Source organism: Sarcophilus harrisii, chromosome 3 (assembly GCF_902635505.1).
Source record: "Sarcophilus harrisii chromosome 3, mSarHar1.11, whole genome shotgun sequence".
Classification (NCBI taxonomy): Eukaryota; Metazoa; Chordata; class Mammalia; order Dasyuromorphia; family Dasyuridae; genus Sarcophilus; species Sarcophilus harrisii.
The window spans coordinates 417,076,740-418,211,566 of NC_045428.1; the positions used below are offsets into that span (position 1 = coordinate 417,076,740).

General features: G+C 34.3%; 5 protein-coding genes and 1 pseudogene across 15 annotated transcripts; 3 read left to right on the top strand and 3 right to left on the bottom strand.

Annotated features, from left to right (window-relative positions):
- Positions 1 to 43,921: 43,921 nt before the first annotated feature.
- Positions 43,922 to 259,441, bottom strand: PKP4 (plakophilin 4). 9 transcript variants are annotated; one of them, XM_012544732.3, is made up of 22 exons: positions 259,302 to 259,441; positions 173,560 to 173,693; positions 121,905 to 122,017; positions 108,947 to 108,981; positions 102,247 to 102,378; positions 101,934 to 102,124; positions 99,196 to 99,754; positions 89,411 to 89,599; positions 86,374 to 86,590; positions 81,311 to 81,443; positions 77,013 to 77,226; positions 67,000 to 67,183; positions 63,959 to 64,076; positions 62,771 to 62,962; positions 62,375 to 62,548; positions 57,320 to 57,470; positions 54,180 to 54,375; positions 51,912 to 51,996; positions 51,677 to 51,794; positions 48,850 to 48,978; positions 46,918 to 46,991; positions 43,922 to 44,989 (listed from the first exon to the last, which is right to left on the bottom strand). In XM_012544732.3, the coding sequence occupies exons 2-22, from the start codon at positions 173,686 to 173,688 to the stop codon at positions 44,741 to 44,743; spliced, it is 3,582 nt and encodes a 1,193-aa protein (XP_012400186.1). In that variant the 5' UTR covers positions 173,689 to 173,693; positions 259,302 to 259,441; the 3' UTR covers positions 43,922 to 44,740. The 9 variants fall into 9 exon arrangements, with proteins under 9 accessions (XP_012400186.1, XP_031816499.1, XP_012400192.1 ...); XM_031960639.1 differs by lacking the exon at positions 259,302 to 259,441 and adding an exon at positions 258,090 to 258,401; XM_012544738.3 differs by lacking the exon at positions 259,302 to 259,441 and adding an exon at positions 155,238 to 155,302 and having other exon boundaries at positions 173,560 to 173,643.
- LOC116422577 (vegetative cell wall protein gp1-like) lies at positions 258,813 to 260,220 on the top strand. Its single transcript, XM_031961356.1, has 3 exons — positions 258,813 to 258,977; positions 259,314 to 259,844; positions 260,153 to 260,220. The coding sequence occupies exons 1-2, from the start codon at positions 258,813 to 258,815 to the stop codon at positions 259,821 to 259,823; spliced, it is 675 nt and encodes a 224-aa protein (XP_031817216.1). The 3' UTR covers positions 259,824 to 259,844; positions 260,153 to 260,220.
- On the top strand, positions 259,852 to 539,368 carry CCDC148 (coiled-coil domain containing 148). Its single transcript, XM_031960644.1, has 15 exons — positions 259,852 to 260,318; positions 337,432 to 337,490; positions 339,064 to 339,185; positions 353,386 to 353,489; positions 364,060 to 364,142; positions 364,988 to 365,148; positions 366,373 to 366,468; positions 366,568 to 366,749; positions 408,644 to 408,782; positions 410,667 to 410,873; positions 457,076 to 457,216; positions 495,246 to 495,364; positions 529,898 to 530,015; positions 534,811 to 534,951; positions 538,988 to 539,368. Exons 2-15 carry the CDS (start codon positions 337,439 to 337,441, stop codon positions 539,132 to 539,134), a joined length of 1,812 nt encoding a protein of 603 aa, XP_031816504.1. The 5' UTR covers positions 259,852 to 260,318; positions 337,432 to 337,438; the 3' UTR covers positions 539,135 to 539,368.
- Positions 315,076 to 315,970, bottom strand: LOC100931832 (annotated as a pseudogene).
- A 25,262-nt stretch (positions 539,369 to 564,630) lies between the features above and the next one.
- On the bottom strand, positions 564,631 to 609,619 carry UPP2 (uridine phosphorylase 2). 3 transcript variants are annotated; one of them, XM_012544725.3, is made up of 7 exons: positions 609,182 to 609,605; positions 601,418 to 601,535; positions 591,403 to 591,561; positions 584,062 to 584,176; positions 581,251 to 581,460; positions 578,293 to 578,439; positions 564,631 to 565,796 (listed from the first exon to the last, which is right to left on the bottom strand). In XM_012544725.3, exons 1-7 carry the CDS (start codon positions 609,241 to 609,243, stop codon positions 565,648 to 565,650), a joined length of 960 nt encoding a protein of 319 aa, XP_012400179.1. In that variant the 5' UTR covers positions 609,244 to 609,605; the 3' UTR covers positions 564,631 to 565,647. The 3 variants fall into 3 exon arrangements, with proteins under 3 accessions (XP_012400179.1, XP_031816505.1, XP_023354989.1); XM_031960645.1 differs by lacking the exon at positions 591,403 to 591,561 and having other exon boundaries at positions 609,182 to 609,619; XM_023499221.2 differs by lacking the exon at positions 601,418 to 601,535 and having other exon boundaries at positions 609,182 to 609,267.
- Positions 609,620 to 939,414: 329,795 nt separating this feature from the next.
- ACVR1 (activin A receptor type 1) lies at positions 939,415 to 1,022,662 on the top strand. The gene is made up of 10 exons (XM_003763877.4): positions 939,415 to 939,513; positions 952,869 to 952,942; positions 975,208 to 975,474; positions 984,422 to 984,636; positions 987,674 to 987,773; positions 991,803 to 991,949; positions 998,950 to 999,225; positions 1,004,873 to 1,005,070; positions 1,019,990 to 1,020,120; positions 1,021,420 to 1,022,662. The coding sequence occupies exons 2-10, from the start codon at positions 952,876 to 952,878 to the stop codon at positions 1,021,552 to 1,021,554; spliced, it is 1,536 nt and encodes a 511-aa protein (XP_003763925.1). The 5' UTR covers positions 939,415 to 939,513; positions 952,869 to 952,875; the 3' UTR covers positions 1,021,555 to 1,022,662.
- Positions 1,022,663 to 1,134,827: the final 112,165 nt, after the last annotated feature.

Consider the following 1,134,827-nt stretch of genomic DNA (forward strand, 5'->3'; position numbering starts at 1 on the left):
TTTTCAGAAGAAAAAAATTAGAATGATGCTCTAAATTACTATTGATCAGAGAATGCAAATTAAGATAACTCTGAGGTACCACTACATACCTCTCAGATTGGCTAAGATGACAGGAAAAGATTATGATGAACGTTGGAGGGGATGTGGAAAAACTGGGACACTGATACATTGTGGAATTGTCAACTGATCCAACTATTCTGGAGAGCAATATTGAAGTATGCTCAAAGGGCTATCAAAGTATGCATACCCTTTGATCCAGCAGTGTCTCTACTGAGCCTGTATCCCAAAGAGATCATTAACAAAAGGGAAAAGGACCCACATAAAAAAAAAAGAAAGAAGAGTTTTTTGAAAGGCAGAAAGAAAAGAGTGTTTCTAGACATAGTAGGTAACCTGTAAAAATACATAGAGGTTGGAAGTAGAATATTGAGGAATAGCAAATAAGCCTATATGACTGGAACACAAGAGTATGCAAAGTCAAGTAGTATGAATTAAGGCTGGAAAGCCAGGCTGGAGCCAGATTAAATGCCAGGCCAAAAAACTTTTATATTAGCCCCAGATAGTTTTAGAATACAGGAGAAGCACAGGCCAACTTTAATGAAATTATTAGGGTAGCTGTGGAGGATAGTTGAAGAGGGGAGAAACTAGAAGCAAGGAGACTAATTAGGTGGTTTTTATAGGAAGCCAGGAGAGAGGTGACTAGGGGCTGAACCAGAGCCTGATTACATGACTAGAGGATAACACATGCCTGAGATGTCATAGAAATAGAATTGACAAGACTTGGCAACCCATTCTTTTAATGGTTTCTGACTTATCCTGCTCAAGAGAGAGAGGAGGTTATCTGATTAACCTGTAGCCTTCACTTTGGGGTTATCCCCCTGACTGGATTAGGATGCAGGCTGGATCCATAGAAGTCGACTCGTACCAGGGGTTTATGGCTCTCTGTGAGTCTGCATTTCTAAAACAAGAGTTCCCAAGCTCTTCCTGGTAAATAAACTGCCTTTTATAACCAGCCAATTATCATTTCAAAACCAAGTATCTCAAAACAAAGGCATTTACTGATGTGGTCTAGGAAGAATAGTAGCTACAAAACATTTTTCACATAACCTAGGGCATACTCTCCCACAAATACATCTGGGGTCAATGGGAAGAGTGGATACATGTGAATAGAACATTGGGAGAAAATTATATATCAGGGAACTTTTGTGGCCAAGACAGGCAAACTTCAGGCACTGCAGGACGGATGACCCTTCTCCTGTCGAGTTATTCTCATAATGCTCCCCAACTGTATTTTGACTGCCAAGTTTAATTCTTTTTTGAATCCAAAGCTACTTTTCCCCCCTGGTGCTGCCAGAGGTCACACACTCCTCAGAGCTGCTTCCTGTCTCAAAAGACATTACAGCTCCTTGTGGGAAGACATATGGTTTGACTGAGCAATCAGTATTTCTGCTGATCCACCCAACACCACTGCCTTCTGGTAGAGATGAAAAAGGGAAAGGCAAAGCTCCCCCAAACTCCTCAATAGCTAGCTCTTCCTGACTCCCCAAAGTTAGAATTTTTCTCCATAGGTCTCTCCTTTCTGTACAGCTAGGCACCACAATCAAGAGTATGCCGGAGCCAGCTAACTTGGATCCAATTTTTGAATTCTCCATGAACATTTGTACTTGGAAATCAGCTTGTTGTTCAGTCATCATTTAGTTGAGTCTGACTATTGTGACCCCATTTTGGGGTTTTCGTCACAAAAATACTGAAGTGGTTTGTCATTCTTTCTTCAGTTCATTTTACAGGTGAGGGAACAGAGATAAAGCTAAAACATGACTTATCTAGGGTCACATAACCTAGTGTCTGAGGCCAGACATAAACTCAGGAAGATGTCTTCTTGACTTCAAGCCAAGTACTCTAACCACTGAACTATCTACCTGCCTCCAAATCAGCAAACACTTCAAACTAGCGCTTGATTTATTTTACATTGTCATTGATTTCCAGGCTTAAGAAAGTGATGGAGAAATTAAAAATAAAAAATTTAATTAAATATGAGTGTGTTTGGGGTATTCCTTCCCCTTCCAGGGAGCTGGTTGTTAAATATTTACCAACACATCACTGATCATTCTGTTCTCATTGATTCAAGACTGTCAAGATTTTTTTTTGAAAGACCCCCTAGGAAGGTGACCAATCTTCAGCAACCAATGGAAAGCTATGCTCCAGTTCCATTGAGTTTGTTTCAAAAAACATTTATTTCCAATAGAAAGGTAACAAAAAGTACAAACCTTCCTTTACATTTCATTTAAAACCATAACACCTTGTCTCTGTATCTTGTCATTTATTTTGTGATTACTTCAACTGGGCTAGAGAAAAATCAATTTTTCATCAAGGGTGTCCTGCTCAACTCCCTGAACACATGTTTTCTTTCTCTCTCGCTCCCCCTCTCTCTCTTCTTTCCTCTCCCTTGCTCTCTCTCCCCTATCCCTCTCACTTTCCATACCCCCTCCTCCTTTTTCCTCTCCCTTTCCCTCTTCTCCCTCTCCTTTTCCCTCTCTCTCATCTTTTCCCTCTTCCTTTTCCTCCCTCCCTCCTTCCTTTTCTTTCTCTGTTTCTGTCCCTCTGTCTCTCTATTTTTGTCACTTTCTCTTCTTTCTCTTTCACACACACACACACACGATTCAACCTCAAATACTGATTTTTAAAGTTTCTAGCTCCATTAGAAATTTATTGGTTTAAATCATTTCTAATGGAGCAGTAATGAACTGAACCAGCTATACCCAGAAAAAGAACTCTGGGAGATGACTAAAAACCATTACATTGAATTCCCAATCCCTATATTTATGCACACCTGCATTTTTGATTTCCTTCACAAGCTAATTGTACAATAATTCAGAGTCTGATTCTTTTTGTACAGCAAAATAATGTTTTGGTCATGTATACTTATTATGTATCTAAGTTATATTTTAATATATTTAACATCTACTGGTCATCCTGCCATTTAGGGGAGGGGGTGGGGGGGTAAGAGGTGAAAAATTGGAACAAGAGGTTTGGCAATTGTTAATGCTGTAAAGTTACCCATGTATATATCCTGTAAATAAAAGGCTATTAAATTAAAAAAAAAAAAGAAATTTATTGGTTTGAGAAGTAATTAGGCTTAGCAGTTCATAAATAGGTTTCTGGATACAGCAAGACTTGACCCATATTGGCGATATTAGGCAAACACCATGATCTCTCAGTGCCATAGTCAGTTTTCTAGAATTATAACTTGCATGGCACAGTTTCCCCACACAAATAAATTCATAGGTCAAAATGAAAAAAAAAATTACAGGACTTAGGTCTAGAAGAAAGCAGGGGAAAAGAACAAGCATTTATTAAGTAACTACTATGTGCTGGGTACCATGCTAAGAACTTTATAAATAGCATCTCATTGTTTCCTCACAACAGCCCTGAGAGGTAAATGTTATGATCCTCATTTTATGCTTGAGGCAGATAAAAGTTAGATGACTTGCCCAGGATCACACAATTAGTAAGTGTCTAAGGCTAGATTTTAACTCAGCTTTTCCTGATTCAAGTCAAGCACTTATCCTCTGCACCTCCTGGATGCACTGAGGTGAATGACTTGCCCCAGACTTAGTTGGGATTTGAATTCAGGTCATCTTATTTGAGTTTAGTGTTCCCTTCACTGTCTCCCAGTACTATCCATGAAGGCTTTATGGATTATTTAAACCAGCCCCCTCCCTTGTTTTCCATTTTACCAGAAGGAAAATTGTTCAAGAGAGGGAACATAAAATTGTGCAAGGTCAGAGTCCAGGCATCTTTCTGCTTTGCAGCTCTGACCCTTTCATAAGCAAACAACTTGATTATATTTTGGCTCCACTGGATTCATGAACTGGAGGAGAGTGAGTGAGAGGCTATCTGAATCTCTTCCAAATCTTCAGTTAGAGGATCTCTTTTCAGGTTCTGGATTAGGGATTTATTGCTAATTTTCATTGCAATTGATCTTCTGTCAAGAGAAAGCGGGATCCCTAGAAAGGGGGAAAGATCAACTTTATTCCCAGTAAAGCCAAAACATCATTTTAAACAGCATATGGGGGGAAGGGACTTTAGTTTATCCAATCATAAAAATTCATTATAAATTAATTATATAAATAAACATATAGATATAAATACATATTTATATATAGAGAAATATAACCTCCAAAGTTAGAATTTTCTTATGTATATTTATATATACATGTATATAGAATTATATATGTAAATATATTGCATATATATAGAATCTTAATATATGTATAAAAATATACATATAAATAATCATAAAAAAATTAGAAGGGAAGAGCCACCCTTCTAATTCAGAAAGGGGCATTTCAGTCTCCCAGCATCACAGATGAGTTCTAGAAGAGACTAATTGTTTTGGTGGGAATATTTTATTTTCTTCAAGGAATGCCTTAGAAAATTCAAATCGATATGCCAATCAATCAATAAGCATTTATAAAATGGTAACTGTGTGCTGGGCACTGTTCTGGGTTCCTGAGATATAGAAACAAAAATGAAGTAGTTCTTGACTTCAAGAAGCTTACATTCTCATGGGGAGACAACATATATACCTAAATATACCCAAAATAAGGCAATGCGGTATTTAAGGTAAATTATGATAAAAGTAGGAGGGGCAGAGCTGGGAAGAATTGTGGCTGAGGAATCAAGAAAGATTCATGTAGGAGGTAGTTCTTGAGTTGAGCTTTGAACTCAAACTCAAATGATTTTTGAGTCTAGAATTGTAGATTGAGAGACAGAAGGGACCTTATGGACCAAATGGTCTAAACCTCTCATTTTACAGATAAGGAAATTGAGGGTTAATTGGCTTGCCTGGGCCTGCATACCTTGAATATGTCTGAAGCAGGATTTGAATAGAAGTTTTCATACCTTCAGAAGCAGTTAGGTGCTAGGTTTGGAGTCAGAAGAACTGAGTTCAAATATGGCTTCAGACACTTACTGGCTCTGTGATCCCTGGCAAATTACTTAACCATGTTTGCCTTAATCCCCTGGAGAAAGAAATGGCAGACCACTCTAGAATCTTTGCCAATGGATAGTATTGGTGTGATATGGTCAAGGGATCATGAAGAGTCAGACATGAGTAAAAGATTGAACATCGGGGTAGCTAGATGACACAGTGGATAGAACACCTTCCCTGAAGTCAGGAGGATCTGAGTTCAAATGTGACCTCAAACACAAAGCTTCCTAGCTGGGCAAGTCACTTAACCCCAATTGCAGCAGGGAAAAAAAAAAAAAAAAAGATTGAACATCTTTCCAACCCTTTAGCCTCCACACAAGAAGTATCAAACACATGTCCATGGGACACACTATTACCCAGCAATTTAAAATGTACTTGGAAATTTTTTAACAAAATAAACTAAGATACAATAAGACATTGATAAAATCACAAAAGTAAGTCAATTTGCAGCTCAGAGATCTTCCTATGTGGATTTGTGGCCCCATTTCTATTTAAGTGTGCCCCCACTGCTCTAAACCAAGCTATTTCAGAAGTCTGTACCCACACACCAAGAGATTGTTGGAATATTTGTATGTGCACAGCAAAAGGAAACCAGAAACTCCTTAAACACATCTATTTGAAAAAAGATACTGAGCTTGAGTTGCAACAGTATCTATTATTAATAGAGAGTGGTCCTTCTCCACCTTGGAAGCTGGAATTGGCTAATTTGACTTGTAGTTTGCAAGGTAAGGAGATAAGAGGAAGGATACAGAAAGCTGGGTTAGCCATTGAGGAAGAAAACACACTCTGATCCAAAAAGCCTCCTTTTGTTTCTTTTTTCCCCATTTCTTCACTCAACATATGAAGATATGCCCTGCATCTTCCAAGAGGATTGTATGACCCTAAATGGGAGTGAAGCTATAAGACAGCAAAGGTACATTCTTTACTCCTGGAGAATACGTCCAATGAGAAGGTATTCAGTTCAACTCAATAAATATTGAGCATCTGCTAGTTGCTAGGTGAGAATCACTGTGGCTTAAGGACACAGCTTTGTCTTCAGTCAAGAAAATGTGGGTTCCAGTCTAATTTCTGACATAGACAGGTGGCATGGACTTTTCAGTTCCCTAGGCAACTCTCCAAGACAATTAGATTTCAAAGCAGGTGCCCACCAACATTGGTAGAGGAAATTTCCTTAGCACAGGGTCTCCTATAACAAAATCACAGATCTCAAGTGGGACAATTTTGAATCTAACAGATTAAGTTACATTTTTAAAAAAATGAAAATAGGATATAATGGGTTAGAGATTTCATGAATTAACCTTTTTCTACTTTTCTTTATATATGGAAATACTGATGTTTTATGGTGTTTGTCAAAAGCAGAACAAAACATTTTTTTTAATTTAAAAATGAGAAATAATGGTCTGATCCCCCCAAAATATGCTGGGCACTGTACTAGGACCTGGAAACACAAAGGGAAAAACTTAAAGCATTATCTGCTCTTAAGAAGCTTATATTCTATCAGTCCTAGTGAGGGAATAGAGTAGTAGAGGGCCCAGAATTAGGAATGAAGGGACAATTGAATACTGATTTAGCTAAAATGAAAGAAAAGGAGATAGGAGTTGGAAGCTGTTGGGAAGAGTGGGGAAGATGATATGGTATAGAGTCTTGAACAGACTTAATTATTAAGGACAATGAAGGCAATGTCAATGATATGAACTTGGTAATAAAGAGAAGAGGAATCCTTCTCTTCCCCCCACTCCCAGTTGCATTTTGGATTAAGTAGAAAATTGAAGTCTTGAAACTGGTGTGGAGAAATTTACAGTTATTGAGATGTGGGACCATGAAGTCAGAATGGAGAAATTTAGCTCTTGAAATGGTAAAATGAAAAAAAACAACAACAGTAGATTAAAATGTCTGTGAAGGAAGAAGACACACAGGTGATGCTTTGGAGAAGAAATATGTGTTGGGAGAGAAATCAGAACTTCCCAGAGTTCAATCCAGTCAAGAAGAGAAGACACTTTAAATTATGTTTATTTCTAAAAAGGTGATGGATAATTGTTACCTATAATTCTGCAAAAGGATTTGTAAATGTTATGGTTTAACTGAAGACCTTGGACAGTTGCACAGATTATTCTTGACAATCTGGGAAATTGTTTTTAAGTATCCTAACAGAATAGATAGAAAGAAAGAGGAAAAGGGAAAGAGAAAGGGAGAAGGATCATATGGGAGACAGGTAGAAAAAATATTTGATTTCATATGTTTATTCAGTTTAACTTTTTGAATTGTTAGTATTATGGTATGAGGCAGCTTTGGACACAAAAATGTTGCTATGTATTGGCTATGTGACTTTGGAAAAATTACTTAACATCTCATTACACTCAGGCAACTCTGTAAGACTCTAAAGGGGCAGAATAGTCACATATCTGCAATGGAAGAAGTAGTTTATTTACCTAAAGTCTCTTATAGCTAGGTGTTGCAATGGAGAGAAATGTTGGGTCTAGAGTCAGGAGTTCAAATCCTGCCTCAAAAAAAACTAGCTTGCTTAACCTTTCGGTTTCTGTTTCTTCAACTGTGAAGTAGGGATCATAAGAGCTCATCTCCCTCTTAGGGTTGTTTAAGGATAAAATGAGATATTTATAAAGCTGAGCCTAGTGTCTGGCACAGAGTAGGCTCTATATAAATGCTTATCTCCTTCTCTGATCCCTCCCCATCTCACACTAATGAAGTCACAGATCAAAAACACAAAAAAAATATTGTTACTTTTACTTTCTAAATAAATTTGGATCTCTATTTGAATGAAACCTGATAATGAAAAAAACCTGTTTTATGGATAATAGTACCTGCCCCAGGCAGTTGTCTACATCTGGATTTCTAAGATAAGAAACTTAATAGCTTTAATCCAACTACATTGTTAATACTGTTTACTACTGTATATAATGTTCCAATCTCAGATACTTACTAGTTGTGTGATTCTGGGCAAGTCACTTACCCCTGTTTGCTTCAGTTTCCTCATCTGTAAAATGAGCTGGGGAAGGAAATGGCAAATTTCTACCATATCTTTGCCAAGAAAATCCCAAAGAGATTCATGAAGAATCAGTCATGATTGAAATGATCAAACAAAGTGCCTACTACTTACCAGGAGCTGTGTTAAGCACTGGGAATACAAAAAAAGGCAAAAAGACAGTCCTTCTCAAAGAGTTCACAATCTAATGCACTGCTATTATGATGATTATTCACTATCCCACAGGATAGTGAAGTTTTCTTACAGAGCTCCCGCTGAGCTTAAGCCATACTTATAGGGCTTGTAATTATTGAACAACCATGGAGGGTGTGCAACATATGGATTTTACACTTTTAAATTTAATCTAGATAATTAAGACTTTCTGAAGTCTAGACAATCAACAGAACAATATATCAAGACTTAATTTGTAGAAATTGCCAATTTCTGAGGTGTAAATGTTCATATGGACAGTTTAACAATTGGGTCTCTCAATTCAGTTAGAGCTGGCTTTGGTACACTCCTGCTTTAATTAAATGGAAGGGAATGAACATTGGTGGTGATGTGGATAGATTGCCAGGTCTGAAGCCAGGAAGATTCATCTTCTTGTGTTCAAATCCAGCTTCAGACTCTTCCTACTTGTATGACCCTAGGCAAGTCACTCAGTTAGATTGCTTCAGTTTCGTCATTTGTAAAATGAGCTGGAGAAAGAAATGCCAAATCATTACAGCATCTTTTTTCAAAAAACTCCAAATGGGGTTGTGAAAAGTCAGACATGACTGAACAACATCAATAACATTCATTTGCAAGGTCTTGTTCCAAATGCTTTATAATTATTCTTGAATTTGATTCTCACAATTTATTATCCCCTGCTACTTTTATCCCCATTTTACAGTCTAGGAAACTGAGGCTGAGACTTGCACAGTTTCATAGTTAGGGTCTAAGGTCTGATCTGAACTTTGATCTTCCTGACTTCAGGTCCAGTACTCTACCTACTAAGCCATTTAGTTGCCTTGACTTTCAGCCCCTGTTAAAGATAAGTGAAGAATATATTCGTAGGCAGATGCTCTTTAAATCATGCTTATTGTATGATTCCACCCACCCACCTACTATGCAGAAGGTTGCCCTTAGTACCTAGATCGACTGTTTCATCTACCCATCAACTTCCACCACATTATTTATTGGGCAATAAAGGCTTTTACTCTACAAATACTTGAATCAAATCAGTTATTCTCTCTCCCATTGGGAGTTGGTCACAGGTTGAAGACCTACTCCTGCCATCTTGGTGTAATACTTAGATCTTAAGGGAAAGCATCTTCTAGCTGGGAATAAGGGAGTACTTTCAGTTCATTGAGGAGAATATGAGCACTACAACTATAGATACTTGATAGCTGTAGGCTACTCCTACAGAAGGGTCCATTTTAAAATACACTCACACATACATACACATAACATGAGATTCATCTAGTTGTTGAAATTGTGAAAAAAGATACCTTGGGACTTGGAGATGAACAAAAATGGTGGATATTTGCTTTGTTTGGGGAAGCTTCCTTTTCCTTTCTCTTAAGCCAAATGCTCTACTAGGTAGCAGTCATATAATTGTTTCTAACTTTATGTCATTTTAGAATGGTGAGAGTTGGAAATGTACAGACTCCCAAAGTCATCAGCAAATTGCTGATTAATGACTCTGGGAGCAGTAATTATACTGCTGTCAGGAAACCAAGGGTCCTTCATAAATCTAGTCTCATCTTCTTTCCCAAGTCACTGGGAGAGGAGTTGCCTTGATTTATCTCTCAGTTGCAGTATTTTCCTTTACCTTAGAGAGTGCTCAGTACTTAATGGCTTGAGAGGTTAATTCTTGTCTAGCTTATGCTTAGCAACCTAACACATGTGTCCTTTCCAAAGGGGGTGGGGAGGCTCTCCCCATCCCCTTTTTTGACTTCTCTTCAAACTATAAACCTTAATCTGGGGCTCAGGAGTCTTTCTCCACTTCTTTAATACAGCAAACTGAACTTCTTGTCTTCTCTTTATACAGCACATTCCATTTCTGGGCTCCATGCTCTCGTAATAGCTGTTCCCCACGCCTAGAGCACACTCCTTTCTCACCTCTACTTCCAACACTTTTCCTTCAAGTTTTAGCTCCAATACCACCTTTTACATAAAGTCTTTCCTGATTCCCTAACTGCTAGTGCCCTCCTTTCCAATGTACCTTGTAGTAATCACTTTGAATTTATTTGTATCTTTAAAAAAATATTTATTTTATACATCTAATTCACTTGCTCTCCTTCCTTAGAGTGGAAAGTCCTTGCTAGTGGAAATTGTTTCATTCTGTATCCCTTGGTGTCTGGTACATAGTAAATATTTAATAAATGTTTCTTGATTGATTCTTCTAGTTCACTAAGGCACTCACAGTAAAGGGACAAATTCAGTGACAAGTAAAAGGGATACAAATATTTTTCTTCTTCGTTCATTGTACTGTTTGCTGTGACCATTACCATGACTACCATCAAAGGGTTTGCTCAGTAGGATTAGAGTCACATTATTGTGGGAGCATACTTTGGAAGCTGGAAGGGACCTTAGGGGTCATCTTGGCTATCTTTCTCATTTAACAGATGAGGAAACACAGGTTTGAAGAGGTCAAAGGATCAGAAGGTCATAGATTTCGAACTGAGGGGAAACTTTGAGGTCAGTAAATTCAATTCTTTAATTTTATATTGAGATTGAGGCTCAAAGTCACAAAGATATTCAGTCACAAATATAGTAAATAAGAGAACAGGGATTCCAACCAAAGTTTTCTGACTTAGAAAGCCAGTGTTTTCCCATTGTACTCTGCTGTCTCTCTCTTTACAGTCTTCAGCTAAGGAATTATTCTTTCTTATTAAGGAATAATTCAAAAATTATTATTTGAAGCACATTCAGCTTTGGACCAATTGAAATTAAAGGCTGGGTATTGCTTAGGTAAATGGATTGGTGGTTGAGTGACTTCATCCAATTGGTGGCTGTGGAAATGACTAACTGGTCCTTTCTTTCTTTCTTTCTTTCTTTCTTTCTTTCTTTCTTTCTTTCTTTCTTTCTTTCTTTCTTTCTTTCTTTCTTTCTTTCTTTCTTCCTTCCTTCCTTCCTTCCTTCCTTCCTTCCTTCCTTCCTTCCTTCCTTCCTTCCTTCCTTCCTTGTTTCTTTCTTTTCTTCCTTCTTTGAAGTGATTTGCTCAAGGTCATTCAGGTAGCAGGTAGGCTTTGAACTCAGGTTCTCTAATGGCCAATCTAGGGCTCTTTCCCCTGTGCCTTTCAATGTGTGAGACATGGTGACTGATCATGATACTTATAAAGGCTTTTATAGCCTGGTTTATGGGGTTCTAGGCTTTATTCAGCAGCAGCTGTTTATTGCTTCCTCTTGTTGGATATTTGTACTATCCGCTTGCCTAGATGGGAGCTAAGTGATTCCTAAATTGTAAAATGTTGTAGAAAATGAGCTTAAAACTGGGCACTAGACTAGGAATGGTAAGACTTTTTAGCTTTCCAAATTCACTTACTTGGGTCATTGTGATTCTTTTAAAATTAGGCCCATTTAAGGCCATAACTAAACTTTATCCCCTGCCCTTTGAATATTTGGCAAAGGAATGTGTCAGAGGCTAGAGCTTTATTTGTTTTATTTTTCTGTTATCAAGCTTTATTTGTTTATTATTATTATTATTTTTGATAAGAGCTTTGCCTCTCTTGGGGAATGGATTGGAGAAGTAAAGAAACAAATATTCTCTGTTATTATAGGTATTGCCATCTCTTCCCCACATAAAGCCTAAAGCTTGAGATGTCAGGGAAGAAAAAATAATAAATTGCTAACATTTGTTTTGAATTTTAAAGGTTTACAAGTACTTTTCTGTTATACTTTGTGAGGTAGTTATTAAAATTATTTTTTCCATTTTATAGATGAAGAAACTCAGACCCGGAGTATTACACAACTTATTCAATGTTACATAACTAGTAAGTAACATATAGAGCTGGAAGAGACTTCAGAGGTCACCTAATACAACGCTACAGATTTTTACAGATGAGGAACTGAGGTCAAGGAAGATGACTTGACTTGTATCATTCTATCAAATTTGGTACTCAAACTGAGGCTCAGGAAAATGAGGCTTATTCATTAATGTTAAGAAGCTTGTAAATGGTCACCTTATTTGTAGGTGTTGTATGCAAAGCCAGGTCCCTTATCCAAATCTAGTCTCTTTTAATTCTCATTCATTGGTTTCTGGGAGAATCTTGACTTTTATGATGTTTGGAGCATAAGGCAAAGTTCTGAAAGTGATAGGAAACTGAGTGAGTCCTGTGGTCAGCCCCTGTGCTTCCCATCTCCCCTTGGGCTAAAGAATCATGGCAGAAGGAATCCCATATTGCAACTGAGTGTTGGCCCAGGCTCACCCTGCACTTTGCTGCAGCTGGGGAAGGCAACCTTCATTGTCAGTAATTTGGATCACTCTCCCTAACTTCCTTGTGCTTCTACCCAGGCTGCGTAGTAGAGATAGCCCCACTACCCAGTAAACTGAAATAGGAAAACAACAAGCTGAGAGCAAGGCTGTTACTGAAAGTTACAGCTTGCTTAAACCTTATTCTTTCTAAATGAGGTTGTGTGTACAATCTGATGACTTAAAATGATCCCTGACTTTGGCTGAAAGCTTTCCTTTACATTTCTATATGATGGAAATAAAGGATGAAGTTATTGAAAACATCAGTTAAAAAAGTGGAGTTATTCCTTGTCAGACCTTTGCTTTTTAGATTTTGAAAAAAAAAAAGCAATTTTTATAGAAATCCATCAGTGCTTCTTGCTGATGTGTCTGTTTTTGTTTTAATTTTTAATTCGGTAACCTTACCTGTGACCAAGGTCTGGTTCCCAGGCCCTTTCTCAGAATAGCCACATACTTCTACCCCTCTATGTCTTGCTGATGAATTCCTGGATTACTACGCAGGGCTGGCAAAGAGAGCCTGAAGTACTGATAAAAATCACTTCCTGAGGCAAGCAGGGAAAGGCACTGATGGGGATCAGTTTAACCTTACAGTCCCAACCTTTGTGGAGGTTGTGCCGTAACCTCACTTTGCTGTGTCCCGTCAGAAATCCAAGTTATGTCAAACTCCTGAAGTTAAATTGATCCCATAAATCTGTTCCATGACCCACATCATCTTTGCTGAACCCCTTTAGTTAAGTCCCCCATGGCATTTTGCTTTGTGGTGTTTTTCTCCTCCCCCTTCCCTATTTCTCATGGGATCTTTCTCCTTCTTATAGCTAACTAACTCTTTTAGGGTGCTAAATTCTTCTATGGATTTAGCCTGTCAGTTAAAGCCATACTCCCACCTTACGGTGTATTCCCTTTCTCCTGGTTAATTGTGAGTTCCACTAGGAAACTTGTCTTTTCCATTGATAATTGTTATATGCTCTCCCAACTCTATTTCATATTTACCATTCCTATTTTATCTCTTCCTTTTGTCTACAACGTCTTCTGCTAAATAAACTTATCTTTGAGCAAAGAGAACTGCCATTGTGAATTCTTCACCCCATGAAGCTCTATCATTTGGTGTTTACATTAATCTCAGCACTCAGTGCTGAACCTAAATGCATCTCTGATTCACCTACTTTGTTTGCTTCAGTGTCCTGAGTGGGTCAGACCCATTCATTCTAGGCCAGGTGTTGAGGTTGACCCCTTAGGGCAGGTTGACCCTGAGACTTACTTAAGCTCAGGTATCCAGCTAGTAAGTGGGAGAGTCATTCCAACTGCAGTCATTTTATTCTAACTTCAGTGCAGAAAGCCTCTCCTTTTAAGACCAAAAAGCTTCAAAGGAAGGGATTCTTCCTTTTACTTGGTTTGTATGGCCCAGAGCCCATCCCCCAGTGCTGTCCCCCAGTGACAGACTGACTCTTCATACCAATGTCCAGCAGAGTAAGTTCCTAAGGCTGGAGGGTGGCCAAATGTGAGCTAGTGGAATAATGGACTAGAGGACTCAGCAGATTGGTCACTCTGACAGAGGAACCCTGGAAATGGCATTTATTTATTCCTAGGTTGTAGTTAGAGTGGAAATAAAACATGGTCAGAAGAGACTGGAGTAGTGTGTATTCAAAAAGCTCTCTTATAAAGTCAAGATGCATTTCTGTTCTGAATTTGAAGCCCAGCATGCATTTATTTTACTCATTGATAGGAATAGCACTGGGACAAATAATTTTTTCTCCTTATTTCCTCTACTGCTGCTTTGAAATATCCATTAGAATGCTTGTCTAGCATCTTTGGGAACTTGTATTGCTTCAAGGACTGCCTAGGATTAGGTCCAAAGGTGCTGGGAAGGAGACTGCTACTATCCTGGCTATTTCTACCTCTTCTCGGAGCATCCCTCTTTCTTAGGACACCCCCCTCCCTCTCCTACACACAAAGAAGCTTGAGAAGCCTTTTGAAACCTGGCCTAGCTTGGTTTAGATTGTTAGCAGCCTGAAGGTCATATTGGGGTCAGTCAGACACATTTTTAAGCACTCAGACTGGACAGAGTTGTATTAGGGAGCTGTCAAAAGCTTTAAGGGAAAGAGAATGCAGAATTCCTGCTGGGGCCAGCCCAGGGCAAAATTGTCAAGTTGACATTTGTGTTTGAATCCCTTTTCCCCTTTCTTCTGCACTTCCTCTGAGCTCTCAGGGCCCTTTTCTCTATATATCCTGCTTACCTGCAATGAGTTTCTTTTTCTATGCCCTTCTCCCCCTCAATCACATTTTATTGTCCTATTTCTTTAGCAGAAGTTCTTTATTTGTTTTTCTTAATCATTTTATAACTGAATTTCAATTGGTTTTCTTTGTAATGTCATATCCTTTATATTGCACTTTTAGAAACATGATTCTGAGAAAGAATTCTCATATCATTCATCTTACTGCCAGAGGGGTTCACTATACACCAAAAAGGTTAAAAAGTCCCATGATAGAGACAATTCAGATTTACATGTAGCACTTTACAAAGAGCTTTACTCATAACTATTCTGTGAGGTAGATTGTACAAACTCAATTTGAGTAAATTTAGGCTCAGAAAGGAGGGGTCCCATAGTTAGTAAACGTCAGATCTGGAATTTGAATTTAAGTCATTCTGCGTTTCAAGTTTTATAATTCTTCATTATATCCTTAATATTTTTCTAGGTAGTAAAAAGTCATTCTGATGAAATTCACTTTTTTTTTGACTAAGTACGATTTAATGCTTTTTCCCTCCCACAAAACATTTACCTTGAATGCTTTAATTAAAAAGAGTGGCTAATATGGGGATTTCAGGCAGAGCCAGGCTCTGAAGATGGTGGGATTTTGTTGTTATTTTTACAAAGGGAGGTCTGAGTTTATTACTTTCAATTTATGGGAAAAAAGCAAGTTTTAAAAAAAGCCTTTTTTTTGGTCTCATTTTATATCTCATCTTAATCACTGAATGGAAGCTGGCTCAGTCAAATAGACCTATTAAAGATCTTAATTTAAAAAAAGGCAAAGGTCTCTCCCTGCATCCAGAGCTATCTCCAGTGATTCTTATCTTTATTTGGCCACTAGATCCAGAGGAGAAAATGAGGCTAGTAACTTTCAACAGTCTCCTTCACTTACATCCAATTCACTTGCATGTCATGGTATCATCTTCCTTATGTCTTGATCATTTTTGAGAACAAAGGACAAACAACAACAAAACAGTGATCTCAACTACTTAATCTCTTGCCTTCCCTTTCCAACCTCCAGCTCCCCAGAGGATTCTCCACCTATCTGGTCAACATCAGGAAAAGGGAAACAGCAGAACAATAACAGAGCAAGGTGGCAATAAAGTTTTTTTTTTTTTTAATCTGAAAGGTGTTTTCTGGGCAGCAGCACTCAAGGAAAGTGGTTATTTCCTTTTTCTGACTCCCTGGAAAGTAACAAGCAGCTTCCGTGATATCTGATGGATGTACTGTTTTCATGTTATTTTATGACCTCCAGCACACGCATACACACATTTATACACACACAGCCTCTATTTACCAGGAACAGTTCTTCCCAGCAATTCTGATTCCTGGATCTACACCCACTTCCCCTTCTCACATACTGGCTGTGGGTGTTCACTCGTCAGGAAACTAGGGTCCAGGGTAATGATCAATGACCATCCGGTACAAGGATTCCCACTTCCCAACACATCCCAGATTTCATTATGGAAAATAAACAATTTCAAAATAACAGAGGATTCTAAGGAATAGAAGTTCAAGGCTTCCTCCTGATTTAATTACCACCCCTGCTCCTCTGAGTCCTTCCAACCTTCGCTTTGCCAGCACTCATTTAGGATCTGAAGATACACATAGAGTTCCTAAAAATGCTGTGGGGAATTACTGTTTACTAGCAAGGGGTCAGCAAGGACAAGTGGGAAAAGATATGAGCTTAAGGGTGGAAGTACTGCCCAACATCCTAACTCATGGTCAGACAGGCAACAAAGGAAAAGAAAACACTTGTCTACTTTGGAGCCTATGATCCATGATCCATAGCAGGAAGGAGCTACTAGACAAGTAGAAAAATAGCTTAGCATATATAATTAGGTTTAGTGTATCAGAATAAGGCAGCAAGCTAATTTCATTTAGGAAAGTCGTATAGTAGTCTTTCCTCATATAGTCCCCTGGAAGATTCCAGACATTTTATAATTCAGTACCTAAACAAAACTATAGGCCAGAAGCCCCTTTCAAGGTATGTGCTTTTATAGGGCCAGAGAACAGATAAATACAAAGCAAAATATATTTAATTAAATAGCATAGTAAATTAAGTAAAAAAGAAAAGTTTTCTCCTGTATATATGGAGTATACTCTCCCCTAAGTTGCTATACTATCAATAGAAGAGGGCACACATTCCAAGAACACACATGACAAAAGTAGACATATAGGGAGAGAATATAAGGAACATTTGTGAAAATTACATATACCAGTTATATGTGTGGACAGAGACAATAGGAATACATATGACCAGGATGAATGTGGAACTGAAGAAACTCATATCTCTGATATCGAAGAGTTTTCAGTTCCCTATAATGATGTCATCTCATTGTTCTCTGCTTAATGCTGTGTCTTCATCCTTTTCTGGGAGTCACATAATATTTTCTGAATGTCATAATTTCACTCTCTGCTCCTTTTTCTCTGCATTGCATCGTAACTCCCTCTCTCCCAGGGTAACTGTTGATTTAATGGTTACAGAATTACTCTCTGTTAATATATACATTGGTAGTAGTTCTTAAAGTATGATCCTTAGATCCTTGAGCATCTCTGAGATCTCCTCAGGAAGCCTACAAGGTTGAAACAGTTTTCATAATAATATTAAGATAATATTTATCTCTCAAACTATTCCCCTCTTTCCCAACTAAAAATCTGCGTGTGATTATATTTTTCTTCATATTTTTCAATCCAAACAACAGGTTGAATATAGAAGTAGATATGAGAATCCAGCTCTTTTCTGTTAAGTCAGATAATAAAGAGATTTACAAAAAATATGTTAAAAAAGTTATGGCATATGAATGTAAAGAAATACTATTGTTCTATAAGAAATGATGAACAGGCTGATTTCAGAAATGCAAAACAGTGATCCAAGACAATTCCAAAAGACTTTGGATGGAAAATGCCTTATATATCCAAAGAGAGAACTATGCAGACTGAATGTGGATCAAAGCACTCTATTTTCACCTTTTAAAAAAATTTGCTTTTTCCTTACTTGGTTTTCCCCTTTTGTTCTAATTGTTCTTTCCCAACATGACTGATTTGGAAATGTGTTTAAAAACTGATTGTACATGCATAAGCTATATCAAATTGCTTACTGCCATAGAGAAAGGGGAGGAATGGGGGAGAGGGAGAAGAAAATTTGAAACTTAAAACTTAAAAAAAAGAATGTTGAAACCTATTTTTGCATGTAATTAAAAAATAAAATACTAAAATTAAAAAATGTAAAAATGATGTCACTCTTCTCATTAAATCTTTTTTGTTTTAGAAAACAATCATTTTTCATAAAATGTTATTTCTGTTAACATAGAATGGGTTTACTGGTATAATTTTAAAATGAATAGATAAGTGTTTTAAAATTTTCTCCAGTTTAGGTTGTTTTTTTCATAGTATGCAATCCTTTTAAACACATTTCCATAGTTGTCATGTTGTGCAAGAAAAATCAGACCAAAATGGGAAACAAACAAACAAACCGTGAGAAAGAAAAAATAGGCAAGCAAGCAAACAAACAAAAGGTAAAAATACTATGTTTTTTGATTCACATTCAGTCTCCATAGTTCTCCCTCTGGATGTGCATGGTATTTTCCATTGCAAGTCTATTGGAATTACCTCGAATCACTGCAATGTTGAGAAGATTCAAGTCCTTCACAGGTGATCATCCCATAATCTTTTTACTATGTACGCTGTTCTCCTGGTTCTTCTGCTCTCTCTTCATTCAGCATCAGTTCATGTAGGTCTTTCCAGCCTTTTCTGAAATCACCTCATTCATTTCTATCAGAGTAAAAATATTTTATTACCTTTATCTATCATAACTTATTCAGCCATTCCCCAACTGATGGGCATCTACTCCTTGCCATTATAAAAAAGAGTTGATACAAAAATTTTTGTACATATAGATGCTTTCCCTTTTTTTATGATCTCTTTGGGATACCAGAAGTGAGACTGCTGGATAAAAGGGTATGCACAGTTTTATAGCCCCTCGAGAATAGTTCCAAATAGCTCTCCAGAATGGTTGGATCACTTCATCTTCTCCACCAACAATTGCATGCAGTATTTTCTCCTTGACTAGACCTTCTGGAGCTCTGGAATTTGGCTACAATATTCCTAGAGTTTTCATTTTAGGGTCTTTTTCAGGAGGTAATTGGTAGATTCTTTAAATTTCCATTTTAGCTTCTGATTCTAGAATTTCAGGACAATTTTTAAAAATAATTTCTTGAAAGATGATGTCTAAGCGCTCTCTCTTTTTTATTATAGCTTCAGGTAGTCCAATAATTCTTAATTTATCTCTTCTGGATCTATTTTCCAGGTTAATTGTTCTACCAGTGAGATATTTCACATTTTCTTCTATTTTTAATTTGTTTTATTGATTCTTAATATCTCTTGGAGTTTCTACTTGCCCAATTATAACTTTTAAGCAATCATTTTCTTCAATGAGTTTTTGTGCTTTCAATTTCCATTAGTGAATTCTTGCAAAGATTTTCCCGTATGACCAATTCTGCTTTTTAAAGAATTCTTCAGTGGATTTTTGTACCTCTTTTACCATTGAATGAGATGGAGTGAGATCTCTAAAAAACAGCTGTAAAAATTGAGTAAGGCTTCATCTACCCCAGAGTTGGAGTAGGCCTGAAGGTAGTCCTTGGGCATTGACTCAAGGACATACCCACTTTCTCTTCCTGCTATTCTTACATGACATCATTTCCTTCCTATCTCAATCAAATATGGGCAGCTATATACTTATTGGCTAAAGTTCAATTTCCTGGGTAGTTCCTGCATTTAGAATGTAAGACCCTCATATAATGAGGATGAGGGTCAGTGGTGGAAGGGGTTTTTGTGTTAGGAAACTACTGATCTGTCTCCAGAAAAAAGTGCCTCTTCCCTTTTATTGCTTGCTTGACTGGAGGGATGCCCATTTCTCACAAGAACATATATTAAATCTTCGTTTTGCTCCTAGAGATATCTCCAGGTTTTTTTTTTTTTTTATAGGTTGATCATTCAAATCTCTAAGCCACACACTATTTAGGGTTAGTTAGGTGGCACAGTGTGTGTGGAACATTGAGCTTGAAATCAGGAAGACTTCTCTTCATGAGTTCAAATCTGGCTTTAGATACATACTAGCTGTGTGACCTTGGCCAAGTCACTTATCTCTATTTGCCCTTTATGTGCATTGTAAAAGGAGCTGGAGAAGGAAGTGGCAAACCACTCCAGGACCATGCCCAGAAAACTCCAAATGGAGTCATAAAGAATTGGATGCCACTGGAAAAAAACTGAACAATGACTAGCCTATTCTATTTTTTAGGATGTTATTTTCTTCTGAATTTTTATGTGTGCCTCTTTTACCAAGCTGTTAACATCTCCCTCCCCATCCCTGCCCCAGGATTTTCTTGCATCACTCTCAGTTCTATTCCAACTTCCCCTTCTACTTTCTTATTTGATTTTTGAAATCCTTTTTAAGCTCTTTCAGGAATTCTTTTTTGGCCTGAAACCAATTCACATTTTTCTTTGAGGCTTTGAATATAGCTCTTCTAAATTTTTGTTTTGATTTGTTCTATCCCTGTAGTAACTTTCTATGGTCAGGTTTTTTTGTTGTTATTTGATTATCTTCTAGCTTATTTCTTGACTTTTAACTTACATTAAAGTTAGGCTTTGCTCCCAGGATGAAGTGGGTACTATTTGAAACTTCAGGTTTTTGTATAACTGTTTTCAATGCTAGTTCTGGGGGATGTATAAGTTTTCAGTTCTTCCAAGGTGCGATGACCTAATGAAAGGCATGTTTACTATTTTCTTTCCTGTGTCCTGGTCTGTGAGCAACATAAGCACTTTTTTTCTGCCCTGGTTTTGTGACTCCTGTGGCTGCAGGCTCTAATGTATTAGTTCTTCTTGCCTTGGAATTGTGACCCAGGACTGCAACGTAGATCCTCTATTGGACATTGCAACAGAATAATCATGCATCCCTTGTCAGCAAAGGGACCCCTATATTTCCCAGTTGTCTGATCCACTGTAGGCTGAGAATCTGGAAGCTGTTGCTACTACTTTACTTGCCCCAGAATCTGCTACTGTCTTGCTAGGAAGTTGCTTGCAGTGGACTTTGTTCACTCTTTCCCAATATGACAGACCTTTCCTGTCAACCTTCTTGGGCAGGAAAATTTTTTCATCAAGTCCTTTTGTAGGTTCTGTCACTTCAGAATTTATTTTGAAACACTATTTTAAGTTGTTTGGGGGTGAGTTTGTGAGAACTCAAATGAATCCCTGCCTTTTTGCTGTCATCTTGCCTCCATTTCCCAGTTTTAATTTCTAATATAATAAGTATCCATAGATATAATCCACATTGTGGTTCTCAATAGTTTTTAGGAATCTAGTGGGATCCTGTGATCACAAAGTTTGAAGCCATTATATGAGTAAGGGACCCTCTCCTCACCAAAGTTCTTCCAATGCATAATAATATTTCTCACATAAGCCTCTTCTCTCCTCTGATATTGCATCTAGTATAGGCCCTCAGCATCTTACACCTGGCCTATTGCAGCAGCCTGCTCATTGGTCTCCTTGCCTCAAATCTCTCTACAATCCAATTTGTCCTCTGTTTAGTCCTCAAATTGATGAGGTTAGTGGCAGTCAAAGAGTTGTTAAAATCCCCTTTTGGTCAGCATAAGTTCTTCATGAAAGAATTCATGAAACCTAAAATATTAATTGGCAAAAATGAAAGTTTATTGTTGGAAAGGAAGCCAGTTTTGCTAAGAAACTGACTTCTTTTTTAGCAAAGCCCTATTAGGGAAATGGAGGCTGACACTGAGAAAAGAATGCCTTCTCAGAGGGCAGGGTCCTAGAAGCAGAGCAAGCTGCTTTGGACCTTCTGTAAAACCCTATTAGGGAAATGGAAGCTGGAACTGAGAAGAGAATGCTTTCTCAATGGGCAGATCCTAGAAGCAGAGCAAGCTGTTTTGGACCCTTTGCAAAGAGTGAGTTCAGAAACTGCCCTTTAAAAGGACTCTTGAGGCTTCAGATTTCAGAAAGCCAAAGTCCCCAGATCTCCAATTGGAATTAATGACACTTCAAAGAGGGGCTTTTTGAACAAGATTTCTAATTGAATCAAAGAGTCTGGCATCCCCGAAAGATATCTTACCTGGGGGGAGACTCTAAAAGGGATCACAGATAAAAGGGAACACAGTTTCAGAGTGATAATTTTAAAAGGAACACAGTTTACCTCCCCCTTCAAAATTAGTATTCTTAGATTGCAGATCTGACCATGTTGAAACCCCTACTCAAAACTTCAGTGATTTCCTTTGGTCTTTAGGTTTAAATATTAATTTATCTCTTTAACATGCAAAGCCCTTTACAAACTAGCCCATGTTCTCCACTGGTTTTGACTCAAATCATCCTCTCCATTGCCAAGCTCTGGGCATTTTCATTGCCTGTCCTCATGCCTGGAATGCCTTTGCTGCTCATCTCTTCATCTTGGCTTCCTTTGTGTCTCAACTAAAATCCTTCCTTCTACCAGAAACCTTTCCCCACGTCCTTTAATGTTATTCTTCCATCTGTTGTTATTAATGTTTATTTTTCTTCAATTTATTCTGTGCATAGCTTTTCTGAACCAGTTTGCACATTGTCTTCCCCATTAGCCTGCAAGCTCTTTGAGGTAGGGACTTATCTTTTCCCTCTCTTTGTATCTCTAGCTTTTAGCAAAGTGCCTGGTATGTAAATAGGCACTTAAATGCTAGTTGACTTACCTCAGGGAGGTTATTGTAAGGATCAAATGAGATAATGTATACAAAGCACTTTGCAAACCATAAAACACTACACAAATATCAGTCATTATTCTTTGTTCTTGCTCTTCTCCCTCTCCCCCCCACCTCTAACAAAGAACTTTCTTGCCCTTAGCATTTGTCGGGATCTTCAGTATCTTCTTGAGATTTAGCTCTCCTGACTTCATTTGAAAGGGACCATACTTCATTTTTGTATTTGTCCTCAACAACTGCCAGTCTTGCTTCCATCTTCTGCATGTCTTTTAAAAATTTGAATCAGTTGATGAGTTTCTTTAGTATTCATAGCAGCATCTTTAGACATTTTCTCCTCCTTGCTTTTTTCTTTTTTTCAATGGAATATATTTTTATTTGCAGCTAGGCCATATCGTTCTGTCTGTCATTTTGCTTAACATTTTAAAATCTGTTCTCCAAAAACTGAGGCTATACTTCTTCAGTTATCATGAATCCTTATCTAATTGATAATTTACTCCAATTGTCCCCAACAGGATCTTGATGTGACTATTTAAGCAACTAGTCAAGCACTTATCTCAGCCTTTTCAGCTGGGGCCTGAGTCTCAATAGTGACTTTAGACATGAAATGTCAGTATGATGGTAACTGTATTTTCTTTCCCACCAGATATTGAGAAGAGCAGTTCACTTGATGTGGATTATTTAAAAACAAAATAGACAAACAAGTATCGCCTTCCAAGATGTCATTTATTTTAACAAGGGCAGACAAGCTACCTTTTCTTCATCCCATATGGAATGATTTTGGGAGGTATGAGAGAGAGCAATCAATAGATAGTGAAAACAAATGATTTAGGCTCCTGTGGCTCAGGGCTTGGGGAGTTAACATTCTGTACGTGCTTCTTGTTCAGGAATCCTGTGGTTTGTCTTCTGTCAACATGTTTTCCTATAGAGCATACACTTGGAAAACAAGACTCTCCTCTTTAGAGCTTCTAGGCACCTGGCAGCCAAGGCCAGAGTTTCGCTAGGAGCATGACAAAAAAGACCTATATTCTGGGAATTGATTAGTCTCCAGCATAGTTTACTCTGTGTCATTCTGGGGATGTAAATGTGCCTGGGGCCAAATTGAAGAATGTCTATAAAGAAGCATCCTCATTTCTTTTGCTCCCATCATCAGAGTTTGCTTGAATTTAGCTCTCTGAAGAACAGAAGTTTCAAGAAATTTTACAACAGACGGGGCTTTCTCAATATTCATACAGCCTTCTTATTTCTCATCTGTTTTGTCCTTAGGACAGTATTTTAGTAGTTTCTGTTAGCATCTTCCCAGGAGGTCCTTGAGGAAGAAGGAGAAAGTATGAGATGGGAAAGGATGCAAATCTGTCAATTATTTTAGCAAGAAAAGTTGCTCTAGTGGGGGCAGCTAGATGATGCAATAGATAGAGTTCTTGACCTGGAGTCAGAAAGATTCATTTTCCTGAATTCAAATCTGGCTTTAAACATTTCTTAGTTTTGCACCTGGGTAAGGCATATTCTGTTTGCTTCAGTTTCCTCATCTGTAATATGAGCTAGAGTTTCTTTGAGATTAAGTGCTTTTACATATTGATCTATTTATCTATATAGACAGAGAAAGAAAAAGATGAAAATTGACCTTATTTCTTGAATTTTGTCTACTTCCTCTGTTGTTAAGGTTGAGAATCACAATATTGTGCTTTTTATTTCTAATGTATTTAAGTCAACCAACATTAAATGTCTGTTATGTGTAATGCATATATGCTTCTAACATATATAAGAAAGGTACCATAACTTGGTTCTTTGGAACAATGAGGTGGATCAAGGCAATTCCCATAGACTTTTTTTTACATAATAAAAAAGTTTTTTGGACATGAGACTTCAAATCTACTATTTGGAAATTGTTCTTCCTTTTAAATATACAACAAAATTAACTTGTGCCATGAAGTGATATTTCCATACCTAGATATATTTTGCCACTTATTCCATTGATATCTTTATGTAGAATCTTTGAATTAGTCTTCCTTTAGTTCCAATTTCCTTTTTATATTTTGGTTTAATTTAAAGCAAAAATGTCAAAATTGATACAATCCATTTCTATCAATACTGAACCCCTTTTCTGCTTACTGCATTAAGCAACTCATATTTAAAATAACAAGACATAAGTTGATGGTTTCAGATTGTCTTTAAAGGCTTTGTAATTATTTTTTGTTAAAGCTTTTTATTTTTCAAAACATATGTGGGGATAATTCTTCAACATTAGCCCTTGCAAAACCTTGTGTTCCAATTTCCCACCCCCCCTTCCTCCATGCCCTCCCCTAGATGGCAAATAGTCCAATATATGTTAAACATAGTAGAACTATATGTTAAATCCGGTATATACATACATATATATTTATACAATTATCATGCCACACAAGAAAAATCAAATCAAACTAGTAAAAAAAAAAAGAGAAGCAAAATAAAATGCAAGCAAACAACAATAAAAATAAGTGCAAAAAATGCTATGTTGTGAATCACACTTAGTTCCCATAGTCCTCTCTCTAGGTGTAAATGGTTCTCTTCATCACTGAATAATTGGAACTAGTTTGAATCATCTCATTGTTGAAAAGAGCCACATCCATCAGAATTGATCATCATATAATCTTGTTGTTACCATGTATAATGATCTCCTGGTTCTGCTCATTTCACTTAGCATCAGTTCATGTAAGTCTCTCCAGGCCTCTCTGAAATCACAACCTGCTGGTTGTTTCTTGCAGAACAATAATATTCTATAACCTTCACATACCATAATTTATTCAGCCATTCTCCAACTGATGGGAATCCATTCCGTTTCCAGTTTTTTGCCACTACAAAAAGGGATGCAACAAATATTTTTGCACATATGGGTCCCTTTCCCTCCTTTAAGATCTCTTTGGGTTATAAGCCTAGTAGAAATACTGCTGGGTCAAACAAAGGGTATGCACAGTTTGATAACTTTTTGAGCATAGTTCTAAATTGTTCTCCAGAATGGTTGGATCCATTCACAGTTCTACCAACAATGTATCAGTATCCCAGTTTTCCCATGTCCCTTCCAATATTCATCATTATCTTTTCCTGTCATCTTAGCTAAGCTGAGAGATATGTAGTGGTATCTCAGAGTTGTCTTAATTTGCATTTCTTTGATCAATAGTGATTTGGAACACTCTTTCATATGACTAGAAATAATTTCAATTTCTTCATCTGAAAATTGTCTGTTCATATCCTTTGACCATTTATCAATTGGAAAATGGCTTGAATTCTTATAAATTTGAGTCAATTCTCTATATATTTTGGAAATGAGGCCTTTATCAGAACCTTGGAATGTAAAAAATATTTTCCCAGTTTATTGCTTCCCTTCTAATCTTGTCTGCATTAGTTTTGTTTGCACAAAAACTTTTTAACTTAATGTAATCAAAATTATCTATTTTGGGATCAATAATGATCTCCATTTCTTCTTGGGTCACAAATTTCTTCTTCTTCCATGGATCTGAGAGCTGAACTACCCTATGTTCTTCTAATTTGTTTATAATATCTGCAATATTTCTGCTATACTAGTTTCCAATTTTCCCAGCAGTTTTTGTCAAATAGGAAATTCTTATCCCCAAAACTGGGGTCTTTGGGTTTGTCAAACACTAGGTTACTATAATCATTGACTATTTTGTTTTGTGAATCTAACCTATTCCACTGATCAATTATTCTATTTCTTAGCCAGTACCAAATGGTTTTGATGAGCATTCCTTTATAATATAGTTTTAGATCTGGTATAGCTAGCACCTTCATTTGCTTTTTTTTTTTTTTTCTCATTAATTCCCTTGAAATTCTTGACCTTTTTGTTCTTCCAGATGAATTTTGTTGTTATTTTTTCTAGGTCAATAAAATAATTTCTTGCAAATTGGATTGGTATAGTACTAAATAAATAGATTAGTTTAAGTAATATTGCCATCTTTATTATATTTAATAGTTTCCCAATTGTTTAGATCTGATCTTATTTGTGTGGAAAGTGTTTTGTAGTTTTGCTCATATAGTTCCTGAGTTTCCTTTGGCAGATAGATTCCCAAATATTTTATACTTTCAACAATTATTTTAAATGAAATTTCTCTTTGTATCTCTTTTTGTTGGATTTTGTTATTGATGTATAAAAATGCTGATGATTTATGTGGATTTATTTTGTATCCTGAAACTTTGCTAAAGTTGTGGATTATTTCTTGTAATGTCCGGCATAGCTTTCTATTCCTTGGGACTAGCCTTGGTCTCAGCAGAATAATCACCATGAGAATAGTCAGGAGTCTTTATTGTTTCCTTCAGTCTCCCAGTCTGAACCAGTCTGCTCTACTGTCTCAGTCAGTCTGGCTCACAGTCTCCACCAACAGTCTAAATCATAGTCTGACTGTCTGACCCAGTCTTTTCCAGCAATCTGCCAGTCTGACAGTCTCCCCATAGTGCAGGTGGCAGGAGAGCCACCACAAGAATGGTCAAAGATAGAATGTCTATCTTCCAGTCCTTCTTAGTCCTTATATACCTTATTGTAATTACGTCATTATTGCAGACTGATTATGTGTGAACTTAAGAAAACCATTACATCATCATACTAAGTACTAAGTATATATGTGAACTAGAGAACCATTATCTCATTAATTCCACTGAGTTAACACCTTGCCTCAAGCATGTTTCTCCAGAGTTCCAGCCCTCTACAATTTCTAATAGTTTTTTAGTTGATTCTCTAGGGTTCTTTAAGTATACCATCACATCATCTGCAAAGAGTGATAATTTGGTTTCCTTATTACCTATTCTAATTCCTTAGTCCAGTGGTTCTCAAACTTTTGTTTTCAGTATTTTTATCCTATTAAAAATTATTGAGGATCTCTCCAAAGCGTTTTTGTTTATATGGATTATATTTATAGACATTTACCATATTGGAAATAAACATTATTTTTGAATTTGTAGACCCTCTAAAAGGGTTTCAGAGATCCCCAGGATTCTCTAGACCATACTTTGAGAACCACTGCTCTAGTCTCTTTTTCTTCTCTTATTGCCAAAGCTAGCATTTCTAATGCAATATTGAACCTTGTTTCACCCCTGATCTTATTGAATTACCATAGACTCTTGAAGAAAAGTGTCGTTATCCTCATCCAGAGAGAACTATGATGACTAAATGTGGGTAAAAGTATATTTTCACCTTTGTTGTTGTTGTTTGTTTGTTAGTTTGTTTGGCTTTTTTCCCCATTTCTCATGTTTTTTTTTCCTTTTGATGTGTTTTTTTTTTTCTAAATATGACCCATATGGAAATATGTCTAAAAGAATTGCATATGTTTAATTTATATCAGATTGATTGCTATATTAGGGAGGGGAGATGGGGAAGGAGAGGAAGAAAAATTTGGAACACAAGTTTTTGTGAAAGTGAATGTTGAAAATTATCTTTGCATATATTTGGAAAAATAAATACTATTAAAAATAAAATTTAAAAAAGAGAAGGCATATATAGTATATAGATAGTAAGTATGAAAACCAGGACAACCCAAGAAGATTTGGGTTCCAGTTCTATCACATCCTGGCTGTGTGACTTTGGACAGGTTACTTAACTTCTTAGAGTTCTATGCAGCTCTCTAAGATCATAAGTTACAGACAAATGCACCTATATTAGATGAATTTCTTTTTCCAGTTCTCTCATCATTGAAATCATAAGTTTAGTTCCTATCTTATTGTAAGGCACCAGGGTAATGCTGGGGATAAAAATATTTATGTCACAGCTCAAGTTGTTAACAACGCCCAAACCTGAGGGATTGATATATTTTGGAAGCCAAAGGCATGAGTAGGAGGAACAAGGATTTAGGGCTTGTGAATTTGAGTGGCTGGGGGAATGATTGGGCCATAAATATAAATAGGAAAGGTAGAAAGAGAGGTAGGTTTTGCAGAAGAAATAATGATCTCTGTTTTAAATATGTTGAGGTTGAAGATACTTATTGGATATTCAGGTGTATTTTCCAGGAGATGCTGCAAATTTGAGTCTGGAACCCTTGATCTAGAGGTCAAAGGTGGAGATTCAGATTTGGGAATCATTAGCAATAATGATGATTGTTAAAGGCTTTCACATGGAAGATCCATAAGTAAGAGGATATTAGTACTCTTGAGAATAGAGGATAGTATCTGGGAGGGAAATGGCTATGTTGAAGAGATGGGAAATAGAAGAGGAGAGAGAGAGAGAGAGAGAGAGAGAGAGAGAGAGAGAGAGAGAGAGAGAGAGACAGAGAGCTTAGAAAAAGAGAGAGACAGAGAGAGACAGAGAGTGAGAGTAGGAAAACCAGAAGAGATTATCCGGAAGGAAGGGAATTACATATTATACAGTCCAGAAGAATAAAGACTAAGAAAAAGCCACAGGATTTGAAATTGGTAGAACACAGGAGACAAGTGAAAGAGCACTTATTTGCCTAGTGAGAATCTAAGTCAGATTGAGAAGAGTTAAGAAGAGAGTGGAATGATGAGCAATACTTTTTTCAAGAAGCTAGTCAGTGTAAGAGAAAAGAGACATGGAATGGTAGCTTGAGGAGATTTAGTGCTTGAGTTTGCTTATAGACAGAGGGTAATGAAGCACCTCTCCTGAACCAAAATATCCATCTGCACAAAAGTATAAATTGGGGTTATTGTAGGATTAATATTTATCAGGGTCCTCCCCTCCAATATAGATCACTTTATATCTTTATCTGAAAGGCAAAAAACTGTCCTTAAGACCTGGTTGAAATGAGATGATTGAGACCAATTTCAATGATCTTGTGATGAAAAGAGCCATCTACATCCAAAGGGAGGACTGTGGGAACTGAGTGTGGATCTCAACATAACATTCTTATTCTTTTTGTTGTTGTTCATTTGCATTTTGTTTTCTTATTTATTTTCTTTCCTTTTTGATCTGATTTTTCTTGTGCAGTAAGATAATTGTAAAAATATATTTACATATATTGGATTTAACATATATTTTAACATGTATAACATATATTGAATTGCTTGCCATCTAGAGAATGTAGTGGAAGTGAAGGAAGGGAAAATTTAGAACACAAGGCTATGCAAGGGTCAATGTTGAAAAATTACCCGTGCATATGTTTTGAAAATAAAAAGCTTTAATAAAACAAACAAACAAACAAAGAAAACCTGGTTGAGTCAGAGAGCTTAAGACTCAAACATGTAACTTCAGGCTGTCTGTGATTTCCTATTTATTTAAGGGCATAGAAACACCTGTTCATTAGAAATCAGGTCCTTTAGATTGACAAAGCACTTGGACCTCTTATCCAACTTTGTCCTTCTTTTGTTACCTGAGTCAAGCTCAGGCCCAATTATAGACCTCCTGACATCCTAGAATGCTCAATCTTGCCTTACTCTCATAAATACTTCATAATTTATTTGATTGTATTCCTGCTTGCGTGAAAGAAGCATAAGATGAATATAAATCAGCATGGGAGGAGGGAGTGAATAATCACAAACAAGATCACTGGGAAATAAGTTGGATCCTTTGACTGCCCTATACTGAATGTTTCTCTGGGTAGTTTAGAAAGAAAAGATTCTAATGCTGATCTCATCTTTTTTTTGGCCTCAGAGTGAAATTTTTGGAGGCTCTGGCAATGAAATGATGCATATGCACTAGTCAGGTATGTAATGTAAATGGGTAGCTTTTGCATTAAACCTATGTTGTAATGGCCTAGAATATTGGTCTGAAGGAGAAGGAAGACTTGAATTAGCCTTCAAGTCTAAGGTTGAAATAACATTTTAAAATCTATCTACTTATCTAATTACCTGCTATCTATCTATCTATCTGTATATATGTGAATATACACATATATATATGTATATATAATATTTATATATATTATATGTAATACACATATATATGGATCCTAGTAAGGAAACTCCCTCCACAGCATCATTTGATCAATTGGCATTGTCTTTGTAACTTAATTCTCTTAGAAAATTGCTGGGTCACAGGAAGATTTCCTAGTATTATACAGTCAGTATATGTCAGAGGCAAGTCTGGCACTCAGATCTTGTTAATTGTGAGGACATCTCTTTAGTCACTACCATGCTGCCTTCCTAGTTTAAGGATAAATAATGGTAGGTTGAAAAAAATTAACTTGCCTCATGGTGGTCATTCAGCTTGTAATTACTGGATAATAATAATAATAGCATTTATGTATTGCTTTAAGGTTTCCAAAGCACTTTACAAATACCTGATTTTTATCTTTATAACAGCTCTGGAAGGTAGGTGTTATTATTTTCCCCATTTTATAGGTAAGGAAACTGAGGTAGACAAAGTTTAAATGATTTGTTCAAAATCAAACAGGTAATAAGTATCTGAAACTGGACTTGAACTCAGGTCTTTCTGACAAAGGTTCGGCCCTCTACCTACTGGATTATGTAGCTACCTAGCTGTTGGAACCCATTTTGAACCCAACTCTAATAAAAATTAAAGTACTCTTTACAACATATTTCCTCTCTCAAGTACCAAGGACCATTCATGAATATGGTTATTAATCATTCCACATTGACTCATCCTTGAGTTAGATCAGTGAATAGCCTCATAAAGGGAAGTTGAATCTCTTGAACATATGCCATCATTAATCTAACTTAGAACTAAGGAGAAGATACCTCTGAAAAAACTGAGCAAACTTCATTTTCTTGCTATCTGGGACTTGTTGTCTATTGCCAAGGGGACTTAATTCAGCTCTTTTGATACCTCTATCTTTCTCTGCTTTCCCACTGGCTTACCTATCTCTCTTCTGTGGCTCACTCACAGGGCAGAAAGTCTTCAGAGAGTTGTCAGGGAGAGTAGCTCTAGAAGGCCAGAGAGCAAATTTTAAATCTATTCCTGACTGGGCACATATGAACTCATTAGTCCATGCATCTAGGGATGCCAGCTGCTGAAAGCTTTTAGTAGCCCCTGGGCTAACAACATTTGTGCATGTATATGTGTATGCGGGTGTGTGCATGTATGATATTCCTGGGGGCCCAATCTGCTTTCTGGAGGATGGCAGGCAGGGAGTGAGTGAATGGAGGTTAGGGAAGAAAGGCAGTATTAATCTTTACTGAATTTCAGGGCAACACTGAACAACTTCAAATGAAGACAAGAAAGCATGTTTGACACATCAATTCTCTCTTTTGCTTCATCTTCTGACTCTCTTTCCCCTCCCCCCCTTTCTCTGTCCCTCACTTTCTCTGTCTCTGTCTCTGTCTTTCTCTCTCTCTCTGTCTCTCTGACATGAGTGAACAATGCACAAGGAAAAGATGAGTCGGGAAGGAGCGATGGTCTGTGGCAGCCTACAAGTTGGATAAATAGTACTTAGTTTAGTAAAACTTGTTTTAGTACCTTGGTTTTTTCTACCAATACCTTCCTCCTCAATGGCATGGTGATCAGAGATTAGGGAAAGGGGAAAGGAAGCAGGAGGGAAAAAAACACAGGAAGCCATGTTCCAGGCTCTATGCTAAGCATGTTACAGATATCTTGTTTGGTCCTCACAGTATCTCTGCAAGATCGATACAATTATGCCCATTTTACATAGAGGAAACTGAGGCAGACATAATTTAATTGACTTGCCCAGAGTCGCACAGTAAGTGTCTGAGGCTACTTCCTGACTCCAGAACTAGTACTCTATTCACACCATCTTGCTGCCTCTAAGGGAAGAACAATTAAGTCTAATTTGACTGGCTTGTAGAGTGTGTGAAGGAAAGTAATGTATAATAAGCATTCACAGTAGGCTAAAGCCAGGTGCTTAAGGGCTTTCAATGCCAGAGAACTTTGCGTGCTATTTTAAAGGTGAGTGTCATATTCATGTTTCAGTAATATTTTAGCAGTTGTGTTGATAATGAATTAAATAAGGGAGAGACTTGAGATAGAGGGATCAATTGGGAGGTTCTTATGAAATTATAGGTAAGACATAATGACGCCCTGAAATAGGGTATCAACTACATGAGTGAAGGACATGGATATGCGAGATGATGGTAAGATACAATTAGCAAGATATGGCAACATATTAGATAGAAAGGAGAGAGGGAGAAAAAGGTAAGGAATAGTAGAATGTTAAGAACGGTCACAAGGTTGCAAACCTGGATCATTGGAAGGATGTTGTTATCCTCAATAGAAAAAGTAATCAAGTGAGCATTTTGGGGGGAAATAAGGGATTCCCTTTTGAACAATAGACCACAAGTGTTTCTTTCCCCATTTTCAAATGAAAATGGAAAGAAAATAAGGGAAGAAAAATGAGGCCAGTCAGGATTGGGTTGTCCCCATTACTGGTAGTGGGCTGGATAATCAAGAGGGAAGAAAAGGCTAGCAAACCTATGGAATGCCCACTTAGCAAATGCAAAAGTCATTTCTCCTGAAAATTTCTCTGTATATTTTAAGCCTCACCTTTTTTTGTGAATAAAGTATATATAGTAGCTACCAAGTGTCAATTATCTGAATTAGTAGAGGGCAGAGCTACCTCCACATATCACTTAGATTGGGTGTTATAATGTATCATATGTTCTGCTACCCACCTCCCAACAGATTTACTCTATTGGCACAAATTTAAGACATCTGTGAATTTTTTTTCTCCCATTTAAAAAAAAGCTTTCTTTTCAAAGAACATAATTTTTTAAAATGATGAAAATGTACTCAGTAATATATAATGGAAGCACAACTCTGATCTCCATTCCCAAATGAGAATCAAGCCCATAGGTAATTTACAACTTTAATTTAGTGTATCCATAGAATATCACTATTATGCTTAATTCCATAAGCAAGAGATAATTTAACATGGCTCTATGTTTGGCCTCTATGCCCAAGAATTTAGTTACCAGCAACATCAGGAGGGTAATAACTCAATAGCTTCAACTATAATGCTGTCCAGCCCATGACCTCTGAGGAAAGTGCTAGTGACTCCCATATAATGTCAAAGGGCTTCTCTCTGACCAAGCCAAGATTAACTCTGTTCTTTTATACCTATTTTAGGGGAGCATCATTGAAAAGAGAAGTGCCCCTAAAGGAGACTGCTGTAAGACAGAAGTGAAATAGAACCTCCCAACAATTCTCCAACCAAATAAATATATAAAGAACAGACTGAAGATCATTTTATTTATTTTCAATATTTTATCCCCCCCAATAACCTAGAACAATTTACAATATTTGTTTTTAAAACTTTGAGTTCCAAATTCTCTCCCTTCCTCCTTCCCCTCATCCATTTCATTGAGAATACAAGGAATTCAATATAGATTATACACGTGTAGTCATGCAAACTATATTTCTATATTAATCGTGTCATGAAAGAAAACAGATAAAAAACCCTCAAGAAAGATAGAGAATTTTAAAAAATTATGTTTCAATCTGTATTCAGACATCATCATTTTTTCCTCTGGGTAAGGTTAGCATTTTTTTTTTTTTATCATAAATGCTTCAAAGTTGTCTTGGATCATTGTATTGAGAATAGCAAGTCATTCACAGCTGAACATCTTGAAATATTGTTGTTACTTTGTACACAGTACTTTTTTACTTTGCATCAGCTCATGGAAGTCATTCCAGATTTTTCTAAGAGCATCTTCCTTATCATTTCTTATAATACTCCATCACAATCACATAACACAATTTGTTCATTTTGATTGATTATCCTTGCAGTTTTCATTTCTCTGTCACCACAAAAAAAAAAAAAACTGCTAGAAATATTTCCATACATAGTTCTTTTTCTCTCTTTTTTTAATCTCTTTTTTTGGGATAGAGACCTAATGGTGGCACATGCGCTAAAGAATGGTTGAATCAGTTCACAACTCCACCAACAATACATTAATGTCTCCTTTTCCCCACATCCTTTCCATTTATCATTCTTTTCTGTCCTATTAGTCAATCTAATGGATATAAGATAGAATCTCAAAATTATTTCAATTTGCATTCTTCCAATCAATAGTGATTTAGAGAAATTTTTCCTATGGCTATAGATAGCTTTGATTATTTTATCTGAACACCATTCATATCTCTTGATCATTTATCAATTGGAGAATAGCTTCTATTTTTATAAATTTGATTTAGTTTTCTATATTTTTAAGAATGAGATTTTTATCAGATAAACTTCAATTTTTTCACACTTATGATTGCTAAACATATTTCCCAAACCATCTTGTTCCCCTATTTATTGTATTCTCTCTTTTCATTCTGTTCCCCCTCAAAAGTATTTTGCTTCTGATTACTGCCTCATGTGATCTGCTCTCCCTTCTGTGAACACCTCCTACTCCTTTCTCTTATCCCTTTTCCCTTATTTCCTGTAAAGTGAGACAGATTTCTATATCCAATTGAAGGTATGTCATTCCCTCCTTAAATCATTTCTGATGAGAGTAAGAAGGTTCAACCAGTTTTTTTCTTTCCCCCATTTTTCTTCCATTGTAAAAGCTTTTTTCTTGCTTCTTTTATGTGAGATAATTTACCTCATTTTACTCCTCCCTTTTCCTTTCTCTCAGTGCATTCTTCTTTTTTACTCATTTTTATTTTTAAGATAGTATCCCTTCATATTTAACTCATACCTATGTCCTGTCTATATATACTAACTGTCTTAATAACAAGAAAGTTTTTATGAGTTGCACCATGTAGACATGTAAATAGTTTAAGCTTATTGAATCCCTTATGGTTTCCCTTTTCTGTTTATCTTTTTATGCTTCTCTTGCCTCTTGTATTTGAAATTCAAATTTTCTATTCAGGTCTGATCTTTTCATCAGTAATACTTGAAAGTGCTCTGTTTCATGGAATATCCATTTTCCCCATGAAGCTGGATAGATGATTCTTGGTGGTAATCTTAACTCCTTTGCCATCTGGAATATAATATTCCAAATCCTTTGATTCTTTAATGTAGAAGCTGCTAAACCTTGTGTTATCCTGACTGTGGTTCCATGATACTTGAGTTGGGGGTTTTTTCCTGTTTACAATATTCTGTCCTTGACCTGCGAATTCTACAATTTGGCTATAATATTCTTGGGAATTTTCATTTTGGGTTCTCTTTCAGGAGGTTATTGATAGATTCAATTTCTATTTTACCTCTAGTTTTAGAATACTAGGGCAGTTTTGCTTGATAATTTCTTGAAAGATGAAGTCTAGATTCTTTTTTTGATCATGACTTTTAGGTAGTCCAATAATCTTAAAATTATCTCTCTTGGATCTATTTCCAGAACAGTTTTTAATCCTATGAGATATTTCACATTGTCTTCTATTTTTTTTTATTCTTTCAGTTTTGTTTTATTGTTTTCCTGATATCTTATAAAGTTATTCCTTTCCATTTGTTCAATTCTATTAAATTTTTTTATTATATTTTGTTTTTTAAAAAGTTGTAATAGCTTTTTATTTACAAGTTATATGCATGGGTAATTTTACAGCATTGACACTTGCCAAACCTTTTGTTCCAATTTTTCCCCTCCTCCCCTCCACCCCCTCCTCTAGATGGCAGGATGACTGATACATGTTAAATATATTAAAGTATAAATTAAATACAAAATAAGTATACATGTCCAAACCGTTATTTTGCTGTACAAAAAGAATCGGACTCTGAAATATTGTACAATTAGCCTGTGAAGGAAATAAAAAATGCAGACAGGCAAAAAATATAGGGATTGGGAATTTAATGTAATGGTTCTTAATTATCTCCCAGAGTTCTTTTGCTGGGTATAGCTGGTTCAGTTCATTACTGCTCCATTGGAACTGATTTGGTTCATCTCTTTGCTGAAAATGGCCAGATCCATCAGAATTGATCATCATATAGTGCTCAATTCTATTTTTAAGGAGTTTTTTTCTTCAGTGAATTTTTATATGCCTTTCCCCATTTGACCAATTCTGTTTTACAGGCATTCTTCTCTTCCTTGGATTTTTGTACCTCCTTTACCATCTGACCTAGTTTGTTTTTAAGATGTTTTCTACATTGTTTTTGGTGTCTCCTTTACCAAGCTGTTGACTCATTTTTCATATTTCTCTTGCATCACTCATTTCTCTTCCCAATTTTTCCTCTATTTCTCTTCATTTTCAAAATCTTTTTGAGGTCTTTCATGGCTTGAGACCAATGCATATTTTTCTGGAGGCTTTGGATGCTGGAACTTTGACTTTGTTAACTTCTGAGTGTGTGTTTTGATCTTTCTTGCAACTATAGTAATTTTCTATGGTCAGAATCTTTTTGTTTCCTTATTTTCCCAATCTATTTCTTGACTTTTACCTCTTTGTTAAATTGGGGCTCTACTTTCAGCATGGAAAGTGCATTGTCTCAGGTTTCAGAGGTTTTGTGTAGTTGTTTTCAGAGATACTTATAGGGACCTGTAAGTTTTCAGTTCTTTCAAGGTGGTATGATCTGAGGAAAAAGAAGTGTGTTTGATGCTCTACTGGAGCATCTACTTTTTTTTTTCTGTCTTGCTGTTGTGAAGAGAGTCTTTGATCCACTGTTGCTGCAAGATTTGGTGTGCTAGCACTCCTCCTTACTCTGGGACTATCACCCAGGATTGTGCCCCAGATTTTAGTATGGGCAAAGTAATAGAATCCTGCCCTCAGGGCCAGCAGAGACTCCTGTAATCTCCTACTGTTCAACCTCCTTATTGTTGAGAGCTCCAGAAGTAGCCACTACTGATTCAATGCCTCCAAAGACCTGATCCTGGCTTGCTGGGAACTGTGCTTTTCAGGCATGGGTTGGCCTGTGCTGCACTGGGCTCCATTCTCACCCAAGTGTGACAGACCTTTCCTGCCAGCATTCTAAGTTGTTTTTGGCTGGAAAATTATTTCATTCCATATTTTGGAGTTTTTTGCTGCTTCAGGAATTTTTAAAATGGCATTATTATTCAAAGATATTTGGAAGGATTTGGAGAGAGCTCAGGTGAGTCCCTGCCATCTTGCCTCCGCTTCTGAAAACTATTTAAAAAATTTAATCTAATAATAGAATGTATTGACAGTACACAAATTGATTTAGTAGATATGCAGGTATAAGAAAACACAGACTATGTATGAATCAATGCTATCCCACGTCTTGGTTTTGGATGTGTAATGGGCCAAGGATTTCTATGATACAGCTTTTTTCTTCTCACCCATTATATGGGGAGACTTTACCTAAAAAGACAAATCCAGTTGGTCCTGTGTCTGATTGGCCTATATCATTGGCCTCAACTTCCCTGATATGTATTTTTTGCATCCACAGGCCTAAAAAGTTTCAGGGATGTAGAATCTAGGTTCTTTGGACTTGAAGGATTTCTGAAGCCCATAAGTTGCATTTCTCTGCTCTGCTGACCAGGCATATTTCCAAATGAAGATAAAAGGGACCCCCTACAGAAGAGCTCATTATTACTGTATTTTTGTTGTATATCCTTTCCTTAGGAAAAGCTGTGGAAAAAGTAAATCTCCTTTTTTTTTTTTTCAATGTCTTGTGAATATCTTATATCATTCCAATGTTGAATTAGAACTAAGAGGATGCTGGCATTAGGGCCAGTATATTACTGAGAGAGTAGTGCTACACAACAATGCAACTGAATTCCAGGCAACTGGTTTACCTTCTAGCTGTAGCTGACTTGCTGTCAATGGTCCACAGATGCTGGGAGATTGTGGGAATTTTTAGAGGTAGACAGAGAAAGCCTGATTATATTCAAAGAGCAAGATGGTGCATTTTAACCATTAACTAGCAATGGCTGCTGTCCACAAAGCTCTCAGCTACAGAATTGCTTCTAGGTTTGGCTGAATAAGCATTTTTATCAGACTTGTCAGGTCCCTTACAGAGAGACTATTTTGGAACTTGCCTTTTTCCCCTTATGATATTATAAATGCACATTTGTGTTGGCTCCCTTTTCTTTCATGGTAATGACCTTCTGATGGAAATGAAGACTCAAAATCCAAATGACTTGGATTGTGACATAGAGTCCTCAGGACTCTATAGAGTCCAGAGGGAATAGTTTTCACTTTGTTAAAATTGTCCTCACGTGATGGCAGGATGTCAAAGCTTTTAAAGCTGAAAGCATGACTCTTATTTGCTAGAGAGGAAATGTAATCTTCTGAGGCATTGCCTTTCAATGAGTGGATAACTTTTATAACCTATTTCTCAAGGAAGAATTGACCCTTTTTCTATTAAAATCTCACAGGATATAGCTTTCAATTGGGACAATGTACATTTAATTTTCTTCTTTATGAGGTAACACATAGATGATCATGGTGATCTGTATGCAATCAATAGAGGAAGAAAAAACATTAAGCCATTATCAGAATTCTTCTAACCACAGGTTTTAATAATTAAGTGATGGCTGCTGCAAAAACTTATAATAGAACCTTGTGAGTGATTTTTAAGTTGGAAGAGGCAAACAGAATAGGCTCAAAAGGCCTCCTCAGGAACAGATCTGCTCCTTCCAATATAGCTAATGAGATAAAAGGGAGTAAAGACAAAATCCCCCCACCAAAAATCCAGGTTAAGAACAGAGCCATGATTTGCAATGTTCTTGGACGATAAATCTATTGGAATGTTATGAACAATCACAGCAAAGAATAAAACTAACCCTATTATTAGATGATCACATAGGCGACTATGGTGGTAGGTATTGGCAAAGGAACAGTTTTAAACAAGGACAGTTTGATAGAAATGTTTTATTAAAGTAGGAACCCAAAAGCACTAACTTTGTAAAGTTGTTCTCTACAGGTAGCTTCTTAATGGCTGCATCGTCTCCTAGAAGGGAAAACAAACTGTCTCTTTCAGGCTGGCAAACAGCAGCAACCTTGCAAAGCAGGCAGAAATTGGGCATATGAAATGACAGTCATCACAGGAGTCTTTTGTTTCTCCCATGGAGGCACAGTTGCAAGCTAATGAAGAAACTGCAGTATTTCATTTGAGTTCCAACAGTTATTTTCTTGACCCGCAGCAAAGTTTGTCATTTAATACAAAGCCTTCTCTACAACCAGGAAGCATTTAAAAATCCATTAACTTCTCAGTCTTGTATTTTTCTGACCTGTCTTCTCAGCTAACTCTTCTTTAGAATTTTGCTCAAAGAATGAATGCCATTGAGGCACTTGTTCCAGGGGGCCTTGGCTTGACTGCCATGCTTAACCACATTTCTAGCTGGGCCATTGGATCAAACGAATGTGGTACAAACTTCTCTAGCCACATATTCTAAATTAGACTTTCAGGGACTATTTTAAAGCTTATTTTTGTACATGTTTCTCAAATTGTGAAGTGAACATTACCAAGGATACTGGCCATTTGTGGTACAGTGAGAAGCACTGTATTTAGCATCAAAGGCACAAAAAGCCTTGTGAAATAACTCCATGTGTGACCATGTACAATTTATTTAACCTCTCTTCTGGATTGTCATTTCTTTTTTTTTTTCCAGATGTAAAATGAAAGAATTGGACCAGTGACATAAGGCAATTTCTAGCTCTAAATCTTTAAGTTCCTTTTAGATCCTTGCTTAGATCATATCTCATGTAATACAAGATACATTTCTTTAAAAGCGTATGAACTGAACTTTTGTAAATCAAGTGAAATTTCAAATATACTCCTAGATAGCATAATACAAAGAAAATCTGCTATAAGTATAGTGGTAATAATCACCTCCAATTTACTTCCTTTGTAAAATCTGAAATTTCTGTATTAAATTTTTTTAAAAAGTGGAATAAAATGGACTTTTTTGTTCTAATTCATGTTTGTCTTTCTTAATTTTCACATGTTGAGTATTTTAGTGATTTTTCTTTTTAAAACGAGTAATGGCTGACTGGATTTTATTTATTTATTTATTTTTAACAGAGTCTGGATAACTGATCACAGCCTTGATCAAAAGAGGTAAAATTAATAAAATGTGTTCCTCTATAACTCTATTTTACAAAATGTTTTGTAGAATCCTGATCTTCTATAATTGTGTATAGGATTTCTTCAGGAAAATTTCATTGCTGGTGCTATTTTTCTACTCTAAAATAAGAAAGCTATGTATCAAAATGATAATTATACAAATTTTTCAGTCTGCCATCTAGCATTGATAGTGTTTTAGGGTTTGCAAAGCATTTTACAAATATTATCTCATTTTCCCATTTAACAGATGAAAAAAACTGAGGCTGAAAAGTCACAAGTTATTGAATGTCTGATGCAAGATTTGAACATAGGTTTTTCTAATTCCAAGTTAGCACTCCATTTATTGTGGCATCTATCTACCTTGTATGAAAATAGCTCTGAATCCCTTTACTTTGCTATTAAATTTCATTAAACCCTTCTATCCTAAAACGAAATCTATTCCATTAGCCCCCCCATGTACCCAATGAGCACTTATGGGCTCAAGTTTCATCATGGTCAAATTAAGGAGAACAGTTATTCCACAAGATTTTGGCTATTGTTAAGCCATGAAGGAGTTGCTTATTTTTGTAATGAATAATTTTAATGAATTGAAATAACAAATTTATGCCCTTATTTCCTGTTATTCCCACCAAGGGTCCTAACACGTCAGACTCAGTAAAATCCAGCTTTTAAAGCAATACAACACTGTTAAGAATTTATTTCTGGCTGGGTTTAGTAGCCTGTGGGCTTTAAAGTCTCATTACTGATTACTTTAAGAGGTAACACTTTAAGGAGATGTCTGACATGAATAACAACTGAGCAAAAGGGAACATATCTGATAGCTTTAAAATTGCCAACAACGGGACTCTCATTCTGATAACTCTGAAAAATCTTCTTATAAACCAAAACTAGTAAAGTAATACTTGCTCACAAACTGAGTGTTAATCTAATGAGGAAAAGTTATGATTTTGGTTCAGTTCTTGAACAGCTTTCAAATGATTTTCTGTTCAGAATAAGTTGTGCAGCTTATATGGAAGGGAAACTCTGGCTAAGTAGCTGAACAGTTTGGCTACATGAGTTCTAGCTCACATTTTTCTTCAAAAGTTGAATTCTCCATGTCACTGTTTGCTATAGGGAAAGAATAATAGCCACCTTTAATTAACAAAATTAATTTATTTTTATATTTCAGAAATGCAGTATCCATTTATTCGAGTTGATTTTCCAGTTTTTGCATTATCCAGTCAGTTTTGCAGTCTCTTTCCCTTCCCCAACCCCCATTTTTTCTCCTTAAATAAGCCATATCAATTCAACTTAATATTCATCTGTTAAGAGTTTATTATGTGCCAAGTACCAGTTAAAAAGGCAAAAATGTCCTCAAGTAGATTATCCTTTCCCTTCTCAGTAGCTAGCCAGATTTTAGGCCTATTTATTAATGTCGTCTGAAATAGATGAGAAGGAATGGATGGTAAAACTTAGTTCTCTGATTCTGGTCATTTCGTAACAATAGGTATGATCTCTAAGGAGAAACACTTGATTAAAATGAAATTTCTAGGTTATTATTTTGGATTACTGGGCTAATTAACATGCATAACTACTTTCTTGCTTATAAAACCCACAATTAACTTTCAAGCACAAAAATCAGCTGATACAAAGTATTCCACTTCTACTTCATGTAGTTGTTAAGAGCCTAAATCTTTTCCTACTGATAAAGATGCCTCAGTCTCTCATTTAAAGCTCCAACTTACCTAACCAAAGTACTCTATTTTAGTAAAACAGAACTACTATTCCTTGGTCTTGTTCAATATCTTCTGACCTCTAATTTGCATAACCTATCCATTGAAGGACACTGACTTGCTCCACAATTCTGCCTGTTGTGACCTTTCTGCCTCTTAAAAGTCCAGGTCAGATGTCGCCTTCCCATCTTACCAGATTCCTCTGGCTAAAAGTGATAGCACTCTTATATAATACTTATTAGAAGTCCTATTAACTTTTATTAAATTTGTTGGGGGTAGAGGAGTACAGGACTACTTTTCATGTTTATGGTCTCAAGCACCTAGAATAATACCTTACACATAAAAATGCTTAATAATGAGTTGAATTTGCTAAAATTATAGGGAAAAGTTCAATTTAAGATTATATATATTTTTCTGTATGATCACTGTTCACCATGCTAATGAAATTGGGGCATCAGGAGACTTTGGTTGTCAGGACTGTGACTGTGACAAGAACTCTATACCATCCAGTTTTTTCAAGTGTTAGCTTTTCTTAGTGAAGAAATTGGGCCCACATGACTACCTGGAATAAAGCCGATGAGGAGGGGTAGCTAAAACCATATGATTTAAACAACTATAACTAGATACGGATAGTTTTTTTTTTTTTTTTTTTTTTTTGGTTTTCTGGTTCTCCCAAGTAAGGAAATTCAGCTTCCATCCAGAGACAAGAATTTTTCACTTGATTAAAATCAAAGGCTGTTCAGTGATTAAGCAGAAATCTTACAAAGCAGAAATACTTTTGGTTAGCTTCTGGAAGGGTCTTTTTGAATTCTATGTAGATAATATTTATAAAAAGATGCTCACAAAAGTCTGGAAAGTAGGATTAATTTACATTTTTCGAAAGTATTTGGGTATTAGCAACTCCTTTCCCATGAATTAATATTTTCAATTCTTTTCATTTCTTTGATGCAAAATTCCCAAAGTTTATAACCTCAGGAATGACTGCTCTGTTTTCTCCGATCCCCTCCCCAATTGACCATAACTAAATCTAAGTTCAAATTTTTTTTTTTTTTTTTTTTTTTAAGAGACGAGCATCAGGGGCAGCTATTTGGCATAGTGGTTAGAGCACCAACCCTGAAGTCAGGAGGACCCGAGTTCAAATTTAGCCTTAGACACTTAACACCTCCTAGCTATTAAGGCTGGGCAAGTTACTTAACCCCAATTGCCTCAGCAAAAAAAAAAAAAAAAAAATTTCTCAGATAAGTATTTTTCCTTTGGATTTCTTTATAGGCATAGTCACAAAATATGTTGATACCTTATAAATGTACATGCCTTATTAATCTATGCTTAAACAATATATCCCTATGATTTTCTTACTGAGTTTCTGGGATATAAATTATTAATATTGGGCTTGACTGAAATTGGTGGAAGAATTCGCAAGGTAACAAAGAGTTCTGCTCCTGAGTTTAGCATTGGTATTATTTTTTCTCCATCACTGATAGAAAGGAAGGAAGCAGTAAATTGTATATGGCTTCATGTAATGGAAGACATTGTTCCGAGTCTTTGGGGATAAGACTCCCTACTTCATGTCACTCTTCTATTTAACCTTTTCTTGAGGAATTCCAACAAAGGTTCATTAGACGAAATCCCTTCTTAAGATGATCTGAAGTTCTAGGGCTTTAGATTCATTAGTATATCAAGGGAAATTCATAAATACTGTTCTCATGTGAATATTACACTTTGATACAAATGCTAGCTAGGCAGAATCTACACCAGCTGATGGAAGCCACACTGCTAGATCTAATTTCTGAGAGTGGGGGTGGAGTGAGAAGATAGTTTGCCTATGACACAAGTAGTCAAATTAAAACATGATAAGCCTTCAAAGTACATGAAATTCATAATATTTTTTCAGGAAAAAAACTAGAAACTGTAGCGAGGCATTCTTTGATGTAGTCAGGCATGAAAATGTTTAAGTGGATAAAATTAGGAAAAAAGTAAAAATGATTTAATATATTTAAGCTGCTTACAACATGCAATTAGATTTCACATTTATTAAATTTGTTTCTCCGTATTACATACAGAAAATAAAAATGAGCAGGGAACACTTTTCCATGGATGAAACTTTCACATTTATTTTTCTTCCATGTGCATAGAAAATGGCAGTGAAGTGTCCTATGAAAAAGGCAGGGAATGGGAATGGCATTGCTATACTGGACTGGACTTTGTGCTTCCAAATTACACTATTCATTTTAAAAACAAACAAAAAAAAATTGGTATTTTTAAAATTGATAAGTTTCTTGGGTCTCCCATTTCTTTTTAATTGTTAGCTTTTCAAATCTCTTTTAAAATGACACACTGCATTACAAATGATGGCACTTTTAACCAATGTGGCATTTTCATATTTACACCAACAAAAGAAATTTACAAGACATAATAGCATACAATCTTGACATTTAGTAATAGCAATAAAACAAGGGCATCCATTTTATTTTTTTCTGTACAAACTATCAGAACATAACTTTTTATTCACATAAAAATCATCTGTAATTTGATTTGATCTACACATTCTCCCAACTCACTTTACCCATTTCTCAAACCTTTCATCACATTGCCCACACCTTCACCACACTACAGGAACTACAAGTAATTAGATCTAATTCCTAAGCAGAGGTATAAAGTTCTTTTCCAATGCTTTCCTTACTTTCCTGATAATTCCTCAAAGTATAAAAAAAATGCCTCTTCCCTTGTTCCTTCCATTTCACTTGCATGTTTCACCATCAAATTAGAAAACGTATCTGTCCTCCTCAACTGAAACAAGATTAGGAAGAAAAAAAGTTTCTCTACTGAGTTTCTTGATGCTACACCCAAGAGTCTGGTGATCCTGGGTACTGTTCTGCTCTATAAGAAGGTCTTCTAGTGGAATAAAAGTCTACATAATTCGTCGTTGATTTCAGTCCATATTGTGTTGTATAATCAGCAGAAGCTGGAAAGTGAACTCGATCATCAAAATAAGGGTCTTCATAGCTATGAGGAGACTGCAAATACAATCTGTATGCATCAAAGTTCTTTCTGTTGGTGTCATCTTGACTATAATACAGCTGTGGATGCTGTTGACAAAATGAAAAAAATAAATAAAAGTAATCTTTTGAAATGTGAATTTAAGGAAAAACATGTGTGTTTCCCTTTTAAAATGTCTAGGACAGTAATTCATGGACTTATGTTGATAAAACAAGACAGAGAATTCAGTACATTGATTAGAGGACTTTTTTACTTTTTGTAAACCCTAAATCCCAACCAGCTTTAAATGTACAGGTGAATACATTGAGCTGTCACTTGATGACATCATGTAGGAGTAGAATCAGGGTTATGAGAAGTCCAGATACCAGGTACTTTACCTGGAAGCCTACAGAATGATAAAGAAGGTTAAGTTTTTGCACATTTATTTTGATCAGCCAGGATTTTGCCAGTCATGTGCTTTGAAAGTACAACCAGATCATTTGGAAATTATTTTTTGACTTTTTCTTTTTGGTCAGGGTGGTGATGGAGGGGAAGGGATGTATCTTAGACAATAAAATTTAATTGTACAATCTCTTTCGAAGTCAATTTTCAAAATTTTACTCAAACACGTTTTTTATTTTGTGGTGCTATTTTGATTCCCACAATTCTAAAAGAGACAATTCTCAACCTTGCTCATTTTGGTGAACAGTGGATATAAATGCTTTTAAAATTCTGCTTTGAATAAGAATTATAGAAGCAGAGGCAATCGTTAGTTAAAGGAAAAATAATCTGGAAATAAATATGGATAGAGAGGCAAACACATGATACTAACACACATATTTAAAATGTAAAGACTATACCAGGTTAGGAGAAAGGTGATAACAATGACAGTGCATATGCTACATTCTGGTACTTCAAACATCATTAAAAAACAAAATTAGGCTTTATGGCCCAATTATTCCATTCTCTCATCACTATGTCAATTTCTTATAACTTTGCAACATTTAACAAATTATAACATATAGTGATGCCAATACCACAATATAGGATTAAATTTCCAATATTACAGAGAAGATTACGTCTAAACTCTTTCTTTTTAACTTGTTAGAGATATGATTCTTACAATCCTTAAAAAACAAACATTCCCCCTTTCCCTTCCCTCCCTCCCCCCCAAGAAACTATAGTATGATTGGTTCAGGGTAGATATAAAAACCTTCTTTTGTGGTAAAAGTTGTGAAATGAGAGAGAGTGTGGAATTTTCACTTTTTTTTTGAGGAATGATGGTGGTACTAGTTTTTGCTTAAATTGTACTGGAGTATAAGATGAATTGGATGACTTCTTCAGGTAATTTCAACATTTTAATTTCTTAAAATTTTGACGAATTATAGAATAATTCTTCACTAACTCAAGAAAAATCTCAAGTTGTTTTTAAGATTATAGCTTCAAAGACAGAAGGAAAAACAACACATCATTAAAGGAGAGAGCTGAGTTTATGAATATCCTTTAATTCCAACTTCAGGCAGACAGCAGGGACTAACTCAAATCTTGGCTTCAATAACTAACCTAGAGCAGCCAGGACTTAATATGTCCTATAAAACCATTATCCAGGAAAGTTGTAAACAGTCCGCTGCAAAGGAGGAGAGTGCTTTCCCAGAAATGAACAGTGAAGTTAGAGAAGGATGTGACCTCTAACTCTTCCCCACACAGAGGAGGAGAAAAGAAAAGATTTTCAAGCTTAGACCAAAAATGGGCAGGGAAAGGCTATCACAGGATAAATGACCTCCAGTATGCTTAGAAACTTTTCAGAATGGATTATGAAAGCAATGGATGATGGGTTTCCATCATCTGTGTGGTATTGTTAACAGCTTCAATTCTCAGACTCAAGGATCTGAGAATGCTTCAGAAAAGAAATTTGCTCAAGCAGCTGATATCAAGTGAAAGGGATTCTACTCAATGATGTTAGTTTAGCATAAAGATTTTATTATGTGTTGTTGATCCCTGCTATCAGTATTCTTTTAAAATGAGATTGCAAATTCACCTGTAGCCGTCTATTTTGTTCTCTTGCTGGTGAGGAATAGGAACTGATGTAAATTGGTGAAGGTTTGCTGGAGCCTGTAAGAAAATATTTTATGTAGTTAAAACTAGTGCTTCATCACTTACATCCATTAGCCTCTGCAGTTTGACTACACTATGGCCAATGATGTCCTGATATTAAGCCTAGATAAGACCTGCTCTTCTCTGTAACCCTTTCAGACTTATAAAAGTCAGCAGCTTGGAATCAGAGACTTAACTTCACTTCTTATGAACCATCAAGGACTAATGATTACAGCAAACATATGCCTCATATATACTTTTGTGACAAAACTGCTAATGCAAGCTGTGGCAATGCAGAATTTATCAGAACATTTTCTCCTTAACTGCTGAGCAGGGTGAACAACATTTGTTGAGGTTATTCAATCTTTGTAAACATAAGCAGCTTCATATGAAAGATCTCTTTTGCCGAGTTTTTGGGTTCTGCCTCTTGGACCAGAGAAGGACATTTCAAGCTAGAAATAGGAGTAACATTTGTCTTTCTACGGTTTCTAAGTTAAATTATTAAGGAAAAGAAGAGAAATATAATATGCCAAGCTGAATGCCTCCAAAATATCAGTTTGTGTTAACACTCTAGTTAAGAGAGAGGATTAATATGAGTTCAAAGGGGTTAATTTGTAAGACAAATACACATGATACTCTTGCTGCAAATCCAAATGCCTGCTTACAGCACAAGAAACAGACAAATTTGTTCCCATAAGGGTCCATGAGAAGAGTTCTGATACCATAATTAGCTCTTTTACTCTATTTTTAATGTTAAAATATAGATTTAAAACAAAATGAGGAAAAATAAAACATACCTGGAACAAATTAGTTTATTGATGCAAATAAAAGAAGATACAAATAGAAAAATTAGAAGGGTTTGCAAGCTGGAAAGGATCTTTAGAACAAAGCTGCAGCAAATCTCAAATAACAAATACAGGTTTTTAATGTGCATTTTTTTGGAAAAAAGCTTTATGTTTGAAATATAGCAACTGCAATGCTATGTAGCTATTAATTGCCATAGTAACAATACACGATTAGTAAACAATTGTATGAAATCACAATTTAAAAGACAACAGACCGAGTGAGATTACTCCCCCAGCAGTAGTTAAGCTGCCATTAGCTTTTATTTTTTTAATAGGCTTTTTGAACATGAAGTGTCCCTTTCCCCACCTCCTTCTGTGGCTCACTCTGCTTTATTTGAAATCTCTAAAAAGTTATTATAACTTATAAGACAGTCAAGAGTGTAGAAAATATGAAATCCTTATAACTATTCAAAGACCATGTTCTCAAATCCTGGACAAAACTTTCTATATAAGGTATGAAAGCATTAATTTAACACAACAATATTTTATTCATTTAAACATGTTAGTCTCATGGGAGATACATTTTACTACTTTCTGAATCTTTTCTCTACAAAGACACATCTTTCTCTTTCTTATTCATGAATTTTGAAACTTTGCCACTCTAAGATATACCTAAAGAAATGTCATAAAGAAAGTAGAGTTTTGATACACAAAGTAAAAAAGAAATAAAGTGACCGTAGAAATGGGGAAAAGAGTAGAAACATAAGTAACTGTACCAGAGAGCATATGCCTGTTTTTACTTACACAAAAACCTTTTGCAGTCAGTGATGGTCCTGAAGTTTACTAAATTAGTACATTTTATTGAAAATCACAAAAGCACCAGGTAATAGCCAGGAAAGTGGGGAGTAACAGATGCAAATGGAATATGGAATACGGAATTGATTATTTCTAGGTTGCTATTGGGGGAATATCTCAATATAGGAGTGCAAGACTTTTCAAATAATTCATATTATAGCTTCCCACACAGAGGATGTGTTTGTAAACAAATAGCATTGCAAAGTACCGCATCATACACCTAACTGGTATCTTACCAGCATATATGCCTTTATGTATGACATCACCTTGGCTATTGTAATACTGCATAGATGGCTGTGTCCTATCATACTCAGAGCGAGGTTCTCTAATTCCTAACAGTGCTGGTGATGAAGATGTGCTGCCAACTGAAGAAAGGAAAAAAAGGAGGGAGAAAGAGAAAAGGAAAGGAAGAAGATTGTTAGTGTCTCAGTAAAACCCTCCCATGAAAAATAAAGATCAGTGATTAGAAATACCCCAGTAGTTTGCTAATAAAGTCAGATCTGAAAGCTGCTGTGAAATGTAAGAGTAGTCAAGCATTTAAACAAGACAAGAAGCAAAATATAGCTAGTTCTAAATGGAATTATCTTGGAGCTTGGGCAGAGAGTCTGCTAGTAGAGCTAGTAATACTAGCTCTACTTTATATTATCTTAAAATATGAGCTTCCCCGTTTTAAATGTGATCTGAAAAAATGGATAATTTTCAAATGTCAATGAATTTTCAAATATCAATGAATTGGATTAGGCTTTCAAAATTAGGTAAATAAGAACATATCAGTCACTCAAGAGTTATATTTGCTATTTTTTCTCATTTCAATTACTTACAAAAAAAAAATCAACAAGCCACTGAAACATATATCTATTGAATTTCTGCATAAAAGAAATTTTTACTTTACTAAAAGAAAAAATTACTTTCTAATTATTCCAAACTACCCCACGTGAGAAGCACTGGGATTTCAGAATAATTTAAGTTGCCGTCAATTCTAAGTTCTAGGAAATCTAATAGTCTGGGCTTACTGTGAAACTGATGAAAATGGGAAGATCAGTCCTTTAAAAAGACTGTGAAGCCTACTATAATAATGGTTAAAATAGTTAATGATAGGAAAAAGTTATCTCCTATATACACTTTTTGTTTTTTCTGAAGCGTTAGAGGAAATAATTCAATTCTGAATGGGAAACTTTAAGAAAACTTTTTCCCCCTTCATTTTAAAACTCACCTTGCTTTCATCATAATTAAACTCCAATTAATTATTTGCTAACATGGCCAAAGATAATCATTGATAGTGATGCACCTTAATCCTTGCCAATGCTAATTTTGCAGTGTATAGCATTTGTAAAACTAACATAAACATTTATTCTACCAGAGGAAAATGAACATAATTAGAAGCAAAATTTCAAATCACATGGGATGGATCTGCATTCAGATTCTTATTGAAAATAAGAATACCATAAGAAGGTATCAAGCACAGGGAAAGTACCTGCTACCTTATCATCAGTCCCAAAAGCAAGATTAAGAAATGAAAGTAAAAGACTGCTTTAATATTAAATTACCAAGGAATGATAAATACAGAAACCAAAACATATCTTGTTTTGGTATTTTGTTTACCATTAGAATTATCTGCGTACATGTCTTATTAGTGCCTGTACAAACAGAAATACCTCTAGGCATCTCACCTAACAGCTCCCTTGAAACTACTTCTAGCATCTTCACTCCCTAAAGAAGGTTGAGCCTTTTGAGAAAGCCAAGTTGCTTCAGGCTAAACTTGAGAGCCCAGAAAGGTGTAAAATAGGCAGGGGTTTCCTTTAAGGAGTTAAGCATAATTTAAAAAAAGCTAAGGCTCATGTAAGTCTGGACATAAATAATTTCAAAAGATTTCTTGAAGTAAAGAGAGATGTTAGATTATGTGACAAGAACTACTAAGCTTATATTCATTTTTAGTCACATTTATACACATAAGAAATAAGCTATACTTCTATGGATAGAGTGCAATGGAAGGTATCTAATTTAGACGAAACTGTTTTAAAGCCAATAAAGCACAAGAAATTCATCACTGTCATCTTTTTTTAAGTTAAAAATTATATTTATCAAACTCACTTGTTGGTTTCATAGTCATTTTCCATGCTTTTTCTGCTAGTGCCAAATGGGTTTGCTTTTCTCTCTGAGATTAAAAGTCCTACCAGTAAGGAATAAAAGAAAGAGTTCCCAACTCACATTGCTAAAATTATTGGGCATCTATTTGTCCCTGTGACACGTGACCCTGACAAGATGTAGCATTCTTGGCTTGAAGTACAACAACCGTGTTTATTGTTCCTTCAGGTAGAAGATTGCAGCCTCTTTTTATTACAAAGGTTTAAACATTAAGAAAAACAAAGGATCAGTTATCAGGTGATTACAACCTGAAATATAGCAGACAGAGAACTCAACTCAAGTAAAAACCAAGGCTTCTTAAATTTTTTGTGTGTTGGTAGGCTGAGAAAGCATATGAAACATTTTCCAGAAGAATGTTTTAACAGGCATTAAAATCAAATACAGAGGATCACTAATTATATTAAAATATAATCTTTAAAATCTCTTATGGTAGTAATTTAAGGCTTTGGAAAAGTTATAATCATTCTGCCTTGCAACAAAAAGGCATAAACAACTAGAAAAAAACATTGTTTCTCTCTACAGGTTAATTATTGTACTTTCCTTCATCTGGAGAGAATAGCTGGAGGCCTAGTTTCTTTCTCTTGTCATATTTGCTGTCATATTTTACTTTTTTAAAGACTAACTCCTTTAACCCATACATACACAATAAAATATTTTACTCCCCATTCTCCCCCCCCCAAAAACAAAACAAAACAAAACAAAAAAAACAACTATTACCAAATTTGTGGATCCTAGATTAAGAAATGCTGCTTTAAAGGATAAGAGAAGATCTATACAATTTCTAGAGACAAATGAAGATTAATGAAGGATTGGGAATGGTAGGTTCTGAAGTAGACAGATATAATCTTCTCTAGTCAAGATAAAAATGGCAAGAGGGACAGAAACCAATATATTCCTAAGAGCCCGTTCCCTACTGACCTGATTGAATGATAGGTGACATCTGTTGGTTGGTAGTTGAGAGGGAAGGATGTGATTTGAATCTCTCGCGCTCTAATGTTGATACTGGTGTAATAAAATGATTTTGATTCCACCCATCCTGTTGGTGTTAAAAGAGAAAATAAAAAAGCCTTTCAAATTCAATCATGACATTTTGTTATAAAATATTAGGAATGTGTTCTCAAATAATTATGCCAGAGTTATCTTTGTACTGCACCTTTTTATAAATGCTCCGCAGGTCTCGATATTGCCATAACGTGTTCAATACCTGGGCTGCTGCTTTCACTACTTTCAGAGATGATCTATATAAGAGAGAGTTAGGGTAATGAATTCAGGTCCTTCTCTGAAACAGTCTGAACAGCAACATATCAGACTCCACCTGACAGGATTCAGTTCATATACCAGTGGACAGGAGGTCACCCTCTAAGAACTCCAGCACACAAAAGCTGTTTAGAAAAGTGCTCATTGTAATCTAATGTTTGGGAATTGGTCATACTCAAGCTTTGGGAGGAGGGGGAAACTTAGAAGTGAACATATAAGGTGACTAGCTTTTCACAGCAAGAAGTCCCCATCACATGTAATAATTAATGTAAAGGAAGTGTTCCCTTAGGTATCAGCCATACAACTTTTCTAGGTTTTAACTTTTCCTTTGCCATTAATTACCTACCTTCTACCTCCTGGGTATCTAAGGAACAATAATCAGTCCACCTGACCTCTGAAGATAAAAGGAACTAGGTCATCACTTAATGATGTGTAATGGGTGCTAATGTTTCACATGGGTGCTGATGTTTCACTAAGTGTTATAGTCAGCCTTCTAGTGATGGAAAAAAGGCACATGAAGGAGTGATATTTAAGAAAACTGACAGTACAGGGAATAGCTAATTGGGAATCTAGAAGAAATCATGAACTGACTCTCAAAAAGTCAAATTCAAGGATGCAATTTTTTTTTTTTTTTTTTGGAGAATAGATTTTAACATACAAAATTTGGTTTCAATATAACCCCTTAGTTTTGTGGGAGAATAAGCAAATTTTAAGAGTTGGAAAGGGACCTCAGAGGCCATCTACTATAATCCATTTCCTTTACTACATTCAAATTTCTATTTGGAAAATCTCTATTGAAATTTCTATAAACACTTCATCAAACAAGAATTTTATTGGTTTAGGATCAGAGGCTGAGACCACTTAGTTCCAAATCAATCATGTTATTTTATATATATAGTGGAGAATTTCTGAATCTTCAAAATTTGGACTTTAAAAGCTTAAGAATTTTAAAAAAATATACTATGATACTTATAATGGTAATAATCTACTCAATTTTTGTCACAATTTATTTTATCCCTTGCCTTCGGTATTTCCGAGGTTTTAACATCGGAAATACCTTAACCAATGATGATCTGCTTCTATATATTCACCTGTGTTCATGGTGGGTCTCGTGATGGAGACTCCTTTGGAGTCTTCATATTGCTAAATTTGCCCTTGCTCTTGGCCCAATTCTTCAGACTTAGTTGAACCACAGGAACACTTTGCACTTGACTACTCTTGGTTTAGAATCTCAAGGGAACCCTTGAGAAGAAGATAGTGAGAAGATAGAAAGATATCCCTTGTAGTTATTGTATCACTTTAAACTTCCATTTTCTGATTTGTCTAAACACTAAAATCTATTTGCACGTTCCACCAAAGGGGATCTTCATTTTGTTATATGTGTTCCAGAATGGGGTTTGTACTAATGCTTCTAGGCAGTTTTGATGTAGGTACTGTTAAGGAGAGTAGGCTTATTTAAGGATAAATTAGTAAGTTTTAGGATGATACCTATTTCAGATGACAGTTATCCCACTCTTTTGAGGGGCTCATTTATCATTATGGTATAGAATATGCCAAGTCTTCTCAATCTATGATTTCTTTGGGGAATTCTATTGTGGGTTAATTCTATAGTGGGCTAAGATCAATGAACAGGCTAAAGCAATGTTATAGCTTTGATCCTTGCCACAGCATTTTCCCAAATATTCCTTGTGCTACTGATTTTCTAATATACCTATTTTAATGCTATACTATGCAGCTGAAAGTAGAATTCTGAGGCAAATATAGTATTCCTTATTACAGTTAACTGCAGATCTTGGAAAAAGGAGTAAGTGAACAGAAGATGTGTTCTAATCTAGATTGGTCTTAATATCCAATGTTAAGCTCATGCTAAGAGGTTCAAACAATGACTCTACAGTATTCTATTATACTGGTACCTGGCACTTTAGAAATGGTGACACTGACAAGAGAGTGGTGGGTATTATAAACAAAAAAAGGAATACAAGCCAGATAACTGCTCCCCTAACAAAACGGATTGCAGCTATGGGAAACTAAATTTATCAACTTATAAGGAAAGGAGAAATAAATCATTTTCAGGAGAAAATTCATTTTTTATGAAGATCCTTTCTCATAGTGATGAGAGGAACAGAATCCTCACAGTGGTGGTTCCTTATGACAGAACACTTACCTGTCCCCTCTCCCTTTGGTTATGTTCACTAGTTTCTCGATCCCTCCAGTGTCAGCCAGGGCTTTGGCATTCTCCATGTTTTTACTGGTGACCTCATGCAGAGCACAGCAGATTGCTGCCATGGTCTCATCAGACAAGATGCTTGGACCATTGCCTCCTGGCAGACGATTTACCAGGTCTCGCATAGCATATTTACCTGCCAAATTACAAAAATTAAATTCATTTACAAAATGTACTAGCTACTGCAAAATTCTGTTGTATAATATATATCACAAGAGATACATTCCAAAAGTAAAAAAGACAAAGGCAAATTTCATAGCTAAATGGAAAATGATAATTATTCTAAATAGTTATTGTGATCTTTAATATTTCATTAAATTCTACATTAAAGAATCATTTAGGATGTTTATGGCTCTATGTTATTGAAGGGATAAACAAAGAAGTGAAGAGACTAGGGTATGATAGTCAAATTTACTTTCAACTATTATAAATCAGCTAGAAAAAGCTGAAACGAATACAGGAAATCTGATTCTTATTGGAATTTTTAGATATTGAAAAAATAAGACCGTCATGAGTCTTTCAGGAAGCTTTCAAAAATTTATTCTCCAAATATGGGTCAAGTACATTGCTTTTAACAGAATATAAGCACATTGAGAACAAGGACCATCTTACTGTTCTGGCATGTAGTTGGTATTTTGTAAATACGTAATGGAAAACTGAACTGATTAATTTTTTCTAGTTGGGAAATAAGTTAATTTCATTACATCTGTATAGATAATTTTATATAGGAACAAATGGGTCTGTGAACCCATGTTAATAGTAATTTTAACAAAGAAAGTTTCAAAGCAAAACTGAAAATATTTAATTAAAATTATGGCTGTCTTCCCTCACAGGAGAGGGTAGTAATAGTAATAAAGCTTTTTATTTGGAAAGCTTGGGGGGAGGGAGTGGAATAGGAACAGAGGAGGGCTGTCTTATGGATATTCTATTCACTTCTCTGCCTTCCAACAGATTACATCTCAACTTTTTTAGTTTTCAATTACTAGCTGACAAACAGGAATAATTGCACTATAGAAAAAAGGAAATTAAAGAAAGCTTGAGTAAATATTTTGTTATTTTCTTCTGAACTAATAATTGAATGGCTTTTAAATGGAGTTTTTATTAAACATCTGTTTACATACCATTGGTGAGCAACAGATGGGAAAAACATTCAAAGAGGCATTAATTGTATATGTGTATAATTTGATATATGTCAGAGGAAAAACTCAAAGAAAACATTAATAGGAAAAGCAGAGAAATTCAGTTTATTAAAAAGATGATCAGTGGATGAATTCTGTGATGAGATAGGGAAGGCAAAATGAGAAATTGCCGCTGAATTTCACACTATGCATTAATTATACAGTGGTTTTTCAACATAACTTGGTCATTTCCTAGGTATTTACAGTGATTCATGGGACTTATTTTGTATTATATCATTGCACCTGGGTGTCAAGCAATTGTAGTTAGAATGTATAACTATGAACTAAGCACTGTTGCATTCTCCCCTTCTCCATCTTTTATGCCATGCCTAATGCTAGATGAGTGGAGGGCAGGGCAGTACCCAAAAATAATTGAATCCAGGTATTAGGGTATAACATCTAATTTTATGTTTTAGAAGATGCCTAATGTATTGTTGATTCTCAGCAAATAATGAGCAGGTCATTATTACTTGTAAGAATATTATTATGTTATTACTTTTTGCCTGATTCAATAGCCCATGGGCTACCATAAACTTATAGAACTAAGGATTCCCTCTACAATCTGCTGAGGTAGGAACATGGAGAATGAAATGAAATGGTCTGAACTATATGTGTCAAAAGAGTCATATATGTGGTCAAAATGAAATGGGTTCAAATGTGTCTATGGGCAATCTCTTAGGTAAACAATTTAAGTACATACAGATTTGCTTTGTTATTTTTATAAGTATACCTTAAAGACACAAGAAATTCCTTTTAAAGGAAGCCAGAAGCTGGTTATATGATAATTCTCACACTGCAACTCGGTACATGTTAGAATCTGTAGCAGTGAGGGTGTGTAGGAAGCTTTATCTCTATATAGAAAGATCTGGCTCAACATACTGCTACATGACACTGATAATACATTAAGAAAATATTAATTTAGGTATTATAAAAATAGCAACACTTTCTGAGTAATTATTTAACAATTCTGAACTTTATAAACAATTCCACTTAGAACATGATTACAATGGCATTATGGCTAAAGTACATAGTGGTAAAGAGATTTACAAATCTAAGGTGAATTTTAAGGGAAAAAATTCTAGAAAATTTTAATGGGGAGTCCCCAACAGTTATCTATAGTAAAAAATTCTTCACCAAATCACTAGTACTAGGAAATTAAAGCAATTCTGAGGGTTGTCACACCTATTAGATGGGCAAAACTGACAAAAAAAAAAAACAAAAAAACAAGAAAGATTGAAGTAGTCTTGGGAAAATGACACAGAAGCACTGCTGTCAGAGTGGTGAACTGGTCTAGCAATTTAGAACCATGGTCAAAAAGCCAATAAAATGTGCTTATACTCTGAACTAAAGGATTCTTAGGCTTATACCTCAAAGAGATCAAAGAAAGAAGAAAAGGTCCCTATGCAAGAAAATATTTATACAATAGTTCTTTTTTGATTAACAAAGAACTAAAGACTAAACAAATTACAGTGGTATACTAACATAATAGAATACAATTGTTCAGAGATAGTTAAAGAGAAACTGTGAAACACTTGCTTACATTTATGTACAATGAAGTGAGCAAAAGTAAGGGGAACAACTTACGCTCTAACAACACGGAAATTTATTTTGCTTGATTATGCTTATTTGTTATAAAGTTTTTGGTTTTCTTATATCCCTGCTCCATCTGCTTATGCCAAGTGTGGGAGAATTAGGGAAAAAAATGCTTGAAAATTTAAAAAAACAGATTACATATATATATTTGCCATTCTGGAAAAAAAAAAAAGTGATTACCCAAGGTTAGCTTGGGTAATTTGGGTAAAGGGTAAATCTGGTAAAAAGGGTAAAAATTTGGATAAAGGCAAAGGTTTTCTCAAAAGAAAAAAATTGATGATTACATTTAACTTGTGTAGCATAGCATACCTATAAGCTCTTTGTTACGAATATCCAATGCCATATTCCTCAAAGCAGTTGCCACAGAAGACACAACTCTATCATTGTCCATTCTCAGAAGTTCTACAAGGATCGGAAGACCTTTTTCTTTTCGGACAGCAGCTCGAATATATGCAGCAAACTATTAAATAAAATAAATCCTTTAAGTAACACAAAACAGAAACTTTACTTTTAATTATGTTACAGTGCCTTAAAAATCCTCCTATGTTTAAAATAAATATGTAAGATTACAAAAGAATAAAAACAGTAATTTAAAAAAGGTAGATTAAGTTTTTTTTTTTTTTTAAATATTTAATTAAAAAAACAGAATAGAAAAAAGACAGAAAAAGAAAACAAAACAAAACATGTGTCAGGAAGAATTTGAAATATATAGTAACAAATTACCAGGTCAAGAAAGAATATACAATAATAGAAGAAATTATATTCATGAGTGTCCATCTTTTCTTTGTGGATTTTTCTTTTGGTCTTTGCTGTGTTTTTTTTTTTTTTTAAACTCTATTCTTTTTTCCTCATTCATTATCCCTCCCCCACCAGCAGGCTATAGTTAAGCACAGATCTATTTTTATACACACACACACACACACACATACACACCACTCCACACATACACACACACATACATTTACACCCAAAGACTCATACTCATACTCTCTTATTTCCTATCTCTGCTAACTCTTCTGCTTTAATTATGCTCCATAATTTGCTTTGCACAATTACTTAACCTTCCCCCACCTATAAATCCCTCCTTTGACTTCTCCCACCCTTTGCTTCCCCCTCCGTCTATCCCTTTTCTTTATAGATTTCTGGAGAGTGTTATACCCTTCATGGTATATATGTAGTGTTGCCTATTTATCCCATTTTTGATGTGAATAGGTTTTAAGAACCATGAGCCTCCTTCCACCTCTAATGTCTCTGGGTCCATTCTTCCTCTGCACCTCATTTGTATAACATAATTATTATTTTACCTTTTCCTAGGCAGTTTTCTTTTTAACAGTCAGATCATACTCAACTCTGCCCCAATCTTTCTTTTGAGCTGCTCTATTGCTGATGTCAATCTTAAACATATGGTATGCATTTATGTTAAAAAAATAAATGTTTATTATTATTTGTTTATTATCTGTCCATGTCAAATTCTCTAGAATTAATCTTTGATACTGAACTCTTATGTGTTAAATTTTCTATTGAATTAGGGTTAAAAAAAAGTCCTGAAAATCTTCGTTTGTTGAATGTACCTTTTTTTCCCCCCACTTAATATTATAGATAATTTTGCTGGATATGATATTTTTGGCTGCAGGTCTAATTTTTTGATTGTCAGTACATATGATTCTAGGACTTGCAATCTTTTATTGTGGCTGCTGCTAAATACTTCACAATTCTAATTGTCGCTTCAACATATTTTAATTGTTTTTCTTTTTCTTGCAAAAATTTCTCTTTGATCTGGGGGTTTCAAAATTTGTCAATAATATTCCTGTGTGTTTCCCACAAAGGATATCAGATGGTGCTGGGTGGATTTTTCCTGTTTCTACTTTTCACTCATGTTCTATCACTTCAGGACAATTTTCTTGGATTATTTCTTGCATTATTGGGTTAAGGTTATTTTTTTGCTCACAGCTTTCAGGTAGTCCAATTATTCTTATATTTTCTCTTTTTTGATTTCTTCTCCAGATCTGCTATTCCATTTTTTCTTTCTTTAAATTCTGTTGCTATTTCTTGGTCTCATAGCTTTGCTGGCTTCAAGATAGAATGACTAAAAAAATTTATTGCCTATGAGTCCGGAAATTTCAAATGATGATTTCTTAAATATTTTTATGGGGGGTTAAAAAAAGATGCTAAAGAATATATTCAATGATAGACTATCTAGATTATCATTTATTTTTATTAGAGAAATCTAAACATAACTAAGGAGACACATCATGATGTGTCTTTGTGCTTAGGCAATGTACCAGGTATAGGGACTAAAGAAACAGACAATAAGTGCACACTTGAAGAGGACCATATTTTTAGGATCTTGTGTATTCTGTGACTTTACCTATATTTCTAATGACTAAAAGAGATAACGAATGGTGAAACCCAAAAGTTGTGAGGCCACAGAAGGCAAAAACCCTAGGCTAGGAAGTTGTCTTTACTAAAATGAGAACATTATTTCAAGTAGGTCTGAACCTTGTTTCATTTTGCTCACTCCTCCATAGTCATCAGATCATCCAGGCTATTGAATAAACTTCCTTATTCCCACAGCCTCCAGTTCTGGAGCCAGGATTGAATCAATTCTGCTACTGTTCTTGAGAGGGATATGTGAATATTTGGAACTCTTTTGGTCACACTCATCATCCCTGAGAACCTAAAGTGACCTTCCTTTGCCATGATTTCCATATCTCTCTATATAAATGTCAGCTCCTTGAAGTAATGGATTGTGGTTTTAAAATTTGCATGGTTGGTTTTTAGGACAGTATATAAGTGCTTAACACCTTTTCATTCATTCATAAATATAACTTTGTTGTGAAAAGGAAAAAAAAATAATCACACGTGTATATAATGCTTTCCAATTTGGTGTTATTTAGCAATTTAAAAAAAAGTCTAGTACCTTTCATTTTATTATTAATGCTAGAACCTCTTACGCAATCTTATGACCCTTTTGCAGACCGATTCTTTTGTATACCAAATCAGCTGGAAGTGAACACAAGAATAGAAGTTATGTAACAGAATAGAAAGAGACCCCTGGTTATTTGTTCACTTAAAAAAAAAAAAACCTTTCAAATTCTGTATAGATTAGCTAACAGACATAGTTAACAAGATGTCTAATGATTCTCAGTGCACTATGGTTAATTGTTCATTTTAATTAATTGCTTTCTTTCATGAGAATTGAATTACCTTGGTTTAATATTAAAAAATAGGAATGAAAAATTTTATCATCTGAATCCATGGCACAGGTAGGGGAGGCAAGATAACGAACAGACAGATCCCTGCCCTGGGAGTCAGAATGACTTGGGTGTGAACTGTGGTCTTGCTCCTTTTATGGCCTTTGTGAATGTAGGCTGTCACTCAAATAGAGCTCAGTTTCTCTTCTGCAAAATAAGAGAGTATGATTTCTAAGGTCTACTGAAGTCCTATGCTCCTATGAAAATTCTGCCAAACTTAAAAAGTTTTAAAAATTCAATGTATGAATTCTGAGCATATTGCAACATTAATGGACTAAAATGCTTATCAAACTGGTCTCTGTGAAATATGTAATGATAGGACAAATTCCTTTTGTTTCAAGATGAGTTTCCTGAGGCTTATCAATCTCCTACTACCCTTCAATAATCTTTAATACCATCTATGATCATGATTATCAAAAAGGGAGTGCATACAATCTTTTAATTTACTAAAATCTCAAAAATCAAACTCAAAAATCTTTAAAACATGTTTACATTTTAAATCAGTTTGAAACCTAATTTTTACTTGCTATATAGTTCTACAAATTAAACTGTAGATACAAATCAAATTACATAAATTTTAATTATCACCACTATTATCATTTTTAAAGGGATTAATTTAAAAATAAATGAATTTTAGTTTATTTACTTCATACAGTTCCAAGTTCAGTAGAAGTTGAAGGTGAAACATCCTGGAAAAGACTGGATTTCACTGATACTTTCATTAACAATGAAAGACATTAGCTCCAACACTTGACCATAACTATCCATAGCAGTCAAATACAATAGCTGCCTTACTGAAACGAACCAGACACAGGACTTCCTACAGAAAAGACTACGAGAATAGTATTAAATTCAAATAGAAACAGGGACTTCTTTAGGGGGCATGATAAATTAATTTAAAAATATACCTTATCTGTTTTATTGTGTCTGTATTTATTTTGTTAAATATTTTCCAATTACATTTTGTATTCTGGAGTGCTGTGGGCCATATACATTCTGAGCATTTGACACACCTGCTCTTCCTGAAAGGTTCTTAATTCATTTGAGAATAGAATCAGGAAGGGAAACTCAAAATAAACTTATTTATTATACCGACATGGACTCCTTGCATTAACCCCATGGCTCACAGGACAGGACAGGACACAGTCAATTGTATCAATCAATCATCTCACACTTCAACTACTGCAAAAACCTGCTGGTTGGTCTTCCTGTCTCAGCTCTCCACCACCACTCAAATTATCAAAGTGAATTTTCTAAAATGCAAATCTGACCATTTTACCTGCTTCCTCCAAATCAATAAACTTCAATGATTCCCTATTAGCTCCAAGTAGACAATATTCTGACTCTTTTCTACCCTCCAAGTTTTCTTACACCTTAATCCCCTCCATGTATTGAGTGATTCTGTGATAGATACTGATTTTTTGGCTGATTCCTTCCTTGTATATGCTACTCCAATTCTTAAGTATTTTCAATGGTTGTCCTCCATGCCTGAATTCTCTCCCTCCTCATGCCCAAGTCCTACTTTCTACAAGAAGCCTTTTCTCTTCTACCTTAATCTTTCACCTGAGATTATTTCCAACCTATCTATATATGTTGTTTTTAGATGGCTGTTTGAATGTTGTTTCTCCAATTAAACTATGAGCTCCTTGAAAACAGGGATCATCTAAAGCCTTTCTCCACCTGACACATAGTAGATGCTCAATAAATACTAGGTGACTGACAATCAAACACTTAACCTATTGTGTTGTTCTTCTGTGGTTTTATGTATGCACATTTTGTTCTCATCACTAGGTTGTTAGTTTTTTCACAGGTTATATTTTCTTTTAAGGGGACATTGTTATACACTGGAAAGAGCACTGGATTTGGAATCAGGACCAGGTTTAGACCCCAGTTTGTCCCTTAAAATTTCTGGGTTTCAGTTTCCTCATATAGAAAATGAAGGGGATTGATGTGATGAGTTCTAAGATTCACTGCAACTCTAAACATATGATATTCTGACCTTTTTTGGCAGAGTACTGGGAACAAGGCAGATGCTTGAAAATATTTACTGGTGGATTTTTTTCTGGTTTGACTGAAATCTCTTAAAAATCATTTAGAATCTATGTCATACCTTCCAGTTGCCTGCAGAGAGATTCTGGAGTGATCCTGCAGAGCCTTCTAAAGTAGCTGGGTTTGAGCTTTCTGCTAGAAGGGTCAGGTATGGCTTTACTACTGATGGATGCCATAACATTTCGACCCCTTTAGGAGACTTAGAAAATCCAGGTATGGGGCCAACTCCATCCCACTGAAAGAGAAATTATGTTAATATGTTAAAAAAAATTTTTTTTAAATGTCAATTTTGTTAAATAGGAGTAATCACCTGTGTTAAAATTTGATAAATATTTGATAGATATCCATCTCTGAGATAACAATATAAATACTATAACAACTATCATTTTCTCCTCAGAAAAAAATAGTATTTTTTGCTCCCCCCCAAAATGAAATTCATATCAAATTGAATGCTAACTTGATCCTCTTGTGGAGTCCTCTTTTTCTTCTTCTTCTTTTTTCCCCAACAACTTGGTTCTGAATCTTTGCTAGGAGATTCTTTTCCTAATAAGTCATCCAATTCATTTATTCCCAGCAGTCGTGCTTGAGGTACTTCTAATTCTAACCGATATGACAGGTTCCTCAAGGTGCACACACAGTTTTCCACAGTCTGAAATTTAATACATTTTAGAATTAATGCCACCAAACAGAACAAGCAACTTTCACATCAAATAGATATTAACTGAAAAAGCTTTTTTATATGAGCATGACAGATTTTTAATATGAACATGACATATATGAATATCTAAACTAACAAAATAATTTTTAAAGAGAATGGAAAAATGATTTAGCAAAGTGACATGTTTATAAGGCATTCTAGAATAGTCATTGTGTTGTAGAAATTTTGCAAGATATACAACATATCATAATAGAACCACCTGATACTGATATCCTTAAATCCACATGTATATTTCTAAGAATTTGTAAAATGAATGAAGGGTAACTGACCAAGCAGATCAATGACAGTGGCAAGGCTTTTGTAAAAGATTCAGACACTAAATGACAAATGGAATCTCATTCTATCTTTTTTCTACCTCAATCACAAAAGTAATTCTTCATCACAGAAGCAACTGTTATCATCCCTCCTCAATGACAGACATTCATTCCAGGTTCTCTCTCTGGCCTAGCCCTTTAATCTCTGAATTCTTCTCTTGTATTATCAACAAGCAATTATTTCCTCCCTTGTTTTTATTCCAAACATGAACTTGCTGCTGCATATAGATAATATTTCTTCTAGACTTTCCCTCCTCCTTTTACCTCTCCATTTTCCTTACTTTGCCAAGCACTACTCCTTCCACAATAGTGATAGTCCCTTCTAAACGCAAAACATTGACTAAGAAGGGATAGAGAAAAGAGGAGCAGAGGAATAAGGGAGCCCTACCATAGAATATCAAATGTTGATTTAATTTGGGAGTAGGTAGAAAAATAAAGATGGCAGTAGCGGCTTTTACAAAGATAGTCATTTTTCTAAGTTTCAGAAAAAAACTCAGATGAAGACCCATGGCTAGGCTGTCACTTGAGTCTTTCTATTTCTTCATAGTTGCATATATGCTGAAACAAGGCCCCTTAATGCTTATGATGTGACTTGACTCCATTTCTTCCATACCTTGCTGTCATAATCAGAAGTGTTCACACATGCATGGATCACATATAACAAGGAATCCACAAGGCCTTCACAAGACCTCATTTGTTTCCTTGCTTCTTCTCCTGCAGAGCTGAGATTCCTGAAATATGAAGATATAGTGAGACTTCCAAAATTTATAACTTACTTATTCACATAATGTTTGTGAGGGAGGGAGAGAATTTGGAACTCAAAAATATAAAAAATGAATGTCAAAAAATTTTTTTTACAGGTAATTAGGAAATGTTTAACAAAATAAAGAAAACAATTATTTTGAAAAAGAGCTGACTACATAAGATTTTCACTTATAATCAGTATCAAAAAAAGAGAGAGGGTGAGAGTGAGAGAGTGAGAGCAATTTTTGCACTCAAATAACAGGAACTCCAAACTTACTTTGAGGTTTTTCTTTAAATAAACTATGTGGTTGTAAAATTCTAGGAAGATAACAGTGACTTTGTAATTCCTTTTAGATTAGAGGGCAAAGGAACCTTTTTTCTGCCAAGGGCCATTTGGATATTTATAACATTATATTTTGGCCCATACAAAATTATCAAATTATAAATCTCAAGCCATGGTAGGTTGTTGTTTAAGATTTTTAGTTCATTACCTGTGGCTGCTTTAGCAAATGATTTGGTGGGCCTTATATGGTGCACAGGCTGGATGTTTTCCAACCTTGATCTGCATGGTTGTCAAGCTGGACAACTCTTTCAAGAAAATTCAGGTAAAACTGTCTCCTATTTGCACCTGCTAGCTTAATAATTGGAATTTTTTTGTTTCACTGCTTCTCAGCCTAAATTAGTTATAAGAAGTATATAGTCAACTTCAAGGCTTTGCTTAATAACGGAGTTGCTTCCTTTCAACATTCTATTCATTTCCCAACTGCCATTCAAAGGCTGTCTCTTCTTTTGTAGAGAGAAATCAGAGATAGGCATGAAAATAATGATCTGTACTTGAGAGTAGGGCATTGTTACTTGGGGCAAAAAGCAGAATCATAGAATATTTAAGAAGGAAAAGGCCTCAAGAGTTTATCATGAATTTTATCTGCAACACAAACTTTAGTGACAGAAATCCATGTTTTTGTTTTTTTGACATCTCTATTTATTGGGAAGTTTTCCTTTCTGTAACCCCCAATCTTTTCTACTCCCTTCAATTTCAACCCACTATTCGTAGTACTGACTTTTGAGACCAAGTAGAATCAGACTAATTCTCCTACAATGCAAATCTTCAAATACTTGAAGACTGTCATGTTGCCACAAGGCTTCACTTTTTTTCAGCTTAAGATTCCTTAAACTAATACTTCTGTGGCATTGCTATCCTAGTTCCCCTCTTGGAATAAGTTCTAGTTTACCAATATATTTTTTTAAGATGTGATATCTAGAACTCAATCTGATACTTTGGATTTTGCCCTTTTTAATCAAAAGGACTATTACTTTCCTGATTATAGATACTAAATTTTATTATTGCAGAATAAGATAGAATTAGTTTTTTGGTTGTTTTTGCTTCCAGATCACACTGCCATTTCATTCACAATAAGTTTGCAGTCTCTTAGAACACTTGCCTTCTGTGCAAGTGAGTTTTTGACCCAAGAATAGGAATTCACCTTTCTCTTTAATCAACTTCATCCCATTAGCTCTTTAGCCTATCAAGATTCTTTGTATGCCATTCACAGATCTGAAGTATACTATCTATGTATTGATAAAATGCAGTTGGATTTTACTTTACATATACAATGTAGTTGGATTGTACAGTGAGCTATATAAACAAAGGAGTTTCTTGGTCGATAACAAAACTTATGTGAAGACATATGTCTGGAAATAAGTCTGACTGAGAATCATCAAAACTTTACAAGACTCAATAAGGAGGACACAACAGCTTTTTATCTCATGGATAATTGGGAACTGGCTGCACTTCAAACTAAATAATGGAACCACATTGTAAACACCTGACTAAGGAAGATCTAAAATATTATCTAGTTTTTCTAATTTGCCTACATTTTATTCACTCCATGTTCTCTCCTGTATCATGTCACTTGTTATAGGAAAATAAAAAATAAAAAAGTTAGCTTAAGCAAAGTTAAAGGACTCTTTCTCTCTAAACCTGTGAGTTTAACTCATACCTCAAGAGGGCAAATAACTTTAAAGATTTTCTTTCCAAATTTTTTCTTGGCTGAAGGTTGTTATGGTAAGATCATGTTAGCATCAATTAATGGCATTAATGTTAACAGAATACCTAATTATATACATAGAAGGAAATCTTTATTTTAAAAAAAATTATTAATAATTTTAGCTATTTAATGTAACCCTGAAAAGTACTATTTAGATTTGTTTTTCACAAAAAATAATTTTTCCTAAAATACTTGCATTTGAGATCAAACAGAGATCAAAAGGAATTAAAATAAATTATGTATCTCTAACTTTAATTTAAACAGTTAATAAGAGGATTTGAACATGTCTCTCCTAATTTCCTATCTATTAATCTTTCCAATATACCACGCTACCTTTGAGTTTTATGAACTTTGGGTATAGAGACTCCTTTTATTTATGTAGACTCACAATTCACTTATAACTTAGTATTAAGAGTTTAAATGGATTGCCCAGAGTTACAAAGTTGGTATTGTGTCAAAAAACTAAACTTGAACTAGTATTCTTCACTTTAAGATCAGCCGTTTGTTCACTACTGTATATAATCTCTTTGCTTCTGGTTGTAGATATACTAAAAATTATATTTAGTTAATACAATAATGAATATGGAAAACTTTGGAATTTTGAAATTAATTTGAGACTCAAAACAGTAAAAAAAAAAAATACCAATCCTTCAAAAAATAATTTGGAGTAGAATTTCTGTGTCACAAGTTGACATTTTTCTAGTGTGAAAATAAACTTATCAGTCTGAATTCTGTAACAGAAAGATTCAGTGACCCAAAAAGCCTTATTAATACAATAAAGCAAATCTATCTAAGAGATAAACCTATAATGTATAGATTACAATTATAAAGTTAAATTATCAGCAAGTAACTAGGAAATTACCTCAAGCAACCTGTAGTATTACGTAGAACTAGTGAAGTCTGAAATTTAATTTTATGATCTTCATCAAAGGAAGAACTATTCCATCCAGAATGTGGAACTATCACAGTGTTTGTTAAAGTTGACAGTGCATCTCGAATGATTGTCATTTTTACTGCATCACATGAGGACAAGTTCCAGAGTACTCCTTAAAAAAATTGCATTAAATAAATTGAATTAAATAAACCAAACAACATTTTTAGAGGTCTTTCTAGTTTAAAAACTAACAAGTATTAAATAAATTCTATCAGTAATGGCCAGTCTGGACCAACCTATCCCGTGTCTAATTCACACTTTGATATTTAGTAGGTTAACTAGGTCCTAATTGTTTACTGAGAATATAGGAATGACATGGTATTTTATAAAACATGTTGACCATTCTTTTAAGCTATAGTGAGATTTTACAGATTTATCAGTAAAAGCAATAGTGGCTTCTGCAAAATAAACTATTCATTATGATTTCATTCTAAGGTCTTTCAGAGTACTCAAAGTCTTCAACAGAGCTCAGATTATTGTGTTTCAAAATGATCTAATACATTATTACAAGGTAAATAAACAGAACTTAACATAACATTCAGTCAGTCTACTAGATGCCTTGAAAGAAAGAACTTTTGAGTCCTTTGCAAAAGAAAAATTGTTTAGGAGCTGTCTGGGTGATTTTAAGGAGTGGAGAGAAAATTCTATTTCTACTTCTATCAGGGAAGATGAAAGACTTTTAATTAGACCAGAAAGGAAATCAGAATCCTTTCTTTTGTGGAAAGAAATACAGTATGAAATAAATCAGGATACAACCAAGAGAGGGTAAAAATAGCCTTTTGTTTAAGAAATCATGTCTTGCAACTAGCAAAGATAGATTCTTATTTATACAATTATTTATACAATTTATACAATTGTATACAATTGTATACAATATACAATTATTTATACAATTATCCCTTGACACAAGAGATATGGGTCTTAAAAATCATATGCAAATCTTAATTTCATATAAAGCAGTATTTTCTAGATTTAAAAATAAAAATATCCTTTGCTTTATGGAGTTGGTATATTTCAACATTTACAAAAATCAGCACAATTCTATTTTACCTGTAGATCATAAAGATCAAAAATGGATCACGTTTTAACAAAATTACAGCATTAGAAAACAGTCTGGTTTTTTTTGATGTAGGAGTAAGACTACTGTATAAAAAGTGGAAGTACTACCACCTTCCCCCTTATCACTTGCTGAATTCCTAGCCATCCATTAAAGCTCAACACACCTCAATTCTCCTACCTGGTAATGATCTCCTCACTGCAAAAGCACTCTGCTTTACCACTTAACAAATGCACTAACTATACACTATGATATAATAAAACCTCTTTTAGTAGTCTTCAAACTAGTTAGAGCAAAAGCCAAAATCTATATCATAAAAGAATGAGAAAATGGCTCAGTTGTATACAATTCTAACAGCTTTACCTTAACATATTCAAACAAGACATCTACACTAAAAAGTAGAAAAGGCAGATATGACTTTATCAACATTAACTGCAAAAGTTTAGAAGATAGCATTGCTCCTCCAAAAAGGAAAATGAAAGAAAATCAATTCATAGGCTCATATGTTCAACTTCATATAAGAATGCTTTATGCATATATAAAAGGATATCTTTGATGAAAATAAAAAATGGGAACAGGGATTTTCCCAAATGGTTTTATTCACCTGATACCAACTTCATAGTAACACAATTGACTAAAAGGTTCAAAATTACCCATAATTTTCATCATGTGACCAACCTATATTCTATTTTGCTCATATTTTCCTTTGGTGATATTCATTAACCTGCTTCACCTTTGTAATTCCTTAAAATGCCCATAGCCAACATTCCCCTATCCATTGCCATGTGTTCCATGATTTGCTGCCTTTAATCCCAATAGAAACATCAAGGGTTAAAGTTTGTTTTTTTTCTTCTTGCTCAGTTCTTGACCCAATTCAATGATTATAGATATGTATGTATACTCTCACTGCAATTTTAGTGGGGTATATATTAAGTGTCCACAAGCCGGTTCCTCTGCTAAGTGCTTTACAAATGATCTCACTAGAATCTCACAGAAGTCTTGCAAGGTAGGTACTACTATTACTCTGATTTTACAGATGAGGAAACTGAGGCAGACAAGAGATCAAGTGACTTGTCTAAGCCAATGTCTGAGGTCAGATCAGAACTCAAAATTACTTGATTCTAAGTCTAGCACTCTATCCATATCCACTACACAACACAGATACATTTGTTTTAAGTTATAAATAATATATAACTATTAAAGTTTATGATAACTGAAATCAGGGAAGATTCCAGGAGTCTGGTTGAGAGTAGTAGGAGTAAAGTCTAAAATGCATTTCACTCTTAAAGAGTGTTCCAAAAGTCTTAGTATATTAAGAGTTCTGGGACATCCTATCTGATTCACATATATACATGTACAATGGACCAAACTAATGGTTATTCATTTTCATCGTAATTTGGACATCAGCCATTATTCATATAGTTTTCCCTCTGTGGATAATTCGGCAAAAATCTTTAGATTGATTAGGAAGCTCATTAAGGGAGCCTTGAAATGTTCTAAGGCTTGATATAATCAGCATGTCACATGTAAATGGGAACATCTGGAGCACTTTATCATCTTTGGGAAATCTCACCTTGAAGTAATCACTAATCACTTCCACAACACTACCAAACACTTCTGGCAAATGTATATACCTTTATCTATGCATGTTTGACATGTGTCAAATAAAGTTTTCTGTTTTATTTTTCAAGACAACTTGAATAATTTTGAAATATATACAAGAGCCACAAGCATTTTGCGTTACTGAATTAATGCTATTTTTAGTCAATAATTATTAAGTGTAATGCAATTTGTGTTCCCTACAGCTTAGGGTTAACTGTGATGGTTCAAGATGTCTTCCTATAGATTATCACTTGCAAAATTTTTTTGATGGGAATTTAGGCACAAGTCAATAGCTATGTTCTCTCAATTTCCTTTTATGATAATTATATCACCTCCAGAATGAACCTCTTCTGTATATACTTGGTCTATTTAAATTTCTTCTTTTTTGCTTTTATTACCATTTCTACTTTTTTCTATAAAATGATATGGGGTTCTGCTGTCACATTGCTGAAGAATCAATATTTATCTTTAGCAAGAGGGAGATTTATACTTGCTGCCCTCTTTTTAATTTCATCCTTAATGACTCTGAGATGACTGCTTAGTTGGGTCTAATTTTTCCTTAAATGTCTCCCTGCCACATCTAAAGTAAAATTCTGCTTCTCCCTTGCCCCACGCAGTCAATTACAACTCTTAAATATTAAAACATTTATTCCTCCCTCCTCAAACATTTAGATATAGGTTACATATATATACCACCATGCAAAACCTTTCCATAGTAGTCATTTTGCACAAGAAGACTCAAAAGAAAAAGAATGAAAGTGAAAAATAGCATGCTTCAATCTATATTCAAACAATAGACAGTTCTTTCTCTGGAGGCAGATAATATGCTTCATCATTAGTCCTTTGGGATCATCTTGATCATTGTATTGCTGAGAATAGCTAAGTCATTCAGTTCTTCATTGAACAATACTGATATTATTGTGTACGATGTTCACTTTAGAAGATGAAATTCTAAATGTATTGCTCTTGGTTTGGTGATTAATTTTACTAAGCTGGTTTTTAGAATCTCTTGGTCTTTTTTTTAAATGACAATTGATTTACATTAGTTAATCTGTATGAAATTATTATAATCCTGCGCTGATGTTCTTCCAATCATTTTTCATTTTGAGGAAATGAATAAATTGTTTATATAGGTCAGACTGGAGTTTTTTCTACTGTGTTATTTTTCATTTTGATTCTTCCTCCTGATATTAAAATAGTAATAACTGCAATTATATATGTATGTTATAGTTTTAAAAGCATATAAAGCAATTTACATATTTTATCTCATCTAGCTCCATAACAACCTTGAAATAGGTAAGATCATTTGCTTGAGAAAAAAGAAAATGAAGATTCAGAGAACTACATAAATAATACATGTTAAGAGGGAGAACTTGACTTAGGTATTATTACATCCAAATTTAGCATGCTAGTGATTCTCTTACAAGTATTCATTTCCTCTTATAAAACATCAAAAATAAAATAAACTACAGTATGTATGCACATATTTTTTGGGTTAGAATTATTATATTATTGGTATAAGAGAGCTCCCACAGGAAGATATGATCTGATCCTCAACACACAAGGCTCTCATAGCAGAAATTTAAAAGGCTCTCACAAGAGAGCTGGAAGAAAAATGTGAAATGGAAAGGGAAGCTTGGCAAGAGAGTCTGGAGAAGTCATCCCACTCACTTAAAGACAGAGTGGATAAAGAAATAAAATCCCTGAAAAACAGAATTAGTGATGTGGAAAAGTTAAACAACTCCAAAGAAAACAGAATTAGTAAATTGGAAAAAGAAAATAGCTCTCTAAAAAATAAAATGGGCAAAATGGAAAAAATTCCATAGAACAAAATAACTCAAAAGCTCAACTGGACAATTAGCAAAAAGATATTAAAAAAGTAAGTGAAGAAAATAATTCATTAAAAATCAGAATTGAACAAATGGAACTGAATGACTCAAGGAGACACCAAGAATCAGTCAAGCAAAACTAAAAAAAATGAAACAATGGAAAAAAATGTCAGATACCTTCTTGAGAAAACAACAGACCTGGAAAATAAATCTAGGAGAGATAATCTCGGAATTATTGGACTTCCTGAAAAATATGATGAAAAAAAAGAGCCTAGACACTATTTTCCAGGAAATTATCAAAGAGAACTGCCCAGATGTTATAGAAAGAGAGGGTAAAATAGAAAAGGAAAGAATTCATCGATCACCTACTGAAAGAGACCCTAAAATCAAAACTGCAAGAAATATTGTGGCTAAATTCCAGAATTATCAGACCAAGGAAAAACAAGCTGCTAGAAAACATCAAGTCAAATATAGAGGAGCCACAATAAGGATTACTCAGGATCTAGCAGTGTCACATTAAAGGATAATTAAAAAAAAAAAAAGGAAAAGAAAAAAACAAATTCTATCCAGACAGAACCAACTCATTGTATTAATTTCTGTGTTACATAATTCTGAAGCCATACTTGTTTCTTTTTCCTCTATGAAAAGGTAAAAAGACTTTGGCATAATTTGGATTCTTTGATTACTCAAATATATATTTACCCTTCTAAGTTTCTCTCGATACCTATATTTGTAATTCAGAGCTCTGATCTTTTCAATGGCAGTGATGCAAAGTCTTCTTTCTGTTATTACAGGTATATTTTCCCCCATGTAGAATTATTCTAAACTTTCCAGGTTAAGTTTTTGTTGATTGTAAGTTTTTGTTGCTGAAATTTTTGATGATCATATTCCAAGATTTTCTTTCTAAATAGTAGCTACTGCCAAGTTTTGTGTTCCTGGTTGTAGGCTGGTATTTGAATTATTTCTCTCTGCCATCAGTATTTTTTTCTTTGATCTAGAAGCTCTGGATTTTGCCTATGACATTTCTAAGCGTTTTTATTTTGTGGTTCCATTCCAGGAGTTATTGGAATCTATTTTCACTTTATATTCTAGTTCTAATAAATACAGTCAATTTTTACTTAGGACTTTTGAAATAGGAGATGGAGGATTTTTTTAGGTCATGGTGTTGAGGGAATCTGATCATCTAAATTATCTCTCTCTGATCTGTTTCCCAGATTAGTTGCTTTTGATAGTAATCTTTTAATTTTGTTTTAATATTTTTCATCGTCTCATGGAATCACTGAGTTCTGTTTAATAACTCTCATTTTTAGGGAATCTGTGCTTGATTAAAGTTTCCACTTTTCATTCAAAGCTTATTTTCCCTCTAATTCTTTCCTCCAAAGAGGAAGAATTTTTTTTTGACATTTATTTAAAAAATCTACAACTTAATTTCTTTGCAGGTACACTAGTAGGTATGGCCAATCAACTCTGCTTGTAGTTTTTCTAGAGTTACTATCATTTTCTAGGTTTTCTACTGCTTACTAATGTCCTCAGCGTAAATTTTTGATTTGGGACCTACTGCTGAGGCAGGCTAAATCACTTCTGAGCAACCACTGTTTAATCATCCTGACATTAAATTCCTTTGTGCTTAACAAGGAGTCTCAACACCCTTTAATATATTTAAGAGCACTGATAAACTAAAAGATTCCCTATCAGAACTCTGATTCTTTTCTCCTTATTATGTTTCCCTTTGGGTCAGAGCAATATTGTATTCTTCTACAATCTCTTTCCCCACTCTGTATTACTCTTATAGATTTTTGGCTTTTTGTCCGAGTCAGTGCTGACTTTACAGATATCATCCCTCACCTAGTACTCCTGAATTTTGGGCAGCTTTTTGTGCCAGGCTAGATATGAAAGTATGCTGATATTTCTTTTTTTAGATTTCTTGATTATTTGATCTCACCCCCCTTTTATTTTTCACTGTTATTTGTGGGAAGAGCGAATTCTTCCATAGTCTTTTACTCAGTTATTTCTCTTTTTCCCACTATATATCTACATCTATTTATGACCTACTCTACTCAACCTCAGCTACACAGTGATGTTTATACTCTATATGAGTTTCTGTGTAAACTATGTTTATTATTTTTTCTCATTACTTTTTCCATTTTTTCCCCTGCCTTTTCTCAATGATTCCCACACCTTTGCATTGAAATAGCTAAGCACCAGGGCATTTGTTGAAGTGCTTTGGAGGGTCTTAAGTTCTTTACAGTATTTCTCCATGTCATCCTATGCAAGTGATGTTGTTATATAGCCACAATTACTTTCACAATGGTCCTTTTGCAAATATAAACATTTCTTGTTACATGTGATTAAGAAATATCCCATGATAAAAATTCTTGACGCTTTTGGGAATACAACCACCACCAAAATAACTCAACCAATTGCTTTACGTGTGAACCAACTTTACATTTAGCTACAACTTCCTTCTTGTGGTTTTGCTTATGGTAAGGGTATCTGGATTCAACTCCTCCAGCAATATGTCCATTTGATGATATTTGGGAAATGACGGATTTCATATTTAGAGTATCAAAAGGTAAATTAAAACTTAACAGTCTAAAAACTATTAGCATCCTCCAATCCCAAGAGATTCTTAGTAAGTGCTATCCATTTCCTCATTAATTTGCTAATTATTTAGCATAACATAAAGGTGACCTTGAGTTTTGGAAGCTGCGTCAAGGGAATGAAAGCATATGGAAGCTTTTTACAGGGCTAAAAAAACTTTGAATACAAGTCTTATGGACCAGAGTCATGCCTGGAAGACTAGGCCAGATTTAGTCATTTAAAGTCATGAAACACTTAAGCAGGAGTTGTTAAGTGTTATTTTCCTAGACCAACATATCTTTTTAAGTCTCTGTCTTCAATGGACAAGAAACATGCTTTTCTATGGCTCTTTTAAATAAATCAGAAATATGAATTTTGATTTTACAAAACATTACATTTTCATAGTAGGAGACGTATATATGGGTTAGAATTGCATGACAAAAAAATACCATTACCAAGAAATTTTTGTATAACAAAGTTATATTCTAATAATGTCCTACTAATCTCAATGATGCAAATTTAACATAATAATCCTTAGTAACAAAGTACCTGATGACATGCTAACTACAGAAATGATCATTTCCTTCCTTCTTTTTATAAATCCCCATTATCCTGTTACAAAACTTAGTTAAACTCCCAAACAATTAAAATAAGAAAAACAAAATCCAAGCACTTTTTTTCCATTGGATAATTCATTATAGGAGAAATTGGGAATCAGCTCTATTTAATAAGTAAGTCCTGAGAAGAGTAAAGGGTGATTTCTGGTAATCTAATTGGTTGTAATAAAAAATATAAAATAACAATTGAAAAAATAAAAATTTTGGGTCCAAAATAATGCATTATGATCTTATTAAAATGTTTCAAAACAAACAATACACATATTCTAACTAGATTCCAGTCTTAGAAATAAAGCAAATAACAAAGTCTGTCTTTAAAAAAGAAAAGACTGTTAACTGTATTCAATGATCTGCTATACTTCATAGACATAAAAAGTAAAATTAAATTATCTTTGGACTAAAATAAATATTAACTCAAAATTGAAGCTAAATTTCTTAAAAATTCAATTTCCATAAAATTGATATCCATTTATTTATTATTAATGATGACATGATAAAAGAATGGTATTTCATTAAATGGGCTTTCACTTGTGGTTCCTGAAATGTCCAATATAACCTTTGTGAAAGGCCCAATATCAACTTAAAAGGTAGGGAGCATAAGGATAGCTGAATGGTACTTTAAAATAGAAATATCCATATATTAGAATAAAGCAAAGCTTTCATCTTGCTAAACAAAGCCACTGAATATTACATTAAACAAACAAACAAAACCTGTAAAATAAAACTATAGTTTGGGCTTAATAACAATAAATGTTCACCCATCAAATATATTAGATTTATCTGTTAGATGCCATTAGCAATTTAATTATATTCCTAAATAAAATAGGTATAGGATTTAGCTATCCATAGTCCCTATCCTTCAAAATTAGGGTCCTTTTCAAGTCAATGGGCAAAAAGTATGCTATATTGGTCTCTGAAGTAATGTAGGAAAGAATACTTCATTAGATCACTTATTTCTAACTTCCTAATCAGGCAAAACAAAGCAGAAACAAAGAATACATTCCGCACCTTCCCCTTCCCCCTTTTAAATGAGGAAAGAACATGAAAAATATCTGTCATACTCTTGCTTTTCAAAAAGTCCTTTAATTAATCAGATAATTTGGCTGTAAGCTCTATTACAGCCCTTAGTTGGGAGAAGATCAGGGATGATCATGGAGAAGGAGGGAAATGAATTATTTTAAAGATTATTTTCAACAGATAGAGATGGGAGCAAGAAGCACTTAGGCAGAGGGAATGTATGAGCAAAGGCAAGGAAATTGGAGAATAGGGTTTGCTTTAGATGATGTTGAATACCGTTGTTTGTACGGAGACGAATTGTGGCTTAATAGACAGATGCCGTGTCCTTGAACCCAGAAAACCCTGGGTTCAATTTTGCCTCTGGCATATCCTGTTTGAGTGACCTGGATATTAGCCTCCTCTCAGTGTTTCAACCAACTTACAAAGATTAAAAATTACAGAAAAAGTGCTCATTGACACAGGTAGAAGGAGTTTCCCTCTCTGGAAGCTATTTATGTTAATGAAGTCACAGATGTACTTTCTATTTCTTTCCTTAAGAGGTAAAGGACAGTTTTTTTTTCCTACTTCTCCAAAAGAAAACATTCTGATTAAATAGATTGTGAGTTCCTCAAGGTCAGGAAATTGTCTTTTATCTCTTTTCATATCCTCAGGACTTGCTTATTTAATAAATGTTTACTGATTATTGAAATTCTCAAAATATTATTCATGTCCTGTGTACAATATAAATATGATAAATTGTAGTTTACCTGGTATTTTATAAACCAAAAGTTACTACAAACCAACACTTCCATGTTGGCTTCTGAAATATCAATAATAATAATAACTAAGACTTATATAGTGCTAAAAGATTTGTAAAGCACTTGACAAATATGTCATTTTATCCTTGCAACAACTCTGAGTGTTAAGTTATATCCCCAACTTTACAGATAATGTAATCCCAATGTTATCCAATGAAAAAGTTGGGGGGCCAGATTTGTTCTTAGCTCTTCCTCATTTCAGGTTCCAGCATTTTACCTACTGTGTTGTCACCTGGATCTCTCATCATCAGAGAGATTGCATCATATTCTGCATAGTTATATGTTAAGTAGCTTTTACTGTAAACTCAGCCTGATTATTTGATTAGTTATTCAATTCTCTGACAATGCCCAAAAGCTGGGTTAATTATAGTAAAGTTTTCAAATTTCAATTATTGGGAAACGGCATCTTTGAGAAAGCAGGAAAAAAATATTCTGTACCTACCAGTTACAAGTTCCCTTATTTCTGCATCAATAGATTTTCTTAATAATCGCAACAGGGCAGGTATCCCACCAACATTTTTCATGGCTATTTTATTTTCATCTGTTGATTTTCCATAAACAAGGTTGCGTAGTGCACCACAAGCATTCTTCTGAACTTCCAAAACTCTGTGGTCCAAAAGGTCAACCAGATATTTGATTCCTCCTAATCTACAAACCTAGAAAAGACAGTGAAAACAGTTCAACATTACTGTTAATGTGTGACAGTAAATTCCAATAATTTAAATCTTTAAGTGCCCTAAAATTTCACATTTATTATTATCATCATTATCATGTCCAGAATGATATCAAGTCCTAAGGTTATACTTAGTAACTTTTAGGGTTTTCAAGAAGCTTAAAAACTAACAGAGCGATGTGACATTTGTTATTATTGTGTCCAACTTTTTGTGATTCCTTTTAGGATTTTTTTTTGACAACTCATTTTTTACAGATGAAAAAACTGAGATAATTGGGACTAAATGTCTTGTCCAAGGACACATAGCTAGTATCTGAAACTGGATTTGAACTGAGGAAGATTACTTTTCCTGACCTCAGGTCCAACACTTTAACCACTGTGTCACCTACCTGTCCAATGCAACATATGAGCATTTAATTGAAAAAAGGAATGGAACATCACTGAATAATATGCAAAGTGCTCACAAATCAGAGAAAATTTCATGGAGAATATAATATTTGATCCAAGTCTCACAGATTTGGGTATATTTTTGATAGATATGGGAGAAGTCAATTAGACATAGGGAATGCATGGGAAAGAAAAAAGCTATGTCAGGAGCTAGCAGGCACACTGATGAAGGTATATGAAGTAGGGCTGGAAAGTAGGGCAATGATAGAATGTGGAAAATTTTAAACTACAGGATTTATATTTTAGATAAGTGAAAACCAATGAGGTTTCAAATAGAGGTGTAGAGGTTTACAACAGTAGGATGGACATCTCAAAGGACAAGTGAATCACTCAGCGTCACATAAGTCCTAAGTATCACTGGTCCTTCAACTTCAGAGATCTCATTAGAAAAATGAGGTAATAGAGGCAAGAAGCCCAGCCAGTACTTTACTTCAATACCTCAGTTTGGGGGTAATAAAGCCCTATACTAGAGAGAAGTTTGGTAAGGCTAACATTTATTAAGCACATACCACATACTAACCAGGACTAGGGAGCAAAATTCTTAAGTAAACAAACTTTAAAGGAGATCAGAAGATTGTAATATTTAATCAATCTTGACTGCATAAAATTATTTTTATTTTTAAATAAAATATTATTTTTACATTACCACCCACATTTCTTCATTTATTTTTCCTTCTACTTTTATCTTAGAGACACATCACAAAGAGTAGACAAAAAAATTTAGCTCAATTAAACATGCTGGAAAAAAGAAAACAAAAAACACTTGACATTCTGTGAATTTCTATAGCCTATATATTTGCATGAGTGTGTGAGAGCACGTGTGTGTGTGTGTGTGTGTGTGTATGTATGTGCGCGCGCGTCTCTGTCTATCTTGGTAAGCTAACCCAGAGATTTTTATGTATTTTGTTTTTATTTTAGTAGAATTCCTCTTATAATTTCTACCTGGTTTTTCTTCATGCTACACAGAAACGTTAATCATTTCTGTAGATTAAATGTGTTTTGAATCCTGCTATTCACTGTCAATTTTATCACTGATTTTTCTGAGGTTTACTAAGTACATGTCATCACCTGCCAAGAGAGAGAATTTTATCTCTATTTTGACAATAATAATTATTTTTGCATCCTTATCTTATTGCTGTGGTTAGCATTTAAAAAACTATGTCAAATAATGTAGTGAGAAAATTTCTAAGTGTGGCTCCATTGCAAACATATGTCTTTGATTATATTAGAGAACGGCTTTTTTTTTTTTTTTTTTTTAACATTTCATTTATGGCTTACTTGATTTCTTTTCTTTTTTTTTTTAAACTGGACTATTTAAAACCTAAATTTCTTATTTTATTTTAGTTCGTTTTTTATTTATCAAGTGCATTTGAATTGTATGTTTTGCTGACATGTAAATAGACATAGTTTCTGATTTTCAAAAATTTCTTCTTTGTTATGAAATGACTTCATCCTCTTTTTTTTTTGGTTTTCTTTTTAATTTCTCACAGTATCTTGCACACAGCCTGGGCTGATTAGCTATGTTGTTGAATGTTCTATCCCTATTCATGGAGTCAAACTAGTTTTAATTTTGTAGGTAATTTACACTAAGAAATATGCCTTTCAGTCAAATATATGTATTTTGGAGGGCAAGTTGGAAGCTGATACAAAATAGTTTCAGCTGTCAAAAATAGCTTCTTCAGTAGCTTTGAGATTACATAAAGACAATCAAACTGTAGTTTGATTGAAGACAATGAATCAAAATAAAATCTGAATTCAGGTAGCTGTGGAGATCACATTAAGGAATATAAATAGTAAAATTTTGAAGGGCATATGTAATCCTTATTCTTCATCAGAGATTGCAAATGAATCAGAAATGAGGAAAACAGCCACGTGGTTTATGCTCAAATTAAGTTACAAAAATGGTTTTCTGAATGACAAATAACAACACCAAAGATCTATCTAGTTTTTCTGAAACCTTGTATCTGTGTTTGTGGGACCTAGGATTTTATTTAACTGATGGTGTTTAACATACCTCTAGAAGGTAGATTTTCCTCGCTGGGCAATAGGTAGTTAATGACCAGAGGTAAGAATGGCAGAATGAAATATGTACTACATAAGACATTAAGAAACTATTAATAAACCTGTTAATAACTGTAATTTGACCTAAGAAAAGCTTTAATATCTTACTTTCCTCCTTTGTAAATGAAGGCACTGGATGATCTGTAAACTTCTTTATAGCTTTGATATTTAATGATTCAATGGAAATTCTTTGTACTTTGTTAACAATACTTTGAACATACTTTATTGACTTGAAATTTCACCATTGTAAATTTTCTTTTACCAATCTATGATTCAAATAGTTTTTGAAAATTGCAAAGACTGAATAATTCAGCAACCTAAAGTCAACCTAGTAGTGTGCCTCTCCAAATGTAGCTAGGCTAGTTTGATAGTAATCTGGACTGCACATTTTCCCAGATAGTTAGGAGCTGTCTGAGCTTTTAGTTCCCTGGCATGGTCATTGAGGACACAGGGCAACCCTCCATGTCAAAATAAGGCACAAGAAGGGGGCAACACTCCAGGGTCTTATAAATAATTATGTTTGCTTAACAAGCAGGAAGTGATAGTAGATTAGCACAGACCACAATTCTGTTATAATCTCCCGAGATATAAGAATTCAGACCATAAGACACATGAGGTAAAAATACTATAAGATTTTTCACATTTAAGATCCAAAATTTGGATGTACTATTCTGCATTTCTCCCACAGTTCTTCCTTCAAGCTGCAATATTCTGTAAAAATCTAGACTATCCAGTTTGCCCTTCAACCCAAACCTGCAGGTGATAGTTGGTATAAGGCAGTATGGAAAAGGTCATGTGAGAAGAACAGGTAGCAGTTTGTGTTGGATCATAAAGAAGGATAAAAAGTGGAATGTGACAAAGATAGCCGTTTTTCAGTTCAGGGAATGATGAGCAAAGAAAGAGAAAACAGAAATTGTCAAGTACAGAGCATATTCCAAAGAGGCCGAGTATAATTTCTGTATTCTTTCTTAGGTATCCAACCATATAGTATTTTATAGATCAAACTGATAAAAACAATAATTTAATTGTCAAATCAAAGATTAAGGGACATCTGTGATGGATAAGTATGTGTAGCTCTCAATAATCAATAGTTTAGTATTGCTTCTGAAAAAATAATTTCTGATAAAACTTAAAAGTTTATAGAAATTCATGATTAGCTTCACTCCACTATGTACTGACATAAAGGCTGATCATACCAAATATAGTTTCTATATATATATATATATATATATATATAAATATAAAATATTCATTTCCTTTTATTAAGTTTAAGGAATAACAACATTTTTGTTCCAAAGCTCTGTACCAGAAAATATTTTTCTTAATGAAGTTAAACTGATTAGCCTTTCTATGCCTTAAAACAAGCTAATTATAAAAACAAATAATAATTACTCCAAGATCATCATTCTAACTTTTAGGAGAACAACTTAAATATGTAGTAGGATTCCAAAATAATAAAAGTTTAGTAAAATAACTACTTAATTGAATAAAATGATACCCTGACTATGAGACTTCTAAATTGAAGATCTTTCTTTTGTTTTCATTCAGAGATCTTGTACCTCAGTTTTCACTTTGTTATCTCCAAAGCACAGATGTTGTAAGTAGGCCGCTGCATTTGCTTGAACTGATGGAAACTGATGCTGTAGCATGTGAATGACTTCAGGCAATTCAGGATCACGCCAAGCAAATTCTCTGTATGAGAAAAAAACAAGATCCCCAAAACTTTTCAAATTTGTACTTTTGGCACAATGAAATCATTGTTTCTATTGCCATAAGAGATCCTTTGCACCATAATCAAAAAATTCTTAAAGTACCAAAAATCTTTGTAAAGTTTAAACCAGTGATAAAATTATTCAAAGGCTCAGACCAAAAAAAATATAACTAATGAGATATAGTTAGACAAAAAAAAAAAAAAAAAAAAAAAATAAAAAAAAGTTAAAAAAAAAAAAAAAAAAAAAAACATAATATATAAAACTTCTTCCCATTGGTTTCATTAAAATAAAATGCTATTTTTTAAGAGTAGCTTTTATTTTTTTTTCATAGAACTAGACAAGACTATAGTTTTAATTTTAATGAACTTATATCTATATAACAATTGTTGGCTGTACTTGATACAGAATAAGTCTGGGTTCTTTAGCTTAGTGACTTGAGGAAACTTAAAAGGGAAGTGAAAAATGAAAGAATAGCAGGATATCAGAAAGTCTGTGCTAATTTTATGGGCCTAATTTTGGAAAAGTATGAGTGCTTGTTAAATATAAATCTGTTACATTATGAGAAAAATGGCTCATTTGAAAATAGATCTAACAGTCTAAGTTGGCTGAACTTGATAGAGGGATAAGAAAAAAAAATAGTTGTTTAAACAAACTCACCAAGAATCTATGTATTATTAGTGAGAAAAAAGAATTATGGGACAGATAGTTGGTGTAGTGGATACAGCATCAGTCCTGAACTCAGGAGGAGCCGAGTTCAAATCTGGCCTCAGGCACTCAACACTTCCTGGCTGTGTAACCCCAGGGAAGCCACTTAACCCAGAAAGAAAGAAAGAAAAGAAAGAAAAGAAAGAAAGAAAGGAAAGAAAGAAAAGAACTATATTTAAAATAATAAAAAAAACAATTAAGTTTAAAAGGAAAGAAGAATCTTTTCTTTTAGCTTATTTTATTAAATCAGGTTTTCCTGTGGTTGCTCAAATTCTATTCATTAATCCGAACATTTAAAAATCTAAAATAACTCCAAATTGCATCATTTTTGCAAGGAGATCAATACATATGAAGAATATAAATATTCATTAGCTGGATGTCTGAATAAACAGAACTGGACTTGTATTCATAAAACACAGATTTCACAAATTGCAATATTTCTTTTCCCTCCACTTCTCCCCTATTTTTTCATATCCCTTGTAGTCACAGTACTTAAATTTAATAGTGATTAGACAGTTTCGAAATAATACAACCAACGTTGCTTAATTGGGAGGAAATTAGATATTTTAGATTTGTTCAGTAGTGCCCATTAAAGAAAAATTCAATAAGTATTCAACTCTTATTTTATCTCGTTACCACTAAAAAATATAGCTAAGTCTGTAGAGAAGATATAATCCTAGGTTAGCTTTATGGTCTTTTGAGTGTCTGAATGAGGACTTTTCCTACCCATCCATGTATGAAAGAATTCTTGATCAATTTCACAGAACAGTTTTAATTTCTTCTTGCAAACTTGAGGTTTAGAGGGGACAATGAAGAGGTCTTGTTTCCTTCTCACTGGCAAAGAAAATTTAGCAAGAAATTCACTTAAAAGATCCAGTTTCATAATTTATTTGAGAAGTATTATGTTTATTGATACAAACTATTCTTATGTATAAAAAGAGAATGTAAATGAAAACACCCTTGTAAGCTGAGATTGTTCTTTACCTTTCTTCACTTAATGCTTGACTGACAAGTTTATGTGATATGTTTTATATTAGAAATAAAAATAAGAATTAGTGTTTAGCTACATGGATTTTAAAAAAAGATCTTTTGGAGTATCAAGATGTGATGGACAGAAGTGGAGATAGAGTACTTATATTGGAAATATGGAAGAATTAAAAAACAAATTAGAGTAAAACAGCAAAATTATATCTGATTACTTCTTGCTAGATGTAGCCACATATATTCTGTGACTTAAATTAGACTACATAAATCAAAATACAACAAGAGTAAATACTACTTATTTGTCCTTGGAACATTAACAGATACCTATAGAGTAGTATATTAGTTACCCTTTTAAGTTTTAAAAGATCTTATTAAAAAAACTGGGGTCAACTTATATATCAAGTGTAGAAAATCATAACCTTAAATTTCATTTTGGAGGTAGCTGCTTCATTGAATCCTTCTATTAAGTCCTCATGAACCTTTAAGGTTTGTTCCTTTGGTGTGAATAGTGAACAACTTTCTCAATGGTCTATGTTTAGAATTCTAATGCTAAAATTAGTCCTGAGAGAAATGATTCCACATATTATATTCATGAATGAATAATAAAAAAGCATTTATTAGGCACTTATGTGCCAAACACAAAGATACTAATTTAAAAAGAAGAAAGGAAAAGAAATGACAACCTGTGTTCTCAAGGGGTTTTAATAGGAACAGAGGAAACAACACACTTGGGGAGGTAGAGATTATGAAAAGGGATATTTTCCCTGACAATTGGAGAGACAGCATTGGGGAAATATTTTGATATACACTATCCAAGGAAAATTAAGAATCAATTTCATCAAAGCTCCAGAAATGGAGAGGGATGAATAAGGGAAAAGAAGATGGCAAGAAATTAAGAAGGTGGTGGACAAATAAGTCAGACTCGAGCTTCCCTGAATTGTTTTATGCCTCAATTTACATTAATAAGCAATTATGCTTATATTTATAAAATATGAAAAGAACTAAGTAAGTGTCATTTAAAACTTTGGGTGATCTGTGATAGATTAATGGAAAAACATGAATAAGAATCACAAAGGATAAGGTGATAGCAATCCAATGAAGGCTAAATTGTCATGTTGGTATACGATATTAACACAACCCAAATTGTAATGAAGTATAATAATCTGACTTGATATAAATTAATGTTATATAATTTACTTTCTCCACATGTGAAGATTACAAGTGAATGGAAATACAATTAAAATACAGAATGTCTCCAAAGTCTTAGTGCAGTTTTAAGCTTTAAAGACTTAAAACTATATTAGGACTTCAAGCACAGCCTGAATTTCAGTAAAGAAACTAGCACTTTGTTGAATGTTTTAGAACTTTATATTCCATGCTTTTCTGAAATTCAAATTCTGAACTTTGATTTCACCTTGACTTCAATTTCTATGAGTATACTTGCTACTATTATTATCCTAAGATAATAATTTATTCCTGTTAGGAAGTTCATTATAAGAAAAAGTTTCACATCATCAAAGCTAGCCATAATAGTTTTAAGCATTAGACTATGAAATTATCATATTATGAATAACTGAACTACATTACCATACTTGAAATTCTTGTTTATAGTGAATAAATTCAGAGGTCAAAAACGGAGACTTTGGGGACATATAAAATAGAAAAGGTCAGACACTTTATAGTTTTTCTTAACTATAATAAATACTGTCATTTTATTTATTTTTTGTAAGTTCAGTCAAGATAAAATTGCAAGCAATGCCACCCAAACTTAGTGATATTCTACTGAGCAACATTTGATTATTATATCAGGTAAAGAATCTTACTGAGTGTAGAAAGGAGGGAAGGGTGGTCCAAGAATATCTGAATTCTACTTTTTAAAAAAAAAATATTAACTTACAATCATAGTTTGTAATAAATTGGTCATTGTCATCATTTGGTAAAATATCAGAAAATAAAGACTATTTGAGTACCTCCCCTGTGACTATGAATAAGCAACTTTTGATAAATGGACATCGATGAAAAAAAGAAAATAAATGCTTTTACTGCAAATAGAAGTAGTACTGGTGGATCTGTGATCAATACATTTCAAACAGTTCTCAGTTATTTAACAAAATAACTTTATACTGATTATACTGAAATATATTTTATACTGGTTATACTGAAATATCTTTTATATTTAACAAAATAACTTTATAATGAGGAGGGAGAAGGTACAAGGACTGGACTGGAAATCCAGATATCAGAAAGAAATAAAATTTAGTAGCAATTTTCTGTTTTTAAGAAATAAAAAGGGGGGCAGCTAGGTGGCACAGTGGTTAGAGTGCCATCCCAGAAATCAGGAGGACTTGAGTTCAAATCTAGTCGCAGACACTTAACACTTCCTAGTTGTGTGACCCTGGACAAGTCACTTTACCCCAATTGCCTTGGGGGGTGGGGGTGGGGGGGGGAGAAGTAGTTTTACCAATTATTCCTAAATTTTAAATGCACATTACTTAAAGAAACTAACATGTTTCAATTAAGTAATGATTATGTACATTTCTGAATGGTTGATACAAATATCGAGAAAAATCTTGCTAAAAAATTAAAAGGAAAATCTTTTCTTAATCTTTCAAGGTAGGGACAGCTAGATGGTACAGTAGACAGAGCACTGTCCCTGGAGTCTGGAGGATCTGATTTCTAATACAGCTATACACACTAACGCTTACTAGTTGTGTGAAAGCAAGTCATTTAATCCCTATTGACTAGCAAAACAAACAAAATGAATTTTCATAAAAATTTATAAATTTTCATAAAAATTTCATAAAATTTAAGTTTTAAAAGAAATTGATTAATAAGTATATATGCACCAATATGGTAAAATTTAGACCTCCCTTTTAAAATACAACAAATCATCACGCTTAATATTTAATAGGTCAAGTTTAGTGGTAGCCTACAAATCAAGTTGGGGAATATTTTCCTATCAATGCTTTCTGACTACCTAAGTACTTCACTGATCAATGCCCTAACCATGCTAAACAATAACGTGCATTTTTTAACACTTTGATTAAAGTAATAATAAAAAGAAACTCATATTTAGAATCAATTTCAGTGATCATCATATGTGAAATAAAACCCAAAATAATATTTATTGGCAACTGTTGATATTACAGGATTGCAACAAAGTTTAATTTTAAGATGAAACTTACAATATTATATAATTGATAATTGTCATTGATACTTGCCTAGGGTCTTTTTGAATGCTATCTATGGATGGTGATCTGGTTGTTCCATCATCAGTTGGTGCTGCATGCTGAAGTCTGTTATAATTGCACTCTTGCATTCGATACTGCATTGGCCGGTAAGGTTCAGCATAGGTAGCTGTTGTGTTCAGAGCATAATTGTTTCTTTGGTATGTAAGAGTGCTTCGCTGGCTGGATGATCTTTGCAGATTTCCAACACCTAGTACAAAGTCAAGATTTTCAAAATCTATATATGAACTGATAATATATTTAAATGAAGTTGTGTTTTCTTTATAATCTGAAAACATCTTCTATGCTTCAAATAGCATAATAGTTACAATTATTTTGTATGAGTAAAATCTTACACAATCAGCCATTTAAAAAAATATCTAATCAGATAGACTAAGATTATGAAAAAGAAAGTGATAAATGTTTGAGGGGATATAGGAAAACTAAAACACTGATGCATTGTTGGTGGAATTGTGAATTGATCCAGCCATTCTAGAGAGCAATTTGGAACTATGTCCAAAAGGTATAAAACTGTTCATACCTTTTGATCCAGCAGTGTCACTACTGGGTTTGTAGATCATAAAAGAGGGAAAAGGACATGTGCAAAAATATCTGCAACAGCTCTTATTGTGGTGGCAAGGAACTGGGAATAAAGGGGCTGCCCATCAATTGGGGAATGGCTGAATAAGTTAAGGATAAATGTAATATGAATGTATGTGGAATATGAATGTAATGGAACATTATTGTTCTATAAGAAATGATGAATAGGCTTTTTCCAGAAAAGTCTAGAAAGATTTATGAACTGATGCTGAGTGAAAGGAGCAGAACCAGGAAAACATTGTATACAGCAACAGCAAGATTATGTGATGATCAATTATGATACACTAAGCTCTTCTCAGCAATATAGTGATCCAAATTCCAAAAGACTTTGAATGGAAAATATCTGCATCTAGAGAGAGAACTATGGAGACTGAATGTAGATCAAAAGATACTATTTTCACCTTTGTAGTTATTCTCCCCTTCTTCCTCCCCATTTCTTGTGTTTTTCCTTTTTGTTCTGATTTTTTCTTTCTTAACAAGACTCATGGAAATATGCTAAAAATTGATTGGACATGTATAACCTATTTCAGATTGTTTGCTACTTTGGGGAGGTGAGAGGTAAGGAAGAGAGAAAAAAAAATTGAAACTAAAACTCTTAAAAAAAATGAATGCAGTTGTTAGTAGAGTTGTGAATGAATCCAGCCATTCTGGAGAGCAATTTGGAACTATGCTCAAAAAGTTGTCAAACTGTGCATACCCTTTGATCCAGCAGTGTTACTACTGGGCTTATACCCCAAAGAGATATTAAAGAAAGGAAAGGGGCCTGTATGTGCAAAAATGTTTGTGGCAGCCCTATTTTTAGTGCCTAGAAACTGGAAATTGAATGGATGCCCATCAATTGGAGAATGGCTAAGTAAATTGTGGTATATGAATGTTGTAGAATATTATTGTTCTGTAAGAAATGACCAGCAGGATGAATACAGAGAGGCTTGGAGAGACTTACATGAACTGATGGTAAGTGAAATGAGCAGAACCAGGAGGTCATTATATACTTCAACAACAATACTATATGAGGATCAATTCTGATGGACATGGCCTTCTTCAACAATGAGGATCCAAATTAGTTCCAATTGATGAACAGAACCAGCTACACCCAGCAAAAGAACACTAGGAAATGTATATGTATACATATATTGTGTTTAACATATACTTTAACATATTTAACATGTGTGGGACTATCTGCCATTTAGGGGAGGGGATAGAGAAAAGGAGGGGAAAAGTTGGAACAGAAGTTTTTGCAAGGGTCAATGTTGAAAAATTACCCATGCAAATGTTTTGTCAATAAAAAGCCATAATCAAAATAAATAGATAAATAAATAAATGAATGCTAAAAACCATCTTTGCCTGTCATTGGAAAAATAACATATTATTAAAACAAATTAACTAAATAACTAACACAAAGGCAGTTAAAAATGTGATCAGGTATCAACACTATCAAAACAAAACTTTTTATGAGGAGAAAATGAAGAGTATTATATAACTCTTTAGAATACAGATTTTAATGAGTTTAATAAAATTTTGTGGTTTACAAAAGAAATAAGTAAATGAAAAAAAACCACCAAATAGGCTAAGAGTGAAAATAGTATAATCTTATTAAATCTATTAAAACTACCTGAACTGAATATTTGTGAATTAACTAATGAAAACACCAATGGAAAGAAAAGTATGCTTTAAATACTTGGATGAGGGGTTGGTTGCTTTCAAAAACACATTTTAATTTTAATTATAAGAAACAAAGATTTTGTCCAAGTTAGAAATTTTATTCTACAGTTGAATTGGACAATAACTCAAATTGTTTAAGCCATTTTTGACTCAGTCATGATTTTTCAGATTATGTTACTATCACAACCACAGATTTCAGCTGGTAGTCTAATATTCATTTTTGTTTTATGTTACAGTTTGGTAGGTTTTATGGTACAGTATGGTATTAGGTTACCAGTATTCAGAGTCCAGTGAGTTTTAGGATTCAATGTAAATCAAATGCTTTATAAAAAGGATTTAGTAAATCAAGAGGGTATGCGTGTGTGTACATGTAATGAATTGTTATAGGTAAGTTTGAAAATATATAAATAGCCTACTGAAGATATGACATACAACTTTTCTCTGAGTATTTGCTTTAAGATTAAAAAAAAATTTGAACTTGAATAATTTTCTTTTCCAAGTTGCTGTCTTTCTAAAATATAAATCTAGTTTTCTATAAAAGTATAATCTACATGTTCATTGATTAGATTTAATCAAAGCAAAAAATACTACCTGTGAATAAGTAGTTAATGAACTCAATTTATTATGTTTATTGATTTATCATTACTGCTTATTCACCAATCATTTTGACAGCAAAATTATTTTTTTCTGAAAATGAACACAGTTTCAACAGTATAAATCTTCTGTTGGGAAACAGAATAACTCAATGAGTAAAAAATTTAATACCTACCTGATCCAGTGCGATATAATGCTGTCTGGGACCCCTGGAGCTCAACAGTTCCATGATTTGGACTACGATATATTGGACTATAGTAAGTTCTCCCTTCATATATAGGGGTGATATGCAAATCAGGAGACACAGCAGAACGCAATTCTTGCCCAAGTTGGCTATGCTGACTAGCATAAGAACTTCTCAAGCCTATAAGCAAGAAAATTTTATAAAGATATGGGAAAGATCAAATGAACACATAACAAAAAACCTCATCAAAACATTAACCATAGTAACTGATTTTCTAATGAAATACCATTAAACTCAAGTAAATATACAAAGGAACTCATTAATATTTGTGAAATACATATCTTCTTGGCAATCTAATGAAAAGGGCACATTTAAAAAAAGGACAGAAGTGGCAACAAGAAAGATTTAAGCTTGATACTTCCTAACAAAAAAGGGTTGCCTAAAAATAGAAAGGAATAAGTCAGGAATTAATGTGTTTCTTTCATTAAAAGCATTCACACAAAAGGTAGATGACTGGGTATGTTGTAGAGGGGATCTTTAGAGAACTTGGCTTCTGAGAGCCCTTACAATTTTGTGGAAGGAAAACAGTTACAGGAATGATTACTATTGTATTTCTATCTGGAATGGATAATAAAACTAGATTCTAACCCATTTTTCGAAACAAATTTCTAATCTCATTTTCTTTCTTTCTTCTTTTTCTCCTGAGGCAACTGGGATTAAGTGACTTGCCCAGAGTCACACAGCCAGGAAGTGTTAAGTGTCTGAGGCCAGATTTGAACTCAGTTCTTCCCAACTTCAGGGATGGTACTCTATCCACTGCGCCATCTAGTTGCCCCTCTAATCTCATTTTCTTAAGAAAGAAAAACAAACTTTCAAAAATTTGATTTAATTTACTATTTTTAGGGTAACTTTGTTTCTTAGAATTAAAATATGTTTTTCAAAACAACCAATTCCTTAACCAAAAAAAGTACATTTTGTTTTGGTGTTTTCATTAGCTAATTCACAAATATTCAGCAAGTTGTTTCTAATGATTAGAAAAATAGGATGAGATTATTTTCATTTTTCATTCTCAACAGCCCGTTTTTTTTTTTAAACATTTATTTACTGTTATTGCATATTAAAGAATTTTATTAAATTCATTAAAATCTGTAATCTAAAGAGAGCTATATAATACTCTTACTTCCTGATCATAAAAATACTGTTTGTTTTGATATAGTGTTAATACTTGAAATAGGGCCAAGTACATATAAGGCATTGGACTGGTATTAAGGATAAAAAAAATAAAAAAAAAGGTCTCTACTCTCAAGGAACATATACTGCTTAAAATACACAGTGAATATTATTACATTATTAAGGAATCTAACAAAACTAGCCAACTTTTTATTCAATGCAGAATTCCCTCTACTTTATTAAGAATAGGTGATCATTCAGCTTCTGTTTCAATATTTTGAAACTTAGTACACATAAGATAGACTATTCCATTTTTGTAAAGTTCTTCATTATACTGTGCCAAAACAGATCTCTCCATATCTTCTACCCAATTCCTGAAGATGCCATCTGGCACTATATGGAACCAGTTTGTTTTTTCTTCCCAAAGACAATCTTTCAAATACTTGAAAATAGTTAAAATGTATTTTCCTTTCAGATTAATCTCTCTCATTCTTCCCACTAATTCTCACATGACATACTTTTAAAAAACTTGTACATCCCGATTACTTTTCTAGACAATGTTCAGTTTATTTTATTTTATTTTTTTGTTATTCATTATATCAACTGTCAACCTTTTTTGGTCATTCATATTTCTTTCCTATATATCCATCTATCAATAGAATGGAATTGATAAACATTTATTTATAATTTATTTATTTATATATTTATAAACATTTATTAAGGACCTACTGTGTGCTAGAAACTACAGAAGAGGCTATATAAGCTATTGATAGGATTGCAGTATTATTAGAAATATTCTCATATTTTATCTGTTCTGCAGTTATTAATTAATCACAAAGAAATTTTGGTATTACTGTCATTCATACTTAGAATAACACTTTATGATTCAGTAGAAACACTGAACATAACTTTTAAACTGGATGGAGAAAATAAGAAGTTACATGAAACACTTTTTGCTTACTTTTTAAACGATGATAACGGGCAATTATTAATCAGGGAAAAGTATTTTTCATTGTCATAATTGCATTAAAGTTAAATCAGATGTTGTTTAGTGATAATAATCATTATTCAATTCTTTCAGTCATGTCTGATTTTTTGTGACCCTTTTGGGGATTTTCTTGGCAAGGATAATAAAGAGACTTGTCATGAGACAAATAAGGTTAAGTGATTTGCACAAGTTCACAAAGCTAATAAATGTCTGAGGCTGGATCTGAACACAGGAAGATTAGTCTTCTTGATTTCAGATCCATCACTGTATCCACTCTGCTGCCTAGCTTCCCCAGTGATAATTGATTTTAAAAAATTTAAAAAAATTTTGTGTCAGTAGTTATTAGAGATAGTATTCTGTAATTTTCTTAGTTTAGATATTAAAAACAAGATTCTTCTTATAAAATTCTGGTAATATCCTTTCCTAATTTTTGCAAATACATTTTATGATATTAAAATTAAATTTCCTTTGAATACTGGGTCAAAGATTTTTCTTTTGACAGCCCATTTGTATCTTCTTTAATTCCCTTGTTTGAGAAGTATTTAAAGAAGTATTTGGTTAATCTGGGTATTTTATATATTCTTGGTTTGGTTTGTTTGGTTAAGGTTTTAGTATTTGTTAGTTTTCTAAAATTTTAAATTGCATGCCAGATTAATTTTCTTTTTTTGTTGCTAAAAATATTCAGATAGAAAAACTTTCTCTTAGTTGACTACTTTGCACACTCAAAATTAGGTATGTTGTGTCATATTTCTTAATAAAATTGTCTGTTGTCTTTGTGCCACCAAAGTATTTATTCTTCAGTTAAATTTGAATCATTTCTTTAAAGATATTTATTGATAATTTTTATTTTTATTTTTTAAATTTTACTCTGGCCAAAGATGTATGTAGTAGTTCTGTTTTGCTTCATTTGTTTATGATGTTATGTGCTAACTTAAATACTAAGCCATTTGAGGCATCTATATAGAGTACGGTTTTACTTTTTATAGCACTCTAGTAGTTTTCCGGCTTATTCTTTTAATCATGACTATTTTATGGTTCTTGTCTGAAAACATGATTGCTATTTCTACTTTTAAAAGATTCTTCTGAAAGAAGTTAAAGTGAAGAACTTTCTTAGCATGAAAGCTTGTTTCAAATGGGCTTTCTGCAGTTTCCATATGTCACCGATTGTAATATTGACCATTCTGATAGGTGTAAGGTGCTACTTCAAAGTTTTAATCTGCATTTCTCTGATCAATAGTGATTCAGAGCATTTTTTCCATATGACTATAGATAGCTTTGATTTCTTTATCAGACACTGTTTCAGAAGAAATATAGTCCAATCTGAATATTTTCTTCTCTAGACAATAAGAAATTCGGGGGGAGTTTTGTGGAAGCTATAGACAACACATGAAGTTTTGCAGAGAAACTGAAAAAGTTTAGAAAATCAGAAACACATAAAATATATGTATAGTATTATGTAGTATTGTATAATATTAGTATATTTTATCTTTTAATGTCATCATACTTTAGACTTCATCTCTGGTATGAAGGACCAGGAAAATTTTACTCAGATTTTATAGATCATGGGGAGGAGTGTGGTATCCCTAATCCCTATGATATGGGAAGGATAATTACATTTAATTATGTCTGTATTTGACACTTTGCTTATTTGTTTTCCAATTGTGTGTAATAGGTACTTAGTTTGTTTACTATCACTTGCTACTAAAAATATGTGGATATTAAATTTAAAAAAAAATAACTTTTGGTATAAAACAGAACTGAATTAAAAACCATGTATATCTTGTTTAATTAAACATACACACACAATTTCTATTTTTTCCCAAAACAGTAAAATTTTAAAGGGAAGGAAAATGCTATTATTTTCTATAAAAGGAATTGGAAAAGTATTTTGTTTTTAATAGATAAAATTTCATGTACATTTATTAGTTAAGTGATTCATTCCTCATCTTCAAAAAGATGAAAACCAAATAAAAAACATTCAGAATTCAACAATATCATACAAGTTTCATAAATAGCCTGTTGATCATTTACCATTTTTATTCCCTTTAATTTATTTAATTGTATTATATGTAAGACCTATTACAATAATATAATCTATTTTTCATCATGAGTTCTTTTAAATTTCTTTTTTTAATATAGAAGTTAATATATTTCAGTACATCAACATGGGGTTCTGGGGGGAAAGCAATTTAATATGTTATTCCATAATTTAGATTCTGTTTAAACTTTAGAAACCTCGGTGACTGAATCTCTTTACCAAATATTGCTTTAGCTTCATTGATGAACTTAAGAGAATTGCAGCAAATCAAATGATTAGTGCATTTTTAGGGAAGTGTCTTAATTCCAATTATGGCAAATAAGCAAAAAGATAAACTGCACAGCTTAAAAAATAATATTCAGAACAAATCAGCATGTATACAACTCAGAACCCTGGCTTACTCTAACTCTGGGAATTATGGGAAAGTCTGGCTTTATCAGTGGAGAAATAAATTGTCTAGAGAAGAAAATATTCAGGTTGGACAATATTTCTACTGAAACAATGTCTGATAAAGAAATCCAAGCTATCTATAGTCATATGAAAAAAATGCTCTGAATCACTATTGATTAGCGAAATGTAGATTAAAACTTTGAAGTAGCACCTTACACCTATCAGAATGATCAATATTACAAAAATTGTTGAATGTTGAAAAGGATGTGTGACTCTAATGTCCTATTGGTGGAATTGTGAACTGATCTAACCATTTGAGAGAGCAATTTGGAACTATGCCCAAAAGGCATGAATATCCTAGGTCTATATCCCAAAGACATTTTAAAAAAGGGGAAAGGACTTATTTATATAAAATATTTAGAGTAACTCTTTATGTGGTAGCTAAGATTTGGAAATCAAAGGAATACTCATCAAGTGGGGATACCGTATACCAAATACCTTATAACTTATACCAAACTTATTGCCCATCAAGTGGAGATATCATATACCAAACTGTGGTATATGATTGTAATGGAATATTATTGTGCTATATGAAATGACAAGTGGAATGATTTCATAAATGCTATTAAGACTTACTTGACCTGATGCAGAGTAAAGTGAACAGGTCTAGGCGAACATTGTACAGAATAACAGTATTGTATGATGAAAAACTTAATGGCTTCGCTATTCTAAGTAATAAATGATCCCAAAGGACTAATGATGTACACTCTCCAACTCCAGAAAAAGAATTGATATTGATTAAATACAGAGAAAAGTATGCTTTTCCTTCCTTATACAAAAGAACTAATATGTAATTAAAAAAATGTTTTAAAAACAAACAAAAACAATGTCTGATTTTGTATCCTATTTATCAGATAATCAGGTTTATATAATCAGTAGAGGAAAGTTTTACATGGGTTAGTATAAGACGTAGAGAATTAAAATTTTTTTTCACTCATTGTGGCGCACTAGATAAAAACTGTCAATATCTTGCACATCTTTCTTCTTTCCATTGACATTTAGGTACAGATATAGAAATATATTTAATTCAATAAAGAATCAGGTGGATACAGAGAAATGAGAGAGGGAAGAAGGACATCAAGGGGAAGGGTAGATTTAGGGAGGGATTAATCTTAAATAAAATGAATTTTCTTTGCATGGTGGTATGTGACAGGAACAAAATGCAAAAGAAGACTATAATGAGGAAATTGACAAAAAGAAAAGGGCAGCAGTGGAATGAAAACAGATTGAAATGAAATATAAATCACTAGTGTTGAGCACAATCCTATTTCAACATGGTCTTTTCATTCATAAAGGTGAGAGAAAATGCAAAAAGAGGGGAAAATAAAATAGGTTTGATGGAATTATGTAATTGATTATAAATCATAAAAATAAATACAAAAGGAATGAACTCACCTATAAGATAGAGTAGGATAGCAGAATAAATTGGAAAGCAGAGTTCAACAAAATATTAGTTGGAAGAAGACTCAAATATAGTTAAAGGGGCAAGAGCAAATCTATTTAATGCATTAGCTAAACTAAAAAAAAAAGCAAAGTTAACAATCATGATTTCAGATAACAGCAAAAATAGATCTGATTAAATGAGATAAATCAGAAACCTATATTATGCTTACAAATATTACAAAGTTGATATCAATACCCAACATATATGTACTGATTGGCACAGCATGTAAAAACTGAAAGAAAAAGCTCACATGAAGAAAGAGACAATAACACTAAACAAATCTAATGAAAACTAGAATAATAAAGGAGTAAAGGACCTGAATAGAAATTCTAATAAGCTTAAATAGCTCTATGTAGATTACTGAATGGGAAAGGAAATTAAAAAAAAAATTTAACTAACCATGTGCTAGGTTATAAAAACTTCACTAATGAATGCAAAACAATTAAACATATACTTTACTATAATACAAATAATATTTATAAAGGGTTTTTGAAGAAAGGAACAAATATTAATTGAAGACTAAATAACTTTATCCTAAATAATTTATTATTCTGATTAATTAGGTAACAAATGATTCCAAAGAAGTGAAGATGAAACAGGTCACACTAACTTTGAACAGAAAGATAATGGATTCAAAATATTGATTAAGGAATATAATTTTGGCTACAATCAAAGAGGAAATGTGCTTGATCATACATATTTTCTAAAGGAGAAATAGACATATACACACACATACACACACACACACACACACATATATATACACACGCAAACACACACACACACATATATATATATATATAATAAAATCTGTTCAGATTTAATTGTGTGATATAGTGAATGGGAGAAAAATTCTAAAATACATTAAAATAGGAGAAAAGTCTTATAGAATTTAGATTTAGACAAGGGGGGGGGGTCTGTGAACTTTCTTAAAAACTATGACTATTTCAATATAATTGTTTTCCTCAGTAATCTATTGTATTTTGTTTTAAGCATTTAAAAATGTTTTTCCGAGAAGGGTCCACAGATGTCAACCAAATTTCCAAAAGTATCCATGATTAAAAAAAAAAAAAAGGCTAAAAGCTCTTGGTTTAGGCTAAAATAAAATAAAACTAAATATGACAACAATCCACAAATAGAAAAACTACCTAAAGAAACAGGACACATCTGAAACAAAGAAGATGAATGAGGAAGAAAATGAACAGAATAAGTGTAAAAGATAAATTTTCTGATAAAGGTTTTGATATCCCATGATATGGACTCAAATATATAAGAATGACAAAATTCCTCAATATGGACAAATGATAACTAGCAGTTCTCAAAAGACAAAACCAACCAAAAGCCATACGAATAGCTACAAATCACTAATATTTTTAAGGCAAATTAAAACAATTCTCAAATGAAAAAAAAGCAAAATGGAATTGTTAGAGGAGCTGCAGGAAGATTAGCACAATGGTGGAGCTATAAATTAGTTCAACTGTCCTAGAAAGCAATCTGAAATTACATTTGGAAAGCCAACAAAACGCATACTCTTATATGCATACTCTTATGCATACTCATATAGGAATTTAGAGATACCAATACCCAGAGTTCAGGGAAAGATGAAAAATGCCACATGTATTCAAAATCTTGATATCCATCTACTGAGAGAAGAGTGAAGGACTCAAAGAACACAATGAGAGATAAATTTTGGGGCATGGCAAATATGCACATTTTTTGCTTAAGATTTATTTGCTTTAAAAAATTAAATCTTCAAAGAGATAAAAAGACTTGTTTGCACTATTAAAGACTTTTATAGAAGTTTGAATATTAAAATTTAGATCATCTGAAATCTCTTGTTGTGGAGACACTAAATTTCAAAGTCTATTGACTGAGTATCAAAAAACAATGTCAGAAAATGAAAATGACTGACCAAAGTCCTTGATTTCAACATCAAATATTCAAAGAAAACCCTTCCTATGGATTCACATTTCACAAGATTTCAGAAATATAGACAATTCCTTATCTCCAAGTGTAATAATTTTAGATGACCATGGAGAAATTTTTTGTTTTTTTAAATTTGACTTTCATCATACTAGCATAGTTTTATCATTTCATATCTGGATAACTGTAAGTATATCTTTAATCCCTCCTACACTTTACTTAGATTTAGATATTAGATATTTCTAAAATACTGATTTCAATGTCACTCCTTTGCTCAAAATTCTTTGACAGTTCCCCATGTAGATTCAAGATCTCTCACAATCTGGCTCTAAATCTTCCTCAAAGATTTTATCTGTCTCTATACCAACAGCTTCTTAACTCCAAACAAATGGAGTTATTCATTATCTTCTAAGCATGATTCTTCTTTAAACTTTATCACTTCAGCTATCTTCTCATGCTAGGACTTTGATCCTCCTTTGTAGTCTTCTCACCCTGGAACACCCAGACTCTATTTTGTGGAGTGGTGTAAGTTGAACAACAAAGGTTCTTATTTCAACTCTACTTCTGACTCATTGGATTTTGTCACTATACCCATGAATGGGTATTTTTCCATCCTTCACCCCATACTTTTTAGCTCCATTTAACTACTGTCTTTCCCCATTCAAATTTAAGTTACTATCTACTGGTCATCCTGCCATCTAGGGGAGGGGGTGGGGTGGGGGGGTAAGAGGTGAAAAATTGGAACAAGAGGTTTGGCAATTGTTAATGCTGTAAAGTTACCCATGCATATAACCTGTAAATAAAAGGCTATTAAAAAAACAAAACAAAACAAAAAAACCCCACAAATTTAAGTTACTAGGGCATAGGAATTATCTTTCTTTTTTCTTATGTCTCTATTTCCAGTGTCTGGTCGATAGCAAGTATTTAATAAATGCTGGTTGACTGACTGGCACACTATACATATTCCCATTTCTGCTCCCATCTTTTTCTTGTATTGAATATTCTTCCAAAATAATTTTATGTAGTTCCCAAATTTATTTGATACTTAAGCACAAAACAGGCAGGAATTATGTCTTTGTATTCCCATTATCTAATATAATACTTTGTACATACTGAGTATTCAACAAATGAACATGAACAACATGAAACACATGCTTTTAAAACTTCCATGACTTCATGAAAAGGGTTAAGATTTCCCCCTGCTATTACAATTCCATTCGATTTTTAAAAAGAACAGAGATAGGAGGCTGTCCCAGAGATTACTGAAGCGAAAATTTTAATTTCAGTAAGTGTAACAAAGGTGCTGGATGAAATTCACCAAAAGATAGCTTATATAGTATTTCCTCATGGATAACTTGTCTATAATCAAAAGAGCTTGATATAAGGTCTCCTTCAAAGTGAAATGATATACTCTCAATTAAAAAAATTATACATATGTGTAAATGTATATAGACAAAAGCATGTATATATGAATAGATCTTTAGCTGGCAATAAATTCCTCATTTAAAAAATTACCCAATGATGTTCTTTTAAAATGCAATATATATACAATGTAATGTTAACACGAGGTAAAATTAAGAATTCATTACAAGTGAAGATTGCCATTGATATAAATATATTACATAGTTTTATGCATCAGCAATACTATAAATATTAAAATGAAAACATGAGTACTCATTTTAGTATCATTTTTTTTAAGCAACAGTTTATCACATTAGATTTATTTACTAGGCTTTAATTTATAATTTTACCTTTTTACTAACCTGTGAGACTGTCTGGACGAGGTGGAACCATCCTCTCATAAATATCATATTGTTGCTGTCCAAATTGTTCGATATCATGAATAGTTCTTTGTAGTGTAGATCCCAGATGCTGTGGAACTGCAGTCATTCCAGAGCGTTTGGGGGAAGATGAGCCTACTTGGGCATGGGATGGAGAAGCTACCCTGGTCTGTGCATCAGTCAGGGTTAAAGGTGAACTCACTCTGACTGCTGTTTGATATTGAGAAGCTGTTCCATTGGGATTAGTTGTTTGCCTTGATGTGACTGAACCAACCCGCCGTACAGCAGTGGGAGAAGCAGGCCTTTGTGTGGCATATGGAGAAGCTGCTCTTTGGGCAGGTAATGTGGTAGATGAATACACATTTGAATTCAGTGGTCGAGAGTCAGTCACTGATGGAGAGCCATATCCACTACCCAATGAAGTTCTCAGTGACCCCCTTGAAGGAGAGATGCCCGTACTGATAATATAAGAAGGAGATTGTGCTCTAGAAGGAACAGAACTAACTCTCCTCATGGTTCGATTGGTAATATTTACAGAAGGCTGATTAAAAAAAAAAAAAAAAAAAAAAAGAATTACTTTCCCCCCTAGTTTTTGATGCTTAAAGTTAGATTAAAAATACTGAGTAACAAAATACAAATAAAAAGCCACTTTATTTCATAAAGTGAGTTTTTCTTCCCCATGACCAAGTATTAGAAATTAAATTATATCCATTGCAATTTTTTTTGTTTAATCTTTACCTAGTCCCATTCCAAAAACACTAGAATCTATCAATAAACATAGATCATATAATGACTTTTAATATTCCTTTTTCTGTTATCTTTAAAATTTTTCTCCTCCTTCTGACTTTGAATATTTTTATTAACACAGAATTTTTGTTACTAATAAGTAACTTCTCAGTACAGGATTTTAATACATACATTCTTCTTTTCTTCCTAATGTAGTTGCATAAAAATAACCTGTGACACAAAATTTGAATCGGATAAATATTAAGGTAAAATAAAAACATTCTATGAGAACACCTAATGCTAAATTAAAAAATTCATTATCTGTGACTTGGTTATTCCAGATTAAAAATTAGATTCCTTAAGTCTGAATTTTTAGACTGATTTCAATTATTCATAAAGTACCTTTTAAATAAATCTTAATGCAAAGTATTGCTGTTGCTTGATGTCCCTGTCTCAAATATGTTTTTCATTTCAATATGTCTACATAATGATTTCATCCATTTTTCTCAGTGTCCCTTTCCCCTGACACTTGAGCTCTGTTTATTTTTGAAGACAGTTATGAAAAGAAGGAAACTAGAAATAAACAACAACAAAAAAGTAAGCTTCATAAGGGTTGGGACCACCTTTTATTTTGAAACATAGATCTCCCCTTAGCATAGTGCTTTCACACAGTAGGTCCTTAACTAGTGTTTGTTATTTCTGCTGTGAGGGATGTTAGGCTGTTTTATGTTCCTAGTCAAGCTTTCACTGTTAATTCTATTATAAATCTACCTAACATAGCTTGCAGGACCATCTGTTGTGCAGTATACTGCGTCGAACCCAGTAGAAGAAGGATAAAGCAGAAGAAGGTAGGATGTAGGGTAGCACATGGAAAGAAAATGAGGACTGCTGACAGTAGGGAAATCTCTATTTAATATGTCATCTAGACTCACAATCTTCTATCCTGGTCCCAAAATCTACCCCTCATTTTTAAAGTGGTGTTTTGATTATGAAATCCTCTCCAATAACAGCAACCTTTCACTTCCGTAGTTACAAGGAAAAGATCATTTAACATTAATGATGACTTTTAGTATGACTTTGGAGAAAGATACACAATAATTTTCACAACCAATATAATAATGTAGAAAGTAGTGATAATTTAGATACTACCTCTTGCCTTATTTTTTTTTTTAATAAAAATTTGTAATTCAATTAGGATTTGTCAAGGTCCAAGAGCTAGAAAGTAATGGAGTATTACTAATATAGTTTTCATTTGGTGCCAAGTAGGAAATGAAACAATTGGCAAGCCAGTTCTCACCAGTTATTTTGATTGTGTAGTTATGCTTCTTTTCTTAGTTATAGTGACTGCTGGAAATTGGAACAAAATAAATAGGCCCCAAAGGATGGGCAGATGAGCTAATTAAAAAACAAGCAGCCCTAAATGACCAATATTATTTTTTGCTACAAAAGATGTACTCGTTGGACTGTAACATAAATTTACTATCTTATCTATCTATGTATTCTTTTATTTTATACTTGAAAAGTTTTAGTATGTAATTTTATATGGGACAAATTCTATTCTAGAATGGTAAGTACTACCATATTATATGGTGTGCCCTAGAAATATATCTGTACTGCTTTTATAGCATTTACAGTTACCATGTAACAGTCAATTTTTCTTTGTTTTTTGTCACTTCTAGGATTTCTGGACATCTTCTAATTTATCCTGGACCAAAGAAATTACTTGGTTTTTGAGGATACTATTACTATCTACATTTGTAAATTAACTTTCCCCCCGTTTGTGGTGCTTAATATATTGAACTATAAAACATAATACAATCAATCATTTAAAAAAAAAAATTTAAGGGTACAAGTCAGTTATATAATTTCAAAATCCTACATAGTCAAGGATACTTATGTAATATCTGCTAAACCCATTTTCATAATTGACCACAGAATACCATCAAATATAAGTGAATTAAAAAAAAAAAACAATCTTGACAGATTAAATTTACCTGAACTAAAGTCTGTCCTTCAGCTCTTGAATTTCTCACCAGATGATTATTACTTGAGCCTAAGAATGAATGCTGTTGTCTATTATCTGCCTTGCCCAAGTTCTGGCTGTTGTGAAAACTACCTGGTTCCTGGTATCCACTGTCAGAATAAGAATTCATTTGTGTTGAACTTCTTGAGTTACCCAGTGATCCTGTAGGATTTAAACCAGTACAGAAAAATCTTCATTACATACTTATGATGTGCAAATTTTAAAAATTAAATTAGAATTAATTCTCTCCCCCTCCAAGAATATTTAGAAGATATACAACAGACCCTCACTTTCATGGAGAGATGTTTGCTCTGGTGAATAAAGAGTGCTTTGTTCAGCTTCTGTCCTTATGAGATAGGTAGTGGGATGGACAGAATCAGAAGTTCGAGGTTTGCTTACTCCCGTATTTGGCACCTCTGTAAAAAAGCAAGTTTAGTTGGCTTAATTTAATGATGTATTAATATATTGAAATGTTTAAATTATTTACCAATGGCATACTCTAATCTCTACATTAATAAGCTATCATTAATGGTTTATTATACATAATTTGCTTAAACTTGTATATCATTTCTTTAAAAATATAGAACTAAACAATCATTTATAGTTATAAGGGTTCTAAAATATTCTGCAATACAATTTTGCCAAATTTCATGTACTTGCACACTAATTGACAAAAGTTAGCTAATGATACCAATAATAACTTGCAGCTAGATCGTGCAGTGGATAGAGCCATCAGCTCTGAAGTCAAGTGGACCGGAGCTGAAATCTGCCCCCAGACATTTAACACTTCCTAGCTGACCCTGAGCAAGTCACTTAACCCCAATTGTCTCAAGGGGAAAAAAAATTACTTGACATCTTCTAAGCAACTCTGTTCTTTTACTGAAAAATTAAAACCTAACCTTTTCAGGAATTAATGTATCTAATGGCTACCTTTAATAAAGTTCTTTTTAAAATTTTTAAAAAAGATTCTTCATATCCATCAACTTTAAAGCAAAGTTATATACAGCTCATAATACTATACTAAAAGATAATCTAAGTCAAGGACTTGTCTTTTTATACTGTTACATCCACTGTCATATACTGAAAAATTAATCAATATACATTTATTAAGTGCTCTTATGAGTCAATGAACTTACAACTGTTGAGTATCTTTAGAAAATATTTCAACTGAGGGTCAAAAAAAATTAAAGCACGTGCTTAAGATTTCGTGTTTATTCTATGGTGTTAAATATTAAAAGTACTGATAATTCTTTATTATAATAATCCATATGACCAAAATATTAAGTAGTCCTTTTTCTTTATACGAAGCACTAAAGGCATAAAAAATACTGTTTCTTGGATTCAGATTTATGACGTTTGTGTCTACTAAGGACTATTTTCTGCTATGGCATATGATATTTTAAATTATGGGTTAGACTATATGGCTATTGATATCTCTTTAAAGTTCTTAGATATTGTGATTCCTTATGCCTATCTTTCCTATTTTTATATTATTTCAGAACTAAGTATCAGGACCATATGTATGGTGTATGGTGTAAGGAGGCAGTATGGTATCTGTGAACCCTCAAAAAATGTTCTATTTTTAGCAAAATAAAGATTTTTGATATAACTACCATTTCCAGTCTATCAACTTAATGTTCTGCAGACAGGAAGTTTGATTTTCATACCTACCAAGATGATAATGGGCCTTTTGTATTCTAAATCTCGAGCTGTTTTGGGGGACTCCATTCTGAACTTCTGTCTACTAGTTTCCAGGATGTCTTGATAAAATTTTTTATATCATTTTCAAGTGGTTCCTCACCTACTTATTAACATTTAATAAATTGTAGAACTGATAGTAACTTCTGAATCCTAAAATATAGAATTTCATAGAAGATCATAATTTTTGTACAATTTCTGTAGTGTTGCCTGGTTCTCAATTTCTGCCAGGCTGAGAGAACTAGAAAAATCGCATTTTTTTTTTTTTTTTAGCATGTTATCTCATTTGTATTTTCATTCTTGAATCATTCTTATACTGCAATTCCTGAATGATTTTCTGAAGGACTTCAGCTTCAATAAATGCCAAATACCTGTTCCCAGGGAATTGGAGCTGGTTTGCATCAGACCATAAATGCATAGAAGATAGCACAAAATTAGATATGTGGGTAAGGTTCGTTTCATTTTATTCTTAATTTGAAAATAATGCTGTTGGAAAGAGCAGTAATGAAATGAAAAAAATTTAAGAATGCTAACTTAATATCATAGTAGCACCTAACTTCTCACAGCAAAAAAAAATGATGCTTTTTTTAGAAAGAAATTGATGAAGTTTTAAATATAATTTAAAATTTAGATAGATGATAGTTATACTTGCATTACTTTCTCTCTCATTTTAAACAGATACATCTTTTTAGAACACCAGGTGGCGTATTGTATCAGAATCTGAAAAAAAAAATTACTATGGAAACTAGTAGATGCTATTACTGTTCTATGCATGCTGCCATATTTTCTTTATTATCACAAACATTTACATATTAATATGCATATATCCACACATATGTGAAAAGGAGATAAATATATACTAGAAAACCATGAAAACAACACCCTCACACACATACACACAGAATGGGGAAAAAAACTGCATAATTTTTATCAATGATTTCTACTTTTTACCTCTTTAAAATGTAAGTAAAATATAAACTATGGAAAACAACATCTATGACAAATATGTAATACAAATATAGTAATTGTTCTTTTATCCAGGTATCAAAAATAATAGAAAGACTAAATATCTATACAATTTTAAGTACATTTTTTTCTTTATGGAAATGAGAATTTGGGAACAGTAGAGAAGCAACTTTCAAGAAATTCCATTGTTTGTACTGATTTAAATGAATTTCCTTTATATGTTATATTCAAAATCCAATATAATAATAACTGATATTTATAATAATAATATAATAATATATTAATATAATAACATAATATATAAAAATAATATAATATAATAATAACTGATATAATCCTTTAACTGCCTTCTGAATTAAATACAATTATGTTCAGTATAGTATAACATTGTGTTCAATTCTTGAATCTTGCTTATGTGAATGCATACATATGCATTTAGAGAAAGGGGAGCAGGTGAAGGAGTCAGATGATGGGTATTAGAAGGAGGGAGGAAGGAGAAAGAGAGAAGAGAAAGGGAAGTAAACTAACAATATTTCCTTATTCCATTTCCCAATTTCTGTTAAGTGAAAATATGTTCTAATTTGGCAAAGTATAACTGATTTAATTTTGCATGTCATTTTGGGATGACTATTTTTTAAAGAGAGTTGGTGTTTCCCTCTCTGAAACACAATCTGAAGTTGAGCTAAGAAACTATTAAGTCTATCATTTGTTCCATCCTTAAAGTGTTCAAAATTATATGACTGATTGTCACATCAAAAGTTCATTACAGCAAAAAGAAAAACTGGTTCCTGATATTGTATACTGAGTTATTTTAAAATATTTGAGGGTACATTTGAATGTATAATTCTAACCAGATTATTTTGGGATGTTTCACTTGTCAACTCATCTATCAGAAAAATGTTTGAGCAAGAATATGAATTTAGTACTATTAAACTTTTAAGTTCAATGAAATCTCTGTTCAATTAAGATAAAACTTATTTCAGTATTCTTGAGTTTCTTGTAAGCTCCAGCCATATTCAAAGAAGTAGGTTAAATAGAAAAAGTTGTAGGCTTCTCTTAAGAGAAATAAGCATAAAGATTTGCAAAAAACATTGTGTTCTATTATACCCTATAGCACATGGTAAAAGGCAGAATAGATGTGACAAATGAACATTATGATTCCTTTAGAAAGTATTACTCAAAAATATAGAAATGTGAGTGAAAATGCTATGAGACAGCCAAAATCTCATTAAATAATCTGAAATTATAAGAATACTTTTAAATCTTCATCTATCTTTCTGTTTATACAGTATAAAATGAAGAGAAACAGCTACACTGCTTGCAAAATCACCATGGAAACTTGAGCCCAGGGAAATCAGTAAGGAGATTTCCACACACACTGCCTTGTAACATGGTTTCCAAAGACATATACAGAAATGTTTAGTCTTTAAATACTTATATTTAACAGTGTGACTATTGAGAAATGTTCAAATATTTTAGTACTGAAAACTATACTCCCAACTAACAGACAGTTCAGACCTTTAGCACTCACTATCTTTGGGAAAGGAAGACAATTATAAACTACACTTGTCAAGGCAGACAGAAATAATTTTTATTTTATACTTATATTTATTTTATACTTTATACTTATACCCATTTTCAAGTAAAAGCCAGGTGATCATAAACCTGCCAGGGATAATACAACTAATTTCTTTCTTTTCCACTCTAATTTGTTATTTGGAGCTCTCTTAAGTTTCCAAAAAATGAAGTAAAATGGGGTTAGGGAGAGGGCCATCCATACCTGTGCATAGAGGTAGAACAAGTAGTTATTATTATACCTATTATATATCCAGATATTCAAAGTATTTTGTAGATATTATCTTATTTGAAGGTTATTAATAACCTACTTAGTTGTTGGAATCCTTACAAAGTATTAACTCATTAGAGTTGATAGAGACAATTATCTAATTTAGCATGGTATTCTCCAACTCACTAATGTATTTCAAGTACTCATTGGAGTTCACTAGTATGGGAGATTCACAAAGTTCATTTTGTAACTTTGTGAATTCACACCTCCCTTAATCCCTCCCTCAGAGGGGAGGAGTCAACCTTTGGGAGATCATATATAAAGAAGCTCTTAGAGCTTCAGGTCAGTTCAGTCCGGGACATTGCCAAGAGTCCGAGAGGACTCTGGGAGATACAGAAGCCCTCAAGCCCACTCTTGGAGGCGGAGTCAGATTCATTCCAACTTTAACCTTGGTGCTGGCGGGAGACATTTGGATTTGAGCTAGAGGCAAAAGACTAGCAAGAGAGCTCTGGGAACCAAGGAAAGCTGAGGCCTTTACAAAAGCTACTGGGTGCCCAAGGAAGGAGAAAATAAACGTTTGAACTTTTATCACCTGGCTGCATTTGGGGTGATTATTACTTTTAACTGAAACTAAGGCTGCCTCCTGAAAATCTCCCCAAGAAATCTGCTCCCAGAGAGAAGCATTCATTATATTAAAGAAGAGAACACCACACTTAGTTATTTAAATTTTGAAAGATATCTATTTACACTATTTTAATTTCTTTTCTTCAAATCATTAAAAAGCAAAACAATTTTAAAAAATCAATTTTTATAGACTAATATCATTGTAAATTTGATTTTAATTCTTATACAAATATCATTTGTCACATTCTACTATGTTTATCAAATGAATGTTTTCATGGTAATTTTACTTAACTCTAAAAGGTAATTTTATTAAAACGGACTATTAATATTTACAACTTGTATTTCTTCATGTATATGGATCAAGGATTTATAGCACCATCTAATTGTTAACAAGAACTATGGTTCTAGTTACAGCACTAATATCCTTTGTTTAAGAGAAATTCATTTAACAGAATTACAAAGAAAATGAAGAATTGAGTAGAAGAGCAAATTAGTACTTTCTTAGTACTTCCATCTTACTCCTAATGCTGTTGTTGAGTAAAGGTTTAAGCTATTTCCACTACATTATAGCTAAATTTCTGGGAAATGGTGAATAATTAAAACTTTGCCAAGCTTAAAAAATATCATGCTGAGACACTAACAGACTCTGATTATAGAATTTGAGCTAAAAAATGATCTTTTTAAAGATGATATAGTTAAGATGAATACCCATCAAATAAAAGAACATATTAAGTTAGAAAACAAGAGATAAATGTAGACATCATCTACTAATTTGCTAATCACCATTGGGCAATAACAGACAATACTGTCTTAGCATTAAAGGACTTCACCATAGCTTAAAAAAAGGAATTTAGGAATTTAAAAAAAGGAATGTGTCATCACCTCATGAAACTCAATTATATTCCTGAATTAAAATGTCTGAAGAAAGAAAGATTAAGTTCAAGTGACCAAAGTAGTTTTAATTATTATATTTATACTCCTATTTAACTAAAGAAATCAGTTTTTTGGAAAAAAAAAAAGAAACTGAGTCATACATCTTCAGACAATCAATGCATGAAGGAGAGGAGTGATGGAGTAGGAGCAGAAGAGTGCCAATTTTGAAGGAGTCAAATATATGGATGGTAGTATTGATATTATCATGTTAAAATAGAAATTCATATTTTCTTGTATTTTTCTGTTCTTTATATACAGAGATGTCTATGCTAAATATCTTAGTAAGGTCATAAAAAAAGGTAAAAATTTTAAATACAAATGTGATGGAGAATTATGCTAATGTAAAAGTCTATAATGATTGACATAAATTGTAGAGGAAGAGGATTCTGGGTGAGGAATATTAAATAAAATGTCTGATTTGGCTGATAAATGTGATAGAAAATTTTGCTAAATATTTTTTTTCTTTTAAAATTTACTGCTAACAGAAGATGGGTATCTGGTTTGGGGATGGAGAACACATATTTATAAGTTGAGGTACTATGAAAACAAAAACTAGTAATATGTTTTCTGAGGAAAAAAAAATAGAAAAATGAGCCTGGGACATGCTCAGGATTACATAATTATAAGGGTTAGCAAATGGGAATCAAACCTAGTTTTCTCTAAACTCCAATTCAAGATGAGAAGTAGCCCATCTTGAATTTTTGAATTTTCTACAATTTTGGTTTCAGAATTTATTTTTTACCTAGATATAAAAGTGCTTTTATAAACATTTCTCCATTTATTAGTTTTAAATATGTCTTTAGGTACGGACAAGATCCATCTTCTTCAAGAAACTTGAAAAAGCTCAATATTTTTACTATTAAAGTACATGTTCAATTTACTTAAAAAAAAAGCAGTCAATTATAAGAGAGCACAATGAACTAAATTGCTTTTTTGTGTAAAGTGTAAGAAAATTTTTTTCGCATAAAAGATTGTACCTGCTGATCTCCAAGGAAACGACTTTTCAGTTGAGCTGAAGAAAAAAGAGAGAAAAAAAGGAAAACATTTACTTTATCACAGCTTTCATTTAGATTAAAAATCAAAAATTTGATATGCATTTCTGAAAGACTAAAGAAGTTCACTTATTTTGATAAGTTAATCATTTAATTTTGTAACTTAGTAGTTGACTGTACAATTTAACAATTTTACTTTTGTAATAATCAGTATTTGAACTGAAAAATTATATTTGAAACAAACCATAAAATGATCTGATGCTTTTTGAAAAAAGCTGTTAAGCAGAACAATATGATATATTTCTGGAAAACAAAAGATTAAGCTATCAATTATATTTTAATGATAAATCTGCAACATAAAAAATGTAAATAAGTATCCTTCAAGACTACTAAAAAAGCCTAAGAAAGCATTAAAAAAACCCTATTTTTTAAAAAAAATAGCTACTTATTATATCTGATAGAAAAGTAAACTTTTACCTTAAATATAGAACCAAACATAAAAATGATTATATTAAAATAAATTTTGTATATTAACTATAAAACAAGATCAATAGGATGTTAAAATTATCAAGATGGATATACATTTATATCAGCTTATCTAGGAAATTATCAATGAATGATTTCTACTTTGGATGAAAGCTGAGAAAACTGCTGATATATAACCATGCTAGCTACAAAATATATAAATAATGATGATGGATAAAGCTATTTTATCTTTTCCTCATGGAAGTAAGCCAAAAATAGTAGCATAACTTAGTGCACGAAAACCCAAGTTTATAATCCTCTTTACTTATCCCTGTGACTGTGACCAAGCCTGAACTTCTTTGGGTCTCAGTTTTATCATTAATAAAATTGGAGTATATTACCTCTAAGATTCTTTCTTATCATAAATAATCATGCTTATGGAACACCTAGTACTATACGAAAGTATGTCACAGCGAGAGTCTGGAAACCTGAAATCTTGTCTCCACTTTGCCACCAAGGTATTGAACAAATCCCCTCACCTCTTGGGTATGTAAAAAAAAATTCCTTAAATTCCAAAAGGTTCTACAGTGCTTTGACTCTAAATTATCTTTAATACTTGAATTTCTTGAAACATTTTCAAAAATTCTCTGAGTTTTAATATTATTTTTGCATTATCACCTTTATTCTAACATCTTGGAAGGAAAGCAGGGTTGGTCAATTTGAAATGAATAGAGTGGAATTCACCCCATGCTAATAATCTTTTAAATTAGTTTGATCTATAAAGGATCAAAGTGAGAAAGTGAAAAACTCTTAGTATCTTCATCAAGTGATAGTGAAGAGGCTTATGGTGCAAAGAAAAATGAATATTTAGTAAAATATCAATAATAATAGAGATTTGCTTTCCTGCCATGGGCTTCTAAGGGGAGGGTCATAAAATTTTTACAACCTTGTGTAGGTTGTAACCTGGTGAGAATAAAACCTCTCTCTCCACATGAAATTTCAGATGTTTTTAAATCTATTTTTTGTCATTTTATTCTACTTAAAAAAAAAAAAGTATAGTTGACAATGCACAATTATGTTCCTATCAAAATAAATATACATATTCCACACCACCATTAGCATAGTTTCTAAAATCAAACTGCTCAGGAATGCTAATGTTCCAAATCACATAGGAATAACATTAAAGTTAGATTAGCTTTGGAGTTTAGAACTTATATGAAATTTAATGAAATATTCTTTAGGAAGTTCCTGAACCTTTAAAATATTATGGCATATAGTCTGGATTAATTTGCATATTGAATTTAGGAAAGCTTTTGCTGTCAAAGAGAATCTACACATTTTTCAAGACAAATGCCACAGCTTCCTAAATACCCAATTTCTCACTATCTGAAGCAGTGTAAACAGATTAACCTTACAGCATTATCATGATCATATCACTCTCTTGTTAAATATTCTTCAGCAGTTCCTCATAATAACCAGTAATGTTTGAGGCCTTCCATGATTAGATGTTACTCTAACTTTCTAGTTTTATACAACAATATGAATCTCCTTTCCCCTCTCCCCCAAATGAATGCTTGATCACAGTTAAGGGATTAACCAAGGAGAGCTTCACATTTTAAGAGCATTTGATATGCTCTCAAATTATAGATAAGACCTTAACATACATTTTAATTGCTACACTTTGTCATAACAATTCAAATATTTCCTTTCAAAACTGCTCTTCCTAGAGATTCCTTATTTTCCACAATGGCATTCTCATCATTCTGGTCCCTCAGGCTCAAAACCTTCAAATCTTCTTTGACCTCCTCTTTCATTTCCCAAGTCTAAATTTTCTTCTTGCATAATTTCCTTTTCTTTCATCTCCTTGGATATATTTTTATTCTATCCACTCAAATCAGTTCTCTACTTCTTGGTACCAAAACTGACCATTACCTACAGATTTTAAAGAGGCTGTTCTAGGGTAAGTTGCAGCTATGTCATGGTACCTGCTGGAGGTTCTTTAAAACCAAGCCTCTTGATTGAGATCCTGGCCATCCTCTTGCCAGCTATTATCCCATTCTAGGTTTCAAACTTCTTTCACAATTCCCTATTAAAGCCTGAACGAGATTAAAAATGTAAATGAGAAATGTTTAACAAAATAAATAAAATTACATTGTTAATTTGTGGTTTTCCAAGTCAATATGTAGTAGCAGGGATATCTGTCTATTTCAGTTTGACATCACTGCTCTAAACCAAGGCTTCTTAAACTAGACTAGCTAACCACTACTTTCTGAAGTTATATAAAGAAAACTTGGGACTCTTTTTTGCCTGAGAACTTTTTACATAATCCTGGGAAATGAAGGTATATAAAGTAGGTACGCAAATCAAACATTTACTGTTGAAAAAATGTTAAATTTGAGACCCCCACATGGTGATATATATATATATATATAACATAATATATATATATATATAATGTATCTCCAAGGAAAACCATTTTGCATTATTTCCTAAATAAGTTATTGTGGGCTTTGAACACAAACATGCTTGATAATACTGTTTCTCTGGGAAAATGGTATTTGTACACATGTAATATAGGAATACAATTCATTTATTTTACTATCTATTTAATCTTCTTGAAAATCTATTGATAATTTCCCAACTCCACTTCTCAATGACTTCAGCATCTAGTCACACTTCTGATTATTTCATACTTTTTGTGACCCTGAATTGTGAGTGTTTAACCCCCCCCCCCCCAACATTCTATCTTGAGTACTTTTCTCTCTGAAAGACATCATTGGTTCCCATGGACTTAATTATCCTTGTGCAGAAATCTTCCTATCTATTATATACATCAGTGCTACATAGTCTTTTGGGTTCCAGACTGATAGTGTCAACTGCTACTGCAATATTTCCAACTTGAATCTCATACTCAACAGATTCAAAACAAACTCATTGATTTCACCACAGTCTACCTTTCTTCCTAATTTCCCAATATAGGTTCACTACCTCAATCATCTGACTTTTTTATCCCACATATCTAAGCAATTGACAAGTTTTATTCATTTTATCACAAAACCATTTCTCATGTGTTCCTTTCTTTCTATATGCATAATGGCCCTTTGACATGATTCCCATGCCACTAAAATGATCTCCAATTTATCTCCCAGCCTAAAATATGTCTAATTCATCCTCCACATAGCTGCCACAATGATTTTCTTGAAGCAAGAGTCTAAACATGTCATTCCTCTGTTCATTCAACTACAATATTTCTATTCTTTGTGGCTCAACTACAAATTCGTCTCTGCTATTTAGTCTTTCATAACTTGACTCCTGCCTATTATTCCAAGTTTGTGAAAAACTACCCTTTCACCCACGATAAGGTCTAATCAAACTGGCCTTCCTATCGTCCTTTATCTACTACATAAAGTCTTCACAGTGTATTCCGCATACCTGGAAGGTACTTTGTCCTCATTTCCATTTCTTATAAGTAACAGTTTCATTCAATGCTCACTTCAAAAGTTAGTTCTTACCTAAAATTGTTCCACCTATTAAGTCTTCTCATTCAATAATTTAGATTTCTTTTGCTTACACAAATAGCCATAAACACTACACATACATATACTCATCTAGTAAAGGTCAAGCACTTTGGGTTAACCTAGTAACAGAAGCATATGGGGATGTATAAATAATGTATAATAATGATTATATACATTTATCTTTATGTAAAATATTATGCATATAGTACATATAATGTGCATGTATGTATGTATATATGTATGCATATACATACATATATTTATACAAATGTCCTTTTTCCTGATAGAATGTAAAGTCCTTGAAGTCAGGACCTATTCCTTTCTAGTCTCTGTATCCCTAGTGTATAGTACTTAAAAGATATAGTGTTGGGCAAATAACTTAGGACAATCAATAACTTAGACACCGGTTTATTTTGTGATAGCAATAGTCATACCTATGCACTTCTACTGGAACCAGTTTAATTCAGAGTGCTAGATTTCACAGGACTGAGATGTTTTGCCTACCTTTCTTTACTTCTGTCAGCTGAGTACTAGATTTTTTTTTTTTTGACACACGTAGATTTTAATTATTAGTGGATTCTGTATTTGTGAATTTGTCTACTTATTAAAATTTATTGGTAATGCTTAATTAATTAAGCACACACACACACAAACATGTGCAGAGTAGAAAAAATAACTTACTTGACAAGCACATTTTCAGTTGAGACAGAACAGGATGAAATTGCCTTCTTATTTCAACTCTCATACTATAAACAAGTGTACTTTTCACAATCAATTTTGGTACTGTTGGTGATTTCATTGTTTAAAATGGCCCTCAAGCACAGTGCTATCCAGTGTTTCTAAACACACACACAAAATGATATGCCTTATAGAAACAATTATTATAGAAAAAAAAGCTTTATTCAGGTGCGAGTGATAGTACTGTTGACTATGAATTCAATGTTAATGAATCAATGATATGATAGATCCAGGAAGAAGAAATTTGCCATCTATATGTGTCAATGTCTGGAAAGTGCTAAGGTAAATGTGACTCACAGGAATGGAGCAATGGTTTAGGATTAGTTAATTTAGTGCTTGTGACAACTTTATAAAACATAACTACCATGACTGATGAGAATTGACTGTACATTTACACTGCTATCTTTTGCTATTTCTAATTGCATGGTTTTTAAGAATGGTTATTATTCAAGGAGTTGTAGCTCTTTTTTTGGGGTAGGGGGGAAGGAAGGAAGAACAAGGCAGTTGGAGTTAAGTGATTTCTCCAAGGTTACATAGCTAATAAGTGTTTGTTAAGTGTCTGAGACTGGATTTGAACCCAGATCATCCCAACTTCAGGGCCAGTGCTCTATCTATTGCGTCATCTAGCTGCCCCCATATTGTAGCTCTTAAAGAGCACATTTTAATGATCACTGGAGACTGTTAGGAAGGAGAAGTCAAGTAGTTCATGAATCAATCAACTCCACAATGAACCTGGATCAGTCACATCCACGGTACAAAGGAAACTATGATCAAAAGTCAGAAAACCAAGCAAACTACTATTAATAGGAACCAATAAACTAAAGAATTATGAACAAGGAAATAATCTTTGAAACTATCCTTAGCTATAACTACCTTAATTCAGGCTTTCATTATTTCCAAAATGATTATAATTATAATAAATGATTATAAGTGACCTCCTAATTGATTTGAAGCCTGTCTACAAAGAAGTCACTTTCTTGCTTGCAGTCTCTATAATTATATTTTTCACATGGAGTAATATTCTTAATGCACAAAAATGCACAACTATTTACTTGCTTAAAAATCTTCAGTGACATCAAAGTCACTGAATAAAGGAGGCCCTCTATGCACTGGCTTCAGGCTTTTAGAAACACATACACAAATGTGTATGTGTATGTACATATATAGGATCAAATGTGATTTCAGCAATGTGAATGGCACTTCAAACTATGAGGATTACAAATCATTCATGCCTATCTTGCATACAATGTTCACATTTTCTCCCTAGCTTATTTATGACATTCCAAGTGGATCATTCCGGCCACTCACTTTGCTACCTATCCTTCATAACCACTGTATTCCTGGTACATCTTTTTTCAATCACATAATTTTCCTGATGTCTTTTTTAATAGTCATTCTTTGACATTACTATTTTGTTACATATTTCAGCCTGTTCATACTACCAAGTGCTTTTCCTTTGGCCTTTGTGTAATAAATATTTTCAATTCTTCATGTGTAGGTTCCATGTCCCATAAACATACAATATTGTTTAAAAGATGGGCCTACTGCTTGCCATCTGGGGGAGGGGGTGGAGGGAGGGAGGGGAAAAATCGGAACAGAAGTGAGTGCAAGGGATAATGCTGTAAAAAATTATCCTGACATAGGTTCTGTCAATAAAAAGTTATTTTTAAAAAATAAATTAATTAATTAAAAAAAATAATAAAAGATGGGCCTCTTCCTAGGGAAAGCTCCAATCATTCCAATTTACTTTCTTCCTCCTATTTAATTTCAAACCCAACTTGTTATTTTTTTTCTTCTGCTCTCTCTCCCTCCTTTTGTCTCCTACCCTCAATAAATATATAAGTGCCATAGGTTATAATTTCCCCATTCAACTATGTCATAAACTGAGCAATAAACTTATTTAAACACTTGGTTTTTCCTGTGTGGATTGCTATGCCAAACATTGCTAAGATACATCCTGATGAAGAAAAACATTTAAAGATGGCATTTTGTTCTATAAAATCAAATGCTTTTCACAAGAAAAAAATAAGCATAGTGGGATCTTACATTCTCTAATTCTTCAATAAATTATAGGATGAGTGAGTGGATAAATGAATTACCATTTGCTAGGTATTGTCCTAAGCACTGGGGGCATAAATTGAAAAAATTGAAAAAAACAAGATTATCTCTGTTCTCAAAGAGTTTATTCTCATTAGGAAAGCCAAAATATACATACATACATACATGTGTGTGTGTGTACATATATATATATATATATATATATATATATATATATATAGTAGTCTGAGAAGCCACCATTCTATTAAATAGAGGCACAGGACAGTTGAATGACATGCTTTTCCCAGGAATGGTAGTGTTTGCATGACTAATGTTTCTAGGGAAAAGGTATAGGGAGAGAGGGCAATATATACATGGCAACATGGAAAAAAGATGGCTTGGATAGGATGACAACACTGAGTGTAGCTAGATATGATTAACAAATCAGAAAAGCTTGGCCAAAGAGTGGGAGTGGAATAACCAACAGGAATCAGAAAGATCATGGCAACATGTTAGGAAGAAAGTCACTGTACATTTTAGTAAATCCAGAGCCAACTAGATGTGCTAAGTTGCCAATCAGGAGAAGATAGCACTGGAATGAGAGCTGGACTACATATCACTCAGGCTACACACTTGCTATCGATTATAGGCAAAAGGCAAAATGTACAGTGTGAAAATCTTTGGTATTTTCCCCTTCATATAACCTGTGAATCAGTCTTTCAATGCCTCACAACTGTTACCTCCAGAAGTCAATCTTGCCACTTCATCTATGTCTAACCTGGATGTTTTTCATGTCTTTATTTGGCGCTATTTATTCCTGCTCTATAGGAACACAAGCAAGAGCAATGCTAAGATAAGTGTAGTGGCTCTACTGTCCTTAATGATGAAAGACTTTGCCTGAAAAATCTCTGGAAGTATTTATTTTTCTTCAATTTGGAGTCCTTCACAGAGAAATTCCTTCATTATATCTTTGCTCATCTGTGTCTTGGGCTGTTTTCCTCAAACCAGTTGTATCCACTACTGTTTCTTTGTGCATTATGAGGTGTATGAAACCATTCATAATTTCTGATCATTCTTCACTGATTTTAAATCACAAGATTTTAAAAACAAGTTGCTTTTCTTAAAACATTGTTGCCATTATCTGTTATATATTTATATGTGCCAAAGTATTTCAAGTTTTTGCTGACTTTTGAGCTACAAATATCCTTAATTTTAAATTTTAGTATAAATTTTAATTGATGTTTTTTCTTCTATCCATTCCCATCCCATCAGGACTGAGGAGTGAGTATATATCTCTCTGTATACACACAAATACATGTATGTTTAAAAGATGAGAAGGTAAGAAAGAAAGAAAAGGAGCAAGCAGAAGGAAGGTAAGAAGAAAGAAGGAAGGAATGGGCATGGGCAATAAATAATGGATGCAAAGAAGTTTGCATCCAAACTGGGAAAAAAGGGATTGCTGAATATTTACCATATGAATTAATGGCGAATTCTTCATGAAGAACACTCACGGATCTGTCCCCTATTGCAACAGATTTAGATACACCTTTGTGTTTATATTTAACTCTTCCCTATGTAATTTTCTGGCATCATAATAATTGATATTTCTGCTGGTCAAAAACAGTACACTCTTTTAAGATTCAGTACAGGTGCTACCATCTCAAAAGCTTTATAGAATACCACAGCTTGAAAAAATTCTTGCTTCACCAATAACTGGATATTTGACCACTTTATGTGCTTTTCCCTAACCTGAATTATATTTACGTTAATGAGTTATCCTCTGATCAAATTATATGTTCCTTGAGGTAAATGACTATCATTTTATTATTTTTGTATCCCTGGAAACTAGGTGTACTTTGCACATGTAGAGAATTTAATTTTTTAGTGAATTGTTTCTAAATAGTAAAGACTAATTCCAGATTAGATAGATATGAAACCTATTATTTATTCCATACTGTTCAGGGTTGTTTAGCATTTTATAGGTTTGGTTCTTCACAACTATGAAATAAAATTTTACAAATATACAATGCTGTAAGATTTTTAAATTATAATTATGTGGTAAGGAAAATGATAAATATTATTTTCTCCACTTTTAATTGAGAAAAATGAAGATAAGTGAATCCCTCTGATTTTTCAAGTTTATTGCTTTTTCTATACTTCAAACTAAATGAAGTTAGTTATGCTGAGATGTTATGATAAATGAAATGCACATAAAATTCTATGAAGTTCTCAGAAAAAAAGTTATAGTATTTATACTTTCATCTTGATTCACATTTTTTTTGAAGGAAGGTCAAAAGAAATATTTCAAGAAAAGAAAGTTATGAAGTAAATTTTTCTGGATGCTTATCAAAATATAGTCAGTTCTGCAATAATGTGACATGCATTACCAGTGTACTGTGCAAAATCATGTAATAAAAACAGAGATTATGGGAAAAATGGATTTAGTAGCACAATACTCAAGAATTTTGTCAGTGACAAATTAAAATAAGACAGGAACCTAATAAAAATGGTAGTACAGTTTTATACATGTTAAACAGTTAAGAAATATATAAATACTACAATAAGTAGTGGTTTCTTCTAAAGCCCAGGCCATACTGGACAGAGTACAAGTCCAGGAATCTTGTGAGTGGGACAGAACAGGAAGAAGTAGTAGTAAACCTTCTACTACTAAAGGAGATATATAACAAACATATACCTTAATATGACAAACGCCTGACACTTTTGCTTGTGGAGGCAATTTATTTGAAGGGCTACAGCTTTTGAGTTATTGTGAACTGGAGTTTAGAATTCTGCATTCTGTTTCTTGAGAAGAAATGTCTTCCAACATGTCTAACAAACTCAAAATTCAGGTTATGCTCAAAATGTTCCCTATTATATCAATCATATTGGAAACAAATTTCCATTTTCAAAACACATGTTACGGCAGAACTGACTGTTTTATCAAAAACAACAACAACAACAAAAGCAACAAAAAAGAAAACTAAGATGATTTTTCTAAGTAACCAACATCTATGTAATAGCAGTATCCACAAAGCTCCTTGAAACATGTATCTTTACAAAGAGTAATCAATCTGAATGAAAGAAATGGGCACTGTATATGAGCAATAATATATGTATATTCAATGTAAAAATAACGGTTTCATCTGAACAGCTGAAATAGGATCCATATAAATACTCACATACAGCACAATTACTAAGCCTTCTACTCAGTAACTACATTTATTTGGTATAATTTCTTTAATTAAAAGGAAACTTCCTAGGTGAGAATAATATAATATTTTTACAAAAATTAATTTTTTGCATAAATATAAGGATATAAATGTTCATGTTTTAGTTCTGAGGCTGGAGGAGGAGGAATGATAGAATGGATTTCTCTAAGATACACAAATAAAAAACTTCCCTGACTTCACTATCATAGTATTCTCTAGTCTTACTCTAAAATATATTTGTCTTGAATCCATAAAGCAGAAAAATTAGAGAAGCAGTCAGCTTTTTAAGTAGAATAGGAAAAATTTTGCTAATCACCACTTTAAAGAGATCCTTTCTAGAAACCCAGACAAAAAAGAAAATTTTTCAAGAAAAAGAATAAAACAATTCAAATTTGCTAGAGCTACAGTTAGAATTGTACATGACTTATCTGTTCATAAGTTGATTGTGGCTGTTAGAATAAAAGACCACAAGTACTGGAATAATATGTACTGGCTACCAAAAGAACTAGGCCTGTGGCCAAAGATACCATATCCAGCAAAATCATCTATAATATCAAATAAGGAAAAAAAAATGGACATTCAGCAAACTCGCATTTTTCAGGACATTCTATTGATCAAACTTGAACTCAATAGAAAATTTGAACATATAAGAGCCAATATCAAAGACCAATTTCAAGGAACTTAACATGGACAAATTGTCCATGTTTATTACATGGAAATATCTATGTTTAAGACTGACATCAGCAATAGGTTAGCTCAGAAGAATGACTGGGGCAGAGTTAAGGTAAAAATAATTATGTTATACAAATGAGATACAGAGGAAGAATAGAGTAAAAAAAGTGTGCAGCAGAGAACAAAAGAACAATCTACAAGAAAGTAAAGAAAAGATGGACAGTCTTGAATATAATTTCTTCTATTATTATATATCCTTTCTTGAATTGGTAATTTATTATTAGATATTTTGAATCCTCCCTGATGTTCTGCTGGGTACATGACAATGTTTTGTTTTGTATTACTTTTCTGTTTTTCTGTCTTTCCTATTTTATTTTTTAAGTAAAATCTAAATGTAAAATAAATTTAAAGGAAAATATCCAAAACTTAAAAAAAAATATTTGTAGCTAAATGTTTAGATAATTGCATATAATCAAATGAATAGCCTTGAAAATTTTACTTTTGGTATTTTACTAGAACTTTTCTTAAAGCATAATAGTCTAGGATTATTTATGAAAGTAAAACGAGTAACTAGGTCATACTCATTAAAAACTCACAAGTTTTGAGGTGACCAGTCATAGAGAAATGAATTAACTAATGGGAAAGAATTAATTTTCATAGGAATGAAATGTTCATAATATACATTTTACATTATATGCCCTATATCGGCCAAAGGATGGTAAAGGACTTACGTTCAAATCATATGAGAATCAATGAAGATATGGAGGAGATATAGCATGGAGAAAAAAAAACTTGGGTGAAAAGTAGGAATGCTGTCTAGGTTTTTTTGAAGAGTTATGGAAAAAAAAAAGAGTAGATGTATTTTGTCTTCCAGAGATATCCAAAAGGTGAATTTGGAGAAAATGATGTCTCCCTCACTGTATCCAGTTATGTTGTAGAAGGAATTCTTGCTTAGGTACATATTGGATTAGATCATTGCTAAGAGTTAGAAAGAGCATTAGTGATTATTTATTAATTGGATTCTAATTTACCTTCCCTGCCCATTTTCCATACATATGGGCACAATGTTACAACATAATGAAAACCAGAAGTTGGCTCTTGAGTTTTAATTACTTCATCTATCTATCGATCTATTATTATTTCCCCCCCCTCAGGCAATTAGAGTTAAGTGACTTGCCCAGGGTCACACAGCTATGAAGTGTTGTATCTGAGAGCAAATTTGAACTCAGATCCTCCTAACTTAAGGACTGGTGCTCTATTTACCATGCCACCTAGCTGCCCCTCTACTATTTACTTTTTAACATAATGTAATCATAAAGACATTTGGGATTTTATATAGGGTTGAAATTTTAGATAAACTTACATATACTTATATATTTTTAATAACAGTATCTTAAATTTCAAAAATTTAAGGATTTATAACTATAGTTAATCCTATTGGGGAATAATGCAACCCTTCTAGAGTGATTTCATGAATTGCTGTGATCAGAGACATTCATCATCTGATGCTAACTTTTTGGGGAAGAGTTTGTTTTGAGGCCTACAATCGTAGTTATTCTATCTTTGGTAGGCCCTCAGAGAGCTTAAGTTGTTTATACTCATCATCAAGAACTAAGAATCACTTTCATACTAAAATAAGGCATGTACTACTGATTTTTCAGAATCAAGGCCCTCAATTCAATTCAACTCAACAATCATTTATTGAGCAACTATTGAGCCATAAAGCAGAAAAACTAGAGAAGCAGTCAGATTTTTAAGTAGAATAGGAAAAAGTGTGCCATACACTCTATTGGGAAGTAAGAATACAAAGAAAAAAAAAAATCAACTTATTGCCTCAAGAAGCTTATGTTTTAATGAGGTAAAATAAGCTATATAAAATAAATACAAAATACATATAAAATAGAAATGATGTAATATTAAGTGCTAGATATACAAAGATAAATTAGAGACATAGAACCTGTTCTTAAGAAATTAATCCTTTAACTGTAGGAAAGACATATAGAAAGGCTATATTACAAAGGAGGACAGAAATTAACAAAGCTAAAGGCCTGGCAAAGAGAAATTGAAGGAGGGGGAAAAAAATCACTATTAACTGAGATAGAGGAGGGAGAGAATATCATAAGGTGCTCCTTTGTGGAAGAACAAACATATTAATAAGTTTGCTTACTGCTTACTTAATAAGATGCTTACTGCATCTGATCAGTAATGCAAGTTAATAATAATGATGCTAACATTTTTTATGTTTATGCTAAAATAATAAAATAACTTCAGGACACATGTGGATAAAGCTGTCAAAGTCCCTACCTTGTGCTGGCAATGCTTGGTGATTCTGCTCCAAGCCTACATCTTTCTAGCTGACTGGCAACAATTTGTCTCTCCACTTCCAGCTCTCTGGTGAGTCGTTGAAACTGAAGTTCCTATAATTAAAAAAAATAAACACACATGAGGTTTCAAGGATTAAATATTAAAAGTTATGAATGAATATATGTCATAGTAAGTAAAATAACTTACTATATGATCCTAATTAATTGTACATAAAATTTAGTTTATTTGTGTGAAATACAGAAAAAAAACTAATTTTTTTGGAGGCAGTTGGGATTAAGTGACTTGCCCAGGATCACATAGTTAGGAAGTGTGAAGTGTCTGAGACCAGATTTGAATTCAGGTCCTACTGATTTCAGAGCTGGTGCCTTATCTATTGCACCACCTAGCTGTCCCCACTCTTCAAACTTAGGATCCAGGCAAAGTAAACATTGTATAGGTAGAAATATATTGTAAACAAGGATGTACTCATAATTAATTATTCTTTTTTTAAAAAATTCAACTTGAATTCTACTACACCTACTTATTAACACACTACAAATTTATTTAAAGCTTATTTCAGAATGTATCAGACATCCAAAAACCAAAACAGAGTACAAGTAACAGAAGATGAAAGATGTGCAAATGCAGGACTACATTAAAAACACATTTCAATTGTAGTTGCTCATTCCAAAAATGACAAGAATCTCTTCATTATGTTTTATACATCCTTTAACCTTTTCAAGATATAATGGAAAAAATGTCATCTTTCTAGTCTCTGGGGCTGCCTTGTTTTTCTCTACCACATAAGTAGCAAAATTTTCCTATTGTCATAAATGCAGTCATGTGCAACACTATGCCAAGAGAAGAGAATAAAGAAAAATAAATAGTTAAGCCATGATATTGTATTTTAAATTTTTAAAAAAAGCTAAATAAATTGGCTACCCTCTTTGCTCCCCTCAATTTCTATTATACCAAAAAAAAAATAATTATGTTTTAGGAGAAATCATTTCACATTTCTTTACACATTTTTATTGTTAAAATACTATGCTTTATAACTCCTGAATATCATATATATTTCATATTCCTTAAATTATAATAAATATCTTCAATAAAACTCTATGACATATAAGGCCATTTTGTCCATTAATGCAAATGAACATTGAAACTAGTATAATCTTACAATATTCAATGGCACAGTGACTCAAGATAGTAGAGAAGTGAATATTAACTATAGAAACAATTTTAGAGATCAGCAAAAAAGAAATAAGGTAAAAGCAGCATAACCAAACTTTCTCCTATAACTATTCCAAAAAGATCATAAAGAGCCTTACAATAAATAGTGACTTGAGAAATCCAAGAAAGAACCACACTGGGTTATTTTTTGTAATACAAGTTAGTACAGGAAGTCAGGAAGTATGTATAGACTTAGAGAAGGGATCTATTTAGGAAAGTCTTCCAGCATGTTGACTTGGACCTATATATGTATTCAAGAAGCTGTGTCCAAAGATCTAACAGGAACAAAGATATGAATTGTAAGCCGAGTAGTGAATGGTACAGATGCCAGTAAGCAGGTATAAAGGCCTCTGGCTATATGGAGTCAGCTTGGATTAAACCTGGGTCCTAAAGTTGGATAGAAGGGTCCATGTTTAATTTCAGGTTTTGGGCAATAAATAGAAACACAGGTAAGTTGTGTACATGTGATGCAAGAAATGTGGTTACTAATTCAGCACTCACCCAATTTGAGTTATTATTTAGGGAGTTCAGGGATGTGAACTTGCAGTTCTACCAATTGGACCTAAAAAGCTTCCCAGTTAGTCCACAGAATGAGTCCAGTAGCTGTATGTTAAAGTTACAATCTGGAACAAGCTTACGGCTGTGTTACCTGAAACCAAATGAAGTTCTAGAGCTTGCAAAACCCAGACCAGGAGAGCAGTCATCTGCTTAGGGCATGTTGAGAATTTGCAGGTCTCTGTTCTGAGCTGACCCTGAAGTCCTTTAAGAAAATAGTACTTAGTATGTGGAGAAGGCAACAAGAAATACACCAAGAATACAAGTCAGGACTGAACAAGCCTTAAAATTCTCCTGAGAAGTGTGCCAAGAGTGGTACTAAAAAAATTCCAAAATTTTCTGGAAGTAAAGCTAAAAGAATTCTGAGGAGGGGGGGAAAAGTTATCCTTGATAATGAGCCATTATAGAGCCAGGGATCCCCAATATATAAATGTAAAAGAGAATAACACTACAATATCAATAACACAAGAAAATACAACTTAACACAAAGTAAACCAGAATTCCTGGAAGAAATAAGGCTAATTAAAATGATTTTATAACTGAAATATCCAGAGGGAAGAATTCAAAACACACACAAAAAAGGAAGAGAGTTAGAAAAAATATTTGGAAAGAAAATTACCAGAAGTACAAAACTTTCTCTAAGTAAAAGATTCACTGAAAGTAGAATTTAATGACTCCGAGAACAATTATTATAAAGTACCTCATTAAAAAAAAAAAAAAAAAAAAAAAAACCACAACTAATCTAGAAAACAGAACAAGGAGAGATAATAGTCACTGGACTATAAAAACCAGTTCCCTAAAATAATATTGAGTAGACAACAAATCATAATTAAAATTGCTCTGCCCTCCTAAAACAAGAAAGCAAAGTAAAAATATATATATGAACAGGGGTATAAAAGTCTTCTAAATTCAGAAAGAAATAAGTAGTTAAGAGGATGGAGGAAGGGAGAAGATAAGGGGGCGGGAATTTTAGAGAACCCTAGTCCATCAGATCAGTTAAAAAGAGAATAAGATGTACATTTATAGGGCATAAAACTCTTTTAAAGTACTAAAAGAATGAGGTAATAAGATGGGGGGGGATATAGAAGAGTGTATAGATTAATATGAATGGGATAAAGAGGGAACAACATTATATTGTTGTATTATATAAACATTTATATTTCAAAGTTTATAAAAGTCTTCTAAATTCAGATAGAAACAAGAGGGCAAAAATAAAGGGTGGAAGTAGAGGATAGGGGAAGGATTCCTGGTGCTTGTGGCTAGATTAAGTAATAGGAGAGCAAGATGGCAGACTGAAGTAGAGAAACCAAAAGAAATCGAGAATAAGAGATATACACAAACATAATAAAGCTCAGAAGTAGATTAGGTTAAAAAAAAAAACAACTCAGGGGCAATAATCATGATCTTACACAAAGTCAAAGCTAAAACAGATAAAATAGAGAAAAACAGGGAAACTATACTGTCAGCCATATTAATTGATATGTTTTATATTATTTACACTAACCAGACAATATAAGATTGGAATATTAAAAACCATTATTCTCTTTTATTTTTTTCATTTTAATAGCTTTTTATCTTTACCAAGTTGCAAAACAGTTTTCAACATTACCTTTGCAAAATGGTGTTCTAACTTTTTTCCCTCCTCCTCACGCCCTCCCATAGACATGAAGCAATCCAGTATAGGTTAAACGTGCAATTCTTCTAAATATATTTCCATATTCATCATGCTACATTATGCCAATCAAACCAGATCAAAACAAAGAAAAAAAATTGAGAAAAACAAATAACAAAAAGTAAGATGTTTTCATCTACTATGCTGTGATTCAAATTCAGTCTCCATAATTCTCTCTCTGGATGTGAATAGCTTATTCCATCAAAGGTCTATTGGAATTATCACCTCATTGCTGAAAAGAGCCAAGTATAAGATTGGAATATTGCTGTGGTGTAGGAAATGAGTTTGTTGATTTAGAAAAATTAGAAAATTAGGAAACACTTGGGAAGATAAAAAAGCATAGCATGGTTTTATGTAGATGTATATGAATATATGTGTACAATTACAGATAACTATGTGTATATATGCATATATATATATATATATATCTGTGTATGTTTATTGTGTTTAATCATAGCCTTCTTGGGAATAAGAGAGGGGAGGAATAAAAAGTGCATAGCAGAGAACAAAAGAAAATCTTCATAAAAAGGAAAGATGGACAGTGCTAAAAACATGTATTTATTATATAGACTTTCTTCAAGTTTTATAGTTTGAATTCTCTTTATTATGCTGTGCAAAACTTAAATATAAATTAGAAAAAGGAAAAAAATTCTAAGTTTTAGATAAAGAAAACAAACATTAAAAAAGAGTGAGCAACAGGATTATAGGCTGCAGAGATAAAAAAAAATAAAGATTGAAAAAAGGACACTGCATTTGACAGTGAAGTGATTACTAGTGATGTTGGAGAGAGTTTCAATTGAATGAGGTCAAAAGTCAGTTCCTGGAAAGTTAAGAGGAAAAGAAGAAGCAATCTCTATTACAGATGAAGTTAGACTTCAAGGGAGGAGAGAATAGGGTTATGGCTAGCAGGGATGAATGAATCAAGTGAATGTTTTTAGAGAAGAGGAGAGAAATGGGAAGTAACCCAAAGGAAGAAAATTAGTAAGAGTGGATATGATAGAAAGAGCAATCCCCTGAAGAAGATGAGATGGGATAAGCTTGTAGATAGATTTGTTTTCATACGGAAAAGGGCTGATTACATGAGACTTGGCAAAGAAGAATTTTTAAAGATGTTTTTAAAAATTATAATCCAGAGAGCATCACTAGTTAAAGATATTCAAGAATAAAGACCAGTCTAAGGATTTTCTCACATTGTTTTATTTTAAAAATTATTAAGTTTTACATGTGTGCATATAAATATATAGACATATACACAAAATATATGACATAATACAAATGGAAACATTTTCTTTTTATATAGATAAGGTTATATAAGGTGAACTTTGAAAACTTTGGGGATAAGTCAGATTTTATTACTAGTTTTTTTAAAGACTAAAATTTTACAAATCGTTTATGTTCTTGTCCTAATATGTAAATTTTTATATTTTGGCCCAAGAATTCTGATAAATAATAACAAACTTGATCACTATAAATCATGCTATGCCCTTCCTCTAAAAAAAAAAAGAATATTAATGATTATATTTTTAAAAGACCTTCTTCCTTCATATTCTTCTTGCTCTGTTTATGTAAATCTACAAGTACACTAATATCAGACCAAAGCAATGCCACAAATAAGCAAGGTAAAAAAATTCCTAGTTCATAATTTGCTGTACTAAAATCTATTTAATTTTGTTGACATGCCATAAGAGGGTTTTCATATTAATTGTAAAGTCACAAAAAATATTTGCCAGGTATTTTGTATTAAATAAAATAAATTTCTCAGAATTGCTAAATGGGGTACAAGATGTATTCTGACTACACATTGTTGCTTTCTTGAGCTATTAAGAAGAGCAAGTAAAAGTGAAAACTGACTGGCTGCACTTGCTTTGATAAGTATGATATACAAAATGCAATCATTTTTTCCCCTTTAGAATACCTTAGCATCATTATTTTGAAGACCAATTATCTTTAGCAAGCAGTGTAGGATGAAAGAAAATGGATAGAATTGATGCTGATTTGAAAACACAATCTACAAGTTGGTTTTTATTGCATAAATTACTAGTATTAGCTTGTTAGGTAGGGAAGGAGAGATAGTTATGCTAAATTGAAATTTTATGCTATACCTGGAGTCCTTTGAAGCTGAATAATGTTTCAGCAAATAACTTACTATTTAGATTTGGAAGGAATCATAAAGATCATCTAAACTGCAAAAAGTTACTTAATGTCAGACCACACATTATCAATGATAACCGTAGCTGTCATTTAAACTCATTTCATTATAAATCCATACCAATGCTTAACAAGATGGCTTGCACAAAATTCATGATCCAAAAATATTTAATAAATTGAACTGAATTTATTGGAAAATTTACTAATGATCAGATTGAAGGTGATATGCAATTTCTATAAGTAAGATTTACTTATAAATAATATAAAATATGCTACATTTTAAAGTTTATTTTAATAATAAACTTAAAATTAATTAATTAACAATAATGATACTTCCAAATTAGTAATACATGAATGTACCATTTATAGTTTAGTAGGAATGTACCATTTATAGTTTAGTATTACCAAGAACAATGTTGCATATTATCTTATGTTAGCTACTTAAAGGCTAATTAATTGCTGAACAGAATAATGAATACCTATTACTATTTGAATACCTATTACTATTTGAGTTAGAGTAAGCACTAAGGTAGCTACAATTGGAAATAAGATTAAATCCAAAAATGATTATCTTAAATGATTACAATTGATCGTTTTCATCCTGTTCTCTATACAAATATCGGCAAAAATAAGGACAAAATAAATTACAGAGTAATTAAAACCATTTTAGGAGTTAATCCTGGCCATCCAAATGATGCTAAGTTGCAAGTGGAAAGTAATAAATGTTTTCTTTTTTCTTTTTTTTACCAAGAAAATAAGAATTTTCCATTTTTATCTGTAGTATCATATTTTTATGTATCTTTTTCCGCTGCCTAGTACTGACCTAGGGCTCCTTTGAAAGAACTAGAGTACTATGCAACTAGCTTACCATTGATAGCAGTAAATCAGATGTAACCTTCACCAGAGGAATGAAGCATTAGAGTAACAAAAGGGAGTTCATATAGCTCCAGACAATTCCCTTTCTATTTGTAAGAGAGTTAGCTAAAATTGTCACAATGATTCTTTCTAACTCTAGGATTTCATAGCTTTTTAATTTATGTTGAATCCAGGATATAACTTCTAGCCATATTAATGCACTATTTATATCTATAGTTTTTTTTTTTTTTTTTTTTTTTTTTTTTTTATTTAATAGCCTTTAATTTACAGGATATATACATGGGTAACTTTACAGCATTAACAATTGCCAAACCTCTTGTTCCAATTTTTCACCTCTTACCCCCCACCCCTCCCTAGATGGCAGGATGACCAGTAGATGTTAAATATATTAAAATATAACTTAGATACACAATAAGTATACATGACCAAAACATTATTTTGCTGTACAAAAAGAATCAGACTCTGAATTATTGTACAATTAGCTTGTGAAGGAAATCAAAGATGCAGGTGTGCATAAATATAGGGACTGGGAATTCAATGTAATGGTTTTTAGTCATCTCCCAGAGTTCTTTTTCTGGGTATAGTTAGTTCAGTTCATTACTGCTCCATTAGAAATGATTTGGTTGATCTTGTTGCTGAGGATGGCCTGATCCATCAGGACTAGTCATCATCTAGTATTGTTGTTGAAGTATATAATGATCTCCTGGTCCTGCTCATTTCACTCAGCATCAGTTCGTGTAAGTCTCTCCAGGCCTTTCTGAAATCATCCTGTTGGTCATTTCTTACAGAACAGTAATATTCCATAATTTTCATATACCACAATTTATTCAGCCATTCTCCAACTGATGGACATCCATTCAGTTTCCAGTTTCTAGCCACTACAAAAGGGCTGCCACAAACATTCAGTGCACATACAGGTCCCTTTCCTTCTTTATAATCTCTTTGGGATATAATCCCAGTAGTAACACTGCTGGATCAAAGGGTATGCACAGTTTGATAACTTTTTGAGCATAGTTCCAAACTACTTCTCCAAAATGGTTGGATTCGTTCACAACTCCACCAACAATGAATCAATGTCCCAGTTTTCCCACATCCCTCCAACAATCATCATTATTTTTCCTGTCATCTTAGCCAATCTGACAGGTGTGTAGTGGTATCTTAGAGTTGTCTTAATTTGCATTTCTCTGATTAATAATGACTTGGAGCATCTTTTCATATGACTAGAAATAGTTTCAATTTCTTCATCTGAGAATTGTCTGTTCATATCCTTTGACCATTTTTCAATTGGAGAATGGCTTGATTTTTTATAAATTAGAGTTAATTCTCTATATATTTTGGAAATGAGGCCTTTATCAGAACCTTTGACTGTAAAAATATTTTCCCAGTTTATTGCTTCCTTCTAATCTTGTCTGCATTAGTTTTGTTTGTACAAAAACTTTTCAGTTTGGTATAATCGAAATTTTCTATTTTGTGATCAGTAATGATCTCTAGTTCTGCTTTGGTCATAAAAACCTTCCCCTTCCACAGGTCTGAGAGGTAAACTATCCTATGTTCCTCTAATTTATTAATAATTTCATTCTTTATGCCTAGGTCATGAACCCATTTTGACCTTATCTTGGTATACTGCTTAAGTATGGATCAATGCCTAGTTTCTGCCATATTAGTTTCCAATTTTCCCAGCAATTTTTATCAAACAGTAAGTTCTTATCCCAAAAGCTGGGATCTTTGGGTTTGTCAATTTATATCTATAGTTAAAAAACTGCAGTATGGCTTAAAGATTGATGAGACAGAGATCAAAATCTTTGCACATGTTTTGATATCTGTATATTTTTTGAGGTATCTTTTTTCTCCTCACTTTCATAATCATAATTTTACCAATCTATATCTGATAATCATCTATGACTACAAATGTGATCATTTATCTTAAATAGTAGCTTTTTATTTTTAAAGGTGTGTAAAATAAATTATATCATCATCTTAATAATAAGCAATAAATTAGAATTTCCTACTGGTCAATTCTACTGCTTCAGAATAAATTATTATTATTATTAACAGAGGTTTTAAATCTGCTTTTTGACTACTTTTCAATGCCTAATGGTGCTAGACTAGAAACTGAATTTTTTTTCAGCTTATAAAAACAAAAGGCTAGGTAGTATTTTTTTCCTACTGGAGAAAGTTGCCCGATGGGAAGACTCTTTACACTACAAATAAGATGTAATGACAAAAGAGCAACATACTATAAAATAATGCCAAATTAAGGCCAAATCCTACTGGAAAGACAGTTGGCCAGGGAAAAGATACTTTCAGTTGGGCATTAACTTTGTTTAAATTCATTAGAAGTTACTGAATATCAAATGTCATAAAATAGCACAATGAGCTCTTCAATGTCATGAAAAGGTTCTAATAAGTTGTTTATTTGTACAAAGGATCTTTCTTGTCATAAGAAAATATATCTGGGCAAGAAGCTGATAATATGTACAAATTTTACTCTTAAAATGCAACACAGCTACATTAAGACCAAAATCTTTAGTAGAGTCAGAGTTAGAAGTATTCAGTTAAAGAACAAGTTTAATTATCAAATGGAATGGGCTAAGAACAGCTTTTTAATATATGTAATGAAACCCTTACTTGAAAATTCCTGTTAGAAAATAAATCAATTCATTCAATAAATTGTACTGTACAGATTTCTTCCGAAATGTTACGGAATCCTTTAATTAAAAAATAAATACAACAAAAGATGCATTCTAATGTGCTGTTGTTTTGATTAATTTTGTGCCATTAATTGCTAAAGAAGAAATAGAGTAAAAAAAAAAAACCCTTAAACATATTAAACCTGTAAAAGAAAATATCTGAAAATTTTCTTTATAAGCATCAAAAAACTTCTGAAAGTGAAATATGAAAAAGTTAAAAATATTATTAGTGTAATCATAAAATTTAAGGGTAAAATCAAATACTACCTTAAGCCTAAATACAACATGTATATATGCATTTATGTGTATATGTACATATATATGTTTATATGTGTTGTGTAATATATACGTGTGTATATATATTTAAAATACAAAATGTGAAAATGTTCAATTGAACTGACAATTAAAAATAACCCCTCATCAATATCATATAATTCTAACCAGTTTCATCAACACAATAATAAAAGTAGCTTCTCAAGTCATGACTAACATAGCATTATATATTTTACATAAAATAAAAAATTCTAAAGTAGAAATTAAAGACAAGTTATTGGTATTTAAAAACCTATAAAATCCAACAGTCTTTGAAAAAACAAAATTTTTTATTCCTTCAAATCACCCCTCTTGCTGAAGCTCTTGTCAAAAAAAACAAAACAAAACAAAAAAAAATTTCATGAAAAGTCAAAAGCAGCACCATTTGGTGCTTACAAAATATGAATATCAATTTTCCTCCTTTCTTAATTATTAATGATTATGATTTTTAAAAAATATTGCAATGTCATAGTGACTTTTCTTTGCCCATGGTCCCTGTTCTGCAATGTATATTTGTTGCCTAATTAATGAAAATTAAGTCATTTGCGTATGATGAGATAGCTAGTCTGAACTTTGGTGTACCACTTCACACCTGTCAGACAAGCTAAGATGACAGGAAAAGATAATGGTAAATGTTGGAAAGGATGTGAGAAAACTGAACATTAATGCATTGTTGGTGAAGTTGTAAATTGATCCAACAATTCTGGAGAGCAATTTGGAACTATACTCAAAGGGGTATCAATCTGTGCAAATACTTTGATCCAGCAGGGTCTATCTGCCAAAGAGATCATAAAAGTGAAAAGAACCCACATGTGTAAAAATGGTTGTAGGAACCCTTTTTTGTAGTGGCAAGGAACTGGAAACTGAGTGAATGTCAATCAGATGGGGAATGGCATGTGAAGGTAATGGAATATTATTGTTCTGTAAGAAATAATCAGCAGGTTGATGTGAGAAAAGCCTGGAGAGACATGAAATCATGCATGAGCAGAATCAAGAGAATGCTGTACACAGCAACAACAAAATTATATGATGATCAATTGTTATAAACTTGGCTCTTTTCAACAATGAGGTGATTCAAGTCAATTTCAATAGACTTGTGATGGAAAGAGCCATCTGCATCCAGAGAGAGAGGGCGATGAAGACTGAATATAGATCAAAGCATAGTATGTTCACCTTTTTTGTTGTTGGTTTATTTGGTTTTTTTTTTTCACCTTTTGATCTGATTTTTCTTTTGCAGTATGACAAATGAGGAAATATTTAGAAGAAATGCACAAGTTTAACCTAAATTGAATTGCTTGCTATGTATGGGAGGGGGTTGAAGGGAGAGAAGGAGAAAAATTTGAACACAAGGTTTTGAAAAGGTGAATATTGAAAACTATCTGCATGTATTGGGAAAAATAAAAAGCTATTAAAAACAATCAAAAAGATGAAATTAGTCAATATATGTAAAGCGTTTGCAACTTTTTTCTTAAAGTCAATCTGTCTCAAAGACAGAACTTGAACCGTCTTTCTAACTTCCTTCTGTTCTCTACACCAGGATACCAATTCTGATAATTTGATTTTGTAAGAGAAGCAATTCTGCAATGTCTATGAAAAACAAATACAAAAAATCCCTGAATTAAATAAAACAAGTTTATAGTATAGTGAAGCATTAGTATAAATTATTTTTACTACAAATTAAGTCAGTATATACTGATATATTTAAGATACATGACTATATGTACTAGGTATTATGCCAAACCCAGCTTATATTAATCCTCTCGTTCTCCCATACCCCTAACAAACCAGAAACAGTCCTTGAGCTCAAGATTATACCCTAATGGGGGATATAATATGTAAATTAGGTAGAAATGAGATCATCTTTGTAAAAGCAAGTAGATGACACAGTAGATAGAATGCTGGGCCTATAATCAGAAAGTTCTGAGTTCAAATCTAATCTTGAATACTTACTAGCTATATGACCCTGAACAAGTCACTTCATCTATTTGTCTCGGTTTCTTTATCAGCAAAATGAGCTAAAGAAGAAAATGGCAATCCACTTTGCCAAGTATCTTTGCCAAGAAAACCCCAAAGGGGATCGAGGAGAACTGGAAACCACTAAATAAACTATTAATACATGTATACATGTATTAATACATGTATACATGTATAAAAGAGTTTATATTCTAATAACGGGAGACAACATGTAAATTGGGTAGCACAAGGGAGATCTTTCTAAAGTGTTTATTACAGCACCTGCAATATAGTAAGTATCATATAAATGCTTATTCCTTTCCCCTCCCCGAAGATGAGATACAGAGTAGAGAATGAAGCCTTGGAGAATAGATTCTAGCAACTGAGGACCAAGGAAGGCCTTCAGTAGAAGGTAGTATTTGAATAAAGTCTTTAAGAAAAGTAAGAATTCTAAAAGGTAGATGTGAGGAAATTCGAATATAGAATATCAATATTAAAAAACACAATTATCATAAGCTACATTTTTACACTCTCTCTCTCTCTCTCTATATATATATATAATGTAAATTTTATATATATATATATATAATGTAAATTTAAAACATTATACACTTGATTTTTACCATCACATATATTTGTGAACTCTGAAAACTGTTCTAGCCAAAACCTCTTTATCTTTCCAGTGCTTCAATTGTTCAGCGGAATGCCAGACCATCTTCAAAATCCTATCTTCACTTTCCTCCTCAATGTTTACACTAGATGTTCAACCAATACACTTAAATATCTTGTCCTCTAATCCTATCACCATTTTTCCCACCATCTCCATTACACAGATTCTCTTTCTCATTCCCACCCCCAGCCCTCAATAAGAAACCACATGTGAATTTATGCAAAACATTTCCATAAAAGCCATATTGTTGTGAAAGAAATTTCCCTACCTAAAAATAATTTTAAAAACCTCAAAACCCACACTCTCAAAGAATTGAGACAGATAGAGAGACACACACACAGAGAATTCTTCAATGTATCTATTTATATCTATATCTACATACACACATACTCTGGGTATAGAGAAGATTTTTCATCATAAGTCCTTCCGAGAAATCATGCATCATTGTACTGCTGAGAATCACAGTCATTCACAGCTGGTCATCCCAGACTATTGCTAATACTTTGTGTACAGTTTCATGATGCTTGAGTTCATAAAGGCTTTTTCAGGTTTTTCTGGGAGCATCCTGCTCACCATTTCCCATAGAACAATAATATTCCATGCCAATCACATACCACAATTTATCTAGCCATTCCTCAATTGATGGGCATCCCCTCAGCTTTCAAGTTTTGTCCTGAGAAGAGAGACGCTACAAATAGTTCTATATATAAAGGTCGTTTTCCTTTTTTTTTTTTTTTTTTTTTAAATCTTTTAGCATTCATCATAGTATTGGTAGGATATATATGAATTTATAGCACTTTGGGAATAGATTGTACTTTAGATCATTTATCAATTGGGGAATGGCTATCATTTTTACTACTACTACTACTACTACTACTTCTACTTTTCATAAATTTGACTCAGTTCCCTCTATTTTTGAGAAACAAGGCCTTAACAGAGAAATTTACTGAATTAACTGAATTTCTCCTCCCATTTGTTTCATCCTCTCTTTCACCCTGTCCTCAAAAGTGTTTTGCTACTGAACATTCTCCCCCATATGTCCTTTCTTTTACCACTCTCCCCAGTTTCCTATATTCTATTCCCCTTCTATTTTTCTACATGGAAAGATAGATTTCTATACCCAGTGGTACGTATGTTATTTCCTCTTTAAGCCAATTATGATAAGAGAGAGTAAGGTTCACTTGCTAACTCTGTCCTCCCCCTTCATTGTAAAAGCTTTTTCTTGCCTTTTTTTATATAGCAGAACTTTCACCATTCTATTTCTCCCTTTCCCTTAGTACATTCTTCTGTCGCCAATTAATTTCATCATTTTCAAGATATTATCCCTTCATATTTAGCTCACATCTGTGCTCCCTTGTCTATATATACTCCTTCTGACTGCCATAATAATGAGAAAGTTCTAATGAGTTACAAGTATCATTCTCCCTTATAGGAATGTAAACAGATATACCTCAATTCCCTCATATCACTTTCCCGATTACCTCCTTATGCTTCTCCTGAACCTTGTATTTGAAAATCAAATTTCCTACTCAGTTCTGCTTTTTTCATCACGATTGCTTGAAAATCCTTTATTTCACTGAATTTTCATCTTTTCCTCTGAAGGACTATATTCAGGTTAGCTGGGTAGGTGACTTTTGGTTGTAATCCTAGCTCCATTGCACTCCAGAATAGCATATTGAAAGCCCTCCAAACCTTTATTGTAGAAGCTGTTAAATCTTGCATTATCCTGATTGTGGTTCCACTATATTTGAATTGTTTTGTTTTTTTTTCCTGGATGCTGATCTGGGACTTCTAGAATTTGGTTATAATATTCTATTCCTTTCCATAAAATGGAAGTTTTCATTTGGAGCTCTCTTTCAGGAGGTGATTGGTAGTCTTTTGATTTCTACTTTACTCTCTGGTTCTAGAATATCAGTTCCTTGAAAATTTCTTGAAAGATGATGTCTAGGCTCTTTTTTAATCATGAATTTCAGGTAAACTAATACTTAAAGTTATCTCTCTTAGATCCATTTTCCAGATCAGTTGTTTTTCCAATGAGTTATTTCAAATTTCTTCTTTGTTTTTTTGTTTTGTTTTGTTTTGTTGTATCTCAATTTCTCATAAAGCCATTAGCTTCCATTTGCTCAATTCTAACTATTAAGGAATTATTTTCCTCATTGAATTTTTGCACTTCCTTTCCCATTTGGCCAATTTCGCTTTCTGAGGCATTCTTCTCATTAGCCTTTTGTATTTCCTTTTGCACAACTCTCAATTCTCTTCCTAATTTTTCTTCTATCTCTTACTTGATTTTCAAAATCCCTTTTGAGCTCTTCCATAGCCTGAGATCAATTCTTATTTTTCTTGTAAGCTTTGGATGTAGGAACATTTGTTATCTTCTGAGTATGTGTTTTGATTGTCTTTGTCATCTTAGTCACTTTCTATGGTCAAAACTTTTTTCTGTTTACTCTGCACATTTTCCGAGTATATTACTTTGCTTTTAACTCTTTGTTAAAGTAGGACTCTGTTTTTTGGGTGGAGGGTGCACTGTTCAAGCTTCAAGAGTTTTGTGCTGCTGTTTTCAGAGAGCCTTCTAGGGCTCTGACTGTAAGCACTCTTTTCTGCCCTGGAACTTTTTAGGAATGCCCCCATTCCACTGTAGCTAGATGAGCTAGTGTGCTAAAGCAACAGAGTCCTTCTTCAATGTCAATGAAGAGGCTTTCTGTGAGCTGAAGCCTCCAGAATTTGCCATTGCCACCACTGCCCATATTCCCAAAGCTCTTTGACTCTACTGACAAACCTTTCCTGCTAACCTACTAAGTTACCTTTGGTGTTTCTGGGCTGAGAGGTCTAGAAACTGCCAGAGCTGCTGCAGATTTGTTGGAGTTGGTGGTGAGGTTGGGGCTGTACTAGCACAGATGAGACATAAGACACCTACGTTTAGAAGACTAAGACTTAAATTCCTAGATATTTTAAAAAAGAAATATATGTACAGCACTCACAATAATTAAAAGGTAACTAAATTACAAAGCAAGAGAATATATAACTGTCCTGTATGGCTTGAAGTTTGCTTACTCAAAGAAACTATCTTTGGAGAAGTAAATGACAGATTTGATTGGTGCAAAGGAACTGGAACTGGAAATTGGGAAATCCTAATTTTCCAGCCCTTTCTCCCATTTATTCCTACCTAATTTTGGAACTTCCTTTATGGGCTCCAATATACTCTGAATGGCAAGACCTTACAATGTATAACTTGGACAAGCTCTAGTCATATTATACTTCTTCCATATTGATCATCCCCAATTTTCATACTCAATTTTTTTTTCTATATTCAAATCAATAGTGCTGTTATTAGAAAGCATTCATAAATCTGCTCCCCCAAGAATTCCCAGGGTCAATTTGAATTTTTAAAGAATTCATCATGTGCCCAGTACCAACAAAGAAAAACATTCTCTTAAGGAGTTTACAGTCTAATGCATAGCCTGCAAATTATTTACATACATACCTATTACATACAAATTAAGATTATATATATATATATATAGGACAGGTTGGAAATAATCTAAAAGGTCTCTAGCATTATGGAGACAAGTAAAGGATTCTCATAAAGACGAAATTTTAGCTAGGAACTGAAGTGTGGGAAGCAAGGAGGCAAAAAATAAAGAGGGAGAATCTTCTCAGGTGTGAAAAATCAATGAAAATACTTGGTGTAGGGAGATGGAGTGTTGTGTTTGAGACATGCTGGTGTTTTTTGGTCCCAAAGTATGTTGAGGAAATGAGGAAAAAGTCAAGCAAGCTAGGAAGGAGCCAGGATAGAAAGGGCTTTAAAAATCAAAACATTTTATGTTTAATACTACAGGTAATAAAGAATCAAAGGAATTATTGAATGGAGGGATGATATGGTAACATCAGCCTTTTATTAAGAAAAATCTGACAGCTAACTGGAGGATAGACTGATGTGTGAAGAGATTTGAAGGTAGGTCGATCAATCAGAAGGCTATTCTCATAGCCCGAGTCTGAGGGCTTACATTAGGATGGTTGCAACATCAGAGGAAAGAAGAGTGTACTAAGTGGGAGACGTTTCAAAGGTAGAAATAAAAGGATGGACAAATGATAGAATGGGAAAGGTAAGACAAAGTGAGGAGTTTAAGGATGATGCCTATGTTACAAGCCTAGGTGACTGGGACACTGGTGATACTCTCAATACTAATTGTAAAGTTAAGAAGAAGGGACGGTTGGGGATGGGGAGAAGAAGAGAATGAGTTCAGTTTGGAGCAATGTTGAGCTTAAGATGTTTCTGAGACAGTTACAGTTGTCTATTGGTGTTGGAATTTGAGACAGGAAATCAGCAGAGAGGTAAGGGCTGGACAAGCAGATTTGAGATTCATCAACATAGAGAAGATAACAATTCAGGAGCTGATGAGATCGCCAAATGAAATATAGTATATAGAAAAGAAAAATGAAGACCAAGACAGCTTTGGGGAAATCTGAAATGGATAGGAAGACAAGGATAGATTTCAGTAAAAGAGAGTATAATAAAAAAAAGAAGATCAAAAGAGCATAGAGAAAAATCTATTAGATTTGGCAGTTAAAAGATCATTAATGACTTTGGAGAGAGCAGTTTCAGTTGAATGATGAGGTCAGAAGCTAGGGTATTTCAAAAAAATTAAAAAGTGAGAGGAAAGAATCTTTGTAAACAGCCTTTTCATAGAGAATAGAAGAATAGAGAATGAAAAGGAGAGAGATGATAGGATAACTATCTGGGATGGATGAATTAAGTGAGTTTTTTCTGAAGATGAGGGAGATTTGCACATATTTTGTGGGCAAGAGAAAGATTTCTGAATATAGGAGGAGAATAGGGATGACAGAAGCAATTTGTTGGAGAAAACAGGATGGAATGGAAATCACTTGTGTACTTAAAGTGGTTTGCCTTGGCGAGGAGAAGGGTTACTTCTCCATGTGAGAAAAGGAAGATGGCAGAGATAGTGGCAGACAGTATCCAGAGATGTGAGATGAGGAATATGATAGAAGAGGGTATTCCTAGTTACAGGAAGTGAAAAAGGACTTCCCAGCTACAATGAGAGTCAGTTGAGAATATAGAACATAAATCTGTAATGGATTGTTATCATAGTTTCCCCAGCTTCTTTAGTTAGCAAGAGAATAGAAATAGAAATGAAGGTAATTGATGGGGGGAATGATCTAAGGCTGATAAGGCTTAGGAAAGAAATGATTGGTCATAGGAAGAGAAATATAAGTGATAATTCCAATTTTAATTGAAAAGTATAGGGGGTAGCTAGGTGGTTCAGTGGATAGAGCACCAGCCCTGAAGTCAAGAAGACCCGAGTTCAAATTTGACCTCAGACACTTAACACTTCCTAGTTGTGTGACCCTTGGCAAGTCACAACCCCAACTGCTTCAGCCAAAAAAAAAAAAAAAAAGAAAAAGTATACCCTCTAATCTTTAAAATTTGGTGTATTTTAATTAGACTTTTTAAATTAGACTTTCGTAATCTACATTAGTGGAAGAAAAAGTGGATTTTGAAATCACAGCTCACCTGACAAAGGATTTTTAAATAAAATAGTAATATCAATATTTTATTGTAGCTCGATGTAGGTGAAGTACCTTATCGATCTTTTTCTTTGATAGGCTATATGTGCCATGGATTCACAAAATAGTGATTATTCTAGAAAACTACAAACCCAGATACAGCCAAGCACAGCAACATTTTCACTGAAAATCTAAATCCATTCCCAGTAGTTCTGTATATGCATATATGAAAGATGATAATGTCAACTGCTTCAACTGTTTCTTTGTTATATCATCCTACCTAATTCACATGACTTAAAGATTTTAATGAACAAAAATCAGTGTGATATTTCTTATGGTTCTCTCTTTCATTCTAGGTCTACATTCATTGCAGATACCAAGGGCATTAAATCTATTTAGGATATTATTAGCACAGTGAGCAAAGAAAGAAAAACAGATCATAATCCTTTAATAATAAAATAGTGAATTACAGCTTTTTAGTGCCTAAACGACTAACTGCTTGAAAATTTCATCATCTTTCCTGGAAGATTCTATTTAGTAAGTTGTCACTTAAATAAGCACATGGTTCCTTGATTTACCAAGGCATGATAATTTCTTACTTAAATGTATCACATGTAAATTTCTTAAGTCTTAATAGCCCTTGATCACCACTCTCAGTGACTAGAAACAATGGAAACTTTTCAGAAACTGTACTCATTCACTCAATCATTTGTTAGGTACACACTGGACTCAAAGCATTAAGAGAATTAAGATAGGGTTCATGTCTGGGGTTTGGGAAGTATATCATTTGTTGTTTTTAATGCATGAAATTGGATTAACATATCAAAGTGAAAGTAGAAGGCAAGGAAGAATTTGGTTTATCTATGAAGTTCTCTCCATTTTTGTTTTTACTATATGGATTATTGTTTTGAACTCATTGCAGTCAATATATCTGATCAAGAGAGAAGTTCAACAAGTCCCAGATGACTTCACCATAACAACAAGCTTGCGATGAATTCTTCTGGGAACATAATTTCACACAAGCATTTGATTGCCTATTCACACTTTTGATTACAACATGACTGGTACAGGCATTACCATTAATATATTTAAAGAAATTTAAAAATCAAAGACTATATAGGAATTATTATTTACAAGTATATTTCCACATTGTGTATGTGATATCTAATCCTACTTTTCCTAAGGAAAGTAAGAGCTTTTAGATACTTTCCCCATATTTGTGTCAGAGTGTAGCAATACCATGAACTGTAACAATGAAGCCATTTTCTTTCCTACTCAAGTTTCCTATAACAGATTTTGAACAAGCCATCCCTAAATTTTATTCTGAAATTGGTACCATGCCCTACTGAACTAAATTATAAGTTCGTAAAATATTTCTCACTTTTACTTTAGATTATTACTTTTGTTTTATTACTTTTGTGGGCCATTTAATTCAGTTGTAAGTTCTAGAAGGAGTGGATTTCATTTGCATCAAGATTAGCTATATCTACACTTCAACAGAAAAATCTAGTTCCACGGTGACAAACTGCAAATGCATGTAATTGATCATAAGAATTGAAAGTAATAAGATCAGATATATAAGCTTATAAAAACCATTAAACACCACTGGAAAAAATTCTACCAAGCACACATTCAAATGAGAATGAATAAGTAGCATCAATCTTCATACATGACAGCATTCTTTATCAAAATCTACATTCTATCCTAGGAAAACAAAGGGTTCTAAATAGTGATTCTGGAACACAATAAAGAATTTTAGGAATTTTGTAATCAGAGGATGTAGAACAATTAAATTGAATTATTTTCATATATCAGTTGTCAAATTAATAACACATGCAATAAAATGAATTTTGCCATCTTTTTCATTTGGCTTAACATTATACTGTGATATTTCTGCAGAAAATTTAGTTCTCCACATTTTGCTTTAATTTTAGAATCAGTTAACATTTCTTGAACACATACAATCCTGCTGAAAAGTGGAAAGAAGTGAACTGAAAACCTGATGAGAGTAGAGTGAAGATTGGAGATATGTTTCCTTCTAAGGCTCTTCAATAAAATGAAAAACATAATTTGTTTTTCTTTACATTCATTCAGAGAAAGGACAAAAATTCATGTAATACTGAAATTATGTGAATAAAAGACTTAAGGACTCTGATTAATACAATGACAAACCACATTAAACAGGAATGATGGTGAAAAAGGTTTCTCATTTCCTGAGAGGAGTAATGGACCCAAGATACCAATATGGATAAATATATATAGACAATATACTTTGCTTGATTACATGTTTGTTTTGCAGGGTTTGTTTTTAACTTTTCCTCCCAATGTGGGGCAGGGAAGGAGAGAGGGAATTGTGATAAAGTAACCAAAAAAGAAAAAAAAGTTCACTGGACAATTATAGAAAAATCACCAAGAACAGAAACAAAGCCAGATAGAATCACAAATGGGACATAGTAGAGATCTCAGTTGCATTATACAATTCTTTTTCTGTTACACTATGTATATGGAAACGCTCCTCTTATTTAGTATTCAAATCAAGAAAATAAAAAGAAATTCTGAAAATACAAAATGATTTTAACCAAGACAAAATAATGATGAACAGGCTGACTTCAGAAAAGCCTGGACAGATTTACATGAAATGAGGCTGAGTGAAGTGATCAGAACCAGGAGAATACTGTACATAGTGACAGCAATATTGTATGATAATCAACTAGGATAGACTTGGCTCTTCTCAGTAATACAGTGCTCAAAGGTAATTCTAATAGACTTGTGATGGAAAGTGTGCATCAGAGAAACAACTAAATGCAGATGGAAGCATACTATTTTCACTTTTTGTTTTTCCTTTATAGTGATTTTCCCCTTGTTTTTTTCTTTTACAACACAACTAATATGGAAATATGTTTTAAAAGACTGTACATATAGAATCTTTATCAGATTGCTTGTTGCCTTGGGGAAGATGGAAAGAAAGGAAGGGAAGGAGAAAAATATTTGAAACTTAACATATTACAAAAGTAAATATTGAAAATTATCCTTATATGCAATTGGAAAAAATAAAATACTATTAAGTGGAAAAAAAAAAGGAAAGTACTTAGAAGATATGTAAAATTGCCAATAGCATAAATGATCAAGAAGAAAGTTTAGATAATGGCCAAGAAATTCAGTATTTTACTAGAACTATATATATATATATATATACACACACACACATACACACACACACACACACACACCCATCTAAAGTCAAATCCAAATGCAGAATTCTCACCAATACAATTTAAAAAGTTACTATATAATTAAAACCTGGAATCATTTCCCCATACTAACATATAGTGCTAATAAATTTGTGATCTCAGTGATGTACATATTCTCTCCTATGTACATATTCTTCTCCTATACTACTGTCCATCTTTTGCCATTTTGATTCATGATTTGCCCCAGGGAGTCTACCCATTGTGCTCGAGGATTCCCACACATTCAACATTGCTTGGATACCAATGAAACATGCAAGTTCTCCGTTATCCACAGTATTCATGACATGGCTAGTCTATCATCCTTTTTTTCTGGGTAATTTTTTGTTTACAACATGTTGCAGCCAGGTTAGATCCTCTACTACCTATCAATTGTTTTTTGGTAATTCTCAACTTCATTTCCTTGGCCAAGTAGAGTTCTAAGACTCAGACAAACAGAATATTGATTAGAATATTGATGCTAACTGGCCACTGTTTTAGGGAGAAGCTCATTTTAATATGTAAACTTATCTAAGTGCAGGACAAGATACATTGCATTTTCCTTATTGGTACATTTCAACTAAAGAAGAGAAATGAAAATGAAAAGATAATAGTATTAAAATCATCTCAATTCAACAGAACAAGAGGAAGTAAATAATCAGAAAATGGGAAAAAAAAAAAAAGGTGTGCTGTCATTTTTAACTCTCAAGGACTAATGGGAGCCTATTTCCCAATCAACAGACATAATATTGTAACCTATATTTTTAGATAAATGAAACTAGATAAGCTGCAACTAAAAGTAGAATATCCCATGTCATTGAAACACATTGTGTTCCCTTTACAGTAAAGTCTTTTTGGAGACTGAATGTGGATTGTTTTATTCACTTGTTTTTTCTTTCTCGTGTTTTCTCTTTTGGTCACTTTTTCTCATACAACATGACAAATATGGAAATATGTTTTAAAAGTATTGTATGTGAATTACCCTTATTAGATTGTTTGTTGTCTAGAGGAGGGAGAAGGTTAAGACAAGGGACAAAAAATCTGGAACACAAATTTGGAGTACAAAAATGGATGTTGAAAACTATCTTTACATGTATTTGAAAAATAAAATACTATTGGGGAGAAGTTTTTTCTACTATTAGATTACAACATATTTATTGAAGTAATAACGTATACTTTATACAATCCAATAAGTTGTTTATGTTACATTCAACAACAAAACAATTTGGAAAGCCAATTATTTTCAGTGTGATTTAAAAAATAAATGGCAAAAGTATACGGTCTTTTTCCTCTTTACTCTCCCCCAAATGTCAGTGTGCTGATATCTTAACTATCTACAGAACTAGATGGAATCAATGAGAATGAAGAAGAGAAGCAGCATCATAACACCCCACCACCCTCCTCATTTTTTGATGGGTTCATTAAACTATGACTACCATAACTCATTCGAAGGTGTATGATTTATAACAGTTATGATTTGCATAAGAATATTATGCTTCTAGGATTTTTCATAATTGTACATACTATCCTTCCTCCAGGAAAGTAAATGAATTGGAATTGTTTGCTAAATAATGTTGATAGGCACATATGCATTTATTTGTAACTATAAATAACTGAAGCTTCCCTCCACGTTGGCATCTTTGTGAATTTACTCAAAGTTTATTGGCTCTCCTCCCCTAAAAGAATCAGAGCTGACAATTTTATATATAATCCCCAAGGAAAAGCTATAAGAATTGCTATCAAAGGGCTATTTGAGCTATCTCTTGAAAGAACAAACCAAGATCATCCCCCTAGCAATGGCTAGGCTATTTAAAGACAGAACTACTAGGGAATAAATTCATGCCCATGATAGTTAGTATCCAAGATACCTGAATCGTTTTAATTGCTTCTTGCTATTGCTCTCACTCTTAAAAAAATCAGCCTAGGTTGTCTCCCCAGTTACAATTTCACAAATAAATATCCATCAGGACTCAGGAGGCATCATAACGGGATCACAGCAAGATGCAATATCCCTTTGTTTGGAGACACTACACACACACACACACACACCCACCCACCCACCATTAAATTCATCCTTGTCAACCAATTACCATGATCTAAGAACCCAAAAGAGTAGAGGTACAGGTAAAACTATAAATTTCCTCATCAATAGTCAATCCACAGTCTCCAAAACAAGGGAATTATCCCCAAGTACAGATGTGGGGTTTTTCCTATTCAAAAGGGAGAAAAGTGAAAAGCTATTTTAGGAGAGCCACAAGACTACTCCATTTTGGCTGCAGACTAAGAAGGCCATAGCAATCCCTTGCATCCAGTCTTCCCAAGGATAGGCTGGCTGTACAGAATAATATGAAATAAAACACATACATATAGTATGTCTTGTGCATAGGTTTTCTCCCTTCTTCCTTCTAGTTATGAATTCTAACTTACCACATAATTAGTTATTTGGGAGAGACTTTTCAACTTGAAATGAGCAGAGAGGCCAATCAAGGCTTATGATTTTAAAAATCAAAGAAATCACAGGAACATTCCTAATTCATCACCAGACTTGTTTCTACTTCCTATACATAAGGACTAGCAATGAATCACTGTTCTATTTCTCTTCCCCCATCTAGATCTGTGGATGTAGGGAATTCCTCATGTGGAAACATCTTCCCTTCCCCCTTTTCCCCAGAATGGATATAGATCACTATTTATCATCAGTAACTTATATTCTTAGAGAACTCCCTAAGGTACTGAGGCATTAAGCAACTTGCAGTCCTACCATCAGAAAGCAAAGGTATTCCTGACTCAAAAGCCAACAGTTAGCTGTACCAAACTTGTCTCTTTCATCTCTCTCCCCAATCCTCCCTTCTCCCCTCTCTCCTTTCCTTTCTTCCTCCCTTGTTCCCTCCTTCCTCTCCTATCAATACTATCTATCTGGAGCAGAAGTACTCATTTCCTCTGAAACCCTTCTATTATCCTTTGGAAACCAATAACAAGCTTTTAACTTAGGTCTTAACATTAGGGTTAAGATCATAAAGGTAAAACTCTGCCATTCCTTTCTATTTCAGTCATGTATTAAGATAACCAAAACCATAAATATTTATTAAGCACCTATTATGTGCAGAATAGGGAACTTTATGCTCTATAGGGCAGGACATAAAATAATTACTTCAGATGGGCACAGAGTAAGCACTCAATGAGTACTGGATATACAAATCAATTTGGAACACTTCAAAGTTACAACTGGAAAGAAGTATGCCTTAAAAGGGCTTTTAACGCTCAGGTAAGATTTTTGGAGGACTTAAAGAGTGCTTTCTTCTTAAGCATAAATAAAATAAGGTTATATTAATAAGCAATAAGAGGAAAGTCAATATAAATCTATTTAGATTTTTGTAGTAATATAATCTTTCTTTAAATGAAACACTCCTTAAATTGTTATTTTCACATAGCTAGGTGGTACAGTATATAATTCAAGAATTGTAGTCAGGAAAACAATTCAGATCCAGCCTTAGAGGCTTATATTTGTCCAATTCTGGACAAGCCTAGGTTGTCCAGATTTCTCATATGTAAAATGGGGATAAAAATAGAATTTAATTCACTGCATTGTAGTGGGGATCAAATAGTACTATACCATCAACTCCCAAAATTTAATTACCATGTCTGTAGTGTTCTCGTGTTTCAGTTTTATTTGGGCTCTGGAAGCAGTCTTCGTTTCAAGAGTAGCCTGAATCACCACGGAAGTAGCCAAGGATTAAAGTCCAAATCCTTTATTTTCTCTTCAAGTCTTGTCTCCTTTCCTGGGGCCTCGGTTAGCTTTCTTATAGTTCAGATTCTTCATTATCTCCTTCCTGGGGCTGAGCAGCTTTCTGGAGAGCTTTCAGTAGGGCCTTAGTCTCAGTGGGAGAAGAGCAGGAGACCAGGCCAGCCACCAGGAGCCTGATTGAAGGTGAAATGAATTTCTGTCTCCTTGGCTCCGAGAGCTTCTAGTGTGCTTGTCTTCTTTGTCCTCTGAAAGCTTCTCTTCTGTGGGTCTCAGTCCCTGCTTATATGCTCCACACTGCGTACAAACCAATCATTATATCACTAGGAAACCATTATTTGTTGTAGGATTAAATCAATGCTAAACTAGATTTAACCATTGTCTCCTCTTTCCACTTAGTGCCTTGTTTCAAGTTCTGGCCCATAACACATGTCTGTGCTGACAATTTTTAACTCTACCAAATCCTCCCCAAATCTCCCTGCTAATCTCCAAACTCCAGAAGACATCTTAAATTTAGTATGCCCAAAACGGAACTTATGACCTACTTCCATCCCCCCAACTCTCCCCATTATCTACCTTCCTTACTAGTGTAGCAACACCATCCTTCCAGCCACTGAAGTATACAGTCAAGGAGCCATCCTAGACTGCTCTCTATCTCTTCCTCCTTCCCCTCCATCCAATCTGTAGCCAAGACCTATTGATTTTATTCCTGCAACATCTCTCAAAGACAAATTTCTGACATAATCACCTTCCACCTGGATTACTGTAACAGGCAGCTCTGCGTGCCCTCCAATCTCTTCTTACTCTAATCCATTCAGCCACCAAAATAATTTTGTTAAAGCTCTTAGGCTTGGTAGTCAAGGCACCTCTTGATAACCTAACACAATCTTTGCCACAAACTCTTTGACACTGCAGTTCCATGATCAAAACATTCCATCTTTTGGTTCTAAGCATTTCTTCTGGCTGTCCCTCATGCCTACAATGTTCTTGCTCATGTCTACTAGCTTTCCTGGCTTTCTCTTAAGTTCCAACTAAAATCCCATCTTAAATGAAGCCTTCCCCAATCCTGCTTAATATAGGGCCTTTCTCATATTTTCCATTTATCCAGTAAATGGCTTGTCTGTACATACTTATTCCTTTGTTCTCTTCCTGATTAAATCGTGAGTTCCTATAGGGCAAGGTCTGATATGGCTTTTTTTTTGTTTGTTTTGTTTTGTTTTGCCTTTTATGTATCCCCAACACTTAGCATACTGTCTGGCCCATAACAAGCACTTAAAAATGTTTACTGAAAATCTGATTTTACATACAAAAAAAAGTGCTTTAAACTATGTAAATAATATTGTGCTAGTAACAGGAATATTTGAAATGAAATGGAACCCATCAACCTACATTCTCAGTCATCCATGAATACAGGAAGTCAATTTTTTGGACAGAACACAGCATTAGAATTCAAGCACCAAGTCAACATAGTGGTAGTTTACCCATAAAGCATGCCTACAACAAATGACAATTCTTGAGCAACAAATACTCAAATACAAACCTAAATATTCCAGAAAAATTACTCAAAATTATCTTCTCCTTGCTTCTCTGAGGCTGTAGTATACCTAACTAGGATCATCAACATTGTTATTTACTGAAATAAATCAGTGAAGGATTTATTTAAATCCAGAAATTTCTCATTAATCCTGAAAAGTTCAATTCACACCACATTTATACCAATATATTTTACAAGTGACTTGTTAGTGTTCAACCTTAATCAAATGAACAGCTCTTCAGCTGCCCCACCAGAATTGTAAACTATGTAGGCCAAAATAACAGCTGTGGAGATAGAAATACATTTTCTTTGCTCCATTTATTATGGATAATTTAAAAATCATCAAATATTTTTTGGGGAAAAAATTACAGAAAATATCACCAAACAATTATGCATTTTTATAAAGCTACACGTTTTACTTCAAATAAAATGCTTTCTCTTTATATAATACAGAATGCATTATAACAGATTCTAAAACAAATATAAAGCTTTTACCTTGAGAAGCATTATTGAATTGATTTCCAAGATTAGTAAATCTATTTTTCATAATGATTTAAGAAAAAATACTCTCCTTGAGAATGGAATAAAATTTTATTTTCTTGTGAGAGATTATAGTAATCCAAACTCAAGTTTGGCACTGTACCTATCAACAAAGACTCAAAGAAAATGAGTTTTTAGTACTATTAATTTTATTTGTGATATTTCATAACTTTTCCATGCTTTAAAACCTAAATTTCAAAAGATTTTATTGAAATAGTATTGTTTAAAATATCATCTAATCATCTTTGAATTTGAAACAAAGGATTCTTACAAGGTGCTAAGTCAGTGTAATTGATAGAGACAATAGTTATCTAATTTAGCATGGTTCAGTATGATTGATTTAATCCTACAAGGACATGTTATAGGCCAGAACTTGAAACAAGGTACTAAGTGGAAATGAGGAGACAATGGTTAAATCTACTTTAGTATTAATTAAATCCTACAACAAATAATGATTTCCTAGTGATATAAGGATTGGTTTGAATTCAGTGTACAGCATATAAGCAAGAAGCTCTCAGGGCCTGAAAGATAAGTGCACTAGAAGCTCTTGGGAGCCTCAGCCAAGATTCAGCTGGGGAGATTCAGAAGCCAGAGAAGGCAGACAGGAGCTTAAGCTCTTGGAACCAAGGAAAGAGGAAGACATCCAGAATACTAGCTGAGCCCCAAGTGAAGGAGACAATAAAAGATTTGGACTTTTAACACCTGGCTGCATTTGGGATGATTACTGAACTGAAAGAAAGGCTGCCTCCAGCAGCCCCCCAAGAAATCTGCTCCCAGAGAACATTACGTTTTAAAGAGAATATTACATATATATGGCTTCCTGTTCTCATTTCCCATAAAAACAAATCCAATGTAATTAGGTATCACCTAATAATTTTGCTACCATGGGAATTTAGTAAAACCCAATAGACTACATTGTAAAACTACTGAAGCAAATTAGGTCCTTAGTCACGCATAGGTCAATAATTGTCATGGCCCATCTCTACCAGAAAAGTAACATCTGATATTAATAAGGTGCTTTGAAAACGTGTAATTTTCTATAAAAACACTTCATGTCAATATAAATGAAGCCTCCCAATATGAGATAGGCGCTATAGGTTTTATTATTTCCATTTGACAGATCAAGAAACAGCTTTAGAGGGATTAAATAACAAGCTCAGAAAGTTGGTGTCAGAGATGGAATTAAACCCAGTTTTTCTTGAAAGAGATAATAAATAAGATTGCTTTCTATTTGGTTGTGACTACTAAACAACATAGGAACTAAAGAGATTTAGAATTAGAAAGTGCCTTACAAGTCATGTATTCCAATACCTTAATTTTGCTGACAAAGGAAACTGAGGCCCAGAAAAACTGTCTATCCTGAGTCAGAGTTTATAAGTAGCAGAGTTGGGGAGAAACAGCAGCAGCAACAGCAACAGCAACAGCAACAATATGATCCTCCTTTGCTGGATTCATCTAAAGTCTTCTGGTAAGAGATAACCAGTTTTGTGTGGTATAGCCCAGGGCTATGACCTGGGTCTTTTTCTCTACATCTTCTGTGAGAAATGTCCTCAGCTTCAATGGACTACACTTATCACTTCTATGCAAATGATTTACAGAACTATATATAAAACTCTCATTTCCCATCTACACTAGTCATCCATTCAGTGTTCAAAAAGTGTCTACTTGGCAGGTATGTACTATGTGCAAGGTGCAAGATATAAATGAAAAAGTTTCTATTGTCAAGAAAGTGCTTTCTAATGGTATATAGTGGGGTTAAGGTTGGGAAGTGGGGAGGAAAACTGGAGTCAGATTGTAAAGGATTTTAAAAATCAGAGGAATTTATATTTTATCCTAAAGATAATTGGGAGCTACTGGACTTTCTTGAGGAGTGAACATGGCCAAATCAATTAGACAACTACCCATTGAGCATTTCTAATTGAATATACTTTAGGCATAATCATATTTAACCCATCCCAATCCTTCTATGTATACTCTTAACTGCCCTAAAAATGAGAACGTTTTAGGAGTTGCAAGTATCATTTTCCCATATACGAATGTAAATAGTTTAACCTTATTAAAAGCCCTTATGATTTCTCTTTCATGTTAACTTTTTTATGCTGCTCTTGAATATTTTATCTAAAAGTCAAATTTTCTGTTCTGCTTAAAAGTCCACTCTTTCATTGAATGTCCATTTCCCCCTCCCCTGAAGGATTATATTGTTTTGCTGGGTAGGTGATTCTTGGTGTAATCTCAGTTCTTTTACCTTCCAGAATATCATATTCCAAAACATCCAGATACTTTGATGTAGAAACTGCTAAATCTTGTGTTATTCTGAGTGTGACTGCAGGACATTTAAATTGTTTTTCTGGCTACTTGTAATATTTTCTTGAGCTGGAAGCTCTGGAATCTGGCCATAATATTCCTGTGAGTTTTCATTTTGGGATATCTTTCAAGAGGTGATTGGTGGATTCTTTCCATTTTCATTTTAATTCTCTGTTGTTAGAATACTACGGCAGTTTTCCTTGATAATTTCTTGAATGATGATGTCTAATCTCTTTTTTCAATCTTATCTTTCATGTAGTCCAAGAATTCTTAAATTATATCCCCTGGATTTGTTTTACAAATCAGTTGTTTCTCCAGTGAGATGTTTCACATTTTCATATTTTTTTTCTCCATCCTTTCAAGTTCACATGCATATATTCATTCTGTGTAATTTACATATTTACATATCTCTCCTGATAAATATAAACTCCTTGAACCTGAGTTCAAATGTGGCCTCAGATACTTAACACTGACTAGCTGTGTGACCCTGGGCAAGTCACTTAACCCCAGGCATATAGTGAGCACTTAACAAATGCTTATTGACTATTTGAGCAAAGATTAGAATGCAGTTGCATGGATTAGCTCTTCTGTCTTCAACTGTACACTCATTGCTTCTCCCAACAAAGATACTTAACAGCTACAACTTCTTTTATACTTCAAATATGTCCAATCATAAAATTAGAACTTTGTGAATAAATTTACAAAGAATTTATACCAATTTTATTCTCTTCTACCACCCATTACAGTAAATCTTTAGTTTTCTAATGCTTCCAGGAGACAAAGTATTCCAAGCAGCTGACTTACCCCAAAATTTTTTTTCATTAAAAACATTTTTGATGAAAGTTACTGAACATAACACTTTTATATTTGCTATCAGCACTATGAAGAGCTTTGATGTACTACAGAATAAAAGAACATTAAGTTCATTTAGTAATTTCTATCTCTTGTCCTTTTATATCATACTGGCCATCACTGTATCAGTTTTTATTAGCCAAGTCTTCATCCCCTAAAATTTGCTGTTTTCCACTGAATGTAAGCTTCTAAGAGCAAGAGTTAGTTATCTTATCTCATCAAATCTTTGTATACCCAGAAGCCATCACATGCTTTGGCACATGGAAGATTACAATTATAATTTTTACAATTTTTTTGCTGAATTGAACTTGTTAAAAGTATAATCTCTTATGAAGTATAAAATCAGATGGTAAGTGAGAAGCTAAAGAACAAAATGTAGGAAAATTTGACCTATCTAGTATTTTTAAGGTAAAAAAAGTATATGGAATAATTAAATTTGGGGTGGGGTGGGACAGGCAGACTTATAGGTTTCTAGTTTTATTTACAAAGTGAAATTCATGATTAAACTTGTTATAATCTAACTAAAATTTACAATCTTTCATTCACACACCAAACTCTAGAGTAGCATGGCACCCACCTTTCCAAATATAGATCAAAGTGAAGAAATGGAAACATTTGGGTTCTCATAGCAACATTAATTATCCACACTGGGCACATATAGCAAGTTTTGTTACTACTTTGTAAAGTATAAAACAACTTAAAATTAATTTTTAAAAAAATTAGTAGTATTTTTTTTTACTTCAGAGTTATGCTCATTGAAAAGTTCTAAAAAAATTATCCTCTAAAGTTTTCTGAAGACACTTTCTTACAAATCACCTTTATTTTAATGAAGTAGTTTTTACTAAGAAATTTAGAATTCTAAGACAGAGACCAAATCTTAATTATGCTTTCCACGGTACTTCATCAACATACATTTAAGCAAGGATATTTATTTACCTTCTGAAAACTACAAAAATTCTTTTGGTTTAGATTTTTGAGAATTGTCGTAATGGAAATTAATAGAGAATGGATAGTAAAAGATAGCAACAGGAAATACTAAAGATTGGAAGAAAGACAAACACACTGACATCCTGATGGTGAAGTTGTAAATTAGTCCAATAATTAGGGAAAGCAGTGTGGAATTAAAGAAACAATATGAGCAAAATATCCATATTCTTTAACTGCAAAATCCCACTGCTAAGTATAAACTCTAAAGAAATAAAAAGGACATCCACATACATCACAATATTTAAGACAGTATTTTTATGTAGTATTTAGTAGTAAAGAACTAGACATAAAGCTAAAGTTAATCAAATGGAGAAAGACTAAGGAAATTATGGTAACTGAATATAATGGAATATTACTATACTGTAAGAAATGAGAATGAAAAATATAGAGAAGCATGGAAAAGACTTGCATGAACTATAGGAAAAAAAAAAAGCCATGAAAACAATGTGCATAGTTGATAGCAATGTAAATGCAAAGAACTCCCTCTCTAACCAAAATAATAAAAACAAAACTAAAAAGGAAATGTTTTGTAATAAAAATGATTATGTTAAACTTCAAAGAAGAGAAAAAGGATCTCCTTCCCACTTTGCAGAGGCCTCAGACTACAGCTGTGGAAGATTTCTATACCATCAGACTTGGTTGATGAGGTGATTACTTTTGTTGAACTGCATTCCCTAGCCTCCTCCTTTCTTTTTTCATTTTGCAAGGATGATTTTATGTGGAGAAGGTAGTATAAAACAATAGCTATGAACAAAATTCTTTTAAAAAGAAATCTGTTGAAATTAGCTTTTAAAGCCACATTTTTGTGGCCTTAAAAGTAAAAATAAAAATAAATGTGTCATGTTGTGCCCTATACTCTGCTACTTCAGATCCAAGGTCGATTCTGAGGTAGCATAACTATCTACCTACTTTTCAATTAACAACATTTATGAGATAATTTCAATTTTAGGTTAACTAGGGAAATCCAAGGAGAGAATGTCATTCTATTTAGATAAAAGATCTTTGCTTGACCTTTCTCTCCAAATGAGTTAAGATACATATGTTTCAAAAATAACCACTGAAGTTTTCTTATATATTCATTGAATATTACTCCTTAATATTTAAAAAAGTTTACATTTGTACTAGAAAAATTAATTTGTGTATTCCTAAAGCACTACCCTATAGCAACCTAATTAGGGAAAATCTAAATAATAAAAAAGATATTTAGAAAGAGAAAATATCACTGTCAAACACTTCCTAGGTAATAGGTGGTTATACATTCTTATTTATTGACATTTAAATTATTAACAATTTTAAAATAAATTTAACCAAAATATTAAAAATGTTACCTATGTAAAGAGAACAAACTTCTAAAAATGGGAAGAAAAACTATGAAGCATAACATCTATGTACCCTTTACCAACTAATTTCTTTGATTTCTATAACTGGTTATAGAGGACAAAGGTAATCTATGTTTCTCTCATGAATACATTCATTAGAAAGGGAACTAGACTATTGAACTCTAAAACATAAACTCTGGGTTCTATTACCTGGAGTTCTTTTCTTTTTGAACTAATACAAAGAATTATCAAATATTTATTATGCAAAAGGCATCACTGAAGGCATAAATATATATGTAATGTGGTTTCTCTCCTAGAAATGGTTAAAAGTATTTCTCATTACAGCAAAAGGTGAAGAAGGGGATTATGGAAGAAGTTGATGATCTTGAAGTAAAACAAAAGTACTTCTTAAGAAAGCTCTTAAGTTGCCTTAAGAAAGTTGTTTAGTTTTCTGGTAGTAATATTTTGTTGCCAATAAGGTGCATATTCAGCTGAAATAAATCAATGCTATGAAATTGGCTAGAAAGTAAAGTGGTCTTTGTTTAAAGGACAACTGCATGTACTCAACTACAAAGAGCAGGGAATATCTGCCAGAAATATAAAGTAAATTTAAAAAACTCTCCAAAAACTCTATTTTAAAAAGTTATTAGCTATTTGTTGAAAATCCACAAGCTATACAGCACTGTATAAGGCATTTAGAGTCTAATAATTAAAGGGGAAAAAATGTTTCTTGACCATATAAAACTGGTCTTGGGAATGAATTTCTAATTTGAGATATGTAATACTACTACTGTTACTAATACTATGACATGCATGCCAATCTAAAAATAAAAGGGATCTCCATCCTATAAGGTAATTAGGAAATTTGCTTCTTTTGAGTTTTTAAACTAGTATGATGGAGCAAAACCAACACAGAATCTTAAGAGTCAAATGCTCATTTGCCAGTGTTGATACAGGGAATATAGACTATATTACTTTGAAATGTTTCTTCCTATTCTGTCTTTCCCACTTTCTTGAGGATTAGAAGAAGATGTAAGCCAGTATCATCAAAGGAAGAAATGGCTTCTCAGAGATAGGCAGTGTCTCAAAGTGTAATCAAACTGCATTATCTTAAGCCAAAGAATGTTAAATTCCTTTTTATGTATTGAGGAGTCTTAGAGCAAGCTCTGATGGAAAAGGGTATTGTCTCAACTCACCAAACTGAGGTAGGGGTTGGGAAGAGAAGGGTTCCAGTAGATGTGGATGAAAAATAAACTTAATGCTGTGGAAGAAAGAAAGAGCAACAAGCAATTTAGCAGTAAAATACATTGTAGTGAATGTTCCTTTTTGCTTTATCAGGGTTTGCAGGTAATCAAGTAAATTAATTAATTAAAAAATTAAAGCACTATCAAAAACTCATCTTTCCAGAACTTTCATAGAAAGAATGTTTCTAGACAGTTTTCTGGATAGCTGAAAACTATTCTGAAAACATTCTTTAAAAATCATAACTGAAGAAAATCTTTATTCAAATAAGCCTGCTCAAACAGTATAATCAACAATCAGGCAGAATGCATAAATCACCAGGGGATTCAAAAATAAGAAAATAATTTTTTCAAGAGATTACATTCTATTGAGATATAAAAAGATAATTTAATCTTTCCTTCACCAATCACAGCTATCATTATGAACTATTAATAATTTGTGTGACAGAATTTAAGGTTTGAAAAACATTGGGTTTCAAGATTTGAGATACACTGAGCTTCTATATTCAACTCTGCAAGGCTATCACACTTTTCTACATTTGTGTATTGAGTCTGAGTTTTCTTTTTTTTAATCTCCTCATTGATGGCAAGATGATAATTCTCACTGCTATCCACAGAAGTCCATCTATTTCCTAATATTTGGTTGTTATTTTGGGAAATCATATGAACAGGCTTACTAGAATTATTCATAAAATAAGAGGAAGCAAGGTTCAATTGAAGGCCTATGTGTGAAGTGCTCAAGACAAAGACAAATTAACTTATGGGCAGTTTCAGTCTTAAAAAAGCAGCATTTTTAGGTTATTTATATTATATGGCTAAATTATGTGACACAGTATTTATATTTTGACAATTATATATAAAATGAAATGGTAATAAAAAAAGACTAGCAATTGCTTAATGGGAAAAAAAGTCATAGGGGATGATAGTGGTAGTTGCAATAATCTAAAAAAATTTTTTTGATGAGCCAAATTCATGTGTGTTGTGCGTGTATGTATATATGGGTACACACCTGTTTATGTATGTGTAAACACATTTGTAACATATAAAATACGTAGTGCATACACTATACAAAATAAAATATGAGGGAAGTTTTACACTAAATTTATTTGTATTCTTTTCTATATTATCATTTTAATTAATCTATATAGATTTAAAATGATATAATAGAAAGACCAGATTTGAAATATCTGTTGTATGTAGAAGGTGCCTCTTATAATGTGCATGCATCTGACCTCTAAACATCTTCATCTATTAGAATGCTAATATAACAAATTTAAGCAGTTAACTAATGGTCATCTTGGAAGGCAGGATGAAGCTGGTTCTAAAATTAGGGAGAGGAGGTAAAATCAAGGGAAAAACATAGTAGCAGCTAATTCCAGAGAAATAGAGGTTGGGTTGCAGGTCACAAATGGAAACATTGACTTAGGAAAGGAGGCCAAAATTGGGCAACAAACTTTGGGTAATTAGGTAAGCAAAGGTAAAGAGGGATATTTTGTCTTTTCAGAGTATGATATCAGTCAAAATGCAGGTAAACACAATGATTAATTTAAGTTAAAAAGAGTAGCTAGTCATATTCTGTAACATTCTACTTGCTAATGGCTGAACTACATGATTATAAGTGTCAATTCTAGATCTGAAAAATGGTGATGTGCTCTGACACACTAAAACAATTTGATATTAACAGTTTTCTTAAGATTTTTAATTTAACCATAATTCATCCTGGCCAGTGAAGATGATAGCCAATAAAATCAAGGAATGGTAATATTATTCCTGCTTTATAATCTGGATGGAAATTATTTTTCAGATCAAAGGATGAGGGGAGAGGAGGAAAGCCTTCATATTACTATTTGTAAATATAAAATCAGGCAATTCAAACATATAATTTTATTTAAGGACAACTCAATAGGAACATATAAAGACTACTTTAAATTTTTTTTTTTTTTTTTTGGGTCAAACAAATATAGTCAGAACAAATATATTCAGTTTTGGATTGAATTCAGGTTAAATAACACAAATACAGTTTAGGCACACCTACTATCATAGAAATAGTTAAATCTAATGTTTTATAGGTCAGTAAGTATTTTTTTCAACTTGTTAACATTCATTAAAATATGACTCGAAGTACTTAAAACCTAATAAAAAATAGTCACAAATTTACAAATATTAAGTTAAAGAATGAGACATCATTTAAGAGTATATTCAATCTATTGTCAGTCACAGGAGCTGGAGTGCTTGTGGCTTTAAAATTATTCCAACAAGGTTCATTTTAGTTTTAGTTTAAAAAAAGTTAATTTCCATGTTTCATCTTCTGTTTGACTGTTAATTTTTTTTTCCTGAATATGTCATGCAGGACAGAACACTGAAAGGCTCATCTAGTTTTTTGCTACCATAAAGTGCTGTTATAAATATGTTAGTATATATTTATAGAAATACTTTTTATGGTAGCAAAGAACTGAGAACAAAGTAGATGCCTATCAATTAGGGTATAGCTAAACTATAATACATAAATATAATGGACTGTTACTGTGTTTTGAGAAACAATGAACACGATGAATGCAAACACTTATATGAATTGATGCAAAGTAAGCGGTGCCTAGAAAACCATACACACAATGATTAAAACAATATAGTTAGAAAGAACAAGAGATAAACAAGCATTAAAATTAAATGTTACTAAGTTATACAGAACAAATTTATCATCAAAGGATATCCTCTACTTTTCTAGAGCTGAGGAGTCCACAGTAGTCTGCTTTTTTCCCCCAATGCATTTATGGTATTGTTAATTTTTTTTTTCTTAAAAAGTGACCTTATTAGGTCAGAGTAATCCAAATGGATTTTAACCAATTTAGAGGGATTATCATTTCCCTTCATTTTAGACACTTTTTCAAATATTGCAGTATAAAAATTTAATTTCTTTTAGCAGCCACATCACACTAAGTTGCAATCATCCTGACTCATTTGACTCTGAGGTTTAAAAAACAGTTAATAATCATCACCAAGAACTGCTGTCAAGTCAGATATCCTCCATTATCTATTATACAGTTGGAGTTTCTTAACTTAAATCTAAGACTTCTCATTTACCCTTTTAAATTTCACCTTGAAATATTTCATTCCACTGTTCTAATTTTGAGATCTTTTTGATACTGATTCTTTATCCAAGATCAGTTTTCCTTCCAAGATTTATTTCACATATAAATATGAGAATTCATTGTTATTGATAAGGATTGTTTGAAATAAAGTGGTAGCATGTAAAGAGCACTGGCTTAGGAGATAAAGGACCTGGGTTCACATTTCATGCCTGACACTCCTATCTAAGTAACACAGGGAAAGTGATTAAAACTCTAGGAGATTAATCTATAAAATCTGGGGGTTGGACTAGGAGCAGGGTTTCTTAAACTTTTCCCACTTATGACCTCTATTTTTGCCCAAGAAATTTTTATGCAACTCTGTCTTGAATCTGAGCCAAGGTATTTCTGGTTATATTCATACATGCATAGTGTAAAGTGTGCATGTTATGTATGTAGAAGTAAAGGTGCAGTGAAGTTGCACAATTCAACACAGGCAAGCACTGTCAAAAACATCTCAAATTCATTATTCATTTGATTTTGAATTAAATTTTGGTCATTGCATTCAGAAACCTTTTCCTGTTGCCAAAATTTTCATCAACCACCACACTCAAGTTACATTGACCTCATAAGGAGTTGAAACACCAGTTTAAGAAGTTGTGGATTAGATCACTTCTGCGGCTCTTCTAAACACTAAATCTATAATACCATGAACCTTTGACAAGACTATGGAAGCATCTCTATGGCATGTCATTAGAGACATCCCTTAAGAATAACATTAATTCATCGCTCAATACTTTTTAGTATGTATCAGTTGATTTGCCTCATTGATTATCATTCAACTTCTACTTTTCCATTTTACAATTATCAATCCACAGAGGTATGAGAGAAGTATTTCAACAGAAGCAGGAAGACAGAAATTTTGAGGGAGATTATTATATGGGAAATAAAGATAACTAGGTTATTTCTCTGGTATCTTCCAATTCAAGGAGTCTAGTAGCCTACATATTACCTATATAATAACAATTGGAGTAAGAGATAAAAGAGAGTGATTTTCTGTAATATCTTTTCTTACTCAAATAATCCTAAAAAGAAAATCTAACAATGAACAGAACATTCAATGTAGAATTTATTTTCATCTCAATAATTCAGCAGCCATTCATTTTAAATGTAACAGCATGAGTTTGCATGTGCAATTGGGAAACAATGATTCAACATTCAATTTCATTGAGCATAGATTGTAAATCAGCTGTCATTCAACTTAAAAATCAAAAAGAAATAGAGGTTTAGTCTTAAATATTAGCAATGAATGAAAAAAAAGAGCTTATATTTTAAAATGTAAATATGGGATTTCAATCCAAAGCTAATGAAATTGAGAATTTCCTTGTCCTTAAACATGTTTTTACACTTATCTCATAAATCCAGTTTTCCTTCCATATTGTAGAATAATATTCTTGGTTTCTGTGATTTCAATTTTTCAGGATATCTTAATATACGATGCAGACTGGAACATCTCAACATATATTAGCTAGACTGAGAAAAACCAATATACAAAAAGGTGAACTTGTAAAACAAAATAAAAAAAAAATAGCAGTAAGAGCTACCAGACAAATAGTTTTTCCTTTGTCCCAGGACTTACCAAAGTATTTCTAAAATAAACAAACCTCCAAAATTTACCTTACAAAACTAAAGATATCAAGTTTGTAAAAATCTGATTCTACATACATTTTCAGGGATACACTGTTATATATTTAGAGTCAGAAAGAAATTCAGGGTGCTCAAGTCCATTCACTTTCCCTGTCATACTTGCCATTTTACAGATGAGGACACTTAGATCCAGAGCAATTAAGTAACTTGTCAATGATATAGATATAATGTGCCAAGAGGCAGGATATGAATTCAGGTCTCTTAACCCAAAGCCAGGGTTCTGTCCATTATACCAAGCTTCCTCTCATAAATAGAAAAGGTACTTTTCGGAGATTGTTTTTAATGAAATTTATTTTACTTATTTTTCCAAAGTTTTATTTTGTTTTAAAACATATATCTGATTGTGAATTTGTGGATTTTGTTGTTCAATCATTTCAGTCATGTCTGATAATTCACACTTGCTTTTTGAGTTTTCTTGGCTAATATTCTGGAGTGGTTTGCCATTTCCTTTTAAAAGTCATTTTGTAGATAAGAAACTGAGGCAAACAGGGCTAAGTAACTAAGACCACATTTAAACTCCTGATTTCAAACCTGGTACTCTAACCTAGTACCACCTAGTTGCCCTTAGACATATGTATGGATAGAGATCTGAAATTAGTTGTTTTAAGGAGAGAGTCAATCTGTAAAAATTCAGTGCATTATTTCTCATGTAAAAACAATTAAGAATGAATGGAGGTTATTGGTTTGACAGATATTTAGGAAATTGTCTTGGATGATATTTTAGTATGTGGCCCAGAATGCCCTCCATTGACCTAGTGATTTCTTATGCATCTTTTGAAGCCTTGCTCAGAGCAATATCCTCTCACAAGTTTTTTTTTAATCCACACCAATTGAAAGAGAGCTTTTTGAGCAAGACAGTGGTAAGACAGAGGTACATATCTCATTACCAAAGTGATAAGTGAAAAGTAATAAGAAGAAGTGAAAAGAAGGAACAATGGTCAAAATTTTAAAATTGGTCAAACTGAAGAAAAAAAGTAAGACTAATATAGCCTATTTGTTCCAATTGACAATGCAAAATGATAATTGGTTACTATATGCAAATGAGGTCAACATTTGTCAGAGTAATAAAGACAGAAGAATTGTATCATCAGACTGTTGTATATGAATACAAAGTAATGCGAATTTAAAGCTAAAGTATCTTTGTGTGGAAGCTAAAATTACCATGACACAAATGGTAAATATAATGTAATAATTGGAAAAAAAAAAAAAGCACCTCAAAGAATCATTATAGTTTGAAAATGTCCACAATTTTATTGATAGTGAATTATCTTAAAATTTTATTGCTTATTTTAAAAAAAGAAAGAATATATGTTTTGATGGATAAATTCACAAGAGATTTAAAGAAAAAAATCCTCTGAAACTAATTTCAAAACTAATTTTAAAAATAGAGTAAATTAAGTAGAAGAAATATAAAAACACAAAAAAGCTTAAATCCAGGAGATAGATTACTAAAGAAAATTACTAAGGGGTTAAAAAAAAAAAGCCTTATTCAAAATAACCAATCCTACCTAAAGCAATCATAGTTAAAATGCTGCTTAGAAAATTATATTCCAAGAAACTTTGAATAGTTAAAAAAAAATAGAGATCAATTAATTTTGAAACCAAGTTCTTACTATTTTGAATTCCAAATGAATAAAAAACATTTTTCTACCCACCCACATCCCTACTTATCCCCTCCCACAGAGATATTGAAGTCTCATTGTATATAACATTAAAAGATCTGTTGCTTTGCAAATCTACTGTTAACAATGAAATGAGTGAAATTTTTTAAATATAAAAATGAATGTTTTAATGAAAATGATATTATCTAGGAGAATTGTATTGGATTTTACATTGACAGTTCAATTGATGGCAGAATAAAATGTAGGTCCAAGTAAGAGTTCAAAATGTAAACCCTCAGGATTTGGATATAACAATCATTTGTGTAAAGAAATGAGTAAGGAACTACATTTAGTTTTTCTAATTATTACAAGATTGATGATCTTTATTTTTAAAAGTTGATCAAAAAGAAATAGCTTTGAAAAGTTCTGTGTAATTTAAAATGCTTAATATTTCCAAAGCTTAAAATTCCATCCTCTGCAAATGAAATATAAACATGTAAATATATTATTATTAATCACTTGATGGATCAAAAAGAAATAATATCTTATTATTTTAAAACAAAACTTAGATAGTTGTAAATGTAGATAAGAAAATGGATAAGAAATCCATTTGCCATGGCAAAATATATACCTGGTCTTATTCTATCTGAATAAAGTTATTAAATAGCCTTAACTTGTGATAGTGCATGGAAATAAGTGCTTAAACCTTATGTTTTTATTATGTTTTGATTTCGGGTGTCCGACTTTGAGTAACTAAACAAAATATAGGAAATTTTGTTGGTTCAGGACTCTATATCTGGAAGAAGCCTCAGAAGCCACCTCATCTAATTCTCTTATTTCCAGATGGAAAAACTAAGTCTAAAATAAGTTGTGGCTTATCTAATGTGACATAGTTGTAGTCATCAAATGTGGGATTGAATCCAGAAATCTACTCCAGAGCATATTTACTTTCTACCACATCATTATAGTTTTCTGTTAAATCTATTATTTAAAAAATACTGATCTCTATATTTGAAGAAGTATAAGAAGCAATATTACGTTCTGATAAACTGTCACAAAGCCAACCTATCTTACTATTATTGAAAATTATGCGATTTTATTAATACCATGTATGTTATACAATTTTGTTGTGTATCTAAAACCAGCTCATGTCCTTTTAAAAAAGTTGTAAGAAATATTCTCAAATTAATCTGAATAAAATACAAACTAAGAAAATTATTTTTATGTAATATTTTAAAGAAAGTATAAAGAAGACCATATGTTTTCTATGAAAACAAAAGACAGATTGCCCATGACTAAATAAAGACTGAGAACCACTGCATTAAAGGTAGAGACAAGTCATGTTTCCTAGATACCTGAGCATAGTGCTAGTACTTTTCAAACAATTTAGGGAGGGAGGGAAAAAGAAAGGGGAGAGAAAAAGAAGTGGGGGGAGGGAGAAAGAGAGAGTAAGAGACTGAGAGTGAGAGCACTTAAGTATTTGGAATTCTCCTCTGAAATGCTTTAAAAGGCCAAGGAAAAACCTATCCATTTAAAAAAATATGTATCGTGTAGACAGTATTCTTATGTACAAAAGGCTCAATTATAGAGTTTTAGACCTACTAAAAACTGAAGCAATAATATGCTTTGAAATATGGTATACAATACGGGAAACAGTAAATCAGAGCTCCAAGATAAACCATTTAAAACAATGTACTAATCAAAAAATATTTGTGAAACAGGCAGAATTTGAGACATGTTACAAAAACTCTTGACATGGTGCTAGGTCCAGATTACTCACAAGACTATATGCAAAACTGGCACACTAGTGCACATGGATCTTTACATTTATAGATGGTTAATCAGTCAATCTATTAACTGAATGGACCAGCACAGGGAGCTTAACTGTTGGATTCTTGCACTCCTCAACCACAAGGGGGACTGCTCATCAGCTTATGGAAAACTTGGTAAACCCTATGATTCTATAATTTTTCTCTAATAGGGAAAAAAAAAACTCTAAGTTCCAAACTTACACAAGTAACAATCTGCATTTATGAAGTAGAACATAAAATTGTATGCCAATATGGAACATACTTCATTTCAAACCTTTCAAATGCTATTAATAAAGATTTTTCATATTTTATTAGAAAGACTCCTTGTGTGGGAGACAAGAAATTATGCTTTTGTTCTAACTGTGCAACTAACTATCTGCATGATCAGGAGCAGTTTGCTTACCCATCCTGGGTGTACTAAGGAAAGATTGGGTTAAATGATCTTTAATATCTCATAAGTGTATAAAAATCTGTTATCCATGAAAACTAAAGTTTACCTATTTTGATAGCTATGATAACATCAATTAAACAATTACAATTTAAAACAGGATAGCTCAAAAAAAAGGACACAACTCTGACATTTTAAATATTTAAAATCTATATATTATATTTAATATTCAATGACAACTATATTTGCCTTGGCTATGCTAGTAGCTTAGTTTCTTTATTTGTAGTACAAAAACTTCCTTTTTCTTCCATGTTTTTTATCCAGTTGAGGTGTGGCAACCAGAATTATTTTACTGTAAATAAACTTAGTGACTGAACAAAAGGGATTTTGCAGAGGCAGGTGCACAGCAGTTAGCTGAGCTGTTTCAGTTTCAGAGGAATAAAGTAAATAATTATACTGGAATCTGTTCTACTCTGGGCATTTCGCCACACAGGAAGGGAGTATAATTCACTAGTTAAAATACTTGAACACAAAGTTAAATACTAAAATATTTGATTTAGATTCTATTTTCCTAATGTTATATCTCTTAAAAGTTCAGATTTTCTAATCCTTTATTTAATTATGGAATATCCAAATATCAGGAATTTATAATTATTTTCTGAAGGCTCAATTTTAATATTTTCTAAGAATCAGAAAATATTCAATAAAAGGATATTTGTATTCTTCTTTAACACTAAGTAACAAATTTTTCACACTCTAAAATGCCAGAAAATACATAATTTTGGATACTCTCTATATTATCAAAAATAAACAAAGTTAAGTAAACAAACTAGTTTTTGGCTGACCAACTTATGCACTCTGAGTCAATGACCTTCAAACTGTGTTAATTATGGTTTCTGAGCTTCAGCTACACATCTGTCAAGAAAACTGTCTTCTAGTCCTTTCTTCTGCCACAAACTAGATTCTAACCTTTCAGGCCACAAGTTCTTCATCTGTTAGATCATTTCTAATATTCTTTTCATCTTTAAGAGTCCACAAACTATGCTAACAAAATATATGTTTATAACTCATATTACTCATGGCTTAGTCATACAAAATCCAGTGAAATCACTTCAATATAGTAGGATGTGGTTTTAGACAAAGATGCAAATATGGGGAAACCTCTACTTCTTAAGTTTTATTTTTTAGTTTTATCCAAGTGATTCAATTAAAAAAAAAAAAAAGAAACAAGAACCCAGCAAGACCTATATTACTTCCCTTTTATCCATTCTGTTAGTTACTTCTAAATTTTGGATTCTATTGTCTCAACAGAAAATGGACTATGACCAGGTTTCTAATATAGGAAACTCCCAGGATTATCCTATAGCTATTCATAGTAAACTGAAAGCACTTTCAGAAAAGTTTGCAAATTTCAAGGAAGTAGTTTTTAAAAACCTAACAAAACAACCTTTTTATTTCTATGTATGACATTTTGGTCTGAGATAAAGACCAAGGCATTAATATATATGCTTTTTTTGTGATACCAAATAATTAGTAAATATATATTTCTTTTAAAAAAATTAAATGCAAGCAACAAATATACAGCAACTAAATAAATCTATAATAAATAATCTTACAAATGTGTTTCCTGGTATAATTTGGGTCAATTATTTTAGAATTTCCTACTCTCCTTCACATTTAGTCTCGGTAAATGAAAGTAATAGATCAGAGTTCCCTTTCTAGCTCTCTAATTATATTTAAAAGTAGTAAAATAAAATGGATGAGTATGTACTGATTTTCATGGGTACAAGTATTATGGAGCTATATTTTCTGTTCAATGTCCAGAATGGGGGGAGACTTATTCTTTACATCCAAAAATGACTGATATGATACAAAGAAAAAATTTTGTCTAGAGCAAGGGCTTTTAATCTATTTTGTGTCATGGGCCCAAATCCCAATTCCATGACAGTCTGGTAAAGCCTATGGACACTTAAAAATACTTGAAATGTAAATAAAATACATAGAATTACAAAAGAAACCAATTCTACTGAAATATATTTGTAACTTTTTTAAAGTACAGAACATCAGTCTAAATAATTACAAAATGAGCTTAGAATATAGAAGCTTTAATACACTGGCTATTAACATTTTTGTGCTATTATAACCTAAAACTCAAGATTACACTACAAATAATAACTTGAAATGAAAGATTTAGTCTACTCAGAATTTGGGTCATTTATTTCTAGTTATTTGTGTGTATGTGTGTATTTATGTATATGTATATGTGTATGTATATGTATACATATGCACAAAATATGTTATTTTACTTATAACATCATAAAGAACAGTTTCAAGAAATACATTCACTCTACTGAGAGTTACATAGTTTGGTTTCATGAGGACCATATGGAAGAGACACTGATCTATTTAGAATGAGTCTAGTTTCTTAAGTTGAATAATCATACTTCAAGGTTTGGATGAATTCCTTAATATGTAACTTCAGGATATATCTAAGAATATGGCCATAATATTCTCACATTCCTAAAGGTAGAAGTAAAGCTTCAGATATATTCTTTTGTGGTATAAATTAGTGATAAAGAAATTCATAGATTAATTAAATCTAGCAAGAGCACACAAAAAAATCTATTCTTGTCTTAGATATGTTTAATAATGGGAATCAAAGTTGCTATTTTTTAATCAAAAATACATTTAGAATATAACTGCTAAAAAATACTAAGAAATCAATTAATATCATTCTTAGGTTTTTAATTTTAATTTTCTAAATAAGATATATAAATTTTAAAAGGTCCAGCAGACTAATTTTTAGCCTCGTACCGCTAGTGCTAAGTTGACATGATCACGAGCTATAATTCTACTTTGGGAATTCTTATAAGTTTGCTATGTTACTCTGATTTAAGTAAGAGTTTACTAAGGATTACTTGTCACCCTGAAAGCAATAGTACCCAAGGTAAATAAGGCTTGTATGAATATATTCACTGGTTATGTGCTCCGATGTCATTTATGCAATGGTGCATAAGATACTGAAAGGAAGTCCCCCAGTTTGAAATCAGGTGGCACCAAGAAGAAAACTGACAGAAACTGAAGGAAAAGCTATCTATAGTTCTAAAAGTAGTACCAACATTCTTTATATAATAGTTTTATCAAGTTATAAAAGTTACAAATACACTTTGGCACACACTACTACCCTTAAAGCACTATCAATTAACAGTGACTTCTAATTGATAAAAGAGACTTTTTTGAAAGGGTGATAAGCCTTTTAATCTCTGTGAAAATGAAGTAAGGTTCTTCTCTACTCAATTCTCATTTCCTGACACTAAGTATACTCAGATCTCACCTATCCATCATATCCCACATGTAACAGCAGTCCTTTAAAGCTATTATTTTTTTCTCTCTTCTCTTTCACTCCCAAAAGCCATCTGTACTTGGCTGTCAGTTCCCTTTCACTGACTTCTTTTACTTGAACCCTTCAGTCCAATGAAGTTCTCGTCAAGTAAAGTCAAGTCAACATAAGTCAACATTTACTAAGTCCCTTAAATTCAAGAACCTTTCCCACTTTGAAATCCACTCAAATCAGTATTTTTGGTAACTACAGAATAACCACTCCTAAAGTAATTCTTCACAATTTCAGCATCAAACTCACCATTTTCTTGTCTCCTCAAATTCCCTAACCATATATTTCCTCAATCTCCTTAACAGTCATGAGCAAAGGTCATGTTTAACAAGCAGTTCACTGGAAAAAGAAAAAGTATGTTACAACACCCTTGTAAGTTTAGTCTGCATTATTAACATTTTCTTCATCACTTTCTTAATTCCAGAAATCAACAAAACAATAAACCAAGCTATAATTTGTAAGATTTTCCATTTTTTTAAGGTATAAATGCACACATTGGAAATTTCTTGCAGGTTGTTTTGAGTTATCTCCAGCTACTGAATCCTTTTCTCCTGCTTTTAAGCTATAGTGACTAGACACATAAAGATGGTTCTCCCACTAGATTTTTCCATTACCCCAAACTGTACACTTCTCTAATTATAGAAACTCTGACATTCCCCTGACTATAACCTCCCAGCATTATATTTCCTCATGTTACTCTTCCACTTGGGGGAGTATAAAATAGGACTTACTCATATTTTGTAGTTCTGGAGATTCTACATTTCCTACCCACATATCACCGTGCCCCCTATTTACTAAGTCAGTTACAAATTTTTTTTTTTCTCTTTTGTACTGGTAGGACCCATGCAGGATACAGTCCTAAATAATATAAAGTAGGTATTACAACAGTCTCTCTAATTGTACCTTTATGTCTCTTCAAGGCTCAAATTTCTGGAGACCTCTATACATAAAAATCTGATTATGTTAAGCTTTTGGCAAGCACACAGGGGTAGAAAAAATAAGCAGCTGTCAGGCTTCTGGAGCTGCAAGATCCTCAAGAGTGGTTAAGCACCATACCACTTCTGAAAAGCAACCATTCACCTGTTATTGGGAACTGGTTAATGAAAAGATCAAACTAGATCAATTGATGAGCAAGGCACAGAAAGGGCTTTATCATTTGTAAATGTAAATAGTACATTTAAAATTATGCTCCCCTGGGACTCTCCAAAGAAGTTGTGTCTATGGCAAAGGTTGAGGTCTTCATTTCAGGCTCTGGAACCTCTGCCTGTTCTATTAACCCAGTGGTGGTCTATCTATAAGGGCTGGCTCATTTTTTCACTCTTTCTCTCAAGGCTTTTTCATGGCAGCATTGTAGCCTGCAACTCAGTCCATTGGGAGAATTTCTAAAGACCCCATGCCCTGGGATATCCTCTTTTACCAGATTAGTGGTTGTTGAAGTCCAAATCCACATATAAGTTTCAGAAGTCCTTCATATTGACTTCTGAATGATGAACATGGATTCGGCTATGTGGTCTGGGGTTTGGAGAACACAGGATCAAATAATCAGGTGATTTTTCTTCTAAGATTAGGAAGAAGACACTTTGTTGATGTCTCCCATTGTACACCATTTTATTTGGGGGTATGCTAGCATCCATCATATGCTTTGTTCAACTCAACAACCAAGTTGGAACAATTACAAAAATGGCAGAGAAGGCTCACTGTCAAGGTGGATATAGGAGTTGTGATCCTCTATGGTGCTGGGAGTGATCTCCATAATTGCAGCCATATAGAATTCCTTATTATCCAAATGACTTTTAATCCTTCCCAGCTGGCCAACTGGTATTTTCCCTCCATTTAAAGGCAAGAATTTTGCCCCTGACAATCTAGAACTGTAACATTAGAACCTCCCAGAACTCATGTCTATGATGAATCAATGGCACCGTTCTACAAAGAGTCAGGGTTCTCCAGATCAGCAATTCTTTGGATCCAGTCTACAAGAAGACTTATCCATTAAGAATGGTCTGCTTTTGACAATTCTCAGATGAAGAAATTGAAACTCTTTCTAGCTATATGAAAAGATACTCCCAGTCTAAGAGAAATGCAAATTAAGACAACTCTGAGATACCACTATACACCTGTCAGATTGCCTAGAATGACAGGGAAAGATAATGTGGAATGTTGGAGGGAATGTGGGAAAACTGGGACATTGATACATTGTTGGTGGAATTGTGAATACATCCAACCATTCTGGAGAGCAATTTGGAACTATGCCCAAAAAATTATCAACCTGCGCATATCCTTTGATCAAGCAATGTTACTACTGGGCTTATATCCCGAAGAGATTTTAAAGAAGGGAAAGGGACATGTATGTGCAAGAATGTTTGTGGCAGCCCTCTTTATAGTGGCCAGAAACTGGAAACTGAGTGGATGCCCATCAATTGGAGAATAAATTGTGGTATATGTATATTATGGGATATTATTGTTCTGTAAGAAATGACCAGCAGATGAATACAGAGAGGGTTGGAAAGACTTAATGAACTGATGCTGAGTGAAATGAGCAGAACCAGATCATTATATATTTCAACAATGATACTGTATGAGGATGTATTCTGATGGAAGTGGATTTCCTCGACAAAGAGAAGATCTAACTCAGTTCCAATTGATCAATGATGGACAGAAGCAGCTACACCCAAAGAAAGAACACTGGGAAATGAATGTAAACTGTTTGCATTTTTATTTTTCTTCTCAGGTTATTTTTACCTTCTGAATCCAATTCTTCCTGTGCAACAAGAGAACTGTTCGATTCTGCACACATATATTGTATCTAGGATATACTGTGACATATTTAACTTGTATAGGACTTATAGGACTGCTTGCCACCTGGGGGAGAGAGTGAAGGGAGGGAGGGGAAAAGTCGGAACAGAAGTGAGGGCAAGGGATAATGTTGTAAAAAATTACCGAGGCATATATTCTGTCAATAAAAAGTTATAATTATGAAAAAAAAAGATCACCCGTTCTGGACTTAAACATACCAAGTTCAGTTCAGGGGGAATTTGGCTTCAAAGAATACAATGGTCTGCTTTTGAATATTGTTCCACCTGACTTTCACTAGTTCTTCCTTATTCCTTCACCAGAGTCTGGACCTTTGATTCTCTAGATCAATATCCCTTTGGGAGGGCTCTGTACATTTTGAGAAAATAACTTTAATGCCAACTCCTATCCCCCTTAACTGGCAGGCTGCTTTTCCTCCAGGACAGTTTCTGCAGCTCCTTCCCAGAAAGAATTTGAGGGACCAAGCATTGTTGGGAGGTGCTGTCCTTTCTAATACAATAGGGAAGATGGATAACACCAGAAGATTATATCCTCAATTATCCCCTCTTTCTAGAATCTTTGACCTATTACTATTAATTGGTTCTTTCCTTAATACCCTTATTTAGCATGCCCAAATCTCTTCATCTTATTTAAAACAAAACAAAATCCTACTTTAATTCCCCCCCCCCCCCCCCCCCGCCCAAGGTACTTTATTGCTTACTTTGTCAGCCAAGTTCCTAGAAATATTTATCTACACTGATGTATCTATTCCTTTTCCCCTCTCTCCTTTGTAATCTGGTTTCTCATCTCATCACAAAATGAAATTGGGTTCTTCAAAAATTTACTAACTTGCCAAATACATTGGTCTTTTCTGAATCCTATTCTTTTTTTAACCTGACATTGTTGACCTTCCTCTCTTCCTAGATCCTCACTCCTTGCTTTTTGTGATACTTACTTTTTCTTTCTTTTCTTCTTTTTTGAACTATTCCTTCTCAAAACCCATAAAATGTTCCCTACCTATATTAAAGGGCCTTAACAAACTTGCCCTTTAGACATTTCAAACTGTGTGTCCCAGAGGCATCTTAAATTTAGAATGTTTAGTAAATTTAGTATCTTTCCCTCTAAATTATCCTTCTTCAAAACTGTCATATTGATGCTGAAGCTAGCATGAACTTTCCAGCCTCTCTGGTTTATAATCTAATTATTCTAAATTTCTCATTCTTTCTAATTTCACATGTCCAATCACTTGCTATATCTTCCCACTTCTACAACTTCAACAACATTTATTGTAACTTTTGGGTCCAACTGATCTTTCCAGACTCATTAGACATTCTTTTTTCTCCTACAATATGAAATCCAGTCGAGTTAGCCTTCTTCTAGTTCCTTGCATGTGACACATCATCTTCAGTCTTGTAAAATGGAACTACTTCCTAACCTCCACCTCAGAGTCTTCTGCCTTCACAATGAAGCTCAGCTCCAGTTTCTGCCTTTTCTGATTCTCCCAATCACAAGTACTCTCCTTGCAATTTACTTTATAATTAACTTCTTCATATATTTTTGTATTTATTAACTTTATATTCAGGCAGGAGATATTTTCACATGCACTTATTTTTTTCCTCCATAAAGATACAAGCAAAGGGAAAACAGAAATTATTAGATTCCTTTTTCTATATCCTCAGCAATTAGCATGGGACCTTAACATATAGCGGATAATAAATACTTGCTGACTGATGACTGCCTCTATTATTACTATGATATCCTAATTGGTCTTGACTTTAGTTTATCACCTTTCTAATCCATTTCCCACAAAGCTTCTCCAAATAGTCATCCTAATGTACCATTCTGATTATGGCACTTATTTAACCAAAAGCTTTTAATGGATTCTCATAGTCTTCTAAAAAATATAAATTCTAGAACTTAAGCTTGAAAGTTTTTTAAGGCTCAAAACTAACTTTCCAGAATCATCTCAGACCTTACATAGGAGCCAAACCAGTCCATTTTAATTCCTCCTCCTGCCTGGAATGCATTCTCTAGGACCCTATCTGCAATCTGAAAGGAACAAAGCCAAAATCAGCTATCAACTCCTTGATGATGCTACTACAAGAAAAAATGATCCTCAGCTTGTCAAAGCTAACTTTTTCTGAGTTTCTTCTTAGGATTTATATCACTAGTTTCTGTAGTTATCCTTTTATTTTAATCATTATTTGTATAGTTAACTTTTTCTTTTCCAGATTATTCTATAAACTACTTAAAGGGTCTGTGTTAAAATATCTTTATATCAACAGCCAATAAGTACAAATTACATACATATTAACTATCTTTGCCATGGTTGTTATTAAATATCTGCTGAAGCAAATAAAGAAAGCTCTGCAATTTTCTCATATTTTCTCTAAACCTTAACTCTGAGAATAGTTTGGCCTCTAATTTTAAGGAAAGAAGACAGTCTAACTTTATGTTAAATATTTTTAAATTGTAGAATCATTTAACTTCAAGATAGCTAAGAACAATATCATTATCAGATCTGAGATGGAATAGTGAAACATTCATTAAAGGCACAGAACTTAGTTTAACATGCACTAAAATAATTAACCCCAAATTATCATTTTTCAACTATCATCTGTTCAACTCTAGATATTAGTTTGCTAAGAAAAACATATAAGATACACAGTTTTTAGGGTCTATATCAGTTTAAGAAAGGAAAAAAATAGCAGTTTATCAAAAATTACCTCATTGTGGCTTTCAAGTTTAGGGATTTAATTCCTAGTAGATTTGCCTGTCAAATATTCATTAGAGTCTCCCTAAGATTTTTGTATTCTGATCAAGATTAGGAAAATTTAAAATTTATACTTTCCTAACTCTGCTGCAAAATATCAAGGTACAGTATTTGGAAAATCCAATTTCTCCAATCAAAACACATAGTATCTTATGATAGCAAAATACTTTTGCATAAGAGAAATAGCATTAATTCTTTCAAAGTCAACACAAAACATGACATTAAAGCAAACTTGCACAGGTTTTACAAACTATAAAACATCAGCTCACAAAATGAATATGCTTTGAGTCACACAAACACAACAAATACAGCCTTTGTCTACAAGTGAGTGGACAGCCCTGGATATCTAGGCAATGTGAAAAAAAAAATCTTTAAAAGTCTTAAAGTCACAAAATTGCCAGAGCACTGATATGAAAAACCAGCATTTCAGGTCTGCTGTACAAATATTTTAGTGCATGCAAACAATATGCAATGCATAGCAAACAAAGACACCAATTACCATATATATAAATATGTGTGTTTCCTTACTTGCAGATGTATAAGTATCCTGCATGGTCAAATTCTGACTTGAACCTTGAGGAGGTCTACATTTCAGTCATCCCAATGTATTCAGGGATGTAAATACCTTATAATCAGAAAATGTGAATGGGTCAAGGAAAAAAATTTAAAGCACATCCAGAGATTAACTTTTAAATTACTAAAGAAAATTAATCTTTTAAAAAATAATTAATAAAAGAGGATGGTAAAGTACCTGCTCCTTCACAGAGGCAAGAATTGTAGTGGCTGTGGTTTCTGGTTCCATGCCTGGGTCTGTGGAGGTTTCCTGGCTGGTTTGTTGCAGCCCCTCTTCCACCAAGGGGGTCTGCTCAGGAGCTGGCATTCCTCCTGCAACCAAGCAGTCAATGAGTTAACTAACACTCAGCTATTAGTGCTGAAGCATCACTTTTATTTAGAAACCAAGGACTGTTTCTCAAACATTTTATAGGCTTAAACACAAAACATTAAAAAAAAAGGGCAAACAAAAGAAATTCTCATAACCAAAAACTATACCTTACCTATTAATAAAGAAAAATTCATTTATTTAATATATAAAAATAAGAAATATGTTAACACTAAAGAGGAATTACTAAAGATAAAAAAAAAATGGCATTCTGTGGAATGTTGGAGGGGATGTGGGAAAACAGGGACACGAATACATTGTTGGTGGAACTGTGAATACATCCAACCATTCTGGAGAGCAGTTTGGAACTATGCTCAAAAAGTTATCCAACTGTGCATACCCTTTGATCTAGCAGTGATACTACTGGGCTTATATCCCAAAGAGATCATAAAGAAGGGAAAGGAACCTGTATATGCAAGAATGTTTGTGGCAGGTCTCTTTGTAGTGGCCAGAAACTGGAAACTAAGTAGATGCCCATCAATTGGAGAATGGCTGAATAAATTGTGGTATATGAATAATATGGAATATTATTGTTTGGTAAGAAACGACCAACAGGATGATTTCAGAAAGGCCTGGAGAGATTTACAAGAACTGATGCTGAGTGAAATGAGCAGGACCAAGAGATCATTATATACTTCAACAACAATACTATATGATGATTAATTCTGATGAACCTGGCCATCTTCAGCAATGAGATGAACCAAATCAGTTCCAATGGAGCAGTAATGAACTCAACCAGCTACACCCAGTGAAAGAACTCTGGGAGATGACTAAGAACCATTACATCGAATTCCAAATCCCTATATTTTTGCCTGCCTGCATTTTTTATTTCCTTCACAGGCTAATTGTACAACATTTTAGAGTCTGATTCTTTTTGTACAGCAAAATAATGATTTGGACATGTATACTTATTTTGTATTTGATTTATCCTCTAATATATTTAACATGTATTGGTCATCCTGCCATCTAGGGGAGAGGGTAAGGGGGAAGGAGGGGAAAAACTGGAACAAAAGGCTTGGCAATTAATTGTCAATGCTGTAGAATTACCCATGCATATAACTTGAAAATAAAAAGCTATTAAAATTTTTTTAAATGGCATTTTTAAACATATTTGAATATCTTTAAAAAGGCAAGTGGAAAATATTATAATGTTTTATAGTACAAGATGAACAACAAAAAGGAAGAAATTTTTGTCAGTGAAATTTAAGGCAATTCATGAGTAGAAATTTGCTAATTCTCATTTTTTAAACTGAAGGTCAATAATGTCCAACAAGTAAACTACATATAAGATAAGTTAGCATATCTGTTCTGTGGCATCAACCAAATAAGATGCTCACAGAATAATCAAATAGCAAAGTATATGGTTGGGGTGATAGGATAGTATGATGACCGCATATTTTAAAATCAGCCGGAGTCAGGAATTCAGGTTAGGGGAAAATCATCAATCTTTATTCTCAGTGAAGAAAGATAGGAGATGAAAGAGAATCGGCAATAGCAATGTGTGCAGCTGAGTTAAGAAGCTAGCTAGACAAGAAGCTAGCTAGACCAGAAGCCACAAGACCAGAACCATCAGAGTAGAACCCAGGCCCAATCTCTCCCAGCCTCTCTTCCTGTCTCTCTGCCTCCATCCACCAAAATCGTCATTTCCTATATAACACATCAGGACTTGCACAGAGAGTGGGCAGGGGCCATTCTTTATCCAAGCATATATATTAATAGAGTATGGTCCAATTACTATTTAGCCTCACGCGCTTGGGACCTCAGTGCATCAACTCAAATCTGAGCCCATTACAGGATGGGATGAGAGATAGGAAAGCAGAATTAAAAAAAGAAAAGTACATTATCATTAAATGTTCACTAAAGGACATTTAAGACTTTGTTCCTAGAATACAAAGAACAAAAACAAGAAAAAGGAGTTAGAATTGTCATTGACATTTGATTTCTTTTGGACAACCATGATTTGACATACAAAGATGTAGGATGTATTATTAGAATATATTTCAGACTCATATTTGATACTAATGATGCTTGTCTTTTAAGTTAAAGTAGGATGACTGCATTTGACACCCTAAGGAACAAAAAATGTCAATCTTAATACATTACAGGTAGGAAAAACGAAAAACTTCTTAGTCCTTTCTAGTGTTAAACTCTGGAATAAGCCAAACAGAAAAAGGAGAGAGTCTTACATGCTTCTACAACAAGTGACAAAGCCAGCAAGATTAAGTAGACTAAAAAATCTTCCTATGTTAAGTACTTCATACGTTTACCTACAATAAGAGGCAAAACTTGGCTTCTTATTGTTAAATACATTTATTCTCTGTTAATTTTGCTAAAAGTACAATAATATTTCAAAATTCAGAGATGGAAATTGAGCTACATTCCATTATTCAGATCCATTATTCTTTAATAATGTCAATGAATCAACTATGTCTAATTAACTCAATATCTGATTTTCACAAATCAATATTTATTTAACAGAAAAAGCTAACAAAAATGTTTAACTGTAATCTCAAAGTGTTGGGTAAAAAGGAAGGGAAGAGTGGTTTACAGACAAATTATATCTGTATTTTGATTAAGAAAAGGGAGAATATCTAATGGGAAATACAGCATACAAAATGGAATACAAATGTGCTTTTAAGACAGTTAAAAACTATGAAGAGAAACAATGTGAAATGGAAAAAAAATAACAATACACATCTTTAACTGATAGAGAAAACAAGAAATATTAGTACATAAAAATAAAACAAATCAACAATTAAAAAATGTAAATGCCTAAAGAAAATTGTTAGGAAATAAAACAAGAAAAATTGTTAAGATTGAATTTTGAAAATTTTCACAAAAGGAATTTGAAAGGGGACTGGGAAGGAAACTTCACTAATAAAGTAATAATATTAAGCTTTGAGAATAAGTAAAAAAAAAATTAATGGATAAACATAATCTTTTCCTTAAAGTATAAAAGCCAAAGAATTATATGGTTAAGAAAAATATAGCCTTTTATTACAGTACTGAATAACTTTTTTTCATCTATCAAAAACCAACCATGTCCTTGAAACTATACAAAGTTTCTTTGGTGGAGGGCTGGAGAAGGAATGTTATTTAAAAACAATACAAATATAAGATATGTACATTACCCACAAAAGGGTTTCTCATCTCAATGAACAGACTGAACATTATATATGACTGCAGAACAAGACAATAGATATACTCAAGCTAGTACTATTAAATCAGTTCTAATAAACCACAATGTTAATAATATCATAAATGAGCGACCAATGCAAAGACATCACATGTATAGAAGTATCAAAAAAACTAAAAACACAAACCTTTTAATAAATACTATAATAAAGTAAAACAGATTTTCACACTCAATCCCAATGTCTCATTATATATCTTAAATCCATCACTCCCCTCTTTGAATATCTAGACCATAATCTGCTCTGGAATCATGATTGGTTACCACACTGATCAGAGTTTATAAATCTCTCAAATCTGTCTTTACAATGTTAATGTACTGCACTATACACTGCATCAGTTCATATAAGTCACTCAGGTTTTTCTGAATCATCTCTTTTATCATTTCTTAGAGCTCAACAGCAATACTATAATATTTTTTACATATCCCAAAATAATGAGAATTCCTTTAAGTTTATAGTTAGTTATCACAAAAAGGTATTAGAAATACTTTTTTGTATAACTGCATCTTTTTATTTTTTCTTTTGTATCTTTGGGAATTATGCAAATGGAGCAAAGGGCAATACATAGTTCAGTAACTTTGGAGGCACAATTTAAAATTGCTTTCCAGAGTGGCTAAAAAAATCCACAGTATACTAGCATGTTTGTTTTCCCACACTTACCTGATCTCTTGTAATCTCTGCTAATTTGATGGGGTTGAAATAGAATCTCAGATTATTTTAATTTAACATTTTTCTAATATTAGTAATGTGAAACATTTTTGAAAATTAGGTTAATGATGATTTGGATTTTTTTTTTTTCTATGAGAACTCCATATTTATACCTTTTGATCATGTATCTACTGGGAATGACTCATTTATTTGAATAACTTTTTTATATTGGATACGAGAAATGCACCAGAAATACTTTCCTCTCCTTTACCCATTCCCTAACTTTATATTGGTTTTGTTTGTATAAAATCTTTTTGATTTTGTATAATCAAAATTATTTTTTCTTCTCTTAATTCTTTCTCCTTCTTGTTTGAATATAAGTTCTTCCCTTATCCATAAATCCTTAAGCAAACTTTTCCCCTTAAGGGATTCTTAACTTTTTCTTGGTTATAGACTTCTATAACAGTCTAGTGAAAAATACATTCTTGTAAACATAAAAATATAAAAACTTTGAGATTTTTTGGAAAGCATAAAATATAGAGTATTATAAAAGAAACTAATTATATTGAAAATTAACATTATTTAAAAAATCAAATTCAAGATCTCAAGTATAAGTCACATGATGCATTTGGAGCTAATCTTTGTATATTGTGTGAAGTATTGATCTAAACCTAATTTCTGCCAAACTACATTTCAAATTCCCAATTTTATCCCACTTTTGGAGTCTTTGGATTTACACACGATATTAGGCTATTAGACGGAATTCTATTCATATGTTCTTATTTAATCTATTCTCCTGATTGATATCTATTTTAACGAAAAATATTGCTATAATTTTGATGACTACTGCTTTATAGTACAATTTTAGAGTTGGTATTGCCAAGTCCTCCCCTTCCTTTCTATTTTTTTTTTCTTTTTTGGTATTTTGTGAGATTTTTGCTGTTAGCTCCTCCAGATTCATTATTTTTTTCTATCTATATGAAAATCACACTTCGGTAATCTGATTGGCAATACATGAATAAAAGTAAATTTAGATAGTCATTTTTATCATATTAGTTCAGCCCATGTATGAACAATTAATATTTTCTAATAATTTAGATCTATTTCCATAAAGCATTTTATAGCTATATTCTTACACAACACATTAAAAGTTTCAATTAGAAGATAATAACTTTGGAGAGGGAAGTTTCACTTGAAATATGAAGTCAAAGGTCAGACTAGAGAGTTTAGAAAGGAGAGTAAGGGAAGTAGAGTTAGTAATTGTGAATGGCTTTCTCTTTTTTCTAGGTTTGTGTCTTACAGGTCCCTGCCACTATTTATAACTTTTGTTTTTTGCTAATTCTTCTAAGCTTATTTCTTAACACTGGACTTTTTATTAGTGCCAGGTATACTTATTTTTGCAAATAATGGATGGACCATACTTGAGACATGCTGTGTCCTTTTGACTCTTGCTCTGGCTTTCTTGAGCTATTGAGTGTTGTTACTGAGATATTCAGGATGATATAGTCCCGAGATTCAGGAATAACCCTTTGCTTATATCTTTTTAATCATCTCCACTTTTATTGCCACCTTGGCTGAGCTCTTGCTTATACCTCCTTTTAAAAATCTATCTAAAGCATAATAAAATGTTCTCATTTTAATTTCATGTAAATGTTCAAGTATGTTTCTGGTGTAGTAGACCTTGTCAGGATCAGCTACTATCCTCTTCTGTATGAGTTTATCATATTACTTTTTGTCTCTAGGATTCTCTGAGTTTCTATTGAATAAGATTTCCTTCAGAGTCTATTGGATAAGATTTTTTCTCTTCTCAGTTTTCTTTCTAATTTTTCTTTTCCACCAACTTTCACATTACAATTCTAACTTCATTTTTCACCTTTTGCCTTGTTTCTTCCAACCATTTTTTGTAATTTTTATGGCCAAAAAATTTCTCCTCTTTGGTTCTCTTTGTTTCAGATGAAGTTATTCATTATGTCAGAGATTGTCCTTTTGGGTCTCCCTTGGGCTATCATAGTACTTTTTGCACTGTACATTGTATTTTGTTCTCACATTCTCCAAAGTGTGGTTCCTTTTTCAGTCTGTTAAGAACAGGTTTCAAGTTCTATTTTTATCATGGCTTGGGGCGGGGCGGGGGGGAAGGAAGGGGTGAGGGACAGGGGACAGCTACCTTGATTTGAATTCTCTTTCAAATGCTGCTGGGTTTGGATTTCTCTATGGTTAGCTTTACTTAGTTTCCTCTATTGTAAAATACCAATAGTAACGGTGCCTACTTCACAGAACTATTGTGAGAATAAAATGAGATATTATGTGTAAAGCACTTTATAATGATTAGCTATTATTATATACAATTTTATTGTAGAATTATACATATGAATATATTAAATGTGGAAAATGTCTATAGTAATAATAATTAACATTTTCAAAATACTTTATGTACTGCATATAACAATGATGATAGTAATATAGACTATATATAATATATATGATAATATATTACATTTATCTATATGATGGACATATACAAAAGAAAGAGAAAGGGAAGAGGTAAGAGGGGAGAATTGAGAAGGATGATGAGGAGGAGGATGACGAGTTATTTACAGTATAGTTGCTAGGGAAATGGCCTAGGAATCAGGAAAAAACTGGTATCAAGGCCTGCTTCTGATATATGTTAGCTATGTGATCCTGGAGAAGTCACTCAATGAAGAAGCACCAACCACTTTACCAGGTATTATGTGAAGCATGAATAAATGTTGACCAAAGTTAAAAGTTTCATACCTCAAAGAGTTTACCATTTAGTTTGGGGAGAAAAAGTATGTCTATATAGATGAATAAGAAATAATACAAGATGATTTTGGAGGGTGATGGAAAAGGAAGGAACATGAAGGGATTAGGAAAGAGATCATATTGAAAATAGCATTTGCTTGGAGACTTAAGATTTCTAAGATATAGATAAGAGAAGAGAGTTCATTTCAGGCATAAAGACAGTTATCAAACATACTTCTCAGTGTTTTCAGACATCTCTTTAAAAGTATAAGCTATAACGGGCAGCTAAGTGGGTGCAGTGGATAGAGCACCATCCCTGAAGTCAGGAAGTACTGAGTTCAAATCTGGTCTCAGACACAATACTTCCTGGCTGTGTGACCCTGGGCAAGTCACTTAATCCCAATTGTCTCAAAAAACCTCCCCAAACCCGTATATGCTATAGTATCACTACTGGGTTTGTAACCCAAAGAAATCATAAAAGAGGAAAAAGAACCCACATTGTAAAAATGTTTGTGGCAGCCCTTTTTGTAGTGCCAAGGAATTGTAAAATGAATGCATGCCCATCAGATTGGGGAATGACTGAATAAGTTATGGTATATGAAGTAATAGAATATTATTATTCTATAAGAAATGATGAGCAAAGTGATTTTAGAAAAAACTGAAAAGATTTACATGAACTGATGTTGAGTGAAGTGAGCAGAACCAAGAGAACACTGTGTGCAGTAACAAGATTTTGTGATAATTAATCAAGATGAACTTGGCTCTTCTCAAGAAGGCAATCAAGGCCTTGACTCAAAACAATTCCTGGGATGAAAAATGACAACCACATCCAGAGAGAAAACCATGGAGTCTGAATATATATTGGAGCATAGGATTTTCACCTTTTTCTGTTTTTTCTTTCTCATGTTTTGGGTTTTTTTTCCCTTTTGGTCTGATTATTTATTCTTATACAACATGACAAATATGGAAATATATTTTAAAAGAATTGAACATATTTAACCTGTATCAGATTATTTGCATCCTGGGGAAGGGGGAGATAAAGAAGGGAGGAAGAAAAATTCTGAACACATAGTTTTACAAAAATGAATGTTCAAAACTATCTTTACCTATATTTGAAAAAATAAAATGCTATCAAAAATTAAAAAATAAACTATAAAGAAAGCATTTATCTGCATTATCTGTATGTAGCTCTTTACTAAGAGCTACATACACCTTATAAAAAAAAATTGGCCCTCCAAAAATTTTATACATTCCTCACTCACATATACATATGATGGCAGATTCAATATAGCAAAAAATCATTGTATATATTTAGATATTTAGTTACCAGAATGAGTTAAATAGATATACTTTTTTTTTTTTTTTTTGGCCAATGTACATATTTGTTTTGCTTGACTGTGTATGACTACGTGCAAAAAGATTTTTTTTAATTAAAGCTTTTTATTTGCAAAATATATATGCACAAATAATTTTTCAACATTGATCCTTGCAAAACCTTGTATTCCAAAATTTCCCTTCCTTCCTCCTACCCACTCCTCTAGATGGCAGGTAATATATGCTAAATCCAATATATTTACACATATTTATATAGTTAACTTGCTGCACAAGAAAAATCAGATCAAGAAGGAAAAAAAAAACTGAGAAAGAAAACAAAATGCAATCAAACAGTAACAGAAGGAATGAAAATATTATGTTCATACTCAGTTCCCACAGTCCTCTCTCTGGGTATTGATGGTTCTTTTCATTACAAGATTATTGGAACTGATCTGAATCATCTCATTGTTGGAAAGAGCCCCGTTCATCATTATTGATCATCATATAATCTTGTTATTCCTGTGTTCAATTATCTCCTGATTCTGCTAATTTCACTTAGCATCAGTTCATGTAAGTCTCTCCGGCTTCTCTGAAATCATCCTGCTGATTGTTTCTCATAGAACAATAATAAAGAATTCTTTCTTTTTCTTCCTTCCTTCCTTTCTTATTCCAGTAAAGGTAGAGAGGTGGATGGCAGAAAAAAAATTTGACACCCCCAAAAATTTTTAGGTCTTTAACAGATAAAACAAACAAACAAACAAACAAAAACACCACCAAACTTTGTTCAATACCTTTATTATTATTAAGGCCAAGTTAAAACAGAAATGTATCCATCAACATATAAGTAAATTTACTTTCTATTACATGTTAGCATTCTATTCTGCTAATTGTTAAAGTAGTACATCACTGCCCTGGAAGATATCCTACACAAAATCCAAATAAAAGAGATTTCCTAAAGATGATAAAGTTCTGCAGATAGATGCTATTCCTTTGCAGATTGTATGAATTTTATCAAACCATGTAATACTACAGCATCTCTTCACTGAAATCCATGCGTACTAAATACTCCTTAGAATTCATCTTGAAAAGCCAAATGGATTGCAATATTCAGCATATGTATAAATAATGTATTATAATAATATTATAAGTGAGGTTTTATATTAGTAAGCTTGTATACTATCCAGTTTCACAGGTATACAACAATGAGGTCAGCAGAGCAGCTCTGAAGACTTCCAGTTCAATCGAATACCTTTTTTCTCTCACACTTTCTCAAACACTGGGCTAGCTCTGACAATGTGTACATCAACATTATTATCACTGTGTATAAGCTTAGAAAGTATACTTATATACTAAGTTATATAAATTATATAAGTTTACTTATCTTGGCAGCACCCCCAAAACTTCTTCATTTGCTGTACTTGATGGTTCCATATATGAATGGTGTGGTACTGACTGATGGAGTACTTGTTGTCTTGGTGTTAATTGTTAAACTAAAATTAGCACAGGCAGAAGAGAACTGAGCATACTTTTCAGCATCTCAGCTCCAGAGACTGCACTGCGTAACAATCATCTTACAACCCCAGCCCTGCAAAACAACAACAAAACCCATGTACCAACACTCCCCTCCATTTTAGTTTTGGCTTGTAGTCTTTAAGTTGAAGAATTTACCATCTATGTGGAAGCTGATCTTGATGCCATGCTCATTCCCATTGAAGGCATTTGACAACATGGCTGAAAACATATTATCTTTTTTTCTTTTCTTTTTAAATTTTAATAGCCTTTTATTTACAGGTTATATGTATGGGTAACTTTACAGCATTAACAATTGCCAAACTTTTTTTCCAATTTTTCACTTCTTACCCCCCCCCCAACCCCCTCCCCCAGATGGCAGGATGACCAGTAGATATTAAATACATTAAAATATAAATTAGATACACAATAAGTATACATGTCCAAACCGTTATTTTGCTGTACAAAATGAATCGGACTCTGAAATATTGTACAATTAGCTTGTGAAGGAAATCAAAAATGCAGGTGGGCATAAATATAGGGATTGGGAATTCTATGTAGTGGTTCATAGTCATCTCCCAGAGTTCTTTTGCAGGCTGTAGCTGGTTCAGTTCCATTGGAACTGATTTGGTTCATCTCATTGCTGAGAATTATATTATCTTGCCAATAATGACTAAAAGATAACCCTCCCCATTCTCTTCATTCCTCCCTTTTCCCTTCTTCTCCCCCCCTTCCACCATGATTGTCACAGAACAATCTACTATCTTTACATTTAGAGATGGTCAATGGAGGCATCCTCGAACTCTTGGGGAATAACCACCTCATCATATAAACCAGAAAATTCCAGTCAGTTTCTATATAAAAAAAAAACCCCGGCCCCCCCCCCCCCCCCCCCCCATATTTTAAATCTCAGCTGGAAGAGAATCAATACCAGTTGCTTTGTCACATGAAACTAACCTAATGGCATTCAAAACTACTTCTTCAGCTGGAACTTCTGGTAGAGTGGGACTGACTTCAGACTAAGGTATGGATTAATGATCCTCTGTTGAGAACACAATGGAAGCATTCAGCCTATCTCTTTAGGGTCATATGCTTATCACTAATCAACATGGCTGTATCAGCACTAGGACTGGGCAGTGACTATTTTTTTAAAATTTGAATTTAGAAATTTTAGAATTTTGTAACTAAAACATAGGAAACAATGCTTGAATGTTAAAAGAAAATATTTAAAAGTGTTAAATGGCAGGCTAATAACAAAAATGGAACAATATTTCAAATATTAAAGGGTCAATGTTATAAAAAATTAGTTTAAAAGATGATAGAAATTAAAACCAATAAAAATTTTGTATTATCTATAATAAAAAATTTACTAAATGTTTATCACTATACAGTAAAGATGAAGTTGTTTTATTTTTCATAAAGCTGGAAACTTTACAGAGAATTTAAGAAGTAAAATACAAGAAAACTAGAATGTGCTTGAAAAGTAAAAAAAAAAAAAAATCTTAGAACCATATGGAATCCATTCCAACACTTGAGAAGTAGCAAATATAACTCAGTTATATTTTAAAATCTGTTAGAAATAGAAGCATTACCAAAATTAGTTAAGGACGCACACCAATCTCAGGATTTGGCATAGGGAAAGCCAAAATGTATAGTTTCTTAAAATTGTCAGCAAGGATTTATTTAAAAAGATACAAATTTAAATGCATAATAAAGACTCTGAATAAGAAAGTAACTAAGCTATTTATACACATAGTATAGCTAAAGTTTTGTTGTAGCTTTAAGCTGCTAAAGCTTAAACACCAAGTAGAACTTTCTGAGACCTTCTCAATTAATTATCTTTTAAATTAAAACAACTACAAAGTTTTATTTGGCATGGCCGTGATTCTAATTAATGGTTGATTCTACCAATAGCATAAGTCAAAAGCATACAATTAATTAGAGCTTTCTATGTGCCAAGCACCAAGCTAACTAAATGCTAACAATAGATTCAAAAACATAGTCCTTGCCCCAAAAGAATTTAGATTCTACTGGGAAAACAATATATAAAGCAACTGTGTAAATAGCATAAATACAATAATTTACCATATTTCAATGATTTTCATTACAACAAAATATATCTGACTAATTTTAGAAGGATTTTAAATTATGTAAATAAGATCTATCATCAGCAAAGCACTATCAACTTCAGAACCTCATACCTAAAAATGAATGGCATTTTATATAGCTTGTACTTGATTTGGAAAGCAAAAAGGAAAACCAATAGTTGTAGTAGTCCTAGAAGATGACTCCTAAATCTCTACTTCAAATTCTATCCAACATGTCTGAGGAACTGCAATTTCAATTTCCCATTAAGAATACATGTAGGGTCAGCTACGTGGTACAGTAGATAGACCACCAGCTCTGAAGTCAGGAGGACCTGAGTTCAAATCTGGTCTCAGACACTTAACATTTCCTGGCTGTGTGACCCTGGGCAAATCACTTAACCCCAACTGCCTCAGCAAAACAAAAAACAAAAAAACCAAAAAAAAACCATGTAAGTCAAGTAGGTAGAGATGAGGGAGAACACTCCAATAAGAGGGAACAGAGACTATGCCCAGAGTCCAGAAATGGAGTATCTTGTTCTGGCAACATTTAGGAGATCAGTTTCATTGGGTCGACAAATTAGGAAGAAAGGTGAAAGCCTCTTCATGCTTTTTCAGTCTTAAGTTATGAAGGTCTTTGAATACTCAACATAGCATTGTTTTTAATCCTGGAGGAAATAGGAAGCCACTTGAGTTTACTGAGTACAGGGATAATATGACCAGACCTGTGCTTTTGGAAAATCACTTTTGCAGCTGAAGTAAGAGACCTGAAGCAGGTTATTGCAATAATCAAGGCATGAGGTGATGAAGCCTTGTACTAGAGTGACAGCAGTGTCAAAAGACAGAAGGGGACATGTTCAAGAAATGTGGCAAAGGTGAAATCAGGTCTTTGCAAGGTTTTGGGGAAGAGGGAGAATGAGAGATGGCGAGGATCTGGGAGAAATGATTAGATTAGTAGAACCAGGAGAGAATAATGTCCTGAAAACCTAGAGGAAAAAAAGAATACTGAGGGGCAGAATGAGATCAACAGTGTCAAAGCCTGCAGAAACATCAAAAATAATCAGGATTGAGAAAAGATCACGAGATATGGCAACTGAGAGAATATTTCTAACTTTGGAAAGAAAATTCTGTTGGAATGATAAGGTTGGAAACCAGATTATAAGGCATTAAAAGAGAATGAGAAAGAAATGGAGGTACTTATTATATAAAGTCTTTTTGAGGAGTTTAACTACAAAGGGCCAAAGTGGGGATGGCAGGATCAAGTGAGGTTTTTTTGAGGAAAGGGGAGAGATAGGAGCCTAATATTCTCAGTCTTATCTTGAAACCCTTTGCTATCACTTAAAAGATCTCTTTCAAGAGGTCTTTCTGAATTTCCAGTGTTGTTTTTCTTTACGCTTTCCAAAGAAGCCTTTTAATTTTAATAATAAGTAAATTAAGTTTACTTATCTGTGAACATGTATGACATCAGAAGAAAGAAAGCTCCTTGAGAGAAAGGACTCATTTATTTAGGACATTTTATTACCAACAGGACCCAGGCATAATGCCAAAGATAGAAGCAAGTGTTTAACAAATGTTTGTTGATTAAAATAGGGAAAAGTTTGCTTTGGCTCAACCATTAGCAATTTTAAAAAAGAAATTCTTCATTGTTGTCTTATATTGTTTTGGCATTAAGAAATTGTATGAAACTAATCAGCTGTTTAAATAAAAGTAAACTTGCTTTTCCAACATTTTGTAAAGTTAGATTCCACTAATTCTAAGGTTATCAAGATTAATGAAATCACTGGCAGAAGACACAAGACAAATGAAAAAAATATGGTAAGTTATAAGTGACATACAAAAGTAAGTTTTAAGAACTGCTTTATCATCAATAGATGTTGCGTGCTTGGGCAGTGAAAAGCAGTTTTTAAGACTATTTGTTAAAAAACTGTTCCCTGTTATATTAGACACCAGATACTCTTCTCCTCCAAAATATATTTTCTCTCTTTGGGGAGTAGGGTATGGGGTGGGATGGGTGGAAGAGAAATGAGGGAAGGGGAAATGGCAGGAAATAATACATTGTTTTATTCTGATAGAGATACACCAACCTTTTCTATACTATTCTCAATCTAATCAGAAACAGCATCATGGATTTTCCAAAAAAATAATCATAGACTCCTATACTGTGGAGAATTGTGCTTTTTGAACTCTTTAACACAGAACAAAATTATGTTTAACAAATGCCTTTTGGAAGATGGAAAGTATTCTAGTATAAAAGAAATAACTCAAGAGTCTGGAATTACAGTCCCAAACTCTGCTTTCAACTAGCCTTGACTTTAAACAAGCCACTAATTACAACTCAAGTTTCCTTACCTGAAAATAGAAATACTTATTTTACCAACCACAAAGGATTTACATAAACATAAAATGAGAAAACAGATATGAAAGTATGAAGAATTTGAAGTCATACAAAATTAAGATAATAATTATATTGTGAATGAGGATAACATCCAACTTATTTTTGTGACATTTCAGTCCCTGGGAAATGTCACAAATATCAGATCATTGGTTTATTGTTTAGGCATTATAGATGATGGCAAAAATAATTATTATGAAAGTGGTGACTTGTGTAAGAAAATTGCAGCTTCTGCAGCTTCTGTGTTTAGATGTTATCAGTAAGATATCTATTTAAAAAAGTACATTTTGACTGACCTGTGATCTGTTCTTATCTATATATGTCTACAATCTTCATACAAGAACAGCCCATCATGTTTGAGGCCTTCCTCTGATTCTACAATATAAATACCTCTTGAATTAGATTGGCTTTTATTAATATATATCAGAGATGTCACACTTGCTATCCTTAAAATTTCCAAATATGTCCAAATAGACTGAAATGTAATTAGGCAATGTCTAACAGGATAAATAAAAATATAACAGTCAATGTTGATTTGTTTTTCTAATATGTGGCCATCAGAGATCCATTTCAAATTTGGCACCATCACCATAGGCGATAGTGCATCCCTTGAACTATACATCATTCTGGCAACATTACCTGGAACATACTTTCTTCCTTAAAATAAAACCAAAAGAGGATACAATAATAAGAATAAGATTATTTTACTTTGGGCAAGCTCAGTTCACTTGGATAGTAGAAAAGTTATAAACAAAAAATGAAGGCATAATAGAAGACACTACATGAAAGCCTTATATCTAATACCAATCTCACTCTAAATCCAAAGTCCATATATTTTATATGTCAAATGTCAACATTAAAATTTGAGTTAGGTAATTTGCTAAGTGGCATGTTAGATAAAGTCCCCTATTCAGTTGTTTTTCACTTGTATCAGACCCTTAACAATCCCAATTTGGAATTCATGGCAGAGATACTACAGAGGTTTGTCATTTCCTTTTCCAGCTCATTTTACAGATGAGGAAACTCAGGATTAAGTAGCTAGATTGTGTCTGAGGCCAAATCATAAGTCTTCCTGACTCCAGGCCTGGCACTCTATGCATGCACCAACTAGCTGCCCTTGGGAGCTCTCTACATAAATTTCCAGGTCTTAAATAGATGTTTTTTAAAAATTGTTTCATTATATTATGGTATTTATAGCAGCAGATTACATTAATTTATATACAGTTTTGGAATTGACAAAACTACTTTTTCTCACTCTGATGTAGGACAGTATAGTAGAAATGGTGCTGAACTTAGATTTTGAGGGGATCTGTGTACACATACTACCTCCAATATTTACTAGCTTTACAGCTGATGGGATTTGAATTTTTTGACCTCTCTGAGCTTTAGGTATTCAACAAAAAGAGTGATAGTAATATCAAAACAATGAAGAAGAATTGTTTTGAGAACAAATAATAATGAAGAAGCCATCAGATAAAATTTGACTGTCAATTATATTCCAACATGTCTGACTTTGGGAAAGTCCTTGCACCTTTTGGAGCCCTATTTTCCTTATCTGTGAAACACAAAAATGTTGTAATTGATGACCTCTACTAACAATATCCTTTCCAACTAAATTTATTTGTATAAAATACTTTCAAATATTTAAAAGGCCCATACAAATGTAATTTAATGTTACTGTTATAATCTCATGTCTTAATTCATCTGACACCCAAAAATCCCAAAAGCTTTATGAAGCAGGTAATGCTTAAAGACCCATTATCTGCAATTTACAAATAGCTGGATGAGCCAAGGTGTGACAGTCTCACAATTAGTACTCTTTCTTGTAAATTTCTCAAGGTCAAACCTTTTGAAAAATATAATAAGTTGTATGAAAAAGCAATTTGGAATTTTTGAGTTAAGAGGAACACAATTTAATGTCAGATAAAGTTATAAATCTGTTTTTGGGGGATATGAGGTACATTTAATAAAGATCAGCTACAAAGAAAAAATTAAGTTCTGCCTTGTAGAAGGGTGGATGGGGGTGAAAGGAACAATGAGCATAGAATAGGCATAGTTGACATGACTCCTCCCTGGAAGGTCTCATATAAAGACTGGAAGAACATATCACAGGAAATCAAGAGGGGAACTTCTGTTCAAGTAACCATTTGGACCAAGATAAATAAGGTTACATAGTAATTCTGAGATTCTCTATGTTTCTGAGACAAATCTTGCCAATACTGAACAGTTTGAGTAGCTAAGGATAAATTAAGTTTCTGAATATTAAAATTTGCTTATCAGCATTTTAATTTCAGAAAAAGTTTAGAGCAATAATAATTTAGTGGCAAGTATATTTATACATTATCTTAAGACCTGATACTGAATTTGATGCACACTAAAGAGCTTAATTCCATAACAAAATATCGCAATTACAAGTCTGTAATTCAAAATCTTGTTATTATTCATATCTAATATATCACCTATAACTGATATAGTTTCCTATGTTTTTCACAAATCAATCATTCTTTTAATATTTCTTTTGTCATTCTATCACTTTGAGTTGTACAATGAGGACTATAAAACTATGCAACCATGAACTTAATGACTGGGAAACATATTATTCTGAATCAACTTTTATACTACAATCCCTTAGTTTCCAGTTTGGTTTGAAGAATAAAATTATAGCCTGAAAATACTTTTCAAAGAATTATATACTACATGTACTGGATTAAATATAGTCCCAGGTGAATATAAAATTTTAATACCAACACAGAAAATACTATAACATTTAAATGAAAAAAAAAATCAATGTTTCAAATGCAAATTTTAATTGTCAGTCACTTTTCTTTATGTGTGGTTTTCAGTTACAGCTTCAAAGTACCCTCACTTATTAAGGAATATTGAGGACTTTTCCATCCCTTTCTCTCCAGTCTCTCATGTATATGTATAAGAATTTTTTTTTCAACTCAAATCTAACTTCATTTAATTTACCAGAATAAATGTTTTCTTAAATATAAATATAAAAAAAAAAGTGTGTGAAAGCACAAAAGTTCTGTAGAACTAAACAAATAAGCAGGTCATTTAATCTCTGTGTGAAATGGAGATAATACCACCCACCTCCCAGGGTTGTAGTGAAAATCAAAAAAGATAATAATTGTAAAGTGCTTAGCAGTGTCTCACAAATAGGAGAGAGTAACAACAATGAATCTGTCTCCGATATGTATTTCTACCTCTTCTTAAAACACTGCTTCCCAAATCTTATTGCCAATAATTCACTACTTCTCATCTCATTTTATCTATCCTATCTTAATTGCTACTAAACATTTACCCTCCTCATCATTTAATTACTATTCTCTAAATATATGCTCTCTCTCATTAGAGTACCTTCACTTATTTCACTTCCATTATTAGAAATTTATTCCCTTTCTCATTCCCAGAGCAGAAGGTAAAGGACGACATTTTGAAGTTCTGTATCTCTTAAGTGCTTGGTGCTAAACAAAGTGTTCTAAACAAAGTGGGGATTCACATATTTATTGACTGATGCAAACTGTACCATATTAAGTAAAGGAAAATGGGAAATGGAGCCAAAAAACTTATGTATCTCTACTAAAAAAATGCCACTGGTCTGTTCAAACTTCAAAGTAAACTATTATTAGCAATCTGCTTCTTTAAAAGATGTCTTTGTTCACTTGCTGGCACTGAAAATAGTACAAAGCTCACATTTCATTTTCATTCCTCCTATTTTAGATAGTTGTTCCATTTTATGTGAAAGCTATTAATCTTCCAATTAAAATAATAGTAACAATAGCTATCTTTCATATAGCTCAACAAATATTTCCTTATTTGATACTCACAATCCTAGGAGGCAAGTGCTTTTATTTCCATCTGACAAAAAACTAAAGTAGACAAGTTGTGACTTGCCCAGTCAAAGAGCCATTAAGTGTCCAAGGTGGACTTGTCACAAGCAAAGGATTCCAGACTCTAAACTCAACACAGCAAAACCTATCAAAAAAAAAAAAAAAAAAAAAAAAAAGCCTTTGTCCTTTGGGAGCTCACAATTTAACCCCTTGCATAGGTAAATATAAAAAGAAATAAATATTAAATTTAGGGGTAGGTAAGGAATAGGATGTAAGCAGGAAAGGTCTGTAAAATATGGCTTGAATGAGGGATTCTGAACTATGAAAATAAAAAAGTAATGCTTTCCAGGAATGGAGAATAGACAAAACACAGGCATAGAGATGCAAAATATAGGTGCCAAGTGTCTTATGTAAGGAATTGTAATTAGGACAATTTAATTGGACTGTCCTGTGCATTCAGAGGAGTATGCTGCAATAGGCTAGATAGAAAGGCAGTTTGGGGCAAGATGGTGAAGAAACTTAAATGCAAAACTGACTATATTTTATTTGAAGGGTAATGTGGAATCATTGCAGTTTTTGTTTGCTAGAGGTTGGCTGTTTTTGGAAGAATAGTGATATAGACAGACCTGCAAATTAGAAAAATCATTTTGTCAGTGAAGAACAGAGTAGAGCAGAAAAAGACTTGGTCTAGGGAGACCAGTCCTTAAGAATAATGCAGATGATTAATGATACAGGCCTGACCTAAGTTGGTGGCTATTGGAGCAAAGGTAAGATATAATTTTCAAAAGATGTCCTGGAATAGAAAAGACAAAATTTGACAACGAAGTGAGTATATGTACTGAATAATATGAATGTTACTAAGCTTGCAAGATGATATAGCAAGGATGGTGGATACTCTCAAGATAATTAGAGAAGTTTGAAAGTGAAATAGGTGTGAGGGGAAAATTGAGTTCCATTTTGTACATACTGAGGTTGAGATGTTTATGGGACATTCAGATCAAAATAAGCCATTAAAATAGCTTGTTAATAAGCACTATACTCATAGCACTCATTCCTGTTAAAAATAGTAGAGAGCATAGGAATAAATGGAGTTTTCCTTAAAATGATAAATAATATCTCTCTAATACTATCAGCAGGGCATTATATGTAATGAGGATAAGTAAGAAGCATTCTCAAAAAGATTAAGGGTGAAACAAGGTTGCCCACTATCACCACAGCTATTCGATATGGTATTAGAAATGTTAGCTTCAGCAATAAAGAAAAAAAAATTGAAATAATTAAAAGTAGATACTGGGGAAAACAAAACTATCACTTTTTGCAGATGACATAATGGTATATTTAGAAAATCTTAAGAGAATCAACCTAAAATCTACTAGAAACAATTAACAAACTTAGCAAAGTTTAGGAGATAAAATAAACACACACAAATCATAGGCATTTTTATGTTACCTATATAAAAAAAATTCCATTTCAAATAGCTGTAGATAACATAAAATATTTGTGATTCTACTTGTCAAGATAAATCAAGGAACTATATGAACAAAATTACAAACTTTTTCACACAAATGAAATTAGACCTAAACAACTAGAAAAAAATATCAAGTGATAATGAGGTAGGCTGAGTTAATATAATAAAAAAGACAATTCTACCTAAATTAATCTACTAATTCAGTGCCATACCAATCAAACTGCCAGGAAATTACTTGATAAGAGTTAAAAAAAAATAATTAACAAAATTCATCTGGAAGAACATAATTATGAACAAGAATTTCAAGATAATGTAAAAAAAAATAAAGAAAGAAAGGTGACTTAATGGTACCAGTCCCAAAACTATATTATAAACTGGTGGCCATCAAAACCATTTGGGTACTTATTGGCTAAGAAATAGGTTAGGAATGGAATAGGTTAGGTGCACAAGGCATAATGGTAAGTGACTTATTTGATTTTTAAACTCTTTTTTGAGTTCTATGCTATGCTAATCCACTAAAGACTCCAGCTTTTGTGATAAGAACTCAATATTTGACAAAAATCCTAGGGAAAATTGGAAAATACCCTATATCAAGATAAGGTCAAAATAGGTTCTGATTTAGAAAAAGGGTGACACTATAGGCAAATTAAGAGAACAAGGGACAGTCTTCCTCTCAGATTTGTGGGGGAGGAATTTATGGCTAAAGAAAAACTAGAGAACATTATGAAATACAAAGTGGATAATTTTGATTATATTAACAAGATTTTGCATAAACAAAAGCAATGCAGTCAAGATTAGAAGGGAAGCAGAAAGATGGTAAAAATTTATAGCCAGTGTTTCTGACAAAGACCTCATTTCTAAAATATATAGAAAACTGATTCATATTTATAAGAATACAAGCCATTCCCCAATTGATAATCAAAGGACATAAACAATTTTCAGATAAAGAAATTAAAGCCATTTCTAGTCATATGAAAAGATGCTCTAAATCACTAATGATTAAAAAATGCAAATTAGGACAAATGAGGTACCATTCCATACCTCTCAGATTGGTTAAGATGACAAGAAAAAATCATAAATGCTGGAAGGGATGTGGGAAAACTGAGACATTAATACATTATTTGTGGAGTTGTGAACTGATCCAGTAATTCTGGCCAGCAGTTTGGAACTACGCCCAAAGGGCTAAAAAGCTGTGCATATCTTTTGATCCAGCAGTGCCTCTATAAAGAGATCATAAAAGAAGGAAAAGGACCCACACATGCAAACATATTTATAGCAGCCCTTTTTGTAGTGGCAAAGAACTGGAATTGAGTGGATGCCCATCAGCTAGGGAAAGACTAAATAAGTTATGATATATGAATGTAATGGAATATTACTGTTCTTTTTAAAATTTTATTTAAGAAAACAAAGAAAAACAGAAAAGAAATATAAAACAAAACAAAAGAGGACATTACCATGTGTCCAACAGAACATCAGGGTGGATTCAAAATATATAACAACAAACTGTCAGATAAAGAAAGTATATATATTCACACACACACACACACACACACACACACAAATACATATACGCAGAAATTATGTTCTTGAATATCCATTTTTTCTTTACTTCCTAGTAAACTATTTTGTTCTCTGCTGAGCACCTTATTTATTCTTTTCCTCCTTTTCATCCTCTCCACTGCCCCCAAGAAAGTTATAGTTAAGAAAAAATATATGTATACACATGTACATACATATACACCTACACACACACTTCACCCCATATACATTCACACATATCTTTCCTATCCCTGCTGACTTTGCTTTAAATTCTGCTCCTTAACTTGCCTTGCTGTTACTTAACCTCCCCATACCCATAGATCCCTTCCTTGTCTTCTTTCCACAGCCTTTTACTTACCTATCCACCCATTCCTCCTCTCTTATTTCTTTTTATAGATTTTGGAGAGTGCTATACCCTTCATGGTCTATGTGTAGTGTTGAATATTAAACCCATTCCCAATATGAGTAGTTTTCAGAACTATAAGTCCTCTCCCTCACATTATCTAATGCCTCTGTCTATTCTTCCTCTGCAATTCCTTTGTATAATATAATTATTTTTAATTTAACTTTGCCAATCTTTGTTTTGAGCTATCCTATTATTGATATGAATCTGAAACACACAGTGTATATTTCCCATATAAAAACCAACCAAACAAGTCATAAACCATTTGTCCATGTTGAATTCCTTGAAAATGATCTTTGATTTTGGCTGTTACATATTAAATTTTCTATTAAGTTTGAGTTGGTTGATAGAAAGTCTTGAAAATCTGCATATTTGTTGCATGTCCATTTTTTTCCTCATTAAATATTAGGGATAATTTTGCTGGATATGATATTTTTGTCCACAGACCTAATTATTTTGATTGTCGGAAGATATGATCTTTTATTGTAGTTGCTACTAAGTCTTGTACAATTCTAAATGTAACTTCAGCTATTTAAATTGTTATTTATTTTTATTTTTTGCAAAATTTTCTCCTTGATCTGGGAATTTTGAAATTTGGCAATAATATTCCTGTGTGTTTTCCACAAAGGATCTTGTTGAGGTAATGATAGGTAGATTTTTTTTCTACTTCTACTTTCCCCTTATGTTTTATCAATCCAGGGCAAATATTTTTTGGATTTCCTGCATTATTGTGTCAAGGCTCTTGGTCACAACTTTCAGGCAGTCCAATTATTCTTATATTTTCTCTTCTTGATCTGTTCTCCAGATTTGTTATTTTTCTTATATGTTTCACATTCTATTTTCTCATTCACTGGCTTCTCCTTACCCAATTCTAATTTTTAAAGTATTATTTTCATCTTTTGACACTCTGTATCTCCTTTTCTAGTTGATTAACTGTTTTTTCATAATCTTGTTTTTCTTGAATGGTTTTTATTTTATTTTGTTTTAGTTTTTCCTCAATGTCTCTCATTTGATTTTTAAACTCTTTTTTGAGTTCTATAAATTCTCTCTGGGCAGGGAGCCATTTCATGGTACTCTTTGAAGAAGTAGCTTTTTTTTTTTTTTTTTAAACTTCAATAAACTCCTTTGAAGAGGAACCCCCATGTTCTCTGTTACCATAGTAATTTCTATGATGTGGTTCTTTCTTCTTTGGTGGTCCATTTTTAAAAATAAGAAGTGTTAGTGTAAAGACCTCTGGAGGGATGGTGCCTCAAACTTCCCTTCAGCTTTTCCCTCTGACCAGGAACTCAAACCAAGAGCTCTACCCTTTCACAAATGCTCACAGCCAACAATGTTCTTGCCCTAATGCTTCTGCACTCACCAGGTGCTGGATCCTTTTCACCCAGGGCTGTTTCTCAGCAGCACAGCTGGGTCTGTTGATCTCAATCAGCTGAGGTTCTCTCAGTCTTCTAGGGCTCCGACTCCCCACTCAACAGTCAGGGAAGTGAAAGTCTCTGTAGTTCCCAGGCTCCAGCCATAGTGAGGTAGGCTTGAGGGTTCTCCACTAGATGTTTCTGTGGAGCTCTGCTGGTTAATCCCTGGCCCCCAGGTCTTTCTTCAGATCTTCTTGGGTTACACCAGGAGGATTCCTGTTCTGCTCCCAATCATCTAGATTTTTCATCAATCTATGTTTGCTCCGAGGCACAAATTTGTTCTATTTGTAGAGGAAATTAAGAGAGCTTAAAATTTATCAGCCTACTCCACCATCTTCCCAGAATCCTCCTCCAATATTATTGTTCTATAAGAAATGATGAACAGGACGATTTCAGAAAACCTGGACTTATATGAATTTATGTTGAATGAAATGAGCAGAACCAAGAGAACATTGTAGACAATAACAACAAGGTTATGTGATGATGGATTGTGATGGACTTAGCTTTTTCAACAATGAGGTTGATTCAAAGCAATTTCAATAGACTTGTGATGTAAAGTGTCATCACATCCAGAGAAACACTATGTAGACTACATGTGGATTTATATCTTTTTTTTATTTTTTGTTTTTTCATTGCTGTTTGCTAGGGTTTTTTTTTTTTTCTCTCATGTTTTTTCCCCTCTTTTGATTTGATTTTTTGTGTGCAGCATGACAAATATGGAAATGTTTAGAAGAACTACGCATCAAACTGCTTGCTGTCTTGGGGAGGGAGAAGAGAGGAGAAAGAGAAAAATCTGGAACATAAGGTTTTGCAAAGGTGAATGTTGAAAACCATCTTTGCATGTATTTGGAAAAATCAAATACTATTAAAAAAAAAATCAACAAGAACAAAAAAACCTACACTATACCCAAGAAAGACGACCATGGATAGAAATCTGTATTGAGGAGGCACCAGCATGAGCATGATAATTAAATTCAAAGGAGTTGTAACAAAAGAAGATAAAGAAAGAATAGAGTTAAGAATAAGTTACAAATATTGAACTATAGACAGTTGCTTTATGTAAATGGACTATTCTTCAGATCTCTATAGAGCTTTCTACATAAACTGATTTTAATGTAATATGAATCTGTCCTTGGACTTGGGGAAGAGAGGACAGAAAACAGGAAAGGAACTGGCCCATGGTAAAAGAACACATAAGGTAGAGGGCAGGTTACAGAAAGAAGCAAAAGGTGGAAATGGGCCCAGACATATAAGAGCCTCCTCGCCTGGGCCAAAAGGAAAAACATGGATTAGGGCAGGATTATAAGATTTTTTTGCTTTGTTTGTTTTTAATGAGGTGATGGGAGGCAATAGAGTAGTCAAACTGAGGGGCAGGAGCAGAAAGAGAAAGCACAGTACTTTACAGTAAAGTTATAACATGTGTATATTTTTGGAATGCAGATTTTTTTCCCCAGACTTCTTAAACATCAAAATTTCAAGAATTGTCTATGTTTCTACAAAACTAAAGTAGCCTGGGATAGTGGAAATATTTGAAATAAGAAAAATCTGATTCTAACACTTAAGTTTTATTTACAACTAGAAAAAATACAAATTGGTTGAACCAAATTAATTCATCTTTACTGTGGTTTTCCAAATTCTTCTATTTAAAAGCCATTGGTTGTTAGAAGGTAGTCTAATCTGATTCTTTGAAGATGAGTGTCATCTGAATAATATGTTCTGAGAGACAGAAAAATGCACCAATGAAGTATGCTGTTACATTTTATAAATAATGGAATAGTCTAACTAATAAATATTTAGATCTGTTTGGCAGTATGAACAAGATAACACATTAGAAGACTTTCCACAGTCATTTTAGAAACTTAATACAATTAAGATAATTATCTGACTAAAATTTTGATGTTCAATACACTTATTAGGATTAAAAATGTTTTATCTCAATAGGATTTTCTTTTTATGTAACTTTTATATAATATTTGTATCCATCTTTCCCTGAAATGTGAATTCCTTAAGGGTGGGTACTGTTTTATTTTTATCTTGATTTTCTTAGTTCCTAGCACAGTTACCTTAAAAAAGATGGCATGTTACAAAGTAAAGTTTTATACAGATAGCTAGACATAGATATAATTATATCTATAACTATAAAAATAAGATCCAGACTTTTCAATCAATCCTAATTTGGACTCTGTGTTGAATGATTGTAGACTAAAAAAGTTTTTGGCTTTGAAGAACTAGATAATATTTACTTGGGGAAAGGTTGTTGCTAGGTACATAGCCAATCAACTACAACAAAGGAAAACATAAATAATGCAGGACTTTTTCAAATAATAGGAGGTCCGATGATGTAGTACACAATGAAACTAACTCTGACTTAACAAAAACTCAATTTGCTGTGACACTGTAAGATCAAGTCTAGAAAGAAGTTTCCACTTTCTTAATAAGAATTTTTACATTCTTTGGACATAAAACAAATGAAATATCACTTTTCCTCTTTACAGTGTCTAAAATAAAGAATTCTCTTCCATCTCTGAACTTTTTGGAATCATAAGAATCTTTAGAAACAAAAAAAATATAATCTTGATAAAAAGATCCAGCAGATGACAATGAAGAAGAAAGACCCTTCAGAACTTTTAATTTGTTTTAGTTCCTCCAAAATACTTAACTTGTAGAGGTTTAAAAAAAAAAAGTTCTGGTAAGAAAAATGTCATTAAAGCCACCAAGAGCAATAGAGAGCAAGCGAACAAGCTGGGGTTGAGTTCATATTGCTGTGTATTAACCATTCCTAGTTTCATAGTGCCTTCTCAACAGGACATACTGTGATATCTAAACCAGATTGATGTCAACTAACATTCGGGAAACAGCTGCTGCAAGTAGGTATTGAAATTACATCTGGACAATGTCATCTCCTTAACTAGAAACTCATCTTACTATCCTAGAGTGGCCAATCATTTATACCTTCATATAAAATACAATCAGGTTTAGACTTCCAAGTTATTTTTCATGGTTTTGTGAAACATTAAATTGCTTCAGAATCGGTAGGGTTGTGTTCTTTTAAAAATATAAATTAAGATAGCATAATTGATATAACCTGATGCAGAAAAGTTAACATTTACACAAGGACCACATTAACATAAAGGAAAACAAGTGTAATAATGTAGTCAGCAACTCTGACTTCAGTAGACTGATAATGAAACATGCCTCCCTTCTCATATTTAAAAGGTGGACTTCCGGTATAAAATGAAGCTTTTATTGTGCAAGACAATGGTGTTATTTTGTTTTGCTTAAACATACTTCTTGGCTACAAGTAAGAATTATATAGAAAGAAGAATATCATTGGAGAGTTATAATAATGTATGAAAGGCACTAATAAAACATTTATTTATTTAGATGCAACCTAAAAGTTTTATCATACATCTTTAATATTATTTTATTTTTCTAAATGCATGAAAAGATAATTTTCAACATTCATCTTTGCAAAACCTTATGTTCCAATTTTTCCTTTCCTTTCCCTCCTTTGTCCCTCCCTAAGAAAGCAAACAATGAGATATAGGCTCAACAAAAATATTTTTAATGAATGAGTCAGTAGGTTCCATATAAAATAACAATCTCTAAATTTAATACACCTAGAAAAAAGCATGCAATTATTTTTGAAAAATATTCACAGATCTCTTCCATCAATAACATTATTTTCTCTACTCCAATTTTCCAAATTAATGTATATGATCATAGATCTACAGCTATAAGCACAATGGAGGTCAATGAATTTAGCCCCTTTCATTGTACAGGGAGGTTAGGAGTCTTATCTAAGTATACATAGGTAATAAGTCATACTTTGAATCCAGGTCCTTTGACTCCAGAATCAGTACTCTTTTATGATATCATGTTGTCTCTCATTTTAAAAATATAATAGATGAAGTTACATGTATTATAACTTTAAAACATTTTACTTAGACATATGTTTCAATAGGATATAGAGAAAAGACTCAGTGTATCCTTGAAGTAGTATTCTCCCTGCTCCCCCATGACTAGAAATAGCTATATGTAACTAATTTTTATTTTGAAGCTGAAATTTAACATAGAAGAAATGTTAAGTACTAGGAATGTAATCACAAAGGAATCATTACCAACCATAAGATAAGATTAAAAACAAAAAAACAACTAAATACTTTTCTATCTAAAAGCATATTACCAACCATAAGATTAGATCAAAGTATTAAATCTATTTTTGCTCTAAAAGCAAACAATTACTTATCATAATATTAGATAAAAAAGCATTAATACATTTTCCATCCCAAAGAAGCAAGATTAATTGCATGTCAGAAAAATTCCTATAGCAAAACCACTTAGACTTGATTTGACTTAGATTGAATTCAGCAGCACATATTAAAGCTAGGAAGGCCCTCAGAAACTAATCGGTTCAAAAGATTCCTTTTATAGGTGAGGGAATAGACCCAAAAAGGTAAAGACATTTGTCAAAACCTCAATATTAGACCTTTCATTTATAATCAATGTGAATTTGAGAATCACTTAAGCTTTCTAAGGCTGTTTTCTCATGTGTAAGATAAGAGTTTGTCCTAGATGATTTCTAAATTAAATTCAGCTCCAGATCCTATAATCATGAAATGTTCCCACTATGCTGAATATGTAGGCTGTTGTGTAGGATAAAAATAACACCAGGCATCCTTGAAAGTAAATGTGGCTAAAGAAAATTACAAAGGTAGTATCACTTCCAAATTCCATTTTCTACTCCTTACTCACACATCTTTCATATCCTACTACTTCTAAACAGGAAGGGATCTGCTGAGAGTAAGTTATAATTATTGAGTCCACATGAATTTCACTTTTTCCCCACAAACAAGTTTTTTTAATTTTAAACTTCCCAATTATGACTTGAACTTTAGGGACAGTATGAAAGCAGGTAGAAACAAACTATTTTGAGAGACCCATGCCCTGCCCTCCTCCTCCCACACCCCCTCCCAAACACTTTCAATCAAAGACAGATTCCTTGATGTTCTCCCAGAAAGACACTCTAGTCATTTTCTCTGGCTCTTTCTGGTTCTCCTTTCCATCTCCTGGCTTTGCTAGCTTCATTCAAATCCCAGTTAAAATCAACCCCTGTTAATTTTATTACCTATTTATCCTACCTATAATTGTTTATCTATTGTCTCTCCCCATTAAATTGTAAGTTCCTTGAGGCCAAGGACTGTCTTTTGTTTGTCTTTGTATCCTTCCCATTTAGCAAAGTTTCAGGTACATAGGTGGTCTTTTTAAATAAATACTTACCAATAGATTGATTGAATATACAATTTATCTTTCCGAAAACATATCTCTATCCTGGTGAGGATGAGTCTAGTCAACTTTTAACTATTGTTAAATATTCTTGGGAACAACACAAATTGTTGTTATTAAGTTATTAAGGTGTTATTAAGCACAAATTTTCCTTAGTGTCTCCTGTTCATCCTCCCTCCATCAGGCTAACTTTCATCTCATTTACAAACATTCTCTTCCCCAAGATACCCAGAAAATAATGGGAAGATAAGCGTACAGAATTTTATTTCTAATGGATAATGTATGGGTATATGTCTCTATTAAGGCTACTTAAAGAAAACAACAAAAGGGGATCATGAGCTGTATCTTGGAGATGCTTCTGATGCAAAAACTTCCTAAAATCTAGGGAACCCATTGAGGAAGGAAGCAAAGATCACTACATGTACATTATATATATTTTTTCTTTACATGTGACAATATTTCATTATTTTTAAAGATGGACAACATCTTCACAGTTTCACAACACAATCTTATACCTTAGTGACTTCATGAGTTGCTATGGACCAAAACCCCCTCCAAAAAAATCCAAAACACCAACCCATCCTCTAGTAGCTTACCTTCTATTCATGTTGCTCACTGGAAAATAAACATCAGGACTAGTTTCAAAGGCTTTTTAGGATTTGTATTCTATTGGTACGCCATTCAGGAACTCTGTTTTTCATCTTTAGTACAATGTGATAGTAGAGTACAATTAACATAAACCTATATAAACACAGGCTCTTTTTGTTGTTGTTAATTTCAGACCTGGTTTTAAAATTTCTAGAAGGCAGGATCCAGTCCTGTAATGTGCACAAAACAAACTCATGACCTGAAGTGATTTTTTTCCCCATTAAATTCAATACTTACTTAGCACATGTTATGTGCAAGTTGCTATGGATAAAAGGATAGAGATAGACTCTGCTCTCAAAGAAAGAAGGAAAGGGAAGAGATGAATGATATAAATATTTATGAAGCATCTACCTAGTGCCAGGCACTGTACTGTGTTACTTACTTACTCTTACTTACTATAAAAAAAAACTTCATTTGAGATAAAGAAGTTACATTCTACATATTTATTTTCTAAATGAGTGAGATGTCCTTTAACAGTTAGGAGATCGGTAAAGACATTTATTAAGGTTACCCAATATAACAAATAATACAGATGAGAACAATTCTCAGATATTTACTTATTTTAAGAGAGTAACATGAGTAAAATTAATCTACAGGTTCCTAAAGTTTTTAGAAGATATCTTACTTCTCTTATAGTAATGGGCTGGGGTGGGGGTGGGGAATTTAAGAGCTGTTATCTAATTTTAGTTTCAAATAAGAACTCTGGTTTTAGAGTCCAGCTATTCTAGGTGAGACTCCAGTTCTACTACTTTTATAGAATCTGTGTGACCTTGGCACCACCATTTCATCTTTAATTTCTCTAGGCCTCAGTAAATGAGGAAGCACCTTGAAAGTGTTAAAGGGTCCTTAAGAGTTCACCTTAAATGCTGGCTATTACCTATTTCACTAATGAGGGTACTGGGGTTAAGTAATCCCAAAAGGTTAAGTAGCTTTCCCTAGGTCAAAAAGAAGAAGAGAAAGGATTTGAACCCATATTACTGATTCCAAATTAAGTATTATTTCCATTACACTATTCTCACAATCTCCAAAATTTCTTTCTATATTTCTAAATATATTAGTCTATGATAACTGGAATAATGAAATAACCATCTCATAGGAACAAGAGAATGAATACAAGCAAGAGGTAGAAAGGAAGGAAAGAAGACTGGTGAAAATCTACCTAGATAAGCTGCACATGAATAATTAACAGTTTTCTTCTCATTCAACAAGTATACACTAATGCCTCATTAAAAATGGCAAAGTGCTGGGGTGGGGGGAGGTTGCTCAGAAAGTTAAGTTCAACTAAGTAACTAGTCAAATTAACTTTTAAGTATCTTTCCTCTATAAAGAGACCAATACTCTCCTTAAGGTATTAATATGAAGTTATATTGTAGTGAAAATAATGTTTAAAGAATTTTAATGTTTAACCATCACTAAAATTGTAATTTGGGAATAAAGCCAAACCACTGGTCTCAGACAGTACTTCTTTAAAGATCCCTGGGCTATTTTTCATAATGTACTTGATAAATATTAAATCAAAATTAGTGAATATAGTTTTCTGAGAACTTGCTTAAGAAGCAGTTCATATTAAACTTTGTCAAATGTAAAGTTTGTGGTAAAGACTTTTTAAAAACTCATATCTATTTTCTTTTATAAAGAAAAAAGTGTTTTTTTACTAGTCACCTTAACATAAGCAGCAGAAATAACATTCAAAATAATGAAATATTGTGTATAAAAATAAAAACTGAGAAAGGAGAAACTTTTTAAAATACGAATTGGATTTTCAATGGTCTTTGAAGATTTTAGAAAGATAAAAACTATTTTAAAATGTTTAGACAAATATAGCTACAGGAGGAATGCTGCATTTTAAAAAAATTATAATTTAAAATTAATTAATTTAATCCTAAAATTGTTGGAAATTAAGCATTACTAAAAAGTGACATGAACCTTGCCCAACTGCAATGAGTTATAATTTAAATTCAGTATCCTGTGAAAATACAAGCTACTACAAAATTTTGCCTCAAAACTTCTTTAGCAAGATTTGTTTCTGAAGTGTACGTCAACAAAAAGAATCTTCAATCTGGTCCCAAATTTCAGAAAATCAATTTTGAAAATTCTGAGTTACAAAATTAGAAAAGTCATATAATTCGCATTTCAAAAAAATACTAATTTGTTTTATAAAAAGATTAAGTGTCAACCATAAAATGGTAAGGCTTCTTTAGTGCATTTATGGCTTTGAAAAAGATTAAAATTTCTTGACAAAGTATGAGGACCAAGTTAGCACCCTGGATACTTTAGAATCAGCCAGTGTCAGGATAAGCAAATGTCCTTGGTCTTTATTCTTTGTCGAAGTGAGAGGAATGGACACAGGAATCTCCACACCTCTCCTCCTCCTCTCCCAGACAGGAGTCCCTCTGGCTTGTCTTACTCCACCCTCTAATCCCTCCTCCAAATCTTTCTCTATACCAACAGATGGAGCCAGCACAGAATAGTGGGGTGGGCCATTTTCCAAGCATATGCTAATAGAGTATCGTCCTAGTGTCCAATAGGTAGTTAGCCTCAAGTGCTCAGTTATCTGACCTCAGTGCAAGAACTCAAGAGTTTCAACCCTTTACAACAGAGAGGCTGTGGAAAAAGGCAATTGGAAGAGTGCAGAATAATGAATCGTGAGTGTCAAGCCAGTGTCAAGAAAACTTAAATTGAAAATGAGGATAACATTTTACTAAAATATAGACTTACTATACATCCTTAACACAATTTGAGATACATCAATGATTTTAAATAACATTTTCTTCCTGAAAACTTTATTGAATAATCTGGAATATATAGCAAGCATGTTAAATCAGATAATCTTTAAAAATCTCCAACAAAGGCAACTTATTCTACAGAAGCTTTTCTAATTCCTTCCATTTGTTATATCTTAAAACTCGAGGATACAACTAGATTTAGGCAAAAGACAAGGATAGTTAAGTTTTTTAAATGACGGATTTAGCATTCCTTTACATTCTTTAAAAACAGAAAAGGAAGAAACCCAAGGAGGAAAAAGTCTCAAGAATTTATATTTAAAATGAGGTGATTCAGGCCAATTCCAATAAACTTGTGATGGAGAGAGCCATTTATATCCAGAAAGAGGACTAGGAGATCTGAATGTGGATCACAACATAGTATTTTCATCTTCTATTGTTGTTGTTGTTTGCTTATTTACTTGTTTTTTTCTTTCTCATTCCCCCTACCCCCCTTTTTAATCTGGTTTTTCTTGTGTAGCATTATAAATATGGAATATGTTTAGAAGAATTGCACATGTTTAACCTATATTGGATTGCTTACTGTCTAGGGAAAGGGGGAAAATGAGGAAGGAGTGATAAAAATTTGGAATATAAGGTTTTGCAGGAGTGAAGACTGAAAATATTTTGAAAAATATACTATTAAATGCTTACTTTAAAAATATCTTTTCCTATTACTTAAGACAGATTAAAAATATAAATCATTTGCATTAACATCAAAACATACCTCAGTGCAAATTGACCTCCATGAGATTGGCTTTATGAAAGTGAATACTTAAGTATTTTCTTGGAAAACGACTAGCCATGGTGGGCACCCACAGTTAGAGGATAGGAAAAGAAAAAAGTACATTTCTGGAAATGTAATTTCTAGAGTTTTGTGGACTTTAAGGTGCCTAGTCAACCAATTATTCCTTGTTTCTAAAGGAAGATTCTTTTCTTATTAAATAAAGCTTTTCCCTTTCTTTTCTTTTCTTTCTTTCTTTTTTTTTTTTTTTTTTTTTTTTTTTGGCTGAGACAATTGAGACTAAGTGACTTGCCTGGGATCACACAGTTAGGAAGTATTAAGTGTCTGAGACTAGATTTGAATTCAGGTCCTCCTCAGGACTTCAGAGCTGGTGCTCTACCTACTACGCATCTAGCTGCCCCCAAAGCTTTTTATTTTCAAAACCTGCATAGTTTTCAACATTTACCCTTACAAAACTTTGTGTTCCAAATTTTTCCTCCCTCACTTCCCTCCACCTCCCCTAGATAACAAGTAATTCCACATGTTAAATTTAAACAATTCTTCTATACATACTCCCATAATACCATGCTGCACAAGAAAAACCAGATCAAAAAGGGAAAAAAATGAGAAAGAAAATAAAATGCAAGCAAACAACAACAACAACAAAGTGAAAATACTATGTTGTGATCCACACTCATAGTCCCCACAGTTCTCTTCTCTGGGTGCAGATGACTTACTCCATCACAAGATCATTGGAACTAGCCTGAATCATCTCACTGTCGCAAAGAACCATATTCATCACAGTTGATCATCACATAATTTTGTTGCTGTTGTGGTGTATAATGTTCTTTCTCTTGGTTCTACTCACTTCACTTAGCATCATTTAATGTAAGTCTCTCTCCAGGCCCTAAATGAAGTTTTCAAGAGGCAAGTTTGTATTCCTCATTTGCAAAATGATATGTAATGTCTCTGTCATGTCAAACTTCATGATTGTGTTTCAGATACAGATATGCAAGGATCATAGACATTTAAAATGTGGCTTATTTTATATAACATCATTAAACTTAAAAGCTATAAAAATCCAATTATCCAAATGTAGTTATGAAGATACTTAAGTCTACATCACTGTGCCTTTTCTAATCAATGTACATGCTTTGAATACATCACCAATGTGCAAAACAAGTTCACATAATTTCATTGAATTGTATTCAGTCATGCTAAAATGTACCACAAGTGCTTCAAGTCATTTGGAAAACTCACTAAGTCTATAATGTTTTATCAAAAAAAAAATTTTTTTTAAACCATCTGGAAAAACCATCTAGTCCTAGCTATGGTATGTATACATCAAAGAAAAAAATAGGTGAGAGACCACAGATTATAGGGTTCATATGGTATTAAATCAATAGTATTCAGGATCAATAATGGTCATCCATTGATCATGATGTAAAACTCCAAAATTTTCTAATTCAAAAATTTTTATTGGTGATACTAACCTAAAAATTTATCTCCAACTTCCTATCAATAATGTACTGACATGAGGCTGAATTAAAGATAATTTATCCTTTGGATGAAAGAAATTGTCTTTATACTAAAGGGAACCTTTAGAATGTTGAAGCTGAAGAAAACAGATCATCTGCTCCAAATTCTTTTTACAAATGAGGAAAGTGAGATCCAAAGTCATACAACCAGTTCATAATCAAGTTGGAGCTACAAATGAGGAATCCTGACTCCCAGTTTTCACAATTGGTCTTACCACATTTGAACGATTTAACAAGCATGTTCTAAAACAATTAACAGTAAATTGTCAAGACAATAATAATAAAATCCTGGGCCAGGGCCAGGGCCAATGCCCAATTACAAACTAAAACTTACTTCAGTTGGCTGGACATGTGCAATAGATGAAAGTGTCAACAGGATATTTTGGCTCCTAGCTAAGGAGATTTTAACCCCAGGAAGGGAGAAGAAATTAATATTAACAGAGAAATACTAAACTCTGACTTAAAAACAATCTGACATCTGGATCACTGGGAAACTCTTAGAAAGAAAATGCCTCATTCTAAGATGTTAATGGCCATACTTTGAAGCAAAAATAAAGAAAAAAAAAATTTTTTTGCCCTCGTCTCCACAAAAACTATATATATCTATAAAACAGGGTCTGTCTTATGTAGGTTTTAAAAGATGGAGTGCAAGTCGTGTATTGGTCTTTTTAGAATTGGTGACAATTGATATGTCAGTTATAAGAACTGTTTTAACCATTCAATCATGCTTTACTACCTACCCTAGTTATCTTACTGCTATCTGCCCTGCCTGTTATCATAGGTCTGTAGACCACCAAATTTTGCCATCTATGCTAGAATGGCTTAAATCCACTTGGCCAACTTAATCCTTTCATCTCTTGAATTTTCAACACACTTGACTAGTATGTCACATGGCCAACCCCAACCAAGCCTACATTCCACACTGGCCATCTAATTGCCATCTTCCCTGATGAGGTAAATAATTCTTCCCTCCCTTCTACAGAACAATAAACAAATATTGCTGTTGTGGTTGTAAAGCTCTGTCAATCAGCTCTCTTATGATTACACCCAATAACTCTTTAAACCCTAAATCAAAACCACTCTACATGTTCAATCTTCCTTTATTACAATGTAAGATCCTGAGGGCAAGGACCTCACTTCTGACTCTAAATCCCTAACATTTGGCACACAGTAAATTCTTATTAAAAGCATTTTCCTTGATTCTTTCAAAACAAGAGTTATTGTAAAAATGAAGAATGAAAACATTCTCAAACATTTCATACAAAAACTGAAAAAAGGCTTGAGATGAACATAATTCTACCTATCTGATAGTTCACTTATGGGCCTGAACTTGATATACTTGATATGCAACTTTCCAATTTTAAGATAAAGACGATGGATCAACCAAGTCACAGTTTTTTTCTTGAGTTTCCAAAGACCAAAACTGAAAATGATTATTTTTTTTAACACTAAGCTTCTGAAATGTCATCATCTTTAGAAAAAGTTCTTTAATTGCTTCAAATAGATTTTCATGAACTAAGATGGAACAAGCATTAAATCACTGTAACTATTCTATGTTCACCTCTGAGTAACCACAAAATGGCACCATAAGCCAAGTCTTAGAGCAGTGGAATCAACAGCAAGACAGGTGAAACATCTGCTAGCCCAAGAAACCTGAAGGATTGGCAAGAAGGGTCCATCTCATTCAGAGACAGATAAGACAGACAAAGTCCAGAATAGGAAGCTTATCAGGAAGTAGCAAGCACTACCTCAGCAAATCAGCAAGAGATTCTGAGCTCCAGTAGTACCCCAGAGTGGTAGAACTGGCAAATGTCAACACAGGACCCCCATGTTCAGAGTCAAGGGAGAGAGTAAATTCTAGATTTGCAGCATGTTTCAGTGTAGCACTAGGGAGGGCAGGCATTCTCCAACAATAAGACTTCCCCCTACTTCAGTAGGGACCAAGCAAATTGGAATCCTTCAGAGGCTAGATCACCATGTGCTTCTGTATAGACCCAGGAAAACACAGAAACACTCCACCTGGGCTTCAGCACAAGTAGTCACTAGGATTCAATAGATTCAGATTACTGGAAAATCTGAGAGTCAAAAAGCAAAAGGAGGACCCAGGTAGCATCTTTCAAGAAATTATCAAGAAAAACTATCCTGATGTCCTGGAAACAAAGGGCAAAATAAGCATTGAAAGAATCTTCCAATCATCTCAGGAAAAAGATCTCCAAACAAAAACTCTTAGGACAATATAGCCAAATGTTAGAACTATGAGATCAAGGAAAAAAATACAAGTAATCAGAAAAAAACAATTCAAATATTAGGGAGTCACAATCAAGACTTCTACAGGCTTGGCAGCTAGCTGCAAGATTAAAGGATAAGAGCATGAAATTCTGTAAGGCATAGGACCCTGGACTACTGGCCAAATTAAGCATAAGGTACTAAACTAAAAATTTGATCTCAAATATCAAGACCCAAGAGAAACATAAATAGATAAACAAGAAAAAGAATGAGAAACATAAAGTTTTCAAGAGCTACAATGTTTATACCCCTACATGGGAAAATGACACTTGTAATTTTTAACAATTGTATCACTAATAATGTAGTAGAAGGAATATAAGGATTATAGATATACAAAAAAAATAACAAAATAACAAAAAAAAATTTTTTAAAATGAGGAAGAGGAATTTACTGGGTACAGAAAGAAAGAAAAGGCAGAACAGTATAAAATATTTCACATGAAGAAACAGGACAGGCCTTTTAACTGCTTGGAATAAATGATACAGTTGAGTGGAACAGTGGACAGAATACAATGGGTCTGGAGAAAGGAAGATCTGTCTAAATGCAATCTCAGACACTGACAAGTTGAGTAACTAGGGCAAGCCATTTCACCTTAGTTTAGCTTAGTTTCCTCAACTGTAACACGTTGAAATAACATGGGGGGAACCAGTGGCAACTATGTTAACAGGTTGTTCTGAGAATTAAATAAGGTAATATTTGTAAAGCATTTAGCACAGTGCTTTACATATAGTAAATACTATAAAAATGTTATTATTGTTAATTGATTTCCCTTGAAACAAGGGAAATTTCTTCCCTTTTCATTCACCAAAGCACCAATACCCTTTTTCTTGCTATTTAATGTAAATGCGTATTTACATTAATACAAAATGCAATTTATTATTTAACTATATTTCCTGAAATTTATACATCTTATTATTTTATGTTCGAAAAGGGTAGAAAGGTTAATTTACTGCTAAATAAATTATAATAGTGTAACTTGCAAAGATAATTATATAAATCTTGCTGAGGAAACAAGTATATGTAAAAAAAAAAAAGAGAGAGAAACAATAACTATTAGTGAAAATACAAATCAGTCTTACTTTTTAATAGTCAGACCTGAATGAGATATTATTTAAACCAGCCTCCTTTATATTATGAATGAATAAAGTGAGGGCCTTAAGGAAATTGCCTATTAGCTATTAAACGGTAAAGTTAAAATTCAAACTCCAGTCCTACGAGATAGCTGGTGATCCAGTGAATAGAGTACTGGACCTGGAGTCAGGAAGATATGAGTTCAAATCCAGCCTCAAAAGCTGAAATCTGTTTCCTTTAATATCCTTAACTATAAAATGGTGCTTAGTATAGTGCCTGGCTCTATAAATATGTCTTCCCCACCCCTTTCCCAAGTTCAATATTCTTTATACTATACCATGCTTCCTCAAGCCTCAGCTTCTTTGCAATTTGATTTCTAGGCTTCTAAGGTCAAATGATATGCCATATCATGGGCTATAACTTTTTCAGCTGTAAATCTATCCTCTCTTTATAGGGGTTGTATTACATGATTTCTAAGGATTCTTATAACTCTGTATTTATAATTCTCTGAGTTAATCCAATTTCCTGTCAAACATTACAAATAAGAATGTAATATACAAGATCAACTCACAAGAGTGTATGGATATCCAAGCCAATGATTTTTTCCCCCAATCCATTATACTTCCTTCCCTTTCCTAAGAGATTTTGTATAGATGAAAATGTGGAAGAGAAAGGCTTAAAAGAACATTTCTAGATGGTTCAATATTGCATGAAAAGTTAATCAGCTACTGATAGTGAAGGTGGAGTCATTCAGGCTAATGTGCCCCTCAGGTTCACTTTACAGGAACAGCAATGATAAAATAAATAAAAATCTTATGCTAGAATCTGAGGGATCCAAATCATGCCTAAGCTTTGACACACAGCATTTCATAAACTCTTTAGGCCTCAGTAGTCTCATAAGACAAATGGAGGCTACTTTTTCATGCATCTTCTTCGACTTTTCCATAAGGTTGTTAAAATAAATTAAGGGAAACACAATTTCTTGTGGCAAGCAAAATTACACCAGGAATGATTTATCTAATGATGAACATGTGATTTTAGGGGGATTATCTTTACCAAAAAGCTAAGCTGATTTTTGAAGCCAAAAAAATGGGAAAAGATAGCAAAAAGAAAGGAATGGGGAAAAAAATCTGAAATTTTCAGTAATTAACTTTGACTCATATAATCAACAAAGTTCCTTCTGAGGATTGATTTCTTTTTCTACAGAAACAACTCAATGCGTTTTTGTAATATTCTCTGTTGAGGTATCCTTGGGGTCTCTGGAGGCAGCCTTAGTTTCAGTTCAGTAATCACCACAAGTGCAGCCAGTAGTTAAAGTCAAATCCTTCATTGTGTCCTTCACTTGGGGCTAGGTTAATTTTTCTGGAGGCCTTCCGGATCTTCGTTTCAGTGGAGAAGTGAAGGAGGACTGCCTGCCACCACTTATCTGGTCTTCCCTAGCTCTCCTTCAGGCTGAGTTTGTCTGAGCTTATATCTTCTCTCATCATAGGTGTGAATCTTGTAGAACTATAGTAAGTACTAAATACATATCCCGAATTAGAAAACTGTTAAGCAAATGCTAAATTAGATAACTATTGTCTCTATCAATTCCACTGACTTAGCACCTTGTTTGAAATTCTGGCCCATAACACTCTTTGTTCTCATTTTTATCATTGTACTAAAGAGATGCATATAGTAAGTAGAGGTACAGAAATTTATGACAGTTATGCCAAACAAATCATGATACTGCTAAAAATAGAATAATTGTGAAAAAAACACACTATTAGTGTGGCTTAATTTTTCAAGTACACAAAATATATAATGAAATCCCATTGTCTATCAAATAATTCTTAATTAATTTGATAGATTACATTACTTTGTATTCAAGAATACTAGTTAGAAATTGCTACTATATTTGTGAAATTAGAATCTCACTATTTTTTTACAATTTATTCTTGTGCATGACAGAAAAGACAAAAGTTATAAATTTGGAAAAAAGGGATTTATCCAGAACATGGATATACTCCTCCAAATTTCCTATTATTCCACTTTGCTACTAATCCTTCCAAATCTCCTCACTTTTCCCTATTACTATTCTTCATTCCACTCAATATTACATTAATGTTAAACTAGACAGGTACAGGAAATTTGTAATTGTAAAGAGACCATAAAATATTTAGTGCAGTAGAATTATCAGTAATTTATAAATCATATGTGTATTCTTCCAAATCTAATGTTCTATGTCATCATGGTACTGTGGAAAGACTGCTGGATATATATATATATATATATATATATATATATATATATATTTTAATACAGAAAAGAACTGAAAACAAAGTGGGTACCTATCATTTGAAGAAAGGCTAAACTAATTACCATATATAAATGTAAAGGAATATTATTGTGTTATAAGAAATGATGAAAATAGAAAATTCAGAGAAACCTGAAAATAGCTATATGAACTGATGTACAGTGAAGTAAGCAGAATGAGAACAATTTATTACAACAACAATGATGCAAGATAAAATGCCTAACACATAATAGGTACTTAATATTTTAATATGCAAGATAGGATATGAAAATTTTCCTATATTTGGCAATCAAAAATAGAATGGAAGCAAAAAGAAGAATGCACTAAGACAGAAAGAAAAGGGAGGAATGGGGGAAACTTTCTCATTCAGATTAAGTAAAAGTGTATACAAAAAAGGAAGAAAGAGTTGGGGAGAGGTGGGCTGGAACATGTGACCCTCAAACTGAAATGGTCAAAGGAATAATACATCTACATATACAATTGGATACATTTGAAATATATTTCAATCAACAGGGAAAGAGGAAAAAAAGGGATAAAAGGGGAATAAAAAAGTGGGTAATTTATATATAAACACACACACGAGCGTGAGTGTATTATATTTATGTTTATATTTTTAAAAGGTAAATAGGAACAAAATTAAAGTCAGATAACATGTAAAATACTTTATAAAGAGCGATAGGAATGCTATTGTTATTACTTCTATTATTACACAACTAAGAAAATTAATGCAATCTTAGGCTATAATCTTAGGCCATGGCATCGCCCTTTTCACCTCTCAATTTTTTTTTGTTTTTGTTTTTATTCATTTGTTTTCCTAGTAAATTTATTTATTTTTAATACACGTTGCTTTATGAATCATGATGAGAGAAAAATGAGAGCAAAAGGGGAAAAAACCATGGGAGAGATAAAAAACAAAACAAAATACAGAAAAAAGAAGTGAACAAGTATGTGTTAATTTACATTCAGTCTCTTCAGTTCTTTTTCTGGATGCAGATGGCATTTTCCATCCAAAATCTATTGAGATTGCTTTGGATCATTGAACCACTAAGAAACAAGTCTTTCATAGTTGATCATCATACATTCTTGCCGTTATTGTGTAAAATGTATTTCTGTTTCTACTTGTTATGCTCAACATTAGTTCATGTAAATCTTTCCAGACTTTTCTAAAATTAGCTTGTTCATCATTTTTTATAGAACAATAATATTCTATTAACTTCATATGCAACAACTTGTTCAGCCATTCCCCAAGTGATGGGCATCTACTCATTTTCCAATTCTTTGCTACAACAAAAAGAACTGCTACAAATATTTTTGCACATATGGGTCTTTTTCCCTCCTTCATGATTTCCTTGGGATACAGAGCCAGTAAACTGATGAGTCAAAGAGTATGCATAGTTTTATGGCCCTTAGGGCATAGTTGGAAATTGCTCTCCAGAAAAACTCCATCACTTCACAACTCCACCAACAATGTATTAGTGTCCTAGTTTTCCCACACCCCCTCCCAACATTTATCATTATCTTTCCCTGTCATCTTAGCCAATCTGAGAGATGAGATGGTACCTCAGAGTTGTATTAATTTGCATTTCTCTAATCAATAATGATCTAAAGCATTTTTTCATATAACTATAGGTGGCTTTAATTTTGTCTTCTTTAAATTGTTCATATCTTTTGACCACTTAATGAATTGGGGGATAACTTGTATTTTTATAAATTTGACAAACTTTTTTATATATTTTAGAAATGAGACCTTTATTGGAAACACTGGCAGGCATTGTCTTTTGTCTTTTTTTGCAACAGTAGGCAATTAAAAATTAAAATTACTAGTGAGAGGAACAGTATCTAGAACTGGCAAAATTGGACTTTGCCCTATATTAAGGCAAATTCTGGAATTCTGTATTCAGTTCTGACTGTCATAGTTTAGAAAAAAAAAAAAAAAAAAACTATGACAAGTTAGAGAATATCTAATAGAGCAATCAGGCCAGAAAAAAGCCTTGAATTCAAGTAATAAGAGATTTGGTTAAAAGAACAGTATGTATTAAGTCTGGAGATGAAAAAACTTAGGGAAGTCATGCTACAAAAGTCTTTAAGTTACTGAAGGTCTGATACATGGGTGAGAAATTAGCCAAGTCCTAGAGAGCAAAAACAGAAACAAGGAATAGGTAGAAGTTGCAAAGACAAAAAAATTCAGCTTTATTTAAAGAAAAACTACCAAGTGCCTTCTCAATGGAAGCCTAAGAAAGGATGTATAACTGCTGATACAGCTATTATTTGCTTTGGCCACTGTGGAAAGCTATTTGAAATGAATCACAAAACATTTACTAAATTGTGCATACCCTTTGATATAGTGACACAAAAATAGGCCTAGAACCCAGAGATCAAAGAAAAAGAAGAATCCCAATAAAGAAAACTCCAAATATAAAAATACTTACAATCCCTTATATAGTAGCAACGAACTAGATCCTAAAGAAGATGTTCATCAATTGGAAAAGAGATGAACAAATTATAATTTATCAGCATAAAAGAATACTACCGTGCCATAAGAAATTATAAAGGGGGCAATTTCAGAGAAACCCAGAATGACTTCTATGAACTGCTGCAGAATAAAATGAGTAGAATAAGAACAATTACAAAATGACAACATTGTAAAAACAAACTTTGAAAGACTTTAGAAGTCTGATCAATGAAACTTGATTTTTTTTCCCTATATCTTTACTATCATTGTTTCTTAACATTCTAAAAAAACTTTTAAAAAATAGAAATAAAACGTGTACCTATAAATGCATGAAATGATGTATATACTTAAACACTTTTGTTGCAGATAACAAAAAAGTCCCTATACTTATTTCAATTAGGTTATTTCTTTGCTCATATTAGACTTTTCTCCTTGAAGAAACAGCATAATTCAAATATTAATAAAAATGACTAGAGTTAAAAAAATTATCTTTTATGTAATTTCTATTATTTCACAAAATAAATTTGTGCTAGCATTTTTCTATGTTTAAAATTCCTGATTTGGCTATCATAGTAATATAGCTTTGTTTGCAAACTTATGGATAAAATGTCCTAGACATTCCCCGAACAGATTTTGGAACTAACAAAAATATCCCTTTCAACTCATCCAATGGTGAACTTTCATATAGCTGACTCAATGACATAAATGCTACAACTCTAATTCATGAGGTAGAGACCATATTCACATATCTGATTCTAGAGACAATGAAAACATCAATGAATTTCCTTTAATAACTGACAGAATAAAAGGTAATGAGAAACTCAGATGTCACTGAATCTAAGTTCATAATAAAAGATACAAAAAGTTACATTGTCAGGACAGCTAGGTGGTGCAATGGATAGAACACCAGCCCTAAAGTCAGGTGGACCTGAGTTCAAAATCTGGACTCAGACAGTTAACACTTCCTAGCTCTGTGACCCTGCGAAAGTCACTTTACCCCAATTGCCTCAGCAAAAAAAAAAAAAAAAAAGAAAGAAAGAAAAGAAAGTTACATTGTCTAAGAGGCAAAGATGGTTCTTCTTGGCAATGGGCTGCAGTGCAATGACACTTGCAATAGCTAAATGTTGTTATACTTTGGTATGGCCCTACTGCATATTCTTCAACCCATATTATTTAAAAAAAAAAAAAAAAAGGCCCTACATGTATACACATATCGTATTTAACTTATACTTTAACATATGTTAAAGTTAATATGTATTGGCCAACCTGCCATCTGGTAGAGAGGGTGGGGGGAAGGAGGGAAAAAGGTGGAACAAAAGGGTTTTGCAATTGTCAATGCTGAAAAAATTACCCATGCATATATCTTGTAAATAAAAAGCTATAATAAAAAAAAAGAAAAAAAGTCCTATTTCTTTTCTAATTTTATTTAGTGAATCAATGCTTAGAAATATATAGATGCTGAGGACAAACTAATAATAGACAACGATAACTTATCCATTATGTTATATCATTTAGAAAAGTGCACTTATCTTAATGTGATTAATGTTGTTAGCAGTGGCAAAATTCAATTCCTAACAAGTACATGAAATAGCTTCTAGAAGTATCCTTTGTTCACTAACACCATATGATATAATCAATTCCTAGGTATAAGTAGTTAACTTTACTTTGACCTCCAATCTGAAAAGCAGCAGAATTTATCTCAGGAAAGTTTTATCTAACATCCTCACTATGGAATCTTTTTATTGAAAATTGTCAAAAAAAACCAAACCACCATTTATTTTTATCATACAAACATTTATACATAATACATACATTCATTATATATAGCTATGTAATTGCTGATGAACAATTGCTTCCTTGCAAGGCAGACTCATAATTTATTTAGTATACATCAAGAAGCCAGACAATTTTGTTCTGAAATTTTGGTTGGCAGGAGACAATGAAAACAAACACTTGTCTAATATATTACCTCAAATATGGAAAAGGCAAAACAAGCAATGATGTTAATGTACCTACAGATGTTGTATTTAACATCACAAAAATCGATATTCAACAAAAACTATAATGTCACCTATGGCAATTATTTTACATCCCTTGATCTTTCCTTAGAAAGCAATGGTGCAGCATAATTGCAACTAGAATATTTCTAAGAAGCATAAAAATATATAAGCCACTAAATTAAACTTTAGTTTTAAAAATCTCCAGAGATACCAAATGTGACCCTAACTTTATTTCAGTTTAAGAGATCCAAGTCTGTAATTATTTTGAGGACCCTCAATCAGATGTTTAGAGCACAGAACAGACAAAACCAAGAGCTTGAATGGCCTCTTTATTTTTCTACAATGTTTTAATTATGGCCTTCATCATCAGCAACTGGATAATTTGTTTAAAAATTTTATATATATATTATATATAAATATAATTCAAACATTAAGAGTCATGAATATATCCAAAAAGTGAGGGAGGAGCTTACTAGAGATTATCCAAGCAACTGGTAGAAAGTTAAAGCAACTACTCCAACCAAAATATTGGCACTACAAATTGCCAGGGCATCCCAGTCCCAGATGTATACTTTATTTATACACGCAAAAAATGTAATTCATTAAATAGTGATTAAAAGGAAAGATATTTGATAATAGGTATTTTCTCCTATCTGTGTAAATGATCCATTTGGATCCTTACCTATGGTTTAGTGGTCCATATTTCTATTTAAGTTTGACACCACTACTGTAGATGACCAAAATACATGGGTTTGGTCAGCCTGTCTGTGTCACTGTATTGCATTTAGGTTATTTGAAAGAAGTTATATGATCATAAATATCACCATTGTTTTAAGTTTAAAAACAATTTTGAATAATGGAGCTAATTAAAAGATCCACAGGACTTACTGAGTGTCCTTGGAAAATTAATTTTACTTCTCAGAATTTTCTTAAAGAAACTAAATGCTACTAACAGTATTTATTTTTTCTATTTATGTTTTACTGTAATTACCATCAGGCTCCTACACATTTTGTTGCTGAATGAAAGAAAACCTATTTATAGCAGGTTATGTTAGAACCCTGTCATTACTAAGCAAGTCAAAGTCATGGCAACAATACCAGAATGCTTTGTTTCATGACCAAGGTCTACATCTTAATTATGGTCTTGAAAATTCATGTGGCTGATGATAAAAAGATTAGGGGGAGAAGATGAAGGGAAGGAACATAAATTAATTAGTTGAAATTCATCAAAACTGGAAACCCAATTTAAAACATGACTGCCTTTCAGTAAGTCAATAGAATTCCTAAGAGAAGTAAGAAATGGTTTTTTCTATATTTTACTAATAAAAAGGAAAATTAGAGAGATTAGATTTAGACTGTCCTGGATTTGAAATCTAGATTTCTGCCCTTAGTATCTTATGCAGCAGCTAGGTGGCACAGTAGATAAAGCACCAGGTTTGGAGTCAGAAAGATTTTAAGTACAAATCTGGCCTCATGAACTTACTAGCTGTGCCACTCTGGTTAAGTTTAACATCTGTATGTCTCTATTTCCTCACCTATAAAACTGCAATTAACAACAACATTTTATCTCACAGGGTTGTTGTGATGATCAAATGAGATGATTATAAAGTGTCTGGTACATAGCAAGTGCTACATAAATAATATTATTGAATTCTATTAATTATATTCAATAACAATTGATATTCATTATTTCATTTCATTAGATACAAAAAGTATGTAACTTTTTGTGATTCCTTTTTGGGTTTTCTTGGCAAAGATACTAGAGTGGTTTACTATTTCCTTCTCCAGTCATTTTGCAGATGAAGAAATTGAGGTAAACAGAGTTAGGTGACTTGCCCAGCATCACACAACTAGCCAAGTGTCTGGGCTCACAAATTTTGAACTCGCAAAATTAAGGTTTCCCAATTCCAGACTCAATACCCTATCCAACTAGCTATTCTCATATCTTATATTAAATATATAACAACAATTACTGATATTTAGCAAGAAGACAAATTTGAAGATAATAGTCATAAAGCCAAATTCATTATGCTGAACTATTTTCCTCTTCACTTGAAGTTCCTTGTGTTTTCCTGTTCTTGTTCTTACAAGTTCCCAAATCCTCATCATCTATGTCTTCCACTCCAATTCACATATTACTGGGAGGGAATGAAGGATGTCACACAACTGAGTTAACTAGACCTTCTATATATGTATGTTATGTGATCTCAGTTGGGAGGTAGTTCTTTTAATTTCTCCTTAATTGATTTCCTGTATGATTTCAGAAAGGCCTGGGGAGACTTACACTAATTGATGCCGAGTGAAACAAGCAGGGCCAAGAGATCATTATATACTTCAACAACAATACTATATGATGACCAATTCTGATGGACCAGGCCATCCTCAGCAACGAGATCAACCAGATCATTTCCAATGGAGCAGTAATGAACTGAACCAGCTACGCCCAGAGAAAGAACTCTGGGAGATGACTAAAAACCATTACATTGAATTCCCAATCCCTATATTTTTTTTGCCCACCTGCATTTTTGATTTCCTTCATAGACTAATTGTACAATATTTCAGAGTCCGATTCTTTTTGTACAGCAAAATAACGGTTTGGTCATGTATACTTATTGTGTATCTAATTTATATTTTAATATATTTAATATCTACTGGTCATCCTGCCATCTGGGGGAGGGGGTGAGGGGAAGGAGGGGAAAAATTGGAACAAAAGGTTTGGCAATTGTCAATGCTGTAAAGTTACCCATACATATAACCTGCAAATAAAAGGTTATTAAAAGAAAAAAAAAAAAAGAAAAAGAAAACTATTATAGGAAAAACAATTGATTTCCTGTAATGTTCCCTACAATGACTGTTCCAGGTCTTCCCCCCCAAAAAAAAAATTTCCCTCACCAATACCTCTCTATCACTCAACTGAGGATCATCTACATATTTTACTAAGAAAAAAGAAATGAAGAAATGCTGAAGAAAATAGAAATGAAAAAAAACATTAACAAAGATCATCAATATTTCCTAAATTTAGACTATCAGTGACATGAATTTCTTTTTCTCTCCTATACCCCCATCTCTACCCCTTGACATCAAATTTCCATCCTTTCTTTCTTTACTTCAGTCTTAGATTATAAGGTGGCCCTTCTTCTAACCAACATCTGTCCCTTGATTCAATCTCTCTATATCTCTAATATCCTGCTGCCCCAACCGTCATTTTTTTTTTCCTTATCCTCAATCTCTCTATTTCCCTTCTTGCTGCCTACAAACCTGCCCATCTTCCACCTTAAAAACAAAACAAGAAACCTAGACTCTCCCTTCCTTTCTAGCGATGATCCTATATTCAGGGGAAGAGGCTTTGAGTAGATCCTACAGCAAATCATTATATGTCTCATAAGATGGCCCAGTGAAGTGTTGTGATTTGGGGTAAGAAGTTCTGAATTTGAATTCTTAATAGCTAGCTGTGTTAGCCTCAGCAAATCACTTAACCTCTTTTAGGCTCAATTTCCTTATCTGTAAAATAGAGCTAATATAGCACCTATTTCATAGAACTGCTATGAGCATCAAATAAGTTATGAGATGCTTTGCAAAAAACTTAAGAGATCTATATAAATGCTAATATTTTATTAATAAAAAACAAATGAACATATCATTGACATTTCAACTCATAATTATAGCACTACTACATAATTCTCATACATGGGGTCCTTTTCCTTTTTCCTTTGATTTTTTGGGGATATGTCTATTAGTGATAACATTAAAAAAATATATACACAATTTTAAAATCCTAGAAATTTACAATGCAAACAAGGAATGGTTTAAAGTATTATCCATTTACTTTGACTTCATATTTATCATATACCTCTGACCCTTAAGGTATTAGTATTCCACGGGCCAAGGAAAGAGATGATTTACATGTTGTAAAATCAATAAAATCAGTAACTCCAAAGGTCTGTTTTGTTAATCTCTGAATTTCCAGCCTAGTACCAGTTTCAAGTATATACAGGTGCTAATAAATGTTAATTGACAGACTAAGAGATCTAATTTCCATAGCCCCAAGAAACATTATCAAAACAATCAGGAAAAAAGTTATAGATAGTTAAGTGGCCTAAAAATGGAAAATGAAAAAAGTAGGAGAAAAGTCTCAAAGTAATTTAAACACATCAAGTTAAGTTTCACTATATCATTCTTAGCATATAATAAACAAGGCCCTTCATGAAATCCTAAAAATTAGCTGAGACAGAATTTAGTCATTCACTCAACTATAACACTGTTCCCATTTAAGTAAATGAATCTAAGTAAAAGAATTTTACTTATTATTTTAAAATAACCAACTCATATTAGGTGGGGGAATACCCATATAACTTCTTTGGCTGAGGAATATCCATAAAAATTTAATAAATAAGTAGATTCCAGATGTATTTGAAATTTTTGCTATTTTATGTGGGCAGGGAAAGAAGAGAATATGTACTTAATAAAAGAAAAAATAAATAAAGATTTTGCTTAACCAGGCTCAATTACTATTTAACATATCACTTAATAATAATATTAGGAATGTTAACCCTATACATTTTCAACCAATCTGGAAGACCACAAACTAATTACAAATTCTATAGCTTGTCTGACTTCTGAATGTATTATTTAAATTTTAAATATAAGAGACCCATTAGCTCAGATACCAGTAATTGAGAATGGATTAACTTGAAAAGGTATGTATAATTCTTAAGTAAAAACAATAAAAATACTTTCGATATTGTTGAATTTTGCACAATTAAAAAGAATCAAAACAAGAATTTGCAATTTACTAGTATGAAAGTCTAAAGAAACAAAACACTCTGAGATATCCTCATGGGATTTTGTGGGTTCCTTGAGAGCAAAGACTGGTTTTTCATTTTTCTTTGTATTCTTAAATGTTTAGCACACAGTCTGGCACAAATCAGGCTTAAGTGTTTGTTGACTGACAAAGTCATGATTTCAAATTTGGCAACTAGCAAGTCACTTATAGATTTAACAACATTTTGTAAATAGAACTTTCTCATACAATGCAACTTATTTATAATTTTTCATCAAATTACTTTCATTGAGGATGGCCATCAATTGGAGAATGACTGGATAAGTTACAGTATATGAATGCTATGGAGTATTATTGTTCTATAAGAAATGATCAACAGGATGATTTCAGAAAGGCCTTGAGACTTCTATGAACTGATGTTAAGTAAAATGAGTAGAATTAGGAGATCATTGTGTATGGCAAAAGCAAGGTTATAAGATGATCAATTCTGATGGGTGTGACTCTTTTCAACAGTGACATGATTCAAGTCAGTTCCAATGGTCTTATAATGGAGTGAGCCATCTGCACCCAGAGAGAGGATTGTAGGGACTGAGTGTGGATCACAACATAGCATTTTCTTTTTGTTTTTTGTTGTTGTCTGCTTGCATTTTGTTTTCATTCTCATTTTTTCCCTTTTTGATCTGATTTTTCATCGTGCATCATGACAATTGTGAAAATATGTATAGAATAATTGCACATGTTTAACATATATTGGATTACTTGTCCTCTAAGGGAGGGAGTGGGGGGGAGGGAAGGAAAAAATTTGGAACACAAGATTTTGCAAGGGTGAACGTTGAAAATTATCCATGTTTTGAAAATAAAAAGCTTTAATTTAAAAAAATTTACTGCCTTTAATATAAACATAATCTTTATATACAATTTTAAAAGCTTTCCCTTTAAAAATATTCAGCAATTAAAATGTTTTTACAAGACACTGGACCCTCTTCATTCTGAATTAGGGTGGTTTTACAGTATTTTTGACTTTTTCAAAAATGATCCTTTGGGGCATTTCAGTAATCAAGGAAATAACTGAAATCATTACTGACAATGCTATTAAAATGCAAGTCAGTTAACTGGTGTTTGAAATCCACAAATTTTGCCACAATGTATAATCAAAACAAAGGATAAGAAAATTACAGCAATTCATTTTGATTTTACAATAAAAATAAAATGTCTTTAAGAATAAAATTTAGAAACCTACCAATATAAGTAAAAAAATCATTCATTTTGCAGATTAATTACTTCTAAAATTACTCCACCTGATTTCATGTTCATCAAGTTGACAAAAATTACCTATAATTCCAACAGATTTTAGAAATTAAAAAGGTTTTTGTTTGTTTTAATATGCTCTTAAATCATTAATTTCTCACTAAGTAGAAATTTACCTTCTAAATTACAATTTAAAATAAATTTGAGCTAAAATTTAAATTTCAGAATAATTTTTAGGCTCCAAATTAAAAATTGCACTTTCAGTTTCTATGTATTCCTTCTCCTAAATTCAAGATGCTATATGGATATTTATTACCTATTAATCATTATAGAGATATAGTTAAGCATTAACAATTCAATGTACTTGAAACAGAAAGCAAACTTGTTTTTCTTGTTCAAAGAACAACTGCCCTGTAAGAGTACAGGATGGGCTTAGAAAAAACCTTCATCTTAAAATAACTTGATTACATTTAAATTTAAGTTTATTACTGTAACATTCTTAGATGTCATGGGATTATAGGTTGAGCCCTTAAACTCCTTTCAGTTTACAAGTGAGGAAACTGATGCTCAGTAGTCATGACATATCTAAATTTGTAAAAGTATTAACTGAAAAAACCAGGATTCAAACTTGTGTTCCAAAGCTGACACTCTTTCCACCAGACAGATTACCTATAAATAAGTTATCTTCATGTTCACAATCAAACTAGAAAGAAAGCAATCTAAGTTTCACCTTCTTGATAACAGTTTTTTTCTTAAACTTGTTAGGTCAATTCTTAGAATTCAAAATCTTTCACAAATATTTATTCTTCATAGCCTCCTGAAAGGAAGGAATATAAGAATCCATATCTTAAAAATGAAATGATTATGATATATTTTTACTTCTCTATGTGAAATCAGCAGATGAGACAGAGACAATCCTATTGTCCTAATTCAAGTTCTTTTCACTGGACTTTTTACATTTTCCTTCAAATGCAATGTTTCAGTGTATTTAGTTCCATAAACAAAATTTTCTACTTTAAAATTTCCATTTTGATACATTCCTATAGACAATATTATCAGTCCAAATTATTCAGCATTTTTCTTTTTAAAGAATCTAGCAATGATTGATATATTACAAAGACTTCTCTTTTTCTAGAGCAGTGATCTCCAAGCTTATTCATTATTTCTTGTCAGAAAAGAAATTCTGAGCATGTATCCAAAATACATATTTATTTATTATGAAATTACAAACAGGTAGCTAAGTAGTGAAGAGTAAAGTCTTGAACTTGGGAATCAGATCTGAGTAGGGATCTTGAATCAAACAACAGCTACATGACCTCTAGACAAGTCATGTTGAGCAAAGTAAGGCAAAGGTTAAGTGACTTGCCCACCATCACACAGTTAGTAAACATCCCAGGCAAGGTGTTCTACCCACTATGGCACCTCGCTCCCTGTGTAAGAAACAGGATTTGATGGCAGAGTAACAGGAAGTCACTGGAACTTACTGAGCAGGGAAGTAATATGGTTAGACTTGAGCTCGGGGAAAATCCCTAGAACAAGAGTGTGGAAGATGATTTGGAAAAGGGCAAATAGAGGCATGCTGCCAATATATGGAGGAGATTTTCCTAACAATATTTGTGCAGCTGATGGTGTAAGTGCTCTTACCATCTTGGGTAATTATATCTGCCTTAAGGAGTAAACCAGGAGAAGAAGGTTAGGAGCTTACATAGTCACTGGTTGGGCTATAGTGGGGTCATGTCAGGCAAAGATGAATGAAATGGGTGGTATGGTATGGCTGTGCTAGAGACATGCCTTCGCCCCCCTTCCCCCCATTAGCTATCACAGGAAGTAGAGAAGGAACCCATTTTATTACTCTCTGATTATGCACTCCTTGGAATTATGCCACTGTTTTTCACTAAGGATGCAAAGACTATTTTACTTTGGAGACTACTGCTTTAGAAAGCAGTTTCATTAGTAATATAACACTTATAAAGAAATTGTAATCAATATTGCTTTTTAAGATGTCAATTATATAAAGAGTCACTTGTTACTATGAAATTAAATAATAACTAATGTTTACATAGGGCTTTCTCTATATGATCTCATTTGATCTTCACAAAAATTTTCTGGATAAAGCACCAGCCCTGGAGTCGGGGAGTGAGAATTCAGACCTGGCCAGACACTTGATACTTTTTAGCTATGTGATCCTGGGCAAGTCACTTAATCCTCAATTCCCTCACCAGAGGTAATACATTCACATATATGTAATATAAAAACACTTATTATATACACACACACACACATGTATTTACAGAGACATATGCTACTACCAGTTTACAGATGAAAAACCTGGGGCCTAAAGAGTTTAAGGGACTTCCTTGCCTAAGTATCACATTGTTATTAAGTGCCTAATGCTGAACTTAACCTCAGGTCTTTCGACTCTAGACTCAATAAGTACTCTTATCAACTTACCTGCTTCTGCCTCATACCTAGATTATTATTATCATTATTACCTAGATGTACAGTAGAAAATGCACTAAACTAAAACTAGGTTCATTAGTGTTAAGATGTTCCTTGTTGGAATCCTTACAAAGTGCTAATTTAGCATGGTACTTAGCAAATCCTCTAGCTCACTAATGTATTTAAGTACTCATTGGAATTCACACTTTGGGAGATTTCAGGATTTAGTATGAGATAATCCAAATTCACACCTCCCTTAATCCCTCCCTGGGGAGGAGTCAACCTTGGGAGATCATATATATTTAAGCTCTTAGAGCTTCAACTTAGTTCACGTCGGAATATTGCCAGGAGTCGGAAAGGAGCACTTTGGGAGAGCCAGAAGCCCTCTCTCAGAGGCAACAGAGATTCATTCCATCTTCCACTTTTGTGCTGGTTGGAGGCTGAAGGAAGCAGAAACAGAAGCAAAGGACAAAGCTGCAAGAGCTCTTGGAACCAAGCAGAGAGATAGGTCTCTAAGAAAACTAACTGGGATATTTTGGAGGAAGTAACAAAAGATCTGAACTTTTAACACCTGGCTGCATTTGGGTGATTATTACTTTTAATTGAAACTAAGGCTGCCTCCAGAAAATCTCCCCAAGAAACCTGCTCCCAGAGAGAACCATTTTATTATATTTTAAAGAAGAAAAACACCACAGTTCCTAACTTTGAAAAGTTGGATAAGAAAATGTCTGTTTAAGATAAAAAAAATTTGAAGAAAAAGAAGACTATTCCCTCAAAAATCTGGCATTGTTACAAAAATCAATGGGGTAATAAATGGAGTTATGAAGAACAAAAAAACCACATCACTGGTTTTCACCAGGTAATAATTAGTCAATTCTTAAATAACTTGGAGTTGATCAATCAACTGAAGATTATGCATATGTTTTTGATTCTTCTATTTCAATCCATTTACATTTCCCTTTAGGTATTTGAAAGTTTATCAATTAGAGGCCTACAGCTACATATGGGAGGTAGATGGAAAATGATCAAGCCGCTACTAGCTTATTTTTGTTGAAAAGTTACTAAACAAATAAGACTATTAAGGATGATGAAGATTTTAAAAAGAGAAGAAACTTGTTAAATCAATAGAAATTAGAATATAAAAGATTACAGAAAATTTTGAGATTATGCTCCCACTGATTTGAAACTTTGTAAAGGAACAAATAGTTTAATCATAGGATGAAAAACTAAATGTCAGCAACCTGCAAGAAAACATATAATCTTTTTTCATTAAATTTTTCTACCTTTGTATTCAAAATAAAAATTCAAGAACTATTAGTTCAAATGCAACAATGTGAGATATGCTCGTAAGTATATACTACTTTCAAGATGATGAATAGAAAATGTCTGGACTTAGTTATATAATTAACCTGAAAACTTACAGCTTTCAAAATATATTATGTCATTCTTTTAAAAATGAAAAATACATATACCTGATTTGTGAATTATATGCACTAAACTTCAAAAAAATAGGAAAAATAAAATATCTGTAATTTTCTGATTTCATTTTTTTGCTTTTGATAATTTTCTTTTATGCTTTGGCAAGACCAATGCTTCACTGTAGGGTTTCAAAGTTCCTTGAAATAGATACTTGATTTCTCCATACAAATAGTCACGGCAATATCATCTCTAACAGTTCTTAAGGTATGCTCAAAGAGGTGTAATTTTTACACCAAAGTACCTAAAATAAAATGACAGATTTCTCTATTTTTAAAAAGTACAGAATTTAAAAATATATCAAAAGAAAGCAATGAAACATGAAATTATATTATTACTGCATGGCAAAGCATTCATATTTCAACTAACTTAGAAAACTTCAAGTGTGAGGAAATCAGTATGATCTAGTTTCATCTAATCAAGGTTGGATACTGAGTTCGCACAGCATCAAAACCCCATAGATTGACCCCATTAATGTCACAAAATGAAACCATATCAAAAGTATTATTTGCCCCAACCCTCACAATGTTATACTACTTATAAGACAGAGAGTCAGTGCAGCATAACATATACAAAGCTGGCCAAAATGGTTCAAATTCCATTCCACCCTTGACACACACTAGTTGGGTATGTCACTTAACTTTTCCTCACTGAGGAGTTTCCCTATGTTAATAAAATCGCAGAGCAGTCTCTATTCTCATCTTAAAGGCCCTATGTATGAGAATTCAACCATTTAAAAAATATATGGCAATAATCGACAGATTCTAATCACTGAAATCTTGTAAGGTATCTTGGGGGTTTATGGGCTAGATTTCTTTCTTAAGGACTAATCCTTAAACCCAAATCACTCTGCTCTCACTGACTCTTCAATAATAGATCATAGGCCAAGCCTCACCTTGGTCATTGTTAGGGCCCTCAGAGTGAAGATAAATAGTAACTATTTCAGTTTTGGCCAGAAAACCCAAGGATCTTCCTCTCCTAGATTTTATATATATTTGACTAGGTAAAGAGACCATTCTCTGCTTATTTTTTACCTACCCTTAATCACTTATCAGGTATTGCCTCAGGCAATACTGAGACCTGTTAAGGACCTTAGCTTAAAAAGGCCAAGGTTTCTCAATGCATCCAGGGCCATCTCCAGTTATCCTAATCTGTATCTTGCCACTGGACCAGATATGGTTCCAGAGGTGAGAGAGTGATGACTGCAAATCCTTCCCTCACTTTAACGTCATGACTCATCTCCCCGATGTCATGGTCATCTTTGAAAACAAAGGAAAAACAATAACCTATGTATGACAATTCAAAGAATGAATTTAAAGAGAATTCAAAAATTCATTTTTCAAAACATGAGAACAGTATTCCTCTCTACAGCTTTCTTCCTGAAAATCCACCTGTAGTTTGGAAAAGTCCATTCTTAAAACTCCTTTTTTTCTCCACTTTTCCCATTTTGTCCTACCATTCAATGATGGAGAGATGGAAAATATGATGTTGAAGAAAAGGTGGTAATTGATAATGAGTTCTGCAATGATTTTAAAACAAGGTGACTGAAAGAAATACTGATAAAGGGATCAGACTGACATCTTACATTTCAGATTCACACTCTCTTGATTTAATAAGTCTTCTCAAAGCCTCATAAGAAAAACAAAAGAAAGTACAAAACAGAAAAAAGTGCAGAGCTACAGTGGAAAGAGGGATTCTGTGTGGTCTCCTCTGATAAATTCATTGCTGAATCTTCGTTTGAGCAAACAAATACACTAGCCATGCTCAATCTACATTTGTTCTGTCCATGACTGAACATCTTCTGGATCTTCAACCTAATAGCTATCTTCATGCCTGCAGTATCTCTATTTTTATATTCACTTCCTTTTTCAGCTTCCAGTTAAGTGCTGTCTTATCCCATTAGAATGAGAATTTGATGCCAATCATCCTGAGAGAAAACTATGGAGAGTGAATGTGGATGGAAGCATGGTATTTTTTCACCTTTTTGGTTTGTTTTATTTCTCATGGGCTCTCCCCCCACCCCATCCCCCACCCCCTTTTTGGTCTGATTTTCCTTGCATAACATGACAAATATGAAAATATGTTTAAAAGGACTGCACAGGGGAAGCTAGGTGCACAGTGGATAGAATACCAACCCTGAAGTCAGGAGGACCTGAATTCAAATCTGATATCAGACACATAACACTTCCTAGCTGTGTGACCTTGGGCAAGTCATTTAATCCCAATTGCCTCAGGAAAGAAAAAAAAAAGGACTGCACATTTTTAACCTGTGTTATATTGCTTTCTGTTTTGGGGAAGGGGATGTTAAGGGAGGGAGGAAGAAAAATTTGGAACACAAAATTTTATAGATGAAAGCTATCTTTACATATATAGAAAAATTAAATACTACTTAAAAAAATAAAAGATTTTGAGACATGGGGGACAACCAGGGGAAAAGTAGGCATTTGGGCAATGGAGTATGTTGTTTTAGGAATAACGACGACATCGGTGTAACTATTAAAGAATATTGGGATGAGGAAGAAAGCAAGGTATAAGCAAATCAGAAAGACAAGAGAGGGCCAGCTTAGGAAGGGCCTTAAGTAGAGGATTTTATATTTGATCCTGGAGGTAATAGCTACTGAAATTTATTAAATAAAGGGAATAGATATGGTAAAGCCTGTCTTTTAGAAAGACAGCTGAGAAGAAGTTGTGGGTTAAAATTGAAGCAGAGTGACCAAATAACTGTTGCAATAATGTGAGGCAAATAAGAGTGTCAAAGAGTATTATGTTTCTAGCACAGTGCTGGGCACATCATAAGTACTTAATAAATGCTCAAGTACTTAACAAACGTTGTATCTAAAGACAAAAGAATTTCTAAATAACTGAGTGATAGAATAAAACTGAAGCACAGAAGAAAAGATTTAAAAGTTCTCTTTCCTCTTCAAAATATAACAGGGATAACTTTTGTTGTGAAAGCCTCTTGCCTATTTTTTTTTTTTAAACAATCAAATATTCCCCTATTGTTTCTAGTCAAGAAAACCTTTAGAAAACCTCAAAAAGACCACAAGCTTGTTTCAGGTACAGGAACAATGAGACATCTCGCTCTACAGTGGGTTAGAAAAACAAAGAGACCCTGGGGTCTAGGCTAAAGTTATTAGGAAAAGGGAAGGAAATAAGACTTTAGACCTAAGAGATGGGAGTGGGGATGGCTGTGGAAAAGAATAAAGGTGTAATCAGTGAGTCAGAGAAAAGTTCCCTGGAAGGTTATGTAAGCAAAAGGCACAGGGATCTCACAAGGGAAACAGGAAGGAAAGGGTGTGAAGAATTTTTTTTACTCCAGTCTCTTTTGTGTGCCCTACACAATTCTCTCAACCCTTCAGCACATAAAAGAAGCCATCCCAGCTAATCTAGGGCTTCATACTAATCACTACCACTATCCCTAAGGTCAGAGGATGAGATTCCAGAGCAGTGGTTTTCAGGACTAATAAATGGAGTGGAAGGAGAAGGAAAAACCTGTTCCTTTGTGGCATTGAGGGGGAGAAGGGAAAGAAACATTTTCGGTATCCCAAATTTTAACTCCAAAATCATTTTCCAAAAGAAACATTTTTTTTTTCATTAGTAGTTTACTGAATGAATGCCCTGGGAACTAAATTATTTTATAAAATTGCCTACACTCTAAAATACATTTGGGAATTGTGCACAACTGAAAAACAAACTTTTTGAACATAACTCATTCATAAAATGAGTCACTGCCTATACTCTGAGTTCCAAAGATGAAACTATTTTAAACAAATGGTACTACCATATGATAAATTACCAATCGTGCTTTAAATGCTCTTAAATTTTCAACTATGAAAGCTTAAACGGACAGTTATTAAAAGACCAAAAAAACAGACCCTAGATTTTAAAATGAGATGATACTTAATTACTAGGACATAAGGAGTTGGAAAGATTGAGAACATAAACTCAAGTAACTTATACTAGCAGCCAAATAAAAAGAAATAACAGAAACCTCCTGTAAAATGCTAGTTTGACAGTGGGAAATGGGGAAAAAAATTCCTACTCTAAAAATGAATTGCAGAGTGGGGTTAATTCTTTAAAGAAGACAAAGAGAAAGGTCTGAAAATAAATATGAAATAAATTTTAAATGTTTTACATGTAGCATTTGATAAGCAAAAAACTTGAATTGTGTACTAGAACAGTGAAAAACAAAGTTGATGTTTTTCATAATTCATAATTATAAAACATAATTCATGTTTTGTTTATACCTCATCACTGCTTAAGTTTATGCCACTACCAAAAACTTTTCCATAAGTGAAAAGATTTGGAAAACTATTCAATAGTGAAATAAAATATTTCCAAAGAATAGCAGTTGATAGTAAGCTGAAAACACATGATCATCACATGATTTGATTAGCATGGCACTTGGTGCTACACTTCTCAAGATGTGTTAATATCTTTTAGCAGAACTAATTTAAAAAATGACATAAATCACTGCTGCAGTTCAGTTTTAAACTCTAAGCTAAAAAGCTTAAAACCATAGTCTGTCATTTAGTCCTGAAAATTCCACCAAGACATCTTATGTAAATATGAAGACCCAAAATATTATTAAATTTATTAACCTGAAAGCACAAAACCTACTTTTCTGAAAATGTATGGCATAGATAGCTCTGACAATCAATTCTTTCCATAAGAGAATTTGCAACTAAGAAACTGAGCTTCCAAATTGGTCAGTGAGGCATCTAGACAACTTTGCCACCAAGTATATCCCACTACTCCTTCCAGAAGAATTACTGATTATCAAGCTGCCAGAAGAATAGTACTTGAACAAATTCTACTGAACATTCTTTGTACTCAAAACCCTTTTATAAAAATGCTAGTTAGAACCTTGACTGATGTTTGTGGTAAACACAACTTCTAAAGGACAATTTGGAATTATTGCTCCCACCCACACACACACATCCCCGCACATAGTAAACTGCACACATACCCTTTAGACTATCAAAACCAATTACTACCCCAAAGAAATCAGAAGAAAATAAGTCCATTTACAAAAATATTTGTTGCAGATCCTTTTGTGGCATTAAAGCTTTGAAAAATAAGGAGTGAGTGTCCATCAATTGAAAAGAACTGAGCATCAAAAGAAATAAACAAATTAGATATATAATTTAACAGAATACTATTGCCATAAAAAATTAATAAAGGAATGGTTTTAGAGAAAATTGAAAGTTGTATGAACTGATACTGAGTGAAGTATGCAGAATCAAGAGAATATTATTTAAACAAGAATTCTGCTCAACAAATGCAAAGACCAAACAAATCAAGAGGAGAGATGATGCATGCTTACCCATTTTCTTTATAGAGAAGTTATGGATAGGATATGACCAAGGTAGGAATTTGTTTTTCCAGGCTATTTATATCTGCTAAAAGGTTTCCCCTATTTCCTGGCCTCTCCTCCAATTGATATAGGAAGAAGATATGGAAGGGAGAGAAAATAAATGCTTATTAATTGGGGGGGGGGGAAATTTCCAGGTGCTGTGACTGAAGAGAAATGCTCCTCACTAAAGATTTGTCTGTTATTGAACAGACAAATGCAGTTGTTCAACTGGATTAATCCCATAGCCTTATCCCCTGAATAAACTTCCGAAGATCCCAAAGCAGCTGGACTAATTACCCACCGATGTAGTTAGGATCACCATCAGATCCATAAACTTGAAGTGGTTGAGATATTTTACAATTAGTAGATTAATTTTAGCTATTTTTTAATAGACATAGTTAATGTTGATTCATAAAAAGTCAAACTGACAATTGAACAAATTCAGGCAGATACATCAGTAGAGAATTTACAAATATCAAATAATCTCATTCATTTCATCAAATAATTTCTATGAGTGAACTAAAATTTTAGCATTATTGGTCGGGAGGGCTACTACAAGAAAAAAACATTTTGAAAATGTTTAACTGTTTGGATCAAAATGTCTTGCCAAATTTCGGACAATATGATTGTCATCAAGTTCTAGCACACCTACTAAAATCCTGATAATCATCTTTTCAGATCTTTTCAGCCCTTCTCTATGTTTCCTCCTGGAATCCAAATCCAGGATTTTCTGAATTGGAAAATTAGTGATTATTGAATACAATGCCTTCATTTTACTTTTGGTTGACACTGAAGCTCATAGAAGTTGTGACTTGCTTAGTGTCACACTTAGGAAGGGGCAAAGTCAGAATTCAAATGCATGTCCTTTGAATTCAAATTCATTGTTTTCTCTACTATTTTAATTATAAATACAAGAAAATACTTGAAGTAATAGTGCTCAGGACAATGTATTTACAAAAACAAATTCTTTATTCAAACTATAGGTATCAAAGGTAAAAATGTCTACTTGGTCTTTTTCAGGAAATTACTAATATCTACTACTAACAATACTTGGTCTATTCCTAGACTAGGAAAATCTCCTAAATTGACAAGGAGATCCACACTAAAGAATATCACAGAATTCTAACTTAATTAGTACATTGATAAGTGATCTAATGCCATGCAAGGAACACTATCTAAACATCCAAAACTATTTAAAAATCAAATTAACAAGAATACTATTAGGCTTCATACCAATGCCAAAGTCCGTGGGAAAAAGTGGTTACATCCAGATTATAAAATGCATTTTAATGGTGAAATTTATTTTTAAATTGAAAAGTGGCCATACTGTAAAAATGTCCTATATCAAGGAGAGAATGTTACATGAATATTAGTTACAAGAGTTCTTTTTCTTTTTGAGAAGTAGGAAGAGAAAATTAATGCTTACTAACTGAAAAGTAAAATAAAAGTTACATTTTAAAAATCTGTGATATATACAGTAAATTCCATTGATTGTTTATTGTAACTAGAAACTAACATTGAATGACCAAATAATTGATTCAGAAAAGACCCAAGTTCAAGTGTCAGTTCTATTATTTATTAATTGCAACTTTGAGTAAGTCGTATTACCTTACATATGGATCTCAGTTTACTTGATTATAAAACTAGAGCGTGAGCACCTAGCATTCATTTTTGCAATACATTTTATGATCAATCCAATATTGGAGCTCCTACATAATTAAGAATATAAAGAAATGGAGAGACAAAGAAAAGAAATACTTTAAATGGCATAATATAGACGTTAAAAGTAGGGAAATACAGATAGACAGTTCCAACAAAAGATGACTAGTAAACAGACAAAATACATTGGAATCACTGTGGAAAGAGTTATGATTCAAGTTTTGTAATCCACACTACAACTACAAGAACATAACCACTCTAGAACTCAGATTCCTCATCTACAAAATGAGTAGATTATACTAGAATATCATCTTCTCATTCTAAAATGTTATATTATAAATGACTAGTGACAGTTATTTTCAAACATCTAAGATAACATTTATATAAAAAACAAATGAGAATGTTGGTAATTGCTAATTTAAGTAAAACAAATTCTATAAATGTTAAAAAAGTAAATGCCATTCATAAATGTCATTATAAATAATAACTGTCATTTATGTCATTTAAAATAATTAACATATGTACTATTTTCCAAGTACAGAATGTTCTAAAAATTTTATGGCAAACAGTGAAATTGTACTAAGACTTTGGGACATTTTGTAAATTAAGATGGGTTCACAATGATGAAAAAATAGTATAATTTATCACCATGGCAGTGTTTGTACATGATGGTAGGTATAACTCTGTGAACACAGGATCTTATCTTCAAATACAGACAATTTCATTACTCAGGGAGTGACTGAGTTATTATGTGCCCTCTCATTCTACTTGTATCCCATTAATTCTATACAAGCCCCTATACAAGATACTAATTAAAGGCCTAAAGAGGGAGGGGGGAGCGAAGGGTAGGTGGATAGAGTGATATGAGATTTTTTAATATGATTTTTAGAGATTTCATTTATTCTGGTTATTCATGTCCTATATCCCATGCCCAATCACAGATTTACTATAAACTTAAAAATCTAAATTTGATATGAATATAATTTCCACTCTCTTTCCCAGTACATTGGAGGGGGCAAAGGAGAGAAGGGGAGGGAGATTAGTGGGAAAAGCACAATTTTGAAATTCAAATTTTCCCAGGAAAATGAAAAGATTCAGAAAAATCAGTCATCTTCTCTTAAATTTGAGTTATCTTATTTAAGCGACATCTATCAATGCCTGGTGACAGTCCACTATTTAATAACTTTTACTGGACTATAACTTTTCTTTCTTTTGTTTTCTAAAAATTCTCTTCTACACTGGTTCAGAATACTCCTTCTAATTTTGCAGGTGCATAACCTTTACAATGTGTAATCTTCTCCTCTTCCTAAATTCCCTAGTATTGTCCTGAATAACATCATCCTCACAGGCATTCAGGCTTTCAAACTAGGCAACATCTTCCACTCTTCATACTCTCTCATTTCCCATATCCAATCTGTTGCTAAGGCTTGTCACAACTCTCAATTATACCTTTTTCTTTCCTCTGACATTGCCACCCCACTTGGTATAAGCTCTAGATAACTGCTACAGAAAAATTCGTTTCCCTGCCTCAGGTTTCTCCCCATTCCTATGATATTTTAATATCATTCCATTATACACTGACAAAGAAATTTTCCTTAAGCACAAGTATGACCCTGTCATCAGCTACTCTCAACTCCAGTTGTTCCTGATATTAATTCCTGGATTGAATAGAAAGTCCTTTTTCAAAGCCCTTCATAACCTGGTCTTTTGAAATAATCTGCTAAAATTTTACTCCCCTCCACATACTATGTGATCTAGTCACATTGCTCTCTTTGCTTTTGCCTTTTGTCTTCTCAATTCATGATTTTTATTGGCCATTCCTGGACTGTCCTCTCTCTTCATCTTCATCTCTTATGTAGTACTTCAAGTCTCAGCTAAAATTCTCCCTTTTGCAAGAAGCCTTTCTAATCCATCTTCATGGTTTTCCTATGAGATGACCTCCAAGTTATCCCATATGAATTTTGTATGTACAAAGCTATTTGCATGTTTATCTCCCTGCATCAGACTGTAAGTTCCTTGGGGATAGGAATGTTTTGAGAGACTTTGTGAACTGTCCTTAAGATTATTACAAGATGCCAACTTGACTTCAGCTGTTAAAAGCACAGGAAAATTCTTAAATACTTGGCAATTTCAAATACAGATCCTAAATTTTGTCAGCAGCAATTTTATCCTGAATTAATGTTGCTGTTTAAATAAGTTAACTTTTAAAATGAAGTTGAGGGGAAAAAAGGATTTCTGATTTGAATAAAATATCAAATTTAATTTTTTACAGAAATTAATAGAAATGTCTGCTGTTATTTTTCAGATTACAATACAATATTCACATGTAAAAGCTCAACATCTCACTCATTATTTAAAAGGTTCCGGTCCTGCTAACATGAGCTTTGTGCTTTTCATAGCATATATTGTCATTTCTTCTTCCATTTTTGATCCAATCAAATCTTCAATCCAAGGAGCAACAAATACATATTTTATATGATAATTCTTCAAAATCATTTATGGCTAAAGAGGTTACTCCACTTTTAGATATAATTAGCTCATTTTAGTTATTGTATAACTATTTGAAAGGGGAAAAAACTAATACTATATTTCAAAATAAGAAAATTTAAAGTTTTATAACATCAATCTCAAGAGCAGTGCATTTAAAAAAGGAATCAAAAATAGCTAAGAGGAAGTTAACATCTAGGAAAATAGGAAGATAGTTAAATATACCTATCTTCCCTTGATGTTCTAGTCACCAGGCTAAGATGAACTAAATAGCCTACTAAGGGTAAAGAAATGGAAATGTGATTTCTAAGTTCTTGTCAGTTGTCTTTGAAAAACTAAAGAATTAAAGTAGTGCTATGGATTGGAGCAAATGTTATCTTAATTTTTTAAAAAAGAAGAAAAAGTGGAACCTACAAACTAAACATTAGTCATATTTATTTTGATTCTGAGCAAAATTCTAGAATATATTATTTAAGGAGTGGATTCGAAAAATCCAAAAAGGATAACAATGAACATAAAAAACCAGAATACCTTCATCAAAGATGGGTCATAGTAGCCTAATCTCATTTTTTAAAGACAAATGATAAGGCTGTCAAATGAGGGCAATGCTGTAGACATGGTTTATTTAGATTTTTAGAAGGCCGTTTGCTAGTCTTTCATTCTATTTTTGAGAAATAAATGGATAGCTGCAAGTTAGATGATGGTAGTATAAAATTAGATAGGCTTGGAACTATGGCTAACCTATTAATCATTAATGGTTTGATTAGTTATTACTGGCTTAATATCAACTTAAAAGGTTTCCAATGTACTGCTCCAAAGATTTGTGTTTGATTCCATGAGGCCTCTTGGAAAACAGTAGAGGGAATATATTTATCAGATTTACAAACAACACAAAGCTAAGAAGGAAAACTTAACACACTAAATGGGGGATCCAAAGAGATCTTGAGAAATTAAAATGATAAATCTATTTTAAAAAAATTTTAATAGTATTTTATTTTTCTAAATCATGCAAAAATATTTTTGAACATTCACCTTAGAACATAATATATTGAGGTGACATTTAGTAATAATTAATATATACTCAGATACAAAATTAAAAAAAAAAACCCTTCATAAACACAAAGTAAGAGATGTAGGTTACTCAGAAGGAAGTGGAATTTGAGTTGAACCTTAAAGACAGCTTTGGGTTCCAAGAGGAAGATCATTGCCCACATGAAAAACTACCTATACAAACACACAACGGTGGTAAAAAGGATGTCACACAGAAGTACACAGAAACTAGACTAGTTTGGCTGGAATATAAAAGAGAGTAAATAATGTAAATAAGGAAAACTGGGAAATAAGAAGGAATTAATATAAAGACAGAGCCATAAGAGCTAGGAGATTGAGCCAGATTTCTGTGACTGCAAGAAGATGGAAGTAATGAGAAAGAAAGACTCCACAGGACATGATAGGAGAGGATAGAGTAGGATGGGAATACATGGGAGGAATATGATTTTTATGAAGATCGAATGAGATAACATATATAAAGATTTGGCAAACCTTAAAACATTATGTAAATACTAGTGATTAGAGAACTGGCATGAACGGATTTGAAAAAGTACACAATGGCAGCCTCAGAAGGAAGTTTTTATCCACTAGCCCATATATGATAGAAAAATGGGTATTCTAAATGAAGCCACAGGACACTAGATCTGTCACACAGGTGGAACACAATGAGGCCACAGCTAAGTCAATTTTCATGTCACCTTTCCATGATTATTGTCAAATGAATGGAAAAGAGGAAAAAAAATGATTCTAGGTTGCAATGACCTAAGAAGGTTTCAAGGAAGTCAATATTAAAGGATGGTAAAATTTGGCTTAGCAGCAAGGTAAAAATATTTATAGATGGAAGGAAAAGATTGTACATAAATTACAAGCAGGAAATTTTAAGGCCTATTCAGATGATGATAAGTAGCTTACTTTGGAATGTTGTGACTCTGACCCTAGGAGGCCTTGAATTTCAGGCTATAGAGTTCAGCCATTTGCTCTAGGAAATAAGAGAACCATTCAAAGGTTTTTAAGGACAGCAACAAAAAAAGCATTTAAAAATATTTTTATTAATATGATTTTTACATTGACTAAATTTTCCTTAAAAATATTTTTATTAATATGATTTTTACATCAACTAAATTTTCCTTTATTCTTAGTCCTCCTAGAGATCATCCCATTAAAAAAAAAATTTTTTTAAAAACTATTCCTTGGTAGAGAAGTATCAAAGTATATGAATAAAAAGTTCTGGAAAAGAATTTTAAATGATTAACAAAATGAAAGAGTTAATGCTCCAATAATAAGAATACTAAAAATAAGAGAAGTGCAAATCAAAATAACACCGAGGTTTCACTTCCTGTCCTGCAAATCTGCAAATTATCAAATATTAAAAAAGAAATAGTCAATGTTGGGGGGTGTGTATGTGAAAAATAGGTACATTGATGAAACTGTTAATCATTCTGGAAAATAATTTGGAATTATGCAAATAAAGTAACTAAAATGTCCACCCTTTGATCCAGAGATTCCATCACTGGGTTTATACTTATACACATACATACATATTTGTAGCAATGGTTTTTGTGATAGCAAAGAATTAATTAGAAACAAAGTGTATTAACACCAACTGGAAATGGCTAAAAAGGCTGTGGTACATGAATGCTAAGAAATATTGTGTTGTAAAAAATGATGAATGTAATGAAGATAGACACATGGAAAGATCTACATAAACTAATATAGAGTGAAGTAAGCAAGATTGCATTCTGTGTCATATAAACTATCACAAAATCCTAATTATTCTCTCTGCTTCAACCTTGTACCCTCTCCAATTTTCTCTTCTCAAAGAAAAATTCCTACGGTACAAGTCTGATCATGTCACACTCCTTTTCAAAAAGCTTCAGTGGCTCTCTCTTGACTATAGAATGGAAAGTCCTGTTAGGCAGTCAAAGCCCTTCACAATGGAAATCTTTAACATGTACTGTTTCTTCTTCATGCATTTTATAAATTCAGCCAAAATGAACTACTCACCACATTTCAACCTCATCCCAGTACCTTTGTGCATACTGTCCCTCATGCTCATAATAAATTCCTCCTCAACCCTACTATTTAGAATTTCTACATTCCTTTAAAGTTAAGTCCAAAAGTCATTTATTACATAAGGCCTTTCCTGATCCCCCATAGACTATTCCCTTGTTCTTCTTCCTAGTCACTTTACTTGTGTATAGTCCTATGTATTTTCAATCTTTAGAATACCATCTAGTACATACTGGATGTTTAATAAGTGCTTGTTAACTTATTAGGCACTGGCGGAAAAAAAAGTCCTAAACTCTAATCCTCTGCACATTCTATAATGATATGACAGAATTTGTAATAAGTTATATCATTCAATTATATGTGCAAAATTAAATATTTGAAAAACCCAACATTAATAATAATTCATTCTTTTAACTACTAATTACTTGTCCAAAGAAGGTTATTAAAAGGAAAGTAATGTAGTGAAAATATATTAACTCCATGAACTTAGTAAAAGGAAAAAAAAATACTTGATGGAAGTTTTCCTCATAACAGGCAGAAAATCTGAACTGTAAGAATTAACTTAAAGTGAATGATAAAGCTTTGACAAAAAAAAAATGAAGTGAGTTTAAATTATAATGCTAATAAAAGACATAAAAGTCAAAAACATTTTAGCCTATTAGTCCAATGCTAATCACCACAAATGCGTGTTTTTGGAAAGTTCTATTATTTAAAATTCATCCAAATCTTACTTGTCATTATATGTTTTTAAAAAGAAAATTCAATTTTTAAGAACTCAATGCTTTTAAAGTTTGATCCTACAACAGGTCATTTCAAAAATAAAAGACTACCAAAATTATGGAGTACAAAAAAATTTACAATTTACATAAGAATGCTAAAGTACAAAAATAATTTTGTCACTTACCATTTACTAAGTGTGACTGTTTTAGTATGAATATTATGAATTTACACAGCTAAACAAAATTAAAATGAACTTACTCTTTATCTTCATCACTTCAGAGTACAAAAAAGTTTAATAGCAGTAAAAAAGGCATCAGGCAACAGTTTTGCGTAGTGTCATAAAGTTAAGAATGTTTCTTCATCTTTTTGGTCTGAACCTGTGATTTCACAGATAACAGGTCAATCCTAGTGTAGAATTCCCCTCAACATGATGGATCAATATACTTTCTATATAACAAAGTCTAGGAGTGCACTCTAGGACATTTAAAATCTCATTAAGTTACCAAATAGGTATAAGTCAGTATGTATCAGAGAATTCAGAAAATCCAGATCTTTCTTCAAGTCTCTTGTTTACACTCCATAACCTCTAGTTTTACAAAAAAACTACTAGACCTCAAAATGTTATTAGTAACTTAGATGAATTTATGAGATACACTTAAAAAATCCATACATGAATACAAAATTAGAAAAGAGTAGTTATCATGTTAGATGGCAAAATCTGAATTTTAATCATTGGAAACAGTCCCAAAGTATAAAAATAAAATTTAAAAATACAAATGTGAACTTGGTTTCCAAAAAAGTGAACTTTTCAAATAGGAAATTCTTGGTTTAAAAGCCATTCATTTGAAAAAGTTAAGGATTTCAGTTGAGCGCAAGCTCAGGAGAATGAACAGGCTGTCAAAAAGGCTAATATACTATTAATGCAAGCTCATGCAGAGTGTCCAAAATAATGAATAATAACTCTACTATACTTTGCATTGGACAGACTTCATATGGAATACTATATTCACTTGGGAATGTCATATTTTAAGTGTCAAACATTCAGAATGAGTTCAAGGAGGTAAGGGAACTTACTCTCTAAATTATCTCACAAGAAATGGTGAAGGAAAAAGACAAGCAGTAAGGTAAGGCTTACATGAAAGCAGCTTTCAAATATTTGAAAGGCAATCATGTGGAAGAGGTTTTAGATTCTTCTTAGGACTAAGGGACAGAACTAGGAACAATGGGATTTAAGTTACAGAAAGCCTGGTTTCAGCAACTTCAAAAGGAAGATATAAATTTCAGCAATGGAAAAATGGAAAAGACTGCTTTATAAAGGGGTAATTTATCCATTGCTAGCTATACACATATAAAATTTAACTACCAAAGGTGATTCTTACTGAGGAAAAAATTGGAATCAAGTTTTATGCTCTCCTGAACTTATGCACCAAAGTATTTAGCAAACAAAAGGTCTAAAATTAAATGAACTAACATGTTTAAAACACTGAACAATTAAGTAAAGTTTAATAGATACAGTCAGAGATTCTAAAGGTTAAAAGAGACCTTAGGAATTATCTAACCCTGGGCTTCTTAAATTTTTTTCTCCTCATGATGCTGAGAAATTCTTACATAACCAAGTATATAAAATAGGTATGCAAATAAACATTGATAATAAATCATATTTTCAAAATCCTCAAATTCAGTTATGAAACCCCATATATGGGATTGTGAACCCATAGTTTTAAGAAGCTGGAATCTGGACCAATCCCTTAATTGTACAGATAAGGTCCAGAGTAATCACTAAAAATTGCTTCTCAGAATTTGTACGGTATGGAATAGAGTCCAGATAATGGACTTAGAACTAGACAAACTCAACATTCTCTTCCAAACAACTTTAAAATAATGCCTCAAATCAAATTTTGAAGTGCTAGTCAAGAAAAGGTCAGATATAACATTTTTCTTGTAAAAAAAAATTAGGAAGGCTGCAGGAGAAGTTTTCAACACCAGAATGAAAATCTGTCTGATGCCACAAAGAAAAAGTAGAAGCAATAGCAGACAGTAAGGGGTCATAAAGAGATAACAATGAACCTTTTTTTTTTTTTTTGGTTGGCATTGGGTGCTGCTGGCAATGATGGGCAACTTTACTGATCATAAAGTAATTCTGCATCACAATTTCAAGGCCGAGAGGATTGTCAGTCTTTCTGGCTACAGGAGACCAAGGTCCCTTTCTAGATAAAGACCTGAGCATAATTCAGGAGAGCAATGATCATCTCACTCCACATCACATCAAACTGGGAAGAACCAAAACTTTGCACATTCTTAGAACTAGTTCTGAAAAAAGCAAGAAAAAATCTGATGTTTGGAATAATGACTCCCCAACCTCAACTGAGCAGAGCCCAATTTTAACATAATGTTTTAAGTAAAGAATTAAAACTGGAAAAATGATAAAACAACAAAAATACAATTTGATCATTAAAAAAAAATATTGTGGATGCAACTAGGTAGTGCAATAAAGTACCAGCCCTGCAGTCAGGAGGACTGGAATTCAAATATTAAATGTAATTTTTCAGAAACCTTGAGCAAACCAGGAATTGGGGAGGTAGGAAGGCAGAGCCAATCAGAAAGAAATTTTGTGGTTTAAGATAATAGCCCATCCAGCTCAAACTGACTGACCCAATCCCTACTGCGCCTGCTTAATAAAGTAATTGAATATTAAGTTTTCTACCATTTTTGAACTTGGGCTGTATGATAAGAGAGGAGGGGGAATGTGCTTATACAAATTTAGGGGGAAACATACAGTGGGCATATATTAAATGAACCAATCCATTCTCTGAAGGATGGGGATTATGCTGAGCTAACAAGTATAAAACCTCTCTTGCTTCTCTGTTCAGTGGTCCCTCTTTCTGCTTCTGGCCAGAAAAGCTAAGAAATTTCTTTTTTTATTTTTCATTAAAGCTTTTTATTTTTTAATACATGGGTAATTTTTCAACAATGACCCTTGCAAAACCTGTTCCAAATTTATCTCTCCTTCCCTCCATCCCCTCCCCTAGATGGTAAGTAGTCCAATACATTAAATATGCTAAAATATGTTAAATCCAATACATGTATACATATTTATAGTTATCTTGCTGCACAAGAAAAAAATCAAGTCAAAAAGGAAGAAAAAAAAACTGTGAAAAAAAACAAAATGCAAACAAACAAACAACAAAGAGAGTGAGAATACTACGTTATGGTCCACACTCAGATCCCACTGTGCTCTCTCTGAGTGTAGGTAGCTTTCTTCAACACTGAGCAAGTGGAACTCATTTGAATAATCTAATTGTTGAAAAGAGCCATGTCCAGTAGAATTGATCGTCGTATAGTCTTGCTGACATATATAATGATCTTCTGTACTGCTTATTTCACTTAACATCAGTTCATGTAAGTCTCCAGGCCTCTCTGAAATCATGCTGCTGGTCATTTCTTACAGAAAAGTAATATTCCATAACATTCATATACCACAATTTATTCAGCCATTCTCCAATTGATGGGTATCCACTCAGTTTCTAGTTTCTAGCCACTACAAAAAGGGCTGCTACAAACATTTTTGCATATGTGAGTCCGCTTCCCTCCTTTAAGATGTCTTTGGGATATAAACTCAGTAGTAACACTGCTAGGTCAAAGGATATGTACAGTATGATAATTTTTTGAGCATAGTTCCAAATTGGTTTCCAGAATAGTTGGATACATTCACAGTTCCATCAACAATTTCAGTGACTCAGTTTTCCCATATCCCCTCCAAGCTAAGACAATTTCTTAAGACTATTCTTTAATAAATTGTCCTTGATACCTGAATTTTAGTGTCAAGCATATTTCTAGCAGAGGTACAAATAATAAGGGAAAAAAATTAAACATCTTAAAAAAACAGAATGGATCTGATGGCAAAAGAAGCATAAAAATTTACTGAAGAAAATAACCAAATGAAAAAGGAGGTGAGAAAATTCGCTGAAAAAGAATTCTTCAAAAACAGAATTGGCCAAATGAAAAAAGTACAAAAGCTCACTGAAAAAAACAATATTTTAAAAATTAGAATTGGACAAGTGGAAGCCGATTTCATGACACACCAAGAAACAATTTTTTAAAAAGTCAAAATGAAAAAATATGATCAAAATGTGAACATTTCATTGGTTTAAAAAAGAGAGAGAGAGAGATTGACCTGGAAAACAGATCCTGGGGAGATCACTTAAACATCACTGGACTTGAAAACGAGGATAAAATTATGAAAGAGCTTAAATATCATATTTCAAGAAATTACCAATGTAAATTTTTCTGATAGCTTAAGATATAATCACTTCCCAAAAGAGATCCCAAAATGAAAACTCCCAGAACTGCTCCAAGGTCAAGCAGAAAATATTGCTAATAGCTAGAAAGAAACAATTCAAATATTGTGGAGCCACAGTCAAGATCACACAAGATTTGATGCCTTCCATGTTAAAGGAACAGAGGTCTTAGAATATATTTTTCTGAAGGCAAAGGAGCTAGATTATAACCAAGAACAACTTTCCCTGCAAAACGAAGTATAATTCTTCAGGGGAAGAAATGGAAATTTAATGAAATAGAGAACTTTCAAGCATTGCACAGCAAAAAGGGGGGAGAAAAAGGTGGAACAGTGAAATTTCTTTTCACAAAAAAGTCAAGTAGAAGAGTTTTTACAATGAAGAGAAAATGGGGTATGTGGATGGTGGGCAATGATTGAAACTCACTCTCACTGGAATTGGTTCAAAGAGGGAAGAATATATACACACACACACACATACACACACACACTCACTCAGATATGTACAGAAATATAACTTACCCAGGGAAATAGGGAGAGGAAAGGGGTTAGAGAAAGAGGAGCAGGAGAGAATGATAAAAGGGAGCACAGATAAAGAGGTAGTGGTGAGAAACAAAATAAAGATTTTCTCCCAAAATAAGATTTATAAGGGAGGACAGTCTAAAAACAGAGAGGATATAATTGTGAAGGTGAATGGGATGAGCTCACCCCAAAACCAGACGTAGATAGAAAAATGGATCAGAACCCAACAATCTGTTGTTTACAAGAGACATTCAAAACAGAAAGAGAAACTACACTGAATGAAATAAAAGGGAAAGAAAAAGCCTGGGAAGACTTACATGAACTAAGGCTGAGTGAAGTAAGCAGAACCAAGAAAACAATGTACACAGTAACAAGATGATTAACTATGATGGACTTGGCTCTTTTCAACAATGCAGTGTGATTCAAGGCAATCCAATAGACTTGGAATGGAAAATGCCATCTATATCCAGAGAGAGAACTATAGAGACTGAATGTGAATCAAAGCATAACATTTTTACCTTTTTGTTGTCGTTTGTTTTTCCTTTCCCATGGGTTTTTCTCTTTTGATCTGGTTTTTCTTATATAACATGACAAATATGGAAATATATTTAAAAGAACTGCATATGTTTAATCCATATTGATTATTTGCTATCAGGGGTGAGGGGAGGTTAAAGAGGGGAGAAAAGTTTGGAACACAAAAGTCTTACAAAAATGAATACTGAAAACTATCTTTACATGTATTTGGAAAAATAAAATACTACTGAAAAAAAATGAAAGGCTGGAGCAGAATCTAATATGCTTCAGCTATACTTTGAAAAATTTAAGTAGTAACAATCATGACCTCAGAGAAAGCAAAAGCAAAAACAGACCTAAAGGGACTAATTGGGGGAACTACATTTTGCTAAAAGATTTCACAGACAATGAAGTAATATCAAAAACCTTTACAACCAATTCCTCTGATAAAGGTCTTATTTTTGAAATATATATTGAGTATAGATCTGAATCAAATGCATAAAAGACACACATGCCCCAAATATAAATGGTCAAAGGATATTAACAGACAGTTTTCAGAAGAAATTAAAGCTATTTAATCATATAAAAAAAATGCTCACTACAAATTTAAGAAATGTAAAATAAAACACCTCTGACATACCACCTCACACCTATCAGAAATGGTAAATACTGGAATGGATAAGGGGAAAAAAACCAGATACAGTAATAAACTATTGGTAGGTTGTAAACTGGTTGAACAATTTGAAAAGAGGCCTAACTGGCTATAAAACCATTCTCTCTGACTAAGCAATACCATTATTAGGTCTATATTCAAAAGAAATCACAGAAGAAAAAAAAAGACTTATCAGTATAAATATATTTATGAAAATAATAAATTTATATGGCAGAGAATGGAAATTGAGAGGATGATTATCAACTGGAAAATGGCTGAACAAGTTATTGCTTATGACTGTGATGGAGTGCTGTTGTGCTATGAGAAAAGGTAGGGGGAGGGGAATTCAGAAAAACATGGGAAGGCCTATATGAACTGACACAAAGTGAAGTGAGAAGAAGTGGAAGATCACTGTCCACAATAATAGCAATATCATAATGATGATCAACTGTGAAAGAGTTGGCTCCTCTTATCAATATAATGATCCATGACAATTTCAAAGGACTCATGATGAAAAAATGCTATCCATCTCCAGAGAAAGAACTGATGGAGTTCTTGCTAAACTGAAGTAGATTTTTCTTTCTTACTTTTTTATTTTTCTTGAGGGAGGAAGATGTGGCTAACATGAAAATGTTTCCCATGATTTCATATGTATAATTTCACAATTTATAATTTACATTTAGTGAAAGGGGAAATTGAGGACTTCTCAGAATAATAACCTTGGGTAATTCAAGATCTGTTAATCATTAAGGCTCTGAGAAGAGCAAAGACTTACTCCTTCAGCAGAAAACATTTAAAAGATAACCCCTTTGACCTTTACTCAACTGCTTAGAGAAGAACCTGACTAATTATTTAATGGCCTGAAGATATTGGAGAAGCCTCCAAACTGACAATCTCTATTTGTTCATTGAGAAAGCCTGAGGTAAATTACCAAGTCTCCTAAATTATTTTAGAAACCTTTAACCCCCCTGGCTTAATCGATTACTTAACCTCTAAATAATATGTGAGGGATTATGTACTTTCTCATAAAATCATTAACTAAGGTAGATTGAACCTATAACCTAAATTTTAATTTAGGAAGGTCTGATTAGTTTGGGAAAAATGTATTTCTTTGTACAAACATTACAATAGAGTGCTCATTATCAGCTCAAGCAAGCATTTGCAAACATTGTAACAAACTGACCACTACAAACTTGGGCAAACTCATCTGCAATAAGTCAACTATATTGGCTTGACTAGAATTTAGCAAACCTTTGCTACTTCCACTGGAGCAGACAGTGAAAATTAACCAGATAAGGGGAGAGGGTCATGGGTTCCTAAGATTTTAAACTATTTAAATCATCTCAGACTTCGTAAAATTGGCTTCCTCTCTCAGAACTCAATGAGGGGACTGCCCGCTCTCCCCAGATTCTAATAAAGCTTCTGATCTTCACTTTGAGAAATCTCTTGAGTCATCATTTTGAGTAAGGGGTTGCCATCCAACACAACATCATATTGTCTGTCTTCTCAGTGGGTGGGGGGAGGAAATTTGGAACTCAAAAATTAAAAAGAGAATGATGTTAAAAAACAACAAACTGGAAAAAAAAACCACCTCTCCTAAAATTTTTCTCTTAAATTATCTCGTAAAGAACCCATGTTAGTGGTTCCCTACTGCCTCAATATTAAGACAAACTTGAATTTAGCACTTGAGGAACTCTGTAATCTGCCTTCTACCTGTCTTTGTCCTGCCTAATTTCATAGCAATTCCTCTCACAACTGCTCAGTACCCTCTACTCCTCTAACTGGAGAGTGTAGTCATAAAATCCTCCATTTAAGATGAACAGAATTGACATCTCCTAAGATATCTCATTTTTCATCCAGCTACACTCATTATGACACCTTGAAATTCTTTGCCTTCTCCACCTTCCCCTCAATACCTCCTCCATGGTAGTCCCCTTCTTTCTTTTCAGTCTTCTTTCATTTGTAAACTTTTTTAGTCTTTCCTTTTCATATTTGTATCTTCAGTACTTGTAATGCCTGGCACACACACAAAAAGGTACTTAAATGTTTATTGACTACTGATTATGAAACTATGACCAAATAAATGGACAACTTGCTGTTCCCCGACCTTGATAAGCAACATTCCATCTTTGTGCATATGTTTACAACCTCAAGAGTCACTCTTATCTTTTCACTTTTTCTTACCCCTCATCTCCAATCATCTGCCAAGCTTAGTTTGTTCCATTACAAAACATATTTTATAATCACCCTCTTCCCTCTACCACAACCACAACTACCTCAATCCCCATTATCTTTCACCTAGACAAGTAATAGAACCCTAATCGGTGCCCCTACCTCATACTTTAATCTATCCTCCCCACAGCTGCTACATAATAATCTTCCTAAAACCTATGTATAGTGCTTCACTCAAAAAACTTCAATGACTTTTTCTTGGCTTTATAATAAAACATAAAGTCATATGACAGCCATTTAAAGTTCTTTACAATATGGCTCCAACATGCCTTTATGGGCTTCTTCCATAATTCTCTCCTTTCTGCCATTTATACTCAAAAATGATCTATTCTCATATGTGACATTTTATTTTTCAAATCTTTATCTTTGTAGTGTTTGTTACCTTGTCTATAATGCATTCTTCACTGGGCTTCTTTCAAATATAATCTCAACTGATACAATCTAACAATCACATCCTTCCTTATCTCCCCCATTCTATTACCCCAACTCCATCTTCAACAATTACCTTTTATATACTTTATATTGATTTATCTATGTACATGTTATGCACTCCTCCAGAATATAAGCATTAAGATAAATAGTTTAAAAAAGAGAAAGAAAAGTATTTCTCAAGGAAATTGTATTTATAGTACCTGATACATAGTAGGCAATTAATGCTCACTAATTCTATGAACCATCCTCTAAGTCTTGAATTTACTCTCTTATTCTCTTCTCATAATTCTATCCTGATAATATCAGCTCAATCGCTACTTTCTCCATTATTGCCTCTTCCACAAGTTAGCACTGTCTACCTTCTCAATTTGCTTTGTAATATATTTGTGTAAGCTTTGTATTTCCCCAGTAAAATGTAAACTTCTTGACTTCAGGGACTCTTTTCTTGAGGCAATTGAGATTAAGTGACTTGCCTAAGGTTACACAACTAGGAAGTGTAGACTAGATTTGAACTAAGGTCCTCCTGTCTTCAGGGCTGATGCTCTATTCACTGTACTACCTAGCTGCTCTGAGACTTTCATTTTTTAAAAAATCCTAAGTGAATAGTCTTAAAAAAAAAAGTTTTCAATGATATTTTTTATATCCCCATAGTTTCCCCCAATATCCCTCCTCTAATTCCCAGAGACCCAATTAAATATAAGCAGTATTAAAAAAAAAAAATCAATACCAGAAATACTTTTTGAGGCATCTCATCAAAACACCCAAAAAGTCCAAATTTTTGTTCAACATGTAATACTTGTTGATCTTCTACCTTAGTTAAGGGATGTGTTCTAATAGCATTTCTTTCAAAACCCTCTTGTTCTTTATAATTTTGCAACACTCTCTTTTGCTTCTTATTATGGTTATTCTTTCCATTTACAATTACCTCTTTCCAGTCCTGGATTTTGATATATCAGTATATATCAGTATAAGATATTACTGCAAATGGAATTAGGGAGGGAATTTTATGGAAGCAGGAAATGACACAGAAAACACAGAATAAGTTTAGAAACTCAAAAATACTTACCTCAAATTTTACAATAAGGTATTGTAAACACCACAAAAAGGAAAAAGAAAAAAAAATCAGATTTCTTCTCTTGTAGAAAAGAGAGGCCAAAACAATTTTATACACATTTGATTTTCCAGAAGGTGGGGGTGCCATATACATAACACCTATGATGTAGAAAGGAGAACTGTACATTGCTATAGTCACTGTGCATATTGTATTCTTGGCTCTGTTCACTGTATTCTATATCATGTCATGTAGACCTTTCTGTGCTTATCAGTATTTATCAAATTTATTATTTCTTACATGACAGTAATACTCCATTGCATTTATTTATGTGCCACAATTTGTTTACCCATTCCCTAATTAACCGGCATCTATTTTATTTCCATTTCTTTACTATGACAAAAAAAAATGCTAAAACACCCTCTCCCCAAGATAGCAGTCTGATATAGGTTATACACGTACAATCATTTTAAACACATTTCCATATTAATCACATTATGAAAGAAAAATCAGAATAAAAGGGAAAAGCCAGGATAAAGAAAAAACAAAGTTCAAAATAGTATGCTTTGCTTCACAGTAAGTCTCCATAGTTCTTTCTCATGATGTGAATGGCATTTTCCATTACAAGTCAATCTTGGATCACAGTATTGCTGACGAGAGCCAAGTCTATCATAGTTGATCATCACATAAGCTTGTTGTTACTACGTACAATGTTTTCCTGATTCCATTCATTTCACTCAGTTCATCACCTTTCTGAAATCAGTTTGGAACAGTAATATTCCATTATATTCATATATCATAATTTATTCAATCATTCCCCAAATAATGGACAGACACTCAATGTCCAATTCCTTGTTTCCACAAAAAGAGATGCCAAAAACATTTTTGCACATGTAGGTCTTTCTCTTTTGTGATCACTACAGGGTCTGTAGTGACACTGCTGGATCAAAGGATATGCATGATTTTACAGCCCTTTGAGCACAATTGCAAATTGTTCTCTAAAATCTCTAGATCAGTTCACAACTCCACCAATAACAGCATCCAAATTCTTGGAAAAGAAACTAAGTGAGTTACAGGAAGAAATAGCAGAACTATACTATAGGGATCTCAACCCCCTATCCGCACCCCACTCAGAACCAGATAAATCTAACCACAAAATAAATAAGAAAGAATAGTTAAGGAGGCGAAGAGAATTTTGGAAAGATTAGATATGATGGACCTCTGGAGAAGACTGAATGGAGCTGGAAAGAAATATATATACCTTTTCCTCAGCAGTACAAGACACCTACACAAAAACTGACCATGTATTAGGGCATAAAAACCTCACTATCAAAAGCAGAAGGCAGAAATATTAAATGCATTCCTTTCAGACCATAATGCAATAAAATTACATATAATAAAGGACTGTGGAAATATTATAGGAAACTAAACAATCTAATCCTAAAAAATGTATGACTCAAACAGTAAATCACAGAAGCAATAAATAATTTCATCCAAGAGAATGATAAGACAACATGCCAAAATTTATGGAGGGTACAACCAAAGCAGTTAAGAGAAATTTTACATCTCTAAATGCTTACATGAATAAAATGGAGAAAGAAGAGATGAATAAACTGGGCATGCAACTAAAAAAGCTAGAACAACAAAATTTAAATCCCCAAATTAGAAATTCTGAAAATCAAAGTAAAGATTAGTAAAACTGAAAATAAGAAAACTATTGGACTAATAAATAAAACTAAGAGCTGCCTTTATGAAAGAATCAATAAAATAAAATTACCAAAAATGGTTAATTTAATAAAAACAAGAAAGAAGAAAACCAAATTAGCAGCATCAAGAATGAAGAGTGAATTCAATACCAATGAAGAAAAAATAACCCAACTGTAGGTCAATAAACTTGAAAATCTAAGTGAAATGGATGAATATTTACAGAAATATAAATTGCCTGAGTTAACAGAGGAAGAAATTAAATACTTAAGTAACCCCATTTTAGAAAAAAGAAATTGAACAAGTCATCAATGACCTCCTGAGAAAAAATCTCCAGGACCAGATGGATTTACAATAATTCTGCCAAACATTTAAAAAACAATTAATTCCAATACTATATAAGCTATTTAAAGTCAAGATACTGCTATCACTCAAGCTACACTCACATACTTCTAAATTAAACTCCTCAGCTTGATCATTAAGATTTTTTATAAAATAGTTGGAATCTGCTTATCCACTCCAATCTTCTTTCTCATAATTCCCAATAACTCAATTCTTTGAGCTTTTGGCTCTTCCTTAAGTATGATTATAAACTATTGTAAATAATACCATGGATAAATCATTTTAAATACATCACGATTACTAGAAACATAATTCATAGTGCATATTCTACCTATGGTGAGTCACTAAATTTATCTTTATATGCTAACTTTAAATTTGTTTTAAAAAAACCCATATATTAGGATTCTTCAGTCTGGAAATACAAAGTCTAAAATGAAAATGAGTAATGCTTATATAAAAATCATAATATATATATATATATATATAAACATGCATTACGCTGGCAAAACCTAAGCAAGCCTATCTACTATAGTGTTATATATAGTCTTAGAAAATCCAGGACCTCAGAGATATCCCTTGCTTGACTCTGAAAATTCTTATACTTCTTTACTGAAATTCCTTACTACGCAGAATATAAAATATGGAATCAGAAGTGGTATTAAAGCTTAAATATTAAATAGGTTAAAAAAAAGATTTAGATGAATATTTTAAATTGCTTCCGTTCAGGGTATGTGCATAATGCCTGTCTCTGTCTCTCTGTCTCTGTTTCTCTCTTGCACTCTCTCTCTCTCTGTCTCTCTCTCTCTGTCTCTCTCTCTCTCTCTCTCACACACACACACACACACACCCCCCCCAAAATACTACACTTAAGAATAGCTTAGTAAATATCTACAAATGCCTAAAGGTATCACTTGGTCCATAAAACATTAATAGTTTTCTATCACTTTTTCCTAAACTGACAGTCAATCATATTTTACAAAGGCATTATCCAAAATTTCAATGCAAAAGATTGGGTGTATAACAAAAGATAAATTTATATTTTATAATTATTTTAATTTCTAGTTTTAAAAATTATCAGATTTATTAATGTATATTTACTCATATATCCTACTCTTTCTGGAATTGAACAAATATACTCTGGTAAGTAGTTTTAAAGACTTCAAGTGCTACATACTTCAAGGCTCTCCATAGGCAAATTCCTTTATTTTTTGTTAGATGACTTTATTTTTTATTGATAATCACTTGGGGAAGCCAAGAAGCTCTTAATTCATCTGAATTTTGGTTACTCTCTTTCTCAAAATACCCTGACTCTACCTATGAGATTTCATATTTTGATTCTATCCATAGAAAGCAAGTTAACATTCTTAGAATTAATTATCCTTTAATTGCCTGCAGTGTTGTATTATTATTATTATTATATTATAAAATAATATTTATGGCAGTCTGCATGTGGAACAACCCCTCCATCACAATTGCTCTTCTAAAATCTCTTGAGCTTGAAAGATCATTCATATGGGGTTACATGGTGGAAGGATATGTAACACTTTTATACGGATAAAAGTTAAAACTGACATCAAGGGAAGCCTCAAAGAAGAAGTCACAAAAGTATTACTTGTAACTTGAGGATCTACGTATATATATTTTAGAAGAAAAGAAGAGAAGAGGGGAGACATTGCTTGTTTCTCCACAACTAGTGAAGATACAGAACCCAGACTGGGTCTCCAACTTATATAAAGTCCAGTGTACTTTTTACTATACAATCAGCTAGCAATCACCACTTTTAGAAATGCGGTGTCCTTTGTGTCATGACTTCACAGCAGGATTGCACCTTTCCATACACACAAACTTGGAAACTCTTAGACACTCCACCTCCCCCCAAGCGCTAAAACCTAATAGCGATTCAGCTTACATTTACTCTCTTGTCCCTAAAATGGACTTACTCTAGTATACTATGCAAAAATCATTTTGTTCATTCATACTTTAAATGTTATCATTTCGCCCACTAAACCTAAACAGTTCTTAACTGCTTGACACAGAACCTGATACAGAGCAGGTGCTTAATAAATTTTTGTCAACTGAAGACAAATAAAATGATCACTGATGTATATTGATAAGTATCCATCAAAACTAAACAAATAAATTTCACTGATTCACAGGGAACGTGTTGCAATATTTCTAGGTTTAATTGATTTGAGAGTATCACAAATATTAAGCTTCCAATTCTTACAATTTAAGACTAATCACAACTCTATTCTTCTGCTACCGAAATTTATTACAACTTTATTGTTGCTAAACCAATATATTTCAAGGGAAAGGAGTTTTGTGGCATTCTTTCAAGACAGCTCAAAAATAATATAAATATTATACAACTCTTATACATTTCTAACAGAGAAAGCTCTACCCAGCAATCATCAAAACAATATCCCCTTTCTTTTCTTCTTTTCCATTTTTAGAAAAAAAATTCCCATTTCTTTCCTTGCCTCAGTGCCCTATTGGGAAAGATGGAAAGAAGCTGGTAGCTCCTATCACATGTCTTCAATTTTTACTCTCAGAATCTTCATGATCTGCTCAGTTATTAAGATGAAATAACTGACCATTCATAGTATAAACCTCTTTTTCTTCTCTCCAAAATATAGAGGAAATGGTAGGTCTTGTTTAACAAATATAAGATTTGACATATGACAGCCTGTTATATGTCATTTTGCTAATCCTTCATTTCAATGGTGGGAAGGAAAAGGAAGGGAAAAAAGTATATAGTGGGAACTTTTAAATGCAGCTTTCCCATCTTACTAGTAGCAAAACTTTTTATAAAGCCTTAAGAGCATGTTCTGCTTGTTTCAGAAAACAAGGGAACTCATGAGATTGCATTTTGTTCCAAAAGAAGACAGAAGGAGAAAAATCCAAGTCAGAAACAACACCGTGAAAATCATCTACTGTAGCTGTTACTTTTTAGCAATAAAGACCATATCCTATCTTATGAAACTGTAATTCAACTTGTCCTCAACATATTGTTTCTGTCCTCTTCTACTGCTACCTCACGGTTAACCCTAAAACAGCTCCTAAAAATCATGCCTTTATTCATTTTCTATATATTTCTAGTCCATTAGAGCTGAGTTTCGATGAGTAGCATTTCAGTATTGGCAGAAAAGGCCACTAGGGTACCATTTAGTACAATGAAGTAATAACTATACCCTAGTAGCCTGAACGAATTAAAGCAACTTCTAAAAGTACCTTACAATCCCCAGGAGTAATTTATGCACTCTAGGAAACCTGGAATAAACCCTTCATTCATTTCTAAGAGGAAGGATAGAGGTATTAATTCTACATTAGAAATATGCAAGCTGAGGAACAGGGATATTACTTGCAGATTGTTAACACATACCTTAGATTTTGCCAAATTCCCAAAATACGTTAACATTTTTATTAAATAACTGGCATATTTCAAATGAAATACTAACTATATATCTATGATTATATTATTGTTTAAATTTTCTCTTAAAATCAAAACGTAGCACCAACATCTTTATCACCTTTTAAAGAGAAAACATGTAATGAGATTATATGGCAATTTCTGCAGTTTGGAATTTTGTAACATGACCTATGAAACCATAATGTATACTTTCTATAACAGTGAAAAAGCATTTTGTATTTTGAATTAACTCACAAGTTATATTATTTTCTCCATCTCTAGCCATAAGGCCATAGAACCTTTCCCAGTGTTGCAGAATTAAATAATGCAGAGTAGGGGCACACCATGGACAGATTTCAAGGGGTCCCAAAACTTGGATAAAAAAAAGCAAAATTACATCTTTATAGCCATATAACTGTCTTCCTATGTAATCCTATGTGTGTGTTTAATGTATTTTAAAACATTATTCTCCGAATAGGCCTTAACCAAAGCAGCCAAAGGAGTCCATGACACAAAAAAGGTGAAGAACCCATGTTTCCAGTGAATCAAACAGAACGAGCCATTTCTATAAACAGAATGAAAACTTTAAAATGCATGACTGATAACTGAAAAGTCTTTAAAATAGTTAAAACTATCGACCCAAAACATGTATAGCAATCTCCTAATGCAGCAAAGAAACAATGTGTTTTCTATTCTCTAGTCTGGATTTCAAATCAAATAAGAATATACTTTAACTTGTACTGCCATGGATTTTTAACAATGTTACATAAATTTGCTGCTACAATTACAAAAACCTATGTCCTTTACAATGTTTGTATTGAGAAGAACTTTAATTTAGGATGTTTATTGATTGTAAACATGCATATAAGATAGCTTTAAGAATCAGGTGTTACTTGCTCTAAGTTTTTGTTTTCCATTTTGCCTTGTCCAGTTTTATGGTTCTTAATCCAAGCCATGTGATTACAGAAAAACATCTTAATTTAGCAAATAAATTCATCATTTTTTTCTGAATCTGGTCCAAAATTTTCAATTACAGAGGAGCTCAGAGTAAACATTCTCAAAAGCAGAATGTGTCCCATATAAAAGTACACAGGTAGGTCTCAATGCAACATACAGAATCATTATTACTTTTGGTTATTCTCCTCCCCACCCCACCCCCCACAATAATCAGGCTGGCTTCCATTAAGGTTTCTCTAGACCAGAAAGGAAGGCTTCCATAAATTTTGTTTAATATACTTGTACAAAATTACCCATGACCTTGTAACTAAAGGCATCACCAAAAAGACAAATCACACAACCAATTGAAAGGGAATGAAAAATAATGCAAACGAAAAACTGTTCCTTCGCATATATGTATGTATTTCGAAGGCATTCTTCATGTGAAGAAAAAATTCAACTTTTAACTTAAAAATACATACCAATAATTTTTCATCTTATTCAATTGAGCCATCACTCTTAAAAGTTATTCTCTTATCCTCTTCCCCTTCTCCTAAAAGGACTAAGATAATTACAAAACCAGAAACATGACCTTTCTAAAAAAATGTAAATCTCGGAATGGACATGCTTATGAATGTTGTCTCATTGTATTTCTCTATTTCAAAAGGTAATTGACAAGCCCCTAATTTAACTGTACCAGACAGTTCTATCTGTCCCATCTCTGGTCAAACACTGCCTCTCTGTTTCTATTCATTATGCATTATATGGAATTCTAAAACAGTACAGCATAACCAAAATAAATAAATAAATTCTTATGACATCTGAGGTCCACAAATCTTCCTCAAATGTTTCCCTTCACAAGCATTAACAGACATTTTTAAAACGGTTAAACTCATTGGTTGCAACACCATCATCCTAAAAACATCCACCTTATGTATGGTCCCTGTTTCTGCAGCTTCTCTGAGAATCCAGTGGCATATGAAAAAATCAGACCCTCATGAACACTACAAACCAAACTTGAAAAGAAAGATTTAACGATCGATGACCTTGTTAAGAAGGAATCTTTCCCCTCTCCTCCAAATTCATCCTCCTGGAGGAAAATGCCGCAAAATCGAGCCTGAGCACGAATACTGCCTGCTAGGCTGGCGGCAGGCAGATCTGCTTGTCACAGTTCCCCAATGCCCGCTCTGCCGCAAGGAGAGAGGGAAGGAGGCGGAGAGAAGTAAGAGCCTCACCAGCTCCCGAGAAGATGCTCCAGTGACCTCTGGCAAATGGAGAGGGCTGAGCAGGGAGCGGCGGCCGCGGCAGCAGGGTGTACGTACTCTGCCCTCGAAGCATTCCTCACATTCCTACACAATCTTCCGCCCGGGGAACAAACTGCGCGCGTCTCCTCCAGGCACACACACACACCTGCCTATTCATCAGCCCCAGCGGCCACAACCTCAGCTCCAGTGCCCGCACTCGGTTTCTTGTCGCACTCCGCCAACACGCAGCAAAATCCAAGCCAAATCCCCCTCCCCGCCCGGGCAAAGGCGGCGAGAGTGGCAAAAAGCTTTGCCGAGACAGCTGCCCAACCAACGGCTGGGGAAACGTTATTTCAACTCCTGCGTGTAACACGTTGTGGGAGAGAAGAGGTGCAGAGGAGACTGGTAGAAGAGCGAATCGGAGAGTGCATGCTGGGGGTGCGGACCAGAAGGGAAAGAGAGGTTAGCTAATCACACACACACACATACATACATACATACATACACATACACATACACACACACACACACACACACACACACAGAATAAGGGTGTGAGGAAGATGGTCAAGAAGGGGTGAAGGGTGCTAGAAAGACTTCCACGTAACAATTAGGGAGGAGGGCGGAGAAAAGGTATCTAAAGAGAGGATATAAGCGCAAAGCAAAGAGGAAGACCCTTCCAATTCTACATGATTCAGTTAAGATTGGTGGGAGAGACAGGGAGAGGAGCAGTGCACAGGCTTAAGGGCTCATAGGAGATGGAGAATTTAGGGCAAATCAGATGAGCAGGAGGTTTTAACAGGAAAGAAGGAATGGGGGAAGGGGACGAGAAACGAAGGTGAGGGCAGAATGCAATAGAGAATGGATAAGGGGGAAAAGAAACCAAAGTATGGGGCAGAAAGCCAGAGGGGATGGGAGAAGGGAAGAAACAAGGACAGATTTGCAGGGAAGGATTAGTCGGGAGGTGGGGTGCTTAGTGAGGAAAGGCAGAAGCAGAAAGTCACAGAATCAAGGAAAAGACTGGAGAGTATATATAATCGAGGAGGGGAAAGAGGTAAGTAGAAAGGGTGGAAAAGAATCCATGAAAATGCAAATGGAGGTTGAAACTTCAGTGCCCGGGGAATGGGGGGGAAGGGGGGAGGGGAGAAGGCGAGTGCAGACAGGAACACGAGGCGGGGCAGGAAAGGAGAGGAGTAGGTGGGTGGGGGTGGTTGTAACGGGAGGCTCCCCTTCCCACACCCTCCCCCACCCTCGCCCAGATCAGTAGGTTGGGTGGGTGAGCGAAGGGAACAGTACGAGGAGCCGGGAAGTGAAGGAGTAAGGGAGTGGGGAATTGGGGAATATGGTTCTTCGTCCTCCCCGCCCGCTGTACACTTACTTTCCAGGTTAGGAAGCGGCTGCCGTCGCTCCGGGAATCGGGGACATCCGCGCGGAGTGGTCGCGGCTGCGACACCCCCCAAAAAAGTGCCAGGGCCAAGAGAGCTTCCCTCCTCCTCCCCTGTCCCTCAACCCCCGCCGAACCCCCTCCCGCCCGCCCGCCCCCTCCCCTAGAACACTTCTCCCACCCCACCCCCGGGAGGCGGCGGCGGCGGCGGCCAACTTCACCCTCTACCCGGTGCCCATGGTGCCACCTTCCTCGGCGACAGCACGGAGTCAACCCCGGTGCCTGGGTGCTGCCGAGCTCCGCCGAGCAGCCCCCACCGCCCCAGTCAGTCAACCAGCCAGCCAGCCAGCCCCGGGCTCCCGGGAACGTCAGCACGCTGCCGTCCCCCGGCCTGCTCCGCGCCAGCTTCCATTGGATGGCAGGAAAAGGCTGTCCCACCTTATTGGCCCAGCCCTCATGTTGAACGGACCAATGGGATTCGGGGTTTCAGGTCGCCATAGAGACCGATGCTGTTAAGAGCAAGAGCGGCTAGAAAAGGTGGGGAGGGTGGGGAGAACCAAGGTGTCCAGCTTCGGGCGTGGGAGCAGGAGGGACGGGTTACGAAGTGCCGGAGGATCCCAGGTCTAGCTTCCACAGGGAGCTCAAGGCTATCTAGTCCAACCCCTTCATTTTACTATTGAGAAAACTGAGACCCCGGAAGGTCTCAGTGATTTGTCTAAGATCACCCGGGTAGGAAGAAGGGCGGGAGCTTTTGAGTCTGGGGAGATTCCCTCATTCGGTATCTTAGACGTGAATGGGCCTTCCCTTCCTCTCCTCCCCTTGATTTCTTTTCTCTCCCTTGACAGTGCTTGTCAGTGGTATCGAAGATAACCCTACCCCACCCCCAGCCCCTTTTAATTTACCTATCCCTGAAGGTGACCTCAGAAAAGGGTATTGCATGAACTTCTTGGTTTGGGGAGCGGGCCCCTGAAACTACGCCCTCTGATCTTTGTGCAGCATCAGCTTCTGCCGGTGAGTCTTATTTTCCCATCCTTCCCTCTTCCCCAGTATGCAAACACCCCTGTATCCTGTAGTACTCAGGAATTCCTTTTCTGCATATTTATCTCCACCCCCTGAAGATCTCACTTCAGAGTCAATGTTTAGAATTCTGGCCCCTGCCGGGAAGTAATTTTAAAGGGTACTTTTCCTTTAAAGGAAAATAAAAATGGTAAGGAAAAAGTATGATGAGCTATGTTTTACAGTAAGTACAATGAGGACTGGAATTAAAACACATTTTAACCCAGCCCACAACTTTTCACCTCTACATTTGCATCGAATGACATTTATTAAGCTTCTATATATATATATATATATATATATATATATATATATATATCAACAAAACAAAAATTTAACAGACAGTCTCTATATTAAGTGGTTGACTTCTGGGGAAACATACAGTGTGCAAAGCTAATGCCGTATTCTTTTAAAATTGGTATCAGAATCAGGGGGAAAGAGAATGAAATCAAATTCTGGTTAACATTTTTAGAGAGTTTGATATTCTCTAAATTTAAGAGTGAACCTGATTTCAGTAACTGGAGTAGGCAGTCCCTCTTGGATTTTAACCCTGTTTCTTATGGCTTTGCTTTATGACATTCACTCTGTCCCTGTTTCCCAAACTGTAAAATGGAAATAAATATTTTTCCACTTCTAAACAAGGAAAATAGACCCATTTAAAGCAAACACAGCTAATGAATTTGACAGGAAATATTTATTCTATTAATTAAATTATTCAAATGAAATATAGCCATCAGTTTTCAAATGTCTTTTAAAAACTCATTAATGTCTAGCTTATATATTTTTTTTTATTAAAGAACCTGCTGTTTTAAAGACAATTTTGTGATAAAAAATAATTGTTCTTTTGGAGTTACAAATATTCCATTGGGAGAGGGAGATTTCATGCTTCTGTTATGAATTTTAAATTAGGTAATGTGCTTTTATGTTAGGTTATTTTTTAAAAATCTTTTGCTTTTCTTTTGTGGAAGCATTATACATTTGTATCTCTAGATCTAATCACAAATATACATTAGTTCACTAATAGGATTACTATGTTTTCAGTCTCCATAATTTGTTTGATGAAATCCAAAGCTAGTTGAAATCTTTTTTCAAAATTAGACAATCTCAGATGGCAAATGAGTATTTACATAGTTGTCTATGGAGATACTTGTACTTTTCCAGTGCTGGATAGGGAGCAACAAGTCAGTAGGTACTGCTTTCTTGCCTTCCTATCATGGAGATTTGGTCAGCCTGCTTTGGAAAGTGATACTGACAATGTTGTTGAAGGATATTAGAATAAATAAAATTCAAACTTTTAAAATAAACTCACATGAAAGGTAATACATCAATAAGTGAGTGCTAAGTAAGACTTGATTGTAATACTTTGTGAAATGCAAGAAATTTTTTTATTAATACAGATATAACAGTAACAAATTGATTTTCTGCTATTTTGGGGTTGGATAGGAAAGGGAAGAAACATAAACAAATTATTTTCACTTTAGAATTTTCTCAAGTGAGGAGATTCATTAGAATTTTATATTGCATATGCTATGTCTCTAATAATTTAAACCGAATAAAATATAACAACTTTAATTCTGTAATATGTTACAGCTTAGCCTACATTTATTTTTACTATAAACTATAATTTTTTTAAAAATGGTTCTCTGTTAAACCCACAGAACACAAGCTTCAGCCCCATTTAAAAACTAATATTGTTTGTTTAAATTGCCCTTATTTAACAGAGAAATAGTAATAGTTTGGATTACAACATAATTCTTATTATGCTTTTCAAGAGTACAATTATATAGTATAGTATAGTCAGTAATTTCAATTTTGTCTGATTCTTCATGACCCCATTTGGAATTTTCTTAGCAAAGATACTGGAGTGGTTTGCCATTTCATTCTCTCACAGTAAGGATGGGTTTGTATTAGAGCATAATTCTTTTGTATACAACTTTTGCTAAAACAAAAGACTGCAATTGTTTTAACCTGACAAAATCAAAAAAGCTTGCAATTCCCCACTTCCCCCACCAAAATGTAGAGATGAATCTTGACTATCACTATTTCCTGCAAAAGTATAATCCATTTGTTGTCCTTCTGCTACTTTCCCTTAGTAATCTTTGCCTTTTTCCTTTTCTCATTTTCTTCTGAAGTACAAGTGAAACCACCACATTTAGTTCCCAATATCTTAGTCCCAGATTATTATTCAAGGAAGTAGGAATGTCTTTTGATGAATTGTCAGAGTCCCAATATATATCTTGATGATACACATAGTGGAGGCAGCACAACATTGGAAGTATTGAGTTCATTTTAAATATCCATCTTTAGGAAAGAAGAATACCAAAATAATGGGGAAAATAATGTCATTATCACCAAAAAAAGAAAAAAAGACTAAATAGAGAAGACAAGCTAATTTGCTTACATTTCTCATAAAATCTTTATGAATGTGACATATATATATGTACAATATGAAGAATATATTTCATGAAAATATATTTTAAAAAACTCTTATTTTATTTTCTTCCACAGTCCATATCTTTAAAATCAGTTGACTAAGAGATGACAAGAGAACATAAGATAATACTGTATCAAATAGATTCCAAATAAGTAGTTGACCCAGCAAAATGTAATCAGTGATACTCATTATTAAAGTCTATCAAAGTATGATACAGAAAAACTTATTTTTGCCAGAGATGTTTTTCTCTCTGTGTATAATGTTCTGTACAGGATCCAAAGAAAGAAGAATTTTCCACAGACTCTAAAGTAGTTCAGATAATCTTGGTGTGGAAAGATTGTACCAATTGCCTCTAACATTAGAATGTAACAAAACTTCCTCAGTAATATCCATGATTATTCAAAAGAGATAGAGATCAACCAAACAATTCCTAGAGGAAAAAAACTAAATGGATAAAAAATACTGACTGACTGTCCAGACTGATATTCTGTTGGAACAATAAACAGCTGAGTCGATATATCATGTCTGGGACAAGCAGTGCAACTGTACAATAGGTTGGGCCAAGTTGAATGGTAGGAGGAGAGCAAGCTGCATTGCATTTAAGAAATTGCAATGTTTTAAAAATCCCAAGTTTTTTTCTGACATAAAAATGGTCTACAATTTTATTTTTAATGCTATATTATAAACTGAATATTAACTACCAATACAAATAGTTACTTTGCAACTATTTATATTTAAATAAATTTAAATATGGAAAATGTCAAAAATTTTCAGTCACTCCCCCCTTAGTCTCTATCAATTTCTTTTTCACTTCCTTATATGGTCACAATATGATTCCAAGGTCGCAATTGCTTCCTATTTTCTCTAGAATGAACTTTTTTGGATTTCAAAGCCCTTTACAGTAAAGTTGGGCTTTAACCTAACTTTGAGATTTATTTCACAATACATTCTACAGTCTCAAACTGTCCTACTCACTGTTTCCTAAACTATTCCATTTCTCATTTCTCTTCTTTCTCATAGGCTATTTCCATGTTTGGAATATACTCTTTCTTCACCTTCACCTTTGAGATTCCTAGTTTCCTTCAAAACTCAATTCAAGCACCACCTCCTACATGAAGTCTTTTCTGATTATCAACATGGCTCAAGTCTACCATCCTCTTGAAATTACCTTGTATATTTTGTATATTTACAAATCTGTACAGATTGCTTCCCCCATAGAATGTAAGCTCTTCAAAGGAAGAGATTCTTCCTTCCTTCCTTCTTTCCATCTGTACTGATTATTTGCCCCATAGAATGTAAGCTCTTCAAAAGAAGGGATTCTTGTTTTTTTCCTTCCTCCCTCCCCTTCTTCCATCCCTCCCTCTTTTTTTCTCTCCTTCTTTCTTTTTTTCTTTTTTACCTTTATAACCCTGTTGTACAGCATAGAGTAGGCACTTACATGCTTGTTGATTGATTAATTATAATTCTTTTTTTTTAATAACTCTTTTTGGATTGTATTTTATAAAAGTTTTTCTAGATTTCTTTATATTACTCATATGTTATATTTTAATTAAATCAAGGAATTTTATCAAGTATACTACAATATATGTTTAATCATTATGCTATTGTTGGGCATTTCAATTGCTTTTAAATATTTTGTGGTTATTAAAGATGGTGCCATAAAAGCCTTTAAATTGAAAGTCCTTTTTTCAGTTAGACAACATTTTCAGGATATATTGCCCATTGAAGATAATAATGATGAAGGTGATGATGATAATAAGCCATTTTACAGATATTATTTCATTTTATCCTCACAATAATCCTGGGAGGTAGATGCTATTATTATCCCCATTTTAAAAACAATGACACTAAGACAGACTGAAGTTAAGTGACTTGCAATTAACTACAATTAGTTAAGTATTTGAGGCAGGATTTGAATTTAATTCTTCTTGACACTTAAGTTCAACACTGGTATCTACCATGATACCTAGTTCTCTCTAGAAATTATGGAATAGGGGCAGCTAAGTGGTGCAGTAGATCGAGCACCAGCCCTGAAGTCAGGAGGACCTGAGTTCAAATTTCTGGTTTCAGACACTTAACACTTTCTAGCTGTGTGACCCTGGACAAGTCAGCCTCAATTGCCTCAGCCAAAAAAACAAAAAAAGGAAATTATAGAATAAAACATGTGACCATTTTTGTAGCTTTTACTGTAGATTGTTAGATTAATTTTCCTATCCCGCAAATTCTAAATTTGTAATTCTATTAGTAATGAAAGTATGTATCTGTTTTTCATATTTCTGCCATCATTGAGTTTTATTGTTTTTAATTTTTTTCCCACTTTGATGGATGTGAGGTAATATCTCAGAGTTATTATAATTTGCAATCCTTTAATTATTAATGAAGTTTAACTTTTTTCAAGAAATTATTAATAATTTGTTTCCTGTTTTGTAAATTATCTTTTCACATTCCCTGATTATTTATTCAGCAGAAACTGGGAATTGACTATTTAAATGCTTAACCATTCTCACTTATCTGTATTTTTAGATGTCAAATTTTTAATCCCTGATATTTGCTGTAAATATTTTTCCTACAGAAATGTTTTTACTTTAGTGTAATCAAACACATCCTGCTTGTCCAGAATTTATTCTATTTATTATATAGAAACAAAGTCAGTTTGCCATCATAATTGAAAAATACATTATTCAGTTTTCTTACTTTTGATATCTCTTCTTTGTGTCTCACATAGTATTCCCCACAGTGGCTCTTCCAAATCTCTTCTTTTTTTATTTTTATTTTTTATTTTGTTGAGGCAGTTGGGGTTAAGTGACTTGCCCAGGTTCACACAGTTAAGACGTGTTAAAATGTCTTGAAGCCTGATTTGATCTCAGGTCCTCTTGACTTCAGGCCTGGCGCTCTATCCACTGCACTACCTCGCTACCCCCTCTCTTAAAAAAAAAAAAATATCTTCCTTGTCCCTCTCAGAAGACTTCTCATATTTTACTGAAAAAAAAATTTAACTGAAAAAATTGAGGTTATTTATTTTGAGTTCCCTTTCCTATTCATGGCTGTTTCAAATCAACTTAGGCTAATTTCCCATTCTCAGAAGATGTGATGACCCTCCTCCTTACCCAGGCTAATTCTTCTATTTGGCTCTTTGATTTTGCAGCCTCCCAAATTCTTTCTCTTGGAATTTGCCCCTTTAATTCTTCTCCCTCCCCCCAAATTTCAACCTCTCTTTATCCTGATTCCTCAGCCACCTGAAACCATTCCCAGACATCTCCCATTCTTAACAAAAAAAAAAAAAAAAAAAAAAAAAGCCTTCACTTCCCCTTTCCTTGCCAACATGTTCTTATATGTCTTCTTTGTTTTGTAATCAAATAATCTAGAAAAACCTGGTTTACTCATTGCCCCTTCTTCACATTCTACTCATTCAGTACCTTGCATTTTAGCTTCCATTCAAGATCTTTAACTCAAACTACTACTTCCAATTTGAGCAGTAATCTCTTGATTGTTAGATCAGTACTTTACTATTGATTTTTTTTTTCTGGATTTGACACTGTTAACCACCCAAATAATCTCTTTCCCCTGAAGTTTCATGAATTGTCCCTCAGTCTCTTTTGCAGGATTATTGTTCGGGTCCCTGTTCTTTTCCATCATCCACGTAAAGATGTACCCTAGAGCTTCAGTTGTCTTTATAGATAACCTCCTTAGCTTCCATCAACTCAACTATCACCTCACTGCTGATGACTCTCAAATTACATTATCCAATTTTATAGGAGAAAAATTTGGAACACATGGTTTTGCAAAGATGAATACAAAAACTATCTTTACATGTATTTGGAAAAATAAAATGAAACATACACAAACCAAAACAAGCCCATCAGTTTAACTCCTCATTATCTCTTCCCTGGACTTTCAATGGCTTCCCTCTCCTATCTTTTCACATAACTGCCAAAATGATAAATCTAAGAACTGATCCATTTCCTTGCTAAACTTCAATTATTCCCTATTGCTTCTAAAATAAAATTGGTCATCCCCAGTAGTTAAAACACTTCACAATCTGACTCTTAACTTTTCACATCAGTCACACGTTATTTCTCATCTCATACTTTATTCTCTAGCCAAATTCACCTATTTGCTTTTCTCTACACACACATTTTGCCTATTTTACCACCATACATTTGCACAGGCTAGAATGTCCTCCAGGGATGGAGGATATCTTATTTTTATACCTTGAAAACTCTGCCTCCAAATCTGAGCTCAAGTGCCACCTCCAAAAGCCTTTTTCCTGATTATCCAAGTTTCTAAGCAACTCCTCCAAATCATTTTGCATCTATTTTGTATGGATAAATCATTATACAGGGCCCTCTCGACCCTGGGCTTACACTGAGAAGTCTAGTTCAAGGTCAGAGTGGAAACACTGAATCCAAAGGGCTATTTTCTCTATTTGACTCCTTGATTCTACCTGGAATTGTACCAGGAAAAAAAAAATCTAGTCTATGCCTGGCATAGACTATATCTTGATTTCCCCAGATATGCTTTGAAAATAAAGGTTCCTAGTTTCCATACAAAAATAAGGCACAAAATGAGTGTTTACTATGAGTAGCCCTTTATTTCACTTCATGGAAAATGGAAAAGATGCAAAGGACCCTTAGCATGTGAACAGACAGGAAAAATACAGAGTTCTCAAGTAATCCATCAACTTCTCCCCAGAAGGGAATTGAATTGTTATCAACTCAGTACCCTAATATTTCAGAGAAATCTCTCTATCACAGGTTGAAACACAATTGTTTCTAAAATGATATTGCTTTACAACCTCCAGATAGGATGCTGTATGTACAAGAAATAAGTACAATACCCTTCTCTCTCTAAGGAGTACTCTGGTTTAGGAAATGGTCTTTTTCTAGGTTCAATGCCAAGATCTGATCCTCCAGACTTCTCAAACTTGGTATTACCCACACTCTTAACTCTCAAATCTCTTTTGGGGCTGAGTGTGCATATATATTTGCCCTTTTTAGAAACCTCTCAGTATCCTGGTTTCTACATCTAAGCTGGAAAAACCCATTCTCAAGATCTCTCAGACTGTATGCAAATATGTATGTATGTATGTATGTTATCTATCACTGCCAATGCATCTGTTGCAAGTTATAAACTGCTAAAAGGGTGACAGAGTGAGAATTTTCTTCCCCCCACTTTTTGCCCCTTCTCAACACTGGATGCCTTGCCATACCTTCAGCTGATGACACAAAGGAAAGAGTCAGATAAAGTCCTAAAGATCCTGAAAGAAATTCACCAGCTTACTTCTGTAGATCACAGAGAAAGGCAACTAATTTTTAGTTATTAGAAGTTCCCTATATTCTTTCAGGTTGATGCCACTGGACAAACCTTCATTCCATGCAGAGGTACTCCTCAGTTACCTCTAAAGCAGGAGTTCTTAACCTGAAGTCTATCAACTTAAAAAAATTATTTTGATAACTGTATTTCTATATAAGTGGGAGTTTTTTGTATTTCTATATATTTTTTGTCTTTAAAAATGATATTCTGAGAAGAGGGCCACCAACTTCACAAGACTGTCAAAAGAGTTTTTACGACAAAAAAGTTAAGAACCTCTGCTCTAAACAATGACCCATGTGCTATAATCTTTTCATGGTGAATGGACCTCTCAAATTGATTACTTCCCCATTTTCTCTTTCTATCTTTCTGTCTCTGTCAGTATGTATGTGTGCATACACAAATATATACGAATTTATACTTACACACACACACACACACACATACTTTTTTGGTGAATATGTTGTATCCTGTTCTCCAATTCCTGTCCCCACATTCCATCACCCAAAACAAATACCTATGTTGATTGATTGGTCATCCATCTGGAATTCACTGAAGTATACGGTATGAAATGTGGGTATAAGCTATTTCCTATTAATCAATTTTCTCAGGTACAGCTATAAAATAATGAATATCTCTCCTCATTTTCATTTAATATAATTTATCAAATGCTGATCTTTTACATGTATTGTTTATATTTTGTGGCATCAATCTATTATTCTTTTTTTCCTTCTCCTCCTCTTCCTCTTTCTTCTTCTCCTCCTTTGCCAATTACCAAACAGTTGTGAGAAAATTGTTTCATAAAGTTCTCTACTCTTGGAATACAAACCCACCCCAACTTTATCAGCCTTTTATCCAATGTGCCTCTTGATATTCTTGTCTGTTTTTTCATATATATTTTATTATTACCCATTAGTTCTCTAAATAAGTCCTTTGATATTGATGGGTATTGCAATAAATATGTAATCTAATCTGAGAAATGAATACCTTTTTTAAAGCATTTTGAATTGATATATCTATGAACTTTGAATGTATCTACATCTTACTTAGGCCTCCTTTTAATTAATAATGGTTTTGTTATCTTTATATGAATTGTGTATAATTCTAGATAGTTTAATTCCCAAATATTTGATGGTTTTTGTGGTTACTATAAATAATAGTTCTTTTTAAAATGATATTTTTCTAACTTTTATATGAGTTCACTTAATTTTTTTTCTTTCCTACAATCTTAGTGAAATCATTTATTGTCCCTGTTTTTTTGGGGGAGGGGGAGGGTTAGCAGAGCAGAAACTATATGCTATCATGCCATATGCAAAAGTGATGTATTAATTAACTAATCCAGTTTTAATTCTTCTGATATCTTTTTTCTGTCTTAATGCAATTATTAGCATTTCTAAAACTATGTTGAATAAAAGTAGTGTAAATGGAAATCCTTATTGTGTTATTAGCAGAAGTGCTTATAATATTTCACCATTGCATATTAAATTGTCTCATGAGTTGAGACACTTTTATATTATGTTGGAGAAAATTTCATTGATTCATCAGGGAAATGGGTATATGATTTTTGCTTTTGTATCTTATCTTTACCAGGTTTTAAAGCCAACACCATATCTGCCTCATAAGAGTTATTGTCTAGAGTTTCATCTATGTTTAATATTTATCAATAACCTGTATGATATAGAGGTTATTTTTTCTTTATCATTTTGAAAAAATTATTTATGAAAATTATATGAGAAACTATATTCTTTTTGTTATTTCTTCCTTTGAAACTGATCTGTTTAAATGACCACTTTTCCATTGTGTCAATAGCAGTAATTTATATTTATTATAAATACAATAAATTATAAAAAAGATTATAAATAAATACAATATTTATTATAAATACAATGGAATAGTAAATAAAGTGCTAGCCCTAGAGTCTGGAAGACCAAGGTTCATGTTCTGCCTTCTACACATTGTATGACTGAACAAATCACTTAGCATTTCAGTGCTCCAAAGAAGACAGTTGTCAATCTGCAGTGACTGAAGGAGTTTCCTCTGGAGGTTACCTAAACCAATGAAATCACTTGTGAGTCAGTCTGTGTTATAAATGCATTGCTATTATATGTCAGTGTTGCTTATTAAAAGTAGATAATGTGAATTAAAATTACAGGTCTATATACACAAATATTTGCAAATGTAAAACACTTTAAATCTTAATCATAGTAAAAGGTTTAAAAATTTATTTTCTTTGTTGTTTAGAAATTATCAGACAATCATTTTTAAATTGCTCTACTACATATAGGAATCTTTATAGTTGTGATTTTTTGCTGATCAATTCTCCTTGATCTTATTAAGTTTTTAAAAATTCTGGAATTTACAAACAACATATAAAATGAACATTTTCGTATATGAAGTACATCAGAAAAAAAGAGGATTGCATATAAAATGACAAATCTATTATATACAATATTTTTTTAAAAAATTAATAAATTAAAATTTTTCTTGAATATCTTCACAGTTTTATGATTTGGATGTTTAAGCCTATATTTTAAAGATTTTTGGAGGTACATTTTTTGCTCAGATTTAGGTTTTTCTTTTTTTTAAGTACTGTTTTTTAAAAAAAATGATGATTTTTCCAAATGGCATTTTTTAATAACAATTTATTCTTTTTATGAAATGTTGGATTTTTTTTTCTTGATCTAGTAATTCTATAAAATTTACATGTTTTCTGAACTCATACTTTGCTATTCTTCATCTTGTGATCGTTGTATGTTCATTCTACTTTCAGAATGTTACTTGATTTTGTCTATTCTGGAAAGATTTTTCTTTCTTTCTTATTAGGTCCTTGAATACAGTGTTTAGATTTGGAGGTTGGGGGTTATGGTTGCCATATAGAATGTTAGTTAATCTAATGTTTATACTTACTTTGTATTAAAAATTTGTTATTTTGTCCTGTCTATCCATTAGTTCCTTTTGAGGTTCTTTTATTTCCTGAGTTTATTCTTCAGTTTAATTTTTTCCTGTCATCACTGATCATTTTTGGATCTCAGTTATTCTGTTATTTGTGAGTTCCATCACAGTTTTTGGTTCTTGAATATCATTTTCAATTTCCCATTCTGAGATTTTGTCTTTTTTCTGAGTCTCTATGTGTATATAAATATAAATATAAATATATATGTAAATGGAATTAAAATCTGCCTTTCAACATTCCATTAATACATTTGTTATCCAATTCAGTTTGGTTTTGGTCTTTCATCTTGTCCATTGATGTTTTAACTTATGTTCCTGAGGAAATTTTATCCTTTCAATATTTTGTTGTGGAATTTCTATATTGTGTCATTAAAACAATCAATAGTAACAGTTCTGTGCTGGGATGATAATGATAGAGGAAGTGCATCTGGTAAAAGTGAAATTCTTCAAGGTATTAGGGGGAAATGCCCTTTATTTCCTGCAGTCTGGGGCTAGGAAATCTCCAGAACCTTGAGAAGAAGGGAATTCCCTTGTGCTTGGATGAAGAAATTGGTGCTTTCAGCTAGAGTTCAGACAGAAACTGTTTAATCTCATTCATTGAGCTAGGAAGATAGAGAATCTGACTTATTTTAGTAGGATATGATCCAGCACAAGGGTAGAGAAAAGCAAAAAGAAGTCCAAGTGTACTGAACAGGTACCTTTGCTCTAATAAAGACAAAGAGAAAATCATGACTTCTTCAAGCTTTGATGCAGTTCCAAGGAAAGATTAAACCCAGGATCCCCTCAAAACCTTGTTTGGGATATAGATTAAAGGCACATGGACTTCCTTTGACTTAGACTGATACCTGAGGAAGAAGAGATAAACAAAAATTACCCTAAGCACTGGGGAGAGGGAGAAGGGGGCAGAGATAATTGAAAGGGGACAGATATGGGACTTATATTGTATATGATTACTACTTTCTAGGTATCTCCAGGGTTGTTAGATATACGCTGACATTTGAAATGGAAAATGGGTTGGAGAAAGACTGATTGCTTGAGGCCCCTCAACTAACATAAGCAGTGAAATAGAAACTGTCCCTGTTGGATGTAATAGTCAGGCTAGCTCTCTGGTGGGCCTTAGGATCAGCTCAAGGCCTTGGGCTTAGTGGGGGAGTAAAGTGAAGGAGACAGGAGAGAAGCTACCACATGGCTGGTCAAAGATGGAGTCTGGACTCTAGAGTCTGGAGCCTGAAGTCTCCCACTTTCTTTTGTTTTGGAACATAGATGATTATGCCCTCCCTGACTTCTCAGGAAGGGAGATAAGAACCCCAAAAAGGAGGTTTTTCACACCCTTCCTGACTTTTCAGGGAGGGAGGTGAAAACACCAAAAAGAAATGGGGACTCAAAACAGATATTAGCTGGTTTCCTCTGGGCTGAAGGGTACTTGAAACAGATATACATAACTCCATCAGCATGGGAGGTATTACACAAACATTTAGTAATATAACACAGGCTAGTAGTGATAACTCTTCCCCACAGCTGGTGCAGGCTCAGTGTGTTGTAACAAACATGAATCATACATGCAAGTAGTGATATAACAAACAATATGAATCAACATGGTTTTGTAAAAGATTTCCAGAAGTCCTAGAAGGAGGGTATGTAAACAACAATCACACATATGCCTCTTTCAGCGGCCAAGAGATAGTCCAAAAACAATCTATTGTCTGTTGCTTCACGTGTCAGGGAATCCAATGATCCCTGCAAATTTTGAAGCCCTGCAACCCCTGTCTCAGGGGATCCAATGATTCCTGAGGGTTTTCAAGTCCTGCAACATTATCAACAATTTTTGATGTTCATAGGTCAATTGCCATAACTTCCATGTTCCTTCAGGGATGGGCACAGTCAGCAATGGAACCACCCGATGTTTCTTGGGTCTTCTCCTTTGCTTCAAGGACCTTCTCTGTCTATCTCTGATGGACAAGGTGAATACAGTTCATTGGCATCCATCTGATTCCTTCTTCACTTGTAGAGATACAAGCAAACCCTCTCCCCCAAGCAGTTAAACTATCTGGTCCTTTCCATTCACCACTTTCTGGATCTCTCTTTAGATAATCATCTGGCGATTATCTAAAGATAGTGGAGTTACTGATACTGGACACTGCCCTTCCAGTGGGTTATAAAACCTGTCTGCTGGAGTGAGTGTGTCTTTATCAAAAATCAAAAAGTTAATAGTGTAAAGAGCTAAATGTAAAAGTGGCAATTCTTTGTCCCACACCTGCTGAATAGACTGAATCAGATATTTATATCTCCTGGATAATAAGTAAGAGCTAGAATGATTGCATGCAATTCATTCTGCTGAGTGAACTGAAAAGGAGTTCTGACTACTCTCTTTATATTTAAGTCATGAGAGTATACACCACAAATGTTATGTTTGGATGCAGCTGTAAAGATAGTTGGTCCTTTAAGAGGAACCTTAGAAACTTTTTCTTCAAGAGTCCATTGCCCATTATGTAATAGCTGGGTTATCTTTAATGGAGATCTGTGTGTAAGACTTGGAGTTGTGGCCAATAAGATTTGTCATTCTGGGATGGTTTCACAGCATACATTAATTTGTACATTGGTATAAAAGGTGTATATCTTGTCAGGTCTTATCCCAAATAATTGTACTGCTCGCTTAATGGCTTTTAATAAAATTCTAGCCACAAGCACTGGGTAAGGAGTAAGGCTTTGTTCTGGTTGTGCTGGGAGGTTCACCCACTTGATCACACTGTCTCCTTGATGAAGGACTGCTGTGAGTGCCTCTTTTGTAGCAAAAACTGATATTTCCAAGGGTTTCTGAGTAACTCTTTCAAATACATTGGATAAAGCCAGTTCAACTTATCTCGAACCTCTTAAGTTTCTTTTGTAAGCTGGCATGGTGAATTTGAAGCGGTATCCTTAAAATGTCATACAATGGTTTAATTGATAGATAGTTAAGCCTAACACTGGACGTATCCATTCGTTTTCTCCTATCAATTTCTGAAAGTCATTTAAGGTGTTTAACTTCTCTGTTCTTAAAGTTTTTGTACTGTAAGTACCTTAGGATATACTTCATATCCTAAATATTGAAAAGAAGCATGTCTGAATTTTTTCTGGAGCTATATGCAATTTGTAGTTCCTTAGTGTTTCTATGGTCTTTTGTAGACATGCTTCTAACATTTGTTCCTCAAGTGCACACCCCAAAATATCATCTAATTAATATAATAACATAACTTTTGGCCAATGACTGAGCCAGCTGGTGCTTCTAATGACTGTAAGACCTGCACCTGTGTCTATCAACCCTTCCAATGGTATGCTATTTACATAGATATTGAGCATAGGTCAGTCAGCTGTAACAGCTGCTGTCCAGAATATTCCTGGATTTTGTTGCTTGGAGTCAAAATCTAGGCAAATATCACCAGATTGCTTATTAGGAGTCTGTATCAATAAACCTGATACTACTATTTCTCCTGGTTGATAAATCACACATTACCTACCTGTATTAGTGACTGGGATATTATCTACTCATTCTCTGGTTTCCCACATCAGTGTATGGATGGACACTTTTGTAAGCACTCTCAGGAGGTGAAATGGTCAAGCCTACTGTGTGTGGAGGCAAGGGATCTGTAGGTCAGAAAGGAACAGGGATCTCCAGAGGATACCCAGCAGTCCCAGCTGCGTATAACTCTATTCTCCCCAATTATAATTCCTTTCTCCCATCAGGATGCTTGCTGGATGATTGATTATGTAATCCTTTGTCCCATCAGATTGCTTCTCAGCTGATTGGTCATGTTGGAGTACTGATCTTTTAAAGACTCTATAGGTGTAATATTGACTGCCATCATGCCTCAAGTGTTTTTTGCCTGGGGCCCTGGGGCTGGGCTCCACATTCCATTTCCCTGTATCAATCTACATTCTGAGGCCCAATGGAAGCCTCTGTTGCATTTTGAACATGGGAAGAACATCTTGTTCTCCACCTTGTTTTCTCACTCTACCTTTATGCCAACATTGAGGTTTCAAAGGCCCTACTTTACCACATCAAAAGCATTGATGAGTTTCTTTGAAAGTTCCTTGCCAAAAGGGATCCTGACTTCCCATATTCAGATCTTGGGAATTCTGCATCATAGCCTGGATATAAAAGGTATTTGTGCCCACTGTGAGACAGTGTCTTATGATCTCCTCTAAAGGAGCATCCTTGTGTAGTCCTAGTATAATTTTTCTACAAACCTCATTCGCATTTTCTTTAGCAAGTTACCTTATCAGAATTTCTTTTGCTACATTTTCACCAATAGTTGGTGTCACAGCTGTCTTCAGATGTCCCACAAAATCAGCAAAGGGTTCATTTGGACCTTGTGCTATTTTTGTGAAGGCTTCCCCTCTATCTTGCCTTCCTGGGAGGGTGTCCCATGGTTTGATAGCAGCAGCAGCAATTTGCTCATATGCTGCTCTGGGGTAAATTAATCTGTGCTAAAGTGTCTGCATAAATACTGTTAGTTGGTCATAGGTGACTGGTATATTAACTCTAGGTTGCCTATTTCATTAGGCTTGTATCCTACAGAGTTCACTCAGAAAGCCACAAGTTTTGTCCAGGTTCTAAACACTTCCTTGCTATAGATTTCCAATCATTAGAGGTTAAAACTTCAAAAGCCAAATTCTCTAATAACATCTTAACATAAGATGATGTAGACCCATAAAGAGTGCAAGTCTTTTTCAGATCTTTGATAATTTCTAGATTAAAAGGAGTATAACTTCCTTTTTCTTGACCTGAAGAGTTAAGCTCTTCAATCACAAGATTGTTTGTATTCTCAAATCAGCTATATCCTGCCCTACCTCTTAGGCTTTAAGTAGTGCCTTTTGTAATCCAGTCATAGAGGGTGGGCAAGGTTTCTGTATGGGTGGTGGTGATGATGTCACTGCTCTTCCCACTCCCCCTTCTCTCTCCACACAGGAAGGTGAAATTGATGGGAGGATGGTCAAGAGATGGGGAATGTACTAAGGGTGCCCATTTGGATATAGTGAAGGTGAAAGGAGAGGAGGGGGTGGGGCATGGTACTCAACTTGCCCTCCAGCTATGTTGTCAGTCCCATCCCTCTCTTCTTCTTTCTCCTCACATTTCCTTGTCTGGATGTGCTTATGGTATTCAAGATCTAATTCTCATACCTTTCAGCTGCTTTATCAGTACCCTCTCCTTCCTGTTCTTTCTTCTTTTTCCTTATTCTAAAATTTATTTAATTCCTTAGAGCCAATTTTATTATATTGTATATATAGAATGTTTCTTCAGGAATTGAATTGGACCATTATTTTCATAATATTCAAATCGTTGCTCTCCCACTAGTTTTCACTTGTGTGGTTCTAATCCTTTTTCCTTTGAGACAAGGGGATATTTCTAAAAGTCCAAGGATCTGATCCCGAGTTACCAACAAATCTTGGCTCTTCATTAACCTAACTATGTTTTCTTCACATTTCCCTTGGGGTGGAGAAGAGTCTTTTCTTGGTATTTGCTCCATGTCAGCTAAGAAACAAAAGTTGCTAGTCGTCCTTAACAAAGTTTCCTGCTTATCTATTTTTATACTCACCCTATTTCCAGGTCACAGGGACTTCTTTATTGAATTTATGAGAATTTGTCAGTCAAGCTTTGTGCAGGTCCTTAGTCCACGTTGGGCACAAATATGTAATATTCAGGCTAGCTCCCTGGTGGGCTTCGGGATCAGTCCAAGGCCTTGGGCTTGGTGAGGGAGTGAAGTGAAGGAGGCAGGAGAGCAGCCACCATGTGGCTGGTCAAAGATGGAGTCTGAAGCCTGAAGTCTTCTCTGTGACTGAGATCGTGGTGGCCGAGAGATCCCTCTCTCTCTGACACTCCCTTAAATACCCCAGCACGACTAGATTACGACACCACACTGGGCATGCACAGTTGTAGAACATTACATCACCACATTACCCTAAGTTTATGCCAACTAGATTGACCCCATCATTACATTACATCAAGTTTGTACTTAGAGAACCACCATCCCCCACCAAGTAGGTACTTAACTACAAGCACCTGCTGTCTTAGATCCAAGTATACCCTTTCAGAGTTCTGGCCTTGCTACAGTTGGAGGAGAATAATTTACTATGACTTGAAGTATTAGAATTACTAGAGGCTATAGGACTATATGGTTACAGAATAGTATAGCTCTATTAGAAGCAGTCCAGTTAAAATTCTTAATTCTATATTCCTTATAAGGAATAATTTACTTTTGTTGTTGATGTGATATCTAACATCTTTCTACTCTACCACATTATAGAAGTTAACACCCAGCCATGAAGGGCAGTGTCTTCCCCATCATGTTTGGTGCTTACAAATCTTGGAATCCCATCATTTCTCAAAAAGTATAACTATATATGACTCAAAGGGCAACCAAGATTCACAGTTGGTGCAAATAAACTGTTGTACATTTATAATGATGACCTGCTTATAAGAAGTGGTAGATATTCAGCACAATGAATGATTAGATAAAAGAGTTGGAATGATAATTTAATGAGAGCAAGGGATAAACAAATGTACAGTCCTGGTTTTATATTGGTATGGAGACAAATTCTAAACGAAGGCCTCTAGCACAATGAGTAAATCTTCTTGGAATGATATATTAGAAAACATGGACAAGAATTATATACCCTAAGAGTTAGTCCTGATCGAAGGAAATACCCCCATTGTCAAGATTACATTTCTACTGGACCTCCTCTCTTTGTCTTATGCTTCCTCTAGTCATTAAGAAATTATCTTTGAGAGAATATTCTAAACTAGCCTAGATAAGTCTTAGAAGTCATCTTCTAAATCAGTTAATTATGATTCTTCACATTTGTTGTATTCTATGATAGCACCAACATAAACAGATAAAATTTTAAAACTGAATGAATGTGTTAACTGGTTTTGTGAAATTTTCTTTTTCTCTCTCTCTTTTTAAAATGTTTGTTATAAGGGATGGCACCAATGTTTTGTAGTATTTCTATTTATTTTGTTCAGTATTTCCCACTTATATTTCAATTGGGTTCAGGCTCATTTGTCAGAGCGCCACATGGTTTACACCTCTGCTTTGGATGACCTCTAAAGTTTTTTGGCGCCCCATGTGGGGCTACTTGGATATAGAGTTCCCCACCCCCTCCTCTCCTTTCACCTTCACTATATCCAAGTACTAAGCCCTACTAAGCCCTGCATCCTCCCAAACGGGTGAACTCCATTGAGTACTTAGATACTTATGAGCTCTCTAGAGGTGTGAACACAAGCATTGTTTTCTATCAGTTCCACCTAGTACCTTATTTCAAGTTCTGGCCCAAAATATCTCTTTCTAAGATCAAATCAACTCCAATGGCTTAACACTTTGTAAAAATTCGAACATTACAGTACTAAAACTATTATGCTATGACCTAAAAAATAATAAGGGAGTTGAGCTTGTTCATTTTTAAGATCTTTTCCAAGTTAAACAATATATGTCTACATTGAATTAACCAAATATATGAATCATCTTACTAAACATTCCTTTCCTCTTTCTTTGAAGTTAGTAGGAACTTTAAAACATGCTGAAAATTAAGCTACATGCATACATATAAATATGCTTAATTTTCAGCCTATGTATAATGCCTAGTTTTCAACACATATGTATATACACATATATATATATATATAGGTCTTTTATATATATGTGTATGTATATATATATATATATATATATATATATACAGGTTTAATTTCAAGCATGATTTAAAGTCTCAGATAAATACTTTCTTTAGAAGAGTGATAAATTATAGTACTTTATATTGCACAGATATTTATAATTTAATACATTGACTCTGTGGTTTCATTAATATTAGTATTCTCTCCATGAGTGCCAGGTATACTATAATTTCTCATCTGAAGTGATTTTTGGCCACTTGTGTACCCTATCATTTTGGGGGTGTTCTGGAAATCTGAGTAACAGTATATCTTTGAGCACCATTTTTCTGTCTTAAAAACTAACAAATTATGTTTGGAATTTTAGCATTATTTTCATTAGAATGTAAGAAGATTTAACATAAATCCAAATAGCCAATCTTAGTTTCATTCTGTTCTTTTTTTCTTGCTTCATACAGTCACATCTGATCATATTTCTCTTTCTCATGATTATTCCTTTCTTTTCTTTTTTTTTTTTTTTTTTTGGACTTATAAAATTTGCCTTTACCTCCTTTGTTTTATTTTCTTTTGTATTCTTTGATTTCATCTGTTGTCAACTTTGGAAGCTTTTTCTTTATGAGTGAAAGTTATTGAGTCAACAATATGTGCCAGATACTGTGCTAGACATTGGGATAAAAATAAAGGCAAATAGCAGCCCCACTTTTCAAGGAAGTCACATTCTAATGAGAGACAATATACAAGCAATGTACAAATCACACACATGCACACACATGCACATACACACAAATAGGATAAATTGAAGATAACTTCAGAGGGAAAGCACTATGATTAAAGAAGACTGACAAAGGCTTTTTATAAAAAGACTTTAGCTGGGACTTAAAGCCAGGGAGACCAAGAAATAGTTATAAGCAGAGAGAAAGCATTTCAATGATTGGGAGATAGCCTGGGGAAATAGGGAGGGGGGTTAGAATAATTGCTTCAATTTTTGATTATTTTTTTTTTCTTTTTAAGATGTTTATGAGACATCCTGTTCAAAATGTCTAGCATTTGGAGAGAAGAGACTGAAGGTCAGGAGAAACGTAATAAATATATTTAAGAATCATTAAGATAGAGGCAGCTAAATGGTACAGTGGATAGAATATCAGCCCTGAAGTCAGGAGGACCTGAGTTCGAATCTGGCCTCAGATATTTAACACATCCTAGCTGTGTGACCCTTGTCAAATCAGTTAACCCCAATTGCCTCAAAAAAAAAAAAAAAAAAAAGAATCATTAAGAAAGGGATGATAATTAGAGACATGAGAGTTGATGGGAACAAATAAAAGAGAAGAGACTGAAATAGCACAGAGAGAGAAGAGAAGTGGTCTATTATACGTGGTTAGTAGATAGAACCAGAATGAAAATCCAGCCAGGAGATTCAGGTGTGGTCAGGTGAGTAAAGGTCCTATGTTACTTACTTTCTAGCTATAATGAAGTCACTGCTTCTGATCCATCTCTCTTCATTATTGTACTTCAAATTATTGTCCTATTTCTTCAGGTTTATAATTTTTTCAGTATCACCATTCCTTTGGATATTCAGAGTCCTCTCGCCACTTTAATATAGGGATTCCTAACTTTTTTTGTTGCATAGGTCCCTTTGGCCTATGCCTCTGAACCCCTTCTCAGAATAAAAGAATGCTTTCAAATGTACAAAATACACAGGATTACAAAGGAAATCAACTACATTGAAATAAAGCTATGAAAAAAAAGTTCATTGATCCTAAGATATGAACCCTTGCTTTAAGAAAAGTTCAGGAGTAGTTATGACTGAAAAAAATCCCACATCTTCTTTCTGGTGATTGCCCTACCTGAACTTAGGTAGGTTTGTACTGTACTGAAAGACAGGCATTTATTTCATTGCTGGTCTGTAATTAAAGCCTTTCCATTTTGGTAGAGCATAAAACCCATTGGTATAACCTGTAAAAATCTAGATTATCTCAACATCATCATGAGGCATCGGAATAATACTTTACTGGAAAATAGCCTTACACAAAATAGAAAAATTGAACAGCAGAAGAATAAAGTGTAGCAAGTAGATCTCATTGGAACCAGATGCCACCTAGAATCACTTTCCCTACATTCCTAACATCACATTCAAAAAAAGTGTGAGTCCAGTAGATTGATTTATGACTTAAGCTTGTTTATTGCTGTTTTTTCTGACAATTTGAGAGGGATTAAATGGCTGCCTACAAAAACTTTTTCTTCACAGATTAGTAATTATTGTGTGTTTAATTGACCCTTTTTTATGCTTTCTATCACTGTTTGGTAATGGCAAAAGATTGGCAGGTATTAATTTTATCATAAGACGTTAAAGAAAAAATGTGATTCTTAAGAAACACAACTTAGAGAAAAAATGTTCTCAGTAAAGAATGTTAATTGACTATAACATTTCTCTGCTAATAATCTGAGAGAAACTATCTGTGCTTAGCCTTTTCAAGCCACAAAATAGATTTTAGCTTTACTATTTTCTATACTATCTTAATTAACAAATCTTTGTTTCAGACACATCTGTTTTTTTTCTTATTCCCTTAAGTCTAGCAGAGCAAATCCTTTTAAAAAAAAATCGTCACTCTCTGTATAAGGATAAATGATCTTTATATAGTTATTGCTGATAATACAATTCCAGTTTTACAAATGAAGGCCAATTTGAGTACAAAACATGTTCTCTTTAGATTGAAATCTTTGATTTTCAAATGGGTAGAAATATTTTATTGTGACTTCCATTCTACCTGGTATTCTATAAAGAAAACATGTATTAAGATTTTACAAATATACTTGAATGGGAATTCATTCAGAAATACACAAAATTTCAATGATATTTAGTACCAAGTCAATAGACATCTAGGATAATTATGAATAGAGTAACTGGTACTTGATTTCTTCTTTAAAGAAGGTTAAAATGGAAAGAAGAAAATATACAAAACAATATTGTTGAAAAATAAATAATTTGACATATTTATAATTTTCTCATTCATTTCATATGTTTCATATAAGTAAATTCTATTGTGAGTTCACTGTCTCGTATGTAAGCTGTCATTGTACATATAACCCTAAAATGAAATCTCTTTTTTTTTTCATTGCAAATGTCAAGCTTAGGGAAAAAAATTATAGCATATTCTTTGATATAGCATCTCAGGATTTATAATGCAATGATATGTATTATTAAGCAATATTTATCAAGTATTTCAATTTTGGGTTTGAGAACTTATAATTTTATTTGAAAAGGTAATAATTATTAATGGAATAAATATTTAATATCTTTTAAAATGATAATTCAAGAAATATCAGTGCTTTTACTAAGTTGCTGAACTCATAATTCTAGAAGCATACTGATCCAGTTTGTATAGAAGTGTTATAGAAACATTGTAAATCTCCTTTTACCTTTCTAATGATGTTACTTTTATACTTAACTCCAAGGGGAATAAAACCTCTGATTCTTCAATGTTGTTTCTTTTTTATTTTTGTTTACATTCAACCATTAAGCTGCGAGCCAAATCTTAGTGTTGGTAGCATAAATATATTTTATTTTTAATAAGCCACAGAACAGTTTATCAGCTGAATATGATTCAGTCATTTATCCACCTGGAATTGATTTAAAGCAATAATGTTGAGGTAAAAGTCTTAGAATCCCTTAGAATTACCTCGACTCATCCAATTCCTGAAGAGAAAAAAAAAAGAGCCGAATCATTTTTTCCCCCTTCCCATTTTGGTAATATGTGGGTTTTTTCTGATAGTGTTATTACGTTTAGAAGGTCTGATTCTTATTTTATTTTTCTCAAGCAACTTGATTCGGCTTAGTTATTATTTTGTTACCTTGGTTCTATTGTGCCAATAGCAGGAGATCAATAATTTATTGAATAGTATTTTGAATAAAATCAGTGAATTAACAATGCTCTATATCTCAAATTATTAAGTTTCTAGTATATTCCTTTGTTTCATATTCATCATTAAAGTACAATATTCTGTTCATTCATGTACCATAATAAGTTCTGCCATTCTTCAATTGGGGCACTGTATAGCTTGTTTTTAGGTTTTTGCTACTGTAACAGTTGGTTCTCAGAATTTTTGTTTGTTTGTTTTTTGAATCTGGGTGTGTTTCATTCTTTTTTAGTTTTGAGTTTCACCTAAACTAAAAATGCATTGACTTCTCATAGGTCCTATCCTACTAGTGATCAACATAGAAGCTTTAACCTACTCTGTTTAATATCCTAAGCCATATCTTTCCTTCTTTTAAGGCAGTCTAGTGGTCCTTCATCTCCTGGGCCCTCACTATATCATTGCTAGACTTACAACAGATACCTGATCCCTTAGCCTACTGAAGTTCAGAATTTTTGCACTCAAATGATCCAATAATCTCAGCCTCTCCACTAGCAAGTATTAGAAAAATGTTCCATTGCACCAAGGGCTATTTAACCCCTATCATTATGTCCTTCAGGAATTAACTTAAAAATACAAATTTTTGTAGATCCTATTACATGAATCCACATTGCTTTTTCAGAGTTGAAACCAATTCACAATTGTACCAGTAGTATAATACCATGACTGTTTATATACAGTCACACAAATGTTGAATGGAAGGTTTATTAATTTTATCAGTGTTAGTAACTCAAAATTGTTTTATTTTGTATTTCTCTGGTTATTATTCATTTGATTTCACTCAAAGTTATCAGTTCATTTCCTTTGACAAAGGAGTAGATAAATTTATGCATCCCAGTAAAGTTTTAGTTTTAGGAGTGTATCATATATAACCTATATCATATAACCTATATAACATGACTGTTCCCTGTCGTAGGGAGAGGAGTGTGGATAGAAGAGAAAGATGTAGGTGCAAACACATAGATGTGTACACACAAACACACACACACATACACAGAGAAAGAGAGAGAGAGAGAAAATTTGAAGCTCAAAAATTTTAAAAACAAATATTAAAAATGTTTTTACATGTAATTGGAAAAAATAAAATACTATTTTAAAAAATATGTGTACATATACTTGAACATGCTGAAACAACAATATCTAGAGTTTTCCTTATTTTAAAAACCAAATAATGATGGTCTGATGTTATCTCAGTTTTTTCTTTTTCTTGGTGTCAGATTTTTATCAGAAATGTTTATTACAAAGATATTTCTTTAGTCTTTTTTCTTTCATCTTATTTTAGGTAAATTGCTTTTTATTGTATAAAATATTTTTATATTAAGAGAATCAAATTTATATATTTTGTATCTTTTTAGTAGGAAAGTTTCTAATGTTTCTTTGTTTCATATAATACTAGCTCTTACATTCATATCATTGCTTTGTGATTTTTTTATAGCATGTTTAGTATATTTCCATTCATTTCAGACTTTATAACATTTTAAAGATAAATATGCATCATATTTTATTCAAGATTTTGTCTATGTCTGTTGGAATTATGATATAGTTTTTATTATTAGAACCACTATGCTTATTATCATATGGATTTGTAATTCCAATTACTTTCATAATATTAAATCATTCCTGGTTTAATTTCAACCTTATTATAATGTATATTAAATATACATCACAAGTTTTCCACTATTTTATTACACAATTTATACTGATATTCACCAATTATAAAAGGCAATATGGTATAATGGTATTTTACTGGTAGGGAGTTTAAAAAGACAAAAGTTTAAATCCTACCTCAAACAATATCTGTTTGGCCCTGAGCAAATCAGTAAATGCCATGTGTTCCCATGTGCCTAAATCATTTGTCTATTAAGTCATAAATGGTTTGTGGTTTCTGCTGGTGTTGGGTATTCTCCACACTTAACAAAATCACAAATGTTGCATATTTTCATGTTGATTAATTATTTTGTATAATTTTTTTTTTCTGACTTATTCTTGCTGATTTGGAAATAGGGACTATTTGTGTGCACATACTCACATATAGATGAATAGAGTGAAATTTTTCTGTACTTTTGAAATCACTTATATGGTATATAGATTATTTGTTATTTAAGTATTAGAATTCATATATGAATCTGGCTGGTTTCAGTACTTTTTTACATAACAAGTTATTAGTGGAGTGCTCAATTTCTTCAATGTTTTATTTAGGTTATTTAATTGCTGTTTTGTAATTTTATATTTTTGTAAACATTCAATCTTTTTATTTTTCATTTTGTTGGCAAATAGTTACAATACTCTAGTGATCTCTGGGTTTTTTAAAGTCCTTTTTTCATTATGTTTCATTCTTCTACCCTGTTTTGGAATCTTGAGTTTTCTTCTCTCTCCACCTCTTAAAATTAAACTTAAAAAACTTAAAAACTAAGTCTTTGCTTAGTAAAAAGTCAAAGTTTTCATATTAAATCTATAAAATATCCAAATTTCCATTTTGATAGTCATTGCATTAAATCTGTTTCTTTCAATTTTATCAATTTTTCTTTAATTTTGAGATCTCTTTGTTTTTAATTTGAGGACATTGATGCATTTTTGTAAAAATTTTTAAACTGCAAACATACATCAACCTCCTTTTCTCTCTAATTTGGTAGTCTAATTTGTGCCTAAAACTGCTAAACTTCATTAATGTCAATATTTCATATTTATTCTAACATATTTAATATAACTTGTTATTGTTTCCATAATTTTAATCTTTATTCCAAGAATTATTTTAACATTCCATGCTTTATTTCTCTATCTAGGCCTAGATAGTTCATAGATCATATTTTTTTTGTTGTTTAATTTTTAATGTTATTTTAAAACCGAATGGGTCTTTGGTCTGAGAAATGGCTAAATGACCATTATTTTATTAATAACTTGCTGGCCTTATTATTACTCTTTCTAATGGTGAGGATGTTGATCCCCTTGTCCACAGGTATTGGCCCCCTTGTTGATGTGGGAAATGGGTCCCATGAGAAACATGGCAAATTGAGAGGAGATAGTAAGTAATCTCAAAGACAGTCCTATGTAGGGCAGTAAGATGGACACATATGGATAAGAACAGCACAGAAAGAGGTATGAAAATGATTGAATGATTCAGGGGGGGAAAAAATCTTAATCATTTTATTGACTTAATGACTGTGTTCTTATTAATGAGGGCACTCTCTTAGTGACTGAATATAACTTGTTTACACCTGTTTCTGTGCAGTTCTTATCCATATGTGTCCATCCCACTGTCCTACACAGGACTGTCTGAGATTACTTACTCTTTCCTCTTTATTTGCCCTGCTTCCTATAGGATCCATTTCCCACCCACATCAATAAAAGGGCCACTCCTTGTGGACAAGGGGACCTACATCCGGTAAGCAATATCACAATCAGTCACTGGCCAACCACCAAACAGAAAGGCAAACCTGAGTTCTAAAAACACCAGTACATCCCTTTCCCCCACTACTCTTTCCCTCAAATGCTATTTCTAGTCTAGTCTTAATAATTATTATCCAAGGTAGTATCCCTTGTAGAGATTTAATCTGGATAGTGCCTCTGGAGAACCAACAGTTCTGTTGGTGGTGAGAATTTTCTTCTTAGGATCTACAGAAGTGGTGACTGCCAAGGAAGCAAGAACAATAGCCTCTATAAAGTCAAAAACAGATAATTGTTGTTGCTGTTGTTGTTGTTTTAAGCAATGGAAATGGCACTTTAAAAGATATATTATCATCATTTTGCCATATATCTTGAAGACCACTGCATTTCTTTCTTTCTTAGAGTTGTAAGTTCCTGTTTGTTGTTTCTCTCAATTAGAATGTGGGCTCTTAAGAACAGGGAAATGCCATTTTTTTCTCACTGTTTGTATAGCATACTTATTTGCCTATGGTAACTGCTTAATAATTATTTTTCATTCATTCATGCATACATTAATACATAAAAATGAAAATATTTTGCCTAGCAAAACAATAAAACACAATAAAAAGAAAGGAAACTGATTGGCAACAATGTTTTAATGAAAGCTGTATCTAAGAACAGTCTTCCACATATAATAAATAAGGAAATTAAATGGACCGATAGCAATATGAATGTTCCAACATCAAAGGATATGAACAATGCCTATCATATCCTGTGCTTGTGAACTTGATTTTTTAATTCAAGTGTAAAATTTATATTTATCCATTTTGAATTTTCTTAAATTCAGCCCAGTGCTCTAGTTTGTCAAGATGCTTCTGTAGACTGCCATCCAATATTTTCTCTATCTTTTTCAGCTTTCTGTCAACTACATAGTCAAAAAGGGTAATATCTACCCCCACTAGGCATCGTGCTATATATTTCCTGCTAAGTTGATATCAAGCAATTAATGGCAACTCTTTAAGTTTGGCCACTTAACCAGTTCTGAATCCATATAATTGTACTATGTAATTGCACTTACTCCCATGAGGTAACTTTGTCTTCTAGTTTTCTATCTCCCTTTTATGCATTATCTTTCCTTATTAGAATACAAGTTCCTCAGTATTAGGGTTCTTCTTTTTTTATTTCCAGTGCTTAGTGAAGTATCTGGCACATTGTAAGCACTTAATAAATGCTTTATCTAATAAATCTAATCTAATGTTGTGTAGTCCAAGTCTCTCCATTTTATCCACAAGATTAGTGTGAAATCCTATGTCAAGTGCTTACTAAAATCTAAGTAAACTATATCTGCATCATTCACTTCATCTACCAATTTAGTAACATTGCCAAAAAAGCAAATGAGGCTAATCTGACCTTAATGAGACCATTCTGATTCTTATCAAACACTGCTTCCCTTTCTAGATGTTTAGCAAACCTCTAATTAAATTTGCAAATTGTTTATGGTATGTCTCTTAAATGTTTGAATCTCCTTAATGATTTGCTCTATAATCTCCAGAGATCAAGTTCACTATATTTTTACCTTTTAAAAAAATTGAGCAAAAATTGTTTTTCTACATTGCTGTGGTAGCCCTTACATTCACCATGATTTTCCTAATATTGCTTACAGTGGTTCAGTCAGTCTCTCTGGAAGGTTCAGTACTTCCCCCAACCCCCAAAAGTAGCTCTTTTGAGTTGAGTGACTCAGCTTTATCCAAGTCAATCCTCTTGTTATCATCTTAATTTATCTTGAATAGCAACTTTCTCCAAGTCATTTTCATTATGTCATTTCCAGTGTAAAATTGAGTGGTTTTCCATCTCAAACTGTTTAGTATTATATATGATTCCTTCCAACCTATATTTTCATCTCTTCCTTTATATTATATAATTGTGTGTATATATATATATAGTATATATATATATCTAATATAATTGTATTATACCCACCCCCTTTAGTTGTCCCTAGCTTGTACTAGCCTTAGCTTATTCTAAGTATTAACACTCCTTACAGATTTGTGCCATGATTTTATATCTGTTGACTTACCCACCTTTGCTTCCATCTCTTGCACAACTAAAATCTAATTTGGATGGTGAGTTTCACGTATATCATATAAATTTCTTCATATGGTTTTTCTTTTCAAATTTAGTATGTGATAGGGTTTTTTTTATTTAGAGAAATTGCATAAAACACAAAGGATTCATTGGAACACATGAGAAACAGAAAACACTCAACTGGTCACTTAAACTTATTAAAATGTTACAGAAAGTAAAGACCCTTTTGAGTCTGCTGAATACATGAAGGGGGTAGGGAAAAGGAACAAGTATTCATTGAGTGTCTACTATGTGTCAGACACTGTGTTAAGTACTATATATATATATATATATATATATATATATATATATACACACACACACACACATATATAATTCTGTGAAGTAGGTGCTATTTTGCTCCTCTTCAAAAAATGAAGGACAACAATAATATGCCCCAGGTACACAACAAACTTCTGTTACATTATCAAGTCAAGAAATAGCTGCTTTACTATTCCTGCAAAGTGAGGCACTAAGCCACCACTACTTTTTTTTTTCTTTGACATACTGCATATCTATGTCTTTTGATAAGCTTTGCTTTTTCTATTTTATCATTTCTTAGATGGCAAAGAGTTTCTTTTTTCTTCAGAACATACTGGCTCCCTCCTCTTTAGGAAGAACCTCAAATTTGTTTTTTGTTTTTTAGCTCCAAGAGTACTGCTGCCCTTGTCTTTTCCTTCCTTCTTTATTTTATATTTTTCTGTGTCCAACTTTATGATCAGGATCAAAACTCTTCTCTGTCAATTCATTCCCCCCTTCCTACTCCTCTACTTAACCCTTGATGTTTTATTTTTCTAGAAACATTTAGTTGTCCTGGATATTTAGGAGCATGGAAAACATTTGTGAGGCCCTTCATCTTCTCTTTTGGGAGGGACAACAGGCTATAAAGCAAATCATACCTATGATATTCATCAAGTTGGTTAAAAAAAAGCTTTAAAACAACAAATTCAATATCAGTTCTTGTATTGTTTGATGACATTGTAAATTGGATAATATTTTTAGAAAGTAACAAAATAATACACAATTGGTTACAAAACAGATTATGTCCTTTGATTTAATGCCAGATTAATTGCCAGAGTTCCATCCTAGGTATGTTATGAAAATAGAAGAAAGACATATCTGTACAAAAACATTCATAACTGATGTATTTGTAGTACCCCAAAATCAACCAAGCAATGGAAATAACCAATATATCCAAAAATCAGGGAATGGTTGAATAAATTGTCTTTTGTCTATACAAGTGAAGTCTTTTACTTCAGTATTTAGATTGATTGTTTCTTCTGTGAAGATATTTTCTTCATTGAAGCAGATCATAATCCCTCCATGATTTAGTTCTACATAGTTAACATGGATGAAAAATGCATTTCTTTATGACCAACCTAGTGTTAAGCTTCTCTGAAATTTATTGGATTGGTTTCCAGTTCAAAAACATACTGTATATTAAACATTTGTGCTTAAAAGTTTTCCAGCATAATTAAAACCTGCCAGATAATCAATAGTCAATACACATTTATTAAATGCCTATTATGTGCCAGATACTAATGTAGTGTCCTAATCAGATCTTGCACTTTTCTGATATGTATTCAAGGATATGTTCACTATTGAAAATAGTAACTGCAGATAGGGAAATAAAAGCAATGAAGACTCTCAAAAACTATACATTGCTTGAAAAATTTGGAGATGTAAAACCTAGAGAAGAGAAGACTTAATGATGATTTTCTTTAAATATCACAAGAATTGTGGAGAGAGGAAGTAGATTGTTTTTTATTGGTGTTAGAGGACACAATTAGGACAAACAGTTGAAAATCATGTAAAGATGGACTAGTAAATATAAGGAAAAGCTTACTAATTCAGAATTTTCTAAAAGGAGAATGTTGCTTGAAGTTGTGAAGTCTTTAGGGAAAGATTTGATCATTACTTAATATCTTTTAGAGGGGATTTTGACAGATTACATACAAAATCTTTGCTGATACCCATGCCTGCTTAGACATCTGGATTCTTTGAATTCTGGCATGACTTTTATGTATTTATTGACTCCTTGATTAGGACTTTTATTTTCTCATTGAAGCCCATTTTGGGAAGGGATATGAGAATGGAAACAGAAGTACTCTCAGATCTTTAAAACTTCATCCTGAGAAATGATAGATGGTTTAGGGCGGAAGAGTGGAGGGGATGGGAATTTTCCATGTCCACAGAACAGATGAAGTCAGACAAGAGAGGCTAGAAGACAGAGGAGCGGTTGCTATTGAAAAAGGGAGGCAAAGACAATCTGATTAGCATTAGTACCACCAAGACCATAAGTTGCAACCCCCCTCATTATTCCAGAGGACTACAGCCCTTCTCTACTGAGTCTAGGAACACTGGGAATAAAAAATGGCTGTGTCATGGTTTGGCAGTGAAGGTATTTTCTTCCCTTCCCTTCCCCAGGTCTGTATTTGAAGCCTTTCCCTAGATTAAATATTCTCAACATTTTTTGTTTCATGAACTCCTTTGACATTCTGGTGAAGTCTATAGACCTTTCTCAGAACAGTGTTTTTAAGTAATTGAATTAATGCTAAATTTCTGTTAGAGATTGTTGAAAATATAGATGTAATTTATTTTCTCATCCAAATTCATAAAACTCCTGAAATATATCCACAGGCCTCTTGAGGATCTGTGGGCCCTCTCTTAAGAACTCCTAAACACAAACATTTTCTGTTATAGTTAAAGATCTACAATAACCCACTTTACACATACATACACATACACACACATATCTTTTAAACCACGAACTCTTCTAGGCCATTTTAAGATTTTCAAATTAAGGAAACTCATTTATATAACTTTTATTACATAGCTATCACTTAGATCAAAGTTTATCTGTTAAGGCGATTGTTCAAAGAACAGACTATTCTGTCATATGACATCTAAATATACTTTGAATATACTATTCACTCATTCATAAATGTACTCATGATAGGAGCTAGACTACTTCCCTAAAAAGGCAATGAAATACCCTAAAGTTTCAACTGATCCTGGAGAACTATGCCTCAAACTTTTGAGGTACCTTTTCAGTTTGTATAAGTTTTGTAATAAAGAGCCCAGTTTCCCATTTTGTTATTATTTATGGAGTTCTTTAGGCTTGATAATTTCCCTGTTATCTTGCAAGTTAACATTTGATTAGTTGTATCTACATGAATAAGAAGTTGTATCCATTTGAATCAACAGTTTAGTTTATTTGTTTGTTTTTGTTGAACTTCTTTCCTGTGATATTAAGTCCATTTCCTTTTGTAAAAGCCTCATTTAATTCCAATTTTAATTCTGAATCACCAAATAGGCCTACATCAAATCTGGCCCAGAACAGTATCCATTAATTTTTTGGGTTTGGATCTGAGGATTGGATTTTACATCCTTGTTAAACCCAAAAAATAAATGACCAGAGAGCCAAAAGGCAAATGACCAAAGAAGCTGTGGATTGCTTTGAAGTTAGTCAGGCATCAGAGATATCAAGGTCATCCATTGCAATCAGGGCCATCCTCAGTCATCTTGACTTTTTCTTGCTCTTGGACTTCAATGGGAGAAAGAATGAAGCTGATGACTTCATAACAGCTCTGTCTCACATTAATCTCATTTGTGCACAAGCTATTACCTCATGATGCCATTGGACCTCTTTGAAAGTAAAGAAAAAACAATATATTCTGCTTCATTCCACATTCTTGCTTCATTCCACAATCTTTTTTCTCATCTCATTATTTGAATGTGAATAATGATTAGGTTATCTATTGAGTTATTTCACATACCATTTATACATTCTTTCTAGATTATATTTTAAAGAGGTATCATATTACAGTGGAAAGAGCGAAGTACTTTGAGATAGAAGAGCTGATTTCCAGTCGTGGCTTTACAATTACTGTATGAATCTAGAAAAATCACTTAACCTCTTTTAGTTTCATATCTCAACTTGTACCATCTATCTCACAGAGTTGTTTTAAGGAAAATGTTTTCTGAAGAACAAAGCTCTACCCAAATGCAAGCTACTACTATTTTACGAAAAATTTGTTTCCAGTGCCTTATTGTGATATTGTGGTGACTCTGTGTTCTAAAATGCTGTGCCTATAGGGGATAAGCTCTTACATGTCTAATCAAGTCAGAAAGTCTCAATTGAGTAAAGGCCTAAAGATGAACTGTATTTATATTATCTGAGACCTGGCCTAATGAAATTCAAGGTTCATTACCAGGTTGGCTCCAGAATAAATTTTCTTTAAGTTATAGAAACTGTCAAAGATAATCTGGGAACTTACAGAAGTGATACTGTCTACATCAGTGTGGGGAGTTCTGGACCAACAAAAGCACAGATTTTTGTAATATTAAAGAATGTGTTAAAGTACTACTAACATTACTTCAGATAGTCTTGATTGAGTCATCATGGGTGCTTCCTTCCTCAAGACTTATTGCAACTCTTTATATCTTAGCAAATGATCTTCAAGAGTTGCTGAAGTTAGAAAAAAAAATTCTCAGCTATTGCAAAATTTTCTAAGGATGAGTAACTTTGAATTTACTTGGGCTGTTTCTCAGATAACAGACATAGAGTCTGTGGCCAGGTCCATACTTGAAACATTTCTAATTTCATAGGACTTGCCAAAACTTGTAATTTATGATGGATATAGACTTCAAGTCATCAGCATATCCATGACAAGGCCTAAAGCAATAAGTTGTTAATGGCAAATTATTACTATTATCATTAGTATAAGGATTATTAACATTAAGAATTCTAATTATTAGCTGGAGTCTTTCTACTGGGCTTATATCCCAAAGAGATTTTAAAAGAGGGAAAGGGACCCAAATGTGCAAAAATGTTTGTGGCAGCCCTTTTTGTAGTGGCTAGATACTGGAAATTGAGTGGATGCCCATCAGTTGGAGAATGGCTGAATAAGTTATAGTATATGACTGTTATAGAATATTATTGTTCCATAAGAAATGATCAGCAGGGTGATTTTGGAGAGGCCTGTAGAGACTTATATGAACTGATGCTAAATGAAATGAGCAGAACCAAGAGATCATTGTACACAGCAAGAACAAGATTATGCAATCATCAATTCTGATGGACATGACTTTCCAACAATGAGATGATTGAAGCCAGTTTCAATGATCTCATGATGAAGAGAGCCATCTACAGCCAGAGAGAGAGGTCTGTGGGAACTGAGTATGGATCATAACATAATATTCTCACTCTTTTTGTTGTTTGTTTACATTTTCTTTTCTTATTCATTTTCTTTCCTTTTTGATCTTGTCTTTCTTGTGCAGCAACATAATTGTACAAATATGTTTACATATATTGGATTTAACATATATTTTAACAGGTATAACATATATTGGATTACTTGGCATCTCTAGGGGAGGGTATAGGAGGCAGGAAAGGAAAATTTGGAACACAAGGCTATGCAAGGATCAATGTTGAAAAATTATCCATGCATATGTCTTGAAAATAAAAAGCTTTGATAATTAAAAAAAGAATTATTAGCTAGTTCATCATAGTAATTGCTGAAGGTTCTTCAACATTATAATAGTTGAATGTCATATACATTTACGCATCTTTCTCAGATTTTAACTTTAACCCTCCTATAAATATTATATAATCTCTTGCCAAACTAGTGTTGTAAGACATTATTCAATATAATATCAATTATGAATTTGACATTAGTAATATCAATATAAATACAAAAATGTCATTTTTGTTAAGAAGATCATCATTAAGACTTAAAATATCTGATGTCAGTAAAGTAGCTTAGGATTATAATCATTTAACCATTTTTTTTTAGTTTTAGAATTTAAGATCATATCTCACTGGATCCCAGATTTAGAACTGAAAGAATATTAGAGATAATTCAGGCCAATCTTCTTATTTGATAAACCCAGAGAGATTAAATAACTTACTCAAGGTCACACAGACAGGAAGTAGCAAAGCTAGACTTCAAAATTTTAAGTTCTGAATTTTTATTGTAACAAGATATACATTGAATGCTCATACTTTCTAATTAATCAAATTTCAAGCTACATCTCATGAAATACTTTAAAACTTGTGGTTGTCTTATTTTTTTCAATAATCTCAACTTTCCTTATTTGCAATTTTTATTGCAGCAATTATATATCCACAAACTAGAAATCCAGGATGATAGATTTAAAAAATTTGAAACAAATACCTTTAATTTCAAGATTGTTCATAATGAGTCTTTTGCTGCCACATATTAAAGCACTGGTATTCTAAAAAGGACATAGAGTTAAGGAAACTTGGATTTTAGACTATACTCTGCTACTAACCCCCTCAATGACTTTGGACAATTCACTTTAGCAGTGATTCTGAATTTCATCCCCTGAAGAATGAGAAGCTTAAACTAAATTAACTCTAAGAACCCTTTAATTTCTAAAAAGCTTGATCAATTAGAAACAATGAAACTGGAAATAATGGAAAACATGGAAAGTGGTCTGCCAGAAATTAGGCTTAGATTCACACCTTATAATAATACATTCTAAATAGATAATGTGACCTGAATGTTAAACACTAAACAATAAAAAAATTAGAAAAAAGCTAAGCATAAATCTTTATAGCCAGAGATCAGATATATTTTTAACTTAAAACAAGTGATAAATACAATTATAAAAAACAAAATTAGTAATTTTGATTACCTGAAACTCAAAAGCTTCTCCGCAAACAAATTAATGTACCTAGGCTAAGTAGGGAAACAATTGAAACAGAAAAAAAGGTATATCAAAATTTTCCAATGAATTTGGCATGCAAAACATGTAAACAATATGTTTATGAGTAAAAAACCATTCCCTAGTAGTTGTGTTCAAAGAATATGAGCAAATAGTTCTCAAAAGAATTACAAACTAATAATAATCACATGAAAAAATACTCCAAACCATTTTGAAAATCCATTTGGAATTATGGGAATTAAATGACTAAGTGTACATATTCTTTGGCCTATATATTGATGGACTAAACTAGGCCATGGTAAGAAAAAAGTGCCTATATATACCGACATATTTCTAGCAACATTTTGTTTGGTGATAGCAAAACATTGGGGAAAATCTATGATAAATGGGATATGGCTAAACAAACAGTGTTATAGTAATGAAATATTACTGTGCCATAAGAAAAGATAATTATGATAACCACAAAGAACTGTGGACAACCACAAAGATATACATAGACTGATGAAGAATGAAGTAAGCAAAAAAAAAATAAAGATAAGAAAAAAAAGAAAACAATACAAACAATGACTACAATAATGTAAATGGAAAAAACAATTACTATAAAAAGTGAATGTTGAAAAGCTAAAAAGAACAAATATGACTTGAAAAGAGCAATATGAGAAAATATACCCTACTTTACCCTTTTGCAGGAATGGGTGGCCCACAAATGTGGCACCTTTATGTCTAGAGTTTGTTTTTTTTTGAAGCATTTATCAATTTTTAATAAACATTTAAATTGTGTATATTTACTAACTTAATTTTCAGTTAAAAAATCTGCATGATTCTAAAACATTTACTTGAAAGATTTTTTAAAAGCAGTTCTACCCTTTTAAAATTTAAGATGACAACAAAAGTTTGAAATCAAGAATATTTTTTGTATTATTTGATCCTGTTTTGGAAAATTTATTTTGAACCTCTCTCTCTCTTTCTTTTTCATTCCAAGAGAGTTTTTTTAAAGTGTGATAAGGTATCACAAGTAGTGTAATATTGTTCTGGATATAGATCACTCTTCAATTACGTTTTTTGAGAATCAAATATATATATATATATATATACAACCATATATATATATATATATATACAACCATGTACATGCACACACACACACACACACACACACACATGTTCTGAAAAGTAACAGTGAGCAAGACTTAGGTAAGAAGAGTACAGTTTGGATTCAGAAGAATAATTCAATGGATCTATAATCTCAAAAATGTGGATATTCCTTCCATTGAAGCAGAATGCAATCTATAGTTTTTTTTTCTCATGCTATGAATCCTTCAAAAGGAATATAGTTAATGTTCTGGAATCCTTAAGGATTCCTTTTTTTTTTAATTTTGTGGTTACTATTGTGATATTCAATCTACAAATTTCTTATACTCCAGGCCTACCCATTTTATTATCCAGTTATTCCTTTCCTGACATCCCTTACTATACTTCTTTAGTTTAGGACTTCTTTAGACCTAAGCTACAACCTACTTGAGTCTACCATGTTTCTATGCATTGCCCTTAGAATTAACTGAAATATGATTTCTAAAAGATTGTGATGTTCTAAGATTCATGATGATCCAATATTACCATTGGAAACTTTTGTGTTGAAATGTTGGATCTTTTCTATTAGGAACCACCTTTGGACTATTAAAAACAATGCCAAAATTCAATCAAGCTCTCTTGTTCCTATTTCTGGGTCTAACTCATGATCCATCTTCAATATCATTATCAAGCCCATATATTAATGTTTCTAATTCAACAACTATTGATTTAACTACATGTCATAGTCTGAACAAAAAGTAATCCATCCATTAAATTTTTCCTTTTGGATTGTTAGAGAAATTTTTTTGAATAATCATCGATCTCAATGAGGAGGCCCTGTAATATTCTGGGACTTGATGCAAATATTGCCTGCAAACACAATATTGTCTGCAAATTGAATCATCTAAAGAATGTCACCATCTATAGAGATCAATGCAGTCATTAAGGGATCTATTTTGGTTGTATTATGCTTGATTTTAATATAGTTTTTTTTTTAAACCTGTATGATTTTGGGCAGATCAGTTCATCTCTCTGTGCTCTAGTTTCTTCATCTTTAAAATTAAAGTGTGGATGATTTCCAAGGTTTCTTCCAGTTCTACATCTGTGATCTTATAATAATCAGAATTCACACCAACAGATTATATTATTTTGATATTCATTATTTGTTTTCACAGTAAGACCTAAGAGAGCTTTACTTCTATGCTTGCTTTCATATTAAGTCAAACTTCTGCCAGAGGTTACTCAACTTAGTTAAGTAGAAGCCTGAAACAGAAGCTTCAGAAGTGTACTCTGGCTTACCTTTCAGAGTTGTCTGGATTTCTTTAGGGCACATTAATTTAACACTGCCAACTGCCAGCTGCCAAATAAATAAGCGTTTTTGTTATTTAAAAATAAATGCCTAAGCAAAACAAAGATTTGTTTTATAGCAGGATTCACGCATCCTGTGGCAATGTTTTGTTTCTGAGGCTTTATTTGTTTTGTACAAAATGTCAATTTAATTATTTAGTTTGGGGGCAATAGGGACAGAGGTTCATTGTTTATTATAGAGAAGTTACTTTCCATCAGATTAATGAACAGATTTGTTCTTTGATTCCTGTTGGAGCTCTAAAATAATAACTAAAGGATAATTTAAATGTATTTTAAATGTATCCTTTCACTGAATAAGACTTGTTTACAAGTATTTTTAAAAATTTATTGTCATTTTTAAAAACTGGAATGCATGTGTATATGAAGACAAATTTTGAAAATTAAATATTCACATGTAACTATGTAGGATTTGAACCTACATGTTCAAATTCTGTAGATTTTATAGGAATTGTTGGTTTCTTACATTTATATTATGAAAAATTATCTCCTTTTGAGCCATTTTGTTTAATTTCAAAATGCTTGAAACTGATGGACACAGTTTTCTAGCTAACTTTGAAATTCATGCATTGACTCAGCAAAAATGGGTCTTGTAGACATTAGTTTGTTTAATAGACAATAAAACTAAACTCTGAACCATTGATTCATTTTCAGTTGGCAGCATTATAGGTGACTTCAGTTTAAAAGACCAAGCCTTACACATGCATTTTTGATTTCCTTCACAAGCTAATTGTACAATAATTCAGAGTCTGATTCTTTTTGTACAGCAAAATAATGTTTTGGTCATGTATACTTATTGTGTATCTAAGTTATATTTTAATATATTTAACATCTACTGGTCATCCTGCCATCTAGGGGAGGGGGTGGAGGGGGGTAAGAGGTGAAAAATTGGAACAAGAGGTTTGGCAATTGTTAATGCTGTAAACTTACCCATGTATATATCCTGTAAATAAAAGGCTATTAAATAAAAAAAAAAAAAGAAAATCACTTACTAGTCTTACTAATGCTCACTTTCATTAGAAATAAAATTGGGAGATTGAAAAAAAAAAAAAAAAGACCAAGCCTTTTACCAAACTTTATTAGTTCTTTTTCCTGCTTAACCAATTTTTTTCTTTTATTTTTCTGGGTTTGATTATAAAATATAGTACCTAAATGTGTAGAGACAACATAGTCTAAGTCTTAGAGATCTACTTTCTATTCTCAATCCTGACAGATTGGCATTCCATGGGGGTAGGAGGAGGGAATTCACTCCAGTTATATATACATAGTAATATAACATTCTCTTCTTTTTGAAAAAAAATTATTGATGAATTTTATGAGTTATTTTGGAGCATGGGAAACTTCCTAGGGAGGCATGGCAGGAGCATTATAGAGACAGACCTTAGATATTCAGAAAGTAATCTAAGAACATCTAGCAGAATCCAGTGTTATCTTGGTGTGTCTCCTAGCTGCCCAAAAAAAAAAAAAATGCAAAGAAGGAAAGTTTGTGGTTATTGAAACAGGAGAGGCATCAAACTTTTTCATGTCATCACAGTTTCATTTAGATTTGGCCTTTTCAAACAGGTGATTATGGTTAATTGCATGTTGCTTTTTATATATATATATATATTTTTTTTTTTGGAAAAGGAATACTATATTTGTTTTCAGCATTTTGAATGTTTTGTGTTTTGAATAGAACATAATATTTACTTGAAATCATATTAATGAAAGTTTATATTTTAGTAATTTAAAGACTTTTCCTCTATTGGTCAGGAGTAGAGATTAGAGTAGAAAATTGCTAAGTGTGGGGATTGGGGGTGGGGGGGAGGAAGAAAGAGAGAGAAAGAGAGACAGAGAGACAGAGACAGAGAGACAGAGACAGACAGACACACAGAGAGAAAGAGAGACGGAGACACACACGCAGAGACAGAGAGAGAGAGAGACAGAAAGACAGACAGACAGAATTTTTGATGAAGTACCTGATGATATCTTTTAGAGGATGGGAATGGAGTAGACATGGTTCCTAAGATGCCTGGAGCTTTTCCTGCATTTTTTCCTCTGTAGAGAGATGCATGTGACTCCTGTGTAGGAACATAGAAACTGGGAGGAAATTGGAGATTTGGCACTAAAGCTAAAAATTCTCAGGTTCTTTATGTTAAAAATCATTCTTTTAATGATCAATTGATATTTTTTCTTAATAGAGAACGGTTTTGTCCAAAACATCCTTTCCTACATGGCTTTCAACTCCTGCTCATGTGAGATTGGCCTGGGTCAAGGAATATGTGTTTCCTAGGCAAGATATGAAAATAATGCACAGCTATATTTGAAATCTCATTTCTATATGATATGATTTATGACATAATATGTGGCTTGCCTTTTCACAAAATTAAAAAAATGTGCTATGAGATTTCTCACATCAAATATATGCATATTTATATAAAATCATATTTTAAAAGTTTCTTGTTAACTTTCCTTCTTTGTGGTGTGCCCTAGATGGCTGTCTACTTTGCTTGTCCCTGACAAAGCTCTGGAAACAATCCTACTTCTTATCATCTAACAGTCATACTCTCACTTTCTGCCTTTTTACTTTTAGTTTTGAAACAGTCATGGAAAATCTCACTCTGACACTGAGTTGTATTGTTTCAACTTAATTCTCTGATCATACTGTAGTAATGATATAAAAAGAAAGCATATATTCTCTTTTTTTTAAATTTATTTTTTTATTATAGCTTTTTATTTACAAGATATATGCATGGGTAACTTTTCAGTATTGACAATTGCAAAACCTTTGTTCCAATTTTTCCCCTCCTTCCCCCACCCCAGATGGCAGGTAGATCAATCCATGTTAAATATGTTAAAATATATGTTAAGTACAACATAAGTATACATGTCCATACAGTCACTTTGCTGCACAAGAAGAATCAGACTTTGAAATAACGTACAATTAACCTGTGAAGGAAATAAAAAATTCAGGTGAACAAAAATAGAGGGATTGGGAATTCTATGTAGTGGTTCACACTCATTTCCCAGAGTTCTTTCACTGGGTGTAGCTGGTTCTATTCATTAGTGCACTATTGGAACTGATTTGGTTCATCTCATTGTTGAAGAGAGCCACATCCATCAGAATTGATCCTCATATAGTATTGTTGTTAAAGTATATAATGATCTCCTGGTCCTGCTCATTTCACTCAGCATCAGTTTGTGTAAGTCTCTCTAGGCCTTTCTGAAATCATCCTACTGGTCATTTCTTACAGAACAATAATATTCCATAACATTCATATACCACAATTTATTCAATCATTCTCCAATTAATGGGCATCCACTCAGTTTCCAGTTTTTGGCCACTACAAAGAGGGCTGCCACAAACCTTGCACGAAAGCATATATTCTCAATGATATTCATTGCTTTGTCTAATATGCATTGAAGGCCTTTTAGTCTTTCCCAAGTACAATATTGGACAACTAGGTGGGGCAATGGGTAGAGTGCTGGGTCTGGATCAGGAAAACCTGAGTTCAAATTTGACCACAGGTGCTTCCTAGCTGTGTGATCCTGATTGCTTCAGTTTCCTTGTCTTTAAAATGAGCTGGAATGAGACATGGCAAGCCATTCCAGTATCATTGCCAAGAAAACTCCAGATGGGATTGACAGTCTGAAATGACTTAACATGTGCAGTATTTGGGTATGTGAGTAGGTTTACATATAATATCTGAACTTTCCTGTGTACAAATGAAATTAAAGCTGTGGATTTCTTTTCTGTTGGATAATGGATAATCCCAGAGTTGTTATGAGCTATTGACAACAACCCATATATGATCACCATGACTAGTTTTCTTTTAAAATTTTTTCTTTAATATTTTATTTTTCCTCAGGTACATGTAAAATAATCTTTTGTTTTTATTTCATTACTTCTGAATATATCCTTTCCTTTATCCAACAAGTTATATCTTGTAACAAATATTTTGAAAATAAAAAAATCAGCAAAACAGTCAACTATTCATATTGTTTAGAATATACATACAATATTTTCTAATCATAGAATCTAGTCTTTTCAAGGAATTGAAGGAGATACATTCTTTGATTTTTCCTCCAGGGTTAAGTCACTATTAATACATAGTGTTCTCATTTTTTTTTTGGTTGTCTTTCTATTTACATTAATCTAATCATTGTGCATAATATCTTTCTGATTCTGCTTATTTCATTTTGAATCATTTCATATAGTGTCTTCATGTTTCTCTGAATTTTTCCATATTTGTCATTTACTACACATTGTAATATTCCATTACCTCCATGTAATACATTTTATTTATCCACATTCCAATTGATGTTTCTGCTCTGTTTCTAGTTCTTTGTTACCACAAACAGTACTGCTGTGAATTTTTGATATCTATAGGACCTTTCTTTCTGCCAGACTCCATCTTACTTTATTGACTGATTTATTCTTAATCATGTTTTTCCCAGCTTCACTTTTCTCTTCTGAATTCTTTATCTTCAGTAAGGGATAATGAAGAAAATAATGTGTTCTCAAAGTACTCACTTTGTTATGCAGAATTTTGTCATCTTTAGCAATACTTAATAATGTTTCTTAAGATTACATCCCTGAGAGTAGTAATCTGTTTTCATAATTCTTCTGAGATTCTCTGTAATGTTTTGTTGTAAGCATGCATTAAAGAGGCAAAAGATACGTTTTCAAGCCAACAAATTACCATCTCTGTACCCCTCATTAAAGAATCACTTACTAACCATTATTTATCTCAAAATGGAGAGCATCTCACCAGTTATGTGTGGAGGAGGACATAGGGTTCATATTCAGAGCAGTTTCCTGCTCTTAAAGAAGTTTGTCAAATTTTTGTCTTAAGCTTTTGTTGCTTTCTCTTTTTCCTCCTCCTCCTCCTCCTCCTCCTCCTCCTCCTCCTCCTCCTCCTCCTCCTCCTCCTCCTCCTCCTCCTCCTCCTCTTTCTTCTCCTCCACCTCCTTTCTTTGTTATGCAGAATTTTGTCATCTTTAGCAATACTTAATAATGTTTCTTAAGATTACATCCCTGAGAGTAGTAGTCTCCTTTCTCTACCTCCTCTGTTTCTTTATTTTTTGATGTTCACCAGTTTTGTTACTTCTTTTTACATGAGAGAAAGCAGGATTCATCTCTGTCTCTGTAGTTCCTTTTTCTGGTTTTCATACTGAATTTCTCCTCTTTCTCCTTCTCCCTGTCCTCCTTCCATTTCATTGTCCCTGAATACCGGAGAATAGACAACCATTCCTCAAGTCCCTTTGCTTTCTCTATCTTAGAGACAGCTAACTTTTAATTTAAACATAGATAGCAGTCCTTTGGTCACAGCAAAAAAACACACTTTGCACATTTAATTGTCTTGCATTCTCTATTTCCTGAGAGATCTCAGGTCCTTGTCTTACTGTCTAGTACTGTACTCCTGCTGTGGCAAACTTGTGAGTTGGTGATTTAATTCTACAATTGCCAGCTCTTTCACCTTTTTGACAACTTGTTAACATCTTGATGGCTTATTTAGTATACTACTAGAAATTCTTAATCTTTACAAGTCACTTCAGACTTCCTCTCCTTTCCTCTCATTAATCACTCATCTTGTTTTACTAATTTATTTTTTAACCTTATTTTAACAACTACCTTCACTTTAAAAGTACTATTTTTTCCTTTGTCTTTTTCTCCTCCTCTTTGATCATTTACCTTCTGCTCTTTCTTCTCCATCTTTTATGCAAATCCTTTTTTCTTCTCTTCTGACACTTTTCTTTGATCTGTGGATAAGAATTACTATGGGATGAGAAAGTATTACCTGGAACACTGAGAGGTTAAGTCACTTGTCAGCATCATATATCCAGTGTGTGTCACAAGTGAGATTTAAATTCAGGGGTAGAAAATTTTGGGGGTAGAAAAATGAAAGTGTTGAGGTTAGGAAAGAGGACTGCAAAGTTTGGGGTCACAAACCGGTGTCATGAGGTGTCTCAAAAAAGAATTTGCAGGCTTGAACCCATTTCCTGGTGAAGAGGCAAAGTTTTATTATAATAATAATGCCATTATAAGCAGACCAAATTTCAAGAGAATTTAGCAAGGAAACAGAAGCAAAGACACACATTTATCCAGCTTTCTATCGTTGACATGCTAATTCTATGGCCCATAGGTAGGGCCAGGGAGTAGTCTCTGAAATTTGGTTCTCACTGACCAGATTATCAATCAGCAATGAATTGAGGAGATCAGACAGATTGTTGTCTAGGAAGTGGGATAGGGAGTGTACAAAATCCCTGTGGCAGACTCCAAGGCCAGAAGATTTAGTATTACTGACTTAGTGTTAGAATAGAAGCTCTCCCCCCCAAAGTCATATTATATCAAAAGCATTAGTACTGCTAATCTAACACTTTTCCCACAGTGATGGATATATTTTCTTTTACATTCTTTTGCAACAAGATAATTTGTGACCATTTTTCGTGTGTGTGTGTGTGTGTGTGTGTGTGTGTGTGTGTGTAATTTTCACCATGCAATTTTTCTTTGGTTATCAATTCAATTTTATGATGTAGTGTTGGTCGTAAACAATCAACTGTTTTCTTTTAAATAAAGCCTCCAATAGTTTTTGGATGGCACTGAAGTTTGGGGGCATATCATCTCATGGAATTATAAATATGGTATAAGTAAAGTATAGAAGATCAAGTTTTTAAGGACTTGAGTTACTTTCATTTCTAACTTTCATATTGTCTTGATTGGACTAAATAATCAGGTGGACAAAGAGGAAGCAAGGGAATTGCCTTATTTCATATTCACAGTTTTTATTCATTATAACTTGGGAATCAGCAAGACTGAGACAATCTGTTCCAGTCTCTGAGTTTGGGAGAGAACAATTCAATTTGACTAACAAATACTAATTAGCTAATTAACTACTCAAGCTGTGATTCCTGAAGAGTTCTAGCTTCAGGGTAAACTGTCAAACTTGCAGTCAAAGTCAGAGATACCAACATGTGGATATTCTGAAAGTAGTAGATGCTGTTTTTTTTTCGCCTCCTTCTCTTACCGGTCTTCACTAAATGGACCAGTGGTCGTTGATGTCCCCCATCTCTTTCCCTGGCATTATACTCAGCCATCAAAAGACTCGAAGGGGTCCTCAAACTACGGAGGGGGACATTATCCCCCTCACCCAGGGCTATGAAATTTGTTTATTTAAAGGCCCACAAAACAAAGTTTTTGCTTTTACTATAGTCCGGCCCTCCAATAGTCTGAGGGACAGTGAACTGGTCCCCTATTTAAAAAGTTTGAGGACCCCTGTGAGAGGATCGAGATCTATCTGATCAACTGTTCTTCTATGGGAGAATTCCTTCCTTTATAATGATGTCAGGGGAAAGAGAACTAATGTCTGAACTTATTTAAAGATATTTAGCCTAGTGATTCAAACTACATCTGCTGAAGGAAAATCAACTATGCCCTGCAATCTCTACTCCTCATATCATTTCTCTGGATTGTAGACCTACCCATCAATATCTATGTCCTGTTCTGATTCCGACTTGTTAACAAATTTCCCTTTACCCTACTCATACATTCAATTTCTTTCTTTTCCACTGAATCTTTCCCATCTCAAGAATGAAAAAATGTATGCTCATATACCTATCCAGATATTCCTTTACAATGCCTTTCCCGGACCTTCCTCTCTCTTCTAGCTACCATCTCATCTCACTGTCAAACTTGAATCAATACTTGCTAACAAATGGAAATGATAGTTTACATGTGATGTTTTCATTATTCAAAAACTCTTCACAATGATTTCTCCTTCCCAATACTTTATTAAAAGTGATCTCTCCTACCTCTAATTATTCTCTAATTGCCACATTCAATGGCCTTTCTTCAGTTCTTATCTTTCTGAATCATCTTGTACTTTTTGAAGATTCTTTTTTATTCTTTCTCTTCCTTTGGCTTCCATAATTCATTGTGCTGAATTGTCATTTTGCTCTCTAGCTTTCCCTTTTTACTTCTTTACTGACACCTCATTCTTTTCCTTATCCCGTGTAGTGCTAATGCACCCCAGGTTCTGTTTTCAGTCTTCCATCTCTATATTCACTTTCTCATCAATCTCATCTGTTCTTTTGGCTTAAATCAGAGATGTCAAATATACAGTCTGCAACTAGAGAGTCTGAACTAGATTATAATGTAATTTCAGAAATGTTTAACAGAATAAATAAAAATACATTGTTTTTGATATTTAGTCACTGTAGATCCTCTGTGACCATTTGGAGTTATCCTGGCAAAGATACTGAAGTGGTTTGCTATTTCCTTTCTCTATCTTGTTTTTTAGATGAAGAAAGTAAGACAGAGTTGTTGACTTGCCCAAAGTAACACAGCTAGTAAATGTTTGAGGTCAAATTTAAACTCAAGGTGATGAATATTTTTGACTCCATGCCCAATATTCCTTTCACTATACCACTTAGCTAAACATAGACAATAGTTATATGTGGTTCTCTTAAGTCAAAGCTTTTAAAACTTCTTTCTCTGATGACCCCTTTACACCCAAGAAATTTTTATACAACCTCAGGAATGTAGGTATATAAAATATACAAATCAAATATCTACTGATTAAAATCAAAATTTTACAACCTCCACATTCAGTTATACCCCGTATGAGGGCACAACCCACAATTTAAGAAGTCAATATATGATCTGCAGGTGATCTTTATGTCTGATTTAGTTGCCCCAATTTTATTTAAGTTTAAGATCTCTGGCTAAAACTATGAGCTTTATGCACATGAGTTCCAAATGTGTTTCTCAAGCACTGACATCTCTCCTAACATTATTTTTCTTATTTTTCTAATAGATATTTTTCTAATAGATATCTGGCTATCTCCAACTTTATTTCTGTGGCACCTTGTGTTCAACATATCCAAAACGAAATTGTGATTTCCCCCAACATTTGTGCTTCATTCTGTCAATGGTATCACCATTTTCCTAGTTGTCCTTGCCCAAAACTTGTGTCTTAAGTCTTAAGATTTTTTCTTATTTCTTATTTCCTATATCCAATCATTTGTTACACTTATTAAACCTATATTCAAAATGCATCTCTTGCCACTCTCTTCTTTCTAATTCCTTCTGCTTTAATATGTTTTATCTGGGCAATTATTGCAAAAGAGCTCATACATATTTTTACCACTAATATTACTGAAGATCAAAGGATAGAAATGAAATACCCTCTGCTTTGCAGAAGTTACCATTTTATTGGGAAAGTTATATACATATGAATATACTCAGAATATATATGAGTACATATGCAAGATATAATATAAACAACAGGAATAACTTCTGGGAGTATCAGGAAAGTCCTCATGTGTATGGTGGCATGGGAGTTTAATTTTGAAGGAAACTAGACATTCTAAAAGGAGGAGATGAAGTTGAAGTGCATTTAAGGTATGAAAGATTGCTTTACAAAATCATGGAAAAAGAAGATAGAGGGAATTGTGAAACTATTGGAGAGCCTGGATTCTATTTAAGGAAGGACTGGGACAGTAAGAATCACAACATAATAGTGAAAAGAACTATTATTTTATGTGGTGATAAGCTTATTTTTCCATTGGCAGAGGAAAATTCAATAAAGACCTTGGGAAACAGCAACCTTTGATCTTGTAGCATTGCTTATTGGATCAGGAAAAAGACTTCTAAAATACTATTTTTTTCTTTCCTTTTTTCTTTTTTTTCCTTTCTTTTCTCGCTCCCCCACCTCCACTCCAGACTACTCTGGGTATACAACCCAGTACACAACAAAGTTCTTTGGCACTTAGGAAAGCTGGTAATCTAAAAAAATACTTATTTATATTCATCCTATTTTTTTCATTTGAAGTGTTTTTTTGTTTTTGTTTTTGTTTTTTTGCCAGTAGCTGCTTGTTACATGTTGTATTTGAGGAGCTATAAGAATGACAGTTTATGTGGACCAAAGTTCCATGGAGAATAGTAATGTTCAATATACCTGGCAACATAGTTGAAGTCAGATATGAAAGGCTTTAAATGCCAAACAAAGGAGTTTATATTTGATCAGAGGTAAGAAAGTGCCAATGCAGTTTGTAGAACCAGGCAGCAATCTTGTTAGACCTATCCCTGTGGAAACTGTGAAAAATGAATTAGAGCGGGAAGAGCTTTGAAGCTAGGAAACCGAATAGAATATAATGCATTGCAGTAGTCCAAGAGAAAAGGGTGGTAGTTGTGCAAATGGAAAGAAGTGAACTAATGTGAGAGATGTTATGGAGGTAGAATTGATAACACTTTGAAACTGATTTGGATATGAAATGAAAAAGAGTTGAAATTTATTCTGGAATTGTGAATCTGGATAAATGGAAGGATAGTGGTATCCTCCAAATAACTTTCAAATATTTAAGCATACTAATCAATTCAATAACCAACAACAATTCTGGGAGATCAATAAAGAAGCAAGCTGCTTCCTTGACGGACTCAATGCAGAATAAAATCTGTATTTTCAGACATGGTCAATGTGGGGTTTTGTTTAGCTTCACTACATATATTTATTACAAGGATCTTGTTTTCTTTTTCCCCAAGTAGGAGGAGATGAGAGGAAGAGGAAATAAATGCTATTTTAAAAAGTGGAGCTGCCCTCAACAGAAATAACTGTTTGGAAGAGGTATCAATGTGGGAAGAGGAGAAATAACAGATTCTAGTTTTTGACATAGTGATTTTGAGATTTCTATGAGTTAATCAGTTTGAAATATCCAGGAGTTGGTGATGTGATAATATAAGTCAGGAGACAGGTTGTCAGGATATAGATCAAAGCTTCTTAAAGTGGAGGTTTCTTTTTTTTTAAATAATATTTTATTTTTTCAACCTCATGTAAAGATAGTTTTCAACATTCATCTTTGCAAAACCTTAAGTTCCAGATTTTTCTCCTTCTCTCCCTTCTTCTCCTTCCCCAAGATAGTAATCTGATAGAAGTTAAACATATACAATTCTTTTAAACATATTTCCATATTCTTCCTGCTGTACAAAAAAAAAAAAAAATCAGATCAAAAGGGGAAAAATGAGGGAAAAAAACTCCATGAAACAAAGAACAACAAAAAAAGTGAGAACATTAAGCTTTGTTCCACATTCAGTTTTCATAATTCTTTCAGTGGATGCAAATGGCACTTCACATCACAAATCTATTGGAATTGCCTTGAATCACCTCATTGTTGAAAAGAGTCAAGAGTTCATCACAACTGATCATCACATCATATATGTAATGTTCTCTTGGTTTTGCTCACTTCACTGAGCATTGGTTCACGTAAATCCAGGCTCTTTTGAAATTAGTCTGCTCATCATTTCTTATAGAATAATAATATTCCATTACATTCATATACCAAAACTTATTCAGTCATTCCTCAACAGATAGACATCCACTCAATTTATATTTCCTCGCCACTACTGCTACAAACATTTTTTTGCACATGGTGGTCCTTTTGCCTCTTTTATAATCTCTTTGGGATACATACCCAATGGAGAGACTATGGAGCAAGTGATAAGCAAAGCACAGTTTTATAATTCTTTTGGCATAATTCCAAATTGTTGTCCAGAATGGTTGGATTATTTCACAACTCCACCAACAGTACATTAGTATCCCAGTTTCCCCCATCTTTTTTTTTTTATCATTATCTTTACTGTCATCTTAGCCAATCAAAAGGTGTGAAGTGATATCTCAGAGTTGTCTTAATTTGCATTTTTCTAATTGATAGTGATTCTGACAAGAACGCTAGCACCCAAGACCCCAGAATCAGCCGGAATCAGGATAAGCAAAAGTCCTTAGTTTTTATTCTTGGTCTTTAGATGCAGGATTGAACAGGATAGAAGCAGAATCTCTGCGACTGCCTTCTCCCTCATCTACTGCCAAAGTGTGACCTTGGCTAGTCTTGCTTCACCCCCTAGTCCCTCCTACAATCCTCTGCATACACCCATCCTTGAGCCAGCACAGGATAGTAGGAAGGACCATTTTCCAAGCATATGCCCATAGAGTATTGTCCAATCTGTAGTTAGCCTCAAGTGCTCAGCAGTCCTGACCTCAGTGCATCAACTCAATAGTTTCAGTTCTCTACAAGTGATATAGAGCATTTTTTCATATGACTAGAAATGGTTTTAATTTCTTCATCTGAAAACCATCTATTCATGTCCTTTGACCATTTATCAATTAGGGAATGACTTGTATTTTTATGAATTTGAGTTCTCTATATTCTAGAAATGAGACTTTTATCAGAAACGTAGGATGTAAATTTTCCCCTCCCCCCCCCCAGCTTTCTGCTTCCCTTCTAATCTTGGCTAAATTGATTTTGTTTGTGCAATAAATTGTAACTTTCTTTTCTTTTCTTTTTAAGTTTTTTGGTCCTTATTATTTATTTATTTTAAAATAACTTTTTATTGACAGAACTTATGCCAGGGTAAATTTTTACAACATTATCCCTTGCACTCACTTTTGTTCCGATTTTTCCCCTCCCTTCCTCCACCCCCTCCCCCAGATGGCAAGCAGTCCTATACATGTTAAAGAGGTTACAGTATATCTTAGATACAATATATGTGTGCAGAACTGAACAGTTCTCTTGTTGTTCAGGGAGAATAAATTGTAACTTTCAATTCAATATGAGATTGTTAAACTGAATGTGGGGGTCATAAAATTATGATTATCAATAAATGTTTGATTTGAATATTGGGGGTATCATAAACATTTCTTGGGCAAAAGGGGATCACAAGTGAAAAAAGTTTTAAGAAGTTCAGAAAAGGAAGTTCAGCAAAGAAAATGAGGAATAAACAAGTCCTTTAATTAAAGTTTCCCCTTAATACTAGAGCCTTCTCTGTTGATTAGCATTGTAAAGAAAAACAACTTTAAAAGACTTAAGAACTTTAATCACTCAATAAACTTTTATTAAGTGCTTTCTATGCGACAGTAATTATGCTAAGCACTTGGGATGTAAAGAAAGGCAGTCTCCCATCTGTAGGAGCTCTAAACCTACTGGAGAGAAAGAATTCAAATAATGTTATACCATAATGAAATATACTGGATTAATTGAAGATAACAGAAGAAAGCATGAGGCTCAGTATAGTGCTTGGTAGTAGACATTTGCTGTTGTAGTGTGTGTTTTGTACTTGAAGGAGATCATGACCTCTGGAAGTGATGCCATGACTTGCAAATGAAATGAATCTAAGTGAGGCAGGGCTGTGCAGAGTCACTACTCTTTTTCCTCCTGAGCTATCTTGATCCAATGGCAAGCTAAAAGATCAGGACAACTGCAGGTAGTCCTGGATGTAGTGGGGAGACCTTGGCTTGTTTAAGCTAAAATCTTCCCCAGGTCTTAGTGTGTGTAAGGCAACACTCATTCAATGATTAAGGCTAGATAAGAAATGAGGCAGAGAATGGTCTTTTTTACCTAGTTTAAAAAAATTCAATCTGGGAAGATCCTTGGAGTTTCTAGCCAAAACAGAAACAATTGATCCAGGTAGATTTGGACTGGGACAGGCCAGTTAAAGAGAATTAGCCTTGAGACATGGTCCTTAAAAAAGAAATCTAGACTACAAACCCTAAGATATCTTGTGAGGTTTCAGCAATCAAAATGTATATTATTTTGAACAGAGTTCCCACAGGTAAAGGTATTGATTCTTTATGTGGACACAGAGAGAGATCAGAGAGGGAGTAGAAGGAGGGAAAGGAAGGAAGGGAGGAAAGAAGGAAGGAAGAGAGGAAGGAAGGGAGGGAGGGAGGGAAAGAGAGGGGAAAAAAGAAGGAAGGAAGGTAGGAAGGAAGAAAGGAAGGGAGGGAGAAGGTAGGAAGGAGAAAGGAAAGAAGGTGGGTCTCCAATGTGGCACTCAGATTACACAGCTGGTAAGTATTAAGTGCAGAATCTGGATTTGAATTCTGGTCCTCCTGACTTCAGGGCTGTTGCTCTACCCACTGTTCCATAATAAACTGGTTAAAAGAATTAAATATAATTTCTTTACTGGTTCTAGACTCATCTCTATTGTGCACAGTCTGGTTGATAAGTGATGTATTAAAAACACTTTATTGTCTTCTTGACTGCCAGAGTCTGAGTTTTTAAATCTATTATACGAAATCTCCCCAATCTGAAATCATTAATGCCATTCTAACCTCATTGCCTACTTTTCCCCTCTATATATTCTACTTTTTCAGCTCAACTAGGTTTCTGGAAATCATTTAAATATAAACACTATTCTCATGCTGGAATGGACAAAGAAAAGAGCCCAACGTGATATGATCTGCATTCCACAATATTCTACAATTCTCTCTTCTACAAGGGAGTGTCACATGCCAACCCCATTGAATCACTGAAGAAGTCACTATTAAAATATAATGCCTACAAGGCCAAGGGTGGCACCTTTGTTCTTCCCCATAACTAACTTGTTCAGCTGCAGCTCCCCATCTATCAAGGTATTTTGCTGGATATAAGGTGGTACAAGTGAGAGATTATGTATGAGTCAGGGCAAATCTATCACCACTATTTGAAAAGTAATTCAGTATAAATGGTGTACTTCCTACTAGTGTGTCAGTTTTATCATTTTCATTTTTAAAGGGCAGTGCATCTGTTATTTTTTTCTTAGTTCAAAGAACAGTCAAACATTTGTTATTTAATGCATTGTCTATTGCAAATGCCAAAAAGAAGGGCTCAAAGATACACACTATTACGAATATCTATTTCTCCATCTCACAGCTGTCCAAATCTTTGGCTGTGGTCCTTTTTTGCAGGAAACAATGTGACCACTTGTACGAAGCTGGCAATGGCTTTAGGTTAACTATTCTAAATCATTCCCTTCCTTTCTCTCATATTACAACTAAAGATTACAGAAAGCCATGTAATAATTTTTACTTTCTTATGGTTTGGGGGGACAATTCTATATTATATAAATATAATGTGAACATTAATATAAACATTTACTTTAGAGACTCTCTTTTTAAGAAAAAAAGAAACTATTCTATCTTTGCCACAAAAAAATCCTTAATTTGGATATTTGAGAGGCAGTACAGTAATACTGATATGCTTTATAGAAAAGCAAAACTCCCAACAATACTGATGTGCTTTATAGAAAAGCAAAACAACAAAGAAAAGCATTTTTTGCATTGTAAACAGTTTCATCCTGGGGTGAGGCAATATCAAAATATATGACTCAGGTCCAGGAAGTTGTAAAGTGCTTATATGTGTCACTGAAATCATTACTTCCTGTGTCTGTGGAGAAAGTGGTTGCAAGGGAGGGGCCAGGTTTTGTGGAAGAATTTGTAAAAATTCTGTAATTGAATTGAGAAGGATACATCTCTACAACTACTTGTATCTCATTTTTTCAGACCTATGCTCCCACTTACATCTCATTTTTGCAAGTGAGCTTCCATTACTTATTCCTTCATATTTTCTATTTATTTCCCAGTTTACATAGAGTGACTTTTGCCTGAGATGCTCAATTAATGTATTTAATGTTACTATTCAACATTAATCTAGAGGAGTGGGGTAGGAGAGAGAGAGAAAATTTTTGATACACAAGATTTTGCAAGGGTGAATGATGAAAATTATCTATGCACACGTTTTTTGGGGAAAAAAGCTTAAATAAATAATAAAAAAAAGGATTGTACATATTTAACAACAACAACAAAAAAGCTAATGATATTACCTACCAGCTCTCAAAAGAGAAAGAAGGCACAGTAGCCTTTGTAGACCAGTAGCATAAAATGAAACTCCAGACCTTGGTATTAAAAATTAAAAATGTCAGCACAGTTTATCCAAACTTTTCTTTAATGTTCCTATTCATGAAATGTATCTAAAGTACTATAGGAATAGTGATACAGGTAACTTTTCGTGAATAATGATTCTTAATTGACATGATATTGATAATTGTATGATAAACTATTCTTTTAACATACTAATGTTATATGCTGAATTGTCAGGTGAAAATGGCCATAACTAGTATTGTGGCAATAAGAAACATTCTCCCAAAATTTCATTTGCTGCAAATTATCACATGAATAAGTCTAAACCTAGGTATACGTAACTTAGATGTTACAAATGTATTAAATCTTGGTTAAATTCCTAAGCCAACTAACAAAACTGTATTTAACCAGAAAGTAGTTGGCCTATAACTTGAATAGTATTAGCACCAATTTCTCAATTCTGGAAGTGAATTTCCCAGTTCAAACTATACAAAAATATCTAAATTGTCTACACTAAAGTAGGAGCAGGACAAAGAAAGAAAGATGAGAAATAAAAGTCTAGTCAAAGTATTTTACCTTGATATTTTACAGAAAAGAAAACAAAGTAATTTGCCCAAGCCTACCCAAGCTAGTAAGCACCTTAATCAGAGTCAAATCCAGATTCTCTGCCTCCAACTCATATTCTTTTCATAGCAGTTTAAGATTTTATAGTTTTTATAAGTATAAGGATCTTTGATAATAAAAGTTTTGCAGACTGGCAAAAATTTTGATAGTCTTGGGTTGGAGATCTAAGCTTTTCCTGTTTTTCAGATTGTTCCTTTCCCTCTGCATTTGATCCCACAGATTCATGAAACACTACAGTTTGTTTTACAGTAGTTTTCATTAAACAAGATTTCAGCATAGTAGTAGGCCTTGTTCCTGGCAACTACTTGGTTGCTCAGAATGGAATGCCTGAAATTATGTCAATAGTTAGGGTTTTTATTTTTTTCACCTTCGGCCATTTAAGTCACCTCTCTTATCTTAGCCCACTTTTTGTTTTGCTCAGTTTTTCATCATTACAGCTGGTAGAGTAGAATCCCAGGTTTTTTTAATTGGAAGGAATCTTCAACATGATTTAGTTCTTCTGAGGAACTAAGACAAGGAATAGACCACCTAGATTTTACCCTTCCTAAACATTTTCTTCCTTCAAATTGAGTTCCCTGTGAAGTTGTCCTGCCACAACCTAGTGGATGGGTTGTAGTGGCTATCAGGAGTCCCAGTGTAGTTGGCATCAAATACTCCAATTAAGCTGTGATCTCATATAAAATCTCCAATTAATTGTGGAATATAGGCTCCACTATTGCAAATTGTAATCCATCAGTGCCAGTCTAGCCTATGTGACATGTATATTTTCTTCCCTAAGTTTACCACAGGGTACAAGTTTTCTATCAGTGTGCTTGAAGTCTTAATAATGGCTATTCGTGGGTATAATATGTGATTAATTATTCATAGGCTAGTAGCACAAATGAACTATAGGTTGTGGTTCAGGGTTTTACTGTAATTGATATTAAGAACCTAAACCTACTCAATCTCCTCTCCTTTCTCTCACTATATTCTACTATACAATGATGTACATTGTGCTCTTCCTGTTTTCCCACCTTTCTCTTAATATGTCTGTGCTTATCTTTGTCTTTTCTTGCTTTTCCCTTTCTTCCACCCTTTTCTTTCCCCATCCTTTTTTATTTGCTCTTACTCTCCATTCTATCTCTTTCTTTTTAGCTAGCAATAATAGTTAATACCAGCATATACTTATGTTACAACTTTATTCAGTTATATTTCATGTTTCTATCCCATAATTTTAAAAACAAGTGATTTTTTTCTTTAAAGACAAAGCAATAGAAACAAGATTTTTTTTTTTAAACTTAGGATCACATATTTAAAACTGGAAAAGTCTCAAAAGGTCATTTAATCCAACATCCTCATTTATCCTAGGGTGAAGTGCTTTATCACTTACAGGTCCTACAGCCAAGTAGAAGAGCTAGGAATTTTAATCCATATTAACTGACTCATTGATGCCCTTTGAACTGTATTACACTATTTCATGTAACCATGAATGACCCTTCACAGTCACAAATTTTTCTCTTCCAAATGTAGGAACTAATGTTTATATCCTGTTATTCTTTATGCAGCACTCCTATTTTTTTTAAACAATAAGAGTTCCAGAAATTTATTGAAAGAATCTCCTTCAAGTCATCTTATTGCTGTAAAAGAAGAGAAGTCATGGGATCATGTGGCCTCTGTTATTTCATTTTATAGTGCCTCCATTTCCTGTTCTGCAGGTCCTTAGGCTTTACGGATGCTATTTTAGGGTCCTTTTCTCTCATTTTGCTACATGATATCCTTGTTATGGAGGAGACAGGTCTGTTCAGCATTTAATGACTTTCTCAGTTTTTTATGTTTCATTTTTCTTCACCCTCACTATCTAAACTCCTATGTTTCTTCTTTTTCTCTTTTTGATTTCTCTTAGTGAAGGAAGTTGCATCAGAGTTTTTGGTCTGCTCATTTGCTATTCCTTTTTGATATTATCAGGAACATATTCATCCACAATTAGCAGTTTCCTTCCCAGCTTTTTCAGTATAGTAGGAGAGCTGGATAAAGAAGTGTTAGCACTTGTATTTCCATCTATCTTCTTTCTAATAGGAACCCCAAATATGTGTAAAATTGTTGGTTTTGACATCCTCCTCATACCTCATACTTGTTCCATGTCTTGAATATTTCACATAATCTTCTATTTGAACTGATAGTAGGTATTCTTGACTTCCATATATCTCTAGGATGGTTTTTTTTCTGTCATTTTCAGAAATATTCCTTCTTAACTTAAAATAATTTATACAGCAACTCCAATTTTGTTGGATCAGTTTGGAGATGTACTTTAGACATAAGCCTGCCAGGCAGACAACTATTTATGCAATTGAAATTGTATCTCCAATGTATCATAATTCTCTCCTGTACTTAATCAAGATTCTTTCTGCATTGGCATAAAAGTTATCTCTATTACTCTTGTTTTTGGATCCTAATAGGCAGAATTGGGATCTAAATTTCTCAATTATTTAGAATACTACTATGGTCTCTTTCTGAGAAGTTGGTTCTCCCCATATGTTTTGGTGAATTCATTTGTTTCATTAATTCTTCCTGTTGTCTTCTGAACTTTTAGTGTATGTTTAGCCATAATCTTCATGTTTTTCTGAGTAGTAGTCTTTCCCCCTATCTCTTTTATCATCGTAGTCAAACACAAACTCAGGGTGGATATTTTCATCTGATACTCTTTTACAGTATTTTGAAGTCTTAACAGTCTCCTTTCTTATGCCATTCTTTGTTTGAACTATCCTCTTTTTATTTCTCACATTGTTTAATGTGGATCTTTTTGATGATATATAGAGACGTGGAGATTGAAATCTTTTCCTTCGTGTACTTCAGCAGGGATGTTACCCAGCTTTCTTTGTTCTTCTAGCTCCAGTCTTGGTCATTCTCTTTGACTCTTCCAAACCCATGTCCCTAGCTCCCTTGGGGTGTGGGAGGGCCTGGGGTTTGTTGCTTTTGTAACAGCAGCCTACGTAGTCCCAGTTACTGGGCCATATCACTGCTTCTGCTGAGGGGAAGACCAGAGAGAATCATCCTGCAATCTGACTCCAAAATGTAATGTCCGGGCTAGCTTTCTGAAGGGCCTCTGGAAAGGCCTTGTTCTCAGCAGGATAGTCACCATGAGGATGGACAAGAATAGAGTCCAAAGTATTTATTGTCTCCTTCACAGTCTGTGTCTGTCATAGTCTGATCCAGTCTCAGTCTGACCCAGTCTCCTCTAGAAGTCTGCCAGTCTGCCAGTCTGTCAGTGTCAACCAGTCTCCCTCTGAGTCTGACTTTGTCCCCAGTTTAAATACCCTATTACAATAACATCATTACAATATACTGAATATGTGTGAACTAGTAAACCATTAGATCAGTATACTAAGTACTAAATATATATGTGAATTAGAGAATCATTATATCATCAATTCCATTGAGTTAACACCTTGTTTCAAGTATACTTCTCCTAAGTTCCTGCCCACTATGCCAAAATGCTTCTATGATGGCTGAGACTTAGGTACACCTGGGATCTTCTGTAGGAAGCCATCAGGCCTGACTTATCTTAAAAGAGACAGTGATAGGTTTAACTTTGCTATTATTTGTTCCAAGTCTTCAGACTTCACATATCTATCTATTTTTGTTTAAATTGTGATGAAATGTCAAATGAAACCTTATTAGATTTTAAAAATAGAAATATTGCTAAATGCAAATTTCATATGTTACCATTTTAGATTGGTGGGCTATAATAGTATCTCCTGTTTGTATCCAAGGATTTTTTGTAATTCCTTCAACCAGTGATGCATCAAAAGTGTCTTTGGGCTTCAAATTTCATCTTGTACCAGTGTGTCTCTGAATTGATAATAAAAGATTAAAATTTTTTTTCATTGTTATTCAATGTTATGAGCCAGAACTTGAAACAAGGTGTTAACTCAATGGAATTGATAGAAACAATGCTTGTTTACACCTTTGAGAGGTCACACATTGACTCACACATTGGAGTTCACAAGTCGGGAGATATCCAAGTTTACACCTCCCACAATCCCACTCTCTCAGAGGAGGAGTCAACTTTTGGGTTCACACCTTTATGAGATCATATATAAGAAGCTCTCAGTCTCAGTGAGAGTCAGTTGGAAGATTGAGAAGCCAGGAATCGGAGTTGAGCTAGAGGCAGAAGCTGGAAGAGCTAAAAGACAAGCTGCAAGAGCTCTTGGAACTAAGGAGGGAGATAGGCCTATAAGAATACTAACCGGGCTGTTTTGGAAGAGACAATAAAAGACTATATTTTAATTCCTGGCTGTGTTTGAGGTTATTATTACTCAGAACTGAAACTAAGGCTGCCTCCAGAAAACCTTCCCAAGAAACCTGCTCCCAGAGAGAACCATCCGTATTTTACAAAAAGAAGAGAACACTACAATTCAACTCTATATTTTTGCTAATAGCATCAAACTTTTGATTTTTATTTGAAAATATAAGTTTTAATCAAGAGAAGTAGCAACATATTTGAGACCATTTATCATGATCAGTTCACTTTGTGAAAGAATATTCCATAAAATATATTTTACCAAAAAATGTTCCTCTAGAGTTGTAATAAAAAGGAAATTGAGTGACAAAGACATTTTAGATTAGATATTAGAATTGTTGCAATTTGATATTCTTACCATAAGTCTTGGGTCTGATCCATAGCTTTTGAAATTCAGAAACTTGATTTTATCACTTCATTTAATTAAGAATGATAGGTTCTGGAGAATTCACTTGCATGACTTAAATTCACAAGAAACTAGTTGATAAATTACAGTACTACTCTATTAATTTATAAGGGAGAGCATAACTTTTGATTGACCAGCATAATTACATTTTCTATGTAAGGTACTAATTTATGGTATTTAGACCACAATATTTTGTAGAAGAAAGAGACTGTTGTTTTAATGACTCAGAGAGAAAAAGAAGTGGCTCACTCATTGGCTCACTTAGTATGTGTATGTATTTATGTATGTATGTATTTAGTATGTATATACTAATGATTATTTCTTATATGTGTGTATTTCTTTATATGTGTGTATGTAAATATATACACACACATGCACATATGAATATATACAATCAACTTATAAACCCCATCCTACCCATCACCAAAATTAAGGAGGCTGTTATTATTGCTTCTCACTTCCATACTCATACCCGTGAAATTGTGCTGCTGCTTTAACAAGTTAGTCCTGATTGGCAACTTGAAAATAACTGTTCTGTACATAACACCATCATTTAATACTTACAGGTTTCAAAAGAAATAAATTTTGCAACACTATTCACAAGGAATTTATAGTATATTTGAGGAGGAAATGATAAACATATTTTTTATATAATCCCAGACCCTCAGATACTTTCATGATTCTCTGATTTCATTGATTTGCAAGTTAGCTTCATTGGTGTGGCTCACAGCTTGTCATTACCTTCTCAATTCATGCGACTCTTGCTCATGTCCTCATGTGAGTTCAGTAAGGAGGGACTATCTAATGAATAGGGGATCTTTCTTTCCTTTCTCATATTCATCATGTAGCTGGTGTCTTTTCTCATTTTATCGTGCATGTTCCTGATTTTATTTTCTTCTTTGGAAATTCCTCATTGGTTATATTTTTGCCACCTGCTTAAACTCACCATAAGACATCTTTTCTAAGTGTTATTTTTAAAAATTCATTTTGAATTTAAATTTTCAATATTTCAATTCTTTGAGCTCTTGTTCTTTGTGTCTCAAAGCCACCCAGGATCAGCCTAATGTTGGTATTAAAAAGATATAGACCTTTGTTTCAGGGAGAAGCTAGACATCATTAAAGAAACTTTGAAATTTCCTGTGAACAATGTAGCTCACTCTTCTCTTTCTGTTTGGACCCAACTTGTTCATTTGCATTGTCTATTCCAGATGTACTTGATTAGGGCAGACATTCTCCTAACTTGCTAATGGGTTTGAGGATTGTTGATTTCCCCTCAACTTGATTTATCCTGTCTGCTAAGATGTTTTTTTCAGGGTGCAACTGCCACAAATGCTACAACATCTTGGAGTCACAAGTGAGAGTTCGATGACAGATAGACATCAAAGGTAGATGAGCAGCTCTGAAAAGGGCTCAGCAAACCCTCATACTAAAAACATCAACTCTCCCTTAACTTGCCATACACCCAGACATACTTACAAACTCTATATGTCATTCCTGCATTTACATATCATAATCTGAGCAACAGACATTCTCATTTGATCTTTCCTGTGTAATTGGTTGTCAGACATTTTTGAGTTATTATAGGTCTCTTCTAAGAGCTGTTCTAGGGCTTGTTCCAGTGCAATATTTCAGAACCATATCATCTGCAAACAGGGTCATGGGGAGGACCTCAACCTTCAGGAATCATTCTTCAACTTGGACTCATGTTGGATCTCCTTTGTGTTTTATGCTGTACTTGATCTTTTTGACCCTCTGAACATATTTAAGACAACATAGTATATGTTATTTACTAAAAGGTCATGATATGGAGGACTTAATTCTCAGTTAATATTTCTTTTATGTTGGAGTCTCATGATAATGTTTAAGATTACATTACAAACTCCCAGATTACTTTGGAAATACACTATCTATACTTAATGCCAAAACTATTGCTCATTACATAGTGAGGCTACACAACCAATCTCAGTTCAGGAATTCTGGATTTTCAGCACCTTTCAGGTAGGATAATTTGAGTGTTAAGAAATTCTATAAAAAAGAAGTGCAATCATAATTCTGACTTACTTAGTCAGGATGAGCTGCCACCTATGATCCAGACTGATAGTTTAAACCCAATTAGAAAAATAATAAATGGGTTTTGTTCTCTATGGCTATGGTCCCTTCTATTGATATGAATAAGTGAGTAAACTGTATAAACAGTTACTTAGCTTGCTGTCACCTTTGATATATGCCATCAGCCACCAAATGTACTAATCAGAAATCATCTTTTGATCAAATCTGACCTTGATATATTGTCACAATTTCTTGCAAATATACTATTTGTGTATATACAATTATCTTCTTATTTATTTGTACTACTCTTTAATCTTCACATCCAATGCCCATGTCACTGCTCATTTTCATCCTTTCTTGAAATGAATCATGGATATGTCTATGCCATCATTCTCAGTCCATTTGCTGATTCCATCAGTTACTTCAGAAAAATCTTTACAGAGATGACATTTTGTAAATAGAAAGCTATAATCCATGAATTTAATGATAAGAAAGTAAATGTGAATCAGCAAAGGATAGTAATGGTGGTGGCAACTGGGAGAAAAGATCCACTAATTCAAATAGCAGCTTGTGACATAAGAAACTAAATGAGATGTAAACTTATTTTGTATTTAATTTATGCTTTAACATATTTAACATGTACTGGTCATCCTGCCATCTAGGAGAGGGGGTGGAAGGAAGGAGGGGAAAAACTGGAACAAAAGGCTTGGCAATTGTCAATGGGCAATTACCCATGCATATAACTTGTAAGTAAAAAGCTATATAAAAAAAAATTAAATGAAAGTACAAATTAGAAGAAGAATCCAAGAGTTTCAAAATTATGTAATTGTTTTCTCCTAAATGATTACATATAAGCTATTTTAATTTTCATTTTAAATTAATTTTTATTAGTGCTTAATCAAGAAGACTTTTTCAAGTAGTTAATGAGTAGCTAATCAGTTTTTTTTAACCTTTCTTATATTTTTCTTTTACTATGTAGCTATCTAGTCTGTATTATAGCAATAGAAACAATTCAAATGTCTATAATTTCTGAAATTTGGTTTTGTAAGTATGTAAAAGTATTTTTTTTCTGTGACCTCAGCCTTTACTTTTAAAGTAAGGTTTGCTTTTTTATATCTTATCATTTTACATGTGTCTTAGTGATCTGTCTTCAACCATCACTCATTGCTTTTTATCTGAGTTATGTAACTTGCCAATGTTTTCTGTAGGTCCCCTAAATTCTTTGTCTTGTTTTAGTCTCTAATTTTCAACTGCTTCAGTCTTACTTAACTAGATGAACAAACTAAGACAAGTAAAATTTTGTTTGCATAATTTTTATTTTCAAGGGTGATTGTGTGTCTATTTTTGTGTCATGAAAAAGTAGTAACCATTTTAAAAATATGAGTATATGTAAAACATTATCCTAAAAATAAGCTTCAATATGCCTTCAGACTCCCATCAGTTCTTTCTCTGGATATAGATAGTGTTTTTCACTTTAAGTCCTTCAAAATTGTCTTGAGTCATTGTATTCCTGAGAGTAATTAAGTCATTCACAATTGATCATTCCCTGGTATTGCTATTACTGTGTATGTTGTTCTTCTGGTTTTTCTCATTTCACTTTTCATTAGCTCATGCAAATCTTTCCAGAATTTGTGAGAGCATCCAGTTTATCATTTCTTACAGCACAATAATACACAATCACAATTATATACAATTTATTTAGCCATTTCCCAATTGATGGCCATCCCTTCAATTTATAATTCTTTGCTACCACTAAAAGAACTACTATAAATATTTTTGTCTGTATAAGTTCTTTTCTCTTTTAAAAAAAAAATCTCTTTGGGATATAGACCTAGTAGTAGTAGCATTGGTTAGTCAAAGGGTGTACATAGTTTTATAGCTCTTTGGTCATAGAGCCAAATTGTTCTATAGGAAGATTGAGTCAGTATATAACTTTACCAACAGTACATTAATATCTCAGTTTTCCTACATCTCCTCCAACATTTGTCATTTCCCTTTTCTTTTATATTAGACAATCTGATGTGGAAAGAAGTCTTTCAAAGTTGTTTTGTTTTGCATTTTTCTGATCAGTAGTGATTTAGAGAACTTTTTATATGACTATAGATAGGTTTGATTATTTCATTTAAAAACTTCCTGTTCTTATCCTTTGATCATTTATCAGTTGAGGAAAGGTTCTTTTTATAAATTTGACTCAGTTATCGCTATATTTGAGAAATGAGAGAAACTTAATGTAATTTTTTTTTCAAATTCTATTACTATGTATTTATTTCTCTCCTACTTCCCTCCTGTTTATCCTACTTTCTCTCTCCTTTCACTTTGTTCATTCTCAAAGGTATTTTGCTTCTGAATTTTATCTTCCCCAATCTTTCCTCCCTTCTATTTTCCCTGCAGGGATCCTCAAACTACGGCCTGTGAGCCAGATGCTGCAACTGAGGACATTTATCCCCCTCACCCAGGGCTATGAAGTTTCTTTATTTAAAGGCCCACAAAACAAAGTTTTTGTTTTTACTATAGTCTGGCCCTCCAACAGTCTGAGGGACAGTGAACTGGCCCCCTATTTAAAAAGTTTGAGGACCCCTGCTACCCATAGGATTGTTTATGTTACTCCCTCTTTAAGTCAATTCTAATGAGAATGAGAAGAGAGTTCATAAACTCCCTCTCACTTCCCTCATATTCCCCTCCATTGTAAAAGCTCTAAAGCTCTTTTATATGAGATAGCTTAGCCCCATTCTCCCTCTCCCCTTTTCCTTCTCAGAGTATTCTCCTTTCTTAACCCTTAATTTAAACCTCACCTGGAGGGGAAGCCAACAGCCCCCAATCTCAGTACAAGTTAGAAGGGAAGCCTACCCTCCAGTGAAAGCAAGCAGCTAAGTCCTTAGCCCTAGTGCAAAAAATTTAGAAGGGACTTTAAAAAGTAAATTAGAGAAGAAGAAAAATTGAGAAAGAAAAAGAGATTAATGCTAGAGAATCATGAAAAAAGAGTCAATACCATGAGAAAAGATATAAAGAATTTTACAGAGGAAAATAACTCCCTAAAAAAAACAAAAGTTGACCAAAAGGAAAAGGAAGTACAAAAGCCCACAGAAGAAAATTCCTTAAAAATTAGAATTGAATAAGTGTAAGTTAAGGACTCTATGAGACAACAAGATACAATAAAACAAAACCAAAATAGTAAAAAAAAAAAAAAGATGAAAATGTGTAATTTTTCATTGTAAAAACAATTGACCTAGAAAATAGATCCTGGAGAGAGAATGTAAGAATTATTGGACTACCTGAAAATCATGATACAAAAAAAAAAAAAAAAAACTTTGACAACATCTTTCAAGAAATTCTCAAAGAAAACTGCCCTGGTTTATTAGAACCAGAGGGCAAAATAGAAATTGAAAGAATTCACTGATCACTACCTGAAAGAGATACTAAAGTAAAACCCCAGGAATATTATCCCAAATTCCAGAGTTGCCAGATCAAGTACTGCTAGCAGCCAAAAAGAAACAATTTAAATATCATGAAGCTACAGTCACATTTATACAGGATTTGGAAATTTTCATATTAGGGAACTGGAGGTCTTAGAAAATAGTATACCAGAAGGCAAATGATTTAAGATTACAAACAAGAATCAGGTACTTCACAAAATTGAATATAATCTTTCAGGGGGAAAATGGATATTCAACAAAATAGAGGACTATTGAGCATTCCTAATTAAAAGACCAGGGCTGACTAAAACTTTTGACCTCCAAATACAATATTCAATGAAAATTTAAAAAGATAAACAAAATAAAACAAACTCCAAATAAACCAAAACCTCAACCAAGAGAAAACATAAGAAATTCAATAATTGTTATGGGCCAGAACTCTGAACTTGAAACAAAGGAGTCTTACAAGGTACTAAGTCAGTGGAATTGATCGAGACAATAGTTATCTAATTTAGCATGGTTCAGTATGATTGATTTAATCCTACAAGGAGATGTTTTGGGCCAGAACCTGAAACAAGGTACTAAGTGGAATTGAGGAGACAATGGTTAAATCTAGTTTAGCATTGATTTAATCCTACAACAAATAATGGTTTCCTAGTGATATAATGGTTGATGTATATTCAGTGTGGGGTATACAAGCTAGAAGCTCTCAGGGCCAGAAGGACAAGCACACTAGAAGCTCTTGGAGCCTGAGACAGATTCATTCTATCGTCCACCTTTGTGGTGGCTGGAGGCTGAAACACAAACCTTTGGATTCAGAGACAGTTGAGGAGATTCAGAAGCCAGAGAAGGCAGGGGGGAACTCAAGCTCTTGGAACCAAGGAGATAGGCCTCCAGAAAACTAGCCAAGCCCCAAGTAAAGGAGATAGGACTTTGAAGGAGACAATAAAGGATTTGGACTTTAACCCCTGGCTACTTGTGTGGTGATTACTGAACTGAAACAAAGGCTGCTCCCAGGGACCCCAAGAAACCCTCAACAGAGAACATTACATTTTAAAGAGAATATTACAAATAATATTAAACTTTATATTTCTATATGCAAAATAATATTTGTAACTCTTAAGAAGTCTATTACTACAAAAGCAATTACAAGGAATATGTGTAGACTGAAGATATGAATATAAAGTGACTTAGATGAGATGATACCCCCAAAAACAAAATAAAAGGGACAAGAGAAAAATTGCACTGGAATAAGTAAGGGGGAAGATTGAATGGGATAAATTATCCCACACCAAAAAAGCATGAAAGATCTATTATAATGGAGGCAGAGATAAGTAAGTGCAGCGTCCTTCTGGAGGTCTCTGTTTGGGGTGCCAAAATGTAGTGTCCGGGACTAGCTCTCTGGAGGGTCTCAGGACCAGTCTTGATCTTAGTGGAGGAGTGAAGGAGGCAGGAGAGCCACCACTATGCATGGTCTAAGATGGAATCTCTCATTTACAGTCATATCAGGCCTTAAATACCTCAATATGATTACATCATTATAACACACTAAGTATGTGTGAACTAGAGAACTATTATCTCATCAATCACATTGAGCAGGTGCTAACTATAAGCACCCTGTAAGTAACCTTGCTTCAAGTAGAATACAAGTGGTCACACCCTCCCTGACTTCTCAAGGAAGGAAGGTGGGGAACAAAGAGAAATGAAGAGCCAAACCAGATATTGTTAGCAGGTTTCCTCTGGGCTAAAGGGTCTTATACCTTACCCAAAGTCCCCTTTCCTGCCTCTCCCTCCATCTGCAGCCCTCTACAGGTAGGTGGTAACAAAGCTTGTACTTTCATCAAAACTGGTTTAGAGTAGGAATGACATATACACTCAATTAGCTACAGAATTCTATCTTACCCTATAAGGAAGAAAAAAGGGACAGGGATAATAGAAGAGGGAAGGAGGACTGATAAAAATTGAGGAAGGTAGTAATCAGAAATAAAACACTTGTGAGGATGGAAAGGATAAGAATAAAGGGAGGGGATAAACAAGGGGAAATGGCATGGAGGGAAATACATGATTGGTTAACAAAACTATAAATGTAAATGAGATGAACTCGCTCATATAATGGAAGCAGAGGGCAGAATGGATTAAAACCTAGAATACTACAATCCTACATGTTTACATGAAACACATTTGAAATAGAAATATACATACCAGGTAAAGGCAAGAGGCTGGAGCAGAATCTATTAAGCTTCTGCTAAAACAAAGAAAACAGTGATAGAAAACATGTTCTTAGATAAAGCAAAAGCAAAATTGACCTAATTAAAAGAATGATGAAGACTATATTTTGTTGAAATGTACCACAGACAATGAAGTCATAGCAATACTAAACATATATGCACCAAGTAATGTGTCTTAAATTTTTGAAAAAGTTGAATGAGTTAAAAAATGAACTAGATAATAAAATTATTTGAGTGGGGGATCTCAACTTTCTTCGGAACTATCTAAATGTAACCACAAAATAAATAAGAAGGTGAATAAAGTTCTGGAAATACAAACTATCATAACTCTCTAGAGAAAACTGAATAGAAAAAGAAAGGAATATACCTTTTTCTCATCAGTAAATGACATTTACACACACACTGACCATCCATTATGAGATAAATACCACCAAATGCATAAAAGCAGAAATAGTAGACACATTCTTTTCATATCATAATGCAGTAAAATTACATTCAGTAATGGAAAGGTTTAAAAATTAATTGGAAATTAAATAATCTTATCCTAAAAAATAAGTGAGTCAAAGAACAAATCATAAAAGCAGTAACTTCATTAAAGAAAATGTCAATAATGCAACAACATACTAAAATTTATGAGATATGGCCAAAGCTATATCTACATATATCTATATATCTACATGGGGAAAAAACATATCTCTAATTGTTTACATCACTAAAATAAAGAAAAAACATATCAAGGTGTTGAGCATCCAACTAAACTGAACTAAACAAAACAAAAACCTAAACAAGTTTTAAAAAACATTTTAAAAATTCCCAAGCAAACAAATTGGAAATCCTGAAAATTAAAAAAGAGATTAGTAAGAAAAACACTTTATGAACAGTAAATCACCACATAAATGTGAATTATTTTTAAAATTATCTTAACTGATTGCTAACCTGTTCCTCAATTCCCCCTTTCCTACTAATAAGGAAAATATATGGTAAATAAAATCCGTAGAATTTTAGAGTATGAAGTAAAATGCATCCTTCCTGCTAGAAGGGAATTTTGTGATAGCAAAATGCACTACCTAGATGAAATTTAGATTAGTATATTTGAATCATAATATATGATTTTTTTCAAATGGCAAAAGCTCTAATTTAATAGCTCATCCAGAAAACATTTCTTATTGCAAATCATTATTGTGGGATTCCCAAATCTAGCTTTTCTTTTCAATTCATTGTTCATCAGCAGTGTCTGTTCCATATGTATGTACTGATGGATCAGCAGCCAACATATCAAGAGTCTAGATAAGGCATGCTTTATTGATTTTTTTTTTCCTATATGGATAGTAAAGCTAGACTCCTAGTGGAGTATTTCAAAAGGACATAGACAAGATCTTATGCTTCAGGATGAAAAAATGTGGATAGATTATGATCTGTACCATCGGTAGGACTTTCCATTTCAGTGAGATCACAGATCTATTCAAGTTTCAAAATAATGTCTTTATCAAAGCATCCTTAAGAGGACTCGATAATATAAATTATAACTTTAGAATTGGAAGAGATCTTAAAGGTCATCTACTCAGACATGTTCTTTAGAGCCATTGATTCTGTTATTATAATCTGTTTCCTTAAACTTTTAGTTAAGTAACTTAGTTTTTCTAAGTTAATGTATTGTGAATTTTAAGTTCAGAGATTCAGAGAAGAAGCTTTTCATTTTAGTAAAAGAGATTCTCTGATTTCATCTTCAGAGAGCATGGGAGAATATGAAACTAAGAACTGTATGAAGAATTTCTAACCCTATAAATAGATTTCTGCTATTTTTCTCATCTCTAGAGAAGTGCCCTAGAGTGATTGTGTGAGATCAAATATTTTTAAATGTTTTAAACTCTATAGCAGCTCTGTAATCATTAGCTTTACATTAAAATGTTTTCCCAGCCCTTTAGCATTTTAAAAACATCAAACATATCAAATATTTTCCTTAAACTAAAGTGACTAAGAAAACATACCTAATTATATATATAATGTATATGTAAAAACATGGATACTTAAAAATAATTGAATTGATTAAAAATGCCCAACATAATAAAATTCATAAATGATTTTGAAATGTTTTAGAGTATGAACATGGAATAACTTCTAAAAGAGATCTAAAATATTTAATATTTTAAAATTTCTATTCATGTAGTATATATTTAGATTTAGGAACCAAATTATTTGAACTACAAGCCAAAGTGATGTTACCACATTTTTCAATAATGAATACAAAAGTGTGATGAGGCAGTAGACTAGGGGGTGGGCATAAAGAAACTTGAATTCTACTTTAGGCTCTGCTCTTAATAATGATGATAATAATGGTATCTAGCATTTACAGAGCACTTAATATATTAGGCACTGTGCTGAGCACTTTACATTTATTGTCTCATTTGTTCCTTACAATAACCCTAAGAAGTAAGAGCTATTATTATCCCTATTTTACAGATGAAGAAACTAAGGCAAAAGAGGTTAAGTGACTTGCCAGGATCACACAGTTAATAAGTGTTGGAAGCCCAATTTTAACTCATTTCTTCCTAATTTCAGGCCTTATACTTTATCCATTGAGCCATCAAGTAGCTATGAAAATTTTGAAAGTCATTTAATCCTTTTTGGGTCTTTGTTAGGTAACTTATATAAACCACTTTACAAGTCTTAGAGCACTATATAAATATTAGTGGTTATTGCTACTACTATTATTACATTTATTCCTTCTACATCATGGGAGGTAGGGGCAAGTCCAGGGGTGAGAAAGTTATGCTGCCACACCCCCATCATCTAGAAAATTACCATAAATTTTTTTTGGTCACCCCTTCATAATAGTCAAGAAGTTTGAATTTTGTCTTTTTCCTTTATAGGGATGTTTACAGAACCTAATTGTAAAATTTGGGTTAAGTATTTAGACACAGGCTTTATCTTGTCTTTTGGGCTTTGCATATCATCTACAGCTTCTGCACAACTCCCCCCAAATTCCCATTTTTTTTCCTTATGCTGACCCACAAAATATCAAAACCATGATGGGGCAAGTTGTAATGTAGAAGGGATAGCTGTATTATTATTATTAGCACAAAAACCAAGGTGGCTTCCCAGGGTCATTGAAGGGGAATAGCCAATCTCTTCCTGCTCTCCCAGTTCCAGCATCCCAGTATTTGGTTCTATGAATTAAGAAAGATGGAATAGTATTTCAGTAGATGATTCAGAGCAAAGTAGGTCTGCATGCAGACTTTTACCAGGGGAGATCACAAGCCTGCTAATCCAGTTACTGGTGGACTAAAATTAAAACCTAGCAAGTTTGGAATTTTGAGAGAAAACAATTATAATATTGTTTAGCACTTTAAAGAATCTTCTGTTACTAAGAGAAACAGCTTGGTATAGTGATTCCAGAGCTCTGCTTTAGAGTCAGGAAGAGATGGATTGAAATCCCTCCTCTTAGATAGGTTGGATATGTGATCCTGGGCAAGTCATTTAACTTTTTATTAGAAGTTCCCTGCACTGATCCAGGTCCAGTTTTGTTTTGTTTTGTTTTTAAAAGAAGTTACAATGTGTTTTGTTACATTCTCATTTATTTGTTATAGGGAATCTTTGACATAGAAAATACAATGATCATTATCTCCATTTTACTAAAGAAGAGAACCTCTGGTTAAATGCTGTGCTCAAGATCACACTCCCAATAAATGGTAGAACTGGGTTTCAAAACCAGCTAGCTGTCCAGACCAACGTTTAAATGATTACTATGTGTGGGATATTGTGTTGAATGCCTGAGTAGACACAAAATTTAGAGAAGATATGGATCATGGCCTAGTAGAGATCACACTTTACCAGTCTAGGCCTTCTTCTGTCTTCAGACTCTGAGATGAATGGAGTAATTCATAAATGGTACAGTCCCTAAAACTGTTACTAAATTCTACTAAGGGGGAGGCAGAAGATGGTGAGTTGTCACCCACAGGGTTAATTGGATATAAGATGGTGTCTCAACATTGTTGAGGATCTAAGACCAAGTCACTCCCTCAACTAAGAATCTGTAGGAACTATTTCATCATATTACTAACATGTTATATTGGTGAATTGGGTAAGTTTAGTTGCATAAAGTAGGTTAGACAATTTTTTTCCATCCTATGTCACTAGATAGAATTTATAGGACTGGTAGGTCAGTAGATATAGCCAAAGCTTGTAGGTGCCATATTATTTTATTGTTAAGGAAAACAGAAGTTAAATGACATGTCTGAAGTCACACAGCTAGTAAGTATCTGAAACTGAGATTTGAACTCGATTCTAACTGACTCCAGGACCACTGCTCTCTCCACTTTGCCTTGGAAATCTGGCTATTTCCATCAATATCTCTAGCATTGACACCACACAAGCAGTATCATCAGCCACACACCTGGCTCAGCAAGCTCATGCCTCTGTCAATTATTTACCTGCATCACAGTATAGTGGCAATTTCTCTAGTTGCATTTAATAGTAATGAGTATCCCAGAGGCAGGGTTATGGGCTTATCAACACAACCTGCTTAAAAGAGTGGTATCCACTATTTTTAATTTGACCACACTCTATCTAATTACTAGAGTTTGCTGAGGTAATCTGATGTAGTGTTATTAGGTTGTAACTTAACCTATATTGCCAAATGAATAATAAAAGTTATTAAATTTCCTGTTGAAATCTTTGTAAACTATATGGACTACTCCATGATCTTGATTAGTCTAATCCTCTTTTAAAAACAATTGCATTTATTATGTTTGTAGTAGTAAAGAACTGGAAATAAATTTTGATTGGAAAATGACAAAACACATTATTGTATGAATACAGGAGATTCTGTGCCCTAAGAAATGATGAATATAGAAATAGTCAGAAAACTTTGGGAAGACAGCTAACTGATTCAGACTGAACTAAACAGATCCAGGAAAACAAAAAAACACATCATTACAACAATATAAATGGAAATAATGATTAAACAGAGCTGATTGCTATATAATTATATTGACCTAATCTGGCTCCAGAGAAGAGATGAGAAAATGTGCCTCCCAAAACAAATAAGAAATTAAAGAAGTAAACAGAATATTAGAAAAATTAGATATGATAGATCTTTGGAGAAAACTGAATGGAGGCAGAAAGGAGTATACTTTCTTCTCAGTAGTTCATGGAACCTATACAAAAACTGACCATATATTAGGACATAAAGACCTCAAAATTAAATGGAGGAAGGCAGAAATAGTAAATGCATTCTTTTCAGATCACAATGCAATAAAAGCTACATTCAACAAAAAGCTAGGGGTAAATAGACCAAAAAGTAATTGGAAACTAAATAATCTCATCCTAAAGAATGATTGGGTGAAACAGCAAATCATAGATACAATTAATAATTTCACCCAAGAAAATAACAACAACGAGACATCATACCAAAATTTGTGGGATGCAGCCAAAACAGTAATAAGGGGAAATTTTATATCTTTACAGGCTTAGTTGAATAAAATAGAGAAATAGAAGATCAATGAATTGGGCTTGCAACTTAAAAAGCTAGAAAAAGGCCAAATTAAAAAACCCGAATCAAATGCTAAACTTGAAATTCTAAAATTAAAAGGAGAAATTAATAATATTGAAAGTAAAAAACAACTATTGAATTAATAAATAAAACTAAGAGTTGGTTTTTTGAAAAGAACTAATAAAATAGTTTTAATAATAATAAATTTAATAACAGAAAGAGGAAAATTGTTAGTCTTAAAAATGAAAAGGGAGAACTTTCCACCAATGAAGAGGAAATTAGAACAATAAGGAGTTACTTTGCCCAACTTTATGCCAATAAATTTGATAACCTAAGTGAAATGGATGATTACCTTCAAAAATATAGGATTCCCAGATTAACAGAGGAGAAAGTAAATTACTTAAATAGTCCCATTTCAGAAAAAGAAATAGAACAAGCTATTAATCAACTCCCTAAGAAAAAAATCCCCAAGACCAGATGGATTTACATGCGAATTCTACCAAACATTTAAAGAACAATTAACTCCAATATTATATAAACTCTTTGAAAAAATAGGGAATGAAGGACTCCTACCAAATTCGTTTTATGACACAGACATGGTACTGATACCTAAACCAGGTAGGTTGAAAACAGAGAAAGAAAATTATAGACCAATCTTCTTAATGAATATTGATGCTAAAATCTCAAATAAAATATTAGCAAAAAGACTACAGAAAATCATCCCCAAGATAATATACCATGACCAAGTAGGATTTATACCAGGAATGCAGGGCTTGTTTAATATTAGGAACACTATTAGTATATTGACCATATCAATAACCAAATTAACAAAAACCATATGATCATCTCAATAGATGCAGAAAAAGCATTTGATAAAATCCAACATCCATTCCTATTAAAAACACTTGAGAGTATAGAAATAAATGAACTTTTCCTTAAAATAATCAGTAGCATCTATTTAAAACCATCAGTAAACATCATATGTAATGGGGATAAACTGGAACCATTCCCAATAAGATCAGGAGTGAAATGATTGCCCACTATCACTATTATTATTCAATATTGTATTGGAATTGTTAGCTTCAGCAATGAATTTAAAGGAATTAGAGTAGGTAATGAGGAAACCAAATTATCACTCTTTGCTGATGATATGATGGTATACTTAGAGAACCCCACAGATTCTACTAAAAAGCTATTAGAAATAATCCACACCTTTAGCAAAGGTGCAGGATATAAAATAAACCCACATAAGTCATCAACATTCTTATATATCACTAACAAAATCCAGCAGTTAGAGTCATAAAAAGAAATTCCATTTAAAGTAACTACTGATAGTATAAAATATTTGGGAATGTATCTGTCAATATATCTGTCAAAATCAGGAACTATAAGAGCAAAACTACAAAACACTTTCACACAAAGTCAAATCTAACCAATTGGAAAAATATTAACTTCTCTTGGATAGGGCAAGCAAATATAATAAAGATGACAATACTACCTAAACTAATCTATTTATTTTGCTCTATACCAAACAGACTCCCCCAAAACTATTTTAATGACCTAGGAAAAAATAACAAAGTTCATATGGAAAAACAAAAGGTCAAGAATTTCAAGAGAACTAATGAAAAAAAAATCAAATTTTCTTAGAAAAATATAAGAAAATCAACCCTATCAGACTTAGGAGTCAAGACAATATCAGTTTTCAAATCTAAATTTTATTATAAAGCAGTGGTTACCAAAACCATTTGGGATTGGCTAAGAAATAGACTAGTTGATTAGTGGAATAAGTTAGGTTCAAAGGATAAAATAGTCAATAACTTTAATAATATAGTATTTGACAAACCCAAAGACCCCAGCTTTTGGGATAAGAATTCACTGTTTGACAAAAACTGCTAGGAAAATTAGAAATTAGTTTGGCAGAAACTAGGCATTGACCCCCACTTAACACCGTACACCAAGATAAGGTCAAAATGGGTTCATGATCTAGGCGCAAAGAATGAGATTATAAATAAATTAGAGGAAAATAGGATAGTTTACCTCTCAGACCTGTGGAGGAGGAAGGAATTTATATCCAAAGAAGAATTAGAGATCATTGTTAATCACAAAATAGAAAATTTTGATTATATCAAATTGAAAAGGTTTTGTACAAACAAAACTAATGCAGACAAGATTAGAAGAGAAGCAATAAATTGGGAAAAATTTTTTACATTCAAAGGTTCTGATAAAGGCCTCATCTCCAAAATATATAGAGGATTGACTCTAATTTATAAGAAATCAAGCCATTCTCCAATTGATAAATGGTCAAAGGATATGAACAGACAATTCTCAGATGAAGAAATTGAAACTATTTGTAGCCATATGAAAAGATGTTCCAAGTCATTATTAATCAAAGAAATGCAAATTAAGACAACTCTGAGATACCACTACACACTTGTCAGGTTGGCTAGGATGACAGGAAAAGATAATGAATGGTGAATGTTGGGAGAGGATGTGGGAAAACTGGGACACTAATACATTGTTAGTGGAATTGTGAATACATCCAGCCATTCTGGAGAGTGATTTGGAACTATGCTCAAAAAGTTATCAAACTCTGCATACCCTTTGATCCAGCAGTGTTACTACTGGATCATAGTTACTACTTATCTCCCAAAGAGATCTTACAGAAGGGAAAGGGACCTGTATGTGCAAGAATGTTTGTGGCAGCCCTCTTTGTAGTGGCCAGAAACTGAAAACTGAGTGGATGCTCCTCAATTGGAGAATGGCTGAATAAATTGTGGTATATGAATGTTATGGAATATTATTGTTCTGTAAGAAATGACCAGCAGGATTCAGAAAGGCCTGGAGAGATTTACATGAACTGATACTGAGTGAAATGAGCAGGACCAAGAGATCATTATATACTTCAACAACAATACTATATGACGATCAATTCTGATGGAAGTGGCCCTCTTCAACAATGAGATGAACCAAATCAGTTCCAATAGTGCAGTAATGAAAAGAACCAGCTACACCCAGTGAAAGAACTCTGAGAAATGAGTGTGAACCACTACATATAATTCCCAATCCCTCTATTTTTGTCCACCTGCATTTTTGATTTCCTTCACAGGTTAATTGTACATTATTTCAAAGTCCGATTCTTCTTGTGCAGTAAACAACTGTATGGACATGTATACATATGTTGTATTTAATATATACTTTAACATATTTAACATGTATTGGTCTACCTGCCATCTTGGGGAGGGGGTGGGAGGAAAGAGGGGGAAAATTGGAACAAAACATTTTACAGTTGTCAATCCTGAAAAATTACCCATGCATATATCTTGTAAATAAAAAGCTATAATAAAAAAAAATGTGCCTCCCTCCTTTCAATAAATAGATTAGGAATTATGGATATGGAATATTAAAAGTAATAATAATAATAGCTGGCATTTGTATAACATTTTAAAGTTTAACAAAGCACTTTATCTGTTTTAAGTCATTTGATTCTCACAACTACCCTATGAGATAAGTGTTGTTATTATTATTCCCATTTTACAAATGTAGAAATGAGACACAGATATATTAAGTGATTTGCCCAGTGTCACATAGTAAGAGTCTGAGGTTAGATTTGAAAATTGATATTGTCTTGGCTCCTAAGTCTGATGGGGTTGATTTTCTGATATTTTTCTTTAAAATCTTTGTTACAAGGTAAATCATGTTGGATGGGTGGGGAGAAGAAATGAGTATGATATAAAAACAAAGGAATTTTTAAAAAAAGTAAATTAGATTTTTTGACATGTTCCATGAAGCAATGCTGACTATGTCCAGTAGTTGAGGGTAGTAGCTTTTTGTAAGAATTAGTTCTAGACTAGTTTGGTTCAATTTTTGTCTTACATGTGAGTCTGCCTGGCTGATTCTAATAGTCAGGCAGAGAGATCTGCTGACAAAGAAGCAGTGCCCACATTAGGTTCACAGATTTTTATCTGAAACAGAGTGATCTGATATCTTACCTTGACTCATGAATAGAGAGGAACTGAAGAACCAATCAGTCATGACAACTATTACTTCTTTCTTTGAAAATTCCTGTTATGTATACCATCAGGTATAGTAATAATAATAAGAAAAGAATGGGACCAGTGATCAGGAAGCCAGGGTTCTTAAAGTTGTTAAAGAAATGACCCATTTCCTTCCAGTTATTTGCTATGGACATTGGAATGCATGGACTTTGGGGGATAAAGTATTCTTCATGTTTCTTCACAAAAAATCTTTTAAGAGAATATAATGAAAAAGAGAGATAAAGCATTTATTAAGCACTTATGATATGAAAGTGACACTGTTTTTGCTCTCAAGGAACTCATATTCTATTATGAGGAGAAAAGAAATATAGGACAGTTCAGTTTCATGGAAAATAGAAAGGCCAGAAGGTAGCTAAGTTCTGGTAGAGAAAGTACCAATGAAAATGGCAAGAATTTAGTATTTTGTGGAGCAGTGGCAGAAAAGATGGTCCTTGACTCTTGGGAAGAGGTTAGTGGGTTAAAGTGTCACAATGGTGTTGGGGTCTGCTTTACCTCTTACAAAGGTAGAGGGTGGTGAAGTAGTCAGCATAAAGCTGAGAATGAGGATCCTGAATCTTAAGAATCATGCATAAATCTTCTTTGGCAATAGACAATAGGTCTTGGATTTTGAAACTATTTTAAACAAACTAACTTGAGACTTTTCATGAACATCAAATATATGAATTTAAGGGAGGTAAGTATTTAATTCAGTACAAATATACAAGATTTACAAAACAAAAAACTATATAGTAAAAACACAACCTTTAACAACAGTCCCAGCCAGATAGATACAGAATTATTTCTTAACGAAGATAAGTGGGTTGCCAATACATACCTGTCTGCTTTCAGCAGGACCTCTGATATAATAAGAAAGGAATGAAAAAACCAAGTTAATAATTACCATTTTGACTACCAGAAGATGAGAAAGGAAGTAAGCCATCTGGAGCAAACCTCCTAGAAATTCCTGTGTTTGAGCCCTGCCTAAGCTTTCCTTTTCAGGCGGGTCAAATACTAGAATCCATATCTATTCTAACTTCTTTTCTCTGGGGCTTGAAAGCAGTCTACTAATGCCTGTGCTTCCAAGTTCTACAGGCCTGTATTAATGGGACAAGTCAGTTTTGAATCAAGGGAGACCAGCCCTATCAACAAATAGCCGCCTCCTCAATCCAGTCATCATGACTTGTTGCAGCCCACGATCTTTCTGTCTGGAACTGAGTTATGGCTCTTGTCCCAGATAGCTGGAAGGGAACTGTCACTAGAGAATTATGATATTGCCAAGAATAGCTATGCAGGCAGACTCCTAACAAGATGTCCACCTCCCCACCATTTACCCCCCTCGCCCAACTACCTAGCCATGTGACCACAGGCAATCCCTTCACATCTCTGAGTCTCAGTTCCCTAAGGTACAAAACAAAGATTTGAACTAAATGATCTCCAAGATCCCTTACAGCACTAACAGTTTATGGATTTATGATTCTAAATGTTTAAGAGTTTTCTATAGTAGTTCAAGAAGGAGAATGAATGCAAATTTATAAAGAAATCAGTGCTATTTCTTAAAGAGCCCAGGAACCAGGTGTATTTGCTCTGGAGGTGAAGTGTGCCACATTCAGAAGACATTAGTGCAATAAAGTGCTCAAATATGAAAATAGAGCTTTACTTAATCAATGACTTTATTTTTCAATGTGCATGATGCCTTTCCTTCAAAAGGCTCAAGGCAATACATATAGGACTTGGCAACAAAATATTTCTCAATCATGGCAGCAGTAAAACAGAGGAAGTCATTTATGAGCAAAGAGGAGAGGAGAGACCAGGAGTAGGAGGGGCACAGAGACAAAACCCAAGCGAGTTTGGGGAATGAAGAATAGCTAATTTAAATAATGATCTATCAAAAGTCAGAGCTGCTAGTCCAAATCATTTTACTTTTCAAAATTCTAGTAATCAATGTTCAAAAAAATCAAAACATTTTGGTAAGTTTTAAGGTAACATCGCAAATTTTCAGCTGTCAATTTTTTTTTTTCTCACCAGATGAAACATGAATAGAGGAGACCTACCGTTTATTATAACTCGGAAAACTAATGATATTGGTATGCCATATAGTACAATTTAATGATTCTATGGAATTTTATATAATATTGATAGTATATGAGAATAAAACATTAATAATCAGATATATAATACTTAAAAATCTCATTTGCTGGGAACTTTTCTTGGAGAGCATATGCCATACTCTTTTTAATATTTGTAAAAATGCTCATATTTGTCCTTTAGTCCCTAGGTGATCTTATATTTATGTAATCACTCCTTTTATTCCCCCCTTCATTTATTTAAATAGTACAAAATCAGTCAAATACCAAGCATTTATTAAATGCCTGTTATATCCTAAGCACTATGCTAGCTGTTGAAATCCATATAAAATGAAGGAAAATTTTGAGTACTTATATTATTATTAAGATTATTAAAGCCCTAGAACATTTTTTCTACATTATTTAACTAATTGTGCTTTTTGGCAAGTGTTCTTAATGCCTGAGGTTCCTGACTTTATTGTTTTAGAAAAATATTTGGATAACTATTTCAATATAATTGATTTCTTTTATAGTCCTATGCCTTTTATTTAATGTAATTAAAAACATTAAAAAAATGAAAGGATCTATTTGTTTTGTTAGATGCAAAAAGAGTTAAGAAATTCATTAGTATCTGACTATAGAAGTATCTAGCAGTTATCTTATTTTGCTTTTATTAGCATTATTAACATGTGTGTAATTATTGATCCATGATATTACAAAGTGTTAAAAAAATCACTATGAGATTAATTTTCATATTGGACAATTTATGTTAAGTTCAGTTGAAATAGCTGGGGATTTCTTTTTACAAAGCATTCCTCAGATGACTTATCTCATTCTAAAAGGGGAAAAAAAAAGAGGAAATCTGTCTCTTTTTCTCATACATGAAAAGAGGAGCTATACAGATGTGGAATATTTTAAATGCTATATTTCATTTGTTGTATTTCGCTCTAAATTTTCTTTGTCATGAGAGAGAATTGAATAGGAGTGGAATATATTGAAGAATGATTTTGTTATTAAAAAGACATAAATAACATCAAATTGGGGGAAATATTCTTGTGATTTTGTAAATTAAAGTACTTAGTTATTTACTTTAATCCTTAAATATTATTTATACTTATGTCCTGACAAGCTTCACAACAAAAAAGTATGGATTAAGTGTGACTTTTTATCTTGTGACTATAACTTGTCAACATTCTCTAAAACCTAACTTAAGAGAGAAGGAAGAGATATGGATTTTTACTTTTTTTTTTTTTTTGGAAGAGATATGTTGTTAAATTGGATAATAAAAAAAAAGGATATTAACAAAAATGAATTAAAAACCTGATTCAAATTGAAGGATTCTATAATTGCACTTTTGGTGTTGATTTCATGCAAGAAATGTAATGATAATATTGTATTTCCTCAAATATTAGTTTTAAATATTTAATTAGATTGTTTGTGTAGGGGTATTATGAATTAGTTTCCAGCAAGCATTTCTTTCCAAAAAATATGGCTTGTAGTCAACATATAAGAATAGATTTAAATTATTTTCCAATAATGTAATGTTATTTCTTAACAATTAAAAAATGACTTTTATGTTTTGGGTAAAAAATAGACAGCCTTAAAATTCGCCTGAAAAATGGATTGAGTTGTTCCAAATACAAACCAGTAGACTATCAGCAATTATATGCAATTACTGAAGCAAAAAAGTTAATGTCAGATGCTATACAGTTAAAGGTAAGGCACTTTTTTTTTTCTTGGAACAATTTAATGTAATAATCATAATATTTAAACTTCTCCACATAGAAATATCTATTTTTGTCATAAAAGTCCAAAGACACTGTTTACTATTTTTCAAACTAAAAATAATTGTGACTTTTTTTTTCCTGAACATATACTGAACTTGATTTCAGTTATACAAGGCTGATATTTTAATGACTTTGAAAGTTGAAATCTGAATAAAATTTCAAAGACAAATAAGTTGCTGACCAGCTTGTAGCTATCCACAAATGGACAATAGTTCACATTGTGGATTAGCCTCCTTAAAAAGCATTCCATGATTGTAAACTTCACTTAGAAAAGCTAAGTATGAAATGGATACCTGTACAATTGAATGCAAGATACATTTATTGAGGGCCTTATCCCTACAACAGATGAACAAACGTTTTTTTTTTTTTTTTTTTTTTTTTTTTTTTTTTTTTTTTACAGAATGTGCTATTGAGAATAGTTTATACTACTGCTCTGCTCAGTTCAAATGAGTTTTACACCTATATAAACTTCTGGGACCCCCAAGTAAAACAGGCTAGCCATTCAATCTCACCATTTCAGTAAGCTAGCGAAGCCCTTTTGGTTGATGTGTAGCCAATTAGTTGTATTTGACTCTTGTGACCCAATTCGAGGTTTTATGTATCTTGTTTTTTTCAAAGATACTGTAGTCTTTTTCCTTCTCCAGTTCATTTTACCTAAGAGTAAACTTAAACCAACATATTTAAGTAACTTACTCAGGATCACACAGCTAGTTAGTGACCAAAATGACATCACTATGTGTGAAATTAATAGAGTGAAGACATTCTAATGGGAATATAGCCTTAAACTATACTTTAATTGTGACTTGAGATTTTATAATAACAAATAGAGCTATAGCTAAAAAGTTTCAGGTGTTGTCCCTCCTCTTTCCCACTGTCTTAATTAGCATTTAAGTACTTCTTTTAAAGGTGATACGATGGCTTTGAATTCTCTTAAGAATTTATTACTTGTATTCTTTTATTTCTGGGTTAGATTTCCATGATTATAAGGAAAGCCTAGACTCCCCCAAATAATGGGAGAAAAGACCAGCCTGGGGGTGGGGTGGGGTGGGGTGGGGACTTTGGGGGCTTCTGTGTTCAGAGACCTATTTAATCTTTTTTCCCCATTTTATGTTTTGCTCTTCTTTGCTGGCAAACACTTTGTCAGATGGAAGATGCCCTTTCTAGTGAGATTATAATAAACCCCTTTTTGTTTTTTCTTACTCTGAGAGTTGATCATGTAATGCCAGAGAAACTGAGCCAAGACAAAGATTGGTTTTTAATGTTTTAATATGGAGAGTTTTTTTAGGCTTGTTGACTCAATGGAACTCATGTTCAAAAATCATTCAGCTCTGAGGAACTGAGGCAGGGAATTTTTCTAAGGTTTTAGCTAAACAGGGTTTGCAAACAGAATACATAACCTGACTATACAATCTTATAGGGGAAACAAAGGTAGATAAGGAGGTTAGGGACAAGCCAGATTTCCAGGAAAGAATCATAACTTAATCCTGACAGAATAAAGGTCAAGTGCAGGAGACAGGGAGGCGAGGGCTAATACTCAAAGGAGTGGGAATTATCCTAACAAGGATCGAAATAATACACTTGGATTTTATAACTCAGTGGTATGCCAAGGATTTTCCTGACTCAATTCTCCCAGTTCTAATGGCAAGGAAGGGGGGGTGGCCATAATAATTTTATTCAGAGCATAGCAATTCAGGCATGACAATTCAGGGCATAACAATAAGAGCAATACAAGCTTGGAATGCTCTGCCACAGGTTACACACAAATAGTCCCTATGAACATTTGGGGTAGACTTTCTAACTGATGTGGGAAAGATTCCTTTCTAGATTCCCACCCCCTCTTAGTTAATGTAATTACCCTTTAACTCACAAATCCTGGTCCCTTTGTATTCCAATAGAACATCCGGGCCTGTCCCAGCCCTATCCGGATCTGAGCCAACTTTGGGGCTACACCCAAAAGCCCCTTGAGCTAAATCTCCCATTATAAAAGGGAGCCACTGGGACACCCTCTTTGCAGAGATTCCAAACATGCTAGCCATGTGATGACACTCTGTCCATTGGACCCTCTGTCCTGTGCCCTCCTTATCTCTACCTTCACCTATCTCCTTACTTCCAAACCCAATAATAAACCTCTTTTATCAATCTAGCTCTCGGGCCAATAAATGCCTTTATTGGGGACTCACATAGCCACTAGACCTCATTTACCACCGTATCCTTGCACAGAATCCAGGGGGGTTGCAGGGGAGCTCTATTTGATTCCCTGTACCCCAAACCTGCCACTAGACCTCGACTAAACTCTAATTTCATTTAGGCACCCCAGATCTAGACTTCAACATAACTGCACATCTCTTTGCATTTTTCTTCTGAACTAATTCAATTCTGCTTTGTTCATAGAGTACAGAACCTTTTCTGATGAGGGCATGCCATGCTGGGTGGTCTTGTGCCAGTGTCACCCATGCCATAAATCATTGTAAAGTCCTTAAGAGAGACCTTATTAGTGTCCTTGTATCACTTTTGCTGCCCACCTTGTGAGCTCTTCCTCTGTGTGAGTTCTCCATAAAATAATCTTTTTTGGCAAGCATACATTTGGCAATTGCACAGAAAAACTAGCCCAATAGAGTTGTGCTTTCTGCAGTAGAGTTGGAATGCTTGACTGTTTAGTTCAAGACAGAACATCAGTGTCTGATATCTTATCCTGTCAGGTGATCTTCAGAATTTTCCTAAAACAATTCACATGGAAGTGAATTCAGTTTCCTGGCATAGTGCTAGTTTCTAGCTAGTATCTGAGGCCATATTTGAACTCCAATTCTCCAGACTCCAGACCCAGAACTCTATCCTTTAAGTCACCTATCTGTTCTAATGAAGCTCTTAGGCATGTTTAAGTCTGCCTTTGGAATGTCTTTTCTTTTGTTGCTACTTTAGAGTGCCTGAGTTTAACCCTTTATCTGAGTTATGTTGTAAAATTCTTTTTCATTCATATCATATTACTGAATCATTGACCAAGAATCACTTCAAATTATCTTGTAGACTCCACTTAGTGAAACTTCAAGGTCACTAATGGGAAAGATGGTGAAGGGGTTACATTTAACTTCCTCAAGCTTCTAATTGTCATGCAGATCAACTCAGGAACTAAACTAAAAGGGATCAGGTGGGGGTCATTGATCTTTGTTACACATTCCTGCCTTTGTTAGTATTTCTGCCAGCCACAAATGTTCTGGTTTTCCTACAATTGTATAAATGGCTAACAAATATTTAATTAGGGCCTACCCTCTTGGGCCTTGGCATCTAGCAGCATAATAAAACAGAAACACACAAATATAACAATATCATGTGAGAAACACATTACAGAGATGCAAAACAAATTCCTATGTAGGGTTTGAGGCAGGAAGTTTTTAAGTGGGGAGTACTATGGAACCCATTGTGGATAAAATGGCATCAGAATTGGGTTTTGAAGTATAAGTAGGAAATCAGTGGGTAAAAGGTAGGAGGAAGAGAGTATTCCAGGTTTAGAGAAAAGCATGAGCAAGAACAGAAATGAGAATACTGAAACTGTTTGGGGCTGGAGGATGTGGAAGTATGGCAGGGAGAAAGAAGAGAGTAGTTTATTTTGTTTGGAGTTTAGAGCATTTGTTCAGTCTGGGTATGAATGCTGACCTTTGCTTGAGCCCCATTATTGTCTGAATACTCCTATATTCTTTTTAACCTGCTATTCTAAGGATCTCTACCTTCTGACCTTTGTCTATATATTTACTTCTTTCCTCTGTGTTCTTCCTTCTCAGCTTGTATTTCCAGATGCAGACTCTGCCTTACCTTTTCTGATATTTGTATTTTGCCATTCCCTTATAATTTGTCTTAAAACTTTGGATGTTGATCTTGGATTCACAGTAGATCCCTTCTTTCAATTATGATCACTCAGATTAAGACCTTTTGCCTTTGTATTGTATATGTTTTCATGCAATCCTACTTAAATTGACTTCTAGTTTTAGCACTTTGCCACTAATCCTTTCTTTGTATACCTGGTACTTAGTAGAGTGCCTGATAACATGATAGACACTTAATAAATGCTTGGTGACTAACTGACTAATCTCGTCCCAAGTGCTGACTAACTAGCACTTGCAGATGTTTGGAATAGTTGCTAACAGTATAAGGATGAGAGCCTTATGTTATATAGTTATTTGAAGCCAAAGTCCTGAAAAATCCCATGTGAATATCAATTTAGTTTCTGTAAAATTGGAGAGGGTATTTTGGGCATTCATATTATAAATAAACATTGCTTGAAGAGAAGAGCAATTAGCTTCTTTATGTTCAATGAAGCTCATAGTATTCAATAAATATTTAACAGTTCAAATTTTGATAGTGTCATTTTTTATAAAAGATCTGAGATGAAGTGAGTCCGTTTTTTAGTAACTTATAAATCACTTTGAGAATTTGCTCCATACTTTACCTATAATTGTATGACCATTTAATTTGTAATACTTATTCTTATGACAGGCATCTTCCTAAACCTGATGAAATTATAATGATTCAGGATGAAACTTCTTAGTTAAATTCCTAATTTGGGAAATGGAAAACTGGTTACAATAGGATTTTATGTCCTAGGGTCAAATGAGAGCATCTTTGTAAAGCATTTATAAATTGTAAAGTTCTACATAAATGTCTCTTAGTAGAAGGAAAAAGAGAAAGAGGGAAGATGATAAGAAGAAATACTTTTATAATTAGGTACCTCCCTAAAGAGAGAATAAACCGCTTGAAGTGCAAACAGAAGAGGGAAATAACACTTTTTTTTTTCATTTCATCAATGAATTAACATGGAAAATAGGGGCAAAATTTGAAATTAAAAATTGAAAGTATGTAGAGTAGACATCTATAGACATTGCCTTGGATTTTTTTTAGCTTTGCAATTCTATCTATTTACATTTGTTTTTCATTTGGATTTTTGTCAGTTGTTGTTCAGCCATTTTTCAGTTGTGTCTGACTCTTTGTGAAGAGGTTTTCTTGGCAAAGATACTGGAGTGATTTTCTATTTCCTTCTCTGGCTCATTTAATAGATGATAAAACTGAGGCAAGCAAGATTAAGTCACTTGAAAAGGGCCACACAATTAGTCAGGTTTTATATACATCCATTATTTTTTTTAATGAAGTACTTTTTATTTATTTAAAAATAAATGCAAAATAAGAAAAAAAAAAGACAGAAAAAAAAAATTAAAAAAAAAAAAGACATTGTCATGTATCCAGCAGAACATCAGGGAAGATTCAAAATATGTAACAAATTTCCATTTCAAGAAGGTATATATAATAATAGAAGACATTATATTTGTGAGTGTTCATCTTTTCTCTGCTTCCTTATAGGTCATTCTTTTGTTCTCTGCTGTGTAATTTTTATTTTATTCCTTATTTGCCCTTTTTATTCCCTCCCTCCCCTGCTAACCCCAAGCAGGCTATAGCCTGCTATGTTAAGCACAGCATGTATGTGTGTTAAGCACACATACACATACATATATACATATATATATTCACATCCACACACATATGTATATCTATACATACACATATACACTCACATATATATAATTACATGTATATATAATATGCATTTAACCATATATAAACATGCATATAAGACAATATTTGTATGTCTGACATATAATATATACTTTTCTCTTAATTGAATCTTTATTAAGTTTAACTTTTATCTAAGACAAGTGATTACTAGTTCTACAATTTTTCTAATAAAGTCTATTTCTGATCCTTGTTATTGTGTTTGTGTATAACTCTTATTTTCTGCTAACTCTTCTACTTTAGTTCTACTCCTCAACTTGTCTTGCTATTACTTATTTTCCCCTTCCCCCCATCTTTGGGTCCCTCCCTATGTATCTCATTTCCCTTATTTCCACATACCTTATCCCACTCTCATTAATCCAAACATTCTTCTATAACCCACTTTATCCTATGCTACCTTTTCCCTCCCTCTTTATCCATTTCTCATTAATCTAAACACTTTGTCCCATTGCCATATATTTACATGCCTATATCCCACTTTATCCTATTCCTTCTCTTCTTATTTCTTTATAGATTTTTGAGGGTGATATACCATGATATATTTATGGTATATATATGTATTGTTTCCCCTTTTAACCCATTCCCAATGTGAGAAATTCCAGCCCTCCCCCCCTCCATCTAATGCCTCTGTATCAGTTCTTCCTTTATACCTCATTCATATAGCATAATTAGTATTTTTATCTTTTCCCAGACAATTTTGCTTTTTAGAGTCAGATTATTGTTAGCTCTGCCCTAATCTTTCTTTTGAACTATTCAATTACTAATGTCAATCTTAGACATATGGTTTTTATTTCCATATATAAAACATAAACAGTTTGTCCTTGTTGAGTCACTTAAAATTAGTCTTTAATATTGGTTATTATATGTTAAATTTGGGGGGAACAGATCCAAGATGGCAGAGGGCAGATAGGTCTTTATCTGAGCTCTTCCTGGCATCCCTCAGATCAACACCAGATCAAGCCTCTGAACTGGTTTTGAACAGAACACACAAATATTTGGAGTGTAACAAATTTCCAGCAGAAAATATTTTGGAAGAACTTCAGAAAAGGTCTCTTCCAATTAGGCACAGGGAGATGGTTGAGCACAGGGACAGTGCAGGAACTCAGAACTAGGTGACATCTGCCCATTGGGAAATCTACCTGGAGGCTCTTAGCTCAGAATAGCATTAGGTATTCTGTCCTGATTGGAAGCTAGTGAATCAGCAGATTAGGTGTTAGATATCCAAGCAAATACAAAAAGCAAATAGTGAGCTTCTGATCCCCAAAATAATGGATATCACCTCAACACTAGAAGGACGTCAACAGTACTGGTGCAGGACAGCGTAAAGTCACTGTTGCCTGTAGAGGAAACTTAGGGCAATCTCCTCTTTACCCTAAGAGCAGACCTCAACCTTTAAAAAAATGAGCAAAAAAGCAAAAAGAACCTTGACCATAGAAAGTTTTTATAGAGGCAGAGAACAGACCTCAAATCCTAAGGATATTAAAGGCAAATTTTCTCCAAATGAAGTCCCAAAGGATAATATGATATGAGTTGGTCCCCATCTCGCAAGGTTCTCTTGGAAGAATTCAAAAAGGATATCAAAAGAGAATTAGAAGAAAAATGGGGAAAGGAAATGAGAATTTTCCAAGCAAGTTTGGAAAAAGAAATATAGAAATTATCTGAAGAAAGCTTCTTAAAAATAGATTTAGTGAAATGGAAAAATCACATAACTCATAAAATAGATTTAACAAAAATGGAAAAAGCAAATAACTTGTTACAAAGTAGATTTGATGAAATGGGAAAAAAAAAAAGGACATAACTCCTTACAAAAAATAGATTTGAAAAAGTAACCAATTCATTGAAAAACAGAATTTGTGAAATGAAAAAAAAAATCCAATGAACAAAATACCCCATTTAAAAATTCAATTGGCTAAATGCAAAAAGAGGTAAAAAAGCTAACTGAAGAAAATAATTCACTAAAAATTAGAATTTAACAAATGAAAGTGAATTATTCAATAAGACTTCAAGAATCAAACAAAATTTAAAAAATGAAAAAAATTATATATATATATATATATATAAATTTATATTATATATATTAATATATATATATATATATATATATATATATATATATATATATATAATTTCCTATTGAGTTCAGGTTGAGGCAAATACTTGAGTATTAGAGCATTCATTGAATGTCCATTTTTTGGTTTAATATTATGAGTAATTTTTCTGAATATGTTATTTTTGGCCATAGGCCTAATTCTTTTGATTGTTGATATATAATATTTCAGTACAGTCTTTTCTTGTAATTGCTAATAAATATTGTACAATTCTAATTGTAGTTCCAGTATTTTTAATTGCTTTTTGTTTTGTTTCTTGTAAACAGGATAGTTTTTTTTTTTTTTTTTTATCCCTTGTATTATTGTGTCAAGGTTATTTATTTATTTTTGGTCACAGTTTTCAGGTAATCCAATTATTCTGATGTTTTCTCTTTTTGTTCTGTTCTCCAGATCTGTTGTTTTTCTTATAAAATGTTTCACATTCTCTTTTATTTTTTCATTCTTTATTATTTTGTTTTGTTATTTCTTGGTCTCACAGATTTACTGTATTTCTTTTTTTAATTCTAATTTTCAAAGAATTATTTTCTTCTTTAAGACTCTGAATATCCTTTCCTAGTTTGCTGACTTTCATAATATCCTTGTTTTTCTTGGATGTTTTTTATTTTTTATTTTTGAAAATTTTCTCCTCTCACTGTTATTTGATTTTCAGTCTTTTTGAGTTCTTCTATAAATTCTTTCTGGGTAGTAACCACTTAACATTACTCTTTGGGGTAAGTGTGGCTTTTTTTTTTCTTTTTTCTTTTTTACTTCACTGTCTTCCTCTGACATTGAATCCTGGCCTTCCCTCTTCCTGTAGTAAGTTTCTGATTTTATGTTTTTGTTTTTTGAATGAGAACTATAGTGTAAGCACCTCTAATCCTGAGATGGGGAGAGAATGGTATTTCTGCCTTCCCTTTAGCTCTCCCTTCTTATCTGGAACCCCAAACTAAAAGCTCCAACTTCCTGCAAGTGCCTGCAGCCAGCAGCATCCCTGCCCCACTGTTTCTGCATTCACCAGGTGTGCTGGTTCTTTCTTGCCCAGGACCATCTCTCTGCAATACACTTGGGCCTGGCATTCCTTAACAAGACAGGTTTTCTCGTCTTTTTGAGCTCAGAACCCTAACTCCCCAGACTATACAGAAGGTGAAAGTTCTTATTATCTGGGCTGAGGCTATCTCTATACCGAGATAGCCCCAGAACTCCCCACTTGCTATCTCAGTGGAGCTAGCCTGAAAATGTTTATATTTTACATTGTTAATGCTCAATCCTGAGGTCTTTGTTGGGGACTTCTTGGATTTTCCCAAGAGGACCCTTGTTCTGTGCCAAGTCTTATTTTGTTTTTATTATTTTAACCTGTCTGAGGTACAATTTTGTTTTGTTTGTGGGGAAAATCTGGAGAGCTTGGAATTTTCTGAACTACTCTGTCATCTTCCCAGAATCCTCCTTATGAAATACTATAAAAGATAGATAATGAATTTCTTACTTTGGTTCAAGCAGCTCCTTAATCATATGCTAATATTTTAAGCCAGTTCTGATAGTAATGGCTTTTGGTATTTGTGATCCTTTTTCTGCTTTAAAGATTGTATTTATCTAGGAGAGCAATGCAGAGTCTTCATATTGCAGTCAAAGTTGGATGCACATGTTCTGTCTAGATGTTCATGATGATATAAAAACATTTAAGAGAGGAACTGGACCTGTGATTGCAATGGTTTAGGGAACCTCTAGACAAGGAAACTATTTTTACCAATGCAGATTAACACCATTTTGTCATTCATCGTTTTAGAGTATTGCTGTGAGGATTTAGAGGTTAAATGACTTGTACAGGGTCACAGAATGTATATCAGATATAGAACTCAAATCTAGATTTTTCTGGCTTTGAGATTAGCTCACTACTGCCTAGTATTTTGTCTCTTTTACAAAATTCACAAGGAGTGTAAACTATCTTGTAGTTTCATGAAGACTGAATAGTTTTCAGTAAATGTATTTACATACAGAAATTTGTATATATATCATAACTAGCACTTTCAACTTTTGATTATATTTAAAATTTGTAAGTTTACTAAAATTTAGCAGAAATAACTTGCCACCTTAAAGTTGGTAGTACTTTCTTGGAGCAGCTTTACTAGTAATAATGCCTTGGCATCAATTAGAAGATTATTATTAGAAAATATTATTATTATTTTTGCTGAGGCAATTGGGGTTAAGTGACTTGCCTAGGGTCACACAGCCAGGAAATGGTAAGTGTCTGAGACCAGATTTGAACTCAGTCCTCCTGACTTCTGGGATGGTGCTCTAACCACTGTGCCACCTAGCTGCCTTGGAAGCTTATTCTTAATAAAGACACGTGTTTTAGATAGTGAACAGAGCACATGACTTCAATACCTGTTGAGTTCAAATTCTGCCTTAAACCTTTACTAGGTATATACCATGGACAAATCACTTAATAGCCATGTGCATTAGTTTCCTAATCTGTAAAATGACATGGTTGGATTCTGGTCTCTGGGTCTCTCAGGTTCTAAACATATGAACCTAATTAAGTTACAAATTATATTTTTTCCCCTACAATTTTTGCCTGAGGGTGAGAACAGAAAAAACCCAGTAGTTGGCAAAAAAAGCAAAATGTTTAGCTATAGAGAATAGAAGCAACTAATGAAAAATTGGAGACTTATTTTGATTTTTACAATCTACTTAATTGACCTTATCCTTTCCCCATAGACAGCAGTATTGCTTTTATAGCATTGAAATGTATCCATCACTTTTACAAGTCTAGTCATTTTTATATTTGTTAAAACCTCAAAACAACTTGAACATTCTATTTATTTATTTTAGGCAATCTCCGATGATTGTAGATCATTCACAAATAGATGGAGACTTAAGTTCTATTGTAACAAGTGCTAAAATAACAGCTCACATTTACACAACATTTTGATGAAGTTATTATTCCAGTGATACAGATTAGGAAAGATGTTCTGAGAGATTAACTGATTTGCCTATAGCCACACAATAGGAAAGAAGGAAGTAAACACAAACATTTACTAATGTAGCTACTAATAGTAGCATCCTACCATATGCTAGGCACTCAACTAAGTACTTTACAAATATTATCTCATTTGGTCCTCACAACAACCCTGAGAAATAAGTGCTATTATCCCCATTTTACAGTTGAGAAAACTGAGACAGATAGTGATTAAATGAATTACCCAGGGTCACCCAGGCTGCCACTATGGGAATGTTGGATTTATGTTTTGAATTCTAGTCTTCCAACTCCAAATCTAATACTCTTTCCACCAGTATATAGTATCTATTAAAATAGGCTGGAGGAGTGTGAATTTTTAGAAATTCAATATAATTTTATTTTTAATGTTTTTCAGGTAGTAGAGAGTTTGTCTTTGGAATGTTTCCTGTTATGTTACAATGGAAATATATTTCTTTGTTAAATTTCATAACTAGTTTCTACCACATAAGGTTGTTTAGAGAATTGAGCAGAAAATACATAAATGAAATTTCTCTGAGCTATAATGTAGGCAGGAGTTATTATTATTATCAGCCTTTTTTTTTCCAACTGATACTGATGAAAAAATGTTGCACACTTAAAGTTTGTGAAAAGTCACATCTGGCAATACATTTAAACTTTGAAGTTAAAACTTAATATAATGTGCTTCTCAGAAACTTGACTCATTCTTCTTTGTTACAATTTTTTTAGAAGGTTACAAAATAGCTTGACTTTGTTACAAAATGGCTTTTTTTCTCCTAGCACCAATTCTTTTTAAAAGTGAGCAGGCACAATCTAGTAATCATTCCTAGATAGGTAATGTAATGGTATGTTTGGGCTTAGTTCTATTTTGTCCTTATCTAATAATTCATATTTAAGATTATAAGCTACAAAAAGCTTTTTTTTCTAAGTCCCTAAAGTCATTTTAAAATATTTTTTAAATTATTGGCCTTTTTTTATTACACTACCATCTAAATAAAAATTTTTGAAGGAAAAAAATGCTTCAGTTATTCTCAGTTGTAATGATGACAACTAGATTAAACAAACACTATCTCTTTATAAAGAGTACCATGCTAAGTAGTGGCATTGTGGCTGAAGCTATATTAGTAACTGAAATTGTTAGGGGAGGTAGTATTTATAGGGTAGAACGACAAGGACAGAACCTTGGGGACGAAATCTAAGAAGTAGGGAGGTAAGAATTTAGGGAGCATTTGCATGTAGGAGCTAGTTAACTCTATGGAAATTGAATGAGATTTTCACAAGAGAGAGCAGAAAATGATTGAAAATAGAAGTTTGAAGAATGATTAGGAAGACGGGCCAATGAAGAAAACAGAAAAATACTTACTAAAGAGTGAAAGTTGAGGGATAGGAAAATATCCAGCAGGGAGGAGTGGGAAGTAGTGCCTTGTGCTGAAAAAACATGGACAAGAGAAGGTTTGAAAAAGGACATTGGATTTGCTAATAGGGAGCAATTCTTGAGGCTGCAGCCTCAGCATAGTGATGGTGATGAGGAAGACAGAATGCAAGGGTTTGAAAGCATGTTTTGTGGTGAGTAAGTGGTAACATCAAGTGTAGACTGCTGCTTCAAACCTTTTGGTATTGAAGAAGAGGGGAAGGAAACAGGTGAAAGGTAATAAGCCTGCTATGTGTCAGGTACTTGTACTAATTTCTTTACAATATACTCCAAAATGCTATGCTTAGGGGTTGAAAATAGCAGAAAAATTTTACAAAGTAATAATGAGAAATTATAAATGAAAGGCTTTTTTTGGTGCTTTTTTCTTGAAATGGACTGTTAGCTATTTTGTTGTGATATTTCTTAATTCTGAATCCATTTCTAAGACAGAGAGGAAGTAAATTTGAGGTTAAGGCAATATGTGATTTTATCTGTGGATGTGATTAAAAGGAACCTACATTAAAATATTCCTTCTTAGGAGCTATTTTATGTTTCCATATCTTCAGAGTTGATTTATGAAAAATTTCAGGTTACTAAATTCTGTGATAGAACATTCATTATTGTTCTGCTTTGCCCAGAAGATACAACTCTAAATAAAGGGGAAAGTAACAAGGGAAAACTTGAAAAGTTGTACGTGAGGAAAAACTACCTAACAACTTCTCAAAGTAAATGCAACAGTGAAATGAAAGGTGGTGGATTCCTTTTTACTGGAGTTTCTCAAATACAAGAGGATGACTGATTTTCATGGATATAATGGAGGATGCTATGACATAGTAGAAACAGTACTGAACTTATAAATTAAAGGATCAGAGTTCAAATTCCGTTTTACTACTTAGACACTCTCAGTGTCTTACCAGTAACCTCTGGACTTCAGGTCCTCATCAGTAAAATGAATGAGTTGATGCAGATAGTCTTTCTCTTCAAATACTAAATCTGTGATGTTTATATTTATTATAATATTATTTATATCCCTGTTAACTAGCATAGAGCTTGGAATTTTCCTTAAGTGAAATTGTTAAACTACTTTTCACTTGTGTCTGACTCTTCTTGACTGCATTTAGGTTTTTCTTGGCAAAGATATTGGAAGAGTTGGTCATTTTCTTTTCTAACTCATTATATAGATGAGGAACTAAGGCAATCAAGGTTAAGTGACTTGCCCAGGGGTACACAGATAGTTAAGTGTCTGAGGTTGAAATTGAGTTTAGGAATGAGTCTTCCTGACTTCAGGCCAGGCACTCTATCTACTGTGCCAACTAGTTGCCTTAAGTGAACAAATGTACTTATTACATCAAATTCTGATTTGTTTTATAAAATGAAAAATTATCAATGTAGAATTATATTAATGCAATTGATACTTGAAAGAGCAATGATTATATGGCCTCTTAAAAATAAGGGATACAGGAAAGAGATTTCTTTCACATCTTTTCCAAATTTACATTTTTTATTATTTTGTTGAAGTTCTAGAAATACATTTTTGATGAATTTATATATTTTTAATGCTGGGAAAGACCTTAAAGATGATCTAATTTTACCATCTCATTTTATAGATAAGGAAAGTAAGGTACAACTATCATTACATACTCAGAGAATTAGTTTCTTGGCTCCTGACCTAAAGGTCTTATGCATAATGATTAGGATATTTTTTTCATATGCTTAAGGATATTTTTATCTTCATATGTTTGAGAAGTGGGTGGGGAATAGCAATATTTTAACTTTTCTTCAAGTTGTATAACTACATTGAAAAGGATTTAAGACTATATATTTTCCATTTTAATCAGTATAGTACCTACTTAAGTTGTCCTCAGATGGAGAAGTACACTGGCATGATTTAAGAATGAGGGAGCCATTTTCTACTTATTTTCAAAGGAAAACCGCTTACTCTAGAGCAAATATAGGGAGAACAAATTTGAGTTACATATAACATTCTGAATTGTTGCTACCATGTTCTTAAAAGTAAAATTTAAAAACATTCCTTTATAAAAGACACATTAGAAAAAGAAAAAAGCTGGACTCTCATTTTCTTTTATTCCTTTGAAACTAGATCCAGAAAACAGAGCAGACTTCAAAAATATCTAAAGATCAAAGGCTAATAAAACAACATAAGAAAGTATGGTGGCAAGAGCACAAAAGGCTCCATGAAATCAGGTAAGAAGTGACAAAACCCCACAAAATGAGAGAATGATTTTATCATTTAGTTCTTGATTAACATTAAGTGCTGATATTCCAAAACTTTGTTTTATTTAGCCTGTTACAATTAAAATTTTAAATTGCAATATAAATAAGTATCTAAAGGTTCTAGCTCCATCATTTCTTCAGCTTAGCTGAGATTCAATAAAGGTTAACATGATTTTACCATTATTTAAAAGAAATCATCCTTTCACCTTTTATAATATTTGAGTCAACACTTTCATTTTTGTTGTCCATTTCTTCCCATCTGTATCCAAGTAGGTTTAAGAATTAACCCATCAAATTATTTGAATTTGATCATCACTAAGGAAATTAAGAAATAAAAAAAAACTCTACTGCACTTATTCTTTAGAAAAATGTAAATTATTTACCAGAGAGAAACAAGTAATGGAAAGCATTATAAATGTTTTCCCCCTTAAAACTCATATCAATGCTTTTCAGATATTAAATTTTTATTAAACATGCACTTCATTAATGTGGTACAAATATTTCTGAAAAAGAACTTTTATTTTAATGAGCATTTTTATTGTGCATATCTAATTTCAAATTTCTGAATATTGTCAATTTACTTTGAATTTAAAATTTAACAACCTGTTGGGAAAGATTCTTACTCTGCCAAGTAGTTTCTAAATGTGGAATATCCAGTTCAAATTTCAGTATGTTGTTTATTATTTTAAGCTTATTTAAAAATAATACATATATTTAAGTCTATATTTCTATATATGCATATCTCTATATATTTAAACTTTTTCCTGTATAGTTCTTCATGGAAAAAATCTTTAAATCAAACTCATTTCCATTCTTCCCCATCCAAAAAGGAGTTTTATTATGCAAATGAAAAGTTTGAACCCATGGGGGAAATTTTTATGAAGTTCTGTTTAACCTGAAACATGATAAAAAGGAAAGTCATTTGGCAACTTTAATTACAATGTTCAATGATGCAAACTCAAATATAAAAGAGGACACTTGGGAGGAATTTTTAACTTTTATATTCTTCTACCTCTCTCAATATGTATATTAAATTGTTCTTGTACTTGATGGAAATTACATGAACATATCATTACAGACAACAACACTTTAAGTTTAGGGTAACACATAGATAATTAAATGGAAGTGAGAAAATGATCAAATGATAGTCAAAATGTGTTTAAGCTTATGACTAGAATTAAAAAGAAAAAGAATACAGATATTTATCAGTGTTATTCTAAAACTTGTTCTAATTTCAATAAATGTTTGTTGAAATTAAAAAGTAGCCAGGAATGAGATGACAGAATAAGAACAAAAACTGGGCATGGGGGTGGGGGGAGGGAAATTAACCAGAAGAACAAGATGAAGCATTTATTCAATGCTACGGGGCAAAACCTTGTGTTGGATAATGGAATAGAGGTAGAAAGCCTGTGGAATAGACCCTGCCTTCAAGAGCCTTTCGTTCAAATCTGAAATTCACCAAGTCAAAATGGGTATGGTTAAAGGTGAGGCCATGGGGGCAGATGGAAGACAGGGTTAAGATGGCTAGCATTGCTTTAAGGAAAAATAAGTAAGCACAAGTTATAGGAATTGAACCAGGACTGCGCAGAATTTAGGGTCAGATAGCATTGAAGCAGCATAATCACAGGGAATCAGGTTAGCATAGATTCTGAGCAGAGAGTAGTGCTACACTACTGTTACTCAGTTATATATACTTTGCACCTTAAGGCACCTCATATTTCTTCCTGTCTCTTATCTGACTCCACCCCATCTTGCCTTTGATTATTCCCAAAAAGATTAGGAAAAGCTCTGAAAATGTCCAATATAAATCAATGGTGCAAAGTCAAATCTGATTAACAGTCTTTCATCACCCATCATTTCCTGCTGCTTACTATGTAGGAGTAATCTCTTAAACATAGTTTATTGCATCACCCTTATGTTAACCTTTCCTCCAAAACATATCAATGGAATGACAGCTGTCTACTTGCCTTAGCAAGTATTGTCCCAGTCATTTTCTCTCTTGTACACATTTTATAAAATTATAGTTTCCTCATTCATTCTCTACTCATTCTCTTTCCAAGTTCCAATCTCCTTCCATGCTACATACTGACTTTTGGACAGTTACTGAATTCTGCTTTACCAACCCAAGAACTTAAATGTAAAAGTCAGTTTTTTCTACACAACTCCCAGGATAGTCTCCAACTTCAAAATAACAAACACCAAACCTGTAAACAACTTTCTTATACTCCCATGTAAGTTCAGGGAAACATGGTATATATAATTTTGGGTTTTCTTGGTATCCAGAATCTGGCATTGTCCCTCTCCAAGGTTCATGTTCCCTTGCTTTCTCTCTTGATGATGGCCGGATGAATCTTAGCCAGGGGATAATCAATAAACTCCTAATAGAGAAAGGTATTCACAGCCTTCCTAAGTGTAACGGACTGAAGCTCGAGTTGATGCACTGAGGTCCCAAGCACGTGAGGCTAAATAGCAATACTCTATTAATATATATGCTTGGAGAAAGAATGGCCCCGCCCACTCTCTGTGCAAGGTTTGATGTGTTGTATAGGAAATGACTTAGAGACGATTTTGGTGGGTGGAGAGAGAATGGCAGAGAGACTGCTGGCCAGGTTCGTGTCGTGGCTGCATGCATTGCTATTGCCATCCCCCTTCACCTCCACAAAGAATAAAGATTGAGGATTTTCCCTTAATCTGAATTCCTGACTCCGGCTGATTTTAAAATACGTGGTCATCACACTAAGTGTTTTGAAATCCAGCACTGTCTCTAACTGTTACTTGTTCTTGCTTTTCTCTGCTGTCCTTCCCACAGAGAGCTGGATTCTACTGAGGCCCAGCCCAGTTTTTAATCTCCTTTTTCTGCCCAGTGGAGGATGTCTCCTCACATTTTGATCTTCACTTTCAGAAGTGGACTTTGTTGAGTCCAGAATAGTTACTGACTTTTTCTTTCCCATCCACTGTACCTCTTTTAGGAACTGGCATCTCTTCCCAAGTAACCTTGGAATTTAGCTTTTTGTTACTATATATTCATCTACTGGGTAACATTGTTAGGAAATATCCTGAACCTGTTGGAATGGAAGAATCGGGAGTTGGGCTTGTCCCATGTGCATCCTGACAGTTTACATTTGATCTCATTGTGCAGAACTCTTGGAAAATGCTGAGCTCTCTCTTTGTCTCTGTCTCTGTTTCGGTCTCTTGTCTGTTTCTCTCTCTCTCCCTCTCTCCTCTCTCTTTCCCTCCCTCCCTCTCCCCCTTCCCTTCTCTTCCTCGCTCCCTCTCTCTCTCTCCTTTCCTTCCCCTCTCCCTCCCTTCCTTCCTCCCTCCTAACCTCCCTTTTCCCCTTCCTCCCTCCCTCCCTCCTTCTCTCTCTCTCTCTCTCTCTCTCTCTGTCTCTCTCTGTCTCTCTCTGTCTCTCTCTGTCTCTCTCTCTGTCTGTCTCTGTCTTTGTCTGTCTCTCTGTCTTTCTCTCTGTCTCTGTCTCTCTGTCTCTCTCTCTGTCTCTTTGTCCCCGCTCTTTGTCCCTGTCTCCCTCTGTCTCTATCTCAAAGAAGACAACTTTCGATCCTCGGTTCCACTTTTCTATTCAGAACCTCAACTTGCTATCTAGGGGGGTACCTATGACTGGGAGTTGCCAACTAGGAATCCATAGTGAGTATCTCCCTCTGACAAGTCCTCCCTCCTTACTGCAGGCAGTTTTCCACTGATTCTTAGTCATGTGGTTTGGCATAATGAAGTCCATTCCCCACAGTGAAAGATGGGCATACTTGAATACAGCATGTACTTTCCTTTTGGCCTAGAATCAACAAAACAATGAGAAATTTAAAGAGTGCATAATAAAACATCCCCTACTCAGTGGTGCACCTGTAACCTCTCCCTGACTTCTGAGGTTCTTAGACAATGTGCTTGGAACTCAGGAGGTATAGGGAAACACACAGATCATCTTTCTGAGACCCCCCCCTCCATACCCACACCCCTGATGGCAGGGAAAGGAATGCAAATAACACCATGTAGTTTCCCACTTTGTGTTTTATTCACATTTCTAGGAGGGCCAGGGTTTGCTGAAGACTCAGGAGCCAGGAACCTAGGGCATCTTTCAGTTCAGGGCATGGAACACAGGATCCATTGTGAACTGAAACTCATGAAGAACAGTACTTTTTCTAGTCATGACTAGCTTGTTGCTGGCAGGGACTTTTGGTTGATTCTGGCTTTACTTAGTTCATCACTGATCAGGGTGAATGGACTCAGCAGGGAGCTCAACAATGAGCAGTACTGCAATTCTACTCCAGCTTTGGTCTGACTCAGACCATTACTATAACGTACCTTCTCTTGTAGATACGTCAAGCCAATTCCTGTGACACACTCACGGGAGACAGAACCTTGCTGCTTTATAGAACTTGGCATGAGGGGGAGGGGAAGGGAAGGAAGCAGATAGATCAAAGGGAATGCCACACAAGAACAAAATCTACTTTGGAGCTAGTTCATTGTTCAAATCTCCCATTGAGATAAGGAAAGTATAGCCAGCACCAATAAGACCAGTCCATCAGCTGGAGGCTCCCATATAAAAAACAATGGCCTGGAGTGACCATACCATAAGGATCTAGATTTCTATCTGACTTATACTATTCATTTCCTCTTCTGCCTTTCCACACTCTTTCCCAATCCCAGATTCAATTCTACTGGTGGACTAGTTCAAAGTGTCTTTCATTAAGGTCATAATCCCCTATGGGGATTGCATAACTGAATGTGGGGGGTTATGAAATTATGATTATCAGTAAATATTTGATATTTTATATCATTTTTATTGATCTATTTTATCTACTATATATTCTGGGTTGCATATACCTATTTAATATAACTATATACCTGAAGTCATGTAACAGTTTCTTGGGCAAAAAGGGGTTGTGAGTAGAAAAGGTTCAAGAAGTCCTAGAGTAGTTAACCACCATTTTATGTTGAAAGAATTATCCAGGCTTACCCTATGATACCAGTACTGGAGTACTTGTTACCTCTAGTTGTATGGTCTATGTATTGTTAGTTTTAGAATACTCACACTGTCCTTATGGTCACATGCTGCTTTGATATTTTAGCCTGTCATCCAAATTATAAGGGCCTATTCTTCAGTTTCCGAAGGTTGTCAGGTTGTCAGAGGTAGTATTGTAATTTATTACTCAACCCCCCTTTACAGTATCTCTATCAAAACTATCTCCTCCTAGTCCCAAATGTTTTTCAGATTCCTGAAAAGAGCCTTATCATATGTAGTAACCCAGGTCTTATTAAAATACTAACCTTATTTCATAATGCTGGTGTTTTCCCAGTCAAAAGCCATTTACTTGGTTGCAAATGTGGAGTATTGCATTCTAAATATCAAGCAGCACTGTCCCCAAAGCACTACAGTATCACTGCTCTTCCCCTGGAACACAGCAGGAAAAATGGCCACAGAGCTGCCAGAATTTGGAGAAGCAGGTGATAGGACTTGCCCCTGGAGATTTGTCACTCTAAGAAGCTAGCAATGAATGTTTGAAATCTCCAGAGTTCCTTCCCTAAGCTTTGCACTAATTCCACCACTCCCCCTGGAGTGACAAAGAGAAGAGGAGCTGCATTTCAGACAAGCCAGTGTTACTGGAATCCTATTGGCACGCACAGTAGTACATTCTTTGAGCTCCTAGGTCATCCTGTGCCTGGGTACTCTCTGCCCCAAACAAAATAGTAAGAGCTCAGACAATGCTCGATTCAAATGAGTGATATGAGATTATAACTTTGGAGCCATTACTGAAGCTTTACACTCACACAGGCTTCAATTTGTATCTTGGACTTTTCTCAATAGTGAATAATCTCTCTGATTTGTGTTTGCCCCCACCCAGAAGTTATCTTTAGAAATATATGATATGAATTATTTTGACTTCTGCCTTGAGGGTTATTCACTTTCCTATTTCAAGCAAGAAAAACTCTCAAGGCTTATAGTGAATGAAAATACTACAACATAGTAAAGAGTACAGAAAGAACCCATCCTTTAAACCATAGTTAAGAAAAATTTCTCCATATCTAGATTTGTTTTCTCTAAGATTTGGGGGAGTCATGGATTTGGGGGAGCCATGGCTGGGTTGGAAATACTTCTCCCTGCTCCAATATGGGAAAAGAATTTAGTATTAATGGAATTGTGTAATTTAAGAGTAAGGGATCCCAGGAGTTAATCAGTCTGATTTGTAACTAAAGAGGAATTTTCAGTATAACAAACTTGATAAGGGGTGAGGATGGGGGCATCTCCAACCCAGCTGTGACTCCCAACTGTTTAGAAAAAGTAGATCTTCCTAGAATAAAACTTTTCTTAATTATCCATGGATTGGATTATGGGTACTTTATGTATTCTTTGCTTTGTAATTAGTTTATTCTCCTGTGTGCCTTGTAAAGGAATCTCTTCTAAATAATCTCAAATGAGAGGCACCTACCTACATCCTCTAAGGTAGCCCAATATATTTTGGGATTATTTAAATTAGTATGATATCTTACATCAAGTTTTCCTAAATCAAATCTAAATTTGCCTCTTTGTAACTTTCCTCCACAGCTTTGTTCTGTCCTCTACAATCAAACATGACAAATCTAATCTGTTCTTTACATAAAAGCTCTTCAAACACATAAGGATAGTTATTGCATATAACTCTCCTCTTCTCTAGGCTCAACAATCCAATTTCCTTTGACTTGTTGTCATATGATATGAATCCATGACTCTTCACTATTTTGGCTGTCCTTCTCTGGATGCTTCCCAGGTTAAGGTGTCTTCCTTAAATGATATACATAACAGGACACATTTATCCAGATGTGGTTTAGCAATCTGTACCGATGGTTTAGGTTGGTTGGATGGTTACTGTATTTCATTCACAAAGAGGACCCAAAATGACATCATTATGTTAGAGTTGAGTTATAGTGTATCAAGCTGTGACTGATCAGATTAATATAAAATAGAAATCCTACACCATAGGTCAGATACAAATAATCCCTATGCACATTTGGGATGCATTATCTAACTGTACATCTCATATACATGAGATCTGATAAGGGCATACTAAGCTGGGTGGTCCTGTGCCAGTGTCTCCCATGTCATATAATCAGTTCTAAAGTTCTTAAGAGAGACCTTGAAAGTGTCTTTGTATTGCTTTTTCTGACCACCTTATGGGTGCTTGCCCTTTGTGAGTTCTCCATAAAATAATTTTTTTGGCAAGTGTACATTTGGCATTCAAACAGCCCAGTGGAGTTGTGCTCTCTGCAGTAGTGTTGGAATGCTTGGCAGTTTAGTTCAATGTCTGGTACCTTACTCTTCCAGGTGATATTTAGAATGGAAGTGATTTAGTTTCCTGGCATGGTGCTAATAGACTAGGAATAGACTGTCTTATGATAGTCATAGGTGGGTGTCTCTCTTAGTCATTGCTGGAAAGATTTTTGCTAGAGTCTGCCTTACTAGGCTGACCTTACACCTAGAAAAAGTTATTATCTACCTGAGAGCCAGTGTGGCTTAAAAGGGGCCAAGAAACAGTAGGTATGGTATCTACTGCACAACTCCTGGAGAAATGCTAAGAACAGAACAGAGGTCTGCATGCAACATTTGTAGTTCTGACCAAGGATTTTGATATTATCAGTTCATGAGGCTTGTGGAAAATTATGTCAAAATGATTGCCCAGAGAAATTCTTCAGTATAATATGTTAATTTCATGATGGCATGCCTGTCTAGGTTCTGGACAATGGACAATGCTCTTGAACTTTCCCAGTCACCAATGGAGTGAAACAAGGCTGTGTGCTTGCTTCCATGTTTTTTTAGCATAATGTTTTCAGCCATGTTGTATTCAACATGTGAGGTCAAACATAGAATCAGAATCAGCTGTCATACTGTTGGTAAATTCTTCAACTTAAAAAGGCTACAAGTCAAAACTAAAAGTAGAGGAAATGTTGGTGCACAATTTTTTGTTTGCAGATGGTTTTGCACTCAATATAGCCTCTGAAGCTGAAATGTAACATAGATCGATTCTCTGCTGTTTGTGCTTATTTTGGTCTAACAAATAACACAAGGAAACAAAGGTTCTCCATCAATCAGCACCACATCATCCATATGTAGAACCATCTAGTTACAGCAAATGATAAAGTTTTGAATGCTGTGGATATGTTCATTTACCTTGGCACAGTGCTTTCCAGGAATGTCCACATTGTTAATGAGATTCACACATGCATTACCAGAGCTGGCTCAGTGTTAGAGAGACTCTGAAGGAAAGGGTGGGAAAGGAGAGGTATGAGATTGACTACCAAACTGAAACTCTATAGAGCAGTTGTGCTGATCTCATTGTTATAATATGGCTTATCAAATTTTAAAATTGTGACAATTTTATTATTATAGGAATAAGAATATTATTCTTGCCATACTATTATTCTTAATAATGATAATCATGATAAAATAGCATTTATATAGCACTTTAAAATTTAATATAAAATTTATCTTCTTTTATCTTCACTAAAACTTTGGGAAGTAGCTGTTATCCCCATTGTCCAGATGAGGATATGGAAGCATTGGTCCTCTTCAAAAACAGGACAAACAACATTTTTTTTTATTATATAGCAGAGATTTTTATCTCAGACTTTATCATGTCACCACTACTATTATCACCACCATCACCACCATCACCACCATCATCATCATCATCATCATGATAACCATCATTATCCTAGTATTGAAGAGTTGTATGTATTTATAAAGTAATTTTTATTGTTTTGTGATATAGTGCTCAAATGATAATCTGACATCTGTATAATCTCTTATGGATTACTAAATGCATTTGTGTATGATCCCATTTGATATTTCTAAACAACACTGTGAAATAGAGAGGAGAGGTACTTTTCAACTCAGCAGTGTGAAAATTGAGACTCTTAGAGAGTAAATGAATCATGTAAGGACTTGGACTCTACTCGAATAGAGTATATAAATAGAACCCAAGTATACTACATTGTTTCATAGAATAAGAAAGCATTAGTTTAAAAGTACTTTCGTGGACTTTTATTCTTTATCAAAACAAATGTAAACCTTAATAAACCCACTTATTTGTTTGGCAGCATAGGTTTTATGTTGTCAAACATTATAATTAAAACTGAAAAACCAATTATGGTAGAAAAATTATTTAAGTGAATGGTATCTTTTTCCTCATCTATAAATGACTTTGAATCTAGGATCAAATCAAATGAGACTAAGAGGCGATTAAGGTCATAGGGATGACAAAAGCACCACCAGAATAGGATAAATTGGAATTGGTAGCCAGAGAAGGATGAAGGAGGAAGAAGAGTATCAGGGGAGAGAGTTATAAAGAAAAGATTTAACAAGATTAGTGGATAGATTGAAAAGGAAAAAGGGAAGATTGTTAGAAGCAGAAAACTCTACAAAAGAAGCTTCTTACCCTTGCTATTTGTTTTTGTATACTTTCTCTTTGCTCTCTGTCTCTCTCTGTCTCTCTCCCTGCATCTTCCTCCTCCTCCTCTTCCTCCTCCTCCTCCTCCTCCTCCTCCTCCTCCTCCTCCTCCTCCTCCTCCTCCTCCTCCTTCTTCTTCTTCTTCTTCTTCTTCTTCTTCTTCTTCTTCTTCTTCTTCTTCTTCTTCTTCTTCTTCTCTCTCTCTCTCTCTCTCTCTCTCCCCTTTTTTCCCTTTCTCCTTCTCTCTCTTAGTATTCTCTCAACTATAATCTTTGCTTCTTCTTCTACTGCCTTCTAATCCAAGGACTGTATTGCATGGATCCCTAACCAATCTGTGAATAGTTTTCAAGGAGTCTATGAATTTAGGTGAGACAAAAATATTTTTACTTTCATTAACCTCAAACTGGAATTTAGCATTTCCTTCAGTTTTGAGTTTAAAAAAATATTCTGAGAAGAGGACCCATAGACTTCACCAGATTACCAAGGGAGTCTGTAACAACAACAGCAAAAAAGGGATAAAAACTTCTGAATAAAACTAATTTAGCCTAAAATGTCTTCTGCTAAGAATCCTTTTTATGTATATTGAATTAGAGATTCAGTATTTTCAAATGTGATATTTGTACAATTTTTTTGTTTAACACTGATGCTTTAAGATAAGAAGATAAGCTTTTATATTCTAGGATTTCCATTTTCAAAGCTGGTTAATTTTTCTCTACAAACGATTGAATGTAAATAGTGGATACTTTGCTTTTTAAAAATTAACATCAACTTAAAAGGTCTTTAAAATCAGGATACTGGATAGTATAGTGGATAAAGCACTGGCCCTGGAGTCAGAAGGGGCAGAGTTTAAATCTGGCTTCAGACACCTGACACTTACTAGCTGTGTGACTTCAGACAAGTCATTTAACACTGATTACTTTACACACATATTTTAAAAGGTCTTTAAAATTAGCCATATATTACTATTCATTATAAATAGAAGTCAAATGTGTAATTATTGTAGAATTAATCAAAGCATATTATGCATTTGCATTTATAACAAGGACTTAAACAAATTCTATCTGGTTATATTTTTAAAATGGACTTTTCCCCACTCATTTCAGATATAAAACAGAATCTGAAATTAAAAGTTTTTTTGATGAACAGAGCACTGGAAATGAATGTCTTTTCAACCTCAAGGATTTTGGTGAGAATTATTTTATACTATTTTTAGGAAGAGCTCCTTTTGCCTACTCAGGGTCACTTTGATGAGGTTCTAGTGGCAGTCATAGAGAGTTGTGGGAATCCTCTTTTGGTCAGAGGCGTAGGTTCTTTGTGAACCCAAAAAGTTTTAGGTAGCAAAAATGGAAGTTTATTGTTGGATGAAAAGTCAGCTTTCTTTAAAAACTGACTTCTTCATTTGCAAAGTCCTATTAGGGAAATGGAGGCTGACACTGAGAAGAGAATGCCTTCTTAGTGGGCAGGGTTCTTGTAGCTATACCAAAGAGGCAGAGCATGCTACTTTTGACTTTCTGCAAAGAAATGAAAGAAATGAGTAAACAGAAACCTATTTTTTGAGTAGATCTTGGCGGGGGGGGGGAAGAGCAGAGGGAGGGGAAGCTGGGGACAGTTTAAACTGATCAGACCAGGACCTCCCAAGTGAAATTACTTTGAAGGCTTTTTCAGCCTGAATTTGAATGGAGATCTGGCTATCAATGGAGGTGATTTGCCTTAGAAATAGCCTAGTCAGATGACACCACTTAACTTGTCCGGGGAGATATGCTTCCCAAGAGGGCCTGATACTCAAATTTCCCTTCTTTACAAATCAAAGGATACACAATTTTAGAGTGTTAATTTTATGGAACAAAAGGGGACATAGTTTCACACCTCCATCAACTTCATGTATTCATTGAAAAAATATATAAATTTCTGTTTGTTTTTCTTAGAACAATTATTTAAAAAACCCTGAATTTAGGCTTGTTCTTTCTGAAAAGAAGCTTGACAAAATATCATTGTGAATTTCAGTGAGGAAATTTTGTCTTTCTGTTTTAGAACTTGCATTATCAGAAGAATGGAACAAATATCTACAGAATGTACTAGAACCTATCTTCCAGTTGAAAGAAGATTTGAAATGTAAATCTGAGTTGCTGTTTGATACTTCAAACCCAACCTCATCAGAAAATGTGTTTGATGCACAGAAGATGAAAGAAGAGGTCAGGCTTATACTTATTACATTTGAAAAATGTTGGCATACAGATATTTATGTTTTTTGTTCTGACCTTCAAGATAGAGACATTCAGCCATCTTTAGGAAATTGTGGAATTTCTAGAAATTTTTAAATTAGGTGGTAGTTCTTGGATTCTAGAGCATGTATTAGATGGCTACCTGTACTACAAACTCCTGGAAATCCTTTCATCCTTATTTCTGTGCATTGTAGTTGAATACAACAGAACATAAACCAAAACAGAAATGCATGGCTGCACAAATATTCCATTTATTCGAATCTGAGCCCAGGGAAATCCAGGCAGAAAATGGGGGTGAGAATAATTGGCTAGAAGTAGTGAATATTTAAGAGTGGATTAATTCTCTCCCTAATTCTGCTGGAGTAAACATGAGTTATACTGGGAGCTTTCATAAACATTGTACATGAATATAAGTTCTACTTCTAGTTTCCTTGTCCAAAAATATCTTTAAGGATCTCTTAATGTGCCCCCCTTTCCTGTCTGCAATCTCCTTTCTGTTTCTTCTTTTTTGTTGTTCAGTTGTTTTTACAGTTGTGACCAACTTTTCTTGGTAAAGATACTGGAGTAGTTTGCCATTTCCTTTTCCAGCTCATTTTACAAATGAAGAAACTAAGGCAAATGGGGTTAAGTGACTTGCACAGGGTCACATAACTAGTAAAAGTGTGATATCAAATTTGAACTCATGAAGAGGGATCTTTCTGACTTTAGGTCTGCCCCTATCCAATATGCCACCTAGCTGCCTGTTTTTTCTCTTATAAATCTCATGTTTCATAGCAATGGTTCCTAATACCACTGTTTGTAACAATGTATGTATGTATGTATATCCAAAAGATATGAGTATGTATTGCACATGCCTATTTATGTGTGTATATATTACATATATGTATATATATTTAAAGAATATGTATATATATATTTCATCTATATATGATTTCATAAATGTAAAGAAGTTCAGCATAAGAAAACTCTCTCTAATTTATAGTCTTAGTTATTAGTTACAAGTCTTAGAAGTTTGTCAGAACTCTCCAAGGATTTAAATAGTTTGCTCAGGGAGGCAAGGCTTGAAAAACAGGTTGTTCTAGCTCTGAGGGCAGCTCTCTTTTTTTGTAAATTTATTTATAGTTATCTCTGTTTCATCTTACTACTGGTAAAACTGTAATAATTTGTGCTAAAATTGTACTAAATATCAAATAGGTTGAATTAGTAAAGAAACAATTGAAGACTATTTTTAGAAGACTTACTCATGAACAAATGCTTTTGGAACAGGAACTTGCAGATTCTGGAATAAAAGTAAGTACATTGGAGATAACACTTCAATTATGAATGAGATTAACAGAAAACAAATTAACTCATTTGTATTAAATGAATAATAAATGAGTTCCTTTGCAGGTATTAATTCATCGTTCAGAAGAAAAAATTGACCAGTTTCATGAACTCCCTTTAGAGCTACAAACTTTGAATTGTCCTTATCCTGATTTGAAATCTTCAATTCTTAAGGAGTTTTTAAAATTTACAGAGGAATCTTGGAAGAAACTTGAAGAGATTGAACAACATTTAAAAGCCATACACAGGTAATCAGCAGTCATCTTATTTTCTTTTTTAAAAGAAATTTTTCATACTATTGAGTTTTGCAGTAGTTTATAACCTGATTTTATTTTTCATTGGATTAACTTGTGTAATTAAAAGGGTTGTCTTTTTAAAATAATTTATCTGAAGTACTAGATTAAATATTTTCTATATTAAAAATTGTCCAAAAAATACCCTATCCACTTAAGCTCTTAGACTAGAAATACTTTTCAAAAATTAATTTACAGTAACTATAAATATCAGGCCAAAAATTTGTTCTTTTCCAAAGGAAATTAGTAAGCAGAATTACATGTAAACATTGAGAAAAATAGGATCACGTAATTTGCTTCATCTAACCTATTTCAGTTCTAACTTACAATGAAAACAAATATTGTTTTATTTCTTTATATTCTAGGAATGCATATAATTGGAGCAAACAAAAATTTTCTATTAGGGTTTTCATACCTGAAATATTCCAAAAGATGTGTAGTGTTTCAGTTCTTATCTAGGCATGACATATTTCTACAAATTGCCATTATAATGCTGAATGATTTTTTTCCATCTGTGAATTTGATTATTTTCTGTGTTATTTAGAATGCCAACAACTTTATCCCAAAACATAAAAGAAATGCCACATTGGATCAAAACCAATACATCATCCAATTCTCTCCTCTAATTTCAGACTCTCTTGTGGTGATCACATCAGCTCTCATAGGTTCAAGTATTACCTTAATTTCCAAGTGTTCACCATTCAGCCCCATTCTCTGAACTCCAGTCATGTTTTAATAATGATCTGTGAAATATTTCCTTTAGAATATCCATAGATACCTCAAGCCCGACATTTCTAATACAATATTAATTATCTACCCTACTAAGCCTACCTTCATCAAAACTTTCTTTTTGTTGAAGATAACATAAAGCTCAGCTTTACATCCTAGAATTCCTCTTTTCATTTACATAATGAGTCATTTGCTAAATCTTATCTATTCTATCTTCACAGAATTTCTCATATGTCTCTCCTTTATTCCACTCACATAGCAGCTGTCATTCTAATTCAGAGCCTAGCATCTCTTCCCTAGATAACCATTAAAGCTATTTGATTGATAGAGCAGATTCAAGATGGTAGAGTAAAGTGAGCATTTGTGCTGCGCTTTACCAAAATTCCCCTGTAAAATTTTTAAAAAGTGCAACAAGTTGAATTCTAAGCAGCATAATCAACAAAAAAGTACAGTGAATATATTTTTTTTCCTGCCTAGGACATGTTAGGAAGACAGAAAAATAGGTCTTTGGATATTGGGGCTAGAGTTTACCATAATACAGACAAAATGGCAGGGACCATTGACATTAGAGGTGGTAGTAGTATTAGCAGTGGTACTAGAAGTGCTCAGTATTTAGAATCTGTAAAGGAATTGAATACCTGATCAGAAAGAGTTGATGGGGAATCCTTCTGTTAGCATTGAATGCAAGACCAGGTGCCACTTGGCAATTCTATTGTCTGTTACCCAATTCTTGATTAGAATTCCAGGGCAGAGAAGAACTCTTGCAGTGGTGGGGAAACAGAGGCCCACCTAGTTACAGATTATAGTTCCAGGATGGAGAGGAGTTGTGGTTATGATTGATTAGGTGCCATACCTGGACAAGGATCAAAATGTAGACCAGGAGAGCATCGACCACATCATCTTGGAAACATCAACAACTTACAGATCCTCAGACTTCACTGTGAAAAATGGCAGGATATAAAAACCCAAGGTTCGGGACAGTCACCTCAATCCTCAGAAAGAAGAGCACACCCCAAATCTATCATGAAGTCTGAAGTCAAGAAATAGACTAGAAAAATGAGCAAACAAAAATAAAGAATTTGACCGTAAAAGGCTGCTATGATGACAGGGAAACTCAAAGCACAAATTCAGAAGAAGACAGTGATATATAAACACAATTACAAATCACTCTTTACACATAAGAAGACAGATCTAAATAATTGAAGAGATATTAATTGCTTTTGGGTAGGCCAAGACAATTTAATAAAAATGATAATGCTATCTAAATACTAATCAAACTACTAAAGAACTGTTTTATAAAGCTAGAAAAAATAATAATTCACTGGAAAGAAGAAACAGTCAGTAATATTAAGGGAATCAATGAAAAAAAAGTGAAGGAAGGTACCTTAGTAGTATCAGATCTCAAACTATACTACAAAGTGAAACGGAATAAGAAATAGAGTGGTTGATCAATGGTATAAATTAGTTATGTAAAATACAGAAGGAAATGAACACAGTAACTTAGTGTGAGGTAAAGACAATTATCCAAACTATTAGAATGAGAACTCTTTTTTGACAAAAATTTTTGGGAAAACTGGAAAGCAGTCTGACAGAAACTAGAATGTCTTGTATCCTATACCAAGATAAACACAATGGGTCCATGATTTGGATGTAAAAGGTGATATCATAAGCAAATGGGAAAAATATGTCAATCAGATCTATGGATAAGGAAAGTGCTTGTGATCAAACAAGAGATAGAGAGGACCACAAAAAATAAAATGGGTAATTTTGATTACATAAAAATAAAAAAAGGTTTGTTTAAATGAAACTAATGTGGCCAAAATTAGAAGAAAAGTGGGAAATTGGGGAAAATATTTCATACTAAATTTCTTTGATAAAAGTCTCATTTTTCAAATATATAGGAAATTGAGTCAAATTTATAAAAAAAAAAAAAGAGCCATTTCCCATTGATAAATGGTCAAAGACATGAACAAGCAGTTTTCAGAACTCAAAGCTATCAATAACCATATGAAAAATAATTTAAATAATTATTGATTATAGAAATGCAGATTAAAACAACTCTGAGGCTCCACCTTATACCTGTCAGATTGTCTAAGACGACAGAAAAGGAAAAAAGACAAATGCTGGATCAGATGTGGGAAAATGGGTTCATTAATGCACTGTTGGTAGATCTATGGGTAGGTCTAACCGTTCTGGACAATAATTTGAACTTTGCCCAAAGGATACTTTGTGCATATCTTGAAACCCAGTGATACTGTTAATAGTATCCACAGAGAGCAATAACAAAGAATTTATGGATTAAAAAAACATTTATAGCAGTTCTTTTTGTGATGGCAAAGAAATAGAAATTGAGGGGATGCCAATCAATTGGGGAATGGATAAACAAATTATGATATAAGATTGTGATGGAATACTATTGTACTATAATAAATGTCAAGGGGAATGATGTTAGAAAAACCAGAGAAAACTTATATGAGTTGATGCAAAGTGAAGTGAGCAGAATTAGAACATTGTGCATAACAGTAATAGCCATATTTTAATGATGATCAGCTGACTTAGTTAATCTGATCTATATAGTGATTCACATTAATTCCAAAGGACTCATGATGAAAAATGTTGTTCACTTCCCAAAAAAGGATTGATGAACTCTGAATGAAGATTGAACTATATTTTTTCACTTTATTTTTCTTATTTCCCTCTCCTCTCCTACAATATGGTTAATGTGGAACAATGTTTAAAAATGACATATATAATAGGTATCATACCGTTTGCCTTCTCAATGGTAAGGGAAAATGTAGAGGAAGGGAGAGAATTTTAAATTGAAAATTAAAATGAAAAAAATTTAAAGATTCAAAGCTACTTAATTCTCTCTGCTTCTAGTCTTTCTTCTTACCAATTCATCCTCTATGTGACTACCAAAATAATTTTCCTAAAACATTTGTCTAATAATGTTATTACCTTCCTCAAAAAACTTTGGTGTCTTCCCTGTGCCCTAGAATAAAGCTCAAATTCTTTAGCTTGCCATGAAGTGTCATTGGTACTTTTCCTTGTCCAATCTTCTTCATATTACCTTCATGACTGGGTTATGATCTGTTCTCTGAATTTAACACTTTATTTATTATATGAATGCATCTGTACTTACTGTTCCCCATGCTTGGGACAGTCTTCTTGATCCACCTAATCTTAGAATCTTTGTTTTCTTTCAAGGTTCACCTCAGGTATCATATCTTTTTTGAAGATTCCCTAATTCCACTACCAAGTGTTAGTGAACTCTCCTCATTTTTGCTTGTACTATACTTATCTGTATCTAAGTTGTACCTCTCTACTGTCTCTTTGTGGGCAAGGACTTTGTTTTGTTTTGTTTTTGTGAATCTGTATGTCTCATAGAGCAGATAGATGGTGCAGTATATAGAGTTCTGACCCAGTCGTCAGGAAGAACTGAGTTCAAATGTGGCCTCATCTAATTATTAGTTTTGTGATCCTGGGCAAATCACTTAATTCTGATTGCTTCATTTTTTTCATATGTAAAATGAGCTGAATGGGGAAATGCCAAGCTATTCCAGTTTGCCAAATAGCGTTTCCAAGAATTGAATGTGATTGAAACAGTAAAAAACAATGCATCCCATATTGAGCACAGTGTCTTGCTTATCAACTGCTTGGTGCAATGAATTAACTATATTATTAGAGTGATTGAAAGGGGTGAAGAAAGAACACAGTATTTACTTCTTCATGGTGACTTTAAGCAATTTCCAAAAGAAAGTTTGTTTGAAAAGTAAGGGAAGTGATAGTATATGTTTACAGTGAAGAGAAAATAGAAGACTTGTGTACTAGAATGATCCTACTGTAATAATAATTCAATTAACAACTCCCCAAGAAAAGAAGCTCTTTCACATGAAGTTAGCTATTCTATATTTAAAAAAAACTTTCCAAACTTCATAAATCATGCAAAGCAAGTTGTCAGTATTTGAGAATTCATGACAAAAAAATTCAATACGCATCTTTAAGTATATCTTTAAGTAAGAGTTTCTCTTTGTCAGCCTATTTGAATGTAAAAGACCCAACTCTAGGGACAACTGAAGCTTTTCATCTATTTCCAGTTTCTTTATAAGCCCTTTTCCCTTTGGTGGAGATCTTTCAGGTGTCCAAAACCTCTGTGATTTCTTCCTTTTCTCTATCCAAGAAATGCATGGGATAAAAAGTACTGGATTAGGAGTTTATAGATCTGGATTTTAATTCTGTCTCTGATACCACTAATTAGGCAATTCACTTGACCTTTGGACTTCTGTTTTCCAATAGGTTAAATGAAGAAATTGGATTAAAAGAGCCTTTTAAAAAATTGTCTATCATTGAATAATTGGGAATATTTTAGTAGATTCATTATTTCATCTTTGAGAATATTTTCTCCACTAGAACACACAGAAAGGCATCTATGCTTTCTCAACTATACTATTGTTTATACTACTTTTATTTATGTATTTCCAAAATGCTTCCATGCTGGAGGCCTTTTTCTGGTTATTTTAATTTTTTGGATATATGAACACATCACTCATCTTGTTCTGTATCTGTTACTTCTTTTTCTTACTAGATGACTGATTCACTTCTTTTTTTTTTTTTTTTTTTGCAGTCATATGTATCTTTAGTAATGCCATTTATGCTACTTTTCAAGCATTAGTATTGTTAGCATTCTGTAACCTATCTTTGCACAATCCTTTCTTTTGTATGTGATTTTGGCTGTTTCAAGATCATGCTATTATTTCATGATTCTACGTCATAGAGTTTCATCCAGAGAATATGCCAGAAAAGAGTTTTTTGTGATGGCAAATACTTTGGGATTGTTAAGAGCACTGAATAGTTTCCCAAATGGGATCTAGCCTGATATCCTCCTCTTACTTGCTTTGGAACCCAATTTATTGTTAGGACAATTACTATTCAAGATAACTATAGGTGGAATAATCATACCCACTCATCTAATAATATTTTATAATCTTGGAAATCTGTTTTTCATATGTTTTTTCAATTTAGAAGGTTTTATATTGCTGTAGGTTTCATTGAGGTGACTAGCTTTCAGGAATTCACATATAATTAGTACATTGTTAGGTATAAATAGGAGTACAACTTGTTGCTTAACATAAGTGAATATGCCCATAGATATGTCTGCCCTTCTAGAGGCTCCTCCTGGGCCTAACTCTGAGGAACTCAGGTGCCTGAAGGATCCCTGCTGTGGCTTGCATTAGCACCTGTTGGCCACTAATTCCTACATGCTTTGGGTATTTTCTTCAGCTATTAAAATGTAAGATCCTTGAAGGCCAGGACTGACTTGCATTTGTTCCTTCAGTTTTCCATGAAGTGCCTGACCCAGAGTAAGCAATTAATAAATGTTTTTTTTCTGCCTATTTACAAGCCTATCTTTACTTTTTCATTCTCTTTGACTCAGCAATACTACTAGGTCTATATCCCAAAGAGACCATAAAAAAGAGAAAAAAAAAACCTACATGTACAAAAATATTTGTAGCAATTCTTTTTGAGGTGACAAAGAATTAGAAATTGAGGAGATACTCATCAATTGCTGAACAAGTTGTGTTATATAAGTTGTGTAATGGAATGCTATTGTGCTATAAGAAATGATAAACAAACATTTTTCAGAAAAACTTGGAAAATTTACATGAACTGATGCTGAGTGAAGTGAGCAGAACCAGGAGAACATTATACACAGTAACAGCAACATAGTATGATCAGCTTTGACAGATTTAGCTCTTCTAAGTAATACAATGATCTAAGGCAATTCCAAAAGACTCATGGTGGAAAATGCTATCCATAATCAGAAAAAGAACTGTGGAGCCTGAATGCTGATTAAAATGTATTATTTTCACTTTTGTTATTGTTTTCTGTCTCATAGTTTTTCCCTTTTGTTCTGATTGTTCTTTCACAATATGACTAATGTGAAAATATATTTAATATGGCCATACATATGTAAAACTATGTTGAGGAGGAGGAGGGAAAAATTTGGAACTCAAAATCTTATAAAAATATGTCATAAACTTTCTTTACATATAATAAAAGAAAACCCTAAAATACTATTAAGTGGCAAGGGGGCAAGGAAGAATATCCTTGCTTTTGAGGAAAAGATTTAGAATATTTTTGAGGAAAAAAAAATTCTTTGTATTAAATAAAATTGAATTAGTAAAGTAAGTTATGTATGCCTTGTTTGATATGAACCTTCAAAATTCAAAACACCACATTTTCTTTTTTTTCTTTTTAAAAATAATAGCTTTTTATTTTTGAAGTATATGCAATGATAGTTTTCAACACTTACCTTTGTAAAACCTTTTATTCCACATTTTTCTCCTTCCTTTCCCCCCATTCCCTACCCTAGACAGCAAATAATCCAATATAAAAACAGCACATTTTCATTCCTCTATGCTTTACTTACTCAAAAATATTATAAGGAATAATTAAGTTAAAGTTAAAAAGTATCACAGAAGTAAAAGAAAGATACTATCATATAAATTGTATATAATCGGTGAGATGATAGAAATATGATCACTATTCAATCATATTTAACTCTTAATGATCCTATTTGGGATTTTCTTGGCAAAGATACTAGAATGGTTTGCCATTTCCTTCTCTAGCTCATGTTACAGATGAGGAAAATGAGGCAAACTGGGTAAAGTGACTTGCTCAGGACTGAATAACTAGTGTCTGAGGCCAGATTTGAATTTAGGATGATGACTCCTTCTTATTCCAAACCTGATGTTCTATCCATTGCCCCATTTAGCTGCTTCAAAATTGGATTAGCTAACAATTAGATTTTCGAGAAGATTCCTTATAAAAGAAAGTAGGGAAATGTTTAGGTCATGTTGAGAACAGACACAGAGGGTGAATGTGATTTATCTAATTAAAAGAATGTCTTGATTTTATGACAAAGTCAGAGAAGTGTAAGGCTCCTGTAGTCTAGAAATTTAAAGACTTGGGTTCAGATTATGGTTTAGCCAGTTCACTAAATTGAATGCTGCTGTGAATTTTAATTTCCTCATTTGTAAAATGTGGTTGATATTTACTCTGTCTCACAAGGTTGTGGTGAAATTGAATGAAAAAGTGTTTTGTCAACTGCAAAGCACTAAACAAATAGAAGGGTGTTATTAGGGCATAATGACAGATGGTGCTAGAGAAGTAGGTGAGAACCACTTGTCCTTGCACTCCTTCCTAAAGGAAATTTTATGCCAGATAAGAACATTTCAGTGGAGTCCTATATCTAGAAGCAGAAAGAAAGGCCAAGTCTAAAAGACAGGCAGATAGATAGATTATCAGAAATTCATTAAAATTGAAAATATGAGTCTCAATACTAGTCTTGGAAGGTCTAGGTTTTTTTTTCCTTTTCTTATCAGTCACATTATTGCTCTAATATGTAAATGTTGATAAAGGTAGAAACATTTGTCTTTAAATTAATACATTTTTTTTTGCATTGCTTAGATTCTTTAAAAACAAAAGAAAACAAATCCTGATGACTTGCTTTATTTTCTCATTCTGAGCCTTCATAACAACAGAAAGAATTGGATTCTAATAGTTCTTTTCATTTCTAACACATACTTTTTTGGTCTTTACTTTTGAATTTTTACCTTTAGATGTGATTAAATTTCTCTTTTATGTTTGATGGGTATGTATCAGATTATGTAATGTTAATGTTAGCAGCTTCTCAAAGTGAGTTTATTCAGATAATAGCTATCTGGCCCTTTCAGGCTTTGTATACCTGGCTTTGGAGAAGTGTATACTAAAGATATTATCAAAGTTGATTTATGTGTGAAGAAACTGGGATGCAGAAAGGTGATGACTTGTTCAGGGTCATACAATTAGCAAGGCAGAATTTGAATTTGGGTTTCCTTGATTTAAAGCCCAATTGAAGTTCCACAATATCATATTAACATCAGAAAGGAATGTGGCTTTAATTTGTCAACATATGGGTAAGTAAGTGCCACAGATGAGTGGGCAGTGTTGAATAATGGACAGAAAACTGATCCAGGAGCAAGGAGATCTGAGTTCAAGTTCTACCTACACATAGTGACTTTGTAACCCTGGGAAAATCACTTAGCAGTGCATGCCCCAGGAACTCTCTAAATGTAAATGAGTCTGCACAAGGAGAGAGAATTTTCTCACTGTAATTTCCCTGTACTAGTGAAATGACAGTTGAGAGTCCTTCCTTCTTCTCCTGCTCCTAGCATAAATAAAACACAATTGACTGAAGTACAATCCAGATATCAGAGAAAAGATATCCAGAGGTAAAGGAAGGAATTTTACTGGCTTGGTTAAATGGGTTTACTTACTTTTATTCCTAATTCTTCAGAAGAAAAAGGATTGAAAGAGGCAATGGAGAACATCTACACTCAGGAGTTCAGAGGAGTCACCCAGAAAAAAGAGAAAAAGGACCAGTAAGAGATTCTTCCTCGTAATAACAATCGAGATTTCTGTTATCATGGGATCATAGCATGCACAAGATGCTAGGCTATATTACTCAGCAACTCTTGTGGTTATGAAGAAGAAAAAAGCAACAAGCATTTTATAGCATTTTATGGTTTTCAAAGTTCTTTAGGTATATTATCTTATTCTGTCATAAGCAAAATAATGACTATAAAGAAAATACCAGTTTCAGTGTCAGCATGTGTCATAATGGGATTCCACAGAGACAACATCTTCTGCTTGATCCCATTTGTAGGTGATTTAGGCCACTGGAACATAGATTTTAAGTAGGTACTGCAGAGGAATAGTGAGCTGAGCACAGAATTGTTCAGGAGAAAGAAAGTGGGCCAGATTCTGTTGAGAAAATTATGATGTACTTTAAATGATTACAAATTGATTCCCGGTACAAAACTCCATTTGTAATAATATTATAATACATTATGTATATATCTACATATATGCATATATATAACACTAATAATTTCATGATGTTCAATTACCAGATGACTTTGTATCGCATATACAAAATGTAAACATAGATACAAATATACATATACCTCTGCATATATATTTATATGTGTGGCTTGACCACATTACTCAACCTATCAGGCTTCAGTTTCAGCTTAAATTGCACTAGATTTAAACTGTGCTCGAATCCTGACTTGGAGATGGAAAAACCTAAGTTCAAATCTTGCCTCAGATCTTTACTATTTATATGATTATAGACAAGTTAAGCTTAATCTTTCTGAGATATAGTTTTTTCATACGCAGATATGATGAAAATACCTGTAATCTTTATTTCACAAAAGCCTGGTTCTTTTCTAATCTGAAAGAGCTGAGTATCAGCAGTTTATACTGCACTAAGACTTTGGGACACCTAATATGTATGCATATAACATTAATAACCATCTAACACACATACACACATATATATATATACACATATATACAAATATAGAGCTTAAAACTTTAAACTTTTAACAGAATAAATTGAAATTTTGTGGATACCCTGAATATACAAATGTACATATGACTAATAGTCTAGCAATGTCATATTGTTGTAAATCATAACATTACTAGTCTTATACACATGTATATGTGAATTTACATACACACATATATATCACTAATAACTTTCTAACAATGCTATATGATTGTAAATAAAATATTATTGTAATGTGACTCATTACTGAAACTCTAGGCTTACGAGGATCAGATTGTCTTTTTTTTTTTTTAAATTAAAGCTGTTTATTTATAAAGCATATGCATGGGTAATTTTTCCTTACATAAGCTTTTGTTCCAAATTGTCCCCTCCTTCCCACATCCCCTCCCCTAGCTGGCAGGTAGTCCAATACATGTTAAATATGTTAAAATATATGTTAGATCCAATATATGTATACATATTTATACAGTTATCTTGTTGCACAAGAAAAATCAGATCAAGAAGGAAGAAAAAGAAAAACTGAGAAAGAAAACAAAATGCAAGCAAATTAACAACAGAGGGAGTGAGAATGCTATGTTGTGTTCCACATTCTGTTCTCATGGTTCTCTCTTGGGTGTAGATGACTCTCTTCATCACTGCACAAGCGGAACTGGTTTAAATCATCTAAATGTTGAAGAGAGCCATGTCCATCAGAATTGATTTTTGTATAGTCTTTTTGTTGCCATCAGTGCATCTTCTGGTTCTGCTCATTTCATTTAGCATCAGTTCATGTAGTTCTCTCCACACCTCTCTGAAATAGAGTTTCCTCCCTTGCTGGTCATTTCTTACAGAACAATAGTATTCCATTTATATACCATTTATATATTTATATACCATATTTTATTCAGCCATTCTCCAATTGATGGGCATCCACTCAGTTTCTGGTTTCTTGCCACTACAAAGAGGGCTGCCACAAACATTTTTGCACATGTGGGTCCCTTTCCCTCCTTTAAGATCTCTTTGGGATATAATCCCAATAGAAACACTCTGGATTAAAAGGTATGCACAATTTGATGACTTTTTGAGCATAGTTCCAAATTGTTTTCCAGAATGGTTGGATCCATTCACATTTCCACCAACAATGTATCAGTGTCCCAGTTTTCCCATATCCTCTCCAACATTCATCATTATCTTTTCCTGTCATCTTAGCCAATCTGACAGGTGGGTAGTGATATCTTGGTAGAATATCACCAATCAAAATATGACCTCTGCCAACCAATCATAGATCATTTTGTAGGACTCTGCTATGTCAAAAGTACTCAAATGTCTTTTTGGAAAGGTGTCTAACCCTACCTATGTGTGTGAAACAAAACCAGCATTATTTCCCTGTAAGAGTTGTCTTAATTTGCATTTCTCTGATCAATAGTGATTTGGAGCACCTTTTCATGCGCCTACAAATACTTTCAGTTTCTTCATCTGAAAATGGTCTGTTCATATCTTTTGACCATTTATCAATTGAAGAATGGCTTGAACTATTATAAATTTGAGTCAATTCTCTACATATTTTAGAAATGAGGCCTTTATCAGATTCTTTGGATGTAAAAGTGTTTTACCAGTTTATTGCTTCCCTTCTAATCTTGTCTACATAGTTTTGTTTGTACATCCAAAAGATCTGATAAAGGAGCATTGACATCTTTATTATATTTGCTGGACCTATCCACAAGCATTTGATATTTTTCCAATTGCCGACTTTGTGTGAAACGTGTTTTGTAGTTTTGCTTATATAGTTTCTGACTTTCCCTTGGCAGATAAATTCCCAAATATTTTATATTATCAACAGATATTTTAAATGGAATTTCTCTTTGTATTTCTTGCGTTTTGGATTTTGTTAGTGATGTATAAGAATGTTGATGATTTATGTGGATTTATTTTGTATCCTGCAACTTTGCTAAAGTTATGGATTATTTCTAATAGCTTTTTAGTTGATTCTCTGGGGTTTTCTAAGTATACCATCATATCATCTACAAAAAGTGATAATTTGGTTTCCTCATTACCTACTCTAATTCCTTTAATCTCTTTTTCTTCTCTTATTGCCAAGGATAGCATTTCTAATACAATGTTGAATAGCAATAGTGATTGTAATGTTCTGGTTTGGTTTTCTGGAGATCTTGGAGTAGCCTTCCTTTCAGTTGAGTAATCATCACAAGAATAGCCAGGTGTTAAAGTCCAAATTCTTTATTGTCTCCTTGCCTGGGGTCTGGGCTAGCTTTCTTAAAGGCCTTTTGGAGTCTTGATTTCAGTGAAGAAGCTAAGTAGGACAGGCCTGCTACCATGGTGTTGTGAGATGGAGTGAATGAATCTGGTTGAATTCAAGAGCTTGTGCTTTAGCCTCCAGCCACCACAAAGATGGATGATAGAATGAATCTGTCTCTGAGTCCCTAATTGAGTTTGTCCCAGTTTATATGCTCTACACTGAGAATAAACCAATTGTTATATCACTTGGAAATCATTATTTGTTGTAAGATTAAATCAATCATATTGAACTTAGAGAACTATTAGTCACCACGCTAAACTAGATAACCATTGTATTATCTATTCCACTGACTTAAGTGGAATTTGTAAGAATCCTTGTTTTAAGTACAGAGTTCTGGCCCATAACAGGTGATAGTGGGCAACCTTGTTGCACCCCTATATTATTGGGAATGGTTTTAGTTTATCCCCATTACATATGATTATTGCTGATGCTTTTAAATAGATGCTACTGACTATTTTAAGGAAAAGTTCATTTATTCCTATACTCTAATGTTTTTAATAGAATGGGTGTTGGATTTTTATTTTTTCTGCATCTGAGATAATCATATAGTTTTTGTTAATTTGGTTATTGATATATTCAATTATGCTAATAGTTTTTGTAATATTGAACCAGCTCTGCATTCCTGGTATAAATCCTACTTGATCATGGTATATTATCTTGGGGATGATTATCTGTAATCTCTTTGTTAATATTTTATTTAAGATTTTTGCATCAATATTCATTAGGGAGATTAGTCTATAATTTTCTTTCTCTGTTTTCATCCTACCTGGTTTTGGTATCAATACCATATCTGTGTCATAAAACGAATTTGGTAGGAGTCCTTCATTCCCTATTTTTTCAAATAGTTTGTATAGTATTGGAGTTAATTGTTCTTTAAATGTTTGGTAGAATATTCATATGTAAACCCATCTGGTCCTGAGGATTTTTTCTTAGGAAGTTGATTAATAGCTTATTCTATTTCGTTTTCTAAAATGGGACTATTTAAGTAATTTATTTCCTCTTCTGTTAATCTGGGCAATGTGTTTTTGTACATATTCCTCCATTTCACTTAGGTTGTCAAATTTATTGGCATAAGGTTGGGCAAAGTAATTCCTGACAATTGCTCTAGTTTCCTCTTTATTTATGGATAGTTCTCCCTTTTCATTTTTGAGACTAACAACTTGATTTTACTCTTTTCTTTTTCTAATCAAATGAATCAAAAGTTTATCTATTTTGTTGGTTTTTTCATAAAATCAACTCTTAGTTTTATTTATTAATTTAATAGCTTTTTTTTTACTTTTAATTTTATTGATCTCTTCTATTTTTAGACTTTCAAATTTGGTATTTGGGGGTTTATAATTTGTTCATTTTCTAGCTTTTTTTTTAATTGCAAGCCCAATTTATTGATTTTCTCTTTCTCTATTTTATGCAAGTAAGCATCTAGAGATATAAAATTTGCCCTTATTATCACTTTGGCTGCATCCCACAAATTTTGGTATGTTGTCTCATTATTGATTGTGTCTATGATTTGCTATTTTGCCCATTCATTCTTTAGGATGAGATTATTTAGTTTCCAATTTCTTTTTGGTCTATTGTACCCTGGGCTTTTTGTTGAATGTAGTTTTTATTCCATCGTGATCTGAAAAGAATGCATTTATTATTTCTGCCTTTCTGCATTTTATTTTGAGGTTTTTATGTCCTAATATATGGTCAATTTTTGTATAGATTTCATGAACTACTGAGAAGAAAGTGTACTTCTGTCTCCATTAAATTTTCTCCAAAGATTTATCATATCTAGTTATTCTAGTATTCCATATACCTCTTTAACTTCTTTCTTATTTATTTTGTGGTTTGATTTATCTAGTTCTGAGAGAGCAAGGTTGAGATCTCCCACTATTATAGTTTTGCTGTCTATTTCCTCTTGCAACTCTCTTAACTTCTCCTTTAGGAATTTAGATGCTACACCACTTGGTGTATATATGTTTAATATTAATATTGCTTCATTATCCATATATGGTACCCTTTAGCAAGATATAGTTTCCTTGCTTATCTCTTTTAATTAGATCAATTTTTGCTTTTGCTTGATCTGAGATCAGGATGGCTACCCCCCCCTTTTTTTTTTACTTCACCTGAAGCATAATAGATTCTGTTCTAGCCTTTTACTTTTACTCTGTATATATTGCTCTTCTTTAAATGTGTTTCTTGTAAACAACATATTTTAGGATTCTGATTTTTAATCCAGTCTGCTATTGGCTTACTTTTTATGGGAGAGTTCACCCCATTCACAATTTCAGTTAAAACTATTAATTCTGTTGGAGGGGATGTAGGAAAACTGGGACACTGATGCATTGATAATGGAATTGTGAATGAATCCAACCATTCTGGAGAGCGATCTGGAATTATGCTCAAAAAGTTATCAAACTGTGCATACCCTTTGATCCAGCAGTGCTACTACCAGGCTTATATCCCAAAGAAATACTAAAGAAGGAAAAGGGACCTGTATGTGCCAAAATATTTGTGGCAGCCCTTTTTGTAGTGGCTAGAAACTGGAAAATGAATGGATGCCCATCAATTGGAGAATGGTTTGGTAAATTATGGTATATGAATGTTATGGAATATTATTGTTCTGTAAGAAACGACCAGCAGGATGAATACAGAGAGGCTTGGAGAGACTTATGTAAACCGATGGTAAGTGAAATGAGCAGAACCAGGAGATCATTATATACTTCAACAACAATACTGTACGTGGATGTATTCTGATGGAAGTGGATATCTTCGACAAAGAGAAGATCTAACTCAGTTCCAATTGATCAATGATGGACAGAAGCAGCTACACACAGAGAAGAAACACTGGGAAATGAGTATAAACTGTTTGCATTTTTGTTTTTCTTGGGTTATTTTTACCTTCTGAATCCAATTCTCTCTGTGCAACAAGAGAACTGTTCAGTTCTGTACACATATATTGTATCTAGGATATACTATAACATATTTAACATGTATAAGACTGCTTGCTATCTAGGGGAGGGGGTGGAGGAAGGGAAGGGAAAAATCGGAACAGAACTGAGTGCAAGGGATAATGTTGTAAAAAAAAATTACCCAAGCATATGTTCTGTCAATAAAATGTTATAATAAAAAAAATGCAGTAGAGTTAAAAAAAACTAATTCTGTATTTCTTGCCATCTTATTAGCCCCAAATTATGCTTTTCTCTTTCCTTTTCTCTTTCCCTCCTCACCAGTATTTTACTTATGACTACTACTTGCCTCAAGCAGTCCTCTCTCTTTAGAGACCCTCCCCCTTTCTTACCTTTCCCCTGCTATTTCTCTTTTCCCTTATATTTAACCTACCCCATTTCTTTTCCCCTTTCCCCTCCCACTTTTCTATAAGATGAGAGATTTTTCTAGGTGAAACCAAATATCTTTCTTTGGGCCAAATATGATGAGAGAAATTCACACAATATTCATCACTCTTCTTTCTTTCCCTCAATTATAATATATTTTCTTTTCCTCTTCCTGAGATGTAATTTCCCTCATTTTACCTCTACTTTTCCTCTTTTTTCTGTTACAATTCCCTTTTCATTTCTAATTTCTTTTTTATAACAATAAAATCAGATATGCCATAATATAATGAATAATATTTTGTACATAGGAGAAAGCTTAAAATAACTTGAAAGGGAGGTGAACTGATCAATAGAAGGAATGAAGGATAATAGATGAATAGCCTCAATGTTTTATTAATACACATAAAATACCAAAAAATGTAGAGAAGTATTCTTAACCTTGGACTTGTAAATTTGGGTTTTAAAAAGATATTTTTACATAACTGGTTTCCTTTGTACTTTATTATACATTTAAAATCATTATGCTGAGAATGGATCTAAGTGTAGAACTTGGAAAGAGAAATGCCATGGAGTTCAAGGAAGAAGGTAAGTAGTTAAAATGTCAAAAATTGCTGAAAGTCATGTGGACTAGGACTGAGGAATAACTCATCACATTTTTTAATTAAGAGGTCATTGACAGAAAGCTATTACAGCAGAGTGGGGATATGGAAAGCTAGATTACAAGGGACTATATTGACTACTCTTTACAGAAGTTTAGCAGTGAAAACAATTGATATGGGATGACAATTCTAGGAAACTGAAGAAGCAAGAGAAACTTTTTATTGAAAAAAATTGGTGAAGGTGATAGTTTCAGAAAAGCATTGGAAGACATGAACTGATGGTGTGAAATAATCAAAATCAAAAAATCATTGTACACAGTAGCAGCAATACTGGAATGATGATCAGTGACACAGAAAAAATTTAGAAACTCATAGATTGGAATTTGATGAAGCAGGTAGTAAGGAAGAAAGTGCTGAGGAGCAGCATTATTCCTAACCCAACACCTTAGCAAATGCCTTTCTCTTCCATTGGGAAAATTAGTCTCATTTATAAAGAGCTTTATTACTCTACACATCAAATAGTCTTTGCATCTTTAGCCTCAACTTTAGTCTCTAAAAATGAAGTTGGCAATTCTTGACAAGGCTAATCCATTTATTTGTACCTTTGATCCCATTTTTTTTTATTTTTTAAAGAACTTGCCCCAGTGATCATTCCCTTCCCTCCACCCCTTATAAATGTAAGGTATAAGCATAGATATATGCTTATCCTGATCTTTTTTCTTCTATCTATAAAAACCTCTTGTTCTTTTGCTTTCCTTATGTTATGATGCTTTATCTCTTGCTTTCACTGCTAAACTCCTAGAGAGATCTACATAGTCCCTTAAAATCTAGATTTTTGTAGCCCTACTTGAGCAAAACAGCTTTCTTAGGGGTTGCCAATGATTTTAATCACTAAATCTGATGACCTTTTTTCAGTACTAAGTTTTCAGTCTTTGCAAACTTTCATCAATCTTGGACATTTAAACTAATCATCCCTTGACTTTAATGGCAATTCTTTGTCTTGATTCCTTACCTGACTATTCCTTATTAGTTACTGTTGAGGTTAATCATCAGTTCTCCATCCCTTAAGCTTAAGCTTATTCCCCCAAGGTTCTGTCCTGGGTCATATTCTCTCTAATTATCTCCCCCAATGATACATGCTTTTGTAGATTCATTTATAATTCTGATGTTTATTTATCTAGCAGTATTCTCTCTCATGAATTCTAGGTCCACATTTCCAGTTGTCTGCTGGATGTGTCCTACTAGATGTTCCATTTGCAATTCAAACTCAACAAGTCTAAAATGGAACTCATTTTCTTCTTTCGTAAACTTACCTCTCCTCCAAATGCTCTTATTTTTTAAAGTAGTGCCACTACTCTTCTAGTTACTTCAGTTCATAATCAAGGAGTAATCTTTGGTTTCTTCCTATCTTTTGTCCTTCATATCCCATAAATTGCCAAATCCTGTGAATTTTCTCTCCGCGTCTATCTTTAATCTATTCCTTCTACTCTCTTCTTACATAGTAACCAATTTAATTAAGGCCCTTGGGACTTTTTCCCTGCACTACTGCCACAGACTCCCTGTTGTTATCTTTGGTTCCTATCTTTTCTTTCCTAATTCATCCTCTGCCTGATTGCCAAAATATTCTTCCTAAGGGATAGGTCTAACCATGTCACTGTCCTACTGAAAAACTTAATAGTGTTTCCCTTTTATTTCTTAGGGGCAGCGAGGTGGTGCAGTGGATAAAGGACTTGGTCTGGAGTTAGCAAGACTCATATTCCTGAGTTCAAATCCAGCCTCAAGACACTAGTTGTGTGACCTTGGGCCAATCACTTAACTCTGTTTGCCTCAGTTTCTTTATCTGTAAAATGAATTGTAGAAGGAAATGGCAAACCACTTGAGTCTCTTTGCCGTGAAGAGTCAGACATAATTGAAACAATGGAACAACAAAATTGTCTTTAAAATAAAATATAAATTTCTGAGCCTGGCATTTCACTTATCTCTTCTTATACATTTTCTTCTTACATTTATTTTATTGCAAGAAGCTACTGGTGGGTCTGCTTGCCTCCAGTCTCTTCCTACTCTAATCCATTCTCCATTCAGCCACTAAATTAATGTTCATATGTCCATCTTCCTTTCTCTTCTTCTTTCCCCCACCTCAATAAAGTCCAGTGGCTGCTTATTGCTTCCAGGAGCAAATACAAATGCTTTCTTTGGCATTTAAAGCTGTTTATAACTTATCCCCTTTTCTAGTATTCTTACACATTCTCCTTACTCTGTACTTTTCAATCCAGTGACAATGTCTTGCTGGTTGTTCCATGAACTAGACACTTCACCTCAGTTCCAGGTAACATTCTCTTGGCCTAGACTCTTGGCCTCCCTGCCTTTCTTTAAGATCCAATTAAAATCTGCCAAAAGCCCTTCCCAATCCATGTTCATTCTAGTGCCTTTCCTCTGTAGATTATTTTCTATTTATCTTTTGTAATGTCTGGACTAGTTCTCTGGAGGATCTCCGGACAAGCCTTGGTCTTAGGTGGAAGAGTGATGAAGGCAGGAGAGCCACCAGGAGGATCTCTGTTTCTGTCTCCATCTTCTGTGTCTCCTCTGTGTCCATGTCTGAGTGTGAGTCTGAGTCTGAGATTGAGCTCAAGCTTGAACTTTCTTCTCCACTCTTCTCAGCTCTTAAATACCTCAGTCTGATTACATCATTACATCACACTAAGTATATGCCAACCAGAGTGATTATATCATTATATCAAACTAGAGTGATTACATCATTATATCACTAAGTATATGTGAATTAGAGAACCATTATTTTATCAATCACATTGAGTAAACACCCTGCTATAAGTATCCTTGCTTCAAGTATACCTTTCCCAGAGTTCCCCCAATTATCTGCTGTCCTCTACAATCCTGTATATAACTTTGTTGTTGTTGTCATTCAAGCATGTCTGACTCTTCATGGCCCCATTTGGGGTTTTCCTGGCAAAGAAATTATAGTGGTTTGCCATTTCCTTCTCCAGTTCATCTTACAGATTTCATAACAGATAAACAAGGGTAAGTGGCACAGCTAGTAAGTACCTGAGGCCAGAAGTGAACTCAGGCCTTCCTTACTCCAGGCCTGTCCCTCCATCCATTGTATTACTTCCATGCCTGTGCATGTAGCTTTTGCGTTGTATAAACAGTTATCCCTTCTACATTGCAACTTTCCCTATCAAAATTTAGATATATTGTGGGTCAGCATAAGAAATTAAATGGGAACTTTGGGGGTTTTATGAAAGCTGCAGATGGCATACAAAGGCCTGCAGATGACCAAAAAAGTTTAGAAACTCAGAAATGCATAAGATATGTGGATAGTATATATATATATATATATATATATATATATATATTTACTATCAACCCATCATGTTTTTTAGTACCATAATAATTCAAATTCCTCTAGTATGAAGGGAAGGGCCAAGAATTTTATGCAGATTTTTCAGATGGCGAGAAAAGTCAAACTACACTCCTAACTTTCATGATCTGGAAGGGTCATGAAATTATATTTGTTTGCAGGTTGTCTTTGTTAAATTGAGAATTCTTTGAAGATAGGAATTATTTTTTGTCTCTTTTTGAATTCTCATTACTTAGCATAGTGCTTGGCCCATGGTAGGAACTTAATAAATATTTATTGAATTGAATTAAACTCAATGACATCTCCTTCTATGACTATGCCTATGCCTAGAATGCACTTGCTCCTCATCGCTACCATTAAGGACCTTTGTTTTCTATCAAAATCTAATTCAAAACACAAACTGTGTCTGTTTCAAAGTATAATGTTTAAAATGATGTGTTAAGAGAAGATAATTAAAATAAGATAATTGACAGACATCCTATCTGCTTTAGAGGAACAAGAATTAGGTACATGCTGTATTATTCAGGTTAGATAAATGCAAGTTAAATGTAATCAGAAACCTAGTGTTTAAAATAACATTCCTTAATTATTTTATACCAAAGAGATGTGTTGACTGATCTCACAACTTTTTAGACAGGAATACTAACATATTAGTATATAAATGGAAAGGAGGCAAAGACCTTTTACTCACTTCACTTTAATCATTTTCCCCTCCAATTTTGAATGGCTATAATTGTTAGAAAATTTCCCCTTAGTTAACTAAGTCTAAACCTATATCAATTTAACATCAACTATCAATTTGCTAATCACCAAATAAAGAAATATCATGCAACATTGCAAGAAATAAAAACAAAAACTGTTCTAATACGCTTGAAATATGCTTGAAAAGTATAATCTTGTAAAGATGTTTTTGTAACTTGTTTCCTAATCTATAAAAACAGGGAAAATAAAACTACTTCTTTGGAATGGTATGAAGAATAATTTAATTGCCAATCACTGGAGCTTTTAACATAAAACATAGTAATGTCACCATAGTCCTGTTACAAGTACTCATTAAAAAATTATAAACACATAACTAGAAGAAGAAAGATTTTTTTTTAACTAGTGGTTCAAATTAATTTGAGGAGTTTAACCAAACATATCCATTTCATGTTCTGTTTGGCAAATAATATATTATCTTTGTTATTAATATTAAACATAATCTTTTATATTAATGGCAAGCTATCCTTCAAAACATTGGAGTACAACTATAAGTTATGAAGACTTTGAGAAACCTATCTTTGCACAACTGATTTGATATTTAAAACAGGTATTATAATTCTTCACATGTCAAGATTTGACAACCTTCCTCATGGAAAATGTATTCCCTAAACATTTACTCTAGTCTTTGCTTAGCTACAAATCTTTTATTATTTTGCTAACAAATCCTATCTGTATTATTTAGTAAAAAGATCTGACATGTGCCAATTGTCCTATACACTAAACCCATCAGGCAGCTGTGCTTGTTTCCTCCAATCTGATTTAGTCAAACTTAATCTTATTTAATACTTACTGAAGAATAACCCTCCCTCCCCCCCACCACCAACAAGAATAACTTCTCATGAATAACTGACCTCTCCTACCCTATAATGTTCTCAGGTGCCAGATTCTTTCAGTCTTAAAAATGTTGACTGGTGTGCTATTGTGCTATTAAATTTCTATCCAGCAGAAACAATTGCATCAAGAGGTGTTAATGTTGCAATTAACAATAGTTTTTTGAACTAGAAACCTAGAGCTACTGTGCTTAGATTCATCTGTCACAATTCATCTGCTAAAACATCTTACAGAAATAATAAGCAAACTTAGGATGCAGTATTACTAGTATAGCAATTTACATACACTTGTGAATTTGAGCTCTATTTCCTTCTGTTTATGTTCATTGCTTATATCAAATCAAAATTATTGTTTCAGTACTTCATAAGGATTTACTTGTTACATCTGTTTATTAAATAAGGAATCAGTATCTCTCTTCCAAAACTCTTTCCTCAAGCCATTTTTTTTTTAAAAGAAATGTTTGGAAGAAAGATGCAATATAAATTAAAAAAAATAAAACTTGAGTAATAAAACCATCTTTTATTAGTTTATAAATCTTTGTAAAAAATGAGAACAAGCACAATTCAATGAAATTGTGACTATGGCAAGAAGATCCAGTTGGATGCTATATATCTAAGACTTGAACAAAAAGTCCCTCTAAATCTGGATTTATTATATCTGCAAATAGGCAAATATAGATCTGATATATGGAAAACTTCCTAACCATTAAAATTATTTCAAAATTGGGTTTCCTCAGGAAACAGCGAGTGGATTCCCCCTCCCTGGAGGTCTTCAATCAAAGGCTGGATAGTCATTTAGCAAGTATGTGGTAGACAAGGTTCCTGTTCAGAGTATGAATTGGATGAGATGACCTCTTGGTTCCTTCCAGTTCTGAAATGTCCTCTAAGGAAACACCCAAAACTCTGATCCTGAGATTATTTTATTTAATATTCAGAATGATCTCATGAGGCAAGTTAAAACAAATTAATAGTCTCTCTCATTTTTCAAATGAAGAAACCGAATGAAGCTCAGGAAATTTGAAGTCTTCAGTCACACAGCTTATTAGAGGAAGACTTCTGACTTCACTTCTTTTTTACAGTTATACTGTGCAAATAAGAAGTGTTTTTAACAGAATATTCAGGTACCAATTGAGATTTGATACCATTACATGTCAGGCAGTTGATGGTATAGGGACTACAGTGCTGGACTTTTGGAGCCCAGAATATCAGAATTCAAATCCTCTTTCAGACACTTATTAGTTGTGTGACCTGGAAAGTCACTTAACTTTCTCAGCCTCAATTTCTTCATTTGTAAACTGGACATAATAATAGCATATACATTATAAGATTATAATGGGGATTAAGTGAGATAATATATGTAAAATGTTTTGCGAACCTTATATATGATATTAAGTGTCTTCAATTGTAAAAAGTTAAATTTTTTTAAAAATGCGTGAGAAATCTTACAAAAATCTGTGATTTCCCTTTAGTATTCCAATATAACAAATGTAATTTAATATATCTTTAGGAAATACAGAAAATCTATAGTAGTTGGAATTATTATAGAATTTGATGATTATCAAATGAGGGAATATAAAAACTCTGAAGCAATTAGACATTTTCATAGATTTAGTTATTTTAAGGAGGAGGTACTAGGAAAAGACAAAAAGGAGAAAATAACCCCACAATGGGTACATAGACATCTATGGAGAACTTTTACAGTTATTTAAATCTCAAATGCCAGTTCTATAATCATAGTCAAAGAACATATTATTTATCTAGGTATTAGAGGATATCTTAATCATAAATGGGTTTAACTTTATGCTCTTTAGGAATGTCTTGATGGAGTGTGAAGGACAACTGTATGGGCTTTTATACTGGGTTGGGCAACTGACAAGATATGAGACATTGGATTGGACCATTGGAAGATTTAAGAATATGCAGCTGTTCTGAGGGGGCCTCTGCCCTAGACTGATGACTTCATACTCCTAGCTGGCCAAAACTAGAAACTGACAACCAGAGACAGCACAGGTCCAAGCCCTGAAGTTTTTATAAATTTTTTTAGTAAGCATTCTTAAAAGAGACTTGCCACTATCCAGTAATTAAAATTCCACTGTTTTAACTAATTATCATCCACCTCCTCCCTCCACCCCAAGCAATACATAGCCTTTTCACCTTTCCTTTGATCTTCTCTTCAACAAGTAGTAATAGTAATACATATTGCTTATCTCATCACTACCAAGATACAAATGAATAAACAACCACTTTGCTATCTCTGATCTTGGCTTTTACTCCTTTCCTCTTGTTATTTATAACTGATCCTATTTTTTTCTTTAGAACAAGGGAACAATTAAGTTTTCTATGGAACTGGTGTTTAAAGCCATTTAAAGAATTCACCTTGCAGTAATTTAAAATATATTAAATATCTATAAAAAATAGTGGCTAACAATAAGATATATTTGAATGTGTTTTTTTTTTAAATAGACTTAAAGTCTATAGCACTTTGATCTCTAAAGTACAATCTGTCTTTATTTCCATCTTCTTGACATTTTTTTTTTCCTTTCAGAAATCTAAGTTGCTTAAGAATTTTCATGGATCCATTTTTGATCTCTTAAACAACTATCCTTTTTTTCTTCCTCAGCAGAATTGTTTCTTTCTGTCTCTAGAATTTGATTCTTGATAGCTTCCTATTCATACTGGCCTTACTTTTCTTGTTGAATTTTAGTCCATGAGTTGTTTGTATTTTTGCTGAACTCTTTAAAATGTATTCTTATTACGGACCAGAACTCTACTGAAACAAGGATTCTTACAAGGTGCTGACTCAGTGGAATCAATAAGACAATGGTTATCTAATTTAACATGGTGATTCATAGTTCTCTAGTTCAGTACATGTACTTAGTATTTAATATAGTTCTACAAGATTGACACTTATTCTACAAGATTCACACTATGGTAATGTAATTATAATAGAGCATATAAGTTGGGACAAACTCAGCCAGATTCATTGATTCCATCTCACACCACCATGGTGGCTGGCCTGTCCTCCTTCATTTCTCCACTAAGACCAAGGCCCATGTGAGCCAGAGACAGACTCGGGAAAGTGCAGACTCGGAGAGGACTGGAGGCTGGAGCACAATTCTCAGACTGAGACAGACTTCAAGACAGAGACCATCATGGTGGTCCTACTGCCTTCCCCACAAAAACCAAGATACGTTCCAGAGGACCTCGAGAAAGCTAGCCTGGGCCTCAGGCAAGGAAACTAAATTATGAAGGAGATAATGAAGAATTTGGACTTTAACACCTGGCTATTCTGGTCCCAAGACCTCCAGAAAACCAATCAGAACACTACATATTCTCTTCTAATTTAATGTCTATGGCACATTGTCCCCAAATCTTTTTCCCTATTCTTACAAACTTCCAGTTGGAATGGTTACTTTTTTCAAGGTTCTTATCACTTCCACCTCAGTAACTGTTTCCTCTTTAATGGTGAGACTCTAGAATAGAATTTTTCTTTTTTATTCTTCTACCTACTTTAAAACTGTTGTTGAGGCAAATCAGGACTTTATTAGTTATTTTGGTTTTGATATAGAGAAAGAATTAAAACAAATGTTTAGATAATTGAAGTCTCCCATCACTACAGTATCTTGCCTCTTTACTAGACTTCTTTTCTGGGCTCCTCATTAATTTCCTTTTTTTTTCTTTTTTTTGTCTAGGTAGTTTGTAATTGTTACATAGGTATTTACATATATTGATGAGGACAGAGGAGCAATTCTTAGTTCAAAATACAGGGTACAAGGCACATGTGACAAATTCACAAGGATATTTTCTCAGTCAAAAGGTAACTTTATTCAAGAGAAGATGTCATAGACAAAAATGAAAAGGCAAAATAAGTACCAAGTGATAAATATGAAATGGATTTGGGAGAGCATAGAGTTAGGACAAAGTCATTAAAGAAATATAGCATGAGATGTAAGTAAGCCATTGATGTAAGTAAGATGTAAGTAAGAGATGTAAGTAAGGCAGGTCAAATCCATAAAGAAGTTTAGCAAACTAATAAGAGTTAGTTACAGTAAGGGAAAAGACACCATTAAAGGAAGGAGAAAGTACTTCATAGTGGGCTTAGCCCTGAAAAGAAGTTCAGAAAGATCTTTATTATAAGTACATCTTTTATAGGGTAAATATAACCTGGGGGTTCCTCAGAGGAGGATGGGAAATAAAGGTGGGAACAAAAATGTATATTGAGATATTGAGATTGCCTTGAAGATACTAACCTGGGTTCCCATCATAAGAATCTTAAAGACACTAATCAAGAAAATCTGGACAAATCATGGTTGCCTTAACTATAGTAATACAATCTGGGAAACTAAATTCCCTAGATGAGTGTTTCAGCATTTCATGAAAAAGGGGAGAGAATATCCCATCATATATGACAATATTGGTACTCTGACTCTGTTGACCTTTCCTCCAAATGCTCTTCACCATGATTTCCTCTGTGAAACCTCTCTTTCCTCACATGAACATATTTTAACATCATTAATATTCTTGATCTAGCACTTTCCCTGCCTTATAATTTTTTATTTTTTCTCTGGCTTTTGAATAAGGTATATCCATTTTGAACTATATTCTAGTTGTGGTAATGTCTGTAATTTTTCTTTGAGAATTCACTAGGGAATAGCCATTTACATAAGAAAAAAAAAACCTGCTAATTGAGTCTACTACAAACAGAACTACTTTGTATAGTACTCTTTGCCAAGAACTGCTCTAAGTCCTATATCATTAAAATTTTATATTACTACATCAAATTTAGCTCTCTTGTTATTCATATTTTTTGATATGTTTACAGATATCTGAGGCCATGGGCTAAGAATTATTTCTTTCTTGATTTGGTCTCTTGTAAACTGTATGTCACCCTTTCTATTCCCTGTACATTTAAACCACTATATATGGTATCTTTCTTGGTTGATAATGGACATGGATAATTTTCTACCTTTCCCTTTCTCTTGATAGAATTGGAGAAAATCACAAAACTGTGTTAACTGGGTCTATGACAAATTTATGTTATGTAATTTTAACTAGAACTCACTGCAGCAAGACAGGTCTTTTATATCTCTCTAATTGATTAGGTGGAAGAGAAAATGGCAAACCACTCCAGTATCTTACCAAGAAAATCCCAAATAGGGTCATGAAGAATTGGACGTGACAAAAACAACTGAACAACAAATTGTTTAAATATCTCGCTCTCCACAGTTGTTGTTCCAAACCTTTTTTTCTTAAGGGCTTCCCTCCTCATTTTCCAGCTCAATACTTGACTTCAAACTTCACTGAAAAAAAATTGCTTTTACAGAAGCTCCCTTCCTTTTCAATTCAACTTTCTCAGACACCTTTGCCCTCTGTATTTTTTATCTTGACTGAAGAACTTGTTCTTTTCTTTGCTGGGGCTAACCACTCTACATGTACCTTGGATCTAATACCTTCCTGTCTTCTCCAGCAGATTCTTCCAACTATCATCTAATATTCAGTTTCTCCCTATCTACTGGCTCTTTTTCTGCTGCTTAAAAATACACTCATGTCTTTCATTCTTTAACAATCCTCATTGATATGCCCATCCCTGATATGCATTTCCTATTTTTCTTTCTCCCTTCACAGCTAAACTGATTGAAAAAGCTGCCCATCCTAATTGCATTCACCTTCCTCCTCTCACATGCTTGTAAACATTTGTGATATGAATTCTGACATCATTGAATTGTCCTCTCTGAAATACCAGCCTTCTCTTTATTGTCAGACTTAATGACTTGTTCTCTTTTCTTTTCTTTTTTTCCCCTAGGGCAATTGGGGTAAGTGACTTGCCCAGGGTCACAAAGCTAGGAAGTGTTAAGTGTTTGAGGTCAGATTTGAACTCAGATCCTCCTGACTTTAGGGCTGGTGCTCTATCCACTGCACCACCTAGCTGTCCTGTAATGACTTTTTCTTAATCCTTATCCTTTTGACATTGCATGCTTTGACATTGTTTATCACTTTCCCTTTGTATGTATATTCTCCTATCTAGGTTTTCATGACATTGTTCTCTCCTCTTATCTGTCTCTTCCTTTTTGGTCTCCTTTCCTGGATCTGAATGTAAGATCTTTTTCTCTGACCTCCAATACCTTTGTTGTATCACACTCTACCAGTGCCTTGCAATTATAGTTATTTACATACTTGTCTTATTTTACCATTAAATGTAAATTCCTTCAAGACCAAGACCATGACTTATTTATTATTGTGTTCCCACCTGTCCCTGTCCACAGTACTTTATACTTTGTATGAACTCAACATGGATTTGTTGAATTAAACTGAGATATAATGTCCCATTAGTACTGATGGGGATGAATGCTTGCTTACAGACTTAGGCATGCTGATTTGGAGACAATTTAAAGCTATAAATACTCCAAAAGTAATAATATCTTCTATATTTATGCATCATTATCTTTAAATATACTTTTTATTTTTATTCTCCATATAATGGAAAAATGACTTAGAATTTGCATAATTGTGTCATTGGAAAGAATTGTTGGGATATGGGACTTCTAAAGTCAACAAGGGAGACAAAAGTGGATTTGATCAGCATTTGTAGTACATTTGTTTTGAAATGTGCAATTGAATGAACATTATGCTATTTCATGGGTTTAAATTCTTTTAATGTTGTCACTAAAATGGCATATAATTAATACATGCAAGCAATATATAAAAATTCCTTGAGTGCCATAAAGTTCTCCTATTCCTACTATTATATTTATTTATAGCAATATGTGGTGTTTAATGTGCTCTGATTTTAAAAGCATTTTATAGACATTTGCCACTTGCACTTTCTCTTTGGGGAAAGCACTAATCTTACACCTCAATTTAATAAGGCAGATTGTCAAAGCATTTAGAAGTAAATATCAAAGTTGTTCTCTATTTACCAAAGGATTTAAGCTATTCTTGAAAATTTATGGGCAAACATGCTTGTAGTTGAATGGTGTAATTTAAAAAGAAGAAACTTGTTGTTCTCAGCCTAATATATACCATCTTTTTTTTTTTCTTCACAGTTTGTAATCAAATAGTGTGTGAATTCAAACTGTCTCTAAACTGATGTGAGTATAGAAACAGTTGTAAAGCTTTAATGAGGATATGGACTTCAGTTCTATCCTTCTTTGTCTATTTTATATGGGGAAAAGGAATATTTTGATATAGAGAGATGGGATGATTCCTATCAAAATGCATCCACATTAACACAGATGAGGACAGACTTTTTGATAGCATGTTGATAAAATCTTAAATATTTTTTTCCCAGGAAGAATGGAGGATGATTTCAAATTTATAGAGGCATATATTTGACTTTCATCATATTTAACTATCTCTCCGAAAGACTGTATATTTATAATTTTTTTGTTTGTCTATAGATACAAAGCTGATTCATATAGAAGTCAAAAGATTTTGTTCATTCAATAAGTGGTAATTTGCCATGCATCCTTCCCCTACAATGGAGTATTTGGGCATTTGGGGGTAAGGCAGAAATACTAATACTTATGATGCCATGGAATAGAACCTTTTTTCCTTCTTAAGGAAACCTTTCAGCCTTTTTTTTTTTCTTCTTCAATTGCTGGTCCATAGAATATAGGACCCCACAGTAATAGTTCAGGGAAAAGCATTCCTTTTTCCTGTGGGACAAAAAAAAAATTCTGTCTTGCTACTTATCACGAAAATGATATGCTTCTTAGAAACTAGGGCACCTTGTAGGAGGACAGCAAAATTCCCATTAGTATCAATGAATGTATTAATTTGTCTTCAATTATAAAAATCTTTTTGAGGATAATAGAAGGATAATAACCAAAGGTCCTTGATACATTCAAAATTTTTTATAGACAAGAAGTAAGTAATAACATATTCCATTTTGAACCAAACATATAGAGCCACTTCTTTTTTGCATTTAAATTTTCTTGTCCCAATTAACTAAATTTGCAGTTATTTTTGTTAAAATTGGGATGCAAACAAAGCAGAACATGGCACTGGAGTGTAGCAAGTACACTGACCTGGAATTCAGAAGATGTGGGTTGTAATGCTAACTGATATTTCCATGCTTTTTGGTAAGTTATTTTTTTAAATTAAAGTTTTTTATTTTCAAAATATATACATGGATAATTTTCAACAATCACACTTATAAAACCTTATATTATAATTTTCCCCTCACTTCCTCCCTCTTTTCCTTCCCTCCCCTAGATGGCAAGTAATCTAATACATGTTAAACATGTGCAGTTTTTCTGTACACATTTTTACAATTACCATGCTGCATAAGAAAAATCAGATCAAAAAGGAAAAAAAATGAGAAAGAAAACAAAATGCAAGGAAACGACAACAAAAAGAGTGAAAATTTTTTGTTGTGGCCCACATTTAGTTTCCACTGTGCTCTCTATGGGTACAGATGGCTTTCTTCATCACAAGACCAATGGAATTGGATTGAATCATCTCATTGATGACAAGAGCCATGTCTATCAGAATTGATTATGTATAATGTTCTCCTGATTCTGCTCATTTCACTTAGCATCAATTCATGTAAGTCTCCCTACCTCTCTGAAATCATCCTGCTGATCATTTCTTATAGAACAATAATATTCCATAACATTCATATACCATAACTTATTTAGCTATTCTCTAACTGATGGCTATTCACTCAGTTTCCAGTTCCTTCTTTGGCAAGTTATTGATAAACTGTGTAATATTGAGAATTACAGAGTAACAGGATTTTATAATGGAAAGGCATCTTGGACATTTCTAAGTTCCCTCATTGGTAAATGGGCATAGTACTTGTACTTGTACTATGTATTTTATACGGTCATTTTGAAGGGAGCACATTGTAGACCTTAAAGCACTATACATGTGTGAGAACTTTTTTTTATATTTCTCCACATCATACAGTTTATTTCCATATGCAAAATGAATTCATACTTTAACATAACCAACAAGTGGTCATCTAGCCTGTGCTTGAAGATCTCCCACAAGAAAAAACCCGCTACCTTTCAGGGTAGCCCATTCTGTTTGTGCACAACTAATTATTAATAGGTTTTCCCTAATATTAAACCAAAATTTACATCTTTGTAGCTTATATCTGTTGTTCCTGATTCTATATTGTGAGGCTAAGCAAAATGTTTCATCTCATATGGAGCCAAGATCATTAAGGAAAGACAGATAAACGCTCCCCTGAACGCTCCATAAAATGTTTCCAAACAATTTTTAAATAATATCCTAAAACAAATTCTGGAGTAGCAAAACCTACCAAAAGACAGGATGAAATAATTTTCTAGCCCAAGACAACTTAGAAGGTCAGCAGGAAGGGTCTCTCACACAGGGGTAAGAGTGGAATATAGTCTAGTGTAGATCAAGCCCTAACAAATCAGCAGTAGGCTTTGGAGGTGACTCAATCACTGACAGCGGTGACAATTTTCAGACTTCTTAGCTCATAGACAGTAAGGGAGGGAGCAGACAACTGGAAATAAGGAGCTTATAGGAGATCCTGTGTTGTCACTACAGGCAGCACTCTGTTGCATTGTCTGTACTTGCATCTGGATTTCAGTCAAGGGTGAGGAGGAGCATTTGTACACCAGAACTTGCAGTTTAAGAGGAACTGGGACCCTAGCCATGATTTCATGGCAGAAAAGTATACTTATGGTCACCCAGAGAGTAAAGCACAGACCAGGAATATAGTAAATACACCTGTCCCTAGATCATACCACCTTGGAAGAACTGAAAACTTATAAATTCCCAGAATTATCTCTGAAAACATTTGTACAAAAAACCTGAAGTTTGAGACAGTTCTCTCTCCACTCTTGAAGAAGAACTCCACTCTAGCAGAGGGTTAAAAGCCAAGGAGCTGGAAAATGAGCAAACAATAGAAAAAAGATTTTGACTTTAGAGGGTTACCATGGTGACAAGGAAGATCAAAACACAAACTCAGAAGAAAAAGCAAAGTCAAAACTGCTACATTCAAAGCCTCAAAGAAAAACATGAATTGATTTCATGGGGAAAAAAAAAACAGATTACTAAAAGAGGCAAAAAAAAAAATTGAAGAAAATAATACCTTAAAAAACAGAATAGGTCAAATGGTAAAAGAGGAACAAAACTATAAATGAAAAGAATAATGCCTTGAAAAGCAGAATTGGCCAAATGGAAAAAGTGGTACAAAAATTCATTAAGGAAGAGAATTTCCCCAAAAGGAGAAGTATACAAATGGAAAAGGAAGTATGAAAGTTCACTGAAGAAAATAATTCCTTAAAAAACAAAATTGAGGAAGTGGATGCTAATGACTTTATGAGATATCGAGAAATAATCAAAATCAAAAGAATGAAAAGATAGAAGAAAATGTGAATTATTTCATTAGAAAAACAATTGACCTGGAAAATAGTTCCAGGAAAGATAATTTAAGAATTCTTGGACTGCCTAAAAGCTATGATAAAAGTCTAGACATAATCTTTTAAGAAATTATCAAGGAAAACTACTCTGATATTCTAGCACTAGTAGGTAAAATAGAAATTGAAAGACTCCTCCAGTCACTTACTGAAAGAGATCTTCAAATAAAACCCTTTAAGGATATTATAGACAAATCCCAAGGTCAAGGAGAAGATATTGTAAATAGCCAGAAAGAAATCAAATATTCTGGAGTCAGGATAATGCAAAATTTAGCAATTTCTACATTAAAAGATCAGTGGGCTTGACAAAAGAGGTGGGATTGCAACCAAAAACCATCTATTAAGGAAATTAGCATAATCCTTCAGGGGGAAAATGGATATTCATTGAAATAGAGGACTTTCTAGCTTTCCTAATGAAAATACTAGAGCTAAATAGAAAACTTGACTTTCAAATATAAGATTCAAGAGAAGCATAAGAAAGTAAACAAGAAAGAGAAATCATTAAGGCTTTCTTTAATAAGGTTAAACTGTTACATGGGAAAATGGAACTCACAACTCCTAAAATCTTTTTAATTAATAGGTCAGTTAGAAGGAGTAGAAGGTATGACTTTAACATGATTGGATGATTATTTAAAAAAAAATTAAGAGGTGAGAAAGAAAGAGATAGTGAGTAGAATGGCGCAAATTATCTAACATAAAGAAGTTACAAGAGTTTTACATTGGATGAGAATATATCAATATTATGCTCACTGGAATTGGCTCAAAGAGGGAATAATATTTATACTCAATGGAATATAGAAATTTGTTCTAGCCTATAGGAAGGCAGGAGGGGAAAAGGATAAGATGAGGCAGGGGGAGAGAAGTGAGAGAACATTAGGTAAGGTAACAGGCAGAAGCAAAATATTTTTGAGAATACCCAGGGTGAAAGAAAAGAGAGAGCAAGTAGTATAACAGAGAAAATAGGTTCAAGAAAAATACATCATAATCATAACTGTGAAAATTTGTTTTAGCAAGCTTCTCTGATAAGGACATCATTTCTCATCTATATTGAGAACTGAGTCAAATTTGTTTAAAAAAAAAGTCATTTCTCAATTGATAAATGGTAAAAGGATATGAACAGGCAGTTTCAAATGAAGTAATCAAAGCTATCTACAATCTTATGAAAAAAATACTCTAAATCACTATTGATTAGAGAAATGCAAATTAAAGCATCTCTGAGATACTACCACATACCTATCAGATTGGCTAATATGACAGAAAAGGAAAATGGCAAATGTTAGAGGTGGAATAGGAAAGTTGATACACTAAAGCACTGTTGGCAAAGTTGTATTCTGATTCAACCATTCTGTTGAACAATTTGACATTATATCCAAAGGATTTTAAAACCATTTATATCCACTGACCAAGCAATACCACTCCTAGATGTATATTCCAAAAAAAGAAATAAAAAACAAAAACAGAAAAGGATCTCTAAGTGCTAAAATATTTATACCTGCCCTCTTAGTGGAGGCAAAGAATTAGAAATTAAGGAAATGTCCCCATCAACTGGGGAATAATTGAACAAGTTGTATTCTGATGGAATGCTATTGTATTATAAGAAATGATAAGCAGCATACCCTTAGAAAAGCTTGAAAAGACATATAAATACATGTGAAATAAATAGAACTATGAGAACATTGTGTACAGTAATAGCAATATTTCATGGTGATAAATTGTAAATGATTTTGCTGTTCTCAGCAATTATGAGAGATTTATGAAGAAAAATAGGTCATGAATGAGGTTCCTAAGAAAAAAGCACCAGAATTCAGATAAATTTATAAGGGAATTCTATCAAATATTTGAAGACAAACTAATTCTAATAGTAAGTAAATTATTTATAATAATAGTTAAAAATGAATCCTATCAAACTACTTTTATAAAACTAATATGATATTGATATCTAAACAAAGAAGAGTACAGAGAAAAAATATAGACCAATTTTATTAATGAATATGGATGTAAAAACCCTAGGAAAAATACTAGCTAGAAGATTACGACAATATATAACAAAGATTATACATTGTGACCGAGTAGGATTCATACCAGGAATACAAGAATGGTGACATAGGGAAAATTATTAAAACTATTGATTATATCAATAACAAAAGTTTAAAAAAATCATATGATTATATTAATAAGTATGGTATAAATAGATGTTCCCTAAAATTGATAAAAATCATTTATCTAAAATCATCAGTAAGCATTATTTATAATGGGGTTAAGCTCGTTATGGGGTTAAATGGTGTAAAGTTTTTACAATAAAATCAGGTGTGAAACAAGAATGTCCACTGTTACCAATATTATTTAATATTTTATTGTAAATAGTAGCAGTAGTAGTAAAGGAAGTAAAAAAGAAATATTTATCACAAATGTAACTTTGTGAAGAGATAGTAAGAAATATTCAATTTAATAAACTCAATAATATAAAATCCTTCAAGGTACTCCTGCCAAAACAAATTTATAAACTATAAAAATTATAAAAACATTTTTAATACAAACAAAATTAGATTGGAGAGACATTATTCATGGGAAGGCAGAGCCAATATAATAAAAATATAGTTTTACTTAAGCTAATTTATATATTCGATTCTATCTCAATTAAATTACCAAAAATTTTTTACTGAATTGGAAATAATAATAACAGAATTGATTTGCAATAACAAAGTAAAAAATATCAAAGGAACTAATGAAAAAAAGTATAAAAATGAGATTTAGCAGTAACAGAACTTAAACTATTATAAGGCAGTAATTTTCAAAATTATTTGGTATTGGATAAGAAATAGAAAGTAGATTAAGGGAGAAACTGGGAATAGAGCAATATTTTGTACCATTTACCAGGATAAGATCACATGGATAATGACCTACATATAAAGAGTGATATTATAAAACATTTGGAGAATATGGAATATACTACTTATCAGACTTATGGGTAGATGAACACCTTAAGAATAATAAAAAAATAAAGATTAGAGTGAGCATAAAATGAGTAATTTAGATTACATTAAATCAAAAGGTTTTTGTGTAAATAAAACCAAAATCAGAAGAAAAGCAGAAAAGTGGAAAAACTTTTTTGTAGATGATTTTTCATATAAATGTCTCATATCTCTTCTCAAGCCTATAAGAATACAAGTCATTTCCCAATAGATAAATGGTCAAGAGATATAAACCAGCAGTTACCAGATGAAGAAAGGAAAACAATTTATATTCATATAAAAAATGTTCTGAATCATTATTGATTAGAGAAATACAAATTAAAACAAACATCAAATATCATTTTATAACTATCAGATTGGCTAAAACAATTGAAGAGGAAAGTGACAAATAGAGGAGGGGATGTAGAAAAACTGGGACACTAATTCACTGTTGGTGGAACTTTGAAATGATCCAGCCATTTTGGGGAGCAATCTGAAATTTTGCCCAAAGAGTTATCAAACTGCCTATACTTTTGACCCAGAAACACCACTACTTGATTCTGTTTCCAAAGATTATTAGGGAAAAGGAAAGAATCTATATGTTCTAAAATGTTTATAACAGCTCTCTTTGTGATGGCAAAGAAATGCAAAGTGTGGGAATGCCTATTAATTGGGGAATGGCTGAACAAGTTGTGGTCTATGATTGTGATGGCATAATACTGAGCTGTAGAAATGATGAGCTCCTTGATTCTAGAAAAAACATGAATAGACTTGCACAAAATAATGAAGAGTGATATAAGCAGAATCATGAAAACATTGTATTCAGTAATAGCAATATTATTTTTAGAACAACTTTGAGTGAATGCCATTTTGACTATACCCAATATATAATACAAATATCTAAATATAAATACCCAAAATAACTACAAAGGAGAAATAAAGGAAGATGCTATGTGCCTCTAGAGAAAGAATCAATAAATAGAAGTATGTTCAGAATGATCTGTGTGTGTGTGTGTGTGTGTGTGTGTGCAGTCATCTGCAGAATGAAGGGAGGGGAGAAAAAAAGGAAAAAAAATCTACATGGTAACTATTATATATTTAAAAGGAATGTAAATTGTATACAATAAACTTGCATTTTCATGTGCAATCATCTTTTTTCTACTGTTATGGAAATGCTTATTTTATTACATAAATTTAAAACAAATAAATTTTAAAAAATGTTTCAGGGTGAACACTGATAGTCTGAATATAGATGAAAGCATACTTTTTTTCCTTTATTTATCTTAGGGTTTTTTTTCCTACAAGGAAATGTTATAGGCCAGAACTTGAAAGAAAGTACTAAGTGGAATTGAGGAGACAATGGTTAAACCAAAAAAAAGGTTTCTTTCAAAACCTTACTAACATGGAAATATATTTGCATGACTGCACATGTATAACCTATATCAAATTGCTTGACTTGTCAGTGAGGTATGGAGGGAAATGAGGGAGACAATTTGGAACTCAAAAAAAGTCAAAAGAGATTTTTATATGTGATTAGAGAAGCAATAATATAATTTTTTTTTTTTTAAAAAAGAACATTTTATCTGTATTCTATGTGGTAGTTTTTTGAATTTTTGAAGACAATCGTTACATCCCCCATGTTTTCCTTTTTTTAGGTCAAACATCCCCTCATTCCTTCAACCAATTCTGTGGCATGGAATCAAGACTTTTTTTTTTTAAACATTCTAGTTGCTTTCTTCTGTTTGCTTTCCATATTTTCCAGATTCAATATCACTCTTAAACTGTGGCACTCCAAATGGTCAGTCTGAGTTTAGAATTCAAGCATTTCCAAATTCATGTAATTGTGTTTGCTTTTATAACATATCTTTCTCTATTTTCCTCAGGAGTTGAATCAAATATTAAGTGCTTGTCAGCCGCTTTGCTGAAGTCTAGACAAACTATAGCACTGTGCATATATATTAATCTAGTAATAATAATACTAAAAATAGTAAACAAGCAAAAGCACTTTCCGGTCTCATTTCTACAGAAATTGCTTTGTACATAATGGACTCTAGGGGCTGAACTAGTGGTCTGGGAGACATTGCTACTGTCAGGCATCTGGGGCTTACCTGCCCATTGATGGTAAAGGGGTAGCCTGTCTCCATTGGTGTAAAGGGAGGTTGTGAGAGTACTCAGTGATAATAATGAAATGAAATTTGCCTCTTTACATCAGTTAAGTACTTAACGCCTCATTTTCCCCTCCCTCAATCCATAAAATTTGGAGGATTATACTAGAAGAACCCCCAGCTCTAAAATTTCATGACTCTAAAAAGTTTTCAATTAGAATAGATATTATTATTTTTATTTATTTTATTATATTATATGTTATGGGCCAGAACTCTGAACTTGAAACAAAGGATTCTTACAAGGTACTAAGTCAGTGGAATTGATAGAGACAAAAGTTATCTAATTTAGCATGGTTCAGTATAATTGATTTAATCCTACAAGGAAATATTATGGGCCAGAACTTGAAACAAGGTGCTAAATGGAATTGAGGAGACAATGGTTAAATCTATTTTAGCAGTGATTTAATCCTATAACAAATAATAGTTTCCTAGTATCACTAGGAATGATTGGTGTGTACTCAGTGTGGAGCATATAAGCTAGAAGCCTCAGCCAGGGAAATTCAGAGACATTTGGAGAGAAGGCAAAGGACTGGCGGTAGGAGCTTAAGCTCTCGGAACCAAGAAGAGAGATAGGCTTCTAAGAAAGCTAACCAGGCCCCAGGAAAGGAGACAAGACTTTGAAAGAGATAATAAAGGATTTGGACTTTAACACCTGGCTGCACTTGTGGTGATTACTAAAATGAAATGAAGACTTCTCCCAGAGCCCCAAGAAAACCCAACAAGAGAACATTACATTTTAGAGAGAATATTACAATTATATTATTTTATATATAAGATATTTATGTTAAATATACATTATGCTGATGGTATTTTATTTATAATATTTATATGAACTATTATATCATTTTATAAAATAAATAAAATTTTATTTTAAAAATAACCATTTCTTTTTTCAGTAGTATTTTATATTTCCAAATACATACAAATATACTTTTCAACATTCACCTTTACAAAACTTTGTATTCAAATTTTTCTCCTCTCATCTTCCCAAATTAATTTTAGAAAGTTTTATTGAGGACTTAAAAAATCATAGTTGTTTCAAATCATTTCCCCTTTCTGAGACTTGCTTTATGACAAAGAAAAAAGGATTAACTGAAGTAACAGATGCAACTACCAATATATATCCATATCATAATTCCCTACCTTTCTAATGAAATGATAGTGGTGAATATCTTAATCTTTTCTCTAGCAAAAAGATTAGGTTTTATAAATTTCAGTGTTTGCCTTCAATTTTCATTTTATATTTTAACAGTCATTGTACATTTTGTTTACTTGATTTTTCTTGCTTTACTCCATTTCCATTCATATGAGTTGACCCATGTTTTCTGAATTCCTTCTCTTCATTTAATATTGCACAATAGTATTTCATTATGTTCTTATATTACAATTAGTTATTCCCTATTCAGTGGATATTGCCTTTGATGAGGTTAGTCCCATTCTTTTTTTTTGCTGCTGAAACAATTGGGGTTAAGTGACTTGTCCAGGATCACACAGTGAGGAAGTGTTAAGTGTTTGAGGCCAAATTTGAACTCTGGTCCTCTTGGCTTCAGGGCTGGTGCTCTATCCACTGTACCACCTAACTGCCCTGATTTGATGAGTTTAAAAGGCAGTATCAGTTGACTCTACCCCATGCCTATAATGTAAGATGATAAAACTGTCTTCTTTCCCAAAATGCTTTGCAGTTTTCTCAATACTTCTTTCCATAGCATTCCAGTTCTTTGGTACCACAAAAAAAAATGCTCCTATGGTTATTTTGGTTGATATGGAGCCTTTCCTTTCTGTTTTTGACCTCCTTGGGGTGTAAACTTATCAGTGGGACAAAAGATTATATATATATGTATATACACCGCCAAAATGCGGTGGTCTTCCTTGGAAGGCCGTCTTAGTCTCAGTTGCAATCAATAATTAATCCAAAATCGCAGCTAGCTGCTAAAAATTGCAAACGTTTATTTCTCCTTACAAATTATCCCAGTTAGTTGAGGCCTATCTCTCTGCCTGGCTCCAAGAGATCTTGTAGCTTTGTCCTTGGCTTCTGTCTCTGCTTTCTTCAGCCTCCAGCCAGCTCCGACTCGTGGCTTCTCAATCTCCAGTCTGTGGCGAGTAGTCTTTTCTTCCAGAGTGTTCTGTCTCAGAGCCCTGTTGATGTTCCAGAGAATATATATATATATATATATATATATATATATATATATATATATATATATATATATATATATATATATATATATAATCTTTTGTCCCACTGATAAGTTTATATATATCTTTTGTCCCACTGATGAGTTTACACCCCAAGACACTCTCTCTCTCTCTCTCTCTCTCTCTCTCTCTCTCTCTATATATATATATATATATATAGTGACTTTTCTTGCATTAATTTGAAATTGTTTTCAAGAATGGTTAGAAAAGGCTATTCATGTATCTGCATTGTTGACTGTTTTTTAAAATCACCTTTGTAAATTTGTTTAGTATGAGGTAGAACTTCAGATTTGCTTTTATGTGCATTTCTCAAATTAGGAGTTATTTGGAAAAAATTATATGAGTATTACTATGTTAGGGTTCTTTTGAGAACTGTGTGTTCCTATCTCATATATTGAAGATTGGCTCATGTTCTTAAAAATTTATGTTATTTCTTTATATATATATATATATATATCTTTCATATCCTCATATCAAAGATAATAGATACAAAATTTTTCCAGTTAACAATTTCCCTTCTTATCTACCTTGATTTGATCATGCAAAATTTACATTCATATGATCAAAATTGTTTATTTCTTTTCTTTTAGTACACACTTTGTCCCTTGTTTGGTCAAGAATTGTACCCTTTAGCAATAGTTGAGAAAGATACTTTCATTCATTTTTTTCTATTTATTTTTCCCCATCCATGTGAGCTTTTATATTTAAACTGTATATCCTTTTGGAATTTATTGTGATATATACAATGTTTAATAATTGGCTCTGGAAAAAATTTGTGTAGATGATTTACTTTTAAATCATTAGTGACATTTTCTCCATAATTTTCTTGTCTAATTAATTAATAAAACAATAAATCCTGATTTGCTGCATTTATCAATTTCTGAGGTACAAATGCTTATAATGAAAATTTACCAATCAGCTTTCAGGAACCAGTTCCATCAAGCTCTAGTATATCTCTGGTGGTATTTGTTATAAAATTATGATATTGACTTCTTTGCCAAACTTCTTTCTACTATTTCCAGAATTTTTTGTTGAATAAGGGATCCTTCCTCAAGTAACATATTCTTGTCAAGCATTGGATATTAAATTAATTTGTTTCTGATTCTTTCTTATCTGGTTTGTTTTACATATTTATGTTTCTATTTTTTAACAAGTGCCAAATGTTTTCATGATTACTCATTATTTTTTGAAGTCTAAGAATGCTATTCCCCTTTCAGTACTACTTTTTTTCCATTATTTCTCTGAAGATCATTGCCCTTTTATTTATATAAATGAATTTCACTATCATTTTATATTGTTCCACAAAGTATCTCTTGACAGTTTCATTGGTAAAACAGTAAATCTATAAAATTATTTTTAAAATATCATAATTGGGGCAGCTGGGTGGCACAGTGGATAGAGCACCAGCCCTGAAGTCAGGAGTACCTGAGTTCAAATTTGATCTCAGACACTTAACACTTCCTAGGTGTGTGACCCTGGGCAAGTCACTTACCCCCAATTTACATTTATTTGTTATTTGACATGACCCAAACAAGAGTAATGAATATCATTCCAATTAATTATCTTTATTTTGGTAAAAAATGTTTAATTGCATCTATATGCTTTGAGTATTTAGATGGGCTCCATTTATTTTATTCATTTAGTAGTTATTTTGATGATTTTTTTCTTTTATTTGTTAATGGATTTTATTATTGCTATATGAAATGGTGACAATATTTGTGAATTTATTTTGTATCCTTATTATAGTCATTCCAATTAGTTGTTCCCATTAGTTTCTTTGCCATTTTTCCTAATTTAATTTTTACTTTTGAAATTAAGGATTTATTTGCTTTCCTGATCTCCTTTCTCTCTCACTGAAAAAAAAAAATCTTGTTAGAATTATGCAAAAAAGCAAATTATAGTTCCACATTGGCCATTTAAAAATTTATGTTCTGTTCTGCATCTCTCTCAGGCTATGGACATTGGAATGATGGTGGGTCATTGGATTGATCAGAATTTTTAAGTCTTTCAAAGTTGTTTGTCTTTAAAATATTGTTATTATTGTTGTATAATTTGTTCTCCTTGTTCTGCTTATTTCACTTTGCAGTAGTACATACATGTCTTCTCAGGTTTCCCTGGATCAATTCTTTTCATCATTTCTTATGGTACAATGACATTCCATTATATTCTCATAAAACAATTTATTCAGCTATTCTCCAATTGAGGAATATTGCTTTACTTTCCTCTTCTTTGGCTCTTCAAAAAAATTGGTAGAAATATTTTTGTATGTATGATTTTTTTCTCTTTATTTTATTTTTTATGAGGGATAGGCATGTTTAACAGTATTACTGTGCCAGAGGATGTACATAATTCAGTAATTTTTTGAGTATAGTTCCATATTCCTATCCAGAGTGGCTAGATCAATTCACAGTTCTATTAGTGGTGAATTAAAAGTGCTTATTTTCCTGCATTCTGAGAATGAGTTTTTAAAGATCTGTATTCCTGTTTTGTTGGTTGGAGTCTTTTTTTTTTTTTTTTGGTAGGTAATTGCCCATTTCCTTTTAACTTCTCAGATTTGTTAGATTGTAATTATTTATTGTAAGCTCAATATGTTTTTTTTAAATTAGTGGCCAAAACTCAGGTTATGATCAAAGTTGAGGCTGAAGCAACTCCATTTTTATTAGAATTTAATTTTTGCTACATCACAAAATTAAATTTAGTTAATTATGCGTAATTTGGATTTATTTATTATACATTAAAAATTGCATGGAAATTCTCAAAACTGCTAACTACATTGTCCTCAGCACTGCTTAATCTAGTCTTGTTAAAATAATGTGCTTTGACATTTTCATTATCTTTAGGAACTTTGAGTTGAATGAAGAAGATCAATGGATTTACCAGATAATTGTAGATCAGTATCCAAAAGATATTCAGGGAAGAAGAGCTTTATATTTGGATATGTTACAGAGATATTTACCTCACAAATCTAGACATGATCTGGTGAGTGCTATTTTGAGTATTAAGAAGTTTGTTTATTAGAAAAAATATATATATTCAACACAAAAGTCTTGTTGAAAGTAACCCTTTGGAAATAATTTAACTCATAGAGTCTAAAGAAGGTAAACATTTGAAATATGGCCACCATTTTACAGTTTTATCTTATCATTATTATCATTCCTCTTGATAAATTTTTTTTATTTTTAAACCTTTATTAACACCTTTATAAGGAAATTTGTTTGTATAGAAGAATGCATTTTTCTACCTAAGCTAGACAAAAAGCAATGATAAATTCAAAGCATCTAATTTTATTGGCAGAACAGGCTACTGTTGTATTGCAGATTTATAGATATATTATTTTTTATCTTTACCTTTGTTTAATAGCTTTTTACACTTAATACTAGTAAATAAATGCATACTTTACATTTCTTTTTTTTTTTTTTAATCTTTGGACTTTTAAGCTAAGCTTTTGAAGAAGTTATTCAGCTTTATTGGGCTTCTGTTCAGAAGTCTGAAGTAAAAATGATCAAATACATTGATGTTATTTAAATTATCTCATCCATTTTATTTTACTACCACATCTTTGTCTGTTCCTCCCCAAAGCCCTCCTTCCCTTTCTCCCTTTCTTCTCCTCCCCTTTCTTCATCACTTAACTTTAGAAGACTGTAAATTCCTTGAATGCAGGGACTATGTGTAGTTTGTTTTTATCCTTCCTCCAGCTCTGCATTAGGTGTGATGATTACTTCATAAATGTTTTGAATGAAAAGATTATATATTAAATGTTTGTATCTACAGATATCATAGGCTAACAAGAGTTTTATTAATATTAAATGCTTATTCTTTTAGAAAAATTTTGTTTTTCTAACTTTTGTATCTGGTTGTTTGTATGTGATGTTTTCCCCCCATAAAAGATCAATTCATATTACTAGTTAGTTTCTTTCTGACTTTTCTATTTATCTAATATTAATTATGCATTCTATTTAAGCTTTAGGTATTTTATCATTCTTTTCAGAATCATGTCTGCTTCCTTTCAAAATGTTTGGCAGGTGCTAAATAATCCTATTTGAGGTTTTGTGGATTAAGACTAACAAGTTAACAGAACAGTTGGATTTTAATATTCAGAATTAAAAATATAAATTCATATCAAAATGCTTTTTTTTTAAAGTGAAGCTACAATCTGCTCATTGTATACTTAGCCATCAAGAAATGAAATATTTGTTTTAAGGCCTCTTTTCTCTTTACTGTTTGCTCATCAACTTTTATACCTTGCTTACATGGTTAGATAAATATCTAAAAATCAAGAGGCCCAGCCTAGGCTGGCAAAAGAAGCAAAGAATTGGCTTGGTTATTTAGATATATTTTGAGGCAAAATCGGTTCTTATCTAAAATGTTCAGGCAAAGAGCTGTACAACTGGGATTATCTTGCTTATTGAAAATGTTGTGAATGATTGTTTTAAGTCTCCATCTTTTATTTGGAAAACTCTGATAAGTGCTTATAATTCTAACATATTATACAAACTGACTAAATTTAAGAAAACATGATTATTTGTCCTCACATAAAGCTGTGATTTTTTTCTTTACTTTTTCATTGGTTCATTTTATATAAACACTATAGTCATTTACCAGTATTATCCATTTCCCTCCCCAACTTTCCTCCATTAATAACTCATTGTAACAGAGAAAAAGGTTTTGGCATTTGTCTTCCCCATCAGAATTTGGGGCACAAAAGAAATTGATTTTTAGACAACAATTGCTTTCTACTCTTAAGAAAAGCTTCATATTTCCCTTGGCTTTCCTATCAACATAATTTGAGCAAAAATGACTTTGTTAAGTGTAACATTTTTTTCATAATTACAAAATGTTAATAGTTAGCAACTTTCTTTTTAGGTTACACATGAGAAATATTGGAACCAATATTGTTTAACCAAGGATCAGAGAAGAATTTTCTTATTAAATTGGGCTAAGGATAAGAAAGACTTTATACAAAAAGCTGTAACAACTGTTGCAGAAGCACATACTGCTTATGAAATGGAGACCATTTTGGCCCATGACAGAAAAAAGCAACTGGAACTCTGTGCTGATCTGAAAGAAAAGGTAGGACATTTTATAAAAGCTATCTTCTAAGTAGTTCTTTGAATAACCATTTGTTTAATTAAAGCTTTTTATTTTCAAATATATGCATGAATAATTTTCGACATTCACCTTTGCAAAACCTTGTGTTCCACATTCCCCCCCCGCCTTCCACCCACCTCCTCCCCTAGCTGGCAAGTAATGCAATACATGTTAAACATGTACAGTTCTTCTATATATATTTCCACAATTATCATGCTACACAAGAAAAATGAAACAAGAAAGAAAACAAAATGCAAGGAAACAACAACAAAAAGAGTGAAAATTCTTTGTTGTGGTCCACATTCAATTCCCACTGATCTCTTTGTGGGTACAGATGGCTTTCTTCATCACAAGACCAATGGAACTGGCCTGCATCATCTCATTGTTGACAAGAACCATGTCCATCAGAATTTAACATTGTAAATATTGTTGTTGCTACGAATAATGGTCTTCTGATTTTGCTCATTTCACGTAACATCAGTCCATATAGGTCTCTCCAGGCCTTTCTAAAATCGTCCTGCTGATCATTTTGTATAGAACAATCATATTCCATAACATTCATATACAATAACTTATTCAGCCATTCTCCAATTGAATGAATAGCCATTTTCTTTTTTTGAAACCAACCATAAAACTCATTTCTCTAAGAAGCCACTAAGAGCAAATAGCAAGGAAGATGTGGGAAGATATAGATGTTAACCAATTATTGAAATTCACTCAATGTTAATTATTAAAATTCAGGAATCCACTGAAGTCAGTCATGATGCCTGTAGACTTTAATGTAATTTGGAGGCATTCATAGAAAGATACAAAAATAAGCAGGTAAATGTTCCTGACTGTGGAGGACCAAGATATCCAGCTGAAATAGAGGAAGAAATACTCATTCTTGTCATGAATTCCTCATATTATACATTTTTGAAATGTGTTCTAAGAGTCTAAATCATAAAACATATTGTTGAAAAATAAATATATATAATACCTGGATGACTGGCCACAGATATCCATAGGTAATATTGTATGCTCCTCTTTCTTTGACATCATTCTAGAGTAAATCTCTGAACTTTTCATTGTTATAGCAGTTTTGGTGTGATTTACTTCACTATCACTATAGAAAAATCTGGTTACTGGTAATCTTGCCTGTTCCATTCAACCATGGAGGCCAAAAAAAGGCTTAGTGCCATTTTTCAAAGCATCCACACTTTGGAAATTACGATATATATTCCATATTATATCATATAATCAAAAGACTAAGAGAGTTAACCAGGTTTATTTGAATTATTTATCATCTATTATGGCATAATAATTTTCCATCACATTCATATGTTCTAGTTTGTTCAGTAATTACCAAATCATAAGGCATACATTTTCTTTCAATTTTTATTATTACAGTGGAGGTATGTGGATTGTTTTGTTTTTTGGTACATATGGGTCTTAGTGTCATTATGCTCCTTTGAGTGTAAACCCGATAGTAGGATCTCTGGATCAAAAGATATTCCAAATTATCTTCTAGAAATGTTGAACCAATTCATAGGTCCATCAGCAATTAATTAACAAAGGTATGTGGTGTTTTTTTTTTTTTTTTGCATGTTTTCAGTTTCATTAGATTGAGCTTCTTGATAGTAGGACTTTTGTCTTTGCTATAACACAAAGTGCTTCTAAAAAATTATTAGTATATATGGGTCTTTTTCCTATTTTCTTTTATCTCTTTGTGTAATATTTCCAGTAGTGGTGTTGGTAGATTAAAGGGCAGATATACATAGTTTAGTGATATTTTTGGTTATATTTCCAAATTATATTTCAGAGTAGCTGAGCTAATTCAAAGATAGTCCCTTCAACAACTATCACTTTATTTTATTTTTTTGGTTATCTTTGTCAATCTGATGGGCAGAAAATGGAACCTCAGAATTATTTTAAATTATATTTCTCTTATCAGTGATTTAGAGCATTTTTTTCCTATGTCCATTGACAGCTTGCTTTTCTTCTTTTGAAAAATATCTCTTTATCCTGAGAAGATTTACTCATTGGAAGCATGCCTCACATTACTATTTATTTCAATCAGTTCCCTATATATCCTTTGGCTATAAAAGCTTTATCATTTTTAGCATCTATTTCAGTTCTTAAATATAATGAAACATTCATAAATGACTATAATAGTTCTTTTATTATGGACTTAATCTGGAAATTTTTTTTCGGGCTTATGATGACAAATACCAAATTTTATATTATTCATATTTCATATTTTTTTTTACCAGTTATGAGTCATTTATACAGATTTTGATTTTCAGTTTGAGACAAATAGAAGGAAAACATTTTGAGCAATATGTGTGTGTGTGTGTGTGTGTGTGTATGTGTGTGTGTGTGTGTGTGTGTGTGTGTGAAAGAGAGAGAGAGCAGAGAGGGAGGGAGGGAGAGAAAGAGAGAATCTGTTGATTCCTGAAGCATTTATAGGAGAATCAAGTGTTTAAATTTCAAAGTGCTATTAAAATGTCATCTTTGATTACTATGCCTTTGTCTTTACTTGTACAGAAACCAGCAATTGAAAAGAATGTGTTGCATGCAAGTATTTTAAAATGGCATACTTTTTAGTAGTATTTAAATACTAATGAATATTAGAGAGCATTCACTATTTGTGGGGGAACAACTTTGAAACAATGAAGAACTGAGTTCCAGTCTTGCCTCTGATACACACTTAAACTTTCAGTACCCAAACCACTTTACAAGACATAATTTGTGATCAAGTTGCTAATCTGTATAAGGGATAACTTTCAATATTTACTTAAATTGTAGGTTTTTTAGTTTCTGTATGAAAAAAACAATGTATAACTAAAATAATACTGATTCCTAAGTAGGCAATTGGTTACTAGAGTTCCCCTGCCAGAAGGCAAAGAAAAAAAAAAGGAGGAGGAGGAGGAGGAAGAGAAAGAGGAGGAGCAGAAAGAGGAAGAGGAAGAGGAGGAGTAGCAAAGGAGGAGGAGCAGATGATGGGGAAGGTGAAGAAAGAAATCAAACCAAAATTGAAATTAAAAACAAAACAAAATACTAACAATTGTTTCATACTCCCACACTGAAATAGGAAGAAAATCTCAGAATGTTATGCTAATGTTTTAACTTATTCTTTGATACCTTAGTTTATTATATAGTGTTAGCTAGTTTTTAAATTTATGGTGGGAATAAACTCAACATTAGCTATGATCTGAATCAGAGATATATAGTAATCATCATCATCATCCAGATGATCATCCAGTTCAGCTCAATATTTATGCCAAAATATGTGCATCAGATAATCTGTAGTATGATATGGTAATCTATAATATTATGGCTTATTTGATATGGCTTTTATTTACCTGTTTGTGAGACCTGTAACACTTTTGGCCAAATCTCTCTACAAGTAATTCAATTCAACACCCATTTTGTCTAGCTAAATCCTACAAAAGACCATTGATTACTATATTAATGATTCTGTGAGGGAGTGCAATATCTGCATGTTTAGTAAGGGGGTATTTGTGTGTCTTTGGGCCAGAAGCCCAATAATTACATCAGTTCCTCTCTTATAAAGCTTTCCCAAATGTTGCAGCAGCTTCATTTGCCACCAGTGGGTATTCAGCTCAGCTTTCAAGTGCTTTGACTGTCCCCCCATTTTTGGCCATTTTGAAGATACCCAGAAGATGAAATAGGGTATTACTTAAAATATTTTAATTCTCATGCTCCAAAGCTACTACTCCCATATCTAAGTTGTTCTCTTGTGACAAATCCTTGTATTCACAGAACTCAGATATTCAACATATGATGGTCACATAATTTATTGAGCTTAGTAAAAATGAAAATAAATGCTCTTACTCTCTCAGCTCTTCAGGGATGGTAAGAAGAAATTCTTAAACACTCATATCTGTAACTTATTTAAAAGGAATATGGGGAGAGGTCTATGCCTTTTAATTTAAATTCCATGACATAGCATATGATGAAGGAAAGTGGGGGGAAAAGTAGTGGGGAAAAATTAAATTTCCCTTTCATGTTTACCAACTGATAGTATTCTCCTTGGCCTTCAAATTTGGAGTTCTCTTTCTTTGTGCTCTGGTTCTAATATTGTGCTCAGCCTCTCTAGTGCTGGTCTCTGGCAGTCTCAGTCATGATCTGAGAGAGTCTCAGAATTTAGCAGCAGTAGCTTTCACAGATACTTGCTACAATGTACCTTATGGAAGCCCAGCAATCTTAATCCCCAAACTGTTGCTAAACCACAGATATCTGGATAATGATGAACCAATCTGAACCTAACAGTAGCTAGCCACTGATAGACCATTCTCCATATAATGAGGAAATTTAGATCTCAAAAGAGTGGCCAAATCCTATCTTATATCACCCTCTAGCCTATTTTGAGACAGCATCTTTCTCTTTCCTAGAGGAAAACAGGGGCATCCTCACCTCTCAGTATCAAATTTTTTTCTCTTTGTGGAGATTCCTAGGGACTTTGAATTCATACATAAATGAAAAAACAATACATAAGTACCCCCTAAATGTATAAAACCTGATAATTAAGCAGTATAATCAATATATATATATATATGTATGTATACATGTACATTATATATATGTATGTATGTATAGATCCTGGACACATACTAAAAAAAAAAAAAAAAAAAAAAAAAGAATTGGGTCCACAACTAAATGGAAGGAGAACAATGGGTTTGTTTGACTTTGGAAAACTTCATAACTCTTTGATGATCCCAAATTTCTACCTGAAACAGAAGCCCATCTTTTTAAATACCCATATTCTACTGGTTTGTTGCATGTTTATAAGTCATAGAATATTACCATTTCTGAATAATTTAAAATAAACACGACAGTGATGAGTTGCATGGTGTATGTGTGCAGGTTGCAGCTAATAACAAAAAAACTATGAAAAAAGAGAAGTATAACATGTCTGGTCTGATCAAAGACATTATAATCAAAAAGGAAAATGGGATGTGATGAGAGAAAGGATAACTTATGGCCAGCCAGTGTGCTTGACTGGTATAATTACAATATAGAGAAAGCAAGCAAGGCCATGAGCACTTTGGGTAGGAGCTTACTTTTTGGGAGATCACCAATAAGAGTCACATAGGATAGATAGGGATGGATGAGATGTGACCTGAAATGCTGGAGAGAACATTCCTATCGATGAGTATGTAGTATAGTATTTGTCCAATATTTTAATGTTCACACAATTTCTCAATCACATTTCTAATGTACAATTTTAAATGGTGGTAGTTAATCTGCCTGTGAGATATATTCCCAAAGTTCGTCCTGACCATGCTGATTTCTACTTAATTCACTAATTTATTTGAATTGGTTAAAAGGAATATGCTTTCCAGGGATGATGGAAATATCATTTTGTGTCTCGGGGAAAGATTTAGCTCATCCAGTTTGACATTCTATTTTCAGATATGTAATGAGATAATTTACAATGCAAAGCTAGTAACTTCTGTCTATTCTTTCCCATCTAGTCCATTAAAATGCTTCATTACTAATATAGATACTTTGCTACTACATATGTTTATGTATATATACAACAACATATCAGTATTTTATATTTAAAAATTTTAATTGATATAATATTTTCCAAATTAAGCATTTTCTTTTATAAAAAGGAAAGTCTTCTGTGAATATATGAAAGTATATTAGTTTTGAAACTTATGTTGAACAGAATTTACAGCAGAAAAATATTTTTGGCAGAAGAATGTGCAATTGAAGGACAAATATGCCAATGTTGAATGTGTTTTTCAAGGGGAGGGCAGAGGGAAGGAAAAGCCCAACTAATATTCTCACCTTAAAAATCAAAACAAAAACTCAAATCAAAAAAACGAACCCAAATTTTGTTACTACTTACACTTCCAAAACAATATAATTCCCCTGGAAATTTTTTCAATTTAAATTTTCTCCATTAACAACCTTTTACAATAAACATACCAACTGGCTTTTAGCTGTCATCTTAAGTCTCAAAAGAATGTTCTTTGATTATAAAACTGGATTGACAGGAATTTAAGAGACTCCAAAAAGCCAAAAAAATTACTATACTCCTTTGTTCCCATGGATTTCCTCATCTGATGGCAAAAAGGACTAGCACTGAATAATAATCACATAAGGAAAAAAACCAAAGTATATAGAATTTCTCCCTCTTTCAAAATGATACACTGGAATAGAACATTTTGAATTATGCTATGTGTGAATTATTATGATTAATAATCATTTTATCTCACATTTGTAAAATGTATTTTGGTTTCTCAATCATGTATTATCTTTAAGCCTACAATTACTCCTTCAAAATGCTATGCTTTTTTTTTTTTGGCCAATAAAACACTCCTCTGTTGTATCAGGATGTTATTAACTCATTTTATAAACAAGGAAATAAGTAATAAAGAACTTGAACTCAGGGAAGTATACCTAACAGACTGAATGACAGGATCAAAAAAGATTCCAACAGATTTGAAAAATGGGCCAAATCCAACAAGAAATTTAATAAATTGAAATATAAAATTTTGCACTTGGGGATAAAAAATTAACTACACAAGTATAGAATGGAAACAATTTGGCTAAATCATAGATTACATGAAAATATCTTGCATATAAGTTCAACATGAGCCAATGGTAACATGACAGTCAAAAAAAAGTGAATGCTATCTTAGGATGCATTCACAGAAGCACATTGCCCAGAACAAGATATATTGATCTTACTGTCTCCAGAAAGTCATGTGTAAAGAAGAGGAAGAAGGCCTTTTTTTCTGGAATGTAGAGTATGTGTGAGAGAGAAATAGCAAATAAGTTCAGAAAGATAGGCTGAAGCCAGATTGTGAGTGCCAAAACCTAGTTATATTTGGAAACAAGTACAATCTTGTAGAGAATGGGCCCCTTTATTCTCTTGTGAATATTTTCCTGTTCCTTCTGAGGAGTATAATCAGATGCAACAGACACCTAAAAATTGTATCTGTATTTCTATTCAGTTCTAAGTGTGTAAGCTAGAACTGTTACTGGTTATACCTAATTGGAGTTGTGGGAACTTCAAAATGCCAATGTCAGGTCAAAGTCAGCCAAAGAACCAGGTTCACCATTCCTAACAAAGGGAATCCACTTGTGATGCAAGAGTATCCACATATGGAGCTTGCTTGTATGAAATGTCTTTGTTGAAGTTTTCTTTCTCCCTAAGACAGAAACTTCAGCAAAAGCTTGGGGTCCCAGCATTTGAGCCTAAAATTTTGATGTCAAGAGTCTTCTACTCTTGTTCCTTAGTCTTGGCTTGTGAAGATACACAAAAACTGTTTCTTCTTCTATATGATAGTCCTTTACTTCTTTCTGTTTTCTAGAGTGATCTTTCCAAATTCATTCAACTCTTTTTAAAATTTGTTCAGTCTTCATTCATTTATTTGGCAAATATTTATTAAGTTACTGCATTGTGTAGAATACTGTGAAGATTGTTCTAAAACTAGGGAGATTGTTTTAAATGAAATATGATCCTTCTTTTCAAATAAATTCTTGTAATGTTATCTTTCATAATTAAGTCATTGATTTCTCTAGATGATCAATGTTCTCCTTAACTGGATACTGTTATTATTAATTCAGTCATATCTGACTTTTTTGTAACTCCAGGAATATAGCATGTCAGTTCCTTCTATCTTTTACCATGTCTGAAAGTCTGTCCAAGTTCACAATCATTGTTTCCATGATACTATTTATCCATTTCATCTTCTGTCATCCCTCTTTTCTTTTGCCTTCAATCTTTTCTAATATCAAGGCCTTTTCCAATGAGTTCCATCTTCTTATTATGTGGCCAAAGTAATTATGTATTAGCTTCTGTATTTGACCTTCCAGTGAATGGACGGACCTAATTTCTTTTAAGTATTGACTGACTTGACTTCCTTGCTATTCAAGGAACTGTCAAAAGTCTTCTCCACCATACAAAAGTGTTGATTTTATGGCATTCAGCTTTCCTCATAATACAATTCTCATAGCAATACTTTGCTACTGGAAGAAGTATAGCTTTGACTATATTATCTTTTGGCAGCAAGGTGATCCCTCTATTTTATAAAATGCTGTTTAGATATGCCATAGGTTTCCTTCCAAGGAGCAAACAACTTTTAATTAAATTCAGATTTGTTTGAAATAAAATCCTGAAAAATCTAAGAGTTTATTGAAAATCCTTTTTTTTCTTCATTCAGTATTATGTTTTGTTTTACTATATATCATATTTTTGGCCTCAATCCTACTTCTTTTGATTGTATATATATATATATATATATATATATATATAAATATTCCAGGACCTATGATCTTTTATTGTAGTTGCTGATAAATCGTAGCTTCAGCATATTTGAAATTTTTTCTTGTAATCTTTTTTCTTTGATCTCAGGGTTTCAAAATTTAGCAATAATGTTCCCATGTGTTTTCCTTGGGATGATAATCAGTGGGTTTTTTTCTATTTCTACTTTCCCTTCTTGTTCTATCATTTCAGGACATTTTTCTTTGATTATTTTGAAAGCTGTGACCAGGAAAAGAACTTTGACACAGATTTTTGTGTCAAGATTCTTTTCTTGGTCACTGCTTACAGGTAGTCCAATTATTGTGTCTTCTCTTCCTTAACTGTTCTTCAGATTTGTTTTTTCTTATGTTTTACCGTCTCTTCTATTTTTTCATTCTTGATCTCTTATAGCTTCACTGGCTTCCCCTTGCCCAATTCAAATTTTCAATGAATCATTTTCTTCTTTAAGATTCTGGATCTCCTTTTTCTAATTGGTTGACATTAAAAGAATAAAATTTTTGTTTTGTAATATTCTCTCTAAAATGTAATCTCTGTTGAGGTTTTCTTGGGGTCTCTGGGAGCAGCCTTCGTTTCAGTTCAGTAATCACCACACAAGTAGCCGGGGTTAAAGTCCAAATCCTTTATTATCCCCTTCAAAGTCTTGTCTCCTTCACTTGGGGCTCGGTTAATTTTTCTGGAGGCCTTCCGGATCTTGGTTTCAGTGGAGAAGCAAAGGAGGAGAGCCTGCCACCACTTATTTGTCTTCCCTAGTTCTGATTCTGGCTGAGTTTGTCTGAGCTTATATGCTCTCTTATCAAAGGTGTGAATCTTGTGTAACTATAGTAAGTACTAAGTACATGTACTGAATTAGAGAACTGTTAAACACCATGCTAAATTAGATAACTATTGTCTCTATCAATTCCACTGACTTAGTACCTTGTAGGAATCCTTTGTTTCAAGTTCAGAGTTCTGGTCCATAACATTGTTTAATGATTCTTATCTACCTCCCCATTACTCTCATTTGGTTTTTAAATTCTTTTTTGGATACTTCTATAAATTGTTTCTGGGCAAGTAGCCATTTAATATTACTCTTTGGAGTAGAAGAGGCTTTTTTTTTTTTTTTTTTTTTTTTTTTTTACTTTAATGTCCTTCTCTGAAGAATGAATCTTGTTCTTCCTTGGTTTCCATAGTAAGTTTCTTTGTTTGGGTTCTTTTTCCTTTATCATTTCATTTTTTTTTTAATTGAGAACTTATTAATGTAATTACCTTTCATTTTGGGATAGGCAGGATGGTGCCTTTGGCTTCACTTATTTTTCTCTTCTGACTTGGAACCTCAACCCCAAATCTCTACCATCTTGCAAGGGCCCACAGCCAAGAGTATCCCTGCCCCACTGCTTCTACACTCACCTGGAGTCCTGGTTCTTTCTCACCCAGGACAGTGTCTCAGCAGCACACCTGCCTGACATTTTTGATTAGTTGAGATTCTCTCAATCTTCTTAGACTCTTCTCTGTTCCCCCTCCACCTCCACTTTCCACACTGCTTAGGAGATGAAGGTTTCTGTAATTTAGCCCCAGAACTCTCTGCTTGTTGTTTCAATGGAGCTAGCCTGGAGGTATTTATACTTCACACAAGTTAAACCTGGTCCTGGCTCTTTTTTCTGGTCTTCTCAGCATGTTCCAGAAGAATCCCTGTTCCTTCCTAAGCCTTATTTGTTTTTCACCGGTCTATGCTCACCCTTAATACAATAATGTTTTTGGTTTTTTCTTGGTGGCAAGGGAGTTGGGGGGGGGGACTCTGGAGAACTTGGAATTTTCTGACCTACTTTTCCATTTTCCCATCATCCTCCTATGATATTTTTTATTAGATTCTGATAGTCATTAAATATAAATTTAAATATGTATGCTTTATGATGGCATATGTTTGTAAGCAAAACCAATTGAATTTAAAATAAAAAGTTCATCAGTAAAATTACATAATATACAACATTAGTATGACCCATATATGTCATGATTGCATCATATAGTATGCCCATATTGGTATATTTTCCCCAAAAAACCAAAATTATACTCATATTAGCTAAGTTTGTTTGTTACTGAACTGACCATTTGCATACTTTACTGATCTAATGCCTTGTTTGCTTCCTTGATTGGACATTAACATAATATAGTGTAATATTAAGGAAGGGAAGGATAGAGGTCATTATGAGACTAGGGAATTCTCTTCATACAATTTGCTAATAAGTTTTCTGATTGATATTCCCCCTTTGAAGGCTATGACACTTCTGAATGATTATTGTCCAGTGATGGACTCATAAATTTATGACAAGAAGCAATTTTTTCATCACTCTAATTTCAGTTCTTGCAGATCTGTAAAAGGAAAGCATGTTTTCTTCTAAATGATATGCCTTTTTTTGTATGAATCTAGTATAATGTTTTTCTTACAGTGAATTAATGGTTATAAGCAGAAAAAAAGAGACAATAGAAAAATCTTTAATCTTGACTGATATGGAATTATTTTCATTTTAAAATGTGCTTTTAGTCAATTATAAATAAGTCCAATTGGTTCATTAATTCCAAAGAATTTGCTACTTAACCACAGTTTGTAATATTGTTCAGATTTATATTACCCTTTTTTACCCCTATACACAGTCCTCTATAATTTAGAAGAGCAGTCACATTCTAAAAACCTAACCATGTTCATGATATAATTTGCTCCCTATAAATCGAAAATGTCATCCTAATAGTAAGAAACCTAGAGCCTTTGCATCTAATAGTGGATATTATTATCAGTCAATTTTATCAGCTCTTTGTAACTTCTACTATTTTCATGTTAGGTATAATTAAGTATAAGTAAGAAATTTAGAAGAGAGAATAATCTTGAAAGACAAAATGCAGATCTCTAAGTCTCCTTCCTAGCATTGATAGTAATTAGGTTCATACTACTGGGCTTTAAATTTTCTGTTTAATATTTTTTTATGAATTAGGATTTAGTACTTTCTCCTTGGTTGAATGGTGTAATATTTTATGTGAAAGGTTATAGTTATTCCTCAGAGAGACATAATCAGAATTAGTAATTAGAACATTTTGGACTGGTGGAAAAATATATAAATTTGTTGCCAAGTGTTACTGGAGTTTTCATTTAGAAGTAAAAATAACTAAAATTTGAACTTTAAAAATCCAATTGAATTCCAAACAATGGTTATTGTTCTCATGTTTATCTGGTTAAAACAGTTATTTTAGAGGTTTTACTAAAATTTTATGGGAAAAAATTCGTTTTTCTATCACCACTAGAATATTATAATGCCTGGATAATGCTCAGCTTCCATCCTAGTCTCTGTTTGGAAAAAGTTCAAGACTATGGGATTTATTCTCTTGTGAATGCTCAGGGAATTTATGTATGTAACTTCCATTAGCATTAATGGGGATAATCTGTGTGAAGCCCTTGTGCATTGACAGAAAAGCTCTTAATTTTGAATTTTCCTCTTCATTGCCTTCCTTCTTTCATTCATTTTCGGTTTTTCTCTGTTTCTCTTTGTCTCTGTCTCTATCTCTTTCTGTTTCCTTACCTACATGTATTTGACTTTGTCTACAGGGAGGCAATATATATTGATCAGCATGCCCTATATGTAGTTTTGAGATATTTATTGCTAAATTTCATTGCAAGTGAAAGGGGCTGCAGTGTTGGTAATGAAAGTCACTTTCATTTATGATTTTGCCAAGTTAATCTTCTTATGATCTCCATTTGATTTCAGTTGTTGGATCTTCTTTGTAGACAAGAAGTAATGACCTTTTTGTGTAGTGAGATTAAAGCTACTAACTGCCAAGATCTTTATATCATCTGTGTTTATTCTGTACTATATCCAGAAAGCTTAGCTGAAGAAAAAAAAACTCACGAAAGACTCCTGTTAGAAACCTATAAATTAGGAAATTCATAAACTGTAATCATTTTTATCATTCACTACAATTGTTTTTCTTAATTCTCTTCCTCAGCAGTAGTTTTAGTTTCAATGACTCCAAAATGGTTTTATTCTCATAAAAAGTATTCTAGCAGTTACTGAGCTCTTGAGATTTTGTTCATTAAAGTAAGAACTCAGAGGAAAATTTTACTACTTTGCTTTGAGATTGAAAAAAAAAAACTATATCATCTGGTTGTGCTAAAGTAAATTTAAATAACTTTAAATGTTTTACTAATATTTATTTACAAATGGCATAATTCTTCCCATGATTGTCCTATGACATCATAACCCCTCAAAATATTAACCTGAAATTTTTTCACTTGTATCAGTCAGTAAAATATCTTAATCTGATATGCTGCCCTGTAGTTAGATCAGAAAATTCAAAATTATATCAACAAGGAAAGTAAATTTTGGAGTTGTGAGCTTTGGAATTTAACTGGAGTCAATTACAAATGTAACTGGGAGAGACACTAGGAGAATAAAAATAAGGTAGGTACACAAATGTGGTAAGGGAGAATATGACAAGCACTATAGATGAAATATAAAAAAAAAGGGGGAAGAGAGAAATATCCCTTATTGGGGATAAGAATGGGGATCAGAGAAGCCTTAAAGGAAGGAGTCAAATTTGAGCTAGCCTTAAAGAATGGGTGAAAATTTAACAGTGAAAAAAGATTTGGAGAGAGTCAAAGTAATTCTATATAGGAGTACTATCTGAGCAAAAGCATGAAGGTGGAAAAGTGCATTTCTTATTCAGATAATAGAAAGATGTAAAATTTGATTGGTGAAAAGGCACACAAAAAAGACCAGGAAGAAATGAGAGTGGAAAGGTTAATGGGAACTGGTCCCTGGAGAACTTTGAATACTAAGTTAATATGTTTGGCTCTAGATAATGGAGCACTGTTGAAGGTTTTTGAGTAGTGAAATGATATGATCTGGCCCATTCATTAAGAAAATTAATTTCACACATACACGCATATAATTGGAGTGAGGAAAAAACAGAGATTTGCAAGAAGGAGGTGGGGCATGAAGCCAAGATGGCAAATTAGAGGCAGCAACTCAGCTGAACTCTTTCAACATTCTCCTCCAACAACTTTAAAATAATGCCTCAAATCAAGTTTTGGAGTAGTAAAGTCAACAAAGGGTCAGGGTGAGACCCTTTTCCAGTGAAAAAAAACTTGGGAGGTTGACAGGAGACTTCTTTGACAATAGGATGAAGCCTTGCTGGAGTGTGTGGGAACAACCAACAACTTTGGAAGCTCTCAGCCTAAAGATGGCAAGAGGATCAGACACCTGGTAACAAAGAGATTTTAGGGGAAACTTTGTTGTAACTGAGTACAGCTGGAGCTGATTGGCAATTCTATTGCTCATATTCAGTTCTGGGGAATAGTTCTAGGGAGGAGAGCAGAACTGGTGGTTAGTTACAAGAGAACAGGGACCCTCTTCACATTTCCAGTAGCTAAGAGGAATGATAGCACTTGTACCTGTAGAACCTAGTTTTATTTACAGTGTCAGTAAGAGTGAGCAAACAGGGGGTCTTCCTAGGTAAAGACCAATGCTACAATGACCATACTTCTCCCAGGATTGCTATACCTCAGAAATACCATAAACTTGTAGACCCCCTAGAACTAGAACAGCAGCTTGAAAAATCTGAAGCTTGAGACAGAGTCTCCTCATCCTAGGGAGAGCACAGTCCAACTGTCCAATAAAGCTCAAAGACAAGAAATAGGCTGGAGAAATAAGCAAACAAAAAAATGTGACCGTGAAAAAACCACTATGGTGGCAGGGAAGGCCAAGACATAAGCTCAAAAGAAGAAAATAATGTCAAAATAACTATAAGCAAAGTCTTTTTTTTTAATTTAATAGCCTTTTATTTACAGGTTATATGTATGGGTAACTTTACAGCATTAACAATTGCCAAACCTCTTGTTCCAATTTTTCACCTCTTACCCCCACCCCTCCCCCAGATGGCAGGATGACCAGTAGATGTTAAATATATTAAAATATAAATTAGATACACAGTAAGTATACATGACCAAACCGTTATTTTGCTGTACAAAAAGAATCAAACTCTGAAATATTGTACAATTAGCTTGTGAAGGAAATCAAAAATGTAGGTGGCCATAAATATAGGGATTGGGAATTCAATGTAATGGTTTTTAGTCATCACCCAGAGTTCTTTCTCTGGGCGTAGCTGGTTCAGTTCATTACTGCTCCATTGGAAAGGATTTGGTTGATCTCATTGCTGAGGATGGCCAGGTCCATCAGAACTGGTCATTATATAGTATTGTTGTTGAAGTATATAATGATCTCCTGGTCCTGCTCATTTCACTCAGCATCAGTTCGTGTAAGTCTCTCCAGGCCTTTCTGAAATCATCCTGTTGGTCATTTCTTACAGAACAATAATATTCCATAATATTCATATACCACAATTTATTCAGACATTCTCCATCTGATGGGCATCCACTCAGTTTCCAGTTTCTAGCCACTACAAAGAGGGCTGCCACAAACATTCATGCACTTACAGGTCCCTTTCCCTTCTTTATGATCTCTTTGGGATATAAGCCCAGTAGTAACACTGCTGGATCAAAGGGTATGCACAGTTTGATAACTTTTTGAGCATAGTTCCAAACTACTCTCCAGAATGGTTGGATTCATTCACAGCTCCACCAGTTTTCCTGCATCCCCTCCAAAATCATCATTATTTTTTCCTGTCATCTTAGCCAATCTGACAGGTGTGTAGTGGTATCTTAGAGTTGTCTTAATTTGCATTTCTCTGATTAATAATGACTTGGAGCATCTATAAGCAAAGTCTTGAAAAGAAATGCTAACCAGACCTAAAACCAACAGGAATTTCTGGAAAAGTTAAAGGAAGAGATAAGAATAGTAGAAGAAAAGTTGGGAAAAGAAATGAATGCGATGCAAGAAAATTATGAAGAGAGAATTGAGGTTGGTAAAAGAGGCACAAAAATAGTGGAGAAAAGAATACCTTAAAAACAGAGAAAAGAACTTAAAAAGCAGAATTGATCAAATGGGAAAAGAGATATAAAACTCATTGAAAAAAATCTTTAAAAATTAGAACTGGGCAAGTAAAAACTAATGACTCAAGAAATTCAAACAAAGTCAAAAGAATGAAAAAATAGAATATAATATGAAATAGCTCTTTGGAAAAGCAACTGATTTGGAAAATAAAATGAGCAGAAATAATTTTAAAACTGTTGAACTATTTGAAAGCCATGGTCACAGAAAGAACCTAGAATTCATATTTCAAGAAATTATAAAGGAAAAATGCTCCAATATTTTAGATCCAGGCAGTAAAATAGAAATGGAAAGAATCTACCAATCACCCCCTGAAAGAGATGAAATGAAAAGTCTCAGAATATTATATCCAAATTCCAGAGCTCAAAGGAAAAAAAAGCTATAAATAGCCAAAAAGAATTAATTAAAATCTTTTGGATCCAGAGCTAGCACGAGATTTAGCAGCTACCACACTAAAGGAGTAAATATTGCTCATTTGTGGTTGGTTATATGTTAGAATCCTTACAAGGTGTTAAGTCACTGGAATTGATAGAAACAATGCTTATGTTTACACCTTTGAGAATTCACACATTAGCTCACACATTATTTCACAAGTTTGGGAGATTTCAGGATTCAGTATAAGATTCACAAGTTTATACCTCCCACAATCCCACTCGCTCAGAGGAGTCGTCAACCTTTGGGTTCACACCTTTAAGAGATCATATATGAGAAGCTCTTAGGGCCTCACAGTGAATAAATTCAGTTCAAAAGATTGACAGAGCCAGAAGTCAGTTGAGGAGATTGAGAAAAGAACACCACATTTTGGCACCTGAACAGGGACTGACAGGACCCTGATCTCATTGGAGAAGCCTCTGATCCTGATCCAGTGGAAAAGTCTCCTCAACCCAGAAATTAGAGTGAGTACAACAAAGAAATTTTGTTAAAAGAGTTAAAGTAGAATTTCAGTTAAGAAGGGACAGATGTTTAGAAAACAGTCTTCTGTTTCTCTTCATGGAAAATGTTTAGAGAACATTGTCAAGCTTATGCAAAGCCAAGGTTTGATTATAATTTTGGAGCAGATCACTGAAGCTTTTAGAAACTGTAAAGTACATATGTCCTTGTTTCTCTATGGAATCTAGAGGAGTGGAAATTAGTAGGAGAGGATATTTGTCAATTCTACAATAAAAATGGACCTGATTCAATTTCCAAAGACACACTTAATACATATAATTTAATACAACTGACTTTAGGAAATTATATAAGTGCTAGAATAAGGAAAAAGAAGAAAGAGCAGGAAGGGGAGGTGCCAACTAAACTAGGTGAAAAGGATGAAGAATCAGATAAGCAGGAGAAATTTGATCATTCCTCATCTCATGACCCTCCCCCCCTTCATGGGTGGAGGGAGAAGGAGGAGGGGGAGAGACAGTAATGCAGGCAGAACCACCTATTAAGGAGCCTGTGACAAGATTAGAAAAGACATTAAGGCAAAAAATGAAGGACTAGATGTATCTGATTTCATAAATGCATACTCTGTGATTGAAGAGCTTGACTCTTCAGGTCAAAAAAGGAGAAGATACACTCCTTTTAATTTGGAAAAAATTAAGGATTTGAAAAAGGGTTGTACTCTTTATGGGGCTACATCATCTTATGTTAAGATGTTACTAGATAATTTGTCTTATGAAATCTTAAACCCGAGTGATTGGAAATCCATAGCAAGGATATGTTTAGAACCTGGACAAAACTTATGGCTTTCAGAGTATCATGAATTATGTAGGATTCAAGCCCAACGAAATAGGCAAACAGGAGTTAAAGTACAAATAGCTTTTGACCGACTAGCTGGTGAAGGTCAGTATGGAGAGAATTCAGAACAGATTTATTATCCCATAATACTGTATGAGCAAATTTCTAAGGCTGCAATAAAAGCTTGGGGTTCTCTCCCTGGACAGAAAGATGGATGTAAAGCCTTCACAAAAATAGAGCAAGGTCCCAATGAACCTTTTGCTGATTTTGTGGGACTTTTGCAAACAGCTGTAACAAGAACTATTGGAGAAAATGCAGCTACAGAAATAATGACCAGACATTTGGCTAAGGAAAATGCCAATGAGGTTTGCAAAAGAATTATATGGGGACTAGACAAAGATGCTTCTTTAGAGGAGATCACAAGACACTGTGCCACAGTGGGCACAAATGCTTATTATACCCAAACTATGATGAACATGGGAAGACAAGGTCCCTCTTGGCAAGGGACTTCTAGAGAAAATCGTCGGTGTTTTCAGTGTGGAAAGATAGGACCTCTTAGAGCTCAGTGTAGATATGGAGATAGAGTGAAAAGACAGGTTGAGAGAAGACCTAAAACCCCATGTCCAAAATGCAGCTGAGGCTTCCACTGGGCCCCAGAATGTAGACTGCCCTGGGAAATGAGAGGCGGAGCCCAGTTCCAAGACCTTAATCAAAAGACAAATGGGGCATGAGGGCAGCTGAGGTTACACCCAGAGAGTCTTTAGAAGTTCAGGACTCTGATGTGATCAACCAATAGAAAAGCAATCAGGATTACAGTTGGGGAGAATACAGGCTTTTTAATTCAACAGGGCAGTGTCCAGTGCAAGCAGCTCCAATGTAATTGCCAGATGATGATGAGAAACCCCAAAAGTGATAAATAGAAGAGAATTAGATAGGTTAACTTCCTGGGAGAGAGGGTTTGCTTGTATTTTTACAGACAAAGAAGGAAACAGATGGAGAAGGAAACATATGTGTGGCAATGAGCACCTGGAGAGAGACAGAAAGAGAGAAAAACCTCAAAACAAAGGAGAATATTTAAGAAAAATGTGATACTGAAAGAGCATGGCTGACAATGAGACTGTTAAAAGAACTTTGAAATCTTCAGGAATCATTGGATTCTCTAATACCAGATGAGATTGTTTAAGTTCTTGAAAACCAGCAGGAATCATTGGATTCCTTGGGATGAAAAATTGTTGATGAGACTATTGCAGTACTTCAAAGCTTGCAGGAATTATTGGATTCCTGGCACATGAACTAATGGACAATGGATTCCTTTTGGACTATTTCTAAAACTTATGGACATGTATAAATTCTTCATGTTGATTCATGTTATTTGTTTCATCACTACTAGCTAGTGTTATATTGATATGTGCTTATGTAATTTATGTAATTATGTGTAATACCTCTTGTATTGATGGATTTATATATACATGTTGCAAGTGAGCCCCTTTAGAAACCCGCTAATCAGATTTGATTTCCCATTTCCTTTGGTGTTTTCATCTCCCTTCCTGAGAAGTAAGGGAGGGTGTGACCACCTTCTTTTTTTGGTGTTTCCACTTCTTTTTTGAGAAGTTAGGGAAGACGTGATCACCTTCTTTTTGGGGTTCTCACCTCCTTGAGAAGTCAGGGCGGTCATGACCACCTTATGTTCTAAATCAAAAGAAAGTGGGAGATGTTAGAATCCTTACAAGGTGTTAAGTCACTGGAATTGATAGAAACAATGCTTATATTTACACCTTTGAGAGTTCACACATTAGTTCACAAGTTTAGGAAATTTCAGGATTCAGTATCAGATTCACAAGTTTACACCTCCCACAATCCCACTCTCTCAGAGAGTCGTCAACCTTTGGGTTCACAGCTTTAAGAGATCATATATGAGAAGCTCTTAGGGCCTCACAGTGAATAAATTCAGTTCAAAAGATTGACAGAGCCAGAAGTCAGTTGAGGAGATTGAGAAAAGAACATCACAGTTATAACATTCCCCCTTGATGCCTCCCACTCTACCAACCACTCTATGTAATCTCAAAGCTATCTGTAACTCTAACCCTAACTTAAATGATGAACTTTAGCTCTAATCCCTAAGGAACCCAAGCCATAATGCTAAATCAAAATTAATGCTGCTTCAGATTTTATTTTAATTGTGTCAAACTTTAACCCTAATTGCTTCCATTGCTTTCAGCATCTCTAAATAAGCCTAAACCAAAAAAAAAAAAAAAAAAAAAAAAAAAAAAAAAAAAAAAAAAAAAAAAAAAAAAAAAAAAAAAGAATAGATGCCTTGGAATATTTCAGAAGGCAAAGGAGCCAGGATTACAACCAAGAATAATTTTCTGAGCAAAACTGAGTATAATCCTTCAGGAAAAAGAATGGATATTTTATAAAATAAAGGACTTTCAAACATTCTTAATTAAAAGATCAGAGCTGAATAGAAAATCTGATATTCAAACACCAGGCTTAGGAGACGCATGACAAGGTAAACATGAAAGAGAAATCATACGGAACTTAATATTGGTTAAACTATTTATATTTTTATTTGGGTAGATAATAACTCTCAAAAGCTTTATCATAATTAGAGCAATTTGAAGAAATTAACATAGAAAAGGGGAATGATTTTGAGTCAATTGTGTTAGAATGATCTTTAAAAAAATTAAGGAGTGGAAAAGAGGTATGTGCTGGGAGAAAGGGAAATGGAGAGACTGGAGAAATTTTTTCATTAAAAAAAAGAGGCATGCAAGGAAGAGCTTTTGCAGTGGGGAAGACATGGAGAGGTGCTTGAATCTCAGTTTCATTGTGTTATGATTCTTACAAGGTACGAAGACAGTGGAATTGATAGAGACATAATTATCTAATTTAGTATGGCTCAGTATGATTGATCTGATCCTACAAGGAGATGTTATGGGCCAGAATCTGAAACAAGGTACTAAGTGAAATTGAGGAGACAATGGTTAAATTTAATTTAGCATTGATTTAGCAACAAATAATGGTTTCCTAGTGATATAATGATTGGAGTATATTCAGTGCACAGCATATAAGCAAGAAGCTCTCAGGGCCAGACACAGAAGCCCACAAGCCCATTCTCGGAGGTGGAATCAGATTCATTCTAACTTCTACCTTTGTGCTGGCTGGAGATTCGGAGGAAGAGAGGCTGAAGCTGGCAGAGACAAAGGACTAGCAGCAAGAGTTCTTGGAACCAAGGAGAGAGATAGGCCTCTAAGAAAGCTAACCAGGCTATTTTGAAGGAGACAATAACTCCTGGCTGCATTTGGGGTGATTACACTGAACTGAAATGAAGGCTGCTCCCAGAAGCCTTCCAAGAAACCTGCTCCCAGAAGCCCCCCAAGAAACCTGCTCCCAGAGAACATTATATTTTAGAGAAGAATATTATGTCATTGGAATTAGTTCAAAAAAAAGAAAGAATATATACACACAATCAGTTGTGTATATAAAATTTATCCAATAGCAAAATAGGAGGGGAAAGGGATAATAGAAAAAGGAAAATAATAAAAGGGAGGACAGATTAAATGAGGTAATGGTTAGAATCAAAATAGATTTTTGGGAAAGAACAAGATAAAAATAGAGGGAAAAAAACAGAAGAAAATGGGATGGGAAGAAAAATGCAGTTAGTTAGTTATCATGACTGTGAATGTGAATGGGATGAGCTCACCCATAAAAGGAAGCAAATAGTAGAAAATACTGGAAACCAGAATCCAACAATATGTTATTTACAAGAGACACTTGAAATAGAATAACACAGAGAGTTAAAATAAAAGACTAGAAATAAATAGAATATGCTCAGCTAAACCAAAAAAAGGGAGGGGTAGCAACATGATCTCCAATAATGCAAAAACAAAAATAGACATAATTAAAAGAGATAGGGAAACTACATTTTGCTCTACGGTACCATAGACAATGAAGTAATATAAAATTTTTATAGTGGTTTCTCTGTTAAAGGCCTTATTTCTCAAATATATGCTCAATATAGAACTAAGTCAAGTTTATGAAAATAAAAACTATTCTCCAATTGATATAAGGATATAAACAAGCAGTTTTCAGAAGATGAAATCAAAGTTTTCTGTAGTTACATAAAAATGCTTTTAAATTTCAATTCAAGAAATGCATGTCAAAACAATTTTTATCAGAAATGATAAATGCAGGAGGAGATGAGGAAAAAAACAGATTTACTAATGAAGTGTTGGTGGAGTAGTGAACTAGTTCAACAACTTTACTGAACAATTTGGAACTAAACCAAAAGGGCTATTGATTTAGCAATATCACTACTAGGTCTGGACCCCAAAGAGATCAAAGAAAAAGGAAAGGACCTGTAGTTCTCAAATTATTTATAGCAACTCCCTTTATGTTGGCAAAAATTGAAAACTGAAGGTATTCTTATCAATCAGGGAAAGATTGAACAAGTTGTAGTAGAATATCATATGTGAACATGCTTGTGATTGAATACTATTGTGCTGTGGGACTGGTTCCAGAAAAAAACATTGTAAGACCTATATTAATTGATATAAAGTAAAAGGAGAAAAAACTAGATCATAGTATACAGTAATAGCAACATTTTAATGACAATTAATTGTGAAAGAGGTGGCTATTCTTATTACTACAATGATCCAAGACAATTTTGAAGAATTCATTATGAGAAAATAATATCCTTTTCCAGAGAGGGAACAATGAACTCTGAATTCAAAGTTAAGTATATTTTTCTCTATTTTTTTGCTTTTTTTGGAAATAGAGCTAATATGAAAATGTTATATATGATTTCATATGTATAATTAATATTATGTTGCTTGCCTTCTTAGTGGATGGGGAAGAGGTAACAAGAAGGGAGAACATTTGGAGTTCAAAATTTTAAAAAGAAAAGAATGTTTAAAATAATTATTTAAATAAGAAAAAATGTTGCATGAATAACAGTTTGAGGTTAGAAACTGATAATCCTAGAATGCCCTTAAAATGTGTTTGAAGGACCACCATTTAACAATTAGATATTAAGTGGGAATTATAAGGACTTTCATTTTCTAAGGACATTCACTTTCCTTCTTTTTAAAATATTAGAGATATTTTTTACTTTTATATGACAATCATTCTAAATATTTCCCTCTCCTCCCCAATGAGCAAGATTTTCTTATTATAAGGACTTTATAATGATAAATCAGATACAGGCTAATAACCACTTTCTTATGCTAAATCAGATACAGGAAATGACAATACAACTTGTGCAACTCTGAGAATAGATTGCTCTGTGTATTAAAAAAGCTTTGCCCCAAAGGAAAGACTCTTCTCCTGGAGAGTAAAATCTCATCACAAATGAATATTTGAGAATGAATGAAGCAGCTTGAGGATTTTTCCTTAGTCTTCTACTATGTGTCTGAAGGACCAGCTTACCTTAAAAGAGTTGAAGCTTGGAACTTTGGGCTGTAAATTAAATGAGTTATGGTAGAGTATACTTCCTTTTGTGGGGGTGAGAGAGCATTTTAGCCGAGGACTCCAACTAAAGGTAAAAATAGTGCATTGTCAAATAATATCCTCATTAGACCAATAGGAAACAATATCTTATAGAGACTATGTTCCACACATACATTTAGGCAAGAGACTGAACACCTGGAAAACTGAATGCCATATGTGACCAGCAGGGAACAGGCTAAAGAGTAGTACAATCATTATTAGAAGATATTAATGCCTCTATGACATTAATGGGATAAGTTGTCCCCTCAGTGATGGATCTTCAATGCTTATGCTTTGCACTGTGTGTGTGTATCCTTGCCCTATGTATTTTATATGACTCTTTGCAGACTTTTTCTAATGCAATCATCCTGAACCTATTCTATTGGTTAACTACAAGTTAACTACAAGTAGTAAGCATTCAGTTCCATTTAGCCATTTAACATAAATTAGTTTTTTTTTTAAGAAAGGAATATATATATTTCAAAGATATAGCAAAAACAGAAATTATAAATGTTCTTCAACACTTATCCCCAATATATGGAGCTACATTTTCCCTATACCACCACAGTTCTTCGGAGAATAGGCTCAGACTTAATTCATTTTCTACTTAGCATTCACTCCACAAAATTTGCTTGCAAGTGTAACATAGCTGCTGGATGAATCCATGTCTCTGTTTGAGCTAGAGTGGGCTTCATTTCTCAGAGGTTTGATTACTGAATTGGTTGCTTGCCCATAATACTATCATGGCCTCTGCTTCTAGACCTCCTGATAGCTTACTTATTTGACCTTTTAGAGCTCATAAGGTCACAGTCATCTACAATTTCCAGAGGTTTCATCTCTCACCTAGAATTCAGGTAGGCAGGACTTTTACCAACAGGACTGACTCTGAATACCTGGGGCCTTTGGAATGTACCCCAGTTCTGGTTATATGATATTCATAAAGCTTCTCTTTATTATAAAGCTAACAAACATATAACCAGTTTTAGAATGTTAATGTATAGAATGTAAATCTCTCCAAGCACTTCCATTATATGCTATCATTGCTTTTCTAGAAGCAGTTTCCCCAACTTTTTTCATGTGGTGGATTATATCAACCTTTCTGTAACACAGGCTTGAGGTTAGGATAGTAGAAGTAGAAGTGAAAAGAAAACTGACACATTTGAAAGACAAATAATTTCAACTTTTTTATTATTTGATTTTATGCAATTTGTATATAAAAAGGTTGGGTGTAATTCACAGGTGCATAGACACATCTCCTTCCTCTACCCTTTTTTCAAGAGAGACTTTAATTCTGCCAAGAAAGGAAGTAGGAAGTGGAAGGCAAAAGTTGCCATTCTGCTCTTTTCAGAGAGAGGAAAGTTATAGCTGGTCCCTTAAATATGGTTAGTCTAGGGGATAGGATTTCCAAGTTTAAACTAAATTTCTCATTGCTATTTCTTAGTAAGCAAGGAGAGCCACAAAACACATATCCAAGGTTTGATTTTTCCCCCCTCCAAATATCAGTTCCACAGGGAAACATACATAGCAAACAACAAAGAAAAACATTTATCCATGTTGGTAGCAAAACATAAATCAGAGAAAGCATACTAGGAGAATATGTACCACACAATCCAGAGTTTAGGAGATCTCCCATTGGGAGTGAGATACTCAGTTGAACCAAGAGATAGTGCAATTCTTATATCTCATCCAAAGTGAAATTCCCTAAATTTGGTAATATAGCAAACTGGAGATATGGACGTGGTAGGGATTGCTAGCTCCTCTTGTGCTAGCTTCCTTCCTGGGCTTGAAGAGAATTTGAAATCATACGCAGCTTTTGTCTAGATACTGGAAGCTAGAAAAATCCACAGTGCTTCCAGAGATTACATCTCTCTTCTCTCACCAATTGATCTCCATCAAGGAGGATAAAAATCAACCTGGGGCTTAGGTTGTATATAAACAAAATTTATTGAGGGCTATAATTTTTCTGTCTTAATAAATAGCCCTTCTGGGAAAAGACCTACATGTATAAAATATTTTAGCAGTTCTTTTTGTGGTGACAAGGAATTGGGAATTGAGGGGTTGTGCATCAATTGGGGAAGGGCTGAACAAATTGTGGTATATGTGTGTAATAGAATACTATTGTGCTATAAGAAATGATGAGCAGGCAGATTTCAGAAGAACCAGGAAAGACATGAATTGATGTTGAGTGAAGTGAGCAGAACCAGGAGAACATTGTATATATTAATCAACTATGTTTGATAATCAACTATGATGGACTTAGCCCTTCTCAGCAATATAATGATCCAGGACAATTCCAAGAGATTTGTGATGGAAATTGTCATCCACATTTAGAGAAAGAACTATGGAGACTGAATGTGGATTGAAGTATACTATTTTAACTTTTTTGTTTTTTTCTTGTATTTATTTTCCCTTTGTTCTGATTTTTCTTTCACAATGTGACTAATATGGAAATATGTTTAACATATTTGTATGTGTATAACCTATATCAGATTGCATGCTATCTGGAGGGGAAAAGGGAAAAAAAATTGGAATTCAAAATCTTACAAAAATGAATGTTAAAAACTATTATTACATCTAATTGAAAAAAATATTAAATGAAAGAATGAAAGCCTATAAAAACAAATAAATAGTCCTCATAATTTGTCAAGAGTTTTAAAATTTAGGTATTTATAACTAAGGTTCTTTTGAAAAAAAATTTCTATTATTGTTGTTTTATGCTGTGTATAGACTTATCAGGACCAAGTTAAATTCAGATCTTTAGGATTTTATTTGGAAAGAGAAAGGTTATAAAGGTCAATACAATTAATAACTGAATAATCTTTAAGTATCTGAGAAGCAATATTCCTGAAAATCAAAAACAACATCAAGAGAGAGGAGATTAAAAATATAAATTTGAAATTTCTTGAAAAACCAAGAAGCAAGTAAAAACCAAGAAGAAGGGAAAATAAGCCTCATCCCAAATGACAATATACATAAGTGGAAAGGTTAAAAAAATACACAGTGTGGAAATCTTTCAGAAATTAATGAGAAATCCTAGGTGCACTATCTGAGAGACAAAATTAAAATGTTAATGATTGGGATATAGGGCTTCAGTTCTGAAAATAAGGGGACCTTTGAAAAGTAACTGAGCTATCAGAAGTTTACTTAAGTGTATAAAACTTAGAAGCTTATAGGAATTATGGGTATAGTAGGGGGAAGAGAAATTATTTCGATACTATTTTTCCCCTGGATCTTCTCTTATATATTATTTTATGACCTTTGAAATGTTTCCCAAATATAGTGAGTATTTTATACACTAATGTTAACTAGGTTTCAAGGAGTAAAGTGAATCAGATTGAAGTCCAAAATTAGAATTCAAGACATACCTGAAGTGTTGGGTAAAGGCCAGGCTATTAAAGAAGGAAGCAAAAACAAGAGTTTCTTTTTTTAGGGTTTATGAATCCTGTAAGAGCTGAAATGAGAAGATCATTTAAAGGGGTTAAAAAAAATAGGTGAGATCTTAGTACCATGAGGCTCAAATTAATGATATTTATCCAAATAGGGAAAGAATACAGAGTTTGGTAACCCTAGCAGCAAGTTTCAGGGACTTTTAGACGTTAAGATTCAAGGGCAGTAATCACTGCCACTATGAAATTAACATGTAAAGGTAAAGATTGCTCTAGTGTGAGAGAATTAGTAGCAAGACTAAATTGATGCTAAACCTCCAAGATACTGATACAGTATTCTTTATATCTTCCCTGATTAGAACTAAAATTTGTCTTGGAGATTGATTTAGATCTAAATCTGTAAGTTAAAGGACAGTAAATCTAGCTCCCAGGGTTAAAGGGTACAAGCAGGAGAAACAATTTTTACATCAATAAGTACATTTAAAATAATTTCATGTTAGGTATTGTGGGGGTATTACCTTTTAGCAGTTTAGAGAATTTGGACTTTGAAGAACTATTACTGGTTTTCTAATAATAAATAGTTTTTGCCTATTTATTTTAAACTCATCTCCTCTCTGTATTACCTTCCCCAATTAAAACCTCCCAAATTCTTGTAACAGATAGTAAACTAAACAATCCTTTGTCAATTCAAAACTGTATGTTTCATTTTGTACCTTGAGTCAATCAATCAGGAGGTAAGTAATATACTTCTTTATTAGTCCTTTGCAATAATAATTGGTCATTGCAAAGATTGAACTTTTAAACTTTTCTAAATTATTTTTATTTCTAATGTTTCTGTTACTGTATAAATTGTTTTTCCTTGTTTTTCTCATTTTACTTTTCATCAGGTCATAAAAGCCTTTCCAAATTACTCCAAAATTATTACTTTTGCAATTTCTTATGATTTTTAGATATAGTATTGCTTCTCAGATCCTCAGAGATTATTTGTTATCAATTTTATTAATTTATGACCTTTTCTGCCAAGTAAAATTCTAGATATCTGAGTTTAATTTGGTCCTGATAGACCTATATACAGTATAAGACAACTACAAAAGGTTTTTGGAAAGAACCTTAGATATTAATACCTAAATTTAAAGTTCTTGACATATTGGGGGCAGAGCTACTTATTAAGCCAGAAAAATTAGTGTCAAAATTTTGTTTACATGTAACAATGACTTTGTGGTATGAGATTCTCTATTCCATTAAATTTACATGCATTTATGCATGTAATTTATGTAGCATTTTGCAGTTGATGGATGCCCTCTTTGTCTCCCATATTTTACTATAACAAAAAGAGCTGTTTCATTTATACAGATGGGTCTTTTTCCTCTTTCTTTCATTCTTTTGAGGTACAAGTCTAGAAGCAGTATCACTGGATCAAAAGTTATGCTTAGTTAGTAACTTTAGGGAGTAGTTTCATGTTTTTGAAAATGAATGGGCCAAATTCACCAACAGTGTATCAGTGTGCTTGTTTTCTTGAAGCTCCTCCTAACAGCAGCCATCTTTTCCAGTTTGAGAGTTTTGAGGTAGAAACTCAGAATTGTTTTAATTTTCATTTCTATAATTATTAGATATTTGGACCATTTTTTCATTTATCTGTTGATCTACTTCTATTTCTTCCTTTAAAAATTACCTTTTCATGCTCTTGGATAATTTTTCTCTTGAGTAACATCTCTTGTTCTTATATATTTGAATTATGGATATTAGGCTTTTATCAGAGAAACTTCTGCAAACATTTTTCCCCCCAGTTAATGGATTACCTTCAGATTTTAATTGTATTGATTTTGTTTCTGCAAAAATCTTTAAATTTTATGGAATCAAAAAATCTCCTTTATATCTTGTTATTCTTTCCCTTATTTGGTCATTAACTTTCCCTTTCTATCACTGCAAAACAAATTTTTCTTCTTTCAGATGCAATGTCATTCATAATTGTATATATATAATTAATTAATTGAAGTTAATTCATTTTCTATGAATTCCTTTTAATATAAGGGATAATAATAAGGGATAACTTTCAGTTGTCCCTTAATCATGATTATTTTCTTTGATTTTGCTTGATATCATGATTTTCATTCCTTCTTTTTTAGCTTATCTGCAGCATAAAATTCTCTTCTAGCCCCTTGTTTAAACTCTGTGTGCATCTTCCTATCTTAAGTATGTTTCTTTTCGACACATAATAATAATTCTACTCTCTAATCTATTTTGCTATCTTTTTTATTTTATAGGTGAATTCATTCCATTCATCTTCATGGAAATACCAGTTATTTGTGTATTTCTACTTTTCAGGGAGACTATTCCTTGAGTAAGATTTTACAAATCCTTCACTAAACTATTTGCTCTCTTACTATATTCTTTCTTCTAGTTTTCTCATTTCATTTATAATATCTGTATTTATTTCTTGCTTGATATCTTCCCTGGAAAGTTAATAAACCATATAGACAAACCATACCTTTGTCTAAGGCTAGTCAATAGTTATTGTGGCTTCATCCTGTTCCTTAGGCTTGTGTCATGAACCTCTTCAGATGCATAAAATTTCTCTGTTATAGTTGTAGCCTTTTGTTTATTAATATTTACCTCTTTGCTTCCTGTGCATTGGAACCTTTTGGCCTGTGCCAGTTTCTAACTCCTTCTATATGCTTGGATGGAATTGTAAACATATTTGTTTTTAATTTGTATTTTCTGAGAGCCTATGATTGGCCTGCTCTATGGTTGCACATAGTCTCAAGTTTGTCAGTAATTTCAGAATACAAAACTTTAAGCTTTTCAAGACTGACTAGAGCAGTTTAGTTAAGTGGTTACAAACTTTAAGAGGTTCTAAGTCATGTGGAGTGATTACACCTTTCTTTATTGGAATTTTGCTGGCTTCTCTCCAGGTATAAACTACCTAGGTGCTTAGCTACCCTGGAGCCTCCATTTTGAAGCAATTATATTTTACTAGACCCTGTATTTAGAGCACCTGGGGATATTCTTAGATGCCCTAGGGCTTTCTAGCTAAAACTATTTGAGGTACTAAGAGCTGGAAGGCCTCCAAAGACTGTATTTGTTAACTGGCTCTTTTACCTGAGCTTCCCCTTACCGTTTGTCTTTTTATTAATCTGGTCTTAATAAAGATACTCAGTAGTTTTTTATTTCCTAATCATTATTTGGTTTGATATTATTTTTGTTTTTATCTCTTTTGAGATAAATGTGTGGGAATTTTATTATTCTGTTCCTATTCACTTGGTCATCTTAACCAGAAATTCTCCCTTCTATTAAAAATAAAAAAAATTTTCACTAGAATTAACTTTCTTTTGCTTCTAGAAAAAATGAAAGTATGTGTTCCATAAGCTAAATTATATTTATGAAGTGAATACATTTTATGAATATGTTTTGTGAAAAAGTGTTCTAGTATTTTTGAACTTGAAATTACCTAATGTGGTCCTTACTTTAACAAATAGGGAAATTAAGTCTTGCAGAAGTTATGTAACAATCTCAAAAGCACATAGATAATAATTAAAAGAATTAAACTTTGTTTTTTTTTGCAATAATTTAGCTATTACACTATAATGAAATTTTGGGTTAATGTCAACTGTGTACTTTTTACTTTTGAACTTTTCAATCTTTCACTTTTTTGGGTTATTTTTCTTTCTTATTAACTGGGAAAAGAGACAATTTGTTATATATCATTGTATATGTTTTTAGTTTTGTAGAAAGCCCCTTTTGTTTTAGGTTGTATTGGGAGCAGACATTTCTTCTAACTTTCCCGCTTCTCTTAATAAACTTGCTAACATCTATTTCTCTACTAACTTTGCTTGTGATTCTTTTTCCTTTGTCACCATTTCTCAGATAACTTATTACTATGGAAAATCACACAGTTCATGTGATTTCTCACCTTCTATTTTTTTGTCTCCTTTTCTCATTGGCAAATTCCTTCCAGAATGTCCATTTTGAGGAAAGGGTCAAGCTAACCATTCTTCATTCCTCTTCAAAGCAATGCTTTGGATTGTTCTGCATGTTGCTATCGTGCCTCAACAACCTTGGAGCTATTAGTTCCCTTTTGTGCATTTTCCTCTCCAGTTAGTAAGTAAACTTCTTGAGGGCAAGAACTGCCTTCTTTTTGCTTATATTGCTAATCCCAACGATTAGCCCAGTATCTGATAGAGTACTCTCAGTAAAGGTTGATTGACTGCTTAATTGTTCACTACATTAACCAAACATATTTTCCAACTTTGGGTTGGAATCATGGGTTCTTATGCCAAATTCTTGAACTAATTCTTCAAATAACTTCTAAATAAATATTTTAACCAAATTCTGAAAAAGTATATTTATAGTCAACAATTTTTAGTATTTCCATTTCTACAGTAGTATTCACATCTATCCTTTTCTCTTTATGAATATATATCAATTCTAAGTCATTCCCCCATCATTATTTCAATAGGGTGCTAATTATCCTTATCTCTAAGATATCTCTTCTGTCCAATTTATTCTTGACACAGATTTAAAATTGATATTTCTATATACATCTGTCACCTCCTTGCTCAAAAACCTCTATTTATTTCTTCTTGACTCCAAGATAAAATACAGATTCCTCTGATTGCCATTTAAAGACTTTCCCAATCTCCCTTCAGCCCATTTTTTAGGCTTTGTGTGCATTTCTTTTCTTCACATAACCTATATTTTTTTCTAACTGAATTTTGCATTGTTCCCAGGTCATTTCTTGCTGCTACATTTGCCTCATATCTGAAAAAATACTTCCCTCTTCAAATGTTCTTAGTATACCATCTTAGTAAACTATTTTCTAAAAGTTGAATTGATGTAAGTAAATGATATCAACTGATAAGCATAGAGGGAAGCACACTGGTAGGGACATGTGAAATCCACAGTATTAGACAAACCTGGAGCCCTCAAATTCATCAGGGTTAACCTAAAAACCTGAAGGGATGCAGTAGCCATGCTCTTGGGACCCAGTGTATCAGTGGGAGTTGAGATATATCATCTCAGAGAATGGGACCTTTAAAAAAATTTTTTTTGTTTTGATATTCTAAGGGCTTAGAACAGGGCCTAATACATAGTTGAAACTTAATAAATGCTAATTGAATTAATGAACATGGTGAATAATTTCTTTATAATATTTCTTATAATGACTGACATAGTTATGTTGCTTTATTATTATCATTAAGCAAATATCCTTGTAATCTAGTTTGTAACTTGATAATGAACATATTCCCTTTAATAAAATAGCCAAATAATTTTAAAGACATTATTCCTTCTATTTATAGTTTTTTTGAAAATATTATGTAGTCTAGACTATACCACTTAAATTGATTTCTTTGCCCACCTGTCAGTTTTCTTATTCTTAGGCAGCTCTAAAATACCATAATCCATTTGTCATTCTCTCCACACGAGACCAAGTCAAAAACCCTTAGCTTCCTCTGTGGGAGCCATCTGAAAAACAGTACTTCTTTCCACTAGAATCCTCACTTATGTATTGTACAGTATACAACCAACAGAAAAGATCCATATTGCTTTGATTCTAGTCATGGATGAACTCACTTCTAATTGTCAAGTTATTACAGTGTAGTTGGATGGGATATATTTCTGCAAAAGTAAAACTTAACAATTAATATTTGGTAATTAAATATTTTAAAGGTTGAAAATTTTATATTAATATTATAAATAATCTAGTAAATTTAGCTCAATTCGTATATAACATCTGTCCCACCAAATTCATGTCTAAAGATAGTATCACTGTTGAATGAGATCTTAGCAACCACTTGCTGTGTCCTAAATTTGCTCTTGAACTATACCCAAAGGACCATCAAACTGCACGTACCCTTTGAGTCACAGTGTCTCTTTTGGACCTGTATCCCAAAAAGATCACAAAAAAAGGAAAAGGACCCAAGTGCAAAAATGTTTGTAGCAGCCCTTTTTGTAGTAGCAACTGGAAACTGAGTGGATATTCTTCAATTGGGAAATGTCTGAATAAATTATGATACAAGAATGCTATGGAATATTATTGTTTTATAAGAAACAATCAGCAGGATGATTTCAGAAAGGCTTGGGGAGAGTTACATGAACTGACCCTAAGTGAGAGGAGTAGAACCAAGAGAACATTGTACACAGCAAGAACAAGATCATCATGATCAATTCTGATGCATGTGACTTTTCAACAATGAGGTAATTCAGGCCAGTTCTAATAGTCTTGTGATGGAGAGAGCCATTTGCACCCAGAGAGAGGACTATGGGGACTGAATGTGGATCACAACATAGTGTTTTCATCTTTTTTATTGTTTGTTTATATTTTGTTTTCTCTTTTATATCTTTACTTTTTGATTTGATTTTTCTTGTGTAGCATGATAATTGTGGAAATATGTATAGAGGAATTGCACATTTAACCTGTCTTGGATTACTTGCCATCTAGGGGAGGGAGAGAGGGGAAGAGAGAGAGAAAAAAAATATGGAACATAAGGTTTTATAAGAGTGAATGTTGAAAACTATCTATGCATGTATTTTGAAAATAAAAAGCTTTGAAAAAGTCACTCTTTGTTCCTTGGTACAGCAATACAGGACTAAGGACAAAATCCAGTCGCTGTGATTCTGGCCCACCAAGATGATGGACTTAGGACTTGGGAAATAAGATTGTCAGGACATACAGATGTAAGGACACCAGGATGTCTACTCTCAGATCTCTTTATTTGATATAGAAAAGAACAAATACAGAGGCCAAGGACCATGGCCCTTTTACATGGGGCCATATTGCCTCAAAGGAAAGAAGAGAGTCATTAAATGACTTTAAAGGAAGAGTAGACTAGCCAAAGTGAATGTTGCCAAAGAGAAAAATGGCAGACACTTGTTATTAGTCCATTTTGAAAGTCTTTACAGCCAAAGATCCTCATATTCCCTATGTACCTAGCTAATTAGAAACAGTAACAGAATGTCTACGCATGTTCTAAATTCTCTGCAAAGTACTTCCATTACATGTAATTACATCTCTTCCAGATGCTCTTTTTCTCCATTATCTTCCACACAAAGAATAATAGCATTCGCTAATCTGTTACAAATATTTATGTGTTTTCCAGTTTATTTACTCTAGGTGTTGAGTTCTCCACTTCATCTTTAATGATACATTTACTATTTTATAAAGATAATAGTTGCATTATGGATCATTTCCCCCTTCCTGCCCAAGTTACTATACATAAACACATTTTAAGGAAATATAATCTGGTCATATTTTTTTTAGTTAATAGAGGTATCATTGTTTAATTCTTGATACAAAATGACCTAGAAATTCTGCCACTCTCTTACTTTTTGCATTAAAGAAGGAAATGGTTTAGGATTATTGAAAGAAAGCATTCCTGTAACTCTCCTTCCTAAAGCAATGTTATTTAGAGATAGTGCTATTCAAACTGCTTGTCCTTTACTAATGTCCCAAAGAAACCTTTACTTAAATTGGCAATGTTTGATTATTCTCTTCCTATCTAAAGAGGGGAAGGAGTCAAAGATAAATTGAAAAAGAAACAGAAGCTGTTTTTGGAAAGAGGTTTTGTTTTGGGAAAGTTGTATCCTTTTAAACTCTCAGGTCTGCCATAAATAACAAGAGCTTGTAATTTATTCATTTTTTGTTCCCCACTATACTTTATGAATAAACAATTTTATTCATAGAAATAAGTTTTTTTTATTATAAAGGTGAGTAGGAGAGCTCCAAGCACAAACAATATTTTTTGTTAATTTAAAATATATTAGCTCAATATACAAAAAGCTAATTTCACTTATTTTGTTTTTAGTCGGCCAGATTCACCTTTCTTGTTAATTAGTAGTAATATTAGCCAATTAGTAGTATTAATTAACATTTTCCTCTGTCTCAAATTTAAAAAAAATAATTTATTAGGAAGTTATTTAGAAACATACATATATCTTGGGTAAATATATGAAAAATTTAGATTTGAAATAACTGCTGGAGTGAGGAGAGCAAAACCTATCTATAATGTAGCAGGAAGTTTCTAGGGAATTTCCTCGGGAGGTTATAGGTTAAAATAGTTATTTAAATAAGTGATTTCCCTAGGATCATCTACAATAAAATCTTCCAGATACTAGATTCTATATTCTAGTCACTAAGTTTCCTCTCTATGAATGTATACATTTACACCTTTTTACTAGCATTTCTAAAAGTAACAGTTTAGATGAATCAAGCAATAAATAATTTTGAGCATCCACTATGTACTTATGTATGATTTATACCATAAGAAATACAAAATAAAGGCTGACATGGCCCTGGTTCTCAAGGAATGTGCAATCTAATTAAATAGGCAAACCCACATATAGGTAAATTTTAAAAGTTGCTCATTTGTTCTGTAATGAAATACTATTTCAAAGAAAAAAGATCAATGAGAATTAACATTGAGACATCTTCATGTGGGAGGTGGGCTTTGAGCTAGGCCTTAAAGGATGGGTATAGTTTTAGTATACAGAATGGAAGAATATAATTACTATGAATAAGTAGAAAATGAATGAATAGAATTGAGAATGAGCTTGGCCTATGTGAGGGATGCTGAATAGACTGATATGACTTGAGCAGTTTTCAAATCAGAGTGTTAAAAGATGTAAAACCAGATAGGAAAAAAGTAAAAAAAATCTATTAAAAATAATAAAACATTATCAAAGATTGTATAGTGGATAGAGCATCAACCTTGTCAGGAGAACTTGAGTTCAAATTTATCCTCAGATTTTTAATATTTCCTAGATGTATGACCCTGAGTAAGTCACTTAATCCCAATTGCCTCATATACAAAAAAGACTAGATAGATAGAATGGGTTCTTATTATGGAGAGCCCTGAAAATTAGGCATAAGAATTTGACTTCAGTTCCATGGAGCAAGAAGAATCTATTATTTGTTTTTAATCAGGAAAATAAAATGATGAAAAACAAGCTATCATGCAGAGAATGGATTGGAAGAGAAGATATTGGAGGAAAATAGTCTAACTAGAAGGCAATTGTCATAATCCAAGACTGGAGGATAAGACCCAAATTAGAGAGAGAATATGACTGGAAAAACAAGGGCAAAGATAAAATACCATTTGAATCTATAGGACTGATAACAGAGTGAATAATGAGAATTAAGAAGAGGGAGCAATCAAAGACCTAAGGTCAGGTTAGGATTTTTTTTTTTTTTTGCTTTTGGTCAAAGGCCAAAATGCATTATTACAGATTTTGTAAGATGTTAGTAATAGGTAATATGAAAATAAATACATCATTACATATTGCATATTTTTTGGGTGTTGACTTGATTGTTATATCTGTCATTTGAATTCTGCTGTCAAAAATATCTTCTTTTCTTGAAGCATTCAGTGAAAATAGACCCTAAAATTCACATAGATGTATTGAAATTGCATCCAAGAAGCTGCTGGCATAGTTCTACACATATGTAAAAATAATGTGGAAAACTTCCTAGCTTAGAGATTTCACAGCTATCAGTTGCTTGAGAAAGAGAAAGTCTACAGATAACTTTAAGAACTAAAGTGTTGAAGTCAAGGGAAGAGAGCAACACTTGCATGCCCTCAGAGTTCTCAGGAAATGCAGTTAGTTACTTAGGATTTAGGAGCACTACTGTAGCTTCATTGCAAGTGGTGAACCTGAAAGATGATGCTTTTAAAGAAAGCAACTGTTGGTAAGAGACAATTCCACAATTGGCTTGAGGGAGAATTTTGTAGAATGGCAGAATAAGTGATTTTTGTCATGAGAATGATTTCAGGCTTATGTGTAGCAAAGAAGGAGAGAGTGAGTGAGTTGATAGGTAGAGAATTGTAGCTTGAGAAATTGTTTTGCATATGAGTGGTTCAGTGGCTACCTCTAGAGCTAGAAAATTGTGTATCAAATGCCTTCTTCGAAACTACTCTTGGGCATATCTCAAAATCCCTGGGTCTCTGTTTTTCAGAAATAGTTGGATAGTACAGTGAATAATGTGCTAGTCCTGGGATCAGAAAAAACTGAATTCATACCCTAGCTGTGTAACCTTGGGCATGTAAATTAAACTCTGTGTCATTTTTGCTGCATTCTAAGGACTTAAAATCAGTTGTTGTCTTTCCCTAGAATTCCTTCATACCATGTTCCTAACTAATAATACCGCTTAGCCAGATAATCAGGGATTATAGCCCTAATGTTCAGGCCATGGCATATACTATGCTGCCAGCACTACTTGTGGGACTTGGTCTTAATTGCCTCTCAACAATTTTCTAGTCCTTTCCTCCCTGGCACTAATATCAACCTTCTAATCCTAAAATTTTTCTTAGAATCTAGGGCCTCTTAGTCTTTGATCATCCAAGTATCTTTGTGCTTGTTTCTTCATGAATTATCCCTTTGCAAGACCCACCCTCACTTCCCTCTCTCATCACCCAGTGGCAAATTCCTCCTGAAGCCTCCATTTTGTGAAGGGACCAGTTTAGTCTGCCTTCAGTCCCTTACCAACTCCATATATATACTCTGGACTCAGATTACTCTGAGTAATCCCTTAGTTCTCTTCCTGACACTGTTCCCAACTTTCTGAACTTTGAAATCATGTTCCCTTGGCATGATACCTTCACCCCCAACTCACTTCTGACCCCACTCCTTTCTTTCAGCTCCTTTTTGTATATTGCCCTCTCCCATTAGAATGTAAGCTCTTTGAGAGTGGAGGCTATCTTTCTTTTTGCTCATATTTGTATTTTTAGTGCTTAACATAGAGCCTGCCACATACCAAATGCTTAATAAATACTTGTTTCCTTCTGCTCTCTTTCCTTCCTACTTTTTCTTCCTTACTCCCCCTTCCCTCTTCCCTCTTTCCCTCCCTTCCTTTCTTCTTTCTTTCCTTCCTTTGTTCCTTCTTCTCTTCCTTCTTTCCTCTCTCTTCTCTCTTCATTTTTTCCTTCCTTTCCTCTATCCCTCTTTTCTTTCCCCCTTCTTTTCCTTCTTTTCTGTTCCCTCCCTTTCTTCTGCCTCTTCCTCCTTCTTACCTTTCCTCCCTCCCTCCCTCTTTCTTTTATCTTTACATATACTTATCCATTCTTCTACCCCAGTGGTATAAACCATGTTGTTAGAGACAGGTTTACTTTAAGAAAAGAAGAAAGAATAAAGGTATTCTGCTAAGTGCTTGTGTGATAAAAATGCAAAGCTAAATAAATACAAAATATCTGCTAATTTAATACAATGTAATTTCAAAAGGGAAAAGAAAATTAATATTTGAAGAGAAATCAGGAAACCCCGTATATCAGAAGATATACCTGAGTTGGGTTCTGATAAAAGATATGTGCAGATAAAGAGACAGTTTACTCCCAATATGGGAGATCATCTTTGCACAGGAGTAGAAGATGGAATATTATGTACCAAGGAATAGCTAATAGGCTAGTCTGAATGGAACAGAGTTCATGAAACTAGGAGTATTTAGAAATGAGCATGGGACTCAAAGCCTTTAAATATCACACTAATAAATTTGCATTTGATTCTAGAGGTAGTTGGGAATCTTTGACATTTTTGGGTAGGGGAATGACATATTCAGTCTGTGTTTTGAACATAGCAATAGGGTAGTTGTCAGAAGAGGCTAGAGGCAATTCAGAGACCAAAAAGTACGAAAGCTTGCAGCAGAGCAGTAACTATGTGAGTGATATTGAAAAGGTAGAATCAATAAGATTTAACAACTGATTTGCTATGGTCATGGTGGAAGTAGTACATAAGAAGGAAAAATAAATAAGACCTTGGAGTTGTGATCCTTGATGACTGGAAGAATTGTGATATCCTCAGTATAAATAGGGAAGTGGGGATAAGGTATGGGTTTAGGGCAAAATATGAATAATGTTTTAGACATGATAAATTTGAAATACCAGTTGTGCTGTCCAGTAGATAGTAATATTGGGTTGGAGTTTAGAAGAAAGAATGAAGGGCGCTCTCTCTCTCTCTCTCTCTCTCTCTCTCTCTCTCTCTTTCTTTCTCTCTCTCTCTCTCTTTTGGAATTATACTCCATAAGATGATAATAGAACCTATGGAGCTGATGAAATCATCAAGAAGGTGGATGGAGAGAGAGAGAGAAGAGAAAAAAAAGTCCTAAGTTAAGCATTGGGCATTGTCTATACTTATCAAGTTGAAGGACAATGACCAAAGAAGACTGAGAAATAAGTATCAATGAGGAGGAGAAAAACAAAGCAATAACTGTCATGGAAACCAAGAAAGGAAAGAGTTTCCAGGAATAGAATGTTTGGCAGTGTCAAAATCCAATGTAAGTCAAGGAGAACAAGGACTGAGAAAAGGTTGTTGGATGTAGTACTTTAAAAAAATCATTGGTTATTTTGAAAAGAACAATTTTTGTCAAGTGGTGGGACAAAATGATTGCACTACTTGAAAATTATGTTGGATAAAAGAACATAAAGACAACAAATGTAGTTGATCCTTCTTAGGAATTTGGTAATACAAGGGGGGAAAGGAAAATGAGTTGAGGAGGTGGAAGTTTAAGTGAAGTTTTTTGTTTTGTTTTGTTTTGGAGGGAGAATGAGGGAGCCATTGGCATGTTTTCAGGTGCCAGATAAGGAGCTTGTGGATAATTAGTATTTATTGTGGATTATATGTGGATAATTAGGAAAGATTTGTATATGCAGTGGTCAAAACTAACTCCAGTGTTGATTTAAAGTTGAGAATAAGAGAAAAAATAGTGCTACTGAATTGGGAAAGGGATAGCTGGAAAAGAGAGTGAGTTCTTAGTGACAAAATAATTTAGTATTGGAAATTACAGACTTTCAGAGTCCAGTCAATTTTTCAAACCAATACTTGAACAATTTTAAAGAATCAGTGGAATTTCCAACTGAACATACCATATAGACATTTAAAAATGTGAGAGGAATGGAAATTTGGGATTATCCACATGGATTTGATCATTGAAGCAATATTGAATGGAATACTCAAATAAAACAATTTGTCATATAAACTGTATGACTTTTATGTAAAGTTTCAATAATAAGCCATAGTCATGATTAAAACAAAGCTTTGCCAAAGAAGTGAGAGTTGCAACAAAAAGACAGAGGGCCAAAGACAGACAGAAAACACTTGAATATAGTGATTATTAGGAAGAGGAGCCAGCAAATGAAAAAGAGAAAGATCAATTAGAAAAGTGGAAAAACCAAAGAAATTCACTATCATCAAAATAAAGAAATGAAAGAATTTTAGACAGGAGGCTATAGTCAGTAATATAAAATGACAAAATGTCAAGGAGCATGAAGAATTAGAAATGATCACTGGAATTTATCATTGGTAACATCTGAGAGAATGGTCCTAGTAAAGTGGTGGAAATACAAATTAGATTTTAGGACTTTAAGAAAGGAACAAAATGTGTATGAAGTCAAGGGAATAGATATAGCCCATATATTCAGGAAATTTTCTGAGAAAGAGAATAGTACCTAGAAAGAAGATCTGGTTTCTTATATGTTTTCTTGTCAAACAAAGGAGATGAGCATCTTCACAGGTAGGAGAGAAGAAGTTTCCTTAATCATCCATTCAATTAATCATTTAACAAACATTTGTTAAGTGCCTACTATATAGAGATAAAAATAAAACAATTCTTGCCCTGATTATATTTTCCTCGGATGAGAACTTTTTTCTTTAAAAATGAATTATTTTATATTATAATTAACAATTTATTTTTTCCTCAAATACATGTAAAACATTTTCAATATTCTTTTTAAAAAAAGATTTCTCTTCCAAATTCTGTCCCTTCCTATATACCTTTTGCCCTCTCTGAGAAAGCAAAAAAATTAATATAGCTTATATATGTGCAGTCATGCAAAATGTATTTCCATATTAGTCATGTTGTAAAATAAACACCAAAGGGGAAAAAATATGAAAAAGAAAATGGAAAATGATATGCTTTAATCTACATTTATATTGTATCAGTTTCTCTCTCTGGAAGTGGATAGCATTTTCTATCATGAGTCCTATACTGAATTGTTGAGAGTAGCTAAGTCATTCACAGGTGATCATTGTTTAGTATTGCTGTTACTTTGTACAGTATTCTCCTGGTTCTGTTCACTCCACTTTGCAATAATTCATGTAAATCTTTTCAGAGTTTTCTGAAATTAGCCGGTTTGCCATTTCTTATAGCATGACAGGTATCCATTCCAGTCATATACCAGAACTTATTCAGTTATTTTCCAATTGAGGGTCACCGCTAAATTTCCAATTCTTTGCCACCACCGAAAGACTGTTATAAATATTTCTTGTACAAATATTTCCTTTAATCTTTTAAAAAATCTCTTTTTTATACAGACCCAACAGTAGTATTGCTGAATCAAAGGATATTATAACCAATTTATGGCCTTTGGGGCATAGTTTTAAATTGCTCTTCAAAATGACTAGATCACAATTCCACCAACAATGAATAAATGTATCAGTTTTCCCACAACCTCTCCAATAGTTGTTCTTTATCTTTTCTGTCATATTAATCAACACACATATACACACACAAATATATATAAACTAAAGATGTCAGATGGTACTTCAGAGTTGCTTTAATTTGCATTTCTGTAATTAATAGTGATTTAGAACTTTTTCAAAATATAATAGCTTTGATTTCTTTGTGTGAAAATTGCCTATTCATATCCTTTGACCATTTATCAATTGGGAAATAATTTTATTCTACTTTTCTTTAGTTGCATGTCCAATTCATTGATATGCTCTTTCTCTATTTTATTTATAGAAGCATTTAGAGATAAAATTTTTCCTCTAAGAATTGCTTTGGCTATATCACACAAATTTTGGCATATTGTTTCATTATGGTCATTCTCTTTAATAGAATATTTAGTTCATGATTTATTGTTTGATCCATTTATTCTCTAAAATTAGATTATTTTCCAAATAATTTGTAATCTATGTTTTCACAGTTCTTTACTGAATATAATTTGTATTAAATTATATTATGAAAAAGATGTATTTAACATTTCTGATTTGCTGTGTTTGGTTGTGAGGTTTTTTAATATCTCAATGCAGTCAATTTTTGCATAGATTCTATTGTACCACTGAAAAAATATTACATTCCTTCTTATTTGCATATCTCTCCAGACATCTATCATAGCTAACTTTCCTAAAATCCTATTCATTTTTTTACCTTCTTTCTTTGTTAGATTTATATAGTTCTGAATGAGGCAAATTGAGGTCTTTAATATGATTTTATAACTTTTCCTTTATGAATTTGGATTTGAAGCTATTGAATATGAATGGTATTTAAAGTATATATGTTATTATATTCCTCCATCATTTATGATAACTTTTAGCAACTAGTTTTTCTGATCATCTCTTTTAATAAATTTTTTTTTGGTTTTTGATTTGTCTGAAATCATCATGATTGCTAACTCTCTCTTTTTTTTTTATGTCAGTTAAAGTATAATAGAATTACTCGGTGTGTGTCTTCTTCAAATGTTTTTTCTTAAACAATACATTATATGATTTTGATTTTTAATCTACTCTGCTATTTACTTCCATTTTATGAGTGAGTTCATCCTATTCACATTCACAGTTATGGTTACTGCTTATTTCCTTCTATGCCTTTTCCCCCCATTTATTCTTTTCTATTTCTGTCTTTGTCCCTCTTTCTCTGTCTCCTCTGTCTGTCTGTGTCTGAGTCTGTCTCTCTGTCTGTTTCTGTCTCTATCTCTCTGTCTCTCCCTCCCCCCACCTTTCCCCTGTCCTTCCTCAAAAGTGTTTTGCTTTGACAACAATCCTCCCCAAACTGCTCTCCTTTCTATCACTTATCTATCTTATCCTTATCTATCACTCCCTTCCTACTTCCCTATTAGGTAAGATAAATTTCTATACCCAACTGAGTGTGTATATTTACTCTCATTGAGACAATTCTGATGAGAATAAGGTTCAAGCTTGTCTAACAGTTCCATTATCTTCTTCACTGTTAAAGTTCTTTTGTGCCTCTTTTATGATGTAATTTATTCAATTCTACCTCCTTCTTTTTTCTTCCCCTCAGTGCATCCCTTTTCTCCCCTTAATTTTATTTTTATTTTTTGGATATACAATAATAGTTAACTCAGAGTCCTCTATTCCACTAAATAACCATTTCCTTCCTGAAAGATTGTGCTTACTTTTTCTGGGTAGGTGATTCTTGGTTATAATTCTAATTCCTTTATTTTTTAAGTTATCATATTCTAAGCTCTCTCATCCTTTAAATCAGAACATGATAAATCCTGATTTATCCTGACTGTTATCCATGATAATGGTATTGTTCCTTTTTGGGTGCTTGCAATATTTTTTCAACCTAGGAGCTTTGGAATTTGGCTATGATATTCCTGGGAGTTTTCATTTTGTGATCTCTTTCAGGAGGTGATTAGAGTATTCTTTCAATTTCTGTTTTATTCTATAGTTATAGGATATCAGGGCAGTTTTCCTTGATAATTTCTTGAAGTAGCATTGCTTTTAAAATCTTTTTATTTATTTAAAACTTAGATACAAAACAAAAAAAAATTGCTATGTACACAGCTGAACATGAGAGGATTTAGAACATAAAATAATAAATTTCCATTTCAAGAAAGTCTAAATAATAAATATTACACGTTGTGTTCTGAGCTTTCTATCTTTTCTTTGCTTCCTTGTCAGTTTTGTTTTGTTCTACGCTGTGAAATTTTTACTTTATTCTTTCCCCTCCTTTCCTTCCCCCCCCCCAGGCTATGATTAATTGTGGATATATATGTGTGTATGTGTGTGTGTATATATATATATATATATACACACACACACACACACACACACATACATACACATATACATACATACACACATATATGTATATGTAGACATTAATATACATGGATAACCTATAATCAGATAGGATTATGCTTGATTTTACAGGGTATGATATTTTTGGCTCCAACCCTTGTTCTTTTGTTCTTTGATTTATAGTGTTCCAATACCTGTGGTCTTTTAATGTAGCTGCTACCAGGTCTTGTGTGATTCTAACTATGGCTCTGGCATATTTGAATTTTTTTTTCTTGTTGCTTAAAATATTTTTTCTTTAACCTTGACATTTCAGAATTTGGCTTTGGTCTTCCGTTCCTGCAGGTTTTTCTTTAGGATCTCTTTCAGGTAGTGATTGGTAGGTTTTTTTCTATTTCTACTTTCTCCTTTTGTTCTAATATTTCAGGAAAATTTTCTTTAATTAGAAATTTTTTCTTGTATTATTGTATAAAGATTTTTTTATTGTAGCTTTCAGGTAGTTCAACTATTCTTATGTGTTTTTTTTTCCTTGATCTGTTCTGCAGATTGGTTGCTTTTCTTGTAAGATGGCACATATTCACTCATATTTTTTCATTCTTTATTATTTTGTTTTAGTATTTCTTGGTTTTGTTATAACTTTTATAACTTGGCATCTCCTTGCCCAATTCTAGATTTCAAGAAGTCATTTTTTTTTCAGATTTTTAAGATTCTGGATCTCCTTTTCTACTTATTGGATTTTTTTTCATAATCTTGTTTTTCTCAAATTCTCCCCCTCCTTCTCCTCTTACTCTTTGTCCTCCTCCTCCTTCTCTTCTTTTTTCTTTTTCTTTTTCTTCTTCTTTTTTTTTTTTTTTTTAGTTTTTCCTCAATCTCTCTCTTTTGATTTTTAAAGTTTTTCTATAATTTTTTGGGGGGCAGGTTACCATTTAATATTACTCTTTGTTATAGGAGAAACCTTTTTTTTGCTTCAATATACTCACTAGGTATATGCTGGTTCCTTCTCAACCAGGTCCTCTTCTTGGGAGCACAGCTGGGCCTAGAACTTCTTATTAATAGAGGTTCCCTCAAACTTCCTGTACTCTACACAACTGTTCAGGAGATGAAAATTCCTGTGTCTGAACCTGAGTCCACCATCCAACCCAGTTAGCCTCATGGTTTATTGCTTGCTTTTTCAAGTAGAACTAGCTTGAGTTTGTTTATATTTCAAAGAAATCAAACCTCTCTCTGTCCTTGTATCTTTTATTGGATCTTCTGTGATTATTGCAGGAAGACAATTGTTCTGAACCAATTCTTGATTGTTTTTACTGTTTTATGTTTACTCTGAGAAATTATTTTGTCTTGTTTGTGAGGAGAATCTGGAGAGCTTGGAGTTTTCTGACCTACCCCACCATTTTCCCAGAGTCTTCTCAGAAAATATTATTTTTAGACTTTTGATCATGGTTTTCTGGTAGTCCAATAATTCTTAAATTATCTCTTCTTCAATCATCTATTTTCTGGCTCAGTTGTTTTTCTGATGAAATACTTCATTTCCTTCTATTTTTCATTCTTTTGCTTTTTAAAATTGTTTCTTGATGTCTCACAAAGTCATTAGCTTCTACTTGCCCAATTTCAATTCTGAAAGAATTATTTTCCTCAGTGATCTTTTGTACTTCCTTTCCAGTTGGCCAATTCTATTTTTAAAAAAGTTGTTTTCTTCAGTAGATTTTTGTACCTCTTATTTCACTAGACTAATTCTGCTTTTTCAAGGATTCTTCTCTTCAGTGGGTTTTTGTATCTATTTTAATATTTGGCCTATGTTGTTTTTTAGTGTTATTTTCTTCAGTATTTTTTGTGGCTCCTTTTTCAAGTTGTTGAATCTTTTTTGTATCACTTTCATTTCTTTTCCTCATTTTTTCTCTGCTCTCTTATTTGATTTTTTAAAAATCCCTTTTGATTTTTTCTAGGACATGAGATCAATTCACACTTTTCTTTGAAGCTTTGCATACAATTGTTTTGACTTTGTTATCTTCTTCTGAGTGTGTGTTTTGATCTTCTTTGTCATCAGAGTAACTTTCTATGATTGGGTTCTTTTTATGTTTGCTCATTTTTGCCCAGTGTATTTCTTGACCTTTAATTTTATGTTAAAGTTGAAATTTGCTCCCAAAGTAGAGGAAAAACTGTTCTAAGTTTCAGGGCTTCATTTTTTCTTATTTAGTCATTTTTAAAATCTATCTATCTATCTACTCGTCTATCTATCTATCTATTTATTTGCTTATCTATCTATCTATCTATTTATTTTTGTTGTTGTGTTCAGTGCTAGTTCTGGGAGTTGTGAGTTTAAGTTCTTTCAATATGTATGATAAAGAAAAATGTGATTAATTCTCTCCTGGCTTATGCTCTGCTCTGTATGTGACCACAAGTACTCCTTTTCTGTCCTGAAACGGTGATCATGGTTCTGGCTCCTGCTTGTTTTCTTCTTTGCCCTGGATCCAGATCTGGACCCCTGGACTCAGACTTGGACCCCTGGACTTTGATTCAGTAGTATGTCTGGGCAATGAAACAGAGTCTTGTATCTAGTGCCAGAAAGAGATCTCATGTAATCTCCTTTTGCTTAGTTTTTCAACCCTCTTGCTATGTGTGGGCTGAGATCTCTGGAAATCACTGCCACTACCATTGATTTAGGAACTTCCAAGATCTGCTGATAGTTTCCCTGGGTGTGATCTGTGCTAGACAGTATTCTACTCTCATTCATACCTTTCTTGAGAACTATGTTATCTTGGGCTAGAAAATTGTTTCACTCCATCCTTTTGTTACTTCTACCATTCTAGAATTTGCTTTGAGGAATTATTTTAACATTATTGGGAGGGAAATTTGGGAGAGCTAAGGTGAGTCCCTGTCTTTACTCTGCCATCTTGGAAAAATAAATTATTTATAAAAATTTGAAGAGCTTAAATCTTTGGGGAAGCACTTAAATAAAATAATGTGGCAGACATACTAAAATTTATCTTTCATATAAAATCTCATTAATAAAACATAATCATGATTAAAACAAATATAAAACATTCATGTTTATTCAGTTACCTCCTTTTACCATTTGGAATATACCCAATGTACATATGCATGCCAATATATATCCTTAACTAAAGTCTTACACTTATGCTTATTGTGGTATTGATGAATCTACATTCTTAAAAGTAATATCAATAAAGTACAAAAATTGTTATTTTCCTGCCAAGATAAGAAGTTTTCCTGCATGAAATTGGTAATATCTATTCTTTGAGGACCAACCTGGCTAACAAAAGAGAAGTCCATCACCACATTGCTGTGGGGTAATGATGGTTTCAGCTGCAGGAATTTTCTTCAAGAATTATAATCTGCATCAGTGGAGGGAGTGCTCCCACATTGAAAGCAAAGTTACTTAACTTTTGTGGAAAATTCATGCCTAGATTTTGTAAATCAAATTGACAAAGTTCATATTAATATGTAATTTTGACTAACATATGTATGTTAAGTAACACACATGTGTTACTTTGGAAAGTAACTCCAAATTTCATTGTATTTTGACCTCTGAACTTTAAGTAATTGTTTAAAATGGGCTTCTGATTTTTTTAGGTTCTTCAGTGGCGAGCACATCAAGAAGAAGAAGCAAAGCTAGAATACAACATTATTATTAGAAGAAGAGAAAAAGAAAAGAAGGAGGAGAAACTTCGGAAAGAGAAAGAAATATTGCAGAGGGAAGAGGAGAAAAAAAAAGTATGTAATTTGCTAGTACTGTGAAAGAATTTGCTTAATTGCTGAAGTGAGTTTTGATTGATTTAGTATTCTTATAAACAATTCCTAATAATATTAAAAAGGTTAACAGGAAGAGTAGTATCCAGTTGAGTTAGTCTCATACTAACAAAACTAAGCTTGGATTACAACCATTAATCAATTACCCAGCAAAATTGAACATAATGTTTCAGGGAAAACATGGATATTCAATGAAATAGAAGACTTTCAAACTTTCCTGATGAAAAGGCCAGAAGTGAACAGAAAATTGGATCTTCAAATACAAGACTCAAGAGAAGTATAAAAAGGCAAACAGAATCTCCTCCCCAAACATGTTATTTAATAAAATTGTAAACTTTTTACATCCCGACATGGGAAGATGACACTGGTAACTCCTGACAATTTTATCTCTCTTAGGCAATAAGAAGGAGTACACATAGACATAGTCTAGATATAAGTTGACTTTGATGTGATGATTTAATCTAAAATTAAAGAGTTAAAAAAGAATTGTATGGTAAAAGAGCAAAGGAGATGCAGAATATAGTAAATTATATCACATGAAGAGGCACAAAAAACCTATTTTAGTAGAGGGAAAGAAGAGTTGGGTCAGTGAGCATTGTTTGAATCTAACTTTCATTGGATTTGGCTCAAAGAGGGAATATCATACACAATTTGATATATAAATTTATTTTACTCTATAAGAAGTAGGGGAAAGGAGAAAGATAAGGGAAGGAGGGAGAATGATAGAATGAAGGGCGGAAGGGAAGTAGGTGTTAAGAGTAAAACACTGGTTAGCTGAAAAGAAGTGAGTGAAAGAAGAAAGAGAAGTGTGAATGGTGAAAAATAATATGCAGGAAAATAAAATTAGTAATTATAACTGTGAGTATGAATGGAATGAACCCCTCCTCCCCAAGCAGAAGTGGATAGTAGAGTGGATTAAAAGCCAGAATCTTACAATATGTTGTTTACCAGAAATATATTTGAAACAGAGAGATACTCACAGAATAAAGGTAAAAGGCTGAAACAGGAAATAATAAAAGTAGGAGAAGCATTCTTGATTTCAGAAAAGAAAAAGCAAAATAGATCTAATTAAAAGAGATATGGAAGGAAACTACATCTTGCTAAAGGGTACCACAGACAATAACATAAATATTAAGCATATATAGCAGCCAAATTCCTAAAGATGAAATTAATTGAGTTATAGGAAGAGAGCAAACCTATAATAGGTAAATTTAACCACAGAATAAATAAGAAGTTGAGGAAGAGAATGGAATTTTAGAAAAGTTACATATGATAGACCTCTAGAGAAAACTGAATAGGGAGAGGAAGAAATATACCATTTAATCAACAATACATGGCACCTACACAAAAATTGACCATATATTAAGGCATAAAAAGGGCTATCACAAACATTTTTGCACATATGGGTCCCTTTCCCTCTTTAAGATCTCTTTGGGATATAAGATCAGTAGTAACACTGCTGGGTCAAAAGATATGCATAGTTTGATAACTTTTTGAGCATAGTTCCAAATGGTTAGATCCATTCACATGTTTCACCAATGATGTATCAGTGTCCCAGTTTTCCCACATCCTCTTCAACATTCATCATTATCTTGTCCTGTCATCTTAGCCAATCTGACTGGTGTGTAGTGGTATCTCAGAGTTGTCTTAATTTGCATTTCCCTGATCAATTAGTGATTTGGAGCACCTTTTCATATGACTAGAAATAGTTTCAATTTCATTGTCTGAAAATTGCTTGTTCATATCCTTTGACCATTTATCAACTAGAGAATGGCTTGATTTCTTATAAATTTGAGTCAATTCTCTATATATTTTAGAAATGAGGCCTTTATCAGAACCTTTGAATGTAAAAAAGTTTTCCCAGTTTATTGCTTCCCTTCTAATCTTGCTTGCATTAGTTTTATTTGTACAAAAACTTTTTAACTTAATATAATCAAAACTATCTATTTTGTGATCAATAATGATTTCTATTCTTCTTTGGTCACAAATTCCTTCTTCCTCCTCTCAGGTCTGAGAGGCAAACTATCCTGTGTTCTTCTAAATTTGTTTATAATATCATACTTTATGTCTATATCATGAACCCATTTTGACCTTATCTTGGTATACAGTGTTAGGTGTGGGTCAATGCCTAGTTTCTGCCTTACTAGTTTCCAATTTTCCCAACAGTTTTTTGTCAAATAGTGAATTTTTATCCCAAAATCTGGGGTCTTTTGGTTTGTCAAATACTAAATTGTTTGTTATTGTTATTGACTATTTTGTCCTGTGAACCTAACCTATTCCACTGATAAGCTAGTCTATTTCTTAGCCAGTACCAAATGGTTTTGATGATCGCTACTTTATAATATAGTTTTAGATCTGTTACAGCCAGGCCACCTTCATTTGATTTTTTTTCATTAGTTCCCCCGAAATTCTTGACCTTTTGTTCTTCCAGATGAATTTTGTTGTTATTTTTTTCTAGATTAGTAAAATAGTTTCTTGGGAATTTGATTGGTATAGCACTAAGTAAATAGGTTTAGGTAGTATTGTCACCTTTATTATATTCGCTTGACTTATTCAAGAGCATTTGATATTTTTCCAGCTTTTAAATCTGACTTTATTTGTGTGGAAAGTGTTTTGTAGTTTTGCTCATATAGTATCCTGACTTTCCTTTGGCAGATAGATTCCCAAATATTTTATACTATCAAGAGTTATTTTAAATGGAATTTCTCTTTGTAACTCTTGTTCTTGGATTTTGTTAGTGCTGTATAAAAATGTTAATAATTTATGTAGATTTTTTTTTTTTGTATCCTGCAACTTTGCTAAAGTTTTGAATTATTTCTAATAGCTTTTTAGTTGATTTTCTGGGTTTCTCTAAGTATACCATCGTATCATCTGCAAAAAAGTGATAATTTGGTTTCCTCATTACCTATTTTAATTCCTTTAATCTTTTTCTCACCTCTTATTGCCAAAGCCAAAGTATTTCTAATACAATATTGAATAAAAATGGTGATAATGGGTAACCTTGTTTCACTCCTGATCTTATTGGGAATGGTTCCAGTTTATCCCCATTACATATGATGCTTACTGATGGTTTTAAATAAATGCTACTGACTATTTTAAGAAAAACTCCATTTATTCCTATACTCTAGTGTTTTTTTTAATAGAACAGGTGTTGGATTTTATCAAATGCTTTTTGTGCATCTATTGAGATAATTATATGGTTTTTCTTAATTTGGTTATTGATAGAGTCAGTTATTCTAATAGTTTTCCTAATACTGAACAATCCCTGCATTCCTGTTATAAATCCTACTTGATCATGGTGTATTATCCTGGGGATGATTTTCTGTGACCTTTTTGGTAATATTTTATTTAATATTTTTGCATCAATATTCATTAAGGAGATTGGTCTATAATTTTCTTTCTCTATTTTCAACCTACCTGGTTTAGTATCAGTACCATGTCTGTGTCATAAAAGGAATTTGGTAGGACTCCTTCATTCCCTATTTTTTCAAAGAGTTTATATAATATTGGAGTTAATTATTCTTTTAAATGTTTGGTATAATTCACGTGTAAATCCATCTGGTCCTGGGGATTTTTTCTTATGGAGCTGATTAATAGTTTGTTCTATTTCTTCTTTTGAAATGGGACTATTTAAGTAATTTATTTCCTCCTCTGTTAATCTGGGCAATCTATATTTTTGTAGGTATTCCTCCATTTCACTTAGGTTAGGAAATTTATTGATATAAAGTTGGACAAAATAACTCCTAATTATTTCTCTAATTTTCTGTTTATTGGTGGAAGCTTCTTCCTTTTCATTTTTGAGACTAACAATTTGATTTTCCTCTTTCATTTTTCTAATCAAGTTAACTAAAAGTTTATCTATTTTGTTGGTTTTTTCATAAAATCAACTCAGTTTTATTTATTAATTGACTAGTTTTTTTTTTTTTTACTTTCAATTTTATTAATATCTCCTTTATTTTTAGAATTTCAAGTTTGGTATTTGATTGGGGAGTTTTAATTTGTTCTTTTTCCTTTTTTTTCTGTTACAATCCCCTTTCCATCTCTAATTCCTTTTTATATTATAACAGTAAAATTAAATTACATATGCACTCTTTATATATACCCATAACAGAAATACAATTCTCAAGACTTCTTTTTACCTTTTTATGTTTCTCTTGAGTTCTAGATTTGAGGTCAAATTTTTTGTTTAACTCTGATCTTTTCATCAGAAATAAATAGAACTCACCTGTTTCAGTCAATGCTCATCTTCCCTGGAAGAAAATGCTCAGTTTAACTGGGATAGTTTATTCTTTTCTGCATGGCTAGTTCCTTTGCCTTTCAGAATATCAGATTCCAGGCCCTTCAATCCTTTAAGTTGGAAGGTGCTAGATCCTGAATAATCTTACTGTGGCTCCTCTGTATTTGAATTATTTTTTTCTGGCTGCTTGTAATATTTTTTCCTTGGTCCGATAGTTCTGAAATTTAGCCATGGTATTCCTTGGAGTTTTAATTTTGGGGTCTCTTTCAGGAGGTGGTTGTTAAATTCTTTCAATGACTATTTTACTTTCTAATTCTATGACATCAGGACAGTTCTCTTTGATGATTTCTTGAAAAATAGTGTCTGGGCTCTTTTTTTCATCATGATTTTCAGGGAGCCCAATAATCCTTAGATTTCTCTCCTAGATCTATTTTCCAGGTCAGTCATTTTCCCAAGTAGGTATTTTATATTTTTTTCTATTTTTTCATTTTTTGGTTTTACTTGACTGATCCTTGATTTTCATTGAGTCATTTATTTCCATATGTTCAGTTCTAATTTTTAGTGAATTATTTTTTTCATTTACTTTTTTTTTTGTACAATTGAGTTTTTAAATGAGTTGTTTTGTTCTAATGTATTTTTTTTTCCATTTCACAAATTCTGTTTTTTAGGGAGTTGTTTGTTTTTCCATTTTGCCAAATCTATCTTTTAATGAGTTATATGCCTTTTCCAAACCCTCTTGCAAAATTTTCATTTCCTTTCCCCATTTTTCTTCTAGCTCTCTTTTAAGATCCTTTTAAATTTCTTTTAGGAGAGTCTTGTGTGGGGACCAATTTATATCACCCTTTGGGGCTTCATCTGGAAACAATCTGCTTTTAGTCTCCTCAGGGTTTGAAATCTGTTCTTCTCTTTCACCATAAAAACTATCTGTGGTCAGAGTTCTCTTTGCCTTTTACTGATTTTTTTTTTAAAGTTGGGATATGCTTTTAGGACAAGGGAGGTTTTCCAAGTTTCTAAGCTACAAGTGGCAGCATCTGTGCTGAGCCTGTGCTGACTCACTCCTGGTGCTAAGTGGGCATGGTCAAGTCCTGTGAGACTCCAACTTTTGGGGGTTCACTATTTAGCTTTTGTGTTTGTCTTGGATGTTTTGTAACTTCTCTGTTGATCTATTGGCTTGCAACTAGGGCAGAGTAATAAATACTGCTGTAAACTCCTCCCTTTATGTTCTCCACCATGCAGAGTCTGCACTTCCCTGCAGAGTCTGAACCTTGCCTCAGCTCTGTAAAGTGTGTGCTGGCATCCCTGCTTGGGCTGCTTGTTCCTGGTCACCTCTCTTCATGCCCAACCAAAACAGACCTTTTCTGGCAATCTTTGGAATTATCTAATTTCTTGCATTCCCAATATTTGTGGATTCTGTCAGTCTAGAACTAATTCGGAGGCTGAATTTGGTAATTAGCTAAGGGTCATGGGAGAAGATCAGAAAAAAAAAGCATATGTCCTCTCTGCCATCTTGGTTTCACCCCCATTAATGAACTTTTTAAGAAAAAAATTTCCAGGATCAAGAAGAATTTATAACTGAATTTTACCAAACATTTCAGTGATAAATAATAGCAATGCAATATAAACTGTTTGGAAAAATAGATGGAGTCCTGCCAAATTCCTTTTATGACACAAATATGGTGCTGTTCAGGGAACAGGAAGAGTTAAAACAGAAAAAGAAAATTATAGATTTCTTCCTAATGAATATTGATACAAAAATTTTAAATTAAATATTAACAAAAGATTATGGCAATTTATCACCAGGATAATACACCCTGACCAAGTGGAATTTATATCAAGAATGCAGGGAGGGTTCAATATTAGGAAAACTATCTGTATAATTGATTATATAAATAACAAAACTAACACACATCATATAATTATCTCAATAGATGCAAAAAGCTATTGACAAAATTCAAAGCCCATTCCAATTCAAAGGACCAGAGAGGATAATTAAATGGAGTTTTTATAAGATGATAAACAGCATCTATCTAAAACTATCAGCAAGCATTATATGTAATGATGATAAGCTAGAAATATTTCCAGTAAGGTCAGAGATGAAATAAAGATGCCTGTTATCATTATTATTATTCAATATTGTTTTAGAAATGTTAGCTTTAACAATTAGAAATGAAAAAGAAATGGAAAGAATTAGAAGAGATAAGAAAGAAACAAAACAATCATTCTTTGAAGATGATATGATTATATACTTAGAAAAGCCCAGAGAATCAACCAAAAAACTACTTGAAACAATTAACAATTTAACAAAGCCCAGCAGCAAGAGAAAGAAAGAAAAATCCCATATGAAATGATATGGGATATAAGTAATATAAAATATTTGGGAATCCATTTGCCAGGACAAGCTCAGGAACTATTCAAGCACGATTATATAATGCTGTTGAGAGAAATAAAGTTAGATGTAGAGAGTTGGAAAAATATCAATTGCTCATGAATAGGCTGAGCTAATATAATAAAAATGACAAATCTACCTAAATTAATCTATTATTCAGTGCTGTATTAATCAAATGACCAAAAAAGTACCTTATAGAGCCGGAAAAAAATAATAACAAAATTCATCTGAAAGAACAAAAGGTCAAAAATATCAAAGGAATTTACTGAAAAAAATGCAAAGGAAGGCAAACTAGCCACACCAGACTTAAAACAGTATTATAAAGTGGCAATCATCAAAATCCTTAGGTTCTGGCTAAGAAATAGAGTATTGTAGTAGTGGAATAGATTAAGTATGCAAGACACAGTAGTGAATGGTTATAGTAATCTACTGTTTGATAAGTGTAAAGATTCCAGCTTCTAGAGTAAGAACTCACTATTTGACAAAAATTGCTGGGAAAACTGGAAATTAGAATGACAGAAACTAGACATAGACCTACATCTCACATCCTATGCCAAGATGAGGTCAGAATGAATTCATGATTTAGACATAAAGGATAATACCATAAGCAAATTAGGAAATCAAAGTATAATTTACTTGTCAGATTTTTGGAAAAGGGAGGCATTTATGACCAAATAAGAAATAGAAAATATTATCAAATATAAGATGGATAAGTTTTATTACATTAAATTAAAAAGGTTTTGCACAAACAAAACCAAGATGAGAAGAGAAATACAAAGCTGGGAAAAATTTTTTTACAGCCAGTGTTTCTGATAAAGGTCTCTTTCTAAAATATGTAGATAAGTGAGTCAAAATTATAAGAAAACAAGCCATTCCTCAATTGATAAATGGTAAAAGAATATGAACAGGCAGTTTTCAGATAAATACATTAAAGCTATCTAGTCATACAAAAAGTGCTCTAAATCACTATTGATTAGAGAAATGCAAATTAAAATTTTTTGAAATTTTTGGCTATCAAATTGGCTATCTATCAAATCGGCTAAGATGATAGAAAAAGAATGTGTTGGAAGGGATGTGGCAAAATTGGGACACTTGATGAAGATGTGAATTGATGCAACCATTCTGGAAAGCAATTTGAAACAATGCCCAAAAGGCTACAAAAATGTACATACTTTTCGATCTAGCAATACCACTATTAGATCTTTATCCCAAAGAGCTCATGAAGAGGCAAAATGATCCACATATACAAAAATATTTATTGCAGGTCTTTTTTGATGACATAGAATTAGAAATTGAAGGAATGCCTTTCAACTTGAGGAATAGATGAACAAGTTGTGGTATAATTATTAAATAATAAATGATGAACAGGAAGATTTCAGAAAAATGTGAACTGATGCTGAGTAAAGTAAGGAAAACCAGGAAAACATTGTATATGGTAACAGCAACATTGTGTGATGATCAGCTATTGTAATATTCTTCTCTAAAATGCAATATTTTCTTGTTGGGGTTTTCTTGGGGTCTCTGGAGCAGCCTTTGTTTCAGTTCAGTAATCATCACAAGTGCAGCCAGGGATTAAAGTCCAAATCCTTTATTGTCTCTTTCCAAGTCTTGTCTCCTTTCCTGGGGCTCCATTAGCTTTCTTATAGTCCAGATCCTTTATTATCTCCTTCCTGGGGCTGGGCAGCTCTCTGGAGAGCCTTTCACTCTGGCCTTGGTTCTGAGAGCTTAAGCTTGAGCCTGCCTTCTCTGGCTTCTGAATCTCCCCGATTTCCAAGGGTTTCTGCTTCAGCCTCCAGTCACAACAAAGGTTGAAGATGGAATGAATCTGTCTCATCCTCTGAGAGCTTCTAGTACATTTGCCCTTTCTGAAGTTGAGAGGTTCTCCTTATATGCCCCACACTGAGTATACACCAATCATTATATCACTAGGAAACCATTATTTGTTGTAGGATTAAATCAATGCTAAACTAGATTTAACCATTGTCTCCTCAATTCCATTTAGTACCTTGTTTCAAGTTCTGGCCCATAACATCTCCTTGTAGGATTTAATCAATCATACTGAACCGTGCTAAATCAGATAACTATTGTCTCTATCAATTCCACTGACTTAGCACCTTGTTTTAAGTTCTGGCCTATAACAAACTATGATAGACTTAGCTCTTCTTAGCAATATGGTGATTCAAGACAATTCCAAAAGACCTGTAAGGGAATCCAAAAGACTCTGCATTCAGAGAAAGTACTATGGAAAATGAATGAATGTTAAAGTATGTTATTTTCACTTCCTAAAACTTGTTTTTAGTTTTTTCTTTTCTCGTGTTTTTTTTTCCTTTTGATCTGAGTTTCCTTTCACAATGTGACTAATATGCAAATATTTTTTAACATGATCATATATGTACAGTATATATTGGATTGTTTGCTATCTTGGGGAGGGAGAAGGCAAGGGAGAAAGGGAGAAAAAAATTGGAAGTCAAAATTTTACAAAAATGAATGTTAAAAAGTATCTTTACATGTAATTGAAAAAATCAAAATATTATGAAGTGAAAAAACAGACATTTTAACTTTTAGTATGGAAAAAAAGGTACTCTGCTAAACAAAGGCTTTAAAAGAAATGGAACATACTAACATACTTAGAAAGTGATGATGAGTATACTTTAGGGGAAATTCCTCTTTTATGTGATTATAGAAATGGCAACTGTTAGAATTGGAAGGGACTCTACATACCATCTACCCAAACCCTTCTTAAGAGTAGGCCTTTTAACCCTTAGTTATAACTTGTCTACATCTTGAAAAATAAATATAATACCTAATTTGGGCCTTACTTTCAGTCTTTCTAATTTGGTAAGACCTAGAATCTACACTCCACTAGCAGACCTTTCAAAGAACCATTCATTTCCATGCCAGTATGAGGTATTAGGACTTGATGGAGGAATAATTGTATATATCTGATTAATTCAGAATTTGTGGTATTTTTCAAGTAATCATATGATCAATAACATGCATTTTCTCAGTAGTCATTTCTAGTCATTGTCCAAATGATCCCTCTCTAGATTTCAATGGACAAAGAATTATGTATGTCTTTCCTTAGCAGGTCACTTTTTCTCCATTAACAATATCGTATTGTATTAACTTGTTTTTTTTTTAAATTGTGTCAGCAAATATTTTAATGCTTCATGAAGCATTTTCTATAGATAGAAAATGATATGCACAATTGATGTATTCTTTTTATGATGATTTAACCTAGAAATGACATTGTCAGCTGTTATATATATCTGACCAAGAACAAATCTCAAATCTCAAAAAAAATTTAATCGAATGTTTCATCTCAGTCTCCAATAAGATAGCTGAGAGTTACCAAAAATTTATAAAATATACCAAATATCTCAAGAACCTATTCTGAGGAAGGACATACTTGGTTGGTATTGTCAGATGTACTAATGTTATTTCAAAGAATGTGTATGTGCTACAGAACTCTGTAGAATATCTGCAACCTGTTTTCTGAGATGATTATACAGCACTGGGGAAATAAATACTTTGAATATAAAATGTTTTCTTCATGAAATTAAATAAGATAGGTCAAATTCCTCTCAGAGAAAGCAAGTTTTTCTAAAGTCTTTGATATGCAAATCAAACCAGAAGCAGAGATTCTACAAATAAATGAGGCCAGTCTTGACCAAGATCTTCTATATGTAAATTAAATATGAATGTTAATATGCAAATCAAGCATGAACTTCAATGAAGACTAAGTGAACTTCAGAATTTTAAAAGACTAAACAAAGATTTAGTGTAAGTGTTACACAAGGTTAGCAAAACAATTGCATGATTGTTATGATTTATAATTCCTTGGAAAGAAGCACCAAATAAAGGCAATATTAGGATGATAAATTGATCTCCTATTAGAACTACCATAGGGAAATATCAGTACAATAGCTTTGGTTTAATCCACCAAAACCTTAGGACCCTCATAAAGTAGAAAATTTATTTTGATTGGGAACTAAAGATTGCAAATGGGTTTTGGTGAGCAGTGGGGAAGAGAATATGTATAACTATAGATATAAGTATATACATATACATATATGTATAGAAAGAAAACAAGAAAAATTATTGATTATGGGCATCATAAAGTATGAATACATGAGGAAAAAGGGAGATGCAAGAAAGGAGAATGAATAATCTATACACACTAGTAGTTTAATATTGAGTGGGTTACATGGATCACTTGAAGCCATTGAAAAATTTAAAGAGGTAATAGTAGAAATTTAAGAAACATAGTTAGTAATTTGTTGAGGTAAGGTGTGGTTTTATTTAGAAGTGTCTATAAATGTATAAAAACTAAGCTTAGACTAATAATGAATTAATGTAGCCAATTCTTCTTACTGAAAATTAGAGTACAGAATAATATATGAGAAGGGAATACAAATATATCAGTTATAACTTTGAATATAAATTGATTTAATCCCCCTATAAAACATAAAAGGGTTTCAAAATAGATTAAAATGCAATACTTAATAATATGTTGTCTATTAAGACAACTATTAAGACACTTAAGACAGAAAGTCTCATAGATATAAAATGACAGTTTGGATGAAAATTTACTAAAGTTTAAAAAGCCAGGAGTTGAAGCCATCATAACAGATGAAATAAATTCAAATAAAAAAAATCGTTTAAGTGAGATATACTTGAGAACTGTATCATGCCTAAAGGTAAGATGGATAGCTAAAGCGTTTTTTTTTTAATTTGAGGCAATATGATGAATTCAAAGTATAGAAAATTTTCATTTATGCAAAAATGTAATTATAACTCATAGACTCAGATTAAATATAATAATGATATAATATTGGTGCTAATGACGATGATGATAATGATGATAGCTAACATGGTATGTATTAGGTGCTAGGCATTGTGCTAAGTGCTTTAGAATTATTATCTAATTTGATCTTCAGAACAACTCTAACAGGTAGATGTATTATTATCCTCATTTAACAGATGAGGAAACTGAAGAAGCAGAGTTAAGCTGCTTGTCCAAGGTCACACATATAGTAAGTATCTGAGAACTATTTTGGTCTCTAGTCTTATTGACTTTAGGCCAGCTCTATCTTCACTAAACTACTTAACTCTCTTGACCATAGTCACATAATATTTTCAAAAGCTGTATTGGAAGCCATGACTTTATGAAACGAAGGCAGCACTGATGGAAATGAATGATGGAAACATCATGATGGTTTTTAAAGAGATCATATCCATATCTAAAGTCACAGAAATGAATTTATTTCAAATTGCAAAAACACGTAGAAAAAACTTCTTAGGTTAAATGGCTTTCTGTCTTATTTGCCTCTTTCTCATCAGAATGGAATGAATCTTGTATACATGGTCTTTTTATAGTGTAAAATTACAATCTTGCTGCAAAATTAAATTGCTTTATATATTGCTATGACCAAAAATTTCATCTTCAAGTTCCTAGCCAATACTGACAATAAAACTCTCCATATTTAACTTGTCTTATCTGTGAAAAATACACATACTCTGTTGCCAGGATAATATCTGAAGCCTTTATAGAATGGCAGAGGATGCCAGAATTTATGCTTCACTAGAATAGTTATTAAGAAGTCAGGGTCACAAAGAAGAACTAGAGATCATTATTGATCACAAAATAGAAAATTTTGATTATATCAAATTGAAAAGTTTTTGTACAAACAAAACTAATGCAGACAAGATTAGAAGGGAAGCAATAAATTGGGAAAAAATTTTTACAGTCAAAGGTTCTGATAAAGGCCTCATCTCCAGAATATATAGAGGATTGATGCTAATTTATAAGAAATCAAACCATTGTCCAATTGATAAATGGTCAAAGGATATGAACAGACAACTCTCAGACAAAGAAATTGAAACTATTTCTAGCCATATGAAAAGATACCCCAAGTCATTATTAATCAGAGAAATGCAAATTAAGAAAACTCTGAGATACTACTATATACCTGTCAGATTGGCTAGAATGACAGGGAAAGATAATGCGGAATGTTGAAGGTGATGTGGGAAAACTGGGACACTGATACATTGTTAGTGGAATTGTGAATACATCCAGCCATTCTGGAGAGTGATTTGGAACTATGCTCAAAAAGTTATCAAACTGTGCATACCCTTTGATCCAGCAATGTTTCTACTGGGCTTATATCCCAAAGAAATCTTAAAGAAGGGAAAGGGGCCTATATGTGCATGAATGTTTGTGTCAGGTCTCTTTGTAGTGGCCAGAAACTGGAAACTGAATGGATGCCCATCAATTGGAGAATGGCTGAATAAATTGTGGTATATGAATATTATCGAATATTATTGTTCGGTAAGAAATGACCAGCAGGATGATTTCAGAAAGACTGGCAGAGATTTACATGAACTGATGATGAGTGAAATGAGCAAGACCAGAAGATCATTATATACTTCAACAACAATACTATATGATGATCAATTCTGATGGATATGGCCATCTCCAGCAATGAGATGAACCAAATCAGTTCCAATAGAGCAGTAATGAATTGAACCAGCTACACTTAGTGAAAGAACTCTGGGAGATAACTATGAACCATTACATAGAATTCCCAATCCCTATATTTTTGTCTGCCTACATTTTTGATTTCCTTCACAGGCTAATAGTACACTATTTCAAAGTCTGATTCTTTTTGTACAGCAAAATAACTGTTAGGACATGTATATTTATATTGTATTTATACTTTTTATATTTAACATATATTGGTCAACCTGCCATCAGGGGGAGGGTATGGGGGGGAAGGAGGGGAAAAATTGGAACAAAAGGTTTGGCAATTGTCAATGCTATAAAATTACCCATGCATATAACTTGTAAATAAAAAGCTATAATAAAAAAATACTTTAAAAAAAAAAAGAAGAAGAAGTCATGGTCACCCAAACCACAATCTTTTAACTAAACTGTTCTCACCTAATTGCTATAGCAAGGTGAACTCAGCTTCTACCTTAGTCATAAAAGTTCTCGAACAAATCATCTCTCATATGTATGCTACAATCATAACAAAATTCCTCGTTGAATGCAACCACAGCTTTATCTCTGTTAAATGACTATGCTTATTAATGTCTAGGAAAGCATTAAACAAAGACGGATTGTCATAAAATTAAATTTTGACATGTCATCTCAGATTTCCAGTGCAGAGTATTATAGACCTAGGATTTCTTTTTTACTTGTCCTACTGTTATGGTATTGGCATTGTGGTGATCTTCTCACATGACTTTTAAAATCAAGAGATTTCTTGCAAAGAAGCAGGAAAAAAAACCAAAACTATCCATTCCCCAGTGCATTAGCATGAGAAAAAGAATAATCTGAATTAGCCAAGAACTGCCAATACAATTACATGTGTGTGTGTGTGTGTGTGTTTACACACACACACACACACACACACACACACACACACACAGAAAGAGAGAGAAGTAGCTCATTTTATTACTCTTTACAGATATTGCATATCAAGGAAATCTATTGGTTCCATTTTTTCCCAATAATATGTGCTCCCATTGTGTCTTTGTGTCACATTTTGATAATTTTCACAATATTTCAATTTTTTTTCATTATGATTATATCTATTATAGTGATCTGTGGTCTTTATGTTACTTTTATAATTATTTTGGGATGCCACAACTGTTTCTATATAGGACTGCAAACAATTGATAAATGTGTATGTTCTGATTGCAATATCTTCTCCGCCATTCCTCTCTCTCTCCTCCTACTCAGGCCTCCCCACTCCCAAGGTATAGCAATATTAAAATTAGTTCAGTTAATAACCTTACAATGCTTTTTTAATTATTGAAGTGAAAGGAAGAGTTAGTTGGTAAGGCAAACTTCATTGTTGTCTTGTTTTAAGAAATTGTCATAGTCACTTCAGCAATCATTCTCCTGATCAATCAGCAGCCATCAACATTGGGGCAAGACCATCCACAAAAAAAAAAAAAAAAAAAAAAAAAAAAAAAAAAAAGATAATGACTTGCTGAAGGATGGTTAGCATTTTTAAGCAATTAAGTTTAAAAAATGTACTTGCCTTAATTTAAAAATACTTTATATTTTTAATACAATTACTGCATATTCTATATAGTATGGTATAAGCATAAATTTTATATGGACTGTGAAATCAAAAAATTCATGTGACTTACTTTATTGTTATATGACACCCAAATGATACATGACTGGCTCTATGCTAATTTTAGGCACAGTCAGAAGTTAACCCACAATTTATTTTTACTGTTGAGAGATGATGGTTTATTCCATTTTGTTGGGAGCTTGGGAATCTTAATGTTAACAATCTCATGAGTAGCCTATTGAGTATGGCCATTGTGGGAACTATATACTCAATCTGGATGAATGGTTTATCTACCCTCTAGAAGCTTTTGTTTACAGTTGATATTGTGCCAGTTGTATTAGGGCATGGAACATTAGAGAAAACTATTTAATGAAATCCATTATTACATAAAAGATATCAACCTAGCAATCCATACAGGAAAAAATGGATGAAAAATGGCTATTCTTTAGACTTCATAAATTTGGAAGGCCAACCCACTGAAGAATTGTACTAATATTTAGAGATAGCAGTGCAGATGAATGAAAAAAAAAATGATTGCCTATTATGTGCCAGGCACGATGCTAAACAATGTGGTTAAAAATACAAAAGCGAGATAGTCCCTGCTTCTAGGATCTTATATTCTAGTAGAATATAATAGCATATATTATATAAAGAAATGGTATTTTGCCCTAGGAAGAATATTTTGCTGTGGGAAGTTACATGGATTTTAAGTGAAACCATAAAAGGTTGACAAAATCTAAGACAAACTCCAATTTCTTTGTGGATGGCTACATGATATGTGAAGCTGGAAAGATGTAGTATAATAGATGAATTTGCATTAGTTAATCAAAACAACTCAACTTTAAAGCAAAGGTTCAAAACTGAGGGGATCCTCTCCCTTTTAGAAGATTATGATTTTTAGAGGTTAGATGTAAAGGTTGATCATTCTGGATAGAAAAAGAGGAGATTGGATTTCATGTGGGAAATTTCTGAGTGTCTTTCTTATAGCATCTAAGATCCAAAATGAATCGGAGAGACCATCCAATTCAACTTTATCTGACCAAGAATACTTTCTAATGCAAATCCAACAATAATCATGGTGGTGTGGTGGGGGGTTTGTGAGGCAGTTGGGGTTAAGTGACTTGTCCAGGGTCACATACCTAGAAAGTTTTAAGTATCTGAGGCCAGATTTGAACTCAGGTACTCCTGACTTCAGGGCTGGTGCTCTCTATCCACTATGCCATCTAGCTGCCTCTTAATAATCTTTGGGGAAAAAAAAACCTACAGTAAGAGAAAATTCTACTTCTCTAGGAAGTCCATTACATTTTGGGATAATTTGAATTTTTTTTTCATGTATCAAATCTAAATTTCTTTCTTTGCAACTTTAATCTATTATTCCTATTTCTGCTATCAAGGGTTAAAGAGTACAAGTCCAAATTCTTCTTTCATTGGAGATCCCTTCAATCATAGCTCTCATTTCATCTAAGTCTTCTCTTCTACAGGCCTCTACAATATCCTTCCTTCTACTGATTGTTTTTCTTCAATCTCCTCACCATCCTTGTAACTTCCCTACTAGATACGCTCTAGTCCATTTTTTTTTTTTTTAGAACTTTTTCCTGCCATATAGTCCCACATTTTAAATTCCCCTTGTAATGCATGTTGGTAGTTTTTGAAATGCCACAGTCTTCAAAGACTAAACAATACAAGTGCCAAAAGACAATGGAGAGATATATGGCAAGCATCAGTAGATTGCAGTTTATTTTCCACTCAGTTCCCTCCCTTGTTACAACAACAACAATACCAACAACAACAAATTAAAGCTTGCACATAATGAGCTCTATAAACAATAGTCTGAACTCCAATCCCTCCCAAAGGTGGGGCACGTGTATTATCTGTACTGACCATAACAAATACTCAGAATTTATCTTTTTTATAATGATCTTTTCATTTACATTTTTAAAGCATAGTATATATTTTTTCTTGTCTCTTTTTCTGGGGAATTTCTTTTATCAATGATGCCTATGGGGCTCAAATTACAAACAAAACCTGTGGTCTGTACTATTCTTAAGACCCTAGGAATTTGTGGGTAGGTACTAATATATGTGGTTGTTGTTGGTCTAACTTTCATGGAACTTGTCACATTCTCTCTCTCCCTCAGGGTGCCTGCTGCTTCAGCTAGGTTGATTTACCTATTTTCTGAGTAGAATTTGGTCAGCTGTTGATGGGGATGACTAGCTTTTTATCCACAAAAAAGAAATTGTGCCTTATTTTCTCTATCTAGTATCTAGTGCAGTGCTGTATATCTTTGTTTAATGAAATTTGTATTAATGTGTTGGATTCATTTTTGTATGTGCTCTATTTGCTGATATGTAATTATGAGATTATATGTATTATTCCTAATCCTTATGTCATTATTCTCTCCTTTTAATGAGTTGCAGAATATTCTCTTGGATATCTTTCACTATAATTCTTTCTGTATTATACCTGTTGTTTCCTATAGAATCTAATTTGAATTTTATTTGGGTATTTTTCTCTGCTCTCTATTTTTATTTTGCTTGATCAAATCAGCATGTCTTGAGTTTAGCATGTTCTTTCCTCATTCTCCTAATTCACATTATTCTTAGCCCAAAGCCCATCTTCTTGATGGTTTTTAAACTAGAGATGTTTTCATTGAGAATCCCTTGTACACACATAGTCTAGGTGTTCTAATTTAGGTAGGTGTATCACATGATGTTTTTCCACAGCTTTAGATGACTCAGAATCTGCAAAGAATTTGAACAGCTGCTCCTTCCTGAACCCTAACATCTCACAGAGTAGATGAACTAATATTGTACTATCGTTAATGATAACATTTTCTGCTGCTTACCCTTTTCAAGTCATGAGCAGGTGTCCATATTCCCCCTAAGACATTCTCACCACCCCATCACATTGTACTAATACATAAATGCTTTCAAAAGTATTAGTTTTAGGGTTTAGCTCAAGTGGCTGTTTATCACCCTAATCTTGTGTGGCAAAGAGAAGTCTTAGATTTTTAGGATCATTATATTGAAATGATACCTAGATGCAAGTTGTTTTTCTTCTTTACTTTTTATCCCCCTCCAATACTATACAGGTATTCTATCTTCTACTTAATTGCTCACAAATGTCAGCCATTGTCTTTCCTGATAACTACCATCCTTTCTCCTCCATTCCCCTTTACCTTTTTTTTCTTCTCTGTTTTTCTTTCTCAGCAATGTACTGGAGAGAGAAAGAAGCATGGTAGGGAGAAAAGGAGTAGGAAAGAGTGCTGGGGGGCATGTATGGGAGTCATTTCTAAGAAACTGCCTCCATGCCATGTAGTTACTGTAAGATGAGATTACTGTTTTATCACTTCTGATTGTCACTATAATAGCTTGGATTCTTGAAAAAAGCAGACCAAAGCTAAAATCATTGGTTTATTCTTGGAAAACTGGCCATGATTTCTATGAGATTCTGAGAGCTAAAATATGATAAAGCAAGGAAGGGGTCAGATAAGATCTGTGGGCAAGGCTGAGCAGCATGAGTTTTGTTTCCTTAGTATTTCTCACATTCACCTCTCTGTATTCATATCACAACTATCCTAATTGAAGCTGTCATCTCTTCTAATGTTTATAATTGCAACAGATTCCTAATTCATCCTCCTGCTACCAGTCTTTCTCCATCCAATCTATTCTTCAAAAAATCTGCAAAACTGATCTTCCTAAAACACAGGTCTGACTAGATCATTCATCACTGCCCTACTCAAGAAGCTTCAATGTCTCCCCATTGCCTAGAACATGGAATATAAACTCTTTACCTGGTGTTAAGGTAGAAATTTATTGAATCAATCAATTACCCCATTCTACTTAAAGTGAGTGATAAAATGGTTGCTAATGTAACCATGTGAGAACACTTCTTAAATCAATATATTAATCATGGACTTTAGATTAAATACAAAAATATCCTTGATCAATTTCAATGTCCTCAAGAGCTATTAGATCAACTGGGGTGATTTTGTATAGGAATTGTGTTGAGATTGATTAAGGAAACTTGGCTGTGTGTGTGTGTGTGTGTTTATTTAAATAAAATAGACAAGTTGAGAATCCAGATATTCAAGTGTCTAATACGTTGGAGTAGAAGCCTTCCACCTAAATCTTTGAGAAGCAGTGTTTTAGATAAAAAAAAAAAAAGGGAGGAGCAAGAAGAAGAACACTGACTTTGGTCTTGACCTTGATTTTAGTTTTGGACTCTGTCTTGGTTTTGATCTTGGCCTTAGCTCCTTATTACCCCAATTTTGATCATAAAATGACCTATTGAACTTTCAGGGACCAGAAGACTCAGACTTTCCATTGGTGTCCTAATCCTAGCAGAGCTCTTGGGACAGCTGATGAAATGTTTATATTGGAAATTCAGAACAATATTGATACACTGTGGAAAAACAGCTTTCTGACTTTATAAAAAACCCACCTATGTGACTGGGCAAATCACTTAATACCAATTGCCTCAGGAAAAAAAAAGTCCAGAAGAAAAGCCTTATTCATTGTGCCTAAGGGAGTTTTATAATTATCCCAGGAGGAAAAGTGGGGGGAAGAGAAAAAGAATATGTCCTTTTGCTTTGTGTGCTTTTTCAATTTGAGTGTACTTTCCCTTGGACTCTCTATGGACTGATGGGAGAGTGTCACAAACTTTGGTGAAGGGGGAGATTAAGGAAAAAAAACCACTACTTAACAGCACTACTACTTTAGTAAATATTCCTCTCTAAAAACTGTCTGATTAATTCATTAATATTATTGGATATTGGGACAAGAGTTACCCCCATTTTGAATGCTGTTCATGATCTGTCTCCACCCTGATTTTCCAAGCTGATTAGAGGCTATGTTTCCTTGTATGTTCTGGTCTTATCTTCCATTTTTGTAATGTTCTCCCTATTCACCTCTGCTCCTTGGAATTTTTGCTCTCTTTAAGATGCAGCTCATGTTACCTACTTTAAGGAGCTTTTAATTTTCCAATTGTTAGTATCTCCCTATCATTTCATTTTGTACATATGTTGTATTTATCTGTGAACATGTTGTATGTTTCTGTAAGAATGTGAGCTCCACAAGGTTAGGAACTGTTTTATCTTTGGGGGTGACTGCTCAGCACCACATACAGTGTACCAAGAATACACTACATATTAGGCACATAATAAGTGCTTGTGGGGCTCTGCTTTTTGGGGACTTTGGGGGAATCTTTCTTGGGTGTTGTTTATGTGTTCTTCTGATCCCAGAGATTCTGGACTGGGGTGGAAAAGAACAGTGGATTTTAGGTTTGAATCCTACCTCTGACACTTAATCTCTCTGTGATAATGGGCAAATCATACTACCTTTTAGAGCCTTAGCTCTTTCATCTGTAAAACAAAGATCATAATACTTGCAGTATCTGCCCTCCCAGATTAATACATGCTTATTGATTGATATGAGAAAAAAATGTATTGATGCATGTAGCTGGATTTGGAGTCAGGAAGACCTGAGTTCAAATATAGCTTCAGACTCTTACTAGCTGTGTGATGCTGGGAAATTTTTTTTAATCTTTTTTTTTTTTTGGTCTCAACTATAAAAAATTAGGAATATCAATAGTACCTGCTTCTCAGAATTTAGGTACATATATACCATGGATAAAGCTCTGGATCCAGGTTAGGGAGACCTGAATTCAAATCTTCCCCTAGTAAGTCACTTAAGCTCTGCCAGTCTCAATTTCCTCCATTGTAATATGGGGTTGAATAACAAGACCTACCTCAAAATTAATAATTTTTCCAGGAAGATGGACAAATTTTACCACAGAGTATACAAACACTTAGCTAAATGAGGAAAAGATAATCTTATTTTACAGTATCATAATGTCAAAGAAAAAAACTTGAGGGGGCATCTTATAACATTTGGAGGAGTTAAGTAGTATGGGAAAGGTATAGACTACTTAGACAACTGTGCCTTCTTTCTAGGACCATCTCCAAAATTATGAGTTTCCATTGATTTAAGTCTATAGTGTTACTTGTTTAGGAATATCAACAATGCAAATAGTCGCTTAGCTTACAGTTAAACCCTTAGAAGTACAACCCAGGTTCATGGTACTCAAAAATTATTGCTTAAAAGGCCATATATATATATGCATATATACATATACATACACACATATGTGTGTATATATGTATACACATATATAATGTATGTTTTTAAATAAGGAGCAACCAAAGAATACATTGAAAAGAAAACATATTTAATTAAACAACATATCAAATTAAATAGCAAGAAAGCATATATTGGAGCACCACACAGATTACCATGCCATCAGTGGAGAAACAGATACTTATAGGTAACATATATGACTGGGAAATACATGTAGCCAGAACAAAGCATATGCCTAACATTGCAGAACTGTGATTATCCTCTGGAAATGTCATTGCACTCTTTTCCTCATTAGCTGCTGTTGCACTGAAACCCTTTCTTGGGGTCTTCAATTGCTGTTAAGTTCTATGAGGAAAGGGAAAGGGCTTCTACTTTGTTTTATTAAGAGAGGGTTTTTTGGGGGGACATACTTTTAGCATTTAGCGACAGGCGCTATTATTGGATACTCTGTGTGTGTGTGTGTGTGATGTGGAGTGGTGGTGGTGGTGTAGATCCAAGCTAGTTACTTTTATCTTTTCTTCGAATTATGTTTTTCCCCTTGCTTCCCCTTAGATTCTTTGTCCAAATTCTTAAATGACTAATTATCTAAAATTTATTTTAACTTCTGTCTTGCCTGTGGATACCATTCCTAGCATGTATTCCTCAGATCCCATTCAAATTATGCTGGCAACCATACTTTTAAAAAAAGCTTACCAAAAACTTATATGGGGCAGTGGAAGGAAATTATTTTTATCCCTCACAGTGTCTTACAAATCAAGTTCCAAAAACTTCTTTTCAGGCTTACTCTCAACTAGGATCTTGGTTATGCTAGTAGGGAGAATGGACATGAAAGATGTTATAGAAACAGAATAAAAGAGACCTAGCAACTGATTGGATATGAATAGTGAGAGTGATGGATCCATGAAAATTGAGAGAAAGATAATGCTTGCCTTGATGATAGAGAGAAAAAGAGAGGGAGGAGGGAGGGAAGGAAGAAGGAATAGGGAAGAAAAGAGAGGAAGAGGGGGAGAGGAAAGGGAGAATGAGTAAGAGGAAGAAGGAAGAGGAGGAGAAGAAGAGGAGATAAAAGAAGAGAAGAGAAGAGAAGAGAGAAAAGATGGATTTGTGGGGTTAGGAGTAATGAGTTCTATTTTGAATTTGAGGTACCTATTGTGCATCTAGTTGAAAATATCCAATAGGCAGTTTTTGATGTGAAACTGAAACTTAGGAGAGAGAATAGATATGGATATATAGATCTGGAAGTTGTCTGCCTAGAAATGAAAATTGAACCTATGATAATTGGCAGGATTACTAAGAGAGAATCTGTGGAAATGTCATCTATTTATCTTTAATTGTGTACTTCATCAGTTTTTAAAAATGAGCATACCCTCAGCATATATATACATGTATATAATGTTAAAACACATCTAATATGTGTAGTAGAGTATAAATATTATTAAATGAATAATTAAATTATTATTAAGCATAAAAACAAGGTTAAAGAGGATGAATGAAAGATGAAATAAGCAATATTTTACAATGATTTTAATTTTGGCATCAAAAGTCAAGTGCCAATACTTGGGAGTCAGGAAAGTGGATTTCCTAGGGAAAGGTAGGGACTAGGAAAAGGCATAAATGATCCACTGTTTACAGGTGCTCTGCCTCTTATCTATAACTTTGGATCTTCTGCCCTGGGACTGAGTATTCTTAACTAAGTAGATGTAAATTTATTTAGTCCACTCTATCTAGTTGAACCCTTGCCTGTGCTTCAGAAACTATCAAGCTGTCCAATGATCCACCTACTACTACTTGGTATCTACCCTGCTGCCATTCATATGCTTCCTGTCCCCTTTTATCCTTTCCACTGGATATAATAATCAATAATTTCTTTAAAAGTACGATAATTGTAATTGACTACCCTAGTGTGGTCTTTTTTCTGGCTTTGATACTTTGGTACAGAGGATGATGCCTCTGCTATTGTATCATATTGTGATTTCCCTTAGCACCTAGGGCCTCTTTGGAATATCCAACTATTAATGTGGCCTTCTAAACCTGGAATAACCCCAGTGCTCTACTTAAGTGTGAAAGACTACTGGATTTGACTAAGTATATAGAACACTAGGTACATGTCACTTATATTGGTCATTTTAAAGGTCAGTTCTTTGTTTTAGATATTCATTCAGTTATCCTTTTGTTTCCTGTTTTAGATATTCATTCAGTTATCCTTTTGTTTCCTCTTTTACTAATTTCTGCTATGATTCTTATGATTCCTTGTTTTGTGCATACTTTTATTGCATTAGCATCTTCATTTTATAATTGTTTAACTGTAAAATTAATATCTCTTTTTTTTCTTTCCACTCCTTTGCTGGTCCTGTTCTTGGGTTCTAGACTTCAACTTGGTACCCAATAGTCATTTAATAAATTCTTTTTCATTCATTGGTTAATTCATCAAGTCCTTTCAATTCTTTTTCCCAAATAGCTTTTTGAATCTATCTCCTCCTGTCTATTCCTACTGCCTCTATCCTAATTATAGGGTTCATTACTTCTCACCATTATGATTACCTGATTAACCTCTAGGCTTGTCCCATTACAATCCTTGCATCACACCACTGTCAAATTTGTTCCTTAAAATGCAAATCTGAATATATAATTTCTCATAATTTTGTGCCTTATGCTCCATTCTTATCAACCTACTCATCATTCCTTGAACATATCCCATGCTTTTCCCCACTTTGTATATTTGCTATTCTCTGTGCCTAGAATGTGCTCTTTCATCCTTTATATATACCTACCTGTTGGAATCCTTCATTTCACATTCAGGTAAAATGGCTTGCTTAAGGTAAAATAACTATTTAGTATATAAGGTAGAATTTTAACCCAGGTCTTCCCAGTTTCAAGATAGCACTATATCCACTGTCCTCTATCCCTCCTCAAATTTTGTTTGTACTGTTTTTATATGTGGGCATATTATAATCCCCTAAGACCATCAAAGGCAAAGACTGTTTAGTTTTTGTCTTTATATCCATATCAGCAAGTACCTTGTACATAGTACATGCTAAATAAATGTTTATTTTAAAAATTAGATTACCAAATATCCAAATTACTGACCTATATTTTGCAGACTTTATTCTCTTCTTTCCTTCCTTCCTTCCTTCCTTCCTTCCTTCCTTCCTTCCTTTCTTTCTTTCTTTCATTTGACCGTATCCAGTTTTAGATTTTTCCTGCTCTCTGTTATCTTTCAAAAGATTACTCACAGTGATCATATATGTCACTTATTTCATTATTCTGGGCTATATATCTTATCTTAGTCTGGTGACTTGAACTTAGAAAGGGTAGCTAAGTGCTCTTTTACTATCTCCTTGTTTATCGTAGGTATCAACTCCACATTAGTAGTTCTCCGCCAACCTCAATCCTTTACAATTCAAAAATGAGTCTCCTTAGTAGAAAAAATTAGAAAATAACAGAAATTGAGCCTTTCCATCATCACTTATTATCTTATTCATTCCCAAGCAATGGTCCTAGTCTTCATTTTCTCTTTCTTTCTGGAATGTAGCTTTGAAAAAACAAACTTTTATTGTACATAGTTTTTCCTTAAAACCTCAGAATCATAAAATATCAGAGTTTGAACTGAAGGAATTTCATAGATTTAAATAAGAGTTTAAATAAGAATCCCATCTTCAACATCTCTGATAAGTAATTATCTAGTCTTTGCTTGAAAAACTTTATTGAAGGGAAAGGGACTTTATGTGCCAAAATGTTTGTGGCAGCCCTGTTTGTAGTGGCTAGAAGCTGGAAAATGAATGGATGCTCATCATTTGGAGAATGGTTGGGTAAATTGTGGTATATGAATGTTATGAAATATTATTGTTCTGTAAGAAATGACCAGCAGGATGAATACAGAGAGGCTTAGAGAGACTTACATGAACTGAGGCTGAGTGAAATGAGCAGAACCAGGAGATCATTATATACTTCAACAATGATACTGTATGAAGATGTATTCTGATGGAAGTGGATTTCTTTGACAAAGAGATCTAGCTCAGTTTCAATTGATCAAGGATGGACAGAAGCAGCTACACCCAGAGAAAGAACACTAGGAAATGAATGTAAACTGTTTGCATTTTTGTTTTTCTTCCTGGGTTATTTCTACCTTCTGAATCCAATTCTCCCTGTGCAACAAGAGAACTGTTCGGTTCTGCTCACATATATTGTATCTAGGATATACTGCCACATATTTAACACATATAGGACTGCTTGCCATCTAGGGGAGGGGGTGGAGGGAGAGAGGGGAAAAATCGGAACAGAAGTGAGTGCAAGGGATAATATTGTAAAAAATTACACTGGCATGGGTTCTGTCAATAAAAAAGTATTATAAAAAAAAGAAAAGAATAACTTTATTGAAGGGGACCTTTTTTTTTGGATATTCATAATTGTTAGGATAAAGTTGTCTTTTTAGAATTTCTAGCCATTATTCCTATTTCCCCACATATAAAATACTCTATATTTGATTAGGGTAGAGTTCAGCAACACTACAATTACCCTTTTTCTGGACAATAAATCTCTCAATGCAATCTGATAACATTAGTTTTCTTTGCTTCCTTATCATGCTATTGAATCACAACGAACTATAAATCCACTAAATCTCAAATATTTTAAAGAGAAATTATATGCCTAGAATAAATGGCTCAAAAATTAGTATAGTTTTAAGCTACTAAGCTTTTGTGTATGTTTATCAAAGAGATTTGTATATATTTATATGAACATAGTCAAAAACATTTATTAAATGCTCCTATGTTCTGTCATGCTAAGCCCTGTAAGGGGATACAAAAAAAATAATTTAAGACAGTCTCTGTCTTCAAAGAGATTCCAATCTAATGGGGAGAAGATAACAAGCAAATAAATAGGATCAAAAAAACTATAAACAAGGAACACAGGGAAGATTTTTAAATGAAGTGGATTTAGAAAAGAATCCTGCAAGTGACTTTTAAGCACAGGATCTCACTTAAGTTTTGTGTCTTGGGTTTTGAGAGGATGGTGGCACCCTTACCAGTAACAGGCAAGTTGGGATCAGAGGAATGGTTAATGGGAAAAGATAATGAGTTTTATTTTGTACAAGTTGAATTTAAAATGTCTTCTGGTTAATCAGCTCAAGATGTCTGAAAAGCATTTGGAGATGGGAGCTAGGACTGGATCAACAGATTTGAGGAACATCAACACAGAGATGATAATTAAATCCCTGGAAGCTGATGAGATCACCAATTGAAGTAATAGAGAAGAAGAAGAAAAGAGGGCCCAGAATGAAGCCCTGTATATTTGTACAAGTTTATATGGAAAGATTAGAGTATTGATATTTACAATTATATTTAAATGAAAATGAAAAATGAAAAAAATGAAAAAATAGGTCTATTTATTTTTTTTTAAAGAGAGATATAGTTTAATGAGCTGAGATTGTCAAGGAAAGATCAAGATAAAAAATTAGGTGATGATTTTTTTTTTTTTTTTTTTAGGATCAAAGACAAAAGTAAAACAAAGGAAGAATGGAACCATTGCTTGGTAGATATGGGATGATTTTAACCAATAATGACATGTGCAGGGGAAAGGCAGCTACTCTTTTGCTTTAGTTTTCTCTGCCAAGTAGAATGATTTTTTGAACTGAGGACAGAATAAAATGGATAATAGGAAGTTGATGCCCAAGTAAGTATGATAGTGAGATCAACTAGCTGCCTTTAGTGAGTTCAAATCACTACTACTCCCTAAAAAATGGAAATAAATAATAAAAGTGGGGCTGTGGCCATGGCAGTGGTCTTAGCTCATTCTGAGTTTTAACATAATGGAGACTGTTTTTACAGGGCCAAGCCATGGTTTTTTATTCATCTCTTTTACATTAAAAAAAAAATCAAAGTTAGTTAGTGAATTCTCCCCATGAAACTACTTTGGTCTCTCTCTTTTTTTAAAACAACTCTCTCTCTTCCTCCTCATCAGAATTATTTCAAAGTTTCATTCTGGTAAAAATAAAGGCTAGAATTTTTTCCTATAATCAACCATTCATTTTCTTACTTAACTTTAAAGCATAACACATAAATGAAACAGTGTTGTACTAGTTAAGTAATTATAGAAGATACATGACAATGAATGGCATATATATATATATATATATATATATATATGTATATATATATATAGTAGCGTCTGGATCATTCCAAAATATACTGAGCCTCAAACTGGTTTTTTTTGAAGATTAAAATATTGCTATGAGTTATGTTGTATTTTTTAATTAAGTTGCTTAATATCGTTGGAAAGCTTTCACTTTCTAACATAAATATGCCAAGAAATAGCTAATAAAACTTCAATAGTTTTCCTGTGTTAATAACTAGCAATAGAAATGACTGAAATGCATTCGTTACTAAATAGAGTTTGATGACTGATTAGGAAAGTTGTTGTAAAACCAACTTATAATTATCTGTTGTAACCAGGATAGGAGAAGTATAGATTTAAGAACTCTTTGCCTTGACTGTTTCTCTTTATTTTTAAAAAAGGTTTTTAGGTGGGAGGATTGTTGGAAAGAGATAGTGGTATAAACAGCAAAATGCAGCAACACAATATTTGTTTAAGAAACAATGTTCAAATGCATCCAATGGTTCTCATCTCTTCTTATGTCTTAAATTTAAATTTTAAAGTTGGGGGATTCCTAAGAATGGGTTACTCCATGTCTCTTCCATTCCCTTTCTGGGACGTCACTGGATTGTTTGCTGCTTATTTAGTCAGTTGTCCTGATTTTCATTTTTCTTCCATTTTTCAATGCCAGATGCAAACCTCACAGAGCACTCAGATGACTTAATTTGCCATTCACACCTTTGGTCTCTCAGCGATGCAGCCCCCCTACCCAGTGCCACCTGGTCCAATCCAGCCTTATTATAGTGTCAGATCTCTGTAAAGACTGATTGTGAGCATTTATAGCCTGAATTTTGACTGCTCTAGAAAGAACCTTCCATTTATAGCATTGTTGCTATGGAACTAACTTTCCTCTGCAGCATTATTAATCTCTTAGAGTCATGTTTGTATGGAACCAATTAATAATATTAGTAGAGTACACTCTTAACTGTACAGCTTAACTATGATAAAACTTAGTTTCTACCAATTTGCTTTATTTATCCTATTCTATCTTCAGGCCATGCCAGGATATTTTCACAATTTTGGTCCTATTTGTTCCAGCTTGTTGTTGGTTTTTTTTTTTAAAGCTATTTTTAAGTAGTTTGATTACAGGCATTAAATACTACATTAACACTTTCTTGCTATTTGTGAGAAGCAACAGTGTTTTAAGCTCCTGAGTTCTCTTGAACTACCCTTTCCCTTTCTAATGGAACTACCAGCTTCTAAATGGCATTTAGCCCACAGTTTTGCTGCTGTTCTAGTTTCTTAATTTTCCTGAGCTTTGGATTTTTCCTTTTGAGCTGCTTTTTATACTGGAGGCACCTAACATTTGCCCTTAATTCTCTCTCTGACCTTTCTCTGTGTTAATGATCCAACACGATTCAGCCCTTTACAGCCTGCCTTCTGAAAGGAGCCAGAACATTTCATAACAAAATCAAATATGTCAGACAAAATTAAAACATTAAATGTCACAGATATGAATTGAACCAATTCATTCACTCCACTCATGTTCAGCAGGCAAACAATGGTATTGGTGATTGCCAGAGCTGTAACCAGAACAGGTTAAATGGAGATATTTGATAGAGATTTATTTTATGTACCAATGTATAAGGTACTACATTACTTCTCTGCAGAGATGGAGAGACTACTTTCCCCATATTTCATGATCCTCCATCATCCTGTTTTGTATCTAATGCCATAACACCTTGGCAGGCAGGGCAGACTGTCTTTTGCACCAATGTTACCACTTTCCCCAACTCTTACCTATTTTGGCTTTAGATGAAGGAATTGCTAGTTAGGATTCAGGTGATTACAAATTAATTTTTGGTCTTTATTGATTTATTTTTAGTGGCTCCCTCATGCCTTCAGCATAAAATATAAACAATTGCTTAGCATTTAAAAATTTCTACCATCTTGATCCCACTTTTATTTTGCATGAATTCTTTTCCATCAAACCAAACTCCTGTCTGTTTCTTGAATTTGCCATTCCATCTTAATTTCTCGTCTTTTGAACAGACTGTCTCTCACTCCTGGAATTCAGTACTTTTTTTTTTTTTTTTTTTTTTTTTACCACCTCTTCCCTAAGGAGAGAGAACTTAAGCTTAAAGCAGTTGCCATAAAACATTCATTTTATTAAGTTCACTTCCATATGTGGTATATTAATGGACAAATCACTCTTTCATTTGGCTATCAGATCAAGCCACTACTAAACTGTGGCAGTCAGGTCAGTCCTCGGGATTGGTTCCTTCCTAGACTTGGTCACTGGACCTCATGGTTTTTCTGCCTTTTTGAGATCTACCTCAAAATTCAATAGAGAAACAATCAGAGGATTTGGGATATGGTAAAAGAGGCTGTCTAAGACTGAATTGGGAATAGTCATAAATAAAACAGACTTTCTGATCTATAAGTAAAGATAAGTTTTATGTCATTGTTTATTGTGTTCCTGACTTAATTGATTTATACTATATATATGGTGGGAAGTGTTATGCTATATCACATAAATATTTAATTTATAATTATATAAATTAAGGAAATTTATACAATTAAATATGGTGACTGTCCCTATTTTTTTTGGTGGTGATTTTTTTTTTTTTTTAGGATCAAAGACAACTGTATTGAGATATCAGATAACAAATATAAAATGGTGAGGCAAGAAATCTCTCTTTTTTTTTGGAGGTACTCAGGGTTAAGTGACTCACGTAGGATCACATAGCTAGTATATGTGTGAGGCTATATTTGAATTCAGACCTTCCCAACACCAGGGCTAGGGTTCTATCCAATGCACTGCCTAACTGTAATTTCTATTAAAAAAAAAAAACACCTGAAAATCAGGTCCATGGTCAGGAAACCTTTACATTATATATATATATATATATATATATATATATATATATATATATATATATATATATATATATACACACCCACATACATATATATTTATTTATTATAACATTTACTATGATACACCTTATTCTGATCTATAGCACCTTTTTTTAGGACTATAACTTAATTACAAGATCTAGGACATCCTGTTATTGCTCCAGGCATCTAGAAGAGGCAAAGATCACTTTAGTCTAGGAATATAAGAGAAGAATTCTATAGGGAATCATGGGAAGCCTTTGAACCAGGTCTTGTCTTGAGGCTTGAGTAGAATTTGTAAAGATGGATATAAGAGGGGAAGTGTTTTCAGGTAGATAAAATGATGGTCTCAATGTAAATATCTGAACTTAAAATATTTTCCCTTAATACAAGGGAAGTAAATATGACAACAAGCGTGTTCCTCTTTGTTATGTTTTCTTGCTTAATTTGCATAAAAGTGTAGTGTATTAGTTGCACACTGAACTCTTAAGAAAATGAGAAAAGTGAGACACTAGAGAACAACTGATAACAGACCTAGAAATAAAACAAAGGAAAATGGTTTCTTGCCTCACCATTTTATATTTGTTATCTGATATCTCAATACAGAAAATAAGGAATGATAAAATGGCTATATAAAATGAACAGTCTTTTTAACATTCACTTTTTTTTTTTTTTTTTTTTTTATTGCTGAGGCAATTGGGGTTAAATAACTTGCTCAGGGTTACACAGCTAGGAAGTGTCTGAGGTCAAATTTGAACTCAGGTGCTCTTGATTTCAGGGTTGGTGCTCTATCCACTAAGCCACCTAGCTGCCCCAAAAGTGACTAGTCTTTTGGAAAGACCTAACAGAATAAATATGTTCAGGTTAGAAGGGAAATTCTTTTTCAAATAGTTGAGAATATAACTTCAAGATCTTGATACCATCTTTTAAAACTCGGGTTATTTAAGAATTAATAAGCTATAATTTATATTTTAATATACTTAACATGTATTGGTCAACCTGCCATTGGGGGGAAGAGATGGGGGAAGGAGGGGAAAAATTGGAACAAAATGTTTGGCAATTGTCAATGCTGTAAAATTACCCATGCATATAACTTGTAAATAAAAAGCTATAATAAAAAAAAATTAATAAGCTATACAATATTCATCCATTTCAGTGCATCAAGAAACTGAGATTCAGTGCTCCCTATTAGTTAAAGGAAATGTTAAATTATAGCTTGTAATGGACAAAAAAAGCTAAATTAAAGAAGAGCTCCAATATGTTTATCACTATAGATCACACAATTCTGTTGACTTCACTTGAATGAGATTGTCAGTATCTGAGACCCTAAGCATATGAAGAAATTTTCATAAGTTTCAGAGGAAAATTAGAATGGGTAACAATTTATACTTAATTCTCATTCTCTAGTGATCTTTAGACTGATTATTCATTAGTTGGGTTACTAGAAAGCAAGACAGCATGATGTTAGTGAAAGAACACCAGAATTAGAACCAGGAGATTATGTACAATGAAAACTGTGAAATAAAAGATGCAATAAAGTGATAAGTGACTAACATTGAAATTAATTACAAGACATTAGTCAATCCTTGACTTAACTAATTCATACCACACTTTACCTGTTACATTGACATTATTAATTAAAAGGCAGATAGTAGGCAATGCACAGTCAGTTTCATTTTGATTTTTTGATTTTTTTTGGAGGCAAAACTTACTTAATCTTAGTGACTTTCCCAGGGTCAGTTCTTAATTCTCCTAAATGGCAAAATAAGGAGACAATAAGGTTTGACCAGGGGCAGGCATTCAGCTTTTCTGATCATAAGTATGTCTATTTTTAAAATGGATATAATGATAGTTATCCTTTTTATCTCATAGAGTTATTTTGAAGATTCAGTGGGATCATAGTATGTGAAAATGTTTTGAAATGTGGGAAATGCCATATAAATACATTGTAAAATGTTATCATTCTGTGAGGCATTTGCTCTCTCACCAGATGTTTGACATAATCTGACATCATTTGAACTCTTCCAGGATGAAATAAAATTTCATTTCTTTAAAAAAATTTTTTTAAATTTCATTTCAATAAGACTTTTTTATGTGACAGGTAGAAATAGGATAGGAAAGTGATTTCCAAATTCTTCATTATCTCAAGGCTCACTGGTTCTTTCAATGAAGGGTACCTCTTTCTAGAAGCAGATCATAAACATTATGTCCTATAGCAGCAGATGGTTTAATAAATTATTATCGCTCTCCAAAAAAATATCACAGCCAATGTGATTTCCAAAATGAACTAAGACAATCTTTGAATAACAAGCATAAGGTCCACTCTTGTACCTCTGATTGTATCAATCTTTTTCAGTTTTATAGGAATCTCTAGAGCTTGTACTTCACTGAATCAGACTTCACAAACCAAAACCATTTCCACACAATGATGAGGAATCAGAGAAGGATTCTGAATACTAACAAAATGTCTTAAAGTTGTTCTTTCTTTTTTTTTGAGGGGAGGGATAGAGTAGGAATATGTTTTAATTATATATATGCTATTATTGGATTCAAGAAATATATGTGGCTTATATTTTGTTGCAGAAATACAATTAAATGCCCAGGGGATCCCATTCCTTCCCATTTCCTCTTGCAGACTGCTGCACTATTATCATTCATCATTACTTATCTTCAGTCTATTCTTGCCTGCTTCTCTATTATCTACAAAAACATGCTCATCATGGCTCTACAATCCTCAAAAAAATCATTCACTTAATCCTTTCATCCTTACTAGTTATCATCACACATCTCTTCTACCTTTTGTGATTATTTGAGAAGGCCATCTAATTTTTCTACTTCTTCCTCCTCTACTTTTACTCTTATTAACTCCTTTCAGTTTACTTTTTGATCTCATCATTAAACTGCTCTCTCCAAAGTTATCAGTCATCTCATAATTATCAAATTCAATGCCTTTCCCCTCAATCTTTTTCCTTCTTTAGCTTTCTGTAATCTTTGACATTCTCTTAGCTTTGATAATCTCTTCTCACTAGATTTTTAATGACACTGTTCTCTACCATTTTACCTTCTACTTTTGTGTCACTCCTTCTCAGTCTCCTTTGCTATATCTTTTTTCCAGGTTTTCCTTGTGAAAAGTGGTTGTCCTTGTGAAAAGTGGTTGTGCTATTTCTACTCCTCTGCCTTCCTTCAGGTTCCAGCAAAAATTCTATCTTCTACAAGGTTATTCTGATCTATTTTATTATTATTTATTACTAGTACTTGCCAATTATCACCAATTTATCCTGTCTAGAGCTTGTTTGAACATAATTGTTTTTAAGTTGTTTCCCTTCTTAGATTGTGAGTCCTCTGAAACAAGGGACTATCTTTTGTCTTTATCTCTAGCACTTAACACAATGCCTGGTCTATAATTGGTATTTAATAAATATTTAGGGACTTAAAAACTGACTGATTATGTTATGTCACAAAGTCAAAGTAATACATTAATTCTCTAGTAATTAATTCAATGACTCATACAAATTGAAGTTCTTTCATTCATAAGTTAAGCATAACATAAATAGTTTGAATCATAGTCCAAACTCTTCCCTCATTGTAGTGTCTTAACCTTAACTTTGTGCTTTTTCATGTGGGAAAAGCAATTTCTACTTCATGCTATTTTACAGTAGTTCTGAGCCTGAAGTAGCAATGAAAAAAATATAATTTAACAGTTGTGTAGCTATAGTTCAATTTTTTTATTAGACTTTGATGTAATTTAATAGCATAGAAAATTATGCTTGCAAGTCTTTTTTAATAAGAAACAAATTGTTTGGAAGATTATAAAAGTAAGTTAGTACATAAAATGTTTTTAGACTCTTTGAAAAACTAGTAGAGTAAGGAGTAGTTTGGTTTATGAATTTATAAGGAGAAAAATTTCTGCAGGTTATTTACATTTTTATTGGCACAACTTTGCCAAAATGAATGAAATAAGGAACTGTGAAATAAGAGCAATATCTTCTATCTAATAAGCAATAGAGGGGATATTAAGAGTATGTTTCTATGTCCTGTCCCCTCCCCCCCCCAACCATATGCTTCCTCCAAAAAACTTATTTGGCCATCACCAGAAATGCAATCGAATCTCTCTACTATTCCCAATAACTTCCTAAATCCTTATTGAAAAACTATTAAAATAACATTACATAGTTAAAATCTAAAAAGCAATGAATTTAAAATTTGCATCTAGATAAATTTCCTGTGGTGCTAAGTTAAAGTCTTGCTACCAGTTTTGATTTTAATTTAGATCTTAAAGGAGCTGTAAGTAGTTCTCTTAAGTGAGCTTAAGAGAGAATGCTACTTTTGGATTTTGCCAATATCATGTAGCAGTTACACATATCCAAAATGCAAATTAATTTCTCTAGTGGTGAAACTAAAAAGTCTGTCTGAATATATTCCTACTGAATATTCCAAGTTAGTAGAGAAAATGACATTTTCTCTGAAAGAGGAAAAGAGTTTCTTCTACAAAGAATCAAAGAGGGGAAAAGAAAGGCAAAGTGGTATAATGGGCCAGAACTCTGTACTTGAAACAAGGATTCTTACAAGGTGTTAACTCAGTGGAATTGATAAGACAATGGTCATCTAGTTTAGCATGGTGATTAATAGTTCTCTAGTTCAGTATGATTGAACTAATCTTACAACAAATAATGGTTCTCTAGTGATATAATGATTGGCTCATACTCTAGTATGATGAATGGATTTAATTGTAATAGAGTATTTAAGAGGTCAGAGTCAGACCTAGAGAGGACTCAGAGACAGACTCAGAGAAGACAGAGGACTGGAGGCTGGAGTTCAAGGTCTTGGAGCCAAGGAAAGGCATTCACTCCATTTCCCACCACTGTGGTGGCTGATCTGTCCCCCACTGAGACCAAGGTTGGTCTGAAGGGCCTCCAGAAAGGTAGCCTAGCGCCAGATAGGGAGACAATAAAGAATTTGGACTTTATCCCTGGCTATTCTCATGGTGATTACTCAGTTGAAATTCGTTTGGTTGGTCCAAAGACCTCCAGAAAACCAACCAGAATACTACAGAGAGGAATTATTGCCTTTGTCAAGAGTCGGAGAGAAGAAAATGTGACACCCAGAAATTTGAAGGCCCAGTAAATGCTTAGTGCCATATAACAGATAGGAGGCTTTCACTGAAGAAAGAGAAGCTGGGGTAGGTCTGAAAGAAGCAGTTTCTTGTATTTCCAGGAAAAGTACTATAGAGAGTGGAGATATGGAGACGTATTTCCACCAGCTGAGAGGTAATTCTGCAAAGATCAGGGAAAGATGAAAAGAATAGTACTGGTTGATGAATCCCTACTCAGGGGTATCTAGGTAATTATTTGTTAATTCAATATGAACAATAGGACCACTATTTTCCCCTGTGGCACATGCTGGGATAAGTTGGAGGGCATCTAAATTCTTGACAAAAAATGACAATCTAAACATTTCTGATGATTCATATAGGAACAAAAAATACTACCATTGCATGTTAAGACAATATACTTATGTGAGGAACTCCATAAAAAGAAGAGTAAGGAGGTACAGGATGGAAAGTATTTGGGTAAGGATCCACAGAAGACAAAGAAAAGCAATATTGTCATGGGAAAACATGACAGAACACATAACCAGGAGGAAAACACATGAGAAATTTGGGGTATATCATAAACTTGCATAAAGGCATGATATAGTGGTAAAAGGGGACTTTAGTGATACAATTACTCGGACTTCTCTGGCAAAAAAAATAGCTGATAAAGTCTTCATTTTCAAAAGTTGGGAGTTAACAGAAGGTAAAATGCCATTCTGTATTCAATTCTGCACAATAAGGAAGGATAAGTTACTAAAGTAGAAATGATGGGAAGTAGGACCATCAGTCATAAAGGAGGAGAAACAAATTGGGCATATTGTCCATGCTCACTCTAGATTTTGAGAGACCAGATTTAAAAACAAAAAAAAAAAAAAAAAAAAAAAAAAAAAGATTAGGTAGTGACATCACAGAGAAGAGGCATTTGATCCTATTTATTCTCAGAGGGTAGAACTTAGGTGGAAATTGAGACACATAATTCAGCTTAATATAAAAAATAATTTCCTAGCTGACAAAACTGACAAAAAGTGGAATGGGCTGCCTGGAAAGGTCTGGCGATATTCCCTTCCATGTCTCTCCCTCCATTAGATGTTTTCCATCAGCAAAGGATGTATATAACTCTTCCTCTGTAATAGCATAATGAAGAATGCTGTCCAGGTAAAAGGCTGAAATAGGTGAGCTCTCTGGTCTTCAAATTCTGTATTTTGTACCCACCATACACCTAATTAGCAAGTGTTCAAAAAGTGCTATTTATAATTGACACTTGCTACTGAAAGACTACAACCATGCTTCTGGTACTCAAAGTGTTTTTTTCTCATTTCCCAGAATTCAATAGCTACTGTTTTTGTGATGAGACCTTAGAGATAGGAGGGAAGAGCAGTATAATAAGTAATGGAGACTATTCATATTCTCCCTATACACTGGCAGGAGTGGTGAGAGAAGGAACTCCATCTTAGCTGGCACAAAATAATTGGGCACTGAAATGAGCCCACTGCTGACAACATGAGGGAACAAGAGCAGCAGTTCTAACACTCTTATCTCTCATTGTTCTAAGGTATCAGCTTGACCTGTGGCAAAACAGGCACTTATTTCCTTAAGGGAGTAGTTTTAGTTAATAGCTACCTGACATCCAGGTTAGAATGCCACGCTTGGAGTCAGGAAGCCTCATCTTCCTCAATTCAAGTCTAGTCTCAGACACTTACTAGATGTGTGATCCTAAGAAAGTTACTTCACCCTGATTGCTTTAGTTTCCCCATCTGTAAAATGAGCTGGAGAAGGAAATGACAAACCACTCTAGTATCTTCACCAAGAAAATCCTAAATAGGGTCATGAAGAGGCAGAAACAACTGAAAAGCAACAATAAAAAAATTAATGACAAGGATAACAATAATAATAAATACTTAAATTATTTAACTGTTAACAAAGTACTTTATGTATTTTATCTCATTTGATCCTCATAATAGCAAACCCAAAATGCAGGTGCTATTATTATTTCTATTTGATGAGAAACATGGGACTAGGAGAGTTTAAGTGACTTGTCCAGGATCAGACAACTAATAATGTTTGGGGTATATTCAAACTCAATTCTTCCTTTCCTCAAGTCTAATTCTGCTATAAATTTACCAGTAATCCACATCTTCCTAGCCTTATACAAATAACATCTTAAGCAGTGGAAATTGGAGCATCCAAACAGAGCAGTACTTATTGCTTATACATTCTGGCCCACTGGCAAATTAGGCTAAGTTGTAGAGACAAGTAATACTGGATTTGGAATGAAATCTCCTGGGTTCATATTCCTACTCACTATTTGTGTGACTTTATGAAAATCATTTAACCTTTCTAGGCCTTAGCTTACTCATCTTCAAAATGAAGAAGGTTGTCTGGATTATCTCTAAAGTTCCTTTTAGCTCTGACTCCTGATATGACATGCAATCTTGAGAGGAGGAAGGCAAAACATGCCTATTGAATTCATTACTTTCTTCTGAACTTGTCAGATGTGGCCTTTATTATACCACAGAACACACAACCATTAGATACCTCAACTTGTTCATTGTTCCTTTTCTTCCTTCCTCCCATTTCCCTCTTGCCACTTCCCCTAAATCATGAAGCTTTTAACATCCTGCTATCCATTAGCATAAATAAAATCATGCTTTTAAAGTAATGAGTTTTTAATGCTATATTTAAAATAAAACTACATTGTTGTAATAGGATAAAAATATTCTTGGGCAATGAATAGGTATTAAACCTTAAAGACAATACTATTCTATTGCTGTGGTTCCCTGAAAATCAATTTTGTTAACCAGAGATTAAAACCAGAGATCCCAGCATGAGCTACATTCTACCTCAGAAGTTTTCGGTCTGGATTTCTATACTCTCATGTTTTAATTCATTTTCCAGTTGCTACTGGGTTCTAGATGAAGATATGAAATATAAAAAGATAAATTGCCATTTGAGCTAAATTCTGTTTATATGATTGAATGGATAACACTATCCCAGCTTTTCTCCATATTATTCTGTCTTTATATATCTGTTAGTATTAAATGTCATATAACTTTTATACCTTAGATCAAAGAGTACTGGGCTAAAAAAGAGCAAAAGTGGCAAGAAATAGAAAAAAGAGATCTTCAGCGCCTGGAACAAGTAAGGAGAATATTGGCTGAACAAGCAATTAAAGACCAAGAAAGGTAAAAAAAAAAGACATAAAAATGTGGAGAAAGGATTGGTTGTTATTATAATTTTAAATATATTCTATTGTGATGTGTTAGGATAGAGCGAGGACACTTACAATAGAGCTTTTTATTATATAGTACTGTTTTTTATTGTTGTATGACATTTCTTCTGTCCATTCAGAAGTTTTTATTCCAGTATATTCAGAGCATCAGATATAAGGCTAAAGTTTTTCAATTACCTCCCTGAGTTTTCTTTGTGATTCCAAAATAGTCCTGTTTCATAAAAAATGATTTTTATTTTATGCATTGTTTTACTTTATTATTGACATGACATAGGATTATTATTCCTGTTATTGTAGTCTAAAAAATAAACCACATATCTGATATAATGAACTCTGAAAAATTCCAAAGAAAATTCAAATAATTATTGAATTAATATGCTACATTAATATTTTTTAAAAGCTGTACTCCAGTATCACATTTCAATGAATTTTACTATTAAATTATGAGTATTATACATCAAACATGTTTATCCATTAAAACAAAGCACTATGTATTTGGATATTTTTAATATTTGGTATAAATAAATACACAAAATATTTTTAAAAAGCATAACATATATTCTACATATTTACTGAGACACTGCAAATATATTTATCTGAACATATAACTTGTTTAACAAAAGAAGTTTTTTTTCCTGAAGGCTTTCACAAACTTTGTATTCTTGGCTTCATTCAATATAGATATATGGTGCTAACGTGCAACTGTGCCACAAAATAATTATTTTAAACAAAGAAAGAACATGAGCAATCACTAATATTCAGGAGATGTTATGGGGGCATCGAAGAATGGATAAGTAAAGCAGCATAGAAAACTGTACTCACTGACTTGTGAGCATCACATCTAGTCATTTACTTCATTATGATAAATTTCATAGGAATGTTCTAATTCTCTCTCTTTTTTATTTATTTAATAGCCTTTTATTTACAGGTTATATGTATGGGTAACTTTACAGCATTGACAATATTCAAACCTCTTGTTCCAATTTTTCCCCTTCTTCCCCCCACTCCCTCCCCCAGATGGCAGGATGACCAGTAGATGTTAAATATATTAAAATATAAAATAGATACACAATAAGTATACATGACCAAACCGTTATTTTGCTGTACAAAAAGAATCAGACTCTGAAATATTGTACAATTAACTGAAGGAAATCAAAATGCAGAGTGGCATAAATATAGGGATTAGAATTCAATGTAATGGTTTTAGTCATCTCCAGAGTTCTTTCTCTGGGCGTAGCTAGTTCAGTTCATTACTGCTCCATTGGAAATGATTTGGTTGATCTCGTTGCTGAGGATGGCCAGGTCCATCAGAACTGGTCATCATATAGTATTTTGTTGAAGTATATAATGATCTCCTGGTCCTGCTCATTTCACTCAGCATCAGTTCGTGTAAGTCTCTCAGGCCTTTCTGAAATCATCCTGTTGGTCATTTCTTACAGAACAATAATATTCCATAATATTCATATACCACAATTTATTCAGCCATTCTCCAATTGATGGGCATCCACTCAGTTTCCAGTTTCTAGCCACTACAAAGAGGACTGCCACAAGAATGTTCTAATTCTCAAACAAGTATCTCCTACAAAACTAATAGCTTGGCCCTTGATCATTTCTTTATCAAGTGGCCCTTGACCACTTTCTATATACAGTTTTCAATAGAGAAAAGTAAAAGAGATAGTCAAAAAAGTATTCAATGGGCAAGTCATTTAGCACCACAATATTTTGTGTTTGTGTGTGTATGTGTGTGTGTGTGTGTGTGTGTATGTCTTTAGTGACAACCCAACATCTCAGAGAGAGGGAAAATAATTGTCAATAGCATATATCTTCAAGATAAAAGCATTTAGTGAATTTATGAGGCACATGTATATGTATACATATATATATAAATATATATGTGTGTGTATATATATATATATATATATATATATATATATATATATATATATATATATATATTACATAAATATCCAGAATGATGAAAATCAGCTTTCTATAACAAAGGAAAGTGTTAAGCAAAAAAAAAAAAAAAAAAAAGGAAAAAATTCCTAAGATGTTTTATAATATTTGGTGCCTATATGAATATAATACTAAAGTGTTTATACTGGGAGAATGTTAAAAAAAAATGAACCTTTGTTTCAGAGAAAAGTTTGGCGTTATTGCTGCAAAATTTTTCTAATTCTATTACTTTATGAGCTTATTAATGTGGGTTAACTCTTCAATGGTATACACCACAATACATTTATGGTGACTCATTCTATGTGATTGTCCATAGATCTACCCTGTTTTCTGGAGAGCTTCTAACACTGTGCATTTTGTGTTTATTAGAGCAAAACTCAGCCTGTCCATCTGAGATCCCTGATTGTTCTAAAATCACTGATTTACTTCCTTTTCTAGTCATACATCTCTGTGGTGACATTCTCTATGTCACTTGCTCTGTGCCATTCTTCATTATATTGTTCATGCTTGGCATTCAACCTTTGGATGAACTCTTTAACTTTAATTCTCTAAAGACTGCAGTATTTTATCACATGGCTCTATAGCTTTAGTGGAAGAATATGAATGTTAGAAAGATGCACCCTTATTTTATGAAGAAGCTTGTGCTCACTATAAGCACAATTTGCAAAATATTATTCCTATGCCAATTTTGGGCTCAGTTCAATGTCCATTTGCTGCATCTATCCAATATTTATTATTTCAGACCTTCAAAATTTTTTCCACTCATGACTGGAGAAATTTTTATGCAACCTTGGATATATAGGCATTTAAAGTAGGTATACAAATCAAACATTTACTATAATAAATCATAATTTTGCAAACAATTTGATGAACCAGATCTATAGGTTGTCCATCTAAAATATATAATAATCTACATAGTATTTCCTTTTCCTTTATTTCATAAGAAAGTAGGTTTATAATTGAAAAGGTCCTTTAAAGGGATCTATCTAACCTAACATCCTCGCTTTATAGGTGAGGAAACTGAAGTCCAGGAAAGTTAAGTGTTTTAGCTAAGATTATACAGGTAGTAAAATGTCAGAGAAAGAACTAGTATCGAAGTCTCCCAATTAGCACTTTTTACTATGACATGTTATCTCTGTCCTCCATGATATTGCAAGATTATTTTGGTGCGCATTCATCTTCATGTATTATATGTATTGGGCATTATATGAATGTACATCAATAATATTACACTTTTACTGTGTTTGTCTCTTGGAACTTGATGAAACAGTGGTAAAATGATTTATATAAGGAGAGCTGAAAGGTCAATACTGTCCTCACTTCTTTATACTTTTCTCAGTGGTAAAGGGGCAAAACAAAACAAAAAACTAAGACATGCCAGTTGTCAACAATATTGTGAATAAAATGAAGCAAGAAATTTCATCATAACAGGATTAAAGAAAAATACTGCTTTCAAAATGAAAAAAAAAAGCTAAAATTTTGATGAAAAGAGACATTAAGTGTTACCTTGTCATAGAATATAAGAACTGTATAGTACCATAAGGCTTCTATTCCAATTCCATTATTTTACCTAGGAGGAAACTAAGGCCAAGAAAGTTTTAAGTGATTTGTTCAAGTTCACATTACTAATGAGACAGAGTTTTCAACAGGAATATAAATATTAGGATATTTAAAACAAAAGTTCCTCTCCATTGCTCAATGTGTACCTCATCTTGTGCACCCTTATTACATAAGTTTTCTCCCCTTCCTCTTTGTTTATTCCCTAATCTAGTCTTTTTTTTTTTTAATTTCTTCTCTTAAGGCCAGGGATTAGCAAACTGTGGTTGATAGGCCCAAAACACCCAACCCCCATCCAGTTTTTGTATGATCTTTGAGTTAAAACTATTATTACATTTTTGATTAAAAAAAATCAAAAGAAGAATAATATTTTTGACAAATGAAAATTATATCAATTTCACATTTCAGTTCATAAATAGAGTTTTATTGAAAAATAGTTTTTTTAAAAATTTTTTTATATATTGTCTGTACATGGCTGCTTTGGGCAGCTGTAGGATAGTGCCAAACCTGGAGTCAGGAATCCTCATTTTCCTCAGTTCAAATCTAATCTCAGATACTTACTAGGTGGATGAACCTAAGAAAATCACTTCACCCTATTTACCTCAGTTTCTCCATCTGAAAAATAAGCTGGAGAAGGAAATAGCAAACCACTCTGGTATCTTCACCAACAAAACTCCAAATGGGGTCATGAAGAGGTAGAAACAACTGAAAACAACTGAACACTAAAAACTAAATGACTGCTTTATCATAACAATGGTAGAGGTGAATAGTTATAACAGAGACTGTATATGCTTCTCCCCTTAACTCACACTTGCTGTTTGGTAAATTATAATTGCTCAATATTTTTCATATGTTATGGATATTGCTGTAATGCAACATTTTATTTTTTTAATTACCAGTGCATGCTCATTATGTCAAAACAAGCAAAGTGGACTTTGAATGGCATACAATGGTTTTATAGTTGTGCTAAAGAATGTAATATTCATTGATATTACCAGACTAAGTACTGATCATAATATTCAAAACTCAAAAGGGAATATCTTATCATAGCAAAATTTTTTGACAAAATATAAAAAAATTAAAATGATGTTACTACTCAAATAAGTTTCTGAGTGGCTCATTTTTAATTCCAGCAAGAAAAAAGACATTTACCAATGATAAGTTGATTAAATCATGCAACAGCTAAATGAATGTGTCTAGACAATATACATTGGTTTAAGGTTATTAGCCTTTATTCTCAATTAAAATCTAATGCTCATGAATTGATATCAGTATTTGGTAGTATCTACCTATATGGAAAGACATTTTCAAAGATGAAATACATAAAACCTCATTATCACAATTAAGAAAGGAGCATTTGCATTCAATTTTGATGATAAGAAACACTAATTTTGAACTCCAATTAAGTGACATGTTACTTGTCTGTTATGATTCTTACAAGATGGTAAGTCACTGAAATTGATAGAAACAATGCTTATGTATTTAATTCACACCTTTAAGAGAGTTCACACATTAGAGTTCACACCTTTAAGAGATGATATATAGGGAGGAGCTCCCACAACCCATCTAGACTTCAGGAGATTCACAAGTCAGAAGCCAACAAGCCCACTCTTTTAGAGGTGGAGTCAATTCATTCCAACTTTGACCTTTGTGCTGACTTGAGACATTCAGAAGAAGAGAGGCTGAAGCTGGAAGAGACAAAGGACTAGCAGCAAGAGCTCTCAGAATGAAGGAGAGAGATAGGCCTCTAAGAAAGCTAACTGGGCTATTTTGAAGGAGACAATAAAGGATCTGAACTTTTAACAGCTGGCTGCATTTGAGGTGATTATTGATTTGAACTGGAAGGAAGGCTGCCTCTAGAACCCCCCCAAGAAATCTGCTCCCAGAGAACAATTATATTTTAGAGAGAAGAACATTTCACTTGTCCCACCCAAAACATTTTATTTTCTCATTAGTTGACTTGCATTAATTTTTTTTAATAAATTCCATTCATTATTAAAGTTAGAATTTCATTAATACAAAATTTGTAGAAATTTGTTTTCTTTGTTTTAACAGTTTATGTAGTTAACTACAAAATGTTCTTGATTTTGCCTCTGTGCCATAAAGCCTAAACTATTTACTATCTGAGCTTTAAAAATATAGTTTGGTGACTCCTGCTGGAGTTCACTAAAACAGAACAACATTACTCCCATTGAGAAATTAACTCAATTTCTTCCATTTATCTTGAAGACATTGGTTTCAGAAGAGACATTTATTTCTTTTTTCCTTATTAGAATAAAAATACTTCATTATATAGCCCATTCTCAAATGAATTTATCTTTTTAGGCTCCCAAATTTGCATTTCAAACATTTCATTCAGCTCCTAGTCTTTTCATCAGAAATTCTTGAATGTTCTCTAAAGTTTTTTCTCCCCTTATCAATTCAAAACAATCACCTAACCAAGTATACTAAAATAACTCTGAAAAAGCAAATATTTAATCTCCTTGTCAAGAAGAAAGGAATGACATCCAAGGGCAATACCAGTTTGGGGAATGAGATTATTCACAAAATATGGAGGATGACAAGAAATTATGAGGCATAGCATTGAAGCAAAAGCATTGAAGGGGAAGAAAACCTTCAGAAATTTTGGTGTGAAGTCCAATAAATTCATATTTCCCCTAGAGCATTTTTAGCTGAACAGAAGAAAGAAACACTTAGGCATATAATGGGACAGATCTGCCAATATTTCCTTAAAATTTTATTTCAGTTGGCAGCAACAGTGGAATACCACTGCATTGAAATTCTACCATCTCAGGAGTCAAAATGCTAAGTAAAGAATTGGGAATATTACTTAATAAGATTAAAATAGGAAGAACAATTGGATATAATTGTAAGGATAATTGTGTAGTAGAGTCCTGGAACCAGATGAAGAGAAGTTAATTCACTGTAAAAAGCTTTAGATAGGTCAAGAAGGGTGAGAACTTTAAAAAAAAAGCAATTGGGTTTATTAGCAAATGGTTCATTAGTTATCTCAAAAACAAATATTTCAGGCAAATGGTGAGGTTAAATGACAGATTAGAAGGAGTAGAGACATTTATCCTTCTTTTATCCCTGAAATGTGGGCATGCTGCATTGTTCTAAAGAATTTTAGATATTCTTTTCTTTCTAAGCTCTTTTAATGGTGATTTCATTTGTTTCTAAGTCATCTCAAACATTTCAATCCCATAAGTGTACCTCAAATCTTTACCTCAACACAGAGCTCCAGATTTATGTTTTAGAATTTCTAGAACATTTTACCTGTATGTCCCTCAATATCAATTTATCTGTAAACGACCTTTTCATTTTACCTCTCCAATTTCTTTATTTTTATTTATTATATCTTATTCTTTATATTATTATTTATTATTAAATATTATATTTGTTATATTAAAATGTAATACATTGATTATATTTTATTTAATTTTATTATATTTATTATTACTACCATCTTTCCAATCACCCACGCTTCTGACTATGGAAATAATACCGGTTTCTTCCCTCCCTATTGTCCCATGTTTCCAATATAATTACCAAGTCATCATTTCTACTTTCCCACTTTCTCTGAGTATCTTTACTCTCACTAAAACTGTCCCATGTCAAATAGATTCAGTGAAATAATGTATATAAAGCATTTGCAAATGCATGTCTGCGGTGTAGAATGATAGTTTTTGTAATATGTAATATTTAAATTTCTTCTTGCCTACTCATTTATAATAGCCTCCTGGCTGACCTTTCTATCTCCTATTTCTATCCCCTATGGAGTAATACATACGTCATAGCTACTCAAGTTGTTTTCCTAATGCACTGTTATAATTGTGACCAATGCTTAGCATAGTGCCTGCCACATAATAGGCATTTAATAAATGTTTATTGGTTGATTGATGTCATTCTTCTATTCAAATCCTTCAGTGCTTCCTCACTGTTTACCAAATAAACCAGAAATTCTTGGTCCTAACAAAAGCTATTCACAATGTTGCTCTAATCTTATTATACAGCTTTGATTCATACTATTACCCTTCATGTACTCTGTGCTACAGGTAGACTAGACTTCATCCCACATTCTCAATCTGTCATGTCTTCTTGATCTCCATTTTATCACACCATGCTCTAAAAAGAACTTTGGCCCTACCATCACCCATCTCCTCCTGTTGCTGTTTCTTCCTCTTACCTTTAAAACCCAAATTTGATGCAGAGTCTTCCAAGGATTTTGCCTTTTATTCTGTAATACTCTTCCATATATCATAGTTATTTGTCCTAACCAGAATCACAAAATCATATGTATCACAGAATTTGAGAATTGGAAGAAACCTCAGTGGCCATCTTGTCTAACCCATTCTCAAAATTCCTTTAGATTTTAAGATGCTTGAGATCAAAGGCCTGTGTTGTATCTCTTGTTGTATCACTAAGCATCTAGCACCAAGCCTTGTTCATGGAATATATTCAATAAATACTGAATTGGAATTGAATTCATAGGATAAATAATCAAAAAAGATCTTATTTCCCCTGTGTTTATCTACTTATTTCTCAGATCTTCCTCACTTCCCACTAAATTTTTTAGTGTTGTAAAGAAATCACTCCCTCTTGCCTCACTTTTCACTGGAAAAATCTGATATTCTGTCTTCAGATAATATTTATATCAATCCTCTTAACAATTTGATCATTAGCTGTCTGTCCCAGAAAATGTCAAGTTTAGTTTATTCTTGATGTTAGCTGAAAAGAATAAAATGGAAACCCACATTCTTCACTAGAATAAAACAAACAGGCATAGGCTAGGCTATTTGGTAGGTCACTTAATCTTTTGGGATCTCAGTTGCTTCTTTAAAATGAGAGAATTTTCTCTAAAGTCTCCTGCAAATTCTAAATATTTGATCTATGACCTATATGTGCAGGTGTTCTATGAAAATCTGTGCCTGCAAATAATTATAGATCCAAAGTGTGCATATAAAATGGGAAATAGAAAGCACTTTAAAAAATCATTCTAAAAATGAGAAATGAGTTCCATAAAGTTTTCAATAGTACTCTTGAAAAATGTAGAATATCTTTGGCCATGATTTAAGGAGTTCTACTCAGGAAAACTCTCTGAAACATTTCTTTCTGACAACTAGAAAATATGTTCATTTTTAATCATACTGTGATCTCTCAGAAATTTAATTGGTTAAAATATATGTTTGCATCTGTGAAATAAAATTCAAGATTTATAAACATTTTGTCTTCTCTTTTTAGGTGTATCTTTTATTTTAGAATGAAAAGACTTGAAACAGTTTTAAAGTTTACTACTTTTAAAAAATGAGATAGCCTCAAGGCATTAAAAATCCCTTATTGTTTTGGTTTCTTTGCTTTACTTTTAAGTTTATTGTTTCTAGAAAATCCAGAGGGCAGATGAAATTTCTTGAAAACTAGCAAAATGTGTGCTTACTAAACAAAAATATTAAGGGTGTCCTAATTTTTGTCTGAAATTAGTCTGTATTAGTCAGGCTTCAGTCTCTTTTCCTAGTCGATAATTCTATATATTCCTTCTCCCTAACATGCTTCATTAGGACATCCAATCAAAATGCTTCCAAAGTAAGAGAGAACATCTTCCAAGAAATTAATTAAAATATATTTTTTGAATTGATATAGACAGTCATCAGGAGTATTTCAGGTTGAAGTGCAAATCCTCTATTTGGGTATGCCAAGAAAAGCATTTGTTCAAATTAAACAATCTAATGTCCTGCCTGCTTAAATATAAAGCAGTTAGCCAACCTTCAGTTTCTCTGATCTCATCAGTAAGGAAATTCATTTCAACTTAATATATTGCCTAACTACCTACAAAATATTAAGGGAAATGAGTGTTTTGTATTGTTCACATATTTGCCTTACAGCATTTACACAACATAACTTTGTTGTTCTTATACTCTTGAGGACTCATTAAGAAAGGCCTCCTTGCCACTTTACCATCATTTGATCACTTGTTTTACTTTTGATAGAGGAAAGAGTGATTAATCTTACTGATCTCCTTTGCATAGGCTTCTTTCCTACTGTCATCTCAGAACTACTATGATGGTACATATAACCTTCCTGAGATGCCTTCTTTGCTACTTTAGAGACAGCAAGGTGGCTCAATGGGTAGCTTCTGGACTTGGAATCAGGAAGGCCTGATTTCAATTCCCACTTCATATACTAGCTATGTGATCCTGAGCAAGTCACTTAATTTCTGCCTTCCTCACTTTTCTCAAACATAAAATGGAAATAATAAAATACCTCCCTCCCAGGATTGTTGTGAAAATCAAATGAGATATTTGTAAAGTACAAAGCAAGTGTCTGACAATAGTAGACATAATAAATACTCTTCTCTTCCCTTCCTCTTCCTTCCCAAACCAAAACTTCTCTCCTTTCAAACACTCTTTTAATCTATCTGGTCCATGAAAGCTTTGTATACCAATCCTACTGCTTCCAGAAATTCAGGAGCAGTCCTCATTAAAATTGGATATCATCTTGTACAATGTAATAATTTTACAATGCTTACATATTTTCCTGAATTTTCATATAATTTCTGTGGCATTCATCCAGTCCCCCAAACTTCTCCAAGGCCAGGAACTTGTTCTACAGCCAGGTGAATTGAACTCAGCCAGCCCAGCATCAATTAATAATGATGATGCAGGAATGGGGGCCAATAACAACAGCATAGCTTTGCTTCAGTTGCCTCTATCTGCTCTTCATCTTCTTTCTGGTGGTTACTTTACGCCAGCCCCAAGTTCTATGGAGGCTCTAAACCAGTCATGTTCCTTTCATATTTTGCTACATTACTTCCTTGATTTAATATGTCTATTGTAATAAAAAAGTCTTATTAAAGTAAATTAACATAAACCAGATTCCCCTTACAGTGGTCAGGTTGTTTCTTTCCCTTTATATTAAGACATTTACATTAGTAGTTACTGAATGTTCCGTGTTAGATAGATTTTTGAAGTCGAGCTTATCTAGATCTGGTGTATTCCTCACTTCTGTTGGTTTTATGAATCATTTTATAAAGAATAAATGAGGTTGGAGGACACCGTTTGCTTATCTGATGCTATTTGTCTCTCATGGTTCTCCAAACAAATAGCCTATTTCTTCCACTTAAGCCCTTGGTGATTTTTAAAACATAAGCTTTTAAAAAATTCTAATTACTCATACAGCAGGGGTAAAATTAAAGGTGATATAAAGGGATTTATTGCAATTTCTCAGGACTTTGTTTTCATTAGAATCCTGCAGCTATTTCTCTACAAACAAATAGGATACGCCTCTAGCCATGGAAGGTATGGGTGTATTAGCTTGCTAATGAAACACTGGGACACTTCTTAGCCTTTTAGGTAGGACCTTAAATATTTGCATGGTGCTAAAAAATGGCTAACCTAGTCAGAGAAATGGCAATATTTTCATTTAATTCTGGACCTGTGCTGACATAGTTTAGGCAAGTAAGAGGAGAAGAGTTTTCATTTTTTGAGGATTTTAATGAAATGACCTCTGAAGCAAACAGAACTCTAGTACTTTTTTTCCTCTATAAAGCAGTGTTCTTATAATAGTTCTTATTCTTAATTTTTATACTGACTGCACTGGAAAGCACAAACTTGTATGTTTTCTAAAGAAATATAATCCCTATGCTATAAGAACTAAGCATATGAAGTACGAGAAAATGAGATGACCCTTACGGAAAAAAGGGACTTAAGCTAGCTGTAGTTCTAAGGTTAAATTGGCTTTTCTTATCTGCTGGGGTTTTGGGGGGGGGTGCTTGTAAACAACAAGTGAGTTGATAGTTATAGAGTTCCTCTAAATAATAAAACAATGTTTTCCTTTTCTGTCTACTTTTTGTATCTTTTCTTAACAGTGTACAAAAGTTGATGTATTTTCTATTAAAAGTCATTCATGATATTTAAGGTGCTTTGATGCTCAAATATCTATGTCTATACATCTACAAAGTGATCACTATATCCTTTGTAAGTCTTTGATTAGTCTACTTCAGGAAATATAGGTTTAAGATGCACTCTGACACATACATTAATGTAATATTTGTTGTCATTCAGTTGTGTCCAATACTTTGTGACCCCATTTGGAGTTTTCTTGGCAAAGACACTGGAGTGCTTTGTCATTTCCTTCTCGAGCTCATTTTGCAGATGAGGAAATGCAGGCAAACAGAGTTAAGTGGCTTGCCCAGGGTTACATAGTTTCTATGAATCTAAGGTGAGATTTAAACTCAGGTCTTCCCAACTCCAGACCCACCTACTCTCTACTGTGGCAATTAGCTGCTCTAGTGGTAATGCTAGACATCATTATAGCCATCATTAAATCTCTCTCAAGTAAGTTCTCATATAAAATGTGTCAAATGGTGTAGTTTGTGAGTCATTACACCAGCGCAGTTCTTGGTAATATCATGTGTATCTATCTTTTAAAGCCTACTCAAACTACTATGCAAATTTACACCTGTTTATATATGACTAGAAGAAATCTCATAAGGTTCATTTAGTCTTTGTTCCAGATTCTAATCCAGAAGTATAAAGTTCTTTTTCTGAAATAGATTTTTAATCTCCTTCTGTGCTATATTATTATTATGTTAGTAGGTTCTTCTTGAGATCTCTTTCAGATACTTTCTATTAGAAGCTTTGTCTAATGTTAGCCCTTAATTGGGGTGAGCTAAATAATATTGCTATCCACGTTTGAGAGTTTAGTTGAAAACATGAATGCATATCTTGTTGTCCAGTCTAACTAACTAATTTAAGACTGCTTTTTGGTTTCATATATTTTTGTTCCTTTTAGCTACTATGTCTCTTCACTGACTGGTTTATACAACACTATTACTTTTTTAAAAGTTACTGCATCTCTTCATCTGCTGATATATTTGAGATTGTTTTTACTTTCTTGAATCACAAAATGATTCCACATAGATATAGTGCTTAGTTCAAGGCAAGCGATTTTAGGGCATCCCTTTTTATACCTCTTCTTTCTTTGGAACGAGCAGCAGTTTGTCCTGTTATCAGAAAACTATATGTTAGTTTTCTGTTCTTGTAGCTTTTGGTTTCAGGACTGGAGATGCTATGACTGCAAATAGGATTGGCTATATAAAGACTAATATCCTTGCCACTCATTTGCAAAAACTTGGTTTGGCCCATCATTAGTGAGACCTGCATTTAAGGTTTTTGATGTATGTTACTAAGAAATTCACACCTTTGGGGAGGGGGTGGAGGGTGGGAGGGAAAAATCGGAACAGAAGTGAGTGCAAGGGATAATGTTGTAAAAAAAATTACCCTGGCATGGATTCTGTCAATAAAAAGTTACTATAATAAAAAAAAGGAGACCTTCTGAAAAAAAAAAAAGAAATTCACACCTTTTCTCTCAGTTAACTATAGCCAGTTCACATAAATCCAATACAAATTGCTAATGTCTTTGCCATTGACTTGGTATATCAGGACTCTATATTAAGCCAGACAATGAAATGCTGACCTGACAAGGATGGATCCAATACAATCCAATATGAATTTGTTAATTGCCTACCAGTTGGGAGATACAAAGCAAAAAAACAAAAAGCAAAAAACTATCATCACCTTCAGAATTTACATTCTTTTGAAGAGGCAAGTATATGTATAATAATAAGCATATGTATAATAATTTGAGGAAGAAGGAGAAAGCACTAACAATTGACAGAATCAGGAATTATGTCCCATAAAGAGTGGCTTCTGAACTAGTCTTTGAAAGAAGTTTGGGCTTCTAAGAAATGATGGTGAAGGAGTATGTCATCAGATAAGGGGGACATTTGAGAGATGGACTAACAAGTCTAAGAAAAGGCTAGTAGGCCAATTTGCCTAGTATATTGGTCCATGAAAGGGAATAATGTTATATAAGTCTAAAAGGGTAAGTGATCTTGAAAGGCTTGAAATACCAAGCTTAGTAATTTTTATTTTACTACAGGAGCGATAGGGAGCTACTAATGGCTCTTGGGCTGGAGAGTGACAGTCAGATTTATATTTAAGATGATAACTATAAAAGAAGAAAGATTGGAAATTAAAAGTCTAATTAGAAGACTATCAATAGTTTAGATAGCAAATGATGATGGATTGAATTCTGATAATGGCTATGAGTAGAAAATACAGGCTAAATGTAAGAGATGTGCTGAAGGTAGAATCAATACTAATACAAGAAGAGAAAATGGAAAGGTCAAGCATGACTCTGACCTATGAATACTAGTGAATGGAAAAATAATGTGTCCTTAAAAGGAATGGGTAGTTTGGAGTAGTGTTTAAGAAGGATGGTAATGTGTTCCTTTGGGGCATGTTGAATTTTAGATGCTTATCTTAACATGCATTTGGAAATATCCAACAGGCGGTTGATGATACAACAATACAATAACAATATTATTATTGTTTAGGAAAAAGACCAAGGCTGGATGTATAAATCTAAGATTCATCTGCATAAATGTGATAATTGAATCCATGAAAGGTTATGGGTTTCCTACATGAAGAAATATAGAGAGAAAAATGAAAACACACAGGATGTAGTCTTAGATATAACACCCATAGTTAAGGGTCAGGGATAGGGTTAAGTCTAGGGGAAAATATAGACAATGACTTAAAAGATAAGATAGAACCAAGTGAAGAATTTTTTTTAAGGTAGAAGAAGTTTGAGTATGTTTAGAAAGAAGGGGGAAAAGGGATGATGACTGAAGAAGAGATTTAAGATTAGAGCATGAAAAGGGCTCAGTAAAAGGGCAAGCTATTGGAGAGGATAGTAAGGGATTAGATTGAGTGTACAAGAGTGGGATGGGTATTAGTAAAGAGAGAAGACAGTGTATGACTACGTAAAATGAATATTCTCTGCTTTCTCCATCTCAGTGAGCTTATTTCCCTGTAGGCACTTCACTGATATTCAAGCTTCTCTACAGTTCCTATCTGCAGCTCAGCCTGTCTAATCTCCTCAAAGTTTCTGCATCTTCTCTACATCCTTCTTAGAATGCCTTCCTCTCATACCTAAGAAGGTGTGGGAATTCCTCATGAACTAAAAAGAAAGGACTTACTATTGATATAACTTCTAGAGCTAACTCAGTTTTCAGGAAGCTCTGAGGGCAAGTGTGGGAGAGAAGAGGTATTAATTGCCTACCAAACTGAATATATACTGAGTCATTGTGCTAACCTCATTGTTGTATACTGGTGAGTCTTGGACAGACTACCAACACGATTTCAGGGAACTGTTTATCACATTTTGGCAGATTCTGTAGATTTTGAAGATCATCTGGCAAGATAAGGTAGCAGCCACTGAGGTCCTTTCTGGAACTAAACTGCCAAGCATTCAAACTCTTCTTCAGAGAGCACAACTCAATGGACATTGCTTGAATGTCAAACATAGCTCTAGCTTAACCATCTTTGAAGAATTCACACAAGGAAAACACTCACATGGTGGTCAGAAAAAGTGACACAAAATTATTCTTAAAGTTTCTCTTAAAAACTTTGGACTTGATTGTGACATAGGATATGCTAGGAAAGAGCTATCTATCAAGGCATACCTGCATCAAGGAAGGCACTGTGCTCTATAAACAAAGCAGAATGAAGTAGCCCAAAAGAAATGTGAGATGGGAAAATTTAAAGAATCAACCCTGAATGTTCACATAGATTGTTTGTGTTCGATCTGTGATGGAACTTTCTGAGCTCACATTGATTTTATCAGTCACAATTGGTCACAGTGCAACTTGATTGTAACATAATGATAAAATTTTGGTTCTCATGAATGAAGGACAGACACTATTACATATGTTTCAATGTGTATATTATAACATCATCTTCAGTTACAAAGCTTAGATTTGCAACTTCAAAATTCAGGAGGCAGCTTATTTTCCCCAAGGAACTTTGAAAATATTTACTTAGTATAACTTGGTATCTACTTGATGGTGCTTTGGTTTAGATCTTAAAGTTGCAAACACCTAAGCTATTTTATAGTCATTATTAATGAAATATGGTCCTATATTTTTCTCAAAAACATTTCTCTCTCCTTTTTTTTAACCTTACAAAATAGAATATTTTATCTAATGTAATTAAGCATAAACATTAAAGAGATTTTTGATGATGCAACACCCACAAATCAGATTAGATCTCTTTCACAAATCCTATATTGTCGCTAATACTTGATGGAAGGTTTTGCTCTACAATTCCTTAAAAGGGATTGCTCAAGAAGAATTTATGCTAGAGTAACTGGCATCCTGACTCTTTTCCAGTGTGCTGGTTCTATGACATACCTGGGGCCATGTAGGCAGTAGGCTAGAGAAAAGGCAGTTTTTTAGGTAGAGGTCAAAGATTAATAATGACCCATAATGACCCATAATGACCCATAAATTTCAAACTAGCCAGGCTTTGTTGATATTTACTGTATGCTTGGCAAGAATATGTGAAAGAAAGTAGCCCTTTAAAGATCCAGGAGAAGCAAGCTACAGCTATTATGGTTCTTTGATTTTTCTTATCTATTGGGGAATGGCTCTTATAAATTTTGATCAGTTTCTTGTATACATAGTGAATATGAGATATTTATCAAAGAAACTTGTTACAAAGACATCCCACTCTGACCATTATGTTTCTTTTCTCATTTTAACTGCATTCATTCTATCTCTATCCCTTGTTTGGTTATGAAATCTTCCTCTCTATAGATCTGAAAGATAATTTCCCCCACATTCATCTACTTTATGTCTATCCTTTTATTTTACACTAAAAAAGGAGCAAAATCCTCTTCTCCATCCCCACATCTTCACCCCAAAGGGGCAGCACCAAGTTCAGCTGCTATTGATCCTCCTAAGCCAGACATACAGGTGTTTGCCATAATCCTTGGCCAGTGAAATCAGTAAAATGCTTAAAAAAAAAAAAAAAAAAAAAAAGCTTCCTTAGCTCTGTCCTATGTGCTGTACTCTCTAGGGCTATGGGCATCAACTATCTGCTTGTTTTTCTCCTTATACTTCCTGGTTTGACCACCCAAGTCAAAATCTTTCCTTGTTTTAAAACTTGTAGGATTCCTTAAAAAACAATTTTACTCCGTTGTATTCAGTTAGCTGTTCTCCACATCTCTGGCTCCAAACTCTCCTTCTACAAAGCCACAGAGATGTATACTCCAGAGCATCTGAGAAAACTCAGTGATCTGTTTGTGAGTTACCAACAAACTGCTTCTAACCTAACTAAGCTTCTTACTTGCGTTGGTAGGGAGGCTCATTTCTTAATATTTGCCTCATTTCAGTTAAAAATGAAAGGGACTAGATTAGTCCTTACTGATTCTTCCCTATTTCTATACTTACCCTTCAGGGTCATGGGGACTTCTCCACTGAACTCGGCTGATCACAGTCAGTCAAGGTGGTTTGTTTAAGACCTCTCACCTAATATTACTGTTCTGTAAGAAATGACCAACAGGATGATTTCAGAAAGGCCTGGAGAGACTTACACGAACTGATGCTGAGTGAAATGAGCAGGACCAGGAGATCATTATATACTTCAACAACAATACTAGATGATGACCAGTTCTGATGGATCAGGCCATCCTCAGCAACGAGATCAACCAAATCATTTACAATGGAGCAGTAATGAACTGAACTAGCTATACCCAGAAAAAGAACTCTGGGAGATGACTAAAAACCATTACATTGAATTCCCAATCCCTATATTTATGCACACCTGCATTTTTGATTTCCTTCACAAGCTAATTGTACAATAATTCAGAGTCTGATTCTTTTTGTACAGCAAAATAATGTTTTGGTCATGTATACTTATTGTGTATCTAAGTTATATTTTAATATATTTAACATCTACTGGTCATCCTGCCATTTAGGGGAGGGGGTGGGTGGGGTAAGAGGTGAAAAATTGGAACAAGAGGTTTGGCAATTGTTAATGCTGTAAAGTTACCCATGTATATATCCTGTAAATAAAAGGCTATTAAATTAAAAAAAAAAAAAAGAAAATATTCTAAAAATTAAAAAATCCCCCTTTGATTAAAAAAAAAAAAAAAAAGACCTCTCACCTAGAGTCCCATGTTTGGGTGACAAATGTGTGTCCTGCTTTGTACAGCCCCCAAGTTGGGGTGACAAAACATATCATTGCTTTCTAGAGCCCCCATACCATGGTGATTAAAATATGCCTTCCTAGTGGAGAAGAGATGAAACAGGACTCTCAAGGATGGTAGAAAAATGGAGTCTGTTTATTTCAAGGACTTTCCCCTTTATATAATGTAACAAAAACAACACTGTACATGTGGGACTACATAAACAACTTGCTATTGTATGGGAGGCAAACCAGACATTGTTAGCAGGTTCCCTGTGGGCTGAAGGGTTTTATACCTTACCCACAGTTTTCCCACTGACTGTGACCCTCTACAAGTTTTATATACAGTTGCATACATATAAATAAACTCTTGTTCTATTCAGGTTCTTAACTTCTTATCTTCCTTAAAATTAGATTTCTCTCTGTCTGGAAGAGGTACATTCAGATCCCCTCATTATATTTTGCTGTCAATTTCTCTCTGAAATAATTAATTTTTCTTTATATATTTAGATTCTGTGCTATTTAATGTACATGTATCAATATTGTTTTGCTATTTTTTCTTTAAGCATAATGTAATTCCCTATTTGTGTTTTTAATGGTGGACTTAAATACTGTAGGTTTCTCTGGAATCATGATGGCTACTGAACTGTTTGAGTTCACTTGAAGCTTCATATAATGTACTCCAACCCCTGCTTTTAACTTTTTGTGAATATTTAAGTGCATTTCTTATAAATAATATATCATTGGAATCTGCTATCTAATTCATTCTGCTATCCTTTTACCATTTTATGAATGAGTTCACTTCATTGACATTAATTTTTCTCCTTAGTTCTGGACTTTTCATCAGAAATACTTGTAAATTCTTTATTTCATTAAAGGATCATTTTTACTCTTGTAGTATCAATTTTCTCAGAGAGGTTACTCTTAGTAAATCTCTATATTTTGTCTATTTAGAATATGATATGTTTTTCTTGTTTATGATGTTAGCTGCCAAGTCTTTTATGTTCTTGACTATGATTCCTTGGTACTTGAACTTTTCTTGGCTTACTTCAATGTGTACTACCTAAAGTATTTTTATTTTGACCTGAAAATTGTAGATTTTTACTGTGTTTTCACAGTTATCATTTGGGATTTCTTTAAGAAGGTTGTGATAAGACTAACATTCTCCAGCATTTTTCTGATGCAACTTTCTTTCTTATCAATCACAACATGGGAGACACTGTAGCTCCTCCTCCATCCCACCCTCAATGGAGTTTAGCTTTTCTTAAAAGGATAAAGCTAACCCCAGACTGAACTTTTTCCATGTAGCTTTCCAGTCAATTAAAAGCATAGAAATTTCCAGCTAAAGGCAGTCAGGGCCTTTCAGACTTGGGTGATTTCTGAAGACCATTTGAATCATTGAATCCTTCATTATATCTTTCCTGATGATCAGATACATTTCCATATGAAGATGAGGGGGTCTGTGTCTATAGAAGCTTAGTGCCACAGTATTCTTGTTATTTATCTTCGTTGTGTTAGGACAAAATAGACTTTTTTTGTTATTTGCTTCATGATGTTCAAATGCCTCATTTCATTGTAATATATTTCTTGAACTATGTGACTGCTGATACTAGAACTGCTTCCGCCAAAGCTAAATTCTTCCTATTTTCATATTACACTCTAGTTACAAGAAATTTGTGCTATTTTCATTTATGATTTATTGAAATAGAGTTGTTTTCTGTTTTGTCCATTCCAACATTTAGGCAGTTTAATTCTTTGGTAAGATTTACTACTGTATAATTGAAGTCATTGATTCTTCTTGTCATTTTTTTTCCTCCCTAGCTATTCTAGGCACCAGGATATTCTTTTCTTTAAGTTACTACTTGGATCTGTTATGGATTCACTCTTTTTTGGGGCTTATCTTCTAGGCTTCTCACAGTCCAACCTATGTTTTCTTTGCATTCAATGTTGTTTTCAATTCTATTCAGTGTTTATTCATATTTCCAGCTTCAGTTTCTAGATTCAGGACTTATGCTTGAGTTAAATAGTGCTCTTGTATTTCTCCCTGGGCCAGAGACCATCTAATTCAAAATTTGATGGCAAAAAATAGGCCCTACCTTTTGGCACAATTGTTTGGCTCTTTCTCTTGGATATTGGGTTGGGCCAGGACCCCTAAATACTGGATTAGGCCACTATTGCCTGTATTTTCTGGGTCAAATGTGGGCTTCTTGATCTAGCCCCATCTTCTATTATGAAATGGAGAACCCTGGGTTTCCTCTTCCTTGCTGGACATTGGCCTGGCCTTATCTCTTGGAGATGAGACCTCCTGGGTTGTCTCTTCATGGCTTGGTGCTAGACCAGGTCTGAGATACTTTGTATTTTTCTATTTACCATGTAATCTTTCTGTGCAACCCTTGACAGAACAGAGGAGCTTGATAGCTGATTATATTTGTTTATATTTTCATTATTCTTCTGGATGCATTTATTTTTTCTCCTCAATCTCTCTGAAGGTATTTGTAGGAGAAAAATGGACTTTTCTAAATCCTCATAAATTTCCTCATAATCTCTACTTTGTTTCTTTAATTTTTTTCTGATTTAAAATTGTAATCCTTTTCTTTTCAAATATGTTCCAATTTGTAGCCACCAGGTTGCCTAAAGGAGAATTGAAGTGGCTCAGGTCAGAAACAGAGCAGATCAAAACTCCCATATGATCAGTGTTGGACCAGCTGTACTTCTAGCCTGATAAAGGAAGGGAGACTCAGGCTGGTGGGGAGGGAAGTGGAGGTGTAGATACAACAGGAAAGGAAAATGGATAGCAAAAGAGTAGAAAGGAGGGGACCAGAGGGGAAAGAAAAGAAAGGAAAGGAATTAAATACAAACAGAACATTATATTTTCATCTATAAGTATGACTTATTGTATATGCCATATGTATATGACTATTTCTTTGAATATTTCTCCATTTGTAATTAATTAAAGGAAAAAAATCCCAAGTATGAGTCTAATAAGCTTAAACAATTACATTTTTAATTTTGTCAAAATATTTTGGCTCTTTATTCTGTATAGCCCTTCCAATTCTGAGCAACCCCCATTTAGGGTGGAGGATTATCATTAGTATCTTCAAGGTCTGTGTGGGCTGACAGCTTCCACAGAGGAATGTTATTTTGTTTTTATCTCTTGGAGCATTTGCTACTGGTTAATCTTTCTGATGGATATGTTAGGATATTGCAGCTCTACAATCCACCCTGGCCTATAATGGATCCAACACTTGCATGTAATTGAAGTATTCAGTTTTGTGTTATAAAAGACTCAGAATTTTTAATGTGAACTGTGGCCCATGCTTAGAAATTAGGCCATTTATAAAAATGCTTGCTGATCTACAAACAGCCCAGTTTCTGTTTGTGACTTTGAACGCCTAACAGACCATTTTCTTATTTGATTCTGAAAGCAATAGGGAGCCACTGGAATTAGTTAGTAGGGGGGGTGGGGGTACTGTGATGGTGGTACCATGACTGAACCTGAGTTTTAGGATTCACTTTAGTGGCTAAATAAAGTTAGATAGGAGTGGGGAGAGTCTTGGGGCAGACTTGAGAGACCTATCAGTACTGCTGTGAAGTAATGAAAACCCAGAGTGGTGGCTATATCAAAGGAGAGATGTGGTTGTGTTTGAGAAATGTTTAAAAGCTGTTGGCAACAGACTGGATATGGCAATTGAACATTAGTGAAGAATCAGGGATGATTCCTAGGTTGTGAGCCTAGGGGACTGGGATAATAGTGTTGCCCTTTTCAGTAATAGGGAAGATAGGATTTGGAGAAGATTTAGGGGAAAAAATAATGAGTTTGGTTTTGTATATGTTGTATATGTAGCTACTGAATCTTCATTTTGAAATGTCTACAGAGCATTTAGAGATGTGAGAATGAAAGGCAACAAAGAGAGTGGGTTATGAAAGGTTCATTTGAGAATCATTAGCATAGAGGTGTTAATTATATCACCAGGGGCTTAAGATCCTCAAATGATGTATTACAGAAGAAAAGAAGACACCCTAAAATCCTTTTATATTTAGAATTTCTGTTCTTGATGGGTATAGAGTAAAGAAAGGAAGAGGTTGTTAAATGGTTAGGAAGAAAACCAGGAGAGAGTGGTGTCCTGAAAATTGCTGGTGTCCAGAAAAAGAGAGTATCAAGAAGAGGGTGATTGACACTATCAAAAATTGCAGAGAGATTGAGGAGAATGAAGATTGAGAAAAGACTATTGGATTTAGCAATGAAGAGATCACTAATAGGTAACTTCAGAGAATGGAGAGTAAACATCTTTTCAAAGTATTTAATCACTAAGGACTGAAGAAACATTGGCTAATAGCAAGAAAGTGAATTTTGTTTTTTCATTTTTTCTTTTTTTCAGGATAAGGGAGAAATGGGCTTGTTTGTAGAAAAAAAATATCCTCTTATACTTGGATTAAATGATACCTCTGATATTTGTGCACTGACAGAATAAATACACTGGTTTGGGTTGAATAAGACGGTCAGCCTATTCTTTTTTAGATATCTCTTGTGCACTGATTCTCATGTCAATATTCTATGTGAAATTTATTAGCATGGAGATGATCCTTATCTACTTTGTTTACATAATTATGGTTTTTTCTTTAAATGCAGGGAAATGTATATCCATCTGTCTTCTGATACGTGCTATATTCTTTTTAGAAAAAATACTATGAAAATTAAAAATTTACTTTTTTTAATACTACCACTTTTCTTAACAATCCACCCTGCACCCCTCTTTTAAAACAATGTGATACAAAGAGAAACTTCAGTTAACAAAGACAAATCATTGCAATTCAGATAATGAAGATGTACCTTTTAATACAAGATTTATTCCCTGGTCTTTTGATACCTTTAGATTTTTACTTTACCTCCTTGAAAAGTTCTAACAGATTCTTTGTCTCTTCTAGAAAATATACTTTGGTCTTCTTAGAGCATTAAAATACGAACTAACCAGCCACAATGCAAATATTAAAACCAGGGGTATATTGAGAACTAGGCTTAGTATAAATAAGACATACATTTGAGAATGAGCGTTACCCATCACTATGTAATAATACTGGGCAATGACTTTTTTGTTTTGTTTTAGTTTCTTGAACCATAAGAATAATAATAAGCAAAATATGTGAAAACACTGTAATTATATAAACTTTTATAGATAAATATAAATGTATTTGTAACTATTTATAATTTGTAAACTATCTACCTCAGGATTTTCCCCTCCTTTTCCTCATAGAGGAAAGAAAGTCTTCTTATCCTTGTAGGGCAATTGGAAAGGAAAGTACAAGCTTTCAGTTTCATTTCTGTCCACATTCATCTTTGGATGAGAAGATTGGGGCCTGTTTTTAAAAGGATATTAAGGCCAGCTACGCCCAGAGAAAGAAGTCTGGGAGATGACTAAAAACCATTACATTGAATTCCCAATCCCTATATTTATGCCCACCTGCATTTTTGATTTCCTTCACAAGCTAATTGTACAATTTTTCAGAGTCTGATTCTTTTTGTACAGCAAAATAACGGTTTGGTCATGTATACTTAATTGTGTATTTAATTTATATTTTAATATATTTAACATCTACTGGTCATCCTGCCATCTGGGGGAGAGGGGTGGGGGGTAAGAGGTGAAAAATTGGAACAAGAGGTTTGGCAATTGTTAATGCTGTAAAGTTACCCATACATATAACCTGTAAATAAAAGGCTATTAAAATGATGTTAAAGAATTTTGCCAACTTTTTAATATCTATTCTGGTAATGTGAACTACCTAATAGGTTAGTCAAAAGAATGCCTGATTCACTTGTGTTACTTCTTATCAGTCTGTCATTGGACCACTGCATATAGGCCCACATGTCTGTCTTTCAGCCTGATTTTGCTGTTTTTAGAGGATATTAGTTTTGGTATCTCTCTTCCTCAAAATGGAACCTCAGGCAATAGAATTTGTCAAGTTAGTGATGGAGAAGGTCTGTATTCTCTTTCTCTCTTCTTAGATGTAGTAGGAAAAGTAAGGAAGAAAAGTTCTCCTCACTCTCTGGGAATGTGATAGATTCATTGAATCATGGGGGCGTCTGTCTTTGAAGATAAAAAGAAGCTTCCATTCCAGAACTCCACCCTTCAGTCCATAGTTACAGAAGAAAGTTGGTGGGAGGCCCAATTTAAGAAAAACAGCCTCAAAGGAAAAAAAAAAAAAGTTGAAACTTGAAAGGGAAAAAACAACTAGGGAAGTACTAAACCCTCTAGGAAGGAGCCTTAAATAAGTTCTTTACAGTAGACTGTGAATATGTGTCAAAAACAGAACATGTTTTTTTATTGTATATACATATATATTACATTATATATGTACCTAAACATATATAATTATATATAGGTACTTGTATGTATAAATACACCTATATGCAAGAAATATATATGTGCGTGTCCCCTTTATGTACAGTATGATTGTGTATATAATATAATGTGTGTATATAATATAATGTGTATATGTGTATAAAATATATACATATATGTGTATATAATATAAAAGAAAAAACAAAGTATTTCATTTTTACATATATAGGTATTTAAAAGCCTCAATTTAGGAAATTTGCTCTTTATGAGGATTTTTTAAAATGTATTTTTGATTTTTAAGTAGTAGGTTTACTTTAAAACAGTGGTGTTCCCTGAGGTGCTTGAGAAAGTCTTGTTCTACTTCTGCTGGTTTTACCTCAGGAGAAAAGAATGCTAAATTGTAGGGTGATGATGAAAGCTCTTTTCTAATCATTTTCTATGTTAATAGAAAATCAGACTTGACTTCATTGCCGTGGGCTGCTGAATCACTGTTTAAATCTGTGACCCCTTTGATGTTTGATTTGCACAAAAGTTGTAAGAGGCCTGGGAAGGAAGAAAGGGAGTATAAAGGGGTTTTTCTGACAGTATCATAGGAGCCAAGTTTTATTATTCTTATTCAGTTAAATCTTTTTGAGGGAAAGGATTGTGGCTTCTTTTGTTGTCACAGTTACTATGCCATCCCTACCACAAGCAGAGACAGAGGCATTCGATATTTGATGTGTATCTTCTTAATAATGAGAACAGACTAAAATGTTTCATTTGTTATTTGTTGTTATCATTAGCAGAGGCTAAATATAGTTAAATCCAAGTGGTGAAATGTAGCTATTTTATAAAGTAAAGAGCATCATTCATCACTGACTGAAAATGCGGTTGCACATATTAGAAGTATGGCTTTATAAAGTCCCAATTCCAGTAATGTGGTATTTTTGTTTTGTTTTGAATATTTATGAATCTGAAAACATTTTAAGTGAAATTATGCTTATCAGAAATTGTATGTGCTCTTTTAAAAAAAAAAGTAGCATAGAATTAATCAACTAAGCTCAATTTTCAATTTTTAGCTTTTAAAAGCATTTTCTGAGTTTGTAATACAAAGTGGATGAATTTAAGCATTCTATCAATATTGAGGGCAAATTCTCAACATGACTCCTTTCCTGTACAGCTAATAAAAGTTATGATGCAACCTCTTTGTGGGAAAAAGTATTATACAAAAAACAAGTTTTAAAAAGTCTATTAGAAATGTCTTAAGACCACAAAAGTATCACTGTGAGAATCATACCAGTCCTGCTCTGATGATGACAAAGGTCATGCCAATGAAATTTAAGATCAGGTGAGGACCACCATGGCACTAAAACTCAAATTCAAGTCTGATAACTACTTGCTCTAAGAAGACCAAAGTCACCAACCTGTCTGATTATAATTATTACTGCAGCTATCTGGTTATGAGTTTTTTTTCCTAATAGCAAAGAAAATCTACCAAATTGTAGAGAGATTTCAATATGTGAATTTATGTTGGTAACGAACATCTGTGCTGACAAAGTTCTGAAAAATTCAAAGTACCTAGTAGATTTACAATTCTCTTTATGATTTTAAAAATGTCAGATAGTTTTAACATACACTCAAATTCATACAATGATCTTATCTAAATAATACTTCCAATCATACTGTAATTGTAAATAACATTTCTGTTCACAAATCTATGTGATGATCCCCAAAGTTACAAATGGATTTCCATATAGTTCATAAGTGATTTACCCCACCTCCAATAAATAAAAAAAACCTACCAAATGTGAGGTTTCACATTCTAGTCCTTACTAGCGATAAGCTAACTTACTAGCTATTACCTAACCTTAGGTAAATAACTTCTCTGGATCTCAGTTTCTTCATGTATAAAAATGAATTATACTAGAAGATTTTTTCAGCTCTGAGATTAATTCTGTACTTGCATGCTCCTCTTGCTTGTATGTATTGTTACCCCAGAAATCATGATATTATTTATCCAACTGGCCTATGTCATTGAGGAGTTAAGCTTTTAGCATCACAGGTCCTTCACTGACCAAAAAAGTAGGCATAGAATCTTAGACATTTCCCATGGACTTACTTCTCTCTTGACAATCAGTTAAAAGAACATTAAGTTCCTACTTTGTGCCAGGCATCCTAGAGGGGCAAAAACCTTATGCCTGTCCTCAAAGTTTTCACATTTTTTGGGGGGGAAATCAATAAATAACTCTGTGTATACAAGATATATACAGAATAAAAGATAATCTCAGAGGGAAGGCACCAGCTTGGGATGAACTAAGAAAGGCCATCTGTAGAAAGTAGAATTTGAAATGAGTCTGGAAGGAAACCAGGGAATCTAAGAGAAAGTGAGATGGAGAGCATTCCAGGCATGAGGGACAACCAATGCAATGGCATGGAATCAAAAGATGGATTGCCATGTGTGAAGAATAGCTAGGATACCAGTGAGGCTGGACCACAGAATGCATGAAAGAGAAAAAAAGTGTGAGAAGACTGGAAAGATAGGGAGGAGCCAACAAGTGAAGGGCTTTAATGGTTAAACAAATTTTTTTATTATTATTTTAAACTGGAGATGACATACATTCACTGGAGATTATTAAGCAAAGAGATGACACAGTGAGACCTGTGCTTTAGAAAAATCCATTTAGTTTTATGAAGAAGTCTAATTGAGAAAGTGAGGTGTCATATAGGAAAGCCAAGTCAGGGTTTGCTTGTTTGTTTATTTTAACTATGAAGGAGACATGGATGTTCTTGTAAGCAACAGGGCAGGAGTTGAAGACAAAATAAAGATCAGAGAGTGAGAGTGATGTTCAGTCATTTTTAGTCATATATGACTCTTCATCTTGGGGTTTTCTTGTAATGTTCAGGCTAGCTCTCTGGAGGACATCAGGATCATCCTGATACCTTGGTCTTTAGGTGGAGAAGTGAAGAAGGCAGGAAAGCCACCACATGGCTGATCCAAGATGGAGTCTGGAGCCTGATGTCTTCTCTGTGGTTTAGAGCTGCTGCTGAGAGAGCATGGCTGAGAGAGAGGGTCCTCTGTATCAGTGACTCCCTTAACTACTCCAGTACAGTTATGTCACTACCTCACACAGAGCATGCCCAACCACACTTGTGCATGTGCCAACTTGTCAGGAGAGCCATTACAGGAGAGTATTACCTTAAGTATATGTACTTGACTAGAGTAAATACATCAATAGCTAGAGAATTATTATTTCATCAACTATACTGAGTCTTAAGTATACCTTTTCAGAGTTTCAATGCTCTACATCTCCTGCTTTCTTTTGTTTTAGAATACAGGTAGTCATGCCCTCTCTGACTGCTCAGGAAGGTGAGAGCCCCCAAAAGGAAGTAATCATGCCTTCCCTGACTTCTCAGGAAGGGAGATAAAAACACCAAAAGGGAAATGGAGAATCAAACCGGATATTGTTAGTGGGTTTCCTCTGGGCTGAACTTGAAACAGGAATACATAATCCCATTAGCATGGGAGATATTATACAAGTACGTAGTACTATAACACAGGCTAGTAGTGATGGCTCACGCCTATTGAGATCTTTTTACTCAATATTCGCTAACTGATCCTAATCCCAGCCCTGTTCAGAGAAATCTCTGGTAAATATAATATCAAATCTTACCTCTATTTTGAGGTCTCCAGAGTCCTCCAGCTGCTATCTCATATGGACACAGTTTGAGTACAATAGAGCACCCGAGAGTTTATGGCAAACAAACTTTGACTTTATTTACGTGTTTTACACCTTGCTCTATGACCTCCTGGAACTCTTAGTACCTCTCCCCAAGCCAAGTTCCAAGTGGCAAAAGAGACTATTAAAAAAAAGGGTGGATTCCTCCAGTCGATGATGAAGGTTACCTCCCGAATTTGAGGAGATCTCGGAGTGAGATTTTGGGATTCCCGTCATGGCTGGAGGTCTCACCCACAAAGAAAGATCCTAAGTACTCAACTCCAGTCACATTCGGGGATACCTATTCCATCTCAACTGTGCTTGCCTGACCTTTCCAAAGGACCCTTACACCCCCCATCACACACACACACACACACACACACACACACACACACACAGCTGGTACAGGCTCAGTGTGGTAACAAACATGAATTATACATGCAAGTAGTGATGTAACAAACAATATGAATCAACATGGTATTGTAAAAGATTTCCATAAGTCCTAGAAGGAGGGTATGTAAATAACAATCACATGTACACCTCCTTCAACAGCCAAAAGATAGTCCAAAATCAATTGATTATCCATTACTTCATGTTAAACTATCTGGTCCCTTTCATTCACTACTTTCTGGATCTCTCCACATCACCTGAAAATTATCTAAAGATAGTGGATCTGCTCACACTGGACACTGCCCTCCCAGTGCATTATAAAACCTGTCTGCCAGAGCCAGTGCATCTTTATCAAAAATGAGAAAATTAATAGTGAAAAGGGCTAAGTTTAGAAGTTCTTTAGGGTTACCTGTGGCTCCCCTTTTCTTTTGTTTTTGAAGGAATGTCTTGATGTCTCTCTTTCTCCTCTCTACTATTGCCTGTCCTTGAGGATTAAAAGGTATGCCAGTGGTGTGTAAAATCTGATATTGTGCACAAAAATATGCAAAATGTTTAGAAGTGTATGCAGGTCCATTGTCTATTTTTATTGCTTGTGGCATTCCCATATTTGCAAAAGCTTGAAGGAATTCAGTGATCACTGGGGCTGTCTCTGGTATTGCAAAAGTAAATCCTGAAAAGATGTCTTAGATAAAAGATGGATAAAAGACAGACAACCAAAAGATTTGTAGTGGGTCACATCCATTGCCAAATTTCATTGGATCTCAAACCATGAGGGTTCTTCCCTGGAGGGAGCATAGGAGCGTGGAAAAGAAGGCAAGCTGTACAGGTTTTTACTATGCTCCTAGCTTCCTCTCTTGTTATTCCAAATTGTAAATGTAAATCTCGAGCAGTCAGATGATATTTAGAATGAGATTCTTGGGCTTCCTGAAATAAAGGAGTATTGGCTAACACGGTTAGAAGGTGATCTCCCTTTGAATTTCCATAAAAAATAGGACCTGGAAGTCCACTATGAGAGTGGATATACAAGATATAAATTTTAACTGGATGTTTTCTCAGTTGCTCTTGAAGTTCCTTAAAGAGTTGATGTATATTAGAAGTTACAAGTTTTATTTGGGCTGTGGCAATTCTTTGTACCACACCTACTGAATAGGCCAAATCAGATATTATATTTACATCTCCTGGATAATAAATAAGAGCTAGCATGATTGTATACAATTCATTCTGCTGAGTAGACTGAAAAGGAGTTCTGACTACTTTTTTTATAGTTAAGTCACCAGAGTATACAACACAAATGTTATGTTTGGATGCATCTGTAAAGATAGTTGGTCCTTTAAGAGGAACTTTAGAAACCTTTTCTTCAAGAATCCATTGCCAATTATGTAATAGCTGGATTATCTTTAATGGAGATCGTTGTGTAAAATTTGGAGTTATGGTCAATAAAATTTGCTACTCTGGAATGGTTTCACAGCATTCATTAATTTGTGCATTGGTATAAAAGGTATATGTCTTGTCAGGTCTTATCCCAGATAATTGTACTACTCGTTTAATGGCCTTTAATAAAATTCTAGCCACAAGTACTGGGTAAGGAGTAAGTCTTTGTTCTGGTTGTTCTGGAAGGTTCACCCACTCTATCACACTGTCTCCTTGATGAAGGACTGCTGTGGGTGCCTCTTTTGTAGCAAAAATTGATTATTTCCAAAGGTTTCTGAGTTCTGCTCTTGAAGACCTCCCAATCTAAAAGGGGAAGGCAACATGAATATAATTAGATAAAAACAAGCTACATATAGGATAAACTGGAAATAATCAACAAAAGGAAAGTGCCAGAATCAAGGGGGATTGGGAAAGGGTTCCTATAAAAGGAAGTTGTTCATGAGTAGGATTCTTCCAGAGTTCCTTCAGTAACTGGAGGGGAAGAAAAGGAAGAAGAGCCCCAGTAAGACTTTTTTAGTCAGGGTAATTAAATGGGTCAACACATCAAAAGGCCAAGCCAGGAGATTGATGAGAGTCTTAAATACCTGTTCTGACTATAGTCCTCTTCTCCATTTGAAAGTTTGTCTCCATGATATCTCACAAGATCAACACCTGCTACAACATAGGTGTTGCGGACTAGGAATGAAATAAATTGGAGGCAGAAGGAAGAGGAAAGAGGTCAGACAATACAATGGCCTCTCAGTGGGGAGGTCAGAGAACAGCAATTGCCTCTCAGTCTCCTTGTATCATCCTCTCACAGAAGAAGATCTATTCTGCAGGTCTGGATTGGATCTCCAGCAGCCACTGTCAGGTGGCTTCTGTATGTCAACATTTTCTTGTCAGTGATACAGTGAAAAGGAGTGATACTTTTATCATTAGCCTCTCCAGCTCATATTACAGAGGAGGAAACTGAGGCAAACACATTTCTAAAGCCAGATTTGAATGCAGGAAGATGAGTCTTCCTGATTTTAAGCCTGACATTACCCAAGTGAGCTACTTAGTTGTGGAGGAACTGGCCTCAGCAAAGATGAAGCCCTCCTCTTAATGTAAGACTGATGTTAAGAAGATCATGGGAGACGATATGTGAACGAAGATAGAATGAGATCTCAATGAATGACTTCAATTTTTTTTTCTGGATAGTATGAGTCAATGTTTACTACTAAGAGAGTGACTTGTGAGGCCAGACAAATATAAATGGGAGGATCTAGTGAGAATTGTCTGATAGGCTTGGGATAGTAAATCAGTTAGGGAGGTGTAAAGATTGCTTTGCTGCAGCGAGGTTAAATTGAGATTATAAAAAATTGCAATGAACCCAAGCAATACGGTTTCATGATTTTTTCCAGGTCTGTTCAGCAGCATAGGAATAAAAATCCTGAGAGTAAATGTTAGGAGTAATCCAGTATTGAGGTTTGGCAAAGCATGATTGGCAATTAGATAAGAGGGCAGGGGATTCTAGAAAACTGAGTTTAGTAAAGAAGTGGTTCATCAAAAAATCCTTCACTTATTGAAACCTTTTCTCATAAGAGCATCTAAATAATTATAGGCTTAAAGCAGCAAGTGCTTGTTATAGCCCTTGCTGTATTTTTGGCCACATCAAAATCCATGTTGTTATTTAGCTAACATTTTAAACTTAAAAGATATCAGAGAAAAGATGCAGAAAGATCATTAGACCAAGTATTTTATTTGTTACTATTTTGGGAATAGATTAACTATGGTATTTGTAATATTCTTTCAGTGCTCCCCTCCTTAAACCTAATCCTAATCCTCCTTGCCATCATCTTTGAGCTCCAGAACTTCTGAGTTAAAATCCTTATTCTTGAGTTTATTTCTATGTCTTTTTACTTTGGAGCCCTGGAGTCTGGGTTGGGGCAGTTTACTTTTTGTCAGAGAGCAAACTTTTCTTTATGGAAGGATAAAAGACAATTCACCCCTTAGAGCTGCACAAATCCTTCCTAGGAAAGTGGTTCATACCTCTTTTAATAAAAGGCTACCTCAGGCTGAGAGCTTTTGATAGTATTTATTTTTCTTCTGTATATTTTTTTTAGAAAGAATTTATTGATATTCTTTGTTTTCACATCATTTTCACTTCTGAATATAGATTCCCCTCTTTTTCCCCCCCAGGAGCCTTCTCTTATAACAAAAAAAAAAAAAAAATAAATAAAAATAAAAAAGAAAGAAAAGGGAGAAAAAGCGGTTCAGCAAAAATTACCATTTCTCTGTGTGTTTGTAATACAGCCTTTCCCTGCTTTAGTGGAAAGTGTGTATAAATATGAAATATAAGAATGAGGATATCTATTATTTAAGTTACAATCAGTAAGACTCCTGCATGGACTTCAAGTTCTAGTTCATTTCCCATCAAACCAATTTAAAAAAAAAAAAGAAAAATAAAAAGCTTGTGTAGACACTCTTCCTGTCTGTTGCTTTGCAGAATCTTTAATGTGTCCTCTTTTGAGGTTGTAGTAAGCTTTGGCTTCAAAAGGAGAATAAGGTAGGAGGAGATTCCTTTTGTCCAACACTTTCTGAAGCAAAGGGAGTTTGTTACTACACTTCAAGGTGTTTAACAAAACCATTTGCATTTGAATACTGATCCCTTTGAGGGTCAGGCACGCAGGAAATGGGCTTCTAAATGATAGATAAATCTACCTTTCTACAATGAAGCTTCAAGTCAGGGCAACTGTGTTCTGGCCCCAAGGCTTAAGTCAAATCCCCTTCAGATCATAGTTAATGCTGCACCTGATTCTACAGCAGCTGCTGCTTTTGAAGTTTGAAGTTTCTCCTCCCCAAGAAGACTTGAAAGTTTGCAGTACTTTCAGTCTCTGTAGATACAACTAGAAAAACACAGGTTTTGAGATGAACCCAGGATTCCTGTTTGGGAATTCACCAACCAGTATTTAGCAGTCAATGAGCTGAACCATTTGTTGATGCTTTGCTTCATAACCATGCCTTAACTGGAAGAAAAGGTGACTGGCTCAAATGACAAAATGTTTGTGTGGAAATTTCCCCAGATGATACATTTGGTAATATTGTTTTTCCTTGAATGTATGAATACCTTATTTTATTTTATTTTTGCCAAGAGGTTTTTCAAGTCAGGAGAAGTAACAAAGAAAGCAGGGTATATGTGTGTGTGTGTGTGTGTGTGTGTGTGTGTGAGAGAGAGAGAGAGAGAGAGAGAGAGAGAGAGAGAGACAGAGACAGAGACAGAGACAGAGAGACAGAAGAGACAGAGAGAGGCGCAGAGAGACAGAAAGACACACAGAGAGGCAAAGAAAGAGAGAGATTTTCTTCAAGATCAATTTCAATAATGTTGTCCTTAAAAATGAAGACATTTAGGCTGGACCTTCTGCTTCACTAAATTGTCAAAATGATCTTTAGGGAAACCTGTTAATCTTGGTAATTACTGGAGAGTAGATATAGCAAATGATCCATCCTTTCCTGTGACCTAGACTGGAATGCCACTCACTAACTCTAGTGTCTTTCTTCAAAACACAAGTCAGCTCTTTTTATTTTTAACAGTAGAGTAACCTGAAACCTTACTGTAGCTACAAGAGTACTTCTATAAATTCCAAAGAAAGTGAAACTTTATGATTGTTGTGAAAATTAGGATATGATCACTGTGAAATTTCAGAGTATCTTCTAATTGGACCATTATAGACACTCAATTATCCTATACTGTATTAAAATTGAATAGGACCTTATTATGGCATAAGAAACATCTATATATGACAAGGGTAGGTGAGAGATGGGAGATTATAGGCCTTGGTTTGAAAACATTTTTAAAAAACTCATGTCGTGGCTATGTCAATAAAAGCACCTTTTCCTTGACTACAACTCTGTTAGAGGCTTGGGATATATTTAGAGTAGGAAGGGACCTTAGAGACCATCTAATACAATACCCTTCTTTTAGAGATGAAAAAATTAAATGGTTCATCAGTGTCACACAAATAATAACGGACAGAGCTAGGGTTTGAATTCACTTCTTCAGACTCTCTTGTTCTTTGTTCTTTCCTCTATACTCTGTTGCTTATTCTGAGTGGCAAGGGGGTGGAGTGAGATGCATCAATGAAAAAAATGTAGGTGTATTCCCTTGGCATAACAGGTGCCCCACAAAAGTTACACAGTGTACACCATTAATAATTGACGTAATTTGGAAAATAGAGGTTTTGGTGGTACCGTGCTTGCTATTCAAAGAGCTTGGCACTTGCCATTTCTGAAAAAAAGTATTTGTATCTTTAATATTCAGTGTGGCTTAAAAAGAATAATGTGGTTGTTTTATGAGAAGAACTCTCCACCCCAACACTGAATGGATGTGGTTAGATATTTAGATAATTTTCTGCCCTGTTTTAATAGTTGTGAATTTCAAAGAATATGGAATAGCTTAAGTGGAAAGAATGTTGAGGGGAGAATCATGTTTTTTGCTGCCATCTACAGATGTCAAAGAGGATTTCTATAAAGTTGCAGCAAAGAAAACAGGTCACCCTAGAGCAGAGATGAATGAAAATGTGTCCAAAATATTTTTAAAAATATATTTCAGAAATATATTCTGACAGTAATAACACTTTCAATGCAATATTAGAGTATCTTATTTTGTTTAATCTCCTGTCTAAAAATGTTATCTGTAGCAATCAGCAATATTGTCTTTTTAACGGTTCAAATTGTCAAGGTGAAAATTTTGGTTATCATGATGAATGGCTCAACACTGGAATACTGGAAGTATTGATCTCTAAGGTCAGGTCCATCTCTAATAACCTGTAAGTATGAAATATTTAAAAATAAGTCAAAGGGTTTTCTTTCAGGGATATTTTAGATTTCAGTACTGACTGTAAGAAGTGTGATTAAAAGTGAGTAGGAGAGAATTTTATGAGGATGGATGATAAACTAGGCAACCATTTAAGGTCCCTTCTATGACAGACCAGCTAGGGGAAAATGATTTAGAATAACATATACTGTAATAAGATGGTGCCTGAAGCAGTTTCTGCCCTCATGTTCCATTCTGTATATTTGTCAGACTTATAATGACACCTTGCAAACATCTTTTTTGTATTATTACTTAAAGGGTCAAATTTAGACAGGAATTACTGGAAAAGCGCTGGATGGAGAAAAAAGAAATGGCCATTAAGGAAACAAAGGAACAAGAAGAAAGAGAGAAGAGGCTAGAAGCCCTTAGAAAACAGGTAGTTTTTTTTTTAATTTGAGAATTTTAATATGCAATCAAGGATGTTTCTAAATACTATTGTAATCATTACTAAAGTTAATTTCAGGACATCTTCCTTTTGAAGAATTTGGACACATAGTAGAACCTAATGCCTAGTTCATATAGATCATCTCTTTCATTTGACAAATGTGAAAATTAGACAGCAGACAGGGGAAGTGAGAAGTACCTTGCTGAACATCACTCAGTGAATAGCAGAGTTTGGATTCCAACTTTCATTTTCTAATACTCTGTCCATTGTTCATTGAGACCACATTTATGTTGTTTGATATGGCCAGTTCCTGAGCATATTTAAACTTCATTCACAATTTTAGAAAGCTCCCTTAAGACCTCATTGTCTCCATGTTACCTCTAGTTGGTTAATACCTTGGTAATAATTGAGAGGAGTAAAATTTTGTCATACTAGCCCAGAGATTAAAACAGGTACAAAGAAGCTATTAGTCTGAGTTCACCTTTGCTTTGAGAAATCCTCACTTCAACAGAGCTTATAATGCCACATTTCTGTAGAATTTAGGATTGTGTAACTTAATACCTGGAGCAATAATTCATTTGTTACAGGTATTAAGGGTAGATAACAACAGTAAAAAGTGAAGGACTGGATTTCAGATTATGTAACCAGCAAAATGGAAGACTAGAACTTTTCTCCGACCCGTGATCTTCTAACCTTTTCAATACAGAAAATAAGTACCCCAAATAAAGGAAGATCACTTGTCTCCAGAATCTAGGACAATCAGAATCCAAAAAAATTTTTTTTAAAAAAATGCATGATATGATGCCTACCTTGAGCTTATTCAACACCTCTTTATCAATGCCTACTATGATTCCAACAGCAATGTTGAATTACCCAACACATATGCTCATAACAAAAATCAATTCCAATGAACTGATCCAGCCATTCTGGAGTGCAATTTCGAATTATGCCCAAAGGGCTATAAAACTATGCATACCCTTTGATCCAGAGGGGTCACTACTGAGTCTGAATCCCAAAGAGATCATAAAAGATGGAAAATGACTCATATGTCCCAAATTTTTTGTGGTGGAAAGAAATTGGAAATTGAGTGAATGCCCATCAATTGGGGAATGGCTGAATAAGTTATTCTATGTGAATGTAATGGAATATTAGTGTTCTAAAAGAAATGGTGAACAAGCTGATTTCAGAAAAGCCTAGAAAGATTTACATGAATTGATGTTGAGTGAAGTAAATAGAACCAGAAGAATATTGTACCCAGTAACAAGAAGATTATATGATAGTCAACTATGATAGATGTAGCTCTTCTCAGAAGTATAATTAAACTTAAGAGGGAAAATGCCATCCATATCCAGAGAAAGAACTATGGAAACTGAATCTGAATTGAAGCATATCATTTTCACTTTTTTGTTTGGTTGCTTTTTCTCTTTCATGATTTCCTCCGTTTGTTCTGATTTTTCTTTCACAACATGAATAATATGGAAATATGTTTAATATGATTGTACATGCATATAACATATCGTGGGGAAGGAGGAAATAAGGGAGAGAGGGAGAAAAAAGTTAGGACTCAAAATCTTACAAAAATTAACTTTGAAAATTTTCTTTACATGTGATTGGAAAAATAAAATACTATTGAGAAATAAAAAGAAACATTTTAGTGAATTAAAGAAAACATAACACAACTCCATATCCTAGTCCCCCATTTTCTCTTTTCAGTGTGGTCAGGATCCTAGATCTAGGTTGCAAAAATTTGATTGGAGTGAGACAGTCATTTAGTACTGTAGCAGCAGCTTTCTGTGCTACAAAAAATGTCTATGAAAAAACAATGAAACCCGAGGGAAAGTATCAAAACACATGTTTGGGCCTGACATAGAATTTAATTCCTTCTCAAAGCCCTTTCCCTGAGTCTTGAATATCCAAACTACCAAAATCAACCCATAACTTCCAGTGCCAGATGAGAAGACTGAGGAACAGAAAAGTGGGACAGGGTAGTAGGGCAGGACATTGGATATAGGGCACTGTGAGGCTCTTCATTAAACCTGAGGGAAAGAACCCCATGTTCAACTGAGACCATTTCTGCTTCCCAAAATGTTGATTGGTGCAGAGACTCAGACTGGTAAAAAATGAATCATATATAGTGGAATTAGGCTGAGATATACCCCTCAGAGAAACTATCAGCAAAGGGGAGGGAGTCAGGAAGTGAGCAATAGGAGAAAATAAGTGGGAGAAAGACTAACTTATCCAAAACTTCAGGAAGGAAAAAAAACCCTCAAAGATTGAACATAAGCAGATGAATCAATAGGGAAGACATGAACAACTGAAGAAAATATGGCTTCAATCTAGTAATAGAATTCAGGTATCTCTGAATAAATACTGCAAAACAAAGGAAAATGATGCAATTCTTGATGATACAGAGAACCCTGTGGAATTTGAGAACATAGAAGCACAATACAGTATTCCTGAGTTAAAAGAGAATTTATGTCCTGTACAACATAAATAAGTCACAAAAGAGAAAGACTTAAGTGTGCTGCAGTGGCAAGTCTTACTAAAAACACAAAAGAGAGAAAAATAGATTAGAGCTGCAAATATACAGAAGTGAAGGGTGATCTAGAAAAAAAGAGGTAAAAATAATAGTATTTTTAAAATATGGTCATTATCCAAGCAAAACATAATATCTTGAAGACAGGTTATAAAAAGGCAACCAAAGCATCACAGGTCTTCCAGAAGATCAAAACAAAACAAAATAAAGCAAAAACACCTGAACACTATACTGCAAGAAATAATAATAAAAAAAAAATCTGTGCAGAACTTCTGAGCTTAGAAATAGAAAAAAAAATTCATAGATTAAAATTCAAAGATTGCTAGCAAGGGGGAAAAACAACCCAAAATTGCAAATTCCAAGCCATGGTAGATGGATTCAATGATTTAATTAAAAAAAAAAAGACAATAAAGTTCTCCAAATAATCAAGATAAAGACTTTCAAATATAAAGGAAAGAAATGATATTCAATTTAACAAGTATTTATTAAAGACCTACATTTACATAAAGAAATGTGTACTAAAGGTTTAGAATATAAGTACAAAGCCAAAAACGATCTCTACCTTCTGTCAAGGAGTTTATACAGATTATTGTAATTCATTTATGAATTTTTGAAAACCAAAATTTGAATAAATCTCCAAGAAGTCATTTTCTTATTAGTCCTTTTTCTTGAGGTAAGAAGAATTAACTATTTAGTTTTAGTTTAACTGATTATGCTTTTTTTGCCCTCTAAGGGGAAAACATTTCTATTTCAATGATTATATAATAGCCTAAAAATCAATTCTGGGTTTCTAAAATTTGATTTTCATATCAAAATCTTAAAAGACTGTAACTATAATTTTGTCTTCTGTGAGCTCATTAAAAAAGAGGAATATTGTTGTCAGATTAATCATAAGTATTTACAGTTACACTATTAGAACTTTTAAATTCCATTAAAATATTTATTGAGCATTATTATATGCAGAGAATTATCCTAACTAATGAAATAAATTCAGAAGCAATAATTCAAAAGCACATTCATAATTTAGGTGGTCTCTATTTCATTATGCTATAATTTGGGGTTTTTTGTTTTGTTTTTGCTGATAGTCTTTCTATAAAAGTCCAAAAAGGTGCCATTTTTTTTCATATGGGTATAGGTTTGAACTATCTTATCCTAGAAACATGGGATTTAGAGCTAGCTAAAACATTATAGGGACAGTGTGGTAGAGGTAGAGCACTATTTTTGGAATCATAGTAATTAGGTTCATATCCTGTCTCTGATTCTTGACTGTGTGACCTTGAGCAAGTAATCATAATCTGGCTCAGCCTCAGTTTTCCTCATTTTTAAAGTGAGGGCATTGGACTGAATTATCTCTTTGGCATCTTGGTTTCTTCTGGCTCTAGGTTTATGATCCTTGAGAAGATCTTCTACTCATAGGTTCTTAGATATAGAGCTAGATGGATTCTCAGAAACATCTGGTCTCCTCTCTAGCTCTCTTCTTCCCTCCCTTCTTCTCCTCCCTCTCTCTTTCCCCCTCTCTTTCTTTCTTTTTCTCCCTCCTTCTCTCTCTCTGTCTCTTTCTATCTCTCTCTGTGTCTCTGTTTGTCTCTCTCTGATGAGGGAAGGACACAGTAGCTGTGATTTGTATACTCTGAAAACTATCTAATGATCTGGTATAATGGGAACTAGTCCATCCAGAATTTAATGTTATCCTTCAGTTTACCCAAACTTTCTTTGCTCTGAATTGATCTAAATGAGATTGTGCTCATGAGAGAGCTGTGTCAGCTGGTTTTCATAGTCACATTTTGCCAAATATGCAGAATATTGATGTTGAAATGAAACTTTGTGGTGCTTGTTAGATATTTGCAGGGACATAAAGATTAAGTTCAATTACTGTTGGCACTTCCCTTGGTTGATATTTCTTTATCTATTTTCCAATAACCTGGCATCAGAAAGAGAGCCAAGTTAATTTTTTAAGTATATGGTTTCATGATCCTGTTTTAGAGAGCCAAGTTAAATTTTTAAGTATATAGCTTCATGATACTGCTATTAGTTGCAGGCTTGAGATTTTTAACATGAAATTATTCTGCTTTGTAGATGTCTAAAACAGGTTTTGTGGTTTTATTATTCATTTTGTCCTTTGCTTTGAATTTTTGTCATATTAATCATCTTTTCAGGCTTTAGCAAAAATTTATTAAAAATAACTAATTTGCTTCTGCATTATTTAGCTCTATTGCATATTCTAATTAGCATCATTTTCTGTTCTTTTAGGTTTCCATTGTGGCTCAAGTTGATCCTGTTAGAATGATGGCAGATACATTGGCTTCAAAAGCCAAAATGGGAATCGGAACCGAAGAAGAATTTGTTCTTCAAAAGCCACTCTTCAAATTGAATACATATACAGAACCCCAGGTCATTGTTATACTTGGTGAATTGTGATTTGAGAAAATTACGACAATCAGGGTAGATAACTGTGTTGCTTATGATTATAAGCAGGGTCAAAATAACCTGGAATAGTTGGGAGTCTGTTCAAACTACTTTTTTTTGTTGAAGGGAAGCAAGATGTCCACCTTCCTCAAGCCTCACCAGCTCTGTTTCTTGACTCATAGGCTCTTTACTTCCTAATTCCTTCCTGCTCTCGCAGTAACCTAATGTCCATGTCCTTCCTGTTCCTATCCCCAACCACTTTCCCTGCCCTCCAGTAGTGTAGAGAGTTCCATCTTCTCACTTCTGAACATTGTGTTTGGGGCATTTGTTGGTAGAGGGACTAGTCATCATGGATCAACTAAGGAGATCAATTTTGAAGGCAAAATGGAGGGTATTCCACTACCCCTCATTCATTCCTCCACTTCACAACAACTCTAGCACTACAAGTTTCTTATATTTCTCTACTTCCATTTCGAGTACATTCTTCCTGCCTTTCTAACCTTCTTATACCTTACTCTCCTCCATATCTAACTGCACTTGCCTACTTCTGTAATGTACGCGCTACCTTTCTGGAGGTCCTCCAGAAGAGCATTGGTCTCAGCAGGATAGACACCACTAGAATGGATAAGAATAGAGTCCAAAGTTTTATTGTCTCTTACACAGTCTATGTCTGTCATAGTCTGACCCAGTCTCAGTCTGACCCAGTCTCCTCCAGCAGTCTGACAGTCTGACAGTCTCAACCAGTCTCCTCTCGAGTCTGACTTTGTCCCCAGTTTAAATACCCTGTTATAATTACATCATTACAGTATACTGAATATGTGTAAACTAACCATTACATCACCATACTAAGTACTAAGTATATATGTGAATTAGAGAACCATTATCTCATCAATTCCACTGAGTTAACACCTTATTTCAAGTATACTTCTCCAGAGTTCTGGCTCTCTACGTACTTGTAATTTCTTTAACTTGAAACTTTATCTCTAATCTCTGTGCTTTTGAACTTACTGTCTCTGATTCCTGGAATGCTCTTCTCTCACATCTCTTCCTCTTACATCTCCTTGTTTCCTTCAAGACTCAATTTAAATTCCAATTTTTGCAGGAGGTCTTTCCTAGTCTTCCCATCCCTAGGCAGCTAGTCCAGATTAGTATTGCCTTTCTGGCCACCCTCATCTGCTTTGTATATACCATATATATTCCTAGTTATTTGCATATTATCTTCTTTAAAATGTATACTCCTTAAGGCAAGGATTGTTTTTGGTTTTTGCTTTTTTTTTTTTTTTGTATTCCTGATTCTTAGTATTAATATAATTCTTGTTATATAATAAGAGCTTTATCAGTATTTGTTGACTGATTGTTTGACACTATAGAACTCACCCCTGACTCACCCACTTACTATTTGTTTGACCTGAGGAAAATAATTTCTTGCCTTTAAGTCTGATTTATCCAAGTATAAATGAGAAGGTTGAACTAGATGACTTCCACTTTCGCTTCTAGTTCTAAATCTATGATATCAGTTGTCTACCTTTCACATTCCTTCCATCTTTCTGATACTCATTGAAATGTAGCTTTCTCTGAAAGTAACTCATGTCTTGGCATCCAACCCCAATCTTTCCTTTTCCCATATATTCTAACACAAAGAGCCAGCAGAAGTTAACATATTTCTTATTCCCTATTGTAAGAGATCCTCTCTAATCTGCTATCACTCAACAACTACATTTAATCTTTTAAAGTTTATTCTTCCAGTCCAGATTCTTATTGTTGTTGAGTGTGGACTCCACTTAGTTCTCCCTCCTCTGCTGTAAGTTCAGTATCTGGATTGGAGTCTTCTTTTCTCACCTTAACTCCTTCTCACTTCAAATAACTTTATCTCCCATTTCAACCTTCTTTATTATACTCATCGTCTCTATCTTATGTTTATCTCAGTAAAGCACATATTAGACTTAGATTCAACCCTCTTTGCAAATGAACTTATCCTATTTTTCAGGAATCCTATTTAGTCTCTGATGATGACAGAGTAAAGATCTTAAGCTATAAATCAGAGCTTCTTAAACTTTTTCTATTCTTAACCGCTTTTTGCCTGAGAAAATGTTTATATGATCCTGGATATATCAGTATATAAAATAGGTATATAAACCAAACATTTAGAGATAATAAATCATAGTTTTGTGATCCCTATATTCAATTATGAGATTCCATATGGGGTTGTAAACCACAGTTTAAGAAACCAGACTATCAATTATCTTCTAGCATTTGAGAGCTGTGATTTGAGTTATCTTTGTAGTTAATGTCTATTACCTCAATAGTATATATTATTTCAAAGTTATAAGAGTTTGTGATCCTGAGCCTAAATTGACCTCTTTGCATCTTCTGCCCATTATTCATAATTCTTTCCTTCAATCTTCCCTCCAAATAACAGCTTCAGTTTTGTTGGAAAACATTTGTCAAGTAAGTTAAAGTGATCATTTCTTTCTTTTATGGGTTGGATTAGGTAATTGCTGAAGATCTTTCCAACTTTCAATTTCTGTGATTCTGTAAACCACAAAAAAAGTATATGTATCTTGCTCTTGTGAATGGATAAATATTTTTTGAAAGATTTTTGATGTACATGACTATTTCAAACCCTGCCTTAATTTTTTTTCAACAACTGAATTTCAACTGCCATGAACCTTTACAATTCCTTAAAGAAAAAAAGAGGAAAACTCTATTAGTGTTCTTTTTAGAGAAGTAGAGCATATTTTAAAAAAACCTTTCTTTCTTAAACCACTTCTCTTTGACTTTCTGGTTTCTGTTAATGTCATGCCATTTGCCTTGTTATGCATGCTATTTCAAAGTTCAAGCTTCCATGACAGCTCTACTTCCTTTTCAAACTACCCTAATTTAATCCTTCCAATTTGTCTTTTTTTTAAAGTTTTATTTTATTTTTATTTTATTCATAGGTGCATGTATTTTTTTCCTACTAAAGTTTAACTTCCTTGATGAGAGAGACCATGAGTACTTGTACATTCTTTATCTGCTTCCATCATTAACACATTGTTTTGTACTTAGTGAATTGAATATCAAATAACTATTCAATAAGTGTCTGAATGTTGAATCTTTCAGTGAAAAATCAAAGATATTGTACTATATTTTCTGTATTTCTACTAGACAAATGATATTAGAGATTTGGATATTTCATATTTAAGTGATAATTTTTGTGTTCTTTTCCTTTAAGCTTATAACTTCATTTTCATCATCTGGAAGGACTTCAAGGCCACATGAAAGTCCTTATTTGCTAAAATATATATAGTCAACTTCTTATCATTGTATCTCTTGGCACTTAACATTCATAGACTGAATGGAAGATGAATAGGGTCCAATCAGTTGTAAATAAAAGAACAAAATTGAACTACTTATCTGTTCCTACTTAGAATCAGATTGATGAGACACTTCTGAGCCTGCTTAAAATAGAAACTCAGTGATATGCTGGTCAAGTTATAATGACTTATTTCCTTTCTAATAGTAGTTATTTATTTAAAAATAATTTACATATTGCCAAATCTTTATGTGACAATCTATTAAATAAATATTAGTAGTACTTTAATATGGGTAGAAGGAAATTGGAGTTTGGCAATTTATTTTTACTTTCGCATGTAAAATACTATATAATTGTATTTAATAAATTTAGACATAATGATAAACTGAAGCCAAGAATGTATTACCCCATCTCTTTGACATTTTAAACAATTAACAGTAAAATTTTCACATATAGTTTATATAGATCTAATGATTTAACATATATAAAATGCTTTGCAAATCCTAAAATCCTATTTAAATGCTAGCTTTTTAAAAAATTGAATTATACAGCATTATTATTTTACTTTCAAAAATTGTAAACAATTTTATTATGAATTACAATAACATTTATGTACAAATATATTGTCTTCTGTAAAGAAAAAGTATATAACTTTGGAAACAATGATATTGAATGCCGCTGGTATTTTTATTTAATTAGATATTTTCTTTCATTTTCTACTTCCAGATAATTTCTGACCCCAGACTTCGTATTGAGTTAGCTCTTCGAGAAGCTGGACTTCATAGAACACTTTATGCAAAAGAGATCTTGCCAAAAATTAGTCCTTATAAACTTCCAAGAAGAGACATGGTATCTACTGTCTTTCAGATGTAGACTTCAGGCATAAGTCCCATGATATATGAGCAAGAGCCTTCTTTTGATACAGTTCTGTCATCTTTAATATGTAAACTATTCCCAAAAGAATTGTGTTAACTATCTATTCAGTATGATTTATATTTAATTATTAATATGTTGGGTTATTTCATCTACTAAAGAAATTCTTATATGATTCTCAGTAACATTTTGAATTGTTCTCATATCTTTAAAAAATAAAATTTTGTTATCATATTCTTTAAGAGTAGACTTTATGAAAGATACATATGTATATTTATATGTATATACACTATCATTTAAAAAGTTACATTTTGAGATTTATATTTTACATGATGAATACAAAATAACTTTGCAAAATAAAATAGCCACTGGGAAGAATTAGATAATATGTCGCTGCTGTCAGCTAGCCTTCATTTCCATTTGTTATTTCAGAATTTGACTTTTTAATTATGAAAGCTTCATTATCATTAATACTTCTATTATCCCTTGATTATTATAGGAGGAGATTCAACCTTTCTCTAAATTTAGAAACCAATTTGGTGCATCATGTTTGCTGCAAACCAATCACTGAAACAATTTCATTGTGCAAATTATTCTTTAAGAATAAATTAGAAACTAGAAATAGCATTTCAACCACAGGATTCTTTATTTTAGCATAGAAAAGTATGTTGTTAAAATAGATGAAATAATAAAAAGTTAACAATGTTTTGAACCCTGAAATTTCTAAATTACATATCTTCTTTGTCATGATTCTATAGAGAAATGTATCAAATAAAAACATTACAATTCTTTTACTTCATTTCCAGGAAACAACTATATTTCTCTTGGTGGAATAACAAAGCATTGTTGTCAAGTGATATCCTAGGTGTGTGGGTGGTGGCAACCTTACTATTCACACACACAATGGGAGCTGATAGGAGGCAGAACCGAGATGGAAGAGTATAGGGAGCATTCTAGTCAACCTCTCCCAATATCTTTCTCCAAATAACTTTAAAATAATACATATTATTATTATTATTATTATTTTTGCTGAGACAGTTGGACTGAGTGACTTGCCCAAGATGACATAGTCAGAAAGTGTTAAGTATCTGAGATCACATTTGAACTCAGGTCTTCCTGACTTCAGGGCTGGTGTGATCCAATTAAATTTTAAAGTGTCATAACAAGCAAATAGTTGGAGTGAGACATTTTTCCAGCCCAGGATTTGGGCAACTGTGCCTAGAGCACAGTAGAGTTTAGATACCTGTAGTAGGCTTTGGAACCAGCAATAGCAGCAGCAGTACCAGGAATCTCACCAACCAGAAACAATGAAAAGATTGGAGATCCAGTCAGAAAGATCTTACAAAGGTCTCCATGCTAGAACATGCTAGCAAAAGACAAGGTTGTCTTAGGCATTTTTGATACTTATTACCCAACAAACAAAACAAAAATGGTCAAATGGAAAAGGGGAAAGAAGAAGAAAACTGGAAAAAAATAACTCCTTAAAAAGCAGAAATGGCCAAAAGGTTAAAAACAAAAGATGCAGAATGACAGTGATGATGAAAAGAATTCTTTAAAAATTAAAATTGGTCAACTGGAAGCTAATGACTCCTTGAAACTTCAAGAAAATAATTTAACAAAGTTCAAACAATGGGGCGGGGCAGGGGGAGAGAAGGGAAAGATGGAGTTGAAAGCTTTGGGGTAAAAATGAAAACATGAATTCAGATTAATTTAAAGCTACTGGATAAGACTGAGAAGCATCCACTTAAAGTGATGATGATTAATAATACTCCCTTACATGACACCTTTTTTTTTCTTTTCAGACAGCTGCAAAGACTAAAATAATGCAACATTCCTCTTGTCATCCTGGTTTTTCTAGGAATAAGTCCCATAATACCCAAGCAAGAGCACTCCTTTGATATAATTCTGTATTTTACACATAAGTAACTTTTGAAATTTATCAACTGTGTTTCTCTTTTAATGGTTTAATAACTCTATGAATGCCATTTACATTTTTCTATCTATACTTAAGAGTTCCTTTATTCTTATTTTGTCCTCTTGTGAACTTTACTTTCCATTTTATTTGAGCCTAATTTGTTTAGACACACAGTCCTCTATAGATTTATATTTAAGTGATTTGATTCTAGACCCTGCCTATAAGGTAGAAAACTCATTTCAATTCATTCATGAATATACTTGTGATGAAATGGTAGTAGAATTTATTATTTTCCTTTTGTCTTTCATAGTTTACACAGATGTGTCTATATTATTTAGCACCATATATATTCAGATCCTCTAATATTTATAAATGTTTTCTATCAACAATCATTTTATTAGTCTCTCTTATAAATATGTTCATTTGAATGTGACTTTAAATTTTTATCAGAGTCCTATTTTAAAAGCAAAATGCTTGATTATTACTGAAACAAAAGGTAAATTAATTTTGTTATAGGGAGATCATGTAATATTCTCTGTCTGGTAGGCACATTAGATGGGATAATTAGACACTGGAGGGCCACTGTAGTTTGGTAAAGAACATTACAATATTATGCATCCAGATAGTTTAGGACCCAATTTACTACATATCCAAAAATGTAGATAATGATAATAAAAAAAAACAACCTGCCAACAAATGTATCTAGATAAAGAATAGTTTATATTGGTCATTCCAACCTGTTTAATTGGCTTTCTTGATTTTAATAGATAATAGCAAAGTTTATACTAAGCTCATTAAAGAGCTCATTAAAGAGAAAAATCAATCAATATTTATTGAGAAACTGATTTGTAACACACTATTAAAGATGTCAACCCCTTATTCCCAAGAATTGATAATCTGGTTGCATAGATATGACAAACACACATAATTCTATACATTAAGTTGTGGAATTAAAAAGCCAAATGATGGTGTAGACATGAACTATTTACAGAAATTTAGAAGATAGAAGGATTATTGTGGTATGGGATGATCCAAAAAGCCTTTGTGAAAAAAGGTGAAAATTTAGTAGGAACTTGACGATTAGATAAAGGTGAAAAAAAAAAAAAAGACCATTCCAGATAGGACAGTAGGCTGGGCAAATATATAAAGGTAGAAAAGTACAATGATTGGCTGGGGTACAATGAATAGAACACTGAGACTGAAGTCAGAAATTCAAATCTGACCTTAGATACTTCCCAGCTGTGTGGCCCTAGGCAAGTCACTTAACTTCAGTTTTCTCATCTATAAAATGGGGATAATATTTATCTGTCAAAGTTGTTGGGAGGACCAAATGAGATGATTATGAAGTGCTCAGTATAGTGCTAAGCACATAATAAGAGCAATATAAATATATGGTAGTATTAGTAGTAGACAAGAGAAAAGAAGTAGAGACATTTATCTGAAGAATAGGGTTTGAGTAAGAAAATAATAGTATATGTTAATAGAAAAGTATGAGTTTTGAGTTTCATGGAATGATCTTGAGTACTACACTAAAAAGTTTTGATGTTATTCTGTGGGCAAAGGGAAGCCAGTGAAAGTTTGCTCAAGTAGATTTCTAGATCTCCATCTTCACTTAGAAGTCTTGATAATAGACTTGCTCAATATTATATGATAATAACAGAGCTTCTTCTCAAATGCAGAATATATATATAGTTGCTTGCATGTTTTTCTCCTCTGTTAGACTTTTGAGCTCCTTGAGAGCCCCTATAAAAAAATGTTCTTATAAGAAATGAACAGCAGGATGATTTCAGAAAGGTCTGAAATGATTTAAATAAATCCTTTTTTAAAAAATAAAATCCTTTTATTTTCAAAATATATGCAAAGATAGTTTTCAACACTCACCCTTGCAAAACCTTGTACTTCAAATTTTTCTCCCTGCCCCCACCTCTTCTCCTAGAGAGCAAGTAATGCAATATAGGTTAAAAATGTGCAATTCCTCTATTCACATTTCCACATTTATCATGCTGCATAAGAAAAATCAGATCAAAAAGGAGAAAATGAGAAAGGAAAAAAAAAGCAAGCAAATGTTGACAAAAGGTGAAAATACTATGCTGATCCATATTCAGTTCCTACAGTCCTCTTGCAGGATACACATGTCTCTCTCCATCACAAGTCTATTGGAATTGGCCTGCATCAGCTCATTGTTGAAAAGAGCCACATCCATCAGAGTTGATCATCATATAATCTTGCTGCTGTGTACAATGTTCTCTTGTTTCTACTCACTTCACTTAGCATCAGTTCCAGGCCTTTCTGAAATCATCCTGCTGATCCTTTCTTATAGGACAATAATATTCCATTACATCCATATACAATATTTTATTCAGCCATTCTCCAACTGATGGGCATCAAATAGTTCAAGACCAGAAACTGATATTTTATCAGTGGAAATGAAATTAAAGAAGCTTTAATATCTGTTTTGCCTGTGTACCCTAAGGATCATACTATTTGTCCATCTTACTTCAAAACCTTCATACGCATTTCCTTCATTAGAATGTGAGCTTCATGAGAACAGATCTATCTTGCTTTTCTATTTTATCCCTATTAACAGTGTTTTGCCTGTACTAAGTACTTGATAAATGTTTTATTCATTCTAAAGTTTTATGGTTTGATTTGAGCTGGTAGTGGGTTTCTAGTCTCAAACAGAAGTCAGCTGACTACCTGTCAGGTATATTATATAGGAGATTCTTGCTGAAGTAGGGAATTGACCAGATAGCCTCTGAGGGGCCATCCAACTCAGATTTTGTAATTTTTCCACCTCTCTTCTTTACCTCCAGGCATCAACTTTTCTCCTGAATGTCTTATTCATTCCATTTTTATTGCCTCCTCTTTATCCTAACTCCTTTCCCCCTTGGGTGATGTCTCTATTTGTGCCTATAGTTTAGCATAGGCTATTTGATCGATATTATGACTAGGTCTGAAACCTCTTTACTCTTTTACTGTTATAGTGATGCCAAAGCAGTTATAGAAAGACAGTAGTAAACTGATGCAGGAAGATTTGTTTTCCAAATAGCAAGCATTGATCTTATAGCAATATTCTATTTCATTGGTATTCTTCTATTCTATCTAATAACTATGGACTAAATCTTTCTTTCTGAAGGATATTGATATCTTAGCCGTTTTTATTCAGTGCCTTTCTGTCTCTGATATCGTCTGCTTTAAAACAAAATAGATGTTTGCAGGCAATGGCTGATCCACAAACTTTGCAAAAAAAGAATTTCATTTAATAAAAAAGAATGAGTTTTCTGGTATTTAAATAGCAAGATTTTTTTTAAACTCTGTGACTGCAACCCCATAATATTCTTTCCAATGTATGCAAGATAGAGTTTTTAGCCTTTAGCTGCCATCTCCCATCCTATGACCCTTTAAATGACACAATTTATTTTGGGGTCTTTCATGTCTGACCTTTAGTTATCCTTCAAACAAAGAAAAGGCTTTGGTGGGTGGAAATTGCTTTCACATAAACTTCAGATAAACCTTTTGTTCCAAAATTAGAAAAAAAGAATATTAAAGAAATTGAAGACATTGCATTTCACAGGTAACACAACTGCTTAGACTAAAAATAAAATGATCCTTTTGGGCTTACTGAGTTTTACTCTAGTCAGTCTTTACTTCAAGGTCCATAAGATATGAATTCTTAATTATTTATATTCATGAAGCTCTGGCAGTGTGACTAATCAAAGAAATGAGTGATACCCCACTCCCCATCATTTGTGTGGGCTTGAAAGGAGGTATGGAGTAAAGTTGAGTTGAATGATAATAGTGAAGGGACATGGCCAAGTTATTTCCATAAAGGACAACTAAGCAGGTTGCACTGTTAGACTCCCTAGAGGTAATAACTTTGATTCTGTCAATAATTTACAAGTCATATGTGTCATCATCAGCAATAAATATGGCACTCTTTCTTTGCACCGTTCTGTGTTGTGCTTTTACCTTGTTTCTGTGTAATGTGACAAGTGCATTGTGATTCTTAAAATGACCAGCTGTAGAACCAGTTCTGTAATGGGTGAAACCCTTGGGAGTCTGGTGATTGGGAAGAGGGCTGAGGGGATGGAGTGTAAGAGAACAGGTGCCAGTAATGGACAATACTCAGGGTTAATCACTCACTCACCTGTGGCAAAATGGGAGTCAGCTGTATTTTCTTTTTACCTCAAGTGATAAATACACAATGCTAAACTGTTTTTCATAATTATTGTGTTCCAAGAAAAGATGACTGGCAAGAATTCTTGATTGGGGCTGCAACTATAATGTGATACGGAAACAATAAGAATTCACAATACAGAAAAGATCTGTTTATATTTTTGAATAGGAGGTGGGGCCAAATCCAATAGCACAGATGGTTTCTGCTAACTCTAGAATACCCACAGGGCTTCATGCTGTTAATGATTAAGCTACTGTAGGGAATAACACACTTTTCTAAGTTATTTTAGAAAAAAAACCACACACACACTGCTAAATTACTACCTTTTGGAAGAATAATGCCAGAGCAGTCCTATACAAAAAGTATCATGTTGGCCTCTAGGTTGCCTGATGAATTTTTAAGCCACTTTCTACTTGTGAAAAAATAAAATTTAAATTCAGGTTTAGGATAACAGTGAAAAATAACTTAATTTATCCCCTTTTTCTTCCTCTGAGGAAAATTGCTATGCTCATATTTTTTTGGTGGGAAGTTCAACTATAATCAGAGTGAGTGACACCTGCTTTAGGAGGATGGAAAAGCATACAATGGAAAAAAATGGCTGACAAGAACATAGCTCAGCTGGATGGAGACAAATGTGGGTGTGATGCTGCACATGTTCAGCTACCCAGGGAATCATGGCAAAAGTATTTGATGGTTGTTCATTAAAACCTATGTAGAACAAATAGAGTCTCTGAGGATAAAAAAGGAAAAATACAGTGGCCACCTGTAAAGTAGTGAAAGACTCAGTGTCTTAACTCTGTTGCTATGAAGATACTGTATCAAATCATCAAACATTTGGCTTATGGTATAGACCTGTAGAAGAGCATGAAAAGCCACATAGCATGTAATATGGGGTATTGTAAAGAATAAAATGTGCCAGACCCATTTAATTTCCTTCTTGGCTGCAGTGACAGGACACATAGATAAGAAAAGCAATAGATGGAATCTCTTTGGTTTTCAGTCAGGTCTTGATTTGTCATATGTGACATTCTCATCAATAAGCTTAGTATTGTGGTCTAGACTTTAGCACTGCCAGACTGATTGGTAGGGGGTGAATAAAGTATTATGACACATTTTTTATTAATGTCCTTTATGATAACATTGATCATGTGCCTCATTAAGTTGGTGTAAATCCCCTAACACCTTGGGAGGAGGGGCTAGAATTCAAAATGACTTAGATAAATTACTAAAATCATTCATTTATGTACACTTAGTAAACACCAAGTATGAATAAATGACTGAAATTAACTCTATGGCACTACATCAGAATGAAAATCAGGAAAGACAAGTAAATTTAGCTTGACCATAGATTGAACATTACTGAATTACATTTATAATGATGAACTATATCACTCCTTACTCAGAAAGTTTCAGTGGCTCCCTCTTGTCTCCATGATAAATTACAAGCTCCCTTGTCCAGAATTTACCAGTTTACAATCTGGCTTCAACTTCTCTTTTTAGGCTAAATACAAATTTCTTTCCCTCAGACACACACTATTTCATTCAATCAAGTCTATCTACCTGATGTCCCCCATACTCGGCATTCCGTCTCTAATCTCTATAATTTTGCACAAATCATCCCCCAAGCCAAAACTAGCTTCCTTTTTCACTTCTGCCTCTTGGAATTTCCAAGTCCTTTCCAGGTTTGTTGAATTATATCTCTTTCATGAGATCTTTCCTAATTCAATCAGTCCTCATACTGTTCACATCCCACAATTACTTGGTATATGGATTTTGTTTCCAAAAGCATTTATCAAATGCCTACTCTGTGTTAAGTATTGTACTAAGTTCTGTGATATAAAGAAGGTTATTCATTCATTCATTCCTGATCTAGAGTCATACAAAATTAGCTACCTGCTGTACATCTTTTCCTGGTTGTTCTCTAGACATCTCAAATTCAAAATGTTTAAAGTGAAACTAGTTCTCTCCCCCCTCAAATTGGTCCTCTTGCAATATTTCCAGATTTGGTTGAGGGTACCAAGATTTTCTCAGTAAGCTGAAAATAACACTTGTAGAGGAATCTTCACCAAAGAACTCTTTGGGAAGATATGCAGTTCTAGGAAATTACACTTCTGACCAACAGTTACTCATTCAAAGTGCTGTTTTGTATTCTTTTCATCTTAACATTCTCTTGTTCTAAAGTCACAGTTAACCAGTAGGCCTTTATTTTTCTCTCATTATTATGTTCTAATGGTTATAGGTCTATTGATTTGGTTTTCCTCCAATATTCCAAAGCATAAATTAATGGATGATTAATTTTTTTCCTTTAACAAGTAAAGTATCAGGCAAATCTTGGGGCATCTCTGTGTGTATATACCTGTGTGTGTGCACACATGTGTGCACATGTGTGAGAGTGTTTGAAAAATGTATGTCTAATTCTACATTTCTAATCTTTTTCTGATTAGAGGTGGGAACAATTGCTTTCCTGAAATGGTAGTTAGTCATTATATTGGTCAAATTAAGTTTTTCAAAGTTATTTCCCTTCACAATGTCATCATTTTATTTTCCTGGTTCTGCTCATTTTAGTCTCTGTCATTTTATCTAAATCTTCTCAGAATTCTCTAAATCTTTCCCTTATTTATTTATTTTTTTTGGATTGCTGACTGTCTGGGAAATAGTTCCTGGAACGTAAATTATATCTGTGTGTCTTTCTCATTGATCTTGTGTCCTATCAAAGCATCTGGAACCTCTCCATTAGCTATGGGTCAGTTTTCTGCTAAGAATGGATGTTGTGAAGACAAAGCCTTTCAGAAACAATATTGGCTATATCTCACAATAACATTTTTTGTAAAGTAGATAAAACAGATATTATCACCATTTTGAAGATGGGGAAGTTAATATTCTGAGTTTAAAAATATTTTTGATGTAAATGGAAAGAACAACAGAAATAACTGAATAGTAAAATTACAGTGACCATGCTTGGACCTAAATAAAAATATAAGAATTTAGTTCATTTCTTCTTTGCAGAGGTGATGAACTATGGGTGAGGAGCAGTAAATATGTTGTCAGATTGGTTTATTGGTTAGTTTATTGAACTACACTTTTCCCCATCCATTATATTTTGCTACAGATTTGACTTTCAGGACAGCATAAGAAGGAGATATGTATGTATCTATATATATGTAAAACACACAATATCAATCTTTTTATATTAACTGATTGATGGATATGAATAGGGAAGTCATGGACACTATGCCCCACTTCTGATCTCCCTCCACAAACCCTTTACACCTAGCACTCTGTTTTGTTCTTTGTATAAGTTGAGCACTAGAGAACATTCAAAATCAGATTACTTAGGATACATCTAAGCAATTTGCTTGTTGCTGAGCAGTTAAGGACCAATTTTAAGATTTTGGACTTCCAACTATTTATATGTGTCTTCTCAGATCTACCCTCTGTCCTGTGATCAGCACATTAGTGGTCAGGCATTTCAGGTCCAAGGCTCTTGTTTGTTCTCTCTACGTTACTCTACAATCACTTTAAGGGGCAAACATTTTCCTAATGAAAGCAGAAACTCTATGAATCTAGCTGGCATTTGGGCACACAAAGAGTTGTATACACCTCTTTGTAGATGACTGGTCTCCCTTGTAAATTCCAAATCTACTTTGATAGATCCCTGATTTGGGGTGTCATATAGTCTTTTCACAAAGGCTATAAGGTACTGATCTCATTAACTATAAAGACCAATGACTAAGGTTCATTCATAGTCAAACATAATTTTGACCTGAGATCCATTAACAAGAACAGTTAAATATTTAGTCTCAGTCTTTATGCCCAACCTTCAGCCCATGATCCTACACATTTTAGAATCATGAGTCTAGGAAAAGTCCTGTCTAGGATTGCTATTGTCTTATACTCTGGCCTTTGTCTATGACACTTCTTGAAGCCTCTTCAATAGGCAGGTAAGTTCTTCATGGAATAATTGTCATTGTTGTTCTTGGTTGCACTCAAGGACCCATCTAGCTAATACAGAGAGCAAGATGAGTCAATCCTGCCTGTCAAGTTCCTTTGGTTTAATTCTGATAAGTGAACCTTAACCCCTGAATTCAACCCTCTCCATTTACCACCAAAGCAGGAAACTAGACAGCATTCTAGAATGGACAAAAACCCTTAAGGACAAATCCTACTTGGGCTAGTAGTACAGGGGTCTGTGTATTTAATTTTCATTTCTTCCGATAGCTCTGTGTAATGACTATATTGTTTTTCTTCCTCTTCAGTTTTTATCAAATGAGAAATGGAGCCTAACTCCATTTTTTTTTCAATCAAAGTCATTGTAAAGTCTCTTCATCTGTTTCCCTGAGCCATTAAGTCTAACATAGTTCATGCCCTTTAAGGCCACTTTGCAAACCATAATCCCTATTTTCTAATGTACTTTTTCTAGAATTTGCACATGGCTTAAAACTTTTCTATTTTCCTCATAAGTTATAGTCATCTATTCTACATGAAGTTCTTCAGAATCTTCCATATCTCACAATTGTTATTCCCTCAAGGATTCATGCATTATTATAGAGAGATTTTCTGCTCATCACACTTAACCCCTTAGAGGATCTCTTCATTCAACTTTACTTTTTTTGTCTTTCTACCACTCTCTCAAGTATTGTTCTTGTAACATCTTTCTTCCTCTTTGACAATTTTCTTGCTATCTTAAAAATCTCCATTATTGCTTTGCCAGACTGTTTCAGATGGCATTTGACCATGATCTACCAGTTCACTTTCATTCTCTTCTTCTCCCCTTCCTCCTTCTCCTTTGTCCCTCATCATTCTGGTATACCCTTGCACCATTCAGCTGACTTTTACTATTTTGATTAAATTGCATTTTTCACCCAATTACATGTCAATAAAAACTTTAGCATTCATTTTTGCAAGATTTTGAGTTCCAGATTTTTCTTCCTGTCTCCCTCTCTTCCCTCCCCTCTTCTAAAATGATAGATATAATTTATGCATATTCATCATGTAAAAAGACATTTCCTTATTGGTCACAGTTGTGAAAGAGAAAGCAGATCAAAAGGAAGACAAATGCAAGAAGGAATAAGATAAGTGAAAAAAAAATACATGGTTTGCTGCATTCGCAGGCCATCAGTTCTTCTTCTTCTTCTTTTTTTTTAATAGCCTTTTATTTACAGGTTATATGTATGGGTAATTTTACAGCACTGACAATTGCCAAACCTCTTGTTCCAAGTTTTCCCCTCCTTCCCCCCACCCGCTCCCCAAGATGGCAGTATGACCAGTAGATGTTAAATATATTAAAATACAAATTAGATACACAATAAGTATACATGACCAAACCGTTATTTTGCTGTACAAAAAGAATCAGACTCTGAAATATTGTACAATTAACCTGTGAAGGAAATCAAAAATGTAAGTGGGCAAAAATAGAGGGATTGGGAAATTCAATGTAATGGTTTTTAGTCATCTTCCAGAATTCTTTCACTGGGCGTAGCTGGTTCAGTTCATTACTGCTCCATTGGAACTGATTTGGTTCATCTCATTGCTGAGGATGGCCAGGTCCATCAGAATTGGTCATCATATAGTATTGTTGTTGAAGTATATAATGATCTCTTAGGCCATCAGTTCTTTATCTGGATATGGATAGCATTTTGCTCCCTGATTCCTTTGTACTTGTATTGGATCATTGTGTTGCTGAGAAGAGCTGAGTCATTCAGAATTGCTGATACTATATATAATGTTTTCCTGATTCTGTTCATTTCACTTTGTATCAGTTCATACAAGTCTGTCCAAGTTTTCTTGAAATCAGCCTGTTCATCATTTCTCATTATATAATAGCATTCAATTACATTCACATACCACAGTTTATTCAGCCATTCCACAATTCAACGGCCTTGATCTCCAATTCTTTGCCAGTATGAGAAAGGTTGCTATTGATATTTTTGCATACATATAGGTCCTTTACCCTTTTGTGATCTTCTTTAGGACACAGACCTTTAGGACAGGAATGGTATTGCTAGATCAAAGAAACAGTTTGGTTACCCTTTGAGCATAGTTCCAAATTGCTCTCCAGGATGATTTTCCCACATCCTCTCCAATATTTATCACTTTCCTTATTTGTCATATTAGTCATTCTGATAGGTGTAGGCTAGCATTTCAGAGCTGTTTTAATTTGCTTTCTCCAACTAAAAGAAATTTAGAGCAATTCTTCATATTTTTATATATGTTGTTTTCCTCTATTAGAATATAGGCTCTTTGAGGTCAGGTACTGTTTTGTTGCTTGTGTTTACATCCCCATTGCCTGGAACACATAACAAGTACTTAATAAAGCATCTATTTCACACATACTAACCGGGGTTTAAATTTATCTTCTCCTTTTCATTAGAACAGCTTTAGAAATCTCCAGAAGTAGAAGGGCTTCCTCATATTGTAGATCTTCAAAAATGGCTGAATAATCATGTTAGGTACAGTGTAGATGAGATAAAGGTTGAACTCAAGAATGCAGAGAACATAGACCAGATTTATTAGTACATCTTGGGAGAGCATTTCCATCGCCTTTGAAAAAGTCAATAGCAGTGCTTTGCCAGGCTGTGCTGGAAAACCTGCATAAGGCATGCTTATAGTTAAATTAGATGTTCACTGATAGTCATTCTTCCTCTAAAATTCTGTAAAGTAGCTACAAAGAAGCTAGGAGTTTGTCCTTTATATATGCATCTTTCAAAAGAAGCTGGAGCTATGGAACTAGCAGCAGAAAGTGAATTTGTGTGTGTGTGTGTGTGTGTGTGTGTACTCTCAATATAGATTTAGATGTATCTTTATCCATCTTTGTCTCTATGAAGAGAATTGGGAGCTAAATGATATATAGATGGCATGTAGATGAAAATGTTTGTTGAGACATTGGGTTAATTATCTTGACTGTCCATGTAAAAATCACTTTTTCTCTAATCCTTCATAATAAGAATTTATCCAGAGCAATGGAGTGTCTAGGATTAATTGCAGTGGTTTGTACTTCATCAGTATTAGGGAAAGAATGCTAGTTTTTAAATCAGAGAACCTGGGTTTGAATCTTAGCTTTACTATTTATTACTTGTGTGACATTGATGAAGGAACTGAATTCTTTGTCTATAAAATGATGGATTTGGATAAGACAATCTCTAAGGTCCCTTCCTGCTCTAAATCAATGATTCTGTGATCTCAAATAATTTTGTCATATCCCACCACAGCTTTCCATCTATGGTAGCAAGTGGTCAAGCAAATGCTGAGTGAGAGATTTCTCTGATTCCTTTCTACACACACACATATACACACACTTGTATTTATGTATATGTGTGTGTATTTCTATATTCTTCTAATTCCATCTCTCTAGGAAATTTAGAAAGTATCCACTGTGCAAATATACTCATCTACTATAGCATTTGGATTGTCCATTGCTTGTGAAATTCTTACCCAGCATTATATACCTACTTAGAAGCTTCAAAGCAATCTGCAGGCACCTTTCAATGGCCTCTTTGTCACAGCATTCCTCAAAGCAATAGGACCTAATGTCAGTTTGCATTCATTCCAGTGTCAGCTGTCTACTTCAACTGAAAAATCATTTCTGTAGCTTATTCTCATCATTATAAGAGATAATAATACAATACCCAGTAAGCTCACAGTCTGCCCTAGATCCACTTTTAACTAAGCAAATGTTTAAGATAGATACTTTAACAAATCAACCCAGACAAGTCTCCAAAATGTACCCCTTGTATTTGAGACAATGAAGATACAAAAATCCCTCACATTTTTAGTCCATCTGCCTCATTCGGAAATCTTGGGACACTTTGATGCTCATTTCTTTCCTATAAATTGAGGCCAACTTTCTACTTACAAGCATGGTGTTTATATTGTTATAGAGAAGTTCACTCATGGGATAAGAATAAAACCTAGGAGCCAGAATGGTTAAAAGAGGAGACTTAGAGTCAGAAACATGTGAGTTTGAATTCTTCCTCCAACACTGACTAGCTGTAAAATCCTTAGCAAGTTAATATAATCTTTCTGGACTCAGACTCCTGATCTGTAATATGATGGGTTTTAGCTTGATGGTTTCTATAGTCCCTTCCAGCTCTAAATATTTGATTCTATGAATGTTATTTCCAAAGATTTCCCAAATGTAAATCTCAAGTTATTTTTTGTTTTAAATATGGAGATGCCTTTAACAGACTTCCACCCTTATCAGATCTTTATCTACCACTCAGCACTAGTTTGAAAGGCAATATCACATTTTAAAAGGTTGAAACACCCTATTTCTGTATAATTTTCTCATTTTATTAATAAGGTTAGCATGCTTATTAATAAAAGAACACATGTGTCTCTTGTATTCCAAATATCCCTCATGGCAGTGGGCTCATAGTTTACATGCTCTTGGAAGACTAGATATCCCTGAAGGTCACAATCAATGCTGATTAGTTAACAATAACATAAAAGGCTAATTTCAAGGGACTTAAAGATAAAATTTGTTTTGTATATGGAAATATAAAAATGTAATTATGTTATATGAAAGAGGTGTAGAGGAAGAACTGAGACAAAGACATTCAAGGAGGAGAAGAAGGCTAGTAGTTCTGAAAATCTGCTCACATTGGGAATGGGTTGAATAGGGAACAATACTCTCTCTTTCTCTCTCTCTCTCTACGTGTGTGTGTGTGTGTGTGTGTGTGTGTGTGTGTGTGTGTGTGTTTGTGTGTTAGGAAGGATATAGCATCTTCCAAAATCTATAAAGAAATAAGAGGGGAGGATATAGGATAAGGGTGTATAGATTTATAGTAGTGTAGCCGGGTGTTCAGATTAATGGGGAGGAGATAAAGAAGGGAAAAAAGGAAAGGGCAGCATAGGATAAAGTGGGGTACAAAAAGGTGTTTGGACTAACAGGAGTGGGATAATGTTTATAGATTAATGGGAATGACATAAAGGGGGAGGAAAAGAATGGAGAAGATAAGAGACAGATTCATGAGTTGTGGAAGGTTAAGTAGTAGCAAGGCAAGTTAAGGAGTAGAACTAAATGGAAGACTTAGGGATATGAAATAAAAGATATCTGCAAACACAATAACAATGATTAGGAGTAGAATTAAGAAAAAAAGCAGGGCTAGTTATCATTTACCTCAGACAAAGTCAAACTTTCAGTCAAGAGAGAAATATACATTAAATGTCAACCATATCAATTTCATTTTAGGTACATGTCTATGCCTGTTTAAATGCATATATATATATATATATATATATATGCGAATATATATGTAAAATATGCGTGTAGGTGTACGTATGTGTGTGTGTGTGTGTGTGTGTGTGTATTCATCTGTGCTTAACTGTAGTCTGCTAGGAGAGCAAGAGGGATGAAAGGGGAAAAAAGTAAAAAGTGCACAGCAGAGAACAAATGAATAATCTACAAGGAAGCAAAGAAAAGGACAGCCATGAATATAACATCTTCTATTATTGTATAGGCTTTCTTGGAAATGTAACTTTATTGTTACGTATTTTGAATCTTCCCTGATGTTCTGCTGGAACATAAGTGTTCCTCCTCACTTTTCTCTTCTATTTTGCTTTTTCTTATTTTGTAATGTGTTTTAAATAAATAAATAAAGCATTGGGAAAGTGAATTTTGTAATGGGAAATAGGCTATATTAAATGAGGGTCTCAGGTGTACATAATTGGATCAACTAAGTCTTTGGCAAAGAGATTTATCGATTTCTTTATCACTAAGCTGGTAAAGGGGAGAATTCACACTTTTCCAGACCTGTCTGTCTGAGTAAATGCAACAAACAGGAATTCTTCCCTTAGCCCAAACTTAGCATTTCCTTTACTGTCTTTGACAACATCTTAACTTGGATAAGTCTTTAAGCAAGATTTCCCAAACTGGTTGATTTCTGAATGAGAAAATAGGAAAGAGGAAAAACCTTGGTTCCAATACAATAATTACTTATTAAATACAAGAAAGAAAAAATAATTTCAGGGGAAAGGGCAGAGGTTTTTTCTTTCTTTTTCTCTGAATTCCTGCTATACTTTCTGGATCTCGATTAACAGTCAATTAACAGATTTTATTAAGCTCTTACTATGTGCCAGGCAGATACAAAGAAAAGCAAAAAATACAGTTCCTACCTCTAAGGAGATATAACTATATAACAAGAATATCAAGTCTACAAAATTCTTCAAGCAAAGTGAGGATAGCTTGTTGATTTAATAATTACCTTCAAAAGGTAGATGAATCAACAAGGGCAAATTCTATACTGGATCTGAGTTTTACAAATATGAAAAACTAGTTATTGGTGCAGAAGTTATGGGAATCTTGGGGTATAATGATGACTTCCTTTTAGAAGGAAAGCAAAGAATAGTTATATTTGCACCCTAGATTTGCAGATAAAAAATTCAGAGTTCAGAGGAAGAATAGGTAGGATTGCATAGGGAAGTCTACATGCTTTGGGAGTTGAAGGGAAGGAGAGTACATGAGGGGGGAATTTTGAAGACACAAAAATAAAGAAGGAAAAATGGACTGAAGAAACTGATTTGGAGGCACAGGGATCTCAGTAAGACATCTGAGTTTTTAAGAGTTAGTTACACACAATGTAGAAACAAGAGTTATTTACAGGAGATACATACAAAGCATATCATGGTCTTACAACAATGTTAGAAATAAACTGAGGTTGTCATACAAAGCTAAAGACAAGAAATATTGTGTTGTTTTAAATAAACTCTAATGAGGAAAAGATGGGAACCAAATAAGGAATAGTACCTCTCTTAGAGATAAATGAAGTGATGATAATTAAAGCAGAGAAAAGATAAAGCTATTTGATTTTTTTTCTTTTTCTCTGCCAAGAAAAATGGCATTGGGGTTTCAAAGGACAAAAATGGCTAACAAGGAGTTGATTCCCAAGATAGATATCAAAGGAAATAGTGAGGAAGCACCAAACTGCCCTTGGTGAATTCAAGTAAGCTGATGAAATGCATGCTAGGGTATTGAAGGATTTGGCAAATGTGATAATCAATTACTGCCAGGGATCTTTAAAGGTCATAGAGAACAGGAAGGGTGTTGCAGGACTGGAGAAAGACAAATATCATCCTAATTTTTTTTAGGGGAAGATAACATAATAGTCCTGGAAAAATTATATAATCAAAAGTCTTAGATCAGATTAATAGCTAGTAAAGCTTAAATCTAACTAAGACCAATGATACAATTATTGTATCATTATTAAAAAGATGGTAGAAGAACCATTGGTCACAAAAACAATGCTTTCATCAGGAACAGGTCAGTGGTAAGCGAAGGGGAGGAAAATAACACACACTGTCATTACAGTTCAATTCAATAAATATTTATAAAGCACCTATTATGCTTTAATGTGCTAAGCACTGGGGATAAAAAAGAGGCAAAAGATAGTGGTCTTAAGGAATTTACAATCTAATGGTGGGAAATGCAAACATATACATCCCTCCTCCTCCCGCCCCCCCACATATACACATACAAATAGAGCAAATTATATTTGGGATAAATAGAAAATAATAGAAGGAAAGCACTGAACTTAAGAGAAGTTGGGAAGTTTTCTGTCCGAGGTAGATTTCAGTTGGGATTTTAGAGGAAGCCAGGAAGGTCAATAGTTGGGATGGAGGAGGAAGAACATTTCAAGCATAGAGTAAAGCCAGAGAGAATGCCTGGAGCTGAGAGATAGAATGTTTTGTATCAGAACCATGAAGTCAGCATTATTGTATTGAAGAGTACATGTTGGGGAGTAAAGTATATGAACACAATAAAGGTCAGAGGAGACTAGGCTATGAAGAACTTTGAATGCCAAACAGAGCATTTTTCGTTTGCTCCTTGAGGCAATAGGAAACTACTGGAGTTTATTGAGTGGGTGTGTATGACCTGATCACATTTGTGTTTTGGGAAATCACTTTAATGGATGAATGGAAAATATATTGGGATGGGGAGAGAATATAGACAGGCAGACCCACCAACAGACTATTATAGTATCCATTTCAGGTCATGAGTTTTACGATTTGTTCCTTTTTTACATTTCATCTATATCTTCTGGATGTCTCAAATGGCTTTTCTTCTTCCTACATTACAGTTATGTCTGTGATATAGTAAAAATCTGTAATTTCATCTTTCCCTCTTTTTTTCAGGTTAAAGTGTTAAAGTTCTTTTGTTTGGATTTGAAGACTCTAGATAGATACACATCATCCCTGTCCAGAATCTTACCATTTCAACATTTTAAACCAGAAATCCAGATGTCATTCCATCTCTTTAACCAACTCTTCCTTTCCAAAATTATTTTTTTTCGTTTGAATTCCTTCCTTTTGTAAGTAGCAGTGATGAAAACATTTGCATCTCTATGGTCTTTAGTTTTTTCATCCAAGACTGTGTGGTCTTTGGTAATGCTTCCTAGATTCCTTCTGAAGTATCATTTATGTGCAGATGAATCCATTGAAGTGGGTAGTAATTAGGGGTGTGTTGGTAAATGTTTAACAACCAACATAATTTTAAGTTTAATTTAATAATTTTAAGTTTGATTTAAATTAACATTTTCTCTGGCACTTTAAGGATAGTCAATAAAACAACCAATCAAGCTCAGATTTGTAGTGTTTGTAGATTTCCAAAGTGTAAATGCTTTGAAAATTTAATAATCAACTCTCATAAACCAGTCCAATCTGGCTCCCGAACACATAGCTGGTAATAGTGATCCATTTAGAAAATCCTTATGAGGTTCTTTTTGCCTCTTAGATAATACACCCAAAGGGGAAAAAACGACTCCTTAATTGGTTTTTATCATGTCAAGAAACAGCTGCCTGAGTATTCCTCTTCAAGGAAGCACTAACCACCATTACTCTTCCAGTTTTTTACTTTATTACCTACCTTGTTGTCTTCAATACAGTGCCACTGGCCTCCTTGCTGTTCCATGAGCTGGATGTTCTTAAGGTGGAACAAATGCTTATCTAGGTTATGATAAAGCAGATCCTCAAGCGCTATCAGATGAGAGCCCATCTTTTTTTAAATTTGGAAAAAAATTTTTTTCAAATTTATTTATTGCACTAAATGCAAAAAATAAAGAAAAAAAAGAATAGGAAAAAAAAGATAGAAAAGGAAAATAAAAACAAAACAAAACAGAACATTGTTGTGTATCTAGCAAACCCCATCAGGGAAAATTCAAAATATATGACAATAATTGTCTATTTCAAGAAAGTATATATAATAATAGAAGAAATTACATTCATGAGTGTCCCTGTTTTCTTTGCTTTCTTGTGGGGAGACAATAAGCTACAAACAGTATAGCCAGGAAATAACTAAAAGATAGAAGGCACTACAGTGAAGAGGGGTTGGGAAAGGCTTCCAATAAGAGATAAAATTTAGGCTGAGATTTAAAAGAAACTAAGGAAGTCAATAAACAAGATGAAGAAGGTGAAAATTCTAGATACCTCTCTACCTCAAATTCAGCATAAATATGGTGAGTCCTTGGGAAGGGGAAGAGGAAGAGCACAATATTGTTTAAAGAGGGGCAAGACTGTGACTTTTGGAAAATAGAACAAGTCAAAGTTCTTTTGCCAATCAAAGAAGGACTAGTACTATTAATATCCCCTAGCACTTCCAGTCTGGGTGAAACAGGGAGACACAATTCAGAGCAGGAGACAAGGGGTGGAGAGGGAAGGGAAGGGAGAGACAGAAAAAGATGGAGAGGGAAAGAAATGTTGATTAGGAAAGAATGAGTAGTATGTATTATAATAATAATATAACTTTGTACCTATAATCCATAGAAGGTGCAGATAATTTGACTCTGAGAAAGACAGTTACAAGAGCTGGGAGTTATTGGGATTATCTTTGGTAAGATGTTTTTAAGTCAAAAAATAGAGTGTATGGTGAAGACATATCAAAGCATTGTTTCAGAATGACTACAATGGAGGAATAATAAAGTATTTTTCTAGAGCTTCAATTTGACATGGAGATGACTTGTTTCTCAGTTTTGTGAGCATATCAAAGGCTCCTTGCAGATCCTACAAAGGTGCTTTGGTTTTTAGTTTTTGTTATCCCTATGTCAAAATATTTTAAAAATTAATATTTTGTTTTCCCCAATTACATGTAAAAACTATTTTTAATATTCTTTTGTCTCCAAATTTTGAATTCTAAAATCTCTCCCTCCTGTCTTCTTACCCACTGAGAAAGCAAGCAATTTGCCTACATCAAACTTAATATATTCTTTAAAAAGCTTAAATAATATGCACCAGTTCATAGTTTCGTATACAATCTTTTTAGTTTTTTTCTGAATACTGACATATTTACTGATGATTGTTAAATTCAAAGGAAATATTCTAAAAAGGCTGTGAGTATGGACTTAGAAACAAGTTCTTTGTCATCAGAATCTTTGCTTGACTCAGTTTTGAGAGATTGTAGTTCAATAGAATGCAAATGAATTAGAAATTATACTTAAGGATCCCTGTGATTGTGCACTGACATAGAAGAAAACCATATATTAATTTTATCTATATTTTATTTCATTTCTTTCATTATTTTTTTAAAAAATATTTCCCTAAATAATGAGCAAGATGGTCTCAGGAAAAAAAAAACTGGAAAGTTCTCCATGAACTCAAGCAAAGTAAAATGTACTGTATACAAAGTAATAGCAATGTTCTAGGATGACTAGCTGTGAATGACTGATATTCTCTAGTAGTCCAATCATCCACAACTATTCTAAAGGTCTTATGATGAAAAATTCTTTCTATACCCAGAGAAGGAACTGATTGTGTCTGAATACAGATTGAAGCATTCTCTCTTTCTCTCTTTTTTAAGCTTCATTTGTTTTGAAGAGTTTAATTTTCATCAGGGAGGGAGATCTATGTTTTTTTCTCCACAAGTTGACTTTTATGGAAATGGTCTGCATGATTTCACAAGTGATTTGTCAATTGTGGGTGGGGATAAGGGAGAGAACCTAGAACTCAAAAATGTTAAAAAAACAAATGTAAAAATAATTGTTTGAATGTAACTGGGAAAAATATTAAATAAATAAAATGGAAACATAAAAATATTTCCCAATTCAATTTTAATGTGATTTTGCCTGCATTCAAGAGACATGAGTCTTTGTGTTTGACATTACTGTTGTAAACCACTGAATGACAATTTTTTTTTTTTTACTGCAGCAACTGTTGGAAATTATCTGCTAACCCATGAAGATGTTACTACTGGGGTTAGTGAAGGGAAATTCACACCAGTGAAATCAGGGATCCTTGAGGTAAGTAAGCATAGTAAAAACTACTGAATTAGAAGAGAACAAAGTTCTTGGGGGCATTTTAATGACAACTTACATAAGGGGGTGCTCTGAAAAAGGAAAATTAATTGATGATTGAAAGGAAACCTGAGGTATCTGTGGTTGTGAGAAAATTTCAACATTTTTAGAATTTTATTTAGAGAAGATAATACACTGGTGTTGCCTTAGTTAGGGCCAGGCCATCCTAGAATACTTAGATACTTAGCACTTCCTAACTGTGTGACCCTGGACAAGTCACTTAATCCCAATTGCCTCAGTAAAAAAAAAACAAAAAAACAAACCAAAACAAAAAACCCCACCGATATATATGAGACATATAGGGAATGAACCTGGCAAATTAGATCAAATGCTCAGGAATATTTGAAGTTGGAAAAAGCACAAATAATTTGATAGGATGATGAAGAAAAAAATAGAAAAGACTTCATAGAAATGGCAGTACTTGAGTTGAACCTGAAAAGCAGAGACCAGCTATGGTGATGGAGACAAAAATAGGTTGAGGAGAAATGAGGCCAAGGTGGAGATGTAGGTCTTTGCAGACTTCCATTCCTTACATGCATAATCCTTCAAATGCCAGGGCAGCAGTGAGCCTGAGGTAGTGGGAGATGCTGCTTTTTGTCATAATAACAGTAGCCCTGACCTACCTGAGTCTTGTGGTTAGAATAGAGCCATAAGTAGGTCAGGGAGAGCAGGGCTCTGCCTCAGGGTCCCAAATTTAGACTATATTTGTGCCTAGTTGGCAAGAATAATTAGGAGGGATGTGCTACTGTCCAGCATTGGATCCAATGAGTTCAATAATAAAAAAGAATGACACCCTATTTATCAAAATATTTATAGCAACATCTTTTGTAATGGTAAAGAATTAGAAATAAAATAGATACTTATCAACAAGGAAATGGCTAACCAGTTTGTTTTACATAATGTAATAGAACATTATATTCCTTTTTTTCAGGAGTAATTTTTTTATTAAAGCTTTTTAATTTTCAAAACATATGCATGGATAATCTTTGCAAGACCTTGTGTTCCAATTTTCTCCCCCTTCCTCTCACCTCCTCCCCTAGATGGCAAGTAATCCAATATATGTTAAACATGGTAAAATATATATGTTAAATCCAATATATGCATACATACTGATAAAATTCTCTTGCACAAGAAAAATCAAATAAAAAAGAAAAAAATAAGGCAATAAAGTGCAAACAGACAATGACAAAAAGAGTGAAAATGCAATGTTGTGATTCACACTCAGTTTCCACAGTCCTCTTTCTGGATGTAGATGGCTCTCTTCATCACAAGATCTTTGGAAATGGCCTGAAGCATCTCATTGTTGAAAAGAGTCACAACCATCAGAATTGATCATGTATAATCTTGTTGTTTCCTTGTACAATGATCTCCTGGTTCTGCTCATTTCACTTAGCATCAATTCATGTAAATCTCTCCAGGCCTCTATGAAATCATGCTGCTGATCGTTTCTTATAGAAAAATAATATTCCATAACATTCATATACCATAACTTATATACCATAACTTATTCAGCCATTCTCTACCTGATGGGCATCCACTCAATTTCCAGTTTCTTGCCACTACAAAAAGGCCAAATTTAAAGTCAGATCTTTTGACTGAAAATCCAACTCTTTATCTACAATCATTTTTGTATGGGTGGATCCCTTTCCCTCCTTTAAGATCTCTTTGGGATAGAAGCCCAGGAGAAACTCTGCTGGATCAAAGGGTATGCACATTTTGATAGTCTTTTGGGCATAAGAACATTATATTCCTAAAAAATGAATATGATAAAAACATATAAGCATCAAAAAACTTATATGAATTGATGCAAAGTACAGAACACAGAATGTATAATGACTACAGAAATGTAAATGAAAAACAAACAAATTAAAATCAAATGTCCTGAAATTAAGATGATCAAACTGAGTCTCAAAGAAGAAGTATGAGAAGATTCCTTCCACCTTTCTGAAGTTAGTGAATAGTTAGTTAATAACAATAGTGAAGTTAGTGCAGAGCACTACAAATAGACTCTTAAGAAAGGCTCTATAAAAACAAAAAAACACTAATAGTTTTTAAAACTTTTAATAAAATAGGTAGAGTAGGTTGGATTTGTGTTTTTATTTCATTTATGTGATGAAAAAATTAGTAGGAACCAAATTTGAAATTGGTGTTAAAGTTATACTTTTTGTAGAATAATGTAGCAGATTTTCCTTTTTTTTCTTTGAATAATATTTTTTTTCTCACAATTACACATAAAAACAATTTTATATTTATAGCAATCCTTTTTGTACTTGCAAGAAACTGGAAATTGAGTACATGCCTATCAATTGGGGAATAATTAAATAAGTTATACTATATGAATATAACAGAATATTATTGTTCTATAAGAAATAATGAGCAGGCTGATTTAAGAAAAGCCTAAAAAGGGTTACAAGAACTGATGTTAAGTGAAGTGAGCAAAATCAAGAGAACTTTGTTCACAATAACAACAAGATGATTAATTGTCATGGACTTAGCTCTTTTCAACAATGAGGTGATTTAAGGCACTTCCAATGAACTTGGGATGTAAAGTGCCATCTGCATCCAGGGAGAGAACTATGGAGACTGAATATGGTTCAAAGCATAGTATTTTCATTTTTTTCTTATTGGAGGGTTGTTTGCTTGGCTTTTTGTCTTTTTCATGTTTTTTCCCCTTTTGATCTAATTTTTCTTGTGCAGCATGACACATGGAAATATGTTTAGAAGAATTGCACATGTTTAACCTATAGGATTGCTTGCTTCTGAGGGAAAGGGAGAAAGGTGAATGTTGCAAAGGTGAATGTTGAAAACTATCTTTGCATATATTTGGAAAAATAAAATGCTATTAATAAAAAATTTTAACATTCATTTTTTAAAATTGAGTTCCAAATTTTTTCCCTCCCTCCATCTCTCTTCTCTGTTCTCCTTGAGATTTAACCACTTTGCTGTAAAATATACATGTGCAATCATGCACATTATTTCCACATTAATCATATTGTGAAAAGAATAAAGTAAAAAATAGTATGCCATACTTTACCTGTTCTTTTTCTGGAGATGAATAGTATTTTCATAATGAGAACTTTGGAATTGTTTTTAAAGTCATTGACCAACCATTTTCATACAATATTGCTGTTTCTGTGTACAATGTTCTCCTGGATCTACTTACTTCACTTTGTATCAGTTCATGTAAGGCTCTCCAGGTTTTTCTGACATCAGGTGGCTTGTCAATTCTTATAGTATTCCAACACAACTATTTACCACTTGTTCAATCCGTCCTCAATTGATGGACATCTCCTCAATTTCCAATTCTTTGCCGCCACAAAAAAGAGCTGTATAACAGATTTTTCTCAAAATCTGCTCAAAACTTTGGTATAATTTAAGTATATGTATAGTGAGCTTGGCCCTCTGAGAAACACCGTGTGTTGGTGGTCCTTGTCCCAGAGCACAAGAGTTCCTGGTTATTTTCTGTACAGATGGAAATAGTAGCTTAGAGGATTGTGTAGTGAGAAGGTAAACGTTGAAACTAGATCTCTGTGGGGCATATCTGAACAGGAGGCTGACAGGAAGAAGCAGAGGTTGAATTGCTACTCCAAAGACTCTATTCTGCACATATTCCATTCCATAAACTATATATTTAATAGAGTAGTAAGTCATCTCTTTATCCCTTACTCACTAGCCTTCCCCCAAGAGGAAGTACCAAGGAAAGTGCTCAGCTGCCCCCTTCCCCATTCTCTTATGTGGTGATATCCCAAGCATCCAGTAGAGTGGAAGAAAGAATCCTTGAGAGTCATAAAAGAGACAGTTGCTGGGGAAGTGAAACATTGCTGATGGCTAAACTCACTTCCATGATGTCAGAAGCAGGGTTCTTTTTTTGGTATTGTGTTAGGGTAGGAAAGCTCTCTCAAAATAAAATCCCTACCTTAAAACCTATAATGTACTTTCCTCAAACAAAGCTGTGAAGTATTTTTACAAGCATTATACCTATCATACAGATAGAGAAACAGATTCAGAAGTGTTTAGCATTTTGCCCAGAATCACACATTTGGTAAATGTCAAAGGCACAACTCAAACCCAAATCTTCTGCATCACACTGCACCACAAAGCTGTCTTAAGACTTTCTGACAGCTGATAGTGTTTTTCCTTCAATCACTTTTATTTTCTGGTGTGAACATGATTGACATCAAAAGTATCAGTAAGTATATGAAAACATAATTAAAGCTTTATTTGACCTAAAATATATAAACATATGTACAGATCATTTATGCACAAAACCTCACACATTACCTTGTATTATAACCCAACCACCAAACCCCCTTCCCTACCCCCAATCACCTTGTCTCCTTGCATTTGTCAGCCTTGGAAAAGAGCCAAAGGCTTAGGCAATTATTCCAGCACACTGAACAACCTAAAAGAGGTATGGTACTTCCCTGAGGGCCAAGCCACTACCAAGGTATCATGTAGTTGCTGAGAAAAATCTGCTATAATATTCTACAAAACTTTAACATCAATTCCAAAAATTCCTCTGCCAAGTTGGTCATTTTTCTATGAATTAAAAATATAAATCCTACAAACTACCAATGCTAAAAAATAGTTTAGCTTTATAAACATAGTTAAATATTGACCTCAACTCACCCCACCTGATTACTGTCTTTTTTCTCAGAAATAAATATGAAACCCATACTACCTTTCTTTTGAAATAAAATCATTCATATAAAAATAACTACCTAGGTTTTGAATTCCCACTCTCTAATTTGCTGAAATTGTGCAGATGGAAACAAAGTGAAGTGTGACCCATTTCCCTAGGATGATTTTTCCATGTACATCCATATTAAACTAACATTTGGGAGGTAAATATTTTGAATGTGTATGCTCAACTGCTGAAACTTGTCCAAATCTTAAGATGGTCTGACAGTGTTCTAACATGAAGGTCTGGATGGGTTTCAGAAATAGATTGACTGGTAATCATATCTACAAAATGGCTGATGTATTTCAGGGTGAGCTTGATTTGGGGCTTTGTACCACAATAAAAATCACAGTTGAACAAGTCATTGGTTTCACTGGGGCTGCCATATTTAAGCTTGCTTCAAAAAAAAATGGAATTTATATGTAATTAGAAATGAAGAGGGATAGTTTGGCTGGCTGCAAATTACTTTGGGTTATGTTGTCCAAGGCGCTTTTTGATAAGAATTGAGATCAGTTGCTGGGGTCGTTGCTGATATTCTAGTAGGACTTCATGGGGCGAACTGATCTGGTCACATTCCAGTCTGTTGAGAAGGGTAACACAGACAACAGCAGCTAGAAAATGGAAAACAAAACCAAACACAAGCATTGTTATTAACATGTCACCCTTTGTATATTAAGATGATTTGCATCTTTTATACTAGGCCATATATATGGAGTTGTTTTTCTTGCATTGTAGCAGAAAAGTCAAGCAGTATAGAACATATTTTTTACTTTCATAGTGTCTTACATAAGGGAAGTCTAAAAACAACATATAATAAGTGTAATATAACTGTTGCCCTGTCTCCTTTCATATAATACTTGATTAAAACGAGGAAAAGCAAAGCAAAATGTACTCTCATATATCTGAAGCATCCACGAGGGAGGCAAAGTATTTGGATTTTCTGTTTAAGGAAGAACCCAAGGTGAGAAGGTCGATACCTTGGTGGAGTACAAAGCCTTATATTCTCAACATTAGGACCAATTAATGATTTCATTTAATAGAGTTACCAAGGAGAAATTGGATGATGACCATCTTTTGAGGACTGACAATTTAGTGACAATACAATTGTTTATACGTTATTGCTAAAAATAAAAAAGTCCAACAAAAAAACCAATAGATAACTAGACTGGCTAACCACTACTTTCTGAAGTTATATAAAGAAAAGAAAGATTTGATTTTCTAATTTTCTTCTTAAAACACCCAGCTTAGATTTGGGAAGTAGTATAGTCATAATAAAAAATGGGCAGCTAAGATTTTGTCTACCCTGTAGGGTCCAAGGGTGCCCATACCTTGTCAGGGTCAGGAGTAAGAGGGAACCTGGGAGAAAACAAAAAAGGGGATCAGCTGGAAGAGATTATAGGATGATCAACTTTCACCAGGGAAAGACCTTCTAAATCATCAACTCCTATCTGTAGATATAGAAACTGAAGCTCACAGAAATTAAGTGACTGCCCAGAGTCACATAGCTAATAAATGTTCAAGGCAGAATTCAAGTCTAGTTCTTCTTTACTCCAGGATCAATACCCTCTCCATTATACCATGGCAGCTAATCAAGTCTATAGCATCCAAGGACAAACCAACTGTAGTCCTGCTTTGCTTCTGAGAGTTAAAGAGAGGGATGCATTCAAGATGGTTTGGGGGACCCTCTCTCCTTGTGTGACTGTACCTATAGTTAGTCAGTCCTATGTATGTGCTGCTGATCCTCCACCCAAATTATTTTTCCTAAGTACAAAACCAAGCCAAACCTAGTTATATCTCTGGAGAAGAGGTGGTAACCTGTAAAACCCAGGATAGGAGCAATTCTTAAAATGCACAGAGAAGAATTCCAGGCCATTCAATGCGTTGCCATTCTCTCAATACTCCTCACATAGACTTCTTATAGGGAAGCTACCTCCCTGGGCTATTGCTAGTCAAAATAACAAGTAATGAAAATCTTCAACCAGGCTGGAGACAAATATTTTACCATTTAGGGTTTTATTTGTTTCAAGCTCACTCAGTTGTGAAGTTAACAATAAAGCAAGGGCAGAACCAAGGCATTCTTAGGTTAATGATCACCAAGTCTGGGAGGCCCACAGGTGCCCATTAGGAAACAGGAAATGTTGACAGTCTCCTTTCTAATCCTTTCCTCTTGTCAGGTAGATAAAAGTATATTCACTCCATGACCTTGTCATACCACAAAGCAAGGGCAGAACCAGGATTTCCTGGATGTCTTTTCTGTTTATTTCAAGGACAAGACTAAAAATTCTAAAGAGGACAGTTCATAGCCATCTTCAACGGTATTTTTCTGGCTTTGGAGACCCCCATTAATGAGCAATGTATAATAATCTTGTCACATAAGGTTATAATTTCCAAGAGCAATTAAAATGGACTAATCACACAGAACAAATTTTTAAAAAATTAAGCCTGACAGCTTTGTTACTTTAAGGCAGCTATCAAAATATCACTGAGAAGGTAAGCCAACCCACTGTCCTGAAGTTAGTGTAGTATGGGATTCAGAGAGGTCATCCTGGTCCAGAAACGCATGCATATATGTAAAGCTGGCAAACATGCAGAAATTCCACAGAGCTAATCATCTGACTCATGTTGGATTCATAATAAAAATGACATTTTCTCTCCTAATTCCAAATCTTTTCTTTGACTGTCTCCCATGTTTAAAATGCTTTCCCTCTAACCTCCTGATTTCTTTCCTTACCATCAATACTCAATTCAAATCTTCATACTCCTGCCCACTTCAATAATGCCTCCCTTCTACTATTATATGCAAATTTCCTGTTTGTATCTTGAATAAAAGGCAGCTAGGTGAAGCAGGTGGACAGATATCCAGGCCTAGAGTCAGGAAGCTCTGAGCCTCAGACACTTACTAGCAGTGTGACCCTGGGCAAATCACTTAACTCTACCTCAGTTTTCTCACTGTAAAATGGGCTAGAGAAGGAAATGGCAAACCACTCTAGTACCTTTGTCAAAAATGAGATTACAGAAAATCAGACATGAGTGAACAATGACAAAATTTTGGACATAGCTGTTTGTGTTGTCATCTTCATTAGATTGAGAGCTCCTTGGAGAAGATTTGTAATCCCAGCACTTAAAACAGTTTCTGTCACATAGTAGGTGCTTAATGCATACCTATTGATTAACTGATTCTTGATTGGGTACTCTATAACACAGCACCAAAATGTCTTTGTGGATAGTTTAGTTTTCTGCAGATGTTAGCAAACACCCATTTCTCTTAATTCTTCTATATACACTTATCTCTACAGATATTATATCCCCAAGAAACAACATAAACTTGAGGGCAGGAACTCTCTTTTTAAAAATTTGTCTTTGAATCTCCAAACCTAGCACTGTGGTTTCAAATTGGGAAATAAATAATAAATGCTTGTTAGATTGGATTTGGTATTTTCAGCCTTGAAGCTTTCCACATCATCACAGACCTTTTTGGACTTGGGTCTGTAATTTCACTGATGTGAGGAACACCCTCTACTATGTAATGAGGCAACTATTCCTCAGCTTGGAAAGTTTGGGGCATTTACTGAGACATTGTGTGACTTGACTAGTCACATAACCAGCATGTGTCTGAAGCAGGATTTGAGTTCAGATCTTCCTGAATCCAAAACTAGCTCACTATCCACTGTACCACATTGCTTCTCTACTTTCTCATTCCTTTTTCCTATTACTATTGTTTAGATCTGTTCTGCTGGGGAAGCATTTATATAGTGCCAGGCACTGCTTAGCACTTTACAAGTATCTCATTTGATCGTCACAAAAATCCTGAGAGGTGGGTATTATTACTATTCCCATTTTATAGTTGAGGAAATTGAGACAGACAAGAGTTAGAGTGACTCTCCTAAGATACACAGCTAATATCTGAAGCTAGATTTTAACTCAGATTTCCTGACTCTAGATTGAGTATTTTTCTAGCAGTTGCCTCAAAACAGGAAAAGTTATTTTATTCTGGTCTTTTATTCTGGGAAGTCCATTAGATTACCTTTTAGAGCAAATAAATTTTAGTCAAGAGTATGACACTAGATAAAGAGATTTTAGGCAATTGAAGAGGATTGGGTTTTTTGTTAGTTCTTATTTTTATTTTTAAGAGGGGAGATATGAAAGCATCATGCTATAACCACTGCAAGTACAGGGCCATGACTAACTGTAACCCAAGACCTTGGACAAATTCTGTTGGCAGATGGGATAGGAGAGGACGGTTGAGATAAACAAAGGTCATGGGATCTGCAGACACTGAAGAACTCTGGGGTAGAGTATTTGAGGGGTACAAGACTTAGAGTGGAAAGGAGATTGTGAGCCAGGCACTGACTTTATTGGGGGGAAGAGAGAGTGTCCTGGAGGTCTCCAGATGACAACAAGAACGATTGGGCCAGATAGAGTGAACTTTCAAGGACTAGAGGTCCTTGTTGAACAGTGGTGGCAGATGGTAAGTCTAAATATGGCAATAGAAAGCAGGTAGTATGCCAACTGGCCCTGTGCTTCAGGAAGTGTGAGGAAAGGGCCAGCCTGCCTCTAAGAGGGGGTCAAGACATGTGTCATCTTCTCTTCTTGTATATTGAAACATTCGTGATTGTTAAGTTCATAACAAATAAATTTTTAAAAGAAAATTAGATGTCATTGAGTTACTAAAAATGAAGAAACCATAAGAAGAGATCTAAGATCATTGCACCATGGGGTAGAATCCCATCTCTGTGGACAAACCACAACTGTCCCCTACTAGTTCTTACTCTGTTTGAAAGTATGCCTGCTTTGATAATTTTAGAGTGTTTCAGAAAGGGAAAGAGATATGGAGGGGGAAGAGGCAGGGCTACAAGAAGATATTATCCCAGAATTTTGTGGGGTTGTGGAGCTGAATGTCAAATTAGCTTCATAGTCTTGGCTCTGATACACAAGGTTACAGGGTCACAGAGAAATGCCATCATTGGTTGTGTCATCCTCTGTAAGATGATTTTAAAAAACTAGAAACAAATGGCCCAGCAGGACCTAGAAAGTTGCTTTCTTGGTATCTTTTGGAATATTTACCATCTCTCACAATACATTTCTCCATCCCCAGTGAGGTATTCTTCTTCACTCCAGCCAGCAAGAGGATAGAATGAAAAGCATTCCTCACACCTTTTATTGTACTTAATAAGGTAATATTAAAAATACTGAATACAATCCTGTGTTACTAGTATCTGTCAAAGGAAATAATATTTAATTCCACCCTGCCCCTATAAAAGGCTCTATAGTAAAGCGATTGTGTGGGCTAGAAACAAGGAAAGACAGAAAATAGAATTTCAGCAAAACTTAATCTTAATCGCACATTAAGCTCAGTGGGTTGTTGCACAGCAGAAAGAGAGTGGCAAAATTTAATGTTTTCAAAAAACTAAGTGGGATCGAACTCTCTTATCAGAAGCTCCCAGAGAAAAAGAATTAGCATCTATGATCAGAATTCTACTATTTTTAGCCAATGGAGATTCAGTCTGGAGTAGAAAATGGTCTGTGCATGTTATTTTTAAAAACATATATATATTTTTAAAATAACACATGCAGATCACACACCACACACCACACACACACATATATATATGTGTGTGTGTGTGTGTGTGTGTGTGTGTGTGTGTGTTTATTATATAGACAACTAATAAGCATTATATGCTATGCATATAAAATTGTGACGGTTTAGCCTTCAGTTGTAGCATCCTTTAGTGAGTTTCCAAGTACCTCTTCTCCTACTTGCCTGGGAAAATGATGATGATGATGGCAGCATTAACCAACATAGAGATAGTTTTCCTTGGGGGGGAAGGGAAGCGATGATTTAAATTCTGGGCATGTAGAGTTTGAAATGCTGGCAAGACATTCCATTGGAAATATCCAACACAGCTATAAGTGTGATACTAAAATTTAGGCACATGATTGGGGCTATTTGGGAGTTATTTTTATAGAGATCATTAAAACCATGAGCGTAAGTGAAATCTCCAAGAAAAATACTGTAATAATAATAATAATAACCCTAATAACATATTTCTACAGTATCTTAAAGTTTCTAAATCATGTTTTGGGGAACCAAATCTGTGATTCCACTCATTTAGGAAATTATTGGTAAAGAACCTCTCTTTACCAAAGTAGATTAGAACTAATGAAAAATAAAATTAATAGAACTAGGAGAAGAATTTTTATGACAACACTGTGAAAATAAACTTTGAAATATGTAAGAACTAAGATCAATAACATGACCACTGATAATTCCAGAGGCTTGATGTTGAAACATGTTGTCTTTTACAAGAGACTATAGAATGAAACATATGTATATATAGATATATATATAATATATCTATATATTTATGTACAGTCACTGATAGAATTTGTTTTGCTTGACGATACATAGTTGTTACAAGAAATTTGTTCTTTTTTCTTTGCTTTTTCCCTCCCCCAGTGGGATGAAAGGTGGGAATGAGAGGAAGGGAGAAAAAAAAATTCTACTTTTTTTTTTTTTTAACATAGATTGTTAGATTGGTGCTACAGATTGAAATATTGCATGAAGTTTCAGATAAAATTGCTGTATTATTAGTATTGCCATACTTAAGGTGGGGAAGCTGTCTTTCACTCATATAAAAGCTGACTGAAATTTTCCAGATTATATGGCAACAGGAGATTATGTTCCAGGAGTTCAAGGATGCCTCTATTGTCCATTGTATAAAGGTAAAGGGAACAGATCGTCCTATGACAATCACAGCGGAGTATCTTATTTCTCACAACATGGGAGTGTGTAGCAAATATAAAACTGTAAAATATAAATGTGAAATGTAAAAGAAAACCTGTAAAATGGAAAAATTATAAAAATTTTAAAACATCAATAAAATTGAAAGTGTTTTTTTTTTAAAAAGCAAACTGGCACCTTTTGACATCTCTGAATTTTAGAGATATGTCTGGAGCACTTAAAAGTTAAGTGACCTTTTTGGGGATCCCACTGCTAGTGTCTGACAGAATTTGAGCCGAGACCTTCCTGTTTCTAAAGCCATCTCTCTCTCCAGTAAGCCATATTGCTTCTGATGATAGGTATTAGCCTCATTTAACAGAGGAGAAAATGGAGTCTCTGAAAAATAAAAGGACTTACCTATAATAATTGAAATCAATAATATTGAATACCAGATTTCCCTATTCTGAGTCTTCCCCCCCTTTTTACTATGCCATATAACCTCTCAAAATAAAGAGACTAAACCCATTTCTTTCTGAATCTGTTTTCTTAACCATAAAATGAGGATGATACCATCTCTGATACCTAACTTGCAAGGTTCTTGAGAGGATCAAACATAGGTTAAAAGTATTTGCAAATAAATGTACAACCACAATATAAATGACTTCCTGTCATTGAACCTGCCTGAGTGTCTTTCCAACTTATTAAACTCAACATGCCTAAAACCAAAATAATTATTTCCTCACCATCAAATTCTCAACTTTTTTCTCAGTCAACTAGACTTGAAAGATCTGGTCCATCTTTGCCTTTTCCCTCTCCTTCATTCCCCAACCAAGCAATTGCCAAGTCCTTTTAATTCTCCATTCATCATCATTATCTAGTATGGGATGGATTGACATCTCTCTTCTCCACTCAGTATTCTAGTTGAAGTCCTATTAACCCTGACCTTGCTTAGGGTAGTAACTCCCTGATAGGTTCCTTCTCTCCAATTCAAACTTCTTCACATAGCTGGCAAAATAATCTTGCCCTGCTAATGAACAGGTTTCACTGTATATCTTCTTTATGCAAAATGTTCCCTAGTTCCCTACTTGTCAAGAAAATAGAGTATTAGGGACAATTAGATGCACAGTGGATAAAGCACCAGCCCTGGATTTAGAAGGACCTGAGTTTAAATCTGGCCTCAGATACTTAACACTTCCTAGTTGTGTAACCCTGGGCAAGTCACTTAGCCCCAATTGCCTTACTAAAAAAAAATAAAAAAAGAATATAGAGTATTTATAATAATCTCTCTAAAATGTAGTATTCTCTTGTTGGGGTTTTCTTGGGGTCTCTGGGAGCAGCCTTCGTTTCAGTTCAGAGTAATCATCTTAAATGCAGCCAGATGTCCAAATCCTTTATTATCTCTTTTCAAGTCTTGTCTCCTTTCCTGCGGCCTGGTTAGCTTTCTTATAGTCCAGGTCCTTTATTATCTCCTTCCTGGAGCTGGGCAGCTTTCTGGAGAGCCTTTCAGACTGGCCTTGGTTCTGAGAGCTTGAGCTCCCGCCTGCCTTCTCTAGCTTCTGAATGTCCCCGACTGAATCCTGGCTGAGGCTCCGAGAGCTTCTAGTGTGCTGTCTTTCTGGCCCTGAGAGCTTCTTGCTTATATGCCCCACATTGAGTATATACCAATCATTACATCACTAGGAAACCATTATTTGTTGTAGGATTAAATCAATTCTAAAGTAGATTTAACCATTGTCTCCTCAGTTCCACTTAGTACCTTGCTTCAAGTTCTGGCCTATAACATGTCCTTGTAGGATTAAATCAATCATACTGAACCAAGCTAAATTAGATAACTATCAATTCCACTGACTTAGCTCTTTGTTTCAAGTTCTGGCCCATAACAATTATTAACTTTTAGTCTGATATTAAAGATCATTTACAATCTAGTTAAAAACCTAACTTTTGCAGATTTCTTTCATCTTTCTTGGGGCAGTTAGGTGGTACAATGCATAGAGCACTGGGCTTGGAACCAAAAAGACTCATCTTCATGAGTTCAAATCTGACCTCAGACATTAGCTGTCTACAATGGACAAGTCATTTAACTTATTTGCCTCATCAGCCTCACCAAAGAACCCTTCCCCACCATGAGGAATCTAAATAATGAAGAATCAGACACAACTAAAAATGACTCAGCAACAAAATTCATATTTCTTCCCTTCACATGCTCTATGTTGCAGAGAAACTGGATTACTAGATATTCCCTGATCTCCTCTTTCCTCCTCCTACCATCATGGAGACATGCTATTATCTGATACGCCTTATACACACAAACCCTCTGTTTTGCTGCCCATTGAAACTTATCTCATCCTCAGGACCATCAGGTGCCTACAGTTTTCTCAATTCAAACATCTCTCCTTATATTTCCTTATTCACTTTCTCTATATTCTCCTTTATTTTTGTTTCATACTAACTTGTAGTTAGTCAGCTCTGGCAGCTATCATATATTAAGAACCTACTATATGCCACTCACTGACTTAGAGTTAAAAAAGGATTTCAGCGACCATAGAATCCAACTCCCATATTTTATATCTCTGGAAGCTGAGGCCCCCAGAGGTTATTATTTGCTCAGAGGTAGAAGATAGGAAGTGCATGAAGTGATATTTCAACCCAGACAGGTTTTTCTGCCTGCAAGCCTGGTGCTACCACATTGCCCATACTTCTTTGTGTGCATGTTATGCACACACACACATACACACAAAGGCATACACACGTATATATATGTATGTATGCATGCATGTGTGTATACATTAAATATATGTTACTTATACATATTTATATCCTATTAGATTATTGAGGGTAAGTACTGTGTTAATTTTTATCTTCATATCCAGTTACTAACACAATGCATTTTATGTTGTTTTTGTTATTACTGTTAAATCACTTGAGTTGTGTCCCATTTTTTGTGACCCCAATGGAGTTTTCTTAGCAAAGATATTGGAGTGGTTTACCCTTTCCTTCTCTAACTCATTTTAAAAATGAGGAAACTGAGGCAATCTTTGCATGTCTAGGAAGCTGTCAATACTTAGTATTACAATAGATCATTTTTTTTAGCCCTAATCTTACTTCTTTTACTTCTCTGTTACTGTCTCCCATGCAAACTTTTGTTCTAAAGAATATAAAATAAACATGTTTCTTTCTGATCAATTTTTCTTTTTGCTTACTCTATGGTCCAGGAGTAGATAGAGGGAATATATTGATTTAACAAGCAAGATTTGGTTGATAAACTAGAGATTTGGTTGATAAACCAGAGATTATCTAGTCCAGTCTAGGGTCTATAAACATACCAAAAATTTAGATGACTGTATTTCAATATAATTGATTTTCTTTGCAATCTTGGATATTTTATTTGATTCATTTAAAAATACAATTCTAAGAAAGGCTCCACATTCCACTAGACCACCAAGGGGAGACATGACCCACAAGAAGTTCAAGAAGTTCCTATCTAATCTAACTTCACTGCAGATGAAAAAATGGAGAATCGCAGAGATGAAGAGACTTGTCCAAGAAGTATACCCATTTCAAATCTCAAATACTTTTCACTACATCATTGCTTTCCTTAAGTAACACCCCTTACTGATGCTTAGAAATAGATTAAGAAGCTTTGTTACAAATGCTTTTTAGCTATAAATTTTTTATGCCTGGAAGTTATATTCTAATCCTACTAGTAGATTTTTAATTTAGTCTCTAAATCTGCCTTGTAGCAAAGAAAAAGAAGTCCTTCTAACAGAGGGCAATAGCAGGGAGAAAAATCTTATGAATCAAATTATCAGATAAAAACACCATTTCTTATTTTTTTTTCAGTTAGTACAGAATCATATACCCAGTAGGTGTTTGATAATTTATATTTTGTATTGATGATTTATTTCATGGCACTGAATTTCAAAAAGAGACTGTGTTAAATACAGATAGTGTAAGGTTTTGAAATTTTTTGCTTTAACATCCTGCTGTGTGGTTATCACTTTCCAGCTGTGTGGTAATCATTCTTACCAAAAGAAACTTTTTTTTTGCTGTGCAAACATTTTATCTAGACCTTTCCAAGTTGGCCTAATATAGTGTATAAATTTGCTGTGAAACAACTTTTCATTGAAGAACTTGTGATTATTTTTGAAAGGATATTTAAGATGATGGGGGGCAGCTTGGCATTTAATTCAATTCCATAAACATTTATGAAGTGCCTACTGTATGCAAGGAGTTAGACTAAGCACTAGAGATATAGTTTCAATTTTGCTCTCAAAAGAGTACACAACCTAATGAGAGAAAAGAAATGTACACAAATGACTAAGTCCAACCAAAATGAAATGAGAAATAAATAATAAAATTTATGTAGAGAAATAATTTTTTTTCACCTGCAAAGCTCAGGGCGGGCGTCATGGAACAGGTAGTCCCTGAGTTGGCCCTTAAATCAAAAGAGAGAATTCAAAGAAGAAGATTGACAAAGCCCATTCTGGGCATGAGTGTCAGCATGGACAAAGATAAGGAAATAAGAGAAAGAGAAAATGGTATAAAGGGAAAAGGAACAACTCATTTGCTTAGTATATAAAGCATTAGGGAAAATATAGCATAAAAGTGGAAGCCATATTATGAAAGGCATTGAATATCAAGATCTGGTGAACTTAAACTTTATCTATTAGGGAGCCAATGAAAATCTTCCCCCACCCCCACCTAATAGTGACATGATTGGGAGCTGTTAGGAAGATAATTGAATAGTGATGTGAAAGATGTGTAATTGGGAGGAAATGAGGGATACTGTTATAATTACCAAACATGCGTATTTGTTCTTATGGGAATCTGGTTCCATTATGCCCAGTTTGCATGACTACAGTTCAGCTAAACAAAAGAAGGATTTGGGAAAAGGTGGAGGGTAAGAACTACTTTTATTGAATAAATCTACATTAAATACACTCCTTAAACAAGAGAACATGGTAATCCAGAGAAAGGCAGAACTAGAGCATAAACAATTATCTCTTCTAAAAACCATTGAGAAAATAGTACTTGCTCATATTCCTACTCAACAAGGAGGAGGGATTGTATAATTGCCAGGTTGAACTTTCTCAGATTCAGCTCCTTCTTATTAATTAGGACTAGAATGGTGGTTAACAATGCCACGGGTGATTGAAGACATATTAGAGAAAGGATAAACTAAAGGTAGAAAGAACATAAGCAATCTATTAAATAATTTCAGATAAGGAGAGATACAAGCCTGAATTAGAATAATTGTCATATACATAGAAAGAAAGGAATGGATAGAAAAAATATTATAGAGGTAAAATCAAGAAGAACTGGCAACAGGTTAGATACATGGAGTGAGGGAGACTGAAGAGTCAAAAATGACTAAAAGGTTATGTGGTAAGTTGACTAAAAGCATTGTGGAGCCATCAATAGACACAGAAAGCTGGGATATTAGATAGGTTTTACCAAGAATATGAATTCAGTTTTAGGTATATTATGATTGAAATACCATTAGCAAATTCAGAGAAAGGTATCTAGCAGCAAATTGAACATATAATCTTGGAGTCCTGAAGAAAGATTAGGAGGAAAAGATATGGATTTTGGAGTCGGCTATGTGGAGGTAGTAATTGAAACTATGGGCATAATTGAGAGAATAGAAAAAATGGAAGAGAATCAAAAACAGAATCATGGAGGAATAACCATATTTAAGGTAAGAGGAGAGGAGGACAAGGTCACAGAGAAGATTGCAAAGAGGAGAAAGAGAGAGAGAGACACAAAGATAGAGAAGAGAGAAAACAAGAAGAGAGTGAAAGGTAGAAGGAAGGAGGAAAAGGCAAAAAAAAAGAAGGAAGAGGGAAAGGCAAAGAAAGAAGGAAGAGGGAAAGGGAGAGGGAGAGGGAGAGAGAGACAAAGAGAAAGAGAGAGAGAGAGAGAGAGAGAGAGAGAGAGAGAGAGAGAGAGAGAGAGGCGCAACACAGAGAGAGAGATAGAGACAGAGACAGGAAAAGACAGAGATAGAAAAGTCATTTAGATAATAAGTAGCAGAGCTGAGATTTGAACCAAGCTCCTCTGATTCCACATTCCATGCTCTTTCTACTGTCCCACTTTGACTCTTATTTAGCAATAAGTCATTAATTACCTTTAAAAATTTACTTTAGTAGAGTGATGGAGATTGCAAGGATGACAGGATGGATGATCCTTGAAGTCATGTAATGTCTTTTGTCTTTGTATCCCCAAAATGCAAAACAAAGTGTGTATAGTAGATACTTAATAAATGTTTGTTTATTAATTGAAGAGTAACTATGGGATTTCATATCTCCTCAATCACATCTCTTCCCAGCTCTGGTTGCAAATTTAAGAAAGCAGAAGTTGATTGCTAATTCTCAGGAAAATGTTACCTTTTAGATCACAAAGTCCACACATGGCTGCAAATACAGTCGACTCCATTTCGATGTTCCTGATGCCAGCTTTATAAGCTCTTTGTAAGTAATCAAGCTTTCTCTCATTGGAAAAAAAGCACAATGCTCCATCTAAACGTCCTTGTCCTTAAAGAGAAGGAAGAACCTTTGACTGATAGTCTTGTAGAATTCACAGATGTGTTTAGAATGGTTCATAATTACCTATAGTCTGAAATTGTTTCTACAGGTCACTTAAATCATTAGATTCATCTGTATTCTCAGGTTAACAAATTAAATTAAATTTAACAAACATTTATTACACATCTACTATGCTAAATGCTGAGAAGAAATAAAATTAAGAAAGCATGGTCACTCATTTAAAAAATAAACAACTATGGTTTAGTGAGGTCAGAGAAGAGAAGGGAAAGGGAAGAAGAGAAACTAAATTCTTTCTTATTTGTTGGTCTGGATCTGCAATTTCATTGATAGAATTATGAAGAAACTCATTTTACTAATGTGAATCCAAAATTGTTTATATTTTTGACAGTGTTTTGAGACTCTGAAAGGTAAAATAGCCTCTTAGCTGCTCTCACCACCTCTAGTCTCTTTCTCTCCAACTGAATTACAAAATAATGCTAGATTAATTTTGCCAGGGTCACACATCCAGTAGGTGCCAGAAGCAGGATTGAAACCAGTTTCCTGATACAAATGTACCTGTTATCACTATACCATGCTGCCTCTCAAATCCTGTTCATGAAAGTAGCAGAAAGGAGGTGCCCCCAAATGGTATGAGGTTCAGAAGAGGGAGGGCATACTTCAAGGGGGCAGGCTCAAGTAAAGTTTTATGGAGGAGGTGATATTGAAGGTGAACAAGCTGAATGATAGATACAGCTATCATTATTAACTATCTATTAACCTACAGAGAAGGAAAAGGTAGGCTTTTGTGTTTTAATAGGGAAAAACACATTGGATCTCATTCTGGTCCTATTTTCATCACTTACTAGCTGAATGACCATAGATAAGTCCCTTAAAATATGTTCCTTAATTTGTAAAATGGGGAAGGCATCAGATTGTTGTTATGTCCAACTCTTTGTAACCCTGCAGACCATAGCATACCAATACATGTTCATTTCTTGGCAGAGATACTGAAGTGTTTTGCCATTTTTTTCTTTAGTGGATTAAGGCAGAGGTTAAATGACTCGCCCAGGATCACACAGTAAAATTTTGAGGCTGGAGTTGAACTCAATTCTTCCTGACTCCAGGGCTGGCACTCTATCACTTGCTGCACCTTACTGCCCTATGCAATCATATTCAGAACTTTTTACATCTTAAAGCATCATATAAATGACAGATATTGTTATTAATGACAAGTAGTCAATTAGTGGGGTCAGTTTGTATTTTGTAAGTAGTTTGCATTTTATTCAGTACATGATGAGGAGGCAATGAAAACTTTTGATCTAGAAGCATGTGGAATATTAATCTGACATTAATTTATAATTAAATTAGAGGCTAGAGGTGGTGAGAGCAGTTAAGAGGCTATTTCAATTATTGAAGTTAGAAATAATAAGGTCTGACTTAGGATGGTGAGACAAAAATGGAAAGGAGAGAATCAATGTAATAGGTATTATAGAAATAAAATAGGTGGTGGTAAATAATGGTATAGTGGGGAGTGGTATGAGGAAATAGAAAATGATAAAGGTTTTTATCTCTGATAAGTAGAACAGTAACTCCACTAACAGAAAGAAAGAAGTTTAGGAGAAAAGATGAATTTGGGGAAGAAGATAACAAGATCATTTAGAGATATATTGAGTTGGAAGTGTTAATTACATGTGACAGCAAAATTGTCCCACAAGGAGAGGAAAATAAATGTCTGAAGCTAAAGTGAATAATGGAGACTCACTGTCCCAATGAGATATAAACACTGTAAGCATAGATGCTATGAATGAGGAAATTCAACCCATAAGAATAGATTAGTTAGTGGAAGACAGTATATCAATATACTTGTGTGTGTGTGTGTGTGTATGTATGTATGTATGTATGTATTCAGATGCAAATATATGTAAGAGACTGAAAGATATATAGACACAGAGAGATAGAGACACACTGTGAGAGACAGGAAGATAAAGTGACAGAAAGAGAGACAGAGGCAGAGAGAGGCAGAGACAAAAAGAAAGCTAGAGATAGAGGGAAAGAATAGAGGAGCCAATAGGGAAGAAAACAAGGAAGGAGGCTCTGTAATAGGGAAACTTGAACAATTTCAATTTCAAACTTTTCTCTTTTTACATCTTTTCTGTCCCACTTCTATTTCTTTTTTCCTCATTCTTAATTTTCTTATATCTTTCCCCCTTTCCTCCTTTTTCTTGAATGAGCCAATGTCCCACAGATATTGCTTACATCCTGGGGTGATACAAGTAAAGAAGTACAGCTCAGATCATGCCCGAGCTGAGTCTTTCCCAGGGTTCCCCACCCCCACCTTAGCCATCTGCATATTAAGGTGGAAACATTTTGTGGCAGTTCCATCCCTTTGGGGCTCCCATGTGTCTTTCTTTATGTTTTCCAATTCCCACTGGTTCCTTCTGTCCTCTGCTTATCCTTTTAGGTTCAGGTGAGCAGCAAAAGCAATGAATGATTAAGTTTTTCTTTCTCCTGAACTGCTGATTTAAATTAATGACATCAAAAGAGACACAATTTTGTTAACTTCCCTAATTGCATTTTAGTATTCAATTCGTTCTTGGAGGATTAAACCCAACCCTGAATGTAAATTCATTATGTAGGTTTCTCCAGTTATTATGTTATTCTGGTTTTATGTTTTAGTAACTAGAAAAGGCTGTTTCAATTTACTTTTAATCCTCATTTATTAATTCCCTGAAGTGGGCATTTTTACATAATTTGTAGGCTTAAATAACAGAGATGCTGACTTTTTTTGCATAGAGTCAACTGTTGATAAATTGTTCTTACCTTCATAGAAATCATAGGTACACATTGTATGCCCAATGAGTGTTGGGAACTCTCTAATTTCTTCACTACAATTAAGTAATTCTTCTGCCAATTCCTTGTCCAGCTCTGTACTTCGAGTTACCACAGTGTCCAGGATGATCTGCTCAAATTGGGGCTTAAAAAAGGAATTTACAGCTGTATCCGTTATAACAACAGATCCAGGTTCAATCCCTGTAATGTGAAAAGGAAATGTAGAAGATATGGATTGCAACAAAGTAAGCCTGAGAGTCTATTTTTCACAGCTCATCTAATTCCTTTCCCGCAAGAGAGCCTTTTGTACTTGAAAACAGCTAACACATCCTTGCTATGTTTTCTTCTCCAGGATAAACAAGTTATCTCTACTGATCTTTTCTCCACTTCTGGGTATTTGTCAGATTGTCTTATGTCCATCCTAAAATAGGGCTTCAGAATTGAACTTAGTTCTTCAGATGTGAGTGGAAGAATCATCTTAATTTCTGAAGACTCTACCTTATTTATTATGGTCTAAGAGAACATTAGATTAAAGAAATTGTATGTCAAGCACAGGGTCAGTCAGTAATCACTAGTGTGGGCTAAGTACCATGCAAATTGCTGGGGATAAGAAAAAGGTCAAAATTCATCCCTACTCACGTTATTATAATTATTATTATCCCTACTTGGCATATTAAAAAAATCCATGTTCTAAGAGATTAAATGAATTGTTGAAGGCCATGTTCCTTTGAAGTATCAGAGGTAGGATTCACATCCATGTCATCCCAACTTCAAGTCAAGTGCTCTTTTCATGGTTATTCTGTTTTGACTAGATGCCTCCAGTGTCACCCTTCCAATCTGTTTACCCTGTCCAACATCCAAATGATGTTCTATTATTCTATTGCCCCACTTCCTGCTTCTGTATTATGCTTTTTGTGGTTAGTTGGTTGTCAAACTCCATCTTGGTCCTGTTTTCTACAGCACCCAAAACAAATATATGGGTCCAAGAGTATCACCCATTCTTTTACTACTCCCATCAACCTCAAAAATTTATTAGGAAGAATAAAACATAATATATGCAGATCTCTTTATTGTTAAAAAGTGATATATAATTAAATTGACAGGCAATATGACAGTGGATAGAAGGCTGAAAAACCCAGAGTCAAGTTCTGCTTCTGACATATGCTAACTACCTGACCGTGAAAAGGTTCCAACCTCTCAGAGACTTCAGAAAACTCTGGAAGAATACAAGTTGCCATGGGCTAGTTGCCAATCCTGTGTAAGTGGAGAGCCCTACATCAATAAAATCAAAGCTGTTTCCTATCCTTAGCAAAACAAAAGAAATAAACAAAAAGCTGTTGTGAGTCTAATTCTTCCCATGTAGTAATATGAGGCTAGGAGAGCACATAACTACAGACAGCCTGTTTACTGAGCTCCCAAAAAACAACTTCCCAATGCAAACAAAAGAATCTCTAGTTATTGGTCTCTGCCCAATTCAATTTAGCTTTCACTCAACTAACAGACTGAACTTCTTAAGATGCGAGTCTTATGTCACTCCACTTTTCTTTTCTTTTTTTTTTTTTTAGATGTTTCCTTTTTATTTCTTTTTTTTTTTTATTTAATAGCCTTTTATTTACAGGATATATACATGGGTAACTTTACAGCATTAACAATTGCCAAACCTCTTGTTCCAATTTTTCACCTCTTACCTCCCCCACTCCCTCCCCTAAATGGCAGGATGACCAGTAGATGTTAAATATATTAAAATATAACTTAGATACACAGTAAGTATACATGACCAAAACATTATTTTGCTGTACAAAAAGAATCAGACTCTGAATTATTGTACAATTAGCTTGTGAAGGAAAGTCACTCCACTTTTCAATAAACTCCAATTGCTCTCTATTACTTCCAAGATTGGGCAGCTAAGTGGCGAGTATAGAGAGCATTGGGCTTAAAACCAAGATTTATCTCCTGAGTTCAAATTTGACTTCAGACTGTGTGACACTGAGCAAGTTACTTAACTGTGTTTGCTTCAGTTTCCTCATCTGTAAAATGAACTACAGAAGGAAATGGCAAATCACTCCAGTATCTTTGCCAAAAAAATGCCAAATGGGGTCATGAAAAGTTGGGTATGGTTGAAAAATGACTGAACAGCTTCCAAGATCAAATATAAAACCTACTGCTTGCTTTTAAAGATTCTCATAACCTGATCTCCTTCTGCCTTTAAAGTCTCCTTTTCCTTCCCTATGATCTAGTGATACTGGCATAATGATTCCTTGCATAATAATTACCTCCTGATTGCATGCATTTCCACTAGCTATCTCTTATGACTGGAAAATTTTCTTACCTCTTCTCTGTCTCCTGAATTCCCTGGCTTCTTTCAAGGCTTGGCTAAAATTTCATCTTTTATATGAAATTTTTGCTGATTACCCTTAATGCTAGTGTCTTCCTTGAGTGATATTTCCTGCATATATTTGTTTGTACATATCATTCACATGTTATCTTCTCATTTAGAATGTGAGCTCCTTAAAGTCAGAGACTTTCTTTTGCCTTTTTTTTTGTAACCTCAGTGCTTTGCCTAATGTCTGACACATAAAAGGTACTTAATAATTGCTTATTGACTGACTGACTAGTAAGAAGAGATAGACTCTGTTATGTATCATCAAAGATTCTGCCTAGATTGTTGTATTGTTAAACCCTCCTATTTTCTTTAGGCTTCTAGGTGCTTTATTTTTGGTAGTTGGATTGGTATGACAAGCTATATGCTAATAGCAACTTTTTATTCATTCTGCTTTTATCATAGATAACTTAGCATCTTACCTATGCCCCCCGATGTGCCGATGCGGATTATTGTCACATCACAACACTTTGCATGGTGAAGGAGTTTGATGAGCTCATGCAACATTATTGAAATGGAAGGAATGCCCATGCCATGCTGTCAAGATGAAAAAAAAGTCATCATATTTCTTTGAAATTTTCAGATTCACAAGACATATTTTATTCCTTCTTTATAAGTTAACAGTGCATAGATGAATTTATATAATCATTAAGGACTTGGCAAGACTGAGAAAGATTTAAGTCTTCTCCAACTCATATCCCCATGATTGCCTGATGGATGGACCCATCTGGGAGGACCTGAAAGGAGGATTTCTATTTCATTTAAGTGGGGTTTGTCCTCCTAGATAGTTAAAAAAAAGACATTATGTAATCTCTAAGATTGTCAAGGGGTCATAATTCCTTTACTCCTCACCATGTGCCTTATGAGGAAACTTTTCAAAAGACCATTTTTCATCGTTAGTTTGATTTTGAGAAAATCTGCATGTTTTGTGACTGCCACATCACTCAGCTTTCTCTATTGTGCTCAGCAGAATTTTCAATTCCTTTTGTTGTTCTTATTGTACATGTTGTTGTTTGTCCTTCCTTTTCAAAGAGGACCATGATATTGGGAAGATGATGCCATGACAAGTAAATGAATTGAATTTAAGTGAGGTAGGACTGGACAAGGTCACCTGCCTCACTTTCCTCTCCAGAGCCATCTGAGTCCACCAGATATAGATCAGGATGACTGGAAATGTCCCTGGATGCAATGGGAAACCTTAGCCTTTTAAAGATAAGGCCTTTGATAGGTATGATGAGTGAGAAAAGGCAGTGGGAGGTTGGGTGAGAATGGGCTCAGAACCTAGGAATAAGCATCTGAAAAGAATACTCTAAATCACTGACAGAGAAAAACCAATTAAAGTAATGCTGAGTTTTCAGTGTCATCTTTGGCAAAGATGACAAAAAAGGAAAATGGCAAATCTTAGAGGAGCTTCAAGGAAACAAATACATTAATGATATGTTGGTTGGTCTGCAAATTAGTATAGCCATTTTGGAAAGTAGTTTGGAATTATACATCAATAGTCACTAAACTGTGATATTGTTTGAATTATAGCACTGTGAATCCTATGCATAGATATAAACATAATTTTAGGTGTTTGTGTATATATTTGTGTATGTATAGGTGTGTATATTTATATGTATATAGATAGATGCCTAAGAGACCAAAGAAAAAGGAAAAAGATTCACACACAAATATATTTTAACAGCTCTTTTATGGGGTGGGGACTGAAAACTAAGAGAGGGCCAAAGGCTGGGAGTAGCTGAACAAATATATGAATATAATGAAATACTATTACATCATGGAAAATAATGAAAGGGACAGATTCAAAGAAACCTGGGAAGACTTGTGTGAACTGTTGCAGAGTTAAGTGAGCAAAATCAGAAGACCAATTTATACAATAATAACAATATTATGAAGACTTAAGACCTCTGATCAGTGCAATGACCAGCAAATATTCCAGAAGATAAATTCTGAAGCATGCTGCTTATCTTTTGACTGAAGAAGAAAGATGAAACATGCATTTCTGTACAGGTCAATGTAGGAATTTGTTTGGCTTGATTATGTATATTTATTATAAGGGTTTTATTTTTCTTAAATTTGTTTTCAAAATGGATGCAAGTAAGAGGAAGGGAACATAAATGCATAGTAATTGAAAAAAGTAAAAATAAAATCTGCATAATAAAGAAAATACACTGATAAACAGGTTGAAAACACAATTTGTACTTTGGAATATATACTGGAAGCATGAGCAAGAGAATGTTGTTATGAATTATAAGACAGAGTATGAGGCTGGTGTAGAGTTTTGAAAATTTAATCGGTCAATAGATATTTATCATGTGCCCACTATGTGCCATAGACTACTAAGGACTTGGGATTTTAAAAGAGGCAAAAGATAGTCTCTACCCTTAAGGAGAGTACTATATAAAAAGGGAATCAATGAACACACAAATATGTACAAATAAGGTACATACAGAATAAATAGGAAACAAATAAGAGAGGAAAGGCACTAGAATTAAGAAAGGTTGGGAAAGGCTTTTTATATAACATGGGTTTGGGGAGTGAATGGAAGTCAAAGCGGTCAGTAAGCAGTGATGAGAGGAAGACCAATCCAGGCATGAGGGACAGTCAGAGAAAATGCCTGAACATTATAGATGGAGTGTCTGATTCATGGAACATCAAGGAGGTAAGTATGACTGAAGGAAAGAATAAGTGGGAAGAGTGATTTTTAAAGACTGGAAATGGATTAGTTTGTGAAGGACTTTGAATGTTAAACAGGAGATTTTCTATTTGAATCTGGAAGCAATGAAGAACATTGAAGTTTTAATGAATAATGGAGTCATGTGGTTAATGCTTTCTTTTAGAAAAAATCATTTTGGTGGCTGAATGGAGGATCAAATAGAATAGAGAAAGACCTGAGGCATACTGACTTACCAGCAGGTTATGGGACTATTCTAGGTATGAAGTAATGAAGGCCTGCACCAGTGGCAGCAGTGTCAGAGAAGAGAAAAGGTAATACTTGAGAGATGCTGAAAAGATGAAATTGATAGGATTGATTGGGTGGCAGATTGGATATAAAGGGTAAGAGACAGTGAGGAATTGAGAATGACACCTGTGAGCCTAAAGAACTTGGAATATGGTGTTGCCCTCTACAGTAAAAGAGAAGATAGGAGGTGAGGAGGGTTTAGAGAGAAAAGTAATTACTTAAATTCTAGATGTTTTGAGTTTAACATGCCTACTAAACATTGAATTTTAGCTTTCTAAAAGGAGATATAATATTGGAGATTGGCAGAAAGGTTTGGTAGGATGGATAGATTTGAAAATCATTAGCACAGAGAAATTAATTAAGTCCATGGGAGTTGATTATTTCACCAAGTGAAGTGGTGCAAAGAGAGAAAAGAGAAGAGGGGAGAGGAGGGAAGAGGAAAGAAGAGAAGTAAAGAGGGGAAAAGGAAGGGGCTAGGGCAGAACTTTGTGAAAACTTCATAGTTAAAAGGCATCATATGATTGAGGATCCAGCAAAGGAAACTGAGAAGGTGAAATCATAGAGGAAGGAGAAACAGGAAAGAAAGCTGTCCTCTCAAATCTAAGAATGTATAAAGGAAGAGAAAGTGACAACAGGGTCAGAGGACTGCAGAGAGATCAAGAATGCAAATTGAGAAATGGTCATTGGATTTGGCAAGTAAGAGATCATTGGGAACTTTGGAAAGGGAAGTTTCAGTAGAATGATGAAGTCAGACGATGTCCTGGTAATATCTTCCTGTGATTAGAGTCCAAAAATATATAGGCTAAATTCCAATAAACTTATGATAGAGAATGCCATCTACATCTAGAAAGAGGACTGTGGGATCTGAATGTGGACCACAACATAGTATTTTCACCTTTTTTTTTTGTTGTTTGTTTGATTTTTTTCTTTCTCCTTTTTTTCCCTTTTTGATCTGATTTTTCTTGTGTAGCATGATAAATGTAGAAACATGTTTAGGAAATTTTCTAAAGAATTGCACTTGTTTAACCTACATTTAATTATTTGATATCTAGGGGAGAAGGATGGGGAAAGAGAGGAGAAAAATCTGAAACACAGGGTTCTGCAAGAATGAATGTTGAAAACTATCTTTGCATGTATTTTGAAAATAAAAAGCTATTATTAAAAAAAAAGAGTATATAGGCTAGAGAGTTAAACAACACTCCTCTAGTCAAACATTCAAACAGTCCCCTCTAGTCAGATCTGTTCTGTGGAGGAAGTGTAATGGCAACAATGATGCACTTAGAATCAGGACAAATGTGGTTTCAAATCCCATTCCTGACACATTACCTTGTGATCATGGGCAAGTCATTTTCCTTCTCTAAATCTTAGTTTCCTCATCTACAAAATGCAGATCACAATCACCGAATTTACCCTACACCACAGAGTGGTCATGGAGATCAAAGGAGATGATACTTGTAAACCACTCTGCAAAACCTTAAAGCCTTGAATAAATAAATATCAGCTATTATTTACAGGAAATTTGTCCAATCATTGCTAGAAGTGAGTCTAAGAACTGGAAGTGACTTTAAGATAAACTGACTGCTGAATTGTACATTGTGCAGAGAATTTAGTGGACCTTTGTAAGTAAAACCTTTCTTATGTTCCACTCATAGGCAGAGTTTTGTACAAGAAAGCATAGTGGGAAAGAAGGTATGAAGGCTGGTCTCTCCTGGTAGATGGGAGGCTTCTGTCAGTGCTTTTCAGTATGAGTTCCATTTGGAAACCCAATAGAGAACAAGATGGTCTGTTTTCAACAGGATCTCCAAATGAATGAATGAATGAATAAATATACTCTTATCTTTATATCATGAGAAAACATAAACTATGAAATAATCTATTTCTGGTCTGTTCTGGTGAGCTAATCTATTCACCTTTCTTTTATCACATTTGATATAGCCTGCTTCTCCAATCAGAATTTGAGAGAGGAAGAGACAGAGACAGACAAATACACACACACATACACATACATACACATAGAGAGAGAGAGAGAGAGAGAGAGAGAGAGAGAGAGAGACAAAGACAGAGAGAGAGAGAGAGAGAGAGAGAGAGGGAGAGAGAGAGACTTTAACCCTTGGAGAGCATGTGTCTCATGACTCTTTTAACCCCAATGCCCTGCTCAATGTCCTAATCATGTTGGCTTGTCAATAAAAATTTGGTAATTTGGTTCTGGCAGTGATAACATGATTACAACTGAGCTTATTCATTGTTTTTATAGGTTTCCCATTGTCACTGCTGGAGACAGCTAGAAAGAAAACATTTCTAAAGAAGGACACCTAGTCCTGAAGGAATGTGAATTCCCTTATTGATGAACTGGTGAAACCAAGGTTCAAATTGCTGACCTCAAAGCTAAACGTATGTTTTGTCTACTCTTCTCTCAAGGGACACTGAAATTCAACTGTTTTTATTTTATGATGAAGTTTTGCTCCTTGCTTTTGTGGTTTTAAATATATTTTATTAATGCTATATTTTGCTATCCTCACATACTCAGACTTCCTGAACAAAGAGCAAGGTGTTGTACATCAGAAAGCAAGGCAGTGTTTTAGAAAACAAGGTCTATAGAAATACAAATCTACCTCCAATCTTCCTTTGAACCCAAAGTGGGCAGCATCCATGCACTTCCAAAGCGGGGAACTCACCTGTCTTTTCTTCCTCCTCATCTTCTCCTTTGTTATCATTCCCTACTCTGCTATTCTCTCCAGGAATCACTGTACCTAGAATTTGCCAAATCAGTTACAGCTATTCATAAAGGCTGCTACTTAGGGAATAGAGTTATGAGTAATTTTCAGTGATAGTCATTATGTTCTGGCAGGGGAGATATTTGTAACAACTACTAGACAGGAGAATTGCCACAGCTCAGCTGCAATGAGCCTTCTCTGGTCCTCTGGACACACCTCAAGCCATTTTTCCTCTAAGGCCTGTATGGTCTATTGATGCTAGATGTTCTCTCTGCTACTACATTATAACCTTGCCCTATAGGTAGAGACAAGGTTTGTAAGGTCAAGATAAGGACATATTCTTATACATCCTTATGACATTTTGTTTCCCTGCGGACAATAGCAAAAACAATGTGTGTGGGACGAGGGAGAGGGGATAATTTTTTTGTGTATAGTTCATAAAAATTATAATTCTGTTCATTTATCTTAGGGAACTACATGTCTACTGCTGTTAACGTATTCTAAATGCAGGAAAGTAATTTATAGGAATCCCATGAAAATGCATTAGCAGATTTTCAGTAGGGCTTATTAAAGTTTTAAACCATTGCATTTTGGAATAACTGCAAATTTCCTTAGCATACTAAGAGTTCCACATTCACTGAGATAAGAGAAGGTGTTGAAGAGAGAGAGTTGTTGAAAGGAGATGTGTATATAACAGGGACAGTTAATAGTTACCAGTGAAAAAGAAAGTAGATGTTCTTTTTGCTATATATTTTTTTCTAATTTAAATTTTTTTTTCTTTCTGCTATTTCTAATGTGAAAAGTTTATGTAATAACACACAAACTGCCCTGAAGCAATACTGAACAATATTCTTGCCCTTTCTTTCTAATAATGAATTTGTATGTGGCAGCTTTGTGGGATTGTATCAGAAGGTCATACATCCTTGAACAGCTCAGTGAATGCACTGGCTTGGATAACCCCCTCTATCAGGGTAGAACAGAGTGCTACATACTTTTCTCATCCCATGAAAGAGATACAAATACACAATGGCACAGACTCCTGTCTGGGCCTTTCTCCAGCTCCACAGGGACAGTGCTAGAGTGCTGGAATAAGGGGGCAGAGGGTGCTAAGAATCACACAAGTGTTAGACCATTTACAAACATTTATACATCTGCTGTTTCTCTTAATGTGTGATCTCTAGTTGATGCACTCCTGGAGGAAGTGTTCAGAATGTAAAAGACAAAGACAAAAACATGTCTATCTTTAAGCAATCCCCACTCCTGACTGGAAACCAAGTCCTATCCTGCTTGCCCATTCCTGTAGGTAGAACCTAGAATTACTGCTCCAGTTGAGACAACTAAATGGTATAGTAAATAGAAAGCCAGATCTGGAGTTAGGAAGCCTGAGTTTCAAATTTAGTCTTAGATACTTACTAATTGTGTGATCCTGGATAAGTCACTTAAACATTTGACTGTCTCAATTTCCTCAACTGTAAAATGGGGCTAATAATAGCTTTACTCTGCAAGGTAGTTGTGAGAATAAAATGAGATAATATTTCTAAAGTACTATATAAATACCAGCTATTACTAATATTCAGAGTCTTTGGTTCACTTCCTGTTTCCCAGTTATGGTGGTCCAGACCCCTGCCCCATTCCTAACCACAGAATAGACAATTGTTTATACGAGTGGGGAATGAACAATGAAAGTTCTAGTAACATTTAATCCCTTGTAATGTATCCTAAGATTTTTTTGAGTCTTTTCATCTTCTCTGCTGTCCCCAGACACTGTTCCTTGGGCCTTGCCCTCTGCATCACACCCATTGCCTTTTAGATCTTCTTGCCACCCTGATGCTGAACCTTATATGTGTTGTCTCTTCCAGTTTGAGTGTGAGCTCCTTGAGGATGGGTTCTTTCTCAATTTTTCTCTTTGTATGCTTGAGACAGCCTAGTATTTATAACATTCAGGCACAAGAACATAATACATGCTTAATAAATGTTTTTCATTGATTTATTCATCCTTTCATAAATAATCAGATTTTTCTATCCTGCTATAATGATTTCAATAGCTTTCATGAGGTATTTGGATACAACAATTTAGTACTTACACTGATGGAGAGCACTGGACCTGTTTTGTACATACAGTATCTGTCTGTCCCGGCACAAATGTCTTGTATGTCTTCCTCACTTCCCTCAAATCCAAGCTCTTTGTGGATAAACAGTGCAAAAGCCTTCATTCTGTTGGGGCTCCCTCCAACGCAGACAAACTGGAAAGAAAGCCATCCAAAAACTATTGTAGTAATTGATGTTGTAACTAAAGTTCAATTTGCCTCTAATGCTTCATTCAGCTCCTTAATGTGCCTTGTGCTAGTGTGAGCCTATATCATAGATGTTGTTAAGCAGAGAGTGACAGTGTGGTTGAGTAGAGTGTGTGCTTGTCATAGATTCAGGAAATAAATGTTCAAATCTTAGGAGGTGTCTAACTATGAATATGTCACTGTATTTCTCTGTGCTTGTATTTTCTCTTCTGTAAAATGTAAATAGCCATCTCTTACAGTACTGACTTCACCCAGTGTTTGAGAGGATCAAATAAGTCATCTATATAAGGTGCTTTACTGTTTTTGTTCAGTCACTTTTCAGTCATATCTGATTCAGTCCCATTTGGGGTATTCTTAGCCCAAATGGTATCTTTTCTAGCATTTTACAGATGAGGAAACTGAGGCAAATGGGATTAAGTGGTTTCCCCAGGATCATACATCTAGTAAAGGTCTACTATTATGTATTGTCAGACTATATCTGACAATATAGTCCAGTGTAGAGCATTGTTAATCAACATGGAGAAGTTCCCCCATAAACCTGATGACATTTTAAGTATGAGAACAACTGATGGGGTACAGGGAATCCCTAGTGATAGAATAGTGAATGATCAGTCATATACAGAACCTACAAAGAACCTCCAGAACTTGTCTTGTCCCTCTCTGCTAGAATTCAGCTCTTGAGGAATTGTTCTTCATCTTTTCCCTCAGACCTATTCCAGAGCATAGCAGGGGGAGGGAGGAACAGGGATTCTCCCCCTCTGCCAACCAGAAGCCTCACTAACAACTTGTAACAACATATGGCCACAGGAAACGTGCTTACACGCAGCCTGAAAAATGAATTCAAAGATGCTTCCCGAGTGCCAACTTCCTGTGTAGAAAATGGGTATTTTAATCTTCTTAGACAGTATGATTCATAGCAGCACTAGCTTTGAGAATTGCTTCATGGGTAACTCCAACTTCAGGAGTACCTGAGTTTGAGAGTTCCAGGGACTTCTAGGGAGAAAGAATTTCCTGATGCTTCCTTTTCCTTGGAAGAGGAAGACGGTGTTCTTCATTCTTGCACAGTATCCTTATTGGACCACAAATCAGATAAAAGCTTCTATTTATTCTAAATAAACATACAATGCCCTACCCAAAGATTTCAGTTGAAAGCAGTGGACTCTATAAGCAGCAGTTTTGGAGCAACTTTTGACAGCATTTAGCTGAGCAAGAACTGGCAGTGTCCATTAGATACTATGCCTACAAAAGGAGGCATGAGTGCCCCAACTTTTATGTTTTTTACTGTCGTGTTGCCTACACAAGTACTCCTAATAAATACTCTAGACATATGCATCTCCTATTTATGTTCCCTTATTTTTATGACCTCTATGTGTGTCCATTCTCTCTTCTGATGCTAGGTTTATTTGCGGAAGAGTGAATTCCAGATTTTTGAAGGAGATATTTGGTTGATGTTGGAGTTTTCGTTTTGTTTTGTTTTGTCTTCTATCTCAGGAAATGAATTTGCTTTGAGCTAATTATTGCCTCTGGCTTATTTTTAAAAGACAAATATATTGGCAAGGGCTCAGGATGCATAAATTAAGGATGCATGCCCACTAAGTACCTTGAACCTATAGCAGCCTTCATCAAAGGGACTCAGTCTTCAAGTTGGAGAGTTCCCTATACTAATATTATTATCATTTTTATTGCTATCATTGACTCATGACAAATATTACTCCTAGGTCATTATCTGATTCCTAACTCCTAACCATGACTGTCACTGAAAGTTCTATTTTAGGCCCTCTTTTTTTTTTTCCCTTAAGCTTTTTATCTTAGTGATGTCATTAACTCCCATGGTTTCAATAAGTATCTCTAATTATATCATTCCCAAATTTATATATCCAGGCTTGAACTCCTTTACTTTATCACTGACTCTCTGTTAGATGTCTCCATGTAGATATGCCTTAAGTGGCTCAAACTGAACAGGTCCAAAATTTATTCTCTTCTCCCTAAACACACTTTCCCTCTACATTTAACTGGCAGATAGGTAATACAGTGGTAATACAGAGCATTGCACCTAGGCTGGAAGACCCATGTGCAAATCTTGTCTCAAATACTTTTAAGTTATGTGAGCCTGGGCAAGGCATTTAATTTCCCTCAGTCTCATTTCTTTATTTGTAAAATGGGAAAAATAATGGCATCTACCTCATAGAGTTGTCATGAGGTTAATATAAGATAACACACACATGTATGTATATTATATACATTGTATATTATACATAAAATTTTTGTAAACTTTGACATATTCTATAAATATTAGCTACTACTATTATTATTTTGATCACCTAGATTTGCAACCTCCAATAATCTTTGATTCTTCACTATCTTACCTCCATATCTAAATGGTTGCCAAGACCTAAAAATTCTACCCTGACATCATCTTCTTACTTCATCTTCTTCTCTCCACTCAAATGACTATTATCTTTAGTTAGGCTCTCATCAACTCTTACTTAACACTATTGAACTTGTCTCCTAATTTTTCTTTTTTCTCTAATCCATCCTCCACAGAGTTGTCAAAATATTCTTCATAAAGACAGATCTGACCATGTCACCTCTCTCTAACTTCTAGGATAAGATATGAATTCTCCACATTGCTAAAACTTTTCATAATCTAACTTCAAGTCTACATTTCCTGACTTAATTTCTTTTATTCACTTTCATGTATTCTAGGTTACAATGAAATTGGTTTAATTCTTTTTCTTTGAATTCAGAATTCTATCTCTCATTCCTATACCTTTTCCCCATCCCCCAAATCTACATAATGTTTTCCTCAGTTTCTTAGAATCCCTACCTTCTTTTAAAGCTCACCTCATATATACCTTTTAAAAAAAGATCTTGGATTTTAAAAGTGGATAAATATATTTCAATATAATCTATTTTATTTGTAGTCCTACATATTTTAGGTTATAAATTTTAAAAAAATTATTCTGAGGTTTCCACAAGTTTTAGAACTCTTGTCCTTAAGGAACTTTCCCAGTTTACTTAGTTTTTCTTGATCTCAGCTTCAAATTGTTTTACATTTATTTACTTATTTATTTATCTTATGCCCTAATGAAACATAAGCTCCTTATGAGTAAGATCAATTGTTCATTTTTCTCTTGCTTTTCTAGTACCTAAGATAGGGACTCACCCATTGTGGAAACTCCTTAAATGCTAGTCAGTGTTGGAGGTTTTAACATTATTTCCTTAGGCTTTTGGATAGTCTAATTGTATGATGTGCTCCTATCTACTACTACTACTACTACTACTACTGCTACTGCTACTGCTACTGCTACTGCTGCTGCTGCTGCTATTGCTATTGCTCTTACTGCTACTATTACTCTCTTTTGCTGATCTCCATGAAGCCATTTTTGTATCTCTTTGGTTTATTTACCAATGGAGTAGTAGCTGGTAATCAGCTGTAACTCAATTTAGATTTAAAGGCTGGGTAGAAAAAAAAGTGAAACCATGAGCTAAGTTGAGGTTTTGAGTTATCTGTGGATTATCCATTCAATTTCCTCCTCTGTTATCATGAAAAGCCAAGAATTGGCTTGACATCTAAGTGTATGCAGGCTATTTTTTTTTGCAAAGTGTGATAGTTTCTAAATAAACTCATTGTCTAATACCAGTGAATGTAAATTACTATGATTTATATTGATCATGAAGCCCAAACATATGTTAGAATAGCTTGTGGTTTGATTTCTCCTTTGAACTGTAGCTATTGCTGCAATCAACAGGCATTACTGGATGTTGCTGGAGCCATAAAGATGATATGGTCAGACAGAAAAAGCTTAGATAAGACTTTGTACTGACAATCCTTAAAACCAAAGTCCTAAATCAGAGGCACTAGCATTTCAACTATAGATCTGGTTTTCAATTGACTGCTTAAGTGGGAAGTTGAGCATGGCTGGAGACCACCAACATTGACCTTGATGGTCACTAATCAATCAAAACCTCAAATGACTTTTTTCATTTGTCCTTGTTCAGTCCAGAAAGATAGTAATGAGGAGAATATGTGAAATGAATATGTAGAGGAAACAAGAATGTGCAGAGGAAACAAGAATAGTTACTGATAAAATTGACTTAGCTTTTACTATAAGATATGCTATATCTTATCCTCAGTATTTATTTTTTAAAAAAGAAAGAAATACCTAAAATTAAGTTTCCTATTTTACAGGTCTCATAAGCTTTATTGTATCATCCTAAATTGTAAGTTTTTTTTCATATATTTATTATTCTTCCAGCTTTATGTTCAATGTCTTGGGACAATTTAGCTTATGTGGGTCTCTCACCAAGCTTTCTGTAACTTATAAAGGATTAACCATGTGTTCCATTGGCATCTAGGAAATGTCAAGAGATCTAAAGGAATTTCTCCTCTATGCCATGTGGCATGGACTTCCTGGGGAGAATTTATAGGAAAACAGAGACAAAGGGAACAAAGAATGGTAAGCATTGATGAGTTGCTATTTTTATTATGTGAAGGACAAGATCACAGATTTATCAAAGTTTCAAAGTAGCACATGAATCAGAAATTCATCTTTTTACCTTATAAGTCTATGAAGCTGCCTAAAGACATCTGGGAAGATTACAAAATTATGCTTATGGTAGTGGTCTCCCCAGCATTTTAAGGACAAAACTTTCTATGAGCTCACAGACAGACACTAAAAGAGCTTTGCTTTGATTTTGTAGATAATATTATTAACAAGGATATCATTTTATATAGATGGAGCTAAAAAGGCCAACATTGGTTTGATATTGTGAAAGGCTGTTCTTTGATTAGTATCTATAACCTAACTGAAATCCCTTTTGCTATTTGAAACAAAGACCATCTGCTTAGACAATTTTTTTTATGCTTGTTGGTAGAACCTGTTGAATCTGTTATATCAATAGATAACCATTTATTAAGAGACTACTATGAACCAGGGATTATGGTAAACACTATGTATATAAAAAACAAAAAACAAAAAATGAAACAATCGCTACTCTCAAGAAACTTATTTTAATATCATTTAATGTCATTTTATTTTAATAAAATTGACTTTAATGCTAACTCCAATGGGAACTCTAAATTATGCTGTTTAAAAGAATGCTCAGTAAATAGTAAATTCTCTATAAATATATATAGATGGATCTCAAGGGAAGTTTTCCAATTGAACTAGCTCATCCATGTCAAATTTCATAGTTATATGTTGATTAGCTGAAATGAAGATCCCTTTGATCCCCAGGTCATGGGATGGCAGTTTCCACAACACTGGGATACTAGATAAATATGGGATTCTTGTTGTCTAAGTCTTTGCCTCACTTCCATGATCTCTTCCTTCCCAACATATCATCTCAGTTTCTAATGTCCTGTTTTGTTTTGAATGTACCTTAGCATCTTGACAATCAAAAATCCCTCATTTTTAGATTTTTGCTTTGTTTTTTGTAATTTGGGATTATGAACCAACAGGACAATATCCTGTTGACCATTGACTTCAGTGTGGATGACTACTTAATTCAAAGAGTGAAGAATGAAGGAAAACTGAAATTGTGAAGAATGAAGGAAAGAATTTCTAAAGCTATAGGGTCTCCGAGGTTCAAAACTAGTTGTGCTTTTGTTATAGTATTATAGAGCACAACGAATGTTTGTGGCAGTCCTCTTTGTAGTGGCCAGAAACTGGAAACTGAGTGGATGCCCATCAATTGGAGAATGGCTGAATAAATTGTGGTATATGAATATTATGGAATATTATTGTTCTGTAAGAAATGACCAACAGGATGATTTCAGAAAGGCCTGGAGAGACTTACACGAACTGATGCTGAGTGAAACGAGCAGGGCCAAAAGATCATTATATACTTCAACAATACTATATGATGACCAATTCTGATGGACTTGGCCATCCTCAGCACATTTTGGATTTCCTTCACAGGCTAATTGTACAATATTTCAGAGTCTGATTCTTTTTGTACAGCAAAATAATGGTTTAGTCATGTATACTTATTATGTCTCTAATTTATATTTTAATATATTTAACATCTACTGGTCATCCTGCCATCTGGGGGAGGGGGTGGGGGGAAAGAGGGGGAAAATTGGAATAAGAGGTTAGGCAATTGTCAATGCTGTAAAGTTACCCACATATATAACTTGCAAATAAAAGGCTATTAAATTTTTTTAAAAGTATTATGGAGCACAATTTTAAAAATTTAACTGGACTTATTATATGCTCCAAACCACTCATTTTGCACTTAAGGAGACTAGGTCCTTAGAGATGACATGATTTGTCCAACATCACACAGGCAGTAAGTGTCAATCCCAAGATCTGAACTCAATTCACTGCTTCCTATTGTCCAGGTGTACTGATACTACTGAAGATATCTCCAGAAAGTATCTGTGTATTTATTAGGATTGGAAAAGCTTTGAATTATTTTGGGGACTATATTTTCTACATTTTCCAGAATAAAATTTTTTTTTATCCCAAGTAGGACTGCTGCTATTAAACTTAAAGTCAAGCAATGAATTGACCCTACAAAATGTCAAAGCATCTCTATAAGAAAAAAGAATGATGAAAGAAAAGCATTTCTAAATGTCAATCAGACTGGTTGGTTTTTCCAGCCAGTTAGTGCAGCACAAAGTCACAGAGGGAAAAGGAATATGATACATACTTATGGAAAGAAGAATGATAAAGACCTTGGAATAGAGGTACAAGACTGATACTAGGTAGTTGCCAAATGGGTAGGATGCAGAAGGAAGAAGGCTAAAATGGGAGAATAAATCCTCCCAGCTCACTATCTGATAGCATCTGATTTTAACTTCTTGTTCTTGCTAACTATGAGTTAAATTTTATGGCAAACATGCTGCTGAAGGTTAGCAAGGGTTGTCAAGGCACTCTAAATTCAGCTTGCTGGGGCAAAGTTCTAGCCACTCTGCTCTAATTATGGCTCTACCTATAGGTTTCAGTTAATGCTAAAAAGATTCTTTCATTTTCTCTTTTCATCTGCCTATAACTTCTGCTCCCAAAGCTTCAGGTTCAACAGGTAGCTCTATTTTGGAAATCTCCTTTGCTTCCCTACTGCAATATAACAATTCAATTTAATGCTTTTTGACCAGATCTATGATTTCACTGGTATCATAGAACAGATTTGGGAACTATTGGTAAGGAAAAGCCCTCTACCAGTGCAGATCAATGCCATTCTCCAGCTTAGATTCTGAGTTTCCCTGTGGCATTGAAAGTTTAAGTAACTCACCCACAGACATTCAGTAGATGCCAGAGGTGAGACTTGAATCCAGGTCTTCCTGATTCCATTACTCCAGTTCACCTTTTTATATTATAAACTATATGTATATACTATATTATATGAATTATAATAGAAGGTTCTTTGATTACATGGAATTGACACAAGTAAAAAAATGCCTTAGTCACTGGGAACTCTATATAATGGAGCACACAGGTGAGAATTCAGCTTTGGTGAATGGAAGCAGTAAGGTCAATAGCAATAACAATAATAACAGTAGCCACTTATGTAGCATTTACTACATATATAGCTACTCATGTGGCATTATGTAGCAGTAATAATAATAATAATAGCTTATATAGCATTATAAGGTTTACAGAATGCTTTACAGATGTTATCACACTTTTTCCCTCGCAACAGTCCTGGAGGGATGGGGGTAGATGGTGATAAAGAGACCAAGGCTCAGGGAGGTTAAGTCACTTGTTGAGGTCACATAGCTGGTAAGTGTTTAAGGGTGGATTAAGCTTGAGTGTTTTTTATTCCAGGCCCAGTCCTCTATTTGCCTCCGAGTGGTCTCCTAAAGCCTCCTTCCTGTATTAGGGTGAATAGAGGGAATGCTGAGATCAAACTCTTAGATGCTGATGATGTGGCACTTAGGGTTTAGCCCAGGCCCTATAATGTGTGACAGCATGATATAGCAGAAAGATTGTTGATTTCCTTATTCCTTATAATCAGGAAACCCTGAGTTTTAATTCTCTCTCAGGTCCTTACTATCCATAAAACCACAAATGAGGCAAGTAACCTTTCAGAGGATGTTTCCTTTTCAAAATTGGTGTAATAATAATCTTTGTAGTACCTACTCCATAGGGTGATTGTGAAAAAAAAATTCTTTGCAAACTTTCAAGAGCACTATAGCAGAATTATTACAGATGAAACAAATGGTACACAGAAAAGATCTTTCTCAAGGAAAGAACCATGTGTTCTAAAACAAGGAACCAGACTTAGAAATTATCTTTCCCTTGTTTTATAGACAAAGAAAATGAGCTCCATGAAGGGGAACTGTGTTGCCTGAGATCACATAAGCAAGATTCAGGTCTAGATTCTCTGAGTCCAAATGTAATAATCTTCCCATTTTGCCATGCCCCTGAAAAAGAGCCTGAGCTATTTTTAGCTATGAAACCTAGACAACATCCAAAGTTTGGACCCTCAACATCCAGTAATGACATCTGTGTTCTAGGCCACATAGTTTAACAAGATGAGAGTTAGGGTGCTAGGTTGTGATAAAAGGTGGACATTCTGTTTCTGGTTCTGTCCTTCATTAGCCTTGTCTTCTTGAATAAGTGTTGGGTAGCCTCTGTGAACCTCAGTTCCCAACTCTGTTCAAGTTTATATCTGACCATCTCATAAGGATATTTTGAGGAACAATGAAGATATTCATGAAGTGAAGAGACTTTGAAAATAAGCACTACACAACTATATTGCATTATCCATTCATTTAATTGATTGTTTAATTTATGTTCCTGCTTATAATTCTTCCCCGCCAGGGTCATCCTTAGAAGGATGCAATGGCTAGAGAAAATCACAGTTTCATGCGCCAGAGATATCTTCATTCAAGGGAAATCTAGTGAGAAGCATCATAAAGAACAGCCCAGATCAACAGAACTTAGCTTAAGCATCAAGGACAACAGGTGAGAAATGAATTACATTTTATAGAAAATAGTCTACCAAACAGATATCATAAAAGGGCAATCAATATACAGCTTGAAGGGCATGTTTGAAAGAGGGGAGGAGGAAAGGACACAGTAGTCAGTGAGCCAGCCTATCTTTGCCATGTTGCCTTGGTGATAATGGAAGGAAGATGGGAGAGCTCAGGGCTGATTTTGAATAAGCACAACAGTTTGTGTTTCAGCAAAAGTTATGTTGTGATTTTCCCCTACTTTCCTCTTGTTATATCCCTGAATCACTGTGTAGTTTCAGTGATCTTGTCCCCAGACTATGTCTGCTTCTCTCCAGCAAAGGCCCAGGTCTCAAGACAATTGCTTATAACATAATAAAGATAGGTGTTTGCATTGCTGGATGGCAAATTTCTTGGAAAAGCAACAAATCTGAATAATGTTATCTGAGTCATTGTATTTTTTTAAAAATAAAATTAAGTTTTGTTTTTCTCTGCTAGTTAGATAACATAGGGTTTAATGATTTGAGCATTATGGGAATTCAGATACACTTATAATTTTAGACCTGAAATAATGATCTACTAGACCCTCAATGCTTTTGTCAATTCTCAGACTCTGAGCACTATTGAGGTTTAGTTCTATTTCCTATGTTCCTGGGTAAGAATAACCAGTACATATATACTTGTATTTAAATTACCTTGGGACTTTTCATGTCTCATTGGAGATGGAAAAGGATTGTTTTATTACTGGATAAATTTGGAATAGCTTCAGAAAATGAAATTGGCTTCGGCTCTTATAAGGATTCTGACCTATTCTTTTAGTACTCAATGTGACACTCAGGTAACATAAGTTAAAATGTGAAGCAGCAAGTCAGTATTTCTCAGTGTTCTAGATGTATTATTTACCTTTACGTCGCCAAACATGGCTGGAAAGTTATGTGTCTTTGTTCCTAAATCCAAATGGTAAAGAATGTCTTCATCCATAGAATCCAGGTGAGGGTTTTTAACATGGACAAACTTATTTCTAGGGGAGGAAAAGGAGGATTAATACAGGAAAAAGTCAGGGGATAATTCCCAAACAAAAGAGAAAGAATATATTGAAATATATCATGAAATATGATCATGTTGGTTTCCCAATATGTTTTATATGCATGTTCTCATCTCTCATCTCTCACAAGCATTGAGTTGGGATCAGATTATTTGTTGGGATTCCCAAGGTTTGACCCACCCCCAACACAAAAAATCTTAAAAGTTGCAGCTGATGTGGAATCTTCTCAAAAAAAAGGGGGGGGTTGCCTTTTCAATCATTTTGTCAGTGGCTGTCATGATTGAAGGAACTATTCTTTATTCTTTGACTAGCTGTAGGCCCCAAAGTATTATAGCAGTAAAGGATCATAACTAAGTTGAAACAGATGAATAAGGATAATCTTAGAAGTAAAAAGGAAAACTGATTTGGAAGGACAAGAAAAGATTCTTCATGAGGCCTTTGCTGAGTCTCCCCAAACTAGTGGTGTCTCCCTACACAATCTTCTTGTTTATAGTGTGAATATACTTACATATATTCTTGTCTCTTCTGACTGGCTCTAAGCTCCTTGAAGTCAAGTCCTATTTTTGTTTTTGTTTTTGAATCCTCAGTGTTCAGCACAATGCCTGACACTGTAGATGCTTAATGAATGTTTATTGAGTAATTAGTAACAGGATACATAGAGAAAAAACAAAGCCAGAAAGTCTATTTGTCATAAACAATTGGAACTATAAAAGGAAAAAAAAAACAGAAGGAATAAAGAATGGAAATTAAAAAAAATACCGAGGGCCAGATAAGAAGCAGAAAAACGAAAAGCAGCAAATCTTTTGTCCTAGGAGCATCTTTCTAATAGAGATCAGAAGCTCTAGATAGATGTGTGTGTGCATGTGTGTGCGTGTGTGTGTGTGTGTGTGTGTAAGAGTCAGAGAGAAGAGAGAGAAAGAGAGGGGTGAAGAAAGAGACAGGGAAACATAGAGAAACAGAGACAGAGAGATGGAGAGACAGAGGCAGGGAGATAGAGAAAGGCACATGGAGAAATAGAGAGAGCTACAAGACAGAGACAAAGATGCAGAAAAGAGAAAGGGAAGTATACAGAGAAAGATAAGGGAGAGAGATAAACAGAAGTAGAGGAGATTATATACTGAATGACTAAATGACTAAATACAAAATAATATGAGTCAAGAAATAAGGGATACTATCCTAATATCTCCAATTGTAAAGATAATAGTTAATACTTGATTTCACTATAAAACTCACCTTCCCCTAGTACTTCAATATCTTTTTCCAGATCAAATGTTGACTTCAGAACACAGCCTTCAAGTCTTTCTACCTTCCCTATCTGCTTTCATCTTAGCTGTAATCCAAACCATAACTTTCTTTCTATTTCACCTTGCCTTTTAATGACTTATTGCACATAGTGTTATTTCTACCTCTTGCATTAAGCTTTCCCCATCCTTTCTGTAAATCACAGTTTCAGTTCTGACTCGTCACAGATGCTACCTGATTTTTACCAACTATTCACACCTAAATAAACACAAACCTCACCTGAGTCAATAATTTCATAGCAGCCTGCAGGAAGCAAAACTGATTGCTATACTTTCCCAGATTTCCCCTGCTTATTCTCTGGGGGAAGAGTTCCTAGAGGGAAATCCAAAAATGAAATCACAAGATAAAGAGATGTCAAAAAAAAAAAAAAGAAAGAAAGAAGAGTAGATAATGCACATTTAGAAGAGTCAGCTTTTGAATAATCAAATCATATACTTTTCTCAATATGCAACTAGGGAAATCTGTTCACTGTCCTATTTAAAACTGAAGTTCAAATCAAATATTATCCACCAGAGGCAAATCTCCTAATATTTAGGATCCACCTTTTGACTTCTGTAGAAAATTTTCTTGGATGACAAAGGAGGAAGGTCAACAGCTATCCATGAGTTGACCCAAGGGCTCTAATATATATTGTGGGGTTTTTCTCATTACTTTGGCATACAGCTCTCAAACAGGAAAGCTAAGAAAAAAATACTTAGTATCTCCTGGTAGAGGGAGATGATCTCATTTATAGGGAAAGGAATAAACACTGATTAAGCTTCAATTATATTTTGGACATTGTGAGTCTTTATAAATATTATCTTGTGATACTACCAACAAAACATAGGAGGTAGGTGCAATCATTATCTTCATTTTACATTTGAGGAAACAGATAGATAGGAGTTAAGTGACTTGCCTAGGGCTATACAGCTAATAAATGTCTGATGTCAAATTTGAAGTCAAATCTTCTTGAGTCTAGATACTATTCCAACTCTGGTGCTACTTTGATGCCCCTGTAAAATGCAAGAATAAGGTCCCTTCCTGCTCCAGATCTATGATTCTCCTTTATTAGCATTCATTTTGAATCATTACAGAAGAATTATTAAAAAATCAGCTTCTGAATAATCAAATTGACTTCATATACTTTTCCTAACATACAACAAGGGAAATCTGCTCCCTGTCCTATTTATAACTGAAGTTCAAATCAAATATCCTCCAGAGGCAAATCTCCTAATATTTAGGATCTGCCCTTGGTTCCTGTGGAGAATTTTCTTGAATGACAAAGGAGGAAAGTCAACAGCTATCCATGGGTTGATCCAAAGTGCTCCAATACATTTTGTGTGTTTCTTTCATTACTTTGGCTTACAGTCCTCAAGCAAAACCATTAACCTCTAATATGCATATATTTCCCCAGAATTTCTTATAGCTGAAAATATTTTAACTAACTTCCTAGTGCAGGCCCTTTCTCACAAGTTCCATCCTAGCTACTGTTCCTAGTCCCTAAGTGGGTGTAGAAGGCAGAGGGAAAAGAGCAGGCAAAGAAGTGAGAGTGTTTTATTTCTTTCTTTTCCACCATTTCTTCTTGATCTGCATTATAGCCACCTAATGCTGTATTTCTCAGATCAAGCCAGTGAATTTTAAAAGAGCCACTCAATCTTTTGATGTCATCTTCTATTTCAAAACTGAGGGAAAAAAAATAAAACTCCCTCCTAAATCCTTTTCTCTACTGATTACCACTGTTTAGCCTTTCCCCACAAGTCCTTCTTCTTTAACTTCTCTTCCTTTAAGTAAAGAGCCTCCCCCATCACCATGCATTTTCTTTATTTCCACAGTTATTCAAATGGAAAAAGAAGAGCAAAAAAGGCAAGTACCCCATTACTTGCTAAATAAAAAACTGTGGAATCTACTGTGATCTCTGTAAAGTCTTATATCAGAAAGGAGAGGACCAAGGTTCATAGCTGTAGGTGATTCTACCCTGGATTCCCATTCCTTATCTGGCTAACCTCCTCATCTATCTGGGATTCTTTTAGTGAATCATCTTTGTCTTGGCTAGTCATTAGGGCTCCTCCCTTTTTATCCTTACTGAAGTATAAGAAAGTTCCCCTTTCTTCAGTCAATGAATGCAGGATTATGATTTTTCAAAAGGAATTTTCACTAAGATATCAAACTAACAGAAAACCAATAACACACAAAATCCTAGAAAGAAGCAGATTTCCAGGTTACAGATTTCTGATCCCAACTTTAATGTCAAATCAAAATTTGGTCTGGCTAACATAGTTTCAGAAAATCATTCTTCTTTTTTCTATATTTGAACCCATCTGAGGACACCTTTCCCAAGAGTCCTCCTTTCAGACTTTCAGAAATACCTCTTTTCAATCTATCTTTTGGTTCTGGCTTTTCCTTCAGGGAATGAAGTAGAATAAAATCTAGCCAGGTAGTATAATAGACTAGCACTTGGTTAATTAGCCATCCCTAAGTAGAGAAAAACATCATTTTACAGATTGTACTAGTGTATCAGAACAGAGCCTTCAGATATTCAGGCATCATCTCCTCAGGGGGGCTATTCGCCTTTCCTAAGGGGCAAAAAGTAATTTCTTCACAGTACTTTTTTTCCCAAAATCATATAAATGTATACATTTCTTCCATCTGCTCCTGTTATACTAATTTCTCTCATTCCCAATGACTGCTTTCTTGAGCTGAAATTTTTCTGTAGACTTTAAATAGAATCTAAGAATTACTATGGTTTCGTGAAATAGGGTCTTGTTTAGATTCAGAGGACTGGGATCAAAATCTTGGTTTTTGCCAATTATTATTTATATAACGCTGGATAAGGCACTTAAATTTTTAAGGTCTCAGTTTTCTCACATCAAATGGGAATAAACAACACAGCATTAATGACCTTATAAAATTCTTAGATAAAATATATAAAAACCTGGAAAATCTCAAAGTGTGATACGAATGTCAGCTCTGTATTATTATACTATGTCAATTGAAAAGACTTAGGCTATGGGCCTTACAGCAAACTGTATTATACAAATACACACACACACACACTCACACATGCACATACACACATATTTGTATGTATATCTTTAATAAGCTATTTAAATTATAATAACAGATTTTTTGCATTTCTGTTAGTACTTCTTGCAAAGGGTTATAGGGATGATCAAATAAGATAATATTTGTAAAGCACTTAGCACAGTGCCAGGCACATAGTTGCTGCCTAATAAATGTGTTTTCTCTCCTCTCTTTAATGGGCATGTCACTAAGACTTCAGCAAGAGATATTTTTCAACAGAAGAGGTTTTCAGGACTACATTTCCTTGAGGTCTTTGGACAAGCAAGGACTCTAATTGGTGGGGATTGTGCCACAAGGCAGGATGTTTAAAAAGAGGATGACATGAGTATAGAATAAGAATCAAGTGAACATGGGAGTAAATGGAGCTATGGAATAATTTTATGGAGCTGAAATTAGGGTGGAGAGACCATATGGAACTCTGAAGCTAGGATATCCCTCAACAGCAGAGTCACAGATGGATCACAACCTCTAGAGCCAAGGTGAAAGCATTTGGCTACTCTCCAGTATACTGCAGGAGACTTCCCAGAAAGAAATGCCCAGAGGCAGATGACTGTGTACTAGAAATATTTACCACTGTGGCCTTCTGAAGTGACTGCATCCCTTTCCTGCCATATTGAGGAACCAAAGGGATTTAAAAAGAAGAATTAGTATATAATCTTCCTGTAAGTAACTTCTTTTGTGTGGGTTCAGAGAATGTTTTGCTATGGATTCCCTTCTTTGTTTTTAAATAAGGATGAGGACTTGAGCTAAGAATCAGATAATTGACTACATAACACAACCATACAGGGAGTATGAGTGATACTATATCATCATCATCATCCTTATAATACCTAACATTTATATGGCACTCACAATACACTAGACATTGTGCTAACAAACCTTGGGAGGTAGATGTTATTAATATCCCCCTTTTAGAGATGAAGAAACTGAGGCAACCAGATGTAATGAAGTGACTTTTCCAGGGCCACACAGTTATTATAAAGGTGAATATTGAAAACTATCTTTGCATGTATTTGAAAAAATAAAATACAGTTAAAGAAAAAAATAATGAATAGGAAGAATACGGAGAAACAAAGAAAGACTTAAAAGAATTCATGCAAAGTGAAGTAAACAGAATCAGAAAATTATGTATATAATAAGTACAACAATTTAACTGAAAAAGCAATGAGATGAAGTTAAGTGTGATATAATTATGATGAATATTGGCCCTGGAGAAGAAATTGAGAAATGTGAATCCTCTTTCATTAGAGAAGTGAGGAACTATGGCTGTGGAATGTTGCATTTATAATCAGTTATATTGGTTGGTTTTACCTAACTACTTTTCTTTGTTATAAGAGAAGGATGGAAAAAAAAATATAAAGGAAGGTTTGGAGAAGCAAAAAAAAATTTTTTTTTGATTTTACATAAAAAAATGTAAATGAATCCATGCAGAGTAAACAGAACAAGATACACAATGACCACAATAATTTAACTGAAAAAGCAGTAAGATGAAGCTAAGTGTGATATGACTAATCTTGCCCCTTGAAGAGAAATGTAACACCTTTATTTCTTTGGTGAGATGGGGGGGTGGAGTCCTATGGATATGGAATATTGTATACATGACATGATTGAGGTTGACTGGTTTTAACTACTTTTCTTTGTTAAAAGAGAAAGATGGGGGGAAAGTAAGGGAAGACTTGAGCAGAGGAGCAGGGAATTTTAAAAGATTACTAGTTCATTATCACAAAATACAGCGATACAATTTTAAAGTAAGCAAACAAATAAATATAAAAAATGACTAGTGCTTACTTTGTTAGATTTCTTTGTTTTTATGGACACTTTTGTACATTTTGGATTTTCCCTTTCCTGCTTCTCTCATACAGCCCACCATACAGAAAAGAATAAATGCAAACCTCTCCCTAAAGTTTCATAAACTACACAGCATGGCCAGACTTTAGAAAATACAGCCAAAGAAAAGACCCAACAGGGAAGTAGCCAATGGATAAGTCTTTCCTTTTCGTGGCCTCTTTGTCTTCATCATTTTTTCATTCTCTCCCTCCTTCCTTCTCTCCTTCCCCTCCTTCCCTCCCTCCCTCCCTTCCTTTCTCTCTTCCTCAATCCCTTCCTCCCTTCTTCCCTCTCTCCTCCCTTCGATCTCCCTCCCTACTTTCTTCCTCCCTCCCTTCCTCTCCCTTCCTTCTTCCTTCCCTCTTTTTCCATCCTCTCTATCCCTCTCTCCCTTCCTCCCTCTCTTTCCCTCCTCTCTCCCTCTCTTTTTTCTCTCCCTCTCTCTCTGTGACTCCCTGTCTCTCTCTCTGTCTCTCTATCACTGTCTCTGTCTGTCTCTCTGTATCTCTTTGGCTCTGTCATTGTCTCTGTCTTTCCATTTCTCTGTTTCTTTGTCTCTCTTTCAGTCTCTGTCTCTCTCTCTCTCTCTCTGTCTGTCTCTCTGTCTCTGTCTCTCTTTCTGTCTCTCTGTCTCTGTCTCTCTTTCTGTCTCTGTCTCTCTCTGTGTCTCTGTCTCTCTTTTTCCCTCTCTCCTGCAGGAATGAACACCTCGGGGGTCCACCTCTGCTAAGAATGGGCAAGTGATTCTTTTTGTTGAAATACTGGAATGACTGAAGTAAGATGAAGGAAATTTCATACACACCACAGTGAATCAACGAGTACTTTTACAAATGCCTAAAGCTTGATGAAGATTAATGATCCACAGCATTCTGTGAACTTGGGGATAACACCTAAGCTAAATATGCCGACAGTTTCCATAGATTTATGCTTACCCTACAGTTGTGTGACATGAAATTTTTGAAGCAAATTTTATGCAAAGTCAATCACAAAGCTGGTGAGGTTGTTCCATAATAGGCTGCTGGAAACAGTCAGACCTCCCTGGGGCACTGGGAGGCACCTTTAATTATGTCCCAGGTTCAGCCAATTGTCTCCTGAGTTGAAGAATGAACTCTCTGGAGTGTACTTCAGGCTTGACTTTGAATTTCTTCACTTAGGGGAGTTGGTTAAAGCCTAACAATGTTTCCGTGATTTATATTGCCCCAATTTCTTAGATAAATCAGTGTGCAGAAATCTGATTTAAATAAAAATGTTATTGGTAAGACAGTTGCATTTCTTTTTTCCTTTCATGTTATAAATGTTATTTCCACTGCCTAAGCTTTAAAGTTAAGGAGTTTAAATAGTAGCACAGGCCAATAATCAGAATTTAATTTAATATAACACCTAAAGAGTGCTCATCTAATCAGAACAAATCCAAAAATGTCAAAATTACTCACCCAACATAAGTATTCCTGTCAGTCCTCATAGATTCACTGGAGTCAGCTAAAATAGATGTCATGTTTTTCAACTATGAGATAATCAGTCTTGAGTTTGAAATCAAAACAAGGAAAAAAAATAGCAATGTCCGCTCTTAATTTGTGGATCTAAACAGAATTTTTCAGGTGCCTTTGCTGTGATTAGAATGATGCCTCTTGCCTGATGTTTTTCTTCAAAGATCAGCAATAGAACTTTTCTTTGGGCCTTTTCACCAACCCAATAAATTCAAATATTCCCCCTTCTCTTATGACCTTTTATTATATACTACAGTTCGGACATCACCGAAACATTTCACCCAGCAGATTGGCTCCCTCAGAAGGTGTGTCATCCTATCCCCCAACTGTCAGGTTGGAAGCCTGTTCACTGTTTGTCCACATTCCCACATCTGGCATTCATCCCAGAATGAGTTTCATGGGGCACATGGACTTATTTGCTTAGAGAACCAGTAATGGATGCAGGTCCTCAGTTGGTTTCCATAACAACCCCACTGGGTTTTCCTGCAAAAGTATCCTGTACACGTGAGAACTTTCAGTCCCCAAACAATCACCCCCTTCTCCAAACCACTTCCCCACCCCCACAACTCAACTTCTATTTTCATTCTTTCTAATCACAAGTCAGGATAACATCTAAAGTTAATATTTAAGCATAACATCCCTTGGACTTTGCTAGTAGAGCTTCTCATGCAGATGACCACTATTTAAACAGTATTAATTTTTTAAGGCCTCAATATCTACAGTGGTTCTCAAAATATGGTCTAGAGTATCCTGGGGATCTCTGAAATCCTTTTAGAGGGTCTACAAATTCAAAAATAGTTTTTATTTCCAATATGGTAAATACCTACAAATATAATCCAGATAAACAAAAATGCTTTGGAGAAATACTCAATGATTTTTAATAGGATAAAGAAACTGAAAACAAAAGTTTGAGAACTACTGATCTAGACTGTCATGCTGAGTCTGTGTCATAATGAATTGACTGTTTGGAGGTATATCCAGGAAGAATTGTTGAAATATCAATCTGATATTTTTAGAAAACACAGTGTCCTTGTAAAGGGTTATATAAACACCCCACACACACATACACACATAAACACACATAAATGTACACATATATGTGGATACAATATGTGTGTATCCATATAAGTCAAAATGTAAAATATTCATAGATCCAAAAGTACTCTGAACATTTAGAATTTAGTAATATGCATCAAAAATGCATATTTCCCCCCAAGAATGTGCAAAGTAGTTTTTTTATATATATTTCTAATACTATAGCATGTGTTGACATCTATAGCCATTCTCCATAGGGCTGCTCTAGCTGACAGTTTTTTTTTTCCTTCTGAACCTCCACATCAACTTTCCTCTCTATAAAACCCAGCTACCAGTTCATCTCTCCCTTGGGGATGCAGCAACAGAATTTGAAAGTTGAAGTGGAGATAGTTCAGGGAAAGAATCCAGCAGCATGGCATTTGGCAGCATGGCAGCAATTGGCAGCATGGTGGAAATGTCAAACTTAAATAAAAATGGGGCTAGTAAACCAAAAGGATCCCTTCAGGCTGTGTATTGACTTATCAAACCACTTATTAACATTATCTATATTTTATTGCATTTTAAATTTATTTTGTTAAATATTTCCCAGTTACATTAATGTCATGAGCCATAAGTGGCCTGCAGGCTGTATATATGATACTTCTAATATAGTGACCTGGGAGTCTGAAAACTAGAGTTTAAAGCAATCAATACAACTTATTAAGCACCTACTATGTGCCAGGCACTGTATTAGGTAAGCTCTTAACTAACTGTGTAGCTTTGTGTGAATCACTTAATCTATCCCTGTTTTAGTATTCTCATCTGTAAAATTGAAGTGGGAGGAAAGTTGAATTAGATGGTGTCAAGTCTATCTCATTTCTAATTCCTAGAACTCTTAGCCTGTCCCATACACCTCACATCTGAACTCTATTTTAAGTCTTTTCTCTCTTGCCTTCCCCATCCAATTTAGGACACAAGAGCCTTAAGATGAGGGACTGATTTTTTTTTCCTGTTTGTGTCCCCAACACTTTGCACAGTGTTTGGCACATAAGGTATCATAAATGTTTCCATTTGTTCATTTATGAATTTTCAGTGACCATAAGTTTCAAATGTAGTTGTCTATCTACATTGGAAGATTGAGTTTCTTCATTGGGAATCTTGTTACTTATGAAATTTCATACTAGGGCCAGAGGAAGTGATCTAGCCCACAACTGAAATGACTAAATAACAACAATAAAAGCAAATTTTGACATTTCTATCCCCAAATCACTGTTTAAAGTTGTGTAATTTCCTTTGGAGAAGATCTGTGGAAATTTCTAACTCAGAATCAGACTCTCACAATTTCACACAGGGTGACCTAATTCTGCTAATTGATAAACAGACATTTGTGAAGTGCTAAGTACTGGGGATGCAGAAAAAAGAAAAACCTGTAATACCTCACTTGAATAATAATTCCTTTTATATTTCATTCCATTAGATTGTAAACTCCCTTAGGGCAGTGACTGTCTTTTGCCTCTTTTTATTTGAGCTTAGCACAATGTTTGCTACATTGGAACTGCCTAACAGATATTGATTGATTAGCCAATTTCTTCAAAACAAGGTCATTCAACCTTTGCTTTAAGACCTCCAGTGAGAGGAAGCCCATCTCTTCTCAAGGAAGTTCATTCCATTCTATAGAGCTAAATGTTGTGAATTTTTTCCACACTCCTAGCTTGAGAAAACATGTCATTTATGTCTGCATTGGTGACTGTAAAGCAAAGGAAGAATTGGGTACAAACAGTCTGCCCTCTGCCTTATACCAGTTTGTAGGTTTTGGCAACAATAAATAAAGCCTTTTGCCTTATGACTTAGCCTACTTTGGCCTGCCCAGTGTTCTTTTCAGCAATCCACAACAATGCTGAGCATTCAGCATCTCTATTTTTCTTGGTCACCCCTTCCATCTTTTGCTTGAAGGAACTTTTTAATTTATAGTTAGGGAGTCATGTCAGGGGTACAGGGACTCTAATTTGGCATTTACTTCTGGTTCTGACAGGTGAAAGTGTTAGCTAATTAGATAAATGTCAGGTAATTAATTAATCCAGTGAATTAATCTGACTTATTAAAATGCCTGTTTTTAGTGCAAATTTTGGATTTTGCTAACCAACAGTTTTGATCTGCAAAAATATCATGGAACTCTGAGACTTATATGCCCCATGAAGCAGCTCCCCTGGACATTGAGGAAAGTCCTCATCAACCCCACTGAATTGTAGAATCTGTTTATAGATTTTATGAAAATAGAGAGCTAATTAGGGCCTTCTGGGCAAACAGTTTATGCTCCATGGTTTTCCAATTTCCCTAAGCCTTGACTCTAACTCTATTTTTTATTAAGTAGGGGGGAGAGAAAGGGAAAATCATTTTGCCTTTTTTTTTTTTAAAGAGTTCTGCCATACTTGACTAGTCAGTGCTTTTCATGAGGAAAGGAGAAAAGAGAAAAACATTCAATCATATACTTTGGGGAGTGAAAGATCTTAGCTCTCCTACAATCACTGAGCAATTTTCTGTCTTGCAGGCTAAGCAGAATGCTGTGACTCAGCATGGGCAAAGGATTGGTTTTCTGAGTCAGGGAATCCAAATCCCAGCTTCCTCAGTGTTTAGCCTCGGGCAAGATACTTAACCTTAGTTCTTCCTGGGTGATAAAAACATTATAATATGACCTCTCTCATGTGGGGTTTTATATCCAGCTTAATTTTGCCTTTCAGCCATGCATGCTTGAGAGAAGAAATTAAATCCTATGTATGCTGCTTACCGCCCTTTGGGCCCCTTTCCACCTTAAAAATACTCTGCTCCCCTTCTTACCCACAAGGGGAAAGAGTGCTAGATGTCTAGTTCAGATGATCTGAGTTTGAATTCTGCTTCTACCACTTTCCTACTTCTGGGACCTTAGGCAAATCTTAATTTCTGTGGGACTTAATTTCATTTGGAAAACAGAAGAGTTTTGGTAAGTGGTCTTCAAATTCCCTTCCACCTCTTGGCGGAAGTATCATTCCAAGTATATGTGAAATCAAGAAAAGTATTGAGTCGTCATATCACAAATCTTTTTCTTCTTCTATAACCTGGCCCCTATCAAGCCTCAGCACTTTTTGAGCTGATACATATGCAGAGAGATATAACTGATAAATGCTGGGGACACTATTGAGGTCCATCTGCCATGGGAAACTTAGTGAACTGGAGTTAGAACTTCTGGGAGAGGAGACCCATGAAGTTTCTGTGGAGAAAGAAGCTGCAGAGAAGTAGGTGAAGCCTATTACTTCTCAACATGTCCTCTCTTTCCAGCTGACCTCCTTAGAGGCTGCTAGAATGGACCTCTTTGGGTAAAATTAGGTCTTCTCTTGATTTCATCTCGCTCCTTGCTAAAGCACATTGACACTCATATGTTCTTTATTATAGTCTGACCTGTATAACATAGAAACAAGATTTCTGTTTGCTTTTTAGATGAATTTACACAATTCTTGCTATTTGTGATGGTCTTTTGTAAAATGAACATTTCATGGGAAGGAGCTAAGTTGGTGAATATAACTTTTTCTTTAAGAATAACCAGGAAAAACCACCTTCCTTTTGAACCAGACTAAAGCTTCTTAAACTGTGGGTCACTACTCCATATGGGGTCACATAACTGAATGTGAGATTTGAAAAGTATTGTTATCAGTAAGTGTTTGATTTATATATATTATATACTTATGAACCTGGGGTTATGTAAAAAATTTTCAGGTGAAAAGGAGTCATGAGTGGAAAAAGTTTAAGACGTCCTATTTTAAACTATGAGTATCTGAGTAAGCAGATAGATATAATTCTACACTGAAATCGCTTTTAGAAATAGGTGAGAGAGGAAGCAAGTTCCCAATCAAGCCTCTTGCTCTTCTCAAGGCAGAAATTTCTGACTTTTTTGGAGAAGGGTCATCTGAATTTTATGCTGTCTGCAAGCTGTGTCATTTAGATAATGAGGTGTGTGTGTGTGTGTGTGTGTGTATAAATATTCTTTCTCTCCATTTCTCTTTCTCTCTCCATCTCTCTCTCTCTCTCAATCTCTTTCCCTCTCTAAGGAAACAACTTCAAACCTATTTTTGATTATATTAATCTGTAAGAAGAGTATGGTTAGAAATTTGGCCATTCCAAGAAAATTTTCAACATCTTCCATAAACAGTCCTTGTAATGAGGCTATCATGTGCTCTTTCCCATACCCCAACATCTTGTCCCAGGTAAACCTGTTCTTCCAGTTTTCCTCTAATTCCTCATAAGTGTTCTTGGTTTCTTCTTCCTTTTTCCACTTCCAGACTCAACACTCTTGTCACAATTCAAACCAATCCTTTATTAGTTTAAATCCAAAAACTGAACAAAATGACAAAACTGTAGTCCATTTAACAATTAAAGATTAATTACCTATAGCAAAAGAAAATTCAGAATAGAAAAAAAATAAAAGGATATTCATCTAGGATATAGCACAAGTGCACTGTGCTAGTCTGCTGTCAGATGCACGAAGGAGGAACTGCAGACCCTTGTGTCCTGGATGTTTTATACCCAAATGACTAGGAAGCTATGAAAACAGTCTTACTGGAACCACATGTGCAAAAATTTTTGTAGCAGCTCTTTTTGTAGTGGCAAGGAACTGGAAACTGAGTGGATGACCATCAATTAGGGAAGGACTGAATAAGCATGGTATGTGTATGTTATGGAATATTATTGTTCTATAAGAAATGATCAGCAGGTTGATTTCAGAAAAGCCTGCAGAGACTTGCATGAACCAATGCTAAGTGAAGTGAGTAGAATCAAGACAGCATTGTACATTGCAACAATAAGGCTATGTGATGATCAACTGTGATGGACTTGGCTCTTTTCAACAATAAAGTGATTCAGGCCAATTCCAATAGACTTGTGATAGAGACAATAGATAGAGAGCATCCAGAAAGAGGACTATGGGCCTGAATGTGAATTACAACATAGTATTTTCACCTTTTTGTTGTTGTTGTTGTTTGCTGCTTGTTTTTTTCTTTCTCAATTTTCACCTTTTGATCTGATTTTTCTTGTGCAGCATAATGAATGTGGAAATATGTTTAGAAGAATTGTACATGTTTAACCTATATTAAATTACTTGATGTCTAAGGGAAGGAGGAGGAGAGAGAAAAATTTGGAACATAAAAGTTTTGCAAGGATGAATGCTGAAAACTATCTTTGCATGTATTTTGAAAAATAAAAAGGTATTATATATATTTTTTCTTTTCTTTTTCTTTTTCATTTTCATATATATATGAAAATGGTCTTACTCCTCTCAGTTAATTAAGTTTCAAAGACAGTTTTGATGGAAACATCCTTGTTGTAAGATACTTTTTTCTCTTCTTTTTCAGGTTAAATAATACTGTTCATCTTTCTATCTCATTTGATACCATAGAAAAATGGTCTCTTTGGAAACAGAAAACTTGAATTCAAATCCTGATGCTTCCACTTCTACTTTTAGAAAGTTCCTGTACATGGAGGTGAAGAAAACTTAGGATATTACTCTGCTCCAGCAATAGCCCCTCTTTATTTCAGATTCCTCTTCTTAAGCTCTTTAGGCCAGACAGTGAATGACAAGTTGTAAACCAGGAAAATAATCTTAAGACTGATTCTCAGCACTGGCTACTTGTCATCTTCTCAGCCCTGATGGCTGATCATTTGAAGTGGTGAAGGAGTAGGAGTAGAGACAACAAAACAGGGACCAATGACCTATTGTTTCAAGTATTCCCTTGACCAATCCTAATAGAGCTGATCAGTAGGATAGACAAATGTACATGGGATTTGGAGTTTCTTCAAATACCTTTTGCTATACATTCCATAATAGTTATATCCTAATTTCATAGGTTTTTAGTCTAATTTCTTCTATATCCATTTTAGCCCCTTTCTTGTGATCACCCTTCCTATATTGGAAAATAATTGCAAAATCACCTTCTTCTTTTTTTTCTTTAGCCTAAATAATACTTTGCATCTTTCTGTCTTTTCCTAGTGGCCTTATTTGAGGAACAATAACAGAAAGTTTTGGATTCAGAAAACCTAGGTTCAAATCCTGGTGATTCCACTTCTACCAAGTAGAAAAAGACTTTAGTGAAGACATATACTCTCTCTGTTTCATCTCAAGTAAATGGATTTAATAACCTGAAGGTTCCTTTCAGTTCTAAATCTGTAATCTATATAATGGGGAAGGGGGAAAAGGGAAAAAAAGAAATTTACACCATGACTTTATTATATATTTAAAAGGAAGTTGTACAAAATAGATTTGTAGTTTCATGGACAATCATCTTTCTTATTATACTGTGTTATGGAAATGCTTGTTTTATTTCATAAACTAAAAATAAAATAAATAAAAATTCAAAAAGTAAAAAACAAAACTAATGATATTATTGATTCTTTGAGTCATGAGATCTGCAGCAATAGACATCCTATAATGATGAGATTGCAAATCCATTGCCGTGTGGAATATGAACAATGATAGCATTTTCCTCTAATCATTCACATTGATCTTCTCTAAAAACTCTTTAGTTTTTTCACAGCAACAATGATATGAACATTACATCAATACTCTTATTATCTGACATGATGAAGGCAAGTGAACCTGACCTTTGATAGAGGCAAGAGTTCATAGAAAGGAAAGTATGCTAAGGTTGGTAATTATTACTGACTTAAATGCCATAAAGTAATTCATTAGGTAGAAGTCAGTTCTTGCATTTGATTCCCTTAGTTCTGGTAATAGTATCACTACTCTACCAGAACCCAATTATAATGTGTCTAATCAGTTGCCAAATTCTGTTGATTTTTCATTCACATTTTTTCCAATCATCCTCACCCTTCCATTTCCACTGTCAATATCCTAATTCAGACCTTCTTACCTCCTATCTAAACTAATAGAATAGCTTCTGAATTTAACAAATATTCATTGAATATGGTTAATTTTTTAAAGACAATCTTTGTCAAAAAGAATCAAAATGGAGAATGTTATCTAACAAGCATTTTAAAGTATGTACCATGTGCCAGAAACTCTATCAGATGGTAGGGATACAAAAACAAATTAAAGACAATCTATCCTCAATGAATTTATCAGCTGTGAAGACCAAGTTAGCATCCTGGATACCTTAGAATCAGCCGGAGTCAGGATAAACAAAAGTCCTTTGTCTTTATTCTTGGTCTTTAGGAGTAGAAGTGAACAGGATGGATACAGAATCTTCCTTCTCTTCCTTTACCGCCAAGGTAATGCTGGCTTGTCTTACTCCACCCCCTAATCCTTCCTGCAATTCTCTGTATACACTAAAAAGATTAAACCAGCACAGAATAGTGGGAAGGGCAAATTTCTAAGCATATGCTAATAGAGTATTGTCCAATCAGTAGTTAGCCTTAAGTGCTTGGTTGTCCGACCTCAGTGCATCAACTCAGAGTTTCAGCCCTTTACAGTCAGCGAGGTGAATGATTTTTGCAGGCTTCTCTACTACCCAAGACACTAGGTCAGATATTTTCCAGACAGGTGGATTCCCCACAAAGTAACTAATCCAAATTATCTCTAAATTTTATTGAGCATCTTTGTTGGTCTTTACTGCAGCTAGTGCTATAAAAGTCATAGATGCTATCTTTAAGGAATGTTCTCAATTTTTTAAAAAAGAAAATACAAGATTATAATGAAAGAAGCTATAACTATATTATTGATTTTAATAATGAGCAGTATATTCTTAGTTAAAAGAAGAATAATAAAAGGCAGCATTTATATTCCCCCTTAGGTTTGCAAAGCATGTTACATATATTCACTAATTTGGAACTTACAGCTCTTTGAAGCTGACCCCTCTATTTGCACAAGCAAATCTATTCCATCCATATCTTTCAGTCATCCCCACTCTGTTGCTTATCTTCAGTCTTTCCCTGAATACTGGCTTTTTCCCTATTGCCCACAAAACATGTTCATGTGTCCCCATTCTCAAAAAATCCTCACTTGATTCTATAAGCCTGTATCTCTTTTGTCCTTTGTGACTAATCCCTTTGAAAAGATCATCTATAATAGGTGCTTCCACTTTCTTTCCTTTCTCTCTTTTTATAATACAGATTTCAACCTAATCATTCTACCAAAACTACTTTCTCCAAAGTTACATTGATTTCTTAAAGGCTAAATCCAACACCTTTTCTCAATCCTCATCTCCTCCACCTCTCTTGACACTATTGAGCATCCTTTTGTTCTTGATGCTCTCTTCTCTTTAGGTTTTCAGAATTCTACTCTCTTCTCCTACCTATTAACAGTAAGTAGGAGAACTAAAAGTAGAACTAGGTAGTAGGTGGCAGTAACAAAATAGAACACGACATATCAAGTAGCTGCAAGATACAGTTCTAGGAGCATTAATTATCCCACAAGTTGAGAAGCATTGAGGTAGAGCAGACAGTTACAGTTGTATGACCTAAAATTCAAACTTAAATATGAGTCCTAGATCTCCTCATTTTTATCTTTATGACTTTATATGAATTATTTTACCTCTAGGGCCTACATTTCCTGAACTATAAAACTAGAGGACTAGATTAAAAGGTTCCTTCCTTTTCTATATTGATGATCCTATTGATTTTCCCTCTCCTCAATGTAGGAATCTGTGGGAGATTTTTGTATTTTGCCTATGCAAGAGTAAGAAGAAAGGAATAAGTATTTATAAAATGCCTTCTATGTACTAGGCACTGTGCTAAGAGCTTTATGAAGCTCTTTACAAAGTGGTCATAACTGGCCACTGCAGAAGGGAGTGGGTTAGAAGCAATAGGCAGGGAAAATTGGGGGAATATTGAAAGATAATGATAAAAAGCAGATATGGTTATAATGAAGACAAGCCCGACTAATGACTATTTATATGCAATGTGGGTTTGGCTCATGCCTAGATCATGTAAAATGACATTACTCACATATAAGACTAGGGAACTAGAGAAATGCATATCATTCTGCATTGGCTTACCATGGTTTTGGCAAATACAGTTTGTGTATTTAAAACTGCTTAAATGAGCGCTTTCAGGGCTTTTCCTGAATTCACATCTGAGGATGAAAGAGTCCTGATGCTCAATAAAGCAGTTTTTAAAGAAGTGATAACTCCAGTTATGTAGGCAATGGAAAAGGACCATTCCCAAACATGTGGTGGGGCAATTCAGACTGTTTAAAAATGTGCCAACTCTGTTATCTCTCAGAAGAAAGTCACCCAGCATCTTCTAGGTAGACAACATCATTTTAGGTAATCTAGGCAGATACAAAACCCCTATTATAATATAATGAAGGGTGAGATTTGAAACTCCTCCCACAGTGTCTTTGTACTCATGCCATGGTATCTACTTTGGAAACTGCTGGTATAGCAGAGTGAAATCACATAAGCAGAAAGTAGAAATAAGCAATAATATATGCTAACTACATCAGAGAATTGCAAGCAATGTGAAGTCCTGAGAACAAGGTCTGAGAAAAGATCAGAAAAGGATTTTTATGCAGACTTTTTATGGACTTCATAGGGCAGATAGAAATTCAATAGACAAAGAGAGAAGAAGGGAGGATATTCCAGGCATAGGAAAGAGTCAAAAATGAAATATCTGCTTTTTACAAAGTCTACAGCTCTCTTTTCTTTTCCTTCTCTTCTCCTATAACTTTCCATGGAATGGGCAAGACAGGAAAGCAAGCATTTTATCAGAGGCAACTTGATCATCTGTTGAGCCCATCAGGTCCTCTTCTACTTGTTATTTAACCCATATAGAAGGCTTATTTTAGATCCTGCACATACTTATTGTGGGGAAATTGGATCAAGTCACACTAAGTATTATTTAAAACAACAGTGGAAAATTGTTGCACAGGAATCACATGGTTAAATTTGTCTTATTCATGTATGAGCCTGGAGAATACCTCCTGGAAGGGAAATTTGGGGCAATTTTCCTTTCAACATTAAGGAAGATCAAAATCTCTCAGAAAAGCTAAGTTATTGTGTAATATCCGGGCTAGCTCTCTGGAGGGTCCCAGGATGGGCCTTGGTCTTTAGGAGGATAAGTGAAGGAGGCAGGAGAGCTACCATGTGGCTGGTCAGAGATGGAGTCTGGAATCTGGAGTCTGGCATCTTCCCTTGTGTTAGTGCCTGAGAGCTGTGGCTGAGAGAGCCTTCTGTCTCTGAGAATCTCTTATATACCTTAGTATGATTACATCACTACCACACACTGAGCATGCACAACCATTACATCACCATACAGGGGTCCTCAAACTATGGCCCGTGGGCCAGATGAGCAGCTGAGGACATTTATCCCCCTCACCCAGGGCTATGGAGTTTCTCTATTTAAAGGCTCACAAAACAAAGTTTTTGTTTTTAATCATAGTCCGGCCCTCCAACAGTCTGAGGGACAGTGAACTGGTCCCCTATTTAAAAAGTTTGAGGACCCCGCACGAAATACTAAATTATGCCAAGCTATAAGTACCTTGCTGACCTAGATTTAAGAACACCTTTTCAGAGTCCTCTACAGATTGTTTCTATTGCTCAGATAGAGAAACCAAAATTAATGTGTCACTAGGTAGTGAATTTTAGTACACAGAAGCTTCAGAACTGACTAATTTTCACCTGGGGTTCATTGGGTCACAAGGAATACACAGTTTGTTTTATGGTGGTCTCCTAACACCCTAAAATGTAATCTATTAAGTTAAACATTAAATCCTCACAATATAAGTAAGGAGATTCTAGATGAGCAAATATGGCTCCATTCACACATCTGTTAATGCTTTACCTTAGGAATGTCAATACTTTCAAATGCCTGGATACTGTGAAAACCTCACCTAAGCTTTCCATTTCATTTTTGGTGTGTTTTTCAAAGCAAGGAAAAAAAAATATGTAGAAGGCAAGAACTGAGAAAGTCATTTAGCTGAAGGAGTTTCATGAATCCAGAATTCTTTATTTTAATCTTAGAAAGGCTTGCTCCTAAGCAGGAAGTATGTGCTCCTGAACATTTTAAACACATGGTAAGCTTTTCTTTCAATTTGCCTTAATTTCCATTTCTTTCTGCAAAAGGCCTGTCTGGGCCCCACCCGAAGCACAGGTGCAGAGGCTTAGCAAAGGCCTAGCAGAGGCCCAAGTGGGGCTCCTGCTGAACTGATTAAACTTGCAGACAACAGGACCCTCAGCATGCAAATTTAACTGTGATAGCTCCCACATCCTGTTCTGTTTGTTATGGATTCCTTCCAGGCTGACGACTAGCTTCATTCCTACAAAGCAGTTTTCTAGCTCTCTTGTTGGAGCCCCTGTTTTTCCCTAAACCTTTCTCCTTCATCCCCCCTGCATGCTCCTCCTCCTTTACTCTATAATAGCAAATATTCACCCCAGGGAAATGACTCCCAGAACTTAGCTGCCACAATAGTGGGCCAAGATCTTGCCTCTTCCACGAAACACCATCCTTCTTTCATCTTATCCCTCACATTCAATCTGTTGCTAAGTTCTGTCAAGTTACATCTCATGCAACAAGAACACGTCTTCCTACATAGAGATTTTAATTATCCATCATGTGTCAAGAGAACTGGGATCATTTTTCAAAATGTAGGAAATCTGATTTTTATTCTTTTATTCTTTATTCTATACTTCCTTCCCCCCATTCTCTTTTAACTCTTTGCAGACTGCCTTTCGACCTCATAATTCAATTGATAATGCCTTTTTCAAGGTATCTAATGACCCCCTTTCAATCTTCATCCCTCTTGATCTCTTTTAAGAGTTTGGTACTATTCATCATCCTCTTCTTCTTGATACTCCCACTTCTCTAAGATTTCTTGATATCATGTACATGTCTAACTTCTTTTCTTTTGCTGGATCTTCACACAGATCATGTCCATTAACTATGAGGAGGCAATGGGAAGAAAGAGGCAGGAAAGGTTCAGCCCTGGGACTCTATATTCTTGCACTTGATTATCTCATCAGTTCTTTGATTCAACTATTGTCTCCATGCTATTGATTCTCAAATGTACACACCTAGCCCTGACCTCTTGGCTGACTTGCAGTCCCCCATTTCCAACTGCCTGCTTGCCATCTCAAACAGGATAGACATCTATAAACATCTTAAACTCAATGTGTCTAAAACTGAACTTTATTATTATTATTTTACCAACAAATCTTGCCCTTTTTAAATTTTCATATTACAGTCAAGGACGATTTTCCTAGTTACCCATGATTACCATCTAAGCAATATTCTTAACTCTTCTTTCTCTGCGTGTGTCTTTCTCTCTTCACCTCATATTCGATCTGTTGTCAAGCCATGTCAATTCTACTTAAGTAACATCTCCTTTAAAAAATCTCCTTCTCACTGGAAACTGAGTGTATGCCCATCAGTTGGAGAATGGCTGAATAAATTGTGGTATATGAATGTTATGGAATATTATTGTTCTGTAAGAAATGACCAACAGGATGATTTCAGAAAGGCCTGGAGAGACTTACACGAACTGATGCTGAGTGAAACGAGCAGGGTCAGGAGATCATTATATACTTCAACAACAATACTATATGATGACCAATTCTGATGGACCTGGCCATCCTCAACAAAGAGATGAACCAAATTAATTCCAATGGAGCAGTAATGAACTGAACCAGCTACACCCAGCAAAAGAATTCTGGGAGATGACTGAAAACCATTACATTGAACTCCCAATCCCTATATTTATGCCCACCTGCATTTTTGATTTCCTTCACAGGCTAATTGTACAATATTTTAGAGTCTGATTCTTTTTGTACAGCAAAATAATGGTTTGGTCATGTATACTTATTGTGTATCTAATTTATATTTTAATATATTTAACATCTACTGGTCATTCTGCCATCTGGGGGAGGGGATGGGGGGAAGGAGGGGAAAAATTGGAACAAGAGGTTTGGCAATTGTCAGTGCTGTAAAATTACCCATACATATAACCTGTTAATAAAAGGCTATTTAAAAAAAAAATCTCCTTCTCTCCACTGACTCTGTCACCACTCTGGTCCAGGTTCTCATCACCTCACACTTGGACTATTACAACAAGCTGTTTCTTCAAGTCTCTCTCTCCTCCAGCCCATCCTCCACTCATCCAAATGATCTTCAAAAAGCCATTGCAATCATATCACGTCCCTATTCATTAAATTTCAGTGACTCCCTGTTACCTGCAAGAGCAAACATGAAATCCTCTTCAAAGCCCATAATAACCTAGCTCTTTCCTTCTTTCCCAATCTTCTTGATGGGGGAACCCTGAAACTGTCCTTTTTGACCTTTGCGGTGAGCCCTGAAACTTTCCTGACAGAGACCCACCCTTGGGGCAGTTAAGTGGTTCCATTAATATTGGTCCAGGACCACTCCCTACTTAGCTTGAACTTACATGGTCTCATTTAGCTGGAGATCTAGATCTCTATAGCCTTCTATTGAGCTGAAAATTGGCTCAAGACCACTCTCAGTAAGTGGTCTCATCTAGACCTGGGGTCAATGACAACACTGAAGGAATCTTGTTCAATTGAAATCTCAGTTTCAGATTCCTTATAAAAAAAGAGCAACTTGGGGCTCGTTTCTTTTCAGAGGCCCAAAAGCAGGACCATGCCATGACAAGGGACCTTTCCTTGGCATAGCTGCCTCTGAGGAACCCTTTTCTCAGTGTTAACCCCTCTTAATTTCTCTCTGCCAGGATTTCTCTGATAGACCTTTACTTCTCTTTTAGGACCTTGCCACTGAGGAAGTCAGCCTCCTAGCCAAAGCTGACTTCTCAGTGCCAATAAGCTTCTTTTTGCCAGTCTAACTTTTAGGGTTCATGAATTCTTTCACGTTGGACCTGCGCCAACCAGAAGGGGTTCCCTCCCACAAGTCTCTGCCCTATGCCAAACCTCATCATTCTTACACCTTATTCCTCCTTTGTACTTTGGGATCCATTGACATTGGCCTCCATGCTCTTTCTTACACATGACACTAATCTCCAGACTAAGCATTTTCACTAGTTGTCCCCAATACCTAGAACTCTTTCTCTTCTCATCTCTCCCTCTTGGATTTCCTGGCTTCTTTCAAATACCACCTAAATCCTACCTTCTTCAGAAAGCCTTTACTTATCCCCCTTACTTCTAGTACCTTCCTCCTATTTCTTTTCTTTAGTTTATCTTGATTTTGTTCATAATTATTTACATGCTATCTCCCTTGTTAGACTGTGAGTTCCTTGAGATTAAGACTTGTCTTTTGCCTTTCTTTGTATTCCAGGACTTAGTGTAGTGCCTGGCACATAGTGGATACTAGATAAGACTTGCTGCTAAGACCTAATAAAATTGAGTTGGTGTATAAACTTTAACTAAAGTTATTTGCCCATTCATTCCCCCAGTGGCTATTGTGATGTTAGTTTTCCCTTTCAATAAAATGTTAACAACTGAAAATTCACGAGGGGAGTTGCATTTCACACATAATTACAGCTTTCACTATCTTGCATAATTTAATAAATAAAAAGGAATCCATCCTTGACTTTCCTCATAAGTTATGTCTAACTGATGTTGTTTAAAATGTTACAAAGGATAATGCTGTACTTAGAAATAGGCAATTACTGAGTGACTTTTAAAATATTCAATTTAATTTGAAAAGATTTTAAAATGTTTTTCAATCAAAGTCTCAATAGGTTGCCTTGGCTAAAGAATTCATCACCTATTTACCAAGCGATTGATTATACTGCTTTCCCTTTGCAATTACCTTGCACTTGCACTGTATGTGTACTTATAGGCACAGCTTAGTGTATGTCATTTTTCTATTACAATGTGAGTTCCATGAGAGCCCTGACTATGGTTTTTTTTTCCCTTTCTCTGTACCCCTAGTACTTAGCAAAGTTTCTGGCACATATTAAGCACTTAATAATGAGTATTACCTGATGAGCCTCTGGTTGTCTGGTAGCGGACGTAAACTTGGAAGGCCTTCCAGCTTTGAGAACATGTACCAGCTTGGGTTCCACTACTATAGCCTTACAAGGCCTAGGATAATCTCTATCCCACAATGAACAATTCAACTAGTGAAAGGGTTTTTAAATGGTATAAAACATTGTCTTCTAAAAACCTAGTTTAAAAATATAGACCATCAAATATTACTTGAATGTGCAGAAAAAGTGCTACAAATTATCAGCTATCTTCCCTTTCTTAATTTGCTTGAATAATGTTCTCTAAACTTTTATGATCACACAATTCATTAGCTAAAAAAAAAAAATTAGTATGTACATGTTGTGTTCTGCTTTCTAGAGCCCCCAAGTTGGGGTGACAAAATGTACCATTGCTTTCTAGAGCCCCCATACTGGGGTGATTAAAATATACCTTCCTAGTGGAGAAATGATGAGGCAGGACTCCTGAGGATGGTGGAAAAATGGAGTCCATTTATTTCAAGGGCTTTCCTCTTTTTATAATGTAACAAAAACAACACTGTACACATTGGACCACATAAACAACTTGCTGTTATAAATAGTTTGCCACCTGGTATCACTCTGCCTCAATCTCAACACAGGTTATCACTACCCCTTGACTTCTCAGGAAGGCCTAGAGCCTTTAAGGGAGATGGGGAGCTGAACCAGACATTATTAGCATGTTTCCTCTGGGTTGAAGGGTCTTAACAATAATCACCCAGAGATCCCCCACTGACTGTGACCCTCTACATGTACCCCCAATATATGTTCATTTACTTATTTGTAAATTATATAAATGTACTATGATATAAATAATTATTCACATTATATAAAAGAGAAAAGTAAAAATGTAAGATAAAGATAAAATAATATTTTCTTCTAAAATCAATACAAAGCTAATAGAGTTTATTGAATAGGGGAATGTAAGAATCAGGTCTGAGCTTTAGGAAAATCACTTTGGAAGCTATGTAGGGAGGAAAAAAGGAAGAGACTGGAGTACAGGAGACCAATTAAAAGGCCATTAAGGGAAAAGGTAGATGGCAGAAAAACAGCAAGCTCCTTACCCCTCCAATACCAATTCATTCACAAAGATTTAGAAAATGCACCAGACCAAATTATGATTATGAAATACAAGGGAAAAATCACAAGGTCAAACAAGTATTGTATGATCTTACTATGTAAGATATAAACATATGAATATAGGTTTGTGTGTATATGTATGTATTTTTATGTCTTCTTGGAGAAGGAGGGAAAGAAGGAGAAAAAAGAATAAAGTAAAATGAAAACAAGCAGAGAACAAACGAAAACCTACAAGAAAGCAAAGATGGGCAGCTCTAAATATAATATATAGTATTTATTATATAGGCTTATTGCTTTATATTTTGAATCCTCTCTTATATTCTGCTGTGCATATGACATTTTTTTCTTTTCCTATTTTGTATTTAAATTTAAAATAAAGAAGACTAAGTAAAAAAATAATCCACAATAGACTATATTTCCAGCCCAGTTTGGTACAGAGAAGTCTGTGGACACTGGGGACAGCATATACCTTTTGATGAGGTGAAGCTGGTAATTGGGGTAAAAAGAGGTACCAAATCTAGCCGAGAAGGGTCTAACTTGGGTTATGTTCAGTGACAGTAATCAACCAGAAGCTACTTTGATTTGCATAGTCAGGGAAGAAGGAGAATGGCCCCAGTACCTACCCTGGCACTACTGGATAAGGAACAGTTGCAGAGCATAGGCTATATACCCATGTTTAGAAGCAAGCATCATCTGTATGGCTTGGACCCCAGGATCAGAGAGAGTCTCAGTTTTATCTTCTAACACAATTTGAAACCTGTAGTGGAATAATTAGGGCAAGAATCCCAGACCAGACAAAAGCCTATAATCCTATCATCGAATCAATAAAGTTTTCCAGCTGGCTTATGGCAGCTAAGTCCAATGTCTAGGGCAGAAACTTGTAGAGCTAAAATTAGGGGAGCAGAAATCAAATTTTGCCCCCAATAAGACCACTTTGGTAGCACCAAAAATTTATAGGCCCCCAGCCCAAGGTATTTCTGTGATTCTGGAATAATATAACATCCAAGATCACCAATCAGGAAGAGCATGGTCCTAACATAAAGCCCAAAGTCAAAAGGTCGGTTTGAAGACTGAGCAAACAAACAAACAAACAACAAATCAACCTAAAAAACCCTCCCACCATAAAAAAGCTATTATTGTAACAGAGAGGCTCAAGGGTCAAGCTTAAAAGAAGAAAATGGTTCTAAAACAACTACAGGAAAACCTTCAAAGAAAAACAAATTGACCACAGATTCCATTAGAATTCCTGGAAGACATGGATCAAGACTTTTAAAAATAGTTGAAAATATTTTTAAATAAAATGAAAATGCTAGAGCAAAAATTATAAAAGAAATGAAAATTATGGAAGAATTGAAAATAGAATGGCTTGGCACGAGAAGTACAAAACCTTGCCCTAGTAACAAATTCCCTAAAAATTACAATGAATTATATGGAAACTAATAAATGCATGAGGTAAAGAGAAATATTAAAGGAAAACTAAAAAACAAAAAAAGCTTTTTTTTAAGAGGAAGAAAATACAAAGTCTCACACAGCAAAAAACAATTGATCTAGAAATTAGATCATTTGTATCATGTTGGGAAATTTGTTTTACACCTCTATAAGACTCAGTTTCATTCTCCATAAAATATTGGGGGAAAGGGGAAGAGTTGGAATAGGAGATCTCTAAGTTAATTTCCAGCCCCATGAGTTATCAGTCAGGAGTACTAATAAGATCTAAGATACCACCTGATTCTTAACATTTTTCCCAAACAGATCTTCAAAGGAACAAGAACATAGCAATAGTTTATTTACTATTGAAATTTATAAACCCATGTCTCTGGTATGGTATGTTTTTCCAAGGATATACTATTGCTCCTGAAATCTATGGACCTTAGCTAAGCTGATTTTAAAATGTGTGGTGACCATTTTGTCAATCAACAAATATTTATTAAGTACTTATTCTTTACCTGTACTGTACTAAACATTGGAAATACAATGAAAGGCAAAAACAGGCTCTCTGCTCGCAAGGAGATTTTAATAAAAGAGAGAACATGTGAATAGTGCTATATGTACCAGATATTTAGAGTGGAAGTGGAAGGTAATTTCAAAGAGAAGGCATTGAGTAGGGAGAGGAAAAACTGGGAAAGGCTAGCTGCAGAAGGTGGGATCTGAAATGAGTTTTAAAGGAGACCAGCGATGCTAGAAGACAGAAATAAAGGGATTGAATATTCTAGCTACAGAGAACTGCCAATAAAAATGGACAGGATCAGGAGTGTTACATGTGAGGAATAGCAAGGAGATCAATTTTCCTGAATTGTAGGGTTTGTAGAAGAGAATAAAGAAGACTGGAAGAATAAAAAAGGAATAGTTATGAAGGATTTTAAAAATCAAACAAAGAATTTTATGTTTGATGCTATAGGTAATAGGGAGCCACTAGAATTTATTGATTAGGGGAATGGCATGGTCAGACTTGCAGTTTTGGAAAATTATTATGACAACTAAGTGGAGGTTAGACTGAAGTGAGGGAAGACTTGGGTCAAGGAGATAAACCAGAGCACTATTGCAATAGTCCAGACAGTTAGTAAAAGCCTACACTAGAATATATGAATGGAGAAAATGGGACTTACAGTAGAAATTAATATTAATAGTATGTAAAACTTTAAAGTTTCCAGAACACTTTGCAAATATCTCATTTTATCTTTACAAGAACCCTAGGGTGATATTGCGAAGGTAAAAACAATAAGATAGGCAGAAGATTGGATATATAGAGTAAATAAAAAGCAGGAGTAAAAAGGATACTTCTAGAGTTAGAGGACCTGGGTTCAAATGCTACCTTTGATGTTTGCTATCTGTATGACAGTTAGCAAGTTGCTTAACCTCCCCAGGCCTCAATTTGCTCATTATAAAATAAAGCAATTAAACTTTGTTCTCTGAGGTCTCTTCCCATTCTAAATCTAAGTTCCTATGGCAACTTAAATGTATTATTCTTAATACTTTTTTAGGAGTACAACATATTGAGTTATAAATAGCCATCTAAAAAGTTATCACAGAACAACCCACAGTCAAATCCCCCTCTCATGTATCATCATGGTTGAGGTAGCCTTGGGTTCTCACCAGTTGTGATATCAGAGCATAAATTCTGACATCCTAGAAAGGCGTCCAGTATGGATATCGTGACAATGTGTCTATCATTTAAAGTCTTTCTTCTAATACCCCTTGCTCCACAAACAAGAGGATAGAAGAATATCCCTAGCTAAGTGTAGAGAGGTTAATAGCAACAGGGTCATAAATTTCACAATTCACTCATAAAACTAGTCCACTAATCTCTAATCACCTATGCTAGTGGATGGATTTGAAATATTGAATTATCAAAGAACAGAAATATAAACTAATATAATAAACTAAATAGTATGTCAAGAAACTTGGGTTCTAATTTTCTCTTTGCCCATGTGATCTTAAACAAATCACTCATCCTTTCCAAGTCTTGTTTTCTTCATTTGTAAAAATCAAATACCTAAAGAAGGTTGATTGTGAGGATCAAATGAAATAAAAGTGGTAAAGTACTTAATGCAGTGCCTGGCACAATGGAAGCATCATATGATTGTTACCTATTATTCAAAGTCACATAGGGAAAGAAAAGTGCTAGAATTTGAACTCAGGTCCCCTGATTCTGGATGGGATCATCTTTCATCTGCACCACATTTCCTCACCTTGAAGCTCTTGGCTGAGAAGCCTAGCTCCTTTTTCAGTCTACTCTGCTGGCTCACCTGATTGAACATCAGGGAAGAAGTCTGCACATAATAACAATTACTCACTATGTCTGTTTCACTGTGATCGCTATAATGAGAAAAAGAGCCTTTGACTATCTCAGTACTTTGAAAAATATAAAAAGTCCCACTTCATTAATCTAAAAATGACAATCATCTCCAGAAAGCTCAGTGGCATATTTGCATTCAGTGTTGATGATTTTTCTGAGTGACAGAAACATAAATAGGAAAGCTGCTCACAGAACTCAGGATGGTTTGTTTGGATGAAGACAGAAAAACTGCTTTCTACAGGAAATGGCATATTTAATAAGCCCCACCCATCAGGCCCATGCATAAACCACTCTCATCATAGTCCTGTAAAAATAGAACTGGCAGTTTTTCAAAGTCCCCTTTAGTAAGGTGAACATTTTGTGAAAGGTTTGCTTTGGACTGAGACTGCATATGTTGACTGCCTTTGGATGATTTAGTAACATGTTATAGGAAGGAATGAAATTGTTCCTGTGAGAAGAAGATAACCAGAAGCTTTAATGGTACTTTGTCAAACTTTTCTAATGCTTTTATCATGGGTTGTTATGTATTATCAATATTTGATCATATGATATATGTACCTATTTTTTGGGTATGATACACCTTTCCCAAATCTCACCCACTAGACCCCATAGATTGATAACAAGAGATCAAGAACCTTATCAATCAATCAGTATTTATTAAGCATTTTCCATATCCCAGGCACCAAGCTAAGCACTAAGGATATAAAAAGAAGCAAAAGATTGTCCCTGCCCTCTAGGAGTTTACAATCTAATGAGGGAGAAAACATTCAAACAAATGTATACAGCATGAGCAATATAAAGGATAAATAGATAATAATGCAAAGAAGAAAGGCACTAAAATTAATAGGAACTGGGGAAAACTTCCCCACCTTATGGTGAAATTTTAGCTGGGATTTTAGTTGGGAAGCCAGGGAGATCAGTTGTTAGAATTTAGGAGGGAGAGCATTTTAGGCATGGAGGACAGCCAGAGATAATACCCAGCGCACTTCACACAGTGTTCTGTGTCAATGCTAATGGAATTAAATTGAAAATTCATGAAGATTTTATTCCCTAAGATTGTTTAACTGTTCTGTCACAAAATTAAAATTTTGTTCAAAATCTCTTAGAATAAAATGAGCACTCCAAAAACTTTAATTATCATTTTAAAAATAATTGCATTGATTTCCTTCTTCCTCTTAATCCCTATAGCATTTGGGGCACTAGCTTTTTGTAAATGAGGTCAGTAGAGTGGATAGAATGCTAGTCTTGACATGAGGTAGGCTCACCTTCTAAGTTCAAACCTGGACTCAGACATTCTGTGACCCTGGGCAAGTTACTTAACCATTTGCCTCCATTTCCTCATCTATAAAATGAGTTGGAGAAAGAAATGTCAAAACACTCTATTATCTTTGCCAAGAAAATCCAAAATGGGGTCATGAAGATCAGACATGACAAAAAATTACTGAAGAACAACAGATTCCTATCATTTTACCAGAATAGGAAATTTATCCTGTTTTCATTAAGTAGCTAAATGTTATGCCATATCTAATTTGTAAATGATTTTATCCATTGGCAAGATCCAAACATAATTTTATTTAGAATGTCTTTCCTAGAAAAATGAATCATTAGCTCATTTCTAGTTGACTTTAGGAATCTTATGCGGTAGTATACTACCACAGAGAAAGAAAGAAGCATAATTTGAAATTAGTTACAACTTAAAGATGCTAATGTGAAGAATATTTAAAGAAAATATCCTGAGAAAACAAAAAGAGGACACAATGGTCATTTCCCCCCAATCTTGCTAAATTTAACATACTTTTTTTAAAACAAAAAAAAATTCATTGTATCCATATGCAATATTTGTTTTCTAAAATGTTTGTTGACAAATGATTTCATTATGAAATAGACAATGCAAAGTAAAAAAAGATAGAAAATATCTTAGTTCACAATAGAAACTCAAAAAACCCTCTGTGATCATAAACAGAAGAAGTAAAATTAGGCAAAATTTTTAATAATTGATCATTTTTGAAGATTTCAAATGCAACAAGGATCTAGAACAAAGCACAGAATGATTGATATTATTCATTACATAGAATAGACTGGAGAGCCTCTTCTGGTAGACTTATGATCATGAAAATGTCCGGGAGAGATTTGAGCATATGTAGACATTTAGCAAATGTTTTCAGTCTGCTACTCATGTTTAGGTGAAGTCTTTTTGAATTTCTAGATAGCTTTAACTGTGACTGTCTTCAAAAGGCCCCAGCAACCAGAGAGGTAGAAACCTTATTCTCTTATTCTTATTCTCTTTGACTAATCTCTATTGTTCTGACTTCTTCACTGATGGAACCTAATAAGAGATAATGCTTTCAGCAGAGAGATGTTGGGTCTCCTTCTCTTCGAGGTAGATGTACTCCCCCTGTCTTTTGCTTCTGTGTTTGCTCTTCTATTTTAGGTGAAGAGATTGGATACTCTAAGTTTGTGGGTTTTGAAAGATCAGGAGACCCATTACTTTGAAAATGGCTAACCAAATTGTGGCACCATTAATGTAATGGAATATTATTGGGTTATAAGAAATAAGATGTGATAAATACAGAGACATTTTGAAAGATATACTTGAATTGATGGTGAGTGAAGTGAGTACAGTAAGCAGAGTCAAGAAAACAATACACATAGTAAATATGGCATTGTAAATAGAAAGAATCATCACACACATACAAATCAAAAGTAAATGTAACAAAATTATAAAGCTAAAATCAGGAATCAGATAAAGAGATATGAGGACAATTCTACCTCTTTGTGGGAAGGCCACAGGTGTTACACAAAATTGTATATGTTTTCAAACTTTTTCAATGTATTGATCTCTATTAATTATACAGATTTTTTTCTCTCTAAAGAAGTACCATTTGTTATATAAGATATCTCTCTAGAAGAGGGTATGATGAGACATTTGGGATTATTATAGTAGTATAAGAAATAAACGATTTTAGTAAAAATTTATTTTTTAAAAAAAAGGTTAGGAGAGTGAGCAACCCAGGACCCCAGAGTTCTGGTTTTACATCAGTACCACGAGGAACAAATGTGACCTTTAGCAGTTACCTTTGGAACATAGCTCAGTAGCAGCTGATAGAAAGACTCACTTAGGATCAATGAACATTTGGAAATGAAGTTGGTGGGATTTAGCTAAATTTGAGCCCACTCATCCCAGAGACTAAGGTAGGATTAGGGAGGGTGTCTCCCTACGGGAAAGGCTTATACCTTTGTTATTGCTATATCCAAAATAATTATTCCTTTGTAAAAGCCAATTAATGATAATCAAAGGTTATAAAGAGAAAATTTTCAGAGGAAAAATTAAAACTATTTCTAGACATATGAAAAAATGCCCTAAATCACTAGTGATCAGAAAAATGCAAATTAAGACAACTCTGAGGTACAACTTCACATCTCTCAGATTGGCTAAAATAACAGGAAAAGATAATGATAAACACTGGAGGAGATGTGGAAAGACTGGGATATTAATATATTGTTGGTGGAATTGTAAATAGACCCAACCATCCTGAAGAGCAATTTGGAACTATGCCAAAAGGGTTATCAAACTGTGTTACACTTTAATTCAGCAGTATCTCTATTGGGTCTTTATTCCAAAGAGATAATAAAAAAGGGACTTGGCTCTTTTCTGCAATGAGATGATTCAGGCCAATTCCAATGCAGAGAGTCATTTGCATCCAGACAACGAGTATGGGGACTGAATGTGGATCACAATATAATATTTTCACCTGTTGTTGTTTTTGCTTGCTTTTTTTCTTTCTCATCTCCCCCTTTTGATTTGATTTTTCTTGTGCAACATGATAAATATGGAAATATGTTTAGAAGAATTGCACATTAACCTATATTGGATTACTTGCAGTCTAGATAAGGGGGGAGGTGGGAAGAGAAGGAAAAAAAAATTTGGAACGCAAAGTTTTGTAAGGATGAATGTTGAAAATTATCTTTGCATGTTTTTTGAAAAATAAAAAGCTCTTAATTTAAAAATCCAATTATGCTTGATGTAAATACTTAGTGACAAATTGAACATTTATCTTCACAAGAGTATCTGTTATGGAAACTTGTATAATTATGACATGCATATAACTTTTATGGGGATAGCTTTTAAGCATACATTGTTTTCTCTATCAAGACAAAAGTTTTCCTAAAATTAATAAACCATATCCACATCAGAATCTTATATTATCAAGGCCTCTCCATCAGCTGTATAACTTTGAAGATGTGGTTTGTTGTGGAAAAAAATCATCTATAAAATATGCTTATCTCTTTATTATGTTTTCAGAAGTGGTAGTCATGATATACAAAGACATTCCCAGAAATATTTAATAGAAATAAGAAAATTCCATAAATATGAAATTGGAAGGGAACTTAACACTTATATAGTCCAACATCTTTATTCTACAAATAAGAAAATTGTGGCTCAGAAAGATTAACTGATTTGCCCAAGATCATATGCATAATTTAAGAAGAAAAGCCTACTTTTTTAAACTAGGTTCATTTGCATTACATCATGTTTGCCTCTTTACACTGAAGTTAACTAATTGTTAATATATATGAGAACTTTTTTTAATTTTACCTTTTTGTACTTAATAGTATTTTATTTTTTCAATCACATGTAAAGATAGTTTTTAACATTCATTTTTATAAGATTTTGAGTTCTAAATTTTTCTCCCTCTCTCCCTCCCCCTCTTCCCCAATATAGCAAGCAATCTAATACAGGCTACACATAAACAGTCACATTAAACATATTTCCATATTTGTTATATTGTGAAAGAAGAATCAGAACAAAAGGGAAAAGCCACAAGAAAGAAAAAAAACAAATTTCAAAAAAAAGTGAAAATAGTATGCTTTGATATGCATTCAGTCTCCTTGGTTCTTTCTCTAGATGTGGATGGCATTTTTCCATCATGAGTCTTTTGGAAATGTCTTGGATCATTTTATCATCGAGAAAAGCTAAGTCTATCAAGGTTGATCACTGAACAATGTTGCTGTTATTTTGTTCAATGTTCTCCTAGTTCTGCTCACTTCACTCAACATCAGTGAATTATTTTCTAAAAACTTAATATCATAAATAAAACTGGAATATTAGTTATATATATACATATATACGTATATATATATATATATATATATATACTATAATATAACGAATATTAGAATAGTGAGGGGAATAAAATTGGAGTTTCAACTCAATGGCGTTTAGAGAAGCAACATTGTACAAAACTCTTGTGGTGCTCCCAGATGCCTGATGGAGAGAGGTAGTTGGTCTGGCTCTGGAAGAGTCAGCCAGATCACCCTCATTACACATATTGAATCGTAGGTCTTCTTTTTGATAGTTACATGATAGGTAAATGTTCTAGGCATGGAATATCTCATAGTACATTAGTGAAATTAACACAATTAATAGCTGTTAAGCAAAACTGCTGATTGAAAATAGATTTTACAGATTTTTTCCTAATAGGTCCAATTTGTACAGATTCATCCCTACATCCTCATTTGGTCTTCTTTGAGATCAGTGGCATTTGGCAGACATTCATCTTGAGCCAGAGATGATATCTCTAGCTACTCTGATATTATCTCTAAGCAACTGAATCATTTTACTGAGTAGTTCATAAATTCTTGGCCTTTGTTACTAAGGGTCTTTTTGATGAGATCAAGATTTACTGAGAAAAGAACACATTCTTAATGATCAAACCATAGGCTTTCAGAGAACCTGTAGGGAAGGGGTAAACGGTAACCCTCTCTAATCCTTGGGCTCTGTGTATGTCTATCATCCTGACTTTAAGCTATTTTTGACAGTTCCAAGGTTGTCTTAATTTGGTCTTGAATTTATGTCACATGCACATCCTGACTTCTTAGAACTATAATTTCTAACATGAACAAAGCAAAAAAAGAAAAAAAAAGCCATTTGATTGATTTTTGTAGGATTTTAGTGACCTTCCAGAGACTGTCAAGTGTTTAACCCATGTTATAATACTGATAATAACAATAGCTAGCTTTTGTTTAGCTCTTTGACATTTGCAAAGTGCTTTCCATATTTTGTACACATATTTATATTTAGTCTTTTACCTTCATTTTGCATATAAATAAACTAAAGCTCAGAATTTAAATGACAGTGTCTGAAACATAATTTGAATTGGTCTTCCTAATTCTAGTCCAGTTCTTTGTACTGCACCCCAGAGCTGCTTTATCTTTTCTGAAGTTCTTAAGCATAAGAACTTCCTAGGCTTCTTAAAATAAGAAAAGGGATAGAGGAATTTTTATTTTTAACATGTATATTCCCTTCAAGAGCTATATATTAATCATTCAAGTTTCAATATAAAATATTTTAATCAATTAATCTGAGATTTTTCTGAGATCATTAGTTTAGGGAATGAGAATTTGGATTGAGAGATGGCAGTGGAAATATATTTTGGAGTAAAACAAGGCTTGAAATATTATTGCCTTCAGATGATTCAGGCCAGTTCCAATGGTTTTGTGATGAAAAGAGCCATCTGCACTCAGGGAGAGCACTGTAGGAGCTGAGTGTGGATCACAATATAGTATTTTTACTTTTTCTGTTGTTGTTTGCTTGAATTTTGTTTTCTTTCTCATTCTTTTCCTTTTTGATCTAATTTTTCTTGTGCAACATGATCATTGTGGAAATATGTATACGAAAAATGCACATGGTTGACATATATTGGAATACTTGCCATCTAAGGGAAGAGGTGGGAGGAAAGGAGGGGAAAAAATTGGAACATAAGGTTATGCAAGGATGAATGCTGAAAACTATGCATATGTTTTGAAAATAAAAAGCTATAAAAATAAAATACTAGACACAAAGAACAGGCTTGTTGGAAAATGAAGTGTATTTCTGAGGAAAAATTTTTAGCAGAAGATCAAAAGTTTCTTTCTGCCTTTGAATCTTAGATTCACAGTGCTGAATGATTTTAATAAAGTCTTGTTAATTATTGTCTTTTCCCTTTCAGAATGAAGGATATTGACTGAAGGAATTCATCCCTGAGGACATCTGAAAACCTCTGTTTCCCCACTCTCTAAATGGAGATGGTAACTCGAAACCTTTATTCATAAACTTGATAGATTTGAAAAATCCCATCAGATTGCTTCAGAGAATTAGAAAGAAAATTGGGTGTTTTGTTAATTCAAGGAAGAATTCTGAAAATGAGAATGACCACAAAAAATGTTGTGCCTTCTAGGCAAGTTTTGCCAGGATTTAAGAATTGTGGTGATGATAATAGCTTCAGTGAAAGTTTTAAAAACTTAGTTAATCTTTAATCTGATATTGTGCATTGAAAATATGATTTAGGGAAAACCTTCTTTCCTATTAGACAAGGAAAACTGTTGAGGTTCTCCCTAACTGCCATAGTGACAAATTCTCAACAATTTACTCAAATAAGAGGGAGCTTCCCATGGGACCTTCTTTTGGAGACAACAGGGAGATATAAAGGGAAAGGAAAAAGTGTGTGTGTGTGTGTGTGTGTGTGTGTGTGTGTGTGTGTGAGTATGTGTTCAGGACTCAATGACTGGAAGCATATCCGAAGAAAATTTCTTTTATTTGGGCTTCTGTTTTGTTTTCTTCTGTCTTTCAATAAGAAATTATGTGGTTTTAAGAGGAGAGTCAGGTTTAATGATGGGTATATTTTCCCTGGTTTTCTTAGATAGGGGTTACAAATCTAGCAGGTTAGAAAATTCCTCAAAGTATAGTTGGATCCTTAATGACATGAGAGCCTTTTGACACACAGATTATAAGAGCATGGGATAATTAGGGAAGGTTTATTTGAATGCTACAAATCATGATGATACCATGTCCCCTGAAAGACAGAATAAGAGGAAGTGATAGGAAAGGAGCAAAAATAAACTGCCTACTTTGTTATTTTCAAAAGGCTCCTAATATCTTGCTACTGGACTCAGATGTTTCTGAAAGAGGAAGTGAGATTGGAGACTTTGCACAGCCCATCTTCACTTAAGTCCAACACACTAGTTAAAATTGTATTTTATATGGAACAACTTTTCTAAATGTGTGGCTATAACAATTAGAAAATACTCTTTTAATGAATGAACAAATGGATAAAAGAACAGATCAATCTTTAATAACTGATACAGATAGCTGTGACATTGAAATTGTCATGGTGATTGCCTTCAAAAGTGAAGTTGTCTGTGAGGATGAGCAGGGCTAGGCCGTGGATGTTTATATACAGACACAAAACACTATAAATCTAGTGGCCTGGCAAAAGTTCCCAGAGGAGCAAAGCTTTCTCATTAGACTCAGTCTTTAGGTAATGATTGATGGTCTCACTAGACCCTTAAATTATTGACCTTCTAGACAGGTGTCATGTAGGAGAAATGGAACATTGACTTCTAGCACCAATTATTGATAGCTTCTTTAGATACCTAAAAAACCCACAGTTCTTAAAGTTAACCAACAAAAAGGCCCTCTGAGTGTCTATTCTATTTACATTATCTCATTAATCTTTTTAACTACATTCACTCTAATTGGGCTAGTTTCTTTCAATGTGGAATGGAACTCTTGCTGCCTCTTTTTTAGGAATTTTAAAGGAAGGGAAATTGCTTTACAGATGAAACTGAGATCCATGTTGGTTAAGGGACTTTCCTAAGTTCACACAGGTAGTAAGAGAGAAGCAAGGTATAAACTTAAGTCCTCTGATTTTAAAGCCTACGACTCCCACCCTTATTCCACTGATGTTAATAATATCCTTTACTCTTCTCTTAACATTCTACCTTAATGCTGAGGCCTTGTTCTCTTTGTTCAGTTCATTTTTAACTGAATTCAACCTACATTTACAAAGGCTTACTATGTGCAAGGCACTGTAAGGATACAGAGACACAACTGAAATAGTCCTTGCCCTTAATATACTTTATTGGTTATGTAAGAGTGGGTAGGAATCTCATTTCTTTGCATCTTTGTCCACAAGAATACTATTCCTTTCAAGCATATCATTAAGGGGCAGCTAAGGGGCACAGTAGATAGAACACAGGCCCTAGCATCAAGAGGACTTGAATTAAATCTGATCTCAGACATTTATTAGTTGTGTGAACAAGGGCAAATCAATTAATGCCAATTGCCTCAAAAAAGTCAAATATATTATTATCTTAAAATGTCTGTACATGTTCCAGACATCATATCCATATAGAAGAAACAATTTTAAATCATTATTGTATTTCTGTATCATTCTTCTGTGTAGATTTATTTAGTATTGCCCCAACAAAAAAGGGAGGGCAGTTGAGGATTTCTTTGTCAGTGTTTATAGGCTATCACATTTTACCATTGCTAGAGAGCTTTTTATCCCTGAAAGACAGTTAGTCAAGTAGCTTGGCATAGTGGTTGGCATATGGACTCTATAGACATGCTAGTTTTATCATCATCATCATCATCTTCTCCTTCATCATCATCATTAGACATTTCTAAGATGCTAAGACCCTAACATGTAAAGGATGTGTATAATGTTATGCTATAATGCAAATTCCTAGAAAACTGGCACCAAGTTGACAATGCTTCATATTTTTTAATTAATATTTATTGATGGATTACGTTGTTATTTGCTCTTCATTCTCAAAGAGGACCATAACATCAGGGAAATGATGCTATGATATACACGTGAATTGCATTTAATCGAGACAGAATTGTGCAAAGTCAACAGTCTCACTTTCTCCTCTGGAGTCAGTGGCAAGATAGAGATCAGGACGACTGGAGATGGCCCAGATACAAGAAGAGACCTTGGCTTTTTTAAGCTAATGTCTGTAACATGTCTCAGTTTTACGGAAGCAATGCTCAATGAATTATTAAGGCTAGTTAAGAAATGAGGCAGAGAATGGCCTCTTTTACTTAGCCAATATATATATTTATATATAAAGAGATAGATATGATATGATAACTTTATATATATGTGTGTATATATGCATGACTATATATCTATCCATCTATCTATCTATATTTATCTATATAAGCCAATAATTGAATAGAAAAGAAAGTAAAATAGCTCCAGAACTGAGTAACAAGATGGATTTAGGGTAGTTCACTCACCTCCCACAATTAGCCACTTGTCCTAATCTCCTAAATTCGCTCAAATGCCTCTAGATTGTGTGATTAATTCATATACTATAAGGTGCTATATAAATGTGATTTTAAAAAAATTTGGACCTGTGACTTCATCTATATGAGGAACTCTCAATGCAGAAACTCTCTCTACCAAAAGCAGCTAATAGTAGCCACCACAGCAGTTAGCATTTATATTGCACTTTGTGGTTTGTTACGCATATTTATATTCTTTCATTTGCCCTTGTGAGATAAATGCTGTTATTATCCCCATTTATTAGACAAGGAAACTGGGGCTGATGGGTTTTGTGACTTGCCCATGTAGGTGTATGAGATAGGATTGCATCCAGTTGTGCCTGATTCCATAGCTGGCTCTACCATGCAGATTTTCATAACTTCTTTTTATGAACTTTCAGACTGATCTTTGATATAATATGTGTGAGAATTCCCTTACTTCTCCCCCCACCTCTCTCCCTCCCTCCTCTCTCTCTCTCTCTCTCTCTCTCTCTCTCTCTCTCTCTCTCTCTTTCATTCACTCCCTCCTTCCCTCCCTCCCTCTTTGCCTTTCTTTCTCTCTCTCTTTCTGCCTCTATTTGTCTGTCTCTCTCTGTGTGTCTCTCACACACACACACACACATCCAGAGAGAGAGCGAGAGAGAGAGAGAGAGAGAGAGCGAGAGAGAGAGAACGAGAGAGAGAAAGAGAGAGAGAGAGAGAGAGAGAGAGAGAGAGAGAGAGAGAGAGAAAGGCAAAGGGGAAGGGGGGGAGAGAGAAGGAAGGAAGAAGGAAGAAATGAATAAAATATTATACCAATAACATGATCATTTCATAATACCTCCAACTTGTGACTGATTTATGAATATGTTTAAATCATTGTTCATACCTTTGGTTAATGCCTAGAGGCTGTTTTGTGGTTCTGCTGCTGGATGTAGTGCTGGGTCTGGAGTCAGGAAGAGTTGAGTGCCAAGCTGACCTCCTGTGTTTTCCAACCATGTGAACCTGTGCATCCCCAGAGGTAGGAGTGATTTTTCTTCCTTTACAAAGGGGAAGATTAGACTTGATGGCCTTCAAGGTCCCATCCAGTTTTCAATCTCATGCTTTCTTAAGCCCCCCACCTCACCCCAACTCATGCCAAACCTTGAATTCCCAGAGTAAAATTATCCCCCTGAGCTATGGCATTTTTTTCATTCTACAGAAATCTGAACTTTTTGCACTATTAGGGCTCACAGCACTCAGAGGAACCAAGAGATGTCATTACCTAGCAGAAAGCTGGTTGCTGCTTTTCAGAAAGACTTGCAGCTTTCCCCTTCTCCCTTCTCCTTTTACCCACACATTGCACTGATTTTTCTGTTAAAAAAAACCAAACAAGTCAATCCTTATTAATCATTCTCCGAACCCATGTTGTTTCCTTGTGTTATTCCTCCAAATTTCAAGCATCTTTACTTTCCACAGCTGTTAGTATATGCTCTGAGGCACAGTAAAATGGGAAAAATGCTTGTGACAGATGGTTTTACTGTCCCATCATATTCAAAGCTCATAAACAAAGCACCTTCTTCAGAGAATGTGCTCCATTATTTTCTCCACTATCTATTTCCCCATTGGGTTTAGATAGTACTTGCCCTATCATCTAAATCTATATTCAATGCTTAATATTTGACTTACAGAGATAAATCCCTTTGCTTTCAATCCTGAAATGGTAATGAGTTCAATTGCCTTGTGGTAAAATACTCTGGGAGAGCTTTGGGGAAACTGTGACCTCTCTCTAGTCTCATATTATTGGTTATTAACATGCTAACATCCCTGCAGAAGGTCAAATATGTACTATATGATAATTACTTTTATCGAGATGTGTCTTATATTTAAGTTTGAACCTTTCCAAATCTATTTTTTAGAGAGAGGTTAATTTGCAGACTTGTTGCTCATTTGCCATCTTCTACTTACTGTGTGACCTTCGCCAAGCCACTAAATGTCTTTAGAAGGCAGTTTCTTCTGCAGCACAATGGAGCTAATAAAAGTAGCTGTACCTAGATCACCAGGTTGTTTTGAAGGAAATGTCTAATAAATCTTAAGGTGCTATTTGAATATGAGCTAATTTATCATTATCATGATAATAGCTATCATTTATACAGTGTTTTAAGGTTTCTGAATTGTTTTACTTATATTAACTCCTTTGATCCTCAAAACAGTCCTGTAAGGTAGATGATCTTATTACCCCATTTTACAGTTGGGTAAACTGGAGATAAGAGAGTCAAAGATCTAGTAAATGTCTAAAAAAAGTCTTTGAACTCTAATCTTCCTAACTCTAAGTCCAATGAATATGACACATTGTCTCTCTGATCGCCCATTATATCATCATTACCCTCATAAACACCATTTTCTGTTTGGCTTTTGAAGTCCTTAATATCAGATACTTTTCCTAGCTTTTCTTATTCCCTCTTCCACTCTGAGAACTTTCCACCCCAGTGATACTAGTCTCTTTACTGCTACCTACACACAGCACTGCCTCTCCCAGCTCCAAGCATTTTCACTGGTTGTTCTCCAAACATGAAACTATCACCTTCATCTTCATCTCCTAGGTCTTCTGGTTTCCTTTAAGTCTACTAAAGTTCCAACTTCTTTAAAAAAAAAACCCTTTCCAATCTTAATGATCCCCAATTTATCCTATCTCTTTTTTGTACAAAGTGGTTTGCCTCTCCTCTCTGTTATATGTGAAATTGTCAAGAGCAGGAACTATCTTTTGCCTAACATTTAGCACAAAGCCTAGTACATAATAAGTACTTAATAAATTCATACTGATTTGTTTTGAATCTGGCACCACTAATATCAGAAAAGGCAGTAGGAGGAAAAGGAAGAAGAGGAGAAAGAGGAGGAGTGTAAGGGATAGAAGGGGAACAGGAAGGGAGAGGAGGGGGAGAATAGCCCTTCAAATACTTGGATATAGTTATCATTTCCTACTAAGTCTAACAATCCCCAGTTTCTTCATCTTTTCATCATATAGTATGGTTTTGAGACCCCATTACCGTGATAACCCTCTTCTGAACATGTAGTTGTTTCTCAGGATCCTTCTTGAAATGTTGAGTCCAGAATTGACCAAATTATTATAAATGTGTCTGTCTGACTAGGACCAAGGACAGGGGACTGCCATTTTTCTTGATCCAAAAATGATGTCTTAAAAAATATACATCCTATGATCATGTTAACTTTTTTTGGTTGTCATGTTGCCCTGTCAAGTTGGAAAAAAAATTACAGTTTATCCATCACAGATATCACAGATCATTTAAAAACTATTATCTTATATCTTGAAGCTATTTTGTGAGCAAAGTATACGACTTTACATTTATCACTACTAATAAATTTCATCTTGTTAAATTCAGCCTATCATTGCATAACCTATGGTGATTTTTTTAGCATCCTGACTCTGTCATATAGTATATACACTTTCCCTCCTAGCTTTAAGCTACCTAGCGATTTGAAAGCACTCCAACCTTGTCATCATTCAAATCATCGATAAAAACATTAAATCCTATAAGATGGAGGACAGAACGTTGGGGGTACTTCATTAAAAAGCTTTCCCAAAGCAGATATCAACACTACATTGTAAGTGCAGTTCCTCATCTAGTTTAGAATCTACCTAACTACCCTCTCATCTAACTCATACCAGAGAGGCCAAACAACTGTCAGATTCTTTGTGAAAATAAATTTATAACATTAACTTGATCAATCATTCTAGTAGCACTATACAAAAGGGGAATGTGGTTAATCTGGTATGACCTGTTCTGCATGAAGCCACCGTCATTCTGAGAAAATGAAACTTCTCTACAATTTTGCTGGGAATTGAAAACAAACTCACTAACCCAGAGTTCACAGATTCTGTTCTCTTTTGAAAATCAAGACGTGATCTTTCCAGTCCAGTCCTCTGTAACCTTTCAAAGACCATTGGCAGTCACCCTAGAATCACATGTGCCAGTTTTTCAGTACATTGGCATTTCATTTTCGTTTTCTTATTGTGTCCTCACTTATCTTAAGTTTCAATTCCTTGTTAGTAAATTTTGTTCTATCCTATCTAGTCCAAAGAATATTTTCCTTTTCAGTTAAAAAAAAAAGCAAACCAGAAACAAAATAAATAGGGTTTCTCTGCTTTTTCATTTGTAAATATCATCTGATTTATCCTGTATAGAGCCCTCTCCCTCTTTGACCTTCTTTTACCCAGTGTATATACATAGTAAGGAATACAAACTTTTTTCTCTTCCTCAGCACCAGTTTCTTCTGCCTAGTGTGGGCAACTGCATAGAGAAGACCACTCTCCTCCACTCTCCCCATCCCCCATCCCTCTTTTATTTTTCTTTGGAGATTATCATTGGAGCAATTCTGGGATAATTTGAATAATCCAGGCATTTTGTTTCAGGGGAAGATTGGGATGCCAACAAAATGCCAAGCAGGAAGAACATGGCAGTGACTTTCCAAACTTCAAGGTTCAGTATTAGGGAGTGTTGACCTAAGGGGAAAAACATACTTTAGATAACTAGAGAAAAGGAGATAACAATGATAAGAGCTTTGTATGTAGTGCATTAAAGTTTGCAAAGCATTTTAGATATATTATTTCATTTGACTCTCACAATAACCCTAGAAAATACTCCAATTTTACAGATAGGAAAATTGAAGCTGGGAGATTAAAAGACTTGTTTAAAATCACTCAACTAGTTAAAGTCTAAAGTAAGATTTAAATTCAGGTCTTCTTGACTCCAGGCCAGATGCTCTATCCACTGGTCATGTAGTTGTGTAAGTAGAAGTAATAAGAGTAACTGAACCTAAATAAATGAGAATAACATCTTTAAGGAGTAAAAATTTACTCAGAGTTATATAAGAGGGAAATGTTTCCATAGCACTCTGAGAGAGTGTGGGAGCTGTGAGACTCAAGTGCTCAAAAAGAAGATTTCAAAGGGTATAAAACATTCTTCAGAGTGTGTTAAGTCTGACATTGAGCCAAGTGATTCCTCCACATTGGCCAATTGCTAGACAGTTGGCCCCTGTGCAAGGTGATAAACATCATTTTCTGGAGAGTTGTAAAAATGAAGAACTCAGAAAAGGAGCTGAGCTACAAGAAAAAGAAAAGTGGATACTGAATCTGATGTATATAGAGTAGAGACAAGGAACAGAGTAAAACAAAGCCTTCAATGAATAGCCACCATTTCAAAGGATCTGAGAAGAGGTCCAGGGAAGAGAGGTTAAAAGTTGAGGAGCAAACCCTACCTTTACATTTGTTAAGTGCCTATGTCAGCCAATACTTTATCACTGCAACTGCACTTCTATCTGTGGAACAAGGATATCTACCTGCTGGGGATAGAGTTACCTTTTGATTCTCTGAGATCTTGGCTATAAGTCCCTTTTGTATCCAAGTAATTAGTAAATTTAAAAATCCTTTAATTTTGTGAACCAGAATATTTTATAGAGGAGCTTATCCTTGAGACAGAGCTAGATACTGATGGACATTCCAACATTCAATACAAATAGGGACAATGAGTCAGAGAAAGTTCTACAAAGTTTAGCCAATAGGAAGTTTCTAATATAAAGGTTATAACAAAAAACAAAAAATACTATTTGTTATTCTTAGCATTCATCTCTAGCCTCAGATTATATTTAGACATTCAGTTTAAAACTCTCTCGATAACATTTGAAAGTTATCTTGGTAAATAAATTTTTACTAGCTCTAATAGATGGCCAGACTGAAGGCCTAATTTAACACCTGTATTTTAAGCTGTACTCTAGAAATCCAAGTCTTGTTCTACAGACACCAACTTCTCCAGTAGATATCCCCTTCCCAAATCTGTCTTTTACTTTTAAAGTGCTTACCTTCAAGTGGTAGCAGTGAAGAAAAATATCACCTATTGCTCTAAAATCTTTATTTTCTTGATCAAGACTTTATAATCCCTAGAAATAGTTTCTAGATTCTTTTTAGTAGTATGACATATCCACATGAATCATTAGAATTGGAAAGTGATAATCAGGCTTGGGGAAACTCGTGATTTTTTTTCCTATCCCAGATTTCATGTCATAGAAAGATAGCATTTATTGTTAATATCAGGTTGATATGTCCCCATGTTGGTATCTCTCATCAGGAAATCATCAATCACCACTGTTCATCTTTCCATCTTTCCTTTTTTAAAAATCCATATTGCCTTTGATATAAAACTAATAACAGTCCCACCATTTACTTCCTTCTGTTAATTATTTTCTATATGTCCTGTATATAGCTTGTTACTAGATATTTATTTGCTTGCTTTCTCCCCCATTAGACTGTTAAGCTCCTTGGTGGCAACAATGTTTTTTTTTGTTCTCTTTGTATCTTCAGAACTTAGCACAGTGTCTGGCACATAGTAGGTACTTCAAATGCTAATTTGTTTGATCGATTAAAAGCTGTAACACAAATGGCAGCTTTTTCTTTAGAAGGCATTAAGTAGAAATCATACTTCAATCATGCCATTCATACTTGGTGCATAGGAAGTGCTTAATAAATATATGTTAATTAACTTTTTCTGTTTCCGCTTACTTCTCTTCTTTCCTTGCTCAATTGAAGTTAGATAACTATTATGTCTTCTGTCCTACTAGAAGCCTGAGAGAGAAGAACCCTTTTCTCAAAACCCTTAACCCTTATTTAAATCAAAATACAGTGCTAGGGATTTGCCCAAAGTCACACAGAAATGGGTTTCAAACTTAGGTCCTTAAGGCACAAATCCAAAGTTTTTTCCCCACTACTTTATCATGTTCTCTCTTGCATAGATTCATGTTTAACAGGGCCCAGCTACCTGGAGTAGCTTGAGATCACTGTTAACATTATTAACCTTATTAGAATGTAAATATCCCATAGGAGGAAGCATTGCTTTAATTTTTTTTTCGTCAACTAACATTCTCAAATTAAGGTTTCTTTATCACATGCTTTCTATTTGAGAGCAAAACCTTGTGAAAATTAGAGAAATGTAGGCAATGGAGGTATAGGGGCAGAGTAGAGGTGGGTGGGGAGGGGAAATGGCAGTTACCTGAAGAGAAAGGAGACACCAGAAGGCAAATATGAAGCAATCAAAGACATCTGCCAGTTCTCTCTGGCCAAGACTGTGCAGAAGGGAGAATCCAATCAGAGTAAGTTGGATGCCCTGTATTTGGTACTTTGGACCATGATTAAACAAAAGAATGTGTAATTTCCCCCTTTATAAATCCTCTTCCCCATCCCACTCCAACATTGTATATTATTATGTATTACTTCATAATAAACTTCTATTAAAGGGTGTTTGGAAGTTGTTTGTTATTTGTTATTTGAAAATAGAAGAAAAATGAAGGAAACTGCTTGGTTCTTCTCTAAAAGAACTAGACTAAAATACTTTCAAGGTCTAGAAGTACCAGTGAGCCAGGCCCATATATGTTGCTGGAAAAGAGACTTAGGTAACAGGCTGTTGGAGGTTTATTATACTTCCAGGCACTAGATTATATTACCAGATTTGATTTGTGTGTGTGTGTGTGTGTGTGTGTGTGTATCTATCTCTATTTTTCTCTTGTCTCTCTTTGACTTGTTTTTCTTTCTCCCTCTTCCATTCTCCCTACTTTTCTCTCTTCCCGGACACTGTCAAATTTCATTTCTTTCCATCTTCCTCCTGGTAACCCATTCATAATTTTCCTTATATGTATAGAAAATCAAAATTCCATTAAGGTGAATTGAGCATAAAATATATGAAATTACTCCCTGATTTCATAAATTCTATAACAATAAGGCCTCATAGACTGGGTTTGCCATAAAAAGAGGGCTATCTTTACTGCATTACTTTTCTCAGATTCTCTCTCAATGACCTTCTAGAATACTGCCAGCTTCCTGGTGCCACTCTGTTTCAGATTAGATATTCACATTTGATGGCAGGCAGCAAGCACAAATTCGTTTTCTTTTCAGATTTTTTTAGTGATGAAATTCCATTCCTCCTCATCTGCCCAATAAATGCTGGAGCCTCCTCATTCAGTGGTCTCCTGATGAGAGCAGAATTTTTCTAATCAGAAACTGAATATCTTTTCCCCTCTTACCTTGTTAGAGAAAAAGAATAAGTTAATTATCAGTAAGTGAAAAACCTATACTGAATCACACATTTAGAAAAAAAAACTGGAGCCAAAGGTATTTACACATTCTTCTCTGAATAATCTCTCTCCTCTCCATCTCCTCATCTTCCTCTTTCCCCCTCCATTTTTTTTCATAGCAGTTACTTACTTCTCTTACCATCACTAAATCCTTTTCTTGAAGAAGAATAATGAATAGGCTAATATGTTACCTGTCTCTAGTGGATAGGCCTCATGAATAATGTGTTCATAGAAAATCTAAGGCCAGTGTAGTTTCTAATTTATTACTTTCTAATCCACTCAGTTAAAAGCCCTTTGGGTTAAAAAAAGTGAGGAGAGAGGGCAAGTAGAGGGGTCCTCATTATCTTGGCATATTTCTATATTGAACTAAACATAAACCTATTCTAGTCTGTATTTGTTGGGTATCATGTAGTTCCTTATGGAGGAGGGAGGAAACTTTGAGGAAAATAGAGAAGACAGTCTGTTAGAAAAAAAAAGCTAAATCACTACAGAGAAGAAATAAGCATAGAGTCAGGGGAATACTTACTCCAAATTGTATTTTGGTCATTTCATCAAAATATATTAAATAATAGAAAAGTCATAGTTCTGAGAATCTTCCAAGTGAAAACAGACTACAGAACTTGTCTTAAACAAATATTATTGACTGCTAAAGTATGAGGACAAAGTATCTAATGCAAAACATTTACTAGCTTTTCTTCCCCAGATGATGTAACAAATTGACTCTAAAATTCAAAATGAAAGCTGACATTCTCCTTTGCTCCGTAGAATAAAATTGTGAAATAGATTCCAATCGTAAATGCAGAACAGCAGTTTAAAATAATACCGAGCAACACTGGGTCTAGCAGATTATATTCAAGATTGAACTCCCTGGATATGATTTTTCCTCACTTCTTATTCCCAGTGGAGAAAAAGACTTGTTCATTCATTGCCACCTAAAAGGAAAGGAAGCAGCAAAAACATTCCCTTTAGCTGAAGAAATCCTGTATAGAAAACAGAAGGTTTGTAACTCCTCCTAATTTGTCTTTCACAGGAAAATGGGAACTTGCCAGATGGAGCCATAATCAGTACTAGACTAGCATAAGTGAAGAATTCACTGTTCTAAAAGAAGATAGGAAAGGGTGACAACCACCAACTGAGAGAGGGAGAGAAAGAGAGAGAGTGAGAGAGAGACAGAGAGATAGACAGACAGACACACACACAGAGAGAGATGCAAAAGAGACAGAGACACGTGTGAGAGACAGAGACCCAGAGACACAGAGGGAGATGCAAAAGACAGAAAGACAGATAAACACAGAGAGAGACAGAGAGAGAAAGAGAGAGACAGAGACATAGACAGAGATAGAGACAGAGACACATGGAGGCAGAGACAGACAGAGACAGAAACAGAGACAAAGACAGAGAGAGACAGTGGCAGAAGGGGAACTAAGAGAGAATTCCCAATTATTAAACGCTTACTATGTGCCAAGCACAGAACTGTGTGCTAGTGATACAAATATAAGCATGTAAGACAGTCCCTATCTTCAAAGAGCTTACATTTTAGAGACAGAAGACAGTACATAGAGGGCTATTAGAAAATGGGATTCAGAGGCTAACATGAGCTAAGCTTCATGGTAAGGAGACATCTAGCATGAAAACCTGGGCCCTGGCAGGAGATCTGGGACTCAGAGGCAGAATCTAAATTTCCAGTTGGAGGGAAAGGAGGATGGCTCTATTGTCATCTACTGCCAATATGAGCCAACAATGAGTTATTGCAGAAAAAAATTAATATGGTTTTGCATCATGTTAAAAGAGATATGGTGGCCAGGAAAAAGAAAGTGATGGTTCTGATTTACTGTTGTGTGTTCAGAGCACATTTGGAGTATAATGTTCAGTTCTAGGCACCACAGTATAGAAAAAGCATTAGTAACTAGAGAATGTCTAAAATAAGTCAACCGGAATGGTGAAAGGCTCTGTTTATTCTATATTAAGTCAACCAAAGCATTTAAAAATATCAGAACTTTGATCAATGGTTAATCACTTAAGTGATCCAATGGCAAAGCATGATTCCTAATGTTTGATCTAGAGATAGTAGAATAATATAGATGGAGAAAGAGACCAACTTGTCAGGTATAATGATGTGTTCATTTCTTTTGCTTAACTGTACTTTGTAGAGGTTTCTATTGATGGGAAAAGGGTGGAAAGGGTTAAGATGGTATATGAGATCGTTAGAAAGTAATGATAGCGTAGAAAAGGGAGCAGCAGCATATCAATAAAATATACACAAACACATATATTTAAATTGGAAGAACTCAGTATTGAGCATGGAGAAGAGAAGATTGAGAGAGACATAATTGTTTTCTTCTAAAATTTGAAATTTTGAAAACTAAGATGGGTAAGTAGAAGGGGCAAAAACTTAAATTTAGGCTAGATAAAGGGGAAAATACTTAATAGAGGAATATGTTGTCTTGAGAAAAAGTGGATTTCTTCCTCAATGTGAGGGATTAGGAAAGGCTGCATGACTATTTCTTTGGTTCATTATTGGGGAGGGGGTGGAATTTCTATTCCCTTATGAGCTGGACAAGATGACTTCCATACCAACTATGAACAGAGCATTATTCAAGAGGTTGAGGTAGAAGGGATATAAAGATAACAGACTGAGTTCCTCTCCTCAAGTATACCAGCTAATAGATTTATCTCCTGCAAAATTCTGCCTTTGACTTTAGGGGGCCATGACCGAGCACAGTTGTGATGCTGAGGATTGAGAAAAGCCAGTTTTCCAACCCAAAGATGCAAATTAACTAAGAGAGGGAAGAAGGCAGAGAGGAAGAAAAATTTTCACTCTTGGATATAGAAGATGTTCTATGTGCTTCAGTACTTCGGCCACTCCCATCTTCTCAATGTTAAGGAAAAAAATGTTCTTTCTAGTAAAATGTCAATTCTGGATGAGTCAGCTAGATGGTTCAGTGCATCTTAACCAGTCCTAAAGTTAGGAGAACCTAAGTTTAAATCCAGTTTTCAGACATTTAATACTTACTAGCTATGTGACCCTGGACAAATCACTTAGTCCAATTGCCTAGCCAAAAAAAAAAAAAAAAAGTTCTGGTAAGAAGGGGATGAAGCAACCAAGATGGTACAGTGGATAAAGTATAGGACTTAAGATTAGGAAGACTTGGGTTCAAGTCCTGCCTCAGATGTTTACTATGTAATTCTAGACAAGTTGCAACTCTTCTGGGTTTCAGTTTCCTTATGGATATAAAACAGGGATGATAAAGCCCCTACCTCACACAATGATGTTTAGTCAATTTATTGTGGACAGTTGTTCCATGAGGTTTTCTTGGCAAAAATGTTGGAATAGTTTGCCATGTCCTTCAGTTTTATGCAGGGGGGAATTAAGTGACTTGCCCAGGATCATACAGCTAGTAAATGTCTGAAGTCAAATTTAAACTCTGATCTTTCTGACTTCAATGCTCTAAAGCAAAGCTTCTTAAACTTGTGGGTAGTGACCATATGGGATCATGATCATAGGATCAGAATGTGGGGGATGCAAAAAACTTGGCAACAGTAAAAGGTAGCAAAATATTTTGCTAAGATTTAAATCTTTATGTAACAATAAAAAAGCACATCTATCCCAGTATCAAATTTGCTTTCATCTTTAATGGTAAAATTACATATATGTCAGAAATTGATTTAAAATAAATCTCTTTATAATTTATTATCAATAAATATTTGATTTATATACCTATATATTACGTACAAATTTATTGGGCCAAAAGGGGTCAAGAGTGAAAAGATTTTAAGAATCCTGCTCTAAAGAAGGTAGCATAGCTAAAGTGCTTCTGATTGGCAGCGAGGTAGCTCAGTAGGTAGAGCACTAAACTTGGAGTCAGGAAGACGAGCTCCAGTGTGACCCCTCAATACTAGTCGAGTTATTCTGGATAAGTCAAATCTATTAGTTTCATTTTCTTCATCTACTCCAAAATGGGGGTGGAATTTGATTAAAAAACAATTGGAAAATATTTAACAAAACAAATAAAAATACCATAAAACAAATAATGTTAATTAGTATTTTTTTAATTTGCATTTTTCTAAGTAACTATATAGACAACACTGAGAGAGTTACTTGATTTGTCTAAGGTCACACAGTCCAAAGTGGGACTTAGAGCTGGTCTTCCAGACTCTGAGGCAGGTTCTCTGTCAACCCACCAAGTCTTGACTTCTTGGTTGCTCATATGACCATCATCCTAGTTCACCTCTCACTTGGACTCTAGCAGATTTGATTCTAGTTTCCCTTCCCCCAACTCCAAATAAGTGACAACATAATCTGCCAAAAGTACATGTCTATTGCAGTGTTGAATGCTCCATCTCCTAATTTGTTGAAATCAAGGAAAAATGAGTATTGTAATATTGTTATAGTTCTACCAAACACTCTAACCATGTTGTTAATCTCTGGATCTGTCACTTTCCCCTCCACATTCACCAACACCTCTACTATGAGGAACAGAAGATGACAAAAGTGGGAGAATAGAAAGGAAAGCTAGAGGTTTGAGAAGAAGGCTTAAGGGATTCCTTAAAAAGGTTTGCACCTGTTCATTATTCAATAACATTTACAAATAAGACAAAAACAGATTGTGTCTAAAATTTCAAAACAAAACAAAACAAAAATTAAAATTAAAATATAATTTCAAAATCTAGAGATCTTTTAGGAGTGTCATTGTCCAAGCAATATATGTTCTAAGAGTGCCTAAAAGCATAACCTTGTTGATTTTGCCCATGAAATGACTTTTAATCTTCCCTATTTCTCTAAATTTCTTCTCCACTGCCACCATGCTTGTGCAGGCCTCCATTACTTCTCTCCTGGACTCCTGCAACAGCCTTGATTTAAATCTGACTCTCATGCAATCCATCCTATGTTCAATTGTCAGATTGATTTTCCTTAAACACAAAACTTCCATCATGACATTCCCATACTCAAAAACCTTCACTGACTATTTTCTACCATGTAAAATCCAAATTCCTCTACCTCATTTTGAGGGAGCCCCATTGTCTAACTATATTTCCTACTCCCTACTATACCAATGGGTATATGACCCAGTAGGACCTTTGTTGATTTTTGTAGGGATAGCTGATTGTAGAGGGCAGAAAAGCAGGATGCTGTTGCCCACTCAGCCAGGTGTAGCAAGTTGGGTCATGCTGAGTCCCTAGCGGAGCCTTGTTAGTTCCAACCAATAATTGAAGGATTACCTCCTTTGGGAGGGGACAACCTTTGTCTTATAAATATCAGGCAATCTTCTCAGACCAAGGAGAGTTTCCTGATGCTTCTTGGTTGCTAATAAAGTCAATTTATTTGAGAAATGAGTCCTGATCTCTTGATAATTCTTACTAATCAAACCTGCTCTCCTGCGTTTTGGTGCTGAAACTTAAGAGGAAGAATTTGAGGGTATGTCCCTAAGTCTCCCTTCTCCTTCCCGAGGACTTCTTTGTCTGGGAATAGCTTTAAATTTGGCTTCTCCCTACCCTTCTTCCTTGTTTCCCATCTCCTTTCCTTCCTTGTCTCTCTTTGACTTGCCTCAGGAATGACTGGGCAGTACCAGTTGGGAACTTGAGCCGTGAGCAGTGTACTCTATGCAATCACCCTTCCTATATCCTGGGGGACACCATGGTTGGAACTCAACTTTCATCTCCTACCAGGCCTTTGGGATGCCAAAACCTCAGTAATGAAGTCATAAATAGGACAGGGAGACTCCATCCCCCAACTCCCCACTGGATTGTCTTAAGAATTGGAACAAATTCACAGGGCAGGATCAGAGGAAGAAGCATATGCTTTTCTTTTGTAATACCACTTGGCCCCAATACAATTTAGAAAATCAGGAACGGTGATCTGAATATGAGTCTATAAATTAGAATACTGTCCTACAATTAGATTTATTTTGCCACTGTGAGGGAACATGGACAGAGGTCACCTAGGTCTTCATGGCTCTTTCTCAAGATCCTGATTTGCACAAGAATTGCAAGATGTTCTTGGCCACTGTTAAATATACCCTGGTAAAGTCTTTCCCTATGACTCCTTCTGGATCCACCCCCGATATTCTGGATGATCCTATTCTTTCCCTTTCTTCTGCTCCAAGGTGCTAAAATGGGTTCAGGTTTCTTTTGCATTCCCCTCCTCCTTTCCCTTCCTAACTCATTTTACTTGCCTAAAGAGTAGTTTCCTCTAGCTGCTAAGGAAGCTTAAGTTTTATGGTATAATGCTTTGGACAATTGTATGGGCATGTCTCCTTATGGTGTTTCCTTGACTTGACCTGTTTCAGTCAGAAACCACCCACCTTCAATTACAGGTCACTAGAATGAAAGGTAGGTGAGGGGCTATGGTTTTGGAATTAGGTTTCAGCCTTCAAGAAAGTCAAGATGCTGGCATCATGCCGCATTCTGTATTTGAGAGCACAGGAAGAAAAGTTCTTTCTTTTTTTTTAAAGTATTTTTATTTACTGTTGAGATTTTTGTCTAGGTTTTCTAGGGTGCAGGGGAACTCTTCTTCAAAATTTAGCATGTGGGTGGCACCCAATATGGTCAAGAAGAACCATCAGCGTTCGAGAGCTTTTCGTGAGTAGGACCCTTCCAAAGTTCCTTTGGTAACCCATGGGGAAGGAAAGGAAGAAGAGACGTGGTAGTAGAGGTAATTAAATGGGCCAGTACATCAAAGGGCTGAGCCAGGAGACTGATGAGAGACTTAAATGTCTGTTCTGATTATAGACCTCTTCTCCAAGGAATAGAGCAGGAAAGTTTGCCTCTATGACATTCCATAAGATTCAACACCTGCTATAATATTATTTGCACTCCCTAACATGTGGAAGCTTACTGACAGCTCTCTGGGAGGAAAATATTGGGTTTAAAACAAAAAACAGGGAATTGTTAAGGACCATGCCTAAGTGCATTGTAAGGGGCAAGTCAATTATCAGATAGTCTCCACAACTGTGAGCATCTGAAGAAGTTGCAAAGCAGCCTTTACTGATACAGGTGCTTGGACTGGGAAAATAAATTGGAGGCAGAAGGAAGAGGAGAGAGGTCAGATAACGCAATGGTCTCTCAGTGAGGAGGTCAGAGAACAGCAACTGCCTCTCAGTCTCCTTGAATCACCATCATTCTCTCACAAGAAGAGAAGAAAAGGTCTACCAGAGGTAAAGCAAAGTTCTCAACTTGTGGGTAACTTCCCTTGCCTGCTTCTCCATAAAGCCTAGACTTACTCCTAATTGTTGCCCAACTGTTGCAGGATTTTCTAACTTGCTTAGCCAAAAGAATTTTTAAGGGAATGTGTAAGCAGGTTAATTATGACAAACTAGCATATTTCAGGCAAACTAGCAGAAATGGAGGAAAACTCCACCATTTCTAGGGACAGACTCCAAGACACTCTGGTCAAATTCATTGATCTGATTCCTTAATTTCTTATAGAGACGCTAGTCCTGGCCATGCATTTCATATCAAATTCAGCTCAGACATTTGCCAGACAAAAATTTAAAAAGGGAACCCAACCACTGCTTCAGGAATTGCTTGCTGTGGCATTTTTAGTAACTGGAACAGAGCACAGGTAGGAGGATTAGTCTTAGGCCTTGGTCACTGCTTTGCTGGTGGCCAAGGACTAGAATCATGGCTCCCATCATGCTAACTCTTGTTAAAATGTAAGAAGGTTAGACATTGGTCCTGACACTGTCCTTGTAGGTCCTTTTATCTATGGCAGCCTTCTGGACCTTGTTCCCTCTATTACCAGAAGGAATATTGGAAACAAGTACAGGAGGTATGGCCAACTACTTAGCTTTCCATCACCTGGGCCTCTCAATACACAGACTGACAGAATCTCAGGGAAGCCTAGCTCCCTCCTTGAACATCTCTCTGGCTGAACCAAAGAATATCTTTGGACATTAGATTAAGTTTATCTTTTTGATAGAGATGGGAGTTACCTACTCTCTTCTCAACTCCTTCTGTGTAAGACATCACACCCCCAAACCCCTTGTAGACTTAGATAGAAAACTCTAAACTAAGATATACATAGGAGTTTTGACTTGTGCTTATGAAGACCTCCTAGTTGCCTGTCAATTTTTAGTCTTCCCTGAATTCCCATGTCCTCTGCTTGGCCAAGACCTTATGTCTAAGCTGGGTTCTACTTTCATGTCACTTCCCCAGTGCTAACTGGGGAACTAACAGTGACTACCCTGTCCTCTGCCTCCCCTTTCAGAAATTTTGTAAGCCCAAAGGTTTGGGAAGAGGGCATACTGAGAAGGGCACTCAATGTGCTCCCCATTCTCATCTGATCCTATGAGACACTCCCATCAGAAATAATATCCCCTCAAGTCCCAAGCCAGAATTGGTCCACAGCTCATCATAGACTTTCTTGTTGTCTCTCGCAATTGCTGTCACCTTGCAATATCTGTCCTCCTTGTCTGAAAATGAAATGGTTCATGGTGAATGGTTCAGGATCTTCATGAAGTGAATAAAGCCATGGTCCCTATCCATTCAGTGATTCCAAAACCTTATACCCTTCTGGTCCAGGCCCTGATTCTGCTTCCTGGTTCATTGACCTCAAAGATATTTTCTTTGGTATATCTCTAGATCCTGCTTGCCAGTTTATTTTTGCTTTTGAATGGGTCTCCCCCAATGTTTCCCTGCCAGTCCAATATACCTGGACTGCCCATCCCGTGTAACCCATGCTAAGGCTAACTCTGAGGGTACTCTTTGCCCTCTTCTCCTCCTCCAAATACTTCCAAAGATATGATTCTTTCCCAGGTTAAGATTGGCAATTGGATTTCACCCATGTGCCTCCAGTTGACCACTCCAATCCCTCTCAATTCCAGTTGACACTTTTACTAGTTGGATCAAGATCTTTCCATGCCACTCAGAAAAAATGGAGGAAATAGTCCATGTCTTCCTCCGAAACATTATTCCCAGATCAGGCCTTCCTTGATCCCTGCAGAATAATAATGGCCCAACTTCTACCTTTCAAACTATTCAAGGATTTTGCAAAAATTAGATTTCATATACTATCTCCACTCTGCCTGGCACCCCCAATTTTCAGGAAAGGTTGAGAAGGCCAACCAAATTCTGAAATGAACCTTAACCAAAATGAGTCAAGAATCTAAAGAGGATTGGGTCAAACTGCTGCCCATTTGCCTTCTCCACACCAAGATAGCTCCCTGAATAGATGTTAAACTCTGCCCTTTTGAGCTTCTTATGGGAGACCCTTTCTAATAACAGATATCCTCCTTGATATTGACACTATTCAGATTTCTCAGGACACTGTCCAATTCAAACAAATGAGAACTACCATAAGAATGTTTATTCAATCTCACCTGGGCTTGGAAAAAGTCACCTATCTCCATCCATCACCTATACATTATGTATACACATATACATAAGACTGGCAAAAGGACCAAGGGCACTCCCATTTACTCCCCAAATGAAAAGATCCTTTTAAAGTTATTCATTTTACTTCAATGCAGTCAAATGAAAAGGGCAGCTCACTTGAACATGCTAGACCAGAGTTTCTTCAGAACATCCTGATCCAGATACCACTTCAGCTATCATATTCCATACCATATGGTATCATATAGATACCACTGTACCAGTGGAGAACTTATGCTTCTTTTTAAAGAGACATTGAGATTATTAATGTTCCTGGATTAAGCACTTTTGGCCCCACTTGCCCTTCAATGTCTTGTTTTGTTTCCTTTATTGCTTATCCCCTTTCTATTTCCCTTGATGAAGTAGTAGCCAAATTTTAAGCAGCCCAAGGAGGGTAACTTAGTTTTTTAACTTTCTTCATCCCTAGACAACTTGAACCAGTTAAAGATGACCAGGGCTTACATCCCTATTCCCTGTTTTCCAAAAAACCCCCAAAAAACCGTGGGGAATGGAATGGGTCCTAACAGGGCCTTTACTAGTTTCTTGTGGGGAAGAGCTGATTGTATGGACAGAAAACAGGATTCTGCTATCCACTCAACAAAAAGTAGGAAGTTTGAATCATGATGAGGGTTTTAAGAAATGAGGGTTTAAGAAATTAAGAAATCAGGGGCCCAGCAGAGCCTTATTAGTTCCAACCAGTGATTGAAGAGTTACCTCCTTTGGGAGGAGACAACCCTTGTCTTATAACTATCAGGCAATATCCTCAGACCAAGGAGTGTTTTCTAATGCTGCTTGGTTGCTTTTATGATAATAAAGTCAATTCCTTTGAGAAATGAGTCCAGGTTTCTTGGTAATTCTTATTTATTGAATCTCTTCTCCCACTGTACCTACCAACTGAATAGAGATTCAAGTTAAATACTTGTTAGCCATCCTATACCTCTCTCCCTTCAATATTGCTATGCTCCCCATCTAGAATTCCCAAGTTTATTTCCTCTGCTCATTCAGTAAAGACTTAACTTCTTCAAGAAATCTTCCCTAACTAACCCTAGCCCTTACTGCCCTCATTATATTCACAAAATCTTCTGTACTTAAAGTTTGCAAACTGGTTCATATTCTACACTTTGAAAAGGTAGTGAATGGAGATAGCTGAGCCATAAAGATTTGGATTCAAGTCCTATCTTTGATATATACAGTGTATGACCATGAAAAAGTCACTTAGGGGCTTCAGGGCTTCAGGAAACTTTGAGATTTTAAGTTACACATGAGTTGTTGATTTGTGCCAGTGGAGAGAATTCCTACATGGGGAGTTCCTCTGTGATGAAATCTTAAATCCTGGCTATTCCTGTCTTCACCCCTATAAAACAAGCAAACAAATAAATAAAATTCTACTCTGTTGTTTCATAAGGAACTAGACTAGAATCTACTTGAGGGTAGGAATCATATTTTAAATATAATTCTTCAATATCTCTATAACCATCTGTCAGGGGTGAGCACATTAGTGGGTTCTCAAGAAACATTAGTTAATGAATCATCAAGCTTTTAAAGAACCTTTCCTTTTAAATAATTATTTTAGAGAATAGCCCTGAAGCAAAATTATCAACAAAAGTAGGATTTAATATTACTCATAATTTTTTTCCTCTTTTTTTTCTGACTAATGATTCAGTTTTGATTGCTTTTTTTCACAAGAGGGAACATTTCCAGCCTTGCCTGAAGACGGGAGGATGGCCTAAACATCACTCCAAAGTACTAAGTCAGCTTTTGGGCTCTCAGCCCTGTAGTATGTTAGGAATAATCTAGAAATAATCTGACCACTATTGACTGCCCTTTTGGATCCTAGGTGTTTCACAATGTTGCTTAATCTCAGATGTAGAGGCCATGCAGAAAAACAGTTTTGCAAACAAGATTTCTATCATGGGAATTTCTTTTGCTTGGATACGTTTTCCCACAGCTTCCTAGTTTCTTTGGAGCTGCTGTCTCCCTTTTGTTTGAGGCAAGCAATGAACATGTCTTATTCTAATACTTGGAGAATCTTATGGTTTCTTCAATAACTAGCATTTGTATGACACTTTAGGATTTGTAAAACATTTTACATGTTATTTCACTTGATCTTCACTACTCTATGATGTAGTTGCTGTTATTATCACTATTTTAAAGATGAAGAATTCAGGCCATCAGAAGTTAAAGGATTTGGCCAGGATCGCACAGTTAGTAAACATCTATCTGAAGCAGATTTGAACTCTAGTATTTCCAGGTCTACAGCTGGGACTATGTTCACCATTACAACCAGCTGCCTTTGAACAAAACCCAGCTCCATGGCTACAGTAAAATCCAGTGTGTTATTTGTCAGTAGATTCATAAACTAACTTCTCTTCAGAGAAGTACCACAACCCTAGCCAAAGAAGAGTTATGTCTTAAATTGCAAGTACATTGAATTTAAGTGAAGGAGGGATATGTAAAGTGACCTGCCTCACTTCCATCTCTGGAGCCACTTGGGTCCAGTGGCCTGATGTAGTTCAGGACAATTGGAGATGGCCCTGAATGTAATGGGAAACACTGGCCTTTTTAAGCTAATGTCTCAGTTTGACTGAGGCAATGTCTAACCAATGATTAAGGATAGGCAAGAAATGAGGCAGAAAATGGCCTCTCTTACCTAGTTTTTTTTTTTTTCTTCTTAAAGGCCTAATACAGGAAGGGGAAGATCCTCTGGGTTTTTAACCAAAACTGAAACAATTGCTATTTATATTCACTCTGAGTCAAGCAAGGCCCAACCAATGACCAAGTGTTAGCCAATCAATAAGGGCCAGAGTGATTTGGGTTTAAGGCATAATCAAGTAGCTTCATTTGAATTTGAATGGAGCTCTAGTTCAAAAAATCCACATACCCCTCTGCCAAATAGCCACATATAAGTACAGAATTGGTGTTATGGGCCAGAACTCTTAACCAAGGATTCTTACAAGATGTTAAGTCAGTGGAATTGATGAGACAATTGCTATCTAGTTTAGCATGATTAATAGTTCTCCAAGGTTCAGTATGATTGATTTAATCTCATAACAAATAATGGTTTCCTAGTGATATAATGATTGGTTTATAGTGTAGAGCATATAAACTAGGAGCCTCAGCTAGATTCACTGAGGGCAGAGAGACAAAGGACTGGAGGTAGGAGCTCAAGCTCTGGGAGCCAAGGAGAGAGAGATTTACTCCATCGTCCACCTTTGTAGTGGCTGGAGGCTGAAGCACAAACCTTTGGACTCAGACTCACTTCATCTCACCCCACCGTGGTGGCCTGTTCTCCTGCATTCTCTCCACTGAAACCAAGAGTCTGAAAGGTCTCTAAGAAAACTAGCTGAGCCCCAAGTGAAGGAGATAGGATTTTGAAGGAGACAGTAAAGACTTTTGGACTTTAATGGCTATACTTGTGGTGATAACTCTGTTGAAAAGAAGGCTGCTCTAAGACCTCCAGAAAACCAAACTAAGAATATCACAGATTGGGATCCTAGATTCTTGTCAGAAGGCCTCTTGCTTAAATCCAGACTTCTGCCAGGTTTGCTCCCTTAGTAGTATATGACAAGCATCATGTACTTTCTTTCCTGAAGGATCAAAGAGGACCGTATAGGCTGTGAGGATTGGTGAAGAAAATTGGGGTTTGATTTTTTTCTTTCTTATGTTTGCAAATGGCAGTATTATGTCTCATTGTGTCCCCCTCTGGCATGAAAAACATGTGTGTCAAAAGATGTGGTCTGGTGACCTTGCTCTGCCACTGAATAATTTAAAATATTTCCCTTTTTCTAGGCCTCAATTTCCCCAAGAACAAAAATGAAGGCGTTGGACTAGATCCTTTCTGTCCCTGCCCTGACAATCCCCTGATTCCATGATTCAGAAAACCTTAGTTCCTAGTTTTACTTTTTGCTGCTGCCTCTCACTAACAGTGTGACTGTATTTATGACATCTGTGAACAATCATCTTCCTTAACTATAATGTAAGGAGGTTGGATTAACTGATTTCTAAGATCATGACCTTTTCAGACAACCAGGATTTATAGTTTTAATAACCAGCTTTGTGGTTGCAGGTGACAAAGGATGTAACAAATCTCTATCAGTTGCAATATTAGGGAGAACTTAAAATTGATCTATAGAAGCAGGGATTTAATTGGCTTTCAAAAGAGTTAAAACCTTGTCTCCTAAAACCTCAGGAATTTGCTTCTCTGCTTTTCCTGCTGAATCTAACTTCAAACAATGCTAGATCTTGGATCTTCATACATAAGGAGAAGCCAGTCAGTATCAATAGTGCTGAGAAGTGTACAAAGAGCTATTGAACAAGATAAACAGCAGCAGCAACAACTACTACAACAAATAACAACAGAAATGCTTGCTTTAAGCAAACTGGATAAATGAAAAGGCAGATTTTTTAAAAATAAAAATAAACTATAAAGTAATTTAATCATTTTACAAAGTCTTATTAGCTAATAAGAGGCAAGAGTAATTAAGTGGCATTGTAGATAGAATTCTGAGTCTGGAGTCAGGAAAACTTGAGTTTCAAATTCAGCCTTGTTCTCTTACACTAAAGTCATCTAACCTCTGTCTGCCTCAGTTTTTGCAATTGTAAAGTAGGGATAATAATACTTACTTCCTGGAATTGTGAGGTAAATGGGATATTTGTAAATTATTTACCACAGTGTCTGACACAAAATCAACTGGTATTTATCAAATTCTTGTTTCTCTCCCCTTTCTTTCACCTAAATCCTATAATCTTCCCAATGGATCCTGCAACCTTCCAATTATTCCATTGTATAGGTAAGGATACAGAAGCTTAGGTTAAGCAACTTGTTCAATTGCTGGGAGATAACTAAATACACTAAGATGTAATCTGAGTTCAAGAATAATACTCTTTTCTCTACATTGCCATGTTGCCTCTGTCTACACACAACATTTTAGGAATAATGTTCACTGCAGACAGTGAAGTCTAAATAAATTATTATTGCTTCCAGAAAAATATGGATTTTTATTTCTCTTGAGCATCTGTGATTTCATTGTTCTATCAGGATAGATAACAATCCCACTGTGACATGGTGGAAGGCCATCAAGAGTGGCTATGAACAAAAAAAAATCATCATTCTATAGTCTGTCTCTGAACTTAATAAGGTTTATCTTTGAGCAGAGAATCCATTATTGGATCTATAAATGAAGCCATTCCAGTTTGGTAAGACACTTTAGATATTATCCTCGGCAAGCATAGTTTCAGAGAAATCAGGGTAATTTCTTGCAAAGATAGTATTGGAGCAGAAATGGAGTGAAAAAATAGGGCCCATTTTCCCCTAAGAAAGAAAGATACTGTGGCTAAAATCATTTTGGTATAGGTTCACTTCTGACAGAAAAGGTCCAGATATATTTTAAGGACCTCTCTCTTCTCTAGTTCATTGCCCTACCCAAATGGAACTTCATGATATCAATATCCAGCACTTTCTAAGCCATGACAGACTTTGATCAAGCCCTCCTACAATCCCTACTAAGTCCAAATCACTATACATTGATCTAGAATCAGGACATATTCCAAGGGCAGTGTGCATACTAATAATTTAACTTGGTGTAACAGGAAAACAAGGAGGCTAAAAGGGAAGAAAGTTGGGGAAGAGAGAACCCAAGTTATTTAGCCCTTATTTTAACAATTGTCAGAACAATACTCAGGCTGATGAAATAAATATCTAGATAATGGAGATTAAAAGCAACTAAAGGAAGGGTTTCACTGCTTCTCTGACCAGCCATGACTCATTTCCAGAGGATAACTGTTTTCAGGATCTGTTATAAGCCTCACTGTGGAGAACAGAGATGCATATCTATTCACTGATAACTACTGCTTCTGAATTCAATTTAATATTATGTGCCTTTAATTTCTGTATCCTTTGCTTGATTTCCATCTCTCTCTTAGTTAAGGTAGAACTAGCACTGTTGTTTCTGAGAGTTTCCTTCGAAGCTGAATCTGGAACCTGACTAATTCAAAGCAGTCAGAATCATAAAGTTTCAAAACAGATTGGTTTATGTACATAATAAAGGACGCAAGACATAACTGATTCCATAGATAACTGGGATCTATTCCCCAATGATCCCAGAGACCTGTGTAGTCCCTTCAATTTACAGTACTCCCCTGAGTAGTGCTTCGCTTCAACATGAGAAGAGGCCAGGTCCCTCTCCCTCATCGTTCTTTGTATGTATCATTTTTGTCAACAGTTCTCTCCTCTTCTCCCGTTCAGTTCTTTGTTCTGTTCTCCTCCACTCCCTAAAGGTGTCTTGGGACCACAAGGCACGAGGCATGGGGACCATATATCAGTACTCTGGGAGAAAGTATGCCCTGCCTCCATGTCAACACCCAGAATAAAACCCCAACTGCACTTCAGTAGTTACAACTATGCTACTATGTTTTTGTTATTGTTGTTTTAAATCTCAGTTTACAAGTTTAAATCTACCACAATGAACACATATATGGTAACTGTTTTTTATCAAGGGAACCTAACTTGGGCACATTTCTTTTCAAAATATGCATATCTTTCTCCAGAAATTAGCATTTTACCATTGATTAGGAAGTATACATAGTGGAAGCAAGTGCCCATTATGACCTTAGGAGAGTTTTGCACACATTCTGAGTTAGAAATCCAATTATCTTTCCTCAGTCAGCCTTTGTATGAAATCATTGTTAAATAAAGGCATGAAGCTGGTGGAATTGGAACTGAAAATTCTACTGAATTGACAAAGACATCTGAGAATATGATCCTGTTCATCTATTAGTCTGTTCATAATGGTCTCCATCCCTGTGGCTGTCAAAGATCATTTCAACTCAGGTGCAACTTCTAATGTTCCTTTGGATCCAGGGAAGTAGTCGGGAGACCCATGATCTTTGCTTTGGGAAAGTAGCTAACAAACGAGACAGCATGGAGGCTACTGTAGCAGTCTAACTTCAGACATTCAAGATTTCGAAATCCAGGAATCTAGGTATTTCTTTTGGGAGTGAGGGAGAGAGGAAAAAGAGAAGGGACAGGAAGCTAAGGAGAAATAAGTCAGAAAATAACCTCCTACAATGAGCAATGAGGACAATCACAATCATTCTCTCCCTGTATACATGTCAATGGACATTTTCTTCAGTATACTCCCCTCCATCCCACAACCAAACCCTAGGGATTACCTCAGTAACTCTAAATGCTCTGGGAATAACAATCCAATCAACATTAGCATTGTTGGTACAGGCACCCTCCCATATTGCCTTGTAGTTCCATTCAAAATCCTATTATTTCTGATACCAAAACACTCTCAGTCTCTCCCATATCTGTGTCTTAGATATGCGTCTGGTATAATGTTTTACCAATATATACATACATACATACATATTTATATATCTACATGTATGTGTATATTGTTATTAAAATGTAAGGTATTTTACAGAAAGAACCGATTTGTTTTTTGTCTCCAAGGCTTGGTACACTGCCTAGCACATTTGTTGTTCATTCATTTCATTTGTGTCCAACTCTTTGTGATCCCATTTGGGTTTTTTTGGGCAAAGACACTGGAGTGATTTGTCATTTCCTTCTTTAGAGCAATTTACAGATGAAGAACTGAGGCGAACAGTCACTTGCCCAAGGTCACACAGCTAATAAGTATCTGAGGCCAGATTGGAACTCCTGAAGATGAGTCTTTCTGACGTCAAGCTCAGTGCTCTATCTACTGTTCCACTTATCTGCCCACTTGGCAATAGTAAACACTTAATAAATGCTTATTTGTTCATTCTTTTATATATAATTTAAGGTTTATAAAGGCAATTTCCTCAAAATAATCACTGAGGTATATAGTATATTTTTGGAAGGCTATTATTTCAATTTTACTAATGAAGCAGTCATGTCACTTAGGCAACGCATATTGTAACCAGGACATACACTTAGGCCTTCTGACTACCAGTCCAGTGTTTGTTCTTGCTACTTCTAACTTGATCAAGACACAGATCATATACTAAATCTCACTAGTGGTCATAGACCAGGGAGGACTTAGATATTGTTTAATCTAATTCTCTCATTTCTTTTTTTAAAACAGTATTTTTCCCCCCAATTACATGTAAAGATAACTTTCAACATTCATTTTTGTAAGATTTTCAGTTTTAAATTTGTGTCCCTTCTTCCTTTTTTTCCCTCCTCCCCAAGATAGGAATCAATCTGATACAGGCTATACATGTACAATCATGCTAAGCATAATCCCATATTCATCATGTTGTGAAAGAATAATCAGAACAAAAGAGAAAAATCACAAGAAAGAAAAAACAAAAAAAAAATTAAAAAGTGAAAATAATATGCTTCAATCTGCATTCAAACTCCATAGTTCTTTCTCTGGATATGGGTGGCATTTTCTATCCCATGTCTTTTGGATATATTTTGGATCTTTGTATTGCTGAGAAAAGTTAAGGCTGTCATAGTCAAACATTACTTATTATTGCATAACTCAATGTTACTATGAGCACTGTTCTCCTGATTCTGCTCACTTCATTCCACATTCAGTTCATCTAAATCTTTCCAAGTTTTTCTGAAATCCACCTGCTCATCAATTCTTGTAGCAAAATAATTCCATCAACCTTTATATACCACAACTTCTTCAGCCATTCCCCAATTGATGGGCACCCCTCAATTTCCACTTCTTTGCTTCCACTAAAAGAGATGTCATCAATATTTTTGAATATGGGGTGCTTTCCCCTTTTTAATGTTCTTCCTTGGTTCTTCCCTTATTTTATAAGAAATAGATCCTCAAAGATATTTACTAAATTTCCCAAAGTCACTCAGGCAATTAGTGGCAAGACCAGGAACAGAATCCAAACCTCCTGATTTCTAGTTCAATGACTTTTTTGTTACTCACATAGCTACTCCATTAGCAACCCAGACTTTGGGGTTGCTAATTGGTTAAACTGCGCTCAACTTTGAACTCCAGTTGGCAAAGATGCCAGGCCTGCAACAGCTGAGCTTTGGATGTCTGCAGTGACTGCAAATGAAACCACACACCCAAATATTTTTGCTGCATTGAGTTCTGACAGCTCACATAGCCTGCCTTAATTATTAAGATTACCAAGATAATTGATTTAATAGGGAACAGAGAACACTGCAGTGCAGCCAGCCAAAAAAGCTCTGGATCCTGCAGGGCAGCTAGCAGAGTCCTGCTGCTCTTTGTGGGGAAGAGAGTTCTTTGAGGAAGGATTGGTAAAATTTCCTTTGGGAGAAAAAAATAAAAGGATGCTACAGTTGAATCCGTGGTGTGGTTATGCACAAAATTGGTTTAGGGAGTAGGTCCTCAGTGATGAAATTAGATCTGGCCAGGGAATAGAGTATTTATGGCCATTTTCCTCTCCCACCTTCTTTTTCAGAAACTGTTCCATCCCCAGTAGAATTTTTCATGATTTTACTTGACAGCAGCATCTTTGGGGAGTTTGAAAAAAAGATAGAGGGAAAGGTTCTCTCTCTATGTGGTTTTGCAAATGTACATTAACCACTAGCTGGGTGTTCCAATTCACTGATATTGGATGGTTCAGATTTTTTTCTTTCTCTGAGCTTAAAAAAAAACAGAAAAGAAAGGAAAATCTTTTTCTTTTGATAGCACTACAGAGGTATGAATAGCTGAGTTGGACAAAAAAATTTTGCTGTTCAGTCATGTCCAAATTTGAGACCCTATTGGGAATTTTTTTTGGCAAAGATAATGGTTTGCCAATTCCTTCAGCCCTTTTTACAGATGAAGAACTGAGGCAAATAGAGTTAAGTGATTTGTCCAGAGTCACACAAATAGTATATGTGTTAGAGATCAGATTTGAACTCAGAAAGTTGAATAGTCCTGACTTCAGACCCAACACTCTATCCACTGCACTACCTACCATAAAAAAAAAAGTCTGTCTATTATTGCTTCGTAGTATGGAATTCATATCTTGAGTATCTGCCTAGAGCTGAAAACATTACCAAGATGTTACAAAATACATTCTTTATAGTATCATTTTGGTTCTTCTCATTATTGATGAAATCAAGATAAGATTATCTATTTTGACTCTTTGAAATGAACTATTTTTTAACTTATCAACATATTTTAAAGATGCAAAATCTTTAACAAATGAACCTGTCATTTTAGCCTCAGAAACATACTTGTCAGGCTTCAGATGTGCTAGAGCCAATTTGAAATTTGGAAGGTGAAAAACTCATGGAAAAAAGACTAACTGAAAAGAATACAAAGAATCAGAATTATTGACACAAGTAATGGGAAAAAGTGTTTTTGTCACTCCTCAACCCTGGGGATCTAAAAACAAGATGGCTCTGAGGACTGCAAATGGCAATAGTAATTTTAAATTTTAGGTCATTCCTGAACAATCCAATCACTATAAAGGCAGTTGAGGAGCAAGTGAAAAACCTTTTTCTAGTCAAGGGGAAATAGATTTATTGAATTAAATTATTTCTTTTTAATGATTCACAAGTCTGTCATCATTTCTTTTACCTTCAGCACAATTGAGGATCTGATTTTTCATAATTTGGGCAATATTTACTTGGAGTCAAATTTTTTCTGTCTGACATATAGGATTCTTCCATACATATTTTCCAGATTTTTGAACCCTTTTGGCAATATAAGATTAGAATCAATATGGATTAGTCAAGGAATCAATAATCTTGGTGACAGAAGAATTCCATTATCCAATATAAGGTTTGGTTAGTCACAAACTCAGGGGAAACATGGGACAAAGAATCTATTTTTGCTGCCCATATCATTTTCTTTAGGAAAACAAAGAGAAGATCTTGGCTCTATTAAACTGTCATTCTGGTAACTGTCAATGTTAAGAATAACACTTTTAGAAATGTGAAATTCTGACTGTCTTATTCAACTTTCCACCCATTCTTTGATTCATTCAATGAATATTTATCTTGTGCCTATGGGGATGCAAAACTGACATGTCAGGTACTTAGAAGTAACTGGTCTTATCTTAATTTTCCTTTCCATAAACATTTATATTCATAGTATCAGTGTCATAATCTCTAGCCGATTGATTTGGGAGTCATGTGCCTTTCTGAATTTTATTTCTACAAGCTCTTGTGATTTGATAAACAAGATCTGGAAAAGTTTCTTGCCCACCACTTATACATAAATTCACATTACAACTCCAGAGAGGTGATGTGGAAGAGGAACAAGTGGGATTCCAGGGAGCACTGAAGAGAAAAAAAAAAAGTAAAAACAAAAAACAAAAGACTAACTGTATATGAGCAGAGTGCAGCTATCACTACCCATCTGGAAGATTCATTAAATTCAGTAATCACTTTTGTCAGCCTTATCCCACATTTATCAGTGATGATTTATTTAATAATGTGATCATTAGGAAAATAAAGTCTTGGTTTTTGAAATCATGATTTTGGTTCAAAGCTGGGACTGAGGTGAAATGACTAGATTTTGCTCTAGACACTGACATGGAGAGACTGGTACTTCAGTCACTGAGAAAGACTAAAACTAAGATCTCTACTAGCCAAGGTCTAGAGAAATGGGAAAGAAAAATCCTCTTTCTCCCTCCCTCCCAATAACAACGACCCATTGCTGAACAGGATGAGGCTTTCCTGACTTTTGGGGATGGGAAACTCAGATACACATCTTTATGCCCTCTCCCATTCAATGGAATTTGCCTCAGGTGCCAGGATTCCTAGCTGTGCTTTGATTGATTATAAAAGTTCTTATATTCTTTCAGTGTGATTTTTTTTTTCTTCTTGGGCCAATCTGACTTCTTTCTGACTGAGCTCTAAAATGCTGTTCTAATAATCCTGGGCTCATACAGCCACAAATATATACCATCTAGTGTTAGACCCTACTTGGAAATAATAAGTATCAACAAACATATATGGATACTCAGTTTCCATTTGCCTGTGATTCTGTACTACTATGCCTGTACCCAAAAGCGTAAATCACTGACATCATTTTTGGTCTTTTAAGAGTTTGCCATCTAAATTTAATTTTAGATTCTTCATGTAAAATCGGTGCTAAAAGACAATTTCAATTTTTTTTAACATCCAAGTAACTTTTCAGGAAAACAACTATTTTTACAAGCATTATTATTTTCAAAGATTTTCTATTTAAAGATCTTTTTCCAACTTGAAATGAAGGAAGCTCCCTCCAGGCCTGCTCAATCTTCTAGTAGGAAAGGTCTGAATCTTTTGATTCTATTTCTAGCTTTGAACATTTTCTTGGGTGAAGCCATTATTGATCTGTTTGGAAGGCTCTTCAAGTCTAAAAGTTCTTTCTGTCAAGGATTCAGTAAGTGCTTTCTGGATGTTTCTCTGGATTCTATAAGTACAATTAAAAAAAAAAAAAAAAAAGGTAATGCAAAGTACCTGTCCTCAAGAAGCATGCAATCTAGGTGGAGACAGATGATGAGACAAAATAACAACATTCTGTCTGAAAAGACATCAACATCATAGTATTTAATATAGACTTTGGTTTGCAAAACAATTTATAAATATCTCATTTTATCCATATAATAACCCTTGGTGATAGAAACTATTATTTTAATTCCTATTTTACAGAAAAGGAAACTGAGGTTAAATGACTCATCCACAATCACACAGCTAATATGAATCTGACTTTGGATTTGAACTCAGTTCTTCCTGATTTCAAGTCTTACTAGAAATTACATCTAAATTAATCACAAATCAAAGCTAATATACACAATAACAAATAACAGTGGCAATTTGGAAAGTCGTTGTAAGCTAAAATAGTAAAAGCAGGTCTTCTAGAAGAAGTAGAACTTGACTTTCTCTTCAGCATTGAGCTCTGGAGAATATTGGAACTTAAATTTTAAAACCGGTGTTCTTAATCTATTTTGTGTGATGGATCCTAGTTTTCTAAGAGTAGTGACAGATGCATTGTATTCATGTACAGTTATGTTTACTTTGTTTTTTTCTCTTCAATGTTCTCCAGAGCCTTCCTTGTTCCCTTTCCACATCATTACTTTGATGATGATACTTTACCAGTCTGGTGAAGACTATGAACCCTTTCTCATAATAATGTTTTATTTTTTCATTTTTTAAATTTATGTGTTTGTTTTTGATGAGGCAATTGGGGTTAAGTGACTTGCTTAAGGTTACACAGCTAGTAAGTGTTAAGTGTCTGAGGCTGAATTTGAGTTCTGCTGATTTCAGGGCAGGTGCTCTATCCATTGCACCATTTAGCTGCTTCTCATAATAATTTTTCAAATGAATATAATAAATTACATTCAATTACAAAGGAAAACAATTATTAACAAACAGCTAGGTGGCACAGTGAATAAAGTATTGGACCTGGAGTCAGGAAGATCCAAGTTCAAATCTCACCTTAGATACTTACTGTGTGACTTTAGGCAAGTCATTTAACTTCTGTTTTCTTCAGTTTTCCTCAACTATAAAACAGGGATCCTAATAGCACCAACTTCCAGGGTTGTTAAGAGGATCAAATGAAGTAATATTTGTTAAGTTGTTATCACAGTACCTATATGTAGTAGGTGCTGTATAAATGCAAAGCAGTGTGCTGAAATACAGTTAAGAATATTTTTATACTGAAATAAGATTTAAAATATTTTTCTTAAAAAAACAAGCTTATAGGTCCTAGATTAAGAACCCCTACTCTACAAAGCTCTTTTAAAGTTGGATTTCTGCCTCTTAGCATCACAGTATAGGATTCATATTAAATGGATTTGTATACTGATGTTATTTTACAAAATGGTATGTGTCAGAGGATTGGCAGTGATTGTACTATCTGTTAGAAACAAAATTGTGGTCAACTACAGCCACAGTGTTTGTAGATGAAAGTCACTTTGAGTTCTTCTAGTTTAGGATTTCTAAAGTTTGCATTAAATAGCCTTCATGAAGTGAACAAAGGCCTCTCTGCTGTAACTTCTATCATTTAGATACCTGCCACTAGGTAATCTTCCTCAGTAATAGGGAACTGATCTGTTATGATGTATCAGATGTGTGGTTCTGGGACTAAATCTGTTGGATATGTTATCATTCACTGAGGTCCCCTACAAAATATTACTCTATGTTCTATTTCCTGAGCCATATAGATCCAATCATGGGCTACATATGATCTCAATGAAATGGATATACCAAATGATTTCCTGGGTTGCTGTACTTTCTGGGGGCATAAGGAGGTAAAACAGTAAGCATGTGCCACAATAATGAAGAAAACAGAAAAGGAGGCCCCCAGATTACCTGAGCAGAACTTTGACAAACTTCTTATGGCCAAACTTCCCCACATTTCCTCACTTTCTCATATTTCTCAAAATAGCTCTCACAAGGATGAGGCCAGTCTCACCAATGAGGACAATAAAAAACCGGTTAAAGCACGTCCTCCTTCTTATTGGCTCTGGGTAGAGACTCAGTTGCTCATCTCTTGTGCCCATTCCCAACTGAGTTTCTCCACCATCATGTTTATTGCTAACACCTATAATCTCCTCTTCATTTTGTGGGTTTGTTTTCCTGCTTTGTTGTGTTGTGGTTTTAACAACAATAACATAAACATCCCTATGTGATGGCTGTGAAACTGTCTGACAGGCTTTAGCACAAAAATAAAATCTGCAGTAAAAACATTTTCACTTGCAATTTGGATGTATTTGTATGGTTAGCGATACAGTCTCCTAATTGATGTCCATACTCTGAATATTTGTATAAATGTCTTGGGCCCTGTGTTTTATGCCTCTGTGCCCCATTTTACAAATTAAATTCATTATACTTGAATCCATACCTCTCTAAGGGTATGTATTGTATTTCAAGATAACAAGTGGTGTGCTTACAGTCCCCCTTTTTTCACTAATTCCATGTAATAAGCACAAAATAGTGATCAATGAGAGCATATGCTCCCAACCCATGTAACATATGGATTGAGAAAATCTGTGAGAGGAGCCAGAGGCAAATTTGATCATAAGATTTTAAGATACCCCATTTCTAACCTCTGTTTTCTTCCAGAACCAGTGATTTGAAGTAGTGATCTCAGAAATAACGGTCTATTTGCCAACCCCTGAACCCTTGCTCACATCTGCTCCCCTCGCCTGGCACACTTCCTCATCCTCTGTATTAAACTACCTTTCCTCCAAAGACTTATATCTCTGTGATATCTTCTCTGACCTTCCTTAGTCCATGTTCACTTCCTCTTCTGAAGCCATAGGAATATTATTTTACTCTCTACACCATTATGGCACCTCCCAAATATCACCATCTTTTAATTTACCTTTTTATACTAATGTTCCATTTTTTCAGGTAGATTACAGACTCTTTGGTGTCAGAGACTGGCTTCTTATAGGTTCACAGGGATGATAGAATTTGAAGCTGGAAGAGACCTGAGAGAGATCATCAGCCCTTCTATTTTATATATATTTTATTATATATATGCATATGTATATTCTACATATTTATATCTATGTATTTTGTTTATACTTATAATATGATGATAATATGTTAAATATAAAACATTTATATATGAGCAAATATACCCACAGGGTTTAGGTGTTTTGCTCAAGGTCATACAGAAAATGTCTCCTCTGATCCCTTTGGTGTAGTTTGGGGACTCATGGGAGGTTTTTATGAAAAAAAATTGGTTCAGTCTAGTAAATGCTTTTAATTAATTGGTGTTCATTGTTACTAGCCTTCCTGGCCAGTTTTAAAACTCCCTGGTGGTTTTAAAACCTACCATCTAAAGAAAGCCTTTCCCAATTCTCTTAATTCTACTGCCTTCTCTCTTTGAATTATCTCTTATTTATCCTGTATATAGCTTGCTTTATATATATATTTGTTTGCATACTAGCTTTACCATTAGATTTACCATTTGTTCTTTTAAGGTAGGGACTATCTTTTGCCTCTTTTTGTATCTTGGCATTTGGAATAGTGCCTAGCACATAGTAGCTTAATAAATGTTTAATGATTGATTGACACAAGATAAAATTAAAGAAACACTTAGGAAGCATAGCATTATCTTGGAGGAATAAGAAAAGTGCAAACAGGATAACAATGATACCTCCACATTAGACTAGCAAAAGAAATCACCATATCTGGTAGCCACCCAGATACATACACAAATAGTAGGGTTTCTTTGGAATTTTTCTTTCTCTTTCAAGGGCATCACCATCCTTCTAGTCACCCATGTTCATATTCTCTAAATTATCCTCAATTTTTAAAAACTTTCCTTCACCCCACGATATCCAATCAGTTGCCAGTTTTGATCAACCCTATCTCTACATATCTTGAATTTTTCACCTTCCCAATGACACCATCATCACCTTAATTTAATTCTTCATCACCTCGTATGGAATTTGTAATAGCCTACCAATTGGGCTACTACCTCAAAAGTCTCCCTTCTCCTATCCATTGGCCACATTGCCTAAATGCTTAAATCTTCCACATCTGTATTCTGCTCAGAAAGCTCCATTGGCTTATTATTGCTTCTAGGATTAATTATAAACCATTATGCTGGGCATTTAAAGGTTATAATCTAGCCAAATTTACTAGGGACAGAATTCCTATTTTTTTTCAAAACTCAACCCAAGACCTTCCTTGATTCCCAACAGTTTCCAGCTGTTAGTTACCTATAGGGAAGAATGGAATTTCTCATTTTGACCTATATATAAGATATTGACATAGCCACTCTGGTGTTAAATCCCCTCAATTTCCTCATTATTCCTCCTCATTCCTCATTATAAATAAATAAATTAATTAAATAAAAATTCCTCAAATAAAAGACAGTGATCTCTAAGCTTTAAAACTTTAAATACTATCATAATAGGATTATAGATTTAGATCTGAAAGAGACATAAGATTTATCTTATTTCCTTCTCTTAAAAGTCTACACGTGAGCCCTAGAGAGCTTAACATATCCAAGATCACAAAGGTAGGAAGTGATTAATCTGGGATTCAATCCATGTTCTATAACTTTATGTCCTGTATTCTTTCCATTGCATGACCTAACCTCCTAAATCTAATGTGCCTAGGAATCTGGGAAGGTCATAACAAGCAAGTATTAAGGCCTATACCCAAGTATGTGCTAGAGCCAGCTTGAACTGGCTCCTGAGAGCTAATTGTTAGATTTTCAACATGAAAATTTACTTCTTTACTAAATAACAATCAATACAAACTGGGGTTTGATTTATTGTTGTGTTGATTATTAAGACTCAAGCAAGTAATGGAGGACATGTTAATAATCTACATTAAATTTAAAAGTTTGTTTTATGTATATTTTCTTCTTTCTGTAGAGCCGATTATAAAATATTTACCAGCATACATCTTCCTATTACTAATCACGGTGCATGGGACTATTGACAATTTACCTCTATTAAATACAGTTTTCAAATACTCAAATAGATTGGTCATCTTATTAATTTGAAAGTTCATTCCAGTAATGCAGATCATCTCAGCCCTGATCGCCAGTGCAACTCTTATCTGTATTCTGCTGTAAGTTTGTCACAGCAGACTCATTTATCTGCTGCCAGCCTTCCTTGATTTCTACTGTCATGAAGAGGATAATATTGTCTCAGTCAAACTATTTACCTTTTATCTATAAAATGAAGAACATGAACTAGAAGACTTTCAAGGTCTCTTCCAGATATAGATCTATGATTCTATGATCTTTGTACTTTCTGTGTGACCAATTCATCTTCTTTCTCTATCATACAATTTTCTAATAGCATCCTTGATTCCTATTTCTCTTCAAAATTCCTTATTTGTTAGGCATGCCTGTAATCCCTTCTCTTGGTAGGCTTCACTTGTGGATCATTGGAGTACAAAAATTCCAAATGCAGATCATATTGTTCTGTATCAATATAGTAACCCCTAGAGGTGATAGGCTATCAGACTTCACAAGGAAGAGAAAATGGGCTCAGGTCAAAACAGAGTAGGTCCAAAGTTCCATGCTAATCAGCAATGGGATCTAACCCAAGAATAGTTGCTTCATTTATAACTTTGGTAACAGAGAGAGATTCACAGTCTCAATAAAAGAAGAAGAAGGAAGAAGAAGAGGAAGAAGAAGGAAGAAGAGGAAGAAAAAGAAGTTCTCATGCTATATCCTTCTCACATACACAGTATGTATCTTCATTGCTCTTTCTTTGGCATTGATTTTCAATGCTTTGGAGACTGATGTGTTCCATGTCTAAAAGCCATATGACCATTTTATCAAAACAACGGACATTTATTTCTAAGAAAGTTTAACCTTCCAATTAAAAGAGCTTTGCAATTTCCTAAAAGGCAATTTCCTTCTTCTGTTTAATTCTGAGATCTTACAACAGACTATGATTTCTGAATACTAGTTGGTTTAAATACTTTAAGGAACTGCTTATTTTTTTGGAGAATTTTTGGTCATAGCATCCCATGAAACAGAAAAATTACAAAATGGCTATCAGTACTGTGCTTATTGTTCAGTCATGTCCAACTTCATGTTTCCATTTGTGTTTTTTCCCTTTGTGTTTTTCCAGAAATATTAGAGTGGGTTGCTTTTTTCTTTTCGATCCATTTTACAGATGAGCAAACTGACACAACAAGGTTAAGTGACTTGCCTATGGTCACCTAATATGAGACCTTTATCCAATAATATCTAACAAATAGATAAACTACTGGCAGAAATGAATTATATCAACTATGAAATTCTCATTAAGAAAATCAGAAGAAAGAAGGAAGTAGCAACGAAATGGAAAGCTGACTCTCAGGTACTCTTTGAAGAGTTAGAGAAAGTAATACTAGTTTAAATGACAATGATATAAAAACAAAAACAACAAGAAGCATCATAAGACATGTGATTATATTGAATTACAATGTTTTTCATAAGATTTTACAAAAGGTCACTTTGTTCAGGTCAAAATAATAAAAGATTCCTAGAAATATTCAGCAAAAGAGATAATTTTGCTCAACCATCCTCTTATTATTATTATTATTATAAAACAAAAAGGTATATGCCAGTATTTCCTAATCTTATGGAGAACATACAGTGCAAGGTATAAACTGAAAAAGGATTCTCTCTAGTCGATGTAGTCCCATCAGTACTCCATCCTCCACAGTACTTGTGGATGATATTATGCTGATTGTGATAATTCCTGAAACACTTCAGAGCTTCTTAATAATTCAATAATAATGCAAAGAAATTTGATTTAATCATCCACACAGTAGAAAATTAAGGAGATTACTTTCTTTCCAATTATAATTTTCTAGATCATGATGTACAATTCTGTAGACAACCAATAGAAAAGGTCCATCACCAAATCACCAGATGATCAGTGAGCTGGGTCCATAATTAAACAAGAAAGAACTAACTACATTTTCTTTGGTAAATTGTACTGTGCCTTCAATGACCTCAGACTTCCTTCCATCTTTTTAATACCAGTGTCCTCCCAGTGATGCTGTATGGCAGCAAGTCATGGAATGTCACAATCTTTAAAGATTAAAAATTGTAGATAACTAGAATTACATAAGAAAAGTAGCATAAAGGATGCCATTAGATATATGTGACTAGAAGAAATGGTTAGCTAGTTATTGAATGATAATAGCATATAACCAATGGACAGTCCATGTTTCCTATTATTACTTGTGCAATATCCAGAAATCTATAAAAATCATCCCAGGACAATGGACAGACACTTCCTGCCATCTCTTTATCCCATGGATTTATGGAAGGACAGAGAAGAGTTGCATAGATAAAGAGAACAGGGACAGATTAGGAAAAAATAGCCACATTGAAGATATCATAGCATCATTGAAGTATAAAATATAATGAAAATTTATTTTACCACAAGGTATTATTATTTATCCACAAGTTATGATGGATAGAGAGTTGGCCTAGGGACAGGAAAACCTAGGTTCAATTCTTCCTCTAACACATATTGGCTATATGAACCTTTTAACTGTAATGTTCTAAGTCCAAGATTATGAGTTGCATAAAAAGTACAGCCCTAAATTGCTAGGGGGAGTCTTTGTACCCTGAAGTCCTCTATACCAATAAAACAATTGTCCAGTCATTATCTTGAAGAATGAAAAATATAAAGAATTCAAAAAAATTTTGAAAGATATATAAAGTGGTACCAAATAAAGAAAGCAAAATCCAAAGAATAAAGTGGATACTTACTACAATTGTGAAAATAAAAATGACATTAAATGGCAATAAACCTCTTGTTAAATATAGTAGATGTCATTAGTATTGTTTTTTGTTAGAGTTGAATGCAATTTCTGTTTTTGTTAAACAGTAGAACATGGTTAAATCTTGGTCCTAGAAAACAGATAATGAAAAATGCTTCTTTCCTCTCAGGAGAAAGGTTGGTGACTTTGAAGATAGAAACTTGGATACAATATCAAATAGTCATTTCACTGGTTTTTCTTTCTTAAATCTTTTATGTTTTCAAGAGAGGGTTCAGTTCTGTCATAAGGAGGACTGTATATATCCAGAAATGACAATGATATAAAAACAAAAAAGCATATTATAAGATAAAAAAGAAAACAAAAAATATTCCATGTTAATAATTGCATCTTCTTCATCCACATTAGTTACAGAGGACAAAACAAGAGAAAAGTTCAATGAAGAACTAAATTAGGCCATCCAAGTTAAATCAATATGCACTCTGATACTTACTGACTTCAGTGTCAAATGATGAGAATGATGAGAAATATTTTTGAAAACAGAAAACAGAAAAGGGTGAGACACCCAAGACTTATGGTATACATAGAATCCACACCTCTCCATTATTAATACTTTCTTCAAGAAAAACACCGGTAAACAATAGACGTAGTAAGCACCAAATAGCATCAAGAAACATGAAATTGATTAAATTTTAATAGACAAGACATGATTCATTAATGATATAGGAGTCATTGCTGAATGATTTCTTTGTATAGTCAGGTCATCAACTTATTAAAACAAAGATCAAAATTATTATAAAGCTAGAAGAAAGAAGGATAATGAAGACAATTTAACCTTTTGATTAAAACAACTCAATATGAACTGTTTATAAACAAGTCATTGATAAGGAAAAAATGAAAAATGGATCTTAGAAATGACATGGACATTGATTTTAATCATTTGATGAAGACATTTCAATTCAATTCCATAAACATCTATTAAGTGCCTACTATGTGCTAGTCACTCTACTAGACACTGGGGATATAAAATGAAACAAAAGGCAATCCCTGCCCTAAGGGAGCTGAAAAATCTAATGATGTAATTATACTTTTAAACTATATAAGTCAACTGCCACAGAAAAAATATACTAAATTGGACTAAAATTTTCCTTAACAAACACTTGATTAAAAAATGGGAAGAGGTGATAGTCAAAGGCAATGCTAGTGTAAAATATAAACTCTTTTGTAAAGTCTCCAACCTTTTTAACTAAATTAGGACATTTAGCCAAAGAAAGTGAGGAAAAACTTCATAAAGTTCAGAGAATATTGGATTTCCCATCTTGCCCTCGGTATGCTAGATCATCTGATGATACATCTCAGCATTGGAAGTCAAGGACAGAAAGTTCTCTTAGAGAATAGGGTTGGAGTAAATTTACTAGAGTTTTTGTGTGCTATTCAAGAAAAAGGGGGGGGATGTAAATATTGTTATAACAAATTTTCTTCTTCATCAAAGATGGTGGTAGAACCTTCACACTTTGACATTATTATTACGTCCCATACTTGTTTTCAGAGAGGTTGTAACAATGGCAAAGGGAACAAGAATGGGATAAGTAGCAAAACTAAACCCTAGAGACTCTATAATAGATTGGTGTTGGAAGCAACATAATTGTGAGAGTTTTGAGGGATCAATTAACAAGATATCTGAAGGAGGGAAAGAAGCCAAGGTCATGGGAAAAATCGTAGAACTTTTTAATGATGGAAAAGGTGACTTAGTAGGTATCATCAACTCTCAACCCACATGCATAATTTCCCATCCATGTAACATTTTGCAAATTATCTCTATACACATCAAAGACATTCATTATCAATGAAAATATAAGAAGAGAGGTCTCTTTTTGCAAGCAATATTCCATAGTGGAGCTCATTTTTACTATTACTTAATTGAAGACTGTAGAGAATATAAAAATACTCAAGTTCTTTCTGTCATCTTTCATGAAACATGAAGTTCCTGCCCTTTGGGATTCTTTAATGCTCAGTGGAGATTTGCTCAAGTGACACTTGATTGACAACTGTCAGGTCCCATGCTCATATCTTAGAATTTACTGATAACTGCTGGAGAATTTCCTTTTCCCTGGAAAAGCCTTTAAGTTTCTTAAGTTTTCCCTTCCAATTAACCCTTGTACTCCATGCTATGGACACAGGGATTGTTTTTTCAAGATTAGGTTGGAAATGGATTGGAGAGGTTTCCTCCCTATATACCTGTATACTCCTTGTACCATCAATAGTGAAACTGGCCAAACAAAGATCAGGCTTTCCAATTACTAGGGGATCAAATGCAGATGAATTTTCTGACTTCTTAAATTAAATCTGAAGAAGCTAACAAAAGCTTCAAAAGAACAAATGAGCATTAGTTCCTTGAAACTATTTTGTTTTTCACAGTAAGGAAAAACAAGTTTGACTTGAATATCCTCACTCATCTCATAGTGTGAAAACACAGTGTAGAAAAGTTGTTTGTAGTCCAAACTGAGATCCAAGCAACTAGAGTCAGGGTACTAGACCCAGGGGGCAACTAGGTTGTGCAGTAGATAGAACACAGGGCTGAGAGTCAGGAAGACTCCTCTTCATGAATCAAATAGGGCCTGAGACAGTTACAAGCTGTATGACACAAAACAAGTCATTTAACTCTGCTTCAGTTTTCTCATTTGTAAAATGAACTGGAGAAGGAAATGGCAAACTATTTAAGTATCTTCACCAAGAAAACTCTAAATGGAGTCACAAAAAGTTAGACGTGACTGAAAAATGACTTAATAAAAACCAGAACCAGCATAAGACAAAATTGTCAAGTGATCAAAGTTTATTTTTGGTCTCCTTTTATGTCCTAATTGTTTGGTCTCTGCCAGCCTTTCACTCACTTTTCTATCCCAGGTTAGGAGGCCATTAGTCTTGTGCAGCTGAATCTCCACTTTTGGGAGATAGAAAATTGTCAAACTATAGTTATGGGTATAGCAACATATCTAGTCAATATAATGCCCTTCTCTTTTGCTTTTTTGTCTTAAATTTTCTTACTTCTAAATAAACATAATTGAAAAGTGGGGGGAAAAAAGAAAGCTGTCAGACTAGTTAATCTGATAGGTGTTTCCAGCTCTCTCTTATAAACCTATGACAGACTAAGGTGTTTGTAACTTGTGTTATTCCTTCAAGGAAGTATACAGAAATACCTCAGGAAGAAGTAGGTGACCAGTCCAGAGGAATAATTTTTTAAAAAACTATATTTTATTGACTCTTTGAATTGGTTTTTTTTTAACATTATCATTTTCCAATAAACCCTTCCCTTGAGAAAGAGTTAATCAAAACAATCAACAATATAAACAATGCATGAAACATTCTACATCCATAATCCATTGCCTCTCAGTCAACAGTAGAAAATATATTTCATCAAAAATTTTCTGAAATGAAGACTAATCATTGCATGAAACATGAAACTGAATTTGGGTGCGTTAGCATTATTTTCCATTAAGTCTCACATTAATTTATGTTTTACTTTATTGCAGTTAGTATCTCTGTTAACTCGTTGTTCTGCTTTCTTCATTAGTTCCTATATGTCCTCCCAGTTCTTTGAATTCCTCATTTTTATATTTTTATGACTCAGTACAAGATGATATATTAATAGATAATATACCTCATTTCTCCCAGCTATTTCATAATTGATCCCCCCTTTTATTTTTTTCTTCCACCAAAAATAAATAAATGCTGCCATGTATATGGGACTTTCCTGGAATCATTTTTTTTTAATTTCAGGTGTAGAGATTAACCAGTAGAATTAGGGATGTTATAGAGTAAATGATCTTTCTTGGCAGTCCTCACACACAACCTCTTCCATAGACAAAAGCCCGACCAGAGGACCAATTAGCCCAAGGACAGTGGATTAGTAATAGTGTGCTGCCCAGGAGAGAGGCAAGATGTTGAGATGGCCTGCTATTTTTCTATGGCCTCTGGCTTCCCTGCTCACTTTGCATCCTCTCCAGAAAACAGGAGGAGGGATGACTGGTCTATGGCTGGTTGTTTGTATGCTTGGCTCCCTGCTTCTTGCCCTGCTGTGAACAGAAGCAGTGTCTCCTTGATAAACTATCCCTAGCAACAGAGGTTATGGATTCAGAATTCAGTATTTATTTCCTTTTCTGCCAATCTCTTCCATTTGAGACAATCTTGAATATAGCTTTCATTCAGAGGAGTGGTCTCTCCTAGATAACCGAAGCAGCTCTCTTAGACGCTGAGAGATTGTCTCTGGGCCAGTAAACTTGATGAGAAGCCACAGGAAGCCAGTCATCCTCACAGGCAATCCTAAAGAGCTGTTTCAATTGTAGTGCTAAGACAGTCCCCAGGAGCCCAACTACAGTTCCTTGCTGCAGGAATATAGACTTCAGACCCAAACCACAGAAACCCAACACCTTCATTTAAGCAGGAAATGCCAATCTCAAAAACACCACTTAAGAAAAATAACAAACGCCTAGGCCCTTGACCAGAACTCATTTAGTTCCTTTAACCTTTTATTTTAAGGTTTGGACCTACAAGCCATTCTAAAATATCTTTGGCCTGATGGTTTAATTTCCAAGAGGACTTTGGCAGGAGGAGGGCACTGGCAACAATAAAATGTACTACTTAGACCAGAAAAATCATTAATAAGGTTGGGAAAGGTTATCTAGTTAGATGAACAGAGAATTTTTTTTTAAAAAAGCAGCACGATTTGTTAATTATCACTTGGAAAAAATATTCAATCTCCCTAACAACCAGTGAGATCAGAATTAAGACAACTTTGAGTCACCATTTCACACTCATCAAACTGGCAAAGATAATTAAAAGTAATGAAATGGATAGTTGGTTGACTCAAAAACCATTAGCTCTTTGAGGACAGTCTTTCATTTTGGCCTTTGTATTTCAAACACATAGCACAATATGTGATAAACAGTAGATGCATAATTAATGCTTCTTAACTAATTGTGGACAAATTGGCATATATTCATTGCTGGTGGAATTGCAAACTACAGAATCTTTCAAGAGAATAATCTGGAATGGGGGTGAAGGGGGAAAAAATCCAATACTTTGATCCAATAAGTCTGTTAGAAATATTCATAAAGTATTATTAAAAACAAGAACTTCCTATTCCAAGCTTTCTATAACAGCATTTTATGTAATAAATTATAAGCCACCTAAGTGTTCAAAAATGGGGAGACTATTTAAATCATTCATTTATTCAATAAATTTTTATTAAGTGCCCTTTGTGTTTCAGGAACCTTACGAAGTATTGGGAATATTAAAAAAGGCAAGAGATAGTCCCTGCCCTTAAGGAACCTATAATCTAATGGAAAAGACAACATGTGATCATGTGTGTGTGTGTGTGTGTATGTATATGCATACATACATATATATATATATATATGTATGTATATACATACATTCCAGGTATGGGAAATGGAGAAAATTCTGAGAATTGAGAGATGCAGTATTTTATGCATGGAATAGCCAGAAGACCATTGTCATTGGATCAAAGAATATGTTATGAGGAGCAAGGAATAAGAAGACTGAAAAAGTATGAGGAAAGGGTGTTGAGTGCCAAGCATAAGATTAGGCATTTGTTTCTGGAGGCAACAGGCAATCCTGCACTTTAGGAAAATCCTTTTGGTGTCTAAATAGAGAATGTATTGGAGTGAGGAGAGACTTGGGACAAGAAGATCTGCCAGAAAGCTATTATAATAATCAAGGAGTGAGGTAATGAGTGTCAGCCCTAGAGTAGTGGCAATTTCAGAGGAGAAAAGGGGGGATCCAGATATTGTGAAGGTGAAATTGATAGACCTTGGCAATGGTTGGATATGGGGGCTGAGGGAACAAGGAACGGGGTGAGATATAGGGAAGAAACCAGGTTGAAGACTGGAAGATGGTGTTGCTCTTTACAATAATAGGGAAGAGAGGAAGTGGAGGGGGGAGGTTTAGGGGAAAAGATGACTTATGTTTTAGGTATACTGAGTTTAAGATGTCTTTTATATGTTCAATTTGAGATATCTTAGGGATAGAGATGTAAGACTGGAAGTCAACAGAAAAACTGGGACAGTGAAGGTAGATTTGAGAATCATTAACATAAAGATGATAATTAAATCCTTGAGAATTGATGAGATCACCAAGTGAAGTTGCCTACAGGAATAAGAGAAAAGGGCCCAGGATAGAATACTGAGATTTGCCTTTAATTAGAGTTATGATCTGGAGGAGAATCCAGCAAAGGAGATAAAGAAGTGGTCAGCTAAGTGAAAAGAGAACCAGGAGATAGTAGTATCCCAAAAACCATGAAAGAAGAGAGCACCAAGAAGAGAGTGATTAATAGTGTCAGAAACTGCAGAGAGGTCAAGGAGAAAAAAAGAATTGAGAAAAGACCACTGGATTTGATAACTAGAAGATCATTAGAAATTTTGGAGAGAGGACAAGGCCATAATCCAGATTGCAAGAAGTTGGGTCAGGAAGAGAGGAAAGAAGAGGAAAGTAGAGAAAAGAGAGGAAAGTAGAGGAAAGTAGAAAGACAGCCAGCATTTTTAGGAGTTTAGCCACAAAAAGCCGATGGGATATAGGATGATAGTGGGGTAAGGATGAAGTGAGGTTCTTTTCAGAATAGGGAAGCCATATGTATATTTGTAGGCAGTAAAGAATGAACCAGTAGAGAGGGAAAGATTGAAAAGAAGTGAAAGGAGATGACAGAGGGGACCATTTATTGAAGGAGACAGGATGGAATGGGATCACTTGAACAAATAGAGGGGGTCAGCCTTGGTAAAGAGTAAGGTCACTAAATCATGTGAAATAGAGGTTAAGGAAAAAAGTATCAGAAGACATTTGAGTGATAAATGAGAAAAAAAGGAAGAATGAATTTATGGCAAATGGTTTAATTTTTTTCTGTAAAATAGGAGGCAGATGGGGAGAGGTGGTATCATGGAAGGTTTGAGGAGGGATGGAAAAATTTGGAAGAGCCACTGTGGAGAGTAGAATGACTTGATTAGGGAGATATAATAGGATTGCCTAAAAATAGTGAGGGCCTAGTTCAGGTTATATAATATGAATTTTTAGTTATCACAGTCAGAAAAGTTGTACAATTTTCTCCATCTACATTGAGTAGCATGTATGTAGGAATTAAAGTGATGAATGATGTGAATGATCCAAGGCTAGGGCTCAGCTGAGTGTAATCCCCAATATAAGGGGACTAGAAATTCAAGGGATGAGGAAAGAATGGAGTTGAATTACTTCATCAAGGAGTCAAGATGGAGAGAAGTGGAGAGAGATTAATGCAGGGGAGGTAAAAGAGAATGGAAGAATCAAGGAATTAAAGGTTACTTTGAGAATGGAAAGTGAGGTTATGTTAAGGGAAAGAAGAGAGATGAAAAGCCAGTAGATTATAAATTGAGAGAATTTCAGAATTGCAGATAGCACAACTGTAGGTGATGATAACATCAAGAGTATGAGCATCTTTGTGTGTAACTGAGGTGAGGTTGAAGAGTAGCTCATGAAAAGAGAATAGGTGAAGGAATTGAGTGGTCATGGTATTTGAGGACGAATCAATCTGTATATTGAAGTTCTATGAAATGAGGGCAGAAATTGGAGAAGAAAGATCAATTAATATATATTAAAGTAATGAAATGCTATAATCCCATTTTGATTGCAAAATGCAAGGAAACAAATGAATCTGGAAAAAAAAATATATTTTTTTACTAGACTGTAATTTTATTGATAGAAAATGCTCCCAATAAGGAAATTCTTTGTCCTAATGCAGGTGGACAACTGTACTTCCATTTATGGTCTTAAGAAATTTCAAGGGTTAGGGGGTGGGGGTAGAGGGTAAGGATTTGGGACCTGAAAATTTAGAAACTTGTCCAGCCAGGATTATATAAACAATGTCTCAGGGGCAAGACTTGAACAGGCCAAAACTATTTCTCTCCTTTGTTTTCACACAATCCCTCAATGATCATATAAGGCAACATGTGAATGAATAAAAGGACAAAGAATCCTGATATAGGTTATGAAGAATTGACTATATATTGTTGACACTTCATGGATATAAATAAATTAATTTCAAGGTAAGTTACTAAATATGTTTAGTGTATTATACTGATGTTAAATATTGTTTTTAATAACATTAAATTTTTTAAAAGGGTTATCTAGTCCAAAAACTTCTTTCTATAAATAAGGAAATTGAGGACCAGAGAAGTTTGATAGGTCATATGGAACTACAACAAACTGTGAGAGTTAAGAAGGCCTTCAACATGACTAAAGTTTATTACTGCAATAACTACCTTGGAAATCACTGCAGCATACAATTATGGGAACTCAGATGCTATAAAATACTAAATAACTGAAAGAAAATAAAAGCAGTACATTATACCATTGTTCTCTCAGTACTGCATATATGACTTTCTACCCCTTTGGCTAATGCAATCTTTTAGCTAGAACATCAAGGGGATACTTTTTTCCTGAGACTGTCTGTGTTATACAAGTGGGAATTGCAGTAGCTAAAGAAAAATGACTCCTTTCTTTACTTTATACTCTGTTGAGTTCTCATGAAGTGAAGCCAAAAAATGGCTCTAGAGAAGATGCTTTTAATGACTCTTCTGTTGACATGCCATCTTGGGAAGAATGCTTTCTCAGTTGATAAACAGGTCAATGTTGCATTGATCCAAGTATATGCTGGATCTCATATGACATATACTTTAAGACCTCTGTTTTAGTATCAGGGACCCACTTCGATCTATCTCTACAGTTCCCAACAAAGACTAATTCTCATAGTAAAAATGAGTGACGAATAGTTGCAGACAGAAAAGCTCCCAGAATACATTTTTGTTTCTCTCATAAATCCTCAGATTTGTCTAGATGGGTGACAGTTGAAGCAAATCTAACGATGTCACTCCATTAATAATCATTCAGCAAGATTGACTCCTCTGTTGAACAAAGAGTTACACATTGAGTGATGAGAAACCAGACTAATCATCTTCCTCTATCTATCTACTTCAGGGCATCCTTAGCAATCTAATATCATCCTTTCACTCCAACTATTTGCTTGGGAGTGACAAGGCATGATGCTGATAGCTAATATAAGATCCCTGTGCACACATTCATTAAACGTAACTGAGGTAAATGCAATGCATTTATAGTGAAGTTGTTTATTTTATATCAGTGAATATTTTGTAATTAATTGGCATATTTGCAATTAATTATGATAGTTGTAGCAAAGTTTTAATGAAGCCAAGAGTGCTTTGAATCATTTTGTGACCACACAAAAACTCTCCTTCTGAAATGATCCCATAAAATCAGAGCCCTAACTAGAAAAGGGCAAATAGGGCTTTTCCCCAGGCACTCAAATTTCCAGGTAAAAATGTTTCAATAATGATTTAAAGAGAGTGTAGCACTAATGGGTATCTCTGTAGAGGGTAGACATGGTCAGCTGTACTTGATTATTTCTGCCTCCTTCCTCTTCTGAAAAGGAGAAGAGATAAGTAATTTTGAGGCCTTTATGAAGTGTGGTTTAAGGTGAAACCTTTTCTTCAGTTACTGTCTTCTTTTTCTTGCCTTTCCTTTTTCTAGACTTAATCAGCCACATTATATTCTAATATTTATCTTGCTTTTAGCTTAGAAGCAATATGATAGTCTTCAGATGAATGTTACCTCTTTCCTTGCTATTTAAATTTATATCAAATGAAAAGTTTAAATCACAGTAGCTCAGAGCCCCCAGAATGTTAGGAAAATTCTTAACATTTAGACAATTTGGCTCTCTGCCTTAATTTTGTTTTTGCATACTTCCAGCTAATCCCTCATCTCCATATATTTGAGACAAAAACATAATAAAAGAAATATTTAGTAAAAGAAATAAAGAGTGTAAATTATAATGTCTATAAGTAGATAGGCTTCAGGAAGGGAAATTTGGGGGAAAGTAGACCTTTTGGAAACCCATTCTCTCCTTAGTCTTTGAAGATGTTAGCACAACTAAGAGCTTCAGAGTGAGTCCTTTGCTCTGAGGTGTTTCTCCAGGGCCTAATGATCCAACCCAATCTTTCCCTTCTTAATTCATCATGAACTTAATCACAGTTCATCTCCCTTTCAGTTCCTGTTTCTTTCTGGTGATTCTATGGTGCCAGTTCTTTCTAGCTTGGTTCATTAAGTTCCCAACAGGACTGAAGACCTTGTCTCCCTAACTGCTACTGAAGTTATTGCTGCTAAACTCATGTTCCTAATCCTTCCTCTCCCTCTGACCTCTGACAGATATGTGTCCCTTTAAACCTTGAAAGCATGGCTCATGTCTACCTTGTGACTTAAAGATCCTGATAGTTCAAATCACTTTCTGAGGTTAAAGAGATTGTATAGCCGTCTGAATTACAAACCCCAGGATGCCAGTCAGTTCTCAAACCCCTATTACAAAAGTACAACTTTAAAGTTCAGTGTTTACCTCTGAGAGTTTTTTCACTCCTTCAACATCATAGATTAATTAGAAAGAATATTTCATCCTAGATGGTGACCTTGGATCCCTAGGTCTTTGTCTCACTAAAATAGGTTAGTGTCCAAAGTCTGTTACACCACATTTAATGCTATATGTTTTGGTCTCCAAAATTGCTAGTTATATCTCTATATAAATCCAATATGGAATCCTGACCAAAATTATCTGGTATTCTAATGAGAAAAAAAAAAAGAGATGACTTGTTACATATAGCATATTTTAGACTCCTTTATAGTTTTTTTCAGTACCAGAATCAGTTTTAGGGCAAAAGAAAAAGTTTCTAGTTAATGTTTTCATGTGAGCAGTTTTCAGATATACATAACTAAGATAATGTTGAAGCAGCTAGCTGATGTAACAGATAGAGTGCTGGATATAGAGTCAGGAAGACATTGTACTAGAGGAAGAGGAAAGGGGAAGTAAAATGGGGTACAATGCATCACATGAAGAGACAAAGGAGACTTATTACAATTGAAGGAAAGAAGGGAGGGAGATGAGCATTGTGTGAACCTTAATCTCATCAGATATGGCTCAAAGAGAGACATATTTAGCTTGATAGAGGAAACTCTCACCCTTTAGGATGGGAAAGGGGAAAGAAAGGAGAAAAGCTAATAGAAGGGAGAAAAGAGTCAGAAAGACATCAGTTCAAATCATGCCTCAAAAATTTACTAGCTAGGGAATTCTGGGAACCTTTTAGCTTTCTCATCTGCAAAATGGGCATTAAAATAGCACTTTACCTCACAGCATGATACAATAATCAATGGATAAAATATATATAAAGTATTTTCAGTCCTTAATTAAATAGATGCTAAATATTATGACAACTGCTTTCTAGAAAAATACAGTTTCCCTCATTAAAATAATTATTTATATACAGAAAATTCATGTTGCTCATTTGTGAAGAGTTTGAGTATCTCATGCAGTTTTTCTGTTGACCATGTTCTTCATCTACATTCCAAAATATGGGACAATCTTGGATCTGCCACTATGCTTGGAGATCAAAGACAAATATGAATTAATACCTCTACTCAAGTAGCTTATGTTCTTTCCAGGAAGACAACATGTAAACATGCATACAGACAAAATAGAATAAATAAAAGTGGAGAGTCATTAGCAACTCAGGGGATTAGGAGATAATGCATGTAACAGGTGATATCTAAGTAGAATTTTGAAGTAAATTAGGGATTGTAAAAAAGATAAATCTGTAAAGAAAGAATGTACATAAAGTACAATATAACATGTGTGTACATGAATACATGTATATTGTATCTGTGTGCATACATATGAAGACATACATATGTGCATAGATACATGTGTACATCTAAGAAAGACAACGTACTATAATGCATAAAGATTGTTAGAAAGTTGGAAAGACCTGGATTGAAGTATTGCCTCTGACCTATTCTGCCTTTATGACCTTGGACAAGTCATTTAACTTTTTTATCTCCTATCCTCCAGACAACTCTATCAGAATCAAAATTTTAAAAGACTTTTTACATGTTTTACATGACTACATGTGTATATAATATAAATAAATAATTGATTGCCTTCTCAATGAGGGGGCTGGGAAGGAAGTGAACAATTTGGAACTTAAAAATTCAAAAACAAATGTTAAAAATTTATTTTTTTCAGATAATTGGGAAAAAATAAAATAATTTTTAAAAACTTTAAACCAAATAAAATATCTTTTTTTTTTAAAAGACTTTAAGTTTCAGACAGGCTAATTATCTGCATTAGATAAAAGAAACTTTTTATGGGCTGCCCCTAAACTGATAAAACCACAGGTGTGATCTCAGTTCCTAACCTGGTATTTTGTACTTAAGGGACTCATTAGCACTGGAAGGATCATGTAGAATATGTAGTCCTTCTTGCCATCCCTCCCAAGGCATGAATCTCTTGAACAATATTCCTGGCAAATGGCCATGCATTCTTTATTAAAACCCTTAGAATTCAGGCCACCATTCCACTCTTTAAAGGAATTTTCTTTACAACATTCTTGACAGGTGATCAACTAGACCCTACTTGAATACTAATTAGGCAATCATGACCTTTGAAGAAAACTCTCCTCAGAAAGTTTTTCTTGTGACTAAGAGCTTATTTCTTCCAAAGGCAGCCCATTCCATTGTTTAGACAATTTTTAGACAATTATTTCCAATATGAAACCTAAATTTGTATTCTTATATTTTTCCATCCTTTGAAACTAATTCTGTTTTCTGGTATAACACAGAAAAATAGGCTCCCTTTTTTACAGATCTTGTCACACCAATCAAGCTGTTAACTTTTAATTTACTGATTAATATTCTTGGTGCTATCCTGGAATTGGTTTATAAAAATGGTTCTCAATATGGATTCAGGAAAGATCTAGATTCAATTCTTGCTCCAATACTTATTAATGGTATGACTGAAGGCAATCTCTTAACCTGCCTGAGCCTCAGCTTCCTCATATGTAAAAGAGCAAATAATATTCTCTATAATGGGAGAGGCAGTTTGGGAAAGAGAGAAAGTACCAAAGTCCAAAAGATCTAGATAGATTTCTTATCTTTGATATCTATTGACTGTATAACTCTGAACTAGTCGTTTGACTCCCAGATGACTCTCTAAGACTATAAATTTTAAGACAATTACCTCTCTGCTTTGATAGAATTCCCTTAATTAGGAATTCCCTACAGTAATAAGAAGCAAATGGCCCAAAGGATAGGCTGAGACTGGAATTAGGAAAACCTTAGTTCAAATCTAGTCTCAGAAATTTGCTAGTGATCCTGGGAAAGTTACCTATGCTCTGCTTGCCTCATTTTCTCTAACTGCAAAATATGGATGATAAAAGCACTTATTCAAATAATTGTTGTGAGGATAACATTAAATAATATTTTTAAAAAACAACAACAATAACAACAACACTAAGCATGGTGGCTGGAACATAGCAGGAACAAACATAAATACTTAAAATTGCAGGTCTAACAAAAAAAAAAATCATAGTATCTATCCTCACAAAGTTGTTGTAAGAATCAAATGGGATAATGTAAAGTACTTTGCAAACCTCCCCAAAAAAACCCTATACAAATGTCAATTATTTTTTATCATTAGCACAAAATGGATTGAGAAAGGATTTAAGTGCCTACCTATGTGCCAAAGCTCTGTGTTAAGCACTAGAAATGTAAATAGAAAGTCAGCTTAATAATGCTCTCAGAAAAATCTGGAAAGTCCTCCAGGAACTCAAGCAAAGTAAAATGCACTGTGTACAAAGCAATAGCAATGTTATGGGTTGCTCAGATGTGAATGACTGCTGCTCTCAGGAATATAGTAATCCAAGACTATTCTGAAGGACTTATGATGAAAAGTACCATCCATATCTAGAGAAAAAAGTGATTGTGTCTAAATACATATTTAAGCACACTTTTTAAAAAAACTTTATATTTTCCTGAGGTTTTTTGTTTGTGGGTAGGATCTATATTTTCTTTCGAAATGTGATTTTTTTATGGAAATATTTTGCATAACTTCAAATTTTCCTTCTCAATGGGGAGGGCAAATTGGGAAGGAAGAAAGGGAGAGAATCTGGAACTCAAAGTTTTAAAAAACAAATGTTAAAAAAAAGTTGTTTTTACATGTAACTGACAAAATGAAATATTAAATTTTTTAAAAGACCCGAATTGGGGTTTTCTTGAAAAAAAAAAAAAAAAAAGAAGAAATGATGAGTAAGATGCTCACAGAAAAACCTGGAAAGACGTCCATGAGTTGATGCAAAAACAGCAATATGCTAAAATAATCAATGGTAAATGACTTAGCTATTCTTAACAGTACAATGATCCACAGGAATTCTGAAGAACTTATGATGGAAAATGCTATCTATAACCAGAAAAAAAAAAAAAAAACCTGATAGTGTCTGAATATAGATTGAAGCATACTTTAAACTTTATTTCTCTTGAGAGGTTTGCTTGTTTTTGTTTGTTTGTTTGTTTTTACCCCAAGTTTTCTTTAACAACATGACTGTTATGGAAATGTTTTTGCATGACTATAAAAGCAGATTGATTTGCATTGAGTTGCTTGCCTTCTCAATGAGGAAGCATGGAGAGAGAAGAAGGGAGAGAATTTGGAACTAAAAGTTTTAACAACAATAAAATTGTTTTTCTTTGTAAATAAAGAAAAATAAAATACCAAATTAATTCAATTTTAAACATTTTAAGAAAGAAAAAAAAAAAAAAGAAAGCCAGATTATAATCACAGGATCATAGATTTAAAGCTGGAAGGTATATTTGAGATCATTGCATTTAGCTCCTATTTTTACAGCTGAGGAAACTGAGGCCTACAAAGTTTAAGTGACATGCCCAGAGTCACACGACTAGAAAGTTTGACTATCTCTGCTCTAGAGTTCACATTCTAATTGGTAGAAATGAAATAAGTAGTTCAAGAGAGTTCAGTACAAGTTCGAGGGAAAGATCTGAGGGTGCTACTGCACCCTCTGCATAACACAGGATTTTTCAGGGTATATAAAGGACACCCACAGAATTAACTAGCCTGGATTATTTGTTATAACCCTGTGAGCCTTTTAAGAGCAAAAGTACTTTGGGAGCTTTGGGAATTTTCATAATTTCCAATCTTTGCCTTGGTCTCAACCTTTAATGCTTTGAGAGAAAACCTTATCTTAGAGACTTAATGTCCTTTTCTATCTTCTTTATCTGCTCTGCCTGAATATTTTATTTTTAATGCATTGCATCCCCTAGTTAGGGCATGATTTCCATGCGAATGTAAACTCTCAATTTTTCAAAGTGTAGACCCAGCACTTAGCACAGGGCTAAGTACTGAATAGAATAAGAACTTTATTCATGCTTTTGCATTCATTCATTTGGAAATCTTCCAGATTTCCAGTACCAAAAAGAAATCTTATGGGATATTGCACTTATTTTTCCAGCTGATAACCCCTGCCAAAGGCCTAGAGTAGACACAATGCTGACTTTGCGATTTCAGGCCTTATGGAAACAGTATACTCTGGATACTTGGGACACATTTTCTCTTGGAGATTACAGGGTTCTACAAGTCTAAATGTACAGCAGTTGGAGACAGTGGCAATGCATTTGATTATCTAAAGTGATATTAAAATACCTTAATATTCAGGGAATTTGAATAATATTCAGTACATCATCCCCTTCAAGGGGAACATTAATATTACTGATTCTTTTTTTTTTTTTTAAAGCAATCTAGATAGAAGTCAGAATCTCTCGAGGTCAGGTAAGATGTGCTCAGCTTTGAAATGAGATTTATGTTTAATATTAACCCCTCCTCTAAGCATCTTAAGGAAAAGTCTTATTTTCTAATGTCTAGAATATTTTAAGTGAAAAAGATATATGGTTTAATGCAAAAAGAATTTATTTTCAAGACTTCAAATTTAGGAGAGAAGGAATGTTTAGGGCTGAGTAGGGTAAAGGGCCTCTGTCTGGTGCAGTGGATAGCATGCCACGTCTATAATCAGAAAAAACTCTTCCTGAGTTCAAATGTGACCTTGCCTGTTTGACTCTGAGCAAATCATTTAGCCCTGTTTGCCTCAGTTCCTCATCTGTAAAATAAGCTGGAGAAAAAATGGCAAACCAGCTTTGATTCGAAAATGCCAAATGGGGTCACAGAGTTGAACATGAGTGGAAAATCACTGAACAACAACAGGGTAAAGATAGGGCACTAAGGATTGGGTAGAAGTAGGTCTGTGACCAGTTAATTGATTTGTTAGAGTAGTGAGTGCTAACAAGACCAGGAGCTTAGTTTTACTTTGGATATGATTCTGACATATCTTGCAAATTTACAAAGTCATGACTGAATGAGAGAGTCTGAATTGGTGTAATTTCATCTCCAGTACTACAAAGAAAAATAAACAAACAAAACAATTCCTTTAAGTGGCCAGTAATCATTGCAGCTTCGCATAGCAAATAAAAACACTCAAGGAGAAGTCAAAAATGCCAAAATACAATTCATCTGCTACCTATTAGCTTTGGGGCCTTGACCAAGTTACCTAACTGCTGTCAGTCTGTTTTCTCATCTCATGTGTAAAAGGGAATAATAATAGAACCTACCTAAAAGGATTGTTGTAAATATCAAATGAGATAATATTTGTGCCTGGCACATAATAGGTGCTACATAAATGCTAACTATTATTATTGTTATTAAATGTGATCACATATGTTTAGCTTTTTTGCAAACTTTAAAGCATTATTATTATAAACAACAATAAAATTAATTTTCATAAAAGAGTGACAGTATATAATTGTGCAATCCTAAAAGTCTTTACTATTTATTCAGATTTTACCAAAAAAAGACATAAATTGATATTTTTTTATTTTATGCCTTTTTTGTGTTTAATGAATGTAATGTTTTGAAGACACACTTCTCCCCATAAACTGTTCAGAGATTTTAATGTCACAAAGAGAATCCACAGCCAGGTCAGTACATTGCTGCTTCTGTTGTGGAGCTGTGCCATTTGTCTCAATAGTCCAACTTACGGTGTGTCTTAGTTGACACGCACTGGGGTCATCTTGTATGCTAAGTTAATGATGCACTCTGGTGATCCTCTAGCCTTGAGCAAACGTAATATTTCTAATGATATTCCTTAGTTTCTAATGATATTCATAGTTTGTCTACCTGAAAAGAAAACAGCGTAGTCAAGTGAATAGGGGACCAATTTTGGAGGGAGCAAGACCCGGATTCAAGTCTTGACTTTGATATATTATTAGTTGTGTGACTACAATGAAGTCATTTGATTTCTCATTGACCTAATCAATTCTCTAAGACTTTAAGGGGAGTCAGAATTACACTGGAAATAAGCAATGGATTTGGAGTCAGAGGACCTTGGTTCGAATGTTGCCACTGGACTTACCATTTCTGTGGCCTTGAATAAGTTAACTAAAATTCTCCATGCCTTGATTTGTTCATTCATGAAATGAGGAGTTTGGGCTAAATGATCTATGAGGTCCCTTCCAATTCTAAACAAATGATCCTATGATTCTAAATTGCAGGTAACTGGCTGATGATGCACATTGATAATGGGAGTTTACACACACAAAAAAATTTCCCTATACTGCTGAAACCAGAGATTGACCATGAGCAAATGGCAGCTGGGGTGCTATGGATAAATCATTTTTAAAATGACCCAATTCCTGACAACTTGGAGGCTATAATCTAACAAATACAATGCAGACATCTGCTTAGCCAGCTATGATGGAATAAGATAAAGAAAAAGAAGATGATGAGAACAAAATACAATAAGAAAATTTGCTCAAATAGGACCTCTCCTTAAAACCCAAATGCCTACTAGCACAAACCCTTCAAATTCAAAAACTCTCTTAAAAGTTATTCCTGTTACTGATAGATCTAGGTTTGCACTGCTTGATAGAATTGTTCAGGCTCAGTAGGACACGTACCCTAAGAATGAGATATTTATTACACTGTGTGAGGAACATAATTTTTTAAAGTGTCATAAAAACCAACTAACTGCCTTTTAAATGTACTGCCAGATTTTATATTCTGTGCAGCCAAATCTTTTCAAGACAGCTGGCCCATTGGAGCACTTACAGAGCACTGAACTCTTGGGTGGTAAAGTTCTTGACTGCTGCTGTAACTAATGTAGTAATTGCAAAGAGGTCTTTGCCAAGTGGTATGCTTACTTTGCAACTGAAAGAAGGTGGTTCAGGAGTATTCTGGGCAAAGTTTATCTTTTTATCTATCAAGACCAGAGTGAGGCTGAATTAGGACATGCTACTGCTGGATAATATTTCAGTCTATCAACAAATTTGTTATGTGCCTTCTTTACTGGATCTCTACCAGGTACTAGGTATCTTGCTAGATGCGTAAAGACACAAAGACAAAAATTAAAGAGCCTTCAAAGAGCTTACATTTTACTGGGGGGAAACTATATATACATATATATAGCCAAGACAGAAAAATATTGAGGATCAGGCAATATCATTGAGCGGTGGAAGTGAGAAGGGAGAGACAGGAAAGGATTAATATAGAAGAGATTTGGGCTGAGTTTTGAAAAAAATAGGGGATTCTAAGAAAAGAAAGTGAAATGGCCAATGCAAAAAAAGGCACATGGTGGTGGGAAATGGAATGCTTGTTATCCTCAGAAGTGTAAGGAGGCCAGATTGGCTGAACAACATTGAGCATGAAGGGGAATGATGAATAAGGCTGAAAAGGTAAAGAGGAAACAAATTGCTTTGTGAAAGTTTGTGCTTACAAGCCTGCCTGACCATGTGACTGAGAGATTGTTTCTTGACCAGAAGTTCTAGCCATGGTTTTACCTGGTCCTTTGCTTGTGGCTGCCACCTATATTTGCAGCATCCTCTGTGATTAACTCTTGAAGCCAAGGAGAGTCCTGAGCCCTGAGCCCTTATTTCAAGAGGGGCTCACCTGTTGCTCCTTGAGATCTGGCTGTGGTCTATGGATGGAGCTGACTGATTTGAAGTCGGGGTTCAGGTTGCTCTGAAAGTGTAACCCTGCTTAATCTGCTGAGAGTACCTCTTCATTTGGGCTCTGCAATGAAGCAGAGGGGGACCCTGCTCGTCTCCCTTCTCTGCACATCATTAGGGCAACCACTATAATAACCATGAGCTCCTTGGAGCCCAGGCCCTATCTACATGAGTCCCACTGTCCTTTTGCTTTCCAGACAACCTTGTGTGTGTGGCAACCTTGCAAGAAGGTTACTTTCTTTCTCTTTTCCCATACAGTTTCTCTCTCTGAATACAGGCTGATCAAAAGAAATTCCATTCAATGAAATTTTTTCTCTTTTTTCTTTAATGACCAAATCGCACCTGCTGGTGCTCCAAAAAGCCAGCTGTTTGGGAAGGCTTTTGAAAAATCGGAACTTGGTTATAATGAAATCCATCCCTTCCCCCCACCTTCCACCCCTTTCCATTTTGCAAGGATTTCAGCTTTTTCACAGAATGGCTAAAAATCTTATTTTGGGATTCCCCTTACTAGCACCCCATCCCCTAACCCTTGCAACCTCGCAGAAATCTCCCCGAAACCCATGAACATGGAGCAAATATTGGATTGAAGGTCTGGTTTTGAGGACTCTCCTGGATTAAAATGGTTTGTCTGAGGATTGGTACGCCCTTTAAAAAAAAAAAAAAATTAATGGCGTATAGTATTTAAGGTTGAAAAGCAACTAGAGCTGTCGGCTTCAAAACTCTGTAAATCCGTGCCAGAGACTGCCACCTTGTGACCTCTACAGGAACTGCGACTCTAACTTTGATTTATTTTTGTTTTTCCACAGAATTTGCTGCTTAACCATGAATGACAACAAAGAATTTATAATATTGACAAAGTGGATAAAGTCAACGGGTTTCTCCCACATCCTTCACACTCCTATATTTCCATTCCTGAAAGGATAATTGTCACTAACTAGGACTTACAGGCATTTTATAAGGAGTTTGAGAAATGAGGGCACAGGCAAACCCATTTGGGGGAGATCAGACTGGTCATTTCATAGGATCAGAGATTTGTAGCTGGAAGGGACCTTGGAGGCTCTCTAGTCTAATTCTTTCTTTTTTACAAAGAAGAAACTGAAGCCCAGAGAGAGATGAAGTGTATTAAAGGGATTTCAGAGTCTCCTGCTGATACCAGTGAGCAACTGTGTAATCTTGGCTTTTGAGGTACTCAACATCATATTATCATAATATTGAGAGTTAGAAGGGACTTTAGAGGTTATCTGGTCCAACCCCTTAACTGAAGTGCAAAGAGATTAAATTATTTGGTCAAGGCTGCACAGGTATTAAATAACAAAAATTGCATTTAAACTTATGTCTTTTGACTAAAAACAGTACTTTTCATTGAGTTCAGCTGAGTTCATTCAGTCCTTTCCTCCATATCTCAAGTTAATTGTGGTGGGCTTCTCCTTTCTTTCTTCCTTCTATTCTCAAAGGACAAGGTAGACATTCTCTTTGTCAAGGTCAGGGTTTTCTAGGATCTTTTTCTTTCAGTCATCCCTTCTTTCTCATTTTTCTCCCCCTATTAAATCCTTGATCTACAAATATGCTTGCTTCCTTATTTTTCCTTAAAAAGTCTTCCCTCAATCATGCCATCATTTCAGACTATAACTCCTGTTCTCTAATTGACATCTAAACCATGATTAATATGGAGTCAAGGTGTTCAAAACTAGCACCTTTAGCATGAAAGACTTTTCAAGGTTGCTCATCCACCATTGGTGTCCACCTGTCACTCAGCTCTCATTTGTGGGTCCAAGAAGCTGTAGTATATGAAGCAACCATACCCAATTACAATACTCAGTAGACAGGGTAAATCAGATTGAGGGTAAACAAAAGGTCTTAAACCCATTGGTGGAGAGTTAGGGATGTCTTCCCTAAGCTTGTGAAGACTTGCCCTGGTGAAATGGGCAAATGAAAGCGATTTGTTCCAATGGCCTTGAAGGTGGATGAAGCAGGCATTGTGAAATTCTTAAGCTTATTTAATCAGAAATCGAAGATAACAAGATCATTCACTACATCCTAGGTTATTGCCAGTTGTTTTGATTTTTGTCTGCCTCTGGAAGAAAGAATAAGGCTGACAACTTTGTGCAGCTCTGCCTCACTTAAATCCAATTCACAAACAAATTAAGACATTATGCCTTGATGTCAGCGGTCCTTTTCAAATCAAAGCATGAACAACAATATGGAAATATGTTTTTTATGACTCAATCTTCCTAATAGGTATGATATTGCTTCCTTTTTCAATGGATGGGGGAGGAATGAGAAGGAAGGAAAGAATTTGGAACTTGAAAAATGAATTTGTAAATTTTTTTTGTAACTAAACTTTTAGAAAAGGTATATTACATTTTTGACCTTCACTTCTTCACTACTCACTGATTTTCCAATCCCTTTCATCTTATATTTCAGACTCACATTCTTTGAAATCGTAAAGTTATGTCATTATCACCAAATCTAATAGCCCTTTTTTTCCAGCTGTTTTTTTCCATTACTTCTCAGTCTACAGCATTTATCATTGTTGACTAAACTGTCCTCTGTACTCTCTTCTTCTTTTATTGCCATGACATTGTACTGTTCCTGATTGTCCCTCTACCACTCAAATATGTTCTTTTTCCTTTTGTTTCTCCTCTTCCTCCTACCATCTCAAAGACTCTGTCTTTTACTCTCCCATTTGATATTATTATCAGTTACCATGACTTCAACTGCCACTTTGATTCTGAAAACTACTAAATCTACATCTTCAACCTTCACTCCTTCCCTGAAATCCAATACTGTATTTTTATTTGCCTGTTGCACATCTCTAACTGAATGTCCTGTCAACAGTTCAAATTCAATTTGGCCAAAACTAAACTGATCATCTCATTGCACATTCCCAGAGCCAGAACACAATATTCCACAATATTATGTAATCATAGCAGAGGCCTATACATTCCTTATTTCTGAATCTTCAGTCTTAAATTAGAGGCAGCTAGATGGCTCAGTGGATAGAGCTCTAGGCTCTGGAAAAAGGAAGACCTCAGTTCAAGTCTGGCCTCAGTTACTAGTTGCATGGGCAAGTCACTTAATCTCTATTTGTCTTAATCCACTGGAGAAGGAAATAGCAAACTACTTCAATATCTTTGAAAAGAAAACCCCATGGATACTATGTTCCATGGGTTCATAAAGATTCATAATCACTGAACATTAACAATCTTCAGTTAAGACATGTCAAGCATACTTTGACTTTTTAACGCTCATTGAGCCTACAATTCGATAAAAAATTCAAGAAAATTTGTGTGTGTGTGTAAGCTGGTAAATGTGTTTCCCTATGTGTTTTCCATCTTAACTTGCTCATTTGATTTACTTTATCCCAAATGTAAATCTTCATATTAGCTCTGTCGAATTTCATCCAATGAAATTGAACCCTTCATTTTCCCTACAGAGTTCTTTTTGAATTCTAATTCTGTAATTTACTATGTTAACTATTCTTCTCTACTTCAATGTCATCAGCAAATTTGAGAAGCTTGCCATAAATGCCATTATACAAATCACTGATTGAAATATTGAACCCAGAGAAAAGCAGAACCTTGTGGCATTCCATTAGAAATCTACTTAGACTGATTTTAATTTACTAAGCACACTTCTTTGGGCTCAGATGTTCAATTATCCATCCTATACAACTGCTTCTTGTCCCCAAGTATATAATAAATAGATGAAAAGTTTGTCAAATGCTTTACTAAAATCCTAGTGTGATTTGTCATTGTGGAAGAATGTTAGACTTGAAGTTAGGAATTCCAAATTTGCATACAAGCTAGGGTATGTACTAGCTATGTTAATATGACAGAGTCTGTGGGTGGTACAGTAAAAAGAGCCTGGAGTCAAGAAAATCTAGTCCAAATCTGGCCTCAGATACTCAGTGTAACTGTGAGCAAGTCTTGTAGCTTCTGTCTGCCTCAGTTTCCCCAGCTGTAAAACACCAATTTGTGCTATTGAGTGTTTGTAAGGATCAAATAAAATACTTCTTAAAGTGTTTTGGAATCTTAAAGCACCACATAAATGCTAATTATTATTACTTAAATTCTCTGAATTTCAATTTAATTCTCTCTAAGATGGGAATAATAGTTCATCACCCACTTTACAGAATTGTAAGCATAATGGATAGACTAACTACAAGGACTTTCAGAGCATGCTCAGATTCAGATTTCATAGTACATTTATTTCCTGATTGATTCCAATCCACTGTAGAATTTTGAGGAGCTTATTTCCATCCACAAATGATTAAGAAATTGATATGATATAATGATTAAAAATCTTCTAACTGATTGGAAGAACCAATGTTTCAGGAAGTGCTGAGCTAGAATTGATCTTGCATATGGAAGTGATCTCTTTCTAAGGCAAGAGAAGAGAAGAAATTTGTTTGCCACCCAAACACCATGTGTCTGTGAACAAATGGTAACTCTTCTTCTGTTGTATTTGCTCTTTCCTGATCTTACACAATTGAGATATGAAATGAATTGACAGAAGACATGTTCACAGCTAAAAGTAGAAAGAGAAGCACCTTGTATTCAGAAATTTCCTTCAGGAATCATATCTGACCCAGGTGACAGAGAGAAGTGTCAGCTATGTATTCTAGAAAGACTAAAGTCCTCAGAGTCAGTCAAGAGCTATTCCAAAAGGGTAGCTGTCCTTCATTAGGATTCTGCAAAGGGAAAAAAATGATTTCCAAAGCCAGGAGTCTTGATTCATCCCTTGTTTTTTTGTGGTCTCTTTCCCCAGAGACATTGTGAGTTCAAGAGGAATGTGTCTGGATATGGGAGAAATGATTTTCTACTTAATATTCTTGCTATTCTTGGTTCTCAGTAAATCTCTTCCAAAAGCTGACAGATTTCCAGTATTTGATTGATTATTAGAAGCCCATCAAAGCAAGGTTCAGGAGCTACAATGCTAAAAACGCAAACTTCTGATGGTTATCCCTACAGCTTCAAAAAAAGAAGTGGTCACTCACCCTCTCAGTACTTGTCCCAGCAATGGGAGTGAGAATGGAAGAGGAAAGCATTTTTTCAACTGTAAAGTGCTATCTAAATATAAGATGTTATTATTATAATTTTGACATTCCCCTCCTTGATCTATCAATCCAACTTTGTCAAAAAGAAAAATATGGTTGTTATTGTTCTCTTATTTTGTTGGACTCATTTTATTAGTTCATGACAATTATCATGTAAATATGCCATCATAAATCAACCACAAAATATTGAATTTGGAGCCTTTTTAAGTGCACAAAATAGCTCCTCAATAACTAATTAGAATCTTGGCAAAGTCAAGCTCTCCATGTTATAGTTTTTAAAATTTGTCTTTTTTCCTGTTTGGAAATCAATGTGATATTTGTACATTTAAAGATCTTTAGCACCTCTTCTCTCAAAGTAATTTTCCAAAGATTACTATCAACAGCTCAGCAGTTATATCCACAAATTCTTTCAGTAGCCTGGAATGTAGTTCATTCAGGTCTGGTGTTTTGAATATATTGTGAGCAGCACAATGTTTGCCTAACAATATCTCACTTTTCTTGAGTTTCAGTTCCCTCTTAACTAATCTTCATAATTCCTAGACAGAAGCTCATCCCCCTTAGGAAAAAAAAAAACAAAATAGGAATTGAGTAGCTGTTGTGTTTTTTTTTCCAGTCATTTTTAATTATTATCCACTCACTCTGGCAGGATCCTATTCATCCTTGTATCTTCCTCTACTCTGAAACATAGATGGAATCTCTGTATTTGCTGTCTTTAGCATTTTCTGACAGCTTCAGTTCATTCTAAGTTTTAGCATTCCTCATACTATCTCTAAAGAAATATTCTACTCTTTAGTATTCATCCTCAGTCACCTGCCCATACTTTCATCTTCTCTATGTGACTTTTAAAAACCTGACTTATACAATGAAATCCCTGTGTGGCCGTGTTGTTCACTTTGAATGATTTCTCCTTCATCTTCCTCATCAAAATCATATGTTTGTGTCATCAGGAATTTTATACTTGAAAGCATCCGATCCCTCTTGGCTCAATTTTCCCTATAGAATTTTAGGTCATGCAATCCTATTTTTAATTTCTCTGAATTCTTTGAAATCACTTTTCTCCAAATCTAGAATGACCGTCGATTATGATATTCATGGGTTTACCTTCTGTATCTAGAAAGTAGTATGGCACAATAGGAAGATCACTGACTCTGGGTTCTTAAGGTCATGGGTTCAAATCTCACCTCTGTTGCTACCTAGATTCTTAAATAAGTCACTTAACTTCCCTTGCATACAATTTCCTCATCTGTAAAATGAAGGGTCTGGATCAACTAACCTTCTATATCTATGATCCTTTGATTTATCATTTATTCTAAAATGGCATTTCCTCCCAAGTTTTCTTTCATTTATTCTTTAGGAACCAGCTTTCTTATTTATTAGTCAGAATAAGATCTAAAGTAGTAGTTAACTGCATTCCTTTGTCCAATCTTTGGAAGCCTAATATAGTAAAAAAGGCACATCAAAAAAAAATTAATTAGATTATTAATCACTGGGAAAGAGAAAATTTCTGTGCCCACCTAAATGTGGGGATTGTATTCAGGTGTCATTGGAAATGTGTATGTGTTTATATACACACACAGAATCTTAGTGTAGTCTTAAGTTTTAAGCTTTTGTGATACATTGTATCTATAAATTAATATATATGCAATATTATAAGTGAATGAATAAGGTGTTTATTAAATGTTTATTACATGCAAAGCACTGTGGACACAAGTAGACAAGTTGGACAGTTACATTCTCTAATCAATTATATAGTATGTATTTATTAATTATTTCATAAATTACTATGATATATGAGGGGAGAAAGAGAATTACTTCATGAATATTTCCTCTCTTTATCCTCCCTTTATCCTCCCAACATGTGCATATATTGATTAGATAGTTCCACTAAAAGTGAGAATCCATTATCTAAGGAAAGAGCAGTTTGAATCAAAAAGCTAAACATAATTTTAACTATTGTAATGATTTCATTACTGGGGCATATTACAAGTTGGGAAAATGGAGTCAACATGTAAAAGGAAAATGATTGAAGTTCTCTCAAATTTGAACCAGCACCCAAATCATCTGTACATCTCTATATCTTTTCCATGGTAGTAACTCTTTTATTAGAGGTATTATAACCAGTCTTAATGAGTCAATATTTCAAGCTATATTTGACAATGTTGACCTTGCACACAGTAAAGCCCTTAGGCTAAATGCAAACTTGCCAATATTTCCAGTTTAGTCAAGAAATTTCTTTTGAAACCTTGGAGAGATTTTCTGACTTCAGGGTTGCTACTTTTCCCCTTATTGGTGAATAGCAGTATACTGAGTCATTGTACCACCTTGAAACTATGAAAACCTGCTTAGGGGCTTTGCTAATTCCCTTTTTCTGCTGGTCTGTCTTGCCCCACTACTACCCTTGTTGTCAGATCTACAGCAGACATCAAAATCACAGTAGATCTACTTCACACTCATTGAATTCTACTTCACATCCATCAGATCGGCAATGATAAAAAAGGGAAAATGAAAATTATTAGAGGGATGACAAGGAAAATAGGCACCCTAATGCACTGTTGGCTTAGCTGTGAATTGGTCTAGCTATTCTGGAAAGCAATTTGGAACTATACTGTCAAAGTCAGTCTTTGACCTAGGTTTCATACCAAAGAAATGAAAGAAAAACTATCCTTAAGGACAAAAATATTTATAGCAGCTCTTTTTTAGAGTAGCTAAAAATTGGAAACTAAGGTTGTATTTATTATTTAAAGAATGGATGAACAAATTTTAGTATATGATTGTAATGCAATGTATTGTTCAATATGAAATAATGAAAAGGTTGAGTTCAGAGAAATTTGGGAAGACATAGGAACTAATGCAAAATGAAGTGAGAAGAAGTAGAACAATAGATATAATGATTTTGATATTGTGAGGAAAAACTTAATAAGTCTGAGAAGGAAATGTTCAACCAGGGTTCCAGAGAGCAGAGATGAAACATTCCTCTCATCTCCTGACAAAATGGACTCAAGGCTCAGTATAAGACATACTTTCGGATATGATCAATGTGGAAATTTGTTTTACTTGATTCTGCTTTGTATATTTGTTCCTTTGTTTTTCTTTATTTTTTTTTATCTAGGGAGAGAGAAAAGACATGAAGGAGAGGAAAGATAATAATAGGATTGTTCCTATTTCTCACCATCACCCCTCTAAACAAAGAAAAACAAAAGAAACTTAAAAAGAGTATTTTTCTTTCAAAAATGCACAGAAGAGAACAAAAGAAAGGCCAGAAGGAAACAGACATGCAGGACAGGTTTCATAGTTATGTGTTGAATTTATTATGTACTTGAAAGGAAAAGCAATCTGTACACAATAGTGTCACAATCTCATGTAGAATCCTCTTTTTCTATTCTATTTTGTATCTGGAAAAGCTCATCTTGTTTTAGGTTAGTTAAATTTAGAATTACATTTTTTTCCCCAAAAAAATGGAGACCTCTAGACAAAACTATCAGTTGAAGCCAGGCCGAGAACATTCTACTCACTTGCCTTCTGTGGAGCATTTATCCACTGATATCTGCCTATACTCATTTCCTAATGTATAGCAAACTCACAGTTCCTCTTTGTTACCCCATCCCTCTGATACCAAATTCCAGACTATCAAAGAACAAGTCTCTCTTTCTATTCCCTGCTATTAACCCTCTCCCCTCCAAAATATCATTCCATTTCTACCTACTTTTTCTGCTATACTCTCTGAAAAGCCCACTCTGTAATGAACAAATTTGCTTTCATTTTAGACTTCTTCCTTCCATCCTCTGGTTCTTACTGAGAACTGGATCCCCTAAATGACATTACATTCATCTCTGACATTCCTTTCTAGTATTAGTTGTACTTTCTCTCATAACCCTTCCCTATCCCCCATAAACTCAATGGTCTTAGAAGGGAAGACAAAATATTCTCCACTGAGACTTTCTTCAAACAACATCACTTCCTAACCCCTATATCCAAATCCAGATTTTCATAATTGTTATAGAATAACCACCCTTTCTCTCTTTGTCTCTATCTGTCTCTGTTTCTGTCTCTGTCTCTCTCTGTTTCTGTCTCTCTCTCTCTTTCTGATACTCTCTCTGTGTCTCTGTCTCTGTCTCTGTCTCTCTCTCTCTCTCTCTCTCCCTTTGTTTTCTTCTCTTTCCTTTACTCCCTCTGTCCTTTTTTTTCTTAAGTTCAATGCTTGATTTGCAATTTTCTTTTCTATTCCAAATTCTGTCTTTTATACTAGGGAACTTTAACATACAACTTGATGCTTCCTCCAAACACTAAAATTCTACTTCAATTTTCTCAGTTCCCTTGATCTCTTTTTCCATTCCATCTTAGCCACACACAGGAATGGGTACACCTTTGATCTTGCCATTACACATAAGTGTTCTATTTCCCTAAGAATTCTGAAACTGGATCATAATCTCCTATCATTCCACTACCCCTGTACTTTACTCTTCCTAAACCTGTTCTTTTTCCTTGCCCCCACCCCAAACCTCATAATTCTTGTTAGTTATCAAACTGTATATCTTTTTCTTTGTTCAGAAAAAAAAAAAAAACTATTTATATCCAGTGTCTTCATTGCTTTTTTTCTTTCTCTTCTATCTCCTCTGGAATCTGGTTTCTCATATCATCACTCAACTGAAACTTTTTTTTTTAATTTTCCCCAAGTTACATGTAAAAACACTTTTTTTTCTTTTTGGTTACACGTGTCCATTCTTTTTTCCTCATATTTCCTTAGGAATCCCATTGAGAGAGGAAAAACAGAACAAAAGGAAAGATCACAAGAAAAAAAAGCAGAAGAAAAAGAAAAAAAAGAGTGAACATAGCATGTGTTGTTTTAAATTCATTCTCCATAGATCTCTCTCTGAATGCAGATGGCATTTTCCAGCCAAAGTTTATTGGGATTACCTTGGATCATTGGTCTGCTGAGAAGAACCAAATCTTTCATAGTTGATCACCATACATTCTTGCTATTATTATGAACACTGTATTCTTGGTTCTGCTTGTTTTATTCAGCATCAGTTCATGTAAATCTTTCCAGGCCTTTCTACAGTCAGCTTATTCATCATTTTTTTATAGAACAATAATATTCTATCATTTTCATATTTCACTATAACTTAGTCAGCCATCCCCTAATTGATGGGCATTTACCCATTACAATTCTTTGGAATACTACATACCACAAAAAGAGGTGTCACAAACATTTTTGCATATAAGAGTCCTTTTCCCTTTTTATGATTTCATTGGGATACAGACATAGTAGTAGCACTGCTGGTTCAAAGGGTATATACAGTTTTATAGCCTTTGGGGAATAGTTCCAAATTGCTTTTCAGAAAGGTTGGATCATTTCACAACTCCACCAACAATTAGTGTTCCAGTTTTCCCACATCCCCTTTAACATTCATCATTATCTTTTCCTGTCATTTTAGCCAATTTGAAAGGTATGAAGTGCTACCTCAGAAGTGTTTTAATTTGCATTTCTTTAATCAATACTGATTTGAAGGATTTTTCATATGACTATAGATGGCTTTAATTTCTTCATGTGAAAATCATCTGATTTATTCTTACAATATTGACACAGTTTTTTATATATTTTAGAAATGAGGCCTTTATCAAACACTGTAATTTTTTTTACCAGCTTCTTGCTTCCTTTCTAATCTTGGTTGCATTGATTTTGTTTCACAAAATCTTTTAATTTAGTATAATTAAAGTTGTCCATTTTGCACTTCATAATATTCTCTGGTTCTCTGGTCATATATTCTTCCCTTCTCCAAAAATGTATGGATAAATATCCCTTGCTCTCCTAATTTGCTTATAGGATCATCCTTTTATACATAATTCATGTACCCTATTTTGGCATGGGCTATGAGATGTATATGCCAAGTTTCTGACATATCATTTTCTAATTTTCCCAGAAATTTTGTGGAATAGTGAATTCCACAAGTTGGAGTTTTGGGATTTATCAAACACTAGATTACTAAGGCCATTGATTATTGTGCTATATGTATCTAAACTATTCCACTGATCCACCACTCTATTTCTTAGCCAGTATTATATAGTTTTTATGACTGCTACTTTATAATAGAGTTTTAAGTTTGGTACGGCTAGACTTACTGTCCTTAGTAATTTTTTTTCATTAATTCTTTTGATATTCTTTACTTTTTGTTCTTCCAGATTAATTTTATTATCATTTTTCTAGCTCTATAATTTTTTTAGCATTTTGATTGAAATAGCACTGAATAAATGGACTAATTTAGGTAAATTTTCATCTTTTTTATATTATCTCATTAGCAATTGATATTTTTTCATTTGTTTAGATCTGATTTTATTTGTATGAAAAGTATTTTGTAATTATGTTCATATAATTCCTGGGTTTGTCTTGGCAGGTAGACAAATAATTTATTTTGTCTACAGTTATTTTAAATGAAATTTCTCTTTCTGTTTCTTGGTACTGAGCTTCATTAGTAATATATAGAAATGATGATGATTTGGATTTATTTTATATCCTGCAATTTTGCTGAAGGTGTTATTTCAAGTAGATTTTTAGATGATTCTGTAGGATTCTCTAAGTATACCATCATATCATCTGCTGAGAATGATAGTTTTATCTCTTTATTGTCTACTTTAATTCTTTTGATTTCTTTTTCTTTTCTTATTGGTAAAGCCAACATTGCTAGTACAATATTGAATTACAATGTGATTGAATAACAGTGTGATAATGGGCATCTTTATTTCATCCCTGATCTTATTAGTAATGTGTCTAGCTTCTTCCCATTCCAAATAATGCTTGCTGATGGTTTTAGATTAATGCTGCTTATCATTTTAAAGAAAATTACATTTATTCCTAAGCTCTCTAGTGTTGGGTGCTATATTTTGTAAAAAACAAAAACAAAAACAAAAACAAACAAAAAAAACAAAAAAAAAACACTTTTCCCGCATTTATTGAGATTATCATATGATTTCTGTTAGTTTTTTTATTGATATGATCAATTATACCAATAGTTTTCCTTATCATGAACTAGCCCTGAATCCCTGGTATAAATTTAACTTGTGCGTATTAACTCGTTGATAAGTTGTTGTAATCTCTTTGTTAATATTTTATTTAAAATTTTTGCATCAATATTCATTAGGGAAATTGGCCTGTAATTTTCTTTCTCTTCCTGATTTAGCCATCAGTACCATATTGGTGTCATAGAAGGAATTTGTCAGGACTCATTCTTTGCCTATTTTTCCAAATAGTTTACATAGTATTGAAATTAATTATTCTTTAAATATTTGGCAGAATTCACTTGTAAATCTATCTGGCTCAGGAGATTTTTTTCCTTAGGAAGTTTGATAGCTTGTTATAAATTCTTTTTCTAAAATGGGGTTATTTAAATAATTTATTTCATCTGTTAATCTGGGCAATTTATATTTTTGTAAATATTCATCCATTTCAATTACATTGTCAGCTTTTCAACTGAAACTTCTCTCTCCAAAGTTAGCTATGATTGCTTAATGGCCATCTCTACTCATGTCAGTTCTCATTCTTCCTGACTTCTCTGAAGCATCTGATACTCTTAAATACTTTCTCCTCTTGAATAATTTCTCCTCCCTGTATTTTTGTAATAGTGCTCCTCTGTTTTTTTCCTATCTATTCTCAGTCTCTTTTCCTCATTCATTATCCACATTATAGCCACTGCTGTGGGGTGGCACTGCAGACTTGAGCCCCTGGCCTGAAATTAGAAAGATTTGAGTTCAAATATAGTTTCAGACACTTACTAGTTGTGTGACCCTAGGCAAATCACTTGACCACAATTTGACTCAGTTCCTCATCAATTTTGGAGAAGGAAATGACAAACCTCTCCAGTATCTTTGCCAAGAAAACTCCAAATGGGTCACAAAGAACCAGTTGTAACTGAAATGACTGAATAACAATAACAACTGTGCATAAATACCAAGTCTCTATTATTAACTTTCTTTTTACTCTTTCCATTGGCAGACTCATCATCTCTAGTGGGTTCAACTACTAGTTTAATTCTCAAATTTATATATCCAGCATGTTTCTCTCCTGTTAGAACTGGATTGCTAATTGAACATTTTAAATTGGTTTCTCATAAGCATATCAAACTCAATATGTCTAAAATAGAATGTGTTTCCTTTCCTCCACATCCAGCCCTATTCTAAATTTTCCTATTATTATTGAAGATATCAGCATCCTTTGAGTCACCCAGAGTTACAAACTCTGTGTTATTACAATTCCTTATTCTTACTTACCCCATAAAAATGCCAAATCTTATAGTTTGTATCTCCACAACATCTCTTGCAAGTATTCCTTCCTTGTTGCTCAAATAGCTTTTACCTAAGTAGGATCTTAATTACTTTTTACTTTATCTGTTACAATTAGTTCCTATTTATTTTCTCTATCTCAAGTCTCTCTTTACTCCAACTTATCATCCTCCAAAGTCACTGAAGCAATTTTTTAAAGGTAGAATTCTGACTACTTCAGTCCCTGCTCAATAAGCCCTATGACTTCTGATTGATTCCCTTGAGGATCAAATATAATTTTTTCGGTTTGGCATTTAAATCTTTAAGTCAAATCAACAAGCATTTTCTTTAGCAACTGGCAAGCACTATGCCAAATGTGAGGTATACAAATAAAGACTCCCAAGTTTCAGATCTCAAGGTACTCATAGTCTAATGGGAAGAAGACAACGTGCAGATGTCTACGTACAAGCAAGATACACACACACACACACACACACACACACACGTAATAAATTGAAGATAATCAGAAAGAGAAGGCATTACCATTAAAAGGCAGTGAGAAATGTAGGATTCTACCTGAACTTCAGGAAAGCCAGGAGGCAGAGATGAGGAGGAAGAGAATTTCAGGTATGAGTATTAGCTAGTAAAAATGTCTAAAGTGAGAGATGGAGGTTTTGTGTGCAAGAAACAGCAAGAAAAACTATCAGTAGATTGAAGAATACATGGATGGGAGTCAGGTCTAAGAAGAATGGAAAGTTAGGAAGAGGTCAGGCTATGAAGGGCTTTAAAACCTAAACAGAAGATTTTATATTTAATTCTAAAAGTAATAGAAAGCCATTAGAGTTTATTGAATGGAATCTGACCTACACTCTAGGGAGACCATTTTAACAGTTTAGTGAAGGCACTAACAATTCTATGAAAGGGAAGTATACCCCAGCTATGAGGGATAGCCAGTTCAAAAGTATAGGATTGTGAGATGGAGTGCTATGTATGGGGAATATTAAAAAAGCCAGTTTGAGTGGAACATAGTGTGTGAAAAGGAATAATGTATAAAGAGATTGAAGAAGTATGTTAGGGCCAGGTTATTAAAGGCTTTAAATGTTTTTAGTTGATAATTAGGAATTACTCGAATGTATTGAGTAGAGGATTGACATGGGTAAATCTGTGCTTTGGGAAAATTCTTTCAGCCCCTTTGCAGCTGATGTATTGGAATTGGAGAAATCTGAGGCAAGGAGATTAATTGGAATACTATTATTGTAATAGTCTAGGTGAGAGATCATAAGGACCTGTATTAAGGTGGTAGCTGAATAAACAGAGAAAAGATGTTGTATAGATATTGTGAAATTACAAATGGCAAGATGTGTCAACTGTTTTTTTAAAGCCTTTTATTTTCAGATCATATGCATAGATAATTTTCAACATTTATCCTTGAAAACCTTGTGTTGCATTTTTTCTCCCTCCCTCCCCCAACTCCCTCCCCTAGACAGCAAGTAATCTTTATTAAATTAAAATTAAATGTTAAACATGTACAGTTCTATACATATTTCCACAATTATCATGCTACACAAGAAAAATCCACACTCAGTCCCTATAGACTTCTCTCTGGGTGCAAATGGCTGTCTTCATCACAAGACCATTTGAATTGGCCTGAATCACCTCGATGTTGAAAAGAGCCATGTCCATCAGAATTGATCATATAATCCTGCTGTTGCTATGTACAATGTTCTCCTGATTCTACTCACTTCATTTAGCCTCAGTTAATGTCTTTCCAGGCCTCTCTGAAATTATCCTGCTGATCATTTCTTATGGAACAATAATATTTCATAACAGTCATAAACCATAAATTTATTCAGCCATTCTCTAACTGATGGGCATCTACTCAGTTTCCAATTCATTGCCACTTACAAAAAAAGGCTGCCACAAACATTTTTGCACATGTAGGTCCTTTTCCCTTTTTATGATGTCTTTGGGATACAGACCCAGTAGAGACGCTGCTGGATCAAAGAGTATGCCCATTTTGATAACTCTTTGGACATATCAACTGGTTTATGAGCTTGAGTGATTGGGAGGATACTATTGCCATCATCAGAAACAGGATATTTTACAATAATTTACCTCATTAGTAATGAAAACTGAAATGAGTAGAACCAAGAGAACAGTGTATATAGTAACAGCAATATTTTTTAAGAACAACTTTGAGCAATTAAGTATTTTTGATTATTATAAATACCCAATTTAATGACAAAAGACCTATGAAGGAAGACACTCTCTCTCTCTCTCTCTCTCTCTCTCTCTCTCTCTCTCTCTCTCTCTCTCCACACACACACACACACACACACACACACACACACACACATATATATCTTGGCCATTAGACCCAAATGAATCTGGAGGGGAAAGTGAGATAGGCGACCTTGCACAGCCCTCCCTCACTTAAATCCAATTCATTTTCATGTCATGGCATCATCTCCCTGATGTCATAATCCTCTTCAAGAATGAAAGATCAACAATAGCATATTTGTACCTAATAGTAGCCATCTCTAGGATGGGGGAAGGGAAGAAAAAAAGGGGGAAAAGAAAGCTACATGATAACTTCATTGTATCTTTAAAAAGGAATAGCAAGTTGTACATAATAGATTTTCAGTTTCATGTGCAATCATTTTTTATTCTACTTTGGTATGGAAATTCTCATTTTATTTCTTAAGTTCAGAATAAAATAAATAAGATTTTAAAAAAAGAAACAGGGAAGTTCATAACAGGTATGAATTTAGGCAGAAACACAATGTTATGGACTTATTGAGTTGGAGAGGCCTAAAAGACACCCAGTCTGCCAAGCATGAGACACATTCAGGTCCCCAGAGCTGATCCAGGCCCGAAGCTCAGAAGAAAAACTGGCATTGAATATTTAGATGTGGTAGTCATCTATATAGAGATAATAATTACACCCTTCAGAATTGATATGGTCACCATGTGAGAGAGTATATAGAGAGAAGATAACAAAGCTAAGGACAGAGCCTTGGATTACGTTAGACAATGAAGATTTCTGAGACTGAGAATACACTGAACTAGTATTAATAATCATTTTCATTTTAATAGCTCCATATAGCTTTCAGAGCACTTTCACAGTCAGTACATATCTCATTTGCTTTCCAGCACCATTCTGTGAAGTAGCCAGGGGCAGCATTATTGTATACTTTTTATACAAGAGGAAATCAAGGGTAAAAGACTCTGCCTAGGGTCACAGAGTTAGTTGGAGTCTTTCCACTACATAAGAGCAAGCCATGTTAGAAGAAAATACGAAAGTGTAAGTTGCTCAAGAGCGGAGGTCTTTCTGTATTCACCACAACAGGCACTCAATGAATGCCTCTTGAAGGGAATTTAATAGATCAAGTCTAGGGTTTGCATGTTCATCCAGGCTTTTCTTCATGTCTCTATGGTAACTGCAGCAAGTAGACCTTGCAAATGACCTGGTTTTTGGCAGCTATGAGCAAAAAAAAATTGTCATTAGACTAGTAAATTGGAGCTTATTGGTCTTGAAGGAAGAAGATAGGGGATAGAAAGGATGTATTTTCATTCCTTTCACATTCTGTGTCTGAGGCAAGGAGGGAGGGATGAAAGACAGGAAGGAATGAAAGAAGGAAGGAAGGAAGGAAAGAAGGAAGAAAAGAAGGAAGGAAGGAAGCGAAGGAAGGAACGAAAGAAGAAAGGAAGGAAGGAAGGAAGGAAGGAAGGAAGGAAGGAAGGAAGGAAGGAAGGAATTGAGTACTGTGCTCAGTTCTTTACAAATATCTCATTTGATTCTCACAATAGCCCTGGAAGGTAGGGGATATTATTATTCTCTTCTTTACAGTTGAAGAAACTGAGGCAGACTGAAATTAAATGATTTGTCCACCTTCACAGAGGATCACAAACTAGTGAATGTCTGAAACCAGATTTAATTCAGTTCCTCCTGACCCAGTCCTCTATCCACTGAGGCAGCCAGCTAATAGGAATGGCTGATAGAACAAACTGCTTCTTCTCCCAGAGACCTTTGCCAACAATGTAAACACTTTCTTGGATTAAAAAACGTGTTCATCCTCATCTAACTGAGATTCAGACAAATATAGGACAATGGATTTACTCAAAGTAATGCAGAGTACCACCTGATGAATAAGTGAAGGAGAGACTGTTCCCTTCATCCAGATACCTACTTCAGAATAGGTATAGAGACACCCTGTTTCTTTCCTTTTACCTCTGAAATTTCACTTAATTGCCTTCTGATCCAGAATTCCATGCATTTGCCAAAGGGGCAATTCTTTCTATGGCCTTCTTCATGCAGGCATAGAGATATAAGGATGACTTTCTGCACTCCAGAGGATCCATGGGGATGCCCTATCCCACTTGCACTGGACTTCAGGCTGTGAGCTCACAATCTCTTAAGCAAGCATGTGTCTAGGATCAGATCCATCATGTGCACACATGTGCATGTATGTACCTATGCATAAATGCATATATATATATATATATATATATACATGTGTATATTTATGCTTACTATCTGTTGTGTCATTATCTCTGCTCATTATCTATGGCCTACAAACACGCACATGTCTCCCCCATCCTCAAAAAACTCCCTTGTTCCTTCAATTTCAGTTGAAGTGCTATACCTCTTCTGTTCTTTATGTGTAAACTCCTTAAAAAGGCCATCTGCCACAAATGCTTCTCCTTTCTCTCCTTTCATTCCCTTCTTTTTTATTTACAAGTTACATACATGGGTAATTTTACAGCATTGACAATTGCCAAACCTTTTGTTGCAATTTTCCCTTCCTTCCCTCCTACCCCTTCCCCCAGATGGCAGGTTGACCAATACATGTTAAATATGTTAAAGTATAAGTTAAATACAATATATGTATACATGTCCAAACAGTTATTTTGCTGTACAAAAAGAATCAGAGTTTGAAATAGTGTACAATTAGCCTGTGAAGGAAATAAAAAATGTAGGCGGACAAAAATAGAGGGATTGGGAATTCTATGTAATGGTTCATACTCATTTCCCAGAGTTCTTTTGCTGGGTGTAGCTGGTTCTATTCAATACTGCTCTGTTGGAGCTGATTTGGTTCATCTCATTGTTGAAGAGAGCCACGTCCATCAGAATTGATCGTCATATAGTCTTTTTTTTTTATTTAATAGCCTTTTATTTACAGGATATATACATGGGTAACTTTACAGCATTAACAATTGCCAAACCTCTTGTTCCAATTTTTCACCTCTTACCCCCCCCCCCTCCCCTAGATGGCAGGATGACCAGTAGATGTTAAATATATTAAAATATAAATTAGATACACAATAAGTATACACATCATATAGTCTTGATGTTGAAGTATATAATGATCTCCTGGTCCTGCTCATTTCACTCAGCATCAGTTCATGTAAGCTTTCTCTCCTTAATCCCTTACAATCCAGTTTCTGACCTTATCATTCTGCTGAAATTGCTGTCTCTAAATTTACCAATGCTCTCTTAATTGACAAATTCAGTGGCTTTTTCTCAATCCTCGTTCTCCTTGATCTCTCTGTGACCTGTGACACTGTTAATCACCCTGTCATTCTTGATAATCTTTTCTCTCTAGATTTTTGGGACACCATTCTCTCCTGGTTCTCCTTCTACTTATGTGACCTTTGACTCCTTTTCTGGATTCTCATTCTGATCTCCCTTTGTTCTTCAGGATTCTCTTGGGCCTTCTCCCTCTATACTCTTTCACTTGATGATTTCATCAGCTTCTATGGATTTAATACCTATCTAGCTTTCTGCTAACATTCCATCTCAAATGTATGTATGTATGTGTATATATATATATATATATATATATATATATATATATATGTGTGTGTGTGTGTGTGTGTAGTACTTATATATGTGTGTGTGTATATATATATATATATATATATATATATTGCCTTTTAAACATCACAAACTGGATGTCCAATAGACATATTAAATTCAGTATTTCCAAATATAAACTCATTATTTCTCCCTCTAAAACTTTCCTCTGCCCTATCTTTCCATTACTATAGAAGGCAAAACCATCTTTCCAGTCCCTCAGGCTCACAACCTTTTTGTCTTCTTGGACTTTTCATTATTTCTCAACCCCACCTCACCCCATCCAATATATTTCCAAGGTACCTTGGCAAAAAATAAATAAATAAATAAGTGTGTGTGTGTGTGTGTGTGTGTGTGTGTGTGTGGTGTATGAATTTCATCTTTTTAAAATCTCTCTAATATGCCTCCTTCTCTGCTCTGACACTGCTACCACTCTGGTGCAGGTCTCATCACCCTCCACTTGGACTACCAGCAATAGTTTAAGAAAAATGATTGTTTCTCCCTCGTATTAATAATCAATTATTGAATTAGGCCAGGATGTTTTCAGAAGTCAGTGGGTTGTTCCATCTCTGAAGGACATTATTAGTAATGAAATTGAATTAACTTTCTCCTCAATCTTGTTCAGATCCTATCCAATCTTATATGGAATTTAATCTAGGTGGAGAGGCCCATTTTGCTTTACACAGATAAGATTGATCAAGGCTGGGCAATTTAGAAGTAAATGATAATCAAAGCTATATCCCTTAGCCCCTCATTAGAACAGACCAAACTTTCATTGTAATATCATTCTCTCTCACTATTTGTTAACCAATTGGAGTTGATAATCTCTCTCAGGAACACCCACTCTTCTGAAGACATATAAATTGTGAGCTCACCATCATGATTGGTCTTTGACATTCAAGAATTCCCCTAGTTCTTTTATTAATAAAATGCTAGTATTATTAATAAAATTATTAATTACCCAGAAATTATATCTCTCAATTTTTTTAAATGTCAGAAGTCTGCCCAACTCAGGTCTCTCTTCATTCCAATCCATCCTCCAATCAGCTCCCAAGATTATTTTCCTAAGGCACAGGTCTGACAATATCACTGCCTCCACTTTCCCCTTCAGTGAGCTCCAATAATTACCTGTTGTCTCAAGATTAAATACAATATCTTCTAATATTCAAAGATTCTCATTACCTAACCCCCTCTTACTTTTCCAATCTTTTTTTACCTTACTCCCTAAAACATACACTTCAGTCTAGTGACACTGGCCTCTTTCCTGTTCCATGAACATTATTACTTCATCTCTTGGCTTCAAGCATTTTCTCTGGCTGTTCTCTCTACCTGAAATGCTCTCACTCATCTCTGTCTACTCACTTTCTTGGCTTTCTTTAAGTCTCAACTAAAATCTTCTGCAGGAAACCTTGCCCAGCCCCTCTTAATTCTAGTGCCTTCCCTCAATCCATTATTTCCTACAGGTTTGTAAATGTTTGTTTGCTTGTTGTCCCTCCTATTAGATTGTGAACTCCTTGAGAATAGGGACTATCTTTTACCTCTTTTGTATCCTCAACACTTAACACTTAGTTCATAGTAAATGCTTAATTTTATTGACTCACTATATATACATGTATATATCCATACACATATTTATAGTAGTACACACATATATATATATATATAGCCTTATAAATTTTACAATTTTATATATACACACATGTACATATTTGCATGTATTTACATATACAAACTGAACTCTGAAAGTGGAAAATATGTAGCTATTAGGCAACTCTCCTTTAAATCCACAAAAATTTATTTGACTGTATTTCATGTATAGAAATATATAAAAATTCAAAAAATATTTGATAAACATATCATATATGATCACAAATATATTGTACATATGTAATAAATACATATATATACATATACACAAGATAAGGGCTTTCTTCTACATATTCATTTGTTCTTCTCTTCTCTGTACCCCCATTTAATTTCATTTCGTGGGAAGCATTGCATCATACCTTACACTATGTCTTATTGGAGGTGACTGTGTTAGAAATAAGCTGTAAGCTTCCCATGGAATGAAACAGAAAGTGGTGGTTGAGAATTTGGAGAAGAGAGGTATAAAGGAATATAGACATGAAAGCCTTTATCCTCAAACCTACTGGATTGAGAATCACTTTACACAGTCTCTGTTCTTTACAAAGTTTGAAACAGAGAATATTAAGTACATCTCAATAGGATTATTATTGCCTCTGTTTAATGGCAAACAACTGTTTCTATATTAACATATATAATTCTCTGGGAGTGCAAAGAGGTTTGAAAACTTTGTAAAAATATTTTATTTAAAACTTAATACAACGTCAAGTATAAGGAAGTATTTATTAATACTTTTTTGCTGACAATGCTACAATCTGACTTTCTTCATCACCTTACTGAGGCAAAAGAGTAATGGAGAAATATCTTTTCCTTCCTCCCCTCTTCTTTAACCCAGTAATAAAAATTAGATCAGAATGTCTAAATAATATGGAAACCAAATATAGTTCTTATGAATTGCATCTGTTTTCACAATGGTTTAATAAATGAAGCTCTTGGACTTTGTTAAAGAATTTAATTAAAATAGATGGACAAAAAGATAAATAAATGAATAGATAAACTGAGGGTAGATAGATAAAGGATAGAATGTGCTATCACATATCAATATTTGAAAGAGCTTATAAATAAGAAACCATTTGGCATCAATTTTTTTTTCAAAAATGGAAACCTAGCTACTTTAAGGAATTATGAATCGATCTGTTCATAGGGACCACTTGAACCATTAACAATTAAAGAAGTATTGCCTCATACTAATGACTTAAATCAGGTATCAGTAACCTGTAATGGGTAAACAAAAGTTAGCTTGCAGATCCATTCTTAACTTAGATTGTAAACCCCTACAATAAACTTCCTCAGTTCCCTTGAAGTTGGGGTTTGGGCTGTCCAAGCAAAATGCCAATAATTATGGCCCTGAAGTTTTTTTTCTCAGTAAAGCCTTTCTTATGTGCAGCCTCAGACAGATCTTCTATGATGATCAGCAAGGTATAGTCAAAAGGTGAATTAGGTTATTCTATTATTCCCAAGATGTTTGTAGGTCACCTTTGCTGTTTAAAAAAAGAACACAGAGACTATTTTAAAGCAAAGTTAGAGAGCACTCTATAAAAGTTTTATAACTCACTTTAAACCATAGAGGACCCACATCTTCCACAATAAAGATTTAAGCTCTAGGAACCAGGGAGTTGAGAACTGCTGTGTCAACTCCTATTGTGCTCTATATTTCATTAATGCCTTTATGTTTTTATAAATACCTTAAGAATAAAGTTTATTTAAGATGTCAGGTTTCCCAAGCAGCACATTAAATGCTTAAAATACATTGGGACTACTACCATTACTGTTATTTATTGTAGTAGATTAGTTATGGACTCACTGCCATAATATCATGACTTATTAACATACTGAATACTAAAAAGCTGAATAGATTGCCCATAATGAATAGCCACAAAGTATATCCACTCATTTATCTAAAGCCCTGCATTTAGTTCTAAATTCAAAGTTCTAAGAGCAAATTGAAGATTCTTCTACATGTGTCCTGAAGGCATTGACAATTTGGGTTCCATTGGCAGAATAGGAGAGGAGAAAATAATTACAATACCCATTTATTGAACTTTCTCATGTCTACTTTTTAATTTTAAAAGGAAAAAATTTTTGGAAGATGAGATAAATTTGGATAATTAAAAACCTAGTCCTACCTGGTATTAAAAAAAAAAACCTAAATTGGATATGATAACGGATAAGAAAGGCAGGTATCTTAGCAGTCTTATTTACTGGGAGTGATGTTTGTACAACTGAATTATTATCATTTACATAAATCTTTAAGAGCAACCTTTCCTGCAAGGTTTTCAATGCACACTATAGACTTTGAAATACTTGGTAAGTGAAGATCCATGGCTTGGAAATGTCTTCTTCCCAAACTTAAAGCAAGGGACATTTTTTGGATAATTTTTTTATCATGTCAGTAGAATGTAAGCTCCTCAAGGGCAGATCCCAAAGAATCAATCAGCACTTATTAAGCACTTACTGAATAATATGTGCTGGAGATATAAAAACAAAAATAAAACAAGACCTGATCTCAAGGAGTATATATTCTTTCAAGGGGGTTACTATTCACATACACAAACATTTAGAATACATTTATATGGAATATATTTTTATGGAATATAATGAAATCAGTTAACTTCAATGGAGGGCACTACAGGAAATGCTTCATAAAGGTAATATTTGAATTGATAATATAAGGCATTGTTCAAAGCAGAATAAGTGCATTTCAGGCTTGGGAAATGACCCCAATGTAAAGAAATGAGTAGTGGGGTACCAAATGTGAGGAACAGAAAGAAGCTGTTTGTCTCAACACAGGAAGTAATTATATTAAAATTGATAAGATAATTTAGGATCAAGTTATCCTAAAGGCAAAGAAAAGCTACTGGATATGGTCAGAACTGCACTTAAAGAAAGTTGTACAGGGAGTGAATTAGCATTTTTGCTATTGTTCTTCAGTTGTGTTCAACTCTATGTGATCCCATTTAGAGTTTTCTTGGCAAAAATGCTATAGCTCTTAGTATCCAGCTCATTTTACAGATGAAGTAACTAAGGCAAATAGATGAGTCTTCTTGACTCCAGGCTTGCTGCTCTACCTATTGAACCATCTGGCTGCCCATAATACAAGTCAAGGAAACTAATTAGAAAAGACATATTAGTATCCATGGTTAAGAGATCATTGGCTACTGGCAACTACAACACGTAGCTTATTTTTTTTTTTATTTGTAGAGTAGATGGGCTAGACTGGGATGTCATCAGTGAAGCGAACTTTTCTTTAGAGAATTCCCTGTGCCAAAGCAGATCAACAACTGTTCTGCAACCCATAGTCATAGAAAATGACCTGGACCACTGGGAAATTGTCTTGCTTAGAGTCACACAGTTAATATGGGTCAGAGGGAGGATTTTGACCCCAAACCAGCTTTCTGTCCAGTGTTCCATGCTGCTTCTTACTCAAATACACAAATGAATCTTTGATCTCAACCATATGGGAGCTCCCACCAGCAATTCAGAACCCAACCCATCCACACCTACCTATCCTGGGGCAGCTAGGAGCCACAGTGTAGAAAGTACCAGACCTTTTAAAGTCAGGAAGACTTGAATTCAAGTGTGGCTCCAGACACTGTGATGCTGGACATACCACCTAAACTCTATTTGCCTCAGTTTACTCAACTGTAAAATGAAGATAATAATTAGGGTTGTTGAGGAAATCAAATAAGATAACATTTGTAAACCACAGCACAGTGTCTGGCATATAGTAAGCATTATATAAATTATTGGATATTTACCATGATTTCATAGGATTCTGCTCCATACTCTTCTGAAAGTTCACCACAGGAAGACCAAGTATTTGACTGTTTCTTTTGGTTTTTAGAAGGTATCAGAAAAGTATTCTTCCTGTTTATATATCATCCCTTGCTTTTGCCAAGTGATGAGCCTATTTTCTCTTCCTTTCATATAGTTCCTTAATGGCATCCTTATTCTTCTTCTGTGGGGTTCCTTGTTGATTATATGCTTCAATCTACTCATATCCCATGTACATTTTGAGCCTCAGTTTTCCTTGTATAGACTGTTTTTTGCCCAACTCATTGCCATGTAACAACACTAATAATTTTTTTTTTGCTGAGGCAATTGGGGTTAAGTGACTTGATCAGGGTCACACAGCTAGGAAGTGATGAGTGTCTCAGGCTGGATTTGAACTCAGATCCTCCTGCTCTATTCACTGTGCCACCTAGCTGCCCCTACTAATAAAATATTTTTACTGAAAATTTAGACCTTTACTTTGATCAGAAATCTGCAGTTAACAACTTTTGCAACTTCTCATAGACAACCCAATCCATCCTCCTTTTTTTAAACTCTAGCCCCAGTTCATCATCCATCTCTACTGTCTATTCAAGAACTAAGTACTATTAGCAACTCAACCTGCTTCTTATGCCCCTCAGAGTTATTTGTCTAATAATTCTCATTTTCAAGCCTTGATTAAAATGAATTATTTGAGACTCACAGCACAAGACATAGGTACACTAGCAAGAGAAAGGGGCTGGGAGAGAACACTGAAAAAGCAGAAGTGGACAATATGGCACAGAGAAAAGAGGAGAGGACTAGGAATTAGGAAAGGGCTTTTGGTCTCTAGGCTTAACCTTCCTAACTAAGTTGTATCTTTGAGCAAAATGCCTCTCCTTTTTTTGTGTCTTGTCTTATAAAAGGAAGAGGTTAGATCAGATGATCACTAATAGTATAAGTATACATACTATATGTGTTACATACATACATATAGGCCTCCCCTACTTTAAAGCATGGATTACTGGATCAAAATGGCAGATAAGATTCCTATAAATTTTGGTTAGCTAGACACTGGCAAATATTCTAACTCCACAATCTTTCAAAAAGATTACTTTTTAAATATATACACTAATCTCAAAATAAGTGACTTCAATGGACTTCAATGGAATTGCTTGAATTGCTTGAACCTTTCGTTGAAAATTAGAAGTTTAGGGATGGGTCGATTTTTGTAGTTGTTTTTTTGGTTTTAGTGGATCAGTTTGTTCTGTGGTGCACTTTTTAGAAAAATAGAGAAGGTTTGTATTACTCATTTGCAAATTGCATAAGAATCATGGCCTGTACGTTCAATACTTAAAAAGAGTTTTATGCTGAGTTGGATCAGGAGCTACCAATTTGCTAACTACAGTCCTAATGAAATATAGCCCTGCTGCTAAAGAGAATCATGTATTATCAAGAGCACATTTCTTTTCTACCATAAAGCTGCACAGATTAACTGTGCTTTTAATAAGAGAAGGAGTGTTATTGAAAAATGTTAAGGAAGGTGGGTGTCTTTTAACTTGGGTTCTTGGAAACCCATAACCAGAATTTACTGCCCTCCCATTTAATAAGGTATCAAGCTTTGTTCTAAGGAGTCTGTCGTTACCCCAGTAACTACTGATACCACCTTCTGATGTGATTGATCTGAGAAAGCAACCATCCACTCAATGGGCTTTCTTGCTTAAGTTGCTTAATTGATTTCACTCATTTCTCCCAGTTCTATAGCCCCCTCCTCTCTAAGCCTATAGAACCAGATCCTCCCTCATCCTCACATCCCTAATAAATAATGTTTTCTGAGATCAGGCCAGTTCAGCCCTAGGTTTCATTAGACATGGAATGCAACTTGTCAAGCAAAAAATAAATGCTACAGCCAAGTGCACAGCACATTCTCCTAAATGGAAACACTGTGTTAGAGGTAGAACATGATTTAGCAGTGGGTGGGTAGTTATTGTTAAGCGGCTCATTTCTTTGCTGCTTGCCAGCCAGTCCAGGGACACTGCAGCAGCCCTCCTGTTGTAGGCTGCAGAGAAGAGAATGCAGCAGTTGTGACTATTAAGAGCAGTCAGTGGCTACATAATGTGATCCCGAGGGGAGATCCTGTCTGTGATTTTCCTACATAAACAATATAATACAACCCCCTGGGCTTGGCTTTCATACAAACACGATATATAAAAACTTTCTACATATGGATACAGCATAATGTACTTCATTTTCAAAGCTATTGCTGTTACTGCTACTTCAAGGTGTTTTCCCCATTAACACAAGGGGTAACCAGAAGAATAAAGAGCAAAAACCCTCCTTCTTCATCTGTATTTGCAGCAGGATTGGGGGCTGGGACTGACAAGGATCCTATTTGACAAGATCCCTGCCCTGCCAGAGCTTGTATTCTGAACAATGGTGCAGGGGAAAAGAAGTCACAAAAGGGGAAGAGCTATAGTTGAGTTGGGGGAAAGATAAAGGAAGGAAGGTCAGTGACTTAGCTTCTCTTGCCTGGAATTGCTCACAGACAATCTGCAGTGATATATTTTGTCACTATAGTTCAATTATACAGAGCCTCCCACTACTCACACCTCCGCCTGGTCTCTGCACACAATCCTGAGGTCTTTGCTTAAGAGCAACCCCCAAATCTTTGATAAAGATAGCCCTGGCAGCTCTGGAGCCTGCCAGATGGCGGGTGCACCCACTAAAGTTGTACTCCTGTCTGGGAGTGGGATAGTTTTTCTTCTGCCCACCCAGTTTGCAATCATTCCCATCCTTCAGTTGGGTTTCCTATTCCAGACCATTGTGGGTATGAGTCCAGCCCAGTGAAGCTACTATTAAGACAAAATGGGCTGTGTGTGTGTGTGTGTGTGTGTGTGTGTGTGTGTGTGTGTATTCAGAGGGCTTTTAGAAAGCATGGTTCTCTCAAACAAATCCATTTTCTCTCTCCTAAATTACTCTTTGACCTTTCTGTATAGGTCTGAAGTCTGAATTACCCAAAAGAGAGAAAAATCTCTCTGATTTCAGTTTTCTGTCTCTCCTATTCTATAATGTATATGAAAACACTAATTTAATATAGGATTTGCTAAATTTAGGATTTAAGAAAGAAAATCCCTTCCCATATCAATATACTTCTTTAGAAGCATCCAATATGCCATTTGCCAAGTGACTACTGTTTTCCTTCTCTTTACCACTTTCCTTGCCCTCTAATTCATTGGTTTGCCCCCTCTTTTTCCAATATTCTAAATACTCTCAATTTCAGGGATCAAACATGGTAGAGAAACTTAAAACAGGGATCTTCTCTCTGCTGAAGCTCTATGCTGCAATGGATAAGCAATCCTGCCTGAAATATTTGCCCCCAGACCCAAATTTGCATAGGTTCTGATGCCCCAAAGCAGCCAAACAGAGACAGACTGTGACATAGAATTTTTTTCTTTCATAATATCTTTTTTCCTCTTTGGCAACCTTCTTCTCCCAGGATTTGTAGTGCCCCCACCTCTGTCCTAGGCATGTGGCTTAATTAAAAAAAAATGGGTATGAGAATTTTGGCCACTTAAAAGGCCCAGCCCAGAAATAGTTTTGATCAAGCACCCTCAGATCCTACTATATAAGTAACCCTAGAGCCAAGAACACATAATTACAGACATTTCTCTGGTTAAGAGTCAAACATAGAGCATGCAGAGAGAAAAAAGGAAGTAAAGAGCAACATGACTTCTTCCTCTAACAATAAGTAACCTCCTACTTCTAGTTGAAAATCCTGCAATTTAGCATAGAAAAAAAAAGAGAGAGAGAAATACTTCCATAAAAGCACGGATACCAAAAGAATAAAATTAAGTTTAGAAAGAGAGGGAACAACTAATGTTGTTCCTAAAGGGGAATGCCATTAAGGCCAAAGGATACAGGAGAATAAAGACAATGCATCAATCAGCAAGTATTTTTAAGCACCTACTATATTTCAATGATTCCAAATATCATTGGAAAGACAAATACTGAAGCTAAAATCTAAATACTTTGGTCACATAATGAGAAGATAGGACTCATTGGAAAATACTCTGACAGTAGAACAGATTAAAGGTTAAAAAAGAAAGATGACAGGATGAAATAGATAGTATCGTGGAGGCAATGAACATAAGCTTGGACAGACTGGGAGATAATGGAGGACAGAAAGGCTTATTGTACTATGGTTCATAAGATTATGAAGAATCAGATACAACTGAACAATAACAATATGTCAACTGCTGTGCTAAATGCTAAATGCTAAAGAAAGCAAAAGATTATTTCTTCTAAGAAATTGGGAAAATAAATTTATAGCAAATTTCTCTGATAAAAACCTCATTTCTCAAATATATAGGGGAACTGAACCAAATTTATACAACTAAGAATTATTCACTAATTGTTCAATGTTCAATGGATATAAACAGGGCAGTTTTTATTTTTTTATTATAGATTTTTATTGACAAAACACATGCATGGATAATTTTTCAACACTGACTCTTGCAAAAACTTCTGTTCCAACTTTTCCCCTCTTTCTCCCCACTCATTCCTCTAGATGGCAGGTAGTCCCATACATGTTAAATATATTAAAGTATATGTTAAATGCAATATATGATAACATATTTATACAGGTGTCTTGCTACACAAGAAAAATCGGATTTAGAAAGGTTAAAATAACCTGGGAAGAAAAACAAAAATGCAAGTAAACAATAACAGAAAGAGGGTAAATGCTATATTGTGGTCCACACTCATTTCCCAGTGATCTTTCATTGGGTGTAGCTGGTTCTGTCCATCATTGATCAATTGGAGCTGATTTGGATTCTCTCATTGTTGAAGATAGACATTTCCATCAGAATTGATCCTCATATAGTATTGTTGTTGTAAGTATCGCCAAGCCTCTCTGTATTCATCCTGCTGGTCATTTCTTACACAACAATAATATTCCATAACATCCATATATCACAATTTATCCAGCCATTGATGGGCATCCATTCAATTTCTAGTTTCTAGCCACTACAAAAAGAGCTGCCACAAACATTTTTGCATATATAGGTCCCTTTCCCTTCTTTAAGATCTCTTTGGGATATAAGTCCACTAGTAACACTGCTGGATCAAAGGGTATGCACAGTTTGATAACTTTTTGGGCATAATTCCAGATTGCTCTCCAGAATGGTTGGATCTGTTCACAACTCCACCAACAACGCATCAGTGTCCCAATACTGCTATACAGAGCAGTTTTTGGAAGAAAAAATCAATGCTATCAATAATATGAAGAAAATTTTCTAAATCACTAATAACTAGAAAAATGCAAATTTAAGCTGATGTACTACCTCACACATGTCTAATTAGCTAGTAGGGAAGAAAAGGAAAATGGCAGATACTGGAGAGGAAATAGAAAAATAAATACACTAATACATTGTTTGTGGAGTTGTGACCTGGTCTGACAATTCTGAAAAATAATTTGTAACTATGCCCCCAAAGCTATAAAACTGTGCATACCCTTTTATCCAGCAACACTATTGCTCCATGTAAATCCCCCCCAAAAAACAGGGAAAAAGACCTATTTGTACAAAAATATTTATATCAGTAACTGGAATATTGCAGCAATAATTAACTATGAGAGACTTAACTACTCTGATCAATATAATGATTCAAGACGATTCCAAAAAGATTCATGATGAAAAATTCTACCTTCCTTCAGAGAGAGAGAGAGATGAACTTTTGAATGCAGAATGAAACATATTATTTTTCTCTTTATTTTTCTTGCTTTTTTGGCAACATGGTTAATATAGAAATGTGTTTTGCATGACTTCACATGTATAATGAGTATCATATTGCTTGCCTTCTCAATGAGTAAGGGAGGGGTTGGATAGAGGGAAATAACCTGGAGCTTAAAGTTTTGTAAATGAAAGTTAAAAATAAAAGATTGCTTCTGCTTCCAAGGACTTCATAGTATAATGGAAGAGATAATGTAAAAAATAACTATGAACACATAAGATATATAAAACATAAATTGGAGATAATCAAGAAGGAAGGCAGAGCATCAAGGGGGAATAGGAAAGACAGAAAGGAAGCTAGAAGACATACTTTTAGCTGGACTTTAAGAAAATTAGGGAAGCCAAGATACAAAGTATAGGAAATAGTCAACTAGTCTTAATGCAGCCCCTTCCTAGCCTTCATCCATCCTCAATCATTCATTTGGTTGATTTTTGTCTCCTGAATATATTTAGGTAAATAAGGTCTGCAGGGAAACACTTAAGTAAAATATCTTTATTAGTTTTTGTCCAATAAATACTTCCTTTCTCCCAGAAGGAAGTGTAGCCTTTTGTGGGATGAACCTGGATTAAATCCAGAGGGTTCCTTGTATTCTTAGGTGAAAATGCAAAATCTGTGACCTTCAAAATGTTATAGCCTTTGAGTGGAGCTGATGTACCAGAGATCATACTGAGAGAAACTCAGCAGGACTGATGATTCCTGGTGGCTTTTGCTTGTTGTGAGTACTTGAAATAGAAATTATTCATAGGAACTTGTTTTAAAATGTTGTAATATATACTTTGATATGTTTGAATTACAGATATTATATGCTTATCAAATTTGTAAATGATGCAAAAATGAGAAAGACATTGGATGATGGAGAAGTTTCAAAAAGATTTCAACAGGTTAGGAGGTCTGGCTGAATTTAAAATGAATTTTAATAGTGATCTAATCTGGTGTGTAGAGCAATAATAATTCATCAGATAGACTGCTATATACCAGACACTATAATAAGCACTGAGGATACAATGCATTGCATCCCTGCCCTCAAGGAACTTATGCTCTAAGGGAGAAGACAATATATAAAAAAAAGCTGAAAAGATGGGAGTAGAGAGGATTACTAGAGGGTACCCCATTCAGGATCATGATGAAGATGATAGAATTGAAATTCTAACCCAGCTGAACAGCTAGTAGCAAGTGAAAAGATGGCTGAGATTTTGAGCCTTCTATAAAGAGAGGCTGTGGTAAAGATTTTTTTGTTCTAGTATCCAGCACTCTGATCAGAAAAGCATAAGTCACTGAAGGTACTGATGAAGTGTTAGAACAAATTTCTGTAATGATGAGTTTTCTTGTGATGAGTTTATTTTATCCTGGGCATAATGAAGTTGATGATGGAGTCAAAATCAAGCAGAGGAGCTGTTTGTATTTGGTTTCAAAAAAAACATTATAAAGTACAGGACGTTTATCTAGACAGTTTGTGTGAAAAGTTCAGAGGCTTCTAAGAACAATTGTATGATATTGCAGCCAAAAGAACTACTACAATATTAGAATGTATAAAGAGAGAGATACAACATTTTATTCTGGATGCCAAATGTTGAAAAAAATTGAGAAAATAACAAATTTTTGAGGTGCTATCAAGGCTATATAATCATTAACTGACTATTAGATATGTCAAATTTGATGTCTCATGGGCACCTCAAATTCAACAAATTCAAAACAGAACTCTCTATCTTTCCTTCAAAACCTTTCATGAACTTCCATGTTTTTGTTAAATTCACACAGATTTGTAAATTGTATTCTTGACTCTTACTCCCTTTCACCATATAAATCCAATTAGTTGCCAATTTTTTTCTATCTTTACAAAATATCTTGACATTCTTTCTCTTCTCTCCATCCTCATAGTCACCACCTCATTTCAAGCCCTTGCTATTTCTTTCTTGGGCAATTACAGTAGCCTCTTAGTTACTTCCTTGCCTCAAGTATCTCTCTTTCTCAGTCCACATGGTTCCCAAAATTGTTTCCCTAAAGCCAATGTCTGCATATCACCTCTCTAATCAATAAATTCTACTGTCTCATAATGGATTCTAGACTCAAATACTTTTTCATTTTAATCTCATCTTTTTGTATTTCTATTTTATATATTTTATAACACAAACAGCATGTCAGCATGTATAAAATTTATTTTACAAGTAAGTATTCATAAATTAGAGGTAAATACTCAAACTATTTTATTGACAAGAGATGTATAATTCAAAAATTTTGGAAACTCCTGTTCCAAAATACGATTTCTTAACTTGAGGTCCCCAGAACTACAGAGGTTTGTGAATGAACTTCAAGAAATTTATGAACTTGGAAAATTTGTATTTTTATTTTTACTAGCCTCTAAATGAAATTTAGCATTTCTTTTAGTTATTTAAAAACATTCTGAGAAGCGGTCCATTCATCAGACTGCCAAAAGAATCCATGACAAAGAGACCTGATTTAGACCATCTGCTTTAAACTAAGGATTGTGCTTCTGATTTTTTTTCTGGCTTCTTCTCCAATGTCTTTTATTGCTTCAGATTCTTGACTTACCAGTTTAAACATTGCAAGGACAACTTTCTGCTTACTTGTTCCGTACTTTTTTACCCTCTCTCATTTTATGGTGTATGCTATAAGCACAGAAAGATATAAACACTACAGATACCTTCCTCCAGTTCCAGCTTACTTATGTTCTATTAAACTCATGACAACAGACAGCCATGCCGTAGAAAGGAAGAATGCCAATGGAATATAAGACATTGAAGGAGATAAGCCTCCTTGTTTATTGTTGATTGTGGGGAATAGTATAAGGCAGGAAAAATATGGAGAAAGAGGAGTAATGGTTTATAATACCTCATTAATCTCCTGTGAAATGTTTAAACAAGTCAGATTTAATTAACTGAAACTTTCTCCCAAAATAGACCATTGCTTTCAAGCTTTAAATTCATGTGTTTACCAGAAGCTCCTGGATTTCCTGGAGGTCATATCAATTCTAATAATAATTTTCAGGAACTGTTGCTTCTACTAATTGGCACTTAAAGGATATTTGATATACTTGATTCCAGAGAAAACAGATGATTAAACATACTTCCCTCCTCTTGGTAGCCAGGTTGGGGTTTACAGGTGTGAAAAGCTAAATATGCCGGCAAATGTGGTTGCCGTGCTGACTGCTTTTACTTGGTTGTTGGTTGTTGTTAGAAGGGGATGATTACAGCAGGTTTGGTAGTGGAGGGAATAACTTCAGTGTGAAAAATAAAAGGCATCAAAAAATCTAAAATAAAATAAAATACTTGGCATTACATTAAGGTTTCAAGTCCTATGGGCAAATCTAGCTGAAGGTGGAAGTAATCAAGGATGTACACTGAGAAACTATCTTACTGTGCTAAAAGCAGACTGGGAAAGGTTAGAAATATAACTTGAACTACAGGCATAAGCTGACTCAGCTTTTCTTCATTCTGTGCCTTCTAACTGCTGCCTGAAGTCTTGAGGAATTTGCTCATACTCTTCCTTTCCTCTATCCTCAGCATTTTTAATTTGGCAGGCAATTCCTACTCTGACCCAATACCTTTACTTTGAATACCATTCAATACTCAGTAAGTATCTGCTATATGTGAGATACTAAGGTAACAGAAGCAAAAAGGAGTCTTATTTTGTTGAGAGTGGGGGAAGGTGAGGGAAGGGCATGTTGATAACATGCTTTTACAGATAAATAAAATATAAGAGAAAGGATAAAATTATTTTAAAGAGAAATAAGACAAAATTCTCTAGTAACATTTGAGTGGCTGCATAAAAACATGCAGTATTGTATAGCCTACCTCCCTCAGAGATGAGCCCCATGAAAGCTACCCCAGATTCACACTTTCTGTTATCTATTCAAAAGAATTATTTGTGAAACCCTCTAAATATACTTCTTGTATCCAATATTCCAAATACTCCTGCAGTTCCAAGCAAAGGGCATGTAAGCAACATATTGAAGGTGTAACCTTATATGGGGGGGACATCCATGTGTAAGAAATGCATAGGGATGTGATAGTACCTACAAGCATCATTTGGGGACTGTTTCCTGTTAAAAGAGTGATAAAATGGTAACCTTGATGAACAGGGTGCCAGGAGAAGCAGGGTTAGGGACCAAAGCTCTTACTACAGACTTTAGTTCCCCTCTTCTGCAAGGAATGCTTTTCTTCCTGTGTGTGACCTCAGTCATTTTCTAGCTGTGTGACCCTGGCAAGTAACCTAATCTCTGTTTTGCTTCAATTTCCTCAATTGTAGAATGGGGATAATAAATGGGGATAAAAATGAGAATGATAAAAGCACCTACATCTCAGTGTTATTGTGAGGATCAAATGAGATGATATTTGTAAAATGTTAAGCACAGTACAGGTAATAAAGTAATCATTTTATAAATGCTTATTCTGTTTTCTTCCTTCTTACATCAAAAGATTTAGTGAGATGGGTAATCATGAATTGGACAGACCCTACTTCATTTTCTAAGTTTGGCTTTTGCCTTAAGGGTTTCTCTCTATTAGGTTTAGTAGAATTCATGTATCTATGATGTTATTCTCTCAGTTTAAAAGGCTCATGTTTATAGAATGTGTGTGCTTTCTTAGGGGTACAATTTCAAAGTGTTGCTTTTCTAAACAGTGCTGCCATGGAGATGAGGGACTTAGTCAAATAATCTTCTGTAGTTTGCTACTTGTTGATCTATCTTGAACTTGTATTTCTGGGACTATGTATTTGGAGGCATTTTTGGAGGCTTCTGGGAGAGATAATCTATAAATCAGAACAAACAGCAGTCTAGTGGGATTTTGTTTTTAATACCTTTACCTGAAATCATCATCATCTTTTTTTTCTCCATTCATATTTCAGCTTTTATAAAGCAAGGGTATAACTTCCATACCTCTTCAGGAATACTTTTTGATCCTTTGATCACACTATTATAACTCCAATAAACTTAATAATAACACGAATAGACTCCTTTGTACAAAGTATTTATAGCAACCTCTTTAAAAGAGAAAAAAAATAAAGCAAACTATATGCCCAATAATCGGGAAATAATTGGACAAAGAGTATTATGTAAATGTCATGGAATATTGCTGATTCATAAGGAAAGACAGAGGTAAAGAATTGAAAGAAACATGAGAAGACTTGCATGAAGTGATGTGGAATGGAGAAAACTTATCCCACACAGCAAGATATTCACCAATTACAATGATACAAATGAAGATGATTACTGAACAGCAAACAGTTAACACCTTAAGTTGTATTAAGGAGACAATATTGGCACATGCCCTTCCTTCTTTTTATTTCTATTTTATTTTTGTGAGGCAATAGAGATTAAGTGACTTGCCTATCTATGGTTATGCAGATAGTAAGGTTTCAGTGTCTGAAGACTGACTCCAAGGCCAGTGCTCTATCCACTGAACCACCTAGCTGTCTTCCTTCTTTCTTTTTAACAAACAATAAACTATAAAAGTGTTACAAGTTTATCAGTCATAATCATTTTGTTTTGCTTAACTATTTGGGGTACATGAGTTTTGTGGGTGATTCGTCTGGGAATCTGGATTTATCTGCTCTCTCAAAAATTTATCAATAAAAATAAAACTTGAGGAGAGAAATTTGAAAATGGGAGGTCTACAGCAAAGTTGGCATCTGACCTAGATGCTAACAGAAGACAAGGTTTCCAAGAGGCAGAAATGATAAGAGCCTAATCTAGGCATGGGGATAGCTTATGTGGATGTATCTGGTCCCTAATGGCTCTGCTTATGAAGTTGGGAAAAAAAGGAAACTGCCTGGCATAATGCCAGGGTAAATCCCACAAGGCTGCTTTAGGAATCAGCAAGACCTGTCGAGACAGAAATCTGGTAAGAGAAGCAGGTTTATTCAGCATGTATTCACAACCACACAGCTCTGCAGTAGAAGGAACCCCACCAAGATGTGTCATACTCAGAAAGGACTGCCAAAGAGTTGGTCATACAGGGGGAATTCATATAGGGGATGAAACAAAGTCCAAGTGATCTCCTCTTTCTCTGATCCTTGGTCAAGGAGGTTAGTTATGATCAAGATCTAAAATAAAATCAGCCCCACGAAGAAGAGAGTACTGTTGGCAGATGACGAATAGGTGGTGTTTGGATCTTGATATGCTCGTTTGGGAAGCCTAAGGTAGACGGAAAGGATCCCAGTGGTGAAGGGACTAGCCCACTACCACTGCCATCCAGGTTACTCCAAAATAAGTAAGCCTGAAGTCTCTTTAAGATGCATGAAGATGGGAGAAGAAGTGTGGTATTCTGGGAAGCAGCTAGGTAGTTTAGTAGATAGAATGCCAGGCTTGGAATCAAGAAGACTTATCTTCCTGCGTTCAAATCTGATCTCAGACTAGCTGCTATGTGATCCTAGACAAGTCTTTTAACTCTGTTTGCCTCAGTTTCCTCATCTGTAAAATAAGCTGGAAAAGGCAATGACAAATACTTCAGTATCTTTGGTAAGAAAATCCCAAATGGGGTCTCAAAGAGTCAGACAGAACTGAAAGGATTGAATGACAATAACAATTATGGGAACAGCTCTTAATCCAGTTTAAATAAAAATTAGTTTACATGGACAGGAGTAACATGAAATAAGGCTGGAAAGGCAAATTGAAAAAGATGGTAAGACCTCAGATTGAGGTTGAAGACCTTAAATGTCAACCTAAGGAATGTACATTTTCTTTAAGAGGTAATATAGAGTCATTAAAAATTTTGGGCAAGAGTTCTCTGTACCTTAAGAATTATACATGGTGAGAGTGGGGGTGAGTGGGGGAGATATATACGTATCTCCCTGGATATTAGTCAATATAGTGACCTAACTCGACTTTCCCAGAAAACTAGAGGTAAAACATATCTCTTTCTCCTTTCTAAGAGAACTGGTAAGCAAAAAATAGTGGAATGAAGCATAAATTGTAACCCATGATAAATGTGTTCACTCAATTTGCTTAATTATACTGCTTTGTTAAAAGGGATGATCCTATTGGTAAGGGGAAAAGATGATTAAAAAGTGACAGATATGAGGACAAATCAATAAAATACATATTTTTTTTGAAAAAAACATATAATTGTTACCTACCAAATGGAGTAATGTCAAGAGTGTCAAGAAATCTCCACTGATCAAAACAATCCCTAATCCATCTGATGGCTGATATTGCTTCAATAAAATCAATATTTATTTGACTGCTTATCATATGCAAGGCATTGCCATGAAGGCTTGGGCTGCTGCTATAATACATATATCTTCTGCATGAGGTAACACATTAAATATTACCAGTAATTTAAAATGATTCTCCAGTTTGCAAAGCATTAGGTATTATATCTAGTACAAGTATTATCATCCCAATTTTACATGGAAGGACAATTAAGCTCAAAGAATTATCATAGTCCTGCCATAATAGATCCAGGACACAAAGTTAGACTCTTTAAAAGAAAAAAAAAAACTTTATTGATACCATTTATTTTTATATCTTATGAATCACTAGATATATTCTCCATCCTTGACTCTCACACAGACACTATTCCCTTGTAACAAAGAAATAAAATGATGCAGACTCAATGCATCTAACAGTATGCAGTATTATATGCACATCAGTGTCATATCTTTCAGAGGAAAGAAATGAGGTACATTTCCTCATCTCTTCTCCAAAACCAAGATTTAACCCAGGTCCTCAGATTTTTTAAATACTTTTTTTTCAAGTTTTTTTTATTTTCAAAACATATACAAGGATAATTTTTTTCAACATTGACCCTTGAAAAACCTTGTGTTTCAATTTTTCCCTTCCTTTCCCTCACTCCCTCCCCTTAGATGACATGTAATCCAATATATGTTAAATATGGTAAAAAAAAAAAAAATAGGTTAAATCCAAAATAGGCATATATATTTATACAATTATCTTGCTGCACAAGAAAAATCAGATTAAAAAATGAGAAAGAAAATAAAATTCAAGCAAGCCACAACAAAAATGTAAAATGCTATGTTGTAATCCACTCTTAGTCCCCAGTGTTCTCTCTAGGTGCAGATGGTTCTCTTCATCATAAGACCATTAGAACTGACCTTAATCATTTCATTGTTGAAAAGAGTTATTGATGAAGTTTAGATTTGGGTACCCAAATGAAATTAGGGTTTCTGGTGATCAGGGAGTTAAATGAGGTTGAGTGGTGGGTTTGGGGTTCAGGGAGTCAAATGGAGGGGTTTGTCTCCCCTGTAACCCCTTGGGATTCAGTGCAAGCATAAGTTCTTTGTAAAGGAATTTACAGACCCAAAAACTAGATTGATAAAAAGAGATTTATTATGGAGATTGGAAGTAAGATTAAAGTCTGGTTAAGGAAATAGGTGAGGGTAAAGAGAAGATGGCACTGGAAACAGTATTCCAGTGGGCAGAGACCCTTGGTGTGCCAAGCATAGGGCTGGCATGTTTGGAACCTCTGCAAAGAGAGGGTTTTAGTTTGGCTCTTTTATAATAGGGGGCTTGGGCTACCAACTGGCTTGTGGGTGGAGTCCCAAGCTGGTTCCTCTCTGGGTTTCAGTTTCGAGCTGGAATATGAATTGAATTCAATGGGTGTCAGGACTGAGCTGACCCCACCCAGATAACAAAGATGAAACTGTGTGCTTTGAATGGAGTCCCCTCACTGAGGCAGAGTTAAAGGAGATTTTCTCCTTTAAGGATTTTCAGAGTTTTGGGGTTCCCTCTTCATTATGTCCATCAGAATTGATTATTGTATAATCTTGTTGTTGCTGTGTACAATGTTCTCCTGGTTCTGCTCACTTCACTTAGCATTGTTCATGTAAGTCTCTCTAGGTCTCTCTGACCAGGTCTTCAGATTCTAAATCTAATATTCTTCCCACCATAACTAGGTGGAAGGGAACTTAGAAATTCTCTAGTCTAACCCCTTCCTTTTATTTTTTTAAATTTTAGTTGACTTCTTTATATCATCAAATTTTATAATCAATTTTAATTGATTTTATATATGTTATATTCCCTCAACCCATGCAACAACAACAACAACAAAAAACAGTTAAGTTTAATAAATAAAGTAATATTTGGTATAAATCATCCCTCTTTTCTCTACTGAGAAGAGATGGCTTTTCTGAAATAAAGACTATTCATTGCAGTAAATTTAAGTTTGCCTGACTTTCAGTGTTGTTTTCATTCACATGATTGTAATAATTCTGTAGATTGTTCTTTTGGGTCTACTTTTTTGCTCTACATATTTTCATATAAGTGTTCTTGTGTTTCTCTGAATTTCTCATAATTGCCATTTGTTATAAACAATAATATTTTATTTCTTTCATTTAACACCATCTCTTCCACTATCCTCCAATCAATGGTCACCCTTTGCTTCCAATTTCATACTTCTAAAGTATTTTGTTATGTATGAAAATTTTCTGTTATTGACCTTCCCCCAATCCCTTCATTTCACATTGAAGAAAACTGAGAACCAAGCATAAAGAAAAGATGCAAAATCTTTTCCCCAAGGAAATGGGGAAAAGTTCGTCAGCCTGAACTAGTGTAAGCATGAGGACTAAAAGTCAGATCTTTTAATTTCCAATTTAGCATTCTTTCTCCTGCTTCAAACTCAGTTTCAGATCCATTTTTGAAAATGGGATTTGATAGGAGAAAAGAGAGCAGGAAGGTGTTTGGGTGCCTAGTTTAAGATGGTGCCATTGGAGAGGAAAACAAGCCAGCAGTAAGTCGGAATATACAAACCACAAATTTGACTGATTTCACAGTCTAACCCAAGGACAGTCTCACCCACTGCAAACACAGATGCCTGCTCTGGGAGTGGTGGACACTTTAAATTCAAAAGCAGAAATAAAGAGAAGGAAATCAGCTTCTGGAGATATTTGGAGAACCAATAAAAATATATCTCTATATCTATAGTTATATCTCTTACATACTCACACATATTACTAGCAAGGGAGTAATTATCTTTGATGATTACAAAGCAGCTAATTTGTAAAAGTCAGGTGATATTCTCAACAATCATAGACAATAGAGGGGTTTTTTTGGGAGGGGGAGGATCTTAGAGATCATAAATAGATGAATAAAATGAGTAGCATTTATCCTGAGACTGAGTTTGAAATTTCCAACTTTTGGGACAAATATGGTACTTAGATTAATTGTATATATCCATGAGTAAAGTTAAAAAAAAGGATCTTATTTATGCCTATAATTGTGAAAATGCAACGTGACTTCAAATATCTCTAGTGGAAATATTCTGAAAGGCCACAAGATGGGGATGTTACTTAATGAAATACACACACACACATAAATGCACATATATACATATATATAAACATATAGACATTTATAATAAAATTAGATATGCATTTTCATTTCTTAATTGAAAATGAAGAGAAGGGAAAATCTTAAGAATAAATACATTTAATTTTGACTTTTTAAAAAATTTAAAGTAGTTATTTAGTGTGTTTTTTTTTAATTTATGGCTGTTTTTTTATTTGATTTAAAATTTTTATATTAGTCATTTTCAAATGTGTAGTCCACCAAAATGACCTCTCCTTATGACAAATAAAAACGATTTTAAAAAACAACACAGTGAATGGATTTCTTAGCATATGTGATATATTGCTTGCCTGACAGATACATTAAAAAAAAAACAAACTCCCTATTAGCAAATTAGATCTATACTTACCTATCAAATCATTTCCAAACATTAAGATTTCCTCTCTATAGCTCTACTTTACCACTTCTTCTCTTCTATCTACTTTCACTTGTCGTTTTTATTACTTAGCTAAAACACAGAACTGAAGTATTTAAAATTTTATTCTTTAGAGTTTTATATTTGCTGTTCTTAACTTATTATTTTAATTGTTTATTATTATTTTATTTTAAAATAGATACAGGAATTCACAGATACATATACATATACAAACAACCCTGTTCTCTTTTCTCCTATCAAATCCCATTTTCAAAAATGGATCTGAAACCGAGTTTGAAGCAGGAGAAAGAATGCTAAATTGGAAATTAAAAGATCTGACTTTTAGTCCTCATGCTTACACTAGTTCACTAGATGAATTAAATTGCTTTGTATTTATAAAGATCCTAAATTTTTTGTTTGTTTGTTTGCAAATCAGTTGCCCACAACAGAAAAAAAAAATTCCCGGCCTTTTCTAAAAGCCTTCAACTTACGGTTTTATTCACTCTTGATTATCCACAATGAAATGAGAGGCCCTTATAGTTTAAATAATCCAAAAAATCAGTAACTCAAATTATATTTGGCTTAGGTTAATGCAAAAGTTTATTTGCATCCTCTGAATGCATGCCAGTGAGACAGTGAGAGAGACAGGAACAAAAGGGCCACAATATATATCTGGACCTAGATTATCACTTCCCACATACAAAGTGAAAAGCAGATAATCGGCAAATGAATACTCAAATTTGCTATAATTCTAAATCCCCTCCCACCCCCACCCCACACTGTGGGGGTAGGGAGAAGGAGGGTAAAATGCAGAACATGAGAACCACTTGTGAATTACAGAGCTGTCACATGCCCACCCACACCTGTCATAAGATAGTACAGTCCTCTTTGCACTCACTCCAACTAGGAGTGTCCTGTTGAGAAATGGAATATCTAAAAATAGACCTTCAGAAAGAGCTTTGACCTTGACTTGAAAGTCAGCATGGTGCCAATTCTTGCTAAGACAAGAGAAGTCTCATCCATGAAGATTACATCCTTAAAAGCCCTATTTCATCTGCATGTATTCTCTAACTCAGCTCAACCACACTTAGAAAATGAGTGTCCTGGCTACTCCTCAACTGGAAAAATCATTATGATTTGGCTCTATTTACTGTGGACTTGAGAGATCTGCATAAGATTCATTTCTGAATTCCCTCCCTCAAATGTTAAAGGTGACAAAAGTGTACTATTAATAGTGACATTTAAAAACAAAGCTATAAATGCTACATGTGCTCAATATCTAATGGAAATTCTTTTTTTAAGTTTTATAACTTAAAAGTTGGGACAGAGTTGCATTTTTATTTCATATGCAAATACTACCTAATCTTCTGTTTAGGGCTTTTAAAATTCCTTCCAAACTGGCCCTTTCCTAAAATTTCAGTTTTCTTATATTTTATAGTCACATATTCAATGCTTTGGCTATCCTGGTTTTCAGACACTTCCTTGTATGTAAACCCCTTCTCCAATCTTTTGTGGCTCAATGTCCTGATTCCAGGATTTTTGCTTTCCTTCCTCATATCTTCCTCACAACTTTCCTGTTCTCCTTCAAGGCTTAGTTCAAATCCCACTTTCTTTAAGAGGCCTTACCCTAACCAATCCCCACTTTAAGTGCCTTTTATCTGGAATTACCCTTCCTTAATATTTACACAGTAATTGACATTATCCCTTCCATTAGAATGTGAGCTTTTTGAGGACAGAGGCTGTGTTTTTGCTTTTCTTTGTATCTCCAATTCAGCATAGCAACTGGCAGAGTATGAGTGTTTAATATATGCTTGTTGAAAAATGAAATAAATACTCCAAATTCATGCTTTTAGAAGAGATCAAGACAATAAGGGGAAAGAGTGGGAACATTAAGTGCTATATTTAAAGCTACAAAACTATAAGTGTTAGATATCTCACAATTTCAAGCTTACAGAAGCCAGGGATTTCAACATCAGACACATTTTAGAGTTAAGTACAATATTCATGGACCAGCTAAGTGATATAGTAGATAGAGCACTGGGGTTTGAACTCAGGTCCTCCTGATCAGGGCTGGTGCTCTATTTACTGCACCACCTAGTTGCCCCAATAACCTTTGAATTTTTGGAAATGATTAATGAGAGAATTTGTTTTTCAAGAATACATATTTTTAAGAGATTTTATTTATTTCCTCAGTGAATGAGGGATGAGAAAGGATAGGAAAGAACTTAGAAGAGAAATAAAATAAAATTGAATTATTGGGGGGAAATAGAGAAATACAAATTAAAACAATTCTAGGATTTTATGTCACTACCCTCAGATTGGCAGTGACATATGGGGTGTTCAGATAGGAATAACACCACTGATGTGAGGACAGTACTGCTCATTCATCTTTGATGAATTTTTTTGATGAATGAATTTTTTGGTTCCAACCTATGACTTCAAAGACATAGAAAACTCCTGAGGAAGAAAGCTCTTACCTGTGGCTCCAAGAAATGTAGCATGCTTAGCAATCATACCCCATATCTCTGTAAATGAGTTAATCCAGGTTGAGGGTAGTCCACAAGCCTCAAAACCAATGGTGAGTTGGGAAAATGTCTATCCCTAGCACATGAAGATTTTTCCCTAGTAAAATGGATAGATGAAAACAATGTATTCCAAGGGCCATGAAGGAGACTGAAGCAGATGCTGTGAAATGCTTAGAGTCTGGTAAAACATTAAAGATGGCAAGGTTATGGCCATTGCAAGTCACCTTGACTTTTGTCTTGCCAGTGGACTTCAAAGACTTGAAGAGTGAGACCAATGACTTGATTCAACTTACCATCATTTAAATTCACATCACACAAATTAAGACATCACCTCATGATGTCATTAACCCTCTTCAAAAATAAAGGATGAGCAACAATAATCAGATTGACAGAATTGGCAAAAAAACACAAACAAACAAACATTAATACATTACTAGTGGAGATGGGAACTGGTCTAGCCATCCTGGAATGTAATTTATCCTTCACAAGTTATTAATCCATATAGATACTTTGACCCAGTGAGAGATATCACTACCATACGTCAAAGAGATCAAAAAAAGAAGAAAATAGTTAAAGCAGCTCTTTTGTGATGGCAAAGGACTAAAAATGAAGAAGGTGACCACCGATGAAGGAATGGCTGAAAAAAATTTAATATATGAATATGATGGAATATGATTATACTAAAAGAAGTGATGAAGGAGATTGCTTCAGAGAAAGCTGGGAAAACATATATAAACCAATAATGAGTGAAGTGAGAAGACCAAAAGAACAATTTATACAGTAACAACTGTATTGTAAAGACAAACAACTTTAAAAGATTTAAGAACATAATGTATATGTGTTCACAATGTATGTGTATGTATATGTATATATATGGCATAGCCAAGGCAGGAATTTGTTTTGATTATATATATTTATTAGTTTTGCTTTTCTTCTTTTTTCAATGTTGTGTAAGGAAGAGAAGACAGATTTTCATTAATTAAAAAATGAAAATTTTGAAAATAAAGTTCTCAGAAATTCTAATTTTAGATCCTATTCATACAAGCAAAAACTAATACATGGTGAAAGACAGTAATGATAGGAAATAATTTTAAGCTTGAATTTTATAATATCTGGGATAAAAATTATGGTGTTGAACTTCTGGGTAAGAAATTTGAATACTTTGAAAAGGTCATTTATCTTTTCAGGAAACTAAAATATGTATGAATTGTTTTTCATTTCAGACCAATGACTTCAAAGACATAAACAACTCCTAGGAAAGAAATTCCCTTCATTACTCCTGATTAGCAATTCATCTGGGTGAACTGGATTGAGTGTTGGGCCTAGAGTCAGGAAGATCTGAGTTCAAATCCAGTTTCACACACTTATTAGCTGTGTAACTCTAGGGAAGTCACTCAGCCCTGTTGGCCTCTGTTCCTCAAACAATAAAATGATCTGGAGAAAGAAATGGAAAACCACTCCAGTGTCTTTGCCAAGAAAATCCTAAATGGGGCTACAAAGTCAGACATGAATGAAAACAACTCAACAAAAAATCAATTCATCTTCAATTTTAAGTCTTTGAGAATTGCCTGAGACCTTGAAATAACAAACTGTTTACACATGGAAACATAGATAGAGCATTTATTAAGCACTACTATGTGCCAAGCATTGTGCCATGTATATTCAACTAGTATGTATCAGAGACTGGACATCCATCAAGGTCTTTGACTCCAAGGATGACCTTCTATCCACTTCACCACACTGCTTCTTTTGCTTTAATTGTACTAGAACAAAATTTGACCAGATGAAGACTTTGGCCAGCTGTGTATTTAGGGGAAAAATACCATTAAGGAGCCAAGACAAATGTATAATCTAACTTCCAGAATATACCATATTACTTATGAGTACCATTTGGGTGTTTCTCAGCTTAGACAGCAAAATTAAGCAAGTAAATGCCCTTCTGTTGACTCACTCTTAATAAGCTGAACAAGTAATTTCCCTTTCAAAGAAGTTGGATCAGATTTGGTGTCAGTGCTGCAGTAAACCCAGAGTAAGATGGAGGAGGAGGGTATGTGGGGCCAGTTAACATAGGATTTACTTTGAAAAGGACCCAAGAAATTATCTAGTCCAAGGCTTCTTAACCATTTTTTGTGTGTCATAGAATTCTTTTACAATCTAGAGAAGCCTATGAATCCCTTCTCAAAACAATGTTTTTAAATTCACAAAGTAAAATATAAGAGATTACAAAGGAAATAGTTCTATCAAAATATATTTTTTAAAAATTTGTGGACCTCAAGTTGAGAACTTCCATTCTAAGACAACCTCAACCTCCTCTCCCAGATAACAGAAAAAGAGACCCAATAGAATGAGAAAAGTTGCTTAAGGTCATTTAGAGATAGCAAATAGCAGAGCCAGGATCCAAGGGGAAGAGCTAGTATGAATACTCCCTCATACTGTACTTCACACCTTGAGTACTCAGCTCATTTTCTGTATTATACTATGTTCCATTTATATAATATCTGAAGTCACAAAATGCTTCTATTAGAGTTAAAGGAACATATCTTTTAATTCCCATCTCAAATACACATTTCTGTCTTTCCTGGAATCCTTCAAAACTCAGCTCAAATCCCACTTTCTATAAAAAAGGCCTTTACTCGTATTTGCCATTGCTACTGCCTTACCCCTGGAGGAATCCTTGCAGTCTAATTTACCTCATATATCTGTATGTACAATTTTTTGCATGTTGTTTCCTCCAAGAGAATTTGAGCTCTTCAAAATCAGGGGGTTTGTTTTTTACTTGTTTTGTTAATATCTCTAGTGTGTAGTATAGTCAGTGCATATAGACATAACAATAAAGGCTTGTTGATTGACTGATATGTGTAATTAATTTCTTAAATAATAGTTTTCTAATCACCAAAGTAAGCCTCCAAAGATGAAATTGAAATATCTTTTCTTGTCATTCTGAAGAGTTTTCACTGGTTTTCAAAAGACATTGAGGAAATTTTTTTTCCTGTTTGTCTTTTAATTTCTAGTTATTTAGCTGATGTGTGAATCCAGTGCCTTGGAATTCATCATTTTCATTTGTTTCAATGGCAACACTTTATTAAAAGGCAACATTTGGCAACAAATGGAAACATTTTATTAAAAGGAATACTAATGACACAAGACTTCAAGGTTGTATCAAATGTATACTTGTGTTGTGGGAAGGAACCAAGGATGTAAAAGAGAGGGAAAAAGTTAAGTCTTAATGACAGATCCAGCTGAAATGTGTCACTTAACATCAAACCAAAACTGTCATTCAGGCAGAAAGGAATCAGAGAAGATTTCTCTGATGGCATGAAGGCTACAAAGATCACTAAGTGTCTAAGATGCCAGGTTAGTCAAAATAATCAACAACGGGAAAAAACTAGCATTAAGAAAGATTGAGAAAGACATCTTGTAGTGATGGAATGTTATCTGGGAGTTAAAGGAAGCCAGGAGAGCCAGGAAGTAGAGATGGGGAAGCAGAGAATTCCAGTAATGAGGGACAGCAATAGAAAATAGCCATAACTTTTGAGATGAAGATGGAAGCAGTAGTATAAGATTTAAAAATATTGAGGGGATGGAGAGAAGTTTTTAAGGACTTCGAATGCCAAATAGAATTTTATGTTTGATTCTGGAAGTAATAAGAAACTATTGGAGTTTATCCTGTTCAAGATGGCTCCAGTTGTCATATAAATGGAACACAGGTGTACAAAGAGAACAAGACTGGAGCAGAAAGGTTAGACTGCAAAAATAGATTTGAGAAATATCTGCATAGAGATGATAATTGAATCCATGGGAATTTCCATTCTAATCATTAAACTGAAACTTTCTCTCCTAAGTTACCAATAATCTCTTAATGCCAAGTCTAAATGCTTTTTCTCAACCTTCATTTTAAATGAAGCAATATGGTGTAATAGATAGAATTCTGAACCCAGAATCAGAAAGACCTGAGTTCAAATCCAGTCTTGGACACTTATTAGCTGTGTGACCCTGGACAAATCATTTACCATCTTCCTGCTGCAATTTCTTCCACTCTAAAATGGTATGATAGATAACAGCCTATCTTCCAAAGTTACTCTGAGGATAAACAGGAAATATCTGTAAAACAGTCGCCAAGGTCCCTTATATATGTTGTAAGTGCTTAATATATATTTGCTTACTTCTATTTCTCTCCCTCCTCCTCTCCCTCTCCCTCCCTCGCTACCTCTCCCTCTCCCTCTTCCTCTCCTTTTCCCTCTCCCTCTCTTTCTCCTTCTCCCTCTCTCTCCCTCCCTCTCTCTCTCTCTCTTTCTCTCTCTTTGTATGTATGAGTTTGCATTCTAAGTTCATTCCCTCTCTATCTGGAAATAGGTATGCTATTTCTTCAAGACGGCTCATTACACGAATCACAGTTCCTAAGTCTTTTAAAGTTTCTGCTTTACGATATTATTATTGCAGAAATTGTTCTCCTGGTGGTAGATCATTTTTGTAAAACAAAGAAAAGAACAACTTCTCCCACAAGGATATATTCAATCAATTAGAAATCAGCAAAAGTTCTCTGTATCCTTTCAGTTAGGTATCAGTGGGCTTACCCATACTCTGTGGGAAGATGCCTCTAGAATTTCCCCCAAGGCCCCAGTTTCTATCGTCTCATTAAATTGACTCCAAATGTCATGAAAATGATCAGGGACTCCTCTGGCACAATATACTTTAATGTTTCAGAAGATTTGTAACATCTATGTGTATAGCTCTTCTACAGGTATAGATTTCAGTCCTTCTATGTTTCTCTTCCTATGTGACTTCCATCTGTTTTTCTATCAAGCTAAGGAGAAGCTTTAGAAGCAAGTGAATCTGAACTGCAGAAAAATCACACTGAAATGTTAATGAGGATGGACCTTGAGTTTGTGACAAAACATTGAATAAAATAGATAATAAATGTAGAGATAGATGAACAATAGCTAGAGAGGGAGACGGTAGATGAAAAGATAGATAATGAATGGAGAAAGAAACAAAAATAACAGATTAATGGAGAGATATAATGAATGGTGATACAGAAACTAGATAGATGGTGAGATAGGGAAGTTGATAAATAGATAAATATGTAGGTAAATGGATAATATATGAATAGATTAAATAATGGATGGAGAGATCAATAAACAGATAGATTAGTATATATTATGATTTTACTATTTGCTGGGTATCTTGCTAGGTGGTAGAGATAAATGTAGTTCTTTTCTGGGTAGTGTGGATAATGAATCCCTTGAGTGGTCACATGAATTTGAATTTGCACTATTTCAAGTTACAATTAGGTAAAATATGGTCATTGATGCTCAAGTAACTAAGACCAGCTTTGCTTTCAAGGGGCTTATATTCTAATGGGGGAAGACAACATATAAAGAGGAGTTGAAAGCAGAAGAGGGAGAAGGAAGGGCAATTGTAAGAGACCAAGATATCTGGGGAGGAATAGAAAAAGAAGTCCAAATAACAGAATGGGAAATAATATTTATTCCTGAGATGGTGGGAAAACAAAACTGGAAGCAGGCTAAATCAAAATCACAGAAGGAAAAAAGGAAAGGGAAGGGAAAGAGGAGACTATAGGAAAGGAGAAATGAAAAAAGGAGAGGAAAAAGAAAGGAAAGAAAGAAAAAAGAAAAGAAGAGCTGTGAATAAAGTTAATGCCTAGATTGAGGAGTTATCTAGAGACTAGGTAAATAGCAGGATCTTTATGAAAAGATAGTCCCCTCCCATCCAGGGGCTATAGAACTGCATCTTGTTATCACTTAGGCATATTTGCCACTGGCCAAGATAAATCTCAGAAAGCTTCTCCTAGTTATCAGTTGGAGGTTTTGTAAATGTTCAATATTTTGTTCTAAGATATTGTCTTAATATAATTTCATATATATTAAGACAATATATATGTATGTGTGTATATATATATATAGGGGAATTAGCAGAAAGATAGTGACCTCTAACTTCAAGTAGCCAAATATACGCACAGTGGATGAAATGGATGAGACATTTGAGTGGGTTTTTAAAAGTATAAAATTGTAATGGAGGAAATAAGAAAACATCACATGAGCTAAATCTCAAGGAACAAAGTCACCTCTGATGTCACAACAATATCACCAGTTAATAACGGGCTGTTTCTTAACTGCCTAGAACAAAAGCTAGAAATGTAAACAAAACAACATTAAAATGGTTCTATTTTTTTCCTCCCAGGCAGTAGCAACACATCAATAGCACCCAGAACTCAGAACGCCCGCTGAATCCTATAAAAATAAATAAGTGCCAAAGCCAAGGGGCACTTGTGTTGTGATTTTTCTTCGGAGATACTGGGTGATTTACAGTAGATATCTAAACTACTGTGTAGAACATTTCCAAAGGTCCAGATTTTAAATCACCTATGGATTTTAAATCAGCCAAGAGATGCCCCTCCCCCACCTTTGTGCATTTCTTTCAGGCTACCCTGGTCTTCACTGACCTCATCTGCATTGGCTCAGATGCTCACACCATGTTTCAAGAAGGAAAGAACAAGGTGACAAATAAAAGTGGGTTCAAAGGCCAGAGTCTCATTTCCACTAAATGTATAAATCAGGATCTGCTCGATCCATGCTTCTATTTAGCAAATCCAGAGCTTGGCTAAGACCTTTCCCTTTCTACTAGTTTCAGAGGTTTCTGCCATTTGCAACAATTGAAAGGTTATCTTTAGTGCTGCACATTTTCCATTTTATTATTTTTAGACCTATTTCCTTATCTTCATATTTATTGGCATTTCCATTTTTAATACCTTTGTCCTGTCTCAGATTTCTATGATTAATTTTCATTCCTCCTGCTCTATTCTCCTCTACTCCACCATGATGACTTTGAAAAAGTAGGTAGATTTTATGTCCAAGGAACATTTTGGAATTTAGTACTTTAAACCAAGAATCAGCTAACTCTTTTATAATAGTTACAGAACTTGATTTAAAATCAGGAAGATCCAGGTCCAAGTCCTACCATTAATATTATTTTGGTGATTCTTGGGAAAATTATTTAATGTCTCTAAGCCTCAATTTCCTTATTTGAAAAATATAATCAATACTATTACCTACTTCACAGAGTTACTGGAAGAATATAATGTAAATTTTAAAGTGATTTGCAAAACTTAAAGTTCTTTGTAAATGTGAGTTATTGGTATTACATGACCCCACAGCAGATGTCAATTTTCATTCAATCAATTGAAAAGCATTTATTATCTACTATGTGCAGAGATTATTATGGTAGGTGGTGAACATACATAATAGAGGGTTTGGAAAAAGGACTAGGATCCAACAACAACAACAACAAAAAAAAAAACCAGTTGAAGAAGTCAGAAAGTATGATGTTTCAAATGTTACAGGAAGAAGAGAGGGTAAATAAGGAAAATTTCTGAACCCTTTTCAAATGATGGATGCTGTTGTCAATCCAATGAAGCCTATGAACTCCTTTTCAGAATAACATTTAAAAATTCATAATTGAAGGAATAGTGAAAATAAATTTATAACATTTCCCATTGAAGTTCACCACTTCTTTGAAATCTGTCTGTGGACCCAAGATTAAGAATCTCTGCAGGGGAGAGAAGTAATAAATGTCAAAAATTCCAGACAAGTCAAGAAGAATAATGATGGGAAAAAAGGCCATCAATGGGAAATCCCATTAGATGGTGAGTTCCTTGAGGGTACAAACCGTTTTTCTCTTTCTTGACATGAACAGAAGTTAGCACAGTGGCTAGAAGATTTTTGTTGTTCAATTGATAGTTTTTGACTCTTCCTGACACTATTTAGGGTTTTCTTAGGAGAGATACTGACTCTGTTTGCCATTTCCTTCTCCAGCTCATTTTACTGATGAGGCATCTAAGACAAATAGAGTTAAGTGCCTTGTCCAGGGTCATACAACTAGTAAATGTCTGAGACTGGTTTTGAACTCAGGAAAATGAGGCTTCTGACTTGAAGCCGAGGACTCTATCTACTATGTCAACTAGCTGTCCCTTTGTGGAACACAGTAAACATAATAAGCAATTTTCACTACTGGTGTTTGTTAAATTTAATTTTTTAAAATAGATCATTAATTTTGATAATTAGGAGATCATTAATGATTAAAGACAAAAATTTTGAGTAGAAAGTTTCAAAGAATTGAGAGAATATATAGTGAGGAATTGAATGTTGACAATTTTTTGTTTTTTAATTTAAAAAATAACACCAAAAAAAGATCATTTTCATTTACATTGGACAATAGAGAAAAACATTATATATGAAATAGTGAATTTATAACTTACAGCTTGCAAAGTTGGGCTGCATGTGGGGACCCCATTTCACTCCGGGCCCCACTGCCCTATTGAGCCATATGCCCAGGGTTTTAAAGGAGGAATTTTTAGGGGGAATTAGGGGGAATTTTTAAAGGAGGAATTTTAAAGAAATGTGTCAATGACCCTTTTTTTTCTTTTTGTTAATTCTGCATATATAGCATCCTGTCATTCCTTGCCCCCCCCATAAACCTTCTTCTAGTAAATAGGCAATAATTAAGCAAAACAAATTTCCATTTTAGCTGTGTCCAAAAATTTATGTCTTATTCTGAACCTTAAGTCCATTATCTGTTGTGAGAAAGGTAGCTTGCTTTAGCATTAGTCCTCTGAAATCAGGTAGTTATTATATTGATTAGAATTCAATAGGCTCTTGGAGTTACTTTTCTTTATGTAGACTTATAAGCTTTGAAAATCCAAATCCCATTTTCAATGATTAGTTATTTCCCAAGAGAGTCAGTTATATCTTCTTCACAGGATTCTAGTGGTCTCCAGGAGCAGTACTGGCTAAAGCCCCGATTCCAGTGTGTTCTCCCCAAAGTCAACCATCAGTTACAGTTACAATCTGCTTTGTATTATTAACTTACCAAATGATAAGCACCCTGTTATTATTATTATGTTAATATTATAAACCAATTAACATCAATTGGCTTTTATAAAGAGACACTTACTGAGGAGATATAGCAAGAACAGAGGTATAAAGCCTCCTCCCCCCCAAAAAAAAAATAAGGGCATATTTTCCCCAGATTACTTTAGTCCCTGGGAACCCACCACAGTCCAGTAGATTCATAGTGGTTGCTATAAAGCATTATCCTTCCCCCAAGTTCATGTCTAAATATGATACAGTAAAATGGACATTTCATTGCTGGGCCTACTTCATTACTGGGCAGAATCCTTCAGATTGTTCCTTTTTTGGACTTGGACACTGATAATCTTTGATATGGATTCAAATTCCTGTAACTCTTGTAACACACACTTTCAATCTTTCAAATTTTACAAGATCAGAGCAATCTCTAACACTCCTTCATCTAATAAGAAAGCATTGACACAACACAATCCAAAGCAACAGTAGGTAAAACACTCAACATACTCATCAAGCATCCATAAGCATTACTTGTATATGGCCCTGGGACAATGCTGCCATTAACCTTCCATTACACTTACAATAGTGTTACCATATAGATTGTTCTCCTGGTTCCACGCACTTCTCTTTGCAACAATTCATACAAATCTTCTCAAGTTTCTCTGAATATGTGTGAATAATTTTAAAGGAAGTTCAGAAATAAAAGAAAGGAGAAAGACTATAAAGTAACTAGGTAAGATAGAAGGGTAAACATTAAAATTTACTTTTAGGGAGGAAATGGAAAAGTTTTCAAATGTTTGTGGACAGATGAAGAATCAATAGAGAGGAAAAGATTAGTGATGAGAGATGACTTTTGGAACAAGATTACTCAGAGGAAGAAAAAAAGGAATGAAAAAATAGATTAAAAATAAGGGGGGCAACTTTAGGAAGTAGTAGGCATAGTTCTTCTTCTACAATCAAAAATAAGGAGGAAAAAGACTGAAGATACAAGGAAGTTTTGAGAAATGAAAATGGGGAACAGAAGGTTTCATATCAAACAGGCCCAGCCTTATCAATGAAGTAGGACAGTGGGTCTGCCATCTGTACATGATCCACATGGAGTTTCCCCAGAGGCTAGGAATGATTTGAGTTTTAATTTGCTCCAGAGTCTCAGCGTCCCAGTCCAATGAATCCCAGACTAAACCACATTGCCAAATTCACAGTCTCAGATTAACTATCAAACAAAGCAACATTTAAGGGTCTTCTTGTCTGGGCCTAATTGTAACTTTTTCTAGTGGTTTGGACAGAATTAGAAAACCTTTTTGTGTGTGTGTGGGAGGCTACTGAATCAGAGGAATATATCTAGGAAAGAAGAAAAAAGTCCGTTAGAACTCCCAACCTTTTGGGTTCTGAGAAGCTATTTTTATTTCCTCAGAACTTGGGTAGAGTTGGCAATGGGAGATGTTGCTAATAAAAAAGTCCCCCAAATTAAAAGAGTATCAAGGGAAAGAAGAGATACTAAATAGTACAGTAGATCGAGCAATGGGACTAGAGTCAGGAAGACCTGAACTCAAATATAACTTCAGACACATTAGGTGTGTGAATTTGGGCAATCACATAACTTCTATTTGCCTCTATTTCTTCAACTGAAAAAAAGGAATAATAATAGTACCCACCTTCAAGGGCCATTGTGAGGGTCAACTGAGATATGTGTAAAACACTTAGTGGTTGGAACAGTAGGTACTGTGTAAATACTAGCTATTATTGTTATTACTATACAGTGCACTCACTTCTCCATTGGACATCCTACAAGCCTTGGAGAAGAGGATCCTAAAGGCCTTAGCAACTTTTGCCAATTTGAAAATCTGTCAGTAGATACTCATCCATTGATGGGGATTCTTAGGCTAGATTATTCATGCTTTGGCTAATATTGGTGTGCATGGCTTTGAGACTTTCCCATGCCCTATTTTATTTAAGCAAAAGCTCAAACTTGTCCTGTTGGAAGACTCACTGAAAGAAATGGATTCCCTATATCCTCAAGAATTTGAGACCTAAAAAAGGATTTCTATCTAGCTATAGTCCTCCCTGAAGAAAGGCACAATCTGGCTCCTTGCTAAGGGAAGAATTGACAATTTTTATGGTCTAGAATTACCCTATCCCTCATTCAGGATGTCCAGAAACTAACAGCAACCCCAAGCAGTCCCCAGAACCCCAATCACAATCCCAGCAGCAGTGTAAGTGAACTCTGAGGCTCCATTATTAACCATTTGGTATTAATTGAGCAACCACAGTGTTCTAGGATTTGTTATACTCATGAAGAAGACCTCATGGGAAAAAATAAAAGCCAAGGCTTTAGGTTCAATATTCTGATTCTAATATAATCAACCCTTGATTGCCTGTCAAAAGCTGGCAGTAAAAGAAGGTGAAACTAAAATCAGTTTTGGTAGCTTTTAATATAGCTTTTAATACACTCCTTTAATGATATCACAAATCAAACAGTGTTAATATGAACCACAATAACAAAAAAGATACCCATAAAGCAAAATACGTATACTAACATAGGGTATATATAATATATGTATACAGAGTATACTTTGAAGCCAAAGGTGGAGAAATCCTATACAGTTTTTTTTTTTTTTTTTTTTTTTTATTTAATAGCCTTTAATTTACAGGATATATACACATGGGTAACTTTACAGCATTAACAATTGCCAAACCTCTTGTTCCAATTTTTCACCTCTTACCCCACCCCCCCCACCCCCTCCCCTAAATGGCAGGATGACCAGTAGATGTTAAATATATTAAAATATAACTTAGATACACAATAAGTATACATGACCACAACATTATTTTGCTGTACAAAAAGAATCAGACTCTGAATTATTGTACAATTAGCTTGTGAAGGAAATCAAAGATGCAGGTGTGCATAAATATAGGGACTGGGAATTCAATGTAGTGGTTTTTAGTCATCTCCCAGAGTTCTTTTTCTGGGTATAGCTAGTTCAGTTCATTACTGCTCCATTAGAAATGATTTGGTTGATCTCGTTGCTGAGGATGGCCTGATCCATCAGGACTGGTCATCATCTAGTTTTGTTGTTGAAGTATATAATGATTTCCTGGTCCTGCTCATTTCACTTAGCATCAGTTCGTGTAAGTCTCTCCAGGCCATTCTGAAATCATCCTGTTGGTCATTTCTTACAGAACAGTAATATTCCATAATTTTCATATACCACAATTTATTCAGCCATTCTCCAACTGATGGACATCCATTCAGTTTCCAGTTTCTAGCCACTACAAAAAGGGCTGCCACAAACATTCGTGCACATACAGGTCCCTTTCCCTTCTTTATAATCTCTTTGGGATATAATCCCAGTAGTAACACTGCTGGATCAAAGGGTATGCACAGTTTGATAACTTTTTGAGCTCCTATACAGTTTTTAAAACTAGATTGGGACCTGAATGTGGCTCCAATCATGGAGCTTCTTATTGCAAAATTCAGACTTAAGTTAAAGAAAGCAGAAAGAAAAATCAGACCATATCAGTATGATCTAAAGGACTTTCTTTATCATTATGAAGTAGACATGATAAATAGATATAAGGAAGTAGATCTGGTAGAGTTCCTGAAGAACTATGGAAAGAGATTCATAGTATTGTATAGGAGGCAGCAACAAAAAACATTCCAAAGTTAAAAAAAAAAAAAAAGAGCAAGAAAACAAAATGGTGATTTGATAAGGCTTTACAAATAGCCAAGGAAAGGAGGAAAATTAAAGGTAAAGGAAAAAGGAAAAAATGTACCTACATGAATGTTGAATTCCAGAAAATAACAAGAACAGATAAAAAGGTTTTCTTAAATTAGCAATGCAAAGAAATAGAGGAAAATGATAGGATGGTCAAGACAAGAGATCTTTTCAAGAAAATTAGTTCTATCGAGAGAGCATTACCAAAAGAGCAAGCTGATTTTTTAAGAGGCAGAGGAACTAGAGACCAACATTTACTAGATTATGGAGAAAACGAGAGAGTTCCGGAAGAACATCTATGTGTTTTTCATTAACTACACCTTTAAGTGTGTGGATCATAATAAAATGTTAAAGTCCTCAAAGAGATAGAAATACCAAATACTAGACTCCTAAGTAATCCTATTTGTGAAACAAGAAGAAACAGTTAGAATAGAACATGGAAAATTGATTGGTTTAAGATTGGGAAAAGAGTATAGCAAGGCCAAATATTGCCACCTTATCTATTTAATCTATATATGCAAAATACATTATGCAAAAAATTAGGCTGAACTGATCAAAATCTGGAATTAAGGTTGCTGGGACAAATACAACAATCTCAGATGTGCAGATGATACTACTCTGATGGGCAGAAGAATTAAGAAACTTCTTGATGAGGATGAAAGAAGAGTGAAGCAGCACTTAAAAAAACCTTAAGAGCTTGGCAATTGATCCTATCACTTATTGGCAAATAGAGAGAGAAAAAATGAAAAGTGTCAGATTTTATATCTGTGTTCTCAAAGATCATTGTAGAAGGTGACTGTAGCCATGAAATTAAAAGATGCTTGCTTCTTGAACAAAAAGCTACACAAATCTGAATAGCTTACTAAAAAAGAGAGACATGATGTTGATGACAAAGGTCTACGGAATCAAAACTATAGTTTTTCCTATTATAATCCATAGGTGTGACAGTTGGGCTACAAGAAAAGCTGAGCACCACAGAATTGATGCTTTCAAATTGTGATGCTGAAAGACTTTTGAGAGTCCCTTGGACATCAAGGAAATCAAATCAGTCAGTACTTAATGAAATTAATTGAGACTATTCAATGGAAGATCAAGTGCTGAAGCTTAAATACTTTGGTCACATAATGAGAAGACAGGACTCATTGCAAAAGACCCTGATGTTGGAGAAAATAGATGACAAAACAAAAAAGAGGGGGAACAGAAGATGAGCTTAATAGATGGTATCATGGAAACAATGAACATGAACATGGACAAACTTTGAGAGATAGTAAAGGATAGAAGAGCCTGGTAGTCTATTGTTCCTGGGGTTATGAAGAGTTAGACATGAATGAATGCCCAAACAACATGTGGAAGAGAGACTAGACTTGTTCTGCTTGGCTACAAAGAATAGAATCAGTACCAATGGGTAGAAGGTACAAAGAAGCAAATGTAGACAATTTCAGGAAAAATTTCCCTACAACTAGAGTTTTCCTGTAATGGAACGTGCTACTTTGAGAGGTTTTATGTTCCTTCTCCTTTTCAAGCAGGGACTAGGAATCAGGGGTCCTCAAACTACAGCCCGTGGGCCAGATGTGGCAGCTGAGGACGATTATCCCTCTCACCCAGGGCTATGAAGTTTCTTTATTTAAAGGCTCACAAAACAAAGTTTTTGTTTTTACTATAATCTGGCCCTCCAACAGTCTGAGGGGCAGTGAACTGGCCCCCTATTTTAAAAGTTTGAGGACTAGATAATAAGCACTTACTGAGAGTGATATAGTGGGGATTCTTTCTTGGATATGGGTCTATCTAGATGGTCAGTGAGGTTCTTTCCAACTGCAAATCTCTGTGAAATCAACTAATACAATCCACACACTACAATCATTTCTGAACAATGGCCAGTAGTTAATATATAGCTTTAAGTATCTAAGAAATTGATTAGCTCCATTCTCAAACTTGGCTGGATCTTTTTGTGGAATCTTCAGGAATTCTATAATTATTTACAGGATCCAGAAACCCTTAATGATTTGATAAATGAATGACTAGAAAAGGATTTATTATGCTCTTGCTAAACCCTAAGGATACAAATAGAAAAAATCAAGGCCCTCAAGGAGTTTACATTTTTAATAAAAGAAAACACCAAATTGACAAAAAGGAAATTGTCTGGAGAGGGTATGTGAAAACAAGCACTTTAATGCACTATTGGTAGAGCTATGAAGTAGTCTAATCATTTTGGAAAGCAATTTGTAACTATCCCACAAACCTATGAAATTGTGCATACTTGGTCTATACCCCAAATAGGTCAAAAGGAAAAAGAGTCCAGGTAAATGCATGGAATACCTATTTTTATTGCAGCAAAAACTGTAAACTGAAAAGTTTCCAATCAATTGGGGAATGGCTAACCAAGTTGTGGTGTATGAATGTAATGGATTAATACTGCCATATAGGAAATGATGAAGGGGATTTTTCAGAAAACCAGAGAAGATTTGTACAAATTGGTACAAAGTGAAGTAAGCAGAATCAGGACAATTTAAACAGTAAGAGCAATATTATAAAAATAATCAATTTTGAAAGACATCGCTACTCTGAACAATATAATGATTCAAGAAATTCCAAAGGACTTTGATTAAAAAAAAAATGCTTCCCACTTTTAGAGAGAGGACTGAAGATATTGTTTCACTTTATTTTTCTTACTTTCCCCCCACAACATGGGTAAAAGTGGAAACGTGTTTTACATGACTTCATATGTATAGGGAGTATTGTATTTCTTGCCTTTTCAACGTGTGGGAGAGGAAGTAGGAGAAAGAGAATTTGGAACTGAAAATTAAATTTTTTAATTTAAAAAAATGAAGCAGATGGTTTCATAAAAACCTGAGAAGAATTATATTAACTGTTGCAAAATGAAATAAACAGAACCAGGAGACCAATTTATACAATAACCACAATATTTTTTATATGACAAACTTTAAAAGACTCAAAAACTCCAACCGACTCTATAAACTAACACGATTCTGAAGGACTAATAGTGAAATATGCTATCTACCTCCAAATAGAGAAATGATTGAATCAGAGACAAGACTGAAAGATCGCTCCTTTTCTTTCCTTTCCATCCTCCCTTCCTCTCACCCTCTCTTCCTTACTACCTTCCTTTCCTCTTTCTGTCTTCCTTCCTTCTTTCTTCCCTACTTCTCTTCTTCTCTTTCTCCCTCCCTCCTTCATCCTTCCTTTCTTTTTCTTCTTTTTTCTCTCTTATTTCCTTTGGTTGCACTTGGCTAATGTGGAAATATTTTATACAACAATACATATTTTTCTTGCCTTCTTAATGAATGGGAAAAATAAATTACAACTTTCAATAAAAATAAAAATAGACAACATAAATTTGGTTGTGGTAGCTGGAAAGTATTTTGATCAGAAAAAAACATGGAAAAATGATTGATATGTCTTTTTCAGAGACAGTAATGTTGATTTCATTAATATCTCCAGAGTTGGAGCTAGAAACCATGTCATGAAAATGAACAGGGAATAGCAGCATAAGGGTAAGACACCAATCTGAAGCCCAGGACTACTTGCTATGGTACTTAACTTCAGATGGGACCAAGAAGGGAGAATATGGGAATATAATATTCTAGAGAGTAAAGGAACTAGGGTTACAATGAAGAATCTTCTGCCCAGGACAGCTAGATGGGCCCTGGATTCAGGAGAACCCGAGTTTAAATCTGGCCTCAGAAATTTAAGACTATTATCTGTGTGATCCTGGATGAGTTATTTAACACCAATTTCTTTGGGGAAAAAAAAAGAATCATCTACCCAGAAAAACTGAGCATGATCCTTCAGGGAGGAAATAGATATTCAATGAAATAAAGGATTTTCAAGCATTCTTAATGAAAAGACCATCACTGAATGGAAAAATTGATTTTCAAATACAAAACTCTAGAGAAGCCAAAAAAAGGGTAAATATTTGTCATGTCTCTGATTCAATCATTTCTCTATTTGGAGGTAGATAGAGAGAGCGAGAGAGAGCAAGAGAGAGAGAGCACAGGTGTTAGTTAAATGTGAAGGGATAATATCTAAAAATAAAACAAAATTAAGAGGTGAAAGAGGAATGTACTGGGAGAAAGGGAAAAGAAGAGGTAGAATGGAATAATAAATTATTATGCGTAAAAGAGGAAAGAAAATGCTTTTATGCTGGAAGGGAAAAGGAAGAAACTAAAGGGAGTGAGTGAACCTTACTCTCCTCAGAGAGAGGCTGAAAGAATTTTCAATCAAGTATAGAAATCTATCTTACTCTATAGGAAAATAGGAGGGGAAGGAAGGTAGTGATAGACAAGGGGGGCAGATTGGGGAATGGGTTCACCAGAAGCAAAACACTTTTAGGAGAGGACAGGATAAAAGGAAAGAGAATAGAATAAACATAATAAATAAAACACAGTTAGCAAGAGTAATTGTGAAAAAAAAATTAAAGCAAGTTTTTTTTTTCTGATTAAGAGCTCATTTCTCAAATCTAGAGAACAGAATTAAATTTATAAAAATAAGTCATTCCCCAATTGATAAATGATCAAAAGATATTAGCAAATTTTAGATGAAGTAATCATAGTTATCTGTAGTCATATGAAGAAGTGTGGGAACTCACTATTGGTTGGAGAAATGCAAATTGAAACAATTCTGAAGTACTACCACATGCCTATTAGATTTTCTAATAAGACAGAAAAGGAAAATAACAAATGTTGGAAGGCATGTGGGGGAAATGAGACATTAATGCATTGTTGGTATAGTTGTGAACTATTTCAACCATTCTAGAGAACAATTGGAACTATGCCCAAAGAGGTATGGAATCATGAATACCCTATGACTTAGCAATTCCACTACTAGAGCTGTATCCCAAAAAAGATTAAAAATAAAACAAAACAAAAAAGGGAGCTACATGCCCCAGAATATTTATAGCAGCTCTTATCTCAAAGCAAAGAATTGGAAATTGAGGGGGGATGAGGGGATGTTCTTCAGGAATGGCTGAAAAAAAATGTGGGATGTGATTATGATTTATTGTTTTATTTTTCATTGCTGGAAAATTCACCCCTTTAATTTTTGGTGCTGGTGATTTGGTTTTTCTCTTTCCCTTTCCTGATCAAATTAACAAAAGGTTTATCTATTTTGTTAGTTTTTTCATAAAACCAATTCTTAGTTTTATTAGTTCAATAGTTTTCTTAGTTTCTATTTTATTAATCTCTCCTTTGAGTTTCAAAATTTCTAATTTGTATTTAATTAGGGGTTTTTGTTCTTTTTCTAGTTTTTTTTTAGTTGTTTGCCTAATTCATTCATCTCTACTTTCTTATTTTATTTATGTAGCTATTTAGAGATATAAAATTTTCCTTAAGAACTGCTTTGGCTGCCTCTCCTAGGTTTGGTATGTTGTCTCATTTATTGTCGTTTTCTTGGATGAAATTATAAATTGTTTCTGTGATTTGTTGTTTGACCCACTCATTCTTTAGAATTTGATTATTTAATTTCGAATTGTTTTTTAGTCTATCTTTCCCTGTTCCTTTATTGAATGTAATTTTTATTGCTTTGTGGTCTGAAAAGGATGCATTTGTTATTTCTCACTTTTTGTATATCATTGTGAGATTTTTATACTCTAATACGTGATCAATTTTTGTGTATGTGCCTTGTATGGTTGAGAAAAATGTGTTTTCTTTTCTGTCCCTATTCAATTTTCTTCAGAGGTCTATCATAGGTAGGTTTTCTAGGATTCGATTAATCTCCCTAGTTTCTTTCTTGTTTATTTTGTGGTCAGATTTATCTGATTGAGAGAGAAAGGTTGAATAGTTTTGCTATCTATTTCTTCCTAAAACTGGCTTAAAATCTTCTCTAGGAATTCGTCTGCTCTACCATTTGTTTCATATACTTTTAGCATCATTACTATTTCATATTTATGGTATCCTTTGTCAAGATGTACTTTTACTCCTTATCACTATTGTGTGGAATAGAGATATAAGGTAAAGAATTGTAGAGTTCTGAAACTCTTGAGTCATTGCACTGAGGTTGGTTCAAGCACTTAGGGCTAATTACTGATTGGACAATATTCTATGGACATATGCTTGGAAAATGATCCTTCCCACTATCCTGTGCTGGTTCAATGATTGGTGTATACAGAGAATTGTAGGAAGGACTAGGGGGTGGAGTAAGACGAGCCAGGGTCATTTTAGCGGTAGACGAGGAAGAAGATGGTTGCAGAGAGTCTGCTTCCACCCTGCTCATTTCTACCCCCGAAGACCAACAATAAAGACTAAGGACTTTATCCTGACTCCGGCTGATTCTGGGGTATCCTGGGTGCTAGCACGGTCATCACAAAAAACTTATAGGAATATGTGAATTCTTTTTCTGTATTTTATTTTCATTATTTCTGTGTTTCCCCTATGACCTGTATAATATGTGCAGGTCCATATGTATTTGAGCCTTGGCCAGCTATACCTGAAGCCTGAAGGCCTGATTTTCTGTTTCCTAAAAATCAGGTGATTTGGGGGAAACAGAAACCTTCCATTCCAATCTCTCCAGATAGCAACAACAATTAGATGCCTTCCCCCCTTCTTAATGCTCTCTTACTTGTGATTTAATCTCTTGTATAAAAGCTGTGTATCTTTACTACTTCTTTAGCCCTCATACCACAAGCTTTCTCTTTCTTATCTTATGATGGGATGACTCATCCTCCAGAGGTTTTAATAAACAACCTTTCTGCTTTCTACTGAGTGATCTCTGAGTAGTCATTTTGGGTAAGGGTCTTCTACATCCCTCACACCATTAATAAGATCTGTTTTTACTTTTGCTTTATCTAAAATCAGAATTGCTACCCCTACTTTTTTTTTACATCAGCTGAAGCGTAATAAATTATATTTGTCTTTTACTTTTGCTTTGTATGTGTCTGTGTCAAATGTGTTTCTTGTATGCAATATATGTTTAATCCATTCTGCTATTTGCTTTTATTTTATTGGAGAATTCATCCCATTCACATTAACATTTATGATTACAGTTATGAAGGTGTATTTCCCTCCATCCTATTTTCTCCTCTGTGTATATCTTTGTTTTCTCTTTCCACCCTGTTCATAGTCTTGTGTTTTTTTACCTACCCCATCCATTACCTTATCTCCTATCACCCTTCCCCTCTTCTCTTACAAGTGTTTTTTACCCATCCCACCCACAACTTTATCTTTAATCAACTCTTCCCCACTTTAAGATAAATTTTTCTACCCAATGCAATGATTAAATTATTCCCTCTTAAAGTCAAAACTGATGAGATCAAGATTTAGACAAATATTCATTCTCCCTCCATTCTTTCCCTGTATTGTAATAAGTCTTTTGCACCTTTTCATGGGAAGTAATTGTCCCATATTTCTCCCCTTTTCTCTTTTTTCCAGTACAGACATTTTCCATCCTCTTAATGACTTTTTCTTTGATGTCATCACATCAGAGATCATTCACAACCACAACTTGAGTCCATAAAGTCCTCTGTCTACCCCAGTGGCAGATACAATTCTCAAGAGTTATAGATATTGTTTTCCTATCTAATGATGTAGACAATTTAATATTTAAATATACATTTACCCCTGTTTACTTTTTATGGTTCTCTTGAGTCCTGTATTTGTAGATTAAAGTTTAGTTCTGAGTTTTTTCAATAGAAATGATTGAAAGTCTTACTTCATTGAAGCTCCATCTCTTCCCCTGAAAGATAATGTTCATTCTCTCTGGGTAATTAATTCTTGTTTTTATTATAGGTCCTTTGCCTTCCAGAATATGATATTCCAGGTCTTCTGATCCTTTATTGTAGAAGGTGCCAGATCCTAGATAATCCTGACAGTTGCTCCTTGATATTTGAATTGTTTTTGTCTAGCAGATAGCAGTATTTTTTCCTTGAGATTTTAGTTTTAGAGTTTCACAATAATGTTCCTTGAGGTTATCCTTGTGGTATTTCTTTCCAGAGGTTGATCCATGGATTTTTTTCAATGAATATTTCCTCCTCTCTTTCTAGAACATTAGGGCAGTTTTCCTTCATGACCTCTTTTAGAATGCTATCCAGGTTCTTTTTTTTGGTCATGGCCTTCAGATAAGCCAATGATTTTTAAATTGTCTCTTCTGCATCTATTTTCCAGATCAGCTATTTTGCCAATGAGATATTTCACATTTTCTTCCATTTTTTCATTCTTTTTAGTTTGATTGATTCTTGCTGTCTCACAAAGTCATTAGCTTCCATTTGTCCTGTTCTAATTTTTAATGTGTGATTTTTAAAAATTGTCTTTTGTATGTCTTTTTTCCATTTGTATGTGTCTGTGACAAATGTGTTTCTTGTAAGCAACACATTTTTATTCTATTATTTAAGGAGCTGTTTTCTTCAGAAAAAAAAATGTTTTCCTTCCTTTTCCAAACTGTTGACTCCCTCATGCATACCTCTCATTTCCTTTCTCATTTTTTCTTCTACCTCTCTTATTTGCTTTTTGAAATTTTTATGAGCATTTCCAAGAAACCTTTTTTGGGTTTGAAACCAATTCATATCACTCTTTGAGATTTCTTCTGTGGAAATTCTGTCCTTATCTGAGTTTGTGTTTTGGTCTGCTCTGTCACCATAGTAACTTTCTATGGCCAAGGATTTTTTGTTTCTTAGTCATTTTCTTTCCTTTTCTTTTGATCTTTCCTTTTTTTTTTTTTTTTTTTTTACTTTTAAGGTTGAGTTCTGCTCCTGGGGTTCCAAGCTTCCTGTGCATCTCTGAGCTTTGGCTTTGAGTATAGGGGTCCCTTGTGTTTGTGGGTAGCTTTCCTTACTCTTTTCAGGAAGTAGTTTGGTTTCCCAGAGTTTTCCTTTTGAGTTCGGATTGGAACCTGCCCCATGGAACTGCTCTCTACTGAGCAAGGACTGAGGGTCTTCGTTGCTGATTTGCTGTGATTAAGATTCTCTCACAGGCTTTCCCACAAACTATCTGAGCTGGGCTGAACACCTTTTTCACCCCAGTGAGACTGACATTTCAGTCTATCTTGAGCTGAAGAGTGGTTTCATTCCATCAGACTCTATTCAGAGGCTTTGTTTTATGTGGTTTTTGAGGAAAACTGGGAGAGTTGGAGCAGCTTCCTGACTTTACTCCATCATCTTGGATCCCCTGATAATGTCTTAATACAGATTAAAACACACTGTTTTTGATTTTCTTATTTTTCTTGAAGGTTTTTTGCCTATTTTTTTATAATATGACTATTAGGGAAATGTAATGTTCCGGTTGGTTTTTTTGGAGGTCTTTGGAGCAGCCTTTGTTTCAGTAGATAAATCACCACAAGAATAGCCAGGTGTTAAAGTCCAAATTCTTTATTGTCTCCTTGCCTGGACTCAGCTGGCTTTCTGGAGGCCCTTCAGACCGGCCTTGGTCTCAGTGGGGAAAGCAGGAGGACAGGCCACCATGGTGGTGTGAGATGGAGTGAATTTCTCTGAGTCCAAGGGCTTGTACTTCAGCCTCCAGCCACCACAAAGGTGGACAATGGAATAAATATGTCTCTGAGTTCGCCCTGGCTGAGTTTGTCTCAGTTTATAAGCTCTATTATAATTAGATCATTTACAGTATACTGAGTATAAACAATCATTACATCACTAGGGAACCATTATTTGTTATAAGATTAAATCAATCGCACTGAACTAGAGAACTATTTATTCACCATGCTAAACTAGATAACCATTGTCTTATCAATTCCACTGACTTAACATCTTGTAAGAATCCTTGTTTCAAGTACAGAGTTCTGACCTATAACAGGGCAATGTTTTGCATGATTACACATGTATAACCTATATTGAAGTGCTTGCATTCTCAATGGGGAAGGGAGTGTAATGGATGAGGGGAAGAATCTGGAACTCAAATTTTTAAAATTATGTTAAAATTTGTTTTTACATGTAATTGGGGAAAAATAAAATACTAAATAAACAAACAAGAACAACCATAAGATTATATCTTCAGAGCTCAAAGGAACCTCTAATTGAACTCCATCATTTTATGGGGGAAGAAACTGAGGTTCAGAGAGAATGAGTAACTTTGCTCAAGATCATATGGAGAGTAAATGGAAAAACTTAGATTTGAATTCAGGCTTATAGCTTGAAAATAAGAAAATCTTACATTCATATTTTCCCATTATATCAAGCTATGACCCAAGCCCAATCTACTGTGGTTCATATGGATCTCTAATCTTCTAAAACAATAGCCAACATTCAGAGGCAGCTAGGTGGTGTAGTGGATAGAGCACCAGCCCTGAAGTCAGGAGGACCTGAGTTCAAATCTGGCCTCAGACACTTAATACTTCCTGGCTGTGAGACCCTGGGCAAATCACATAACCCCAACTGCCTTAACAAAACAAACAAAAAAATAAACAAACAAAAATCCAAAACAATAGCCAACACTCAGTTGTTCAGTCATTTCAGTTGTGTCTAACTCTTTATGACCTCATCTGGAGTTTTCTTGGCAAAGATACTGGAGTGGTTTGCCATTTCCTTCACTAACTCATTTTACAAATGAGGAAACTTAGGCAAACAAGGTTAAGCAACTATACACAGCTAGTAAGTGTTTGAAGTCAAATTTGAAATCAGAAAAATTAGTCTTCCTGACTCCACGCCCAGCTCTCTATCCACTGTTGCCTCCTAGTTGCCTCAACATTTAGTTACAGAAATGTTTTAAAATCGTTTAGATTTTTATAGACGTTTGAAGGTTTGTTGGCAAAGACATTTTTAAACATGTTGATTTCTATGAACAGGTTTGCTGTTAAAATTTTTACATATATATACATACATATTATATATACATATATTTATTCAAGAAGACATATGTAATTTTATCAAATAATTTTTACAAGGTATGATTAATTTTTCCCCCCATCTCATTAGTTTTGGAAACCCTAGAATGGTGTCTCCTGGCCTTGTTGGGTTATATAACCCTCTTAGACAGCAGTTAGGAAGATAAAACTCTCTCAAGCACACAAATAATTAATCAGATAACCTAATTATGCATGCAAATTTTATCTTAAAATTTCTCTGGAAAAGGTTAAATGGGATGTACATCTTTCTGTTTTTTTAATTATCCATCTTTCCCACAAATACTATTACTATGACCCTATTCTCTATATATTTGCATATGTGTGTAAAGTAAGTTTAAACAAAATAAAATGTAACAATTTAGTATCGTATTTGTATTTTATTTTATACCATAATTCCTTTTTCCTCGCTACTGCTGTCTCTCTAAAAGTTTACAAGCGTGAAAGAGTCAAGACCAGCAATGCCAGGTTTCTTGTCAAGACCAGCTATGCAAAGTTTCTTATAGCATGATGCTGGCAGGATTTGCTTGACTTTAATAGGAAGCTCATGAAGGAAATGACTGCAAGTTTTCTATGCCAACAAAATCACAGATGTAATCCCCCCAAAAAGAAAATTATTTCCAATAACTTTTCTAGCATATCTCCTTATTTGTGTTCACATGTTAATAGCGATGCATTATCCAATCTCACAGAGAAGGAATTTTAAAGAGCAAGAGTTTCAGAGGTCCCCCCTAAAAATATATAGTTTTAATATCAAGGAACCAACAGGAGAGCTCCCAGTTTCTTGTTCCAAGCAAGGGAAGGCAATGAACATTTAACAGTTAATTTAACTATTCTTCAGACACTGTTCTTGGAACACATAGAAGCAAAAGGAAAGTCAGACCCTGCCTTCAAGGAGTGTACATTCTGTTAAGGGAAGATACCACACAAAAAGGAACTGAAAATAGGGGTTGGGAGTGGATAGTAAAGGGTAGAGATACCCCAAGGGTGAAACTGCACCTAAAAGATGATAGCAAAGTTGGGAAATTAAGTCAGGACCATGATCTATCCATGATACACTACGTGCAGCTACTATGATACTAAGTTACATCTGATTTATCATGTTCTCATTCTACTACAATTGACATAAATGATGTTGCTTGAATTGAAAGCTTGTAATATATTCAATTGCAGTTATTATATTAATAGGATCAATCATATTGCATTAGTATGGAATTAAACAATCAAAGATATGTCACATTGCTATGAAATTAAAACTAGTGTTTTCCCAGAAAACACCCCTTTACAACAACCACCCCAACTTAACAAGTCAAGACTTCTCAGCACAGAGTGGGCAATGATCAAATACAGCAATAAAAAAATTTCAGAAATAAGGGAAGAACTTGCTTCTAACTGAAAGATTGCTCATTCTACTGCCTCAGCTCTACCAGGCATAGGAATAGTCAAAGTACTTGATAAACTTGGAGAAGCTTTCCAAGGCCACAACAGAGGCATGGAAAATTTTTATTTGATTTTAGAATAAAGTCAGATGCCAAAATTTAGAGGTCCACACCTCTACGCTTGACCCTACAATGACAAAGATTACATTTTGTATATAACATGTGTATTATGAAGGCTATGGTTCCTCTCTCTGCTAAATTTCCCTTAAGAGTTCTAGGTCCCCTAAAGGACTTGTGAGTAACTCTTTTCCTTGCCATAAGATTCCTTTTGCAGGACTGAGGTCCTGAGGATCACTTCCTACAATAACTCCTTACTCCTCAGGCAGCAGAAATGGGAAGTCCCAAGGCTTTCCTGTCTCTATGTGGTCTCCCACCAATCACTAAATTCCCTTAAACATGAATAAAGTCAAGTTATAGCCAAAAAAATTCAGACATTTTTGAAAATGCCAACAATTGTGTATTGATGAAGTATGAAAAAATGAAAATTTCCAGAATGCTTTTTCCCAGAGCATTCACTGAAGGATAACAAGTATTCCATTTCCCACTAGATCAGGTTCCCATAGGCCATTAATTGATTGGTTGAAAACAATAGTTAAAGATGGTAGAATAACAGAAATCTTTGTTGGGCTCATAATGACATAGACAAAGAGGAAAGCTAGTACAGCATAGAAATAATAGTGTTTAGGTAAGCAGAAAATAGGGCCTAATAGAAATCAAGTTGTGTACTATATGGCAAAAGCAGGAAATAGGATCTAGAGCAGGGGTTCTTAACCTGGGCTACATGGACCTGTGGATAAAAATCTGTGAACCTGACTGGGAAAAAATTACAAATGAACATATTTTTATTTTAATCTATATTGTTAATGTTTTCTCTAACTTTATTTTGAAATTATTATTTATTTTAAACATTCTTTAAAAAAAATTTTGAGTTCCAAAATCTCTCCCTTTTTGCAGCTTCTTTCTATCCAGTAAGAAGGCAAGCAATATGATATCAACTATGCATATGAAATAATGTAAAACATATTTCCATATTAGTCATGTCATACACAAAAAAGAAATAAATAAGTATGAAGATAATACTTCACTTTGCACTCAGAGTTCATCTGTTTTCTCTCTGGAGAGAAGCATAAAATATAATTAATTCACTTCCATGCCCTCTCTCTATGTGAGTTTCTTCTAACTGGGCCAATAATGATAAAGTTCTTAGAAGTTACACATCATTTTCCTATATAGAAGCACAAACAGTTTAGCTTTATTGAGTCCCTAATCATTTCTCTTTCATGTTTAAATTTTTAATGCTTCTTTTTAAATTATGAGTCTTTCTGAATTGTCTTGAATCTTTGTATTGATCAAAGTATTTAAAACTTTCACAATTGATCACTATTACAATATTGCTCTTATTGTGAACAATGATTTCTTGATTTTACTCATTTCACTTTGCATTATAGGTATATATATATATATATATATATATATATATATAGGTATTTCCAAGTTTTTCTGACACTATATCCCTTGTCTTTCCTTATAGAATAATAGTTTTCCATCATAATCATAAGTCACAACTTTTTCAGCCATTCCTCAATTGATGGGCATCCTCTCATTTTAGAATTCTTTGCATTCACAAAGAGAGATACTATAAATATTAAGTATATATATATATATATATATACATATATATAATTTTTCTTTTTATTTGATCCCTTTCAGATATCACCTGCTATTTCTGATAGGTATAAGACAGTATCTCTGAGTTATTTTAATTTGTGTTTCTCTAGTCAATAGTTGTTTAGAGTATTTTTTTTTCATATGACTATAGTTTTGGTTTCTTCTTTTGAAAACTATCAGTTCGTAATCTTTGACCATATATCAATTGGGGAATAAGTCTTATTTTTGTAAATTTCAATTCAGTTCTCTATACATTTTAGAAATGAGACCCTTATCAGCGAAACTTGCTGCAGAAAGATTTATGTTACTTCATTTTCTCTGGTACTTCTTTTATGAAAAAAAAATCAGAGAGATTATTACTGCTATCTCTCCTTTTTTTTACTTTAGCTGAAACATGATAGATTCTACTCCAACTTCTTATTTTAACTCTATATGTATATGTCTTTCAATTTCAAGTATGTCTTTTATAAATAACACATTATATTTTGGTCTCTAATCCATTTTGCTATTTGCTTCTAGTTTATGGGTGAGTTCATCCCATTCATATTCATAATTATAATTACTGTACTTATCTCCCCTCTTATTTTCTTCTAGTCTTCTTGGTCTTTCCTGCTACCATAGTACCTTCCCTCCCCCACTTCCTCAAGCCTGTATGAACTAATTCCCTAATGCTTCTGAATTTGAGCAGCAAAATTACATTCTAAGAAGGGCTCCATAGATTTCACAAGCGAGACAGCTAGATGGCACAGTAGATAGAACACTGGCTCTGGAGTCAGGAGGATCTGAGTTTAAATGTGGTCTCAGACACTTAGCATGTATTAGCTATATGATCATTTTACTCTGATAGCCTCCCTCCCTCCTTCCCAAAAGAAAGAATAAATAAACTGGAAGAGGTACAAAAAATTAGGAAAATATCTTAAACATTTTTAAGCAAATACTTTTTACCATCAAAAAGATTAGAATGATCACATTTAGAACCAAACATCATGATATCAGATGTGCTTATAAAAGAAGTGAAAGCAGATCAAAGAAAACAAATCCAGGTAAATTAGCTAAATTAAACCAAGTGATTACAAAAGAAGTCCATGCTAAAGGAGACACAATTTTGAAGGTGTTGAGACATTGATTCTCAAGATATCTGAAAGAGGAAAAGATAAAAAGGATGTGGGAAAAAAATCTTGGGTCTCATTACTTTAAAAAAATTGACCAAGAGAACATTTTAACTACTTTTCCAATTACATATAATTATTTAATGAAAATCATCTATACATATGTTGAGAGCATCTTTGATAAAGATCTTAGAAATTTGTAGTGAAAATTTCATAAGTGATATTCCACAACAGATGAAGTTCATCATCACTAATTAGCTAATAAGATAAAAAGAATATATCTCATTGTGCTTACTGTTTTTTAAATTACATTTAAAAGTTTTTTATTTGATAGAGTAAAATATCACATCAAAGACTTCCCTACAAGATATCTTTCATTCATTCAAGTCAAAAATTATATAAAATCTTTGAAAGATGCAGGAGTAACCTTGCTTGATGATCTTGTCACAAATACTAGTGAGGCATAAAATAGGGAGAAATAAGCTTCCCAAACATATTTAGTACTGTCATGGAAAAGGTAAAAAGCCAAGTCCAAGTTAAATAGGGATTTCCTATAGATAATGAGGTCCCCAGATACTTTTTAGAAAAATAGATGGTGGTGTTTTTATTACATTAATCTATAGAACATTGAAGAGCACTCTAAATCAAAGCCAACATGATTCAGAACAGTTTGGTCTAACAATCCATGCAAGAAAAACTAAGAACTACTGAATGAAGATCAGATCATTTTTTGATCAGATAATGGTATGCAGTTGGATGAAAAACTGAAAGAGTACTTCCATCTGTGGATATGTTCATATATATACATATACTAGATAAATGTTGCAAATGCAAAGTAAATTAAACCTAGAGTTGAACAGAAGAAAGAGTGCACAATGGATTGATTTTGGTAGCATGAAAAGTGCTTTTGATGACCCTAAGCTTCTCCCTGAAACAAAGCCTCATCTTTTAAATGCCAGTATTCTTCAGATGATGTTGAACGACTAAGTTATACAACAATGCAATCTCTGAAAAATTGAAATTTATGATCAACCAAAGAATAACACAGAGGTGCATGATGGATATGAGCAAGATGCCAATTATTACAAACAAAAGCATTTGAAGGAGAATAAGAGTAAAATATATCATTAAATAAATGTATGAGAGGAAAAAGATGGTTTTATCACATAGGGATAGCAAGAGATAATCAATAGACATCTTGTAACTCCATTAATATTCTTGAAATTTCAAGAGAACTTGAAGAAGACCTCTAGCATGTAGAGTCAATTCATTTAAATTACTGTTATTGCTAACAGCATTTCCCCTCTTACTTTACTGGAACTCATTATTCTTCCTCATCTCCTTCACTCCTCTTCTGAACGGCCTTACTTTAGTCAAAAGTGCCACCAACTTTTTGGTTTCCCAAATTTGAAACTTCAGTATCATCTTAGACTCTTCACTCTCATATCTCCAATACCAATTAGTTGACAGATCTTGTTGAATCTATCTGTATAACATCTCTTATAAGTATTTCCTTCTCTCTATTTACACTTATACCTCTTAAATTCATGTCTTTCCATAAGATATTGTAATAGCTTTGTAACTGGTCTTTATGACTCCAATCCATCCTCCACACAGCTGCCAAAATGATATTCCTAAAGCATATTTCTGAACACATCACTTCTCTTTCCAAGAATCTCTAGTGACTGCCTTCTGACTCTGAGGTAAACAATGAACTGCCTCTGTTTGTCATTTAAAGCCCTTTACTCACAAAAGGTCAACTTTCTAGGCTTTTATACAATATTCCCCTTAATGTACTCTACATTCCAGCTGAACTAATTAATTTCTGTTTCCTGTGTATATAACATTGTTGTTGTTGTTAAGTTCAGTCATGTCTAACTCTTCATGATCCCATTTGTTTTTTGTTTGTTTGTTTGTTTGTTTTTTTGTTTTTGTCAAAGATAAATGGAATGGGGCAGCTCTTTGGTATAGCGGATAGAGCACCATCCCTGAAGTCTGGAGAACCTGAGTTCAAATGTGGCCTCAGACACTTACCACTTCCTAACTGTGTGACCCTGGGCAAGTCATTTAACCCCAATTGCCTCAGGAAAAAAAAAAAAGATAACTGGAATAGTTTGCCATTTCCTTCTCCAGTTCGTTTTAAAAAAGAAATTAAGTCAAACAAATTTAGGATCACACAGCTATTAAGTGTCTGAAGCCAGATTTGAATTCAAGAAATTTCATCTTCCTGACTCCAGGCCCAGAATGCTACCCACTGTACCACCTTATATATAAAACATTACATTTACCATTTCACTCACTGGCCTTTATGATTAGAATACACTCTTTCCTTATCTCTACTTGGTAGTATCTTCAGTTTTACTCAAAAAATTAAGAAAGGGCTACATCCTACCAGAGACTATCTTTACTCTCATACTGCTAGTGGTTTACCTTGAATTTAATTTACACACAAACAACAACAACAACCAGATGCTTAGATTCTCTTCCTGTGTACAGCTATCAGTTTTCCTTCTTTCTCACTTAAATCCTCTGAATAAAAATAGTTCTAGATTTGAAAGAAGATTCAGATTTTTGTGGAAGTAAATAAGTTTCAATGGATAGTTCAACAGTTATAAGGAAGATTTTGTGGCCTTAGGCAAAACAAGAGAGGGAGAACATCTACTCTCTGAAATACAAAATTTAAGTTGTGAAATGACTTCACTTTATCTCGAGTCAATACTAACTAATGTGCTATGATTTGTAACTGGATTGTTTCATCTTTAATAGTTTTGTAGTAATATAAAAAGAGATGATTGAATTCAAAATTCTACTTAATGTAAAAGTCTATTTGACCAAGGATCACATTCTGTGTACTTATTGTCTGTTTGGCAGGAAAGCAAATTAAAATAAACTTAAACTTAAGTACTGGGTATTTATTTTAGGCTGAACAAGCAAACAACAGTCATAACAGAGGACTGGCAATTATATATAATTGTAACTAGCAATTACATACACTTTGCTTTGTTGTTCCTTGGCTCCCATTGTAACTTGAGATAGCGTAGTGACAAGAAATCTAACCCTGGAGTAAGAACATCTCAGGCCTTCAACTTACTCGCTTTGTGAGTTGAGCAAGGCATTTAACTTCTCTAAGCCTCAGTTTCTTCATTTGTGAAATGGAGATGTTACTTGTTCTACCTATTCTGTTTGATTTATTCCAATCGAATTCATCAGACATTTATTAAATTTACTTATACTCTAGGCCTGTACTTGATACTGGAGATACAAAACAAAAGTAATAAAATGGTTCCTGTCTTCAAGGAGCTTAAATTCTATGTAGAATGGTCCATTTAATTTAGAATATTGGAATATTACTGGGAAAATTGCTCCTAATAATTGTTTTTATTTGATCATCTTCAAGTTTTGGTGTTTTATTCATGAACACTAAGAAAGCCAGTGCTACTGAATTGAAATAAGAGTTTAATATATATCGAAATTAGAAAGGTAGGGGATGTGTGCTGAAGGGTATTGAATACCAAACAGTACTTTGTATTTGATCATGGAATTAATAAAAAGCTATTGGCATTTGAGTAAGGAAGTTGCATAGTTAGACCTACTCTTTAGGAAAATCATTTTGTGCTTGTAGGAAGCCTTTTTGTAGTGGCAAGAAACTGGAAACTGAGTGGATGCCCATTAGTTGAAGGATGATTGAATAAGTTATGGTATATGAATGTTATGGAATATTATTATTTCATAAGAAATATTCAGCAGGATGATTTGAGACTTACATAATTGATGCTAAGTGAAGTGATTGGAAACAGGAGAACATTGTATGTAGCAATAGTAAGATTATACGAGATCAATTCTGATGGATGTGGCTCTTTTCAACAACAAGGTGAGTCAGGGCAGTTCCAATGGTCTTGTAATGAAGAGAGACAGCTGCAATCAGAGAGAGGATTGTGGGGGCTGAGTGTGGATCACAACATAGTATTTTCACCTTTTTATTGTTTCCTTGCATTTTATTTTCTTTCTCTTTTTTTTTGCTTTTTGATCTGATTTTTCTTGTGCAGCATAATAATTGTGACAATATGTATAGAAGAATTGCACATTTAACATATTGGGTTACTTGCCATCTTGGGGAAGGGAGAGGGATAAAGGAAGGAAAAAAATTGGAACACATGTTTTTTCAATGGTGAGTGTTGAAAATTATCTATGCATATGTTGTGAAAATAAAAAAGCTTTAATAAAAACAGGAAAATCATTTTGGTAGCTCACTGGAAAAGAGAGATCTGGGGCAAGCAAACCAATGAGACAATAGTCTACACATGAGGAAATAGGGTCTATACTAAGTTGGCAGAAGTATCAGAGAAGAGATGGAGGCATATTTGAGAAATGTTTCCAAAGTGAAATCAACAGCTTTTGTAACAATTTGTATATGAAAAAACTAGGAGAAAGTAGTGTTCAAAAACTTAGGAAGAAGAAAGATTATGAAGGAGAAAAGAGTGACCAAGAGTGTCAAGTACTGCAGAAAGGTCAAGAATGATAAGGATTGAGAAAATTAGATTTGACTATTGGAAGATCATTTCTGAATTCAGAGACTTAGAAACACTGCTTTAGAGAATAGTTTAGTGAACTGATTAGAGAGAGAAGTAGAATGCCTAACAGAAGTGAAGGCCAAATGAAATTATGTAACAGAAATTTTTAGTGAACTCAGAACAATTTTGAGATTTTCTCTACCTTCATTCATTTTCTCCAACTTCGTTCAGCAACATGTGAATAGAAGCGAGACAGCCTTTGGCGAAATAACCTAAGGTTGAGGTTTGTTAGTGTAAAGAGTCACAGATAGTGGGGAACCCTAGATGAAGTATAAGACCCTTTAGGCCAGTTAAAGGAACCCTGTTGACAGTGGCTGGTTTGGCTCCCCACATCCCCCAAGGGCTTTCGGCCTTCCTGAGAAGTCAAGGGGCAGTAACAACCTGTGGTTGTAATTAAAGTAGAGTTATACCAAGTGGCAAAGAGACATCTACACACAATAGCAAGTTGTTTATGTGGTCCCTCATGCACAGTGTGCTATAGTAATGTAAGGTTATTAGGGTGTGTATAAGGCTAAGACAATTTGGAATAAATGGACTCCATGTTTGACCATCCATGTGGGTCCCACCTCTTCACTCCTCTTCTAAGATCAAGGGCTCAGGCCAGTACCAAGAACCTTCAGAGAGCTAGTCCAGACATTACAGGCAAGGCACAATTAATGATTCAATAAAGGTCAAAGGACTCAAGAGAAGAGAACATTGTAGAATTGAACTGACTCACCAAGAGGTCAAGCTGGGGAAAGGAAGAGAGTATGGCTAATGCAAGAGTAATGACCTATTTCTAGTCATATGAAAAAATATTCTAAATCACTATTGATTAAAGAAATACAACTCTGAGGTACTACTACTCATCTCTCAGATTGGCTAAGATGATAGAAAAAGATAATGATAAAAGTTGGCAGGGATGTGAGAAAACTGGGACACTAATACTTTGTTGGTTGAATTGTGAACTGATCCAACAATTCTGTAGAACAATTGGGAACTATGCCCAAAGGGTTATCAAACTGTACATACCCTTTGATCCAACAGTGTTTTACTGGGTCTGTATCCCAATGAGATCATAAAAAAGGGAAAAGGACCTACATTGGCAAAAATATTTGTAGCAGCCTTTTTTTGTAGTGGCAAGAAACTAGAAACTGAGTGGATGCCCATCAGTTGGGGAATGGCTGAATAAGTTATGGTATATGAATGTAATGGAATATTACTGTTCTCTAAGAAACAATCAGCAAGATGATTTCATAGAAGCCTGGAACAACTCATATGAACTGATTCCAAGTGAAGTGAATATAACCAAGAGAACTTTGTATGCAGCCTAAACATATAATTATGTGATGATCAACTCTGAGGGATGTGACTCTTTTCAACAATGAAGTGATTCAAGCCAATTCCAATAGTCTTGTGATGGAGAGAGTTATCTGCATCCAGAAAGAGGACTATGGGGACTGACTATGGATCACAACCCAGTATTTTCATCTTTTTTCATTGTTGTTTGCTTGCTTCCTTTTCTTTCTCATTTTTTCCCTTTTTGATCTGATTTTTCTTGTGCAGCATGATAAATGTGGAAATGTGTATAGAAGAACTGCACATGTTTAACTTATATTGGATTACTTACTGTCTAGGGGAGAATGAGAGGGAAAGAAGGAAGAAAAATTTGGAATACAGGGTTTTGAAAAGGCAAATGTTGAAAACTATCTTTGCATGTATTTTAAAAATAAAAAAATCATTATAAAAAAAAGAGTAATGGCCTAGGAGAAATTTAGGGAATAAACATTGGAGACCATGGGGTAAAGAAAGAGGGAGATTTTGAATAGAAAAACAGAAAATTAGCAGATTGTGATCAAATAAAGGAAGTTCAGATTTTTGAAACATGAAGATGATGTATTTGTGAGTGATAACAAAGCAACATTATGACCATCTTTGTATATGGCTAAGGTGAGATGGAAGAGTAAGTCATAGGAAAATCCTGAATTCATGACATTCTATCTTAAATTTACTTTTCCAAACTTCCCTATTTCTGTTGAGTGCACTACCATCTTTACAATTATCCTGCTAAGATATTTGAGACTCATCTCTGATTTCTCCTCCCTCACTGACCATATCCAAACAATAGATCCTGTCAGTGCAACATCTCTTTCATTTGTCCCTCTCTCTCTACTCATACAGCTACTACCCTATTTCGAGCTTTCATCACCACTTGTCTGACTGGTCTCTTGTAACAGCTGCCTCATTAATCACCCTCCCTCTTGTTTCTCCCCTCTCTAATCCATCCTTAATATAACTGTCAAGATAATCTTTTAAAGTCTTTCATAGTCTAGCTATGTAACCATCCTGTTCAGAAACCTTTAAAGTTTCCTCATTGCCTATGGGATAAAATTCAAAATCTAACCAATTAAGGTCCTCCATAATCTGGTTCCAATATCTCTTTCCAATCTTTTTTCACACTGTTCCTTCTATGTACTCAACCATACAGTCAAATGGCATTACTTGCTCTTCTCAGAATTCCATTTTCTATCTCCATATATTATACCCAAGCTATCTCCTATGCTGAAAATGTTTCTATTCCATGTCATTACCTTTCTTAATCACTTTTACTTTTAGACTCAGTTTAATTGTTTTTTCTTTAAAAGCCTTCTTGATATCCCCATCCTATCCCCACCCCTTTGTAGCTCTCCTCTTCCTCAAATTCAACTAAAGCATTTTATTTGATCTCTCCCTTGCCTTCTATTCCTTACTTTATAATTACTTATCTGAATAGATATTATAAAAACAAGAAAACAAACAACAAAAACCAGTGTAAATACCTAATAAATTACCAACTACTTAAAATGGGAATAATTTTGTTTTTAATCTTCTTATCCTCAGTCTAATCCTAAGAACTTACCATAAGCAAGGTATTTCACTCCTTACAAAATACCTGAGGAAGAGCAGACACTTAATATATATATATATATATAATTTAGATTCAGTGAATGAGGTCAGTGGAAGAATTATGATTATATTTCATTTGTTCCTCAAAGTCTGGGCTCCACCCAGTATGTTTCAAGCAAAGATGAAAAAACATGACAAGATGAATATCCAGACTGTGATCTGTTCTTGGAACAATCTAAACATATAGACCAAGAATGCTTTATAGATTCTAGAAAGAAAAAGAAATAATTTTGCATGGTTAGAATAAAAAATTATAGATTGTCAAAGTTAGAAGATACATGAAAAATCATCTAGTTTACCCCCTCAATTTATAGGTAAGGAAACTGAATTCTCATAGAGCTAAAATATCTTGCCAAAGGTTAGTCAGCTAATAAGTAGGTAAAGAACCAGGTGTCCTGATTCCTGGTCTTTCTATAAAACATGTTGCTTTACCTGATTAAACTATTGTAAACTCATAATTTGGAGAAATAAATGTGATTTCAGGATAAAAATGTCTTTTATCAATTGAGAATTTTTTGGTCTCCTACATTCAATCTTCTCCTACTACCAGGAATTGTTTACCTTTCACTTTAATGCAATAGGTTCCCAGTAGTTGTTGGTGGCTACCATGGCAACAGAAGCTTAGACCTTACTTCAACTACTCCCTGTTCAAGTGATTTCCTTTTAATAAGGCAATTTCAAGAATATTACCAATAAATCACCAGACCACAGACTTAGCGATGGAGAGTTTTTCTTTGAATGTCTAATAAGAGAAATGGGAAAGTGTACACAAAAATCCAATAGAGAAAATGGTCCAGGTGCAGCTATAAAGGGATAATTCAGAATTAGATTGAAATAGATCTTAGAAATTTAAAATATCCCTAGAAAGGTACCTTATCCGATATGAGTCAAGATTCCTAAGGAGATAGATTTGTTGAGACATGGAAATTATGCTACTAAACAGAAGTGAAAAATCTTAGTAAATTCAGATGACAAGTTAGCTCTTCCCATCTCTATTGCTATTTCAGAGGGTCAGTTCTTGTACCCCCTGTGACTCTATCTGTCCATATTTGATAGGAAGAAACTGGAATCTCAGTAAGAAAGAATTTGAAATCAAACAAGATTTGGTATAAGGTGAGTCAGTTTTAAATTCTAAAGATTTTAGTTACAGAAAATATCACGTAGATCTTATTAAAAGATAGTACTATATTATTATCCCATAGGATGAGATTATTGTTGATTCTCATAATATTAAGTTATCTGTTGTACAGATTAAAATTTTAGTAATATACTAAAATAAATAAATTAATTTTTTTGTATAGAGAAAAGATTTCAGAATTTCTTAAAATGGGCAATATCACTGTTCTGAGTAGTTTTAAGATGAAAGACAGTTTCTTTTTAAATAGAATTGCTCAGCTTGACTAAAGGCAAGGGCCATGCCTAACTGGGTCTTTGGTCCCTGGGCCCATGGAAAAACCTACTGTTTCTGATCCAGGTATTCTAGTTCACCCTGAATAGTACTTTTCTGACACCACCACTCACTAAAATTCACCAGGGAACAGATGTCTTGTAGTTTGTTAGAGTGGAACAGCCTGCAGATTCCACCCACTCCCTCTAGTCCATCTGGAAGTGGGTGAGACAAGTGAGCCTACACAGAAAGAAGGGTCTCCTGGGAATCCCCAGCATTCTGCCAGCAGTGGTATTGGTGTTTCAATAGGTGGCACTCTTTCTATGGAGATAGAAATAACGTCCAAGAGAAATGGAGCCCTGTCATCTGCTTCCTCCCAAAGGACATTCCTGGAATAGAAAAACTCACAGAATTAGAGTTAAATGAAACTTCAGGGGTCATCTAGTCTAAAAATCTTGTTTTATAGCCCAGAGAAGGTCATAGACTGAAATTCAATCTTTTTTTTTTTTTTTTTTTTTTTTTTTTAGTTTTTTATACCTTCATTTAGTGATCTCATCAGCTCCAATGGCTTCAATTATCACCTCTATGCAGGCAATGACTCCCAGATATTCATTTCATCTCTCCAGGCTCTAGTCCTTCATCACAAACTCACTTTTGGACATTTTGATCTCTATATTTCATAGAAATCTCAAACTCATAATGTACAAAACAAAACTGATATTTTCCCTTAAAAGCCACACCTTTTTTTTTTTTTTTTTCAAACTCCCCTATTGAAGTCCAGGGCACCATTATCCTTTTAGTCATTCTGTTCATGGTCTTTGTGTCATCCTTGATTTCTCACAATCATCTCACATATCCAATTTAAAGGTTTCATTACTTCTATATATCCCTTCCTCTTCTTTCACATAACCATTATTCTGGTTAAAAGTTTCATTCTCTCTCACCTTGACCATTACAATAGCCTCTTAATTGGTCTTTTTTTCTTCAAGTCTCTCTTCATTTTAATCCAATAGCATCAGACTCATATGGAAAATGGGCCACTAATTCATGCTTAAAGATACCTGCACGGCTCATTTTAACTCAATTTAAAAATGTAAGGCTATCTATATTTAACCTATTTTTAATTTTGTTTAATATTTCCAAATTAGAATTTAATCTGGTGCTGAGCTCTGGCAATGTTGAGTCATATATTTGACAGCTCTGCTCTAATCTCCATACCACACCACTATCAAAGTGATTTTCCAAAAGCATAAGTCTGACCATGTCATGGCCTATTTAATAAACAGCAGTGATGCCCTATTCAATAAACACTAGTGGATCTCTAGGATCCAATATAAATTCCTCTGTTTGATATGTCAGCCACTTCATAACTTGATGCCTTTCCATATTTGTCCTTTCCTTACATATTACTCCCCGCATACTCTGTGCCCTAGCCACACTGAACTACTTTTTACTGTTCATATGCTTGAAGCGTTCTTTCTTCTCACTTCTGTCTCTCATAATCTCTGGCTTTCTTTGAGACTCTGTTCAAATGAAATCTTCTGCAGGGAACATTTCCCAATTACTTCAACTGCTTGCATCTTCATCTCTAAGGTTTCCTTGTAGCTACTTTGTATATGTCTTGTATACCTTTATCTATACATAAATTGACTACCCCCTTGGAATGTAATTTTCTTAAAGATAAGGACTGTTTCTTTTTTTCTTCTCATACTCTAATATGAGTGTAAAGAAGCTGTGGATATGGAAACTGGCACTTGCCTGTTTTCATTTTCTTTTCTACTTTATTGACTGTAACCTGCACTCAGAGGGTAGATTCCAGCCATGTTAGCTACATGTCATCTTACTGGTACTAGGCATAACTCACGCAGGAACATCCCCCCATCTATGGCTCTTTCACACACACACACACACACACACACACACACACACACACACACACATCTGTATCTGTAGATACATATAGATATACACATACATATATATTATTCATTTGGTTATATTTTGAGGAATTTCCTTCTCTTGTGCCCTAGGTGTCAGTAAAGGGGAAGTTTGTCCAGTCTTTTCTTTCCTCAACATCTTTGTTGAGATGAGAAATTTTCTTCCAGTCAGCTCTCAGCAAGAAATACAATTTGTCTTCCTTCAGTCATCTCTCAGCAGCAAAAACAAACAAACAAAACCAACCTGTTTTATTCCTGTCAACTCAGTGGTAAGGAGTGAAGGGGAGTCAAGAGTAAAAGGAGGTAGTGTAGAATCTAAGTTCTTTTAGCTCTCAGTTCAGCAACTTTACTGAGTTTGATTAAGTTCAGCTCTCTTAAAGCAGGAGACAGGTAGTCTCAGCTCATTATCTCTTCACTTTATTTTTGTTTTCATTCTTCTTCTGTAACATCAGTTGACTTCTGTCTCAGTCTCTCTTCTCTCTACAAAGTAAGGTCTCCTTATATGAAGTGGCCTCTTTGTAGAAGGATGTAAAGTGATTTTAACAAGATAACAAAGAATGCCCTATTTCTGTATTGTTGGGTTCTTTTAAAGAAAAAAAGTGGGGACAGTTAGATAGGTATAGTAGATAGTAGTATAGGCCCACAAGTCAGGAGAACCAGAGTTCAAATCCAACTGCAGACACTTAACACTTTACTAGCTGTGTGTATTTACTATGTCTCAGTTCTAAGCACTTTATAAAATATCTCATTTGAGACTTACATGAATTGATTCTGAGTTAAATGAGCAGAACCAGGAGATCCTTATATACTTCAACAACAATACTATATGATGATCAATTCTGATGGACGTGGCCATCTCCAGCAATGAGATGAACCAAATCAGTTCCAACAGAACAGTAATGAATTGAATCAGCTACACCCAGCGAAAGAACTCTGGGAGATGACTATGAACCACTACATAGAATTCCCAATCCCTCTATTTTTGTCCACTTGCATTTTTGATTTCCTTCACAGGCTAATAGCACACTATTTCAAAGTCTGAATTTTTTTTTGTACATCAAAATAACTGTTGGGACATGTCTACTTATATTGTATTTAATTTATACTTTAACATATTTAACATGTTTTGGTCAAACTGCCATCTGGGGGAGGGGATAGGGAAGGAGGAAAAAAATTGGAACAAAAGGTTTGGCAATTGTCAATGCTGTAAAATTGCTCATGTATATAACTTGTAAATAAAAAGCTATAATTAAAAAAATAAATAAAATAAAATCTCATTTGATCCTCATAATAACCCTGAAAAGTAGGTATTACTATTATCCTTATTTTACAGATGATGAAATAAGCAAATGGCAATTAAGTGACTTGCCCAGGGTCACACAACTAATAAGTGACTGAGGCAGAATTGGAATTTTAATCTTGTCTCTAGGTCTAGCATTCCATCTACTCCAAAATCCAGCTAGTCATTTAATATAATTATCCAAACCAAGAAATTCCTTTAAGAGTTTGGATAGCTAAGTTTTTACTAAACCTCAGATCTTTAATTAAGCACCAAAGATAGTTGTTCCCTATCCTTTGCTGAGTCACAACCCAGTCACCAGCATTTGGGAAAGAGGGAAAAAGGGGAGGGGGGGGGGTGGAACAGAAGAAAGAGGAAGAGGAGCAGAAGGAGAATGATCAGGTGTGCTTTTGAGGTCTATACCTCAAAGATAACATAGAAAGAGATATTAGAAGTACTAGAAAAATATTTATAGCAGTACTTCTTGTGGTTTCAAAAAGATGGAAATTAAGTTGTTGTTGACTCAGTTTAGTCAAGTCCTACTCTTTGTGAGCCCATTTGGGGTTTCTTAAAAATTAAGAGAGTGCTACTAATCAGGGAATAACTAGGGATGTTCTAGTAAATGTATAACAACTTGGCTCTAGGTCTGATGGAAATATGCCCTCACTTTAAAGTTTAATGTTCATATTAACACTTTCTTAAGTCTAGACAATTAATAATGATAAACCTGGCTTTAATTTGTAGTAACCTTTTTCTGAGGTTTAAATTCTCACCCCCTATAGAATATTTAATTGGCTCTTGAATTAAAACTGGTTTCAGGATATCTTCAGGATTAGCTGATCAAATGATAACATGTAATGGAATATTATTATTTTATAAAAAATGGTGACAAGAAATATTTCATATAAAATAAGCTGACATTCAATGAACTGATGAAGAACCAGAACAATTACTCTAGTAACAACATTGTAAAGACAAATAATTTTGAAAGAAACCATATTGACCAACTATCATGCCAGAAAATCTAAGATGAAACATGTGATCTTCCAACTGAATGCAAAGTGATAGCCTCAGAATATAGAATGAGACAAGTTTTTTGAAGATAGTCAATATAAAAATCTGTTTCACTTGATTATTCATATTTAAGAATTTTAATTTTCTTTTTTCAAGGAAAAAGAGGGTGAAGAATAAAATTATTTTTCTGCTAATTTTTTAAAGAACATTTTAAAAATGAGTGAAAAAATTTTTAAATATTACAATTCCTAACAGTGGTGATCAATTCACAGCTGTGGTAGATTTCCTATCCTTTTATTATTTCTCATTATTCTCCTATCTCCCATAACTTTTTGGAGAAATCAAGTTTTTCATTTTATCACTGAAATTTTTATAATTGGCTTCTCTGGAAAACACATCACATAAATTATTTATCAAAGTCATCAGAGAAATTTCAGATGGAATGAGACATTTGGGCTATCCTAGAATTTGGATGAAAGTGTGAAACAATGTTCATTCACTCAACAACCTTTTATTGAGGTCCCAGAATGAGTTTCCCAATCGCAAGGGCATCTTCTATAGTCAAATTCAGGACTCCTGAGGAACCAGGCCCTCTCTTTGAACCCACACAAGTGACTTTAATGGTGCAAAAAGGACATGGGGGAAAATCAGAGAAGAGGACAACTTCATCTGAAAATAAACACATCCTAGAATATAAAAGTGCCTCACTCTGTGCTTCAGAAAAAAAGTTCCCACACTACAAAGTTCCATGTTCCAAGCTGTAAGAAAACTGAAAAATAAAAAACAGATCAAGCACTTTCTAAATAAAACCATACTATGTATTCAGCATTGTGTTTGATGCTACTTAGGATACATAGTGACTTTTCACTGTTTTATTGAACATACAAAATCTTACAGACATATAACATTTGAGCATATCTTTTAGTGATGGGAGTAGGAGTTGTGTAGATGAAAAGGAGGGCTAGTATTTGCTCTGGAACCAGAGTGGCGCTGTGATCTTCTCAGGGAATCTCAGACTCAGGCTCCAAGCTGAAGCCTCCAAACAAAACAAACCTGACCCAATAGGTCCCAATCTCTAAGATACCAGCATGATAATAACGCCTAAGTATAAAGCATGGAACACCATCAACCTCTCTACCTCCAGCACAAACCTGGATTGAGTAAAGGGAGATGGGAGGTCAAAAAGAGGGGCTGTGCCACAATCTGGAATCTTAATAGTTTTTTTTACAAAGTGGTAAAGAATCTAAAATAATAATCACTAGTAGCTTCTGACACTAGAATGAAACCTAATATTGAATGATTTGTAAACACACATATGATTAAATAATTATTGCAAAAGAAATTTCAAAAAGAAATGTATTGTTAAAAAGGATATATCCCAAGTTGTCATGAAGCACAACAAATCAACAATGTCTCTTCTTTATGCTCAAATCTGGCTTCATAATTCCAAAGTACATATTCTTGACACAGAATTTTCTGAAATGACATTTGATCCTAAATCACAAAGGTAGAGGGGCTATTCTATTTGCAAATCATATGAAATCTTATTTATAAGAAAGCTAAGATTTATGACCTAAGGGAGAAATTGTGACCTGGTAACAGTAAATAATGATGAGAGAAATGAATCCCAGAAAGAAATATATAAAAAGGGTCTGTGGAAACTAACTTTGCCATTGTTCTTAGAGAGTGTGGATTTAATTTCTTGTAGCTCCATTCACTATTCCTCTTTCTCAAATGTTTCTCAGACTACCCCTCCTTTTCTGTGTGAAGTATCTTCCATTAGACTGTAAGCTCCTTATTGGAAACTGAGATGCCCTGAGTTGGAAAATGGCTGAATAATTTATGATATGTGAATGTAATGGAATATTATTGTCCTATAAGAAATGATGAACAAGCTGATTTCAGAAAAGCTTGGAAAGACTTACATGAAATGATGCTAACTGAAATGAGTAAAATCAAGAGAACATTGTACACAGCAACAGGATTATGTGATGATCAACTGTGATGGACTTGGATCTTTTCAACAATGAAGTGATTCAAGGCAATTCCAATAGACTTGTGATGGAAAGAGTCATTCAAATCCAGAGAGAAAACTATGGAGACTGAATGTGGATCACAGCATAGTATTTTCATTTTTGTGATTGTTGTTGTTTGCTTGCTTTTTTTTCTTATATTTTTTCCCTTTTGATTTGATTTTTCTTGTGCAACATGATAAATGTGGAAACATATATAGAAAAATTGCACAGGTTCAACATATATTGGATTACTTGCTATCTAGGAGAGGAGAAGAAGGGAGGGAGGAGAAAAATTTGGTCCCTATGTTCAATAGGGGTTCAGGAAAGGAGGGAAAGTGCAAGATCTGAAGGTGGCAGCAGCAACATCTAGGGGATGTTGACTGTCCCAGTCAATTGTCCCAGGATTTAGACTAAGCAAGTAGTTGGAAGTTTGTAGCTTGGAGCCTGGAGGAAATAAATCTCACAAGCAGGTTAAAAAATGGGGTGGTATCTGGGGTGGAGATACAGACATTTAGGAATGAGGCCTTTGCAAATAAAGCATCAGGTCCCATCTGTGGGCTGCCCTGAGGATGCTGATGGCCCACCCAATAATCCTGAATGTCCCCACTGCCCACAGAGCTCCCTAGCGGAAAGGCTAAGAAGGAGGTAACACCCTACTGATAGGGGCCACAGAATGACATCAAGAAAGCCGGAGAGAAAATGCTAGGAGCAAAGTTCTCATCTTTGGAGTGGGAAAAAGTAAGGAAGAAGACTAGAGTGAGGGAAAGAAGGACATAGACAATTTCACTCTTCTTTCTCCAGAGTGTTTTCAGGGGTCCTGAAGAAGAGTAGCTTCTGGTCCTCTATGAATTCACAGGAATATTCTGAGATATCTGAGAAGTAAAAGCCTGGGCATTGTCAAAGCAAGTTATGATCTCTTTTAGCAAGCACTTTGATACCTCCTGAGCTTTCTCAGACCTGAAGGGAAAAGCTTCTACCCAATTAGTAAAGGTGTCAACAAAGACCAAAAGCAACTTGAAACCTCTGCAAAGGGAAATCTGTATAAAGTCTATCTTCCCCTGGGTATGTGCCCCTTCTGTGAACAGGCTTCAGGAGAGAGGGAGGTTTAACAGCTCCTTCAGGATTTACTTGGGCACAAACTGGGCAGTCCTGGCAGACCTGTCTGATCATTTCTCCCAACTTGTGACCAGTAAAAATGTGTTTCACAAGGGATTGAAGAGCATTTCTTCCCAAGTGGGTAGCTTGGTAAAGAGCAAAAATAAGTTTCCACTGACTTGCCTCTGGGATTAAAAATTGGCTTGAGGGTGTTTGAAATCAACCAGAGAAGAAAACGTGTGTCCTCTTTCTTCTGCAAGGGCTTGTTTCAGTGGTATGAAGGGGCATAAGAATCAGGGAGCCAGGGGATTAAAGGTGCCATAATCAGGAGTGAATGGGCAGCAGCTTTAGCAGCGGAATCTGCAAACCTATTTCCCTTGGCCTGAAGTGAATCTCCCTTTTGGTGTCTTTTATGAAATATGGCTGAAATTTCTCTGGGTTTGTGGACAGCTTGCAATAACTGTAGAATTTCTCCTGCATATTTAATAGGAGAATTCTTTGCTGTCAAAAGTCCACTTTCTTTCCATATAGCCCCATGAGCATGCAAAATATGAAAAGCATATCTGGAGTCTGTAATAGATGTTCACTCTTGTTCCCTTCCCCAGTTCCAAAGCTCTGGTTGGGGCAATGAGTTCAGCTTTCTAGACAGAAGTCCCAGGTGGCAGTGGCTTAGCTTCCAGGGTGCTATTGAGGGTCACCACAGAATAAACTGCCTTTCTTTCCTCATTTTCAAGAAAATTCGACCCATCTGTAAACCATTCACCATCTGGGTTGTCAAGAGGAATGTCCCTCAAGTCAGGTTGGCTGGAGTAGATAGAATCTAAAGCTTCTTCACAGTTATGAATGATATCTCCTGACTGAGTGTTGTCCAGGAGCAAGGTGGCAGGATTAAGAGTGGGACACACCCAAAGAATCAGGTGTGTGTGGGGGTGTCTAGTAGGAAAGCCTTATATCTAGTAAGCCTCCCACTAGCAAGCCATTGATGCCTTTTGGCTTCTAAAATGCTCTGAACCAGATTGGGGGGGGGAGGGGGGAGTGAGGTAAAAACCTCCAATTGCTGCCCTAAGGTGAGTTGTGAGGCTTCTTCAGTTAGAAGGGCTGTGGCAGCTACTGTTCAAAGTCACAAGGGCCATCCTAGAGAAACTGAGAACAGTTTCTTTGAAAAGTAGGCAGTTGGGCTGGGATCAGGTCCAAGGGCCTGAGTTAAGACCCCTAGGGCCTGGCTAGTTAGACCTTTAAGGTTTTAAAAGCCTTTGCCTGATCAGGGCTTGAATAGGGGCTACATTATGGCCCAAATATTTGACAGACTGGCAGGCAATATGGGCTTTAGATAAAGAGACCCTGTAGCTCCTAGAGGCCAGAAAATTAAGAGTTTTTATGGCTGCATCTAGGGAAGCCTCTTGGGTGGGGCTGCAGATCAAGATGTGATTGCTGTTAAGCAACTCCAAATCTCTTAAATCTTTAGCCAGTGCTAAAAGTATGTGTTTAAGAAATTTCTTGTGAGTTGCTCACCCAGGGATTCCTTGGTCCCAGACAGAGGAATCTATTTTCTCCCAGATTTCAGACCGAATATGGGAGGACTTTGAAAGTAGCACAATAAGATCACCTGGAGGTCTGAAAAGAGAAAATCAGGTCCCCAATTTCACCATTAAATTGCACCCCAATAAGGGAACAGGATAGGAGAGAATAATAAGAAACAAGTGTTTAAATAACAGGTTACCAAACTGGCATGGCAGAGGGAAAGTCTCAAAACAATCCTTAAATTTCCCTTTAATACTCATTATCCTATGGGGAGACAGAAAGAAAGGCCCCATAGCAAAAAGAAATTCAGTGGTCTTACTTGCCACATCCAAAGATACACAGAGATTGGCTGTCCTGGTGGAGCGAGGGGGAGCTTGAACAAAACCCCAAATCCTGCTGGAGAACAGGGAATTGGGGGGGGGAAGCTTGTCCCCTATAGACAGTCTCTCCTCCAGTGCCCCTTCTGGTTGCACTTGGGGAAGAATTGGGGTTTCCTCCAAAGGACAGTTTTGGGGCCAATGGCCCCATCCCTTACACCTGGAACATGAACTTCTGTGGTTCCCAGATATGACAGCAGCTAAAATTTGGGGTTGTTCTCCATTTCTCACTTTAACTCTGCAGTCTTTTTCCTCTGCTGCAGTTCTATCCCTATTATTAGAGACTCCAAAAGTTGTGAGGGCCCAAAGCTGGATTCTGCAGCTTCCTCCATGTATCTGGGGCAGATTGTTTAATATTAACATCTCCCCAGGAAAGATCAATTTGGAGGGCATTGGCCTTAGACCCCTCAATAAATTTGGTGGGGTGCTCAAAGTAATGGCCAGGATTTTCCTTAGTTTGGGACATATTTGGCATTGAAAAAGGCACCTCTATCCTGAGTGTCTCTCCCTGAGAGTGCTGCTTCTTTCAGGGTGCAGATATTATAAGGGGTGGCTGAATCAGGATCCTGAGGAGGAGAAAAAAAGGGTCCCACTCCTTGTATCATAGGGAATGAAGAGTGGGGGCTGGGAAGTCTCAGGATCTTGTCTCAGGATCTGACTCCTAAGGGATAATCCTTAGGAATAAAGATAGAGGTAGATTATCCCATTTTTTGCCACAAGTCTTAGATTTTTCCAGATTCTATAGTGCCCCATCCTCTCAGGCATCCCTAGAGAGGGAGGCAGGTGACAAAAGTTCCCCTGGTTCAGGGTACTTCTGGTAAAAGTCACAGGAATTCCTAGTCTAGGCATCTCTAGTCAAGGAAGTCTGCTGAGCATAGAACTTCTGACAGCCCAAATCTTCCCAGGTATTTGATTGTCTCAGCTATAGAATAGCCAATAGCGGCAAGAGGTTTGCCTCGGCCAAAATTTCAGGGATCCCCATATGGAACACCAAATGTTGAGGTGAGAAATGAGGAGTGAGAGATACCCTGACAGCAATGGAGTCCCCAGATTGGTGTTACAAGTTTTTGCAAAAGAATTCGCAGTTCCAATCTGCAGGCAAGGTTTTGGGCAAAAAAAAAAAAAAAAAAAAAAAAAAAGTTTATTACACTGAGAAACAACTTGCCAGAGGGCTATTTCCAAAAGAAATTTAGCAAAGGTAGGTTTTTGGTAAAAATGGGTTTATTCTGAGAAACAACTTCCCAGTGGGCCAAATCCTGATAGGGAATTAGCAAAGGTTTGGGGTACAGCCTTTGATTATATCAGATTTCTATGGGGGGGAAGGAAGGGAGGGAGCAATTAAAGGCTAATTTTCAATCAGTAAAGGGCAGTGATTGTTTCTCAGACCAAAGTGGTTATCAGAGCAAATGGGAGTGGAAAATTCTTATAGGAGCCAGATTGCTTTCCCAAGGGAGATTCAGGTGGGTGAGGGTCATTTTTAGGAATTTCCCCAAGCCAGATGGCCCACCCTCCACAAAAATCAGAGGACAATTCTATTACCTCAATATGAAAATAAAAGACATCAATTAACAAATATATTTTAAATTTTTAAAAAGAATTCTCACTCTAGTCATAATTGTTCCAACCCAATCTTCCCTTTCTCTTGTTTTCTTTTTATGATGTGATTTTTTTAATGTTATTGTTATATCCATTTGAAGCTTACTATAATTTATGGGATATTGATCCAAACCTAATTTTTTCCAAACTGCTTTCCAGTTTTCTCAGAACTGTTTGTTGAATAGGGAGTTCTCAACCCAGTAATTTCAAACACTGGGCTTCTGAGATAGCTTCATTTTATAGGACAACAGATTTATTATTGCAATAGATCTTAGAGATCATATAGGTCTAATGGTCTCATTTTATAGATGAAGAACCAAGGCTCAGAGCTGACCTTTCCAAAAGTCATAAAGTTAATAAGTACTAGAGTAGACATTTCAAACCCAAATCCACTGACTCCAAGTCCTGTATTCTATTCCACTGTATTTTTTTCACTTCATTCATTGATCAAATGTTCTGTTTTTTTTTAATTAATATTAAATAGTTTTGATGATTACTATGTAGGCATCTAGGTTCTGAACTCACTCCTACAATGCACAATGCAAATCAGCTGCCCAGAGCAAGGCTATTATTCTACTCTTAGGAGTCTAAAGGTAAGCCCAAGGGGTTTGGGAGTGTCTCTTATACTGTTACTCACAAGTCTCCAGTGATACATAACACAAATATTGATTGCCTGTAAATATCTTACCAATAATATGCATTCAATTGACCACTTAATTTCTCTTCCATGTAAATGAAACAATTAACACCTATTAGCATTTATAAAGGCTATTTGTTAAATAGATAAATAGTTAAATAGATAACTGGGAAACATAGCCAAAATGGCAGAATAAAGTCCGGGACTGGCCTGAGTTCTCCTAAATTCCTCTAGAAATAACTTTTAAAATAATACTGCAAATTGAATTATAAAGTGAAAAGCAACAGGTTGGGATAAAATGATTTTGTAGCCTAGAACAACTTAGGCAGTCAGCAAGAAAGTTCTGTTTCAGCAGGTTGGTATTGGATCTAGAGTATAGTAAAAACCTCTAAATGCAGATTTTCCCTGATAGAGATGGTAGTAGAAAGCCTTAGAGTCAGTTAGCAGCAACTGGAACAGCTTTGGGAATTCTTAATACGTAGCTAGTAAGGGGGTCAGACAACTGGTCAGAAGAAGATTACAAAGGACCTTTTGCTGACAGTGGATGCAGGATTCTGTCACATTTCTTATACATGGTTCCAGGTCACAGTCCCAGATCTAAGAGGAACACTAGCTTATTAACAATTGCAACCCCAGGGATACAGGATCACAATTCCAGGGTAGAGAAAAATGATTGGGGTTCCTAGAAAACCAGAGCATAGACCAGGAGAGCAGTAAGTACACCTTCCTTTATATCATACTATCTTGGAAAAACTGAAAACATAGGTACTCAGATCTAACTCTGAAAAATATCACCTTGAAAAACCTGAAGATTGGGACACTGCCCAATCCATCCTGAGAGCAATTTTAACATAGCCCAACTTTAATAACAAGTCCAATAACATAAGTCCAACTTTAACATAAAGTTATAGTCAAGAGAAGAGAACAAAAAAAAAATAAAAACCTCATCCTAGAAAGTTATTGTAGTGACAGTAAAGATTAAGACACAAGCACAAAAGAAGACAAAACTGCTCCATCCAAAAAGTATTCCTGGAAGAATTCAGAAAAGATTTTAAAAATCAATTTTAAAAGGTAGAGGAAAATTGGGAAAAGAAATGAGAATGATGCAAGAGAAGTGTGAAAATAGAGTCGATAGCTTGTAAAAGATATCTGAAGAAATAGAAGTGACCAAATGGAAAAGGAAGAAAAAAGACTCACTGAAGAAAATAATTCCCTAAAAATTGGAATTGGGTTACTAGAAACTAATGATTTCATGAGACATCAATAAACAATAAAACAAAATGAAAAGAATAAAAAAATCAAAGAAACTGTGATATTCCAGAGGGCAAAGAACCTATTATAAGCAAAAATGACCTGCCCAGCAAAACTGCTTATAACCCTACAGGGAAGAAATCGAATGTTCAATGAAATAGCGGACTTCCAAAAATTTCTGATGAAAATATTAGAGTTGAGTAGAAAATATTACTTTTAAATATGATGCAAAAAGAATAAAAAAAGATAAACGAGAAAAAGAAAGAATAAGAGACTCAATAAAGTTAAACAGTTTTATATTCCTACAAAGAAAAATAATACTTGGGACACCTAGGTGGCTTGGTGGATAAAGCACCAGTCCTGAAGACAGAAGGACCTGAGTTCAAATCTGATCTCAGACACTTAATGCTTCCTATCCGTGTGACCCTGGGTAAATCACTTAACCCCAATTGCCTCAGGAAAAAAAGAAGAAGAAGAAAAGAATACTTGTAATTCTTCAGAATTTTATAATTTTTTCTAGGGGAGGGAGTGGAGGGAGAGAGGAGAAAAATCAGAACAGAAGTGAGTGCAAGGGATAATGTTGTAAAAAAAATTATCCTGGCATGGATTCTGTCAATAAAAAGTTATTATAAAAAAAAGAATTTTATAATTTTTCAAGGAAGGTGGAAGGAATATAAATAGGCTTATAGCATAAATGTGAATTTGTAATGGGATGATTTTAAAAATAAATAAAATTAAGAAGTGAGAAAGAGGTGTGTGGTTCAGACAGCATTTAATAAAAAAAAGCTGGAGAAATATCTAGAAGCAAAGCAAAGTTTATTATACGTTCTCGAGAATCGGCATCCCATCAGTCGAGCAGACAATCGAAGGGAGGAAGCACCATAGGGGGCAGGGTCAACACTTTTTATCCCTAAGGCAAATACCCCCTCCCACCACTTACCCTCATCCTTATTGGCTGAGGATCTTACATTCTAAACGCGGGGAACTACCCAAGAAATTGAACTTGACCAATAAGTACATAGTTGCCCATATTTGACCTAACAGAAAGACACTGATGTCATAGGAGGATAACAAGGGGATTTAAGTATGCCCTTAGGGGATAGCAGGGAGGGAACTTAAGTATGCCCTTGACTTGATGCTTAAAGTTCTTCAGGCCTACTCAAACTTTGAAATAGATGGAAGCCTTACTCGATTTTCACAACTGTCTTGAAAGATCTCACCTCATTTCGTTCAGAGGGGTGTATTGGGAGAAGGAAGGAGAGGAAGATAGAGTGGACTAAATTAGCTCATGTAAAAAAGGCATGAAATGAAAGATTTTACAGAGAAGGGGAAGATGGGCAGGGGTGGCAAGTACTACTTAAAATTTACTTTCATCGAAATTGGCTCAGTGAGGGAATAACATACATGCTCAGCTTGGTATAGAAATCTATATTGCTCTTCAGGGAAGTAAGGGGGAGTGGGATATTATAAGGAAGGGGTAACAAAAAGGAGGGCATATTGGGGAAGGCAGGATGAGAAACAAAAGAAACTTTTGAGGAGTACAAGGGTAAAAAAAGAGAAAAAGAAGAAGAAATAGGATGAATACATATTCATTAATCATAACTATAAATGTGAATGGAATCAACTCATCCATAATATGGAAGTAAATAACTGAATGGATTAGAAACCAACCATATGTTTTTATGGGGCAGCTAGATGGCACAGTGGATAGAGCACTGATCCTGAAGTCAGGAAGATCTGAGTTCAAATTTGGCCTCAGACACTTAAAATTTCCTAGCTGTGTGACCCTTGGCAAGTTACTTAACCCCAATTGCCTCAGCCAAAAAAAAAAATGTTTTTATAAGAGACACATTTGAAACAGAGTTAAAATAAAGGACTGGAGTAGAATTTGTCCTGCTTCAGCTGAAATAAAAAAGACAGGAATAGCAATTATGATTTCAGATGAAACAAAAATCAAAAATAGATTATAATTTTAAAAGATAAACAAAGAAAATATTTTGCCAAAGGTACCATAGACAATGGAAGTAATATTAATATTAAACATATGCATCAAATGTTTTGAGAAAAAGTTCAATGAATCAAGGGAAGAAATAGTAAAACTACATTAGTGGGGAATCTCAATTTTATTCTCTCAGGACCAGATAAATCCAACAACGACAAAAAAAATCAGCAAAAAAGAAGTTAAGGAGGTAAATGAAATTTTAGGGAAGTTAGCTATGATAGACCTCTGGAGAAAACTGAGGGGACAAAAAGGGATATACCTTTTTCTCAGTGGTAACCATAAACAAGAATTACTCATGTATTAGGACACAAAACTCTCACAACCAAATGCAAAAAGCAAAAATATTAAATGCATCATTTTCAGATCATACTGCAATAAAAATTATATTCAACAAAGGGCCATAGAAACAAATTAAAAATTAATTGGAAACTAAATAATCTAATCCTAAAAAAATGAGTGGGTCAAACAATAAATCATTAGAGCAAACAATAATTTCATTAAAGAGAATAAAAACTAGGAGACAAAACTAGGAGACAGACCAAAATTTATAAGATACAACCAAAGCAGTACTTAGGGGAACATTTATATATCTAAGTGTCTCTATCAATAAAATAGAGAAAGAACAGATCAATAAACTGAGTATGCAATTAAAAAAAAAAGAAAAGAACAAATTCAAAATCCCCAATTAATTCCCAAGTTGGAAATCCTGACAATCAAAGCAAAGATTAATAAAATCAAAAGCAAGAAAACCATTACACTAATAACTCAACGTAGGTACTGGTTTAATGAAAGAAAAATCATGCAATAAAATAGATAAATAATTTATTGATTTCCCTTTTTTAAAATAAAGAGGAACACCAAATTACCAGTATCAAAACTGAGAAGTGTGAATTTGCCATTAATGAAGAATAAATTAAAGCAATTATTAGTATTTTTTGCCTAATTACATATTAGCAAATCTAACAATTTAAGTGAAATCGGTGGATATTTTTTAAAATTTAAATTACTCAGATTAACAAAAGAAATAGAATACTTAGCCCTATTTTTTAAAAAGAAATTTAAAAGCTATAAATGGACTGGACTCTTTGAGACGATAGTCTCATCCAGCTCTGGGACCAAGATTCATTTGGTCCCAGTATTTCTCTCCATTTAATAAACTATTAAATTGGTCTTTAAAAAAAAAAAAAGCTATAAATGAACTCCCTAAGGAAAAAAATATCCAGGAACAAGTGGATTCATGAGTGAATGCTGCTGAACAATTAAAGAATACAATTCTAATACTTCATAAACTATTAGAGAAAATATGCAAAAAGGAGTCATACCAAATTCTTTTTATGACAGAAATATAATAACTAAACCAAGAAGAACAAAGACGAGAATATAGATTGCATTCCCTAAAGAATATTGAAGCAAAAAATCTTAAATAAAATAATAGCAAGGAGATCACAGCAATATATTGCATGCATCATACATGATGACCAAGTCATATTTATACCAGGAAATCAGGCCTAGTTTAACATTAGAAAAGCATAATTGACCATATTGATAACAAAAACAACAAAATCATATGATTATATCAACAGATGCTTCAAAAAATCTTTTGACAAAATGCAACATACATTTCTATTAAAACACTGAAAAGCACAGGAATAAATGGTCTTTTCCTTAAAATAATAAATAATATCTATCTAAAATCATCAGCAAACATTATCTATAATGGGTTTAAGCTAGTAACCTTTCTAAAAAGATCAGGGGAGAAGTAAGGATATCCTTTATCACCACTGTTACTCAATATTTTACTATTATATTAGTATCAATATATTAGATCAATAAGAGAAGAAACAAAATTTAAAGAATTAGAAGAGATAATGAATAAACATTACCACTTTTTGTAGATGATAGAATGGTATCCTTAGACAATTCTAGAGAATCAATAAAAAAAACTACTTGATATAATCAACAACTTTAGCAAGTTTGCAGGATAAAAAGCAAATACACATTAAATCATCAATATTTTGATATACTATCAACAAAGTCCAGCAGTACGAGATAGAAAGAGAAATTCCATTTAAAATAACTGTAGACGATATAAAATACTTGTGAATCTATCTACCAAAACAATAATTGGAGATATATTCATTGTTCTTGAGTAAGCTAAATCAATATAATGAAAATGACAATTCTACCTAAATTAATTTACTTATTCTGTATCATACCAATCAAATTACCAAATAAATTATTCTATAGACCTTGAAAAAAAAATGACAAAATTCATATGGAACAACAACAAGTCAGGAATATCAAGGATATCAATTTAAAAAAATGTGAAGGAAAATAGCCTAGTAGTAGCAGATTTTAAATTCTATTTTAAAGTGTTCATAATTAAAAACAATCTGGCACTGGCTAAAAAATAGAGTGGTATATAAGTGGAATAGATTAAGTACACAATGCACTATATCAAATTATCATGGTAATCTAATGTTTGATAAACACAAAGATCCAAGCTTTGGGGACAAGAACTTAATGTCTGACAAAAATTACTGGGAGAACTAGAAAGCAGTTTGGCAGAAATTAAGAAAAGACTAACATATTACACCATATACGAAGATAAGGTCCAAATAGATACATAATTTTTAAGTGGAAAGGGATAAATAAGAAAAATAGGATAGCATGGAAAAATCTTATCTGTCACATCTTTGGATAAACAAAGATTTTATACTAACAACAACAACAAGAAGAGAGATAGAAAGCATCACAGAAAGTAAAATGGAAATTTTTAATTATATTAAATTAAAATGATTTTGCTCAAACAAATCCAGTACAGCAAAGAATAGAAGAAAAGCACAGGAAATACTCATCAAGTATTTGTTCTGAATTGGGGGAACAGGTCTCTAAAATGCTTTTCTGGAAATAACTCATCAAACTTCCTAGTACACTGATATCTGACAAAGTATAATGTGAATGTTCTAAGGACTAGGTTCTTACTGGTCCTCCACTCTCACATTCACTTTGGGAAAGTTTGAGATCTGGTAATGTTTCACCTTTCCTAGTTTTTAAAAATTCCTTCTATATCCTTGAATTTTTGTTCTTACAGATGAATTTTGGTTTTCTGTTTAATGCTATAACTTAATAGTTCTTTGATAATTATTATGAATTGAATTATAAATATAAATTTATATATAAATTATAAATGATATAAATGTCATCACAATGATATTTAATTGATTATAAATGACATTAAATTTATAAATTAATTTAGATTGTTTTATTGTTTTTACAATGTTGACGCAGCCCAACCTTGAATAATGAATATATTTTTAATTATTCATGTCTGTAATTATTTATGTAGGGTGATTAATTGATCCATACATATAACTTAGGATGTGATGTATTAATTTCCACATATTTTATAAGGAATTTTTTTTTTTTACAAAAAATTTACTAGGTGGGAGAAATGGGAAAGGATTTATTTGAACATGAAATAATGAATCTAAAACAACAGCAACAACAAAAGAAACTACTACTTTAGACTTGATTTTAACAAGGAAGATTTGATTACTAATATAAAAAAAGAAACCTTAAGAGAATGTCTCTTGTCATCTTATGATATTTAATTATAATAATAGAGAGAAGAAAATAGTTGTTTTTTCCACATAGCAGAGGTTAAGGATACAATGCCCCCTCAATCTAGGAAAAAAAAAATCCCTTAAAATTTTTTGGTACTCCTTTTGTATCAGAAAAAAGTCTGAATTTCCTTATTGTAAAATTTAGGTTGATATATGATACTACACATGAATTTTACACATTTCTGAGTTTCTAATTTTTTTCTGTGTTATGTGCTGGTTTTTATCTATCATCTGCAGCTTCTGCAAAACTCTCCAAAATTTCCATTTAACTTCTTATGCTGATCCATGATATATTGAAACACCAATGAGGAAAGTTGCAATGTGGAAGGAATAATTGTAAACAGTAGGCATTAGGTATGTATTCTAGACTTTAGGAAAACAAATTTCAAAAATTCAGAGAAAACAAAGTAGGATCCCATGCTTGTAGACTCTTAAAGGGAGTATAGCTAAAAGAAGGTAGAAGGCTCTAAGAAATGTAATTCAGGCAATCATTCAATTATAAACATTTATAAGTGCCTACTATATGCTAGATGCTATGCTAAACTCTAAAAATAAAACACACACACACACACACACACACAAAATATAGTCCCTACTCTTAAAGAGCTTATACTCTAATAGGGTAGAGAATAAGCAAATAGATATGTACAAATAGAATGTCCAAGATAAACAGAAAATAATTAAGAAAGAGAAGGCACTAGAATTAATTTCAGTTGGAATAGTCTACTTGTAGAAAATGGGATTTTTAGATAGGGTCTAACAGAAGCCAAGGAAGCATAGGCAAAGATAAGGAAAGAGAACATTCTAGATGTGGAGGACAGTTTGAGGAAAATGCCTGGAGACAAGAACTGGAGTATCTTGCTCATGAAACACCAAAGAGGTCAGTGTGTTATTGGATAGAAAAGAATATGGAGGGTGGAGGGAGGTGGAGTAAGTAGTAAGAAGACAGGAAAGATAGGATGGGACTAAATTATAAGGGATCCTGAACACAAAAAGAGGATTTTTGTATTATATCCTAGAGATGATGAGTCAATGACTAATTCTGACTACATAATACCAAATCCTCTCCACCAAAGAAATGGAAAAGATATATAAATAAATGTATATAGATGAAAGTTTTATACATGAAGATTTATGATCCTCACATTTAAATGGAATATATCTGAAAGATGAAAATAGGGACAAATGATCAAAGATTTAAAAGAGTGACAAAAAATTATAAAACATATTAAGAAAGTTAAAGTGAGTCATGAGAAATCAGGTAAAAAATGTTAAAGAAAATAAGAATTTTGTAAACTATATTTTGATTTAAAAAAACAAAATAAAACCTGATTATTTTCATGAGTTACAAGCCCAATATTAATTATCAAAATAACATAACTACTGAGAAAGTAAATATAATCTTAGAATTCATTAATAGAATAATATTGTCTTTGAAGTATTGATTATTGAAATGCTTCTTGATCAGAGGAGATAGTACTACTGCTATAGTCCACACTAGCTCAAGTGTATATAAAGAAATGTTAGTATATAGTATATAAAGAAATCATACTTTAGAAAAATTTTCAATGACGAATGGGTTGAGGCTGATAAACAACATTCTAGTAATTGTTTAACATCTTTCTTTATAAAAGAAAAATATATAGCACACCTTTAAATTTAATTTACATTTTTAACATTTTATCCATCACTTTCTTAAATCTAAACAATCAAGCTGTGATTTGTAGCATAAGCTGATTTCTGAGATCTCAGTGGTCACTTTGAAATTTTAACAATTAGCTCTCCTAGTTCTCATGAGTCAGTTCAAGCTGGTTCTAGCATACATTCATTAAGATTTCACAGGAGTGCTTGAGTGATATAATCTCTATGAGGAGGGCTCATCTCTTCCAGATTAATCATGATGACATGTAAGGGAAGTGTCTTGGAGATACTGTGGAGGCAATCTTGACATTTTAAAATTATAGATAAACTATATGGTTGAAAGGAATCTTTTGCAATTAGCTATCTAGTCATAACTTTTGTCTTCATAAAAGTCAGAGTCCTGGTATCCCAAATAGATCATAAAAAAGGAAAAAGGACCCACATATGCAACAATGTTTGTAGAAACCCTTTTTGCAGTGGCAAGAAACTGGAAAATAAGTGGATGCCTATCAGTTGGGGAATATCTGAATAAGCTATGGTATATGATTGTAATGGAATATTATTATTCTATAAGAATGATCAGCAAGTTGATTTCAGAGATGCCTGGAGAGACTTACATGAACTGATGCTAAGTGAAGTGAGTAGAGGCAGGAGAACATTGTGCACAGAAACAGCAAGATTATACGATGATTAATTCTGACAGACATGGCTCTTTTCAATAATGAGGTGGTTCAGGCCAGTTCCAATGATCTTATGCTAAAGACAGCCATCTGCACCCAGAAAGGTCTATGGGGACTGAATAGATCACAACATAGTATTTTCACTTTTGTTGTTATTATTATTGGCTTGCATTTTGTTTTCTTTGTCATTTTTTCCCTTTTTGATCTGATTTTTCTTGTGCAGCATGATAACTGAGGAAATATGTATTACTTGGCATCTAGGGTAGGGAGACAAAGGAATGGAAAAATTTTGGAACACAGTTTTTCAAGGGTGAATATTGAAAATTATCTATGCACATGCTTTGAAAATAAAAAGCTTTAATAAAAAATAATTTACGTTTCTATAATCAAAAAGACAAAAACTAAAAAGGTCCAAGTCAACTTTAAGCATTTCTTTTTTAACATTTAAGCTCATTCACATCTTAGGCATGTTACTACAAATGGCAACAAGAAATTTGAAAAAGTCAGGTGGCTTGGTGGACAGCTAAATGGTGCAGTGGTGTGTGGGGAGTCAGGAAGACCTGAGTTAAAATGTTTACTCAGACACTTACTAGTTGTATGGCCCTGGGCAAGTTTCTTAACCCTAGTTGTTTCAGTTTCCTCTTCTGTAAAATAAGCTCAAGCTATCCTGTTATTTCCAGTGTTTTTATCAAGAAAATCCCAAAAGGGTTCTGATTCAATTGAAAAAATGAATAAACAACAATAAAGATGGCTCAGTGCATAGAGGGCTAATCAGTCAAGAAGACTTGAGTTCACATCTGGTCTCAGATAATAGTTATGTGATTCTGGGCAAATCTCATTTTGCCTCAGTTTCCTCATCTACAAAATGGGGATAATAATAGTATCTATCTCCCAGGGTTGCTGAAATGATTAAATGAGGTAATCGTAAAGTACTTAGCACAGTGCCTGGCACATGACAAGTACTACATAAATGTTAGCTATAACTATTATTACTAATGATAATTATTCAACACAACCGATTTAAACACTTATTCCTCTAAAACTCTTTCTAGTTCCTGATGAGTTATTGCATTTACTAGTCTTCTCAGTGATTCCTACCCTTATGACTTGTTCTTAGATAATATCCACAGAAACAATTTCTTTGAGATCAAACCAATTCAGTGCATCTCAGAACCTTAGAATCTTATGATTGGAAAGAATTTTTTTAGTCATTTTGCCTAGCTTCCCACTGAATGCACTCTTCTGACAACATGCCTGACAGATAGCCATCCAACCTCTGCTTATTTCCAGTGGCAGGGAACTAATGATTTCACTATTCATTATGTTTCCATTTTGGATAGGTCCAATTGTTAGAAAGTTCTTCTTTATACTTTGCCAAAACAGCTTCCTATAATTTCTACCCATTGACCCTAGCTTTGTCTTTTATAACACAGAATAAGTCTATTTCTGCTTCTACTAGATAGCCCTTTAAACACTTGAAAGCAGCTATCATATTTCTCTCTCTCTCTCTCTCTCTCTCTCTCTCTCTCTCTCTCTCTCTCTTTCTGTCTCTCTCTTTTACTGTTTCTCACCAAGTACATTTAATTTTTCACATTATGGGGTTTTCATATCTTTCTCCATCCTTTCCCCTTTGACACTATTCTGGGATATATATAACCCAAGCTATATATTTACAATTTAGGATTAATGTTGCAATGAAATGAAATAAACTTAGGTCATTCAACAGTTAACAAAAGGTTTACTTAGTCACCACAAATGAATATTCAACAAGGATATAAATTGAAGAGATCCTGGATTAATTTAACTGAGTAAAGTTCCCTGGTCTGAGATGTCCATTGGGATTCCCTAAACATCAGCGAGCTCCTGGAGTTCTTTGTGAATGTTTTGTATTCAAGCATCAACAAGTGATCTACAACCTAAGTCTTTAGTATCCTGAATCAATGTCTTCAAAATGGTTTTAATAATTCTTAATGAAAAACTAGACTAACTTTAGGATACTACTCCCACCACATAGTTTGTCAGTCTTTCTTAGAATAAGTACTAACAATTAAATGGTTAGCTAGGTGGCAAAATGGATAACACTGGGTTTAGAAACAGGAAAACTTGTTTTCCTGAGTTTAAATCTGGCCTCAGACTCTTATTAGCTGTCTGGTACTGGGCAAGTCAGTTATTGTTGCAGTTTGTATAAGATTAAGCAAGGTACAAGCAAGTGTGGGGTTTTCCTGGAACTTTAGCCCCAAACTTTGGCAAGGGTCATTTTTCAGAGATGGCTCATGTCCTCTCCATTCCATTGATCAGGAAGACCTGGGTCTTGTCTTTAATTCATACAAATGTTGTGACCCTCACTAAAACTCTTAACCTCTTAGTGGCTTAGGCAACACTCTTAAGATTGTATAAGTTACAAAGAAAATGATGACCTGAATTGGTAAAGGGAGTTTCCTCATCAGAGAGTTCTCTTTATTAGTGAAATCACAGATCCAGTCCTTTTCTCTGACTTTCATTATTTATATTGTATTTATATTTTATATTAACTATAATATATTAAATTATATTATAACAATATATTAATTATATATAATTATATATTTATATTTTACATTAACTTTCATTATTTATAGCCAAGCAATACAGTCTATTAAGATGATTTTAGATCTTGATTTCTACTAAAGAAAGGAAAGAGATGGAAGAAAGAAAGGAAAAAAGGGAGGGAAGGAAAGGAAAAAAGATTATGATTAAAAATATGGTAAACTGAGGCACGATGTTCAAAGCACAATTTATTAGTAAAGTACATGTTTTCCAATAAATAGGATCTTAGGTGTATGTATATATATATATATATATATATATATATATATATATATATGATTTCATAGGTAGTGATCAAGTTATAATTAGTTTAAAAAGTTTGACATCATAAATAGTGAAATTAATATGATTGGTTACAGAGTTGAGGCATAAAAGACAGTATGATTAATGTGGGGCTAGCAACAACTCACTCCTTCACTCTTATGACTAAGAAATGTTCTTTGTTTGAGTCTACCTGCAAGCTTAAAGATAGTGAACCAGATTTGTTTGGATAACAAACCAGATATCTTTGAAGGATAGCTCGACAGTCTAAAGATACTAGACTAGACTCCCTGGTGTCCATTTGCATTCTTCAAGGGTAATAGATTTCCTTGATCCAAGAATAGAACATTGATTAACAAGAAAGCCAAATTTCTAAACCACTCATTACAAGACAGCTGAATTTCTAAACTAAGTTCAGAGACAAAGAATCATGATCTGGGCAGTTACAGGAGAAAAAAAAAACTGATCAATTTTAAATAGGATCAATTAAAATCATCTAGAATCAATCTGACTTTTCAGAAAGAAGGAAGGGAAGGAATGAAGGGAAGGAGAGAAGAAAAGTAGGGAGAGAAGCAAAGAAGGAAAGGAAGAAGGGAGGAAGGAAAGAGATGAACGTAAAGGAGGAAGGGAAGGGAGGAAGGCAGGAAGAGAAGCAAGGAAAGAGGGAGGGAAGAAAAGGAGGAAAGGAGAGGAGAAAGGGATAAAAGAAATGAAGGAAGAAAAGAAGAGAAAGAAGGTTGCAGAGAAGGAAGGGGGAGTAAAGGTGACCAAGAGAAAAGGAGTTACAAAAGAGGAGAGAAAAAAAAAGGATAAGTACATATTAAGTATCACCTGGTACAATCTATGCCACATATTGCTGTTTAAAATACTGATTATCTTTTGAATCAACAGTTTCCAGTATTCATGTGTGTATATGTATGTGTATCCCAAATAAGTCATAAAAAGAAAGCAAAATTCCATTTATTCATAGGAGAGCTTCTATGGCATCTAAAAACAAGAAACAAAACCGGTGCCTTTCACTTGGAGAATGGCTGAACAAATTGTAGTAAATGACTGTAATGAAATATAATTGCCCTGTAAGAAAGCAGGAATATGAAATGTTCAGAGAAAAATGGGACAATTTACCTGAACCAATTCAGTAAAGTAAGCAGAACCAGGAAAATATTATGCATAGTGACTATAGTATTGTAAATGAAAACAATAGTAACAGGAAAGGAACCTCTGAATAGCCATAATGCCCAGGGTTAGTTCCTGAGGATAGAGAGATGTGACAATTGATTTTATTTAATTTTTTCTTTTAATTTTTATGTCAGGGCTTATTAATATTTATTATCTACAAACGATTGTACTTTTAAAAAGCAGTTACCAGAAAAAACATTTTAAAAAACAAAAAAAATAAAATACTGACCTCACAAAAACTTCAATATAATTTTTAAAAGGCAATTTGAAATTAATTTGTATCTTCAAGTTAATTTATCCCAATTCCCTACAAGTTACATTTTACCTTTTATGATTTTTCTTTGTTTCCTTGTATCTTTTTGATTCTGTCTATAGTTCAGTACTATAGCAAAGTAATATTTTAACTAATGTTATATGTTATAGAAGGATTGCTATATGATTTATTCTTTCTTGTCAATAGAATCTAATATCATACTTACCTTTCAAACAGCTATAGCACTGATTTTGTGGTTTATTTTCAGCTTGTGATTCACTATGACCCTTCGCTCTTTTCCAGCTCTGTTCCCAAATAGTCAGTCATTACCCTTTGGCTATGCAATCAATTCTTGTTCCTTAGTAAGTAAATGAACGAATCTGTACCAGTCCTTATGGAGCTTCAATTTGCTCCCACCCCTTCTCCATCTTGCCAGGCCATTTGGAATTCTAATCCTGTCCTTTTGGATTCTGGCCATCGTAGCTGATGATAGGTGTCATCTGCTAATAATGTGTTATCATCTGCTAACTTAATGAGCTTGTTTTCTAGTCTATCTGGTAAATCATTGATAAAATGCTGGAGAATCAGGCCCAGGATCTGCCCTGTGGAACATGACCCTGAGGACAACATAATGCCAGGTTTCAACCAGTTATAAATCTATATAATTCTGGGCCATAGTTTCCTATATTGTTGATTTTGGAAATAACAACAACAAAATCCTCTCTGTAGTATTGCCAATCATCCGTGGTAATGGGGAACAAGAACATCACAGAAAAATTTAATTCTTTTGATAATACCCCAAACTCATATTTTAACTAATACTTTCAATCCCATTACTCCTAATTACTCACACTTCTAGTAGAGAAGCTGAAAGCAACAGTGAAGAAATTTGACTTTCCACTTCTTTAGTTTTACTTATGTCTTTGGTGGAGGTGGTTAATAAAAGGGAAGAGAAAAAGCAAAAAAAAAAAAAAAAAATGTTAAATGAACTTGGACGATCCTGGATGGGAGATGGAGGGGGCTAACAAGGTACTTGAAGCAATGTATTCAAATGACTTCTTTTTCATTCAAAGTTGAAATAAATCCTTCCACATCATCAAACCGAGCTGAAGTTGATAACTAGAGAGTCCCATCTGAAAGAAAAAGTCGAAATTAGGAAATAGAGTGACTTCTATGCACATGAGGTAGGGAGCCAAAGTAAAAGGGTTAACTAGAATGTCTCTTTAGCCAAACTCTTCCTACTTCAACCAGCATAGGTTATAAATAGAAAGTTGGATTGGGTGATCTTGAAGGTCATTTCTAGTTCTAAATCTATGGTCTTATTATCAAAAATCTTATAACCCGGAACATACATACTTTTGCCTTTCTACCTTTGTAGAAGGCACTATTGCTGTCTAGCCTTTAGGTGAACCTCTTACTCATTAGGACCTTCCAATATGAATCCCCCCTCCATGGAGAAAAGACTTCATTCTCTCTTGAAGATCTCTACTGCTGTCAGACTGGCTTGATCCAACATCGCAGAATTGAAACCCTATTAAAAATAGCTCTGTTCCCTTCTGGGTTTCACAACTTATACTTGAAATCATACTTGAAAAGCTCTTTATTCTTTATAATGAATAGACAGTGGGTAGGTTACATTGAGGGGGAAAAAAGAGGAGTTATAATACAAAATAAATCCAGACTGATCTGTTAGTTGTCCTTTTGAAGTGGAGAGTGAAGAGAGCCTTCAGTATCTGGGTTTTCACAGACACTGAACCCTTTCCATTAGGTGATTTTTGAAATATCCCTGTGTGCTAACCATAGACCTGTACTTTCTGTCAAAAGCTTATTTGTAATGGGTGGTATTAGAGGTGACAGCACTAACTAGAGACTAGCAGACAAGCCTTAAGTAATGTACCTAAATTTTCAATATAATTAATTGAACAGAAAAACAAAAAGCTCTGAATGTTTAATTATTTGCTACCTGGGGTTATAGGATTACAGTTCTCAAAAAGCCAAAGGATTGAATAGCATATTGGGAATGGGGATTTGGCTGTCCTTTATAAAAGACTATAACAAGGCCTTGTTCTAGCTAGAATATAAGGGGAAAACTAGGAGTTTTTGTTGACAACAGACATATATTTAAAAAAAAATACAAAGAACATGAATTAGCCTTATGAAGTTCTTTCTTCCATTTAATTTCTGTTCATGTTTAACTTAATTTACATAAAAATCAAAATGGGTCTTATGGAGTTAGATTGACTTAGTAAAGCCAGGCTTCACATAGTGCTTTTGATTGTTGCTGCTGTTACTAGGGCTTTGTTTTTGTTGATGATGAAGATGAGGATGATAATGTTGTTCCAAAGTACTCAATTTGGATTGTGGTTGGAAAAGACAAGATCATTGTAAGGATCAATGGAAGTTTTAAGGAAGTTCTAGCTCCCTAAGATATAGTTACCTAGAAAATCAATATTGGCTGAAGCAGTTAGGGGGCATAATGGATCAAGCACTGGGCTTGAAGGTAAAAAAACTTCAGTTCAAACACCCTCCTTAGATATTTTCTAGCTGTGAGATCTTGTTTGCCTGACTTTCCTCAATTATAAAACTAGTATAATGATAGAACTCAACACCCAGGTTTGTCCTGAAGATCAAGTGTGACACTATTTGTAATATGGTTAGCATAGTGCCTAACATAGGGTAGAAGTTATTAAATGTTAGGTATTGTCCAGCTGTTCTGGAGAGCGATTTGGAAGTATGCTCAAAAAGTTATCAAACTGTGCAGACCCTTTGATCCAGCAGTGTTACTACTGGGGTTATACCCCAAAGAGGTTTTAAAGAAGGGAAAGGGACCTGTATGTGCACGAATGTTTGTGTCAGCCCTTTGTGTAGTGGCCAGAAATTGGAAACTGAGTGGATGCCTATCAATTGGAGAATGGCTGAATAAATTGTGATATATGAATGTTATGGGATATTACTATTCTGTAAGAAATGACCAACAGGATGTTTTCAGAAAGGCCTGGAGAGACTTACATGAACTGAATTTGAGTGAAACCAGGAGATCGTTATATACTTCAACAACAATACTATATGATGATCAATTCTTTTTTTTTTTTTAATAGCCTTTTATTTACAGGATATATACATGGGTAACTTTACAGCATTAACAATTGCCAAACCTCTTGTTCCAATTTTTCACCTCTTACCCCTCCCCTCCCCTAGATGGCAGGATGACCAGTAGATGTTAAATATATTAAAATATAACTTAGATACACAATAAGTATACATGACCAAAACATTATTTTGCTGTACAAAAAGAATCAGGCTCTGAATTATTGTACAATTAGCTTGTGAAGGAAATCAAAAATGCAGGTGTGCATAAATATAGGGATTGGGAATTCAATGTAATGGTTTTTAGTCATCTCCCAGAGTTCTTTTTCTGGGCATAGCTAGTTCAGTTCATTACTGCTCATTAGAAATGATTTGGTTGATCTCGTTGCTGAGGATGGCCTGATCCATCAGAACTGGTCATCATCTAGTATTGTTGTTGAAGTATATAATGATCTCCTGGTCCTGCTCATTTCACTCAGCATCAGTTCGTGTAAGTCTCTCCAGGCCTTTCTGAAATCATCCTGTTGGTCATTTCTTACAGAACAGTAATATTCCATAATTTTCATATACCACAATTTATTCAGCCATTCTCCAACTGATGGACATCCATTCAGTTTCCAGTTTCTAGCCACTACAAAAAGGGCTGCCACAAACATTCGTGCACATACAGGTCCCTTTCCCTTCTTTATAATCTCTTTGGGATATAATCCCAGTAGTAACACTGCTGGATCAAAGGGTATGCACAGTTTGATAACTTTTTGAGCATAGTTCCAAACTACTCTCCAAAATGGTTGGATTCGTTCACAACTCCACCAACAATGCATCAATGTCCCAGTTTTCCCGCATCCCCTCCAACAATCATCATTATTTTTTCCTGTCATCTTAGCCAATCTGACAGGTGTGTAGTGGTATCTTAGAGTTGTCTTAATTTGCATTTCTCTGATTAATAATGACTTGGAGCATCTTTTCATATGACTAGAAATAGTTTCAATTTCTTCATCTGAGAATTGTCTGTTCATATCCTTTGACCATTTTTCAATTGGAGAATGGCTTGATTTTTTATAAATTAGAGTTAATTCTCTATATATTTTGGAAATGAGGCCTTTATCAGAACCTTTGACTGTAAAAATATTTTCCCAGTTTATTGCTTCCCTTCTAATCTTGTCTGCATTAGTTTTGTTTGTACAAAAACTTTTCAGTTTGGTATAATCGAAATTTTCTATTTTGTGATCAGTAATGATCTCTAGTTCTGCTTTGGTCATAAAGACCTTCCCCTTCCACAGGTCTGAGAGGTAAACTATCCTATGTTCCTCTAATTTATTAATAATTTCATTCTTTATGCCTAGGTCATGAACCCATTTTGACCTTATCTTGGTGTACGGCGTTAAGTATGGATCAATGCCTAGTTTCTGCCATATTAGTTTCCAATTTTCCCAGCAATTTTTATCAAACAGTAAGTTCTTATCCCAAAAGCTGGGATCTTTGGGTTTGTCAAAGACTAGGTTGCTATATTTGTTGACTGTTTTATCCCTTGAACCTAATCTATTCCACTGATCAACTAATCTATTCCTTAGCCAATACCAAATAGTTTTGGTAACTGCTGCTCTATAATATAATTTTAGATCTGGTACAGCTAAGCCACCTTCATTTGATTTTTTTTTCATTAATTCCCTTGAAATTCTTGACCTTTTGTTTTTCCATATGAACTTTGTTGTTATTTTTTCTAGGTCATTAAAATAGTTTTTTGGGAGTCTGATTGGTATAGCGCTAAATAAATAGATTAGTTTAGGTAATATTGTCATCTTTATTATATTTGCTCGCCCTATCCAAGAGCATTTAATATTTTTCCAATTGGTTAGATCAGACTTAATTTGTGTGAAAAGTGGTCTGTAATTTTGCTCATAAAGTTTCTGATTTTCCCTTGGCAGATAGATTCCTAAATATTTTATATTATCAGTAGTTACTTTAAATGGAATTTCTCTTTGTAACTCTGACTGTTGGATTTTGTTAGTGATATATAAGAATGCTGATGACTTATGTGGGTTTATTTTATAACCAGCAACTTTGCTAAAGTTGTGGATTATTTCTAATAACTTTTTAGCAGAATCTCTGGGGTTCTCTAAGTATACCATCATGTCATCGGCAAAGAGTGATAATTTGGCTTCCTCATTGCCTATTCTTATTCCTTTAATCTCTTTCTCAGCTCTTATTGCTATAGCTAGCGTTTCTAATACAATATTAAATAGAAACGGTAATAGTGGGCAACCTTGTTTCACTCCAGATCTTATTGGGAATGGTTGCAGTTTGTCTCCATTACATATGATGCTTACTGATGGTTTTAAATAGATGCTGCTGATTATTTTAAGGAAAAGTCCATTTATTCCTATACTCTCAAGTGTTTTTAATAGGAATGGATGTTGGATTTTATCAAATGCTTTTTCTGCATCTATTGAGATGATCATATGGTTTTTGTTAATTTGGTTATTAACATGGCCAATTATATTGATAGTTTTCCTAATATTGAACCAGCCCTGCATTCCTGGTATAAATATGATGATCAATTCTGATGGACATGGCCCTCTTCAACAATGAGATAAAACAAACCAGTTCCATTTGAACAGTAATGAATTGAACCAGCTACACTCAGTGAAATAGAACTCGGGGAAATGAGTGTGAACCACTATATAGAATTCCCAATCCCTCTATTTTTGTCCACTTGCCCCTCTATTTTTGTCCACTTGCATTTTTGATTTCCTTCACAGGTTAATGGTACACTATTTCAAAGTCCGATTCTTTTTGTACTGGAAGAAGTAGAGAGAATTGAAGATGCAATCTTTTTTCTTAACTTTATATTTTAGATTCAACAGAGTATATAGAGAGAATATTATGCAGATGACATTATCTTCCCCTCCCCTCTTAAATTTATATATTTTTTGGAAATTTTTTTTCCATTTACATGTAAAGATAGTTTTAACATTCATCTTTATAAGATTTTGAGTTTTAATTTTTGCATATAGTATTTTATTTTTCCATCTACATATCAAGATAGTTTTCAACATTCAACTTCATTTTTTTTCCCTCTCTCCTTTCCTACATCCTTCTTTCCAAGAGGGCAAGCAATCTGATATAGGTTATACATGGGAAACTATTATAATTATATCTTTAAGGTGAATAAGTGTATATGAATCAATATGGTAGATTGAAAAGAAAAGCAAATCTGAACTAATAGGTTGAAATCAATTTTTTTATATAAACTTAAAATTTAAGTATTTTTTCATTTTATTTTAACAGTGTTTTATTTTTTCAAATACATGAAAAGATAGTTTTCAACATTCACCTTTCCAAAAGCTTGTGTTCCAAATTTTTTTCCCTTTCTTCCCCTTCTTCCTCCCTTATATAGAAAGCAATCTGATAGGTTAAACATGTTCAATTCTTCTAAACACATTTCCATATTCATCATGCTACACAAGGAAAATCAGATCAAAAGGGGAAAAAACACAAGGATAAAAAAAAAAAAAAAAAAAAACAAGCAAACAACAACAGTGAAAAGGTGAAAATGCTATGTTGTGATCCATATTTAGTCCCTATTATCTTCTTTCTGGTTGCAGATGGTTCTCTTGATCAAAATTCTATTGGAATTGCCTTGAATCGCCTCATTATTGAAAACAGTCAAGTCCATCACAGGTGATCATCACATAAACTTATTGTTATTGTGTACAATGTTCTCTTGGTTCTGCTCACTTCACTTAACCTCAATTCATGTAAATTCAAGTATGGTTTTTAAGCTTCTTTGGGAATTTAATTTTAATGTAAAGAAAAATCAATTATTTTACCCCATTACTAGCTTCAGTTAAGAGATCTGAATGTGTGACCAGTGCTAACAATTCAGTGTTAGAGTGGTTCAGACTGAACAATGTGTTTTATTCTTGTGGAGGTTGAACAGTAAGTAGCATAGAACCCATTCTTCCTATTCCTATTTGGCTTAAAGGTGTTACCATTGGTAGTTACATGTCAGCACATTTTGTTCAGTTGTTTCAATCATGTCCAATTCTTCATGACCCAATTTGTGGTTTTATTGGTAAAGACACTGACTAAAGTGGTTTGCCATTTCCTTCTCCACTTCATTTTACAGATGAGGAATTGAGGCAAACAGTATTAAATGACTTGTCCAGGGTCATACAACTAGTAAAATATGTGAGCCCAGATGAATGAGCCTATAAAAAAAAAATAGTATACTGAGGGGGAAAAAACCCAAAACAAAAATAACCAAAAACAAAATTCATGAAGATGATTGAGAAATGGTTGACTAAATGAATACAATGGAATAATATTATACTATAAAAACAATGTTTTAAAAGACTACAAAGAAACTTAGATTTACATAGACTGATGTAAAAGGAAGGAATTGGAACTAAGAAAACAGTATGTACAATTACAGTAATGTTAATTGAAAGAGAAACAGCAATCACCGAACATTGAATAATTTTACCTAATTTTTATTTAAGGTAAGTTTCTATGTATGTATTTTGTTTTTTGCATCATCATATTTTACTCTAGTAATCTTTTCTCTCTCTTCCAAGAACCACCTCAAACAACAAAGAGCATCTTAAAAGATAAAAAGAATGAAAAAAAATCAATATAAACTGTTTAATACATTAAAAAAATCTGAAAATATGAGCAATGTTGTTATTGTTCATCCTTTGTTTTTGAAGATAATGACATTATGATGTGATGTCTTGACTTGCCTGAGAATTAAATTAAAGTGAGGCAGAGCTTCTCAAAGTTATCAGTCTCAGTCTATTCTCCAGAGTCAGTGGAGGGCAGTGGTAGGACAAAAGTCAAGATAATTGATGATGGCCCAAGATACAGTGGGTGACCTTAGTATCTTCTATGTCTGACTAAGCTCTAAATACTCCATGGAGCCTACTTGTTCTCATCTGCCCATTTCACTTGGGGCGACTTCACATGCTTGGGGGTAATTATACCCCTAAACTACCGAAGGCTTTCAGGCCTATCAGTTACCTTCATCCTAGCTTAACTTGTCAGTCAAGAGCAATGTAATGCCCTTAAAGACCTTGAACATTTACAAAGGAAAGCAGTGGTAGTGTTTTCTCAGGTCTCTTCCTTTGATTCATAGTTGTTCTTTATAATCTTGAAATATAGATTTCCTATTTTGTGTTTTTTCCATTTACTCTGGAAGAAGGAGTAAACATGGTATATATATGTATATATTGTTTTCTTGGGTCTGCTGACTTCACTCTGCATCAATTCATATAGATCTTTCCATGTGAATTTATTTATATTTATATATATTTATCTCTCTATATTTATCACCTAAGTCATTCCTTATAGCCTAATAATATTTCATTATATTTATGTACCACCATTTATTTTATATTTATATTTATTTATCTCCATATTTATCACCTAAATCATTCCTTTTAGCCTAATAATATTTCATTATATTTATGTACCACCATTTATTTAGCCATTCCCCAATTGATGGACAATGGCTCCCTCCCCCTGGTTCTCTGCTACCACAGAGAAAAATGTTGCTATAAATATTTTGGTGTATATGGAGATTTTTTTCTTAACAATGTTTTTTCTTGGGATATGTACTAGTATGTGCACTAATATGCGTATCTTCCCACAATACCACTAACACCAAATATTCCTACCTTTTGCCATCTTATGCTGAATAATTTTAATGATCAGTCTTATCACATACTATGCCTCCTTTCCTCTCTTGCAGAGATGAGGGGCTCTGACTCTAAAATATATATTTCATATACTATGGGCCTTGCTATCTAGGTTGTTTTACTGAACTGCTTATTTTTCTCTTATTCTTTGTTATAAAGGATAGCTTTCTGAATCTGAGAAGGAGGAAAGATGCATTGAGAACTGTAGGTGATGCAGAAACAATATCAATAATTTTTAAGTGCTGCTATGAATATTTTGATAGACCTTTCTATCTTTGACTTTCCTGGGACGTAAGCTCAATAGTAGGATCTCTAGATCTAAGCATATGGACAGTTCATTGACTTGTTTCAGTCATTCCAATTGTTTCCAAGAACAGTTGAGCCAATTCATGGTATTATTAACAGTTCATTAGTGTGTCTATCTTCCCATAACCATTCCAATATTATTTCCACTTCTTATCACTTGATTTAAGCCAAAAGGCTGAGAAGCAATTTGCATCTCTTATCCTCTTTGCCAAATTTAATGGATATGTAGCGAAATTTCAGAATTCTTTTAATTTCTCTTGTTATTAGTAATTGAGAGAATTTTTACATATGGTTGATAATAGTTTGCAATTTTTCTTTTGAAAACCCTTTCCTCCTATCTTTTGGCCACTTACTTATTGGTTAGATACTGTGAAAGAACAATGAGCTAGGTGGAGCTGAATTGAATAGGAGGAGGAGAGTTGGCTGGATTGCCTTTGGGAAATTGCACAGTGATTTTAATGACATCAAGCTTCTCTGGGAAACAATTAGCATCTTTTTAACATTAATATTCATTCAGTGATGTTGTATAGTTGAGAGTCATGGAGTATCACAGTCACTGAAGGATTAAAATTGTGTGTCACCCAAAGGGCAATGAAGAGGTATATTATGGGTAGGCTATAAGATATTACCAATGAGAAATTATGCAGGAGAAGAATTATAATTATTAGAAAAAAAATTATGACCAGAAAAGAAGAAAGTTGGTCATTTAGCGAAGTCAAGAAATATCTTCAGATAGTCTATTTGTGCCAATGCTATCCATACAATGTCATAGATGGCAACCAGCATGTTGAGTGAAGCACTCCCCTCCATGAAATATTTTTGAGAGAACATGGCAAGAGTTTCACCATATGGGAAAGCATAGACAGGTTGCAGTCTGCACCACTGTTGTGCGTACCCAAATCAATAAAATCAGAAGTTCTTTATATGATATATTATTTATACCAAATTGCCTATCATTTTAGAAAAAAGGAAGGGGAGGGAAGGATTGAGAGAGGAAGAGAGAATATTTCAAACTCAAAATTTTTTGTTATATATAATATATCAGATTGCTTGCCATCTTGGAGAAAGGAGAGGGAGAAAAAATGGAAATCAAAGTCTTATGAAAGTAAATGTTGAAAACAAAAATAAAATAAATAAATGAATGTTTAAAGTTGTCTTTACATGTAACTTGCAGTGGGGGGGGGGAAGGGGAAGGGAGAGTGGGTAGAGGAAGCTATTTAAGGGGGAGGGGGAAAATGGTACAGCAGAAAGAACAATGGATTTGTGATTGGAGACCTTAGATTCAAATTGTAACTCTGATATTAAATATATTTATTGTGTGGAACAGAGACCCTTACCCAAATTAAAATTAGAGACTCTCAAGGTAAAAACAACAAAAAAAGGGATTTATTACAATCTGGCAAGAGAGGGCAACTCCTGACAGACAAGGTGTCAGTAGAGGAGTATAAAGCACAAGCTGCAAACACAGGATTATATAGACCCTAATGCACCCTTCTGACCTTTTCTCCCATTGGCTGGAGAGTTCTAATTTACCCAGAGACTAAATATAGACCCCAGAAACAAAGAATACTACTAAATAACACACTCTTTACTATATTAGGTGCTTAATGATAATGAAAAGGTGTGTGTGGGGGAGAACAGGAGGAAAATGTTTGTTTATTTAAGATAATCAAACATCAGCTTTTAGCTATAGCTCAACCTGTTTTTGCAAAATCTCAAATCATGATTAGGGTCAAGGGCACATTCTTATGAGAGGTCTTCACTCAGTTTATCCTATTTATGTCCTTAAACAAGTGACTTAACCTCCTTGGTCTCAGTTTACTCATCTGTGAAATAAGTAAGATAGGCTAGATCAGTGGTTTTTAAGCTAGGATCTGTGAAATTTTTAAAATATTTTGATAACTACATTACAATATTAATGGTTTCCTTGCAATCTTATATATTTTATTTTTTAGAAATTTATTTTTATATTTTTATTTTTATAAATTTAAAAGTGCTATTCTGAAAAAGAGTCCATAGGCTTCATTAGACTGTCAGAAAGATCCATGACAAAAGGTAAAGAAAGTCTAGACTAGAATGGTATCTAAGGTTCCTATTACTTCTAGATCCAATAGCACTGACTGATTGGCTAAAATAGTGAACTTTATTAGCTAAGCGCTGTGCTAGGAGCTAGCAGGTGATATGAAAGAAATACAACACAGGGTCTCTCATCTTTAAGGAACTTCCATTTATTACTAGCTTTCCTTCATTTTTTCCAAATATTGCCAGACCTGAAAGTGTGAGTTCTGTGGTATAAGGCTTGTGAAGAAAAAAAAAAAATAACAAAAAAAAACCTGTCAAGCAACAATTAGGAGAAATGATACTGGCAGAGGTTTTTATCTCAAGGCTACCAGATTTTGTTCAACTAATCTGAGAACATGGATGATTTGCATATGCTGCATAAATTTGCATGCTATATTCAAGAGCCCCTGACTTTAAGTATGAAAAAAATTCAATTTAATTAATTAGTAGAATCCACTATAGTTGTATTTGAAATCAACATCCTTGGTTTCAATACATATAAAATGAGTTGCACTTTAAATCATTTAAGCTGCAATGTGTCCAGACGAAAGCAACTAGACTATTGAGGTGAAGAAATGATACTATTTCATATCAGCATTTCTTGGAGGAATTAGGGAAGCTTAGTTTGGTGAAAGGATGATGTTTGGGAAGTAGTAAGAGATGTTCACATGAAAATTCTTTTCAGGTGCTGAAGAATTGAAAAAATGTCTTATTAGACTTACACGAACTGATGCTGAGTGAAATGAGCAGGACCAGGAGATCATTATATACTTCAACAACAATGCTAGATGATGACCAGTCCTGATGGATCAGGCCATCCTCAGCAACGAGATCAACCAAATCATTTCTAATGGAGCAGTAATGAACTGAACTAGCTATACCCAGAAAAAGAACTCTGGGAGATGACTAAAAACCATTACATTGAATTCCCAGTCCCTATATTTATGCACACCTGCATCTTTGATTTCCTTCACAAGCTAATTGTACAATAATTCAGAGTCTGATTCTTTTTGTACAGCAAAATAATGTTGTGGTCATGTATACTTATTGTGTATCTAAGTTATATTTTAATATATTTAACATCTACTGGTCATCCTGCCATTTAGGGGAGGGGGTGGGGGGGGGGTAAGAGGTGAAAAATTGGAACAAGAGGTTTGGCAATTGTTAATGCTGTAAAGTTACCCATGTATATATATCCTGTAAATTAAAGGCTATTAAAAAAAAAAAAATGTCTTATTATTGTCAAGGACACCACTATCCTCTTAGTTCCCCAGACTCACAACCTGGATGTCATCCTTGATTCTTAATTATTTCTCACCCCCTCCATAAATAATCTATTATCAGTCTATTCTTTTGCTTTTTCAACATTTCTCAAATACTTCCCTTTCTCTCCTCCAATACTCCTACCATTTGATACAGACCCTTATCACCTTATGTTTGTACCGTTGCAATAGCCTGTTGGTGAGTCTGCTGGCTCAAATCTAGACCTATTCAGGTATATCCTCCATTCAGCTACTACAATGATTTTCCTAAAACTCTGGTCCTTAACATATAAGCCCCCCTTCTCATAAACTCCAGTGGCTCTCTATTACCTCCAGATTCAAATACAAAATGCTGTTTGACATTCAAACCTTTCCCTCCTCATCCCCACTCCTTCCCATACCTTTCCAGTTTTCTTATACTTTATTCTCTTCCTCAATTTAGACTTGCTGTTCTGTGAATAGACTCCCCATCTTTTGACTCCAAGTTTTTTTTTTTTTTTTTTTCTGACTGTTCACCATGTCTGGAATTCTCTCCTTTCCTCTGCCTCATGGATTCCCTTGATTCTGTCAAGTCCTAATTAAAATATGATCTATAGGAAGCTTTTTCCAACTCCTCTTAATTCTTTTACCTTCCCTCTCTTCATTATTTTCTTTTTATCCCATGTGTAACTTGATTGTACATTTTACATTTTTTGTTGCCTCTTGCATTAGATTGTAAGCTCCCTGAAGGTAGGAACTATTTTTTGCTCTTTGTGAATTCCCAGTGCTTAGTACAGTACTTGTTACAAGTAGATGCTTAATAAATGTTTTTGACTGATTGAATCCTATATTGGAAGTATTCCAATGGAAGATAAATGAACATTTATTAATTATATTATGAAAGGGAATTCCTACTCAGGTATGAATTGAATCAGTTCACCTCTGAGATCCTTCTAACTCTGAGTTTTCATAATTGTGTAATGTTGTATTCTTTCAGATGAAAAGATATATAGATATAGGAAAGAATGAAGGAAATAAATATTTATTAAGTGTTTACTATGTGCCAGGTACTACTAACTCATTTGATTCCCCACAATGATAGTATAAGCTAAGTGCTATTATTACTCCTATTTTATGGTTGGGGAATTGAGGCAAGCAGAGGTTAAGTAAGTTATTCAACATCCTACAACCAATATCTAGTTTTTGGAGCTGGATTTGAACTTGTCTCTCTGACTTCAGGCCCAATGTTCTATCCACTGTGCTACCTAACAGAGAAATATGCCAAGGTGCATTGTCTCATGTCTCAGTCTTTATTTTTTATTCATTTTAAACATATCTTAATGTAATGGAGTTAGCACAATTCATCTAAGATGAAGATAGTTATGTCAGTAATGCTAGAAACTTGCTTCTGGGAGATGGGAAAATTGGCATAGATTTGAATTTCCAGTCTTATTATGAGGCTGTGAGTGAGTATCCTCTTCATTATTATATAAGGATTAGAAGATCATAGCTACACGGCTAGAATGCTGTCCAAAGACTATCTAGTCTAATCACCTCCTCTTGCTGATGAAGAAACTGGAACTGAGGGAAGTTATATTTGCCAAAGATCCAAATCTTCTACAAAACTGGAAGTAGGCAGAATTTGGAATTTTTTTGAGGACTTTTTTGGACAATCTGAACCTGCCCTTTTTTCTTCCTTCCAGGCATGCTCTAACCCTTCTCCCACAAGGGAAAAAAAAACAAGTTTGAGGATCACCTCTCAATTTAGCTAGAATTAGTAAAACAATCCAACTTGGGTGTTAATTTCTAAAGTATTATTCCTTCCAAGATTATTTGTATTTGACTCTTGGGAGAAGCAAAGTCATTAAGATCCAAAGGAATGAACCTATAATGATGAAATCATAAGTGGTAGTTGATCTAGGGCTTCTTTAAGTTGCTACCTACTCAAAAGACTAGTTCTGAGATCAGCTAGAATCTCACAACATTGTGGGTGTATATAAACATACATATGTATATGTATACACATATATAAATATATACATATATTTACATACATATAGGTGATTTCACATTTGCATATATTCACAGATCTTCCATTTTCAGTATGAAAGGACTTGTTGTCCTTATCTTGGAGGTAATTATGTGATGCAGAGGATAAATCTCTGAGCTTAGGTGCAGGAAAATATGAGTTCAAATCTATCCTCAGACACTTGCTAGCGTTCATTTCTATCTCAGTTTTACAACTGTTAAAATGGAAATAATAATAACACTTATCTTCCAGGGTTTTTGTAAAGATCAAATGAGATAATATTTGCAAAGGGGTTAGCAGAGTGTCTGACATATAGAAGATACTTTTTAACTCCCTTCCTTCTGCCTTTCTCATTGCCTGTATTTGGCTCCATGTGGCCTGAGGTGGAGCTTCTCTCTCATACTACTTTTCTGATATTGGGAAAGGAAAGAGACTGAAGGGAAGAAGCAATAGGAGAAGGCATCTCTCATTCTATCAGGGCTCTTACTCCTGAAATTCCAATGAGCCAAAGAGCTAGAGGTAAAACTTCTCTAACTCTAAAAGGTTTTGGCCTTCCATGCCCCACTTCTCACCTTCCTACCTGCTTTGTTCAGCGCTTTCACAAAAGGGATTTTGCTTCTAGAAACAATTAAAGTAATAGCAATAACATTTACATGCTAATGTTTCATCCCCAAATAGTCCTATGAGATAGATGCTATTTTAAAAAAAAATATATAGCTTATTTTGACAAATATGGGAATAGGTTTTACCTTACTACACATGTATAATCTATATCAATTTACTTGCCTTTTCAATGAGGGGGAAGGGAAAAGAAGAAGAAAGGGAGAGAGAGAATTTGAAATTTAAAAAAAATACAAGTTTTAAGACAACTCTGAGGTACCACTATATACCTCTCAGATTGACAGAAAAGATAATGATAAATGTTGATGGAGATGTGAGAAAATTGGGACACTAATACATTGTTAGTGGAGTTGTGAACTGATCCAAATATTGTGGAAAACAATTTGGAACTATGCCCAAAGGGCTATTAAACTGTGCATACTCTTTATCCAGCAGTGTTTCTACTGAGCTTATATCCCAAAGAGAGCATTAAAAAGGGAAAAGGACCCATACATGCAAAAATGTTTGTAGCAGCCCTTTTTGTAGTGACCAGGAATTGGAAACTGAGTGGATGCCCATCACTTGGGGAATGGCTGAATAAGTTATGGTATATGGATGTAATGGAATATTATAGTTCTATAAGAAACGATCAGCAGGATGATTTCAGAAAGGGTTGGAGTGACTTACATAAACTGATGCTAAATGAAGTGAGTAAAACCAGGAGATCATTGTACACAGCAATAAGAAGACTATGTGATGGTCAACTGTCATAGACTTGGCTCTTTTCAGCAATGAAGTGATTTAATCTAATTCCAATAAATTTATGATGGAGAGAGCCGTCTGCATCTGAAAAGAGGACTATAGGGTCAGAATCTGTATCACAACATAGTATTTTTTATCTTTTTGTTGTTCTTTCTTTTTTTTTTTTCTTTCTCACTTTTTTTTATTTTTGATCCAATTTTTCTTGTACACCATGATAAATATGGAAATATGTTTAGAAGAATTGTACATGTTTAACCTATATTGGATTACTTGTTGTCTAGGGGAGAGGGATGGAGGGAAGGGAAGGAAAAAAATTGGGACACAAGATTTTGCAAGGGTAAATGTTGAAAACTATCTTTGTATGTCTTTTGAAAATAATTTTTTAAATTTTTTAAAAATTATTTTACATGAAATTAAGAATAAAATAAAAATTATTCATATATTTTGTTTTTACATTTACTAAATTTCCCTCTGTATATCTCTCCTATCCCTTGAATAGAGGACCATTCTTTATAACAAATATTTTTTAAGAAAAATAAAGAGGAAGAAAAGGGTAAAATAAACAGCCAAGATGTGACATGGAATCTCCCATACCTATGGACTTCAAACTTCTCCCAAGAGTACAGAAGGAATTTTCTCATATCTCTTCTTTACAATTTTGCAACATTCATTTTTTAATCTTTTGTGATTGTCACCTTTCCATTTTGTTGATTGTAATTATTGTGTATATTGTTTTCTTGATTCTATTTACTTTACCCTATATCAGTTCATGTAAATCTTTCCACACTTCTTTGTATTCATGACATTTATCATTTCTTACACCACAGTGAATATTCCATTACATTCATTCCTACAATTTGTTTAAATCTACTTTATTTCTGATCTTTTGCTGACACAATATATGCTATTATGCAAATATGGGGCCTTCTAAAAAAATTAATGGTAGTAGGCTTTATTATGATTTCCACTTTATAGAGGAAGAAACTGAGGCTAAAAAAGTGCTTTGTCCAGAATCATGTACTCATTAAGAGCTTGAAGCAATATATCAATGAAGGTTTTCCTGACTTTGTTCCATGTTCCATTCACTATGGCCACCCCTAATCAGAAAGTGTCCTTGAGAATTTAGGAGATCAAATTGTGTATTACATTTGTTTTAACATGAAGTCCTTTTAGTTTAAGGACAAGGTAATAGTTTACATTCTAGACAAACTATCCTCAGACTGAGACATTTCTAATAATAATAGCTCATATTTTTGTGGCATTTTAAGTATCATAGAGCACTTTCCTGGAATAAGTTCCAAAATAGGTAGGGTAAGTGTTATTATTATTCCTATTTTACAGATGAAGAAGCTGAGGCTCCCTGACAAAAATTATTTACTCATGGTCATACAACTAGTCAATGTCAGAGTATCAATTATACCACAAAGCAGGATACAACTTCATTTAGAAAAAAAAAATCCTGTCTTCTAGTATAAAAGAAAAACTACATATAGGAGTCAGGGGTTAGGGAGAAAAATGAGATACAAGATTTGGCTAGAGCGTGTTGTTCAAGAGTAAACATATACATGCAGATTTACTGTTGGGGCAGCTAGCTGATATAGTATGTAGAAATAGAGACTGAGCCTGGAGTCAGTAAGACATCCAGCCTCAGATTATTACTAATTGTTGTTTGATTCTGTGCAAGTCTTAACCCTGTGTGCCTTAGTTTCCTCATTTGTAAAATGAATTCAAGAAGAAAATGGTAAACCTCTCCAGTATCTTGGCCAAGAAAACTCCAAATGGGGCCAGGAAGAGTCTGACATGACAGAAGACCATGAGTGAGCCACTTTATTTCTGTCTGCTTCAGTTTTCTCAACTATCAAATAGCAGTTTTCTCAAGTGTAAAGAAGGGATAATGATGGCATCTTCTCCCAGAAATGGTGTGAGGATCAAATGAGATAAAATTTGTAAAATGCTTAGCACAGTTCCTGACACAGAGTGGGTACCCAATAATTGATTATTTCCTTCTTACTTCTCTTTAGAGTAGGTTAAACAATAAAATTAAGTAGGTGTAGAGGCAGGGGAAAAGTACTAGGGGGCCCCTTTCCCAAAATTTAGGAGGGCAAGCAATGAGCAACAAAGAGCTACATTTCCTTTTTTATATTGCACCATTTCTTAGTCAGTATTTAATTTTACATTAATGGGGTTTTATTTGCTTGAGGTTTTCTTTCTTCTTCTTCTTCTTCTTCTTCTTCTTCTTCTTCTTCTTCTTCTTCTTCTTCTTCTTCTTCTTCTTCTTCTTCTCCTTCTTCTCCTCCTCCTCCTCCTCTTCCTCCTCCTCCTCCTCCTCCTCCTCTTCCTCCTCCTCCTCCTTCTCCTCTTCCTCTTCCTCCTCCTCTTCTTCCTTCTCCTCCTCCGCCTCCTTCGCCTCCTCTTCCTCCTCCTTCTTCTTCTTCGAAACAAGTTTCCTTGTTTTCCTTTCTGCTATGAATCACTTGCCTGACAAGTAGAAACTCTTGGGATCAGGGCTTGCTCACTTTCTATTTGGATCGAGGTAAGTATAACCAAACTATCTGGCTAAAGGCCATGTCACCCTGAAATGTAAAACATATTCAGTGTTCTGACTGATCTTATTCAATGAAATACACCAAAAGAATCCCTTTATTTTGTTCTCTCAAGGGAATGAATTCATCTAATCAATTCTAGTTACACAGCAAATCATAATTTCTTTTCATTCCCCTTCTTTCTACTCACACAGTATGGTTCAGGCCCTTATCACCTCTCAGCTAAATTAATGAAACTCTCCTAAGGAGAGGCCCAGCTTTTAGCTTCTCTCCTCTTTAACTGATCCTCCATAAATGTAGCTGCCTAAACATGTTCTTAAAATCAATAATTCTTCTAAATTCAAAATAATTTCCCTAAACACAGACCTGAGTATGAGTATATCACTCTCTCAAACTGAAATCTCCAGGGCTCCCCTTTACCTTTAGGGAAAAACACAGACTCTTCAGCTTGACTTTTAAGTTTTTTGGAGGGGGGGGTATGAGGCAATTAGGGTTAAGTGACTTGCCAAGAGTCATATAATTGGTAAGTATTAAGTGCCTGAAGTCACATTTGAACTCAGGTACTCCTAATTTCAGAGCTGTTGTTCTATTTGCTACAACATCTAATTGTCCCATCATCAGTTTAACTTTTAAAGCCCTCCCTTGGTTCTTTGGCCCCAGCATTCTTTGATAGGCCACTGGACTCCCAAGTCTGGAGAAGACAATGAGCCTCATGACTGCACAGCTCTGCTTCAGTTAAATCTAATTCATTTGCAACTCAAGATAGCACCTCTTGGTAATCTTCCAGAACAAAGAACCACCATCATCAACAACAAGCATACCTTTACAGACTCTATTTCATATCATTCCCTTCATTCACCCTTGAATTTCAACCAAACTGGCCATCTTCATTCCCTGAATCTGGCATCTTATCTTTCATCTTGCTTAATGTGTCCTAAGTGTTCTCAAGATGACCCCCCTCCCTATTTCCACCTTTTAGAAGCTTCCTTCAGGGTCCAGTTCTGGTGCTACCTTCTATGGGGAAGCCTTTTCCTATATTCTTATCTGCTAATTTTTTTTTCTTTCTCCAATTCTCATGCACACATTGATCTATTTACATATAATAAGCCTCCAGAGTAGAATGTCAGCCAGTCAATAAACATTGATTAAGTGTCTACTATATACCTAGCATGGGGAAAAATAAAGAAAAAAAACCAATTTTTTGCATTCAAGGAGTTCACAGACTAATGTAATATAAGCTTCTTGAGGAAAAAGACTGATTTTCATTTTGCTTTTGTATCTAGCACAGGTCTCACATATAGAAAGTTACTTAAGTGCTAAATTTTATCTGGTAGAGGCTTTTTACCATTAATTGGCCCTTAATCTGAATAGCAGGTGATCAAAGTTTTCAGTGCCACAATCAAATCTCCTCCATCCCCATCCTTTTCTAAGAAGTTTTTTATATTTTTATTAACAAAGTAGACTCTCAAGGAAGGAAACTACCATAGTTGATCTAGGCTCTTCAGCACTTTGATGTTTTAAAGCTAAATATACTGACCCAGAAGACAATTAGTCTAGGGAACCAATCACATATGCAGAAGGAGCAAGACATTATCACACCAGTTCTGGCAAAGCTTTAGGGTCCCCCTCTCACTTACTCCTCTTGGTATCTCTATCCCTTAGTGGAAGTGGAAGTATATTACATGGCAACATAGGCATATATGGATATGTCCACACTACGTAACTGTGGCTGAGCCACCTACTCTGCCAATGTGTTAGCGCTAAGAACTAGGACCCACACTACTACTGTAGAACAACATTCCAAGACAAGAGACCATACCCAATATTTCTTTTGTATCTCTCCAAATCAGAAGTTTTTAAATTTTTTGTGGCATGAATCTCTTTGGAGTCAGATGAAACCTAGAGACCCCTTTTCAAAGTGTTGTTTGTAAATGTATAAAACTAATTACATAGAATTATAAAGGAAACCCAATTATATTGAAATAGTTCATCATTCTTTTTTTTTTTTTTCCTAAAACAATCCAGGGATCCCAAGTTAACAACCCTTCCTTTATAGATCTGGCAAAGTGCTTCATACCACCAAATAGAATGTGTAATCTGTCTGATTGACTTCTTCATTTCAATTTTTTCTATTTTCTTTGAGTTTGAACAGCAGCGGATAGAGAATTTGGCTTCAGAGATAGGAAAACCTGAGTTCAAATCTTGCTCCTGATAAGTGTCAACAAAGTGACTCTGGGCAAATTACCTATACTCTCTTAAAACAATAAATTGCTGCTAATCTTCCACAGATAAAGGGAGTTTCCTATACCACTGAATTCAGAAGTCTAATTGCTCTTCTTTGGATTGTTTAGTTTTTCAGATGTCACTCATTCCCTTGTGCAAACACTGTCCTGTGTAGAATACCATCCTATTTAGAGGCAGAGGATCTAGGTCTGATGCTGGTGGTGTTATTTACTGCCTTTGCAATCTTAGGTAAGCTCATAAACTCCCTCAATTTAATTTCCTCATTTGTAAAACTGAGATAGTTGATCAGATGATTTCTAGGGACCTTTCCAAATTTAAATTTAATGATTTTTAAAATTCATTTTGATATTCTTCTCTGATCTGCCTAGTTTCACGTTCCATCTACATGCCATGCTCATTCCCACCCCTGAGACTTTGCTTATTATTTACAAGAATCTGAACTACTATTTCTTCTCTCTAAGGCTTATTCATATCCAGCTGGTCTTTCAGGATCAAATCAAGATCTATCTCTTCCAAAAAACTTTCCCAGAATGTTCTAGCCTTGACTGATTCCTTTTCAGAACGACAACTTTTAAAACATGTATGACTTGATCATATGTTGTTTTATATTATTAAATATTAAATATTCCCTCTCAGATTAGACTATTAGCTCCATGAAAATAAGGTCCACAAATTATTTATCTTCTATAGCACTGAGCACATGGTAGCAGGCTATCAATAAATAGTTACTGACCAATTGATTCCCTGGTGATTATATATAATTGATTCTCTGATGGTCATATAATTCCAGTTTGATGTCTTCTCTTTTAAATCTGGTCATATCATTTGCTAGCAGTACTCTGACATTATTATAATAATATCTCAAATGAATTCCTTGTCTCTCAAATTATAATTTTGAGTCTTGGAAATAGTACCATACATTATATGGAATTTTCCACTTTTAAAACAATCTTTTACATACTATTACATTGGATCCTCAAAACCCTGTTAAGTAAGAATGGGAGATATTAGTTTTTCCCACTTTATAAATGAAGAAACTGAAATTCAAAAAGAGTGATTTAGGATCATAATAGAACTAGAAGTGATTTCAGGAATAAAATAAATTATTCTCTAATTATGATAGGTCAGGTTTGAGTACTTTTTTTTTACTTGGAAGCACAGGAGTATATTATAAAAATATGTGGAATGACCCAACTATGATACTGTGAGAGATTTGGAGACATGAGAGGTCTTAGATCATGTAATAGAGGTGTCAGTCTTGCAACCTAATGGTCATTTGTGGGACTGAACCAGATTATAATGTAATTGTGAAATGTTTAACAAAACAAATACAAATATTACCTAGATCATGTTAATTAATGGTTTTCTAAGTCAATTTGTAGCCTGCAGGGTTTCTATATCAATCTGATTTGTTTTTTTAATCCAATTCATTTTACAGAAGAGAAAACTGAAAATGAAGCAATGCAAATACTAATCAGAAGAGTTAGAATTTGAACCCTTGGTCCTTTGACTTCAGAGATCTTATTGTCCTTTGAACGTGAATAAATAATTTAACCCTGTTTGTCTCAGTTTCCTCAATTGTAAAGTCAGCTTGGGAAAGAAATGGCAAATCATTAAGTATCTTACCTAAGTAAATCTTAAATGAGGTCAGAAGAGTTGAATAGGACTGAAAAACAGAAGTAAAAGATCTAGAAGTTGAATCCTGGTTCTTTGACTCTAGACCCAGTATTCTAGCCACCATGCTTTAGCTGCTTGGCTTGACAAGCTCCAAATCACAGTGAAAATAAATGGTCAGGCCAAAACTAGCCCCTAGATCTTCTGCCTCCTGGACCTGTATTCTTTTCCATTACACTATCCTCCTCCTCCAGGCAGAGTTGTCTGCAATGACTCACACAAATAGCTCATTCTGAGAATAGCCACTTTTGGCAGTGCCCAAGAAATGCTGCTAATGCCCTCTTGAGCCACACAAGTCATGGATAAAGGAGGCTGGCCAGCTTCTACCTGGGTTTGGCATCTGGACAATTGGTACATGAACTAAATGCCTGGAGCCCAAACATTTTTGTTGCCACAAATGTTATCAAGGAGAGATCTAGTCCATTTTTGAATGTCTGATAAATGTGGCCAAGGAAAGCATCCCCCCCTTTTTTGCCAACTTGGAATGAAAATAAGAGTGACCAAGCCAATAGGATTAGAAGTGGCAAACAATTCATCTGGATGGAATTGAGCCTGTGTTGGAAATAACATTTCTCTGAACAAGCAAGGGTGACCATAACCTGGTGTTCCACAGAGCTTTATAAAGCAATGAATCTCATCCTCCCCCTCCCTTTCATAGAACTTCACTGATGTGACACCCTCCCTTTGAGCTCAGCAAAAATGGAAAATGTGTTGCCAGGTTTACCCCTGCAGGCAGCTAATATAGCAGAAGCTTGTAAATGCAGAACTTGAGGGCAGAGACGGCTTGTTTCTGTATCTTTTGCCAGATAGTTGCTCCAGAGGAGGGTTGCATTGTGCTCTAATCACATGGTTTGCAAAATGATAGTTAAGAGTCTGTTAGCATTTCCACCCCAAACCTCATATTTTCAGCTGCTCACTGTGACTCAAATATAAGAATTTTCTTTAGGCTGAAATTTGGCACACAGGGTCTCAGGCCCAGCTGGGGAGCAATTTTAACCTTTTTTTGGACCCAATTTCAATAACATCCATTTGGCTGTTTTTGAATAACAGCAGAAGTACCAACAGAAGAGAAGTTAGCATTTTTAAAGCAAAATGTTGCCATTATGTGACTCAAAAATTGGTATTTGAAGGAAGGGGGGGGGGGAGAAGAAAGCCAACCCACAATAACCCTTGGCAGGTGATTAAGCCTGTGAAGTGGACTAATCACATGCACTATTTTCTTTTAAAAACAAAACAACAACAACAAAAAAAAGCCACCCAAACCCCAGCAGTTCTGTTGTTCAGCATTAAGAAAAGGATTTTGTTTAATAACATATTGTGTTTTTGAAAAGCGTAGTTGACTCAGTGGATATCAAATTTCTACTACACCCACTCCCCAGTGCTTGTCAGGCAGGGGCAAATTGTAGGGCTCAACCAAATTTCCAAGATGTAAAGGGAAAAAATTGTAAAGCTAAAAAAATATCATGTGTGTGGGGTGAGGTGTAGGGTAGGAGAGTGTCAAAGCTCTGACCAGGAAGCTGACATAATGAATGTTGTTTATGATCTGATAATTCCTTAGTGTTTTCTTTGTGTAGAAGGGAAGAGGGGAGAGTTATGTGTCTTTATTCAAGTTCCATCAGTCCCATTTTCCACAATGACCTTGACCATACCCTAAAAACTTTAGATTCCAAAAAGCTGCTGGGTAAATGAGTCCCATAATAAAAAAAAAAAAAAAAGAAAGAGCCCCATGCTGTTAGGTTTTTTTTTTGTTTGTTTGTTTGTTTGTTTTTGTTTTTGTTTTAAGAAGAATGCTATTCTTCTATTTATGTGGGATGGCAATGACTCTGGATAGTTTGTATTTCATGGAAGTCAATCCCCCCTGGTTTTTTCATCAAATGCAGCGATGTACTCAGAAAGCTCAGATATCCCACACAGATGAGAATATTCCTTTTCACATGCTTAATTTGGCCTTATCATTGCTTGAAAAGCTCAATTCTTTTCTGACTGCTATAACACTGACTGCTACTCCTCAAAAAGTTATAGAAGCTATGACATCAAGCATATGCTGGTTTTGGGTCTTATTCTGCTAAAGATGTCAATTTCTTTTTTCTTTTTAATTTTTTTCAATTAACAAACCTTTATCCTCTTTATCTCCTTTCATCCTCTCTTCATCTCTTTCTCTCTCCTTCCCCCCTCCACTTATCATCTCTTGGAAAGAAAAGAAATCATTTTTACAAATATGTATTATTCAAGCAAAATAAATTTCTATATTGGCCACATGTATGTTTTATTCTGTATCTTGAGTTCATCCTTTCTTTGTCAGGAGATAGGGTGTCCTGGAATCCTTGTAGGTCATTGCATTGATTAGAATACTTAAATCTAAAGTTGTTTGTTTTTTAGAACATTCTTTTTGTTGTTATATAAATTGTTCTTTTGGTATTTTTTCTTCACTCAGTATCAATTTGTACATGTCTTCCAGGTTTCCCTGAAAATGTTCACCTTATTTCTTTAAAAAATTAATTTTATTTTTTTTTCAGTTTTAAAAAATCTATTTTCTCTTTCTCTTATCTTTCCCTAGCCCTTGTGGGTGAATGTTATAATAACAAATATGCATTAGTCAAGTAAAACCAATGCTCACATTGGCCATGTCCAAAAAATACATCTCAGTAGACATATTGAGTTCATAATCTCTCTTTTAGGAAATAGGGAGCATATCATGGATTCTTTGGAATTATGATCTGTCATTGCATTGAAGAGATTTCTTAAGTTTTTCAAAATTGATTGTTTTTATAGTATTGTTATTGTATAAATTGTTCTCTTAGTTCTGTTTATTTCACTTTATATTAGTTAATTAATATATTTCCAGGTTTCTCTGAAACTGCCCTTTTCAGCATCTCTTATAACACAATAGTATTCAATTACATTCATAAACCATAATTTATTCAGCCATTCTCAAACTGATGACCACCCCTTAGTGTCTAGTTCTTTTTTGTACCACAAAAAGATCTGCTAGAAATATTTTTGTACATATATAGAGGTCCTTTGCACTTTCTTTCATTTCTTTAAGATATATACTTATAGTATTTCAAGATCAATGGATATACACAATTTAATAACTTTTTGAGCACAGAATCATTACTGAATAGCTAAACCAAGTCACAACTACACCATTTTGCAGATTAGGAAATTATGGCTGAGAGAGGACTTGCCCAGAGCTACACAGCTAGCAAATGTCAGAGGCAATTTTCAACTTTGGCTCTCTTGACTTTCAGCCTGCCAAGTGGATGACTGCCAATTATCCTAGGCCTTCTTCTCTATCCCTTCCTTAGTTCAGACAGTTCACTGAACTGATTGTAGGCTGTCTCCCATTACCTTTCTTGATTTTCTTTTTATTCTCAAGGTCTTATTTTCCATACCAGATATGTGATTCCACTAGTATAGGATTCTCCTGTTAAGTCACTACCTGTGATAACTAAGATGAGCTCCTCTATGATATACTGCTTAAAAGACCAGGTCCTGGGAGTACTATACCTAAGATCACACAGCCAATATGGGTCAAAAATCAAGACTAGAATCCAGGTGCTTTTAGATTTTTTTTTTTTTTTTTTTTTTTTTTACTTAAAGGTCCCACTCTCTAGTCACTGCACTTTGCTGATTGTCAAAGATTTATTACCTCAAATATCTCAATCCTGCGGTGGTGAAAGTTTTTTGTTCTGCTTGTTTTTAGGATAATCAAAAATTGGATTTGAGATGGACATTGGACATTAACTAATTCAGTGAGTCCCAAACTTTTCCAATACAAGAATTACTTAAAATTTTTTTTTAAAGTTTAACCCCCCCATCCCATGTAATAGTAGATGTACTCTTAATTTTTTTTTTTTCAGTTTGTTATTTTTAAAACATTCTTTTAGAAAAAAAAATGTTTGGTTCCAAATTCTCTCCCTTCTTCCAGACCCTCTCCCACCCATTGAGAAGCCAGGCAAAATGATATCCATTATACATGTGAAGTCATGCTAAACATATTTACACTTTACCTATGTTGCAAAAAAAGTGAGAAAAATTAAATGAAAAACAATATGGTTCAATCTGCACTCTGAGTTCATCACATAGATGCACTCTAAATAGCTTTTGGTTATTTGTAAAATATATAATAATTTTTGGTGTGCATAATAGTAGCTGACATTTATATAGCTGTGCAAAAATTGCAAAGCATCTTACATACTTTATCTCATTTGAACCTCCCTTCAACCCAGAAGCAGGTTCCACATATACTATTATTTTCATTTTATAGAGAAGGAGAATAAAGATTAGAAAATGTAAGCAATTATCTCAGAGACCAAAGGCTGATAAATCTCACAGGTAGAATTTGAACCTAGAAATTCCTGAGTCTAGCTCCAAAGCTTAGCTAAGTTCCTATGTATGGTTTCTCATATCCCTTGCAATAAAATTCATAATCCTGTAGATATTCATGGCCCACCGTCCATCTTCATTTTTTCAGATAAGAAAAGAAAAGTTCAGAGATAAAATATGTTGCCCAAAGTCACGTGATTGGTTAGGGCAAAGTTGCACCTGGAAATGGAATCTACTAACACCCACAGAAACCTTATAAGCAACCTTAAGACTGAACTTCAAGTCTCTGTCTCACTCAGTTGCTTTATATCTTTCTTAAGCACCTCAGTCCTGAAAAGGATATGACTAGCCTTCACTTTAAAAGGTTAGGAACTCCTGGGTTGAGGTCTTGGTTGCCCAGTAGGAAATTCTCTTGGCAATAATTTATTACTTTTCCTTTTTTATTATACTAATACATATTTATGGAATAAAACAAGCATTTCCATACCATAGTACAATAAAAAGATGATGATTGTACATGAAACTGAAAATCTACTATGCATAATTTGCTATTCCTTTCAAATATAGAATAAATTATCATGTAGAATTATTTTTTCCCTTCTTTTTTTACCTTGACCTAGAGATGGCCACCATTAGACAAAAATGGGTAACTATACATATATGTATGTATGTATGCAAAATGATTTTATACATATTTCTATTAATTCTTTCTCTGGATGGTGATAGTGTTCATATGTCCTTTATAAATTCATATGTCCTTTATAAATTAATTTGGGTATGTATAATAATGAAAATAACTTATTCACTCTGTCATTCTTAAAACAACATTGCTGTTACTATATACAATGTTTTCTTGGTTCTGCTTATTTCACTCTTCCTTAGTTCATGCAAATCTTTCCATGTTGTTGTAAGATTATTGACCACATCAATTCTTATAGCACAATAGTATTTTTTCAGAAAGCTTCTTATTTTCAAAATATATGCAAAGACAGTTTCCAATATTTACTCTTGCAAAATCTTTTGGTCCAAATTTTTCTCCCTCTCTCCTACCACCAGACAGCAAATAATCCAATATAATTTAAACAAGTACAATTCTTCTGAACATATTTTCACATTTATGTTGCACATGAAAAATCAGATCAAAAGATGAAGAAAGAAAAAAGAAAGAAGAAAAAGAATTAAAAAGGCAAGCAAACAACAACAACAATAAAAGGTGAAAATACTATATTGTGATTCATATTAATTCCCTATTGTTCTCTTTTTGGATGCAGATGGTTCTCTCAAGTCTATCACAAGTCTATTGGAATTGGCCTGAATGACTTCATTGCTGAAAAGAGCCAAATCCATCAGAAATGATCATCACATAATCTTATTGCAATGTTCTTTTGGTTCTACTGACATATTAGCATAAGTTCATGTAAATCTCTCCAGGCCTTTCTGAAATCATCCTGCTGATGGTTTCTTATAGAACAATTCAACTACATTCATATATCATAACTTATTCAGCCATTCCCCAACTGTTGAGTATCTACTCGATTTCCAGTTCCTTGTCACTTCAAAAAGGACTGCTACAAACATTTTTTGCATATGTTGGTCCTTTTCCATTTTTAATGATCTCTTTGTGATAGAGACCCAGTAGAGACACTGCTAGATCAAAGGGTATGCAAAGTGTGATAGTCCTTTGGACATAGTTTTAAATTGCTTTCCAGAATGATTGAATCAGTTCACAATTCCACCAATAATGTATTAGATGGACTACTTTTTCAGCAGTGCCACAAAGTGATAAACATTTTTATATTTTAAATCTCAACTTTCAAGTGGAGTATAGTTAGAATGATGGATAATTGTATTTGTATTTTTCTTGCTATTATGTTTATAAATGTATACTTATGAATTTTTTGTGTTTTAAACATTAGCTTTGTGGTAAAAAAAAAAAAAATAAAGAGCTGTTCTTTACCTGATTTATTTTGTACAATGAAGATCTTTCTTAAAAGATCATTATTAACCCCATTGGGGCTGAGGAAGCCAAATCTAAACTTCAAGAGATTTCTCTTGGAATGGTGGGAAAGGGGTGAGTCACAAAGCATAAGAGCCTAATTCTAGACTTACTCTAAATCATGAGCCTTCTCTGTGTGAGCCCATAATTAGAACCTATTAATAAGAGAGGGTACTCCAACCTTTTGGGCAGTAGGTATCTTATACTAAAAGAGTTAAAAGAATCTGTGCTGGAGAAGACTTTGGAAATCATCTAGTTTGATTCCATAAATAGTATATATAGTATAACTTCAATGTTTGTGTGTCTGGACTACAAATATATAACAGGTATGCCTGAAGGGTGCTCCAGCTCTGCCTGCAAACTCTATAATATTGTTTAGTTCCACTGATGGGAAAGGTAGAATCATTGCTGTTGGTTATGCCAATAGAGTCTTTACTCTCTCTCTCTCTCTCTCTCTCTCCATATATATATATATATATATATATATATATATATATACACACACACTCATATATGCACATATATATCTATACATACATAATATACATTTATATATATGCATATAAATCCAAATGTCTATATCTCTCTCTTTCTATATATATATACATTGATCTATATAGCTTGATATGTTTTTACATTCATATATATAATACACATATATAGATGCATGTAATTACATAGTTTGAATGATTGATCCATCAATCTATTTATTTTCCTATGCTTGTTTCCCATTGAAAACTCCCAAAGGACCCAGTTGCATTTATTGTGATTATTTCACACAGCCCTCAGCACTGTGCCAAGTGAGGCAGCCAGGTGACTCAGTGGATAGGGTTCTGGATTTGTAGTTAAGAGGGTCTGAATCTAAATACTGCCTCTGACATTTGCTAGCTATGTGACCCTGGTCAAACCACTTAACCTCTCAGTCTCAGTTTCTTTTCTTTCAGGGTTATCATGAATACCAAATCAAGTAAAATAAAGGCTGTAAAGCAATTTGTAAATTATAAAGTTCTGTGTAGATATTAGCCATGTTAAGAAAATCATTTGAGTTGGCTAATAGTTATAGTAGGAGGAACAGAATGAGAAGTACCTTATTAAGGTAATCTGACTAGATTTGGCAATTATCACCCAGGAATTGCTTGCCTTCAAGGAATCTTTCTTCTACCAACTCTTTGCATGCTGTGCAGCCCAGTCCTTTTTAGTTGCTGTATTTGGTATCAAATCCATTTGCAAAGTTTATCTATTCGCTTATGCAAAGCCATTCTTTACCACTTCTTACCCAGACAACTTTCTTACACCCTTCCTACCCCATCCCCAGCACAGGTGTCTTTTTTTTTTTTTAATCAGGTATTAAGAGTAGGCCTATATAGGGCCTAAGAACTTCACTCAGGTCACTGATATCACTTATTTAGCTCTATTGTCTGCAAGCCAAGAAAAGTGATTCATTACTATGAATAATGCCTGTGTAATGCAACCAGATTGTGTTTGTCCATACTCCCAAAATTCCTTTGGTTTAACAGACTACAAAGTATTATTCTTCCAATCTTCTAGACACAGAGCTTTTGAAGCATCATTTCCATAGTGCAGACCCATACGGAAGCTGAGAGGGCTTCCTTTGAAGTAGAAATGGTTTTGTTTTGCTATTGAGATCTAGATTCAGGATGATGTAGAAGAGCAAAGGATCAAGAGTTTGTGACTCCACCACTTATAGCTACATGACTTCCCCTCCCTGAGTATCATTTTCCTCATCAGTAAAATGGGGATGATTATGCTTGTACAACCAACCTCACAGAATTATTAGGAAAATACTTTGTAAATTGTAATGCATTATGTAAATATGAACTAATATTCTGTTTGCCTTCTGGGCTCTGACTACTGATCTCCCTGGCTTCCTTTAAGTCAGTACTTACTGGAAGCTTCCCCTAATCCTTCTTAATTCCAGCACCTCCCCTCTGTTATTTTTTAATTATCTTGTGTAGAGATAACTTTGCATCTCTACACAAGATGCATTTGTTTTATATTGTCTCCCCCATTAGATCATAAGTTTCTTGAAGGCAACAACTGTCTTTTGCCTCTATTTGTATCGCAAATACAATAATAATAATAAATGTTTATGAATTGATGGATTCATGACATTTACTTTGACATTTAACTTTGTCAGATCCTAGAATGAAGTCTTCTAAAGAACACTGGACCCTTAGATTTGGTTCCTATTCAAAGGGAATTTCATAAGATATTTATAGCTTACATACCCCAGTCATGGTACTTTTTGGAAGAGGTTTTACGTCAATGTGGTCATAAAAAGTCAGCCAAGGGGAAGAGACATATGAGGAGGACAATACTGTATCTGCTCGAAATGGTTTTTGCCAATCTGTTTTCATTTGAGTTAACTCTAATAATTTTGTTCTATATCCGAGGAGACTTGGGTGCCCTCTTATTTTTTGTTATGTTTTATATGTTCAGTTGCTTCTCTTATTAATTTGCCTTGAGAATCATGATGTATTGGATATATTTGAAATTTTATTGATGACTTTGGGTTTATTTTTTTTGATACAGTCATTTTCTAGTGTAACCTCTTCCTTACTGAACCCTTTCTTGAAAGATAACAAATTGGGTAAAATCAGCAAAGGAACCACTTCTGACAGCATCATAGCTGACAGTGTCTGCAATGTTCCTCTCCTGTTCACCATTTCTCTAGTGAAAAATAGGAAGTGTATTTTCTGGGATTAAAAAGGGTTATTTCATTTATCATGAGTTCAACTGCCTTTTAGCATTGTTTTCATTTATATCATTGTAGTTGTATAGTTCTCTCAGGGGTTATTTTCCCCATTGCATTGGTTCACTACAAATCTCTTCTGCAGAATTTCTTTTGCTGCTCCAAAAATATTTCTTTAGTTCACTTGGTAAAACAAAATTAAGGGTCCCTTAAAAAAAACTGTGAAATGAGTAAACTAATCCAACCTTAACTGACCTCAATGCATATAGGGAGGAGGGATAGAAACAGCAGAGATGAAGGAGGACAACATTGTGATTTGTAATCTGTCACAGCAGCTGTTGCTTCTTTTTAATATCAGGGAATGTGGGATCCAGTCAAAATAAAAATGATCATGGTATAAATCTTTTAAGATACAAGTAGTAGAGCTGAATACTGTGTCATACAAAGTAAGCATTACTGTATCAGACTCCCTGCAGCCCTAAGCAATACCCTTTTCAACATTGGCATTATTATGTAGCCTGTTCAGTTGAAGCAACTATGTAAGTGTAACCAGAAAAAAAGAGAAGATAAGAGAGCAATAACTGTCTTCAAATATCTGAAGGGTTGTCATATTGAAGTGAGGCCAGATGTGTTCTGGTTGGTTCCAGAAGGCAAAACTAGAAAGAATGAGGGTGGAAAAGAACAAGCATTAGTTAAGTGCCTATTACTCGACAGGCACTCTGATAAGTGTTGTACAAATATTATCTCATTTTATCTAATAACAACTGTTGGAGGTAGGTGCTGTTATCCCCATTTTATAGTTGAAAATACTGAGACAAGCAAAGGTAAGATGGTTTGCTCAAGGTCACATAGCTAATGAGTATCTAAGGCTGAAGTTGATTTCATGTCTCTGACTACAGACTTCTATTCACTGCATTACCTCATTACATAAAGGAAGATTTCAGCTGAACATATGAAAATTTTTTTACTTAACTATTTGGGTTTTCTCAAAATATAATTAGCTGATTTGTGAGGTGGTGGGTCTGCTAGATAAATAGAATACTGAAGTTGGAGTCTGGAAGATTTGAATTTAAAGTGCCTCAGAAACTTAGTAGCCATATGATCTTGGCCAAATCACTTACCTCTTTGAAATTGTTTCCTTATCTAAAAATGGGATAATCATAGCATTTACCTCACAGGATTGTTATAAGGATCAATTGAGATAACATATATAAGGAGCTTTGGGCATTTTAAAGTATTATAAAGTACATAATAGATTAACTACTTATAATTAATATTGTTATTATTATCCAATAGGATCTTAGATATTGACCTAATTCAAATGACCATCTGAAAGTTAAAAACTATTTTCATAACAATGTTGGTATTCAGCCATTTCAGTTATGTCTGAATCTGAGGTTTCTTGGCAGAGATACTGGAGTGGTTTTCAATATCCTTCTTCAGCTCATTTTCCAGATGAAGAAACTGAAGCAGAATTAAGTGACTTCTGCAGGGTCACACAACTAATGAGTCTCAGGAAGATGAATCTCTCTAACTCCAGGCCCAGCAATTTGTCTCCTTCTAACCTCAGCAGAGAAGACTAACAGAAGCAGCAGCATGTTTTCCAAACATTCTGATGTATCTTACAATATATCTCTACACTTGAATGTTAAGTACCCTGTGAGCACTCAGTAAATACTTGTTGACTCATCTAATATATGTTCACCAATGTGTCCTTTTTAGAATAGAAACTCCTAGAGGAAGGTTGGAGCTGGTGACTTTGAGAAATGCAGACTAGTGACTCAGAGGATGTTCTATAAGTTTTTGTGATAAATGTATACTATAGTTAAAGAAGATGTTATCAGCCTTATAAACAGCAGTGAGCATTTTTCCAGGCTAGTGCAGTTGTTCAGTCAATTAATGAATCCTAGGATTATAGATTTAGATTTAGAATCATTTAGTCCAACCCTCTTTTTAATTTTGCAGATGAGGAAACTGAGGATCCCACAAACTCACCCAAGATCACATAGATTGTAAGCATTAAGAAGACATGGGGTTCCTCTGACTGTGAAGCTAGTTTTCTTTCCCCCATATGACACTACCTCATGTAACTATCAGTGTCTTTGGATTTCTCTTTCATTGGCCACATGGCTGATGTGCTTTTTATTCAGACGAATGCTCTCTAACTTTGCTCCATTTCTGCAGCCTGTGTGTTCCTTTTGAGTATTGGGTGGTGATTACATAGATGGCAAATAGGGAGGAAGAGTTGGTGGCAGCTGCAAGGTGGTTTATGACACATTGAGTAGTCATGTTTCCATGTACAGTAGCCCTCTAAAGCCTTCTCCAACATAACTTCCCCCCCCCATCTGTTCTTATTTGCACTGCATAATAGGAAACACATTTTGTTACTTGGAATTCAAGAGACATTAAAAGTTTAAATGAGATGGATTTCAAAGAGAAAGTCAGTCAATGTCACCCTCCTTATTATCCCCAAACTGTTGCCATTATTACCAGAATATTCTAGGTTTTTACTCTTCTATACATTTCTTATACAACAGGAGTTTGGGGTAGTTGGGGTGTGTGTATAGAAATGTTAATACTTAATAGCTTTAGAAATATTTAGAAATAGCTACATGGTACCTAGATAGACTGCATAGACTAAACTCTAGAAAATGGAAAGGGTATTGGCCTGTGAGCTGTGTAACCTTAGTTCCATTTCCAGGGCTCTCCCTGGTCTCAAGCAGGTTAAATGAGTTTTCTGTGCTTCAGTTTCCTTTAATATTAGTCATGAGTGCCTTTTCCCCCCATGATGTGGATACTTCATTGGAAAATGTCTAGACTTTGAACTTCTTTGGGGAAAGGTTATATTGTACACATACATATATTGTTGTTTGCCTTCCATTTTGAAGAGCACCAGTGATATCATGGAGTGATATCTTGACTTGTGCATAAATTGGATTAAAGTAAGGCAGAGTTGCACAAAGTTTCAGACTCACTCCTTACAGAGTCATCTTAGTCCAGTGGCAATAGAAAAGTTAGGATGACTAGCAATGTCCCCAGATGCACTGGATAATCTTGACTCATCATGGATCAATCAAGCTCTAAATGTTTTGGCATTTGGCATGTTTCCTTCATGGCTGTTGGAACAAATTGTTCTTATTCACCCATTTACCTGGCTCTTAAAATGTTTAGGGTAGACATTCCCCTAAATCACTGAAGGATTAGGACCTGTCAATAGCTTCAATCTGATTTAGTTCATCTGCCAAGACAATATTATATGCATACATAATAAAATACATATATCATAATGTATACCCACATGTATATATGTATATGTGGATAGATAGATATAATTCAAGGTTGCTATCACTAGTTCAATAACCCCTTTCTCTAGATACTTGAGTCTGGAGTCTTCCCTCAGACCTAGACCTATATGCTTTATGCTTAGAATACCATCTTTTACCCACCTCTCTTTCTGCTGCCTTTTTCTTATTCCTTTCTTCACTGTATAAGTTAAAATTCAATTACTTCTCAGTCATAACCTTTATATTTTTTCCTGAATAATTTGGATGACAAGTATTGACATTTAATTTCCTTATCAATTAGTCCATCTCAAATTGACAGCAATAATGGCTTCTTATATTCAGCACTAAGACCCAAAATATTACAGTGACTGTGATACCTCAACTTCTCTGTGTCTCCATTTTCTCATCTGTAATTTGAAGAATTTGGTCTAGAAAGTCTGTAAGGTCTCTTAGGGCTCTCATTACTTTTCAAAGGAGAATGAGAGAATACAAATGGTAAAAACAAAAATTTATCAACAGGTAAATCTTGATGGGTGCCTAAACTTCATCTAATGAATCTCCACTTGTTACCAAAACCCCTTCTTTGGGTTTGTGGGGATTACCCCCAAGAATGTGCAGATAAAGAAATTTAGCTACAGGGAAATTAAAGAATTTAAAGATCATACAGCTTGTTAAGTGATGGCAGGGGATTAGAACTCAGATCCCCTGATATCTAATCCAGTGCTCTGTTATCCCTATCCTAATACTGTCAATTCTCCAATAACACCATATCAGAGCATATAAGCAAATGTTTAACTGGGTCTACAGGGGGGGAAAGTACATATGATATATTTGAAAATTTAATCTGAATTGTTAACATTTTCTCTATCACAAGTCTAGAAATAAAAACATAATAAATCCAGCCCTGATTTGTAGCATTTGTTGATTCCTAATCTGTGCATGCTCACACTGAACATTTAACAATTGATCCTTTTTCATAGGCAGGCTCCAGTACAGCTCTGGCCCCACACTTCTACAGAAACATTGATTAGTAACTTACATTGTCTGTACTACCTGAAGTCTTTTGCTATATCCTCATCCACTAGTTTAAAGCCAGAAAAAAAAGTCTCAGACATAACTTTCTCATATAAACATTGGGCATCCATGGTTTGAAAGGCTAAGTTCAAAAAGAATTCTAGAATTCAGTAAAACCATTAATTAAAAAAAAGAATATTTGTCTATATGCTTGTTGTTCTGGAGAGGGCACTGTAGAAAATCTGCTAACTGTATATACTTCCTGCTCTAGAACAGTTTATAATCTGTAATCCTGATAAACTCTGAGTCCTGGGTACCAGAATAAGGTATCCCTTCAGGGATTTTAAGGATCTCAAAGGAGTCTGGGTGAGATTCTTTAGTGCTAACAGCTCTCCTACACATCACATCAGTGTGTGCATCCTTGTGGTAAGAGCAGTATCCTGATCCCTTTTTATTCTATCCCCATTTCACCTTGCAAATAAGCTAAAATTTTCTTAAAAGGTAGTGAAGTATTCCTAGAGTTTTGATTAGTTTAGGAAACTAAATGTCAGTCATTCAATAAGCATAATGAGATATCTACTATATACCAGGCACTGTGCTAAGCACTGGGAATACAAAGAAAGATCAAAACAAAACAAAACAAAAATAACAACAAACACAATCTCTACTCTCTGGAAGCTCATAATTGAATGGGGTAGATATACAAGTAGCTTTGTACAAACAAACTATATAAATTAAAAACATTCAACAGAGAGAATATATTAGAATTAAAGGAGATTATGAAAGGCTTCTTGTAAACAGTGGGATTTTAACTGGGACTTGAAAAAAGCCAGGATAGCCAGGAGACTGAGATTAGCAAGGAGAGCATTCCAATCATAGGATGCCACCAGAAAAAATGTCTGGAGTTAGGAGATGGAGTGTCTTGTTGGAGGAATAGCTAGGAGATCGATGTTACTGAATTATGGGGAAAGTTTAAGGCATAAGAAAACTAGAAAGTTGTGTGGGAGTGTGAGTGGGGGCACAGATTATGAAGGGTTTTGAATACCAAATAGAGGATTTTATATTTGATCCTAGAGGTGACAGGAAGCCACCAGAGAATTCTGAGCAAGTGAATGACATGGCCAGATATGCATTTTTGAAGGATCACTTTGACAACTGAATGAAGGATAGACCGAAGTGGTAAAAATCTATTATAATAGTCCACACATGAGATGAGGTAGTCCTATGCTAGGGTCATGACAGTATCAAAGGAGAGAAGGGTGATATTTAAAAGCAGTGCTATCAAAGTAAAATTTCCTTGGCAACAGTTTGGAGATGAGAGATGAGAGTGAGGAGTTGTAAATGATACCTGCTTTTTAAGGAAGGAGGAATGGAAGGATACTGATACCTTTGACAGAAATAAAGACTTTTGGAAAGGGAGAAGTTTGGGGGTAAAAGAAAATGAGTTGAGTTTCAGGGGGTTGATCTAATTTCCTGGTTGCCTGAGTACAAGGCACTTATGAGGTGCTCCCAGAGCACTCAGAAACTTGGCCAGTGATTTGCATTGGGTCACTCAGGCAAGGAAGCAACTGGAGGGGTCCTCATCATCTATCTTTATTGGCTATCTGCCTTCTACTATGAATAAATAAGTCTTTTTTGTTAATTGTTAAATGGTGAGTGTATTCTTTATGAAATCTAAACTACCAAGAAACTAATCTGTATCTGGCCCATCCCAGATAATCCCCCCCCCCAAAAAAAATTATCAGTTAAGAATCATTCTAGTCAATCAGTTTTAAATAATTTTTAGAAAAAGGGGTACTTATTAAATCAATATTGATAAAGAACAATTGGTATAAAACATCTCCCCTACCCTTTGAATCCCATACTCTTTAGAAAGCACATACAGAGTCCAGGAGAAAATGGGTTTATGTTTATAAAACACATGTGGCAAACAGGTAAGTCATAAATTCTGATTGATGGAAGTTTTTTCTCTCATTTGTGGAATGCTTAAAAAGTTCCTCAGGTATATTTTGTTGTTTCTTTATTGGGATTCTTGTAAAGCCATGTACCTACATCGAAGACCTTCTAAAGCACATGCAAGTTTGTTCAGCTAGTCTAAATCCATCCTTTCACAACTATTACTCTAGTTCCAATAACTTTTTTTAAGATGGTGTAAAATCAGTGATCAATTTATTATTTCCACCTGGAACTCATGCTAAATGAAGTGAGCAGAACCAAGAAAGCATTGTACACAGTAACAGCAACATTGCATGGATAGTAAAACACCTTTGATAGATTTTGCTCTTCTCAGCAATGAAATGATCTAAGACAATTCTTAGAGACTCATGATGGAAAATGCTATCCATAACCAGAGAAAGAACTATGAAGTCTGATTCAGTATGAAGCTTACTATTTTCATTTTTGTTGTTGTTTTTCTCATTGTTTTCACCTTTTGCTCTGATTCTTCTTTAACAACATGACTAATATACAAATATGTTTAATATGATTGTATATGTATGACTTAAATTAGTTGCTGCTTTGGGGAGAAAAGGAGGAAGAAAAAATGGAAATCAAAATCTTATAAAAGTAAATGTCAAAACTAATAAATTTTAAAAGTTTTAAATGTTTTCACTTGATTAAGTTGTTATTGTTCATTTATTTCGGTCATGTTTAACTCTTTGTGACCCCATTTGAGGTTTTCTTGGCAGATTCTGAAGTGGTTTGCCAGTTTCTTTTTCAGTTCATTATACAAATGAGAAACTGAAGCAAACAGGGTTAAGTGACTTGGCCAGGATCATATAGTTAGTGTCTGAGTCAGATTTGGACTTAGGAAAATGTGTCTTTCTAACTACAGGCCTAGCACTCTATGTGCTGTACCACTTAGCTGTCTTTGGTTAAGGTAAAGTCACTATTTACTCTAAGTAATAGTTTTAATTCAACCATCCCACTCTTATAAATCTGAAAACAAAAAAACTAAATCCAAACAAATAAAATAAATAAAATGCAAATAAAAATGTGATTCCCTCTCTGCTTCATCCATCCTTGTCCCTTGATTCAATAATACACCTTTGGTTGAATATTATCCAGGCAGGAGAAGTAAACAACCAGAAGCAACATTCATTGTCTTTTTCTTTTAAACAAGTTTTATTGATAGTTTTTGTTTTTACATTAGAGTCATTTATAAATTCAAACTCTCCCTACCAATTTCCTCTATACACAAAATGAACCTTGTAACAAAGAAATAACAGAGCTAATGCAATCACATCTGATAGTATTACATATACGTCCCATAGCCATTGTAATCCATCTCTATTCAGTAGAAAGGAAGAATATGTTTTTAACTCTTTACCAGAGTCAAGTTTGGTCACTCTAAACTAGAGTCTATTTTTGTTTTAGTGTCCTTATCATTTATGTTGTTGTTAATATTTTATATCTTATTTCACTGGTGCTATTTATTCTGCTGTTATCAGTTTATATAAATCTTCCTATGTTTCTCTGTATTCTTCAGATTAATTTCTTTTTAAACAATAATATCCCATTATTTTCATGTGCTACCATTTGTTTAGCCATTTCTTAATTGTTGAATACATCTTTTTGTTTTCAGTTCTTTATTACTATAAACAGCACTGTTGCAAAGATTTTTCGAGTATGTGAGCCCTTTCTTGTCTTTAACCTCCTTAATGCAAATGCCTAGCAACAGCCACCTGACTTACAGTAAATGTTGCCTTCACATGAACAGTAAGTTCACTTCAGTTCAGAAACTTTTAGACATTATTCTAAGGGCTTTTGTGACTCAACTATTAGTCATATAAAGGGAGCCTTTATTAATAAGCATATTCAGCTCATTATAAAAAAATGAAAGAATAAGAGAAAACAAAAAAAAACAATGTGAAAAACATATGGAGATCTGATGAGTTGTCTGTGTAATTGGCTGTTTCTGCACACCTGGTTCCAAAGGCAATATTTAATGTGGAATCTCCTGTTTCATTTGCTTTGGGGAGTGTGTGTGTAATTCTATCCCTGGATCACATCTGCATTAAAATTAAGAGAGGGATAGTATCATTTCAGTGAGTAGAAATTTATGCACATGAGTTTTCTCTTACCTGGAGAGCAATTATACCCCTAGAAATACAGCCTGTGGGAGAAAGAGATATAGGCAACCCTGTAACAAAAAGGAAATCTCAGGAGAACATTATCAAGGTTGGGAAACCCCCCAATTAACCTTATAATTTAAAAAAATCTTCTGGCTATGTAATTCTTCAAACTGCATTGCTTTTTGTTGTTGTTGTTATTCTCAAAACAATGTGTACTCTTTGTTATTAAAAATCAGTCGTAACAGTAACAATCCAGCTTCTATTAGTTACTCAACAAAAATAACAGCAGCTATTTTAATGTCCTTTTCTGTTTATAAAGCACTTTGAATATATTCTCATTTTCTTTTAAAAATAAACTCTTGAGATGGTTTATAAATCTGACTTTAGATAATTATTATCTGTGTGACCCTTGACAAATCACTTAAATTTCTACCTACCTCAGTTTCCTTAAATGCAAAATGAAGATAACAATAGAAACAACTCCCCAAGTGGTTGTGAGGATCAAATGGGATAATATTTGTAAAATATCTTACACAGTACCGAACACATAATAATAAGTGCTTAATAAATGCTTGTTTTCTTCTTTCCCTCTCTCCCTCCCTGCTTCCTTTTCTTTTCTTCCTTCATTTCTTCATTGTTCCTTCTCTTCTCTCTGCTTTCCTCCCTCCCTCCCTATCTCCCTTACTTCATCTCTTTCTTTTTCTTTCCCTTCATTCCTTTCCTTTTTTCTTTCCTCCCTCCCTCTCTTATTTCCTCTCATTCTTCTTCCTTCCCTCAATTCCTTCCTTCCTTCCTTTCCTTCCTCCCTCCCTTTCTGTCTTACTTTTTTTACCTGGCTGAGGCACAAAGAGATGAAATATTTCACACAAGCTCCCAAAGCTAGTGGATCCTATTCCTAGGTTCCTTTCAATACATTACAGCTACTGACCAAAAGAAATAGTTTAAATTATTTAGAATATAGTCTGAGTATATAAAAAAGCACTATACCCTAAACTAAAACTATATCAGAGTATTTTAATTTATGAGTAAATTTGTAGCAATTAAATATTCCTAGGATTAGTAGAATTCTTAGTAGAAATTCCAGAAAGCCCAAAAGCTCATGGAGATCATGTGCAAACTTCTGCAAATTACAGATTCCTACAACTGGAAGAGATCATGGAAATTATCTAGTTGAACCTCATAGAAGATGCCAAAAATCCCTTCTGCAATGTCCTGACAAAAGACAGTCCAGCTTTTGTTTGAATGTTTCCAGTAACAATAAATTTAATATTATACAAAGTAGATTATTATATTTAACAGCTCTAATTGTTAGAAAGTTCTTCTTTATATTGAGTAAAAATGTCTTTTTGAGTGAACACATGCTATTCTTAGTTGTGTATATTACAGGAGACACATAGAATGCCACATGAAAAGATTTCCATTTTTAAAGATTGCTATAATATCCCTCGTGCCTTCCCACTTGATCTTTTCCTTTCCAAACAAAAATATCCCCAATTTCATAAATTATTTCTTATATGACAAATAATGTAAAAACAAACAATATACAAGATAAATAAATAGGAAATAACTAACTGAGAGAAACGACTAGAATTAAGAGGGTTTGAAAATGCTTCCTATAGATGATATTTGATCTAGGACTTTAAAGAAGTCAGGAAATTCAAGTAGAAGAAATTAAAAAAAAAATAAAACAGGAGAATATTCCAGGCACATGGAACAGCCAGAAAAAATGCCTAGATCGAATAAGTATGTGTTGAGGTAGTGTGTAAAACATAAGAAGACTAAGGTTATGGAAGACTTTGAATGTCAAACAGAGGATTTTGTACTTGATTCTGGAAGTGATAAAGAACCACTGGACTTTGTTGAGTATTAGGGTGACATGATTGGACTGTACTTTAGAAAAATAACTTGGATGACTTAATGAAAGATTGTATTGGAGTGGGGAGAAACTTGTGACAGGAAAACAATCCTCAGGCTATTGAAGTGGTATAGATGAAATAGTAGAGTCTACATTAGAATGGTGGTAGTTCAGAGGAGAGAAGGAGGGTTTATTTGAGAGAAGCAAATGAAACTGACAGGAATGGCAACTAATTGCCATGAAGTCCTGAATATTGTTTTGGATCAAGAGAAACTAAAGAATTGATCCCTAAGGCAATAGACAGAAGCTTTTGATAAAAATCAGTTTAGCTCCATGGACCCACCCTTTGGGGAGGTGGTACAGTCTGAAATCCAAGTTATGTCAAATTCCTGAGACCCACCCTCTATAGAGTTCTTCACCAGTCTCCCCTTGCCATGCCCTGTCAGAAATCCCAGTCATGCCCCTGAGGTTAAATTTTCCCTTTAAAATATACTTGTGGCCATCCCATGACTGCTACCTTCCCTAGAGTCAGCTCACTATGGCATTCTGCTTTGTGGTGTCATTTTCCTTTCCCCTTCCCCCAAATCATATTGTGTCTCCCCTAACTCCACTATGTTTCTCAATCCTACTTCTCCTCCTTACAGCTAACTAACTCTTTTAAGGTGTTAAGTCCTTTTTAGAATTTAGCCTGCCAGCTAAGGGTATGCTCCATGGGGTGCTCCCTTTCTACCAGTAATTGTGAGTTCCACTAAGGAACTGGTCTCTCATATGCTCTCCTAACTCTGTTTCATATTTATCATTCCTGGTGTCTATTGTATCCCTTCATTTTGTCTTTAATCTCTTCATAAATCTACCTTTTGCCAAAGAGAATCGTCATTGTGAATTCTTCACACATCAATTGGTGACAAATTCCACATCATAGATCACATCATTTGGATATGGAATGGGACAACTGATAGCAAGAAGTCAAGATGAAAGTAGGTTTTGAGTGTAGAGGACTGGGAGGATGATAGTGCCTTTGCCAGTAACAGTTAAATATGCAAATGTGGAGCTTTAGAATGAAAGATAATGAGTTGAACTTTGGACATGTTGTCTTTAAAATCTGTGATGGGCATCAAGTTTGAGATGTCAGAAAGGCAATGAGACATGTGAGATTGGAGGTCAGCAGAGAGGTTAGGGGTAGATATGTCAATTTAAAAATCATCAATATGGAGATGGTAATTGAATTCTTAGAAACCAATGAGATCATCAAGTGAAGTAGAATAGCAAGAGAAGAGAGAAAGCCTTTGACAGAACCCTATGAGATACTCATGGGAATGACTTGGATGAGAGGGGTGATCAATAGTTTCAAAGACTATGTAGGTTAAGGAGAATAAGGATAGAGAAAAGACCATTGGATTTAGCAGTTAGAAGATCATTGGTGTTATGGGAATTTTTCCTTTTATTCCTTCTGAACCTTTTGGTTAATATTAACCTCACCTGACCAATACTTGTCCCTTACATTTATTTAAGAGCTTAGATAAGAAGCCAGAAGAAGAATCACAGCTGTCCCTGACTCATTGATGACATATAAATCTTCCTGCTCAATCAGTCAATCCTCTAAAAGTAGTTTAAACTGTAACCTGACTTAATTTACTTATAAAGTTTGTCTGACAAAGTTTGTTTCCTTAGGGGATGTACGAGATTATGACTTTGTTTAATTAAATTTGTTCAATTTTTGATGATTTCAAAGGAAGTATAAGATTTTGAATTTATCCTCTCTTTAACTTTTATGGTCTAAGAGGAATATACAAGATTGCAATATATAAATGAATTATTTTTCTATCACCATGACATAATTTTGCCTATTAAAAAAAGCTTGTTAGATTTCTCATGATTATTCAGGTTTTCTCTAAGAGTTGACCATGCTTAAACATAATAATAAAACCTAGAGTTTTTACCTTCATAATTTTTGCATTGTGGTAAATATGTATTTGTGGTAAATATGTAAATGTGGTTACACACTCAAGAAGTATTTGTCCCATGACATTGGTATCAGAGAGAAGTTTCAGTAAGATAACATTATTGATTCTTATTGAGGCTTCAAAGTATCTTTACCACTTGTCCCTTCCTCTGTCCCACTGTCATGAATTGACCCTCACTATAACCAGTTCCTTTATTGTAGTAGCCTCCTGATAAGTCCTCCTACTTCCATTCTTTCCTACCTCAAATCCACTATTCAAATCCCTGCCAGACTAATATCCCTCATGTATAAATCTGGTTATAGCACTTCTCTCCTTAAAAAGATTCAGGGCCAACTTTTTTTTTTCAATCATATCCAACTTTTTGTGACCCTATTTTAGGATTTTCTTGGCAAAGATGCAGGGCTAACAGTTTGCTATTTTCTTCTCTAATCCCCCTATTGCTCACCAAATAAAATTCAAAAACTTGTGTCTTTTTTTATATCACTCTTCTTTACACATTCAACAATGGACTAATCTATCCTCTGAAAATGTTTTGTGCCTCCCCATCTATATGCCTTCCATTTTTTATTACTCAAGTGATTCCCCTTCTCCTGTTTCTCAGTTGAATCTCTACCAGTTCTTTAATGACTTAGACTCGTTCCTGATTCTTCTCCACTTACAAATGTTTTGCTACTTCCCCTCTGACCCCCAGGGCTTCATAGGAGTTCATACTTTCCCAATACACACACACACACACACACACACACACACACACACACACCTCCTATTTCCAAGATGATGGCACCATCAACTTTTGAGTTACAATTTCAGTCATCCTGGGTCTCTGATTTCCCTTGATCTATGTATTCAAACACTGCTAAATCTTATCCATTCTACCTCCACAATTCTGACATGTGTCTTTTTCTCTCTATTCATATAACTATTATCCTAGTTCAAGTCCTCATTCTATTTTGCCTAGACTATTGCATTAGCTTCTTAATCAGTCTCTTTACCTCAAGTTTTATTCCTCTTCATCCTTCCTCCTCAGAACTACCAAAGTGAATTTCCAAGGTATAGGTTTAACCATGTCATTATTTGCTCAACAAAATCCATTAATTTCTAATTGTCTCTAGAATCAAGGACGTGTAAAACCCTTCACAACCTGGTTTCAATTTATCTTTCCAGTTTTATTCCATAATGTTCTCCCTTAGTTGCAAAAAAAAAAAAAAAAAAAAAAAATCCCCCTTACACACATTATATGATCCTTCAAAGTTGATCTTCTTACTGATCCTCACATAAAACTTTCTCCTATCATGCTTTTGCACTGGTTGTCCCCATTCTTAGAATGAATTTCCACTGTGTTTCTATTTCTTAGAATTCCTACATTCCTCAAATCTCTGGTGAAGATCTTCCTTCTAGAAGACTTTCCTGATGCCATGTTACCCTTTTAATTTCCACCAGCTGCCAGTATCTCACTCACCAGTTAACCTTGTATTTATTTTGTTTCTACCTAAGGATGTATTCATTATTTCTCCTCCAGGGTGTGAACTTTATGAGGGCAAGGATTCATTTATTCTTTATATCTTTCATGCCTAGCATAGTATCTAGCATATGTTAAGCTTAATATATGCTTGTCTGCTGATTCACTAAATACTTCCCTAATAAATTTATGTAATATCGTATATTACAGATCTCTCTTTTCAGATCTTATCCCTCTACCAGACTGTAAATTTTATAAGAGCAGGGTATATATTTTTCTGTTTTATCTTCTTTTGAGTAGAGCTCTGTATATAGCATTCAACCAATCAACTAAGAAACATTTATTGTCTATTTTGTTCTAGGCTTTATTTGAGGCCTTGAAGATGAAAAGACAAAAATGAAATACTCCCCTCTGCGAAGGGGTTAACATTTTAACTAGGAAATTAATTTTTTGTTGAAATAAAATGAAATGCTGCCAGGCATGTTTCTGAAAATTAAAAGTGAAGTTGAAAAGTCACAATTTTACTAAACCACAGATCTGTACTTTATTTATAAACTAAGAATCCTGGCTTTTGATGGAAGCAGTCTTTATTTAAAAAAAAAATTCAAGTTAATATTGGCTCTATTGAAAGGTTTATGTGGCTAAACCTTTCACTTTCAGCCACTCACTGTTTAACTAGATTGAAGAATTGTCTACTTTCTCTCAATCAAATAGATTATTTGGACATTCTGATGGTCTTAATTTGCTTTTTTCCTTCCTTGTGACATTTATATTCACAATTCCCTAGTTCCTCCAATTTGAAGAGATTCAAAAGTTTTCCAGAAAATTTGGGTTTTTTAGAAATTCCTAAATAGAATAATTAACTTTTTTGGTGCTAAAGAAAATTCTTTTTTGTTTTCTTTCTATTAAATTGAGCTTCTGTGTTTAAAGTAAAACATTGTTAATCTTCTATTCATATGGAAACTTTAAGACCTGGATATTATAGAATCACAGAATTTAAGAGTTGATAGGGACTATATTAAGTATTATTGTTCAATCACTTCAGACTTTTCATGACCCCATATCTTGGCAAAGCTACTAGAGTGATTTGCCATTTCTTTCTGCAGCTCATATTATAGATTAGGAATTCAGCAAACATAGTTGAGTGATTTGGCCATGGTCATACAGCTAGAAAGTATCTAAGGTCAAATTTGAATTCATGAACATGAATCTTTGTGATGACAGACCCAGTCTCTATCCACTGTGCCTTCTACCTGCTTTTATAGTATGTATTACAAGTAGTTATTTGATTTCTGCGTAAAGACCTACAAAAAACAGAATTTATTAATTCTTTGGATAGTTCATTGCCCTTTTGGATAACTAATTGTTGGGGAATTTTTCCTGATATCAAGCATAAATTTGGCTCTTTGAAATTTTCTCTTGTTACTTCCGGTTTTGCTCTTTGGGACCAAAAAGAACAAATCACTTCCCTCCTCCACATCCAGTCTTTCAGAAATCTGACACATTGAAGAAATCTATTTTCTTTTCTATATGATATTTCTTTCATTCCTGAGCTACTTGGGTGGAACTATGATCTTAGTGACATAGACCCTTCCTATAAGATGCACCATCAAGTCTCCTAATTCTATGTAATGTTTATTCATGCTTTCTTATAAATTCTAAAAGGATCTCTCTATTTAATTTGCTAAGAAGGATTCTTTTTGATCTCTTGACGTTTCATTAGCAATGGATCAGGGTGACATATCAAATCTGCACTTTAGGAAAATCACTTTGCTGGTCATATGGAGGACAGATTGAAATATGGGGAGGTTGGTGCAATCAAAATGTGAGACTATTTCAATAGCCCAAGAGAGAATATGAGGATCTAAGAGGGTGGCTACCTGAACAGAGAAGAGAGGACAATAGTAAGGATGTCATGGAGGTAGAACAAACAAAATTTAGCAATACAAAACAAAATCAGAATTGTGATTATAGTTAATCTTTTAAAAATAATAAAATTCAAATCATAATGGCTTTAAACTATTATTTCTATAGTAATAAAACCAGAAAAAATAAATAGAAATTAGACTATTATTAATTATTTTTAACTATAAACTGAGAAAACTCCCTCTAATAATCCAGATCTGCAGTTTTAAAAATAATTTAATATCTGACAATCGTTAATCACTATAGTAATTTAGTGTTTGATAAACCCAAAGACCATAGCTTCAGGGATTAGAACTCAATATTTGACAAAATTGCTGGGAAAAATTGGAAATTAGTAAGGCAGAAACTATGCATTGACCCATATGTGACACTCTATAACAAGATAAGGTCAAAAGGGGTTTGTGATTTAGACACAGAGTGATACCATAAGCAAATTAGAAGAACAAAGGATAATCTATCTCTCAGATCCGTGAAGAAGGAAAGAATTTTCTTAATTAAGGAAAGAAGAACTCTAGTTCTTCTTTGGAAGTGCAAAATGGATACCAATGCAGACAAGATTAGAAGGAAAGCAGTAAACTGGGGAAAAAAAATTTACATTAAAGGGTTCTGATAAAAGCCTCAGTTTTAAAATATATAAAGAGTTGACTCAAATTTATAAGAATACAAGTCATTCTCCAATTGATAAATGGCCAAAGGATATCAACAAATAATTTTCAGGTGAAGAAATTAAATCAGTTTTGATCAGAGAAATGCAAATTAAGATAACTCTTAAGTACTTCACCTCTCAAATTGGCTAAGACAGGAAAATATAATGATGAATGTTGGAAGGGATGTGGGAAAATTGGGACATTAATATATTACTGATGGAGTTGTGAACTGATCCAACCATTCTGGAGAGCAATATGAAATTATGCCCAAAGGCTATCAAACTGTGCCTGTATCCAAAAGAAATCATTAAAAGGGAAAAGTTCCCACATGTGCAAAAATGTTTGTAGCAGCCCTTTTTGTAGTGGCAAGAAACTGGAACCTGAGTGGATGCCCACAAATTGGATAATGGCTGGATAAATTATGGTATATGAATATTATAAAATATTATTGTTCTATAAGAAAAGATCAGCAGGATGATTTCAGAAAGGCCTGGGAAGACTTAGATGAACTGATGCTAACAGAAGTGAGTAGAACCAAGAGAACACTGTACACAGCAAGAAATTTATACAATGATCATTTTGGATGGATGGGGCTCTTTTTAACAGTGAGGTAATTTTGGCCAGTTCCAATGGTCTTGTGATGGAGAGAGCCATTTGCACCCAGAGAGAGGACTGTGGGGACTTGTGATGGAGGGAGCCATTTGCACCCAAAGAGAGGGTTTTACTTTTTTGTTTTTGTTTGCTTGCATTTTGTTTTCTTTCTTATTTTTTCCATTTTTGATCTGATTTTTCTTGTGCAGAATGATAATTATGGAAATATGTATAGAAGAATTGCACATGTTTAACATATATTAGATTACTTGCCATCTAGGTTAAAGTGGGGAAGGGAGGGAGAAAAAAATTTTGGAACACAAAGTTTTGCAAGGGTGAATGTTGAAAACTATCTATGCATGTGTTTTGAAGAAAAGTTTTATACAAAGTAAAAAGAAAAGAAGAAGACGCAATCAGCAAGATAACTTCAGAAAGACCTGGAAAGAATTAGATAAACTGATGCTAAGTGAAGTGAGTAAAACCAAGAGAACATTGTACACAGTAACAATAAAGATTATGTGATGATCAATTCTATGGATGTGACTCTTTTCAACAGAGAGGTGATTCAGACCAGTTCCGGTGGTCTTGTGATAGAGAAAATCATCTGCAGCTATAGAGAGGATTGTAAGGATTGAGTGTGGATCACAATATAGTATTTTTATCTTTTTATTGTTGTTTGCTTGCATTTTGCTTTCTTTCTCATTTTTTTCCTTTTTGATATGATTTTTCTTGTGCAGCATAATAATTGTGGAAATACATGTAGAAGAATGCACATGTTTAATATATATTGGATTGCTTGCCATCTAGGGGAGATGTGGAAGGAAAGGAGAGTTGGAACACAAGGTTTTTCAAGAGTGAATGTTGAAATCTTGCCTCAAGATTGAAAATCTATGCATTTGTGTTAAAAATTAAAAGCTTTAAAAATAATTTTATATCTGAGTGCCCTAGAATACTGGAGGTTAAATGAAATGTCTAGTATCACACCATCAGTATTGTGCTTTCTATCTGCTCACAAACAAATGAAAATGGTAAAATCCATTGTTCGTGCTGCTATGGAGAAGAGACAAAAGCAGATTCATAAAATGCCCCAAAGTCTTTTATGAGGAGTTGGGTTCTGATACAGGAGCAACAGAGAATTAAGACTATAGCTATGTGATCAGTTCAGAGCCATGTGATTAGTTCAAAGCCAAGTGATCAAGTCAACACCTTAATTGTACCATAGATTTGAAAATCATTTGTTGGTGACATAGTAATCATTTTCAAGAATAGCTTGACCAGGAGCAGCTAGATGGTACAATTGATGGAGCACCAGCTTTGGAGTCAGGAACACTTGAGTTCAAATCTGTTCTCAGATACTTACTAGCTGTTACCCCAGTTGCCTCACAAAAAAATAAATTATAATTACTTGACCACAATGAGGTGATATAATTGATAGAGCTTTGGGCCTACAGTCAGGAAGATCTCAGTTAAAGTTCAATATGAGATACTTATTATGACCTTAGACTAGGCTTAAAAGCCTTTACTTTAATTTCCTTAACTGTAAAACTAGAATAATAATAGTATCTACCTCCCAGAGTTTGTTGTGAGGATCATATGAAAAAATATTTTTAAAGTACATTATAAACATTAAAGTGCTCTATAAATGCTAGGTATTACATAAGAAGATCCATGCAATTGTTCATATACTTTGGCTAGGTAATACACTTTGAGAGATTATACCCCAAGGAAAACATAATAGGGTGAATTGAAAAGATCATTGAGCTAGAAGACTTGGCTTAGACACTAGATTTTTTACCTTCTACTCAGTTCAATAGGATAAAAGGCCTGGAGTCCAAGGCATGTCAATCAATCTGCTAGCACTAATTAAGTGTCTCCTATGCATGAGGACTTGTGCTAAGCCCTGTGGATAAGTAGAATGAAATGGGATTGCTTAGCCTAGAGAAGAGAAGACTAGAATAATGTGATAGCATCTTCTGGTATTTGAAGAGCTGTCCTTTAGAAGAGGAATTGGTTTAGATTTATTTAGTTTGTCCCCAGAGGGCAGAACCAGGAATAACTATAAATAGGCAGATTTAGGCTAGATATTCCAAAGAACTACTTAACCATTAGTTAATTCTAGAATGGATTGTCTCAAAAAGTAGAGGATCTTTTCTCATTGGAAGTCTCCACATAGAGGCTGGGTGACTATCAGAAAAGGTATAATATAGATCCTTTTGGTTGTATGCATTGGTTTTGCTTAGATCATATCCAATCCCAAAAGTTTGGGATTCTAAGACTCATTTAAACTTCTATTTTGTGCAAGGCACTATGTAAGATATTGGGGGAACAAACACAAAAATTAAGTGGCTTCTGACTTCAAAGAGTTTGTCATCTACTTGCCAATCATATGACTTTTCGTGATTCTTTTGACCTCTCTGTGTTTCTGTTTTCTCATTCAAAAAATGGGGAAAATAATACTCAAATTATCCAAGAAAAGTGGTTGTGAAGATCAAATGTGATGCATTTAAAGTACATTATAAACCTTAAATGTTATGTAAATGTAAGTTTCTAATAATAATCATAATAGCAATAAAGTAGAAATGACCTCCAAGGAAAAAAGTCTAATTTCTACAAAGATGTTCCTAAAAGTACTGTTCACATAATAAAATGTAATACAAAAGAAAAAAGTTGTGAAGAAATTAAATTGATTCTGTATCATTTTTATAATTGATTATGTTCTATAAATGATCATATTCTCCATTACTACCCCATTTTGTATGATTGCTCAAGCCACATTTTTTTGCCTCTAAGTTAAGTATAGAAGTTCAGATTCTCTTGTTAATCACTATTCTATTCTTGCCTCAAGGAAATCTGTTATCTTGGAGGGCTGCAGGTGGATACCAAGGAGTCCCTAGTATCTTTATACCATCAAGTTAGCCTTTAAGGATATTTGATTTGTTATCTAAAGAAGTCTGATCCACCATCTCAAACCTTGCTTGTGGACTCCAACAATGAATGTTTCTTTGTCATGGGAGGGAAGAAGCTCTTATTGCTTATTGCTAGCCATATTCCCAATTTCCAACCAATCCTGTTATCTTCATCACTATGATGCTACCAGCTCTGTAACTAATTGCATTGTCTTTCCCAGCTGTCCAACTTTGTTCTTTGTTCTCTTGCATTTCCCAAAGCTATAGAAAGGATAATAAGTCTCTCCTTTGGGGTCTTTGGTCACTGAGAGGGGATAGTGACCCAATTTATTAGTTACTGCTAGCTTAACTAGTAAATTGATGATGTTCAGATCATAATCTCTCAGTTTACCTTCATTTTCAAATATAACAGTTGAAACAATCCAAATATCTGTTCACAGGGTGTGATAGAAGATATATCTCTTGCGGTTCCCTCCTTTTTCCTTACCTTTGGCTAAAAGTTAACAAATCCAGTTCTTAATTGACCCTTGAATGTATCATGGTTCAAGCTTCCTACTTAGTTTTCTAGTGGGTTTTGGACAGACTGATGTAATTTCCTAGTCACCTAAGGTCATAAAAGGGTCTACAGTGGGGTCTTGATGATTTAAACTTGGGGACATTTTGAAACTGACCATACCTGTCTTCCTAAGAAAATAAGGCAAATTGGGCCTATTTGAGTTAAGCCCTACTGTTTCCTCTTTGCATGTCCTTGCTCTATTTGGACTAAATAAAGGTCTTTTTATTAATTGTTCAAAGACCTACCAATGCTTCATTTCCTCCCAATCTGGAGCCTAAACTAATAATGGTATCAGCCTCACCCATGCCCACTTCCAATACAAAGAAATGACTTAGTGGACTTGATATAGTAACACAACACAATACTATGTAACTATTAAACATAACAAATTTGTTATTTGTTATGTTACTATACTAATACTAATACATGGAAATGTGTATTTGTAATAATGTTAAGTAAAAGAAAGAAAGTAGAACTATGTATACAAGTGATTAGAAGTAGATAACACTGTATATATGTATGTATACTAACAAAAACTAGAAGGAACTTGGTTTAATGTAAACAGTGTAATATTCATTAAGTTTTTTATGTTTCCATATTTGCTTCCATTCATAATAAAATGTCCCATATTTAAAAGAAAAGAATCTTAATAAATATACTTAATAATTTTCCCAATAAATCACATTACAAATGCAGAATCACTATGATTCTTTTTTCCTTGGCATAACAGCCAATCTGAACAGACCAATTTACTGAAAAGCTTCCATCCAACACCCTTCCCAATATTTTATTAGCAGAACATCATGCAACACTTTGGTTGCTCAAGACCCTATTTCCTAATACTTTTTGAAAGCTGTTGGCTTTTGGAAATTAACAGGTTGGTCTGGGATGAGGAGGAGGGAAACAAGAGGAGGGGAGAGGCAGAAACACTGACAAGAGGCCAACTCAAGATGCAAGAGGCAGTTGATTAGCCAGGGAGAGGTGAAACAAATAGATAAGGGAAATCTGAAAATTTCAACACTGTGTTGTAGGGTAACACATACCAAATTTGTTTCCTATCTTGTAAATTCTGGTAGCAAATATACTATACTATGATAGTTCAGCAAGCTAGTTCATGGTATCAATATATCCAAGATTAAATTAGATTCCTGTGTGGACCTGTCAACTTCATAAAGAAACTTGGTTCCTTGGCCACAGACTACACACCTCTAATTCTCCTAACCAGCAATCTTAAATAGCCATTAGTCACAAGAAAGGCTGGGCATGCATCAAGACTGGCAAAACAAAATAACAAATAAACAGATCCTTCAAAGTACATTTTCTGTTTTTCTTCTTATACTTAACTACATACTACTTTTTCTCTGATCTAAATGATGATAATAATACTGATGATAACAAACATTTGTATTTTTTACATGCTGGGCTCTATTTGAATATTTTACAGTTATTATCTCACTTGATCCTCACAACAATTCTTGGAAAAGGTGCTATTATTATTCACATCTTACAAGTGAGAAAATTGGGGTTTCTTCAGGATCATATAACTAAGTAAGTGTGTAAAGCAGGATTTGAATCCAAGTCTTCCCAATGCCAGTTTGGTACATTATTGACTGTATCCTCTAGCTACAGTGATACTGGCTTGCATGGCATTTTTCCTTAGTACAAGATATTCCATCCCCTGACTCCATGCAAGCTTCAACTCAAATCCTACTTGTTTCAAGAAGGCTTTCTTAGTTTTCCTCCCCCACTCTGCTAAAGTCTGACCTCTGAGATTATTTTTGCCTTTTAGTTTTAGCACAGCACTTAGTTCTTAAATAAACACAATTAATCCTCATACAGTTAGAAAATTAGTTTAGGTCTTACCTCTTTCTGGACTATTATATAATGATGGACTAGTCAATGGGAGCTCATTCCCAGAGCATGCTCTCTACCTGCTTCCAAACCACTTGAGGAGGCGTGATGATCCTACTTCTGGAAGTGCCTGATGATGCCCAGTGTAAGGTCTTACCTTTTTTACTTCAGAGCAAATATAAGTATGACTGTTTCTGGTCTGCTGGTCACCTGGCTGTTGGTCTTTTGATTGACTTTTGACTGTTGAAATTGGGTGTGCTAACTGGCCCAAAGTTAATTTCTTTCTCTTTTTCTCTTTTGCTTCTGCTTGGCTGCATTCTAGTGAAAGTAAAATTCTAGGTAGAACAAGAGAATTAATGCTAGCCCCCTATTTTTTTTTTCACATGTCAAAATGAAACCATTCATCTGTGGCCTTGATGTTGCTTCTATACCTATTGTGTCTTTTCTTTATATGAAAAAATGTTGGCTACACTATTTAGAAAAATCACAGCAAACAAACAAACAAATGCATCTTAGGACCAAAAAAAATAGCATATATACTTTTAATCTGCATTATTATTTTTTCACCACTACATTGCTCAAATAATTAATAAAATAATAAATCAATCCCTGGTTTATGGCATTTACCAATTTCCAACATGCAAATGCTCCCATCAAAAATTTAACAATTGACTCTCCAAAACTAGCACAAGTCAGTTAGCTCCAACACTTCATTGAAAATGGCTGATAGGATGAAGTAGACTTTGAACCAGTGAGTATTCAAAGGTAAAGAGGGTCACCAGAAGTCTGGGAGCTGGAGTTCAGGCCAGAGTTTTCTGGAATAAAACCCTATCTACCAGCACAGCTCAAGAAATAACAGAGATATAGGGACCCAGCCTCACAAAGAATTGACCCAGAAGCAGAATACCCAGTCTTGTAAAGGAGGAGAGCAATTGCCACATTTGAAAGTGAATTTTGTAGATTAAATGGTTTATACCACTTGCTCCCCAGGGACTGAGAGGATATAAAGTAGGGTTTCTTAAAACTTGCAACCCCTTTTCACCTGAGAAATTTTTATGCAACTTAGGGTATAAAGGTATGTAAAATAAGTATGCAAATCAAACATTTACTGGTAATAAATCATAAAGAAATTTCTTTTAAAATAATTCTTTAGTATATATATATATATATATATATATATATATAATTTTACTATTTATTAAAGCCAAAAGTAAAATTGCATACTAATGAGATGGATGTGCTTATTTATTTCTACATAAAGAATTAAATATTGGTAGAATATGTTTCCTATTGCCAAATTTTTCATGACTGCCACATCAGTTATGTGACCTCATATGGGGTTGCAATCTACAATTTAAGAAGCCTTGATATAGGTGGATTAGATTTTTCTTATATACTCACTAAATAATCCTTTGAAAAAGTTAATTGATGTCAATTGGTTAAATGAAATTGAGGCATTAATTACTGATGGTTACTTATGATACTAAGAGCTATGTTAACTGTAACTAAAGGTTGGTAGTTGATAAAGGTATCAACACACTAGAATAAGGTTTTAAACTGATTAGATTAGAGGAAAATTGCACAAACCCCCAAAGATCCCCTAAAAATCTAATGCAGAAATGTAGCCAGCAACATCTTAAAGGCCATGATTAAGTTCAAATTGGAATTGGGATAAGGATCCCCAAAGTTTTTAAAAAGCAAGTGGCAAAAGCCATCTCAAATCTTTCTTCTCTCCAATCAGTACTCCCTTCAATTGCTGAGATGACTGTTGTAAAGTTTGTATCTCTCTCTCTCTTCTCTCTCTCTCTCTCTTTCTCTCTCTCTCTCTCTCTCTCTCTCTCTCTCTCTCTCTCACACACACACACACACACACACATACACACACAAACACATACCCCCTCCCTACTCCCCTCCAATGAGCATCAATGTCTTCCTATCACCTCCAGGATCAAATATAAAGTAGAGGCTTGGCATTCAAAGCTCTTCCCAATCTACTTCTTTCCAATCTTTCCAATATTTATTCCTTTCTTGGTTCCATCAACTCTATGATCTAGCTATAATAGCCTTCTTTTTATTCTTCAAATCCATGTTTCACCTCCTATCTTTTTTTCCTGGTTATTATTCCTGATGCCTGTGATGCTCTCCCTTGATTTCTTTTTACTTTCCTCTAAAACTCGGCCGAGATCCACTTTCTATAAGTGGGATTTTTCCCCTGCCCCCCAGTTCTTCCTTCCTAGATTATTTCTCTTTTTCATTGTGTATTCAGTATATCTTGTAGACTACTGGCTTTTTACATATTGCCACTACATATTTACATCAGAATATATACTCCTTGAGGACAGGAATTGGGTTCTCTCTCTCTCTCTCTGTCTGTCTCTCTCTCTGTTCCTCCTAAAGGTTAGCACAGTACCGGGCACCTAGCAGGAATTTAATAAATGCTGTGCTTGTGGGCTGACTGACCTGACTGAGGTGAGATGGAAGTCATGTTTCTGTGTCAGAATTCAGAAGTCATAATTGGTTATTGTGTTTACTAATCAGAGTTCTAAAGTCTTTCAGTGTTGTTTTCCTTTTTCATTGAGGTGATCCTACAAGCTGTTCTCCTAACATTTTACTTGCCTTATTCAGCATTAGTTCACATCATCCCAAGTTTTCTGAATTTCTTATATCTGAGGATACAACAATATTATATTATAATCATATATCATACTATATTCAGCCCCTAAGTTACCTGTTTTCCTTTCAGTTATTTGCTAATATAAAAAGTACTGTTATAAATATGAATTTAAAAAATAAAACATATGGAATCTTTCCCTCTGTCCTTGACCTCCATGGATCTAATAGTGATATTCTTGGGTGAAACATTGTGGACAATCTAGCAATATTTTTAGTGTAATTCCAAAATGTTTTTCTAAAATAGCTGAAACATTCATAACCGTATTGAAAATATACAACTATGTCTTATCTTCTCATTACCAATATTTATAAATTTTATTCTGATTTGATGGATGAGAGATGAAACCAGGTAATTGCTTTAATTTCTATTTCTATTATTGCTAGTTGTTCATAGTTTGCAATTTTTCTTTTGAAAATATCTTCCCTTGAATGATGATCAGCTATAATAGACTTGGCTTTTGTCAGCAATACAGTGATCCAAAACAATTCCAATACTCTTGGGATGGAAAATGCTATCTGCATCTAGAGACAGAACTATGAAGACTGGATGCATATTGAAGCATCCTATTTTCACCTTTTGGGGTTTTTCTTTTGCTTTCTTATAGTTTCCCCTTTTTTTCTGATTTGCTTCCCAACATTTGGAATATGGCAATGCGCTATTGCTTATTGTCTTGAGTGGGGGTGGGGGGGAAAGGGAAGTGGGAAGAAAAACATTTGGAACTCAAAATCTTATAAAAATGAATGTTAAAAGTTATTTTTACACATAACAGGAAAAATAAAATACTATAAAAATGAGGGGGGGAAATATCCTCTTAATATTCTTTGACCATCTATCAATTAGGAAAACAGTGAGCTCTTAATACTTGTTGCATCTAATTGTTTAATTTCTTTAAAATTGAGAATATCTGTCTGACAATTTTGCTTCACCTCTATCTATTTGAATATGGAAATTTCCATAGTTTGTCATCCAAATCTCTGCCTAAATTTTGTATCCACCTCTTCTGTCCTTACCATATGAATGGAGTCTTTTCAAATAAATATCAATCCACTAATGTCTTCTCTCTCTCTCTTTTTTTTTGTACTTATTTATTTATGGAGTACATTTATATATTTATAGAATGCTTCTGGATATAGTCACTGGCAAACTATCTTCTATTTGCTTCACTAGTGCCTTGGAATAATATTTAGATTCTTGTGGATATATCATTTTCCTAATTCCTATTATGAAAAGATTAGGTCTCCTACTTCTTTCAAATATCTCATATACCCTATGTAGTTGTATAAGTTTCCTTCTACTTTTTTTTTTTTTTTTTTTTTTGGTTTTGTTGTTCAATCATTTCAGTTGTGTACACCTCTTAATGACTCTATTTGGGTTTTATATGGAATGAACTTAGACCTTCTCAGAGAACTGACCCCTGCCATAGTTGGGGGCCACAGTTCCAAAAAACCTTCCCTTTCCTGTACCATTGCTTAATCTTGCACAAACTGCTACGGTCCCAATATTCTTGTACCCTGAGAGTGGAGTGGATTCCCATGATAGACTGTGAGCCCTGGTAAGTGAGAGACAGCTGGGGCCCAAGATGCGTAAAAATTGTTTTAAGGCATAAAAATCATTCTCTGCTGCCTGTCCTTTGCCTCACTCCATTAGACTATGCTAGTGGAGTCAACACCCTTTTTTTTTTTTTTGCAGAAATTGAATAAACTGCTTTCTGCTCTGGCTCTGAGAAGCATTTATTTGAATTATTTTGGGTTAGTGGTTGCTGTCCAACACAGTTTTCTGGGGGGCTCGTCTGGGATTGTACTTTCTCACTGGCTACTCTTGTCATTCCCAACGGCAGGGGAGCAGCTCTGATAGTCTTTGGACTTGATGGGGAAAGATCTCAGAGCCCAAAGAGATGGACTTGCCAGAACAGAAGCCAGAAGAAGCTCCAATAGACTAAAAAGAGGAAAAACCTGGCTGGTGGGGAGAGGAGCAATCATGCAAGGTATATTTATATAGCCTGGTATAAAAGCTGAAAGAGGGCCCTGAAAGGAGCAGTGCCTAGTAAGTTGAGCTGAACAGGGGGTCCTGGATCCTTGGAGATAGTGACCCAGGGAAATGGGCGGTGCTTAGTTTGGATTCTATAAAAGGTATGAACTATCTCCACACAGCTGGGGGACAGCAGTTCATACAGAAGAATACAAAATTTAAGGGAAGGAGATAGGAGCAATTGCTATTTTGCTCCCAAGGATCTGTGTGTCTCTATCTTAGGTCTCATAGTTTACTGCCAATTCAAAGATTTCAGGCAATCTAGTAGAATGGAGTTTTTATTGAGATAGAGGAATTTTTTCCCCCAAAAATGTGACCTAAATTGCTATGTTTTTAAATTCAAATGGCATATGCTAGAATTACTTCTAAATGATGCATTTGGGAATAAGATTTTAGAAATATGTGTGCAATATTGTGTACAATAAGAATATTGTATTATAGCTACTAAAAGTTTAAATTTGTATTTGACTTGAAGTTTAAAAAATGTTTATTAAAGGAAAGTTCTCTGGTATATTACCTAAAGAGGTCACATGTTTGTATCTCCTAAATAGATGAAGCATATTATTTTCTAAATTGTATATAGGATAATTTGTAAAAATTATGAGCTATCCTTTAAAATTTAGTCAGCTTTTCTGGACATATGTATAAGTTTTATGAATTTCAGTCCAAAATTATTTAGATATTTTTTAAAAAGTGGTTTTTAAAAACAAGGAACAAGAAAGATTGATTTGCAAAAGCAATTGATAGTTTGAATGGAACATCCAATTAGAATCTCACAAGCTAAAGTATTGATTTTTAAAATAATTTTTTTCAATTAGTGTATATGTTAAGATTGGAAACTTGGCTGTAAATGACATGAGATTCCTATCCATTTTTGGGATAGGCTATATTATATCTATTTGGCTATTACTTATGAAAATTGCAAAATTGCTAATTAAGTTTTTTGGGGTTATTTTTGTAACACTGAAACCTAAAATTGTTATTGATGTGATTATTGCTGTTGTTGGAGAGAGAGAGAAAGAGGAGATGTTGGAGGGCACAGAGAAGAGCAGGATGTTTGGCATCAAAAGATTTGGTTCCAGGTCCCAAAAATGAAGGGACAAAATAAATACCAGGAATGTTAAATATGAAATAGAATGGGAGAGCATAGAAAGTGGTTTTAATAATTAATGATGGAAAAGGTAAGTTCCTTAGTGGAACTTGCCATTTGCCAGCAGAAAGGAAACACCCCATGAGATTAGTCCATGCTCTTGGTTAGCGGGCTAAATCTTGAAAGGAATTTAGCACCCTAAAAGAGTTATTTATAAGGAGAAGCAGGGTCATAAAGCAGAGTGAAGTTAGAAGAGACACCACATGGCAAGGGGTAAGGGGTAAGGGTAAGATCTGTTAGCTTGGGAAGGTGAAGACTTATTCCACCCTTCCCTCACTGGGTGTGGCTACTTCTTAGAAGTGAAAAAACAAACCCACTCAATGGAGTTCACTTTGCTCCCCACCAACTTCTTCTGCCACAAAATGAAATTACTTTAACATTAACTATTTCTATTGTTTAAAGGAATAGCTTATATCTATATGGTGTTAATAACTGAATGCTTATTTTTATTTTTCAAGTCTGGTTATTGCAAAGTTATTTGTGATGGTATATCAAAGGTTCTACTGCTTAGCAATGCAAGGAACTTCTAAGAGAAATTTGTTAGATTTCTGGTTAACTGCAAATTCTTTGAAAGTGGTTGTTTTAAAACCCATTCAACAAATTATCTAATATTTATTAAGTGCATCATTGTTTAATGAATATTATTTATAGCTTTCTTGCTCTATAGGCACATGGGATAGTTAGTTTAGGATTTGAAACCTGATTAGTGAAATTTGCTATTGAGATGAAATCTCTTAGGATTATAACTGTTACATTGTTTTGAGTTTTGAATTTGGGGATAATTATTTGATGAATTATTAAGTTAGTAACCCACCATTTGAGAGCTGAATTGGGTAAAGTAGAGTTGTTATTACACGATTGGTTGTCAATTGTGCTCTCAGCTGGAGATTCTGAAGAATCAGTTTTGATACTCTTATAATCATGCCCCTACTTTCCTTCTTATAGCAAATTCCTCTAATCAGAGCAAGTGGTCAATAGAAGCCACAAGCACAAATCAAGTATGTAATATTTTGTTGTTTTCAATCTAAAATATGTAGTCATTGTATCTTATAATTAGGTAAATGAGTATTTGGCCTGGCCATCTATCTTGCTAGATGTATATGTCTGTATGAAATAAGATCCTTTGAGGAGTTTATATAAATGTAAAAACAATTGATGCAAATGTCTGTGAGACCTGTTACTTTATTAATTATTAAACCTGAAACTGAAATATCTTTCATATGGTTTAGAGAAGGGATTTTCATGTACTCAAGTTTTCTTGGAGAAATGTAACTTATGGAATATTTTACTTCATCTCTGGAAAAGGCACTTTTATTTATAATGTAGTCTCTAAAAAAGAGATGATGCCTAACTATTTATAGAATTTTCAGGGAAGATATAAGCACACCTTCCAAGAATGAGGGTTCTACTCTTTGTACTTGCTCTTTTTTTCTCTAGTTCTCTTAGATTTGTTTTTCTTTAGGTTTTGAGCAATTCACCTTTAAATGACCAGCAGTAGATATCTGTATTGACCAGCTTTAGGGGTCTGATTTAATCCACTGGGTCTTCAATGAGTTGAAGTTCCTTCCAATGGGACCCTGTAGGATGACCCAGCTCAACATCCATTCTCAGCAGGAAGTAATTTCAGAAGATAGATCATTGTCCCATACCTCAAAAGAAATTGGAACTCATTTGCTTGGGAAGGGACTGAACTGATTGGTGAATGTACGACAAACTACTCAGTGTCTGAATGGATTCTTTGTAAGGAGTCCATCAATCCCATAAAGGGGGGAAATTATGTAGAATTAAGGCTATTTCCCTGCTGCAATAGTATTTGGGGCTTAGGATGGGAACATCAGGTTATGATGTCGGTTAATATTACTGGGAAAGGACATCACATAAACAATTCAGTTTGATACTTGTCAAATTATAGAATTGTAGAGGATTGACTAGCCTTGACAAGTAGGTACAATTGTGTCCTAATAGAGAAAGTGGTTTTTATGGAACTGCCTATCCAATTTGGAATAATGTTTGGTTTGCTACAAGAGCTAGACAATTAGAAAATGCAGATCAAAGAGTAAGTTAGTTATACATGTAACAGATATAGATCTCTTAGGAAGATTTGGAATCAAGTTAAGGTCTTAAGGCAAGTGATAGACACCAATACCTGGGTTGAATTGGTAAAGTACTCTGTAAAAGAGTCTGAACAAAAAAGCAATTTCAATGTCTGCGCTACAAGTTGCCCCATGTCCAGATAGCACCATTCTCTTTGGGTATGGAAAAACATGAGGGTGAATTCCTCCTGTTCCTAAAATAACATTTCCGGGGAGAATTACATTGCTTTATACTAACCTTTTTCTGCTGGAGATCAATCAGCTTGCCTCTCAAAGAAGGATGAAAGATTCCAAAATCTAGGGACTGTAGTGGCATGTATCCAAGTTTGGAATATAACTGAGAGTAGCTCTGGCAATTTCTCAGATGAGAATACCCCAAGTAAACTTTGGATGAAGGAACTGAGTGGGGACCTGTGCACTGATCCAATTGGCTATTCCTTTTACCTTGGCATTCAATGAAGTAAGAAAGACTTAATCAGGAAGAATAAGTCAAGGATAGTAACTGATGAATTCAAGGCTAGAAATCTAGTTCTGGATTTGGGTCATTCCTACTCTGGTGAGTAAATATTACTGGATGAATTACACCAGAGAAATAATGAAGGGAATAACAGAATAGTTAGATGCCACTAGCAAAATGGCATGGGAAAATAAAATGACTCTAAAAAGGTTAATGGCAGGAAGAGGAAGAACATGTGTTATAGTTAGAAATTTCACTCCTCATACCACCTTATCAGAAGAATTAGCAGAGAATTCAGGGATTAATTATCCATCCATCCTTTGTAAGGAGATCTATGCAGGAGTTAACAGACTTTTATGAAGTGGGATGTAAAAAAATATTAGCCAAAAGTGAGGGGTTAGAAAAGGATGTGGAAACCAAATTATTAAAAAGAAAAAAGTGGGATTGATGGTGTGTGGTTCAGACAGCATTTAATAAAAAAAAGCTGGAGAAATATCTAGAAGCAAAGCGAAGTTTATTATACGAGAGTCCCACCGCTGGCACAGACAATCGAAGGGAGGAAGCACCATAGGGGGCAGGGTCAACACTTTTTATCCCTAACGCAAATACCCCCTCCCACCACTGACCCTCATCCTTATTGGCTGAGGATCTTACATTCTAAATGTGGGAACTACCCAAGAGATTGAACTTGACCAATAAGTACATAGTTGCCCATATTTGACCTAACAGAAAGACACTGATGTCATAGGAGGATAACAAGGGGATTTAAGTATGCCCTTAGGGGATAGCAGGGAGGGAACTTAAGTATGCCCTTGACTTGATGCTTAAAGTCCTTCAGGCCTACTCCAACTCTGAAATAGATGAAGCCTTACTCAATTTTCACAACTGTCTTGAAAGATCTCACCATCTCGTTCAATGGGCATTTGTTTTTTCATAGTTGTGAAAACTAAATTGGAGAAATGAAACTTAAATCAGAAAACTGAAATTCACGAGGACATCAAGGAATAATCAAGGGAGGAGTTTATTTTCCCCCCACAGAATGTAAGCTCCTTGAATCAGGGACTGGCTCTGTTATGAGAGATGGAGCTTCATGCCCTGTAATTTCTGTAATATCCAATTAACATCCCACATGGGTGCGATCCTACAAACCAGGAAGATAGGAGAAGTCCTGAAGGTGAGATAGACATAGAAGTCGAAAAATTGTTTGGGAGTTGGTGTAAGAAGTCATCAAATGGTCAAAAAGGAGGAGGGATTGTGTAAGATAGACTTGAGGCCTTCCAGAGAACTGACTGATCCATAGTTGGAGCCTACAGTTCCAGGAAAACTTCCCTTGTCTGTACCCTTACTTTAATCTCACACAAACTTCTTTATAATCTATAGTCCCCCTGTTCTTGAACCCTGAAGGTGGAGTGGATTCCCTTAATAGACTGTGAGTTCTGGTAAGTCAGGGACAGCTGGGGCCTAAGATGGGGTAAAAATTGTTTTAAGGTATAAAAAACATTCTCTGTTGCCTGTTCTTTGCCTCACTCCATTAGACTATGCTAATGGAGGTGACACCCTTTTTCTGTTCTGACTCTGGGAAACATCTATTTGAATTATTTTGGGTTTGTGGTCACTGTCCCAAGCAGGTTTTCTTGGCAAAAATATAGGAGTGATTTCCAATTTTTCTCCAGCTCATTTTACAATGAGGAAACAGGAAAACAGGGTTAAATGACTTGGCTAGGGTCACAAAGCAAGGAATTATCTGAGACTGGATATGAAATTAGATTTTCTTGACTCGATGCTTGGTGCTCTATCCACTGTGGCACCTAGTTCCTCTTTACTTTCATAAAATGTCCAGACTGGAAAAGTCCTTTGAGTTCATTTAGTTCAACATCTTTCCATTTTATCAACTAGCCAATTAATCAATAAATACTTACTAAGGTCTTCTGTGTGCCAAGGACTGTGTCAGTGCTGTGGGTGCAAAGAAAGCGGGGACATCCTGCTTTTAAGGAGCTAACATTAGAAAAGGGTAAATGATATCTATATGTATACATATATATGTATATGTATTCATTCATTCATTCATTTATTCAAGATACATCACCAGCTGACGTTAGGAGGCTATGAGGTCAAATCTGACCTCAGCCATGCAAAAAATAAAAAATAAATAAGCAAGATACATGCAAAGGAGATAAAAAGTAATCAAACAGAGGAAGCTATTGAAAGGGAAGGGTACCCAGGAAAAGTTTCTTGTAGAAGGTACTTGTGTTGAGTCTTAAAGGAAGGCATTTGTTGTCAAAAAGCATAGGTAGGGGAAGCATAAGTAAAGAGGGGGAGCATTTCATATATTAGGACAATCATTTAAAACATGGGTGATTGAGTTTCACTATGGCTGAACAATAAGAGTATTTTGATGAAAATAATTTAAAACAAAATTGGAAAGGAGGGTCGCTATAATATGGAGCTTTAAATATTAAAGAAATTTATATTTGATCCTAGAAATAATAAGATGCCACTAGAGTTTATTGATTTTGGGAGAATTTGATACAATCAGTCCTGTATTTTAACAAAATCAGTTTCACAGCCATGTAGAGGAAGAAATGGAGTAGAGAGAAACTTGAATTAGGGAGACCCATTACATGATATATAATCTCACATGAGATTGCCAACGACTCTGAGATTCAGTTAAGTTCAGTCATTTTAAAAATTGTGTCAACTCTGTGAGTCCGTAGACATTTCCTTGGGAATAGTTTGCCATTTCCTTCTTCAAGTCATTTTATAGATGAGGAAACTGAGTTAAATGATTTGCCAGGGATCACCCTAGTAAGTGTCCGAGGTAAGTTTTGAACTCAGGAAGATAAGTCCTTCTGACTGGTCTTATATTCTATATACTTCAACACTTAGTTGCTTACCCTGTGAGGTAGATAATGTAAATAACCTTCATGGGGAATTTTACCTTTAATTTTTTAAAAATTCCAAGCTTAAACACCAAATGGACATTTCCTTATACAGAGCATAACAGAATAAGATTTTTCATGAAATTGTGAATCTCTGTTGAAATACAGCTTGCTTTCTTTTAAATATGTAATAAATTGAACATAGAATTTTCAAAGTTTCTTGCTTGTGATTCTATTTTTTTAGCTTTTTATTTTCAAAATATATGCATAGTTTTCAACATTCACTTTTGCAAAACCTTGTGTTCCAATTTTTTTCTTCCTCCCTTGCTCCTACCCCCTTTAAGATAGCATGCAATTCAATATATGTTAAATATGTGCAATTGTTCTATACATATTTCCACAAATATCATGCTACACAAGAAAAACGTAGATCAGAAAGTAAAAAAAAAAATGAGAAAGAAAACAAAAAGCAAGCAAACAACAACAAAAACAGGTGAGAATACTTTGCTGTGATCCACATTCAGTCCCGAAAATTCTCTTTCTGGATGCAGAAGATTCTATTTCCTATGTATTTTTAATGAAAAAAAAAAAAAAAAAAAAAAAAAAAGATGGTTCAGTGAATAGGATCTAATAAAAGTTACTTTAAAATAACGAAAATTTGAAAATGTTGATGTTTGTAGGCAGTTGGGAAGGAATTTGTATTGAACATTAGAGAAAGAAGAAAGATATGGTAGTAAAGGTTGATCTTTGTAAGAGTCACCTCTTCAAAAGGGACTGGAAGAAAGGAAGAAATAACCGGGGAATGTGATGGGGAGAACATCAGGGAAATATGAGATGGGGGAGGACAACAAACATGTCAAGCTTTGATTCTTTTGGAGGGAAATATCAAGCAAGGTCCTTAATTCAGAGAGTGGAGGTTGCCATGGGAAGTCTAAGAGAGAAAAAACAATTCACTGTCATGAATGGGATAGAGAATCAGTTATAGAAGAGTTGAAATCAGTTTACACTATCTACTCCTCTAATTCATTTCAGATATATTCAGAGATGATTATACTCTTGATAGTTTTATCACAAGTATGCTGCTTCCATATTAATGAATTATAAAATTTTCTTTATCTGCTCATAATCTTTTATCACTCCATATTTTCATGTTTTGATTTCTAATCTTTTCCTTCATAATAATAGCTAATAATTAATAATAGCTAAATTTTACATAGCACTTGCTACATGTCAAGTACTTTTTAATCATCTTATTTGATTCTCAAAATAACTTTGGGAAGTAGGTACTATCATTATCCCCATTTTAATGAGTAAAGGGAAGGAAACAATTTTAAGTGACTTGCCCAGGGTCATACAGTTCCTAAATACCTGAGGCTGAATAGAACCTGAAGTTGTATTAGAACTTCTGTCCTGAAGTTAGGAAGACCTGAGTGTTCACCTACCGGCCGCCCACCATCATTTTCACTGTAGTTTTTATTTCCTCCATCCCAGTTTTTTTCCTACACCATCACATCTACCCTCGCTGTACTTTCCTCTGTTCCCTACTTTGACCCTTTATGGACCAGTTCAACAGGGTATGATCCTTTATTCTCAAGTGCCTTACTCGCTTATTTTATTGTTAATCATACCTAGTTAAAACTATCCTTGGATTTCTCCTACCTTCTAGCTCTTTTGTTTCTCTGCATATGCCAGTGAATTGAGCTGGAGGAAAACATGAAACTGTGTTGATCAGTCCACTACATATTTGTCAACTGGGATTTCAACTGTAGCTAGGCAATTGTTCTACTCCTCCTTATGTGATTCTCCTCAATCTTGAGGACCTCAACACATTCTTTTTTTATTTACACATTTTTGTTAAAATTTCCCCAATTACATTAAAAATTAACATTCATTCTTAAAAATTATAGTTCCCAAATTTTTTCCATCCTTCCCACCCTTTCCTGACTCCTTGAGAAGGCAACATATCAACTAATTGTGTGAAATAATGGAAAATGTATTTTCATATTAGCCATATTGTAAAAGAAAACATAAACAAACAAGAAAAACAAAGAAAGTGAAAAAGTGTGTTTCAATCTGTACTGAATTCTTCAGTTTTCCCTCTGGAGATGGATGGCATTTTTTATTAAGGAATTGTCTTAATCAGAATTGCTAAGTCTTTCAAAGTTGATCATCTTTACAATATTATTATTACTGTGCACAGTGTTCCAGTTCTGCTTACTTCACTTTCCATCAATTTGTATAAGAGTTTTCAAGTTTGTATTTTTTTCTTTTAGTATTCTGCTCATCATTTGTCACAGCACAATAGTGTTCTATCACAATCATATATTACAGCTTGTTCAGCCATTCTCCAATTGATGAACATCCCCTCAATTTCCAATTCTTTGCCACAAAAAAGAGTTGCTATATTTCTGTATATGTAGGTCCTTTCCCCTTTGATCCTTTTGGATTACAAACCTAATAATAGTATTTCTGGACAAAAGATATGCAGTTTTACAGCTTTCTGGCTGTATCAATCTACTTTTAACTGAAAAAAAAAAGAGACCACCCAAAATTCCCTTTTATTTCATATCTCAAGTGTCTTCCCTTATTATTCACTATTACCTTCTTATGTTTGATGAAGTGACACTTTCATTGTCTAAGCTTCCATTGTGTTGGACTCTGAGAATACCTTCCATTTCCTCTGTATATGTCCATATATCTTATTTATTTGCACATTCTTTTCTCCCATTTGGAATGACAGCTCCTTGGTGACAAAGTTCATTCATTCATTTTACCTTTTTTGGTTTTCCCAGAACTTGGTACAATGTTTGGTAAATAGTGAGGGCTTAATACAGGTTTTGATTGATTGGCAGACTGGGGTATACCTTGCTACAAGAAGTGGCTCAGTTCAGGTGGGGTAACAATTTGTGACACAATTGTGACAAGGCAACTGAGGTCAGAAGAGGTGAAGTACAGAACCAAAAACAAGTATTTGTTTGATATTATCAAGATTTGAAAATTCTCCCCATGTTCACCTGATGCTTTGGGTTCTTGCTGTATGTATATAAGTTGACATCATAAAATATCTATGTGATATGGAGAGAATTTCCTTGAATTAAAAATATTCACTTATAAAGTATATTAAAAACGCTTCTCATGACGGCTGTTCTCCTGGATGGGCTGATTTCCTACACTTGCTCTACTTGCCCAGCAAAAGTGGCATGATCCCTATCACACAGCTAGATTGTGCCAGAGTTGACATCTAGGATCCACTTCACCTAATTCCAAATCAGATGTGCCTCTTATTACAGGAGACAAATAAAGGTTTGCTGAATTGTTGTTGGTGTTTCAGTTATGCCTGCCTCTTCAAGACCCCATTTGTACTTTTCTTGCCAAAGATATTAAAGCTATTTGCCATTTCCTTCTCTAGCTCATTTTATAGATTAGAAAACTGAGCCAAACAAGGTTTAATGACTTGCTCAGGACCACACAAACTAGTAAATGTCTGAGGCTAGGATTTAAACTTCAATCTTAATAACTCCAATCCCACTCCCATCTCCCCCATTTACTATGCCATCTAGTTTCCCTGAACAAGTCTACATAGAATAAAAAAGTTGTGAAAAAAAATTGAATTATACTTTTGTGTCACTGTGTATTATGCACATTCATACTATAAGCTGTGAAATGGGACTTAATGGTCTAAGCATTTATTAATAAGACAGTATTTAATACTTTTTTTCTCTTTTTTATGGTGACCCTAACAATCAATATTTAGAATTTAAAGAATAAAAAAGTTTGTATAAGAAAGAACTTAACATAGTATTTGACAGGTAAGAAGTGCTTTATAAACATTGATTATTATTATTTTGTTACTATTATTATATTAACATATATACAGCAAGACCCAAAAGTCCTAGTGCAGTTTAAAACCTTTACTAAAACTTTTGGGACACTTTGGATATATAAACAATATTTTTTGATCATCTATATTCCACTCCGTGCACCATTCTTCATGACCATCCCTTCCTCCAGACCAAAGTGATCTTTCCCCCCTGAGCTCTCTCTCCATTGTAAACTCCAGGAGAACAGGGTCTTGTTATCTCTAAACTTAGCAAGATGTCTTTCACGTAGTAGGTGCTTAAATGTTTCCAGAACTCAAGGTGCAAATGTGTATCTAAACACTTAAATCAAATATGTTGCAAACTTTTCTAAGATACAAGTCACCACTCTCAGTCTATCTGCAGTAAAACTAGTATAGAGCTAGGTAGGTAGTGGGTGGACTATACATATTTTTAATGCTACCACTGATGACCCCCTACATGGAGACCCTATATTTTAGCATTAAGTCAAGGTATGAAAGAAGCGTAAAAGGATTTGAATTCACAGTGAATTCAAATCCTTTTACGCTTCTTTCATACCTTGACTGGCCAGAATTAGAACCCTGGTATTTCTTCCCAGGCAACAGCCAGCCTATGGAGACACCAGGAAATTGGGTTCAGGAAACAATATAATTAAGCTCCTAAGGTGCAAGTTAGTCAGACCCAGGCCTACAACAATCCTCCCCCTCTACCCCCCAGAACTGTCCAGAGTCTGCCCACCCCCAGATCAACAGCACCTTGCGGCTCTTTCCCAAAGAGGAAAAAACAAACAAAACACCATTCTCCCGGCTCCGCCAGATTTTGTCCCTGCACCTTTCCCAGGCAACGGAGGCCGCCTTCGTCCCAGAACAAGAGGAAGCAGCCAGGGAGGCAGCGCACTCTCCCACTCCTGTCTCGTCTGTCTGGCCGGACTAGACCGTCTCCTGTGGCCGGGGGGCGGCGCAGCCGCGCGAAGCTGGAACTGGGCTACATCACCGTCCCCGCCGCCGGGCCAGGCTCCCCGTAGAGGGCGCGGGAGACGGCTCCGCCCCGCCGCCCTTCCCCTCTCCCGGCTCCCTGGATCCGAGCCGGGAGGAAATGATGTGTTGCTGCCTGGTTAATCACAGCTCCAGACACTCATTGGCGGAGCTCTCCACTGCCACTTCCTCCTCCTCCTCCTCCTCCTCCTCCTCCTTCTCCCCCTCCTCCTCCTACTGCTGCTCCTGCTCCTGCTCCTGCTCTTTGCAATCGCCTCCTCCACCTCATGTTCGCGGGGGGAAGTTTTCTTTTTGTAGCCGTCTCCTTCACCTCCTCTCGTAGACTGACTCTTTCCCCTTAACTCTGATCTCTTTTGCTCTCCTTCTTTTTCCTCCCATCCCGCCAGTGCCTCTGCACCTCTGGAAGTTTATTCCTGCAGTTCTTCTTCCTCCTCTTCCTCCTCCCTCTCCCCGCCCATTGCTCTTCTCCCCTCCTCCTCAAACAACCCCCACCCCACCCCCCACCTTCTAGTGGCTGCTGCAAGCTTGCTTCTTGGCAAGAGATGTCGGGCTAAGGGCTGGGAAAGCCCCTGGCTCCGAGAGCATTGGCCCTGCGCAAAGCTCCATTGCAGCAGCAGCCGCCGTTTTATGGGCGGCTAGCCCCTAGTCCTTTGCCCAGAGAGAGTTCCGGGGCACGCCGGCTGCACCGCCCCGCCCCGCCCCGCACCACCCCCGGGGTTGCCCGACTGTCCGCCCGCACGGCCAAGCTGGGCTGCGGCACTCCGTTTCACCTACACCTTACTCCAGGATCCAGAGGTGAGGAGGGAATGACTAGCCCGGGCTGGGGAGGTGATGGATCTGGGCGGGGGGTGGGGTGGGGTGGCGATGTGAGGGAGAAGCAAGGCACACTGAGGCAATAAGGGTGGGTGTAAGCTTCGCCCCCTTCATTCTCTCCTTCCTTCCCAAAGCCTGATACTCTCACAGTGTGGTGCTGGGGAATAGAGCTTGTGTTGCTTGGGTGGGAGCTGAACTGTTCATGGGATATGGGAAAAGGCAGAGAGAAAGAGACCCGCTCTGGAATGGTTGCTTTCCTTTCCTCTCCTTGTTGAGGGGCCTCAATGTGTGATTGTGACTTGTAGATGGAGCCCGGACGTGTATGCAAAGCGCACACCTTTCTGGCTCTGTTCTCTTTATAGTAAAAGCGAGCGGTGAATCTGCCCCCACCCCTGAAATATCAGTCTCTTCCAGGAGGAATTTTCTGCTGGAGAGACAGAGCCAATAAACTCTGCTCAACTCCCTCCCTCCCTCCAGTTCCTCCTATCTGCAGTTTTAAAAGCTTCAAAGCCAGGAATGTGGGATTCATCTTCCGATCCCCAGAAGGCAAATGTGGTTACAGATGTTGCATGTTACTTTGCCAAGTTTAAAACCCTTCCTTCAACAATGTAACCATAACAGTAAGGAAAAAACCTTGGGCTCACTTAAAGAGATATATCTTTGGCATGGGACTGGTAGATTCAGGAACTTCCGTCGGATTCTGTACTGATTTAACTCTGTTCTGGTGGAGTCAAATTTTTCTTGTGTGCAAATCAACTCGCCTCTCCCCGCCTTTTTTTTTTTGGGGGGGGGGGAGAGTGGGAGGGTGGGGAGGTGGTGTGTGTGTGTGTGTGTGTGTGAAATTCCATTGCTTTAGACAAGGGTGGCTCATGTGAATGGATAACCATTACAATATTTAACAGAAAACAGTTATTGTTGAACATAGTCATTAATTTAATTCTCTGAGGCACTATAAAGGGACAAAATAATACATTTTTCATTGGCCTTCTGAATATCATTGAAATATTACCCCCAACTTATAAAAAAAATCATCCCATTAATCGTAACGGAGCAAAGTAGTTCTAACAGCAAACCTCGGAAGTTTTGCTTTTCCTTTCTCTTTCCTCTCAATAGTATTGAATACTGAGTACTGCCAGGGTCAAAGTTGGGGTGACTTGAAATGGAAAATATTAAATAGAAATAATGTGTTGTGCTCTGGCACAGACTTGCACAGGTGCCCCTTAGTTGAGAGGCACAATTGAAATGAAAAAAAGAGAGAGACGATTCAGGGTAGTGAAAAGTACATTTAATTTAGAACCAGACCTGTGTTCAAGTCCTGTTCATAAAGTCCTTTAATTGTAAAGTCTTGAATAACTTCCTTTTTGAGTCTCAGTTTTCTCATTTGTAAAATTAGGAGGTTGTACTACAATCTATAAAATTGTGTCTACAGAACCCCTTGAAATCCCCATTCTTTTTTTTTTTTAACTAATTATTAAAATCATCTTACTTTACACCTGAGAATCAAAAATCATTTTACGCCAAAATGTAGGAATTGATAGTTATTTTTACATGCCTATTGGTTGTTGGAGAGGTGGGGGCTGGCATTTAAAATCTGTGGATATCCAGTACTGATCTCAAGACAAAAGCCTTTGGTTCTTAGATTTTGACTACACATGGTCTTTTTCTGTGCCACCAAATATAGTTAGAGGAAGTGTTTGTTGATAGTGGGACAACCCAGAATTGTGATCTTTGGCAACTATTTTAAAACATTTACCAGGTGAAATGAGTAGTTTATGTAATCTATAGGGAACCCTATTTAGCTTTCTAATTTAAAATAACATCTAGGACATATGAATTGATGTTAGAATTAGGTGGGGAGTGGGAAGATCCCTTGTTTAGGGAAGTTAATAGACTCTCCAACAAGTGGGTATTTGTTCATTCAATAAACACTAAGCAATGTGGTGAACTCTACACTACAAGATAGAGATAACAAATTAACAAGTGACAGTCTCTGCCCTTAAGGAGGGGAAAGACTTTGGAATGATGGTACGTATTTTTATGGACTTTTTATGGGTCTTTGTCACCTTTGCCAACTATTAGGCAATTAATTAATGGTTGTTGATTGATTATCACTTTCTATAGTTGATCTGTTAAATCATAGAGTGAATATTTATTTTTACCCTCATTCAAATAGAAGCAATTCCTTTGTCAATGAAGATAGTCCCAACTTTATGAAATTAGATGGATTAGAAATGGCTATGAAAGATGATAGAGGTGTTCAAGGACATCAATGACAGAATGAGGACCTCCCTATAGATATTTGGTGCTCAGACTCTCTATGCCTAGTCTGCTATTCAATCCTTGCATCTTAGATTTTGTCCTTGAACACATATCTGTATGCCATATTTTCCTCAGTGATTTCTTCAAAACTACTTTGGGTGTACTGGATTAGCTGAGTTGCTTATAAGTAGAATACTTTCAATACAAATTACTTTGTAATATTGTAGGAGATTCCAGATCATCATTTAAATCAATTCATTATAAGGCTAAAACTAAATTTGATCCTGGCTGTTTTACTTTTTCCTTACATTCCCTTCCCCTATGACAATATAATTTCCAAAATAGTAACATGGGTATAGTAGAGTGCACTTCTCTAAAAATATGAATTGTAATACTCAGAAATACCTAAAGTAAATAACCAGGATCTTATTGGCAACACTTTGTAGAGATCCAAGAAGATACTATATAATGGACCAAATGGTGATGTTAAAGTAGTGCTAAACAATAAACATATGATAAACAATAAACAGTGATGAACAATATCATTGGAAATTTAACACCAGTGCTTTTAAGACATTTGGTAAAGCATTCACAGGATTAGACTAACAAGGCCAAGAAATGAGACCATCAGGAATTTTAATTGGAATCATAGAGTCTCATGGTTGTTGTTTTTTAAAACAAGGATTGGGCAGAATGTCTTTATTCCTGGAAATTAATATTTTGAATTAGAATTCTGGGTATAAAATGGCTTCTTTGATCTCCTGGAGTGAAAACTTTGTATTTCTTTCTGTAGCTAAAGTCAGTTCCCAGAAGTCATTAATTGAAGACTTTCTGGAATCGTTTACTTCTTTCCTTGATATTGGGCCAGGTTCTGCTCTTAGTAGACAGCTAGCTAGGTGGTGCAGTGGATAGAATGCTGGGTCTGGAGTTAGAGAGACTTATCTTCCTAAATTCAAATCTGCCCTCAGACACTTACTCGTAGACCAGTCACTTAATCCTGTTTGTCTCAGTTTCCTCATCTATAAAATGAGGTGAAGAGAGAAATGGAAAACTATTTTTGTATCTTTGCCCCAACTAGGGTCATGAAGAGTTAGACAAGACTGAAATGAACTGCTTAGGTATTTGGAATATGTCTATATTCTGCAAGAATCAAAACAGGAATGACCTGATGGACTGAGAGTTAAAAATTTTGAGCCAGTTTCATATCATTTAAATATATGGCAATTCTTGTCTTTCAGAAAAAAGGCATTTGGGATTGTACTTTCTCCTTAGTATCAGGCAATTAAAGAGATCCAGTAATTTCTTTTCCAAGTATTCCAACAATTCCTCAATCTATTTCACAGTTAAATAATATTTTCTGCTGCTATGGGCAGCCCTGAAAATGTGAAATTGTTTATATGTTGAAAGATTCTTAATTGATCCATGAGAAATTTTCCTAGAGCCATGACATTTCAGTTGTTTAATTTTCTAGTTTCAATATCGGAAAAATCTCCCATATTGTCTGTTCCTTAGGGTTCCTTAATTTGTTTGCTTTCTAAATTTGACCTTGATTTTTGTTACTGTCTTTATAAGTTAGGTGCCAGAGTGGTTGAACCTTGAAGTCAGGAAGATTTGAATTCAAATCCTCTCTTACACATCAACTCTCTGTGTTCCAGACAGTGTCTTAATAATCCTAGAAAGACCTGGTTAATGTAGTTTTTTTTTTTTTTTAAACAAACTTTAAACTCATGAAGGTTTAAGTATTTCTTTTTCATGACATCTTCTCTAGCTTTGTTCCTTAGCATTTACAAATAAAAAAGGAAAGAAATAAAGTCTGTGATCCTATCATATCAGATGGATTAAATCCTTCCTCAGACATATTTACTGGTGTTATGATCCTGGGTGAGTCACATAATCTCTATTCAGTTTCCTCAACTGAAAAATGAGGAAATAAATGGATCAGACATATCTGGCTGTTGTTGGGGTCAAATAAAAATATATCTAATGTGCTTTGAAAACCTTAAAGTGCTACATGAGTGCTAGTTATTATTATCACCATCATCAAAATTAATATTAACAAGAAGAAAATTAACAGCAAAAATAGGTTTGAGATTGTGTGGGGGTATTATGCAGTGAAACTTTTTAAAATTAAAGCTTTTTATTTTTAAAACATATGCATAAAGAATGTTTGAGGCAGCCCTCTTTGTAGTGGCCAGAAACTGGAAACTGATGCCCATCAATTGGAGAATGGCTGAATAAATTGTGGTATATGAATATTATGGAATATTATTGTTCTCTAAGGAATGACCAGCAGGATGATTTCAGAAAGGCCTGGAGAGACTTACACGAACTAATGCTGAATATGAAATGAACAGGACCAGGAGATCATTATATACTTCAACAACAATACTATATGATGATCAATTCTGATGGATGTGGCCTTCTTCAACGATGAGATGAACCAAATCAGTTCAAATAAAGCAGTAATGAATTGAACCAGCTACACCCAGCTAAAGAACTCTGGGAAATGACTATGAACCACTACATTGAACTCCCAATCCCTATATTTTTGCCCACATGCATTTTTTGATTTCCTTCACAGGCTAATTGTACAATATTTCAGAGTCCGATTCTTTTTGTACAGCAAAATAACGGTTTGGACATATATACTTATTTTGTATTTAATTTATACTTTAATATATTTAACATGTATTGGTCACCCTGTCATCTAGGGGAGGGGGTGGGGGGAAGGAGGGGAAAAATTGGAACAAAAGGCTGGCAATTGTCAATGCTGTAAAATTACCCATGCATATAACTTGTAAATAAAAAGCTATTAAAATAAAAAAAAAAACCTTATGCATAGATAATTTTCAACATTCATCCTTGCATACTCCCTTTCCCAACCCCCTCCTATAGATGGCAAGTAATCTAATATATGATAAATATGTGCAATTCTTCTGTACATATTTCCACAATTATTCTACTGTACAGGAAAAATCAAATCAGAAAGGGAAAAAAGTGAAAAAAAAAAACAAAAAAAAAACAAAATGCAAGCAAAAACAACAACCAAAAAAAAAAAAAAAGAAAATACTATGTTGTGTGATCCACATTCAGTCCCCACAGTCCTCTCTCTGGGTGCAGATGGCTCTCTTCTCCAAAAGGCCATTGGAACTGGCCAAAAATTCGAGTGAAATTTCTGAAGAATTTAGCTTGGTATATTTGGGGTAAATCATGCCAAATTTAGTAGCTAAATCTCCAGAAGCGCAGATTTTGGGGATTGTGTTGGGGTAAGAATTAGCCTTGGGAACTAATATTCCTCAGACATTTACTAACTGTATGATGCTGGGCAAATCACTTACCCTGTTTGCCTCAGTTCCCTCATCTGTCAAATATTTGAGCCTGAGAAGAAATGGCAAAGCCCTCCAGCATCTTTGCCAAAGAAATCTCAAATGGGCTCACCACGAGTTGAGCAAGACTGAAAAGACACTCTGCAATTATTCCCCCATTAAACCTTTCAAGCCTTGCACTTGTATACAGGAGTGGAGGAATTCCTTTATTCATCCATTCAAATTCTACCCTTGTTTTCTCCTTTTTGGAAGACCTGTGGGACTTATTTTCATACCTCTCATTGATGTTTTTTACTTCTTTGAATTCCTATAGTACTTTTTGTCAGAACCATTCAGTTTATGAATTTGACCCTCTATTCTGTGGCATAGGCTTGGGATTTTTTTGGTGGGTTTCCATTCTACCCCCTTCTTGGGGTCTGGGTAAATATATTAGCATATTTTTCTGGTCCCTAGTTCAAGCAGTATAATACTTGCACATAACAAGGGGTCAGTCAGTATATTGTATCCTTGGCAATTTGAAATTTTATATATTTAGAAAGCTGTAAAGCTGTATACATTGTACTTTAACATAGTATTCCAAACAGTTTGCAATTAAAGCTCATTACATTTACAGTGCCTATGGCGGATAGAACTTGGAAGACCTTTGTCTTCATTTCTCAGATCATACATCTGTGGTCTGTACTTTGCAGTATTGGAAAAATTCTGAGGATTGCATAATGGGGGGTGGGGAAGAAAGAAGAGAAAAATGCAGGACTACAGGATCACCTACTTGGGACATTGCTAATTAGGGCGGTTTATTTGCTGAATTTTTTTTTTTCTCCTAAAAAGAAAGAGGAGCAACCATTGACCCCCGCCATGCTTATGTAGATATAGAGATGCTTTTCAAAATAAAACTGGGACTTCCCCCCTTCCCAGCCTGGGATACTGAAAGTTATTAGACCTCTCTTTTGAATAAAAAAAATCTTATTGAGGAAGTGGAAACAAAATGACAGGAAGGATGGCATGTGGTTGGAAGGTTTAAAGCTGGGAAAAATTGGGATGATTAGTAAGTAGAGAGGGTGGGTGTACACTGAGAAAAATCTGTCTTAGAGGGGAAAAAAAGTTGGCAGTGAAAAGTGGAGGAAACTGTTGAAGATTGGAGGCATGGAAGGTCCTTTGAAAAGCTTTCATGGATGGTTTTAATGGATGCAGGTTTTTGTATCTCTCTCTTTAATGGAAAATCATCAAAGTGCAGCTGTTGATGAGTTGAAGTGGACAGTCTAAACCTGTGTCCTCACTAGTTTTTTTCCTTTTTTGGGGGAGGGGAATACTTATTTTTAAAGTAATTTGACAGTTATTAACTCTGTGTGTGTGTGTGTGTGTGTGTGTGTGTGTGTCCCTGTGTCCACGTGTTTGAGAGTTAGTATAGTACAATGGAAGGTGGGCTGGATTAGGAGTTTATACTTGGTTTCAAATCCTGACTCTGACATTTAAAATTTGGGTGAATGGCTTAATCTTTGGGTTTTAGGTTCCAATGAAGAAAAAAAAAAAAAAGAGAGGGAAGGTTGGATTAGATACCTTTGAATTTCCTTTCAGCTTTAAAACTATGATCCTTTGTGGAAAACACTGATCTGTATCTAATCTATCTGTCTGTCTGTCTATCTATCTATCTGTCTGTGTCTATCATCTGTCTAATCTATCTATCTATTTAAAATAGAACTACCATATTATATAACCTGTGACCAATGCTTGGAAGAAAATCCCTGAAATATTGGTACCACGTTATTGAAAGCAAACAAAATTTAATTTGAACCCTTTTCTTTTTGAGATTAAGCATGAATAAACCATGGCCTCTCCTGAATTCTAAGGTAGAATCCTGGAGTTTGTTTTAGAAAGTAGTTGTCACTATTGAATCTTGAATGGGACTAGTTTGTAATTATGCACATTTCTTCATTGGAATAAGAAAAGTTTTTGTGTGGGCTTTAAAAATTCCTCTAACATTGTCTCTCTTAGGCACTGATGTTCTCCTGGTATAAAGGTCTTTCTTTGCTGGTCCCTTTAAATCTGATTAAGGTCACTTTAGGAGAGCTTTGCTGTAGTTTCAAGACTGCTTCATCATCATTTATTTTTTGAGCTGTAGTTTAGCCAACAATATCAAAAGAGGGGTTCAATTAATTTAAAGTAAGAAGGGAGCTACTTAATAAGCATGTTTCTTTGGGTTTTATTTAAATTGGCAGATGACTTAAAATAGTAAAAGGGTAAGAAACTGGCAGAATTGGTGTATCTTAGAAGGATGGATATTTGGGTAGCCTTAGGTCTCTGTTAAATAGCTCAAAACAGGGTATCTTGTGTACAAAAGACTTCATCATATTTAATCTTCCATCAAAGAATCATCTTGATGAGAGTGGATAAGAAATGAATTATTTTTCTATGTTAGTCTTGTAGGTTGCTACGGATTTCTTTTTATTTTTATAAAAATTGCTATCCTTGGAGGAATGGGAAGAAACCCATATCACAGGAGTCCAATTTTTTTTTATAACAGTTTGGGGTCCTGAGTGAACACCTGTTATAGTATCAAAGGCAGATACACTGTCTGGTGAGTCATCTCTGATGGAGATGTCTATCTCATTTGGCTTTGTTTGGAGAAATCTTAGCAGTGTGATTTAGTGATTTTTTTTTTCAATTTAATTAAATCTAGGGGGTACTACTTACAAGTTTATTAGGGCCTGTTCTGTATAGCACCCAGCTAAGGGACCTAATGATGACAAGATAGTTCCTGCTTTCCTAGAGTTTACTTTTTCCTTGTTGATTAAAGAGTGCTTGATCTTTGGTCATTTTATGTTGGCGTTGCACCCCTTTTGAAATTTAGATTCATTTTGACCTTATCTTGCTGTTTGCTAAAGGATTTCCTTCAACTCTTTGTCTTTCAGTATTTGTCTCTGGCCAGTCTTAAGCCTTCCATCCTCTGGGATATCTATGGTCCATTAAAATTAGGACATTTCAAGCACAATCTTGTGACTTAACTGATCTGCTCCTGAAATGGGTAGAGTCCTTGTGAATCACTCAGAAAGGAATTTCTTTCCCATTAATCTCATTTTTAACTCAATTATTTTTTCTTCTTCATTAAGCAACAGCTTTAAATGTTCCCCTTTGTGCATATAGTTTATTTTGTCTTTATGTACTTGTGAAACTGTAAGAGGTCATGAAAATGTCATTGTATTATGGACTAATTAGTCTAGCAGGGGTCCTCAAACTTTTTAAATAGGGGGCCAGTTCACTGTCCCTCAGACTGTTGGAGAGCCGGACTATAGTAAAAACAAAAACTTTGTTTTATGGGCCTTTAAATAAAGAAACTCCATAGCCCTGGGTGAGGGGGATAGTGGTCGTCAGCTGCCGCATCTGGCCCACGGACCATAGTTTGAGGACCCCTGGTCTAGAGGGTTGAATCTACATTCTGGAATATACATACTGGCTGTGTGATCCTGGGCAAGTCACTTAACCTTCAGTCAATTTCTTCTACTGTCAAATAAGGATAATAATAGGGCATATCTAAAGGGGTTGTTGTAAGGTTCAAATGTATTAATATTTGTAAAGCACTTTTCTATCCTTTAAGCACCATATCTTGGTTAGCTGTTATGGATGAATTATGTATTTAGATCATAAGTAAACAATGCTTAGGAAAATTCCAATATCAAATAAAGATGGAAATATAGGGATTATTGCAAATTTCAAAGTGGTTCACAAATAAGGATCATTCCCTATTTTGGCTTTATCAAAATAAACATCAATCTTTCTCTTACCAATCAGATATACTGTAGAGAACATCTAGTCCTACTCTCTCATGTTCACAGATGAGACAAATTAAGCATAGAGAGGTAGAATGATTTGGTTAAAGTCTACATTTAGAAAAGCTGAATTGAATATAGGTCTTCTTACAACAAATTTGGGGCCTCTAGGTGGGGCATTGGATAGACTGCTGGGTCAGGAGTCAGGAAGACTTTATTTTCCCTACTTCAAATCTGGCCTCAGAAGTTTACTAGCTGTGACCCTGGTCAAGTCACTGAACACTGTTTGCCTCAGTTTCTTCCTCAGTAAAATGATCTGGAGAAGGAAATGGCAAATTACTCCTTTATCTTTGCCAAGAAATTCCCAAATAGGGTTATGAAGAGTCACACATGACTGAAAAACAACTCAACAACAAACTCCAAATGCAATCAACATGATTTACTTTCTACCTTTTTCATTTACTTGGCTTTTCAAAAAAACAGTTCTTTAGTTTCTCATTACAAAGTATTTGGCAATGTTCATTTGGTCTAGATAGATAGATTCTCTTTCAAAAGAGTTGCTGCTTACTCCTTGTTTTAAACAGAGAAAAAATCCTTTAAATAAAGCTTTAAATAAATCTTTAATAAAGAATATTGTGAGATAAATGTTGGAAGATGACAGTCACTTTATATAATGTGACAGATTCTAATATATTATGATTTTCTCCCCTCCATAATAAAATATCCAGTATATATGTCATTTTACAAGTCTGATATCTGTTTGGAATTAAATTATAATTGGAGAGTTATGCATTTTAGAAACTTGTTTTAATTTCACATCAGCTGAAGTTAAAAGATAATAAGATATATTAGATGTGATCCAAATGTCTAATTTTAATTATTGACACATTTTCAAATATTCTTTTATCATACATTGCTGATAGTTTGGACAGGCTTATTGAAGCAGATTTTGAAGATTTGTTTAAGTTTAAATCATCAAAAGGATTCCATAGAAAGTGTATTAAAGGCATCTAGGTGGAAAAGTGGATAGAGTACTAGATTCCTAGTCAAGAAGAACCGAGTTCAAATTTCAAATCATTCCATCGTCATTTATTTTTTCTTAGCTTCAGTTTCCTCATCCGTAAAATGGGGCTAATAATAACACCTACCTTTATATGGGGTTGTTTTGAAGATCCCAGGTAAAAACACTTTGATTTTATAGAAGTGCTAGTTATAAAGTATAAACACTTTGAAAGTTACATAGGCATTACATGCCATGCTCATCTCATCTATTAACTTTTGTAAGATAATCTTTTTTTTTTCTATTAAAGAGCCAAATTTAGTTCTTCCCCCCCTTATATATGTTGCAAATGCAGGCTCTTGATGCTTATGACTATAATTTGTAAAACTGGATATAATGGAGTGTTCCTTTTCTTCCAAAACCCCTACAAAATACAAATCTCTAAATTTATTCTAATGAATCAAAAGTAACTTGTTCTTTAAGAAAGAGTATCGTCTTAATGAATCCCTATCTTGGATATATAAGGCAAAATTAACAACCATTAGGTCAAGGATTCCCTGCTGGTCTTGACTGTTCTGATTCCTAATGGGATCCTTTAGAACTAACCTAGGAAGTTGGGGGAGAAGTTAATATCTCTAATTTACTAGCACATCTCTGGGTATGTTATTAATAAATATTTGTTGAAATGATCATAGCCAAATCACTTGACTTTCTTATAAAATCAGAGAATAATTTCTTACATACTTGTCCATCTCAGGAGGTTTGTTGTGGGCCTCAAACAAGTTAATGTAAGTAAAGAGCTTTGGAAATTGGCTTTAACTTTGAAGAGCTATGTAAAAATATAAGTTTTTGCTGCTTTTATGAATACCTTACTAGGGAAAGTAGAAATTCTTTCCCTCCCATCTTTTTCTAAGAAATCTTCTCTTTGTTCCTGTATTTGAATTCTTCCCTTTGTATGATTTTTTTTTTCTTACTTTTACTAACTATTCCCAAGGTTCATTTTTTCTGTCTCTCTGTCAGTATCTCTCTGTCTCTGTCTCTGTCTCTGTCTCTCTCTCTGTCTCTCTCTCTGTGTGTTTGTCTTTCTTTTTTAGGGATATATTGAAGGGAAAGCCTGGGATCTGTTCTAGATGTTCAGTTTTTAGGAACATAAATTCTCATCTCTTAGGTATTTATTAGGCACCTATTATAGACCAGACAGAGATAGCTGGTGACTCAGTGGATAGAATAATGGTTCCAGAGTCAGGAAGAACTGAATTTAAATTCAGTCTCAAACACTTCCTAGCATGTGATCTTAAACATGTTTGCCTGACAAAATGGATTCACCAGAGAAGGAAATGGCAAATTACTCCAGTATCTTTGCTAAGAAAATTCCTGATGGGGTCATGAAGTATCAAACATCACTGAAAAACAGCAATAAATATACTAGGCATTGTGCTAGATACTAGGTTTACAAAAGCTAGTCCCAAGGAATTTTGACCAGATGGAATATATTGAAGTCTTTTCTGTACAATGGAGATAGTCTCAAGGACCTCACAGTTGAATGAGGGAGACAACTTGCTAACAGCTATGAACAAACAAGATAAAGGGAAGATAAATTGGAGATAATCAATAGAGCGAAGAAACAAGCCATAAAGGGTTTTGGGAAAGGCTTTTTGCAGAGAGTGGGGTTTTAACTAGACTTGAAAGAGGCCAAGGAGAAAGTAAGAGGCTAAGATAAAGAGGGACTATGATCCAGGTATGGGGACCTCTTAGTCAAGAGGTTAATGTTAGTACATGGTGTTGGGAGAGGGATGATAAGGTATAGAGTCAGAGAATGCCTAGGACTGATGGTCTTTGAAAGCAAAATTGAGGATTTTACATTTTATCATAGAAGTAGTAGGGAACTACTGGAAGTTTATTGAGTATGGGAGTGAAATAGAACTGCATTTTAATCACTTTAACAGAGTGCCATATAGATTTAAGTGGAGAGAAAAAACATTAGAAAGGGATACCAATTCTCAAGCTGTTAAAATAGTTTAGGTCTTAGGTCTGAGATGAAGGTGGCCTTGTACCAGGTGATAGAAATATCTGAGGAGAAAGAAATGTGGTATATGAAAGATTTTATAAAAGGAGAAATTACTGGACTTGACACCTGTTTGGATATGGGTTGATGGGAGGAAGTGTGGATGGAGTAATAAACTAAACTGCCTTTGCCATGTGGTATTTTCCTGATCATTTATGTCACAAGTATAACCTATAGCAATTCCTGCTTACCCAATCTTAAAGCTTACCCAACCTGGTAAACAAACTAACCATTTAGAATCTGGGCCTGGAATTCTGAAGCTTTGCATTTGGGAGTTGAATGGAAGCGAGAGATAGAAAGCCTTGTAATGCATTGAGCACCCTTTCTGGAAATATGGAGACATTTTGCCAAGACCACAATAAGGAAGGATGAAGGGGGGAAAGGATAATTCAAATTGGATCATATCTTAAAAGGAAAAAAAGAAACCCTGAAGCCGTCTTTCAACTTTAATTAGCAACATCACAACACATTATAAGACAACTTTCTCTACCAAACTAGAGTCTGGTAGAGTGGAATCACTTTTGAAAGTCATGTCTGGGAGCCAAGTATGCATTAGATTAAAATTTTAAAATTTTAATTTTGATGTTTGAGGGGGTGGGAGGGCTGTGAGCTTATAACAGCAACAAAAAAGTTTTTAACAGCCTTGCACCTTCTCACATTAAAATTTCAAACTGATGGTCAATTATGAGTGGAGGCATTTTTTTTTTCTGTAGAAAAAATTTAAATAGATGAGTTAATGTTTGGTCATTGATATGTCATCCATATCTGTTTCCCTTGAGGGTAAAGCCCTAGCTTTCCCATCAGGTAGGTGATGCCATGACATGCAAGTGAATTGGTTTTAAGTGAGGGAGGGCTACCTTCCTCACTTTCCCTTCCAGAGCCACCTGGGTCTAGTGGCAAGGTAGAGATCAGGACAACAGGAAATGGCCCTAGATGCATGCCATGGGAGATCCTGGCCTTTTTAACCTTAGCTGCTTCTTTGCACTGAAATGATGTGAGCCATTTCCTGCAATAAGAGTAATTTGGTACATTCCTGTGTATGAAATAAATATTATGCTGACTTATAATAAAGAAGTGAATTCTGCAGACTCACTTGTCAATAGTACTTCAACTTTTGAGAGGCAGCAAGATGTATAAAAGTCCTAAGCTAATACTTGGAACATAGATTTGGAGGTCACATAGGTATCAAATGCCTATTTTTTCTATTATCTATTACAAGACAATCTAGATTTGCTTTTCCACAGGAGATTTTGCATTAGTTGTTTACCATACCCCAATACGAAGCAAATGAGTACTTGATGCTTGTGGCTTATGATTTATATAATCTTAGGTAATACGAGTAGTATATTCTTTGTTCCCAGAAACTCTTCAAGTTAAAGCAATTGTAGATGGAGCCTGTTTGTTGAATCCCCAGTTCAAAAAGCACTTTGTTGGTGTTTAATAAGTGCTTATTGATTGATATAACACTGTACCTGGAATTAGGAAAAACTGAATACAGATCTATATTCTGGAGCCTCAAGTCACATACTAGTTGTATAATGTTGGCCACTTAAGTTTCTTAACTCTGTAGCTTCAGTTTCCTCAATTGTAAAATTAGGATCATAGTAGCATATATCTTTCAGGATTGTTGTGAAGATAAAATGAGATAATATTTGCAAAATGTGTTTACCTGGCACAGAATAGATAGTGTATATAAATGCTAGTTATTTTTATTTATTAGTTTATTTACTTATTTCTTAATCTACCATCTTATCTTTTCATATATTTGTTCATTCATTCAATTATTTTTAAAATTATCATTAAAATTTCAGTGTTGTCTTTGCCATATACTAAATTTTGACTAGTTGTAATATCTCGAGGTCTTTACTTCTCTGTACAATGGGGATAATGGTATTTCTACCTTATAGGGTTAATTGTCAGGATCAGATGAGATATACTGTATGTGGAAGAATTTTGTAAACTGCTTAGAGTATGTAGCATTATTATGAACTCTGTGTTACTTTCACACTGATGACTGTGGCATTGAATGGAGCTGTAGACAGTCTTATTTCTATAAGACCGAAGAGTGGTGACTTTCTTAGTCTATCAAACAGTTTTTCTTCTGGTGTTAATTGGCTCCTGAATTGTTTATTAGATTTTATAAAAGACTTTTAATAAAAAAGACACCTTGATAATCTATTACTATTTCTTATATATACATACACATACACATGCATACATACAGATACACACATTCTATTACTTCTAAAATTAACTGGTTTATTAGTATCCTATTGTTTCTCATACAAATAGAGCCTTTTCTTTATAACTGTCTGCATTGTTGTTCAGTTGGTTTGCAATTTCCTTTTCTAGTGAGTCCCCATTTTTTGAATAAGGAATTGAGGCAAATAGGGTATTAATCACTTGATAGGGTCCCACAGCTAGTAAGTGTCTAAGATTGGTTTTGAACTCAGATCTTCTTGACTCCAGACTTGGTTGTCTATCCACTATGCCACCTAACTACCCCAGCTATATATGCATATAAGAAATAAAAGAAAAACTTAAAAAATTAAAAGATCCATAGTTATCTAAAATATTATTTTTGAGGGAGTTGATTTAGCTGAAACTGAAATCCCTTCCCATGTTTTTAGAATATGTATTGCCATACGATCAAATTTTTATGTTTCTTGTTTTGATTAACAAATAGTAATATTATCTAATATGAAATTCAGAAAATAATATTAGTTTTATTGTTTAAACTGTGCTTCCCTTAATGGAGCAGTTGAATGAGACATTTTAAAAGTCTCTTTTCTCTGTATTTATATTATACCTTTTATTTCCTTTTAGCTGATTTTAAGCGGGTTGTTAACTATAAGATACATTGCTTACATAAATTTTTTATGCATCAATTTTTTTTTCTGAATGATGGTCTTTTTGATTATAATTTAAAAAATCATATAGACATGATTCAGTGTGTGTGTGTGTGTGTGTGTGTGTGTGTAGACAGAGACTGAAAAAACAAAACAAAAACCCAAACCCAATATTTATTAATACTTTTGGCACAGTTCTGGTGACTATCCCTTGTTTGTTTTTTTTTTTTTTCCTGAAATTTTTTCATTGTTACATTCACTATCTTTTGTACCAAAAGACTATCAAGACTGGAAGGGTAACTTGGAAAGGGGGCATCTAAGTGAACTGCATAAGGTATTAAATGGTAGAGTTGGGTGAAAGGGATCCTTCCATTATAACACACTAATCCATTTCCCCAGCTTGGGTAGTGTTTTAAGTCTTCTTGTAAGAATTCGTATAAAATGTATTTGTATGGTTTTTGATATAAAAATATTTTCAAAGAGATGATAAAGTTTATTCAAAATATTGGTACAACATAATGACATTCCAAATACGCTGTATTCTAATAAGTTGGCACACACCATTTAGAAAATTGTGGATCATTAATAAACTTTAATGGATTTGTTTATTAGATAGTAATAATACATTAATATAAACAGTGTGGAGTATATCTAACATCAAAGTTCCCTCCACCAAAGAGCTTGTGTAATTTAGTAGATAAATCCTAGGGAGTTGCTTGAAACAAATTTTTTGTGATTTGCTCAAGACATCAAAAGTGGAATTTGAGCCCACATCTTCCTAAACTCTGAAGCCAGCACTCTTCCTCTCTCATCAATAAAAAGATCTGCAAATAAATATCTGGACAATTGAATTAAAAATAGTGATGTTAATAGTTTTGCATGTAATACTTGTGTTGTGGAAAATGCAGTTGACATTTTATCTGCATCTTCCCTATAATTTTTTCATGTAATGTAAAATACTACAAGATCTGCATACTGTGAGAGTTCTTAAGGATTGTTTATTTGCAAATCTTAATGCTAAAATATTTTCCTTTTACATATGACTGGTTTATAGGAATGTTAGAGATGCAATTAGGTAAATTTGAAGGAGCTATCAAAAGATCATTCTTAAATTTATGCAGTTGTTTTAAGTATCAAATTTAAAATTTCCTCCCTATTTTCTCATAAAGTAAAACATCTAAAGCTTTTTTTTTCCTTTTTGGTCTGGAAGGTGAATAATATTGCTGCAGATACTAACATGAATTTTCAGTCTGCTTCTTTCCCTCTTCTTCAGTCTTAACTTCTTCATTTCTTATCTATAATTCTATAATATAGATATAATTATCTAATCTATAATTGCGGGACCTCTCCTCTTCATTCCAAACTTGGACTAAGCTTCAACTCAGTTCTTCCCTTCCCTGCGTTCCCATATTCCATGTGTTCTATTAACCTTATTGGAGATAGTCTGTAGCTCTGATGTGGGTGAACTTTTCTTCTAAAAGCTTGTATCTTCATCTGTTTTCTACTTTTTTTCTAACTGAAATATCACTTGAAAAATGTGATGTTTCAGCTTTTTTTCCCATGGTTTTCAATGGAACATTTTTTGCTTCTTTTTTCATAAATTGAGAGGAGAAACAAACTATTGACATATTTATTTATTTATTCCTTGTCTTTCAAAACCTATTTCAAACCACTTATAAATCAAAAACGCTACTTAATTTAAAATCCTCCTCCATCAAATTTGTACTTCCTTCCTCTATCTATACTATATTTCTGTCTTAACTTTGTAAATCTTTAAGAGGTATATAAATGTATGTTATTATTATATTATTATAATTATTAGTAATATGACTTTTATACTTGACTTTCATTTTTCTTCCTACTCCATCTCTTGCCCCATTCTGGGTGATCCGAACATTTTATATTGATGATTCTGAAGCAAGTATCTCAGCTGGTTTAACTTTTTTCCCTAAAGGTTTTTATTGTTAAGAAAACAGATGGGTAAAAATAACAAACATGGGGAAAGTTACTAGAAGTCTCAAACATCTTGCAATGCATCCTTTGGAATGTAAATAGAATTAGGTCCTGATCTTTTTTGGCTTCCACTTCCTTAACAATTACATCATATCAAAAGTATTGCTCAATCCCTATATTCCTTTTATTCGTAGGGATAGTGCTTCTGAATTTCCCCTTTTCATAAATGAAAAAGTGGCATTCTTTTTAGTTCTGTTCTATTTTATCTTTTGTACTTTTCCAGCCCTTCCCTTCAAGTGGAATGGTGGTTAAAAAAAAAAAAGAGAGAGACCACAGAAAGGTCATTAATAGTGGTAGCATGGACTCATTATACCTCTTCCAGTAGTTTAAAGACTGTGGAATATATTATTTTGGAGATTATTTTGGAAGATGTGAGTATTTATTAAACATTTGCTTTATGCCAGTAGTGTGCTAGGTGTGAGACAGTTTTTCTATGAAGTAATTAGGAACTTAAAAAAAAAAATTTGATTGGAAAATAGATGTTTCTCAATTTCTAGAAACTTCAACTCACATCCTAATTGTTCTCTATTGACACGTATTACCTTAATGATCTTGTCATTTCATCATTTGTAAGAAGGATTTGAACTAAATCAAGCTTTTTAAATCTGGGGCCTGAATTATTTTTAAAAATATTTTTATAACTTTCAATATAATTATTATATATATAATATATATGTTATATATTACATATAACATATATAACATTCATTCATTATACATAAAATGTATGTTTTTACAAATTATTTTAAAGCATTTGTATTAAGTGAGGTATCTCTTTACAATCGCTTCTTGCAGAATTTTGTTTGTGATAATATAGGAATGCTGATGATTTATGTGAATTTATTTTATTTCCTACTACTTTACTAAAATTATTGTTTCAACTAACTTTTTAGTTGAGTCTTTGGGATTCCCTATTCTGATTCTTCTATTTCTTTTGCTTCTCTTATTGCTATTGCTAAGATTCCCAAACAATACTGAATAGTATTGGTGACACTGGGCATCCTTTTTTCATACCTGGTTTTACTGGGAAGGCTTCTAACTTATCCCCATTACAAATAATGCTTGCTGGTTGTTTTAGGTATATCTTCTTAAGTTAAAGAAAAATCTGTTTATATGTATACTTTCAAGTGTTTTTAATTAAAATTGAATATAATACCAAAAGATGTTTTTTGCATCTATTGATATAATCATAGGATTTTAAATTTATATTATTTAATATTTACTAGTTTATTATCAATTATGTTAATAGTTTTCCTTATGTTAGAACATTCCTGCTTCACCAGATTGCCAAAAGGGTCCATAATACAAAAAAAAAAAAAAAAAAAAAAAGCCTAAATGGTCTATGAATTCTTTCCAGGTCTAAATCATATGATTCTTGAGATTGAGAGGTGAAAAAGGAAAAGGTGAAGGTGCTAATTATAAATCCTTGGGTGAAACTGAGAAAGTGACTGTGGGGGAAGGGATAGGAAAAGACATTACTGACTGGCTGGATTCCTCTCTCTACAGAGGTCTAGGTTCCTGTCTAGGTTCAGCAGCCTTGGAGAAATCTACTAAATTGTAAAGCTTTTGAGTACTATCCTTTCTCACTTCCACTTCCTCTTCCTCCCCTCCCCCCTTTTTTAACCTTGCTTGGAAATATTTCTTTTGAGTTTTTCAAAACTATTACACATATATACAGAAACTGAAAGACTTGATTACTCCTTTGTTTTATAATACTTACTAAACACTAAAAGATTCCCCATTTTGGTTTAGTACTTACATGAAATATTCTGTTAGCTATATTGGAATCTCACTTGTTACAAAATGTCTAATAGTGAGTGACAATTTCAAGTTTATTGTATCAATTATCTTTTCATTTTTAACTGAATTTGGCTTAATTTTAAGGTTTTTTGGTTTTATACATGTTTACTTAGTTTCCATCTTAACTCTTGGGTGGGTTTGCTGATAGATAAGATAGTTTAAAGTAGTGTTGTGACTCTTCCTTTACTAATCATTTGTATGTGACTAATGTTTAAGGATATATATTATATTTAGGATAATCCAATATTTCTATATCCTTACAGAGGGGAACAGTCCCCTCTATGCAGATCATGACTTGTCAACGATTGCCCATTTTGTTCAATTTTTGGACGACCCTTCTATACCTCTCATAGGTCACAGTAATAATGTTTGGGGGTGAGGAGAGCATTCTTCTCCATGTCTTGATATTTCATGGGTATAAGTGGAATATAGAGGATGTTCATCAGTTGGATTACCAGGATGACTTACTTTGTAAATGAGAATATTAACATCCAAAACATTTGTTACTTGCCCAAAGTCACACATTGCGTTTTTGATTATAATTCTTTTGGATAAAATGCACTGTTTTTAATTCTGGTTTTTTTTTTTAACCTTTATCCTATTATAATCCATGGAAATTTATTAAACCCTCTTTATAACTTGTTGTAACATAGATTATCAGATATAATGTTGATCAGGTCATAATTCCTGAAAGAGAAATATACTACAAATAATTAAAACCAAGTATAATAGTATTCAATGGGCTGTAATCCTTTTCCTTAGTTTTGTTTTACAGCTGTAAATGAACACTACCCAGCAACAGTAATGAACAATAATGCTTGAGCAACATTTACATCTCTTCAACCACTAAACAAATTTAAAATTTAGAAAACATTCCAAATGGATATTTATCGATTGTTAAGCCTTAATACTGAATGGATGCAGGCTTAATCAAACTGAGACCTCTTGGAAACCTTACCTTAAAAAGACCATGGTCTCCCATTGCATTCAGAGCCATCTCCAGTCATCCTGATCTATATCTGGCCACTGGACCCAGATGGTTCTGGAGGGGAAAGTGAGGCAGGTGATCTTGCACAGCCTCCCTCACTTAAATGCAGACCATTTGTATGTCATGTTATCAACTCCCTGATGTCATGGTCTTCTTTGAGAACAAAAGACAAACAATAACATTTGACTATGTAGTGCTTGTACTCTTTTCTGAGTTGGTTTGTAGGAAAATCAAAAAATGGTATCATGGTTTTAAATAGATGCTGCTGATTATTTTAAGGAAAAGTCCATTTATTCCTATACTCTCAAGTGTTTTTAATAGGAATGGATGTTGGATTTTATCAAATGCTTTTTCTGCATCTATTGAGATGATCATATGGTTTTTGTTAATTTGGTTATTAACAAAAAAATGGTATCATGAAAGGCAGACTATTTCTTTTACTTTGTTACTGTCAGGGAGTATTCACTTAGTAAACATTTATTAAGCACCTATTATGTGCCAGGCACTGTGTTAAGTACTGCTGTTCATTGTGCTAGCTTTTCCACAGATTTCTTATCATTATCACTTACAAAATTTAAGGGGCTGGATTGTAGACTCTGGGTTTGATTAGTGTCAAGAGTCAGGCTTTACTCCCGAATTAATTTGTAACTGATAAGACAATTTTGGCTGCTTATGAAAGCAAAGATTCCTGAGCCTTGGGTGACAGTGAACAGACTACAGGCAGCAGGATACTTGGGAGTGGGTGGGAGGAGTTAGCTATCTAAAGCTGCAAATAACAGGATCATGCTGAGGGGCCCAATACCAGTAGGTATGGAATGTGGGGGAACCATTCTAATGACTTGAAAAGATCAAGTCATTTTATTTTACTAGAATGATACTAGATTATTTATTAGGGATTTCTAATAAGTACTTTATAATAAAGAATAATAGCTACTTTTTGGTACTAGATAATCTTAACATTATTTTGCAACCATGATTTTGTGGCAGGGAGGGGAGGGAAAGGAAGAAGCAAGGTAAACCACAAGCTTGCTTCTTTCTATCCAGACTGGCTGTTAGGTTTTAAATAACCTCCCACATGTCCTTCTGTCTACTCACACTCTTCTCTGTCGAGCCAATTGTATAAACCAGGTCTCTGTCTGGCACTTGAAGTGATAGAACTTGACTTTCTGAAAACCAGTAGGGGGTACAAAATGCTGGGAAATGAAGGTGTCTGAATAACATTCAGGACTGAAATATTGATTTTTATAGCTGGATTATGGAAACTTTTACTAAGCTCATAGCCACATGAGATGAAAAGACCAGTGATTCTGGGAGAATCTTATAAATACCAAATATATTCTTTAAAAAAACAAAAACATAATATAACTTAGTCTTGCAGCAAGAGTAATTTGGCTAGGTATAAGGCAGAACTTCCCAGTTAATAAAGCCATTCTGAGTATTTTTTTAATTAATTTTTTTTCTTATTTACAATATAATTTATTTTCTCTCTATACCTACTGTGTTGAGGGGAGGAGGAAGAAAAACAAGATTTTTCATACAATTATATGTAGTTATCAAAAATATTCCCAAGACATCTGTGTCCAAAAATGTCTCATTTTGAATATTGAGTCCATCAAGCAACCTTTATAATTGGTTCCTGGAATTGTGATTGGTCATTCTATTTAATGGAGTTCTTAAGTCTTTCAGAGTTGAATGTCTTTTACAATGTTATCTTTTTGGTGTAAATTGTTCTGATCCTGCTTGCTTCATTTTGCATCAGTTAATAAAAATCTTACAGAGGTTTTCTCTGTTTTCTGAAATTGTTGTATCATTTCTTATGGCACAGTAGTATTCCATCACATTCTGACTATTTCAGTAAACTATGAAGGATGTGAGATTTTCTGGAGATTATTAGAGTATCCAGTTTAGATTGACCCTGAATTGCTTAAAAAAGTAAGGAAGAGGCATGGGATATGTATATACACACATATATATTGTTTTGTCAAACTCTGATGATCAATTAACAGTTTTTTATGTTTCCCTTTTTTGCTATTGAATGGTTAAAAGCTCAAATCATTTGCCATTTCTTCCAATTAGCCATTTCTGATTTTGTCCCTTTCTTTCCCCCTCTCTCACCTTCTCTGGCTGGGAGAGGAAACAATTATCCACTATTCTCAGTTCAACAAACTTTTGTTGAATACTTAACTATATATATCAGATATTTTGTAGATGCTACTGGAAGCATAAAGGTGTATAAAATGTTCTTGCCTCAAGAAACTTCATGGTATAGTAACAGAAATGAATCATATATACATGTAACTAATGAACACAGACATGTTATGAAAACAATGAGACAGGAAATTTTTATCTTGGAGAGGGAAGATAGAGAAGAAGAAATGTGAGTCAGGAAGAGAGGTCATGGAGCAGTGACACTAAACTGGGTCTTGAAGGAAGATGAGACTTTCAACTTGAACTATGTAAGAAGGAGAATGTCAGTTTGTGAAAGGGTCTTGAGAGCAGGCCAAATGGGGATCATTTATTTTTTTATTTTTATTTTATTTTTATTTTTTTGGGGGATCATTTATGAAGAAAGGCAGGATAAAAACCTAGATTTGGGGCAGTTGTGGTAATTTGAAGGGTCCTCCATGAGGAAAAGAGATTGAGTGATTACACCCTCTTTGCCTTCCCCAAGAGTGAAAGAAGTAGTAGAGGGGAAGTTTTAATTTAGGTTTGATATAACAATTTTATTTCACCCTTAATCAGATCTCACCAAATGTAGAATGTCCTGAATTAGGAGATAGTGCTTTCTTCTCACCAATGGTTTTTGTTTGAATATTGGATACTCAATTAGAGGAGTTTATATCTATCTATCTATCAATCATCTATCTGTATCACTGTGTATATAGAAGTTGGATTGGATGATCTTTGAATACCTTCCATCTCTAAAAAACAAGGACTTTTGATTCTCTGAAACTCAGGTAGCTGAATACAGTTTAGTTGAAATACTTGCATGTATATATGTATAGGTATACGTATGTATACATATATATGTATATATTAAATCTTGAAAGGGAGATGAAATGTGAAATAGGGAATAGAAAGGAAGATTGGAAAATGATAGACAATGCCATAATTAAGGATTTAGAATTTGTATATTAAGTAATGAAAGGCTGTTGAAGGTTTTTTGATCAGGTATCCATCCAAATTTTGCATTTGTAAGGTGACTCCACAGAGAAGGATGTTTTGGAGCAGAGAATCCAGTTGAGAAATTATTGTAATCAACAAGTAGGCGAAAAGTAACCCTTGTTTGGTAAGATAGGGAATGGAAAGGATCGAATTCATTTCAGCTTTTTCACACGTTTCTATTTGGAAGATAATGTGGGGAAGTTGAACATGAGGGAAGATGATTTGAGGTATAGCCCAGTTGATTAGGAGAATGGTGGTATCTTTAAAAAGAAACAGGGAAGTTAGTGTTTGGTTTTTGTGGAAAAGATTCTTGGAATCATCCTGAATTTAAAGCAATGGAGAAGCAGCATGGAAGGTAGACTTTAAGTCTCTCTCTCTTTTTTTTAAATTTTAATTTTATTATTATTATTATTTATTTATTTATTTATTTTGCTGAGGCCATTGGGGTTAAGTGACTTGCCTGGGGTCACACAGCTAGGAAGTATTAAGTGTCTGAGGTCAAATTTGAACTCAGGTCCTCCTGACCTCAGGGTCAGTGCCCTATCTGCTGCACACCTAGCTTCCCCTTAAGTCTCTCTTAGAAACCTGTTCATGCTAGTTCCATGATTTAGTCAACTCAGCCTCTGAGAAGCTCAAACAACAATAAGACTTTAAATTGCAGGTGTCAATATGTCTTGGAAGAGGGGGGTTTTCTGGAACATCAATGAAATTATAAGTTCTCCACCAAAAAAACAAAACAAAACAAAAAACAACCAAAAAACCAAAACCTTGCTAGCATGACCAGTACTAACACAAAAAGCATCTCAAAGGAAACATACAAATAGGCAGTTAGAAATTTGAGTCTGTAACTTGGGAGTTAGATTATGGTTGGAAATACAGATTTGGGAGTCCTCCAACAGAGAGAGGGAAGAAAAAGGCTGGGGACTCACAGAATGTTTTGAATACTGTATTGACCTCTTGCTTCCTGCTTTTAGCACTCTTCTGAAGGGATTAGAACAGCAACCTCAATTCCTCTCTTTCTGTACACCCTACACATTTCCTGTCTTGCTTAGACCCCCTCAAACATATCTTCTTTTCTGATATTGCCACTTTAGTGAATGAGAATGGAGGACAAGGAACTGGATATGAGTGCTTGCTTTAGTTTTTCTCTATCCTACATCTTCAAATTCAAGAATTATGGAAGTGAAGTATATAGAGGGACACTAGTATCTGGCAGGTATTAAGTATGGCCTTTATGAATAATCTTTCATTTGTTAGATATATGCATATATTATACACACATATTGTATATGTGTGTGTATGTATGCATATATGTTTTCTCCCTTGCTTAGTTTTGCTTTAAAATACTCTTGGTTGCTTCTTGAGCATGAAAACTGAAGGATGGACAAATTGAGGGAACAATAATTTGAAGTATGTGAGAGAGGCTGGAAAAATAGATTTCAGTGAGCCATGAAAGTCAGATGAATTTTGTATTAGCACCCAGCTAAGATCTGATATTAACCCAAAATCTTTCCCTTAATTTTTTTTTTTTGGCCTTTGTTTCCCTTTCTTGCCTTCCTGCCCTCCCCTTCCTTCTCTTTTCTTTCTTCTTCCTACCTCCTCATTCTCTTTCCAAAAAGGAGTGTGGTTTGGAAACCTGGTATGGGCAGCAAGAGGGTGAAAAATAAGTTCTCATGTATCATTTAGGGTATATAAAGTGTGTTTTATCCTTGCATGTTGCCTGATTGGTATTTCTTGGGTAAAATGGCTTATAATTCTGTTATCTGGGAGGGGGGAGCTTCTAGGACTATTGCCAAGAGGCTATTTAAACCTTGTAGTGAATTGGTCTCCAAACTACTTTCCTTGCATAATATCTCCTGCCTGAAAGTTCCAAACAATCATAGCACTCACTAGGACCCATGGCCTTGGCATTGTGATAGTGTGCTGATGATTGATTGTGTTTTGAATGACCCACATGAAGGAGCAGATCAGTTATGAAAGGAGGAGCTAACAATCTTAATGTCTTATAACCTTCTTGGTTGAGCAAGATCATGGCTGTGATTCAGGTCCGTGGCATTTTTTTGGCCTTGTTGAGCTGGCTTCAGTAACACAGTGCAGATGGATCAGTAACCAGAGTAAGATTTCTTTATTCCACATATAGCAAGTAGCATTAAAGTTTGTGGAGCCATGAGGGGGAAAGGTAGGACATGAAGTTTGAATTCTCTGGAGAAAATAGTCAATTACTTCTCCTTGAAAATGAAAATCTGTGTCATAAGATAAGTCCCAGTTCAGTTTAACAAATATTTATTGAAATACCTACTATGTGCAAGGTATTGTACTTCAAAGTTCCCCATTTAGTTTCTTTCAAGATTTGGCTTGACAGCCATCTTCTGCTTCAAACCTTTCTTTCCTTTTCCCCTACCCATTTCCTTTGCTCCCCAAACTCCCTTGCATTCTTTTTCTATTTATGTTTGTATCTGTAAGTACTTAATAAATGTACAAGAATATCTCATAAGAATGTAATCTTGATGAGGACATGGATTGTTTTAATTTTTGTCTTTGTATCCCTATCACTTAGCATAATACCTGGCACATGGTTGTTTTAAGAGCAACTTTGAATGAATAAGCCATTTTGACTATTAATAACTATCCATATTAATTACAAAGGACATATGTAGGAAGGAGCTTTTTGCATTCAGAGGAAGAAGTGATAAATAGAAATATGTGTAGAATGATACAGATAATAAAAAATTGAGAATGAGAGAGCTAATGATTGAAAAGACAAGGGAATAATATCACAATAAGAGGAGGAAGTGAGATCAAGTCTATAAGTTGGAGGTCTTGACTTTGGCAAAAAAGAAGGGCCCCTGTTTGTCAGAACCTGGAGTAAAGGAGATGAGGATGGTGAATGATAATAATGCAAGATAGATTTTAAGTCGTATAATAAAAAAGCTTTCAGGTTAGATGAGATCAAGATTAGAGGGGAAGATATATTGGGGAGACTCTTTTGTAAAATGGAGGGTTGTTAGATTGAATGAAAAGCTCAAGCATTTATGGGATATCTATTATAGGATGCCCAGAGCTTAGGAACACAAAGACAAAAAGTTCAACACCCCTCTGACTTCATGGGCCATACTTTCTCCTTGGTATTCTGGGATCATAAAATGCAGCAATCTAAAGGGAAGAGTTTCTAATCTGATGCCTTCATTGTATTTTTTTAAATTAATAATAGCTTTTAATTTTTAAAATACACACAAAGATAGTTTTCAACACTCAACTTTGTGAAACCTGTGTTCTGTTTTTCTCTTTACCTTCTTCCCACCTCCCTCTCCTAGACAGCAAATAATCCAATATATGTTCAACATGTAATTCTTCTATAAGTATTTCCACATTTATCAATCAGATAAAAAAGGAAAAATGAGAAAGAAAGGAAAATAACAAGCAAACAACAACAAAAAAAAGGTGCAAATGTTGTGTTGTGATCTATATTCCGTCCCCATAGTCCTCTTTCTGGATAAAGATGGCCCTACAAATCCATTGGAATTGGCCTGAATCACCTTATTGTTAAAAAGATCCATGTTCATCAGAGTTGCTCATCACACAATCTCTTGTTGCTATGTACAGTGTGCTCTTAGTTCTACTCACTTCGTTTAGATGCCTTCATTGTATACAAGATTTCCTCAAAGAAGTCTTAATGCAATTTTGAGCTTTTAACATCTTAAAAAAGTGCTAAACTCTTGAAGCAGAGAGAATGGTTAAGTGGCTTATCTGCAGTTAAATAGCTTCTGTGTATGCTATGGTGAGAGGAGTGCTAGAATTTGAATCGGGAAGACCTATGTTCATGTCCCACCTCTCATTACTTAAGTTTTTAATTTTTCTGATCTTGTTTCCTCATTTATAATGTCACAGGGTAAAATCTTACAATCATTAGATGCCAGTAGTTATAGTAATTATTAGTTTTATATTTCCTTTTAAATATATGAGTAGGAATTTAAGCTTCTCTTTGATTCCCAAAAATAGAATTTATTTATTTGTTTATTTTTGCTGAGGCAATTGGGGTTAAATGACTTGCCCAGGATCACACAGCTAGGAAGTGTTAAGTGTCTGAAATCAGATTTGAACTCAGGTCCTCCTGACTTCAGGACTGGTGCTCTCTCCACTGCCCTCTAGAATTTATTTATATAAGACATCTATAAATTCTTTTTCCCACTCTAGCTGAGGTTCTTAACATTTTTGTATGTCATAGACCACATTGACAATCTAATGAATTGTATGGGTCTTTCTCAGAGTAATACTTTTAACTACATAGAATAAAATACATAGGATTACAAAGGAAATAGACGGTACTGAATATAGGTATCAATATGTGAATATGTATCTATATCTTTATCTATACACACACACACACACACACACACACATTTTAAGAGTTTACGGACCTTTGATAAATAATAATTGGTGAATCTCAGGAAATAAACCAAAAATCTAATGCCTTGTCCATTAATTGAGTGTAGCACTGCATTTTTTTTTTTTTTTTTTTTTTTTGGAAAATTATCTATTTTGTGTTTACAGGATATCAGTAGACACATTGGACTTTTAAGTGCACTCCTGACTCTCAGGGCTTTCTTTACCCTTGGATTTCACATATTGGAAGTACTTTCTGCCCCTGAAACATCTTCCCATTGGCAAGTTTCTCATGGAACATTCATTTTGAGAAGTATCCCCACATCACCCTTGTCTTGCAGGTTACACTACAGCTGGCTCTTTAGACTTTCTCTACAATGCCCCCTCAACCACCTGGTTGTTTTTGCTGCTGTTCAGTCATTTCAGTTGAAACCCGACTCTTCATGACTCCATTTGGTGTTTTCTTGGCAAAACTAAAATGGTTTGCCATTTCCTTCCCTGGGGCATTTTATAGATGAGCAAGCAACTGAGGCAAACAGGGTTAAATGACTTGGCCAGAATCACACAGCTAGTTAAGTGTCTGAGTTTAGCTTTGAACTCAGGAAAATGAGTCTTCCTAATTTCAAGTTGGGTTCTCCATCCACTGTGCCACTTAGCTGCCCAAGTTTCCCTCCTGGTTACCTTCTTTTATTCTCTCTCCTCATCTTCTTTAGGAATTGTTTTTTTGCCATTGGAAATACACTCCCTGAAGGCTGAGACTGGTTTCCTTCTGTTTGTGTATTCCCAACCTTAGCACAATGTTTGACATACAGAAGGCACTTAATAAATGTTTGTTAATTTGACATGATATTGGACTTTTAACTGCTTCCCTACCCGTGTCAATGACTCTGTAATTTTGGATTTTAACAGTCTGCAAAAGCTTTCACAGCACACTTTGAATCACACTCATGAAGGACATCCTCCTTACCATTCCCAGGCTGCCCTTCTTTGGTGTACTTCATTCTCATTTATACTAAGCAGCTGTCTTGGACCTTAGCTCTTGAGAAGTTCTCTGCTATGGAATCTCCCCAGTACCTCTTTGAGTGAGGGAGGATGGTATCCACTGGGGGCAGAGGGCCAGGACTTTTGCTCATATGCCTGAGATTTGTATTATAAGGTGCCTGTAATTTTAAGTGGTTCCAGAATGGACCATGAATTGTGTCTCATTGCATGTCTTTATGTTAAAAATTTGCAGTTACATAGATGTTCTTGACATTCGTTTGTTTATTCCTGAAAACATGGTATTTTGTTTTGCTTTTGGTCATTCAGCCTCATTGGGGGCGATTGTCAGCTGAGAGCCTGGCAGGAGGAGAAGAAGAGGGAAAAGCTGCATTTTGGCAACCTTTCAAGTGCGGAGCAGCTTCCTGCAGCCAGGACCATAAACTGTATAATTTGTCCATGGAGGCCTATGCATTATAGAAATGAAAATTCCTTCTCTGACAGCATTCATTGCTTAGCACACAGCAATTTGGCTGTCAGAAACAGCTGGCCCTGCAGGGTGGGACAATAGAAAGGCAAGACAGAGAGAGAAGGAAGTGCTTACTCAAATCTCCCACTGTGAGAGGATCAGGTTACTGAGTCCATCGTTACAACAGACTGCAGACTGCACGGGGCTCTAAGACACACAGCTTCAAGTCTCAACAGGAGGAGCCTATGGCCCAGACATTTTAGTGGTGGTTTTTGATTTTTTTTCCTAAATGGAACAATAACAACAACAACAACAACAAAAATATTAAAAAATTCCTTTTCTGGTACTCAAAATGTGGCTCTCTCCTTGCATTATTTTGAATCTTTCTTGGAAATAAGCATTAATTGGAAAGTAAGTTCTTTGAGCTCTGGTGTGTGTTTAATTCATTGGGGCACTGAGGGGTATGTGAGGGATTGTAAAAACATTTCTTGATGTATTTCATGCTTGGCCTACAACTTTTTTGTCCTGTTTAGGAGCAGTGCAAGAGTCAGTTATTAATTGAAAGTGACTGGCACAAAGATGAGGGAAGTCGAAGCAAGGGCTTGGCTGAAACCTCCTTCCTTGTGCATTTATGCTGCTTGCATGTGTGTAGACTGTCTAATTGGCATATCTTTGGGAGGGAGACAGAGGTGCTGCTGTCTTGAACTTGCTTTTCTTTCTGTGGGTCTGCAGCATGTCTGGCTTTGTGTTTTCCCCTATCGATTCCATGACTCACTGAGTGTGATCTAAGCAAAAAGCTTGCTTAAATGACAGAGGAGACAGCTGTCTGTTACAGGAGGACATATTTTCTGGGTTTAATGGCGCCAGGTTTTTCCCAGTAATGTACAGAGCTGTAAAGTTTTTACAGAAGGTTTTTTCTTCACTAAATGTTTTCCCCCAGTTGTGTTCCAAATTCTTAATAGTCTAAATATTAACTTCACAATGTGATGTGTCCTTCAGGAAAGCAATATGCTTCAGGGTTGGGTGGTTTTTTTTTGGTAGAAGATTACCTTTCTAAGTTGATTTTTTTTTTTTTTCATATGAAAAGTATTTGAGAAGACAGAATCCCAACATTGGTGTGGAAAAGATATTTTCTTTTCCAGCTGAGTAGGGTATTAGAAATATATTAAGGTACATTTATTTAGCTAAGTTAGAGGGTTGGAATCTGGTAGTTGTTCAATTTACACTGTACTTTAGCTTTTTTTTTTTTTTTTTTTTAATTTTCCTTTTCCCCTTTAAATCTGTTTCCCCTTTGTATGATAGAGGCTGAAGTTCCAGATGTTGTTTTGGATTAAAGAGTGTGTGGAAAAAAAAATAAGCTTTCTTAATGATAATAACAGAGTCAGACTGGCTGGTTCTGTACTGACAGGAAAATGGAGAGATAAAAACTCCATTAATGGTGCATGCACTGCCTAAGTAGCCAATAAAACAATGCTGTCTTCACTGGAAACTAGTCCCAGATTGGCAATGATCAGTGCCAACTGCAAAAGACAACAGCTGCAGAGCCTGACAAAAGTATTAGAGTAAAAAAACGATATATTAAATGATTTTTGAGAGGGGGAGGGCGGTTCTTTTGTTCTCATCTTCCTTTTCTTCCCACCCTCTTTTCTTAAGTCCTGCTTAATGCTTGCTCTTCTGGAGAGTTAACTGTGTTTGATTAAAACTTAACAATCAAAAGAAGAAAGTAATTCTCTGAATGAGTTGTGTTCAAGTATATTTGCTGACTCAGAGGTCTGTTTTTGACTGGGGATGTGAGTGCTAATATATGTTAAAATTTTTCAAGTGCCCTCACTGTTCACAAAAGTTTTATTTTATTTTTTTAAATTGGCAAAAGAAAAATATTTTTTCCTAGTTATCCTTCCTAGAAATATCTTGCATTTTCTGAATGGTACTTTCTTTTTCCCTCTACACTACAGGTAGTGTTTTGTTATCTTCCAAAAAGTAATCCATTGCATGAGGCATTACAGTTATATGTATTGTACAAAGTTTGGATTCATTCATTCTCAAAATCTATGATAAGACTGAAAGATGTATAAAACCTTTGTTGAAGAGGAGGTTAAAATCTAGCAAGTAGAATAAGACATAACAATTTGCACTTTTCCTTTTCCTTTTTAAATTAAATTTTAGCTTTTCAAACAATGAAAATCTGCTTTATTTTTTCTATTCCTTCATTGAGAGAAAAAAAGAAAAATAAAAGAAAACTCTTGTTGTAAACATACATATAATCAGAACGGATTCCCACATTGGCCATGTCAAATATATTCATACATGCATATATATGCCTATGTACGTGCACACATACACATAAATACATATACATACATATCTTTCTATCTATGATCTATATATGCTTTAGTCTGTACAATAAGTCTATCACTTCTTTGTGAGGAGTTGGGTAGCATGACCAATCACATGTCCTCTGGAATTATGGTTGGCAATTGTGTAGAAAAACTTCATAAATATTTCAGAATTGTTTGCTTTTTTAATGTATTTGAATACTATGTATTTCTATAGAATTTGGAACTTTGAGGTTTCTAAAAAGTCCTGAATTATAGAAATACCAAAAACTATGATAAAGTATGTGAATATTAACTCTTTTTAAGAGTTCAGATATTTTATTTTCTAAGTATTTTCCAATGTGAAGTATACAAATGAATACATACAGGATATACAGAGTGGAAATATTAAATTACATGATGAACAAGATATTTATATAACATATAGATTAACATTATGAGTATACATTTGGGATGGTTATGTAGAGGCCTTTGTTGATATTTGTCCTTTGTGCTCAATGAGGACTGATGAGATCACAAGGTGATACTACTTTTGACTTCAGAATGAATTGGATTTAAATGAGGCAGAGCTGCACAAAGTCCTCATCCTCACTCTCTCCTCCAGAGTGGTTGAAGTTCATTGGGAAGACAGAAGTCAGGATGATTGGCTGTAATTAGGGGTGCAGTGGATGATCAAGACCTTGCTCAGCCCTCGATATGTCTGAGATATAGATGGTGTGTGTGTGTGTGTGTGTGTGTGTGTGTGTGTGCAAACTGCATGAAAAAGGTATGATTTGGGATCTGTTTAAATTGATATTAATGCATTATCAGATGCCTGGTGAAGAAGGAACACTTTAGACTTTTGGGAACTCCTCTGGCTAGAGAAGACAATAGTGGTCTAAGCAGAAGAAGCTTTGAACAGGATAGAAAGAATGAGCTGTGATGTATAACCTGATAACCTGAAAATGAAGAATTTTTAAAGTAAATGAAACTTCTGTGTATGATACATAAAAGGGGAGATGACTAGAGTTTTGGGGGTAACTTAGAGCTGGAAGGAAGAACCCTAGAGCTCATATAACCCATTTCCTTTACTTTATAAATAAGGGCACCAAAACCCAAAGAGACTAAGTAAGCTCTCCAGGGTCACACATTTTCTGAGTTTGGAATTCAAACCAAAGTCTTCTGCCATTGTGTGTTTTCCTCGATATCTCATGCAGCCCATCATGTTTGTAAGCCATCAAATACAGAGAAGTAGCACTCTCCCACTTCTGCTCTTACTTGTCTCAGATAAATCCAAGAAACTGATTTCTTTTGTTAGGGATTAAATGAGAATATAGTACAGTTGACTGCAAATAAGACTGAAATAAGCTTTGATAGATAAGGGTTTCATGTCAAGCTTGTTGACAATATGTGGCCTTTGCTCAGTAAAAAATGGTTGTTTAGGTGCCTTGGTAGTGATAGACTGCTATGTTGAATTGTGACTTTACATTTATTAATGTTCACTATAGAAGCAACTGGAAAAGTAGTTCTAAGAAATAGTTCTTAGATAGAGTAGTTCTAAGAAGTTTGCAAGCTCCTTATTTTCTTTTTTCCTCCTCCAGTTTTATTTTCATTTGCAAATTGTCTCCTCTTCTTTCTACCCCCCCCCCCCCCATTGACAAGACAAGATATACAAAATCCTTTACAAATATCCATTTGCTTACCTGTTGTTTGACTGTTGTCAAGCCACTTAATGGCTGTCTTTGTTCTCTCATCTGTAAAACTTAATGGGAGGACTAGGTGATCTAAGATTTCTTCCAGCTCTATATCTGTGCATTTTTTTTTTTTTTTTATTTTCCTTCAAGTTTTGCAAAACTCATTTCTTGTGTTATCTCAATTAGTTAAGCTACTTGGTGGTAGCTCACCCTGCCTAGAATTTGGAAGATCAGAGTTCAAATGCAAACTCAGATATTTACTAGATATGAGACTCTGGACAAGTCATTTAACCTGTGTCTCCTTCAATTTTTCTTAGCTGTAGAATGGGAATAATAATAGTAGTCACCTCCAAGGGTTGCTGTAAAGATCAAGTGAGATTTTTGTAAAGTGCTTATTAGCACAGAGCCTAGCATGTGTAGGCTTAATAAATGTTTGTTGTTTTTTTTTTTTTCTTTGAATTAGTCATGTAGCCAATAAACATTATTAAGTTACATTAACATAATTAATTTTATCTCATTTGATTTTCATAAGAACCTCTGAGATAGCTGCTATTATAATCTATTTGTAGATGAGGAAACTAAGTTTTAAAGAGATCATGGGAGCTGTCAAAGGTCACAAAACTAGTGTTTTAGAGGGGATTTGAACTTTAGTCTAAAATGAAAGGCTTGGATTCAAAAACTCTAATCTATTAAAAACATTTTTTTTAAGAAATGAAGGAAATGCTTCATAGTGTAGAGAGGATGTGATCTTTGAAATTTGTTTGATGAGACCAACCAAATAAGCATTTACTAATTGCCTATCTTGGATCCTCCTTTATGTGCTATAAAAGACAGAACTCTCAGGATACTGGTCTTTGCCCTTGTGGAGCTTACCTTGGGGTAGGCTGGATGAGTGGGACAAATAAGTAGCTGTGACACATTTTGTTTGTGATGAATGCATTAGAGGAGCATGTCCATATAAAGTACTATGTGAGATCTGAGAGAGGATTCTTCACAAAATGAATTAGCATTCTGAAATGTTTTGTGACCAGTGACTTGGTCAGTTTTCCTTATAATTAATATAATTGGTTATGTAAAATTAGCCAGTCACATATTCTAAGAGGCTCTGCCTTCAATTTATGTGTTTTAGTTTATCTATAAGTGCTTTTTGGGGAGTGAGACAGAGGTGGTTGCTTTGTGAAGGCTCTTGGACCAGGTAACCTTTGTGTTAACCTTTGCAGAGTGAGTAGAAGAATACTTCCTGCCCTGATGAAGATGAAAACCTATTCATGCCTTCTTATCCATGTCTTTCTACAAAGCCCCTGTAGAGTTTGGACCAGAAACCCTCTTCTGTATATTTTAATATTTCATGGGTATCAGTGAAACACTTGGTTGTCCACCTGTTACCCTAAACTCTTCATGGATAAAGTGATGTTGTCTTTTACTCCATTTATTACACATGTCATTTTTGCAGCCCATTTATCCCTGTTTTGCAAATTTTTGTTGCTCTCTGGGTCACCTGCTCTTGAGATTGTAGTTTCTATGAGATTTTAATGTCACCTAGGGAATACTGATGTTTCAAAAGATAAACCTTTGCGTCAAGGAATAGACCAGGATCTCTTAAAAACATTGCTTAATTTTGCAGGAAATCCAGCCCTATATCTACCCCATCTGTTCGTCCTTGGGCTCAGTTTTTGGTCCAGCTGCATTGCCTGTCTAAGATCTGTATTGAAAAATTAACTCAATGGGCTCTCCACTCTCTGTATGTCATTTCCCTATTTTTGGCAAGGATAGTTAAAGAACTCAGTGTAACTGGGAAGGCAGGCGTTAAAGCATCCTTTTGCTCCAAGAAAGGCCACACACAATTGATTTCAAGATGAAACCTGTACAAGGCCAACTGTGTTTGTCTGCTCTGCTTAAGTCATGTATTTGGCTTTGTTATTCTTTTTTGAGCCAAAGTGGAAAAATGGCAGAACATCACAGGATTGTTAAACCAGTTTGGATTGTTGGGGTTTTATAACTTTTACTGTATGGCTTGAAATTATTCTAGCATTATATCTCCTAAAGTATATCATGTTGGTGGTAAGCCAAGTTACTGTCAATAAAAAGTACAATGGATTAACAACCTAACAATGAAAAAAATAGTTTAGGTTTGTCTTTGTCCTCTCTGCTTTCTTCTGTGCTTCCACTAAGATTTAATATTTTATGGATGAAAATTAGAATGAGGAGGTCAAATTTCTTCTCTATCCCTCCAAAACTCAAAATTTTACAACCAGAAGAGACTTTCGGGAGATTACCTTGCTCAATCCTTTCATTTTACATTTGAGGAAACCAAAGTTTCAAAGATATTTGTAAAAAGTAACAAAATCTCCAACTCAGGTATCTGGATTCTAGGTTCCAGATTTCCATTGTTTCTACATGAGTATTTATGATAATGATTTTTACCATACCACTTCATGTAATTTCTGGTGTAAAGTTAGCACTTAATACATGTTTTTCTCAATCATTTATACTGGACATTAGAAATTAAGACTTACTATTTGAAGTTTATATAGCTCCAGCTCCACTTTTGTTTGGAGACTTTTGCCAGGCCTTGTGTTGTGAATATGTTTTAGCTTTTCTTAGCATATCATTTGTATTCAAATGAGTGAATAGGAAGATGAAATCAACTGGATTTTTATAATGCCTGGGATGCTTATATTCAGTGTCCTCCTGTCCTCATGAGTAGACTAACTACATTGATAGATAGATCAGAACTTGGTGTCCTATTTTATGGTGGAAGTGGGAAAGGCAGTTTAAAGGAAGAGAGCTATCAATCTGAAGAGAAAAGGGTGGGTGGTGGAACACAGTCTTGAAAAGGAAAGAAGAAAACAAACAAATATGGAAAAGTTTAATAAAATATTATTTTGTTAAATAATATTTATTATTATTATTATTTATCTACCACTAATAAATTCATCCTTCATTCATAAATTTATTTTTATTTATTATTAATAAAATACAATTTTATTAATGAAACATAATTTTATTAATAAATCAATAATTTAACAAATATTTATTGATAAACTATAGTATTAATACTAAAATGATATTATTTATCATTATTAAAAACTTTTTATTTTTATTAATTTTTATTTTTAATTTCAAAAGTTCTCAACCTTCACCTCTACAAAACCTTGTGTTCCAATTTTTTTCTTCTCTTCTCCCCACCCCATTCCCTAGACAACAAGTAATCCAATATATGTTAAACATGTTCAGGAGAATATATTTTTAAAGCACCTACTATGTACCACATATAGTACTATGTGCTTGGAATACAAACAGAAGCAAAAGACAGTTTCTTCACTGAAGGAGTTCATACTCTAATGGAATGAACAAATAGATTTGTTTGTTTATTTTGGTGAGGCAAATAAGGTTATGTGACTTGCCCAGGATCCCATAGCTGTTAAGTATTAAGTGTCTGAAGCCTAATTTGCACTGGGGTCTTCCTGAATCCAGGACTGGTGATCTATCCACTGCTCCATCTAGCTGCTCCACAGATTTGCAGAAAAAGATATATATATATATATATATATATATATATATATATATATATATGATTGAAATAAAAGAAAAAAGGTATTAGAATTAATAATTTTAATTGGGGTTGGAAAAGCCATCCTGTAGAAGATAGGAATTTAGTGGGGACTTAAAGGATGCTTAGGAAGCCAGTAAGGCAGAGTTGAGTAGGACAAATGTTCTAGGTTTGGGTGACACCCAGAGAACATTCCTGGAGCTGATAGATGGAGTGTGTTGTTCCTTAGACAGCAAAGGTTAGTCTCACTGCATGGAAGTGTATATAGCAGGTAGTAAGATGTGAGAAGATAGAATATTGATATTAGGAAACTGTACTTTGGTAACATGAAGCAGCCTACCTTTCTTGTAGATGTATAATCTGGATAATATACACAATCTGGGTGATATAGATCTTTTGAGTGACTGAATCTCATGAATTAGTCCCAGGAGCACCTGCAGGCAAAAGCTTTCCATTTGTAGGGAATTGTCTTTTGATTTGGGTTTTGTCAAGACATTTTCCATGACACCAGCAAAAGACTTTGGAGATAATGTATCCCATTTATCTCTTGACTGATATGGATCATCAGAATATCATTGAAGTTATTTTCTGTCAAGATATTTAATGTTACAGAAGCATGGCAGACACTGTTGGAGTAGGGGCTATATTAATTTGGATGCTTTTTTTTGTAATCAACAAACTGTTAAAGCATTTTTGTTATTCCTCCTGCTTATGGGACTTACATCTGCCTGACTTTAGACTTAGTGAAAAATTCCTTTGATCTTATTGCTTTTGCTTAAAGCCAATAGAACAAGTCACTTCTTCTTTTTAATGAGAGTCAAGTGGAATTCATTGTAGTCTTTGGTTCTGGACCTGCCTGACCCTTTCAGAATGAATGTTGTAGAAGATTATCATAGAGAAAGGCCAGGACTAGTAATATAGTTTCTGGATTGTAGTCTGGGATACCATCATTCAAAGACTGATAATGAAGATTTGTGGGTCTATAGATGTTTTGGGAATAATTCTTAGGGCTGGACACATGTATTGCTATGAAGTCATCTCTCTTTTTAAGGTATTTTTCCTTTGGTTGTCATGAGGGATAATTAGGAATCATTTTATTGTAGCTATTAGAAAGTCTCTAGCTTTCCTCACCCTTTTAGGATTTTTTTACCCAACTGACAATTTAGGATATTAATGATAAATATGAACTTTTGTATTAAAATCAATATAAAAATTGCTTCTTAAATCTTATTATATCCAGAATAAATAAAATTTATATTTTATCTTATGACAGCCAAAGTTAATCAGAGATATGTATCTTGAAGGGATGCAGTGAAATATTTAGATATGACCATAGTTCTTTCCCTTATTCTGCCTGAATCTTTTGTCTAGTCATATCAAAGGAAAGTCTTGAAATACTTGTCAACTTTGTTGTTGAAGTTATTTGGTTAGACCCATATAATTGAGCTAGCTGGCCTCTGAGATCCTTCCCAACTCTCATATTCTGTGAGTGAGTGCTTTCTTTCCCCAACTTATAGAATTTTAGAGTTGGAAGGAAATAATTGGCATCGATTTAGTCCAATCCACTACACATGAAATGAATTGTAACAGATCAGAGGTGTCAGACTGACCCATCAAACTCCCCAAGTGTGGGCAGAACCAGATTAAATGTAATTGGAAAATGTCTAAAATATATTTAACAAAACAAATATTTAACAACATAACAAAGATAATGTTAATTTGTGGTTCTCTAAGTCAGTAGCTGGCAGAGATTCATTTTTATTTGAGTTTGACATCACTGATACAGAGGACACAGCAATTATCCAGACTTTACTTGATGATCTCCAAGGAGAGAAAAACCAGCAGATTTCTGAAGATAGCTATGCCTTTCACTTTTGGACAACTTAAATTGTTGGCAAGTTTTTCTTGACATCAAGCTTTAAATTTCCTCTCTGGAACTTGTTTGCTTTGTTCCTCATTCTGCTTCTTGACACCGAAAAGGATTTCTAAATTTTTCTACCTAATAATCCTGCTCATACTTGAACTACCATTCTCTCTATTCCTCAACATCTTTTGTGATTATTAAATACTTACTCTGTGTTTAAGGAAGTAGAAAGAAGCTAAGGAGATAAGGATTGTGTCCTGTCATCATGGAGGTCAGAGTCTAATGGGAGAGAATACAGATAAGTTATATGTATGCTTAATATATTAGAGAGTTGAAAAGAAAGTTTTCATTGTAATAGAATCCACTTGAGAATGTATAATAGGAGATAAGGCTAAAAAAGTAAGGAAGACTTGACTACCAATCAAGAGTTTGAGTGTACTTGGCAGTAAGAAATCTTTGAAGATTTGACTAAAGGAGTACCAATTTTTTTTTTTTTTTGCTCTATTTTGAAGGAAAATTAGTATGAAGGGTAAGCTGGAAAGGAATAGCCTGTTAGGTTGTAATTGAGTCAAATGATAAGGAAGGCCTTACTCAGAGAGAATCAGTGACATTGGAATGCAGTTGGAATGGGAATCGAAGCAAAATTATAGGGATGGAGAAAGGAGTAAAAGTTGCCATCTTATGTAACTTACAAGAAGTTTGATGGGATGAGGGAGAAGATCTAAACAGAAAACCAGCTGGATGTGGGTCAGTTGGTTAAGGGATTTTTAAAAAATGATTGGGAAGACTTCATATATTTGTAGATAGACAAGAAAGAACAAGGAGAAAACTTGAATAGTATGTGATTCGTGAATAGTAGGAGAGAATGAAATTCCCTAAGTAGAGGAAGAACTAGCCTTGACTTGAGATTGTCTGCAGAGATACTTACCTTTTTAACTTTCTATAGAAGTAGGGGATGGAATTATAATTTGCTACAGGAGAGGAAACTATGATATTTTACTCATTTTAACCTTCAGAAATTTAAAATAAAGCCCCAAACCAGAGATTCTTGATGAACCCTTCTGATACATTGCTTCTAAGCACTGTGAGTAAGGGAAGGAAAGGAGGAAAGAGGAAGGGAATAAAGTAGATCGAACCATCTGGGTAGCATACACTGTATTAAATACTTTACTAATGTCATGTCATTTGATCTTCACAACAATCTTGGAAGGTGGGTGCTTTTATTATCTCTATTTTACATTTGAGAAAACTTGATATATATATATATATATATGTGTGTGTGTGTGTGTGTGTGTGTGTATATATATATATATATATATATATATATATTATGTGACTTGTCCAAGATCACACAGTTTGTTAGTGTCTGAGATAAGATTTGAACTCAAGTCTTACTGAGGTTAGGTCCAGCACTCTGTCCATTGTACCACCTGCTATCTGTCCAAATTGTCTTGTGAAGGTCTTTATAATATTATAGAATCTCAAGAGTTTTGGAGGAGACCTCAAAGGACATGTAATCTAATCTGTATCTGAACAAAAATCTTCTCTACATTATTCCTGATGAGTTTATTTAGCAGTCTATTGTAGCTGGCAAAGTGATTTAATGATGGGGGTGTGGGATGACATAAATTTTAAAAAGTGAATCTGTGAAATTAGATTACTTTAAATTTTACCTATTTAGTGATTAATTAAATGATACTGCTCTGGCTGAGGCAGCCAGAATTTTAAATGTTATAAGAGACACAGAGATACACCTCACTGGTTCACCCTTATAATCACAGAAGATTATTATCCTTCTGGGATGCACATTAGGATAAATTTATGGAGGATTCCCACTCTTAGGCTCACTATATTTATTGCGAACAACTTTTGCAACTTATGGGATGACATGGATAAGTGCTGCAATGAATGGGTTACAATTTTGTATTGTTTATATTGTTGTCTTATTGATGATATCATAAGCACTTGGAAACCAACCCTATCACACTGAATTGTATTAAATTTAAAGATGTCTTCTAATATTATAATTACCCTAAAGGTTTTTTTTATTGACTTTGCTCTAGTAAGGCTTGGCTTCTATAGGGATGAGAATTAATTTGATGTTTTAAATCTCTTTGGGGAGGGGCAATAGTAGAGAAAAACTTAAAATGAGCTTCTCTGTATTATCTTAATATGTTGACAACTATCTTAAAACATTTTTATATATTATACTAAAAATACAATGCAGTATTCAATTTATAAATTGTTAGAAAACTTTGCCCATTATCTGTTTTAGAAAATCAAAGTCATATCCTTGTGGTAGAGGAATTTTATTCCATGGAAATACATCAAAAATATATATTGTAAGGCAATGAATGGGAGGACACCTAATAAAGAAAAATTCATTTTGTGCAAACATTTACACATATGGTGGTCATATAAAGAAAAGCTACATCTGTATTCTAAATCTCTATTAAGAATGTTTTTTTTTTTATTTATGGGAATTGTTGATTAGTTTGAGGATAACTACTTTTTTTTTTCACTTGAATAATAAAAAAAAAAAACATAAGACAGAATCTAGACTATGCAGCTCCCAACACTAAACGCCCTTTTCTATTCATTCAACCTTTTCCTTTCCCTCTTTCCCGCCTTTCTCATGTCTGTAAAGGACTGTAGTCAAATACTATATGCACCTTTCAGGCATCCTATCCATTACGACTTATTGGCACTTTTCCCCACAGTATCCCCCTTCCCTCGTCCTAGTTTCTTTATATTTTGATAGACAAATTAGATGAAAATCATTGAGATTGTTAATAATGTGGCCTTTTGTGTGCTAAGACTTAAGATTTTTGATGAGATGAATAGAGGTTATAGAAAGTGAAATAACTTTTTTGGTGGAAATGATCTTATGCTATCCTAAATATGCAGTGCTTTGTAAGCAGGACGGTCACAACCCAGCACTTAAACAAGGCTTGATACATAGTAGTGCTTAATACATGTTTGTTGCTTGATTGAGTCTCACAAGATATGAGGACCTATAAAAAAATAAAGGAAACTTTTAGTTCATTCAACCCAACTCTATCATTTTATAGATTGCTCAGAGAGGTTAAATAATTTGCCTCATTAAGTGTCTCATTTCTTATAGTGGCAGGACAAGGAGCACATGGTCCATGACAAGTTTTTCTCTTACAGCTCAATCCAGTTTTCTGTACATAGCTTTAGAAATCTATGCTTTCTAAAATAACATTTTCTGTATAGTAAAGCAGGGATTGGGTGGCCTAATTGCTAAAGACCACACTTATTCACATAGTTGTATTCTTAAGTTTTCCTGCCTTAAATTGATCTGCAGTATTACCTCTACTTTTCTTGAACTTCTTAAGTTCAGGACTTCTGATAGCCTCAATCTTCTGATTGCTATTGGGCATAACACCTTTAACACCTTAGCATTTCATTTTAGGTTCTTTGATTTTTGTTGTTATGCTGTTGAGTTTCAACCATGTCTGACTCTTTATTACTCCATTTGAGGTGGTTGGCCATTTTTCTTTTCCAGGTTAGGTTAAGTGATTTGTCCAAGGTCCCACAGCCTAGTAAATGTCTGAGGCTAGATTTGAACTCAGGAAGATGAATCTTCCTGATTCCAGGTCTGGTGCTTTATCCACTGTGCCACTGAGCTGTCTCAAGATTCTCCAATAGTTGTTCAGTATTATAAATGTCCTAAAGAATAGTGGGCCCTAAATTTAACATCAGGAAATAATAATGTATATTATCTTCTATGTCTCTCTAGAATTTTACCTGCAGTACTAAATCCTAGGCCACTATCCCTATTGCTAACCTTTTCTTCCACCCTTCCAGATGCCCTTAGGATGTACGGTTTACAATTAAAGCAAAATCAAAGTGAAGTAAAATTCACTTGAGAATTTCACTTTGCCCTTTGTTTTAACTTAAGCCACCTTGAAATAGCTATAGAAGGTTGGGAATCACTGCTCTTAAGAGTCTGTAGCCTGGGTGATAGGGTATTATATTATCTTACATGTTCAGACAGCTCTGCAGACCACAGACATAGCTATTATTCAATAAACATTCATGCTTGCCTTCATTGTGCATGACATTGGAGTTGATTTTGGGATAAAAAAACTAAAATAGTGTGTGAAAAATAGTCTTGGCTTTACAAGAACTTCTATTGTACACAAATTTAACATGGATATACAGATAAATAAGGGCAGCTAAGTGGCACAGTAGATAGTACTGGACCTTAAAGACCTGAATTCACACATGGCCTCAGACACTTACAAGTTGTGTGACCTGGGCAGTAACGTAACCCTCAGTTCCTCCTCTGTAGAGAAGGAGATGGCACATCACTCTAGTTTCTTTGCCAAGAAAACCCAAAATGGGATGATGAAGAGTTATACATGACTGAAATGACTGAATAATATCAACAGTGAAGTAAATACAAAGTTATTTGAGGAGGGGAAAATTAATTAGCATGCAGGAGGATCAGGGGAGGCTTTGTGTTAGTGGTGCTACCTGGACAGAAACTTGAAGTTAAGGAACTATGAAACTTGGAGAAGAGAATTCATTTATAATGAATGATTCTAGACTTGAAGGTGACTTGTGCAAATGTACAAAGGTAGGAGATGACATTGTGAGCACATAAAATTACTGGTAGTCACTTTGGCATGTTAATATTGTGAAGTAAGACTGAAAAGTTAGATTGGAGACAGACTTTGTTGGATCTAAATGCAAGATTGAGGATTTTATATTTTATCCTAGAAGTGGGATGGATATATTAAAGGCTGTTGAGCAGGGGAGTGCCTTGTAAAATCGGTTACTGTCAAATTATTTTGGCTTGGTCTGAATATGGATTGAAGAGAGAAGAGTAGATAGAATCTGGGAGTCTGGTTAATTAGTAGACTATTAGAGTAATCCAGTTAAAAGATCATTTGAATGGATGGGAGAGATATTCTGGAGATAAAGTCTCTAGATTTAGCAACTACATGGATATAGTAGGGTGAGGGAGAGAGAAGAATCAAAGGTGACTTTGAGATTATGAGTTTGGGAGTCTGAGGGATGAACCGGAAATAAAAAGCAGGTTTAGGGGGAAAGGTGATGAATTCCACTTTAGACACATTGCGTTTTAGATGCTAATTGGGACACACAAGTGGAAATATCCATTAGGTTGTTGAAGATATGGCCCTAGAGTACTGGAGAGAGAGGACTGGTTACATGGATTTGGCAGTCTTCTGTACAGATTTAAGTGATTATTGATGATATTGAGGTATGAGAGTATTGTAGAAGAGCTGGCAGTTGAAATCAAGTTAGTGGGTAAGATTGCCAAAAGGAAGAGGAAGAAAGGAAGGGACTCCTTGAAATTAGTCTCTTCTCTTCACCCCCCTCCTTCCCACAAATTCCAAAAGACATTGAGAAATTAGTTTCCCTTCAGTCTGAAGTTGATAGCTTCTCCCAGGCATGCTTAGGGTGCTCATACATATAAGCTTGTGGCTTCATGTCTAGAATTAATTTAAAGGCTTTTCAGTGTGAGATAATGTGAGGGGAAGAGGGAGATCTCTTTTTAAGATTTTTTGATATTAACTTTGTCCTTTCTTTTACAAAAAAAAATAGTAGATTTGAATAGGATACTATAGGGAAAGAAAGCTGTTTGGTAAGTCTGGGAAAATAAATATAGTTGATTTACATGCCGGCTACTGACAGTTTATATCAAGCAATTAGAAAATAAATGTTCATTATAGAACTTCATTTTTGTGCAAACTTATTGGGAGTGGATGGTCTAACAAACAAGTGTCTATATAATTATTTTCTATGTGTTAACCAGAGGGTAAAAGGTAGTGGGTATGATGGGAAGGAGTGATAGAATCAAAGGGCAGGTTCAAATACTAACTCATTGCTTATTCCTTGTGTGATGTTGTCCAAGTTACTTAACTTCTTTTTGTTATCTGTAAAATGAGTAGTTTGCACAAGGCGACTTCTAAGATACCTTTCATTTCTAAATCTAGGTTTTGTTGATATTGTATTCCATTCCAAGAATCATGGGAGTCCTTCAGTTGCTTTTAGTGTTTTTCTTTGCTGTGACCATAACTTTTACCTAATTGTATGCATCTTTTTTTAAAAAAGCATTTCTGATAGGGTCTATACTTTTAATTTATAATTGCTTGACAAATTTCATTTTTTCTTAGTAGTGGCTTATAAGAGCTTTGGTTTTAGGTTTCTCTTTCTATTTTCAAATAGCTAATAATCAGTAAATTTAGGCTTAAATGCTCTAGGGCAGGTGTTCTTAAACCGGGATTTAAATGAATATGCCCAAGGGAGTTGTGGTTAGATTTCAAGAGAGCTGTGAACTTGGATGAGAAAAAATTCCATCTTTATTTTCATTAACTTCTAATTAATTGAAATTTAACATTTCCTTCAGTTAAGCATGTTGGCAGCATGACATTTTGGAGAAGGGGTCCAAGCATTCGCAATGCAAAAAAGCTTAAGAATCCCTTGTCTTATGATATGAAAGCTTTTTTTGTGTGAGATGAATAATTACTCCAATATTTTATTCATGTATGTACTTTATATGTAAGCATTTATGCATACATATGCATATGCATATTCCACATGCACATATGTGTATTTATAGATATGCTCTCTAAAATAGGACCCACTTGCACTAACCAGCCTTTCTCCAAGAAGGATGTTGAATGCTCTTTGCTGCATCAGTGCCCTTGGGGAGTGGAAGGTGATAATTTTAAACCACTTTATTAGTTCTTACCTGGGAGACAGAGGCTGAGGAGGTTTTCTTTATAACTGTTATGATTCTTTAGGAACATTAATTTAAAATGTCTTTTTTATTCTTTTACTTTCTTGTTGGCTTAATGAAATGTGATTTCAGAGTTCCCTTTGCTTCCTGCCCACAATGGGTAAATAGTCAGACAGACTGCCAACCTAAGAAAAACCAGCATACCAGACTGTATTAGAAAACCAGAAAATCTGGTCCCACACTAAGTGTGGGTGGTATTCCTATGAACACATATAAAAGTGCTTTGAGATCATGGGATGATGAAAGCCACCATAGTATTCTGTGTGTATGTAATCATTACGGATTGCCACATCTTTCCTAGACAGTCGTTAAAAGGCTGGTTGTCTCACTGTAACAAGAAAGCTCTTGGTGCTATGTTATTCTGAGGAGAGGGTGAGGATTAAGGGTGCTGTGTTGCCAACCTTCCCAAAGCAGAATTTGAATCATGAGTAGTCATTAGATCTCTTCTCATAGATCAGAACAGAATTAGTTGCTAGGAAGATTCAGATTCTGCTAAAGTGATAGTGGGTGGAAAGAAAGTACTGAAAGATTACAAACTCAACCTTTCCCTTACCCCTACCCTTTTTTTTACTCCCACCCCCACTCACGTAAGAGAAAAGAATGTGGCATATGAGATATATCTATGAAGCAGTGAGAGAGAGATTGCTTCTTGAAACAATTTTTAGTACCTTATCATCACAGGCAGTAAAGTATAGTGAGCAAAACAAAGACCAAGAGAACCAGGAGACTTGAGCACTGTCATTTAATTTGTGGTGTTATCTTGAGCTGGTCACATACCTCATACTGCTCCACCCCAACTGTTTCCTTCTTTCCTAATATTTTAAAATGAGTAACTGAACTGAATGGCCTCTAAAGCTCCTTTCCGTCCTGAAATTTTACACGAATATCTTTTAAGAAACTACTTCAGTCTTACCTCCCAACCCAGGATTTCTGGCTTTTCTGAGCTTTTAAAACGGTTTCTGTTTGGATTGTCAAAGGGAAAATTTTGCTATCAAAAATCCTGGCTTATGGTCCTTGTCCTCCTTTTGCTTTTTCTCACTTCTTTGGAGGCCCTGCTTTTATCCTCCTCCCTTTTGATTGTAGTTCACTATATAGTATTGTGTATCTACTGATCATAATTCAGGATGGTCTATTAAGTCTGGATTGCATATTCTCACCTGTATCATTAGAATCTCATGGTTTTCTTTTTTTGTTTGTTTGTTTTTTAAATTAGTTCAAATGCCACCATCTGGATGAAGTCTGTCCTAATATCCAATGCCTTTCAACTGTTAATGCCTCCTCTCTAATTATCTTGCTTGTATTTGTGTGTATGTATGTACATATACACACGTGTATGTACACACACCTTCTTGAAGATATTTTTGTCTGTGTATCTCTGGTTCTGAGAAGACATTTAAATATTTGTCGAGTGACATTTCACAAATACACATTTCAAATGGTTATCAAGTTGAAAGTATGCAATTTTGTCCCTGCAATTAAAATAATAGACATCTATTATTCACCCTTTGGCTACCTGCCTCACCCATCCTCAGCATTGACCAAGAGTGATGATTTGGTCCTTCTGGATAACATGTCCTTCTTGTTTTATGAGTAAGACAATGATTTTAGGCCTTTAGTATGCTCTCTGGGGAAATACAATTTCCCCCCTATTTGGTGATTATTCTTTTAGTCTCTGACTAGAATTAATTATTTGATTCCATAGCTGTTTTCCTTTTGAAGGTTTCTTTCTCTGTGAGAAGTTTTGTGAAACATTGGATGATAAAGTCAGGAGCAATCGCTTTTGAGAGGTTATAATGATCAACTGAATCCATTAAGATGAAATTTAATACAAGCTAATGTAAAGTATTTACAGTTGGGACATTATGATAAAACAAAAGAAGGGTAACCAGGAGAATGAAGAGCATTGAGTTCATGTCATGAGAACTGACTGAAGGAATTGGGATATTTTGCTTAGAGAAGAGGTGATTCAGGGACAAAAGGACTCATTTTGTTCAAATATTTGAAGGACTTTTTATAAGAGAGGTGGGATTGTTCTATTTATCAGTAGGGGGCAGAATCAGTAGCAATGTGTGCGAGTTACAAAAAAAGAAAATTTTTGCTTGAAGGTCAAAGTAATAGCTTCTAATGTTTAAAGGTGTTCAAGGGTAGCTAGGTAACACAGCGAATAGAGTGCCAGGCCTGAAGTCAGGAAGACTCATTTTCCTGAGTTCAAATTTGGCCTCAGGTACTTATTGGGAAAATTATTTGATCCTGTTGGTTTCAGTTGCCTCATTTGTAAAATGAACCAAAGAAGGAAATGGCAAATAACTCCAGTTTATGCGGAGAAAACCTCAAACTGGGTCATAAAGAGTTGGACATGATTTAAACAATTGAACCACAAAGCTGTTCAAAAGTAGAAAGAGCTTCCTATAAGAGGTAGTGAATTCTCTTTTCTTTTCGGAAATCTTTAAGCAAGAGATAGATGATCATTTGTTAATTGTATTATAAAAGGGATTCCTCTTATATGGCTGATTGGAGTGTCCCTTCCAATTCCCAACTTTATGTCTCTGGTATTCTTTTTCAGCTATGAAACCCAAACTAGATAGTTGTGTTTATCTATCTCATCTAACTTACTGGCCATTGAAATTTTTTATGGATTTAAAAAAAAATATGTGAGCTCTTGTAGTCTTGGTTATATTTGATTGGTTTTACCTTTATTCAATTAGTATGGAATGCCCAGCTGAGTTCCCTAACTTTAGAGAATTTACAGTCTCATTTTGGAAGTACCAAATACAAAAGAGTTAAATGATAAGATAACATTAGATTAAGTATCTGAAAGTGAGATTTTAATGTAGTGGAAGATCTAAAATCTAAAGTGGACAGTTAGGAAAGGTGTTTTGAAGGGAAGTGGCCATTAAGGCACCCATAGAAAAGAATGGAAAAGTTGGAGGTGGATGTAAGGATGGAAGGTAAGGGAAGGACAAGTTGGAAACTTTTTTGATATATTTTTTAAAAAAGCATTAGAGCTTCAAGCTTCTTTCATCATTGTTACCTTGCCTTTGGAAAAGGAGCATTTTTCATATATTTACATAGTTTTTAAGTTTGTGTATGCAATGTTATTTAAAAAAAAAAAAACCTTTCATTTGAATCTTATAATTATGCTATCTAATATTGTTGCTGTTGTCTATTTTATTGAGGCCTTGTTTTTTTATATCATAGTTATTTCTGATACATTCCTTCCCACTGATTCCCTTGTCATGCACACTCACACACAAAATGTATGGTGAAAAGATCTGAGTGTGTATACAATATCCTGCCATTAGTCCCTTGGGGGAAGGTGGGAGATAACCACTGTTCTACCCAATCTTTAAAGATTTTTGTTGCTGTATTTTGTTTTGATATCTCCTTCATATTCAAACATATCTCTCTTCTTTCCCTTACCCAGAAAAACATCCTTTGTAATTAGAGAATGGAAAGAGAAAAGCAGTTAGTTCTTTTATCACAAAAGACCTATATTATTATGTTTGTTCATGACCAGAAATGTGTTTCTCATTTTGCTTCATAAATAATATCATCTCTCTGGGTAGCATAGCAGTAATCCTCTGGAAACATGGTTGGACATTGTTCTGTTCAGAGTAAAGTCTTTGTTGTGATAGTAAAAAAAAATTGTTCTGGTTCTGCTCACTTTGTTTTATGCTTGATTCATATAAATCTTCCCAGCTTTTTCTTAATCCATCTCTTATATAACTTACAATCTAAGCATATCCTTTTACATTTATGTGGCATAATTTGTTCAAATAGTCCCAAATTGATGGGCATTTCTTTGGTTTCAAGTTTTTTGCCAGTATAAAAAAACAGAACTAGAAATATGTTTATACTTAAGGATTCTTTAGTTTTTTTCTTTGATCTCTTTGGGATATAGGACTGGTAATGGCATTGTTGAATCAAAGGATGTGTGTGGTTTAGTGATTTTTGAGATAATATTTCAAATTGTGTTCCAGGTGGCATGGACCAGTACACAGTAGTTTATCATTATTTCTGTTTCCTTATAACCATTCCAACATTTGTCCCCTATTTGGTCATTGTCAATCTGATAGATAAGAGGCAGAACATGAGAACTGTTTCAGTGCGAATTTCTTTGATTTTTAGTGATTTTTAAAAAATATTTTATCATAGTTGCTGATTGCTTGAATGGATGCCAATGAAAATTTGCCTGTTCATATTTTAAAATCATTTATCAGTTAGGAAGGGAAGCTTACTTAATTTTAGAAATTTAATCAATTCCTTGCATATTTTAGAAATGAGATGTTTATTAGAAAAACGTGGTGCAAATATTTTCCCCCTCCAGTTAGCTTTCTTTTCTAATTTAAGCTGCATTGTTTTTGTTTGTGCAAAAATGTTCAATTTTATATAACAAAAATTGTCCTTTTTTGTTCTATGTGATCTACCTTATCCTTTGTTTGTAAAGATCTGAAAGGAAATTCATTTTTTGTTCTTCTAATTTCTTTATGATGTAACCTTTTATAACTAAGTCACATATCCATTTGGAGCTTATCTTGGCATGGTATGAAATGTAGATCTAAAGGCAATTTCTGCCGAACTGCTTTCTATCTTTTGTAGCAGGTTTTGTTGAATAGTGAATTATTGTATCCAATAGTTGGGTTTTTCAATTTAACAAATAGTAGGGCTACTAAGTTTCTTATCTTCTTTCTGTATGATATATACCTTGTTAGTTCTGATTGACCTATTTTTTTTTATCCACCTCCAAATCCTTTTGATAATTATTACTTTATAGTACAGTTTGAGATGTGGTATTGCTAGGTCCCCTTTCCATTAAAAAATTTTCCTTTGATATTTCTTATAATTTGATTAGTCAGGCACTGAATAAGCCAAATCAGGTACTATTATCTTTTTTATTATATTGGCTCAGCCTGCCCATGAATAATTAATATTCCTCCATAAGTATATTTCCATAAATTTATCATCATCATATAGTTTTCTAGCTTTAGTTATATAGAGTTATGAACTAAAATGCCTTTATAAATATTCGTACCATTTGCTCTTTTTAAAAAGGTAATAATTGAAATTGTTTATTCATTGTGCTTTAATAGACATTTTTCCCTTATTCCTTACTTATGAAAATGTTCCCAGATTAAATGGATCTTCTAGCCTAATCCCCTCCTTTTTATAAAGGAAATTTGGGCCTAGAGAATATACATGACTTGGTAGCTAAATATAGCAATAGGTTTGATTACCTTGTACTCGCCACTGTAACCAAGTGTGCCATTTATCCGTAGTAGGTGCTCTTAAGGTTATTAAATCATTCACAAAGCAGGTTGCTTCAGGAGATGCTGAACAAGAAAAATGTTCTCTCACTTTTCTGTAAAATGCAGAAAGAAGGAACTGAGCCACTCTGCCATAGCAGAGAAGCAGCACCTGGCACTTTGAAATGGAAAAATATCTTTAGGTTCCAGTACTTCAGAAAATAAAAATTCTTCTAAAGAAGTTTGAACTTAAATCACAAGGCTTTGTGGGTAATATGATATGGACCTGATATGAAGCAGAGCCACTTAAAAAAAAAGTAGGATACTCAGGTTTGGTTTTCTTAGTTCAATCTGAATTCTGATCTTATTTTTATTAAAAGAAATATAGACTGTCAAGATCTTCTTTTCCACATACTTTTGCATTTCCAGACTTTAATTAAATATAGCAAGCTACCGTGTTAAATTGAAACAAAAGAAAGGAAAGGTTTTCTGGTATTTGCAAAACTTTTCTTGAAGTTCAAACCCCATGAGAAGAACTTCTTAGGGGGATGTTAATGGTAAATTCTATCCTGTACTTTTTTTCTGCTTTGTTTATATTAATCATTCTAAATTTTCTTGGCAGCATAATCTTTTTTTTTCCCCTAAAGAAGTAAGCACTCGAGTGTTTTTTGTGCCGCTTAGCTACTTGAATAGAAAAGTTTAGTTCCTAATCAAAATTTCCTCTTCCAGTTTGGCAAATATGATGTTTTTGAAGTGTTCCTGAAGGAAAGGGGAATTTGTGAGAGCTTTCAAATGTTTGGAATTTTGTGCCCACCCTCCCCCTACTCCTTTCCTTACCATTGTTCTACAAGCCTTTGAAATAGGGTCTGTAAGGGAGTCCACTGCATCAGAAGTTGTGTTAAAAATTAGCCAGGATAGCTTATGTCAAATAGGGGAATGTGCTTTTAAAGAGTACATTAATGTAAAAATCTTGATTTAAAAGTAATTTTCAGATTTAGAAAAACTTGTCTCGTTTGAAAATACCCTTTTTCTAAGATCTGTAACTCATCTGTAATTTATAGTTTAAAAGAGTTTCATGAGGACAAGTTGAATGTGTTAGAAGCAGGACTTGGAATTTAGGTCTTTTCTAACTACTCCAATGCCAACCTGCTACCCAATATGGCATATTGCATGCTGCTGTTGCTGATAGTGGAGGTAGTGGTGATGATGATGAAGATGATGATAAAAATTATTCCTGGAAAATTTTGTACAAAGAGTTGGACCTGAAGTAAAAAACAAACAAACAAAACCTCTATGTTCAAATTATGCCTCATACTAGTTTCAAGATTTTGAGCAAGTCAAAACCTCAGGCAAATTTCCTGTCATGGATTGGTTGCAATCTGCTTGAGCAGGGAAAGTTACCCTCATAGAAATTCCAGATCCTTCTCATATTCATGTATTATTCCAAGAACATTCTGCCTTGCTACTTTATTGGCGCTACCTTCAGCACACTACATATCAGTGCTTTTCAGTGTTTATGAATTGGTTTCAGCTTTCAGTCTTTGGTGAACATTATATTGACGTTATTGCTGGCAGCTGGAGAAATTTCCATTATTTCAAGAGTTTCCAGGAGTTTTCATTATAGAAATTCCAAAGTTGCAAGGCACACCAGGGAAACTCATTGTTTCAGCACCCACTGGCTGAAAAGTACTACTAAAGAACTATGAACCAGAGCCAATTTTAAGGAAGTTTAACTGGTAAATTTTTTACTTGGAGAATTCACTCCCAGAGTCTGTTAGAAATATTTAAGCAAAGCATATTTTTAGACTTTTTATTGTAGCTCAAATCTGGGTTGTAACTCAAAGTATAATTTTTGTACATTGCCTGGACACATAGTTGGCACTTTAAATGTTTGTAGAGCAATTAATTGAATGTTGTTTATGGAGTTTAAGGTTAAAAAAGTCACAGTCTAAATAAGCAAATATAACATTTAATCATATATCATCTCTTCTTGTGCAGGTTACTTAATTGCTCCATATGTAGAGTCAGTATATCTTTACTGCCCTTTCCAACACATTGGGTTATTATTAAGTATTAAAATGTCGGCTTTAGATTACTTTCAGACTTGGTATAAAAATCAAATGCTTTTATTGGGCTATCTATATTATTATACACTAAGTTGGATGGAATATATGTCTGACTAACCATAGTTGACATATAAACAGTAAAGCTTTTGATGAGCTAATTAACATATTGACACATATAATCAGAACTGGAAGAGACCTTAGAAATCATCTTATATAGCCCATCAAGTTACAGAGGAGTTAACATTCTGATTTTTTGATTCTGTACAGTTATGTAGACTGGAAGTCAAATCCCTTGGTTTTATGCCAGGGCTATTTTCATTACTCACCCTGAACCCTACTACACAACTTTGTTGAAATCAAGAATTAAAGGTTTATATGTCATCCATTCTTTCTCAGTGTTTAATAATGGAGGTGATTAGGAGATGGGTTAGATTTTAGACTTTTTTGTTGGGGAGAGTTTGGGAAAAAAAAACAACTGGAGAAAGTGGGTAAAATATCTTTTTTTTTTTTTTTTGACTTTGATGTTTAAGAAAAAAAGGGAATCTTAATCAGGAAAACAATGCTAAATGGGACAAAGCCATTAAAGACACTTGATCCTTTATTTTGGGGGGTTGCTGTTGAGCAGCATATTGCCTGGAGCTGTTGTAGAGGTGTCTTTGTAATTTCAGTTTTCCATTCTGAAGGGAAGTGGGACAAGAAAGTGTGCATTGGCAGGGCATCACCCTCCAGGCACTTTGAGATTTAGAGAGATTTACTTTACTATGTTTGTTTATAACAGCTTTCCACTGAATTATTTAGGAAAGGAAATAATGTGCCTTAAAGAAGGTTGTAAAGAACTTGTGATTTGATTCTTTGGACAAATTACTAAGCCTGGTTTTTTTAGCTAATCAGTATTAACTTAGGTTTTGTAGTTATCTTGGAACTCTATTAGAAAAGAAGTGCTTTTGGAATTTCATGACTACACTTGACTGTGGACACTGATGCAGTCTTCATTGTCTTTAATTTAGCTTTGATGGCAACCTATTTTCAGTGATCCTAAAAGGTATGTGAGATAGAAAGGATTCTTTCTTTCCATGTCTAGCTGTATTATGATAGTATAAATTTCAGTTTTATAGCTCTGTGACTAAAGGAATGGGGGCTCATTTGGAACCATTAATTGGAGATAAACTTGTCTGACATGTAACTAACTATTCTGTACTCGTAGCTAATGGTTACTGAGGAGAAACCGCAAAAGGAGAGGTGGAGAGTTAGGAGAGCATTTATGACTGAAGATCAAAGTGGGGAGAAATTGTGTGCCTACTCGAAGCAAACAAGTTAGGTGGAGGAGTTGGATGACAAGTTATTCCTTGGATCAAACATGACATGGAAGCAGGGTAGAATTCTAATGAGGGACTTGCATTTTTTTTGTGTGTGTGAGGTAATTGGGAGTTAAGTGCCTAGGATCAAACAGCTAGTAAGTGTTAAGTGCCTGGGACCAGATTTGAACTCTGGTTTTCCTGGCTTCAGGGCCAGTACTACCAAGACTTCCACTGTTGACATATATGTTGTGTATCTTTGCTTGTCAATACTCTCTAAGATAAACAGTTCAGTTCATAAGCACTTATCTTGTATTGGTGAAAATCTCATCTTACAGAAAGTAGAGAAAGAGAAAAGTGTTTATAATTTTGGATCTTTCTGAACTAGAAGGAAGATGTGATTTTGGTGAAGCAGAGATAATAAGAACTTTTGGGGAGGCAGTGACCATGTCATATTTGTGGTAACTAACAAAGGAAATGTTCCTTCCAATCCAATTTATTAAGCATTTATTATATGTCAAGTATAATGTTAAGTGTAGATGGATACAATTAATGAATAAAAAAAAAAGAGAGAGAGAGAGCAAGTTTTTACCCTCAATTTGCTTACAGTCTAATGAGGAGTTGGAGGAGGGAGAGAACACATAAAAGTACTTGGTACTTGGTAGTGGGGACATCTTTTTCTAGAGTTGAAACAAGGCAGAGCAGCAGTTGTAAACTGGAATGGGTTGAAATTGTTTCTGCACATTATAAAATAAGGTATTGGGAAGAATTTGATTTTTCACTTCCTGTCAGAGGAGAGAAAAGAAAGTGGTATCAATCAAGGTTTGAGTAAATTGCAAGGTGAGGAGATTAGAAGTGAACTTAGCCTGAGTGGGACATCTTGCTCTCTAGAGTTGAAATCAGACAGAACAGCAGATGGAAAGTATTGAATTTAATATGTGTTGACTCTGAGCTCACATTTGGAGATCTGATAGGTAAGATCTTTTGAGTGATACTTTATCAAGAAACTCTACTCAACAGTTTTATCACAAATGATATCCCAGTAACACAATTATGTTTGATTTCAATGAGGAAGAAAAGAATGTTGGAGGTGTGGAAAATAAACCAAAGTAGCCCTAATTTTTTATTTAAAATTTTTTTAATAATAGTTTTTTTATTTTCAAAATACATGCAAACATTCATCCTTGTAAAATCTTGTGTTCTAAATTTTTCTTCCTCTCTTTTTCCTCCACATCCCCTAAATAACAAGTAATTTAATGTAGGTTAAATATGTTCAGTTCTTCTAAGTGTATTTCCACATTTATCATGATGTACAAGAAAAATTAAATCAAAAAAGGAAAAAAAAGAGAAAGAAAAAAAGCAAACAAACAACAACAAAAATGGTGAAAACAATATGTAGTATCTATATTTAATCCCCATAGTCCTCTTTCTGGATGCAGATGGCTATCACAAGTCTAATGGAATTGTGTTGATCATCACATAATGTTGTTACTGTGTACAATGTTCTCTTGGTTCTGCTCACTAAACTTAGCATTGGTTCATGTAAGTCTTTCCAGGTCTCTCTTAAATCATCTTGCTGATTGTGTCTTATAGAATAATATTCCATTATATTCATATATCATAACTTATTAAGTAGTTCCCCAACTGATAGGCATCCACTCAGTTTCCAGTTCCTTGCCACCACTAAAAGAGTAGCCCTAATTTTTAAAGGACTTCGTTAAAAAAATATATTTGGAGAACAAAAAATGAAGACTACAAAAGAATGGTAAAGCCTTGAAACAGTAATGTTAGAGAAGAAATAGGTCAAAACTCATGTTGCATTGAGGTATGCAATAAATGTTAGGCCAAAAAAAATATCTGTTTTTCAAAAAGTTAGGTTTGTCATGGGATGGAAGATCAAAAAACAAATAGGATCCCCATATAGCATAATCAGAACTGATCAGTCTCAGTTTTGCTTCTTCATTCTACTAAAAGGAATATTCATCCTGCTGAACTGTAAGGGTTAGAATAATAACAATCAATGAAATTAGGAATTAAAACCCACGATGTAAGCAGGGAAGATGTTTACCAGAGAGAGTACTAGGCTACTCAAGTAGCTTATACCATATACCCTAGGTTAATGTAAGAACTTGCCAGGGTAATTATGGTCATTTATTAATTAGGGCATAGGGGAGAGGTGCCTTGGAACTCAATACTCAGATGAATTCTCCATCTCATCAGTATAGATTTCTTCTCCAGCAAGGCTAATCACAATCCATCTATGCCTACCCATCTTATGGAACTCTTGTTTATGTCTTTCTGCCACATTCCATGTCTTTTTCCCTTATAGTAAGGTCCAACTTTAGATCCCCTTGTGATATCACTAATGGAAATGTCCATCAAATCTTTATTGTATATATCTAGCTCTCACCAAGTGATGTATCAGTTCATATTTTGTGATCACACATTTCTTTGACATACTTTACTCCTGTTCTTCATAGTACCTTGTGTTGCAGCTTGTTCACACCCACCATGTACCTCTATTTTGCCTTCTAAGTGATAATCATTTTTAATTCTTTAGAGTTAGTAGTGTTTAGTGACTCACAATCATACAATGCTGGAAGAACATTGATATTAAAAATGAGTTTTTGTTTTAGGGAGAAGATTGAGTTCATTAAAGGGTCTCTGCATTTCCCTGCCCAACATTTTAAAGTTGAATTCAAACATTTATTAAGCACTTACCTGTGAAAAGCACTGTTATAGGTACTGGGAAAAGATAGAAAATTTAAGTATTATAAACTGGACATTATACTGTTCTCAAAGAGCTTATATGACAAAAATCACTATTAAATAAATAATATTGGGTCAGTGACATCTATGAAATTATACAAGTCTTATTTATTACTGGTCTTCTTTTAAAAAATCAAATTAAAAAAAAAAACAGCTGTCAGGCCCACCACTCCTTTTTACTTAATAATTGCATTTACTTTTCCTTGATTAATGGCTGTCCCTTCAAATGACTCACTACTAAGCATTTCTGTGACTATTACTTTTTACAGGAGAATTGCTTGACCCAAAAAGCTATAGGAAATAGCCATTATTAATAAAATCATATTTGAAATTAGAGCAACCTGTGAAAGTGATGAATTAACTATACATTTGCCGAATATTAATATGACATCCTGATACTTTAGAACTCAAAAGCAAGTTCTTATGTTGTTATTTTATATCCCAGTGAACCAGGCAGTCAATAAATAATTCATTTTAACAATATTCCTACTACCCAACAATATCTATGTGTTACATTCAGATTTTATTCAATATCTGATTGAAGCCACATATTGAAGCATCTTCAAGCATCTATTAACTTTTCCTGTGTGAAAAAAATTTCAATAGTATGGCTTGGTTTCATCAAGCCTTTTCCTCCTCACAAGAGCAAATATGAGACCAAGGAATGTAAATAGTATAAAGTCAAGATTTTAGTGGTTTTCATTATGAGGGGAAAAAAGATGGATATAGAACTGAATCTAAAAAGTCCTGGAATTTCCATCAGCACATGGAGTCTTCTCATTTTCTTTGGAATATCCCTCTGCCATACGAGTCAAGCTTTACTCCTCTCCTGGCTCTGCTTATGATCATATATCCCCAATCAAGTACCTTGTTCCCATTCCCTTTCTCACCTTTAATTTTCTCTCTTGTTCTTTGCCTTTTCTCTATTTTATATAAACTTCTTTTTTAAAAAAAATATTGTCAATATTTGTATAATGTTTTGATTTCCATTTTTTCTATTTCCCTAGATGGCAATCAATCTGATATAAGTTATATATGTACCATCATAGTAAACATTTTCCCATATTAGTGATGTCGTGAAAGAAGAATCCAAACAAAAGGAGAAAAAAAATGAGAAAGAAAAAAACAACAAAAAAGTAAAAATTGTATGGTTCAATCTGCATTCAAACTTCATAGTTCTTTCTCTGGATATGGATAGCATTTTTCATTATAAGTCTTCTGGAATTGTCTTGGGTCATTGTATTGCTGAGAAGAGAAAAAGCTATCATAATTGATCACCACACAGTGTTCCAGATACAAGGTTCTCCTAGCTCATTTCACTCAGCATGAGTTTATGTAAGTCTTTCCAAGTTTTTCTGAAAACTTGCCTGCTCATCATTTTCTAGAGCACAATAGTATTTTATTGCATTCATACACCACAATTTGTTCAGCCATTCTTCAATTGATGAGCATCTCTTCGATTTCTAATTCTTTGCCACTACAAAGAGAGCTACTATAAACATTTTTATACACGTAGAGCCTTTTATAATCTCTAGTGGGGCACAGACCTAGTAGTGGTATTGCTGGATTAAAGGGTTTTATAGACCTTTGGGCATAGTTCCAGATTGTTCTCCAGAATGATCAAGTTCATAATAGCACCAACAATGCATTAGTGTTTCAATTTTTCCACATCCTCTCTAACATTTATCATTTTTCTTTTCTGTCACATTAGCCAGTCTATAGGTGTGAGGTCATATTTCAGAATTGTTCTAATTTGCATTCTTTAATCAATAGTGATTTAGAACATTTTAAAAAGTATGATGGCTTTAATTTCTTCATCTGAAAACTGCTTGTTCAAATCCTTTGACCATTTATCAATTGGGTAATGATGTCTTCTCTATATATTTTAGAAATGAGGCCTTTATCAGTAACACTGACTGTAAAAATTGTTTCCCACCTGTCTGCTTCCCTTTTAATCTTAGTTGTATTGGCTTTATTTGTGCCAAAACTTTAAATTTAATGTAGTCAAAGTTACCCATGTTGCATTTCCTTTGTCTCCTGTTTAGTCATAAATTCTTCCCTTCTCCATAGATCAGACAGGTAAACTATTCCTTGCTTATGTTATAACTCTTTATATCTAAATCATGTATACATTTTGACCTTATCCTGGTAAGATGTGAATGTTGGTCAATGCCTACTTTCTGCCATAGTTTTCCGGTTTACAGCAGTTTTTGTGAAATAATGAATTCTTATCCCAGAAGCTGGAGTCTTTGGGTTTATCCAACAATAGATTACTGTCATCATTGACTATTGCGTCTTGTGAAGCTAGCCTATTCCACTGATCTACCATTCCATTTCTTAGTTAGTACCAATTAGTTTTGATGATTGCTGCTTTATTATAGTTTTAGATCTGGTCAGCTAGGTCCTCTTCCTTTACATTTTTTTCCCTATTACTTCCCTTGATATTTTTGATCTTTGTTTTTCCAGATGAATTTTGCTATTATTTTTTTCTAATTCTAAAAAATATTTTTTGACAATTTGATTGGTATGGCACTAAATAAAGAAATTAATTTAGGTAGAATTGTAATTTTAATTTTATTAACTTGGCCTACCCATGAGCAATTGATATTGTCCCATTTGGTTCAATCTGACTTTATTTGTGTGGATGTAAGCTTCTTGAAGGCAAGGGCTGTCTTTTTGGTGTGTGTGTGTGTGTGTGTGTGTGTATTTGTGTCCCTAGTGTTTAGCTCTGTATATAGTAAGAGTGATATCCCTGATTATTATCTTGCCTTCTTCCAACTCAGAATACCTACATGTCTAAATAGATAATGTCCTTTTAGGCTTCAATAAAATATTCCTTATATTGGTCTTGGACTTTGAGAGACAATTGACTTTAAAAAACTTCCATCACCATCAGCTCTTGATTGTAGCACATTTCCCACTAAGCTTATAAGAAGTAATTATATTTGTGTATAATATGAAATAAGGAGGTGTAGCTCCCTATTAGATCACTGTTGGAATCCAAAAAGATAACTGCCTGGAATGTTAGTTTGAAACTAATGATGAAATTTAGTAAGAATAAAGGTAATTTACCTGGGCTTGAAAAATCGAAGGCATCCAGTACAACATGTAGGATTTGTCAATAGAAAGCAATTCAAATGGGGGAGGGGAAAACCCTAAGAATCCTAATGGATTACAAGTTGATTTGGTAGCCAAAAAGAACTAATGAATTGTCTTAGGCTTCCTTTTGAGCAAACTCTTGGTAGGATTAAAATATAATTAAGAAATGATTAATAAAATAAATAAAAAAACCAATGTAAAATAGATAATATTAATGTGTAGATTTCTAAGTCACTATTTGAGTTTGACACCACTGTTTTAGAAGTACACACTCTTAGGTAAATATTCTGATTTGATCAGGTCACATTGGGAATATTTTTCAATTCTGATTGCTATACTTTTAGAAGGGAAAAAGTGGAAATCTGTAAAGAGGGTAATCAGGATAAAAGAGGGGATAGGGACATGACTGATAGCAGATATGTAATGTGGAAGAGGAGTTAAGTATGTTGCTTGGACCAGTGAGTGAAAATTATAGCATGAATGAACTCATATGTTGGCTTAACATAAAAGAATAATTATTCTTAATTGACATAACTATAGCATTTTAAGGTTTACAAAGTCAGTGACCAATAAATAATCAATAGATATTTATTAAGCACCTACTATATGTCAGGCATTTTGTAAGATACTGTTAATCCAAATATTGGGGAGGGGGCAAAAGCCAATTCCTGCCTTCATGGAATCTGTTATCCAGTGGAGGAAGATGTCATATACAAGAAAGTTGAAAATGAGGATAAGGAGAAGGAATTGAGCAGGAAAGAAGACCAAAATTAGTATAGCCTTTTAGGAAAAGGAGTTGCCAGGCCTATTTAATCATCTTAAATGGAGGACTTTGTGGCTTTATGCTCCAACCAGAGAGACAGATGTTGAGGTGTGAGTAATAAGGCTGATTGGATCTTGTTTCTTGCTCAATGAGATTTCTAGATTTGTATCTTGATAATTGCACTCCATCTTGTATTTGTTTTGTAAGTTTCATGTATTTACTTTTCCACATGTATTTTATTTTCTGTCTAACAACTCATCTTTCCCTCCTCTCCCAAGCTTCTTGAGAGTAGGAATTTGACTTACAAGAATTTATTAAGACTATATCATATTCTCTAACATTGTGCCTTAAAGAACTTATTAATAGGGGAAATCCTTATACACCAGAGTTTATATTTGTATCCTCAGCAGTTAGAAGATTGCCTGGCACACAGTAAATGAATAATAAATAGTATTGGTTTTATTGCTTATAAATTTGCCAAAATTCATGTAATTTTTCTGATCTCCATTTTCTTGGTGGTGTTTTGACTCTTTGATGGATCAGCTACTGGGCTTTGGAGTCAGAAAGACTTAAATCTAGCCTCAGACATTTGCAAGCTGTGTGATTTTGGGCAAATCATTTAACCATTGCCTTTTATTTTCTCAACTATAAAATGGGATAATAATAGCACCAATCAAATGAAGTGATATTTGTAAAGCACAATTCATGGCATATAATAGGTATTATATAAATGCTTATTTTCTCCCATGACTTTAAAAAAAATAGCTTTTCATTTTCAAAAAAACATGCAAAGATAGTTCTCAACATTCATCCCTGAAAAAACCCTGTCTTCCAAATCTCTTTCCCAACTAAAAATAAACAAACAAAAAATACAAGTGCCAGACTTAAGGAAACCCAGTTGATTTTTATTATATGATAAATGAAAAATTTCTCAAAAGATTCGCATTTAAAAGGAAAAACATTATTTTATATTTTAGTGTTACTCCAAATAAGTATAAAACACACCATTCTACCCACCTGTCTTCTTTTTGGGAACATGTATTATTAATCAAAAATCAATAGTTTGTTGAAAATTAACTATATACACCTACATATTGTTTAGTATTGTTTTGTATTTCCTCCAAAGCTTTCACAAAGGATCTTTTCAAAGATCCTGAACTCTTGGTCTTGTTGTTGTAGTCTACCATAGAATAATATACTAACAGAGAAAAATCATACCCTATAAACCCAGATTGTTCAGTGTCTTTCAAATTTTTAATAGGTTGAATATGTTCTTAACATTTAAGACAATTTATCCATTTACTCTTATTAGATATTTGATAGTTAATTGTTTTAGCTAGGGATTATGCCATTTGAGCTAAGGTGCCCTCTTTATTTGCTATTGCAGCATCACTTTGGGAATGGAAGGAATCTTTGACATTAGAGGGGGCACTTGTTGCTGCATCCTTCCACCTCCCATTCATTCTCTTTTTCTCCACTCTTTTCTTCTAATTTTCCCTTTATGATTTTTTTTTCTTATTTTCCTTTTTTCTTGGTACTTTTCTTAGTATTGATCTCTTTACGGTGGTACAATTGGAAAGCATTCTTTGGTTTTTATAATTTCATAATTACAATATTAAATGTTATAAAGAATGGCAGAAAGAATAGGAAATCTTCTATGATCAACATTTTCTCTTAGAAGTCAGCTACTAGGGGCAGCTAAATATTGCAGAGCATAGAGTATCAGCCCTGGAGTCAGGAGGATCTGAGTTCAAATTCAGCCTTAGACACTTAATACTTCCTATCTGTGTAATCCTGGGCAAGTCACTTAACCCCAATTGCCTCAGTAGAAAAATATAGGAAGTCAGCTGCTTTTCTTTTTCTCCAGTTTTCATTATTTTTGTACAGTACTGATCTGACCATTTCCCCCTCGATTTTGTATTTTAGTCAATTTGTATTGACTTTTTTTTTTTTTGGGGGGGGAAGGAGGGGTAAAGAACACCTGTTTATTTCTGTGTTTCTTCTACCCTCTGAAATGTTATCAGCCTTTTTATTTTGTTTTATGTTGTGGTTACTTTCATGTTAACCAATTCAACTTGCACACTGACCCCTGTGTACGTGGTTCATTTTCATTCGAATGTTCATATTTATACTTTTGATGGATATATTTAAATGAACAGCTGTGGATTTGTTGAGTCATACCACAATTATCTGATTCTGCCTTAGCCTGAAATATGTTTTTGCCAGTCAAGCAGCTAAGTTGTGAGAGAATTCCATTAATCACATACTGACTTGGGGAAAGGAGTAGAAGAGCTTGGGGACAAGGAAAGTCTTGAAATATTATTTGTAATAGCTTTTTCTTTATCTTGGCTGTAAGCAATTTCCACTTAAACTTATGGGCCTGGAGAAAATAATTACAAAAAGCTTTAGTCATTTTATCCTAGTCAGCAAAATCCTGCTGAGTTGATTGATTTGCAAATGAAGTTAGTTTCTGGTGCTAGCTTATGTAAATAGATAAGGGCCAGTCTAAAGAGTTCTGTTTGTGTGGTTTGGGTACTTGTCGCCCCATTCTCGAAATTCATTTGCTAAGTGTCCTGTTTAAACTTATTTTACACTTTAAAGATCCTTGAATATTTGCTAAATGTACTAATTTACCTTCTCTCTGACATCGAATCTTGTGGTTTCCAATTCTACATTTCTCTGACACTTCTTTTCATAGTCCTTTCCAAAAGCTCTTAATAGATATTATAAATCTGGTCTTTTAAGTAGTGTCAATACCAATTAAGACTTCATGGATAATATGTCAATATAAGACTCCAAGTAAATAGGTCTTTTCAACCTGTATGAGATATCCTAGAGGTTACTTTGTATCACCCCATGAGAGAATCAGACATCCGGCTTTTCCTGTCTGCCACAGAACCTCAGCGTGTGACAATTCCCTCTTCTCTCCCCCTCCTCCACTTCTTATATGTTACTCTGCAGAACTGGAATCTAAGTAATATACTTCAGTAACCCTAACAAATTATTTTAATTTATCTCAGATACAGCAATAATCCTACACAATAAATTTAGTAAATTCGGTAAATTTTCTCAAGTTAATAAGCATTTATTAAATGTCATTGTGTTCTAGCCATTGCATTAATAAAGGCTGGGTTAATAGTATCTAGAAAGGCAAAAATAATTTCTTTACCAACTTTTGTAAAATTATTAGCGAAGGGAAAATCCATTTCCAATTTTTAAAATGTCAATTTTAATTTTTGATTTAAAAAAGTTTTTTATTTAAGAACTTAAACTATAAGTAGTATATTTGAGGAAGTGATTTTAGGATAGTTTTCTTTTGGATAACCAACATATTTTGCAAATTGGTGTCATACATTTATGTAATTGGGAATGGTTATATTCAACATATATTAGAAAATTCCTGTCATTTGAGTTGCTACCCTAAATAATTCCAAAATCAAAAGAGCATGAATGAAGCTATATTTTCTCAAGATAAATCTTGGATTTCTGATGAAGTGCCTAGAAAGGATTTATTAAAGAGAACTGAATTTTGTTGAAACATTTGAAAAATAGGATTAAAACAAAAACCTCTGAAATGCTGAACTGATTATCAGGATAATTAGGAGAGATGATGGAAGTATAGACCTATTGCTTGAATTCATAAGGAAGTATGATTTAAAGTGAGATAAGATTATTATTATTATGTAATAGTTCAGAGTTCCTTTTTTGTTTTTCTGTATAGCTATTCCCTTCTCAGACTAAACTCTGGTCTTTTAAATTTTGAATCATCTTTCCCATACCTCGATGATGCTTGAGTGTAGGGTTAAAAAACTTGCTCACTTCCCATGTGGGAGAATATATATATATATATATATATATATATATATATACCTGAAAGTAACTATTATTTGCCTGAAGAGGCAGCCTGTTTTATGGAATAGAGAACAGAAGCCTCTGAGTCAGGAAGACCTGGCTTCAAGTTACATGTCTGCCCCATACTGGCTACCAAAAATAATATCTGTGTGTATATATATATATATATATATATATATATACATTTTATATATATATATACACACATATACACATATATTTAAGATTTACAAAGTGTTTTTCAGATAGTATCTCCTTTGATCCTCACAACAATTCTGGGAGGTAGGTGCCATTATTGTACTCATTTTACTGATGAAGAAAGAAATCAAGAAAAATTTAGTGATTTACCCAGGGTGATCTGGAGTGGTTGAGTCTGTATTTGAATTTAAGTCTTCTTGATTCAGATTATTACTCCACCTAGCCCTCTGTGTGACCTGTCTAGTCACATCTCCCAAAGCTTCCTTTTATAGAAGGCTTAGAATTTTCCAGCTAGTTCTTCATTTCCCATAAGCTGCTGTGATTGATTTGAACGGCAAGAACTACACCATATCACCCTTATACCCCTGTGATTTGTACCTTCTCCTGGGATCCCTGACACCTTCTGCTTCCTTTTGTGTATTGTCTTCCACCAGTAAATTAAAAATTCCTTCAGGGCAGAGACTTTCTTTTTCTAATTTAACCTTTCATCCCTCTGAGTATAAATTGCAAAACAAAAGCTAATCTGCATTTCCTACACCAGAAATGGCTAATTTAGACCCACTTCCCTCCCCCTCCTTTCTGTTTCATCTTATCCATTGGGTTGGATTGTGGGATGTGTTAAAACACTAGGTCACAAAAAGAAAGGAAACCAGCAGAATGTATTTACTTTGAGACTGAGGTAGGGTGTGTGTGTGTGTGTGTGTGTGTGTGTTTTGCAGGCCCTGTGTGTGTGTGTGTGTGTCTGTGTGTGTGTGTGTGTGTTTTGCAGGCCCTGTGTGTGTGTGTGTGTCTGTGTGTGTGTGTGTGTGTGTGTGTGTTTTGCAGACCCTGTGGTTAAAGGCACTTTGTTGATGTTCAGTCATCTCTTATTCTTCATGACTCCATTTGGAGTTTTATTGACAGATATTGAAGTCTGCCATTTCTCCACTTCATTTTACAGATGAGGAAACTAAAGTATTTGCCCCTGTTTAAAGTTAAATTTGAACTCATGGTGATTTTAGGTGCTAAACTTTATCTACTGTACCAACTAGCTGCCCTCAAAAGTAGTTAGGTATTTATAGGAATGAGTCTGAGCCAGAAGTTTTCTAAATTAAAGACAGAAATCCATAGGATTCTTTAGAGGTGCTTTGATTTGGGAATTTTTTGAGAATCTCCTGGAAACAAGAAAGAAAACTCCAGTTCATGAAAACTTATGCATAACATGAAAACTCTTTTTACAAATCTCTGTGCCCTCCTCCCCTTCTCTCCCTTCCCTTTCCTCCTCTTCCCCCTGTTTGGGACAAAAAGACCTACTCAAATTGACTACTACAGAGATCACTCATAGAAAGCAGAATTATTTATTAGAATCTCTAGAAGCGGACTCCATCCTGGTCTGCGAGCAAAATTTCACAGCAGGATAGGGTCAGAGCCTTGAAAATGCTTACAGCTTTTATACATTTCAGACAAAAAACCTCCAAATTCCCACCTTCTATATGTTGTGATTGGTCACATAAATCTACTGTTCCCCTAGTTGGTCAGTGGAATGTAGTAGACAAGGTGATATACAGCTTCAGGCCTTATCTAAAATCATGTGACTCCGGAGAAGCTGAAACTGAGTCCAATAAGGCTTGATCTACTTTAGAATCTGTAAGTTCTTCACCTTTTCCCACACACTCCCAAAAAATCCTCACCAAGGAACCTCATGGAAATTGAGCTGGTCAGGCATTCTCCAGGATACAGGTGTACTCCCATTCTAGAAGCTCACAATATATGTAGTCCTGGCTTAACTTGATAAGACTTCTTGTTGTATGTGTTCACTATATGTGCCAGTGAAGAGGTTTATAGGCAGGATTATTATGGGCATCTTATTTTTATGGCCAGGAGACTAAATGAAAAGGTTACATTAAACCAGGTGGGATGATAGTGCTTATCACCAAGTGATATCTCCCTTTTCAGATCTCTGCTTATATGCACTTTGGGTTGAGTTTTTTTTTTTTAACTTTTTAAAAATTCTAAACATAGTAACTATCAACAGAAACATTCAAATAAAATTATAAGAGGATTTTGCAGTAAAACAAAAGTATTTTTAAAGATAACAAATGTTCTGTTTGTTTCCATGCTCTCTTTTGATCTTTATCTCTTTCTGAAAATAATTTCATAACTGTTGTTATATTTTTTTCCTATGGCTAGAGTCAGTGTTTTTATTCGGAGTCTCTACATAACTTCATACAAAGTCCTCCCAAATTTCTTTCTATTCATTTCTGGCACAAGGATATTCCGGTATATTAATAAACCACTGCTCAGTCATTGCCACATCATTGAGCATACAGGTTATTCTCAGTTCTAGAAATACAATTGTTAGAATTATATTTATATAAATAATCCGTTCTTTCTTAATAGACTCCCTAAAATAGGGAATGTACATGTACACACACACACACACACACACACATATATATTTATATAGCAGTGAGATTACTAGTTTAAGAGGTAAGGAATGTTTTGTAGTTATTACATATTCATGCTTGCCCTTTGGAACTCTTCTTTTATGTTTAATATAATTTGGATTGTTTTCATATTCTGTTATTGTAAATCCCACGAAGGATCAAGTCAGTAAACAACCATTTAAAAACTGTGTTAGCCATTGAAGTATAAAGAATAACATGAAATAGTTTTTGTCTTTAAAGAGCTTATATTCTAAAAATATAATTACACATAAGTAAATGCAAAAAGTAATCAAAGTAAAAGCTGGATTTTATGTAGTACCTATTATGTTCCAGGCACTATGCTAAGCACTTTGCAAATGTCATCTCTTTTGAGACTTAAAACAACCCTGGGAAGTAGATACTATTACTTTTCTTTCTTTTTTTTTTAACAGATGAAATTGAGACAAACAGAAGTTAAGTGAATTGCTCAGGATCACACAGCTAGCAGGTGTCTGAGGCTGTATTTGAACTCAGGTGTTCCTGACTGCTGGCCCTGTGCTCTATCCACCGCTTCTGGGAGCTGCTTCTAAAGGTAAGTGAGTGCTTGGGCCTAGCAGCACTTGGTGATATCTGGAAAGGCCTGAAACAGAAACAGTTTTTCTGAGTTTTTGAGGGAAACTAGGGATTTTGAGAGATGGAAGTGAAGAGGCAATGCTTTTAAGGGAGAGGGAAGAGTGGACTGTCTATACAGAGGCATGGAGGGAGGTAAAAGATGAAATGTATATGAGGACAATAAGTAGAAGAGTTTGCCTGAAATGTGAATGTTTAAATCTAATAAACCTGGCAAAGTACAGAGCTTTATGAGTGAGTTTTACTTGGCGTTATACCTTATTTCATCTCATACACCCCTTCCTCTGTCCTCCCAAGGCATGTTGAGTTAAAAAACAAAAAGGAAAAATGATAAAATTCCCTTATTTTGGTTTTGTTTATAGTTTTTATGTTTACAATTAAATTTTACATTTTAAATTAATCTATATTTTGAGACAATTAGGGAGAAAGGTGCTATGAATAGAGTATTGGAGACCTGAAGTCAGGAAGACCAGAGTTTAAATACGATCTTAGAAATTTATTGGTTGTGTGACTCTAAACAAGTTTCCTCAAATGTTAAATGAGAATAAAAATAGCACTTCTCAGGATTGTTTTGAAAATAAAAGTGTTCAAATGCTTTATAAACCAAAAAGTGCTATTAAATGTTTGCTATTGTTTTTTATCTTTCTCCCATTGGAAATGGAGGGGAAAAAGCCCTTGTAACAAATATGTTTAGTGAAGCAAAATAAATTCCTACCTTGGCTATATACTAAACATTGTTTCATTCTGCTTTCTGAGTCCGTCTACCCTGATCATTTTCTTTTGTCAATGTAAACATTTAGAGATACAGTAATCATTTTCTCCCAAGGACTACTGTGACTGCATTTCAAACATTTGTCAGTATTGTCATTATCTTTCATAAAATTATTTGGTGTTTCTGTGATTTTTTTCTTTCGCCTACCAATTCTTTAGGAATAAATTAACATTCAATTAATTTTTAATCCTTTCTGTGGGACCCCTTTATTGACTATAATTGAGTATAATTTTCCTGCATTGTGCTTGGGAAAGATGAAAAGGAATAAATATTTTTAGGCACCTATAGTACTTGGAACTGTGATACTAAGCACTTTAGAACTATTTCATAAAACATAGTATTTCTGCTTCTCTGCATTTTTATGCTCCACTACATAGTTATTGTTGTTGTTGTTATTGTTTTGCTGAGGCAATTGGGGTTAAGTGACTTGCCCAAGGTCACACAAGAAGGAAGTGTTAATAACAATTATTATTATTATTATTAATTTATTTATTTTTTTATTATAGCTTTTTATTTACAAAACATATGCATAGGTAGTTTTTCAACATTGACCCTTGCAAAACCTTCTGTTCCAACTTTTCCCCTCCTTCCCCCATCCCCTCCCCTAGATGGCACTACATCTTAAATATGTTAAAGTAGATGTTAAATACAAAATATGTATATATATTTATGCAGTTATCTTGCTGTTCAAGAAAGATCGGATCTAGAAAGAAGGTAAAAAAAATCTGAGAAGGAAAACAAAAATGCAAGCAAACAATAACAGAAAGAGTGGAAATGCAATGTTGTGGTCCACACTCATTTCCCATAGTTCTCTCTCTGGGTGTAGCTGATTCTCTTCATTACTGAACAACTAGAACTGGTTTGGATCATCTCATTGTTGAAGAGAGCCATGTCCATCAGACTTGATCATCATATAGTATTGTTGTTGAAGTATGTAATGATCTCCTGGTTCTGCTCATTTCTCTAAGCATCAGTTCATGCAAGTCTCTCCAGGACTCTCTGAAATCATCCTGCTGATCATTTCTTACAGAACAACAATATTCCATAACATTCATATACCACAATTTATTCAACCATTCTCCAGCTGATGGGCATACATTCAATTTCCAGTTTTTAGCCACTACAAAAAGGGCTACCACAAACATTTTTGCACATACATGTCCCTTTCCCTTCTTTAAAATCTCTTTGGGATATAAGCCCAGTAGTAGCACTGATGGATCAAAGGGTATGCACAGTTTGATAACTTTTTGAGCATAGTTCCAAATTCTGAAGTCAAATTTGAACTCAACTCCTCCTGACTTCAGGGCTGGTACTTTATCCACTGCACCAACTAGCTGTCCCTAGTACATAGTTTTAATGAAAGTGCCATGTGCAACTGTGAATGATGTATACTCCTTTCTGTTTATGAAGTTTCGCTTGTCTTTATATTTCATTTGCTGCCCAGCAGTCTAGGGGAAGGGAAGGAGAATTATGAGATAAAGTATACTATTTATTCAAAGCAACTGTGAGATATGCATGTCAGTAATTGAGACATCATTCTAAAAGTCACTTAAGTTGATAACCATGGAAATCATATGATTCTTCCCCTTCTCCCTCTCCCCAATCACTTGCATAGTATTTCTTGAATTAGTCTCCTAGTTTATGTTAATTGAACAGTTAGTAATGTTAATCTGAACCTCATTTCAGACTATTTTCTTTTAATTGGCCTCTTTTGAATGCCACTGTGCCACCTACTTGTCATGTATATTGTCTTTCTCTTTGAAAGACAGGGACCCTCAAGTATTACACTTGTAACCTTGGTTATACTTGTAACCTCAAGGGTTATATTAGTTACACCTCAGCAGTTCCACTTTTGTGTATATATTCTTAGCACCTCACACAGTGTCTGTCCCAGAACAAATGCTTAAAAAACATTTATTGATTGAGTATTGTGAGAAAGTTTTGTCTTATATTGAGCATAAATCTTCCTCTTATAGCTTCTACCTATTTTTTCCTACTTCTATCCATAAGATCAACTAAAAAAAATTATTAAGAGGTGGTAGGATTTATTGGAAAGAAGTGATATTTAGTTAGAATATCTGCTTCTGCCTTGTGTTGATTCTTCTGGTTATTAGTTCTGTGTATGTACTCAGGTGTTTATGTGATATACAAATTGGAGAACCTGTGGCATAACTATGAAATTATTACACGTCCAAATCTGTAAAATAGTGAATGATATTTGCCTCAAAGAAAGGCAAATATGTGGGAAAGGGTCTTGGATAATGTGAGTTACTCATCCTTGATTCAGTCTCTTTTCCATGTTGGCTGCCCTTCAAATATTTGAAAACAGTTATCATCCTCTTCCCCCTTTAATCTTTTTCCTAGTTTAAGCATCCCTAGTGTCTTCAACTGTCTCTCATGACATGGTTTGAATGTTTTATAATGTAACTCTTTCAGCTGAATCCTCCACTTCTCTGAAACAATCTGTAATCATTCTCGATAAGTGCAGGATGAGCGGATCCAAGGGCTGGATTTCAACACAGTAGAATGTGTCCAAGAAACCATTTGTATTCATCAATCATGTAAGATAAAATTATATGCTAATCCCCTGAAACTCTGGATACAAAGACCCCAGGCACTATTAAAGCCTATATAAAACCAAGCAATGGCAATTTGAGAATCAACATTTCAACCAGTAGAGTGTTAAGGAGAAAAAATGTATTATTTAGTGGGCTATTCCTGAGCCATTTGAAAGGTTTTGCATTCATTTTTATGGTATGGTGCTTCCAGTTGGGAGTTTACTTTGTGTCTATTACTGGTGCATCCCTCTCTTACTTCATCTCATCAGTGCCCAGTGTGTTGGAAACCAGCTGATGCTGAGGTCTGATTAAATATAACCTTGGACTGCAAAGTCATTTTGGGAATGGCTACTTTGGTCACACGTAGGATGTGGCAGTTGTTTAGATGTTGTTTTTAAAACAGAAACTCAAGCTTTATCCCCAGAATATATCTCTTATCTTCTAACCTAACTTTAGACTAAAAATTTGTGTAATTGTCCTGAAGTTAGTGCTTTCCTTTTATTTTGGGGAAGTAGAATTATTAGGGCACTTTGGCCACATCAGTGAAGAATGCTAGTTACTTTCCCTTCAAACATTCTTAAAAAGAGGCAAAAACAATACACAAAATATTATATTTGACAGGCTAGAAATGAGATATAGTACTTGGCTGAAGTAAACTGGGGAGATGAGTGAGTGTGGAGGAGGTGGGGAGAGAAGAGGTACCTAGAGCGCGCGCGCACACACACACACATACACACACACACACACACACACACACACACACACACGATGGAAGCAAGGGATATATGATGAAGATGGAACTGTATCAGAAACTTCTAAGTATTGTATTAGAAATGATAAAATCTAGAGTAAGCACATTTGTAACAGATTTTGAAGAAAACAGCTTTTAAAAGTATTTTTGGAGTAGAAAGATGATCAAGGGAAGGATTGAAATAGTATTTGGGGAGTGTAGAAAAAAGTTTAAAATGTTGAATAATTCTACCTATTGATTGTATATCCCTTCAAGGACAAACTGTCTTCAAACCAGAAAGCGTAAGAGCCACAGAAAAAGAGATTTATGGCCAAAGATGGTGAGAAAGATTATAAGAACATATATTTGTCTTCAAAAGAGTTCAGTTCTCCAGACAAAAATGAATTATATATCTCAGGCAATGGCAAAACTACTCTTAGTGATCTTTGAGAAATTTGAAGGACAGGAGAGATGCCAGAAGTTGGGTGGCAAATGTCCCAGTTTTCGAAAGGTGTAGGGCAAAGGGAATTATGGAGCCTATAGACCACTAAGCTTAATGTCAATCACTGGCAAAATTCAAGAGCAGATTATTAAACAGATGGTTTGTGAATGTCAAAAAGTAAGCCAGCATGAGTATATGAAGAAGTCATGCCAAACTAACAATTTCTTTTTTGATGGAGTTACTAAATAGTAGGAAAGGAATTTTGTACTAATGAGGTGGGACAGAAAATAAAAAAAACAAAAATTAAGTCTTCTGGCTTCAGAATTAGAGGACAGGGTCACATCTCACCTGACGTTTAACTCCTTATATGACCTTGGGCAAATCACCTATCCTACAAGAGCTGTCTATAAAATAGAATTCTGAGGCCTGGTTGAGTTCTAGATATGTGATCCTATCAATTTATTGAAAGTACAGAAGCTACTTCTCCTCCCTCTTTCCATCAATAGCCTGGAGAAGATGATTAAAACTTCCTTAGCCTACCAGTAAAAGAGATCCAGAAAAGTATAAGGAAAACAAGATGTCTTTCCTTTTTTATCCTTCCCAATTTTCAGTTGATTCATTTTAAGGTAAATGTACCAGCAGAATTCTCAAGGTGCAAGAGTGATAGCAGACATTAAGGAATACTTGAACTCTTGCTTACTGCCTCCTGTGGTGACCTTGTAGTCAATTGAGATGGTGTCAGCCGTCTCAGCATTTCAAATGCTGAGTACAGTGTACTGAGAACCAGTACAACTTAACTGTTCCAGTGATTTCCATTTCTGGAATGGTGAATAAGGGGAAGAATGTTTTTCCAGTTTTTCATGATATGCTAGTGGATTGAATAAAAAGGCTATTAGGAGAATTTGGAAGTATTAAGAGAACCACACCCTTTGAATCTTAATAGGTTAGCATATGCTGGCTTGCATCTTGTTTTTTAAAGTAGACACCTTTTTAAGGATAGTTTGGAGAGAAGTATGCTTAGATGTAATACTGATAAAATTTGAATTTATACGTAATTGAGTCAAATAGCTAATTCTTTTTAAAATCAAGATTTTAAAAAAATGGATAGATTGGATTGAGGGGCAGAAATCTATACAATGAAATTTAAGAGGGACAACCATATGGTCTGCATATGGTAAAAGAATTTTCAAATATTGAGATTATAAAAGTTAATTTGACTGTTCAGGTGGGGCAACTACACCTGAAAATTGACTCTGGGACCTCATTCCCTAAGTTAGTCAAAAGGGTGATTTAGCTATTAGAAAACCTAACTCAGTTTTTGTTTGAACTATCACAGAGTCCTTCTTTCTCTCTTGTTTTGTGTGAACTGGAGACCATGTAATGTGAAGAATGGTTGAGAGATCTGTTTTTAGGTTAGAATAGTCCTTCTGGAAGGACTTCATGTCCATATGAGACATGATAGCGGTTTTAAAATGTTTGAAGGGCTGTCATGTGGAAGAGAAAATTAACTCATTCTATATCACTTTTTAAGTAGAACTACAAGTAATGGATAAAGATTATTGATACAGTTTTAAAAGATGAAAATCTGTTTCTCTTTCAAAAAATTTCAATAACCTCTCCTGGAACTTCATTCCCCTCCTAATACTGTATTTCTTGGCACAATATAAAAACTCAACTCTTTAGAAACTGAAACTGCATTAGGAATAAAATATTAACTCTTGCCTTCATAAGAAAGTATCTGATCAAATAGAATTGATTTGTCCAATCCTATGTAAAAGAGTTGAACCCTCAGATTGGGGATTAGTTTCATTTCTGCCACTTCTTTAGTTTCCTAATCCTTTCCTTGAGTTTTGTTATTAAGGGGGATGTTTGGAAACACAGAGAAGCTGACCAGGTTTTTTTCTTCAGGACTAAAGTATGCTTCTTTCACTTAAACCATTGGGTGGGCATAATTAAAGATACTGTGTAGGCTTTAAATTGTAGTTATTTCCTTCCTCAAAGAAATCAAATAAAACAGATGACATATTTGCCTTCAAAGAGAAAAAAGATAAAGATTTACCTGGTCTCACCTTATGCTAAAAATTTTTTTTTTGTCAACACCAGTCCTTTTCATTATTCCAGATGCAAATATAATGGATGTTGGATATAATTATTTGACTCAGTTATAGTGTTCTATCCAAGATAGGTTTCAGAATAGCACTAGTATAAGTCAATTGATAGACATTTATTGTGTCTCCTAAGTTCAAGAGACTGTTCTGCAAATATAATTACAAAACTGTGACTGTCCCTTCCTTCAGGAGGCTTATAATCTACTGAACTGTGTTGGATTATAAAAGCATAGATCTAGAGATGGGAGGGACCATCAAGTATAACTTCTCTGTTTTATAATTATTCAGGCTTAAGGAAGTGAGTGACTTGTTCAGTATAACAAAAACAGTGTTTGAAAGTATGAAATTTAATTAAAAAGAGGAAATTGCTTTTTTCTACAAATATCAAATTAAGTAGAAGTATCATATACACATCTAAATATTGATCATTTTCTTTTAAAAATACTGATATAAATTTCTAAAGAGATAAGTAAGAAGGTGATTATATGGTAAATTTTAAGAACTGGATTTCTGAGTATGTGTATATGTGTAAAATGTAGGCAGGATTCACTTTTAAGTTTAATCTGTTATTATTAACATTAAACAATAAATCATATCATGATTTGTTGAATTTGCCATAAATGCTGAAATGGAAAATTTAACAGTAGACGAAAGTCAGTCCAAGTTGGCTTCAGTACACCCCTGGATATAAGCCAGTAACTATTTGAGTGAAAATAAGTCCATTTAATTTTAACAGGTGCTATGTAAGGACATTAAAAGAGTGGAAAACAGGATCTTTGCTCAAAAGAAACTTGGGTGAATTATTCTTTGGGTCTTAATATACTTATTTATAATATCAAGGAATTGAGCTCTTTATATACTGCTTTATGGCTACTGAGGCCTTTTTTTGCAACAACTCTAGTCAATTAAGCAGCCCCACTATCATTATTCTTATTTTAAAGAGGAGGAAACTGATTCAGAAAGATTGTGACCAGCTCACGGTCAATTTGTCTATATAGTGTTTTCCATCTGTCTCTTTCTCATAATCCCTAATAATCTATATGATTTTTCATCTATCTATCTTTATCATAGTGCTTATCCAGATGTAAAAATATCTAGCATTCTCAAGTTACGATAACTAAAGAGAGGCATAGGATGACTACAATGATTTGTGTTTCACAAAGCACTTTCTGTTCTCTCATTTGCTCCTCATTTTTGAGTAGGCACTATTATTATCCCCATTTTACAAATGATGAAACTGAGGTTGAGAGGTTAAATATCTGCTTATAGACAGTATCTGGGGCAGACATGATCTGAGAATTATTATAATGCATAGGCAATGCAAAATAGAATAGTAGAAAATGGTACTCAAATGCTAGGGAGATATAGCATTTTTGAATGATGAGAGAAAGATTGAAGTTAATCTAGGAAGTCTTCCCAGAGTAAATTAGTTTTGTGTCGCTCTGTTTGGTGAGAAGAAATGTCAGGGAAGGGTATTATGTCAAAGCAAATAGTGGGGAACCATGAAGGGGAGTGGAGATGGAGTTGGAGATGAGAGTTGGGGCAAGTTCTTGACAGGTTTAAGTTTCAGAGACATCATCTTGTTTTCTGGTGGAGTATCAGGGTCTGTTCTTTTGGCTCCTGCCCTGAGTTCCAGAGATGATTGCAGTGCTGCATATTCTCTGACCTGTATCAAAATGTGTTATGATGATTATTTAGTAATGTATGAGATATATCTTGTGGCTTTATCCAGCTGTAAATTCTGACAAGTAAGAGAAGTGCCAAGCTTGGTCTCAAGCCCACACATGTTAGAAATTGAGTGAAATGTAAGTTCCTTAAACTGAGTATCAGTGTGATCTATAAATGGAGCATGAAGAGTACCATGGGATTTGGAAAGCAGCTTTATCTCTCCTGCCCTGGTAATGGATCTGTTTTTAGTAGAGTACCATGGGAGCATTATGTCTCTCAAGAGAATGAGACTAGGGCAGTGCAGGAAATAATACCATGTTGAAAAGGACACATTAAGTCTAGAGATATCTATACTTTCTTGGGGGAGAACTATTTTTGATTTCTTGGAAGTATTTATGATCTACTATTGAGAAGTTAACAAGGCAAGGAAACAAGCATTTATTAAATACTTACTGTGTGCTAAGTCCTAAAGATACAAATAGAGGTAAAACAAAAGATAATTTGAGGGGCTTATATTCAAATGAAGAAGGCAATATACAGACACACATACATACATACATATACACATACACAGAGTAAAAATGAGAAGGGGGAAGAGAGTGGTGAAGATACCAGCATTATAATGGTGTTGAGATCCCTGGGAAGTCAGAAGTACAGGAGAAAGGAAAATGAAATTAGGCTGACCGAAGGTCCTTCCCCCAAATGGAGACCCTGAGAAAAACTTTAATGAGGGAAGGGGCCTAGCATAAGGATGGATGTTCCAAAGTTAGAAGGATGCAGTACGGATGGATGACTGTTCCAAGGTGAGGAGGTTCCAGGTTTGAGAATGTAGCTGAGGTATGATATTAACATGATGAAGGTCAGAAAGGAGAAAGGGAGTAATATGCTCTTAAAGTAGTTCTGAAAGGAAGTGCCACAGTATGACAGAAATTATGCCAACTGGGGTGGAGCCAAGATCATGGAGAATAGACATGTTTCTATCTGAGCTCCTCCAAGCTTTTCTCATATTAACACCAGATAAAGCTTTTGAACTGGTTTTGGAGTGACAGAACCCATAAATATTTGGGGTACAACAAATTTCCAGAAAAAGATACTTTGGTAGAACTTCAGGAATTATGCCAACCTCTTATCCATTAGACATTAGTGCCTAATGTGTGCTAAAGAAGCAGTTAAGGACAAAAAGGAAAGAATCTTGACTTTCAAGGAACTTGTATCAAGAAAGGGGAATAAAAATGTAATAAATTTACAAATATATATTAGGTATTTCTGTTATTTCAGTTGTATCTCTTCATTTCTGATTTTGGGGTTTTCTTGGAAAAGATATGCTGGAGTATTTTATCATTTCTTTCTCTAGGTTCTTTTACAGATGAGTAAACTGAGGTAAACTGGATTAGGTGACTTGCCAAGGGTTACATAGCTATTAACTGTCTGAGGTTGGATATGAAATCATGAAGATGAATCTTTCTTATTCCAACTCTAGTGCTCTCTCCCCTGCTCCATTCAACTCATATTTTTATTTTTTTGTTAATTTTATTTTACACCCTTTTTACCAGAGTATGACTTTCCTTTGATTATATACCCCACTGAAATCTATCTCTTGTTTGTAATAAGGAAAAACGTTTGAAAGGCTGTGACCTGCCAATCTGTCTTTCTAGTACTCTTCACTACCATATTTCTACAAGGAAATTAGTTGGTACAGTGGATAAAAGAGAGTATTGAACTTAGAAGCAGAACAAACCTGATTTCAGATGCTACTTGAGCCACTTACTAGCTATGTGTTCACATCCAAGTTATTTAATATTTGCCTCAGTTTCCACCAAAAAAAAAAAACCATCTGTGTCATAGGGAGGGTCATTGTAAGGATCAGATGTGATAAGGTCCATAGTGCTTTGTAAAGCTCATGATCCTTTATAAATTCTAGTTCCTGTTATTACTATTATGATTAATATCCATGAGAATGGTATATAAGTTTCTTTGTCTTATATTTGGTAGTTAGATTAGTTATAACAATTTCTCTGAATTTTGGCTTCCTTCTAGTGGTCTTCTAATTTTTTTTTTGTTATGTATATTGCTTATCTGGTTCTTATTTTATTTACTGTCATTTGTATAAACATTTCCATATTTTTCTGAATTTCTTATTTAATGCACATACACAAAAAATTCCATTACATTTAGATACCAGTTGTTTCATGCACATCCATCTTGCTTCTGGTTTTTTGTTGCCACAAAAGTGTTGCTATTAATATTTTGGTACTTATTGAGTCTTACTGTTTTTGACCTCATCAAGAGTAGATGGCCAGCAGTGAAATTATTGACTAAAGGGGTATGGGCTGTTCATTTTTATGCCATAATTTCAAATTTCATTCCTCAGTTGAAACCACTCAGTAAGATGATACTGAAGGATTTGAGGGGAAATCTGGTATTTTTAGTCATTTGTTTTATGTAGAAATAAAACCTTGAAGGTCAAAAGTTGGGACTTAAAGGCAATGAGGATTTTGATCACAGTCTGATCAGGACATTTATTTCAAAATGCTTTTCCTTTTTGCAGGATTATTTTTAAACTAGCTGAATTACCCAGCTAACAGCAGCAACTCCATTCTCTAGAACAAAATGGCAACCGGCAAGAGATCTTGACATCTTTTCCAAAAATTTTGGCAGACTTTCAGCTATCTGAACACTGTAGATTAGGCTGAGCTAGATAGCATAGGGGAGTAAAATCTGTATCTACTTTTGTCTTTGTTTTCAAGAGTCTAAATTAGTGTTTTATTTTTGGTTCTTTGGTGGAGCATAATAATAACTAACCAGCCTTGGTGGAAGGCATTTGGGGGAATGTTTTTTTTTTTTTTTTTTTTTTTATTGCCTTTGTGGGATAAAAAAAATGTGATGGTTGATTTTTGCTTATGAAACAATAATGTCCATCTCCCTCCTCATCCCTAATGTCTTTTTAGAAGGGGTTTCTTTCTCTTTTAACTAAGGGATTCCTCCCAACATTTCCTTTTCATGTACGATCATAATAAAGGCACAAAGCTAAGACTGCAGAGATTATGATTTTCAGCAGATTTATAGGCTCTTCCAACAGTCAAATGTTTTGGACATTGTCACAAACCCAAAGGTGATCAAGTCAAAGTAAATATTTTTCATATGAAGACTTGTGGCCCATGATGTGTGAGTGAAGGTTGACAAATCAGTACAGAGTCACAGTAACAAAAGCAATTCTTCTTAAAAACCAATAGAAAAGGTTAGTTTTGTAAACCAGTACCAAGAATCATAGGATTCTCTTTAAGAAATACAACAAATAGCAGAGCCTTGGTCTTCAGATATATACTAAGACCAGTTAAATGATCAAGAGGGACAGTAGATGAGATGGAGGAGAAGCTATCAGAGATCTCCAAAGATAGAGACAAACTGAGGAACCAAGGGATCAAGTACTTGGATAAAGTAGAGTTTTCACTTTCCTCTGGGAAAATTGGGGAAAGGTGACATGAGTAATTGTAAATGAGACTGATGTCAATGCAACCATGTTTTCAGGAAAGATCTTTATAGGTTCTGATTTTATAGTAGTTATATTTTAAAAATAAAGTACTTACAGGATTATTGTTAGCAAGCTCACTGATTTTCTTACTCTTTGGCAGACCAGTCATTTAAATTGTACTTTCAAAATCTTAAATTAGAAAATTGAAGAAATGACAGTGGAGGCTTACACCAACACCAGTTTCAAAATTATTCCTACAAAGATTCCTTGAAGAACCCTGTAATCTCTTTTCCTTTTTGATAGACATGCAATTTCATACTTTTAAAACATTAAGTTTTCATCTGTCCTTTATTAATTTTCTTCTGGATAATCTCTGTTTGGAAGGTGAATAATAGTTAGCTAAAAAATGTGGAAGCAGAAAGTCTTCTGCCTTCCTTCAGAAAAAGAAATAAAAGCATTTGACCTAATATTATTCATTTAATTTCTTTTTGAAGTTAGTGGAACTATTTAGTTTTGCTATTCAGGCTTTTAAATATTAATTTTTAATTTTATACCCAAAATAGATGGCTCATTTGTGCTTGAATAGTATGCTTTTAGAATAAAAGTTCCTGGTCTATGGGGTTAAGAAAAACTTGGGTTTGAATTCTGCCTCCAGATACTTATTGGCTGTGTGATGGTAAGCAAGTAAAATGTAAATGGGGTATTATATCACCTTCTTCACTGGGTAATTACTAAGTTACCCAGATGAATCTATGATCTCATTCATTTGGAACCTCTCTGCATTAATGCATTTTGCAACTCATCCATTCCTGTTCATCCTGAGCCACTCTTGTCCATGTCCCCCATCCTCCACCCCAAATATAATGTATGTATCATTTTCCAAACTTGAAAGGACTACACAATCATTGGCTCTTATTATTTGGGAATGTTTATCTAGTGGATGAACACTTTGAAAAATTCAAAATCTTTCACACAAGATAAAGAAAGAGAAGGGCAGGTGGGGAAGGAAGAAGGAGGGAGAGGGAGAAAAGGGGAGATACAGACATATTCATATATAAGTACATAAAGAATAAATACAAAGTGTATTTGGAAAAAAGGGTACCTCAATCTGTGTTTGGAAGGAAACCAGGGATTTCCTGGTGGAGAGATGGAGAGCATTCTTGAATTATTCAGATAATCTGTTAAGCCCTAGATCCAATGCAGGTGGACTGAAAGAAAATACTTTTTTAGAAGTAGAGGGAAATTTGGAAATAAGAGGTGATCATTGGGATGCATAAGGATAGTTCTGAATGTCAAGATTGGACACTTTGTACTGCCTTCTTTCATTATAGTGGGTGCCTGAAAAGTCTTAGTGACTTAAAGTTACTCTAAGACACATGTATATAGCCAGGTTGAGAAAATAACCTCATTATACCAAGACACATTGTATATAGTCAGGTTGAGGAAATATCCTCATTATACTAGGAAGTTGGATTTGTGGTATATGAATTAGAAAATGCAAAAAAGCACAGCTTTTATCTGAAGTTCAAATGTATACATGCTTACATTTCTTTCTTTATTCCTACAGTTATACAATGTTTGATGGAGTTATGATTTTACCTGTTCTCATGATGATAACTTTCCCCTCTCCTAGTGTGGAAGGTAAGGCATAGTTTATACCTATTTTCTTCCATCTATTAAGGTAGAGAATAATTGTAAAAGTCAACAATTTATAGGAAACATACTGATTAAATTTTCTTTGCCTACATACACTTAAAATTTTTAGTAGTGGTTTCATTTCTTCCAAAAATTTCAACATCTGAATGACATGTTGACTGATGAAAGAGGGAAGGGAAAGGAATGAACATTTATATAGAACCTCCTATGTGCTAGATATTGTAACAAATACTTTTTAATAAATAATAGCTTATTAATCATAATGATTATTAAAATCAACCAAGGTATGTTTTAAAAAAAAATACATTTTACAGTTGAAGAAAATGAAGAAAAGAGGTTCAGTAACTTGTTAAGAATTGAACTGGTACTAAGTGTTTGAGGCTAAATTTGGACTCAGGTTTTCCCAGGACCACTTAGCTGGAAGAACTGTGATCTAGGGGCAGTTAAGTGGCGCAGTGGATAGAACAGCATCCCTGAAGTCAGGAGGACCTGAGTTCAAATCTGGTCTCAGATACTTACCATTTCCTAGCTGTGTAACCCTGAGAAAGTCACTTAATCCCAATTGCTTCAGAAAAAAAAAGAGAGAGAGAGAGAAAGAGGATTGTGATCTAAAGGTAAAGCTTTTTTCTTCATTTTCTTCAACTGTAAAATGGGGACAATAACAACACCTTCCTCACAGGGTTATTGTAAAGATCAAGTAATATAAAATTTGTAAAATACTTAACATATTTCCTGACATATAGTCTTATTCTCTTCCCTTTCCCTTCCCTCAATATATTATACTAGCTATTCATTCTTAATATTTACAAATAATGCAGTTTGGTGTTTTAAAGGAAATGATCAGGCACCTTTTATTTTACTGCACTAAATTGTGCAGTACACACACACACACACACACATACACGACACATACAAGTGTGCATGCATATATACACATGCTCATGTAAACATGCATATACACACATGTACATATATGTAGGTATACATGCATGTATGCATGCACACACACACATTCAAGGTTGAGTTTGTTTTATAAAGATATTTAATCACAATGATCTTTTTTATTTCCCTTAGAAAAGGGTTTAAAAAAGCTTTTACACATTATATTATGAATTTAAGCAAAATAATATTTCCCAGTATTTGGAATATTCATGTTTTATGATCATTAATTCCAGCATTAGAAACTTAGGACAATAGCTAATTGTGACTTTTAACTCTGTGTGTGTGTGTGTGTGTGTGTGTGTGTGTCTCTGTGTGTCTGTGTCTGTGTCTGTGTCTACATGTGTTTATTTTCTGTTCACAATATGTCAGCATTCATATTTCACTTTTGTTGTACATATTTCGGAAAATCTCATGTGTTAGGTAGATTGGACTAGATAGCCCATGAGTTTACTACTAACTCTTTAAGATTTGGTGCTTTAAGTTGTAATAAAACTATTTGATCCCATACTGAAGAATAGCTAAAATGCCTTCTATTCTTTTCATTTCCATTAGTCATTAATTATACTATTATTCAGAAGCGACACCATTGTAGAAAAATCTCATTTCTATACTTGTATAGCTATAGTTGGCTTTCTTTTTCCTCTTAGAAGCATATACAGGCCAGGTCTATTAGACTGTATGTCATTAATAAAGAAAATATCTATATAATTATGAATTCTTCCATCTCAAAAGGTTTATATTATGAAAATTACTTTATTGAAGATTTTCTTCAGGGAAAATTTTAATGAATTGTATAACTATTTTATTACAACAGAAACCTTTGACCCTTCTGATGGCATTCATTGTTAGTTTCCCAAGTAATTTCCAGGTTGACTGTATAATAGAATTTCAAAACGTGGCATTTGGACCCTCATATAGTGTTTATTGTTCCCAATAGCCCAAGCAATTTTGAGTTTGAATTGTTCATAGAATTTCAGAAGCTATCATTTCTCAGAATGCCTTAGGCCAATTAGGGGCAAGAGGGTTTAAATCCAATAGAATTTGTGTTATGAACCACTAAGATTGTTTTTTTTTTTTTTTTTTTTTTTTTTTTTTTATTTTGCCAATGGAAGAAAGATTAGGCCTTTCTTTGCACTTTTTTTTTGTATTCTTGCTGAATAGTCAAAAAGTTTTTGAAAGGATTGGACAGTAATAGAAATATTTTAGCATTATTTTTTTGTCCCTTTTTGATGTAAAATATCTTTTAAAAATATCAAAAATATGGTAAAATACCTTTTTAAATAAAAAAAAAATTACCCCCCCTTTTCCTCCGATCTCTTATCAAGTGAGGTACTATTGTGGGGTTTTGGTAAAGAGAGGTGGCAACTAATGCATCTGTTCTTTTTAGCTAGTGATACAGAGCTTATTTGCTGCTAGTTAAAATATGAAATAAATATGAAGGTACCAGACATTATGCCTTTAAGATTTTATTTCTTGATCACCAAATGCATTTTTTTCTAGTCCTAATGGTGGAAGCAAAAGTGATAAATGGAGAGAATTTTGGATTTGGAGCCAGCAGATTTAGGATCTAGTCTGCCACTAATTATCTATGTAATCTTAAGTAAATCACTTCATTGAAGGCAGTTTTAGTAGACTTCCTCAAGATGAAACATTCTAAAAATAGGTAAAACATGTCAATTCAGATATCTTATTAGTTGACATAATGAAAATGCTAACAAAAATCATAGTAACTAATATTTATATAGCCCTTTGAGGTTTGCAAAGTACTTTATAAATGGCATTTTATTCTCATAACAACCCTGAGAGCTGTTATTATCTCCATTTTACAAATATGGAAATTTGGGCTAAAAAAGTCAAGTGACTCACCTAGTCACACAGCTAGTGAGTGTGAGATCTATTTTGAACTCAGGACTTTTTGATTTGAGGATTAGTATTCCATTTGCTGACCCCTTGTTGTAGTTAGTCACACTTCTATTATTTTTAAGAGAAGGTGCTTAGAGTTGTGTCATACTATGCAGAATTGGTGAATGAAGAATTATTGTCATATTTTCTAAATTAAATGCCTTTTTTATATAGAAAGCATAGTGTTGTCATTTGTCAGTTATATCTGACTTTTCATGACTTTATGACTCTATCTGCAGTTTTCTTGGCAAAAATACTAGAGTGGTTTGCCATTTCCTTCTCCAGGTTATTTTACAGATGAGGAAACTGAGGCAAACAGGATTTAAGTGACTTGGCCAGAGTCTCAGACCAAATCTGAACTCTGGAAGATAAGTCTTCCTCACTCAAGGCCTGGCATTGTATTTATTGGATCACCTACTTTCCCATAGAATCTTAGATTGCCTTATAAAAATTAAAAGTTGCCTAGATTGATAAACTGTCCATAGGGGGAAAATATGTTTTGTTAGGATTATATATAAGAGTGCATTAAAATAGTCACCAGGGATCCTTTCCTTTATTTGTATCTGAGGAAGTTACCTAAATTAAGAGAGTCCCTTGTTTTATGAGTGGGGCAAATAAGAGTTTATAGATAAAATAATGGTGAGGCTAAGCAATCTCTGGTTTCATTGGTATAAGGAAGTCTTTCCATCAACACTAGCAGATAAACCTGATCAACATATTATATCTGATAATCCACATTATAACAAATTATCTCCAGTTGTCTTGATCTACATCTGGCCAGCGGACCCAGATGGCTTTGGAGGGGAAAGTGAGGTAGGTGACCTTGCACAGCCCTCTTTCACTTAAATCCAAATTATTTGCATGCCATGTTCTTTAAGAACAAAAGACAAAGAATAACGACAACAACAGCAGATAGATGATTTCTCAAGTTGCTGTGATTAAAAAATATTGCCTGACAGCCCATCTTCTGGTGAAGATCCTATCCCCATTTAGTGAGACAACAGATCTACTAAAGTTCTCTAGATGTGTACTTGTGAAATAAAACCTGACATACTATAGTCTTTAAGAATGTAGTTACCTCCATACTGTAGGATGAAATATCAGAGTACTTGAGGGGAAGAAATATTTTGAAATGCCATCCATTTTTATCCTTTCCCAGTAGGATACAAAATAGCACTAGTTATTCTCCCATTCCCATTACTTAACATGCCCATATTAAACAAATAAATCATACCTAAAATTATCTCCCTCCCCCAAAAAGAAATAGCAGAGAAATGAATATTAATAAAAAATACCTCTAGTTTCTAAGTTATCCATTAGCCTTAGCCTTCCCTAGTAACAGAGATTACATATGTGGGCTACTTCACCTCACTGGAATATGTAGTTTAATTTTGGTTATAAGACGGAAGTAGTTACAGTAGACTGATTGTAATGAGCTAAAATTATGCTTTGTGGAGAATTTTTTTTTAAGGAATTGTATCTTTTGCTAGATTTCTATTACTTAGGAAGTGCCTTTCTTATTGATGAGTATATAATTAATTATCACATTTGTGGTAAAATCATTCTGTGAATTTGGACTGCCTTTGTGTATTATAGTACTTTTTACCTATGCTTTAATGCTTTTGAAGGCAGTTGGTAAAATATCCCCTTAGAAGAGAAAGTTTTGGTCCAGTGAGGAGTAAGTTAATACAAAGAGCAGATAAAGAAGGCATACATAGCCTATGGGGCAGAATTTTTACTATGTTATCTACAACATCATTGTATTATCATCTACATATCATTGTGATAAGAGTTTAGGTGGTGAACAGTTTATTCAATTTATAATATAGATAGTATTATGTAGGAACTTTTTATTAAAACCACATTTCATATTATGCAAAGATTGTCAAGGGTACTTTGATAGCAAGGAAACATCAATCTGGGAAAGTCCCATTGAAATGTGAATAAAAATATATATATATAAACATGGATTTCCTTTTTGCGTCTTTTGTTTGTTGTCCAAACAAAACTGTTTCAGTTGTCTATGTAAAACTAAAACCACATTATCTGGCTTTCATTTGGACAATGAGGCTCTATGTAGGAATCAAAATGTCTTAGGAAGAGGCACTTTCAAGATCTTTTCCTATCACCCTTATTGTAACTGCCTGTGTTTCTGGGAGTATTTGGATGTAGAAACAATTGTTTCATTTTAGGCCTTTTAGCTTTACTAACTTATTGTTACCCCAGTTTGTTTTCATGCTTGTTTTCTCTTAGCTTTTGTGAATAAAGGTAGTTAATTGCATCTGGATCTGAGTGAGCCTAAATGTTCAAATAATGCATTATCATGGCAGGAAACTAAGTCTGGATTGTAGGTTCATAGAAGCTATGATCTGCTTCTAACTATCTAACTTCAGATTGAGTGGCTAAATAGTTCATTCAGCAGCCTGAAGCTCAGTAATCTCAATTATTATGAAGAATTCTGAACTTATAAGTAAATGTTAATGATCTGAAGGACTAGTTATCTCTTTCATGTAGCTATTTTATCAAGTTGTATAGCTAGAACTGTATAGCAAGAATCTATGCATAATTGTCTTGTGCCTATGTCCTTCTATTAATCCTTCAAAACCATTTGCCCATGTCATTGGGGACCTTCCTGTGACTTACCTCTTAAAATTTCATGTGTTACCAGTGTAATGCTTTCACATTTTTGTTCTGTTCTATAATTAGACTTTACCCTTTGCCAGTCATGTGTAATGCAAATGATGTTTTTATGTCACTTTTCATGAAAATCATCACTGATAACGCAGAAATGTAGACTCCTTGTACCCACTATTCATAATTACTTTGAATCACACATGATTTTGAATCTTAAGAAATCATGATGTTTGATCAAGAAACATTTATTAGGTCTTGCTATATGTTAGGCACTGCCCTAAATGCTGTGATATAAAAATAAAGAATGAAACAATTTCTGCTCATAATGAAGAAAATAAGTGCATAATTAAATATAGACACAATAAATATAAAGAGAATAACTATTACTACAAAGCAGTTAAATAAAGATAGTTAGGAAATGAGGACCTTAGTAGTTGGGGTGGTTCTGGAAAATTTTCATATAGAAGGTGGTATTTGAACTATATCTTAAAGAAAGAGAGGGATTTTATGAGATGGAGTTTGCGGAGACAAGGTATTCCAAATATGGAGGGGCAGAGAGGAAGGCTATTTAGTAGAAAGACCTAAAGATGGGAGTTGGAATATTTTGTGTGAGGAACAGAAAACCGAGTTGGCTAGATTATAAAAGGTAGGAAGGAAAGTCAAGTCCAATGAGAGTGGAGTTCTCAACCCTATACCATAATATGGTGAACATTCATATAAAAAATATGGATTGTTTGGCAGCAAGAAATTTTGGGTATTGAAAGTACCACATTCTCATGTGACTGAACCCACTTTATTCTTTCATTTCTATTCTCAGCTCATTGGACTGTTTAAAATACCTATTCCAGGGATAGATACTTAAAGACTAATAATGGACTTTTAATCCAACTATATGCTTCAATCTAGGCAAAATTCACTTGGATTTTCCTGTGAAATAGTAGGCTCATATCTCATTGAGGATGAGTTTCTGAGAGTACAATATTATTCATAAATGGAAGTGCCTTGAGAATTCTACTTTCTCATGCAGTTGTGTCCATTTGGATTTTATTTATGATTATATGATAAGAGAAAGAATATTTATTAATTACTTATGTGTTCAACTCTGCTAAGTGTTAGGAAACAAGTTCAAAAAGGAGACAGTGTCTAACCTCAAAGAGCTTACATTTGAATTGAATTGCTTTGCCAGGGAAAGCAATTCTTTTTTAGATCTGAGAAGTTATAGATTTGGATGGGTAGAACAGTAGGGCAGCTGATTGACTGTCTCCTTGTAATTTTATGATCACAGCTAAAACTTTTGACAAACATGTGTCCCTCTTTTATGCCTTACTTAGTACTTAGAGGGTCATAGGATAAAATCACTTCAAATTAAATTTATGAGAAAACTGTGTTTTATCTTTAATCTTGCAAAAGAAATGCCTGTTTAGAGTAGAGGATTTTGCTTTACCTAATCCTTAAAAAAAAAAAAAAATCAAGATGAAATCCTGTATTCTCTGTATTACTAGTCAATAGAATATCATGAATAATTTTTTGTTAGACAGAAGGCTTCTTTGGAAACCTACTTGTTTTTTTTCTAATCAAGGATACCCCTGGATATGATCACAATCTATTCTAATGAAAATTTCTTTAATGAAGAGAAAGTTGGTGAGCACATCATTACTGATGGTCATCTTGATTGCCTTTCTTTGAGAGTGTACCATACAGTTGTCCCCTCCCCTATTCTTTTTGGTCTCTTTCCCTTTGAGAGCCCTTGAAAATGAAATCAGTCCCTGAGTACCTTAAGGATGTTGCTGCCAACCCAGATTTCTGCGATTTGTCAGGGAACTTCACAAAACTTGCAATCAGTCAATCAGTAAACATTTATTATGTGCCTACTATGTGCCAGGCACTCTAGTCAGCACTAGGGATATAAAAAAGAGGTAAAAATGGTCACTGCCATCTATTTGTTATGATCTTCAATAATCTCAGGTTAACATTCACACAAAAAGGAATATCAAATGAAACCTTCAATGGAAGATTGTTTTTCTTTTAAAAAATACATATTAATTTCTAATATATTATTTGATGAGGCAGGTTGTTGTTGTTAGCTGTTGGTATCGGAAGACTGGTTTTTGGTTTGTTCTGGAAAGATAAACGGTGGAAATGAACACAGCTGCCTTCAATCATCCTGAAGGATCCTAGAGGATCCATTGTTCTTTGCCAATTCTCTGTGTCACATTCCTACCTGTTTCTCCCCTGTGATCAAAGGCACAGTGTATTGAGGTAAAAATGGCTTTTTTATTCCAAGTTCTACTTTTCCCTTCATTTCCAGCCCTGTTCTTCTCTGCCCTCCCATTCCACTATGTCCTCTTAAACCATTGTTTTATTGTTAACCTCATTTTCATCTCTAGAGCTTTTTAAAATTAATTGCTTTAAGAACAATTAAACTTGCTTAGTAATGATTTATATTTAAATTAATTTCAACCCATAAAAGATAACTTTTAAAATCCCTTCTAAGTCATCATCAGGATTTTTTTCTTCATTCATTATTATTGACTTTTACTCATAGTTCCTATCTACTCTTTCTTGTTTTGCTTTTTACTTTATAGTTTTTCATAAAGCTCTTTCCAGGTTTCTCTATGCTGTCTTCCCCAGTTTTATTTAATTGCAGCATGATATTTCACTATTTCAGTGTAATATGATTTATCGGACAGGTAGGTTGCTTCCATTTTTTTCCTTCTCTAATACATATAAATCTTTTACGAAAATCTTTAAACAGAACACTCTTTTTTGTTATATTTGATGATACTGTCAAGGATAATTCCCAACAATTGAAATATTTTTTCAGATGTCCTAGATCTCTTCATCTTGTGCTTTTTCATTTTCTTTTGTTGTCGTTGCTTAGTCATTTCCAACTCTTTGTGACCCCATTTGAGGTTGTCTTGGCAAAGATATTGGAGTAGTTTGCTATTTCCTTCTCTTGTTCATTTTTATAGAAGGAAAACCCAATTCAAATAGAATTAAGTGATTTGCCCAGGGTGATACAACTAGTAAATGTCTGAAGTCAGATTTGAACTCAGAAAGATGAATCTTCCTGACTCCAGTCTAGGAATTCTAGCCACAGTATCACCTAACTACTTCTTTTATCTTCTAGAATTTACAGAAACTTTGCTTTCTTCAAACATTTGCATCCCTTTCCAGTTCAGGCTAATTTTCTTCTGCGCCATGTATGCTGGGCATGGAAGTGGAGACATCTCATTTGTCTGTTTGTTTCTAATTTAATACCCTAGACTAGATGGATCTGTGAGAATTGTACATATTGAGCTGGGAAGGACCTCAGAAGCTGGCCAGTTTTTTTTTTTTTAAATAGATGAGGAAACTGAGGTCTCAGGAAGTTTCGTGACTTATCCAAGAGCATAAAATTATAAGCATTAGAGGTGTATTTGAATTCAAGTCCTGTGATTAGTATCAATCTTTTTTTTCTAGAGTGCTAAATTAAAATCTTTGATCCTGTCATCCCTGAAGGAATTTCTTATTCTTGTAACATAGAACTTGAAAGTCCCTGAGTTGTTGGCTGGTGCATTAGCTGACCAGCATAATTGTTTCCATTGCTCCTGTCTTGGAAGGAGCCAGAGACCAGTTGCATGGTCTAGCAGCTGGTAAAAGGTGTGTATATCTTTTGACTGCATGATTTTTGAATTGCAACCAAAACTTGATCAAGTGTGCTCAGTTCTACATTTTAATTGATAGCTCCTGAAAGTACCCCATCTTACATCTGTCCCTTTAACACCTCCACCTGTCCCTTTTGACACCAGCACCTGGCAAGCTGCCATCCTTCAACATGACATTTTGAACTCCCTGCCCAAGGAAATTTGGCATATGCTCTTGGACAGAAAGGTGATGGGGATGGTCAGGGATAGGAAGCTGAGACCAGGGATGGCTTTGCAGTGAGCTTGTTCAATTTGGTCTTGCTACACTTAGCCGATGACTCTAGTGGCTGTGTATGTACAGTATGTGGCTGTGGACTCAGGAGGTTTCTCATTGCACAGCCAAACACTAGTTAAAAAATCTAAAGAGGCTGTGTGTGTGTGTGTGTGTGTGTGTGTGTGTGTGTGAGAGAGAGAGAGAGATAGAGAGAAAGAGAGAGAGTGTGTGTGTGTCTGTGTGTTTTGTGTGTGTCTGTGTGTGTCTGTGTGTGTGTCTGTGTCTGTGTGTGTCTGTGTGTGTTTGGAAAAGACTTTCCTGAAAAATTTTAGGATAATAGTCATTATTTCTCCCTTCAGAACCAACGAAAAAGAGGTACCACTATTAAAAATCTGTTATTTTTAAACTTGCTGTTAAGGTACAGGGTTGTCTCTTTTATCAGTTTTGCAAGTGGTGTTCTTGCTGGGCTACTTTGTGTGTGTGTGTGTGTGTGTGTGTGTGTGTGAACATTTGAAACCAGTCCCAGTCTTTCTTAGGGAATTAGTCCTTTCATTATTGGTTTCAACCATGTAGCAGCAGGCTATTGAAGTTGGGCATGATTGGCACAGCAGTGCAGATTGAGGCAGAGTCTGGAAGGAAATTCTTCTGAAACGACCAGTGGTATTAAGGATACTATTTAAAAGTGATCCATTATAGTTGTGAATGAGTGTTATCTTTAGTTTTTGCCACAAATTGCTGCTACAAAAGCCAAAGACAATCTGTTGCATCAGATTGTGATGGATATTCCTATAGTTTCTGCTATTCTTAGTGGCCACATGAAACTTAGTTTGGGCCATCTTTCTTCTTCCAAAGTTCAAGATTGCTATGGAAAATGACAGTTGTTTATATAACTCATTAAGCCCAATCTTGTGTAAACTTCTCTGGAAATATTTGTATGGATGTGTGTGCATAACCAGGCTCACAATCTATGCCAACAAGCATTAATACTTTTAAATAAAATTTTATTTAAAAAAACCAAACATTTAATTTGTTGTCTTCCTTCTAACCCTTCATTGAAGAAAAAAAAATCCAAAAAAAGCAAAATCCTTGTAAGTCAAGAAAAAATCCCATATTGATCATACAAAAAAAGTCAGTTTTACCATATTTAACCTATTTATTTCTTTGCTAAGAGGTGGGTAGACTCCAATAGTTGATCATTACAGTTCAGAGTTCTTATGACCTTTAAAATTGTTCATTTTTACGATGGTTATAGCACAAATTGTTCTCTTGGGTCTGCTTATTTCACTGAATCATTTCATTCAAGTTTTCTCAGGTTTTTCTAAAACTGCCCTTTTCTTCATTTCTTAAGATAGCACAATAGTATTCTCTTGATGGACATTGCTTTTATTTCCAGTTCTAGCTGTTACAAAATAAACCATATAAATATATTTTCTATTTATGGGCCCTTTTATCTTTCTTTGATCTCTTGGGGTTATAGGACTAGTTATGGTATTGCTGGGTCAGAGGGTAAGCAGAGCTTAATAATTTTGAAAACATGGTTCCAAAATTGTTACCCAGAGTAGTCATACAAATTCAGAACTCCATCAAACATCTATTAATCACCAGTTATGTGACTGGAGTGGGGTGGCAATAAAGAAATAGGGAGAAGGTTATAGATATAAAGATTAAAAACAAAAAGGACCTTACTTTAAGGAGCTTACATTCTACTAAGAGAAACACCATGTGCTCATATAAGTAAGAACAAAGTAGTAAGAACAAAGTATATCATAATTAGCAGATAACTTTTTGGAGATAGAATTTAGGAGGAGAGCAAATTGCAGGAATCAGGAAAAAACCTCATATTGTAGCATCTGAATGGAACTTTGAAGGAAGCTAGGTCTTTGTAAGGTGGAGAGGGGGAGGGATGGCAGCCACGCCAATAGGACAGAGACTGTTTTTGTGTGAGAATAATCCAATATTACAAGTCTGCAAAGAAAAGCAATTATCATTGTTGTCTCTATAGAGCTCCTATCTATTTATAATGACAATAAAGAATCTAGCATTTTTGTTGGAAGTAAGGGAGCCTGATGCAGCTAGTATAGGATCCAGCTTGGAGTTAGGAAGGCTCATTTTTCTGAGTACAAATCTGGCCTCAGACACTTATTAGCTGTTAGACCTTTGCCAAGTCACTTAACCCTGTTTGCCTTGGCCTCCTCTTTTGTAAAATGTACTAGGAAAGGATATGGTAAACAATTCCAGTATTTTGTCAAGAAAACCCCAAATGGGGTCATGAAGAGTGAGACATGACTGAAATAATAAGAGAGACTGAGCAGTATGTTTGTCCTCCCTCCTTTTGAATGAATAATCAGTCTTCTTTTCTTCCTCATGTAAGGAAATATAGATTACCTACAAATGTAGATTAGATGGCTGCATATACTATGTCTGCCCATGATCTGCTCTTCTGGATGAGTCCTGAGTTAGCATTCATAGTATGCACATCTCATTGAAGGATGGGGGAGTAAGGTGGGGCCTGTAACTTGAGAGCTTAGTCTGAAGACTTCTTTTCCCCCAAACCCGACTGAAAGAAGACCTTTCCAAAAACAGTGATGACTTTTTTATTTATTTATTTTTAATCAAGGCTTGACCTCTGGGGCAGGTGAAGCTGCTGCTTGCCAACTGTAGAAAACTTTTTGTCTTTCATGACACTTGAGAGATGATTTGCTGTCCTTTTAACATTTCACTGTGCTACCATTATACAACTAATTAATGAATGGAAAGAAGGGGGGAAGAGAGAGACGGAGACAGACAGAGACAGAGACAGAGACAGAGACAGGGAGTTAGTTTTAAAATTTGCTTTACTTGTGGCAGGGAGGTGTTAGAAAAATACAATATCCCATGCCTAGGCTTTGTCCTTAATCTTTGAATCACATCATTTCCTGTGAGATGGAAAAGAAGGAACTTTGGATTCTACTATTTCTCTTTCCCTTTGAATTCATCATTTTAATCTGTTATTTTCTTTTGACTCTTTCTGGACTCCTGGATTGTCATGGAAGAATTGACTGAGGTAGATTGTATCCAGTATACTTGGATCTCTACAATGTCTCCTCAGTTGTGATAGATGATCAGAATGTATCTATTATCCTTAAAAACTGCATTACAGTCTGTTTTTTTTTTTTTAATTTTGTTTTTGTTGTTGCTTTTTTGCCAACAATATCCTGTAATGACTAAGGCAGTGCCAGTAGACAAGAACCGGGAGTTTAGTATTTTGAAACAATTAGGGAATGTGTAGCAAGGTCTTTTGTTAAGCATATTAGAAGTTGATATTATAGCCCCTGAAGATATTTCTCTCTTTTCCCCCCCCAAAAAAAAAAACCCTCATTCAATCTGTAAGTTGTCTTTTAGGAAGAGGCGGGGAAAGAGGGTGGGAGAAAACTTCTTTTTGAAATGTCAGGTTCCTTCTCACTCATAATGGCTTCTGGCTTCAGCTCAATTTACAGATATTGCTTAGTGCCCACTATGTGCAGAGAATTATGCTTGTATTAGAAGAAATAAAAAGGTTAAATAAATCATAGACTGCCTTCTTGGACCTTAAAATCTAGTAGACATCTTGTGAAAATGGATGCTTCAGCTTGGAGTTCAATCAACCAGAGGAAATAAGAGCAAATTTCCAGGTAGCCTGGGAACTTGGAGCAAACGTCAACAAAATCATCACCTCTTTCTGAATTTTTACAGTCTGCCCACACAACATGCAAGTTCTCTCCAGTTCCAAACTGGGCGATTTCTCTGATGGATAATCTTCCCTCCCCATACGCCTCTCCTCTTCATCTTCTTACATCAGAACAACAAATGAATTTTCTAATTCTGCTCAAGTGAGGTACTGGATAGAAAGTCATCATTGGAAGCAGAGGATCTTGGGTTCTTATGTTGGCTGTGTGAATCCTGAACAAGTGATTAAACCTTTTGATGCCCTGTGCAATTCTGGAAAACTATAAGTTGCAGAAAGAGAATGGGGGTTCATATTGTTAGAAAGAATATTTCATAGTCCTCTATGGGCTTTCTTTTTTTAGAATTAAAGATTCTGTTCTAGAAATGTTAGAAGAAAGTGAAGGAAGAAGAAATTTTCCATCATTAATTGGTTCTCAAATATGCATGCAATATGTAGTAAAGTCAAGGACTTTTGCCAAAGTAAGAGTCCAATGAAAGTTGGAAAAGGCAATATTGTTTGATCTTAATGCTAGTCCTCTCACTGGTTCTTTACTTAAGGGAGCATTTAAAACCAACCATTCAATATGAAATATGAAGTTGAAAAACTTTCAGTTAAGGAGGCCTTTCTCTCTAGAAGACTTTTCCTAAAATCTCCATTTAAGGAGTATATCCAGGCCAGCCATGACTGTACTCCAGATCCCCTTTTCCCATGGGAAACCTTTGTTTTCCACCTGTCCCCATCCTCTTGACTTCCTTTTATGGACATCACTCATTAGAATGTAGACTCCACTCCTTGAAAGTAGAGGCCTGTCTTTCTACTTCTGTTTGTGTTCCCAGTGCTTCTACTGTGTCTGGCACTTAGTAAACTCATTGATTGTAGGGACATTAGGATTAAAGGGTTAGAGATTGTGAGCTGGATTATGTAAGGTTTGACTTGATGGAATTGAGAGCCTAGTCTAACCAAATCTGAAAAACACAGCATTCTCTCTCACTTCCATACCTATTCCACTTCTCATTGCCCTTTCTGGAAGTTCCACTAGAGGGTTACTGGAGATTTTTTTTTTTCAATTAATTAAGGCAAAGCAAGCAGGGAAATGTGATGTAATTCCTTCTCAGCCCGCAGCTAAATGTGCCAATCTTTTCAGTGATAGGAAAAAATGGCAACAAGATCTTGGATCTTAATTAGGCATTATTTAAGGATTTGAGCTGAAGGTAATTGTTAGGATTCCAGGATCTTTGTGTTTTGAACCTGGCTAGCACTAAAAAGAAAATCTCAAATTTATACTGCTATGAGAAGATAAGGCCAACAGATAGCAATTGTGATAATATACTAATATTCAGTTAGCAGAAATACGTTGCATATTTTAGGTGCTATTAGCCCCTCCACCCAGACACAGAATAAGAGACAAATACATATTTTCCCTTCCTTTTCTGTCCATTGACAATGTGGATAAACAAATGTGAACCTTTTGTATACTCCTCCCTTTCCCCATCCCCCACCTCCCTATCCCCTCTAAATAGGAAGAAATGGGTCTGCTTGGTGACTAAGTATTGCCTTAAGATCTATGTTGACATTTAAAGTCTTCATGGCTTTGCTCTGTTCAAAACATAGGCGGCATCTCTCTTGTCTTTTCTTAAAACCCTTTTTGAGGAAAAGAAAGCTTCTGTAGGTTTAAGAAATTTCTAGATCCCAAGACTTTTTTTTTAGCTGTTATATGATTTGATGTGAATACTTTGCCTTTTTCGGAGTGTACAAATAATCCTGGAATTTTAAGAGCTCATCTATAGGAATACATTTATCCCCAGTGATAAGAGTGGCAATTGTATCAAGTGACAACTCCTTGATCAGCAGAAATATGTGTGATTTATCCAGAGACCTGGGTGTCTCAAAGTGGGTGTTTTCTCCATGATGTATAAAAAAACAAAACAAACAAACAAAAAAAAAAAAACTTGATTGCTCCTTCCGTTCATTCACTGGTATTTTCTGTCTCTTCTTCTCTGCATAGCCACTGCCTATCATATTAAATCTGAGGGGCATTTTTATGCCTCTTGTCAAAGGTAGGCTTGCTGGTTCTGAGGCATGGTCTCTCTATACCATTAGCAAGACCAAGTCAATATGTTGGAATGATTTCAAATTACAGTTTCGGATTAAGAAACCACAGGACAACTTTGTATAATTTTAAATCCTAATAGATTACAAATCCCTGTTTAAAAAGAGCAAATGGAACATGCCATTGGAAAGCAGCAGTGATCTGAGGATGCTTTTTTTCTTGTATGCTCAAGTTTTGAGGCTTGGGACTTTTTGATAATAATATAATTTCTCTGGCTTCTCTAAGAAGAGCTTATATCATAAAATATGAGTCTATAGAAATGCTTATTCCATTAGATTTAAGCTACTCTCGCATTTCTTTGTACTTCTTTTCCCATCTGGTCTGTCCCCATGGTGGAGTCACAAAACTTGACACCTGAAAGGGACCCTAAGACATCTAATCTAAAATAGAAATGTCATGGAAATGTACCAGATAGATCTCCTTTGCTTGAAGACCTCCAAAAAGGAGTAATCAGCTACTTCCTAAAGCCACCTATTGTATTTAAATATATCTCTATTTGAGGCAGGGAAGCTTTCTCGGAAATTAAACCTAAATTTGCCTTCATCAAAACTAGAATCAAGAATGACTCTAGTAATACTCACTTCACTTCTGTTCATACTGGCTCTCTGAACTTACTCTCTAATGCATTAATGTCACAAGGAATGAATGAATGGACAGATAGAGGATTTATTAAGTGATTATTCTGTACCACCTTACCAGCTGCCTGCCAACCCTAAAATTTCCACCCTGAGGATCTACCCTCATCATTGGTGACTCTCTTGCCTGTATCTTCATTTAAAAGTAGCCTGAACTATGCTTATGTCATTCTCCTCCAGTCTCCCTCAGTGGATGCACAGTTGATAAGAAGTGCCAGATGCATGTCCATTGTATGGATATCTCTCCCTCCTCCCTTCCAACCTTTCCCAATTCCTATTTATTCTTGTTTACTTCTATTAGAATGTAACCTTCTTCAGGGATTGTCTTTGTTTCCTTGTGTTTCAGTTCCCATCACTTTAGCATTGTGACTGGCACATAGTTAACATTTAATAAATCTTCTATCTGTCCATCTATTCATCCTTTGTAACATCAACCCATTCCTCCTCTTCTTCAGAAAGAACAAGTTTAACCCTTCTCTTTAAGAATTATTCAAATACAATATAGCTAACATTTGTTTTCTCATTTGGCCATATGTGACACCTTTTTTTCTTCTCTGTAAGTTAATTATCCTAAGTTCCTTCTGAGATCCTTATGACCTGGATTTCAGGCCAATCACCATCTTGGTTTGCTTTTCTTGGGTATCCTATCATTATCCTTCTTAAGTTTATTGTTAGTATCCTAACACTAACAATTCAAAATTGAACCTAAAGAGTGGTTTTATTTGGAGATCTAGATTATGTCTGTTCTTTTGGTGTGATAAATCAGTATAGATTCCAAAGGATAATGTTTGAGGGTCTAGGATCAAGAACAATAGAAGTGGTGTTGAGTCCTAATCTTATTACAATCAAGGAGCAAAGCAATTGACCTATAGAGCAGGAAAGGAGCAGATGTTTCCAATAACTCTAAGGTGAGGTCAGCAGTCCAGTTCCTTTCTTAATCACCCTCAGTATAGAAAGGAGAACCTCAACCTTTGGATTGGTCAGTGAATGGGAAAAATAACTTATATGTTATTTAAATACCCCAACCTACAGTTTAAACCTGCTTTATATTTCTTATTATTCGCGAGACAACTGGGGTGAAGTGACTTGTCCAGGGTCACACAGCTAATAGGGGTCAAGTATATGAGGTCGGATTTGAACTCAGGTCCTCCTAACTCCAAGGCCAGTGCTTTATCCTCTTCCCCATCTAGCTGTCTCTGCCTGATGATTTTTAACAAAGAAATATACCCTATTTACCTATTGTCCAAGACCCTATTGCCTTGAAGGCAATGCTGCTAATGATGGTGATCTAAACCTATCTCTCCTGTTCAGATTGAGATGCCAAGATTATAATTTTATTGCTTCCTTTAGTCAATCCTTTGTACTCTTCCACCATATGAATGGATTACTTGTAGCAGACTTTCCTGTCCCTGATCACATTCAGTCCCTAAATATTTTCACATGGTCCCCGTCTTGATGCCAGACAAGTTATGTAGTAACAGTCATAACATTGAGTAATACTGAAAGGCCACCTTGCAGATGCTAGTTGTGTACATAGACAACAAGCAAACAGTATAGGGGTAAGATAATGGCAGGGAGAAGAGGTCATTTCCCTTGCTTAATATTCACATTACTGATTAATTTAACTAACTTGTCATCCTTGCTCAGTGGACTTAACTCTCTGCTTAGATTTTATTTCTGCAAAGTGCAATAAAATAGGTTATTGGGCTTTTATTATTTAATATACATGCAACATTGTCCCAGGAAGTGATCTGTAACTAAGTATTTTGTATCATAAGTTACTGGAAGAGAAGGCATATCACAGTACCTTAAAAGTAATTTAAAGGCAGTCCTTTTCCCTCCCCAACCTCCTAACCCCAAATTCAAATCTTTAATTTCATCACATTGCTACTTTTAAAAATTGAGGAGATTGCTAAAGGTGACTCATGGATATTTTGGATCCTATTTTTCCTTGAAATTGTCGATATCAGGATCTGAAAACTCTGTCTTGCTTGTAACTCAGCTTGTTGAATTAATAACCCTGGCTTAGAAAATCCCTTTGGCATCACTTAGAACCAAACTAGTCTGCCAGGGGAAGTTGGCAGGGTGGCACTGAGGGTGTGTGTGTGTGTGTGTGTGTGTGTGTGTGTATGTGAGAGAGAGAGAGAGAGAGAGAGAGAGAGAGAGAGAGAGAGAGAGAGAGAGAATGAGGAGGGTGGGGTTAACTGGGGAGGGATGGGGAGAGAGTCTTTTTTTGTCGGTGAATTTTTATAGGATTGACATTTATTTTGCATACCTTTGGATATCTGGGACACATTTCTTCCAATACCAATTTTGTTGATCAAGCTGGTTGTATGGTTCTTATAAAACCATACAAGTTTGGGTGGAAGACAGGAAACTAGGAAGGATAATGCTTGCTTTCCAAAAAAAAATAAAAAAAGGAAGAATAGTAGACATGACTTTGCCAAATGTGCCCTCAGTTGCTTTTCAGCATTAGATGTTTGGCCACTTTCTATACTAGGTATTTGAGTAAGCACTATAGATGCTTACTAGTCACCCTCTTTCAACTCTATTTTTCTGTAGCTGGGAAAGGAAAGTGACAGACAGATCTTTGACACTGGCATCACAGAAGAAGAATAATTTATTACTGCAGATAGTTATCTCTATTCAGTTACAGAAGAAAGGCAAATAATTTCTAGATAAAGACTTTTAATTTATTCAGCAACCATTTATTAAGTGCCTACTTAGAATTTGTAACGCAAGGAACAGCATGGTGGAGTGGATATAAATCCCAGTCTTAAAGGCACTAAGACCTGGGATCAAATCCCACTTGATACATATTAGTTGTGTGACCCAGGTCATGTCACTCAAACTGGAAGTATTCTGGCAGTCCTCTAAGAGGAGTTCCACGGAAGATACCAACCTACATTGGTGGAAGGAATTTTCTCTTATGGGAGTTCTATAAATCAATGAAAATACAAGTCCCAGGTCCTAATCTTCATCCTTGTCTCTTTGCTAGGCACTGGGAAAAGGTGTGTGTGTGTGTGTCTTTGTCTTTGTCTTTGTATGTATGTATCTATTTGATATAGTCCCTCTCATTTCTGTAGTTTATAATCTAGTGAAAGAAATATAACACGAATAAATAACTATCATGCAGAATAGGACATTTGACAGATATAAGCAGAGTGTTGTACAAGGGCTCTGTTGAATAATAGATAACTTATGTAGTACTCTCAGACCACAGGAATGAAGGCCCTAGAGGAGTTGAAAATTTCTCTAAATGTGACTGAGATCCTTTTCTTCTCTGCTTGGGTATGCAGAACAAGAGAGTCAACATGGTACTTGTTTGAACCTTAGTGGGTGTTTGTCTGTGACTCCATTTCCAGGTGAATTACAGATTATATATATATATATATATATATATATATATATATATATATACCTTGAAGTACTAAGGACCTTGGGAAGAACTGTCTACCTAGACTTCATAGTAAAGAAACTGAAGGGCAAGGGGAAAATGACTTCACTGAACTGGGACCCCCAGATTTCTTGGAAATAGGGATGTTCTAGGACTTGTTGGAGGCTTTCTGACCCTCTAGCTAGCTGGGTTTACAAGGATAAAGTGATATAATGGAAAGATCATTAAATTTGTAGTCAGAAGTCCTGGTTTTGAATGTCCGCTCATGTGTGTGTGTGTGTGTGTGTGTGTGTGTGTGTGTGTACACTGCTTCCTAAATAAGCTATATAAAATTTATATCATGAATTGAAAGAAAAGTTAGGAAAGTCTTCCTGTAATAATAATAGTTAGCATTTATATAGCATCTACAATTTTTTTAGGCACTGTGTTGTGTTTTATAAATATTGCCTAATTTATTCCTTACAACAACCTTGGGACATAGGTGCTGTTATTATCCCCACCATACAATTGAAGAAACTGAGGCAAACAGAAGTTAAATTTTGTTCAAGATCACATTATCCACAGGTCTTCCTGACTCCAGGCCCAGCACTCCAGCACTGTATCACCTAGCTGCCTCCTCCTTCCCTCCCTCCCTCTCTGCTTCCTTCCTTCCTTTCTTCATTCCTTTCTTCCTTTCTTGTTTTGTTTTTTTGGGGGGGGAGAAGAGGGAGGCTTATGGATAGAAAGTGTTGAAAAGCCAGATGTAGTTGATCTTTTTTGTTTAACTCTTTTTCTTTGTTACAAGAATGATTGACAATAAAAACACATATTTACATACATGCCTAAGGTATCAATAAAACAGGGGAAATTAGTATGAATGTTGAAATTATGATTTTCATGCCTGCTTTTTTTTGAGGGGGTTTAGGGTGATATAACAGGATCAATTTATATTCATATAATAAGGAATCTATTTGTTCTGTAGCCTGATTCAAGTACTGATCCTGAAAAGATTTCTGTCATATTTTTGGAGGAGAAAAAAAGAATCCTTTCTTCATTGTGAAATTTTTTTCTCATTAATACAGTCTCTGAATTCTGGATTTGGGATGATGAGAGTAGTGACATACATAGCAGTGTCATTGGCTATTCTGGATATTATCCCAAATTCATTTGCTATTGGAGAAGTCTCTTAGTGTTTTTCAAAAAAACTATCTCATTGATTATAGAGTATATCCCCTTCATTGGGTGGTACCTGTGGAGGCATGATGTTTGTGCTATAGGGGCAATTTGTTTTTATTTTACTTCTTATTTGAAGAGGGAAGAGAGAAGGTGAATGTTCTCTTTCTTTGACATTTCTGAGTCTCTCTTTACTTCCTCTCAGTGGCCTCTTCCTCCAAGTCTCCTGCTGTATCTCTAGGTATTTTAATACCTCTCATTGGGGTCATCTCTTAAAAGCACAAGTCACCCCAAACTGCCTTTTAAAAGATAGATTCAAAATAGATTGAGGTAGCTATGCCATGGAGCCTACTACAAAGCATTCAACAATAGACAGAAACTCAGCCTCTTTCTAATTTAGGACTTGAGAGTGAGCTCTGAAAGTTGAATTTCCTTATTTGAACAGGGTTTCAACTTAGCAGCTTCTAAAGATTTGGCCTCTTGCAGTTTTCTCTGTCTCTCTGTATGTATGTGTCTGTGACATCTCTTTTTGTCTCTCTGTCCCTGTCTCTATCTCTGTCACACTGTGTTTTTTGGGTCTCTTTTTTGTCCCTGTTTCTCTGTTTCTATCTTTTTTCCTCTTCCCCTCCCCCCTCTCACACTCTCATTTCTATATAACTCTTTTCTTCCCTCTTCCTCCCTCCCTCTTGCTCTTTTCCTCTGCCATCTGCACCCAAAGCTGTTAGTACTAGCAAGTCTGATCTACTCACTTAACCAGGAAAAAATGATGCAATGATTTGAAAAACTGAATCTGAAAAACCAGTCTTTGAAAGAACAATTAATTAAAAGGTCTTATTGGATTTGGCACCCCACTTTCCCCCCACCCTTCTTCCACACCAGAAGCAGCTGCTCCCAGATTTCACTGGGGACACTGTTCATAGTTCCTCCTCATCTCTGTCTCTCCTTGTCAAAATTCCATCTTCAAGGTTCAGTTCAGATGTCACCTTTTCCATGAAGACCCTGACTGTTATTGTCCCCCTTCCTCTAGAATTACTTGATCTGTATTATTTTGCTACACACATACCACACACACACACACACACACACACACACACACATTCACTCACTCACTCACTCAATCTTCCCTGGTAATAGCATTTATATAGTGCCTTCTCTATGCCTTACAAATATTATCTTATTTGCTCCTTACATCAATCCTGGGAAGTAGGTGCTTTTTATCCCCATTTTATAGAAGAGGAAAGAGTCAAATAGAGTTTAAATAGCTTGTTCTAGTGTTTGAAGACAGATTTGAATTCAGGTGCTTCTGATTTCAAGTCCAGAGAATTCCATCCTCTAAGCTACCTAACTGTCATAGAACTTAACTTGCAGGTCTGTGGATAGATTTCAGGAAGTCATTGAATGCAGATGGAAAAAATTTACATTTTTAATTTTTATTTATCTCTAACTGAAGTCTACATTTTCTTTCATTATAATTTTTCAAAAATGCATTAGTTTGAGAAGAGGTAAAAGACTCTGTACCATAGAAAAAAATTTTAAAAAACTCTGTTGCAGAAAAACAGCTTTTTGAAGGTTGGGGCAGTTTTATTTTTGCATTTAGATCTCCATTGTGCATCCCATAGATATTTGAATGTTTGTTGAATTGAATTGCCCAATGATTTGGAATTCATGGGCAGGGCACATTTCATGCTCAGCTCTATTAAATGTAAGTATTAGTGTCTTCAGGTGATGCTTATTGTGACTTTCCTCATAGCTAATTGTCTAGGTGTGTTAAATTGAGCAAGGGGAAAAAAAAAAAAACCCAAAGCTATATTACCCATACATGATTGAAGAAACTTTTCTAATGCCCTCTTGAGAAAAAATACCATTTTCTTTTCTCTTCTCTTTATTCTGCAGATGAGGAACCAAAGTTGAATTCAAATCTGTATATGTGTGTGTGTGAAGGCATATCCTGTGGGAATCAGGATCATTGTGAGGGACAACAGTGTTTTGCCTCATTGAGCATAAATGATGGTATTCAAGTGTACCAGAAAGGATGCTTCCAAGTGTATGAGCAAGGGAAAATGACCTGTAAGACTCCACCATCGCCGGACCAAGCTGTGGAGTGCTGTCAGGGAAACTGGTGCAATGGAAACATCACAGCCCAGCTACCAACTTCAAAAGGTAATGGTCTTTTCTGTCTCCATCTCCATCTTCCTTTCTCCAATCCACTTCTCCATCTCTACATTTCTCTCACTTTGGTTCCTGTAATGGAAAGCTGAGCTAAAAGTAAAGGGCTGGGAATGGGAGAGGAGACTCCGAAAGAAAATGGAAGTTATGAGAACATGAAGCAGTGCAAAAATACTTGGAAAAAAAAAAGTTAAAATGTGACCAGTTCTTTCATACCCAACATATCTTCCTTAGGAAATGTTCATGAAATTATTCTACCAAGTGTTGCCAATTTTATTCAATTCCTTTTTCTTGTTTTCTTTTCTTTTCTTTCCTTCTCTCTCTTCTCTTCTCTTTACTTTTTTTCTTTTTTGGCAAGGAGATACAGTGGCTGACATAAACAACTCCTTCTAAAAACCTATCTGCAGATGAAGTGTATATGGTGAGGAGAATGGGGTTGAGATGAAGAGAGCCCAGAACTTTGTCTGAGTGGCACATGTATATTATTGTAACAGAATGAAAAGCTTAAATCCATTCTCCCCTTTTCCTGTTATCTATTGTGTGGTTATGTCTGTCTTGAAGCTTGAAGTACCGTGGGATTTTTCACTTGCAACTTAAATGAGTTCATTATAGGAGGACCTTATACAAATGGTTCCTTAATATTTGAAGATTCTACTACTCTGAAGCAGGGCAGTTTTAAAGCTGCCTCCATGCTTGGGAGAACCCTCACTTCCCAAGAAATCCTAGAATGCCTACACTAAATAAAGGCTTGACAATTCAGTGTACTATTATTAAGGGATCGCTATGTTCAAAGCTCTGTTCTGAGGATATGAAGACAAAATGAAAAACAAGTCTTTGCCTTTTTAAGGATTAAGCTTACATTTTACTGAGGCAAATGTACCATATGCACAGATAAGAATATACATGGTAATTTGAAAAGGGAGCAAGCATTAAAAACCAGGGGAGAGGATCAAAAAAGGCTTTCCTTAACAGTTGGTGCATGACTTTAGCCGGGAGACTTGAAGGAAACTAAGGATTCCAAGAAGTAGGGACAAGGAGGGAAGTATTTGCTGTGCAATGGTACAGTGGTGAGAGATGGGTATTAAGAGAAAGTGTGTTGGAAAGTTTAGTTAGAATATTGAAGGTGGGAAAGAGAGGGAAGTGAAATAAGTTTGGAAAGGGGCAGTAGATTAGAGTCAAAATGTTCAGGGCTAATAAATGAAGCTTGTCTTTTATGCTAAAGGTGATAGAGAGCTGAAGATTCTGGAAGAGGACAATGATTAATTCTAATTTTTCAATTTTAAGTTCACTTAATCCTAGATCTTTAAAGTTTTGCTAGGAATATCATTAACTTGGTTTTATTGGATCTATGATTTTGATGATAAGGAACTTTCATAGGTCAATGGCATTAGAGAGTTGCCTAGGTCAATAATACTTTAACTGATTTGTTTATGATCATAAGTTTAGTATGTGTCTGAAACAAAATTTAAATTCGGTCTTTTTGACACATAGCAAATTTTTAAAGTAGAACAAACATATATGGATGTTAGAAATAGGAGGACTATCACTAGAAAAAGTGGCAAAGTAGAAAGAGGACTGTACTGTGTACGATACATTATAATAATGGTGTTTATATAAATCAGTGGTATCAAATTCTTATCAAGATGACTACCACTAAGTAATGAATAAGGATCCTTGTGGGCTATGTATTGACTTGAAATATAACCTTCTATCTGCCTGTATCCATCCATCCACTATCTGTATTTATTTAGTTATAAATATATACATATATGTGGGAAAACTTACTGCCTATAGGGAAAACAAAGGTTAATAATGAACTGAACTATCAGGGACATAGGAAAATTCACAGGGACTGTGAAGAAATACTCTGTCTATATCTAGAGATAGATATCTATATATCTGCATATCTATATCTAGAGATAGATATATGTGTATATCCACAAATACATATTTCTTTTACTCTTGTATCATTTCAGTTGTATATAACTCTGTGACCCCTTTTTGGGATTTTCTTGGCAAAGATTCTGAAATAGTTTGCCATTTCCTTTGCCAGCTCATTTTACAGATGAGAAATTGAAGCAAACAGGGTTAAATGATTTTCCCAGATAGATACAACCAGTGGGTGTTTGAGATTGGATTTGAACTCATGAGATGAGTCTTTTTGACTCTAGGTCTGGCATTCACTTCACTGTATCACCTAGCTGCCTTACATATATATCTAGATATAGGTATAGCAACACATTAAAATCAGATAGGAATTGCATTTTAATCTGTTTTGGGTTACACATGAGAGAGTTGGAGTGTTATGGGCTGTGTTTGATGTCCTATCGTCACCATAAAAAAAAAAAAAGCTAGATTCCATTTATCAATTTTTTCTTTCTTTTTAAAATAATAATAATATTTTGTTTTTCCCAAATATATACAAAGATAAATTTCAGCATTCACTTTTGAAAAACCAAATTTTTCTCCCTCTTTCCCCCCTTTCTCTAGATAGAAAACAATTCACTATAGGTGAAATATATGCAAATCTTTTTATATATTTCCATATTCATCATGCTGTCATAAGAAAAATCAGATCAAAAAGAAGGAAATAAAACATAAGAAGGAAAAAAAACCTACAAGCAAACAAATGGCATCACCCCCCCAAAAAGAGGTGAAAATGCTATACTTTAATTCACATTCAGTCTTCATGTTCTCCTCTGGATGCTGATGGACTCTTTCCTTTGAAAGTCTATTGGAATTGTGTAAAGGGCTGAAACTCTGAATAGGTGCACTGGAATCAGATAACCAAGCACTTAAGGTTAATTACCTATTGGACAATACTCTATTAGCATATGTTTAGAAAAATGGCCCTTCTCACTATTCTGTGCTGGCTTGATCTTTTTTGGTGTATACAGGTAATCATAGGAGGAATTAGTGAGGTGGAGTGAGACAAGGCAGTCACTTTGGAGGAGGACAAGGAGAAGGGAGATTGTGGAGATCTTGTGGCAGCTTTGTCTATCCCCTTCACTTCTCCCCCTAAAAACCAAGGACTTTTGCTTATCCTGACTCTGGCTGATTCTGAGGCCTCCAGAGAGCTAGCCCGGGAACTTACAGAATTGCCTTGAATCACCTCATTGTTGAGAAAAAGCCAAGTCCATCAGTTGATCATCATCTAATCTTGTTTCTGTGTACAATATTTTTTTGGTTCTACTCATTTCTCTTAGTATCAGTTCATGGAAGTCTTTCCAGCCTTTTCTGAAATCAGCCTATCAGTTTTTTTTTTTCAAGAAGTATATAATACATATCAGATAGATTTTCATTAAAAATGGTTAAAAGAAAAAAAAGAATTGGTGTATATGTTTGTATGTGTCTCTCTCTCTCTTTCTGTGTGTGTGTGTGTTTAAGTTCTTAGTATATATTTAGTTGTATTTGAGGAAATGCCATCCTAATACAAATAGAGAGCTTAGCAAATTCTTCGTGCATTTTAAGTGCCCATGTAGTACATTCAGATGTAGTGATAATACTCTACCCTTTCTGTAACATTTTACCTTTTATGAAAACCGCCATATTTATTAACTGATTTGATTCTCAGGATAGTCCTGTGAATTAGGCAGAATATAGGAGTTGAAAACTAAGAGTTTGTAACTTTGCCAAATGAAAGGGAACTGGTTAAGTAGCTAGAGCCAGATCTTCTGATTTAGTCCTGTGAATGCTCTTCTTGCTACATCACGTTCCTTTTCAGCAGAAAAGACATGTTTGTTGAGTTTCTAGTCACAGAGACAAAATTAGACTCAGAAAACTGCTAGAGAAAGGTATGATAACATAAGTTATTTTTTCTTTATTCTCTTCATTTTTTCCCCTTCTCTTTTCTGTCTAAGTTAGATTTGTATTCTTTGGTTCATGACCCTTATATTTATTTCATTTTCATTAATCTCTATAGTATTTTTTGTTTTTGTTTTGTTTTGTTTTTAAGAGGCAATTGGGATTAAATGGCTTGCTTGACCAGGATCACACAACTAGGCAGTGTTAACTGTCTGAGGCTAGATTTGAACTCGGGTACTCCTGACTCCAGGGCTCAATCCACTACACCATTTAGCTATTTCTAGTCCCTGTCTTCCTTTAAATTACTTAGGGACCTAATATAGGTTCCTTTTTTTTTTTTTACCCCTGAAGCAACTGGGGTTAAGTGACTTGCTCAGGGTCACATAGCTAGGCCATATTAAATGTCTGAGGTCAGATTTGAACTCAGGTCTTCCTGACTTTCAGGGCTAGTGCTCTATTCACTGCACCATCTAGCTGCCTGTGTTCCTTCTTATAAATAGTTTATATATTCTGCCTTTTAAGAGTTTGTCCCCTGGTTTCCTTTTTAAAAAATTATGCTATGTTCTCAGAAACATTAATTCCTGTAGGTGATAGAAATAGTATTGTTTCATGGTTAGACTTTCTATGTTTCCTATAGTTCAGTTCATTACTAATCTTTGTCCCCATGAGCATGTTTTCCTTATTTGCTATGAAATCTCTTATCTATATGCTAGCCCTCCCATTCCTTGAGGTCTCTGATGCTCCCATGATTTCTGATTCTATTTCTCCTGAAGCAGAAAATATGATCTAAAGAATCAAAACCTTATAGACCACATGCTTTTGCAAACTTCCAATCTCTAGAAATTTTCTCATGGAAGTTTTCATCAGTAGTATCCTTTGCCACTTCTGAACCTAGAGTTTTCTTGTTTCTTTCCCTCTTTATGCCTTCTTGCCCATTCTCTGGAGGCCCCGGGAGTTATTTTCCTTTCATTGTTAACTTTTGACTTGATTCAGGAATATTACATATTTCCCTCTCTCTTCCTCTTCCTCACTATATTTGCTTCCCCTCAACCCCCAACCCCCCTTTTCCTCCCATTTTGCAATTTAATTCTTCAAGATTATCATCACTTCACATGGGATCTGGGTATTATGAGGCTTAGTACAGGATGTTTCAGTTCTATTTCTCCACTATCACTTCTATTTGCCTTTTGCTTTGTACACTCTCTTAATGGGTCTTTTATTGTTATTTTCATTTTTTTGTCATGTTTGATATATTTCTTTATCTTTCTTATATTTCTGTTGTTTGAGGTGATTGAAAAGCACATGATTTATTTAGGTCAATTTTCTTTCTAGGAATGTTTTGGACACTTCTTTTTATTGGATGTCATTTTGCCTCTCCCCTTTCTCCCCTATTATTTGTTAGTCTCAGGTTTGTGGGATAGGTCACATTGTGTTATACCTTGAGCTCCTTTGCACTTCAGATTATATTATTCTATTCCATCCTGCAGTTTCTGATGATTGCAAAAAAAAAAAAAAAAAAAAAGTGGTTTTTGATTTTCCTTTCTTTTACATTTGTAGGTCTTTTTCTTGATTTCTTTTAAAAATTTGTTGTTTATCACTGGAATTGCCAAATTTAATCACTATATATTTTGGATATTGCAGATAGCTTTTTGGTTTATTTGTTGTTGGGGATTTCTTTTTTTGGAGGCAATCTGTAGATTCTTTTGATTAATATATTTTCTTTGTCCAGAAGTTTTAGGCAGTTGTCTTGTATTATGATGTTCAACTTCTTTGATTTGTGTTTTTCTGAAGTTGTCTCTATATAGCTTGCTGTAAGATAAATATTTTACTTAGAGATTGCTTTTTTTTTTTTTTTTTTTTTTAATCTTACAGCTTTTTCTTCTAAATTGTCTTTGCTAATATGTGTTTGGACTCCAATAAATTAATTTTTTCTTTTACTTAGTTGTTGAAGGTTGCTATTGTGGATTCAACTTTTTCCATTCTGCTGATAATTTAGGCTGTGTAGGCCATAAATTCAGCTTTCACAATTCTTTTAACCATTCAGGAATTTCCTGCAGTAGTTCTTTGTTCTCTTGACAATCCACAGGCTTTATACCTTATCAGGCATTGCTTTATTTTACTTTGTCTTGTAATATTTATTCATAGGTATCTAGACTCTTTTAGCTGATTTAGAGGTCACATTGTCTCCTTAATCTGCTTGAGCCAACATCTTTAACAAAATTTTCTTACTTCAGAATTCTCTCATGATTTCACTTTTTCCCCTTATATTCTCATATAGCTCACTCTCCAGCTCCTTATCTTTTGTAAGTATTCTTTGTAAGAGGGTGGAAATCAAAATCTTCTTAGATGACTCCTATATTTCACTAACCTCTGCCTTTGCTGCTCCAACAAAATACCTGAATGGGAAGAAACTAGTCCTACCTAGATGCTTGGCTCTTTAATTTAATTTTAATCTCGTGTCATATAGACATCCATTAGTGTTCTATCCTAGTTTCTAGTACTTTCAGATAGCACTGAATCTATAAGTCATGCTGTGGTCTCAGCTAGAACAAACTTCTTTGCTTTTGGTTTTTTTTTTTGTTTGTTTGTTTTGCCTCTTTGGGAGGATAGAGAGACAGTTGAATTCTGTTGCAAGTTTATAGATACTTTATCTAATTCTACCCTCATGGGAAATGAGAGGTGGTTAAAAGGGATGTTGGTATGGGTACTAGAACCCCTTTCCCAAATTAACTATTCAGAGACATCTTCAGGTACCAAGAGAAAGCATTTATTTAATCCCTGCTGGGGCAGGCCCAGACACACACCTGGGAGTCATCCCAGTTCCCATATGTGCTCCTGAACCTGACCAGCAGGAAGTAGAATGCCTGGTTAAATAGGAAAAGACCCAAGCCTTTTCATTGGATAGACTAAAAGGATGAAACCATTCTTGACCAATAGTTTATCAATGTTGTCTGCTTCCCACAGATCACATCACTTTCTGTAACTTCTTGTCACTTCCTGTAATTTAGGGACTTTTTTTTTTTTTTTAGAGATTATGTAACTTCCCAGGGTCCTTCTTGGACCCATAGGCCAAGGCCTGATCTCCCAGTCTCAATTTTGAGAAAACTTCATCCAGTCAGTCCCATTCAGGGAGATATTAAGTGAATGATTTAAAGATTAAGGATTAGTCTTTTCTGCTGGGGCGGTTATGTGGCACAATAGATAGTTCAAGGCCTGGAGTGAGGAAGATCTGAGTTTCAATATGGCTTCCGATACTTACTAGTTATGTGACTCTGAGCAGATCATTTAACCTTGTTTGCCTCAGTTTCCCCATGTATAAAATGAACTAGATAAAGAAAAGGCAAACCACTTTAGGATCTATGCCAAGAAAACTCCAAAAGGGATCATGAAGAGTTGGACATAACTGAGCAATGACTAAACAACAATTATAAAGTATTAATTTGCTAGATTTTTACCTTGTTAAAGTAAACAAAATGTTGAAAAGATCATGGGCATCAGAAAAAATACCTAGTTTTCTATCATGTTGGTCACGAGACTTAAAAGTCTACTCCAATATATTATCAAATGAGCATGTAGCCCTAAGTGTAATTTTTATAGGGTTGCAAATAAGTGAAAGAAGATAATTTTAGAGATGTAAAAGACTTTTGAGACTGTGTAGCTCAAATGTATTTCATTCTGGGTTGAATAGATAGGGGATAAACTGCATGTAGGAATTTAGTTCAAGATTTGATTTGGTAAAGTGGAAAGGGTGTGATGAAAGATAAGAAAAGAATGAAGATAAGGATATAAGGCATTCATGGTGAGGGCACAAAATGAAGGGCCTGAATGGAGTAGAGAATTCTGGGAAGTGAAGTGATAAGAGTTGAAGATGAATAGTTTAAAGCTGAATTTGATTCAATAGACAGCTGAGAAGCTTTTGTTGGCTTTTTAAGAAGGGAGAGGCACAGTCTCAAAGATATGATGCCTGAGGAACATTTGGGTGGTAATGTGTATATGTGATATATTTGAAGTTAGAGAGAAATTTCCACAGTGAAGTGGAAATTGGAGAAGAAAATCTGCCACACAGCCCTTTTTGTAGTGGCTAAAAACTGGAAACTGAATGGATGTCCATCAGTTGGAGAATGGTTGAATAAATTGTGGTATATGAAAATTATGGAATATTACTGTTCTGTAAGAAATGACCAACAGGATAATTTCAGAAAGGCCTGGAGAGACTTACATGAACTGATGCTGAGTGAAATGAGCAGGACCAGGAGATCATTATATACTTCAACAACAATACTATATGATGACCAGTTCTGATGGACCAGGCCATCCTCAGCAACGAGATCAACCAAATCATTTCCAATGGAGCAGTAATGAACTGAACTAGCTATGCCCAGAAAAAGAACTCTGGGAGATGACTAAAAACCATTACATTGAATTCCCAATCCCTAAATTTATGCACACCTGCATTTTTGATTTCCTTCACAAGCTAATTGTACAATATTTCAGAGTCTGATTCTTTTTGTACAGCAAAATAACGTTTTGGTCATGTATACTTATTGTGTATCTAATTTATATTTTAATATATTTAACATCTACTGGTCATCCTGCCATCTAGGGGAGGGGGTGGGGGGGGGGTAAGAGGTGAAAAATTGGAACAAGAGGTTTGGCAATTGTTAATGCTGTAAAATTACCCATGTATATATCATGTAAATAAAAGGCTATTAAATAAAAAAAAAAAAATCTGCCACAGATTTTGTTTGCTTCAAATAACCACCTTTGTCATAGTAATATTAAAGATTGGTATTTTGCAAAACTCTGAAGGTAAAAAGCCTGCAGGTCAAATTCTTTTATTAGCAACAGTTGTTTTTGTTTTGTCAAGTTTAAAAATGTTTTCTTGTTTATTATCTAATTTGGAATACTTTTTTTTTTGCAAACCAGAATTTTGTTCTTATTGGTTTGTTTATTGAATATTAGAATTTAAAATGGCTTTTTTTCTTGTAATATTATATGATGAAAGAGAATATAGATTATGTTTTTAAAAATAAAGGTTATTATTGTTATTATTATTATTATTATTATTATTAAGAAATCTTTATATACCAAGCAAACAGTGATTTTTATGACTAATGAATTACTCTTTTTTCTTTAGGAAAATCCTTCCCAGGAGGATATTCACGATTCAGCCTGGATTATGTGGCCATCTTTATAGGCCTCTCTATAGCAGCATGCCTTTTTGTTATTCTACTGGTTGTGGGCATTCGGAAATTTAAAAAACGAAATCAGGAACGGCTTAACCCTAGAGAAGTGGAATATGGCACCATTGATGGACTCATCACTACAAATGTTGGCGATAGTACCTTAGCAGTGAGTTTTGAATGGGGCTGGAAATTTAAAAAAAAAAAAAAAAAAAAAAAAAATCCACAAGGATAGCTGATACAGAAAAAAAAGATCCATTGTACTCTTTTATTTGAAGTATAAAATAGCAAATATTGCCTGGTAACTGTGCTTGGCAGTACATATATACATATACATATGTGTATGTGTGTTTATTATATAGTGTATATATGTGTATGTATATATTATATATGTGTGTGTATAGAGCATAACATAATATAAAATAAAATATTAGTTTTAGAAGGCTGCTCAGAGCTGTGTATGCTATACAAGTCACTTGTTATAAGCTTATGTTCACTGTTCACATTACTGTTTTGCAATCCTGTGATATTAAACCTGAATAGATGTTTATGATTAACTTATGAGAGTTTCATTTTTCTATGAAGTAGATTTCTTTTTTTTTTTATTTTTTTCTTTGGTGTATATGCTTGTTTACCATTAAAAATACCCCTTTTCTCATTTTATTCTTCCCAAATAATTTTGTTTTTCATTTATTGAAACAAAATTCCTAATTGTTAAAGTGTTAAAACATCATCTAGAGGAGCAGGGAAGTTTTATATATCCCTGTGCTGCCACCTTGTGGAAGAATGAAACTGATTAGTTAAAATACTTGAAAAGGATTTAAAACATTTTGAAATTATTTTTCATGCTTTTATAATGAAAACATTTTGAAAGAATTATCAGTATTTTTCAGTTTTTTTTTTAAATTTTGAAACAGTTATCACAGTTGATAAAAATGTTAATAGTAAATAAGCCAGTTCATTTCTGGTTGGATCCTTTTGGTATTAAAATATTTAATTAAATTTAAATTTAATTAAAAACAATAGTTTTGCATTCTTTGTCCTATAGAAAATATTTTGTAGCATATTGTTCACTTTATGCAAGTAGTGGACTTTAAACAACACGAGGATTTCGTCATGAGATTGGAATATAGGGCTATAGTTTCATGTTTAAGTTCATATATATATATGTTTGCTTCTTGTTTTGTTTTGTTTTATTTTGTTTTTGTTATTTTGTTTTTTTTATTAAACCCTGTGCCTGGAATAGTTATTTCTAAAACCCAAGTTTTGACATTGAAACTTTTTTTTAAGTATTATCTCCAGTAATTTTTTTTTTTTAAGGAACTAATATATTAAAGCTTGTGTTGATTTTAAAAATAGAGGGTAAGTTTCCTCAGATTTTTCTAGATTATGATTGTTCACATTAAGGAATCTATGGAAAGTGAAAAGTATTTCTTCAAAGGAATCCTTAATATGCTTCCTATTTTAAGGAATGTAAGGTAAATCTACAAATAATGAGTTATTGAGGAGCTCCAAGATAATTAAATTGGAGTAGACAAGTGAAAAACCTTTAGGAAGAAATGATTGGATTGACACTTCAGGAATATCTTTTTTCTAAAGTGGGATATCATCTAACTTAGTATTCTCTAAAAAAGCAAGAAGCTTTTGCTAATTTCATGCATACTTGTACTCCCCTCATTATAGATTAGGCTAGACTAGATAGAACCCTCAAGTTTGGTTCTGGGGCATTCCACATTTGACAGTAAATGGAGATAGGTCTAGAGTCACCTCACCCAGCTGACTCCTTCCCTTTCTCTTGACCATCTTGGACATATTTCCACCCATCTGCTTTGCCTGGAAGCACCCTGGAAAGAGGATGTGTTCAATTTCAAGACAGAAGATTGTATTCTTCAAAAGGAAATACATTTAAGACCTCTCAAGTTCTAAGGGAAATTAGATGAATTTGTCGAGTGAAAACAGAAGGGGCAAGAGCCCCAAGAATTCCCAAGAGGGAATTCTTACAAAGCTTAGGCAAAATAGGGTGCTAAAATAAATTAGACAGAGCTTCATTCCTCATAGCAGCTAACACAGAACTAATTACCAAGGGCAGTGATAGGAACAGCTAGTGTAAATTACTGTTTAAATAGCTTTTACCATTTAAGAAGAAGGATGGAAGCGTGTCCCAAAATAGTCTTTTAAAGTCAATTAGATGAGATGACAGTATAAAATCATGATATGGTACAGTTTGACGAACACTCTTAAAAACAAGATATAGAAACTGTCAGGAATTGCAGTCTGTTGACTTGTTCGTTTAAATGAGATATCCATTTGCAAATTCTTGGCTAAAATTACATTTATCCACTAGTGAATTGCTTAACAAAACTAAAATGCATGGCTTATTCCTGGGATGAATCTAGGTGTAATTCTTGTTTGACAAATTACAAAGTTTGGTTATTTAAAAGAAAGCTAGTAACTTCTAGTTCGTAGCTGTATTGTAAAAGTTAAATACATAAAGGAATATTTTGAAACTGTGTTTCAAACTGTTTTGTGAGAAAAATGAAGTGCAAACTATTTATGGAGCAGAAGACTTCAAAACAAGCCTTTTAAATTCTAGACAGCCCCCATTTTCCATTTTGTGGTTTATCTAGTCTCTTAAGAGTCTCATTTTTCTGCCCCTTGGACTGATGCTTACCTTTCTGTAAGTTTGGTGATTGCTATTGTTTCACAGTGATATAGACACCATGAAAGAAAATGAAATGTAAACATTAACACTTTGCCCCTTCACTGAAGTATTTTAAAAAACAATTAAGTTTTTGTAATGCTGCCTCCTTTCATGCCGTTATTACCACTATTTACTTGGTTCTACAATTGGCTATATAAAGATACTATGTACCAACTTCAAATGAGAGATTTTCTACCATTTTATCACTATGTTTAGGAAGACATCTTTCTTTGACTGACTCTATAAGTGAAAAGGAAAACTCTCCAACTGTTAATCAAAAAATATATACATATATATTTTTTGACTACATATTCATTTGTAGAAGCAGATTTGGGTTGACTTTTTTAAAAGGGAAATTTTATTATGTTATTTTTCGTTCATGAACACATCCTGTCAGCAAGTGATAACATGCATGCTTATGTCCTTGTATTCTTTTATTGAATAAAGAGAAATTACTCTTAGCTTTTTCCCAATGGTCCTCCTTTTTCCTTGTTTCAAACCACAGGATTTAATGGATCATTCTTGTACATCAGGAAGTGGCTCTGGTCTTCCTTTTCTCGTACAAAGAACCGTGGCTCGTCAAATTACACTCTTGGAGTGTGTAGGTTGGTAACAATTTTTTTTTCTCCCTTGCCTTCTTCTGAGAATGGATGATGGAATGGGAGGTGGGAAATTTGGTTCTCTTCGTTGCTTATTACAACTGTGTCAGTAGATAAGTCTTGACTCCTTCACATAGTATGGACTTTTGTTCCTCTTTGAGAATGAAGTGAAGCATTCAGCATGGACTTGGCTGAACCCAAAAAGTCCTTGTCTAATTTCCTATAAAACTGAATGACCATTTTTTTTGGGGGGGAGGTAGATTATGTATTCCATAGTTCTATCTTTAATCATTCATGACTGTAAGTTTTCATGTACCTTTGATTCAGGTAAGGGCAGATCTTAAATATCCCTTAGATTCTTTACTAGTTATGATTTCTGAAGTAGTTATGAGTATTTACAGCTTCATTTTATGTGTCTGTAAAATGAGGATAATAACATGTATCTCACAGGATATTGGTAGATATTTAACAAATACTGGTTATTTTATGTGTGGTATAAGTTCTTGGTAAGTTTTATAGTGTTAGATAAATGCTATCTCATTATTACTTTTTTCAAAAAAAACATTTTCTGAACAGAAAATATTTTTGAGGATCCTGATTTAAGTTTGTTGGTTTCCAGTGGATTTTACGGAGTATTTTGCTTTTGTAGTGCTGTTGTTTTAAAGCCCATAATGTTCAGTCTTTCATGGATTCCTTTTTTTTCTTTGGGGGGGGGGGGGGGGAGGCAATTAGGGTTAAGTGATTTGCCTAGGGTCACACAGTATTGTTAAGTATCTAAGTCCGCATTTGAACTGGGTCTTCCTGACTCCATGGCCAGTGCTCTATCTACCATCTAGCTGCTCCATATTCCTCTTTGTTATGAAGGCTCTCATAAATACGGACATGTCAAAGCAGTTTGGTGAAAATAAAGCTCTCTATGTTCTGTAATTAGAAGCTTTTTTTGTTGTTGTTGTTGAAAGAATGGGAATTGCATCACAGAAATTTAGAAATAGAAATGAAAAATTGAGTTTGCTTAAAAAGTATCTCAGCAGAATTCTTTATTCAGTAGATTGCTATTTGCAAGCATATTTCCAAATTGTGTTTGAAAGACTAGGTTGGTTGCTGTCTTTTCCCTGAAAAGTCTGCTGAGATTTTAAGGCCTCAGAGAAATCAGGAGAAGACAGTGTTACATTGAATGGACTGAATATCTGATAGAGAAGGACAATGCTAAATGTTTATAGCTTTCATTCCATACTTCAAATTACTTGGGGAATATTGCCAACTGTTTCTCTCCAAGCTTTGAGAGTAACGAGGTCAATCTTGATTACTTCTTTGGTGTGTGCTCTGTAGAACTTGTTCTGCTGACATAGATCATGTCCTAGAGCCCAGAAAAAGTGTGTAAGGCATCTTAAAAATGATATTGGCTTTGCACCAGGATGCTAGAGGCTTTAAAAATAACTGCAAGAGCAGCGGACTTCATTTTTTAAATTGCATAGCTCCTAAAAGTAGTTGGCTCCAAATACATTTGGTAGAGACATTTCAATAGGAAATCTAAAAGAGGAGTGGGAATTGAGACATGCGCTAGGAGAGTTGGCAGTATTCTTGCTGATAGAAGCAAAAAAAAAAAAAAAAAAAGTTTTAGATATTGAGACCTTTCTTCCTTCCTCCCTTTTGACTGTGTTCTGAAAAGCCATAGCTTAAACCTTGAAATGTAGATCAGTTAGCAGATGATAGATAAGTTAAACTGACCACTAATATGTAGCAACTGAAAATTCCATTCAATAGACATTTAATTTAACAAACATTCTATGGGTCAAGAAACCATCAGATCCCCAGCAAATTAATCTGTTGTCTTAGGACCCTTAAGTAAGAAACAAAGACTACTAAAGTATTAGATACAGATGAATAAGTTACCATAAGCATTTATATACTGTGATGGGTAAACTGGAAAAAGAGTAGAGATAATGAGATATTTCATGATTTGGATCACAGTTCCATCATGTAAGTATACTTCCCATGGCAAAGTTATTTTAACTGTTAAATGGATGAGGGGATCAGTCCCTAAATAAATATCAGCAGACTATTAGCCATTTTTGCTCTAGCAGTTTCCATAGGGTAGGTACTTAAGAGACAAGGAGGTGCTTTTTAGCTAGCAATCGTAGCAATGTGTGTTCAGGTGGCAATTTGTCTACAGTTATCTCTTCTATATTATAATTTCCCCATTGCTGTTTACTATGGGTTGGTGTAAGAAATTAAATAGGAATTTGGGGAGTTTTTTGTGGATGCTGCATATGACATGGAAGGCCAGCAGATGACACAGAGCCTATGACCAAATATTTAATCCAAATTTTACAAAAAGGTTACTGTAAACACCTCATAAAAGAAAAAAAAAATTTCTTCTTTGGTGTGAAAGGAAGGCCAAAACATTTCCCATAGATTTTTCATATTGTGGGAGCACCATATCCCTATTTCCTGGGATATGGAAGAGATAACTGTAATTTTACAAACAAGTAACAGAATCCATATGATCTTGGAGGAAATCCTGTAGCACCAAAGAAAGGAAAAAATACTTGTTTCAAGTTATCTCTCTAGTAAGAACATGCTACTAGATTGAGTGTTGAATGTGTATACATGTATTTTTCTGTACTTACACACATCTATATGTTTTCACTCTTGATTTATGCTTTGTTGTTAATATTTAAAGTATTCCTCAATTAATTCCTTAAGCTAATACTTAAGATTTCCTTTTTTAAATACTAGAAAAGAGAACCTGTATTAGGCAAAGATGCACCAGTGTACTGATTATGCTGACCTGGGTCACTATTAGTGGCAAGTCACAACTGTACAGTGCAGATGTTCAGAAACTTTAAAGTTCATGTAGTCTCTTCAGTGTTGGCATTAGTGTACACTAATGGAGTTAAAGACATTTCAAAAATAATTATTCTTCCTCTTCAGTGAAGGTTTCTTTTCTTTTTCTTTGGTATGCCATAATCTTGTTTCCTTTTCTCAAAGTGAACTCTTCATTGGTATTACCAATACTTGAGTACTTTTTGCCTCCTGTTACCCCAATCATAGCAATAGAATTTTCCTCTTCTCTTCATTTATTGATAGCTTTCCAAACTTTCTGGTGATCTGCATACCTTAAGGTACTATATACGAGAGGCAGCATGGTATAATTTTTAGAGAGCTGACCTGGAAACCTGAAATACATGACTCCATCTGACATATACTAATTATGTGACCCCAAGAAAAATCACTTAACATCTTAGTGCCCTCAACAATTCTTTATGATTGTAGATTGTAGAGAAAGTACAGACCTGCTTTAGTAGGAATTTGTTCATCTGGGCTTTCCTTATCTTATAATCATTAGGTCCATGCCTTAGTTCTATAGAAGGTGCTACATAAATGTTATTAGCATCTGCATTTTCAGTTAATGTTGGAAATGCTTTGGGGGAAATATCCTTTATCGATTCAGCTATTCTGTACCATATCAACTTAGTTGTGTGGGATGCAGAGAAATTAAATGACTTGTCCAGAGTTACAAGGCCAGCATGTTGTAGAGGCTAGACTAGCATAGAGTTCTTGATGATTCTAAATGAATCTTTTTAAATATTATTATTAAATTATTTAGTTCCCTCAACCTTGATGATAGTAATTATTATCTTACACTTTTAAAATTGAATAATAATTCATGACTGTATGCAATTCAGAAATATTGAGGAGGGGTGAATGTTTTCTGTCTTTTTGCATGTGTAGGCAAAGATTTACAGTAGCTGGTGAAATTGAATAACAATTCACGACTGTATGCAGTGCTTCAGAGATATTGAGAAGATGTGAATGTTTTCTATCTTTTTGCATATCTTTTTGCTTAGGCAAAGACAGTAGCTGGTAAAATTGGTTTTCAAGGTAAATAATCTAAACAAGGAGTTGCAGACATTAATTTATTGACTTTTTTTAAATTTTAATTTAGTTATTTGGACCTTTGAGAGCTAATTGGAATTGGCTCTCTTTAATGGACAGCATTGATCAAAAACACTTTTGCTTTGCCTTCATCAGGAAAAGGCCGATATGGAGAGGTATGGCGAGGCCATTGGCAAGGAGAAAATGTTGCTGTGAAGATATTTTCCTCTCGTGATGAGAAATCTTGGTTCAGAGAAACAGAATTATATAACACTGTATTGTTAAGACATGAAAATATCTTAGGTAAGTAAGAGTAACTTGCTAGCTAATCATATTTATTGGTTGAAGTAAATATCAACATAATACATTTTTGATAATTTTCTGATCTTTTTTGTGTATGAATATAAACTGAAGAATGTAATCCAAAATAATCGAAATGGAAACAGCCAATACTTGCTTATACACATAGGGCAGTTAGTTAGACAGTTAAGCAGTTAATTCTTCCAAATAATCAAGCCTGAGTTAATATCTCTCCTCAGAAACTTACTGTGAGCAAGTCACTTAAATCTGTTTGCCTCAGTTTTCCCAAATGTGAAATGGGAATGATAATAGCACCTACTTTATGGAGTTGTGGGGACCAAATGAAATGTTTGTAAAGTATTTAACATAAATTAAATTATAACTTATATTGCACATAATAGTTACTATATAATTGCCAAGTACGATTATGAGGGTAATGATGCATTTAAATTTGAGTTTCGGTGACAGAAATTCAAATCTAAAATGCATTTTTCTTTTACTTTTGCTTGAAATTGTTCTTTTAACTGGCTTATTTCATTGGTATGGTTCTGTATCATCTGTTCAACCTAGATTTTTAAAGAGGTCACACAGCCTGTATGTGTCAGAGAAGAGACTTGAACCAAGTTTCCTCACTCTGAGGTCACCTGTGTCCATTCATGTTAAATCACTTCTGCTTACAATTCTTTAAACTCTACCAGGAATTTTTAATTCACATACAATTGTAGGTGATGGGAGAACATATGGTATATGTTTTCTTGTTCTTACATCTGTAAATGTTTCTTCTTAAAAAAAAAAAAAAAAAAAAACTTTTCTCTTTATTTCTAAGCTTTAAGGTTTGACTGATATCTTTATCAAATCACTTTGTGGAATTAAGCTCTATTTTCTTTTATGGTATTTGTTGCTTTTACCAGATTGAAATGGGATTTTTTAAAAATTTTCTTTGAAATCATCAGGCACATCTCATTTTTAAAGTCAAGAATTAATAAAAAATTCTCTTAACTGTTGCACATTCCACAAAGCAGTTTAAAAACAGCAATTGTTGAAGAAAAACACACTATTACTGTAAATTGTAAAGAATATTGAAAGTTGGGTACCAAGGTAATTTTATAAGTTTATAAATCTATGCAAAAATATCTGAACCATGCTAATTTCAGCACTACCTTAAAAACATCCAAGGGCAAAGCTTCCATGATGATCTGTAGAATTTTAAAAAAGCCATCTCTAGGATGGGGTTAGAGAGGATAGAAAAAAGAAGAAAAAGAAATTTATATGATAATTTTGTTATATATTTGATTGAAATAGCATATTGTTCTTAGCAGATTTACAGTTTCATGTGTAATCTTTTTAATTGTACTATGCTATGGAAATACTTATTTTATTTCATAAATAATTATTAATGTAAAAAAAAAAGAAAGGAAAACAAAGAATCTCTTTCAGGGCTCCTGACATAATGTAATTCCTTCAAATATATAAGTTGACAGAATATAGCCTAAAGTATATGTGTCATCTTATTACAAACCTGATTGGGGTAATCATACATAGGAGATATAAAAAGTCATCATTGTGATATGATTCATTACACTAGGTTTTATACATTTCCAAGCAATGCTTATTCTTAGAACTACATGTATTTATAATGACAGATAAGCTCAATTTTTTATTTTTCACCCTTCTCATAGTAATTGTCATCATTTTGTCTGTGGCTACATTTGACATTAAATCTGTCTCTGTCTTGTCTCTGCCTCTCTCTCTCTCTCTTTCTCTCTGTCTGTCTGTCTCTCCCTCTGTCATGTTATTTTTTTGCTTGCTTTCACATTTTTGGCACATTTTGTTTAGTTTTCTGTATCTCAAGCTTTGTGATCCAGAGTTTCCTTTCCTTTCCTTTCCTTTATCACTAAAATAATACTTGAGGCTAACAACACATGGCCTTTTCTACCCTGAGAATGTTACTATAGCAAAATTCCCATTCTGTACTTCCTCCTATCCATTTGTTATTGTTCAGTAGTATCTGAATGAAAATTGAGCACTTTCATGACCCTGTGAGCCCCATAATACATCAATGTGCTGTCCATGGGGTTTTCTTGGCAAAGATGCTGGAGTAGTTTGCCGTTGCCTTCTCCAGTGAATTAAGGAAAAGAAGTTAAATGACTTGCTTAGGGTCACACAGCTAGTGAGCACCTGCAGTTGGATTTGAACTGAGTTCTCCCTAACTAGACCTATCAGTGAGCCACCTAACTACCTCCTATAGTCTCCTTTCATTGAACCAATGACATAGTCTCTTTCTGACTGCTAATGCCTGACAGAAATTTATAACTCACAATTTCTTATGGCCAAATTACAAATACAATTGTATTTTTTAAAGTGTTGTGATTTTTTTTTTTTTATGTACATATGTGCACCTTGGAATGATACTGTGTCTATTTTCAGAAGAGATACAGCAATTTTTTTTTGAAATGCAACTTTTAACATTTTGAACTTATATATGTGTTTGTATTATATAAATTATATAAATGCTAAGTGTGATTATGGAGAAAGAATAGTTAAGGGAGTTGATAAGGACTCCTACCCTGTTTGGTTGAGGATACTTAGGTCTTATTCTATCTCTTGATCTCTTACCTTATATAAAGAAAAGTACCACAATCAGTTTGCTTAAGCTTAACTTTGAGTAAATCTATCCACTATTCAGAAAGTGCCTATTTAGAGAAACCTCTCTCACATTAACAACAGAAGATTTTATTTTTGACAATAAAAAATCAAGTTATAATTATTCCAACAAATATGGAATCCCCCAAATTGGAGCACTAGATAGAATTTTTACAATGCCCTATTTAGGTAATTTTCTTAAAGTTTACTCAAAGTAGCCCAGGCAGGCCATCCTCACATATATTAGGATATGGTAAATAACACATGTGGATGAAAGGAAGAAATTGATTAAGAGTCATAGGACAATTTAAGGTAACATGATTAGGGAATGATTCTTTGAAAGATAAATATTTGAAAATATGAACATTTGAAAACTATGAAAAGGCAACATAAAGCTCATTATTAAATATTTTAAAAGTTCAAAATGTATTTTTCTATATCTCAACCTGGGTAAAAAGAGGCAAAGAGGAAGAAAAGTTGGGGAGAAAGAAGAAAGTTGCAAATGAAAGCAGCTAATTATTTATTAAGAGGAAGATAGAAATACTGGAATAGAAAAAGGTAAAAAGGTGGTGGAAGGAAAACATGTTCTGATGCATCCTCAAATTCTCCAGTTTAGAAAGGCCGAGGGGCACAATTTAGTTTCTCTGATAAAAGACATTTCCAAAATATTTAAGAAACTGATTCAAATTTATAAGAATAAGAGCCCCTATCTAATTGATAAATGGTTAGAGGACATAAATAGGCAGTTTTCAGTGGAAGAATTGCAAGCTATTACTTACGTGCCATTAAAAAATACTCTAAGTCTCTAATAATTAGAGAAATACAAATTAAAGTAACCTAGAGGTTCCACCTGTTATATTGGCATAATTGGCAAGAATGGAGAAAGACACAATGGTAGGAATCTCCTACTAGTGGAATGTTCATAAAGGAATTGCCTTTATGGAAAACAATTTGGAACTATGTCTCCAAAGTCATTAAACAATACATGCTCTTCAGTTTGGACAAAAGTGAGCTCACACCCAAAGAGATCAAAGAAAAGGACCCATAGGTTCAAAAATATGGCATCTTTTTTGTTGAAGCAAAGAACTGGAAGCTAAAGAAGTATCCATCAATTAGGGAAGGGCTAAACAAAAATGAACATAATGCAATGAACTAAAATGCTAAGTGTTGAAAGATTTTAAGATACCTCAGAACATTTGTATGAGCTAATATAAAGTGAATTGAGTAGTTCTAGGAAAACAATTTATACAAGAACAATATTATAAAATCAAACAAATTTGAAAGAGCTAAGACCTTTGATTAGAGCAATTGCGAATTATGATTTCAGAGGACCAGTCATAAAGCTGGTCACAAAATGGAGATATTAATAATACTTACCTCTCAGGATTGTTTTGAGGTTTAAGTGAAATAATATGTAGAAAAATTAGTTTGCAGTTCTCTGCAAATGTTACGGTAATATTCATTTTTATGAGATGTGACAAATAATGAATATACAACTGGGACTTGGACTTGAGAATGGAAGATGGATTCAAATCCACCCCCAAAACTTAGTATCTGTGTGACTCTGGGCTTGTAGCATAGCTTGTTGGGGATTTCAGTTTACCCATTTAAAGCATGGTTACAATAATAAGTCCTGACACTGAATAAGACCAAATGAGAGAATAAGCTTAAAGTACTTTGCAAATCTTCAAGTGCTGCATATTTATGAGCTGCTGCTGATATCAAAAGAGTTTTTTTTTTTTAAAGAAAATACTTTATTAACTATGAAGCAATATGATAGCATAAGTTGCTTTTGTGATAGTGTTTAGTTCTTCTCCATCATACTTTAAGACCACTTCCAGCTACACATAATTTGATTTTATGTGCAAAGATGACTAACATTCCCTAATTATGGGTATAGGGTTGCATGTTTATACTTTACAGTCAAAATATTACAACTCTTCAAAACTATAACATCTGTTGTTACATTCAGGTATATTTGTATCTCTATTAGGAGTTTGATAGACTTCATATTAAGTTATAAGTTTTGAAACCAGAAAGAAGTCATTTGAAAGACAGGCTACTTTCTATATATTGGGACAACTTTAATAGTCAAGAGATTTAGACTGAGATGTGCCCAAAACAATATCTAGGAGAGATGTGTAATGTAAGCTTCATTTAAGGAGAGTTAGTCTTAATTATCTCTGACAGTTTTGACAGTACCTTTGACAGTACCTTTACCAGGTTAATAATTCATGGATTTTCTATGGTTTTTGTTTTATTTTGTGTTTCCCTTGATTACCATTTTAACTCTAATTATATCTTGAGAGGCAGCACAATATCCTTTTCCTTCTTTAACTATTTTTTCCCCTGTACTTCAGGTACTTTTTTAGGGAGGCAATCAGAGTTAAATGACTTTCCCAGGGTCACACAGCTAATAAGTGTCTGAGGTCAGATTTGAAGTCACATCTTATTGTCTCCCAGTTTGGTGCTCTATCTCCTTTGCGGTTCAGCTGCCCCACTTCAGGCACATTGTAAGTTAAATATGAGTTGTTAAGTGGTCTGAATGCTTAATAACCACCATTGTTGTTAGGGGAAAGTTAGTTTAAATTCTTACACAGTTTTCAAACATTTGGAATACAACCTGTTTTAAACTGGCTACAGTCTGTAGTCTTGAATGATGGGCTTCTGGGTGCTATATCTTTATCAGTACCTTTTCAAAATAATACATAGCTGGGACTAATTACTGTACAGCTCTCTGTTTTATTTAAATTTCTTTTTTTTCCCAATTGCATGTAAAAACAATTTTTAATATTTAATAAAAATTCAAGTTTCAAATTCTTTCTCTTCCTCTCTTCTGTCTTTTATTGAGAGGACAAGCAATTTGATATCGGCTATACATACACAGTAATACAAATCATATTTTCTTGTTAGTCGTGTTAATAAAAAATATACCAAAAAATAAAAAGAAATAATGAAAGGAACAGAAAGTAAAAACAAAAAGTATGCTTCAATCTGTATCTAGATTCTGTTTCAGTTCTTTCTTTAGAGATGAGTAGCATTTTTCATTATAAGTCTTTCAGAATTGTCTTGGATCTTTGTATTGCTGAAAATAGCTAGGTCATTCATAATCGATAATCATACAATATTGACATGACTGAACACTGTTCTCTTGGTTCTGCTCACTTCATTTGTATCAGTTCATGTAAGTCTTGTATTCTAGTTCAGTCTGCAGCACAGCAGAGCTTGGAGTTCCTAATCAGCACAGTTCCCTCAAACTTCTTGAACTCAGACTTCCATTCTCTGTGCTGTGAGGGAGGTAAAAGTTCCTATGGTTGTGCTGAGACTACCTTTAAACCTAGCAAGCCCCAGGGCTCCCATCTAGTAACAACATAAGCAAGCAATACAGCTCCTAGCCTCCTACCTTCAAGGAACTCACATTCTAATTTGGGGGAGGATAACCCATGCCAAAAAAGAGCTGGAAATCAGGGCTAAGGAAAGGAGAGGGGAAGCTTTTGTAGTTAAAGTGCAAGAGTGATGATCAGAGGCCTGCTTGTGGGCAAGATGTGGCCAAAGATCACTTACAAGAGTCTCCTGGGACTCTTGTCCCTGAAGAGAAGTGAATTTAAGAAAATGGTTGACAATGTCATTGGATGGAGGAGGCATGATATGGTTTGGGATTAGATGGCTAGAAATTTAGATGGAGGCTTCATTCCAATCAAAAGAGGGTGGATGGGTCACCTATCAGGGCTTAGTTTAGAGTTCATCCTGTTTATTTGCTTCATCTGGTCACATTTTAATTGCTTTTCAAAAACACATCTTTAAGTATGTACCTGTGCTCCTGAAAATATTGTGATATTTTTATTGCTGTTGTTATAAGAATTGAGTTATTCTAGCTAGAATTTACATAGGGTTTTAAAGTTTGCAGAATGCTTAACAAATATCCCATTAATATCAGCTAAACCTGATATTGTCTTCTAAGGAACTTATAATATTGTTAACAGAATTTTATTTCATTGTAAATTATGTCTTTTCAAGAACATTTTAAAAATCAAAACAATTATATCTTTCTTTCCTTTTTAGATGTTTACATTTCGGGGGAATTACCACACAAAATTGAATTTTGATGAAGCCACCTTAAAATGATCATTTTTTGTTATGCTCATTTGTTTATCTTTGATAAATCTCTTTTTACTGATTAAATTATGCTTTGCAAATAATCAATCAATAACCATTTCCTAAACACCTATTTATTTTGTGTTAGGCACTGTGTTAAGCACTTATCTTGATGATTGTTCTTGGTGCTGCAAAAGAATTTAATGCAGAGCTTTCTTTGGTATCTTACCATTATTCTCATTTTCTTCCTATTTTCTTTCCTCAGGGTTCATTGCTTCAGATATGACATCAAGACACTCCAGTACTCAGTTGTGGTTAATTACACATTATCATGAAATGGGATCATTGTATGACTACCTACAGCTCACTACTCTGGACACAGTTAGCTGTCTTCGAATTGTGCTGTCTATTGCTAGTGGTCTGGCACATTTGCACATAGAGATATTTGGAACTCAAGGGAAGCCAGCTATATCCCACCGGGATTTAAAGAGCAAAAATATTCTTGTTAAGAAGAATGGACAGTGCTGTATAGCAGATTTGGGTAATTTGTTCTCATTTGTTGAAACTATTTTTAAAGTTCCTAATACTTTCTTCTTTATCTTTACAATACTTATTTTTTATTATTTAAAGAGTTGTCACCAAATTTGACTTCCACTAGAGGGCACTGTTCTAAAATATTTTTTTATTATTATTATTTTAAAGAAACACAAAAACTAAAAACTAAGTAATAATACCACACTCTTTCAAACAAATATATTTTTGGAATTTGATCAATTTTTTATTTTGCTGTTGTTAATTATTCTGTGATTAAAAATTTGGGTATCTTTTTTCCCTTAAAACCAACTATTTGTGAAATAATCATATTAGTCAAAATTGTATTATAATTCCAACCATTCACTAATTTCTCAGTAAATTTATTAAGCATCTACAGCATACTAGGCTCTGTCTTAGAGACTGAGGAAACAATGGCATAAATGAAATATTACTTATTTTCTAGGACTTTATCTTATTCTAACCAAGGGTAGATTAAGTCAAAGAATTGTTATTAAATTTTTGTATATATTAAAGGTAGTGTTGGAAGAATCTAAATACCAATTTACTCAGCAGTTTGAAATCTAATTTCTAAGGCATATACTTAGATCAGTAGTGACACATATGATTTTTTTAAGAGATCGTTTAAAAGACTTCTTTTTTTAATGTGAGCCTCTTGGTTTATATAGACTCATCGCTAGTAATCAGTTAACATTTTATTAAGCACCTTCTATTTGCCAGGCAATATGCTTGGATTTGGGGAAACAAAGAAAGGTAAAAGACAGTCTTTTCACTAACTAGGTATGGGGTGGGGGTGGGAGAGGGGAAAAATGATGAGGAGTTAGCATTGGAACTCTCCTTTAATGAATGATCTAGGAGGACTTCTTAATTTACCTTCCACCCTTTTCTATCAGAGGAAGAGAGGGTTCTTAGGTCTAGGGTGGTAGTGAAGAGATGTGAATTTCAGAGCTTATTTAGTTTTGCTGGAAGTTGAGTTACTAGAAACAGTGGTGAGATCCAGGAAATCTCTTTATCTTCATTGACACCTGCCCTCTTTTAGTATATAAATGAAAGACTTTGATCCAGTTCTAATCCTGAAGATGCATGCTACTTTTTGAACTTGAACCTGTGATTTCATTGGAGAAGGAATATTTCATGAGAAACTTTTTCTACCAAAACAGATGGACATTTAAACTGCCCCTAATAATCTTAACGACTTTTAATTTGGGGTCCATGAATTAGTTTTTTAAAAAAAATTTTTGGATAACTTAAATTGACTATTCCCTTCATTTTATACGTTGTAAAATATTCTGAGAAAAAGTCCTTAGACTTCATCGAACTATCAAAGAATGAAGTCCATGAGAATGCTTCTCAGCTTCAGCAAGATTTACTCAAATACCAGATTCTCCTCACTAACCCCAAAAAATGAGACCCCAAAAGTGTCAATCACAAATCTCTTTGAATTTGTGTTAATAAAGAAAGAACTTAATCCTTTAATCACATTTGTGAGTATTGTTGGAATTGGAGCAGCCTCCATATCCAGTATATTCCCATCTCAAAACTGATGTGATCATTACAGAAAGAAAAATCCAGAACCCTAAGGAAATATGAATTTTACAAGCATTAAAAATTTTTCATAATTCACCAAAAGTTGGAATCTGTTGAAGATCTACAGATTTTCAACAGCTGACCAAATGAAAGATCACTCCTTCTAAAGCACTCTCTATAAATCTAGTGGAAACATTTTTGCATTAGACTACTGAAACCAATACACAGAAGTGCTTCTGCTACATTTTTAGGGTTTCCCTACACTTTTTGGGTTCTGAATAAGAAATTCAATTTTGCTTTATAAGTGGCAAGCTTAGCAATATCTGCATAGTCCAAAAATAAAATTCTCATAATTTACTGTCTTGTTGCAAAGTTGAATTTTATATCATGTATGTAACTCATTATTCATGAAGATTTTTTGCAAAAAAAGGAAAGAAGTCCATGATAAAAAAGCTAAGAATCTCAGATCATAGAAGGTTACTTTGTTTCCTAGAAATTAGTGACACCTTCATAATAACCTACCTTAAGGTATGAATCTACATAAATTGTAACTTTTTTTGCATTAGGAAAAATTGAGTTTCAGATAATAATTATTTCATATGTATAGTTCAAAATTATTAGCTGATTTTGGCTACTTTTTATCTTGAGAGTTGAAATTCGCAATAATGATAGCATATTCTGTCATTTTATTTGGGGTTGGAGGATCATAGAAAACGGTATTGCAGAGATAATCTACAATATTCCTTGTCCTGAACTAGTGTTCTTTTACTTCATGCAGGTAATTCTAGCTCATGGTTGAGAATCAGTAAGCCTGCTTATGACTAAGGAACATTGAAAACACAATACATAGACCTGGATCTCTCATTTTTTCAAATTTCCTTCTCTGCTTTCTGGATTCTTCTTTGGCTCAGCTTTTCTTGACTCTCTATAGGTTTTTCCAGTACTTTGCTTTACCAGCTCCCAGTATTTCAAAGCTTTAATAATTTGGACAACACATTAGGGTATAACAACATTAGGATAGGGCAGGTTTTGAAGTAAGAGAGAGAGTAGTAACAATAAATATAAAAGATATTCTGCTTCTTTGGTGTTTACCTGAGAACAATCTCAAGAGTAGATACCAAATCAGTTATACCCCAATGAAAAGGAAGATTGTTCAACTTTGCTCAGTAAGTGAGCAAGTAAGATTTCAATAGTGAAATCATTACCTGGTATATTACCCAAGTTCCTAGTAATATTTTTATTTTGTTTTTAAATAATTGCAGAATTTTTTGGAGGCTATAACTGCTTTTACAGTACTAACTTTAAATCCATTGTCATTTTGGATAGGTTTACTTGATAGATATATAACTTGTTTTTTAACCAATGCATTATACCATCCTTGCAAATGCTCTTAAAGTGTACTGTTGAACACTTTACAAGGACCTTTAGTCTGTCAAAACATGCTAAATCCTTATATGCAAAGAGAAGAATAAACAGTTCTGTGAATCAGAAGAAAATTTCGAAGGGTCATGGTTATTTGGAGTCTTGTGATGGACAATAAAGACAGAAAACAAGTTGTTCATCTATTCTCTCTAGATTAGGGGTTACTTATCTTTTTTTTGTGTCATGGATCCCATTGGCATTCCAATGAAGTCCCTTTCTCAGAGAAACATTTTCAAACACATAGATTAAAATACATAGGATGACAAAAGAAGCCAATTATATCAAAATTGTTGTCAGTTGTTTTTTCTTAAAGAACAAGTTCATAGGTCCAGGTTAAGACTTTTGCTCTTGATGGACACAAACAAATGAGTCTCTGTGTATACACAGGGCTTCACAGTGAACTAGCAGTGCAATTTGATGAGGCAATTACACTCAGAGAATCAATAAATTTTAAACCCAGGAGAAATCATCGAGACCATCCAATATTTTAATTTTCCAGTTTAGGAAAAAAGTCCTTTTTTTAATTGAAAAAATTTGATATGTCAGGACAACTGATTTCCTTTAAAACAGATGACCTTGCTTTTATATAGCAGAGAAATTATTTTATCCAAAACTCCAGTAGATAATATTTATTATAAAGTAACAAAGGTCAAGTGGCTTTCTTCCTTCTTTGAGTAGATCTCAGAGGTCTTCAGATAGAGAAGGTTTAATGAACTGAGAAAGTTCTGAGGGGTATGATAATAAGTCCTTGTCAGAAGTCAACCTCCTTTCCCAGTGCCAGTTCTATCAGCCCCATAGTTATAGTAGTCTTGGGATTGAGGCAATAAGAAGTCTTTCTTCAATAGGACTATTGGTCATACTCTTATTGATACTCTTTCTTCCTTGTCCAGCTCTGGTAGAATCTTTGTGTGTCAATTCCACTTTTACTATCCCCACACAGTAACATAAAATAAGACACACTTAAAAGTGGAGGAATTTTGCAGCTCTTTTTCAAGTAAAGAAGCTATAAACTGGGATTGGAGTGAGGTATGAGAAGTTGTGTTTGCTGTTTTGGTTTAGTAATGAAGGAAATTATAAATACCTTAATTAGTGCTCTTCCAGAAGTGTGAAAGGCTCCTTGCAAGGCAGTTAACGAGGTCACTTGAGGTTCTTAAGCAATGGCTAATGATCACTTTTTGAATATCATGGAGAAAGATTTCAAGTTGGAAAATATGGCTTACCTAGTTTCTTCAGTTTCTTTAGATTGTGTGATTGTATGGTCATCATTCATGTAGAACTTGGGTAATCATATGTATGGGATAGAAAATGATATTGCCTTATCTCCTTTTCCTCTGAAAACTATGTATAAGATTAGATATCTAAAAAGGCAGCTAAGTGGAAGGTTATTAAAGAATTTCTAGCAAGCTTATAATAATTCATAAGAAAATTTAATATTCATCTTATCTGCCTTGTGATTTTTGTTTTATTTTATTTATGGTGTGGCTAGTTTACAAGTTTGGAGAAGAACTCTGGAAGGGGAAAGCTTCATAGTGGGATTATAAGTCTGGTGAAGGTTTATAAACCTGGTTGGTGGCTTGCAAGGAGGTTGTATTTCATCATTTAGTTCTATCACTAGGTTTTCCAGCTTACTAAAGCTGTAAGGACCTGCAGATGTCATTAAATTGAGAGATCATCCCAGCCAATGCTCAATGAGATGGTAGGAGGAAAAGCTCTATGCAGATGGTTTGCAGGATCCCTAAGGGAACATCCATCTACGGGAGATTTGAAGCATCTTGCAGCACTTTTTGTTCATTTGAACATTGTAGTATTTACTTCAAGACTGTTATTTTTTAATGAATACATGCATTGATGGGAATATTCAATTTAAAAAAAAAAAAACCTGCTTCTGATTTCTTGCAAGTAGTTTGACCAAAATAACTCATGGCACTAAAGGAAGTGCTTTAGTACAAATTAAGATGATAGTTTTGCTTTAAATAGGGGTCCAATTTAGATGCTTTCTGAACCATGAAGATTGAATGGAGTTGGGGTACATTTGTGTATTTCTTATTATTACTCAGATGAGTGAGACACCTGTCCCCTTTGAAAGTTGAAACAATAGTTGGCTCACCATGGCAACGCTAGCCCTCTCTAACTGGTGCCAAATTTCCTGAAGTTTTCCAAGTCACACAGTGTTCTCCATTTAAATGTTTAGAGACATTAAATTAGAGTGGGTATCATGGTGTGGAATGGGAGCTTGATTTGTCTCCTTGTAGGCCTCTTTGGGATGATTCCTAATATAAGACTGTCTTTCCTAAGGACTTAAAAAAAATCTTTATTTATTTGTCTGTCTATCTATCATCTATGTATCTTATTTCTATCTATTATCTATTGCATGTAGCTCATTTTGAGTTAGATTTATCTTTCTTGTTTTTTCCCCTCTTGCCATTTTTTACTCCTTTCTCTACACTATCTCCACACCATAGTTTTCTTACTCTTAAGATTTTAGAAAGTTTCCCTACTGCTGTATCTATTCCTTAAAGTCCACCATAGACAGTTCTTCATATATCTTAGCAGTGACACCTCAGAACCACAAGATGGCATTTTGGGATGGGGGTTCATTGGTGTAATCACAAATGCTTTGGCAGCCACCCAAGAGCAGATGGGTATCCTTGAAATAGAAATGATTCTCATTCTCTCCTTTGTTATAGGACTTGCAGTGATCCACTCCCAGACCAACAATCACCTAGATGTTGGAAACAACCCCCGTGTGGGTACCAAGCGCTACATGGCCCCTGAAGTCTTAGATGAAACTATCCAAGTGAACTGTTTTGACTCTTATAAAAGAGTTGACATTTGGGCCTTTGGACTGGTCCTGTGGGAGGTGGCCAGGCGAATGGTGAGCAATGGTAGGTACACTGTACATAGGCATAAAGAAAATCTTGATCTATCATTGAATGAATGCCTAAAAAAGTTATAAATGTACAGAATAGATGTACTCCTGGAAAGTTGTGATGAAAATGAATCCATGCTTTAAATGCACAAGTATTTTAAAGATTTATATGGCAAATATTTTTCTAATTTAAAAAAACATTTTTCTTTTATATAAGCTTGAATTTTAATATACTTAATTTGGTTAAAGTTAAGTACACTCATTTTTTAGGCCTTGAGGTATGTACATTAAAGGTCAGCTGGAATATATTGTAAAGAATATTGGTTTTAGTGTAAGAAGTCTTAGGTTTGAATCTTAGGTCTGCTTAATATCTGTGTAACCCTGGGTCAACTACTCCTTTTTGGTGGTCTCAGTTTCCTCATTATCAAACTGGACTTAGGCCTGATGACCTCTTCACATTCTTTCTAATTCCATATCCTGTGATGCTGATTTAGAATTTGCTCATACTTTTCCTGTAACTAACTCAAGTTCTTAAACCATATGTCATAAAGCATCTCATTAATATTTCTTAGAGACCTAATATTTTTTGCTAATTTTGTTTTTATATCAGATTTGTCAAAGTTTTTGAGTTAATGAAATTGTTGATTTAAAAAAAGTATCAAACTGATCACTATTTACATTTAGATTCAAATCAGAGGCATATATTTGTATCTCCCATAAGGCTTAACAACTTGGTACTTATGCAGTGAAATAGCTGCAGGGGTATCTGATCCTCTCTCATATGAGGAGTGATGTGCATTAGATACAAAATGTTTGGAAGAAATAGTTTTCTCCACAATGTGCTTATCTGTCTCAATGGGCATTTCACTTTACACATATAATAATGATAATGATGATAGTAGTGATTAATAATAATAATAATAACAACAACAATAACTAGCATTTATAATGTGCTTAGAGTTTGTAAACCATTTTATGCTTATTAAATCATTTGGTACTCCTAACATTCCTATGAAAAAGAAGCTACTCTCATCACCATTTTATAGATGAAGAAAGGAGACCTTGTTAAATGACTTGCCAATAGCCCCACAACTGGTAAATGTCTGAGAGAGGGTTTGAATTCATGTCTTCATGACTTTTATATCCAACAGTTTCCTACTGTGCCACTTAGTCCAAAGAATGGGACAAATTTTTGAGTATTTAGACATCACTTTTTAGGCTTTAAAAATAATATAGATTTCTTCTTACTCCCCTCTCCCCCATCAAATTACATTAACAGGCATTTATTAAATGTCCCATTACTTTCCAGGACTAGATTTTAGAGATTCAAAGAAAATTAAAAACTAAAAAAAATCACAATAACAGTGAACAATCTGAAGACCTTTGGCCTGTCTTAATTTGCATGGTGGTTGTAGAGAAACTTTAGTTGTTCTTTTGAGGGAAGTTTAAGCGGGGCAGTCTTTATTGTGTTAGAGCCAGCAACTAGACTAGTTAAGGCAGGCATGCTATGCTGATATACAGATTTTTAACTAGAAATCTATCTAGTTTAAAGAAACCTATTCAGAGAATATTGGTTATGTCTATCAGATTAAATATAAACAACCAGGAATATTATTTGATAGCCTTGTTTTTTTAACACTATTTTTTTTTTTTTTTTAAGGAAGTCATGAACATTTTCTTGGTAATTGGTGTTTCTCAATCAGTATTTGGAAGCTTTTGAGTTGCAATTCATGTCACTTAGGTGCCTTGAGAATTGTTTGCAATAAGGTCTTGTTTTGCTGATCTTTAAATTCTGAACTTTGTCTCTAATTGCACATTGACTAGATTTTCATTCCCTCTTCCCTCCAAATGATTTCTGAGCACCATTGGCACTGGAAATCCAATACCAATTCATTTGTCCTAGTGGCAGGTTTGTTGAAAGAGTAGTGTTATAACACATTCTGTGTCAGGTAAACTAATTCTCCTTAAAACTGTAAGGAAGTTGACATTTCCAAGACCAGCAAAATAGCTTTTCTAACTATTGATATTTATCCTTTAATCTACTTGAGCATTTGTTTTGGAAGCTTGATGGAAACAGTTTTGGATTTCTTGCCTTCTGTGAACTCAAGTCACTAACCCTATTCCTGTGGGACAAATAAAACCCCCAAATATATGAAGAGTTTTGTTATTGTTAATTCACATTATTCTGAAATTCAGATCTTTGGATCTAGATAGCTTGAATTTTTAACATAAATTCAAACAAAATTTATGTGATTATCATGGGTTTTTTATTATTATTATTATTTTTTGGAGGGAAGGTAGAAAATAAGGTTGTAGCCAATAGTTTCTCTTCCTTCATTTAGATTTCTTTTTTACACTCATATTTTTGTGGAATTCAGCCTTGCCCATGATTCAATTTGTAAGAAAAAAAAGAAGAGATCTCTTAAAGAGGTTATTTAAATTAAGCTATTGTATTTATTATAGCTTTATGCTTTACATAGATAAGTTTTATGCAACCATAATACTCATTTAGTAATGATAATATAGGGAGTAAGGATTTACTGGGCCTGTGATTTCATAGGTTAGGGAACTCCTATGTGAGGAAATTCCTCCATTATTGTAAATGAGTACTTTCTCTGCAATTTATAATCTTGAAGAATTCTCTAGAATGTGGAAATCATAATAGTATAATAATAGTTAACATTTATATGTTGATTTTTATCTCACAAATGCCCTGTGAGTAGGTGCTATTATTATCTCCATTTAATAGATAATGAAATTGATCAGGACTAAACGATAGGATTTGCCCAGGATTTCACAGTTAGTAAGAATCTGAAGCTTAACTTGATCTCAGGTTTTTCCCAATTATAAATTCAGCATTCCACTTACTGTATTACAAAGTGTCACTTCAAATAAATATTCCTTCCTCACGACCTGTGGTGCATGCAGACATACACACACATACACACACACACACACACACACACACACACACACACCCATTGAAACTTTTCAGTTTTATTTTTTTTATTGAAGCTTTTTATTTTCAAAACATATGAAGAATAATTTTTCAACATTGACCCTTGCAAAACCTTGTTTTCCAATTTCCCCCCTTTCCCCTATCCCTTTCCTAGATGGCAAGTAATCCAGTGTTAAATATGGTAAAAATGTATGTAAATTGAATATAGGCATACATATTTATATAATATTCTTGCACAAAAAAAGAAAATCTGATCAAAAAGGAAGGAAAATGAGAAAGAAAATAAAGTTCCAGAAAACAACAACAAAAGAAGTGAAAATGCTATGTTGTGATCCACACTCAGTTCCCACAGTCCTCTCTCTCCAGGTGTAGATGGCTATCACCATCACAACATCATTGGAACTGGTCTGAATCATCTCATTGTTGAGAAAAGCTACATATTGAAATTTTTATTATAGCTTTTTTTTTTTTTTTAACTTTTCTCTTTCAATTATAATTAAAATGGAAATTGACGAAAGTTCGAGGGGGGAGATAATGGTTTGGGAGTCTTCTATCTCTGTGGAAGTGATAATTAAAGCCATATTATGTACATGAAATTACCAACTAGTAAATTTTTAAGTACCTATCATGTACTAGGCACCGTGCTAAACTCTAGGAGTAGAGTAAGCTAAAAATTAATCCCCATTCTCTCTCTCTTTTTTTTTGATTTAATAGCCTTTTATTTACAGGTTATATGTATGGGTAACTTTACAGTATTGACAATTGCTAAACCTCTTGTTCCAATTTTTCCCTTCCTTCCCCTCACTCTCTCCCCCAGATGGCAGGATGACCAGTAGATGTTAAATATATTAAAATATAAATTAGATACACAATAAGTATACATGACCAAACCGTTATTTTGCAAAATACAAATTTTTTTTTGTACAAAAGAATCGGACTCTGAAATATTGTATAATTAGCCCGTGAAGGAAATCCAAAATGCAGGTGGGCAAAAATATAGGGATTGGGAATTCAATATAATGGTTTTCAGTCATCTCCCAGAATTCTTTTGCTGGGAGTAGCTGGTTCAGTTCATTACTGCTCCATTGGAACTGATTTGGGTCATCTCATTGCTGAAGATGGCCAGGTCCATCAGAATTGGTCATCATATAGTATTGTTGTTGAAGTATATAATGATCTCTTGGCCCTGCTCATTTCACTCAACATCAGTTCATGTAAGTCTCTCCAGGCCTTTCTGAAATCATCCTGTTGGTCATTTCTTACAGAACAATAATATTCCATAATATTCATATACCACAGTTTATTCAGCCATTCTCCAGTTGATGGGCATCCACTCAGTTTCCAGTTTCTGGCCACTACAAAGAGACTTGCCACAAACATTCGTGCATATACAGGTCCCTTTCCCTTCTTTATAATCTCTTTGGGATATAATCCCATTAGTAACACTGCTGGATCAAAGGGTATGCACAGTTTGATAACTTTTGAGCATAGTTCCAGATGAGCATAGCCTTTTAAATATTTGATGGAGCCTTGTCCTTTAAACTATCTTCAATGAAATAATCATTTTGTTTTATTTATTTCAGTTTTAAAATGAATTTTTAGTTTCTGGGCCAGGTATAAAAATTGATGTCCAGATATTTCCCATTGACTAATAATAGGTCTCAAGTTCCTATAAATTCTAAAATCTCTAAATCAAATTCCTGATATTCCTCTAAATAAGTATAGTCTAGTCAGCAAACATTTAATAAATTCCATTTGGATCTTGAAAGTGTTTAACTGTGCCTTCCAGTTTTTAGCCTTTGTACTTGATTGCTGCTGAAGAAACAGTAGATGAGATAGGGAAGCTATATATATATATATATTTTTTTTTTTTTTGCAGGTATGAAGAAATTTTAGCAGGTTGTGTGATTAGTCTCAGCAAGTTTATCCTCACCTAAGCCAAATAGTCAATTCCAAAGTAGATAGATCAAATGCCTTTCTAGGCAGTGTTCTTGTTTTGATTTTCCTGATATAATCAAGCAGCTCTTTCCATATCACTCACAAACATAAAAAAAGGGGAAACTTGTTATGCAGATTTCTCCCCTACTTCCACCTACTCCTTTTGTATTTTGTCCATTGTTTTTTTTAATCAGCAAAGCATCATAAGAGGGCACTGGTCCTCTGGCCTGCTTGGTACTCTGACAACTAAGAAGTGATATTTCCCCCTTGATTCCTGAAAGGATCATTTACTACTTTGTAACTGGCATTAATTGATTATTTATTTGATTATGCTTTGACTGAAACTCAAGGGCTGACTTTCCTAAGAATTTGTATTTTAAGCTGTTTATCTCCAACTATGGAATGAAACAAAAGGCATTTCATTAAATTCAGCAGATATTTAGTAAGCTCATGCAAAAACCATTCTGATTCTACTAAGGCAAAAACTAAAGGGATTTTGTCTTACATTAAATATATTTCAATCAACAGTTTACTGTGGGGGTGGAAAGAAAGATTTTTTTTAGATATGCAGTGGTCTTAGTATTTTCCCTTGACCCTAGAATTTTAACCAGAGCCTGCTCTTGGAGACAGTACTCTAAAAGGATGCAGATCACATCCTTGCCCATCTGGTACAATGCTTCTTATGACTTTCCCAGTTTGTCATGGGAGTTCATCCACCATGGTCAAAGCCTTCTTTGCTTCTCCCTAACATTGTCAGGTTGATTAAATCACTGAGTTTTTTTAAGATGGAGGAGAAAGAGACTAGTATTAAGCCTTTACTTACCAGCCTCCCTTAATACAATTTCTAGTATGATTCAAGAACATTTATTATGTATTTACTCTGTGCTGAATTCTGTTAATTGATGGGGGAGAAAATATTTCCTAGAAGACATACGTGTGTGTGTATAAATAATAAATATATGCATTCTATCTTTATTTCATCTATCTATAACCAGGTTTTGTGAGGAAAACATAAATGTTGAGTGTAAAGGTTAGCAGGGTTCCTATATAATGCAATAATAATTTAAGATAAAATCATTGATAAGATAATGCTACTTTTGGTCATTCATCTTTAGTAGTTGGAAAAAGAAGGATTTTAATAGGAGAATAACATCTCAATATTAGTATGAAAGTAATTTTAACTTCACAGACCCCCAGAAAGAAAGAATTTCTAGGATTCTGAGGGGTCCTCAGACCCCATTTTGAGAATTTCTGGCATAGTAGCTAGAGAGCTGGTCTTAAAGTCAGGAAAATCCAATTCAAACCCAGCTTCTGTCGCTTCTGGTCTGTGTGATTCTATGTAAGTCACTTAACCTTCTTTGGTAACTTTAAGATTTAAGAATCTTAAGAGGAAGTTGCTAAAGAAAGTTTCCTTTTCCAAGAATTCTGTACACCAGTGAAATCACTAGAACAGCTTATCATCTTTCTCTTCTTCCCTAGTAATAAGTGGTGGCCAGAAGTATACAAGTTGTTATTCCTTGACCCATACAGTTTACAATCTGATTATCACCTCCTTCTAAACTTCTTTTTATGAGACTTAATTATTCTATTGGCTTCTACATCATGCTAATTCATATAGTCATTTCCTTCCTTCCCTCAAGGAATTTAAATTCTAAAGAAAATAAAACAAAACAAAAGTAAAAGGATCTGAAAAGTGCTTTTGGGGTGGAGAAAAGATAAGAAAATTGTTCTCAGTGTCAGAAGATGGTCTGGTTAGAAGTAAACATGGCCAGCATGAGTAATTCTTAAAATGGAGGTTCTGGGAAAAAACTTAGCTATCAGAAAAGGAAGTCTAGGGGTAGAGTCCATGTCACAGTGGGCTGTGACCATTGAGAAATATAGTGGGGAGAAGATGGAGAACTGGGAGATATTTATCTGGAATAGGAATCAGGTTATTTGCATACATAATACTCTAAAGTTTGCAAAGTACTTCATATCAGCCTTTTGAGGTAAGCATTGTAGGTATTTATTATCCCCATTTTGCAGAGGGTTGGCTTTGGCACAAGGGCTTGTGAAAAACCATTTCTAATTAACCTTTGATTCTGCCTGAGAACTGCTTGTCCTTCCCATTCTCCAGCACAATGAGTTGAGTTATGGAAACCATGACAACTCTTATTTCCTCTTCAGCAAGTTACTATCCAATATGTTACACTGGTTTAGCTCAATCATGTTTCATTTTTCAAAAAACCCAATTGAAGGAAAGACTTGTGCCAGGAACATTCCATTTAAAGTATTTAGAATACCTATTTTGGTTCATTCAATTATTTATACTTGGTGGTAAACATTCAGCTATAGGAATTAGGTTCAAAGTCACCATAACCTTAATACAAATTGGGGCACAGAATTGCCTGTGATTTTGAAATAAGATGTGTGGATTTTATGTAGTCATGAATGACATTCTGAAACCTGCCCTAGGGAAATAATAAAAATGTCATAGTCATATAGTTAATCATCAATCATTTATTAAGTATCTGCAATGTTTTAGATACTGTGCTAAGTACTGGGATATGAAAAGAGGCAAAAACAAAGCAGTCAATCCCTGCTTTCAGGAACATACAGCCTAATGGGGGGGGAACATCATGCAGACAACCATGGCCAAAGAGAATATGGACAGATAAATCAGGAAGTGATCTCAGGAGAAAGACACTAGTTTTGTTTTTTTGTTTGTTTGTTTGTTTGTTTTTTAGAAGGTAGGATTTTCACTGTGACTTGAAGGAAACTAGGGAAGCCATAAGATAGAGATAAGTAGGGAGAGCATTGGAAGCATGGAGAATAGCCAGTGAAAATGAAGAGACACAAAACTCCATAGATATGAAATGTTGTGTTTGAGGAACAGAAAAGAGGCCAAAGTTGCTATACTGCAGGATACTGAGAGGGGAGTAAGATTTTAAAAGACTAGAAAGGTGGAAAGGGCCCAGGTTATAAGAATGTTTGAAAGCCAAAATGAGGATTTTAATATTTGATCCTGGAATCAGGGAACCATTGTTGTGTGTGAATAGGGAGCCATTGCTGTTTATATAGCACTTCTTTTATTTCATCTTTTAAACAAGTCTGTGAAGTAGTTATTGCAAGCAAATATTAGTCCCATTTTACAGGTGAGAAAGCTGAGGATCAGGGTAGTGATCTATTTAAAGTTCCATTGCTTGTATTTTTGTCAGTAAATTAATAAACATTTATTAAATGTTCCTTATGTGACAGGGATGTAAACAAAGGCAAAAATATACCTTCCAATCTGAAGGAATTCACATTCTGATATTAATGATAAAATCCAGCATGTACCTTGCCTGGCAGGTAGCAGAATAAAATGCCTCCTGTAGGGTAGTTATAGTCAGAGTAATTTCATAGCATATGATTCTTTGGATCTTGTCTCATCAGTGTCACCAGTGAGGCAGTGGTTCTCAACAGAGACATGACATGAATCATTTCTCCATCCATCTGTTTAGTGAAGTCATTACTGTAATACCCATTGGGTTCTTAGAGGCAGAATGAGTAAACAAACCTCATTATTTTGATGTACCTTACCATCATACAGTACTCTTCAACTGAGTAAAGACTTCAGGATAATTAAGCCCAATATATTTTAATAGTGGTCTAATTATCTTTAACTTTGTTTTTAAGATCTCTTTTCTAGGTAAATGTATCCATAGTTTATAACAACCACAGAGAAATAAACAAAAATCAGCCAGTTATAGTAGCTGAGTGTCATTGATATTATTTTGTGAGGAATGGGATATTTATTCATTTTTTATGATATTTTTCTTTGTCCTTCCTGTTCAGATTTTGAAATATGAAAAATGTCAGCACATCCTAGTAAACATTCAACAGTTGCTTTTCTAGCAACCAATTAAATTTATAGATTTTTTTTTTCCCAGAATGTTTTTATTTCCTTCCCTGGAAATTTCAGTAACCCAATGCATTACTATCTCCTTCCACAGATAGTTGTTACTTTTTTTTTTACTTTTACTTTTACTTTAAGCTATACTTCTGTTTTCCATTTTACAAACATTCTATTTTTTTTTTTTTTTTTTACTATTTCAGCTGTATCTAGTTGTTAAGAAATAGAGATGTCCTTTGGAGGATAAAAAAGATGCAATAGAGGGGGGCTAAATAATAAGGTAATGTGGGTATTTGAAATCCATATATAATTCCAAACAATAGTCCTGCTCTTTGCCCCAAAACATCCAAATGAATAGGAGAATTATTTGTAGTTCACTTTCTTCCCTCTTGGGGAGATCTTGATGACCTTTGTCTGAATAGACCCAAGAGAGAAAACCAAGAAGGACAATGAAGAAAAATAGACCAATAACTTCACCAGCTGATTATTCAGTCTGCGAAAAATTGGGAGTGGTTGTGTGTATTTGATTTTAAAACTGCTGTTGACTTCTAAAGATTCCAGGAGTATTCTGGGTCTTGCCTTGCTTAAAGTTACTTATTATAAAAAAACCTTTAAAAACAATATTAGTAATAGTTTCTTTCTACACCCCCACACACTTCAATATGATGACAAAACATATAAACACATAAATAAGATAATTTCTTGTGATGAAAATGGTTGCCCAATGTGACTCAAGTGGGACAAGGAAAATAGAATGCAATTTCAGCCCAAATCCAAAGCCATGCTTTTGATGAGCTCTTTTTATTTTACATTGTACTCACATACTGAAAGCCTTCTGAGAAGACTCCTGACATCTGGAGCTAATAGTATTTAATGTGCCAGCTGCTGTAGATAAATATAATAGGATCGTTGGTATGTTCTGGGTACACTGCCTGGAAGGTACATTAAGGTCTTCGTCATACAAGAAGCTTTTATTTAACTGTAAGCTCTAATAAAGAGAGTTTTAAATGATCTATGTCCTTGGTTTCTCTGCCATCTTTTTCTAGGACATATACATCCAAATCAGCAATGAAGAATTAGAGAAAAGTCCTTTAGAGCTACTCAGGTTTTGTTGCTCTGGCAACAAGATAAGGAATAAGTCTAGATTTGTTTTACATTGTTAACTGCCCCTCAGTCCCTGGGTTCAATCTTGAGCTTTCTGTCCATGTCATTTAAGGAGATTGCTAGGGATGCCTTGACAATACTGTCCTGCCAAAAAAGGAGGCTGTGACTTGCTTGGGTCTCATTTAAATCACTCCCCCTCTTGCTGTTATGGAGAGACCTTTGGGACATAAGTCAACATTGTGTGGTCTAAGCCAATTCTTCACTAACTAGTAGTTAAGTAACTTAATTAAATTAAAATTTGAGTAAGACAAATTACTTCATCTCTTTGGATTAAGCATTCAAACTTCTCAAACAAAAGAATCTATGACCTTGAAAATGTAACCTTTGATTATGAGATCTTTGGTATTCCATTTCTTCATATAAGTTAAAAATGAACAAAACTATTATTTTATTGTGTAGTTTATTGAAACGTTTGTAGTGCTTTAACTCCTGTTTGATTCATTACCCTGGAGGTAAGACATCTATTATGAGGGGAGAGACAGAGAAAGACAGAGACAGAGAGAGACAGAGACAAAGACATGGAGGAAGATAAGGAGATGTGTCTAGGTATAATGTCAAGCTCTTGGTTCTAGAAGGAACAGGGTCAGCAATACTTTATCTTAGAAGGACTAGTCTTTTTATTAACTGCTAATGTTTTGTCCTGGTTTTGTTTTCCATGCCAGAGAAGCAAACTAAAATAATCAACTGTTCCATGTTAGGAGGAGAGGGAACTAGCAGGTGTAGTTAACTTATTTGCAAGTTTGTTACTTGTAAATTTGACTTTTTGAAAGAATTTTGAAGTTTGCAAATTATAGGAGATTGAAGAGATAAATAAATTGTATTTTTATGGTTCTTCCATGTAAGCTATTTTATTATATTGTGTAAAGCACTTTGCAAATCTTAAAGAACTATTATAAATTCTAGGTCAATGTTATTTGACACTAACCCTGTATATAGTAGACCACTTCTCGATATTATTAAATCCATTTACTAAAATCCAACTATATCATTTTGTGCATTTGACATCTTTCTTTTTTAATAAACCCACTTACATTATCAGCATTTTTACTATATCAATATCAGTCTAGCAGCAAGAGACAGAGAAATATTTCTGTTACTGTTTTTTGAGAATTAAGTGAATTAAGCCCAAAGTCATACAGCTAGGAAGTGGTGTGAAAATGATTTCTGAGACTGGATTTGAAATCAGATTCTTCTGAATTCAGGGCTAGCACTCTATCCATTGTACCGTCTAGCTTCCCCTATTTGACATCTTTTATCAGATGTAAGCTGATATAACCATCTTCCCAGCTACAGAATCTCTGGGTCCAAAAGTAAATGAATTCTGATGATACCTAGTCTTCAGGCCAGTTTTTAAATAGGCAGTATGCCTTCTTGCCCCTAGCCAAAGAAAGGGGGATAGAAGCCAGATTGACCACAGTTACCCATTTGATCTGTCAGATAATTCAATTGTAATTTTGACCTAGGTATCAGATCATCACTTAATTATTTGTTGTGTCCCTAGAGGGCTGTCTTTTATTTATTTAGTTGGTTTCTTTCTGTTGATAAAGGCAGGATATCAGATTAGATTTCCTGACATTTTTTAACTAAAACATTTTAACTAAAATGTTGCAAGTATGTCCCATTATAATCTGTTGAAGATTTGCTAGGAAAGGCTTTTAATCAGAGTATTAGAGGTTACAAATGGACTTACTTATTGGACTTGGCAGGTCAGATAGCTGATTTGGAGAAAATCAGAGAACAGAAGCAATTATAATTCCTATGTCCTTCAAGTTCTGGTTCAGATTTCAATATATATGGATAGTATTGACTTAGTATTGGCTTTGGAAGATCTGAACTCAAATCTTGCCCCCACACCTCAGATACTCTTGATAGTTTGTGACCCTAGACAAGGCACTTAATCTCTCTCTTACTCAGTTTCCTCTTTGGTAAAATGCTCACGAAAACAGCATTGTTTTTGACGTTTTTTTTTTTTAAGAAAATATAATTTACTATATCCCATTTTTTCTTTTTAATTCTTTTGGGGGGGGGTTGCCATGTAGGAATAATGATACATAAATTCAAGTGAAATGTACAGTAATGCTATCACTATTAAATCCTTGTTTATTTGACAATTGAAAAACAGACTTGAAGAATTTCAAGTTGTTTAGAGGTTTGAACAGTTTTTGAATCACTCTCTGCTCACCTTATTTTGCAACAATTTCTACTAAAGTACTGTTCTTATGCCTGATTGTAGTGTGGAGGTGACCCTAACCTGCAGAATACAAGTTCTAACACAGAGCTAGCAGCTCTTGAGTAGATTCCTGGCAATGTGTCTTTGAGGATTTGTCCAGCTAAATCAAGCAAGGCTCTTCACCGGGATGGGCATTCTATGAAAACATTGCTCAGAAGGCTTACTGTTTGCACAAGCTTTGCATGAGAGGTGTGAGGATAAGGTGGGGGGGGGGGATGTTGTTTGCTTACATACTTTCCCTCCCTCTATTTTCTTATGTCCATAGTTGTTTTTTGTCACATCCATAACAAGAATGTGAGCTTCTTGAGTTGTTTTTTTTTTGTATTCCTAGCACTTAATACCACACCTGACACATGTTAATAAGCACTTATTAATTTAATATCACAGACCCACTGGTATAGTTTAGTTTTCTTTTTATTACCCTTTTTATTTTCCTCCTCAAATTAATAATGTTATTAATAAATTCCATTTTATTTTCTTTTTAATACAATAATAGAATATTACTGCATTCTATTGTAAATATTTCTGTTCATTATTTATTTATTATTGTGACTCTCTTCTACTTTCTTGAGAGCCAATGAGATCTAGTAGATGGGATGATGAAAGGAAAGGAGAGGGGAAAAGAAAGAAGAGAAAGGAGAGAAATAAGCATAATGATTATTAATATACTTTGTAAGTGCTTATTTTAATATTTAATTAGTTAATTTATTAAAGCTTATCTGAACTTTGTTAGGCAAGACTTTGCGGATGGAAAGAGTCTTATTTCCACTACTGAAAAAAAAAAAAAAGCCTGGATTGTTGTGATTGTAGTAGTAGTACTAATAGTGCTACTATTAATAGTATTAGCCCTAGTACTAGTTGTACTCATCTTACTAGTTGTAGTAAGGGAAATGGTAGTAATAGTAGTATTAGTAGCAACAGAAACTAGGGATGGTAGTTTAGTACTAGTAGAAATAGTATTTGTACTTGTAAGTAGTTTTAGTGAACTAGGATAGTAGTTGTGGTAAGAGAAGTCATAGTTGGAATAGTAAATGACAGAAATTGGGCTGGTAGTGTAGTTGTAGTAATTGTAGCAATAAGTCATAGCAACTTTAAATATCACTCTGTGTCTTATTTTAGCTTCACGACAATTATGTGAGTAATCATTACAAATAGAGCAAAAGTTTTAGTTCATTTTTAAGCCATTAAAACTTAATTATTATTAAATAAGGTTTTAAAGCTTATTTTAAGCTTGCTACTGTTACTATGACTTTACCACTACACCTGCTTCTACTAACCCTACCTATCAACAAAAGTTTGGATTCTTCAAGTCTTAAATTAGTGTAGAGAATGAGAAAGAGTTCTAGGAGGTAGTAAGGAGAGCAAGAATGGAATCCATTGAAATGAATATTTAAGTTCATCTTCTGGATTCAGAAAGCCTCTTCTTCCTGAATGATGGTTGTGTGCAAAAAAACCCAAAACAAAACAAAACAATTTTGTGAATTTTGAAATCTGAAACTACTTGATTTCCTGAAGTGTTTAAAAGCTGCACCTCCCTTGACTCCTAATCCATTTGTGAGCTAGATTGAGACTTAATCTTACTCAGCTCTGTTCATCTCTGACAAAACAACAATTCAAGAGCTGTTGTTGTAGTCATTTCTTTGAATACTTGTAAAGAGTGAGAGGAAAAAGAGAAGATATCAGAACCCAAAGCAGGTAGAATTGCCTTTTCCAGGTTGTGTTTTGGTATTGTTGTTTTCCATTCCTCCCCTCCTCTTTGCTATTTTTATGAAATTTCTAGCATGGTGAGGGTGGGGCATTTAGGATTTTGGCTTTGCCAATTGTCACACTGTTATCAACCTAATGTCAAAGCAGATTTTTGACTTCTTTAGCATTTACGAACTACTTTGGGAAACTGCAGTTGTGACCTAGTCAAGTTTCTTGGAGGGAAGAAGGGATTAGAGGCCCTAGATTCAAATCCTGCTTCTTGTTACTCCCTGTGTAACCATGATTAGGGTCACAATTTCTGGGCCTCTTCTTGCTCATCAATAAAATTAAATCAATTAAAAGAAAAAAAAAAGAATGAGATTGCATGTAAGGTCCTTTCCCACTCTCATGATCTTTTGAATAGCCCAAACTTGTGCCTCGTGTGTGTCTCCTGCCTTGTGGCTTATTGATATTACATGAGTGCTCCTGTAGACTGCTTTTAGCAATATGATAGCGATCAAGTGGTTAGCTAGATGGATAAAGTGCCATTCAGACTGGGAGCCAGGAAGACTCATCTTACTTAGTTCAAATCCAGCCTGAGACACTAGCTGTATGCACCTGGGCAAGTCACTTAACCCTGATTGCCTTAGTTTTTTTTATCAGTAAAATGAACTGGGGAAAGCAATGACACACCATTCCATTATCTTTGCTAAGAAAGAAAACCCCCAAATGCGGTCATAAAGACTTAGACATGATTGAAATAACTGAACAAGAAGAAATAATTAAGCCCAGTAGCAGAAGTGATAAAAACCACTGGTTACAATTACTATTCCCTCCCCCCAAACCTCATGCAGAGTTTCTGCACCAATCAAGTTGACCACCAGTCTATGCCAGAGTCAAGCTTGAGGCAAGCACAAGTTCATCATTTTGTCCTGCTGTAGATGGACAAGTTATAGTGATCAAAAAAATCACAAGTTATTATCTTTCAGAGGCAGCTAACAATCCATCTCAGCAAGTCGACTAATTATGCTTGTGAACTTGTTATCTTTCTTGGATACTTTATCTAATTCTTGCTTATGTTTAGGTATTGTTGAAGATTATAAGCCACCCTTCTATGATGTAGTTCCTAATGATCCAAGTTTTGAAGATATGAGAAAGGTAGTCTGTGTGGATCAGCAGAGGCCAAACATTCCCAACAGATGGTTCTCAGATCCAGTAAGTATAAAGCATTTCTTACTCATCCTTTTCTCAATTTTGAAAGTAATTTTGGTTATTTTTGGATACCCATCAAGTTAAGTTCAAGGTATTCAAGCATTTCATTTATACACACACACATACACACACACATATGTATACATAGACATACACACATATATATATATGTACATGTATATGTGTGTGTTTTAGCTGAACGTTTAGCTGAAAGTTATCTGTGCTTATGAAGACTGGGTCTATATTAGGTGTTATTTGTTGGAGAAAAGGATTTTTGGTTTTTTGTAATGAGCAGTAAGAAGAGGCAGATACGTGGTAGAGTGGACTGAACATTGGACTTGAAGTCAAGAAACACCTGAGTTCAGATCCACCCTCAAATATTTATTAACTGAGCAAGTCATATCTATATAATGGGAATGAAAATAACACGTACCTCACAGTATTGCAAGGAGGGTCAATAGACATAATAAATGTAAAACACTTTGCAAACTTAAAAGCACTTTATACATGAGTGCTCCCTGTTTTTATGATAAGGCAAAGGATTATAAGAATGCCCATGTATTGGATTGGGTAGTATGACAGACCGCTGAACTGTGAACTATCCCCCATTCTGCCCACACTATTTTGGCCTGGAACAAGATGCCCATTTCTCATCTATAAAATGAGGGCATTGTTCTAGATCAGGGGTCCTCAAACTTTTTAAATAGGGGGCCAGTTCACTGTTCCTCAGACTGTTGGAGGGCTGGACTACAGTAAAAACAAAAACTTTGTTTTGTGGGCCTTTAAATAAAGAAATTTCATAGCCCTGGGTCAGGGGGATAATCGTCCTCAGCTGCCGCATCTGGCCCACGGGCTGTAGTTTGAGGACCCCTGTTGTTCTAGTGCTGATCCTCAGTGGCTCTTAGCCCATGATCCCAAGCTTTAAAGTTTATATGGTTTTAGCAGTAGAAGTAATAAATTGAGACACTGTCCTGTTTGCTATTGGGTTTTAGGATTTTCCCTCTTTGTTAATCTTACTAGTTGGATATGTAAAAACCATGAAAAGCATGGCACATGCCACGTGCTTTACAAGATAAACTTAGTCTTTGCTGTTGAGAGGCCAAAGGACAGAGTACATGCAATACAACTGGCTGCTTTATCAGTTCACAAGAAGTTTGTTTATGTATATAAGGAATATGGGCATAACATCACCTTGACTCCCAAGTGCTACAAAAACCTGAGCTACACGTTCTACCTTCTGAGCAAACAAGTTACTAAAGAGGAGTTTGTCACTTTGGTGTTTTGTATTTTTTCTTCCCTTAGACGTTAACCTCTCTGGCTAAACTTATGAAAGAGTGCTGGTATCAGAATTCATCTGCAAGACTAACAGCTCTGCGTATCAAAAAGACTTTGACCAAAATTGATAATTCCTTAGATAAATTGAAAGCTGACTGTTGACGTTTTCGTGGTGCTGTCAAGATGGAAGATTTTTTTTGTTGTTGTCATTGTCCAGTCTGGAAATATGCTGATCTGACGATTTGTCAGAACTGATCCCTTCCGACCCCCAAAAATGGCTTCTTAGACAAGATGGACATCTTATCTAGCCATCTCTTTGGGAGACGTTAAAACCACCTGAACCTCGCTCAATGACTCTAAAAATGGGCATTTCACAAACTGTTCAGACTTCAGAGACTTGATGCTGGATGTACTGTTGCAAAAGATGTGATCTGAAGGAACACAGAGAAATTCAAAGACAAAGATCTGGGCATTATGATGATGGCTTGGAGTTCTTTTTACGGGGCTCTTAGATACTCCCCTTGGGGAACGCGAGGATGTGGTAAATTTTTAATCAGCAATATTGCCTGTGCTTCTCTCCTTTATTGCACTAGGAATTCTTTGCATTCCTTACTTGCACTGTTACTATTAATTTTAAAACCCAACTTGCCAAAAAAAAAAAAAAATTGGCTCTGTATTCCACTGATCCGTCTGAATAATAGGAATTCAATTTGGCAAAATGAAATGTAACTGTCAGACTTCGCTGCATTTTACACGTGCTGATGTTTACAATAATGCCGAACATTAGGAATTGTTTATAAACGACTTGGCAAATTATTTATTACTAGTGCACTTAGCAGTTTTCACAAAACTGACTAGTGCATGTTAAAGCTTATTTTTATGTGGTCTCATGATTTTATTACACAAATGTTTTTAACACTATTATCTGAAATGGACATTTTCTGTATTATCAGTTAAGTCACATTTTAAGTGCTTCACATTTGTATGTGTGTAGTCTGTAATATATTTTTTTTCAGTTCGTACGCAGAACATATTTAGCCATTACCCACAAGACACCACCGAATATCTTACTGATTTAGAAACAATGAAAGATTTCAGTAGAACTTTAGTCCTGAATGCTGTGGGGGGGAAATGCATTTTCTTCTGAATTATACATTATGTGCATTTAAACTCTGCCAGAAAAAAATAACTATTTTGTTTTAATCTACTTTTTGTATTTAGTAGTTATTTGTATAAATTAAATAAAATGTTTTCAAGTCAAACAATGAAATGCTCTTTTCTACTCTTTGAAAGGTTTATGTAACATAAGACCTTTTTTTGTATGTAAGCTATGAAAAGTGCTATAATGTGGAAATGACCTTTTAGCTCCCTATAACTTGTGATGAGATTGAGAAAAATACTAGCATTTCCGACAAGATCTCAAATTTCTGAATTGGAAGAGATCTCAGAACTATTTCTTTGTCCAATTGGTAGCAAACAAGAGTCCCTTTTGCAACATAATCCAGCAGCTAATCACTTTACCTTCTCTATAAAACATAATATTACTTTCCTTAAGGAAGCCTACTTGGCTTAAAAAAAAAAAAAAAAAAAAAAAAAACTCTGCACACACAATCCATATTCTCTTCTGTCAGCTAAATGTCCCCAGTTCTTTAAATTGGAGTTTATGACATGGCCTCTAGAACTCTCATTAGTTAGCTGCCCCAACTGGACACTTTTCAGCATACAAAATGTTCTTCCTAAAATGAAGGATCTAGAACATTATATTCCTGATGGTGAGACCATTGTTCTGAGAATCCAAAAAAAGTCTCTGTGAGTTGGAAATCTTCTCGGACACTGTTGATTTAAATAGTTTCCATATTTCCTAAAAGGGATAAGACAGGTGTTCCATGGGAATTTTGGAACTGTGCCAAAGGAGAAAAAAAGGTAGTAACTAAAGGGAATGCAATTAAGAGTAAATGAATAGTGAGAAATTTAGCATAGTTCCATGACTAGAATATATAAACATCTGTCTACCCTGAAGACTAATGGCAAACTAGTTTTTAATAAATAATATTTTATTACTAGAAAATACCTTGAGCATCATATATAATCCAGGGGTTCTCAGATTTTTCTTATGTCATGGACCCCTTTGTCAAGCTTCTTTGGATACTATTTCAGAAATGTTTTTAAATACCCAAATAACAAAAAGGACCACAAAGATCAAAAGTTAGCAAAAATAAAAAAAATATATATATATATGGATTTAGATTTGGATCTATATCTCTAAATCCATATAGAGATATATCTTTAATGAGAACATATAGACAGACAGACATACACACACATACAAACATATATATATATATACCTATACAAACACACACATACTATGTTCTCATCCAAATTCACAGATCTTGTGGAATCTGTTGCATACATAGGGGCTGGTAAACCCCAGGTTAAGAACCCCTGACTTAGTCCAATCTCCTAATTTTACAAGTCAGGAAACTGAGGCCCAGAAATTTAAAGAGAATTACCAAGATCATAGTTCCTTTTGTGGATCTATGAATATAACTCAGGCCCTTTGATAATTGGAACTCCTTCAATGTGCTCAAGTCCAAACCTATTCCTGAAGAGGATTCTCATTCTAGTATACCTGACAAGTTGTCCTTAAACCATGTCTGACATTATAAAACTAATAAGTATATGAGATCAGATTTGAACTCGGGTCTTCTGCTCTATCCACCATGCCACCTAGTTTCCCCCTCTCTAGATTTAGATTTGCCCTTATTTTTTCACACTGTCTACAATATCATATTCTCTTTTGAAAAATAATACATGACTTCGGCACTTGACTTTAATAATGTCACTCCAGTATTAAAAGACTGTTCATGTTGAAGGCATCTTGATTCAGGGAGTTAGGTGACACAGCAAGTAGAGTTCTGGGTCTGAAATGGGGAAGACAGGACTTCAAAAAATGTTATAGCTATGTGACCCTGGGCAAACCATTTAACCTCTTCTGCTTTGGTTTCCACCTCTGTAAAATGAAGATAATAGCATTTATTTACCAGGGCTCTTATGTGGATTAAATGAGTTAATATCATAAAATGATTTGGCCAACTTAAAGAGTTGTTTAAAATAGAGTTATGTACATAGAAGTAATAACTGAAACCAAGATGTTATTAATGGAGGGAGTAGACAGAAATAGAGCAGAAGACCTAAGACAAAGAACCTAAGGAGTTCTTTTTTTTTTTCCCCTTTGCTGAGGCAGTTGGGGTTAAGGGACTTGCTTAGGGTCACATAGCTAGGAAGTCTTAAGTGTCTGAGGCCAGATTTGAACTCAGGTCTTCCTGAATTCAGGGCTGGTGCTCTATCCACTGCACTACCTAGCTGCACCAAACTAGGGGGTTCTTAAGGAATACCCACATTTAAATAATGGTGTTAGGATTTAAGGCTGGTAAAGGAACGATGAGACTTCTTAGCCAGTTCAGCTACATAGCTTCCCTTCTAGAGCCTGAGATGATAATGGTGACAGAGGGAAAACAAGGTTGTTTCTCTGAATTCAAATACTTGAATTTAAACTAATTTTCAATTATTTCACTCAAAACATGAGCCAGGATGTAGAAGTCAAACTTAAGAATGTCACCTTCTCATTTTGTGACATCTTTTTGTTGAATTTCCAAAACTGAATGTAATGTTAATGAAGCCAGAAAAATATAAAATATTTTTGTTAGTGATTCATTTTAGTTGCTTTGCAAGGAAAGAAGAGTGCTAAAGATAAAGACAAGTCTTTTGATGCTTTGAGCTCCATCATGTTCCCTATAGTTTAGTTTACCTCAGGCCTTGAACATTATGATTTCCTGTGATTATTATTTCCTTTTTACTTGTTTTATATGAAATTTTTAATTTAGTTCTTGGTTTGTGCTTGTTTATGCTCAGACTTCCTTTCAGGAAGATTATACAATTGGGCTGAGGTCCTTAGCTCCCATTGGATTGATGGGTCAATCAACTGCCCTCTCCCCAGAGGACATCTTGCAGGAAAGCTGCTGTCTTATTGTTGTTATTTGTGGCTTCATGTGGATCCTTTTATTAGTTTTTCTCCAGCTTCAACTCCCTGCTGATGTAATCACAGGAGGCAAATGTCCTGTTTGAGCCAGGGGAAATGAGCTAAATTTGTTTTTTTTTCTTGATACCATATTATTAGCAAATTAAGCAGTAATGAAAATGACTTGTCCGTTCTTTCCCACTCACTACATGTAGAAACCTAGGATGTCAAGAGAAAAGAGTTGAATTTTTTACAGGTGAGGATATCAAGAGAAAAGAGTTCAACCTTTTACAGGTCAGGAGCCTAATGTTTAGGGAGGATAGGTGACCTGAGGTTACATAACTGGTAGATAACCTTTCTGGGACTAGACCTAGGTCTTTTGACTGCAAGGGACCAGTGATCTTCCTGTTAAATTACTGTCAGCCATCATCAGACACTTCCCTGTTTTTGATCTATGAGTTCTCCTGTTAGTGTCATTTTTTTCTACTATTAGGCATCTTCAGCATTTAAAGAGCTCCTATGGATACAATCTCATATGCTAATCAATCTGTCAATTGACAAACATAACTTAGGAAATGCCTACCCCAAGTGCCAGGCTATGCAAATGGTAAATAATTCTCAAGCAACATCCAAATATTTCTCAACTTTCAGGTTTTCTTAATCCTATGATTTGGCGGGTAAAAAAGACTTCCTATTTCTGGCTTGATATGCTTCTGAAAGAAGGAGGAATTCAGATAGTAGATAACTTAATGAACTAAATAAATATGGCAGAATGGTTCTATGATTAAATGTGTTTTACATTCCCAATTATGGCATTATTTTTCATTTCTTGGAAAATGGTCTTATGTATAGCTTATATGTATATATAGTATATATGATGACTTAGATATCATGGAATCATTTGTAAGGTGCTGGGCTTGTAAAATCAGAAAGACTTAGCAAGAAAGATTTTTTGCATGCTTTCTTTGACATAGCATGTAATCTGGGCATATATGTAACCTTTCTGAGTCTCAATTTCCTTATCTAAAATCAAGATTAACAATACTTCTGGTATCTACTTTTTGGTGTGGCTGAGTTCAAATGAGTTTATATAAAGTATTTTGCAAACTTTAAGGACTATATAAATATCTTTATAATTTAGAAATATTATATTTGCAAATATATGTTATTTAGTTATAAATATATTTATTATTATGTAATATAGTTTGTATTTTTACCCTTTATCTTGTAATACTTTCAATGTTATGTCATGGAAGACTCTTTTATAAGACAATCTCTTCCTTCATCACAAAATGAGTTACAGAAATGTCAAAATGATTTGGTGATAAAACAGAGAAAGACCAATGAATTGCGTATGCAATTTAAAAAGTTAGAAAAACAATTTAAAATCCTCAAATAAACCAAAATTGAAAATACTAAAAATTAAAATTGAGATTAATAAAATTGAATATAAAAAATCCAATGAATTAATAATACTTGAAATTGGTTTTTATGACAAAAAACCTCAAACAATAAAATAGATTAATGTGACTTTTAAAAAAAGAGAGAAGAAAATTAAATCACTGTCATCAAAAATGAAAAGGTTGATTATACCACTAATGAAGATGAAATCAAAACAATTATAAGGAGTTATTTTGCCCAATTACAAGCCAATAAATTGAACAATTTAAGTGAATAGGAGAATACTTAGGAAAATATAAAATGATTAGATTTACAGAAGAAGAAATAAAGAGAAAGAAATATAATAGACCATAAATGAGCTTCATAAGGAAAAAAAAAGTATCAGAACCAGATGGGTTTACAAATTTTGTAGTTTAAACACTTTAGGCTATTGTGAGAAAAATCCCTGCAGTTGATTCCTTGATTGCTCAGAAAGGACTTTTCCTCATACAGTATAAGATAGTAGATTATATTAAAGCCATGTCAATCCTATGCATAAGCAAATAGGGAATATGCTAGCCTTAATTCTCTTCCCTCTCTCAGCTTTGTTTCCTCATCTATAAAAAGGAGTTGACCTTTTTTGGGTTTTTTTTTGTTATTGTTTTTAACAAGATACAATAATGGTCTGGTCACAAAAATAAGCTCCAAAATCACACAGTATTCAAAGTAAGTATAGATATTTTTGATAATAATAACTTTTTATTTTAAAAAATGCATGCAAAGATAGTTTCCAACATTCTCCATTGTAAATCTTGTGTTCCAAATTTTTCTCTCTTCCTTCCTATTTCCCACCCCCAGCAAACAATCCACTATAAGTTAAAAATGTGCAATTCTTCTGAACATATTTCCACAATTATCATGCTGCACAAGAAAAATTAGATCAAAAGAGGAAAAAATGAGAGAGGAAAAAAAAAAAAACAAGCAAGCAAAAAAATAAAAAAACAACAAGCAAAAAAATAAAAAAAGTGAAAATACTCTATTGTGATCCACATTCAGTCTCCATAGTCCTCTCTCTGGATACAGATGACTCTCTATCACAAGTCTACTGGAATTGGCCTGAATCACCTCAGTGTTTTTTTTTTTTTTGTTTGTTTGTTTGTTTGTTTTTTAATTTAATAGCCTTTTATTTACAGGATATATGCATGGGTAACTTTACAGCATTAACAATTACCAAACCTCTTGTTCCAATTTTTCACCTTTTACCCGCTCACCCCCTCCCCTAGATGGCAAGATGACCAGTAGATGTTAAATATATTAAAATATAAATTAGATACACAATAAGTATACATGACCAAAACGTTATTTTGCTGTACAAAAAGAATCAGACTCTGAAATATTGTACAATTAGCTTGTGAAGGAAATCAAAAATGCAGGTGTGCATAAATATAAAATATAGGGATTGGGAATTCAATGTAATGGTTTTTAGTCATCTCCCAGAGTTCTTTTTCTGGGCATAGCTGGTTCAGTTCATTACTGCTCCATTGGAAATGATTTGGTTGATCTCGTTGCTGAGGATGGCCTGGTCCATCAGAACTGGTCATCATATAGTATTATTGTTGAAGTATATAATGATCTCCTGGTCCTGCTCATTTCACTCAGCATCAGTTCGTGTAAGTCTCTCCAGGCCTTTCTGAAATCATCCTGTTGGTCATTTCTTACAGAACAGTAATATTCCATAATATTCATATACCACAATTTATTCAGCCATTCTCCAACTGATGGACATCTATTCAGTTTCCAGTTTTTAGCCACTACAAAAAGGGCTGCCACAAACATTCATGCACATACAGGTCCCTTTCCCTTCTTTATAATCTCTTTGGGATATAATCCCATTAGTAACACTGCTGGATCAAAGGGTATGCACAGTTTGATAACTTTTTGAGCATAGTTCCAAACTACTCTCCAAAATGGTTGGTGAATCACCTCAGTGTTAAAAAGAGCCATGTTCAAAAACAGTTGATTGTCACATAATCTTGTTACTATATACAATGTTCTCTTGTTTCTACTCACTTCACTTGGTATCAGTTCAAGTAAGTCTCTCCAGGTCTTTCTGAAATCCTCCTGCTGATCATTTCTTATAGAACAATAATATTCCATTATATCCATATACCATAACTTACTCAGCCATTCCCCAACTGATGGGCATCCACTCAGTTTCCACTTCCTTGCCACTACAAAAGGGCTGCTACAAATATTTGTGCACATTTGAGTTCTTTTCTCCGTTCTGATTCTTAAAGGTCCTTTCTGACTAAATGGGAGGAAATAGCTACTTTTTTTTCTTCTTTTCTCTCAAAAATTATATTCTTAGCTATCTTAAATTTAAAAAAAAAGTTTGGTAGGCTAGGAAATGTTTAATAACCAGCTTTCCTGAGGTGAGGGTGGAAGATCCATGCTAAACATACTTTCGAGTTTAATTTGAATTTTTAACATTTTCTCCATCATCTCTTTAAATCTAGACAATCGAAAGCATAATAATTCAACATGATCTGTAACATTTGCTGATTTCCAAGATATAAATGCTTACATCAACAAATTAAAAGCTGATTCACTAACTAGTAGAAACTAGTTCCCGGGAACCCTCCTGAAAGATACTTTTAGAAAATGTATTCATATTGCCTCTGCATTGGTAACAGAAGCAGCTTTGAAGGCTGATTTGGTGACTTGAAACCCTGATACCAACTGATTCTAATAAATATGTTAGTTTCCTTTGTTTTTTAAAAAAAACTTTTGCTGCTTTCTTTGTTTTTTTATATGATAATTTTTTTTTTTTTTTTGGCTATTCTGCTCCCTCTCTATTTATTTATTTATTTTTATTTGAAAAAACAGAATGAGTAAAAAAGAAAAACAGAAAATACAAAAGAGAACAATCATGTGCCTAGAACATCAAGGAGAATTCAAAATATATAACAACAAATTACCAGATCAAGAAAAAAATATATATATATATTAGTAAAAGAAATTATATTAATGGGTGTCCATTTTTCTTTACTTCTTTGTAAATTGTTCTTTAGTTCTCTGCTATGTACCTTTTTTTACTTTATTCTTTTCCCCCCCTTTCATCCTCCCCACCCCAAAGAAAGCTACAGTTAAGAAAAAGATATATTTATGTATACATATGTAAATATATAAATACCTAAACACACTCATGCCCTCCCCCCACATACACACACACATCTTTCCTATCCCTACTGCCTCTTTTATTGAATCCTGCTCCATAACTTGTCTTGCTATTATTACTTAATCTTCCCCCACCAAAGGATTCCTGCCTTATCTTCTTACTTTGCCCTTTGCTTCCACCTCTACCCATCCCTCCCCTCCATTATTTCTTTATAGATTTTGGAGGTGCTATACCCTTCGTGGTATGTATGTAGGATTAACCCTAAATTTGCACCTATTGAATCCATTCCTGATGTGAGCCCTGTATCCCCCAAAGCCTCTGTATCTATTCTTCTTGTCTAATTAATGTCTATTAATTTGTATAACATAACTATTTTTATCTTAACTCTACCAATCTTTCTTTAAAACTACCCTAATGTTGATGTGAATCATAAACATATAATATATATAAAAGCATAAATAATTTGTCCATGTTTAAACAATATGTCCATGTTAAGTTCCTTAAAATTGATCTTTCATATTGGCTCTTATATGTTAAATTTTGTATTAAGTTTGGATTTGGTTGGTAAGAAGTCCTGAAAATCTGCAAGGTCATTGAATGTCCATTTTTTTCTTATTAAAAATTATAGATAATTTTGCTGAATATGATATTTTTGGCTGTAGATCTAGCTCTTTTAATTGTTGGTAGATATGATTCCAGGACCTGCAGCCTTTAATTGTAACTGCTGATAAGTCTTATACAATTCTAATTGTAGCTCCAGCATATTTAAGCTTTTTTTCCTGTTTCTTGCAAAATTTTCTTTTCGATCTGGGGGTTTTGAAATTTGGCAATAATATTCCTGTGTGTTTTTCACAAAGGGTCTCTTTGAGGTAGTGATCAGTGTATATATTTATGTATATGTATTTTTATCTAATAGTATCCATCTCTAAGATGGGGGATAGGGAAGTAAAAAAGGGGGGAAAAAGAAATTTCCATGATAAGTTTGTTGTATATTTGAAAGAAATAGAAATTTATGCATAGTAGGTTAATAGCTTCATATGCAATCATTTTATTGTACTATGTTATAGCAGTGTTTGTTTTACTTCATAAATTAAAGAAAAAAGAAAATCTGAAGGATAAGTAATGTGGTAATAAAAAATCTTTTAGCTTTCAGGGTTAGGAGCTTAATAAATGTAATCTATTATAATAATTTTTTAAATTAAAAAAAAACAGAAAAGCTACACATAGATACTTGAGTAGGCTGAATGAGAACAACAATCTTTTGTTAAATGTCCACACTGTGCAGCTCAATCTGTACTGGATTTAGTGCTCAGGTTGTTAACCTGAAAAGCTTATATAACAGGGCAGAAAGATGTCTTGTACTAAATGGTGAATCTTTAAATGTCAGGGGTTGGGCTGAAGAAGCAGGATAGGTAGGAAAGGAGACTGAGGTAATAAAGTGTCAGGTATGGGCTTTGAGGCATTTCTGTTCACAGGTACTGAGCTGGAATTTTTATTAAGCTGATGCCTAGGTTTTCTGAAGATAAGAATTTTATAATGATCAGCATTGTCAGAAGGGCATCTCAGGGGCCCTAGTTCAACCCTCTTATTTTAAAAATGAGCAACCGAGGCCCAGAAAAGATAAGCACCTTGAAGAAGGTCACATAAATGGTAAGTATCAAAAGTGAGATTTGAACCTTGCTGACGCTAGGGCTAATGGTCTGGCCATTGTACATAACTAAAGTTATGGAGTACTGCCTCCCAGGTCCCTAAGAACAAAAACCTAGTTTATTTCTTCTTTCCTGCTGTCTAATTGTACAGGGAGATGGATCTCATCCTACTGCACTACAGCAATCTACAAATTTGGTTCAGCAGCTGTTTCTCAGTCCTTGCCAAGAGATCTTACTAACCATGATGATGTTTGATGTAACTATAAAGATTCTGCTGCAGGACAAATCTTGTATAATAGAATTGATCCCATGTCCTTGTTCTTTTACCAGTCTGTGTTCATAGTGAAAATGTGTATTAGGATATTCCTACAACTATGTTTAAATGTAATATAAAGTAGGATTAAAATATGTTGGGGGGATTAAGTATAAGGTTTTATTTTATATTCTTTTTTCCCTCAGCAGTACTTTATTTTTCCAAACACACATAAAGATAGTTTCCAACATTCATTTTTGTAAGATTTTGTGTTCCCAAATTTTCTCCCTCCCTTCTTTATCTCCTCCCTCCCCAAGACAGCAAACTATTTTTTTCCAGGTCCAAGACATGGTCTAAAGTGCTTCGTTTAGGAAGTAGAAGCTGTTAATAGTTAGTTGAATTTAATTTTACAAACATTTATGAGACAATGACAATTAAACAGTCCATGCAGTCCAAAAATATACATTTTGCTAATGGGATGTAGCATATATGCCAGTAAGTAAATTCATGGTAAAAAGACAAAGTCAAGATAATTCAAAGTTCTTCACTAAAGTCCCACATCTCAGAAGAGATACCAGAATGAGAAGACAATTAGCCCAGGTAGATGAGTAAATGAAATGGGTCAGTTTAGGAATTTGGCCTTCTCTACAGGGCAATGACTATTGGGCTGGAGGAGATTTAGTGAGTTTGTATGGGAGCAGTGATAAAATAGGGCTGAGAAGAAAGATCCTTAAGAGAACCTGGGTTTGAATGCTGGTTCTGCTATTTTCTATCTGTTTTACTTTGGTCAAGTAACTTAATCTTTTTAGGCCTCATTTTGTCATTTCTATAAAGAATCCATTTGACTTAATGACCTCCAACAATTTGTTTTTAGGACTAATTGTGATCTCAAGTGCCATGGTGCAGAATGTTTGCTATACTTATATAATCTTTAAGTCAATGAACTATCATCTATTAAAGTCAACTATCAATCAATAAATATTTATTAAGCACCTACTATATTCCATAGCCAAGGGCTAACTTCTGGGGATACAAAAAAAGGGCAAAAAATAGTCCCTGATCTCAAGGAACTCACATGGGGGATACACCATGCAACCAATTATGTACAAAAAAAAGAGTTACAGGATAAATAAGAGATAATAAATAGGCACTTGCATTAACTGGAGGAGAGACTGGGGAAGGCTTCTTGTGGAAGGTAGGATTTTACCTAGAATTTGATAAAGTCAGAAGGTAGAGATGAGCAAGGTCATTTTTGTGCCCATTTCATATTTGCGCACAAAGAAACTAATGCTGCTAGATTGAGGGGGAAGAGGGTAAATTGTAAGGATACTGAAAAAACAGGAAGAATACTTTATAGATTATTTTGGGGGGAAATCAATGAGGGTGACCTGCCCAGGGTCACACAACTAGCAAGTTTTAAGAGTCTGAGTCCAGATTTGAAATCAGGTTATCCTGGCTTTAGGCCAGTGCTATATTTACTATGCTATCTAGCTGCCCCAATATGGGATACTTTATAAGACAAACAGAAGATTTTGTATTTGTTCTTGGAGGGAACACAAAATATTGAACTTAATGAATGTAGGGTGTGGGGGGGAAAGAAAGATAACATGATCAGATTCCATATTAAAAAGAAATGATAAATGAGTGGAGTGGAGTAAGAGAATTATGGTTAATATGCTTAATAGCATGCCATATATACTCAGGCAATGTCAAAGATAAAGGAGCCAAGGGTGATCATCAAGATCTCTTGATGATAGTTATTATAAGAGATGCCATAGCTGGTAATTGTTTCAGGGTCCTTTCTGGTACCTCTAGTTATATGCTTTACTTATATATTTAGCCCCAAATCTGCAATACAATTATTTTGAACAGGAAAGGCTGCTTTACCTAGGGTACACAATATTATCCGCAATAAATGTTTAATTCTCTCACAAAGGGATGATTTTGAAATTTTTTTTTATGAGGCTCCTGTGAAATATGTCAAAAGTTTCACTATAAAATGTGTTATGTGCTCTTGCTTTATTTAGCAAGTGAGCTACAGGCCACCTTCTGAAGGCATGATGGGTGTATGAAAGTTTTGATGAAAATTTAGTCCAATAAAAGAAGATTGATTTAAAAGAAAATAATTAGGAAAAATTTCAACAAGGTTGCAAAATGGGGGTAGGTGGGGGAAGGGGCACTTTGACTTTTGACTGAGAATAACTGCCAATTTCTTTTTGTGAAGGTTTCTTATTTACACTTAGTGACTCTTGCAATCTTCAATATTGCAAAACAGAGATTTAAAAACAATGTCCCTTTTCTCTTTAAGTGGCTGTCTTAAAATTTAACGAGATTCGTGGCTTTATTAACATTTTGCCAACTGCCGCAACCTTATACTATGGCCTGGGAATTCCCAGGCCATATGAACGATTGTGAAGACTGTGGAGAAAGGTCAGAAGATAAGATGTTAAATCCTTGAAAACAGTGTTCTGGCAGACAAATATGTATGAAGGGGACCCTCCAACTCACCTCTATAGCTTGTAAATTTTAAGATTCTAAGAAATCACCTAATTTGAGGACCTTTAATCTTTTTTGTGATGTTATTCATGGGCCATATTATAGGGTTGTGGCAGTTGGCAAATGGACATTTCTTCCAAGGGCGTTCCAGTAGGAATTCGCCAACTAGAGAAGAGACTGCAGGAGCAAATGTGTCTCCAGCCTGAGAAAGCAGTAGGGATGTAGGTATAAATGTTGGAAGAGTCAGGAGTGGAACTGGATTAGGAGATCTCAATAATTTCATTAAATGCATAAAATAAAATACATGAAAATACTTGCCCAAAGCTAGTTATATCAGAATAAGATTATTTTTAAAAAACTTTTCAAAGTTCACAGACCCCAGGTTAAAAATCTGATCTTCTCCAACTCCATCTTGTTACAGATGAGAAAAATTGAAGTCAAGAGAAATGAATTGTAAGCTCCTTGTCTTTTTGTTTAATTATTTTAAAATTTTAAAATGTAAATCACATTTTATTTTTTCCAATTACATGTAAAAAGAATTTTTAGCAATATTTTTCTAAAATTTTGAGTTCCAATTTTTTCTTCCTTTCCTTTCTTTCCTTTCTCCAAGACAGCAATCTACCTGATATAGGTTATTTATGTGCAATCATTTAAAACTTATTTCAATATTTTTCATGTTATGAAAGAAGAAACAGAACAAAGAGTGAAAATGGTTTTTGATCTATGTTTTGATTTACATTCAGACACCATCTAGAGATTGTCTTTTGCCTTTTTTGTATCCTCAGTGTTTAGCATAATGCCTGGCACATGGTAGGTGCTTAATAAATATTTATTGAAAGAATGAAGTGATGTGTTCTAAGTCATAAACTGGAGACTTTAATGTACACATTGATAGCCTCTGAAATATTTTGGTCTCCAAGTTCACTCATATTTTTAACTTCAGTGACTTACCTTTTAACTTCGTTGCAGCTTTCCAAGATTGTCATACTGTAGGTATTACCATCACAAATAGTGATGTTATCTCCCTAATAATGAACCCTCACAAGGAATCTCCTATGTTTCATGTCTCCTAAATCTATTTTTTCTTTCTCATTCCACTTCTTGCACTTACCTATATAAATATTGCATTCCCACTCAAACCCTCAGAGTGTATGCTTCTTGAGGACCAAAATCAAATTTTTAAAAAAAATTTTGTCTGAATTTCCAGAGCTTATACAACCCCTTTTATTATTAGTATGTATATATGGAAGCAGCTAGGTGGCAAACTTAGTTGAATTTGGATTCAGAAACACCTGAGCTCAAATCTTCCCTTAGACTCAAGATTTTTGAAGGCAGGATCTTTCTTTTATATCCTTCTTCCATTAGTGAGATCCTTTGGGGGCCTCCAGTTTGTGGAGGGGGCCAGACCACTCAGCCTTTCCAAGGCTTTCTGCACTTTACAGAGTTCAAAACAATGTTGGGTGCCTTCTCTACAAAGTTCCCTCATCTGTCCCCAAGAATTTCAGCTCCTTTTATGGGTTGTTTCCTCCATTAGAATGACAGCTCCTTGAGAGTAGGTACTGCCTTTCTTTTTGTTTGTATTTTGCTTTTTAAAAGTCCCTATGATCAAGAAAAAGTCTCTTGAAAGTGAAGATGTTTAAGCTGAGCCAGGTCTTTTAATCAATGGATATTGGGAGGGAGAGCATCCCAAGCATGGGAGACAATCAGTATAAAGGCATATATACAGATGGGAGATAGAAAATCATGTGGGAAAACAGCAAGTAGATCAATGTGCTTGGTGCAAAGAATGCATGGAAGCAGGTAATATGTGAGAAGCTTGGAAAGGTTTAGAACAGTTTTAAATTCCAACCAGGAGCTTCTATTCATTCCTAGAAGTAATAGTCATTGGAGTTTATGGAGCATATGTGTGCATATGTATTGGGAAGGTGACAGGGGCAGATCTGTTTTTCAGAAAATTCGTTTCTGTAACATTTTCCAACATACTAACCATATGGTTGTAATTGGAGACTGAATTGGAATGGGATCGAGAATCCATAATATTGTTTGCATTTACCTTTCATCTTATTTCATATTACCCCCTTTAATGTCTTCTCCATACAAGTCAAATTGACTTTCGAACTATTCCTTGTATATGACAGTTCATCTACTACTTCATAAAGGAGGGTGTTCCATATTTAGAAACACACATGGCTCTCCATGAGTATCCTGAATTTTCAATGTTTTCCTCCTATTAAAATTACTTTGCTCAACTTTCTATATGCTTTTTACTTAACTTTTGTGTATGTATTATTTATTCCAGATACAACATAAACTCCTTAAGGTCAGGGATTTCTCATTGATCTATTTTTATTGATCTTTCTATTTTCAGAGTATATTGAAACCTGTCTCAAGTAGTTTGAGAGGGCCCAATATTAAATTGTCATTTTGAGCATTTACAAAAATTAGAAAATGAAAAACACTACAAATTAGGGCTTCATTTATTACTATGTTAATTGTGTAGATTTAAGAAAGTAATATAAAAATGTTAATTATGCAAATTGAAAGTTAAGTGGGGTTGGGGTAACTCCTCGCTCCCAAGAACTAGTTACTAAATATTTTACTAGTATATCATTCCAGTAACATAATACTTTTCACATTGTAGCAACTTAATATTTAATTGAATGATTTGTGTTGTATTTTTGAAAGGTTTTTTTTTAAGACAAATGTACTTTATAAAAGTAATCAGATCAGGTTTTTTTGGTGTTTTCCTCAGATCAGAGATTCATGTTCCCTAAATAGAAAATTGTCCGCCTTTGCAGTAAGGTGCCTGCAGAAGACGCAACCCAAAGGTAAGGGACAGAGATACAGAAACAAGTAAGTCGATCTTAGAATTTGTATATGATGTTGATGAATCCAGGGTGCTAAGAGACTGATGACATGGCTTCCCCTGGCTGCTGAAATCTCTCAGCTTTTCTTCTCATTTAAATATATGCTTAGAGTCACTGACTCACAGAAGATTAAAGATGAAAGAAACCTTGAAAATTAATGACTCTACCTCCCTCATTATTTACAATTAGATTTTAAAAAATTGTCAGGCATTTATCTTTTTTCCCTTCTTCCTTTTCTCCCTGACCCTTCCTCCTACCCATTGCTCTCTCCCCAACAACAAAAAGGCAACACAAAACCCTTTTAACTAATAAGCATAGTCAAGCAAAACAAATTTCCACATTGATCATGTCCAAAATACATGTTTAATTCTGCACATTAGTCTATTTCTCTGTCAGGAGGTGAGTAATAATCTTCGTCACCAGGACTCTGGAATTAGAGTAAATCAGCTTTTAAGTGTCCTCTTTCTTTCTAGTCATTTTCTTCTTTAATCACCCCCAAGCACCCTATGACCCAATGACACTGGCTTCCTTGTTCATCACACGCAGAATTTTCTCTCCTGACCCTGGAAATTTTATTAGTTGTCCCCAACATCTGGAATTCTCTCCTTCCCCATCTCTTCCTCCTTTCTTCCCTAGCTTCCTCCAAGTCCCAAATAAAACCATATCTTCTATAGGAAACCTTTCCTAACCCCTTTTAATTCTGGTGCCTTCTCTCTATTTTTATTTCCAATTTATTCTTTATTTGGTTTGTACATAGTTGTTTACATTTTTTCTCTCCCATTAAAGCTATTTCCCTCCCCCCCCCCCATTTCTTTATTTCTCCAGGGCTTAGCACACACAGCTTTGACACACAGTATGTACTTAATAAATCTTTGTTGACTGACTAGCACAAAATGAGCTAAATACCAAACCAATCCAAGCCCTCAAGAGCTTACATTCTAATGGGGGTAAGGGTGAAATAGTTGCAAAAGAGGAGGAGGGGGGAAATTCTTACCCTCTGGAAGAGAGGTGTAGGAGTCTGATTCAGAGTCACAGATATTTTGAGCAGGAGATTTGAAAGTCCCTCCAGAAAGGAGAAGGTGATGATATCTTTGAGTGGAGGACATAGTATAGTTTGGAGCTTTGTAACTGGGAAGCTAGATTAACTAGTGGCTTTCAAATTGTTCAGTCTCATCTTTTTTCAGATGCAGAAACTCAGATCCAGAGAGGGAAGTGACATTTTCTTGTGTAAGTGCTTTTAGCTCTTGTTTTCTATCTTTTGAGCTAGGATATATGATTAATAGCAGTACATAAAGGAAAGAGCTCTGAACTAAATCCAAACTTTGATTGTGAGCTTTGTGACTATTGAAAAAATCATTTAACCTCAGTTTTTTCATCTATAAAAATGAAGATAATAGCACACTACTTAATTCATAAAGTTGTGAAAAGCATGCTTTACAAACTTTAAAGTAGTAGGCACATTGGTGCAATGAAAGAAGGGCTAGATTTGAAATTACAGGGGTAGAGTTCAAATCCTAATTCTGTTACTACCAATGTGACAATAGGCAAGTTACCTAAGCTCTCTAGGCCTCAGTTTCCTCATCTGTAAAATTATGGAGTTGGACTAATTGATGTCTAAGATGCCTTCCAGTCTTAATCTATGATTCTATCTCTAGAAATACTGGTGTTCTATGAATGAGTAATTGCTTTTGTTAGAGACTCTACATCAGGGAACTTTTTTTTCCCTTCTATATCCCCTAAACATTATCTCATACAAGGGTTCTTGACTGGAGTTCATGGATCCCTAAAGATTCTTTGGATAAATTTCAGGGATGGGAAAAATTACATATTTTTCACTGTTTAACTGAAAGTCAGCATTTCCTTCAATTATTTAAAAACGTGGTCCTGAGAAAGGATCCATAAGATTTAGCAGAATGTCCAAGGGGTATATGATACAAAAAGGTTATGAACTTTTGATCTAGTACCAAAAAAACTGTCTAAAGGTAACTGCTTTATATGTTTTTTGGAATATCCTGGATGACTCTGAATGTGTGTGTGTGTGTGTGTGTGTGTGTGTGTGCGCGTTTAGAGGAGGGAAGAAAGGAAGATGGTAGAAGAGGGCTTAGCACAATGACTGACACATAGTAGCCACTTAATAAAACTTCAATGACTGAGTAGAAAAGTCCTTATGACTGTTTTATTCTCTGCTTTCTTATTTCCCAGTTCCCAATATATCACATTCATTTATTGATTATACCTGATTGGTGCATGTTCAGATTTGTCTTTGAGAACAAGAAATGTTCAACCAATACCATTTGCTTCTGGTTGACCTACAGACACTTCAAAGTGAACATGCTCAACATTGAGCTCATTGTCTTCTCCCCAAAATCCCAACTATATTTTCTACTAATGACTTTAACTATAAAATGAGATCTAGTTGTATTCTGCTTGGCTTTAGAGGGTAGAAGTTGTTTTCTTTCATTCTTGTGCAGCTGTTTTCAGGGCCCAACCACAAGCACTCTTTTTTTGTCCTGGAATTGTAAGGAGTGTCCCTATCCCACTGCAGCTGTAAGATCTAGTGTACTAAAGCAACAGCATCCTGCTTTGCCGATTCCAGGGCCTGGAATGGGGCTGGGGTTATACTGGCCTGAGCTGGGACTGCACAGCCAACTCCCACCCTGTTGCCACAGGCTCTCTCCATTGAACTTACAAGTCTTCCCTGATATTCCTAGGCTGAGAAGTCCAGAAGCCACCAGCATTGCCATCAATTGTTTGTTCTTAATTCTAGAAAAGGCACAGTGATATCAGGTGGGTGATGTCTTGACTTCCAAGTGAATTGGATTTAAGTGAAGCAGAGTTGTGCAGACTCTTCCAGAGTCATGGCCCAAGATGCCTAAGATGGTCCAAGATGCAATGGGAGGGCAGAAGTAGTACCAACAATGGAAGCTATGGAGAGGCTTATTTTAGGTCATTATAAAGAAAAACTTTCCAATAATTAGAGCTATTCAAAATGAGAATGGGCCACCTTGGAGAAATAATGACTTGCCTTCACTGGAAGTTTTCAGGAAGAAATTGAGTAGCCACTTATCAGAGATATTATAGAGGAGACTCATGTTTCACATAATTGTTGGACTAGATGGTCACTGTTTCTGAAATTTTATGATTCTTCCCTTAGAAGTCTGGGGTGAAGGCCAAAATAAAATACAATTAAGATTTGTACTAATAGAACTATTTTGATGACCTAGAAAAAATAACAACAAAGTTCATATGGAAAAACAAAAGGTCAAGAATTTCAAGGGAATTAATGAAAAAAAAATCAAATGAAGGTGGCCTAGCTGTACCAGATCTAAAATTATATTATAGAGCAGCAGTTACCAAAACTATCTGGTATTGGCTAAGAAATAGATTAGTTGATCAATGGAATAGGTTAGGTTCAAAGGACAAAACAGCCAATAACCTTAATTATCTAGTGTTTGACAAACCCAAAGACCCCAGTTTTTGGGATAAGAATGCATTATTTGACAAAAATTGCTGGGAAAATTGGAAATTAGTATGGCAGAAACTAGGGATTGACCCACACTTAACACTGTACACCAAGATAAGGTCAAAATGGGTTCATGATCTAGGCATAAAGAATGAGATCATAAATAAATTGGAAGAGCATAGGATAGTTTACCTCTCAGACCTGTGGAAGAGGAAGGAATTTATGACCAAAGAAGAACTAGAGATCACTATTGAATACAAAATTGAAAATTTTGACTATATCAAATTGAAAAGTTTTTTACAAAAAACTAATGCAGGAAAGATTAGAAGGGAAACAATAAACTGGGAAAACATTTTTACAGTCAAAGGTTTGATAAAGGACTCATTTCCAAAATATATAGAGAATTGACTTAATTTATAAGAAAAAGCCATTCTCCAATTGATTGGTCAAAGGATATGAACAGAAAATTTTCAGATGATGAAAAAAACATTTTTACCATATGAAAGAGTGTTCCAAAATTATTGATCAGAGAAATGCAAATTAAGAAACTCTGAATACCACTTACACCTGCGATTCCGAATGACAGGGAAAGATAATGCAGAATGTTGAGGGGATGGGGAAAAACAGGGAAGATACAGTTGGTGGAATTGTGAAAATCCAGCATTCTGAGGCAGTTTGAACTATGCCCAAAAAAGTTATCAAAACTGTGCATACCCTTTGACCACAGGTTCTACTGGGCTTATACCCCCAAAAGAGATACTAAAAGGGAAAGGGACCTGTATTGGCCAAAATGTTTGTGGCAGCCCTGTTTGTAGGGGCAGAAGGGAAAATGAATGGATGCCCATAATTGAGAATGGTTGAGTAAATTGTGGTATATGAATGTTATGGAATATTGTTGTTATGTAAGAAAACCCAACAGGAAAATAAGAGAGGATTTGAGATTCATGAGCTGATGCTGAGCAAATGAAGGGAACCAGGAAATCATTATATACCTCAACAGCGATACTGTGTGAAGATGTATTCTGATGGAAGGGATTTCTTAACAAAGACAAGATCCAACGAGTTTAATTGATAAGGATGGACAGAGATACACCCAAAGAAAGGAAAATTAGGAAATGAATGTAAACTGCTTGATTTTTGTTCTTCTTCCCAGGTTATTTATACCTTCTAAATCCAATTCTCCTTGAGCAACAAGAAAACTGTTCGGTTCTGCACACATATATTATATCCAAGATCCACTGCAATCTATTTAACATGTATAGGACTGCTTGCCATCTTTGGGGAGAGGGCGGAGGGAGGGAGGGGAAAAATCAGAACAGAAGTGAGTGCAAGGGATAATGTTGTAAAAAACTACCCTGGCATAGGTTCTGTCAATAAAAAGTTATTTAAAAAAAAAGATTTGTACTAATAGACATTAAAGGGCACTTAAAATGATAAGATGTTGGTTAAAATCAACCAACATGTTTTATTATGCTCCTCTTGTCTAAAGAACATTGATGAAGAATGTTTATAGAGACCTTGGACTTTACTCTCCATTGAGCATTAGTTAAATAAGTTCAGAACCTCTATTGAACTAATGTGTCTAGAAACACTTCTCCATGTGGTTCTTTTAGCTGGTAAAGCCAACTCAAAGGTTATAGCAATGGTGGTTAGTGGATACATGTGTGTGTGTGTGTGTGTGTGTACATTTAATTAATTTACAACAATGTGAAGTAGTTATATATTTATCTAACTTTTATTGTGGGGTTATGTGAGAGAATTAAGTTCACAATGAATGATCATTTAACCAGCTGAAATAAAGAGAATATTATTTTAATATATTATTATTATAATCATTATTATTTGTTAGTGATTTTATTACATGCATTGGCTTAATTTTTTGCAAAGGTCGCAAATGTCTTAAATAATAATGCAAATGTTCTTGAAAGAAGAAAAGCCAATTAACCACCTGAAAATTGTTTCAACTCCCTAATAATCAGAGAAATGCAAATTTAAATAATTTTATATGTTACTTTATACCCATAAACTTGGCAAAGATAAATACTATAAAATTCAGTGCTGATGGGTTGTGGAGAAACAGACAAAGTATTATGGGATTGAAAGAGCTGTGAATTGGTGCAATCTTTTCAGGAAGCAATATGGGATTTTACAATAAATGCTACAGAATTTGTTCATTCCCTTTGTCCTGGTGATTCCATTTCTAAGAATATTCCCTAAGGATGCCCTTAACAGTGAGGGTAAAAAGGCCCTAGTTATACAAATGTATTCATTATTCATAATAGCCCAAACTAGAAGTAACCCATAATATGTTGTGCATGAAAATGCAGGCATTAAACTATTCAATTCCTTTATGTGATATTTATCAAGTGCTCACTGCATGCATTGTTCTAAATATTGGAAGAGATACAAAGATAATTAAGATATTACCACTTTAGGGAAAGAGGAGATACAATGCATCCTAACATGAGCAGTACTTAGGTGTATGCCCATAATAAACCACTTAAACACATTATTTTCAGTTTTCTCATTTGTATAATGGAGATAGAAATGCAACTTCATTGGTTATTATGATAAAAATCCTTTGTAAACATTCAAATTTTGAATAGAATATGAGTTGTTAATATTTATCCTATAGAAATATGAAATTTTATTATTTGATAATTAAAAGTAGACCCACTATTAAGGGATGAAAGTTGCCATGAAAGTAAGTTCCTTGATGTCAGGAATATTCTTTTCTTTCCTTATTTTATTTCTTTTTGTCTTTTTTATTCTTTTTCCCTTCCTTCCTTCCTTCCTTCCTTCCTTCCTTCCTTCCTTCCTTCCTTCCTTCCTTCCTTCCTTCCTTCCTTCCTTCCTGCCTTCCTTCCCCCTGCCTGCCTTCCTTCCTGCCTTCCTTCCATCTCCAGCACTTGCTATAGTGCACAACACAAAATAGGCACTTAGTAAACATTTGTTTCTTAGTTGATTGAAAACCCTTCTTAGAATCAAGCTATTTATGACCTGAAAGCAGGAAATTCAACTTTGATTGCCTTTAAGATAAATTTCCTCTCCCAAAGATGAAATTAGGAGAACCAATCTCTTGAATGGGACTTACCTTGATAACTTTCCTAATTAAGGACTGAGGTAGCTCATGTGAAGTACACCTTGACCTTGCTTTACGAATTAGATGCAGCCCAGAAAAGTGAAGTAAAAAGATGTGTTATGAATTGTATATAACATCAACAATCAATCAATAATAAGTCAATATTAAACTCTGACTATGTACCAGTATAAGAAAGTAATGAGAATAGAGCCTGTGCAGCTTGTGAAGTGGTAATTCTTCTTTTATGATTGTATCAACCACGCTTCTTCCATAGGTAAAAATTGAATTTTGGCACTGCTTTCCAACTAGTGGTAGTTTTGATGCAAAATAGAAGAGTATTCTCCTTGTTATGGACTTAACTTTTCTGTGCAATATTTTAACTGTGAAGAAATGGTTATTTTAAAGCTTTAAAAATAATTGTTTTGGGGAAAACTAAGTAGTGCAGTGGATAGAGCACCAGACCCGAGTTCAAATATGACCTCAGACACTTAACACTTCCTAGCTGTGTGACCCTGGGCAAATCACTTAACTTCAATTGCCTCAGCAAAAATATATATATATATATATATATATATATATATATATATATATATATTAAAAATAATTGTTTTAAATTGTTAAAAGAAATTTATCCAATGAGTTGCTAAGCAGTTTTGAAATGTGTTATATAGATAAATGGTTATTTGCTTCAACTTCTTTTACTAATTAACAAGCATTTATTTTCTCTTCCCTCTACCTCTCCCTTTCCCACTGAAAAAGAATAAATACCTTGTGACAAATATGCATAGTAAAGCAAAACTAATTCCTATATTGACCATATCTAAAAATGTATGTTTTATTTTACATCCTGAGTCTATTATGTCTCTGTCAGGAAGTGGGTAGCCTCATTCTTCAATGGACCTGTAGAATCTCAATTGATTCTAGCCTTGATCAAAGTTCTTAAGTCTCTTAGAGTTAATTTTTACAGTATTATTGTCATAGTATAAATTGTTCTGGTTCTTCTTATTTTATTCTGTATCAGATATTCCCAATTTTCTCTGAAATTATCTCTTTCATCATGTTTTATTACACAGCAGTACTATATTACATCAATATAGCATAAGTTGTTGAACCATTTTCCTAAGTCATTGGCACTCTCATCTATATATGGGTCCTTTTCTTCTCTATGCAAAACACTGGAAGTATAGGCCTGGTAATGTTATGCTTCAATTTCTTTTTGCAATAGAAACTGTCACTATCTATTTTGTAATACCAGACCTGACAAATAGGTTCAACTATGGTATACTGGAGTGGGGGGGGGGAAGAAAAGGGGCAATGTACTGAATAACAAAGAAGTAAGGCCATAGGGAATTACAGGCAAAACAGCATAGGTTTTAAAATTCCATACTGAATTTTCAATATATTTAAAAAAAGAAAAGCAAGTTTTATACAAGAAATTCTCATCCCATACACAATCTTCTGTTGTATGTTATATATGGAAATATTCACTTTATTTGGCGTTTAAGTTCAGAATTTAAAAAAAATTTTTAAAATATTGGGCAGAAGTCAGAAATCCTAGGTTGGTGTCTTGATTCTGCTATCTGTACAAGTTCCCTGGGGGAAGAGCCTCACAAATAGAGATGAAATTCAATTCAACAAATATTTTTTGAAAAGTATCTGTTATATCAAAGCACTGTATTAAACACAGGAAATACAGAGATGCACACAACATGCACATAGAAAAGCTAATACGAAATAATTTGAGAAGAGAGAGGGCAATAACAAATGAGATAATCTGGGAAATCTTCTTGAAGGAGGAAGAACTTGAGATAATAAGGAGGATTAGAATTCTTAAAGGCAGAGAGGAGGGAGTATATTTCAGGCACTTAGGAATAGTTTATACAGATGTACAGAATTGGATTTTGGCAGTCAGAAAATAACTAACACTCTAGTTAGAATTTGGAAAGAGAGGTAACATAAACCAAGATTGGAAAGGTAATTCGAGGTCTGTTGTGAAGAGTCTTAGAGGCCAAGCTAAACAATTTGTATTTAGGTCTACAGACTATAAAGAGATAAAAAGGTTTTTTAGGTATATAGTGACATGGTAAAATCTGCCTTATGATTTAGGAAGCTTATTTTGGCAACAGAATTGGAAAGACTGGAAGCAGAGAGATAAGCAAGAAGTTATTACAATAGATCAGACAAGAAGTGCTAGAGATAGTGGGGCAACTATATGTATAGAGAAAAGGAGATGAATTAGAGAGATTTAAGTGATAGAATCAACTGGATGTAGCTGATTAACTCTACAAAGTGGTGAGGAACAGAGAGAAATAAAAGATGATTCTTAGATTACAAGCCTGTGTAGCAGAGAGAATGATAGTGATCTTGATAGTAAGAGGGAAATCTGGAGAAATAGAAACTTAACCCCTCCTGGTCTTCAGCTTTTGCATCATTGTGGTTAAACTAAATGGCTTCTAAGGGTCCTTCGAACTTTCAATTTATGATCAAATAAATTTAGTTTAATTTTTGAAAATATGGAATTGCGATAATAACTGAAAATTAAATAGTGCTTCAAAATTTACAAAGTGTTTTGATACACTATTTGATAGATTATTTCATTTGAAGCTCTCAACAATCCTGGGAGGTAGATTGTAATGTCAGGACTAGCTCTCTGGGGGATCTCTGGAGGAGCCTTGATCTTAGTGGAGAAGTGATGAAGGCAGGAGAGACACCGGGAGATCTCTGTTTCTGTCTCCGTCTTTTGTATCTCCTCTGTGTCCCTCCTCGTGTGAGATCTAGCTCAAGCTCAAACTCAAACTCTCATCTCAGTCCTCTCAGCCCCCTCAGTCTGATTACATCATTACATCACACTAAGTATATGCTAACTAGAGTCATTACATCATTATATCAAACTAGAGTGATTACATCATTATAGCCTACCAAGTATATGTGAACTACAGAACCATTATCTCATCAATCACACTGAGTAAACACCCTGCTCTAAGTATCCTTACTTCAAGTATACCTCTCCCAGAGTTCCCCCCACTATCTGTGGTCCTCTACAGTAGATAATTGTACAACCCTGGGTGGTAGATATTATAGTCATGAAAATAGGTATCATGCTACTACGGCTCTCAGATGGAAATGATCAGCAACCATTTGGCAGTTCAGCACTGCCAGAGGTCAGGAGAAAGATTAGCCTGGATATATAGAATTGGGAATTATTTGAAAAGAGAATGTAATTTATCTTCTGGAAGGAAATAAGATCAGCACATAGCGGAGAGAGAAGGTCTAGGATAAAGTCTTAGAGAATATTGATTAGGGGATTAGATTATGGAAAAACCATTGCAGGATACTGATTAGATGAGTAGGTGATGGAAAATGTCTAATTATTTGGCAAAAGAGACTGAAAAGAGAGATCAAATAGGTAGGGAAAGAACCAGAAGAAAATGGCATCAAAATTGTAACCAATTTAAAATGTTGCAATTTAAAGTGAGAAGGTACTTCTTCCATGAGATTCTAAAAGCCAATACTTGATTTTGGTTTCCTGGAGCTGAGTTGGTGTTTGTTATAACAAGCAAGTTTCTCAGAAGTTATATAATATACCTTCCATAGAATTATATTGTCCTCTTGAATTACTAGAGTTTTTCTAATGACAAACTCCAAGAAGTACTTGACATAAACCAAAATATCCTTAAGATAGCCCCATCAATAAAATAAGAAAAATGAGCATTACAGAATGCTCCTCCATTAGTGGTTCAATAGAAGAAAATAATAATAGGAAATCAGAGAAAGGAGGCAGGGAGAGGAAGGAAAAATTAAGAAAATGCTGAAAAATAAGTAGGATATAGGATTTGGATTTGAACAGGACATTTGTATCTAGTCTATCTCTTTCATTTTAGAGATGAGGAAACTGAGGGTCAGGGAAGTTAGAGGACTTATTCAACATCACAAGTAGAAGGCATGGTACAGGAACATGCAGAGATCCAGGCTATGGTGTGACATTTGAGAAATTAGATATGGGGAAAGGGGAAAAACTATGGAAGGGAGAAAAAAAAAACAGAAAAAACAGATGAACATAGCATATGTTGATTTACATTCAATCCCCTTAGATGTTTTTCTGGATGCAGATGGCATTTTCTGTCCAAAGTCTATTGGGACTGCTTTAGATCACTGAATTGCTGAGAAGAAACAAGTCTTTCATAGTTGATCATTGCACATTCTTGCTGTTGCTGTGTATAATGTATTCCTGCTTCTACCTTTTTCAGCTTGTTCATCATTTTTATAGAACAATAATATACCATTACCTTCATATACCACAGCTTGTTCAGCTATTCCCCAATTGATGGGTATCCATTCCTTTTGCAATTCTTTGCTATCACAAAAAGAGCTGCTATAAACATTTTTGCACATGTGGGCCCTTTTTCCTCCTTCATGATTTCCTTGGGAAACAGACCCAATAATGGCACTGCTGGATCAAAGAGTATGCACAGTTTTCTAGCCCTTTGGGCATAGTTACAGATTGCCCTCAAGAATGGTTGGATCTGTTCACAGTTCCACCAATAATGCATTAGTGTCCCTGTGTTCCCACATCCCCTCCAACATTTATCATTATCTTTTCCTGTCATCTTAGCCAATCTTGAGAGGTGTGAGGTGGTACCTCAGAGCTGTTTTAATTTGCATTTCTCTAATAGCGATTTAGAGCATTTTTTCATATAACTATAAATGGCTTTAATTTTGTCATTGAAAATTGTCTGTTCATATCCTTGACTACTTATCAATTGGGGGATGACTGTATTCTTATAAATTTGACACAGTTCTTTATATATTTTAGAAATGAGACTTTTTCAGAAATACTGATTGTAAAGATTTTTCCCCATCTTTTTAATTCCCTTTTAATCTTGTTTCTGTTGGTTTCGTTTGTGCAAAAACTTCTTAATTTAATGTAATCTAAGTTGTCCATTATGCCTTTCATTATGTTTTCTAGTTCTTCTTTGGTCATAGATTCCTCCCTTCTCCAAAGATCTGATAAGTAAATTATTCTTTGTTCTCCTAATTTGTTTATGGTAGAGGAAAGTTAACAGTGGGGTAAAGAAGGCTTATAGATCTGCTGGAGTCATTTTAAAGTGGGAAATGTAAAAGTGATAGCTATAGTTTGGGTAGTTTTGCCTTGAGCAAAAAAGTGGCTACAGCATGAATTAAAAAAAATGTTTTATTATTATGAATTTGACAAATATGAACATTTTTCTGATCTATTCCTTAAAGTTTTTGGTGTCACAGACTCTTTTGACAGCCTGGCAAACACATGGGATCCCTCCTCAGAGTAACATTTTTATATACAGAAAATACAATTTATTATATAGAATTACAAAAGAAACCAATTATATTGAAATAAGAATGTGCTTTTTTCTTAATTCAAGTTCACTAAATTTCTGAAATTCATCCCTGGAAATCAGAAAAAAAAAAGATTGCCTACAAAACTGTGAATCTTCATTATATTCATCTTGGTGATTTTTAAAATTATATTTCAAATTCATTGTGGTAGTTCTAGTACTACACTGCTTGTCTCTATTCTTTTCTAAACTTTCCATTCCTCTCTTCTGTATGTTTTAAGTTTCATTGATCTTTACCTTTTTTAAGTTCTGTTTTTGAAGGATAGACATATCATGATTGAGCTTATGAACATACAGAATAAATGATCTCTAAGAGATCATAAAGGGCATAGAAAGGGGGAAAATACCAAAACTCTCCCTCAAAGACCTGACACAATGCTCAAAAACCCCCATTATTAATATCTGTGTTAAGTTCTTTAGAGTCTCCTATTCATAGAATTCATCAAGATCCAGACTATTCCTTGGCAAGATCAGCAGTCATTCAAGAGTCTGATCTCACTGTCCACATAGGAAAAATCAAGTGGACAAAAAAAAAGTATATTGTAGAGTTTGTGACGTACAATTGGATGGGTGGTTCATGGTTAGTTACTTAGCACAGTTAATGTATATGGACCAATGAGCTGGGTCCTGAATTGAACAGGGAATAGAATGGGCTGAATTGCCTTTGGGACAGTGTGAATATTTTGGGACAATTCTAAGTTGATTCATAACAAACAAATACACACTTTTTAAAATGCCAATAATCTTCTGGTGGTGCTATATGGCTATGATGTATTGAGCATAATAACTGGATAATCAAATTGTGGCTTACCTCAGGGGGAATGAGTAAGACTCAAGATGAGAGCATAAGTAGGTGGCAGCATATTCCAATTGTGGACTCATCTAAGAAACAAAGAGGATTTGGGATCTAATTGTCCTTTCAGTTGCAAAATTCTATTTTAATTATAAATAATGGGAAGGAAAAGGGAAAGCAATAAGTATTACAGCAACAATGGAAAGAGCTCTAAATCTGGTGGAGTCAGAAGTCCTGGCTTCAAATATCTCTTCTGATACCTTCTATCTGTGAGACCTTAGATAAATTACATAATTTTCCTGTATTTTGATATCCTCATATGTAGAATGAGGGATTTGTACCAAATGGCCTGTTAGATCCCTTCTTTCTTGAGATTTATGATCCTATAAACCTGGATACTTTCTTAAAAATTTGAAAGTTGACCATCTACTTTTCTGGATATGATACTGGATTTAAAACAAACAAAATCTTATAGGCTTTCTAATGTGGCTGTGACACTTCTCTTTGGTTCAACAAGTAAATCTCACTTTTTTTGGAGGAAATTTTTATATTTCCAAAATAATGGTTTTGGAATGTGAATTGAGGCTTGAGATAAGAGAATGGAAATGTACCTCTCCAGGATAGAGCAAGAATTTCAGTTATCTTTGTTTTAGCCAGTAAAATTATGTTTGTACGAAGTTATATGTTATGCATCAAACCACAGAGAGTCAAATGTATCTCTCCTCCTGCCTTCCACCAGACCTTAGAATGTCTGAATTTTAATCACGTTTGCTCATTATATATTTATAAAAGTATGAATTTCTTCCAGCTCAAAAATCTCTCTCATCTTGTGTTTCATGACTTTATTATGTGCAAAAGGTATATAAGGATTATGAAGCTTCCTGAGCCCACTTTTACCTTTACTCAATGGCATCAATGAATCCACGAGTTTCTTTTGTCCATGGACCGGAGATCCTCCCTTGCCCTTTACTCTCCCCTCAGATAATTACTTTTAGTTTTCCCTCCTTATGAATATCACTTTGATGCTTCCTTCACATTCCCCTTTTCTTAACTCTTATTCTGGTAATTTTTATTCTTTCTTTCCTTTTCTAGGAGTCATGAGAACTCTGAATCCTCAGAAAAGTCCCTACATACAACTCCACTATACTGTACAGACAGCTAATGGTAAAGCTAAACCTATAAGTGTTTGGCTTGAGAATGTTGGATTAATTGACTACGACGCATTCCCATTTCTGGTCAAATTCCAAATGATAAACTCTACAGGATGGCTCCAATTCTTCTGTGATATTAGAAATTTATTGTGTTAAATAACCATTGGGGGAGAAAAAAACCTGCATTGGAACTGTCAAACTTATGGCCTGAAAATTGAACCAAATTAAAATGTTCTTGGGAAATGTTTAACAAAATAAATGAAAATACAATATAACATAAATAATATTAATTTATGATTCTCTAAGTCAATATATCAGCTTTACCTTTCTATTTGAGTTTGAAACCACTGCCTACATGGGTAAAATTATAGGTCAGTCTTTAAAAAAAGGAGAGATGATGTTGGATACAAGAACTATAGTAGATTTGAGAAGGGAAAAGTTTGAAGGCCCATTGCTTTGTAGTAATGACAGCCAAGAGAACTTTTGATTTAATTTTCTTTGTGTGGAAGCTCAATGCTTCCTACTTACAGATTGCTGCTTTTGTTAGTAAGTACTTCTTGAGTCCTGACAGTGTATAAAAAACATCACAGAACATAAAGGCCCAACCCTTAATGAATCTCTAATTTTAAACTCCTCAATCAGAGACTCAGCTGTGCAATGTGCCACTTCTAATGAATTTAACTTTCCAATAGAATATTATGATCACCTGTGAGACTGAGAGTGGGGGCTGGTGATGGTGCTAGACCTCACTTTTGCTACAGTGACTCATGTTTTTGCCTAAGTAATAGATAGGCTTCTTTGTCATCAGCACTGCTCTTTTCTGAAAGAGCCTTACTGCACAGACTGAATTATCATGGTCCTAACCTTGGTTGCTGAGACACAGACAGTAAAGTGTCTGTTTTCTTTGAGCTGGAGAGGAAAGCATAATTTCATTCTTAGGAGACATCTTTGTCTCCAAGGTACTACTACATATCACTTTTCATTTTCCCAACTAGAGAGTATTGGAGTGGCAGTCATCATTGTCTCCATCCGAGCACGAGAAATACATAAGATGCTAAAAATTAAGCTGATGACAGTTCAGGAAATGGATAGGTTTAAAACCTTTAGTCTCCATTTCTGGGTAGCTCTGGGTTGCGTCTTCTTTCCTTTGCCCCCTCCCTAGATCAAGAAACTCCTTTATTGTTTTCATCTCTCTATTCTGCTTCATTTTCATGTGATCATTTTCTCACTGAGTATTTTCCAAGATACAGTGTGATTTAAAGAGGCTTGCTCTGATCTGAAAAATGAATTTGTGTCAAGGAAATGTAAATTGGTTCAATAAGTATTTATTAAGCAACTACTATGTGCCAGGAACTGGAGATCCATAGTTGAAAAAAAGTCTCACTCAAAGAGCTCACATTCTATCAGGAATAAGTAAATGAGAAATGGATACAAAGTAATTGTGCCATAGTATTTCTATTCCTTTGATGTTGTTTGTCCTTCATTCTAGAAGAAGACCAATGATATCAAGGTCTTGATTTGCTTGAGAATTAGATTTAGGTATTAATAACTGGAGTAAAATTAATACAAGATCCTATATAAGAAGTGGGCTTGAATTAAGCCTTGTTAGAGGTTCAGATGCCCTTGTTTTAGGAAAGCATCCCAGGTGCTGGGGATAGCAGGAGATAGAATGTGATATTCAAGGGATAACAAGAAGACCAGTTTGGGTGAAATGTAAAGTGCATGATGGGAAGACATGTGAAATAAGTCTGGAAAGATTAGGAAGATTGTGGAACTTGGAGAGTTTTTTGTTTTCCCTAAACATAATATTGTCAATGTTCCAATGATTGATTCTTATTAGAATTTTGACTCAGAAACAAAAAAGGATTTGAGAGAGCATCTCATCCAATCCCACTCTCTTACAGTTTTGTTGTTATTCAGTCATTTCAATCATGTCTGACTTTTTATAATCCCATTTGGAGTTTTCTTGACAAAAACACTGGAGTAGTTTTCTATTTCCTTCTCCACTCATTTTACAGAGGAGGTAACTCAGGCAAACAGGGTTAAGTGATTTACCTAGGGTCACACAGCTAGATGTCTCTGATTCCAGATTTGAACTCAGGTTTTCCTGACTCTAGAACTGGATCTCTATTCACTACACCACCTAGCAACTCTTCCCGATACTCAAAGAAATTATAGTAAAGCATGTATTTGGTATTTGGATTGCACTTCATGGATTCTGATATCTCTTCCAACATTCATATTCTGTGAAGCCAAGTGATTTATTCAAGGGTATACATTAATGTGTAGAATTAAGATTAGGAAGGAAACTCAGTGTAATAGAAGAACCCTGGTGTTTGAGTCAGGATACTTTGACTGAAATTCATGATAACATCTGAGGATCAAAAAAATTAAAGGCATTTAATATACATTATAAACATCAGACATCAAATGCAAGCTATTATTATTGTTACTACTGCTACTGTTATAACCTAATGACTTCTAGGCTAGGGTGATCTATTCACTGTATCATACTTGGTTTCCCAGGAAACTCCAGAAACAGGACCTCTGGAAAATCACCCTCAGTTATCTAATTTGTCAAGGTGGGCATGACTAAGTTAATGCAAATCAGAACTCCCACCGCCAAGTTCTGTACTCAATTCCAAGGCCGTGCATCACAGCGTGGGGTGTTCAATTGTCTCTATTTTTAATTCTGCAAGAGTCAGATTGTGTTAAAGACCAATGTGGGCTTTGAGGTGGTAGGAATGGGAGGATGGGAAATCACCACCCCCAAACCTTTTCATTTTTATCTAAATTGGATCTGTCTGCTTCCTCTCAAGGTGGCCCTTTGTTTTAGACAGAACAACTGGAATAGTTCTTACCTTCTCCCTGCCCCCAACTTTCTTCTGTATTTTTCTTTTCCTTTCTTCTTTTTCTTCTTCTCTTCCTTTTCCCACTTTCTTGGTCCAGTGAGTCCCTTCTTTTTCTATTTTCATAATTCTCTTCTTTGATCACGTAATTATTTCTCTTTTTTCCCTTCCCTTTCTTTATCCCTTCTGTCTTCCTCTATCCTTTTATTTGCTGTTTTCTGTTTTCTTTTCCGTGTATTCCTTTACTTTCCCCCCTTTTCGTTCTGTACTTTCTCTTTTCCTTCTTTCTTCTTTCTGGTGCTATTTCATATTCTCCTCTCTCTCTCTATTTCCCCATTATTTTTATAGTGAACTCAAGTGTATATTTTTCTTCAAGAATGGTCTTAACCTATCATCCCTTTCTATATCTCAACAGACACAAAACCCTGTCAAATTTTATTTAGGAGAGATTCCCTTTGATAGTGCACCATGGAACTCTTAGAACTTTAGAGATAAGTCACAGAATAACAAAGATTGGGAGTTATAGATCTAGTGTGTCTTAAACATGAAGCACATACCTCACAGATTACAGAAAGGTTCCCAAAAAGATTGCAAAGTATGAGGTAAAGTAAAAAAATTGGATATACAATTTTTAATAACACATATATATTGGGGCACAGTATAAAGAGTCTGGCTGTGGAGTAAGAAAATATGGGTTCAAATCTTGCCTCAGATATTTGCTAGTTGTGTGACCTTGTACAAGTAATCAACTGCCCTAATGCTCAATTTCTTCAACTATAAAATGAGAGGACTGAATTAAGTGGTGCCTGAACTTCCTTCCAGCTCTACTTCTAAGAGCTATGATATTATTATAGTCTCATAGTATAACCTAATTCAACTCAACAAGCCTCTCCAAATTTCTCAATGATATGGATTTTTTTCTAAGACAGATTTTTAGGGAGGGATAAATCATGAGCAAATGACATTTTAGTACTTATTTAATTTTAGTTGTGAGTCCATGTGTTAAAGTGTCCAGATTGTTTTATAACATCAACAAAGATGCAAACTTTTTATTTGCATATTTTTACAATCCTATTGAATAATAAGTCTTTGTGATCAGAGGGCTAATCCTGGATAAATGTGATTCAGAGACAAATTCTAAACCAAAGAAAAATTAAATTTCGCCCTCCCCCTTTTTTTTTAACTGAGGCAATTGGGGTTAAGTGACTTGTCTAAGATCACAAAACACAGATAGGAAGTATTAAGTGTCTGAGGTCACATTTGAACTCAGATTCTCCTGACTTCAGGGCTGGTGCTGTATCCACTGTGCCACCTAGTTATCTTGAAAATTAAATCCTGTTTGTTATCATTACTTTTTTTGAATTAAATTTTATTTTAAAATATAAATTATTTTTTCCTCCTCCACTGGAAAAAGAAAAAGAAAATTCTCACATGAAATATAGATACTAAAGCAAAACAAATTCTCACATTGTCTATGCAAAAAATGTGCATTCACCTCTCCCTGGTAGGAAGTAGCCTGCATGCTTCATCAATGGTAATTTGTTATCATGCATGATCATTGCCTTGGATAGAGTTCCTAGGACTTTCAAATATCTACTAACTAAAGAAGAAAAATAATGTAGATTTTAGGTAACAATGTTTAACTGAAAAAATGATTCAGGTTGACTCTGAATCAACCATAAAATTAAATTCACCTCATTTGCTGAAGTCTTAATTTTGTTCCAAATTTTTCTTCCTCCCTTTCCCCTTGCTCCAGATAGCAAATAATCCAATATATGCTAAGGATGTCCAATTCATCTAAACATATTTCCACATTTATCATGCTGCACAATAACAATAAAATCAAAGGGGAAAAAATAAGAGAAAAAAAAAAACCAAGCAAGCAAACCATAACAACAAGAAAGGTAAAAATACTATGTTGTAATCCATATTCAGTCCCCATAATCATCTCTCTAGAAGTATATGCCATCATAAGCCTATTGGAATTGGTTTTAGTCTCAACTTAAAAAAAAATAAAAAGTTTTTATTATTTCACAAAAACTCCTAAAATAATTGAAGTTCTATTATTTATTGAAATTTCAGTAATCCATAGAGCTATGATTTAATCAGCAAATATCATGATCTCCAATAATTTGATAGCCAGTTGTTTTCTTTTGTTATGGCAAAAATGATGATTATCCTTTGTCCAAACTTGCGATGAGTCTCTTGTTTCATAAATGATGGTTGTGGCCTGTCACAGTCTGTGTGACTGTGTCAAAGTCTATTTGTGAAGTTTTTCTAAAATCTTGTTGAATTATCTGCTAGAGAATGAACTTCAATAACTCAAAATCATCTCCTTTCTAGAAAGATATACCAAATTTTGATTTGAAAATGCTATATTGATAGTAAAATGCATATTAGTTTATATAATATTAGTGACAAAGCCCATTTGAGAGTCAACATGATGTTGTCAAAGCTTACCATATCTTGAGTCAAAAGAATAGTGATCTTGTTCCTATCGAGCTCTGCCACGTGCTAGCTATGCAACTTTGCATAAGTCATATTACTTTTCTGAGACTCAGTTTTTTCATCTTCAAAATGGGGATATCAGCAGTTGTAATATAAAACTGTTATCAGGATCCAGTGGAATAACATCTTTGTCTCTCTCTGTCTTTTCCTTGTCTCTTATCTTTTTTTCAATTTCAACAACTTCCACAGGTTTAATGACCATCTCTGTTTTCTGTAATGAATCTCCAGTCTTTCTGAACTATATCTTGTCATTGGATTCAGATGACTAGAAAATAAAGTGACTCAGTAACTTTGCACAGCCCTCCCTCACTTAAATCCAATTTACTTGTATGTCATGACCTCACTTCCCTAATGTCATGATCCTCTTTGAGAATGAAAGACAAACAATAATAGCTAAAGTTGATAATCAATCCCTAGTGGAGAGAACTCTGAGCCTGGAGTTAAGAAGACACCTTCAAATCTGGCCACAAATATTATGTGATTCAGCAAAAATGACAATTTCCTCAATTTCTTTACCTGTAAAATGATGCTAATAATACCTACCTCACAAAGTTATTATGATGAATAAAAGAAATAACATGTAAAAGGACTTACAAACTTTAGAGTACTATATAAATGTTAGGAATTATAATGGTAATAGAGTAATAATGCATTATACTATCAAAATATTGATAAAAGCTGATTTTCCCACTATTGTTAGCTAATTAACCATTAGTTTATTATCAATAAGATACTGATGTACTTAGATTATAAGACAACAGATGTTCACTTGTAATATTTATGTTTACTTTTTTAGGTTTGGTAGTAGAGGAAAAGTTACTAATCTTCACTGTATTTTTATTTCTCCTGCTTCCTTCTTAAAACTTCCCTAGTCACCAAGGATAAGAATATTTCTTACCTATATTGCTGTCCAATGCTCCTAAAGTACAAAATGCAAGATTATATGCAGGACCCTGGAGGGACCTTTTGCAAAAGAAGCTACATTAGTAGATAAAGAGGGCAATCAGGAACTCATTTTAGTAGCCAAGGTTTTGTCTCATTTCTCTTTATCTTTGCAATCTGAGACTCTGAAATAGCAGCAATTGAAAATACTAAAAAGGTTATGCCATAAATACTGCTTCCATGATTTTGGGGGGAAGTGTTGTCCCAGATCTCCCAATGTATATATTCCTTTCGCTGATACAAATCAGGAATTCTATGATATAATTTTTAATTTTAAAAACTGTTGCTCATTTATATAATGCAGTCTAAGGAAATTGCTTGAGGCTCTAAGAAGTTAAATGACTTGTCTTTGATCATACAGCCACTACATGTCAAAGATGAGATTTAAACATAGGTCTTTCTCACCCTAAGGCTTATCTTAAGTGAATGTTAGCATCAATTTTAGTTTTCAAGGAGTTAGATTACATCATTTATTTAGAGCTGAGTGGAAACTTAGAAGTTATCTTGTCTGAACCTCTCCAAAAATTGAAGCCTGAGTTGTTAAGCAATTTATATATATTCAAATAGGTGATTAAGTACATGTGTAGAGATTGACTAGAAGGTGGACTGAATCCCGGTTCCTGGAAAAATAAAGTAAAAGCTCCACCTATTGGACCCTGATATCCCAACGTTAGAGTCTAAAGTCTTGATTGCAGGTAGATAATATTGGCTTACCTGCTGTTCCTTGAATGAGATACTCCATTTCCTGATTCTAGGAATTTTTATTGACTATTTTCTATGGTTGAAATTCTCTCCCTCCTCATCCCTTTCTCCTAATGTCCCTGGCTTCCTCTAGGTCCTAGCTCAAAGTCTTCTTTTTGTAAGAAGTCTTTATTCATTCTTCTTAATGCTGTTACCTTTCTTCTGTTGATGATCTACAATTTATCCTGTATATACCTTGTTTTTGCATTATTGTTCATATGTTATCTTGCCCACTAAACTATTAACTTCTTGGGAAAAGTGACTCTTTTATCTTTCTTTGCATCCTCAGAACTGCCTGGTATATAGTAAATGCTTAATCAGTGATTGCTGATTTGACTTGAAATGATGTCTAAACTCTAGATATAGTATTGTATGAAGATGTTTGAGGAGTGGTTTTATCTGACTAATGGTTAGCTAATTTTTATCTAAAGTCCTTCCTCTTCCTATTCAAATCTACCTAATCTTCAATGCCTAATTCAAAATTACGTACACGAGGCATTTTCAAAGTTCTTTAATCAGTAGTAATATTTTAATTCTATCTTTGAGGTAGGTGAGTCTAGGTACCTCACTTTATACTTATATCTTATAATGTCACTTAAACTTTCAGAAGCATATTATTATCTTCATCCATTTAAATTTTAAGTCCCTGGATGAAGAAAACTATGTATTTTTGTATCTCCCATAGTTCTTATGATGGTTACATAGTATATACTCAAAAAACAACCTTAGTTAGTTAAATATGATACTTATCTTTAGGGAGTTTATAATCTAAGAGATAGAACAGGCATTGACCAAGAATATTAATTAATTAAATGAAAGAGAATGACAATAGACACATTTTTAGTGTCTGTGGTAGATTTCCCTGTACTTAATATGGAATCCATTATACATAGTAAGGTAAGAAAATGTTTGATGTCAGGTCCTAGATATAATGGTCTGTTAGTCCTTGATGATCTGTGGTTATCAATTCTGTTCTACTTATAAAAATTTACCCATTCAAAATAAAATCTTTATTAATTAACCTGCATCTTACTATCTGGTTACATACCTTTTTTTGTTCTTCACTTTTGTGATCCTACTATTTGGTTTAGAGTATAAGTCTAGAAAAACAAATTTTAACTCAGTACGTAGTCCACATATCTAGTTCCTTAAATCCTAGCTACAGCCTCACAATTCTTCTTATTTAGTGATCAAGGAGAATACTTTGCTCTTTTCTTTTGTTGAATTCTTTGCTACCTGTCATGTTTGTGGGGGTGATGGGAAGGAAAGGGAGAAAGAGCATTTTCCACCACCTGCTTGGAAAGAGAACTTGTCAGCAAACTGGAGCCAGGCTACTACTCACCTGGCTAGTTTACTAGTTTACTTTCCTAAACTGGTCCAAGGATAGCTTGTAGATTTACAACAGTCTGATTAATCCTATGGGTCTCATTAATTATTTGATTTGGCATTCAGCTTTAAATAAAGATATTTAATGTTCTAAACTCCTATTTGATGCAAAATGATAACAACACATGACTAAAATTAAATATGAAAATTTCTGTCATAATCAAACATTTCTCTTTTTGGCTATTCCCATTCAATACATCTTCTTCATCTAATTTTTTTTTTGAGTGTCAAGTATTGGTTTGAGATTCCAAATAATTTCTAGCCAACAAAATAATCATAAATATATTTTGTAATGCAATAAAGAAACGTATTCAAAATGTCTAGTTGAACTAAAATACAAAATTAGTCATTTTACCTCTGTGAATCTTGATTTCCTTATTTCCAAAATTAGGGAGCTGGTGCAGAATGTTTGTAGATGTTGCTACAGTAGCAGTGGAGTACTTATAGACCACAATGAACAGTCAGAACCACGGACAGGGACCAATGTTCATTAAATTTGTAGGTTGATGGGTAGTGGATAAAGTACTGGACCTGGAGTCACAGAATTTGACCTTAGATACTAGCTATGTGACCCTGGGCAAGTCATTTAACTTCTGTTAACCTCAGCTTCCTCAAATGTAAAATGGGAATAACAGTGTTTACCTTGCAGGGTCATTGTGAAGATTAAATTTTGTCAATTCAATTTAATAAACATTTAATAAGCAATTACTATGTGGTAGACACTATGCTAAACACTATGGGAAGTTTGCTAAGTGCTGGATCAAGTGAGATATTTGGAAAGAGCTTAGCATAATGCTTGGCATGTAGTGGGTACTATGTAAATGCTTATTCCTAGGAGAAATGATTATTAATAACCAATGATTTGGGGAGATTCAGATTTCCCACTTTCTCATTTATCATCACTTTAAGACTCCAGTCTCTGAAAGTTGAGCTAGCCTTCTCCCCTATCCAGATCCCAGGTGGGACAGCAGTTATGTTTTACTCAGGTTTGGGTGGGGATAAATTTTTGAATAGATTGATTTAAACTGGGACTAACTTAGAAGTGAATGACATAGAAAGTTGAGTTCTAGTCCCTTATTGTAGTATTCATTCTCTTATCAATTGTTATTCAATTGATTGCCTCTTTCAGGAACACCCCTCTTCCAATGGGCATATAAGCCCATTGCTGTGAAGATCTTTGGTCTAAGAGAAATGGATAAGTAACAAACTTTTTATTAAAATGCTAGCATTATTAATAAAATGATTAAATTACCCAGGAATTATGTCTTTTGAACTTTTTAAATGCCACATTCCCTTCTCCTAATCCAACCACCTGTAAGACATGGTGTAACATTAACCCAATTTTACTAGCCTTCCTATTTCCACTCCTTCTCTGCATAAGGATCATTATCTTTCTAAGAAGTTTAGTTGAATTAGATAAAAGTCTATTAAAATATAAACAAATCCAATGTATATCAGAAGTTATACTTATCTTAGTTTTCTTGCTCTTTATTCCCTTCTGCAAAACCTCACTTCTCCTAGTTGCTGGTATAGGTAAAATAAAAAAGTTCTTGTATTTAAGGCAAAGCTTGAGCTCCTGTTGGTTACAGGAAGTTTCTTCAGACATTCAGAACATCTTGATAATTTCTCTTGCTAATTTCTCAAGCCCATCTCCTTTCTATTCTCCCTATCACAATCCTAGCATTGACCTTTATTGATATCAGCATGGATGAATGCAGCAGCCTCCTTTTAGGGCTTTCCACCTCTACTCTCTCTCCACATAATTTATTCTTCATGATGTTATCAGAAATATATATATGTATATGTGTGTCTATATTATATATATGTATATATACATGTTTATATATATGTATATATATATATACATATATATATATAAACACTTTAAAAAATTCTGTGTCCCTCTAAAAGCCAATGTTCTATCTGGTGTAATAAAGAAAAATAATTAAATCGAAACAATCAAGATAATAACTGTCTCATGGTGTGTGCAGCATTCTACACTTGTAATGCCCCACCTTCCTAGTGAAAGTAGGGAGATACACTGTCATCTCTTCTCCCTAATCAAAATTGATTTTTATAATCACTCAGCTTTCAGATTTTTTTATTTAAGACTTTTTAAATTTACATCACTGCAAGATATTCTCTTGCTTTTGCTTATTTCATTCAGCATTAGTTTATATGTCATCTCATGTTTCTGTAAACTCCTCTCATCTGTCACTTCCTACAAGTGTAGTTATATTCCTTAACATTTGTAACATATCATATTTGTTCAGCCATTCTCCAAATGATTATTATCCATTTTGTTTCCAGATTTTTGTTATCATTAAAAGTACTATGAATTTTCCAGCATATGTGGAGCCTTTTTTCCCTTTGGTCATTATAATTCCTTTTTATGAATACATAGATCTGGTCAGTGTCCCTTCTCTGGGCAAAACTACTTTAGTGACTCCTTACTACTTATTAAGTTAGGTTCAGATTCTGTTTCTTGGCATTTAAAATCATTTGTAACCTATCATCTTGTTTTTTAAGCTTATCTTATATTATTCCCACAACAATTCAAGCAATATTTGTGATCCTGTTTCTACATAGAAACTATGCTTGTATATTTCTTTGCTTTTATATGTTATTTCCTTTGCTTCTCTCTCTTTGCATGTTGAATCTATACTTATCCTTTAATGTACAATTAAAATAATATCTCTTCCAGAAAGCCTTCCATGATTTACCCTGTAAATTTTTTTACTCTCAGATTTTTAGTGGCACTTTTCTTCAATGCACTTATTTCTAAAGAAATGTTTTTATAATGCTTTAAAAAGTATTTCCACATCATTCTCACTTCCAAACGATCTTTTTGCTAAACAGAAGTCCTTATAGCAGAATGACATATTGACCATATCTGACAGCATGTACAGTATTTTATACCTGTAATTCATCACTCATCTACCTCGAATACCAAAGGTAGTATATTTTTTATCAACTCCCCCCCCAGAATCAATATTTGTCATTTCCTAGCATTTATAATATCATATATTTTCATTATTTATAATTTTATCTTATTTCCCAACTACCTTATAAACTCTTTAAAGGCTGTGTCATGTGTAAACATAGAACTGTCCTTAGAACAATGCTTTGCACTCAGTGGTGTTTAATAAATATCATTTTATTGTATTAAGAATAATGTAGTAATAAGAGAGCTAAAAGTGAGAGATTTTCCATGCCTCTTCCTAGAATTTCCCTTTCTGAACCTCCCAGATGAGTTTTGTTTCTTATCAGTGGCCATTTAAAAATAAGAAGCATGTGTTCATTTTATGATCCTTTAAGGAGAATTCTGAGGTCTCTTCCAGCTCTCAGATATTTTTTTATAATGGGCATTATTTCATTTTAGTGTAGATATTTTTGTGGAAGAGCAAAATTTTCTATTTGAGTGGCTCAAATATGTGTGAGTGTTATTTCAGGACAAATGTTCTCTATTCTTGGTTGAGAGACTATGGCATAGAAGGTGGCAGTTGTCAAAATAGTTGAACCAAATACACAGGAAACTGGGCTTAAGAATCAAGTCCATGGAATCCTGAATACTGGATTTGCTTTGCCCAAGGGATCCTTTTGTACCTAAATAAGTGAAACAGTTTTTGGAAATGCAGGCTGAAGTTACTTACAGGGAACTTAATTCAAGCAGCTGTATGAGAAACAGAAAGACAAGCAAGCATCAAGTAAGGCTTACACAAATAGCAAGGGTCAAGGCAAAAAGCAGGATAGAAGCCAGGTAGGTAGATAAGAACCAGAGGGATACAAATGCCAAAGGACAGAAAAGGTGAGAACATCAAAGTCCAGGCAAATATTCAGAAACTGACAGGAGTTAAAGGGGCAGGACAGAATTCAAAGTACCTCAGTAACAAGTAAAGTTCTTGATAATTTGCTGCTTTAGACTCAAGAATTTCTTGTGGGTCCTTTGGAGACAGGCTTAAATTAATCCTTGTTCTTGAACTGAGGAGTTAATTGTAAGGAATGGATATATGAGCATCTGCTTGGAACAGGTACATTGAAGCAAGTAGAAACACAGGCCTAACCAAAGTGCCTGTAGTGCTTAGTAGTCATGAAAGGAAGAGGATTCCCAAATGAATTTGAGAGGAAAAGATGGAAAGAAGCCAAAATTTAAATTTATATAAGTTGATGATAGTGATAGCTTTTTAGGCCTTTAGTATTTTCTTCATAGAAAAAATGGATCTATTTTGTAAAATGAAGCCATAATTGCAGAATGTTTTAAGTTGTTAAATACTAGAAATATTAAAATGGACTAACTATCCAAAGTTCCAAAGGTGAGGGACCACCGAAAGAATACTTTGAAAATGACTATCATAACAATGACTATTAGTATATGATTTGTGTGTGTTTTTTTTTTAAGAATGTGGGCTTTAGTTGATTGGTTGTTGACTGCTAACTAGTAGGTGATCTGAATTAGTTTGCTTGCTATATTTTATCTGCTATCAGGCAATTGATTCAATATGGAAATATTTAGTTAAATATATATATATATATACATATATATATATATTTTAAAAGAAAGTCAATATTAGGTGATGATGAATGTGTAAGAGAAATTTCCAATAATATTCATCTTTTAGTCTGTCATATTTTTTATTGCATATGAATGGTACATTTTGTATATCAAACTTTAAAGTACTCTTAGCCATTTTTATATTGCATGTGGTGCAGGGGCTTTATAGGCTATGTGCTTTCCCCTCAAATACAAGAAATCCAGAGATTTTTATGTCTAGGTGTTTTGAAAAATTCACCTACTGCAAAAATATTTGAGTGCCTGTGCACATTGAAAAGAATACTAATAACGAACAGAAGTGACCTCCTATCTTCATTTGATCTGTTTTTCAGTACAGAAACAAAGCTATACATGTTTGCCCCCTGCTCAGGTTATATCATAGAAACTACTTTGAAGACTTCATAGCTTCAGAATTTCATTGTGAAGTACAATCTTGCCCTCAAATTTGCTTTTCCCCTCACCTCAATCTAGTCATTATAGTAAACCACAACCAAATTCACTGATTAGATCTGAAGGAGAAATTGTAGCCACTGGTTGATAAACATAAGAGTAGGACTAGTCTAGGGAAATTCGGAGAGCTCCCTGGCTCTTAGGCATAAGCTACAAACTGTATATTGATGATTTGCAAGGCAATATCTTTAGTATCAGTCTTATTCCCCTAATATCTAGTTCTAGCTCTTTCTAGGACTGTTTTAGAGAATTTTAAGAGCAAAGAGATTTACCTAACTTACTAATGCATGATCCTTAATATGGTTATATTTTTAAAAGAAAACCTACCATGCTAGAATAACAATGTCATTTCCTTGGGAAATTGAAGAAAAAGCTTTCTAGTCTTAAAATAAGGATTGGTTGGTTACTTCTTCATTGTAGGCTCTCCTACCTTAATCCCAGTGGTATTTAGAATGGTATTCTGATAAATGTTGAGCATTCGGTTCATAAAATCTCTCTCTGTCTCTCTGTCTCTCTGTCTTTCTCTCTCTCTCTCTTTCTCTCTCTCTCTCTCTCTCTCTCTCACACACACACACACACACACAGAGAGAGAGAGAGAGAGAGAGAGAGAGAGAGAGAATTTTTTTTCTTTATAGTTAATCCTCATTCATGGATTCAATACTTGCAAATTTGCTTAGTCACTAAAATGTATTTATAACCCCCAAACCAATACTCATGGTATTTTTTCAGTTCATTACCAGACGTGCAGAGCAGTGAAGAATTTGAGTTGCCTGAGGCATAGAATGGATATTTTCCCATTTGAGATTGAACAAGGTGACAATCTGCTTTCTTGTTTCAGCTCACATATAGTAATAAACAGTATTCCTTTGGTGGTATATTTATTGCTATTTTTGTACTTTTTGTTGTCAGTTTCATTGTTTAAAATAGGAATAGTGCTGAACATATTTAATCTATATTGGATTGTTTGTTATTGGGAGGGAGGAGAATGGAACACAAGGTTTTACAAAGGTGAATGATGGAAACTATGTTTGCAAATATTTAGAAAAATAAAATACTATTAAAATAAAAAACCAAACAAAAAAGAGAAAAGATAGTGTTGAAGTGCTATTTAGATTCCTAAACATAAAAAGACTATGATGTGCCTTATGGAGAAAATGCATTTGTTAGAAAAACTTTGTTTAGGTATGAGTTATAGTACTATTGGATGAATTAGATATTAATGAATCAATGATACATATATCCAGAAAAAAGAAAAGGAGTTTTATAGTGAGGCTACTTTGAAATGTGCTCAAGTAAATATTGCGACCAGTGGCTCCCAAGACTCTAACCCTGTTCTCTAACTGTAGGGACAATGGGTCAGTATTTACTAATTCATTGTTCCCATAATTACCACAAATTATGTGAATCAACTACATATATATATATATACTCACCACACATTGTTAAGTTCAATTTTCATTAATAACGTTTTCCTATCATTTTCTTAAAGTCTAGATAAAGCATTTGTTGCTTTCTGAGGTATAAATGCTCACAATGAAAATTGAACTATTATCTCTCATGAGTTGGTTCAAACTGACTCTAACAAGCTCATACAAATTGATCCTAACCCCTCTCATCCTGGAATGGAAGTTTAGTTCAAATGGAAAAAAAATCTCTGTAATCAGAGCATCTGACTTCAAATTCTCTTCTAATGCTTACTCTCTATGTCCCTCTAGAAAATTATTTAACCTCCTGTACCTCAGTGTCCTAGATCCTAAAGTATCTTCCAGCCACATATCTGTGAATTTATTATCCCCTTCTGCTTTAGCAGATAGTGTTTGTGAGTTACTACAGCCAAAAAAGTCAACTTCTGGTAGCCAATCATGTGATATTTAAACTCTCTAAACTTAGACTAATCCTCAGGGAGCAGACATTTATTCTGTCATTGGGACTATACTTGGAAATCTTGCCATCTATATAGAATTTTCAGAACTTGAGGTCCTCTGGCATAGTTGGTGAAAATGTGTGACATGATGGAGCATTGGAGAAGAATTTAAGTAAACTTTAAATGAAGACAATACAAGAAAATATGAGTAAATTTATCAATCAGTTAACTATATTTAATTTGCATAAATAGCTTCTCTACTACAAAGTCTTCCTTTAATGCCTCCTTATGGCATGGATATGGCCCTAGGTTCTTAGAATTCTGGTAAGAATTAAGTAAGACTTTTTTTTTTTTGACAAAAACAAGATTGCTCTCTAAGGCCCAACCTAACTAAGAATGGAAAGATTCACTACTTGTTCAATGGCTAATAGTTGATGAGTAATTTGGATGGCAACTTTTGAATCAACAAAAAAAATTACAAAATGTCTCCTTTTAACTTTGACAGTAATAGTGGTAGAGGAGAGACTGCCAACAATCACAACTTTTAAATCATCTATAAACTTTAATTAAACTATTGGTACTCCAAATGAGAGGTCTTTCTAATGACCTAAAATTTATATCTGAACTATATCACCTGAAAAATTATTACCCATATTTTTGTAATAAAACCAGAAGGCAATATGAAGTTGCTACTAAATGAAAGAATGGCTCACAGGCTCTCTTTGGAGCAGTAAACATAGGGATTGATAGAATCTATTGCATGCGCAGAGGTAGCATCTTTTTGTGGATCATCATCTCTCTTATAGTACCTCTGATAAACACCAGCTAAGTCATAGCAACAGATTAAAACAAAAACAAACACCTTAAAGATTATAGGTGAGCTATTTATAGTGAAAGAGAATTTCCTGGATCTCTTCCTTTTCCTAGTTGAGGGAATGAAGACCTGGAGAAATTAAGTGACTCAACCAAGTTTATACAAGTACTTTATAGGACTTCTTAGTCCCAAACCAGTACTAGTTCCCCTGCATAATAAATTTGCCATTTATGTACCAACATCTTTTATAGAAGATGAAGTAGAGAAATTCTTTGAAGAACTTTGCCAATATCTTCCATACTAAGTGAACATATACTTTGAAGTCAATAATTTCAATGCCAAAGCAGTAACTGGGCAGAATGTCAAAGAAAATGTTGGAATATGTCTCAAGAATTAAGAAATAAAAGAAACAAAAAAGGTTTTTGACTGCTAAGAAGCCTATTCTTATATATCATGAACACTTACTTCTAGAATAGGATTGGAAGTTTCCTGACACTGCTTTTACCAGTCAAGTTTACTGTTTTTGGCTATATCTTAGATAGGAAAAGACTAGTTACTGAGAAAAGAATACAAGAATGAGCTGCATATAGGCACATAGAATGTCAGCTATTTAAAGGTTATTGGAATAAAAAGGCTATTTTGACTAAAGATCGGAAGTGGACACTGGGAACACATTCAACGGAACCATATTTAAATGAGTTGGTGTTGCTGAAAACTTGAAAATGGGAAAAAATGTGATATTAACTTGCATGTAGAGGAGTTACTAAAGACCAAAGAGACCAAAACACTTTAGAGAGTAAATATGTGATTAGGTGGAGAGATAAGAAAGCCAAAGGCCATGCTCTTCAGAATACTAATTTTATAAAATCCAACAAAGAAAGATGGTGAAATGTTGCAAAAAGAATAAAAACAATGAAAATCAGAGGAAGTGAAACCAAGTATAAAAATCAAAATATGTACAGAATACAATATCTTTCTGGGCTTATCACTTATTGATTACAAAAATTTGACTTAGTAAAGCAAAATTAAATCTTAAAGAATCTCTTCTGGTAAAGTATCTCCCACATATAAATTAAGGATGATTCAAGATTCCTTGATTAAGGAAAGACAACTCTCCTCACCAACTCAATAACTGGCAAATCAGCCTAAACAAAAATAATCTTCAATGGTGTCTTCCACTGTCAGGGAAGGAGTCTTGTGCATAGGAGAGGGATTCCTAAGGGGGGGGAGTTTCTCCAGATTTTCCTCTTCACATATAATATCGTACTTGACTAACTGTCTATTGCTGATATAATGATAGAGTTGGATGTCCAGCCCACTGAGTTAGTACATATCTGTACCCTCCATTTATTACCTTCTTTTATCAGTGCCCAGAGTCTCCTCCTGTGCAAAAAAATGTCAACCAGAATGATTGTGTCTTCACTTAGAAAAGGACCAAATAGAAACTATTCAACATTTAGTTGAGAAGAGACCAGTAGAGACAAATAAAGAATAACAAATTTACCTGATATGGGAAAAGTAGAAAAGTTTGGTAATAACCTAGATATAATTAATGACAGTGGCCTTTTTTCAATTAAGTAGAGAAAGGACCACACAATGCAATAACTCAGGAAATATATTACTCTTCTGGGATGAAAGGCCATTTTACCAAACATGGTAGATGTGTAGATATAGGATAAGAAGTCATGATATAATGATAAAGATAATGATGACCTTAGCCATAGACAAACTTTGTTATTACATATTGATGGCTCTATTCAAAATGGGAAATTCACAGTAACTGCATGAACAATGAAGACAGTATTAAAAGTATTGTGCAGTGGATAGATGGAATGCTTGACCTGAAGTCAGGAAGACCTGAATAAAAAGCCTAACTGAGACATTCATTCACTTGCTATAAGACCTGAGCAAATCACTTAATCTCTATTTGGCTCAGGTTATTCACCTGTAAAAATGGGGATAATAAAACCACCTATCTCCCAGGTTTGTGATTAGGATAAAATAATATTTATAAAGTGCTTTGCAAACCTAAAACACTATTAAAATGTTTGTTATTATTATTATTATGTCATTTCAACCCAGTTTCCAGAGAATTCTGGAGATGTTTTTTAAAAAAGACTATAAATTCCAAATCTTTTATAATTTGCCACATAAATGTATATATTTGTGTATATTTATATACAATGCTCCATCTGTATCTTTTTGTTTCCATGTACAATTCCAAAGTTGTCTTCTGCTATTTTATTATTATAACTATTTTTATATAGTACAATTATAATTCTGAATATCCTTTCTTCATTTGACATAATTTTATACAGATCTTCCCTGTATTTTTTCATATTAGAATTTGCTTTGACATAATAATGCTCAATTGTATCCATTTACTTTGGTTACTCCACAATCATTTGTAACAACAATTGTTTCTAGTTTATTTTTCTTCTCATTTATGATGAAAAATTCTATAGATTTTTTGTAATGGGACATAGAAGCATTTTTCTCCTGTTAATAGCATTCCAAAAGTAAAGTCCTATTCCATTACAATACTGATTTTTAGTTTCAAATTCTCCCTCCTCGCTACATTGAACAGGCAAGAAATATGTTTATTATACATATGAGGTCATGTAAAATATATTTCTAAATTAGGGAGGGAAGAAGCAATAAAAATAAAGGGAAAATATTCTTCTGTCTGTAATCTGAATCCATCATTCTCTATGTATAGCTTTTTTTTTTTTTAAATCATGGATCATTTAGAATTGTGATGAATCATTGTAATTATCAGAGTTACTAAATCTTTCACAGTAGATTATCTTTACAATATTGCTTTACAAATGTATATTGTTCTCCTGGTTCTGCTCACTCCACTGTGCATTAGTTCATATAAGTCTTCCCAGATTTTGTTTCTTTTTTTTTTTTTAAACAAGAAAGATTTCAAAAAGTAAAGCCCTTTTCCTGCTCTCATAATGAGGTGTGAATATGAAAGTGGTATAAGTGGGAAAACATAAATGGCAACAAAGTCTTGGGATAAATGCTTATGCAGAGAGAAAACTATGCCTCAATTTAGTTACTAGGGTGCTTTTAAGGAAATAGTTTTTCATTTTCTCTGATGTGTTATTTTTGTTCCTTAGTATTTCATGGGTTCTTACACTAAGTTGCAACATTTAGACCTCATTATTTCAACTCTCAACTCTTTATCTTGTGTCTTATTCCACTTAGACATAGTTTATAGATGTAGAATGGGTAGTAATCTCAAATACCATCCAGGGCAACACCCTTATTCTACAGATGAGAAAATGAGATACAGGGTAATATGCCCAAGGGATTTCTATTACAAAGGCAATAAAAATCAGAGATGATATTTGATACAGATCTTTTGACTCCAGAGTCAATGTTCTTTCCATTTTATCACTTGCATTTCATTGATTTCACAAGATAAATATCTAACTTTCTTTTCCTTTATACTCTACAATATTTTTTCTTCTTTTTTTCTTTTTTAACAGTATTTTATTTTATCCAAATACATGCAAAGATACTTTTTAACATTCACCTTTTCAGAACCTTGCATTACAAGTTTTTCTCCCTCTTTCCCCTCTTCTGGATATCAATCAATGTGATAGAGGTTAAACATGTGCAATTATTCTATACATACTTTCATATTCATTATGAATGAACTCTGCAAGAAAAATCAGATCAAAAGGGAAAAGAAAAACATGAGAAAGGAAAAAAAAAACAAGCAAACACAATAACAACAAAAGGTAAAAATACCATTCTTTGTTCTACATTCAGTCTCCATAGTACTCTTTGCATATGGATGGGTCTTTTCATCCCGAGTCTATTGGAACTGCCTTGAATCACTTCATTGTTGAAAAAAGCCAAGTTCATCACAGTTGATTATCATATAATCTTGTTGTTGCTGTGTTCAGTGTTCTCTTGATTCTACTCAATTTACTTAATATCAGTTCCTCCTCTACACACTGTCTCACAAAGTCAATTAATTAATTTGATCCTTTCCTGGGATACCCAAGGTAGAAGATTTTAGAGGTGAGTTCCAGAAGAGCAAAAAATAGTAAAGTTCTATCTTAAATGTAGTTTGATATCTCAGGGCAGAGGAGAGGAGAGGAGGGGGGAAAAAGGAAAAAAGAAATTTACATAATAACTTTATCATATATTTTAAAGGAATAGCAAGTTGCAGCTAAAAGATTTCCAGGTTCATGAGCAATCATTTTTTAAAAATTATACTGTTATGAAAATACTTCTTTTATTCCAAAAATTAAAAACAAAATAAAAAAAAAACAATTTTAGACACAAAAGTTTGTTTGGCTATATCAATTTGCTTGCTGTCTTGGGGAAGGGGAAAGAGAGGGAGAAAAATTCAGGATGTAAGGTTTTGCAAAGGTGAATCCTAAAAACTATTTTTGCATGTATTTTCTTTTTTTTAAAATTTATTTAATAGCCTTTTATTTACAGGTTATATGTATGGGTAACTTTACAGCATTGACAATTGCCAAACCTCTTGTTCCAATTTTTCACCTCTTACCCCCCACCCCCTCCCCCAGATGGCAGGATGACTAGTAGATGTTAAATATATTAAAATATAAATTAGATACACAATAAGTATACATGACCAAACCGTTATTTTGCTGTACAAAAAGAATCAGACTCTGAAATATTGTACAATTAGATTGTGAAGGAAATCAAAAATGCAGGTGGGCATAAATATAGGGATTGGGAATTCAATGTAATGGTTTTTAGTTGCATGTATTTTCTTTTAAAATACTATTAAAAATAAAAATAAAAATTGGTAGGATGTGGTCCCTGGATAGGTCATAGAAAAACTTAAAAAATATTGCAGAAATTTGGAGTCATGCCCAAAGGGCTATGAAACTGTACATACTCTTTGATCCAGCAGTGTCTCTACTGTGTCTGTATCACAAAGAGATCATAAAAGAGGGAGAAGGATCCAAATGTTTGTAGCAGCCCTTTTTGTAGTGCCAAGGAATTGAAAATTGAGTGAATGCTCATCAGTTTAGGGAATGGCTGAATAAGTTGTGTTATATGAATATAATGGAATGTTATTGATCTATAAGAAACAATCAACAGGTTGATTTTAGAAAAGCCTGGAAAGACTTACATAAACAGGCCTGAGGCTCTGGAGATCTAGTTTCTAGTTCTGACTTTGTCATCAGAGATCAAACTTTGAGCCAAGCATTTCACTTCTCTGTTTATTTTCCTCATTATTCAAATGAAGAAATTGAACTAGATAATCTTTAAATTTTCTTCTAGCTCTAACATTCTACCAATTGAACATATCTATTGGTCCAATAATGATCAGTGAACTACCAATGCAAGTCAGAAGGAAGTTGCTATTGCTATAATATCACCTAACTTTATCCTGCATTTTTATCAAATGTATTTGCTTATCCATCTCCAAAAGCAACTCTTGGGAAATAGGATGTCTGCTCATGAGAGGCAGTGTGGTATAGTACAAAGCTTCTTTAACCTGTGGGGTTAAGAACCTCATATGGGGTTGTGTAACTGAATGTGGGGGCCATGAAATGTGATTTATTATATATATATATATATATATATATATATATATATATATACATATACAAAGGATTGGAAGTAGAACAAAGTTTAAGAAGCCTTGGTATAGTAGATTAAGAATTAACCTCAAAGGCAAAGAGCTGGATTCAAGTTCTGCTTCTGATAAATATTACTTAGGTGAACTCAGTGTTACAGAACTTGAGGACAAAGATTCAATATTTCTTGTGTTATAAAGCCCTTTGAACGTCAGGGGGAACCTATGGAACCCTTCTCAGAATTTTCTTAAATACATAAAATAAAGTGCATAATATTTTATAAGAAACCAATTATATTAAAATGTGAATGTAATTTTTTTCCATCCAAACTCACAGAATCCCTGACATTTATTCATTGATCCTTTTTGAGGAAGGAGCATGGACTAAAAGTTAAGATCCCCTGCTCTAAGACTGTAAGTTGTAGACAAGTAACAACTTTCATTAGAAGAGCAAATTTCCTCACCAGGGAGATAATCATATCAATGGAGTCACAGATCCAATTCTTATTTCTACTTGTATGAATGTGGACAAGTCACTTAAGCATTCCCAACTTGAGTTTCCTCATTTGTAAATGGGAATAATACTATCTAGAATATCTGGTTGCTATAGCTCTACAGATTAAATAAAATGGATGAAAGTGTTTTGTTAACATTAAAATGCTATGCAAATGTCTACCATTATTATATTTTCCACCATATGTTTTTATCTTTTTAAATTCAATTTTGTTTTATTCTCAGTTCCAACTTCTCTCCCTCCAACCCACTGAGAAAGGAAGAAAAAGAGGAATCCATTACAAATATGTATAGTCATGCAAAATAAATTTCCACAAACATTTTCATTATAATCTCTTACTTTAGCATAGTGTAAACAGCCACAAAGTACTTTCATATACATTATTTTGCTTCCACTTTTTTTTCTTTTAAAGAGTCTGATTTTTTGACTGTGGAAGGCAAGACAATGGTTGAAATATAAAATATGTGAGAAATGACTTCATTGTTTTTGAGTGAGATAGATAGGTGAAGCTTTCTCCAGAAGTCTATGAGACTAGACCTAAGTGACATGATCCCAATTCCCAGAGGTCTACAGAGCCAGTAGATCCGGTCTTGAGCCCAGGTTGCAGGAAGTCACATGATCTCTAGGCTTAGAGGTCTCTAAAGCATTTTAATATTAACAAAACACTTTCCAGTTGTCACAGGAAACTGACAACATTGGTAACTATTGGTCTAACTTTTAGTCTATGCAATGAAAAGGCTTGGGTATTTCGCTATTTAACCAGCTTTCCTGTTTTCCTTTGGTCTGGTACACAAGCATATGAGGTGAAAGCACACTCCTAGGTGTGCTTGGGACTGCAGGAACTAAACAAATGCCTTCTCTTTGTACCTGAAGATGTCTCTGGTTAGTTAATTTGGGGAAGCGGGAAGGCTAGACCCCTAGCACTGTCCCACACATTTTGAAGGGATAATCTTGGAAACTTTTGGGTGTAGAGAGGTGGCATTTATCAGAAAATGATTCTAGTGCAAAACCCAGAAGGCATAAATAAAACTTTTTAAAAGAAGGGCACAAACTCTTGATGTTTTGTGAAGTGCCATCAAATGCTCTCTATAGCCCTGTTCTGTTCAACGTTTTTAAAAGTTATTTGAATAAAGTTACAGATGGATTACATGCTCACAAAATTTGTTGATTTTGGGAACTGGAAAGGATAGCTAATTCCTTGGATGACAGAAGTAGGATTCAAAAAGATGTTGAAAGGTTGGGAGGATGAGCCAAATCTAATAAAGTGAAATTTAATGAAGTTAAATGTAGAGTATTTGATGATATCTTTAAAAAAAATCAAGTATACAAGGACAGGGGTGAGAAAGAATAGGAGGAAAAAGATAAGGATGAAAAAAGCTTGGGGGTAAGAAAGATTTGGGAATTTTGGTATTTTGCAAATACAATATTAGTTGTATGACAGTAGCCAAAAACACTAATAAAAATCATGTGTTGCATTAATAGCGGCTTAGTGCTTTCAAGGCAGGTAATTTTAGTAGGTTTACTATGTAGTATTCTGGCCATATTTCATTTATGCTGTCATTAGTTCTCGGTGCCACATCTTTCAAAGGATATTGTTTAACTTTATGGCATCTAGATGGCATTACAAATAGGACTAAGAATATCAAGGGGGAAATTTGAAATCACAGCACACAATGATTCTTTGAAGAAATTGGGTTTATTCATCCCAAACAAAAGATGACAGTTAACACAAAGGGCTTTCTGGAACATCAATTAGATTTGTTCTGGTTTAGTTCCAATGGACCCAACAAGAAGCAGTAAAAAGAAGCTACTGAGAGACAATGTAGGGAATATAGTCTCACAATATAGTTTCTCAATAGAGAGAACATAGTCTCAATATAGGGGAAAACTGCCTAATTCTTAAGAATATGCTAAAATCAAATGGGCTTCCTTAAAAGATAATGAATTAATCAACATGGAAGGCCTTGGTAGCTGAGTGATTATTTTATAGAGGTGATGTATAGGGGATTTCTGCTTAGGTATTGGTTATTCTAGATAACATCTGGGCTTCTTTCCAATTCCTATACATTCCCTTCCCATAATAACCTCCCATTTTAAAAGTTTTTGACCTATCCCTTTCCCTCATGTTCCCCAACTTCATCGATTCTCTTATTTCTTATTTGCCCTGGCCTTTCTAGAGATCGTTTTTTTGAGGCAATTGGGGTTAAGTGATTTGCTCAAGGTCACATAGCTAGCAAGTGTTAAGTGTCTGAGACCACATTTGAATTCAGGTTCTCCTGACTCTAGGGCCTATATTCTATCCACTGTCCCATCTAGCTGGCCCATAGCTCTCTATTTCCTAATGAATAAAGTTTAAAGCAATCTAGACACTCAAGACCTATGATTTACAACCTAATTTTCAAATACCGTATCTATATTATTCTGATTCACTTTGACCATGAATCAGCCAGATGAGACTACTGTTCATTTCTTCTTTTTGTGCCTATCTAAACTATTCACCTACACCATCTCTCCTATGCTTGAAATAGATTCCTCTGCAGTTACACCTGTTTGAATTTCTTTTCCTGCAAGGCTTAAAGACTTCCCTATTGTCCCCCTTCCCATGGAAAGGTATGTCATCCTTTATATACAGGATCTCAGAGCTAGAGCTAGAAGGAATCTCAGACAGTGTTGAGTTTAACTTTATTGAGGTCTAGAAAAGTTAAGCCAAATAGATGGGACTTATTCCCAGGTTCTCTTCTCCAGAGATAGGATTCCATTTATTTTATCTCGCATAGCATATTGTCTAGACCATTCCTTACCATTTTAAAAATTATTTTATTATAAACTTAATAAAACAAGTATTTCTACAACATAGAATAGAAAAAAGACAATTGTACATGGAACTGCAAATCTATTATGTATAACTTGCTATTCCTTTAAAATATAAAATAGTTATAATTTAATTTACTTTTTCAAATTATATATCATATAATATATATTACATACATACATATGTATGTGTGTATATATACACACATATTTGTCTAAAGTAATTATATACACATCACCAATTCTTTTCATCAATTCTTTCTTTGGATGCAGAAAGCATTTTTCTTTGTAGGTCCTTTATAGTTAATTTGGGTATTTATAGTATTCAAAATGACTTAGTCACTCAAAGTTACTCTTAAAATAATAGTGTTGTTACTATATATAAAATCTTGTCCTGGTTCTGTTCATTTCACTCTTTATTATTTCATGAAAATCTACCCATGTTTTTCTAAGATCACGGAGCTAATCATTTTTCATAGCATAGTAGTATTTCATCATATATCATATATATCATATATCACGTGTGCAGCCATTCTCCTTAATATGTCCTATATTTGCACATGACCTTTCCTTTTAGAATATGAGACCCTTGGAGGCAAAGATGAGTCATTCAACATTTTTATATTTCAGTATTTAGCACTATGCTTTTTATATCATTGAATAAATGTTTATGGAATTGGTTATATAGTTGGTGCTGTTTTGAAGGGATGGAAACTAGTGTGGATTTTTAAAAATACTATTTTCCCTCCAGTTACGTGTCAAGAAAATTTTTAGCATTCATTTTAACAAGATTTTGAGTTTCAAATTCTTCTCCTTCCCTCCCTTCCCTCCTACCTTCTGAAGATGGTAGGCAGTTTAATATAGTTTATACAAGTACTATCATATAAAACGTATTTCCATATTAGTCATAGTTGTGAAAAAAGAAGCAGATCAAAAAGGAAAAAGATGAGAAAGTATGAAGTGAAAAAATATTCTTCAATCTGCATTCAGAGTCCATCATCTCTTTATCTGTATATAGCTAGCATTATCCTTCGTGAGTCCTTTGTACTTGTCTTGAATCATTGTGTACTGAGAAGAGTTGAGTCATTCATAGTTGATTATCATACAATGATGCTGTTATTCTGTACAATGTTTCTCTAGTTCTGTTCATTTCACTTTGCATCAGTTTGTACAAGTCTTTCTAAGTTTTTCTGAAATTTCTGAAACATAGTTTGTTCTGACATTCCCCAATTGATGGGCATTCCCTCAATTTCCAACATTTTGCCACTACGAAAAGGGCTGCTATATTTTTTTTTCTATATATAGATAGATCCTTTCTCTCTTTCATGATGATGTTGTTAGATCAAAGGATATACACAATTTGATTGCCCTTTAGGCATAGCAAAAACTGCTTTTAGTTGGTTTTAGTTTTCATTTGTCTAATTAAAAGTGATTTAGAGCACTTTCACACTTATAAAAAGCTTTGATATCTTCATCTGAAAACTGATCTGTTCATAACCTTTGACCATTCATCATTTGGGGAATGGCTTGTGGTTTTATAAATTTGACTCAATTCTTTATACCTTTGAGAATAAAGTTTTATCAAAGATACTTGCTATAATGATTATTTCCCAATGTTTTGCTTCTCTTCTAATCTTGGTTTCATTGGCTTTGTTTGTACCTAGCCTTTATAATTGAATATATCAAAATTATCTATTCTGTATTTCATAATGCTCTGTATTTCTTACTGGTCATGATTTCTCTTCCCTTCTTGCTTCCCACTACAGACCTGAGTGGCAGAGTGTTCCTTGCTCTTTTAATTTGATTATGATGTCATCCTTTATGTCTAAATCGTGGATCCATTTTGACTTTATCTTATATATGATATGAGATGTTGGTCTATGCCTAGTGTGTGTCCTAATTTTTTCCAGTTTTTCTATTAGTTGTCAAATAATGAGTACTTATTCCAAAAACTGGGATCTTTGGGTTTATCAATCTCTAGGTTAAGTTACTGTGGTAATTAACTATTGTATTTTGTGTACCAAATCTGTTTCACTGATCTACTATACAGATGATTTGATGTATGCTGCTTTATAATATAGTTAGAAATCTGGTATTGTCAAGACATCTTTCTTTGTATTTTTGTCATTAATTCCCTTGATAATTTTTACTCTTTGTTCTTTCAGATGAATTGTTATTTTTTCTAGCTCTATAAAATTTTTTTTGGCAGTTTGGTATGGCACTGAATAAGTAAATTAGTTTAGGAAGAATTGTCATATGTTGGCTCAGCCTATCTATTCACAATTGATATTTTTTTAATTGGTTAGATCTGACTTTATTTGTGTGAAAAGAAGTTTTTAATTGTGTTCATATAAGATCTGGGTTTGTCTTGGCAAATAGACTTTTAAGTATTTTATATTATTTACAATTATTTTAAATGGAATTTCTCTTTCTTGCTTCTGTGCTTTGTTGAACATATAAAAGAATGCTGCTGATTCATATATGTTTATCTTATATCCTGCAACTTTGCTAAAGTTGTTAATTATTTCAAGAATTTTTTTTTGGTTGATGCTCCAGAGATCTCTAACTATATAATCATATCATTTACAAAGAGTTGCCTAATTCCCTCAAAGTTCTTTACTTCTCTTATTGCTATGGCTGACATTCCCAGCATTCATGTGAATGATAGTGGTGATAATGGTTATCCATGTTTTATCCCTGATTTCATTGGGAAGATTTCTAGGTTATCCCCATTGCAGATAATGTCTGTTGATGGTTTTACATAGATAATGTTTATCATATTAAGGAATTATCTCTTTATTCCTATGTTCTCTAGTGTGCATTTAATTTAATTGGATGGGTGGTATATTTTGTCAAAAACTTTTTCAGCATCTATTGAGACAATCATATGATTTTATTATTTATATTATCAATTATATTGCTAGTTTTCTTAATAAAAGAACCAACTCTGTAATACTGGTATAAATCCCACCTAGGTATAATGCATAATCCTTGTGCTATGTTGCTGTAATCACCCTGCTAGTAATTCGTTTAAAATTTTTTCATCACTATTCATTAGGGAAATTGGTCTATAATTTTCTTTCTCTATTTTAGCTCTTCTTGGTTTAGATATCAGCACTATATTCTCCAAATGTTTGTAATTTCTAACTTTTCTAATATTCTGCTTACCTCCTTAATTTCATTCTTGTTTATTTTTTGGTTAGATTTCTTGAGTTCTGAGAATTGACTGCTGAGATCCCCCACTAGTATATTTCTTCCTATAACTAACTTATCTTCTCTTTTAAGATTTTGGATTATCCACTACTTAATTCACATATGTTTAGTATTAATATTACTTCATTGTTTATAGTACCTTTTGGCAAGATGTAGTTTCCTTCTTTATGTCTTTTAATTAGGTCTATTTTGCTTTTATTTTGTCTGAGATCAGAATGCAACTCTTGTATTTTTTTTTACTTGAGTTAAAGCAAAATAGATTTTTTTCTAGCTTTTATCTTTACTTTGTGCATGTCTCTCTCTTCAATTTTGTTTCTTGTAAACAATGTATTGTAGGATTTTGTTTCTGAGCCATACTGCTTTACACTTCCATTGTATTGGAGAGTTCATTACATTCACATTTATGCTGTGATTACTACCTGTGTATGTCACTCAATTTTATTCTTTCTTTTTATCCTCTCTTTCTTTTTTTTCATTCTTTCCATCCTCACTGATGTTTTGCTTCTACCACCTCTCCTGGTATGCCCTTCCTTCTGTTAGTCTCCCTCCCTCCCAACACTTTATTTAAACTCTTTCTCTCCCACTGCCCTATAAAATAAGAGAGATCTCCATGTTCAATGGTTGTGTCTATTATTCCTTCTTTGAGCCAATAGTGATGAGAGTAAGGTTCAAGTGATGTGCATCACCCACCTCTCCATCTTCCTCTCCATTGTAATAGATATTGTGCACTTCTTGATATGGAATAATTTATACCATTCTGCCTCTCTGCTTCCTTCTACATAGAGTGTACTCCTCTTTCTCATCCTTTAATTTTTTATATCATTTCCTTAAATTCACTGCATACTCTCTCTCTCTCTCTCTCTCTCTCTCTCTCTCTCTCTCTCTCTCTCTCTCTCTCTCTCTCTCTCTCTGTCTCTGTCTCTCTCTCTCCATATATATGTATATTCCTTCAAATTGTGGTATTAGGGATATAATTTTTAAGAACAACAAGCATCATCTTCCTGTGTATAGATGTTTTCTTTTCCCTTTTTATCTGTTTATACTTCTATTGGATATTGATAATAGAGATCAAATTTTTGGTTTAGTTCTGGCCTTCTTTTTATGAAAGCTTGAAATCCTTTTATTTCCTTAAATGACCATTTTTTTCCTTGATGTATTATGCTTAATTTTACCAGAAGTTTCTTGTTTGTGATTCTAGCTTCTTTTTCTTTCAGAATGTCATGTTCCATGATTTCTAATCCTTAATGTTTCATTTGCCAAGTTGTGTGTAATCTTGATATGTTGTTTCTTTTGGCCACTTATAGTATTTTCCCTTGACCTGATAGTTCCAATATTTGGTTATGATGTTCCTTGGAGTTTTTCTTTTGGGATCTCTTTTCCAAGGTAATTGGTGAATTCTTTTTAAAAACATTTTTAAATTTTAATTTAAAAAATTATTTATTTTTAATATACATTGCTTTATGAATCATGCTGAAAAAGAAAAATCAGAGCAAAAGGGAAAAACTATGGAAGGAAAAAAACAGAAAAAAGGAGCAAATAAAGCACGTGTTGATTTTACATTCAATTGTCATGGTTCTTTTTCTGGATGCAGATGGGATTTTGTGTCCAAAGTGTATTGGGATTGCTTTGGATCACTAAACCACTGAAAAGAACCAAATCTTTCATAGTTGATTATCACATCTTCTTGCAATTATTGTGTACAATGTATTTCTGGTTCTTATTGTTTTGCTTGGCATCAGCTCATGTAAATCTTTGCAGGCCTTTCTAAAATCAGCTTCTTCATAATTTTTTACAGAACAATAATATTCCATTATTTTCACATACTACAATTTATTCAACCATTCCACAACTAATGGGTTCTATTCAATTTCCAATTTTTTGCTATCACAAAAAGAGAGGCTACAAATATTTTTGCACATATGGGTCTTTTTCACCTTTTATGATTTCCTTGGGATACAGACCCAGTAATGAATGGCGTTGCTGGATCAAAGGGTATGTACACTTTTATAGCCCTTTCGATGTAGTTTCAAATTGTTCTCTATAATGGTTGGATTATTTCACAATTCCACCAACAATGCATTTGTGTCCCAGTTTTTTCCCACATTCACTCCAACATTTATCATTATATTTTCTTGTCATTTCAACCAATCTGAGAGGTGTGAGGTGGTACCTCAAATTTGCTTTAATTTGCATTTCTAACAATTCTTTCAATGCTTATTTTGCCCTCTGATTCCAGGACATTAGGGCAGTTGTCCAGGTCCTCTTTATGATTACAGCTTTCAGGTACTACAATAATTTTAATATTATCTTTCCTGGATCGATTTTCAAGTCAGTTATTTTTCTCAGGAGGTGTTTTACATTTTTTTCTTCTTTGGGATTTGATTATTTTTGTTTCATAGTCTTCCACTTGCTCAATTCTAACTTTTTAGGTATTGTTTTCCCCAGTTACCTTTTGTACTTTTTCCCATTTGGCCAGTCGAACTCTTTAAGGAGTTGTTTTCTTCAATAAATTTTTGTATCTCCTTTTCTTCTGGCCAATTCTATTTTTAAAGTGATTTTACAAATTGTTTACTCTTTTCTCCCCATAATTCTCTTGCATCACTCTTTTCCCCAACTTTTTTTTTACTTCTCTTATATGATTATTGAACCTTTGATAAGTTCTCACTGCACTTAAGACCACTTCCTGTTTTAATTTGGCATTTTGCCCATAAGTGTTTTGGCATTGTTGTTGTCTTCTGAGTTCATATTTTGGTCTTCTCTGTCACATGATAACTTTTTATAGTTATATCCTTTGTTACTTTTTGCTTCTCTTTTCTTTCTTTCTTTCTTTCTTTTTTTTTTTTTTTTTTTTTTTTTTTTTTTTGATCTTTTCCCTTTCTTTTATGTTTGAGCTCTGTTCCAAGGGTAGAATGAGTAGTGTCTCAGGTTTTTCATGCCAATAACTACAGGCCCTGACTGTTTACCTGGTGCTGCACTGATATTCTTTAGAGAGTTCTGGGGGATTCTTGTGTCTGGTGCTGCCTTGAGGGATATGGTGTGTGGTGACTGGCATTGCTGGAGACTGTGGGAAAGTGTCTCACAGCTCACCTGGTGCTGAATTGAGTCCTGTTTTGGTGTCTAATGTGAGGTGAGGTCTGTAGGGCGTTTCTTCATTTCCTTGGGACTACACAGTCTGGTCTCTAGAGGCTGTCTGTTTTCCTGGGATTATATTGAAGTGTAGTGGGGTTTGTGGTTTGTGCTGGAAGCTGCCTGTTTGCTTAAATACCCATAGTTAGCATGTACCTGTTTACCCAAGGCTATGCTGAAGCCTGTGGAGGTCTGGTCTTTGGAGCATGGCTATGTTTGCCTACATCTGTGACAAAGCATATGGAAATTTGGTTGCTGATTGCATGTATGATTTCTGGAGCTGTATTCTTCTGAGTCTCCTGATTATGCTAAGCCTCCTGGAAGGTCCTGGTATTGGATTGACTAGATACACCACACTGGGACTCATGATTTCCTGCTGGTTGCTGAGATGGGGCTTCCTGCTGGCTAGTTAGGAAGATTCTTCTCCTGTACTGCATCCCCTCCTGCCCCAAGTGAGATGGACCCTTTCTGATGATCTTTCAGGTTTCCTAGGTTTATCTCTGTGCTGGTTTTACTCTTCTAGGACCTGTCTTGGGACACTAGCTTATGGTGAACATGGGAGAGTAACAGCAATTCATTGCTTACTTGGCCTTCTTAGCTCCTGAAAGTAGTATCCAATGTAGATTTTTAGAAAGGAACATTTATGATTCCCAAATTATTTGGATTATTTTAAAGCAAATTTTAAAAATACCCAGTCAAAGCCATTGATATGTTCTTATAGTACCACACTCAGGATAATTAATGGACTCCTATTGACATTATGTTTAGCTATAGACAATGTGATTCTACTTGTTTCAAAATAAGGAAGAAGCAAACACCACCAAGTGAATCCTCAATCACAATTATCTCCCCAGTGTGAGTTGTAGCATTTCCATTGATTTATGAGGACAGGGAGGTTGCACTTCTTCCTCTCTCTCTCTCTCTCCCTCTCTCCCTCTCCCCCTCTCCAATATTCTATTTTTTTTCAATTACATATAAAATTAGTTTTTAACATTCATTTTCATAAACTTTTGAGTTCCATTTTTTCTTTCTTCTTTCCTCCTTTCCCCTCTCTCTAACAGCAAGCAATCTGATATAGGTTATACATGTGCAATCAAGGAAATATATTTCCACATTAGTTGTGTTGTGAAAGAAGAAACAGAATAAAGGGGAAAAGCCACAAAACCCCCCCACCAAAATAATATGCTTTTATCTGCATATTATTTTTGGAATTGTTTTGGATCACTGTATTGCTGAAAAGATTCCTTTTAATTCCAAAATGTTATTATATGAACCCAGGATTTTTTTCTTCTGGTTTTTATTTCTGTTATCCTAGGATTAGATTCTTCTTTCCAGAAAGGCAACTGTATAACTCTTTATAAATTAATAATTTATAGAAATTATATTTTATATATTTATAATTTATGCAAACCATGCATTTACAAACATACAATATTATAAATTAGAAATATAATTAAATATAGATTTGTTGAATATACAAATATCAAATATACACAAATAAATAAATATAAATATACATATTCTGCACCTTTAGGGATATTCTATTCATAATATCTAGATAGTTTATTTGCACATTTTTAACATACCAGTTATCCTCTGACAATCCCTTCTTGCATATCCCTGAAGTGAATTATGATAGCAATAACAAAATTACTAACAGTGTTAAAGGGATCTTGAAGATGAGAAACCACATTATCATTATCTATTCTCTGGTACCAAAATTGACCATTGTGATTAATTTAAGTTGCTTCCATTTTATTTGTGTTACCATGGTTATCATATATGATCTGTAAATTTCACTCTACCCCAATTCATAGAGTCATAATGCATTTCTCTGAAATTTTCGTATTCATCATTATTTTTTCTAGTACAAACATATTCTGTTACATTTAACTACCACAATTTGTTCAACTCTTCTCTACTTGATGAGAATCCACATTATATATAGTTTTGTTTTTATTTTACTGACAGAGAAAGTTCTGAAACCAATATTTTTTTACCTTTATAAAGTCTTTGATTCTATCAACTTCATTGGAGATAAATTCTAACTAGTGATATTGCCAAGTCAAAGAACATAATTAGTTTAATAACTTTTCTTATATAGTTTCAAATTATTTTCCAGAATGGTAGGGGCAATCTACAGTGCTATCAATAGGATATTGGTATCCATAGCAGGTCTAACATTGAATATTTTTATCTTTTGTCCTTTTTTCTACCTTAAGGATCTGATGGATATGATGTAAAACCTTGGGTTGTCCTCATTTGCATTTATCTTGGTGATTGAATATTGTTTTCATGTGGTTGATGATAGTTTGCTTTTCTTCTTTTGAAAAGCATTTGTTAATATCTCTAAATTGTACATACTTCTTTTAGGCCTATTCCCCACAGAGAACAAAGAAAGGAACAGGACCAAGATGTACAAAAATATTTATAGCATCTCTTTTTGTAGTGGCACAGAACAGAGAACAAAGGGGATGCTCATCAGTTGGGCAATGGCTAAACAAATTATGGTATATGAACATAGTAAAAATAATATTGTGTCATACGAATGATTAAAAGAAAGTACCTGTTTCCTACTTTTCAGCTATCATTTTACCTGTTCTCTTCTGCATATAACTCTGTGGGTTATTTTTTGAAGTATGACAGTTCTTCCTTTCAGCATATACTACTCATCACTTTTCTTAGGGAACCATTGATCCATATAATGATAAATGTTCAAGTGTGTTTTACTACTCAAAAAAAACATAATTCCATTATTGTTAAGCCTCTATTTGTCTCTGTTTCTGAACCTCATATAACAGGCCAGTTGGGTAGTTATAGGAACGTCTTCTAATACATACATATATGATGTATAAAACTCCATTAAACTCTTTGTTCAGCATCACTATTATTTGTCAATACCCTCCCTCAGCATTTGCACTAGCATTTCTTGCTGGGTCTAGAGGTTTTGGGTTTGGGAAGAGTACCTTATTTTCCCCCGGATTCCTTTCAACCCTCCTTCCCTCATCTTGAAAAAAACTGGTCTAGAATATCAAAATTATGTGAACTGCTTCCTGAAATAGCTAGAAAAAGAAGGGGTAGGCACCAGTTTCTCCAGGGTATCTTTTTTTTCAAAAGAAGAAAATCAAACTCTCATCAGCCACATAAAACAATGAAAGAATTTCAATCTCAGCTACATACATACATATACATACTACATATATATACATACATAGAAAATTATATTTTATATACATATATAATTTTCTATCTTTTATTATTTCTATCACTTTATAGAGTTTCTAATTCCATAAAGTTGTAATTTTGGCCCAAAGTAAATAGTTTAGTAAGTGGGTAGAATTTAAAGTTCTTTTAATTTCCATTATCTTATATTATGGTATATACAAATACAAAATAGAGTTAGAAAAAATAAACAAAACATCAAGAATATCAAAGTAAGTAATGAAAAAAAAGAATAGAAAGGGGACCTAGTTGAACCATATTTAAAACTATATTATAAAATAGCACTCATCAAAACTAATTAATACTGGCTAAGAAATAGAGTGGTGGATCAATGGAATAGGGTAGATACACATGACACAAAACTCAATGATTCTAGTAATCTAATATTTGATAAATCCCAAAACTTTAGCTTCTGGGATAAAAACTTACTATTTTTCCAAATTGTTGAGAACAGTGGAAAATAATGTTAGAATCTCATCATAGACCTACATCTTACATCCCATAATAAAACAAAGTCAAAAATAGATACATGATTTAGGTGTAAAGGGTAATCCTATAAGCAAATTAGGGGAGCAAGTAATAGTTTAACCTATCAGATCTTTGGAGAAGGGAAGAATTTTTGACCAAAGAAGAACTTGAAAACATTATGAAATGTAAAATGCACAACTTTGATTATATTAAATTAAAAGGTTTTTGCACAAACAAAACTCCCACAGCCAAGATTAGAAGAGAAACACAGAGCTAGAAAAAAAATTTTTTTTATAAGTGTTCCTGATAAAGGCTCCATTTTTAAAATATATAAAGAACTTTGTCAAATTTATAATAACAATACAAGTTATTCTTCCACTGATATTCAAAGGGTATAAATAGACAATTTTCTTTTTTTCCCCTGAGGCAATTAGGATTAAGTGATTTGCTCAGGATCACACAGACAGGAAGTGTGAAGTGTCTGAGGCCAAATTTGAACTCAGGTCCTCCTGATTTCAGGGCTAGTGCTCTATCCACTATACCAACTAGCTGCCCCAATAGACAATTAAAGCCATCTATAGTCATATGAAAAATACTCTAAATCACTATTGATTAGAGAAATGTAAACTAAAATAACTCTGAGGTACCTCCTCACACTTCTCAGATCAGCTATGGTGACAGGAAAAGATAAATATTGGAGGGGAAGTGGGAAAACTGGGACACCAGTGTTGATGGACTTGCAAAATAATCCACCTATTCTGGAGAGCAATTTGGAACTATGCCCAAAGAGTTATAAAACTGTGTGTACCCCTATCCAGCAGTACCATTATTGGGTTTATATCCCAAAAAATTCATAAAAAATGGAAAACAACCCTCATGTGCAAAATATTTGTAGCAGCTCTTTTTTGTGGTGGCAAAGAATTGGAAAATGAATAGATGTACAGCAATTGGGGAATAAGTATGGTATAGGGAAGTAATGGAATATTATTGTTCTATTAAAAATGAAGAACAAGATAACTTTAGAAGAATCTGGAAAGATTTACATGAACTGATGCTGAGCAAAAAAAGCAGAACCAGTAATACCTTAAACACAGTAACAGCAAGATTGTGTGATGATCTCAGTGCTACAGTGATCCAAGGCAATCCCAATAAACTTTGGATGAAAAATGCCTTCTACATTCAGAGAGCAAACTATGGAAACTGAATGTAAATCAACATGATGTGTTAACTTTTTTTCTTTTTCCTCCTGTGTTTTTTCCCTTTTTTTCTGATTTTTTCTCTCCCAAAATGATGCATAATGAAATATGTAAAAAAATGAATGTACAAGCATAACCAAAAATGTTTTTTGTGTAACTGAGAAAAAGAATTTTTTTTTTAAAGAAGGAAGAACTTTAACTAAGATTTGAAAAAAAGGCAGTCTTAGAAAGGCTAAATCTTAGAATGACCAGAGGTTCATTGGAAAACTAAGGACAGCCAAGGACAGCTAAGGATAAAAGAGTATTGCTTGGTGGGATGAGAATCAAGCCCTAAGTATAATTGACTTGAGTTAATAACCGATTGTTTTTAGAATTGAATTAATTGCTTTTAAAAAAATCCTACCTTTTCTCCTTCAACTGGTTTGTGTGTGTGGACAGAGTTTTAACATTGCCACCAGCTTCAATTAACTGTCATCTGCAGTGAACCTCAGAAACCTTAGAGTTGCTGCTGATTTCACATAGATATCCTCCCTGTGGGAGATAGACTTGAAGTAAAAAAGTAAACTGGAGTTTCATAACCTTTTGGCAAAATGAGAGTTTCTTGAAGGGTTGCCTAAGTTGTTTCATGTTCTCAGATCCTACTATACTCAACCTCTGTTTGCCTGTTTCACCATCTATAAAGCAGGGATATTAATACCTATAAAGCTAATCTAACAGGATTATTTTCAGTCTTGAAAAAGATGATTTATGTGAAGCCCAAACTTTAAAGCATGGTATAAATATCAGTAATAATCGTATCTCTTATTATTGTTGTTATTTTCATGTTGGTACATGATATGCTACCATGGTAAGATAAGAGTCACTTATGAATTTAAAACAAACCACAAGTATAAATACACCAAAAATTGGGAAATATAATTTAAGAGCCATTTGGATTTATGACTTATGACATTTAGTATTTTTTCATTTTATTTTTTCAATTAAAAGGGGTTTCTTTTCTGTTGTATTTTCCCCATTAAAAAAAATAATAAGACTTCTCTGGGTCAGATGGATTTACATGTGAATCCTTCCAAACATTTAAAGAAAAATTAACTCCAATACTATACAAACTATTTGAAAAAATAGGAAAAGAAGGACGCTTGCCAAATTCCTTTCATGATACACACATGGTACTGATAACTAAACAAGGTAGGATGAAAACAGAGAAAGAAAATTATAGACCAATTTCCCTAATGAATATAGATGCAAAAATCTTAAATAAAATATTAGCAAAAAAATTACAGAAAGTCATCACCAGGAAAATATACCATGACCAAGTAGAGTTTAAACCAGGAATGCAGGGATGATTCAGTATTAGGAAAACTGTTAGCATAATTGAGTATATCAATAACCAAACTAACAAAAACCATATGATTATCTCAATAGATGCAGAAAAAGTATTTGATGAAATACAACACCCATTCCTATTAAAAACACTAGAGAGTATAAGAATAAATGGATTTTTCCTTAAAATAGTAGTATTTATTTAAAACCATTATATTTAATAATTTAATAAGCATCTTATTTAATAGGGACAAACTAGAACTGTTCCCAATAAGATCAGGGGTGAAACAAGGTTGCCCAACTATCACCATTACTATTCAATATTATATTAGAAATGTTAGCTTTGTTAATAAGAGAAGAAAAAGAGATTAAAGGAATTAGAGTAGGTAATGAGGAAACCAAATTATTACTCTGTGCAGATGATATGATAGTACATGTAGAGAACACTAGAGAATCAACTAAAAACCATTAGAAACAATCAACTTTAGCAAAGTTGCAAGATATTAAATCAATACACAAAAATTATCAGCATTTCTATACATTTCTAACAAAGTCCAACAGCAAGAGACACAAAGAGAAATTCTATCTAAATTATCTGTTGATAGTATAAAATATTTGGGAATCTATTTGCCAAGGTAAAGTCAGGAACTATATGAACAGAATTACAAAACACTTTCCACACAAATGAAATCAGATCTAAACAACTGGGAAAATATCAAATGCTCTTGGATAGGTTGAGTGAATATAATAAAAAAATGACAATACTGCCTAAACTGATCTATTTATTTAGTGCTATACCAATCAAACTCCCAAGAAATTATTTTACAGACTTAGAAAAATAATAACAAAATTCATCTGGAAGAACAAAAGGTCAAGAATTTCAAGGGAATCAATAAAAAATGCAAATAAAGGTAGCTTAACTATACCAACTCTAAAACTATATTATAAAGCAGCAGTCATCAAAACCATTTAGTACTGGCTAAGAAAGAGAGTAGACAATCTGTGAAATAAGTTAGGTTCACAGCACAAAATAGTCAATGACTATAGTAATCTAGTGTTTGACAAACCCAAAGACCCCAGCTTTTGGGATAAGAATTTACTCTTTGACAAAAAGTATAGGAAAATTGGAAACTAGTATGATAGAAACTAGGCATTGATCTAAACTTAACACTGTATACCAAGATAAGTTCTAAATGGGTTCATAATCTAGACATAAAGAATGATATCATAAACAAATTAGAACATAGGATAGTTTACTTCTCAGATCTGTGGAGAAGAAAGAAATTTGTGACCAAAGAACTGGAGATCGTTATTGATCACCAAATAGATAACTTTGATTATATTAAGTTAAAAAGTTTCTGTATAAACAAAACAAATGCAGATAAGAGTAGAAGTGACCCTTTTTGTAGTGGCCAGAAACTGGAAACTGAATAGATGCCCATCAATTGGAGAATGGCTGAATAAATTGTGCTATATGAATACTATGGAATATTACTGTTCAGTAAGAAATGACCAATAGGATGATTTCAGAAAGGCCTGGAAAGACTTACACGAACTGATGCTGAGTGAAATGAGCAGGGCCAGGAGATCCTTATATACTTCAACAACAATACTATACAATGATCAATTCTGATGGACCTGGCCATCTCTAGCAATGAGATGAACCAAATCAGTTCCAATGGAGCAGGAATGAACTGAACCACCTATGCTCAGCGAAAGAACTCTGGGAGATGACTAAGAACCATTACATTGAATTCCCAATCCCTATATTTTTGCCTGCCTGCATTTTGGATTTCCTTCACAGGCTAATTGTACAATATTTCATAGTCCGATTCTTTTTGTACAGCAAAATAACTGTTTGGTCATGTATACTTATTGTGTATCTAATATATACTTTAATATATTTAACATCTACTGGTCATCTTGCCATCTGGGGGGGGGGGAGAAAGGAGGGGAAAAATTGGAACAGAAGGTTTGGCAATTGTCAATACTGTAAAATTACCCATACATATAACTTGTAAATAAAAAGCTATGAAAAAAAAAAGAGTAAAAGTGAAGCAATAAACTGGGAGAACATTTTTACATTCAAGGGTTCTGATAAAGAATTAATTTCTAAAATATATAGAGAACTGACCCAAATTTATAAGAATTCAATTGATAAATGGTCAAAGTATATGAACAGGCAATTTTCAGATGAAGAAATTGAAACCATTTGTATTCATATGAAAAGGTGTTCTAAATCATTATCGATCAGAGAAATGCAAATTAAGGCAACTCTGAGATACCACTACATACCTTTCAGATTGGCTGAGATGACAGGAAAAGAAAACAACAAATATTGGAGGGCATGTGGGAAAACTGGGACACTAATACATTGTTGGTGGAATTGTGAACGGATCTAACCATTCTGGAGAGCAATTTGGAATTATGCCCAAAGAGTTATCAAACTGTTCTTACCCTTTGATCCAGCAGTGTTTCTATTGGGCCTATATCCTAAAGAGATTTTGTGCAAAAATGTTCATGGTAGCCCTTTTTATAGTGATTCAAGACTAATAGTTTTACTAGCAGATTTGTACAGAGAATGGTTTATCCAGTGTGATATGTAAAATGTGATATGTTTGTGTGATATGTTTATCCAATGTGAAATGTAAAATACCTAAACAGATAATTTTGATTATATTAAGTTAAAAAGTTTTTGTACAAACAAAACTAATGCAGACAAGATTAGAAGGGAAGCAATAAACTGGTAAAACATTTTTATAGTCAAGGATTCCTACAAACTGCTCTATATACTGATAAGCAATGATGATAGTAACATGTCAAATTATTGAATCCTGTGATTTATTTTTATTTTTTTTCAAATGTATGCTTACAAATGTTCTGAGTTTAGCATCCCTTTTGGGTGTAGGATTAAGTTATTAGTCCTATACTTTATTCTTCTTGTACATTCAGCAGCATTTAACCTCTCCTCTTTGAGAAGCACTAGATAATGTAACCATATGTAAAAAAAAAAAAATCATCTCCAATACATCTTGGCTAGTGTTTGAAGATCTACTGCAGTGAGTCTAAGAACAGGAAATTCAACTCCTATCATAAAAGGCAAGATCTCCCAGGACAGAACCTTATTGAAGTATATACCTCAGTACAGATTGAGGAGTGATACACTACCCCAGTACCCATGAGCCCAGTTTGGTGGTTCTTTGAAGAACTGAAATTTAGATTGATATTTAGGAAATTCTCATTATCATATTACCCAATTAAATGTAATTTCTCTGAATTAAAATGAAGGTTGTAAAGACCTTCTGTAAACAATATTAGCAGTTGCTTTCTTTCTTGTGTGAAGCAGGAGAGAATGGGCAGGATTTGGGTCACTTTGTAGGACTTTAAACTTGGACACAGAGAATAGTAATTCTCTATGTTGGTAGAATAAGTCAGAGTGGAAGCCTCAGGAGTAGAATGTAGGTCCCTGGATACTCTTTTAAGTGTTCTATCTGCCAGTCTTATATTTTTATAACCATTTGGATGTTTGGCCCACTTTTTAAAATAGGGTAATTTATTGAATCTGATGATTGAGAAACTGTATGAACATTGACTCTTTTCCTGGTGGCTGGGAAGGAAGACAAAAGCAAAGGACTGAAAGAGGAACTTCTCTCAAAAACTGGGAAAATGCAGAGAAGATTAGTAAGTAATGATGTGCTCTGTACTAAAAATATATATATATATTTTATTGCAACTTTACATTGACTTTTGTTCAATGTTTTCACTTTGTTGGCATTTTCCTTTAGACACTTTTTTTAAAATAAAAAAGTATTCACACATTTTGTTCTGATATAACAAACACTGCTTAGTCCCCAAAGTATGTTTTTCAAAAAAAAAAAAAGATAAGCAAAACTCTCTAATTCATTGCTTTAATTTATATAGTCTTGTCATTTGAATCTATCTGCAAAGTAGCCTAGAAAAGAGTAGCCCACTTGCAACTTTAAAAAAGTACAGTTTTAGAAATTCAACTTGACTGGAGAATAGATTTGGGGCTAGCGTAGTAGAAAACAGGACTGGAAAGTTTAGATTGTAATAAAATGGTACAAAATATCAGGTTAAGAAGGGTTATCTAGAATCTAGACTCTAGATCATCAATACATAAACATTTATCAAGCATTGGCTGTGTGTCAGGCACTGTGCCAAACAGAAACAGGAAACAGCCTCCTTACAGAACACATTTGGGAGACACTCTGTACATATATAGTTATATTCAAGTCCATTTAGAACTAAAACCTCCTTGTCCACAAGTTTCACTGCATTTAAGAAATAATATTTCATCCATCCTCATGAAAAGAGGAATGAAATGTCATTATGCAATGACATTTTCCAAGTAATTGTCAAGCAACAATTTCACAATTTCAATGTAACTAGAACTGTTTTAACTTTCTACTGTTTCCTTTATATGTTAACAAATTGCAAAAGTTCACTAGAGTTGTATTAAAGAGAAAGAGTAGGATGTCTTTTTAAAAACTTTACTTGCTCTAGTGAGGAAATTGATATCAGTTGATCCATCTCAGATCTCCAAAACACTTTTTGTCCATTGTTTCAACAGTAACATCCTGAGTTACTGACTCTGAAGACAGTGTCATAATGAAATGTCACAATAATTCCTGGTCTTATACCTGGATGGTCTGACAGAACTCTTTAATATACATAGTTCAAAAGAGGGTGCCCCTGAGCCAATCAAATCATCCCCCAGAGGAAGAAATTTAATCACTCCATCCTCAAAGATCTGCCAATAAAGGAAAAAAAAAAAAGACCTAGGTTCCAGAGATGTCCTCAGTCCTTTCAAGGATACACTTTTGAGTGTATCCATATCTTGTAGAGTTCCAAACGATGATTCGATTCCCTATTATCATGTTATTAATCTTCCTTGATCTACTTTCTAGAGTACTTCTTGGAATCATGAAGACCTAAGTTAAATTTCTGCCATGGATAGTTAATATTTTTTTTGGTTTGTTTTTGAAAAGGACTAAAATGACCTCCCTATGTTCAAGTCCTGTTACAATGTGTCTGACTGTGGCAGATCAGACTATCATGAGCTTGAAATGCTCTACCACAGATTGAGTTCAAATGGTCCATATGAACATTTGAGGTGGAGATGATTCTAAATTTGCACATATTACATTTCTTTTAAGCTATTGTAATTCTGCTTTGCTCAAAAAGCAAGAGCCTTCTTTGATATGGACATGCTATGCTAAGTAGTACTTTGCTAGCATCTATATTGTCACATAATTCAAAAGTCAGAAGTGATAGAAAGACACTCTCTGAAGAACTCTGCCACAGATACTTACTAGCTATGTGAACCTAGAAAAAATATTTGACCCCTACAGGCCTCAGTTTATGTGTAAAATAAGATCAGACTAGACAAAGTCCAAGCTCCCTTGCAATTCTAAATGGATAATCAAATTTATCCAAATAGATGAAAAGCACAAATAATTTGAACAGGCAAATAGTACTAACAATGCTCTCTGTATCTTATCCTTCAAGTTTTGGCTCGAAGGCTCAAAAACATCCTTCATGATGTCTTCTTCATTATTCCTTTTTAAAATGTTTTTTTCTTTACAATCCTGTAGTTCCTGTTTTCTACCACATATAGTGCCAATTGTCTCTATAAAACATTGCAAATTTGTGTCCATGTCAAAAGCAAAGCAATGAATTTAAAACCATTATTTCAATAAATACATATGTATACATGCATGTGTTTGTGCACATATGTGTGTGCATAAGTGAAAACACATGATAATTTAAAAATAGTTTTCACCTTGTTTTGGAAAAGGAATTTCCTTTGAAGGTGATAGAGGTAACATGTAAAACATTATTTTTGAAGCATTTCTAAAGTGCTGGGCCTAAAGTTTGAAAGACATTAGTTCAGATGTGGCTTCAGTCATATAGTAGCTGTATGACAAAGTAATGTAACCTATGTTTACCTCAGTTTCTTCATTTGCAAAATGGGGCTCATAATAGCATCTTCCTCTTACAGTTGTGAAGATCAAATGACATAATAATTATAAAACATTAAACACAATGCCTCTCACATAGCACTGTATATATGTTTATTATTATAATTCTGAGTTTCAGAAACAATGTACCACACGAGCTAAAGAAGATACATAAAGGAAGGGATTGGCTGTTGTTGTTTTTTTTTTTTAATGTTGGAACCATTATTATAGATACTGTCAACTTACACAGTAACCTCCTTTCTAACATATCCAGCTGTTGAGTTTCCTTAGCTTACCTTCATTATCACTTATCTTTATCTCTAAACAAGACTTGCCTCCTGCATCTTGCTATGCCTTCTGCTAAATGATCCTATGGATTAGTGAAACATTTTCATGTCACCATAGCAGCATGGGTATTTTCTTTTTTGGTCTTTCCAGCTGTGATGTGAAAAAATTCAGTGCCTGCTGTTCTCTTCTTCCTACTGAAAGTCAAATGCAGAAAATGTTACAGGGATTATGAGGCTAGAATATTCTTCACTAAGCAGCCCTCTTGCCTCTGGACTCATGCATATGATCTGGTTGCGTTTCAGTCCTGGGGAAACATAAGCTTTAAAATCAAGAATAGATTTTTTTTTATATTCTGTGACTCATTATACCCTGCATTCTGGTTACCTTTGCGGGGGGGATTTCTTAGGTTTGGTCTCATGAACAAGGTCTTCTGGAAAGAGAAAATAAAAGGTATCCAACATAGTAACTTCATCCACTAAAAACTCCAAAAGAAGATTCTCACAAAGTACTTGACATTCTTGAACACTTCAATATTAGAAATTCATGTGGTTTTATTAGTGGAAGTCTTTCAGAATGAAATTTACTTTCATAGTTAAACCAAATACTGTTAAACCATCTTTTTTATTCAATAAATTTTTATTTTTAATTACATGTAAAGATAGCTTTCAACATTCATTTTTGTAAGATTTTGAGTTCCAAATTATCTTTTCTCCCTCCCTCCCTTTCCTTCCCCTCCACAAGATAACAAGCAATCTGATATAGGTTATGCAATCATTTTAAACATATTTCTGTATTAGTCATGTGAAAGAAAAGTCAAAACAAAATAAAAAAAAAACACAAGAAAGAAAAAAGCAAACACATTTTGAAAAAGTGAAAACAGTATTCTTCAATGTACATTCAGTTTCCATAGTTCTTTCTCTGGATGTAAATGGCACTTTACATCTCAAGGCTACTGGAATTGTCTTGGATCAATGTATTACTGAAAATAGTTAAATCTCTTATAGTTGATCATTACATAATCTTGCTGTTACTGTATACAGTGTTCCTGGTTCTGCTCACTTCACACAGCATCAATTCATGACTTCCTAAGTTTTTTTTGAAACCAACTCACTCATCATTTCTTTTAGAACAATAATATTCCAATACAGAATGCATCTTTTTTAATCTGTTGAAGAGGAGCAGTGTTAGATGTGCTATTGGGCTTGAATGACTTATGATTTGTATTTCCTTAACAGTTTTTCTTTGTTAGGAGGAAAGATCTTTTGGCAAGTAGGACAGGAAAGAAATGTGAATGACTGTGATGAATATACAATAGGCATAAATAAAACTTAAGTAAGTACCTCTCAATCTTAGAGAAATATGTTTAAAAATTTGCCTCCTAATATGGGTAGTAAAGCCAGAGTAAAGACCAGACATACTCAAATTGGTATGTAAGTTATAAGGTGAATAAGATATCTTTTGTTCCTTAAAAGTTCTTCTAACTCTTCAAATAAAGTTTGCCACTTGATATTCAGATGACTGTCTTGACCTTAAAGGCCTACCTTCTTAGGGAGGTGGATAACTACACATAAATTAGTAAAAGAACAATTAAGAATATTTTATGGGAAAGTTTAAACAAAAATCATGTGGATTTAGTCACAAAGAATGGAACACAACTGAAAAACAATAAAACAACAAAATAAACATTTATATTTTTTCCTCTCCAATTCACTCCCAATTTTAAAAGAAAAAGAAAAAACTGAAACACATATAACAAATATGCATGGTCAAACAAGACAAACAGCTATATTAGCCCTGTTTATAAATGTATGTCTCATTCTTCATCATGAATCTATCACCTCTCAGTCAAGAGGCAAGTAACATAGAGTATCATCAATACTCTACAATCATGATTGGCCATTACATTGATCAAAATGCTTGGCATTTTTTGCCTTTTATATTATTGTTGATAGTGAATAAAATGTTATCTTAACTCATCTCACTCTGCTATAGTTATATAAGACTTCTCAAGTTTCTCTGAAATCTTTTGCCACTTCTTATAGCACAATAACATTCTGTTGGATTGTTTCTATTGAGCCATTCCCCAAATGACTAGCACACCATTACTTCCAAGTTCTTAAAAAATCTGTTCTAAAAACTTTTCCTACATTTTCTCTTTCTTTAATCTCTTTGGTGTGTTTGCCTAGTTAAGATATCTCTAGGTCAAAAGATATGTATCATTTGAGACTCTTGAGACATTGAAGAATTGCTTTCCAGAAGAGCTGGACCAATTTATGGGTTCTACTAGCAGTAAATTAATGAACTTGCTACCTGCCCCTCCAAAATTTGTCAGTGTCCTGTTTTATTATCTTATTTATTACCAGTGTAAGATAGAGTCTTATGATTGTTTTAATTTCTATTTCTATAATTATAAGTGATATGGGGCATTGTCTATATGAGACTATAGATTATATTTCTTCCTTTAAGAACTGACTTTATATTCTTTGATAATTTTTTTAAATTAAATTTTATTTTTTATTGCACAAATATCTTAGTTATATTCTTTTAAAATGTTTTATTGTAGCAAGTTTATTTTTTTATACACATTGTTTTATGAATCATGTTGGTAAAAAAAAAGAGTAAAAAGGAAAAACCATAGTAGAGATAAAAAACAAAGAAAAAAGAAGTGAATATAGCATGAGTTGATTTACCTTCAGTTTCCTTAGTTCTTTTTCTGAATGCAGATGACATTTTCTGTCCAACATCTTTTGGAATTGCTTTGGATCATTGAACTATTGAGAATAACAAAGCTTTTCATAATTGATCATCAAGCATTCTTGCTGTAATTGTGTGCAATGCATTCCTGATTCTGCTTGTTTTGCTCAGCATCAGTTCATATAAATTTTTCTAGGCCATTCTATAATGAACTTATTCATCAATTTTTTACTAGAATAATAATATTCCATTACCTTCATGTACCACAGTTTGTTTAGCCATTCCCCAATTGATGGGCATCCATTCATTTTCCAATTCTTTGTTATCATAAAAAGAGCTCCTACAAATATTTTTGGATATGTGAGTCTTTTGTCCTTCATTTATGATTTCCTTGGAATACAGACCCAGTAATGGCACTGCTGGGTCAAGGGTATAGCTCTTTGGGTATAGTTCCAGATTGCTCTTCGGAATGGTTGGATCATTTCACAACTTCATCAACTATGCATTTGGTGTCCCAGTTTTTCCACATCCCCTCGAATATTTATCATTATCTTTTCCTGTCATCTTAGCCAATCTGAGAGGTGTGAGGTGATACCTCAGAGTTGCCTTAATTTGCATTTCTCTTATCAATAGTTATTTAGAGAATTTTTTCATATATCTACAAGTGGGTTTAATTTAGTGATTTGAAAGTTGTCTGTTCATATCCTTTGACCATTTATCAATTGGAGAATGATTTCTCAAGTTTGACAAGTTCTTTATATATTTTAGAAATGAGACCTTTATCAGAAATACTGAGTATAAAGATTTTCCCCACCTTTGTACTTTCCTTTTAATCTTCTTCCTGTTGGTTTTGTTTGTGCAAAACATTTTTAATTTAATGTAATCAAAGTTATCCATTTTGACTTTCATAATATCCTCTAGTTCTTCTTTGGTCATAAATTCCTCCCTTCTCCAAAGATCTGATTGAAAAATTATCCCTTGTCATCCTAATTTGTTTATGGTATCATACTTGATCCCTAAATAAAGTATCCATTTTGACCTTATTTTGGTGTGGGGTGTGAGATACATCTATGTCAAATTTCTGACATTATTTTCCAGTTTCTCCAGCAACTTTTGTCAAATAGTGAGTTCTTATTCCAGAAGTTGGAGTTTGGGGATTTATCAAATACTAGAGTGCTATAGACTTTGATTATTATGTCATGTGTATCTAATCTATTTCACTGATCCACCATTCTATTTCTTAGCCAAAATTAAATGATTTTGATTACTGCTAGTCTATAAAAAATTTTAGATTTGGTACTGCTAAGCCAGCATGCTTAGTATTTTTTTCATTAATTCCCTTAATAGTTTTGACATTTTGTTCTTCCAAATAAATTTTGTCATTATTTTTTCTAGTTCTAGAAAATAATGTTTTGGCAGTTTGATTATATGGTACTGAACAAGTAGATTAATTTAGGCAGAATTGTCATTTTTATTATATTCTCTTGGCCTCGCCATGAACAATTGATATTTTTCAAATTGTTTAGATCTGATTTTATTTGTGTAGGAAATGTTTTGTAATTGTGTGCATATAGTTCTTAGGTTTGTCTTGGCAGGTAGACTCCCAAGTATTTTATTTTATCTACAATAATTTTAAATGGAATTTCTCTTTCTATCTCTTGCTGATATGCTTTGTCACTAATATATAGAAATATTAATGATTTGTGTGGGTTTATTTTATATCCTTCTATTTTGCTAATGCTGTGAATTGTTTCCAGTAGGCTTGTGGATGATTTTCTAGGATTCTCTAAATATATTATCATAATATCTGCAAAGAACGATAGTTTTATCTCCTCATTGCTTATTCTAATTCCTTTAATTTTTTTTCCTTTTATTATTGTCAAAGCCAAGATTTTTAATACAATGTTGAAAACTAGTGGTAATAATAGACATCCTTGTTTCACCCCGATCTCATTGGGAACGTGTCCAGCTTCTCTCCATTACAAATAATGCTTGCTGTACCTTTTAGATCAATACTCCTTATTATTTTAAGGAAAACTCCCTTTATCCCTATGCTCTCTAGTGTTTTTCAATAGGAACGGGTATTGTATTTTGTCAAAAAAATTTTTTTTTATTTTCTGCATCTATTGAGATTATCATGATTTCTGTTGGTTTTGTTATTGATATGGGTGATTGTAGTAATAGTTTTTCTGATATTGAACCAGTACTTCATCCCTGGCATAAATTCCACCTGGTCATTGTGTATTATTCTGCTGACAAGTTGCTGTAGTCTCTTTGATAATATTTTATTAAAATTTTTTGTATCGGTATTCATTAGAGAGATTGATCTGTCATTTTCTTTCTTTATTTTGGCTTTTCCTGGTTTAGGTATCAGTGCTTTATCTGTGTCATAGAAGGAATTTGACAGTACTTTCCTTAGCTATTTTTCTAAATAGTTTACATAGTGTTGGAATTAATTGTTCTTTAAATGTTTGGTAGAATTCACTTGTGAATCCATCTGACCCTGGAGACTTTTTTCTTAGGGAGTTCATTAATGCTTTCTTTAATTTCTTTTTTCTAAAATGGGACTATTTAAGTATTATATTTCTTCTTCTGTTAATCTGGGCAATTTAAATTTTTGTAAATATTCATCCATTTCATTTAGATTGACAGACTTGCTATCATAGAGTCGAGCAAAACAGTTCCTACTTATTGCTTTAATTTCTTTTTCATTGCTGTTAAATTCACCCCTTTAATTTTTGATGTTAGTAATTTGGTTTTTTCTTTCCTTTTTCTGATCAAATTAACCAAAAGCTTATCTATTTTGTTAGTTTTTAAAATAAAAGCTACTCTTAATTTTATTTATTAGTTCAATAGTTTTCTTAGTTTCTATTTTATTAATTTCTCCTTTGAGTTTCAAAATTTCTAATTTGGTACTTAATTGGGGTTTTTTAATTTGTTCTTTTTCTAACTTGTCTAATTTTCTAACATATCCAATTAATTGATCTCTTTGTTGTATTTATGTAGCTATTTAGAGATATAAAATTTCCTCTAAGAACTACTTTGGCTGCATCTCATAGGTTTTGGTATGTTGTCTCATTATTGTCATTTTCTTAGATTAAATTATGTACTGTTACTGTGATTTGTACTTTGACCTCCTCATTCTTTAGAATTAAGATTATGTAATTTCCAATTGGTTTTATATCTATCTTTCCCTGCTTCTTTATTGAATATAATTTTTATTGCATTGTAGTCTGAAAAGGAAGCATTTACTATTTCTGACTTTTTGCATTTGATAGGGAGATTTTTATGCCTTTTTATATATTTTATTCTAATACATGGTTAGTTTTTTGTAGGTGCCATGTACTGCTGAGAAAAAAGTATATTCCTTTTTGCTCCTAATAAATTTTCTCCAGAGGTCTATCATATTTAGGTTTCCTAGAATCCTATTAACCTCCTTAGTTTCTTTGTTGTTTATTTTGTGGTTAGATTTGTTTGATTCTCAGAGGGCAATGTTAAGGTCCCCCACTGGAATAGTTTTGCTATCTATTTCTTCCTATAACTGGTTTAAAATCTTCTCTAGGAATTTGCCTGCTCTGCCACTTGGTGCTTATACATTTAGTATCATTACTACTTTATTTTTTACGGTGCCCTTAATCAAGATGTATTTTTCCTACTTATCTTTTTTAATACCTATTTTTACTTTTGCTTTATCTGAGATCAGAATCGCTACTCCTGCTTTTTTTTTAAATCTTCAGCTAAAGTATAAATAAGTTCTGTAGCAGACTTTTACCTTTACTCTGTATGTGTCTCTCTGTGTCAAATGTATTTTTTGTAAACAACATCTTGTGGGTATTTTTTTAATCCACTCTGCTATTAGCTTCCATTTTATGGGAGAATTCATTCCATTCACATTCATAGTTATGAGTACCATCTCTGTATTTCCTTTCATCCTATTTTCTCCCCTGTATATACTTTTGTTCTCTCTTCCTAACTTGTCGCCAGTAATGTGTTTTTTTTTAACACCCATACCACCCACACTACCTTATTTCTTATCACCCTTCTCTTCTTCTTTTCTTAGTAATGTTTTTCTTAACCTACGCCATCCACTTCCTTATCTTCTATCAGCCCTTCCCCCCTTTTCTTACCATTTCCCCTATTGTTTCTGCCCTTTCTTCTATTCTATCTCTCCCTTTTCTTTTTTATACTCCTACTTTTTTTATAGGGTTGGATAAATTTCTATACCCACTTATATGATTAAATTTTTCTTACTTAAAACCAGAACTGATGAGATCAAGCTTCAGATAATGGTCATTCCCCTCCTTTCTTTCTTTTGATTGTAATAAGTCTTTTGCAGATTTTCATGTGAACTAATTGTCCCATTATACCTCCCCTTTCCTCTTTTTTCCAGTGTAGACCTTTTACCACCCTTTAATTTTTTTCTTTGATGTCATCACATCAGAGGCCATTCACAACTACACCCTTAGTTCATGTAATGCTACCCTCTGTCTGCCCCAATGACAGGTACAATTCTCAAAAGTTATAGATATTGTTTTCCCATTGAACAATGTAAACAGTTTAATGTATACACACACACACACACTTCCTTTCTATGTTTCTCTTGAGTCCTGTGCTAGTAGATTAAATTTTCTGTTTAGTTCTGTTTTCTTTTTCAATAGAAATGATTGAAAGTCTCTTACTTCATTGAAACTCCATCTCCTCTTGAAAGATGATGATGAATTTCACTGGATAGTTAATTCTTGGTTGCAACCCCAGATCCTTTGCTTTCTGGAATATAGTATTTCAGGCCCTTTGATCCTTTATTGTAATAGCTGCCATATCCTGGGTAATCCTGACAGTTGCTCCTTGATATTTGAATTGTTTTTTGTCTGGCAGTTTGCAGTATTTTTTCCTTGAGATTATAATTTTGGAATTTTACAACAATGTTCCTTGAGGTTTTTCTTGTGAGATTTCTTTCCAGAGGTGATCAAAGGATTCTTTCAATGAATATTTTCCCCTCTGCTTCTAGAATATTGGGGTAGTTTTCCTTAATGATCTCTTGTAGAATGCTGTCCAGGCTCTTCCTGTAGGTCATGGCCTTCAGGTAGGTCAATAAATTTTACACTGCCTCTTCTGGATCTATTTTCCAAGTAAGCTATTTTACCAGTGAGTTATTTCACATTTTCTTTCATTTTTTTCATTCTTTGCTATGTGCCATACAGACCAAATAGTGATATTGCTTGATCAAAGCACTGTACAGTTTTATACTCTTTTAGGCAGAGTTCCAAACTTCTCCAGAATGGTTGGACCAGTTCACAACTCCACCAACAGTATATCTACATATCTATTTTTCTGTATCCCTTCCAAAATGTGTTATTTTCTTGCCTATCTGATATGCATCAGGTGGTATCTCAAGATTGTTTATTTGCATTTATGTAATTATTAATGATTTAGAATATTTTTTCATGTGACTGTTAACAGTTCTGATTTCTTCTTTTCCATTATTTATTTATTTATTTTGTTAAACCTTTTTATTTACAAAACATATGCATGGGTAATTTTTCAACATTTACCCTTGCAAACTTTAAGTTCCAAATTTTTCCCTTCTTCCCCTCCCCAGATGGCAGGTACTGCAATACATGTTAAATATGTTAAATTCAATATATATACATATGTATATAGTTATCTTGCTGCACAAGAAAAATTGGATCTAGAAAGAAAAAAATAAAACCTGAGAAGGAAAACAAAATTCAAGCAAACATCAACAGAAAGCATGAAAATGCTATGTTGTGATATACACTCAGTTCCCACAGGCCTCTCTCTGGGTGTATATGGCTTTCTTTATCACTGAACAATTGGAACTGGTTTGAATCATCTCATTGTTGAAGAGAGCCATATCCATCAGAATTGATCATTGAATAGTATTGTTGTTACCATTTATAATGATCTCCTGGTTCTGCTCATTTCACTTAGCATCAGTTCATGTAAGTTTCTCCAGCCCTCTCTGAAATCATCCTGTTGGTCATTCCATACAGAACAATAATATTCCATAACATTCATATACCATAATTTATTCAGCCATTCTCCAATTGGTGGGCATCCATTCAGTTTCCAGTTTCTAGCCACTACAAAAAGGGCTGCCACAAACATTTTTGCCCATGTGAGTCCCTTTCCCTCCTTTAAAATCTCTTTGGGATATAAGCCCAATAGAAACACTGCTGGGTCAAAGGGTATGCACAATTTGATAACTTTTTGAGCACAGTTCCAAATTGCTCTCCAGAATGGTTGGATCCATCTGATTTTTTCTTCTGAAAAATACTAGTTCATATCCTTTGACCATTTACCAATGGAGGAATATTTATTTTCATTAATTTATTTTTATAAATTTACTTACTGCTCCTATATATTTGAGAAATGTGACCATTATCAGAGAAACTTTTGATAAAATCCCCCCCACGCATAGTTTCCTGTCTTCCTTTCAATTTTGGCTATTTTGATTTTCTTTTTCCCAACACTTTTAAATTTCAGTCAATTAAAATTATCCATTTTATTTCTCATGATCTTCTCAATTTTTTGTTTGTTTTAAAACTCTATCCTTATCCTTGGGTCTCAAATGTAAATTTTTCCATTCTCCTCTCATTTGCTTATATTATCACCCTTTATGTCTAAATCATATGACCATTTTGAGCTTATTTTGCTACATAGCTTGACATAATTGATCTATGCCTAGTTTCTGCTTATTGCTTTCCAATTTTCCCAGAAGTAATGAGCTTTTGCCCCAAATTCTTGTACTTATGGATTTATCAATCACTAGATCACTGTCAGTGGTCATTTACTATTATATATCATGTACTTGATGTATTCCACTGATCTACAACTCTATTTCTTATTGTGTACCAGATTATTTTGATCATTACCACCTTGTAAAATAGCTTGAAATTTATTATTACTAGTTCTTCTTTCATATTTTTTCCATTGGATACCTTGATAAAACTGTACTTTTATTCTTCCAGATGAATTTTGTACTATGTTTTCTAGCTCTATAAAAGTTATTTGGTAGTTTTATTGGAATGGCACTGGATAGATGAATTAATTTAGGTAGAATTGTCCTTTTTATTACATTTGGGCTTGGTCAACTCATGAGTAATTAATATTTCTCAAATTGTTTAGATTTGTCTTTATGGGAAGTGTCTTATAATTGTGTTCATATAACTCCTAAGTATGTTTTGGCAGGTGGACTCCCAAATAGTTTATACTTTTTAAATTTAAATGAAATTTTCCTATGTCTTCTGGCTGAGTTTTGTTGGTAATATATAGAAATACTATGATTTATATAGCTTCATTTTATATCATGCAAATTTGGTAAAGTTAATTGTGTCAATTAGTTTTTTAGTTCACTCTAGGGTTCTCTAAATATATTATTATATTATCTAAAAAGAGTAACAGTTTTGATTCCTTTTTGTCTATTCTTATTCATTTAACTACTTTTTTCCTTATAGCACAATACTATTCCATTATAGTACATAGTACAACTTCTTCAGTCATTCTCCAGTTGATGGGTATCCTCTCAACTTCTAATTCTTTGTCATCACAAAAAGAACTGCTACAAATATTTTTGTACATTTAGGTTATTTTTCTTTATTATCCTTGTTATACAGACCTAGCAGTGGTAGGCTTAGGCCAAAGTATATTCACAACATAATTCGAAATTGTTCTCCAGAATGATTGGGCCAGTTCACAACTCCACCAACAATGTTTTTTGTACCATTTGTTACATATTCACTCAAGGTAAGTGATTTTTAAAAAATTAAAGAGTAAATTCTATTAATTGATTATCATAAGGAACAACTTGCTTGTCAGCAAATCCCTCTATGAAAATCAACAAAAAGTATTAAGTGCCTACATTAACCTGAAAACAGAAATTAGAAAAGTCACCATTTTACAGTTGAGGTAGCTGAAGCAAATAGAAGTTAAGTGACTTGACTGTGGTGCCACATTTAGTAAAGTGTCTGAAGCTAGATTTGAACTCTATTGTTCCTGACTCATGCTTAAATGCAAAACACTCAAAATATAGATTTAAAAAAAACTATGACATAGTTTACACTTAAAAACTGAGGATTAATGGAGCTAATTAACAGGCACTAAAACAGTTTGTGAAGTAGGTACTGGATTTTTTTTTTTTTTTTGGCCGGGAGAAGACATGGAAAGTGTGATTCTTAAAGAAAGTAGCTCCCACCCTTTTTGCTACTTGTAGCATTAGTTTCCTTCTAGTGGAAAAAATATGTAGTCTTTTACTGTTTCAGGAAGGATACATACATTTATGCTAAAAGATTAATCTGTGTTGTGCCTTCATTTTGAAAAGCATAGTGCTCTACCTCTAAAGTAAAATTTATGAATTTATGATTTAGTTTTGAGCCATGGAGGTGTTTTGAGTGTTTGCCTACCTCCTTGATTAATGAGCCTTTCCTTATACTGATTACCATGAGCTCCACTTACAAAAGCTAATGGGTGTATGGAGCATCACTAATTCAATACACAGAGATACTGATCTTAACAAATTGATGGTAATAAAAAGGCTATAGTTAAATGACCTGTTTTGTTAGTAGAAACTTCATTATCAGAGGAAGAAATAATAGAGGAGACCTAGAGATACTTGATGTCATAATGGGGGTGGGAGGAAGTAGAAAAGTGTCATTCAACTAAAACTAAAATAATCTCCAGTATTATGGCAAACAAATAAGTATCTAGTAGTCTTGTGGAAGAGGGTATTTAGAGGAAGTGGGGACAGCCTGACCCATAAGTAAAAGAGGAAAGGATAATGTTATATTAAATCATTACTAGGGTCTGATAAAATCTGGTGATTATGGGACACCAGGTCCTTGGCCCTCAGAAAGCCCTGTGAAATAGGATTTTAGGAGCAGCTGAGCAGCAATCTCCTTTTTCTCTTCCCAGGGTCAAGGTACAAGTTACAAGAAAAGGTATAAGGAAAGAATAGGTATCCTAGACTCTACAATACCCCAGAAAAAATGCCAGGAAACATTCAGCTTACTGTATGGTTAGTCTTATGTAGGCCTGTCCTAAACTACTTACTGAAAATTGTAATTGTCTAAAAGGGTAAAAATGATAATAGCTGACATTTACATGACATAGGAAAATATACATAGGTTTATACATGCATGAGTTAATTTGATTTTAACAACAATTTGATGAGATAGGCAATTTATCATTGATTTCATTTTGTAAATGTCTCATTTGAGGATTGGAGAGACTCTCAGTTATCCCAGCAAAGTAGGTGGTATGATGGGTAGAGAGCTGAGCCTGGAGCCAGGAAGAACTGAGTTCAAATTTAGCTTTAGACACTTTACTAACTGTGGCACCACAGGCAAGTCACTTTACCTTTCTTTGCTTCTGTTTCCTCAACTGTAAAATGGTAAATTTTCTAATTTTTGTTTTCAGGTTAAATAAATGGTTTAATAGGTAGTCACTGTTTGTAATGTTTTGTGTAACCATCTTTGAGTGGGAAGGACCTAAAGTTGGCAAAAATAAGCTAAGGGCTGTACCCACCTCTGCCTTGAGAATAACCAAGGAAGCAGCTTTCCTTCTGACACCCTAAATATCTGGAAGGAGATATGATTCTAGCATGATACCCATCTTGGAGATAGGTGAGGGAAGGAACAAGTGTCCAGCCATGGCCCTTCTCTGCTCTTGTTGAGGTATAAATAGCAGTCTCTCTTGGAATAAATGAATTAACTAAATACATTATTTATTAAATACAATGTGCAATGCACTATGCTAAATGCTGGGGATACAAATAGAAAAGTAAGAGTTCCTGCTCCTAAGGAACTCACATTCTAAAGGGGTAGACAACACATATGAAATGTGTCAGCTGTAAGTCAGATTGCCCTTTAGGGAGGAACATCAAAGCAATGTTAAAGCTTCAGCTGTAATGATATTTCTACTGATACCATCATCAAGTTTGGATGTTGAGGCATTTGACAATGCCAAGTTCTTTGGTAGTTAGCACTAACTTTTCTCAGTTCTTAGGAATTGTGTTAATAGCACCTGTAGGAACAATCACCAGGTATATACCAATAGGGGCTGTTTCTCAGGATGATGACTGAGAGCATTATGCAGGAAGTAAAGCTAATCCCAAGACTTAAGGGTTCCTCTGAAGATGAGCTGGAAGCACTACTGGGGAGGGTGATTTGGGAGGTACTGTTCCTTTCAAGGATCTTTTTTTAAATTTTCCTATTGATGCTAGCTGGTCAGCTATTGTTGATGGTGTGGATGAGGAAGGTGACAACTTCTCAATAATTATTTTCCCCCTCAATGATAGCTATGGGGACTTATATGGAAGTAGATCTGGTAGTTTATGGGGCACTGCTATTTCCAGGGTTCTTAGATTCAGGTTTGTATGCTGGAACCATCAGGATCTGAGTAGGATGGTACTCAAGATGGTGGTGGTGGTTTGATTTGCCTGGATTAAAATTTGTTCTAGTGTATTTTATAGATCTCTTTGGAGTAGTTTCACATGTATATGGTAGGATGTCTTACTATGCTTTTTACTAATGCACCATTTTACTAATGCACTCTATTTAACTATCTTTTCAATAAGTGTGAAATATTTTTGTCCAATGTTTTGATAATCTAGGTAAATTGCATCTATAACATATGTAAAAAAAAAGGAAATGAGATTAATCTGGCACAACCTGATTCTGATGAAGTTTTTCTGATTCTTTGTGATTACAACTTTCTTTTCCACATGGTCATTAACAACTTCTTCAATCATATATTGCACAAATTTGCCAGAAATCAAAGTCAAAATCACTGATCTTAGTTTGCAAACTACATTTTTTGCCTTTTTGTGTTTTTGTTCTTTTGAAAATTGAGATGACATTTACCATTCCCTAGTTCTGAAGAACTTGCACATTTTCTACAACATTTCAGAGATAACCAGCATTGTGTCAATAATCACAGCTGCTATTTCTTTCACCACTCTGGGATCTTATTTACCTGGACTTGGTGACATTAAAGGTAAGTTAGGTGTTTTCTTACCATCAGTCCCATTACTTTTCTTAGATTTAACTCTCCATTAGACATTGCTCCCCTAATAGAATATAAACTCCTTGAAGGAAAACATGATTTTATTTTCACCTTTGCACCCCTAGTTACCAGTTGTTTGGAGTGGAGCTTCTAATTCAGGCTTAATGACTTGTATATTATTTAACAGTTAACAAAAGGAGGTTTACTTTGCCATTAAAAAAGATATTCATCAATGTTTCTCCTGCACTTAGTACAGACAGATGCAGCTTCCTTTATCTCCATATGGATAAAAGTCTGGTCAGCAAATCAAGTTATAGTGACTCAAATGGTTCTGGAATATCTTTCAAATATGAAGATCCTGACCATGCACAAGAATTGTCTTTTTATGCTCTGTTTACCTAGAATCCAAGACAAAATGAAAAGAAATTGGCTCAAGTGAGGTACAACTTGAATGTCATCACTACCACACTCTACTCAAACAAGTCCTCAGATATCTTTGTCCCCCTTTAGAGAAAATCTAGAGTAACCCAAGTTGTGGGGGAGGGGAAGCACCTTGGTAAATAGCCTACTACACAGTTTAGGACACATAATAGATACTTAATAAATGATTGCTAATTGATTTATTAACACAAAATATTCTGTTTCAGAGAAAAACAAAATAAAAGTTGAAGTGTTCCTGCTTTTTGTCATCATTCCTAGAATCACCCTACCTATCAAAGAAAAGGACCTAAACTTCCTTTGATCCTCCTCTGTCCTCATCTTTCTCTGACAATCTTAGCTCATTCTAAGCTTTAACATTTCTAACATTATTTTTTGCAGGACTATGCTATACTTTTGTATTTACCTTTCATTGTTTACTCATGTTTCTATCATCTGTAAAAACTTTTAAAAATCCAACCAGTTAATGAGTTTTCTTTTCATTCACAGTGATCTCTAGGTAGCTTCCCCTTTTCCTTATTATCAAACTTGATTTTCTCAATGTATTTTCAAATTTTAATTCTTGATAATTTCTCAGACTTCTTAGGTTGACTGTCACTATTGAATTTTAGGATAAAGACTGCTACTTACCTTTTTTCAGAATCCTTTGAAATTTGTTCTTCTAAAATCCAAGCAATGTGTAATATGCCTCTAACATATACTGCTTATGCAAATCTGGGCAGATAAATTCATTTTCCAGTGCCTCCAGGAAATCCCTAGGACTTGAAGTTGCAGGAATCAGTCCTCTCTAGTAGGAGTTTCCTCATTGAAAGTTCTTATAAATCATAAAATCACAGATCTTGTTCAAACCATAAGAACAACAGAATTATGCCCATAGTTTTCATAATTACCCTATGAAAAGCAGTTGTAAATGTTTTATTCTTCTATTACATTTTACCCAATAACATTCATTTTGTCTCCTGTCCAAGGACCAGTCTAGCTAAATATTGAGAAACTCATCATAGAAGATTAGCCTATTATATTTTATGCAATTTAATTACTATTTATTAAGCATCTACTAGTTACAGGGCACAGTATTAGACAAGTAGGAATGTAAAAACAGAATAGCAAAGTTCCTCAAGGATCTTATATTCATATGTATACATATATGTATTGTATGTATGTGTGTATGTGGACATGTCACAGGTAAGTAAATACAAGATAATTTAAATGAAAAGATAGACAAAAGTATTTGGAGGGTCTGCAATCTATGCAAGAGACAAAACTACAAAAAGATCCTCAATCCTTCATGGAATGTAAACTCCTTGAGGGTAAAGGTTCATTTTTGACTCTGTCCTCGCTCCTCACACAGTGCCTTGTACATGGCAGGCACTTAATTGACAGTAATAGAGCAGCAGAAAATGAAGCAGAGGGTGATCAACATAATACCACAATCCAGTTGTTACAATGTCTACAAGAAATAATTTAACTATTAGGGGTCTTAAGTGCACTTTGATCATTCTTCAATAAGATGACAGAATTCTGGAAAAAATGAACCACTTACATAATGATAGAAAGCAGAAAGTCTCCCATTGATGGGATCAAAGCTCTCAGAAAAAAAAAAAAAGAGGTTTTGGCTCAGCTCACAATTTTTCCTAGGGTTGTGCCTATTTAACTTCATTGATGAATGAACTAAACAGAAGCTCTACTTTTGCCACCATTGTATGTGGCGACTACTGCCACCATTACTCTGACTTATGAAGGTGAAAAAACAGTTAATTTTATCATGATTTATAGACATTTTATTCATTGAGGTCATAGAGTTTAGGACTGGAAGGGATCTTAAAGGTTACTTCATCCAACTTTATTTTATAAGTGGGGAAAGTGAAGATCAGAGAACTGATTTGCTTCAAAGTATTCAATAAGGTTGTGAATCAGGATTCAAATATAGGTCTTTTATCTTCCCTCACATCCCCTCACCCTCTTATTAGAAGTCTTTAAATAATCTGTATGTCAATATTGAGAAGATCCTATAGAGGGGATTCTTATTCAGATATGGGTTGCATTAGCTGTCTATTATATTCTCTTCTGACTCTAAATTCAGTGTTCTTTGCATTAAACCATAGAATCATAAATCAAGATGGTTTCACTATATTTGACACTTTCTATGACTTGGAAAGATAGAGTTGCATCTTGAAGTTCAGTATTGTTATCTAGAGGAAGCAACATCCATAGAAAAGCTTCTTAGACAAAAATACCTTCCCCATAAATTCTGGCAGAACTAGGAATTCAGAGGTGGTGTCAAGAAATGCCCCAAATCACAGAGCCTGGGGTAGGAGTCCAGACAGAAGTTGAGAAGTACATGTATTGAGATATCAGAAGGCAAGGGTTTGGGCATGTATCAGACCAAACTGGGAAAGCAATTTCTTCAAGAGGCACATCAGCTTCCTCTCTCCTTTTCTCCTCCTACTTTCCTTCCTCCAGCCAAGTTGTGATTTAATCATCAAGCTCAATTTACCACCTATAGATAAAAGTTTTTGAAGACCACACTGCCAGAAAATGTCATAAAATGTTTTAACTAGTACCATGTGACTTGTAAATTCTATAAGTTCTTCCTTGCCTGAGTTAACTGAATTCTGCTTGCTCTGCTTTCTTCCTCCTAAATATATTACGTTTCTCCAACTTACCTTCCAATATCCAATTTCCTTTTCCTTAGTTCCTTTTACCCAGAATTACTGCCCTAAGCACAAAGTCCTTTCACTCTCTCATATTAGTCTAGCTCAATCTCTTTTTCTCCAGGCTTTCTCTATCACCATCTACTATTATACTAGTAACATCTATTGTGAATTTTGGAACTTCTATTTTGTTGTGGATGAAATGTTCGGTGTCCTTGGGGGAAAAAAAAACCCTTTTCCTAAGTTCTTTCTCTGCTTTCTTGAAATAATTGAAGGCTGGTTCCACTACTTCTCTTGTGATCCTCTCTAGTGAATCATTCTTCTCTAATCCTCATGAAATCCCAGGACATGTGAATGCAATTTGCTTTTTTTTAAATGCCTCTTTCCAATCCCAATATTTTTGCTTTTGTGAAAGAAAGGTAGGAGCCACTAGACTCCTGAGTATGGAATTATTTGTCATTTCTGACCTCAAACATTTATTAGCTATGTGACTCTAGGCAATCATCTGACCTCTGTTTTCCTTAGTTCCCTCATCTGTAAAATAGGACTAAAACTAGCACCCAACTCCTTGGGTTGTTATATAAATAAATGAAATAATATTTGTAAATTACTTTGCCAACTTTGAATACAAATGCTACCTATTGTTTATTGCAATTATTAATCTTCATCTTTTACATCTGAAACTTAGGGTGTTCTGAGGTAATTGCCAAGCTTCCTGTTCTTCTCTTGGGTTTTCAGAGAAGTTGGCTATCTTTCAGACCTTAATTCTATCATTTTGCAGGTAATATCTACATTCTCATTTTTTTGTAGGCTGGGTTTGGTGGATGTTATCTAATAAAATCTCATGTCTAACTCCCCCTCCCCCTGACTCTTCATGGTGTACTTATTGCATGCTATTAGAGGTCAACTGAATGAATACTACAAAAAACTTAAGTAGAAATGTAGGTAAGTTGACATAAAAGAACACCTCATTTTGTGATACTTCTAGTTCTTATCAATTCCCTTGTATATAGGACAACCTCCTAGAAGTTCAGTTCTCAACCAGGAATGGACAAGGGCATTTACCAAGAGATATTTACTAACCTTCACTTACCTCTTTTTCTTCTACTCCCAACACTCATCCCAAGGTGATGCTGTGTTAAAGAGTAAAGTTGAAGCACTCTTGTAAGTGTGCTCTCTTTCTCCTTTCCTTTCTCTCTCCTTTCCTCTCCCTCCTTCCCTCCCTCCCTCCTTCTCTTCCTCCTTTTCTCTCTCTCTCTCTCTCTCTCTCTCTCTCTCTCTCTCTCTCTCTCTCTCTTTTTCTCTCTCTCTTTCCCCCCTTTCCCCTCTCTCTTTCTCTCTCTCTCTCTCCTCTCTCTCCCTTTCTCTGTCTCTGTGTCTCTCTCTGCTCTTTTTCTCTTCTCTTCTCTTCTCTTCTTCTTCTTCTTCTTCTTCTTCTTCTTCTTCTTCTTCTTCTTCTTCTTCTTCTTCTTCTCTCTCTCTCTCTCTCTCTCTCTCTCTCTCTCTCCCCCCCCATCTCTCTTCTCTGTCTCTGTCTCTCTCTCTCGGTGTGTCTCTTTCTTAATTATTTCATTAAATTAATGTTTCATTATTTCCTTTTATAACTTTTTCCTGTATCTATCACTATTATCCCCATATTCTTTTCCCTTAATAACTCACCCTATCCTTTCCTCTTCCCAAATAAAATCTCTTAAAAATATAGGAGTAATCCACAAATTTATGTGTTATCTTTGTGCTGGGACTATATTAATCTATGTGTTGCCCCAATTTTACTATATGTATTGCTAGAATGAACACTGTGAGTCTCTCTTGAAGGTAATGAAGGTTATGCAGACAAAAAGGATATGTGGGTTTGGTTATGCTCCCAGTTAACTCCCAACTCTCTTTCCTTCCTGAAAACATGTAGCTCCTTATTAGCTGAATGCATTTAATTACATCTCCATTTCTTTAATAAGGGGCAAGTCTGACTGGGTTTCCCTTCATCATTAAGAAGTCTGGATGCAGATTTCAAGGCTCAAGTTTCTGCTTTTGTATCAGGCCCTTTCTGGAAGCCATTTCCAGGCTAAATGAATCTCAAATTGCTTGCTCCTTATCCTGTCTTCTCAGGCTGTGTCTTTGCCTACTCTTGCCTACTATGAATCAACCTTCTGGGCCTCACAGGACTCAGCATCACTACCCACCACAAGGTTGCACATTGAAGAAGGACCCTAAAGAGTACTGTCACTTTCTCTCAATGGACTTTTTTTCCCAGTCACTGATAATTTGCCTAACCTCTTTCCTCAATGGTTATCAGCCTCCAGCCTTGTCATATTTTCTCCTCCCCAGTGAATCTGATTCCTGATCAACATTGTACATATTCTTCTCTGTTCCCAATTGTCCACTCCCTGGATTTGATCTTCATCCTTCATCCAATCACTTCCCCTAATAACATCCTATTCTATTTCTAAACATCCTTTAACTGTGCTTTTTGTAAATTCTGCTCCACAGTTAATCAAAATGTGGTTGTATTTTAAGCCCTCAGCTATTTTTGCTCTTCTTTCTTCTTTTATTCCCTGAGATTTGGTTCCCTCTCAATGACATCAGATCCTTGATTGCCCTCTACAATACTACTTGCACTTCCACTCATTTCCTTTGACTCACTGGCTGAATTGGGGGAATTGGAATACACCTTGCTCCTCACTGTCACTTTCAGACTCTCTTTCTACCATCATCACTGGGTAACCTCTCTTCCTTTGAGAGATTAATTATTTAATCCATATTCATCATCCAATCAAGATTCTGATAGCTATTATCTCCCAAGCAACAGTATAATTTTTTCCTTTATATATATATATATATATATATATATATATATATATATATATATATCTCAGTCTGTTTTTATTGATATCGTATGTCATTTAAAGATTGTCTTTAAATTCTTTGTTCTTTTTCATATTTTATTTTAAAAAATATCAATAATAGTTTTTTTTATTTTCAAAATACATGATAGTTTTCAACATTCACCAATGCAAAACCTTGTGTTCCAAGTTTTTCTCCCCTCTCCCCTAGACAATAAGTAATCCAATACAAGTTAAACAAGCACATTTCTTCTAAACATATCTCCACCTTTATCATATTGTACAAGAAAAATCAGATCAAAAGGGAAAAAATGAGAAAGGAAAAAACCAGAAAACAACAATAAAAAGGTGAAAATACTATGTTGTGATCCACATTCAATCTCCAAATTCCTCTTTCTGTATGCAGATGGCTCTCTTCATCACAAGTTTATAAGAACTAGCCTGAACCACCTCATTGTTGAAAAGAGCCAAGTTCATCAGATTTGATCATCACATAATTTTGTTGTTGTTGTGTATAATATTCTCTTGGTTCTGCACCCTTCACTTAGCATCAATTCATGTCTCTTTCCCAAAGCATCCTACTGATCATTTCTTATAGAATAATAATATTCATATATTCATCAGTACATCCATTTACCACAATTTATTAGCCATTCTCCAACTGAAGGGCATCCACTTAGTTTCCAGTTCCTTGCCACTACAAAAAGGGCTGTTACAAATGCTTATGCACATGTGGGTCATTTTCCCTTTTTATTATCTTTGGGATACTGACCCAGTGAATCAAAGGGTAGACACAGTTTGATAACCCTTTGGACATAGTTCCAAATTGATCTCCAGAATGGTTGGATAGTTCACAATTCCACCAACAATGTATTAGTGTCCCAGTTTTCCCACATTTTCTCCAATATTTAAGATATTTTCTTTCTTTTCTCAATAAATTCAGTGCCAGGCTAATAGTCTTTCCCTCTTCTCAAACAAGATGAATTCAATATACATATTGATACTCCCTCAAACACTCTAACTTCCCATTTCCTCAATTACCTCATTTCCCATGACATACTACTCTTAGGGAGTGTACTAGAATTGAGAGGGGTTGGAACAGATTTCTTATAAAAGATGAAATTTTTATTGGGACTTAAAGGAAGCCAGGAAAGCCAGGAGGCAGAGATGAAAAAGGATAAACATTCTAGGTATGGAGCACTGCCAGAGAAAATGGCTAGAATTGAGAATTGGAATGTTTTCTTCATGTGATAGTCAGAGTCTAGTATCATTATTTAGAAGAGGAGGAATAAGGTGCAAGATTGGTAGGAGAGGGTTACATCATGAAAGGTTTTGACCTTGGAAGAAATAGGGAGCGACTGACTTACTGAATGGGGAATTGACAAGGTCAGATTTGCAATTTAGGAAAACCTCTCTAGTGGTTGAATGGAGGATGAATTAAGGAGGGGGCTTACAATCAGATTACTTCAATAATCTAGATTCGATTGATGAGGGCCAGCTCTATAGTGGTGGCATTGTTGGAAGGAAGAAGGGGAAATATTTGAGAGATGTTTCAGAGGGAAATCAACAGATTTTGGCAACATCTTAGATATAGAGGATGAGAGATAGTGAGGAGTCCATGATGATTTCTTGGTTCTGAGCCTGAGGAACTAGGAGCTTATATGACCTGCCCAGGATCAAACAGTATTTATCTGAGGTAGGATTTGATCTTAGTTCTTTCTAAACCTTATGTCCCACACTTTATCCACTATACCATCTAGCTGATCAAGGTAAGTAATATAGTATACTACAGTGTGTTACCACAGATATGACACTAAATTTGGAAATAGAAAGAAGATCTGAGTTAAATCCAATATTTGACCTCATGTCTCAAGTTAGAGCAAAAACCTGGTTTTAGCAGAGTATTTGTAATCAGGATTCTAGTATAAACATGAATTTTATTATGTGTCATAATAAGCAGGCAAAACTGAAATATACACACACATATTATATAGCAATAGGGACAGACATTCAGCCATACATATACAAGATCACTCACATGGGCTGGGGAAACACATACCTTGACAAAGATATAAGAATGGGAAAATTCCCAGAGTGGGGTTTGAGTAGGGAATTTTTAAGAACAGACAATCAATGTTAGATATGGGAAGTGTACTCCTAATCAGATTCACATGTAATGGGGAAATTCCCTGGGTCACTAATTGACAAAAGATTTTTTGGGGGATATATGGGAAGTTTTCTGATTTGGACTATGAATTGGATGAGGTTACATTGGTAATCTCAGAATGGTACCCAAAGGTACCCAAGAATGACGTTAGCAAGCAGTTGCTTCAATCTATCAGGTTCCTTTTCCTATCAGGAGCCATGATCATATACATTTTGACAGGGTCAGAATGAGTCACAGCAATGGAAAGATGCTTATATGTTTTTGTAGGACCGCTTATCCCAACTGATTCCATATTGGAGTCCTTATCAATGATAGAATGCTATCATTGATAACTACATCATCAAACAATATATTTCAAAAATTACAATTATCATAGGCTTAATTGGCTATATCACTTTGGACATGTCTCTCTGTCTTAGTGAGTTCATCTGCTCAATGAAGGGATTAGATTCAATAACTTCTGAGGTCTCTTCTAGTTTTAATCCCATGATCCCTTGATCCCATAAAGAGACCAGTTAGGAAGTGTGCTTGTAATAATAAGTAGTAATGAGGTTCTGTACTATAGTGATGACAGTGGCAAGGGAAAGAAGGATAGAAATTGAGGACTTAAGAGCTAGGTGACACAGTGGATAGAGTGCCAAGCCTAGAACTGGGAAGATTTATCTTTGTGTTCAAATTCAGCCTTGAACACTAACTGTGTGACCCTGGATAAGCCACTTAAGTCTGTTTGCCTTGCTTTCCTCATTTGTAAAATGAGCTGGAGAAGGAAATGATAAATCACTTCAGCATCTTCACCAAGAAAACCCTAAAGTAGATTAGAAAGAATTAGTCATGACTAAAATGAATGAACAGACAATACATGTTTGATATAATAAAGGGGAAAGAAGGAACAATAACATCAAAGCTTTCTTTGAGTGTGGTTGGACTATGGATAGAAACACAAAAGTCAGAAGGTGGCATTAATTTAAATTTTTTTCTAAAAGTCATGATTTATTTAAAACATATTTCCATGGTAGCCCAGCATAGTGGACAAAGAACTGGCCTTGGAGCCAAGAAAATTTGAGTCAATTTTCCACAGCTAATAAATATTGTCTCTGTGACCCTGGGCAAATCATTCAACTTCTCAGAGCTTCAGGTAACTTTTCAAGAGTCTCAATTGCAGAGATGCTGCATTGATAAAGAATGTTTTCCCATGAACATTTCCCAATATCAATGAAATCCCAGGTCTAATGCTCTCTATTGTTTTCATTGATGATATTAGTCATAACAATGCATAAACCCTTCCATCTTCAATTACTTCATTTCCATAAAATACTGGATAAATTGGTCATTTTTATATGTCACCTTAGCTATGTAAGTATTCTATATCAACTGACATATTAGACTAATAATCTGTATTATACCTATGAAAGGTGGAGTAATGTAGTATATAGAGATCTCAATTCAAATCCTACCTCATAGGATATATAGTCTGTGTGTCCCCTTGGCCAATCACTTGGCTTTCCAGCCCTCCACAAAACTTTCCCAAGACTCTTTAAAAGGTAGACTTATGGAAATGTTTTGCATAACTTCACATGTGTTTTCTTAATAAGGTTTGGGGATGGGGATAAGGGAGAGAATCTAGAATTCAAAGTTTTAAAAAACAAACATAAAAATATTGTTTTAAAAGTATATGGGGAAAATAAAGATATTAAGTTAAAAAAAAAAAAGAAGTATGTCAAGTGTTTTTCTGTAGTAGGGAAAATTTCTTATTCAAGAGTTCCATATAATGACAAAATATTTGTCTAGTCAGCCCCAGGCCAACCTAACCTCACACCCTTTCTACCTATATTCTTTAGCCATGCTTTTACCAGCTGAAGAACTGGGGTGACTATCTGTTATTCAGTCATTTTCAGTCATGCCCAACTCTTCATGACCCCATTTGGAGTTTTCTTATTGAAGATATTGGAGTAGTTTGTCATCTTACAGATGAGAAAACTGAGTCAAGTAGGATTAAATATCTTGACCAGAGTTACATAGTTAAATATGTGTGTGAGTCTAGATTTGAACTCAGGTCTTCCTAATCCCAGGTTCACTGCTCTATCCACTGTGCCACCTAACTGCACTATCAGATTAGAATCAGAATGCTAAAGTAATAGTATCCCTGGGGTTCTATGGTGAGGTTTAGCCTGAAGACAGTAATTAAAAACTCCTCATGGCAAAAGTGATAGGAAAGATTGTACTATAAATAAGGACAGATTTTATTTCCAGGCAGATTGGGTAAAGGACATGTAGAAGAATTTCTCTTTCAAACATGCAAATAACCTATGGAAGATTCAACAATCATTATATATTTGTGTGAATTTTTAAATATAAAAATAAATACCTAGCAAAAATAAAAATCACTTGGAAAATCAGAGATTTTGGGGGGGCAGGAATAATGGAGGGGCTAATTTGCAGGAGAGAGCAGTTCTGAGTGGAATGAGGGACAGACCTTGGATAGTTAGAAGGTAAGTTCTGGGTTTTCCAAGTGGCAGTAGTTGATATCTAGGCCTACTGTGAGAAGTGGAAAGTGGAAAGGGGGGGGGGTTGAGAAAAAAGAAGACAAAGTCAATAAAAATGAATTTTGCCTAATTTGATTAAAATTCAATTGGCATGCAGGAAAAGTGAACTGGGTGAAGAATGCCTGCTGTCCAAACTATGTCATGGCAAGGCAATAAGCATTTATGAAGCATAATTTTATGAAGTTGTCAAAACTATTTGGTTAGAATGCTGACAAGGGGTACACTGGTAACAACATAATGTTAAGACCTACAGAAAGAGGTCTCCAGAACATTGGATAGGTCTTTTATGGAGCCCTTATGTGAAGCACTAGACAAAATTTACATAGGAAGGAAGGTGTGGGTATGTTGTAATCTGTCCCTCTAGAGAAGCAGTTCTCAAACTTTTTGGTCCCAGGATCTCTTTATACTAAAAAAAAATTGATCATCATATATTCTTGCCCTTATTGTGAGCAATGTATTCCTGGTTCTGCTTATTTCGTTCAGCATCAGTTCATGTAAATCTTTCCAGGCCTTTCTAAAATCAGCTTGTTCATCATTACTTTTATATAACCACATCTTGTTCAACCATTCCCCAACTGATGGGCATATACTCATTTTCCATTTCTTTGCTACCATGAAAAGAGCTGCTACATACATTTTTGCACATGTGGATTCTTTTCTCTCCTTTATGATTTCCTTGGGGTCAAAGGGTATGCACATTTTGATAGTCCTTTAGTCATAGTTCCAAATTGCTCTCCAGAATGGAAAGCACCAACAATGTTCCACTAACAGTGCATTAGTGTCCTAGTTTTCCTACATCCCCTCCAACATTTATATTTTTATTTTATTTTTTATTTATATTTATATTTTTTGTCATCTTAACCAATCTGAGAGGTATGAGGTGGTACCTCAGAGTTGTTTTAATTTGCATTTCTCTAATTGATAATGGTTTAGAGCATTTTTTCACATAACTATAGATGGCTTCATCTGAAAATTATCAGTTCATATCCTTTGACCATTTATCAACTGAGGAATGACTTGTATTCTTACAAATTTGACACAGTTCTTTATATATTTTAAAAATGAGATCTTTATCGGAAACACTGGCTATAAAGATGTTTTTCCTAGCTTTGTACTTCCCATTTTATAGCATATTTTTAATGAAAAATAATGAACTTACCAAAACCAAAAAAAAGTAGCATTTTCTTATTTATTTTTGCAAATCTATTGTCTGGCTTATTAGACGATATTCTCCTATCTCCTTTTGTATTCTATCTTTTGTAATATGTGTTTTTAGTTGAAGTATATAAAGAAAATTCATCCTTTCATATTTATATAGTTGGAAAAGGAGTATTTTAATAGGCAAATGATATCTTATTAATAATAATAATAATAATCACAACATATTGTTGACTCCATGTATCCCCTGAGGGAACTTGAGGTGCCTCCCAGGAATTCCCCAGCGATGCATGGACCACAGTTTGAGAAGCACAGCTCTAAAAATCCCACAAAATTCCACAAGAAACCACAGCTATATTGAAGTATAAACTGTACTTTGTGGTTATGCTTCCTATTTCCTTTTTAAAAAATAATATCTTTTTATTTTCAAAATATATGCAAAGATAGTTTTCAACATTTATCCTTATAAAACCTTGTCTTCCAAGTTTCTCTCTCTACCTTTTCTCCAACCTTTCCTCTAGACAACAAGTAATATGTAACATATGTTGAACATGTATAATTCTTCTATACATATTTCCACATTTATCATACTGCACAAGAAAAATCAGATCAACAAGGAAAAAAATGAGAAAGAAAAAAATGCATGCAAACAACAACCACAAAGATAAAAATACTATGTTGTGATTCACATTCAGTCTCTATAGTCCTCTTTCTGGATGCATATGCCTCTCTCCATTACAAGTCTATTGGAATTGGCCTGAATCACCTCATTATTGAAAAGAGACATGTCCATCAGAGTTGATCATCACATAATTTTGTTGTTGCTATGTACACTGTTCTCTTGGCTATATTCACTTCACCTAGCATCAGTTCATGTAAGTCTTTCCAGGCCTTTCTGAAATTATCCTGTTGATCACTTCTTATAGAACAATAATATTCCATAACATTCCTTAGGTTTTTTCTCACTCCAGTTCATCTTTTTTTCAGTTTTCAAAGTGATCTTCCTTTACATCCCAATCAAAATTTCACCTTCTAAGGAAGATGTCATAATCTTCCTTCATTCTAGTATCTTTGCCTTGATAATTCTAGAATTTTCAATATATAGCTAGTTTGTGCATAGTTGCTTGTATGTTGTCTCCCCTTTTAGACTGTGAACTCTTTGTGAGCAGGGACCATCTTTTGCCTTTGTGATCTTAGTTCTTAGTATACTCTGGTATGTCATAAGCATTTAATAAACCTTTATTGACTATTATCACTGAATCTCACTTAGCTCTAGTAACTTTCATCTATGGATAAAATGTGAGCAGGTAGATGGCCCAGTGGATAGAACACTGTGTCTGAAGTCGGGTAGACTCATCTTCCTGAGTTCATATCTAGCCCCAGACACTTACTAGCTGTGTGACCCTGAGCAATTCACTTAACCACATTTACCAAATATTTTTGCCAAGCCCAAATGAGGTCATGAAGAATTGGACATGACTGAAACTAATGAACACTAACAAATGGATAAAACATTAGCATTTTCATTTTGTAAGCTGGAAAACTAAGGCGTGCATTAATGGCCAAGGTCACACTGTTGTTGGTAGAAGGGAAACTAGAACCCCTTGGCTCAAAGAAAGAAGTTTGTCTTTGGAATGAATAATAAGCAATCAAATCAATGCAACTAAACTTTTCATTGCTAGGATGTTTCCATCTACTCTAGAAATCTCTTCTTGTCTATCGCTCACACTAGTTGCTATCTACTAGTCTATTTCCTGGATAGTACAGGTGCAGAGGACGAACATCCATCTTCAGTCCAAATTACCATTGCTGGCTCCTCATTTCTTCATTCAAATTAATTACTTAGAAATAAGTAGAGTTGGAATTGGAGCAGCTTTTGCAAAGCCCATGAGATCTTAGGGCCAAATATCAAAAGACACTTGTATAACAAAAGACCACAAATCATCACCCTTCCCCACTGATGCTAATTAGGACACATATATATGATTTCTTCTTTTTTCATTCCTACTAAGAAGGGAAAAACTGATTCTAGAGCCATGGAATATTCGTTACAAGGTCTCTTGCTGCTAATATATTCCATCCTTCCAAATTTCTCATTTTATAGGTTGGACAATTGAAGCTCAGAGAGTTTTCCTTGCCTCTCTTCTTTTGAAACTTGAGAAGTCTCCATTCTGACTCTGTCACTGATATCTATGTGATGTTGGCAGGTCAGTTGGTCTCATTTTTCTCATTTGATCTCTATGGTCCCTTCCAGTTGTAGGCTTTGTCATTTTGTCACCTGGAGGGAATCTGATAGAGATACAAGATTGTGTATCATATGGTTGACTAGATTTGGATTCAGAAGTACTGCATTTGAAATTTGACTCTGACCTTTGCCATTAGGAAGTGATTCTATTTCTTTGTGTCTTTTTTTTGTTGTTGTTGTTTAGTTATTTGTGTCTGATTCTTTTTGATCCTGTAGACCATACTATCCATGGAGTTTTCTTGGCAAAGATACTGAAGTGATTCGCCATTGCTATTTCCTTCTCCAATAGGTGAAAGGAAACAGAAATTAAGTGACTTGCCCAGGTTCACACGACTTAGGCAGTGTCTGTGACTGAATTTTAACTCAGTTTTTCTTGGTTCCAAGCCCAGTGTTCTATCCACTGAGCAATCTAGTAGCTTCTATGTTCCTTGCTTTACTCATCACTAAAATAGAGGCAATAATCTTTGTACCACCTGTTACCCCATAGAATTATTGTGAAGACAAAGGTTTGCAGATATTAAAGGATCCTTAAATTCTTGATCCACATGAAACTCCTATAACCCTCTCAGAATGGAAGGAGTCTGGATTATATTTCTGAGGACATGTCTTCAAATCCTGACTCTTCCATTTATTAACATATGATTTTGGATGACTCACTTTGCCTCATCTGTAAAAGGAACTCTATGTCCACTAAGACCCTGTCCTGCTCTAAATTTATGATTCAGTGAGCCAAAAAAATCTATTGAGCCTCTCTTTTTTCCCCCAGAGGCAGCAAGGTAATACAATATAGCAGACCTGAAGTCAGGACAACCTGAATTTAAATCCAGTCTTAGATGACAGGAAAAGATAATGATGAATGTTGGAGAGGATATGGGAAAACTGAGGCATTGATACATTGTTGGTGGAACTGTGAATAGATCCAATCATTCTGGAGAGCAATTTGGAACTATGCTCAAAAAGTTATCAAACTGTGCATGTCCTTTAACCCAGCAGTAATACTGCTGGATTTATATCCCAAAGAGATCTTAAAGCAGGGAAAGGGACCCACATGTGCAAAAATGTTTGTAGCAGCCTTTTTTTGTGGCTAGAAACTGGAAACTGAATGGATGCCCACCAATTGGAGAATGGCTGAATAAATTATGATATATGAATGTTATGGAATATTATTGTTCTGTAAGAAATGACCAACAGGTTGATTTCAAAGAGGCCTAGAGAGACTTACATGAACTGACGCCAAGTGAAATGAGCAGAACCAAAAGATCATTATACATGGCAACAAAAAGACTACATGATGATCACTTCTGATGGATGTGGTTCTCTTCAACAATGAGATGATTCAAACCAGTTCCACTTGTTCAGTAATGAAGAGAGCCATCTGCACACAGAGAAAGGGACTATGGGAACTGAGTGTGGACCACAACATAGCATTTTCATTCTTTCTGTTATTGTTTGCTTGCATTTTTGTTTTCATTCTTTCTGTTATTGTTTGCTTGCATTTTTGTTTTCCTTCTTGAGCTTTTTTTCTTTCTTTCTAGAGTCAATTTTTCTTGTGCAGAGAGATAACTGTATAAGTATGTATACATATATTGTATTTAACCAATATTTTAACATATTTAACATGTATTAGACTACCTGCCATCTAGGGGAGAGAGTGGGGGAAGGAGAAGGAAATTTGAAACAGAAGGGTGGTGTTGAAAAATTACCCATGTAAATGTTTTGTAAATAAAAAAGCTATAATAAAATAAACAAAAATAAATAAATAAATCCAGTTTTAGATATTTACTAGCTCTATGATTCCAGACAAGTCACCTAACCTTCATCTACCTCACTTTCTTCAACTGACAAATGAGGATAATAATAGCATTTACCTCTTAATGTTGTTGTGAGGATTAACTGAGATAATACTTGTAAAGTGCTTAACACAGAGCCTAGCATATAATAGATGCTTTAGTGTATGTTTTTTTTCCTTTATTTATTTATTTATTTTTTGCTATTTATGCACATAGCCCTAGTTTGGGACCATGAGACAGAAAAAGACACATAACATACAGAAGTTTTTTGTCCTTAAGTAATTTGTAAAATATCTGGAGAGACGTGAAATTCATATGGAGAAATAAATGTATAGTTGAAAATTAAATAATAATGATATGAGACTAAATATTATAAGGCAACACAAGTGCTACGGTTAGGAAATGTTATCCATTTAAAGAAAGAAGAGAGCATGATAGTTTGCAATGATTAGGAAAAATTTGATGAAGGAAATGGTAACTGAGTTAGAACTACAGTAATAACAATTTCCATTTTTGTAGTGCATTAAGGATCCACACAATAATCCTGTGATATTGTTAACACAAATATTATTATATCACTTTTGTAGATGATTGAGTAATTGAAGGCCCAAGAAGTTTACTTAATTTGTCCAGGATCACATGGTAAAGAAATTTCAATCATTATTTCAAGTTGTCTCACCTGTTGTTCATTATACCATAGGTAAGATTTGTCTAGGTAGAAAAGAGGGTCTGAAATATTTTCTCAAAGAAATTGAAGAAATTGGGGATAACATGAAAGAGACTAAATGTGGGGAGGAATCATTAAGATGTATTAGCAGGATAATTGTAAGCCAGTTACCTGAATCAGCAGATTCACAAAGTGAAAAATGGGAAATAAAGTTGGAAATGTAGGTGGTGATTAGAATGTGGAAGGCCTTTACTGCTGGACTAAAGAATTCAAATTTTTTAATGTATCCTTTTACTTACAGATCAAATACAAAAGCTCAAAAAACATTTTCTTTCCCCTCAATGATAAATTATAAGCAAAACTTATTAATACATGAGTAATTTTTGAAAATGGTTGATTTTCTTAATTCCTTGAAATGAAAAAAAGAGAAATTGCTTGATCTTTTTGGTATTTTAAAATCTGAATTAAAGATTTAAAAAAGTATTTATACTTGTTTTAGGAAACCTTTTGAAATAATTCTATTATAATGAATGCCTTTTTAAGAAAATCAAATCTTTACAATAACTCAATTAAAAAAAATTTCTAAGAACTTTAATGGTAAGAGAAAAGAGACAAGAGAAATTTATCAAATATGCACATATATTGTTTTCTATTAGAAATTAGTTATTTTAAGAAAACATTCTTAATTTGACTTACAACTTCCATATCTATTCACCACTTTCTTATGTGTGTTTTCATCTCTATTAGGGTATAACCCCTTTTGAAGTAGGGATTATTTCATTTTTTATCTTTGTATTCCTCAGTGACTAGATTCCTGACATATAGTAAGCAATTATAATTACCTTTTTATTCACTCATCTACCACTCACTTGTTCATTGTAAAAGTTTGAAAACTTGGATCACATAAGATGGTTATTTCACTTCTTTCATGAAAAATTCAAAATTAATTTAAAAAAATTAGTAAATGAAGTGGAGCCAAGATGGCAGAAAAAAAGGCAGTGACTCTCCTGAGCTTTCCTCACTTCCAAAAACTTTTAAATAATGCCATAAAACCAACAAAAAGATAGGGTGAAATAACTTTTAAACCAAAGACAATTTAGAAGATTGTCATAAAAGGTTTTTCATGCCTGGTGGAGAGTACAGATCACATCAGCACAGCACAGACCCCTGAAAACCAGGAGCAGACCTTGGGAGGCACTGACTCAGCAGCATCAATATTTGGAGCTATAGTCCAGAGATGAGAAGGGGATTGAACAACTGATCAAAAGGATATTATGGGGGTCTCTTTGTTAGCAGTGGGGCAGGATTCTGTTGCTTTACCCATATTCAGATCTGGGTGGCAGTCCTAGATTGAGGAGGAGCATTGAGCTTTCAGCCACAGTGGAACAGGAACTCTTCTCATAGTTCTAGAGCAGAAAAGAATGCTTGGGGTCTCTCACAGACTAGAGAACAGTCCAAAAGAATGATAAACACCCCTCCTTAGATCATAGCATCTTGGAAGAACTGGAAACTTAAAAGTCCCTGGAAGTATTTCTGAAATGAGCTGCACAAACCCCCCAAAGCTTGGGAAAGTTCCCTTTACCCTGGAAGCATAACCCTGCTTTAATAAAGAGTTAAAAGTCAAGTAATAAATGGGGGGGGGGGGGGGGAAAAAAAAAAAAAAAAAAAAAAGAAAAAAGAAAAAAAAAAGGGGGGGGGGGGGGAGGGAAAACAACAACAAAAAAAATTCTAATGATAGGAAACTTCTATGGTGACAAGGAAGATAAAAACACACACTCAGAAGACGATAACCAAGTCAAAACTCCTTATATCCAAAGCCTACAAGTAAAGTATGAATTGGTATCAGGTCATGAAAAAGCTCCAAAAAAGTTTGAAAATCAAGGAAGAAAAGTGGAAGAAAAATTGGGAAGAGAAATGTGAGTGATACAAGAAAACCATGAAAAAAGTCAACAACTTTTGGTAAAGGAGATACAAAAATACTGAAAAAAAATATTACCTTAAAAACAGAAGAAGTCAGATGGCAAAAGAGGTCCAAAAAGCCAGTGAGAAGAAGAGTACCTTGAAAAGTAGAATTGGCCAAATGGAAAAGGAAGTACAAAAACTCATTGAAGAAAATAATTCCTTAAAAACTAGAATTGAACAAATGGAAGCTAATGATTTTATGAGAAATCAAGAAACAATAAAACAAAACCAAAAGAATAAAAAAAATAGAAGACAATTGAAATATTTCATTTGAAAAAAAACTGAGCTAGAAAATAGATTCTGAAGAGATAATTTAAAAATTATTAAAATACCTGAAAACCACAATAAAAAAGAGCTTAGACATCATCTTTCAAGAAATTATCAAGAATTATCAAGAAACTTCCCTAATATTCTAGAACCATATAGTAAATATGATTTACCAATAGTAAAATAGAAATTGAAAGATCTATCAACCATTTGAAAGAGATCCCAAAATGAAAATACCCAGGACTATTATAGCCAAATTCCAAATTGTCCAGGTCAAGAAGAAAATGTTGCAAGCAGTCAGAAGGAAACCATTCATGTATTATGGAGCCACAGTCAAGATAACACAATATTTAGCAGTTTTTCAATTCCATCCAAGCAGAGGATTTGGAATATGATATTCTGAAGGGCAAAAGAAGGGGATTACAACCAAGAAATCACCCACTCAGCAAAATTGAGTATAATCTTTCAGGGAGAAAAGTGAATGCAGAAGTTTCAAGCATTCATGATGATAATACCAGAGCTGAATTGAAAATCTCACTTTCAAAAATGATTCTAGATAATCACAAAAAGACAAAACAGGAAAATGAAATCATATGGGATTTAGTAATATTAAAAAGTTTATATTCCTGCATGGGAAAATGATACATATAACTCATAAAATTTTCTCATTATTAGGGTAGTCAGGAATATAATTATATAAAGGGCACAGCTGTGAATTAAATATGAATGAATGAAATATAAAATAAATAAAATTAAGGGAGAAAAAGAGGAATAGACTGGAAGAAAGGGGAAAGGAGAGGTAAAATGGAGCAAATCATCTCAAGAGGAAAGAAAAAAGATTTTTACAGTGGAAGGGAAGATAAAAGAAGTGGGGGGATAAGTGAATCGTACTCTTGTCAGAATTGGGTTAAAGAGGAAATAGTATACACACTCAATTGGATATGGAAATTTATATTATCTTATAGGAAAGTAGGAAAGGAAGGAGATAGGAAAAGGGGATGGGTAACAGAAGGGAAGGTATATTGGGAAGAAGGCATTCAGAAGCAAAAAACTTTTGAGAATAGGCAGGATGAAAGGAGAGAGAGAATAGAATAAACAGGGGGGATAGGATGGAGGAAAATACTATTAGCAATCATAACTGAAAAAAAATTGAAGCAAATTTCACTAATAAAGGCCAAATTTTTCAAATATATAGAAACTGATTCAAATTTTATAAAAATAGGAGTCATAATCCAATTGATAAATGATAAAGAGAAATGAACAATTTTTAGATGAAGTAATCAAAGCTAATTGTAGCCATATAAGAAGGTGCTCTAAATCACTACTGATTGGAGGAAGGCAAACTGAAATAATTCTGAAGTACTATCTCATATTTATTAGATTGGCTAATAGGATAGAAAAGGAGAGTTGGAGGGGATGTGGGGAAAATGAGATATTAATACATCATTGGTGAAGTTTTGAACTGGTTAAACTATTCTTTAGAGCAATTTGGATCTATGCCTAAATCAAGAATACCCTTGACCTAGCAGTGTCACTGTATTGAAAAAGAGATTAAAAGAAGGAAGGTGGAGGAACTAAATTTACAGAAATATCTATAGCAGCTTTTTTTTCTGGTGGCAGGGAATTGAAAATTGGGAAGGGGCTCATCAATTAGGAAATGATAGAACAAATTGTGCTATGAGATTGTGATATAATGCTATTATGCTATCAGAAATGATGAGCAAGATACTCTCAACAACACTAACAACAAATAAACAAACACTAGAAAGACTTCTATGAGCTGATGCAAAGTGAAATGTTCTGTGTACCACCTGTCAGATTGGCTAAGATGACAGGAAAAAATAATGATGATTGTTGGAGGGGATGCGGGAAAACTGGGACATTGATGCATTGTTGGTGGAGTTGTGAACGAATCCAACCATTATGGAGAGTAGTTTGGAACTATGCTCAAAAAGTTATCAAACTGTGCATACCCTTTGATCCAGCAGTGTTACTACTGGGATTATATCCCAAAGAGATTATAAAGAAGGGAAAGGGACCTGTATGTGCACGAATGTTTGTGGCAGCCCTTTTTGTAGTGGCTAAAAACTGGAAACTGAATGGATGTCCATCAGTTGGAGAATGGTTGAATAAATTGTGGTATATGAAAATTATGGAATATTACTGTTCTGTAAGAAATGACCAACAGGATGATTTCACAAAGGCCTGGAGAGACTTACATGAACTGATGCTGAGTGAAATGAGCAGGACCAGGAGATCATTATATACTTCAACAACAATACTATATGATGACCAATTCTGATGGACCAGGCCATCCTCAGCAACGAGATCAACCAAATCATTTCTAATGGAGCAGTAATGAACTGAACTAGCTATGCCCAGAAAAAGAACTCTGGGAGATGACTAAAAACCATTACATTGAATTCCCAATCCCTATATTTATGCACACCTGCATTTTTGATTTCCTTCACAAGCTAATTGTACAATATTTCAGAGTCTGATTCTTTTTCTACAGCAAAATAACGTTTTGGTCAGGTATACTTATTGTGTATCTAATTTATATTTTAATATATTTAACATCTACTGGTCATCCTTCCATCTAGGGGAGGGGGTGGGGGGGTAAGAGGTGAAAAATTGGAACAAGAGGTTTGGCAATTATTAATGCTGTAAAGTTACCCATGTATATATCCTATAAATAAAAGGCTATTAAAAAAAAAAAGAAATGTACTGTGTACAAAGTAACAACATTTTAAGATGATCAGCTATAAATGACTTAGCTATTCTCATCAATACAATGAACCAAGACATGTCTGAAGGATGTATGATGAAAAATGCTATCCATACTCAAAGGAAAAAAAAAAAAACTAATGATGTCTGAATGTAGCATGAATCATACTGTTATTAACTTTCTTTTTGTTGAGTTTTTTTTAATGTTTCTTTTCCAACATGATTAACATAGAAATATGTTTTGCATAGCTACTTATATATATCCTATATCAAATTGCTTGCCTTCTATTGAGGGGGATAGGTAGGAAAGAAGGGAGAGAATTTGGAACTCAAATTTTAAAAAACAAGTATTAAAATTGTTTTACATATAATTGGGGGAAATAAAATATTAGATACTTTTTTTTAAATTAGCAAATACATACTAAGTAGACATAAGTGACAGCTATACTCTATGGTATCTCACTGGGGGGGAAAGCAGTAGTAAAGAAATTGTTTGGTATGGTTTGTCAGTCAATAAAGAATTACTGGAGGTTTCTGAACTGGAAGATTACATGAAGAAAAAAGGGGCACTGATATTAGCCTGGCAAGAGTCTACAGAAAATGCTTAGGGAGATGATAAGATGAGAGAAAAACCACTCAACTACTAAGTATCCCTAGATACCTAGTGGTAGAACATAGTTGGCACTGACACAGAAGCTTGAGGCTATAGTATTTGTAACATTTTAGCAAAGAAACATGGTTATGTAGAAACAACCAATGGTGTATCTATGACTGATAATGTTGTGCAAATATATGTCCTAGTAGTCTCCAGTTTCTGCTTAGAGGATGGAAGTATGTTTCCTTATTTGTATTCTACTATTGTTACTATCTTCTTAGTTACTTAGAGTTTGGCTTACTTTAGTGATCTATTTATTTGAAATATTGTATTCATTAAGGGCATAGTTCTTCTAGTTTTGCTTATTTCATTTTATGTTGACTCATACAAATCTTCCTTTCTCCCCTTGAGCTATAAATTCTATTTAATAGAGAAATTAGTTTTAATGAAGTGCCTACATTAACATTAACATTGATTTGGGAAGAAAAAATATTCCAAACTATGTTGGGCTTTACAACTATTTTCCCTTTGCCAGGACATATAATACTCACTTACTAATAGGTTCTTTCTGTTTGAAGAAAGAAATCAGACTCATATTGCTGATTTTTTTTTCTCTACCTAGCATTAATAACCCCAATAATGTAACTCTGTTTCTACAAAGTTAAATCATTGATCCAAAATGACTAGCAATAAGCTTTTCTAGTTGTGGTGATCGCTATCTAGTTTTCCCAGTTAGGTACTTTCTTGTGACCAAGAATTATTAGAAACCAGAAATAAAATCTATGGACCTGAAATAAAAATCAATTCAGAGACTAACTTGAGGACAAAACTCATAATAAATATTATTAGGATAGTACATGAAGCAAATGGGATCCACTGTAGAGTCACCACAGATTCAAGGGAAGCTTTCATTCAAAATCCAGAAGTAATGCATCAATGTCTTTGATTTTTTTTTTTTAAATAACCAGTCAAAAGGTACACTTAGTTTAAAACAAAGGCATTTAATTAAATAACATAGTTAGAAAAGCTGCATTCATAATATCAAGCAAAATAATATTTATAAAGCATTTAGCACAAAGTATAGCACATAGTAGATGTTTAATAAACCCTTGTTCCCTTACCCCATAAATCTATAGTATAATATATTAATTTGTACAGTAGGGAAAGTAGCTGTGAACATATAGAGATTATTCACAAGTCATCCATATAAAGAAAAAAGTGTAACCAGAGCCTGTGTAGAGGGGCAACTCATGTATTCTGATAATGTTTCTGTACTTTTACTATATCAGCTTTCCACTCAGTATGTTGGTCCTGGGATTACTGTTTATGATTACTCTCTGAGTATCACGCATTCCCAAGCTAGCTTAGTATGAAAATGAATTTGAGAAAGATAAAGAGACAATTGCTCTCCACTTAGCTAGCCTTCATTCCTGCTTTTGTTTTATCACCTGTAGAATATCAGTTGCTTTGTTATTTCATTCTAGATAGTCAAAAATCCACTTTTCCCCAATGACAACCCACTTATCCCTCAAGGTGGGAAATTTTGGTGTATCTAGTGTGAAAATTCTTGATTTTTTTCATTACAATGAAAGTTCTAACCAAGAAGTTTTTTCTATTCCTAAGGAAGCATTGAGAGCACTATCACTACAAGAAAATTTAGGAAATCAGAATTTATTATTCAAGACACAATAAGATTTTTGGTATGGTTCAACAAACATTAAGCACCAATTGTGTACAAAAGCTGTGATAAGTATGAGATGACAATGAGAGAAAAGGGAACTCTTACAAGTTCATATTTAGGAAAAGAGTGTTATCTCAGGGAAACGAAAATTCAGAAAGATGAGCAAAAGATGAGCTAAGACCTCAGTAGTGTACAGTAAAATGTGGTGATATGCCTCCTCACCATATGCTCATTCCATGAGAACTTCACTAAACCAATATGAAATGAGAAAGTCATGTGCTTGATATTGGAGTTTCTGGCAACAATTTGCTTAACAACTTTTTTTAAATTGTTACCTCAAAAGGCTAAGTTGTGATGTTCAGTATTAGGATGCATTCCAGACCAATTTATCCTACAAATATAAAGCGTTAGCTAAGCAAAACTCATCAAACATTAAAATCTAGTTTATGGGACAGCTCTGTTTCTTTTTAATTTCAGGCCTCTTTTTCAAGCTCCATTCTCTTAATGGGTTATTTGTTTCTAGTTTTTTTTTTTTTTTTTTTAATTTGGGTTTGTTTTCTTTTGCTTATGTGAATCCAGCCTTCATGACATAATGTTGCTATAGCAATGAATATGATACAAATAGATGGTTACAAGGTAAAAAGGAAAGGTTAAAGCTTGAGGAAGCCAGTTTTTGCATGTTAAAATAGTAAAGGTACAAATGCTTTCAAAGGAAACTTTGTTATAGAATACATTAAAAATGTAATTATATTTTCCATTATCTCTCCTAAAATAACAAATTCAACTTAACACAGGAGATCATAAAAATGTACACCAAAATACTCTTAAAATAATCAAGTACAACAGGTTGTAGTGGGTTAAATATTGTACTAATGATAATATATGTGTAATACCTCCTTTCACCCATTTGCACTGGCAGATGAGGTCCCAGAGAGCAGTTAAATACTAATCACTTAAGAATTTTGGGCAAGGGGAGGGAGGATTAACCCTGAAATATGGCAGATTTCTAGTACTGTCATTCAAATCTTTATCAAGTCTGCTTATTATTATTCAACTAATAGAACTCTATTAGTATTTTTGAAGAGATTTAGAAAAAAGACATAGCCATAAGCCATAAGCCATAATACATAATAGCCATAAGACAATTTCCCTGGGGCCAAAGTACACTCTCTCTTTGAATATGTAAATTCCTTGTGGAGAGTGGGCTCAAACTAAGATTAGAACCAAAGTCAGGCCCAAAAGGAGGGAACATATATAGTCCAAGGGTACCTCTTAATTCCTGACCCTGGAAGTCCTTTTCTCACATCATGGAATCCTCATAAGATTGTTTTACTGGGCTCTGATCAGAGGCTTTCTGAAATCTATAATCAGTCTTTCTGTCAAGAAGGCTCATGATTCCTGGCAAACTGTCTTTCTGCCCATTTGCTGGCATTTCCTTGTTATCAGCTATTACTAATGTGGGGGCTCTGTTATTGAACTCCTATTCTTTTGGAAAACTCTGGTGGTTTTGAAGGTTCTCTCAAATGTTTGGGCATGCCCACTTCAGAATATTCAATTCATCTAAGATCAGGAAAAAAACACACAAAAGAAACAGAGTGCCATATCCTTAGAGACATATATGGAAGGTAGATAGAGGCTAACTTCCCTACCTCTTCTCACTGCCCCCTCCCTCGATGAACTCAAAACAATCATCCTCATTGAAGAGTTGCCAAAGGGAACAAAGAAAAGAAGGAAACAAGCACAGAAAGAAAATAAGCATTTATTAAGCACCTACTATGTGCCAAGTACTGTGCTAAGTGCTTCACAAATATCTCATTTGACCCTTAACAACCTTGTTAGGTAGGTGTTATTATCCCATTTTGTAGTTGAGGAAACTGAGAAAAAGAGATTGTGACTTGACCAAGATCACTTAGCTGGTAAGCATCTGAAAATGGGTTTGAACTCAGGCTTTCCTAGCCCTATGTCCAGTGCTCTACCCACAGCCACCTATTTGCTTCTGGAGAAATTCATTTTTGGTTCAACCTCTTTTGAGTCACTAGTACTTACTCAAGTTTTGGCCAAAACCCAGCTACCCCCAAGTGTCTATGTGGTCATTTGAATTAAGAGTAAAATGAGAATAGTATGTATGGGGCAGCTTGGTAGTATATTGGATGGAATGGCAACACTTTAGTCTAGAAAACCTGAGTTCAAATCTCTCCTCAGATACTGTGATCCTGCACAGAAGCCTATTTGCCTCAGTTTCCTCATTTATAAAATGAGCTGGAGAAGGAAATGGTCACAAAGAGGCATGACTAAACAAAAGATTTAAACTTACTTCAGGGACTGGGTTTTCATTGTCAATTCTATTAGATATAAATTATACAAAGTTGTTTACTAAACAACACTGCCAAGTAAAATCACCTAGATTGCTACAAAGCTAATTAAGAGATTAATTTGTAATAGTCTAATCATACT

What these genes read in the sequence shown, in the direction of transcription:
- CCDC148 (XM_031960644.1), top strand. Translation starts at nt 337,439, where the DNA reads ATGAATAGAGGAGACCTACCGTTTATTATAACTCGGAAAACTAATGAT. An exon ending in TCGGAAAACTAATGATATTG is followed by an intron (nt 337,491 to 339,063) that starts GTATGCCATATA and finishes GGTAAAAAATAG; the next exon opens with ACAGCCTTAAAATTCGCCTG. An exon ending in GTGCTGATCTGAAAGAAAAG is followed by an intron (nt 410,874 to 457,075) that starts GTAGGACATTTT and finishes TGATTTTTTTAG; the next exon opens with GTTCTTCAGTGGCGAGCACA.
- UPP2 (XM_012544725.3), bottom strand. Translation starts at nt 609,243, where the DNA reads ATGACATCTATTTTAGCTGACTCCAGTGAATCTATGAGGACTGACAGG. An exon ending in TACCTATGATTTCTATGAAG is followed by an intron (nt 578,440 to 581,250) that starts GTAAGAACAATT and finishes CTTCTCTTTAAG; the next exon opens with GACAAGGACGTTTAGATGGA. An exon ending in TGGACTTTGTGATCTAAAAG is followed by an intron (nt 565,797 to 578,292) that starts GTAACATTTTCC and finishes TCCATTTTCTAG; the next exon opens with CTGCTGTTGTCTGTGTTACC.
- LOC116422577 (XM_031961356.1), top strand. Translation starts at nt 258,813, where the DNA reads ATGGGGCAGAAAGCCAGAGGGGATGGGAGAAGGGAAGAAACAAGGACA. An exon ending in TAATCGAGGAGGGGAAAGAG is followed by an intron (nt 258,978 to 259,313) that starts GTAAGTAGAAAG and finishes TTTCCAGGTTAG; the next exon opens with GAAGCGGCTGCCGTCGCTCC.
- PKP4 (XM_012544732.3), bottom strand. Translation starts at nt 173,688, where the DNA reads ATGCCAGCTCCTGAGCAGACCCCCTTGGTGGAAGAGGGGCTGCAACAA. An exon ending in AAGGACAGACTTTAGTTCAG is followed by an intron (nt 99,755 to 101,933) that starts GTAAATTTAATC and finishes TTTTTTAATCAG; the next exon opens with CCTTCTGTAAATATTACCAA. An exon ending in TCGTCCAGACAGTCTCACAG is followed by an intron (nt 89,600 to 99,195) that starts GTTAGTAAAAAG and finishes TCTTGCTTATAG; the next exon opens with GCTTGAGAAGTTCTTATGCT.
- ACVR1 (XM_003763877.4), top strand. Translation starts at nt 952,876, where the DNA reads ATGTTTGATGGAGTTATGATTTTACCTGTTCTCATGATGATAACTTTC. An exon ending in CCCCTCTCCTAGTGTGGAAG is followed by an intron (nt 952,943 to 975,207) that starts GTAAGGCATAGT and finishes TTTATTCTGCAG; the next exon opens with ATGAGGAACCAAAGTTGAAT. An exon ending in ACAGATGGTTCTCAGATCCA is followed by an intron (nt 1,020,121 to 1,021,419) that starts GTAAGTATAAAG and finishes TTCTTCCCTTAG; the next exon opens with ACGTTAACCTCTCTGGCTAA.